This window comes from Narcine bancroftii, chromosome 7, assembly GCF_036971445.1.
Source record: "Narcine bancroftii isolate sNarBan1 chromosome 7, sNarBan1.hap1, whole genome shotgun sequence".
In the NCBI taxonomy this organism is placed as follows: Eukaryota; Metazoa; Chordata; class Chondrichthyes; order Torpediniformes; family Narcinidae; genus Narcine; species Narcine bancroftii.
Genome location: NC_091475.1, coordinates 102,516,970 through 103,635,497, shown reverse-complemented (window position 1 = coordinate 103,635,497; position 1,118,528 = coordinate 102,516,970). Strand labels below are relative to the sequence as shown.

Here is a 1,118,528-nt window from a genome sequence, read left to right as displayed (position 1 = left end):
TAAAGGCAACATTTGACTAAGTGTGACATCCAGGAGACCTGATCAAACCTAAATAATTTAGCATCAAGAGGAAAACATTTCAATAGTTGGAATCATTTTTCTTTCAGAGGAGAATGGTTGTTGTTAATGGAAGTCAGTCATTCCAAGCACAAGACATGACAAGACCCAGCTGCTTGTCAGTGAACTTGTTTCATCATAAGGTGTGAAATTAGGAAATCTGCTGATGCTCACACCCCCCCCCCCCCCACCCACCCAACAAACCAATGCAGAAAAACCAAGGAAATAATGAGCTGAAAAATGGTAAGTTCTTCTCATGTCACCAAAGAACCTGTCAATGACCATCTCCCACAAGGGAGAATCTAACCACTTACCTTTTATTTCAATGGAATTAACCTGGAGATTACCATTAGCAGAAGCTCAACTGGACCAGTGATATCAATATTGGGCTACAAAAGCAAGTTATAGGCTGAGTTTCCTGTGGTGATTGACTAATTTTCTGACATTCCATAACCTTACTACCATCTGCAAAGCATAAGTCAGAGTATGATGGAATATTCTTTGAGTTGCTGGATGAGTTCAACTCCAACAACACCCATCATTGTCTGGGACAAAGCAGCTTGTTTGATTTTCACTCCATCATCCCTAAACATTCATTCCCTCCACCAACAGTACATAGAGTTTATGAGAGCTTATGTTTAGATGCCCTGAAATTCTTATTTGCTGCAACTAAAAAGGTATGCATGATATATCAACGACAATAGTATATGTTAAAGTATTACAATATGACAAGACAAAAAAGGGATAATAATTATAGAAGGATGGATCAGTAGATCAATATTCATAGTTAGAGTAAGGAAAAAATGATAGCTCAATTGTGCAAACAGATCTTTTAATGGTTCCTGAGTAGTTTATACAGTGCCCTCCATAATGTTTCAAAGACATTTTTTTTTCCTTTATTTGCTCCCATGCTCCACAGTGTTAAATTTGAAATCAAACAATTCACATGTGATTAAAGTATATATTCCAGATTTTATTAAAGATTATTGTGTACATTTTGGTTTGACCATGTGGAAATGTCAGCACTTTTTATACATAGTCCCCTCATTTCAGGGCACCATAATATTTAGAACATATTAAAGTAGTCATGTTTAGTACTCTGTAGCACATCCCTTGCATGCAATGACTGCATGAAGTCTGATTCAGGGACATCACCAGTTGCTGAGTATCTGTTCTGCTGATGCTCTTGCCAGCCCTCCACTACAGCCATCTTCAGCTCTTGCTTGTTTCGGGGGCTAGTCCCTTGAAGTTTTCTCTTCAGCATATGGAAGGCATGCTCAATTGGATTCAGATCAGGTGACTGCCTTGGCCATTCAAGAATTTTCCAGTTTTTAGCTTTGTAAAACTCCTTTATTGTTTCAGCAGTATGTTTGGGATCATTACCTTACTGTAGGATGAAGTGCCTTTCAATGAGTTTGGAGGCATTTACTCAAACTTGAACAGATAATATTTCTATACACCTCAGAATTAATTTTTCTACTGCCATCAGCAGTTACATCATCAATGAAGATAAGTGCTCCAGTACCTGTGGCAGCCACACATGCCCAGGCCATAACACCCCACCACTATGTTCCTTCAAATCCTGGGCAGTTCCTAAACACCTCCAGACTTCTGTACTACCAATCAATGATAATCAGATGGAGAATCATGATTACTAGGCTTTAATCACCTTCAAGTGTCAGCACAGTTTGCATGTTGCAGGTGCGGTTCCAAGGCAGGTACTGAGGGAGGGATTTTGGCATAACAGCCTTTATGGGGATATCTGAGAGGGAGGAATCACAGGTCAGGGGGGCGGGCCAGCCCATACAGCACATAAATACATTTATATACATAGTCGTAGCACCACATCTTTGTCTTGCTGTCACTCTGACACAGGTTAATCTTGGTCTCATCTGTTCACAAGACATTTTCCCAGAATTCTATAGGTTTTTTTAAATAGTTCATGGCAAACTGTAATCTGGCCATCCTGTTCTGTTTCTGTGGCTATCACTTCATCTTGTAGTGTCACCTCTGTATTTTTGTTAATGATGTCTTTTAAGGACAGTAGCCACTGACACATCTACACCAGTACACTCTGCTTAATCATGTTCCAAACAGTTGATTTTGGTCATCCTAAGGTTTAGGTGATATCACTTACTGTTTTATTCTTGTTTTTCAGCCTCATAATGGCTTCTTTGACTTTCATTGGCACAACTCTGGTCTTCATGTTGAAAAATGGCATCTACAGGGTCCAGTGACAAATTCTTAGAAGCAAGCCTAGCTCTCTTATAACTGCACCTAGGTACTCACAAACTCATGTGAAACCAAATATCCTAAACATGGTGCCCTGAAATGGGGGAACTATGTATAAAAAGTGCTGTCATTCCTACATGCTCAAACCAAAATGTATACAAATAACAGTTAATAAAATTTGGAATGTGCACTTAAATCACATGTGAATTATTTGATTACAATTTTGGAAGTGTGGAGCATAGGAGCAAATAAAGTGGAAAATGTACCTTTGTCTCCAAAATTATGGAGGGCGGTGTAATTAGAGTTATAAGAGGAGGTTAAAGCTCTTGTTTGTTGTTGGATAAAATTGCTCTTGAACCTAGCATTGCTGGAATTCAAGCTTCTGTACTTTCTGCCTGAAGGTAGAAGTGAAAAGAGGTTGTGAACAAGGTGATTGGGGTCCTTTATGATTTTGACTGGCTTCTTGAGACAGCTTCTTTCATAGATATCTTCAATGGATGAGTGGTCTATGGTCATGATGGACATTGTGTTTGTCATTTTCTGCAGCCTTTTGTGTATCTTGGCAGTCAAATTACTAAACCAGATTGTGATGCAAACTGTTAGAATACTTCAACCAATAAACCTACTGGAGTTTGATAGAAAATTCAACAAAATGCCACATCTCCTCAGACTTCAGACAATAGAGACATTGTTGTGCCTTTTCATGGTACAATGCATGCCATCAGGAAAATTCACTGCAATTACTTCAACTGGCTATTCAATCAGTTCTTCCCAAACCCATGACCTCTCACACCAAAGAGGGCAATGGCAGCAGGTATATGGGAAAACCATTTTTACATGTTCTTTTCCAAGTCCAAAACCTGGACATGACATGACATGACAGTATATGGCTTGTCCTCTATCATAGCTTGGTTTAAATCCTGCAACTCCTAATCCAACAGCACTGTCAGATTACCTTCACCAGAAGGACCACAGTAGTTCAAGAAAGTAGCTTAGCTCCACCTTGTCATGGCAAATAAGTCAAGTCAAGTTTATTGTCATCTGATTGCACAAGAACAACCTAACAAAACAATGTCCTCTGGTCCTTGGAGCAAAACATGCGGACACACAACTAGACATAATACATCTCAGGCAAAGAGTATATATGCAGGACAATATTTATATATACAAATAAATAAATAAATATTGTTTCATGAATATGAAAGTCTTGAATATTTAGTCCGAGCAGTCCCTTTGGTTGTTCAACATTCTCACCATCCATGGAAAGAAGCTGTTTCTCAGCCTGGTGGCTCTTGTACTCCTGTATCTCTTTCATGACTGCTGAAAGGTGCTGTGTGCAGGGGGGAAGGGGTCATCTACAATTTTGCATGCCCTCGTCAGTAGATCACTTTGATGCAGTGGAGGGAGACTCCATGATGCTCTCTGCCACTCTTATGGTCTTGTGAATTGACCTTGGATCCATTTTTCTATAACAACCAAATTGCACTGTGAATCAGAGGGTCAGGACACTCTTAATAGAGTGCCTGTAGATGGTTGACATAGTGGTGGGCCTTGCCCACTTCATTCATCTCAGGAAGTGCAATTGCTTTTGTGCCTTCCTTACAAGTGAGGAAATGTTGCATGCCCATGGTAGATCGCTAGTTAAGTGAACTCCAAGAAACTTAGTACTCACTACTCCATCCACTACAGAGTTGTTGATATGTAATGGAGGGTGGTCATTCCTAATCCTCCAGAAGTCTAAGATCATCTCTTTTGTCTTGTCCACGTTGAGACTTGGGTTGTCATTCTTGCATCATATCATGTTATTTTCTATCTCTTCTCTGCAGTGTCATCTGCAAACTTGATGACACTGTTGAAGCTGGGTCTGGAGATGCAATAAATGCTGATCTGGTTAGTAAAGCCCAGAATCCATAAAATACATCAAAAATTCTCCAGCGAATATTTCAGGAAATACTGTAGCAGAATGGAATATTATACAAGTAAATCAATTACTTAATCTAATCCTTTTGGTCCACTCTGGAGACTCCACCAATATTCCTCCTCAAAAATATATTCATCAATCTCCACCCAGTTCCTCAGATTGTAAGGGTACAGCAATCCAATTAGATGCCATCCCCAACCACACAAACACTCACTAACAGCTCAACTTAAGCCTCATCATCAGCCCTCACTTCATTCAGCTGTCTCTAGGGCTAAGCATCTAATTTTCTGCCTCTTCTGATATACCACTGATGTCTCATGCGCTCACCAACTTTCTAATATTTTCTAAAAAAAAAGAAGCAGCTCAAGTAAATGCTTGCTTCTTAGTGGCTGAGAATGAGGAATTAATAATGAAATATAAATAAATATTCAAGAAACCATTGAACAATTTTTTTTATCTCTCTTCATAATAATCCTCTGAAATAATGCCAAAACTAGCTGAAAATCAGAACAGAAAAAGGAGGAAAGTATTTAAATAATCATTTATATTGCAGAAAAATGTACTCAGCAAACTAATAAGACTATATGTACAAGCTTGTGGAACTGAAGGCTTGCCTTCTGAAAAGAAATAGCAGCTGAGATAATGGAAGCAATGGTTATCTTTCAGAATCACCAGGATCCTGGAAATGTCCCAGCAGAAAGGAAAGCTAGTGTTTTCTATTTGAACCCCATTTTTTTGAAAAGCCAGGTACAGAAAATAATGAAGAACTGAATGGCTAATTGGTCTGCTGTCTGTCTTTGTCAAAATGGTGGAATCATGAATTTAAAACATGCAGCTGGACAGTTAGAAAAATAATAAAAACAATCAAATAGATTCAACCTGCTTTTACAGGAACACAAGATATTTGAGCAAAAGCCATATTACTCTTCAAGCTGGCTCCACCATTTATCCATATCATGGCTTATGTTCTACATCAGCTCCATTTTCCTGAACAAACATGATTTACTTCCCTATATCTGGTTCGCTTTTGATGAACTCAGTGTTTTGCAACCACCGCACAAAGTAAATTAATGTGTGCACAAATTGTTAGTTACTTAAAATAATGTAGAATAAAATCTTAACTAAATACATTACCTGGTAAAATGCTTGTATTATATTAAAACATGCCAATACAGTTTTATTAGCCATGAGAGATAGGCTGTGCCAAAATGATCTTGAAACAATTTCAAGTTTACATTTGCACAAGCATTCAGAGGGCACATACTTTTGTCACAGGGAACAAACAAGACTTTTGTGCATACTGATTACTAAATATTAGAGGGAACATTGGTCATGGGAAACATTCTCCCTCTTTCCACTCCGTTTAAGGCCTGTAAGAATGTTATAAATTTCAATGAGATATTCTCTCACTCTTCTAAACAGTGTCTACCCAATCTCTCATAGTGCAGGAAAGCTCCCCAGCCCAGGGATCGGAAATCACCTTTTGCATTCCCTCAACGGCATGTATAGATAGCTCTTTGTTGGTAAGTAGATGAAAATTGAATCTATTTCTCCTGATTAATATAATCTGATTCCAAGAAAGGAATGAAATACAAAAATAATGCAACTGTTCAAAGTTTTGGGGAAACTATGCCTCAAGTATAATGCACAGTCTATGTTATTTTGTCTATAGAAGGATAAATTTATTTTAAAAGCAATTCATAAAAGGTCCATTAGATTGATTCCTAATATAAATGATACATCTCAATTTAAATAGTTGAATGGATTGGGTTAAACTAATTGGAGTTTCAAACAGCCATACTCAACCTTTTTTTTGGCTAGGCCTGCCTCCACCACCTCTCCCCCCTCCCCACTTAGGACTCCGTACAAAGTTGATGTGAAGAAGTCGAGTTTAGATGGTTTCTTCCGTACTTCTCTCCTACTGGCTACAAAAAAATGATGAATTCTTTTATGATTTCAGTCTGTGGCCCCCATTGAGAATAGTTGGTGTAGAATAATGAGATGTGAAGTTATTGAAACAAAATCTTGACATGTAATGAGACAAAGTCTCTTCTCATAGAAAATATAAAAATATGGAGTATATTTTTTGGAAAAAGCACTTCCATTTGTGACAGAGACAAGAAGGGTTTTTTCGTTCTCTAAGGTCTGAGGAAATTATCATGAATCTCTAGGATTCTCTACCAAGGGAGCTATGAACATTCTGTAGCCGCTTTCAGGTGCTTTCTCCACCAAGAATGCACCTCCAGAAGCAGATGCAGACCTGTGGAATGGTTGTTCAGGTGGCAGCCCTGAAAGCACTGTGCTGTCCACCTGAAAGGGACAGCTGCAGGAGAGGCACCTCGGAGCTCACTCCGGCTCCTATCCCTTCGAGATGTCAGGGCTGGGGCAGCCAGTGTGAGATACCTGATATTCCATGCCAGCTGCTCTAGCCTTGATGTTCCGTGCTGGGGGCAGGGGCAGCAGGGTGGGGGACTGTCAGGCACTCGCTAGCTGATTGTCATCCCCTTAGCAGCCGCTTTCAGGCGGCTGCATTCAGGTGCTTAGGGGGACTTCAGTGCTCCAGCAATTATCCCTGTTGGAGAAGGGTTGGAAAGTGCCCCTCGGAGGCGTGTCCTGCTCTTTCAGCCGGCCTCCTGACAGCCGCATAGGGGTAGAATATTTGGCTTTACATCGGGGTATTTTGGCCACCTGAAAGTGCCTTGTGTGACCAAAGACAAATCAAGGTTGATGACAAATGAACAGAAAAGTGGACTTTAGGTGAAGATTAGATAACTATCTTATAAACCGTATAAAACCAACCATATAAAAGGGCAGAAAATGCTTGAAGAGCCACATGGCCTATCCCTGCTATTATTTCTGATTTTCTCATGAACATTGATGACAGTTGTTTTTGATCCTCAATGACATGAATCTGCATAACTTATAAAAGGAACTAATTAATTTACATTGAACAAAGTGGAAGATAACTGGTGGTTCTAAATACTGGAATTCTCCTTAGAGGATAACAGATGGCTGGCAGCGAGCAACAAAGCAGTAATTCAATCAAGCAGTTCTAATGATACAGTGAACGAAAGCAAATTTTAGAGGTTAGCCAGCCCTTGTGATTGAATTACTGTCTACACCACATTACTCAAAAACGTGATAAAACTGGAGATTACAACCCTGAAGAACCTAGCAATATCGTGATAGGTTGTTTGGCGGAAATTTTAAATTTAAATTTAGATGTACAACATAGTATCAGGCTCTTCTAGCCAATGAGTCTATGCCCCCCAAATACACCAATTAATGTTTTTAAAGGATGGGAGGAAACCCATGCAGACATGGGGAGAATGCACAAACTCCTTACAGATGGCCTGTATTTGAACCCAGGTTGTTGATGCTGTTACAGCATTGTGCTAACTGCTATGCTCACTATACTTTCATGCAGTAAAATTGAAAAAGTATAATATATTGCATATATTTCCAATTACATATTTATTTTAATGGCAATAATATGATCATGACTGGAATTAGAACAAAGCGATCAGAAACATATAAAGTATTTTTATGCCCAATGAATTGTTTTTGACATGCAGTCAAATATCTTCTAGTATAGAGACTTGAGTTCATATCCCACCACAATAGCTAGGAGCTAAGGCTGGAGTGGAGTGGATAATGCATTATGCATAATGGAATTGAAATCCAATTTATTAAGTAACTTTGAATTAAAAAGGTAGTGTCAGTCACGGCAGGGGTCGAGCAAGCCACTTACTGTGAGAACAATCTTCATCACAAGAACTATGGAAAGTCAGGAAGGCAACTCACCTCCACCCTCTTAGGAATGGTAACCTTGTGATGGCACACATCTCTGGCGGGGCAGCTGCAGGAAGGTGGCGCCATCAGGACTTACTGATTGCCTCGTGGCTTAGGCCACAGCTCGTGACCCAGGCAACGTGGTGATGTCACCACTGTGAGGGGTGCAGCTCCCATTGGTCTCAAGGGGGCGAGCGTGAAATTCAAATAAACAGTCCAACCAAAACCACCACCATGTCCAGTGATGTGTTTCTGTGTGTGCAGCAGCTGTAACATTGGTGACCCCGCAGAGCCCAGGTGTTATCTGGTCTCCAAACATGGATTCTTCGGCGATCAGTGCTGTCTCCATGAAACACCCCCCCCCCCCCCCCACCTTTTAGACCCATCAACCTCGCACATGGTTCAGGCAGGTGGAGGCACAGTTTCATCTCAGACAGATCAACTCTGACTCCACAATGTTCTACCATGTGGTGAGCGCCCTTGATGAAGAAACCGCAGCCAGAGTGGACGACCTGATTCATGATCCTCCAGAGGAGGGCAACTCTGTCACTCTCAAAACCTTCCTCCTCGGCACTTTTAGTCCCTCCCATCGGCAGCACACGGCCAGGCTGATGCACCTCAATGACCTGGGGGAGAGAACCCCATTTGCGCTAATGGACAAAATGCTCACACTGGCAGAAGGCCACAAATCTTGCCTGATGTTTGAGCAAGCCTTTCTGGAACAAATGCCAGAAGACACCCAGCTCCTACTAGCAGACGAGGATTTCTTGGACTTCTGGAAGGTCGCAGCCCGCACCAACGTGCTGTGGAGAACCAAATGGGAGAACAAGGACACCATGAATCCAGTCGCCTGTCCTGGACCCTGCTGACCACAGCCCGCCCCCAGGCAGAAATCAGAGGAGCACCAAACCACCTAGTTTTTCTACCACCAATGCTGGGAAGCCCAAGCCCTCAAGTTCCACCATCCCTGCTCATACCAGGGAAACCACCAGGCCAGCCACCATTGATGGCTGCGATGGCTGGACACATGAACAGCCTCTTGCACGTGGTGGACACTGGAGCAGAGTTGAGCGTGCTTCCCCCAACTGCCCTCAAATCCCACACGAGAGCACGAGGCTCGACCCTGCAGGCAGCAAACGGCACTGACATAAAGACCTTCGGCACACAGACCATCCGGGTTCACCTCGGGCCAGACAAATAGCGTTGGAAGTTCCTGCTGGCCACTGTGAGAAATGCACTGCTAAGATCCGATTTCCTCTGAGCGCACAGCCTGCTGGTCGACTTGAAGGACAAGAGACTCGTGCATGCCCGTACCTTGCAGAACCTCTGACTCGAGCCATCCAGTGCACATAGCCCAGGGATAGACAGCATCTGCACGCACAGGAATAAGAACTCCTGCATCCTAGATGAGTTCCCTGCCATCCTGTGGCCACAATTCACCTCCACCATGCCCCAGCATGGTGTCCGCCACCACATCACCACACTTGGCCCCCCACTCCATGCCAAGGCCAGACAACTGCCGCCAGAGAAGCTGCAGCTCATGAAAGAGAAGTTCTCCTAACTAGGCATCGTCCGCAGATCGGACAGTCCCTGGGCCACTCCCTTGCACATGGTCCCAAAGGCCTCTGTGTGTTGGGGCCCGTGTGGGGACTACCGCCAGCTCAACGACACAACCACGCCTGACTGGTACCCCAACCCCCACATATTGGACTTCACGGTCAACCTACATAAAACCAAGGTTTTCTCTAAGGTTGACGGTGAGGGGCTACCATCAAATCCCCATACACCCTGATGATATTGGCAAAACCACCATTATCACCCCGTTTGGCCTGTTTGAATTTCTGCAGATGCCCTTTGGCCTGAAGAATGCAGCCCAAACTTTTCAGTGGCTCAAGGGCACAGTGGGTAGAGACTTGGACTTCGTGTTCATCTACCTCAATGACATCCTCATCACTAGTCGAGATCACAATGAGCAGAAGACCCATCTCCGCACACTGTTTGCCCACCTTGCTGAATTCAGCCTCACCATCAACATGGCCAAATGTCAGTTTGGGAAGGAGTCACTACAGTTTCTGGGCTATACCATCACCATGGATGGGGCAGCTCCGTCACAGGACAAGGTCAAGGACATCCAGCAGTTCCCCAAGCCAGACACCCTCAAGGGCCTGCTGGAGTACACCGGGATGGTTAACTTCTACCACCTCAATCAAGACATCGATATGCATGGTGGCAGAATGTTTCATCTGGCATTGATTAAAAAAAGAAGTGGCCCAGATGGTGAGGAATTGCATGCATTGCCAAGCCTCCAAAGTCCAGTGCCATGTCAGAGCCCCAGTACAACATTTTGACCCACCAGCCAGGAGGTTTAACCATATCCACATCGATATAGTGGGGCTCTTACCAGTGTCCAGGTATGCCCATTACTTCCTGACTGTGGTCGATCGGATGATGAGGTGGCCGGAAGCCATCCCCATCAGGGACACTTCTGCTGAGTCTTGCACCAGAGCCCTGCTTGCTAACTGGGTCACCCGGTTCGGCGTCCCAGCCCACATGACCAGTGACAGGGTGTTCAGTTCACCCTCCGCCCTCTGGGTGCAACTGGCTAACCGCTTGGGATCCACACCATGGCTTATCATCCTCAGGCGAATGGACTCATAGACCACTTTCATCGGCACCTCAGGAGGCTCTCATGGCGTGGTAAAAAGGACCCAGTTGGACAGATGAACTGCCATGGGTCCTGCTTGGCATTTGAACAGCTCCAAAAGAGGACCTCCAGGCTTCATCCACGAAACTCGTCTACGGTGCACCGCTGTCGCTACCAGGGGAGTTCTTCATAGTGAGCGCAGAACCCGGAGGTGAGATCCCAACCCTTCTTGCGGACCTCCGCAACAAACTTGCCTTGCTGGCACCCCCAACACCAACCCACCAAGGCAAACACCCAGTAAATGTCCTCAAGGAGCTGGCCTCAATGGAGTTCATTTTTATCCACATGGCCTGCACCTGACCCCCCTTGCAGCACCCATACGAGGGCCCGTACAAAGTCCTCCACCGATCGGGAAAGACTTTTACCCTGAACATTGGGGTCAGGGAAGAATTATTCACGGTCAACAGACTGAAGCCTGCGCATATGGATTTAGACCAACCGTGCAGACGGCCCAACCTAAGTGGAGGGGTCAGCCGCCTAAGCGGCGGGATGCATAAGCTGGTTCATCTCTTGGAGCAAACCGGCCCCTCTTGTATTTCCACACTGCCTGGGCAGCTGCAGAAAGATGGCACCGTCGGGGCTTACTGATTACCTCATGGCTTAGGCTACAGCTCGCGCCCCAGGCAATGTGGTTACGTCACCGCTGCGCGGGGTGGAACTCCCATCTGCCTTAAAGGGGCACACATGAAATTCAACTAAACACTCCAACCGAAACCTCCACCATGTCTAGTGGTGTGTTTCTGTGTGTGTAGTAGCCGTGACAACTTGCTGAATAAAAAAGGACAACTAATTTGCACAAAGGAAGTTCCACAAACAGCAATGTGACAGGAACTATCTTATAGTGATGTTGGTCAAAGAATATATATTGGACAGGCAGGAAAACAGAAGGGTTTCATTGCTCTTTTTGAATCAACAGGCATGAACCTTTTGGATACAACTTTGTACCATCTTGAATGGTGAGAACATCTTGCAATGTTGCACTGTGATCTCAGCCACAATTGTGGAATACCTGTTTGACATTTTCTCAGATCTTTGGATTGGGACTTGAAACATAGTCACTGACTCAGTGAAGAGAGTACAACTGTGAAATGACAAACTATTGCTAAAGTCACTATGCAACTATCAGAAACTTAATTCCAATAGTTTTTATTGTATTTCATTCCATGCATTATACTTTCCACAAATCTTGGTACTCAAGACCAAACCGAAACATTACTGCATTTTTAATATAAACAATATAAACTTAATATAAACATAAACTTAACAACCTGCAGTTTTGATAAGTCATAGAACAGGGTAGGTATGCAGAGTGAGGGCCAAAAAAATTAAATGTATGTTCCAAATGAAATAAAAGGACAGGAAGAATATGTCTCATCTCTCCTGGAATATCAACAGGCTTTCCAATGTAAATGTCTTCAGTGGATGGGAGGTAGAAGCCTGTGGTGCACCTGGCTATGATTACAACCTTCTACACCCTTCTATATTCGTAGGTACTCGAATGACTGAACCAGGCTGTGACACAGGCAATCAGTGCACTTTCTACTGTGCAGGTGTAGAAGTTCAATAGAGTATTTGATGTTGTGCCAAATCTTCTCAGACTTCCTTGAAAGTACAGGAGTTGGTGTTCCTTCTTCATGGTTGCCTCAATGTGCTGGGTTTTGAAGAGGTCCTCTAAAATATAGTCTCCTTGGAACTTGAAGGTACTAAACCTCTCCATCTCCATCCCATCAATGCAGACAGGTGTGTGGTCCCTCTGACCCTGCTCTCCTAAATGACCTGGTGATACTGAGAGAAAGATTGTTGCTATGGCACAATCAAATGAGATTATTAATATCCATTTTGTATTCTGACTCATCATCTCCAGTTATTCAACCAATAACAATGGTGTCGTCAGTGAATTTATGGAATGCATTAGAGACAAACTTGGCTACATAGTTATGAGTGTACAGGGAATAGAGCAGGGGACTAAGCATGTAGCCCTGTGTTGACAGTCAATGAGGCAGAGATGATGGTGCCAATTTATACTGATTGAGATCTTCATTCAGAGTACATATTCTGAGGGACATCAAAATCCTGAGCAAAGAAATATGCAGGGAAGGGAAGATGCTGCAAGTTAGGTGGCAGAGACTCAGCTGGTGAGAGACACCCTAAATGCAGCTGAAACAAAGCCGGACAAGAATAATTCATTCAAGAGTGATGATACATATACGATGGAGCAATGGAGAAAGAAATTTCACACCCTCGCAACATAGATCTGCACACAATGTCATTTGCTGATCCTTACAGGAAGCTACTGCATATATATATTTTTTGCAGCAGTGCAAGTTTGTGAAGGCAAGCCTTCACTAATTGGAAAATGCAGAATGTTATTAATTAACTGGAGCAATGATTCATCCATATCTAGTGTTATCATCAATGCAGATGATGTAATCTGGGCTTTCCTGCAGAACAAATGATATACTATATTGGTGGTGATAATTGGAAGGTGGGGAAGGTGATTTGAGGATTTAATGTTGTAGGCTGTTCAGAAGTGTCTCTTTATCAGAGAGACCCAAGAGTCCATTTGCCAATGCTTCCTACCTCTGCTTGTATGAGAGAAGAGACTGAATTTTCCATGTGATTCCAAGTCTCTCTCCTGTTCTTCCTCAAGCTCTGACTACATTGATTTGTAAAATTGTGCAGAATTTCACATTGACACCTCTGTGTATGCTAAGGATGCAGAACATAGAAATATAGAATATTACAACACAAAAAACAGGCCCTTCAGCCCATTCAGCTAGTCTGTGCCAAATTATTATTGTGTCCTACTGACCTGCAGCCTTCGTACCTGCATTCTCACTACTCTCTGAATGAAGAAGTTCCTCCTCATATTACCCTAAACTTTTCTCCTTTAACCCTTGGCTTGTATATCAGCTGACCTTAGTGGAAAAAAAGCCTACTTGGATTTACTCTATCTATACCCCACATAAATTTGCATACCTCTATCAAATTTCCCCTCATTCTTCTACACTCAAGGGAATAAAGTCTTAACATCTTTAACCTTTCCTTGTAAATCAGTTTCTGAAGTCCCGGCAACAGTCTAGTATATCTTCTCTGCACTTTTTCAGTCTTATTTATATCTTTCCTGTAGTTAGGTGACCAAAACTGCACACAAGATTCTAGATTTGGCCTCACCAATGTCTTATACATCTTTACCATAATATCCCAACTCCTATCCTCAATACTTTGAATTATGAAGGCCAATATACCAAAAGATCTCTTTACAACTCTATCTACTTGCGATACCACTTTCATGGAATAATGTATCAGTATTCCCATATCCCTCCATTCTACCACACTCCTTAATGCCCTGACTTCATTAAATTCTATCTGCAATTTTCAACCCATTTTTCCAGCTGATCCAGATCTCTCTGAAAGTTTTGAAAGTAGAGTCTCTCAAACTGATGAACAGAACAAAGTCTCATCATAAGAAGGTTAATGACATATCTCAGAAATATCCTGGCACTATTTTGCTGCTATGGTTGGAGAGTACAAATGTGTCAGGAATGAGTCAAGAAGATTGGACTTCTTGTTTATTGTCGTTTTTCAGGGAAATTGTAATGAGGACATGAATGTAATCAATACAGCCTATGTTTATGAAGGACTAAAATGTTGGAAAATCCCAATGTCTGAGATACCACATGTTCCTCATTGAAATCAAAGTTAATAAAATTGTTTCTTTGAGAGCAGAAAGCTTTGGTGATCACTCTGATAGTCCTCTGAAGAGAAAATTGGGAAAGATCTGCTCAGCTGTCTCAGCTGTAGAAAGAAGGTTGAAAATTAACTTTTCTTTTCATAGAGGAAGGAGATGAGATACAAGAGTGGCCAAAAGCCTTCCCCAAGAATGTTACAAAAATCAGTGACGAAACCCTATAAAACTTGAGCCAGTAAATACATTGGTCATTAGAGAGGTGTGGACGGGATGTGGTGCTCCTGAGTAAATTGCAAATGAATGGTCGCTTCCTGCTCCAATGTTCAAACACACCCAAGAGGTCAGTCTTGGCAAGAACAACATCTCCAGTAAATGAATACTACCACCAATAGAATTAAAATCTGAGCAATTCCATGCTATGGAGAGAGTACCTGTGAATTGCAAGACGCTCTTTAGAAAGTGCTTTAATATCCTGCATTAAATTCTGATCTCCCAGGTTAGGTCTTCCAATGTCAATAGAGATAACCTATTGATAATAAGATTATTCCACCAGCATTGTAGTTTTGAGCTGGAGCACCAATTTATGTTGGTATGGGCATAAACAGGTATTATATGAATAATGACATCACTAACTCATGGATAAATCACAAAATTCTGTAGACACTGTGATTGAAGTAAAAACACAAAGTGCTGGAGAAGCTCAGCAGGTCAAACAGTGTCCCTTATGTAGCAAAGACAAAGATACAGAACCAACTTTTCAAGCTTGAGCCCTTCATCAAAATACTGAGTCATGTCTCCTGCTGAGAAAAGGTCATGAATCATACACATCATGGCCTAATTTCATCCAGAAATAATTGCTAGCACGATTTGCTATGTGTGGCTGCAACCCAAAAAGAAATATCACATGATCCAAATTTCCATGCTTGTTTGTCATAGAGAGGGTAGGAATCCACAGCAGACCAGCACAGGTCTTAGCTGCCGAAGGACATACACCAGGAAACAGGATGCTGGTGATAGACTGTGGGAACCAGGCAATGGGTCTGGGATTCGTGAGGGTGCAAATGTTGAGTGTTATTTGCATAATATTGATCCTTAAGTACTTACACTTAGGTTAAAAAACCAGATTCCAAAACAATGGAAAATATCGTCATTAAAATAAGTAATAAAAAAATTAAAGCCACTCTAAATAATATGTGAATGAGTGCAATAATAAATGGTTACACTGAATTTAATTAATTTGAAGTGAATAAACTGAGGTGAAGAACTCAGGTTCAACAATTTTCCTAATATCCAACAGTTTCCCATTTATGTATGTGCCAGCTTTTCTTCTTTTATATCTTCAATTATAAATTTGATGATTGTATTAATCTCAAAAATCAAATAATTCTGGACCTGTCACCATGAGCAATTAACAATACTTTCTTTACATCAATGTGTTTCCTCTCAGAATATCTTCAAGCCTCAGTAATGAAGCACGACAAGAACTTCAAACTCCTGTGTGCCAACCTCTCCAAAGATCTGTCCTGGAGCCTCCATGTTGATGCAATCACAAAGAAGGCTCTCCAGTGGTTGTACTTTGTGAGTTGTCTGAGGAGATTCATTATGTCACTGAACATGTTTGTAAATTTCTACAGGTGTACCGTGGAGAGAATTCTAGCTGTTATGTCTCTGTGTTACTTGGGATGCTTCTTAAATATATTAGAGATGCAAGATTCAAATAACAAAAAAACATTTTACTTACTGATGCCTTCCAGCATTTCAGGAAACTGTTAACATATACATAAGCCCCACAGTGGTGCACTACAGTTACTACAGTGAGAAGGGTGCATTCTTACGTGGTTACAAAATAGTTCACATTATCCTGACTATATAACATCTCTCCTTCTCAAGATAAAGAAAAATTTAAAGTTCTTTATCACTTTCTTTCCAGTGCAATGTAAGTAACTGAACTTGCACACTAGTTTATTTACACAACTATTTTTAAATAGTTCTTATCGATATCGCACTGGTGGCAGTACATTGCTTCACCATCTTGTGGATTTGGCTGTGAGGCTTTGTGTTGCTGATACACGTGTAGGTGATGTAGCTTGTTGTACTTCACCTGAAAACTGCTGTGTTGATGTTTTGATATTAGTGGTTGTGGTCTCTTCACTTGATACCTCACTTGATATTGGTGTTGCAGACTTTGCTGGTGTCCATCACATCTTGTGCTGGCCGGATGTGAATTCTGTTCCTCCTCAGCTGATTGCCAGAGTCTGTCTCAACAATGTATGATCTTGGTGTCTCAGCTTCTCTGATGACCTTTGCTGGGGTCCATGCTTTCAATATCAGCTCTTGAATATGCCCATGGTGCCCTCTGAAGAGTTCTGGCAATGTTTGTGCCTGTTTGTTATAATGTTAGTGTCCTTTTTCTTGTGTGTCAACCAGTCTTCTTCTGGTTTCCTCCTGATCTTCTGGAGGGTGTATTTTTCTTGGCAGAGTTGTTTTATGTCTCCTCCCAATTTGAAGTTCTACCAGGGACTTCATGTCAGCCCTAAAGGTGTTGCTTGTAATGATAGAAGAGCTAGGTCTGGGTTTTCTTTTGTTTCGCAATGCATAACTAATGTGCATTTGTTTCACTGTTTGCTCCCACTGTGTGCCATAGTCTGGTAGGTACTTCTATTGAAATCATTTCCTCTTTTTGTTTTGTGCTTTTGTTGATCCTTTTGGATATCTTCTTCTCTGGATCTCATAATTGACAGAGATCAACTGCAATTCCCGGCAGCTATCCAGACTTAGAATTGTTGGTCCATCTGCGTCTACCATATAGAACATACAGAAAATGTTTTTTTTACCTTATGGCAGCCATTGATCTTAGATCTCCCTAGCTGCTTAATTATGGGTCCACCATAGGTTGTTGATGTGACATTTGTTGTTTCCAATGCACCGTCTTTTGGATAGCCTTTTATTATGTTCTCTGGGAACATCTGGTGGTAGTGTCTGAGTGGAAAGACATTGCCTTGTGATCCAGTATCCAGCTTCACCTTTAGGTTAAATATCATATGCTTCTTTGGGATTGTCCTCTGTATTTGGATCCATGTGTGCAACTCGCTTCCTTCTTTCATCTCACTCAATATCTCTGAAGGTGTATGGATTCTACGTCCAGTATCTGAGTGTCGGAGTTCTCATTGTTGTTTCCTTTCATGTGGCAGATCTTCTTCTTGTCTTCTTTCTTCACTGGTATTACTGTTTTCTTCATACCAGACTTGCACATCTGGACCCAGTGGTTTGCTTTACCACTGGCTCTACATTCAGAACCGTATGTGGGGCATTTGTTTTGGTCATTGAAGGGGTGTTTTCTGTCACACTTATGGCAGGTCTTGGGGGTTTGCACTTTTCTGATTGTGTTCTTTATAGCATCAACCCTTCCTTCTCTTTGCTGAGGGTGGGTCTGCATAGATAGGGATTTTATTTGCATCCTTGTGGCTCCAAAGGCTCTGGCTTTGTCTATAGCTTTGGCTAGTTTCAAGCTATGGTCCCTATAAGAGATGTCTGCACTTCGGGATGGGCACTCCCCCATATTAGTTGATCATCTAATATTTCCTCTATATCCTTAAATCTGCATTTTGCAGCAACTATTTTTAGTCCAGTTGAGGAAGTTATCAATACTTTCATCATTCTCTTGCATTAAGCCTTGAAATTCATGTGTTTAATTCTATGATTAAACCTGGGTTCAAGGTGAGAAGCAAACTTTCCAAATATCTGCTCTGGATCATTTTTCTCCACCTCTGTAAACTCCCAGCTATTAAATAAGTCAAGGCCTCGCTCCCCTGCCCAGAGAAGTTTATAACTGACCTTCCCCTCTGCTGTTGCATTTTTAACATAGTTTTTGAATGCCTAATTGCACTTCTGCTGAAACTTTTTAAATGACTCAAGAATGGTTTCAGCTTCCCGTCCATCATTGGGTGAACTGCTGTTGCTCCAGCCATTTTTTTTCAGTAATGTTTTTTCTCTTCTTCCCCTTCGTATTTCAGTGACTTACAATCAATTGTATGGCTTTATTCTTGTTCTCTTATACCGCTGCCACTATGTTATTTCTCTATGTTACTCAGGAAGCTTCTTAAATAACTTAGAGATGCAAGATTCAAATAACAAAAGAGACTTTACTTGCTGATTCCTTCCATCATCTCAGAAAACTGTTCACACACTATATATATACCCCACAGTGGTGCATTCCAATTGCAACAATGAGAAGGGTGTATTCTTATGTGATTACAAAATAGTTCACATTATCCTGACTATATAACACTAGCAATTGCATCACTGGTATGGAGTTGCCAAATCTCAGGACAAGAATAAACTCCAGAGGGTTGTTAACTCAGCCTGCAACATCACAGGCACCAGACTTCACTCCATCAAGGACATCTACATGAGGCAGTGCCTCTATCTTCAAGGAACCCCATGACCCAGGCCATGCCCTCTTCACTCTTCTACCATTGGGGAAAAGATACAGGAGCCTAATGATAAGCATCCAACTGCACATGGACAGCTTCTTCCCCGCTGCCATCAGATTCCTGAACAATCGATGACCCAAAGACACTGCCTTATATTTCATGCAATAATATTTTTATTTTTTACCATAATGTTGTAAGATGAATGTTTTCTCTGTGATGCTGCTGCAAAACACCAAATTTCATGACTTGTTCATGACAATAAATTCTAATTCTGATTCTCTGTCTCATTTCAACATTATGTATTGACAATGTTGAAGAAATAGACTTAATTTACCTTACATTGCTCTATGTAATGCAGACATTTTCTTTTCTTAAAAAACTTTATTTAAAACTTTTAAAAACAATGTAAAATCAATAGCCACAACAACAAAAAAGGTTTTTATACAATATAGTAAACCCCCTCCCTCTCCCCACCTCAGCCAGCCCCCTCAAGGGGAGCCAAAAAATAAAACATAAAACATATACATTATTTTAAGATATTTCCAAACCCATATATTCTAAATAAGATGACCTCATTTTAACAAAAAAAGAGCAATTATCATGTAAATTATATGATATTTTCTCCATATAAATACAAGCTCTATTCATTATGCCAATGAGCTATATTAATCTCTATATTATCTTTCCAAGTAATTGCTACAAATTTTCATGCCACAGATAACACCAAATGTACAAATGCTATTTGAAACTTATCCAACCCCAAACCAGTCAAAGAAACCATATAGCCCAACAAAAAATCTCTGGATCTAATGGTAATTTAATTTTAAACAATTTCTTCATTTTTCCCAAAATGGTTGTACCCTATCACAGGATCAAACTACATGTAAAAAAGTTCCAGTTATCTGGGTATAATGCAGAAAATTTCAACTGATTTTAACTTTTATAACACAAACTTTCTCTGGTAGGACATAGAATCACATTATACCAGGATTATGTTTCATAATCATTTTATCCTTGTCAATTTAGTACCGATTGTACCTCTTTAATCCGGTGACGTTGGGACCTGACCATTGTCGGACCACAGAAAATGCCGGTAAAGAGAAATTGACCCCCTAAGGGAACTTCCTATGTAAACATATCAAAAGGTAGAGGAAAGCTTAAAACTGTGGGGTAGCACGTTTAGTGTTGCGGTTAGCGCAATGTCTTTATATTGCCAGCGGTCAGAACTTGAGTTTGAGTCCCGTGCTGTCCGTAAGGAGTTTTAATAATGGCGGCAGATTCAACTTTATAACGCCAGTGATCGGGACCAGGATTCAAGTCCCGCGCTATCAGTAAAGAGTTTCTACTAACAATGACAGATCCAACCTTTACAGAGTCAGCGATCGGGATTGAGATTTGATCCCCACGTTGTCTGTAAGAAGTTTATACTAACAGCAGCAGATTCAAACGTGCCAGATCATGGGAGTTTCCAGATCACCTAGTACCAATAAAAGAGATACAACCTGTACTTCCTTTCACTTGAATGACATTAAAGCTATATGCAGAGCTTGTTCTCAAAAAAAAATACAAAAATCTCAGTTTCTATGGGAAGTTTGTAAAAATCTGAAGATCATTTTCTTTGATTTGTTTGAAAGACATCATGCAGATCACCCTAGAATATAGTTCAATGCTCTGACATAAAATCACATTGCATCAAATGATCTGAGCTTGACATTTATCATCTCATTATAAAGAAGATATTTTCTAAATTGGGTGTATGCTACCAGGGGGATGGAAAGCCTTAATTGCCAAATATCAAAATAAAATTTTAGATAATTTGACCTTGCTGTGAATCTGTTTATTCCACCATGAGGAATGTTGATGAATAAAGTTCCACATGGTAGGTTGATCCACAAGATTAAGGAACATGAGACCAAGGTGATCTGGATAATTAGATTCAAAACGGGCTTGGAGATGAAGTAGAAGGTATTTGTAGAGTCACATTTTTCTGATTGCCAGTTAGTTTTGTTGCTGGGACTCTTGCTGTTTTGAAATATATGAAGTGTGAGTGTAGGAGGTATCATAGCAAGTTTGCAGATGACACAAATATTGGTGGTCTTGTGGATAGAGAGGAAGATTCTTTTTTATTGGTTTTATCAAATAAATGATCCATAGGTACATAACAATAAAATGAAGTATTAACAAATCTCATATAGCAATACAAATAGTACTGAGACCTATGCTACATTAAAAAGGAAGATGAAAAGAAGAACACTATGCTAAATATCCAATTCATTCTCCTCCCTTTGGAGGTAACTGACTAACACAAACAGTCCTCTACTAATAATTCACAAAAAGGAAGGTAATCATTGGGTTCAAAAACCAAAAAACTATTTAATCTTACAAACTTTGAAAGTAATTAAGAAAAGAACCCCCATAATGAAACAAAGATAAAATTCATTTCAGTAGTGAAACATTTAATTTTTTTCACGGTCAGACATGCCATAATATCAGACAACCGTTGAATGTGGGTGGGAGGGACAGCATCTTTCCATCTCATTAAAATAGCCCTTCTTGTGATCAAGGAGGCGAGGGCAACTACATGGGATTGTGAAGCAGTCAGAATTAAACCAGATGGCCCACTTATTCCAAAGAGAGCAATGTAAGGATTTGGAGTCAAATTAATATTAAGAACTAAAGACAAGGTACAAAATATCCCTTCCCAAAAATTGGAAAGAGAAGAGCATAACCAGAACATACAACAGTCAACCTTCTTCAGTTATACATTTTTCACATTTAGAAGAAGATTAGAATAAAATTTGGCTAATTAAACTTTGGATAGTGAGGAAGTTTAATTAAGGCAGGATATAGATTAGTTGGAAAGTCGAGTGGAGATTGGCAGGTGGAATTATTGGGGAATAGAATATAAATACTGGCGTGGAGTATTGTGTGCATTTCTGGCTGCCATACTAAAGGATGCTGAACCAAGCCATGAAAGACCCCAACAATGAAGACGCTGTTTACATCCGGTACCGCACGGATGGCAGTCTCTTCAATCTGAGGCGCCTGCAAGCTCACACCAAGACACAAGAGAAACTTGTCCGTGAACTACTCTTTGCAGATGATGCCGCTTTAGTTGCCCATTCAGAGCCAGCTCTTCAGCGCTTGACGTCCTGCTTTGCGGAAACTGCCAAAATGTTTGGCCTGGAAGTCAGCCTGAAGAAAACTGAGGTCCTCCATCAGCCAGCTCCCCACCATGACTACCAGCCCCCCCACATCTCCATCAGGCACACAAAACTCAAAACGGTCAACCAGTTTACCTATCTCGGCTGCACCATTTCATCAGATGCAAGGATCGACAATGAGATAGACAACAGAGTCGCCAAGGCAAATAGCGCCTTTGGAAGACTACACAAAAGAGTCTGGAAAAACAACCAACGGAAAAACCTCACAAAGATAAGCGTATACAGAGCTGTTGTCATACCCACACTCCTGTTCGGCTCCGAATCATGGGTCCTCTACCGGCATCACCTACGGCTCCTAGAACGCTTCCACCAGCATTGTCTCCGCTCCATCCTCAACATCCATTGGAGCGCTTACACCCCTAACGTCGAAGTACTCGAGATGGCAGAGGTCGACAGCATCGAGTCCACGCTGCTGAAGATCCAGCTGCGCTGGATGGGTCACGTCTCCAGAATGGAGGACCATCGCCTTCCCAAGATCGTGTTATATGGCGAGCTCTCCACTGGCCACCGTGACAGAGGTGCACCAAAGAAAAGGTACAAGGACTGCCTAAAGAAATCTCTTGGTGCCTGCCACATTGACCACCGCCAGTGGGCTGATAACGCCTCAAACCGTGCATCTTGGCGCCTCACAGTTTGGCGGGCAGCAACCTCCTTTGAAGAAGACCGCAGAGCCCACCTCACTGACAAAAGGCAAAGGAGGAAAAACCCAACACCCAACCCCAACCAACCAATTTTCCCTTGCAACCGCTGCAATCGTGTCTGCCTGTCCCGCATCGGACTTGTCAGCCACAAACGAGCCTGCAGCTGACGTGGACTTTTTACCCCCTCCATAAATCTTTGTCCGCGAAGCCAAGCCAAAGATAGAAAAAGACTAAAGGAAGGATGTGAGTTGGCTGGAGAAAGGGCAGAGTAAATTCACCAATAGGTTTTCTGAATGGAAAGACTTTGCTTATGGGGAGAGATTTGATGGCCTGGCTCATCATCCTTGAAGCAAAGTAGATTGATAAGGTGGCCTGGTTAAAATATGTGTGTGTATATATATATATATGTGTGTGTGTAAGATTACAAGAGACAAGCACAAGCATAGGGTGGCTACAAAAATATTTTTATCCTTGGTAAGGGAATCAAAACCATGAGAGGAAAGAGTTTTAAAGAGGATCTGAGAGAGTTATCTGGATAACACTGCCAGAGTAGGTAGTGGAATCAGATACAATTAGTATATTGGAGAGGCTTTTCTGATTTATTCTCAGAGTACATACATGACATTACATACCACTCTAAGATTCTTTTTCTTGCAGGTGAGGCAGAATTGTCACTTATTGGTGTGCAAAATAAAAAAACTCTATGTCGCATATACATGTAAACAAATAAAGAACTCTAAACAAAATGCATGTAAATAAACTGCCATACAGAAAGTATTTAAAAAAATCAATATAATGCACAAATAAAAGTCCTTAAATGAGTCCCTGATTGAGTTTGTTGTTGAGGAGTCTGATGGTGAGGGGTAGCAGCTGTTCCTGAACCTGGTGGTATGAGTCTTGTGGCACCTGTACTTCTTTCCTGATGGCAGCAGTGAGAACAGAACATGTGCTGTGCGGTGTGGATCCTTGATGATTGCTGTTGCATTTAGACAGATGGTTAAATAGGCAAGGCATAGAAAGATCCATCCTAAGGCATAAAGGTTAGAATGAATGTGGTGGGATGAAATATCCACCTGTGCTGCACCAAAGGACTTTAAGCTGTAGCTCCACAATGTACATTAGGAGCAAAAGCTGAGAACATTGACTAGTTACTTCTTCAGAAAGAGACTTTTAAAGAAAAATTTAAAGAGATCTATATGCAGTATGTACTGCTTCAAGTAAATTGAGGAGGATAGCTTGACAGAAGAAGCCCTTTTCACACTAGGGCTTGAAAATGGGAATTAAATGGCAATTCAGCAGTTCACCTACCAGTGCTAATGCTTCCAAACCGGTATGGGGGTTCCAGTTTGACCCGGGACTCAACCACCTAGGGAGGTAGTATCAGAACCAATCCATTTCGAATTGGCTCCAGTGTGAATTGGCGACCCGGTTTGTTAGGTCCCACTTATGATCCACTCTTGATGTTCATTGCGCGCATGTGTGCAAGCTCCTGGTGGGACAGTTAGTCAGTTTGGAGAGGTGGTGAAGGCAGGTACAGTGGTTCTAGCAGGAGTGGGAATTAATAGTGATCTAAAGTTAATGGTAGCAAATTGAAGGAACCGAGAGGTGCAGGAGCTCCTCTTGATCAGGTCCAAAGAGAGATTACAAAACATATAACGGGCACTGTGAAGGATGGCCTGATATATAAGAGGGTCACCTGTGTGCTCAAGGGCCTAGATTTGACACTAGGTATGCCAGATTGTGAGGGCAATCACAAAGCATAAATATTTGGCACTAGGTCTGTCAGATTGTGAGCAAACTGATCTGTGGGTTTGTCCAAAGTTTGAACAGTCTGAAGCCCACCACCCCAGTCCCTCTCTGATTGCCCACCATCAGCACCTGATAATAAGTAGCGGTGATAAGTAAGGGATTACTTGAGTGGAAATAAAAAGTTTGAAATTCACTTCTTTCGATCAATACTTGCAGTAGATTTTCCCATGCTCTTGTATAAAAGACATATGTCTTACGAAATTGTACACATTCTTTCTCATGCTCTTTCATAAATTGTGCGCATGTGTGCTTTATTCCTGCTCTGTGGGTATGTAATATGTCACTCAGGACGTCACCACTGAAGGTTAGCCCCCCCCCCCCCACCCCGCCCCTGCTTTGGTCTGCAGTTCCAGGGAGCTAATGTAAAAGGGCACACTGAACCTTTTTTTCTTGGATCAATGTGAATTACCCTACTGGGATTTAAAAACAGGTCATTCACACACTAATTTAGCAGGTTTCCAGTGTGAAAAGGCCTTTATGATATACAAGGTTTGGCCTCTGACTTTCAACAAGTTTATTCTAATGCAATCATATTTTCCAATTTGAATCCAGAGACATACAAGCAAAATTGTGCTCTCCACCAAAATACATGATGCTGTCAATATAAAATTATCTCCAATTATTTACTCTAATAATTATGTTACATCATATTGTAATATTATAATGTTATCAGCATGTATGATCTTATAATTTGGGCTGCCAACAGATATAAAATATTGTAATTAATTTGTAAAAGAAAAGTGAATCAATCTTAATTATAATTTAAAACAATAATCACAATATTATTGATGAGTAAAAGGAATTTGTTGCTGCTTCATGCACCCATGATGAACTCCATCCCTTTGCTTCCTATAGACACTGCATGACCTGCTGAGTTTCGCTAGCAGTTTTGTGCATTGTGAAGTGAAAATGCTTTGTCTTTGAGGGGTTGGGGGAAGAGATGGGAGAGCAAAGAGTTGACAGAGGAGGAGAACAGGAGGAAAATCTGGTAGAGGGGAGAAGAGAAGGAGTGGCGTTTCTGACAACCAAATTTATTTATCATTTGGGTAATTTGAACACCAGATAAACAATCTGTGTCACCAGAGAATGAATGCTCAGGTAGAAGAAAATTTGGCATCAAAATTACATGCAATATTGCTGGCCAGCATTAATTCTCGTTAAAAAAAATTACAAAATTACATCATATTAACACAATGTTCTTTTGCAATGGAGCATTTCTGGTGTTGGGCACATGAATTTCCAAGCTTTCATCCATGGAAATGTCACTCAGACCAAAGATGACAGTGCATCTCGAGAATTACACAGGACCTGGAAAGTCTCATTCTTTGGACTTTGGCCTCTTTGGAGAATGTAACTCCCAATTTTAAGAACATTCACCTATTTGTTTCTGCTGAATGTACTTGGTGAACTCTAAATGACACAATTGGGCAGGAAAGATCATTCTTCATGAATTCAACACCCTCAAGGTTAAGCACCACAAGCCAAAGCCTTCGGCTCCACTTGACCACATGAAATTAGCAATGCATGCTAACTGACATCTATGATCTATCAAATCTGCCAACTTCTGAGAGGCAATTTAATTGCATTGCAACCCACACTGTAATCCATGGGCATCCATCAGTCACTCAAATGAACCATTTCAACATCCACAACATCCAAACCTATCCCTCCACCATCAGACTCCTCAACAGGTGGTAAACAGCCAAATTTTCTTTCATTCTTTGATGTTAGTACAACAGAGTTAGCAGGGATCAGGTGATAATGAACAAGACTAGTTTTTAATTACAAGTTAATTTATTCACACCTTTATGTATCTGGCCTCATGAAGTTAAGTCATATGGCTTTTCATCCAAGGGGTTGTGAGATTGATTAGAATTTTTTGTTGAAACTGACAAACTTCTGTGTATAAATGATAAAAATTTGACAATGAAACTGAGAGAAACTTACAGAAAGTAGCAGCCAACACTTCTTCAGTCATCTAGCAAGGCTTTACAATACAGTAGAGCCTGTTAAGTGTGCAATCAGGCATTAAAAACTAGGTTGATTGAAAGATCAAGAAAAATGAAAAATTGAACAAAACAACTGAGTAACATTCTAATAAAGTCAAACATTTTAAGTTCTTTGAATAAGCTGAGGAAGAATAAAACAGATATTGAAATGTTAACATTTTTTAATGGCTTTCCTGTGCACAAGATACATCTAGTCAATTCTGGATCACAACATTTGAGAAAAATACTGCATCTGAAATTACTTTAAATTATTGATTGTGCAGACAAACTGGTTATTCTGCCCAGCAGTTGAGTGATCACATTTCCTGATTCCTTTTATATATCTGTCGGATTAATAGAAAGCTCAGAAACAAATGTCCATTGAACAAAGACTGATATTGCATTACGGTGGGTCTGAGAGAACTGATCCATACTCAACGCCATGACCTTTCAAATTTCAGGTTGTGACCTTAACAGGAAAAACATTTTGAAATTTAAAGGTCATCTCAATAATCCATATTTGGTACAGTTTGGCACAATTACATCTCTTCGGTATTGATTTTGCCAATTGCTTTCTATGATGTTTCTTGTTGAGTATTTATTCATCTTATATGTTTTTCTCTTCTATAATTTTGACTTGACAATTAAATGAATGGATTCATTTGAAATAAGAATCTGAAATAACATAAGGACATTTCAGAATCATAAAAATAATCTCAAAGAGATCTTCAATCAATTATAGATTTTTAAAGAAAAATCACAGTTACAATTCAGAAAACACAGCAGTTTATTAATTCATAACTAGGACCTATGAATAGCATGAATTAAAATAAACAGATGGGGTGAAACAAGACCGATGGTGGTTAATACTCAAAGATTCTGGAGAAACTCAGCAGGTCCCACAGCATCAATAGGAGGCAAAGGTGTATAACCAATGTTTCAGACCTGAAACCTTTGTCAAGGTAAGCAAGGAGCAGGAAAGTGTCTGAATAAAAAGGCAGGGGAAGGAGATAAAATAAAAAGGAAGGCAGAGGTCAACAGCCTAGATAGATTAGGACGTGGATAAGTGAGCAGGAGAATTGATCGGGGGAAGGGGGATCGCTGTGAATGCAGAGCTGGAGGAAAGGAGACAGAAGTAGGGAAAGAGAGAGACGGGAGTACCTTGGATGTCAGCATGAGTCCAAGCTTTGTCTGCCTTTTTGTTGGCTACATAGAGCAATCCCTGCTGCAACCCTTCTCACTAATTGCTCTTTGCTACCTACCCCTGTGACCACAGGAAATGCTGCACTTGCACCCACACCTGAACATACACAAAACAAAACTCTTCTACAAATTAAGCACACACCCCACCCCTCCACTCCTGCACTGTCCCACCTCATACTGCCCTCCAACAATAAGGTTCCAGGAAAAAGAGAAACGTAGGTTAGGATTGTCTTGCCAAAGGCAGAAATTGATGATAAAATTCATCATCACTTTCAATGTGCCAAATATAGCGTTTGGTCAATTATGGAAAAGAGCATGTGAAAATCAAGACCTCCTAACAGAACTGTCTACTGAACACCAGTGATCCTGGTCTCCTATGTGCTTCTTTGATTTGGACTCCCTTCAGTAAGCACATTTTAGCTTTGGTGAAATATCACCCACCTTGTCTGCACAAGATCCTCTAAATTTGCTGGATGGACAAGTGGATCAGACCATTATGTTCAGAAATGAGGGCCCAATTGCACATATTTGGCTATGTTGTGCAGGCCACATCAGATGCAGCATTCAGGACCCCAAGCAAAGCCATCCAAGTGAAATATCACTTCTACTGCATCTGGTACTTCCATTGTGGCCTCCTTTACATTAGAGAGACTGGACCCAGACTAGGACATCATTTTGTTGACTACCTTCACTCTGTCTGCTGCAACAGAGGGTGTCTCCCAGTGGCCACCCATTTCAATTCCCTGACCCATTTTTATGTCACCATGCATGTCCACAGTCTCATGCACTGCCCAATAGAGATAATTTGCAAATTGGAAGAACAACAGCTTATAATCTGGGAACCCTCCAACCAGATGTCATTTACATCAACTTCTCTGGTTTTTCTTTAGACCCTCCCTCATCTCTCTATTTCCTATTTCTATGTCTCCTTTCCTCTAGTTCTACATTCACAGCTATTCCCCTTTCCTCGATCAATTCTCAGATTTTCTCTCCAACCCTCCTATCCATGTCTACCGATGACCTCTCGGTTGTTGGTAAATGCTTCTCTTCCTGATGCTTCTTACCTTTTGCCCAGCCCTTTTTTGTTCAGGCACCTGCCTGATTTTTGCTCAAACCTTGACAAAGGCTCAGGCCTGAAACATTGATTATATATCTTTGCCCTCGATGTACACTGTGGGACCTGCTAAGTTTCTCCAACACTTTTGTGTATTAACCAAAATAAACATAATTTGTTTCACATTAATTGAAAACTAAATATTGGAAAACATGGGTAGAAATTCTCTGCTCTTCAGCATAATACTATACAATCTTTAATATCTTGAGTGGTTAGATCTGCCTTGCATCTAATATGCTTTTTGATAGGTAGCATTCTCTTACTACTGCATTCAAGTGTCAAACGAAATCTCAGGCTTAGGTCTCTTGAGTGGGATTTAGCCCACTCTTTTCCCCATTGTCCCTTGGGTTTGTAGATTCTGAGGTGGCTGAAGTGGCCATGTGGGAACCATAGAGTCGGCAATAGATGGGATGATGAGCAAGGGGCAGTTTTTGAGCTGGTTGACACCTTTTGCTGCATTTACTCTGATACACTGAATCTCAGTACTCTGCGAAGTGCTCCTTCCCAACTTTGAGCAGTAAAGGGCCAAAGGTTATCAGAATCAATGGGAAAAATCATACTTTTTCAGAGACATTGAGCACATCCTTGAACTTTTTTCTTTATCCCTTCACACTCAGAATTGTGTCAGGCATACAAATGACGTGGCCTGCACAACATAGCCAATATGTGCAACTGGGCCCTCATTTCTGAACATAATGTTGTCCTCTGTTGTAGCAGACATAATGTTGTCCTCTGTTGCAGCAGACAGAGTGAAGGTAGTCAACAAAATGATGTCCTAGTCTGGGTCCAGTCTCTCTAATGTAAAGGAGGCCACAATGGAAATACCAGATGCAGTAGAAGTGTTACTTCACTTGGATGGCTGCTTGGGGTCCTGAATGCTGCATCTGATGTGGCCTGCACAGCATAGCCAAATATGTCCACTTGTCCTTCCAGCAAATTTAGAGGATCTTCTGGAGACAAGGTGGTTGATATTTCACCAGAGCTAAAATGTGCTTGCAGAAGGGAGTCCAAATCAAAGAAGCACATAGGAGAGCAGGGTCACTGGTGTTCAGTAGACAGTTCTGTTAGGAGGTCTTGATTTTCACATGCTCTTTTCCATAATTGACCAAACACTATATTTGGCACATTGAAAATAAAAACAAATGCAGATGATGAACATTTAAACTAAAACAGAAATTATGGAAATATTCAGCAGATCAGACCGCAACTGTGGGAAGAGAAAGGGTCGATGTTTCAGGTACATTCGAACTGAAAGAGAAAAAAACAAGTTAGTGTACATGATGGAGAACCTGGGGAGTACAATGCGGGGATGAAGGAAAAGTAAGGAAGTTTCTCTTTTTCCTGGGTCTTGCTATGAATCTTATTGTTGGAGGGCAGTATGAGGTGGGACAGTGCAGGAGTGGAGGGGTGAGGTGCGTGCTTGATTCATAGAAGAGTTTTGTTTTGTGAATGTTCAGTGTCACGTCGACCCTTTATGTGCTTCAATGATAACTGATTGGAGCTCAGCCGCTGAGGGTGTGCAGATAGAAAATGTCATCTGCACACTGCAACTCATCAATTGAGATTTCGGTTATCTTGTTTCTGGAGTGTAGTCACTGCTGGTTGGCCAGTTTCCCATCAGTTTGAAGATTAGTTCTACTTTTGCAGGACATTTGTGAAGATGAGTTGCAGAAATGCAGTAAGACATATTTGGCTGGATTAATGATGCAATCTTTACAGAGATTGATTCTGCTGTACATCCATTGATTAGTATGACAGCTGGCATGCCATCATAATGCAAGTGTAAGATAGAGAGAAATTTTTGTGGCAGATTTATTTGAGAAGGATGTTCCTTTTGATCAATGAAGTCAAAGAGAGTGTTGTCCCACTGTGAAAATCATGTTCTCTCTACTTAGATGGGCAGAATCCACACTGCATTTGGGTGGATCTCTTTTAGACCCCTCCATTTTACCAGTCTGTCTCCTCTTTCCTGAAGTCAGTTATTATTGTGGTACAGAACAATACAGCACAGTATAGGTCCTTCGGCCCTTGATGTTGTGCTGACCCATATATTCCTTCCAAAGAATAAGTTATAAACGCTCCCTACCCTATAACCCTCCATTTTCCTATCCTCCTTTTCTCTGATGAGAGGAATGAGGCTTTCCTTTTAAGAAAGAAACTCTTCACCCCTTGAGTCACAGCATGTTGACATTTCAGTCCTGGTTTTAATTCTTGTTACCAGGGTCAACACTACCCATTGAACTGATTTTGGAAGTTTATCACATAATGCTACCTGCAAAACAAAGTTTGAAGGAAATACATCAATAATTATTAAATACTGGTGCCTGCATTTTATGGTTGACTAATGGAACATAACACGTTCTTGTTACAGCGAACTGTAATGGAGCATGTAGCATATATTAAAAACAAGAGCATATCTAATTCCAACAACTCAGTAAACACAAGTGCTGGTATGTTAAACAATTGCTTGTTCAGTGTGTGAATGGTTTATATTGTCAATGACTGCACAGTGACATTAAAAACAGCTCCTCTGTTGAAAATTAGTACAGGAGCAATTGCTGGCAATGACACAGGGAATGGCTATTAATTAAATTGGTCTTGATAAGTCGATTGGTAAGTCATTCTTGATGCTAAATTCAGGTTAACTAAAAATTAATCTTTAATTTCTCCTGTCTCTTTTTGAAAAGTATGATAGGGTTTGCACTATATTTTAGAATATTCCAGCGTCACCTGGAGAGAACATTGTGCAGAGAAAATGAAAATAGAAATGATATTTATTTAGCATTATTACATCCTCAAAATTCACAACTTGTTTTACATCCAGTTAGGTACTAATTTAATTTTTTTTTGTTATTTAATAAACATTTGTATGAATAACCAATGGAACTTCTGTCTTGCTCTTCGAAAGGTGGCAAGAGTTCCTTAATATTCATCCTGAAAGACATAAGAAAGCACTTCCTTCCTTTTCCTTCATCCTCGCATTGTACTCCCCAGGTTCTCCATCATGCACACTAACTTGTTTTCTCTCTTTCAGTTCGAATGTACCTGAAACATGGACCCTTTCGCTTCCCACAGTTGTGGTCTGATCTGCTGAATATTTTCAGAATTTCTGTTTTAGTTTAAATGTTCATCATCTGCATTTGTTTTTATTTTCAGGAAGCACTCAGGCCAGATTGAGCAATCCCTCTGTACTAATACAGGCAATAGCAGAAGATGTAGTCTGCCTGCATTGCTTTGTCCTCAAGACTCCAGGGTGGCTGACTGCCTGACATCTGCTGCCTGTGTAATATCTTTAGCAGACAGTTTGGTTTCCTCCAGCTGCCATCTGCCTATGACATTGTGATGCAACAGAAAAGTTTCCCAGAGTTACTATTTCTTGTAAGCACATCAAAACAGGAGCTCTTCACTAAAAAAATGAAATAAAATCTTTTGCTGGGGTTAGATCATGCAGGGCAGAAAGTGATACATTGGTCGAAGTGTTGCCTCATAGATCCAGAGAACTTAGGTGTCATTTTATTGGAGTTTGCACATTTCCTTGTGACTGTGTTGTTTTCCTCTAGATATCTGCTTTCTTCCTATATCCCTAACATATTCAGGTTGGTAATTTAAATGGCCGCAGTAAATTGCTCCTAGTATGTCAGCGTGTGATGGAATCTAGGGAAAAACTGATGGGAATGTGGTCAAGCAAACTCAGGCCAATTGTGGATGTTACTGTGCTGACAAGAGAAGGAAAGGAATTAATTTTCCCATCTCCACCTGACCCATTCCCCTTCTTCCCATCCAGTTCTGAACAAACTTGTATCCAACCATTTGGACCCAGTTTGTACACATGCAAAAAAAAAATCACCATTAGATAAATGTTCTGTTCTTATAGCCTTCCTGTCCTTTTAGTTTCAGATCATTGCACAACCTGATAATGTCAAGTCAGTGTGATATGTTATCTGAGCCGCTGACAAATTGGTATAGGACAAAAAAATTGGAGAAATAAATGAGTGTCTCAAAGACTGGTATGACTGGGTTTCAATTCATGGGGCCACAGAAGCTGAAGTTAATGGTAATGAACACTGCCACAGTCTTTTACTGAATTCTGCAATTATTAAAGGCTTCATGGTAGGACACAAAAAAATCAAGATAATCGGGCAATGTTCACAAGAGAGAAATTATGTTTGATTAGTTTATTGTTCAAAAAATACAAAAGAGAACCAATTAGATGTTCTCTATTCTTAGATTTTCATGAGGCATTTGATAAAGTACAGCATTATTACAGAAAATAAAGATTTGTGATGTGGAAAGAACAGAAAATTGTCTGGCTAATGACAAGCCTAGATAGGTCTTTTTCTGGTTAACGGGATACAATTGATTTTGATCAAGAACTGAACGTATGGTTGCTAAATTAGCTGATGACAAAGATGAGAACTTAGAAAAGTTCATCAGCAAAGATTGGGCAAACGGAGTTCAATGTGGGATAAAGTAATGTTGATTTTGGCAGGAAAAATAAAAAAAAGGAACATGTCACATAAATAGTGAGGGATTATAAAAAATATGAGGTCTGAAAAAAATTCATGATTTGCAAAAGTTAGTATTCAGGTAAAGCAAGTAATTAGGAAATCAAACAGCGTGTTTTTGTGAATGAAAGAGGAATTGAAATCAATGATTGAAAGATTTTGTTTCATGTTAAATAGAGCTTTGGTGAGAACACAGCAGGAGTACTGTATATAATTTAAGCCTCTTTATTTAAGGAGGAATTGGAAGCAATTCAAAAATGTTCATTAGATCAATATCTTAAAGGAAAGATTAGTCAGAGTAGCTTAGTCTCCACTTTACAGGAATGAAAAGGAATACTATTGAAACATAGGGGTCTTGACATAGTAGATGTGGGAAAAAATGTTTTGAATGAAAACATTTTAAAACTTAAGCTTCACACAATTAAGACAGAAAAGAGTTTTTTTTCACCTCTGAATGTCCTTGATTATTTGAGGAGAATGAACATTGGGAGTAGGGCAACTGTGGGTAGTGATTGGTGATTAGTGGAGCTAAACTGAATGTTCCAGCTCCTTGTGGCTCCATACATTGGTTAAATTACACTTACCTTATCAGTGGTAGTTCAAGGCATCTCCTTTAAGAAACAACAAATGGACATCAGAGAAAACTGGCTGAAGCTTGCACTCCAATTAGATTCTATTTTCGGGAAGGAAAAAAAGGTGTATGTGCCTATTGTAACTAGCACAGTCCATCCTAACCAATTTGTCACATGGCAAACATCCAGCACGGTAAGATCATCCACACATAACTTGGGGTCATTCATTGTCTTTCAAATACATGCTGTGGTATCAAATTTCTGCATGAATATTTAAAATCTACTGAGGCATAAATACTTTTAAAACTCTTGAACCAACAACTAGAACTGATAATACAATAATTTGGTGTAAAGCAGATTGCCACCATACCTGTGATAAGATTGAAAAGCAAATTTTCGAGTCCAATACTGTGATGTTAAATTGCATATTTTCCCAGATAATTATTTAAGGAGTTTCTAGTTAGTGTTCAACAACAGTTTCATTGCCAGAGATTTTTAATCCAGCCTTTTTTTAATCCTTCCTATGATTGTCGAGTTGAATACCGTACGCTTAGCAAAGCGGTTAGCGCAATGCTGTTACAGAACCAGCAACCCGGGTTCATGTCCCGCCTTGTTTGTAATGAGTTTGTATGCTCTCCCTGTGTCTGTGTGGGTTTCCTCCAGGGTCTCCAGTTTCATACCACCATTCAAAGCATACCGGGAGTAGGTTAATTGGGGGCAATTGGGCAGCATGGGCTTGTGGGCCAAGACGGCCTGTTACCATGCCGTATGTCTAAATTAAATTTAAAAAATTTTAAAACCCTCTATCATCCTTTTGATCTTTTTTTCTCAAATACATGTTATCTTTTGACTCAAATGGACACAGATCGTAGCCAAGAGGAACTTCATGCTATCTTGCCCATGCTGATAATCCAGACAATTCTATTGTCCAGGGTCCATCACAGTACCTTTCATTTTTTTCTACATCCCCATTTAACCATAACCACTTACAGCACAGAACAGGACAGTTCGGCCCTACTAGTCTATGCCATCAAAATTTAAACTGGCCCTAAAGCCATGGCATTCTCATCATCCTGCAAAACAAAACCCTGGAGAAATGGGATGGAAAAGCCCAACTGCAGTGGTTGATTTCAGAGCCACTGTTCATTTATGACCAATGTGTCAATCAGAAAGCAGGGACATATCTAAAAGGGTTGCACATCATTCACCACATGGCGCGTGAAGTGAAGTAAGCCTCTCTACAACTGAGAGGCTAACCGTAACATAGAAAATAACATATTATATTCCTCCTGGCTGAATCAGAATTCAATGCCATAAATGGTGAATTTTCCGATTTTTGGTAACACTCATCCTAATTTGATTCCACTCTTTTACCTATTCCAGATCTCAATTACCTCTCTAAACCTCCATCCTCCCATAGTGATCTCTTTTATTTGGTCTCTCCACCTCACCCAACATCATCTGTCCAAAATTCCATGGCCTCTTATCCCTTCCCCAGTTCCTTGCCCCTTAACAAAGGGCTTAGGCCCAAAACATTGGTTGCCCTTTACTTTGAATAGATGTTAAATGAACTGGTGAGTTTCTCCAGTACTGTGTATGCATTCAATCCAGCATCTGCAGACCCTAAACCAATGGTTCTATACCTTTTTCTTTCCACTCACATACCACTTAAAGTATTCCCTATGCCATAGGTGCTCTGTGATTAGTATGTGGGTGGAAAGAAAAAGTTTGAAAACCACTGTTTTAATCATACCTAATTGACACATTATGTTCAGGGTTTCATAGCTCCAAAGGAAATGGGCCACTGACAATTTTTCTCAAGCAAAATATTTCAATAACAATGGTGTCTAGAGCAGCAATTCTCAACCTTCCCTTTCCACTCACATACCAGCTTAAACAATCCTTTACTAATCACAGAGCACCAATGACATAGGGATTACTTAAAGTGGTATGTGAGTGGAAAGAAAAAGGATGAAAACCAATGCTCTAAACTCTAAACTCATTGAACCTTTTCACCATTTACAAGGCACAATGCAAGATTAAGGTGTAATGCTTTCCACTTATCTGGAAAATTGCAGAAACAAGAACTCTCAAGGTCCACAATATCTAGATAAAGCAACCCATTTGATTGGCACCCTATGCACAACCTTAGTAGTACTAACTAACTCAACCATGTTCTACTGTGGATAAGGTGTCTACAATCTACACAAAGCACTGCAGCAACTTTCCAAGACTTTAATGATAGTACCTCCAAACCCACAATCACCAAAACTTTGAACAAGTACAGGCATGATATGATACACAGGCTTCCATGCTGCCTTGGAATTTTGATATTCCTTCAGTTCCATCATTATATTATAGAAAATGCATTATAGTTCCAGTATATATTTTATCATGTAACAAATGGGGAGTCATAGTCCAGGATCTGCTTACATGACAGCAGTGTGGGAAAACATTCATCACCAGGGAATCTGGCTGATCATCACCATCACAAGTGCTGCCAGGGATGGGCATTAAACGCAATCCTTGATAACCACACTTCCCTCCTATGGGAGGATTTTCTTTAAAAAAAATCTCTCCTAAGGAGATTGTGTCTAAGATGACAGAGTTCAAGTTAGTTTCTAGATATCTTTTTTGTTGAACTCAGACATGTGCCTAGTGTCAAGATTTTCTCTTTGCTTCTGGAGATAAGATTTGAAATATTCCCCTCCAATTGAACGTTCACCTGTTCAATTAGAAACTCAAAAGACATATTTAGTTCCTTCCATCAACCTCTTACATTTCCATTTCAAGATACATTTCATCAATTTACCAACCAATCCAATGTGCCTCACAAATCTTTGGAGCTAAGCAAATGATCTAATAAATCAGACTGTCATCAATATGGATCAAACTTTAAGTGAAAAGAATCATTGATGCTTGAATGCAACTTATAATTGGCATAGTTTTCAATTGCTTCAGTAGGTCTTTGATTTTCTATACTGCACATATGCATTGATCCCAGCACTTGCTAGAAGTAGAGATTAGGTGGAAAGGAATTGCAGCAATTAATACTGATGTCAGGACTGGTAGTACTGGTATGAGTGGAAAGCTAAAGGTAAAATAATGCAATGAAAGCAACCAGTTCCAAATTGTAACTTTTATTCTGAAAATCCTTTTGTACTTATCCCCATAACTGGCTCGTGTGCATCAGTTGAGAAAGGCAAAATGTCTTCTTTGGCTGGGCTTCACGGATGAAGATTTATGGAGGGGGTAAATGTCCACGTCAGCTGCAGGCTCGTTTGTGGCTGAAAAGTCTGATGCGGGACAGGCAGACACGGTTGCAGCGGTTGCAGGGGAAAATTGGTTGGTTGGGGTTGGGTGTTGGGTTTTTCCTCCTTTGCCTTTTGTACAACAGAACATCCTGAAATTTCAGGTAAGAGTCTCGGCCAGAAACAAAGCCAAAGGCAAAACACTGACAGCAAGACTCCCAAAGGTAACAAATCTGCACAACAAAAACTACCTTTTAAAATGAGTTTAAAAATAGATGTTTATATTGATTGTGGAGGTTTTAGTGTAGGTCACTTCACAAACAGAGTAACACTTTACAAAAGACATCTCACTTAAAATGCAAGAGCTTAGCTAAAGCTAAATGTTGAGGCTCTGGTTGGCTTTGCAGAAGCAATGAACAATGCTGATCTATTGTGTATGGGCAATAACATCCAGGCTCAGAAGAACTGATAAGATCTTTCAAAGATTGGGTTTGGAGCCTTGGACGAGGTTTTTTGGTTTTTACAAGCAGAGAGAGGAAAAAACAAACAGGATTCTTTTTAGAGAGAGAAGTCAGTTCTACAGTAAAAGTTGAAGCTGCAAAATGGCAAGCTAGCAGGCTTATTGAAAGACCCCATTTTGAAGGTGTGTTTCTCCTGAACTAAGGGAAACAAGAGGAACTCTGTGGTGACCTGGAAGAAGAGGTTATCATTTGGAAAACCCATGATGGGGTGAGTTTCTTTGGCAAAACACTGAAGTGACTGATAGGAGGAAATCAGTTTGTATGTGTCCAATGAGCAACAAATATTTCTTTGAAACCAACAAGAACCTTCCTTAGTGGTAATCATTTACCTTTAAGCACCAGAGCCTGGTGAAGATTCATAAATGTTAAATTCTGTGCACAGTATAAGAATTGCCTGATATCGGTGAACTTGGAGAAGTGAGAAGTGAATGATTGGACTGTGAAACAAAGAACTTTCCTGAACATATTCACATTACATACACATGCACTTGGAATTAGAAGGGGGTTAAATTAAGTTAATAGTATTTCAAGTTAAAGTTTATCTTGTTATTATGTTTAAAGAAAATTAAAAGCAACTTTGGTTAAGTAACCATTGTCTTGGTGAATTTCTAATGCTGCTGGGTTTTGGAGTCCTCTGGGGTCATAACAAGGGTTATGTAGATTATTTCCTATTAATACTCATTGAGATTAACAAGTAATCTTCAATGCAATTTCATTTATTATTTCTCTTTTTTCTTTTTTTGCATGTGCTTATTTGTACACAAATGAATTATTATGTACTTTCTTAATTTATGTATGCACGCTTACATGTTAAACTCAATAAAAATATTTTTAAAAGAAAGGAAAATAGATGTGACCCTTCATGAAGCTCATAAATTCTGCCTGATGATCCTAATAATTATCACTCTTGTACAAATAAGGTGATAAAGAATCAGTTGTCATAATACCAAATTATCCCTTAAGGTACTTGAACAACACAGGCAAAGGTGTATTTATAAAATTTAACAATACAGAGTAAAACAATAAGTGCATCATATAGCCATGCCCAACAGCAGAAGCATTCACTGAAATAAAAGACTTTACCAAAGGATGGAATTTCACCTTGTGTGCTTATATGTTTTAGAGAATGCCAGATGACAGAGAATTTAATGCAGGACAGAATATCAAATATATTTTCTTGAAATACAAGTATGTTCCACTTAAGGATTGATAATTAGAATCTATTATAATAGAGTGGCATTGCCTCTCATCAGTGCAAGGCTGAGTTGACTAAATGCAAATCCAAGGCAAAAGTTTTGGTGTTTTGCAAAGATTCACCACTACTCACACACAACAGGCAATTCTAAATAAAATCTAAAGGACATTAAACATCTAATAACTTTGTGTAGAAGGTTGCATTACTTCTGATATGTAGTAACAATGGAATCATGTCAAAGTGCACTTTGTTATTTAACCATTTAAATCATTGCTGTGTTTCCATCCTGGAAGTAAATGAAAATTGTCAAAGGATGACTATCTTCAGAATCAAGATGTAGTGATAGAAACTGATGTCCAAATAAGAGTTGAGAAGTCTTATTATTAATGTTATGCTTCTCTGAAAATGTGGATATATATTCATAGCTTCATTCAGAAACTTGATTAAAGAAAATATTGTAGCGGCCTGTCACCCGGGAGCCGACACAGAACACAAAATGGTGGATGAACATGGTGCTTTAACAAAGCCCATGGGGTCTAATGGCATTTCTTCCTGGCTGACAGTCTGCATGGTGGGAAACAGCGAACGTTGGCCGAAACGCCGACCAATCAGTGGCTGGCACACCGGTGATGTTACTACCACTGACAAGGTTGAGAAAACCGGGCCTAGTAGCAGGAAGCTTGGCCTATAAAAGCATGGGTAGGGAGAGCAGTAAGAGCAGTCTTGACTACATCGGGTGTGTGTTGTTCTTCCGCTCTCTGCTGTAGAGCTCGCAACATTGATGACCCCGACTAGGGGACTGATCAGTCAATGCTCCGAGCAGTTTCCTTGAAGATGCCAATGTTCTGGACATTGCAGCCACTGGTATGGTTCGAACAGGCTGAAACTCAGTTCCAACATTAACAGGTCTCCACTACTGCCAGGAAGTACTACTACGTAATGAACTTGCTCGACCAAGACACAGCAGCATGAGTCGTTGATTTCCTGCAGCAGCCTCCAGAACAGGGCAAATATGATGCCCCTCAAAGAGCTTTTAACCCACACTTTTGGGCTCTCATGCCGTGAGCGCACCACCTGACTGCTGCACTTGGACAGCCTGGAGGACAGGACCCCATCCGTCCTCATGAGTGACATGCTGGCCTTGGTCGAGGGGCACAACACTTGCCAAATTTTTCTGGAACAGCTGCCTGAGGATATCAGACTGCTGCTCACTGACAAGCATCTCAGTGACCCGAGGAGAGTTGCCGCCTGGACAGATGTGCTCTGGAGAGTGAAAATAGACAGCAGCACTGTAGTGGACCAAATCTCCAGGCCCCGCACAAAGTGAACAACAAGGTCTCAACAATCGACAAAAAGGCAAGTTGACTCCCTCATCGATCAGTACTGTTTTTATCATCAGTGTTGGGGTATGGAGGCCCACCAATGCTGGCTACCCACCCCCCTCCGCGCTTTTCAGGGAAACACTGTGGCCAGCCATTGCTAATGGCTACAGCGGCTGGCCAACGAGACAGCCTCCTCCACGTCTGGGATCCCTCTCTGGAACAGGAAGCCAAACCCAGCCCTGAGGGCGCGAACAGAAGCAGTATAAGGACTTTTGGCACTTGTACCATCCCACTGCACTTTGCCAACAGCTGCTTCACGTTGACCTTCACACAGTGGCACAGTGTTCCTGGGAGCAGACTTCCTCCGGGCCCACTGTCTGCTAGAGGACATCAAAGGGTGGCATTTTGTGCATGCCAGGACTTTCCAGACTTTCTCCCTGGGTGGCTGTTACCTCAATTCCGTCACGATGTCCAATAACAAATTAACACCCATCCTGGTGGAGTTCCCTTCCATCGTCGCACCACAGTTTACCTTGGCCGAGCCCAAGCACAAGGTATGGGATCACCTCCTAACAGAGGGCCCCCTACTCCACCCCAGGGCATGTCGCCTTCCTCCCGAGAAACTCAACCTCGTGAAGGAGGAGTTTAAAAAGATGGAAGGGCTGTGGATCATGCGGTGTTCCGACAGTCCCTGGGCCTCCCTCCTGAACATGATACCGAAGGCAGGAGGAGGGTGGAGGCCATGTGGAGACTACTGTCACTTCATTGAGGCCACCAGACATGACAGGTATCCTGTGTTACATATACATTATTTACACTGCAAACCTGTAGATATTCTCGAAGGTCGACCTCATCCGGGGATATCATCAGATCCAAGTCCACCCCGATGACATCCCTAAAACTGCCATCATCAGCCCCTTTGGGCTGTTTGAGTTCCTAAGAATGCCTTTCTAGCTCAAAAATGCAGCTCAGACCTTCCAGAGGCTGATGGACATGGTATGCCGGGAGCTCAGGTTTGCATTCATTTACCTGGATGACATCCTGATAGCCAGCCGCAATCATAAGGAACACACAGCCCATCTAAGACAATTGTGCAATAAAGTTTGATGACTTTGGCCTAACAATCAATCTGGCCAAATATCATTTTGGGTTAGAAACAATAGATTTCCTTGGCCACAGAATCAACTAACAGAGGACGGCACCCTTGCCCAAAAAGGTAGAGGCCATCAGGCACTTCACCAAACCCCATACAGTGAAGTGCCTCCAGGAATTCACCATTATGATCAATTTCTCCCACTGTTTCATACCAGTGGCAGCCCACATCATGTGGCCCCTTTACGCACTAATGACAGGAAAGAAAAAAAAGTAATCTGGGACAGGGAAGCATCGGGTACATTCAAGAAGGAAAAAGGTGCACTGCCAAATGCTGGCAATGGTGGGGAAACCAGGCCCAGTGGTGGGAAACTGGGCTTATATAGCCAAGGGTAGGGAGAGCAATAAAAGCAGTCTTAACTATGGTCACATCAAGAGTTTATCGTTCTTCCACTCTCTGCTGTAGCGCTCGTGCCAATATATTTTAACTAACACGTAACATACCTCTTGTTATACAATGCATTTATAAAAGATTGTGAAATAAATTAGTATATTGTTCTAACAACGGGGACATTTTTATTCCCCGGCTGCAACCATGAGAGGTGGAATACCATATTGGTGAGCAAAACTTTTTAATTATCTCTCCCAAATGAGCCTAGCAGAATGGAAGTGAACAAGTCTCACTGAGGATTGCAAACTCTTCCTAAAAACATGATTGCCTTTCAATGTTTCTTGCTGACTAACCTTTATTTGAAGAGTAGATTAAAAAGGAGAAAGGAAATATCTCAGAAACTACAGGCCCTTCAAAGTGATACCAGTTCAGGCAGTTTCTTAAAAATAAATCCTGTGATGGCATAAATTGGCATTGAGAGAGGCACAGGTAATCAAGGAATGTTAAATAGGTTTGTTGAGTGACAATTATGTCTGATTGACTTAATTGATTTTTTTTCCCCAGGAAGCCACAAGAAGTGTCATTGAGAACATTAGCAGTAGTCAACAAGAATGTTAGCAAGAAATTTGACAAAGTGCCATAAGGAAAAAATCATCAAGAAAGATGAAACCCATTGGATCCATGGGTCTGGGTTAAAAATGACTCAGTGGGACAAAACAAAGAATCATATTCAATGGGTTATTTAGAAACTGGTATGCTCCATGTAGGGATTATCACCAGAAACTTTGGTAGATGTATTTGATTTAGATTTAAATGTAAAGGGCCACAATGGAAAATGTTGCTGATACTATCAAGCTAGCAGGAAAGTTGATGGTGAGGAAGGAAGATCTAGGCTACAGGATGATGTAAGTGGACTAAACATGATGGATGAAAACATGGCAAATGGCATTCTCTCTAGAGAAGAGTTAGATAATGGAATTAGGAGTATAAAAATATGGGTAAGTACATGATAAACCTGGAAATACCAGAAAATACTGAGAAACAGAATTACAATCCTGAACATCGCCAAGAAAGCAGGACAGATAGATATGGTGTTTAAGGCAACCATGATAAGGAATATTTGAGAAAGATGGTCAAGAGTATGGTTCTATTCACCAACAACACAGGAGATGTTTAATATGAGTGAGGTACAGAGGTGGTTCACAAGGATATTGCAGAACTAAGAAATGATTAGTAATGAGGAAAGATTGGCTAAGATGGAGTTGTTGGAAATCTAGGAGAGAGGCAAGATTTAATTGAGATACACAAAATTACAAGAGGCCTGGAGGAGGAATGGACTATTTATCTCAACATAAAGGACAACTTGGAGGCATAGATCTAATAATTAGTGCACAGATTACAGATTAGTGCCTGAAAGGTTGGTGAAAGATAAATTATACCATGCAACAAAATATCTTAGTCATAATATTATATATTATGTATCTGTGCATTAGAAGCCTATGATAGTTATCAACCTTTCAACCCGTTACTCATGAAGAATACAAAAAACTACTAATCACAATACTACACTCATGTCACAGTCAGTTTTCATTTATGTCAGGTACTGAAGTGCACGCCAAGTGGTAGCAGTGGGTAAGGTGGATGGCTGACTGCTTAGACTCTGATCAGATCACATCAGACATTCCTTTTGGATGGCCTCAAAAGGATGCAGGCTGCAACGGCCCCGCCTCAGACTCCTTCATTTCAGCACTATTTTCCTCATAGGAATGAGGAGGGAGCATCATGCCATCATCTGGAGGAAGGCCAATCAGCACCAATGATCGATCCATCAGGGAAATTTGGGCTTTCAGAGGTAATCAATTGCACTCTTTTAACCAATGTGCATATTGTCTGCATGGCATGTCTCTGAACTTCTGTTGCAATAGTTCGCTGGAAATGGTCCCTCTCAAGGTTTAAAAGCAACCTGACCCACACCTTCTACACACAGGGCATGGTGGAACATGGTACTGCAGGCATGTCAGGTATGTCCTCACTGGGCTGGGCAGACTGGCCCACCTTCTGGACCTGTAGCCCCTCCACACAAGGTCCCCTAATAAAGGCTGAGAGCCCTAGTCTCTTCCCTCATACTTGCCTTGGACATGAGCCAGCAGCATGTGAAGGAATGTCTGGGTCTTCTGATCAATAAAGCCTTTGACTACTTGCTTCTTGTCCACAAGTGGTCATTGATCGCAATTTATTGATTAGAATTTTTAAGTGCCATGGACAAGGCAATCCGACTGGAGAAGCTGGAGATTGATCCAAAGGAACAAGAGGCCTCCGTAAAGTTTGATATGTGGCTACACTGTTTGAAGGCCTACCTGAGGTTCCACGAAATAACACCCAATAGTAATCGGTATGACCTGCTCTTCACAGCTGTGGGCCACCAAGCATATCAATTAATTTGCGATTGCACTGGATACGAAGAGGTTAGGGCCCTACTCCAACAGCAGTACAGAGCCCCGAGGAATACGATGTACGCACACTTCCAGCTTGGCTCCCGATGCCAGGGTCCGGGTGAGTCCGTCAATGATTTTGTGAAGACCATGAGGAAGCTGAGATGAGGCTTCAGATGCCAGGACGTGACTGCGGTGACTTACAAGGAGGAGCTCATCCAAGATGGGCTAGTTGCTGGATTCCCCTCCCATCAAATATGGGAACGACTCCTGTAAAAAGGTGATCAGCCCCTACAGGAAGTGGTGCAGATGGCCTGAGTGATGGAGACTGCCGAAAAGAATGTGGAGGCCTACTAAGACAGCCACGTGGCCACCAGGTGAGGAGCATGAGTGGAGCCATCTTGGGACTCAGGGCCCCTGACTGCTGCTGCCATTGCCAAGTACACGAGGTGCAACTACTGCATCCAAAGCAAACACCTGTGAATGTACTGCCAAGCCCATAGCATGACCTGCTCGAACTGCCAGAGGAAAGGACACTATACCAGGGAATGTCATTCTAACCCCCCTCTCTAGCAGGGCCATGTGCGGACCACGACCTGCATTGCCATCTTGGGGTGACTCACTTCTGTCGTAATTTCCGGTTGCTGAGAACTGAACTTCCAAGCTGAGGGTGCATTGACATGGAATGACATCACATCTGGCTTCACTTCCAGACTCTACTGCATGCGATCCATGGGGGCGGCCATCTTCAAGATCTCCTGGGCGGCAATCTTAGTGGCAGCCAATCCAACGACATGGAGGCAATGATTCAGACAGTGAGCTGATGCTGGCTTCCATTGTGCTGGAATAGAGTAGACCATGCCAGATGTGTCAATCGATGATGGACAGTGAGGTAAACGGTCACACCACTGGTTGCCTGTTTGACATAGGAAGCACCGAGAGCTTCATACACCCAGGCATGGCCAAACATTATTCCCTGACCATGTCCCCAGCCAAATGCAAGGTAGGACTAGCTTCAAAATCTCTCTCTACAGAAATCTGTGGGAAATGCACCATGACCCTAAGCATGGGGGACATAACTTCAGACTGCTGGTGATGCCCCATCTACTCACCCATCATATTGGGGATGGATTTCCAGTGCCAGCTTAAGGGTTTACTGATGCAGTTTGATGGGCCACACCCCCCCCTCTCACTGTCAGTAATAACAAGTTTCGGGAGGACCCTCCCCTCCCTCTGAAGAGGCCCAATCACTTGCCTGAATATCGGGCTAAGTCCTGTGGACTGGCCACCCTCCGGGTCCCTCCGTCTCCGCTGTGCCAAAACCTCACCCTGGACTGCAAACATGTGGCCACTGGTCACTAAGAGCAGGCAATACAGCCCTGAGGACAGGGAATTCATTAATGTGGAGGTAGAGTAGCTGCTGGAGGAGAGCATAATAGAACCGAGTGATAGCCCCTGGAGGGTGCAAGTAATGGTGGTGAAGAGTGAGGAGAAGTACCAGATGATTATATACCTCAGTCAAACCATAAACCAGTTCACCTTACTGGATACCTATACTTGGCCCCACATACATAATATGGTGAAGAAGATCACCAATTATAGGGTCTTCTCTACCATAGACCTCAAATTTGCATACCACCAAATCGTAATTCGCCCAAAAGACCAGCCATACACAGCGTTTGAGGCCAGTGGCCGACTCTACCATTTCCTGCAGGTCGCATTCAGCCTTATGAATGAGGTGTCGGTGTTTCAAAGGTAAATGGACTGCATGGTGGATGACAATAAACTAAAGGCTACGTATTCATATCTGGGCAATGTCACTATCTGCGGCCAGAACCAGGAGGAACACGACAAGAACCCGCAGAGATTCTTGGCCACCACAAAAGCCCTCAATCTCACATATAATAAGAAAAAGTGTGTGTTTAGCACCAAGTGGCTGACAATCCTGGGGTACTTGGTGGACCATGGTGTCATTGCCCCTGACCCTGAGCACATGCAGCCCCTTCTGGAATGACCTCTGCCACAGAACCCCAAGGCCTTAAAAAGGTGCCTGGGTCTCTTTTCATATTATGCCCAAAGGATCCCCAACTATTCAGGCAAGGCCCAACCCCTAGTCAAAACCACGACCTTTCCTCCATCGGCGGAGACATGTAAAGCATCAGGGATGAGGTTGCCAAGAATGGGATGCACGTCATTGATTAATCCGTCCCATTGCAAGTGGAAAGTGATGGCTCCAACTTCACTCTGGCTGCCACACTGAACCAAGCAGGCAGACCAGTGGCATTTTTTTCCCACACCCTCCAAGGCTCCGAACACAGGCACTCCACCATCAAGAAGGAGGCACAAGCTATAGTGGAGGCCGTGTGCCATTGGAGGTACTACTTGGCTGACAGACCATTCACCCTGCTGACAGACCAGAGAGCTGTCACTTTTATGTTTAACAATAAACAGTGGGGTAAAATCAAAAATGGCAAGATATGAGGTGGAGAATTGAGCTATTCACCTACAATTATGAGATCTTGTACCAGTCGGGCAAGCTCAATGAGCCACCCGATGCTCTGCCCAGGGGAAATTGCGGCAGGGTGCAAGTTGATCACCCCCATGCCCTCCACGATAGCCTCTGCCACTTTGGGGTCACAAGTATCTACCAGTTTGTGAGGGCCTGTAACCTCCCCTACTCAGTGGAAGAAGTTAGGGAGCTGACTCGCAATTTCCCAGTCTGTGAGGAATGCAAGCTGCAGTTTTACAGACCAGAAAGAGCCCAACTCATCAAGGCCACTCGCTCCTTCCTACGTCTCAGCATGGACTTCAAGGCTCCCCCCATCCCCGTCCACGAATCGGAACATCTACTTCCTGAGCATCATGGATGAGTACACACATTTCCCATTCACCAACCGCTGCCCTGACTCTGTTTGGATACCCCAGTTACGTTCATAGTGACCATGGATCCACTTTCATAAGTGAGGAGATGTGACAATACTTCCTTTCCAGTGACATAGCTTTGAGCAGAACCACCAGCTACAACTCCTGCAGGAACGGGCAGGTGGAGAGGGAGAATAGTATGATCTGGAAGGCAGTCTTTTTGGCCCTCAAATTGAAAGGGATGCCCATATCTCAGTAACAAGAGGTCCTCCCTGAAGTCCTGCACGTCACCAAGTCCCTACTTTTCTCGGCAACTAATGCAGCACCCCATGAAAAATTGTTCACATTCCCTAGGCGGTCAGTGTCGGGAACCACGCTGCCAGTCTGGCTGATGACCCCCGGACCAGTGCTTCTCCGGAAGCATGTTAGAATGCACAAGGCAGACCCACTGGTCAAGGAATTGCACGTCCTGCATGCAAACCCCCAGTATGTGCTGGTAAGGTACCTGGATGGATGGAACAATACAGTGTTCATCCAGGACCTGGTGTGAGTAGTAGCCCCAGCACAAGAGGTACATCCTATACACCCAGGGAGTGACCAGTTGGCCCCAGGAACCACCTTGATAGATGCAGTAATGATCCCACCTCTAACACAGCCCCCCTAGTGTCCCCCCCCACCACTGGATATCCCTCCCTCACTGATACAAACAAATTCCCCATTCCCTATGGGCCCGGTACAGACAGACACTATTCAGCCCTCCATCACTCAGCCGAGCGAACAAGTCACCATTCCGCTGGAACCATCGATGCAGCTAGCAGTACTCTGGAGATCTCAGCGCCGAATAAAACTGCTGGAGCAGCTGAACCTTTGAACTGTATGGACTACAAAACTTGTGCCGATGAACATTGCCCCATATCACCCCATTGGACTTCATTCAAAAAAGGAGGGGTGAATGTGGTGGAACATGGTACTGTGGGCATGTCCAGGCATGTCCTCGCTGGACTGGTCAGGCTGGCCTGCCTTCTGTACCTGTAGCCCTTCCCCATAAGATCCCCTAATAAAGACTGAAAGCCCTAGTCTCCTTCCTCATACCTGCCTTGGACTTGAGCCAGCAGCATGTAGAGGAATTTCTGGGTCTTCTGATCAATAAAGCCTTTGACTCTTGCCTCGTGGTCATTGATTGCACCTCACAGGGTATGTGGGTATATGGAACGAGGTGGAGATCAACAGATATTTAAACTATAAAGACATTCAAGGATTAAGCCAGGATTGGTCAGTCACATCTTATTGAATAGTGATGCAGGTTTGAGAAGTCCATCGACCTATTCTTGTTCCTGTTTCTATATAAATTAATCTAATGTCCAAGTATCATTCAAAAATTACACTCAAGTAGAAGTCAAAATATCCTTGCTAAGTAATGCCCAGAATAGCTCAGGTTTGGTCAGATCAGGGGTTGTTCAACCTTCTAACCATCAATCTCCCAGTATAAAGTCTAATTCCTTACAATCTGGTCTTCAACAGAAAACATTTGGGTGGCATGGTTAGGATAGTGGTCAAAAACACTATTACAGGACCAGCAACTCGGGTTCAAATCTGGCGCTGTCTATAAGGAGATTGTATGTTCTTCCCATGTCTGTGTGGGTTTTCCCCAGGTGCTCCATTTCCTCCCACCCTTCAAAACGTACAGGAGTTGTAGGTTGATTGGTATGCTTGGGTATTGTAAGCTGGAAGGGCCTGATACTGTGCTACATTTAATTTTAAAATATATATTTATAAAAGTCTAAATTTCATTAGTTTTTAGATCATTTTCTGTATTTTCTGTTTTAATGATCTCCCTGCATGGATTTTTTTGGTCATTATAGAATTCTCTGACTGAATTATCACTTAAAAAGTATTCCCTTCTTTCTCATTTAGATTTCAAGTGAATGACTCTCATTTGCTTATTTAAATTCTGTAAAAAAATTTGTTCAATTTATTCTTATGTTTTTGACAAATTTGTGCTTTCTATCCCATTTAAGTAATTAATTTAATTTACAAGAAAATTACTTTTTTTAGATATTAGGCAGTAGGCTAACTGACTACTGTAAATTAACTTTCGTGTAGGGAAGATACTGGGGGAAGATACAAGGGCGCGGGGGAAGGATTGATAGGATGAGAGAAGGGGATAGAGGGATTGATAGGATGCTTTGAGAGCAGCATTGATTTAATCAGCCAAATGCCCCTCTTTTAGGTTGTAAATGAACTATTAAGAGAGTCAAGGAATAGGAGTGGGTGAAAAAAATGGCACTGATGTGAAAGATTGGCCTTGGTGATAGGTGTAGGGGTGGAAAATATCTCTGCCTGATATTGACAAGCATTGGGCTGATGATAGATCAGCGAAAGTTCATTATTGCTAATAACTTCTTAATTAAGGAAAGTGAAGACCTAACTAAACTTATTTAGAATCAATTTGTTACTAAAACTCGTACTGATGATATTCTGGACTGTATCCCATTATCATGTAATGAGAAGGAAGCAACTGAAAATATGGGCTTGTGTTCCTTAAATATATGACTTGCTGCAAGCAAATACATCCAAACTCAATGTATTCCTTTCAGATTGAAGAATGGAATGAGCGGCATAATTTGCTTTCAAAAATCAAAAAGTGGCTCTCAATATGTTTGGCTTCCTTAATCTACTTTTGATAAATTGTGATATTTTATTTTTGTAATAACATTTTGTATTTTCATGAATCTCAATCCAGAAAGTGAAAGGAATTCAATTGGAAATGACATATGAAGATTTTGTTCACCCAAAATGAGTCACTTGGCTTTTTAATGGGCTAACTGTTGCTCGTAGAATAGAAAATTTACATCAAGATATTGTATAAAGCCTAAACCTGATTAATGTGTTCCAAAGCAGTACTGTTACTCTATGTTTAACCTTTACATACACAGTACTTAAGTAGCTTGTTAGCCAGTCAAATTATTTTAGAATATGTTGCATTACATAAAATCTGTCTGTTGCACTTTGTTCAACTTTCTGTAGTTTTCATTATGTAAATATAATTTCTCCTACTTTTTCCAAAAATATTGGTGAGAGTTCAAATAAGATTGATTCTATTGGCTGAAAGAAATCAATTGGTGCTCGAATTGATTTTCTGCGATGTCTTTTAAGCTATGGTCTTTTAAGTCTATGGTCATCTCAATAAATTTTGTTGGATTTTTGCGAATATAATATGGAATATTTCTTTTTCAAAATGTATTTTGCATTTATTCTCCACACACACACACATACACACACACACACATGTATGTGTGTATGTCCATGCATGGCTATGATTATGTAAAGGGCACAGGATTAAGAGAATGGAAGCAGCATGGAAACAAACCCCAACAACAGAAAGCAGGGAGCAGTTGGGAACAGCTGGTTCGCTAGACTGGAGGGTGCAAGGTTCCCCAAGAATGTTAATCTAAACGTGTCATCTACTCTTGGATGTAAAGACCACAATTTCAAAGTTTTCAGATGCGTCAGATTCACAGCACCAGCCATATTTTGCAGATGAATCAAAACTCAGGAATGCTGGTAATGGCTATTCTTCCAAAATTGTGATGGATAAGCTCAGGAACCCACCTGAAATTTACCCATAGTACTTCTTTGGAACAGATGAAGATTGTCCATTATAGGCCACTTTTAGATGTGGTCTTAACTGATTTCTGTCTTCAGGGTCATCACCCTTTCATTTGTTTGGATCTATAGTGTAGATTATTTATTAATTACAGAAACTATGCAATGCTCATTAACAAATTGATATAATCCATTTCCAGTTCCTAAGCTGTTCATTTTACACCAAAGCTCTTAATTTTGCAGAATGTTTTAAGTGCTATTTGCAATAAAACTATTTTGTCCAGAAAAACAGAAATACAACAGCCCAGTAATGGCCCGATGATAATTACCATGCAGTTGCTACATAAAGACTCTTAACACTCAGTGACAATACAATAACAGCCAAAAATCTTTTAAGCCATTCAACTTTATAGCACAATCCAAACAGTAAAGACATTCAGCTTCTAACAGCCCCTGTCTTTATTAAAAACTAAACACGAGAATACATGAATTATTTACTAACTTTCACACTGTGACTGGAGGGAAAACTTGTGCAGGTGTTACAACTGACGTTCAAAAATACCGTCATTGGCTAGTTCAGTCACATTGGAAAGTCATATGGATTTGTGCTGGTCTTTTCTTCCAGAATATGGCCCCTGCACCAGTCTACTCAGACACAAGTTGCACACTATCTCAAGGGAACATTAAATGTTGCTTCTCTATTTCTTTCTCCTAGAAATCCACATTAGCCTTTCTTTTGATAAACTTCCTTCTCCACTGCACATCTTATGAGATTTTTTTTCTACTTCCATTTCCATTTTCACTGCATATCATCTATGTGAGTGACTATTCCTGTCCAAGTCCATGATGACACTGGTTCCAGAACACTGGCTGCCTGTTTAAAACTTGGCATAGCTCCTCTCTCATTACTGAAGAATAAAATTTCTGTTCTTTGGAATATCTTTCTGCAATTTTAATTCTCAACAGCATTGCTGCAGCTGCTGTTAACACTACCATTATTTTTTGGATTAATTCAATTTCTAACCTCAAATGTTGTTTATTATTCTGTGAGACTGGACACATATATTTTAGCAGTAATTAAATCTCAGATCTGACAGCAAAGCTCAAAGCAAAATGTAAAAGTTTGAGAATGGAATACCAAAATTGTTCAATATTCATTTTGCATTCACCTGATAATATTGGCAGACATCATCATTTTGCATTCACCTGATAATACTGGCAGATATCAACATTTTGCGCTTCAGCCTCTGCATCAAAGTTAATATTTGTTACACATTGACAGGTAGCAAATCAAAATCCTTTCAACCTATTCATCAAAATCAAAATGGAGCAATTAATGTACAGAATGTACTTTTCTAACTATTGCTCCCTCTGACACTATAACAGCTTGAATCGACAAGAATAGTGCGGCTCTTTATAGGACAGCTTGCCTTGTTTGCTTCAGTGCATGGAGGATGGCAATGTGAGGCACATGATAATTGCCACACTGCATAAAGGTGTCATCTTAGCAAAGCCAAGGCTATATAAGGACAATTTCAGAATGTTCATTTTACCACAATTGAAAGAGTTTTGAATTTTCATTTAGTACAAGATTTATGAAGGATGTATTTTGAACAAAGTTCTCCCTGATCACACATCAATTAGAAATGTCAGTATACAAATCCATTCTATCACTGTCTTGTAAATGTGATAGGGATATCTGCTGTGGTTCCACTTCACTAATTTAATTTTATGACAATGGTCTGGAATGACAGAACTCCTTGTTCCCTTATGCCTGAATCAGAACAAACTGGAAGAAAAAATTCTTCAGAACTAGAGTGTAAAACACAAAGTGAATGAATTTGCTGATCAACAATTTCAAAGAGTTTAACTATCCTATATATTGCAATCAATTTCAAGACTAAAGCTAGTGATTAAAACAAGACGTGGACTGTGACAAGGGAAGATGCTCACTCTTTAGTCAAGTTGCTTTTCTCCTTAGAACAAAACATAGACAGTCCAAAATTGATGTGGGTTCACCACTCCCCAGTTCTGCTCATGTGTAAAGCAAAGCAAAAAAGCAAAACAGCTAAAATTACTTAATACCTTTTGAAGGCTTGGATCACCTCAAAATGTTTCACAATAAGTTACATCTTTTTTCAATTGCATAATCAGCATTAAATATATGCACAGCAGGCTTCCATTGTCTTGATTCCATTTTGTCCCCCTTGGCCTACAACCAGGACACCTCACCTTCTTTCCATCACTGACAACTTTCAGTTCCTTGGGTTGGACTACCTCATTTTCACCGTAATGACCAGTCCCTACACATACACTTAAATAAAAGATTTTTTTTATTCAGGCATCTACCTTATATTTTGGCACTTCTGAGGAAGGGCTCAGGCTTGAAGTGTTGACTTCCTTTTGCTTCCTGATCTGTGGAGTTCCTCCAGTACTTTTGTGTATGGTAATAGACCCCAGAATCTGTAGGATTCTTATTTTACCTAGGCTTTCATTATACTTGGATGATCTGCTTTAGTGAAGCTGATGAAAACACCATCTATCAGGATATAGATAACTGACCTTCTGATCTTCAAGAGATTACTCACAACTGTTCAGATTTCCTCTCTTCTGCACTGGGCCATCAGCTTAATTCTTTTCCAGATGTTTCCATGTCAGGAATTAAGCACAGATTCCAATGACTCTGGGGAAAGTTTCCAACCATCAGAGGTTTGGATCTGGAGCTCCGGTTTTCCAATGGTTTGAATGAGAGACTGTGCATCTGCAGGGACTGCAGCAGAGCTGAGGCGAATCTATGGACACCCAGTGTCTCTGAAGGGACACTATTTTTTCCTTCCTCCAATTGTTTGGGGTGCTGGGCAATCCTCATAGTTACGGCAGACAAAAGTTGAAATATATCATTTTTAATGTATTATTACGTGACAATAAAATGAACCTTTGAACCTTTTATAGTTGTAAGATAGGAACAGAATTATACTATGTATCATGTTCAATCGGCCGCAAGAAGACATTGAAAATGATAGAACTTTATTTAATGCAGCAATGGTGAGAAATGAACTCTAAGTATTTAGAATGATCCAACTGTGCATATTAAGTATTGATAAGAAAACTGCTGGAAAAAAATTAAAAAGCACTATAAGTGAACAAAATAGATTAATGCTTTCAATTAGAGTGTTCCTTCAGGGCAATGCCTGAAGGCTTTTTCATGTACCTTTCTTGGACATATGTGCAAGATTTAATACCATTGACAGTGAAAACAGCAAAGAATATGTTAAATTCTTTTCTGAATGTGATTTATATTCTGCATGAGAAACAATATATCTTAGTTTATTTTAAGTTAATTCCACGACTGACACAGTAATTATTAGATTTAGGATTGCATTTATCATCTTAAAGAATGGTAGGTGCAGTCTGTCACAGAGAATTAAGGAGTGCTGATAATGACTAAAACGCTCTGCTGTCACCGAAAAAAGGTCTTAATCTCACTTCTAAAACAGGAGATAAAATAACTTCATTTTGGAGAACATGTAGCAAAAATGCAAAAAAATGCTGGAAGAACTCAACAGGTCTCGCAGCACCCATAGCAGGTTAAGATATTCAGTAAAACCCCTGCCATCCATCACCTAAGGGGATTGGTAGATGCTGGATAAGTGAATTTTCCATTTGCTTGAGATTGCGTATTGCGTGGATTGGCAAACTAATGGCGAGATGCATCAATTTTAAACTTACAGAATTTTTTTCTTTTTATTTAAGTGCAAACATGACATCATATCTTTCAGCCACTGAGCATGAGTGGGTGGGTCAGCATCCTTCCACCTAAGTAACATTGACTTCTCTGGTTTCCATTAGCCCCCACAAACCACTCCTCTCCATCAGTGTCTTTCTCTTTCCTATTCCAATGTCTCCTTTTTGGGAGACTGAGAGCAGTGCAAATGTCATTGCCCCCAAGCTCCAGGAGACCAGGAGAAGTGAAGGTGGGGGGGGGGGGTGGGGTCACTCTCCACATCCACACATCCACACATCCAGGAGAAGGAGAATACAAGAAGCAGGAGCACAGCTGGATCTACCTCCAGCAACACCATTAATTTTGCCTGAGGAAGACACACTCCCAAAGGAAGATCACCCCCTGCTCCTGAGCCCAAAATCAGTACTGCAGTTCATCAAAGTGGTGGGTATGAAGGCTCAAGCTGATTGACATTGGACTGGAGACTCCAGTAAACAACAATGGAGGTTAAATTAGCAACCCTCAATGTACACAGTGTCATATTCACTATGCAATGTGTAAACACTTTGCAATACCTTGCCAAAGTCAAGGCAGGTGTGACTTTCAAATGAGAATGGGGGCTGCCACACCTAAAATTATTGGAGATAGTCATGATGGTGGCCCCATGGGTTATCTGAATGCTTGGAGGGGAATGATCGTTGTGAATCCGGTCTGGGTATCTTGTTGCAGGGAAGCAATTTATTGAGGTTAAGGAGGTGGTTGGAGGACATCTATTCATGATGGCTCTAATGTACCAAGACACCCTGCTCTGGCTGATCAATGTGTAAGCCTTGAGTGAAACATGAAAGTTTGCAGATGCTGTGATTGCAGTCAAAACATAGAAATGCTAGAGGAACTCAGCTGATCTCACAGAATCCATAGTAGGTAAAGATATATTATCGATGATTCAAGCCTGAGCCCTTCCTCAAGGTATGGCCATGCTCTCCAAAATGGGATTTGGAGAAGGAATCTAAAATTGAATTAAACTGCTCTATATGGACATCAGTGGTGCAGTCCAAATCAATGGGTGGGAAAAAGATAGTTTCCTCATCAGGTCTGGAGTCAGGCTGGGTTGTCTGCACTCTACAGTCTTGATTGTATGCTGCATAGAGCCCTTTGCTGAATTAATCAAGAAGGACAAAGGAAGGAGTGATGTTACCAGCCAGTGGAGGCACTTCGGTCAAAGCCTCACTCTATATGGATGATGTTGCTGACTTCTATTTGGACACACAATCATTCCAGTTCCATCTGCAGCCATTTTTTCAGTCTGCATTGGGTGCCAAGGTAAACTAGAAGAAGAACAAGGCAATGCTCTTCAGTAACTGTTCTGATCAGTCCTCCATCCATTTCACAGTCAGATCTGACTACCTGAAGCTGTTGAGGATCTGGTTTGGAGGGGCTGAGGCATGCAACAAGAATTGGCCAGAGCAGATCAACAAATATCCACCAGAAATTGGGTCTGTGGCATGTGCTCATTCTCAACAACAGGGAAAAATCTTGTCATCAGGTACGAGGTTTTCTCGATACTGCTACATATGGCACAAGTGTGGCTTATCCCCTGGCGGTCACCAGAGCACTCTTCCAGTTCACATGGAGATCCAAGATGGAAATAATCTGAAGATATGTACAAGTCGCCATACAGCAAGGGCAAGGGTGTACCCATTGTGGCACATATCCTGATGACCACCTCAATGTGTGGCTATATCAGACTCTGTGTTGAACCAAAGTACAAGGGCACCAAGTCCAACTATGTGCTGAGGTTCTACACGTCCCAGGTGTTGCAAAGGATTGGTCTGGCCCCATTGCTATGTATTGTCGCAATCACCTGGACTTTGCTACCAATCCTTCATGGAAAAGTTTTTCCAGACAAACACCTTTGACCCCAAGGCCATCAGGCAGTGGTCAGCAAGGAACGACCTGCAGATGTCAAAAGACAAGGACGTGATGAATATGGTAGGGTGATACCCAGAGCAGATCATTTAGGTCATTTGGTGAAATACCTCATTGCCACTGCTCACAAACAAGCACCAGGACTCACTGAGATGACTGTAGTGGAGAGGAGACAGTCGCCCACCTTTTTGCAGAATGCAAATTCACTGAGAGTGAGTGGAGAAGGGTTCAAGGGTCCTTGTCACAGCTCATCTTCAATAGCAGCATGACAGTGAACTCTCTGATTTACAAACTGTTCCCAGGGATGTACACAGAGTCAGACACCCAGAATTGCTTGAAGACCATCTACTCAGTGAAAGATGCACTTTGTTCTGTCTGAAACCTGTTGGTCTTTTATCACACAGAGATGTTGGTGTGGGAATGTTTCCAACTGGTATATTCAGGCTGCAGGAATATCTGCTGAGCTGAGGGACACAGAGATTTGGCACAGTCAATGCGAGGGTGCTGTGGGGAAGGACCACAGTCTAGAGCAGCCATTCTCAATGGTGAAAAAATGACTCTCCTGGGGGCTTAGAACAATCAAGGGGGACCACAGATGGATATCATAAAATATTTTAATTATTGTTTTATTGGTCATTAGGAGAGAAGTACAGAAGAAACCAACTAAACTTGACTGCTTTACAGAGAAGGGGGACAGTAAACTTTGAGAAGAGTGCTAAAGGAGCCATAGCCAAAAAAAAGGTGGAGTATGGCTGGTCTAGAGTCCTTCTGTTACCCAGCATTGAGGAGCTGAAAGTGAGGGGAAGCCTCTCAGACCACAGAGGTGGACTAATGACAATTTAGCACGGTGGTGGCAATGTTGTAAATAAAAATGAATGTAACAATGTACAGTGATGGGAATGTATGAATACAAAACTAAAGGTGGGAAAAGACTCTTATGAGCCCAGAGGACTCCAAAACTAGCAACAAACAGAAATTCACCAAGACAATGGTTAAACCAAAATGTTTTAAATTTTCTTCATACATATTTTATTAATCCATTCTGTAACAAGACTTTAAATGGTTTTCCTTTTGTAAATATTTTATTGTGAATAATGTCTATTTTTGTTTAATAATAAAAAGTTAGTTATATATCGTTACCTCCAATGGACACTGCAAAACCTGTTGAGTTCCTCCAGCCTTTTTGTGTCTCTGCTGCAATTAGCATCTGCAGACTTTCGTGTTTCACACCACATGGCCAGTGCCATACAGCATTTATTTCTGCAGGCTACACATTTTATGTGCGAAGAGAGTTGGTGTTCTTACACAGCAGCTGATTAAAAACAATGAGCAAGAAATTAAGTAATTAGTTCCAGAGTTGGTTGGGATTAGTTTTCATCACCATGAATCTGGAAGTTATGGATTCTATTCTTAGTCTATAACCTGATCAAAATAAGATGTTCTTTTTTTTTTCTCCCTTGCTGGGCTAGCAATTAGAAAGGCAGTTAGCTTCATCTGTATTCCTGCTAAAATTATTAGGAATGCAAAATATTGATTGGTCTGAGAGAATTTCTAAAACCTCACGACCAAGGTCTTTTACTGTCAATAAAGGCATTTTACAGTTTGTAACTCTTTTAGAAAAATGACAATAAGATTATTGTTGTTAACCCAATGCTATTCATGTTACTAATGTCAATTTTAAAAGTGTTATAAAAGAAGAAACTATAAATGATATTAACAGCAAAATAAATTCATGGAACTGGATTTCTGCTGGTCCCTCTGCATCTGGACCCACAACATCTTCATCGCCAGGTCTCAATCATGAGGACTGGCAATATCATCTCCTCGTCATTGATCATCAACCTAGTGGCACCCCATCCATGGCTGTGTGCTTATTCTCCTAGCCTATTCCCTGCATTCTCATGATTGCATAGCCAAGTTAAACTCCAATGTGACCTAGAAATTCACGGATAACACAATGATGTTGGCCGGATAACTGGAAAAGATGAGACTGCAGGATGGAGATCAAGAATCTAGTTGGGTGGTGTCAGACAATAATCTTGCTCTCAACATCATCGAGATCAATGAGCTGTTTGTTCATTTTAGGTAGGGAGGTTAAGGGACCACTGTATTTCAAAGGATTGTGGCTGTCTCGTGACAGCACTGCCCACTACCTGGTTGGAAGACACACCACCTCCCAATCAAGGTTTAGCCCCATCCACCCATTAGTGTACACCTTCCCATTGGCTAATTTAAATGCCTTGGGCTAGTGGCCTTTGAAATCGGATTAACCTTGATGCCACTGAGCCATTGACCTGGGCTGGACCCCAGCCTTCCAGTACTATAAGGAGCGCCACGTGTGCTCAGGTCGCCCTCTTTGCTATCTTCAAGAGATCATTCTGCTTTACTCCAGCCCGAGAACTGTGGAACAGCACTGAGAAATTGTTGGTGAGGTGTTTTAGGGTTGGGAGTACTTTATTCTTTAGTTAGTGTCCCTAGTAGCATAGAGCTGGGCCCACACTGAGCTAAGGAGTGGCAGGTATCATATTGGTTTTTCTTTGATTGTATGTACCCAATTCATTGCCTCTGTGTGTGTGTGTGTGTGTGTGTGTGTGTGTGTGTGTGTGTGTGTGTGTGTGTGTGTGTGTGTGTGTGTGTGTGTGTGTGTGTGTGTGTGTGTGTGTGTGTTATTCCTGCTACAATTTTCCCATCCTCATCTTTTGTAAAATAATTTACTACAAGACTGTGTTCAGAGTCCTTGCTTTTGAGACCCATCAAATTTGTTTTCTCACCCATAACAATACTGTCTTTATTGATGGAACAGCAGCAAAGAGGATCAATATCTTCAAGTTCCCGGGAGACCCAAATCAGATGATTTCTCCTACCACCAGCACATGGATATAATTGTGAAGAAGGCACACCATCGCCTCTACTTCCTGGTAGATTCAGGAATGAGGAAATTTGGTCTGTTGTTGAATACTATATAAAATATCTACAGGTGCACTGTGGAAAGTAAATTGTCTGGTTACATCACAGCTTGATTTGGTAATTCAAGTGCCCAAGAACATAGAAGGCACTGAATGCAGCAAACATAGCAAGGTCCATCACAGGCTCTGACCTCCTGTTCATTCAAGACATCCATGTGAGGTGCTGTCTCAAGAAGGCACCCAGCATCATAAAGGATCTCCTGCACCATGATCACAATGTCTTCTTGCTGCTACCTTCAGGAAGGAAGTACAGAAGCTTGAAGTCCAGCACATTTAGGTTCAAGAATAGTTTTTATTCAATGGCCATCAGGTTCTCAAATTTCCTCTTATTACCCCAACCATATCCTACTCCAGGACCACAAAAGACCTGTCTGCCCTCATGAAAAATCATTTATTTTTTCTTGCACTTACACTAACTGTGAATATTTATCTATCCTTTATATTTATTTTCTCTTTCTGTACTGGGGTAACTTAATGTACTGTTGTAAGATCAAACCAGCAACCACAAAGAAGGCATAATCACACAGGGGTAAAGATGAACAATTACTTTATTAACAAAAATTCACCTTCAAACTTTAATTCAAAATCCCCCCTTTTCTAACAATGTCCACTGGTTACTATGGAAATTTCTATAACAGTGTAAAACTAATAAATTCCTCATCCTAAGTATAACATATGTAATTAAAGTCTAAGTTGTATTTCCAACCATCCCACAGAAAAACTTTGACATAAATCAAACACAAAACACACAAGACCACAAAACTTCGATCTCAACTGAAGCAAAGATCATAAACAAAATTCAATTTGTTTGGTAAACTGAAGCCAAAATATCTTTGAGAGAGAGAAAGAGCACAAAATTTGAAGTTGTCTTGTGTTACTTGCAGAGAGAGGAACCATTGGCTTGGTCTGGATCCTCTGGCTGCCTTCGGAATGTTCATCCTTTTTGAAATCCCAACATTCTAAATGTCCTCCAGACTATGACTCATGCTCTTGGCCTTCTTCCACTCCACAGCACCCCCAGTGGTGGTTTATCATCCAAGTCCAGAAATTTTTAGATCATTTTCTGCACATGCTCAGTCCGTCTCCCATTCTCTCAGCAGTCCACCTTCACCTTGGCTCTCTAAGGCAAACTGTCACTTATTAACATAAGACCACACAACATATAGGCCAATACACAACACAGAACTCTGTAACAGTACATTATTGTGGTGTGTGTATTCTACCTATCTGGCTGCAGCACGAAAGAATTTATGTGATTGTCAGTAAACTCTCACAATCATAATTAACACTAATCAATTTATGCATATAATATCCATACAAGATGCAGAGAGATAACGAGCAAAATATTGGAAGAGGAATAGTACATTTCCACTCAATTTGTTGACAGTGACAACAGAGGAGAATCAAGCCACTATGCAACTGGCTTCCTCCAATTTCTATGTATTTTTCTTGAGAGAACTGCACTAGATTTCTTGGACTAATGGTGAAATATTCTCTACACTTTGAAAGTCAAGCAGTTATACAGTGGGTCATGGAAAGAAGTAGATCAATGCCATGAGCTTCTATCCAGAAAGAGATATGTGTTTCTGTGCCATCTTTTTTGATCCAAACACATCCCAGAACTTTTCACAGTAAATGCATATTTTTATTGGCCACAGTAGTGCAAAGTCAGAGAAGTCATAATGAAAATTTACAAGGCATTGACTTGGTTACAACTGAAATATTATGTCCAACAAACTAGTGAAGCTCCAGAAGGAAATGATGATCCCAGAGTGAGAAAGGAGTTACTGAATAATGTGAGGCATAAGGAATTACAGCTGCATGGTTTAGGCTAAGGATCTGGTTTTTTTTTTCCTCCTTGGAACAGAAGAGGTAGAGAGGAGATGTTGGGTTCAGATTCAGTAAGTAGAGAGCCTCTATCATTTTGCTGCAATGGAAATATGTTGTTCCTCCCACGCTTGCACAGTAGTTATTGGATTTGATGGCATCCCTTTCTCTGGAGAAAATTAGGTGTTCAACTATTGCAATGAGTATTACATTATCTTCTCTTTGAGGTACTTTTTTTGAATTATTTTTCAAAATTTATAGATCAATTCTTTTTGGTCCTTAGTATTTATTTACTTACTTTTTCTTTCCTTTTATTTGAACCTATTAGTATCGAAATTAGAAGTTGACACCTGACTTTGCCAGCAATCGCACAGGTTGGGGTTAGAAATTAGATTAGAAATAGATTTTTTTTCCTTTTTTATCATCAATAACATGGATCACATGTATCTTGTTTACCATTGTTTATTGTTTGCAATTCTATTTTATCTTTACCAAAACATTATATCATGTGATTTTTTTTCAAAAAAACTAATAAAAAGGTTGAAAAAGAAATGGTGAGCCTCTATTCACATACACAAATGAGTTCACAGGCCAGTAACGATTTAAAATGTGGAGCAAAATATTCAAGGAAGATGTGAGGAATATTTTTCATGCAAAGGGGTGTTTTGTACTTGATCTCACTTTCCATAAGTGTGGGTGAAACATAATTGATCTGCACCCTCAGGAGGAAATTGGACAAGTTATTGAGGGAAATTAACTTGCATAAATTTGAGGGGAAAGGAATGAGAGGTGAAATTGACTGGACTGAGTCAATAGAAGTCAGCATGGACTCCGCACGATGAATGCCCGACTTCTACGCTGTAACTATTCTGTGGTTCTTTGCTAACTCCCAGGTTTGTTTTTCAAAGTAATGTCATGGGATTATTAAAATCGACTTGAGAGAGAAATGTTATCTTTGAAGGTGACATCTCCAATAGTATCTCAATTCCCAGCCACACCGAAGCAACAATCTAGATGATTGTACTTAGGTCTCCAGAGTAGGATTTTAACCTCTAACCTTCGGGGTGAAAGGCAAGTGAGTTGCTGATTGACCATGGCTGAAAACATGGATACCATGAAAAAAAACCAAGCTTTTTGGTTCACACAGGTTGCAAAGGTAAATTTATCTTAATAGAATTCCATCGTGCATCTTGTGCTTTATCCTTTGCCTATTTCATTCCAACACTCTTATCCATCTGCCAACCATCCCAATCAGTACTCATTCCTTCAACTCATGTGCTGAAACCCACCTTTGCGCACATAATATTGAGGAAGTAAGGCTCAGGAAAAAAGTCTGTGACTGGACATTGCATAAGGATATCCAAAGCACAACACCCCTATCATTTCAATATGCCCTGCTCCAACATGGCAGAGATTTTAGAACAGATAAAGGCAATGCCACAAAGCTGCAAGCCCGAAAATAGTGCTCAGCAGGAATCAGCAGACAGAATTGGATGAATATATTGTTCCTGCATGTTTTTAACCTTTGAGAAGGAACCAGTGCCAGACATTATAGAAAGGAGCATCATTTGGAGACCAGCATAGATGGGAATAATGATGATGGTAGCTGCATACCTTATCCTTTTCTCTCACAGAACATTACAGCACAGAAAGAAGCCTTTTGACCATTCTAGTCTGTGCCAAATTATTTTTCTGCCTCAACCCAGAAACCTGTAACCAGTCCATAGGCCTCCATACCCCACCCATTCATGTACCTGTCCAAATTCTTCTTAAATTTTAAAACTGAGCCCACATTCACCACTTCAGCTGACAGCTCATTCTACACTCTCACCACATTGTGTGAAGAAACTCCCACTAAACCTTTCCCCGTTAACCCTTAACCCATGTCCTCTGGTTTGTATCACACCTACCCTCAATGGAAAAAGCCTACCTAATATATATATTCTGTCTATACCCATCATAATCTTAAATAACTCAATCAAATCTCCCCTCATTCTTTGACAGTCCAGGGAATAAAGTCCTAACCTGTTTAACCTTTCCCTGTAACTCAGTTTCTGAAGTCCAGGCTACCACAGAGCCCACCTCACTGACAAAAGACAAAGGAGGAGAAACCCAACACCCAACCCCAACCAACCAATTTTTTCCTTGCAACCGCTGCAACTGTGTCTGCCTGTCCCGCATCGGAATTGTCAGCCACAAACGAGCCTGCAGCTGACGTGGACATTACCCTTCCATAAATCTTCATCTGCGAAGCCAAGCCAAAGAAGAAAAGAAGTCCAGGCAACATCCTAATACTTATTTGCACTCTTCCCATCTTATTGATATATTTCCTCGAGTTAGAGGAACAAAATTGCACACAATACTGCAAATTTGTCTTCATCAATACAATTTTACGATAACATTCCAACTCCTATATTCAATATTTCAATTTATGAAGTTGAATAGGCCAAAATCTCTCTTTACAACCCTAACTATCCATGGTACCACTTTCAGGGAATTATGTATCTGTATTTCAAGATTCCTCTGTTCTACCTCACTGCTCATTGCCCTACAATTTACCATGTTTGTTCTTTCTTGGTTTGTCCTTCCAAAATGCACCACCTTTGTCTGCATTAAATTCCATTTGCCATTTTCAGCCCATTTCTCCAGCTGGTCCAGATCCCACTGCACAACGCTTCCAATCTTTACACCATCTGCAAATTTGCTGATCTAATTTACCACATTATTATCTAGATCATTGATATAGATGACAAACAATAAGGGTTACAGTACCGATCCCTGAGGTATAGGCCTCAATCTGAGAAGCAATCATCCACCATCACTCTCTGGCTTCTCCTGTATAGCCAATGTGGAATTCAGTTTACTACTTCACCATGAATACTGAGCATTTGAACCTTCCTGACTAACCTCCCTTGTGGGAACTTGTCAAAGGCCTTACTAAAGTTCATATAGGCAACATTCGCAGCGTTTCCTTTATCAGCTTTCCTGGTAACCTCCTCGAAAAACTATCAGATTGGTTAAACATGACCTACCATGCACAAAGCCATATTGATCATCCCTAATCTGTTCTTGGCTATCTGAATATTTGTATACCTGATCTTTAGAACACCTTCCAATAATTTACCCACTACTGATGTTAGGCTCACCAGCTTATTATGTTCTCGCATAAATCTCTCTTGTGGGTGTTTAAAACCCCAAATATTTTGTATTTATTGAATTTAAATTGACAGTAAATTACTTGAAGAATTCCATGAAATCAAGCTCACATTCATCTATATATGCAGCTGACATCTTTTCCAGCTAATTCACAAATTCCAGAGCAATTAATTGAATATGCTTGTGCAATAATACTAATTTCATGATATTTCCAGTTTAACTCAAGTCTAACCCCAACAAGACCATCCAACAGTCATTGAGTGAAGTATTGTTACTTCTAGAAATCAGTCAGAAATCTACAAAAATACAGCACCAACCCACATGTCAGCCATTCTTGATTTTTTCCACTATTAATTTAATATTTTACAGTATCTATGGAACCATCTCATGCATCTTTACTTTGTGAAGTTTGATCATGGTTGCAATTTAGGCTGAATTAATGAATGGCAAGACCAGTATCCCCATAATAAAAGACTAAATTTGTCTTGCTGCATTGTGTAAAATATATGATGAGTCAGTGCCTCATTTTCCATCTGTCTCGGTCTACTTGATGTTAATGCAAGATGTACTCCATCACTGTCCCTACCAAGATGTTATCTTATAAAGAGAATTTGGCGATCAGTTATAATTTCAAGCTAAAGAGTTTCAAAACATAATCAATGTTCTGTGAAATTCCTTTAAATGAAATTAACTGTTCAAACTGACAAAGGAGTAGGAACAAGTCCAATGTTGTTTCCCTTAGTTGACTATAAGCACATCCTTTTAACTCTCCTGGTAAACAAAGATATTTAATTATTTTGGTGGTGGTCAAAACTTTAAATATGATTGTATTTTCATTTTGCAGAGCAGACTTTGATGGATTGCTACGGGTTAAAAATTAAGAACACTTTATAATCTTATAGTCAACTATTCACATCATAATCACTGTTGAAATGTACGAAATGTGGCAATTAGTATACATTCAGTGGTCACCCAGAAGCATGAGTGAGGTATAAAAAGATAACAGGGCAGATTATCTTAAGTCCTATTCATCAGTACAGGGCTTTTTCTATCCATTAGTAATTGAATTATGTTAACTTGGTGAGATCCTGTCCCAGCTCCACCCCACCCATTGAAAGTTTAGAACATTTAACTGTGGGGTCAAAACAAATGATGATTTTTCAGGACATTTTATGCAGACTTTGGGATGTATCATGCATAATTAATCTTCATAGTGTTCTTTGCAGGTTGGGGATTTATACACCTATTTTTTAACTGATTAGAAGGATAATGAGGTCTAAATGCTTGATGTCACCTTTCCACTATTACTTCCAATAGATATTTTCCTCCTTCAAATCTTTAAATACTGAAAGATGACCAGAGGCATATCTATAATAGCAAAAAACATGAAGTCTGGTAGTTATTTTTACTCTCTATTAGCAAACAATGTATGTATTGTACCTGTCACTTTCAATGGATTTGAGTTAAAGTGAATGACAACCATGTTGCTACTGAAGGTGAATCACACGCGCCACCAAAAAACTGGCTGAGTCAAGTACACATGCCATAAAACTCAGCGAATGCATAAACAATTTTCATAAATAATTTAACTCTTCTAGATTATAGTTGATAAAACAAACCCTTAGGAAAGTAATTGAATTTAGTAAAAAATTATTGTAGCGGCGAACCAGCCTCGCTTGTCATGCGCGGTCAGCGGGGCAGCTGCAGCAAAGATGGCATCACAGGACTTCTCTTTCAGTCCAGACCTGAAGGGCGCATGCACACTTGTATCATGATGTAAGTGCCGGGGTGTCAGTGGCAGGACCAGGGTCAGACTTAAAGGCTGCAGAACGCAATTGAAATTAAAGCAGTTGTGATACTCGAGCTAACAGCCTGTTGTCTCATTCTCTTCATGGTGCTCATTCACAACCCGCAACATTGGTGACCCCAATACGTCTCCATGACCTGAAGACTCGATGCAGTGGAACCTGCAGCCATAGGTGCCGTCGCGTTGAAGCTGCCAACATTCTGGATGAACAGGCCCCACACTTGGTTTGGCCAAGTGGAAGCCCAGTTCCAGATCAAACAGATGACCTCTGATTCGACAAGATACTTCTACATCGACCAGGAAGTCACTCGACAAAAAAGTCACCTCATGGGTCAATTACCTCATCCAGGTAAATACATGGCTCTTAAAAACCTCCCTATTACCACATATGAGCTTTCACGATACAAAAGGGCTGCCAGGCTCCTTCAATTAGATGGCCTAGGTGATAGGACCATGTCCACCCTCATGGATGAAATGCTCACCCTGGCAGAAGGGCACAAGACCTGCCTGATGTTCAAGCAGGCTCTCCTCAAGCAGATGCCCAAAGACATCAGACTCCTATTGGTCAATGCGGATTTTAGCATCCCACATTCTCTACTGCTCCAAGCGCGAGATCATAGACTTAGTCAACCACGTTACACAGTCACCGCCAAGGGAAATGCCCAAGTCCAGTCCACCACGTGAACAGGCCTTGCCCCACCAGAAAACCAAAAGGTGCATCTACCATCAGCATTGGGGGGCATCAGCGCACAGGTGCCTCCAGCCATGCTCATTTCTGGGAAACAACAGAGCAAGCAACTGTTAGTGGCTGCAGCGGTGGGCTGATCAAACAGCCTTCTCCATGTCTAGGACAGGATCTCGGGCTGCAAGTTCCTCATGGACACAGGGGCAGAGATTAGCGTCATTCCCCCTACTATGCTTGAAACACGTACGAGACCTCACAGCCTGTCCATGCTTACAGCCAACAACACCGCCATTAAAACTTTTGGCAAAAGGCAAATTCTTGTACGTTTTGGTGAGACTACTTCAAATTGGTCATTCATGCTGGCTTCAGTGGACAAGCCTCTATTAGGCACAGATTTCCTATGAGCACACTCCCTACTGGTGGACCCCCAGGGCAGATGACTAGTCCATGCAGAGACTTTCCAGACAGCACCCCTTGGCATGTCCAATGAACCGTCCACCCAGCTTGCTTCCACGGAGACTCCACACGGCCAATACAGCTGTCTCCTCGCTAGTTTACCTTCCATTCTGCACCACCAGTTCACCGTCATTATGCCGAAGCACAGCATCCAGAACCACATCATGACCACAGGCCTGCCATTGCATTCATGAGCCCATCACCTAGCCATAGACAAACTCAACCTCATTAAGGAAAAGTTTAAATGCATGGAAGAACTTGGTATCGTCCGCCGTTCCGACAGCCCATGGGCCTCACCTCTCCACTTGGTACCAAATTCCAACAGCAGTTGGAGACCCTGAAACGGATGCCTAAACAATATGACAACACCCAACCACTACTCTACTCTCCACATCCAGGATTTTGGAGCGAACCTCCATGGTGCAAAGCTTTTCTCTAAGGTCGACCTAGAGACTTACAGATTATGTTGTGTTTATAATGTATATAGAACTGATTTTTTGAGATAAATTGGGGAAGGTTTTTTAGTGTAGGTCCGATACAAACACTTTAAAATAGATCTCATTTAAAATACTGGAGCTCTGCTCATGCTAGACAGGCTGGCACCAAGAGCCTTTGCACAAGAGACTTCACTAATGGATTGTTGTTTACAAAAAGGCAATAGAACTCATTGGAGCTGCAGGCTGTCTGGAGTGGAACTTGCTGTTCTAAGAGGGTCATGTGGTTTTGCAAGCAGAGAGAGAAAGACAGGTTTTTTTCTCTCAGAGAGAGAAAGAGAGAGGCAGAAATCAGTTTTACAGTGTTACAGTCAGCAGCAGCAGCTTGACTGGAACAGGACAAGCTGGCAAGCTTGTGGAAAATCCCATTTGGAAGATGGGTTGTGAGTGCTTAGTTCAGCCTGGTCAAAGTCCTTGTGGTTCATACAAGAGGAGTGAACTGGCTGCCTAATGTTTCATTGAAATAAGAGAAACAAAATGGATCTCTGTGGTGACCTGAAAGAAAGAGGTTATCATCTGGAAAACCCTGAAGGAGCAAGTTTCTTTGGCAAGACACTGAAGTGGCTGGTTACAAGGAATCAGTTATGAATGTCCAGTGAACAACAAATCTCTCTCTAAAAACCTACAAGAACCTTCCTGAGCAGTAACCATTTACCTTTCAAGCACCAAAGCCTGGTGAACTTCATAAATATTAAATTTTGTGCACAGTATAAGAATTGCTTGCAAACAATGAACTTGGAGGAATGAGAAGTGAGATTGGACTGTGAATCAAAGAACTTTTCTGAACTTATTACATACTTGTGTGCTTAGAATTAGAAGGGGGTTAGTTTAGGTTAGTTAAATTAATAGTGATAAGTTAAAGTGTGATTCTGTTTTCATGTTTAAAGGTAATTAAAAGCAACTTTTGTTTAAGTAACTATTTGTCTTGGTGAATATCTATTGCTTCTGGTTTTTGGGGTCCTCTGGAGTTGTAACAATACCATCAGACCCCTATGCAACTGGACAATGTCCAAAAGACCCCTATCACCACCCCTTTTGGCCTTTTCAAGTTCCTCTGCATGCCCTTTGGCTTGAAGAATGCAGCCCAGACTTTCCAGTGCCTCATGGATGTGGTCAGCAGAGACTTGCCTCTTCTTTTAATCTTCATCAATGATATCCTGGTAGCCAGCAGGATGCTCAAGGAGCACATTGAACATCTGTGCCAGCTTTTCAACTGCCTTGCAGATTTTGGCCTCACCATTAACCTGGCCTCAAAGAGATCGATTTTTTGGGTCACGTTTACCAAAGATGGTGCCATCCCCCTACCCAACAATTAGAGGCTATACAACAGTTCACCAGACCAATGACACTGAAGGGCCTACAAGAGTTTGTGGACATGGGGAAGTTTTACAACAGGTTCATGCCTGCAGCCACCAAGATTATGTGCCCTCTCTTCACTCTAATGTTGGGCTCGACAAAGGAGCTCATGTGGACGGCTAAAGCTCACAACATTTTCAAAGAGACCACCATACAAAGATGCTAGTCCACACATGAATGGCCGTACCAACAGCCTCACATTCGACATGTCCAATACAGCAGTAGGTGCCATCCTGGAACAGTTCGTTGATGACTCATGGAGACTTCTCACCTTTTTCAATTGCCAGTTGCAACAGCCCAAATTGAAGTACAGCACATTCAACAGAGAGCTGTAGGCCCTCCACTTGGCCATCTGCCATTTCTGCTACATCCTGGAGGGGCGGCCATTCACTGTCTACACCAGGGATGGCCAACATTTTAATTTTACATTTTTAATTTAGGCATACAGCACAGTTCCAGGCCATTTCAGCTTATGTGTCCGTGGCACCCAATTAACCTACACTCCTGGAACGTACACATGGCCTGAAATAGCCTGTTACCATGCTATATGTCTAAACTAAAGATTAAAAATTAAAAGGTTGGCCAGCCCTGTTCGACACAGACCACAAGCTCCTCTCTTTCACCTTCTCCAAGTCCTTCGACCCATGGTCCACCAAACAGCAGAGGCACTTCACCTATGTCTCTGAATTCACCACCTCCATCCGCCATCTCTCGGGCAAACAAAACATTGTCGTTGATGCACTCTCCAGGCCAGTGGTCAATGCTTTATCAGTATGCATTGACTACCATGACCTGGCTTGAGCCCAGCAAGACAACCCTGAAACGCACAGCTTCAGGACTGCAGTCATGGGATTGCAGCTCCAGGACCTCCCACTAGATGCCAATGGCACTACGCTCCTCTGTGGCGTTCCATGGGCCAACCCCGACTACTGGTCCCTGCCCAATGGAGGAGAATGGTTTTCAACACAATCCACTACTTGTATCATCCATCCATCCTCCCGGTTTGTCTAGCATGACCTACACAAGCTAATCACAGCATGGGTGAAATCCTACAAGGGGTGCCAGACAGCAAGGCCGGCAACACACCAAGCCCCACGTCTAGCAGTTTGCTGCTCCAGCCCATAGGCTCCAGCACGTTCACCTCGACATAGTTGGCCCTTTGCTAGTCTCCTGAGGGTCGTGTTCCCTGCTCACAGTGGTGGACAGATTCATTAAGTGGCCAGAGGCCATCCCCCTCCTGGACACCTCCACCAATACATGTGCCAGGGCTTTCCTCTCGACTTGGATCTCCCGTTTTGGTGTCCCAGCACACATAATGACCGAGGAGCACAGTTAACCTCCACCCTATGGAATGAGCTCTCTAAGCTCCTGGGCACCCAACTATATCACACCACGGCCTACCACCCTCAGGCCAATAGGCTGGTCGAGCAGTTCCATCATCACCTGAAATCAATACAGATGGCACAGCTCAAGAATCTCAAATGGGTAGATAAACTCCCCTGGATTCTCCTGGGGGTACACACAGTGCCTAAAAATGGCCTCAAAGCCTCCTCATCTGAACTAGTCTATGGTGAGAACTTTGCAGTCCGGGGCCAGTTCCTTAATGACCCAATCAAACCATTGACACCGCAGTTGTCCTCTAGAGACTGTGAGAGAAATTGGGCTCCCTTGCACCACCACCACCATCGCAATATGGTCAGCCACCTTGCAACTACCCCCCCAGACCTATCCTCCTGCGAGTATGTATTCCTGTGAAGGGGAGCACACAGGACTCCCCTTCAGCACCCCTTTGAGGGACCCTACAAGTTGCTGCAAAGACAAGCATTCACCTTTACACTTGACATCGGGGGCAAGGAGGAACTGTTCACACTGGACCACTTGAAACTGGCCCACCTGGACTTGTCATAACCAGTACAGGTTCCCCACCGATACATAGGGGTCACTCACCAAGACAGCAGATTTCACCTTTGATGCATCATGAGACCATCGGTGCCAGTTCTGGGGATGGGGGGGGGGGTTGTTGTGCGGCAACGCGCATAGTTGTAGTGGCAAACCGGTCCCACTTGTCATGTGCAGTCAGAGGGGCTGCCGTGGAAAAGACAGCAGGACATTCTCTTCCAGTCCAGGGTGTGTGCGTGCTTGCGTCAGCATAGCGCAAGTTCCGGAATGTAAGGGGCGGGCCAGACACAGCCTTAAAGGCTGCAGTGCAGAATTCAAAGTAAAGCAGTTGCGATAATCGAGCTCTCAGCCTGTTGTCTCAGTCTTTTCACTGCACTCGCGTACAACCCGCTACAATTTTATGATTATAATAAAGCCGATACTAAACAAACATCAGAAGCAATTCACTCATTCTTCTTAGATGATGCTTAACTGTTTCTGTATGCTGTATTTTTTGAAGACTTTCATGTTATTTTCCTTTTAGATCTCACTTTATTTTTGCAGCTCCCAATAGATTGACTGACTGCAGGTATGTGGTTAATGTTTGGTTGTCATGGCCCACAGATTATGAGCATTGGATCTATTGATCTTTACATGACCATCACCTTGTGTGGTTCTTACATCCAGGAGATTAAAACCAGGCAGAAAAGTGCTGGATGGTCAATTTATTGTTACATTAATTCAAGGTTAGGTGAGCAACATCAGTATTGTTTCCTGAACTTTTCTTCAGTAATGTACTTTGAAATTGCTACTGAATATAATTCAAGATTATTTCAGTTTTTAACACTGTAGCTTCAAAACATTCCTTTTATATTTTTCAACATTGAATTATAAGATCACTCTCAGTAAGACAAAGAGGAAGAATAAGAGGAAGAAATAGATTTAGTGAACAAAGGGACCCCATTCCACATTTAGCTCATGGATAGTTTGGTTTGAATTTGAATAATGACTCACAATTGTGCACTTGTTACATTGAATTGCATTGTTCCTGTCCCCTTGATCTCATATCTCTTAAAGATTCAATAGGGGATGTCTATCTTTACTTTGCACCGGTTTACTGTTTATCCTGCCAAATAGGGTTAAGTCCAATCAGCGAAACCTTAGTGTGAATCACAAAGGGGAATCACCCCTTGATGGGGATCCTCAATTTCCTGTGGATTATTTGGGGATGCAAGCACATTCAGGAGACTTTTTTCTATAGATATAGAAATCAAAAAATTTAGGTGATCTTTCAGACCCTGAAATTAAAAGTTTGGTTAAGGGTCTGTGTGGGCCCTGTAGCTAAACCATGAAGATAAGGCCTTGCTACTGGAGGGAAAGGAGTTAGACAAGTATTTCAGCCCTGACAATTGGATGACCAAACCACTGAGGTGCAGTCTGCAAAAGGCTAAGATTTGCTTAAGAGTTCCATCACCAAATGCTGATGGAGGTGTAAAGTCAGAGCTGAGATCTGATTGCTCAGTCTGTTACAGCAGAGATGCACTGGTGTCCAGCACATTGTGGAGCCCCGCAGATGCTCAGTGTTTGCAGCTCTCCAATCTCTTTCACAAAGGCTTTCCACTCAAAATCAGAGAACATTATACATTAAGAATGTAAGACAGGAGGATCTACGATCACATAGATTTACGGAGATAACAAGATTCTGTTGATTCGAAGAGATTTAAAACGTGATTTTTTTTTCATTAAAGGGATTCACTGACGGACAAGAAAGAACCAAAGCAGCATTTACTCGTTGAACGTGTAAAGAAGAAAATAGTGAAAGTATTAGTCTGTTCCCTTGGATTCATATGACTGAGTGTTTGCATACTTCAGCTCACTCTATAATAGCTGACTGTTAGGGAGAAGGGGTTAAGAAAGTGCAGATCTTGGGGTCAAGTTCATTATACAAACATGCTGGAGAAACTCAACAGGTTTCGCAGCATCCAATGAAAGTAAAAGGTCACCAATGTTAGGCCCGAAGTGTGGATTACCATTTACTTCCTATGGATGCTACGTGGCCTGCTAAGTTATTCCAGCGCATTAGTATATTGAGTTGGAAACGAGGACTATCCAGTTAACTTTTGCCTCTCCTGTCAATCATGATTAAAGCAAGCTCTGCCAACCAATATTATATTGAAAACATGGAGCAACGGAGAGCAACACAAGGAAATTATTAAGGCCATGATGTGCTATCAATAACTCAAAAGACTGGAGTTACAGAACAAGAGGCTTTTACTTACAATAAATTTGAAGGTAATCCTGTGCTGTGACTCAGGCTTTCTAGGGAGGGGATTGTGGTGGTACACCATCAGTCTACTGCAGGGGGCAACCTCTGTACCTGCAGAAGTCTAAGGGGACAGGACAACACCTAGTCGGCTGCCAATCAGTCGGCCTGAATGGATCAAGCCCCATCCGGTCGGGTGTCAATCACCCTCCGGGATATAAGCCTGTGCCGGCCTCCTGAGGCCTCACAATGAGTTGCTGCAGCCATGGCCGGCCTGGTTCTGTGGAGGTTTTTGTGGATTGAAGCCTGTTGTTCAGTCTTTACCTTGTGTGTGTCTGATTCTGTCTAACAGCGCACCACAGGGATATGGTGCTGGAGCCTTTATACAGGGTCACGAGGGAGGAGCCACAGGTACAGTCACAGAACAGTTCACCTCATTCACTGCTGTACACTCATTGGCCATTAAATAAAAGTTTAGATGCCGAGAGATGTCTGGGATCCTTTGTGCTACAGTGAAACCCTGCTATAATGTGATCGTTGGGGTCCATAAAATCTCATTGTGATAAAAGTGGGGTTATGCTAAATCAGGGTTTCAATAAATCTTTATTGTGAGAGTTGAAATTTAAAAATAAATTAATTTTTAGCAAATCAAAAATGACAATTTCGCTGCCAGGAAATAAATAAAGTGTGCCACGTTGAATTTCCACAGTTTAACGCTGCTCAGCAGCAAGTTTAAACATGTTTTGAAGTACCAAGAACTACATTTGTCATTTCCCCATAGTCGGTCAGAGTAACAAGAGGCAGATGGGTCAACTCAACACTCACTGGGTTGAGACACTTCTGCATCGTGGTGTTTTGAATCTCTCTGCTATGCAAGGATAAACTTACCTGACCTAATGACCCAGTACTTATATTTGAGTTATCGGAGCGTCTGAGTATAAACCCATGTGCCACTGTATTTGGAACTGCCATGTCTTTCCTGACGTCTCCACTCCTGCCAGGAAGCTGATGTCCAAGACCAATGTCTCATCGTATTATATCCGAATTCACGTTAAATCGGGGTGCAAAAAATCGGGGTTTCACTGTACACTCTAAAAAGGGTCTGTTGTTTTGTCATTGCCCACTGCATCCAACCTAATCCAGCCATTATGTAGGTAATGCCATTGAGCAAGGAAGGAGTGAAAGGTATAGGAAGGGGAAGAAGATCAGGATAGAAGGCAGACAACTCAGCATCATTTCAACCATGACATGTGCATCTCTCAAGTTTTGTATGTGCTCAACTCTCTAACTTTGATTGGCAACACACTCACTGATACATCCCCCTCTCTCTTGTGGAAGAAGACACTTATCAGTAAAAGGTCCAGCAACAACCATTTCTACATGCAAAGGCTCACTGGCTTCAGGAGCTGACCTTCACTGGAGTTTGGCGGATTTGTTATTGAAGTTTCTTTGGTTAGTCGGTATGCAGAAATGGTTGAAGATAATGTGGCATTCATATCAGATATCTCATTTTGATACATCAAAATTTCATCTGGTTTACAAGAAATAATAGTCTTACTTGACCTTTCCCAATGTGTTTACCGTTACTCTGAACCCAAAGTGCTTGAGCAGGAAGAAAGTGAAAAAGCCAGTCACCCAGTTATTCAATCTTCTGAATAAATAAATCAGCTAAGACACTGGCACATTGCTGACAGTGGAGGCAGATTTGGAGGGTGGATCTCTGTGTGGCGAGCATCTGTGGCATGAGTGGACTTAACGAAAGAAGGAAGAAAGATCAGACCATGTCCCAGCTTCCCGGATAGGGTGGTCACAAAAGAATGAAGTTCTCATTGCCACCATTAACAAATACTATTAGAAATGTAATGGTATTTGCAGCTCTGCAAAAGAAATTAACTAACTTTCATTTTAAGAGAAACTTGCTCCTCTAGTGACACAACATGTTCATTATGATAACTCCAAACAACTGTAGGCAGTTCTTTTGGTGTGGTGGCCTTCAACATTCACATCAATACATTCAAATAACACTGGAGTTAAGAGCACCAAAAACAAAATAATAGCTATTGGCCTCATATCATGGCCAGTGAAATACAAGATGCTGGGCCTTCGTGTATGGGAATCAGTAATCGTCAGGGAATTTGTATTAAATTCCTTCAGGATTAATTGCTTTATGTGCTTGATAACTGGTGTGAGTAAAGAGAATAATTACCCTTTGAATTTACATTGTACTTTTCAACAAGCTTGCTTTTTTTCCTGTCATTAAGATTTTACAAGGTTGGACAGCCAATTACATTTTTTAAAAATCCATAATTTATTTAATGTTGGGTTTCTTTCTCTTCTGGTTTATCTCACAAGATATCTGGTGAGTTGAATTTCTCTTGACATAACACTAAGCAATCATTAACACTGTTCTCAAAGTCACACATTTATCTGCAGAAGGACAAGCTACTTGATACTGAATATAATTAATATATATGGTACAGAATTTGGTTCAATTCAAGGTCAAAGAAGGATTAATGCTCAGGGAAATTGGAACAAGAAAATGACATGTGACCAATTAATATTCTTAATACTACAAATTGCTGCAATTATTTATTGAATAAGATTTAAATTTGATCTCCTGAGGGAGGTACTGTAATATTTCCTTCCTTGTCCCACATCACAGGAATATCAATTAAAATTTTGGTATGTTACCCAGTCTTACATCGCATACTGATCATTGTAAAACAGCTACTTTTGGATGAGTATGGAAGTGGCTTTAATAGATCAATTGTTTTCCTTAAAGAAAGGCAGGCATTTATGTAGCACTTAGTCATTTTTTTCTAAATAACTTCTCACAGTTAATCAGTGAAGATGCTGTTAAGTGAAAAAGTATGGTGACTACTTGAGAGCAGCTGGGCTCAGTTCAACCAGGGAGGTTGCTAAGGCAAGAAGTAATGGGTACATGCTACACATTTGGAATGTGCTGACATGACCGTATGTAGGGAATGTCGTAATATACTTAATCATTCCAGGTGGATATCAAACTCTAATGGTATCATTGTTGTTTAATGTCTGTGTTTCCTGCACAATACCACTGTCAACCATTCAAAACGACCTCATTAAGTGGAAAGTATTTGAGTAACTTCGGTCGTTAGACCTCTAACTGCTCTGTTTTAAATGATCCAACCTTCCATTTCAGTCATTTATAAAATGCAACTGATGTATCTTTCATGGGTTGAAGTGTTTGCTCTCACACTTTCCCAACTATGAACTCCATTTTTCACTATTTTGCTGCTTACTTTAATCAATCTTTTTCCCAAAATTCTGCTCCCTTCTTTCTGACGTGTTTCTAGTGTTATGAGGCCAGAGAACCCCAAGACCCAGCAGCAATAGAAATTCACCAAGACGAATGGTTCTTAAACAAAAGTTACTTTTAATTTTCTTTAAACATGAAAACAGGATCAAAATTTAACGTCATTACTATTAACTTAACTTAACCTAACTTAACCCCCTTCTAATTCTAAGTACACCTGCATGTAATGTGTATAAAAGTTCAGAAAACTTATTGAATTCACAGTCCAATCTCACTTCTCACTCCTCCAAGCTCACTGGTTGCAGGCAATTCTTAAACTGTGCACAGAAATTAACATTTATGAATTTTACCGGGCTTTGGTGCTTTATAGTTAAATGATTACTGCTCAGGAAGGTTCTTGTCAGTTTTCAGAGAGAGATTTGTTGCTCGTTGGACACAAACTGATTCCTTCTGATCAACCACTTCAGTGTCTTGCCGAAGAAACTTGCTCCATCAGGGTTTTCCAGATGATAACATCTTTCTTTCAGGTCACCACAGAGTTCATTTTCTGTTTCCCTTATTTCAAGTGAAACATTATACAGCGAGCCATCTCCTCTTGTATGGACCACAAGGGCTCTGACAAGGCTGAACTAAGAACTCACAGCTCATCTTCAAAATGGGGTTTTCCCACAAGTTTGCCAGCTTGTCATGTTCCAGTCCCAGCTGCTGCTGCTGAACTGTAAATCTGTAGAACTCATTTCTCTCCCTCTCTCCCTCGAGAACACCACATGACCCTCTTAGAACAGCCAACTGCACTCAGACAGACTGCAGCACTGGACCAAATCATCTGAGTTCATTCATCTGTGGCTTTCCAAAACAATAATCCATTACTCCACAGCATGTCCAATTAACACCTACTTGTAAACTCCTTATAGGCATTCTTCAAAGTTTTTGCAAAGGCACCCGGAGCCTGAAATGTCTGGCTTGAGCAGAGCTCTGGCATTTTAAATGAGATCTCTTTTGAACTGCTTGTATGTGACCTACACTAAAGAACCTGCCACCATTTATCTCCTTTAAAACATATCTATGTCTTCTTCTTCTTCTTTGGCTTGGCTTCGTGGATGAAGATTTATGGAGGGGGTAAATGTCCACGTCAGCTGCAGGCTCGATTGTGGCTGACAAGTCCGATGCGGGACAGGCAGACACGGTTGCAGCGGTTGCAGGAGAAAATTGGTTGGTTGGGGTTGGGTTTTTCCTCCCTTGTCTTTTGTCAGTGAGGTGGGCTCTGCAGTCTTCTTCAAAGGAGGTTGCTGCCCGCCGAACTGTGAGGCGCCAAGATGCACGGTTTGAGGCGATATCAGCCCACTGGCGGTGGTCAATGTGGCAGGCACCAAGAGATTTCTTTAGGCAGTCCTTGTACCTCTTCTTTGGTGCACCTCTGTCACGGTGGCCAGTGGAGAGCTCGCCATATAACACGATCTTGGGAAGGCGATGGTCCTCCATTCTGGAGACGTGACCCACCCAGCGCAGCTGGATCTTCAGCAGCGTGGACTCGATGCTGTCGGCCTCTGCCATCTCGAGTACTTTGATGTTAGGGATGAAGTCGCTCCAATGAATGTTGAGGATGGAAAGGAGACAACGCTGGTGGAAGCGTTCTAGGAGCCGTAGGTGATGCCGGTAGAGGACCCATGATTCGGAGCCGAACAGGAGTGTGGGTATGACAACGGCTCTGTATACGCTTATCTTTGTGAGGTTTTTCTGTTGGTTGTTTTACCAGACTCTTTTGTGTAGCCTTCCAAAGGCACTATTTGCCTTGGCGAGTCTGTTGTCTATCTTGTTGTCGATCCTTGCATCTGATGAAATGGTGCAGCCGAGATAGGTAAACTGGTTGACCGTTTTGAGTTTTGTGTGCCCGATGGAGATGTGGGGGGGCTGGTAGTCATGGTGGGGAGCTGGCTGATGGAGGTCTGGAAGGCTGGCGGCAAAACTCTGCATGTCAAACTGCATGAGTTTTTCAAGCTTTGTTGGGACCAAGGAAAACTGCCTCAGGACCTTCGTGATGCCATCATCATCACCCTGTAAAAAAACAAAGGCGAGAAATCAGACTGCTCAAACTGCAGGGGAATCACGCTGCTCTCCATTGCAGGCAAAATCTTTGCTAGAATTCTCCTAAATAGAATAATACCTAGTGTCGCCGAGAATATTCTCCCAGAATCACAGTGCGGCTTTCGCGCAAACAGAGGAACTACTGACATGGTCTTTGCCCTCAGACAGCTCCAAGAAAAGTGCAGAGAACAAAACAAAGGACTCTACATCACCTTTGTTGACCTCACCAAAGCCTTCGACACCGTGAGCAGGAAAGGGCTTTGGCAAATACTAGAGCGCATCGGATGCCCCCCAAAGTTCCTCAACATGATTATCCAACTGCACGAAAACCAACAAGGTCGGGTCAGATACAGCAATGAGCTCTCTGAACCCTTCTCCATTAACAATGGCGTGAAGCAAGGCTGTGTTCTCGCACCAACCCTCTTTTCAATCTTCTTCAGCATGATGCTGAACCAAGCCATGAAAGACCTCAACAATGAAGACGCTGTTTACATCCGGTACCGCACGGATGGCAGTCTCTTCAATCTGAGGCGCCTGCAAGCTCACACCAAGACACAAGAGAAACTTGTCCGTGAACTACTCTTTGCAGACGATGCCACTTTAGTTGCCCATTCAGAGCCAGCTCTTCAGCGCTTGACGTCCTGTTTTGCGGAAACTGCCAAAATGTTTGGCCTGGAAGTCAGCCTGAAGAAAACGGAGGTCCTCCATATCTATGTACAATATAAAATATAACAATCTGTCACACTAGCAAAAGGTTTACATAATGTGGCAAGATCAACAGCAAGAACATATTTACCTCAAAATAATCCAACTGGAAAGAGGTCAGATAGTGGTACAGAAAATAATTTTGTTATTTATATACGTAAAATTGACCAAGCTAAATATAAAACAAAATGTTATGAGAAGCCAGGCAACTTGTTATTTTCCATTTAGGTAAATAGTCAAAAATGAAACAGTAATTGTTTGTACAGAGACACATACAAAATGGATTTCACACTAACCGAGCATCTAAACTGGATAACAAAATGGAATGTTTATTAGAATTTTACTTTGTTTCTTTCACTGAACCAGCCTTAGTGACAACATTTCCATACAACATGAATGTGGATCCACCGAATCTGGATTTATGTACAGATATTTGTGAAAGTGTTAAATATCCATTTTGTCATAAAAGAGAATTCTATTCATTCATCTTTCAGATAAACTCAGATAGTTACCTATCAGAATTCATTTTTTGTATAATGTTTTAACTTCAGACAGAAGTCTTTTTCACACTGGTGCTTGAAAACAGGAATTAAATGGCAATTTAGTGGTTCATCTCCCAGAGTGAATGCTCCCAAATGGTATGAGGAGATCCATTTCAACCCAGAACTCCACCACCTAAGGAGATAATATCAGAACTGATCTGTTTTGAATTGTGAATGGGTGACCCGGTTTGCTGGGTCCCATCAGTGGTGCACTGATTACATTCATTGCGTGCATGTGTGCGACCTCCTGGCAGGAGTGTTAGTCAGTTTAGAGAGGTGATGAAGGCAGGTACAAAGGTTCTAGGATGGCAGGAGTGGGAATTAGTAGTGATCTAAAGATAATGGTAGTGAATTGGGGGGATCAGGAGGTGCAGGAGCTCCTCTTGATCAGAGCCAATGAGAGATTACAAAACATATAATGGAAGGATGGCTTGTTATATGAGAGGGTCATCTGTAGGCTCAAGGACCTAGATTTTACACTAGGTCTGCCAGATTGTGAGGGCAAACACAAAGCATAAATATTTGGTGTTAGGTCTGTCAGATTGTGAGCAAACTGCTCTGTGGGTTTCTCCTTAGTTTGAACAGTCTGAAGCCCACCACCCCACTCCCTCACCAACAGCTCGCCACTGATGATAGGTAGCAGTTTATTAAGGGATTATTAAGGTGGTACGTGAGTGGAAGGAATTGTTTGATTACAAATTGAAAACTGTGGGGCACAGGGGCAAATAAAGGAAAAATAATGTCTTTGTCCCAATGACAGTATGAATAGCTGAAGGAACAGTGTTTCTTGATTAACTGCTAAATTATTGAGGAGGTAATCAAGAGAATAACCAGGATGGTTCAATGGTTTTACACATATCAATGCAGGAACTATTTTTTTTGGTTAAACATGCTGGATAGAGCTTTTAATTAAACCTACTTAATTGGAATCAATGGGCTGTAATGTAATGTAATGTAAAGGCAGTTTAATAGCCTTGTCCACAAAAAAATGCCAGATCCAATGGGGAAATAAGCTGTGAGTTGAAGGAAATGAAGGGGGCATTTTTATACCAACACAAATAGGCTAAATTCGAAAGTTAATTATGTTTGCTTCTCTGGGCCCTCTGTGGCATGGCTGTCAATAGGGTTTACACATAAGTTATGGCCATGGATTTAGCAAAGTGAGATTTGTAAAGTCAGACCTTTCCTTGTCTAAAAATTTAAACAGAATGACATTTGTTAAATGATAATAGTCTTGCTCCAGAAATTGAACTACATTGTCAGGGACCAGAGTAGAGCCTCAAAATACAAAAATGACACTTTACAATGGAAATGAGGAGGCATTTCTTTATCCAAAGGGTGATGAATCTATGGAATTAGTTGCTGTGGATGGCTGTAGAGGCCAAGCCGCTGGGGATATTTAAGACAAAGGTAGACATGTTTCTTACAACCATATAACCATTACAGCACAGAAACAGGCAATTTTGACCCTTCTAGTCCGCACCAAACCAAATATTCTTCTCTAGTCACACCTATCTACACCTTAACCATAACCTTCATTCCCCTCCCATCCATATACCTATCCAATTTTTCCTTAAATGACAAAATGGGCCCTGCCACCACAACTTCTCCCGGAAGCTCATTCCATATAGCCACCACTCTCTGAGTGAAGTTCACCCTCATATTAATTCTAAACTTTTGCCCCTTAACTCTTACCTCATGACCTCTTGTTTCAATCTCTCCTACCCACATCAATTCTATCTATCTCCCTCATAATCTCAAATATTTCTATCAAATCCCCCCTCAACCTTCTACACTCCAAGGAATAAAGACCTAATCTGGTCAATCTTTCTTTGTAATCTAGATGCTGAAACCCAGGTAACATTTTTGTAAATCTTCTCTATACTCTCACTATCTTGTTGATATCCTTCCTATAATTCAGTGACTAGAACTGCACTCAGTATTCCAAATTTGGCCTCACCAATGCCTTGAACAGTCTCAACATCACTTCCCAACTCCTGTGTTCTATGGTTTCATTGATAAAGGCCAGCATACGAAAATGAAATTCTACCTTCTGGAAATGATGAACTGTTATTCCTAGATCTTTCTGCTCCACTGCATTCCTCAATGCCCTCCCATTTACTACCTATATTCTGTTTTGATTATTCCTTCCAAAATGAAGCACTTCACACTTCTCAGCATTAAACTCCATCTGCCATCTGTCATCCCACTCTTCAAAGCAGTCCAAATCCTCCTGCAATCTTTGAAAACCTTCTTAATTATCCACAATTCCACCTAATTTAGTATCATCTGCATATTTACTAATCCAATTTACCACCCCATCATCATTAATGTAAATGACAAACAGCAAGGGACCCAATACAGATACCTGAGGTACACCGCTTGTTACTAGCCTCCAGCCTGGCTCTCTGGCATCTCCCTTCCAGCCACTGTTGAATCCATTTGACTCACTCAAAGTTAATACCAAGTGCATGAACCTTCCTAACTAGCCTTATTGAAGGCCTTACTGAAATCCATATAGACAACATCCACCAGTTTCCCTTCATCTACATTCCTAGTCACCTCTTCAAAAAATTCAACGAGATTGGTCAAACATGACCTTCCACACACATATCTGTGTTGAGTGTTCCTGATCAGTCCTGTTCTCTCCAGGTACTTATATATTTATATATATCTATTATCTCTAAGAATGTTTTCCATTAACTTACCTGCCATGGATGCTAGGGTTGCTCCTCGAACCTTTTTTAAACAAAAAAAATACCATGTCAAATATACCAATCCTCCGAAACTCTACTCATCTCTAATGATATTTGAAAAATCACTGTCAGAGCCATTGCTATTGTGACAGATTATGTTGTGTTTGTATTGTATATAGATATGTTTTTGGGAGATAAATTGGGGCAGGTTTTTTTTTAAGAGTAGGACACATACAAACACTTTAAAACAGATCTTATTTAAAATACTGGAGCACTGCTCATGCTAGAAATGTTGGCCCCCAGATCCTTTGCAAAAGCTTTGGAGTGTGCCCAAGAGATTTCACTAATGGATTGTTGTTTACGATAAGGCAACAGATGAAAGAACTTGTCAGAGCAGCAGACTGTCTGGAATGGAACTTACTGTTCTAAGAGAATCATGTGGTTTTGCAAGCAGAGAGAGTAAAACAGGTTTTTTTTCTCTCAGAGAGAGAGAGAGAGAGAGACAGAAATCAGTTCTACAGTGTTACAGTCTGCAGCAGCAGCAGCTTGACTGGAACAGGACAAGCTGGCAAGCTTGTGGAAAAACCTTATTTGGAAGATGAGTTGTGAGTTCTTAGTTCAGCCTGGCCAAAGCCCTTGTGGTTCATGCAAGAGGAGAGGACTGGCTGTCTAATGTTTCACCTGGAATAAGAGAAACAAAAAAAACTCTGTGCTGACATAAAAGAAAGAGGTTATCATCTGGAGAACCCTGATGGGGCAAGTTTCATCAGCAAGACACTGGAGTGGCTGATAGAAGTACATCAGTTGTGAATGTCCTTGAACAACAAATCTCTCTCTGAAAACCAACAAGAATCTTCCTGAGTGGTAACCATTTACCTTTCAAGCATCAAAGCCTGGTGAACTTTATAAATGGTAAATTCTGTGCACAGTATAAGAATTGCCTGCAACCAGTGAACTTGGAGGAATGAAAAGTGAGATTAAGTTAGGTAGTTAAGTCAATAGTGATAAGTTAAAGTTTGAATCTGTTTTCATGTTTAAAGATAATTAAAAGCAGCTTTTGTTTAATTTGTAGTGGACATGTAGTGGGTATCGCGAACTGTCGCTGATGCGGTTCTGCGGGCATGCGGAACCATAATGTGGACGTCTATATACTCACCTAATGGACTGCATGCAAGAGATATTAAGTGCTGAGGAACAGCACGTTGAGCTGTAGAGACACCTGCTGGAAGGCGCGGGACACTCACAAGGCTAAATTTAAACCTGCCGATCACGTGATTCAGCAGCAATCTCATAGCGACGTCCAACCTTGACCCGTGGAGCCCAGGACACACAGTATATAAAAGAAGCCTGTAAACCCTGAATAAATCAGTCTTGAGCTGAATAATCTGACGTGTGTATTTATATTACTTCAGTAGCTCTACTGTAGTAGCCACTACAATTGGTGACCCTGACTGCAAGATTCAGCCAAAGCCTGAGTCTACAGTTATAATGGATGCAGCTACAGCAGTGGTAGAAGTTAACACAGTTGGACTTCACTTGCTTTCTTTCTGGACCTATCAACCTTGGGTTTGGCTTATTCAGGCTGAAACCCAGTTTCGTCTTATGGTCATAATGGCAGAGGACACAAGGTTCTGGCATGTTGTAGGTGCATTGGAAGCTGCTACCGCATCTTGAGTAAGTGAATTTATTGCCAATCTCCCGGTGGAAAACCAGTACACCAGGTTCCGCCAGTTTGTCCTGGATACACTGGAATTGACAAGACATGAGCGCAGCATGTGGCCTTTGAATATGGAAGGCCTGGGTGACAGGAATCCATTGAAACTAATGAATTAAATGCTTGGATTGGCCGATGGTCATTCTAATTGCCTTCTCTTTGAGACCCTATTCCTATCAAAGGTCCCAGCTCATGTCGCTATACTTATCGCTTGCATGGATTTCCACCATCCCCATGACATAGCACAGGAGGCTGAAAGGCCTACACAAGAGTCTGCTCAAATACAGCCTGTTTTGGCAGCAGATACATCTCATGCATCCTATGAACCTCCTGCATCTGCAGTTCAATCAAAGAAGGAGTAACGTGCTGACGTGCGTCAAGACTGGTGTTTTTACCATCACCATTGGGGAAAAATGCCAATAAATGTATCCAGCCATGTACCTATTACAGGAAAAAGATGGGAAATTAAAGGAGCCAGCTGCCAGTAGTGGCCTCGGCAGCTGGCACAAATACTGGCCTATTGTATCTTCAAGACGATGCGAGTAACCGCATATTTCTTGTAGACACAGGTGCTGAGGTCAGTCTACTCCAACCTACCTATTTTGAAAGAATGCATAAGCAACAACACCTGGCTCTTCGAGCGGCGAATGGAACTACCATTCCAAGCTTCAGCATGAGGCAGATCTCAATTGGAATTGGTGGGACCACATTCCATTAGAATGCGTCTTAGCTTCTGTTGCTCAGCAAATTTTGGGTACGGACTTACTGGTGGACGTGAAATGGAGGAAATTTGTTTATGCCATCACTTTTCAGACATACTCGCTGGCATGCAGCAAAGGGAGTGTTTCCCAGCTTGGGGTACATATGCTACACAAGAATGCCTATGCTGCCCTGCTCAATGAATTTCCCCATATTCTCATTCCTAATTTCAATGCCTCAAAAATAGCCCGTAATGTGTCTCATTACATAGACACTTCAGGCCCATTGATTCATGCCATACCTGCTGCAAGCAAAAGCGGAGTTTACAGCAATTGAGGAATTGGGTATCATTCCATACTCCAACAGTCCTTGGGCATCACCATTACACATAGTATCCAAGAAAATAGGTGGATGGAGACCCTGCAGCAATTCCCATTGGCTGAACGGTGTTACTACACCCGACAGGTACCCAATTTCTCATATACAGGATTTTGCTGCCCATCTAAACCATTGACACATTTTTTCCAAGATTGATCAGGTCAAGGGATATCATCAGATACCTATCCATAAGGATGATATTCCTAAAACAGCAATTATTACCCCTTTTGGGCTTATTGAATTTCTTAGAATGCTGTTTGGATTGAAAAACATGGCTCAAACCTTTCAGCAGCTGATGGACGCTTTAGGCAGGGATTTGGAGTTTGCATACATTTACTTGGATGACATCCTCATAGCCAATCAAACTGAGCAAGATCACCACCTGCATTTGCGTCGCCTTTTCCAATGGCTGCAGGAATTCGGTGTTACCATCAACCCTGCAAATGTCAATTTGGCAGATCCACCATCGACTTCCTAGGACACAAGATCACAACTGACTGTATATTTCCCTTATCCAGCAAGGTAGATGCAGTCCATGCTTTTTCCAAATCTACCACAGTTAAGGGACTGCAGAAATTTTTGGGGACATGATAAACTTTTATCACCAGTTTATTCCTGCAGCTGCTGACATTCTTCGACCATTATTTCAGATTGTCTCCACCAAGCACATGGACATTATTTGGCAGAGGTTGCATTTACGACTGCCAAAGAAGCATTGGTTAAAGCGGCAATGCTTGCCCATCCCAACCCTGATACCTGAGGACTTAGCACTGACACCTCAAGTATGGCCATGGGTGTGGTTCTCAAGCAGTACGTCCATGGCCATTAAGAACCCCTCGCTTTCTTCAGCAGACATTTTAAGCCAGCAGAAGTGAAATATAATACATTTGATCGGGAACTGTATCTAGCCACACGGCACTTCCGATATATTTTGGAAGGTTGCCATTTCAGTGTTTATGGATCATATGTCACTTAATTTCAGCAAAATAACAGATCCATGGTCGGCAAGACAGCAGCGTCACTTATCGCATGTTTCAGGGAAAGACAATCTTGTCACAGATACGATGTCCAGACTAACTCTATATCATATTTAGGGTAGAATCGATATTCCTGAATTGGCCAGTGCACAGGCCATAGACCCTGATGTTCAGGCATAAAGTATGGCCATTACTAACCTGGACAGGTGGCACCACAACAGGGCGGCCCAACCCTTCTTTGTGATGTGTCTTTGGGCTACCCTTGACCATTGATTCCGATATCATGGAGGCGACACCTTTTCGACCAGATACACAGCTTGTCTCATCCATCAATCAGAACATCAGTCAAGCTCATGTCAAATAAATACATATGGCATGGACTAAAAAAAGACGTTGCTCAATGGGCACGTACATGCACCTCTTGCCAGACGGCCAAAATTCAGCGGTCCACCAAGGCACCTCTTCATCCTTTTCCAGTGATACGCAGGAGGTTTGAACACGTGCATGTGGACCTGATCGGACTATTGCCAGTATCTCAAAACATGAGGTACATTTTAACAGTGGTGGACCGTTCCACTCGCTGGCCAGAGGCTATCCCGTGGCCATCCAGTGACACTGAAACATGTGCAAGGGTATTCTTCGTCAATTGGATCGCTAGATTTGGTGTCCCAATGCACATAACTTCAGACCGCGAAGCACAATTCACCTCTGCATTATGATCTGCCTTTGTGTGCTTTTGTGGCACTCACCTGCACCACACCACAGCATACCATCCACATTCCAACGGCCTTGTGGAACATTTCCGCTAGCAACTAAAGTCCGCACTTAAGGCCTGACTCACTGGTCCCAATTGGGTTGATGAGTTGCCATGGGTTCCACTGGGAGTTTGCATGGCCCCAAAGGAGGATTTGTCTGCATCATCTGCAGATATAGTATGGTACGGTCCTTACAGTTCCAGGAGATACTTCGCAACCAACTCTGACGATGTCCTTCAGCAACTTCAACGCAATATCACTAGCAGGAAACCTGTTCCTACAAGCTGACATGGAACCCCTAAACAACATGTGCCACCACAGCTCCTGGATGCTGATTTTGTTTTTGTACACAGACAGGTCCCAGAAACACCGTCACAATGACCATATGAGAGCCCTTTACTCGTAATTAAGAGGGATGGGGTTGTGTTTACTTTGGACTTTGGGGGCATTCACAGCTGTTTAGTGTAGACAGACTCAAGCCTGCCCATGTGGATCCCACTGCACCCATTCAATGCTCCCAAGCCCAGATGACGTGACGTCCACCTAAGGCACATGCAACTGGTGTTTTAATTTCTGGCGATGATTCTGGGGGTGTGATGTAGTGGTCGTGTAGCGGGCCGAGCAGGCACACAGCACGGTATTGCAAACTGTCGCTGGCCCAGTTCTGTAGGTGTGTAGAACCATAATATGGATGTCTGCATACTCACCTAATGGACCACACGCGAGAGATACTGAGTGCTGAGGAATGAATGGCACGTTGAGCTACTGAGTCTCCTGCCGGAAGGTGCGGGTCACTCATAAGGCCAAATTTAAACCTGCCAATCCACGGGATTGTGTAATGGAAGATTTAAACTGTGTCTTTTACTTCTGATGCTCAAGGCTGGGAACTTGCCTGTTTTTTTTAGAATTTTCACTATGAGGCCCAGGATGCATATTTAGTAGACACATCTAAATTCCACCATGGGGCCCAGGATGCAGTTGAATAGGAAGACCTTATCTAATTTACACTTATGAGGCCCAGAGATGATTTCTTTTGTTGGTCGCAGACTGTCAGGAGACTTTGAAGATAATTAAACCATTTGTTCAAAGAGATAAGATCTGAAGTAAACAACTTTTGGGTAATATAAGCCATGGTCCCACTGCTGAAGGTAGAGACTCTCCAAGAGGTGGCAACATCTCTCAGCAAGAAGAAAAACTTCAATTTTCCAACCAACATCCTGGTCCGGGGAGGTGGAGAAGCTGCTACCGGCGCCCCGACAACCTACTACAAGTGTGCAGTCGTTGCCTCGCTTTGGCAGTTGGGACCAGTCCAGGCATTGATAAGTATAATTGGGAAGGGCTTGCATATTGTAGTGTGAATTCAGCTTTAGATTTAGTAATAAAGACTTGTATAAACTGAACTGCTCTCGGTGTGTGTGTCTATTTTCTTTCGGTAGCTCGAACACTGTGACCAATCTAAAACGAACAAAATGAGAGGTATAAGTTTACCCAAGACAGATTGGCAGAAATCTCGTAGTGACGTCCCACCTTGTCCCATGGAGCCTGGGACATGCAGTATATAAAAGAAGCTTGTAAACTCTGAATAAATGAGTCTTGAGTTGACTAGACTGGTGTGTGTTTTTGTATTACTTCAATAGTTCTACTTTAGTAGCCGCTACAAAGTAACCATTTGTCTTGGTGAATATCTATTGCTGCTGGGTTTATGGGTCATCTGGGCTTGTAACACACCATCTACTTAAATCAGGAGCATGTTTGGATACATTTTGCTTGTTTGGGTAAGTGAAGTTCAATAGCAGTGAAGAAGCTTGGCACCATCCAACAAAAGTAGCTGCATGACAATCATCCCATCAAACTCCTTAATATTCATTTCCTCTACTACAAATGTCTTGTGGCTACCATGTGCAGCATCTACAAAATGCATTGCAGCTACTCACAGAGACTATTCCAAAACACCTATAAAAATCTCTGCAAGGATAGCAGATGTATGGGTATGTTACCCACTCTGAATTCCTCTCTAGACTGTGCACTACCCTAACTTGGGAAATTATTCCATTCTTTCAATGCTGCTGAGTCTAAACACTTGAACTCCATAAACATGTTCTCTGTGAGAATGCCTTCACAAAAGCTATTTTCCCCATGAATTAGACAATGGTTGATTTGTACCTGCACTCAGCTTATCCCTCTTTTATCCAATTCTCTCTGTACTTTGAAACAAAAATTTAAGTTTGACAAATCTTAAATTTAAATTGAATGTCTACTGGGAGAAAGTTCCAAATTTCCACTAGACTGTGCAAAAGATCATTCAAATTTCATTTGAGTATGGCACAGTTCTAATTTTAAGATAGTATCTTCTTTCTTCTGTACATTAAAGCCTATCGTTCTCTTAGCCTAGACTTTATGGTTACTGGTTCTTCTTTGGCTTGGCTTCGCGGACGAAGATTTATGGAGGGGGTAAAAAAGTCCACGTCAGCTGCAGGCTCGTTTGTGGCTGACCAGTCCGATGCGGGACAGGCAGACACGATTGCAGCGGTTGCAAGGGAAAATTGGTTGGTTGGGGTTGGGTGTTGGGTTTTTCCTCCTTTGCCTTTTGTCAGTGAGGTGGGCTCTGCGGTCTTCTTCAAAGGAGGCTGCTGCCCGCCAAACTGTGAGGCGCCAAGATGCACGGTTTGAGGCGTTATCAGCCCACTGGCGGTGGTCAATGTGGCAGGCACCAAGAGATTTCTTTAGGCAGTCCTTGTACCTTTTCTTTGGTGCACCTCTGTCACGGTGGCCAGTGGAGAGCTCGCCATATAATACGATCTTGGGAAGGCGATGGTCCTCCATTCTGGAGACGTGACCCATCCAGCGCAGCTGGATCTTCAGCAGCGTGGACTCGATGCTGTCGACCTCTGCCATCTCGAGTACCTCGACGTTAGGGGTGTGAGCGCTCCAATGGATGTTGAGGATGGAGCGGAGACAACGCTGGTGGAAGCGTTCTAGGAGCCGTAGGTGGTGCCGGTAGAGGACCCATGATTCGGAGCCGAACAGGAGTGTGGGTATGACAACGGCTCTGTATACGCTTATCTTTGTGAGGTTTTTCAGTTGGTTGTTTTTCCAGACTCTTTTGTGTAGTCTTCCAAAGGCGCTATTTGCCTTGGCGAGTCTGTTGTCTATCTCATTGTCGATCCTTGCATCTGATGAAATGGTGCAGCCGAGATAGGTAAACTGGTTGACCGTTTTGAGTTTTGTGTGCCCGATGGAGATGTGGGGGGGCTGGTAGTCATGGTGGGGAGCTGGCTGATGGAGGACCTCAGTTTTCTTCAGGCTGACTTCCAGGCCAAACATTTTGGCAGTTTCCGCAAAGCAGGACGTCAAGCGCTGAAGAGCTGTGCACTACAATTTAATGTACAGAAGAAACTTGCTGGTCTGGATCCAGGTATAGGAATGGTGGGAAAGGAGAGATGGCTCGACCTTTATGGCCCAGGACCACGGGGGAAAAATCATAGGATGAGTCATCAGTGGGTGGGCCAGCTTCCATATATACAGTAGTCAATCATAACTATATACAATGGAGGAACTATATCAACACATTCACCCCTCCTACACCCAAAGACGACAATAAGGCCCACCCCCACATTAGGTCCACAACTTTCCCATTATTGGCGGAGGTCCAGGCTGCATTCCATCTCATCTGAGGAGACATTGCGAAGGCCACGATGCATGCCGTGGACGAATCCATCCGCTTCCAGGTGGAGAGTGATGCTCCCGACTTCGCACTGGCCGCCACAGGCAGGCCAGTAGCATTTTTTCACATACCCTTCAAGACCCTGAGATACAGCACTGCACAATCGAGAAGGAGGTACAGGTGATTGTTGATGCAGTGCACCATTGGCACCACTACCTGGGTGGGAAAAGATTTACCCTGCTGATGGACCAGTGTGCAATCACAAGGGTCCCATCCCCTCCTTCAACAGGAACATTTATTTCCTAAATGTAATCGACGAGTACTCCCTGTTCCCTTTTGCCATTCCCTGTCCAGATATGACCTCGGCCACTGTGATAAAAGCACTACGCAGTATCTTCACTCTGTTCGGGAACCCTGATTACATCTACAACGATCGGAGGACCTTGTTCATGAGTGAGGAGCTGTGGCAGTACTTTCTTGCCAGAGACATAGCCACCAGTAGGACCACCAGCTATGACCCCAAGGGTAATGGCCAGGGGAATAGGGAGAATGGCACCATTTGAAAGGCTGTGCTCCTGGCCCTGAAGTTCAGGGCCTGCCAGTGTGTCGCTGGCAGGTGTTGGAACCAAGGGGTTAAGTGATCATAGAAAATATGCCTATGTATTATTCATTATGTATTCATTAATCCAGTACTATGTAACAATTTAATTTACTTGAATTATACTGTTTAAGGGAAATAGGAATGCAATTAAGTAACAGCCACAGTATGTAGCAAAGTTGGCTGAGTATAGTACGTGCAGAATTTGCTGTCTCCAAACACAAAAGAGAGAAAATGTATGAACCAATCTAGGAGGAATGCTAAGACATGAGGAGGTGTTGAGTAGAACAGAAGACTATGGCCGGACGAGAACAAAGAGTACCATGAATGAGAATGTCAGAGACAAAGAAAATGTATAAACCAATTCAGTAGCAAGGCTACTGTTGAGTAGAACAGAAATGGCCAGATGAGAACAAAGAAATAATTAGAAATATATGGGGTATGAATTGATTTCTGATCAAGCCGACAGGATGTTCTGGCCTTGAGGATTAAGATGGGAGGTCTACACCCTAGATAAATGCAGAGCAGGAAATTGTTTGAGATAAATCTTACGCAAGGAATCTAGCAAAGAAAGCCAGCTTTTGTTCAGTGTCATAATGTTGATCTATATAAACAGAAGAGACTAGACAGTAGGAGTCAATCTTGGGGAATAGCTCACTGAGCAGGTGACCTATGAACTAACGACTGAACCTGAGCTCTGTTAAGCTTTATTCTTGTGCTGTGTAATAAACTGATTGTTGAACCGAATACCTTCTCCTATCACTTCATTCAACGAGCACGCTGGACTCAGACGACACATAGACTAAATTGAGGGTAGGGTAAAGCCAGAGTCCGACACAGGACATCCTGCCAGAGGCATTACATGCCATCTGGTCCTTCCTGTGCACCACTACAAACACCATCCCGCATGATTGCATGTTTGCCTTCCCCAAGAAGTCAGTGAATGGTCCCTCAGTGCCCTCCTGGTTGGCGACGTCAGGCCTGGTCCTGCTCTGGAGACATGTGAGGGGCCATAAGACTGACCCATTGGTCAAGGAGGTACACCTCATCCATGCTAACCCTCAGTATGCTTTTGTGAGGTACCCCAATGGCCATGAGGACACAGAACCTGTCCAGGATCTGGCACATGTCAGTGACCTCAGAACCACTCCATATACCCCTGACCACCCTGAGTTTATCACCACCCCACAATGGGATTTTCTGTCAGGGGAAGACTCGCCTTGGATACCACCCCCCCGCGGACCTCACTCCAACGGGGCCGGCTCCCCTCAGGCCACTGACCCCACCTCCTTCCCATACTGTTTCCGACATCACCCTCTCCACATAGTCAGACAGTGACCCCGTCCCTTGACACTCAGCCGGTGGAACAGCAGACCACCCCCACCCCTGCTCCCCACAGGTCCCGTAGACAGAGGAGGTCACCAGTGCGACTGAACTTAGTCATGGCAGTTTTTCTTTGTTGTTCAGAGACTGAGGGGTTTCTGTTTTAAAAGGAGGAGTGAATGTGGTGATATGTTTCCTCCATTGTATATAGTTATGATTGACTATTGTATATATGGAGCTGGCCCACCATATCGTATGACTCCTCCCCCGTGGTCCTGGGCCATAAAGGTCGAGCCACCTCTCCCTTCCCACCATTCTTATATCTGGATCTGGGCCAGCAAGGTTCTTCTGTACATTAAAGCCTATCGTTCCCTCAGCCTAGTCTTTGTGGTCATTGGTAGTGCACACTACCAATGAGGTATAACCTGGGATATTGATGAAGACAGTCACAAGTTTTGGTTTGGTCATGCTTTCAGAGTTAAGTTGATGTATCAGAGTACAATTTGGAAGTCAGTCTTTGGATCTTGTCAGCATTCTTGCTTCAACCTATTAGTGCTGTTTTCCTTTCTGTGGGCTTCTTGCTTGTGGATAAAATTAGTGTTGGGCCACCTTGAGTAAATCTCAGAAGCCAGAGGGATGGAGATAGGGGGGTGTGGTGCTCCAGGCAGGTGGTAAATTCAAAAGCACCCACTTACACCTCTTAACTTCCTGCAGAAGATGGGTGGGGTCTGAAGTACTGAATAAATTGCATAGTGGACTCTTCCATGAGTAATCAATCCCTAATTTCTACACCAGAGGGTGAATGCTGGTTTAGATTCTTACAGACACTGCTGCTTTGTATCCATCCGATGCCTGGAAACGTATGGAAAATAAATCAGTTTTAGCTGATAACTATGTTAAACAGTGTGACTCATTTATACATTCACTCCATTAGTGTCACAACAAAGAGATGTGGTTATATTGGCAATGTTTGAATAATATTAAACTTGTATCTCAAAGACTTTCAATTTAGCCATTATGTTTTTATCAGCTGATGTGCAAGAGATGAACCAGACGAGTGGATGGTTTTCCACAGTTCTCTTACAGGATGCAAGGTGCTGAAGTCTGATTGAAACATTCCTTTTTAAATAATGATCAATAGTACAAAATTCACATAACAATTGGCATGTGGAATTACGACATTCTGGCCATTAGTGAAACTTGGTTGCAGGAGAGGCAGGAATGGCAACTCAATGTTACAGGCTTCCGTTGTTTCAGATGTAATAGAATGGAAGGGGGTGGGGTGAGGATGAAAGGGGGAGGAGTGGCATTGCTCATCAGGGAAAATATTAAAGCTGTGCTCAGGCAGGACGGAGCAGAGGGCTCGTCTACACCCTATATGGGTGGTCCTTTGTTTCATTTGAACTAATGCTTTTTATATTAATTTACTTCCACTTTCCTTTTGCAATTTACGACCACACTAAAATATGACCTGCTATGGTCATATATTTATTCTTGAACTAAGTTGTGGGATTGAAGGTTGAGGGTCAGAGAAGTCAAGAAGTTGGAGAGATGTGCCAGAAATCAGTGGGTGTGGTGGGGATAACGGGAAGCTATGTGGGGAAGGGGCAGGTCTACACTCTGGGGAAGTTTATAAGGTAGCTTTCCATGACATATTTGCATGTTTTACTGTATGTGTGCAAATCAAAATCAGAGCAGTTCATAAACAAATATTTAGAAAATATTTAGTTATCCAATTTAAAATAATTTCAATGTATGTTCTTCTCCATATTGTTCTTTAATGAGCAAAGGAAACAGAACTGAGCTTCTAGCGTAACATCCTCTATTGAAGATGAATAATGTCTAACAGCACTAATTTATACAAAAAATACAATTACTAAAGATACATACACACATACAATTGAGTACAATAATATAATAATCTTCCCACTCCACTGAAACTAAAATAATGATGGGAGGACTACACTGGTGGTTGAAGTAAAGAAGAAGGAAATAGGTCTCAAGAAAGCTTTACATGGAGGAGAGAGAGAGAGAAGGGAGAGAGAGGAGAGAAAGTGAATAGGGAAATTGGTTAACTAGTACAGTTGATCATCAAAAAAGAGAGGGATTATGTAAGGTGAGGTTGGAAATGTGTGTTGAAACAGAGATAAGAAAGGTCTTGTAGAGTTCAGAAAATGTGTAGGTATTAAGGGAAACAATAAAAGAACAAATTGTATTTACAAAATATATTCAGATTGAGAATATCTCCAGATGATTCAGAAACGATATAAGGAAACCTTCTTGAGAGAGCAGCACTGATAAACTGACAAACAGTGGCCCAGATTTTGCATGGAGCTAAGGACAGTGGGACTTACCTGGAGAAAATGCCTGTGGGTTTGGAATTGTGCCAGACAAGCACAAAGTGAAGTGAAGGATGTTTAGGGTCCACTTGCACAGGTTCTGGATAGGTTTGCCCCACTGAGATAGGAAACAGATGGTAGGAAAAGAGAACAATGGCAGACAAAATAGATGAGGTAACTGGTTAAGAGGAAGAAGGAAGCATACATTAGCAAAAAACAGGAGGGGCTCCAGAGAATTATATCGTAGCCAGGAAGGAACTTAAGAAAGGTCTTAGGATAGCTTCAAGGGGACAAGAGAAGGCCTTGGCAAGTAGGATTAAGGAGAACCCAAGGCATCCTATGTATACATGAAGACCAGGAGGTTGATGAGAGTGAAGGTAGGGCTGTTTAAGAATAAAGGAGGCAACATGTGCCTGGAGGCAGAAGAGGAGGAGAGGTCCTTAATGAATACTTTGCTCAAGGTGAGGTCAGAATATAACAAGCTCATGTGCTAAACATCTTGATATTAGGAAAGTTGAAGTTCTGGTTCTTCTTGAAAACATTAAGATTGATACATTCCCAGGGCTGGTCGTGATATATCCCAGGTGCGAAGGGAGAAAAGACATACTTGGGATGTTGCCGATAACCTTTTCAGCCCAGGGGAGTGTTGAAGGATTGGAGAATGGCAAATATGGTCCCCTTATTTTTAAAATAATAGGAATAATCCTGAGAATTAGAGGCCAGTGAGCCTTAAGTCAGTGTCTTTTTTTCTTATTTAGACATATAGCACAGTAACAGGCATTTTTGGCCCACAGATCCATGCCACCCAATTTACACCCAATTAAGCTACACCCCCAGTACATTTTGAAAATTTTGGTGTGCAAACTATTAGGATTCTTAAGGACAGGATTTCTGAGCATCTAGAGAAGTACAGTCTTCTCAGGGATAGTAGCATGGCTTTGTAAGGGGATGATCAAGCTTCACGAGCCTAACTGAGATTTTTGAGGAGGTAATAAAAGAAATTGATGAAGAGAGGGCAGTAGATGTGGTGTACATGAATTTTAATAAAGCATTTGACAAGTTCCTCATAAGATACTTGTTCAGACAATCATGAGACATGGGATCCATGGAACCTTAGCTATGTGGATTCAGAATTGGTTTGCCTATAGAAAACAAAGAGCATTAGTGGATGGAACGTATTCTGCCTGGAGGTCAGTGATTAGTGGGGTTCTTCTTAGATCTGTTCTCTGGGTCCTTTGCTCTTTATAATTTTTATAAATGACCTAGATGAAGAAGCGGAATGGAGGGTCAGTAAGTTTGGAGTCGATATGACGGTTGGAGGAATTGTGGATATTGTTGAAGTTTGTCGTAGGTTACAAAAGAATATAGACAGGATGCAGAGAGTTCAATCTGGATAAGTGTGAGGTGATATATTTTGGAAGGTCAAACCTGAAAGCTGAGTACAGGGTTAGTAGACAAATACTTAACAGTGTGGAAGAACAGAGGGAGCTTTGGGTCCAAATTCATACATCTCTCATGGTTGATAGGATAGTTAAGAAGGACTATGGGGTGCTGGGCTTCACTAGTCAGGGGATTGAGTCCAAGAGTGAGAGGCCATCTTGCAACTTCATAAATCTCTGATGAGGCCACACTTGGAATATTGCATTCATTTCTGGTATTCTCTTCATTGGAAGGATGTGGAAACTATGGAGAAGGTGCAGAGGAGATTTACCAAGATGTTCCCTGGATTGGAAAAAAACTCTTATGATGTAAGGTTAGCAGAGCCACGGCTTTTCTTTTGGAGCGTAGAAGGAGACTTAAAAGGAGCCTACAAGATTCTGAGAAGCATAGATAAGATAGAAAGCCTGGGGTGGGAGTAGCAAACACTAGAGGACATGTGTACAAAGTGAAGAGAGGAAAATTTAGAGGAGACTTCAGGGGTATTTTTTTAGACAATGAGTTATGGGTGTCTGGAACATCTTGCCAGGGGTGCAGGTGGAGGCTAAAACAGAGGCATTTAAGAGACTCTCAGACAGGCACGTTGGTGAAAGAAAAGGTTTACAAGGTAGGAAGAGTTTTTAAAAATGTTGTTAGGAATATATAGGTCGACACAACATCAAGGACCTATAGTGTTCTATGTTCTTATAGTTTAGTTTTCAAATGAAGCAGTTAGAAACTTTTGTTTTTTCTTTAATGTTATCAGTCAGCTTCACAGTACCCATCCCTTCTAGCTCATTACCACTACAGACTGACTTCTCTCAACAAGATCCTGCCAGAGGATCTGGACAAGCTGCATGAGAAAATGTCAGAGCTCAGAATGCCAGCACCTTGAGGCTGCATGAAAATTCCAGGCCATTGCTAGGAGTTATTTCAAGGTATCTGGAGAATAAACAAGGTAAGGAAAGGAGTATCCTTCAAAACTTTAAAGTGGGAATTATTGCTAATTATAGAATAATTAGCAAATTATAAAGATCAATACATTAGTGAAAGCTGAACTAAAGAGTTACTGGTCCAACATTTAGAAACCAGCTTTAAATCTATTTTAATCCCTGGAATTCTATACTTAACATTTAAGATAGACAAGTCAGCTGAAACATGGTTTATTTTTTTTTGAATACAGAAGAAATAAAAATAAAAATAAAAACCCTGTCCTAATTCAGGGTCACAATCTGAAAAATCAGCTATTCATTTGCCTGACCTGCAATGTTTTTCCAGCAATATTTTTTAAATTTCAGATTCCAACATCTGCAGTCTCTTGTATGCCGAGAAATAAAAATTGATTTGTCACATTCTACTGCTCAAATATTATCATCTGTGAGGTTCTGCCCGATGCATTTACCAGGTGACATGTTTCACTTAGGGAAGGAGCTGCTTTCTTGTTTGAACTGTAAATGGAAGCATAGTTTCTTGTATTTGGAATACCACAGAGATTTTTATGATGGATGAGAACTAAACCTCTGCCAATAAGCAAATCCTGGCAACCTTGCATTTGCTGATATGTTTAATTGTTAGCTTTAGTGTGATCAGTGGGTTTGTCTTTTTAATTTCAAATCTGATTAAAAGATCCTTCATTCTAAATTAACTTTCCCAGATGGACTTGAATAACCTATGGAACTCAATATGATTCTGTAACCCAAGTAGAAATGTTTTATGCTGGCTAAAATCTCTTTTATTCAAGCAGTATTTCATGAGTTGCAATCCACTCTACACAACACAGTACTATAATAGACATTGAACACTGTGATCTTGTTAAACCAAGTCTTTTGTCTCCCCTCTAGAGAATATTACTGGAGAGCAAGTTACTCAGTTACAAATGCTGTAAATATCGAGTTGATGGGTGGAAAAAAAAACTTGTGGATTCTACTCTCCCATCCCAAAGCATATGAAATTACTGAAATATCAAAGAGTCAATTCTTTCTGAATTGAAACATACTTCAAAGGACTTACTGATCTGCAAGCTAATACCAAATATTATATGTTACTTAATGTTCATGAAATGACCATAGAATAGTATTCAGGAGACTGATGCAATTTACACTAAAGATGAGTTCACCATCCAACATGAATTCATACAAGACTTCACTAATTTCTCACAATTTCTACTGAAATTCCTAACTAGCTACATTTGTTCCAAATGTATGATTGTGTCTAGGTGATACAATAATAAAGTTGGATAATCTTGCAACAGAAATGATCTTGTCGTTTGTCAATAGAAGACAGTTTGATCAATATTTTCATCCTTGGAAAAGAAAATGATCAGATTTTATTTGAATTAAGAAATAGAAAAAATTTGTGAAACTATTCCTCCAATAATCAATTTTCATCACTTTTAACTTTTTTTATCTGCTCATTTTCTATTTTCTTGTCATGGAAAATTATATGAATAAAGCATAAATCCTGGAAATGACAAAATACTACATAGATTCCCTTTACTCTGGTTAAGTTTATTTATCAGTCATTGATGTCATGATAATGAATATGTATGAGATGTACCAGAAGTCACGTGGTATGAGAGAGAGGTAAGAGCACAAGCAGGAGAACAAAGGAAACTGGAAAATAAAGACATGAGAAGTTTACCTGATCTACAGTGCTGTACGACTTGATCCAATAATTGGTTGTCCAAATCAGCTGGCATGTAATTGCATCCAACAGCTAGCTGGCGTAGTCTCGTCACGTACTGAGCAATTGTCTGGCCATCTTCTTGTCTCGTTCTCCGAAACAAATGGCGTTGAAATGTAGCATTCGGTGTCACTACATAGTGTGCATTTAATGCATCTACCGCTTTCCGGTACTCATCCTTTCTTCCAGTATTCAAAAGTGTCTTAAATGTTTCCCAAACTGCGGGTCCAGCAGTGAAAAGAAGTAACGACCTTCTCTGCGCTTTTTGTTCTACCGTACCGGTATCTAGAAATAGGCCACGACTGTCGGCGTAGGATTCAAATTCTTCCAGCCATGCCTTCCACTTCACACTTACAGTGCTTGCATCACCAGTCGGGTCAAAATGAGCAATTCCACTATGTGTTAGAAAGTCACCGTCTGCCCCAGACATGAGGAAATATTCCAGCCCCAAAAGTACTGAGTCAAAGAGAAAATTCTTATCACCTTGAAGTTGTCTGTAATCCTCTGTAATCTTGTTTAGTCTTTAATTTTCTTCAAGCTTCTTTCATCCTCGTCGCCAATGTCACATTTGTGGCCCGAAATGTGAAGTTAATAAAACATTAAACACAAGTTTTATCAGGTAAACTTCTCATGTCTTTATTTTCCAGTTTCCTTTGTTCTCCTGCTTGTGCTCTTATTTCTCAGAAGACGTCTACTGGAAAGAGGGAGTGAGTTGGAACTCACCGATGCTTTAACCATTGCTGCTGCATTAGAGGCTGTTGAAGGGCAATTTCATACCATGACCCTGAAAGACAACTCAAGCCAGCAAATTAAGAGGCTCTCATATCGCCATAACCAGCCAAGATATACGTCGACACAGGACGTGGAGTGTTATCGATGTGGAAACCGAGGTCACTTTGGAAAAGACTCATATTGCCCGGCCAAAGGCAAAGTTTGCAGAAAGTGTGGAGGTAAGGACCACTTTGCAAAGAAGTGCAAAAGCAAGTCCAATGCAGACCAGAAGAGGAAGAGTACAACTTCCAAAGGCAAAGCCTGGGGGAAAGGAAAGTATCCTGGAAAGAAAGATACCATTCGCCAGATAGACGGTGACGATGATGATACCCAGGAGGAACAGAGTTGTTACCAATTTACGTTGAATGATGTACATCATGAGAAGGTCCCAGTGATCATTGGTGGAGTGACAGTGCAGGTCATTGTAGACTAAGGCAGTGACAGTAATGTGATTGATCGACATTTATGGGAGAAGTTGAAAAGGAAAAAGATCATCTGTACCTCAAAGAAGTGTTCCAAGAAACTGTATCCATACACAGCAACCAAGCCATTGCAGACCATTGGATGTTTTACTGCAACTGTTGAAGCTGGAGATAAGTACACCGAAGCAGAGTTTATGGTCATAGAAGAGAGGGGAGAACCATTGCTGAGTAGAAGCACAGCGCAAGACCTGGCAATACTTCATATTGGAGCTTGTCTCAATTCAATTCAGTCATACGAGGATATGAAGCAAGAATTCCCCGCAGTCTTCCAAGGAGTAGGAAAGCTGAAAGGTCGACAATTGAAGCTAGCGGTAGATGAAACGGTCAAACCCAAGGCACAACCAATGCACCGAACTCTGTTTGGACTTCGTGGGAAAGTCGAAGCCAAAATTAAAGAATTGATCGAACAAGAAATTATTGAACCGGTGGAACATTCGACACAATGGGTCAGCCCAGTAGTGATTGTGCCCAAACCAAAGGGTGACATAAGACTATGTGTAGACATGAGAATGGCCAATGAAGCTATAATTAGAGAACGACACCCTATACCAACAGTGGAGGAAATACTTCAAGAACTAACTACCAGTAAGGTATTCTCAAAAATTGATCTGAAATGGGGCTATCATCAATTAGAGCTGGATCCGGGTTCCCGAGATGTAACAACATTTGTGACTCACTGTGGATTGTATCGTTACAAGAGACTATCATTTGGAATTAATGCAGCTCCGGAGATCTACCAGTATGAAATCCATCGAGTGATTCAAGGCATTCCTGGAGTTGCCAACATTTCTGACGACATCATAGTCCATGCACCAATGAAGGAAGAGCATGACAAACGGTTGAGGCGTGTACTATCTAGACTACAGGAGGCAGGCTTTACCGTGAATGGAAACAAGTGCCAGTTTGGTGTGTCAGAAATGGACTTCATGGGACACAGACTTACACGGGAAGGACTAAACCCTGCAGAGGCCAAGGTGAAAGCTATTGCAGAGGCACGTGCACCTCAGAACGCAACAGAGGTGAGGAGTTTCCTGGGATTGGTTAATTTTTGTGCAAAGTTCATTCCTAATTTCGCTACAGTGGCAGAACCACTAAGGAAACTAACCAGGAAAGGTGTACCATTTCATTTTGGATCTGAGCAGAAGAAAGCATTCACAGTGCTGAAGCAAAGCCTGACAGATGCAAAAACTCTTGGATATTACGATCCGGCGGCATCAACCAAAGTCATAGCAGATGCCAGCCCGGTTGGTTTAGGAGCTGTATTGGTCCAGATGCATGATGGAGGACCAAGAATCATTGCCTATGCCAGCAGATCATTATCAGATGTGGAAAAAAGATACTCTCAGACAGAGAAAGAAGCACTCGGACTTGTATCGGCCTCTGAGAGGTTCCATGCATATTTATACGGCATTGAATTTGAACTCATCACAGATCATAAGCCATTAGAGGTGATCTATGCACCTAGATCCAAACCATGTGCCAGAATAGAGAGATGGGTACTCAGACTACAACCCTATAAATATAAAGTAATCCACATTGCAGGGAAAACAAACATTGCAGATCCGCTGTCCAGATTGGTGAAAGATGGATGTCCACAATCCAAGTCAGAATTGGGAACAGAAACAGAGAGCTTTGTACGCTTCATAGCTATTCAGTCAACACCGAAAGCTGTGACTACGAAAGAAGTCAAGAGAGAATCCGAACGTGATCCAGAACTCATGGAAGTAAGAGAATGCATACAGAGTGGACAATGGGACAAGTGTACTCACAAGGCTTACATTCACATTAGAGACCAACTTTGTTGCATCGGACAGTGTGTATTAAGAGGTTGCAGATTGGTGATACCGCAAAGATTGAGACCGAAGATCATATCCTTAGCGCATGAAGGACACCTAGGTATTGTTGGTACCAAGCAAAACCTCAGGACCAAGGTATGGTGGCCAGGTTGTGATAAAGACGCAGAGAAATTTGTTAAAACTTGTCATGGATGTCAAATCACAAGTAGGAGTAATCCGCCAGAACCGATCCGGAGTACGCAACTCCCGACAGGACCATGGATCGACGTAGCTGTTGATTTTCTTGGACCTTTACCGACGGGTGAATCAATTATGGTAGTGATAGATTACTACAGCAAATACTATGAGTACGTGGTGTTGAAGTCCACAACCACTGAAAAAATAATACAAGCATTAACAGAGATATTCGCAAGATATGGATTACCTGTTACATTATACTCTGACAATGGTCCACAATTCATTTCAGAGACATTTGCGGAATACATGAGGACCACAGGTATCCACCATCATAAAGTAACTCCGAAATGGCCGCAAGCCAACGGAGAAGTAGAGAGACAAAATCAGTCCATTGAAAAATGATTGAGGATTGCACACGCAGAAGGACAAAATTGGCGAGAAGCATTGCTATCTTATGTGGCTGTCTATCGAGCAACGCTTCATGCAACCACTGGAAAAAGTCCTGCAGAAGCATTTTTTGGGAGAAAAATCCGCACAAAAATGCCAGAAATAAAGGAAATCCGAGACGACCAGGAGATGAGGGACCACGATGCTGAAAAGAAAGGTGCAGCAAAGCTGTACACAGATTCGAAACGTGGAGCCAAGTACTCAGACATCATGCCAGGAGATAATGTTCTAGTGAGGCATGAAACTGGTGGTAAGCTAGACACACCTTATTACGATCAACCCTATACTGTCGTATCCAGAAGTGGCAGTATGGTGACAGTCAAGTCTCCGACTGGAGTCCTGTATAAGAGAAATGTATCAGGTGTAAAAAGGTACCAGTCCAGAGATACATCGAGCGAAGAGGTTGAAAGGCCAATACGAGATGCTGAAACCGAGAGACCTGATGATGTTCCAGAGGCAGTTACCAGCACTCCTGATGAAGTGACTAGAGCGCCAGAAACACCCGAAGCCGTGGCTAGCAGTATTTCCGACGCTGAGAATGAACAACCAAGAAGCGACGACAATATCGCAGGCAGGCCGAAACGAAACCGGAAAGTGCCCAAACGATACGAAGACTTTGTGCCATAGTTTTAATAAGAACTTTGGGACAGTATTTTAATCTTATATCATACAGTGCATGTATGAGTGCTGTAGGAAGTAAATTTTATGTAGTTGAGTTATAGTATTACCATTAGTTACGATGTTTGTATGTTTCCGAGGGATATTGTTAAGTGAAGGTAAAGTTTATTTCTGATTAAAGGAGGGATGTCATGATAATGAATGTGTATGAGATGTACCGGAAGTCACATGGTATGAGAGAGAGATAAGAGCACAAGCAGGAGAACAAAGGAAACTGGAAAATAAAGACATGAGAAGTTTACCTGATAAAACTTGTGTTTAATGTTTTATTAACTTCACATTTCGGGCCACAAATGTGACAATTATTGTCTGGGGTGTCATAATTAAATGCTATTTGCTTCTCAGATGTCAAAAGTTGACAATTATTCATTGAGTTTTCTCAGAAACATTTTTGTACTGTATCTAATGGTCAGGAACACACACTTTTATGGTACAAAGCTCAGCTTAAGAATTGGGGGTTTCTTTAGTATAGTGCACTGCTTTAGCAACAATGGAACTTGGCACAGGTAAATTTGGACAAATGTAAAGCAATAGGTTTCGTGTGTTTTGTTTTATTATAAGGAATGAACAAGAGGAAAAGCCCACTTGTTCATTCACTAAATTATTGAAACAAATGTTAAAGCATTCCTGCTATGAGTGTGAGGCTCTCAAGATATTTCATTCTGTATCAAAAAATGAAAATCCAAAATAATGTGAGACTCCCCTATCCAAGATAATCTCAAAAATCCTGCCTTCCATGTTTAAAAGGCTCATTGCAGATGAACAGGGGGAAGTTGTGCTGCTGTGAGTCATTATCTTCCATCACTGCAAAGGAACATCCATGCCATAGTGTCATGGAGTCATACTAATAGAAATAGGTCCACAGGCCCAGCTCATCTATGCTGAACAATATACCCTCCTACTTTAGTCCCATTGCACATATTAGGCTCATACCCCTCCAAGTCCATCCCATCCATATAATTTTACAAGTGTTTCTTCCTGAATATGAGCTCCAAGAATTTTATTTAATACAGATGCTCCTAAGGTTACAAACATTTGATTAATGGACAGCTGTATATAAAACTAGTGGGATGGATTTGCTTGCTGCCATCGGCTACAGGCTTCTTCTTCCAGGTGGGAACAGAGCCTTTCTATGTTCCCCCCACCCTACACTCTTTCCCTCTTCCTGCTCAATCGGCGTCTTGGTGGGGGATGGAAATTCACAACCTATGCCCCCCCCACCCCCCCAAACTAGTAATTGTGCCTGCCCAACTCAAATGGCACATGAAACTGTCACATAAATGACAGTTTGTGCACCCCTGCAGTTACCCTAATCCCCCCGATTAGATTGGTTCTGACGCCAACTCTGTTTCCGCTCCTCTTGGGGCATAACTACTGAACCAAGAAAAACTGGCAGCAGGGAGCAGACTCACTCACTGACTGAGTCAGTGAGGCTAGCTGGTGGCTGCTCTTGCTCATGCCTTCTCATGCTTCCATCACAACTATTCCAGTGATCCTCTCCCACACACTAATTATGTTCATTTCTGACTTATGAACAGTTCAGGTTATGAACCCTGTTGTAATCTGGGAAGGATCTGTATTAGATTAAACAATCACAAAGCTTAACCCTAAGATTGTGGTGATAGAGCACTAGTGATACTCCTGATCACTAGAGGAAGTCAGAGATGAATGTTGCAGTTGGGTTAGATGAAGAACATGGCTGCACCAGGAGGTTGTGAGTTGATAATAAAACCCATGTTTCTTTATTACTTAAAAGAAACATTGGATGATACCAGGAGTGTGTATTATAATCTGTATCATCAGAAAGCATAGAAAGTGTGAAGGATTGGGAACATCGACCTCGAGTGTCAGTTGTTCAAGCAATGATTCCCATGGTGTATCTGCAAGCCATTGGACTCGATAGCAAACCAGATACACGGAAGATTGCACTGCTACTTACCGTGACAGGACCTCAAGCACTAGAGGTTTTCAACACATTTGTTTTTGCTGAGGCAGATGACCAGGGAAAATTTGACAAGGTTATCAAGATGTTTGAAAAACCCTGCTCATTGAAGAAAAATGAAATGTTCGAGAGGTATTTGTTTCACATGCACATACAGCTGCAGGCAGAAAGCTTCGATACTTTCTTAACGAACTTGAAACTAAAAGCAAGAACATTGAATTTTGGGTCCCTACAAGATTCATTGATCCATGATCAAATTGTGTTCAGGATTATTGATAAGAAAGTGAGAGAGAGGTTGCTATGAGAGACAGAGCTTACCTTAGCTGGAGCTGTGAAGATGTACCATGCCAGTGAAGTAGCTCTGCAAATGTTTAGTGAGAGTGCAAAAGCCAGTGAAAATGAAGGCATAGCCACAGTGTCTGGGGACACACATAAACAAAGGATGAGACATAAGAATCAACAAAAAGATGGAGAGACAAGTATAAACGATGTGGCTTTCAACATGTACCAAAACAATGCCCAGCCTAAGGAAAAATTTGCCATAAGTGCAAAGGACAGAATCACTAAGCAAAGCAATGTTTTTCCAAAGGGAAACAAAACTAAAGTGAAAGTATGCACACTGTAGAAGAAACTGCCCTTAGTGATGCATATCATTTTAAACCAACAGACACTGAACAGCCAAGCGTGATCGGAGTTGAGCAGGACAAGTGGACTGTGTCATTGCATGCAAATGGAGCAGATATTCCTTTCAACCTGGACACAGGGTAAAAGCCAATTTGATCTATGAGCGTGACATCAGGGCAATGAAGATAAAGCCATACATCCATTCAAATTCTGTTCAGTTCAAAGCCTACAATGGACAGTGTATTATCACGAAAGGTACATGTAGACGAAAGGTGAAAGTCAAAGATAAAGTGCAGCATCTCATGTTTGTAGTAGTCCTAGATGGACATGACTCACTGCTTGGTGACAAAGCATGTGAAAACTTAGGCTTAGTTATAAGGGTGTACTGCATTATCAGCGCCGATGCATGGAACAGAGTAGAGAAAATACTGGATCAATTTCCAGTCATCTTCAAGAGTAATGGAATTCTATGATTCACTGAAAATATACAGTTAAAGAGGATGGACAGACAGTAATGCATGCCCCGAGGTGGGATGCAGCGGCACTAAAACAAAAGCTCAAGCAGGAACATGACCCAATAACATCACTAGGGGTCATAAAGAAAATGGAGGAGCCCACATAATGGGTGAATATAATGGTGTGTGTCAAAAAGAGGAATGGTGACCTACGCATGTGCACGGACCTGAAAGACTTGAATGTCAATATAAAGACAGAACATGATCAGATTCCAACCAGGGATGAAATTACAAGTGAGATGGCTGGTGCAAAGTTTTTCACTAAATTGGATAGATCCCAGGGCTTCGGGCAAATAAAAGCACATGAAGATAGCACAAAATACTGTACATTCAATACACCATTAAGCCGATACTCTTGTCTGAGGATGCCTTTTGGAATTTCCTCAGCATCTGAAGTGTTCCACAGGACAATGGAGCACATCATAGAAGGCATAAATGGGCTATGTGTGTATACAGATGACCTAATCCTATATGGATCCACACAGGAACAACACAATGAGAGGCTCATCAAAGTTCTACAACACATGCATCCAGAAGTATGGATTAAAGTTAAACAGAGCAAAATATCAGTTTGGTGTGAAGGAAATCACTCTCTAAGAGATAAGCTATTGGAGGCAGGGGTGGAGCCAGACAAGAGGAAGGTGAAAACCATTCTAGAGATGCCCAAACCTACTGGGAATGTTCAATGAGTGCTGGGAATGATCAATTACATTGGTAAATTCATTCCAAACTTGTCTTCCAAAACAATGTACCTAAGGAAGTTGTTACAGGACAAATGTGAATTCAAGAGGACATCCAACCACAAGGAAGAATGGGAACAACAGAAGTTCATTCTAACTACAGAACTAGTGCTTTTGACATTCTTTGACCTACCCAGAAGGACAAAAATATCTACGGATGCTTCAAAAGATTGAATAGGTGCCGTACCACCTCAGGCTGTGGAGAAGATTAGAGGACAGTTGCATACACATCAAGGACGATGACAACATCTGAATGTCAGTATTCAGAGATAGAGAAAGAGTGCCTAAGTCTGGTCTATGGACTCGAGAGATTTCACAGTTATGTAAATGGTCTACCAACATTCGTGGTTGAGACAGATCTCAAGCCATTAATAGCAATAATCAAGAAAACTCTCAGTGAGATGTCAGCGCGAATCCAATGACTGATGATGAAACTACAAGGTTATGTCTTTGAATTGATGTAAACACCAGGGAAACTTGTTGTGTTAGCTGATGTGTTGTCCAGGGTAATGACACATAGTGAAGGGCCCAATGAGAGTTCCACAGAGACAGATATGAATCTCCAAGTGAACCTGATCACTGAATCACTTCCTGTATCTGAATTGAAATTCAAGCAGATCACATCTGAAATCATTCTACAGAAGGTCAACAAGAATCTGAATGAATGATGGCTAGAGGTGAATGTCAGCCATACTACAACATTAGACCTGAGCTGAGCAATGTCAATGGGGTTATATTGTATTCAAATGGAGCAGAATTATCATTCCTCAATCACTGCAACAAGGGATACTGAAAGGGTTGTATGAGGGGCATCTTAGAATGTTAAAGTGGAAGAGAGGGCAAGAATGTTGTTTATTGGCCAGGGATAAATGCTGACATTGACAGGATGGTTTCAAGCTGTGAGAGCTGGTTGAGACATTACGCAAAACAGAGAAAGGAACCCATGATCATAACTGATTTACCAGTGGAACCATAGCAAAAAGTGGGGACTCATTTGTTCCATCTGGAACAAATGAATTATCTGCTGGTCATTGACTATGCATCAAACTATTCAGAGATTGTGCTGCTTTCTAACATGTCTACTGCTTGTGTGATTAAAATATATTAAATTGATCTTTGCAAGATGGAATTCCTTAATAATTTACAGTGTGAATGAACCAGCTGAAACAGCTGAAGGCAATTCCAGAATTTTGCAGAAGAGTATGATTTCCAACATGTGACTTCACATTCTCTGCATCCCCAGTCAAACAGTAAAGCATGAAAAGGAGTTCACATATTTAAACAACTGCTCAGATCCTTATTTAGCTCTGTTGATTTACTGAGCTTCACCACTTGAACATGACATGTCACTTGCTGAGCTCCTGATGAGACATAGACGCACAACAATTCTCCACTCTGCAAACAAGGACAGAGATGTCAAACAGAAACAAAAAGGTCTGTAAAGGAGACAAAAAGCAAACTATGACAAGTCTGAAAGAAGCTTAGGGCCAATGGCACAACATGACACAATGAGACTCAGATATTCAAACACCTGGGACAAGAAGGCCACTGTTAAGGAGGAAATAAATCCAAGATCCTACACTGTAATACTGAGGAGGAATCGAAAGAGTCTGCTGAAAACGTAAGGGACACTGCAAGAGCAGATAAATGCAGAATATCCAGCCTGCACAGCAACAGAGGAAATACCACCAGTGCTAGTAAGTAGTGGACTAGCAAGTAGTGGACTAGCAGAGCTGACACAAGCACCTGTGTTAAGTTGATTCACACATGTTATCAAAGCATCTGACAGGCTGAATCTCTGAAAGAAAAAGAACGGCACACTTAAAAGTTTGTGTTGCTGATGTTTGTTTATGTTGTATATAACTTTGAATTGAAATGAATACTGTATTAGTGTGTCATGTTGGTAGATTGAACATCTAGCAACATGACACTAGACATTCATATTGTCATAGAGCACTAGCAATACTTCTGATGACTAGAGGGAGTCAGAGATGAATGTTGCAGTTCAGGTTAGATGAAGAGTATGGCTGAACCACGAGGTTGTGAGTTGTTAATACAATATTGTTAATACCAAAAGAACCCAATTTTCTTTATTACTTAAAAGAAAAATCCCATGGTACCAGGAGTGTGTATTAATCAGTATCATCGCAAGGACCATGGCCCATTAGAGGTACAAGGCCAGAGAGATTAGAAGACAAGAATTGTTAAATGAATGTTTCACATGCTTGCTCAATATTCTTTGCTTGATTTTAAGTTTAATCTTTAATACCATTATCAGTGACATTCATGTACACATGATAATATTCTACTTACTGAATAAAATCATGTTACAAGCATTACTCGGTATAATGCGATGTGGATGTTGTGCGAACACCATATTATATACTTAACAAAGCTATATGGGATACTGAACTTACAATAAATTAAATTGTTCAATTTTTTAAAAACTTTTAAAACTTTTAAGTAAACACTTTCTTAGCCTTTATCACACACAATTTAACAAAGAGGATCAGGGTCATCCACGTCACTGTTCTCAACTTCCACATAGTGATCCACTGGAAGAGTTTCAGGTTCAATAACCTCCATTGATGAAATGTCTCTCTGTAATGCCTGAAGTACCCGGTTGAGGCTCTTCTTGACAGATGTTGGCTTCTTCAGGAATATGGCCAGTGATGTTTCCCTAGTTTGCTTTTTCCTTTCTTCATAAATTTCTTTAAATGCAGCAAACACTGAATGAGCATCTCTCTATCAGTAAAAATTGTTCAGTGTTTGAGTCCATCTCTTCAGCAAGCTGTTAAGGTCTGTAAAGAATTTGGCTAACCCCTTACAGAGAACCTCTTCTACACCTGTTCTTCTTCTCCTTCTGCAGTTTCCTATTCCCTTGCCTCTTCTTCAGCTATTCACTCTTGCTCTAGCTCCAGCAATTCTTCATTTGTCACTATATCAGGAACCAGCTCTTCAATGTCCTCATCATCTATGCCCAGGTTCAGGTTTGTTGTTTACCATGTTGACATCAGTTCTATTAATCCTGCAAATTACACTTCAGAATTTTTTCCCATTTGCCATTCATGTACTCTTTGGTTACATCATCCCAGGCCCAAGCAAGGTTCTTTATGGAGTGGAAGAAGTTGTACTCCTTCCAGAACTGCATCAGAGTCTTGCCAGTGTCTGCAGCAACAGCCTGAACAAAAGTCCTCCTCCAGTAGTAGGTCTTGAATGCTGCAATAATCCCTTGGTCCATTGGCTGGATTAAAGAGGTGGTGTTTAGTGGGAGGAACACCACTCTGATGTTGGGGTGGAGGTCACCAGTGAAAGGGGGACGTCCTGGAGCATTGCCTTCAATGAGCAAAACCTTGAAAGGTATGCCTTCTTCCAAGCAGTACTTCTCAATTTCATTGGCATGGTAATAGAGAAGGGCATCCTGAAACAGCATTTGTCATCCAGGACTTTTTATTGTTCCTGTAATGACCAATAAGGTGTGTTTGGTAATGTTCTTGAGAGCCCTGTGGTTTCACTATGCCAAATAAGAAATGGCTTTAACTGTTACCCCTCTACCAACAGACTGATCAACAACAAACTCAATCATGGACCAATTTAAGGACTCTTACTTGTGCACTTTATTGATGTTCTTTGCTCTCCCTGTATTTCACAGTTTGTTTACATTCATTATCTGTTTACAGTTCTTTTGATTATTTACATGTTTATGCTGTGTGATTAATTGTTTGGTCTACCAATTAGTGGTAATTCTGTCTCGCCCACAGAAAAAAATGAATCTCAGGGTTGTATGTGATGTCATGTAGGTACTCTGACAATAAATTTGAAGTCTGAACATTGCTTCCTAACAACACCGTCACTCTGTCTTCAAAAGCCTAAGCCTGGCATTGACGTGGCCCCCTTATGGGCAAAGGTCCTTGCAGGCATTCGCTTCTAGAATAAGGCTTTGTCCATATTAAAAATTTGCTGGGGCAAATAACCTCCCTCTATAATTATAATCTAAGGTTTCACAAGTTCTTCTGCTGTGCAGACTCACCACTCACTTTACGCAGCAAAAAATGTTGTTTGAAGCGCCTGAACCACCCAAAGTTAGCACTAAACTCAATAGCCTGGCCCTGCTTTCTTTAACCGTCTGCAACAAGCTTCGTGTCTTAGCAGTGATTGTCAATGTGCTGATGTGTTTGGTCCTTCATCCACATCATTGGCAATTTCTCCATATCTGATATACCTGAGACCTATCCCTCGCACATTTTCGTTAGCCTTGTAGCTTTCAGTGGAGCCAATCCTTTAACAGCTTGGATAATTTTTCTTCTGTTTTTCTCGTGTGCAACATGTCTAAATCACGAGCAATAGGATTCACTGTTTTTCCTCCTTTGTATTGTTGAATAACCTTTTGTTTCACTTCCAAATCAATACTTATCCTTTGCCTCTTGCTGCTGGTGCTATTACTACCACTAATTTTGCTGTGTTTGGGAGCCATGATAGAAAGAAAGTACAGTTCAGTACCTACATACATAAGCCTTTGTATATAAAAGACATGAGACATGTGTTGCATGTGGGAAGTTGTTGCACACATCCAGTTACATTCATTTTGTCCCATCCTCGATTGGGATTTCTGAACTCTATTATAACAGACGTATATGTCTGTATAATGTTGCCAGAAAGGACGTTAAACAATGCATACCTGTATTTAAGAATCAGAATGCTGATCTACTTTTATGTCACATTTTTAAAATAATAGCATGATTCACAGGTGCATTGGTAGCCAAAAATGGAACTCTATCCAAAATGGGAAGATATCTCAGAAGTGACAAAAATCTTCGAACCACAGAATATTACATCACAGAAACAGCCCCTTCAGCCCTTCTAAAGTATGCCAAACTATTATTCTGCTAGTCCCATTGAGCTGCACCCGGACCATATCTCTCCATACACCTCCCACCCATGTACCTGCCCAAATTTTACTTAAATGTTGAAATAAATGAGATAGGTTTTGGCAAAGTTCTTAAAGTATGAGAGGAGGAATAAGTTGGGGAGCTGGAGTAATTTAAATAGGGGCTTCAAGGGTGGAATCAGAATCACAGGACTCAGAATCAGAATTTATTGTCTTGAATAAGTCATGAAATTTGTTGTTTTGTGGCAGAATCACAGTGGAAACATTCACATAAACCACCTTACAACAATAAATAAAAATAGTGGACAAAAAGTTAAAGTAAGGCAGTGTCTTTGGTTCATTGATTATTCAGGAATCTGATGGCAGTGGGGAAGAAGCTGTCCTTGTGCCACTGAGTGCTCATCTTTAGGCTTCTGTACCTTTCTCCTGATGGAGGCAGAGTGAAGAGGGAATGGACTGGGCACTGGGGACTTTGAGGATAGAGGCTACTTTTTAAAGAAACTGCTGCATGTAGATGTCCTCGATGGAGTGAAGTCTGGTGCCCATGATGTCAAGGCGGAGTTAATAGTCCTCTGAGTTTTTTCTTGTCCTGAGCATTAGCATCTCTGTATCAGATAGTGATGCAACCAGCCAGAATGGTCTCCACAAGTTTTTGAGTCTTCAGTGACATACTGAATCTCCTCAAACACTTCACAAAGTATAGATTCTGGCAAGCCTTCTTTGTGATTGGATTGACAGAGAGGCACCAGGACAGATCCTCGGAGATGTTGACACCCAGAAATTTGGACTTCTTGACCCTCTCCACTATTGAGGCCTTGATAAGGACTGGATGATGTTCCCCTGACTTCCTCCTGAAGTCCACAAAACCAAGGCTCCATGGTTTTGCTAACATTGAGCGCATGGTTGTTGGAGTGATGCCACTCAACAAGCTGATCTATCTCGCTCATGCATGCTTCCACATTGCTGATTATTATTCTCCCAACAATTGTGATGTCATCAGCAAATTTGTAGATAGCATTGGAATTGTACCTGGTCACTGTCATGGGTGTATAATGAGTAGATTACCTGGGTTAAGCATTCATCCTTGGGGTTCACCTGTGTTGATAGTCAGTAAGGAGGAGATGTTGTTTCCAATTTGGACTGACTATGGTCTTCCAATGAAAAAGACAAGAAACCAGTTGCAGAGGAGGGTGGAGAGGCCCAGGGTTTGTAGTTTCTTGACCAGCACTGAGGGAATAATGGTGTTGAAGACTGAGCGGTAGTTGATGAAGAGCAGATATATATATGAGTTGCTGTTTTTCGAGGAGATCCAGAGATGAATGGAGAGCCAGCAATATTGGATCCTCTGTGGAGCGATTGTGCTGATAGCCGAATTGCAGTGGCTCCAGCGGATAGAATTTCAGTGGATCCAGAAATTTTCAATAGTTGCATTCTTTAAGAAAATGCATTGAATGCATAATAGACTGTAATGTTAGAACACAGAGAGGAAATCTAAGGGCCAAAGCCTCTTAGATGTTAGACTCATTTTTAAAAAATATACTATTGCTGGTAATGTCATTGTTCATACTTTATTCCCTTTATTATAAATTAAGAGGAAATACTTAATGCTGTTATGGGGGGGTGGAGGGGAGAAGGCAAGAGATGATAGGTGGAGAAGGGAGGGAGGGGACAGCAGAAATCAGGGGCAGGATGGATGACTGGGTGGGTGCAGGGGGAAGGGAGGAAGGAAGAACTGGAAAAACTGGAAATTGGAGGGGAAAATAGTGTGAGCAGGTTACCAGAAAGCAGAGGTCTATTTTAATGCCATCTTCCTGGAGAGTGCCCAGATGAAAAATAAGGTGTTCCTCCAATCTGCAGGTGGTCAGTACATAAGGCCATGGACAAACAGAATTGAAATGGTGGCTACTGGGAGGTCTCTGTGGTAGTGGAGGGAGCAGAGGTGCTCAGTGAAGTGAGCTTCTAATTTGTGAACAATGAGGATAAACCCCTTTCAGGAACAGCCAGGGAAATCAAGCTGGAGATCCCCCCCCCCACCCCTTTTTATTAATAATGCACCAGCAGGTTCACGATCCTCAAGGCACACTTCTCTGCCCTCAGTGTGACAAGTCAGAAGACAAAGTACAGTTTACTTGTGGCGCATCTTCCAGAGCAAATTGCCTGTGAAGTGGTGGATGTTTTAATTGATCTGGATGGTAATCTCCCATACAACATCCTTCAGGCTGCTATACTGCGGTGTACTCAGCCATCTTGGGAGGCTTCTATTACCAACTTACTAGTGGATGACAACCTAGGCAATAAGCAACTAGTACCGATGCTGAGGAAATGGCACAGGCTGGCTAGGGCAGACTCAGTTGAAGGAGATTTTTGGAAACATTGGTTCCTCCAATGTTTACTTTGGCGAGTTCAAGGACATTTGGTGCACATGATGCAACAAAGCTAGGTAGACAGTGGCCCAGGGACTCTCCAAACAAATTCATTTTAAAGCCTTTAAATACACCCAAGCATGTTTTAATTTGGTCAGACAGCTGCAGTATGGACCAGAGACAAATGAACATTTTGACGCCTGCAGAGGAAACTATTCCCAGGACTGGCAACCTTGAAGCTCACATAATGGTATGAGCACAGGAACATCTAAGTGGAGGAGATTTGCTTATTCTTCAAGAAATAAACGGTAATCAAGCCCTTACCAGAAAAACTTGACCCCAAAACCACCGAAATTAATCATTCTACCTCTGAACTGAAAACTATGCTGGATAAGCTGAGCTTCCGCATCGCTGAGGTGGAGGAGTGTGTTGGCGTGGCAGAGGACTGGTTGGTAGAGCTGGGCTCCTGTATTATTAAGTTGAGGAAGGAAAATGATCTTTTAATGGAGAAAGTCAACCAAATGGAAAACTACAGCTGACGCAACAACATAATTGTCATTTATCTTCAGGAAAGCTGTGAGGAAAATGACCCTGTAAACCTTTTTGCTAACTGGATTCCAACCACTCTGGGAATTTCATTGAGCCCCTGATAATAGAGAGAGCACATCAGGCTCTTGCATCCCATCCAGATGCAGATGAGAGACCATGGCCTGTCCTGAAATTCCTGTTCAAATATCAAGACTGGGGTAATCCTAAGTATCGCTGCATGGTGGTCCAGAGAGAATAAGGGTCCCATCATGTACTATGATAAGCCTGTCCTCTTTTTTCCCAACCTGAGTGCCAGTTTAATCTAATTCAGGAAGGAGTAAGACCAAGTTAAGAGAGAACTTCAGTCTAAGGATATTCTGTTTGTTCTATTCCAGCCTACAACACTGAGGATGACACTCCCGATGGAAGGAGAAGATTCTTCAAACACCTAATGAAGCAGCAGCATTCCTGCATGACTCTCCAGGAGAAAAATAACAGATGAGAACAGGGGATGAAAACTGAAGAGACAGCCCTAGTTTTTATGAGCTGCTATGTCTAAATTCTTAAAACTGTCATCATTCTTGTTGTTTTAAAGACATTCTAGATAATGTAATGTGATGTCAGCATTCACAGTTTACATTTGATAGCTTAAGTTGACTAATTTCCGTATTACCAATTTTTGAAAAGGGTGTTTTCAGTATTTGTAATAATTCATTGTTTCATTTAAAATTGGATATTTATGTATGGTAATTCATGTTTTCAGAGGCCTGGGCTGGATAGAATGTTTATGAATCAGCTAGATATGACATGCTTGACAAGTGCAGAGTGCACATTCCAGTTTATAGGTAGATGGTGCCGAATGTTCACTAGTTGGTGCTGGGGCAGGTGTCTGGGTTTTTTTTTCTTTATTGTCAGTGCTTTATTTTACTTTTTGCTATTTTACTACAAGAGACACATTTTTGCTTGCACAGGGATTCCACAAATAGGTCTTAAACTTTGATAGATGTATGTGCTTATTGTTGATGAACTGGGTAGTGAAATTTGTCAGGAGTTAAACAAACTGGTTAAAAGGAAAAGAGTTCTGATATACCTGAAAAAACTGAAAATTGATATTTGCTTTTACACAAGAAACCCATATTACCACATAGGAGTATAAGAAACTGAGGAGAGAATGGGTAGGACATGAATTATCATCATCCTTCAACTCCAAAGTTGTGGGGGGGTGGGGGGGGAGAAGAAAGGTGGCTATTTTGATAAATAAAAATATTCCAGTGATGATTGGAGAAACTATTATTGATCCATCAAGCTGATATATATTAATTAATTGTCAGAATTACTCAGAATACTGGACACTTTTAAATTTATATGCATCTAACTATAACGATGAATCCTTTATTCAGGATATTTTTCTCAAGGTATTAGGGGTGGGGCAACAAAATCTACTTGCAGGGAGTAACTTTAATTTTGCTTGAATCCTGTTCCTGATAAGTCAAACTTGACAGAAGGCAATATAAAAGCAGCCAAAACTACCTTGGCTTTTATGAAAGATCTAAATTTGATAGATGTTTGGAGACAAATGCACCCTCAAATCACAAACTATTCTTTCTATTCCTTCCCTCATAACTCTCATACTAGGATTGACCTTTTTCTGTTGTGAACACAGCTAATTCATAGAACATAAGAATCTGAATACTTACCTGGAATCCTGTTGGATCATTCACCGTTGACTAATTCATTTAGATGGTGTTTTAACCCCACCCTTCTTCAAAAACCTGATTTTTGTAAGTTTATTAGGGACCAGATAAAGTTAATTTGTGAAACAAACTGTGCCTCCTCTCCCAATAGTTTTTTTTTTAAAATGGGACACACTAAACACTTAATTAATGGGACAAATAATCTCATATACCAAAGGTATTAAGAAGAAATACATGACAGAAATAAAAGAACTGGAAGCAGAAATTTTGAAATTGGAAAATGAGTTCCAACAGCATGGTTCCAAGGAATTATATCAATCACCTTTGAACAAAAAGCTCAAATACAACACATTACTCTCTTATAGAATTGAAAAAGCCATTTTAAGAATTAAACAAAGATATTATGAATTTGGAGAGAAGGCATACAAAGTTGTGCCCCGGCAACTGAAAACAGAAGAAAGCTCAAGGAAAATTAATACAATTCAAATTGAAACAAGTTCAGTTTCATATAATCCAATAGAAATTAATGATACATTTAAACAGTTTTATACAAATTATATAGATTGGAATTGCCAGAAGACCTGACAAAGATTGATGAATTTCTGTCCACTTGAGTTGCCCAAACTTGGCCAAGAAGACCTTCACTCAAAAAAAAAATTGATAAGGCCTTAGGCTCACTACAATCTAATAAATGACCAGGAGAAGAATGAATTCCCCTGAATTTTACAGAGAATTTAAGGATTTATTCAACCTTCTCATCGTGGATGTTATTAACAGCATCTACAACTCATACTCTCTCAGAATCATTTTCTACTGTGATTCATAACAAATAGAGAGACCCATTAAAGTGCTCTTCATTTTGGCCCATTTCATCATTAAATTCAGACTATAAATAGATCTCTAAGGCCCTGGCTAACAGGTTTGGCAAATATTTGCCAAAATTAATAAATCCAGACCAGAGTGATTTAATTTTGAAATGTCTGTCAGCTAACAATTTATGTAGGATCTTTAGGTTCTATCAAAATCTAGGACTGAGTCTAGTATAGGTGTAGCTTTAGATGCTGAAAAGGCCTTCAATAGGCTGGAGTGGCCATATTTATTTAAAGTTTTGGCCAAGTTTGGGTTTGAGCAGTTTGTTTATTAATTGGGTAAAAACCCTCTTTCATGAACCCCAAGCCAAAATGACCACAAACGAACAGATCTAGACAGCGTTTCCCTTGAGTAGATTGAGTCGACAGGGCTGCCCTTTGTCTCCAGGACTCTTTGTCCTGGCTATTGAGCTCCTAGCTGAAGCAATTAGATAGGATCCTGATATAAAAGTTTTCAGAAAAATCATAAAATTAACCTCCTGGCAGAAGCCATTATTTTGTTCTTACATAACCTCTTAACTCCCTCACCAAATTACAGACTCTATTAAATGCTTATGGTGTTATTTCAGGATATAGGTGAATTGGGAAAAAAGTGAAATTATTCCACTAATGAGTTTTGATTACACTGAGTATCAGTGAACAAGCCCATTTTAATGGCTTACGAATGGTATAAAATATCTTGGAATAACTGTATATAATGACCTTAAAAATCTGTATAAATTGCTCAGTAGAATTGAAGATGATCTGCGTAGGTGGATCAGTTTGCCCATCACTCTAATTGGCAGAGTCAACTATATTCGTTTAGGTTGCAGTATCTTTTCTAGCCCTTGCCAATTTCACTACCCCAAACCTTCTTTTAAATCGTCAAAAAAATATGGAATTGTAAAGTGTCCAGAGTATATATGGAAAAATTAACATGGGATTATAGATTGGGGGCCTTCGTTTACCCAGTTTTAAAAATTATTATTTGGCAGTTCAAACTTGATTTATTTCATCCTTTTATGAGGGCGACAGTGTCCCCTCCTGGATACAAATTGGACTGCACTTTCTGAAAGAGAAAGTATTCAGTGATTGTATTTATAAATGGAACTCCAGGATTATATCAGCAAGACAGACATCCTATTTTAAAGCATTTGATTAAAATATGGTGTGAGACTCATGGAAGTTTTGGACTGGAAATGGGACTGTCACCAAAAACACCTCTGAGACAAAATGAACTCTAAATAACAAGATTCTGGAAACTTGGCATCATAAAGGGATCCAAAACATTTGGAAGACAATTACAAGAAAGGACTTTTCATGTCCCTTGAACAATTGAAGAAGGAAAATGACTTGTCCATCAAATCCTTCTTCTGCTATCTTTAGTCAAGGTATTTTCTTAAAGCCAACCTGGGTCCTGAAATAACTTTACCTGTACTTACTGATGTGGAGAAACTGCTTCATGAGAGAAATGTATGCAAATTTATCTCTAAAATGTATTCCTTATTGCTGAACGAAAGGCCAAAGCTAGGTTTGCATAAATCAAGAATGAGATGGAAATCAGATCTCAATTGATGAACAGCTCTGGTCAGATTTGTGTCAAGGCATTTTGCCAGCTACCATTAATGCCTGGTACAGACTAGTTCACTGTAATTTCCTCCATCAACTGTACTTCACCCCACAAAAACTACATAAATATAAACATGAATTGTCAGAGATGTGCTTCAGATGTGGTATAGAGGTTGGCTCCTACCTGGCTTTGTACGAAGCTGAGGCCCCTTTGGTACAATCTCTGTGACACCTTGGTCCAAGGTCATAGGAGTCACCTTCCCATAGATCCTGAGCTTTGCTTATTGGGGAATTTCCTGAGTGTCAGTAGATCTTTAACCAATTCCAAAATTAAATTTATGGAAATCATTTTATGTGTGGCCAGAAAATGCATAACAGTAACGTGCAAATTTGATTCCCTTCTCATTGATAGATAGTCTTTGGAAATGAACAGTTGTATTGCTCTTGAGAAGATTACAAATAGTCTTAGAAAAGGATACAATACATTTCTGAAAATTTGGCAGCCTTACCTAGAATATGGATGCACTTCACTGATGCCACTATTTTTTTTTTTTTTTTTTTTCTTCTTTGGCTTGGCTTCGCGGACGAAGATTTATGGAGGGGGTAAAAAGTCCACGTCAGCTGCAGGCTCGTTTGTGGCTGACCAGTCCGATGCGGGACAGGCAGACACGATTGCAGCGGTTGCAAGGGAAAATTGGTTGGTTGGGGTTGGGTGTTGGGTTTTTCCTCCTTTGCCTTTTGTCAGTGAGGTGGGCTCTGCGGTCTTCTTCAAAGGAGGCTGCTGCCCGCCAAACTGTGAGGCGCCAAGATGCACGGTTTGAGGCGTTATCAGCCCACTGGCGGTGGTCAATGTGGCAGGCACCAAGAGATTTCTTTAGGCAGTCCTTGTACCTTTTCTTTGGTGCACCTCTGTCACGGTGGCCAGTGGAGAGCTCGCCATATAATACGATCTTGGGAAGGCGATGGTCCTCCATTCTGGAGACGTGACCCATCCAGCGCAGCTGGATCTTCAGCAGCGTGGACTCGATGCTGTCGACCTCTGCCATCTCGAGTACCTCGACGTTAGGGGTGTGAGCGCTCCAATGGATGTTGAGGATGGAGCGGAGACAACGCTGGTGGAAGCGTTCTAGGAGCCGTAGGTGGTGCCGGTAGAGGACCCATGATTCGGAGCCGAACAGGAGTGTGGGTATGACAACGGCTCTGTATACGCTTATCTTTGTGAGGTTTTTCAGTTGGTTGTTTTTCCAGACTCTTTTGTGTAGTCTTCCAAAGGCGCTATTTGCCTTGGCGAGTCTGTTGTCTATCTCATTGTCGATCCTTGCATCTGATGAAATGGTGCAGCCGAGATAGGTAAACTGGTTGACCGTTTTGAGTTTTGTGTGCCCGATGGAGATGTGGGGGGGCTGGTAGTCATGGTGGGGAGCTGGCTGATGGAGGACCTCAGTTTTCTTCAGGCTGACTTCCAGGCCAAACATTTTGGCAGTTTCCGCAAAGCAGGACGTCAAGCGCTGAAGAGCTGGCTCTGAATGGGCAACTAAAGCGGCATCATCTGCAAAGAGTAGTTCACGGACAAGTTTCTCTTGTGTCTTGGTGTGAGCTTGCAGGCGCCTCAGATAGAAGAGACTGCCATCCGTGCGGTACCGGATGTAAACAGCGTCTTCATTGTTGGGGTCTTTCATGGCTTGGTTCAGCATCATGCTGAAGAAGATTGAAAAGAGGGTTGGTGCGAGAACACAGCCTTGCTTCACGCCATTGTTAATGGAGAAGGGTTCAGAGAGCTCATTGCTGTATCTGACCCGACCTTGTTGGTTTTCGTGCAGTTGGATAATCATGTTGAGGAACTTTGGGGGACATCCGATGCGCTCTAGTATTTGCCAAAGCCCTTTCCTGCTCACGGTGTCGAAGGCTTTGGTGAGGTCAACAAAGGTGATGTAGAGTCCTTTGTTTTGTTCTCTGCACTTTTCTTGGAGCTGTCTGAGGGCAAAGACCATGTCAGTGGTTCCTCTGTTTGCGCGAAAGCCGCACTGTGATTCTGGGAGAATATTCTCAGCGACACTAGGTATTATTCTATTTAGTAGAATCCTAGCGAAGATTTTGCCTGCAATGGAGAGCAACGTGATTCCCCTGTAGTTTGAGCAGTCTGATTTCTCGCCTTTGTTTTTGTACAGGGTGATGATGGTGGCATCACGAAGATCCTGAGGCAGTTTACCTTGGTCCCAACAAAGCTTGAAAAACTCATGCAGTTTGGCATGCAGAGTTTTGCCGCCAGCCTTCCAGACTTCTGGGGGGATTCCATCCATACCTGCTGCTTTGCCACTTTTCAGTTGTTCGATTGCCTTATATGTCTCATCCAGGGTGGGAACCTCATCCAGCTCTAGCCTTAGGGGCTGTTGAGGGAGCTGGAGCAGGGCGGAATCTTGGACTGAGCGGTTGGTACTGAAAAGAGATTGGAAGTGTTCTGACCATCGGTTGAGGATAGAGATCTTGTCGCTGAGGAGGACTTTGCCGTCTGAGCTGCGCAGCGGGCTTTGGACTTGGGGTGAGGGGCCGTACACAGCCTTTAGAGCCTCGTAGAAACCCCTGAAGTCGCCAATGTCCGCGCTGAGCTGTGTTCGTTTGGCGGCGGCCTCTTTAAAGGATATAGCACTGTGTTAGTACAGTGTCTCTATGTGTTTCATTGTATGCACTGACGGTGTTTTCCTTTTACCAACAACCTTGAAGATTGACTGGCCTAAACTGCTGTAATTATTGAAACCAAAATAATCAAGCTTATAACACTCCAAAGGAAAATAACGAGTTAGAGCAGTCATCTTCAGCTTGTTTTGGCTATAGATCCTTTAGGACTCTGGTCAAAATTTATTGGCCCACTTCCCTGTATAGCAATCATGTTAGTTTCTCTCCTACCTACTAAATAAAATACATAAAAATATTTTATGATTTCAGTCCGAGGCCCTTCTTTAAATATGCTGCAGTTCCCAGTGGAGCTGTATGGCCCCAGTTGAGAATGGCTGATTTAGAACATGCATACCAGAGAAAGTTTTGACTTTATTAATTTTTTTTTGCTGGAGCTGTTGTAACAGCAGTGCTTCCACTGGTGTGGACCTGGGGAAAGCAGGGAGTGGAGACATGGCGCTCTTCCACATGGTAAAACCACCTGATCCTAATGCTGATGACTCTGTACAGGCTTGGTATGGCCTGTTAAAGGAGCCAATGGTGTTTCTATTTAAAATCCTGCAACCACAGGGTCTAAGCCCAAGATGACAGTGCCTGTCCTCGGCAGCAGCCATGAAGGTTTGAAATTCCAGGGGTATAGCAGATCTTTGCAGATCAGAAGCGGGAAGAATACCTTCTGTTGAGAAAAAGAAGCAGAGGAAATAATCCAACAGGACAATGACTACGGCAATGGAGTAGTAAAGGGCTCAGCGGTTGAAGGACTCAGACTGGCTGCGGGATGTTGCTGGCTGCGGGCAACTTGCAGTCAAAGGACTCACAGAGACTGCAGGCTGCTGGAAACTGGCTCATGGGAAGCAGGTAGCGGAACCAGGATTTAAGAGGGTGCTGAGGGCAAGAAGGGCTCCCGAAGTGCCTCAGGTGCTAAAGGTTTCCTGATTATATCAGAGGTTTAGATTTGAAGCTCAGATTGCCAACAGATGGAATAGGGGTCGGTGCAGCTGTTGGAGCTGGAGGTAAATCCACTGACACTCACTGATTTTGAAGGGACTCTCCTTGGCTTCTCTTTCTTTGACTGTAAGGAGCGACAGGCAATACTAATGGCAACTCTTTGCAATACAAGAATCTTGAATCTCTTATTGTATATTTGTATATTTAATTAAGGTATAGAATTCAAATATGTAAATATATATGGAATGACAATTGTGAAATAGAAAGATAAAACATTTCAATTTATTTTGATCGTTGATTCTTTCATGGAAAATGTTTTCATACATGATGGCTCAACTTAAACTTCACAGCTTCCAAATTTTCCAAAAATCTCCTAGAATCTCCAGGTCTACTTTCCCCATGACAAACTTTGCAAAGCTGACTTCAACAACTTGGCTATCATCTGAAATAACTTTCATGGCTTAAATGAAGTGCAGCTTGTTCATGTCTCAACTCCTATCAGAGGTATGAATTCAATGAGTGTACTGGGAAATTTCAACATTAATCATCTCCACGCTCCATCTCAAAAAAGAGTGAGAAATATATCCAGATGATTGTATTGTAAGTCATTAGAAGTTTGATTTTATCGTCATAGATTTTATGAGTTGTGTTCCAATGCCTCTATGTCTTAGTCAATGCATTAATAAATCTAATTTGTTTTTGACAGCATATGTTCTAACAGTGTGATGTGGATAGCTTAAATGATTTATATGACTTAATTAGGGATAATCTTGTTGCATACACATGGTAAATATAATGATATAAATTGTATATATAGGATGCTTGTTTAGGAAGATCATCTATTCAGGCAATAAGCCATCTCCTGAACCTTCATATAACAGAAAGCACGTGTAAGAGTTAAAATCTATGACTTACAGGAACACCCCAAGGCTTTTAACAGGGATCAAACAAAAAAATGAGGGTAGATATCATAAGGAAATATAAGAATAGACGACTAAAGACTGGTTTAAAGGCTTAGGTTTTAAGAAGTCTATCAGAGGAGAATAAGAAACAGAAAATTTTATTGAAAAGATTCCAGAACAGGACTTGGGCAGTTGAAGTGCAGTGATCAACAATAAGTTATTAATATGAGGAAGGAGCTAGAGGCCAGAATTGGTGAGATCTTATCAGGCTGTGAAAGATTGTAGAGAAGGCAGGAGTGAGGGGTTGGAATGTGTTGGATTGCATGTGTGGAGAACACTTGTGAACAAGGATGATGACTTTAAAAACATGAGAATCAAGGAAGACACAGAGGCTTGGATACCACTTGGGAAAGAAATTTAGAGGGAATAGGAAGTCTGGTGAGGAAAGGTTTGGAATAATCAAACACAAGGCCAAGGTGGGAAACTAACTGACAGCTTCAGGGGATTCTTTGGAATAGGAATGGTTGACAAGGATCTGAGTTTTATGGCAGAGTCCAATATCATTTAGCCTCTATCAGTGTCTTATTTAGATGTTGAAAATTCTTGTAATAAGATGGGGTGTTTCTAATAGGCACTTGAGTGATGAATAGCACAGTCATTCACTGTCTGGGCAACAATTGATTTTTGAACCACTGATGCAGAGATCCAAGTCTGAATCTCATGATGGCAGCAGGGGAGTTTGAATCTGAACATTTTAATGCCTTGAATAAAAACACAACACCCGTAATAATGGAGAAACCGTCAGATTATTGTACAAACAAAGGGGGATCAATGATGAGCTTCAATGAAGGTGATCCACCATCTGGATCAAATCTAGCCTGTATGTAACTCCAGATGTTGCAGAGTGGATCTACCTGCCTCCTTTGTTCTGGAGCCATTAGAGATGCACAATAAAGCCCAGTTGGGTCAGTGACATCCACATCCTCTGTAAAAACAAAGAAATTAATGAGAGAGCAGAATATCATTAGTGTACAGGTCCTATCAGGGTAACATCATTTGACATAAACATCCCTGTAGAGCTCGTCGAAAGAATCAAAGACTTGTTGATCCAAACCAAGGCTTTTATTAGCAAAAGACAGGAGCTCTTCACAGGTGGCCGACCAGTCCGGAATGATCCGACCTGGCTAGGGACACAACCCTTTAAGGCCCAGTCAGTAGGCGTGGCTTAGCTCTCAGCCAATCGCTGTAAGCACAGTCTAGATACAGTAACTATATACACTATGTACATTGGTGATAGATCTGTACTATCACATTCACCCCTTCTTGGAGAACTGACCCTGGAAAAAAAAACAAAAAAATGAGGGAGAGAATGAAAGGAAGGGGTAGGTTAAGGACAGTAACGGTCAGGGGGTCTGACCATCCGGCGTGACCGCCCGTGGTGCCGGGATTGGGGTCGCTGGAGTGGTGTCGTCAGCGGGCTCGTCGAGTGCGACTGCTCCTTCGCTCAATTCCCCAGTCATGTTGTCGGCAGGGTGGCCCGGGTCGTTGGGGTGCTGTTGGTCCTTCTGTTGCGGCACGGGGCCTGGGGAATAAAGAGTTGGGGAAGGTTGGGTTGGGGGGTTTGCTGGGTCTACCGTGTCCTGAGCTAGGTTCCGCACCGAAACAATGTCCTCCCGCCCGTCTGGGAACTCAACGTAGGCGTAATGTGGGTTCGCGTGGAATAGAGTCACTCGGTCAACCAAGGGGTCGTTCTTTGAGTGCCGGACGTGGCATCGCAAAAGGACGGGGCCAGGGACGGTGAGCCATGCTGGTACGGTGGTTCCCGATTCAGATTTCCTCGGGAAAAGGAACATCCTTTCGTGGGGGGTGGCATTTGTTGCGGTACATAGGAGGGAGCGGATGGAGTGTAAGTAGTGGGGTTTGTAGTTACTCGCGGTTTGCGGTGGGTAGGTCGTCGGTCATGGCGGTCGGGCCCCGGCGGTCGTCAGCGACGGACGCTAGGGTGAGTACCTGGTTGGCCCCGGGCGTGACTATGGCGGTGGCAGCAGCAGCGGTAGCCACAGTATGGACCGAGGCCGGGTCGAGTGTTCCACACGGGGGCGAGAGGCAGGCTAACACCATAGTTGCGAGGGTGGGCTGCCCCTTCCGGGTTCGGCGTCTCCGTGACGTCAGGCGTTGCCGTGCAGGGGAGCCCTCACTCTCATTGGATGAGAGCTCTGGGGAAGAAGAGTTTGAATGGGATAGTGGCGATTGGGCTTCACACGAGGCACTGTGTTTGCCGGCGGCCATTTTAGACCTACAGACGGCAGCAAAGTGGCCCTTTTTAAGGCACTTCTGGCACCTGGCTTTTCTTGCTGGGCACTGGGACCTGCTGTGCTTGTCCCTCCCGCAGAAATAACATTTTGGGTTCGCACGGGGCAGTGTAGCAGCAGCCGACAGGCCGTCAGTATCTCGGGGGGTGGTAGGGTAGAAGGGCACTCTACTCACATCAGAACGTGGGGTCCAGTCCCTAGAGAACTCATTTGACTTTATGGCTGCATCCTCCATTGTGATTGCAATCCGGGCCATGTCCTCTAGTTTTTCTACCCCTTGCTCAAGCAAGCGCAGCCTCACTTCGTTCGATCGGAGCCCGGCCACATAGGCATCCCAGATGAGATCGTTTGTGATCTCGGCAGCAGTTTTGTCCACACAGTTACAGTCCTTGCCCAATGCCTTTAATACTTGTAAATATGCCTTGCTGGACTAGCCGGGCTGTTGCTTCCTCGACACAAGCATGAACCGGGCATAAACTCTGTTCACCGGTTGATCATACAGTTCTTTCAGTACCTTTATGGCTCCGGTGTAAGTGGTCTCATCCTGGATGTTCTCGTAGACTCTCAAGGACATCATAGACAGCAATGCTGTTAGATGCTGGTTATCCTCCTCCACCTCAATGAATCTCAGGAAGTTTTCAAAGTTCAGCAGCCAGAAGTTAAAGGCTTTGAAGGCTGTAGCTGACTGTGGGTCGATATCAAGTTTTTCTGGCTGAGTTAAACGCTCCATCCCTTTCAAAAAAAATTATTTTTGCTAATAAAACTGTAGAGCTCGTCGAAAGAATCAAAGACTTGTTGATCCAAACCAAGGCTTTTATTAGCAAAAGACAGGAGCTCTTCACAGGTGGCCAACAAGTCCGGAATGATCCGACCTGGCTAGGGACACAACCCTTTAAGGCCCAGACAGTAGGCGTGGCTTAGCTCTCAGCCAATCGCTGTAAGCACAGTCTAGATACAGTAACTATATATACTATGTACATTGGTGATAGATCTGTACTATCACAATCCCATACATACAAATGAGCAACAAACACAAAAGCTACAGATGCCTGAATCTTGAGTAGACAAAGAATTGCTGGAATTCAACAGGTCTGATGGCATCAATGTGTCTGGACCCTTTATCAATATCTTGATGCAGGTATCAGATTCTTGATATTATTTATCTATCCATTTAAGTAGTGACCTATCCTGAACACATAACATCTCTTCACTTATGAGGAAGCGGGACAGTGACTGTACTACTTAAGATGGCTACCTGCCATCATTCTCTCAACCTTCTATAGGAGCTCTATCAAGAGTGTCCTGGGAAGCTGTTGTCGATAGAGCTCCTGTAGAACAGTGAGGTACGGTTGCTGTACAGCATTGGATCATAGGTCAATCCATTGGACATAAAAATGGAAGGAGGATCACTGATGTCTCCCTCCCCCCCCCCCCCCCCACCCACCAAACAATGGGATTTAAAGAGGGTTCACATCTCGAATGCAGCATATTCCAGCTATTCCTACAGAAAAAAGATTCTCAAGTATCAGAGCCAGAACCACCATGCTGAGGAACAGTTTTTTTCCCCACAGGCAGTGAGACTGCTGAATGACTGTTGAAACAACTCTATATGTGCCTCCACTATCTATTAAAATATTTATTTTAATATATGTACATATGTTCTGTATATATGTATCGTTTGTCTCTGTGTGTGTTATGCCTGTTTGCTTACTTTGCACTGTTTTGCTCTACAAACTGGAGAATGCTGTTTCATTAAGTTGTACTGGTACAATCGAATGAAATATAAAATTGATAAATGGTCTAGAACAGGAATGACCAACCTACAGCCTACAGGACAAATCTGGCCCACAAATCAAATTTATCCAGACTGCAACCAAATGCAAACTCTTACCCTGCACTGCTGCCCATCAGTGCATGTGTACGCCACAGCCAAGCAATGGGACTCCTATTATTTGGCAGGGAGAACAAGCAGTAGAATGGATGGGCAGGCATCTGCCATGGCTTCGGTGGGCAGCAACGCGGGCTATCCAAGCCCGGCTCCGGCGGCGCTGGAGAAAATCACCTCGGAAAACCACGGCAAGCCTGATGCATACACCATGCCAGGAGTTGGCACTTCATTCAACACGAGTGGGTGCATTTTGAGATGGAGAAAGTGGAAAAAGCCGAGCTGCAAGTAAGGGGAGGGAAGGAGGGAGGGATCATTGAAAAGAAACTTCCCTGGTACACCCTGGCTTAATCCTTACCTCACAGGGGATCGATTGCTGAGCTAAAGCAATTTAAAAGATGCATTATATGTAGAAGAGATGCAGCAGTACTTTTTTTTAACCTTCTATTGTTGTGGAGGGTCGCTGGCGCGCCGTTATCTTGAATTTAAAGATGGTACCCCTTGTTATGTCATTAGCCAATAAATAATTGAAATTGCTATAAATTTAATTACTGGTAGCATCAGTGCGGCTCGCTATTCAACCACTGTCACATCATCCAGCCAACACATGATAAAAGGTTGCCCGGCCCTGATCTAGAACATAGAACATAAACAGAAAGTCATGTATCCAACATCACGTAGCTTGGGGATTAGTTTATTTGGTATTATTGTTTTGAGAGTGGGGCAGTATTCAATGAATAAATAGAACGATGATTTGGATGGTGTCAAAGTGTTTCAAGGCTCAGTTTAGGGCCAAGCAGATGGATTTGCTGTGGTACAATACACAAAAGTGCAGGAGAAACTTGGGTCACTCAGAAGCATGAAGTAAAGGGTAACCAACATTTCAGGCTTGAACCCTTCATCAAGGTATGAGCAAAAAGCAGGTCGGCCCCTGAATAAAAAAAATGTGGGAATAGGTGGGGGACAGGAAGTGAAGAGAGGAGGGATACAGGGACAGGTAATAGGTAAAAGTGGATATGGGTAGGAGGGTAGAAGAAAAAATCTGAGGTGATGGAGAAGGGGGTAGCTCTGAATGGAGCGGGGAGGGAAGGGGTTGAGTAGCTGCCCCTTCCTCCCTTCTCTCCTCTTCTTTCCTCCCCTTCCTTCCCCCACCTTTTTCATTTAGGTGCCTACTTGCTTTTTGCTCATACCTCAATGAAGGGCCCAGGTCAAAAATGTCGGCTACCCATTACTTCCTAAAGATGCTGCGTGACCTGCTGGGATTCTGCAGCACATTTGTGTATTGCATTACAACCCCAGCATCTGCAGACCTTCCTATTTAATGGAGTGCTGTGGATCTGCTTCAGTGCTATGTAAATTGCATGATTAAATTAAATAATCTTTTTGCTCCTCTTAGTTGTTACTTGATGTATATGCTTTCCCACTCATTCTCCTTTCTGAGTTCCAGAATGAGCCAGAGGCCTCTGCGGAGCTGTCACTGGATGGTGAGCACTGTCCGGAAAGTGGAATGACAGAAGGTAGCCAGATCAGCAGGCTACCTTTGGGCAGGGAACACATAACTCCAGTACCTGCTGGAAGGTGATTCAGATTCTCTCTCATTATATTCTCATGCTATTCTTACTTATTAGATTGAAGGCTGGTCCCAGGTTCAAAAAGATTGAAAGCTTCCATCATTTCAAAGCTTCTTTTCAATATTTGTTGCTATTAATTGGAATATCACCAGATGTAGACTGGGAAGGAATACAGAATTTACCATTTACTTACTGGTTTCCTTTATTTTAATCTATTTTAGATTTCTTCCACTTCACCATCAAAGGCAAAATATGTGATGTGAGTGGCACACATTGACATCAGTGCAACCAACTGACAAACACTTCACAAAGAAGCATAACTAGAAGCCATTCCAATGCATTAACATTTTTTGAGAATAAATTATCTAAAATCAATCTATTTTTGACTCATGAAAGAATGTATAATGAGATCGTGATCGGCAGCATAGATTTTAACTTCAGCTCTGGATATGACAAGTTACCATACATGAATTAAAGTTTTTTTGTGTTTCTTACAAATAATAACCATTGTGTGTTTAAGCCCCTTCGTATTCAATCTTTTGTTCAACAGTATCAATAACAAATGCAATGGCATTATTTTAGAAACTTCCAATTCAAACAAATGAAAAATAATTTTCCCACCCCCACACCAGCTCACTTTGTACTGCCACATTTTGTAGTTTTCCAGCATTCAAGTAATACAGTAGCTCCAATCTGGTTTTTCCCTTGTTTGATAAAAATCTGATAGATATCTTAATTGTGCTGCTCTATAATCATTCTTAAGGTTTGGTAGCTGTAAGCCCCTTTGTTTGTACCATTCTGTTAATTTATCTAGCATTATCCTTGGTTTCCCCCTTTTCCATAAGAATTTCTTTATTATTTTCTTTAGCTCATTGAAGAATTTCTCTGTTAAGGGAATTGGTAACAAGTAAAATAGGTATTGTGTCCTTGGGAAGAATTTCATTTTAATGTAATTTACCCTTCCTATCAGTGTTAGTGGTAAATCTTTCCAATGTTCTAAGTCATCTTGCAATTTCTTCATTAACGGCTGATAATTTAATTTGTATAGATGGCATAGATTATTATCTAGTCGAATACATAGGTATCGGATTGCTTGTGTTTGCCATTTAAATGGTGATTCTTTCTTAAACTTTGTGAAATCCGCATTATTCATTGGCATCACTTCACTTTTATTTGTGTTGATCTTGTACCCCGATACTTCTCCATATTCCTTCAATTTCTTATGTAATTCTTTTATTGATAATTCTGGTTCTGTTAAGTATACTATGACGTCATCTGCAAATAGACTGATTTTATATTCCTTCTCTGTTATTTTTATCCCTTTCATTTTATTTTCTGTTCTTATCAGTTCTGCCAAGGGTTCTATAGCTAACGCGAACAGTGAGGGAGATAGTGGACATCCCTGCCTAGTTGGCCTGCTTAATTTAAATTGGTTTGATATATATCCATTTACTGTCACGTTCGCCAATGGTCCCTTATATGATGCTTTAATCCAATTAATATATTTCTCTGGTAGGTTGAACCTCTGTAGTACTTTGAATAAATAATTCCATTCTACCCTGTCAAAGGCTTTCTCTGCGTCTAAAGCAACCACCACTGTTGGCGTCTTATTTCCTTGTATTGCATGGATTAAGTTAATGAACTTACAGATATTGTCTGTTGTTCATCTTTTCTTAATAAATCCAGTTTGATCTAGTTTTACTATTTTTGGTACACAGTCAGCCAATCTGTTTGCTAATAGTTTAGCTATTATCCACACTGGACAACCTTGTCATTCCATAGGCCTAACCATGCAGGACAAGGGGGAAACCTTGCACATCTCTAATCAATAGAAATCTGAGATCCAATAGATATCCTTAGTGAAATCATTAATGGAGCTATTGCTTCACGTACCAGACCTGTGGCCATTGATGGAAAGGCTTAAGAGTGATAGAAGTTGAGGCTATTGACACAAAATACCAAGTGTTTAAACTGCTCAAACATTCAAGAAGCTTTGGAAGATCTTTAAAATACTGTCCTCAAAATATTGATGGTGAGGAGATTCAGTGATCATCATGTAATTGAATGTTAATGGAGTGTGTTTAAATCTGTATGTTTGAGATTAACATCACCTCTTGTCAAGGTCAGCACCAAGGGAGCTTTCGTGGGCATTGCCCCCCAAATGAGGTGTTGTGACCTGCATCTTAGCAACTCTAGCATCACAGTGGGATCAAAGGCTGTCTTTGTTACCCTTAATCCCCCATGCAGCTGGTACTGCTCATGATAGCTCTCTATTTTTTACATATACATTTACTTATATCTTTTTTGTATATGTGTGATTGTTTGTGTGTGTGTGGGGGGGGGGGTGTCATTCATGTGTGCGCACTTGGTCTAGAGAAATGCTGTTTCACCTGGTTGTATATGTATAGACAGATGAAACTGAACTGAACATGAATTACAAAGAAAGAAGAAAGTCTTGCTTCTGGGACTGTTTATCACTCTACCACACAACGCTAATGGGGGGGGGGGGGGGGTCATAGAAACCTTCAGACGCGCTCCATGAAGCATACACCTGGACAGCGCTGGGACCCTACGGGCACCCAAAAGCACCTGAAAGAAACCAGGGCACATGCTCTGAGACCAGATACCAATGCCAAACGGAGCTTACAAGCACATGCAGGGCAGCACCACCACAACCCCACACTCCCTGCTGAGCGAGTCCCTCACGGTTACCCTAATGCCCCCTGTTAAGACTTGTTCTGGTGTCAACCCTGCCAGATGCATTGGGCAATTTGAATCACACTTTTCATCACTAGAATCATGAAGGGATGTATCTATCTGACTATACTTTTATTTGTTTTTTTTCTTAAACCTCTTCCTCTTCTTGCTGCTACACAGCAGTGGGAAATGCCAGTCCATATTATTGCCACCAGCCAATAGATAATTGAGCTACAAGACATTCAGGGAGAATGGGAAGAACAGGAAAGTAGTGTTGAGACCAAGACTGGACCAAGACAGAATTGGCTGTGATCTTATGGAATAGTAGAGCAAGCGCAAGGAGCCAATTGGCTTCCTTCTGATCTAGTTTCTGATGTTCTAATGTTTTTCTATGAATGGTTGGATGGATGGAGCTGGCAATGCTGAAGGGTAAGGCTGCTGGAAAGGAGAATTTGAGGGGAATTAGCACAGGAGAGGAGCAGATCAGCCATATGATTGGTCCAAATCAGATCACGGGAAAAATTTACTCCCATGAATCTGAAGCTATCTACTCTCTCTACTTCAGCCACTTTGATGTGGGCAGGGTGTGGTCTCTAAACCCTCTCCTGGTCTTTGATCTATTCCTTTCATCTTATTTATGTGAAGAGAGTTGTCATCTTGGCACCACATTGCCAGACTTTTATTCTCCTTTCTGTGCTTTCATAATTATTTTTTAAGATATAAAAATGTTGTTTTTTAAATTTTATTTATAGCATGGTAGAAGCCAATTCTGCCATTTTAATCTGTGCCACTTAATTATACCCCAATTAACTTACAATCATGTATGTTTTGAAGGGTGGGAGGAAACCAGAGCACCCAGAGGAAACCCACACAGACACAGGGTGGATGTACAAACTCCTTTCAGACAGAGCCAATTCAAAGCCATGCACATTGGTGCTCTAATAGCATCACGCTAATCGATAGCTGCCTTATGATTGTGGTGACATCAGCAAATCTGAAGATATGGTCAGAATGGTATTCGTTATACAGACATTGGTGTAGAGGTAACCAATTATGGCTTTGTGATCATGTCACAGTTAGCGCTATTTAGAATGAATAATTAGTACAATGCAGATAGAAGATGGGGAGCTGGAGATTGGGGGGGGGGGGGTGGGGAAAGAGAAAATAGGAATATTCTCAAATATTAGTGTGTGGATGCTGTTGCCCCATTATTTCAGCCACACATATCATTGCAGAAGTCTCTCCATACAATACCAACCATTGAGCAGTACGCTATGTTTTCTCAATGACCTTCCCTCAAGCCTAAGGTAAGAAAGTGGGCATTTACTAATGATTGCACCATGTTTGTTTCAAATGTAATTCCTCAGATGAGACCCAGACAAACCTCAGGCATGAGCTGATAATTGAGAAGTAATGTTCATGCTGGAAGGTAATGATACTCTCCAATGAAAAAGAGCCAAACCACTTCCACTTGACATTCAATAGCAATTTGAACATCAGGTCCCTTATTATCAACAACCTGAGGCAACTCAACTGGATCAGCCTTTTCTGGTCTGTGGCTTCCTTAATTTATTCTATTGCTCTTTTGGGAACCCTTCCAAACCATTTCAAGTTATTTCTGCCTTTTCAATATTTATCCATCCTCTTGCCCCTGTCAAAATTGTTGAGGTTGTTTTAAATCTGTTTAATTTGTTCATTTTGTAATTTGTTAGGTGTAGAAGAGCCCAACAAACCAGCTTCTTTAACTCAGCTTTTTTCCTTTAGAGTTTGTTCTGTTTTTCTTTCCATAAAATTTTAACAAATGTCCTTGGCTCAGCTGTTCCCTGTTTCTTTTTAAGTAATTTTAAAGCTGGAAATTACATTCCCAAGCTCCATGACACAATGTTTAGAATGAATTTATGTGGGTACACAAATTACATGCTTTAGAGCAAGTATGCAATTTTTGTAAGATAGCTGAAATAACATTTGACCCATACTTTATCAACCCGTGTGAATCAGATAAATCAGAGAACATAAGATAGATGCTCTTGGATTGAATGATGGATCACATACTTCTTCACACTATGCCAGTCTGGTTAAAATATTTATGTCAAGTTTCAAGTTAGTTTAAGATCGTATCGTATCCCCAATTCTTCATGCATCCCTGCACATAACAACAACTCACCATAGATGAGGGCAAGTTGATTTGGATTTTTGTTGATGCCATCTAACTACAATAAATCTTTTGTTCTTATCCAAAGAGCAAACTTTGATTTATATTCTGTTTCCAAAACAAAATGTTACATTTATAACAGTTCAGATTAGAGCTTTTGATAACACTGAATACAACCAAAGATTGTGTTTGCAAAATATCTGCTTATCTGGACCTGCCCTTAAAGAACTAGGAACTCTGGCAGCTAATGTTATGGAGATTAGAAATGTCTGCTCAAACTCACCTTATCTGGTATCTAACTTTTAGGATTTAGTCAACCTTAATCATAGAAGAGATTGAATCATGTTATAAACCATAGCTCAGTGAGTGGTACTCTAATCAAAGGAAAAAAACATGATTTAAATCTCAAAAACACTCGAACAGAGAGATCTAGGCATGATTTTTCAGGGGAGAAGACCACATCTAATTTCTAAGGTGAGTGACAAAAATCCCACATCATCATCTTGAAGAAGGCCCAGAAGTTATCCCTCATGATTTAGCAAATATTCACCCTCTCTCAATATACTGTATCAGACTGAATTACAAATATTCTCAAAAACCAAAATGTTTTCTATGAACCATACAAGTGAATGTGACCTTAAATTCAATTGATAAATGAAATCAAGTACTTTCTGTGCATGTAACACTTCTACAAATTCATATTTGGTCCTCAACACAGTCCTGGCATTTGACTGCAGTCGAAAGTAAGCAACTCATGTCTGAACACCAGTTTGCAAAATTCTTTCTCACATTTGAGACTCTCAAAAACAAGTGCTATTGGTATTGAGGCCCAGGAATTGAATTTGACTTATATGCTACAACCATATTAACTTTACATTGGCTGTGAACTACCAGTGCATGAAGAATGAAGTATTTTCAGCAAAAGGAAATCCACTTCATCTGTGCTAACACCACCTTGTGAAGGTGGTTGCTGGAACAGTAAAAGAGTGCATCTCTGTCAAAGATGCTGTGAAGTGGTCTGTGTCCTTTGGTTGGATGGGATGAAGTGAGCTGTCAGGTTCCAGGAATGTCCAGATGGATGGGTTTGTGGATCCTACCATTTTGTGCCTTGTGAAGCCCCTTGTGTGCAAGTAGGGAAATGCATTGGCTCAGTTTGTGCAGAAGTCATGGATTTTACAACCACCTCAGTGCAGGCAAAAAGATTATGTAGCAGACTTCACATTTAATCTGAAGGGCTGCACCTGGCAATTGAAGTCAGGTGACACAGGCAGTTGGAGTTGAAAAGATTAGATCAGCAGGAAGCTGATTGAGTAATAGAGATCAAATGATCTTGTGATGTAGGGTGGTATTAATTCACTTCAGCAGTCTAGTGAGTTGGTACTATTGACTGGAGTTTCATACAGTACATGAAGCAGTGAGTAGGAAATTTACAAGTAATTAGTTTTTTAATACAATTGAATGAACATAGAATGTAGAACAATATTTTGACCCATAATGGTCTGCCAATGTATGAAGTTGAATGAATTTTAATTTTCTGAAAAGAAAATATTTTTCCTTATAGTTTTATTGTCAAAAAAAATGAAAAGCAATTTCAACATTAAGGAGAAAAATTAGTTGAACCAGAGTTTTTTTTAAAAAAGGTGCACTTTTCTTGGTTTTTAATATGGTTATCTTTAATAGAAAGTCTTTACATTTAAAGATGATGGATGATGGTGTTTTTATTTTAATTCTAAACACTAATTGCAAATCAATTGGATTTTCCAATGTTGATTTTAAAATTCCAGGTTTAATATCTCATTTGTTCTCAGTTCAAGGGAAATAGGAAATTTTTATTTTAAGTTTATCATCAACAGATATACCCTAAGGATGTTGGCTTAGTCCACTGGCCTACTCATTATACACCCATGACCAGGCACAATTCCAATGCCATCTACGAGTTTTTGATGACACCACAGCTGTTGGCAGAATTACAAACAGCAATGAAGAAGTGCACAGGAGGGAGAAAAATCAACTCATTGAATGGCGTAACAACCACAACCTTGCACTCAACATCAGCATAACCAAGTAGAGGATTGTGGACTTCAGGTGGAAATCAGGGAAACATGACCCAGTTCTCATCAAGGGCTCATTAGTGGAGAGAGTCAAGAACTTCAAATTCCTGGATGTTAACATCTCCAAGCATCTGTCCTGAAGCCTCCACATTGATGCAATGACAAGGCTCACCAGCAGTAATACTTCGTACGGTGTCTGAAGAGATTCAATATGTCACTGAAGATTCCTGAAGACTTCTATAGATATACCATGGAGAGCATTCTGGTCTGTTGCATCACTGACTGGTTCTGGAGGCACCAAATCTCAGAACAAGAATAAACTCCAGGGGGTTGTTAACTTGCCCTGTGACATCACAGGCACAAGGCTTCACTCCGAGGACATCTACGAGGCAGTGTCTTTTTTTAAAAAAAAAAAGCAGCCTCTATCATCCAAGACCCCTACCACCAAGGCCATGCCCTACTTGCTCTGCTGCCATCGGGGAAAAGGTACAGGAGCCTAAAGAGAAGCACTCAATGGCACAAGGACAGCTTCTTCCCCTCTGCCATCAGATTCCTGAATAATCAATGCACTGTCTTACTTTGTATAGTAATGTCATAAGATGGTTATAATATGAATGTTCCCACTATGAAGCTGCTGTAAAACAGAGAATTTCATGACTTGTTCATGACCATCAATCCTGATTCTGATAAATATACCTTCTATTTAGAAAAAGAAATTGTCAGATCAGTGGTGCAGCTAATAGAAATGTCTCCTTGGTGTTATTGTGAGGAGTTTCTATTTTCCTTGGGTCAACATGGGTCTTCTGCCAGTAACTGGGTTTTCCTCCCTCATCTGAAGAAGACAGATTAGTTGTTGAGTGACCTCTCTAAATTGCTCCTGGTATGTAGATAAGTGGTGAAAATGTGAGGTGAATAAACATGGGATTCCTGTCAGATTTATGTAAATTGGTGGTTGATGGTCAGGTAGGCTGGAGGAATTCAACTGGACTCTCAGCGTCCATTAGAACCTAAAGATATACATGCTAAATTTAGACACACCATGAGAGAGCCACGCTATTCCAGTGGACAGAGCTGAGTGTCACATTTGTGGCCCGAAATGTGAAGTTAATAAAACATCAAATACAAGTTTTATCAGGTAAACTTCTCAGTGTCTTTATTTTCCAGTTTCCTTTGTTCTCCTGCTTGTGCTCTTCCTTCGTTGGTGCATGGACTATGATGTTGTCAGAAATGTTGGCAACTCCAGGAATGCCTTGAATCACTCGATGGATTTCATATTGGTAGATCTCCGAAGCTGCATTAATTCCAAATGATAGTCTCTTGTAACGATACAATCCACAGTTAGTCACAAATGTTGTTACATCTCGGGAACCTGGATCCAGCTCTAATTGATGATAGCCCCATTTCAGATCAATTTTTGAGAATACCTTACTGGTAGTTAGTTCTTGAAGTATTTCCTCCACTGTTGGTATAGGGTGTCGTTCTCTAATTATAGCTTCATTGGCCATTCTCATGTCAACACATAGTCTTATGTCACCCTTTGGTTTGGGCACAATCACTACGGGACTAACCCATTGTGTCGAATGTTCCACCGGTTCAATAATGTCTTGTTCGATCAATTCTTTAATTTTGGCTTCGACTTTCCCACGAAGTCCAAACAGAGTTCGGCGCATTGGTTGTGCCTTGGGTTTGACCGTTTCATCTACCGCTAGCTTCAATTGTCGACCTTTCAGCTTTCCTACTCCTTGGAAGACTGCGGGGAATTCTTGCTTCATATTCTCGTATGACTGAATTGAATTGACACAAGCTCCAATATGAAGTATTGCCAGGTCTTGTACTGTGCTTCTACTCAGCAATGGTTCTGCCACTGTTGTGAAATTAGAATGAACTTTGCACAAAAATTGACCAATCCCAGGAAACTCCTCACCTCTGTTGCGTTCTGAGGTGCACGTGCCTCTGCAATAGCTTTCACCTTGGCCTCTGCGGGGTTTAGTCCTTCCCGTGTAAGTCTGTGTCCCATGAAGTCCATTTCTGATTAAAGGAGGGATGTCATGATAATGAATATGTATGAGATGTACTGGAAGTCACGTGGTATGAGAGAGAGATAAGGGAAAATAAAGACACTGAGAAGTTTACCTGATAAAACTTGTGTTTGATGTTTTATTAACTTCACATTTCGGGCCACAAATGTGACACTAAGGTGCTCATTGAAAGCATCTGATGCTGAGAAGGCAAGTTCTAAAATACTGACTGAAAGGCAGAAGATGTCTGTGTACCATTTTTTTTCTTGTTATCAGGTGAAGCTGATAAGAACCTCATTATTTGGTAAGATATTAAAATACTATTAACCACTGGGGAAGGGACATAGCCCTGATTAATGAAGAACAAGAGAATTCTAAGGAATATGTACTTAAAGGAGCAGTCTGTTCAAATGTTCTCAAGACCAAGGCATCTGAAAGTCTAAAATATGATTTGTAGGCCACAAGGCAGTGCTTCTTGCTGAAAAGGAGTTCTCATTGCTTTGCAAACTGATTAAAAGTCGGTTTGTGCAGCTGCAATTTCAAACAAATGGAGATTTAATTTAACAACGCAGTAAATGACTTCTGCAGATTCACATGTGAAATGTTACTTCACATTGTGGTCTCTCCTCTACATTGGAGAGACTGGGCGCAAACTGGGTGATTGCTTTCTTGAGCACCTTAGCTCGGTTCACCGCAATAGCATGGATCTTCCAGTGGCCACCCATTTCAGTTCCCTTGCTGACATGTCTGTCCATGGTCTTGTGTACTGCCAGACTGAGTCCATCTGTGAGATGGAGTAACAACACCTCATCTTCTGTCTGGGCACCCTCCACTGGATGGTATTAACATCGACATCTCTGGTTTCCGCCTTCCCCCTGCTGCCTTCTCTGTGTGTCTCCTTTCACAGAGCCTAAATCACTTCTCATCATTGCTCTTGTATCCCATTAGCACCTTTTGGCTGTTGGACTGAACTTCACCCCCTGCCATTTTTCAGTCTTTATTCTGATGCCCTCCTGTTTTTTGCTTGTACCTTGAAGGGCTCAGGACTGAAATGTCAGTAATATTTTTTTTAACCTCCTATGGATGCTTTGAGGAGGGCTGTGTTCCTCCAGAATTCATGTGTGTTTAATACAATCCCAGCATCAGCAGTCTTTTATTCTACTTAGTGAGTGAAAGCACATTTCTGTGATGCATCTTGCCATGTTTATATAACTCTCAATACTCAGACCTTAGCTGGATGGTTGAGGCCTGTATCAGTATTCAGCAGTATTCACCACTACTTAAACAAGCTCCATTTCCAAGTAAGTTTCTTGTTATTTGCAGCCCCACCATTCATTGCCTCTTTCTCCAGGTCTGATCCACCCCATCCTTAGCCCAGCCATTTCTTTACCTCCCTGCATCCTTGACTTGTTCTTCAGCCATTTTTTTTCAGAAGGTGTAAGCAAAGTCTCGTGTCAAGCTTAATACCTTGTCCTTCATAGTGCTGGAATGTTCTCATTGGGGAAACCTCGCACATGGAACTGATCACATTGCTGTTGGTGGTTTTTCTTGCACAGAAGTTTGTGGCTGCAAATCCTTCATTACAAAAATGATTAAATAATCAGAATTGGGCTTTTTTGAGGTCATGGAGGACACTACATAAATGCAAGTCTTTATGTAATTTGTGAAAACCTGTTTGAGAATTTTTGATCCTGCTTTCAATTTATTTTGACTTGGGGTCTCAGAGCAAAGCAAACTGATGCAGGCCAGCTAATTACTCACCCGGCACTTTGAAGATAGTTTCTCACAGGGTCGATTGTCAGCACATATTTTGCACTAATTTCCATCATTTTATCAGGGGATGATGATAGCGTTGAAAATGTATTTGAGTGATTAATGTTACAGCTAGTGAGAACTTGCATTAGTTTAAAAAAAATCTCGTCAGTTCAGAATAGAAACAGAAATTGCATCTGTAAAGAGAGCATTTCACTGAAAATTGTCCGATGATGTGAGGGAATGGTAGAACTGGACTTGTTATAAATGTGTGGAGGATGAACATAAGATTAATGAGGGATCAGTGTAAATGGGTTGGGGTGAACTCAGTTGGCTAAAAAACTGTTTCATAATAGCTTTGAAATAAGTTAATTAAAAATACCTTTTGGACATTTAACTTTTGCTATAAAAAGTTTTATACACTTTCTCTCTCTCTCTCTCTCTCTCCAGGTCGTAGATTGATTTAAATATCCCATTCTTTCCTCTAGTCCCACGCAGCTGGAGGCCTGGTAGAATGTAGGTTGGTTATTGCAGTCTGTTGCCTGGCATGGCAGCTCTCAACTTCTACATAAATGGAGAATGTGAAACTGGAATGTGAATCAGAAGATAGATGAGCCAATGCAGTGGGTGAGTTCACTCGTCGTTGTTGTCAAAAAGAATGGAAAGCATAGAATTTGCCTGGATCCAAGAGAGCTAGTCAGAGGGATAAAGAGAACATTTAAAGCTTCTGACATATGATGACATTATGTCACAGTTTGCAAATGCAAAGTTTTTCAGCAAGTTAGATGCATCATCAGGATTTTGACAGTTAAAATTGGATTAAGCAAGTTCAAGACTGTATACATTCAATAGTCCATATAGCAGATACAGATTCCTATGGTTACCATTCAGAATTGCCTAACCTCCTGAAGTGTATCTCAAAACTATCCATATGGTCTATGTTGCCCTGGACAGAGTTGATACCTCAATGAATGACATCATAGTCTGGGGAACCACAAGAATGGAGCATGATGAGAGACTAAGGAAAGTGCTGGAAGCAACAAGGCATGCAAACCTGAAGCCGAATAGAGAAAAATGCCAGCTCAGGGTGACAGAATTAACATTTGTAGGAGATATTATTGGCAGTGAGGGCATCAGACTAGATCCCAGAAGGGTGTCCACCATTGGGAAATGCCAAGATCACAATGCAAAAAGGATGTACAGAGGCTTAATGGAATGGTCAACTATATGGGTAAATTAATATCCAACCTCTCAGAAAAGACGGCTCCATTGAGAAGACGAACATTGAATGGGAGTGGGATCATGACCTTGAAAAGTCATGGAGGAAACTAAAGAAACTCCTCACGGAGGAACCAGTTCTGAGGTTTTATGACCCAGCGAGACCCATCAAGATATCATTAGATGCATTACATAGTGGGCTCAGTGCAGTTCTGCAAAAATATGATGACTGGCAACCCATTGCATATGCATCATGCTCAATAACAGACACGGAGACGCAATACACTCAAATTGAAAAGGAGCTGCACAGCATCACATACGTCTGTGAAAGATTTCATCAGTTTGTGTCAGGACAAGCAATCAGTGTAGAGACTCACTATAAAACCTTGATTGCATTGTTCCAAAATCCATTAAATGAATGTCCACTGAGAATAAAAAGAATGATGATTAGGCTATAATGCTATACACTGAATGTGGCAGACACTCTGGGTAAACTAATGTACACAGCAGACGTGTTGTCTAGAGTTGTTGACATGAGAGAGCCTGCAAACACCAAAATGGATGAAGATGTGAATGCCTTCATGGACATGATCACACGTGCACTGCCCATATCAGATCCAAAAATGGAGCTCATAAAGTCAGACAAACAAAGATGAAACACTGAGACGACTGAGGAAAAAATATCTTGGATGAATGGCCCAACATGAAGTAGGACTGCTCACCTGAGGTTTCAGACTACTGGAACTGCAGGGTGGGACTATCCGTCATTGAAGACATCATCTACAAATGAAGCAAAATCCTTATCCCAAAGAGTTTGAGAAAAGAGATGCTAAAAAGGATCCATGGAAGACATCTCAGAATCAAAGTGTAAGAAAAGAGCATGAGGTGATGTACTGGTCAAGAATCAACATTGATACAACAAATGAAGTGTCAAATTTGCCAGAAATATCAAGCAAGCAATCCTCCAGAACCACTAAAGACCCTTACCAGAAAGGAAGCGCTGAACTATTCGAATGTCAAGGGAAAGACTAACTTGTTGTCACAGTCTATTACTCCCTGTATCCAGAAGTGTGTAAACTGAACACCACCTCTTTGCACAGGTGATCAAGTAAGACAAAGACAAAACAAACTTATGGACTCAGAAGGGAACTGTTCTTAGTGAAGTCCCACCAAGATCATACACCATTCAGACAGATGAAGGTGCTGTTCTGTGAAAAAATCATCGAGATCTTCAAATGGGACCAGCCAGAGCAGATGGAAAGACTGATACTGTTAAACAACCTGAATGCGCATCTGAGAAGACATCACCTGAGGCAATAACTCATTCAAGGACAATCAATCAGGAGATCATCAAGACATGTGAATCCTCCTAAGAGACTCGTAGAGCAAATTTAAAGTGTCCTGTTATAAAATGAAGTAGTGCTATCTTATTCGCTCTTCAAAAGTTTGTGTACGTAAATGTGAACACAAAACCAGTTTAAAAAAAAAAATGTTAATGTAGATAATATTGAAAATATAAATTATTGGTATTAAAGTTAAAATTGCAGAGTTATACAAGGAAAACTTGTTAAAAGTAAGCTATTTTTGTTTTCAAAAAGGGAGATGTAATGATGGTGATTGTGGTTGCAAGGCAACTAGCAATACCTTACAGTTTGATTAGACTTGATTGCCAGCAGGGGGCTGATGCACAGCATGCAGATCTGTAATGGAGATCTGCAGCCTCATGGTGCTGTTTACAACACCTTTAAAGTAAAGAACCTTTTCTTTCATCCATGTGTTGTCGAAGAACTCACACATATGAATACAAGATGAAGCAACCTCTGCTTGACCTCCTGGGTGAGCCTTCTCCCTGCAGGGTGGTGGGGGGGGGGGGGGGGGGGGGATGGGATGGAAGGAAGGAGAGAGACAAACTACTCTCTTGGCTTCTTCCTTTGATCAGGCCTCTGATCTGGCCTGCCATCCTTCTTACTCTGAGCACATCAGGCAGTTACAGACAGCTGGACTTCATTCCCTCCTTTAGGTGGGTTCTTCCTTACAGCAGAGTGTTTTAACTATTGTTTAAATGTAAATTTGCAATCCTTTGCATTTTTTTTTGGTAATATGTGAGGTCTAGAATTCCTCTCCTCTTTCCCCATCTCCCAAAAAAAGTCTGGGCTAATTTCTATTACTGCTGTCTGGCATGTAACAAGTGAGACCACTTACCTAGGTGGATTGAAGATGGGTAAGTCTAGACCCCCCCTCCCCTCAATCCACATTGCAATTCTTTCACACAATGGTCAAAAAACTGATAAAACCTGGCTTTCAAGATCTGTGCAAAAGGGGCCATTTACTAAACAAAACTTCATAGAGAATACATAGTCTAAATAATTAGGATGAAGACATCTGAAAAGAATTTATTAGATTTAAGTTAATTTTGGTAGTTGCACAACTTCCACAAGATAATATTATCATTGCAGCAAACCACAATACAGGAATTTGATATTCTTTGCTGATCAAACATCAGCGTCCAGTGACAATGGACCTTCACAATTTAGGTTTCTGCAGCAAGCAGCTTTATCGAAATTGAGATGGTGATACGAAACCAGCTAACAAAGGCTGCAGAAACCAACATTCTGCTTGAGCCTCAGGGCTCTGTTGACTGTCGTCTTAATGCCTTATAATCCATCAAATTTTGCATTTGTTGATTTCAACATTTGTGGCTGAATGAAGTGAGGGGCAAATAAATTCAGGCTTCAATGGGTAATGTTGTTCCAGGCAAAGTAGAAGAATAAGTGACTGCTCAGGAACCCTAGTCATTGACTCTGGCAGTTACCACTTAAGTTACAGACTTCTGCTCATATTTAAGAAACAAATAGTATACATATATTCAGCCCAACCTAAGTAAATTCATAGACGAGATGCCTTTTTAAACAGAAATTTCCATCCAAGCAAATAAGGTTGGCATGCATTTAAAATAAAACATAATTACATGTTAGCTATTGAATTTCAGGATAAATGGAAAGTTATATTTGAAAAGCTATTTATTTTGCTAATTTATAGCTACAATACTGCCGCTCACAATAGCCAGGTGAATTAAAGAAGACAACTTAAAATAGTAACAGGAAGGTGAATGAAAGTACATGGGTAACAATTCTGTTGTTGTCATTTCCAATAATGTCTCTAACTGTATGCATTGAGTCTGTGGCATGATTTAGTTAAGACTACTGTGATTGGTAAAATTAGAGTAGGTTACATACATAAACACATTTTAAAACAGATCTTATTTGAAATACTGAAGAATTCATATTTAGTGACTTTACAGAAACTATGGAGAATGCTATGGAGACTTCACAAGTAGGCACTAATTGAAATTATATCATGAAATGAATGGACTGGAGACAGGTCATCTGTGTTGAACATTTTTACAAGACTTCTGACCTTTCTGCAAAGTGCTAACTCAAAAGTCACTCCTGGGTTCTTGTTTACCTAAAAACAACAGAAGGGAGTAGAAGACTAACTCCTATTGTTTGCTGGGGAAGGAGGGGGTTTTGCAAGAGAGAAATTGAACAGTCACAGCTGAAACAAGCAGGAGAAGCTTGTTGGAACTGAAGCAAACTCCAGAGTGGCAGATGGCTGGAAGTTCTATTGGTCTGATGTTTCTCCTGGAATAAGTGGAACATAAAGGAACTCAGTGATAGCCTAAAAGAAAGAGGTTATCATCTGGAGAACCCTGATGGGGCAAGTTTTATCAGCAAGACATTGAGATGACCTCAGTTGTGGAAATCCTAGAACAACAAATCTCTCTCTTCAAACCTACAAAGAACCTTCCTGAGTGGTAAACATTTACCTTTTGAGCACCAAAGCCTGGTGAATTTTAAATATGTTAAATTCTGTGAACAGTATAAGAATTGCCTACAGCCAGTGTACTTGGAAGAATGAGAAGTGAGAGTAAACTGTGAACTAAAAAACTTACACACACATCACATACATGTGCGCTTAGAATTAGAAGGGGGTTAAGTTTTGTTAGTTAAGTTAATAGAGATCAGATTCTGTTTTCATGTTTAAAGATAATTAAAAGCCACTTTTGTTTAAGTAACTACTTTTGTCTTGGTGAATGTCTATTGCTGTTGGGGTTTGGGGTAATTTGGGCTCGTAACACTACATTTATTGAATAAAGGATAGAGGCCAGTAGCATGCAGCTTAATGAATTAATGTTTCTAATTTTTACAATCAGCATGTGATTGAAGCAAGTGAATGGTGGAAGGGTTTTTGGTCTGGTTTGTCGTCAACTTTCAAGAGTAATGTTCATAGTATGTAAGGAGCAATGTTACAAAATATAGCAGCTGTTGGAAATAAAGGAGGTAGCAATATGATTCTAGTAGGTTAAACCTCTGTGGTGAGAAGATTTTTTTTTTCTGACAGAACTGCCCAGGAACTGGAAAGCAAAAATCTTCAGCCGCCATGAACAAGCCTTCAGCAGCCTTACTGCTTGATATCAATTTGTCTCCTTTCATGGACCTGCTTTGCTTTCTCCATCACTCCCTTCTCTCTGTTTAAACATGTCTGTTTTTGTGATTTCTGAGTTTTGATGCTAGGTTATGAACCTGAATCATTAATAAGCACAGAAATGAGCATTTAAATATTTTGCATCTCAAATTGCCTTGTGGTTTGAAGCACGTGCATCAATCCTTTTCTTTCCAGTTCCATCTCTGGCCATTAGATGGCTCTATGTAACCAACAGTTTGCTAAATTTCAAGCAAACATAAATGAATTATTATGCCGTTATTGCACAAATGACTTGTTCAATTAATCTATCAAGTTGAGCATCTTCATTCTGGTTAGCTCTCCCCATCTCTGATTCATTTCAGTCAGTATATGCTGCTTTATCTATCAGCCTAAAGTCCAACTCATCAGGCATTTTGATGAAATCTGTTACAGGCCTGCATTTTTCAATCAGCAGCTAAATGAAAGCGCTGGTTAATGATTTTTGAAGCACAGTGGCTGACCATGGTTCAGGGATTGCTAACTGTATGTCGTTCTTTAACAGCAGTATCCAGGCAACAATCATAAAGAAGCTATAGTACATTTTAACAGATGGTTACACGTTCATTGTGGTTGGAAAATTTAGTGGCTCATTGGTCCTTAGATGCCACTGAAAGGACATTTCATTTTCTCTTTACCAAAGATGTGTCACCTGGTTCCCATCTGTCCCATGTGTGATTGGAGTATTGCATAGCAATATCATGTTTGGAATTGAGGTAAGCTTTGAAATGTTAACTGCAAACAGAGGATTCCATTTCTGTAATATACTGTGATGGAAGTAAAACATGAAAGTCTGTGGACACTGTGGTTAATGCAAACAATACCTTCATCCCCAATTCAGAAGGTCTCAAAACCCTTTGTTTCTTTCTTAAGAGCCCCAACCAGTCACATTCCACCACCACCCTCCTCCACCTGGCAGAACTGTTTACTCTTCACCCAGCTTGTGGAGCCAACACAAGCAAGACCTCTCAACTCTTCCTCCAATATATTGACAATAACATCAGGACTACCTTATGCATGAATGATGAACTTGTTTACTTCATTCACTTTGCTGCCAACTTCCAACCCGATCTCAAATTAGCCTGGTCCATCTCTGACAAAACTCTCCTTTCTTGATCTGTCTCCATCTTGGGAGACAAATTGTCACCAACAAATTTCACAAACCCACCAACTCCCACATCTACCTCTATTTCCTGCAAGGTTTCTATTCCCTTCTCATAATTTCTATCTCTGTTCCCAAGGTAAGGTCTTCCAGTCCAAATCATCTGAGATATCTACTTTCTTTCACAAACATGGCTTCCCCTCCACCATCATCAACTCATCCCTTACCCACATCTCCTCTGTTTCCCACATGTCTGCCCTGGCCCCCTCTGCCACCAGATGTAACACACACAGGATTCTCCTTGTCCTTGCCTACTACCCTACTAATCCAACATATTATCTGCAATTTCCACCACACCACTAAACACATCTTCCCCTCTCTGCCTTCCATAGGGACCACTCCCTTTGTGACTCCCTCGTCCACTCAACCCTCACCACCAGTAGCCCATCTGGCACCTTCCCTGTGGCTACAGGAAGTGCCATTCTTGCACCCACACCTCCTCCCTCACTACCATTCAGGAACCAAAACAATACCTTCAAGTGAAGCAACACTTTACTTGTGTATCTGCAGGAGTTAGCTTTTTTGGCCACCTTTACATCAGAGACTGGGCACCTTCACTCTGTCTGCATCAGTGACAGATCTCCCAGTGGCCAACCACTTCAATTCTGTGCCCCATTCCCATGTTCATAACTTCATATACTATCCCACCCATAAATTGGAGGAACAACACTTGATTTTCCATCTGGGCACTCTCCAATCATTTGGCATTAACATTGACTTCTCGTCTATGCTCCATTTTTCCTCCCTCACTTTTCCCTTCAGCTCCACTTCCCTCTCCATTCACAGAGCCATCTCTTCTCCCCATGTTGCTGGTGTGCTCTCCTCCCTTATCCACCTATTATTTACCTCTTGCCTTTGGGATTGTGCTCTTCCCTCTGCCCCTCCACCTTATTTTGTTCAGGCACCTGCCCACATTTTGTCCAGACCAAGATGAGGGCTCTAGCCCAAAACATTGGCTATTTATTTTTGACCAACTGAGTTTCTCCAGCATTGTGTTTTCACTTTTATTGTGAATGCCTGATTAGGAGTATCTAATTAATTCCTTGGGGTACAAGATTTAGTTTCAACACTACTCCTTTTTCCCCACCTCACCACCCCTTTCCTCACCAATCAACATAGTTTTGGAAAATGAGTTCGATTATGGAAGGCTGAACTAGAATTAAAAAATATTTTGTTGAATCTGTGTAACTGGCAGGACCACTATTGGTTTCCCTTTCAGGCATTGTCATTGAGATGGTGATGGTGAACTGCCTTCTTGAATCACTTTACGATATTCCCTTGGTGTACTGTTAGAAGCTTAGAATTTAGACCCATTGATGATGCAACTAGTTGCAGAACTTTGGGTGATGGCATCCGTGCATCTTCTGCTCTTGTTCTTCAGGAAAATAAGTGAATGCTGTAGATGGTTGTTGAGTTTCTTACTAAATCACTGATCCTATTTATTTCCTTAATAAACTGTGCATGCACTACTTCAGAAGATAGCGAGTGTGCAACTTCTATCTTATTCCAAATGTAAAGCTTTATACCATTTTAACCATTCAACAGCTGCTCTTGGATGATCTTAGCTCATCAGTTTTATTCAAAACAATTACAGGGTTTTGTTATTTTGTTCTAGAATGAACAGAATTACTTTGAAACTATAAATACAGAAATGGACAGGCAGGCCAACATCAAATGTAAGTATAGTTCATCTTTTATTCCCTCTTGAATGCCACTAGCATATTTTTATGTACTGGAAAGTTGCAGCAAGCAAGACTTGTTTCTGTACATTGAACTTGCATATATGACAAAAGCCCTTCATTTATTCTTCTTCCTTTGACTCTTCCTCAACCTTCTCCATTGCCAGGATGAAACCAAATGCAAGTTTGATGAACACTTCATAATCAGCCAAGGTAATTTACAGCAAACATGAGTTTGTCCAATTTCAAGTAACCCAATCTCCCTCAGTTGTTACCCATTTTTTCCTCTCTTCCCTGCCTGACCACCCTTACACATCCATCCCTTCCCCACAGTTCTCATCAGGCTCCCTTCCTTAGATGGTCCCACTCATCTCCTTGTGTCTCCACCTTCAACCTCCCCTCTTGGACCCATCTGCCTTTTTACCATTTATTTGCTTCCATCTGTCTCCCAAGTCCACCCACCTGCTCTCCTACCTGGCTCCTATCCATCATCCTTTACTCTTCAGTCCACCTATCACCTCTGCCTGTAGTGTAGTAGTGATGAATAATGGGCTTAGTGAACTTTTGTGCAATACTAAATTTAGCAACTATTGCAGAACCACTGAGGAGGATAACAAGGAAAAATGCTCACTTTGTGTTTAGACCCAACCAAAGGAAGGCATTTCAGAAATTGAAAAGAAGCCTGATGAGTGCACATACATTGGAATATTTTGATCCAAAGGCTCCTAGTGGAACTAGGAGCAGTCCTAGTTCAGAAGTGGAACAATAGAGGGTGATTGCATTTGTGAGCAAGTCACTTACTGATGTTGAAAGACGTTATTCACAGACAGAAAGAGGCCCTGCGACTCGTATGGCCCTGAGAACATTTCCATGCTTATCTATGTGGTATAGAGTTCCAGCTCTGAACTGATCACAGACCACTGGAAGCAATTTATTCTTTGAGTTCGAAGCAGTGTACTAGAATTGAAAGGTGGATCCTGAGATTACAACAACATCACTACAGGGTGATTTACATAGCAGGGAGAAACAATATTGCCGATTCATTATCAAGGTTGCTTAAAGACGATGGGGTAAAGCATTCAATGCTTGAGATGGAGGCTGAATCGTTCGTTAGATTCATTGCGGTGAATGCTACACCAGGGAGATCGAGGAGGAATCATGTATGGACTCAGAACTGTTGAACATTAGAGATTGGATCAACAGCGGAAATTGGAACAGCTGTCAAAACTAAACTTATGTGGCCATCAGAGATAAACTCTTGTACAAATGGAAGATGTGTACTCAGGGGAAACAGATTTGTCATTTCACAGAAATTGAGAGGGAGGATGGTAGCACTGGCTCACAAAGGACATTTAGGAGTTGTTGGGACAAAACAAAACCTCCGTACAAAGGTTTGGTGGCCAGGAATGGAAAAATATGTGAAATCATGTCATGGGAGTCAGGGTTAGCAGACCTAACCCACATGAACCGATGTGAAGCACACTGCCACCAGGAGAACCATGGGAGGATATGCAGTCGACTTTTTGGGCCCGTTCCCAACTGGAGAGTCGATTATGGTGGTTGCCGACTATTACAGCAGATATTATTAGTAAGTCATAATGAAATCAACAACAGAAAAGATTATGGCAGGACTGAGGGAGATCTTTGCCATACAAGGCTAATCAGTGACTTTGCATTCAGACAATTGACCTCAGTTCATATCAGAGATATTCCAAGAATTCATGGGAACTATTGGTGTGCACCATTACAAAGTTACACCAAAGTGGCCACAGGCCAATGGAGAAGTTGAATGTTAGAATCAGTCACTGGAGAAAAGAATGAGAATTGCTCAAGCAGAAGGCAAGGATTGGGGAAAAAAACTCTTTTAACCTATGTAGCAGCAGACAGAGCGATGCCCCAGGAAAGAGTCCAGCAGAACTCTTATTCAGGAAGTGGAAGACCACGATGCTGAAAGAAAAGGGGCAACAAAACTGTATGTGGACATGAAAAGGAATGGCAGACCTTCAGATGTAATGCCAGGGGATGAGGTACTGGTGAGGAAAGTCCAAATAAAATGGACACACCATTTATTCCCCAACCATATATTGTGGTGTCCAGAGAAGGAAATCAAGTGATGGTCCAGTCCCCAGAAGGTGTTACTTATGACAGAAACACATCACATGTGAAAAAGTATTATCATCACAGCGTTCCAGTGATGTCGATGCCAGACAAAACTGTGAAGCAGAATGGAGATGACCAGCTTGATGGACATGGAGTGCACCAGCTGGAACAAGAAACTTCTGGAAACCAGCATTAAGGCGATAGACAAACTGAGCAGGATATCACGGTCAGCAGTCCAGAAGTGGGCCAGACAACACTAGGAGAGAGACCACAATGTCAGCAACAACAACCTAGAGATTTCAAGGCTTTGTGATGTATTAGTGTGGAGAACTTTGTATTTCATGGTTTGGAAATCTGTGTTTTGTAAATCATTCAGGAAAATATTTGGAAATTGATATTGGTATTGAAAATGATCAGTATTGAAAGTTGACTGTTTTAAAAGTACTTTTAGTATTATTCATTTATTTGATAAATGGAGTGGAGTAGTGATAAATAATAGTTTGGTTATCGACTATAATGCCTTGCAGGATAACATAGATTGGTTATCAATTGTAATGGCTGGCAGTACGAGTGGGAGTAAGAGACAGTAATGGTGGAATAAAGACTGAACATATTTGAACTCTACCTCAGAGTGTTGACTTTATTTGAACTCAGGATTCGACACTGCCCATCTCCTCCTTAATACTATCTATTTTCCTCTCCTTTCTGAATCATTCAGCAGGGTGGCAATGTAAAAGTCAACTGTCTATTTCCCTCTATGGATCCTGCTTGATCCACCAGCAGTTTAGTTTCTGCTGGAAATTCTAGCAGATCAGAATGTCACCCAAACACACCACCCCTTGGCCATTGTCTATTGTATCAAAACCTCACTGGAGAAATAGTCATTACTTTGCAAAGTGAAATCAGCATGAACAAAAATGAGATAACTATGAGCACTGAAATACAAAAAAATGAAGACAGCAGATTCACAATTTTATGCAAGACAAGTGGATGAGCCATGGGAAGCATGCAGAAAATGAAAAATTCTATCAACCTATACTGATAGCAGTAAAATGTAATCTGATTTCAGCTACTGAAATCATTTTCACACCTGCAAAGACCCAAGGAGCTGAGAAGTTCTCAAAAATGTATTTTGTTTTAAGTGCGGGGGGGGGGGGGCGCAGGGTATGACCTTGTTAACAACACCATTATTTCTTGCTCATCCCTATTTGTATGGTAGAAGCTAGTGATATCCTCCATGTGTCCTATCAGAGAAAGCACTCTTGCAATACTGTTGGATTCAGCATCCTGGAATTTCAGCCTCTACAATGAAGGTAACAGCCAAGTATCTCAGAATCTGAATAGTAACTTACTGTCCTGAAGGGCAATGTGTAGTGCTCATCTCATGCAACTGAAACCCTTGTTCTCCTTGGTAAAAAGAACTCACCAGCAGTTTGGCAGGTACTACTGGAGCAGCCAAGGCAGACAAGTGCAATATATTTTGCAGAAGACTGCACCTGGCATGGATGGAAAGAATGCTCGTGGTGTTAATCAAGGGGTTGCTTGCCTCATCTTGGATGATTACATATCCAGGTGCTGATAAATAATTATTTGGAAAAAAAAGTATTAGTTTATAATCACACAGTTCCCATGCCAACAATTTTGATGTTAAGACAGTGAAACAAGTGGATATTCCACAGCACAATTGGCTTAAGTTTTCAAAACCTACTATATCAACACATAGTTCAAATTAATCAAATGACAGTTGGGATTGGGATCAGCTTGTTTTTATAACCAACTCTACACACTATGACAAAATTCATATCCTTACCATGAAGAAGTGATCAAACTCCAAAAAAACAATAACAAATGAAACACAGATACTGACCCAGCTGATTCTCGTTCAATCTGTGCTAATTTATTTAATTTGTAACGGAATGAATAGAGCAATTTTAAGTGATTTTGGCTAACTAAATTAAAAAGAAACACCAAAATTAGCAAATTATCTTGTTTGCCATCAGCCATGAGAAGCAATTTCTGGACTGGACCTGACGGTCCAAGTTAATGTAAAACTCCAAGTTTAGGTACAACACCAGCTTTTCTAACATTATTAGTAGAACCATTCTCCAGCAAATCGAGTAACATCCAGAGTTTCATGTGTCAGAAGAACCCTCTCATCTTCAGGCAGGAAGTGAATCTATGATGAGGTTTGTCCAAAGGACAGAAAATAAAGCCTTGATTGCAATTGGCCCCTTATCCAGTTTCCCCTCAGAGATACTAGAAATTAATTTCCCTCTTCCTTCATCATACCATTTAACTTTTCCCTGTCAATCTGAGCTCTGAGTCACTCAAAGCTGACGGTTGTTTATTCAAACCTTATTGCAGAAAGTGTGCAAGACTGTCCGGGCAGGGCTGCTTGCGATACAAAAACAAAACTCTAAGAACAACTTACAATATCAAATGACACTATACAGCCAAGAAATCCTCTTCAGTGACTCAGTAAATATTTACCATTGACAAAAAAATGACTATCTGAATGCAATTTTTTTGTTTGACAGACCTTGCCATGCATATACTGCCATGATTCTCTGAAAATAATAGCACAGAGAAAGTATCAAATGGATTCTCTAAAATACTTTTGTGATTGCCTGATTTTTTTTTTTGCCATAACACCCAACCTAGTAACTTCTTAAACAGTGTCGCAAAAAAGGTTTTCTGAGCCATAAAGTAACTGTGAAAGAAAGTTAGCAAAACTTGCCCTTATATTGTGCCTTCGATATCCTTCTTGTGCTGTTGCAAAGCTCTTCACAGCCAATTAAATAATTCTGAAGTGGGCCAACTATTTTAATATTGGAAGGTTTCAGTCGATTAAGTATTTTGCAAATGAAAATTGCAAAATAAGGGAAATTTTGTATATCAAAATCAAAAAGCATTGCAATAAATTAAAATTGTATTTGTGATTTATTGCAGAATGTCTAATTAGCCTTCATTCAAAATAATTGCTTGAAAAGCTCATGTCATTAATGACACCTGTCAGAGAATAAGGCTTTAAAATAACAACATACTTCCAAATCATTACCGCATTATATCATTAAAAAAGAAAAGTTTAAGGCAGTCCCATACAGTATTCTGATAGTGAATTAAATTGCTCAATGTACAGCCTGAACTGATGTTCTGAAGACAAAAAAGGTTATTGGTGCTCAGTTCACATATCAAAACAAATAAGCAAAAAATAAAACTAGATTCATGAGTTAAATGTAATTAAATTGTCAAAGTAATTTAGGCTCGACACAAAGCCTGAGAACACCTGGATAGCAAAGATGCATACATCATCAGGATGTTCTTTATTGACGACAGTTTGGCATTCAACATCTCCTCAAAACTGATCAGCGAACTTCAAGAGCTGTGCTTCCATACCCCACTGTGAAATTAGATCCTGGATTTCCGTACCTCAAGACCACAATCAGTGAGAGTGAGAATTGGTAAGAACATTTCCTCCACATTCTCCATCAGTTCCAGATCACCACAGGGCTGCATTCTTAGCCCCCTGCTCTACTCACTTTACACTGATGTCTGAGCAGCTTGGTACAACAGTAACACCATCTATACATTTTCTGATTATATCACATTAGTGGGTTGTATAAAAGGGGGTGAAGAGTCAGCATACAGGAGGGATATTGAAAACTTTGTTGAATGGTATACTACATCAACCTCACACTCAATGTCACTAAAACTAAGGAATTGACTGTGGACTTCAGGAGGTGAACATTGAGATGGAGAGGGTGAGCAAATTTAAATTCCTGTGACTCACTACTTTGGAGGATTTTTCCTGGACCCAATACCCAAATGTCATCATGAAGAAACCAGATCAGTGCCTTTACTGTCTCATGAGATTGCGGAGTTTTGGTATGACATCGAAAACTTTGGCAAACTTCTACAGATGTATAGTGGAAAGTAGCTGCATCAGGGCTGGTATTAGGGCATCAATGGCGAAAGGTAGTCAACAGTACATCACAGGCAAAACTCTCCCCACTATCAAAAAAATCTAAATGGAACAATGCAGTCAGAACATCTGCAAAGGTGACATGTTCTGTTCTTATTGCTGCCATCTTTAAAGAGGAAAAGGTACCACAAGACTCATACCATCAGGTTCAGGAAGAGTTCGTACCCATCCACTATCAGATTCCTAAGCAACCAACTCAGCGAGACACTCATTTAAGGGCTCTTGCTTTGCACATGATTTATTACTGACTATTTACTTTCAGTATGCATTTCCTTCTTGTTTACATTTCTCTCTTTTGTATATGCTGTCTTGTTTTTTTTGCACTACTGATAGGTAGAAATTCTGCCTGGCCCACAGGAAAAAGATTATCAGGGTTGGATGTGATGTCATGTATATATTCTGACAATAAATCTGAACTTTGAATAAATAAACATATTACCTTAGGTAATATTTAAAAAAATGACAGTCATTTTTTCCACAGGTACATGTTTGAAACTGCCTTAAATGATTCAGCAGAGGCGGTTTTGTCTGGAGGACCCCTCCGCTGCAGTCATCAAATCACTCAAAATTAAATGATGTTCTAATGAACCAGTCTTTTGTAAAGCACTAAAATTTTATGAAGTTCACAAAGTGGTTTTGAGATTTTAATGGCATAGTACATCAATGCGATTGCTTTACATGCTCGTATTTTAAAATATAATTTATATGTTGTAATATTTCCTTTCTTCCAAAATACATGCGATTTGAGAATTTTATATAATTGAAATGTTTATATTTCAATTTTTGTTAAAGCTATACATTATACTCCAATTTTTATTTGACACTATATAATTTTTTTTAAAAACAAGTTAATTAAAACTGTAAATTGGCTTCTGAGAGAATTCCTGAGTGATTAATCACAGATTGACACGTGAAGTAGAGGAAATTATTGCTGCAGAGCTTGCTCGTCTTTATAAGGAGTTTTCTTAGAGCAAAACAGAGTACACCATTGCTTTGCCAAAACTATGAGATGCTAGTGGATCAGTGGATCAGACATTTCTGTCCACGTATGCTGCCTGTACACCTAGTCCCTCCAGCGCTTTATTTTTGGCTCAAGACAACAGTACCAGCAGTTTCTTGTGTCTCACCATTTACTTTAACTTTGTAAATATATTGAAAGAAAATACACATTATTATATCAGATGTTCAAATAAATCAAAATTTGATCACAAATTCTCGTAAATATTTGGCCTGAAATGACTGCCATTTATAAGTAAATGGTTGTTTTAACCAAATGATCTAGGTCCATGTTAATGAAACACAACACTGCCCAGTAAATGTGTGCACCACTAAATTTGTGATGAACAGGCACCACATAAATTATATTAAAAAAAGCCTGTCTGTGTGTAACCTTTTTTTACTGGAAGCAAAATACCACATACACAATTATCACAAAAGCAAGAACAAGCTGTGGGACTACAATATGAAAAAAGATTTTAAATTCAGAAACAACACTTCAAAGATACTATAATAGAATAAAATGATAACCTGCTGAAGTGCCCACACAGCCACATCACTGACATGGGGTTTCGTGATGTACAGTACATTTCCAATAAACCAAAAACCGATCAACCAAAATTTCGAATATCCGACTTTTTTTGGGTGAGACACGACGTCACAATTTGAAAAAAAAGTTGAAAAAAATTTACCCACTATGCTCAAGTGGGGCTACAGGAAATCAATTTTACAATGGAGACATTTGTCCACTTGAGAAATAACACATTGAAGGAAAGGGTAGCACTGTTTATTTAGAAATTGTCATTTTTTTTGCTGAGTTACTATAACTTTGTGTAAATTGTATTGTGGCATTCTCAGAATTTGAATACCACACTCTCTCCCCGCTTGCCCGCATGAGCCACATTCTCTCCCTGCTCGCCCAAGCCGTGCTCTTTCCCTGTACGCCCGAGCTGCTCCCTCTGTCAAGTATTCTTTCAATGGGATCGCTGAAATTCTGCTGGAGGACAATCCCTGTGCAATCTCCTCCCACTTACAGGTGAGGTAAGACTACAAGTGCCTCTCGGGCAGGAGCGCGGACCTCGGGCAGGATTGGGACAGTGATGGGGTGGTGTCAGGGATCAGCGACTGCGTCGGGAGGTATCAAGGATTGGCAACAGCCAATATTAGTATTCTCCTGATGCTACTGGGCTGATTTAGAGAAAATTCTCAAATATCTGAAAAATCTGTTTCACCGAGATAGGTCTGGTCCCAAGTATTTCAGATAATTGGAAATGTACTGCAGATGTTTTTTTTTGCTTTCTACTACTTCTGATTTTTGTCCCTCAAGTAACTTTTTTTAAAAATCTTAAAATATACATGTTATGTGTCTTTAATGAAAATGAATGTTGCATATTGTTGAGAATTTGTATTTAAATTCTATTTAGAAATAGCTGCAAATAATTCAAATAACCACTGAAACTAAACTTTGTTTTGTATGTATAATTGTTCTCATGATGGACATTGTGAAAGCAGTCTGAATTTAGAGGTTTTCACAGTTAATACACAAATGAAGATGTGGTTAATCCACAAAACTATTTAAGTTTCAACAAAAAAAAACACGGGCCATTTTGAATCAGTACATTGAATTATCAAAATGTTCGACAAACCTACCCCCTCCACTTTTAACATTCATCTTTATTTTTTCATTAGATTTTGAAAAAGAACAATTTTATGACCTTTCAACATTAAAAAAAAATCCCTTCTCCACTGAATACATTGAAAAGGAAGCCAAAAAACAAATTCAGACTGTAATTAAGTATTTTAGTGGTATGGAATATTTCAGTTGAATAACACTAGAAGGCAAAATATTACAGTACACCACTATTTTTATTAATAGGATTACAAATTATTACATGTACAAAAAAGTTTTTTATGCTTTACATTGTGCGACTAAAGTCCATTTTCGAGGGTTCAGTATCTTCCTTTGCACAGTACATCTCTATTTTTTGTAAATCAAACACTTGGAAACAAATGAAACCACATTCCACTTCTGCAATCCGAGTACCTAGAAAGAGGATGAGATTAAAAAAAAAGAAAGCTAGATGTAAAAAAAATCCCCACCTTTTGGTATTTTCCCGACATCTGTAGTAAAGAGTTTTCTGTTAGATCTTAAAATATTCAAATCAACAAATTAGTGGAAAATTGGGAACAGAGGAAAATGCACGCGAAAGAAGAAAAGTCACACATAAATAAGTGGGGGAATGGGATTAATGCTCTGAGAATTGGCAGAGATTCAATGGGCCATTTGCTTTCTTCTATTATCTTTATTCATCACATTACAATATGCATAGTTTTAATTCTGGAAGATTGGACTTTTAAGGAAATGGGTTTATTTTAAACATCTCAATGGTTGAATTGGTACAATGCAACATTTTCCAATGCTTCAAATATTATACGCATATAGTGGAATTTTATGCTATTCATCTGACCACAGAAACCAAATGATGCTCATACATAAACAATACTTGAACTGCATAACCATATCATGACTGTAACTGAAGTGTAGAAGATTTTTACTCTCATCTGTATAATGTTGCATCATTATGCTATGCATGGCAAAAAAAAGGAAAATCAAACACTGGAGAGGAATAAACTTTACTTCAAAGCAAACAAAAAGTCGGAAATCCATGTGAACACAAGCAGTGTATTTAAAACAAATAATTAAATATTTACAAACCAAAAAAAGTGCAATTTTACTGCACAAGAACAAGGCTTTTCTTCTCTTTGAGCCGGCTATGATTTTTCAATATGATTGTGGCTAATCTTTTTCATATAAACCTCATTTCCTTTAGTTCTATGATATCTAAAACATATTGTTCTACTTCTATAGGCTTTGTGTAGGTAATTCCAAAGATTTTGCATTCTCTAGATCAGGGGTGTCAAACTCAAATTCACGGAGGGCCGAACTAAATATTTATTTAAAATTTTCAACAACATCTGCATGTTTTCTCTTCTTTCAACATATGTAATGTTAAACTTTAGGATATAACTTTAGGAGGATAATGTTACAGGTCAGGAGTAGATAGCTCAAGTTCACCCTTTGCTTGACCTGAGGGAAACCTATTTGGTCCCTGTGGAGATGTAGTCAGCATTCACAGGCTGTGTCCATTTTGGCCTGCATCAGGACTCAGCATTTCCTGCTCACTCCTCAGGCTCGAGGCCTCTATTCACCCTCGACCCACCATCCCTCTACCTGACCAGTCCTTTACCCAACCTCTACTCACCCCTCACTCCACTCGCTCTGCCTCTACCCACCCCATCCTATACACGCCCCTCTACTGCCTCTCCCCTCAACCTGTTCCTCCCTCTACCCGTCTCTCACCCTCTAATTACCCCTCCCCTACTCGCCCTGCCCCTCCCCTTTTACCTCTTCCCCATCCACCCCTCCTTCTACTCATCCCTCCCTCTAACTGCCCCTCGCACCACCATAACTTCCCCTGCCCATTACTCCTCACCTACACCCTCTGCCCACCCCTGCTTACCCACCCACTCAGGCCCAGCGCGCTGCCGATCAGCCTTTGCGGACAGCCACCATCTCTCTCTTCACGTGCAGGGCCGAACCAGCCGTCCCTGGGGTCTGCGCGGGTGCAAGCGCTGAAGGCCGTGGCGACCGGGAGAAGTGCGCTCGTGCTGCGGAAGGCCGTCCGGTGCCAGTCGCGCGGGGCTCGCGCAGCCCGGGGGCCGTGGGCAGCCTGCCATGCCCGTCGCGCCGACAGGAAATCACAGGCGCTTGCCAATCCGCCGCACCGCTCGACAGGTGGGAGACGTGACTGGTTGTGTGGGGAGCCTTCCAACTGGCTTGCCGGCTGATGACATCGACAGACTTCTCGTGTTACAATGGGGAAGGATGTGCAATGAAGGGGGAGGATGGTGGGGGTGACATTACCAAAAAACAGCATCGGCTCTCGCTGCAGGGCGGGCCACCTCTAATACATTTTTTAAATGATCTTGCGGGCCAAATATAATTATATCCCGCGGGCCAGAGTTTGACATGTGTGCTCTAGATGAAGAATTATTCTCTCATCTTTGTCCAGAGTAGTGATTCCTTGATTTGTGACACCTCAAACAAGGGAAACATCATCTCTGCATGTAAACAAATAAAATCTCATTCGATTCCAAAGTTAATGGCTCCGTAACATTTTAGGTTAATGCTCTTCTAATGGGACAGATAATGAAAGGCTGTTAAATCTAAAAAGTTAACAGTCTTTCACTGTGCAGGGTTCTACCCATCTTGTTGAGCATTACTTTAGATTTGCTACCTCTGCACTGCTTTTCTTTTTGATAATAGATATATTTTAATGACTGGTTGACAGTCTACAGTTTATATAAAATATACCAAGTTTAAGAATGTTTTTACATAAATTGAATGCAGAATTCTTTTCAGCTTTTTATTTTGAAACATTGTATTACAGAGCTGCAGATTTTTTTTAAAGCTATGATAATACCAAACAGTACAATTAAAACATCACTATATTTTATTGTATAAATTTAAAATTATTTTTACTGCTGGCAATGTAACAACTGTAACTTGCTCAATACATGTAGAAACTTTGCTGAAAATAAAAATAATTGAGTAATAGTCCCCTATTACATACTGTCAGGCTTTTGAATTTCCCTTTGCTTGCTTTGAACTTGGGACAGGAAACATTATTTTTTCCATTCACCAGAATTTAGCCAGGTATCCTGTGTCCATGTGACGACATCTCTGTAGCTTTGTCCTAGTGAACAACTAGATTTAACTAGCTAAATGTGATTTTCAACTGATAACATTTATCACTTACCTGCATCACTTTCTTGCTCCTGGTGGTTGATAATACTGTTGTGTAGGTCTTGTTGAGCGCCTTGGCTGTCCATTTCCACCATGACAAAATTCTAATGTATTCTCAAACGATTCATCCTCCTCTTCCTGTTTGCATACATTTAAAAATACAATCAAACTTCAAGTGCTCACATTAGAAATAAAATTACAAATAAGGAACTGACTATTCTAAGACTTCACTCCTTCTCATTTCAGAAAGTAAGAAAAAGGTTGGATTTGCTAGTTAATTGGTGTATTGGGCAGCAAGGGCTCATGAGCCAGAAGGCCCTGTTACTGTGCTGCATCTTCAAATTAAAATAATTTTTTAAAATTCCACGAGTTAAGTAGCTTCACCTAAACAATTTTGCAACTGTAGTCCATTATTTAATTTACATTTTAGATTAATCTATTCACTGCTTTTTCAAAAACTCTCATCACCCCTGCCTTACAGAAACCTAGCAATGTTGAATCTTTGAATTAAATAATTCACTCAAGTCCAATGTTTCCTTTGGAAACACTTGCTTTACTCTCTACTTGTCATAGTATCACCATTTTTAAGTACAGGTTGTACCTCTTTAATCCAGTGACGTTGGGACCTGGCCATTGCCAGACCACAGCAAATGCTGGAAAGCAGAAATTGACCCCTATGGAAACATATCTAAGGTAGAACAGAGCACAACGTCTTTACAGCAGCAGCAATCGGGACCAGAGTTCGAGTCCCGCACTGTCTGTATGGAGTTTGTATTAATGGTGGCAGAGTCATAAGTGCCAGACCATGTGAGTTGTTGGACCAAAGAGTGCCAGGTAAGAAAGGTATAACCTGAACTTTCCCTCAATTTCATCAAACATGTTGATACAGATGCTTGATCTTGCGCAAGTATCAAAGATTTCCTGGAAGAGTTCATTCTTAAGGATGCCATTTATGCACTTGTTATTGCTTAAAAAATATATAACTGAATCAACATTAAAAAATGCTTGGTGCAAACTTTGGCCTGCAACAATGTTGGATGAAAACGAGCCTACGGCTAAAGACTTTGAAGGATTCCTTGTCAGTAATGAGAAGATGATATCAAACCTCATTGCTTATGTTAAAAGTGTTGCAGTAGAAATGTAAATATGTTGGAGGCCACTGACATCTAAGAGGTGCTGAACATTGACAATGATGCCCCCATTGTGCATTCCTTGAGTGATGGAGAAATTAATGAAATGGTGTTAAATGACGATAAGCAAGAGGAAAGCAGTGATGAGAAAGTAGACGTGATCACAGGTGGAAAAAATACCCATAGATGATACGGTTAAAATGTGTGATCAGTTAATTAGTGGCATGGAACAACGTGCATGAGTTTATGGGAGTTTATTCAATTAAAGAGAGATTGCTTAGAAAGAATGGAACAGTTGACACCGGAAGTTTTTAAAAAGATTCCAACCTGAAGACGATGACATGACAACAATGACGACATTGTTGTAATGTGCTTCTACAGCATGTACAGTATATTTTTGGGTATTTAGCTTGGCTTGAGCCAGTTTATGTTTGAAGTTTTATTGTAAGTTTTACTTTAAAATAAAAAAGTACACAAGTGATTTTATGGTCCATCTTTATTTCACCCCACCCTGTCCAGTGCTGCCACCACAACTCTCTCCACCCCCCCCATCCAGAGAGTCGGAGAGTGTCTTTGTTTTGCGCGAATCAGAAACAGTGCAATTACTTAGAAGTACCACCGTTACTGTTATTCTATTATCCAAAGAATTCCGAATTCTGAAAAGTGTCTGGTCCAAAGGATTTCAGATAAAAGATTGAACACCTGTAGTGTTAAACATAAATTGATCCTTCAATAATTAAATCTATTGCACTCAAGAATTTGAGGCAACTCTTATGTAACCCGTCATCATACTTGAGTTACTTCAGGCCAAGTAATTTTCTGGATTAGGATGCATAAGTATCATAAACAATTTTTTACCTGCAATAGCTAGATCCAGTATACTCCACAAGTGGTTTAACTATTGCTTTATTTAAATTCCATTGTGTTGAAACCCCTATGAGATAATGAGTAACAGGTCTTAAATCTTTTAAAAATAGTTATATTTCAACTCTAATTTTAGCAATTTTCATATATGAAAATTGATTTTTTGCTCCTCCAGTCTTAACATATTTTTAAAAATCCCATTTTTTTTTCCAGAATGTATGCATTAATCTCACATTTCCTTTTACTGGTAGATTACAGTTTCACTCACATTGAATTTCTGAATATCCCTTCACAATATTCTGCTGCCATCAACACTACTTGCTGAAACAGACAGCATTGGCAGTTACAAACTTAAACACAATTCTTTACTGGTTTAACTACTGTAAGTCACTTAGTAACACAAACATAAATTATGCCACTATTTCCATCATAAGGGAGATACATTTTCTCTATCGCTTGTTGATTAAATATTTAAAATACAAAAGTTAAACTGCCAACAAACCTTGGATTGGAGGTGATAATTCATCATATGTGCCAAAGATAAGTATCTGAAAGAATATTGAATTACTCCATTCTCCTTTCTTTTGCCACAGGTTTTTGCTTTACCTCTTCCACTACGATCCAATTTATGTTGCTACTGAAGCTATTTTTACTCCTTTACAGACTGCACATGGAAGACACAGCATAGAAGCAAAACTGTATTGAACTGATTGTGTCTCCCGAAGAAAACGCTACATTTTCCTTTTGTTGAAAAGTAGGAGGTTATCTTCCTGTGCTTCATCCATGAAGCATTTAATGCCCAAATATCTATTCTTGTCACCTTTGATCAGAAGATTTCTAATCTTAGGTTGCCTCTACATTCCTTTGAGTAGATATTAACATTCAAATTTTACTTGGCTACATGAAATTGGATTAAATAAAACTTTAAAATTCACCAAACTACTAAATATAAATAAACTTGGTCATTGTGATATTTTTCCAATGAAGGTAAGAACTGTTGATTACATTTCAATTAATAATTTTACAGGTTAACTGGAAGAGAACAGCAAAATGCAAACAAGCACTTAGTGAAGTTTATAGGTAAAATTATAAAACAGAATATTCTCCATTAAAAATATTAAGGAATGACTTCCAGCTGGCTACTGCATGGGTTAGCAGCAGTAGTTAGGTGCTCCTGTTTTTTAAAAAAAAATTCTTCCATTCATTCATTTCAACCAAAGTGCTTTATACTTTACCCCCTTGTTACTTATCTTTGAAAACTATTTTGAAAATGGCTAAAAGGTGGAAGAGGCAGCTGCTCTGACTGTGGACTTCATTTCTGATCTTTTAAACAGGCATACATGGGAGATAACTGAAACAGTGAAAGAAAGTCAACGTAAAGTCAAATCTACAATTGAAAAGGTTTTGGAGTAGTTATCAGAAATTGATGTATGTCTACGACCTGTGGAGCAAGATTTGACCCAGGATCAAGTCTCAGACATGACACTGACCAGAGTCAATGATTGTGTGGACAAACTAGAGGAATTTTGCTCGGGACTGTCTGGTAACAATCTTAACTTTGAAAGTAATCGACTTGGAGAGCAGGAGCAGAAGGCAGAATATACGAATTTTGGGCTTGGCTGAAAATACTGAAACTGGCCAAATGACCAATTTCATTTTGGAAATGCTTTTGGAATTTTTTGGAAAGGAGTTCTTATAAGCCTGAGCTTGACAGAGCCCGTCACTCTGATTCCCAAGCCAGTTCTGGGACGTTCGGTTATTCATCGCTACCAAATAAAATTTGTGAAGCCCATCAGAAAGGAACTCTTTAATATCGTGAACAACAGATCAGATTGTACATGATCTTTGTCCTGAAGTGATGAATCTGTGCATAGAATATAAAGAAGTCAAGGCTGAACTGTACAAGAAAGGTTTCAAGCCTGCTTTGTTATACCCAGCATACCTCCGAATCACACCCTTTGGTGATCACAATAATTTTTGAATTCAGTAGAAGCACAAAGATTCTTGGAAGATTTGACTTCAACATCAAGTCTTGCATGAACTGTTATTTGGTGTCCGAAGCTTTTTATTTTCTTGATTGGGTGAAGTTTGGCTTAGTTTGGCTTATAGTTACGCAAGTTTGTTTCTCTTTCTATTAATTCTATTACACTTCAATTACTTTTTCTTGGATGAGAGTATGAAGTTGAATACATTTTTATCTTTATAATAATGACTTGTATTCGCTACCTTAGTCACGTATTAATAGCGCATGAAATGTACGTGCTTAGGCACTCAGGCTATTAGATGACCGTGGGAAATAAGGCTAATGGTTAAAATAATATACAAGCATATAGACCAAGTTATGTGTGGGAAATTTTAGTTTTCCACGTATGTGCTTCAGCTATTTGTTCTACTGATTTTACAAGTATAAATGGGGAGTAGGTGGAGATTTATACATTCATTGCTCTTTTAGTAATGCCACACTTTTTTTTTTCATATTCTTATTGTTGTAGTAGTACAGTGGAACCCAGATTTAACGCAAATTCAGATATAATGCGATAAGTTATTGGACCCAGATATGTACAAGGTACGTGCTACTCTACATCCGCGCGCCGTTCTTCAAAATGGAACGTTAAGTGAGCCCATTTTAAAAGATGCAGTACCAGGATGGCCACCCTGTGGCACAGTGGATGTTTAGAAGTGGTGTGCCTAAAAGACCAAGGAGCTTACTGCTACTTTTAGAAAGCAGAGGCCAAGGGTCCACACACTGGTCTGCATTGATGGGGACAAGGTGGAGAGAGTCAGAATCCTTGAGTTCCTGGGAGTCCATATCTTGGAAGACCTTTAATGGAATTACCACATCAAGGCAACTATCAAGAAGGGACACCAGTGCCTCTATTTTCAAATGAGGCTGAGGAGATTTGGCATGTTCTACTGCTACACTGTGAGAAGTATACTTCTGGAAATGCAGAAGGTTGCAAGAGGTATCAAAAATAGCCAGGTCCATTATAGGCTGTGACCTCCGATTTATTGCAGACATCTAAGTGAGGCGCTCCCTCAAGAAGGCAGCTAACATCAAACGACTCTCAGCACCCTGGTCACAATCTCTTCTCACTGCTACCTTCAAGAACCAGGTACAGAAGCCTGAAGTCCAGCACCTCCAGGTTCAAGTGAAGTTTCCTATAGCTATCACTCACGATCCTCCCCTTGGTCAATCTGGGAGATTGCAAGTCACCTTTTTGCACAAGGATCACTGTGAATATCTAGAATCTATTTTATGCATTTATTGTCTCTTTTAATTTCATTTAGGATACTATTATTGTTTTACTTCACCTGTCCAGCAATAGCAAAAATTTCTGCTATGTATAACTCCTTATCATACAAGCAATTAATGCATCATATTCAGAATATATTTACACTGGCTCCAATCTTACAGGATTGTTATTTTATTTAGGGGAAAATGGACACGCTTTAGAGAACTGCTACTCCACACTGGAAAAGCAGTCATATCACATGGTGAGTCACAGGTGATTGCAATCAAGGTTTAGGTACAACATCAAGCCTGAAAGTTTGCTGCAGTATTTTTTGAAGGCATTCAAAATAATTGTGGCACACTACATCTTGCATAATTTTGCTCAGCATGAGCAAGCACTAGCACAAGTATCTTGAAGAGAGAGAAGAAAGGTGCAGAAAGTGGCGAGACATATGGAAACACTGGTTCAGAATGCCAAAAAATGGTCTTGTACTTCCAGGTTTTGTTTAGACATTTATCATTTCTACCACCGACAGGTGCTCAGATACCTTGTGTTAAGGGCATTCATTCCCTTGCTTTACCATGCTCAAACTTGCTCTTCGAAGATCCTGACCTTGTTTCCAAATGCACGACATTAAAAAAACAGAAATTGTTCCAAAAGGCATGGTAAGTGTGGAAAACAATGTGTGTAACAGAAATTGGAGACGGTGACCATGGCAGCAGTCTAGTGAGGGGACTGAGGGACCAGTGCATAGAACAGACTGCTGGTGACTCGAGGAAAGGAGCCCGTGGAAGCTGTGGGCTGCTTGAGAATGCTGTCGGGAGCCTTGCACCAGGCTGCAGAATGCTGGAGACTGGCTTGAGCTGGGTGGAGGGGTGCCAGGTATTGGAAACAGGATGCGAGGAGGTGCCGAGGGCACGAAAGGAATCTTGACCATGTCAGAGGTTCAGATCTGGAGTTTGGGATGTCAATGGTTTGGACAAGACTCCGTGTGGCTGCGGGAGTGGTGGAGGTGAATCTATGGACACTCGGTGACTCTGGGAGGGACTCATTTGCTTCTCTCCCTCTCTCTCTCTCTGACTGACTGCAAGTCTGACTTAACGAGGCACTGCCACTGGCGAATCTGTCTCCCTTGCAGCAGGCAAAAAGGAATTTCATGTAATACCACACAGTTTTATTACTAAGATAAAAAATTAATCTTGAAATCAAATTTTAATCAATTACCAAAAAATCTATCAATCTATTCACAAAATACCAAATTTTAAATTTCTACAAGACACTGCTCCAGTTTACAAAGATGCTGAAGTCTGGGTCTGAAGTCTGCAAAAGGTTTATAGTGATTCCTTTCCCATTCAACCTGCTGGAATTGAGGCGACAAGTCAAATTTTGGTTCAGCATGGGGAGCAACACATCAATCCTACTGTCCTTCAGGTGAGCAGATAGATCTACTTTTTTTTTTACGTTAACTTAAAGGTTGAAACAGAGATTAAAAGTTGAATAGTCACTAGAAAGGCCTGAAAATCTGGTCATCATATCTTTCTTGTATTGATGACAGTAGGAAAAGTGCAGTTGGAGCATCCATGGTGATGGACATAGTTGAGTCAATTACAATGTGGATGGCATCACATGATAGAAGCAGATTCTGCCAATTGTTCTGCTTTAGTGGACAGAGGTAGGACAACTACAAATACATCATCCTTTCTGTTGTACATCCAGCAATCTTTTTATGACAGACACTCAAAAATTCTACATCTCTGTTTCATTGAGGCTTAGAGGATAATGGTCTCTGGTCTGTATTCTTCTCACCAGTCCACAGGAAAAAAAATCTCAGGTTGTATGTGATTTCATGCATGTACTCGGATAGCAAATCTGAAATCAGACACTATTACCAATAACTGTATTTGTTGACATGCTGTAAGCTTCCATGTATTGACCCACCCTACCTAATAAGCACATTAAAACATGCAAATAACATCTGATAATGGTTCCTCATGAGTAATGAAATATGGATAAGGATCTCATGTGTTTCAAGGCATAAACAATTATTTTTCCAAATGAAAATGAATAGATAAGACAAATTACATAGAAATTGAAGTGGCTGAAGGCATGTTCATCAAGATTGGGTGGGGTGGGGGGGACGACGACGACACAGTTACAAGAACAAATCTGTGATCTTGCTCTGGCAACTTCCCATCACAAATGTTCAGGGTGCTGAAGATATCGGTTCTTCCACTGGGATAACTCCTACAAATTCCACTGGTCCACCACTAGTCCTGGCTGCCCTCTGCTATCCTGCACTTTTTTCTCGTGCAAAGCAGGAGAACAGCATTACAAGCAACTATAAAGACTACTATGTGCAGTGAGAAACTGCCAAATGTTAAACAAGTGAATATTATTGCTTTTGAGAAAAATTCCTTGATAGTAAACTGGAAAGGTTTGCCGAAAGGATAAATAAACCAGAAGAAAATAAATTTGCGTAGTGTTGTTACACAGCAATGAAGGGAGAAGTCAGGAGCGAGCCTGTCTCAGACAGTGCAGCATGTCATTATTTGAGATGAGAATATGAACGGTGCTGGAAGGACAAGAGAGTGTGGAAGATGCAATGCAGGAGATGATCAATCAGGGACAAGCCCTGATGAAGTTTATTTTTTTAAATCTCTTATCACGATTAAGTTTTGATATATTATGAAGATTATGGTTTGGAATTCAGTTCACCTTCTTATAACATTTCTTAAATATAATTGAAATATTGTATAAATGGAATGTTTAATGGTTTATCCTAATCTTAAACATAATTCTTTAGATAAGATTTAAAATATTTTAATAAGAATTATGTAGGTTTCATTATACAGAATGGTTTTTATTCTATCATTTTACTTGTTTATACTTCTGTGTAAAAGTTCTTTATTAAATTTATTAAAATATTTTAAATTTTGTTATCCAATACATGGAGAGTCTCATGTCCCTTGCGACGTTCACTGTACATGATTCACGTTCATGATTATCAGGAAGCACCATTAATGAGGGCCTTTCTACATTTGGAGCACATCTTTCCGAATTGACAGCTTTTGTCCATGATTGACAATCCTTTCCTCAAGTTACCCAGCAATCATTCCAAGGAAGTGCATGAAATGGCTAGTCGTCAATTCAAGTATCTGTTGCTCCCCAAAATTTGGAAAAATAATGAGCCTCTTCTGCCAAGCACATCAAAATGCAGGGTCCAATGTTATCTTTGTAATTCAGATCCACACAACAGGGAAAAAATGGGTTTACATCAATACAAATCCTCCACACTCTCCATGTGAGCCTCAAAACTAAACAAAATTCTCAGCGGAGAAGTGTTCAACTCCAAGTCCCTCTTTGACATTAAGGAACCTGGCTTCCATTTGCTGCAGCTTCTGCATTGACTTCAGAAGGAAATTTCAGCATTACAAAGCATGTTTTCTGGCTTTTTTGGTTAACAACTGTAGAAAGATTACTGGCAAGGTGCAATGCAAATTTACCACTTCATCTGAAACTATCTCAGAAGTATCAACTTGAAATGTATTTTTAAAAGAACAAAAAGTCAAAAAATTACAAAATACAATGAAATTTTGAAATCAGGGCTGACAATGTTCAGGGATGGATGGTGTTGAACACAGAATTATTAAGCTTCTTCCATTAAGAATTCTCTCAAATGGAGGGGGAAAAAAAGTGAAGTACAAATAGAAAAAGGATCTTTGTCTTTGCTCATAATTTATAAAGGTGTTGTATTTCCACTATTTCAAAACCATCTGAATACTGTTGTGCCCATTTGTAGGAGTATGTTCATTTTTAAAAAAAAAAAGAAAGTACAAATTTGGTAAAGGTTTTGATAACCCTGCCTTTTAAACAAGAATTTTGAAGAGAAAACCATGTTCCTTGATTACTAAAGGAGTACTAGGATACAGAATTCCAGCTTTTGTCAACTTCTGGAACCTAGTATGATTGAAAACTGTAGTTCAATAAAGCTACGATCTTAGTTGCCAGGATCTTGCTTGGCAATTAATGTATTCAATGCCATCAACTCTCAACTATATTAATAATAGCCTTAAAAAAAAGGAAATGGAGTGTTATATTCTATTATGAGGAATCCCACTAAAATTCAGTAAGATAAGGTCAATTAGTAATTAGGGATTAGATGTTATTAATCTTGGTGACTTGGGAACAGTAGGAAGAAAGATCGATGGTTTCAATTTTAAACAATTTGGAAAGAATGATTTAGGAATATGAAAATATACAATATGAGAAATAAATATGAAAGTACATTTGTGTTGATTAGGCAGACAAATATCCTTTTGGATTTAACTAAGTCGGAGGTGATTGATCATTTTGCTTATATATTCCTGACAACATTAAAAAAGCAATCAAGTTTCATTAATTCTCATTGAACTACCACCAAGTTCAAGTATGGCCACCAAGTTCAAGTATGGTGAGCACATGTTTAAATTTGAACTCACATTGTTAATACAGCAAAGTAGAGTGCTGCACTGGTCTAAAATATTAATGTTAACAGAATTTAATAAAAGAAATAAATACATTTTACTTGCACAATATTTTAAGATTCTGATTTATTCCATGTCTAACTTAACAGTGCTAGAATAATCATTGATCCTAAATGCTATGTAATAAAACATGTGAACATTCATTCTAGGTGGTTTTTAAAATCAGAGTTGAGTTAGATGAGATTTACGTTACCCTTCACCTTTTCCAATTTCAAAACCAAGAATAAATGTTGTCTATTTGATTTTAAAACCATTGTTACAAAATTAAAACTTCTGAATATTTATTTACATTAATTTTTGTACAGCTCAAATACACTGAGCTTTCACTGCAAATGAACTACAATAATAGAGTTACATGGGCTTACATGAGCTCCAATAAATTGAAACATTTGTGTCAATCAATCTTTTTATCCTGAAAATCTAATGAGCAATTTTCTTTTTAAATTATGCCCAAAATGGAAAAATATATAATATGCCTGCATTTAAATAAAGGGAGTTTTAAGATTATGTTGATTTCTTTAATGATCTCCTTGAAATCCTAATGACTTGAAAACATTTGCTTCCAAAGTAATGTCACCATCGGTTGACATTTGAGTAACTCTGGTCTTTTTAGTGTACCTGAAATAAACAGCTGCTCTGCAGTCACCATGACATTTCATAACACAGACAAATTTCACTTACATCAGTTTGATCACTGAGCTTGTCTACCAGGAAGTCTGGAGTTCAACATAGTTTTTGTTCCAGGGTGCAGTTTGGGAGCTGTGATTCACTTCCTAAACTGGAAGCAGACAATGCTTGCTGAGTCGTTGGAAAATTAGCATATGCAAGTCTGAAAGGGTTACAATGGTTAAACCACATACAAGAAACTTTTTTTAAAAATGTAAACAAAACTTTCAATGAATGCCTTTCAAACAATGCTGCAGCATATCAAATATATTAACATCAAATTATTTAATGGCAGCAGACATTTTCTTCGGAAATAATATGGAAATCATCCATAAACTGGAACAAAGAAAAATCCTGAACTCCATTTCCTTCTGATCAGAGTTGGGGGCAGGGGGGAGGGGGGGGGGGAAAGTTCACATCCACCTCCACCCTTCACTGTCAATGACCCTGAAATGCTGACCCGAGTCATGCATTGAAGTAATCTCGAATTTCAATCTTTAGTCAGTGCATAGTGATTGATTTGATTTTCCAACATGGTTATAGCTAGTTTATAATTTGGTTTGTCTCCCTTTGAGGTAAAAATGCTTTTGAAAAACAAAATAGCCAAACTACCAATAAAGTGGACATCTGGGTTTCACTCTTTAAAAAAAAAGTCTCAATACTTGGACAAGAAGGTGAGATGTACAAAGAAAGACACACAAAGTGTGTTAGAGAGCAAGGTAAACTTATGGATTAAATTAGCAAAAGAGTGACAGAAAAGAATAATAGAAATAACCATCAGAATAAAAGGTAAAAGGAGGCAAGAGAAAGGATAAAATGGAAAAAGGGTAAACTATGTAAAACGACTTTTGCTTCAAGTGTGCAGACAAAACCAAGTTATCTAGATGTGCATTCATTGAACGGTCATGGATTTATGAAAATAAGACTATAGACCAAGCAACTGAAGTTAATAAAGCTTGGGAAGAATCCCTTTGTCAGCAGTTAAATTCACCTCAATTGTCTTAACAATGTGTCATTTACAAGTTAACAGAAGAGAAATTGCAAGAAAACAGAAAGGTTGTGACAAAATGTATAAAACTTTTATTGCAGAAATACATTTTAATACATTTTTTCACTTTAAGATTCAAGTTATTTTTAAAGAGCATTCAAGCTGTGATGTGAAATTGGGTCATCTCTTAAAGGCTGCAATCGTCGGTGCACATTCCGATATGGTCGAAGACTAAGGATCCTTCACTCCATTAGGGTATTCTAAAATATGGTGAATAAAATAACATGTTACCTGTTGTAGCTAGTTTTGATCAACTAGCTTATTGAATTGTAAAATTGACAATGATTTTCCAGGCTGAGAACTAAGACATTTTCTTTTAATTTCTGCTTTCAATTCTTTAGGGTCAGTCAGGTTTCAAATATGTCAAACCAAGAAAATGTGCACACATTGTAATTGCAAAGATGCCCCAATGAAGGGTTTGTTCATGGGTGGGAATGACAAAATTTTAGCTAATCAGTTTTATTGTAACCAGTTTTTACAGCATATGAAAGTTTTCGACTGCGTTTCATCAGTAACATTGATAAGCTGGGTTGACAGGTTGCTGAGATGAATGATCTATGTCTTAGCTTTGAGACCAAAGACATCGGAAAGTGAAGAAATCCTCCTTTCATAGACAGCAATCTATTAGCAAACAGGGAGAATTAAAGAGGTGAAAGCATTATCTCCACTAAATCTCTCTGGAAATGAAAAGCTTAAATCCCCATAAACTAGGTTTCTTTGGAGGCAAAAATCTTGTCCTCATCAACCAACTTTTCTGACAATTTGCTATTTTTTCCACCCATTTTTGTACTGGAGTATTGAGCAGATTAAAAGAATTAATTAATAATTATTTCTGATGGGAAACTAATGAATATTCCCATAAGATGTAGTTGCTTAATTTGAAGAATATTTGTTTAATTGTGTAAAGGACCATTTTTGTGCTCTCATCAATGTCCTGTACAGTTGTAACATGACATCCCTACTCCTGTACTCAATGATCTGACTAAAGAAAGTGTGCCAAACACCACTGTTTACCTGCACTGCCACTTTCATGGAACTATGTACCTGTTTCCACATGTCTTTTTGTTCAACCACCTCTTATCGCCTTATCATTTATCATGCAAGTCCTGTCCTGGTTTAACCTACCAAAGCACAACACTTGTATAGTGTTGATATAAATTATAGAAAGGTACCGACTGTTCTAAATGGCAATTTGAAAAAGCACTGAAGATGATGCAGAAAGAAAATTTATAAATATGTTGCCCTTGCTTGGAAAAGTGTTTTCAGCAACAACTTAAATAAAGTAATGTTGTTTTCTTTGGAATGGAGAATGGTTACTTGAGGCTTAATTGAAGTATATAAAATTATGAGAGGCCCAGATAAAATAAGAAGGACCCAATTCCATAGAAGGATCAAAAAAAAACCCAGCACAGATTTGATGTAATTAGTACAAGTATTGGAAGGGAGATGGGGGCGTCCAGGGAACTGACTGTATAAAAATTAATAGAGGCAGAAACCCATAAAACATTTCTATCAAAGAAATGTTTGTGACATACAGGGCCATTGAACAATGCTGAATTTGACATTGGGTTGGGAAGCTTTCTTGGAAAGGAGGGGCCATGATCGCCTCCTTGTACGTTATCAGTTTTCTATGATTGAATTAACTTTTGAGTAATAACAAAGACAAGTTCTGCAGATGTTGGAAATCTGAAATAAGAACAGAATGCTCAGTAATAAGTGGCATTATTAAAGGTCATTACTCATATTTCTTCTTCTGGCTCTCCAACAATTTTGCCCAAAATGGAGCATTTTGAGCTCCTGTACTTTTCTTCCCCATCCTTGCAAATGCAGCTTCACCAAATTGAATACATGATCACAGGATTGACCGTATTTCACGAAGTTTTATATTTAGTTCATGAATCTGAAAACACTTTGTATGTGCATTATGTATTTTACTCATCAGCAGGAATATGGAAATGCATTATTACATTACATGTTGCTATCATGTAAAGCACAACTCATCCCACTTCACCCATTGTCCAAGCTCGCGCCAGGATTAAACTCTCGTTCCTTTGTGTTTTTATTTGTATAAATTGCTCATCTCCTACCAAAAAAAAATTTAAATTAATTATACACACACACACACACACAATCTTCTATGGGTTCCATGAAAGCTTAGATACAAGAAGACTAACCAAAATCTACTAGCCTTAGGATTCCATCTATTATGTCATTGGCTTAGAGTTTAACCTAACTCGCCCATGCCAACCAAGTTATCTATCCAAGCTAGTCCTATCAGCATGTGTTTGGTCCATATCCATTTAAACCATTACTACCTGCCACAATGTCTTAAATGTTCCAACTGTATTAAGTTTGACCACTTTGTCTGACGACTTGATCGAAATACCCCACATACCCCGTGTAAAAATCTTTCCCGTCTCATCTTAAATCTATGCCCTCTACTTTTTACCCCTCATCCTGTGAAAAAAAGATTATGCCCACCTCCTCCTCATCCATGTCCTTCATGAATTTTAATAGCTTGACACAACGTCACTCCTCAGCCTCCTATGCTCCAGGAAGAACACTCAGAACCTACCCAGCATCTCCTTAAAACTCAAGCCCTGGTAACCTCCTCATAAATATTTTCTATATCCTTTCCAATTACATTCTTCCTACAATTGGACAACCAGAATTGCACAAAATATTCAATGTGATTTAAATAATATTTTGTAATGTTCTAACATGTGGTCCCAACTCTTGTAATCAATACCCTGACCGAAACACTTTTCACCATCTTGTCCAGTGTATCATTATTTTCAGTGAACTATATGCACCCCTCACCATCTCTGTTTCACAACACTCTCCAGGCCCTATCATTTACTCAATTTATCCTTGACATAGAAAATGCATTACCCACCTCCCCAAAATGCTCAAAGTGTGAGAAATAACATACTGCAACAGGCCTCAATCCCTGTGGGGAGAAATCATCCATACATGTCAATGACATTTGCTAATAATAGATGGCAAATGGTACTGCTTTATCACTGAGCAACATGCAACATAACTTTCTGGTTCATTGATGTGTACTGGAATATTGTTGAGATATGTTTGTGGGTTAATTCTTGGCATTTTCAGGCGGATAACAACAAGAGAACATTTTCTTGTATTTATATCACAAACACCAAATTTAATTCTTGTATCAGGAGGTCAATCTTACCAGCTCTTGGCAACATTTATGAATTTTAATAGAAATAAACTGAAGTAACTAATAGGCAAAGTCTTGCTAACTTTGATTCTGTAAGCAACATTACAACAACCCAGCTACAACTCAAAAGAAGGTTTGAGCGAGCAATGAGCTGGTGGAAGAGCATATCTGGTTAGGCATGGGTTGAAACATTGAGTCAAAATTTTATTATGAGATCCTTTGATAGTTAAATCAAGAAGAATCTTTTTGCAAACCAAAAACGTACATCTTATTGTCAATGGGTAGTACTTAAAGTACGACCTATGCAAATGCAATGCCAATCACATATTTGAACAAGGCCAAAAGATTACAAGATCTGGCACCATCCTTATAGGTATATAGATATTCTTTTAAGTCAACAGCATCTTCTTCATTCCATTTCTTCACCTTCATTAATTTTTATTTTGTTAAAAATTTAAAGTTATAAACAAATTAAAGGCTTTCCTGTGTCTTTTAGAGTTATGAATTGGTTGTATTCTTAACTTCAAGATATCTTTTGATTATTTGATAATCAAAATACTGGACTCAAAAGACATGTTTTAAACAAAATAATAAAATGAAGAAGGATGAGAATAGGAAAGTACAAAGTTTATGCAAAGCCATGGCAGAAAATGCCAAAAAATATCCACGAATAAAGAAAATTATAAAGAGCATAAATTAGGATTCAAAATCCAGATATTTTGACAATATTTGAGGGAATTTAAAAAATCATAATTAATCAGTTGCTTTAATAATCTGCAGTGCATCCCAGCCAAAGTACTTGAAAATCTCTTGCATATGGCATGAGTATGTCTAATAATACCCAACTTCTTGAAAAAGTGAATGGGCAGCTCAAATTTTATTCCAGTGGGCTGCTGGAACCCCCCCCAAAATACTTAACTCAGTTGCAAAAATGAACTAGTAAGTCAAGTTCAACTCTTCAATTAGTACTACATATTTAGATCACATAAATGTTTTTCCCAAGAAAAATATAGACGCAGTTGATCTCCCATGATCAAAATCCATAAGCATAGTAATCAGGCTCATACAAAGTTGGGCCCAAAATATTATTTTCAACTTAAAATGCAGCAGAACTAACTAAAATCATAAAGGAATAAAATTTGCACATTCTCTACTTTTTGCCTTTTTCCACAATCTCTCAGGTGCTCCACGTTTATTTTCTTTTTCCATCCTCCTCACTTTCCCCACATCCCACGTGACCTCTAGTGACAAATTATTTCAACAGACATTCACAGCCTAATATTCTCTTCCATTCCCTGACATTAGAATGCTGAGTTCCAGCCTAATATTCTCTTCCATTCTCTGACATTACAATGCTGAGAGTTATAGCTTTTTTTGTTTCAATCCAAGACCAATAGAGAATGGGTATCAAAACAACATCAAAATGAAATGGAGCAAAACTATTACTTATATTTTAGTCTCACCAGAAAAAAATCATTGATGCTCCTGTTGAATATTGGACAGGATAATGGAGCAGAGACTTTTTTCTAACCAATGATTTTTTTTGTATCAATGGCAGAGCTGTGGATATTGAATGGCATAATTGGTTGGCATCTATATTCTGGTCCCATGAAACAATAAATTTATTTGAATTGAGACCTCAATTTTGAAAACATAAAAGGAATTCAAAATAAGTCTTTGAAAACTAAGCTCAATTTTGTGAATAGGAAAAAGAAAAATGTATTGGAGCAACCGAGCAATGTCAACCTCATATGAGAAAACAATTTAAAGGAGTACGCACCCAGAATTCCTCCTGAAGTGGTTTAATATTACTTAGAAGTACTTCCTCATAGTTTCCATAACCTCTGAACACTACAACTGCTGTCACTCCTGAAGGATGAAGTGCCTTGATGACTGCGCGATAAAACTGAAAAAGGGGAAAAAAAATACAATGAAATTTAAACTGGACAGTTAGTAGTATATTTTGTCAACATACTATCAGAGCACATTTAAGTCTTCCACATGCTGTTATTAGGCCTGGGTTGTAATAAAAATTAATTTGTTTCAACCAAAGAACTGTAACACAAATCCTTTTATACTGTTTTATGCTAAATCTTCAGCATAAAATTATTAAGCTCCTCCTTTGTGCTATTTTCTCATAGTCTTGCTCTTCTTTAAATACTCCCAATATGTAGCCTCCAAAATCGAAGATAGAAAATTCCAGAAATTCATAATCCACAGAGGAAAAAATAACTCCTGCAACATGATTTTAAATGAGCACCACCTTCTTTTACAACATTATCCTCTCATTTCTGCAAACATAAACATCTCACCATTTTCCTTAACACATCCATTTAGCATCTTGCAATAAATCTAAGCTCTGACAGAGGGAAAAGAAAACATCTGTGTTTCAGCCATATGGGAGAAACAACCCATGAATTAGACAAATGAATCTCTTTTGAACTGCTTCAATGCTCAATTACCCTTTGCTATACAAGGGCACAGAAATCCAAGTTTTTTTTTGAAACCAGTACCCTGTACAATGGTAACAAAACATGCCCATTTTTAAACTACAGATCCTTTGTTAGAAAAGATGAATACATCATTTGCTTTCTATTTGTCTGCTATTTTTGTGATTCATCTGCAAGAAAACCTCAATCCATCTGTATTTCACCAATGTATAACCATCACCATGTAGATAAAAGTCTACCTTTTGATTCTTTTTTCCCCCCCAAAGTGCATGACCTGACACTTCTTACTTTAAAGTTTATTTGCCAAATTTTTATCCACTCACTCAATTTATCTTTCTGGATCTTTTTGCAGAGATCAAACCTGATCAAAACACTCCCCTTCCTGTATTTTAGGGAACAAAAAAATCCAAAAATGCTTTGTTAGCACTTAGCAAACAGAAACCAAACAATTCCTCCTGCTTGTAGACCATTCCAAGGGTACTCCAAGGCTGAGTATTTAGTCCCCTACTCCATTCCATGTACATTCCTAATTACTTGGTCAAGTTCAGCTCCAATGCAATCCATTCATTTGCTTACAAAACTATTGTAATCGCCTGGCTAACTGGAGATGAAGAGTCCAAATAGAAGAGGAAATTAAGATATGGTTCCAGAAAAACAATCGCCAAGGATATTATTGTTGATTTTATAAAGGGGTGGCCAAGTGCATACACTGAGAGGGGCGCTGGAGAAAGTGGTGACTATCTTCCTTATGGTAGACAAAGTTAAAGAATTTCATGTATGTTACATTCTAAATGTTGTATTACATGACAATAATGAGACCATTACCTTTTATCTTTACTTGTGTACTTTAATGCGAAGGAGGTGGAGAGGGTTAGTACCTTCAAATTCCTGGCAGTCCAAACATCAGACCTCTTCTGAAGCCAGCACAGAGACAACCATGAAGGTAGTACACCAATTACTACACTTCCTAAGTAGTCAGAGGAGATTTGGCATGTTGCCGAACATTCCAAATTTCTGCAGGTGTAATTTGATTGCCATGAATGCAGAAGATAGCAAATAGAATCGAATCAATTATAGGGTCTGACCTCCCATCCAGCAAAGACAACTGTGATCGATGCTGTCTCAGGAAGGCATCCAACATTACAAAAGCACCCTCATCACCCTGGTCACAACTACATCTCAATGCTATCTTTGGCTTGAAGGGCCAGTTTACAACTGTCCAGCAGAGAGAAAAAAAAATTATTTCTACCAAAGTCCAACACCTCTAAGTTGAAGAAATAATTCTTTACAACTGCTATCAAACTCTTCAAAGTTCTCTTGTTACACTAATTATGGACTGCTCCAACATCACAAGAGGATTGTCTACACAACTGTAGCATCACCTTTTTCCTGGACTGTGGTATCTGTGAATAATTATCTATTTTTGTAATTATCTAATTTTAATTTAAGAAAATGTATGCTGCGGTAAATGACTTTTTTCCTGTTTGATCCAACAAGTAAGAATTTTGGTGCATTTGCATATTGTTCAATGTATATGACGATAAACTCATTATAATTTTCTCTATTCTATTTAGACTTGAGACGATAAAGATTTTTAATCAATAATAGCAGCAATATACTGGACAAAAAAGAGCACAAAATCTGTAGGTGATGGAATTTTGAGCAAACAAGTTGCTGGAGGAACTTGGTGTATCAAGCAATATCCATTGGTAGAATTGGTCAGTCATCATTTGGAGTTGGGACTCTAACTAAAGAAACGTGATATTATGATAACATGAAGGGGAAGAAAATTGGGGAGAAATTAAAAGGCCACAGGGCATTGGATACTGTGAAAAAGAGAGAGAGAGAGAGAAAGAAAGAAAGAAAGAGAGAGAGAGAGAGAGAGAGAGAGAGAGAGATGACTGGGAAGAGGGGCAGAGTTTAATATAATAGTACAGGAGTAGGCAAACTTAAGAGAAAAAAAAATCAATGTTCATACCATTACGTTTATAACTGCCCAGCAGAGAAACAAATAATTTATTCCTACCAAGAGAACAAACATCAGGAAGAGAAATCAAAACTATGCACATACAAGTGATAAGATAGGTACATTTAACCATACTGGAAACAGTTTAATGACATGGTAAATCTTTAAAATCTTGTCGTGTTGAAGGTAGTTTGAGCCTCCAGGTTTCATGTAAAAATATAAGCTTATTTGTGACCATGTATTGTCTAAATTAAATGCACCCTAGTTTTTTTGCGAGAAATATTCTTCAAAATAAAAGGAATTTGAGAGTCAAAATTAAATTAATGAGTTTGCAGTTGATATCAAGTTATTTCAAGTTATCAAAGCTTTATTTTTCCCGTTAAAAATCAAGGCAAATTAAAAATTCAATATGGTTTACTTAAAAAGTAAAATTTCTTCAACTTCCATGGCCATCAGTGTGCCTGATCAACTGCAGAAACAATAACAAAAGAAAGAAAAGCACACAATTACATCAACATCTTTGCATAGAAAAAAGTACCAGCAGTGCCAAAGAGATGCAATTTTCTGCTGCATATTTGTGCAATATACCTGGTATGTTTGAGCCACTGAATATAGAATAGTTAGGGAAGAGAGACTAAATTGCAAACAAGGGATATGTGGAATGGATAACATCTTCCACCCAAGGAATAATAGTGTCATAATTCTCATCTACTTCTTCTGAACTATTGCTCATACGCTGCATATAATGTCTCACAAACTTAATTAAAATTATATTCATTACTAACACAGAGCCTGTTGAATAATAAGATTGGCTAAAAAGCCCAAAACTCCACTGTGAAAGTTTCTTCAAGGAAAAGACTCAAGTGCAGAGAACAGTACAATTATGACATTAAAATGGTGGGTGCACAGGTGATGAGGGACCTTATAGGAGAGGAGAGAAGGCTGACTGAAGCTGCAAGTCAGAGAAGGCCCGACCACCATATTGAAAGTTTTCTTGCTCCCCCTCTCCAACAGGAAATGGAGGGAGACAGAGGTGTAAGGCAGACCATAATCAAACAAATACTCTGTGCCAACCAATCTTACCTTGTTATCTTCCCAGTAGAGAGCCAAGCACTGATCACCAGGTCTCCAATCATGAAGCTGTCTTTTAGTTGACAGCATTGTAGTAGTGTTCTCAATGTCATAAGGTCTTTCCCATGGTTTTTCCTGCTTGATTGGACCAGTTCTTTTCTTTGACACTGAATCATAAATTCCATTATTGCTTGGTGAATATTCAGCAAGCTTTGACTGGACAGATTCCATTGATTTTATAGGTCCTGTTCTCTTTCTCTGAAAGGGATCTATTTGTCCATTAGATGCATTACATGTAGCAATTTGTGCATTGCAATTGTCAAAGTGAAAATTGAAGTCCTTTCCATTATTCACACTTTTTGAGATTCCACCTCCTATTATTTGAGATAGTTCCATAGTTTTCCGCTCATTGTAAAGACTATAATTATGTCGCTGGTTTTCAAATTTTCCTCTCTGTTGGGTATTATTTTCCAGTTTATCTTTTTGACTCTGGCGGCCTTTAAATTCCATCAAACTTGGACCATCCTCAAATTTATTTATTGGACTCTCTCCCTTACTCTTTCTAACTGGTTCACCATCCATGTGAACTACTTGTTGTCCAAGCCCAGCATAATGTCTGTCTCCTCTTCTTCCATCGTCAATCCAGTGGCCACAGCCTAAAGAGGTCTGCCTGCCAAGGCCTCTGCCCTTCTGTGGGCCGAAGTTCTCAGAACCCTGCCTTGCCAATATATTCTCCCTTTGAAATCGAGGTGGTCGGTCATGTTTTTGCTGCCGATCATTATTCCAAGATGTATTCTTCTGTTGAAATCCCCTCACTGCAATGTGTTTATCAGGACCTGAATGATGCGGAAGTTGCATTTTTGACTCTAAGGAAAACAAAAATAAATACGTGTGTATGGCTTGATTTAGTTCATTGTAAATCTATACCTGTAACTGCAACTTTGTCGGCTGTTTGAACTTTGGAGTTAATTTGCTAGACCTTTTGCAGAAGAATCCTTCTCAATGTATCGGGTACAATATAACAAAAAACGTGAACATGGAAGCACACATTTTAAACTTCATTTGCATCTGCATTGCATAAACAATGTAGACAAAACACCACTAAAAACACACGCAGTATTTCAGGATTCCTACTCCCCCATTGCCAAGAATATATAAAAGTAATCAACTTGCAATATTTTATGGATAGCAATTTTACTTGGGTTAACTGAACCCATCCCTTATGCCCTACATAACATTTAACAATAAAAGCTTCTTTAAAAAAAAAAATTTTAAATCAGTGTCACTTTCACTACATTCTCAATTTTGAAATTCATCAGTCACTGCCTTGAACATGTGCAGTGATCAAACTTTCAAAGCACTCCAGAGTAGAGAATTTTAAAATACCTCTCCCCTCTAGATGACTAAGTTTCTCTGAATCTTTGTCCTGGTTAACAAACCTCTTACTTTGAGCAGTCAGCTATGGTCTAGCTATCGAGCCAGAGGATACATAAAATCAATATCGACCCTACCAAGGACTGTAAACTCGTACACCACAATGAGATTGTCTCGTTTTTGTGAACTCCCAAGAATGCAAAAGAAACCAGCTTCAACTCTCATGAGAAATCTGCCATTACAATAATCAATCTGCTGATTTTTTTGTTGAGCACCCATCTTTCCTTGATCATAGTATTCTAAATGCAATCTAGCTGGGGTTCCATGTACCGTTAAAGCAAGAAGTCTTCTTTAAACTACATTTATAAGAATAGTTGTGACAAACATCTTAATATACACTCTTGTGATTGTTTAAACTTCAACCAAAAAGATGTAATTGCTGCTACTATTTAAATTTGTATGAATTACTCGGAACATCAGGCAGTCAGAGAAGATTCCAAAAGAAGAGAAAAAAATCTCAATCATCCATATGGAAAAAAAGCAATCTTGGTGCAAAGAAAAAATTGAACACTAGTTAAAATTAAATTTATTAATTAAAAAAAATGAATCTCATGGCAATCTTATTTTCATAGAATAGCAAAAGCAATATGAACATGCACAAGTGAAGCAATGATAGAATGTAATATTGACTTGAGAACTTGTGCATGTAGTTTTCATCATATTTCATCACAGCACCCTATTAAACACCATAACCTCTCTATTCTTGAGATTCCCTTGTTTGATTAATCTTTAATCCATTCCCAAGCTGACCACCAACTGAAGTGAATGAACCTTTATCATCAACGATAATCACTTATTTGACTTTGAGAGTCGCAACAAGAGAGCAATAGCATGGCCCTGAAAAGCAAAAAGCCAATATTCCACTTCTCAACATTCAATGATTTCGATTTAAGATCTGAGGAACTGAATTATAAATTTAAACAGTCAGGTCAACACAACTCTCAGCAAAAAGTGAAGAATACCATCACCTTTTAACACCTTTAAAGGAAAATGTTGCCAAAATAGCCAATCCCAAAAGATTATTGGAGTCATGCTTCAGAGGCAGTTCATTCAATATGCCCACAATCCTCTGAGTGAAGAACTGCCTCCTCACATCCTTTCTAAATCCCACTTATAGTTGTGCTTTTTTAATATTTTATTTAAAATTTTCATCCATGTAATTACATTATAGAAAAACAGCATTTTGATTTTAAAATTACAATAACATATTAAACCCTTCACCCACTCTCCCCTCCCTCTTACTCCCCTCCAATTTATAAAAAATAATGATAAAAAGACACAATATATAGTTATATAAACAAATTATATAAAAAAGAGAAATATAGAAAAAATATTAATCTGGATTGAACAAAGGATTAGTTCACACATTGGGATGTTACAGTATTTATATTGAACAACTCTAGGGAAGATTATTACAGGTCTTAAGCCAGAAGGTGAATATTTATTTCTCAAATTATATGCAATTTTCTCCAAAGGTAACAACACCGAATTTCCAAGCCCCATTCTTTCCATACCCAAATCTGCATCTGATTTCTAAGTCACTGCAATACACTTCCTTGCCACCACCAAAGCTATTTTAATAAATTTAAAATGATAAAATAATAATTTTAATTCATGTCTTGTTCCTTCTATGTTCCCCAACAAAAATAAATCTGATTTTGAGGAATAACAACACCATTAATCCGTACAAAAATTTCTAACTTTAGAGCATGACTGAGTATAAAAAAAAGTTCCTATTTCTTCACCACATCAGAAACATTTATCTGATTCCAATTTCATTTTGTTCAGTTTTTGTGGTGCTAAATATAATTGATTTAAATAATTATATTGAACTAAACTGTATTTAACATTTATGGTATTTAACATGAAATCTTTTCAGAGTTCTGTCTATCAATTGTAATATTTAAATCAACCTCCAATTTCTGTCTAAATTTATGTATTCCTTTTTAATATTACCTGCTTATAATTAAAGATACATTGCTAAAATAAATTTCTTAGTACAACCTTTCCTGATAAGAACCTTCAACTCACTACAAGCTGATAAATACAATGGTGGACCTAATTTTTCTTCACAAATATCTTTTAAAAAAAGATAGCAAAAAAGTTTATTTTGAGTAACTCCACATATATTTCTTAACTGTTGATACAACATCAATTGACCTTGTTTATAACAATCTTCTACATTTTTAATACCATTATGAAACCAGATATTTATTCGAAGGACCTGGAAAACGCCCATAAGTCAAAATAGAGATGGATAAAATTGGAAAGAAATCAGCAGAGGAATTCATGGGATTCAAAATTCATGGGAAATGGGATTCAATATTAATAATTGGTGCGAAGGAGGCAACTTTGTTTAAACATTTGATTCCCATTTGGAACAAAATAAATAATGTAATTGGAACAAAAGTTAGTAATATCACCTAAAACACCTTCGATTCAAAATAATTTTATACCTTTTAGTAAAGATAACTCATTTCTAGTTATTCTTTGTTATCTTTGATTCTCCTACTCTGGGAAACAGACTGTCACTATTCACCTTCAAGTCAAGTCACTTTTATTTATTCTTCATACCATGCTCGCACGGTAAAGATGAGATAGCATTTCTCCAGGACCACGAAGCATTTTTACATAAACAAGTTAGAATAGAAGTCAAACACATTAAAATATTAAATATTAAGACATATACAGTAAAAGTCCACAGAACACTCTCCACATATGTTCTGGGAATTCAGGAGTCTGGTGGCTTGGGGGGAAAAAAAAAACTTGTCCAATCTGCACATAAGGACCAAGTGTTACAGTACCTCCTACCAGATGGCAGATGGGAGAACAGTTTACATGAAGTGTGTGTGGAGTTCTTCACAATGTTTATTGGTTTTTGCCTGCATTGAGTGTTGTAGATGTCTTTCATGGTAGGAAGAGAGCCCCCAATGATCTTTTCTGCCAACTTCACTATCCTCTGCAGGGTTTTGCGGTCTAAGGTGGTACAGCTTCCAAACCAGGTGGTGGTGCAGTTGCACAGGTAACTCTCAATACATCCTCTGCAGAATGTCGTGAGGATGGATTGTGGGAGATGAACTTCCCTCAGCCTTCACAGGAAGTAGAGGTGTTGCTGGGCTTTCTTGGTTATGGAGCTGGCTTGGCCATCTTGTCTATCATGATTTCATAGACTTCAATAAGATCCTCACAATCTATTTAACGCCCTCCCCCCCCCCCCCCCAAACTCCTACAATAACTCTACTTCCCTAATCTGACAACTTTACAAACCTCTTCTGCATTCTTTACAACTTTGTATCTTTCCACTAGCTATGTGACCAAAACTCTGCAAAATATCATGTGTGGTCTCACCATGTCTTTTATAACTTCAGCTCGACATCACAGCACTTATATTCAATACCCCAAATAGAGGCAAGAATCCCAGATCCTCTCTTCACCATCTTTAAACAGCTATGTACTGGAACCCCCGTTCGAACACTTTACTAAAACCCATTCAAATAACATCAACTACCTCTATCCTCTTTGTCATCTCTTCAAAAAAATTCTGTCAATGGACTCAATTTCCCCACGCACAAATCTCCTTGATTTTCCGTAGGCATCCAAATGTTAACAGACTATCTCTCATAATTCACTCCAGCAGTTTCCCTACTACTGACATCAAACTAACAGGTCTGTAGGTAACAGATTATCCTTGGAGACCTTACTAAATAACAGCAGCTCATTTGCCCTCCTCCATAACTCCTGTCTCAGCAAGGAGTTAAAAATATCAGTCAAGGCTCCAAAAACATACTTCCTTCCTGTGTTCTGGGATGTATCTGTCTGGACCCAGAAATGTCACCACTTTTACACAATCCAAGACCGCTAATACCACCTACTATTGACGCAGCCATGCCCAAGAAACCATCTTTAGTTTCCTCCCTCACCTCACTCCTGCTTATCTCCAGCTCCACAGTTAAACAGATACACAATATATTTAGTTATGATTCTCATCTCCTCTGGTCCTTAAGGAGATTCGTATTATAGAATCATAATAATAATGATAATCTGGTTTAAAGACATTTAAAAGATAAAGAGGAGACCTGTGGTAATATAAAAGGAAAACTCCTGACCTATAAGCAGCCTTATCAACTTGGGATCCATCAAAAATTTGGTATCTATCACTGCCATGGTTACTTTTAGATTTTCAAATTATTGCACAGGTAGCAAACTTTAGCACTAATTCCCACTTTTTGCAGTAACTTGAATGGCATTGAAAAACAATTAAAAAAAAATTGAACAATAGAACTTAAAAAGTTATGCAGCTGAAGATAGAGATCTCAGCTAAACAAGCCTGTTCGAGCATTCAAATGAGGCATCCATTCAACCCAGTTTGTAATAGATTTATAGGAAGAAATTCAAGGAGGACTGGAGAGAGTCAGGAACTGCATGCTATCTTATTCAAGGTGGAAAAAAAATTACAATATATACTATAGTTGTCAAGAAGCAACTATAGTGTCAGCAAGAATACCCTTTAAAATGCTTTTCAAGAAAAAGCGGTAGAAGCGCAAAAGTGCCCTTTTGATATCGTGAGAAAAATGAAAACTAAATTAAAAGACATGCAGGACTGAAATGGCCATACTAAAGACAAAAGTAAATCACGAAAATCTGTAGACACTGTTGAAGTAAAAACAAAATGCTGGAGAAACTCAGCAGGTCAAACAGTGTCCTTTATGTAGCAAAGGTAAAAATACATAACCAACATTTTGGACTTGAGCCCTTCATCAACGTATAAAAGAATGTTGACAGGTGTCTGAAAAGGATGGGAAGTGGGTTAAAAGGTGGGTGGAGGGGGAGGAGGGACTTCTCTGCTTTCTCCCAAGATGTTTGCTTTTACTTTCTCCTCCTCCTTTCCAGTTCTCCCCCCCCCACCCACCTAGCCATCTCTCCTCCCCCGATCGCTGCTATCCCCTCTCCCCCTTCTCCACCCATCATCTCCTGTCTTTACCACCCCACTTCAACCCCACCATCATTTTGTTCGGAAGCCTGGCGACATTCTTTCATACCTTGATGAAGGGCTCAAGCCAGAAACGCCGGGAATGTATTTTTACTTGAGCTACATAAAGGACACTGTTTGACGAGCTGAGTTTCTCCAGCCTTTTGTGTTTTTACTAAAGACAAAGTCTGATCTCCTCAAAAATCTTGCAACATTCGAGAGATTGTCATTTCAAAGTCTTATTCACGGAGTTAAGCTTCAGATTTTCAATCTAAAATGAGTCTTATTCCATTCAAATGATTAGATTCACATTTATCTCATGCACACTGGAATATCAGGGTGCTTTATGCAACCAGTGTTATGGCCCATAACTTTTCACATCATTTTCTTTGCCGAATATATCTGGATGCATCATCAACATCAACGTAAATATTAAAAAACAATATCTTCAACTTCTTGTTAAGTTGCTCTATTAACACATTTTCCTCAGTCGATGCTGCAGAAAAATAAATTTTTAAAAAACACCAACCTTCAACAGTCAAGGAACTCATCTTTGATTCTAAGAAGTCAAACAAAGTGCTTGGTGCAGATGGTCTGGCACCCACTAAATCATCATCATCTTCAGGTCTTGATCTCCCTCTACCTCTTCCTTTCCCTAATAAAAATCAAGCATTTGAATTGAAAACACGCATTTAGCATAAATTCTCAAAATCATTAAACAGTAAAATGCTTTTGAAACAACAAATGACTGAGATATCACAAGAGAGCAGGACAATTTTAAAAACAAAACTATTTGCTTCAATAGAACAATGGTTAAATGCAGGTATCTGGTGTAGTATTTAATCAGTCTCACTCTACAGTTTGTCTCTATACTCAACAGTTCTCCAAATCTGCTTCTTGTACTATTGTAAATAGTGGTAAACCTTACTGCTTATACTCAAAGTCACATCCACATTATTTGCCAATCATTTTATAGTCAACGTCCTACATTGTCTCTTTTATGGAAGATGACAAACTCATTTCTGAGGATTAAGCTTGAAAGTGAACCAATCCCTTTCAAAATCCCTTTCACATATCAGGAAGATTATTTTGTCTCATCAGTGCTCTGCCAAAATGCTGTTGCTTGCACAGACCTAAACCACTTTCCTTTTTTCTCCCACCTAGCTATGTGATTGTAAGTTGATTTTCAGAGTCACAGAGAAAAGCAGCACAGAAAAATGCCCTTCAGCCAACCACACCTCACTGTACATCAACATCCTGCATGCGTAACTCCTACGTTAATCCTTTTTAAAGTAAAAATTCTCCCCAAATCTTAATCAATTTGCCCCAGATTGTATGACTGAGCTAACACATTTGGGGCAAGTGATATTGGCCAGTTAACCTACCAACCTGCACATCTTTGGAAAGCGAGAGGAAACGAGAGCACCCAGAAGAAACCACCACATCCATAGGAAGAATGTGCAAACTTCAACGAGACCATGAACACAAGAGGCCCAGACAAATGTTAGGTTTCATATGCAGCTCTACTTCGGCATCACTGTGGCATCTAGTTTGTTAACATTTTGCTCAATTTGAGTTTCTCTCACTCATAAAAAAGCAAGAGTTGAACCTCAAGTGCAAAAGTAAATTAAGTGCAGAAAGCAAACAATATCATCAAGCAATAAAAAAATTCCTAGTTGTGAAACTACAAAATTTGTTAGATGCACCCAGATTCTCTGAAAGTAACAGACAACAGTTAATCTAACATTGTAAACAGTAAACATGACAAATACTTTATTTAAAGAGAGGCAGCATGACATTCTTAACACTGATCTTACATCTTTACTCAGATTAAAGCAGTATGCACTGATGAAAAAAAATAAAACATTTGAAAAAATAGAAAAAGCTCCTTTTTTTTGGGTGTGAATTCAAAGGTTTCAAAGAAAACCAAGTTGTATTATGAATACATCATTCCTTGGAATTTACCTCTTGTAGAATTATTCATAGGTTGCATTTTGATGCTGTTGAGAAGAAAATTTAATGCATTTTCCAAATTATTGCTGTGCTCCATAAGAGCTTGTCTTGCTTCCTCCTTGCTGAACCCCATTTCAATTATATGCTGCAAAGCTCGCTCATCAACCTACAACAGAGACTTCATTAAACATCAAATATAATTTTCTCTATTGTTGTTCAATATCAAGAAATTCTGTACTGCATTTTATGACTTGATACATTTGATGAAAGTTCATAAAAGAAAAAAAAATCACACTTTTAATCTCATCTAGAATTATTTGAGTTGTTAAAGTTTAAGATTAGTCACATAAATTCATTGTTTGAGAAAAAAAATAACTGCCAGAGTTTGCGTTTGTCCATATGAACTTCCTCTTACCCATTCTAGTTCACCTATCAACTCAACTTTATTCCTTCCTCCCATATAGTTCCTCCCTGAAGTTCCATCCAAGCTAAGGGGCAAGTTTGACATCCTCATGCAATCTAAGTAAATGCATTCCATTTGTAAATTTCTTAATTTTTAAATTGTGTATTTATAACCCTTCATCTCAAATTGTTTTAAAATAGAAACATCTCATTCCAAATTAATGTCTGTTAGTTTTTTGAGCCATTGATCAATCAATATTCTTTCCACGAATAGCCACTAAAATCGATGAATATAAAGTTTATAAAATGATCTGGCAAAATTTTGCACCATGTAGAAGCTGGTTCATAGTTACTTACTGTTTCCTGATTTTAAAAGATTTGTGTTAAGAACATAGATTATTCAGGTCTTTGTTAATATCAGTGATAGATAATTGGAAGCTGTCTCAACTTGACACTAAAAGCAATTGAAAGTACATGTGCCTGCATGTGTTATTCTATTCCTGCAAATTGACCATGATCTCCACTTCATTTCAGCAACATGCGTTTCCTGCAGATCCCTTCAATTTGACACATACACCTAGTTCAAATTTTCTCCAAGTACATTTAATACTACAGTACAACTCCGATTATCCAAAATAGTCAGGACTGGGCCCATTTTGGATAAATGTTTTTTTTCGGAGAAACGGTCATTTATAAAAAAAACAGCCCAGTAGCAAGACACAAGTATGTAGAGCAGTAGTAAAGATGTAAACGTAGAATCAGATAGGGGTGGGGGATGACCTAAAATTAGAAAAATGAATGTTCATGCTGGGTTTTTAAGTCTGTCCAGGAAAAATATGATGTGATGTTCCTCATTTACATTTAGCCTCACTCTGATAATGGATACAGCCAAAGACAGACATGTTATTGTAGAAATGGTTGGGAGAGTTAAATGCAAGCTCATGTTTAGACCCACAAGTACAATACAGGTGTTCAGTAAAGACCCATATTCTGTTGTGGGTCTAAACATGAGTTTCTGGTAACTAACCCTTTTAACCCCCTCAATCATTCCTCCAGTGACACATCTGTCTATGACCTCATCCATTGCAGGGCAAGGCCAAACAAAGTTGAGGGACAATGCATCATATTTCTCCTGGACAGCATTGAACAGAATGGAAAAAAAAATTGATTTAATCAATTTTAGGCAACATTTACCTGAATCCACCATTTCCATCATTTCTTTATTTAGTCCTGTACTTACTTTTTATTTAGTTTCTTTCCTCCACCCACTAACAGTTTCTCACTCTACCCTTCTCTCCATCACTCACACCTTCTGTTAAATACTTCAACACCTTTGTGTCCCTTCTCCAGCTTCTTTCCCCATACAATTTCCCCGATTCTATTTTAGTTTTGATAAAGAGTTTATACCCAGAATATTGACTGACCATTTTAACCCATGGATGCTGGCTGACCTGCTAAGTTCCTCCAGCAATTCTTTGTCTGCTTAAGCTTCAAGTATCTGCAGCGTCTGTGTTTAAACACATTTTAAGAATTGTTTAAAGTTAAGCTCTTTAAAGAGGAACAAAAAAAAAATTGTAGGAGGAAAACAGCTAATACTTAAATTGTGGCATCTTAGTTGGCATAGCAGTTAGTGCAATGTCCTTAGAGCACCAGCGATCAGGACAGTGGTTTCATTCAAATCTTGTGCTGCAAGGAGTTTGTACATTCTCCCTGTGCCGTTGTGGGTTGTCCCTGGGGGCTCTGGTTTCCTCTCATCATTTAAAGCGCAGTGGGGGTGTTGGTTAATTGGGTGTAAATTGGACAGAATTGAGGGCTGAAATGGCCTGTTACCATGCTGCTAGGTTTAAATTTTGACTTGAGTAGAACTACCAATCCTTCCACAATCAATCAACTCAAATTGTTTGGCTACATGAATGTAACTATATCAATTTGTTTGACGAACAAAACCTTACCAATTCTCGATATACTCCTTCAGGTTTACCATCCACTCTTGTAGTTCTTTCCTCTTTGTTCTTCTGGAAGGTGTCCTTGCTCTTGTTGCCTGAACCACTCGAGTTTAAATTGGTACGGGCATTATTCCCTCCACCAAATGTTTTTGCCTTGGTTATTACACAAAAGAATTAGGACACAAAAATCACTTGCTCATTAACATACTTCACTTAAAATTAGATTTTGCAGGGACCTTAAAATAAACAGAACTTCAAAAATTCCACTTAAGATTTTGATCATTATCTTGTGTAACTTTATATTATAAAAGTAAAAAAGCACAAGCTAAACCCACACATAGATTTAAAGATTGTCTCAAACCTATTCCATGCTCAGACTAAAGTAAATCTTAATTTAATCATTTAACATTTCTGAAATAATGAAATTTATCAAGCTTGCTGTATTAAAGTTTAGTAATCCTTCTCAGGTAAATTTCAATAATAGTGTTTTCAAAAAAAACCAAAAGCTACTTATATACAAAATTATAATATAGCAAGCAAAGGCATCAACATTATATACATTAATACTGGTCTTAGCAATTCTTGATACTCAAGAAGCCTTAACAGGAAAACCGATATAGCAGCAAATGAATCAAATTTTGACTTTCAACTTAGCACCTTGTCTGACTTGTCATTCTCAAGGCCACAAATTCTCACATTCATAACACAACTATATGCTTCAACTATTTTATTTTAAACAACTCTCTCAGCCAAAAAGATGGAGGAAGAACGAGAGGAAATAGAAACCAAAATAATGACCACGACGGTCCACGAACATGAGCCAGCGAAACACTGAGAAAGACACTGATAGCCATAATTAAGGACACATTCATGGGGTCAAAAGACCAGACAGACAAGCTGCTGGCTATGGAAGCAGGGATACAAGAATAAGTAGGTTGAGTTGATAGTTGAACATTTGAAGCAATTGAAATACTTGAATAAGTTAAATCTCAAACAGGTTAAGGAATCAAGTAGAGAGACTGGTATTTTGTCTTAACCAAATAACTTATTTAATAACTAATTAATAGTTATGAATAAGAAAGTGAATGGGATTCCTGAAAAATATTTGAGATCTCACTGCCTGCTGAACTATCTCAATCTGTTCAAAACCATGCTCTGTTCTTGCCAACAAATGCTGTGTGCTTAATTATTTTTATCCAGTTGCTCAATTTCAGCAATGCAAGATGTGTAGGTAAACTGAACAAAGAAATAAAGAAATTACTGGTGAAATAAAATAAATTGGATAAAAACCACTTGGCAGAATAGAAAAATTCAGGCAGACTTGGCATGTCAAACCAGAACTCTTAAAAGTATAGTTATAAACATCTGGAACTTAAAATGTAATGAAGTAAACCAAAACTGGTTGATCAAGGCAGAGATCAATTTGAAAGAAAATGATGAACCATGCAAAACTTTAAATGAGAAAATCATGAGACAAAAGCATTGAAATCAGTAAAGTTTTCCCTCTCACAATCTACCTTCTCAGACAACTCCACCCAAAACACAGCTTGTGTGAGAAAGTAAATCAGAACCAACACCTTAATAATAACACCCACCCTTAATTTTGAACATTTTAATTAGTTGTAGATGAATGTTTATCCATCATATGGTACCTCTTTATTCTTGCTAATTTCAGCAATTGCAGCAGTCCTTTGCTTCTCAAATTCATCATCACCCCCAGTTTTATTTGGGCTAGCAACTTGCAATGTTTTCCTTTTATCAAGTTCTCTGCTATCAACTTGATCACGAGTCATGCACCTCTGAGGAGAGAAAAAAAAATTACAGGAAAGTACAAGATGATAACTTTACACCTTTAGCAACAGATACTATTTTGTGGTTAAAAATTAAACATCCAAACTAGCAAAAGGAAATGAACGAATGAGTTGATCAGGTATGACTTTTGTATAAGACTGTGTCTTTATCTATTTATGAGAAAAGAAAAATTAGATGTTGCACAAGAATACAAGAAAGGAAAAAGAGTGATCTGGATGGGAATTCAGCTCACTTATTTGTTCCTCATAATCCTTGATTCCCAACTCTATTCCCTCAAAGATAAATTTTCAAAAAATTTAATCCGGCTCTTAAATACATTAAATGAGGCTGTCCCCACTGCTTCATCTGACGAAGAATTCCACAGATATGCTACATTCTGAGAGAAGCAGTTCCTTCTTATCTCCATCCTAAATCTGCTCCACTGAATCTTGAGACTGGCCCTGAGCTCTAGTCTGATCTGCCAGTGGAAATGATCTTATCTACTTTTATAATTTTATACATTTCGATAATTCCACCTCATCCTTCTGAACTCCAATCAGTATGGTCCCAGGCTACTCAATCTCTCCTTACAAAATAACCCCTTCATTTCCAGAATCAAACTGTGGAACCACCTGTTTGCTCCCTGCAAATCCAATACATCATTCTTCAAGTATAGAGAGCAGAATTGCACACAGTCCTCTCGATACACTCTCACCAGTACCCTGTTCTTAAATTCAATCCCTCTAGCAAGGCTACCATTTAATTTGCCTTCTTGATCACCTACTCCATCTCCAAATTTATACAGTATGTTTCCAATTTTCCAAAACGCTCAGGACCTATTGAGTATTAGTTAACTTCATTTTTCAGATAACTGAGAAATGACTGCAAGCAGCCCAGTTGTATCAGCACAATACTTGTATCAGCCGTTACCAATCCCCGACACCTCCCCACTGTCGTTGCCTGCCCAGGAGCCCGAGGTTCCCGCTCCAATCCCAGACATCTCCCCACTGCTGTCGCCTAACCTGCTTGGGAGGCAGAAATCCCCGCTCCTGCCTCCACCACTCCCCCACCCTTGCCCAACGCCGCTGAAAAATCAGTGCCTTTCTCCTGCAGTTACCGTAATGCCCCCTCCCAATTAGATTTGTTCTAACGTCGAGTCTGGGGACAGCAGAGAACCAAGTACAGTGGAGGGTAAAGAAGAATGGAAAGACAGAGGAAGGAAGTTACCTGAAATGAGGACAATCTCCCCATGTGCTGCCTGACCTGCTGACTTCCTCCATTTGCTTACTGATGTTACCAAACTGGCACTAACAGTGCATCAGTGCCACACACGAGCACATCGGGTGAAATTTTTGAGATAAGTTAGAAAACGAAGTACCGAAGTAATTAGACAAATCATTTTTAAGGAATTATAAATCGCAGCCACATTTTTAAACTCTAACTTTGAAATACAATACTATAATTTGGTTTGTTGAGATATGAATTTAGTTCAACATTAAAGTGATGGCAGGAAACTCAGTCCCTGGAGAAAAGCAGATAATTATAGGGATAAACAATCAGAAGCTTTGAATCACATTGCCGAGTGCCACTGGTAGTCACAAAAGTCTCCAAGCAATCGAGGTGATAAACTTAAAGGACAATGAGATAACTGCTTTATCTGAAAGTCTCAGCTGCTGAAAGAACTCAGCAGGTCAGGCAGCATCCATAAGCAGAATTGGTCAGTTATTAACTTGAAAAGATGAATGTGAGGCCATAACACAGATAAAACAGAAACAAAAAAAATGATGAAAAATGTTTGGTGCTAGTATAATGCCAGAGATGGATTCAATGACAAAAAAAAACAATTCAGGCACCAATGCGGAAAGAGAAACAGTTGACACATTGCTTCCAGTATCCTTCAGAGATGGGAAAGACAGAAACACAAGTTAGTCTCCAGTACAAGATGCGAGAAGGAGGTAATGCCTCTGACAGAGAAAATTGAAATGGGTTAAATGGGACAGTATTTACAATACATCACACAGACAAGCCTAATAACTATTAAATATGGCCCACAGTCTGGACCACATAACTAGAATATGCATCTCCAATTTAGGCAACTTATATTTGCTCTATCTCTATCAGATATAAATGTGTTATTAAAGGAACATTTGTGAGAAGTAAAACAGAATTAATGATTCAGATTGATTATTCCAGCATCTGCAAATTTTCCTTTTGATTTTTGAGATGACCAAAATGCTGTTACACAATTAACCTCACTAGAATTTAAGGGGAGTACTTTCACACAAGGTACTGAACTACGACCAGATATGCCTGTACAGATGGCACTATCTGAAGGGAACATTCCTCTGGTCATGTGCTGACTAATGACTCCTATCCTACCATAACTAAAACAAATTAACAAGAAATTTATTTGAATTTTTTGTTCCTGATCTATTTAATTTGGCTGCCTGAAAAACAATAATGACTGATATATATTGTCAAGATTCCAAGTGGTTTCTGTTTGCAACAAATACTCAACTGAAAACAAGACATCTTTTAATCATACCTGCCCAAAAGGAACAAAAGGTGGTGGGCCGCCCTCAGCTCCAATATTACTTCTATTGTATTTTGCTAAACTCTAGGGGAAAAGAAATAACAAGATTATCTTTGTTCTTCAACTGGCCAGCAAAAACACAATGAACACTGAACACTGCTAAGAATTGAAAGATGGTCTTAATAGAAAACTAAATACAAAGCAACAGCTTGAACTTGCAAACATCTTTAAATACTCAGCCACTGAAGAGTGTTTAATTGATGAATATACATACAAGAACACATTTCATATGTATCAGCATTTAATAAAAATCAATTCTCTGGCACCCAAGTACACAAAATATTTTAACTACAGTTAGTTGAATGTCCATTTTGAATCATGTCACATAAATATCGATTAGCAGCCACACTAAAGATCACTTTTACACCCTAGTGTGAAAAACTGACAGTTTAATATCATTCTTTACTTTAATGGAGATAATAAATAAATCCATGCAAGAAGCATGGCACAAACTCGGACTCCAATAGATTTTTTACTAAAATGTTAATATTTCCTTAGCCAGCAAATTCTGACGGTTTCAAAAGATTTGTCCTGAAATTCCTACAAGCTTGTTTTTTTTTAATATAAATTGGTACACAAGTTTCTACTCTGTCACTCAGTTATTTTTCCAATATATAATTTCTTTGGAAAATTGAAGTAAATGAACAATTTGAATCTTCATGCAAACTATTAATCTTGTTTAATTGTCACTTTTGAAAGATTATTTAAAAATTTGGCAAGAATATTGAAAATTCATCAATCTATAAATGTTAATGTTGTTTACCCTTTGCAACTTCCATTTTTCAATTAGCTGATCCACATCACCACCAAGGACAAGAATGTTGGTGTCATGCAACAACAGAAATCCATTTCTTATTTTAATAGTCCCAAGTAATCTTATTTTTGTTCCAGGCGGGGTATTCAGACTACCAGGAAAAAAATTGGCAAAAAATTAGAAAACAAGTTTAAAAAAAAAATTTAGGCAACATTTCAATAACTATTTTAAAAACATTAACATTGTAATAAAGAAATCAGTGCATTTCAGGGCATCAATGTTAGTAGCACAACTTACTTCTATCTTTAACGTTACACACATTGTTAACCAAAGCATCAAGATCTCGCTGGCTCTTCAAGAAAGAGAGCTTCAAAGGCATGCACTTTAAAAAAAAAAGACATACAGCTCGGTAATAGGCAATTTCAGTCGATGAGTCCATGCTTCCCAACTGACCTACAAATCGAGTACGCTTTGAAGGGTTGGAGGAAACGGAGCACCCAGAGAAAACCTGCACAGACACTGGGAGATGGAAAACTTCTGACTGACAGCTATTCTTTTCATCCTCTACAGTTGCTGCCTGAGTTTATATTATCAGTTTTTTGTTTTCATGACAAAAGAACAATTCTCCAACTGTGACTTTTTAAAAAACGTGGAAATTACTATAGTTGCAATTTCAAAAACCAGTTCAACTCACAATTAGGATAAAAAATGTATGGCAAATTATCATTTGTGTTTGCATTATATTTAGAATGACCCAGTTAAATAGTCACCCCAAAATTTCAATGTACACAGTCAAATTTGGTTAATATTCAAGATACTTTCCCCAAAAACAAGAGCACAAGTAGAATCTGGGCTAAAAGTAATTGCAACAGTGCTAATTACTGTCAGCACTGCTGTGATGGAAACTTGGCACTAACCCTCACCGTTGTGTGTTACAGCACAAAGACTATGGTGGAGGGCTCAGTCCTCCACTAGTGTTCCCATAGCAATGAAGCATTTAAAGTGAACTCAAAGAAGAATCTTCATGAAAAAAAACACCTGTGAGATTAATGTTGGGCCGGTGACGGCAAGTGGCACAGTTGCTCATTTTGAGATATATCTCGGTTGGCATGGCAAATATGGGGCATTGCTGGGGACAACTGCTTCATGGTGTTGATGGACAAACAGGATCCAATGGCTTCCACTGTCATAACAAACTGAAAAATGCTTCAAATACTCAAGTATTCAAAGAACCCATAATCCTCAGCAAAGATTTCAGCTTCCCGGTCTTAAATGGATGATTTATTATTTTTAAAACAGTAACTCCCTAATTCCAGATTTTCCTCATGGAGAAAACATCTCCACATCAACTCTGTCAAAATTGACACCACAATCTCTTTTGATCGTTGATTCAATCTCTTGGTTTTCTCAACACCATCTTTCCCCATTTGTGTTAAATGAACTGGTCATTCCCCAACGTAGAGGTGAATGGAACAATGTGCGGTTAAGTTGTATTAAGTTAAGAATACTGGGTTATTCCCTCAGTGCTGGTCAAGAAGCGACTGTACCCAACTCAGCAACTGGATCTTTGACATTCTCATTGGAAGACCACAGTCATTATGAATTGGAAGCAGAATTCTCCTCCTCACTAATTATCATCATCGGCACAGCCCAAGGATGCATGCTTAGCCCACTGCTCTACTCAACACCCATGACTGTGCGGCCAGGCACAATTCCAAGTTTGCCATTGACATCACCTTTGTTGGCAGAATCACAAACAGCAATGAGGAAGCATACAGGAGGGAGACAAATTAGCTCTGAGTGGTGTCACAACAATAACCTTGGACTCATCATTAGCAAAACCAAGAAGATTATTGTGGACTTCAGGAGGAAGTCAGGGGAAAATGACCCAGTCCTCATTGAGGGCTCAGTAGTGGAGAGTGTCAAGAACTTCAAATTCCTGGGTTCCAACATCTCACAGGATCTGTCCTGAAGCCTCCATGTTGATGCAATCATGAAGAAAACTTGCTAGTGGCTATATTGTGTGAGGTGCTTGAAGAGATTCGGTATGCCACCAAAAACTCTTAAAACCTTCTACAGGTGTACTGTGGAGAGCATTCTTGCTGATTGCATCACTGTCTGCTATGGAGGCACCAAATCTCAAGACAAGAAAGTTCAAGAGGATTGTTAACTTGGCCTGTGTCGGGGGGACGTCACGTAATGATGTAGGTTCCTCCTGGAAAAAGTTAAAGAAAAAGTGAAGAGACAAGTTTTAAAACTCATCTACAGTGAAGGTGAACTACTGGAGACAACATAAAAAATGCCACCCAAGAAGGACAAAGAAGTGGAAAAGATAGAGCGACTAGAAGATTAAAGAGAAGACAAAGGGTCTACTTTATCAACAAAGACGGGACCTGGAGTAACGTCCACCCTCTGTTCAAGGAGAGCCTTTCGATTCACCACCCCCCCCCCCACCCCCCCCCACCACTGTGAGCCAAGGCATCCCTGCAATAACAGGAATGCCCGGACAAGTTGGGAAAGGGAACTGTGCGATCGAGCATGTGTAAACATTGGCAATGAGAGGCTCTGGCAGAATGGCTCACAAAACCTGTGGGCCAGGACCCCAGATGATCATGGAGGATGGCATAAGAGGAACAGCTGGTTGAGAGTGTAGAAGGACTGGAAGAAGAGAAGAACAACAATGGGAAGAAGCAGAAGCAGGAGCTACAAGAGAGGCTTGAAGGGATATTAGAAGATCTGAAAATAAAATGGACATTTAAGTTAATAAAGTCTATGATGATTAAAGAAATGAAAGTAAAAAATGAAGTAGAACAAAGGGTTAAAGATCTTGAATTGGAAAATCAGTTTCTTCAAGGATTTGAGTGCATAAAGGACAAAAATGACCAATTATCTGAAAAAGAGGACTCTTTGGAGAATTTTAGTCGGAGAAATAATATTAAGATAATTAGCTTAAAAGAAGAGAAGAAGGGAGATAATATGATCCAATTTATACAGGGATGGATACCCCAAATTTTTGGGCAGGAGCATTTTAAAGATGGTATCGAGATTGAACGAGCTCAGAGCCCTTAAACCTAAACCTCCACCGGATCAAAAATCAAGGCCTATTTTAGTAAAACTTCTTTGATATCAAATAAGTGAGAAAATTTTGGAATTGGCAGCTCAACAAGCCAAAGAGAGAAGAGTGCCACTGGAAATAGAAGGGAATAAGATCTTCTTTTATCCTTATATTGAGTTGCTGAAGAGATGCAGGAGTTTTAATACGGTCAAAAATATTTTGTGGAAGAAGGGCTACACTTTTATCTTGCATTACCCTGCAACTCTGAATGTGTTTATTCAAGGTGGACCATGAATTTTTATGAATCCAGAACATGCCCAAGAATTTGCCAAAAAACTGCCAGATTTGTGCCAAGATGAAGGAGGTAAAGTGGACACTTGAAGGGTGATGAATATAATTTGAGAGATGAAATAGTTGGAATATTTGTTGCTGAGGTGTAGATGAGTGTAATATACTCGGAGGAGCCAGAGATATGGTGGCTGGCTTCTACTGAGCTGCAGACATTATTGTGAAATTATTCGCAACCTGAATAATTGTCAAGGAACTGTGTGACAGTGTTCGGGGGTACATTTCTTTTTCTATTCAATCAAGTAATAATTTTAATAAATGGATTCAAGGATGTTTTATATTTATGGAATTCATGAGGACCCGGGGACTGACTAGACATAATTGTAACCTTGGACATATGAGGGAATATTTAAAAAGGTACAATAGATAGCGATTTGAAATTTATTAGTTTTAAAGCGAATGGGCTTCAGAAGCCTATTAAAAGAAAGAGTTTTAACATATATCAAGAAATCAAGAGTAGTTTTTTTTTCGCAAGAGACACATTTAACTGAAAAGGAACATCAGAAATTAGAGAGAGATTGGGTAGATAAAGTAGTGGCATCACATTTCAATACGAAAGCCAGAGGGGTTGCAATTTTAAGAAATAAAAATCTTCCTATTGAGTTACATAATGTGACTTTAGACCCATTTGGTAGATTTGTTTTAATTAATTGCCGGATTTTCTATGAACAATAGACATTGATGAATATTTATGCACCAAATCTGGATGATAACAAATTTATACAGGATATTTTTCTATATTTGGGGGAAGCCAGTAGTAATATTCTGGTGGGTGGGGATTTTAATCTTTGTTTGGACGCTTTAATGGATAGATTAACAAGAATTATAGTAAAATCAAGGGCACCAAAGATGTCTGTATCTCTAATGCAAGAACTTAATTTATTTGATATTTGGAGAAAGATATATACTAGAGAGAAGGATTATTCATTTTATTCTAGTCGTCACGATTCATATTCTAGAATTGATAAGTTCTTAATATCAGCAAAACATCAAGGTAGAGTCCAACAGGTTCAATACAAATTGAGACTTAGCTCTGATCATTCCCATTGTATTTAGTATTAAGTTTAGAAAATAACTGAGATGTTACTTTTAGATGGAGATTTAATAGTATGTTATTGAAAAGGGAAGATTTTTGTCAGTATGTTAAAGATCCGATAAAATAATTCCTGGCTACCAATGAAGATTCAATGGATAATAAATTTGTTCTTTGGGATGCTATGAAAGCTTTTTTTCGTGGTCAAATAATGTTTTTATTCTAAGATCAAAAAGGAATACATGGCTCCAGTTAATATTTTAGCGAAGGATATATTGACCTTGGAGAAAGAACTACAAGAAAGGCCGTTAGAAGATAGGAAAACAATTTTGTTGAATAAAAAATTACAGTATAATAAATTGCAATCTTATAGAACGGAGAAGATCATTTTGAGTAATAAACAGATATTATGAATTGGGAGAACAGGCACATAAAGTTTTGGCATGGCAACTGAAGTCTAGAGTTATTACTGCTACCCGAGCGGAAAAGGATTGCACATCTCACAAATTAAATGAATTATTTATATCTTGTAAACAATTTTATCTGAAATTGGTACAGGAAGAGGGTAAAATTGATCAATTGTTAGATCAGGTTAATTTACAAAGACTAACCAGGAGGAGCAGAAAAAATTTAGGTACTTCTTTTTCAGTTGCTGAAGTTGCGAAAGTTATATCCTCATTCTAAATTTTATAAGGCATTTACAAATGTTTTGATTCCAGTACTTATGAAAGTTTTGTTACAATTGGATAAGATGGGAAATTTACCTGATTCCTTCAAAACAGCTATTATAACAGTTATTCTAAAAAAGGTAAAGACCCATTAATGCCATCATCTAAAAAGCAATATCTTTGTTAAATGTAGATTATAAAATGTTAGCTAAATTGTTGGTTGGAGATTTTTTTAAGCTGAAATTGATTGATAAGGATCAAACAGGATTTATTAAAAATAGAAAAAAAAAATAAGCAGATAATGTGACTAGGTTGCTTAGTTTAATTCATCTAATTTAAAGGAAAGGTTCCAACAGTGTTGCAGTAGCATTAGATGCAGAGAAGGCTTTTGATAGAGTTGAGTGGGACTTTTTAAAACACTTGCTAAATTTGGATTGGGTCAAATATTTATAAAATGGATCAAAGCACTATATAAAGATCCAAAAGCAAGGGATGTGACAAGTGATGTTATGTCTGATTAGATTCAATTGACTAGATCAACTAGGCAAGGCTGTTCATTATCGCCTGCTCTTTTTGTATTGGTTATTGAACCTTTAGCTGAATTAATTAGAAAAGACCCAAATATTAGAAGTATTGTAACCGGTACTAATGAAGAGAACCAAGTTTATTTGCGGATGATGTAATTGTATACCCGACTGATCCTGAAAGATCACTATGTAAATTACAGCTACAATTAGAATAATATGGTAGTGTCAGGATAAAAGGTGAATTGAGATAAAAATGAAATAATGCCATTGACATTTAGTGATTACACTCAGTGTCCACAAAAAACAAAATTTAAATGGCCTGAAGTGGGTATAAAATATTTAGGTATTCAGCAGAGAATAATTCTAAGTTGTATACCTTTGGATAAAATAACATATAATTTAAGGAACAAGTATGGAGATTTTCTGAAAATTTAGTTCCCATATATGCAAAAGATTGATGTGTTTATTTTATAATTAGTCATATTAGGGTTATTAGTTAATTTTGAAGTAATCTGTCACTCCCTAGTCTCATCCTATGCTGTAATATGTCATTTCATATTGAAGATATAATTTACATTTAAAATTTTTTAAACATATTATGTACTTATAGTTAAGTGATAACCAACAAAATATATAGTTTTACATTGATATCCAGTATTATTATAAAGTTTAGTTATTCTTTCTCTTTTTTTCCTTTCTGTTTTCTTTTATCCTTTGGGGTTTTCTGTGGGAGGGAGTGGGTGAGGAGAGGGGAGAAAAATGAAAAAAGCATGTTGCTTTTCCTCGGCTAGATTAACTTTGACATATGCATTATTTTTGATGTGTTAAAAAACTAAAATTTGAAAAAAAAACTTGGGCTGTGACATCACAGGCATCAGACTTCACTCTGAGGACATCTATATGAGGTGGTGTCTTAAAAAAAAAGCAGCCTCTATCCTCAAGGACTCCCAGCACCCAAGCCATGTCCTCTTCACTCTGCTACCATGAGAAAGGAGGCACAGGAGCCTAAAGATGATAACTCAGCAGCACAGGGACAGCTTCTCCATCAGATTCCTGAATGATCAATGAATTAAAGATACTGCCTGACTTTTTGTGCACCACTAATTTTATTTTTAATATATTAATGTTGTAAGATGGTTCATAATAGGAATGTTTGCACTGTGGTGTTGCCACAAAACACTGAATTTCGTGACTTATTCATGACAATAAATTCTGATTCTGAAGGTATGCAAGAGTAAAAATAAAGGAGGATTTTTTGCGTGCTTTTGGCATGGACTTAAATGGGCCAAATGACCCATTTCTGCAACGCATTTCTAAAATTGTAGCTCATTCAATGCTTGACTTTGATATCCCTGTACTTATGAATGAGCAATTCCTGAGAAATTAGAGGTATTGGTGTACCTTTTTAAAAAAAATGTATTTATAACTTGCATCAATGACAAAAAAATATTTAATTATATATAAATAGTACATTACAATACTATAAAGGATGATACAATTTAAAAAAAAAAATTCTCCCCCACAACCCTTCTCTCAAAAAAGAAATAAACAACACCTTAACAATATACTAATCACTATTTACATTTTCCTAACACAATTTAGTATTTTCTAATTATTAATTGAAAGGAGGTGATGTGGATGGACTGTTGTTCCCAAATCTTATAGAAGTTCCCAATCTGATTCCTTAAACTGTAAGTAATTTTTTCTAATTGTATATAGTTTTGTATTTCAGTATTCCATCTGTCCATCATTATATCATTTCTGTTTTCGTTACTGCCACACTGTTTTTGCTACTGCTATACTCAAAAATTGTACTCGATATTTATTTAACTTCAATTTTATATCTGGTTCATATACATTATCAAGTAAAAATATTTGTGGGTCTTTTTGCATTTTTATCTTCATAATTTGTCCTAATAATATGCTCAAATATTTCCAAAATTATTCCACTTTAATACAGGACCAAATTGAATGCAAAAGGGTCCCTACTTCCTTGTTACATCTAAAACATTTATGGGAATAATTTGAGTCAAATCCTTTTAATTTATACAGAGTATAGTATAATTCATGTAAAAAATTTATACTGCACCATTTTACACACTCTTGCCACAAACTTGACCAAGTTCTTTTGATTTTGCATATTTCAATCTTTTTCCAATCTTTGTTTTGATTTATATAATTCCCCCCAACAGTATCTCATAATTTTATATGCATATTAGTAATACATTTCTCAATAAATGTATGTAATTAAATATTCAAATTGACTTTATTCTGGGAGTCTTAGATTTGCACCTAATTTCTATTTTAAATATTATTTAAGTTGATAAAATGAAAAAATTGTATTATTTTGTATTTCATATTTCTCTTTCATTTGTTCAAAAGTCAAAGAAGGAACCTTTACTGTACCAAGAATCAAACAAAGAATTATTCAAAGTAGAAGGAATAAGTTGATTTTGTTTAACATAATCTTAGGTATTTGACAATTTTTAATTTCTCTTTCCATATTGATTCCATTCCATATCTTAAGAAAATGCTTTAAAAATCAGTACTTCTGTCTTCTTTTTCAAAAACTCATTGTTCCATTAACTTAAGAGCATTTTTTGTATAAATTTCTCCTATTTTATTCATTTCAATCTTTACCCACTCTGTTTTACTCCAATTTGATAACAGGAGGACCAACATCTTAATAGAGATTTTTTTTATAATAATTTTTAAAATTTGGCAATCTTAATCCTCCTTGTTCAAATTTCCAAGTCAATTTTTCCAAGGCTACTCTTGGCATTTTTTCTCTCCAAATAAATTTCCTTATATTTTTATTTTGGTTCTTAGAAAAACTTCTCTGGTATAGGAATGGGTAATGATGGAAATAAATGCTGCTTTCTTGGAAAAATATTCATCTTAATACAATTTACCTGTCCTATTAAAGTTATTGGCAGATCTTTCCATTTAAAAAAAATCATCCTCAATTTTTTTTAAATAGTGGTAAATAATTCAAATAACATAACATAACAATTACAGCATGGAAACAGGCCATTAGGCCCTTCTAGTCCGCACCGAACCAAACACCCCTCTCTAGTCCCACCTCCCTGCACAATGCCCATAACCCTCCATCTTCTTCTCATCCATATACCTGTCCAACCTTTTCTTAAATAATACAATTGACTCCGCCGCCACTATTTCTCCCGGAAGCTCATTCCACACATCTACCACTCTCTGAGTAAAGAAGTTCCCCCTCATGTTACCTCTAAACCTCTGCCCCTTAATTCTTAACTCATGTCCTCTTGTTTTAATCTTTCCTCCTCTTAACGGAAATAGTCTATCCACATCCACTCTGTCTATCTCTTTCATAATCTTAAATACTTCTATCAAATCCCCTCTCAACCTTCTATGCTCCAAAGAATAAAGACCTAATCTGTCCAATCTCTCCCTATACTCTAGATGCTTAAACCCAGGTAACATTCTGGTAAACCTTCTCTGCACTCTCTCCACTCTGTTTATATCCTTCCTATAATTAGGCGACCAGAACTGCACACAGAACTCCAAATTAGGCCGCACCAACGTCTTATACAACCTCAACATCACCTCCCAACTCCTATATTCCATGCAATGATTGATAAAGGCCAGCATACTAAAAGCCTTCTTCACCACCCTATTCACGTGAGTTTCTACCTTCAGGGAACGATGTACCGTTACTCCTAAATCTTTCTGCTCTTCTGTATTCATCAATGCTCTCCCATTTACCACGTATGTCCTGTTCTGATTCTTCTTACCAAAATGAAGCACCTCACACTTATCAGCATTAAATTCCATCTGCCATTTTTCAGCCCACTTTTCTAAGCAGCCCAAATCCCTCTGCAATCCTTGAAAACCTTCTTCATTATCCACTATTCCACCTATCTTAGTATCGTCTGCATATTTACTAATCAAATTCACCACCCCATCATCTAGATCATTAATGTATATAACGAACAACAATGGGCCCAATACAGATCCTTGAGGCACACCACTGGTCACCGGCCTCCAACCTGACAGACAATTATCCACTACCACTCTCTGGCCTCTCCCTTTCAGCCAATGTTCAATCCATTTGACTATCTCAAAATTTATACCTAAAGACTGCACCTTCCTAACTAACCTTCCATGTGGTACCTTATCGAAGGCCTTACTGAAGTCCATATAGACAACATCCACTGCGCTACCCTCATCCACATTCCTAGTCACCTCTTCAAAAAATTCAATCAGATTGGTGAAACATGACCTTCCTCCCACAAATCCATGTTGAGTGCTCCTGATCAGACCCTGTCTATCCAGATGTTTATAAGTACTATCTCTAAGAATTTTCTCCATTAATTTACCTACCACAGACGTCAAACTTACAGGCCGATAGTTGCCAGGCTTCCTCCTTGAACCCTTTTTAAATAACGGAACCACATGCGCAATGCGCCAATCCTCCGGCACTATCCCCATATGTAATGACATTTGGAAAATTACCACCAGAGCCTCTGCTATTTCCTCCTTCACTTCTCTCAATGTCCTGGGGAAGATCCCGTCTGGTCCCGGAGACTTATCCACCTTTATATTCTTCAAAAGCCCTAAAACTACATCTTTTGTAATCTCTATATTCCCCATATTTACCCAATTTGCTTTTTTTTTTAATCTCACATCTCCCAATATCCTTCTCCTTAGTGAATACCGAAGAAAAGAAACTGTTCAATATCTCCCCCATTTCTCTAGGCTCCACACACAGTTTTCCGCTCTGATTTTCTAAGGGACCAATTTTGTCTTTAGCTTTCCTTTTACCATTAACATATTTGTAGAACTCTTTTGGATTAGTTTTCACACTGCTTGCCATAGTTTCCTCATACCTTCTTTTAGCTTTCCTAATTCCTCTCTTAAGATTCCTCTTACATTCAATGCATCTTTCAAACATCTCCTTAACTCCATGCTTCTTATATCTAATGTACGCCTCCCTTTTTCTTCGAACCAAGTTTCCAATATTCCTTGAAGACCACGGCTCTCTCAAACCTTTTTCCCCTCCTTTTAACCTAACAGGAACATAAAGCTTTTGCACTCTCAAAATCTGATCTTTAAAAGACTTCCATCTCTCTACTACATCCTGCCCATAAAACAAATTGTCCCAATGCACACCCTGCAAGTCCTTTCGCATCTCCTCAAATCTAGCTTTTCCCCAATCAAAAACCTCAACCCTTGGCCCTGACTTCTCTCTTTCCATAATGACATTGACGCTGATGGCATCATGATCACTGGACCCGAAGTGCTCGCCAACACTAACCTCCGTCACTTGACCCATCCCATTTACCAACAGTAGATCTAACACTGCTCCTTCTCTGGCTGGCACCTCTACATATTGTTGTAAAAAACTATCTTGCACACATTTCACAAACTCTAACCCATCCAGTCCTTTCACAGAATGTGTTTCCCAATCTCTATGTGGAAAATTAAAATCTCCCATAATTACAACCCTGTGCTTATCACAAATATCTACTATCTCCCTACAGATTTGCTCCTCTAGGTCTCGGTCCCCTCCGGGTGGTCTATAATACACCCCTACAAGTGTAACCTCTCCTTTCCTACTCCTCAGTTCCACCCAAATAGCCTCCGTGGATGTGCCCTCTAATCTATCCTTCCTAGGCACCGCTGTAATATTTTCCCTGACAAGCAATGCAACCCCACCTCCACTTGCCCCTCCAACTCTATCACACCTAAAACAACGAAACCCAGGGATATTCAGTTGCCAATCACATCCCTCCTGCAACCATGTCTCACTAATCGCTACCACATCATACTTCCAAGTATCAATCCACACCTTCAGCTCATCCACCTTTTTTTACAATACTCCTGGCATTAAAATATATGAATTTCAGAGATTTCCCAATTTTTAATCCCTGTTTTCCCTCATCTTTAATAACAACATTATTTACTTTTCCTGCCAATTGCCCTTCATCTTCTTCCAGAGCATTTCCCTTCTCTATCACCTGCCCATCCATATTCAAATACTTCCTACAAACTTTCTTTGTTTGCATTCTAACCTTCTCCTTACTGCTCTGTACTATTTTGTTCCCTCCCCCCAACCATTCTAGTTTAAATTATTTAAATTTCTATTTTTTTTTCCTAAATATTTAATTGCTTCTTTTTGCCACTTAAATTGTTTTTTTTTCCCTTTGCGTATAATTTATATCAACATTTACTTTATAGTCTGATACTAAGCCATATTCTGCTTATCTACCATTTAGTTTACACAATGATATTTCTGGTTTTGTTAAAAAGACTACAACATCATCCATTAATAAACTAATTTTATGTTCTTAATTATCTATCCCAAAATCTTTAATCTCGTTGTCTCTTCTAATTATTTTTGCCAAAGGTTCTATAGCTAAAGCAAATAAAAATAGTGCTAACGGACATCCTTGCCTTGATGATCTTTCTAATAGAAAAGGCTTTGATATTTTCCTATTTGTGACCACTTTAGCTTTTGGTTGATTATATAATATTTATGCAATTTAATAAAAACATTTGGAATACAAAATGTACTTAATGCTTTAAATAAAAAGTCCCATTGTAACCTACCAAATGCTTTTTCTGCATCTAATGCAATCACTACTGCTGGTTTCTTTTCTTTTTGTGCTACACTTAAAAAACTCAAATTTAACTATATTATCTAATTTTAATAAAGCCAGTTTGATTCATATTATTAATTTTGGGGTTTTTTTTTGTTATATTTTTGATACTATTTTATAATTTGTGTTTAATAACAACATAGATCTATAAGATGACTGTAAAGATATTTTCCTTTTTTGGAATAAATTTTATTAATACTGTTTTTTTTAAAAAGATTCTGGCAGATTATGTGACTCTCTCAATTGTAATAATACAGGAGTTAATAAAACTCCAGGGTAAAAACCATTTTCTCCCAGGACTTTATTGTTTTGTAACGACATCAGAATCTCATACACTTCTATCTCAGAAAAAGGATTAGATAACTGTAATTTTTCATCCATATTTAACATAAGTAATTTAACTTGTAATAAATATTCATCTTTTTTCATCCTTCAGATTCTGATGGATATAATTTTATAAAAATTCATAAAATTATCATTTATTTCTTGCATTTTATAGGTGATTTGACCAGTTTCCTTCTTTGTTGCAATTCTTGTTCTTGATACTTGTTCAGCTTTCAATTGCCATCCTAATACTTTGAGCTCTTTCACCTAGTTCATAATACATCTGCCGTGTTCTCATTATCTCTCTTTCCACTTTAAAAGTATGTATTGTATTAAATCTTAATTTTTTGATTCCAATAATTTTTTTTCCTCTTCATTTTTTGGGATACGCAATTCCAATTGGTCTACCTCTTTCATACGTTCTTTCTTATAAGCATAACTTATTATCTAACCTCTTAAATATGCCTTCATAGAATCCCATATAATAAATGTGTTCATTACTGAATTTTCATTCATTTCTAGAAAATATTTGTGTCTCACAAAAAAAAAAATCACAAAAATCTTTTATCTTTAATAATATTGTATTAAATTTCCAAATATAACCTATATTTTGTTCTTCCTACAATCCAATTGACAAAATTAAAGGTGAATGGTTTGGTAAAACTCTCACTTGATATTCAACCTCTCAAAGTCTATCTTGTAGCTGTGCAGAAACTATAAACATATATATATGTGGATATGTTTTGTTTCTAAAAAGATAAAAGATAGTCTATCACTTGGATGGGTTCTTCTCCAAATATTTATAAGTCGCATAACTTTCATTAAACCTGTTGCAATCTTAGCTACTTTACTTTTTATAATTTTACCACCTGATCTATCTAATTTTGGATCAAAGGTAAAATTAAAATCTCCCCTACTAATATTTTAACTTTTGCACTTACTAATTGCATAAATACATTTTGTACAAATTTTCCTTCATCTATATTTGGTGCATATACATTTAATAAAGTCCAATATTCTTGGGTAAAAGAAAATCTTATTCCCATTATAAATCAAAGGTGACTGTCTTTCTTTTGCTTGCTAAGGCGCCAGTTCCAAGATCTTCTCTTTTACTTCATAACAAAGAAATTTAACCAGTTTTGAATGAGGTCACTGATTTGGTTTTGTCTTAAGTTTCAGTGCTCTATGTGCTCTCTCAATCTCAATGGCTCCTTGAAATTCAGTTAACCCCAAAGATTCCAGAATCCAACACTGCAAAAACTTCTTAATTTCCTGTCCTTCATCACTTTCTTCAAGTCCAACAATCTTTACTATTCCTTCTGCTAAAATTTAGTAAAATATAAATTTTTATGAATTAATTGATCTTTTGTTGCAGCTGCTTCTACTTGTACTTTTTCATTTGTTCCTTAATGCCTTGAATTTCAATTTCCTTTAATTTTTTTTCCCATCCAGAACTTAATTTTTTGTCCACCGGCTGCATCATTTCCCCCCCACTTTCCTTGTAAAATTCTTGTTTTCAGGTATACTCTCTCCACATTTTTTAACTTCTTCCATTAATAACATCATAGATTGCTAGAAATTATCCATGTAATTTTTCATATCAGCTGTAGAAATAAATGACTAATTTTTCTCATCATTCTAACCTTAGAATCTTGTTCAGAATATATTTTTTTGTCTTCTTGCCCACTGGAGCTGGAAGCCTAGAGTATTTTTTAAAATTGCCTCCAATTTTTTTTGTATTCTGCGTATGCGCAGAGTCACTTCTTCACCTGTAGCAGGCGGCCATTGTTGGGAGAGACCCTGCACAGCAGTGTCCAAGGTCTCTCTGGCTCCAGGCTCATCTCCCTTGGGCAGTATCTTATGAACATTTCCTGGATCTTTCAAGGTAGGCCTTTCTTCTCTAACCTTTTTATTTTGATCGGTTTCTTGAATTACTACAGCTGTTTTTTTTTTCCTTTCTTTGGTGACAGGCTAGATTGTTCTTTAAATCTTTAGACCTTTCTTCTATTTTTATTACCTTTTCAACTTTTGACTCTTTTTTCAACTTTTTTGCGGAGAGTAGGGATTTGCAGTCTAACCCCCTCATCTTCACGTGACACCCCCCCCACGGTGTGCCTTCTTAACAGTCATCTCGATCTGCTGGCAACAGGAGAGGTCATCTGATATGCAAGTGCCAAGGAACTTCAAAGGTACTAACCTTCTTTACCATTGTCCCTCTAATGTTGGCAGTTGGTTGTCCTTCAGCTTTCCCTTCCTTAATTGCACATACCACTCCTTACTCTTATTGATATTGAGTAAGTGTTGTTTTGGCATTACACAACCAGATTCTTCATTCCTTTCTAATATTCTGACTCTTCACTATCCATTATTCAGCCAACAATAATGGTGTTATCAGCAAATTTACAGAGTTTGTTGAAGTAGAGCTTGGCTAATAATGTGGTTATATATGGAATAAAGCATTTACACCCTTCCTTGTATGTACCCCAGATGTTATCTCTTTATTTTCCCTATGTAACTGAAACATTGGCAACATCTCTCTTCCATCCATTGTTCACATTAGCAATATTCCATTAACTTCATGAATGAACCTGAAAACCATTTTCACAAATCAAGAGTTGTGCGTCAACAGTATATCCATCAGAATAAAATGGCACAAAAACAAACTGTTCAATGCTCCATGTTCATATTTATACTCATCCTATTTGTCAGCAGCTCGTCCACAGCCTTCTATACCTTGGGATCATATGCACTTGTCCAGATAGTTCTGCCTCCAGCATCCTCCAGACATTGCATTTCATATTTCCAACCATTTGCAGATTCCATCTAAAGCTATCCACACAGCTAGGCCCTCAAAATTTTGACACATCAGCTTTATTGAAAACCTCTCCCGATCTATAATTTACATAATTTTGAAAATCTCCATTAGGTTTCCCTTCAGCGCTCTCTGCTCCAAGTAAAATAAACCAATCTATTTAAATTTTCATGACTGAAATATTCCATAGCAGGTAGCATCCTTATTAGTATGCACTGCACCATCTCCAGTGGAATTTTGAGCTTTCTCTCACCATTTGGAAAAAAAGCTTATTTATTTTTCCAGCCAAAATTCAGAATTTTACATTTTTCCCCACATGATACTCTCTTCACCAGATGATTTCCCCCCTCACTCAAACAATTTTTTTTAGTAGCCATTTTATCTCCATATCCATAAAGAGGCAACTCAGTTGCCTATTCACCAATCTTCAATTCACATCAAATTCTTACATATTAGCTAGAGCTTTTGTTTCTCACATAATCTCAAAGACCCTAATCAAATGCCTTTGAAATCTAAGTACAGGACATCCACCAGGTTACTTTTATTCACATCACTTCAAAGAGCTCCAAAAAAAAGAGATCAAGCATTATATCCTTTCTTAAAACATAGACTTGATGGCATTGAATTTTTTTTCTGAAGGGCCTTGTACACCATATTTAATAAATGTTTAAAATATTTTCATCCATGACAAATATAGACCATCAAAAATTTAATTATTTGCAAGTTATTCAAAGCAATCACAAGAATGCCTCCTGCAGCCACAAATAAACATTTCTTTGGCTTGGCTTCGCGGACGAAAGATTTATGGAGGGGTATGTCCACGTCTGCTGCAGGCTCATTGGTGACTGACAAGTCCGATACAGGACAGGCAGGCATGGTTGCAGCGGTTGCAAGGGAAAATTGGTGGGTTGGGGTTGGGTGTTGGGTTTTTCCTTCTTTGTCTTTTGTCAGTGAGGTGGGCTCTGCAGTCTTCTTCAAAGGAGGTTGATGACTGCCAAACTGTGAGGCGCCAAGATGCACGGTTGGAGGCGATATCAGCCCACTGGCGGTAGTCAACATTTGATGAGCAGCTGATTCACCCCATCACCCTCTCCAACACATTATCCTCTCTAATTTCCATCACCAACAATATGATCCCACCACCAGACACATCTTCCCCTCACTGACTTCCACATGAATCAGTCCCTCCGTGACTCCCTTGTCAACTCATCCTTTCCCACTACTTGCCTGCTCGGCACCTACCCCTGTGACTGCAGGAAGTGCCACATGTTCCCAAATCACCTGTCCCCACCATTCAGGACCCTAAAGTCTTTCCAAATGAAACAACAACACTTGTGAATTTGCATGGGTAATCTACTGCATCTGGTGCTCCCATTGTGGCCTTCTCTATATCAGAGAGGCTGGATACAGACAGGGATATAGTTTCGTTGAGCATCTTTGCTCTGTCTGCAGCAATAGTGGAGATCTCTATTTCAATTGTGTGCTCCACTCCTGTGCCAACATGTCTGTTCATGGCCTCATGAACTGCCAAATAGAGATCACCTGCAAATTGGAGGAACAACACCTGATTTTCCATCTCCAGCATCAACATCGACTTATCTGGTTTCTGTAAGGGCATACCCATGTCTCTCTTGCTTCCCCATCCCTCTGTCTCCTTTCCTCTTGTTCTCCAACCTTCCATCTTCTCATCCAGAACCTCTACTACATTTTTTTGTGCCCTCCTATCCATATCCACCTATTGCTCCTCCCCCTCCCTCAACCATTTTATTCAGGTGCTTTTTGCTCATTTCTTGATGAAGGGCTCAGGCCTTGAACATTGGAAATGTATCTCCATCTTTGCTACATAAAGAACACTGCATGACTGACTGAGAGTCTGCATCATTCTTATTTAAACTATAAATCACAGCATTGGCAGACTTTCAAGTTTAACTCCTTACATTAAACCCCACTTGGCTTTGATTTGAATGGATTGTGGGCTATTTCAGAGATCTGTTAAGAAATAACCAAACTGGTGAATCCAGAGTCAGTGGCCAGACCAGGTCAAGATGGTTTTTCCTTCTCTGAAGAATGTTGGTGAATCAACCAGATAACTGTCATGACAATGCTGTGGTTTTGTGGTATTCACCATCAAAAGCAGCTTTCTACAATCATTATTCAACTCCCAAGTTATTCTCTGGCATTTTAAACAATGGTTGTATGTTCAACCAACAGCTAGCTTAAAAAGGTTTGTAATATCTTGACAAAATAAGAAATGGGTATCTGATGGTTGGCGGGAACCAGGGTGGCAACAGGACTATTTTGTATGACTTCAACAAAATAAAATGAAAAAAAAAAAAAAAAAAATATTTACCTGATTTGAGAGAGATGGCTGAATTCTAAGCCAATGCAATTCACGTGCCCATCTGTCAACTGCACACGCAACATTCTTGGTGCAACTTGAGATTCTTCATGATCTTTTGGAGCAGAGATATTCCTGATCTTTTGTACTTGCAATACATATGGACCTTCAAGCTAATTGTTATGAGAGAATAGAAGTCAAGTCAGACATTGGGAATTTGTACATGAAAGCTTTTGCTTTCCACAAACTGAAATACTAACTTGAATATCAGTTTGAACTTCTCTACTCAAGTATAGCATGACATCAAAGTTTACAATCCAAGGAGGAGAATTTTCCCCTCCTTTAACATATTTGGCAATTTAGAAAATACCCATTAGAACTGTCTATATTGAAGGCTTAGATTTGGGAATAAAACATTCTAAATCCTCAAATAGCTTTGCCTTTCTAATTTCACCTACAAATGTATATTCAGTGTTTGCTGGAAAGTCATGATTTCAACTTTCACTGTAAGAAAATGTGCACATTGAATATGTAACAATAGTTATGACAGAATGTCCTCCAACTGATGTAACACCCAATTAACCAGATTAGCATTGAAAAAAAGTTATTTTCAGAATTGAACATGCCATCACTGAATTTTACTCTTATTCCCAAGAGATCAAAATAACAAGAATGCAAAACTTCAGTGGTTTAAAATAATGAAATCAATTTATCTTATTGTTAAAGTGCAATATTTTAATTAACCATTAACAATATTATATATACTAAACCAGATGGAATCCAACCCACATTTTGATCTCTAACAAGGTCACCATTAAACTTACATGGGTATTGATTAACTTCAGCTTAAACAGTTTTGTTGTGGTCCTATTCTAAACAAAATTTCCCTTATTAACCTTAAATATGACCACATCCCACTGCACTCATCTGCTGTCACCATCATTTGAACAACCTCAAATCAGAAAATGCAATACATCCCAGTCCAACCTTCCTTCTCCAGATGCTGGGATGACAATGGTTCCACATTCTGCTTCAACTTTTGGAAACAAAGTAGGCCAACAAATCTCATTTTTGCATTAGTCAAAAATATTAACTGTTTCAGCAAATAGACTTGCCCCTACAAATAGAACTTGCATGAAAGCATGTCCCAATGGACAAAAATCACAAAAAGGATCACAACTCACACAAACATAAAAAATCCAGAACAAGGCTGTGGACCAATTCTGATTCGTAGAAATATATATGTAATGGTCCACACAGGCTTGGTGGACCAAAGAGTCTGCTTCTGTGCTGTCAACGCTAAACCTTTTGTTTTGTGCAGCTACATCATTTACCCATCTCAACTTCACAATATCCTTTAAATATTTGTAAAGGATAAAAAACACATTGCAATCATTTTCCAAGTTCATATCACATTGAGGTACAGGAATTCATGGGCCCTGACCAGATATATCTTTAGCATATTGTAGGAAGCCAGGACCCTGCAGGAATCATGAGCTGTGGGTGATGTGCCAGTAGACCAGCAGGTGGCCGAAGTTGCACCTTTGTTAAAGCAAGGAAACTAGCCAAAATATGGGCAATAGTGCAGGGTATTCTGAGAGTATCTATTTCGATTTGCAAAGGCAAGGACTCAAGATAAAGGAACAGAAGTAGGCCATTCAGCCCATCAAGTCTGCTCTGCCACTCCACCATGAGCTAACATCGAGTTCGAATTTTTGGTCTTTTCCCCAGATCATTTGATAACCTGACTAATTAGAAATCTATTAATCTCCTCCTTAAACTCTCCCAACGATTGTGCTTTCATAACTATGTGGCAGCAAATTCCACAAATCCACAATCCTCTGGCTAAAGAAACTTTCTCCTCATCTGTTTTAGTTTTCCTCCAGTTCTAAGACTGTGCCCTCCTGTCCTGGACTCACCCACCAAGGAAAATATCATATTCACATCTTCTCTGTCCAATCCTTTCAGCATTCAAAATGTTTCTATGAGATCCCTCTCATTCATCTATACTCCAATGAATATAATCCAAAAGCTGATAAACATTCCTCATATGTTAGCCCTTGCATTCCAGGAATCATCCTTGTAAATACTCTCTGAACTCTCTCCAACATCAGTACATTCCTTCTAAGATAAGGGGCCCAAAACTGCACATAATACTCCAAATGAGGTCTCACCAGTACACCAAAGAGTCTCATCTCACCTCTACTTTTATACACTATCCTTTACTGCCAATCCAACCTAAAGGTTAACCTTTAGGGTATCCTGCGCGAGGACCCCCCCCAAGTCCTGACGTACTTCCTAATTTTGAATTTTCTCCCCATCTAAATAATAATCTTCCTGTTTATTTCTTCTTCCAAAATGTACAACCGTACATTTCTCAACATTGTATCTTGTCTGCCATTTCTCTGCCCACTCTCCTAAGCATCATGCTGGCTTGGACCTATCATGTCATGCACCTCGAGGTATTTCATAATCTTGTTCTTGATTTGGAATAATGAACATAGCTCTGTATGTGGCAAATTTTGTCATACAAATTTGACTGAATGTTTTTGAAGATATTATTGATGAAGGCAGGGTAGTTGATGTTAACTTCATGGACTTCAGCAAGGCCTTTGACAAGTTCCTACATGATAGGCTGATCTAGGTGGTTAGTTCTCACTTTGGCAGGTGAAATCAAGCTCAGACTTGCAAAGTCAATGTTGTGGGATGGGAGGGGGGGGGGGGCTGAAGAGCATTGTAGACCGAGACCCTGAGGGATGTAGGTACATTTTTCCCACTCAAAGTGGGGACACAGGTATAAAGTGTTGAAGGTGGCACACTTACCTTTGTTAATCAGGGCAATGAGTACAACACTGGACTGTTAGGTTCTAACTGTATAATATGTTGCAGACACCTCACACAGTATTGTGCAGTTTTTATTGTTCAGCTATGGGAAAGAATATTAAACTAGAGAAGGTGCAAAAGAGATCTGTGAAGAGGTTACTGGATCATGAGCACTTGAGGAGACTGGATAGGATGAGACTTTTCCCCCACCAAAGCAAAAAAGTGAGAGTAACTATTCATTATTTTATGTATCTCCAATAATTTTAATCACGAGGAGCATAGAAATGGTAAATAGTCTTTGTCTTTTTACACAGCAAAGGAAAGACTTAAGGTAGGGACCAGGAAATTTGAAGAAGACCCAAGGGGCACAGTTTTGCCACACAGAGGATGATAGGTACGTGGAACAAGATGTCAGAGGACATGGTAGAGATGGATAAAAAGTAAAACCCATTATCCAGAATTCAAACAGGCAGTCACCAACAATTAGCAAAAAAAAAACCGTAAAAATTAAAAAGTTAAAAAATAATTGAAGTTTATAAATGGCACACCACACCCTTAGTTTGTCAATCACACAACACACTGTATCAAGCCACCGGAAAATCCACTTATCCGGCATCCATCTATCCCCAGGGGTTTTACTGTAATATCACTGAAAAAACATTTAGACAAGTGCATGGAAAAAGGTTTTGAGGTATTAACGGCTAAATGGGGGCAGCACAGTTAGCGCCAAGTGCCAATAATCAAGACTGGGGTTTGAGTCCCACACTGTCTGTAAGAAGTTGGCATGCTTTCCCCGTGTCTGTGTTCCCCAGGGACTCTGGTTTCCTCCCAATGTTCAAAAACTTATCAGGAGTTGTAGGTTAATTGGGTGGCATGGGCTTGTGGGCTGAAATGGCCTGTCATCATGTCTAAATTTTAAAAATGTTAAAAAGGTAAAATTAAAATTTAAAAAGGCAAATAAATGGATCGACCTTATATAAACAAGGTGGTCAGTGTGGACAAATTAGGCCAAAGGGTCCATTTCCATGCTGTAAGAATAGTTTTCAATCCCAGTGCTTAATTTGCTTTGAAATGAGAGTGGGATAAGTTTGGTTTTTGTGTAGTTTCTCTCTTGATGAAGAGTGTTGAATATCTTTGTTTTCCAGAAATAGTAGACCTACAGTTGAAATTCTTGTGAAGAGAAATAAGTAAACTTGAAAACAATTCCAGGTGTGCAATAACATTTGTGGAACATTGCACAACTTCTGAAATAAGTACTGATGTTTGATAGTGTTCACAATGGGCAAGATTATTGCAAAACTTACCCGTCTCTAACAATTTAGTCCATTTCTGAATCATTTGATCTCACCAGTGTTTGTTCCAGAAGATTGTGACTAAGAAAATGCCCACACATGTAGAGACAAATTATATACTACAGTACCCTCTAGTGGTAATAATACTGTACAAGTTGACCACAAGTTTCTTCTCAGACACACCTTCTTTATTGATAGTTATCAAATATATTTTAAATACAAAATCTCTTAATTCACTTAATTTTTCAATTTAGCAAGTGGTGCCACTTATTTTGGGGAAAAAAAATTGGGAACAAATAAATATGGTGATGAGTGAATGCTTTTAAAAAAAATAACAGGTGTGAAAATAAACTGACAAAGGTTCATTTACATAGCTGTTTCAAAGTAACAGCTAAAACCAAGTCAGATTTTTAGGATCTAATATCCTGTATTAACTGAGCTCTCGTCATGTTGTCAATCTTGGATTTATATACATATACAAATGCAATATAAAATTATTTAAGTTTTATATTCATAGATACTCCTTGAGGAAGTCTAACATTCATTGGAAAAGTTAACAAAGCATGCACAATAGAGGCAGATTAATTTCACACTTCACATTTACACTAGCATATTTGTGCTAACCCAGTACAAGGTGGCACGAGGCACACGGTGATTATCAAAACTTACAAATTAAATATTTTTACTTGAAATCTTACCCGTTCCATTCGTCCACCATTAATTTCATTGGGAAGAATTTTTTTCCCAATAGCTCTTAAATCAGTCTGAAGACAAAGTGGAAAAAAAATCAGATTAGTGCAATGGAACAACTGACATTTTTCTTCACATTTGTAACTATCTGTCAGATAGCAAAACATGGTCAAACATTCATTGTTGAAGTTCTGAAATTAACCTGTCAGAGCATTTGGAAGAAAAAAAAATTAAATTTAGTACATGTGAGGTTTCTCCCATTCCCTTAATTTAATCAAACTCCGGCACAGTTGGCGCAGAGGTTCAATGTCTTTACAGCACCAGCGATCGAGACCAGGGTTTGAATCCCGTGCCATCTGTAAGAGTTTGTTTGTTCTCTATGGATCTGCATGGGTTTTTCCCGGGGGCACCGGTTTCCTCCTACTGTTTGAAATGTACTGGGGGGTGCAAATGAATTAGGTGGAAATTGGACGGAACGGACTCATGGGCTGATAGGCCTAACCCTAATGTTACTGAGTTGTATATCTAAATTTAGTAAGTTTTAAAATTTTATTAAAGTGTTGATGACATGGCATATTGCAGCTTATACTTTGTTCGACTTATCCAATAACTCCATCTATTTGCCATTTGCTGTTCTCAACATTCAAACTTGGTTCCTATGGAACTACCTTGTAATGCTTCTCAACTCAGTTTCTGCTTATGTATTTTTTTTTTCTTTGGCTTGGCTTCGCGGACGAAGATTTGGAGGGGTATGTTCACGTCTGCTGCAGGTTCGTTGGTGACTGACAAGTCCGATGTGGGACAGGCAGGCACGGTTGCAGTGGTTGCAAGAGAAAATTGGTGGGTTGGGGTTGGGTGTTGGGTTTTTCCTCCTTTGTCTTTTGTCAGTGAGGTGGGCTCTGCGGTCTTCTTCAAAGGAGGTTGCTGCACGCCGAACTGTGAGGCACCAAAATGCACGGTTGGAGGTGAGATCAGCCCACTGGCGATGGTTAATGTGGCAGGCACCAAGAGATTTCTTTAGGCAGTCCTTGTACCTTTTCTTTGGTGCACCTCTGTCACGGTGGCCAGTGGAGAGCTCGCCATAGAACACGATCTTGGGAAGGCGATGGTCCTCCATTCTGGAGACGTGACCCACCCAGCGCAGTTGGGTCTTCAGCAGCATAGATTCGATGCTTGTGGACTCTGCCAGCTTGAGTACTTCGATGTTGGTGATGAAGTCATTCCAATGAATGTTGAGGATGGAGCGGAGACAGCGCTGATGGAAGCGTTCTAGGAGCCGTAGGTGATGCCAGTAGAGGACCCATGATTCGGAGCCGAACAGGAGCGTGGGTATGACAATGGCTCTGTACATGCTGATCTTTGTGTGTTTCTTCAGGTGGTTGTTTTTCCAGGCTCTTTTGTGTAGTCTTCCAAAGGCGCTATTTGCCTTGGTGAGTCTGTTGTCTATCTCTTTGTCGATCCTTGCATCAGATGAAATGGTGCAGCCGAGGTAGGTAAACTTGTTGACCGTTTTGAGTTCTGTGTGCCCGATGGAGATGTGGGGGAGCTGGTAGTCATGGTGGGGAGCTGGCTGATGGAGGACCTCAGTTTTCTTCAGGCTGACTTCCAGGCCAAACATTTTGGCAGTTTCCGCAAAACAGGACGTCATGCGCTGGAGAGCTGGCTCTGAATGGGCAACTAAAGCAGCATCGTCTGCAAAGAGTAGTTCACGGACAAGTTGCTCTTGTGTCTTGGTGTGCGCTTGCAGGAGCCTCAGATTGAAGAGACTACCATCCATGTGGTACCGGATGTTCATTGTTGAGGTCTTTATTGGCTTGTTTCAGCATCATGCTGAAGAAGTTAGTAAAGAGGGTTGGTGCGAGGACGCAGCCTTGCTTCACGCTGTTGTCAATGGAGAAGGGTTCGGAGAGCTCATTGCTGTGCTCAGAGCTCAGCTTTTGTATACTGCTTCACAAATGCACTCAAGCAATTTCTCTCCTCATATTACAATAGATTGTCTTCCTCCAAAAATGTCAAATGTTGGCTTCACCAAAGATCCACTGCAACATTGTGAAAGCAAAGTGTCGAGTGAGCCACAGCAGCAAAGTGAATGAAAATAATGCAGACTGTTGGTTTAGAATCAGAATTTATTGTCATAAACAAGTCATGAAATTCAGTGATTTGTGACAGCATCACAGGGCAAACATTCAATAATATATATAAAAAAACAAAAATAGTAGTGCATGAAAAGTAAGGCAGTGTCTTTGGTTCATTGATCAGTCAGGAATCTAACAGCAGCGGGGAAGAAGTTGTCCCTGTGCTGCTGAATGCTTGCTTTTAGGCTCCTGCACCTCCTTCCCAATGGTAGCAGAGTGAAGAGGGCATGATCTGGATGGTGGGGGGCCTTTGAGGATAGAAGCTGCGTTTTTTTTTTAAAAAAAAGACACCAGCTCATGAAGATGTCTCAATGCATGATGTCGCAGGCCAAGTTAACAACCTGGAGTTTACTCTTGTCCTGAGAGTTGGTGCCTTCATACTAGATAGTGATGAAACCAGCCAGAATGCTCTCCACGGTACAAGTTTATGAAATTTATGAGAGTCTTGGTGACATACTGAACCATGCAAGACACTTCACGAAGTATAGGTCCTGGCGAGCTTTCTTTGTGATTGTATCAAAGTGGAGGCTCCAGGTTGACATCCAGGAATTTGAGGATTGGTGATATTCATTCCTGAGGATGGTGTTGGAATATCATTCAAAAAGGTTCTCCACTACTGAACCCTCGATGAGGACTGGGTCACGTTTCCCCTAACTTCCTCCTGAAGTCCCCAATCATCTGTTTGAATTTGCTAACGTTCAGAGCAAGGTTGTGGATGTTACGCCAGTCTAAGATCTGATCTATCTCCCTCCTGTACACTTCCATATTGCCGTGTGATTCTGCTGACAACTGTGGTATCATTGGCAAACGTAGATAAGGTTGGAATAGTGCCTGGCCATAATAATGGGTGTATGATGAGTAAAACAGTGGGCTAAGCACGCAACCTTGGGGTGCACCTGCGTTGATCACAAGTAAGGAGGAGACATTGCTTCCAACTCGCACTGACTGTGGTCTTCCAATGAGAAAGTCAAGGATCCAATTGCAGAGGTTGGGTGGGGGGGGGGGGGGGGGTGGAGTATACAGAGGCCCAGAACTTGTAGCTTCTTGACCAGCACTGAGGGAGTAATGGAATTGAAGGCTGCTCTGTAGTCGATGAAGAGCAGCTTTACCTATGAGTTGCTGTTTTCGAAGTGTTTCACACCCGAGTAGAGAGCCGGTGATATTGCATCTGCTGTGGAGCGATTGTGACGATAGGCGAATTGCAGTGGGTCCAGATCTTTGCTTAGGTACAAGTTAATTCTGGCCATGACCAGCCTCTCAAAGCATTTAATCATTGTAGAAGTTAGTCCTACTGGGCAACAGATGTTGAGACAGCTCACATTATTTTTCTTGGGCACCAGGATAATTGATGCCCTTTTGAAGCAGATGGGAACCTCCGACTTCAGCACTGAGAGGTTGAAAATGTCCATGAACACTCTGGCAAGTTGGTTGGTGCAGAATTTCACTGTCCTCCCAGGTATGTCTGACGCTTTGCAAGGGTTCACCTTTTTGAATGATATTCCAACACCATCCTCAGGAATGAATATCACCAATCCTCAGCCTTTGCAGGGATTTTAGTCAGCACTCTTTAGTTCTTCTCAAAGCGGGCATAGAAACATAAGCAAAACTTCATTCTGAGTAATTTAGCCTCCAGAGTTCTGAGAATAATCCAATAATCCCATTCATTGCTTTAGTGAGATTTTTTTTGGTTTGGGAGGATCTGGAAATTAAAAAATTTAAATTTACATGGTTATATGGTTAATTTTCTTTCAACATAATTACAGGATCAAACTTTAACTTATTACTATTAACTTAAACCCCATCTAATTTTAAGCACATGTGTATGTAATGTGTGTATAAGTTCAGAAAAGTTCTTTGATTCACAGTCCAATCTCACTTCTCACTCCTCCAAGTTCACCGGTATCATGCAATTCTGATACTGTGCACAGAATTTAACATTTCTGAATCTTCACCTAGCTCAGGAAAGTTCTTGTTGGTTTTCAGAAAGTGATTTGTTGTTCCTGGATACAAACTGATTTCCTCCGATCAGTCACTTCAGCGTCTTGCCGAAGAAACTTGACCTATCAGCGTTTTCCAAATGATAACCTTTTTCTTCCAGCAGTCTCTCTCTCTCTCTCTCTCTCTCTCTCTCTCTCTCTCTCTCTCTCTCTCTCTGTCACATTCAGAGGAAAAACCTGTTTGACTCCCTCTACTTGCAAAACCACATGACCTTCCTAGAACAGCAAACTGCATTCAGACAGACTGTGGTACTGGACCCAATCTTCTGAGTCCATTCATCTGTTGCTTTATAAAACAATAATCCATTTTACCACAGTATTCCCAATTAACACCTATTTGTGAAGTCTCTCGGCATTCTTCAAAGTTTTTGCAAAGGCACTCGGAGCCTGGACTGTCTGGCTTAAGCAGAGCTCTGGCATTTTAAATGAGATCTGTTTTTAAGTGTTTGTATCTGCATGTGACCCAAGTAAAAACCCCATAACCTATCTTCCAAAAACATATCTATATACAATACAAAATATAATCAGTCACACGACATTGAGAGGAAACAGGAGCCCCCAAGGAAAACCCATGCAGACACAGATAGCTTGAGATTCGAACCCTGGTCCCGATTGCTGGTGCTGTGAAGGCAATGCCAACCATGCTGCCTGATGTCTGAACTAGTTATTCGACATTGGTTCTGCATTGAACTAGTTATTGGACATTGGTTTCAAAGTTTCAGGAAGTCAGAATTTTTTAATGATTTAAAAAGGCATTGAACTAGAAATAGTCTACGTAAATGAAAGATTCAAATAGAGGCAAACCATGGCAGATCAAGCAAATGTTATCCCAAAAGTCAAATTCAAAAGAAATTATGTAATTTGGTAATATCCTACTGAAGCAGATAACATATTTGAACTTTACATCAACCCCAAAGTTATTTTAAGAGCCACAATGTTAAACTAAAACCACACCACTCATCTCCATTATGCAAGCCTCAGTGAAATTATGTTTTACACTTACTTCAAGGCATGAAACATTAGTAAATGCGAGGTCATCCACTTTGGCAGGAAAAAGAAGAACAGATTATTATTTAAATGGTGAAAAACTGCAGGATGCTGTCGTAGAGAAAGACTTGGGAGTGCTTGTGCATGAATTGCAAAAAAGTTGGCTGAAGGTACAGCACGTTATTAAGAAGGCAAATGAAATGTTGGCCTTCATTTAAAAAAAAGGAATTAAGGAATATGGGAGGAAAAGACGGAGTTGGAGTTGAGCACGTGATCATATCAGCCATTATCTTATTGAATGGCGGAGTAGGCTCGAAGGGCCAGATGGCTTTAAAAGATTAATTAACATCTACATTTCAAAAAAGAAACAAATATGGATTTGATTTTCCACACAAAGGACAATTGTAATTCTCTTCAGGATAGGCAGAATGGAAAGTCATTCTGCTCAATGCCACTTTCAAAATGAACTTACATACAATTTTTCAAGATATGTTACTTAGGGTACAATTACCTCACATTCTTATTACCTGGCTTGTGAAGTACCATTCATTTTAGATCTATTGTTCTTTGAAAAAGAAAACAGTTGATAAAACAGAAAATTGCATCAAGTATTTTGAGCTTTTGTTAAGAACCAGGCAAGAAAATTATACGCAACGACAGCCACAATATTGCTGCAAAAGGAAGACTTTAGAGATGGAGGAAAAAATAATCTTATTTGGAATGGCATGGTGGAGACAATAGTTCATGATAACATTGACAGCAAAAAAAAAAAGCCAACCATCAAGACCAGGACCAAATAAAGCCTTTTTGTTCCCTTCAGAGCATGAACATAAAGCAGAAGCTGACATACTTTGGATAAGAGACACCAGTACACAAGAATAAAAAATTATGAACATCTTTCTGAAAAAAATCACAGCAGACCAAATGGATCTCTTGGCAATGAATTTGGTATGTTATTGACGGCAGGTCTCAGAGATACATTTTGTCACACCAACAGAAATTCATAGATATACAGTGGAATTTCCACTCATTACAAAGTATAAATCATAGGACAAATTAAATTTTGAAAATAAATACTCAGCCGATAATGCTCATGCACCACATTTATTATGCAAGATAAGTCAGAAAATTCAGAAGAATATGACTTGTCAAATTATTTCTGCACTCAATTAATTAAAACATAATTAATCATGTATTAAATTAGACCAGAAGCAAACTGCAATCAAGTGTGCCTTGAAAAAGGGACACAGTATATTATTCTTACTAATTCCACACAGCACAAGAAGAAATACAAGAACACAAGAAATAGGAGCAGGAGTAGGCCATCTGGCCCATCGAGCCTACTCCGCCATTCAATAAGATAATGGCTGATATGATCACGGACTCAACTCCAACTCCGTCTTTTCCTCCCATATTCCTTAATTCCTTTTTTTTTTTTAAAAATGAAGGCCAACATTTCATTTGCCTTCTTAATAACATGCTGTACCTTCAGCCCAACTTTTTTGCAATTCATGCACAAGCACTCCCAAGTCTTTCTCCACGGCAGCATCCTGCAATTTTTCACCAATAATAATCTGTTCTTCTTTTTCCTATTGCGATCAATAGGTGACCGATGCAGGGTCAAGGGGAGCGCTTGGGGCAGTGGGGAGAGAACGGAGTAGTGGGATCAGTGTTGGGGATGATAAAGGGCTGTGGGGAGATGGTGGAATCAGTGTGAAAACTGATGCAGTGCTGTCGGTGTTACACAACGTATACCTGTATTCTTTTTTGAAGCAATTTTTTGCCTCACAATGGGTTTGATGGAATGCAGCCCCATCGTAAGTAGAGGAGTACCTGTACAACATTTACTAATGTTGTACTCTATCTGCCATACCTTTGCCCGCTCACCAAACTTAACTATATCCTTCTGGAGCCTCTGTACATCCTCCGGACAATTTGCTTTTCTACTCAAGTTAGTATCATCTGCAAACTTTGCTACATTACACTCTGTCCCCTCTTCCAGATCATCAATGTAAATGGAGGACAGCTGCAGGCCCAGCACCGACCCCCTGCTGTTCCCCACTTAACAATGTCTGCCAATTAGAAAAACATCCATTTATCCAAACTCTGCCTTCTGCCAGTTAACCAATCCTCAATCCATGCCAATACATTTCCCTTGACACTATTCATCTGTATCTTCTTCAGCATCTTATCAAACGTCTTCTGGAAATCCAAATATAACACATCAACCAGCTCCCCTCTGTCTACCACACCCTTTATTATTATTGGGTGCAGCATCATAGTTAAAAAAAGTTAAGTGATGACCAAACATCATAGATACTTACATTCACTGCAATACGAATTATCTCTTTTACATCAGGTTTTGTGGAAAGACTAGCACAAGCTTCAATTCCTTCTTGAGAAAGATACCTGGTTAAAAAATAAATGCATTTATGGAACATCTGTCATGAACTCCTGGTATTTGTCAATTATTTTTGAGCAAATCCAGATCACTTCTTTTGAAGTTGTAAACAATTAGTTTGGTGATATTGATCAGGAGATGAAGCAAACTTTCCATCAATAAAGTTGATTACACAGACAAACAAGGTTGTTTAAAGCAACAACACTGATCTCTAATTATTCAGTAGCTTTTCATTGTTTCACAGCTACCAAAGCTTCTCTACTTACAATGGTTGGACTGGAGGGCAGCATGGTTGGGTTAGCGCAATGCCTTTATAGCGCCAGTGATTGGGACCAGACCTAGGTTCAAATCCCACGCTGTCTGTAAGGAGTTTATATGATCTCCCCATGTTTGCGTAGGTTTTCTCCAGGGGCTCCTGTTTCCTCCCACCCTTAAAAAAAAAGTACTGGGATGCAGGTTAATGGGGTGTAAATTGACTTGTAGGGCTGAATTGGCCTGTTAGAGTGCTGTATGTCTAAAAATAAATGATGGTTTTTTGAAGTTACAGTTGTTCAGTAGTGTGGCTATCATTATTTACTTTCATGTAATGCTTGCAAGGTCATTGCAAGCATCATTGATTTTTCCAATAAATGCTGATAATTCCTCTGAGGTGAATTCTTTCCAGCCTCCTTGGTCAATCAATTCTTTTAGTTCAGTTGGAAAGCTTGCAGGGGCTGATACAGCACTGCTGGGAGAGAGTGGGGCAGCAGGATCAGTATGGGGACAGATACAGTGCTGTCAGGGGAGAATTGGGCATTGCGATCAATAGGTGACCGATGCAGGGTCAAGGGGAGCGCTTGGGGCAGTGGGGAGAGAACGGAGTAGTGGGATCAGTGTTGGGGATGATAAAGGGCTGTGGGGAGATGGTGGAATCAGTGTGAAAACTGATGCAGTGCTGTCGGTGTTACACAACGTATACCTGTATTCTTTTTTGAAGCAATTTTTTGACTCACAATGGGTTTGATGGAATGCAGCCCCATCGTAAGTAGAGGAGTACCTGTAAAAGCACTTTTCAAGGAAAAAGAATCAAGTATTCTGGACATTGTAAATAATGAGAGAATAAATTCTACCAAATGACATTATACCTTGCACAAAGCAAATTTCTTTATACCTTTTATTTCCAAATACAAAATTCAAAATGGAAGTTATGGAATTTTGCAGATACAAGTTGGTTTTGTGTTTTATCCACAAAAGTTTCATGAAACAGTGGAGCCAGGTTGGGTGGAAGTGATGAGAAAATAGAAAATAAAATAGAATCCTGTGATCATATAAAATTATTTTCACTTTCCCGTTTGGCTACAGCAGCCATTTTCCATTCAATATGCAGAAGATTGCTTTTGAACTAAACTTAAAATGGAATTATCAACATAATCGAAAAGGACAGCACTACTAATTTAAATTTATGTTCCAGTTTTGAATTATTAGCATTAACCATCACTGAGCAAATCCTTGCTACCCTGTAGGGACCATCTTAAATATTCAACAGTCCCTCAAATCCTGATGTGGGACAAACTTGACAGCATAACCAACTCTGCCCAACAAAACAATGTTTTCACCAAGCGCAAATAAAAATGCACCATCTCTAAACCATGTTGAAATAAGAAAACAATAAATTGACAAATTCATCATTTGGCATACAACATTTTCAGGCATTGTGGAAACTCCATTTTTAAGTTCAGCACCTGGTTCCAATACCATTCATCAGTTTTGCCCAATGCTCTCATTAATGAAGCAGGTATGAAGAATATTTTTTCTTTCTGGAATTTTAAGTACATAAAGAATGCTCAAATAATTGATCTTAAAGCCACAGTTTGTGTCAGAAAGCATTCTTCAGCAATAAAAGGAAAAGCTTCTTATTTTACTTCTTATTTTCTTTTCTTTGGCTTGGCTTCGCGGACGAAGATTTATGGAGGGGGTAAATGTCCACGTCAGCTGCAGGCTCGTTTGTGGCTGACAAGTCCGATGCGGGACAGGCAGACACGGTTGCAGTGGTTGCAGGGGAAAATTGGTTGGTTGGGGTTGGGTGTTGGGTTTTTCCTCCTTTGCCTTTTGTCAGTGAGGTGGGCTCTGCGGTCTTCTTCAAAGGAGGTTGCTGCCCGCCAAACTGTGAGGCGCCAAGATGCACGGTTTGAGGCGATATCAGCCCACTGGCGGTGGTCAATGTGGCAGGCACCAAGAAATTTCTTTAGGCAGTCCTTGTACCTTTTCTTTGGTGCACCTCTGTCACGGTGGCCAGTGCAGAGCTCGCCATATAACACGATCTTGGGAAGGCGATGGTCCTCCATTCTGGAAACGTGACCCACCCAGCGCAGCTGGATCTTCAGCAGCGTGGACTCGATGCTGTCGACCTCTGCCATCTCGAGTACTTCGACGTTAGGGATGAAAGCGCTCCAATGAATGTTGAGGATGGAGCGGAGTCAACGCTGGTGGAAGCGTTCTAGGAGCCGTAGGTGATGCCGGTAGAGGACCCATGATTCGGAGCCAAACAGGAGTGTGGGTATGACAACGGCTCTGTATACACTTATCTTTGTGAGGTTTTTCAGTTGGTTGTTTTTTCCAGACTCTTTTGTGTAGTCTTCCAAAGGCGCTATTTGCCTTGGCGAGTCTGTTGTCTATCTCATTGTCGATCCTTGCATCTGATGAAATGGTGCAGCCGAGATAGGTAAACTGGTTGACTGTTTTGAGTTTTGTGTGCCCGATGGAGATGTGGGGGGGCTGGTAGTTGCTGGCAAAGAAGCGAGCTGCCCACCAGGCTCACCTTACAAAGCCGTCCTGTCCAGAGAAGAAACAAGCCTTCCGTCGCGCATGCAGCCATCTTCAGCGCAAACTCCGGGAGATCCAAAATGAGTGGTGGACTAGCCTTGCCAAACGAACCCAGCTCAGCATGGACATTGGCGACTTCAGGGGTTTCTATGAGGCTCTAAAGGCTGTGTACGGCCCCTCACCCCAAGTCCAAAGCCCGCTGCGCAGCTCAGACGGCAAAGTCCTCCTCAGCGACAAGATCTCTATCCTCAACCGATGGTCAGAACACTTCCAATTTCTTTTCAGTGCCAACCGCTCAGTCCAAGATTCCGCCCTGCTCCAGCTCCCTCAACAACCCCTAAGGCTAGAGCTGGATGAGGTCCTCACCCAGGATGAGACATATAAGGCAATCGAACAACTGAAAAGTGGCAAAGCAGCAGGTATGGATGGAATCCCCCCAGAGGTCTGGAAGGCTGGCGGCAAAACTCTGCATGCCGAACTGCATGAGTTTTTCAAGCTTTGTTGGGACCAAGGAAAACTGCCTCAGGACCTTCGTGATGCCACCATCATCACCCTGTACAAAAACAAAGGCGAGAAATCAGACTGCTCAAACTACAGGGGAATCACGCTGCTCTCCATTGCAGGCAAAATCTTCGCTAGGATTCTCCTAAATAGAATAATACCTAGTGTCGCCGAGAATATTCTCCCAGAATCACAGTGCGGCTTTCGCGCAAACAGAGGAACTACTGATATGGTCTTTGCTCTCAGACAGCTCCAAGAAAAGTGCAGAGAACAAAACAAAGGACTCTACATCACCTTTGTTGACCTCACCAAAGCCTTCGACACCGTGAGCAGGAAAGGGCTTTGGCAAATACTAGAGCGCATCGGATGCCCCCCAAAGTTCCTCAACATGATTATCCAACTGCACGAAAACCAACAAGGTCGGGTCAGATACAGCAATGAGCTCTCTGAACCCTTCTCCATTAACAATGGCGTGAAGCAAGGCTGTATTCTCGCACCAACCCTCTTTTCAATCTTCTTCAGCATGATGCTGAACCAAGCCATGAAAGACCTCAACAATGAAGACGCTGTTTACATCCGGTACCGCACGGATGGCAGTCTCTTCAATCTGAGGCGCCTGCAAGCTCACACCAAGACACAAGAGAAACTTGTCCGTGAACTACTCTTTGCAGACGATGCTGCTTTAGTTGCCCATTCAGAGCCAGCTCTTCAGCGCTTGACGTCCTGTTTTGCGGAAACTGCCAAAATGTTTGGCCTGGAAGTCAGCCTGAAGAAAACTGAGGTCCTCCATCAGCCAGCTCCCCACCATGACTTCTTATTTTACTCAACAACAAAATGATATTTACAGAGTGATTTCAAGATTAATACATAACAAGATATTCTTTTGTTGAGTACCAATAACATTTACTCTTATCCATGTCTATCTGCAGAAGGGTACCATCCATGCTTGATTTAAGAAGTAACATTTGCATTATATGGTACGCTAATGTACCTCCAACTGTCAATTTCCTTATGGTACACATTAACTCATTGCATCACAAATACTTGGCAACCAGAGCAGATCAGAGGCTGCTTTTGTGATAAGTGGCTTTCAAATCCTCAAACGTCTTAATGTCATTAAAGAAAGAAGTTGATTTGAGGCCAAAGACTTTTGACTGATACCTGGAAACTCAAACAAAATGTTGAGTTTTTAAAAAAAGATGATACAAGTTTTCGGTTCTGCTTGGCATTTGGGCTCAAGTGCATTGGGCTGGGCAGTGTCTTGTCACCAGGCCTGACATTATCCAACTCTGAGCAAATTTATGAGGAAAAACTAAATAAGGCTTTGCATCATTTTTCTGCCTTTTCAGTTTCAGGCACATTAGTAGCACATCATATCATTTATGTACTCAGGCTTGGACTAAGTACAAAGTGATTAGACTGGGTATCAGATTTATAACTTGGCAAATCTCTACGCAGCGGTGCTGGGAATTTTTTTTTAAAAAATTATTTAGGGAATCAGTACAGTAATAGGGTTCTTTTGGCCCACGAGTCCATATTGCCCAAATATACTCATGTACACAATTAACCTTTTAAACCTGGCATTCCTATGAAATCTGGGAGGAAACCCATGCAGACACATACGATCATAATCACAGGCTATTTCTCTGCCTTTTCCTAGGTTTCTCATTGAGCATCTTGAAGATGCATCTTGGAGATCTATCCTGGATCCATCATATTAATGCTAGCCAAGAAAGCGCTTCAAGTTCCTCAGGAGTTTGCAAAGGTTTGGAATGTAATTGAAAACCTTGGCAAACTTCTACAGATGTTTAATGGAAAGTTTGCTGACATGCTGCATCACGGCCTAATACTGAGAGGAGGGCTGGGGCGCGTAAAAGGTTAAAACCGGTGTTACTAATTCTTAGTTAATTTGTGCCTGTCTCTTTAAGAGAACAATTGTTTGTGTTACTACAGTGACTATGATGTAATAGGTTGTAATATCTGCCCAGGCTAATGGCTTCCCTCACATTCTACAAGATGTGAAGGAAGCGTGAGCATCAGAAATTTTTCTTTGAATTTGTGTATCTCTTTAAAAACATTTTATATCATTTGCATCTTCATATACTTTTTATATCTCTATTATACAGTAAATGCTTTATTATTCATCGTTATGAAAGTCTTAATGCGAAGTTATGCAAAAATGTTTATCCATTCTATCAACAAATTAAAACTACATAAAGTAACAGCCACAGAGTTTGAATTGTTGGGTTAAAGAAATCGAAATTTGGGATAATGCAGCTTACACTTTGGAAGACGATACTTTGAAATTAGGATATATTAGAATAAGGAAAGTGTCGTCAGAGGATGGTGGAACCAACAATACCTCTGAATGAAAAATCTTGCAAAATATAGTGGACTCAGCCCAGTACATCACAGGCAAAACTCTCACGATCATAAAAAATATCTGCATGGAAGGTTGCTGTCAGAGAGGAGCAGCAATTATCAAGGATCCACACAACCCAGGACATGTATTGTTCTTGCTGCTGCCAGATCCTCAGGATCTGTACGACTGGGTTCAGGAATAGTTGTTATTTGTCAACTATCAGACACCAAAACAATATATCCATTTAAAGACCAATGCAAGGACTTTAATTTTGCTCATGATTATTTCTGTATATTTATACTTCTGCATTTGCACAGATTGTTTACAATTCTTTGAGTATAGTTTACTGGTAATTAGAAATTCTGCCTGGCCCGCAGGAAAAGAATCCCAGGTAATATCTTTCTAATTTAGGACTCTGACAAAACATGAATTAGTTCGACTTCAAAAATTTTACACTTTTCACAAAATGGATCAATATCCACCTAGAAACTGGATAATTTAAGTTTAGACATACATTTTATGTATACCTTAAATTGTAATAAACAGTACCTGAAAAGGTTATATTAAGACCACACTCCCATTTTTAATCTTAGCCATTGGGGCCAATCTTAAATCCAAAAGATTACTAGAAATATGTGATAATAAATCCACCATGGATAAATTGTAGATTGAAAAAGTATGTCAGGTATATTTGAATTGGAGATTCGAGGAAAAGCATTCAATTTAGACAAAGTAATTCCTAACTTGCAAATATCTAAATAAATGTCTATTAGAAAACTTAAATTTAACTGACAATTGTTCAAAAGAAAAGTTACTTTGAATTAATAAATCTTTAATTTTTTTTTAATATCAAATCTGTACCATTCCTTAAAGCCTTCATCTAATACTGGTAGAAAAGGAGCTTTATCAGGACAGAGAATGGCCATTGGTTTGGCCCTGGGCCCTGGGGGTGGTAAGGGTGAGAGACCAGTGGGCCCATTCTATTTCCAATTTGTTCCCTCCCTGGTACATCTTGGATCCACTTTTTCAGGAACCCCACCATGTGTCTCCCCTCCTTGACCCTCACAAATTTTAACCATATTCCTCCTGCTGATGTTTTCTAATGTATCTATTTTCTCCCACATCCTTACCTATCCTTTTTTCTCTCTTATCCAGTCTGTCTTCCACTTTCTCAATTCTCTCTTCTGTTTCAGATACCCTTTCTGTCAAGTTATCCAGCCTTTCTTTGATTGCCCCCCCCTGTCCTGCTACTAGTGCCTTCAAAGTTATTTTCATCTGACCAATGGCCTCCAGTATGTCTCTGGCAAAAGGCACCAAGCCCTCTGCCCCCTTTATCTGTCCTTCATCTCCTTGAACTGTCCTGTCCTTCTTTTACTCCCTCATTCTTCCTCACTTTCCAACTCTTGGCCGCCTCGTCACTTTCACCAAATCCTCTCTGGCCGCGCTGCTCCTGGAGTTCTTCAGGCCCGATATCTCGAATGCTCTCTGATGCCTGAGACCCAACCTCTTCATGCCCGCCGGTTGGACTTTATTTTCTACTTTACTTTTTCTTCCAGCCTTTGGGGACCTTCTCTCCACTGCTGCCAGCGTCGCCGACCACTCCTCCTCAGCTCGGTTCCCAAAACCTCTGGTTCCTGAACTGTCTGCATCCAACAGCTCTCACGTCGCCGCTAATTCCACCTCAACTCCCCTTGCCTCTGGTCCCTGAATCTCCCGTGCCCAACAGCGCTCCCGTCACCGTTCACTCCTCCACGGCGCAGCCCGCTCGGGTCCACAAATCTCCAGTGCCCAATAGCATTTCTGTTGCTGCCCATGTCACCATCTACTCCTCCTTGATTAGGCCCCTGCGACCTCAGGCATCCACATTTCCTGCGCCCAACAGCACTCCTGCTGCTTCTGTTGCATCCTTCCCGCGTCACCGTCGAGATCCAACCTTATGGAGGCCATTGTGTTTCTCCTTCCCGGGCGAGTTTTGTTCCCTTGGAAAGCTTTGGGGCTCCACTGTTATTGCTGCCACTGCCTGTTTAGGTCCCAAGTCTGCCTCTCCACCTCATGGGGAGTCCTTTCCTCTATTCTGTTTCCCATTTTTTCTTTCCCTTCTCACTCTTTCTTCTATTCATATTCTTGGTGTCTTTCTTCTTTTTGGGGTCTTTTTTTATTTTAGGTGATCTTAAATCTATCCTTTATTCTCTTTTACTTGGGGAGCTCTTGGATCACCTTACAAGCCCCTCACTGCCATCTTGGATCCCCATTCCGGAGGCTTCTTCAAATATGTTGATAATCCAACCAGGAAGGGGCCACACAAGACCCTGTATTGGCAAATCAGCTCAGCCAGCTGATTGAAGTTTCAGTGGGGGAACATTTTGGAAATAGTGATCAGTTATGGACCAGGAGCAGCTTGGGCTTTGTAGAAAGGCCCTCAACAGGCTCAGAAGACAGCCATCGAGACCACCACTATCTAGCAAATGTTAGATCTATCACTAACAAAATGAATGAATTGAAACTACAGAATAGACTTCTTGATGACTGTTGTATTATGCCAATAACAGAGACATAGCTACATCCACTTATCCCAGATGCTGCTATTGAATTAACAGGATGGACAGCGTTCCACTGGGACAGAAATAAAGACACTGGTAAAAGTAAGGGGGTAAGGTTATGCACGTAGATGCTTAACAACTGGTACACAAATTCAGAAAACAATGACATCGTTTTCCAGGTTTGGAGTACTTGGCAGTTAAATGCAGACCTATTTAACCCCTACAGGAGCTTACTATTGTAATTGTTATTTGTATATCACTAGATGCTAATATGAACATAGCTTTGGGTTTTCTTCTCAAAGCTAATTAATTTAAAGTACAGTAAGGACCCGGAAGCAGCTTACATCATTGCTGGAAATTTCAACCATGCAGATATGAAAGCAGTTCTCCCAAAATTTGTGTGACTGGGGGAAAATAGGACTCTTGATAAAGTCTATTCAAGTATCAAGAAAGGTTTCAGGTCAATTTCGTTATCACATTTTGGCTGGTTGGATCACCTTTCTATACTTTTATTTCCAGCATACATTCTCCCTGAGCAGAAGGGCTCCACCCATTGTAAAAATTGTTACAACATGGTGAGAAAGAGCTTCCTTGCAGTTGCAGGATTGCTTTGAACAGCCCAACTGGGACATCTTAAGTAATGATTTGGAGTATTTAGATATTTAAAGAATTGTGCTGACAAACAGATCAGGGTGCATCACAATCAGAAGGTCTTGGATGACCAGGGAGGTTAAAATTTTTCTCAGGGACCATGATATTATTTTTAGGTCAGCAGATTATGTACTGCACAATGTGGCTAGAGCCACCTTGAGGAGATATATCAGGAAATGCTAAAGTGGCCTGTAGGAGGAGGATTGAACCACGGCGAATGTCGCAGAGCATCCAGCACTTCACCAATTATAAAACACTGTTGATGGTGATATTAGGCTGGTCAAGGATCTCAACCATTTTTTTTGCTTGATTTGAGGTGGAAGCAGAAGAGATGGATGTAACACACTCACTGGCCCCTAACGGTCATGTCCCCACAGGTGCTTAGATGGTATGCCAGGCAGGGTGTGCGAACCATCTCTCTGAGGTCTTCACGAAGATTTTCATCAGGTCCCTGTCAAAATCTATCATTCTGCCTTACCTAAAGGCTGCTGCAATCTGCCTAAGAAGGATATCAAGGGCCTCAATGATTATTGTCCGCTTGCTTTAACACCGGTTATTATGAAGTACTTTGTGGGGCTGGTTTTGCAGCACATTATAAAGCCAGTCTTACATCCAGCCTTAATCCATACCAGTTTGCTTACAGGGCTAATACGTCTACTGTGGATGCTATTGCCACTGTTCTCCACTTAGCATTGACCACTTAGAACAGGGATGCTATGTGAGAATGCTTTTTATAAACTTCAGTTCAGCTTTTAATATGGTTACTCCAGGCAGACTGGTTGGAAAACTTGCTGACTTAGGACTTTGTAGATCAATTTGTCTATGGATAAAGGACTTTTTAGCAAATCATTCCCAGACTGTAAAAATAGATGCTCATTATTCCCTCACTCTCACACTTAGCACTGGTTCCCTGCAGGGCTGTGTGTTGAGCCCAATATTGTACTCTCTTTATACCTTCAACTGTGCCTCCGATTATTCCTCTAGTACCATCATAAAATATGCAGATGACATGACTGTGGTTGGGCTCATTTCAAGGGGTGATGAATCAACCTTTAGAGACGAAATCCACACACTGTGTTGCTCAGAAAATAATCTGGTATTAAAGATGAAAGAGCTCGTAATGGATTTTAGGAGAAATAGTATGGCCCCAGCTCCATTGTATATTACGGGGACTGGGTGGAAAGAGTTATGAATTTCAAGCTTCTGGGAATGTATATGGCGGAGTATCTATCTTTGACTATTAATATCACCACTATAGTCAAGAAGGCACATCAACATCTCCATTTCCTGAGAATCCTTAGGAAAATTAATCTACAGAAGTTATTGATGTCCTTCCATTGCTACTCTATTGAAAGTGTGCTGACTTATTGTAGTCATGTGTGGTTTGCCAGCTGTACAGCAGCATATAAGAGGGATCTCCAAAGGGTTATCAATGCAGTTCAGAAGATCATGGGGCTTTCCTTGTCTCCTTTGGAGGATTTATTTTGATCTCACTGTATCAGGAAGGTAACTAATATTCTTAAGGACTCTGCTTATCTGGGCTATTATCTGTTTGACTTATTGCACTCAGGTAGACGATATAGGTCCATTAAATTATGGACAAACAGACTCAAGAACAGTTTTTATCCCAGAACCATTCGAAAATTAAACTCTGTCATTTAGTGTATTTGTATTCTGTATTGTTTTAATGTTGCTTTTTTTTTCTCTTTCTTGTTTTTATATGCTCTTGTATGTTGTATGGTACCGCGATTGTGCTTTTTAATTTTGTTGCGCTATCTTAAACGATGACAATAAAGTAATTACTAGTACTAAATTTGGAGAGGGTAAATTATGACATGATTAAACATGAGCTAGACAGAGTTAATTAGGAGGAGTTGTTTTAGGATCAACAGATTAGAGTCCAGGACTGGCTTGTTCCAGGGCAAAGGAAGGTAAGAATGGCAAGACAAGAGAATCTTGGATGATAAAAGAGATAATGTATTTAGTCAAGGAAAATAGATGCATAAGCAATGTTCAGGAAGCTGACAACCATGTGACAGGCCCTTGGGCTGCAGAATCAGGGTATTAGGAAGACCAAACTGGGCCAAAAGATGTTTTTGATAAGTAGGATAAAAGAAAATCCTAAAGTTTTTGATATTTGCATAAGAAACAAGAGGATGACGAGGGAAAGAAAAGGGCCACTCAAGGATAAAGAAGAGAACACATGCTTGGAGTCAGAGGACGTGGGCAAGGTACTAAATGAGTACAGGTACTTTGCATCAATGTTTACCAAGGAGAAGAACATAAATAGTAATAATGAGCATTCAATGCCAAGCCAAGGCTAGCTTAAAGAAGATAGAGGATAGCAATGGAACACTGTTAATTCAGACTGGAAGCCTGAGAGCAGACAGGGATTACTGTTTGGAATTCTGTTAAGTTACACATAGATAACTTGAATTAAAAGGTTGATAGGTGGGGTAGTAAGTTTCAAAATGATACAAATATTGACAGAGTTTTGGACAGTGCAGTGATTTATATAAAAAAAACCCCACCAGGATGTAGATCAGACATGGGTAGGGAAACATTATTTGATGTGTCATTTGAGATTATGCATTTTAGAACACAGAACATTACAGCACAGTATAGACCCTTCAGCACTTAATGTTGTGCTGACCTACATGGGTTAAATACAAAGGGAACGTATACAATTAAAAGTATTGATGCGCAAATGGATATGGGGGTCCAGTTCCAAATATAATTGAAAGTAGCTATATGAGGAGATAGGGTGATAAAGGTGGTCCATGGTTTGTTTGCTTTCATTGGGCAGGGCATTGAGTTCCAAGTAAGGAAGCAATGTTACAGCTTTATAAAACTTATGTAAAGCTGCACTTGGATATTGCATGTAATCCAGTTGCTCCATCACAGGAAAGACATGCAGGCTTTGGAAAGGGTACAGAAGAAGTTTATAATGATGTTGCTTGGTTTAGAGTACACATGTAATGGGAAGAGACGGAACAAACGGGATGTTTTTCTGCAATGTAGAAGCTTGAAGGACAATCTGGTGGAGGTGGATAAAATCATAAGAGGTATTTATAGTCAGAACCTTTTCACTTCGGCAAATGCATCACACACAAGTGGTTATGCATTGAAGGTCGGTTGGAGAAAGTTTAAGAAAGATGTGTTGAGCAAATATTTTTAAAGGGATCAGATGTTTAGAATTGGCTGCCAGGAGCAGGGTGGAAGCAGATATCACATAGCATTTAAGAGATTTCTGGATTGATACATGGATATGAAGGAGGATGGACACAAGAGTTTGATTTGGTCATCATGTTTGGTACAGATATGTGGGCCAAAGGGTCTGTTCCTGTGCTTTACTTACTGTTTCAAGTTGGTCAAGGGATAAATACTGCTAGGGGCCAATTACTCACTGGACAAAATAGTGCTCAATCAAATAGTTGCACCTCCAGCAACATAGGAATTCCCCAATATGGGTCTCTCTTTCCTCTATTGTGAGATTCACTAGGAGTGTTGCTTAAATAGGGCTCAAAGAATTATCGAGGAATTTTCCCATCTAGCACACAGCATCTTTGACCTAAGACCATCAGGAATTGAGGATTAGTAAGAACATCTCCTCTACAATCTCTCAGTACCATAGCACCACAGGGCTGCATTCTTAACCTCCTGCTCTACACCGATGACAGAGTGGCTCAGTACTACAGTAACACCATCTACAAATTTGCTGACAATGCCATGGTTGTGGGTTGTATAAAAGGGGTGAGTCAGCATTGAAAACATGGCTGAATGGTGTACCAACAACCTCACTCTCAATGTTACCCAGCTAACATGCAAGTACTCCAAGGAATTTGGAAGGCAAATGCTATGTTGGCCTTCATGACAGGAAGCTATTCAGGAGGGTAGGTGACTGTGCAATTATTTGATGGCCATGGTGAGAATACCTGTATAATTCTGCTAACTTTATCTGAAGAAATTCTCACCATAGAGGTATTGCAAAGAAAATTCACCGAACTATTTCCTGACGGTGAATTTTCCATTTAAGGTGAGAGTAAACCAGGTCTATTCTCTGTAGTTTAAGGCAGAGATTTAACATCATTAAAACTTACACCATTCTTACAGTTTGATTCTTGGAGGTAATTTCCTTGGTTGAGACACTAAAGCTCAGGGTCCATGCCTCAGGATAAGGGGAGGTTATTTCCAATAGATTTGAGGATATATTTCTTGAATTGGATAGTGACGGGTTGAAATTTTCTCGTCAAAAGCTGTGGAGGTACAAGCACCAGTTTCATTCAAACAAAAATATACAGATTTCAGGATATGAAGACAATCAAGAGGCAAAAAGATTGCACAAGTAAATGACAGTACGGTAGAATATCATCTATTGTCTTAATAAATGGCACAAGTTTCTTTTAAGGCCAGACAGCCTATTCCTGTTCCCTATTCTTGTATTCATCCAAGATGACTTCCAACAAATAAGAAGGCATAGTTAGAATTGGGGTTAGTGCAGTGCTATTACTGTGCCAGCGTCCCAGGTTCAAATCCGGTGCTGCCAATCAAGTTTGTACATTCTCTCCATGATCTGCATGGTTTCCTCCCACCCTCCAAAAACAATGGACTGATTTGCAGGTTAAATTGTGTATTGGGGAGGCATGGGCTGCTGGGCCAGAAGGGCCTATTACCGTGACATTATTCTACATATAAAAAAATTAAAATAGGCTGCAACTCAGATCAAAAATAAAGGATTTTCATTTAAACAAAGTCCATACTGGCTGAATAATGATATTCATTTTTTTTTGACTTGTCATATAACTTAAGTTAAAAAAAGGTCAGACTCAAGATTCTCTCCTTCATTTCTTTTTTTCTATTACAATGACAACTTCAATTGTACAATTTAGACTGGACAAGAAAATGATTACCTTTGCTGCTAATTTTCACCTGGTCTCATTTTCATATTGTCCTTTTCTGCATCAATTATTAGGTTCATGATTATGGGGACTATGTCAGAATCAAAAAAATATTACAAGCCCACAGACTCCCAGAGTCATCTTAAATATTCCTCCACTCAACCAGATTCTTGAGGCCTTCTATTCATTTGAGAGGAGCAGCAATCAAGATACTTAGCAATCCTATTTTGTTTGACACAAAGTATTTTCACACAGAAATTTCTGGGGTGTTTTCTTTTGTCCTTAACTGTGGCTTTCCCTCTACCCATTGGAGATTCAGATTTCTCTCAACGCCATCTTGTATATTTTCAGCAGCTTTGTTCTCAACCACTTTCTCAGCCTGACAAGGATAGTGTCCCTTGTCCTCTCCTTCCATCCCATCAGCCTCAAATTTTTTTTTGTTCTCAATGAGACTCCATACATCAATCTCTTCTCATAGGAAATTTATATCCAAGAGATAGAACAACTGTCCTTTAATGTTGTAATTTCCCAACATTCTGGGATCCAAATATTTCTTGCAGTAAAACAGCAATTCAATTCTGCTTATATCAATTTAATATATTGTATTTGGTGTTTATTTGTGGGTTTTTTTTTCGACAATGTGGGAATAAAACCCAGATTGGGTGACCACTTTGCAGAAACCACTTCAATTCACAAGGTTGACAAGTTTCCAGTTGTCCCCCATTTTAATCTTCTGTTCCACTATTACCCAGGTCTGGTTTCGAACAAAGTAAATGCAAATACAAGGATCTGCACCTGGTCAACCATCCAAATTCTTTGCAACCCACAGAAGTCAATACTGTTGTAACATTTTCAAACAGCAAACTTTTACTGTGCCAGATTCAGATTTATTGCCATGACATCACATACAACCCTGAGATCCTTTTTCCTGCATGCAAGGTAGAATTACCACTTAAATACACAATGTATATATGTAAACAAAGAAATATAAGCAACCATGCAATACAGAGAGGAAAGAAAAAATTAATTGCCAAAAAATGAATGAGTCTCTGATTGATTTTCTTGTTGAGGAGTCTGATGGTGGAGGAGTAGCAGCTGTTCCTGAACCTGGCATTGCAAGTCTTGTGACATCGATATCTCTTTTCTGATGGCACAGTGAGAACAGAGTGCATGTTGGGTGATGTGGATCCTTGACTATTGCTGCTGCTCTCCGACAGCAGCATTCCCTGTAGATGTTCCGGATGATTTTACCTGTGATATCTATTTCCTTTTGCAGGGCTCTTACACTCAGGAGTATTGGTGTCCCCACACTAGACCATGATGCAGCCTGTCACCATACATCTGTAGAAATGTGCCAGGGTTTCCGATGCCTTACCAAACTTCCACAAACTCCTAAGTAGAGGCACTGATGTGCTTTCTTCACGATGCCATTAGTGTGTTTGGTCCAGGAAAGGCCCTTTGAGATACTGACTCCAAGAACTTAAATTTGTTCACCATCTCCACCTCTGATCCCCCATTGATCACGGAATTATACACATCTGGCTGGTTTTCCCTTCCTGAAGTTTTGATGACATGTAGTGTGAGGTTGTTGTACGATTCAGCAAAGTTTTAAATCTCCCTTCTGTATGCTGATTCATCACCTCGTTTTATACAACCCACTACCATGGCATCATCAGCAAATTTGGAGATGGAGTTGTCATACCGAGCTACAGTCATCGGTGTAAAGTGAGTAGGATAAGGCCTGTGGTGCTCTGATACTGAATGAGATTGCAGACCTCTAACATTATTATTTTTTTTTTAAAACAAACATCTGTACAGTATTTAAATTATTTTAGTGATTTCCAGCACTTAGTTTTGTTTTGCAAAACAAAATGGTGGTTCAGAAAACTTTAAAACCCAAAGTAGTTCAAATATATAACTTGGAACTTCAATGATAACAGAATGGACAAAATGTGTAGCAGCATCTTTACCCAGTAATATCTTAATTTTCACATAATTGAGGAAAGTATGTGTACCAAGATAAAGAGTTCATCTTTAAAAAATGGAAAAAAATGTCAGAGAACAGATTATAAAATGGAAAAAAAATTAATTACAGAAAACATTCCTTGGAAAAACAAGCAATAAGCAGGTTACCGTGTGGAGGATCAGAGGCAGAACAAGAGAGAAACGTATAAATTTTGAAAAGATTTCCTTCACAGTTGGCAGATTAAGAAATTGGCAACCCCCCCCCCTCCCCCGCTGTTCTTTAGATCTTGACTAACCACTGTAGAATAAATAGCTAAAACAAGATCAGGTTAACAGTACACATCTTGCAGTGCACAAGACCTTTGTCAGTGGAACTTATACTCACGACTTTCCAGATGTCTCAGAGGATAGGACCTGTCACGGAGCCAACTATGGGAGGGAGGAGCGGGGCAGGGGGTGGGGGTGGATGAGCTACCGTTTCTCATGGACAGACTTTGGCGAAGTTAATTGTGCAAATGGAACCAAACAAATACACAGAATCCATTTACACCCAGCAGAGCTACGCTGGTAGCAGGGCCTCCAGACACCAATGAGTTGACTCATTGAGTACACGGTGCCCACCACAGCCTCACGTCACTCACCAGCCTTCCTGGGCCAAAGCTAGGCCCACGTCCGCCATCTTCACCAGGTCGCTTCTTGCACAAACGTAGCCAAACAGGTGCACAAAAAGACAGGCTGCCAGTCACAACAGTCTGTCCAAGAACAACAGGCGACCTTCATATTAAAAGCCAGTGAGCTGCAGGATGACCATACAGGCCTCAACTCGCCGACCTGCCCCAAAACTCTTCGCAGACACGTCATCACGCACAAGCGCCAACGGCCACGACAGGAACACTGTGGTGATTGAGAGTCCTATTACCCAATCAGCTCCAAGAGCCTGATCTCTTACCTCCAATCAGCGTTCCCATCGGCGGCACGAGGAGGAGGGAAAGATATGGATGGTCGTCGGTATCTTTGCTCGTCTTGTGGAAAATGGATTTGTTTGGATTTGCGAAGGAGCGTCCTTATCAATGTGCTTTGTTTCTGTGCTATTCTCCATCCCATCTGTGGAGTTTGACTCAGTTTGAGAAAATAACACAGCAATTTTCGACAAAAAACAATTGTGGTGAAAGTTTCTCAACTTTTGTTTTCATCATTTTGGGTTTGCCTTAACTTCTGCAGGTGAGTATAATTATTCTGAAGCTCTGGCATTTTTCTTTTTGATGATTCACTTCTCAGCCTTTTGGTTGAGTTCAGTTTTATTGGTACATTTTATCAATTAGTGGCATTCTCATCCATTTCATAGATTTGGATGTCACCAGTTCTGCCTTGATTGGCCTAATTTTTGATACATCTTCAAGATTTCTTTATTGTCATTGCAAATAAAAACAGTGTAATGTTACACAAAATTGCCTTTAGTCTGTCATAAGGCAGATTCGTCATCAGCAGAAACTGCCGGACGCATCTTACAGTCAGAGAAAGAGAAGCAGAGATCTCCCTCCCCCCGAATCAGCAGGCTATTTCAAATTGCCTTGTAAAATGGTGTTAACCAGGCAATTTATTTGGTTAAAGACCCTGGGATTGGACTATTTGAAAGGTTTGAACCGGGCAAGGTAGGTCAAAATCCACCCTGGTCCATGACCTGGCTTGGAGATCACGCTCTCCTGACCATTGATTGCTTGACTGTTGAGGTCAAGGCCATCAAGTTTCTTGGTGTGCACCTGTTGGAAAACCTCACCTGGATCTTTAATACCAGCTCCACAGCCAAGAAAGCCCATCAGTGCCTCTACTTCCTGTGAAAGCTGAGAAAAGTCCATCTCCCATCCTCCCTCCTCACTACATCCTACAGATGATGTATTGAGATTATCCTATGCAAATGTATCACTGCCTAGTTTGGAAACTGTACCACCTCGGTCTGCAAGACCCTGCAGAGGATAGTGAGGTCAGTGGAAAATTTCATTGGGCTACCTCTTCGTAGCATGGAGGACATCTACTACATTTGATGCAGGCAGAAACCAATGAACATTGTGAAAGACTCCCAACATTCTGGCAAGAGGTACCAAAGCACTCAGGCCTTTGCATCCAGAGTGGGAAACAGCTTTTCCCCCAAGCCATTAGGCTCCTAAACTCCCAGTACAGAACTGGACATAGTATTCCAAGTGTGGTCTAACCACAGTTTTGTAGGACTGCATCATTACCTCGTGGCTCTTAAACTCAATCCCTCAGTTTATGAAAGCTAACTTTCATAAACTTTCTTAACTACCCTGTCTACCTGTGAGGCAACTTTCAGGGTTCTCTGGTCATGGAGTCCCCAGATCCCTCTATTCTTCCACACAACCAAGAATCCTACTGTTAACTTTGTACTCTGCCTTGGAGTTTGTCCTTCCAAAGTACACCATCTCACCCTTCTCCAGATTGAATTTCATCTGCTGCTTCTCAGCCCAGCTCTGTCCCTCTGCAATCTTCTGCAATCTTCCTCACTATCTACAACACCACCAAATTTTGTGTTGTCTGCAAACATTCCAATCCACCCTTCTACCTCCTTATCCAAGTTGTTAATTTTAAAAAAAGTCACAAAAAGCAGAAGTCCCAGACCCGATCTCTGTGGGACATCACTAGTCACAGCCATCCAATCAGAATGTACTCCCTGCACCACAACCCACTTGTAATTCTTAACTTAATTATTAATCCACGTGGGCAATCTTCCCTAAATCCCATGCCTTTTGATTTTCTGAATAAGCCTACTATGTGGAACCTTGTCAAATGCCTTACTAAAATCCATGTAGACCACATCAACTGCACTACCCTCATCAATATGTCTGGTCACCTCGTCAAAGAACTATCAGGCTTGTGAGACATGATCTGCCCTTCACAAAGCCATGCTGACTGTCCTTGATTAGACCATGTTTCTCTAAATGCCCATAGATCCTATCACTAAGAATCCTTTCCAACAGCTTGCCTATGAAAGACGCAAGGCTCACTGGTCTATAGTTACTTGGACTATCACCACTACCTTTTTTTGAACAAGGGGACAACTTTTGCCACCCTCAAATCCTCTGGTACCATTCCTGTGGATAAGAAAGAAACAAAAATCCCATCTTTTCTCTTAATATCATTATGCTCTGGAACATTAACTTCATCCATATTGTCCTCAAGTCATCAAGGTCTCTCCTTTGGTGAATATTGAAGAGAGGTATTAATTGAGGACCTCACCCACTTCAACAGTCTCCAGGTAAATCATTCCATCTTTATCTGTACTCGGTCCTACCATCATTCCTGTCATCCTTCTGTTCTTCAAATCATGTAGAATGCCTTTGGGTTTTCCTTAACCGTACTCACCAAGGCTTTCTCATATCTCCTTTTTGCTCTTCTTAGCCCCCTCTTAAGCTCCTTGCTACCCTATATTCCTCAAGAGACCTATCTGATCCTTGCTGCTTAAACTTCATGAAGGCAGCCTTCTTCCACCTGACTAGATTTCCCATGGTTTCTTCACCGTACCAGTCTTCTTCTTATTTACTGTGACAAATTTATCCCTAACATCCTGCAAGAGATCCCTAAATATTGACCACATTTCCCTGCAAAAATGGCATCCCAATTCACACCCACAAGTTCTAGCCTTATGGCCTCATAATTTGCCCTTCCCCAATTAAATATTTTCCTGTCCTCTCTGATTAACCTTGTTCATGTTAATGCTAAAGGCCAGGCAGCAGTTGTCACTGACCCCAAATGTTCAGCCACTGAGAGATCTGTGACCTGCCCAGGTTCATTACCTTATACTATAGCTAAAATCGTATTCCCCCAAGTTGGTTTGTCAACGTACAATGACAGGAATCCGTCATGGACACACTTAACAAACTGTGCCTGTCTAAACCTTTTGTACTAAGCAGGTGCCAGTCAATATGATGGAAGTTGAAGTCACCCATGATAACAACCCTGTTATTTTTGCTCCTTTCCAAAATCTGCTTCCCAATCTAGTCCTCAGTATCCCTGCTGCTACCAGGGGGCCAATAGATACTCCCAGGAGAGTAACTGCTCCCTGTTCCTAACTTCCACCCATACTGACTTAAAAGAGGATCCTGGTACATTACTCACCCTTTCTGTAGCTGTGATAGTATCCTTGGCCAGTCATGCCACCCCTTCTTTCCCCCACCAATCCCTTTTAAAATACTGATATCCAGAATATTCAGAATCCATTCCTGCCCTCGTGCCAGCCACAACATCATAGTTCTATGTATGTGTTCAAGCTCTCAGATCATCACTCTTATTTGTCATGCTTCTTGCATTCAAGCTCTTCTACCTTACTACTTTTATACCCTATATTCTGCTTTTCCTTCCTCAAAGCCTCTCTGAATGATAGATCTAGTTTTACTCCATGCATTTCTTCCACTGACCAATCACTCTGGGTCCCCTCTCCCTTGGAAACTAGTTTAAACCCTTCCAAACCACACCAGCAAACCTCAAGAATATTGATCCCCTTCAAGTTCAGGTGCAAGCCATCCAATCTGAACAGGTCCCACCTTCCCCAGAGAAATCTCATTGATCTAAAAATCTAAAACCCTGACTCCTGCACTAACTCCTCAGCGAAGCATTCATATGCCATCTCCTCCAATCTTTACTGCTACTATCACGTGGCACTGGCAGCAATCCTGAGAATGCTACTCTTGAGGCCCTATTCTTTAGCCTTCTGCCTAACTCCCTAAACTCACTCTTCAGGACCTCATCCCTCTTCCTACCTATGTGGTTGGTACCAATGTGTACCACAATGGCTGGCTGCTTTCCCCCTCATACCAGAATGCCATAGATCCGATCAGGGACATCCTGGACCCTGGCACCCGGGAGGTAACATACAATGTGGTTGTCTTTCTCACACCCACGGAATCTCCTTCTGCTCCCCTAACTATAGAGTTCCCAATGACTAAAGCTCTCCTCTTTTCCATCTTACCCTTCTGCACCACAGGGCCATTCTCAGTGCCGGAGCCCTTGCCACTGTGGCTCCCTACTTTAAGGTCATTCCCTTAAAGTATCCAGGGCAATATACTTATTTTTTAAAAACTTTAAAAAAATTTTTCATTTGCATCAAACGTATTCATCTTGAATAATACATTACAATAGAAGTGATGCAAAATGATACATAATTTTGATTTTATCCCCCCCCCACAAAAAGAAAGAAAAGAAAGAAAGCAGAAAAGAAAAAAATGGAGTGGATTTTTTAAAAGAGATTATATAAACCAACATATTAAAACATATCCAAATATGTAAATCATATGTTTTAAATCAGTTCTGAATGTTAAATTTCAATATATATGAATCCTAATTAATCATGTATCTATTAAGAATCTCATATCTCTTACATCATCCAATTTGAATTCTGTGTTAAATCAATTCTCTAAAGTAAAATAAAACATCAATGTAATCAATATAACTCCATTCATAAACATATTTTTAATAATAATAGAACTCCCTCTATGGCATTAAGGAAATATAGCACCACCCCCACCCCCCCATCATACGAGATGTGGCTCATTGCCACAAACAAGCCCTTAAACGGCGATTGACGGACTCCAGCACCTTTCACCTTCCAAATATTACATCAAAGTCTCTAATTTACTAGTCCATTGCCCTATTCCAAATAGTTCTTTCTCATTTACTCTGCCTATTAAAAGGCAAAGTTTCCACCAAATCTGATTTGATTACGGCTGTGGTCTGAGAGTTCTATGTGCTTTTCAATTTCAATTGGACCTCTTGTATTTTAAATCAATTCTAAATATTAAATTGCAATATATCTATTAATAATCCTAATTAATCATATATCCATTAAAAATCTCACATCTCTCCAACATCCAATTTAAATTCATTATTGAATAAATTCTTTAAAGTAAAATAATACATCAATACAACTCCATTCATAGATCTATATAATAATGGAACTTCCTCCCCACCCCATTGGTGCAAAGGAAAAAAGCACCACCCCCCAACTATTGTACAGGATGTGGCTCATTGCCACAAACGAGCTTATGAACACCAGCTGATGGGCTCCCTCACCTCTCAGGTATGACATCAAAACAGTGTATCTAATTTACTAGTCCATTGTTGTCTCATTGCAAATAATTCCTTTACATTTACTCAGTCGAAGGTAAAGTTTTCACAAAATTTGATGCCTGTTTGTAATCTATAAAAAAATTATTTTTGCCATCTGGTAATACATTCTTCATCGTTGCTGGATAACATAATGTAAACTTGTATCCCTCTTCCCAAAGACTTCTCTTGACTTCATTAAACTGTCTCCTCTTAGCCAACAGCTGTGTAGTAATATCCGGGTAAAAGTAAACCTTTGAACCATGTATTCAAGTGGACTTTTCTTTATTCTTACTTTTTTTGCTGCTTAGGCTAGAATCTTTTCCTTGTCTCAATATTTTGAACACTTAATTACTCTAGAGCACACATGTCAAACTCTGGCCCGCGGGCCAAATTTGGCCCGCGATATAATTATATTTGGCCCGCAAGATCATATTAAATATATATTAGAGTTGGCCTGCTGGCCGCCGCGCCAGTATAGCGCATGCACACTGAAGGTGAAAATGAAGACTCCGGAGGTGTGGAGGGATCTCAGAGTCCCGAATCCCGGGGATCGGAGCGCCGCACTCAGCCCGCCCGGCTCCCGGACACACAGACGCGGCTGGAGTTGGGGACGATCCTCGCTGGGTCTGCGCTTCAGCAGCGACGCCGGACCGAACGTCTCGTTGGCGATGCCTTCCCCCTCGCTCCGTGCACGGCGGACCCTGCCTCCCGCTCCTTTTGTTGGAGACGAGCCTGGCGCCGTGAGATCGCAGTTTAATCCCTCTCCAACCATGGGAGGGGGGGTGGGAGCAACGCGCTCTTCTCAGCCAATTCCTCCACCGCTCCGGACGCCGGCGTTTCAACGGGGGGTTCGGGTGCCTTCATCAGGCGACCGACCTGTTGGTCCAAGACAAGGGGAGAGCGTACAAACTCCATACAGACAGCACCTGAACTCGGGTGAACGTGGAGCTGCGACCCCACATTCCACATCAGGACTGTGTGTAAGATTGGGAGCAGTGAGACGGAAGCTTATTTTGTTCCAGTGATTTAAGCCTTTCTTGGGGTGGGGGGGGGGGTGTCCTTCTCTGACCACTTGCCTAACAATTAACCTAATCAGATGTGGAGTTACCACAATACAACAGTTCTCAACCTTTTTCTTTCCACTCGTGTCCCTTTGCCATTGGTGCTCTGTGATTAGTAAGGGATTGCTTAAGGTGGTCTGTGGGTGGAAAGAAAAAGTTTGAAGACCACTGCTTTAATCATCCCTCATTGACTCGTCATGTGCACGGCTTCAGAACGCTAAAGGAAATGGGCCAATGACAATGAAAGAGTTTATCCAAAACTATTATTAAACATTTATTTTAATAAGAAAAAGTTTAACATTACATATGTTGAAAGAAGAGAAAACATGCAGATGTTGTTGAAAATTTTCAATAAATGTTTAGTTTGGCCCTCTACTTAGTCCAAGTTTTTAATTTTGGCCCTCCGTGAATTTGAGTTTGACACCCCTGCCCTAGAGTGAGGTTTCTCATTTGATTACAGTTGTGGTGTGAGATCTCTATGTGCTTTTTCAATTTCAATTGGACCTTCAAATTGATTTACCCCCAGAACGTGATATATCCATCCTTGAAGAAACTGAATCATGTCATGTTTTTCTTCTCCTTCCTCCAAGCCAACAATCTTTATGTTTCTCCTACTAAAATTTTCTATCTTGCCAATTTTTTTCAGAATTTATCTTCCTCTTAACAATTTCTTCCTTAACTTCAGACTCCAAATTTTTCAGCTTCTTTTTTATGTTTACCCTTTTCATAAACTTTCAGAATATTCTGATTTTCCTCATTCTGTTGTTCTTGTACACCCATCATATTTGTTGATAACTGCTTGTATTTTTCATTCATATCTTTAACCTCAGATCTTAAATAATCTATTTCTTTCCACATCATTTTGATATAATCCCACATTTCCCATACCATCTGTTGCCATTCACCATCAGAGTTCTTTTTATCCTTTTGTATAGCCTTAGTTTTATATTTAACTTGTTTAATATCTTCATAGACTGAAGCAACCTCTCCAAATCTTGTCTGTCCTGGTTTTACAGCATTTGCTAATTCACTACTGAAATCATTCATCTCACTCGAATTCGACACTCTGACCTTGCTTAAAGAATCTGTTTGCTTTGGCCTGACGTCATCTTTGCCAGCTGAAAGGCTAGTCACACTCGCTGCTACTCCCAGCAACTCAACTCTGATGGGTCTTGGTTTTTCACTCCAGATCTGGGATTTCTCTGCATCAGAGGCCTCTTTTCATATCCAGGAACAACACCTTCATCAGCTCCAGCAACAAATCCTTTCTTCAGAGGCATTTTAAAAAGTAAATGGACTATTCTTATCTTCTTCCTTCGAATTTTAATCTCTGTTTACTTTAGCTAAGTAATCATTTTCTTCGATTTTCCCCGGAGTTTTAGGATCCCACGTCCTACTTTCTCTGTGTCACATGGCTCCCTGAGTATACTTATTATTCAGGGGGATGGCCACAGGAGTGCTCTGCACTACTTGCCTGCTCACCTTCCCCTCTCTGTCTGTCACCCAACTACCTGCTTCTGGCAGCCTAGGTGTGACTGCCTCCCTGTAGCTCTGATCTATGACCGCTTAATTCTCCCTTATGAGCCAAAGGTCTTCTTGCTGATGCTCCTAACATGGCCTTCCAGTTTGCCTATGTGCATGCACTTCTGGCAGATGTGCCTCTCTGGGAGAGGGGAGTTCACTCAGGACTGCCACATCTCACATGAGAGACACATCACTGTCTCAGGCGTCATTTTAAACACTCTAACTATGCCCTCACTGAGTAAAGGAAGAATGTACAAGTACGTAGCCTCATGAGGCAAAGCCTTAACTCTCTGCTCTCACTCTGGCTGTTTCCACTATTTAAAGTTAGCCTGCACCATTTCAGTGCAATGTGGGTACAGCAGGGAATTCGTTAACTGGAAGAATGATTAAATTGTCACTAGAAAAACTAGGCCTCTAGATTTTTAGATGCTGCAGAGATGGTCTAAGTGAATGAATTGGAAACAAATGACAGCTTCCATTCTCATTAATTGATTTCTGCATATCTGGTTGAAAGGTGCACCGAGTACAGTGGTTCTCAACCTTTTTCTTTCCACTAACACACCACTTTAAGTAATCCCAATGCCATCAGTCCTCTGTGATTAGTAAGGGATTGCTTAAGGTGGTATGTGAGTGGGAAAGGAAGGTTGAGAATCATTGCTCGAGATCCAATTGTTACTGAAATATTTTGCTTAAGAAAAATTGTCATTGGCTCATTTCCTTTGGAGTTAGGAAACTGTGCACATAGGTATGATTAAAACAGTGGTTTTCAAACTTTTTCTTTCCAACCACATACCACCTTAAGCAATCCCTTAATAATCACAGTGCACCTATGGCATAGGGAATACTTAGTGGTATGTGAGTGGAAAGAAAGAGATTGAGAACCACTGTTCTAGTCATTTAAAACGGTGGTTGAGATACAAAACAGCTTTTGGTTTCAACATAATCTGTAGCTAAAATAATGAAAATTTATGTGGAATCTTTTTTCAAAACCTCACTCATTTTAAGTTTGCTCACGGATTTAATGGTTAAAAATGGAATGTTGAGAACTAATTTTTACTGTAATGACCAGTAATTTGCAGTGATCTTCCCTTGAAAATATTTTCATTTATCTTATGCTGAACTTGAGACCAACATTCTGCACCAGCTTGGCCAAATTCTTAAACCAGCACCATTGGCTTTCTAGACATAAACCTAGTCAAATGATGGTGAAAGGGGTGGGGAGGGGACCAGAAACTTCTGAAGAAACTGACATTCAGCTAACCTATGCTGTCTTGCATAACTGGATGCTGAGGCTGTGAAAGACACTGAATTATTCCAAAAATATTCAAACAATCAAATGTTAAGAGTAAAAAAAAAAGTATAATTGCATTTAAAAGCAATAAAAACAATCTAAAATAATGTTGTTAGAAAAAGAAAACACTGGAAATGTTCACTTAATTGAGTGAAGAGAGGGTGAACCATGACAGAGCTGAGCAGAGTGTTGGGACAACTAATCCAGGAATGCATAACAATGATGGGCTGCTGGTTGAAGCAGGGCGAGAGGCGAGTTTATGACTGGATCGGGCAATGTGAGAACATTTAGGGTGACAAGCCAGTGGATCTCCAGGGAAATTTCAGCCTTTGTTTTAACCAGATAAACTTTTTTTTTTGTAATACTGGAGGATGAATTTGTGGAATATAAACAAGAGGTTTTTCCGGATCAATTCAGAAGTGGTTTCAAGTACATTTGGAAAGATTGAAAAGAATGTGGGCAAAAAGCAGGCAGCTGGGAGTATCCCAGGTGGGTAGATTGGTTGGCATAGACAAGTTGGGCTGTAGGCTGAAGATGTGAAGGGTGATGACCTGATGAATAGGGTGACCTTCTTGAACAGAATATGGCAAGCAGGGAAAATAGGAAATAGACCGCGTAATTTGGATATATTGTGAAGAGCTAGGGACCAGGTTGCAGGACATGGGAATGGGTTTACATGGATCTGAAAGGAATATGGCAGTGAAGGCACAAGAGGGCTTGAAAGGAATATGGCCGCATCCTGCTCAAGCAGACTGGACAGAGCACTGGGACAACTAACCCAGGAATACGTAACAGTGATGGGGTGCTGGGTAAAGCAGGGCGAGAAGTCATTTTGTTAATGGATCGCGCAGTGTGAGAATGTTCAGGGTGACAAGCTGGTAGATCTCAAGGGAGATTTCAATCTTTGTATAAACAAGATAAACTTTTTTTGTAATGTTAGAGGATAAATTTGTGGACTATAGATAAGAAGCTTTTGATCTATTCAGGTGGAGTTTGAAGTACATTTGGACAGATGCATTAATAGGAAAGATTAGAGGAATGTGGGCAGAAAGTAACTTGGTTGCCATGGACAATTTGGGGTGTAGGGTCTGTTTCTATGCTGCCTAACTTTTATGACCTATCAAGCTCTTGAATTCCACCTCCCCCGACCCCATCCCCACAAAGACCCTAACCAGAAACTACTTCATGGCCACTAAAGCAAAATTTTTTAAAAAGTGGAAGAAAGTTTTGGGGAGATGCCTAGATATGTAAATTATGTTCAGCAACTTCACTGGATTTCATTTGTAATGCCCAACACTGCAATCACTACTAAAACTATTAACATACTTGCAGGAAGCAGTCAGGTACTGGAGAGGACCTGCGCACACCTGTATAGTTGTGGTCGATTAAAGGCAGTCATTATGGCCTTGTACAAGGCAGGGTATGTCTTCCCAATTTTTTAAGGTGGTTGAAAGGCTAAGGCAGTGGATGTTGGTTTCATGGACTAGTAAGGCATTTGCCAAGGTCCCTTATGTTAGGTTGATCCAGCAGATACAGATGCATGGCATCCATGGTGAATTGATAGTTTGGATTTAGAATTGGCTGGCTCATTGGAAGACAGCAGAGTGGTCGAAGGCTCTTCTTCTAGCTCAAGGTCTGTAACCATGATGTTCCATAGGGACCAGTGTTGGGGCCCCTGTTGTTTGAGACTTGAATTAAAATGTAGAAGGGTGGGTTAGCAAGTTTCCAGATGATACAAAGATTGGCAGAGTTGTGGATTATGAAGAGTACTATGAAAGGATACAAGATCTGTTATAGAAATGTGCAGAGAAATTGCAGACAATTTAATCTGGGTATATGTGAGGTACTGCACCTTGGGAAGTCAAATGTAAGGCAAAGCAGCAATTGAGAGACGCAAAAACAGATAAAATTAAATTCAAAATTTATTAACAATTGTCAATAATAGAATTAACTCAATAAACTTAACACCCAAACATAAGCCTTTATGGCAAAAATATACTAACAATAGATATTTATATTATGTATGTGGGGGAAAAAATCCCCAGACCATTACAGTCCAAGCCCAAAATGCTCCAAAAGAAAAATCCTAAAATAAAACCTCATCAGTCACGCAGTCAGTCACTCTGAAGAATAGTCCACAGAATTTGGTCTCCAGTTGTTGATTTCTTCGTTGTGCACAGGTCTTTCAGTTGGACGTGGAGAGAGATGACGGTTATCACTGCAGACTTGCGACTTTGGCAGGGGAACATGAGAGACTTTCCTGAGTTTTCTAATGTAATAACGATCACCTTTAATTTCTTAACAAAGGGAATTTTCACCCAGTGACCTCTTAGTCACTAAAAATAAGTCTGTACCTCAAAATCCTTTTAGGGTTTCCAAATGAACTTCTGTCACATGAGTCTTCTCCTCTGAAACTCTGTCTTGAGTTCTCAAGTGACTTCTACCACATGAAGTCCTCCTCTTGAAAGGGGACTGGAAAAGCACAGGTCAGGCATCCACAAACAAAGCAATTCAGTGTCTCTTATTCCAACTGAAGCTGCTGGGTGTGCATTGACAGACAATTCCTCACAGCAGTTCTGGCACTCATAAATGAAGCAACTCAGCCTCCTGCTGGGCACCCACACACAGACCAACTGTCTGACTAGCTGCCCTCCAACTAACTGTCGTCTTTCTGATAGTTTAAATTCAGGGCGCTGGGATCTTCAGCTGCCCCAGCACATGCTTTCTGCTCTCCTGATTGGTGGAGAGGGCATGCTGTCTACAAGTCTACCAGCTTCAGAGCAGGGCTCTTGCACTCCTGATAGTTGTCAATTCACCCAGTGCGTGGCTCTCACAATCCAAGGAGCTGTTCGCTTTCTCTGCACGCTGCTTCAGTGCTTCCTACAGTGCGTGCTGCTGTCTCACCCATTGCATATCAGTCCTATCCCTGGTCTGAAAATAAAGCTGTCCAGAGAGAAGTTCTTGAATGGGTGGCAGGTCTGGTGGTGGAAGAGATTGCAAAAGTAGCATTTAGGAGGATCGTGGATAGATTCAGGAGTATGAAGGGAATGACAGGGCATCTATCATGTGCAAACAACAGAATTTTCATTTGATTTGGAAAACGTGTTCGGCAAGTGGCTTGATCATGTGCTCTACTATTCTGTGTTCTAAGAAGTTAACCAAACTTGCACTGAATGAATGCCTTTGCCGTTCAGAGAAGTTTTCTTGTCTATTTATCTCATTTTTCTATAAAGTGTTTCAATTGTCTCAGATAAATAACTGTTTTAACAAAAAGTTATTGTCTGATATCTTTTAAGAGCACTACAGGTCATTTGATTTGTTGAATTGTTATCCTGGATAAAATAATTTAGATAGAAAAATAAAACACTTATGCAAGAACTAAAGTTGTGGAAACCCAATGACATACCTGGATTTTGTTGTGCATTATATTGAATGTTTTCTCTTCTTGTGGTAGTCAATCAAATAACTGATCAGGCATCTTTGGCAGTAGACCACAAGGATAAAGACTAGGAAATCGAACAATCACGGCTGAAGTCAGAGCTTATTGATCAAATCAGTCACCTCAATAAATTATGTTTTAGGCCTGATAAACAGTCCAAGGAATGTTTATAGGCAGCAACTATCAATTGAGTTAGTGATCTGCAAATTGATAATAGCTTAAGTGACTGGAGAATGGAATCATTTGATTTACAAGAGTGGGAGCGCATTGATAGTATCTGAAGAAAACACACTTCACAACAGCTACAATGTTAAAAGCTCCTTGTCAACTGTCTTGTTTTCAATCAAAACATCAAATGTAGGGACTTTTTTTTGTGATGAAAATAAAATTTCTCTTCTCACTATAAAGCTGATATTTGGCCCAAAACTGAAAATTGTTCTTTCTCCCTGGAGAAGTCAACTGGAGACAAATGTGTATTTGAACCATATACTCCTTTTAATTAATATTCAAACCATTTTAAGTTGCAATTGCAAAGAATGTTTCCTGATAATACTATGGGTTGTTTCTTGAACAGAGGCAAGAATATTTCATCACATGCCTATCAATGAATGGACAGATAGCAAAACAAATGAAGAATGAAAACAAATTTTTCTGAATGCAATATTTGAATGGAGGGAACCATTCATTTGATAAGACAGTACCTATGGAAAGAGGAAAAGAACTGAAACATTAATATTCATTGATTTCTATAAACAATGCAAATCATGTCACCCTATTTTCACTGTCAACATATGTAAATCCCAGGCACATGGAGGCCAATTGGAGAAACTAAACTTGATGATTTACTGTTCCGACCTGGTGTTGGATTAATCTCCATTTATTTTCACGGGCATTCTCAACCTGGAAAATAGCAACATTTAATAATATGATCCATTTGTGAATGTTTTCATGTATTTTTTAATTCATTTAATTTTTTTCTTCAATTAAATGTTATACTTATTACCCAGGTGGTGGAGATTCTGGATGAGAGTGGAAACTGTGAAGGATACACAACAGCTGTGTCTGGGCCTAAATGATATAACCTGCTACAAAACAAATCCAGTGCAGGAGGAGACAGCAAAGCTTTCTCCCAGATTAACTCAAATCCTTCTAGGCCTGATTTGGCTACCAGAACAAGGAAGAATGACTGTGCACCCCATGTCCCCTGATGTTCCTCTACTTCCAGTATCTGAAAATGATGTACAAGCTATCTGCAGGAGACTGAATTGAAGGAAAGCATTCTGTCTGGACAGAGTATCTGGCTGAGAACTGAAAACCTATGCTGACTAACTGGGTATCTTCAACATCTCACCTGTTTAAAACAGGCCTCAATTATACCAGTGCCTAAAAAGAGTAAGTAACCTACCTCAATGACTGCTGACCAATAGCACTCATATCCAAAGGGATGAAGGGTTTTGAGAGGGTGGTGTAGTATATCAGCTCCTGTCTGACCAGTTACTTGGATCCATTCCAATTACAATAGGTCAACAACAGATGCCATCTCACTGGCTCTGCACAAAACCCTGGAACACCTGAACAACAAAGATGCACATCAGGATGCTCTTTATCAATGTGAGTTCAGCATTCAACCCCCTCATCCCCTTAAATTTGACCAACAAACTCCAAGATCTGGTTCTTAGTTCCCCACTGTGTAATTGTATCCTGGATTTCCTTACCTCCAGACCCCAATCAGTGTGTATTGGTAAGAACATCGCCTCCACAATCTTCATCAGCACCACAGGGCTCCCTTCTCTACTTGCTTTACCCCTTTGACTGTACAGCTTGGCATGACAACATCATATACAAATTTGCTGATGATACTATGGTAGTGGGCTGTAGAAGAGGGGGTAATGAATCAGCATTCAAAGGGTAGATTGAAGACTTGGAAAAATAATGTACAAAGAACAGCCTCGACCTCAATGTCACTAAAACCAAGAAGCTGATTGTAGACTTTTGGAAAGGATAACCAGAGGAATATGATCCAATAAGATGGCAAGTGTGAGAAAATTTAAATTCCTGGGAATCGCTATTACAGAGGACCTTTTCTGGCCCCAACGCATGAATATTAGTGTGAAGAAAGCACATCAGTGCCTCTACTTCCTCAGGAGTTTGCAGAGGTTTGGTATGACATCAAAAGCTTTCTCAAAATTCTACAGATGTGCAGTGGAATGTGTGCTGACTGGCTTCATCATGGCTTGGTATGGTGGTATCAATGCTTCTGAGCGGAAAGCCCTGCAAAAGATAGTGGACACAGCCCAGTACATCACTGGCAAAATTCTCTTCACCATCAAGAACACCTCCATGGAATGCTGCTGTCGGATCCACATCACACAGGACATGCTCTGTTCTCACTTCTGCTATCAAGAAAGAAGTGCTACAAGACTCATCCAAACATGTTCATTAACAGTTGCTACCCTTCTCCCCCCATAAGACTCCTAAACAACAAAATCATTCAGAGACTTCTCGAAGGACTCTTACTTTGCAAATTAATTTTCATGTAATATTTTCTTCTGTATTGTACAGTTTGTTTATATTTCTTTCTTTGTTTACATTTCTCTCTTTTATATAGGTATCTTTTTCTTGAGTACAGTTTGCACTACTGATAAGTTGAAATTCTGCCTGGCCTGCAGGAAAAAAAGATCTCAGGGTTATATGTGATGTCATGATGTCTGATAATAAATCTGAACTTTGAACTTTATTTTTTAATTGCATCATTTAATATAGTTGCAGGTGCCATGGGCAGGGAAATCAGGCTGCATGGGAGATTCAGAATGATTGAGCCTATTATTTAAGTAAATGCCATCAAATTAAGTGAATGAGCACAGGCAACAGAATTCATGAAATAGAAGGTTTCCAAAATATATTTGCATCTTCTGATAATTTTGGATTTATTCCTTGCATTCCTTTGGAGAGGAAATTTCTTGCACAATAGATGCATGAGTAGATGTTTAAAGTTTTATTTACTAGAAATTAATTGAATATTTTATAAAACCTAAAATTGATCATCTGCAGAAAATAGCAAATGGAGAAACTGGATATAACAAACACACACACATGATGAGCACAAGATTTGAATGTTTAAGAAAAATATACAAAGATGATTTTCACCTGCACTTGTGGCTTTAGTCAGTAAAATGAACTGACATTTTATGAGAGAAAGACAGTGATACTTGAAGCTGAATCTTTTCATTGAATAAATAAAAACTCCTAAAGACTAAAACATAACAAGGGATACAAAACAGTTATGCTTCCTGAAATCAATTTTAAACACTTGGAGAATGGATCATGCAATATTGTTTTCAATTATTTCCAATAACTGAAATATGTTGACACCACCACCCATGACAATAAAAAAACTGCAAATGCTAGAAAACCAAAACACAAAATGATGTAAGTATTCAGCAGGAGATGCATCTGTGGGAAGAGAAACGGAGCTAACCAATCAACCTGTGAAAGTTGTAACTAGATATTTGTGTTGTTGATTAAATCCAAATTGTTCATTAACTTTATAACAGCCCAGAGAAGCTGTTATAAGGACACTGAGGACATGATTCACTATGTTAATAAAGAAAGGATGTTTGCATTTATTTAGGTTGATCCATGGCACATAGATTTAAAGTGGAGGGCGTTTCAATGCATGTGATCAATGTGTCTACGTATAGCACAGACCATACATTCTCTTTATTTTGACTTCATTTAGTATTTTTTCAATAAAAATAAACAGACTTTTACAGAATAAGTAGTCTAATAATAAAACAAACCCATCCCCTCCCCCTCCCACAACAGATCCCTAAAGTGAAGCATTAAATATAAACAAAAACATTCAGTAATTTACAATATTACTAAATACATATTCTTCATATATGGTGTCCTCGTCGGGTTGCTGTTCATTGTGTACAACTCAGCATACCAGCAACACATACCAAACTCAGGGATCTGGGACTTTGTCCATCTGCAATTGGATGTGATGAAGGTTAGTACTTTCAAATTCTTGATAGTTCATATTTCAGAAGACCTTTTCTGAAGCCAACACAGTGAGGACACCATGAAGAAGGTACACTAATGTCTCTACTTTTTAAGATTGAAGAGATTTTGCATGTCATCAAACTTCCAAGCTTGCACTGAAAAAAAAAATAGTGATTGTAACACAGCCTGGTTCTGCCTTGGAATTCAGATGGTAACAAACATAACCAAGTCCACCTCAGGTTTTTAACCTCCCATTCATTGAAGACAGCTATGTGAAGTGCTCCCACAAAAAGGCAGTCAACATCAAAGGACCTCTATCATCCTGGTCATAACTTATTCTTTTTCCTTTTAAAATATCATTATTTTATAAAAGAAACCTACACACAGACTAATCCAATATATATGGGATGAAATATAAGAAAAAACCCCAGATCATTTGTATTTCTTAAATATGCATAGTATAAATTGTGTGAACCCTTCTTAATCAAATCCATTTTCAAAACATTTAAAAAAAACAAAACCCTATTAATCAAATCCATTTTCAAAACATTAAAAAAAAACAAAACCCTATTAACCTTCCTTTAAAGAAGGTTAACTTGCATAATATTTAATATGCATAAGAAACAAAAGCCGACATTTGGAAACCAGACAACGCTGCTCAGGAGCATCAAACATTCTAATTGTTTATGGTAGTACTTCATGAAAAGGCCCACACAACTTATTTTCACTGCCTCCCCAGGCCAGCACTTCTAATTTTAAGAATACACTGTAGTTTCTTTCCAGTGGCTATCAAGCTTCCGATAAGGGACCCCCCCCCCCCCCCCCTATTACACCATTGATGGATTGCTCCAACACCAGAAAAGTAGTGTCTGCACAATAGGAATTACACTTTGATTCCTTGCTGTTTAATGACTGAATATGACGTATCTTTTGTATTTAAAAAGAATCTACACTATACTATTGTAAAAATACAATGCTGAAGAAACTCAGCAAGTCAAATTGCTTTTACTTCAATCGCGGTGTCTGCAGACTTTCGTACTTTACTCATGTACGCTATTGTAATTGCTTTTTTCATGAAGTAATTTTCGGCTTCTGCAAATAAAAAATAATTGGTGCACATGGACATATTACAAGAAACATTCTCATCAGGATTATTTCCAATTCATGCTCTTTGACAGATGGACGCCTGTCTTGAAACAGTTCGCTCGTGAATACTGCTACGCTCCCAAAATTGTTGCCGTTTAATATAAAGCCCCCCGTCAACGCTGGCACCGAAACCTCCAAAGGAGAGACGGAGTGGCTGAGCAGTGACGTCAGGAGGAAGGACCCGCTGACGTTGCACGAATCGTCACGTATCGCGTGTTCTCTAATTGGTTCGGGCGGGATATTCATTCTAAAATTTAAAAAAAACCCGCCAACTCGGTGTTGGCCCTGGAGTGATGAGAGTTTCTTGTCGTTGAACGACTGGAGAGGTCGCCTGCCCTGGGAACCGCATTAATTGACGTTCCGGCGCGGGCCGGCCGGCCGCCTTGCCCCTGTGCACGGTGCGGCTGGTGAGAGTGACAGGCGATTATCGAGAAGAGTCGACATGGAGCGTCATCATGGCCAGAGGAGACCCTCTCCTCCACGCAGTGATAAAATCCAGCGCAAGAAGCTATTGGGAAGTTCGGACAAAGAGGCTGCCCTCGCGTCTCAACGTGAAGAACCAGAGGGAAGAACCAAATTTGTAAGTGTGGTCTGTCGAAAAAGTTTTCTTCTTGTTAGGAGTTTCCGGAAAAGCTTGTGAGTTCGTTCTGGCATTTAGGCACTGCCAGAACCGTCCCAGACACCTTCCTTATATGAATTGTCTTGACTCTTGTTTATTTGCATTTCTGTGTTTTGTTTTCCTGCAAAGTATTAACGAACAAGGTTATTCTTCAGAGATTCAAGTCTGTCTAACAAAGCGGATAAAGTTGAAAATGTTTTGGGACGTTGGAAAGAAATGGTATGAAGATTTGAAGATGGAATTGTTGAGCACGTGGTTTAAATAAATACGCCAACTAAAGGATTTAAGGTCATTAAACTGGGGAGAGAATCAGGACATGCATGTCAAAACTCGAGTCGAAGGCTGGGTTACGTTTTGCTTTCCTTTAATGGAGGTATGGGAAATCATTTTTACTTGTGCTGGAGTCATGACTCAGTCGGGTCTCTGGGGAGCTGGATGCTCTAGGCTAGGAGCTGCAGGAAAGATCAAAGAACAGAACAGCCTTCTCGTCAAACTCATCAAACCCCTGTTTTGCGCACTTTCGCTGAACTCATTACGTTCTGTCATGTTCCTTCCATGCCCTCCAACCTCATTGTGTCGATGCCCTGCATTGCCTGGTTCTATCTCCTACCCAAGCCAGGGCAGCAGCAATTATCAAAGACCCACACCATCCAGCACACGCTCTGTTTTCGCTGCTGTCATCAGGAAAGATTCCGCAAGGTTCAGGGACAGCTGCTACCCCTCCATCATCAGACTCCTCAAAGACCAAGTCAACCAGGGACTATTTAAGGACTCTTACTTGTGCACTTTGTTGATTTTTGTTCTCTCTGTATTCCCCAGTCAGTTTATTCACATTTGTAATCTGTTTACAGTTCTTTTATTTACGTTTTTATCCTGTGTACTGTTTATTTTTTTGTGCTATCAATTAGTGGTAATTATGCCATGCCTGCAGGAAAATAAAATGTCTGGGTTGCTTGAGATGATATGTGTGCACTCTGACAGTAAATAAATCTGAGATTCATAAATCCAATGTCCTGGTAGACCCATTTTTTGACCCATGTGCTCCTGCCACACAGAATTGTATCCACTTACCTCAACCCCTATCCAGTCCCTCCTTACCAACATCCGTGATACTCCATCTGTCCTCTATCATTTCAACAACTTCAAATTCCCTGAAAATGACCACCTTATATTCACCATGGACATCCATTCACTCATACCAAAGGTCTCAAAGCCCTTCGTTTCTTCCTTGATAACAGACCGAACCAGTTCCCCCTCCAGCACTTTCCTCCGGCTAGAAGAACATGTACTCACCCTCAATAATTTCTTCTTTGATCCATCCCCCTTTCTCCAAATCAAACGAATAGCCTTGGGTCCCATCTATGCCTACTTTTTGTTGGCAACATGGAGCAATCCATGTGACAAGCTTACACAGGCAAAGCTGCTCAACCCTTCCTCCGCTTCATTGACGACTACATTGAGATTGCTTTATGCTCCCATGGTGAATTTCTTGATTTTATTTTCTTGGCTGCCAACTTCTACCCTGACCTCAAATTCACATAGCCATCTCAAGCAACACTTCCCCTTTCTCGATCTCTCTCTTCATTTCTATCTCAGGAGACAAGCTCTTGATAAGACATTTTCTATAAACGCACCACCTCCCAGATGTACCTCAGCACCTCTCATGCCTTGTCCCCTTGAAGAGTTATTTTCCTTTTTTCTCAACTCCTTCATTCCCCTTGCATCTGCTCCCATGACAAGGTCTTCCATGCCAGATCATCCAAGATGGCCTCCTCCTTTTTAAAAAAAAAACAACCTCCTTTTTAAAAAAAAAACATGGTTTCCCCTTGTCTACCATCGACTCAGTCCTCTTTCACATATCCTCTGCAACCTGCACATCTCCTCTGGCATTCTCTGCCCTCACCAATCACTTCACATCCAATATATTCTCCACCATTTCTGCAACTATTACTATGTGATCCCACCACCAGACATATCTTCCCCTTTCCTCACCTTTTCACAGGGACTGCTCCCTCCATGACTGCCTCGTCCACTTCTCTCTTCCCATTAATTACCCCCTTGGCACCAATGCATGTGAATGGAGGGATGCAACACTTGTACAACACCTCCTCCCTCATCACCGTTCAGGGCTCCATACAGTCCTTTGGAGTGAAGCAATACCTCACTTGTGAATCTGCAGGGTCATGACTGCATCCAATGCTCCAGTTGTGGTCTCCTTTACATTGGAGACATTGGTCACAGACTGTGAGATTGCTGTGTCGATCACCTTGCTCTGTGTGCCTCAATATTGGGAATTTCCCAGTGACAACCCATTTCATTTCCCTTCCCCATTCCCATGCCAAAGTGCCTATTTCATGGTCTAATGCACTGCCAGGATGAGTCCTTCCACAAAGTGGAAAAACAACATTTGGTATTCCATCTCAAGCCCTCTAACCAGATGGCATTAATATTGACTTCTCTGGTTTACATTAGCCTCTCTTGTCCACCTCCCCATCTCTATTTTCCTTTTCTCTAGCTCTGTCTCTCTCCTCTTGTCTCCTTTCTCCAGCTCTACATTCACAGAGCCACTGCCTCCCCTGATCAATTCTCACCATTCTTCTCCTACCCATGTCCAATTATCACCCTTTGTCTTGTTGGTCTGCACCCCTCTCTCTGCACTTTTTTTTCCTTCTTTCCAGACTTTTAATTCAGGAACCTGCCTGCTTTAACTCGTACCTTGAAGAAGGGCCCAGGCTTGAAATGTCAGTTGTACATCTTTACCTCCTATTGGCACTGCAATACCTGCTGATTTCCTCCAGCAATTGTTTTTATTACAGAACAGCCATTGAGGTGCTGAACATGAGGATGTAAAACAAGATTGGTAGTATGGGAAAGGTATTAGCATTCATAGAAGAAGGTTGCGTGGTTGGGTAGTGCTTAATACAACGTTGCTACAGTGCCAGCTGCAATCTCCTCTCAACTTGCAGGGGTCTCCTCAGGGTGCGTCATTTACTCCCACTCTCCAAAATGCATAGGGTTGGTAGATTGATTGGGTGAAATTGTGCTGCATGAGTTTCACAGGCCAGAAGGGCCTTCTACCCTGCTGTGACTTTAAAACATTGGCTGATTGGCAGAAGTCAAAGTTGTACCTGTGAATGTATCACTCAAAGAAAGTTTTGGGGAGTTTACTCAAATATATGCTCATGTCATTGCCTAATGATAATAAATCTACCTCTTTGGGCTTTGCTCCCCAAAGTGTCTGTAGTGGCTGTTGGTGGACCATCTCTGCAGCAGATAGCCCTGACTTATCCTGTGGTGTTATCCACGTTTTAAACAATGCTAGGGGTAGGACTTTTTAGCCAATTTTAGTCCAGTTTCCTCAGTCATTTTTAGTTTTTTTTAATGTTTAATTTGCACATTCCACTATTCCTGTTGCTTGGGGTTAATGGGAGTAGTGGAACCAGTGTCAGATCCCCAATTCCTTATTCAATTCTTCATTTATCTTGGCTACAAAGTGAGGATCATTATCTGAACTCAGTGCCTCAGGCAGTCCATAGCAGGGAATTATTTCCCTTAAAATTTTAAGCTAATATTAAATTTTAAGCAGTAAAACAAAATCTTAACTAAGTCTTGAAATACAAAGAAAAATGACTAATTATAAAGAGGAAAATTGGGCTCCTGTCAAGAGACTGATGGCATGGTGTCTCTTTACCTAAAATGTGGGCGCCTCCATGTCTGCAGTGAGGTATTTACAGTAAGATCATTGTCATTCCCTCCTTGCCAATGTGGGCATCATTGTGCATGTTATCAAGTAACAAAGATATCAAGTACTGTACACGTTTGGCTGGCTGGCATAATCTTATAACCGAGTATTTGTCTGCAAAACTTGCTGTTTGCATTTTTCTTTTGGTTTATCTTGTCTCTGTTGCTGAGTTGCTGCTTTTCAATGCACTCAGAAATCGTTTGATGTTGTTAAATTTCAAGTTAACCACTTATTGATTGCATTACCTTTGATGGTTTGCAGGAGCACTTGGTTAACATGATTGAGGCTAAAGAGTCCTCAGATTAAAGAAAATTAGTATTTAGGTCCTCATGATGCATATTCAATGATTATCAAGTATTGTCCTACTTCAAACACATAGTCACCGGGTTGGAGGAGGGGCACCTATTTTCCAACAATGGGTTCCTCGGATACCTCTGCGTCTCTTTCATCTGTAAATGTTGGGCTGACAGTGCTTTGGTCTTCGTACTGCCGTGACTCCCTCCTGAGGCACCCCAAAGTTGTTTGGCTACATCTCTCTGGCTGTCAGTACCAGTCTGCGAAAGTTACCAAAACACAGTTCTGGTTTTAACTTTTCACCTCTTCCCTAGACACTGAATTCCAAAAAAGTTCTAAAAAGTTTAAGTTTTCAATATTCTAAGAGTTTATAAGGGAGTTTATTATTATTTTAAATCTGTGTGTCAAACCAATAAGGACACAAGGTGATTTGAATTGGGCAACAGCAAGGTGTGCACTAATTAATGACTGGACCTCAACTTTGACAGATGATGTGACTTCGGAATAGGTTTCAGATGGGGATGACGTGTAGGGAGGCCATGCCTCCTCTTTTTTTAAAAAAATTTTTTATTTTTCACATTGACCATGATACATACTTTTTCCTTTTCAAATATATACAGTGCCATTTTCTCCCCCCCCCCCATCCCACCCTCCTTACCTCCCCTCCCACTCCCCCCCCCCCGTCCACTTAAAGTACAAAATCTAGGATACATTAAACCAGTCAAACAATGTTGTCATTCAATAAAAATAAACAAGAAATTCCACTGAGTCAATTCTTTTCATTTTCTTCTCCTTTCGTTAATTTAGGTAGTGAATGTCCCCGGTAGGTTTTCTCTATTGTGTTTCATGTAAGGCTCCCATATTTGTTCAAATATTTCAATATTATTTCTTAAACTATATGTTATTTTTTGTAATGGAATACATTTATTCATTTCTATATACCATTGTTGTATTTTCAAATTATCTTCCAATTTCCAGGTTGACATAATACATTTTTTTGCTATGGCTAGAGCTATCATAACAAATCTTTTTTGTGCACCATCCAAATCAATTCCAAATTCTTTGTTTTTATGTTACTTAGGAGGAAGATCTCTGGATTTTTTGCTATATTATTTTCTGTAATTTTATTTAATATTTGGTTTAGATCTTCCCAAAATTTTTCTACTTTCTCACATGTCCAGATTGCATGAATTGTTGTTCCCATTTTTTTTAAACATCGAAAACATCTATCAGATACTGTTGGGTCCCATTTATTTAACTTTTGAGGTGTAATGTATAGCCTGTGTATCCAGTTATATTGTATCATACGTAACCTCGTATTTATTGTATTTCTCATCGTTCCAGAACATAACTTCTCCAATGTTTCCTTTTTTATCTTTATATTTAAATCTTGTTCCCATTTTTGTTTAGTTTTACCATTTGTTTCCTCATTCTCCTTTTCTTGCAGTTTAATATACATATTTGTTATAAATCTTTTGATTATCATTGTATCTGTAATCACATATTCAAAGTTACTTCCCTCTGGTAAACTCAGACTGCTTCCTAATTTGTCCTTCAAGTAGGATCTCAATTGGTAATATGCCAGCACTGTATCTTGAGTTATATTGTATTTATCTTTCATTTGTTCAAAGGATAATAATCTATTTCCTGAAAAACAATTTTCTATTCTTTTGATCCCTTTTTTCTCCCATTCTCTCAAGGAAAGATTATCTATTGTAAAAGGGAGTAACTTATTTTGCGTCAATATTAGTTTTGGTAATTGATAATTTGTTTTATTCCTTTCTACATGAATCTTTTTTCCAAATATTGAGTAGATGATGTAATACTGGAGAACTCCTACGTTGTACCAATTTTTCATCCCATTTATATAATATGTGTTCAGGTATCTTTTCCCCTATTTTATCTAATTCTAATCTAGTCCAATCTGGCTTTTCCCTTGTTTGATAAAAATCTGATAGGTATCTTAATTGTGCAGCTCTATAATAATTTTTAAAGTTTGGCAGTTGTAAGCCTCCTTGTTTATGCAATTCTGTTAATTTATCTAGTGCTATCCTCGGTTTCCCCCCTTTCCATAAAAATTTCCTTATTATTTTCTTTAACTCCTTGAAGAATTTCTCTGTCAAGTCTATTGGCAATGCCTGAAATAGGTATAATATCCTTGGGAAATGTTCATTTTAATAGTTTATCCTTCCTATTCGTGTTAATGATAAATCTTTCCAATGCTCTAAATTGTCCTGTAATTTTTTCATTAGTGGATAATAATTGAGTTTATATAGTTGGCCAAGATTTTTATTTATTTGAAAACCTAGGTATCTTATTGCTTGCATTTGCCATCTGAATGGTGATTCCTTCTTAAATTTTGAGAAATTCGCATTATTCATTGGCATTGCTTCACTTTTATTTACGTTAATCTTGTAACCCGACACTTCTCCATATTCCTTCAATTTCTTATATAATTCTTTTATTGATAGTTCTGGTTCTGTTAAGTATACTATAACATCATCCGCAAATAAACTGATTTTATATTCCTTGTCTTTTATTTTTATCCCTTTTATATTATTTTCTGTTCTTATCAATTCTGCTAGTGGTTCTATAGCTAACGCGAACAATAAGGGTGATAGTGGGCATCCCTGCCGTGTTGACCTGCTTAAGTTAAATTGCTTTGATATATATCCATTTACTGTCACTTTCGCCAATGGCCCCTTATATAATGCTTTAATCCAATTAATATACTTCTCTGGTAAACTGAATTTTTGCAATACTTTGAATAAATAATTCCATTCTACTCTGTCAAAGGCCGGCCATGCCTCCTCTACACGCAAGAGCCTCAGCAGAATATTGACAGGATCATCGCCAGTAACCTTGCCTTGCCTGCCTCACTCTTCTCAGGCAGAGCAGTTGCTTTTGGGCTTTCCTTTCAAGTGAGGAGATGTTGTATGTCCAACACCATCACTTCTTGACTGAACTTCCAAGCTATTAAGGTGCTTTAGTGGGTGGTTGTCTCTGGTTCCTCCTGAAGTTCACAATCATGTCCTTTGTCTTGTCCATGTTGAGACTCTGGTTGTTATTCTCACACCATTTCGTGAGGGTTTCCACTTCTTCTCTGTGGTACAACTCATGTTGTTGCTGATGAGGCCAACTACTGTCGTATCATCTACAAACCTGATGATTCTATTGGAGGTGGATTTGGTGTTGCAGTTGTGGGTTCGTGGCATGAACAAAAGTGGGGTAAGCACACAGCCCTGAGTACTCAGCTTGGTGTTCTGTTGCCAACCTAGACCGACACTAGTCCTTCCATGAGGAAGTCCAGGATCCAGTTACAGAGAGGGTTTTTAAGTACCAGCAAGGACAGATTGTTCACAAGCCTTTGGGCATGATTATATAAAATGCAGAGCTGATGTTAATGAAAAGCAGCCTGGCATAGGAGGTGTCATTGTCCCACTGGGACAGGATGGAGTGGAGGGACAAGATGAAAATATCATTAGTGGAATGGTTCTGTCTCTAGGTGAATTGGAATCCACTGTCTTTGGGAGGTGTGCTATGTTGTGTTCCATCACCAGACCTGGAAACATTTCGTCATGGTGGTCAGTGCCACTGGGCGGCAGTCATTACAGCCTTTTACTTTCATACACTTTGGCCCTGGAACAATGATGGCCATCTTGAAACTTGCATAGATGTTGATATGCTGCAGATATCCATAAGGACCTCTGACAGTTGGTCTGCAAAGTCCTTCAGTATCTGACCTGGCCTGTTATCTGGTCTCTGCCCTGTATGGGTTCACCTTGAATAGGGTTCTCTTCCCTTTGGCAGCAGATATGCACGGGGGCCCATCCATCAGGAACACGGTGCTTTTTTCAGCTTCAGGGCAGCATGGTGGTTCGTGCAATGCCTTTACAGAGCCAGTGATTGTGTTTGGACTGAGGTTCGAGCCCCCACTGTACAGCATTTGTAGTTTCTCCTTGTGTGTGCGTGAGTTTTTTCTGGGGGTTTGGTTTCCTCTCATCGTTCAAAGCGTAATGGGGGTGTAGGTTATTGGGGTTTAAATTGGGTGGCATGGATTCGTGGGCTGAAATGGCCTGGTAATGCGCTGTATGTCTAAATTAATAAAAAATCTAAAACATTGTTAAAAATTAAATTATTTTTTTTAAAAAAAACCTGATCTCATCAAACTGTGTGCACGCGATGTTGGGTGTGTCAAAAAGGAAAGTGTCGTTGTCTTTGACTCGCAAGATTGACTTTGTTGTTGTTTTAATTCCTGGAACATGCCCCTTAAGTCGTCACTGTTGCATTGTTGATCATGGATTCTCTGTGTGTAACAACGCTTTGCTTTTTGGATTGCATGGGAGAGTTGAGCCTTGGCTGATCTTCGTTCCATCTTTTCTCCTGTCATGAAGGCAGCATTACAAGCTTTGAAGTGCATGGACCTCTGCGTTCAACCTTGGTTTTTGGTTAGCTCTGGTTGTGAAGCATTTGATATCCTCTATGCATTTGCTAACATAGCCAGTCACTGAGCTTGTGTGCTTCTTGATGTTTACCTGACCGTTTTAGGTGACTTCTCCCTGAAACAGCTCCAGTCCCCAGTCCTAAAGCAGTCCTGTAGTGCTGCTATCTCCACTCTCACCACCCCCCTTCTCCCACCATGTCCTGAATTTCCTGTGAACTGGCTTTGTTTTGTTATCGATTTCTATGCTGGTTTAGCAGGACTGGTAAGTGATCCAAGTAACCAAGGTGGCAGTGAGAAACAGCCCTGTATGTTCTTGGGATATTGGTGTACACCAAATCTTGGGTGTTCTCTCCCATGGTAATGAAGTTGACACGCTGTTGGTACCATGGTAGTACAGTTTCAGGTTGGCATGGATTAAGTTGCCAGCTACAAAGAGGGTGAGTTTCTTGGCTTCACAGATGGCACCATAAAGCTCCATTGTTTCGCCCTCATTTGCCAAAGGTGAAATATAAACTGTGGCAATCAGTGTAGCTGAAAATTCCCTGGGCACGTAGAAGGGTCTCCATTTCGCCATCAGGTTCTCTATCTCTGCTCAGCTGAAGTTTTTTATAAACACAGATATTTGTGCATCGGTTCCCACGGATACAAGGACACAGATCCCTTCTGAAGTTTAGCTTCAAGCAGCAGCATCTCTGTTTTCCCCTGAAGAGGATTAGGCTATCAATCTGGATCGCTTAGTCTGTAATGGAGTCCTGAGCTACATTTCTGTAATAACCAGGGAACTGCAGCCTTGCAGTTATTTCTGGTTCAAATGCAGGCTAAAGTAATCAATTTTCTTTACCAGCGATCTCATATTTGCGAATAAGATGATCGGGAGTGTGGGTTTGAATGGCTTAACTCTGTTTAACCCCAATGCTGCCCTGCTTGCTGCCCTTCTGCTTTCTTGCACAGTGCTTCTGACAACCTCCTAGCAGTCCAGTCCTTGGATTACTGCTATCTGGTTCTCTTCCTTCAGAAGTGAAAACAGCTCAGTGACTTAACAATCTGATCCTCTAGTTTGAAAGTCTGGTTCATATTTCTTAGTTTCTCTGTGGTTACATGATCATACACAAAACAGGGTTGGGGATTTATAGTTTGGGTTCATGTGGGTCCCACAGGTTAAGAACCAGATGAAAGTGGAGATACAAAGCACACATTTATTTCAGGGATGGAAATGAGACAACAGGGTTAAGCAAAATTCTATATATACACACACACACACACACACACACACACACACACACACACACACACACACACACACACACACACACACACACACACACACACACACACACACACACACACACACACACACACACACACACACACACACACACACACACCCAATAAATGTTTTGGATGATGAGACAGAAACTGGGGAAATTACAAGAGCATACATGTTCAACAATCAGACAAAATGATATTACGTGCCCTTGACCAGTATGACATGGCTCTTGCTACCTAGTCTCAAGACTCACCCCAACCCGGTGTGCAAAGTGCTACTTACATGCCACGAGGAGTCCAAAGAGGCAGAACAAAGGGGCACATGTTCCTTTATAGTTTTGGAGGCAAAGCTGGGGGCTAATTGTAAGGGTCAGTGTGGGCCCTGTTGGTTGCTGTGGCCAATGGCTCGAAGTCGAGTGCAGGGGCTCAGCAGGGGTGAACTGAGGTAATGCACCTGGGCCAATTGGGTGAAGGTCAGGGCTGAGTCTGGGCAGGCTGCCTGGACTGCAGCACCTGGTAATTTAAATGGGCCAATCTTAAGGGTCATCTTGATGGCTTCGGGTGAGTCTTTCTCCTTGATTGGCAGGCAGTGTGTCCACCAAACAGGCAGGCAGGGCGTCCGCCAGACGGGCAGGCAGGGCGTCCGCCAGGCGGGCGGGCAGGGCGTCCGCCAGGCGGGCGGGCAGGGCGTCCGCCAGGCGGGCGGGCAGGGCGTCCGCCAGGCGGGCGGGCAGGGCGTCCGCCAGGCGGGCGGGCAGGGCGTCCGCCAGGCGGGCGGGCAGGGCGTCCGCCAGGCGGGCGGGCAGGGCGTCCGCCAGGCGGGCGGGCAGGGCGTCCGCCAGGCGGGCGGGCAGGGCGTCCGCCAGGCGGGCGGGCAGGGCGTCCGCCAGGCGGGCGGGCAGGGCGGCCGCCAGGCGGGCGGGCAGGGCGGCCGCCAGGCGGGCGGGCAGGGCGGCCGCCAGGCGGGCGGGCAGGGAGGCCGCCAGGCGGGCGGGCAGGGCGGCTTCTCCATTTCTCCATTTCAGGATTTCACTCTTGTATGGAGCTGAAGTGGCTGTAACAACTTTGTGCACTACCATTTTGTTGTTTGGGATCTTCTTGAGTTGACTAGAAGATTGATGAGGGCAGGGCAATGGACTTTGTATATGCTGACTTTAGCAAGGCCTTTGACCAAGTTCTGCTCGGAGGTTGGTCTGAAATGGGATTAAAGTTGGCCAATTGGATTTATAACTGGCTTGGCGGAATGAGTCAGAAGGGAAGAGTGGAGAGTTAGTGCAGGGTCCACTGTTGGATATCTGTATTGATGCTTTGGATGACGCTATAGTTGATGTAAATTTGTTAATTAAACCAAAATGAGTGGTGTTGTGAACAATGAAGAAGGGTACCCAAATTCAAAATTGTTGGCAAGATGGGCTGAGGAGTGGCAAATGGAATTTTCCTGTAAGTGTGAGGTAAGTATTTTAATTTTTTTTTTATTTTTCACACTATGAACCATATTAACCAAAATACACATAAACATTTTTTTTCCCCTTTTTCCCCTCTCCCTTCCCTCCCTCCTTCACCCCCCCCTCCCCACTCACTCAACATTCAACATATATGATACATTAAACAATGTCATCACACAACGAAAATAAACAAGAAATTTGTGTCTTCTACTTTTACATACTGGATCAGTTCATTTCATCTTCTTCTGTCATTTTAGGCGGTGGAGGTCCGCGGTAGGACTTCTCTGTTATGTTCCATATACGGATCCCAAATTTGTTCGAATACTGTGATGTTATTTCTTAAATTATGTTATTTTTTTGCATTGGTATACATTTATTCATTTCTATGTACCATTGCTGTATTCTCAGCCTATCTTCTAATTTCCAGGTTGACATAATACATTTTTTTGCTACAGCTAAGGCTATCATAATAAATCTTTTTTGTGCTCCATCCAAATCGAGTCCAAGTTCTTTACTTCTTATGTTACTTAGAAGAAAGATCTCTGGATTTTTTTGTTATGTTGCTTTTTGTGATTATATTTAATTCCTGGTTTAGATCTTCCCAAAATTTTTCCACTTTCTCACATGCCCAAATTGCATGTACTGTTGTTCCCGTTTCCTTCTTACAACGAAAACATCTGTCTGATACTGATGGGTCCCATTTATTTAACTTTTGGGGCGTGATGTATAGCCTGTGAAACCAATGACTGTGTACCAAAAATAGTAAAACTAAATCAAATTAACTTAATCCATGCAGTACAAGGAAATAAGATGCCAACAGAGGCAGTTGCCTTAGACGCAGAGAAGGCCTTGACAGAGTAGAATGGAATTATTAATTCAAAGTACTACAGAGGTTCAACCTACCAGAGAAATATATTAATTGGATTAAAGCATCATATAAGGGACCATTGGCAAAGGTGACAGTAAATGGATATATATCAAGTCAATTTAAATTAAGCAGATCAACTAGACAGGGATGTCCACTATCTCCCTCACTGTTCGTGTTAGCTATAGAACCACTGACAGAACTGATAAGAACAGAAAATAAAATAAGAGGGATAAAAATAAAATAGAAGGAATATAAAATCAGTCTATTTGCAGATGACGTCATAGTATACTTAATAGAACCAGAAATATCAATAAAAGAATTACATAAGAAATTGAAGGAATATGGAGAAGTATCGGGGTACAAGATCAACGCAAATAAAAGTGAAGCAATGGCAATGAATAATGCGGATTTCATAAAAGTTTAAGAAAGAATCACCATTTAGATGGCAAACACAAGCAATTTGATACCTAGGTATACAACTAGATAATAATCTAAGCCATCTATATAAACCAAATTATCAGCCATTAATGAAGAAATTACAAGATGATTTAGAACATTGGAAAGACTTACCACTAACACTGATAGGAAGAGTAAATTGCATTAAAATAAATATCTTCCCAAGGATACAATACCTATTTCAATCGTTACCAATTCACCTAACAGAGAAATTCTTCAAGGAGCTAAAGAAAATAATAAGGAAATTCTTAGGAAAGTGGGGGGAAACCGAGGATAGCGCTAGATAAATTAACAGAATTGTACAAACAAGGGGTTTACAGCTACCAAACTTTAAGAATTATTATAGAGCAGCACAATTAAGATACCTATCAGATTTTTATCAAACAAGGGAAAAACCAGATTGGACCAGATTAGAGCTAGATAAAATAGGGGAGAAGGTACCTCAACATATACTATATAAGTGGGATGAAAAGCTGGTGCAACATAGGAATTCACCAGTGCTGCACTATCTGCTCATCATTTGAAAGAATTTTCATGTAGAAAGGAATAAAACAAATTATCAACTACCAAAATTAATATTGACGCAAAATCAACTAATCCCTTTCACAATAGATAACCTTTCCTTTAGAGAATGGGAGATAAAAGGGATCAAAAGAATAGAAAATTTTTTTTTGGAAAATAAATTATTCTTTTGAACAAATATGGACAAATATGGCATAACTCACGTTACAATGTTTGCATACCACCAACTGAAAACCTACTTGAAGGACAAATTGGGAACCAGACTGAGGTTACCAGAAGGAAGCAATTTTGAATATGTGATTACAGACACAATGATAATTAAAAGATTTATAACAAACATGTACATCAAACTGCAAGAGAACGAGGAAACAAGCTGTAAACCCAAACAAAAATGGGAACAAGATCTAAACATAAAGATAAAGAATGAAACATGGGAAAAGCTATGCTCCGGAACTATGAGAAATACAATAAACATGAAGTTTAAGTGTGAGGTAAGTCTTTGATAAGTCAAGCCAGGTGCTGGATATCAGGGATTTTACTGTATATGAAAGTATGGAAGTCTTTAGGTTTTTGATTACGTAGAGAGCAAATAATTTCAAAACAAGTTAAAAGGAAAAGGAGGTCTGTTTATTTATTTATTTATTTTGAGGAAGGATTGTGGTCAAGAAAAGTGAAAAAGAGTCTACCTGTACAAATGAAGTACAGTCCCTGCCATAATGCTTGGGGCAAAGACACAAAGACACATTTTTCCTTTATTTTCTCCTGTGCTCCAGAGTTTAAATCTGTAATGAATCAATTCACATGCAATTAAAATGCACATTCCAGATTTTAATAAAGGGTGTTTGTGTACATTTTGGTTTGGCATATAGAAATTAACTGCTTTTTGTTGTGTTAGGGTTCAGTTGTGAACCATCCAATAAGTTTGTGGCACGAGCTCAAACTTGAGCAGGTAATATGTTTCTATGCACCTCAGAATTAATTTTGCTACTGTCACTAGCAGTTACATCATCAATGAAGATATGTGCACCTGTACCTGTGGAAGCCATGCATGTCCAGGCCATGTTTCTCAATTGAGATGGTATGCTTTGCATCTTGGTAGTTTGTTTCTGCCTCCACACTTTGTTCTTGACATCACTCTGGTACAGATTAATCTTGGTCTCATCTACCCACAAGACCTTTTTTCAGAATTCTGCAGGCTCTTTTAAATACTTCTTCACAAACTTTAATCTGGCCATCCTGTTTCTGTGGCTAACTCATGGTTTGCCTCTTGCAGTGCAGTCTCTGTATTTCTGTTCATCAAGTCTTCAGCAGTCAGTAGTCTGTTATGGTTTTTACACAGCCTCTGTGATAGTTTGCCATTGACAATTTTCACACTTACCTTCCGAAGTGGCCTTTCACCCAGGAAGGATATTTACACTAAATACCTGAATTACAGTATTTTCATAGGCTGGACGTGGGGGGGGGTCAATGTTGACAGTGACATAGACCATGTGTATGACGTACTGTATCGACATCATAAGTGATGCTATCATTTACGTCCAAAAATCTCTCCAGACAGAAGAGCAAGATGTCTGTTGATCCACAATTCATGTTAGTCAACAGCATGTATGTGCAGCGTTATTCACACATACTTTAATTTCACACATTTCGTGCATGCATGTTTCAAAATCCTGCGTTGCATTGTCGCGGGGTGAACGTATCATTGCATGTCATGTATGTTGAATTCATTAGCCAATTGTTGCGGACCGCCTGCAGGTCAGTTTAGACAGCAGGCAGTCCGCAAAATTGTCCAGGGCTGCTGCCAGAAAATTTTCAGAACAGGAATGAGTCACTCATTTCTGTTCTGAAATTTTTACATGTCCTGCATTGTGCAAATTTTGTGAAAATTTCCTGTTATGCAATGGCTGTGCAATATCCATAATTGACACATCTACACATGCTTCCTGAAGTATTTCTAATAATCGCTCGACCCTTTGGGTATTTTTCTTCATTATGATGAAAAATTTTCTGCCACCAATAGTGGAAGTCTTCCTTGGCCTACCAGTCCCTTTGCGATTATTGAGCTCACCAGTATGCTCTTAAAGATATTCCAAACAGTTGATTTTGGTAAATTTAAGGTTTGGGCAATATCTCTTATGTAAAACTCTGATCCTCGTGTTTGAAAAATGGCAACTGCAGACTCCAAAGATGATCAGAAGCTTAGAAGCAAGCCTAGCTCTCTTGTACCTGCACCAATGAAGCAAGTAAACATATACCTGTGTAGTCAAATGTCTCAAACATAATGGTGGTCTGAAATGGGGGAGCTATGTACAAAAAGTGCTTCCGTTTCTACTTGGTCAAACCAAAATGTATACAAAGAATCTTGAATAAAATCTGGAATGTGCACTTTGATCTCATGTGAATTGTTTGATTACAAATTTAAAACTGGACCACAGTGACAAATAAAGACACAAAGTGTCTTTGTCCCAAATATAATGGAGGACTCTTGTTTGTGCAAAATTTGCTGAATAACAGTCAAAATACTCTTTCAGTTGGCATATTTTTTCAAATTGTTGACCTTAACTCTTCCCTTTAATATGTTCGAGAGAGCAGAGGAAGGAAGAGGTGAGCAGGTAAGGAGGATAGGTATTGGGGAAAGTGAGGAAGTTATTGACGTGACTTTCAAGCAGGTGGTTACCCCCAGACTGGGGGAGTCATATAAGTGGACTACTGTCAAGGGTGGGAGGAGGTTGCTCAGTCAGTGGAGAGCATGCCAGTGGCTACTCCTCTTAGCAACAAATATATTGTTTTGGATGATGTTGGAGAAGATGGCCAGGCTGAGATTGGATTAAGGGAGCCAGCGGTGCAGAATGGAAGGAAGAGGGACAAGGTGGTTATTGGGGACTCCATCATCAGGGGAACAGACAGAAGATTCTGCTCACCTGACAGGTATTCCCGCATGATATGTTGCCTTCCAGGAGCAAGAGTGCGGGATATCTCGGACAGAGTTCATGGTATTCTGAGAGGAACGTGTGAGCAGCTGGATGTCCTGGTACATATGGGTATCAATGACATTGAGAAATTAAGAGAGGAGATCCTGAAAAGGGAGCACCGTGAGCTAGGACAGAGATTAAAAAGCACGACCTCCAAGGTCATAATCTCAGGGTTGCTACCTTTGCTGCGTGCGGGAAGGGGCAAAAATGAAAAAAAATTAGCAAGTTAAATATATGGCTGGAGGATTGGTGCAGGGTGCAAGGTTTTGGGTTCATTGATCATTGGGATCTCTTCTGGGGGAGACATGACCTCTACAGGAAGGATGGGTTGCCCCTAAATCCAAAGGGGGTAGATATACTTGCAAGGTTTAATAATGCTGTTGGATATGTTTTAAACTGAGTTGGCAGGGGGAGGGGAACCAGACTGATAAGGAAATGGATAGGAAGGAGAACATAGGGGTAGTTCCAATAGTCAGTGAAATCTCAAAGCTGGAGGGAGCAAAGAGGGAAAGGAGAGTTTCAGAGAAGGTGTCAGGTAGCAAATTGAAGAGAGCAGGGTGGTACAGTTTCAAGGTTTTGTATATGAATGCATGGAGTATAAGGAATAAAATGGATGAGTTTGAGGCACAAATGGACATTGGAGGTTATGATGTTATTGAAGTAATGGAGACATGGCTGCAGGAGGGACAGGATTGGGAAATTAATGTTCCAGGATATACGTCCTATCAAAAAGACAGAAAGTTAGGTAGAGGAGGTGGGGTGGCTCTGTTGGTGAAGAATAAAATTCAGGCGATGGAAAGGAAAGACATTGAAACATGTGGACTAGAGTCTGTTTGGATAGAGTTGATAAATTGCAAAGGCAAAAGAACCATAATGGAGGTTATATTACAGACCTCCGAACTGTGGCTCTGATGTGGGAATCAGTATAAATAATTAAAAATGGCATGTCAGAGTGGTAGTGATACAGTAGTTGTGGGTAACTTCAACTTGCAAGTGGACTGGGAAAATCAAGTAGGTGTGGGAAAGCTAGAGAATGAGTTAATTGAATGTCTCTGAGATACATTCCTGGAGCAGCTTGTGATGGAACCTACCAGGGGGAAGCTGATTCTAAACTTGATACTGTGTAACGATGTGGAGTTAATAAGGGACCTTGAGGTAGGGGTGCTATTAGGTAACAGTGACCATAATATGATTTCTTTCAATCCGCAAATGGAAAGCGAGAAGAGAAGGAAGTCAGAAACGTTAATGCTATGAGGGAGGAGCTAGCCAAAATAAAATGGAAGGACATTCGAGCTGGGAGGACAACTGGGCAAAAATGGCAGGTATTTCTAGACATTTTTTACAGGATTGAGAATAGATTCATCACAAAGGGAAGGAAAGGCTCTTCGAAGAGCAAATGGCAGCCGTGGCTGACAAAGGAGATCAAGTGCAGTATCAGGTCTTAAAGAAATAAGTACAAGATGGCAAAGCAGAGTGGGAAGTTAGAGGATTGGGAGGCCTTTAAAAACCAACAGAGAGAAACTAAGAAAGTCATTCAGGAGGGGAAAATGAAGTACGAGGGCAAATTGGCAAGTAATATAAAATGGGATAGCAAAAGCTTCTTTAGATATGTTAAAAGGAAGAAATTGGTTAGGGCCAAAATTGGGCCCTTGAAAACGGAGAAAGGTGAAATTGCCAATGGGGACATGGAGATGGCTGAGTAATTTAACAATTACTTTGCATCTGTTTTCACCAAGGAGGATATAGGTTATGATCAGAATAGGGGTAGGGGTTGAGCAGTATCTTGGGACGGTGAAATTACTGAAGGAAACAGAGAATTTGATGGATATTCAGATCCAGAAGCAGGTGGTTGTGAGCAAATTGTTAGAACTGAGGCCTGATGGGCTGCATCCCAGGGTGCTTCGAGAGGTTGCTCTGGAAATTGTGGAAGCACTCTGTGTTTTACTCTCTCTGCTTGCAAAACCACACGATCCTATTAGAACAGCAAGTTCCACTGCAGACCATCTGCGGCTCCAACAAGCTCTTTCATCTGTTGCCTTTTTGTAAACAACAGTCCATTAGTGAAGTCTCTTGGGCACTCTCCAAAGCTTCTGCAAAGACTGTTGGCCCGACATGTCTAACATGGGGCAGAGCTCCAAAACAAATCCTATTTAAAATACTGGAGTGTTTGTATGTGACCTATACTTAAAAAAAAACACCTGCCCCAATTTATCTCCATAAAATATATCTATATACAATGCAAACACAACATAATCTGTCACACATTCCTGTATCTCTTTCCCGAGGAAGCAGCTGAAAGATGCTGGGTGCAGGGTGGAAGGGGTCCTCTATGATTTTGCATGGCATCTACAGTGAATGATCCTGTGAATGGAAGGGGGGGGGGTGGCGTGTGTGGTTCTTGGAGAAGGGACACACCAGTGATCCTCTCTGCCTCTCTTATGATCCTCTGGATTGACCCATCCATTTCTCTATAGTAACCATACCACACTGTGTGCAGCTGGCCAGGATGTTCCTGATATAGCTCCTATGAAATGGTGGCTGGTAGCCTTGCCTGCTTCACTCTTTTTAGGAAGTGCTGTCGCTGTTTCGCCTTTTTGACCAATGAGGAGTTGTGTGTCCACAATAGGTCACAAGTTGAATGAATTCAAAGGATCAATGCTCTCCATTCTATCCACTGCAGAGTTGTTGATGTGTAGTGGAGGGTGGTCATTCCTAGTCCACCTGTAGTCTGCCATTATCTCTTTCATCTTGCCCCATTGAAACTTGCATTTTCCACCACTTCTCTTTAGTGCAACTCATTGTTATTGCTGATGAGGATACTGTTGCCTCAATAGTGAGAATAGGAATGGCCAGAGCACAGAACCCTGAAGTGCACCAATACTCAACATGACAGTGATTGAAGTTCTGCTACTGACACAGATTGTGGTCTTACCATTTGGGTCCAGAATCATGTCATAGAGAGGGTTGTTGAGTCCCAGTGAGGACAGCTTCTCCACCAGCCTCTGGGGAATGGTCACTTTAAAAGCCAAACTGGTTGATAAACAGCATCCTAGAGGATCAGGTGTTGCTCTCCAGGATGGAGTGAAGGGACAAAACAATAGCATCTGTGGAATTGTTTCTTCTGTAGGTAAATTGAAATGAGTCCAGCGTCTGAGAGGCCTGCTTTGATGCATTCTATCAGTAGAGGCTCAAAGCATTTTATGATGGTCAGTGCCATGGGGTGGTAGTCATTGAGGCCTATTATTATTGTCCTCTTGGGTATCAGGATGATGGTAGCTGTCTTGAAATCGGGTATGATGGACTGCTGCAGTGAGGTGTTGAAAATATCCTTAAAAACCTTCATCAGTTGGTCTGTGCAGTTATCCAGTCCCCGACCAGATATATTGCCTGGTTCTGCCACCTTATGTGAGTTCACCTTGGATATGCTTCTCATCACTTCATTGATACATAGATGTTTTTTGACATTGATAAATACCAAAGCTTTAAAATATATAGTTCATTGCCAGTCCATTCATATCTTGTCTTTTTCTGATGGATGCCTTTTAGTTGACCAGTGCATGAATTTACAGTACATTAATTTATTGTTCCCCTTTGTCTTGTGCATGATGGCTTGGAGTTTGATAGGCCATTGAAGTTGTGATTGATTCCTGATGAAAGTCCCGTGTGTCTCTGTGATGTCTAAGAAGGAATAGTAGGGAGAACCTATCTGGCTCTTCACACCTGCTCTTTTTTTCAAAAGAGCATAGCTGATCTGGTTAATGGACTTGGTTCCACCTTCCTGCATTTTTCTCCAGAACCCTAATTCAAGTGCAAAAATCTGTTCATCTCTGTCATAAATATATTTAATGAAGTAGCAGCTACTGATTCCATGGGGAAAGGCAGTTCCTTATCGTTGTCCAAAATATAGTATCTTGAACCTTGAGGCTGTCTTCTAGTTCGAGGCAAAATAACTGTCCTGCCTCAATTCTTTTCTTTCTCTTTCATAATGTGTTTCTGTAACATTCTCTCTCATTCCTCAGAGTTCCAGCAAATGTAGTCCGAGGCAATTAAATCCTCCCTCATAGTCTAACTCTTATCTCTGGAATCAACCTGGTGACCCTCCTCTACACTTTTTTCAAAGCTCATTTTTTTTCCCTGAAGCAAGAAGACCAGAAGGCATTTCTCTTGGTGGCTTCACCAGCAAGCACCCTGCACAGTTGCAGCAGAGCCTCTTTGCTTTTGAATTCAATACTGTTCACAATGAAGACCAAAGCCCATTTGCTGCCTTGATTTCCTGTTGAACTTATTTTGTTCCCTTCATTACTGTGTTCACGTCTGTCAGCACTGCATTTTGTAACATTTTTAGTATTAAAAGGTAAAAGTTCTATTATTGTTACATTATAGTACATTTAGAATGTAACATGCAGGAAATTCTTTAACTTTCCTCTACTGTAAGGCAGATAGAGAGTCTCCACTTTGTCCAGCGCCCCTCACAGAAAAGTCCAGCGCCCCTCACAGAAAAGTCCAGCGCCCCTCACAGAAAAGTCCAGCGCCCCTCACAGAAAAGTCCAGCGCCCCTCACAGAAAAGTCCAGCGCCCCTCACAGAAAAGTCCAGCGCCCCTCACAGAAAAGTCCAGCGCCCCTCACAGAAAAGTCCAGCGCCCCTCACAGAAAAGTCCAGCGCCCCTCACAGAAAAGTCCAGCGCCCCTCACAGAAAAGTCCAGCGCCCCTCACAGAAAAGTCCAGCGCCCCTCACAGAAAAGTCCAGCGCCCCTCACAGAAAAGTCCAGCGCCCCTCACAGAAAAGTCCAGCGCCCCTCACAGAAAAGTCCAGCGCCCCTCACAGAAAAGTCCAGCGCCCCTCACAGAAAAGTCCAGCGCCCCTCACAGAAAAGTCCAGCGCCCCTCACAGAAAAGTCCAGCGCCCCTCACAGAAAAGTCCAGCGCCCCTCACAGAAAAGTCCAGCGCCCCTCACAGAAAAGTCCAGCGCCCCTCACAGAAAAGTCCAGCGCCCCTCGCAGAAAAGTCCAGCGCCCCTCGCAGAAAAGTCCAGCGCCCCTCGCAGAAAAGTCCAGCGCCCCTCGCAGAAAAGTCCAGCGCCCCTCGCAGAAAAGTCCAGCGCCCCTCGCAGAAAAGTCCAGCGCCCCTCGCAGAAAAGTCCAGCGCCCCTCGCAGAAAAGTCCAGCGCCCCTCGCAGAAAAGTCCAGCGCCCCTCGCAGAAAAGTCCAGCGCCCCTCGCAGAAAAGTCCAGCGCCCCTCGCAGAAAAGTCCAGCGCCCCTCGCAGAAAAGTCCAGCGCCCCTCGCAGAAAAGTCCAGCGCCCCTCGCAGAAAAGTCCAGCGCCCCTCGCAGAAAAGTCCAGCGCCCCTCGCAGAAAAGTCCAGCGCCCCTCGCAGAAAAGTCCAGCGCCCCTCGCAGAAAAGTCCAGCGCCCCTCGCAGAAAAGTCCAGCGCCCCTCGCAGAAAAGTCCAGCGCCCCTCGCAGAAAAGTCCAGCGCCCCTCGCAGAAAAGTCCAGCGCCCCTCGCAGAAAAGTCCAGCGCCCCTCGCAGAAAAGTCCAGCGCCCCTCGCAGAAAAGTCCAGCGCCCCTCGCAGAAAAGTCCAGCGCCCCTCGCAGAAAAGTCCAGCGCCCCTCGCAGAAAAGTCCAGCGCCCCTCGCAGAAAAGTCCAGCGCCCCTCGCAGAAAAGTCCAGCGCCCCTCGCAGAAAAGTCCAGCGCCCCTCGCAGAAAAGTCCAGCGCCCCTCGCAGAAAAGTCCAGCGCCCCTCGCAGAAAAGTCCAGCGCCCCTCGCAGAAAAGTCCAGCGCCCCTCGCAGAAAAGTCCAGCGCCCCTCGCAGAAAAGTCCAGCGCCCCTCGCAGAAAAGTCCAGCGCCCCTCGCAGAAAAGTCCAGCGCCCCTCGCAGAAAAGTCCAGCGCCCCTCGCAGAAAAGTCCAGCGCCCCTCGCAGAAAAGTCCAGCGCCCCTCGCAGAAAAGTCCAGCGCCCCTCGCAGAAAAGTCCAGCGCCCCTCGCAGAAAAGTCCAGCGCCCCTCGCAGAAAAGTCCAGCGCCCCTCGCAGAAAAGTCCAGCGCCCCTCGCAGAAAAGTCCAGCGCCCCTCGCAGAAAAGTCCAGCGCCCCTCGCAGAAAAGTCCAGCGCCCCTCGCAGAAACGTCCAGCGCCCCTCACAGAAACGTCCAGCGCCCCTCACAGAAACGGACCAGTCCTGAGGCTGCTTTGCTTCCAAGATCAGACATCCCAGGTGGATTCAGGATATTAGAAGCTAATACTTTAATTCAGCCATTGGCAATGTTTTTATGGCCTTGGCCCCCCTCGGATTCTGCTCATAATTTATGGGCCTCCTTCCCTCTGAAATCAAATTTTGTTTTCTCCCATACTTTTATCCTATGGACTATATTTTAAAAGAAACAGAAAGAAATATTATGCGAGGTGAAAAAAATCAAGGTTTTATGTAAATGTGATGTTGCCCTCAGTTTGGTGGTGGGGGGGCGGGGGTTGGTGGTGTGGTATGTGTGTCATACTGCTTCGGTTGTGAATGGCTGCTCAAATTGACTTCATTAACCCTTTGCCATCACCTATTCTACATTTGGCAACTCTGGCCTTCCTGATTGTAGATATTTGTTTTGACCTTGCTATCCATTCTCTCATCCTCCCCAACCTATCGTCTCTGCAAATGAAAACATTTTTATTTTTTCTAGTTCTGATGATGGGTCTTTATCCTATGATATTAAAGGGATTTCTCTTTCCATTGATGGTACCTAACCTGATGATTTCAAGTATTTTCCATTTTTTAAAATTATGATTTCACCATCTGCTCTTCATTTTGAGTTTTCAGTCTTCTTGAGTCTATTATGCATTTGAAGACATTGTGACTGAACCAATCTTGGCATCATCCTCTTTTTTTAATGCTTATGTTTTCTGAAGCCTGACGGAGGCATTTTGAGGGTGCAGTTCCTTGTTGCAACATATGTCATGGAGTTCAGTGCATCTGCATGTGAAGTACATAGTTTGCTGTTATCTGGTCTTTGCATCATGGCAAAATGTGTTCCTTGTTAGTTTGCTGACATTTTAAAAGCAGTTGCAGAAACCAAATTGATATTAAGTTAAGTGATCGTATTTTGATTATTCTTTAATTACGTCGAGTTTAACTTAACGCGCATATATTGTGAGTACGCTAACCAGAAGCCATGGAGTTATCAAAAGATTTGAAATTTGCTGAGGGTGAGGTCAATAGTGTTTAAGACTAGTTATCCATACCTCTGCAGTAAGTCCAGATATGATCTACAGAAGGCTATCTCAGCAGCAAAGAGGCAATTCTGAGGGAGGTTGGAGACAGAGTTTGATACTTTTTCTTTTCCTTTCCTGCAAGACAAAGCTGAACATCATAAATGGTTGTGATGCTTCAGTAGATGATGAGCTGAACACCTTTTATGCTTGCTTAGAAAAGGAAAATTCAATGATACCTATAAGAATCCCTGCAGAAGCTGAAGACCTTGTGATATCTGTCACTAAACCCAATGTCAGAATATCCTTCAAGAGGGTAACCCTCACAAGGTTCCAGGCCCTGATTGTGTACCCAGCAGGGTACTGAAAATCTGTACTAACCAATGAGCTGGAGTGTTCATGGACATTTTCAATCTTGTGTTGCTGCAGTCGGAGGTTCCCACCTGCTTCATAAGGGCATCAATCATCTTGGTGTCCAAGAAGAGCAGAGTTAGTTGCCTCAATGACTCATTCAGCAGCTCTTGAATCTCCTATGATGAAAAGCTTTGAGGAGTTGGTGATGGCCAGAATTAACTCATACCAAAGTGAAGATCTGGATGTACTGCTATCTGTCTGTTGCCACAATTACTCCATTGTAAATTCCTGGATGTCAACATCTCTGAGGATCTGTGCTGGGGCCTGCATGTCGATGAAATCATGAAGCAGGCTCACCAATGGCTATATTTCAGAATTTGAGGAGACTTTGTACGTCACCAGACTTAAAAGTTGAAGACTAACACCCAATTGTACAAAAACTGCTAATTCTTCTTTGCCACCAGATTTCTGAATGGGCAAATAACTACCGACATGACGCCACTTAATCTTCTTTCACAGTAATTAATTAATTATTTTTTTCAGAGAATTGCAATTTCTAGCAATATTTGCACATATTCATAAAATTAAATTCTGATTTTTATATGAGAGTTACTTTAACCTGAATGTTTTAGCAGAAACCATATTCTGCACTTTATGATTGGAACAGGGTGCAATGCTGAAAATTTCTTTTTGGACTAGAATGATACAAATGATTAAAATTTATTTTTTCAACAGTTTCGATTTTCTTCATGTTCCTCGCAATAGCATTTATGATTTATTTCAAGGCTGCTCAGTTTGGCAGTGATCAAATGAGCCTTCAGAAGCTTTTAGCATAATAACTTATGTACACTTTTAGTGTTGAGTAAATATCTAGAGAGGCCGACTGCAAGTTTGATGTGACCTTCCTTCTTTCTCCCCACTCCCCACAAAGTCGTATGTCTTTGGGGGTGTATAGTCTTTGTGATTGGAGATGTGCATCTGGCCCAGATAAGTGAAAGTTTATGTCCTGAATCAGATTTGAGGGCAATTTTGTGCGTGGGTTGGATCCATATGATGTTTATCCATGAATCTTAATGATCTTGTCACGAGAGGGAGCTCCGGTGCAATGATGACAAAGTAAAATAAGTTTTATAACTCTTGGAGTTATTAATTTTTGTGCTGGTATTTCTGCTTTTGGATATTATTTGAATAGCTGGAAACATTTCTATCTTAAAGGAACATCCATGGATTTGCCAATATCAAGATAGTTTTTAGCACCTGCAATTAAGATGTAGATATAACTTTGCATTCCAGTGAGTGTCCAATATTAGATAAACTTGCATATCGAATTGATATTGTTTGAGCAAGGGCAGTTAAAAAGCATGTATGTTTAAAGTTAATGATCTTTGGCATGTTCTTTTTACTTGAATGGGCAATCTTATTTTGTTTGTCTTGGTTTAATTGTTCTAAAGTACTGAGGACAGTGAGAAGGATTTTTTTTTTGCAAACAGTATTGTCAAGCATTACAGACAACAGTGTAATTTAGAGTGCAGGATTACTGTGATAAAGGAAAATCAATTAGCTCTTAGCAAGGGAAGCCTGAGCACCCTTGGGGTTCATTCAGGGGCCTGATGACGACAGGAAATAAACTGCCTTTTAACCTGTTGATGTGTACTTTGACTCTTCAGCCTTCCCCCTGATTGGAAAAGAGGGCATGGTGAGGGTGTGATGCATCTTTCAATATGTTGACTGCCTGGAAATGAGGCAAGTTTTGCTTGCTTTGAGCTGTTCACTATCTTTTATCCCTTGAGCACATTGCCTTCCATGGCATGCTGTAATGCATCTTGTAGATATGCATTCACTGGTGCTCCTGCAGAAGTTGTTCAGAAACCAGGGGAAGGAGCTGAACTTCTTTTGTCGTCTAAGAAAGTTGAGATATTGGTTCGCTTTCTTGATTATGTCCTTTCAAACTGCAGTGTAAATTAGGGTTAACCAAGCAATTTGCCCGATGAGCCCCCCACTCATGTGGCAGTTGGGGTCTGACCCAGTTATTGTGGTCCTAATCCAACCAGGTTTCTAACCAGCCTCAGAGTTAGTCAGTTAAGCATAACTAGCTCGCGTCCACCGGAGACTTGAACAGGAAAATGGCCAACCCGGTTATTCCTGTGATGTCAGGGCTTGTGTGTTGGCGTCACAGGGAAACCCCTGGCTGAAGTGCCTGGTGCGATCAGGGGGGAGAGAGAAAGGTCGCTGCCGTGGGGCCGTTGGGGGGTGGGGGAGGAAGGTCTCTGCTGGTGGGGGAGGGGAGAGAGTGGGGGGCCATGAACTGCTGCTGCAAATGCTATTCCAGTTTGCAGTGATGGGCTCAACGTTCACGGCAGCGGGACGTTGCGGGGAGGGGGTGGGGGGAGGGCGGGTGGTGACTGACTTGGGGGGGGGGTAGTGATTGATGATGAGTGGTGACTAATGGGGAGGGATAACTGATGGGGGTGGTGACTGACACCTGGTGGGTGTGGGGTCGGCGAGACTGACTACTGATAGTTCCCGTGAGTGCGTGACGCGTTACCTACTGCATCATCGTAGGGGCAGGATCCCCCTCAAATTGCCAAGTTGGTGATTTAATGGGTTGATTTCCTCCTGCAGTTTAAATGGTGCTTCCAGCATCTTTGCCCCAGTAATCGCACTTGGGTCCCAGGAGGGCTACCCAGGTGCTGGAGTTTAAAAGAGTCTATTGTTTCCTTGATGTGCTTGTTTCAGGTCAGTTCATTGGAGAGATTTATTCCGAAGAACTTAAAGCTGTCTGCTTTTCGACCAGTACCATTTGTGGTCAGTGTTGTGGACTGTGCCCCCTCTCCTAAAGTCAATCATTATCTCCTTTGTCTTACCGACAATGAGAGAGAAGTTGTTACCTATATTACTATTTAGTACTATTTAATGTTGCTACTGCAGTACTATTAAGTGAAAAATGTTTTTCCTTTTATGTCTGCAGAACATGAATATCAAAATATTGACTGATGATGTGGTAAGTTTTATGCATGTTACATCCTTGCTTATTGATAGGATTTTAGAGGGGTAGAATAACTATACAACTGTTCATTGTAAATACCTGATTGCCCAGTATGTAGGATAATATTGATATTACATCATCGACTTAAACTATAGTTGCTGTAGAACAAATTGTGCAAATGTTTCATTTCAAGTGTTCTTTTAAATATTGTAATTCTGTGTCTGCCTGTCCCGCATCGGACTTGTCAGCCACAAACGAGCCTGCAGCTGACGTGGACATTACCCCTCCATAAATCTTCGTCTGCGAAGCCAAGCCAAAGAAGAATTCCATGTCAAAATTTGAGCCTTTGCATTCTAGCTTTGAATGTTCATTAGATGCAATATTATCACTAATTTTCGAGACCTGTTGTCTTTTTTAAAAAAAAATGAACTAAGTTAAAATTAGTTGTCAGAGAACAGACGTGACATCAGATGCAACCCTAAGATTTTTTTTTATATGGGCAATGCTGAATTTTAACATCAGTAACTTAAAACTATGCTCCAGAAGGAAGATTTGCATGGAAAGGGGAGATGTAAATAAATTGTGCAAATTCAGAAAAATAAATATTCAGTAATAAATAATGAGAAAAGTAAGAGACCTGAAATGAGATTCTATTTGAGTCTTTTGTTTAGGATTCTGATGGTGGAGGGGTAGCAACTGTTCCTGAATCTGATGGTACAAGTCTTGTGGGTCTACAATCCTTTCACAAGGCACTTTCAGGTGGTCAATTGCCCCGCATGTAAAGGCAATATGTGGCTGTTTTGAGGCCACCTGAATGTGCAGGAGATGCTCTTGATGCGAGCTACGTAACCCTCCTCCGAGAGGGATAATCAGCTTGGTTCAGTGGCTCCCCCAGCCACCTGAATGCAGCTGACTGAAAGCAGATGTTAAAGGTTCAGGCTGCTGATCACAGCTGACACTGGGCAGGAGCCGGAGTGTGCTCAAAGCCACATCCTATGCAGATGTGTCCTTCAGATGGCTAGCATTGTGCTTTAAAGGGCCGCTTCTGCTTCAGCGTAGAATACACCTGTAAAAGCCTACAGTGAATCTAAACAGTCTGCTGGAGGAACACAGTAGGTCAAGCAGCATCAGTGGGAGAAATATTTCATAACATTGACTATTCTTTTTCTCACAATGCTGCTCAACCTGCTGAGTTCCTCCACAGATAGTGTTTACCTTCAGATTTCTGTATCTGCTGTCTCTTTCGTGTGTCCTTTCATAGTGGATTGATTCTAGATAATATGCATTGAAAATTACCATATACATTGAAGGACTCTGACTTCTTGTTAAAGTTGCACTTTTGTCAGGGTTTAAAAAAAAAGTACAGTAACAAACCAGTCTTTATTGTGTTACACCAGCAGGAATGAGGGTAGACAGAAGGCCCTTTCAGATGACTGGAACACCTCAGTGTAAAGCTGCATAATCTTCCCCCCCCACCTGCCCGTGGCTAAAGATTTACTCACCTGAATGCAGCAGAAGTGGCTCCGAGGCGCCAAGGCTAACCCTTCCCGTGGAGGGATAATTGGCTGAGCGCCGGTCTCTGCTGCAGCACCTAAATGTGTAGCTGCTGTAAGCGGTTGCCTTGGAGTGGGCTGGGGTTGGGCAGCCCAACTCCCCGCTGCCTGACAGCCCCCCGCCCTGCTGTAGGGGGGCGGTCGGTGCGGGTTGTCACAACCAAGTTGGCCGCTCCAGCATCAGGGTGCTCTCTGCAGCTCAAAATGTGACATAGCAATGGCAGTCTTCCAAACCTATAATTCCCCACGCAGGTGGAAGTGTTGTGGGATGGTGCTGCACTACCATTGTCCCCGCCTCCATCAGATCCAGAGGCACGATGAGGCAGGTGGACCAGGTAACGATGCAACAGTCTTTTTGGGCTGCTGCCTGAAAGTTAAGTCTGCAAGTTAAGATCCGTTCCTGCCGACGCCCTCAAGGCGGAGGTCCACCTGAAAGGGACTTCATTGAGTCATCTCACTAGTACTGTTTGAACCTCATTCAAATAATCCAGGGCAAGGGAGCAATATTTAAGGACTATTCTTGCATACAAATAAGATTACTATTTCTGTGAAAGTCTTGTTGAGGTGTTACAGTCAATATCTACACACTTCTATACACAGGAAAATGGTTGATGTCAATTGGCTATGTACATTTACATTTCATATTTAAAATAGATGAATTTAATATCGATATAATGAAAATGGTCTGAGAGGCCAGTTATAACACACAATGATTTTTTTGCTTAGTTTGTCTGAGCTAGATCTCTAATTAGCACATGCAAATAGCTGGTTTCACATCAATTTGAAGTTGGAGATTGACAATGGAGAATTAAGTTGGAGCTGGTGCATCAGTATCATTGAGTTCATTTGTTAGCTTTTGACATTTAAAATCACATCTGATAGGTTCTGCACTCATTCTAGCTAAATTTGAGCGGGAAGCTGTTTTATGAATGGGAGGCTGTTTGACAGATATTGGATCGAACAGCAAGGCGTTTAGTGTCTTTGTCTCAAAGATATTATGTAGTTTAGAGCCTTTTGGGGGGTGGTGGTGATTACCTTGGAACATCTTTGGCGCCCAATGGATCCTACGGAGGTGGGGTGACTGGTACCGTAGTGCCACCCTTCGTAACTATGTGGCAGAGCAATGGCCATCTTCCTTTCCCATAATTCCCCAGGCAGCTGAAACTGCTCTATGGTTCTCAGAACAGTTCCAGCTGCGTGGCGGATTACAGGTAGGAGAGATGGCCATTGTTTTGCCAAGTTTGGAGCCACAGAGAGCAGCCCCAAAGGTTGAAGTGGCCTGGTGTGGCTGTCCCAGCCTGCACTGGCTGACTCCCGCCGGCCCCAGCCTGCGCTGGCCGACCGCCCCCACCTGCGCTGGCCGACCTCCCCCGCCGGCCCCCGCCTGCGCTGGCCGACCTCCCCCGCCGGCCCCCGCCTGCGCTGGCCGACCTCCCCCGCCGGCCCCCGCCTGCGCTGGCCGACCTCCCCCGCCGGCCCCCGCCTGCGCTGGCCGACCTCCCCCGCCGGCCCCCGCCGGCCCCCGCCTGCGCTGGCCGACCTCCCCCGCCGGCCCCCGCCGGCCCCCGCCTGCGCTGGCCGACCTCCCCCGCCGGCCCCCGCCGGCCCCCGCCTGCGCTGGCCGACCTCCCCCGCCGGCCCCCGCCGGCCCCCGCCTGCGCTGGCCGGCCTCCCCCGCCGGCCCCCGCCTGCGCTGGCCGGCCTCCCCCGCCGGCCCCCGCCTGCGCTGGCCGGCCTCCCCCGCCGGCCCCCGCCTGCGCTGGCCGGCCTCCCCCGCCGGCCCCCGCCTGCGCTGGCCGGCCTCCCCCGCCGGCCCCCGCCTGCGCTGGCCGGCCTCCCCCGCCGGCCCCCGCCTGCGCTGGCCGGCCTCCCCCGCCGGCCCCCGCCTGCGCTGGCCGGCCTCCCCCGCCGGCCCCCGCCTGCGCTGGCCGGCCTCCCCCGCCGGCCCCCGCCTGCGCTGGCCGGCCTCCCCCGCCGGCCCCCGCCTGCGCTGGCCGGCCTCCCCCGCCGGCCCCCGCCTGCGCTGGCCGGCCTCCCCCGCCGGCCCCCGCCTGCGCTGGCCGGCCTCCCCCGCCGGCCCCCGCCTGCGCTGGCCGGCCTCCCCCGCCGGCCCCCGCCTGCGCTGGCCGGCCTCCCCCGCCGGCCCCCGCCTGCGCTGGCCGGCCTCCCCCGCCGGCCCCCGCCTGCGCTGGCCGGCCTCCCCCGCCGGCCCCCGCCTGCGCTGGCCGGCCTCCCCCGCCGGCCCCCGCCTGCGCTGGCCGGCCTCCCCCGCCGGCCCCCGCCTGCGCTGGCCGGCCTCCCCCGCCGGCCCCCGCCTGCGCTGGCCGGCCTCCCCCGCCGGCCCCCGCCTGCGCTGGCCGGCCTCCCCCGCCGGCCCCCGCCTGCGCTGGCCGGCCTCCCCCGCCGGCCCCCGCCTGCGCTGGCCGGCCTCCCCCGCCGGCCCCCGCCTGCGCTGGCCGGCCTCCCCCGCCGGCCCCCGCCTGCGCTGGCCGGCCTCCCCCGCCGGCCCCCGCCTGCGCTGGCCGGCCTCCCCCGCCGGCCCCCGCCTGCGCTGGCCGGCCTCCCCCGCCGGCCCCCGCCTGCGCTGGCCGGCCTCCCCCGCCGGCCCTCGCCGGCCCCCGCCTGCGCTGGCCGGCCTCCCCCGCCGGCCCCCGCCTGCGCTGGCCGGCCTCCCCCGCCTGCGCTGGCCGGCCTCCCCCGCCGGCCCCCGCCTGCGCTGGCCGGCCTCCCCCGCCGGCCCCCGCCTGCGCTGGCCGGCCTCCCCCGCCGGCCCCCGCCTGCGCTGGCCGGCCTCCCCCGCCGGCCCCCGCCTGCGCTGGCCGGCCTCCCCCGCCGGCCCCCGCCTGCGCTGGCCGGCCTCCCCCGCCGGCCCCCGCCTGCGCTGGCCGGCCTCCCCCGCCGGCCCCCGCCTGCGCTGGCCGGCCTCCCCCGCCGGCCCCCGCCTGCGCTGGCCGGCCTCCCCCGCCGGCCCCCGCCTGCGCTGGCCGGCCTCCCCCGCCGGCCCCCGCCGACATTTCCAACTGCCTTGCCGTCCCTGACGGAGGGAAAGGGGGCAATGGATCACGGGCTGACGGCATCATCAGCCCACCTCGAAGCGGGTGTTTAGAGTGGCTGTACGTTCAGATTGATTGGTGGGGGTCTCCGCTGTGCAGATTATCCCTTTCAGAGAGATTGGAATATGCAACTTGGAGACAGTCTCCGCACATTAAATAAAGTAGGTGATTATGCGTTTTAGCGGAGTTTCTCCGCCTTTATGTCTCAACTTTTGGACTATCTAAAATGGCCTTTTTCCCTCTCCCCCCTCTCTCTCTTTTTCCCCCCCCCCCACCACCCCTTTACTGGCAAAGTCTGTGTGATGGTTTCTTCATCATAATTCCCATAACTAGAAATTCTATAACTAATGTTTTACATTCTCAGTGGAATGTCAGTGTGTGTGGTCATCATGGAGGATTAGTTTCATGTTGGTAGTTATTGATAATATGAGTTTCTGTCTCAAGCTTTTTTTCTCAGGATGTCCTTTTTTTTTAAGCTTGGCAGTCATCTTGTACTCATTCTTATGTGCATACTTATCTGCAAAAATAACAATTGATCAAGAAGATATTTTCTGCTTTGCACACCTTTACGAGAAAAAAATTTGATTATTTATCAAAGCATCTTAATTATCAATATTTAGTCAACCTTCTCTGTTCTAAGCAGATTCATTACCACAACCCGATTGTTTCATGTTGATTGTTCATAACAGTTTCTCCTAAATTTCTGCAGTCTTTTTGACATGTTCATCTGCTTCCTCAGCTGATGGCCAGAATTGGCCACAGCATTCTCATGTTAAACAATTATGTATAAACTAGCTTGCATTTGTCAATATTCTTTTGTTTGTTAAGTCAAATGACCATTTTTTAAAAGCTTTCAATTGACAGTAAAATCCCTGGTATCTTGCATCCACAGGGATCGCAGATACCAGATATGCAAATTTTCCAGTTGCCTGAGACACACAATTCCAAATTAATACTCCTGCTTTGAGAACAAACAGTTTATCTTTGGCTTGGCTTCGCGGACGAAGATTTATGGAGGGGGTAAATGTCCACGTCAGCTGCAGGCTCATTTGTGGCTGACAAGTCCGATGCGGGACAGGCAGACACGGTTGCAGGGGAAAATTGGTTGGTTGGGGTTGGGTGTGTGGTAATTTGGGTTTAAAAAAACAGTATTTTGGTCTTTAATTATGTAAAGTTCACTTTAATCAGGTAATTTCCCTAAATGACAAAATTTAAATTTAAATTTGAATCCCAGTCACTGATACTGAGAAAGCATTGTGCAAAATGTGCCACCATCATAATTAACACCCCCCTCCCCCATGTTTACAGATAGAGCCAATAAAGATACCAATAAAGACTATTGCAAGCAGGGAATTGGAGACATTCTGGGAGAGTTGCCCCAGTGGCGAGTGGCATCGGCTGGCTCTTCCTCCTGGGTGCTGCTATTTTATTCATACACAACTTTATTGAAACTTTATTCAAACACCTGCTGCGATTGGGGCTTAACCGAAGCACTCCGCTTGCTGAAGGTTTGCTCCTGTCTTCACCAAGGGGTGTGTGTTGTTTTGGAGAACTTGTACAATTTTAAAATTAAAATTTTTATTTCTCTCTCACTCTTTCTCTTTTGCTTCTCTCTCTCTCTAGCTGTCTTTTTTCTTCCCCCTCGGGTTTTTGCTGGTTGCTTCAGTTGCCATTTGCTTGAATTTTGGATTCCAGGGATTTTACTGTACTTTCCCTTTATGGTTATGTGGAGGATTACAAAAGCTCCAAAAAATAAAAAAAAAAGAAGATAATAGGTTGAAGGTTTGGTAAAATGCCACAACAAACCTTCTCTCTGTTCTATGCTTCCTGTTACAGAATCATATTTGAGAATTCATGATACTGTTTCCTGCCAAATAGGTTGGGCTTTTATCTTTTTAGCACAACTGAAGTTCTGAGATTTTCTGTTATATCCTGCTTCTGATTTTTCTTTTTTTCCTTGAAGAAGGGCTTAGATCAAAATGTCAGCCATATATTTTTGTCAAAAAGATCCTCGATGCTGAATAAACCAGCTGAGTTCCTCCATCACTGGTATTTTTGCAACAATCACAGCGTCTGTAGCTGATCCTGTTTCAACTGAAGTTCATTAATATTGCATTGCCTCTAAATCCACATATTCTTCTATTTTGTTTGACCTTGTCTGTTAATTCATGAATAAAATTGGGCCAGTATAATTAAGGAAGAAACAGTGAGACATTGGATAGAAATTGTTTTCCATCCGACAGGCAAAGGGTGGATTCAGGAAGGGCAGGTTGTGTTTAAATGAAACTACAGAGTTCCTTGAGGATATGACAAGTGCAGTGGATAGAAGGGAACAGGTGGACATTGACTATTTAATTTCCAAATGGTGTTCAATAAGGTGTTGTCTGAAAGACCTCTGCAAGATTGGGATGTGTGGAGCTGTGTAGGGGTAATGCATTGAGCACGGTTAGAGGATAGTTAAACAATACAAGGTTTAAAAAGTTGGGGTAAATGGGTATTTCTCTGCTTGGCAATCACTCATGAGTGGGATTGGTCATTTGCCCACAACTGCTCACAGTAAACATGATGTGGAGGAGAGGACCAAAAGTGTATGCAAGTTTGCTGATAACATTAAATTGAGTGGAAAAGCAAATGTTTCAGACACTGAGTCTGCAGAGATGCAGATAGGTTAAATGAGAGGGAAAGGAATAATAAATGAAGTACGGTACAACTTTGGTAACTGCTAAAACATTCAGTGCTGGAAATAAGGATTATTTGAATGGTGAATGATTGTAGAATGCTATTGAGCATAGGGAGTGCTCATGCATGAATTTTGAAAGGTTGATTTGCAGGTGCCGCAGGTAATTAAGAAGGCCAAAGGATGTTGGTCTTCGATGCACCATCAATAATCACAGAAGAATGAAGCTGCAAAATTGATGGGCATTTATTAACTATAGATTTGAACTGCTGTCAACTTCATTGACTGATCAAGGCAGAGTGGAATGGGGTGCATGCAAAGGCCTGTGGGTAGGATTGGTCTCGAGAGGCATGTCCAGCAGGCAGCAGCCAATCATCGCACAACAATGGTTTGCCACAGTCTTCATTACTGAAAGTATTGAATTCAAAAGCAGAGAAGTGCTGTCGTGACTGTACAGAATGCTGCTGAAGCCAAACCTGGAGTACTGTTTGCAGTTTTGGTCGACCTATTTGAGATAGGACAAACTGATTTGGAAATAGTATAGATGAGGTTCACTGATTTAGATTTCAGATTTATTGTCAGAATACATACATACGACCTTGAGATTCTGGTTCTGTGGGTGAGGCAAAATCACCACTTATAGGTAGTGCATATTTAAAAAAAAAACTGTACACAGCGTATACATGTAAACAAATAAACTGAAGAAACTGTAAACTGATAACTGTGGTGATCCTTGGTATTGCATGCTTGTATATAGAATGTAGTTGCTTGTAGCTGCTCGCTGACGAGGAGGACCAGTGCTAAAGGCTGACTAGGGGAAAGAAGCCCTCTTGCTTCGATTTGTATTCCTGTCCCTGCTCTCAGCTTAGATTGGGACTAGCCTCGCAGATGGCTAACATTGCCATATTTTTGCTAACAAAAGCCTTTTTTACTTGTGTAACTCCTGTCTCGAGAGTTATTGACTGTAGTTCAATTTTATTAGCAACGTTCGTTTGAGATGACTTCAAAAGTAGTGCCTGATCAGAAAACCGAGTCGGGGGGTGAAGACAGTGGAGCATGGGCTTGCAGACCGAGGCTCAACAACAACCTCCGCTCCCTCCTCTGGGGGCTGCAGCACCAGCGTATGTTCAAGCTCCACAGCCTGTGCAGTCTCCCACTCCGTCAGATCAGATATCTGTGCCTAGACCTCGACCTCTGGTAAGAATAGAGCAAATTATGAAACCCGATGGGCTTAAGCTAGACCCACAAGCCCCAGAGGCTGCGACTCGCTTTGAGCATTGGTTGTGGTGCCTGGAAGCATTTTTAAATGTGGTTGGGACAGTGGATGACGAGCAAAAGCTACTCCTACTTCTGTCTTGGATAGACACCAAGGGCTTCGTACTGTTAAGGGACAAAGAGACTTATTCAGCTGCTGTCACTGCTCTGAGAGAAAAATATGTGGGCCAGTGGAATGAAGTGCATGCCATACACTTGCTGGCTACATGAAAGCAGCAGCCAGGGGAGTCCATCAGTGGCTTAATCGTGGCCCTTCATGTCCTGAGGAGAGCATGTTTAAGGAGTGTGGAGTCTGCAGAAGAATTGGTTAATGTACTAGTCCTGGATTCATTGGTCTCTGGAGTGAAATCAAACTATGTGACACAGCGATTGCTTCAGACAGGTGAGCTGGATTTAAATCGAGCTATAAGAATTGCCGAGTCTCGAGATCTACTCATCTGAACCGGCTGCTGAATTATGGCTGCATGCCCCTACTCTACTTGATACTCTGCAGAACTGCCTGAATGGTCGGACTCTAGACTCGGCCATTGACCCTGTTGTGCTTACTCCATGAAATCAGCTAAAATGTTACTTCTGTGGACAAATTAAGCACCCGAGATCCTGATGCCCTGCTAGAGAAGCTGTGTGTTAAATGCGGCAAGAGGAGTCACACACAAGTTAAAGGAGCAGAAGTAGGCCATTAGGTCCATTGAGTCTGTTCCGTGACACTACAGTAAGTTTAATTATGCTTGGACCTAGTTCCAATTTCCAGCCTTTTCCCCATATCCAATGAGATACTTATCCATTTCCTGTTTAGATACTCCCAGTGATCTGGCCTCCACTGCTTTGTGTGGTAGTGAGTTCCACAGGTCCACGACCCTCTGATTAAATAAGTTCTTCCTCCTTTATGTTCTAATTAGACAACTTCTAATTTTACGACTCTGACCCCATTATAGAAAGGTCTGCAGAGGGCTTTCTAAAAGGACTGCCAAAACTGTTGTTATCTCTGGAGAAGAGCGGGAAAATCCACCAATGCCTTCTGCCTGCTTATTTCACAATCTCCCGCCAGCTCACAATGCTTCAAGCGAATCTAGTTGGACAACGCCCTCTGGAGACGAACATCATGAAGAACAGGATGATGCAACTCTAAATCAGTCAAATTGCCATGATTTAACCCGTTCCATGCTGAATATAGAAGTAAATGGATGCCCCACAAACTACTTGTTCAACAGCGGAAGCACCGAGCATTTTATCCACCCTTGTGTGGCTGCCCTCTGCACTCTTGAAGTGTGAAACACTGACCGTAAAATTCGCCTAGCCTCTACCTCCCACACTGCAGAGGTACATGGCTACTGTCTTGTCGACCTGTCAATTAAGGGTACTGAATATAACGATTTCTGATTGCTCATCTTACCAAATCTCTGTGCCCCTGTGCTCTTAGGGGTGGATTTCCAATGTCAGCACGAAAGTGTAACCCAAGCTTATAATGGACCTCCTCTGGTAGTCGTTTAACCCTCCTGCAACCTCTTGACGCTGAGAATGTCCCCGTCGTGACTATTCACCAATCTCACACCCAACTGCAAACCCATAGCAACCAAGAGCTGGTGCTACTCTACTGCGAACAGGTCATTCATCAAATCAAGTACAACAACTACTGCAGGAAGGCATTATCAAACCCAGCAGCAGCCCCTGGCGTGCTCAAGTCATAATAAAACAAAGAACAAAGAATCGATGGTTGTTGATTCCAGCCAAACTATAAACAAATTCACTCAATTGGATGCTTGTCTCTTACCAAGAATAAATGACAAGGTGAACAAAATAACTCAATACAAGGTTTTCTCCACAAAAGACCAGAAATCTGCCTATCACTAGTTGCCCATTCATGAAAGTGACTGTATTTGTATGGCTTTCAAAGCTGATGGGAGGCTCCATGTCTCTTTTGGGGTTACTAACGGAGTCTCTGTATTCCAGAGAAAAATGGACCACATGATGGATGACAATAACCGAATTGCCTCCTATCTCTACTTAGATAACGTCACAATGTGCAGTCACAAATTATAGAACCATGACACTAATCTCAAAATTTCTGAAAGTTGCCCAGAACCTAAACCTCAAAAACAATGAACAAAAGTGCATTTTCTGTGCAACTAAATTGTCTGTCCTGGGCTATGTGGTCCAAACTGATGAGATCAGCCTAGATCCTGACTGGATGTGTCCTCTCATGGAATTACCAGTCCCTGCAACTCATGAAGCCCTTAAAAAATGTCTAGGATTTTTCTCTTATGCCCAGTGGGTACCTCGCTGCACCGACAAAGCCCAACCTCTTATCAAAACATTTTCTTTCCCCCCTCAGAACAAGCTCTTGTTGCTTTCACTAATATCAAGCAAGACATCATTGCCAGAGCATCCAATCATGCTATTGATGAAGTGGAAAGCGGCGCCTCAGATTTTGCCCTGGCCGTGACCTTAAATCAAGCAGGGCTTTATGCTCAGGGGTGTTGGTGTTCCCATACCAGACCGTGACGCAGCTGGTCAGCACACTTCCCAACACACCTCTGTAGATATTTACCATGGTTTCTGGTGTCATACCAAATCTCTGCAAGCTCCTGAGGAAGTAAAGAGACTGATGTGCTTTCTTCACAATTTCAGAGATTAGTGGAGCCCATGAGAAAAGATCAAGTCGCCTGTGACGATACTTGGAAATCAGAAGAAAGTAAGGGAATCTTCTAGAAATGTATAAAATTATGAAAGAGAAAGTCTAGTCTTTCTTCTGTTGGGAGGGATGAGAACTAGGGACCTAGCTCCAAAATTCAGGGAAGTAGATTTAGGATCTGAAATGAGAAGGAGCTGTTTCTTCCAGAGGATAGTGAATATGTGGAATTCTCTGCCCAAGAAAGCAATAAAGGTGGCCTTTCTGAAAATATTAGAGGCATGCAAAGTTGGGGAATGAGGGGGTTATGGGGAAAAGGCTGGTTCGTGGATCTGAGTCTGGATCAGCTGTAATATTGTTGAAAGGCAAATAAAGCTCAATGGGCTGCACCTCTGACTCTGGTTCCTATTTCACGTTCTTATCACTTTGCAACTTTTCACTCCAAACACTGAAATTATTTTAACCCTGGAGTGATGTTGGTGAATTGTTCTTGGGGCACAAAAAGCCATGGCACCTTAATTTCTGAGCAGTGAGCAAAGTGATGTTGCATGAATGACTTTATTTGCTGTAATGTATGTAGAAGCCATAGTTTCCACAAGATTTCCATTGGCACAATTTTGTGGAACTTCACATGTTTGGGTCATGTTCAATGTGTGTCAACACGAGGAGTCGCGTGATGGAGTAGTGGCCGGTCGGTTGAACCAGCCCTCTCCAGAAAAAAAGAAAAAAGTTTGGAAAAGACAGAGCTCAGTGAATACAAAACTCAAGAAATAGAAGATAAGAACAAGAAGATCGCACCCAAGAAAGAAAAAGTAAGAACAACGGGGGAAAAAAAGAAAGATCACCGAACCTGCACACAGGAGCAGGGAGCTATGGTGGTGAAGAGCAGCCGATCTCCGAAGTTGGTGAGTGCCCTGCGAAGTTGCGACCTCCCGACCGGTGGACTCCAAAAATGGCTCTCTGAGCCAAACAAGAGTGTGCAGTGTGCAATCCAAAGAAAAAATAGTGAACACCAACGGGAGGGGGGCTCAGCCGAGGAGTGGGCAGTTATAATTCGACCAGCTGAGGGACGCCTGGCATCAGGGCGCTCAGCTGGAGGATAAAAATAATGGCGAGGAAAGGAGCGAGGAGCTGAATGAAGGAGAACGACACCAGGGTGACCGACAACAAGAGAATCAACAGCAGGAGGCCTGACAGACAGACAGCCCGCGAAAGGCGGACCAACAGCAAGAGGCCAGCAAGAGAAGACCCGACAAAGACATAGAAGTAATTCATCAGAAAAAGTAGAAGAGACACAGATACAAAGAAGAAGACACAAACACAGTACAGATATAGAAGAAGAAGATGACCAAGATCTTCACAGGGAAATAGAAGGTAAAACAGATGGACAAAATATAGATAAAGCCTTTTTTTGAAGAACAAATGAGATCATTAAAACAATGGTTATCATTAGAATTTAGTGCAATTAAAATGAAAAGAGCAGAAGATAAAATGCAAAGTTTAGAACTGGTTATGACAGAAATAGGGAAAAGAGTAGAAAATGTTGAGGAATGGGAAACTGCTATAGAATTGGGAGTAAATGATTTAAGAGAAGAACGTGGAAGAAAGTGACAAAACAATTAAAGAGACATAAGAAAATTGATATGTTGGGAAACTACAGTAGGTGAAACAACTTAAAAATAGTGGCCCTGAAGGATGATGATGAAGAAGGCACAGACATGAAAGAATTTACAAAAGGATGGATCCTGAAGGTTTTGGGAACGACAAAATTGCATGAAAAAATGGAAATGGAAAGGGCACACAGAGCACAAGTACCGAAACTGCAGACACATCAAAAACCAAGATCCATTTTAGTAAAATTTTTAAGATGTACAACAAGAGAAAATATACATTGAAAATATACTTTCCACAAAAAGTTAGAGAAGATAATAAGCCATTGATATAAGGGACAAAACATTTTTTTTTTACCCAGACATAAGTTTTGAACTCTTAAAGAAGAGGAAGAAATTTAATACAGCGAAAACAATTTTATGGCAAAGCGGTTATAAATTCATGTTAAGACATCCAGCCATACTTAGTATTTACAGCTGGGAAGCAAAACAGGCTGTTCTCAGATCCATAGAAAGCACAAGAATTCGCAGAACGTTTGCAGGATAGATGAAGAGATGTAACAACAAAGAAGACTGGCGATAAAGTATATATAAAGATGTAATAATATAAAGTAAAAATAATGTTTATGTAAAGAACTAAAGATGGAAAAGTGAAGGGAAGGAAGGAAGAAGTGGGGGAAGAGAGCTTTGTTATATGTATATTTTTTTTAAAAAAAAAGCGTTTTGGGGGCTGGGGGGAGAGAATAACCATTACTGCAAAATCAGTTGACGCTTGCGAGCAAGATCACAAACCAAATGGAAAGGGGAGTTGTGGTTGCCCGGCAAGTGATAAGGGGAAACTTGGTGGGGGGGTGCATTTGGGGTTAAGGTGTTATTGGGTGTGGGAATTGTTGGAGTATTTTATGTTTTAAATGTGTTGTTATACATTGGGTTTAAAAAGGGAAAACTAAATGATAAAGGGGGATGGAGGTGGCAAGGAGGCAGAAAAAAGGTGTAAACAAGATATAAGATGGCCACGTTGAACTATTTGACTATAAACATTAATGGAATACATATCCAAATTAAAAGGAAGAGGCTACTAAATTTACTGAAAAAAAAAATAGATCAAGGATTTATGCAGGAAATACATCTAACTGAAGTGGAACATAACAAATTGAAGAGAGACTGGGTAGGACACGTTGCGGCAACATCATATAATTCGAAAGCTAGAGGTTAGTCAACAAAATGTACCAATCAAGATAGAGGAGGAAATAATAGATCCACCAGGGAGGTATGTAATGATAAAGTGTCAGATATACTCAGAATTTTGGAATTTATTGAATATATATGCACCTAAATGATGAGGATCAAAATTTATGCAGGATATTTTTTTGAAGATTGCAAACACACAAGGAAATGTATTGATAAGGGATTTTAACCTTAATTTGGATCCATTGTTGGATAAAACTGGACAAAAGACGAGCAAAAAGAATAAAGTAGCCAAATTTATGGTTCAGTCAATGCAGGAAATGAAACTTATGGATATATGGAGGAGGCAGCACCCAAAAGAGAAGGAATATTTGAATTATTCGAGTAGGCATAAAATATACTCAAGGATTGATATGTTTTTGTTGTCTGCCCATATTCAAGGGAGAGTTAGGAAAACTGAGTATAAAGCTAGACTACTTTCAGATCATTCACCCCTGCTATTAGCAATAGAACTGGAGGACATCCCACCAAGAACATATCTTTGGCTTGGCTTCGCGGACGAAGATTTATGGAGGGGTATGTCCATGTCTGCTGCAGGCTCGTGGTGACTGACAAGTCCGAGGCGGGTCAGGCAGGCACGGTTGCAGCGGTTGCAAGGGAAAATTGGTTTTTTGGTTACCAAGAACATATAGATGGAGGTGAAACTCCATGCTACTGAAAAGACAGGAATTTAGAGAGTTTATTGAACACCAAATTAAAACATATTTTGAAATAAACACAGTATCGGTGAAAAATAAATTTATATTATGGGACACAATAAAAGCTTTCATTAGAGGGCAGATAATAAGTTATGTAAGTAAGATGAAAAAGGATTACAATCGGGAAATAGAACAGTTGGAAAGGGAGATCGCAAATATAGAAAAGGAACTAGTGAAAAGGGATGATATAAAGAAAGAAAATTGGTGGACAAAAAAAAATGAAACATTACAAATGTACAAGGTGGAGAAGAACATAATGAAAACAAAGCAATAGTATTACGAATTGGGAGAAAAAACACAAAATATTGGCCTGGCAACTTAAAACAGAACAAGCTAAAACAATTGTATTGGCAGCAAGGAAAAAGGTCAAACAAATCACATATAACCCAACAGAGATTAATGAAAACTTAAAGGAATTTTATGAACAATTATACCAAACTGAGAATGAAGGGAAAGATGATAAAATAGAAGAGTTTTTAGCTAAAATTGAACTGCCAAAATTGCAAGAAAAGGAAGAAAACAAACTGATAAAACCATTTGAAATAGAGGAAGTACAGGATATATTAAAAAAGCTGCCGAACAATAAAACACCAGCAGAGGATGGATTTCCAACAGAATTTTATAAAACCTTTAAAAAGTTATTAATTCCTCCTCTCCTGGAAGTAATGAATCAGGTAGAGGAAACACAAAACTTGCCAGACTCCTGTAAGAGAGCAATAATTACAGAAATACCAAAGACTGGGAAGGATCCATTAACACCAGCATCATATAGACAAATATCTCTACTTAATTCAGATTATAAGATAATAGCAAAATTATTAGCAAACAGATTGACCAAAAATAGTAAAACAAGATCAAACTGGATTTATTAAAAAAGATGAACAGCGGAAAATGTCTGTAAACTTATTAATCTAATTCATGCAGCTCAGTATATCTAACAGAACCAGAGATATCAATAAAATAATTATATAAGAAATTGAAGGAATATGGAGAAATAATGGGGTACAAGGTCAACGCAAATAAAAGTGAAGTGATGCCAATGAGTAATGCGGATTATACAGAACTTAAAAAAGAATCACCATTTAAATGGCAAGCACAAGCCATTCGATACCTAGGTATTATGTTAGTCAATAACTTAAGCCACTTGTACAAACTAAATTATCAGCCATTAATAAAGAAATTACAGGAAGACTTAGAACATTGGAAAGAATTACTGCTAATGCTGATAGGGAGGATAAACTGCATTAAAATGAATGTGTTTCCAAGGATACAATACTTATTTCAAACATTACCAAATGTTCAAATGTTGAATTAAATTCAATTGAAGGAAATTCTTGTGGAAAGGGGGGAAACTGAGGGTAGCGCTAGATGAATTAACAGAGAGGTATAACCAAGGTGGTTTGCAGCTATAAAACTTCAGAAATTATAATAGAGCTGCACAATTAAGGTATTTATCAGATTTTTTACCAGATGAGAGAAAAACCAGACTGGACTAAGATAGAAGTAGAAAAAATAGGGGAGAAGGTACCGGAACATATACTTTATAAGTGGGATGAAGAGCTGGTGCAATATAAAAGATCACTAGTATTGCATCATTTACTTAACATATGGAAGAAGATCCACATAGAAAGGAAAAAAATGAATTACCAAATGCCAAAATTGTTATTGATGCAAAATCCATGAATCCCTTTTACAATAGATAACCTTTGCTTTAGAGAATGGGAGAGAAAAGGAATCAAAAGAATAGAACATTGTTTTTTGGGAAATAATTTTTTAACATTTGAAAAGTTGAAGGACAAATATGGAATAACTCACGGAACAATGTTTGCATATCATCAACAGAAAGCTTATTTAAAGGATAAATTGGGAAACAGATTGAGATTACCAGAAGGAAGCACCTTTGTGATATGTGATTACAGACACAATGATAATTAAAAGATTTATAACATGTACATCAAGGTGCAAGAGAAGGAAAATGATGAAATAAGCTATAAGCCCAAACAAAAGTGGGAAAAGGATTTAAACATAAAGATAAAGAATGAAGCATGGGAAAAGTTATGTTTTGGAACTATGAAGTATACAATAAACACAAGGTTTCACAGGTTATATATCACTCCTCAACAATTAAAAGAATGGGATGTAACATTATCAGATAGGTGTTTTCGCTGTAAGAACGAAATGGGAACAACAATACATGCAATTTGGGCATGTACAAAAGTGAATACGTTTTGGGAAGAACTAAATCAGATATTAAATAAAATCACAAAACATAGTACACCAAAAAATCCAGAGATCTTTCTTTTAAGTAACATAAGAAGTAAAGAATTTGGCCTCAAATTGGATAAAGTGCAAAAAAGATTCATTATGATAGCCTTATCAGTAGCAAAAAAATATATAATATCATCTTGGAAAATGGAAGAGAACCTGAGAATACAGCAATGGTACATGGAAATGAATAAATGTATTCCACTGAAAAAAAAATAACATAATTTAAAAAATAAAGTCACATTGAACAAATTTGGGAACCATACATGGAACATAACAGAGAGAGCTTTCCTTGGACCTCCATCCCCTAAAATGATAAGAAGACAAAACTATTTTATTTAGTGTGTAAAAGTAGATGACACATTTTTCTTGTTTGTTTTTCCTTTGTGTGAAGACATTGTTTTATGGTTTTATTGTATTTTATATGTTGAATATTTATTGGTTTTCGAGGGGCTGGGAAAGGGGGGGAGGGAGGGAAGGGGTGGGGGAGAAAAGGGGGAAAATGCCACTGTATATATTTAATGAGAAATGTTTGTACATATTTTGGTTGATATGGTTCACAGTGTGAAAAATTTAAAAAAAAACCACGTGTCAGCACAAGTGGTGAATGGGTGGACAGTGTTTTACATTTTTGCAGCCTAAAATTGTCCCTGTTTTTCTTTGCACCATCTGGCAATTTCAGATATATAGGCCAAGTCCTCTTGTTTTTTTCTGCTTGGTGTCCCAAACTCCTGACCAGCTCAGTGATCTTTCTTTCCCTGGGATTTTTTGTTTTCTTTAAAAGAAAAACTTCTGTAGAGCAGCAGCTGACTCGGTTATTTTCGAAAATACAATTGCAGTGCTTTCATAGAAAGGTTATCCTACCTCAGGTTCCATTCATGATTATGTGCACAAAAATTATGCATTTTTTTTTTCCTTTATTGGCCCTGCTGAAAGTCCTTTTTCATGTGAAGGGATGATGTGGAGAAAGATTTGTCATAATTCCCAGTCTGAGTGATCCCATTTCATTGGCTGAATTCTCTGACCGTGGATGTTTGGAGCTTTAGAACATAAACAAATTAACATTTTATCCAAGTTGGCTGTTGACTCCTTCTAATAAGGAATGTCCTTTATTCTTGAAATGGGAAAGAAAAAGTACAATGGAGGCCCAACAACAATCCAATGATTAGGTGACATGCTGGCAGTCTTTGATTTATTGTGCCTTTTGAAATAAAAGACAACTTTGTGCTAGATGGGACTTTTCAATGTTACGAGCCCAGAGGACTCTAAAACCCAGCAACAATAGATATATACCAAGACAAGTGGTTACTTAATCAAAAGTTGCTTTTAATTATCTGTAAACATGAAAACAGGATCAAACTTTAACTTATGATTATTATTGTTGTTATTAACTTAACCTAACCCCCTTCTAATTCTAAGTCCACGTGTATGTAATGTGTATAAGTTCAGAAAAGTTCTTTGGTTCACAGTCCAATCTCACTTATCTTACCTCCAAGTTCACCGGTATCAGGCAATTCTGATACTGTGCATAGAATTTAACATTTCTGAATCTTCACCTGGCTCAGTAAGGTTCTTGTCGGTTTTCAGAGAGAGATTTGTTGTTCCTGGACACAAACTGATTTCCTCTGATCAGTAACTTCAGTGTCTTGTGGAAGAAACTTGGCTTATCAGGGTTTTCCAGATGACACTCTTTCTTTCAGGTCACCACAGAGTTCCTTATTTTGTTTCAAGTGAAACATTAGGCAGCCAGTCCTCTCCTCCTGCATGAACCACAAGGGGTTTGACCAGGCTGAACTAAGCACTCACGACCCGTCTTCAAATTGGGGTTTTTCCACAAGCTTTCCAGCTTGTTCTGTTCCAGTCCCAGCTGTTGACAGTGGAACTGCAGAACTGAATTCTCTCTCTTTTGCTCTCTCTCTTTTTCCTTTTTTCCTCCCTCTGCTTGCAAAACCACACGGCCCTCTGAGGACAGCAAGCAGCACTCGGACTGACTATGGCTCAGAATTCTTTCATCTGTTGCTTTTCAAAGCAACAGTCCATTGGTGAAGTCCCTTGGGCACTCTCCAAAGCTTTTGCAAAGGTATTCAGAGCCAGCCTGTCTAGCTTGAGCAGAGCTGCAGTATTTTAAATGAGATCTGTTTTGAAATGGTTGTATGCGACCTACACTTTAAAAAAAAAACAATTTATCTCCCTAAATCATACAATATAAAACACAACATTCCCTGTTACACCAATGGGATTTCCACAACTGGTATTCCTCCTGTTTATCAATGCCCCTTGGTCGAATGGGGGCATACTGTTCAAAACCTCCGAGGAGCATCAGCATCATCAAGAACAAAATTTTAATACCAATGATCCTTTTACGTTTTCGTGAGCAAATATGTTGGTGAATTGGTCACGTCTGATTTTAGCCATCCACATGAATGTATGAATTGATCATTTCTGGATATTTTTCAAGCCAGTTTGGTACCAATTAATTTTTAACATTTTAAATTGATATGACATTATGCAAATCAAATTCAGAGAACCTTCTATTAACAAGCATTAGTTACTTGTGATCCTAACACTGAAGGAGTTGAGTCTTTTATTATGATCAACTGAATATTGATTGGTACTTGTCACTCTGCTAATAAGATTTATAAGTATAGGTGATGCAATTTATAAAATGTGGATACTTTTAAGCTTAATGTTGATTGCTGCCTGTTTTGAAGTTTAGGTTATACTTTAGCCTGCACAAAGTATTTCATTTTGGTTTTTTTCCTCTCTTATAGTTGGATAAATTTGCAAGTATCCGTATTCTTGGCAACAGGCGTGGTAGGCCACCTATTCCGAATCTTAAACAGCCTCAACTTTGCAGGAGTGACTGGCCTGGAGTGTCCCCAGAAAATGAAAGCTCAAAGCAGTGGCCAGAAAAGGAAGTTATTTTACTCTTTGAAAAGATGATGGTAGGTTGTTTTTTTTTTAAATTTCACGGACAGTTGAAGATGCTTTTTATTTTTTTTAGATGCAAATTATTTAAAGATTCATATTTTAACAATCATGCAGGTTTTTAAGCTCCCCTTTGACACAGTTATGATTAAACTAGACAAACATCAATTTTAATAAAATTGATAGTATTTGACAGTACTTTAATTAGGGTGGCACAATGGTGTAACAGTTAGCACAACACCTTTACAGCGCCAGTGATTGGAACTGGACTTTGGTTCGAATCCTGTGCTGTTTGTAAGGAGTTTGTGTGTTCTACCCTGGCTTTCTCCAGGCACCTCTGGTTTCCTCCCACCCTTCAAAGCGCACTGGGAGTATAGGTTAATGGGATGTAAATTGGGTGACACTGAATCGGAGGGCTGAATTTGGCTTGTTACAGTGCTGTATACTGAAATTTAAAAATGTCCAGGAATATAAATTAATATTTTGTAGCTTTGTTGATATTGGGAAATAAGGGTACAAGGTTTGCTCATTCTTGGTGATGCTTCCTTCTTGGTTAATTCAATACATTCAGCTGCAGTGAGTTTTCCAGCAACTTCTAAGTAATTGCCTTGATCAACAGTGTCTTTTGTTCCATTAATGATATCTTGTTTCAAAACCTGTCCTGTATTTTTCTTCCCCCACCTCCATCCATGACCATGAGCAGACCTTGCCATGAGGCAGAGCTTTACTTGTAGATTATCTACTCTAGTCAGCCTGCAGCTGACGTGGACTTTTTACCCCCTCCATAAATCTTCGTCCGCGAAGCCAAGCCAAAGAAAGAAAAAAGAATCTACTCTAGTCCACTGCATTTGGTGTTTTTTTTTTTTGAGGTGGTTTTCTCTACATTAGTAAGACTAAATGCAGATTTGGTAATTGCTTTGGTCAACACCAACAATTTCCCCCCCCCTTCACCACCCCCTACCCCCCAAGGTGGAATTGCTGGGAGAATGCAACTTCAGAGCCAGCTGCGGGTGTCTGCGAAGCAACATTCAGGTGCTGAAGGTGATGTTCTGCCACCTGAAAGGTCCGCAGCGGGGAGAGGTGCCATGGAGCAAACACCAGCTCTTGAGTCGGGGCAGGGGCAGCCGCCTGACGATCCCCCTCTCCGTGAGGGACTACGGGGCTGGAGCATCCGGCTCAGGACTATGAAGTCCGAAGTTCCGTGCTGGCCGGCTGTCAGGCAGCAGGGAGGGGGGCTGTCAGGCACTGGGAGTTGGGTCACCAGCTGACTGTCAGCAGCCTGCCCCCTGCTGGGCACTGAAAGCTGCTAGCTGCTTTGCCTTGCTGCTTTCAGGTGCCTAGGGGGAGCGCTCAGAAGCAGAGAACATACCACACCTAGGTGGGTTGAGTCAGTGCTCCTCAGGGATGGGAGCCGTAGTCCCACTGCTGCTTTCAGGTGCGATGGGGGATTCTCCGAGCTGGAGAACATACCTACAGGAGGAGGGTTAGGAAAGTTCTCCTCCTGGCTGGGTTCTCCACTTTCAGGTGGCCACCTGAAAGCCGCATTGGGGTAGAATAGGCGGCTTTAGAGTTGGGTATTCTGTCCACCTGAAAGTGGCTAAGCTCTTGCTCTCGCCCTCTCGTATCCCTACTTCCATCTCTTAACTACTCCACTACTTTCTTTTCCTCCTTTGATAGTTTTCTTCCCTAGCTTATGGTCTCCTCCTCCACTATCTCTCAACATTAAACACCTTCTGTACTATACCCCATCTGATAAAGGAGCTGGTTCAGATGGTATACCAGGCTGTGTGGACAGTATGCAGGTCAGTGCCTTTATGGACACTTTCAATCTGTTCCTGGTCCAGGCAGTTGTTTTCCAATATTGCCACCATTGTGCCAGTACTGAAACATTACACTGCCATGAGCCTGAATGTCTTTTGTCCCTTTGCACTCACCCCCAAGATTGCAAAGTGCTTTGTGAGACTAGTTCCATTATATTTGAAATCCTGGTTGCCCACCACCCTGGTCGCCCATGAATTTGTCTATTCACTCTTCACTCTACCCTGACCCTCTTGGAAGGCCCAACTCTTCATCAGGATGCTGTTCATAGACTTTGGCATTCAATACTGTGATTTCCTTCAAACTTCACCAGTTTGGTATCAGCTCATCCCTCTTGCAAATGGACTTTGGACTTTCTGACCAACAGGCCCCAATCTGTTAAATTAGACCACCGCTCCTCCTTGATTCTGAGCATCGGTGTGCCACAGAGTTGTGTGCTGAGCCCTTTTCTGTACTCCCTTTTCACCTGTGACTGTGTTCCTGTTTTTGGTTCTATTTCCTTTATCAAGTTTGCTGATGGTGGTTGGCCTGATCAGAGGGGATGATGAGACAGCTAACAGGAAAGAGCCTACTGGTTCGGAAGCAGAGTTTCCTTAAGTGCCTACCAGATGGAATGAGAATAAAAATTCCATAATTGGAGTGAAATGTATCCTTCAAAATTCTTTTCACCCTGCCTAGGCAGTGTTCTTGATGGATGTTCTGAATGGTGGGCAATTGTTTTCACCACCTGCTTGAGTGCTTTACAGTCTGACATAGGACAGTTGCCATACCACACTGAGATGCCAAAGGTGAGTATGCTCTCAATGGTCCAGTGGTAAAAATCCAGTGGTATTCTGAGACAAAGGTGAGGTTTACTGATGCTCCGGAGGGAATCACACTGTTTCACGCAAGGTATTTATTCAGATTTATTGTCAAGGTACATGCATGACCTCAAATATAATGCTGAGATTCCTTTCTCCTGCAGGTCCAGCAGAATTACCTCTAATTGGTTGTGCAAAAATAAACTATACAGCATAAACATGGAAACAAATGAAAGAACTGTAAACAAATAACAATGTCAACAAACTGTGTAATACAGAGAGAACAAAGAAAATGAATAAAATACACAAGAGTCCTTAAGTGAGTCTGCATTCCATTGGTGGACGGGTAGTTCCTGAATCTGGTGGTGCGAGTCTTGTGGCACCTATACATCTTTGCTGATGGGAGCAGTGAGAATAGAGCATTTGCTGGGTGATGTGGATCTTTGATTGTTGCTGCCCTCCAACAGCAGTGTTCCTTGTAGATGTACAATAGTGGGAAGGGTTTCCCTGATGTCCTGAGCTGTGTCCACCACATTTAAGAGGGCTTTACATTCAAGTGTATTGACGTTCCCATACCAGGCTGTGATGCAGTCAGTCAGTACGTTTTTCACCACGCATCTGTAGAAATTTGCCAGGGTTTCTGAAATAGAGCCACTGATGTGCTCTCTTCACGATGCCATTGGTGTGTCCAGGAAAGATCCTCCCAAGAACTAACATTTGCTCACCTTCTCCACCTCTGATATCCCTAATTATCACTGAATTGTACACCTTTGGCTTTCCTTGTAGTCAACAATCAGCTCTTTAGTTTTGGTGACATTGAGTGCAAGATTGTTGTTGGTGCATCATTCAGCCAAGTTTTCAATCTCCCTCCTGCAAGCTGACTCATCGTCTTTCTTTGTACAACCCACCACTGCAAATTTGTAGATGGTGTTACTGTCATACCGAGCCACACAGTTGTAGGTGTGAAGTGAGCAGAACAGGGATCGAAGAACACAACCCTGTAGTGCTCTGGTATTGATGGAGATGAATGCAGCAGCCACATTGTACGTAAGTATGTATATAGTGTTGAGGAAAGACACAACCATAGAACCTGCCACCTGATGCAGGTATGGGACTGATGAATTGAGAAGAAGAAACTCGGGGGAAAAGCTTAACATCCCAGCACTCATGATAGGTGCACATTTTCATATCGATTCTCGATATTTTCATATCGGTCATAAGCTCTGGCTTATGACCTGGACTGGAGCTCAGGTTTGTTCTACAGGGAAAACAGTCCCAGCTCCTTCACATGTTGTGCTTTATATCCTGCTGCTGGTCAGTGGGGCCAGCCCAGGTTTGCCCAAAATAGGGCAGATGATTAGTGGAGCCAGCTGTGACATGTGGGTTTTTTTTGAAAAAAGGCCAATTACAAGATGTATTCATTAGGATGCTCTTTATTGACAACATTTTGGCATTTAACACCATCATCCCCTCAAAACAGATCAGCACACTCTGAGAATTTGATCTTGGATTTCTACACCTACAGACCACAATCAGTGAAGATTGGTAAGAACATCTCATCCACAATCTCCATGAGCACCACAGAGCTGTGTTCTTAGACCCCTGCTCTGCTTACTTTACACCTATGACTGTGTGGTTCAGTACGACAATAATATCATCTACAAATTGCCAAAAATACCTCAATTGTAGGTTGTATAAAGAATGGCGATGAGTCAGGAGGGAGATTGAAAACTTGACTGAATGTTGCAACAACAACCTTGTCACCTTGACTTCAGGAAGGGAAAGCCAGAGGTATACAATCCAGTGATCATTGGGGGATCAGAGGGGGAGAGAATGAGCAAATTTAAGTTCTTGGATTGATTGCCTCAGAGGATCTTTCCTGAACCCAACAGACCAATGGCATGATGGAGCAAACATGCCAGCACCTCGACTTCCTCAGGAGCTTGCAGAGGTGTGGCATGACATTAGAAACTCTGGCAAATTTCTACAGATTGTGGTGGAAAGTGTGCTGATTTGCTGCATCACGGTATGGTGCCCTGCAAAAGGTAGTGGACACAGCCCAGGACATCACAGGAAAAAGCCTCCCCAGTATTGAGAACATCTACAGGGAGTACTGTCATCGGATGGCAGCTGCAGTCATCAAAGACCCACACCACCCAGTACACACTCTGTTTTCACTGCTGCCATCACGAAAGAGGTCTAGGTGCCACAAGACTCACACCACCAGCTTCAGGAACAGCTGCTACCCCTCCACCATTTGACTCCTCAACAACAAACTCAATCAGGGACTCGTTTAAGAACTCATTCTGTACTATATTGATTTTTATGCTCTGTATTGCAAAATCAGTTTGTTTACATTTCTTTATTTACATGCTCTCTCCAGTGTTTTGCACAAACAATGAGTGGTAATTCTGCCTGACCTGCAGAAAAAAATGATTTCAGGTTGTATGTGATGTCATGCATGTACTCAGACAATAAATTTGACAAATCTGAAGTGTGAAGGTGAGTGCTCAGGGTGGGTGGTCTTTACGTTGATTGACAGATGTAGTGGCTTCTTATCAGGTTTGTGCCCGGAAAGGTCACATGATTTTCCACACTGGAGTATTGTCTGATGTCCCTGAAAATAGGAGAAATAATAGCAAAGGGAGTCCCTTCAGAGATGCTGAATGTGAATTTGCATCCAGTGTTTCTACAGCCACACAGACTCTAGCTTAAACTATCAGTCACCCAAGTTCCAGCTCCAAGCCTCTAGGATGACCAGGAAGCTGTCAGCGGTCAAAGCCCTTCAGGAGGCAGCCTTGTTCTTAGCACCCTCTCAAATCCTGGTTCCCATGAGCCTATCACCAGCAGTGCAGAGTCTGTGTGCGTTCTTCGACTGCAAGATGCCTGCAGCCTGTGTGAGTGCTTCTTCCGCAAATCACCAATTGCCTGCAACCTGTGAGGGGACTTCAACTGCTGAGCCCCTCTCTGATCTGCTACTCTTAATAACTATTAAAGAATTTTTTTTTCAAATTCTCAATTATGCTTTTTTTTAAATTTGACTCTTTTTGGAATTTGAAAAATGGGAAATTTAAAACAAAACGTATGTATTGTAATTTAATAGACTGGAAATCCTCATGAATTGAAGGGAGAGCTTCTTCAATTGTTGAGTATGAGTGTAGAATTAATTTACCCACTCCACCCTTCTGGAAGAAATAAACCGCCAGGACATTGTTTCATTATGATTATCTTCAGAATTTAAAATGTGTCTTGGACGCTAACTGAATCAATCATCCAGAATGTTTGTCTTTGAATATGTGGCCCTGGAGATTCATGGTGCCAGATCAATGAATAGCAATTGATGCATTGTGTTGATTTTGGCTGTGGAAATAATTCTATTCAAGCAGTTGGTTACCAGATCAGCATCTGAATTATGAGCAAAACTAAACCAAAACCCAAGTGCTTTATCTTGTTGATACAATTTTTCTGCATAATATTGTTCGTCTTGTACCTTGATCACTATACTCAAGAACTCTTGTGAATAATGTTCAGGTTTACGATCATCTGATTGTACATACATAGCCTGATGAAACCGTGTCTCTCCAAACTATAGTGCACACACAAAAATACATAGTACGTATATATTCATTTTGATTATTTGTGATCTTCATCAATGTTGAGTGTTCTACGTATTCATTGGAGAGAAAGCAAAAGCAACTATCAAGGTTGGTACTTGTAATCACGCTTTGAATGTATAAAGTGAAATGCAATTAAGACATCAAGAAGGGAGATGTAAGGAGTTGTAGGGGGATAAAATGAAATCAGAACAGAAAATGCAGGAAATGTTCGACAGGTCAAGTCATATCTGTGGAAATTAGTGAATCAGCACTTTTAAAATTTTGGATATCCTGTTTCTGCTGTTATTTTTGAACTTGGATATATTTGAGGGTAATGGGATACTATTGAGAGTATGGAAATATGTGAGAGACCCTGAACCATGCTCTGAAAAAGGAAGTCAGAATGTACAGCAAGTTAAAGGGAGAAGAAAATGAGATGTATTGGGGAGACTGGTTCCGGTCAGCAAAAACCCCAAATGGAAATCGTCATGAAGGGATTGATTTAGAGAGAAGGATGCAAGTGACAAAGAATTAAAACAAAAAGACAAGAAGTACAGAAAAAGATGAATTGAAGGAAAGATGAACCATTTTGGGAGGTGAAAAAAATAGTAGATTGGTGTCATCGTTGACCAGAGAAATGAAGGGAAAATGATAATGGATTGCAAGAGAATGGACTTGTTGGAGGGATGAAAAAAATATTGTTGAATTGCAAGGAAATTATGAAACAGCAGTGAAGAAGATGGCAGACTGAAGGCCAAGAGCATGAAATATTCATGTAAAACCAGATGAAAGTGTATGTCTGGACCATGGTGCATATACAATGTAAAGTACACAATCACAAGAATACAAAATTAAATATAAATATTTTGCAATAATTTACTTGGTTACAGGATATTGTTTATCAATCTTGCAGTTTGCAGAAAATAGCTTTTTTCAGCCTGGCAACCCTAATTTTGATACGATTGCACTTCCTCCTTGAAGGTAGTAGGTCAAAGATGGTGTGTGATGGATGGAAAGGGTCCTCAATAATTCCTTGAACACTATTTAAGCAATGCTCTTGCTGAGTGTTGTGAATAGAGGAAAGAGAGACCCAAGTGATCTACTCGGCTGTTTTGAGATCCTTTGTATTGACTTGAATTCCAATGCTTTGTCACTGTCACACCACACCATGATGTAGCCAGGCAGAAAACTTAAATATTTTTACAGTAAAATGATGTCAAGATGGAGGCTGGGAGCCTTGTCCTCCTGAACTTCCTAAGGAAGTTTTGGCACTGATAAGCCTTCCTGATGAATTAAATGTGGTTCATGATACACGTGGCAAGGAACTTTGTACTCTCCACTCTCTCCACAACCAGCCTTTACAGAGCAGATTGGCAGTTCAGTGTTATGATGATGCTTCAGCACACGAGTTTTGATCTGATTAGTAAAAATTCAGTGACTTAAATGTCTCAGGCTGTTGTCTGAAACTCTGGTTGAAATGTTATTTACAGTAGAACATAAAACCAGCTGCTCTGAATTTTGGTGGATCTGGATTTGTAATTTTGTAGTCAATAAGGTGTTGTTCATATCAATACCTAGTTATAAAATTAATGTTTTGTTTTTTGATGTTGCCCAGCACGATACATTTCCCAATGAACTCAATGAGTTGACAGCACATAGTGAGTTGAAAGGGAACATGCTAAACCGAGGGTATATTCAAATGTTTGTGTAGTAGGTTATTGGAGTTTTACTGTCAATCTTCATTTTGTTTTTTAAAATACTTAAGACATTTTGTTATTTGCCCTTTTGATTTTCTTGTATTATTTAAAGCGATGAATTGCATTTCTTGGCGAGTATCAACAAATTCTGAAGTTAGTTTGACACATTAAAGATCTGATGCTTGACCTTCCACTTGAGGTTTGACTAATGGTCTGGATATAAATTTGATTGTCTTGTGAGGCATTGTTTCCTTACAAATCTTGCCTATCACTAATGAAAACATTTGGCATCTGTTTGGAAAATAATAATTTAAATGCAATATTTGAAGGTAAAGTAGTGCACTTTAGCCAGTAAGGTTAATTTTTGTTTCATTGCACAAATCATCCAATTGCAAACCAATGTTAAATAACTGGAAATTATTTTAGGAGTTTATGCAGAATCATTTGATGTTCATTAGTTTCTCAGTATTGTACATTAAAAATGCATTCAAAAATTTCCACTGTGTCTTTTTACATTCTTGTGCCTAATGTAGGGACTTTTTTTTATTTGGAAAGTTTCAGATTCAAGGACAGTTTCTTTCCTGCTGGTTTCAGAATTGACCTTTCATTTGTAAAAGATACTGATCCTGCACAATTTAAAAGTACTTTTCCCTATTTTCCTGAATTTTGACCTGGTAATACCATACCCTACACTTCTATTTTATTTTTGTACTTGCTTTTTATTACTTGCTTTATGGGCTGACATTACCTTGACAGCATGCAAAACAGTTTTTCACTGTGTCTTGGTGCATGTGACAATAAACAATTCAATTCAAATATTGATTTTGACTTTGAGTAAGTTGACTATAATTAAGTGCAGTTGTAGTGGCTTCAACTGCTGGAGAGGTTGTGCTCAAAGCGGAGACGCACACTACGGGAGTGAATTCAACACTGGTTTATTGCGTTGGCAGCTCTGCTTAAAGGGCTGAGAAGCCTCTCTCTGTCGTTGTTATACCACTTGACTGGTGGCATTATGATCTGCTTCCGGGAACTGGCCATTTAGCGCTACCAGGAGAGCGGCGAATCAATGAGCCCCTCTCATCCCTAGGTGTGGCTGTTCCCCTAGCTCCACCTGATTGGCTGCTGCTGGTCAGCCATCAGAGTGGGGCACTGCAGCTGCATGCTGCTGAGTCATGTGCTGACTTTCAAGCCGGCTGTGTAGGTCACAGGCTCCCGGTGTTGGGTCACTGCTTTCGGCGTGGTGCATTCGGAAGCCCGCTGCACTACCACCCCGCCCCCCCCCCCACCACAATTGGAGCTTGTCGAGGCCTTGTGCTTGGGAAGCCTGCCTCTTCGCTAGGCGGGTGGGTCATGGATCGGGTGGTCAGAGTCAAAGAATGCAGGCTTGAGCCAGTCCAGGGTGAAAGTCTGTTTCTCCCCCCAATATCCAAAAGACATGTTGACCCATTGTGTTGAAAAACTTTGTATGGGCCTTCATAAGGTCTATGTCGTGGTGGTCTGTGTCTAACAAAAACGTATTTGCAAGTCTCAAGATCTTTAGGTTTGAATGTCGTTCATGAGCTGGTGCTGCTTTGGCTGTTTTGGGGTGAATGTGCCCAGGTGGTTCACAGGCGGGACAAGGCAGCCTCAGGGAAAGCATCCCCAGTGTTTTTGGTGGCCAGGAATTCCCCCGGAATCACTAATAGTGCATTGTACACCTTTTTGGTTGGAGAAACCGCTAGGTCCTCTTTAGGGGTGGCTCAGATCCCCAGGAGTACCCACGGGAGCTCATCCACCCAGTTAGGGCCATTGAGTCTGGCCATGAGAGCTGCTTTAAGGTGTCGATGGAATTGCTCCACCAAGCTATTGGCCTGAGGATGGTAAGCTATGGTATGGTGGAGCTGAGTACTCAGGGGTGTTAGCGAGATTAGACCGGAGGTCAATTGGGTGCCCCTGTCTGAGGTTGTCTGCTTTGGAACCTTGAACCTAGCCATCCAGTTTTGCAGCAGGGCCCTGGCACACATTTCTGTAGAGTTCTCTGGTAAAGGGATGGCTTCTGGCCATCTGGTTGACCTGTCTACTTGGATCAGGTGGAGCGTTGTAGTGGTTGAAATGACTATTTGAGGGGGAGGTGGTGAAATTTAGTATGGGTATGGAGTTTCAAGGTCTGGCACTATGTGCAATTCCTGACCAACTGGCTGACCTCTTTGCGGAGGCTGTGCCAGACGAATTGACTAGCAACCATTTTGATGATTGTTTTGATGGTGATGTATGCCAGGTTGTGTATGGCCTTAAAAATACACCTCATCCAGATAGTGGGAATGATAGGATGAGGTTTACCTATAGACATGTTGCACAGGACGATATGCCCCCCAGGGCCATGCTACACATCCTTCAACTGGAGGCCGGTAATCGCAGTGTGATATGCATCAATGTCCTTTACTGCTGCCTGTGCTTCAGCCAAAACCTTCGAGTCAATGCTAGATGTTGAGGTGTGTACCACCTGTAATGTGGGATGTGACAAGGCATTGGCTACCATATTGGATTTACCCATAATATGATGGATGTCAGAAGAAAATTCTGAAATGTATGAAATGTGCTTCTGTTGCCTGGCTGATCACTGATCAGAAACCTCAGTGAAAAAAAAAGTGAGGGGCTTGTGGCCTCTATATAAAAAATAAAATAAATTTGGAACTTCCTGCCCTATCTAAAATGTTTGATTGCCAGGTACAATGCCAGTAGTTCTCTATCAAAAGCACTATATTTCAGTTCAGGGTCCTGCAAATTTTAACTGAAAAATGCAAAGGGTTGCCAGTGTCCACTCAACCACTGTTCCAAGACTCTCCCTACTTCTGTGAAAGCAGTGGGGGCATCAGCTTTGGGGTGTATCAGAAGTGTGGTTTTACCAGTGAATCTTTGTTGCTTGGAAAGCATCGGATGCTTCTTGGTTCCATGAAATCGTTGTCTTTGTACTAGTCATCAGGGAGAATAAAGGTTTCATGGTGTGAGCCACCCCGGCAGGAATCTGCGGTTAAAAATTCATGCCGGCGAACTCTTGTAGTCCCCTTACTGTTGTAGGCTTGGGGAATGCCTGAATGGCCTCTTCCTTGTCGGGTAGTGGTTTAGTCCCATGGGGAGTCGATCCTGTGACCTAAAAAGTCAATTGAGTCTTTGCTGAAATGGAATTTTGCTGGATTAATTGTCAGGCCATACTCAGAGCAGGTCAGCTTTGGCAGCTAAGTTTCTGGGGTCCACAAAGTCTTCTTCAGCTATGAGTAGCCTGATGTCCTCAGGTAACCTCTCCAGGAAAATTTGCTCAAATGGAGCACAAGCGGTATGGCCATTATTAAAGGCAAGCATGCTGTTCATGAGTGTGGATGGGGCCCTTTCTCCCAAACCATCCATGTGTTGCAGACGGGCAGCTAGCTCGTACCATGAAAGCTCAAAAGCTTGGGTTAATCACTCCTTGATGGCCTGAGACTTGTTCCAGTCGTTTCTGGAGGAAGTTGGTAATGAGAGCTGCCATGTCCTGCTCAAGGGAGTTGACCACATGGTAGAAGTAGGTGTTGTCATCTGTGACGTTCCATGCAGTGAACTTGTGCCTCGGCTTGCTTAAACGACACCTGTGGCTGTGATGTCCAGAAGCTGGGCAGCTTCAACGAGACCATATTGATTGCAAGCTGGTCGTTCATTCTTCATGTCTAAGATGTCGGTTGGACCAGTCAGGGGTCACCACTGTAGTGGCTGCTACTGCTGGAGAGGTTATGCTCAAAGAAGAGACACACACTAAGAGAGTGAATTCAACATTGGTTTATTGTGCTGGCAGCTCTGCTTTTAAAGGGCTCAGAAGCCTATCTCTGACATCATCATTCCACCCAACTGGTGGCATTGCGATCTGCTTCCTGAGATTGGTCGTTTAGTGTTACTCAGGTGTGGCCAATCAGTAAGCTCCTCTCATCCCTGGGTGTGGCTGTTTCTTTAGCTCCATTCAATTGGCTGTTGCTGGCCAACCCGTCAAAGTTGGGCGGTGCAGCCGCGTGCTGCTGAGTCGAGTGCTGACTTCGAAGTGTGTAGTCTGTCTTGGCCGGCTGTGTAGGCTGTGGAATCCCAGTGTCAGGTCGCAGCTTCTGGTATGTTCGGCAGCCTGCTACACAGTCCTTGTTATTAGTTTCCTTGAAATGATTGATGGACATATCCTGTAGTATTTGTTATTTAATGCTAAAATATTTGTATTGAGTATTATTTAAAAATTAGAAATTCGACTCTCATTGTTACAAATTGTCGTCCAGTTGAAGGTACATTAAACAAATGATTAAGGTGTGACAAGCTTGCATTTCTTAACCAAAAACATTGAAATAGCTTACTTGGTTTTTGCTGTTGGTGGAATCTTCATGTGTGCATAATGGCAGCTGCATTTACCTACTGCTTTTTTATCTGGCTGTGACTTGCATAGAACATTTGAGAAAAGAATAATTGAAGGACAAATATGTTTTGTTTTCACTCAACTCTGTCTGAATGCGTGCAGAGGGTCTGTGCAGCCCAGCTAACAAAGTCCCCAAAGACATCTCACCACAACAGTCCACTATCCCAGCAGGATTCAAGGGAGCCGTTATCATCCTGATGCCCAAGAGAGTGACAGTGACTGGACTATCGCTCTGTGGCATTGAACCCTACATTCATGAAGTGCTGTGAATGATGGTAATGGAACACATCAAATCATGCCTTCTAGTGACATTAGACACATTTTGGTTTGATTACCATGTAAACCGATCCTTGACCCTCCACTCTGATCTGAGCTTCAGCTCATCGTTCAACACAATCCTACCTCAGATGTTGCTGGATAAACTGTGCTTGCTGGGACTGAATAGCCCTCTCTGCAACTGGATTCTGGACTTTGACTGAAAGATCACAGTCAATACAAATTGGTAGCAAGACCTCGAGGCCCTTCACGCTGAGCACTGACGCACTTCAGGGCTCCCTGTTCAGCCCGCTACTGTTCATGTTGTTGTCTCATGACTGCACTGCCAGGTTTGGTTCTAACAGAACCAAGTTTGTGTATCATAAAACTAGAGTTGGCCTCATCGACAGCAGTGATGAGTCGTATGATAGAGATGGAGTTGGGTGAAAATAACAACCAGTCTCAACGTGTACAAGAAAAAGGATATAATTGTTGATTTCAGGAGAATGAAGGTTGGCAATTCTCCATTACACATCAGTGGTTCTGTTGTGGAGAACACAAAGTTTCTAGGTGTGCAAATAAAGGTCAAAATATCCTAGACCCACAAGACCTCATTAGTCAGAAAGGTGCAGTAATGCCTAAACTTCCAAAGGAAGTTGAGGTGGACAAGGCTCCTGGCTCCCATCTTCATAACTTTTTATAGGGGCATAATGGAAAATGTCCTGTCTGGCTGCATCTTTGTATTGAATGTTATCTGTCAAGCATCGAATGGGAAATCCATACAGATGATCATCAAATTGGCTGAGAAGATGACTGGGGTCTCCCTTTCCTGTATTAACACCATTTACTGGGAGAACTGCTTAAATGAAACTCAAAGAATTACTGAATACTTTTTCCATCCAACGAACTATCTGACCCATTGCCATCAAGAAGGAAGTATAGGAATATGAAAATCAGGATTGCCAGGCAGGGAAATAATTAACTTCTTTGCACAAGTTGAGATTGATTTGCAGCATTATGTTTATTCATATTTATTTTGATTTGTGTCTGTATATGATGCACTTAATATGTGTGCACTGTGGTTAAAAGATGCACTATTTTGTCAGGTTGTTGATGTACAGTCAGATGCTAATAAACTTTAACTTGAAATCTCTTCCATTTCTGGGAAAAGTTGCAGAGAAATTTGTGTCTTTTTAAAAATTTGGTCAGTAAGCTTTGGGTTTAAAAGTGATATTTATTGACTGATTAAAAAAGGAATGTACAACATTTTATTAACTCAACTAAAATTAATGCTTCTCTTCACAGGAAGATATGAACTTGAATGAAGAACGAAAGGCGCCTCTACGTGAAAAGGATTTTGAAATCAAAAGAGAAATGGTTGTCCAATACATTAGTGCAAGTTCCAATGCAGTGAGTGAACTTCTATTTTTAGCTGTTTAACATGAATTACAGCACATCAAATGATTATTTGTTCTAAAATTGGCTTAAGTTGGTATTCCTTCTGTATTGCTCTTTGTACATGACATTCATCTTTTGGCTGTATTTCATTTCACAGTTTGGTTTCTTTAGATGCTGAGGTTTAAATAATCAAATTGTCCTGCGGATGGATAAATGTTTCAACAAAATTCATAAACCAGTATTCTCATTTTGTTTTTTTTTTCCATAGTTATGTTACATAGCTAATGTATATAACAAAAAAAAAAGCAAGTAATGCTAACTTGTTTTGAATTCAGATTTTTAAGTGGATTTCAAATTTCTTCCCCCTTTTACAATAATATCAGAACTTGTATTTACTTTCTTGAATGTAGTTGATGCATGATCCTTTTCTCCTGGTCACAAATAACAATAATTTTACATAATTGCTCTGCAATTCAAGAATTTTGTTTTGTATGATCGCAAATGGCTTCAGCAATTTACTGCTTTAATCTTGGTCTGCATTTCATTGTGTCTGATTAACCTTCATATCTGAGGTTCATTTATTATTTTTATTTCATTTTAAAGTGATTTGGAATCTCTACTTATAAATTCTTTTGAGTTTTGTTGGTTCATTTTGAGTGCATGGCTGAATTTATTAGTTCAAGTTCCAAGTTTATTATCATCTGATTGCTCAAGTGCAATCCTATGAAACAACGCACACGAACAATACATATTCAGGACAAATATACATGTAAATATAGATAATGTTTTGTAAATATGTGCTTCTCGGATGGTTAGTGTGAGCAGTACCTTTGTTCATTTGGTATTCTCACTGCCTGCGGAAGAAGCTATTTCTCAGCCTGGTGATGCTCTCGTGTCTCTTTCCCAACGGGAGAAACTGAAAGATGATGCTTGTGGGGCAGTTGTGGGGGGGGGTGGTCTTCAATGATTTTGTACAGCCTCTTCAGACAAGATCATGTCTTGTTTGGGGGAAGAGGGTGTTGGGGATGGGGAGAGAGACACCAATGATTCTCTCTGCCACTTGTGTGGTGTTGTGGATTGACCTCTGATCCAATTCTCTACAGCAACGGTATTACACTCTGATGCAGCCAGCCAGGACAATCTCCATAGACCTTCTGTAGAAAGTTGACATGATGCAGGACTGTTGCCTTGCCTGCTTCAGTCTTCTCAGGAAGTGCAGTCACTGTTGTGCCTTGCTGACAAATGAGGAGATGTTGTGTCCACGATAGGCCACTCATGAAGTGGATTCCAAGGAATTTGGTGCTCTCCACTACAGAGTTATGGATGTGTCGAGCAGGGTGGTCATTCCTCATCCCCCTGAAGTCCACGATCATCTCCTTTGTCTTATTCATGTTGAGACTTGGGGTTTTTTCCAAGTCTTGATATGCTAATTATGTCCTTGGCATAAAATATTTCAGTGAATAGGGAAATGTAAATTTACTCAGCTTTGCAGAATATTTTTCAATGTTGGCTTTGAAAAGGAATTTGTCAGCTGCTATACTTTCATTTTGGTTTAAGAGGTTTCTTTTGAATTTCTCATGGATTTGTGACAAACTTGTACAAATGTCCCCTTGCTTTTATCTGCAAAGAGCAGGATAATTTTACTTTTTCATGTTGCCCTGTATAACCTTTAAGGTAAGAGTTTCAATCAACTATTTTTTTCCTCTGTGGGTGCTCTCTTGATGCTGCTATCATTTCAGTAATTCAATTCAGCTCTTTTATAGAATGGATACCAGATGTGTTTACAGTGTTGAAATTGTATGATAACAAAGGTTCTGTGAAAGTTTAATGAATTTATGTCCTTTCAGAATAAAACCTTTTTAATTTTTTGAAGGATCATTGCAATTTGTATCCGGAACCCAGATTCAGCTGTTAATTAATGTGGATTGTTGTGTTCAAATATCCTTCTTAGCAAAATGCACCTTGTTCTTGATTGTATTTGTTTAGTTCCTGATTTTGTTTTTTTGTTTTGTGTTTTGTATATGCCCAGTGGGAGTAGCTAAAATATGCTCTGCAGGATGGTGTCCTTGATTACAACGGTCTGTTGCATTAACTTTGTTGGGGAACTGAGCCTTCGTATTCAAATTTTGAAACTCCACTGCTATTTCTGAGTTCAAGTGAATGATGCAAATAGTGAGCAGAGGTCATCTCAGCTTGCAGATCATTGTGTTAATTGTACATTGACTCTTGGGGCTCTGATTTTTATGAAGATATTTCTCATAACATAACTGGATTTTCAAAAGGCCTCAAAGTGTCCTCGGTTAGAAATTTGTCATTGGCTACGTACTGAAAGTAAAAAATTGGTATGGCTGTGTATTGTTTAGTGCTATTGAAATTAACTCCTTTTGACTTGAATCAAAGAGAAGTGGTTCAAACAAAATCTTCAGCCTTGTACTTTTAACAGCACAGAAGGAGCTACTCACCTCATTGGTTCCATGACACCTCTTTGGGAATAATCCTACATGTTCCACCCTATTACTTCTTTCCATTCATGGAGCTTGTTCTTTCGCAAGAGATTTCCAAGATGTCTGGAAAACTGCACAAAGTATGATTCTGAAACTCTGTATCATTCTTGCCAGTTCAATTATGTAGATGTGTGATAATGAATTGGTATCATCATGTAGAATATTGAATAACACTTGAATAATTTTTATGAAGGTATTAAATCAAAGCTTAGGAAATGCTCTTATCATCAATGTATTTCAGATTTTAAGTCAAAAACCATAAACTTTTCAGTTTTAATGCTTGTTCATCTTCAATGAATTGCATTGACTTCGTCTCAGAGTGTTCAGATCTATATTCTTGTCATCCTTGAGTTTAATTTGTTCTTGTTAAATTCTTCCATAGTTTCCTCTTCACTTGCTTATGTGCACCTGCTGATAATCTTGCATCTTTTTAAATGTTCAGCTGTCCTTTGATTTTGTACCTGTCATGCTCCCTCTATTTAGTGCAAGTTGGTGTTAGCTGTCAAACATTATTCTGTATGATGCTCTTTTATGCTGTTATTACTTGGCCCCACACTGAAATAATCTTTTTTTAAACGTGCACAAATTGAACAATTTTGTATTGTGGCACAATTAATAAGCGGTCTAAAACTGCTCAGATTAATTTATGAATAAATCGTTAATCTGTGAGAGTGGAGCAAATTTTTTAGATCTGACTGGATAGAATTAAGTAGAAATAGAATTTTACCTGGGTATTCAGAAGTTTTCATGTTCATTGTATTTCATCAGCAGAACTTTGTTCATTGAAACTGTTAAATATTTGTATCAATGTGTTAATGATTTCAGTGCCCTCCTTTGTTTCATTTTATTGCAAGTTTTTTTTTCCTGGTTTAGTTTGACATTTTCCTCAGACAGAATAAAGTTGTCTGTCCTGTGCATTAATTTATCTGCAAGCCCTGTAATATAAGGAAAGTTGCAAACATAGCAGATAAATTGTCTTGTTCTTCGTCCATGCATACTAATTTTTTAAATATTTGATCTAATAGAAGAGTTAATGATGTGCTGACCTTTTATATTCCTAAAAAAAAGTACTAAATCTTATCTACTCCAGAGCTCTCTATTTTTCTTCCATCATGTGCCCATCTCAGAGTCTCTTAAATATCCCTAATGTTTTAGCCTCCACCACCATCTTCCCTCCTTTCACGTTGTCCAGATGTCCTCTGGTGTTTGCTACTCCTGTCCTGGGAAACAGATGCTGCCTGTCCACTCTATCTATGCCTCTCACAATTTTGTAGACCTCTAAGAAGTCTCCTCTCATCCATCTATGCTCCAAAGAAAAAAGTCGCAGTTCTACTAACCTTGCTTCCTAACTTACTTTCCAATCCAGGTAACATCCTGGTAAATTTCATATGCATCCTCTCCATAGCTTCCACATCCTCACAATAATGAGGTTACCAGAACTTAATTAAATTTTCTCAGTGTGGTCTCACCAGAGATTGGTAGAGTTGCAACATGACCTCTCTACTCTTGAACTCAATCCCCCCCCCCCACTAGTAATGAAGTCCAGCATCACATAGGCCACCTTAACTATCCTATCAACTTGTTCAGCAACCTTGAGAGATGTATGGATTTGGACCCCAAGGTCCCTCTGTTCATTCACACTCTTAAGTAACCGACCATTAACCCTGTACTCACCCTTCTGGTTTGTGCTTCCAAAATGCATCACCTCACACTTGCCTGTATTGAATTCCATTTGCCATTTCTCTGCCTAACTCTGCATCCTGTTTTTCTCCTCTTGTAACATAAGACAACCTTCAGTACCATCCACAACTTATCTAACTCTTGTATCATCTGCAAATTTAATGACCCATCCTTCTGCCTCTTCATCCAGGTTATTTATAAAAATCACACGGAGCAGCGGTCCCAGAACAGATCCTTGTGGTACTCCTCTAGTCACTGACCTCCAGGTGGAATACCTTCCTTCCTCTATTACTTTGTTTTCTACCTGCATCCAATTTTTTTTATCCACACAACAAAGGTTCAATGAGTCCCATGGTTCATGACCTTCTGAATGAGTCACTCATGGGGGACCATCTATACCATATCTACTGCTTTACCCTTATCAATTTTTTATGACCTCCTCAGAAAACTCAATTAGGCACAACCTTCCCTTCAGAAAGCCATGCTGACTATCCTTGAGTAGACTGTACATCTCCAAATGCTCATTAATCCTATTCTTAAAAATCCTCTCCAATAGTTTGCACACCACTGACGTAAGACTCACCAGCCTAAAATTCCCAGGATTCTCCCTATTATCTTTTAGAAACAGGGGGACTACATTTGCCATTTTCCCATCCTCCAGCACCTCCCCTGTGGCCAAAGATTTGAAGATCATCAGTGCTGCTCCAGCTATCTCTTCCCTAATTTCCCACAGCTTCTGGCCCTGAGGATCTGGCAATCGATGTTTTTAAGAAGATCGAACACTTCCTCTTCCTTGATCTCCCCACTGGGCACAGCACACAAATCTGTTCTATTCTGACCTCACCCTGATAAGGGTCCTTTTCTTTTGTGAATACAGATGCAAAGTATTCATTTATGATCTCCCCAACCTCCTGCTTCCAGACACATTGTCTCCTTTATCCTTTAGTGATCCCACTTTCATTCTCGCCATCCTTCTGTTCTTCACATTTGCATAGAACACCTCAGGATTCTCCTTAATCCTACATGCCAAGGCCTTCTCATTCCCCCTTTGAGCTCTCAAGTCCTTTCTTAAGCTTCTTCCCAGCTACCATATATTTCTCATGAGCCCTTCCTGCTTCCTACATCTAATGTATGCTTCCTTCTTCCTCTTGTCTAGCTGCTTCACCTGCTTCATCAACAGCGGTTCCATTTTCTTCCCATCTGTTCCTTGTTCCAGTGGGACAAACCAATCCTAAACCCAGTATGTGGCCCCTAAGCTTACTCCACATGAGTTCTGTGCTTTCACCCTTGAACATCTGTTTCCAATTTAGTCTTGTTAGTTTCTGCCTCATACCATTGTAATTCACCCATCCTTAATTAAATACTTTACCATTTTGTCTGCTTTTTTATTCTTTTCCGAAGCTATACTAAAGTTCAGGGAGTTGTGGTTATTACGAGCCCAGAAGACCCCAAAACCCAGCAGCAATACATATTCACCAAGACAAATTGTTACTTAAACAAAAGTTGCTTTTAATTATCTTTAAACACGAAAAAAGAATCGCACTTTAACTCATCACTATTGACTTACTTAACCTAACTTAACCCCCTTCTAATTCTAAGCACATGTATGTAATGTGTGTGTAAGTTCAGAAAAGTTCTTTGGTTCACAGTCAAATCTCACTTCTCATTCCTCCAAGTTCACTGGTTACAGGCAATTCTTCAACTGTGCACAGAATTTAACATTTATGGTGCTTGAAAGGTAAATGGTTACCACCCAGGAATGTTCTTGTCGGTTTTCAGGGAGATTTGTTGTCCCAGGTCCTCCATAACTAATTAATTTTTCATCAGCCACTTCAGTGCATGCTGATGAAACTTGTCCCTTCAGGGTTTTCCAGATGATAATCCCTTTCTTTAACGTCACTACAGAGTTCCTTTTTTGTTTCACTTATTCCAAGTGAAACATTAGCCACTTTTCTCCTCTTGGACTAGTAGGGCCGAACTGGCCTGTTCTGTGCTGGAAGTGGTTATGGTTATATGGATAAACCACCAGTGCTTTGATCAGGCTGAGCTAGAACTCACAACCTGTCTTCCAAATGGGGTTTTCCACAAGCTTTCCAGCGTGTCCTGATTCAGTTCCAGCTGCTGCTGCTGGCTGTAACACTGTAACACTGTAGAAGTCCCCCCTCTCTCTCTCTCTCTCTTTCTCTCTCTCTCTCTTTCTCTCTCTCTCTCTTTCTCTCTCTCTCTCTTTCTCTCTCTCTCTTTCTCTCTCTCTCTCTTTCTCTCTCTCTCTCTTTCTCTCTCTCTCTTTCTCTCTTTCTCTCTCTTTCTCTCTTTCTCTCTCTCTCTGTCTTTTTTTTCTCTCTCTCTCTCTCTCTCTCTTTGAGAGAGGAAAAAGCCTGCTTCTCTCTCTCTCTTTGAGAGAGGAAAAAGCCTGCTTCTCTCTCTCTCTTTGAGAGAGGAAAAAGCCTGCTTCTCTCTCTCTCTTTGAGAGAGGAAAAAGCCTGCTTCTCTCTCTCTCTTTGAGAGAGGAAAAAGCCTGCTTCTCTCTCTCTCTTTGAGAGAGGAAAAAGCCTGCTTCTCTCTCTCTCTTTGAGAGAGGAAAAAGCCTGCTTCTCTCTTTGAGAGAGGAAAAAGCCTGCTTCTCTCTCTCTCTTTGAGAGAGGAAAAAGCCTGCTTCTCTCTCTCTCTTTGAGAGAGGAAAAAGCCTGCTTCTCTCTCTCTCTTTGAGAGAGGAAAAAGCCTGCTTCTCTCTCTCTCTTTGAGAGGGAAAAAGCCTGCTTCTCTCTCTCTCTTTGAGAGGGAAAAAGCCTGCTTCTCTCTCTCTCTTTGAGAGGGAAAAAGCCTGCTTCTCTCTCTCTCTTTGAGAGGGAAAAAGCCTGCTTCTCTCTCTCTCTTTGAGAGGGAAAAAGCCTGCTTCTCTCTCTCTCTTTGAGAGGGGAAAAAGCCTGCTTCTCTCTCTCTCTTTGAGAGAGACACAACTGATGAAATCACATCCGCCTTCTTCACCGGCATTGGCAGCGTGGTCAACATGGAGTCCCAACTTGGGTATCGGGCCTCCCTACTGACGACGCACCCATCCTGGCATCGATCACCTTGGACCAAGCCAGTCCTCACCCAATCAAGAACTCCATGATGTTGATTGAGGTGAATGGGCGCAAATCGAACTGCCTCTTCGATAGTGGCGGTACTGAAAGTTTTATCTACCCAGAGGGGGTCCGTAGACTCTCGATCCCCATTTGGCCGATGACCGGGTCTGTGTCGATGGTGGCGAAAGACCAGCGAACTTGTATCTAGGGGTACTGCATGGCGTCTCTGATGGCGGGTGGGGGGGGGGGGGGAGTGTTATAATGACTTGTTGGTCATTCTCCATCTCTGTGCGCCGATCCTCCTGGGCCTCTACTTCCAGAGTCAGTTCAGGAGTGTGACGATGGATTTGGGGGGGGCCCCCAACCTCCGCTCACTGTTTACAACCCGCAGCTCACAGCCCTTCCCACCCCCGCCACCCCCCAATCAAGCACCCAGCCTCCAGCACCATCCTGCAGCCTCACCACCCTGCGGGTGGCCCCTCCATCACTATTTGCAAATCTCATCCCGGACTGTAAACCAATCGCCAGCACCAGTAAGCACTACAGCACTGAGGATATGGTGTTCAGCAACTCTTGATGGAGGGGATCATAGCCCCTAGCTCCAACCCCTCCTCCCGTGGTCAGAAGGGGGGGCAAGCCCCAGATGGTGATTGATTAGTCAAACTATCAACCGCTTCACCCAGTTAGATGCTTATCCTCTACCCTGGATAGCTGACTGGGTCAATAAGGTTGCACAATATAGAGTCTTCTCGACCATTGACCTCAAGTCGGCCTATCATCAACTCCCCCTTCACCCGAGCAACTGGCTCTACACGGGAATTGAGGCCAATGGCACACTTTTTCACTTCCTGCGGGTGCCCTTCGTTGTTGCTGCTTTTCAGAGGGTCATGGATCGAATAGCAGAGGAGCAGAAGCTGACAGCCATGTTCCAATATTTCGACAATGTCACCATCACGACCAATGGGACCATGACGCGATCCTCGCAAAGTTCTTGTGTACGGCCAAGTCTCTCAACTTGACATACAATAAGGATAAGTGTGTGTTCAACACAGACTATTTGGCCCTTCTCGGTTGTGTCGTGGCTCATGGTGTCATTGTTCCGGACCCTGACCGCATGCAACCCTTATGGAGCTCCCAGTCCCAAACTCCCTAAAGGCGCTGAAAAGGTGCCTGGGGCTGTTTTCCTATTATGCACAATGAGTGCCCAATTATGCCGATTAAAGCCCACCCCCTGATTAACTCCACAACTTTCCCGTTATCGGCGGAAGCCCAAGCTGCATTCTTTCAGATCTGAGGAGACGTCGCAAAGGCCACGATGCATGCCGTGGATGAGTCCATCCTGTTTCAAGTGGAGAGCAATACCTCTGATTTTGCACTGGCCGCCAATCTTAACTAGGCAGGCAGGCCAGTAGCTTTTTTTCTCCTGCACCCTGCATGGTCCTGAGTTATGTCACTCCTCGGTTGAGAAGGAAGCCCAAGCGATCGTTGAAGCAGTGTGCCACTTGCGACATTACCTGGCCGGTAAACTATTTACCCTGCTGACAGATTAGAGGGCTGTGGCCTTCGTGTTTAATATTAAACAGCGAGGTAAAATCAAGAATAACAAGATTCTTAGGTGGAGGGTCGAGCACTCCACATAGTTATGACATCTTGTACTGACCAGGTAAACTCAACAATCCCCCCAGACGCCCTATCCCGGGGATGTGTGCCAGCGCACATCTTGTCTGTCTTCAGACCCTCCATGACAATCTGTGCCACCCCGAAGTCATAAGGTTATACCACTTCATCAAGACTAGGAGCCTTCTGTACTCCGTTGAGAACATCTGGTCCACAACCTGACGCTGCCAGATCTGTGCTGAATGTAAGCCACAGTTCTACTGGCCCGAGAAGGCACATCTCATCAAGGCCACACGCTCTTTTGAATGGCTCAGTGTCGATTTCAAGGTCCCACTACCCACTACAAATAAGAATGCCTACTTCCTGACGGTAGTGGACGAGTTCTCCAGGTTCCCCTTTGCTACTCCCTGTCTGGATATAACCTCGGCGATGGTAATCAAGGCGTTGTGCAGCATGTTAACTCTGTTTGGGTACCCCGAGTACATCCACAGCGATCGGGGGACCTGGTTCATGAGTGAGGAACTGCGACGGTACTTCCTGGCTTGACACCAGCTATAACCCCAAGGGTAATGTCCTGGTGGAAAAGTCCAATACTCTGAAAGTGGGGAACACAAAGATTAAGATCCAGTAACAATGAAGAACCAACTAGATATTTCTGAGGCAAGTTGGTTGTGTCAATCTGAAGAACATGCTGTTCCCATGCATCTGACTCCTTGTCCTTGTTCAGATATAACATGTTTGGGCGTATCCTGGGTGAGTATCCTGGCTGTACATTTTGGTGGATGGTACATTCTACAGCTGCTGGTGCAGGGCATGAATTATCAGGAGGTTGACAGGATATCCCAATCAAGTGGGTTGTCTTGGTGATGTCGGAGGCCACGTGCGGAGCATTGAATGCAGTGGATGAGATTGGAGGGGTGCATGAGAATATTTATCATTGGAACAGCTATTTAGGTCACTGGGTTGTGATGTAAGAGGCAGTGCAAGAATTAATGTAGCACCTCCTTCATTTGCAGGATAAAGGGCCATGGGGCAGGGAGTGGTAGGTGGAGAAGAATGAGAAAATCAGGAAGGCCTGCAGGGAGTGGACCCCGTGGAAGGCATAAAGGGTGGAGAGAGGACAATGTGCCTGTTGGTAGGATTCCATTGCAGCTGATGGCAACAATGAATGAAGATGTGGTGGATATGCCAGTGAGAGTGAACCAGTGAAAGTGAAATGTTTGATAAAAGCGTGGCATGTTCCAGAGCACCTATTTTTAATTTCAGTATGATGATGTCCACTTCCATTACTTATGTTGTCTTCTGTACTTGCTTAATATCCTGTGTAATGAACCAAATTGACTGAACATTGATCGCTATGATGACGGTGAGTGCTGGTAGAAGTAGAGATAGGCTTGCTGAATGTATTGCATGCAGATCATTCATTTAGATCTCTGGAAGGTACCCAGAACCTCAGATGTGGAAGATGAGGATGTATTCCTGAAGCTTACTCTGACTGGCTGCAACATGGTCTTATATGGGGACATCAATGCTCCTGACCATAAGGCCCTGTAAAAGGTAGTGGATCCAGCCCAGGACATAACAGGCAAAACCCTCCCAATAAACAAAAACATCCACGGGGAACACTGCTGTCAGAGAGCAACGGCAATCATCAAGGATCAATGTCACCAATCACACACTCTGTTCTCACTGCTGCCATCAGAAAAGAAGTATACCCCACCATCCAACTCCTTAAACTCAATCAGGGACTCATTTCAGGACTCTTAATTTTGTATTTTATTTCTCTCCATATTACAGTCAGTTTATCTATTTATTTCTTTACATGTGTACAATGAGTATAGTTTATTTTGCACTACCACTAAATGATAATTCTGCCTCTCCCTCAGGAAAAAGAATCTTGGGGATGTTTGTGATGTCATACATGTACTCAATCAATAAACCTCCAATCTTTTCCCTTTTGGCTGTTCAGTAGTGCATTTGTTCATCCAATGCTGAATGTGACAGGGCTTATGATTCAATGATTGGATGATCATTTGGCTCTGTGTTGATTTTACTACTCATTAGTGTGCCTGCCACATTGACCACCACCAGTGGGCTGATCTCTCCTCCAACCGTGCATCTTGGCGCCTCACAGTTCGGCGGGCAGCAACCTCCTTTGAAGAAGACCGCAGAGCCCACCTCACTGACAAAAGACAAAAACCCAACACCCAACCCCAACCCACCAATTTTCCCTTGCAACCGTGCCTGCCTGTCCCCCATTGGACTTGTCAGTCACCAACGAGCCTGCAGCAGAGGTGGATATACCCCTCCATAATTCTTCGTCTGTGAAGCCAAGCCAAAGAAGTGTGGATGTTGAGTGGTTTTGCAGAGTCATCGTATTGACACCTTGCCTTTGGATACACTTGGTACTCTTATCCTGCCTGCCATTTAAGCAGGCTTTTTGGTTCCCTGGCATGATTGTAATGGTCAATTAAAGACTATTCCTGTATTGGAAAAAAATCTCTTCTTTTTATTTTTCAGGGTGCTTTGAAGAATAAGCAACACAGTGCTACCTTACCCCATGAATTCATCCATGAGCTGAAAATGGGCATGGGAGATGAAAGACTTATTAATTCTCTGGAATCCCTTCGTGTTTCATTGACCAGCAATCCTGTCAGGTAATGGTGATCCTTTCCGAGAAATCATCGACATTCTCAAGACTCTGACTGAACTTCGTAGTTGAAATGTGTTCTGCAGTCAATTTTCCATAAAGTTTCAAATGTTCTTGGTGTTACTATTTAATATGAAATTGCTTTTTGGTATAGGCAAAGTGGTAAAACTTTGTCTTTTCAGTCACACACGTTGTTAAACTTTTGGGCAGCAAACTCCAGTTGGAATATCTTTTTGTCTATCTGACCATCAGCTTCTTCGGAAAATGCTAAGATCAGAATCAAGATTTTACTTCAGGGCTGCTTTTGAGCATTATTACCACATCCTTTTATTAAGATAAAATAACTGTTTTACATGAAAATAACAGGAGCTCTGAGACATTTTGGGGAAGAGAAGTATAATGGTTTCCCAGCCTGTGGGTGGAGAATTTTTTTTCTTATTTCAGTCTTCTGTGGCTTACCCTTTCTTTGTCTTATATTGTGCCTCTTGATCCTATACTTTTCAGTTGGGAAAATATCATTTCTCCACCTAACCTGTCTAGCCCTGAAATCTGTTTTAATGAGATCTTCTCTAATTCTTCTGAAATTGAGTGCAATGCAATTGTATTTTCACAAAATGTTCACAGAGATCAAAACTGCACACAAATTTACAGGTACTGTATATTCTCTTGCGTTGCTTTGGGCTACCTGGGACATAAGGAGCGCTATGTTTGGTGTGTGTTAGTTGACTGCAACTTGGCATTTAACATGCATACCATTACAACTATGGATCTGGAACTCTGCTCCTCATTTTGTGATTGGATCCTCGTTTTCCCTCATTGGCAAACCAAAATGGTAGCAAGGATTGGTAATGTCATCACCTTGTTAACCATGAACACAGGCGCCCCAAGGTTGCGTGGTTTGTCCCTTGCTCTATTTCTCCTATGCTCATGAGTGCATAGCAAAGTTGTACTCCAATACAATGTAAATTTGTTGATGGCACTTTCGTTGTTGGCTGAATAAGTAGTTTAGATGAGTCAGAAGGTAGTTTGGAGATGAAAAATATGACTATGCTGCTCAGACAATAATTTTCTCATTATCAGCAAAACCAAGGAGCTGATTGTGAAGTTCAGGAAGGGGACCATACACTTATCTTTATCAATAAGAAGGCAATGAAGTAGATTAGTATCTTCAAATTCTTGGATATCCATGTAACAGAAGACCTCCAGGGCCAGCTCAATGAGGCAATCATCAAATAAAAACATACTAAGCTTAATTTTTATAAGGAGTTTGAAGAGATTGGGCATATCATTCAATACGTTATTGAACTTCTGTCAGTGTATCATTGAAAGTCACTGCCTAATTTGGAAACTCAAACTGTAGCAAGTGACAGATCCATCACAGGCACAGACCACTCATCCACTAAAGACATGTTTGATGTGTTCCCTCAAGAAGGATCCCAACATTATAAAAGACTTCTTCCAGCCTGGACAGGATCTCTTTTTGTTGCCACCTTCAGACAGAAGGTCTAGAACAGTGGTTCTCAACCGTTTTCTCTGTGATTAGTAAGGGGTTGCTTAAGGTGCTATGCGAGTGGGAAGGGAAGGTTGAGAATCATTGCTCTAGACCCAATTGTTACTGACATATTTTGCTTGAGAAAAATTGTCATTGGCCTATTGCCTTTGGAGTTATGAAACCATGTGCATAATGAGTCAACCTTTTTCTTTCCACCCACATACTTAAGAAATCCCTTGTTAATTACAGAGCACCTATAGCATTGGCAATACTTACTGGCATGTGAGTAGAAGCAAAAAGGCTGAGAATCTCTGGGTTGATTAAGTTTTTTCTTTCTTTTTCAATCATTTTATTGGTTTTAACATTTTAATTCTATCTTGAACATATTAGTTTGGGGGAGTGGGTATAGCAGACAATATGGAAGGACTTTTATCAACAAAATCCATAATATGGTTTCCAAATCATAAAAAAATTCCTGGTTCCTGAAGTTATAAGTAACTTTTTCTAATGGTATACAATTCTCTACTTCCACATGCTATCTATCCAACCCTACAGTATTGTCCGACTTCCATGTTGCCACCATACATTGCTACACTCAAACTTTCGTTGATATTGGTCTAGCTTCAATTTGGTATCTGTTGCGTATAATTCACCTAGCAAAAATATTCTGGGATCTTTTAGTATTTGTATCTTTATAATTTGTCCCAATAATATGCACAAATCTTCCCAAATCTTTTCAACTTTTTCACAAACCAAACTGCATGTAATAAAGTACCTATTTCCTTGTTACATCTGAAACACTTATCAGAACAATTTGAATTAAGTCTATGTAATTTATATGGAGTAACAATGGCGTGAAGCAAGGCTGTGTTCTCGCACCAACCCTCTTTTCAATCTTCTTCAGCATGATGCTGAACCAAGCCATGAAAGACCCCAACAATGAAGACGCTGTTTACATCCGGTACCGCACGGATGGCAGTCTCTTCAATCTGAGGCGCCTGCAAGCTCACACCAAGACACAAGAGAAACTTGTCCGTGAACTACTCTTTGCAGACGATGCTGCTTTAGTTGCCCATTCAGGCCCAGCTCTTCAGCGCTTGACGTCCTGCTTTGCGGAAACTGCCAAAATGTTTGGCCTGGAAGTCAGCCTGAAGAAAACTGAGGTCCTCCATCAGCCAGCTCCCCACCATGACTACCAGCCCCCCCACATCTCCATCGGGCACACAAAACTCAAAACGGTCAACCAGTTTACCTATCTCGGCTGCACCATTTCATCAGATGCAAGGATCGACAATGAGATAGACAACAGACTCGCCAAGGCAAATAGCGCCTTTGGAAGACTACACAAAAGAGTCTGGAAAAACAACCAACTGAAAAACCTCACAAAGATAAGCGTATACAGAGCCGTTGTCATACCCACACTCCTGTTCGGCTCCAAATCATGGGTCCTCTACCGGCACCACCTACGGCTCCTAGAACGCTTCCACCAGTGTTATCTCCGCTCCATCCTCAACATCCATTGGAGCGCTTTCATCCCTAACGTCGAAGTACTCGAGATGGCAGAGGTCGACAGCATCGAGTCCACGCTGCTGAAGATCCAGCTGCGCTGGATGGGTCACGTCTCCAGAATGGAGGACCATCGCCTTCCCAAGATCGTGTTATATGGCGAGCTCTCCACTGGCCACCATGACAGAGGTGCACCAAAGAAAAGGTACAAGGACTGCCTAAAGAAATCTCTTGGTGCCTGCCACATTGACCACCGCCAGTGGGCTGATAACGCCTCAAACCGTGCATCTTGGCGCCTCACAGTTTTGCGGGCAGCAACCTCCTTTGAAGAAGACCGCAGAGCCCACCTCACTGACAAAAGGCAATGGAGGAAAAACCCAACACCCAACCCCAACCAACCAATTTTCCCCTGCAACCGCTGCAACCGTGTCTGCCTGTCCCGCATCGGACTTGTCAGCCACAAACGAACCTGCAGCTGACGTGGACTTTTTACCCCCTCCATAAATCTTCGTCCGCGAAGCCAAGCCAAAGAAAAAAGAAGTATAGCTGGTGCAAAAGATTATACTGTACCATTTGCGATCTGACATTAATTGTATTAGTTACTCTCGACACATTTTTGACCATCCCTCTTCTTGAATTTGGACTTTTAAATCTTTTTCCCACCTTTGTTTAGACTTGTATAATTCCTTTTTTGCATCGTCTTGTAATTTTATAGAGATGTTAGTAATAAATTTATAAATGTATCAATTATTAAATATTCAAATTGACTTGTTCTGGAAGTCTAAATTTCTCACCTAGCTTCTTTTTAAATATGATTTGAGCTGATAGTATGACAAAATTGTATTATTTGGTATATCATATTTCTTTCATTTTCTCAAAGGACAGAAAAAGGAACCTAAAAAAAAATACAATCTTTTATCCTCTTTATCCTATGATTATGCCAGATATCAAAAGAGGATTATTTAATGCAAAAGGAATAAGTGGGTTCTGCTTTAATATCATTTTGGCTCTATGCTAATTCTTTATTCCTCCTTTCCATATGGAGTTTTTTCCATATCTTAAGCAAATGTTTTAAAATTGGTACTTCTATTCCTCCTTTCAAATGTTCTTAATGTGATTTGTATAAAATATGTTCTAGATCTAGTTCTCCTATTTTACTCATTTCTATCTCTACCCATGCTGTCTTCATTTTCATAACAGGACAAAAATCTTAATTGAGCTGCTTTATAATAATTTTTAAAATTAAGCAATCTTAGTCCTCCCTGATCAAATTTCCAAGACAGTTTTTCCAAAGCTATCCTTGGCATTTTATCTCATCAAATAAATTCTCTCATATTATTTAATTATTTAATTCTTGGAAAAAACTTCGTTGGTACAGGAATTGGTAATGACTGAAACAAATATCGTTTCCTCACAAAAATATTAATCTTTACACCATTTATCCTTCCTATTAGTTATTGGTAAATCTTTCTATCTTTTTAAATCCTCACTAATCTTTTCAATAACGGCAAATAATTCAATTTAAATAAATTATTTAAATTCCTATCTATTTATTCCTTATGCTTCCTTTTTCCATTTAAACTTCATCACCTGCTTGCTTTGAGTATAGTACCTGTAATTCATAGACTTTGCCGTTCTTTTTCCTAACATTAACTTTGCAACCTGATATTGTTCCATATTCTGTCAATAGTACGTTTAAATTTTTTAATGATATTTCATGTTTTGTAAGATATAGTATAACATCTGCAAATAAATTAATTTTATGTTCTTTATCTTCTATTAACATCTTTAATCTTATCACTTCTGGTAATGGTTCTATAGCCAGTGGAAATAAAAATGGTGATAGTGGACATTCTTGCCTGATCTTTCTAATAGAAAAGGTTTTACTATTTTCCTCTTTGTGACCACCTTAGCTTTTGGGTGATTATCCAATTTATAAAAATGTTTGGAATTCTGAAAGCATTTAGCTCTTTAAATATATAATCCCTCTCTAATCTGTCAAATACCTTTTTTGCTCTAAAGCCACCGCAACTGCTGGTATCCTTTCTTTTTGGGCTACATTTAGTAAATTTACAGAAGATTGGCAGACACTATAATTGAATTTGTATTTAATGAAGCAAGTTTGATCTATATTTATTAATTTGGGTAAATATTTATGTAACTTGTTAGCTGGTAATTTGAATACAATTTTATAATCTGTATTTAATAATGATAGTGGTCTATAAGAAGATGGTAAGAGGACCTTTTCCTTTTTTTTGGAATAACTTATTAATGCTGTTTTAAATGATTTAGGTAAATCATTGGAACCTTCAATTTCTCATGAAAATGGGAACTAATAACTCTTTGAATTCTCTATAAAATTCCAGTGAGAATCCATCTTCTTATTTGATAAAGACATTAAAGTTTCATCCGTAAAAGGATTTGATAATTCCATTTTTTCCTCCATATTTAACTTGGGTAAAATAGTATATTCAACTATTTTGTCAATTTTTCAAAGATTGAGATTGTTATAATTTTTTATAAAAATTACTAAAATCATCATTAATTTTGTGTTTTGTAGGTAGTTTGACCAGATTCCCTTTTTGTTGCAATTATTGTTCTTGACAGTTGTTCCATATTTAATTGCCATGCTAGATATTTGTGCTCTATCCCCCAACTTGTAATATTTCTGTTGTGTACGCCTTGTATCTCTTTCTGCTTTATAAGATTGCATTGTATTAAGTTCCAATTTTTTTGATTCCAATAATCTTGGTTTCTCTTCATTTTTCTGAACATGCAACTCTTTTCGAAAACACAATATATCCTTATCCAATTGATCAACCTCTCTCATATACTCTTCCTTTATTTTAGATGTTTAACTTATCATCTTTCCTCTTAAATAGGCCATCATAGAATCCCATATAATAAATTTATTTGTTACTCAATGTTTGTTAGTGTCTATAAAAAAACATTATCTGCTGTCTCATTCAGAAGTCTTTCCTCTTTAAAAGTGCTGAATTAAATCTCCATCTGTAACCTACATTTTGTTTTTCCAATGTAATTGACATATCTAAAGGTGAATGGTCTGATGATATTCTTGCTTGATATTCAATCTTTTGAACTCTAACTTGCAATTGTGTGGAAATTAAGAAGTTATCTATATACGATTATGACTTGTGTCTAAAAGAATAAAACAAGTAATCTCTATCATTAGGATGAATCTTCCTCCAACTATCAATAAGTCTCATCTCCTTCATAAAATTTGTTACTGTTTTAACTATATTTTTAACAATATTTCACCCAGATCGATCTAATTTTGAGTCAAAGGTAAAAATTAAAATCTCCACCCATTATTATTTTCCCCTGTGCATAAAAATACCTTGCATAAATTTCCCATCATCTATATTCTTTGCATATATATTCATTAATGTCCAATATTCTGAATAAATTTGACAATTAATCATGACACATCTTCCTGCTTTATTTATAGTCGTAAGAAATATTTTAATTGGTAATTTTTTTTATTTATTAATATAGCTACTCCTCTGAGAATTAAACGAAGAAGATAATATCATTCCAACTCTATCTCTTTTCAACTTCCCATGTTTTATTTCAATCAAATGAGTTTCCTGCAGAAAAGCACTATCTACTTTCATAATTTTCATGTAACTTAATACTTTTTTCACTTTATTGGATTCTGAATTCCATTAATATTAATAAAATTCAATTTTCCTGCCATTCAGGTACCACTATTAAATCCTCTGTCCATCCTATGTCCCTTTCCCACTCCTCACTATATTAATAACATATGTTACAATATTCTTAATTGATTCATTTTTTTTTAAAAAAAAAGGAAAACTCACCCCCCACCAAGATGTGAGTAATGCTATTCTGTATCTTTTTGCCCTGATCTATACGGCATGTGATTACAATCACACTAGTGCAATGACTTCGCAGTTGTTAGCTTCATATTCCCCACTAACTCACTCAATATACCAAACAATCACCTGTTATATTCTTATCATCAATTCTGATTCTTTCATAGATCTTTTAAAATACATATAAATCACCTCTAAGTTAAACCTTCCTCCCCATTTAAACTCTCTTGAAACTTGTTTTTTTTTCAGTTACAACAAAACATCTTCTGAAATATAAACCATTTAAATATCAGCAACCGCCTGTCTTTCTCTTTCAGGCAATGAATTGACATAAACCTTTGCTTCATTAGACTTGATAAAGAATCTATTTCTCCCATCCGGGACAAAAACCCTCAATGCAGCTGGATATCTCAAAACAAAGCCATAGCCTCTCTTCCACAAAATATTTTTAACTGTATTAAACTCTTTCTTCTTTCTCAACAATTCAAAACTTGTGCCTGGATAAAAGAAAATCTTATTTCCATTTAAAAAAAAATCAGGCTGATCATCTTTCTTTAGTGTGCTTTGCTTCCAATTCCAATATCTTCTCTCTCACTTCATAATGAAGGAATTTAATAAATATTGGATGAGTTCTTTGATCAGGTTGTGGTTTTGGTCTCATTGCTCGATGGGCTCTCTCAATCTTCAGGTATCTTTTGAAATTCAGCGTGAAAGATTCCGGTATCCAAAGTTGCAAAGACTTTGCCTTGACCTTCATCACCTTCAAGCCCAACAATCTTGATGTTATTCCTTCTACTGAAATGCTCCAGAATGTCTATTATTTTGCATTAATTGATTACATTTTGCAGCAGCTTCAGCTTGTACTTCCTTCATCTGTTCTTTAATGCCTTGAATCTCAAACTCATTGCCTTTAATTTTTTCCATCCACCACTTCAAATCTCATGTCCATGTGTTGTATTATTTTCAACTTTGTTTTTTTTAAACTTCATCTGCCATTGTCATCATGCACCTGCTGAAAAGTTCTATGTACTTCATTTCAGTTGCACACATAGAAATACCTTCTTCAGTTATGCATTTTTAACATTTAGAGGAAATATTACGACAAAATTTAGCTAACTGTGCCTTAGAAAAGTGTGCTCGATGGACTACTTTAAGTTGAATTAATGAATGCCAAGCTCAAAGAGAAGATGAGTAAACACGTTTCAAAATAATATCCCATGTTGTTTCGGAAAATGGTTGTTATAAGTCTTTTTCCCATAATTTCTTGATATCACCCAGGGAACTATCCCAAGATCGTAAAAGTAATTTGTAATAGGCAGAAAGCAATCCTTTATGATTAGGTTTAAAATTAAATACTTCCCAAATAAGGTTAAAATCTAAATCCTAGGAAAGCTTCAATTTAAGAAGCTCCTTATCGGTAAACAGCAAAAAAAAGTGATGTTTAAATATTTTAAATTTAATAGATAATTTTTCAAAAGAAGCTTAGTTTTGGTCAATATATAGAACTAAAAAAGATTGGATACCCAAGGTTAGCCTCTGAGCATAACTGATATCTTGGACCCAAGGTTTTTTAAAACAAAAAGTTAGATAGAATAGGGCTAATCAATAAAAACCTATGGTAACCAAAACATTTTCTAAATTGAAACCAACTTTTCAGAGTGTGTCTGACTACCAAATTCTCAGTTCTCTACCAAATTACTAGTTAACTTGAAAGCCAAAAAAGGAAAAGGTACTCCAAGTATTGAAAGGACAAAATACATTTTAGTAGATTCTGCTCAAGGTCAATCCACCCTGAAGCACCTTGGTTTTCATTACGATGAATTCAAATAGTAATGTATCTAATATTCGCTGTACAATAATAAAATCTTAAATTGTCATGCCAACAGTGATCTGTTCCTGTTTCATATCAATCAACACGACCATAAGATTACTGAAGATCTATCTATACAATTGCTATTATAATTTATGTGCACGAATGACTGATCAAGTGATTATTTATTATTTTTTAGATTGTTTTAATGGTGTCTTTATTACACCTGTTTGCTTACAAAAGTTGCAGAAAGTAACATTCCCATTGCACTTGTGAATTTGTCAATAAACGTCATTGATTCATGAATTTAACGCCATGTATTTTCTTACCATATAACAGCAGCTCTGCTTTCCTGTTACACTAACAAAAATAGATGACATTTTACAATCTATGACATATAAAGTGTTCTGTTTTCACAGCCTTATTGCGACTAAGGTCTTAATGAATCATGGAGCATGGTTGAAGTGCAGAAATACTTGCCTGCTCCTAATTATTCTGTTATTTAGAGAAAATGATTGTATAATAAGTTCAGTGAAGTGAAGTTGATCAACCATGGCCTGTTCTTCTCCGACCCATTGAAGTTTCTTTCCATCTTTCTGTCTTCATGGCCAACCTAATTTAGTTCCATCAGAAAAATATGATCCATTCAGCCCATTTGTTAAGTTTTTCCTCCAGTTATTTTTCGTATTCTATTCTGGCAGAGACTAAGGAATGATTAAATTCCTCTGCCATTTTCTTCAATGCTGTAATATCTGAAACTGTTAATCTGTCTTGAATGTATCAGGTGACTACTTTCACAGCGCTCCTGAACAGGAAACTCCAAAGAATTTCTTGTCAGACTGATCCATTACTTAGAGTCTCTGGCCCCTTGGTCCATATGCTCCAGACAGTGGAACAGCATTGCCTTGAAGGAATTTTAAGTATCTCATTCACAAGTCTTATTAGTTGGTAAAACAAACTTGCCGATACGAGGAATTAATGTGGGGAATCTTTGCTGTGTTTTGTTGCAAGTGCATTCTTGGATAAGAAACCGGATATATGGGTGGAAATGGAGGGGTGGAAGCATGTAAATTTTTGCTGATGAAGACAAGTATCGGGTCCTCTTCCAAAAGTCCTATATCTGCTCCTTGGTCTTGCTGATATTGAGAAAAAGTTTGTCATGGCAGGATGCAGTCATATTCGTAATCTCTTAATATAAAATAATTCTGTATTCTGACTCATTATAGCCAGTTATATAATGAAGCTGTCGTCAACAAAATCATCTTGTTTTGGGGCACGACTTGAGTATAGGTGGAACAGAGCAGGGGATTAACCATGCAACCTTAATGTGCCCATGTTGACAATAGGAAGACGATGATATTATCAAGCTGGGGTCTTCCAATGAGAAAAATCAAGGATCCAGTTGGAAAATGAGGAGAAGAGTCTCAGATCCCTGAGTGTGATTACCAGTTTTGATGGTATATGTGTGTTTAAATACTAAGCTGCAGTCAATCCACCTCATGCAGCCTTTCTTGTTGTCTAGTTAACCCAAAGCAAAGTGAGAGAATTAGCTGCAACATTGTAATCCCTGAAATGTGAACAAATCTTGGAGACTGCATTTGATGAGGTAATCTATTTGGACCAGTTCTGGAACAAGGTTGGATAGTGTCATAAATTATTATAAGTAATGAAGACTGAAAATCAGCTCAGATTTTTATCTTGGTATTCAAGTGAAAATGAGGAAACTTTCATTGGTCACCAGGTATTGTCCAAGATATCCTTTTCTCCTTGAGTTCCAGTAAGTCTTTTTAATAACAACACTGGTGGTATGAGGTATTGCATCACTGTAATAACTGTATCTACTGGCCTGGACTGCCCCTTTCTTCCCTCTGATTCCTCCCAGGAGATTCTCAAAAAAGATCCTGCCCCAAGACCTTGACCCCAGATCACTTCCTGCTTGGATCCCAACTAGATGCTCTCTGAGCCCCAGCTAATGTCGAAGCTAATAAAACCTTTTGATTCCGATCTACTGCCTCGTGGAGTCAATTGATTGCCAATTGATTTTATTAGCTTACTTTTGGTCACTGTTGCAATGCAACAAGCAATCAGGGTGGACAAGTTGCCTTTCGACCCAAAAGACCCTGAGGCCTCCCTCCGATTCGAAAGATGGCAGCGCGGCTTGCTGGACTACATGCAAATGGATGAGAATTCAAGCGACCTTGAGAAATTCAGACTGTTGTTCTCATCGCTCGGGGACAGCCTACAGGATCTTCTGAGATGTATTAACGTCCGATTATGAAGGGGCAATGAAGCTGCTGGAAGATCAGTACGTGACTACACTGAACAGCCTACAGTCACACCATCTCCTGATGATCAGAAAACATGAGCCCAATGAGTCCATCGACGATTATGCCAGAGCGATGCAGGACCTGGTAAGAGACTGTGGGTGTAGACTGGTAATGGCCACAGTGTACCAGGATGAGCTCGAGAGAGAGATGGGATGCTTGCTGAATTTGATCAGGTCACATCCGGGAGTTAATCCTGGAAGCTGGGGAATTGACCCTCGCGGAGACCCTGAAGTTGGCGCTGGTGCTCTATTCAGCCCAGAAGAGTGCTGAAGCCTATGCCCCCTACTGCCGCTACCTGACCCCGTGTGATGAATGTGTGGCACCATGGAATGACTCCCAAATTGTGGCTGCTGCTGTACAACCCAAGTGCCATGACTGCAGTCAAGGGAAGCATCCCTGCCAGAACTGCCTGGTCCGGGGTGCAGACTGCTCGAATTGCAGTAAGAATGGGCACTACACCAAAGTGTGCCACTCCAAAAACATTTCCAACTGCACCATCTGCGAGCTGGGGTGGGAGTAGCCATGCTTGACCACGAGTAAAGACAGTCACCTTCCTTCCCTCCACAGAGGCACAGAGAGCATTCGAGAGCATCAAACGAGATTTCCAAGGCAACAATGAAGGCAGTTGATGAGTCTATTCCTTTCCAGATGGAAAGTGATGGCTTGGATGTAGCACTGGCCGACACACTAAACCAAGAAGGCAGGCCGATGCCATTTTTCTCCCAGATGCTGCAAGGTCCAGAACTCCGAAATTCGTCCATAGAATAGAAAGCCTGGGCCATAGAGGAAGCTGTGCGCCATTGGAGACTCTATCTAGCCAATAGACCCTTCACCCTACTAACTGACCAATGAGCCGTAGCATTTGTTTAATAATAAATAGTGGGGAAAGATTTAAAAAAAAATAAGATCTTGAGGTGGCGCATTGAATTGTCCACCTACAACTACTAGCTCAATGAGCCACGCAATGCCCTGTCCTGGGCAACATCCACCAGTGTGCAAATGGTCAGACTGCAGGCCCTTCATGAGAGTTTCTGCCACCCCAGGGTTACCAGGATGTAGGGCCACAACCTCCCCTGTACAGTTGAGGTCAGGGAGCTGACTTGGAACTTCTTGGTCTGTGCAGAGTGCAAGCTGCACTTTCACCGGACAGACAGACAGACCTCAACTGATTAAGGCCACCCAACCATTCAAATGTCAAAGTAAGGACCGCAAGTGTCCCCTACCATCCATGAATCGCAATCCCTACTTCCTGACTGTAGTGAACGAGCTCTCCCAATACCCTTTCACCATTCCCTGTCCGGACATGACCACGCTCACGGTCATCAAAACCATACGGAACCTCCATCTTGTTTGGATACCCTGTTTGCATTCACAGTGACAAGGGCCCCTCTTTCATGAGTGGAGTTGAGGCAGTACCTCCTGACCAGGGGCATAGCTATCAGTAGGACCACCACCTATAACATCCATGGAAATGGCCAGGTGGAACGGGAGAACGGCATAATCTTGAGGACAGTCCTCTTGGCTCTCAAATCAAAAGGGTTGTCCGTCTCCCCGTGGGGAGGTCCTCACAAAAGCCCTGCATGCTACCCGTTCCCTACTGTGCACAGCCATCAATGCAGCCCCCCACGAAATTTTTTTAATCATTCCTGAGGAGGTCGGCTTCAGGGACCATGTTGTTGGTCTGGCTGTTTGCCTCAGGGCCAGTATTGCTGTGCAGGCACATCCGACCCCATAAAATGGACCCCTTGGTCAATGAGGTGCACCTGCTACATGTGACCCGTATTGGGCGTTTGTCAGATTCCCAGATGGGTGGCAGTACATAGACTCCCTAAGGGATCTGGCCCAGGTGGGGAATCAGCCCCAGTACCTTGGGGTGGGGGGTAGGTGGGAGAAATATGGATGAATAACCATCACCTACATTCTTCCCTGTACCAACACCATGATAGTGACGACCAGCACCAGTGACATCACAACCTGCCACTGCACCAGAGGCACCAATGGCAACATCGACAGCGCCACCAAATATTTCAATGTGGGACTCTCAACAGACGGACGGATTTTTTGGCAGGCCAACCAGCCTTGCTGCACTCCAACAGGAACAGAAAGCTACCTGAGAGACTGAATTTGTAACTTGTTTATGGACTTTGGTGTGATTCTCAGAACAATTGTAAATAAAGGTAGAACCCACGTTCACCCTGCAGGACTTTGATTTTAAAGAAGGGGTGAATGTGGTGGTATGAGGTATTATACCACTATAATAACTGTATATACTGGCCTGGACCGTCCCTTCCTTCCCAGGAAGATTCCCCAATAAAGGTCCTGTACTGGCCTGGACCGTCCCTTCCTTCCAAGGAAGATTCCCCAATAAAGGTCCTGTACTGGCCTGGACCGTCCCTTCCTTCCCAGGAAGATTCCCCAATAAAGGTCCTGACCCAAGACCTTTACCCCAGATCAATTCCTGCTCGGATCCAGGTCAGATGCTTTCTGAGCCCCAGCTAATGTATAAGCAAATAAAAGCCTTTTGACTTCAATCTACCGCTTCGTGGAGTCACTTGATTGCCCATCAAACACCAGACAAAAATATACAAGTTTTGGGCATTCACTGTGCAGTAGATGATGCATATACTGTTCAGTGGTACATTAATGTTTTCTTTTAAGCTTATAGTTTAGAAGTCATTGAAAGTTCAATAATATTTATGTGGACATTTAATTACTGTTTTCCATTTTCTATAATTCTTCAAATACAATCCATCAATTATATTTTCTGGATTAAGAATGTTTGTTTAAAACAGTAATGGCATCATTATTTATATTTTATTGACTGAATCCCAAAGATAATTCATCACGTATCTTCTGAAGAGAAAATCTATGAAGATTGCATATGGAAGAGATATGGTACAGATAACTATGCAAAAAATTAATTTTTTTGGTTTAATAGATTTTTTTCACTAGATAATTCAGTTGAAAATTCAATGAAGATTATTCAGTTTAATTTTTGAATGATTATCTTTGAATTTTTGATGAGATAGCAATTATTCAAACTTTAAATGCTGGCCAAAGAAAACAAAACATTTGGATAGTATAAAAACTGACTCTATGGTTAACAGTGACGCAGAAAGCTGTGGATGCCAGAAGGGCATAAGCTGTGGACTGCTCAGAAAAGTGGAGGATGGAATGCAACAGGACAAGTAGGAACTTATCCACTTGAAGTGCAGTGAGGCAAGGGAATGTGCAGTAAATGAGATGCTACTGAGAAATGAGAATCTTGAGGCATTCATCAAAAAGTAAGTTCTCCAAGGTATTTAAGAATATGTAAGATGTTTTCCTTCTTTTGGAAGAGGTGTAAAGTATAAGACCATGTTATGGAGAACGTTTAAACAACCATTGGGCTGAAGTATTTACAAAGATATTGACAGGCCTAGAAAAATACAGCTTCAATTAAACTTTGGATCGAGAGGGCTGTTTTTGGAATCAGAATTTGCTGATGGGAAACTTAATTGGGGTGTATTCAGTTATCGAGGCCTTGGAAAGAGTGAATAAAAAAGAATTATTTAAAAAAAAAAGCAGGGCATAGATGTCATGTCATTAGTAGAAAGGTAAGAATGGAGATGAGGAAACTTCAATTTGAGGGTGGTAGAAGTTTGGAGATTCTAGTCTTTATTGAAAATTATTGGACCTGTTGATGGAAAGTTATGATCAACAGGGCTTTTGAGAGGCATGGCTCTTTTTTTGATCAGTATCGTGGTCTCCCAGCCATAAATTTTCCAAAGTTTTTTTTTAAAAAAAGAGGCCATTGTAAGGCTAGCCTTTAATTGCAAGTGTCACTTGTGTATCCCTTCAAAATTAGAAGAGGTTGTCAAGTAATGGAATCACTTGCAGAATGAGCATGGACATTTCTCATATTACAAATGACTTGGTCGTTGTTTTGTTTAAGGCAGATGCGGACTGAAAGTTGGTTAATTGGAGCCTTTGAAGTTGCAAATAGTTCTAGCAAGAGATTTGCTTTTTCCAGCACATGGCTGGACCCTGGGTCTAGGAAGAATAGGGTCTTTAACAGCTTGCATCTTCTGCCACATCCACACAACCCTCTTTGGTCATTAGAATAGGTTGAGGTGATATACTTGGAGGCTTATGAAATGAAATGAGTACATACTGAGTGCTTATAAAATGGAAATTTAAATTCAGAGTCCACACAATAATAATGCGAAGAAGCTTCTTTGTTGATTTTAGGTAATAATTGTTTGACATGTTAAACTTCTTCTATTTCTGTGAACTTGGTAATTTATTAAGGAGTTCCATGCAGGAACTTTATCGGAAAGTTTCTTGTAAACAAGTTTAATAAACCGACAATAATAAATGGATGTTTTTTACTTCAAGGAGTACCACATTATTTTTGTAAATATTTTATCTTTAATTATGGTTTTCCCAGCCTACATTGGACGGAGAATCTTTTTTTCCAGTTTCAGAGGAGAGGCAGGGTTGGCATATTGGTTAGCGCAACGCCTTCACAGCACCAGCGATTGGTACTGGGGTTCAAATCCTGCACTGTCTCTAAGGAGTTGGCATATTTTCTCTGGGGGCTCTGGTTTCCTCCCACTGTTCAAAATGTACCGGAGGTGTAGGTTAATTGGGTGACACGGACTCGTGGGCTGAAATGGCCTGTTACCATTCTGTATGTCTAAATTCAAATTTTATAAATTTAAATTTTTTCTGAGCTATTTCTGTTCTCACCACCGCCCCTCCCCATTTTTATCCCTTGACAATCACTCCCACCCAGCTTTTCATCCCCTCTCATTCTTTTCCAGCCATCCACATTTCCCCTGGAAGATTCTTCTCTCTTTCCTGCCTTTTTGTCCCATCTGTCATTTTCTGTTCTTCACCACTTCCCTCATTATTCTCATTGTGCCACTGTTTCCCCTTTTCCTTTATCAGATCCCAGCACAACAATCCTTTGTCTTCACTTACCACACTCCCTCCTGTCATCTCCCTGTAATTCATGTTTTCTTGAACTTGACCATTTCTCTCTCTCTCTCATCAGCAGATGAACTGCTTCTGTCATCTCACCCCTCCCTGGTTCACAAATCTACTGGCCCTGTTCCACCCCTTCTACCTTGTCCATATTTTACTGGCTGTCTTCCCTCTGCACTTTCACCCTTAATGAAGGGTTCTGGCCCAAAACGTTGATCATTCCGGTTTGTCCTTGCAAAATGTTACACCTCATAATTGTCTGCATTAAATTCCATGTGCACTTTTTCATCCCATTTTTATAGCTGGTCCAGATCCCTTTACAAGCTTTGAAAACCTTTATTGGTTACAACGCCTCCAATCTTAGTGTCATCTGCAAACCTTTTGATCCAATTTACCACATTATCATTCAGTTCATTGATATAGAACAAGCAACAATGGTGCCAGCAACGATCCCAAAGGATCACAGGCCTCCAGTCTGAAAAACAATCATGCACCACTGCTCTCTGGCTTTTCTGTCCAGCCAATGTTGAATCCGGATCTGGTTCATTCGTTCACCATGAATTCTGAGAGTCTGAACCTTCCTTTTTTTTTAAACTTTATTTAAAATTTTATGACATGAATAAAATAAAAATTACATTTAAAGAAATAATAAAAAATAAGATAATAAAAATTAGAATACTACATCATTAAACTACACAAATTAACCCCCGCCAATAATTATAACACAACATTAATCATCTAATTTAAAATTAGTCCAACCCTCCCCCCAAAATAAAGAGTGAAGAATTAATTAACAATGTTGTAAATAAAATAGAAAAAACCCCACTTACAAAAAAAGTAATTTTTTTTAAAGTTTTATCCTAACAACAAAAAAATATCAATACTAAAATAATACCCTTAAACATATATTTAAATCAAACATAATACATGTATTTAACAAATAAAATCCACTTTAAAACTAAGTTCAAATATTAAAATCATATATCAACCACATATCTGTTATACAAAAAATCATAATTAATAATACATAAATACAGAATTTCCATTAATACCAAGTTTCCTTTATAGTTCATCGAGAGAACAAAAACATCCCTTAGAAAAACAATCAGATAAACTTTTTATTCCCTTCCCCTCCCCTTATATAAAAAAAAGAAAAAGTTCAAACTCTTATAAAATTCTCCATATTCTTCATTTATAACATCTTCAAAATTCTCTATCGAAATTAACTTAATTTTATTAAACTCTTCTCCCTCAATGTATTTGTATTTGATTTTCTTCTTTTTCTTCTTATCACCTTTCCCCTCATCTTCCTCTTCATCTAATTCAACATCCTCAATTTTTGACTTATTATCTTCTGTGACATCATCCTCTTAAAAAAGAGAGAAAAAAGAGAAAAAAAACCCTAATTCCCTCCCAATTACAATCAGAAAACAAAAAGAGTAAAAAAAAATTATTTATTTAAAAAAAATATTAAAAAAAACCTTCACTTCTTAACCCAAAAATTAAAAAGAAAAATAAAACAGGTCGGAGGTCATGACTACCTCCTCCTGTTTAAACCGCCCAAAGCGATAACTCCCCCAAAATATTGGGTGTGAGATAACTCACAGGTAGCTGATGACTTCTGGAAACTAGTGCCCACCCAGTTCCCTCTCCCAACTCCCATTTCATTAAACTATTATCATTATTTAAACTCTTCTCAAAAAAAAAAGATTTTTTTAAATCAACGTTACCACTTCGGTCACCATTGCTTCCATTTCTTTTAAAAATCTGGATCCCACCTTACATCTCTACTCTTTTTGGAGACCTTAAAGGACTACATCGTTCCTGAAATTGCATGATTGGTAGAGACTGAGCAAAGTCCATAACCTCTTTAGGATTGTCAAAGAACTTTGGCTGATTTCCATCCTGAAAAATCTTCAGTTCCGCAGAATACCTGAATGTTGCCTTATGTCTTTTTTTCCACAACTGTTCTTTCACAGAATTAAATTTGCATCGTTGAAACATAATTTCTTGACTCAAATCTTGATAGAAGAAAAGAGGATTATTCTGAACCATCAAAGGAGATCTATTTTGCTGGGCATTTCTAATAGCCATACGTAAAATTGTCTCTGTCACAATAGTTTAAACAACGGATCAGAACAGGTCTTGGATTCTGTCCTGAAAAAGATTTTCTTCTTAAAACTCTATGAGCTCGTTCCAGTATTAAACCTTCAGGGAATTTATCCTGTCCTAACACTTGTGGAATCCATTCAGTAAAAAGGTTTCTTGGATCTGGTCCTTCTATGCCTTCTGGCAAACCAACGATTTTCACGTTGTTCCGTCTAGATTGATTCTCCAAATAATCAAGCTTTTTTGCTAAATTTTTATTTTGGATCTGCAATGTTTCAATTATTCTATTTTCATCTTGCAGTTGATCCTGTACATCGACTAAACCTTGATCACACATTTTAAATCTTTCAATGGTTTCAAGCTTAAAAGCTCCATTAATGGCTTCCGCCATCGCATTAATCTTGGAAATAAACGGGTTCACAAAATTAGCTAAGTGACTCAATACAGAATATATCTTATCTTCAAGATCCTTAACAAACATTTCAACAGAAGTAGATTCAGGCATAATGGGGTCTTGCTGTTCCTTAAGAGACCACGGGATCTTCTGTCTCTTCCCTTAATTTAGTATCTTTTCTAGCAGTTTGACTTCGTATAAAAATCCCTCTCAAAGTCCCCCCAGCAATGCCAGGAGACTGAAGATCAGGGTTATCTTTAAGTCAAATCTCTTTAATCATCTTCATTGAATCGATGTTTGGAAAAACTGTTGTAATTGAAGATGCATTTTGCAGCGCCACCACTGTAGCAGTCGAATGACAGCGCTTTAACTCTCCAGCTGGTGGCGCCCCAGCTGATTCAACTGTCAAAATCTGAGTAACAGCACTCACAGTGGCTGTTGTGTGAAATACTGGCACCCGGCCAGCTCTTTGTTCTGAAAGCTGCTGAGTGCGACCTTCAGAGAGCCTTACCGGTATAAAACGGAGTTTCAATGCTGAATTCTGTACGTCTTCTTCTGGATCCATTCTACGCTGAGTCCTGGCTTCTTGTAAACAAGTAGGCTCAGAAATTTTGGAAAATGTTGTTTTTTTAACAGTCTGTTGATGTTTTCTTTTACCCTTTTTTTTTTGCATATAAACCATTAGGCACTAATCCAGCACCTCTTATTATTTATAAACTTTTAAAAGAACCTTAACGGGCACTTAAAGACAAAACAATAAATCAGAGTCAGGAGAGGTCTGGAAGGCACGTCTGTTCCCTACGCCATCTTGCCACGACCCCGAGTCTGAACCTTCCTGATCAACCTCCCATGTGGGACCTTGTCAAAAGCTTAACAAAGCTTTTAACAATCCATGTGGCCCCTGCATGATTACAGAAAATGATGCTCAGGCTTCAGAAATACAACGTAACTTTAGTTTACAAGTGCGGAAAAGAAATGCACTTAGCCGACACGGTATCTCGTGTTCCCAGAAATGCACGCTCCAACAAGCTGAGGAAGAGGACATGTTTGATATAATGACAGTAATCCACATCTCTTCCTCCTGGTTGGATGAACCGAGACAGCACACGGCTGAAGAGACAAGTTTGAGGACCGTGAGTACTTTTATCAAGTGCAGTTGGCCCGGCAAGCAGCACAGTCTCCCACCTGAAGTGCATCCCTACTTCCCATTCCGGTACAAATGACTCATTGATGATGGGATCCTAATGAAAGGCTTGAGAGCAGTAGTTTCGAGTTCACGACAAAACATTTGTTAACGTTCTGCACAGAGGGCACCCAGGGGCAGAAGCAACCAAACGCCGGGCGAGGAGACATAGATTTTTGGCCATAGATGACTGAGAACATAGACCAGGAGGTACAAGCTTGCTCAGTGTGCAATAGCACCAGACTGCAACAACAGAAAGAATGGCTGCAGCTTCATGCGGTGCCAAATCTCCCCTGGTCAACCGTGGCAACAGACATCTTTGAATGGCATGGTTAACAGTATTTGGTTCTTGTCGATTCATACTTTGGATGGTTTATGATTAATCTTTTACCCAACATCACCTCGTTGGCAGTCATTATCAAGTTAAAAAGACATTTTTCAGTGCATGGCCCCCACCCATACACACATACACACACACACTCTGCTATCAGAAAATGGCACTCAGTTCACCAGTGAGAAAAATTCAGGCACTTGGCAACAACATAGGATTTCAACCACATCACTAGTGGCCCAGAGTACCCACAGTCAAATGGTCGGCTGAAAGTTGTGAGGAGCGCAAAGCAACTCAGGGAAAATAGGGATGTGTTCCTAAACCTGAACCTCAGGAACATTCCCAGCGATGCCATATTGGGTTCTCCAGCACAACGATTTGTGTCCAGGCAGACACGGATGACTCTGCCTGTGACAAGGAGACTCTTGAAGCCTCAGTTAAAGAACCTGCAAGAAATTAAATCCCAGCAGTTGAAAAGGAGGCTAACGCAAAAAAGGTGCTATGACATAAACAGCCGACCACTCGTGTCATTAGCAGGAAGGGCAAGTCATAAGGATGCAAACTCCACAGGGCTATGACTGTATGGGTATAGTCGAAAAGAACTGCGAGGAGCCCAGGTCATACCTGGTAAAAATCAGAAGGAAAGGTGTATCGGAGAAACGGTAGGCACATCCTACCCATAAATGAGCCACCCCCATCCCAAACTATTGCTGTTGAAACTACCAACCAGCCACCCCCATCCTGAGCCATTCCTGATGAGATCTGGAACATTAACTGGAGTAGGTGGAACTCCCTCAGTAACAACCCATGAATCAAATGGCTGCAATCCTGAGACCACAGATGGCACATCCTTTCAAGCTGAAGCACCCCAAGCAATACCGCATGTATCCACTTCCACCAATGACTACTACATAACACACTTCGGATGTACTTGTAAGCCCAGCCCAAAATATCGGGATTAAACTGGGCTGACTGTTCACTGCTGAATTATAATTATTGGAATGTATGACACCTACATGGATTGTGGTAATGTGAAGGGGTTGTCCAAGAAAGGGGATGTAGACAGCTGCTTCTATTGACTGTTTGCAGCTACTGTATTCACTATGTTGCTATTGCACATACGCGAGTCCCTGCGAAGTGCACTAGTTTTTTTAAAAAAAAAGGAGACGGAGCTTGGCTGGTGGTGAATGCCATTTCCAGGGGCTCCTGTAATATATTGTATTGTTGGATTTAACAGTAAAGCATTTGTCAGAGGTTGTCACTTTGTGCTGTCTGGTTATTCGATGCATCAACAAACACTCAGCAACCTGAGTGAAAACAGATGACCTATCACTTGTACCATATATTCTCCTTTTCAGCTTCTGAGTGTTGAGGTTTGCACCATTCAAATTATTTCTGTCCATTTTGGTCAACTTTTTCTTGGATGAGATGCTGTAGAATTTTTCCTGCTTTGAGATCTCTCATTGCTTCACATCTTATTAACTTAGGCAAACATTGTTAATTTTGTTATAGGAAGTTTGAAAAAAGGTCTGGATAAATTATTTGCAGTTGACTCTAGTTTTATAGTTGCCACCAACTAAAGTGATATAAGGGTAACAATAATGGACTCTAAAAGCGATTGCCTTTGAACTGACAGAATAGGTATTGTTCCAAGCATTTTTAAATATTTTAAAGCACTGTAAAGAATTTTAAAAAATGATGCTTTATAAAATATTTTGGGACTAACCAAGCATATACTTTCATAAAAGCCAAGTGTTTAGGAAAAATTGTATATTCTAGCATTTTATTAAAATCTTTCAGTTGAGTTTATATATTGCTTTGCTCAGTCTTGGAGTCTAATTCTGGAAAAAAAAGTGTGCTGGCAAGAATGTTGATTTTGATTGCTGATGGGGAAGGTGTGTGATAATAATGAGCTGCACAAATTAATTATGTCTTACATTGCCTTTTCTACTTGTTATTTTTTTAGATCTTGTTATTTTGCTAGGTAAAACTAATGAGCCATGTCAGAAATATTGATTGTTTTTGATCTAAACTTTCCTGAAAAATAAGAACATAAAATAATCTGCATTTATTCTGCATAATATGCAGGAGTGCATAAATTATATTTATCGCTTTGTATTTCAGAATTGCCTATTGAAATAAGCATCTCTGAGGGTTTGGTCACATAACTTGAAGGAAATTAGAAGTTGTCTTCTGGATGAGTTGGTAGTGTTTTTTTAAACAGTAAAGGTTAGAAAAATATGAAAAATTTAACAAATTAACATAATTACTCACCTTGTGGTCTTTAACACTGCATCCCTGTGCAAGTTAGTCCTGGTGCTTTTGGGTGGGGCAACTTGGCCTGAGTCATCAGATGGACGTCGAATTCCCATGGTGAATTTTGTGGTGTGATTTCGACTGCAGGCTTCCCCTGAAAAGTAGATGGGATCCTGCAGGATAAATTACGGTGCAGGAATTGACTAAAAATTCCTTTTTAAACTGTCCATGTAAAGGCAAATTTTGTTGATTGTGCCGTTACATGCCTGCAGTCTAAAAACCACTATAAACTATAGTTTTCATGATTCCCTCTGTGAAACCAAAGAAACATCTTCCTTTAATTTTGATTGATATGTGCTACTTGTATTTGTAATTTGTAACTTTGCAGTCTTACCAGATACAACTGGCTCGATAGTTTGAAGTGTGAAATTTGGGGGTGAAAAACAAATTTGGGGGTGGATTTGTGAAGCTGTAATTTTTCCCCTCAAAGCACATGACTTTCAAGTCTTTTAATCAAATATTTTAAAAAAATAGATATACAGCACAGTAACAGGCCATTTTGGTGCACAAACCCATGCAGCCCAATTCTTAATAAACGTTATCTTAAAGGAAACTGTCTCTCTTGGAACATTTTGGTTGAAACTGAGAACATGCTTTTTTTTTCCATTGAAGTATTCAAGTTCACTGTGAAAAAGATTTAAAATAATGCTTATCAAAAATATTAGCCAATTTAAAGCACAGATTACATATTGGATGAAAATTATTTTATTGTCTGTGTGGTTAAACTAAATGATGTTTAATAATGTAGACAATAAAATGTGCTCAAGATTCTTCAATTTGAACTGCATGTTCAGTCGTGTGCTGAGATTGATTTCTTTCACCTTTGCCCACTTTATTTTTCAAAAGGTTAGGTAACTTTATCCTTTTTTTCCCCCAGTTGGGTCGAAAGTTTTGGAGATGAAGGTTTGGGTCAATTGTTGGATGTCCTGGAGAAATTGCTTGATAAAAAGCCGTGAGTACAGGTTTTAATACTTCATTTTTCCATGCTTGATAATGTGCACAATGCAATAGTTTTCTTTCTGACCTGCAATAAAACTTTCATTTTTTGCTTATCACAGTAAGGAAAAAAATGACTTCAAGAGTCAACATAAAGTGATTCAGTGTTTGAGGGCATTCATGAATAATAAGGTAACTGAAATATTTACGTTCTGTTTCTCTGAAATGTGATCTCATTTTAGATTGTCTGTAATGTAATCACTGACATTTTTAAGATATTTACTGTAAAAGCAACGATTCATCTTTTTGCTCCTTCATGTTTTCATTTTATATTTTCCCTTTTGAACTTGATCTGTAAAATTCTTATGATGGTTGTCCATTGAAGGACAACAAAAGCAGTCAAGAGTTTGCTTTCATCCTTCGTTCCCCAACAGTGTTGGATTTAGACTTGTTGAGGCCCTAAGCTACTGTATATAAAGCTTGGAGGACCCTTGCTAAAAAAATTACTCCAGAAAGTCTCACAAAACTTGAATAGATATATGCTTTTTTAATTATTTTACAGCAAGGCATTTAAAGTGAAAAATACAAATTATTTGGTTGGTTGGATATCTATCCTAGATTATAATATTTTATAGCCTGGAAACAATTCTTAAATGTAATTCAAAGCTATTTTGTCATTTGCTTTATTTGCCAAAATATTTATACTGAATTTCATGTTATACTCACTGATGGATTGAAATTAAATATAAATGGTCTGAATTTAAATACAAAATATGGAATACATGCACATACATCCCACCTGCATGTGCACCCCCAACATTATGTATATAATGTGTGTTTGACATGTCTCCCCCACATCCCCACCCTCATATGTGTATGTGTATTTCTAAGCATGCACGCACCTTCTGTGGGGCTGGTGCGCTCTGTGGGGCTCACACCCTGTGCTCTGTGGGTCTCTCCTTTGCTCTGTGTGTCTTTCCTTTAAAAGACCCCTCAAACATTCTGAAACTTTTTGAGGCCCCTGTGGATTATGAGGACCTAAGATGTGACTTGTTTAGCTTATTTCTAAATCGGGCACTGCTCCCCAATTTCATTCAACTCCAGCCTCCTTGTAGTTATGGTGCACTAGCTGGAGAATATATTTTATTATTTAAAATTTGTCCTTCTACAAATTCTGTAAATAAAGCTTGTGCTTGCGAAAAATTATAGGCTCCTTGATCTGAACACAAAAATAAGAAAATGAATATTTTCCTTTAACGTTGATGGAAAATTACTCAGTAATTCTTTGGCAGAAAACTTTCTGATGGATGTGCAATAAGTATTTTCCCCTTCTAATTTCAGTATGGATTGGAGAGAATCCTTGGTGAAGAGCGAAGTATGTTCTTGCTGGCCAGAGCTATTGATCCCAAGCAGCCCAGCATGATGACGGATGCAGTGAAGCTTCTTTCTGCAATCTGTATTGTTGGTGAAGAAAATATGTAAGTTCAAGTTGCATTTTTTATATTCTTGGTAAAATCACAGAAATAAATGTCTTTATTTAACCAGTATGTAAATACAAGTTCATATCAGGATATTTTTATATTGGATCATTTGCTCAAATTAACAGCAAGACATCCATTTTGAAATTTTTCATCCATCCATCCTATCATGATTTCTTAATTGTTCAATATTTAATGTCTTTGAAACTGATTATTTTTATATTGCTACTTATAAGAGCTGGCTGCTACATTCTCTGCACTCCATATTTGTGGGATATTCTCACAAAGATAATTTGGCCCATTGAGCCAAAGTAGTAGTCTTAGAGTAGTCATATTCCAATCCTTTTCTTTTATATAAGTCTATTAAATGTTAAATTTAGACATGTAGCACACCAACAAGCCATTCTGGCAAATGAATCTGTGCCGTCCAATTAACCTGCAACCTTGGTAAATTTTGGAAGGGTGGGAGGAAACCATTGCAGACACTTGGAGAACATACAACCTCTTTAAAGACAGCGCGAGATTTGAACCCTGGTTGCAATCTCTCCAAGAACACTGTGCTAACTGCTACATTAATTGTACTGCCCCAAATGCCCCCTGATTTTTTTTTTCCCCCAGTCACCCTCCTGCACTTAGAATAATTCCAAGACCATTCACCCAACCAAACAGCAATGTGACATAAAGCACCTGAGAGAAACCCATTGATTCTCTGGGAGAAAGTGGAAACTCCATGGAGGGGAAGTTAGATTATGGATGCCTGGGATAGATCGAGCACAATTTGTACAGAATGACAGATCAGGCCTCGTGGCTTCACCTGCTCCTTTTTTTTGTGTCTTTGTACATATTTAACCAATTCTTTATTTGTTCCATATCTGGTTGATGTCTAAGATTTATCTTGCTGATGATGGTAGGATACAAAAACTACACAAGTGGATCATTGCCTTGAATTTAAGTGTTTTGTATATCAGATTTATTGTTTGTCCATTGTTTTGTGTGATGATAAAATATTGTATACAAATAACTATTCATTTTCTATGAAATATTGGACATTAACTATTTTCAATCACTTTCTAATTTGACACATTTTTGAATTTTATTTTAGCCTTGATAAAGTTTTGGAAGCCATAACCACAGCAGGAGAAGTCCGAAAATGGGAAAGATTTTACCCTATAGTGGGAGGTCTACATAGATCCCCTGTGCAATTGCAGGTTTGTCAAATCATTAGTACAATATTAGATATAGTTTGTCATAGTAAAATGCTTATTAGTTATTAAATATTTCAAGATTTAACATTCATGCATTATACGTTGAAGAATTCCAATAATCCAAATTTTGACTGAGACGCAATATTTACATTGGTAATTATGTTGTCCAATTTTCTTGGGGCTGAGAGATCTTAAAATGAAAATACTGTGGTGGCGCATAGCCTAATGGCGAAACGGCCCTGCTTGTATCGTTGTATAGCCAACATGGCAGGGCAGTCATTAGGAGATGGCGTCGTCAAAGGTTTCTTCTTGACTCCAGCGTCCCTTTCCAGTGCGCGCCCTGGGCAGCGATTATGACATCACAATGCACCAGGTTTCTGAGCTCATGCTGCCCTGAAAGGGGCGCGCTGAATTTGAATATAAACAGTCGTTAACGACCATCGGTGTGGTGGCAGTGATTTACTTCAGCTCCTCAGAGCGCCATATTGGTGACCCCGACAGGCCTAGACAACCTTCTGGACCCAAACAACAATGGACATGGCAGAGGTTAATGCGGTAGCCCTCAAACTTCCCCCTTTCTGGTCACATCATTCACAGATATGGTTCGGCCAAGTGGAGGCACAATTCCACTTCAGAAACATCACGGCTGACACCACCAAGTTTTACCATGTCGTGGGCGCCCTTGATCAGGACACGGCAGTGAGGATGGACGATATCATCCATCGGCCACCAGCGACTGAAAAGTACACAGCCCTCAAGAATCTGCTCCTGGGGAAGTTTGGCCTCTCACCCCAGCAGCGTGGTTCCAGACTCTTACATTTAGACAGGTTGGGAGACCGCAGCCCCTCAGCCCTCATGGACGAGATGCTGGCCTTGGCAGAGGATCATGAGCCGTGCTTCCTCTTCAGACAGATCTTTCTAGAATAGATGCCAGAGGACATTTGGCTCCATCTGTCTGAAGAGGACTTCTCCAACCCCTGCAAGGCAGCAACCCGGGCGGATGCCCTCTGGTGAGCTAAGCAGGAGAACAAGGCAGCACTCAACCAGGTCTCCAAGCTGGGCCCCGTCGTCAGCAAGATTTCCCCAAGGGCAAGCCCAAAGAAGCCCAGTCATCATGGTGCTTCTACCATCAGCACTGGTACCACCAAGTGCCACCAGCCATGCGATTACCAGAGAAACGGCCAGGCCAACTGCTGTTGATGGCTGTGACGGTTGGTCACGTGAACAGCCTCCTCTGCATCCAAGACAGATCCAAAGCCGCCGGTTCCTAGTCGACACGGGCTGAGCTGAGTGTCCATCCCCCCACAGTGCTGGAAACACGGACTTGAAACCCTGGTCCAACCCTGCGGGCTGCCAATGGCTCTCAAAACCTTTGGCACTCGTAGGGCACACATACAGATCGGGGAAGAGAAGTTCAGTTGGAGGTTCGTCCTGGCCTCGGTGAGCATGGCGCTGTTGGGGGCTGACTTTCTAAGGGCTCACAGCCTGATGGTGGTCATGAGGGGCAGGCGGCTGCTTAACGCCCGTACCTACCGCTCATTGCACCTGGATACGGCTGACGATGCCAGGTCTGAGATCACCACAGCTGCTGCCGAAGACGAATTCGCTGGGATCCTCAGTGAGTTCCCTGCCATCCTGGAGCCTCACTTCGACATCACCTCCCCCCGACATGGAGTATTCCATCATGTCTCTACACAAGGCCCCCCGATCCACTCCAGGGCTAGATGGCTGCCGTCAGAGAAACTGAAGCAAGCCAAGGAGGAATTCTCCAGACTCCAGGAGTTGGGCATCGTTTGGCGTTCGAACAGCGCTTGGTCCGTGCCGCTACACATGGTCCTGAAGTCATCAGGAGGTTGGAAGCCCGGCGGAGACTACAGACGGCTGAACAACGCCACAGCTCCAGACAGGTTCCGAGACCCTCATTTCCAAGGCTTCATGGCCAACCTCCACGCCACGCGGTTCTTTTCAAAGGTCTATCTGGTGTGCGGATACCACCAGATCCTTGTCCACCCTGATGACGTTGGAAAGACCGCCGTTATAACCCCCCTTCGGCCTGTTTGAGTTTCTCTGCAAGCCGTTTGGCCTGAAGAACACTGCTCAGACATTTCTGCGCCTTATGGATGCAGTGGGTAGGGATTTGGACTTTGTCTTTATCTTCCTAGATGACATACTGGTAGCTAGCCGTACTCGTGAAGAGCACAAGGCTCATCTCTGTACCCTGTTTGCTGGCTGGCAGAATTTGGCCTCACAGTCAAAAAGGCCAAATGCCAGTTTGGGAAACAAACTTTGCAGTTCTTGGGGCACACAATCACAGCGTCTGGGGCAGCTGTGGCATCGGAGAAAGTGGCAGTCGTCCAACGTTTCTCCAAGCCCTCTTTCCTCAAAGGGCTACAGGAATTTGGGGGAGGATGGTGAATATTTACCATTGATTCATCCCCAATGCTGCCTGCATTGTGCACCCTCTGTTTGCGCTGATAGCGACAAAGGAAAAGACCTTGGCCTGGTCAGAGGAGGCAGATGAGGCTTTCGCAGCGACAAAGCGGGCCCTCGCTGAGGCGATTTTGTTAGTGCACCCGGGCCCGGTAGCACCCACGGCACTATTGGTCGATGCTTCCGCCATGGCGGTCGGAGTGGTGCTCAAACAGTAGCTGGACGGACAGTGGCGCCTGCTCGCCTTTTACAGCAGGCAGTTGCGGCCTCCTGAACTCAAATACAGTGCGTTCGACCGGGAGCTCCTGGCGCTGTGCCTAGCCACCCACCATTTTTGGTATTTCCAAGAGGACAGAACTTTTACCGTCTTTACCGACCACAAGGCCCTCACCCAAGCACTATCGATGGCTAAAGATCCGTGGTCAGCCAGGCAACAGTGCCACCGGTCACACATCTCGGAATTCACAACGGACATCCGGCACAGAGCAGGTAAGGACAACGTAGTTGCTGACGCGGTCTCCTGCCTGGCCATCAGCATGCTAGTTCCTGGTCTCGACACACAGCTTGCACAGGCCCAACAGTGCGACACTGAAACCCAGGCTCTCCGCACCACAGTATTAGAACTCCAGCTTGAGGATATCCACCTCCCCAATTCCGCCCAGCTGCTGCTCTGCGATACTTCCACCGGCTCACCGCGCCCGCTAGTTCCACAGGACTGGAGGGCTAGGGTCGTCAGTTCCATTCACGATCTTGCCCACTCCTCGGTAAAGACTACTGTCCACATGGTGGCTCAGCGATTCGTCTGGCACTACCTCAAGGAGGAGGTTGCAGCACTAGCGCGCAATTGCATCCGATGCCAGACCTCCAAAGTCCACAGGCACACGCAGGCCCCTGTCCAACATTTCGACCCGGCACCGTGAAGGTTCCAACATATCCACATAGACATCGTGGGGTCCTTGCTGGTGTCCAGGGACTCGCAGTACCTATTCACCATACTGGACAGAGCTACCAGGTGGCTGGAACCCTTCCTGGTCCATGAAGCATCGGCAGAGACATGCGCTGGAGCCCTGGTCGGCCAATGGATCACTCGTTTCAGCGTGCTGGAACATATTACGAGTGACAGGGCTGCTCAATTTATCCTCCGCCCTATGGTAGCAGCTGGCGAGGCTTTTACGGGTAACACTGCCTACCACCTGCAGTCTAACGGATTGATAGAGAGTTTCCTTCGCCACTTAAAGTCCGCCCTGATGGCCAGGCTTTCCAGTCACCGACTGGGTGGACGAGTTGCTCTGGGTCCTCCCCGGAATCAGGACGGTGTCCAAGGAGGACCTGCAAGCCTTGTCAGCTGAAATAGTCTACGGAGCACCATTCTCCCTGCCAGGGGAATTCTTCGGTCTACAGCGAAGGTGAGTGGCTCACTGACCTCCGTAAACACCTAGGCAACCCGACCCCGATGCACCACGGCACCCAACTGTCTCATCGGCCCAAAGAACTGGATGTGGCGCAATTCGTCTTTGTCAGAAGGGAACCACAGGGAGCCTTAGACTTCTCTCAACCGGTCCAGGCGGCCGTGCCCCAAACGGCGGGGCTGGCCGCCTAAGCGACAGGACGCGTAGCTGGTTTGGGGGGTGGGGTTGTTTGGCGGCGCACAGCCTAATGGCGAACCGGCCCCACTTGTATCGCCACATGGCAGGGCAGCCATTAGGAGATGGCATCGTCAGGGGTTTCTTCTTGACTCCAGCATCCTTTCCAGCGCGCGCCCTGGGCAGCGATTATGACGTCACAATGCACCAGGTGACTGAGCTCATGCTGCCTTGAAAGGGGCGCGCTGAATTTGAATAAAAACAGTCGTTAACGACCATCGTTGTGGTGGCAGTGATTTACTTCAGCTCCTCCGAGCGCCACAATACTTCAATTATTAACGTCAAATCTATCCCATCTATTAATTTGATTTTTTTTAGTTATAAAGCAATAATGTCCATTTGATAATGTGACTGGAATTCTGATTATTATTCACCTGGTATACTGCTAAATCCTTGTAGACCAGTTAGTTTTTAAGTTATACAATAGCAAATTGATGTAGCCATGTGTATCCATTCATCTATCATTATCCAGCTGGAAGGTTTAGTTGAATTTCCTCAGTATTCTTGGAATGGAACACAATTAGGCTGTAAGTGAAGCACTATGCATCCATACTTGTTCATTATTGCTTGACAGGGTTCAAGACCAAGCCAGTAATAGTGCTGATGTTTTCAGTGCCAGAAAATTATGATCTAATGGTCAGAGACTATTAGATGTGCTAACAATGTTGCATTTATTGTTTTACTTGTGTTATTTTTACATTTATGTAGAAGCACTTGGAATCTGTTATTTCTTGCTGGCTAACCTGTATTTTCTTTTACTCTTTCTGACATAATCATCCTGGTGTCTTGGACTCTTTATTGTTACATTTTCAAACGTGATGTCCTCTACGTTTGGAGCAACCTTCAGTGCCATCCTAATATAATTAATATCGCTGATTAGGAAAATGTCAGTTCAGTGTATGAGACATCAGTTGGTTTTAACAGATTTGGAAACGATGTTGAGAGTTTTGACAGTAAACCAGCAATGGTGAAGTACCTTGTATCAATTATTGCCAAGTTTGTAACTTGAGAGGAAATGGGAAGTATATCTAGAAGAGAGGCAAATAAATAGATGAAAATTGAGGCACCACAGGAACCTTGGCGCTCTCATTTTTCCAAAAAAATGTAAGGTCTTCATAGCATTTGTGGGTTGGAGCACTGAGTGGGTGATAATATTGAGCATGGGAACATATTACACGGACTATTAAATCTGAAGCAAAAAATATTCTGGGAGACAGATTGTTTTTTTAAGGTGTGGACATGAATCATAAAGTCTTTGTTTCCTGCTTGATGTGACAAGCAAGGATGTTTCCTTGGCAATGGAGAGGTACCTGGAATGGGGGTGGGGAGGGGTAAGGGTGGGTTGGGTGGGGGGGAGATGTTCTTGCCACATTCATTTGGCAACCAGTGATGCAGATAGGATTGAGGAGGAGGTTCTGCTGAGGAAATAAAAGTTGCGAGGTCCAGATATGAAGCACAATAAGCCTTATTTTTAAAATTCCGATCCATCCCACATGAAATTAGCACCAACAAAGTAAATGTGTGGCTCATGTATTTTTGTTTTATGGCATGGCATCAGGGAAAGGGGTATAGTTCTGGTGAAGAACATTCAGATTTCAAAGAATTTAGCAGTTGATGAAGCACTTTTGAAGTGGAATGATTTTTGGACATGTGGCAGCCATTTCGTGAAGATCCAGCTCCTGTCAAATCTGTTCTGATTATGGTCAGATTGGCTCTGTGAAATATGATCTTTCAAGTACATTTGAGAGCAATTTAGCAACATATCAAAATGGTTTGTACAATTATTAGGTACACAACTTCCTCAGTCGTGCACTGAGACATCACCTGAGATGGGCATTTGATGATCAACTGTGAGGGTGGTCACACGTCTTGGTCCTGTGTGATATGGCTTATGACTCTGCCTTTCTCATGAGAAACTGCATTACGTTGTAAAAGTGTTAATGAGTGACTGATGGCTTGCATGGGCTGAATAGATATTAGGGCAGTTTCTTGTCTTGTTGTCTCTGTGTCTCTCTTTCAAGAATCCATTTATCAACCGTGTATCCAGAGAGTGTTTTGTACCAGAAACATTTTCACTCAAAGGAAAGTGTCCATCCAGCACTGTTAACTTTGAAATGCTGCAATCATTTTGTTTGCAACTGAATTGCTAAGAGACGCATAGAACATTACAGCACAGTAACAGGACCTTCTTGTCTGGGCAGAAAGTATAATTCTGCCTAATCCAAGTGGTCTGTACCATATTCCTCCATAACCCTCCTATCTATTTACATGTCCAAATTTTTTTTAAACTTCAAAATTGAGGCAGTATTTGTCAATTCAGCTGGCAGCTTGTTCCACACTCTCTTGTTCTCTGCATGAAGAAGTAACCCCTAATTTTCCCCTTAAACATTTCCCCTTTCACCCTTAACTCATATCCTCTGATTGTACCTCACCTAACCGCAGTAGAAAAAAGCCTACTTGCATTTACTCTGTCTAAACCCCTAATAATTAGATACACTTGGATCAAATCTCCCCTCATTTTTCTATATTCCAGAGACCTGCTTAACCTTTCCCTATAACTCAGTTCCTCATGTCCCAGCAGCTTCCTAGTAAATCTTCTCTGCACTTTTTCAATCTGAGTGATATTTTTCCTGTAGTTCAATGACCAAAACTGCTTTAATTACTCCAAAGTTAGCCTTTCCAATATATTATACAACTTTACCATAACATTCCATTTCCTGTTTTCAATACTTTGATTTATGAAGGCCAATGAGCCAAATTCTCTCTTTATGACCCTATCTACCTGTGGCACCACATTCAGCGAATTGTGTAACTGTATTCTCAGAGCCCTCTTCTGCCACACTCCTCAGTGCCCTACTGTTCACTGCAGTTTTCCTTCCGAAGTGCAACACCTCACATTTGTCTGCAATAAAGCCCATCTGCCATTTTTGAAGCCCATTTTTACAGCTGGTCCAGATCCCTCTGCAAGCTTTGAATGGGTTCTTCTCTGTCTGCTACACCTCCAATCTTTGACATCTGCAAATTTGCTAATTCAATTTAATTCCTTGTCATCTATATAAATGATCTGGATGAGAAGGAGCATCGATGATCCCTGAGGCACACCATTACTCATAGGCCTCCAGTCAAAGGCAATCTTCCGCTGCCACTCTCTGGCTCCTCCCATAAAGCCAATGTAAAATCCAATTTATAAGCTCACCATGAACACTGAGCAATTGAACATTCCTGACTAACCTGCCACGTGGAACCTTGTCAAAGGGCTTGTTAAGTCCTTGCAGACAACATCCATGGCCTTTTTAGAATCAACTTTTCTGGTAATCTCCTCAAGCTCTTGAAGATTTTAACCAAAGTGATCTACCATGCACAGTCATGTTGACATCACTAATCAGCCTATCCTGTCTATCCAAATACTTGCATGCCTGCTGTTTTAGAACTCCTTCTAATAACTTATTTACTACTGATGTCAGGCTCACCGGCCAATAATTTCCTGGATTATTTAAACAAAAGAACTGTATGAGTTCCCCTCCAATCCTCTGGAACCTCATCTGTGCCTATATTAAATATATCTGCCAAGGCCTCTGAAATTTGTACACTTGTTTCCCTCAAGGTCTGAGGGAATACCTCGTCAGGCCCAGTGGATTTATCTACCCTTATTTGCCTTGACAGCAAGTACCTAGTCTTATTTAATCTGAAAGGTTCCCTGATCTCACTGCTTGTTTGCCTCACTTCCATGGACTCTAGGCAGATTTTTGAGTAAAAACGGATGCAAATACCCCATTTGATATCTCCAACATCACTTTGACTCCATGCATAGCTGACCACTCGTGTTCAAGAGGATCAATTTTGTCTCTTTCTATCATTTTGCTCTTAATATACTTAGAGAAGCCAATGGGAATTTTTATCACCTTGGCTACCAAAATAACGTTGTCTTCTTTTAGTCTTCCTGATTTCCATCTTGCGTTTTTCCCTGCATTGTTCACATTCTTCAAGTACCTAATGTGCTCTTTGTTGCCTGTACCTGCAATACTCCTCCCTTTTCTTAAACTGAACATTTCCCCCATACTCTTCAAACCAAGGTTCCCCATGCAAACTTTGCCTTTAATTCCGACAGGAACATACAAACTCTGTCTTCTCAAAATTTTGTATTTGAAGGGCTCCCATTTACCAAACACATCCTTGCCAGAAAACAACCTGTCTCAATCCACCCTTTCGAGATCATTCCTCATTTCTTCAGAATTGGCTTTTATCCAGTTTAAAATCTGATCTTGAAGCCCAGACCTTTAGTTTCAAGATAATTATGGATAAATAATGGCATTATGATCACTGGACCCAAAGTTTTACCTCAACATGCACTTTTATCACCTGTCCTGTCTCATTCTTGGCTATGAGATCCTATATCTCAGGCTCCAGTTGGTTCCTCTAAATAATGATTCATAAAACTTTACTGAACCTATTTGACAAACTCTAACCCATCCAGCCCTTTTATAGTGTGTGTGTCCCAGTCAATATGTGGAAAATGAGTCATGTACTATTACAACTTTGTGTTGTCTGTGGCTGTCTACTATCTCTCTACAGATTTGATCCTCCAATTCCTGTTGGCTGTTAAGTGGTCAACAACACAACCCCATTAATATGGTCATACCTTTCCGATTCCTCAGTTCCACCTGGAAAACCTCAGTAGACAAGTTTACTAACCTTATCCCTAACCCTGTCCTGTCTAAGCTATGTTGTGACACTTTCCCTGATGAGCAAAGCCATCCCTCCTCTTTTAAAATGTGACATTTGATTTTCTTAATTAATGAAGAAAAAGCTGTACACTTTGCACCATAACACAATGACCTCCACAGTTAAATTGCATTTAAATCATGCCAGAAATCTTGAAACCCTAAGTTCAAGGACTTGAAAAGAAATCAACATTTCAAGAATGTGCATTTTTGGTTAAAATATATTGTGTTTATATTATTAACTTTGCAATACAGAAGTTCAAGTTCAAATCCTTGAACCATCTGCCTGTCATTCGCTGATTTTTGAATGGAAGACTAATTGGAGCAGTTGATTATGTTATCTCTTCTGGGGACTACAGTGAAGAGTTGATACATTTCATTAAAAATGGCTGAAATGGAGTTAAGTGAACATTCTTCAGTCTTGAAAGAATAATGTGCAGTATTATTTTCTGAATTGACCTGAACAATTTAAATTGAGTGTGTGTATTTTCAACTATCTTTAGAAATGGTGAAATCAAATTTATTTTAAATTCACTTTTGTTCTCGTGCAATGGTCAGATTCTTAACCTCTTTGCTTTGTACATGTAGAATAGTGAAAGCTGTTAACATCTCTGATGCAAAGAAGACCAATAAGATGAGACAGGTGATGACTGACACTTTGGCTACTCAGCTGAAGCATGTGAACCATGACAAGATTCCCAGCTTGGGATCAAATACATATCTGGCAGGACAGAATTCAAAAGTTTTGAGTATGTTTTCCACTTGTTATGGCTGTAAAGATGAAATGGTCTGTTTTTTTAAAATTCTTTTTGTACATGCAGCATGGTAACAAGCCCTTCCGGCCCATGAAGATTTGCCACCCAAATACCCCAATTAAAATATAACACCCATATGTTTTGAAAGGTGGAAGAAAACCCATACAGATATGGGGAAAACCATGCCCTCTTCTCCATATTGTCTGGAAAGAATAATATGAAATTGGGTTTTTACACTCAGACCATTTTTTGGTTGTATTTCCAAACTATAATTTCCTTTTGCACAGAAGTTGTTTAATTGTTGTTCTGTTAACTTTGTTTATGAAACCAAGCATGAGATGATTCTAAATTGTTGCATACCACTCGCTTCATGTGTTGGGTTAGAACATCCTCAATGTGGGTTCAATTGATCACAAAGCATTTTTTATTTTGAATAAGCAAAGTCCACTTCAAATTTCAAAACTATGCCAAAGACTAACAATTTGCTCCCGAATACTAACAATTTGCTTTCTCATCAATTTGAGATGAGTTCATAGATTGGACACTATTTCAATCTTCCATCTCCACGTTTGCCTGCTTGAACATTAATAATTGCTCTTAGAAATCTCCCCTTTTGACTTTTTTGATGACTGTGCAAAGGCAAGCAGGGTGGACTTCCTTATCCTGGTTAATCAGATCTCAAACAGTTTCTTTGTCTCAAACATCAATCATTTACAAGCTGATTTCTGTTCAATTCTTCAAAAATCAGCTTTGTTTAAAGGTCAGTTTTACATCATTTTAGTCCCATTGCAATAAAAACAGAAATGATGGAGGAACTTGGCAGGTGTTGCAATGTCCATCAGAGGTAAAGATATTACCGATGTTACAGGCCTGAGCCAGTCTTAAATGTCAGTCGTAAATCTTTACCTCCTATGGAAGCTGCAAGACCTGCTGAGCTCCTCCATCATTTCTGTGCTTTTATTACAATCACAGCATCTGCAGACTTTTGTATTTTACTGAATCCTTTTGTAGTCTCCTTTATGTTGGATTAAATGCAATATTGTGTGTGTAATTACAAAATTAGATTAATTGTAAAGTTTTTTTTTCATTTTGAGCAAATTTTTTAGATTTATACATACACCACAGAAACCGGCCCTTTCAACCTATGAGTCCATGCCGCTCAATTGACTCCCGATTAACCTACATCTCTTGTATGTTTTGAATGGTGGGTGGAAACTCGAGCCCCTGGGGAAAACTCAGGCAGACATGGGGAGAATGTACACACTCATTACAGATAGTGCGGGATTCGAACCCTGGTCCCAATCTCTGGTGCTGTAAAAGCGTTGCGCTAATTGCTACAGCAACCGTGCCACCCGACAATGCTGCGCCCAGAATTGCAGATTATTTATGGCCTACCAAACTAATATTGCAAAGGAGAAGTATGCCATCAACTAAATCTTGTAAAATAATCACAAGAAATTAAAAACTAACTATACTGGCTTTCTGGGTGTGTACGAAAATTAAGGCAGCTCATGGTGCCAGGTTGACTTTGAATATAAATTTGCAGTATTTGTGTTCACCTAAAATTTAGATTTTTTCCATATGATCCTTTCAACACTTAGCATGGAGCTTCAGTGCTCCCAGTGCTTGAACCCAGGATTCTTAACATTATCCCAAACAGGGTTCCTTTTGAGGAACTCTTGGGTTAAACATTCCCAAAAGTTGGTTGGAATGTTACATTTATTCAAGGAAGCTTCAGTACATCGTTAAGTTTTTGCTTTGTATATCTGGTAATCCAGCAAGAGTTTTCAAGATTCAGTTTACTGTCATTGTAATAAAACAATGTCATATTCCATGAAATTGCTTTATTCTGCTGTAAGGCAGACAGATTCACCATTGTCAGAAATTGCCTGAAGTGCCTCTTACAGTCAGAGAATGATGCAGAAGAAAGTCTCCCCCACCCCAGAGTCACTGAATGTCTGTGGAATTGCCTCCGGTGCTTCTGTAGCCTCCACAGCTACACAGGCTCCAGTGCAAACCATTGACAATCTGAGCTCCAGATCCGAACCACCAACATGGTTAGGAACACTTCAGTAAGTTTGGCACCCCCTCACATTCCCAGTTCCGATACCTGGTGCCCCCTTCAGCCAGTTTCGAATAGTCTCCAGCAGTCCGCAGCCCAGCACATGTCTCCTGACAGCAATCTCCAGCAGCTCACAGCCTCCATGGGTTCCTTACCTCGAGTCGCCAGTAGCTTGCCGCATTCATTGATCTTTCAGCCTCAGAGCCCCTTCACTGGTCCACGCCATGGTTGCCTTTCCATGGGCCATCTTCTCAGTTTCTCTTTCTCAGATGGGGAATGGTCTCTCTATTTTATCGTACCCTGCGCCAGTCCTCCGCTTCCCTGGGGTCTGCAACCCTTTGTGGCTGCTGCTGATCATGGGCACGGCCATCTTTGGTGCAGACCCCACAGTTACGGGATTTTAAATAAAACTACCGTCAACACCTTTAACAGGCTGTTCAAAGCCTGCGTGGAGCTGATGACAGTTGACTGGATGGTTGGATCCCTTGGGAGTGCTGTATCCTCGCTCCCAGTGGAAGTGCTGCCATTTTGCGGAGTTTTGTACCATACCTGAAACTTTTACAGATTGATTTCCTTGATTAACCAATAGCTCTGCTGGCACATTGAAGATAGTGGTATACTTCATTGCTCTTCATTGTGTCGTTAATGAGATGAGGGATCTGTGATATGGGAGGTGATCTGTTTTCTGAGGTTTTGCTGGATAATTTTGTCAGAAGGAGCTGTGGTGTTGTCAAGGGAGTTTGGTGGAGAATTGTTCAGTTTGTGGATGTTAAGTATGATGTCCTTCCCCTCACATTTTGGAGTTGGTGCTGACTATTGCATGGAGTTCATCTTCTGGCTGTTAATGTCACACTCTGGAGGGCGCATCAGCTTTCAATCTCTCCTACCTTCAGATCTGTAGATGGCTTAAAGTTTGAGCTGCAAATCTGGAAAAATCATCTTTTGAGAAATATTGTCAAAGTTTATTGAATATTTCCGATTATATTGCAGTGCATCCCTTTTGTTGATGTGGCTTTTTATTTATTTATGATCTTTCGTATCTTCGTTTGTATTAATGTACAACCTTCAGCTCTATGCTTTTAAAATAATTAACTGTTCCCATAAAATAATTTTATGAAAATAATTTTTGTGTCAAGTGCAGAGAAAAAGTGGCTTTTTCTCATTGTGATTATCTGTGTTGAGCACTTTTAGCCCATATGCAGCATTTTCAGTAACAAATTAATGCTCTAATTTATTCCTCAATCCTTTCTTTAGAACATCATCACATACTTACTGCTCAACTATTTATTACTTCAAAAATTTTTTTGTCACATTCTAACCATAAATATTTTATCTCTTATCTAGGTGGCATGCATGCAGCTCATAAATGCACTTGTGACCACTCCTGATGATTTAGATTTGAGGATGCATATACGTAATGAATTTGCACGTTGTGGACTGAACAATCTCCTTCAAGTAAGAGCGATCTGAGAGATCTTTTTGGAAAATACGATAGCAATGTATATTGTGAGTTAGTGTGCATTTTCATGCCAAAGATGTTCTCTGTTGTTTTGTCTGGCACTAGTTTTGCACTTTGGGAACATCTGTGAAGCACTGTGGATACTTATGATAATTGTTTCTATTACAATTTACAACCTATCTTATAACAAAACTGTCATTCTTGGTGAACCGTCTTGGTTCATATGAGTCAGGAATATATACGTTGGATAGGAATACATCTTAGAATTTAATTATCACACATTCGTTGGATCAGATCAAACTGCCATCCTGCCATATCTAGTGAAGAATGCCTATGGGTAAGTAAATTACTCAAGGGAATCTAAAGCAACAGGATTATTTTCATCATGGATGAGTCCAACACACGAGTGCTGAAGTCAGCAGAGTTTGCATTTTGTAAGTGTGCATACATATAATTTGCAGATTGCATTATGTGCAACTGTTCCCCATAATGTGCCTTTGTAAATTTCTTTTCAAGTTGCACTCCAAACTGACTTGGAAATGTGCAACCATTTTTTTTTCCACTATTACTGATTTTTAAACTGCAAAATTACTGAATTGGCAGAGGAATTTGTGTCATTGAGGAAAATGATTGTCCTCAAGCACTGGCATTGATAACAACTGCCTTTGTTGTGAGCCATGTCCATATGAATTAACAAGAAGGCAATCTTATTTATATTGATTTGAAATATTTAGTTTTTCTTGCTCCCATTCCTGGACCATACCATTTCTTTCTATATATAATTGTTACTTATTTCTCGAGTTGCATGCAGTAATTAAGATGTATTACTCTTTCTTGTTTATTTTTCTCAGGATTTAAAATTAATTAAAAATGATGCACTGGATATCCAGCTGAAAGTATTTAATGAGCATAAAGAAGAAGATATAGTTGAGTTTTCACATCGCCTTGGAGATATTCAATCTGAATTGGAATATCCTTTTTAATAAAAGATTTGCATGACCATTCCATGCAGTTGCATATTGTTTCCACATGAGAGAAAAACTAACTCTATAATATCCATCAATGATGTTGTAAGGATGTAATAATGAAGATACAAAAATTCACTGTGTTGTTGACAATGAATTAAAACAAAACATTGGCTGCAGCAAAATACTGTTGAGTGGACAAAGAGAAAGCAAATGGAGTTGAAGCCAAAGAAGTGAGTGTTAATGAATTGATGGAGAGGCAATCAGCTATGTGAATACTCAAAAAATAGAGAGACCCGAGGCTGCTGATGGTGGAATTGAAGTAAGGCAGCATTGTGGAGGGAAATAGGTATTAGATGTTTTGGGTCCAGTCCAAATGCAAGGTCTCAGCCGAAATGTCATCTGTCCATTTCCCTTTGAAGATGCTGCTTGATCCACTGGAGTTCCTCTTGCAAGTTTATTTTCACTCTGAAAACCCAGACTACGTCCGTATGGATAGGGAATAAATATTTATCCACAAATCTTGAAAGCCAATTGGATGTCAGGCAAATTATTTTAAAGACATTAGTTGGATCATAAATATGAGAGCTGAAGCACACCGATGGAAAGAATTCACCAATGGAACTATCCTGGAATGCCAATTTAGTTAGTTAGATGAGTTGGGCCAAAGGGCTTGTTCCATACTGTATGATTAAAATGGACTGAAGCCCTGGCTTCAAACAAATTCAAACATAAGAATCATTCATATAATGAAGCTCGACAACTGAGGTTTGTGGAACCTTGGTTCCAGAGTGTAGATGCTGTATGTTCAATGGTTTTCAATTAGTTCTGATGTTATATCTACTCTTGCAAGTTACTGAAGGTTCATTTTAGTGTCATGCAGTAATACATAAAAATGTATTATACATGATGTACTTGAACCTTTGTCTGCCATAAGGCAAACAGTGTCACCATGAGCATTGCCCAGTGATCCTAGCATTGAGGAAGAAAAGCAAAAGGAGTCCATTCAGAGACACTGAGTGTTTGTGGATTCACCTCAAGTGCTCCTGGAGTCTCTGCAGCCACACAGTCTCCTGATCCATTGGCAACCCAAGTCCAGGTACAAACCTCTGTGATCAGGAAGCCAGAGGTCCTGCTGGTGCCCTTGCCCAAAGCACCCCCTCAAATCCTAGTTCTGATACCTAGTTCCCATGAATCAACCTCCAGCTCCTTGAAGTTGAAGTGTAGCATTGAGATGAAAAAGACTGTCATGACAAAGATTGCAAATTTGTTTGACCCTTTTAAAAGCAGCTTATTTGGAATAAGACTTCCTTGTCATCATCAATCATCTTCAAGGAACTTGATCAACTTTAAGATGTCACCTCGCTTGGATAAAGGCATGCTATTTCGAGACATTGCTTTTCCAGATGTGATTCGATTCTATCCTAAAGAATCATTGCAGTAATTTTCTGATATCTGATTTTAGGCTCACTGGCTTACAAGTTTCTGCTTTATCCCGGTTGTCCTCTTCAAACAAAAAAAAACCAGTCCACTGGCTCTTCTCCTGTCATCTGGAACCTAGTCTGTGGCTAAAAAGGACTAAAAAATTTAGAACTTAGAACATTACAGAACAGCACAGGTCCTTCGGCTCATGATTTGTGCTAACTTAGACAAACCCACTTTACAACAATCGAAATAGAACATAGACAATCCAAATAGATATCCCTTTCCAAGTCTAACGATCTCCTCTCTTCCCTCCCACAATAACCAGGATAGATCCTGTTAGTCCCTGGGGTCAGTACCTTTAATGTTCTTCAAGTAACCCAACACTTTGTTGTCAATATGCCCAAGAATATCAAGATCTTCCTTCCCATTCTTCCGCTGCTCCATGTCTTACTCCTTAGCCCTCAGTTAATACCACGCCCACTTCCTTTGGTTCCAGGCGTCTGTTGCTTTCTTTTGTTCTTGAGGGGTCTTGCCGTCTTATGAATTGCTCTTTTATTTTTAATATTAATGTACAAATGTCGGGATTTTCCCTGATGTTTCTCTTCAAGGATATTTCATGGCCATATTTTTCTTTCTTGCTTCCCTTGTATTCCTCAAGGATACTTTTCTGATTTCAACTTCCTGAACTTCATGTGCTTCATGTTACATTTTTGAAAAATTTGCAAAATATCTTGTCATTGTTCCCAAATCTTGCCAATTACCTTTTTTATCCTCAGGATTGCATGTTGATCCTGAATTCAGACCAGCTGTTTTAAAATGACTCTTCTGTCTGATGTGGACTTACCCACATACAGTAACAGCACCTCTCAAGCTATGTTCACTTCCCAAAATGCTCTTCCACTGAAAGTCAGAACATCTGGCCAGGTTCATTTCCCATTACAAATTCTAGTATCACCCTTTACCCAATTAGGCTATCTGCACACTCATTCAAGACACCCACTTGTATGTGCTGAATACATTCTGCCCCGTTTAAATATCTGATACTGTGGATCAGCCATAGTTGATTTCATGGTTTCTCTCCAGCGCATTTGTACATTGCACTTGACACTAGCATCTTCAGATTCGCTCGGATTCCCAGTCAATATTGCGAAAGTTTAAATACCTAACTACAGCAACCCTTTTGCATCTTTCCATCATCTATCTACATGTCTGTTCCTCTGTGTCCCGCGAGCTATTGAGGGGCAGAAAGTCCATCCCGTCAGAGTGATTATACCTTTCTGATTCCTGAAAACAACCAGGGCAGTTTGCATTATGAAAATTTGTCCTTGTGTAACTCATAAATCACACCCCAAAAATCGAGATATGGAGTAAAATTTGTTCTTCCAATATCAAAGTTCCCTTTATGCTGTCGAGCAGTCTTTTCTCTCCCCCCCCCCCCCGAAGATTTTTCCATATTATTTACCTTCACTATGTCTGAAACAGGGTCAGAAAGTTTCAGTGCAAGTTGGAAAGCTAAACAACCTCAATTCTTTGCAGTGTTGTAACATTAAATTATCTTGTGTATATTTGATGAGTTTAAGATTTTGTCTCTATTGAAACTGAAGGCTGAAAGGTAATAAGCATCTGTCACTGCTATTGTCTCCAAAAGCTGCTGCTAGCCACTTGAGGTTGACTTCTCTGTTTCCAAAGAAACACCTTTCTATAGTCCCCTATGTTGCATGTACTTGTCATTAAAGCTAGAGAAAAAAATCCTGGTGGAATGCATCTCCAATTATCACATGCGATTCAATGGGAAATGGGTTATGACATGATGGAAAATTATAACAGTAGCAGTTCTCTAGGAATACCATCCCTTCATAATTTGCCACTGTCTGTATTAATTTCCAGATTTTTCCATTATGCAGCAAATGAAGTCACAACTGAAAGAGAATATTTAATAGGAAAAGGTTTTGGAACACTCATACATTCTAATTTGTTTCTTCACAGCAGATTTGCATGCTTAGAATTGGATGTTATGGCACATATCTTGATTACTAGTTTTAAATGTTGTTGAGATGATTAATCTACATGCTGAGCAATATCTGGAAGGATGAAAGCAAGTGGGGGTGGGGGTGGCTATCCTTTAGCATTTATTTTCTTTTTTTTAACTATATGTTTTAAAAACCTAGTGAATGTCTCATTTATTCTCTGGAATATAGTTTCCTTCACTTCAGTCGTACTGAAATAAATGATGTGTATAATATGCTGTCTAACACGGTGAAGGACACAGAAGCAGAAAGTTACTTTCTCTCTATTCTTCAACACTTGTTGCTCATCAGGAATGACTACTTTGTGAGGTAAGTTTTCAAATATGCTACTATGTCAAGATTTACACTATTGCCAACCATCAAGTGCATAATATATAAATGTACTGCAAAACATGCTTAGAATCTGAAATAAAACAAAAATAGTTGGAAAGACATGGCTCGTTAGCCAACATCTGCACAGACAAAAACATGTTAAAAATGTAAGTTATGTGCATCTCTTTATAGGATATTTGGAATATTCTTCAATTCATTCCTGCTCAGGTTCCATCTTTCACTACTCTTTCTGGTACTTCAAATAATTAGGGATCCATTTTCTGGATCTCCAGCAGATTTTATAAAGTTTCATTATCTTTACTACATTGGTTGTCACTTTCATCTGACCTGACGCACTCTTGTGTTTCCATGTTCTGTATCTACATCTTTTTAATTAAAAAAAAAATCACATTGTGAACCATATCAATCAAAATACAAACATTTTCCTCTTAAATATACACAGTGGCATTTTTTCCCCTTTTTTCCCCCTACCTTCCCTCCCCCCCCTTCCCATCACCCTCAAAACCCATTAAACGTTCAACATATACAATACAATAAAACCATTAAACAATGTCATCACACAATGCAAAATAAACAAGAAAATTGTGTCATCTTTTACACACTGGATCAAGTCATTTTGTCTCCTTATCGTTTTAGGGGGTGGAGGTCTGAGGCAAGCCCTCTCTGTTGTGTTCCATGTACGGTTCCCAAATTTGTTCAAATTATGTGACTTTATTTTTTAAATTATATGTTATTTTTTCCAATGGAATACATATATTCATTTCCATGTACCATTGCTGTATTCTCAGGCTCTCTTCTGATTTCCAAGTTGACATTATACATTTTTTTGTTACAGCTAAAGCTATCATAATAAATCTTTTTTGCGCTTCATCCAGTTTGAGGCCTAATTCTTTACTTATATTACTTAGAAGAAAGATCTCTGGATTTTTTGGTATGTTGCTTTTTGTGATTTTATTTAATACCTGATTTAGATCTTCCCAAAACTTTTTCACTTTCTCACATGCCCAAAATGCATGTACTGTTGTTCCCATTTCCTTCTTACAGCGAAAACATCTATCTGATAATGTTGGATTCCATTTTTTTTTTAACTTTTGGGGCGTGATATGTAACCTGTGTATCATGTGTAACCTTGTGTTCTGTATCTACATCTTGAGGCATAGATATGAGTGAGATCTGCTGGTACCAATGAGCTTTTGTAAAAAGAATGTGATGAGTTCCAACACCACTGAGCCCACCTTCAGCATTCACCTGATATTCTGACATCAGTAATTTGGGAAAGTGCTGAATCTTTATTAAGTAGGTGATAAGAGGGCAGAAAATAACAGGATTTCTGATGTGCAAGTGATGAGGGAAATCACATTTGATAAATCTATCAATTTGGTCATAACCAGCAGAATTGATAAGGGCAAACAGTATGATCTATTAAACTATAAGAAGTCCTTTGATAAGGTATCAAAGCTTATTTTTTAAAAAATTATAGCATGGTGTCTTGGGAGCTGTGTGCTACCATAATTCAAGGATTACTTAGCGGACAGAAATAGAGATCATTTTTGGCTTGGAAAGCCATGACCAATGGAGTGTTAATTGTTATGGTCTTGCGTGTTGACAATAAAAAAAATGTTGGTGATTCAGGAGAGTGGGATAGGAATAAGTGTCCAAATTTGTTGAAAGCAAGGGAAAAAAAAAACTGTGCAGGCTATGAGGAGAATTAGAGATGCATCCCTAGTGGGGATGTAGAGTGGAAGAGGAAAGAGCAATCATAGCCTATTCTTTCTCTTTTAATTCTTTGCTCTTGTGATTCATCTAAAAATCTTGCTTTGCTGCCGAGCTCCCTGTCGCATTCTGTAGACCAATATTGTTAGTGTGCATTAATGAACAGTCCTCGCAAGAAGCTAATAAGGCTGCCCTGATGACATTGCATTTAGTCCTCTAAATGATGAGACATCTCTGTTTTTGAAGGAGTATGTACAGGAAAGATTAATGATGGAACTATGGTTGTGGATCCACACTGGCATGAAGAACTGTATTTAGTTTGCACTTGATGTACAAAGAACCATTTACTGGGTCTCCAGGGGAACAAACTAAATGCTTTTGTGCTCTCAGCCCTCCAGCTTTACCTGTTTACAGACTTCAGCTCTCCTGTCTCTCAATGGTCTCTCTGGACTAAATTCATTCAAATATTTTGCTCTCCAAACTTTCCCCAGCCACTTCCTCCAGTAAGAAAGTTGTTGCACTGATGGTCAGGAATGGCGTCGAGCATCAGTACAGAGCCATACCCATCCATGTCTCCTTTTATTATGAAAAGATTGTAGTGATGATGCTTGATAGATTCTGCCCATCACCTCCACACACGTGAAGAGGTTGAAAGTGCACAGTGGGTTTCTGATCACCCTTTTCTTTTGGGCAAACGTTAAAGATTCCTATGAGTCAATGAACATTGAGAAGATTCATGAAGTACATTCTATCCCTTTTAACATTTCTACTACAATTAATTCATTGCAGATGGCTGGTTTTGCACGTCTGCAATCAGATTTATTTTTCTGCAGATCCTTCTAATTTTTTTTTCAAGCACTTAGCTTATTGGTTATTGGCTTACTATTTCTAAGGAAGGTAATTTTATTTCATAAGAAGCCCTCCTGTAGTTTTTACATTTGTCTGCATTCATTGAACACGATAGATGAGGGAAAGGGTGGCTTTTGGAGGTAAAATCTCTGATCTGAGTATATATTAAAAAAAAAACTTTTTTCAAAATTTTCTAGGCCACAGTATTTTAAGATAATTGAAGAATGCGTTTCTCAGATAGTGCTACACCGCAGTGGTATGGATCCTGATTTTACTTACCGCAAGCGATTAGATGTGGATTTTGAACATCTTATTGGTAAGTTTGTTTATTTGAATATGATCATGTAAGTTCAGATCAGCTAGAATAAGATGCCATGAATGGATCCTAGCTCTTCATCCTGTTTAACTTCAGTAAACTTTCATCCTAATGAACTACATATCTAACTGCCTTAAAGTTATTCTGACTTTCTTTCCATCTCACTTAGAGGAAGACAGTTCTAGATTCAACCCTCTGGAAAAAAAGAAACACCTCTTTTCCATCTTAAATGGGTGCTGCTTTCTTTGAAAACTGTGACCTCTTGTTCTTGACTCTCCACATCATTTAGACTCCTAAGAATCTTGCCTTTCAGCTCAAGCAGATGGAAATCTAGCCTGTACAGCATTTCCTCGCAAAACAACCTTGCCTATCCTAGGGTACAGTTTAAAGTTGGGTTGCAGAATCATGATAGAGGATTGAAATGAAAAATTTAATCACTTGGAGTTTGGCCAAGCTTTTGCATCCTTTGGCACAGTTGGTGATGAAAGCCAGGTTGCTTTAAAACTTTCACAGGCACGAAGGTATCAAGGAGTGTGGAGAGAACGAGCAGCAGTAAAGTTAGGAGGTGAGAGAATTGCCCAAATTTTGTTGTATGGCAGAGCAGGCTCATGCGCTAAGTGGCCGACTTCTCATATTTTATGTTTGTGTTTTAATACCTACACATTACTTCAGATGGATTCTCAATTCTGCACTGCACAATTAAGCATAATTTCAATACTTTTTTCTTCATTTCCCTGAGAATGACATTCCATTAGCTTTCCAACTAATTAAATATTCACATCTAATCTTTTTGCATCATAATTTGGATATCTCTGCATCTTAGTTCTGCGGTGACTCATGATTTGGACAACATTTATTTTTCCTGCCAACTAGACAATTTCACATCTTTCCCACATTATACTCCATTTGATGGATATTTACTCACTCGCTTATGATACCTACTTTCCTATATAGCCTCCTTGTCCACTTTGCAATTAACTTTCCTACAGATCTTTGTATTGTTAGCAAATGTAGCAGTAAATTTGCTATTTCAAGTCATTTATATTCATTGTAAACACAATCACAATATAGAATTTAATTTTAAATAAATTCAATTATGTGTGGAATATTGTCCAAATATCAAGGAGGCTGAGGATTGATCTTGGAGGTTTACAAAATCATGAGGGAATCATGGTTAAAATGAATGCTCAGTGTTTTTCCCCCAGGGTAGATGATCCTTGAACTTGAGAACATGGGTCTAAGTTGAGAGGGGAAAGTTCTCAGAGGGAACTGAGAGGCAACTTTTTCCACTCCTTGATGAAATGGGCTGCCAGAGGAAACTCTGGAAAGTGGCACAATCAGAGCATTTAAAGGACATTTGAAAAGACGTGTACAAGAGGGGCTTAGAGGAATACGGCCAAAGTAAAGACATCTGGAATTTGCCCAATATACCATTTGGTTGGTGTGGACTAGTTAGGTTGAAGGGATTGTTCTACGCTGTGTCAGTCTGATTTTACAGATGAATAATAAGGTAATTTTATTTTTAGATAATTGTGTTGACAAAGCAAAGGTTGATGAGTGTGAACAAATGCTTTCAGAATTGACCAGAAAGGTGAGGAATACTTTCATACCTTAAATATTGTCGAAGGAATCCATTTTCTCCTCAAATATGGAATTATATATGTATTAATTAAAAATGTATTTGAGAGAGAAAAATTATTTATTTGTAAGCTATAATGATATTTTTGTTTCAGTTTGAGTGTCACCTGAAGAAAATATTGTTTTTTATTTTATTAAAATGGACAGTCTCCATGAGATGTTGAAAACAAAATTTTAAAGTTACACTTTATGAAATTTGAATAAGTTGACTTGAACTTGCATTCATTAAATTTATTGTGAAATCAGTAACAAGTTCTTGTGGTTTTGGTCTCACTAGAGGATATTTTTATGAATATGCCACACAGCTTGTTCCAAAAAAATTTGTATGTCTTTTGCTCAAATGGTGAGGCCACAGATACCTCTATTTTTCGTTCATCAGTCATACTCCAGGCCTTGTATAACTGCCGTATGATTGATAATCAAATGCGTTCAAAACCATTTCATGTTGAATTTTATGGGCTTCACTGTTCTTTCAGTCCAAGTTATTTTCCCTTCCAGTTTGATGAAGAATTTGCAACCCGCCAAGAGGTGCAGGCTCAAATGCAAAAGAAAGAAGAAACTATCAATCACCTTGAGGCAGAAATGCAGAGTCTCAAAGCTCAGGTAATAAGTAATCGCTAAATTGTTTGTGTCCAGTTGTTAAATGCAAGAAATGTGCAATATTAATTGAATAATTTTGGTTCAATATTGCCTTACTGTCAAATCATGGTGCCACATATTTACTGAGTACTTAGCTGCAAAAATATGAAGGGCCACTGTAGTTTGACAATGAGTACCACATAGATCTTTGATGTCTTTCGAAAACAACATTTATGCTTTGACCCCATTCTCTGTGCTTTATATGTAAATTTATTTAAGGCAATGACAGTGATTTCTGAACAGTTTGTGTAACCATTGAGGGGAACTTTGTGCTTCATACCTTTTTTTTCTGTTTTGAGCTTTTTGCTCAAATGGGAAATAGAGGTTTTGAGAAGTCATGTTAAAAATAGTCTTTAATGAATAATTTAAGCGAAAGAAGTTTAACAAATTGAGATAATTGTCCTGATACTTTTGATTTGAGGAAGTATATCTGAAGTGATAATGGTAATATTTCTTAGTTTCCACAAATTCAACAGGAGGAATTGGTTAAAAAAAATCTCCAAGTAGTCCAAGTTCATATTGGAAGAGATGAAGAATAAAATTGGACACAAGGATCATTGGCCAGCATGGGGGAAATAGTTTATTTGAAAAGCGGCTAAAATTACAATTGACATGGAAGAATAGCTTTGGTTGCTTTATCAAAGATTTTAAGTGACAATATGGTGATTGTGAAAAGGTGAAATTTAGCAAAGAAGTAGTTGCATAATGACAAATTACTGCGGCTAAAGTTTAACAAGTGCACAGCTTCCATCAATGACAGCGGTTTGAATTTTGTCACACATGTAGTTGGGACTGTCTTGTACGCCCCTCCAGAATGAACTGATCCATTCTTCCCCTCGGCCCCTACTCTCCTGTCTTCTTCCCTGACTATTCAGATAATTATTCAATCTCTGCCTTCAACACAATCACGAACCTGGCCTCCAAAGCCACCCATGGTAGCAAATTTGAGGTTCACCACTCTCCAGCTAAAGAAATTGCAAACATCTCTGTTTTAAATGGGTGCCCTTCTATCCTGAAGTTGTGTCCTATTTTCCTCGCCTCCCCTGCAATGGGAAGCAAGTTTGTCACATCTTCTCTGTGCAGGACTTTAACCATTTGAACTGCTTTCAAGAGGTCCCTATTCATTATTCTTAACTCAAAGGAGCACAGTTCAAGAGCTGTCAAATGTTCCTCAAACACTCATCCTCTTCATCCCAGGAATCATTTTTGTGAATCTTTTCTGAACCCTGTCCAATGCCAGTGCATCCTTTGGGTACTGAGATGATGGTGGCTGTCTTAAAACTGGAGGGGACAATGAACTTCTGCATTGAGGGTTTGGAGATGTGTGTGAGGGCCTCCGTCAATTGGTCGGTGCAGTCTGGTCATGCTGCCCTTGTGTGGGTTCATCTTGGATAGCATTCTCTTCACTTTGGCCCAGACTATGCAAGGGGGCACATTCGTCAGAGGGACATGGCACTTTCTTCAGCATCATGCGATTCTTCTCATCAAACTGTGGAGAAGGTGTTCAGTCTGTTGAGAAAGGAAGCATCATTGTCTTGAACTTGCAAGATTGATTTGTGATCTGTTACAGTCTTGATCCCTTGCCATGTGCACCTTGTGTCCTATAGCTGTCTGTGTATCCTTTGTGCATACTCGTGCTTTGCCTTCTAGACTGCGCGTGAGAGTTCAGGCCCGGGTGATCTTAATGTAATTTTGTCCCATGTCCTGAAGGTTTGACAAATGCCCAGACCTCTGCATCAAACCATGGTTTGCCTTGGTTGTGAAGCATTTGATCTCTGTGACATCCTTGATGCCCTTGCTGATGCAGCCAGTCACTGAGCTTATTTACTCCTTGCTCCGGTTTTTTTTTCCCTTCCTCAGCCACGTCTTGATTGCTGTGCAAATTTTTTTTGGCTTGCGGTCTGTACATCAGGGTTAGCAAGACAGATATGTAGGACCCTGTGACAAAACTGAATGTGCTGGACCAAGAAAGATCAACATCTATGCCTTTGGCCTTCTATCATTGTGGTGGTCATACAATGAAAATGTTGATGAGAGACTCCATCAATTACAAGAGAATCACATCTGAGAAAACGGCACGTTTTGTTGGAGAGACAATCAGTATTCATTTTTTTTGTTTGTATGGAGTACATCATATATTAAATTCTGCCAATTCATGAGCTATATTTGCAGCATTTGTCTAATTCCAGTTAGAATTTGATATTGAATCATTTTTGGCCTCAAATATACAGAGTTTAAATATTCAGCTCAGTTTGTTTATCATGTAATTGAAGAGTACATGATGTTGAAATTATTTTGCACATGAAGTTGTCAGGCTGGCAATTGTTGGTTCTAAGAAATTTAAAACAATAATTTGAAATTTAATTGTAAGTAACTTCAATAATATCAATGTAGGGTAATAAAATAACAGTCAAGAAATTAATTGAATTATTTTGAAATGTTCAGCTCTTCGAAGTAGAAAATTAATATCCTTTTCCATTCAGCTTTATTATTTAGCACACTCCTACTGCATGAAACTTTTTAAAATGGTATATTTTTAAAAAAGCAACATATGATGTTGCACACTGACGGTGAGAGAGGATCAATTTGAAAACTGAAAAATCCATTTGTTAAAGTATACATTTTGTTGATTTAATGTTTAGGTTATCAATGCAAGATTGCATCATGTTAATTATTTTTACTTGTGCCTCACATGACTTGGGATTTAGTGGAGAAGTAGATATGATGATAGATTCATTCTGCTACAGTACAGAATATTTTGCAAGAAAATTCACCTATTTTTAAGGACAGACCAGGAAAATAGTTTTGATCCAAATATGATATAAACTTGGAATTTTGACCTATGTTTTTTGCATTAATGAAATATTTTACTCTTTAACTATATATCTTAATTCCTTATTTCATGTTCTTACTGCTTGCCTTCTGTTGTACTAATCATAGAGACTTTCATCAGAGAAACAGGTCCACAGGTCCAGCTTATTTATGCCGATCAATGAGCCACCCTGCTTTGGTCCCTCTTCCTCATTAGTCCCATGCCCTCCCATCCATGCATTTATCCAGGTGTGTCTAAAAGGAAGCTAAGGCACCTGCTCAACCACTTACCAGCTCTTTCTATCAGCCCACTGTCCTCTATAAAGAATTGTGCCCTCATGTCCTGACTGAATCCCATCCCCTCATCTGACAATTATGCCCCCTCATCTTAGATCCTTCTGCTCTGAGAAGCAGACTGTCACTATTCATTTTATTTATGCCTCAATTATTTTGTCATTCTCCATTAAGCATCCTTCTCAACATTCTCTGTGCAAAGGAAAATATTATGTAAGAACTTTGGAATCCTTTTTTTATTCACTTTTCAACTTTAATATCCTTCCTCCAGGAAAGTGACCAAAACTGCACACATTATTCCAAATGTGGCCTTGCCAACTTCTTGTACAATTTAAAAACTGGTATTTGACGCCCTGCCAAGCATTTCAAATGACCTTTTCAATACTGTATTAACCTGAGCTGCCATCTTTTAACAGCAATATACCTGAATCCCAAGATCCCTCTGCTCCATGACCCTCTTTCGGTTATTGCTATTAATAGAGCAGTCCTGCCCTGGTTCAATTTACCCATATACACTTCTCAGAGTTGAACTACATCTGCTATTTCTTGGTCCAGTTGAAGTTCAAATTTATTTTCAGGATACCTATGTGACATCGCGTACAACCCTGAGATTCTCTTTCTTGTGGGCCAGGTAGAATTTCTTCTTGTCAGTAGTGTAAGCTGAAATAAAAGCATATATAAGCATAAGAGGTCTGATCTGGATTCAGTTACAAACCTTTTTCACTGTCCAATGTTCTTGTTATTTCTGATTACAGTTTTTTGTATTTTACTTCTGTGTTTTCTTTCCTTTATAATGTTTTATCTCCTTTCAGTTTACCATGTTTCAGTATTTTTCTCCCTTCCTTTACTCTATCCCTCTTGTTTATTTGGACTATTGAAGGCCCAATATTGAATTGTGGATGAGTGCTGAAATGTGACATTGTGGCTGCTAAAGCAGATTCTATGATGCGTCTAATCTTGAGATTATTTGATGTGAAGAGGATCATGGAAGCTGAGAAGGGGAATGTGTGTATGATTGAGATTGGTTCGTGAGCCTAAGTGGGGAGTGAGGACAATAATGAAAGGAGGTGAGGCAATGCTGAGTTTGAAACTAAAACCCCCACCATAATTTGCAATGAGATTTCAGCGCTGCAGTTGGAAGTTTGCACTTGCTTGAAAAGGGCATCAATCATTCTAGAGCCCAAGAAGAGTAGTGTGAGCTGCCTTAATGATTATCGCCCAGTAGCATTTGCATATACTGTAATAAAATGCTTTGAGAGGTTGGTCATAGCCAGAATGAACTTGTACCTAGGTGAATATCTGGAGCCATCACCTCAAGCCCTCCACAGTAGATGCAATCTTACTGGTTCTCTGCTCACCTGTGGATAACTTAGACAACAGCAAATATGTACATCAGGCTACTTTTCATCGAGTACAGCTCAGCTTTCAACACCAACAATACTGGTCAACAAACTCCAAAATCTGGGCCTCTGCACCTGCCTCTGGAATTGGATCCTTGACTTCCTCATAGGAACAACACAGTCAGTACAATCAGAAACAGCGACTCCTCTTCACTGATAATCAATATAGGCACACCTCAAGGATGTATGCTTAGCCCACTGCTCTACTTACTTGACATCCATAAATGGGTGGCTAGATGAAATTCAAATGGCGTCTGCAAATTTGCACATGACACCACGGTCATCTGCAGAATCACAGACGGCAAAGGGGAAACATACAGGAGAGAAATAGATCAACTAGTTGAGTGGTGTCATAACAACAACCTTGCACTCAATGTAAGCAAAACTGAGTAGCTGACTGTGGATTTCAGGAAGGTGGAAAATCAGGAGAACATGAATCAGTCCTCAATGAGGGGTCAGCAATGAAAAGTGCTAAGAACTTCAAATTCTTGGGTGTCAACATCTCTGAGAATCTGTCCTGGGGCCTCCATGCTAATGCAATCATGATTAAGGCTTGCCAGGGCCTATAATTTGTGGGGAGTTTGAGGAGATTTGGTATGCCACCAAAGACTTGCAGATTTCTACAGATGTGCGAACATTCTGACTGATTGGCACCTCCATCCCAGACATGACGCAATGCATCAGAGAGTTATAAACTCAGCCAGTGCCATCATGGGCATCAGTATTCACTCCAGTGAGGACATTTACAAGACGCAGTGTCTTATATAGCCTCGATCCTCAAGGACCCTCAGCACCCAGGCCAAGCCCTCTTCACATTGCTATCATCAAGAAGGTGATACAGGAGCCTGAAGATGAACATCCAATGGTCTAAAAACAGCTTCTTCCCCTCTGCTATTAGATTTCTGAATGGATAATGAACCACAGACGCTACACTTTTTTTGTACTAATTTATTACTTTGTACATGAAATTTGTATCAATATTTGCATCTGTATGTGGCTGCTGCGATAAATTCTGATTCTGGTGTTGCATTTGCAAGTGACTTGTGTAATACAGGATCCAAAAAAGCAGTTGTCCAATAACAACTGAGTCAGCCAAGTTTTTTTATTCACAGCCCAAACTCAATATAATTTTTAAGAATAATTTGGTACATGGATGGGAGGGTTTTGGAGGGCAATGGACGGTGCAGAAAAATCACTTGCCAATGTGCTGCAATGTTCTATAGTTCTAATTGCACCATCACCTCAACCATTTTGGCATCAAAAAACGCAAATGAGGTTTAGAATTCAGTGCTGAGGTCAATTTCTTAATGAACAATATGAAGTCTTGATTAAAATCTCATGTTAATTTATGGCATCATTGTACTTGTACGCATGAAACATATCTTAATAAACAAAACAAGGAAAAGCACTTTTATTTATTTTGGTTTCTAAAGATGTGATTATTATTGAATTTTTGTTTCGAATGCCCTTCAAGGACCTGTAATCTATCACATTTTTTAAATAATGACAAACGTAGCATAAATATTGTAATGGCAATTAGAAGTCTATTTTCAAGCTGCAAAATAATTTGCGAGGATAATTTGTCATATGGTTCTTGGACAAATGTATTTTGAACTTCAGTGTCCAATAAAGCTTCATGTGCCTATTCAAAATAAACAAAGCTTATTGATCACACTTGTAAGAACTGTGTTTGTATCTCCCTGTTGTAGAGACAGAGTCAGAGATGGCCAGATAATTAACGAAGACATCACTTTAGTTGGTCTCACAATGCCTGCTTGCCAAATTCAACACAAAATCATTAAAACAATTACTGAGAGTAAGATCAGGTTTCCATATTCATGTTATCATGAAAAATTTATGTATTGCAAACAGACCATTTGGCTCTTTGTCATTGTCATCCAACTTGATCTCACTTACCAGCACATCGGCCTAAGCCCTTAAAATTCTTCCAAATTTAAATTTAAATTTTTAAAGGTGGTTGGGTTTCAGTTTATCCCATGCTTTCAGACATTGTGTTTCAGCTCTCTGCCACTCAAATGGCAGTGGTGAAATAGGAGGGGGGAAGAGGGGTGGCAGAGAACTGAAATCTTCTGTCTTCCACTTACTTTAAATGTATGCTATTTTTTCAGTTGATTACTCAGTAAAAGGGCTGAAACGTCCTTCCTGTTGCCACATGTAGTTTAACATTAAGTTTCCCTTCAGTCTTTTCTGTTCAAAAGTTAAGAATACTAGTCTATCCCATTCTCTCTTCCCCCCCCCTCCCCTCCCCTCCCCATTGTTAAACATTTCCTGGCAACATCTTCATGCATTTGCTCAACACAACAATAGCATCTTCAGATTTCAGTTTCATCGTCGGAGTACATGCATGACATCACATTCAACTTTGAGATGCTCTTTCTTGCAGGTGAGGCAGAATTATCACTTAATGGTAATGCAAAAAAACTCAACATAAACATGTAAACAAATAAAGAAATGTAAACAAACTGCAATACAGAGAAAAATCAATAAAGTGCAAAAGTAAGTCTTGAATAGTCCCTGATTGAGTTTGTTGTTGAGGAGTCTGACAATGGAGAGATAGTAGCTGTTCCTGAACCTGGAGGTGTGAGTCTTGTGACACCTATACCTCTTTCCTGTTGGGAACAGCGAAAACAGAGCATGTGCTGGATGGTGTGGATCCTTAATGATAGAGTTCCCTGTAGATGTTCTTGATGGTGGTGAGAGTTTTACTTGTGATGTCCTGGGCTCTGTTCGTGACCTTTCACATGGCTTTACACTCAGGTGTGTTGGTGTTCAGTACTCCGATACTGATGGAGATTTTGGACTAGATGTTCTTACCAATCCTTACTGATTGCGGCTGGAGGTGAGGTAATCCTTTATCCAATTATACAGTTGGGTATTGAGTCCCATGTCTTGGAGTTTGCTCATCATTTTTGATGGGGTGATGGTGTTAAATGCCAAATTGCAGTTGATAAAGAATACTCTGATGTATGCATCTTTGCTGTTCAAGTGTTCCATGGTTTTGTGTAGAGCCATTGATAGGGTATCTGCCATGGGCCTGAAGCAATGATAGGCAAATTGGAATAGATCCATGACTCTACTCAGGCAAGAGCTAATATGCTTCAACACCAGCCTTGCAAAACACTTCATTGTTGACATGAGTGCCAGTGGTCAATAGTCATTTCGTATGATGTCTTTCAATCATCTTTCCTGTAATATTGTGACCAAACGAGATCTTGTTGGGTTAACTGATCCAGAATGAGTGGCATCCAGGATGATACAGCTATTTGGTGCAATATTTGGTGGTAGAAGGCAGAATATGGTTGCGGAGGATTCCTTTTTAGATTGGAGACCTGTAATCGTGATGACCACAAGCATTGGTGCTGAGTCCAGAATTGCATGTCCTATGATAATTTAGAAGAGCATATCAGTAACATGATTTGAACTTTATAGGTGATAATAGTACTTGTGGTATAATGGATAGTAAGGAAATTTGTCTCAGGTTATAAAAGGATCCAGAACTACTGGAAAGAAGGCAAGGGGATGGTTAGTGGAACTTAACTCAGTCATGTGGGAAGTGATGCAATTTTGGAAGTTAACCAGGACAGGACTTGCACAATAAAACCTGGGGAATATTATGGAAAAGAAATTCCTTGTGGAACAAGTCCATCATTCCCTGGAATTGGTGCCACAGACTCTGCTCAAGAGGGTGCATGGTATGCTTTCCTGTATTGGCTGAGGCATTGAGTGCTGGAGTCGGATGCAATGTTATAGTGCACATATTGTTTGTTGGACTGTGCTTGAGTATTGCATGCAGTTCTGGTTCCCTTGGTGCACGAAGGATGTGTTTAAAATTTAAGAGTGCAGGAAAGAATGTGTCAACTGAAAAACATCTAAAGGAATGTGATCTGATTTGAAGAGACTCGATTATAAAGAGAGACAGGATGGACTCGGACTGTTTTCTTTTGAGTGAAGGAGGTTGAGGGTTGATCTTGCAAAACCTTATCAAATTTTCAGGCATACAGTAGGTAGCCTTTTTATCCCCAGATAGGGGATTCTGAAAAGAGAGGGCATCAGCTTGAAGTGAGAGGGGAAATATTTAAAATTGATCTGAAGCGCAGGTTTTTCCACATAAAGGGTGGTAGATTAATGGGTGAAAAACGGAAGTCTGCAGACACTGTGAATGTAGTAAAAACTCACTGAAATGCTGGAGGAACTCAGCCGTTTTTTTCAGCGTCCATAAAATGCAAAAATGGATTGCCAACGTTTCAGGCCTAAGCCTTTCTTCAAGGAATAAGCAGAATCATCAAAATGGTCCTCAAATTTTTCTTTGTTTCTTTCTCATCTGCAGACTTTTGTATCAAAATTCCTTGTGTTTAAGTCACTTCAGTTTATTAAAATTAAGGAATAAAGCCCTTATGTAAAAAGCTTCTTCAGTTATTCATATCTTTAGAAAGTATGAAATAAAAATAGAAAATGCTTGATAAAATCAGTGAATCTTTTTTGAGAGTTACTGTTTTCATTCAATAATTTTGCATTGATTTTATTTTAATTGGATGAAACTGCATCAATATGAGACATTGATTTATTTCTCTGTCCAGATGCAGCCTGACCGGTTGATATTTTCAGATTTAATTTTTTATTTCCTATTTCCAACATGTACAGACTTTTTTTTCCTGTTTGATGTGTGTGACAATGTCCTGGAAATTGTTGCTCAGTGTAGAAGAAACCCAATAAGGCCATTGTGCCTGATGTAAAACGTGAATGAATGAAAAAAATAATATTGATGAATGAAGTGTTCAATTTCTGAAGTGATGGAAAATAACTCTGATATTTACCATCAGCATATTTTATTTGGGCAAGTTGATTCCAGGTGCAAAGTTTAAAAAAAAAGGCCCTTTAATTGACTTCTTCGGTCATCTCACCGCTGGACTGTATGTGAAAATGTCATTAATGTAATGACTAGAGATCCTGTTCACCAAAGCATTAATATTTCCATGAAACCAAGTTGAAAGATAGCCAGAGTGTTATTTTAATTTGATTTTTATGTCTAATTTCTGAATTATTTTCTTAGCTTGCAGGATTGCCATTAAATGTAATAGCAACAAAGTCAAGTTCAGGAAGTGGTGTTACAAAAGATCTTTCTTCATGTCAAATTGGAGTCCCACTTCCACCACCACTTCCTCCAATCGTAGCAGGACCTGAAATACCCCTTCCTCCTCCCCCACCTCCACCTCCCCCACCTCCACCTCCACCAGGGTTTATTGGAGGGCACAGGTCTCCAACACCACAGTCACTGCCACATGGATTGAAAGCTAAAAAGGACTACAAACTGGATATTAATATGAAAAGAATCAACTGGTGTAAGGTATGTGACTTTTTGAAAATGCTAAACAATAATCTTGATTGAAATCCTTTAAAGACCATCGAAGAAGCAATCTTTCTGGTTGCCTAGAGTGTCGTACTGCGTTTCTGTTGATGATCAATTCATTGTTGCTTTTCCTTCTGTGCTCTGACAGTAATCAATTCCTTGCATCTTTTCCTACTATCATTCAGCTTTACTTGTAGGATTTAATTCCTGATGTTTACTTTCATTAAGATGTTTGAGTTGTTAATTCATGAATAGGTTATTCTTCTTTGGTTACAAACTTGCGCAGTTCATTCACTGTTATATTTAGCTGATTACTAACAGAAAGTTGGATTGCTGACTTCATTCAGAGTGCAAACTGTGGGGGGGAGGGGTGGAACTTTGAATCATTGTCTCCATGTGTATATTGTTCAAGTAAGTGATTTATTATTTGATTTTTGATTGTTAGTGATGTAGAGTTTGCAGAATATTAGTATTTGCCTGTTTGTTATTTTACTTCTGGCTTGTTTATTTTTAATGGCCAAACATTACTTTTATCACATCAATCTGTTCAATGCAATAAATTGAAGAAGCAAAATATAGTGTTTTACAAATTCAACATTTATCTGAAGCAGGAAGTTACAAATTTTGCTGTCTTAGAAGAATAAATAAATAAAACTTTAGATGTTTTTCAGTTGACACATTCAAGTTCTGGTGTAAATTGTAGTGATACAAATATAAAGTGTTTACTTCTCCCACATGTCCACCCATAAAATAGCATTTTAAATTTAATTTATGGTTTGCTGATGGAATTTTAATCAGATTTCTGTTCTATACGCAATGCAACCGAAGTGTAATTCATGTCCAAACAGGTGAATAATGAATGTCTTTATATTAAAAAAAATTACAGAAAACTTGCTTATGACAATAAATTAATGAAAGTTTGAGATTTGAGGTTAATGAGAAGCAAAATGAAATGAGCAAAAAAATAAAAATTCCAGGACTTGCATCCCAAAATTTTGAAGGAAATGACTATGGTTGTTGCGCAGCTTGTTGCCATTGATACCCAGAGGATTCCCATGGATTGCAAGTATTAACAGTATTGCCACTATAAAGAAAGAAGGAAAATCTGGATGTTCAGTTAATTTGATATTGTGAGCAGGACGAATGCTCGAATTTATGATTAAGGAAGTTGTAAAGGGATCTTTGGAAGTATGTAAAAGATTTGGCAGAGTCAGCATGGATTCATGAACTGGAGCATGTGATTGACCTATCTCAAAGTTCCTTTTATTATCACAAAATAATTATAATAAAAAAGTATCACGCAGGATATACTTGAACTTTTATCTGCTGGAAGGCAAGCCAAGAGTCGCCATGAGCGTAGCCCGACTCCCCTAACAGAAAGAAAAAATGGTCCCTTCACAGTCACTGAGTGTCCCTGGATTCACCTCCAGTACTTCTGCAGCCACACAGACACCTGTTCGATTCATTGGCAACCTGAGCTCAATGTCCAAACCTCTGATGTGATCACGAAGCATTGAGCTCCGTGACCCTTCAGAAGACTTTATAGCCTTTGGTGGCCTCTTGAATCCTGGCTCCAAGACATGGTTCCCTTGAGCCAATGTCCTGTAGCCCACAGCTCTTGCAGATCCCCTGACTGTCATCCGCAGCCTGTGTGGGTTTGAGCTACTGAGCCTCTCACTTGTCTGCCGCTGCTGTCATTGTTTGCAGGGTCCTTTAACCACTGAGCCCCTTGCTGGATTGCTCCTATCGTCACTGTCCTGTAGGGTTGTCTCTTCTGCTTCACCATCTCAACAGGGGGTGCTTTCCCCATTTCTGGTGCCCTGCATTGGTCCGCTGCTCTCTGGAGTCTTCAGCCTCTCATGGCTGCTGCTGAGCACAGGCATCACCATCTGGGAGAGAGACCTCACTGTTACAGGGTTTTATTTGCAAACACCGTTGGCTCATTTAACCAGCCGGTTAAAGCCTATTTTGAGACACTGGCATTAGGACCAGGTGGTTGAAACCTGCAAAGCAAAGGTGTGTCTCTGCTCCCCGCTCTCCTGAAATCTGTGGATTTTGTTGAGGTTGTGACCAGCAGAGAAGATAGACAGGAACCAATGGATGTCATATGCTTTGGACTTCGAAGTGGTGTTTGAATAGCCTCTCAAAATTGAAGCAAGTGGGATATGCTGCCATTGATTGGGTAATAATTTAAAGAGGTGCCCAAGCATCACATGTCAGAATTTGCCAAAGAATACAGAATGGTTTCAGGGGATAAGACTGATTAAGTGAATGAAGCAGGAGCTGGCACGTGAAGAGTGTGTGAAAAATATGAAGTCACCCACAGAGAAATTGGGGAAAATTTTTAAATGATGAGAAATTAAAATGAAGAGATGTTGCATCAATCATAAATGATAAACAGCAAGCATTTCGGATAGTGTTATCCTTCTGTGCCCCCTCCCATGCCCTGTAAATTTTAGTGAAATCAACTCTCATGCTCGTAAAGCTGAGAGAATAAAAGCTGTCATCCTAATCTTGACTCCTCCCTCTTCACAAATAGTAAATGTCATGTTGATCTTGATTGAAAAAGGCTTTGAGTAACTATGTTAGACTGAAATTGTATTGAGTTTTGGTGTATCCGCTTCTGGAATTTTGTCTGCAAGTCTCATCTTCTTCATAAAGGAAGATTGTGCGGACAATAGGACAGCAACAAAAGATCTTCTAAATCATTCTGGGAATTGGGGTGGGAAATTGTACTGCATGGCAAGACTTGGACTTGGCTCTCTGGAGTGTGAAAGGTGATCTCATTGAAATTTGAGGCTTGCAAGATGGTGTTTTCCCCAGCTGATGTTTTTAGAATAAGTATTTTACTCTCGCTAAATAATGGGCTATCCATACAGGAGAGCAATGAGAGGAAATTTCTTCATCAAGAAAGAAAGTTTCCACTGGATGTTGCAGTTTCATTCCATATCCCAGAAAGTACTGGTTGCATCACTGGGTTATTCCAAGTTACCAATAGTGTTATTTGATGGAAGTAGTATCTGGATGAACACGCTAGAGAAAATAGATTGCGGGTTATTAAAAGGGGAATGGGATTATGCTGAAAAATGGTGAAGACTTGACTGAATGGACTCTTGTGTCAAGAGCAAGTGTGAAAATATAAAACATGAGGATGAATCATCTTGAAATTTCCACCACAGAGCTTTGTTGAGCTCAGTCACTGAGTGTATTTAAGAGTGAGATCAAGACATTTTAATGATAATTATTGTATTTGTTTTTGCATTGTACAAAATACTTAGGTACCACAATTTTTAATTGTAGCTTTAAAAAAGTACTTTCTAAATAAAAGCAATGACAGTAGTAGATGCAAAAGGAGGAAAGATATAGTTACCAAAGTGCAAAACAAAAGCTCAGTTGGCATTGTGATTAGCAGAATGCTCTTCCAGCACCACCAACCTGGTTTCAAAACTGGTGCTGTCTGTAGTGGATTTGTACATTCTCCCCATGTCTGAGTGAGTTTTCTCTGGGTGCATTGGATTCCTCCTACCCACCAATGTACAGATTGCAGGCTAATTGGGCAGCATGGGTTTAAGTAGATGGAATCAGCTTCTACCGTGTTGGAAATAAAAATTAAAAAAATATTAAAGTAGTCACACAGCTCTTTTTGTGGAGTTTGATTAGTGTGTGTTAAGAGGAGGTTGAAGACATGGACAGTTGTTGGAAATAAATTGTTTGTAAACTTGGAGCTCCTATCTTCTGGCTTCTCTACCTTCCTGAAGTGAGCAATGAGAAAAGGTGGCAGGTTGCATACAAATTTGGTTTGGTCAGACATGACAGGAGGAGATGATGGAGGAAGAAGAAGCCAAAAATCCATGGTGTACTACAGGGATTAAGTTGTGGAATTATTGCTCTTTTTCATATACATCAATAATTTGATTAGTATCATATATACCATGCGTGTGTAAAAGTTAAACCCCCCCCCAATTATTTTTGGCCCCAGTTGCCCCCTCATCTGAGATCCTGAGGCCGTGGCTGCCCATCATCTGAGCCCCGATTGCAGACTCTTGCCTAGCCCCTGACCACCCATGGTCTCTTACCTGGACCCCGGCGCCGCACATCTGACTCCCAACATCCTGGCTGCCTGACCATTTGAGATCCCGGCCACCCACCCATCTATGCACCTGACTGTTGTGTTTGGAAACTATCAGGTTCAGTGGGTTCACAGAGACAAAAAGTCTGGACACATGTGTTACAATCAAAGTTAACTTTATTGAACAATTGGAATACAAACAGGGGAAGACTTAAAACAATACTTAATTGCTCCATGACTAAACAACTATATAGACATTCACATTGGACCCAAGTCTGACTCTGATACCAGTGGCCACCTATCTTATACATGATCCTGCAGGTATGCACATTTCACAGATAGAAACTTTCAAACACACCAACAAACCCCCAATTTCCTGCACCAATGGGGTGCGGCTCTCAGCAAGCACTGATCTATCGCAGTACTACAGCTCAACTTAAGTGTAGTGCACACCTTACCCATGACTCTTCCAGTGATGCTCACAGTAGCAACCTTGCATGGAGTGATGCCTGGGGTTTGGACCAAGGGGCAGTGAGCAAGAAATGTGGCATGCATTGATCTTTGTACTGTTTTGAGCTAGGCGTCTGGCCACTTATGACACTGAATCATTTCAATGAACCAATGGTAAGGTGTGCACTAATGGGTGGCCAGAGTCAACCTTGATTGGCAGGTGACACAACATCCAAGTAAGTTTCAGACAGGGAGGTCTTGTGACCACCTCATTCACAATGTTCCAGGCAGACGGGGAAGCCATGTATTCCTCCATATAAAACATTCCATCCCTTGGATGTCACATCACTCGCCAATCACAACAAACACAATGAATAACTGGTCTCTAAACTGTAAAATCGAAATTGTTATAACTGTAGAAATGTGCCTAAAATGATGCAAATCAAGTGGATCGATATATACACAAGTGCACTCTGTATGATGGACGTCACATTATCAAAGTTAATGACAATGCCTCACCAGCTCTCTCCCCACCCTGACCAAACAGGGAGGGAAGAGAAAGAAAATAGTATGTTCACTGATACACATGTTTGGTTTCTCCATATGTTTGCACCTTTACCACCAACATCTGCGAGCAGGCAGCGCAGCATCATCCATAAGGTGTAAAAGCCTGCAGCTTGGCTTCAAATTTGGGCGTTCCCTCAGCACAGATCCCAGATACCATTCACTATGCTATCCCGTGATGAGGCAGTGGACGGACCAGCTGGCGCCCTTCCAGTGTGTACCTGTATTCTCGTAGGAGCGCCCTGTTTAACAGTGATGTTGCAGGGATTCGGTCACCCTTTCTGTGCGTCCTATAGGCCTAATTCTCCTGCAGTTTTGTGTCAGTGTGGAAGAAAAGACACAGTAAACCAAACGGCCCCTCCACTGCTCCCCTCATTCTCTGAACATTTGATTTGTCAAGGAGGGATGCCATGTGGTGACTAATCTTCTTTCCATGGAGTCCAACTTAACCCAGTCCACTGGCGAATTCAAATATTTCACACATATATATGGAAGTTTGCTGTTGATGTGAGAATTGGTGGTGGTGTTTATGAGAAGTTAGTCTTGGGTTGAAAAGTCCTCTTTATTGGGTGATATTTTGGGTAGAGCAGTGCAGATGAAATTTTAATCCTTAAATTGGAAGTGATGTATTTTGAGAGATTTGATGGTGGTGAAATACACTTCATGATTGGTGGGGGCCTTGAGGAGTTTGTGAATCTTGAGGTAGAAACCCAGAGATTAGCTAAGGTGTCAGCACATAAAGAATGTTTGTGTGCTATTGGCTTTGATTGTGTGGGATATGGAGGAGAAGAGCATGGTGTTGCTGGTACAACTTTATAAAACATGGCTTATGCAATAGCTAGAATATTGTTCGACAAGAAAGTGGGACATGGTGCTGGTGATTTGCTTGTTTAGTTTTAAGTTTTATTTTCCCCTTTAAATTTTTTTAGCCTTTGTTTATTAGCCATCCTGGTGGTTTCCCCCCAGGTTTCTGTAGGGATCTAGGACCCACTTGAATTTTTATCTGTACAATTTAATTGACTTTTTTCAGTAGGGGACGGGGAGGGGGGTAAACAGATTCTGTAAGTTGTATGAATGTTAAAAGATCACACTAATTTGAATTTTGTGAGTATATGAAAATCAAAATAAAATATTTTTTTTAAAAAATTGCCGTTTTGGTTATGAGCGGGGACTGTATGGGCTGGATTAGTTTTTATTGGAATATAAGGGGATACAAGATAACAAAAGTGTTAAGGGCATACATAAGGTTGAAGCTGAGTAACTTTTCCATCATCTCTGTCTAAATCAGAAGGCACTGTTTTAAGGTGAACAGGTTGAGGGTTTGAGGATCTGAATGAAAAATATTTTGCACTTGGGGGGGGTTGTTGTGGACTTGGCGGCTCATCCAGTTATCTGGACAAGCACCTGATTTGCCAGGACAGAGAAGGCCACTGACCAAGTTTTAATGCAATGGTCGAAATGAACATGGGAAGCTGAAGGGCCTGTTTCTGTTAGGTCTGACTGAGAAATGAAACCACTGCTCAACTAGAGCCACCACTGAGGCTAGCAGAATCTGCAATGTTTATGAATTAAACTCAAGGTACAGAGGTAATATGTGAAAGTGCTGGAGAAACTCAGCATGTCTCACTGCGTCCAGTAGAGGCAAAGGTTTGGAACAATGTTTTGGGCCTGAGCCTTTTGTCGAGGTATGAGGAAAAAGCAGACAGGCACCTGAATTTTAAAAAAAACATAGGTAGATGTGGTTAGAGGAGCAGGAGAGAAAAGCTGGGAATTGATCAGGGGAGGAGTGTAACTCTGAATGTAGAGCTGAAGGAAAGGAAACTGAGGAATACTGAAAGAGGTGATGGGAGTGTCTAATGGAAACCTCAAAAGTTGATATTAATGACATCTAGTTGAAGGGTGACCAGATAGAATATGAGGTGTTGTTCATCCAATTTGCAGAGGTCTCAGTTTGGCAGTGCATGGCACCATAGACAGTGAAGTGGGTTGCCAGTGGGAGATTCCCGCTATTACAGCAGACAGATCGAAGGTGCTCATATCAGCAATCTCCACTCTGCATCCAGTCTCTTTGATTCAGGAAAGGCCACAGTTCATGCAGGTTGGCAACAAAATCTCAAGCCTCATCAGACTGAGCACTGGTGCACCTCAGGGCTGCATGCTCAGCCTGCTTTTGTTCATGCTGCTAATTCATGACTGTACTGCCAGATTCAGCTGCAACAGAGTCATTGTTTGCAGATGACAGAACAGTAGTTGGCCTCATTGGCAACATTGATGATTCGGCTTATAGCAAGAATGTTGCTAGGCTTGTACAGTGGTGTAACAACAATAAACTGAGTCTCAATGTGGACAAGACAAAGAGATGATTATGGACTTCAGGAGTATGGAGGACTGTTCCCCATGCATATCAATAGCTCTGTTGAGAAAATGGGGAGAACAAAGTTCCTTGATCTATCCTGGACCTACAGCACCACCTATTTAGACAGGAATGCACAGCGGGACCTACATTTCCCTTCCTAAGGATGTTGAGGAGGGCAAGGCAACCAAACTAACAACATTCTACAGAAGAACAATAGAGTGTGTCCTGGCTGGATGCATTGTAGTGTTGTATGGTCACTATAAAGCATTAGATCAGAGTTCAGAACAGGGTGATTGAAACTGCTGAGATGACTGTGGTCTCCCTTCCCTCTATCGACAATATTTACCCGGAACAATGCTTAAAGAAGGCTCAAATAAACATCAAGATCCCTAACCTTCCAGCCTGCAGGACATTTTTTTTTGGAAAAATTTATTTAATAATTTGAAAAATACAAATGTAATAAAACAAATACAAAAAACACCAAAAGAAAACAAAAAAAACTATAAACTACAACCCCTCCCCCTTACTAAACTTAAAAAAAACAACTCGCCTTTCTTCTCCCCTCCCACCGAGCCTTAAAAAAATATTAAATATTCTTTATTTGGCATGCCAACTCTGCAACATTTACTTAAGTTCTGTAGACATATATTTTAAATATAAACCCCACATATCAACAAAAAAAATAATTATTTTGTAAATTATGTTATTTTTTCTAAATATAAACATGACTGTAGTTCATTATGCCATCTTTGCAAACTCAATTGTACATAATTTTTCCATGTAATAGCTATACATTTTCTCGCTACTGCTAACCCTAATCTTAAAAAAGATGAATACGGTTTTATCATTTGTAACTCTATAAATGGCACATTAATATAACCTAATAAACACATCATTGGATCCAATTGCAAATCTGTTTTGAACAAATCTCTCAAAAACTTTATAACTTCCTCCCAAAAATATTTAACTTTCTTACACAACTCAACTGAATGTGTAAAAGTACCTTTTTGCTCTACACATATAAAACACAAGTCTGTTAGACTAAATACATATCTCCTCAATTTTTCAGGAGTTAACTATAATTGATGTAAAACATTATAATTAACCCTATTATACCTCATATTAATTAACTTTATAACACTATCCTCACACATTTTTGACCGTTCTTCCCATGTCAAAACAATACCTAAATCTTTTTCCCATTTCTCTTTAATCTTCATTTTCTCCTGTAACAACCTATACATACATCTGAAATAAAATTTTTCAACTTTATCTGCAATTAATAACTCAAATTTTGTTTGACCTGGTAAAATTAACTCCTGCCCGTAATTCTTCTTCAAAAAATTACGAAGCTGTAACCTTTCAAATGAACAAAATTTCCTTGCCTCAAAACAATCCAATATATTAACTATTCCTTTAGTCTCCCAGTCTTTTATATGATTATGTAAAATAAAAGAATTAATTTATTTTGATATAATATTTCTATATATATTTTATAGATATCTTCCCTTTAGAACCTATAAGTAAATTTAGATTATACCAAATATTCATTATATGTTGAAAAACAGGTCACTTAAATGTTTGTAATAATAAGGGGTTCCATTTATAAATAAAATGAGTAATATTATTTTCAGACATCTGATCCATCTCTATTTTTGTCCATCTAGGGGGTTGTTCAATATCAAATAACCTATTAATAAACTTCACCTGTGCTGCCTCATAATAATTCTGAAAACAAGGCATTTTTGAATAGAAACTCTTGACAATTTACCTTTCCGTAAAAATAACATAATTACTTTATTTATTTCCTTAAAAAAAATTAATATTACACACAGTATTGATTGAAAAAGATTTTGTATTGGAGGATAAATATTCATCTTTATGCAATTCACCCTTCCAATTAAAGTCAGTGGTAAATCTTTCCACTTATTTTAATCTTATTCAATAAGGGTATATAATTTAAATTATATAAATCCTGATATTCATTATTTATGACTACTCCTAAATATTTAATTTTACTGGACCATCTAAATTTAGTAATTTGCCTACAATCTGTATAATCTTCATCTTTTCTTTGGCTTGGCTTCGCGGACGAAGATTTATGGAGGGGATAAAAGTCCACGTCAGCTGCAGGCTCGTTTGTGGCTGACAAGTCCGATGCGGGACAGGCAGACACGGTTGCAGCGGCTTCAGGGGAAAATTGGTTGGTTGGGGTTGGGTGTTGGGTTTTTCCTCCTTTGCCTTTTGTCAGTGAGGTGGGCTCTGCGGTCTTCTTCAAAGGAGGTTGCTGCCCGCCAAACTGTGAGGCGCCAAGATGCACGGTTTGAGGCGATATCAGCCCACTGGCGGTGGTCAATGTGGCAGGCACCAAGAGATTTCTTTAGGCAGTCCTTGTACCTTTTCTTTGGTGCACCTCTGTCATGGTGGCCAGTGGAGAGCTCGCCATATAACACGATCTTGGGAAGGTGATGGTCCTCCATTCTGGAGACGTGACCCATCAGCGGATCAGCTATTGGTAAAATCTCACTCTTTTTCCAATTAACTTTGTTTCCTGATAACCTACCATATTGATTCAACAAATCTTGTAGTGACTTCAATGAATGTTTTGGATTTGTTAAATATATCAAAAGATCATCTGCAAACAGACTAATCTTATATTCATTTTCTCTCACTGTAATTCCTTTAATATTAAAATCTTTCCGAACAGCTTGAGCCAAAGGTTCTATTACCAAAGTGAACAAAGCAGGAGAGAGAGGACAACTCTGTCTTGTTGAACAAGATAAGTTAAAAGATTTTGAAATCTGACCATTCCTCATTACCCTTGTTGTAGGTCCAGCATACAAAGCTTTGACCCAACCTCTAAATAACGGACCAAAATTAAATTTTTCTAATACTTTAAACAAAAAATTCCACTCAACTCGGTCAAACGCTTTTTCAGCATTCAAAGATACTACCATTGGTTGATTAAGTTGCTGTTTTGCAGCATTAATTAATGAAATCAATTTAACAATATTATCCTCAGAGTATCTACCTCTAACAAAACCTACTTGATCAATACTGATAGATATTACAGCCTGCAGTATCTTTGAGATACTAGTTTCAAGGAAGAGCAGCAGGAGCATTAAAAAAAAGACTGCTAGGCTGGGAAACGCCTCTTCCAGCAGGCAGTGAGATTGTTGAACGTAACAGAAATCCATAAATGATTTTTGTATATTTATTTTGGATCCCTATCTATATACAGTGTTCTCCATAATGTTTGGAACAAAGATACTTTTTTCCTTTATTAGTAAGCGTCCCAGGGTGCATAGGCTGGGCGCAGCTATCTTGATTCCTGTGTGCGTGCACGAGTTCAGTTGGTGTATACATGGTGGGTTCGCGTATTGGAGTTCGATTGGCGCATGCAAGAGAGTTGAGCGCCCTGATGATACTGAATTTGCGCCTTTAACTCTCGCACATGTGCCAACGAAACTCCAATGCGCGAACCCACCGTGTATGCGCCAACGAAAGACTCGCACAGGAATCAAGGTGGCTCTTCATATGTGCAGAACCTGTTACAGCCTCAAGTATTTTCTCTTTGTCCTTTAAAATGTTGAAACAGTGGAATGAATCTATCGGCAAGGAATAGGTTTCTCGTCTTGCCATCATTCTAGTGCGCCATCAGAATGGTGACTGTGCGCTGGGCATTATATTGCGCATATGTTTTTTTTAATTTGGTCGTTTGTATGGATGGAGAAGGTTGTAAGTCAGGGAGTACTAGTCCCTGGAATTCCTTGCACTTTTTAATGCAAGTAGCATGATGCCTCTCCCAGCTTAAATTCCAAAGGTTTTGGGCTTCTGGACATCCATAGAAGAGCTTGTGACTTTTAGAAGATGTGCTTAAATTCAACATTTGTTCACTTTTCAGGAAATAATTTTGGTTGTTCAGTTTCAAATCATGAAATAATTCAATCAGAATTGAAATGTGTCATTGCCTAATATTTTAATGAGAGGTTTTTGATTTATAATTTGTTTTCACAGATTAGACCACTAGAAATGCCCGAGAGTTGCTTCTGGATAAAAGCAAATGAAGACAAATTTGAAAATCCTGATCTATTTGCTTGGATTAGTGAAACATTTGGTGCACAGAAACGAGGTATTTTTGTTGGGTTTTTTTAAACACTAAAATTCCTTTTGTATATTTGGCCATCTGAAATATTCTAAACTGTTTCTATGACTGACCTTTGAGGATAAGAATGCCACATTTTTTAGAGTTAAGCATTTAAAAAAATATTTGATAAGAGCATTCAAAGCGGATGATAAATGCCCAGTGTTGTGAAGTTCACTTCAGCTCCTCAATGCCGTAAACTTCATTGACAGATACATTGCCTGCAGATGACATGGCACTTGTACAAAAGTAGACCTGCTTTACATTGGTGACTTAATTGAGTAGGTGTGAATGAACGTCTCCAAGCAGGCCATGAGAAAATGAAATGGGGAAAAAAAATGCACTTTATAATTCTTATCAACTACACCCTTTCACCAACCCTACTCCTTAGCAACTCACTAATTACAGAGGCCCATCCATTGATCCTAATTTCCCTTCCAGCTTTTCTTAGTGAGTTTGTCACAGAATTGTTGTATATTTTGATTATGTTGATTGTTAAAATTCTACTACTCATATCTACTGCCCTTTCTCCTCAATCTTATAAACCTCTATCAAGACTTTTGTCATCCTCCTTCATTCCAAGGAGTATAGTTTTAACCTATTTAATCTTTCCCGGTAACTCAACTCCTGAAGACCTGGCAACATCTTAGTAAGTCTACTTTGCTCTCTTTCATTCTTGTATCTTTCCTGCTGCTGGGTGACCAACTTCTATACTCAATATATTTGATTTTAAGAGGCTAAGATGCCAAAAGCTTTCTTTACAACCCTGTCCACATGCGACGTCACCTTTAGGGAATAATGTAATGTATTCCGAGATCTCTGCTCCTCCGCACTTAATGGCCTACCACTATTTATGTCCTACCCTGATTCGCTCTTCCAAAGTGCAACACCTCACATTTATCTGCATTAAATTCCATCAACCATTTACTGGCCCAATTTTCCAGCTGGTCCAGATCTACTTGCTGTCCACAATGCTTCGTATCTTTGTGTCATCAACAAACCTGCTGATCCAATTCACCACGTTATCATCTAGGTCATTTATATAGACAAAAACAATACTGGTCCCAACACAGATCTCCAGGCTGAGAAGCAACCATCCAGCACCACTCTGTTTTCTTCCACCAAGCCAATTTCGAATCCAGTTTGCAAACTCTCTCTGCATCCCTTCTGAACCAACCTCTCATGTGGAACCTTGTCAAAGGCATTACTAAAGTCCATATAAACAACATCCACAGCCTTTTCATCAATTTTCTTGATAACTCCCTTGAAAAACTTGACAAGATTTGTTAAACACAACCTACCATGCACAAATCCATGCTGAATCTTTAACCAGCTGATGACAGTCCAAAATCTATATATCCTGTCTCTCAGAAATCCTTCAAATAATTTACATACTATTGACATCAGGTTCACTAGCCTATAATTACGTGGTTTACTTTTGGAGTCCTTTTTAAACATCAAGACAACATGAGCTACTCCCCAGTCCTCCGACACCACCACGTGATTAAGGCCATTTTGAATATATCCGCCAGGGACCCTTCAATTTCAGCACTTGTCTCCCTCAAGGTGTGGAGGAATATCATGTCCGGTGCATGGGATTTGTCTATATTTATTCATTACAAGGTAGCAAGCATCTCCTTCTCCTTAAACTCTATATGTTCCATGATATGTCCATTTGTTTCCCTTCCATCCTTATTCACTATGCCAGTTTCCTGCATAAATACAAATGCAAAAAAAATTGTTTAAAGATCTCCCATATTTCACGAGGCTCCGCACATATTTAATCACTCTGATTTTCTAAGGGTCCAATTTTGTCCCTTACTATCCATTTATTTTTAATATACTTGTAGTAACCCTTTGGATTTTCCCTCACATTATCTGCCAAACCACCTTCATTACTTCTTTTTGCTTTCCTTCTTAAGCATTCTATTACATTTTCTATACTCTGCAAGTAGCTCATTTGCTCCTTGTTGTCTATACCGCATATAGCCCCTCCTTTTCTTAACCTGCTCTCCAAAATCCTTAGAAAGCCAAGGTTCGCTACGTCGGTTAACTTTGCCCTTATTCCTGGTAAGAACATGCAATCTCTGCACTCTAAATTTCGTCCTTGAAGGCCTTCCACCTGTTAGATGCATCCTTGCCATAAATTAACTTATTCCAATCAACTCTTCTGAGATCCTTCCTCATTTCCTCAAAATTGGATTTTCTCCAGTTTAGAACCTCAACTTGAGGACCATAATTAACTTGAAAGTAATGATATTATTGTCACTGGACCCAAAATGCTCACCTAAATGTACTTCTGCCACCTGACCTGCCTGGTTCCCTAAAAGACTATCAAGTATTGCATCTTCTCTTGTTGGTACCTCTTTATATTGATGTAGAAAACATTTGAGAATCTCCAACCCATCCAGTCCTTTTACCATATGAGAGTTCCAGTCTTTGTGCAGAAAGTTGACATCTCCTATCACAACTTTTTTGCTATTGCCCTACATATTTGCTCCTTCAATTCTCTCGGACTATTGGGTAGTCTGTAATATGGCCAGATTAGCATGCTCATGGCCTGTCCTCAACTCCACCCATTTGGCCTCTGTAGATGAGTCTTAAGGGCTATCATCTCTAAGCACAGCTGTGATATTTTCCCTGGCTAGCAATGCCACACCTCCTCCTTTCCTCCCTTGCCCTCTATCCTTTCTGAAACAATGGAACCCTGGAACATTGAACTGCCATTCCTGCTCCTCGTGCAACCAAGTCTCACTAAGAGCAATAATGTTAAAATCCCATGTGGCAATCCTCGTTTTAAGCTCATCCGCCTGAGCGACAATACTCCTCGCATTGTAATAGATGAATGTGAGACCATTTCTTTCCTGGACAACCCTGTCTTTAAATGTAGTCCTTGCATGACTCTCATTTTCCTCCACCTTACTATCTGCTCTAAAACTCAGGCTCCCCTCCTCCTGCAAATTTAATTTAAACCCTTTTGTTCGGGTTTGTGTGGGTCCCACAGGTTAAGAACCAGACCAAATTTGAGGTACAAAGCATGCATTTATTTCGGGGATGCAAACAGGACAACAGGGTGAATATGTTAGGCAAACCTCTACACACATATACACACACAATACGCAAGGGGTAAATGTACACCCGATATTGAGGGAAGAACCGACAGTGACTGGGGGAAATTACATGAACATACACATTCATCAATCAAGTTTAAGGTGATACTACATGCCCCCACCCCTTCACCCATACGGACGTGGCTCTTGCTACCTGGCCTTGAGACTCATCCCAACTCAGTGGAAAAGATGCTACTTACATGCCATGAGGAGTCCAAAGCGACAGAATACGGGGGCATGTTGTCCTTTATAGTCCTGCAGGCAAAACTGGGGGCCAATCACTCAGGGCAGTCTGGGCCCCATTGGCTGCTGTGGCCAATGGCTCGAAGCCAAGTGCCAGGGCTCCGCAGGGATCAGCTGAGGTGATTCACCTGGGCCAATTTGGTGAATGTCAGGGCTGAGTCTAGGCAGGCTGCCTGGACTGCAGCACCTGGTGATTTAGATGGGTTAATCGCAAGAGTCACCTTGATGGCTTGTGGTGAATCTTTGACCTTGATTGGCAGGCAATGTGTCCTCTGAACAGGAGCACAGCAGCACCACGCTGCCTCTCCATTACAAACCCCCTGAAGTAGCACCAGTAAAACCACCCACCAGGATGTTGGTCCTCTTACAGTCAGGTTCAAATTGTCCTGCTGGAACAAGTCCCACCTTCCATGGAAGTGAACCCAATTATCCAGAAACCTGCATCTGCACCTCCTTCCTGCACCAACTCTTTGTGTTTCTTGCCTCACCAGCACGTGGCATGGGTAGCAGTCCTGAGATTGCAACCCTGGAGGTCCTCTCCTTCAACATTACTCCTGATTCCCTGAACTCTCCTATCAGGACCTCCTTACCCTTCCTGCCCACATCATTAGTCCCTACATGAATTATGATGTGTGTTTGCTCACCCTCCCTTCTGAGAATCAGGACCACGCAATTTGAGATCTCACACACCCTGGCACCAAGAAAGCAATAAGCCATCCATCTGGGATGATCGATCTCTCCCACAAAACTTTTTGTCTGTCCTGCTTATTGTTGACTCCCCAATTATGGCTGTATTCCTCTCTTCCCTTCTGAGCTGAGGGTCTAGTCCCAGTGCCTAGACCTGATCATTGCAACTTGCCCTGGTAGGTCATCCTCATCAACATTATCTAATACGGTATAACTATTGTTAACAGGAATGGCCACAGGGCTACCCTGGTCTTTCTGCCTCTTTCCCTTGCCTCTCCTGGCAGTCACCCAGCTGCCTTCCTCCCTACACTTAGGAGTGACTGCCTCCCTGGAGCTCCTATCTATCTCAACCTCTGCTTCCTGAATGATCCTGAGTTCATCCAGCTCCAGTTCCCAGGAACTACAGTTAAATACACCTCTTGGAGGTGTCGTCATCAGGACACTTGTACTCTCCCTGACTTTGCACATCCTGCAATTAGAACATTGGACTGCCCTAACTTCAATTGGATCTTGACTGATTGACACCTCGGTTTCATTCAATGATAACACTTTCACTAAAATTGAAATACTGAAGTCCCAGGTATCCATTTCTGGGTAATGTCACTTGTGTAAACCTACCAATGAGTCAGAGTTCTGCAACATGAAAACAGGTACAATGGCCCAACTTGTTCATGCTTACTTGGCTAGTCCCATTTGCCTGTGTTAGGTGCATATCCCTTTATACATTTTCTGTCCAGACATCTGTCAAAATGTCCTTTGAATGATGCCATTGTCTGCGCTTCTCCCACTTGCTCTGGCAGCCTGTTCCAAATTCCCACCACCCTCTGTGTGATGAAGGTGTCCCTTAGATCCTTTCTAAATCTTTCTCCTCTATCCTGAAATTTATACCCTCTAGTTTTATATTCCCTACCTTGAAGGCTGTGATTATTTACCTTGTCAGTTACCCTCATTACTTTATAAGCTTCTAACGTACCCCTTGGCCTCTATCACTCTGGGGCAAAAGTTTCAACATGTGCTTATAATTGAAGCCTACCTGTTTGAATAACTTTATTGTCAACATTTTCTGCAACCTTCCCATTTTGATGCTATCTTTTCAATAGCTGCTTGACAAAAAGTGCACACAATACTCTCAGGTGCAGCCTCACTAACATTTTCAACAGTCGGTGCTCCTGAACTTAGGCTTACTTGCCTTCGATGATTTGACTAACTGCTTTATTTGCCCCTCTACCTGCACTGCCACTTTCGTGGAACAATGCATCTCTACCCCCAAATCTCTTTTCTGCAACACTGCCTTGGGTTCTCCTACTCACCATGCATCGTGCCCTGGATAAACGACCAAACTGCGAACTTCACACTTGTCAGACATAAATTCCATGTCATTCTTGGTTCACTTCAGCAGTTCTTTGTGATCCTCTGTCCAAATAACTTCCAAGATCTTGGATAACCTTTTTTCACTGTCCACTACATCATATAGTTTGGTGTTATTTACAAAGTTCCTAATTGTGATAACGACATTGTCATCCAAGACATTAATATGGATCACATACGACAATGAATCTGGCACCAATTTCTGTGGCAAACCACTGGTCACAGGACAACAATCTGAGTAACAACCCTCCACTTCTGCCCACTGCCTCCTGCCATGTCAATTCTGTATCCAGTTGGCCAGCTCACTTGGGATCCTACATAATCTGACCTTCTGGACCAGCCACATTATTGTCGTGAATATCTACTGCTTTGCCTCATCAATCCTCTTGGAAAAAAAGTGAAATTCATGAGACACTATTTCCTGGGCAAAAATATAATGATTGTCCCAAAATATTTCATGTCTTTCCAAATCCTGTCTCTCTGAATCCACTCCAGAAAGTTACAGTAACTATCACTGATGTTTAGTTCATTGATATAGAGTTCCCTGGCTTGTCCAGATCTTTTTTTTAAAGTAAGGACACAACATAAGCCACTTTCTAGTCTTCCTGCATCTCTTTCCTGCAAATAAACTACGAGTTCCTTATCTCAGTGTTCTGAACAACAACCCATAATGCAATGATTTCACAAATTCGCTGTCAAATCCGTGAAGTCTCATGTTTGTTCTGCAATTCTTCAATGCCACCTTCAAGCGTGATGATCTTTCTGTGGAAGCAAAATATAATGTAATTTTATGTACTTGTCAGTATAAATATTTCAAGATTGTTTAACAGGGGAAATGACAAGATGAAGAGATAATTGAAGATCCCTTCCTGACATTAAATGAAAATAAGCAAATTGCATCTTAATTTTATTTGTTTACCTGACAGCAAAACCCCATGAGAAGGGAGCAAAGTTAAAAATGTAAAAATGAATCAGTTATAGAATGTTAAATTATGGCATATGATTAAATATCACCTCATGGCAAATATTATCCAGTATTACCTACATAATTCAATTTTAATCCATTCGGAAATATTCTCTTAATGGAGTTATTTGAATTTTTATAAGAGCATAGGTTTTTCTGATTTTATCGTTCAAGTGGAAGAAAAATACATGTGTAAAGGTTTGCCTGATTGAAGTCTTCCAGGGAAAAGTTTACTCTTTCTGGATCGAGTAAGGACTCATCTCTCTATAGTTCATAAGGAAGTGCACAATTTTTTTTTTTTTTGCAGAGCTTGCAGGATATATGCAGGGGTGATGTTCTTTTAGCTAAGTATCCAGAATGAAAATAAGTCATCAGCCATTCTGAACTGAAGTGAGAAAAATTTCTTCCAGAGGATTGTGAATCTTTGATATTCTCTGCACAAGAGGCCTGTGGAGGCTTGGTCAATGACTGTATCCAAGAAAGATATTAAGTTAGGGAAAATGGGATATGCAGTTAATTCAGGAAAATGTCTCTTAAGGAAAAAGTCAGATGTGACCCAACTAAATCCATTACAGGAGGAGCCACAGGAGGAGCCAAATGGCTGGCATGCACTTACTCATTCTTGGCTTGTACAAAATTGGGATTGATTACCCAATTCCATTTCAGATTGCTGTTTTTAAGAGTTTTAGATTTTCCTGGAAGTCTGTGTTCCATTATGATGGACATGTTACAAACAGATTATAAGTTCTGATCCTGAAGCTGTCCTTGGTCAGTATTTTAATGAACTGCACCAAGTTTCAATTCAATAACTGGGCAGTGATAACCACTTCAATTGAGAGCAATATCAATCTTTCTTCTTATTTTCTGAGTGTGAAATTGAATTGGCAATGAATGGAAGAGAAATATGCAGCCCAGTATGATTTGTCCATGTGACTATTGGACATTTGGTTATGTTGCAATGTTATAGAAATGGCAACGTGCTTTGTTAAACTCTCAAACTTGATTTGGAAAAAAAAAGCTAATTTGATTGAGATAGGATTGGGATGAAAGCAGACAATTCTGCAAACTCTCAGCAAAATGAATTTAATTTGCTCAAAGTGGAAAAAATTCAAGTTTCATTCTGATTTTTGCATTCTGATAGATTACCATTGGCTTCATGTTATCAAATAAAATTCTACCTTAACACGATGGCTTCTGAAGATTCTTAATCATATTGTATCCTAGTTCTTTCATACTATCATTCAGATTTTGTAGCACATTGGGCACTATTTTTGTGGAATGGGTGTGGAAATGTCTGATGTTAGGTCCAAAAATACCTCCGACAAAGTTTGCTCCCATTGGAGAATGGCACGTGTACAAGGAAAAGCTTGGGAACAATAGAACAAAGTGCTGCTAAAAACTGGATTTCCCAAATGGGATTTATTGTATTTGTGCAAAAAATTTCCTTATAGAGATGTCTGAAATGTAGAACTTTGAGCTCAGCTTGAAGCTGAATAATCCATTATGGCTTTTCTTAGCATGAGGAGAAAGGATTCAGTGGCGATCGAGTAAAGTTTATTGTAATGAAGATGATCTCTTGAGTCTTCCCAATATTTAATTAAAGGAAGCACTGGTGCTTCCCCAATATTTTGTACTGACAGTTCAGTAATGTTGGGAATATCAGGCAGAGTGGGGGCATGAATGCTGAGCATTCTACATGGTCGAAGAATTGATGTAAATCTGAGAAGAACAACATGTTAGTGTTGGATGAATGAGGATCAGTGCTTGATGGTCAACCAGAATGCCATTAATTGAAGATCCTTTGCTGAACTTTGACGCTATGCAGAAATTGTGGGAAATTGAAAAATCACAACGAAAAATGTAAATATTTTCTATTGCCAAGGGTATTCACAAATTAAAAAATGCAATCATGTATTAAGTCCCAAATCTAGTTTCTACTAGATATTGTAATACTTGTTTTAATTGGGAGATTAAAATGATCTTTTGGACTATGAGTGCGTGAATAATGATGTGGAAGTCAGTCCATGCCTCTGAAATGAAATCACACTGCAAAATAGAATACCCAACTGCATACCTCGTCAAAGCATACAGATTTTATTAACTCTTTATCAATTCGTAATGTCCATGTAGATATCTTTCTAAAGTTTCAGCTCTCATTTCAAAGACAAGAGGTGTGCTTCTATATTTATACAATTTCAAATGAGTAAGGGCGAAACGACCCTCACTCTTAATATTACATCATTCTATATTTAAAAAGTTTCCCAGCCCCGACATCTGGCTTTCTGTAGTAGAGCGCCTCGGATGCCCCGCCAAGTTCCTCAACATGATTATCCAACTGCACGAAAACCAACAAGGTCGGGTCAGAGACAGCAATGAGCTCTCCGAACCCTTCTCCATTGACAACGGCAAGGCTGCGTCCTCGCACCAACCCTCTTCTCAATCTTCTTCAGCATGATGCTGAAACAAGCCATGAAAGACCCCAACAATGAAGACGCTGTTTACATCCGGTACCGCACGGGCGGCAGTCTCTTCAATCTGAGGTGCCTGAAAGCTCAAACCAAGACACAAGAGCAACTTGTCCGTGAACTATTCTTTGCAGACGATGCGGCTTTAATTGCCCATTCAGAGCCAGCTCTCCAGCACATGACGTCCTGTTTTGCAGAAACTGCCAAAATGTTTGGCCTGGAAGTCAGCCTGAAGAAAACTGAGGTCCTCCATCAGCCAGCTCCCCACCATGACTACCAGCCCCCCCACATCTCCATCGGGCACACAGAACTCAAAATGGTCAACCAGTTTACCTACCTTGGCTGTACCATTTAATCGGATGCAAGGATCGACAATTAGATAGACAACAGACTCCCCAAGGCAAATAGCGCCTTTGGAAGACTACACAAAAGAGTCTGGAAAAACAACCGCCTGAAGAAACACACAAAGATCAGCGTGTACAGAGCCGTTGTCATACCCACGCTTCTGTTCGGCCCGAATCATGGGTCCTCTACCGGCATCACCTACGGCTCCTAGAACGCTTCCATCAGCGCTGTCTCTGCTCCATCCTCAACATTTATTGGAGTGACTTCATCACCAATGTCGAAGTACTCGAGCTGGCAGCGTCCGCAAGCATCGAATCCATGCTGCTGAAGACCCAACTGTGCTGGGTGGGTCACGTCTCCAGAATGGAGGACCATCGCCTTCCCAAGATAGTGTTATATGGCGAGCTCTCCACTGGCCACTGAGACAGAGGTGCATCAAAGAAGAGGTACAAGGACTGCTTAAAGAAATCTCTTGGTGCCAGCCACATCGACCACTGCCAGTGGGCTGATATCACCTCCAACCGTGCATCTTGGCGCCTCACACTTCGGCGGGCAGCAACCTCCTTTGAAGAAGACCGCAGAGCCCACCTCACTGACAAAAGACAAAGGAGGAAAAACCCAACACCCAACCCCAACCAACCAATTTTCCCTTGCAACCGCTGCAACCAAGCCTGCCTGTCCTGCATTGGACTTGTCATTCACCAACGAGCCTGCAGCAGACGTGGACATACCCCTCCATAAATCTTCGTCCGCGAAGCTAAGCCAAAGAAAGAAGAAAAGAAGAGGAATGGAATGTGTTATGGTCTAACTTTGCCTCGAAGAATACATTTTAATGAGTGTTTGCCAGCCTTATCTGTGTTTTTTAATAAATAAATAGAAAGAATTATATATATATATATATATATATACATAAAATCTTCTCTTTGGCTTGGCGTCGCGGACGAATATTTATGGAGGGGTAATGTCAAATCCGTGAAGTCTCATGTTTGTTCTGCAATTCTTCAATGCCACCTTTAAGCGTGATGATCATTCTGTGGAAGCAAATATTTCAAGATTCAAAATCCCCCCTGCTCCAGCTCCCTCAACAGCCCTTAAGGCTAGAGCTGGATGAGATCTTCACCCGGGAAGAGACATATAAGGCAATTGAACAACTGAAAAGTGGCAAAGCAGCAGGTATGGATGGAATCCCTCCCAGAGGTCTGGAAGGCTGGCGGCATAACTCTGCATGCCAAACTGCATGAGTTTTTCATGCTCTGCTGGGACCAAGGAAATCTGCCTCAGGACCTTCGTGATGCCATCATCATCACCCTGTACAAAAACAAAGGCGAGAAATCAGACTACAGGGGAATCACGCTGCTCTCCATTGCAGGCAAAATCTTTGCTAGGATTCTCCTAAATAGAATAATACCTAGTGTCGCCGAAAATGTTCTCCCAGAATCACAGTGTGGCTTTCGCGCAAACAGAGGAACTACTGACATGGTCTTTGCCCTCAGACAGCTCCAAGAAAAGTGCAGAGAACAAAACAAAGGACTCTTCATCACCTTTGTTGACCTCACCAAAGCCTTCGACACCGTGAGTAGGAAAGGGCTTTGGCAAATACAAGAGTGCCTCGGATGCCCCCCAAAGTTCCTCAATGTGGTTTTCCAACTGCACGGAAACCAACAAGGTCGGGTCAGATACAGCAATGAGCTTTCTGAACCCTTCTCCATTAGCAATGGCGTGAAGCAAGGCTGCGTTCTCGCACCATATATCTATATATATATATATATATATATATATATATATATATTTATGTAAATACACACACACACACACACACACACACACACACACACACACACACACACACACACACACATATATACATATTCACACACTCTCTGTTTGTCTCTAAATTTTACAAGCAGCAGCCTTAGCATTGGATACAAGTCAAAAGCATTGAAATATAAGTGAGTTAAATAATTCTTCTATAATGATGATATATCAGGAGTGAGGAGAATTACAGAATTTCAATCAGAATCATCTAAAGCAGTGGTTCTCAACCTTTTTCTTTCCACTCACACACTAATTTATGTATTCCCTATACCAGAGGTGTTCTGTGATTAGTAAGGGACTGCTCAAGATGGTAAGTGAGTGGAAAGAAAAAGGTTGAAAACCACTGTTTTAATCGTATCTAATTGACTTGTTATGTTATGTTTCTTAACTCCAAAGGAAATGGACCAATGACAATTTTTCTCAAGCAAAATATTTCAGTAATAATTGGTCTAAAGCAGTGATTCTCAACCTTCCTTTCCAACCCACATACCATCTTAAGCAATCCCTTACTAATCACAGAGCACCTATGGGATAGGGATTATTTAAAGCTGTATGTGAGTGGAAAGAGAAAGGTTGAGAACCATTGATCGAAATTCATAAATATGCACAAAGGAAAGAAAAAGGGTGAGATGAATCTTTTAACATGTCTACTTTTCCAAGGTAATAGGAAGCATGAATGTTTGATGGAGGGATGGAGGGTTTGTGCGATGGTCTGAGCTGTGTTCACAACTCTGTAGATTGAGTAGGAGTGGTGCTTTCACCATATAGTCATGAATGCACAGAGAATTTAGTAAGGGAGTGAGTATGCAGCCTTGTGGGGTCCTGGTATTGAGGATGGTCATGGAGGAGGTGCTGTCACTGGTTGCAGCTTGCAAGGCAGGGTGTCATGGCAGATTGAGATGTTGAGTCCAAGGTCATTGAGTTTGGTGCTGTTGTGTTGATGGCAGAGCTATTATCAACGAAAAATAGTCTGAAGTAGGGTCCATGTTGTCCAGATGTTCCAAGACTGGGTGTAGGACCACAGAGATGGAGTCTAGTGTGGACATGTTGTGCCGGTGGGAAAGTCAGAGAAGGTCAAGGCTGGCTCATGCTGTTGGATATTGGATTCACTGGCTGGTAGTCATTTCAGCCTGTCACTAATTATTTCAGCACAAGGATGATCTTGGCCTTGATGTAGATGAGTGCTTCAGCCTGCAGCAGGGTGAGGTCTATTATGTCTGTGCTGTTATGGTTTATTATAGATTGTGGGGTTTAGTGTAGGTCACTTCACAAGGAGATACTTAAACTTCACATCTCATTAAAAATGCAAGAGCTTTGCTGAAGCTAGACATTCAGGCACTATTGGCTTTACAAAAGACGATGGAACAGCTTTGGAAGAAACTTCAGAAGTAGGTGCAAATGGAGCAAAATCTGGGCTCGAGTGCTGATAAAAATCTTTCAAGGATTGGATTTGGAACCTTGGGAGAGGTTCTGGTTTTTATATGGAGAGAGAGAAGAAAGAAAACAGGATTCTTCTCTTAGAGAAAGAAGTCAGTTTCGCAGTAGCTTTTGGAGGCTGCAACATGGCAAGCTGGCAGGCTTGTTGAAAACCCCATTTTGAAGACTGGGGTTTCTGAGTTCAACCTATTCAAAACCCTTGTAGTCCTTACAAGATGAAATGGCTGGCAAGAGTATTTCTCCTGAATTAAGGGAAACAAGAGGAACTCTGGTGACTTGGAAGAAAAGGTTATAATTTGGAAAACCCATGATGGGGCAAGTTTCTTCGGCAAGACACTGAAGTGATTGATTGGAGGAAATCAGTTTGTTTTTGTCCAACGAGCAACAAATATCTCTCTGAAACCAACAAGAACTTTCCAGTGTGTTAACCATTTACCTTTAAGCACCAGAGACTGGTGAAAATTCATAAATGTTGAATTCTGTGCACAGTATAAGAATTGCCTGATACCAGTGAACTTGGAGAAGTGAATGACTGGAGTATTAAAGCAAAGAACTTTCCTGAACATATGACGTACATGTGTGCTTAGAATTAGAAGGGGGTTAAGTTAAGTTCATAGTAATAAGTTAAAGTTTGATCCTGTTTTTATGTTTAAAGAAAATGAAAAGCAACTTTTGTTTACATAACCATTTGTCTTGGTGAAGTTCTATTGCTGCTGGGATTTGGGGTCCTCTGGGCTTGTAACAGTGCATACTGCTAGCTGGCCTGTGGAGGCTTGAAGGACACATCCAGGGACTCTGTCTGGGCCTGCCTTTCTCAGCCCGTCTCGCTCCTCTGGATGAGTCCCCAAGGGGTTGATCTGATGTCTGTGGCAGTAATCCAGGGTGTTGCTTACTAACCTCCTGTTCAAAGCAAGTACCGAATGGATCGAGCCCGTGGGGGAAAGATGTACTGCTGCTTGCTTTTCTGCCTGGTTTCACTTTATCATCTGTGAGTTATGTTTCGTTCAGTTCATCCTCTTTACTTTTCTGATGGCCTTGCTGGGTCATCTGACTTGAATGCCTTTGTCCTGGCCTTCAACGGTGATTGGTCTTTGCAGTCAGCATGGTTTCCGGTTGGTGAAAGCACAAATTTGCTATCTTATTATTAAGGTGAATTCATGTGCTAATTACAATGCCACCAAATATATAACTCCTACAAGTTTAAGTAGCTGCTATTTTGCCAAAATATGTTGATTTGAATTTGTTCTCTAGTTATTTGTTTTTATTATTGTATCATTTTGCCATTTTTTACTTGGTCAGCTCCAGTTCCACACACAAGATTCTAGAACTCTTCACGTAAGCCATTAATTTAGTTTCAATTATTATTGTTTTCTTGATTATGACTTTGTAAGGGCTAAACATTTGAAAGAGCACTGGATAAAACCAATTAAGTACCTTCAGTAGTATTCAGTCAGAAATGCATAAAATATAACATTATTTTGATTTTCTCTGAAGTCTGGAAAGACTTTGATTTTTCTATAAATGATATGCATGATCAGAAAAAAAGAGCAGTGGAAGTTGGATCTTGTTAATAGCTTTATCAGTGACATCTTTGATAGGTGAATAAACTTGGTATTTATATTACTCCAGTAGGAAATATTTCTGTACTCTTGCAGTTGTAACAATTTTAATGTCGAAATAGCTAATGAACTTGGTTCTGCTAAGCCAGTTGAGAGACTTAATGTTGCAATGCGTCAATGTTCAAGGTCATAATGGTCTGACTGGACATTTATAACCTTGTGAAATATTGTTTTTCAGACCAGAGCATACACATAATACACAGCACATGATGATCACATGTATTCAAGAAAATATAATTTAAAAGTAATATGTTTAATTTACTTGTTTCATTTGTAAGTGGCCCATGGTGACAGGATTCTGTTTCTCAATCTCACAGACTCAGGAATAAGTTATTTCTCAGCCCGGCAATCTGATCTTGACGCTCCTTTACTTTCTTCCTGATGGTCAAAGATCTTGTGTGTTGCATGGTAGGGGTCTTCAATAATTCTTTATGTCCTATTTAAGCAGTGCTTCTGGTGAATGTCATCAATAGTAGAAAGGGAGACCCTGGTGATATTCTTGCCCGTTTTAATGATCCTCTGACTTTTGATTTGATGCTTTGCAGCTACCATACCACACAATGATGCAGCGAGATGGGATAGTCTCAATTATGCTCTTGTACCATGATGTCAGGATGAGGACTGGTAGCCTTACCCTCCTCAACCTCCTCAGCAAGTGTTGGTTCTGCTGCATCTTCCTGATGAACGAGATGCTGCTCTAGATCCAGCAAGATAGGTTGTCTATAAAATGTACACCAAGGAACTTTGTGGTCTCTACTTTCTCCACGATGGAGCCATTGATGTGTAGTGGAGAGTGGTTAATTTTAATCCTCTTCGTTCACAAGCATCTCCTTTATTTTTGTCCATATTGACAATTGGGTTGTTGGTCTTGCCTCATTTAACAAGGTTTCCATTGTCCTCGCTTTAAGACTTAATGACTTAGTCTTAAGACTTTAAGACTTTAAGACTTCGGCAAGACACTGCCGAAGACTTTAAGACTTCAATGAGACAAATTGCTTTTGTACCATAGATCCATTGAGCAATTGCAGCACAGAAACAGGCCATTTCAGCCCCTCTAGTCTGTGCTGAACCATTTTTTATTGAATAGTCCCACTGATCTGCCCTTAGTCCATAGTCATCCACACCTCTCCCATCCATATACCTGTCCAAATTTCCCTTCAATATTAAAATTGAGTCTGCATCTACCACTTCAGCTGAAAGCTCATTCCACACTCTCTCTACTCTGACTGAAGAAGTTCCCCCTCATGTTTCCCCAACCTTTTCCTCTTTCACCCTTAACCCGTGTCCTCTTGTTTAATCTCATCCACCCTCAATGGAAAAAGCCTATCTACATTTACTCTGTCTAGCCCCCTCTATAAAATCTCCCCTAATTCTTCTACCCCTAAGGGAATAAAGTCCTAAATTGTTTAACTTTTCCCTGTATCTCAGTCCCTGAAGTCCGGATGACATTCACTCAATCTTATTGATATCCTTCCAGTAATTATTGCACACAATACTCCAAATTTGACCTCACCAATGTCTTATACATTTTTAACATAACATCCCAACTCCTGTTCTCAATACTTTGATTTGTGAAGGTCAATATGCCAAAAAAGCTTTCTTTACAACCCTATCCACATGTGATGCCACTTTCAGGGAATTGTGTATCTATATTCCCAGATCCCTTTTTTCCTCAGTGTCCTACCATATCCTGTTAATGTCCTCTCTTGGTTTGTCCTTCCAAAATGCAACACCTCACACTTACCTGCATTAAATTCCTTCTGCCATTTTGAAGCCCATTTTTTTCAGCTGGTCCAGATCCCTCTTCAAGCTTTGAAAGCTGCCATTGCTGTCCACAATGCCTCCAATCTTTGTGTCATCTGCAAATTTACTAATCCAATTTACCACATTATTATCCAGATTATTGATATAGATGACAAACAACAATGGTCCCAACACCAATCTCTGAGGCACACCATGAATCACAGGCCTCCAATCTGCAAAGCACTACTCCCTTTTTTTCTCGCCCAGTCATTGTTAAATCCAGTTCATTACTTGACCATGAATATCTAGTGTTTGAACCTTCCTGACTAACCTCCATGCATGACCTTGTCAAAGGCCTTATAAAGTCCATATGGACAACATTCCCATCTTTTCCTTCAACTTTCCTGGTAACCTCCTTGAATAAAGTTAAACACAATCAACCATGCATAAGGTCATGTTGACTATCCCTAATCAGTCCTTGGGTATCCAAATAATCGAATATCTGATCTCTTAGAACACCGCCTAATATTTTACCTACTATTGACGTCAGTGTCACCGGCCTATAATTTCCAGTGTTACTTTTGGAGCTTTTTTTAAAACAATGGAACAACATGAACTACCCTCTAATCCTCTGGCACCACACCCATGACTAAGGGCATTTTAAATATTTCTGTCAGAGCCCCTGTGATTTCTAAACTAGCCTCCATCAAGATCCGAGGGAATATCTTGTCAGGCCATGGGCATTTATCCACCCTTGTTTGCTTTAAGACAGCAAGCACGTTCTCCTCTTGATCTTGTATGGGTACCATGACCTCACTGCCAGTTTCCTGAGTGAATACTGAGGGGAGGGGGGGGAAACATTTAAGATCTCCCCCTTCTCTTTTGGCTCTATACAAAGCCAATCACTCTGATCTTCAAGAGGACCAATTTTGTCCCTGACTATCTTTTTGCTCTTAATAAACCTCTAGAAACCCTTAGGATTTTCCTTCACATTGTCTGCCAAAGCAACCTTGTGTCTTATCCTTGCTTTTTTCTTGTTTTAAACTCCTCGGTACCTCATTTTCTCCATGCTACCTATAACTGTTAGACATCTCTCTTCTGAACCAAATCCTCAATATCCTTTGAAAACCAAGGTTCCCTATACTTTCTAACTTTGCCTTTGTACTCAAAATTTTACCTTTGAAGGTCCTCTACTTACCACACACATTTTTGTCATCTGCAAACTTGATGATTCTGTTTGAATTGAATCTGGTAGTTCGTTCATGAGTGTGAACAATTGTGGGCAGAGCAGACAGCATTGAGGTGTGACTTGTCTGCATGCAAGTATTGTCATAAACAAAAGTTCAGTGTGCAAATGCACTGGTTCTTGCTTACTCCAGCCAAAGAGGTGTGCAAGATGTTTCCTTCAAAACATTTTGTACATTCCAATTCTGAATGGAATATTTTCCATATTTAATTATGAACATTATGACGATTTGTTTGTATTCTTTTCATTTTGACGATCTCTTGAGGTAAAACACCTGACTTCAATTAATCATGATGTTTTGAAGCATTACAAGATGTATAAAACCATGTTGTACCATTTTCAATCCAGTTTTATTTTACCTGGAATAATTTTAGGAAGGATTTGCTTCCATGTGAAGTGCATTGTATTGGTTACAGACACAACCCAAAAGAGCTGGATTAAATGCCAATTGATGAAGACTAGAAATCGTAAATGCTCTTTTTCCACTTTGTTCAGCATTAAAGATCTATGTATTTGTGCACTGAGAAGGTTTTGGAGAGTAGTGCTGGGTGAGAATTTTTAATCGTGGTGATAGAAATTTTCAAGTCATTTCAATGTTCAGTATTGCAACTGGATAACTGGGTAAATTGCATTAATTGTAGCAAATTTATTGATCTTGGATATATTGGGATGTTCAAACACCATCATTGTCATTTCTATTCTCTTATATTCTGTATCTTTGATTATGTTGCTGATGTTTAATGGAACATTTTCATAAATTCTGCTGATTTCAGATTTTTGTTCCATTTTCAACTTGCCTCTTGATGTAGCTCGTTTGATTATAGAAATGCCATTGATATAAATGTAACTAATTTTTTTTCAAGTTCTTTGGATATTTCTGAACTGGCAGAACACCCACTTAGGTTCATTATGCACTTGGATAATGCAGACATGATGTCATTGTTAGCATACAGGGTATTTTGGAAATGTTCATATGTAAGCAAATTTTACAAAATTATTCTTAACTTGCATTTCATACTGAGTTGATACTGGCTGTTGCTGGTTTTCAGGTCACCTGACCCCTCTTGCTCCAATCAGCTTCTAGCTTCTGCCTCACACCTTTTAATCTCTCACTGCTCCCATTTTTAGACTAACTATGCAATTAAGTTGAGTAAACCTTGGAAACCAGCCACTAAGTTCTTAATTTTCAAAACACATACTGTTCAGAAAGATTGAATATAATTGGTGTGTGCTTTATGATTGTTACTATGTTGCTTTATATAATTTAAGATTTAATGAAATTGAGGCAGAGACACGGTTAAGTTACTCGAATCACAATAGTGTCTTATGAAGAAGGAGACTCGTTAACCCTTCTTGTGGGCACAGTTCTTCAAATGAGCAATCCAGATCAACCATTCACTTGACCTTCCTCTTTATTCCTGCAACTTTCTTCACTTAAATCATTTATAGATTTTTTTTAAAATATTGACCTTGGGAATGTCATTGCTGTTTCCATATTTCAAGGAAATCAAAGCTAATCACCACAGGTTTGTTTTATATCCCTTAGCAAATTAAATATCCAGACAGCTTCTGTCTTTTCACATTTCTTAATTCATTCAATATATACATAAACAGTACATGCCACTAACATTCCTGGTGTTAGACACGAGCTGTTGTTAAAAACTCATTAGTTGAAACAAAATTTTTATTATAATTTCTTATGTGATCAGGTAATCTACATCACCACACCTGAAGTACACAGCTGACAGTTAATTTGACAGAATTGACACTTAAATTGGTGGCAACATGGACTGCCTTCAGCAAAATAATTGATGCTAATACACAGACATCAGAGGAAATATGTATCCAGTTAATTCACAGGAGCAACACAGCATGATTTTCTGTTTCTCTTCCTCAAGGAGGAACACGGAGAGAAATGTATTTCAAGGTCATCGCACAATTGATGCAATATATACATGTGGTATTGTCTGACTTGTACAAATAATATTTTGTTGGTCTTCCTAGTTCATGTATGCTTTAATCTGATTGCACAATTGCATCCTGATGAAACAGCATTCTCTGGTCCTTGAGGCAAAACATACAGCTACACACCTAGATGTAACACATACCAACAAACAATTCATATGTAGGATTCGTATACATTTATAAAAATAAACAAGTATTGTTTAATAAATTTTAGACTCTCAGATGGTTAATGTGAGCAGTTCCTTTGGTCGTTCAGCATTCTCACTGCCTGTGGGAAGTAGCTGCTTCTCAGCCTGGTGGTGCTGGCTCTAATACTCCTGCATCTCTTTTCTGATGGGGGTAGCTGAAAGATGCTGTGTGCAAGGTGGCAGGAGTCCTCAATGATTTTGCACACCTTCTTCAGACAATGATCCTGGTAGATCATGTTGATGAGGAGGAGGGAGAGCACAGTGATCCTATCTGCTGAACTCTTATAGTCCTATAGATTGACCTCCAATTCTCTGCAGCAACCGTATCACACTGTGATATAGCCAATCAGGACGCTCTCCATAGAGCTTGTCGTGGTCACATACTTACCTCCATCGGGAGGAGGAGAGCGAGAGCATCAGGATGACTTGTGTGGCAGTGAGCCAAAGAGGTCAGAGGAGTTTAGCTAGGTGGTGTTTGGGTAGTTGAAGAATGCAATGTTGTGTCTGGTGAATAATAAAAAGAAAGTCAACTCCATTGTGTGCTGAAAGAAATTGGTGAGTGTATTTTTTTTGTAAGCTGTGGAAAATCAGTGCTGCTCCAAGTGGTGACCCCTTGAGTTCATAGAAACTTCTAATTTAAAATGGATTATGATGAAGATGAACCCTTTACAGGAGCATTGGGGAAGTCAAACTAAAGAAGCCCCCCTCTTTTTATTAATAATGCACCATCATGGGTTTTGATCCTCGAAGTGTGTTTTTCTGCCCTCAGTGCGACGAGTCAGAAGACTAAGGAGCGTCTTCCAGAGCAGATTACCTGTGAAGTGGAGGATGTTTTAGTGAATCCTGATGGGAATATCCCATATGACATGCTTAAGGTGGCTATTCTGCAGTGTACTTGCCCATCGAGGGAGACTAGTATTGTCCACTTCATAGCTGATGGCAACCAAGGTGATAAGCAACTCTCATAGATGATGAGGAAACTAAGTCGACCATTCATCCTGCATTGTGCTGCCATTGCAACATGCTGAAGCGGCCCAAAAGTGCGGGGGGTGGGGGGGGTGGAAGCGGGTAACTGATGGACAGCTGGAGGAAGGAGTGGATGGCTGGAGGAGGGGTGGGGGAGGAGGGAGGGATGGTCTAGGCAAGCGACCGATGGCTCAGTAGTGGAGCGGGTCAAGAACTTCAAATTCCTGGGTGTCAACATCTCTGAGGATCTGTCCTGGAGCTCAAGGTTGATGCAATCACAAAGGCGGCTCACCAACGACTATACTTTGTGAGGTTTTGGAGGAGATTTGGATGTCACCAAAGACTCATAAACTTATACAGGTGTACCATGGAGAGCATTCTGACTGGTTGCATCATTGCCTGGTATGGAGGCAGCAACTGTCAGGACAAAATAAATTAGAGGGTTGTTAACTGTGAGTGTGTAATGCATCATTGGTTTTCAGATTTATTCTGGACAAATACTGTATTAAAATGAATTTTAATCGAGTTAAAAACAACTGAATTTTGTATCTCATTAAACAATCAAATTTTTGCACTTGCAAACGAAAAGCATGATAGAACTGTCAGACTTGACCTCTGGAGTGCTGTTAATAATAAATAAGAAAATCTTTGTCCATTTAATTCTTCTTTCCGTCATATCGTTTAGTCATTTTCAAGCATTGTTTGGTGTAATAAATTTGCATGGAGAGCAGGAAGTGCAAGAAGTGAATAATTCAACAATTCAGTTCAAACTGAGTCACCCATTTAAAGATTTGAGTTAGTTTGTTTCATATCTTGACACAGAGGGGGCCATTTAACTAATTGTGTCCATGAGGATTCCAAACAGAGCAGTTCCCTCAATCTCATTCTCTTTATTTCCCTGCAGCCCTGAAACTTGTCCTTTCTGATAAATTATTTATGCTTGCATAGTACAGTAGTTAGAGGAGCAGAGAAGTAGATTTTTATGGAGTGTGAGGATTGCTCAGGAGTACACAAGATAAATAAAAACTGAAAAATGCTTTCACAGGATTATAATTTTTTTAAAAAGCAGAAAGTAGAAATAGAATTTGTAAAGAAAAGGTTGACTAGAAAGTCTAACAAAAAATGAACACAGGGCACATCCCTAAGTTTTTTTTTCTACAGTTCGAGATAAATTTGTAGGGTATCCACCATATTAGGTCTGTTTCATTGTATAATCCCATCTGATCAATGAGTTAAATTTGACTTATCAGTTCAAAGAGTTATCATTGGAAAATTCCTTAGATTGGTATAGAATATTTGGATGTAAATGACACCAGTTAGTACAGTAAAAGTGTTCTTTTAAAAAAACCCGACATAACCCAAAATTGGAAAGAAATACTGAGTATTTTTGAATTCTTCAAGTATGCCTTCAGGGCACTGACGATCTGTGTTGGTTAGCAATTTTTTGTTAATTAGCGTCTTTATCCTCTGTTGCATTGTTAAGTGAATAATTATATTTAGCTTCTGAAAAACTAACTTCTCAAGTAAATGCATCTTTCGAGGAAATGATAGGAATCCAAACCACTTCAAGTTGCCGAGGATGGGGAAGGCTGTACTGAGTAATGGGAATCTCTGAGACAACAACTGGGACTGGCATGGATGGAGACATCCAAGAGACTGCTGATGTTTAAATCTGAGCAACATTTCAACTTCTCGCTTCTTTCTTCTCTTCCATCTCCCCCTCTCTGCTTCACCCACCTTTCTCGCCTCACCCATACCCTTCCCCTTCACGCCTTTGCCCTCTTTCCTTCCGCTCCTTTTCCCCCTCCTCCTCCGTTCCTTTGCTCCTTTTTTTGTTCCTTTGCTCACCTGTCTACCCCCACACCCACAAATTCTGATCCACATTTTTTGTTACTTTTCCACCCCTATTTCCCCCATTGGATCTTCGCTTTGTTTCCCATGTTCTTTTGGTTCCATCAAGTCTCCCTTTGTACCACTGTTGTCACTTTCTTCTTTTATCAAAGCCAGCTCTGGCAGCTTTTGTTCCTTACCAATCACCCACTTTATCCTATATGGCTTGTCTTTGTCCACCACATTTTTTGCTTTCCTAACTTCTCCCTTTCTCAGTCAACTACCGCTTTTCATCATCTTTCACCTCTCCCTGGTCTTTCAATACCTCACTGGCTCTGTCCCATTCAGTCCTCATCATACCAGCTCACTCTCCTCAATACTCTCAGTCCTGAAGGCTTTCGGGCTTGCAACAGTGGGATTTTTTTATTCTCCCACTGATGCTGCATGACCTGCTGAGTTCATCCAGCTTCTGGAGATTGATGAATGAATGGCATTGTCGACAACATTGTAACTCCAGTAGGTGGCTCATGCATGTCTTGTTCTCAATTATTTATGAATATTCCTATAATTATTTCTGGTTATGTGCTGTTCCACAGCAGATAGACTCATCAGTGGTGGGAGCACAGCATATACATTGAGGAAAAAATGCACTAAAAACCCTCAATGTGATTCTGTACACAAAAAAGGCTCATTGTCTCACACTTTCATAAGGAAAACTGATTTACACTTACTGTTCAGTGATTCTTCAGTATTCGCACTTCTTGTGAAATATTACCAAGTAGAAAACTGAGGTCACGGAATTCATTGTACCATCTGCAAGAGTAGCTTCATAACACCTCTTATTGTACCGGTTAACTTTGCTGCCGGAATGTATTTGTCCCATGAGATCAGAGGACTTTATTGACCTTTTCTCACTACCATTGATGAATGTGTGTGTGTGAGAATGATCACAGCATAGTGCTTGTGGAAAACAGCATAGTTCTCTTGCACATAAGATGCAGTGTGGAAAATACAAATGTTAAATGTGGCTCTTTCAGAGCTAATCTAACATCAATGAGCCCAGCAGCAAATAGGTTATACCATAGTTTGTTATGCCATTCCTTGCATATTCCTCATTCTAACATTACCAATAACCCAGAAGATCAACTTTAGCTCCATGAGGAATGTGGAGGAGGGTACTACAAACATTATCTGAACATAAAATAAATGCCAATTTGAATCTACAAGACAAAATAACTGGGCTCAAATAAGCATGAGATGTATGTGAAACAGATCTATGAATTCAAGCTGTGCTGTGCTGTCACATCCAGCTCTGAATGGCATTAGAAAATGTAGATTCCAAGAATGTCATCATCCTCAGTAATTACAGAATCCTTCAGGTGAGTGTAAAAATATTTTGAAGCTTTTCGGACAATCTTCAGCTCAAAGTAATTTGATTTGCTGCATCTGGTTTCAGCCCATGATTGAGTGGAGACATCCAAGCCTGTGAGCTTAGACATCATCCTTGTGACATGGCCAAACTCTTGGGCTTTTGTCAAAATGTTCATTGACATCCACCCAGCAAAATGGGAAATTGGCTTACTCTGTCCTGTGAGCTCAGTCAGTCAACTCTCAATCATCTGTAAATTGACTAAAAGTGGTGTCAATAAAGCAATTATGCAGCACTTAGCAATAATTTGTCACCAGTGTTTGCTTTTGTTTCCAGAAATAAGTTGGTTATAAACTTCAATATACCCTGAAACAGATGAGTTGAATTTAAAGGGTGAGGTGAGATGAAATTCGAGTTGATTGGAATCAAATGGAAAACTCTCCATCTGGCACGATAAAGGTAGTTTTGCTTGATAAAGAAATCAAAAGTAAAACAAACTGAGTTTCTGTCATTTTTGTTCATTGGGAAAGAAGAAATGGCGATTGTCAGTAAGCATTTTAATAACCAGAAGGTAGTTTGTAGTGGAGTTCTGACTTCACCAGTCATCTTTGTTTATAAATATAAAAGAGCTTGGCTTAAATGTGAAGGTGATGATTGAGAGATTTGCCACTGATTCCACAATTGGCAGCTTGGTTTCCGGTGAGGACTAAAGTTTGAAGCAAGGGGAAAACACCGATCTGCTAGTTACGTGTAGGGTGCTGGACACTGGCTCATGGGAACCAGATATCAGAGCCATAATTTAAGAGGGTGTTGAGGACAAGAAGGATCCCTGAAGGGCCTCAGGTGCAGGAAGCTTCCAGATTGTGTTCAAAGTTTGGATCTGAAGTGCAGGTTGCCAATGAATCGAAGAGGAGCCTGTGTGGCTACAGAGGGTGTGGGAGTGCTGGAGCTGAATCTACAGGTACTCGATGACTCTGAAGGGGCTCTCTTTCTCATACTGTAGGGTGTGGGGGGGGGGGTGGTGCCAGGTAATATTAATGGCAACTCTGCCATGCCATAAGGCAAAAGTTGTCAAGTATGTTACATTTTTAATGTAGTATTTTATGATAATAAAAGGAACTTTGAGCCTTGAGTTAGATGGATACAAAAGAGACAAATGGAATTTAAATCTGGAGTAATTTTTTTTGTGTCCAACTAGAGTGAGACTTTAAGTGTATAAGTTCTTGAATACAACAGAAGAATGGTCATCCCATCCTCCACTATCAAGTTTCACTTACATCAGCATGGGTGTATCATGTACATTCTGAAATATGCATAGAAGCATCTTCCAATTTGGGACTTAACATTTTCCACGTACTCTTGTAAAACTTTAACTGCTCTGGCTTGGCCATGTAGTGGTGTTCATTTGTTGCAGAGTTAACATCCTGAATTCCCTTCTTAACAATGAAGGAGGCCCTTCACTGTGTGGAGAGAAGCTTGCTTGTTGTGGATTTTTGCTCGTGGCTAAATTAGGATGAAAAGAAAAGTAATAATTTGTGTGCGGAGGGTAGACTGGGAAAAGCTCCTGAAGCACTTAAGTTATGACTCCACAATGTGACATCAGTGTATTTTTGAATTAAGTTTTGGAAAAAAGTTTTATTTTAAATGGACTTGCAGAGTGAGGTGGTCTTGCAGTGGAAATAGACAAATTGTTAATTTCTACAAATCAATAGATTAAAGATAAAAGGAAGGCAACCCTGCCCCTTCAGGGGGAAAGTACAACGGTTACTGGACACAGTTCAGGTTTGATTGTCGAGCATAGTCAATGACACTTCAGTGCTTCAAAGAGATTTTTCATGGACTTGCCGAGACATTTGGGCTGCTTTATCAAATGATTTCTAGATTATGAAAATTATAGTTGTGTCATGTTGCTTCCATTTGTTCATGAGTCGTATAGAATAGCTGATTCACAGAGAAAGCAGATGATATTTCTCTACTATAAGTGTTCAACTTTTTGGCATTGCTGTATATTTCTGATGTGAGGAATCTGATATAAATGTTGTAAGAGCAGATAAAATTATAGCTGTCACTCTGTGCTTGAATTATAATGCCTGGTTTGTATTTTTCTGTGGTTATTGCTAATTAGTGACTAATTTTATATTCTCATGATGGACCACAAACTTGTAATCCTATTTAATGTGATTGACACAACCTATTTATCGGCAGAGCTGTGCAAAGATTAGCCTCTAGCCTTGTGGTACTTTTTGAGCAATATTCCAACAATTGTTTTCAAAATATTTGCCTAAGGAAGATTAGATTTGATATGCAAGACAAATATATGCATCAATACCTTTTGATATGGTTGTTTCAGAATCCAATTAATTGCTATAATTAATGAGTTTAATCCTTGTTTTTCATAAGATGCTTTCTGTGAGAAATGGACAACGGCTTATTAATTTTTGCAGTGGCATAAATAACATCAGTAATGTTCTTGGGAGTCGATATTTCAGAAGACTTCTTTAAGCCAGTGTGTTGTGGCAACTATGAAGGAGGCACACAATCACTTATACTTTGTCAGGAGATAAAGCATGTTGTTGGATACTCTAAACTTCGGCAGATGCATTGTGGAAAGGATACAGACTGCATCACAAACTGCTGCAGCTACCATATTTGACTGTTAATACTGCATAATGTTGCAGAAGATGTTAAATATGGTCAAGTTCATCATAGTCTCTGACCTCCCATGCATTGAATGCATCCATATGAGGCACTGGGTCAAGAAGGCAACCAACATCAAAATGGACCTCCACCACCCTGGTGACAGCCTTTTCTCATTGCTACCTTCAGGGGAAGGGGATACAAAAGCTGAAAGGCCAGCAGCTAAAGGTTTAAGTTACTTTCTCAAAATCTTCAGACTTTTGAACCTCCCCTTGTAACACTAATTGTAGACATCGCAACAAAGATTTTGCATTATTGTCAGTCACTTGTTTCTGCACTAGAGTTGATGTAAATATGTCTAGATTATGTTTTTATTATCTAATTTAATTTAATGAGCTTGGTATTATGGTTACCTGTTCAGCTGCAACAAGTAGGAATTTTGGTGCATCTGTATTTTATACAATGTACATGATGAATAAACCTGTCATAATGTCTATTGTGATGCAAGAGAGATCAAGTGAGGAAAACTGGAAACAAAGGAACAAAATGAAAAAACAAAATTTTGTTCAGCCAACTGCCTACATTTTGCTCATACCTTGATGAAGCGCTCAAGCCCCAAACATTATGTAAATTTATCTTTGCTCTATAAAATACATTGTTTGACCTGAGTTTCTCTAGCTTTGTGTTTTTAGTACATTACGTAACTCAAACCGTGCTTCTTGGCACCTCACAGTTCAGCGGGCAGCCACCTCCTTTGAAGAAGACCACAGAGCCCACCTCACTGACAAAAGACAAAGGAGGAAAAACCCAACACCCAACCAACCAATTTTCCCCTGCAACCGCTCCAACCGTGTCTGCCTGTCCCGCATCGGACTTGTCAGCCACAAACGAGCCTGCAGCTGACGTGGACATTTACCCCTCCATAAATCTTCGTCCGCGAAGCCAAGCCAAAGAAGAATAAGGATTCAACTGCTGCAGGCTCATAACTGCCAATGTTTGCCTGTTATTTCCATAAGTTGGCCCATTGATGTTCATTTGGAAGGAGGGATGGAATGGATAATCTGGTGTAATACTGCTGATGGTTTTGCTGGAAGATATAATTGATTCTTTGTGTCCTTCTGGGCAACTGCAGCACTAACCCTTGAATACTTTAGTTGTTGATATGGAAACAAGAATTAACAAAATAAGATTGATCCTGTCTGTGGTCATGCTCTTCCTGTGTTGGTGACTGAACTTGCAGTGTGGCAAGGTGTATGTTGGGGACACACAAGCTGTTTCAGTATATTTAATGACATTAGTGTCAGGCTAATTGTGGCAGCAGCTGGAAATTAATACTGATGATCATTTGTGGAAGTGTCACAGGTTAAAACAGGCTCAGTCTTTGGATACATATTGCAATTAAAAGCTCTTTTTCCACTGGCATCCCAGTTAATTGGCTGTGCAGTGTCCATGTTAAAAAAAGCTGTTTTTGCTATTTCCACTGGGCCACTTTTAACCGGGATACAAACTACTTCCCCACTGACCACAAGTCATCCCTGGGGATAGGATAGTCTACCTTCAACAATAGTCCAGGGATGTAACTTGTCCTTTTTCCACTGGTTTAATCAGCACACTGGTGTCAGCTAATGCTGGGGATGTGAAAAGGAGTCGAGGCTGTCAATCACTGGTGTGATTTTACGTCATTTGATGCCGGCGTGCAGATTGTTTCCCTTTTCCATTGGACCCTTCACTGACAAATTGGCTGTCAATACCTGGGACAAGGTGCCAGTGGAAAAGGGGCTATAGATGCATTTTTTCCCGCAGAGGCAAATGATGTAGGAATATTGCATAATGATTGTATCTTGTTTTGAAAATGGGGCAAACAAATTGCTAGTTGAATAATCTTTCTGTACACCTACTTCTGCTTAATGCTTTAAGTAAGGGCTAATATAAAATCAACATTTTGTGATTGATCAGCTGAGTATTTCCATCACTTTTATCTTTTTCATTTGATGATCAATTGTGGGATTTTCAACTTTTTGAAACATTTTGGTATAATCCAATAGCACACTGCTACTTTGTGAATGAAGGATATTTTTCATCCACTGTATCTGGCTGAACATGAGTGGAATGTGTGAAATCTTGCATTTAAATTTTGTGATTTTTCTCCTCCATTAATCTTATCAACATTTGCTTCTATAAAGGTAAAGCCAAAATAGGGCCATTTTGTGCACTGGGACATTGAGTGATGTTCCACTGCATTATAATTCTCTACTCTGCCTTTTCTTTGCTGCCTTGTCTCAATGTGGCCTTATTTTGTTTGTGTATGGTAACTTATTTGTTGCCCAAAACACATTTTAATACATTGGTTAAAATTGTATCAAAAACTCACCACAATTGGTTTAATCATTAAAATGTATTTATTTTGAAAACTTTGTATTAAAATACTTTCTTATGGGATAATTTATAATCAGATTTATTACTTTCCTATGTTAAACCAAACCTGCAGGATAAATCTGAAGTATGTGCAGCATTTGTCTCTTTAACCTCAAAAGCTTTGTCTGGATTTTTTTTAAATTACAAGAGTTGTGGTATTTTTTATCTTGCTGTTTCATATTAAAGCTAGACAGTAAAATGGAGCAACAGATTAGTTTTCACATAAACTTAAAATGTGGGATCCTTTCATCAACAAACATACTTTTTCACAGCAGTGATTTGCAGTCAGTGCAAAATGGAAAACTTCGGGAATACCCAGGAGTTCAGGTAGCAGTTGTAGAGAATTTTTAAAAAAATTATATTTTGGGTCAGTAATAGTTCAATTTACACAACAACCTTGCACTCAATGTCACTAAAGCTAAGGAGCTGATTGTTGACTTCAGGAAAGGAAAGCCAGAGGTGTAAAATCCAATGATCATTGGGGATCAAAGGTGGAGAAGGAAAGCAAATTTAAGTTCTTAGGAGTCACTATTGTGGATGATCTTTCCTGGACCTAACACACTCATGGCATTGTGAATAAAGCAAATTTATAGCCCTTCTTCCATAACACAGCCCTTTACTTCCTCAGGAGTGCGGAGGTTTGGTATTACACTAGAAACCCTGGCAAATTTCCACTGAGGTGTGGTGGAAAGTGTGCTGACTTGCTGTATCGCAGTCTGGTATGGAAACACCGAAACCCCTGAGCATAAAGCCCTCCAAAAAGAGTGGACACAGCCCAGGATATCACAGGCAAAATTCTCCCCACTATTGAGTACATCTACTGGGAACACTGCTGTCGGAGAGCAGTGTCAATCATCAAAGACTCACACCACCCAGCATCCTCTGTTCTCATTGCTGCCATCAGGAAAGAGGTTGAGGTGCCACAAGACTCAGACCACCAAGTTCAGGAACAGTTGCTGCCCCTCCACCATCAGACTCCTCAACAACAAACTCAATCAGGGACTCACTTAAGGACTTTTGTGCTCTTTCTTGATTTTCTTTTGTTCTCTTGGTATTGCAGAGTCAATTTGTTTACATTCATTATCTGTTTACAGTTCCTTTATTTGTTTACATGCCTACACTGTGTACAGTTTATATTTCTGCACTACCAATTGGTGGTAATTCTGCCATACCAGCAGGAAAAAGGAATATCAGGGTTGTATGTGATGCCATGTACATACTCTGACAACAAATCCAAAATCTGAATCTGAGTTTTACAGATCTGCAATTTTGCTTTATAAATGTTAAATTATTGGTCCTTAACTCATTTTGAGGCTTGGTATAATCAATGCATTATGTTTAAATTCTGCATTTACTGCTCAATATTGAACATTAATTTAACTTGTATTGGTATGATTTCAGGGAGTCCAATAGGAGATAGTTTACATCAGTTCTGTATGACAATACTTTGCTATTGTAGTATCCATGATTTTCTTTTTCTAAGGTTTCCCTCTGCATTAACAGACATAAATTGCCATGTGTTTAAAAAGAGGAATTAGTATTTTGGCCATGTGGTACATCTATCATTCAGAGAGCTCATTGCTGTATCTGACCCGACCTCCATTAACAATGGCGTGAAGCAAGGCTGTGTTCTCGCACCAACCCTCTTTTCAATCTTCTTCAGCATGATGCTGAACCAAGCCATGAAAGACCCCAACAATGAAGACGCTGTTTACATCCGGTACCGCACGGATGGCAGTCTCTTCAATCTGAGGCGCCTGCAAGCTCACACCAAGACACAAGAGAAACTTGTCCGTGAACTACTCTTCGCAGACGATGCCACTTTAATTGCCCATTCAGAGCCAGCTCTTCAGCGCTTGACGTCCTGCTTTGCGGAAACTGCCAAAATGTTTGGCCTGGAAGTCAGCCTGAAGAAAACTGAGGTCCTCCATCAGCCAGCTCCCCACCATGACTACCAGCCCCCCCACATCTCCATCGGGCACACAAAACTCAAAACGGTCAACCAGTTTACCTATCTCGGCTGCACCATTTCATCAGATGCAAGGATCGACAATGAGATAGACAACAGACTCGCCAAGGCAAATAGCGCCTTTGGAAGACTACACAAAAGAGTCTGGAAAAACAACCAACTGAAAAACCTCACAAAGATAAGCGTATACAGAGCCGTTGTCATACCCACACTCCTGTTCGGCTCCGAATCATGGGTCCTCTACCGGCACCACCTACGGCTCCTAGAACGCTTCCACCAGCGTTGTCTCCGCTCCATCCTCAACATCCATTGGAGCGCTTACATCCCTAACGTCGAAGTACTCGAGATGGCAGAGGTCGACAGCATCGAGTCCACGCTGCTGAAGATCCAGCTGCGCTGGATGGGTCACGTCTCCAGAATGGAGGACCATCGCCTTCCCAAGATCGTGTTATATGGCGAGCTCTCCACTGGCCACCGTGACAGAGGTGCACCAAAGAAAAGGTACAAGGACTGCCTAAAGAAATCTCTTGGTGCCTGCCACATTGACCACCGCCAGTGGGCTGATAACGCCTCAAACCGTGCATCTTGGCGCCTCACAGTTTGGCGGGCAGCAACCTCCTTTGAAGAAGACCGCAGAGCCCACCTCACTGACAAAAGGCAAAGGAGGAAAAACCCAACACCCAACCCCAACCAACCAATTTTCCCCTGCAACCGCTGCAATCGTGTCTGCCTGTCCCGCATCGGACTTGTCAGCCACAAACGAGCCTGCAGCTGACGTGGACTTTTTACCCCCTCCATAAATCTTCGTCCGCGAAGCCAAGCCAAAGAAGACATCTATCATTGTTTCCATAGGGTGCAGCACAATGCAGTTTGTGCGAAATGATCAATTCAGATTTATTTCTATGATGAGTAGCACAGCTCAATGCATCAGTTACTTTGTTGCACATTTTATGAATTCAAATGGAATGTTTACAAATTAATTGTATGAAAGCTACAGATAATCTGCATTGAAGAAATTATTTTTCTTCCGTTTTTGTCTGTTGTTTAAATGTGAGCTATCTGATTTAACAGAGGAGAGTATTGCCCAGGAACAGACCTTTAGGCCTATGATTATCTGCATTGAATGTGATCCCCAATTTAAACTAAAGCTCTTCTACTTGATTCATGTGTCTTAAACTCAACTATTGTATCTGCTTCCACCATCACCTCCAGAAAACCTTCCACTGTCTGTGTGTTTTCTTAAATAAAAAAGTGCTCTATTTGTCTTTTAAACTTTTTATCCATCACACGTTAAATGTGTGCCATTTAGAATGTGACATTTTTTCCCTCAAGGAAATTATTCCGATCGGCTACCCAATCTGTATCAGGCCAACCTTCTGCCTCTAACACTTTAGGGAAAACAACCCAAATCTGTCCAATGTCTCCCCAAAGCTCTCATTCTCTAATACAAGCAGCCTCCTGGTAAACTTCTTCTGTACCCTTTCCAAAGCTGCCCCATCTTTCATGGGGACTCCTCAAAAACTCAATCAAATTTGAAAAATGTGACCTGCCCTACAGAAAGCCATGCTGATTGTCCTTAAGTTGACCATGCCTTTAAAATGTGCATCCTATCCATAACTATCCTCTCTAACAGCTGGCTTACCACTAATAAAGGCTCACTGGCTTATAATTACTCCTCCTCTGCGACTATCAACACAGGTGCACCTCATGGATGTGTGCTTAGCCCACTGCACCTCTCACTGTACGCCCATGACTGGCCAACACAATTCAAATGCTATCTATAAATATACCCATGACACCACTGTCATTGACCAAATCATAGATGGAAATGATTAAGCATACAAGAGGGAGATAGATCAGCTAGTTGAGTGGTGCCACAACCACAAACTTGCACAGAAAGTTTGGAAAACCAAGGAGCTGATTGTGGACTTCAAGAAGGGGAAATCAGCAGAACACAACCAGTCTTCATTGAGGAATCAATAGTGGAAAGATTAAGAGCTTCAAGTTCCTGGGGGTCAACTTCTCTGAGGATCATCTTGGGGCCTCAGCTAATGCAATTGTGAAGAAGGCTTGCCAGCAGCTAGACTTCATGAGGAATTTGAGGAGATTTGGTATGTCACCAAAGACTTGCAAATTTCTATATGTGTACTGTGGAAAGCATTCTGTTTGGTTGTATCACTATCTGGTATGGAGGCGTCAATACACAGGACAAAAAGACTACAGATATTTGTGAACTTGGCCAGCGCTATCACAGGCATCAGTCTCCACTCTATCGAGGACATCTACAAGAGCCAGTGTCTTAAGAAAATAGCTTCTATCTTCAAGGGCCCTCAGTGCTCAGGTCATGCTCTCTTCATGCAGTTACTATCAAGGAAGTACAGGAATGTGAGGATGAACACCCAGCGACAACAGGACAGCTTCTTCCCTCTGCCATCAGATTTCTTAATCAAGTCACTTTTATTTATTGTTCATACCATGCTCACATGGTAAAGATGAAATAGCATTTCTACACGACCATGGAGCATATTTATATAATTTAGAAGTTAAACACATTAAAATACTAAAATGTTAAGACATGCACAGTAAAAGCCCATGGTGCACTATTCACATGATCTTGGAATTCACGAGCCTAATGGTTTTGGGGGAAAAACTGTTTCCCAGTCTGGACGCAAGGACCTGAGTGCTATGGTACCTCCTACCATATGGCAAAAGGGAGAAAGATTTTCATGAAGGGTGTGTGGAGTCCTTCACAATGTTTATTGCCTTTCGCCTGCATTGAATGTTGTAGATGTTCATCGTGGTTGGAAGAGAGCCCCCAATGATCTTTTCCACTGAATTCTCTATTCTCTGCAGGGTGTGGTGGTCTAAGGAGGTACAGCTTCCAAACCAGGCGGTGATGCAATTGCACGGAACGTTCTCAAGACATTCTTTGTAGAATGTAGGGAGGATGGAGGGTGGGAGATGAACTTCCTCTGCCTTCGCAGGAAGTAGAGGTGCTACTGGCCTTTCTTGGCTATGGAGCTGATGTTAAAGGACCAGATGAGATTCTCCGCCAAGTGCATTCAAAGGAACTTGATGCTTTTGACTATCTCAATGGTGGAGCTGTCAATGGTCAGTGGAATGAGGTCCCCAGGGCCCTCCTGAAGTTGACAATTGTTTCTTTTTTATATATATACATTCAGATACAGGCTGTTGGCTCTGCACTGGTCCGTTAGTGACTGCACCTCATCTCTGTACACTGACTCCTCATTCTAACTAATCTGGCCCACCACGGTCATGTCGTTGGCAAATGTGATGATGTGGTTCCAGCTGTGTTTAGCTGCAGAGTCATGGGTCAGGCCAACCTTCTAATCACACAGCCCGAGGGGGCCCTTGAGCTCAGTGTGATGGTGTTGGAAGTGCTGTTACTGATCCATAATGCCTGAGGTCTCCTGACAGGAAGTCGAGAATCGAATTGCAGAGAGAGGTGTTTAGATCCATCAGATTTAACCTCCTTATCAGGAACTGAGGTATATGTGGTGAATACTGACCTGAAGTTGATAAACAGCATTCGAACATATGAGTCCTTATTTTCCAGGTGGATGAGGGCTTGATGGAGGGCAGTGGCGATGACGTCGTCTGTAGAGTGTTTGGATCTGTATGCAGGCTTCAGGGGGTCCAGTGACGGGGCAGCAGGAACTTAATGTGCCCGAAGATGAGTGCAACATGGGGGTAGTCATTGAGACCAGACATGGACAACTTCTTCACCACAGGGACAATTATGGTGGCTTTGAAGCAAGTGGGAACATGGCGTTTCTCAGAGAGATATTAAAGATGTCGGTGAGAACATCTGCTAGCTGAACTTCACGTCCCCTCAGCATTCTGTTGGGAATGTTATGCAGTTCAGAAGCTTTGGTGGATTGATCTTGCCTAACTCTCTTCACATCGACCACTTCATGGTCATTTGGAGGTGAGGTGGTATTTTTCATTTGGAGGTGAGGTGGGTATTTTTCCCCACCATGTCGTTTTTTTTTGCCTCAGAATGTGCGTAGAAGTTGTTCAGTGTATCAGGGAGGGAGGCATCACAAGACATGTGGTGTAATCTTGTGGCTGGTGATATCTTAGATGCCCTTCCACATGTGTTGTGTGTCCTTGCTGTTCAGGAAGTGACAATGAATGAGCTGTGCATGTGCCTACTTTGCTTCCCTAATGGCCTTAGTCAGTTTGGCTTTCTGATGGATAATGAACCACAAACTCTACCTCACTTTCTCTTATTTTTGCACTAATTTATTTAATCTTAAATGTGATTTTATAGTGATGTTTGGACTGTAATACTGCTGTGAAACAACCTATTTTGTGACATGTTCATGATAATAATTCTGGTTCTAATGAGCCTTTCCAGGTGATTGGAGTTTCAGTGGGAAATATTTTGGCAATCGTGATCACTATTTGTTAAGTTTCCAGATGGTTATGGATGAGGATAAACTTGGGACCTGCTGAAAAGTACTAGATTGGGGAGGGCAAATTATAGCATAATTAAACAGGATCCAGTTGGAATTAATTGGGAGCAGCTGTGATTGCAAAATCCCATAACTGGCATGTAAGAGAAGTTGAAGAACCAACTCATTTGAGTCCAGGATCAGTAGGAAGGACAGGGTTAGGGTTAGGGTAGGAGAACCTTAGATGATGGGAGTGTGGGGGACCTTGCCTCGTCCAATGAAAGCAAACAGTTGATGTTACCTTTTCCCCACATTATGCATATGGTCACTTTCAAGGACACATGGACTTGCAGTTACTCTGCGTCAGAGGTGGCCAACCTTTTAATTTTTAATTTAGATATGCAGCCCGGTGACAGGTCATTTCGGCCCACAAGTCTGTCCCACCCAATTAACCTACACCCCCAGTAAATATTTGTGGGCCAAAATGGCCTGTTACCATGCTGTATGTCTAAATTAAAAATTAAAAGTTTGGCCACCCCTGATCTGCATATCTTATTCCAATTTAACTTCCCAAGGTGCATTACCTCAGATTTTTCTGAATTCAATTCCACCTGCTTCCATTCTGCCAATTATTCCAGCAGATCTGTGCCCCATTGTATTCTTGGAGATCCTTTACTATCAATGACCACCAGTTTTAAAAAGCAGACAATACTGCTTTGGTCATCAGCGTAATATTTTTCAGAGCCACCCAAATCAAAGTCCTTGTTCTTAAAATTCTGGTTTATCGTGTTAGAAGTGAGATGAATAGTTTCAATATTATACAAGATTGAGAATTGTATTGAGGTGAAATTGCTTGAAACAAAGTTTGTTATTCAAAATGGGTATTATTTTAAGCAAAGTTTGATCCATGAATGTAAAAGTATCACGACTGGAGTCAGTGCTTTCATTTTCTTGTTTGTGTTTTGCAAAGCATAATCAGAAGATATATGAAGAAATTAGCATTTAAAAGTTAAAATTGCAATGCTGTCTTTAATTGTAAATTGTTTATTGTGCGTGGTTGTTTTGTAAAACCTATATTTTTGCAATAACGCAGTCAATTAGATCAGTTTTAGCAGAAAAATTATTCTGATCATGCTTTTGTCTTTTTAACACAACTGAGCATTAACTAAACTACATCTTTCAAAAAGAGGACAGGAAAACTTTAACATGCTTGATTACTGATGAATATTTGAATTTTGGTTTTCTTTTCTATTATTTACACATATTTTTGTTTCATGTCAGACCAAGTAGACATGCCACTATTTTATTTCTCTCTTGAGATCAACATGAGCTTTGAGTATACAGGGTGCACAATTATTGTATTCAGATTTGCAGGGAATTGACATGAGAATAATGATATTCTACTAAGACCTGAAATGTTTTATTGAGTTTATCTCTGGAAATTAGAAGTCTCTTGTAAAGGAAATGGTATTCTGTTTTTCAAGAATTTTACAATACAGACATCTATCCACCAACTTTTTTCTATTGCCTTTCTTGAAGGAGTGGAAGCAGATGGTACTTAAAAGGGATCCATGCATATAATTTTCTTTAGAACTACTGAAACCTGGATGAATTGTATATTGAAATTCCAGAAGTGATCTGAACATGATTTGAAGATATCAAATCTCAACAGATATTGGTGTTGGAAAATGAGACCTTCTTTCATCTTCCTTTCAAAATTCCAAGGCTTATGACAGGAGGCATTTCCTTCATCCATCTGTATTCCAGATGACTTAATGTCCTAACTGTCCCTTAAAACTCCTGATCCTGCCTTTTTCTGTTGTTTGTATGAGGATTGGCAACCTAATGTCATGCCTGTATGTACATCTGCAGCACTACTAGTTATATAAATCTGATTTGTGTTGACGGACAGTGCTGAGAATTATTTAATTGGCTGTTTAAAAACATTAGTGTTCTTGTGGATGCCTTCATTGTGAACAAAATATCATTACAGAACTCTGCTTTCAGTCTTGGGAAATAAATTTTGACAGTCAATTGAAGGTCACTATCATTTTCAATTTGCAAGTTAGTTATTGGTCTCTCAATCTCTGTGCATCATTCAGTTCCTTTGGTCTCTAATCTCAAACAGTTGAACAAAATGGAATTTCGTAGTTTGTATCTTTGAGTAGTTTTGACAACTTTTTGTTTTGTACTATCAGAAAATTAAGTCTAAACAGTAAAGGTGTTGATGACTGTGAACATTCTTCTGGTATGACCAAATAAATTTTTAGTTTGAGCAGTAAGGAAGTTTCAAAGTCAGCTCTGTCTTCAGCCAATTCATGGCTATTAAGTATAAACATTAATAAACATACATTTAGGTGTCTGGTTACTGTTTTGTGTACATTGTTATAATGTGCTCTGAATGCACCAAAATAATATGACATTTAATTTAGATTGAGAAGTAAAACCTGTACTAACATTTTCAAACTATTGTTACTGAGTCACAATAAATAATGAGTCGCATATCTTGCAAAGAAACCTGAAAAAATGCATCTCTGAATTGATACAGATGAGCAGCTTCATGTATCAGAAAACAATCTTGCCTGAGGTTCATTTCCTCAGAATAATTATTTCAAAAAATTGTTTGCATTTCAACATTTACCATAATGTGTGCCAATCTTTCTTCCAACTTCTGCAAAACGTTTAAAAAGTTGGTTTAAAAATTAAAGCTTTTCTTTCATGGATTGATGGAAATCCTTCAATTAATTGCTCTTAACTTGTGCTGGATGTCAGTGCTTCTTACCATTTGACATAAATTGACCTTGGGAAAGCAGAAATGTATCAAATGGATGACTGGGTCTTTGTGGAACAGTTTGAGGTCAATAATGTTTTGCTGCAGACCATAAATTTAGATTTTATCTTAAGTTAAAAATAACTTTGCTTCTTTTGCTATATTCTGGTTAGTAGGTCTTGAAATTTATGTAATCAAAAACAAAAATGGCCATCATCTCTGCTAACTATCTGTGGCATTCTCCACAACATTTAGTTCTTGGTCTCCTATGCCATGCCAATTTAAGTGTTCCTTTAAATGCTGCTTAAATATTGTGATATTTGCTTCCACTACCAATGCATATCATAGCAAATCTTTCATAAATCATCTTTAAGCTTCTTACTACTGTCCTTAAACCTATGCCCTTTGGTCTTAGGCAGCCCTGCTGTGGAAATAGTGTATTTACCATCTCTATATTTAAGGCCTTGGTTAATAAAGGCATAATACCATATGTCTCCTTCACTCAATCTGTGTTACTACCTTATTGGAATGTGCACACTTCGATTCCTTTTGTTCTCCCTAAGGCCCTACCATTGACAGTATGTGGGCTCCCAGAATGATGGAAGAACAAACAATGCAAACCCAACTATGTAAATTCTGCTTTAATTGTTTAAAACATTTTTAAAGACAGGAAAATTAGTTAGAGTGATGCAAGGAATTTCAGTAATTGTGGAGTTGGTGTATCATCTAGGACATTCAAGTTTATTTATCATCTGATTGTACCAATACAACCAGTGTTCTCCAGTTCACAGTGCAAAAATTGTGCAAACGCATACGTATGCACACAACCTATACATAGGCATAGACACCACACCTATATAGATTCAAGATTATTTTGTCATGTAATAAAACAGAAAAATTGATATTACACGAAATTTCTTTGTCTACTGTACAACATTAATTTTTTGAATACATATATTAAAATAAATACAGTTTATAAATAGTAGAGTCACTGGGAGTTGTTTCTGCAGTTCAGCAGGTCTTGCTTCACGTGGGAAGAAGGTGTTCCTCAGCTTGGCGGATATGGCTCTAATACTTCTGCATCTCTTTCCCGATGAGGGTCGCTGCAAGATGCTGTGTGCGGGGTAGTTGGGTCCCTACAGATTTTGTGAGCTCTCCTTAAACAACAATCCCAGTAAATCACATTGATGGGGAGAAGGGAGACCTCAGCGATGCTCTCTGCTGTTTTTATTCTCGGATGAATTGATCTCCGATCCAGTGTTTTACATAACTGTATCACACTGTGATGCAGCTTGCCAGGATGTTCTTGGTGGCCACTCGTCTCAGCCTTCCAGAAGAGTGCTGTTGCACCTTCCTGACAGGTGGGAGGATATTATTTGCCCATGGTAGGTCACTTCTTGAGGGGACTCTGAGGAACTTAGCTCTCTACAATCTTTTCAACTTCTGAGCTATTAATGTATAGTGGTCATCTCTGGTCCTCCTGGTCCACAAACCTCTCCTTTGTCTTGTCATATTGAGACTCAAGTTGTTCTCACACCATTTCATAAGATTCTCCACCTCTTATCTATATTGCAACTCATCGATGTTGCTGATGAGTCCAACTACTGTCGTGTCATGTGCAAACTTGATGATTCTGAGTTGGATCTGACCTTGAAGTCGTGGGTTAGCAGAGTAAACAGTAGTGGGGTTGAGGTGCGCAGGTGTTCAATGTGATGGTGCTCAATGTTCTGCTGCCAATCTGGACAGACTGTGGTCTTTCCATTGGGAAATCCAGAATCTAGTTAGAGAGAGGGGTGTTGATTGTAATACATGCCAAACTGAAGTCAATGAACAGGATCCTGGCTTAATAGGAATAGTTGTCCAGGTGAATCAGGACAGAGTGGAAGGACAAGGCTGTAGTATCAACATTGGAATGGTTCCATCTGTAGACAAATTGAAATGGGAGATGTCCTTTAATACATTCCATTACTAGAAGCTCTAAGTATTTCATTACATTGGAGGTCAGTGCCATAGTCATTGAGGTCTGTTACTGTCTCCCTCTTTGGTATTGGGATGATTGATGGTAGCTGCCTTAAAACATGCAGGGACTATGGATCGCTGCAATGACAAGTTGAAGACCTCTGTAAGGACATTGGTCATTAGGTTTGCACAGTCCTTCATTACCCAACTGGGTACGTTGTCTCGTCCCACTGCTTTGAGCGGGTTCACCTTGGATAGGATTCTTCTCACTTCGTTCGTGGCTATGCAAGGGGCCTGTTCTTCAGGGAGAGTCTGAGCTTTCTTTGGCGTCAGCCTGTTTTTCCCATTGAAATGTGTGTAGATGATGTTCTGTCTGTCTGGAAGGGAGGCATCATTATTGAACTGTAAGGTAGTCTTGGAATCTGTTGTATTGATCCCTTGCCACAAGTAACTCGTTTGGCTGGTTTCGCACAGCTGACTAAGGATCCTCAGTGTGTACCTACACTTTACCTACTGGATTGCATGGGAGAGCTCAGCCTTGGTCTACTTTAGTGCCAACTTGTTTCCCGTCCTGAAGGCTGCATCTCAACCTCTAATAAGAGTATGGACCTCTGCGTCTGTGGTGAGCCTTGGTTGTGTAGGATTTGAGTTCTGTGACATGCTCATTACACTGGCTCGTGTAGCCAGTCACTGAGCTCATGTACTCGTCAATGTGGCCTTCATTGGTGGCTGCTTCCATGAAACCACTCCAACCTGTGGTCTCAAGCAGTCCTGAAGTGCTGCTGTCCCCCCACTCCACCCATTTCCTGGCCACTTCGTCATCTCCCTGCCAACTGACCATCTGTTTTGTCAGCGATCTGTATACTGGGGTAAGCAGGTATTGGACATAAGGCAGAGAGACAGGAACAACTGGGTGTAGGGAGAGGAAGTTAGAGAGAAAAGCAAGGGCAAGAAAAGTTTAAAAAAAATAGATGTAAAGACTGGAACCTGACAGGTGGGAGTTTTCTAAAAATAGAAAAATCCACGGTGTGAAACATGAAGGTCTGCAGATGCTGTGATTTTATCATTAAAAATATAAAAAATCTGGAGAAACTCAGCAGGTTTCACAGCTTCCAGAGGAGAAAAGATGGGGCTCCAGCCTGAAACGTTGGTTCTATGTCTGATGCACCATCAATTCCTTCAAAAGACTATAAGTTATATAAAAGATAGGCTTTTATTAACAACAGAATGGAGGAACGTCCATGCTGGTTGACTGTCTTGGACTGAGGAGGGAGCTGTGGCATGGACGTCTTTATTCCTCGTGCCCATCCGGGTACGCCACATGGGCATATTGGGGGTTGGCATGGAGGAGATGGACTTTTTCCAATCAGGTGGTCAGACATGGCTCCTCATTTCCTTTCGTGGTCCATGACACAGATTTCATAGGGAAGGAAATCATTTTTTCACGTGGAATGGCGGTACACAGGAGTGAACTGACTGAGTGAAGCACATCAGGGAGGACATGTTGCCAGCAGAAGACTGGAAGGCCTCTAGACCTCAGGGATAGGAGGATGGCTTTCCAGACAGTCGTGTTCCCCCTTTCCACTTGTCCGTTCCCTCAGGGGTTGTAACTGGTGGTCCTACTTGTGACGATGCCTCTAGCCAGCAGGTACTGACGCAGCTCGTCACTCATAAAAGAGGACCCCCAGTCGTTATGGATATAGCGGGGGTACCCAAACAGAGTGAATAGATTGTGCAGGACCTTGATGACTGTGGTAGTGGTTGTGTTCAGGCACGTTGCGGTCATAGGAAGGGAGGGGCCCCTTGAAATCAATGGTCAGGCATTCAAAGGAGCGGGTGGCCTTTGTCAAATGCACTATGTATGGTCGATAGAAGTGCGGTTTGCATTCTGCATAGATCTTGCAGTTTCTGGTTATGGTCCTGATCTCTTCGATGGAGTAAGGTAGGTTGCAAGCTTTGATAAAGAAGAGGAACTTAGTGACCCCAGGGTGGCAGAAGTAGTTATGGAGGGCTTGTATCCAGTCAATTTGTGTGCTGGCACATGTTCCATGGAATAGGGCATTTAAGGGCTGGTTCAAGATGTAATAATTGTAGGTGGAATGTTTGATTCTGAACTTCAATATCTTGTTGTTTTTGATTTTACCTCATTCCTGATTGTTGAACTTGAAAGCAACTGCAAGTTGGTTTGTCAGCAAGGTAAATTGTTTGCAGTGAGGTAGTGTCTCCAGTGTCGTACCACCTCAAAAATGGTTTGGGCCTCCTTCATGACAAAAGAGTTTGAATTTTGAGGTCCTGGAGGGTGTGGGGGACAAAAAGGCTACTAGTCTGCCTGCCTGGCTAAGGGTGGCAGCCAGGGTGAAGTTGAATGCATCGCTCTCCACCTGGAACAGGTGGATTTGTTTCCCATGTGCATCGTTGCCTTGGCAATGTCTACCTTGATGCGGCTGAAGGTTGTGTGGGCCTCTGATATCAGGGGAAAGGAAGTGGATTTAACGAGAGGGTGGGCCTTATCTGCATAATTTGGCACCCACTGGGCATAGTTGGACAAGCCCAGGCATATTTTGAGAGCTTTGAGGGTGTGGGGAAGGGGTAGTTCAAGAGAGGGCACATACGGTAGGGATCAGGGCCAATGACTCCAAGGATAGCGAGGTGAGTTGTGCAAAGCATACACATATCCTTATTGTTTGTAAGGTTAAGGAAGTTGGCTGTCTGGGGAAATCTGTGGAGATTGGCGTCATGGCTGCAATGGTGATGTTGTCCAGATACAGGAATGTGGCCCGACTACAATTCATTCCATCTCTCGCTAGAAGATGGAGACCCCATTGGTGATGTCAAAGGGAACCCTCAGGAAATGGTAGAGATGGTCATTCTGTGTTTTGCACCATCCTTGCCCACCACCACTTGAACTCTCCAGGGGCTGGAATGATCCCCTCATTTAGTTGCCGCTGCACCTCCAACCTAACAAAGGCCATGTCTCTGGGACTGTATCACCTACTTTTGGTCGGAACTGGTTTACAGTTGAGGGTGAGGTTAGCGAACAGTGGTGGAGGGGTCATTATGAGGGTTGAAAAGCCACAGGCCATGCACAGTGGATAATCTGTGGCTTGCTGTCTGGAAATGGTAGGAGGAAAGGCTGGGGTTTTTTCCAGGTGAAGCACAGTGCGTGGTTTAAAAACTGTTAGTTGCAGACAGTGGGCTGGGCAGTGCAGGGGGCAAATGGGGTCCATTGTACATGATTGTCACACTTTTAAGGTGGCATTGAAAGTTCAGCAAGGCAGCGTGGAGCTGTGGCATCATGAGGAGTTGCCCCATACAGTCAAAGTCACAACACAGTAGCTGCGAACAATTCCTATATCAAACTTCAAGGCCATAGACTTTGTGTCTTGTTGGCCTTATCATGAGAGAGTAACACTGCGGTTCTGATCAAGTCATCCATGTTTAGTGCAGGCGTCACAGCCTTGCAGCAGCAGGCCCATCTGGGAGCTCGCAGGGCCCGAATTCCCTGGGTCACTGTTTTTCGGTAGCCAGGAGGTGCCTAGCATTTATCTTCCTCAGGTACTGACTTTTCAGTATTTCCATCACCTCTGGGTACAACTCAGCATCCATGATCATTGAATATACTAGGGGCCTGACCCAGGAATACAATTCTTGAGGTCTGTTGTTCTCTGATTGAACGATAGTAGAGGAGGGCTGCAGGACCACTTTTTTTTATTTTTATTTTTTTATTTTTTATTTTTCACACCATAAATCACATTAGCCATGCTACACACTTTTTCTTTTTTCACACATATACAGTGACTTTTTCTCCCCCCCCCTCCCTCCTCCCAAGCCACCCCCCCACCCCCCCCTCATCCATTTTAGGTATACAATCTAGGTTGCATTAAACCCGTCAGACAATGTTGTCATTCAACAAAAATACACCAGAAATTCTACTGAGTCCATTCTTTTCTTTCCTTCTCCTTCCATCAACTTAGGTAATGTTTGTCCCCGGTAGGTTTTCGCTATTGTATTTAATGTAAGTGTAACAGCAGCATTGTATAATTCAAAAACAAGAGGAGTGGCTATATTAATTAGTAAAAATGTGCCATTTAAAATAGAAGAGGAAATAATAGATCCAGCAGAGAGATATGTTATGATAAAATGTCAGCTCCTAAGTAACATAAAAAACAAAGAATTTGGAATTGATTTGGAGGATGCACAAAAAAGATTTGTTAAGATAGCCCTAGCCGTAGCAAAAAAATGTATTATGTCAACCTGGAAATTGGAAGATAATTTGAAAATACAACAATGGTATATAGAAATGAATAAATGTATTCCATTAGAAAAAATAACATATAGTTTAAGAAATAATATTGAAATATTCGAGCAAGTATGGGAGGCTGCAGGACCACTTTGAAGCAACGCAGCCAGAGTTCGAAGCTGCTGAAAGTGTCTGACGATTGTGGGTCGAGTTCCAGCTTTTCTGGTTTCAAGATCTCCATTAACCAAAAAATCTCTTGTTACTAAAATTGATACACCATCAATTACTTCAAAAGTCTACAAGTTATATAGAAACTGATAAGCTTTTATTAGCAACAGAATGGAAGCAAGTCCATGCTGGTTGACTGTCCTGGTCTGAGGAGAGGGGTGTTGCACAGTTGCCTTTATTCAGGGGTCTGTGGGAGGAGCCACAGGCACAGTCAGCAATAGGCATGTCCAGACAAACTATAACAAGTACTAACACAGCCAAAACGTGTATACAATGGTTTAACCACGATGTCTTTATCTCTTACGGATGGTGCAAAACTTGTTTTTGAGTTCCTTCAAGATTTTTGTGTTTTTGTTGGAAAAATCCATGGTATTGTGTTTTGGGTTGTTTGGCTTTGCATTGTTAATGGATGAGGCTAAGGGCATACATGTCTGTGTGGAAATGCTGCAAGGAATAGAAACAATTGGCACCTGGTCTTTCTTGTCATCTGGTTCTTTCAGGTAGACTGCGTATTCCATACATCCTGCTGTACAAAATGCAAAATTTGTCCTGATGCTTTTCCCCTACATCGCCATCCAGGGTGAAGATCAGATCTTGCTGGTGAGGCAGAGCTTGCACAATGTCCAATCGATACTCACTGTGGCCTCATCAATGTTGGTGAAACTAATTTCACATTAGGTGACCACTACTCTGAGCACCTGTGTTTTACCTAAGTTTCAACATTAAGGTGGCAACACTTTCAGTTCCTTGCTGATTCACACACACAGCCATATCTGTGGTCGACCTCATCCATTGACAAAGTAAGGTCAAACATAAATTTAAGGAACAATGCTCCTGGATGACCTTGTAATCAAAAAACAGGAACATCGATTTGGAAAAAAAAGTAACCTCCTCCTCTATCTGAATCCACTGTTTACATCTCCCCTTTACATGCTCGTGTTCTTTGTAACTTTCACACTGCCTGCTACTGCTCCCTCCCCTCCCCAAAGTTGTACAGGCTTTGTAAGTAAATTTGCAGACACTGAAAAATTGGAGAAACACACCAAGTGCTGGATTCAGTAAATGACTCCTACAGACTCAGACATCTGTTGATGTAATTTACTGCTCCTGACGCTGCCTCCTCTGCGCTTTGTCTTCTCTTGGGCTGTCTCGAGCCAAATGGCATCAAGATCAACCTCTAATTTCTAGTAGCCCCTTCTCTTCCCTCCACTTTTCCTCACCTCTCTCTCATTCCTTATGCTCTCTTCCCTCCCCCATTTCCTAACTTGCCTCTCACCAGCACTTTTTACCCTTTCCAACCCCCACCCCTTTCCTCCCTCCCTTCCTCCTATCTAAATGATAGCTCTCTGCCGCTTCCTTCATTACCTCTTGGCTCATTTCTTCCCACAACTACCAACCTCTGCTTTCCCCCCCACACCACTGTCTCCGCCCCCCCCCCCTTTATTTCAGGCAGTTCTTCCTATTCCTGATGAAGGGGTTTGGGCTAATGTTGGCTCTTGCTTTCCTTGGATGCTGCCTGACGTGCTGAGTTGCTCACTTCATATGCTAAATTTCTCCCCTCCTTACTTTGCTGTCAATAAAGGATTCCAACCTGAAATGTAGACTGATTATTTCTGCCTATGGATTCTCCCTGACCTCTAGTATCCTCATTGTTTATATTGGCCATGCAATATTCTAATTCTGTACCATAGTAACTGCACAGGAAGGTGATTTAAAAAAAATGTATTCTAATTGACCTTCATTGAAATTGTTTTACTGACTTGTAGGAAAATGTGCTTCTTTCTCTCTCAAGAACAGAACCTTTGTGTTACTTGAGGATTGCATGTGGGTAATCTTCTTTGGCATCCCTGAACCCTCAAAATGTATGACCTCATGCTGCTCAGGATTAATTTCCATCTGTTATTGCCTTGCTTATTAGCTGATCAATATTCTGCTGCCTAATTACTCCCCTCATCGATGTCATTTGTCACAACCACTTTCTTTACCTTCAACATAATTGAAGTTCAATTGGTTTCATCTGTCCTGAAGATTATTCCATTTTATGTTGGTCTGTTTTAAAGGTATTTTAAAGCATCACAGAACATGGAATATGTTTTGCTGAGCATTTTATTTGATGCTGTTTTGTACTTAAATCATTCTTAGATTTAATCCTTTATGACAAATTTCAGAGTTCTACCGAAGAGTATAATAATTTTCCCCCATTAAATAATTGTTGGGTTCTCTTCAACAGGTAGTCAAAAGCAAAAAAAAAATAATTCATTTAATTCAGTTTAACAGTTTCATTCCTCCTGCAAATGGATTTGGTAATTTCATGTAATTTCATATTTTTTTTAGAAACTTCAGCATCAGATCTAGATAAACATCTGAAATTTGACAATGCACAACTGAAATGGGTAGAACTGGTGTTTAGAAAAACTGCAATGTAATACATTAATGTGTATCCACAGGTGAAAAAGATGATTATGAAGAGAGAAAACACATCAAGAAGAAAAAGAAGGAACTTAAGGTCTTGGACCCAAAGGTAGCACAAAATCTTTGTAAGTGTGAGAGTGTTATTCTGAAACTGTTGATATATACTCAGAATTTAAGTTTTATTTAATTGCAGCAAATAATGTTTCTTTTCAATACTTGTTTTCTGTAGCTATTTTCCTTGGATCTTTTCGGATGCCTTATGAGGAAATTAAAATAATTATTTTGGAAGTTGATGAAGAAAAATTGTCTGAGTCAATGATCCAGGTATAATTTTTAAACTCTTGTTTATAATTTGTGAATTTCCTGTCAAGCTCACATGGTTGTCTGCCTTGTTGGTACATTGCTGACTTCAACATGAGATATTTTTGCAAACCATTACTTTATTTAAAAAAAAAAGGGTCACATTTTAAATCCATGCTTTGTCTTCGATTAATACTTATTGAATGTTTAATTTTTTGAATTAAAAAAGTTTGTTGGCAATAATCAGTGCAGGGAGAAGTTTACACTCAATTGCTGTAATAGCTTGTTAAAATATCCGTTATGTAGAATGAATTTAATGTCAATTGCAATATTTTTTCCAGTTGTAAATATATATAGGATGACATCAGCCAATATTACTCATTAATGGTATTAATTATAACTCCATTCAGGACTTAATGAGGCTAAATCGCATATATTTTAAGAACTTGTCTAAGGTACACATTTCAACTATGTATTGATTAATCAGTCTTTGAGTAGTGCTATTTTTATGTCAATTCACCTGAAACTTAGGATTTCATTTTCAATTCAGCATAAAACCATGTTAATGGTACTTGTTTAAAATCAATATTTATCTGTGATATATTTGAGAGAGAATCTTGGAAGCAATCCAAGTTAAATTAACAAGATGTTTTGTCCTGAATTACACCAGTTTTTGGTGCAAGGTTGTGCTGCAGTGGATATTGTGAATGGAGTTTAACCCATCATCATGATCTGTGTACATAATAATTCTTGGGTATCTGGACATGAGAACAACAGGACAAACAGCTCAGTTTCAAGGTACAGATGATACCGATGAAGTAGAGAAGGTGGTAGAGATGAGAGAAGTAGGGTCTTGTGTTTTTGATCAGGGAGAACATTGTCACAGTACTTAGAGATGATATTCTGCTGGGATTATTCAGAGAGGCTACAAGTATAGAAATAAGAAGCCAATGACTACTTTAGTGTTGTATTATTGTCCAACAACCCCCCCCCCCCCCATAGTCGGAAGGAATTAGAGGAGCAAATATGCACGGATATCTGTGGACAGCTGTAGGAATATACCATTGTAATAATAGGTGATTTCAATTCCCTTAAATTGACTGGGGTCTTGCAATCCAAAGGGCCTAGATAAGGTGGCTCTTATTAAATGCATCAAAGAGAATTTTCTCACATAATATTTAAATGGCCCAACTCGAGAGAGTGCAATATTAGACCTCTTGGGAAATGTGGAATGGCAAGAGACTCCCGTGTTAGGAGAGCACCTTCGGACCAGTGACTATAACCCTAAATTTAAAATAATTCTGGGAAATGATTGGACTGTTCCTCAAGTTAAAGTACTTTGTTGAGGCAAGGCAAACTGTGAACAGGTAATACTGGTCTTTCAAAGATTGATTAGGAGAAGATGTTTGCAGCTAAAGGGGTGCCCAACAATTCGTCACTTTAAAAAGAAAGGAACAGGCAGCACTTTTCTATCAGTGTGAAGGGCAGATGGGCAAGATTAGGAGGCCCTGGATGACCAGAGATACAGAAGACTTGTTCATGCTCAAGAAGGAAACTTATCAACTGTTGACAGTTGAAATAAAATGAATCTTTTGAACGTTAAAGAGAATCCAATAGTTCACTCAGGGAGGAATAAGAAAGGCAAAGAGGGGATATGACGTGGCTCTGACAGAAAAGTTATGGAGAATCCTATGAATTTCTTTAACATTGAGGGAAAAAGAAAATCTAGGAAAAGAATGGAGCCCCTTAAAAATCAGCAATGTCTGTTATGTGTGGAACCATAGGAGGTGGGTGAGGTCCTTAAGTATTTATCATCTTTGTTTACTGTGGAGAAAAGGATGGAGCAAAGGGGACTCAAAAGTAAATAGCAAAGTCTTGAAGAGAATATAGGTTTGGCACAGATAATGTTGAAACACAGTAAGGTATATAAATGCCCAGGACCTGATGAAGTTTATCAAAGGACATTAAAAGAAGCTGAAGAAGAAATTGCAGGAGCCCAGGTAAAGGTATTTGCAGCATAGATGTGCATAGATGAGGTCCTGGAAGACTGGAGGATGGTTAATGTTCTGCCTTAATTTTTTTTTAAAAAAGGTTGTGAGGATAAGCCAGGGACCTGCAAGCCAATGAAACAAGAAGGTGTGTGTATGCTTTGTTTGCAGTAAATACACAAAAGTGCTGGTGGAACTCACCAGTACCCGAAGGTTAGATGACCAATGTTTCGGTCCTGAGCCCAATTTAAAAGAAAGCTGAGGGATAATTTTTTTGCGAACGGAGAGTGATGGGTATCTGGAATTAGCTGCCAGAGGAAGTAGAAGAAGCAAGGATGATGGTATCGTTTATATGGCATTTGGACAGGTGCATATAACCATATAACCATTTACAGGCCACGTTGGCCTTTCGAGTCCGCACCGGTTCACTAGAACAACTCCACTAGCTCAAACCTCCCGCTCTCCACCAATAACCCTCCAACCCCCTCTCCTCCACGTACACATCCAACTTTCTCTTAAATGAGGGACAAAATAGAGACGAGGCAAGATGATGTCACATCCAAATGCTTTCGGCAGTTAAGCCATTTCTGAATCCACTCATCCAGAGATCCCAAGCCTTATGACTGAGTCTGTGGAGCCTATCAATTGCCTCACTAAAATGCAGACAAACCTCATCCTCTGCTCTTGTAAAAGTTCAGAGGGATATTGATGACATGCACAAAAAATGGGATCAGTTTGTTTGTTATGGACAAGGACCAAAGGGCCGATTTCAGTTCTATAGAACTCCATGACTCTACTTTCTTGACATCAATTGGGGATCAAACCTATTTCATGAGGGTTGCAGCTTGCTGGATGCCATGGCTTGATGTGAGTGAGTGTTGTTCCCTCTTTCATGAAATATCTTGGGAAGCCTTGGGTGGTATGGTTGAAAAGGAGAGAGGTCCGATCCAGAGAGGCTCAGAATGTTTTTGAAGTACTAGAATGAAGTGCTCAATTCAGGGTCTGTGAGAAATGAAGCCTCAAGGATGTGATTATTGTGATGCAAGTACAGCCAGAGCCATGAATGCATCATTAAATCCCTTCTGCCCTCAACCGTGTCACAAGCATCAACTCCCATGCAAAACTCATCCATCACTTAGCTACTCTGTATCTCTTTCATGTGGTTGTGATCTAAAGTTCAAATGCCCTCGTTCTCCCTGACAAACTGTTAATCACTCCTCCTCTATCAGATACTTATGGTCTCCTGACTCTTAAGGTAGCACTGAAAAAGCTCATGAATGATGATGAAGGTACACCCAGAAGATAATTTGACATTCTGGCGATGACAAATTGCTGGGAAGCAGGATCAGTATGTGATGAAGCTGCATGTGACTTACTACTATCGAAAGTGCAAATAGTAGCCTGGATGCCAGTTCTTCAAGGAAAAAAGGCCATCCATGGGTTGCTGAGGACTCTGGCGAGGACCTCAGAGGGAGATAATAGAAGAAGATTAATGGATATGTGCAATAAAGTCCTTGAGGGCAGGCATGCTGGAAAGTCTGACAAATGTCATGGAGTTAAGGTGGTGTTTGTACACTGAGCATCCAGGCAGTTATCTTTGTTTCCATTCTTGTATGAGCAGAAGTCATTTTCAATCCTATACTGCCACCCTGACCTTAGATTCTAGTATTAAAACAACTTGAGTGTCCATCAAATGTAGGAGCAGAATTAGGCCTTTTTGCCCATTCTGTTCTGCCATTCAAATCATACCTGAAGTATTTTTCCTCTCATCCCCATTCTTCTGGCTTTTCCCCGTAATCTTTGATACCTTTAGGGGAGAGGAACTTGTCAGCCTCCGCTTTAAATATATCCAATTTTTTGGCCTCCAGATCCAGATGTGGCAAGTTCTCAAGTTATATAATTGCTGAACTGTTACCTTGAAGGAGAGACACTGATTCCAATGGACTCCTCATGATGGCAACATTCATGTTCCATCTCTTGCACTCTTATTGGAGAACAAATTAGTTTATTAATTTGTACATATGAATAATACAAAAATGCATTAACAGTCACTCCATTATGAACTCACCATAGCATTTCAATTGTTAACTTTGTCGTTAAATAATTTATTTCCTGGCTAATTGTTGAGAAAGGGATAGTTGATTTCACTTGCTCCTTGATCTTTTCCACAGCTGCAGATGAGGGTGGTGCTCACATGACACATAGAATGTTACAGCAGAGCACAGATCCTTCTGCCCATGATGTTGTGCCAACCCACATATAACAACAAAAAAACCCTCCCAACCTCATGGACCTCTTTTTTTTCATCCATATGCCTAAGAATCTTTTAAATGCCTCTATTGTTTGAGCCTCCACTACCAACTCAGCAATGCATTCCAGGCATCCACAACTCTCAATGTGAAAAGACTTGTGACCATGATGTCCCCCATAAACTCTCCTCCCTTCTCTTTGAACAGATATCCTCTGATATTTGCTACACCAGCCCTCAGAAAAGGATGCTGACTATCTACCTTATCGATGCCTCTCATAATCTTATCGGCCTTTATCAAGTCACCTCTCATCCTCCTTTACCCCAAAAAAAAACCCTCGGTCTGCTAACCTTGCTTCCTCAGACATATTTTCCAATCCAGGAAACATCCTGGTCAATCTTTGCAGCTTCTCCATAATTTCCACGTCTTTGCTGTCATGAGGTGACCAGAACTGAACACAATATTCTAAGTGTAGTCTCACAGAAGATGTATAGAGCTGCAACATTACCTCACAACTCCTGAACTCAATCCTCTGATTAATGAAACCCAGCATTCCAACGATGGTCTTAACTGTCCTGTCAATCTCTGCGGTGATCTTAAGAGATCCATGGATTTAGAGTTTCTCCAGCATTGTGTGTTTTCAATTCCACCACGTTGTCCACCGAATTCTGTGTTTTACCTATGGATTTGGAACTTGTAGTGTGAATTGTGGAGGGTCATGTGACCTCTCCACTGCACCTGAGATTGGAAGTCCTGCGGATGAATGTTGTGTGTTTAACCCTTGCATTCCCAATTGGGAGTGAAGAATGATGAGCAATGATTCATTTGTACCCAATGTGTAGTTATTTGTGTATTATTTTGGGTTACTCTCTGTGAGTATATGACGTTCTAGTGAATTCCTCTGTGTGTAAATAAAGACCAGTGTTTGTTCATAACACGTGTCCAGTCTTAATTCTCTTTGAACCCGTCAAACCTATTCTGAACAGACCCAGGTTCCTCTGATCTTCCACACTGTTAAGTATTCTATCATTAACCATGTAATGTGCCTTCAAGTTTAACCTACCAAAATGCATCACCTCACACTTATCCAAATTGAACTCTATCTGCCACTTTTCTGCCCAACACTACATCCTGTATATATCCTGTTGTAACCTATGACACCCTTCAACCCTATCCAGAAAACCTCCAAACTTTGTCATCTGCAAACTTACTGACCCATCCTCTACAAATGACCTGGTCAAAGAAGTAAAAACAAATAGTAGGGGTCCCAGAAAAGATCACTGTAGAACTCCACTCATCAATGACCTCTAAGCAGTATACTTTCCATCCACTCCTCTCTACTTTCAACAACCAAGCCAATTCTGTATGCACACTGCCAAAGTTCTGTGGATCTTGCACCTCATGTATTTCTGATAAAGTTTTCTATGGGGGACATTTCAAATGCCTTATTTTAAAATCTATATACTCCAAATAATTTTTTTTTTTACTTCCTGAGAAAAAAAAACTATTGGGCTCATGAGGTGTGACCTTCCCTTCATAAAACCATGTTGACTATCCCTGAGAAGACTGTACTTCTCCAAATAATCATAAATCCTATCCTTAAGAATCCTCTCCAATAGTTTGCCCACCACTGATGCAAGACTCACTGGTCTATAATTAGCTGAATTCTATTCTGACCTCACTTTGATCAAGGTCCTTTTCCCTGGTGAGTACTGAAGCAAACTATTTATTTAGGACCTTCTCAATCTCCTCTGCCTCCAAACACATGTTGCCTCCTTTATCCTTAAGTCTTTGTCTTTGGCTTGGCTTCGCGGACGAAGATTTATGGAGGGGGTAAATGTCCACGTCAGCTGCAGGCTCGTTTGTGGCTGACAAGTCCGATGCGGGACAGGCAGACACGGTTGCAGCGGTTGCAGGGGAAAATTGGTTGGTTGGGGTTGGGTGTTGGGTTTTTCCTCCTTTGCCTTTTGTCAGTGAGGTGGGCTCTGCAGTCTTCTTCAAAGGAGGTTGCTGCCCGCCAAACTGTGAGGCGCCAAGATGCACTAACTCTCATCATCCTTCTGTTCTTCACATAAGCATAGAGTTTTTCTTAATCTTACTTGCTAAGGTCTTCCCATACCCTCTTCTAGCTCTCCTAGTCTTTTCTGAAGTTCTTTCCTGGTGACCATATAAATCTCATGAGCTCTTCCTGTTTTTCGCTTCCTAAATCTGATGTATGCTTCCTTTTTTTTCCTCTTAACCAGCTGCCTTACATGTTTTGTCAACCACAGTCCCCTTTTCCTACCATCTCAGTGGGACAAACCTATTCAGAACCCTGTGGAAGTAGTCTCTAAACGTTAATTCTGTGTTTTTTTCCTAATAATAGCTGTTCCCAATTTAGTCTCATCTGTTCTTGTCTCATCCCATTGGAATAAGCTCTTCCCCAATAAAGCATTTTATCATCTTGTCTGCTTTTATCCCTCTCTGTAGCTACCTTAAAGCTCAGGGAATTGTGGTCACTGTCGTCAAAATGGGGTGACACGGTTAGCGTAGCGGTTAGCACAATGCCTTTCCAGTGCCAGTGATCGGGACTGAGGTTAAAATCCCATGCTGTCTTTAAGAAGCTGGCACATTCTTCCCACGTCTGCATGCGTTTTCCCCGGGGGCTCTGGTTTCCTCCCATGGTTTGAAACATATCAGGTGTGTAGGTTAATTGGGTATGCCTGTGGGACATAATGTGCTGCAAGTCTAAGTTTAAAAATACAAAATTTAAAAATTAAAAAGTGCTTCCCCACTGAGAGGTCTGTTACCTGACCAAGTTCATTGCCCAGTACCTGATCCCAGTATGGCCTTTCCTCTAGTCACCTGGTTCACATACTGTGTCAGGAATTTTTCTTGGAAGCTCCTAACAAATTCTCCCCCATCTCTCCCTCTTGCCGTAAAGAGGTGGCAGTCAATATGTGGAAGTTGAAGTCTCCCATTACTTATCTGTTTCTCTGTTCCGAGGACTATTTGGAGGCCTATAGACTACAGTGAATGCTCCCTTCCTATTTCTGACTTTCACCCATACTTGCCCAGTAAATACTCCCTCAACAGTATCCTCCCTTTTTGCAGCTGTGACACTATCTCTGACCAGTAATCCAACTTGCCCTCTCTTTTACACCCTATCCTATCCCTTTTAAAACATCAAATCCTGGTACCTTCATAAACCAATCCTATCTTTCAACAGCCATGTCTGTAATATCCACAACACTGGAATTCCACAAACTGATTCATGCTCTATGTTCATTTCCTTTATTCCTAATGCTTTTGGCATTGAAATAGACACATAGCAAGGCTTCTTCTCTGCCTGTTGTTTCTCGCCTGTCCCGCATCGGACTTGTCAGCCACAAACGAGCCTGCAGCTGACGTGGACTTTTACCCCCTCCATAAATCTTCGTCCGCGAAGCCAAGCCAAAGAACAACACTGAATGCCATCCTTTCCACTCTCTTCCCTATTCTCTGCCTTCACATTCTGGTTCCTCTCCCCGCCAAAGTAGTTTAAGCTCTTCTAATAGCTCTGGGTGCAGTTCAGGTCCAGTCTCTCCTTTTTGTCCTGGTCAGCCCTTCGCCAGAAGAGATCCCTATGATCCACAAATCGGATTCCCTGCCCCTTGCACCAACTCCTCAGCCACATATTCATCTGCCACAACTTTTTTTTTTAACCATTGCTGGATAAGAATTATTGCCATGTTATTGTGAATCAAAAACTGACCATGAATTTGGAGACCTATTTTGTAATAGATCAATTAAAAGCGCAAATCATGTTTTGATATAGCAGTGGTGTCTGTCAGATTGTGAAAGACAACATATGATCCTTTTTGCTTGCAGTCTTCAGGTTAGTCAGAACCCAAGTTGTCAGAGAAAAGTCCATTTCACTGAGTAACTGCCCTTTGGTCAAAGATGGAAGATATCACTGTTGCAAACTTCTGAACCCCAGGTGGTGTGTGTTAAGCCATTATGATGATTCATTTGTGGTTACAAAACATTTTGGAATTCTCATGTACCAGCTAAACTATTAGAAATTTTAACAGTGATCACTCTGCAAATTCCACAATTCTGAATGAATCATCATGTTTGTGCTACTTGCTATTTTCTTTCAAATCACAAACCGAATAATTCTGTTCTCCTGAAATTGTCTGACCTCCCCAACTCGGAACCTTGATTCAAATAGTTTATGTCCTTTACCCCAAAGTCCCGTGTATCTCTGATAGTTTTTCTCATCTCTTGATCTAATTTCAGGACTTCTGCACAAGTGTCATTTAAAATGAGTGTAAAATTTCAGTTGGACTCGAGGCAATAGAATACTTTAAAGTGTCTTGATATTATTTGTGTACTATGTCAACAGAACTTGCTGCACCATCTACCAGATCAAGAACAGATGGTTACCTTGGCCCGTTTCAAGAATGATTACAATAACTTATCAGAACCAGAACAATTTGGAGTTGTGGTAAGTGTTCTGTGCAAATCATTGAGATCTGAAGAATTATTAATTCCTTTGAGCTTGCAATGGTTTTCTGGACCATAAGCATAGCTGAAGTTCAAGGTGTCTTCAGTGTGTTCAGTGCTTGTCATTCTGTTTACATTTTTGCATTATTATTAAAATGTATTATAGTCTTTTTGTTCTGCTCTTCATTTTAATGGTGTGAAATGGGTTACTTGAAAGGTCAAGTTCATTGCAGGAAGGAGTGAGGCAAAGTGTTTTTTAACATTTTTTCATCAGTTGGCTTAATAATTCTTTCACTGGAACTCGTTAAAATTTCAGCTAATGGGTAAGAAGTGAATTTTCTTTGTGAAGCAAATTAATTTAGGTGCAACGAGAAATGCACGAGGTTGCTGTGACAGGCAAGAGCTGGTAGTTGTCAGCTCTGGGAGCAAGGAATGAAAAAAAAATACTAATTTAAGGAGTTTTAAAAAATCTGTTGCAACAGAAATAGTAAGAAATAACAAAAGCATGAACCTAAGGTTATAGAAAATGTGAGAAATGTATAGATCCTCTATTTAACTAATGGAATGATGGGATTCTCGGCAAGGCCAGCAGTTTATTGGCATTCATAGTTGCTCTTGAGAAGTGATGGTTAGTAAAATCCTTGAGCAACTGCCATGTGTCTGGGGTAGATACATCAGTCTTGGATTTGGAGTTTCAAACTTTAAATTTATGACAATTAATTAATGGAACTGTGTTTAATAATCAGGGCTGTGTGAAAAGGAAAATGATAAATGTTTTGCTTGCAGAGCTAAACATAATGATATATTTGTGTAAAAGTTGAATTTTGTAGACCATTTTTGAATGTTAAATTTATGGGGTCAACTATTGCATAGATGGAACTTTTATGGGGCTGAAATTCACACTGAAGTCCAAAATACCATGTCACTTGCACAAGTCCAATGAATAAAATAATAGTCTTCACATCAAAACACACATCCTACCATGTGGGAAGTCGGGGCGACGGTAAGTATCTGCGTCATCAGAGCCATCAGGAGTTCCGATCAGCTGGGGCTGACGCGAGAGTCCACGTTCTCGGCTTGTGGGTGGCTGGATCTAAGGTGAGAGTCCGCATTTGAGATGATGGTATTTCCCATGGGCGGATGACCGAGGCACGAGTCCAGGTTCGAGGCGTCGAGAGCTTCAGTGGGTGGGCAGCCGAGGCTGAGGTATCATTCCACGTTTGAGGCATTGGGAGCTCCGTCCTGCTGGTGGCTGGGACCATGGTGAGAAACAAGGATTGAATTTTATGCAAAATATGTGAAAATTCCAGATATTTTGGCCAAAAATTGGGGTTGACTTTGACATCGACTTCTACATGAGTATATTCAGTAAGCATGTTGCAACTAATAGTGAACGATATTTCATCCTTCATGTATGCAAGGAGCATCTATAAAACTGACCAAAGGTGACTTCATACATTACTGATGTGAGGTGGGGGCAGTTGCAAACAAAGTAAAAAGCCCCTTTCACAATTTTTAGCAACATGTAGCCACATCATCCTTCCATCATGAAACATATTGGATAAAAAGTCTTGATTTAATTATCCTTTTCTCTGCACAAATCCTTGAGAATGAACCTTGTTCCTCATCTTATATTTTTGGATGTGATTCCTGAATTCCATAAGGGTGAATTCCATAACCAGAACACCACCACGTAATGTTGCCTGCATTTAATAATTATGCAACACTTAGCCTGTGAAATTTTGATGGCTGCCTAATATTTCTGCCCATAGCTGATATCCACTTCTGCAGAGAGCAGTTTGAAAGATGATAATGTGTTGAAGGTCAGCTGTTGTTGCATTTGACCTGATGTGTCTCTGTATTCATCTGTATGCCACCACAGTTTGTGAATGTAATGAACTCATTCATTTGAATGGCATAACAGAACTGGAAAGAGATGTTTGTTTTGTCTTCATATTGTTCACTGTAAAAAAAAAAGTATGCTTTCAATAAATTTACTTCAGCTCAGTATAATTTAAAATTAATTTAATGTTTCTTACTTTTTAAATCATTGGGAAGTATTTCAACTGTTTCTAAACAGCAATTTGGAGAAAGTCAGTCAAAGCCTTGCACAACGTGAACTGTCAGAATGTCAAATGGCAGTTTCTGGATGATGCTCAGGTTCTCATCCTGAGGCTGAAATTTCATTCGCTGACTGCTCTGCCTTGCATTGACTGTGTCAGTGGTCCTTCAGGCACTGAGAGTTGTGTGGCTGTAAAAGTTGACTGTTACCATGGAGACTGCAGAAACGCTAAATACGAGACTTGAACTGGATTAAACAGGATACAACCTTTCACACTGATTTTTGCTGTTGAAGTCATGAGGCACATGTCACTCACCAGTTCTTTTGTGCTTTCTTACATTTCACATTCTTTTACTCCCAAATTTTCTTACATATTTAACATTCCTCTAATTCATCTCAGGCAGCTTTTATCATTTTTTCCTGTCTTAAACAATGATTTTAAGAAGGTGGATGCCTTTTTGTCATTGGTGCATTTCTATCCATTTATGGCACAAAAATAATCCAAAAAAAAGTTAAGGGTTAAAATTCACTCTTGTAAAACATTTTGGGTCCACCGAAGATGTAATGTGAAGCTTTTTTTGTGAACAAACACCATCTCCCCATTTGAAAATTAAGTGATCATTGATTATATACAATATTCCATGTTAATCAAATATTTTCTTTGTCAATGACTGTTATTCCGAAGTTGTCACTTACAACAATGAAATCAGTGGTGTTGCTGTTCCCTATTGGAACTATGCAAGGTCAGATGGCATGATAGGACATGAACAGCATCCTTAAGTCAGGAATTACCACCTCCACATATGCTGTATCCATTGCATTAATTGAGCAGCTTTGTACCTTTGGTTACATTCATGGTGACGTGGTGACATTTGATGGTCAGCATCGTTTCTGGAGATGGGATATCTTTGTTTTACTAATTAAAAACACAAAAATGCTGGAGGAGCACAGCAGGTCTTGCAGAGTGCATAGGAGGTAAAGATATGTCACTGTTTCAGGCCTGAGCCCTCTTCAAAGTACCTTGTTCAGTCTTAAGCCGTGTTCAGGTGGAATGGCCTGGAGAATGTGGCTGTGGGTGTCTGTGAAGAGATGTTCAGGTGGCAGCGCTGAAGGCAGTGTTCTGACACCTGAATGGACTGAAGCGGGGAGAGGTGCCGCGGAGCAAACACTGGCTCCTGAGTCCTGGCAGGGGCAGCAGTCTGACAGCTCGTTTCCCCATTGCCTGACAGCTCGCTTTCCCGCTGCCTGACAGCCCTCCAGTGTAGGACTACGGGGCAGGAGCAGCCAGGGCGGGACATCAGGGGACCGAAGTCACGTGCCGGCCGTGCCAGCCCCGTAGTCCCATGTCAGGGGACTGTCAGGCAGTGGGGAGGGTAGGTGTCGGCAGCAGGGACTCCTGTTCCACAGTGTCCCCGGTCCGCATGGTGACTCCTGCCCCACACTGTCCCTGGTCCACTGTGGGGAGGGTGGCTATCAACAGCCTGCCCGCTGCTAGGTACCTGAAAGCTGCTAGCTGCCTTGCTGCTTTCAGGTGCCTAGGGGGTGCTCTCTGAGCCGGAGAATATACCTCCCCGAGGACGATTAGGTAAGTGCTCCTCGGGGCTGGGTTCTCCACTCTCAGGTGGCCACCCGACAGCCGCATTCGTGTATTTTAGACGGCTTTAAATTTGGGTATTCTGGCCACCTGAAAGCACCTTCAATAAACTGCAGGATGGAGCATCCAGGTTGTTTGGATGTTATATCTCTGGTCAGTGTTAAATCCTCAGTGAATATCATTACTTGAGGACTGAGCCATTTTATGGATGATAATGGAAGATCGGCATTATACTTTTGCAATTTAGTTTTTAAAATAATAGTGCAATTAGAAGCACAGATTGATTGCTGTTAAGGGACTTTGAGCTGCTGTACTGCAAAATTTTGAAGTGAAATTGGGTATTGGTTCCAGTGAGGACGCACAAGACAAAGTCTAAAGTGAAAACACAAAATGCTGAAGATGTTCAGTTGATGTAACAGTGTCCTTTATGTAGCAAAGGCAAAGATACATAACTGATGTTTCAGGTTTGAACCCTTCAATGTTTGAAAAATGCTGGCAAGCATCTGAACAAAAGAGTAGGAGGGGGGTGGCAAGGCAGGAGATGATGGGTGGAGAAAGGAGGGAGGGGTCAGCAGCAATGAGGGGGAGGAGGAATGTAGGGCTGTGTGGGTGAAAGAACTGACAGGAAAGGGGGAGGGGAAAGAAAAGTTGAGCAGGTTTAATAGAAAGCAGTAAAGTCAATGTTCATGCCATGTGGCTGGATGGTGCCGAGATAGAAAATAAGATGTTGTTCCTCCAATACATGGTTGGTCAGGGTGAGAATGTACTTAAGGCCATAGACAGACATGTGAGCACAAGAGTGTGACCCAGGATTGAAATGGTTGTCCACTGGGAGGTTGCTGTGGTTGCGAAAGGAGTAGAAGGGCTGAGTGATGCGATCTCCCAGTCTGCGACTGGTCTCTCTGATGTACAAGTGAAGTGTTGCTTCATATGGAAGACCTGTTTGGACCGTGATGGGGGAGGAGGTGTGGGCACAGGTGTTGCACCTCCTGCAGGCACAGGGGAAGGTGGCGGGAATGTGATGGGTGGAGAGGGATAAGTGAAAGAGTGAATCACAGATGGAGCACTCCCTGCGGAAGGCATAAAGAAGAGAAGGAAAAATGTCAGTGGAATCCTGTTGTAAGTGCCGGAAATTCCAGGGGATGATGTGTTGGATGTGGAAGCAGGTGGGGTGTTAGGTGAGGATGAGGGGGATTCTATGTTGGTTGCGTCTTGGGTTGGGGGGGCCCAGAGCAGATGAGTGCAAGATGCAGGTGAGGGCTGAGTTGATGGTGCTGGAGGGGAAGCCATGTTTGTGGAAGAAGGCAGACATTTCAGAACCTCTGGAATGGATGACCTCATCCTGGAAACCAATGTGACAGAGACAAAGAAATTAAGAGCAGGGGGAAGGGTACAAGTAAGTATAGTCCAGGTAGTTTTGGGAGTTGGAGGGTTTATAGTATATGTCAGTGGAAAGCTATTCTCCTGAGATAACAGGAAAATTCAGGAAGGGGAGATGGACCAGGTAAGTTTGAGATCGAGTTGGAAGTTGACAAGCTCATCATTCATGCATGAGGCAGGAAGAGTTGGGGTGGGGGTCTTGCCTGTGTAGGCTTGCAGCATAGATTGCTCCACAAAGCCTTCAAACAGACAGGAGTAGCTGGGACTCATGCAGGTACCCATGGCTACTCCTTTTATTTGGAGTAAGTGAGATGAGTTGAAGGAGGTTATTTAGAGTGAGGGCAGGGTGGTGGTAGAGGATGACTGGTTGGATCTTTGGTCCAAGAAGAAGTGAAGTGCTTTTAGACTTGTGTGGGGGATAGAGGTATAAAGGGATTGGACATTCATTATGAAGATGAGGTGGTCTGGTTTTGGGAATCTGGTCATTGAGGAGATGGTGGGCATATGAAGTATTATGGATGGTGGTGGCGAGGGAAAGTTCAATTTTTTTTTCATGGTATAAGTGGGAAAAATTGCTCGAGAGTTTTGTATGGAAACTATGAACAAATAGTTAAAGGAGATTTTTTTTGGAAATAATAATGTACTGTTTGCATGAGATGTTAAGGTTATCTGAAAAATTCTACATTAGGAGAAGTCCATTAATCTTACAGTTCATTAAATTCATGGTGCATACAGGCCATTTATATTGTGCAAAGGCTGCCACTGGAGTGTTCAGTTGGGCTTGAGATTCAAAATGTTGGATGTAGTAGAAAAGCTTTTGAAAGTTTCATACAACATTTCCTCTACTTCTGAAAGGTAGAGTGAATGAAGAAAGCTAGGTAGGTTCCAGACATGGGTCGAGAGTTGTGGTGAGAAATTGTTAGGGAAATGGGAGGGGACAAAAAGTATATCTTTCTGGAGGGTTGCAGAAATGGGCCTTGGAATCTTGGAATTCTTTGATCTGCTTTTGTGTGGATGGGACAGCATGATTAGCTTCCTAGAAAATCACCTAATGGGCTTGCTGTTCAGTGCAGAACATCTTGCCACGATGTTCAGATGCATACTTGTTTAACAATACAGTAACAGCAAACTGCTCATAACAAAATGCCATAAGACGCTTTTAGATGTTCCAAAAAAGATTTGGTGACTGCAGGCGCGGCTAGCAGAGTTCAGTTGGCATGTTTAGATGGCCACGGAATGGACGGCTTTCGGGCACTTGAATGTGCCAGCTGACTGCTAGCCGTTTAGCAGCAAATCTACTCAAGACAGCAGTCTGACAGCTCGCCTCACCGCTGCCTGACAGCCCCAGTACAGGACTGTGGGGCTGGGGCGGCCGGGGGGTGAGTATGGGGCTGGGGTGGCCGTCCCCGAGGATCCTGACTTATCGAAAGCTCTCACCTTTTAAATTTAGCGGGATTTTGTGTGCGTGTATAAGCCCAGTAGTCTCATGCCAGGGGACTGTCAGGCAGCGGGGAGGAAAGGGTGGCTGACAGTCAGCCTGCCTGCTGCTAGGCACCTGAAAGCTGCTAGAAGCTTTGCCTCAGCTGCTTTCAGCTGCAATGGGGAATACTCCGAGCAGGATATTATACCTACTGGAGAAGGGTAGGGCGAGTAGACCTCCTGGCTGGCTTTTCCTGTTTCAGATTGCCACACGACAGCTGCACAGGAGAATAATGTGCGGCTTTACAGTTGGGTATTGTGGCCATCTGAAACCGGCTATAGAATAGCAAGTGTATAGTTCTGAATTATTGATTATTGGCATAAAATTGCAAACTATCCACAGGAAATAGCAAATAGCAAGTGACCAAAAACAACAATTCCATGCATAAAGATTATTTGGATACATAATTTCAGTACTGAAGAAAGGCAAATGTAATAATTCACACGATAAATTGTCAGAATTATTCAGAGGCAAACTGAAGATTGAAGTGTATATTCAATACTTATTTCTATCTGGAAAATTGTAATAAATTTACAGAAATGCAGTACTATTTTGTGGGGACTCTTGAAGGCCATATCAGATGAGTTATTTTTTAATATTCTGTATTTGGCTGAGAATTTGTGAGGACATTGTTATCGTCAAGCCCATTTCATGATTTAACCCTTGAGAGCTGATTCAAAGCACTTGTGTGAAATCTGCATTCTGAACGTGTTATCGGCTTGAATCACACTCTCAGCCATCTGTTTCAGAGTATTTAAATTAGATTGCCATTTGCTCTGATATTTTAAACTCTGAATATTCCCAAAGGGAAAGAGAAAACTGCCACTCAGGTAATTGGAAGATTTAATGACTGGTATTTTATCATCAAAACACACAAGAACAGGTATTCATTTGCAAACTATAATTGAGTTCAGTTATTGGAAGGTATTGAACTTGTGTTCAGGGTCCCAATTACAGGATGGCCACAAAATCAGTGGCACAACTGGCAAAGTTGTTGCCGCACAGTTCCAGAGTCTCCGGTTTAATCCTGACTTCAGGTGCTGTCAGTGTGAGAATTTCATGTTCTGTAGTGTGCTTTGGTTTCCTCCCACAACCCAAAGATATGAAAGTTGGTAAATTAACTCACCACTCTAAATTGTCCATCGAGTGTTCATGAGTAGGGAAGCTGATGAGAAAGTATGCAGAAGAAAAATAATGGGATTAGTGTTGGATCAATGCAAATACTGTAGGTTGTTGAGGGTCAAAGGGCCTACTTCCCAACTGAATCTCTCTTTGATTCTCTGATCAACTCTAACCATCAGATGTGCCATTAACATTGAGGATGAGCAAAATTCAAGGCATAATTAAAGCTAGTCTGGAACAGATTTGGTTAATAAGTATAATGTCGTTTGACTATTTGCTGAAATGCTTTGTGAATTTCATGACTGTAAAAGGCGACATGGTTAGCGTAGCGAATGACTCACTATTCTGGCGCCAGCGACCATTGTTTGAATCTGGTGCTATCTGTAAGGAGTTTAGGTTTTCCCCATGACCTGCATGGGTTTTCCCTGAGTGATCTGGTTTCCTTCCATCTTCAAGACTACAGGGTTGTAGATTAAATGTGTGTAACGGGCGCCACAGGTTTCAATATCCAGAATTGGCTTTTACTATGTTGTAAATTTAAAAAAAAATTTACACTAGAGCTTAATGCATACTGTCCCCAGGTTATCATAGCCTGAATTATGGACAACTTGACATATAAATGGTTGGAGCAATGTCATAGGCAAAGGGGCTTGAACTGTACTCTAGTGTTGTTTGTTCAAATAGGCTACCATAATATTAAATTCTATTCATTATTTTGCATTTTGACTATAAACTCATTTTCATAACATTCAAAATGGTTATGAATGTATATTCACTACTGTGAAAGGCATTTCCCTCTGTCTTTCTCTGTCTCTCTCTCTCACAAGATCACAAGATAAAGAAACAGAAGTAGGACATTTGGCCCATCGAGTCTTTTCTGGAACTCCACCCTGAGCTAAATTGTTTTTGCATCTTGTTCCAAATTCCAGCCTTTTTGCCTATCCCTTGATAGCATGACTAATTAGATACCTATCAATTATAATCTCTTTCCTGTGATTTCATGGATTCTCATTAAGCAGCCTCTTATGCATCACCTTTTCAAAGGCCTTTTGAAAATCCAAATACACTGCATCCAAAGCCTCTCCCTTGTCCATCATACTTAAGATTACCTCAAAAAATTCCAATAGTTTGGTCAAACAGAAGCTTCCCTTCATGAAACCTCAAGGTGCATGGACCTGTCATGTCATGCACCTCGAGGTATTTCATTACCTCATCCTTGAGGATAAACTTCAAAAACTTTCCAACTACTGAGGTCAGACTAATAGGCATATAATTTCCTTTTTTCTGTCTCTCCCCTTTCATAAATAGAAGAACTACATTTGCGACATTCCAATCCTCCAGAACCATGCCAGAGTCTATTGATTTATGGAAAATCAATTGCATTGCCTCCACAATATGCAAAGCCGTCTCCTTCAGAACCCACGGGTGAACCTCATCTCGTCCGGGAGACTTATCTATCTTTAGTCCATTCAGTTTACTAAGCACTATCTCTCTAGTAATCCTGACTATTCTATTCCCTAAGACCTCTGGATATCAGGTATATGTCTTCCTCAATCTTCACTGCAAAATACTCATTTGGTTCCTCTGCCATCCCATTATAATTTTTCCAGCATCATTTTCAATCAGTCCTATTGTCTACCTGTCTCTCTTTTACTGTTTATATAACTCTTAGTATACTTTTGTATGTTATTTGCCAATTTCCTTTCATAATTCATCTTTTTTTGCCACTTTCTGTAAGTTTTTTAAAGTCTCCCAGTCCTCTGTTTTTCCATTAATTTTGCTTTATTGTATGCTCTCCTTTTTGCTTTTATTTTGGCCTTAACCTCTCTTATTACCCACATTTGTGCTATTTTTCTATTCATAATTTTTTTTGTGCTTTCTTGATTTCTTGTCCAAATATCATCCAATTCTGCTCTGCTGTCCCTCCATCTAGCTTACTTTTCCAGTCACCTTGGGCCAGTTCCTCTCTCAAACCACTGTAATTCCCTTTGTTCCACTGAAATATTGATGCACCTGATATCAACTTTTCTTTTTCATATTTGAAACTGAACTCAATCCTGTTATGATCACTATTTCCTAAGGCTTTAATTGCCTTTAATTCCCTAATCAGCTCAGATTCATTACACATAACCCAATGCAAAACCACCGATCCCCCTGCTGGGCTTATTGACAAGGTGTTCCAAAAAGCCACCCCGTCGGCATTATGCAAGTGCTCTCTCTCCTGAGATCCAGCACTTTCCTGACTTTCCCAATCCCCTCTCATGTTAAAATCCCCCATAACTGACATTTTCGTTCTTTAACTATTTTTCTATTTCCAGTTGTAAGTCGTTGTTCACTTCCTGACTGCTGTTTGGGGGCCTGTATATACTATTAAGGTCCTTTTAGCCTTGCCATTTGTGGTCATTCTGAACTTTGTTACCCTTGCCTTTTCTCAACCCATAAGGATTCTACCACTTCTGCTCCTATGTCCCTTCATTCTAGTGATTTAATATCATTGTTTACCATCAGGACCATGTCACCCCCTCAACGTACCTGCCTATTTTTCCTATACACGGTATACACTTAGGAATTCAGCTCCCAACACATCCATCATTAAGACATGTCTCAGTGATGGGTACAATGTCCTATCTTTCAATCTGTAGCTCTACAATAAACTCATCTACTTTATTTCTAATGCTCTGTACATTTAAGTACAGTGTCCTTAGACCAGAATCTGTTATCAATTTTGCTACATTCTTTTTTAAAAAATTTTATTTAAAAGATAGTAAAAAAAAAGCGTAACATACAGTATAGAAATAATCAAGAAAAAAATAAAGGTTTTACATTAACACCCATCCCACCCTCCCACCCCTTCAGCCAACTCCCTTAAGGGGAGCAAAAAAAATATAGAATATATATATATATATATATATAAAACATTCTAAATGTTAAATAACATTTCAAAGTATATCTAAATGCATATATTTCAAATACAGAGACCACTTACTAACAAAAGAAGAAGAATTATCATGTAAATTATAAGTAATTTTTTCCATGACAATTCATACTTTCAATTCATTGTGCCAATGTGATATATTAATTTCAGTTTCATCTTTCCAAGTACTAGCAACACATTTACGCGCTACTGATAACACCAAACGTACAAAAGCAATTTGAATTTTGTCCAATCCCATTCCCCTTAACAAATACAAATTTCCCAACAAACAAATCATTGGATCTAATGTTAATATAAAATTATATAACTTTTCCAAAACTACTTTAATTCCTTGCCAGAATGATTGAGCGTTAACACAAGTCCAAACAGCATGTAGAAAAGTTCCAATAAATGAGCCACATCTAAAACAAGAATCCGAATTACTAAACCCATTTTTTTTTGGCTTTTCTGGGGTCAAATATAATTGATGTAAAAAATTATAATTAATCATTCCATATCTTACATTAGTCAATTTAATTACATTTAATTTTAATTACAATTTAATTTAATTACATTGTCCTGACACACATTCGCCCAACCATCTTCAGGAAAAATAAATACTAAATCACTCTCTCATTAAAGTTTATAATTGTCCGAATCTTGTAACAAATTATACATAACTGAAATGTAACCCTTTTTCGGTATAGAAGAAATCAAAGATTCAAATCTCGACAAAGTAGGTAAAATCATCTCTCTACCATATTTATCTTTTATCAAAACTCTTTGATAATACGAAAACAAAGAATTTACAGGTATATCAAATCTTTCTCTCAATTGATTAAAAGAAAGAAATTGCCCCTCAACAAAACAATCTTGTATTGTCTTTATACATTTAGAATCCCAAATCTTTAAATGGTTATTAAACATTGAAAAAGGAATAAGCTGATTATTATACAATGGAGGTAAAATAGATAATTTATCTTTCGACCCTAACACCCTATTTTTTAATCCAAATCTTTAACAAATGTTTCATTATCGGCATATCATATTGCTGTAACAAAATCAAATTCCAACAAAATATAAATTAATGTATCTCAACCCTAGAAATGCACGCCATCTCCACTTTAGCCCAGCTAGGAGGCTGATCTAAATCCATCAATCTACTAATAAACTTCAACTGGGCCGCTTATAATAGTTTTGAAAATGTGGTAATTGTAGTTCGCCCAATGTATACTTTCATCTAAATATATCCAACACCACTCGAGCTAATTTACCTTTCCATAAAAACTCTCACACTACTTTATTCAAATCTTAAAAAATGCCCTTAGTAAGTAAATAAGGTATTGACTGAAATAAATATTGAATTCAAGGAAAAATATTCATTTTAATACAATTAACCCAACCAATCAAAGTTAATGGATGATCTTTCCACTTAATCAAATCTGTTTTAATCAATCTTAATATAGGTACATAATTTAATTGATATAATGATTGATAATTAGTATCCATAAACACATCTAAATATTTAATTTTACTTGTCCACCTTAATTTTGTAATAGTTTTAAATTCAGAATAATCTCCTACTCCATCTCGTAAAATTTCACTTTTATCTCAATTAACTTTATATCCCGATAATTCTCAAAATTTGAGCAAGCACTCTTGCAATTGTTTCAACGACCGTTCCGGTTCTGTCAAGTATTCCAACACATCGTCTGCAAATAATTTAATTTTATATTCTTCATTCTTAACTCTTATCCCTCTAATTTCTTCATTTTGTCTAATAGCCTGAGCTAACGGTTCAATAACCAATGCAAATAAGGCTGGTGACAACTGGCAGCCCTGTAGAGTTGAACGAGTCAATTTAAATGGTAGAGAAATCTGTCCATTTGTCACCATCCTAGCAATTGGGTTCATATATAAAGCCTTAACCCAACCAATAAAAAATGGCCAAATTTCAATTTCTCTTACACTTCAAATAAAAAATCCCACTCAACCCTATCAAAAGCTTTTTCTGGATCTAATGCATCCACCATAGAATGGTTAGGTTGCTTTCGATATGCGTTGACCAAGTAATTAATCGAAATATATTGTCTGATGCATTTCTATTCTTAATAAAACCTGTTTGATCAATATGTACCAATTTAGGTAATTATTTAGCAAGTCTATTAGCTAATACTTTCGCTATAATTTTATAATCTACATTCAATAAAGAAATGGGTCTATATGAAGACACTTTTAATGGATCTCTTTTTTTGGAATGACATTTATTAAAGCACTTAAACATGATTCTGGTAACTTCTGATCTTCAGTAACTTGATCAAACACTTCTCCGAATACATTAGAGAAATCATCATAAAAAAGTTTATAAAATTCCACAGGGAATTCATCATTCCCTGGGAATTTTCCATTAGGCATTTCCTGAATAGCTTCCTTAATTTCAAAATCCGTAAATGGAGATTCCAATTCCTGAACATCATTTCTGTCTAACTTTAATTTAGATAAGTAAGAGTCAATAGAACCATTATCCTGTTTCCCCTCAGAAATATATAATTTTAGATAAAATGAATAAAACTGGTCATTAATTTCCTGAGGTTTATAAGCAATTTTTGAATTCTTCTTAACAGCATTAATAGTCCGAGATGTCTGTTCAGCTTCCAATTGCCAAGCAAGTACCTTATGAGCTCTTTCCCCCAACTCATAATAACGTTGTTCAAATCGATTAATTAAGCGCTCAAACTGTTTAAGTTTGTAAAGTATTATATCGTAATTTAAAACTCGCTAATACGACTTTTTTTTATCTTCTGTTACACCTTTCTGAAAATCTTTCTCTAACTCAGCAATCTTATTTTCTAACTCTAAACTTTCTACCATATATTGTTTCTTAATTTGGTAGAATAACTAATAATTTTCCCCCTCAAATATGCTTTTAAAGCATCCCATATTATAAAATGGTTATCCACAGAATTAACATTCTCGGTCAAAAATAAAGAGATATGCTCTTTAACAAAAATAACAAACTCTTTTTATTTCATTAACATTGCATTAAACCTCCATCTAAATGACTGACGTACTACCTCCAAACTTTCACAAGAAAAAAGTAATCATGAATGATATGATATAATTCTACTTTTATTTCTTTGGCTTGGCTTCGCGGACGAAGATTTATGGAGGGGGTAAAAAGTCCACGTCAGCTGCAGGCTCGTTTGTGGCTGACAAGTCCGATGCGGGACAGGCAGACACGATTGCAGCGGTTGCAAGGGAAAATTGGTTGGTTGGGGTTGGGTGTTGGGTTTTTCCTCCTTTGCCTTTTGTCAGTGAGGTGGGCTCTGCGGTCTTCTTCAAAGGAGGTTGCTGCCCGCCAAACTGTGAGGCGCCAAGATGCACGGTTTGAGGCGTTATCAGCCCACTGGCGGTGGTCAATGTGGCAGGCACCAAGAGATTTCTTTAGGCAGTCCTTGTACCTTTTCTTTGGTGCACCTCTGTCACGGTGGCCAGTGGAGAGCTCGCCATATAATACGATCTTGGGAAGGCGATGGTCCTCCATTCTGGAGACGTGACCCATCCAGCGCAGCTGGATCTTCAGCAGCGTGGACTCGATGCTGTCGACCTCTGCCATCTCGAGTACTTCGACGTTAGGGGTGTAAGCGCTCCAATGGATGTTGAGGATGGAGCGGAGACAACGCTGGTGGAAGCGTTCTAGGAGCCGTAGGTGGTGCCGGTAGAGGACCCATGATTCGGAGCCGAACAGGAGTGTGGGTATGACAACGGCTCTGTATACGCTTATCTTTGTGAGGTTTTTCAGTTGGTTGTTTTTCCAGACTCTTTTGTGTAGTCTTCCAAAGGCGCTATTTGCCTTGGCGAGTCTGTTGTCTATCTCATTGTCGATCCTTGCATCTGATGAAATGGTGCAGCCGAGATAGGTAAACTGGTTGACCGTTTTGAGTTTTGTGTGCCCGATGGAGATGTGGGGGGGCTGGTAGTCATGGTGGGGAGCTGGCTGATGGAGGACCTCAGTTTTCTTCAGGCTGACTTCCAGGCCAAACATTTTGGCAGTTTCCGCAAAGCAGGACGTCAAGCGCTGAAGAGCTGGCTCTGAATGGGCAACTAAAGCGGCATCATCTGCAAAGAGTAATTCAGCTCTTAATACTCTACCTTGCAAATGTGCTGATACCAAAAATAAATCAAATCTAGAAAACGAATCTTGTCGTGAAGAATAAAAAGAAAAATCTTTCTCTGAAGGATTAACTTTTCTACAAATATCCACCAAATTTAAATCTTTCATTAACTCATTAATTTGTGTTGCCATCTTTGATTTCCTTATACTTTCTGGATTTCTGTCCAGTAAAGGGTCCAAAACACAATTAAAATCACTACCAACTAAGACGTTTTCATTAGCTTGAGTTAACAGTAAAAAAAGCTTCTGAAATAAACCACTCATCACCTTTATTAGGGGCATAAAGATTCAGCAAAAATTTTACAGTTCACTCTTAATACTCTGCCAGCATACCCCTCTGAAGATTCCAATTCAAATGGTAAATATTTTATGAATCAAAATCGCTACTCCTCTTGCCTTAGAATTAAAAGAAAAAGAAAAAACATGACCAACCCAATCTCTTTTCAATTTCAAATGTTCTTTTTCAGTCAAATGTGTTTCTTGTAAAAAAGTAATATCAATTTTCATTTTCTTAATATCAGCCAATATTCTCTTTCTCTTAATTGTATTATTTAATCCCTGAACATTAAAAGTTGCAAAATTCAATTTAGACATCTTTTTTAACTACTAATATATTTACACACTATAAAATAATGCTCCCCTCTATAATTCCTCCAAAAGAAAACCCCTCAATTTTTTTTTTAATTACAAATGAAAACCACCCAAAGGTAGTAACACCCTAATAATCTGGGTGTGGTAAGCCCACTAGCAGCAGATGACTATCAAAGTTTTCAGTGTCATCCACCCCACCCCCCCCCACCCCAGCCAGCTACATATTTATTATTTAATTAAACACAATAATACGTAGTCCATATATTCAGCCCAATGATTCCAAGCCCAACAACTGCTCCGGATCTTCAACATCAAGAAGACTTTGTGTCATCTCTTCTTTCTTTCCATTCTTTCCATACCCATGTCAATTTCTATTTCCATTAACCCTCCTCTTAGGAGACAACGGAGGAGAACGCCCATTTCTTCGCAGTTCCGGCAAAGAATTAGCAAAAACCAAAGCATCATGATCATTCTCAAAGAATTAAGGTTAAAAATTTCCATAAAAATACCTTCAAAATTGCAGGATAACGAAAAGCAAACCTGTAGCCTTTTCGCCACAAAACACCTTTGGCCATATTAAATTCTCATTGTCTTCTAATAACCTCTTGGCTCAAATCGGCATAAAAGAACACTCTGTCATTTTGAACCAATAATGGAGACTGATTCTGCCGTGCTTTCTGTACTGCCATACGTAGAATCTTGGTATTTTAAGACTGCTCTTGGTGTTTGTCCTGGAAGCGGTTTTCTTCTCAGAACTCTGTGAGCCCGATCCAATTCCAAGCCCTCAGGAAAAAGCTCTTTACCCAGCACCTCTGGGATCGAATAATTAAAATTTTTTATAGGATCGGCACCTTCAATGTCCTCTGGAAGACCAACTATTTTCACATTATTCCTTCGGCTTTGATTTTCCAACGAATCAATCCTCTTCATTAAATCTCTTTTTTAAAACCCCCAATCTACAAAAGAACCTTCCACTTTTTCAATTTTTTCTCTATTACGTTCCACCTGATTTTGACACTCAGAAAAGGCTGATTCAATTTTCTTAAAATTATCTTGCACAGTATCAACTGATTTTATACATCGATTAATATCACTCTTAACTACAGTCATTTCCTGTTTCATAGTTGACATTTCATCACACAGGGTATTCATTTTTTATTTTCATCTCCATAAATCCTTGATTCACCTGAATTGATATTTGTTTTGACATATTGTGCATTTGACAAGCAATCCCTTCCAAAATAGTAAACACTAAATCCATTCCAGATTCCACCTCCACTTTTTGAAGTCTACCTCCTTTAACTTCAGGTTCTTCCTCCTGGACAAATTCCACTAAGGTAAGTTCCTCTTCTTCCTCAGTCAATGTAGATCCTTTAGCTGAACAGCTGCGTGTCTGGACACCCGACACCGGCACCTCGACCTCTTCGGGATGCCGGCGTTCGGACTCCCCTACAGCCCATACTTTGTCCAGCAATTCTCGGACTCGGTATGCCCCACGCAAGGCAGGCAACGCTGCCGGACATGCAGAAGCATCCTACACTGCACACCACCGAGCCGCCCAGCGATGTTGCGGGTTCGCAGGTCCCCTTGTTGGCCGTGCCGCCCGCATGCATGACTTCAGGTGAACGCAGATTGGCAATGGCTGAGCTCACCAAGGTTTCGGCATCCATTTGCGGAGGCAGGATCGGCGCTGGAGTCAAACTCGAACAGGCTGGAGTCCTTTGAGGCTTAGAGACTCCCAGCGATGATTCTGTGGATTCAGCTATGCAGGTAGTCCTCAATTCTTCCGCACTTTTGTATGGTAATTTTCACATTGAATGCCATCATAAATCACTGTTATTTAAACAACTGTAAATAATATTTTTGACCACTTTTATGCTTTTTAAAAACTGGGTATTTAGTGATCCAGCTGGGGAAAGGTGGAATACACATCTTTCTTTTACGCCATCTTGGCATCCCCCAATTTTGCTGCATTTCTGTTGTTCATCAAATTCTCGTGTCTTTTCACCTGCATGTCCTTTCTGTCTTCTTTCCTGCAGATTATTTTTGACATTTTTCTATTTCCTCTTACGAACCTAACGTCCTGGTTCCCTTCTACCCTAATCTTCGCGTTCATATTCTGATTCCCACTCCACATGCCAAACTATGTTAAACCCTCCCAACAGCTCTTGCAAGCCTGCCTGTCAAGGTATAGGTCTCTCTCCCGTTCAGGTCCAGCCCATTCTTTTTGTACAGGTCAGACCTTCCCTAGAAGAGATCCCAATTATCCAGAATTCTGAAACCCTACCCCCTGCACCAATGCCTCGCATTCATTTGGCTCAACTTCCTGTTCCTAACATTTTTGGTATGTGGCACAGGCAGCAATCCTGAGATTACCACCCTTGAGGTCCTGTTTTCTTCAACTTTCTTTACTCCCTCTATTCCTCTTCAAGATCTCATCTCCACTCCACTCTGTCGTTGGTCCCCACGTCAGCCACGAAACTTGGTCACTCACCCTCCCCTCCAGAATTCTATGAACTCTCTCACACTCACCCCCCTCCTCTCCCCCCTCCTCTCCCCCCCTTCCTCCCCCCCTTCCTCCCCCCCTCCTCCCCCCCCCTTCCTTCCCCCCTTCCTCTCCCCCCTTCCTCTCCCCCCTTCCTCTCCCCCCTTCCTCTCCCCCCTTCCTCTCCCCCCTTCCTCTCCCCCCCTTCCTCTCCCCCCCTTCCTCTCCCCCCTTCCTCTCCCCCCTTCCTCTCCCCCCCTTCCTCTCCCCCCCTTTCTCTCCCCCTTCCTCTCCCCCCTTCCTCTCCCCCCCTTCCTCTCCCCCCTTCCTCTCCCCCCTCCTCTCTCCCCCCTCCTCTCCCCCCCTCCTCTCTCCCCCCTCCTCTCTCCCCCCTCCTCTCTCCCCCTCCTCTCTTCCCCCCTCCTCTCTCCCCCCTCCTCTCTCCCCCCATCCTCTCTCCCCCCTCCTCTCTCCCCCCTCCTCTCTCCCCCCTCCTCTCTCCCCCCCTCCTCTCTCCCCCCTCCTCTCTCCCCCCCCCCTCTCTCCCCCCCTCTCTCCCCCCCTCCTCTCTCCCTCCTCCTCTCTCCCTCCTCCTCTCTCCCCCCCTCCTCTCTCCCCCCCTCCTCTCTCCCCCCCTCCTCTCCCCCCCTCCTCTCCCCCCCCTCCTCTCCCCCCCCCTCCTCTTCCCCCCCCCCTCTCCCCAGTCAGGTCTGCCATTGCTTTTTTCCAACGCCCTTCATAAATTTTGCTCTATTGGCCACCAGTTTTCCCACAGTTTAAAAATTGTCTGCTATCGTAATTTATTGCCTCTCACCCCCCCATTGCAATTCTCCCACGACAAAGTTTATACTTTCATTTTAATCTTTTCTTCCTGCACTCATGCAAAAACTTGGGCCATTTCAGTCCCACAATGCAATTACCCATTTTACAATTGCCTGATTGCAAGGCCGGTGTTTGCATTTGCCTGGGATTGTACTAAGGGTCGAGGCCGTTAATCACCAGTGTGAGATGATATCATCTGATGCAGGTGTTTAGCTGATTTTATTTTCACACTAGGCACTTTAAAGTTCAATTGGCGGTTAATTCCTGAGATCACTTGCAAACGTGAAAGGGGCTTCTGTCTCTCCCTCTCCCCTCAATCTCCTTTGACAGAGCCAAAAAGAATTATCGCCTCTCCTGTTATCATATCCAATTAACACCTTTTTTAGTCTAGACCCCTCCCACGGCTAGTCATCCGTCTCTTTATTGAGACACCTTTTGGTAACATTGGAAATGTATCTTGGACACTGTGAGACTGGCTAAGTTCCTCAAGCATTTCTGTGTGTTTTTAATCTATTTGGGTGCACACTTTTGACCTCTCTTTTGATTGGGATTGAACATCTGTCTTAAATTCTTCTGTTGATTAAGCATTCTGTGCAGAATAAAACATTGCTTTCATTACAGTTACATTCTTTAGAGGCTGAAGAGCTGAAGTCTCCAGGTTAGATATTATCTCACCTAATGTCTCAGTTCTACTAGGAAGGTTTATGACGATTACACTGCATGAGTCACAAGGGAAAATACCAGGATACTGGAAATATTGTGGTATCTGTATTAAAAAAATAATTCCACAAATGCAATTTGTTGTTGATTAATATTAGTCACACAATGCAGAGTTGCAGAAACATCCATCAGTCCTGTGGTTATTTATTTAGAACTTGGTGAACTCGAGTCAGTTTCATACTTTCTAATCCTTTTTGTGTAAATGATTTTCCTGTCAACTCTGGTAAACATTTCAACATTCCGTGTGCAGAGTTTCCACTTAGCATTTGAGAAAATTCTACATGATTGTTGAAGATCAAAGTTATGAGGATTTAGAATGAATCTCAACTGGAGTAAAATTCAGCTGAAGGAGAGAAAATGTCTGGTCTATTGGGCCTGCTCTGCCATTCATTAAGGGCAAGGCTGATCTGGCCATGGACTTGACTCTGCTTACTTGCCTTTTCTCCACTGCCCTTAATTCCCTATTTAAAATCTGTTTTTGCCTGCAATGTATTTAGAGGCAGGATCTCCTGCTTCCATGGAAGAGAATTCCATCGAATCACTACTCTGAGAGAAACATTTCCTCCTAATCTGTTTTAAATCTTATCCTGTAAATGTTGAGACTACATTCCTAGTTCTTGTCTCATTTGTTGGAGGAAATGACCTCCATGTTTCTATCTTAACTATTCTTTTCATAATTACTGCATATATTTTGGTGTATAACTCAATTCTTGAAACCCTCAGAAGTCTCTCAGAAATGTGGGGTTGACAAAAAGGCCAGATACACTTTTGAGATCTTAAATTCGATTTGGCGTACAAGTCAACACTTTCAAAATGGATGGTCTCACACTTAGCATCACTCCTTCTGGCAGATGCTTACTCACCCACTCAATGTGTCTTTAAATCTTGACAGACTGTGTCTCCTCCACATAATTTGCTTTTTCACTCAATTTGATGTCATCACCAAATTTAGATATGCTGCTCTTGGTTCCCCTGAATACTTTCATCTAATCCTATACCCATTTACGTATCAAAATATTTTTTTTAAATTTCAGGCAGGTTGTTTCATAAACACACCACCTCTATGGAAGAAGTTGCCCCTCAGATCCCTGTTACATCCCTGCCCCCACCGCTGTAAACCTTTGCCTTTCAATTTTAGACTTTCCTACCCTGCCAAAAAGACTGCTATTCTCCTTTTAGCCACCATAATTTTGTTTTCCTATGTAAGCCCACTCCTCAGCTTTATGCTCCCCAAGGGAAATAATCCTAGCTTATCTCTATAATTCAAGTTCTCCTGACCAGCAGCATCTTTCTGAATCTTTATTGCTCTCTTGACAGTTTCAAGAAATTCATACCTGTGGCAAGGCTTACAATGCAGGCAGTTCCCAGATCATGAACAAGTTCCATTACCTAGGTCTCTCCATAAGCCGAATTTGTACACAAGGTGGAACAGGTACTTAAGGTTCTTATTTAGTGTTTGTGAGGTAACAATATGCACATGCACTAATTGGGGAACAGCCTGTTTGTAAGTACAAGTTTTTTGTAACCCGGATGTTTGTAACCCAGGGACTGCTTATATTCCAAATCATACATCCAAACTCCTGTACTCGTTGTTATTGATGAAGGCAAGAGTTCCAAACTATATCTTCACAATATCTCCCTAGGCAACGGTGTAAAGCAAGGCTGCATTCTTGCTCCAACTCCATCTTCTTCAGCATGATGCTATAAAGGGCCACAGAAGACCTTGATGAGGAGGACGGTGTGTACGTCGGATGCCGCACCGATTGCAGTCTGTTCAACCTGAGGTGAGCACAGTGCCACACCAAGATATTGGAGCAACTCATTCGAGAGCTACTCTCCGCTGACGATGCTGCCTTTGTTGCCTATTCAGAGACAGCCTTGCTGTGTATAACATCCTGCTTTACAAAGGCTGCTGAGCTCTTCAGACGGGAAGTCAGCTTGAAGAAGACAGAAGATCTCCATCAGCTCACACTTCAGGAAGAGTACCACCCTCCCTGTATTGCCATCGGTGAAAATGAGCTGAAGTCAGACCAGCAGTTCAGCTACCTGGGGTGCACCATCTCATCAGGTGCCAAGATGGATAGAGGTTGACAACAGACTGGCAAAGGCAAACAGTGCATTCGGCAGGCTGTACAAAAGAGTCTGAAACAACAAGCATCTGAAGAAAGGCACAAAGTTCACTGTGTACATTGCCATGTACTGACCACTCTCCTCTGTGGCTCTGAGTTGTTGGTCTCCAACCATCACTACCTCCAACTCGTTGAGCGCTTCCACCAACGCTGCATCCGCACCATCCTGAACATTCACTGGAATGATTCCATCACCGACGTTTAAGTTCTCAAACAAGCAGAGGTTACCAGCATTGAGACCATGGTGTTGAAGACACAGCGCAGGGCATGTCTTCAGGATGGAGAATCGTTGCCTGCCAAGATAGTGCTGTATGGCAATCTTTCCACTGTCTGGCAATCTTTCCACTGGCCACTATGACAGAGGGGCTCTGAAAAAGAGATACAAGGGCTCTCTGAAGAAATTCCTTGGTGCCTGTCACATTGACTATTGCAAATGGACTGCATGCCTCCAATTGTGAGGGTTGGCGACATAGCATTCAGCAGTCTGTATCCTCCTTCAGGACCACTTGCAGGACTGGCCTTGAGGACTAAAGGATATAGAGGAAGAACTGTGATGTAGCAGCACTAAACCCAGAACAGAATTTCCCTTGCATCCGGGCATGTTTGTGCTGCATTGACTTTGTCAGCCACGAGCAAATCTGCAGCAAACACAGACCCCGCCCCCTTTCCTAAATCTTAGTTTGTGAAGCCATGTACAAACTATGTGAAGCCATGTACTCATTATTGTTATTGATGAAGGCAAAAATTCCAAACTATGTCTTCATCATCCTGTCTGGCTGCATACCTGTACCCCTGGATCTTGCTGTAATAATACAGTACCAAGGGCACTACCATTTCCCATGTACGTCCTTCCTTTGTTTGACTTTTCAAAATGCTGACCTGAATGAAACTCCTTCCTACTGTTCCTTGGCCTGATGACTCAGTTGATCACATTCCTGTTGTAATTTTAGCTGCCACTACTCATTGTCCATTATTCTACCATTTTTAATGTCCACCTCAAGCCTACTAACCATGCCGACTGCACTCTCATCCAGACAGTTGATATAAACAGTGGTGCTGGATTTAACATGTGAGTAATTAGATTGGAATTTTCAATTAAATTCATTTGAAATTGAGGAATGATTTTGTAACAAACTCCAACATTGATTCTGGCTTTACATTTCTTTAAAAGCTAAGGTACTCCAATCTGAACAAGATTTAACATTTACAAATCTTGTACAAGAAAAATATTGCAGAAATCACTCAAATTCTCAATAGTTCATTCACACTGAGGGCAACTCCAACAGTGAAAGGCCATGCATTAACTTCTGATTTTTGGTTTGAAAGGCACATGAATGTACTCCTGATTTATTACCAGATTTCCATCAAGTGGTGAGAATCGATTCTGACCACTGAATATTTGCTTCTGAATTGAATGATTTAGGCAGTCTCCACCTTGCACAGCTGTCAAACAAATCAAAAAGTTGTGAATGAAACCTATTTTTATCTCATACAATGGCCATTGGGGATCAAGGCTGAACTTGATATGTCTTATTTTTGTTGCCCCGTTATTCCTATGAAGTTTCTTCTGGCGGACTCAGTATAATCTGTATTGTAATAGAAATCATTGATCATTTACATGCATTAGTTTGTAATGTTTGACCAATGCTTGACTTCTGCATGATAAAATTTCATTTATGCAGCAGCAGTTCAAGCTTTGAACATGTTGATACTGATTTGTGTTGATTTTCATGACTCTTGGTTGTAAATTGAAGAGAAGTTTGCTTCATTCTGACTGATGATAGGTAATTGCTGACGTGTGATCTACCTGCTTAGAATATTGTATGTACTTTCCAGATATCATTACCAGGAAAATGCATGGAAGTTTAAAGTGGAAATATTGCTGAATCAAATAATTTAGCGTTGAATGTTATACTGGAGGTTTATATGTTTTTGAGTCAAAGGTTATGGGAAGAAGACAAGATAATGGGGTCGAAGGGAAGAATTGTTCAGCACAAACTACAAGGGCTGAAGGGGTCTGTTTCTGTGCTGTAGTGCTCTTGGGTTCTAAGAATATATTAGCCATGAGTCAAATAGTGGGGCAGAATCAATGGTTCAAATGGCCGAATTCTGCTCCCATCTTTTATGTCTTTAATTCCTTATTCTTGGAAGCACCCTTTTAAAGCTGTTCTTTTTACACCTAATTTGATCAGTAATGATTCCTGTCAATATTACATCTCCATCTCCATTCGCAACATTTGCTAAGTCCAGAAACTCAAACTTGAGAAGTTTTCATAATACATTTCTGTATTTTGATAATTTATCGTATTAACTCGTGTGATAGTTGAGTTTTGGGGACCAGTTTTTCAGGTCAAATTTGAAGGGGGGGGGGAGTTGACTTTTTCGTGAATACCACTTTTGACCATGGTAGGTACCTGCATCATTCAAAGGTCGGGGTGTCGGGTATTCAGATGGGTGGTCGGTCAGGTCGTCAGGAGTTCAGATGGGTGGGCATTTGGGGTGCCAGGCGCTCAGGTGGGCAGGCAGTTGGAGAGAGGATCTGCTGTTGGCGCGTTTGGAGCACGGATGGGTGGGTATTTGAGCTGTCAGGAGCTCAGATGGGCAGGCAGTCGGGGCGAGAATCTGCCATTAGGGCCTCGGGAGCTTGGATGGGCAGGCGGCCAAGGCAAGGGTCAGCAGTTGGAGCATTAGGAGCTTGGATGGGTGGGCGGTCGGGTCCATAAGGAAAATGTGCAATTTTTCAGCCAAAATGTTGGGGTCATGTGGGTGGGGGGGATGTGATGACTTTTACATGTGCAAATCAGACAACTCAATCTGCAGCTGAGCTTTAAACAAGATTGGGTTGGGAAGATTTAGAGTCAGAACAACATGAAGGTCAAAATGTAAAGTTACAACTTGGTTAATGATAGGTATGATGTGACACATTTTAACTGTAATTTTTCGTGAATGACAATGTATGACGTCAGAAGATGTGCAGATAAACTCCTGATAATGCAAGAAAAAACGGCATTTAATCCAGACTCCGAATTGTATATTGACCATTCAGTAATGACTCATGGCGGAGCAGCAAAGTCTGGTTAAAAATTTCTAAGTACTTTAGAAAGCCAGAAGTGAATGCATGGCTTCCAGAAGATATTTGGGGTAGGCTTTCCTCATTTAAATCCTTGTTCACAGTCATCTGATCAGTTTGCTTTGGCTTCTGGCCAAATTGGAAACCCAGAAGGACCACTGCTGAAGTGCCAATTCGATCAATGATAAAGTACTCAACTGGACCTCACTGATCCAAACTCTGGCAGTGAGGTTTGTATGTGGTCTTCTGCCCAGTGAATGAAGTGCACTGAACTTCATCCAACTTTGTATCCAACCTGTAGGAAAATCATGAGCATTTAACAGGAACTACAAAATGTGATTTTGAAGGGTATTTAATAAATATTTGAAATAATTGGTATAATTCCTTGTATTTCTGAATTAACAATGCTCTGTTTAATTATATTGGGTCAATAAAAGCCTGTCATGCCCACCTAAATAATATCTCCTTGTCACCCAATAGGTTTAGCATATCACCCTTTTTGGTTGCTTTGGTTGTGTTCATTATTGTGTCTGAAATGATGACTGGAGACGACAGGTGCAATGAACTTTATTAAGTATAAATCAAACACATTGACGTGGCAGGGAGAGAGAGCCTTCAGCTCAGCATCTGCTCTCTTAACAGTACTGTACTCCACTGCAATGACCTCACAGCACCTGCACATGTGCCGTGCACCCTTGTAGGTATAAAGGTTGCAGTAGGAGTAGGACAGCTAATAGCAGCATCTGTTTACATCCCTTTTCTTGAGCCAACCCTCCCTCACATCACATTAAGTACCTGCTGTCATGATAATGAATATGTATGAGATGTACCGGAAGTCACGTGGTAGGAGAGAGAGATAAGAGCACAAGCAGGAGAACAAAGGAAACTGGAAAATAAAGACACTGAGAAGTTTACCTGATAAAACTTGTGTTAGATGTTTTATTAACTTCACATTTCGGGCCACAAATGTGACATTGGCGACGAGGATGAAAGAAGCTTGAAGAAAATTAAAGACTAAAGAAGATTACAGAGGATTACAGAGAACTTCAAGGTGATAAGAATTTTCTCTTTGACTCATTACTTTTGGGGCTGGAATATTTCCTCATGGCTGGGGCAGACGGTGTCTTTCTAACACAGTGGAATTGCTCATTTTGACCCAACGGGTGATGCAAGCACTGTAAGTGTGAAGTGGAAGGCATGGCTGGAAGAATTTGAATCCTACGCCGACAGTCGTGGCCTATTTCTAGATACCGGTACAGTTGAACAAAAAGCGCAGAGGAGGGCGTTACTTGTTTTCACTGTGGGACCCGCAGTTTGGGAAACATTTAAGACACTTTTGAATACTGGATGAATACCGGAAAGCAGTAGATGCATTAAATGCACACTATGTAGTGACACCGAATGCTACATTTCAACGCCATTTGTTTCGGAGAACGAGACAAGAAGATGGCCAGACAATTGCTCAGTACGTGACGAGACTACGCCAGCTAGCTGTTGGATGCAATTACATGCCAGCTGATTTGGACAACCAATTACTGGATCAAGTCGTACAGCACTGTAGATCAGATAAACTCAGAAGACGTCTACTGGAAAGAGGGATTGAGTTGAACTCACTGATGCTTTAGCCATTGCTGCTGCATTAGAGGCTGTTGAAGGGCAATTTCATACCATGTCCCTGAAAGAACTCAAGCCAGCAAATTAAGAGGCTCTCACATCGCCATAACCAGCTAAGATATACATCGACACAGGACGTGGAGTGTTATCGATGTGGAAACCGAGGTCACTTTGGAAAAGACCCATATTGCCCGGCCAAAGGCAAAGTTTGCAGAAAGTGTGGAGGTAAGGACCACTTTGCAAAGAAGTGCAAAAGCAAGTCCAATGCAGACCAGAAGAGGAAGAGTACAACTTCCAAAGGCAAAGCCTGGGGGAAAGGAAAGAATCCTGGAAAGAAAGACACCATTCGCCAGATAGACGGTGACGATGATGATACCCAGGAGGGACAGAGTTGTTACCAATTTACGTTGAATGAAGTACATCATGAGAAGGTCCCAGTGATCATTGGTGGAGTGACAGTGCAGGTCATTGTAGACTCAGGCAGTGACAGTAATGTGATTGATCGACATTTATGGGAGAAGTTGAAAAGGAAAAAGATCATCTGTACCTCAAAGAAGTGTTCCAAGAAACTGTATCCATACACAGCAACCAAGCCATTGCAGACCATTGGATGTTTTACTGCAACTGTTGAAGCTGGAGATAAATACACCGAAGCAGAGTTTATGGTCATAGAAGAGAGGGGAGAACCATTGCTGAGTAGAAGCACAGCACAAGACCTGGCAATACTTCATATTGGAGCTTGTGTCAATTCAATTCAGTCATACGAGGATATGAAGCAAGAATTCCCCGCAGTCTTCCAAGGAGTAGGAAAGCTGAAAGGTCGACAATTGAAGCTAGCGGTAGATGAAACGGTCAAACCCAAGGCACAACCAATGCGCCGAACTCCGTTTGGACTTCGTGGGAAAGTCAAAGCCAAAATTAAAGAATTGATCGAACAAGACATTATTGAACCGGTGGAACATTCGACACAATGGGTCAGTCCTGTAGTGATTGTGCCCAAACCAAAGGGTGACATAAGACTATGTGTTGACATGAGAATGGCCAATGAACCTATAATTAGAGAACGACACCCTATACCAACAGTGGAGGAAATACTTCAAGAACTAACTACCAGCAAGGTATTCGCAAAAATTGATCTGAAATGGGGCTATCATCAATTAGAGCTGGATCCAGGTTCCCGAGATGTAACAACATTTGTGACTCACTGTGGATTGTATCGTTACAAGAGACTATCATTTGGAATTAATGCAACTTCGGAGATCTACCAATATGAAATCCATCGAGTGATTCAAGGCATTCCTGGAGTTGCCAACATTTCTGACGATATCATAGTCCATGCAACAATGAAGGAAGAGCATGACAGACGGTTGAGGCGTGTACTATCTAGACTACAGGAGGCAGGCTTTACCGTGAATGGAAACAAATGCCAGTTTGGTGTGTCAGAAATGGACTTCATGGGACACAGACTTACACGGGAAGGACTAAACCCTGCAGAGGCCAAGGTGAAAGCTATTGCAGAGGCACGTGCACCTCAGAACGCAACAGAGGTGAGGAGTTTCCTGGGATTGGTTAATTTTTGTGCAAAGTTCATTCCTAATTTCGCTACAGTGGCAGAACCACTAAGGAAACTAACCAGGAAAGGTGTACCATTTCATTTTGGATCTGAGCAGAAGAAAGCGTTCACAGCGCTGAAGCAAAGCCTGACAGATGCACAAACTCTTGGATATTATGATCCGGTGGCATCAACCAAAGTCATAGCAAATGCCAGCCCGGTTAGTTTAGGAGCCGTGTTGGTCCAGATGCATGATGGAGGACCAAGAATCATTGCCTATGCCAGCAGATCGTTATCAGATGTGGAAAGAAGATACTCTCAGACAGAGAAAGAAGCACTCGGACTTGTATGGGCCTGTGAGAGGTTCCATGCATATTTATACGGCATTGAATTTGAACTCATCACAGATCATAAGCCATTAGAGGTGATCTATGCACCTAGATCCAAACCATGTGCCAGAATAGAGAGATGGGTACTCAGACTACAACCCTACAAATATAAAGTAATCCACATTGCAGGGAAAGCAAACATTGCAGATCCGCTGTCCAGATTGGTGAAGGATGGTGGTCCACAATCCAAGTCAGAATTGGGAACAGAAACAGAGAGCTTTGTACGCTTCGTAGCTATTCAGACGACACCAAAAGCTGTGACTACGAAGGAAGTCGAGAGAGAATCCGAACGTGATCCAGAACTCATGGAAGTAAGAGAATGCATACAGAGTGGATAATGGGACAAGTGTACTCACAAGGCTTACATTCCCATTAGAGACGAACTTTTTTGCATTGGACAGTGTGTATTAAGAGGTTGCAGATTGATGATACCGCAAAGATTGAGACCGAAGATCGTATCCTTAGCGCATGAAGGACACCTAGGTATTGTTGGTACCAAGCAAAACCTCAGGACCAAGGTATGGTGGCCAGGTTGTGATAAAGACGCAGAGAAATTTGTTAAAACTTGTCACGGATGTCAAATCACAAGTAGGAGTAATCCGCCAGAACTGATCCGGAGTACGCAACTCCCGACAGGACCATGGACCGACGTAGCTGTTGATTTTCTTGGTCCTTTACCAATTATGGTAGTGATAGATTACTACAGCAGATACTATGAGTACGTGGTGTTGAAGTCCACAACCACTGAAAAAACAATACAAGCATTAGCAGAGATATTCGCAAGATATGGATTACCTGTTACATTATACTCTGACAATGGTCCACAATTCATTTCAGAGACATTTGCGGAATACATGAGGACCACAGGTATCCACCATCATAAAGTAACTCCGAAATGGCCGCAAGCCAACGGAGAAGTAGAGAGACAAAATCAGTCCATTGAAAAACGATTGAGGATTGCACACAAAATTGGCGAGAAGCATTGCGATCTTATGTGGCTGTCTATTGAGCAACGCCTCATGCAACCACTGGGAAAAGTCCTGCAGAAGCATTTTTTGGGAGAAAAATCCGCACAAAAATGCCAGAAATAAAGGAAATCCGAGATGACCAGGAGATGAGGGACCATGATGCTGAAAAGAAAGGTGCAGCAAAGCTGTACACAGATTCGAAACGTGGAGCCAAGTACTCAGACATCATGCCAGGAGATAATGTTCTAGTGAGGCATGAAACTGGTGGTAAGCTAGACACACCTTATTACCATCAACCCTATACTCTCGTATCCAGAAGTGGCAGTATGGTGACAGTCAAGTCTCCGACTGAAGTCCTGTATAAGAAAAATGTATCAGATGTAAAAAGGTACCAGTCCAGAGATACATCGAGCGAAGAGGTTGAAAGGCCAATACGAGATGCTGAAACTGAGAGACCTGATGATGTTCCAGAGGCAGTTACCAGCAATCCTGATGAAGTGACTAGAGCGCCAGAAGCACCCGAAGCCGTGGTGAGCAGTATTTTCGACGCTGAGAGTGAACAACCGAGAAGCGACGACAATATCGCAGGCAGGCCGAAACGAAACCGGAAAGTGCCCAAACGATACGAAGACTTTGTGCCATAGTTTTAATAAGAACTTTGGGACAGTATTTAATCTTATATCATAAAGTGCATGTATGAGTGTTGTAGGAAGTAAATTTTATGTAGTTGAGTTATAGTATTACCATTAGTTACGATGTTTGTAGGTTTCCGAGGGATATTGGTAAGTGAAGGTAAAGTTTATTTCTGATTAAAGGAAGGATGTCATGATAATGAATATGTATGAGATGTACCGGAAGTCACGTGGTAGGAGAGAGAGATAAGAGCACAAGCAGGAGAACAAAGGAAACTGGAAAATAAAGATACTGAGAAGTTTACCTGATAAAACTTGTGTTAGATGTTTTATTAACTTCACATTTCGGGCCACAAATGTGACCCCTGCATTTACTAGTCCAATAACAAATATACAAAATATAAACATCAACCCAGTTCAGCCCTGGTACTTGGGTTTGACTTGCAAACACACCCAGCGCACGTTTTTTAGAACCCATCTTTGGAGATGGAAGCTTGAGGCAACTAGTCCTGAGAGTCTCTCTTAGTCACGTTTGTGTGGTCACTGTCTGTGTCGCTCATGTCTTCGTCTGAGGTTGTGGCTGGGTTCTTAATGTTTGTGGTCTCATCAAGGAATATTGGTCTGTCTGGGTTTTGTGATTGAGGGGAGGATGTCCTTCTGTTCCTCCTGTTGGACCCCCCACCCCCGAACGAATGAGGTATGACCTTGGCTTTTGTCAGGTTTGTTCCTCTGGCATTTGAAGTCTGACGACCTGTCCTTCAGTAAGGGGCATGAGTGGCCTACTGGTTTGTCATAACATTTGTGCCAGTCGCTTGTTTAGCAGTTGGGCATTGACATCCTGTGGGTCTTTGACATGAGGCTCTTGGAGCCTCCTTGCTACCAGAAGGGTTGTCCCAGTTTGCTGGGACATCAATCGTTGTGCTGGTGAGCCTAGGGTATTGTCCCGAGGGCCATTCCTCAGATTGAGCAGGTTGAGGAATATGTCTGTCTTCTCTCTGTGGCAATGTTCCATGAGCTGTATGGCGCTCCTTACTGATCTTTCAGTGAGCCCATTGGATTGGGCGTACTCTGAGCTGCTGGTAATGTGGGTAAAATCCCATGAAGAGGTAAAATCATGAAATTTTTGGCTGGTGAACTGACTGCCATTGTCAGAGAGGAGTGTATGCGGGGCTTCGTGCACCGAGAAGTGGCGTTTGAGCTTCTTGATGACTGCCTCTGAGGTGGTGACTCGTAGTAGGTCTATCTTGAACCAGCCTGAGTACGAGTCAATCAGCATCAGGTAGCGTTGTCTGTGCCATTCAAAGATGTCAGTTGATGCTGTCGACCAGGGTAGGGTGGGCACCAGGTGCAGCTGTAGTGGCTCTCTTTGTTGGTGTGGTGGGTACTGTTGTAGACCACACAGGACTGCACCTCTTCATCTATCTGGTCGGACATGCCTAGCCAGAAAACAATGTCTCTTGCCCTATGTTTTGTTGCTTCCATGGGCAGGATTTCTATGTACATGTTCTGCAGTGTAGTGGGGGATAACTGCTCTTTGGCCTTCCATAATTATCCTCGCTTCAATGATTAGTTCATCCTGATAAGGAAAAAATGGTTGTATTGTTGGTTCCAGGCTGCACTGCTTGGTCAGCCAGCTGCCTTTAATGAAGTTACCCAAGCAGCTCAAGGTTTTGTCCTCTGCAGTATACTTTCTCAGTTCATCAAGTAGGGCTGAGGAGATGTAGCTCACTGTCATGACATCAAGGGTATCTTCTTCCTCGGCTTTCCACATTGTGCACTTCCTGGGGGCTCGTGAAAGGGCATCAGCTGGGTACATTACTTTGCCACATTTGTGAATTAGGGTGACGTGGTATTTTGCCAACGCTGTATGGATGGGTTTGTTGATGATAGTCATGAGGGGTGAATGGTTGGTTTCGATGTTAATCCGTCTGCAATCATTGAATTTGGAGCAGGCGAACACCACAGCCAGAAGCTCCTCCTCGACTTGGGCGTAAGTGATCTGAATGTGTAAGCCATCAGTTTGCCGTCCTGCAAACATGCCATGCCTTGACCATACTGTGGAGCATCACAGGTCAGCAAAACAGATCTGTGCACGTCAAATTAGGAGAGGACTAGTGGGCAGGACGTGGGTTGCTTGAAGGCCTCAAATGTGTTCTGCTGGTGCCAGATTCACTCAATGTCCTTGTGAGTCAGCTGTCGGAGTGGAACTGTTAGTTTACTGGCGTTGTGTATAAATTTACCCAGGTAGTTTACCATGCCCAGGAATCACTGTAGAGATGCCACGTCCTTGGTACTGGCATTTCACTGATGGCCCTTGTTTTTGAAAGGTCCTCCTTCAGCCCCTTGCCAGTAAACACGTGTCCCATGTAGCTGAGGCGGAACCAGCACTTGATGGAGTTAAGCTGCAGGTTTACTTCCCATGTGCAGTCTCAGGTTTTCGTTGTGCTCTTCTCGTGATGTTCCACCCACCACTATATTGTTGATGATAATGGGGCAAGGATATTGGCAAATATCTATTCCATAGACCTTTGGAAAAATTCACTTGTCGAGTTGATGCCGAATAGCATTCTCCAGAACCTGTGCCTGCTGAGCGCCTTGCTGAAGGTGGTCAGCAGTGATGAGTGCCGGTTGAGTGAGATTTGCCAGAATGAAGTCTTTGCATCTACAACCGAGAACATGGTTGCACCGGCCATCTGTGTGGCCACTTCCTTTACTGTCCAATGGGGTGATGTGGTCTCCTTAGGTCTGTGTTGAGGTCCCGCAAATCGATACAAATGCAGATTTCTTGACTGTCCTTCTTCTTGGCAGCCAGCATGGATGATACCCACTCTGTTGGTTTCAAGACTGGGGTTATGATGCCCAAATCTTGCATTCTGTCCAGTTCATCCTTGATTTTCTTTCATGGCCACAGGGATGTGGTGTGCTGGACGAACCATGGGTCTCGCCTCTGGGTCGAGCCATATGGGGTGCATCACTGTTGGCTTCCCTCATTTGTTCGTTAAAAGTTCTTCATACTCCAAGAGGATTGTTCGAGAAATTGTGTTCAGACAGCCTTAACTGGTGGATGTTGGTGCCAGAGGAAATGAGTCCCATGTATGTGGTTAGACCAAGCAGGGGCTTGATATCTTCATGGACTATGAAAAAAGACAGCTTATGGAACCTTCCTTCTATCCAGCACTGCAGCTGTACTCTGCCATTGGTCTGGATTTTTCTGCTTCCATGAGCCACCAGGCTTATAGATGTGATGCATGGTTAGACCTGCTCTGTGTTTCTCAGCCAGTGGAAAATCTTCAATGGCATGACGTTGCATTTCATCTCCACTACCTTGTTATTGACCTCCATGACACAAACTCCTTGTTATTGCCTCTGATTTGGGTCGCCGCTGGGTCATCTGTCACTCCTGTAGAAATTCCATCGACTTTGTATTCATCATCTGGGTCACTCCATCTCTGCTGCGGTTCCAGGTGTTTGATGGCTCTCCTGGGTCCAGTCTGCGTAGAGGTCTGCTGTCTGGACCTGCAGCATCTGCTGTAATGGTTCTGTCTTCCACAGCTTTGGCAGTGCTGGCCATATGCCGGGCACATCTCTCACCTTGGAATGTTGTCCCCTCCACATTTGCCGCACCCCATCCTGGGTGTAGAGCGGCCTGCATAGGGAGGAGGGTATCTACTCCGGTCCTCCAGCCATTGTTTGCTCGCCGGTCGCATCTGTACTGTATTGATACTCACAGTCGGCTGTTGGGAAGCAGCCTCTTTTTTACTCTTCCCCTCAGTAGATTCATAGGCTAGACAAATGGTGATGGCATTTTCCAAAGTTAGCTCGCTGTATCACAGAAGTGTTTTTCTCATATTATCGTCACAAATTCCACAGACTATCCGGTCTTTGATTAACTCATGACAAAGCATATCAAAGTAGCAGATTTTGGCTTTAATTTTCAAATCGCTCATGTAGGAGTGCATGGACTCACCAAGTTTTTGATCCCTCCTATTAAATTTGTGCCTTTCCATTGCGACATTTCTCTGGGTGTTGTACATTTCTCTAAACTTGTGTTTTAGGCTCTCTGGTTTCTCCCTGGCTTTGGCTGGACTGGTCACAAGATTCCCCTTGCATCTCACCCGCATAAACGAGCAATCTCTCTCTCTCGTCATACTCATGTTCGAACTCGCATCATTTCTTTGACACGTTCCCTTCGGACACCATGGGGACAGGCTTTCTGAACATGTCGGCCATTTTTAGGTTTCACAAATGTGGTTTTAATTACTCACTGTGGTAGTTCTTCAGTTGTGAAGCTTCACTTCTGACACCATGCTCATTATTGTGTCTGAAATAATGACTGGAGCTAGCAGGTGCAGTGGACCAAACAATAAACTTAACTAAGTATAAATCAAACAGATTAACATGATGGGGAGAGAGATCCTGCAGCTTGGCGTCTGCTCTCTTCACAGTATTCCACTCTAATGACCTCACTGTACCTGCACATGCTCAGTGCACCCTTCTCGGCACAGAGACTGCAGCACAAATGTAGTGGAAGTAAGACAGCTGATAGCAACAAGTCGTAAGAACATGCTTATATCATTTTGTGTCTTGGCTGACTGATTTGATCTACTTTTAACTCCTGTTGTCATGGGATGTCATGGGATCTGCTCCCAAGATGGAGGCGCCTTTGTTTGGCTGCAGCCATGAGGGGTTGCAGACTCTGGTCAATCAGGAAGTAGCGCAGGGCACTAGAAAACAGAATGACCAATGGCCACCCTCCCTTTCCCCACCCCTGTTTAAGACAGAGAATCAAAGGAGATGACCCAAGGCAGTGGACCAGAGAGGAACATGGCAAGAAAATTGTGGGAAAGTAGAAGGATGTGGACAATTTTGTTGATGGTGACCAAGGCGGTGGACCAGAGAGGGCCTTGAGGTTGTTAGTTATTCAAGGTAAGGAATCCATGAAGGCTACAGGCTGATGGTATCTACGGTTAAGAGACTCTCACCAGTCTGTGAACTGCTGGAGACTGTCTTAACACAGGCTGAACCAGGTATTGGAACCAAATGCGAGAGGGTGCCAAGGGCACTGAATGCTACCTGATCATATCAAATGGTAGCATCTGGAGCTTGGGTTGCTGACAGTTGGACTGGGGGTTGTGTGATTGTGGAAGCTGCAGGAGCACTGGAGGCATATCATGGGCACTCACTGATTCTGGGGGGACTCCCTTTGCTGCTCTTTCTCTGATAAGGAGTGCTGGGCAAGTTCTGCTGATAGTGAATCTTTGTCTGCCTTATGGAGAACTAAAGGAAATTTTGTGCAGAATCATTTTCTGTTTTATTACATGACAATAAAATCTTGAATCTAAAGTAGGACTGTACCCTTTATTACAAATACCTGGGTTATTGTTAATTAATTAGATGGTATTTGCAACAATAAATTGAGTTTCAATTACTTTTCCAAGTGTCTTTTATTCTTAAATCCACCTTTCTCATTTTAAATATGAATTTAAAAATTGAACGAATGTAGTTTGCTTACACCAGTGATCAACTGTGATCAGATTCATTTGTTTCAGAACTAAATCAGTAATAGCATACATTGTTTGCCCCCTCTGTTCAGGTGAGCAGCATTAAGAAGCTTCGTCCACGGCTGAATGCCATTCTATTCAAGCTTCAGTTTGAAGAGCAGGTGACCAATATCAGACCTGACATTATGGCTGTCACCACTGCATGTGAGGAGATGAAGAAGAGCAAGAGCTTTGGCAAGCTGCTGGAACTGGTGTTGCTGATTGGAAACTACATGAATGCTGGGTCTCGAAATGCTCAGACATATGGCTTCAACATTACCTTCCTGTGCAAAGTAAGTCCACGTATTAAAATTTTGATTTAATCTAAACTAAATAACTTCTAAGTAACACAATAACCAGTGGATGTATCAGGTCAACATGGAAAGGTGAAGGTACAGTGGCACAGCAGATAGCATTGCTGCTCCATTTCCAATCCTATTTATATGGAGTTGGCACATTTTCAGATGGCTGCTTTGGTTTCAACTGTCATGCTGAAGACATACTGGGAGGTTAATTACCACAGAAAAATTATAGGTACGTGGCAAGAAAATTGTGGGAAAGGAGAAGGATGTGGACAATTTCATTGATGGAAAAGGTTGTAGGAAAATATGCACGATTATGGGATTGTCATTGCTGTGAAAGAAGATACAAACTCACTAGGCCAAATACCTCCCTTCTATTTTGTGAAATATGGAGAAGCTAAGTATCCTACTCTGCATAGCCAAAGTAATTATTTTCAGAGGTGTGTTTATAAGTGAAAATACTATTTGCAAACATGATTGAAGCTCAGTCTCGGCTTAAAACACCATTTGCTGAGAACATTATTCATTGTACCTCTTTACCAATGAGATGAAACAAATGGGGTAAAAACATGTAGGATTGAGGGCTAGTTTGAATTCACATGGGTGAATTAATTGTAGAGAGCTTCAGTGATGTTAGATGGAGAGGCATGAAGGAAATGTGAGAATGAAATGTAAAATGGACCTTTTTTAACATTTCTGTCTATAATCTACACTGTGAAGAAAATAATTTGCCCAGTGTTGGAGAGGTTAATTAGCAATCATGAACTATTTTACCATTTAATAAGGGATAGAAACTACTAATTAGAGATTTCATTTTCTGTGGTGAATTTAGTGGACAAAGCAGCATTTTGAATCTACACAAGGACAAAAATGAATTGTTTTTTTTGTGATGCTGACAGCTGAATAATATGAATATTTAACAACTTGTAATTCATAATTCACTTGTTATCTCTTTCATGCCACATGACTCTGGGCAGCTCACAGTTCAACAAATTTTGAAGCGTGTTTTTCATAATTTTAACATTTTTTAATGAAAGGTCATCTCCGTAGACATTATTGCTCTGCTGAGTATAATCAACAATTTTGATTTTATTTCAGATTTCCAGCAGTGATTTGGTTGTCTTCAGGTTTTACTAAACAGGACAGTGTCCTCAGCCCAAGCATTTTCATTCTTTCACAAGGTCAGAAGTGTGGATGGATGTTAGGTGATGAATACACAGTGTTCAATTCCATTCACATATCTTCACTGGATGGCGCATGATCCAGACATTGTTCAGGCATGGACTGATAAATAGCAAGTAATATGAGACTTCTATTTCTGGACATCTGAGATCTTGCCCTCCTTTAGAAAACGTGGCTTCCCCTCTACTGCCATTAACTCAGCCTTCACCCACATCTCCTTCATTTCTTTTTTTTTTGGCAAATTTTATTTATTAGTCAAAATTAGTCATGCAATTAAAATACTATTAAGTATATAATATTTTATCCCATGTAACCTCCCCCAACCCCCCTCTAAACTACCTCCCAAAAAAGAAAGAAAAGATAGAGTAGAAGAGGAGATCAACTTACATAACAACCTTCAATTTTTGCCATAGTTTGGAGCAATCCCATCGATTGTGGGATAAAAAAAATTATTACAAATTCAATCCCATTTATCTCGTATACGGGCTTCAAACCTTAACAAAGAAAGGATAATTACGTAAATTGTACGTTATTCTTTTCAGTGGAATACAAGACCTCATTTTCGAATGCCACCGTTGAATTCTCAAATCAGTCTAATTTTTCCAAGTAATTTCCAAACATTTTCTAGCCACAGCTAATACCAATCTCAAATAAGCAATTTGAGATTTATCTAATTTTAATTCCAAACTCAATTTCTTAATATAACCCAATAGGATATACCATAGGATCAAGCAAAATTTTAAATTTAAATAAAAATTCGAAAAGTTCCTTAATTCTATTACAAAAAGGTTTCACTGTTCCACGTAACCAAGTAGAATGCAAGAAAGAGCCAACTTGTTTTCGACACCTAAAACATAAGTAAAGTTAAATGTCCTTAACTTCTCAGGAGTTAAATACAACTGGGGAATAAAGTTACAATGAACCAGTCTATACCTTACATTTACAATTTTAGTCATACTATCCTCACATATAGTCATCCAATCATCTTGAGAAATAAATATGGATAAAACTTTTTCCCATTTTAATTTAGATTTCTGAATATCTGGCTTAAACATTTCATTCTGTAATAAAGCATACATCTCAAATCCTCTGTTGCCCCCTTCAGTCAGTAAACTTTTAAATTTAGACTGCCTAGGTAACCGTAATGTATGCCCAAAATTATCCAACAACAAGACTCTAACTTGATAATAAGTAAACAAAGTATTTGAAGAAATTTCATATTTCTCTTTCATTCTTTGGAACAAAATAAAATATCCAGCCTCATAACAATCCTCTACCAATTTAATTCCTTTCCGTTCCCATACTTTCAAAATTTGATTATTTAATATAAAAGAAAAAAGCTTATTTTGAAACAAATGAATTTTAGCTGAAATTTTACCTTCCGTACCTATAATTTCATTCTTCTTAGTCCATAACTTTATTAAATGTTTCAACACCGGTAAATTATAAATAAAATGATCCATCCTCTTCTCGTCAATTTGAGATGATTCAATCTTGGCCCAAACCAAGGGTTTATCCATTTCAAACATCCTATTAATAAATTTCAACTGCGCTGATTCATAATAATTCTGAAAATGAGGAAGTTGCAGTCCTCCTAAAGCATATTTCCAAGTCCATTTCTGCAATGACACCCTCTCCATTTTACCTTTCCATAAAAATCTCCTCACCAAAACATTCAAATCTTAAAAAATTTTGGGGGGAATTCTACAAGGAATAGACTGAAAAAAAATATTGAATACGGGGAAAGATATTCATTTTCACACAATCTGTTAGCTAGAACCTTGACAACAGTTTCTACCAATTTAAATCATATTTAATTTTAGACAACAAAGGTAAGTAATTCAATTCATATATATGATTATAATTGCGATCTATTATAATTCATAAATACTTAATTCAATCAGACCACTTAAATTCCACAATATGTTTACAAGACATCAGCTAAAGGCATAATTTAACTTTTAACCCAATTAATCTTGTATCCCAATAATTCACCATACTGTTCCAGTCTTGCATGCAGACTCCCCAAAGATTGTATAGGTTGTGTTAAATATATCAAAATATCATCTGCAAATAAATTTATTTTATATTCATCCACTTTCACCCAACTACCCTTAATATTATCTTGTCTAGCTAACTGAGCCAAAGATTCAATAACCAATGGAAATAGAACTGGTGACAAAGGACAGCCCTGTCTAGTCAATCTAGATAATACAAAAGAAGATACCTGCCAATTTCGCACAACTCTCGTCGTAAGGTTTCTATTTAAAGCCTTAACCGAGCCAATAAAAAGAGGCCCACATTTAAACTTTTCCAACAAAAAAACTCCATTCCACTCTATCAAAGGCCTTTTCTGCATCAAGAGCAATTACCATAGGTTGGTCGGATTGCTCCTGAGAAATATTAATTAAAGAAATCAACTTCATAATATCTGTTGAATAGCGATTTTTAATAAATCCCGCCTGGTCAACATGGATCAAATCTAGTAAATATTTAGCTAGTCTATTAGCTAGAATCTTGGCAACAATTTTATAATCTACATTTAATAAAGAAATAGGTCTATAAGATCCAACTTTTAATGGGTCCCTATCTTTCCGAGAAATATCTGTAATAAATGCTCTAGAAAAAGAATCAAGAAAAGAACCAATCTCTGTCGCCTGCTTCAATACATCCATCACCTCCACATAAAACATATGATTCTCTGCAATTTTTGCCATTTATAACAGGATCCCACCACCAGACACATTTTTCCCTCCCCTTTCTACTTTCCGTTTGGATCACTCTCTCCACGACTCCTTCATCCACTCATCCCTTGCCACCAGCTGCCCCCTTGGTATGAACTCCTGTGCCCACAAGAAGTACTTCATTTGCACTTCCTCCCTCAAAACAAAATTTCCAAGTGAAGCTATGCCTCTGAATCTGTAGGGGTCATTTACTGTTTCCAATGCTCCCAATGAAGCCTCCTCTGCATCAGGGCGACTGGACACAGACTAGGAGATGGTTTCATTCAGCACCTTTGCTTAGTCCACTGCAGAGCAAGAATGTCCCAGTAACCAACCACTTGAATTACACATCCCATTGCCACACTAACGTGACTGTCCATGGCCTCCTACTGATAAATTGAGGACACGTACAAATTGAAGAAATTGCCTTCTATTCTGTCTTGGCAGCTTCTATATTAACCTCCATTTTCCATTAACTCTTTTTCTCTATCTGTCCCTCGCATCTTCTTCCTAGATTCCACCCCTTTCCCTTATCAGAGCTATTTTGGCTTCCTGCCCTTTCCACTCATCAGCTGCTTTACCTTCTATCCTCTTCACTGTTAGCCTGTACGCATTCCCCTCTACCTTTTTATTCGGGAATCTGGCTGATTTTTTTTTTAACACTCCTGATGAAGGACTCAAGCCTAAAACCTCAATTGCATTTTACTTCAGATGGATGCTACATGACCTGCCAAGTTTCTCCAGCACTTTGTGCACTGAAAGTAATGTTCCTGTCTCTAATGTACCAAGCAATATTTATGCACCATCTTTACTTCGGACCTTCCAAATTGCAACACCACACACTTGGTCAAATTAAACAGCATCTGTCATTTCTTTACCCATAATCTATAACTGCTCTATATCCTGTTTTATCCATTGTTGTCCTTTATACTATCCACTTCATTGATTTTTGTTTCAGCTGAAAACTTAGTCAACTCATCAACCTTTTTCATTCAAGCCATTCATGTATTTCACACACAACAGGGCTCCAGCACCAATCTGTGCAGACCGCAACTGGTCATGGACCTCCATCCAGATTAAGACCCTTCTGCCCAGTATCCTATGGGCAAACCATTTCTGAATCTAAACCATCAATCACCAAGGATCACATGCACCTTACCTTCCAGAATAGCCTACCATGATGGACTTTGTCAAATGTCTTTCTGAAGTTAATGTACACAACATCAAATGCCCAGCCAGCTCCCCACCATGACTACCACCCCCCCCACATCTCCATCGGGCACACAAAACTCAAAATGGTCAACCAGTTTACCTATCTCGGCTGCACCATTTCATCAGATGCAAGGATCGACAACGAGATAGACAACAGACTCGCCAAGGCAAATAGCGCCTTTGGAAGACTACACAAAAGAGTCTGGAAAAACAACCAACTGAAAAACCTCACAAAGATAAGTGTATACAGAGCCGTTGTCATACCCACACTCCTGTTCGGATCCGAATCATGGGTCCTCTACCGGCATCACCTACGGCTCCTAGAACGCTTCCACCAGCGTTGTCTCCGCTCCATCCTCAACATTCATTGGAGCGACTTCATCCCTAACATCGAAGTACTCGAGATGGCAGAGGCCGACAGCATCGAATCCACGCTGTTGAAGATCCAACTGCGCTGGGTAGGTCACGTCTCTAGAATGGAGGACCATCGCCTTCCCAAGATCATGTTATATGGCGAGCTCTCCACTGGCCATCGTGTCAGAAGTGCACCAAAGAAGAGGTACAAGGACTGCCTAAAGAAATCTCTTGGTGCCTGCCACATTGACCACCGCCAGTGGGCTGATATCGCCTCAAACCGTGCATCTTGGCGCCTCACAGTTCGACGGGCAGCAACCTCCTTTGAAGAAGACCGCAGAGCCCACCTCATTGACAAAAGACAAAGGAGGAAAAACCCAACACCCAACCCCAACCAACAAATTTTCCGCTGCAACCGTGTCTGCCTGTCCCGCATCGGACTTGTCAGCCACAAACGAGCCTGCAGCTGACGTGAACATTTACCCCCTCCATAAATCTTCGTCTGCGAAGCCAAGCCAAAGAAAGAAGAATCTTTATAATTTGTAGAATAATTTCGCAAAGTATTTATGAATACTAAAGGATTTACATAATCATGAACCTTGACTATAACTTCATTTTTTTTCATTTTCAGGTTTTATATGATCTTGAATATTTCCTAAAATATGCAGAATTTTCTTGCAAAAATATCATAGAATTTCTTATTTTATGGCATTCTAAGCCATCTGTTCACCAAAAAACATTGTGAATCCTTCCCTGTTAAAGGGACAATGCTGACAGAACAGCCATGCTTTTTTAAAAATTTCCTCTGAAAATGTTACTAATGCATTTAAAATCGCAGAATAATGATCTTTCTATTTTCTCAAAAAATGTGGTTAAATTTGCTTGTTTTTTTGAGGGCCAAGAGGAAAATTAACTAATCTCCCAGTAACCTCTCAGAGCACTCTACATTCTCCTATCCATGGTAAATCATGTTTGTTTGGAAAGTGCTTTTTTTTTTTGCAGCACGTGATGAGAAATTATCTTAATGAGTGAAATGCCTTTATGATTATATCCAGCTTGTGCCTCACTCTTCCAAAATTTGAATTAACTATTTCAAATCACAGTGTATGTTTTCAATGTCAGACCATTACACAATTATCATATCACTGTTCATGTATCAATGTTTATTGTCATTTACAACATAACCTGAACTGTTACCTGCAAGTTGCAATTGTTTGGCAGTCAAGGGAAAGCAAGGCATGGCACTCCATGGGGAAAAGGGAAGAAGTACAGATGTGCTCCATCCCTATCTCAATATTTCTGAGAAGCAATGGCTTAACAAGGCAGTTATCATGAGGTATGTGACATTCTGCAGGACTTCACAGCCATCCAAATGTGCCTGGAGTACAGGGGCCTTAAAAGTCAAAGTCATTGTTACTCTCAATGTTTCAACCTCCAGATCACTTTGGGTGACTACTACTGTCTATTGTAACTCCGTGCTGTTTACCTTGCTATACATCATGTCACTTATTCTGTACAGTGTAGGAGAAATTATCTCTTTTACTTTTCCCTCAGTCAGATGGGCATAGTTCAGTGAACACTTGCATTTGCCAGCTTTCTCATATTAAGGACTGGATTAAGTGCTACGAAACGACACTGAGGATATTCGGTGGAGTCTATGGATGCTAAGGCAGATTCAGTGATTTTATTAACATTGTAGGTGGGTATTTTCCCCTGCAACCGCTGCAATCGTGTCTGCCTGTCCCGCATCGGACTTGTCAGCCACAAACGAGCCTGCAGCTGACGTGGACTTTTTTACCCCCTCCATAAATCTTCGTCCGCGAAGCCAAGCCAAAAAGAAGGTGGGTATGTGTAGTGAAATGATTGGTGTGGTCAAAGAAATCAGCCAGTGAAACAGCATCTGTGGAATGAGAAACCAGTCAATGTTTTGGGTCAGTGACCTATCTCGGACCTTGGGAAAGAGTGGAGCATTTACAGTTTTCAAAGTAGAACTGGAGGGAGGGCTGTTGTGAACAATGTGATAAAGGCACTGACAAAAATCCCATTAGAGAGAAGAGAAGTTATTCAAGGTAGATGTATCAAAAATAAATACCCTCTGGAAATCTACAAGGAAACTGCCTCCATCACACCTGCAGACATTACATTTCAGAATTAAATACAAGTGATTGTAGTAAAAATGCACTAAAATACTGGAGGAACTCAGCCAGTCTTTTCAGCATCCATAAAAAGTAAAGATACATTGCCGGCATTTCGGGCCTGAGTTTATATATAAAGTTTCTCCAGCATTTTGTGTTTTTACCTCCAGCATTTCAATATGCTTTCATTACATTCCAGATTCCAACTGTAAAAAGTATATTAAAAAAAAACTTTTATTGTGTTACTCTTAGTTCTTTTTAGACCATAAGATATAGGAACAGAAGGCCATTTGGCCCATTGAGTCCACCATTCCATCATGAGATAATCCATTTTTCTGTCCAGTCCACGCTTCTGTCTTCACCCCATATCCTTTGATAAGCTGACTATTCTGATAACCATCAATCTCTACCTTAAATACACCCGCTAACCTGCCCTCCACACCCACCTGTGGCTGCAAATTGACCACGCTCTACCAAAAGAAATCACTCCCCATCTCTCTTTAAAATGGGCACCCTTCAATCCTGAAGTTGTGCTCCCTTGTACTTGAATCCTCTGCCTTGGGAAGCAACTTTTGCACATTTCCCCTCTCCAAGCCTTTCAACAATCAAAATGTCTCTGAGGACCCCCTCATTTTTTTGATCTCTAAAGAGTATAGTCCAAGAGCTGTCAAATATTCCTCATATGTTCATCCCTTCATTCCAAGAATTATTCTTGTAAATCTTCTCTAAACCTTCTCCATTGTCAGCAAATCCTTTGAAATAAGGAGCCCAACACTATACCCTGTACTGCAAGTATGGCCTCACCAATTCCTTATAAAGCCTCATGGACACATCGCTGATCATATCTGCTATTCCTCAAGATACAAATGTAACTTTGCATTTACCTTCTTCACTATTGACTTACTCTGGAGGTTAACCTTTAGGATATCCTGCTCAAGGACTCTTAAATCTATTTGCACCTCTGAATTTTCTCCATAAAGTGTGCCCTGTTATACCCTCTACCAAAATGCAACATTATATTTCATTTGTCTTTTCTTTGTTTTACTATTTATTAAACCATGACCTTTCCACTAAAGGTCATTCTCCATTGTGTCCAACCCCCTTCTTATTTTACTTCAATTAAATCTCAATTCAACCTTATTTTCTCCAATGAAACCAGTCTCAACCTTTTTAACCTATCTGGTAACTGTGGTCATTCATCCAAGACCATTCTCATAACCATTATCTGGACACTTCACCAGAACTATTTTAGAGTTGCCTTTTTCAGATCTGAAGCAATTTGTGTAAAAAAAAAGTCATTCAGTAATTTTACTTGTTTTTCCAAGGGAATAATTGTTGCTTAAACCATAATTATAAATCTTTTTCAAATCTGGTATCTTAATTTTTTTTTTTTTTCTTAAATACTGAATTCAGTTCTTAAACTTAAACCTTATCCAATCCACTGTTAAAATTTTGTATCTAAAAATACCACCATTAATTTAGTTAATGGTGAAATGACAGCCGTGCTGAAGATTCTGAGCAATATAAATGCAATCTTGATGGGAACTAAGTGAGAAGGCCACTGAATAAATACATGTTTATTAAATCTTGATATAGAGAAGTCATTGTGCACAGTGCACAATATAGTTTTGATGTCATGGTCATTGAAAGTAGGACATTTATACTGAGATTTCACAATATTGAATAACTGATAAATTTTAAGTAACAAGTTGCATCTGTCGGTATTGCAATTTAATCACACAAAAGAAGAATTTGTTTTTTCCTCTCTAGCAAAATTGTAAACCTGTGCACAAAATATTTTGCAGAAATCCTCAGGTTACTGTTTACCTTTATGAATAGTTAAAATAGAATTAAAACTGAGGGGATGGTATCAGCATCTGGTTTCCAAAAGACACTATTCTCTACTCCATGAGGCATTCATTCAAGGAAACATAATGTAGAAACTAAGTTTTGAGACAAAAGTAATGGTCGGAGACCGAAAGACAAAATGTCACCTCACCATCACACAAATCAACTTTGCGATCGAAATGTTGTCATGCAAGGTGAAATGAAATATTCCACCTCAAGCAATGGGTTGATAAAATAATGAACTTTGATTCTGTGGGCAAGATATGAATTTGTAGTCACATCACAATTCTGTCAAATATTGTAACCACCATTTATATTTTAACCACATCTAAAATTTCAGCTTGTGATAATTAGAAGGAACTCTTTAATAGGGAAGAATAAAGCAAGGCTGGGAATAAACTGTTCTTGTTTTGCATAGTCTGTTTAATACATTTTCCAACACATTAGTTGTATCATTGATAATGGAACTTTTTTTTTGCTTGATTAGTTTCGGAATTAAGGATTATTTTGTTGTGGTTAATCACCTTCAACATGAGTACAAATAATTTCCTTATTTTCCGATGAACCTTTTAGCATCCTCTTAAAAGGATAGGGCTGTAGTGGGGTCGCTATGGTTATAGCTCGAGGTAGAAAGAAGACTTGCAAACCAAAGGAGTGTAATTGACTTTATTGGGCTGCAACTCTGCCTTTTCTAGGCAGCCAGCCATGTCACCACCGGGGCGTTGCTTGAGCGAGGCCAGTTGTCTCAGATACGCAAGCCCGGATTGGACCCCCTGTGATCTGCTGGCTGTGATTAGCCGATTCGACTGCTATTCCTGCGGCCTACAGGAGCAGGCGTCTCATCCAGCGTGCTGTTTGCCCTATCGTCGGGTTCGACAACTGTTTGCTGTGTTGGCCCATGGAGTGGGTTGCAGTCCACTACACGATGCCCCCCAGAATCAGCAATTGGGACACTGTCTTTTGGCGGCCGACCCCTGAGCTGTGGGGTCGGGTGAGTAATGGGCTGGTTAACGTCCCATGGGCCAGTTTTGGCCAGTTGAATAACACGAAGGTGGAGCCATAGTGGCTTGCGGTCTGAGCAAAGTAATGGAAATGCCGAATTGCCAGGTATAATGCTAACAGCTCCCTATCAAATGCAATGTACTTGAGCTGAGGTGGCCTGAGATGTTTACTGAAAATGGCCAGTTGCTGCCACTCTCTGTTAACCAATTGCTCAAGTACATCCCCGACCGTTGTGCTGGAGGCATCTACAATGAGGGCAGTCGGGGCATCTGTCCTTGGATGAACAAGGAGGGTGGCTTTGGTTGCTTGAAAAGCCTCGGTCACTTCCTGTGTCCATTGAATGTCTTTACTGGGCCCTGCAGGCTGCTACAGGTATGAAAGGATGATAAAAATTGACCATACCTGCAAACTCTTACAGTCCCTTCACGGTAATAGGTCTGGGGAAGGAACAAATAGTGTGTGGGCGTCCTGGCCCCATGTTGGTCTATGCGATGGGCCAGGAAGTCAATTGTCTCTCAGTCAAACTGGCGTTTGGCCGGATTAATGGTTAAACTGAACTCCTGTAGCCTGGAGAAGAATAGTCTTAAGTGAACAGCATGCGCTGTGTGGGTGTGGCTGGGTATTAAAATGGCATCAAGGTAGATGAAGGTGAAGTGCAGATCCCAGCCCACTGCATCCATATACCTTTGGAAAGTCTGAACCCCATTTTTCAGACTTAATGGCATACAGAGGAATTCACACAATCTCAAGGGAGTTATGATGGCAGTTTTTGGAATATCATCAGGGTGGACTGGGATCTGATGATAACTCCTGATGAGGTCCACCTTGGAGAATATATGTGCCCTTTGCATATTAGCTGTGAAGTCCTGGATATGGGGCATGAGATATCTGTCAGGTGAGGTGGCCTCGTTAAGGCGGCAGTAGTCTCCACATGGCCTCCAATCTCCAGCTGCCTTGAGTATGATATGGAGTTGGGAGGCCCATGGACTATCAAAGCACTGCTCAATGCTGAGTTCCTCCATCTTTTGATACTCTTCTCTAGCCAGGTTGAGTTTCTTGGGAGAAGATGCCACGCCCTGGCGTGGAGGGGAGGGCCACCATAATAATTTAGTGTCTCATCCCGTGTTTTGGTTCCGCTGAGTTGAAATGGGGTATAGTGATGGAGGGGAATTCTGCTAAGACTCAGGCAAATTCATTGCCGGCAGTACACACTGAGTGTAGATGGGGTTTAGTAAGTTCGGTGCCCTTGAGTGAGAGTGTCTGAAATGTCTGGGTGTGTACCAGCCGACACCCCTTAGTGTCCACCAGTAGCAAGTTGGCTCTCAGGAAATCGGCACCCAGTAACGGTTGTTGAACAGCCGCCATCTGTAATGTGGACCAACTTTATTGCAGGTGAATTGTCGGTCCCCAAAGTGGAGGGGAATTGTCTGGGTGCTGAATGTTGGAGCTGTTTGCTACTCAAAGCTCTCGGCCCACCTTGCTGCTGCGGACTTTGAGGCTGGATGGGGGAAAGGATGCTGTACTGTGCTCCGGTGTCTACCAAGAAACATCGGCCCGATAGGGAGTCTTGGATGTTGAGGAGGCTCTGCTGTTGGTTGGTCATCGCAGCCATCAATGACGGTTGGCTTTGGCATTTCCCTGGAATGAACAGGGGGAGCGGCGTTGATGGGCCTCGATATCCCACTTTGATAATAGAAACAGTGTTTCTCACTGTTGGGGTGTGTCGATCGGATGGTCGGTCGACGGGTTTCCTGGCTGGGTGTTGCTGATGAGGTGCCGTTACCTGTTCAAGCAAAATGCAGGCATCCCTCTTTGCCACCCATAGCACGTTTCCTTGGGCAGCCACCCTCCTGGGGTTGTCGAAGTCCTCCTCCATGAAGAACAGCCGGATGTCTTCAAGCAGCCGCTCCAGAAAGATCTGCTGGAACAGCAGGTAAGAGGTGTGGCCATCATTGAAAGTGAGCATGTCACTCATGAGGGCGGAAGGGTCCCTGTCCCCCAAACCCTTGATTCGCAGCAGTCAGGCCGTGCGCTTGAACTTTGAGAGCCTGAAAGTGCGGGTTAACAGTGGCCTTCCTTGTTGTGGAGGTTGCTGGAGGAAGTCAATGATGTGGGCTGCAGTGTCTTGATCGAGGGAGCTGACCACGTGGTAGTAGCACCTGTCGTCTGCAGAGATCCAGCGAATGGTGAACTGCACCTCAGCCTGCTGGAACCACACCCATGGTTGCAAAGTCCAGAAGCCCGCAGCTTCAATGCTATGATGTTGATGGTAGGCTGTTTCTCCATTGTTGGGTGCAAAGTGCCATTTAAACCAGTCGGAGTCACCACTGTAGCAGGGTCACTATGGTTATATCTCAGGTTATAGCTTGAGGTAGAAAGAAGACTCGCACACCAAGGGTGTGTAATTGACACTACTTTGTTGGGCTGCAGCTCTGCCTTTTATAGGCAGACAACTGTGTCACCACCGGGGCGTGGCTTGAGTGAGGCCGGCTGCTGATTGGTTGTCCCAAATGCGCGACCCCGGATTGAAACTCCTGTGATCCGCTGGCTGTGATTGGCCGATTCGACTGCTATTCCTATGGCCTATGGGAGCAGACATCTCATCCCACGTGCTATCTACCCTATCATCGTGTTCAACGTTTTTGCTGTGTCGGCCTGTGGAGTGGACTGCAGGACACTACAGGTCATCATTGCAATATTTCATCTGAAAGAAAGGTGGAAAATGTTATTATGGATAATTAAATAAATATTTTCAGAATGTTTGCTTCCTGAAAAAATAATGAATTGTCAAAGACAACTTCAAACTGAACACAGATATTTTCAGATTTGCTGCATCGTGTATACAGTTGGAGAAGCATTAAATTAACTTTTGCTGAATTTATCATGTCATTTGCATAATATATCCCTGAGCCAAGCTTTCAGGTTGATGGCACATGTTGCACAACGAATGTGAGGAGCCCAGAGTTTGTCTTGCTCACCAATTGTACAACCATGGAACCATAGAACACTACACTGAAGAAGAACTCATGAGCTTGCTGCATCTTTGAGCCTTGTGTATACTCACCACAAATGTAACAATGTATTGCAGCTGTTGCGTCATTGCTTTCTGCTGTATTGAATGTCCTGAAGGCAATAAATGCTATTGTTAAGGGCGCTCACTATGTTATTGCCTGAAGAACATGTGCATCAACATGTGTTCAATCTATATCAATGTGATGCACATCATCAGTTTGAGTTGCTTTTATAGCCTGTCTGCATCTATCCTGACGAAGCATGCCGAGGCCGAAGACAGTATTGACATAGCACCAGCACGGAGTTCATGCCCAAGCATGCTTGGACTAGCCAAAAGAAATTACTCTTTGGACATTGTACGAATAGACTTAAAATATGACATGAAATCACAAAAATAAGTTGTTTCTAAAAAATGATATATACGATAGGCAAGGTTTAAGGTGAATTTCATGATCAGCAGCCCAACCGTGTTCGAGAAGTAAAATCTTCATTGCCCAGTGTTAGTTAATCTTTTACTCTCCCGGTGTTACTTCATTTCATTCATAAAGGACATGCTTAATTTCAGTCGCATGGGGAGATTTTTCTGTTTCTTCCTTTGGCTGTTCTGTCACTGCAAGAAATGTGCAAAAGAGGCATGTGTTTGTGAAAGAACCTGTCCATTTTTCTCATTGGCATCTGCAAAGTGGACCAACTTTATTGCAGGGAATTAATTATGAACTATCCACATACTAGGAACTCAAGCAACTCCGTATAAAAGGCTAGGAGAATTCCACGGAATGCTTTACATGTCCCACAGTGGCAATCTTCATCAATTCTTTGAGTAATTTTCTGCCTTTTTAATTATATTTTTAACTCTATATTTATTAAGAGTTAATGGAATGATCTAATAAGAGTTCATTGAAGTGATGAACTGTTAAGACAAGGTAACTAGGGAATGATGTCCTTCCACCAACCTGAATCACATTTTTGCTAATGGGATAATCAATCGAAGAGAATGAAGATATTTAAGTTTTGAATAGCATTGACTGTTGCTGCTCTAACAGTCAATAAACTACAAGGGATTAGTTCAGATGAAAGAATATTTTAAGTATATCAGCCAAAGGGATGAGGACAGAAATTTGTGAAGAAATCAAAGCAATGTTTTCTAATTTACTATGCTGATCTGAATGTCAGATACATTTACTCACTGCTGAAGATTCCATTTAGTCTTTGAAAGCCCATCAGGGTGTGTCCCTTGGTTGGGTGTCAGTACAATGCTGCCTGAGATGTCGCTTTGCATCCATGGCAGCCAACAAGAATGCCCATCTATTTCAGGACCAAGCAAGATCAAGTTGGAGGTAAATTGGATCAATAGACAGAGCTCTGGAGGAACTTGGTGGGTCAGCAGCATCCGTGGAAAGCCTAGGCGGTCAACATTTCGGGTCTTAAACCCTTCATTATGGATAGTGAGGACAGGGCAGATGAAAAATAAAAATGTGGGTGGGGAGAGAAAGAAGTGTACTGATTGGCAAGTGAGAAGTGGTTGGGGGAAAATCCAAAAGGTTTTGCAGAATGTTTCAGTTTAATAACTTTTAATCAGTTCTTGAATCAAATGATCTGTTTTAGGGAATTTTGTTTCATGTAAATTGACTGCCTTGACACAACAGTAGAATCTAAAGGGCTTTTGAACATTTATATATTGCAAGTTTGCTTGTTTTCACATTGGATGTAATGAGCGTAAAGATTTACATAGCTGTGGTTGGTCTGAAGGATGAGTGTTGTGACTAAAATAATTTTTATTTGAATAAAATATTATTTACAGTAACTCATTGCAGATGCTAGTTTCATAAATTTAGAACAAACGTCCAATAAGTATTTAACTACCTTCTTTTGCGTGAACTGTTGAGTTGATCTCAGTGAATATTGTCTTTTACTTGCTAACCTATTGTGATAATAGAAATGTGTAGTGTAATAGCAGCTGACCATGGCAGGAAAAGCTTAAAAGAAAAGTTGAGAGAGAACTGGAAAGAGATCTCTTTCCTTTGTGAAGGCCAGGGTGCCCTGGAATGGGTTCGGCCATTCCAGAGAGGGGCCAAAAAAAAGGGTGGGGAATCTGTGGAATTTATTGCCATAGAGGGCAGTAGAGGCAGGTTCATTGAATATATTTAAGAGGGAATTAGATATTTTTCTTCAGTTTAAGGGAATTAGGGGTTATGGAGAGAAGGCGAGGACGTACTAAACTTTAAGATCAGCCATGATCTCATTGAATGGCGGAGCAGGCTCAAAGGGCCATATAACCTACTCCTGCTCCTATCTTCTATGTTTTTTTTCTATGACCTAAAGCATTCACTGAAAATTACTGTAAAATTATGGATATGAACTTTCTCAAATGAAATTGATGAGAAGAGTAAGCAGAAAATTGTTGGTACTTTGTAATTGATTTATGAAAAATAAATGCCATATGATTTGAGCATGGTTAACTTTTTTATGATCCTCAGCTGAATGATACCAAATCATCAGACCAGAAAATGACATTTCTGCGTTTCCTGGCACAAGTTTGTGAGCAGAAATATCCAGATGTTCTGAAGTTTACGGATGATCTACAGAATGTGGACAGGGCCGCAAAAGGTATTGTTTTAAAGAATATTATCTAAAGATGGAATGTGTATTCAAATTGATTTTTTTTTAGTTACATATTTTATGATTATCACTGTATAATTTTAAATGTGTTTGAACCATGAGATCATGTTATGTAGGCAGATCAATCAAAATGTACAGTAAAAAATTTTTTAAAGTACTTCCGCACTCAAATGCTCATTTCCCACCACAATTATGCAGTTTTAATCTTGCCTTCTGTGGGTGAAATCTTGAGTGAATTGAGCTGCTTTTCATTTTGTCGCAGTGAAACGTTAGACTGCAAACTTTTCCCACGTGCTATATCGTGAATTGAAATATCATTTCTAGCATTGTTTATTTCCTTGTTTACATGCAGTCTGCAGGAACTCTATTCTGATAGTACTTCACAGTTTGCTTCTGTATCATAATAAACATAATATACAATGTCTTAGATAATAGTAAGAAAATAGTTGGGATTTCCCCCACTGAGTTTTGTGAACCATTTCTGTTCATTTACAGGTCATTTGACTTGAAAAATGGACAATGCTCGTTTTTTTTTCATATGTTATTTATTAATCAGAAGGCACAACAATAAGGCAGTTCAAATTAGGATTGTGTTTTGTGATTTGGGACCATTTATTTCTGAGAGCATGAAAAGCTAGAAAACAAATTTCACTCAGACACTGGCTTGTGCACCTAATAACAATGCCAATTTCAAAAATCCTGCTTCAATGAGTGGCAGCTAATTTGTAATTGGAATTTTGCTTGCCTATGACATCAGACAAGTAAATCTTAAACTACCTTTTTCCATTTTTCTATTTTGATTGAACACCAATTCTTATGGGGAAAATACTTGGATAAATATCATTACTGCCATTTTCTTGACATTTCTGGACACCATTGTGTTAAAATACAATCAGGTATATCAATATCTGCTGGTAATGATACACTAGGCAGCACAGCTGGCATAGCATTTAGCACAACACCTTTACAGCTATGGCCGGACAGGGGTTCAAATCCCCTACTGTCCGTAAGGAGTATGTACATTCTCCCCGTGTTTGTGTGAGTTTTCCACGGGGGCTCCAGTTCCCTCCCACTGTTCAAAATGTACTGGGGGTTAATGGGGTATAAATTGTGGCATGAACTCCTGGGCTGAAATTGCCTGTAATTGTGTTGTATGTTTAATTTTTTTTTATTTTAAGTATTAGTTCCATATTTTTCAGACAAGGCTTTAGGCATTCTGAAGAACATTACAGCATAGAAACAAGCCCCTGCACCCCTTCTAGTCTGAGTCAAACCAATTTTTTGTTTCTAGTCCCATTGATTTGGACCCAGTCCATAGCTCTCTCCTTACCTCTCCCATCCATGCACCTATCCAAAATATTCTTAAATGTTAAAATTGAGCCCACATTCAGCACTTTAGCTATATGTTCATTCCATACTCTCTGTGTGAATTTCACCCTAAACTTTAGCCCATGTCCTCTGGTTTGTATCTCACCTTTCTTTGGCTTGGCTTCGCGGACGAAGATTTATGGAGGGGGTAAAAGTCCACGTCAGCTGCAGGCTCGTTTGTGGCTGACAAGTCCGATGCGGGACAGGCAGACACGGTTGCAGCGGCTGCAGGGGAAAATTGGTTGGTTGGGGTTGGGTGTTGGGTTTTTCCTCCTTTGCCTTTGTCAGTGAGGTGGGCTCTGCGGTCTTCTTCAAAGGAGGTTGCTGCCCGCCAAACTGTGAGGCGCCAAGATGCACGGTTTGAGGCGATATCAGCCCACTGGCGGTGGTCAATGTGGCAGGCACCAAGAGATTTCTTTAGGCAGTCCTTGTATATTTTCTTTGGTGCACCTCTGTCATGGTGGCCAGTGGAGAGCTCGCCATATAACACGATCTTGGGAAGGCAATGGTCCTCCATTCTGGAGACGTGACCCACCCAGCGCAGCTGGATCTTCAGCAGCGTGGACTCGATGCTGTCGACCTCTGCCATCTCGAGTACTTCGACGTTAGGGATGAAAGCGCTCCAATGGATGTTGAGGATGGAGCGGAGACAACGCTGGTGGAAGCATTCTAGGAACCGTAGGTGATGCCGGTAGAGGACCCATGATTCGGAGCTGAACAGGAGTGTGAAAAAAGCCTATTGACATTTAATCTTTCTATCCCTTCATAATTGTAAATATTCCTATCAAATCTCCCCTCATTATTTTACGCTCTAGGGAATAAAGACTTAACTTGTTTAAACTTTCCCTGTAACTCAGTCTCTGAAGTCTAAGCAACATCCTAGTAAATATTTTTTTGCACTCTATCTTATTGATATCTTTCCTGTAATTAGATGACCAAAATTGTACACAATACTCAAAATCTGGTCTCACTAATGTCTTGTACAACTTTACCATAACATCCTAATTCCAATACCATGCTTTGATTTATGAAGGCCAGTATGTCAAAAGCTCTCTTGTCAACCCTATCTACCTGTGACACCACTTTCAGGGAATTATGTATCTGTTTTCCCAGATCCCTCTATACTATTGGACTCTTCAGTGCCCTACCATTTTTTGGGTTTGCCTACCCTTGGTTTGCCTGCCCCCCCCCCCCACTAATCACATCTGTGAATTCAGCCTATTTTCCAGCTGGTCCAGATCCCACTGCAAGCTTTGAAAAATGTCTTTGTTGTCCACATTGCCTCCAATCTTAGTGTCATCTGCTGATCCAAATTATCATGTTATCATCCAGATCATTGATAGAGATAACAAACAACAATGGTCCAAGCACCGATCCCTGAGGCACACTACTAGTCACAGGCCTCCTGTCTGAGAAGCAATCATTCACCACAATTCTCTGGCTTCTCCTGTCTACCCATTGTGAAATCTAGTTTACTACTTCACCATGAATATCTAGCATCTGAACCTTCCTGACTAATCACCCATGTGGGACCTTGTCAAAGGCCTTACTGAAGTCCATGTAGACACGATCCACAGCCTTGCTTTTCCTGGTAACCTCCTAGGAAAAACTATATAAGATTAGTTAAGCATGACCTACCATGCTGAAACCCATGTTGATTATTCCTAATTACTTCCTGGCTATCAAAATAATTGCATATCTGAACACCTTCCAATAATTTACTTACTACTGACATCAGGCTCACTGGCTTATAATTTCCAGGGTTACTTTTGAAGCCTTTTTTAAACAATGGAACAACATAAGCTCCCCTCCAATCCTCCGGCACCACACCCATGGCTTAGGACATCAGTCAATGTCCGAGGGAATATTTGTCAGGCCCTGGAAATATATCACCTTTATTTGCTTTAAGGCAGCAAGCACTTCCTGCTCTTTAATCTGTATAGGTTCCAGGATCTCGCTGCTTATATTCCTTACTTCCCACTACTCTGTGCCCATTTCCAGAATTAATACTGATTGGGGGTAAAAAAAATTTCTAAGAACTCCCCCATCTCTTGGCTCTATACAAAGCCGACCACTCCGATCCTCAGGGTGACCAATTTTTTTCCTTGCTACCCTTTTGCTGTTAATATACTGTAGGAACCCTTAGGATTTTCCTTCACGTTGTCTATCAAAGCAACCGTGTGTCTTCTTTTACCTTCCCTGATTTGTTTCTTGAGGATTTCTTTGCATTTTTTTAAGCTCCTCAAGTGCCCCATTGGCTCCATGTTGCCTACACAGTAATTTTTTGATTATCTGAAATGCTTTGGACCTGACTTATGTTGGTTATATGGATTTTTTTGGATAATTGAGAAATTTCTTTAAGAAGCCCAGTAGCATCAGCAGAATACTTGCATTGGCTCTCGTTGATCCCTGGCACCTTCCCACCATTGTCGCCAATCCTGTCTGGGAACCCAAGGTCCCTGCTCCTGCCCTGGAGCTTGAAGTCCTACCTCACCTATAAGTGGTAGGAGACTGCATCGTGTTTGTCCTCCGCCAGAATTTCAGCGACCCTGCTGAAAAGAGTATTTGACAGAGGGAGTGACTCGGGCAAGCGGGGAGAAAGCAGCAGTGCGGCTCGAGTGGGGGGAGAGTGCAGCTTAGGTGGGCGAGTGGGGAGAGAGAGTGTGGTATTCAATTCAAATTCTGAGAATGGCACAATGCAATCCGATATTCAATAATTGTGATAGAATGATTTTCAAATAGTTGAAAACGTACAATACCTGCAAGACACCTCTCTTCTGAACTAGATCCCCAATATCCCTCAAAAACCAAGGTTCCCTATGCCTGCTAACCTTGTCTTTAATCCTGCCAGGAACATACAGACCCTGCACCCTCAAAGTTTCATCTTTGTAATTAATTTAATGGAAGTCATTTTTGATTATTAATGAAAACAAGGAAGAGGAAAAAACAAAGTTACCTCAAATGTTCTGAATGAAAAATGAGAAAATCAAATTCCATTGGTAACTGCCTTGACTGTGTCACGCATCCTCCTTGAACAACTCACCAAATCACAAAATCTCACATTTTTCAAGATTAAAAAATGGACATTTCACATAGATTTCGTTACATTGAAATTAAGTGGCTCTATTTATAATTTTGAGGGATGCTGTTCCATCCATCATGCTTGTATTTGCACTTTGAAACGGCGATCCATTTAGCCTAGCTTTTAAATTCATGCTTTTTACGAATATCTATAATTCCCTTTTGAAAGTTTGTATTAGATCTTTCAACATTCTTTCAAGATTATATTTCAGAGCAAAACAACTTGTTTTGTAATTTGCACAAAAATGCCAGAGAAACTCAGCAAGTCATTCAGCATTCTTTAGGTAGCAAAGATAATGATGAATAACTAATATTTTGGGCCTGAGGCCTTCATCAAGCAGGCAGCTGCCTGAATATATTTTCTTCTCTTCCTGCCTGGGTAGGAAAAACTGTACCTTCAAGTTTGGACAATTTTAATTTCCCAAGGAGCAGGGCCTTTGGGTAGAAATTTCACAATACTCTGCAATTTTTTGTATTTTATAAATTGAATGCAATGTCACTAAATAAGATATCTTTGTGCAAAAAAAGTGACTCAGCAAAAGTGTAGCCAGTCCCCTTATAGTGTCAGAGCACCACAAATGCTGGATTATAATTCTGTTTTAAGGAAGAAAAGCAAATTAACAATACATGGGACAGAATTCCAGAGTTTAGTGTGTTATAATAGCATCCTTAGATGTTATCATTAAATTCTGGGATTTACAAGAGTCTGGAATTCGAGGATATTGGAGAAATATATGACTGGGAGCAATTCCAGCAATAGAAAGAACCAAAGAAAATAAGAAGGCAACACTAAACTAAGAATCAGCAAGCACAGGTAATGGGTGAACAAGTTGCAAAATGGAATGCAGTGGCATAGTTGTGTCTGGAACCATGTTAGTGGGTCCCATCATGAAATTGAGGGGGGGGGGGGTACCTCAGGCAATTTATTGAGATTGTCCCATTCTCGTTTTAGTGGTATACAGTAAAAAACCTGGAATCTAGCCCCTATGGGGGTTGGTGGATGCCAGATGAATGAATTTTCCGTTTGCCTGAGATTGCATGTTGCGTGATTGGCAAACTAACAGCGAGATGTACCAATTTTAAATTTCCTTTTTTTTTAACCTATTTATTTTCTGTATTTTTGCCAGTTACTTGAGGCTGCCAGTTGCTTGAATTCCAGATTATAGAGGTTTTACTGTACCATGATTCTGCTATTGAGAACTAAAGGTTAAGTGGTGTTGTGACTCTCTGACAACTTCAATAAGTTTCTTACTGTCCTTCATTCAACCCCCATGCCCTTCATTCATCCTCCCCCTCAATAGGCCCTTGCAAACTGCCATGTAAAATGGGGTTAACCGGGCAATTTGCCCAGTTACTCAGCAGTTAGAAAGGGTCCAACCAAGCCAACTCTGTTGGAACCCAACTGGGTCCCTGACCTACCTCAGAGGTAGTCAGGGAACCTAGTTAAACTTACCCAAGTTGCATCCGCAGGCAATTTGAAAATTAAAATGGCTGACTAGCTTATTCTGGTGCGTGCGTCACTGGGCAACCAGCATCTGAACATCCAGCAGTACTTCTATTAAGTACGTGACACATCATTGCGGGGGCGGGATCCCCCTGCAATTTAAAAGGTGCTTCAAGCACCTTTGCCCCAGTAATCGCACATGGGTCCCAGGAGGGCTACCCAGGTGCTACAGTTTAAAAGAGGCTAATGTAATGTAATTCCCATGACCTCCCTCCTCCCCATCTTGATCCTCTTTTTTTTGCCATCTCCAATCCTCTTAATCCGACTTCATTCCAAACTGGTTCTGGTGTCTATCTACACCCTCCTTTCATTGTTCGGTACACTTCACCATCCGAGTATTTATACTCCTGACTTTATCTTTGCCTCATTCCCCCTATGTGAACCCATCACTTCTGCATCTCTCATCATTCCATTTATCCTTTGCCACGCCTCTTCTGATTTGTCTTAGAATACACATACTTAAAATCAAGAACTTCATTTTGTGCCTTGTGAACAGTCAGACATTCTCTGTCTTATTTTGGATCCACTTCCTGCATCCATGCTTCAATTCTGCCTTGCTGATGCTTTTTTTATGGTATTGATTTCCCTTTGTCACCTGTTTTGTTCTGGAAATTTCATTTTACGTTTTTGCTTCAAATCTCAGTCAGTTTTTTCATTTTCTGTTCTTTGGCAAATCCCTTCCAAAATGATATCTTTGTGTAATACTACGCAAAGTTGATGAGTAAATCAAGTGAAATGTCCTTTTAGTTTTTTTTGCTAATGAAAGTATTGGAGTGAATTGAATTTGGTTTATCCAAGCAAGTGCATGACCAAACACAAACCTAAGTCTTCCATTTGAAACCTATTCACTTCCTAGAATATTCTCTGCAATTTAAACTGGCTGACTGGAAAATATGAGCTTTATGTCCTTTCAGTAATATCCTATTACCCCAGGCAACACCCAAGGCGAAATCACAATCGAATCGAATTCTGCCACAACCCATTATGTTTAAAAGTTTTGAACATGTGATTGTGCTGCAAAAAAATGTGGGAATAAATAAAAGTAATCCACAGTATTTGGATGCTTTAGAATACAAGAATTTTAATCTTTCATACTGATATTTTAAATATATTGTGAGGTCTTTTTGTATTTTTTACTTTAGGATGGCAATGAGACAATTTTTCTCTATATATGTATGTATATTCTCCAGGAGCACTTCAAATATGTACTGTCCATTTTTCTTACGTTATTTCTAGTTTTTTTTAATCCACATTCAGGGAAACTGTTCAATTTTGTATTAACCTGAATTACCACCAAAGGCATCACACGGGTGCTGCAGTTAGTGGAAAACCCACGCAGACACGGGGAGAATGTACAATCACCTTACAGACAACACAGGATTCGAATCCAGGTCCAGATCTCTGGTGCTGTAAAGGCGTTGCACTAACTGCTATACCAACCACGCCACCCAAGATTGTTGACTTTAACACGTGTATGAAATGATAATTGGCACTTCTATTAGCAGAAGGGTTCGCTGGAAGTGTATCCCACATGAAACGTTGACTGATTTATATTTCTCGTGTGTTTCAACTGGCTGAGTTCTTCCACCATTTCTTTTTGTATTGCACATAGTTTTTTTTTATGGGTCCTCTTGTAAAACACCCACAAGATTGTTAAAAGAGTACAATTTACCTTTTTAATGGGAAGACCATTCCTGTATTATCCATTGTACCGGCAGCAATGAATCATCTTCTCATGTGATAAGAATTTTTTTTTTCAAATTTGATACTTAGTATGCATTTAACTTTGTGTAACTGCACATATATTTGTTGTTTGGCTCCAGTTAGATTTTCATGTGAATTAATAAAAAATTACACGTTAGTTCCTGATTACCATTCATATGAACTAAAACTACTATTAGAACATTACAGCACAGTACAGGCCCCTCGGTCCACAGTGTTTTTACTGACCTCTATATACTCAATATACTAAACCTTCCCTACCTCATAACCCTCCATTTTTCTTCTATCCATGTCCCTGCCCAAGAGTCATTCATATGTCCACATTTTACTAGCCTCCACCACCATGTCTGCAAATGCATTCCAGGCAGCCACCACTCTGCTCTTTTTTTAAAAGTCCTCTGATACTCCCTTAATCCTTCTTCCACTGAATTTGTATAGATGTCCTCTGGTGTTTGATACTCTTGCCCCCAGGGTAAAGGTGCTGGCAGTTCACTCTATCTATGCCTCTTGTAATCTTGTAGACCTCCAATAAGTCAACTCTCAACCTTCTTTGCTCCAAAGAGAAACAAACTTGCTCTGCTAACCTTGACACATAAGAAACATTCTACAATCCAAGCAACATCTTGGTAAATCTCTTCTGCAATCTCTCGAAACCTTCCACATTCTTCCTGTAATGAGGTGACCAGAACTGAGTGCAATATTCCAGGTGTGGTCAAACCAGTTTTATAGAGCTGCAACTTTATCTCTTGTCTTTTTATACCTAGTCCCTTCATTTCAGGGCACCATAATATTTCGGACATAGCAATGGTGTGTATATTAAAGGATTACGTTAAATACTTTGTTGCTTCTCCCTTGCATGCAATGACTGCTAGAAGTCTGAGATTCATAGACATAACCAGGTTCTGAGCACTTTTGGTGCTCTGCCAGGCCTCTACTGCAGCCATCTTCAGCTCCCACTTGTTTTGGTGGCTTGTCCCTTAAGTTTTCTCTTCAGCATACAGCAAGTGTGCTCGGTTGGATTTAGATTGGGTAACTGACTTGGCCATTCAGAATTTTCCAGTTTTTCTCTTTGGAAAAACTCCTTTGTTGCTTTAACGATCTGTTCGGGATCATTGTGTTGCTGTAGGATTAAGTGCCATCCAATGAGTTTGAAGGCATTTGCTTGAACTTGAGCAGATGTTTCTATGCACCTCAGAATTCATTTTGCTACTGTCATCAACAGTTACATCATCAATGAAGTTGAGTGCACCAGTACCTGTAGCAGCCACACCTGCCCAGGCCATAACATCCCCATCACCATGTTTCACAAATGAGATGGTATCCTTTGGATCTTGGGCAGTTACTTCACACTTCCACACTTTGCTCTTGCCATCACTCTGATATGGATCTCATCTATCCACAAGACATTTTTGCAGAGTTCTGCAGGCTCTTTTAAAGACTTCTTGCCAAACTGTAATTTGGGCATCCTGTTTCTGTGGCTAACTAATGGTTTGCATCTTGCAATGTAACTTCTATATTTCTGTTCATGAAGTCTTCTGCGGACAGTGGTCATTGACACATCCACACCTACCTCCTAAAGAATGTTTCTGATCTGTCGAACAGGTGCTTGGGGGTTTTTCTTTGATGATAATACTTCTGCCATCAGCAATGGAGATCTTCCTTGGGCTACTTGCCTCTATGCAATTACTGAGTTCACTAGTATGCTCTTTATTCTTAATGATGTTCCAAACTGTTGATTTTGGAAATCCTAAGGTTTGGGCTATGTCTCCTACTGTTTTTTTTTGTTCAGCCTCATAATGGCTTCTTTGATTTTAATTGGCACAACTCTGGTTGTGCCAATGTTGAAAAATGGCAACTACAGAGACTCCAAAGGTGATCAAAAGCTTAGAAACTCGTCCAGCTATACCTGCACCAATGAATCAATTAAGCATACTGAGTAATCACAAACACCTGTGAAGCCAAATGTCCAAAATATTATGGTACTCTGAAATGGGGAGCGATGTATAAAAAGTGCTATAATTTCTAATGGTCAAACCAAATTGTACACAAATAACCTTGAATAAAATATGGAATGCGCATGTGATAAACAAATGAATTCTTTGATTACAAATTGAAATTTGTGGAGCAGAGGGACAAATAAAGGAAAAAAAAGTGTCCCAGACATTATGGAGGGCACTGTCTATGTTTAGTCTATAATTGACAGTGCAATGGGGTAACATATTGCCTATAGAATCAAACAATTAATGTTTAAGGGTGGCACAATAAGTGTAGATGTTAGCGCAACATTATTACAGTGTCAGCAATCCAGGTTCAAATCTTGCACTGTTTGTATGTTCTTCCAATGTTTGCATGGGATTCCTCTGGGTGCTCCAGTTTCCTTCCACCCCTCAAAATGCATGGGCAGTTGTAGGTTCATTGTATTTGGGCGGCACTGACTCATGAGCTGGAAAGGCCTGTTATCGTGTTGTATGTCTATTTTTTTTAATCAGTCAAACTAAATCAAGGGACTTGATTGATCTCACAGAAACTGTTGCTGATGGTGCTGACATGATATCAGATGTTCTGGGAAACTCCAGTAGGAAATGGTCAGACTAAACCTAATACCGTATATTTTGGCATATATGTTGAGTCGTGAAACCCTTTAAAATAAATTCTCAAAAATGGGGGGTGAGGATCAACTTGTACGCCAGATATACTTGTGATATCTTAAATTCACTGGGGAAAAAATAGATTGACATCAATTTGACGTATAAGTCAATACTGGGAGCACCTTCTCACTGCCGCTCCCCTCACCTCCCCATTGCTGGGTGCTGCCATAACGGTGGCCGTCACTCCTGCCTGGTAGGCAGAGGTTCCTGCTCCCATCAGGAGCTTATCGTTGGCACTCCAGCTCCGTGGACAATCGCCGCTACTGACTGGTAGACAGAGGTTTCTGCTACCACTTGGAGCACAATGTTGCTGTTCCAGTTCTATGGATCATCGCTGATCCTGCCTGGTAGGCTGTTGGGCTTCTTTTTTTAACCCACTTGAGAGCTTTGTTACTTGTGATTGGGGGTGTTGTTTTTTTTTAATAGATTGTTTCTGGGAGGTCCAGTCAGCCTGAAAAATGGGGGTCAATTTTTTTAGGCTGGATATACCATAAAACCCTTAAATCTGCCTGAAAAATGGGGGTCAACATAGACCAGTCGATTTGTATGCCAAAATATACAGTAGTCACCTTGTGAGATGTAAATATTGTGAACCACTGCAAGATTCAGGCACATGTTTTTATGCCACTCAATTAATTTCCAACATATCAACAGATCAACCAAATGGATCTACAAATCATGCAAAATATCAGGATAGATTTTTACTGTGAGCAAGAACTCTCCAGAGACAATAATAGAAGTCATTAAATATATCTTAATGTAGACAAGAGTGTTTCTGTGAATTATCTACATTACTCAGAGCGACCTTTTAGAACTCTTAAAGAAATTATTCAAATAGATGGACCTTTGGCAACAACTTCAGTGAAACATGTTACCACAAATCTTGTGGTATTAATCCGTACACATCAACAGGGGGAGCCATGCACTGCGAGGCAAGCTGCATATCTAGCAGTGCTATGCTTGTCGGATGGGGATGGAGTCAGTTGTTAATGAAATCCATAATAAACGTTCTGTTGCTATCTCAGTGGCTTGGCACATGTTCTTAATACTGAATGTTGTGTACTTGTACATGTTATGCAAAGTGTTTTAGCTAGAAGTTAGGCATTTTAAGCCCCTTTTCCACTGGCACCCTGTCCCAGGAATTAACTGCGAATTTACTGGGACAGTAAAAGGAACATTGTCCAAACGTCGGCGTCAGATTTCATGCCAGGGATTATCCACCTCTACCCCAACTCATCTCCCCAGCATTTGCTGACTACAGCATGTTGATAAAAAGCAGTAGAATAGGGACAGCAGAAAGTCACCTGTTTCCTGTTAAAGGTAGAACACTCCAATCCCTGGGGATGAGTGTGTTCAGTGGAAAAGTAATTAGTGTCCCAGTTAAGGGTAGCCCAGTGGAAATGGCACAAAGGACTTCCTATCCCAGGACACTGCACAGCTAATTAACTGGGATGCCAGTGGAAAAGGGCTTCAGTAAAAGATGTTCTTTGTCCAATGCTCAGTGACTTTAGGCAAACCTAAGCCTGACCACAACAGCTTTAAAACAAACACTTTCAATCACGCCTGATACGTACTCAGTACTTTGTTGGGAGACTGCTAGGCCAAAGCAATTCAATGTTCCCCTCCATTGTTAAATGGTGTCTGTAAGCAGCTTTGCTGCTCTCTCAGGTTGTGCATTCCAGTACCTGCAACTTTCTATGTGAAGAATGGCCTCCTCTCCCCTCTTAACTTAAATCTCTGTCAAGTTTTATATGCCTTTGATACGGCGATGTTCCCGAAATCTGCCCTGCCGGTACCTCTCGTAAATTTAAGTACCTCAATTATGTTCCCTTTTAACCATTTCTGCTCCAGGAGGGGAAAAAACAAGCCCCTCAGTCTGTTCTCTGACTCCTTCATACTATTTGTTCAAATGTGGCTAGTCATTTACCTCAAGTTCATTTGAACACACAATCTCCATGTTCCTTGATTCCCATAGCACCTTAAAATGTATTTAATAAATAAACATATTTAGTTAAACAATTCCAAAGATCTGCAACACTCCAAATGAAATAACTCTGTTCACAATCACCAGCCTTTCAACCTGAAACAATGACCCTCATCCTAACCCCTCCAGCCAGGCAAAGCAGTGCACCACCATCTCCTCTGCCAATCCTTCTTAGAATCTTGTATACACCTCATTTTTCTGTTCATTAAACAATAGCTAAGCCTTATTCAATTATCTTCACAAGCGACCATATTTGTTATATCAAGACAATGTCCCTTGCAAGAGCACCATGCAATTGAATCGGGATTTTTTTTTATTTTCAAAATCTAATCTCTTTTGCAATTGAGGCCAATGTAACATTGCTTCCTAATTGTTTAATATATACCTGTATGATATCAATGTGGCACCTCCATGAGTTTGTATCTTAATTTCACTAAATTAAAAAGCAAGCCTGTAGGCAATGTGACTCATTCATTGCTTTTTCAGAATCCGAATCTGGTTTATTGTCATGAACATGTCATGAAATGTGTTGTTTTGCGGCAGCGTTATTGTGCATTACAGGAGCAAAAATTGCTAGAATTTACATTTCCGTGAATACACTATTTAAAAATAAATAATTAGTACAAAAAAAAGGAAAAAAGTGGGGCCGTGTCTGTGGTTCATTGTCCATTCAGAAATCTGATGGCGGAGGGGAGGAAGCTGTTTTTGTAACATTGTGTGTTCGTCTTCAGGCTCCTGTTGCTCCTTGCTGATGGTAGTAGTGAGAAGGGCATGGCCTGAGTGGTGGGGTCCTTGAAAGATATCCTTAATGGAGTGAAGAATAATGTTCATGATGGCGTTGCTGAGTTTACAACCCTACGTACGATCAGAAAATAAGAGGCCCATCATTTCCATTGCTTTTTATAGGAAAGTTGTTTTATATTTGTTCATCCTGCTAATCATAATTTGGGAGGTCGAGAGTGAGCGAAAGGTAACTTTACAAAGAGAAAGATATTTGCCATTCCATGGAAGGAAATAACAACAAATTTAAATCATAACTCTAGCTTTATACTGATTATGCTGCAGTCATAGTTGCACGAAAATGGATTTTTATTGCTTTAAGATGAATATATTTCACTGTGCATAATTTTATATTTCACTTTACAGTTCAGCCAAAAGTTTTTTTTTAAATATTGCATACATAGGTTGAATGTGTTCCTGTCAAAACCCCTGCACCCACAGTGAGTTTTGACAGGAACAAGTCTCTCAGGTGATGTTTAATTGCTAATACCAATCTGATCTGAGTTTCGCTGATTTAATTTGCTTTAGTGGACAGGGACAATAACATTGCATTGTTCACAAATCATAGCTTTACAATTATTATACACTCTATCTAAACAAGTGTTTGAGAATTTTTTTTTTGGTCAGTTTTTTAAATTTGTTATTTATCTGTAATTGAGGCAGAAATTTGTGCAGTGTAAACCTTGCTCAAAAATACATTGTTTTATATTGTTGAAATCTGAAGTCTTGTATTAATAATGTCTTTTTTGTTTCATAAGTTTTTTCTTGATATTTTGAAAAGATTTGAATGTCTATATTTTAAGTCTAAATTTTATTTTCTATTTGGAAAATGCCCACATTTACTTCCCTTTCAAAATAAAGGGTATGAATATGAATAATAATGACACCAGATGCTGCAATTATAGAAATGATTCAGCAGCCTGAAGCTGATGTCTGCATATAATTTTCTTTCTGTGCTGATTTTTCTTCAAGGGGAAGGAAGTTGATCTCAAAAAAGTCAGACAGGTATTGGTTTGGTATCATACAATCCAACTACAATACTTTATATTGTTAGGCTTCTCACACATGTATGACATGTTGCTACCCTGCTTCTGATCCATGTATTCTTTTGCCATAGATACATGGATAGATATTTTCCTTCAAAAGGATCAGTGTTATCCACTTCAGTTACTCAATGCAACCACAAATTCACAATCTCATTATTTCCTGTAAACCAAAGACTTCTGGTCAGTTTGATTTTCTTCTGGACTAAACTACATCAAATTAGAACCCCTTCATAATGTCGACGGTTCTAGTAGATAGAGGAAAAAAAAGAGGTGTGTTAATTGGCTTAGTTGATGAGATGCTATTCTCAACACTTGTAGTTGTCAAATATGTTACTGTAACTCTTCATCTTCGCTGTGGAATCTAATTCTGCCACCTCTCCTGGCAGTGCATTCAAGCACCTTTCACACTTCGTGCAATTTAAAAAAAAAACTTTCCTCATGTCTTTGTTGAACTTTCCTCAACTGTCATTAAAACCCAGAGTAGCTGAATTTTGACTTGGGAATTATGAATGGTTAGTGATAAAATATGTTATCAAAGCACTGTGTGATTTGAAGGGTGACTTGGCAATACTGGTGTTCCTTTATGTTTAATGCCTTTGTCTGGACAACAGATACTGCAGGTTTAGCACATCTGTTAGCAAGGATAATTGCCAAAGGCTAAATAGATTGGAAAGTTGGGCAGAATAATGGCAGATGGAATTTAATCCAGACAAGCGTGAGCTGTGTTTTGTAAATCAAATCCAAGAGGAAAGTATGCAGTAAACAGCAGAACCCTAAGGAGCATTTGATGTAGAGAGTAATCTTGAGATGCATGTCCATAGCTCCCTGCAAACATTAAGGGGATAGAGTGGTAAAGAAGGCATTTGGTCTGCTTTCCAACATCACTTGGAGAATTGTTTATTCAAGGGGCATCAATGTTGCAACTGAGTAACATTTTGCAACTGAGTATTGTGCATAGTTCTGGTCGCCACATGAAAGGAAAGATGATTAGCCTGGAGAAGGTATAGAAGAGGTTCACCAGAATGTTATCTGGATTGGAGAGTATTCGTGACAAGCAGAGATTGGACAAACTTAGATTCTTTAGAGCAAGCGATGCTGATGGGCAATCTGACCAGTTTATTAAATTATGTGAGGCACAGATAGAATAGATTCATTTTCCTGGGTGGAAAAATCAAATACGAGAGTGCATTGATTTAAGGTAGGAGGTAAAGTATTCAAAGGGCATCTGCAGAGCAAAATTATTACAACATATTAGTAGGTGCCTGAAGTATGTTGCCAGAGGAGGTGTTAGAAGCAGAAATGACTGCAGTGTTGAAGAGGAATTTAGACAACCACATAAATGGCCAGAGAATAGAAGGATACGGAATGTTCAGGCAGCTTGGATCAGTTAGATTGGCATCATGGTCAATGCAACATGCTGAGAAGGAAGAGCTATTCCTGTAGTAAACTTTTCCATGTTCTGTGATTTTTTTTTTTAAACCCTGAACAAATTATTTTCAAGCTGCCCTTAGGCAAGTGTTATTTGCTTACACTCATAATGTGTCTTGTAGATGGGAGAAATCTTTGGGAAGTTGAAGTAAATATCTGGCTACTTGGCAGTATTTTGACTGAAAACCAAATCAGTGCCTGCTCCTGTTATACTTCTTACCATGATTACCCCAAACTGCTAGTGATGAATCACTGGTAATGTGGCCAGCTATCGATTGGCGATTAGACAATTTTGTCGAAGATAGTTAATGCTGAGCACTTATGCAGCTAAAATATTTCTTGACCTTTATAAACCCTGGTCTTGTTGCATGCAGACAAGGACTGTTTTGATAACTGCAGTGTGTAATTGTCAGCAAATATCATCACCTCTGACATATCTCAAAGAAGGTCATTGTTGAAGCAGTTGAAGATAATTGGACCAAGTGCACTGCCATAGTCTAATCTCATCTCTTGAGGCAGTGTTCTGAGGTTGACATGTTTGACATACGTTGGCATTACCTGATTTGATTTTCTGCCATCAGCATTATTTTTGTTTTCCCAATCCAGTGATTTAAATTTGCCAAACACATTCAAAGTTCAGATTTATTTTCAGAGTACATAGATGACTTCAGAAATAATCCTAAGATTCTGTTTCATACGGGCCAGTCAGAATTTCTACTTATCAGTAGTATATAAAAAAACTGTAATCAAGAAAATGAATATGCAAAAGAGAGAAATTTAAAGAAAGATGTGTAAACAAATTATGCAATGCAGAAAAAAGGATTTTCAGTGATAAATAATGTGCAAGGTCAGAGTCCTTAAATGAGTCTGTGATTGAGTTTGTTGTTGAGGAGCCTGATGGTGGAGGGGGAGCAACTGTTCCTGAACAGTGTGAGTCTTGTGGCACCTTTACATCTTTCTTGATGGCAGCAGTGTGAACAGAGCGTGCCCTAGGTGATGTGGATCCTTGATGATTGCTGCTGTTTTCTGACTGCAATGGATATTCTAGATGGTTGTGAAAGTTTTGCCTGTTATGTGCTTGTCCATAATCTTTTGCAAGCCTTTCCACTCTCAGCTATTGGTGCCTCCATACCAGGCCATGATGCACCCAGTTAGCACACTTACCTCTTCAGATCTGAAATTTTCCAAGGTTTTGGGTGTCATACTGAACCTCCACAAACTCCTAAGAAAGCAGTGGCACTAACATTTGTGTGTTGGGTCCAGGAAAGGTCCTCCAAGATAGTGACTCCCTGGAATTTAAATTTGCTCAGTCTCTCCACCTCTGATCCCCCGATGATCACTGGACCGTACACCTCTGGTTTTTCCCTCCTAAAGTCCACAATCAGCTCCTTGATCTTGGTGAAATGAGTGAAGGGTTGTTGTTAGTACACCATTCAGCCAAATTTTCAATCTCCCTTCTGTATGCTGACTCATTGCCCCCTTTATACAACCTACTACCATGGTACCGCCAACAAGTTTGTAGATGGTGTTATTGTCTCACCAAGTCATTAAGTCATAGGTGTAAAACAAGTAGAGCAAGGGACTAAGATTTCAAATGTTATCTTGATGATCAGGACAGTCACCAGCATTTGCCTTTGGAATTATTTCACCTATATTTGGCCTGCACTGCAGTGAAGTTGAGAATCAAGTGGCATGATGAACCAACCCAATGACTGATACAGTTGCCTGCCACCCATGTGTTAAATAAGGGCAGACAAGCAGATTTTCTGGACAGTAGGATGCTCTTCCATTTAAGAACTTCCTCATTGTTTTAATTCATTTTTTAAAAGATAGAACACATAATAAATTTTCCAGTGAACTAGGCATCCTCAATCTGAGCACAGAGAATCAAAGACTTGGGAAATTTGAAGGAGAGTGTCGAAACAGAAGCAGGTAAGTTTAAAGTGTGCTTGAGAACTAGGACAGTAATGAGTTTACAGAGAGTTTTGGAACCAGGGTTTCAATTCATAGTTTAAAGAGCAACAGGCCACTGGTGTTTGAAAGGAGCATGGGAATCAGCATTGGGAGAGCCGGATATCAAGTCATCAGAATTTCCATCTAGTTGAAGAGAGGTTATTGGAACTTTTTTGGAATGATTTGGTTCTGTATGTATTTTATTTGGCAAGTTTTTGAAGTTGTTATTCAAATTATTTCTCACTGCATACAATGTCAAATTTATTTATACATTGAAATCTGAAATGTTTATTTTGCACAAAATGTCTATTTTGTTATATGAATGGACTTTAGAATGGATACTGTGACGGATTATGTTATATTGTATATAAGATATGTTTTAAAGGAGATAAAATGTGGCAGGATTTTTTAGTGTAGGTCACAAAAAGATACAAACACTTCAACATATATCTCATTTAAAATGCCAGAGCTCTGCTCAAGCCAGACAGTCCAGGCTCTGGGTGCCTTTGCAAACTCTTTGAAGAATGCCTATTAAGACTTCACAAGTAGGTATTAATTGGACATGCTGTGGAGTAATGGATTATTGTTTTGGATGAACAAACTCAGAAGATTGGGTCCGGTGCCACAGTTTGCTGTTCTAAGAGGGTCATGTGTTTTTCTCAGAGAGAGCGAGAGAATTCAGTTCTACAGTTCAGCAGCAGCAGCTGGGACTGGAACAGGACAAGCTGGAAAGCTTGTGGAAAAACCCCAGTTTGAAGATGGTTTGTGAGTTTATAGTTTAGCCTGGTCAAAGCCCTTGTGGTCCATACAAGAGGAGATGGCTGGCTGCATAATGTTTCACTTGAAATAAGGGAAACAAAAAGAAAATCTGGTGACCTGAAAGAAAGCAGTTATCATCTGGAAAACCCTGATGGGGCAAGTTTCTTCAGGAAGGCACTGAGGTGGCTGATCGGAAGGAATCAGTTTTTGTCCAATGAGCAGCAAATCTCTCCCTGAAAACCAACAAGAATCTTCCAGAGTGGTAACCATCTACCTTTCAAGCACCAAAGCCTGGTGAAATTCAAAAATATTAAATTCTGCGCACAGTATAAAAATGGCCTGATACTAATGAACTTGGAGGAGTGAGAAGTGAGATTGGACTTTTCTGAACTTACACACACACATTACATTCGCGTGCACTTAGAATTAGTAGGGGGTTAAGTTAATGGTATTAAGTTAAAGTTTGATCCTGTTTTTATGTTTAAAGATAATTAAAAGCAACTTTTGTTTAAGTAACCATTTGTCTTGGTGAATTTATATTGCTGCTGGGTTTTGGGGACCTCTGGGCCCATAACAATCCAGTTGACAAGTCAATTTTTGGCATAATGCACTTTTGATAACAAGTGGAATGTTTGCATGTGATCTTTAGTGTCACTCAAATTTAAAGTGATTCAGGAAAGCTTCACTCTTAATGCTTGAAAGTGTGATGCATCCACACTAAATCTAAAATTATTTTTGTCTCATTCACTGCAGAACCTTACAGACAGCTAATTTTGCTCACACAGATTTGTTGTGCTTATGTTAATATTTCCTCTGTCCTGGACCCTCTCATCCATTTGCATGACTCCTAGAGCTTAGAAAGCCTAAATTCACAAATTTGGATATAACTAGGGAAAAATTCAAATGCTGGGAATGCCAGCCAGTTAATTTTATTAAGTTTTCCCAGACCCAAATCAACAGTGGTTGGTTGCACCATGCTGTAGCTAAATCTTCTCTTTTAAGTGAGTGAGAGCTGGTGTGAATTTTGAAAAAGTTTGATACATGTTAAGACTTGAGTTTGGGAGGTCAAGGAGGATACTGGCCAATTCATGCTCGAGGCAATGAAGACATGAATAAGGATTTTAATGGTATGTAGCTGATTAGAAAATAGACTACAAAGATGAAAATGAGCTGTCTTTGTGATAAATAGCATGAGGTTTGAGCCTCAACTGGGGATCAAATTGCAAATGAAGCTTGCACACATTTGGTGAGCAGCGTGGCAGATGAACTGTAAAGGAATTTTTTGCCAGAAGCCAACAGTAAGGACATGAATCTTTTTGAAAACTTAATTTGAAGGGTAAGTTCACTCATTCACAACTGACTATCAGTCAAGAAGCGTGAATCTGCACTGGTATAAATGGAACAACTATTTCAAGGTCCCATGTGTAGTATTTCTGATTACATCGGTTCATTTACAAGTGGTACACTAAGAGATTGTGTGCACTTGATGAATGTGTTTTTCCTAACTATTTTTAGTACTTCAAGGAACCAAAGAACAACCTTCTTATTTTTTTCCCTTAATAGCCCAGAATTGTTTCATGCTGCTTTGCCTTTCACAGGATATTAATTGATACTCTGTCCAACAAAAGTGTGGGGCAGCTTGATGAACTACAGAGGCTCCCCAGGTTACAGATGATCTGTCTCAAGGAAGAAAAACTTTGTGCAAATTCTCCTATACATTTTTTGAAGCATTTTCCAAGATATTTGTGTTTTGTTATATTCATTAATGGCTGGATACAGTTTAAAGAAACTGGGAGAACACTTTCTCCCCTTCCCCCTGCCTTTGAGAAGGAGAAACATGGGAGACGACCTTACACTGAAGGTGACCGTGGCATTAAACCAGTGAGGGGCACAGTGGGTGAAGAGTCCACACAGGCTGCGGGCAGTTGACAACTTGCGGTCGAAGGACGCACACACTGCTGGCTGTTGGAGACTGGCTCATGGGAACCAGTTATTGGAACAGAGATTCAAGTGGGTTCTGAGGATGAGAAGGACTCAGGCGCTGAAGGCTTCCTGATCATGCTGGAGGTTTAGATTTGGAGCTATGAGCAGCTGCAGAGGCTGCGGGAGGTGAATCCACGGACACTCAGTGTCTCTGAAGGGACTCTCTTGTGTCTCTTTCACCATTTGTTAGGGGCACCAAGTATTTTGCAGCATGTCTCATAGTTTGCGTTACAGTAGACGAAAGTTAAAACCTATCAGCTATATTTTATTTCTTAATTTATTATTTCATGACAAAAAAAGGAACCTTTGAACCTTAATTTTGAGTAAGGTTAGGTTGACTTTAATTAAATATTAGTGTGCGTAGAGTGATATGATACAAGTAACTATAGAAAATGGATTCTGACAAATGGAGAAATCTGCTTACAGCCAGTTCACAGGGTATTAACCTGTCACATATTTTCTGGCCCAATTTTTGCATGTATATGTGTACCTGTGTTTATAGCGATTGCTAGAAATTCTAAAGTACATTTCAAAATTTTTGCAAGAAAAGGAAGGCAATTATCCAAACCTAAACTATTGAAGGTAGTTTCAGGAACCACACAAAAGGCAACTCAAGGTCAACTGAAAGCGTTTTGGTGAAATAAAATGCAACTGATAGGGCATGCAACACGACTATTGTATGTTGTAGGCAATCCTTGCTAAGCTACAATAGTTATTAACAACATAGAGTGTCTACACAGTAGATATGACAGAAGATCCTGGTGCACAGTAGATTGGTAAAATGAAGCACACAAAGGAAAAATTAGAATCATGGAATCATCAGCACAGAAGAATTCACGATCATGTAGCACCTTCCAAGGGCTTGGGATGTCTGAAGGCACTTTACACCCAAGGAAGTATTTTGAAATACTGTCAATATTGTTGCTGAGTATGAAGAAGAAGTGATGTTAACTGTTAGAGATAATTGGCTTGGCAACTGGTGAAACAATGGATCGAGTTTTGCAAATCACTCTTTGGAAAGTTCTCATGACAAGTTGTATAGCATGTAGTATAAATCCACAATGATGGTAGCATCAAGAAAATGACAATAATTTTGCCATTTCCGGATGCTGTTTTCAAGCTGGTGACTACTGCTTTTGTTTCCCTTTCTGCCATTCTATCAAATTCCTCATCTGAATACTCTGGGCCAGAAATGTGTGCAACCAGGCTACCCATAGAGTTGCTACACTGGTGGCTACTTTAATTGAAAAGAAGTGATTGCCAGCAATCAGCTGGTGGGATTGGAAGAGTCATCTCTGCTTTGTTATTCCACGTTTTAATTCCCTGGTAAAATTCTGCTGTGAGAGAGAGTGACGTTATAAAATATCTGTTGTTTTGGTTCGTGTGGGTCCCACAGGTTAAGAACCAGACCAAAGTTGAGGTACAAAGCACACGTTTATTTCGGGGATGCAAACAGGACAACAGGGTCAATGTGCTAGACGAACCTCTACACACATACACACACAATATGCAAGGGGCAAGTATACACTTCGGATAATGAGGGAGGAACCAACAGAAGCCTGGAGGACATACACATTCAACCATCAGGATCAAGGTGATATTACATGCCCCCACCCTTTGACACGGCTCTTGCTACCTGACCTCGGGACTCGCCCAAGCCCAGTGTGAAAGATGCTACTTGCGTGCCATGAGGAGTCCAAAGAGGCAGAACAAAGGGGCACATGGTCCTTTATAGTTCTGCAAGCAGTACTGGGGTGGGGGGGGAATCACTTGGGGCAGGCTGGGCCCCGTTGGCTACTGTGCCCAATGGCTCGAAGTCTAGTGCAGGGGTCAGCTGAGGTGATTCACCTGGGCCAATTGGGTGAAGGTCAGGGCTGAGTATGGGCAGGCTGCCTGGACTGCAGCACTTGGTGACTTAGGTGGGCCAATCGCAAGGGTCGCCTTAATGGTTTGCAGTGAGTCTTTGACCTTGATTGGCAGGCAGTGTGTCCTCCAAACAGGAGAGCAGCAGCGCCAACGGGTGGTCGATGCTTCCTGTCCTTTACAATATCAGAATGGAGAAATAGTTGTCAGGGTGGGTCACGTCTCCAGAATGGAGGACCATCGCCTTCCCAAGATCGTGTTATATGGCGAGCTCTCCACTGGCCACCGTGACAGAGGTGCACCAAAGAAAAGGTACAAGGACTGCCTAAAGAAATCTCTTGGTGCCTGCCACATTGACCACTGCCAGTGGGCTGATATCACCTCAAACCGTGCATCTTGGCGCCTCACAGTTTGGCGGGCAGCAACCTCCTTTGAAGAAGACCACAGAGCCCACCTCACTGACAAAAGGCAAAGGAGGAAAAACCCAACACCCAACCCCAACCAACCAATTTTCCCCTGCAGCCGCTGCAACCGTGTCTGCCTGTCCCGCATCGGACTTGTCAGCCACAAACGAGCCTGCAGCTGACGTGGACTTTTACCCCCTCCATAAATCTTCGTCCGCGAAGCCAAGCCAAAGATGTCTATGCTGTGAATGAAGTGATTGTGGTGTTGTTAAATGGAATTTTGGGGTGTTGGTTAACTTTGGTCACATAATGTAATTGTTAATTTTTATCCTTGCATTGAGAGAAGATGACACCTAGCTTTGATCCTCCTTGCTACCTCTTCCAGTTGTGCTGGGTTTTTTTTTTCTGATTCTTGAATTTCCCTGAAGCCTGAGCACCAAATGCCTCTTTGAATCCTCTGCATGGAAACATATGAGAGACTGCAGATGCTGGAATCTGGAGCTACACACAATATGCCGGAAGAACTCAGCATGCAAAGCAACATTTATGGTGTATTACCAATCAACCACATTCAGACAGAAAATTGTGATTAATAGGCTTTAATCACCTTAAGGTGTCAGCACAGCTTGCATGTTGCTGGCCGGGTTCCAAGGCAGGTACTGAAGGAGGGATTTGGGCATAACAGCCTTTATGGAGATATCTGGGAGGGAGGAGTCACAGGTTCAGGGGGTGGGCCAGCCCATATAGTACATACATACATATATAAATTGATTGGTAGCTCCACCTTTTTTAAACAATGTCTTCTGGAGGGGTGGTGTGGTTTAGTGTTTGATGCAATTTCAAAGTCCCTCAAAGGTTCAGCCTCTCCAGCTGCGTGCGTTTCCGGGTCTGCAGTTGTACAGCTGTCGGTTCCTGGGTGGTGTATTGTGCAACAGATGGTGGCTTAGTGGGGGGGTTTGGGCGCACGCAGGAGCTGGTACCATGGTGCTGTTCAGGTCAATTGGAGTTTGGGGTGTGAATTCAGGTGCCGATAGTGGGGCTGGTTGGTCAGGGTTACTGGGGGTGGAGGTTGGCCTGTTGGTCGAGGATTTTCCACGTGTGCCAGGTCCCGGATGGAGAAGGTGTCCTGTTGACCATCCTGATACTCCATGTAGACATACTGGGGGTTGGCGTGGAGAAGGTGGATCTTCTTGACCAGAAGGTCAGTTTTGTAGTGTCTGATGTGCCTTCGGAGCAGCACCGGCGCAGTGTTCATCAGCCAGGTCGGAAGAGTAGTTCCAGATGCTGATTTCCTGGGGAAGGAAAAGAGCCTGTTGCATTCGTGGCTATACAGAGAAGAGACCTGGTAGCAGGAGTGTGTCAGGAAGGGTGTCTTGCCATCAGGAGGTGGGTAGTTCTTTCAATTTAATGGCTAAGAGGACTGCCCTCCTAACAGTGGCGTTTTCCCTCTCTACCTGCCTGTTCCCCTGGGGGTTTACAGCCCAGGGCCCTGCTCGAGGTTATGCCCTTGGCCAACAGGTACTGCCGCAGTTCCTTCTAAAGGATGAAACCCCCCCCCCCCCCACCACACCCCATCGCTACGGATATAGCAGGAGTGCCCGAACAGAGCAAAGATGCTGTGTAGCATTTTTATGACCATGGTCATATCTGGGCAGGGGATGGCGAAGGGGAAACGGGAGTACCCGTCCACTATTTTTAGAAAGTATACGTTTCTTTTGGTGGATGGGAGGGGTCCCTTAAAGTCCATGCTCATCCACTCAAGGTGGCCTTGAAGAGGTGCATTTTGTCTGGACAGTAGAACTGGGGCTTCTATTCGACGCAATTGCCTATTGCATGTCAACTCCCTGATGTCTTCGACCAAGTAGGAGAGGTTGCAGGCTCTAATAAAGTGGTAGAGCCTGGTGAATCTAGGATTGCAGAGGTTGTTGTGGAGGACTTGGAGATGATCCAGCTGCGGGTTGGCGCATGTCCCCCTGGACAGGGCATCAGGAGGCTTGTTAAGCTTCCTGGGCTGGTACAAGATCTCGTAGTTGTAGGTGGCTAGCTCCATTCCCCACCTAAGGATCTGTGTTCTTAATTTTTTCCCACTGTTTGTTGTTAGACATAAGGCAACTGCATGTTGGTCAGTCAACAGGTTGAACGGTTTTCCAGCCAGGTAGTGCCTCCAATGGGATTCGTCCACATAATTGGGGACCCACTGGGCATAGTAGGAAAAGAAGCCCAAGCACTTTTTCAGGGCCTTGAGGGTGTGGGGTAATGGGAGTTCCAACTTGGGGTGCATGCGGTCTGGGTTGGGCCCAATGACACCATTCTTCACCATGGTGCCTGTGATGTCGCAGGCTGAGTTAACAACCCTCTGGAATTTATTCTTATCCTCAGAGTTGGAGCCTCCATACCAGGCAATGATGCAACCAGCCAGAATGCTCTCCAGGGTACACCTGTAGAAGTTTCAAGAGTCTTCAGCGACATCCAAATCTCTTCAGACACCTCACAAAGTATAGCTGCAGGCGAGCATTCCTTGTGATTGCAACATAGAGGCTCCATGACAGATGCTTAGAGATATTGACACCCAGGAATTTGAATTTCTTGACCCTATCCACTACTGAGCCCTTGATGAGGACTGGGTTGTGTTCTCCTGACTTCCTCCTGAAGTCCACAATCATCTCCTTGGTTTTGCTGATTTATAATTGTGAGTCATTTTTGGTGCCTTCTGCCTTCATTCAGTTGTCTGCAAGCATGGTGTTGTCACCACAGAGGGAGCTAGATGCTGTGCTTGACATGTGAATATTTTATAGTTATTTTACATGGTCCAAAGCAGGGCACGTCTGAATTTTTTTAATTCATATTGATTTAATATTTAAACAAAGCATAACTAAGTAGTTTAATTAACTTGGATCAAGTTGTTTCCTCCTGGTGCTCTGGTTTCCTCTCACCCTTCAAAAGCATACTGGATTGTTAGTTAATTGTTGAATTGGGGTGCATGGGCTCATGAACTGAAAGGGCTTGTTACCATGCTGCATGTCCAAATCTTTGGTCCTCACTCCAAAACAGACAGATACGCAACCAGATATAATGCGCATACCATAGACAAACAATACATAGACAGGACAAGTATTCCAATATACAAATACATATATAAATAAATATTGCTTTGGTTGGTTAGTGTGAGAAGTTCCTTTGGTCCTTCAGCATTCTCAATGTCCGTGGGAAGAAGTTGTTTCTTAGCCTAGTGGTGCTGGCTCTGATTCTCTTGTATCTCTTTTGCGAAGGGAGCAGCTGAAAGATGCTATGCGTAGGGTGGAGGGGATCCTCAATGATTTTGCGCACCCTCTTCACACAACAATCCGGTAGATTAGGTCAGTGTGGGGAGGGAGGGAGACCCCAGTGATTTTCTTTGCCACTCTTATGGTCCTGTGGATTGACCTCTGATCCATTTCTCTCAGCAACCCATGCTGTGAAGCAGCCAGCCAGGATGCTCTTGATAGAGCTCCTGTAGACGGTCAACATGATGGAGGCTAGAAGCCTTGCACGCTTCAGTCTTCTTAGGAAGTTCAGTCTCTGTTGTGCCTTCCTGACAAGTGAGGAGGTGTTGTGTGTCTGCTTTGGGTCGCTCGTGAAGTGAACTCCAAGAAACTTGGTGCTCTCCACTACAGAGTTATTCATCTGAGGCTCCTGTCCTTAACTGCAGGACATTGCAAAACAAAGGAAACATGTGAATATGTTATAATTATTTTCTATGGTCCACAGCAGAGCACATGTCTGAAATTTTTATTCACATTGATTTAATATTTAAACAAAACATAATTAAGTAGTTTAATTAACTTGATCAAATTGTGCTTAGGTGAACTAATGCTGAACAATTGAGTAGCATGGTTAGTGCAATAATATTACAGCGGCAGTAACCGCTGTTCAAATCTGGTGCTGTCTGCTTGGAGTTTGTATGTTCTTCCTGTGTCTGTGTGGGTTTCCTCCTGAGAGAATTGATAGACTTACCAATAGAAGACTGGCAATCTTAGTTGCTTGCAATATGCTTTCCCACAGAATAAATAGAGAAGTGTGCAAAGGTGGAAGAATGATTGCATCTTTATATAAATACAATAAAGAATGGAAAAAGTATGGATGATTTTTTTTCAGTTTGTAAACCATGCTTTTTATTTCTTGATTTATTGTGAATAATGTATCAATGAATTCAAAAGCTAATTGCAAAGTGATACAAATGAAAGTCAGTGGTCAAGGGTTAATGCTTGCTATCATAAAGTTTAAAGTTGCTGAGATACTCCAGTGGTTTTACAGTGATAACTCAGATGTTTAAAGATCCTTTTCAACATGCTATATTCTACATTGGACCACTGTGGAATTTGTGTGGACACTGTCCACAATGGATGAATGAGTTTGTTGTATATAATGTACAGGAGTGCTGAAAATTCTTGTTTGCTGCAGCTACATGGGTCCATTAAAAATACACTAACATACCAGAATAAATTAAATAGCACACAAGAGAAAGGGAAGGAGATAAAAAATTAAATGATAAATATTAGTTACAGTTAGTGCAAAAAAAGTCAATTGTGCAGACAGATTCATGATTCAATTTTTTGTCATGTAATAAAAAGTGTCATATTACAGTCAGAGAAAGAGAAGCAAAAGAGAATCGCCCCTCAGAGTCACTGTGTCCATGGATTCACTCCAGCGCTCCTGCAAGCTCCAGAGCAACACAGAATCCAGTCTAAACCATTGCCAATCCGAGCTCCAGATTCAAACCTCTGATGCGATTAGGAACCCTTCAGCACCCTCAGTACTCTCTCGCATCCCCGTTCCAATACCTGGTACCCCTTTAGCCACTTTTGATTCAACAGCCCAAAGCCTCCATGGGTTCCTTGCTTGGAGTCACCAGCAGCCTGCCACCTGTGTTGGTCTTTCAGCTACAGAGCTCCGCCCCCCCACACTGGTCCACTGCCACGGTCAATGTCCCATGGGTTGTCTCTTCTGCTTCTCCTTATTAAAACTTTCAATTGTTGGATTACATTCATCCTCCCCAACCCATCTCCTCATGTGTTACAGTAAATAGGACTGTAGGCAGCCATAATTTGTTTTCAATCCTACATTTTCTGCAAAGTTAAACCTGCCAACCTTCTGCTCCATAATAATCTTTGATTCTGCTCTTCCTATCAAAAAATAACAAGCAACTACTGGTTTAAACAGAAATGTCTTTCAACTTTTCCAATAATTATCGAGTGTATTCAAATCTGTATCTAATTAAAATAAGGTTATTGTTATGTTTCATGGCCAAAATGGTAAAAACACAACAAAATGCCGGATGAACTGAGCAGCAGTCTTTTCAGCATATAGCGGAGACAAAGGTGTATTGCCAACGTTTCCGGCCTGAGGCCCTCTTCAAGGAATTAGCAGAATAAGCTAGAAGCAAGAAATCTCAAAGTATAAGAATTCAAACAATGGCAGAGGAATCCAGACCAACAGAAGATATTAATTGGATATGATAATGGATGAGGTAACAATTTATCATGATTGTGTGAATGGGGAGTGAGGGACCGAAAAAGAGATAGGGAAGGGGGAGGTCAACGAAAGCTAGAGAAGTCGATATTGATGCCATCTGGTTGGAGGGTGCCCAGTCAAAAGATGAGATGTTGTTGCTCCAATTTATGGGTGGTCTCAGTCGGGCACTAGCATTCAGTGTGTTTTTACTACAATCACAGTGTCTGTCGACTTTGGTGTTTCATTCATGGCCAAGATGCATAACATGTTGAGTCTCCTGATTTTGTATATTTCTAGATTTTACATGTTACAGTTACTGTTGTTCTGTGTTGGTGTGCAGCTAATATTGCAGAGAACCATAAATATTTCCTCGAGGTGGCAATGTGTAGCCTCTTTGAAAAAGGAAGTTCAATCATAGTTTTGTTGTACTGTGTTCCAAAAAGTTCTGATGTCATCGGATCATTTAAGAAAGGGGGTATGAATCAAAGTCAACAGTTTACCATTAGATGGATTACACTTATATATAAAAGTATGTAAAGAATTTGTAGCTTTCATATAAATAATTTCTCTTTAATGACTTTAGATTCTAAACCTGAGATTTTCTTTTTGCACTTCAGAACCATTCTTAGGTAATTCTGAAATGGACATGGCATTTAAACATCAACGCTATTGATCTCTGTTGGCCCAATCTTTCCTCAATTTGCCTTTCAAGATTTGATCTGATTCTACTGCATATTATTTTGTATAATTTAGCTCTTTTGTTTGTGATCTCTCAAATATATTTCCAGAGAACGTTTTTTTTTAAAGTACTTTTACAATTTAAAGTGAGGTAGTTCATTTGGTTTTATTTACCCAAATAAAACTGAAGATAGAAGCACACATGATATATGCAACTGCCTTATGCAATTTTTCATTTTTTTGCTGTATAAAAATGTTATAGTTCATACATTATGACTTCAAGTTCATGATATTTCTGTGGTTTTAATGGTGGAAATGTTTTGTTAAGTGTCTCAGTATGTGAGCTGCAAACAAATAAAGCCAATTGTTGAAGGGAAATAAGACTTTCTCTGAATTTGCTAGCATTCTCAGGGTCACTGCCACACAGCAGGATTTCATACATTACTTTTTCCATAATCTCTAAGCCATTACTTAACTGTAAACAATATTTAAAGATTACTTAAATTAATCTTTATAATAAAAGGTTACATTTCCCTTCATGATATAGGTCATTTTTTAAAAAAAATTCTTATTGCCTTCCATTTATAGTTTGTACTGAAAACTTGGACAAGAGCCTTAAGCAGATGGAGAAACAGCTTCAACAGCTTGAAAAGGATTTGGAGACCTTTCCTCCAGCAGAGGACATGCATGACAAGTTTGTGACAAAGATGTCCATATCCTTCCTGACAGTAATACAGCTCATTAGATGACATTTAGTAAAGTTGTATGTGGATGGTACATAAATATGTGTGTGTGTAGTTATGGATGGGACTATATGTGTGCATGTGGTTGTGTGCATATTATCTTGTATATGTCTATTTGACTTTTAAAGGGAATGAGTGAAGCAAATGTTTCATTTTAATCTTCATTAAATGCTGAGGAACTATTTTAGTGCAAGTATGTACCAGTATGTAACGTTAAGGATTATTGTGAAACAATTAAAAAATAGATTTAACATAATGCAAGTAATGAGCTGAATGGAATATATAAACCTAAGTATATTGAATTTCTACTATTTAAAGTTTGCCAAAAGTTTACATGATACAAGATACAGAAGTGCTTCAGAAACAGAAGGTGGGTTGTTGATGACTTGCAGCAGTTGCATCATTCTGTGCAGCTGAATAATATCTGGACTTGTCTGTTTTCTCAGCACTCCAGAATGGATAAACCGTCAAATTCTCAGAGAAACTCTTTTCTTTTTTTTGCTGTTGCACATATCTTCTGAGATGAATGTTGTTTGCATTCTGTCAATATAAAATCATTTGTGAAGAAATTTGATATTTTTTAAATATTTAGGAATCTTTGCAATGTAGTAAAAAAATGTCAAATATTGTTGATGCGAAAACATAAATTATTTACTTGCATCTATTGCAAGAATGCACCTTTTCAAGGAGGTAGCACTGCAGAAATTAAACACAAGCATTTAAAAAAGGGAAAATTAATAATCAGCATCTGTCAAAGGCTTTTAAAAGATGAGGTGATAAGATATGAGCATTTTATTGGGCAATATTTAAGCAAATATATTTATTTAAGAAAACAAAGTTAATTGTAAAGAAGCAGAAGCCCAGGAAATGAGAAAAACAGAAAGAAATGTCTTTGGAAATAATTCATCCTTGAAACAGTGACTGTCCATAATAATGCCTGGTTACTTTTGTCACAGTGCAGTTGTAAATTGAGTGGGAGGGAAATGTAATGTAATCTGCAGTTTAACTTGCCTAACTTAATTACTTACTACTGTAATAGTCACATTTTTGGGAAATATTAAATGCTATATGCTTGTATAATAAACTAATTTTAGGCAAGACAACATGACATCAAGCATGAACTGAAATATAATTGACTTCAATTTATTAAGTGGAAAAATGGGTTTGTTTTCATTTGGTTTGGTAGGGAACAAGTAAAATAAGCAGTAACCAGGAGCCAGTGCAGCCAGCGTTATTGGTGTAAGTTTAATACATGGGTCTAACCTGATGTATCCATCGTGTTGACAATAATGATGGCAAGGTATCTTCTTCAAATGGAGTGAGTAGCATGAATGTGTTTCCTCTATTCCATTTTTAAATTTAACATTAGATTCATTAAATTTATTTGAGACAGGGATAATAGTATTTTTTTTAGCACAAATTCTGTTGTTCGTCTTTAGCACCTATTTTAAATGAATGAACCAAATTGTGGCTTCTATCTCTTCGTGAATTATTGTGGTACTATCAGGACACCACAAATTCCAAACTATTCGTCAGTTTTCATCCTCTCCAGTGCAAGAGCACATTGAAAACAAAAGTACATATGAGCACACTGTCAATGAAATTAACCGATCAGAGACCTCAAGTATTATTTCACAGACTTGATTTCACATCATATGTCATGGAGAGGAGGCAGCAGTCTCCACTGCAATCCGACTCCAAAATCTATTTCTACAAGCATGTTTATTTGTACCGAGAGACAAACAGGCTGTTTCAGAAAATAGGATTTCATGATGGAATAAGCCCATTGAAAACTACATCGAGACTTCTATTACCATTTTGAGTTTTGTCTAATTTAAAGAAAAATGTGTGAATAACCACTAATAGCATCCTTGACTATGGTGAAGGTTACAATTTGGTTTCTAAATAATTTCTTGTTGAGCAGGTGCTGTATTAAAACTGGCTGTTTGCCACCTATGTTTGTCAACTTTCTTCCACATAGTAGTGCTTTTCTAAAATAGGCTGTCTGCTAACTAAGATGGTGTCAATCCTTGCACGCCCCCCCCCCCCCCCCTTTATGTGCAAACTACAGTATAGACAGAACTGTGTTATTGTGTCCAGATCTTAAATATTTTGGTTACAACTTTAAAATGTGTGGCCAAAGCTTTCATCTGAAGCTGGTGGCAAATTAATTACTGCATTCAAATTTGAGTCCTTTGAAATCAGATGGGTCCAATGTAATTTAAGTGTGCCAAAGGACAGAACTTGTCCTGTGTGTAGTCAATATTGTTGTATTTTGCTTTATAAGTAGTCCTTTGAAATCTGCTGCAGACTAGTTCTAAGATAATTCCTGAAATTACTTCGAATATTTTTTTTGTACAGCTGTAAGCATCATTGCTACACAAGGACTGATCCCATCATTTGTGGCTCTTGACCTTACAATAATATCTCCCCCTTCTCTTCCAACATCAATCTGCCCATCTTCCACTTATTTGGGAATAGTTGGACTTTTGGAGCTAGAATTTCACTCCCTTGACTCACTGAGGAGTTCCAAAAATGTGAACAGCTTGATAGCATAAAACTAATGAGGGCTATACAGTGCCTTAGGCAATATGCAACAGATTGGTCAAAGGTTTATTCTGCCTGTTTTTTCACCTGGCAACAGCTCTTATTCCAAAAACAGTCTCTTTAATTTGGGAGGCTACTTTTCTTTTGTTTGGGAAGCTGATGCTGCATTTTTATACTCATCATTTGTTATGCCTTCACACATGCATAAAGATACTACATGGGTATCTCAAGCCCTTTTCACATTGGCTAACCAGTAGATTGGTCGTTCAGTGAACCAGTTAATGAAGCCATTTTTGCTATTCACACTGAACCACTGTTAACCAATTCTTTGTCACCTATCGCACACATCCCCAGTGTCAGAGGACGCATCTGAGTGATGCGTCGAGCGATGGTGCACCTGCCTTAAATCCTGACCAATGTTTTATGATCTTGTATTTGAAGAAAATTAATCATGCTTAATTATAACATAATTAAGCATTATGTACAGCACAGTTTGAGCCCTTCAGTCCGTTGTGCCGACCTATATAAATATCGTGGGAAAGTCCTAATGGCAATAGTGCACAATTTACGAAGACAATAGGAAAGAGCAATAGCGGACCCGCCCTTCCAGAATTCCATGCAGCAGGGAAAGGGCTGTATGCATGGAGCACTTATGGAGGGGCTTCTCTGCTGCACAGAATTGTGGGAGGGCATCTCTCTTCTATTGCGATTTTCCCACGATCCTTTAGACATTTATAAAGGTTTATATAAGTTGGCAAAGTTTCCCTTTTTAATCTTTTGTTTCCTTCATGTACCCGCCCTCACACAAAGACATAATCAATGTATCACTCCTTTATCCCAGGATACCTGATGACCCTTTCACAGTGGGCTAATTAGCTCACAGGTAGTATCATCCATGATGTCTCATGACGCCTGCATGCCGATTAAAGAGCTTTCACACTGGTCCCTTAACCAGTAGATTGGCTGTTAATTACTGGGATAAGGTGACAGTACTTTATTTGCAAGCAGAAATCTGAACCTGGATACATGAATGAGTCTTCAAACTCCCACTGCAGACTGAATATATCCATCAGTGTCCTTATTACATGGTTGCAAAGCAGGCCCACTGCATGACTCTTGTTTTGATCCGGATCATATTGCATCCAGGAATATAGATGCACAGTATGCACCATATATGTGGGCACCTATGTATGTGGGCGCACTCATAAAGTTAGGTTTAAAGCAGCACCATTTAAACATTTCAGCCTTGTTTATAAATGTTGTGAGGTTTTGCCCCTCTCTGCCATTGTAACTTTCTCCAGCCCAACAACTGAGACTTCTGCCCTTTTCCTTCTCTGGAATCCCTGATTTTAAAGACTGCATAATTGACACCCAGAATCTTGGCTGCCTTGACTAAAAGGTCATGTGTGAAGGATTACAGATTTCCTTGTTTGCAGCAAAGGATTTGTAATGACAGCTTTTGGAAAAAAATGGCTCTTTGTTGAGTGTTTCTGCTCACTTTCCTTTGTATATTTGAACTTGCATTCTCCAACTGCCACGGATGAATTTTAGTTCTTAACTCCAGACCACAAGCCCAGACCTCTGGCTGCAGCTAGGGTAGTTTAACCACCGTGCTACATAATACTATGAGATGGTAACCTCTTTGTCTCTGCCATCTCTAATTCAGATATTTTAAATCAAAAGATTGTAGTAGGGTTGCTACTGCTATAGCCAGGTTATAGCTCACGATTATAGCTCTTGGGCTGTAGCTCGAAACTTGCAGAGGAAAGAAGACATGCACGCTGGTAGAGTGTATTCGACCCCGAGTTTATTCAGGGGCAACTCTGCCTTTTATAGTGAGTTCGGTTGCATCACCACCAGGGCATGGCTTGGCGGGCTGGCCACCGATTGGTTGGTTCCAGCATCTGGGTCCCAATTGGGCCACCTGTGATCTGTCGGCAGTGGTTGGCCAGTTTCACTGTTCCACTGGCGGCCTATGGAAATGGGCGTCTCAGCCTGTGTGAGGTCTTGCTGATCGTTGCATTCCACAGCCATTTTCGGTGTTGGCCCGAGGCACGGGATGCTACAAGTTTTTTTTTGAGTACTAATACCCTTAATCTTAATTAACATGCTCATAAAATGGAGGCAAGTGCAGTTCCAAAAGGCCATAATGTCATATTTTATGCATGTTTAACAGGGTATTAAAGACTCAGTGGCCGCTTAACATTCTTCTCCAAAAGTCAATCAGCATCGTACTGATGTTAAAAAATCTAGAGCCAAATGTGGTTTGTTCAAAATAAAGTCATAATTATATTAAATGAAGAAAAAATTATTCACAGACCAAATTCAAAAACCTATCTGAAAATTTCAAAAAATGTTGAAAGGGAATGACAGAATATCAAGCAAGAATCTATGTTTCAAATGTCAATTTTTATGCATATATTGGAAAATGCAAGTTGCTTGATTTAGATCTATATTTTCTCACATTGCCATGTGTAATGTTGCATTTGGATGCCATTTAAAGGGGATTATATTTAATAATTTGAATAATATCTCATTAGTTTTGCTGTGATTATTGGAGAATTAGATTATAAATGGAAGTAGAATTGGAATTCTACCATTTCATTACTACTATTTTTGGAGCTCTACAGTATATCATACTGATGTGCTTATTATATTTAACATCTTAGTGGTGGTGTTTTTTTTTAAATTCCCATCTCGATGCAAACTTTATTATTACAGTCCTTGTACAATTCATTATTATTGATCTTGCACACCTCCAACTTGAAAGCTGGCTAATCCATACGGATCTGTCAACTGAAATGCACAAAGCAGGGTGGCAGCTCAGGACTCTTAAGCAGTGCAGTTACATGTTGGACCTGAGATAACTACGAGTTCTTCTGAAGCCCAGTGAGCTTTACAGCCTTTGATAAATTTGCCCTCTCTTGGCATGGAAAATTCATTCAAAATTCAGATTTATTGGTGATGCTGAGATTTATTTTCCTGCAGGGCAGGCAGAACTTCTGCTTATTGATACTGCAAAAAAAAACTGTTCTCAAGAAAAGATATGGAAACGAAAGAGAAATTTAAACAAAGATTCCTTTGCAAACTATGCAATACAAGAAAAAAAATTAATATTCATCGATAAATAATGTACAGAGTCCTTAAATTAGTCTCTCATTGAGTTTGTTGTTGAGGAGTCTGATGGTGGAGGGTGAGCAACTGTTCCTGAACCTGGTGGTGCGAGCCTTGTGGCAACAATACCTTCTTGCTGTTGGTAGCAATGAGAACAGATCGTGTGCTGGGTGGTGTGGATCCTTGATGACTGCTGTCGCTCTCCAACGTCAGAAGATTTTCTTGATGGTGGCGAGAGTTTTGCCTGTGATGCACTAGGGTGTGTCCACTACCTTTTGCAGGGCTTTCCACTCAGAGATGTTCTTGCTCCATTCCAATCTGTGAAGGAGCCGATCAGCACACTTTCCACTATACAGCTGCAGAAGTTTGCCAAGATTTCCAATGTCATACTGAACCTCCCCAAACTCTGATAAAGTAGATGCACTGATGTGTTTTTTTTCATGAAGACATTCATGTGTTGGTTCCAGGAAAGGTTCTTTGAGATCATGACTCCCGGGAAATTAAATTTGCTCACCTTCTCCACTTCTGATCCCCAATGATCACTGGATCCCAAACCTGTGGTTTTCCCTTCCTAAAGTCTATAATCAGCTCCTTGGTTTGATGACATTAAGGGAGAGACTGTCATTAGTGCACCATTCAACCAAGTTTTCAATCATCCCCCTGAATGTGGACTCATTACCCCCTCTTTATATAACCCACAACCATGGTGTTGTCAGCAAATTTGTACATGGTGTTGTTTTTGTACTGAACCAAACAGTCATAGGAGCAAAGAGAGTCGAACAGTGGACTAAGAATGTAGCCCTGTGGTACTCAGTACTCGTGGAGATTGTGGAGGAGATATTTTTACCAAACCTCACTGATTAGCATCTGGAGGTGAGGAAATCCAGGATTCAGTTACACAGTGGAGTATTAAGACCAAAAACTTGGAGTTTGGGGATCACATTTGAGGGGATGATGATGTTGAATACTAAACTGTAGTCAATAAATGCATTGTCATTTTTACTGTCTCGGTGAACCTGTACTCATTGAAGCTATCAGATTGGACCTATCTGAGGTAACAGGTCCCATTGAAATCAATTGGAAAATTTGATTTTTTTTCTCTATTTCCAACATATATGCTGTAGTTTGTTTCCCACCCTGCCCACCTACAACATGATCCCACTACCAGACACATCATCCCTCTCTGCCTTCTACAGGGATCACTCCCTCTTCCGCTCATCCTTTCTCATTATCACCCTCTCTGTAATCATAAGAAAGGCAAAATTTGCCCCGAAATATACTCCCTCACCACCATTTGGGGCCCCAAACGGTCCTTCCAAATGAAACAACACTTGTGAATATGCAGGGATCATTAACTGCACCTGGTGCTCCCATTGTGGCCTCCTATATTGGAAAGATAGGGTGCACACTAGGATATCAACTCGTTGAGGACTTTAACTCTGCCTGCTGCCAACCGTTTTAATTCCACACATTTCCATTTCAACATGTCTGTTCATGGCTTCGTACATTGCCAAACTGAGGCCACCTGCAAATTGGAGGAACAATACCTCATATTCCCACTGGGCACTCTCCAACCAAATGGCATTAACATCAACTTCTCCAATTTCCATTAAATGACTCTCACAGTTTCTCTGTTGCCCTATCCCTCTGTCTCCTTTCCTCCCGCTCTCCACCCCCTCTTCATTCAGAGATCTACCCCCACACCCATCACTTCAGCTTTTTTTGCCTTCTACTCTCCCACCGATATCCACCTATGGCCTCTTACCTATTTGCTTGTACTCCTCCCCCTTTTTATTCAGGCACCTGCCTGGTTATCGTTCACACCTTGATGAAGGACTTAGACCTGAAACATTAGCCTCTTTTTAAACTGCAGCACCTGGGTAGCCCTCCTGGGAACCAGGTGTGATTACTGTGGCAAGGTGCTGGAAGTGCCTTTTAAGCTGCAGGGGGATCGACCCATTAAATCACCAACCCGGCAATTTAAGTGGGATCGCAACCCCACGATGACACAGTAAGTGATGTGTCACGCACTCACGGGAACTATCGATAAGCCTTCCCCCCACCCCTCCAATTAGTCATCACCTGCCATCACTCACCAGCACCTCAGTCAGGCACTACCCCCACTGTCAATCAACACCCACCCCGTCAATCATGCTTCCCCTCAACAACATCCCACTGTCGCGAACATTGAGCCATCACTGCAAACTAGAGTGGCGTTCGCAGCTGCAGCAGTTCACTGTCTCCCCTCCCCCCATTGCAGCGACCTCCCTCCTCCCTCCTCCCCCCACCGCAGCAGAAGCAGAGGCCTCTCTACCCTCCCCCATTGATCATGGCACACCACCCCCGCACTACGTCAGCGACCTCTCTCCCCCCCCCCCCCCCCCGATTGTGGCAGGCACTTCAGCCAGGGGCTCCCCTGTGATGCCACCACACAAGCGCTGACATCACAGGAATAACCAGGTCAGCCACTTTACTGTTCAAGTTGCCGGTGGACACGACCTATTTAAGTTTAGCTGGGTTCCCTGACTACCTCTGAGGTAGGTCAGGGACCTGCTTAGATTAGGATCCTTTTTAACTGCTGTGCAAGTGGGGCACTAATTGGGCAAATTGCCCAGTTAACCCTATTTTACATGGCAGCTTGAAAGGTCCTATTGTTTCCTTTATCCTTCCTGTAGATGCTACCTGACCTGAGTTCATTCAGCACTTTCATGCATTGCACTACAATCACAGCGCCTGTAGATTTTCCTGTTTAACTGGTTTTTAAAAAAACCCAGCTGCCACGTGATTTGTTAATTTAAATAAAATTTATGTTTTAATGTTTTGAAAGTGTTTTTATTTTGTGTTTTTTGTTACTTAATTCTTCTCTGGTTATAAAAATTGATTATTTGACAACTCAGAGGGGGACATGAGGTGGTACTGTCGAAAAACCTTTCAGAGTTGGTAACTTAGGCTTGGAACTCCTGTGCTCTTCTGGGCCTCTTCACTAAGTGGGGAGGCAGCTTCACTGTGGAAGAAAGAACAGGTTCAAGAGCAGGTAATCTGCAGCACACCAGTTGAAGATCATGTTAGGACACAACTTCCACTTTACAACATTAATGGAACATAATTTAACAAATTTAGATTTTATTTGTGAACTTAGAATTTCTTGAGAAACCATTCAAAACAATAGTTTTGTATCTAACAGCTTTTTCTCAATTCAACATGGTTCTGGCGTAGTGGTAAGCTAAATGCCTTTATAGTGCCAGCGATCAGGATTGGACCTGGGTTCAAATCCTGTTCTATCTGTAGGAGTTTGTATGTTATCCTCATGTCTGAATGGGTTTCCTCTGGGTGCTCCAGTTTCCTTCCAAAAACATACTGGGGTGTGAGTTAATGGAATGTAATTTGGGTGGCAGAGACTCGTAGAGCCAAATTGGCCTGTTACAGTGTTGTATGTTTAATTTTTTTTTTAAATTTCTGTGACTGAGGCATTTCTTCCTCTTGCTTTGAAGAGTAAATATAAAAATAGCTACTTGATGTAATGTAAATAATTACCTCCCATCTGGTGTTCATTTCAGAATCATTATTCTCATGATGGGGGGAATTCTATCCAATTCTTGCACGATGTGGAGCCTTCAGGATGCTTCATTTCCTGAATGATTGCAGGTCATCCAGTTCGCTGCTCAAACTCACATTCAAGAGGTTTTGGGCTTGTACTATATATTTTATTCCTGCAAGATGCATAAATGTTTCAATATTTCTTGGAGCACTGATTGCAGCAGTATTTGCCCGCAACCAGATAGACTTCAAATTCATCGATGCCTGTTCGCCTCGAAGTGTTAAAAGATGTGAGTGGTATAGGAATCCTCTGAGACTTTAATGAAGCATTTAGTCTTCTGAAATAATTCAAAGGAGTGAAACCCAGTCTCAGCATTGTAAGAAAATGTGGTAGAAGAGCAAGATGGAGGCAGAAAATACAACATGTAGAATGTGGTGGTTTTGGGATAGATCATAGGTCAATCAGCTAATTTTGCTGCTGTTAATCGAGGATCCTGTTAATCTCTTGCTGAAGCTGAGCTAAATAACAGTGTATGAAAGGTGTAGAACATAAGATGAGGAGAAAAAGAAGGGTGAAAAGTCATCAAAAATAAGCAGCATTCACACCTAGCTTTCACCTATAAGATATGGAAATATACTCCACCTTCTCTTGACCTATCAATTCAGTAGCTTTTATTGTTAAGAGACAGTTCTGGGTGAATGAATATTATGAAAAACGTAAGCATGTAATTTGGTTTATTTCTCACATTTTCCTTCTTTGCATGGTAACTGTATTTCCTTAACAATGCATCACAGTTTTGCCAGTTATGCCCGTGAAGAGTGTCATAAGTTGGCTAACATGCACAGAAATATGGAGAAGCTTTACAATGAGCTGATGCACTATTTTGTAATCAATCCCAAGAAAGTCACCATTGAGGAAGTTTTTAATGAGATCAGTAACTTCAGGACCATGTTTTTGGTATGTTCATGTAATGAAACACTTTGAAAGTAAAGATCAACCATTTCATATTTAGTTTATTGTCAGTTCTGTGATTAAAATAACAATTTTTATGCTAGATTAATTAAATAAGTGGAGAAATGTTATGAACATACAAACTAATTAGTGTCTCTTTGCTCTGCTAATAAAACACTTCAATGTTATTACCAAAGAGATTTATCAGATTATTTTTGTTTTTAATCTGCCTTCAATACTAATTATGTATTTCTAAAATGAACTAATACATATCAGAAGGTCAGAGAAGTGATTTATACTGTTGTATTTATTTGAACATGATATAATAACCTGCTTTCAAGTTCTAATGAAATTTATAACTACTGAATTTCCTTTTCCATATCCTGGAAGCTAAGAACAATAATTGTGAAAAACCTTTGACTTAAATGAAATCATTCACCATGTTAATGCAATTTTTTTCCTCATTTCATCTTTGGTCCATTGAATCTTTTTTTTTCTAAACATTCATTACTTTTGACTAAAGAAAGCTATGAAAGAAAACACGAGGCAAAGAGAAGCAGAAGAAAAGCTGTGGCGTGTCAGGTTGGCTCGAGAAAAGGCAGAGAAAGAAAAACAAGAGAGACAGAAAAAGAAGCAAAATCTACTTGTGAAGAATTCAGGTAAAATAAATCCCAATACGCACATTGCAGTGTTAAACAGATCAGGAAAACAGAACCATTTAATCTTTATGGCTATCATCAAGTAATTTGCTTTAAAAGCACAAAATACATGACAATGTTTAGATCAGTAAGAAAAGAGATTAAATTCAGCCTTGTTGTAGATTGATTAATGCACATCTGATATGGCAACTTTATTCTTATTCTATATCTAAACTGGTGAGACACCTATTGAGAATTTTGTATTCAATGTAAATGATTCATTATGAATATTTCCAGTGTTTTAGATTAATTTACATAATCCAAGCAGCTGCATTTACTATTTTAATGTTGGTGAAAAGGCACCCAGAGATTAGGTGCATTTCATTATGCTTTGGACTCCTATTTCTGCTTGAAAACTACTTTGATTAATAGTTGATGTCCTTTAAGCTTGATGGCTCTGGGAAAAGTTTTGAAGTGGAATAGAAAGCTATTTCTTGGCTTGCATGAACACAGCGAGTTTCCTTTAATCTATACTTTGGTATGAATAAAAATAATAATTATAATAAAAATAATGAAAATAATAATTGGCATATTCTTTGCTGCTTCAGATGATTTAAAATTGAACCCAGTATGTTTCAGCATTGTGGCCTATCAGAAATTTAAAAACTATCAGCTGATCCTTCCGTGCATTTTCTGTAATTCATTTAATGAACTGAGTACTTTCATCTCACTTCCCATCACCCCCATCCCCTTGCCCCATGTTTCCTTTGCCAAATCTTAGATCCTAATCGCGAATGAGTTCCCTTTCCATCGAGTTAATCCTTATTTCAGTTAACATAATGGTACTTGTATTTTCTGATATACTTAATTGCTATTTGACATTATAAATCTGTTTGCGTATTTGATTCACTTTTCTACTACATTACGCATATTGAAAATTTTAAAAAAAATTGTTTCCAAAGTTGTTTTTTCCTTGCAGGGCTAGTAACAGGACTACGTCATTCAGCTTTGTGTCTGTGCTACTCACCCAATTTGAGCATGAGTGGCACATTAAATTTCTCTTGTGTGTTGAGTTCTATAACCTGAATAAAATTGCCTGAGAAAAGCTGATCAGATCTTAATTTGGAAGTTTGCAGGTTTACTTGACTCAAGCACTTTGTTGGGGGAAGATTCTCTCTACTCTTCATGTGAGGATGCACTTCCAGACATTATTGTTAATTGCCTTACCCTAATTTTAAAGTTGTGTCTCTTTGACTGAAATCAATCACCTGAGTAAATGGTGTCTCGTGATCTGTTTTCCAAACTTAACATTTACAACTACTCGTAATATGCACATATCTCAGTAATATGGTCAAAGTCCTTAACCACCAATGAACTCCATTTGTTGCAGTTTTATCTATTTACTGTGTCGATTCATGTCTTTTATTTCATTTCTCTGTCTACACTATTTACTGGTTGATGAAAATGCTTGATTTGGTCCACACCTGGGCTTCCCAAAGTATTTCACAAAATTTTACATCATGGAAACAAAACTTCTAGTCGGTGAAATGAAAGAAACATGGCTGCTATTGAGCAGCAAGTGGAGCAAGAGAGAAATATAGAGTAACATTCCTTGAGAGTTGCATAAGAATGTAAAGAAAAGGTGAAAGAGTAGGCATATTGGTCTGCTCAACTCTCTTCACCGCTCAATAAGCTTCATTCACTTTTGGCATCTTCGTCAATATTCCATTTTTTATCTCTTGATTCTTCTGCACTGCTTCAGTAACTGACAAGCTCAATCCTACAAGTCAGTAACAATGATGCCTCTCTTACTGAAAGGTTGAATACCTTCTCTGTGGTTTGATTTTTTTTCAAAAAATGTAGCACCAAGGAAAACCCCTCTCCTGCTGAAGAACAGACACTCTGCATTGGGTGAGGACAACCAGATCCAAGGTGAACCCACGCCAGATAACTTTACTGGTTGGGTGCTGATGGACTGTGTGGCCTGGATGACTGAGGTAATAATTAACATTTAAACAACTAGATACAGCAGTCCACTGTTCCCATGAGATTCAAGACAGCTTCCATCTTCATGAAGTCCAATAGACCCACAGTAACTGGACTAAATAACTATTGCCCAATCCCACTGACCTTAACCATCATGAAGTGCTTTGAGCAACTTATAATGGAACATATCAAATTGCACCTCCCGATGATATTGGACCCATTCCAGTTTGCCCATCTCCAAACTTGCCCACAGATTATGCTTTTGCCTTGACCCTCCACTCCTTCCTGACCCACCTAGAGAACAATGCCTCACGCACCAGGCTGTTGTTCCTTGACTTCAGCTCGGCATTCAGCTTAATCATACCTCAGAGGCTGGTGGCTAAATTGTACTTGTTGGGACTTCACTCTGCAGCTGGGTTCTGGACTGCTTTGAATTTTTTAAAAATAATTTTATATTTAGATATGTGGCACGGAAACAAGCTCTTCTGGCCCATGGAACAGGCCACCCAAATTCCATAATTAACCTTCAATGACCATAAATTTTGAAGACTGGAAGGAAACAGGAGCACCTGGAGGAAACCCAGGCAGGGAGAACATACAAACTCCTTACAAACAGCACCGGATTTGAATCTGGGTCACTGGTGCTGTAATAGTGTGGCGCCTAATGCTGCACTAAATATGATGCCACTTGACCAAAAGATCACAATCAGTCCAGGTTGGTGGCAAATTCTCGTTCCATCACATTGAACATGGAGATGCACCTCAGGCCTGTATGCGCAACCTGCCACTGTTCACTCTGCTAACTCATAACTGCACTGCCAGATTCAGTTCCAACAGAGTCATCAGGTTTGCAGATAATAAAGCAGCAGTTGACCTTATCAGCATCAGTGAAAAAACTGGGAGATTCGTCAAATGCTACGAGAATAACAACCTGAATCTCAACCTGGATGAGGCAAAGGAGATGCTTGTGGACTTGAGGAGAATGAAGGTCAACTACTTTCCACTCCATGTCAACTGCCCTATCGTGGAGAAAGTTGAATGTATAAAGTTCATCGGCATACTTGAAACAGATGACCTATCCTGGACCCACAATACCATCTCATTATTGAGGAAGGCATAGCAGTACCCACATCTCTGAAGAAGGATGAGGAGGGCAAGGTGACAAGCTCCCATTTTGACAATATTTCACAGAACACAATTGAGAGCAGCCTGTCTGGCTGTGGTATGGTAGCTGCAAAGCATTGGACCAGAAGTGAATACGGAATATTATAAAAAATGTCTGAGAAGATCACTTGGGTCTCCCTTTCCTCCATTGATCACATTCACTGTGAATGTTGCTTAAATAGAGCTCAAAGAATTGTTGAGAATCCCTACCATCCATCATATTGGATCTTTGACCTACTTCCATCCAGGAGGAGATAGAGGAGCATCAGAAACAGGACTGCCAGGCTCGGTAATAACTTACTGTGAGATGGCTATTCTGTAACCTTGGGTCTCTGACAAAATGAAACTGAGTAAAATATTCCAGAAGATTTGTACGTATTTATTTTGCCTATGTGCTATGTGGGAAATGTATTTTGTGCATCATGGTCCAGAGAAGTGCTGTTTCACCTGGTTGTATTCGATCCCCGAGTCCAGTTTATTTTTGTACGCTATAAATAACTGATGTCTGAACTCTATGGTGCCCACTAATTATTGAGTGCAATCTGAAAATATTCCATCCTTCCCAACTCTGTTTTGTATTAGTTGGCCAAACTTCCAACAAGTATTTTACACTAATTCCATGTGCTATTATCTTGTGCAGTTGGTTTTCCATCTGTTGCTCTTTTGATTTTGCATTGCTGACAAACTTTGGTACAAGATATAATTTCAAAGCTTGAAAAAAAAACTGTAGTTAATGGATAACAGATGTTAGCAGAATTGAGGAATGTATTTATCAGCTGATGGAATGGGCAAACAGATTGACTGGAAATAAAATGTTTTTGATTTGGAGGGATGAAGGAGAACATGCAATACAAGGCAAGAGATAGAACTTCAAAGGGAATGTGGGAGCAAAAGGCTGGGTGCAGCTGTACAGAAAGCTAGCAATGCAATTTAGGATGGTGATTTTAAAGAAAGCATTAAGGAGCTCTTTATATGTACAAGCATGAACTTGAAAGTCCGAAATCTTAGGTTAAGCATACTGAAAACATTGGTTAGGCTTCAGCTGAAGACTAGAATCCATATCTGAGCACAGTTCAAAGGGATTGATGCCAATCCCTCAGAAATGGCACAAAATCAGTTTTCTAAAATGGTATAAACACGATACTGGAGAAACTCAGTAGGTCAAATTGTGTACTTTATATAACAAAGAGAAGGATGCATAAGCAACATTTTGGGCTTGAGCCCTTCATAAAGGTATGAACAATATGTTAGTGGGTACCCGAAGAAAATGGTGGGGGGAGGAGCACAATCCCACAGGCAGGAGGTAATCGCTGGATGAGGGAAGGAAGGCTCTCTGAATGGAGCGGGAAGTGGGTGAATAGCTGGAGGAAAGAAGACAGAGGGATGGGGAAAGCTGCTTTCAGGTGGCCACGAAACCTGACTGTAAAGCCGCCTATTGAACTCCAATGCGGCTGTCGGGTGGCCACCTGAAAGTGGAGAACCCAGCCAGGAGGAGCTCTTACCTAACCCTCTTCCTGTAGTTATAATCTCCCGCTCCGAGAATCCCCCGTTGCACCTGAAAGCAGCATTGGTTGTCAGGAAGCGGGCTGATGTCACAGTGATGTCATCAGCCATCAACTCTGGCCTGTATTATACTGCAGTGAACCTGAGAGACGTGTGAGGTCAGGTCGGGATCCAAAGCCTGGTGCATCTTAAGGTGTCCAACTATTCTCTTTGCATTTGCTCTCAGCTCTCCCTCTGAGCTCTTGTCAAGCCGGGAAAGCAATCAATTCATTCACAACCACATACAAATTGCGGAGATTCCCCGCACCTGCTCCGTTTACCAGTTGGCCCCATTAAAGCATTCCAAATTTCACCCACTTTCCCATTGGAATTTACGAACTATCATAGCTGTGTCCGCGGTTTTTTTAATGTAAGGATTGTTACGTTCCCATCAGAACAGGCGCTTTGGCCCACGTGTCTGTGCCGAATATGATGACTGCCCGAGGAAGTGTCCACATCTGAATCGTCAGCTGCCCTTTTATGAACTACAAATCAGTCTAAAATTCTGCTGCTTGCTCTTGGTAGACATTCCTCCACCCCTTCTTTTTTAATACATCTATCTATCAGCCTCTTGAACCCCACGATTGTATCTGCTTCTACCGTTACTTCTGGCAGCCAGTTCGAGGCACCCATCACTCCCTGCATGAAATATTTCACCCGCACACCGTCCTTTAACTGTCCCCTCATCTTAAATGTGTCACAGTGACGTAATTAAACACCTGGTTATTATTTCAATTCTTTAGAATTGTATTGTGGAAATTAGGTTTCTGGTCATTTATTGACTGATGTTTGAATGTTTCTATGATTATGCAAACTTGAAGGAGAAAATTCCACCAATTAAGAACAATTTTTCATCCAGTAACTGTTCACCTGTGGCACTGGTAATTACACCCACACCCACCCACCTCCTTACTCCCAATACAGATGGAGGGGAGAGGATATTGCGATAGGAAAGTTTCAAATTTCCCACACTTTGAATTCTCCGATCTCCATTCCTGGTGTGGCTGATCAGAGTTTGGAGGCAAATGGCACGTTCGGGACTCGGAGGGGCTTCAGGATCTCCATCCACCCCATCTCTTTTATCTTTTTTTTCCCTCAGCTCATCTTTTTACTTGAAGAATGCCAAATTGTTAGAATCCCACCTGGAAAGGTTGGATGCAAAATATCCCATTAAGATTAAAACAGGAAATATTTATTTCTATGCTTCAACCGGTAGCGCAACAATTAAATTGGAATACTCATCTCAACCTTAAAGCTATCGTATTCGGGACCTTCAGAGTGACATTGAAAATAAATGTTTGAGTAAATTATTACTGACTGCCAACATCCCCATAAGCATTTCTCTTCTCTGCTCCATGATCTTAATCCTGTGTTCAGGCAGTGGGTGGCAGTCAGTGAGCGGATTCAGTGATGGTGTTGAAGACGGCTGGTGGCCGCTTTTACAGTACTCGCTGCTGCGTCTTCTGCCATGTCCGCACTGGGACCATCATTCTCGGGGCCTGGTATATGGTAAGTAAGTGGTGTGAACTGGGAGCGAGAGGAAAGATCTCCTCATCGGCTGAGTATGGTTCGTCTCTCAGGCCCAGGCTGCTGATCCAGGCTGGAGTAGGCGGGCTGACAGCCCAGGCTGAGCCCGACTGGAGCTAGACTCACTTCGATGTTCAAGGGTAAAAAAAAAGTGTTACTTTCTTTAGGCGAAGGTTGGGTGCAGAGTAGGGCTCATTTTTATTTCTCAACGAACTCGACCAAATTTATCCCGCCTGTCTTCCTATCTAGTCATTATCAACTTTCCTTCGTGGGCTTAAGAACGGCTACTATTTAGTCTCCAGCTTCTCACCCATCCCTTTTTGGAGATGGCTTCAGGAGGCTTCTCAGCCTCAACGCACTGCAAATGACATCAAGGTAGTATGGGCAGGACTGGACAACAGTCCACAGAAGCCGGCGTTCATTCGGAAGCAGCTCTCCTTCTGCCGGCACGTTCAGGTGACAGGCTTCTTCTCCACAGCCACCTGAACGTCCCAGCTGCACTCCCCCAGCCGCGTCTGGGGGAGTAGGATTTGAAGGCCAACAAGATTTTACAGTGGCCTTGGGTCACTGTGATGGATCTGCGCTATACAGTGCCCAGGTGTCTAAAGCTTTCAGTGCTTCCTGTGTCGAACAAGTAGTTTGTAATGCACCCATTTACCTCGATGTCCATGGTAGACCTTGCTAATTGATGTAGGCTGTTCTGGTCCAGAACAATGGATGCCAGTGTCAGTTAGTTTTCTAACTCACTGCTGCTGTATATGTGCAGCAACCTCCAAGATGGCTGCCCCCAAGATTCACTTGCGGTTCTTGCCGGAAGTGAAGCCAGAAGTGATGTTGACCCCAGCCCTCATGCCCAGGTTCCCACCATGCTGTTCTCCGTGACCAGAGGCGGAGCTGGAAATGACATGGTCCAAGAGGGTGACAGCTGCTGCTTGCACACAGCACTGCATGGGGAAGGTCTGAACATACATACCCTTGCATAGTGTCCTTTTCTTCCACTGATGGAGCAGGTCACGCTTCTGGCAGGGCAGTTCTTCTGCGAGTGCTTTGTCTGGCTCCACTTTGGGTGCTCAGCAATAGTGGCTGCTGTTTGGGACCTTGCATCCCAAGATGGTGGTGCCCATGCTCCCCACATGGTGGCCGCATTGCCTCTGCGTTCTGTTGGGCCATCTCTTATGCCTTGGCGACACTGGCCACATCCTGCAGTGTTTGATCACCCTTCTCCAAGAGCATTTGTCTGATATGGAGAGAACTAAGACTAGCCACACAGGAATCCCTGATCAGCTCCTCCTGGTAGACAGCTGCCATAACGTCGATGCAGCCACAAACTTGTTCCACCTTCCGAAAGGCCCACATGTATTCTTCAACGGAATCACCAGGTGTTGTTGACGGCTGCCCAGGAGGTATCTGGTGTTGTTCACATTCTTCAGGGCCAGATACTGCTTTTGCAGGAGCCCCATAGCAGCAGAATAAGTCTCTAATAATCTGGAAAACACGGTGGCCAACCTGTGCAAGCAGCGGGTCTCTTATCGACTTCTTCCCAAATGTTGTGTAATCTCATAAAGGTGTTCAGGCAGTCCAGCCACTTTGACACCAGTCAAATTTTACAGAGGCCTCTGGATCCTTGGGATTCGTGTCCAACTTTTTGCCTGGAATAGCCTTGTCCATGGCATGTAGGTATAGTGATTAGATAATAGCGCTATCAATTAGACCCGACAGACCAGAAGTCCAGATTAATAAGGCTTTAATCACTATAAACTTAGTCATATCTTAAATGCTGTTGGTCCGATTTCAAGGCTGTATTGAGGGAGGGGATTGGGCAGTACAACCTTTGTTAAGAATCTTGAGGGGGAGGAGTTACAGTATCATTGTACAGTACCAGTACAATGTATGTATTACAGTGTTCCACCACATCAGGGACTTGGCTGTTCCTGGATGTTTATCATTGAAAATTAACATACAGATTCAGCAAGCAATTAGAAAGACCAATACTATATTGGCTTGATTGCACGAGGACTTGAGAACAAGACATGGTGCATCTTGCTCCAATTATACTAGGTTCTCGTAAGATCTTATCTGGAAGGTTTGTTGTTCTTTCCAAATCAAGGATAAACCTGCAGCGAAGCAAGGGCAGTGAAGCAGCATGGTTTGCATAGCAATTACTGCAATGCTGTTGGAGTGACTGGGGTTAGAATCTGGTGCTATCTGTAAGGAGTTTGTATGTTCTTCCTGTGTCTGCGTGGGTTTCCTCCAGTTTCCTCCCACTGTTCGAAGCGTACCAGGGGTTGGAGATCATATGGGTGTAATTGGTCGGCAGTGGCTTGTGGGCCGAAAGGGCCTGTTACTGTGCTGTCACAGTGCCATAGATCTTCGGAGTGTACGTGGTGGTGGTGGAGGCTCAGACGTTGAGTGTGTTCCAGTCAGAGATTGATAATTATTTTTGTTATTAAGGGAATCAAGCGATTAAGCCCTGGTGCAGGAAAATAGCACTGAATTAAAAGATAAACCATGATCTTCTTGAATGGTAAAGCCTTCAAATAGGGATGAGCAGCTCTTTTAAATTCTTTCTCATTCACTTAAAATGTCCATATCCCTTTGAAGACTCTCACACCCTTTTGAGGTTATGTTCTTGATTTCAGCAATTTGTGTTTTCATCTCAGTTTTCCAGTGATCAGGTTGAATTTTTTGGAAGTGAAAGCATGAATCTTTCTGATGGAGTCACAATCATGAAAAGTGTTTTGCTCTCAACAGCCTAATTATTCACTCAGCTCTGAAGGAGTGCTCAGATGCTTTGGAAACCTTCATCTTTGCTCTTCTTTATAAATTGAAAACCACTAGTTGCCAAAACAATGGCAATAACTCAAGCTTTCAAAAAAGCTGTCAGGCTCCATTGTTGTTGACCCCACTGTAGTTTCATCATTGCTCATTCTAACTGCTGTGCTGAATGGTGCTGAACAAACTAGAGCTGGAATCCTTGAATGACATGTGTTTGGAGAAGCTACTGCAATAGTTTTTCTGGTGTGGGAGTTCCATGGTTTAGGGCAGTGGTCTCAACCTTTTTTCCCCATTCACATGCTACCTTAAGTAATCCTTTACTAATTACATAGCACCTATGGCATAGGTGCTCTATGGATACTAAGGGATAACTTAAGGTGAGATGTGAGTGGGGGAAAAAAGGCTGAGGACTACTGTTTTTTTTGAGCCAGTGACACTAGAGGAAGCATGGAATATTTCCCAATCAGGGTACTGTACAATATGAAGGGGGCCTTGCAGAGGGTGATATTTCAATGTGCCTGCTGCCCTTCTCCTGTCCTGAGGTGTGATTTTGGAATTTGTTGGGGAAGTTTCTGTGACAAATATGAACAATGCTTGAGGACATGAATGGTGTACCAACGAAGTGGGCTGGCTTGAACTCGATGGTGTTGAGAGTTTCTTGAGGATTATTGAAGCTCCACTCAACCAGACAAATGGGTGCTACTGAATCACTTTCTGAACTTGTTGAAAGAGAGAAAAATTAACATTCAATGTCAAGGAGATAAGGTTTCACTAAATTTGGCTGCATCATCAGGCTAAGATTTTAGTGTGGAAGGACCTTCCAGAAGAGATCATTCAGAGTGGCCACTTGGATTGAAGCTGATGAACGTCTGAATCTACGTTACAAAGACAAATTACTTGGCTGTGTAAAATTTAAAATTTTCTCAGTGATCATAAATCACTTAAAATGTTGAGGAATAACACGTTTTTTTTTAAAAAACGATGGTCATCATGGTCATTACCACCAGTCACACTGGATATATAACCTGTGACAGGTGAAATGGTTAATATGCCTTGCATTGGACTGAGGGGCTGGCTGGGTGGTGCAGTTTGATTTTTGTCATGTGAAAAAATTGTTTTTATTTCTCTCAATTCATGTGTCTCTTGCTCTTAGCTGTGTAATTAGATTATTGACATTTAGAGCTGATGAAGACTTTACTGTTATTTTATTCACTACAGTTTACTTGTGGTCAAGCTGGTGGATGTGCGGCAGGTGGTCCTTCTCGCTCCACCCAGCCTTTACATCTAACCCCGGGACATAATTTTCCATGCAAATAGGCAACCTTTACATAACAATGGGGTTGCATTCCTAGAAAAACAGCCCCTCATGATTTTGCATGTCATAAAATACTATTTCTTATGAAGTCCCATGCTGTTAATAGAGATAAATTTCTGTGGTTTGCAGAAGGGGTGGCGGGGGTGGGGGGAACTAAATATATTTGCATTGGAAACTGACAAAGCCATCCTTGGAGTGGGTGGCAGCTGTATTTGGAATCACGAGACTGCATTGCCTTTTCACCTTAGAAATTGAAAGGAGTACACTTCAAAATATGCTTGGTCAAGAACCATGAGTTCGTTAAGATCAAGAGAGACTGGGAACAAGATTTGAATCTTTCATTCTCTGATGAGGTTTGGGATTATATTTGTAATCTGATTAATATGACCTCCCTTTGTGCACGACATTGTTTAGTGCAATGTAAAGTGGTCCATACTGTACCTTTGTCTGAAGTTAAATGATCTCGTTTTTATCCTAATATAAATCCTCTGTGACAAATGTAAAATTGCTGAGGCTTCTTTGATTCACATTTTGGATTTGCCCAAGTTTAGAAAAATTTCAGGAAGATATTTTTCAAACATTATTGGTGATTCTTAAGATTAAATTAGAATCTTGCCCTTGAATTGCTCTTTTCAGATCATCTTAAGATGGTGATGTTTTACTGACTTCAACTCAAAACTGAAATTTATCTTTTATTTTATTGATAGCCAGACATGCAATTTTGATTAAATGGAAAGATAACACTTCACCTACCCACACACAATGATTAAATTATGCTATGTCTTGTTTAAGTTTAGAAAAAATTGAATATGCCATTAATGATTTAAATACTAATTTCTTAAAGACATGGGGTGGCCCTTTTAAGGACCATTACCATAATCTAAAGTTTTAGTGTTGCTATACCCTTCGATGCTGTGCTGTCTTTCCAGGTTGTCGTCACTTATACCCACACATTAGGTTTTTTTTCCAACCTTGTATAACGGTCGAGGCTTTGAATTTATGGGTTTTGATTTTTTTCTCTCTTGTAATTTGTATTTCTGTATATAATTGTACTGTTGTAGCATCTGCTAACGGCAGCGCTACTGAAATGAGAGATGTCCACAGAGCATGAGGCTGAGCTAGTAACTGAACCTTATTTTGAATAGCTTGTGCTGCTTGAGGGGAACAGCCACCTCCTGTGAGGAGCACGCTGGCCTCATGTCGCGGCATCGCTACCTGTCCAGCGGCACACAACCAGGAAGCGGTGCTGTCCCCCAAGTAACATGTGTTGCCAACCATGGGCTTCTCAGAAGGAAAGGGGGGCCCACGCCATCTTGTGTCAGACGACGGGTGGCGATTCAGCCCGTCTAATTGCATGGTTGTTCGGCCCACTACTCTGTTTAATTTTTTATCCTAATAAAAATATCTTAAAAAGGAAAAAATGTGACTTAAAAAAAAGTATTTGTTGTTTCGTTTGCAATTTGTATTAATTAATCCCCCACCTCACATTTAAATTCAGCAAGAGAAGTTTTTATTTCATCTGCCAGAATTTTGGGTTGTAATTTGTGAATTCTGTGAAGAATTTCCATAATCCAGTAACATGGGTGGCTTCTATTGCTGCTATCCAGTCAAATCACTGGAATACAAGAGCAGATCACATTTAGCCAAGCCTCTTACTAAACCAAGTAGAAATGGTTCCCTTGGGCATTAATGTACTGAAGTGAAATAAAACTTATTCTGCACAAAGATTCTTCTGCACAATAAGGCAATGTGTTGGAATTAGCACAAGAACATATGTACTGAAAGCTGAATACAGATAGAATAGAGAGCAATGTTTAGGTGAAATTACTTCAGGTCATTTCTTCCATTTATGAGTACATTGCTCTGTGAGAACTTGCATGAATAAATTGCCATAATTCCTGAAATACAACAGTGAAAACACATAAAAGTATTTCATTGGTTGTAAAATGTTTGTGACAGCAAGGTTGTGAAAGGCATTTTATAGTAGCAGTTGAGTAAATTAATGAGAGTTTATCATTAGAACTTGCAGATGCAACGAAAATTTTCCTTGGTGCCAGCTTCCCAGTGATGGTAAACATACAAACACAAATTAAATACAATTAGGACGCCACAATGGGGAAAAAAGATAAATAGGACAAGCTTGGTTGGCATGAAGAAGTTAGGAAGAAGGTTCTGTGCTGTAAAAACTATGACTGTATAAAAATTATAAAAGGAAGAGGGAAAAAAACATTTGCTGCTGGTTGACCAATTGTTCAAAAAAAGTGTTCTGCTTTTACCACAGGCGACTTGAATGGGAATGGTCCAGAGATTCCTGGAAAATAACTATTCTCGACATACTGGACTTTAGGATTTAGTACCTTCCGTTTAAAGGTAGTAGTAGGGAGAACTTGGCCAGCGTGTTGGCTATCTTTCACAATGTTAACTGCCTTCTTGAAACTGTACCTCATGTAGGGAGATTGAAGCTCATGATGGAATTGTGCTTCTTTCTTCAACCTTCTGCATTCCTGGGCATTTGAGTTTTCAAAGCAGGAATACAACTCATTGGTTTACTTTCCAGTACAGTACGCCCATCGAAGTTCAATAGTTTACACTATGACATGCCAAATCTTGTCAAATGCCTCAAAGTAGTGTTACGGAGTCCAGAGGACCCCAAAAACCAGCAGCAATAGATAGCCCCACAACACAGGGTTATTTAAACAAAAGTAGTTTTTAATTATATTGAACAAGAAAACAGAATTAAACTTTAACTTATTACTTAACCTACCTAACCAACTTAATCCCCCCTCTAATACTAAGTGCAGGTGTGTGTAATGTATATTTAAGTTTAGAAAAGTTCTTTGGATCACAGTTCAATCTTACTGGTTGCAGGCAATTCTTGTACTGTGCACAGAAGTTGGCATTAACAAAGTTCACCAGGCTTTGGTGTTTAACAGGTAAATGGTTACCACTCAAGAGGGTTCTTGCTGGTTTTCAGAGAGCAATTCCTTTTCCACGACATCCACAACTGATTCCTTCTCAATCAGTCTTGCTGATGAAACTTGCCCCCTTCAGGGTTCTCCAGATAATCCTCTTTCTTTCAGGTCACTTTTCAGACTGCCAGTCTTCTCCTTTGACCAGGCAGCCTTCCAAAGTTTGTCAGCTTGTCCTTCTGGAACTGATTTCTGTCTCGTCTCTCTCTGTTTCATACCCTCCCTCTCTGAGAGCAAAACTGTTCTGAGTCTGCCTGCAAAGATCGCATGCTCTCCCAGGCCAGCTGTATTCTGCAACTTCGTTGCTCTTTCTGCAAAAAAGCACTTTGAAAAAATTCCGTGTTCTGAAATGTGTGTGTGCAAGCTGCTCTAAGAATTCCTCCCAAGCTACCTCTAAATACTCTGTCACAGTCAAAGTGTTGGTAAGCTTTCTTGATGTTTTCCTCATGATACTGGCCCAGGAAAAGTTCTCTGATATGTGAAGACTCAAGAACCTGAAGATACTAATCTTCTCCACTGTTGTTCCCCGCTTAGTGATGGTGAGAACAAGATCGTTGTTCTGATACCACAGAACCAGATTCTTGATCTCTGTCAATATCAATGATGGTGTCAGCAAATTTAGAGATTTTGTTGGAGTCTCAGTTGACTACACATTGTAGGTAGAAGGAATGGAACAGAGGAGTAAGCATGCAGCCCCAAGGATCCCTGTGTTAGTGGAAAGTGAGGAGGTGTGTTGTCATTCTGCACTGATTGGAGCGAACTGATGAAATCGTCAAAGATCCTGTTGCAAAGTAAGGAAGAATGTCTCGGACCCCTAAGTTTGATTCATCAGTCTTGCTGATATGGTGTCAAATACCAAGCTATAGTCAATGAACAACACCCTGATGTGGCTTTTGCTGTTGTCCAGATGATCTGACATGGAGAGGGGGGGCCAGCAAGATGACATCTAATTTTGACCTGTTGTCGTAGGCAAATTGAAGTAGGTCCAGGTCCTTCCTGAGAAAGTTAATTTGTGCCAAATCCATCTTCTCAAAGCACTTCATCGCTATGGACATCAGTGCTACTGGACAATAGTTATTGAGACAGGTCACCTTCTTGAGCATTGATTTCATCTGGATGTAATTTGTCACAGTCTCAAATGCTACCTAGTTTGGTTTATAGCAAATTATGGCTTGCAAGGCCTGCCAAAGCTGTTGAGCTTCTATCAGACTCTAGCTTAGATGCAATTGTATTTTTACATTGGTAATGGTCTTCCAGAGATCATAGGTGGACTTCCTGTATAACTGAATCACTACTAATCTAGTCTTCAGCAGTCCGCAGATCTCCTGGCTCATTCACAACTTTTTATTTGTGTGTACCAGTATAGTATGAGGGACACACTCATCTACACACTTCCTGGTAAAGTCCATAGAATTGTGGAATGTTTATTCTGGTCTTCTCCCACAACATTGAACGTGGCCCAGTCAACCAACTCCCAACAGTCACAAAGCTGCTCTTCTGCTTCCCCAGGCCCACTCTGCACAGTCTTCTCTACCAGTGCAGTGTTCTTCAGTTCCTGATTTTGTTCAGGAAAAAGTGAAACACAAAAGACTGCAGATGCTGTGATTGCAGTAAAAATGCAGAATTGCTGGAGCAACTCAGAAGGTCATGCAGTGTCCATAGGAAGTAAGGATACTGTATATAACCAATGTTTCAGGCTAAAAACATCATTTATATATTCTTTACCTCCCATGGACGCTGCAAGATCTCCTGAATTTCTCCAGCAATTGTGTTTTTACTGCAGGAGAAAGCACTGACCAGTGATCTTATTTTCAAAGTATAGGGGAGGGATGGAGTGGTGGGTGTTCCTGATAGTAGTACAGTGGTAATCGAGTGTGTTCAATTCCTTGGTGTTGTTGGGGTTGTGCTGGTGATAGCTTGGGCATACCTTCTTTAAACTAGCAATGACTGAGAAGCTATATTCCAGCAGTGTTTGATGGTAATGGTATGTTGTTCCTCCACTGTTTGTGGAGGGATGTATTCTGCAATCAGGGTAACACTGATGAATTCCCTTGGGAAAGAGAATGGTTGGGACTTCAATGTTAGATGTTCCAGGTGAGAGCGCCATGGGACAGAATCGCTGCATCTGACCACCATGAAGATTTCACCATGAAGCAGACACTGCCACCTCTTTCTTTCATGCCTCCCAGTCCATGTCCAGAGAATTGGGAGTAATGCAGCATAATCCTCTTGTAGAATACCCTTGGGCCCTGTTTTATTTTCCTGAAAATGCAGTTTGACTAAAAGAAAGCAAAGGATAGTTTGGGGTTGGTGATGCAGACCCTTATTTATCATTAATATTTGTAGTCCTTCCTGGTGTCCATGCTTCCAAACACAGTGGAAGTTTCACAAGTGCTTCCAGCTATTGCACTTTTCTGTCCTTGCCAGTAGGACAAGCCTGATAAGATTATGGGCAAGCACAAGATCGCAAATGCATTTGAACTGTGGGTATAGGAGGTATTTCAATAATATTTTTATATAGCTTCAAGCTCCTTTTTTCAGCCCTCTTCCCAATCCCTTTAAGAACTGCCACTCAGTAGTGTTTTAATTTTTTTTTAATTTAAAAATACAACATGATAATGAGTCCTTTTGGCCCACGAGCCCTTGTCACCTAATTGACCTACAACCCCCCCCCCCCCCCCCCCACTCCCGGTAAATTTTGATTGATGGGAAGAAACCATAAACCCCAGGCAAAACCTATGCAATCACAGGAAGAACGTAAAACTCCTTACAGACAGCGCACAATTCGAAACCCAGTCCTGTTCACTGGTGCTGTAACAGCATTGTACAAACTACACCATACGCGAGGAGATAGCTAGATTATTTTTTGTTTAGCTAGATTATTTTTATATTTTGATGTAGCACGGTCACAGGTCCTTTCAGCTCAAGAGCCCATACCCCTCAAATACACTCATGTGACCAATTAACCTACTAGCCCCATTCATCTTTGGAATGAGGAGAAAACCCACACAAGCATGGGAGAATGTACAAACTCCTTATAGACAGCACTGAATTTGAACCCGAATTGCTGGCACTGTAAATAACATTGTGCTAACTACTACACTAACTATGTGATCCCAAAACGTACGAAATCACCAAGGTAACATCACCACGAAATTACACCTTGACTGAAACTGGTCAGGTAAATTTGCTTTCCAATTGATTCCCAAAAAATAAAATAAGCCTTTTTAAAATGGAAATAATTCATTTCTGAACTTGAATAAGATAGCTGAAGTTTCAATGAAATTTTCTTTGGGTTGATGGTATACATTACACTGAACTCTTGTCGCTGATGGGCCATCCAAACTGGCAAGATACCTGGATCAACAAGCCACTGGTACATAGAGCCTGTGTTCTACTCGGCCTTTTCTCATCAAAACTGACAAGCAGCACCTCTAGGATCTTTATCTGTCAGATATGGAATGTTTGGAGATGGTGTAGAACATTGACATTCAAAAAAAATTCAAAACCACCCAAAAAATAAATTTGCCTTCACTTTTTTCTATAATTGAAATAATTTAAAAGTGAAATAATTGAATGCATGTAAATCAGTTCAGTTAAACAATAGCTTCTGCTTTCTTCCTCATTCTAAGGACTTTTTTTGTATTAACCTGTTCACTGGGGAGACTTCCCAGAAGAGTGCACTCTTCTGGATTCTCTGAAATCAAAAGAGGAGCACAATTGTGATCAGTGAGGCAGAGATCTGGACTTCTGCCTTCCCTTAGGAGTCCCTTCTACACAATTATGTCATTAAAAGCTAGCAGTTCCGGGCTGATGTGCTGGTTTTTATGCAGAGATCCTAGTCCATGATTTTAAAATGCAAATGGGCATGCAAGTTGGTTTGACAGGATTCCATTGACAAGTGACTGTCAACAAAAAAAATTACAAGATTCTTCATTTTCCAATAAGTCCAAAATAATAGATAGTTAAACAGATGGATTTAATTTCTTTCAAAAACCTGTATCAAAGAATATGATCACACAAAATTTCATGTCTCATTTCCTAATAACATCTATGAGATACTTCATCTAAAATCTTTTTTTTTTAAGTGACACAAGTATGACTTGGTTGCCTCACCTCGTTATTTTCCTAGATCAATAGGATAGGTATGACAGAAGACAACTGAAAATGTTCAATACTTGCATTAGGAAGTTACAGAATATTTGATTGGTTAATCACATGTAAAGGGAGTGATGACATTCATCTGGATGGACTGCAACCATGAATATTAAGAGAATTGAGGGTTGAAATAGCATCATTGCATATATTATCAACATTTCTTACAAATGGTGCCAGAGGACTGACAGACAGTTGAAGTAATTCAAAAGGTCAGTTGATATAATTTCAAAGGTCAGAAAAGTAAATGAAGTGTAATGTATTTTGAATTTCAAAAATCTGTATGTTTAGTCAAATCATGAAGTAACCTCTGGAGTAAGATTGGATCATATGAAATTGGGATGAGTAAGAAACTGGCTACAACACAGAGAGTAGAAGTCATTCACTCAGCACCAGTCAAGGAACTGATGTTCCATGAGAACCTGTTCATGGTTTACATTAATTGAACTTGAAATCAAGCTTGTGTTTCCAAATTTTGGACCAAATAGATGTAATAATGGAGTAACAAAATACGTAAACACATTAATACAATGGCTGATGTATATTTAATTGCAAAGTGCATTTCTATACGGATGAGTGCATGGTGGTCTTCTTTGACAGGACCAATAAAGTAATTACTTTCTTCATGAAGTTATAGTGTAAAGAAATTCAGCAGCACGGAAACAGGCCCTTCGGCCTAAGTTGTCCATGCCAACCACACTACTCTTGTATCCTATATTCAGCTTGTATCTCTAAACTATGTACTTATCCAAATTAAATGGGACAGAGAAATAATGATCTGTTTGCACAGATGATGAGAAATGGCAATACTGGTTGATGTCACCTCAAAAAAGGGAAGGTGAGCACTGGATTCTGCATCAGTGGGATACAAGCGAGTATTCAAAGGCAAAGATGAAATAATGGTAGCATTTTAAAATTATGTCATAATTTTATGGCAACTAACAGATTGCAATGAAAAGTTCTCTTTGATACATGTTATATGTAACTGTTATATGGTGTAGATTTTGACATGCAAATATAATGGCTTATTTTCCACTGTGTAAAACTGCTGTCTTGTCTGACCCTGCATCACACTATTTGTTCTAGCACTTCAGCATAGAGCATCCATAAGTGCTATCTCAGCACAGGCAAACTGGCTGGACTAAAAAATACACTGAGAGCTAATAAGTCTTCACCTTGCCAGTCTGATTTTGGTGATAAGAGGAAAAACCTGCCCCAGGAATTCCTATTCAAAACATTAGTTGTGACACAAATTCAAATGAGCAGGTTAATAACCCATCTATTTCAATTTCTGTTTACACTTATATTCCACCATGGTGGTTTAAAAATCTAATAAGTCTATTTTCTATTTTGTCTATTTTCAAGCATATTCATGATCCTGCAATCCCTTTGTGTTCTTCATACTCACAAAGTAGCCCTTTACTTCCTTGCTTGCTATGTCTGTCACTTTGTTGTATTCAGAAAAGACCATTCCCAGCCCCCACTGGCTTGGCTTCGCGGACGAAGATTTATGGAGGGGTAATGTCCACGTCAGCTGCAGGCTCATTTGTGGCTGACAAGTCCGATGCGGGACAGGCAGACACGGTTGCAGCGGCTGCAGGGGAAAATTGGTTGGTTAGGGTTGGGTGTTGGGTTTTTCCTCCTTTGTCTTTTGTCAGTGAGGTGGGCTCTGCGGTCTTCTTCAAAGGAGGTTGCTGCCCGCCGAACTGTGAGGCGGCAAGATGCACGGTTTGAGGCGATATCAGCCCACTGGCAGTGGTCAATGTGGCAGGCACCAAGAGATTTCTTTAGGCAGTCCTTGTACCTCTTTTTTGGTGCACCTCTGTCTCGGTGGCCAGTGGAGAGCTCGCCATATAACACGATCTTGGGAAGGCGATGGTCCTCCATTTGGGAGACGTGACCTACCCAGCGCAGTTGGATCTTCAGCAGCATGGATTTGATGCTGTCGGCCTCTGCCATCTCGAGAACTTCGATGTTGGTGATGAAGTCGCTCCAATGGACGTTGAGGATGAAGCGGAGACAACGCTGGTGGAAGCGTTCTAGGAGCCGTAGGTGATGCCGGTAGAGGACCCATGATTCGGAGCCGAACAGGAGTGTGGATCTTAGTCACCTAACAAATTACTCTTATCCTGTTTGTTGTTAACAATATAGAGACTGGACTGTTCAGAATATCTGGGTACTTTGCATTCTCACCACTCTCTGAGCTAGCCTTCCTTTTCCACTTCCTCATCTCACATGTTTCCTTCACATTGAATCTATACCGCTTTACTCATCCCTTTTCTTCCCTGAGGTAATCTCACCAGAGAATTGCCTTTTGGTTTTTTTTTACCATATTCTCAACACTCTGCTGATCCTCCACCTTAACTTATTCTTTCCATCGTCTGATGTTGTGCATGATTCTGTTCTCCCGTCATTAAAATCTTTCCTTTCAGAACTGTCAACATGAGCTTCTCTTTCAAAAGCACCTCTTTGGTTGCCTGGACGACAGCAGCCACTAACTTGGTGTCCCCAAGTCCTTTTCTGCTGATATCACTATCCTTTGCAGGGTCTTGCAGTCTGAGGAGGTACAGCTTCCCTATTAGTGTAAACACCTGAGGCTAATACACTTCAATTGCACTGCTGCCATTACAACAGAACTTCAAGGGAGTTTTGAAATGGGTCTCCTCTCTCTTTATCAAACATAATTCAAGCCACAAGCAGGAATACTAGAGGATCTCCCCCTCAAATCCCCAACCTCTGCATTCCAATCCTGACTCACCATGTTTTAATTTAAATGTGAAGAAGTTGAAGCCCAGATGCGGCTGAATCTGCAACCAATGCATTTAGTTGTGTATTTTACGTGCCATTAAAATGACAGGTATGTTCTTTGATTTACTATTAGTTCAAAAATTATCAGAGATTTCATAGACTTAACATTTTAAGATACTGCGCACTCTTACCCCAATGGCTGTCTGAGAATTCTTCAATTCAGTTTGAAGAGAAGATTGCTGTTTGGTAGCAATGAAGAAGCATAATAAGATGTTAATTTTCCTTGAGCATTTCTGGGTTCTAACAACAAGGTTCTCTATTAAACCACTGAACAAGTTGAAGAATTCACAGAAAACAAACAAGGAAGTAAAGGCCACTAATTTATTTAGCATTTTAGACAATTTTTTCAGGCAGTAAATTAAGAATTGTGGGCATTTTCTTTCAGTCACAGAGTGATCAGAATCTGGAACACACTGATGGCAGCAGGGGCCTGGAGAAGACAAATTCAATCATGGCATTCAGTAGAGAACTGGATTAAGTTATTGAAAGAAAGATAAATTTTAGCGCTTTGAGGATAGAGTGAAGGAAGAGAATAAGTTGAATGGCTCAGATGTAGAACCAGTGTAGGCAGTTGACCAAATGGATTCCTTCCATGTACGTAGACATTCAGTGATTGAAATATAATCTGCACTACTGCAATTTAGAAGAGAGCATTAGTTTTTTTGTTTTAGCAGCATGGAACTTGTGAATGTTCTTCAGTGAAAGTGAGCATATCAAGAGTTAATTAGCTTTTTACCCACAGAAGTTGCTGAGCAGGAAATTTGTCCAAATTCACTTTAAAAAATCATGTTTCCATATTTTCTTCTGCAACAACAGATACATGGACACACTTTCTTCTCTCTCCTCCCATGAGCAAGAGAGTTTCAGAGTAAGAAAGCATGAACCAAGAGCTTTAAAGACTTTCTTCCTGCAGGCGTCAGGCTCAATAACACTACTCTTATGTGGCCCTTGGTGCTAATGGAACTTCCTTTCTGTGGGAATCCTGTACTGGAAATTAGGATCTTTACACAGCTGTATGAATATTAGAGATGAATTGTTAGTCTGTTCGCAGAAGAACCTGATCTTTGTTCTAGGTATTTTGTGACAAGTACATTTCAAAATCATTGAGTAGTGAAGCGTTCTGTACAACTTTTCCCATCCTTCTCTTCTTCCTTCCTGAACATCATGTTAAGATTGCATGTGTTTTGTATTTCCAAGTGCAATTGGCAGAAGGTTTCAGGACTTGCTGATCTGATCTGCTGCATATTTTCCTTGACTGGATCAAGCTAAACTTCTTCAGCATGAACTTTGAGAAACCTGCAATTAGTCTTGCGCTTGTTTTAAAAAAAAAATCTTTTGCCTACATTGATTTTAATATTGATCTTGGGACTGTGGAGACCTTAGGTTAGGTAAGGTAATTCTATATAACCAAGTCAAGTCAAATTGTCTTTATTTATTGTTCATACCATGCTTGCACGGTCAAGATGAGATAGTGTTTCTCCAGGACCATGAAGCATATTTACATAAATATAAATTAAAATAGAAGTTAAACAAATAAAATATAAGATATCAAGACATATGGTGTAAAATTCCCCAGTACCAAGGTACTCTACGCACACACGTTCTGGGAATCCAGGAGTCTGATGACCTGAGGGGAAAAAAAACTTGACCAATCTGGATGCAAGGCCCCTGCTGCTGCAGTAACTTCTAAGAGATGGCAGAAGGAAGAACAGTTTACGAGGGGTGTGTGGAGTCCTTCACAATATTTATTTCCTTTCTCCTGCATCGAGTGTTGTAGACATCCTTCATGGTGGGAAGAAAGCCCCCAATGATCTTTTCTGCTGATATCACTATCCTTTGCAGGGTCTTGCAGTCTGAGGAGGTACAGCTTCCAAACCAGGTGGTGATGTAGTTACACAGGATGCTCTAAATACATCCTCTGTAGAATGTAGTGGGGATGGGGGTGGGAGATGAATTTTTCTCAGCCTTCACAGGAAGTAGAGGCCCTGCTGGGCTTTCTTGGCTATGGAGCTGATGTTAAGGGACCAGGTGAGATTCTCCACCAAGTGCACTCCAAAGAATTTGATACTCTTGGCGACCTCAACAGTTGACCCATCAATGGTCAGCAGATCAAGTTCCTCCGGTCACTCCTGAAGTTGACAACCATTTCTTTCATTTTTTTTTATCATTCAGATACACCAGTCCGTTAGTGGCTGCACCTCATCTCTGTATGCTGACTCCTCACTCTTTCTAACTAGGCCTATTACTATCGTGTCATCAGTGAACTTGATAATGTGGTATGAGCTGTGTCTAGCTGCCTAGTTGTGGGTCAGCAGTGCGAAGAACAGTGAACTAAGCATGCAGCCCTGGGGGGGGGGGGTTCCTCGTGCTCAATGTGATGGTCTAGGAGATGCTGTTACTGTCTGAAGTCTCCCTGATGGGAAGCCAGCATTCAAACATACAAGTCCTTATTTTCCAAGTTGATGAGGTTTAGATGGAGAGCGATGGTGATGGCATCATCTGTTGAGCAGTTGGGTTGTATATGAACTGCAGGGGATCTAGTGATGGGGACAGCAAGTGCTTGATGAGCCTCATGGTGAGCTTCTTGAAGCACTTCATGACAATAGGTGTGAGTGCAACAGGGTGGTAGACAGCTTTGAAGCACGTTGGGACCATGGTGTTTCTCAGGGATATGTTAAAGGGGAGCTGCACATCCCCTTAGCACTCTCTCGGGGATATTATCCGGTCCAGCAGCTTTCTGTGGATTGACATTGCCTAGCTCACTCCTCTCATCAGCCACTGCAAGACACAGCACCTGATCATTTGGAGGAGTGGTGGTTTTCTTTGTCGCAAGTGGTTTTTCACCTCAAGCACGTAGAAGTTGTTCAGTTTGTCTAGGAGGGAGGCATCATCAGCACAGGCAAATGGTGTGGTCTTGTAGTTAGTGATGACTTTGATGCCCTTCCACATGCGTCACATGTCTTTGCAATCCAGGAAGTGACTGTTAATGCGCTGGGCATGCACACGCTTTGCTTACCTAATGGCCTTGGACAGCTTGGCTTTTGCAGTCGCGAGAGCTGCCTTGTCCACTCAGAAGGCAGCATCTCAGTTCCTGAGTAGCCCATGCACCTCCAAAGTCATCCATGGCTTCTTTTTTTTTTAAACTTTATTTATTCGTTCAAAAAAGAAATAATATATGACATACAGCAATTGAACATGAACATTTTTTAATGTATATAAAAGAAAAGAAGAAAGAGAACCCCCCCCCCTTCAGCCAACTCTCCTCAAGAGAGCCATGAAAAAAGGATATTTAAAAAAAAGTTAAATATTCATATTAAAATCTAATCAAAATAAATTGAAATGTAAATATTCCGAATATAACAGCCGCTTATTAATTAAAAATTATAATTATCATGCAAAACATACATAATTTTTCCATTATTAAACAATATTTCATCTCATTATGCCATCTATTAATATCAATCATATTTGTATCTTTCCATGTACTAGCAAAACATTTTTTTCACTACGGATAAAGCTAAATATACAAAAGCAAGCTGAAACTTATTTAATCCCAAGCCTTTCAGAGGTTGCAAACTACCCAATAAAAATACTGTTGGATCTAAAACTATTTTAATCTTATACAGATATTCTAAAAACGATTGAATTTTTTTCCAAAAAGATTGCATATGTATATCAGCATGAATAAAAGTTCCAACCGTATCACCATATCTAAAATACAAATCTGTTTCATTAAAACCACTTTTTTTTAAAATTTTTCAGGTGTCAAATATAATTGATGTAAAAAATTGTAATTAATCATTGCATAATGTGCATTTATCAATCTAGCTACACTATCATAACAAATATCTAACCAATCATCTTCGGAAAAAATAAAACCAGTATCCGCTTCCCATTTACTTTTAGATCTATCCCAACCTTTTTTATCCATACCATCCTGTAATATTTGATACATAAATGAAATACAACATTTCTCTGGTATCTTCATAAGAAAAGTCGCAAATTTAGTCATTTTAGGTAAAATCATCTCTCGACCAAACATACATTTTACCAAAGATTGAATTTGATAATAAAGAATTCTTATCAATACCAAAATCTTCCCTCTTTAAAACAAACTCCCAAATTTTTCACACCTTTAAATCTCCAATGCAATAAACTTTGATTATGTATTGAAAAAGAAATAAGTTGATTATTATACAACAGAGTCAAAGCCAATAATTTACCCCTAGAACCTATCATTTTATTTTTCTTTATCCATAACTTCATTAAATATTTTAATATAGGCACATTATATTGATGTAACAAATTCATATTCCACCTAAACAAAAATTGATGTATTTCAAATTCAGAAATACTTGCCATTTCAATTTTAGCCCAACTAGGAGGCCGTACCAAATCCATCAATGAACTAATAAATTTAAGTTGGGCTGCCTCACAATAATTTTCAAAATGTGGTAAACGTAATCCCCCTAACTCCTATTTCCAAGTTAATTTATTCAAAGCTACTCTCGAAAATTTACCCCTCCATAAAAACTCCCTAACCATTTTATTTAAATCTCGAAAAAAAATTTATCAAATAAATACGGAATAGATTGAAACAAATATTATATACGCGGAAAGATAGTCACCTTAATTGTATTTATCCTTCCCATTAAATTAATAGGTAAATCTTTCCATTTAATCAAATCAGTTTTTTAAATTTTTTCATTAACGGAGCATAACTTAATTTATATAAAAATTGATAATTAACATTCAAAATTATACCCAGATATTTAATTCAATCAGTCCACTTCAAATTAATAATATTCTTATAAACTGAATAATCTCCTTCACCCGTATTACCGGTAATATTTCACTTTTTTCCCAATTAACTTCATATCCAGAAAGACATCCATATTTTATTAAACGTTCCTTCAAATGCAAAAGTGACTGAGCTGGGTTTATTAAATACACCAATAGGTCATCAGCAAGTAAATTAATTTTATACTCCTCATCTAAATCTTTCATACCTTGTATCTGTGTATTTTGTCTTATCAACTGTGCTAAAGGTTCAATCACTAACGCAGACAAAGCTGGTGATTAATGACAACCTTGACGAGTTAACTTAAAAGATTCCAAAATCAAGCCATTCATCAATACTCTAGCTACCGGTTTACTATATAGAGCCCTAATCTAACCAATAAAAGAAGGACCAAACTTAAATTTCTCCAAAACTTCAAACAAAAAATTCCATTCAACTCTATCAAATGCTTTTTCTGCATCTAAGGATATCACCATCGGATGATCTAAAGATTGTCAAAATCTTTTAATCAAACTAATCACTCGCAAAATATCTGAAGCATATCTGTTCTTTATAAAACCTGTTTGGCTAAATTTTTACCTAAGTTGATTCATATTGATCAATCTATTCACTAATATTTTAGCTATTATTTTATAATCTACATTTAACAATGAAATTGGTCTATATGAAGATACCTTCAAAGGATCTCTATCTTTTTTTAGAAATTACTGTAATTAAAGCACTAGAATAAGACTAAGGTAAATCATAATGTTCTCCAACTTGACGTAATTCATCCCCAAACACTGTAGATAAATCATCATAAAAAATTTATAAAATTCAACTGAAAATCCATCATCACCAGGCGATTTACAGTTCGGCCTTTCCAGCATAGCCATTTTAATTTCCGAATCAGTAAATAGTTCTTCTAACTCCTGTATATCTCCATCCTCTCATATCGGTAGATTCAACTGTGATAAAAAAAATCAATTGATCCAGTTTCCTGTTTTCCTTCAGATGTATATAACTTTTTATAAAATAAATAAAATTCATCATTAATGTCATGAGTTTATAAGTAATAAGAGAATTCTGTCTCACAGCATTAACAATCCTCTATCTGTTCTTTCTTTAATTGCCACACCAATACCTTGTGTGCTTTCTCTCCCCATGCATAATACCATTGTTTAGTCCTATTAATCACACATTCAAATTGATAAGATTGCAAGGTATTATATTTCAATTTCAGCCTAGATAATTCTATTTTCTGATCTTCTGTAGCATCTTTCTGAAATTCCTTTTCTAACTCATCGATCTGTTTCTCTAATTCAAGACTCTGATTTAATCAATTCTTTTTTTAATTTTAGAAGTATAACTAATTATTTGTCCTCTCAAATAGGCTTTCATAGCATCCCATAATACAAACTTACTTTGAACAGATTTAGAATTTTCTTTAAAAAAATTAATTTGTTTTTTCAAAAAATCAATAAATTCTGTATTTTTTAACAACGTTGTATTAAATCTCCAACGATAAGCTATTTGAATTTTCTCAGAAGTTTCATATGTAAAATATAACAGAGAATGATCTGAAATCACCCGACTTTTATATTCCGCTTGTTATGTGTTCCCTTGTAAATGTGTCAATACAAAAAATAAGTCAATCCTTGAAAACGATTCATGTCTAGATGAATAAAAGGAAAAATCTTTCTCTGTCGGATTAAGACGTCTCCAAATATCTACTAAATTGAGATCTTTCATCAACTCTTGGACCTGGTTTGCCATCTTGGATTTTTTAACTTTCTTCGGAGATTTATCTAATAAAGGTTCCAAAACAAAATTAAAATCACCACCAACTAGAATATTATCATTAGCTTGACCCAAACATAAAAATGCAATCTGCATTTTAAATATTAAGTAAAGTCCAAAATTCAATAAAAATCTTACAATTCAAGAATACATCCTGCCTTTTCCTCCATTGATTGTAATTCAAAAGATAATTTTTTATGTATCAAAATTGCTACACCTTTATCTCTAGAATTAAATGAAGAAAAATATACATGCCCAACTCAATCCCTTTTTAATTTCACACTTTCCTTAACATTCAAATGTTTCTTGTAAAAAGGCAATATCAATTTTCATTTTCTTAATATACGCCAAGACTCCCATTTAATTGTACTATTTAATCCTCGAACATTAAAAGTAGCAAACCTCAACTTTGACATATCTACTATTATTACTAAATACCAATAATATCTTCATATAAAAACTCAAATCAACGTATATAGGCACTCCAATAAAAAAAATCACAAAGTAAAAACTTTTTTTAAAAGTAAAAAAAAATAAAGAAAACCCCCCCTCCAAAATAAACTACCAAAAAATAGTAATCCCCTAAACAAAAATTGGGTGTGGATCACCCAGCAGTGGCTGATGACTAGTAAAGAACTTGGTGCAAATCTCTTCCTGCCCAGCCAAACAATCAGTAACATCAAAATATCATAATAACAAAAGAAAAAATAAAATAAGAAAATTCTTCATTTCATTCAAAAGACTCCAATCTCGAAGGTCCCATTTCAGAAGGAGGTAGACTTTTACCATTCCCATTTTTCCCATTTCTGCCATTTCTTCCGTTTCCAGAGCTACCAAATTTTTCTTTAGGAGATAATGGTGGACTACATCTCTGTCCTCTTATATCTGGCAATGAGTCGGCAAAAATTATTGCTTCACAATCAGTCTCAAAAAAACAAAATTGATAGTCTCCATAAACTCCTTCAACATTGCAAGGTAACGAAAAGTAGACTTATAACCTTTACGCCACAAAACTTATTTTACTGAATTGAATCGACGTCGATGTTGAATGACACCTTGACTCAGATCAGGATAAAAAAAGACTCTGCTATTCTGAATCAGTAATGGGGTTTGTCGTTGTCTCGTATTTTGTACTGCAAGTCGAAGTATTGCTTCTCTATCCAAATAACTCAGACATCGAATTATTAACGGTCACGGGGGTTGACCAGCTGAGGGTATTCTTCGTAAAGCTCTATGGGCTCTTTCCAGTGCCAATCCCCTAGAGAAAAATTCTTGCCCTAATATTTGTGGAATCCAGTCTTTAAAAAAACAAAGAGGATCTTGTCCTTCTATACCTTCTGGCAAACCAACAATTTTCACAATATTCCTTCTGCTTTTATTTTCCAAATAATCTATTTTTCTTTCTAGCTCCTTCTCACGATCTCCTAATCCAATCCTATGACTGATTTTTCCACCTTCAACACTTTTTCTGTGTTAGAAATTACTTGTTGTTTACAGTCCAAAAAAGCAGTCTGAATTTTTAAAAATTCTTCATAAAGTGCATCCACATATTTAATTCTGAACTTATACCGGCATTCATTTTAACCATTTCATTCATTTGAGATGTCAACAAATCCATTCCAGGTTTTATAACAGCTTGAATAACTGCATTCAATTGCATACACTGTGAATCCGTAAATCTCAGCTCTGCTGCAGAACAAGGTAACTGCAGCTCCTGCTGCAATTCAACAGAAGGCATTTTAAAAGTTTTACTGTGGGTCTGGACTCCCAGCGATGGCATGCCAACTTCCTCAGGGAGTCGCTGCTGGTCTCCCCCAGCATCTTGTTGTTTTCTCATCAATTCGTGAAGAAAAACGATTTCTTCAGATTGAAATGCTACCTGATGCATTTTCAACAATGGAGTCATCTTTCTGCGTGCTCCCTCCATTGAAATCGAAAGGCTTTCCAAATCGGGGTCCACTTCTTGGGAACACGCACCTTCTTTTGGAGAACGGGTAATTCCAGTGCCATCCTTCACTTGGTGAGTAATAGTTTTTCTTTCAGCCCCCCACAGGCGATCTTTGGGATTTAGGCAGTGAAGAAATTGATCCTGGGGATGTTTCAAGTCGTCTCGGCCTCATATCTTCAGCACTTCGAAAATATTTCTTCTTTTGAACTTGAGGTTTAGTCTTTTTACCATTAGTGGCCATAATAATTCCTTAATACTTTAAACTAAAATTTTAAAAGTTTAAACTTGAAAACAAAGGGTTAAAAAACGGGTATTTAAATGTCTGGCTAGAGAGGTCGAGACTGCACATCTAGACTCTACGCCATCTTGCCACCCCCCCCCCCCCCCTGCCGTCATCCATGGCTTCTGATTGGAACGAGTTATAATGGTTTTGGGCACAGTAACATCATTGAAACCCTTACTGATAAAGCAATCTATGCTTTGGTTTATGTTTCTTGCTACTTATGATGCATTTAGCTTTTAAATTAGATTTACTTTAAAAAAAAAACTAACATTTTAAGTATTTAATTATGAGAAAGATCCAGAAATATCTATATATTTGACAGCTAGCAAAGTTGAACTTAGAACTTTACAATACATGAAAGGCTTTCTCATTAATCTTTTGGACAAAATTTCTGCTTTTTACTGGATACAGTGTGTGTGTGAGGTATCGCTGTCACTTAGTCATGGAACCATCTGACAAAGCAAGTGATGCCTTCCAAATGTGGCTGAGAGGTCAGAGCTTCTGAAGGCTTTCCGTGGGAAGCGCATAGATCTGAGGTCAACATCAATGCCAATGTTGATTGCAATGCAAAATAGAGCAGCAGTGTACAATGTGAAGTAGAAGATCATTAACTCCAAATGAAGGTTTCTTTGCTTAACAATACAAGTTCAGACATGAAAAAAAATAATGACAGTGAATGATAACAGTTTCACTGTAATTACAACCACCACTTTATGGCTACTGCTATTTATGCTATTTAATTTTCAACAAAATATTAGATGATGAAGGAAATGAATAACACATGAAAGAGCACGCCTTGATTTTGATTGAGAGAGATGTTGTCGTAGTCAGTTGAAAGATTTGCATTTCAATCCCAATAAAACCAAGTCTGATTACTGCTTGCAAAAAGAAAATATTTATGTCAACCTCTGAACTATAACTGAATCAGCTTCTCTAAAGTATGTGAAAACAATTTTTCTCAGTTTTCTTCCTGTCAAACATCCCCCACAATCTGACCTCTTTCAATTCAAAAAATTGGCAAGCTTCTGGCTTCTCAGTAGAAACTTCCTGTCGAATTTCCCTCTCTGACAGGTTGGGCTCAAGAATTAATTGGTGTTAATATCAGTTCTGCTCATTCCTAATAATTTTTCCTTCTAAACAGTATCATTTTCATAATAACATTACATTAACTTGCAAAAAAAGTTAACAGAAATTCTAAATAATTATATATAGTGACTTTTTTTTGTAATTGGAGTCGGGGAAGAAATAAGAATGATTTCCTGAAAGCTTTGCCTGAAATAATGTGGAAACGTTTTACAGGAGTAATTTGTCATGGCATTGCCCTTTGGGACTAGCTGTATGACTTGATTAGATCCATCTTGGTGCAATTTTGTTAAATTTTCTATGACAACATATTGTTAAATTACTTTTACAACTATTGATCTGCTTACCAAGATTTAGTTAACACAAAACTTTATCAGTTCCAAGGCCTTTTAACTTATTGACTGCTTGTTGTCACAATATCCACACAAAACAAATCTTTTTGTCTGCAGAACCTGTTAACTGCAAAACCATTTGTGACACCCATTTTAATTATTTCACTTCCTGACCATTTTTCAATGCTTGATGACTGTGTGCATCCTGAACAGATTTCAACATTTTTATGGGAAACAATATGGTTATACTTCAAGTTGTAATGGGGAAAAAATAATAATTTTTTGCTCATCTTGTGAAAGTTAAGGCAACTTGAATTGAGTGGAGAGAAAATTAACCCCAGTCAGTAGTTGTTACAAGATGAAAATGGTTAGAACTATACAAAAATCAAGCAAACCATGGACGTGAGAAAGCCGAAACAATCAGAAAATTCCAGAAACACTCAAAGGTCAGGGAGCATCTACAGAGAGAAAAAAATACATTTGTGTGTCCAGGGTGAAGCTTTCATACCACCAGTTATCTGGATGCTTGATAGTAACAGGTCCAAATTGGGATTCATGTTGAAGAAGCAGTGGAAGAAATCTGAGGGAAAACTACATCTGTGAATGAGGGTTTGAAGTTTTTGTAAATTGAAAGCAATAATATTGGCATATCGCAGGAGATTCTCTCATTTCCAAGCATTCCCTAATGACTCTGTGGATGATTGAAAGACTAGCTCACGCGTTAAAAGCCAGGCTGGTGAAAATCCATCAGGTCAATTCAAGTTGTGTTGTTTTATACAATATTAGTATGCAGTGACTTATTTTAATTCACCTATGCCATTGAAGATCTCTGAGAAGAATGCAAATCGAATGGTTTGATTTTTTTTAATCAGAGTGTAATGAATCTTTTAATGCTGTTAACATGAAGGAAATGTATTGCAACATAATTGGAAAATCAATCATTGAAACGTCTTAGTACATAGTTTGCAGCAGCATCTGTAGTAACAAAGAACTTGATGTAAATTTTTTGAAATTATCTATTTGTTCACAATTTTAGAACATTATTATTGCATAACTGTTACAATTAGAGCGTGATCACGATATTTGCAACATGTCTCCAGATATCATAATTACTTACAACATAAAAGAGGCTATTTGGTCCATCAAGTCGATGCTGACTCTTAGCATTCCCACTTGTCTCATTCACTGGCTCATTTAACTTGTTACCCAGTCTTCCATCAATTCCCACTCATTACTTGAAGGCCAACTTGAAAGTTAATCCACCAGTTCTTTTCTGGGATGAGAGAGGAAACCAGAGCATGTGGATGAACCCCCCCCCCCCCCCCCCCCCACGGTCACTGAGAGAAAGTGCAAGATTCATCTTCAAACCCACTAAATATAGCAATTGTTTCCCTTCAAAGCCATATTCATATACAAAACTTGATGTGCTACAAACCCCTCAAACGATTTTAGAAAGTACTTAAACTGACTATAAAATAGATCTTTTTTTTTAATTGAATTTGAACTTATTCACAGGTATTTGTGTAAAATGACTAAGCCTGACTTCAAATGTACTTTAGTGTCTGTGCATTTTAATTACAGTCACTTCTAAAACCTTCTCTATTCCCTATATTTTAAAAATAAAACTGCTCCTCTCACTGGAGATCTCACAGCAAAGTATCTTACAGAACCCTTTTCTTGAGACTCAAGCCCAGTTTTGTGAGTACCCCATACTTCCAGACTAAACCATTAAAGCCCTATTATCTTGTTTCTGACTACGTTATTCCTCTAATACAATTACCCAATGACTTCTTTCACCCACTGTACAAATACTCCACATCAGCTGCTTTAGTCTTTTTGCTTTTACCCACATTCTCTCAATAACCATCCGCTTCCTCCCAGCCTTACCTCCTCCCTCACAAGTTCTTTCTTGATTCACTCCTTGTGCATATTTCATCCATGAAACTAATATACATTGATCACATCTTATAATTTGAAAACTGAGAGACATTGAATAAATGAATATGTATGAGAATCTCACAAATGTATTGGGGAACAAGCAGAAAAGAGACAAACATTCAAAGAAAGAATAAAATAACTCCTTTCAGAGATTTAAAGTAATGCAAACTTCTTTTATGGACCATGGACAATTTTATTTTTGACTGAGGACAGGACTGAACCTACCACAGGGGATTTGACAGCTGCTAGGAGCTGTAGTAGCGCTGGGTGACCACTGGGGAACTTTAACAGCTGTCAAAGCTTGGAAACCACATGCTGGAAGTCTATGGGCTCACAGGAGAGTGACCCTGTGGCTGTTGACCTCTTTCCACCAATGGGGAGAGCTGGAGGCACACATTGGGCAGTCTAAAAAGTCCAGCAGGCTGGATTCGAAGAAGTTAGTTTTCGGATTTGATTGCAGGCAGTCGATCTGATAGTGCGTTCTCACCCAACAGTTTCAGCAAGCCACATGCTGAGTTCCTTTGTTCATGATTGCTCGCACTCCCATCAAGAGCAATATGTCAGTGTGCTCACCCAGTAGTTTCAGTGGGAAAAGGAAGACTGAGCTACTTTAAGCACGAGTGTCAGCACTGTTGATCTGACAGCAATTTGGGGAACCCTGATACCCAGAGCACATGTGGGACTGACCAGTGCCTCTCTTGTCCCCATTCAAGCGGAGAACTTCATGTGGCAGGAGTCATGGAACCACTCAAGCCAGAGTGTCCAAAGAAGACTTGCTTGATAAAAGGACACTTGTTAAGTCTAAAGAGGGGTTTGAAAGAGTCATGTGACAGATTACTTGTTAACCCTAAAAAGGGCTTTGGAGATGTGAACCTCATGGAGATCACTGAAAATTCCCAGGTGAAGGAAGTAAAGATAGTCATTGCCACATTTGAAACTCGAGCCAATCTTGTGTTCCCCTGACAGGGTTGAAAGTCTATAGGGACCACGGTCATCTAGATACAGCCTTAAACTAAAAGACCAGTGGACAAGGAAACAAATAATCCCAATCCTGGAGACCAGATCTGTGAGCTGATCCTTTTCGACTGACTTGATGTGACTGACTTGGGGGTTTTGTTTTAGGATTTTTGGGGGGGGCATTTGAGCTTAGGCCATGATGGTTTGGGTTTTTTCCACATACGCTGCAGAATTATGTGTTGCCATTAAAGCTGGTGGTTGGGTGCTGAGTTTATCGGGTTAATTCTATTATTGTTAGTTAATAAATGTTGTGTTCAACTTAACCCATTTGTTTAAGTGTCTCTCAATTGCTATTGGGGAGTGTAACACTATCTCTGTTTTTAAAGTCTACTCATTGTGTTGAAGAAAATGCAGCAGATATTATTATGCACTTGGCTAAAAGACAGCATCTCAGACCATGCATCATTCCTTCAAATTGCACTGGATTGTCAACCTGATTAGATCCCTTGATTCAGGATTTGATCGTCAGCCTTTTGACTTGAATGGAATTGCCACAACCAAACCACAGCCAAAATTTCCACACAACTGGAAAATAAGATGCTAAAATCCTTGTTGAGAATAACTAATATTTAAAACGGATTCTACCTCGAGTGGTACTACAAGTCTCGTTGATTAACACAAGCCAGTAGTGGATAATCCAAGATACCAAATTAGTAATAATAATAGTGTATTTACATTTTCATTCATTGCACTGTCGTAATATGCATGGAGAAGTACTTTATCTGTTGAATAATTTTGATAATAATTTGGATAATAAGAATTATGCACGGCCTCTGTGCACCGATCCTCTTAGGCCTTGACTTTCAGAGTCAGTTTAGGAATGTGATTATGGCGTTCGGAGGCCCCAACCACCATTGACAGGTTGGATTGCGACCAGGTATGGTCCGACCTAGGAGAGGAGGCAGGCCCCTCCAGCCCGGGTAAGAAACCTGCATAGGAGAAGGCCACTCTGATATAAAACTTACGACCCAAGGACCTCGCTGCCACGTCCCAGCTTGCTTGGCCACGGCACACGAACCATGGGTGTAAAGGGTGGAGCCAGTACTGCGCACACTGCACTCCACCTAAAAGCTCCTTTGCACAGGCCTGAGGACAGGTCCACGTTCTCCCCCTCCAAGTCCTCCCCCTCAAAAGACTCACAAACTCAAGCTAGCATGCTCACAAACTCAAGCTAGCATGCTTAAACATCAGAACCATGCTAGACAAGGCTGACAGCCACCGACCTGAACGTCGGTCTGCCCTCATCGCACATGAACTCCTCAGACTTGACATCGACATAGCCGCTCTCAGTGAAGGCCGCCTTGCAGATGTAGGCAGCCTCCAAGAATGCGGCGCGGGCTACACACTCTACTGGTCTGGCAAGCCTATGGATGAACAACACCTATCTGGTGTAGGCTTCATGGTCAAGAACTCCATTGCCTCCAAATTCGAAAACCTCCCGACAGGCCACTCGGACTGGATCATGTCCATGCGACTCCCCATTCAAAACAAGCATCGCATCACCCTCATCAGTGTCTATGCTCCAACCCTCCAGGCGGAACCAGCAGAGAAGGACAAGTTCTACACTGATCTGCGCAACCTCATTCAACTCACCCCTACAGCCAACAAGGTTGTCATCCTTGGCGACTTCAACGCTCGCGTCGGCAAAGACTCAGAAACCTGGCCAGGAATCCTGGGCAAGCATGGTGTCGGCAAGTGCAATGACAACGGGCGCCTCCTGTTGGAGCTCTGCGCAGAACAGCGGCTTGTCATTACAAACACCCTTTTTCAGCAGGGGGACAGCCTGAAGACTACCTGGATGCATCCCCGATCCAAACACTGGCAGCTCCTGGACTACGTCCTGGCGCGAGAAAGAGACAAACGAGATGTGCTCCACACCAGGGTCAAGCCCAGCGTGGAATGCCACACTGACCACCGGCTTGTTCGCTGCAAGCTCAACCTTCACTTCAAGCCAAAGTCCAGGAACAGTAAAGCCCCCAGAAAGAGGTTCAATGTTGGAGACTTGCAGTCAGACGAAGTGATAGGAAACTTCCAGGCAAACCTCAAAGCAAAGCTCGAGGATGCAATCCGCCTCACGGACTCGTCCCCTGAAACCCTCTGGGATCAGCTGAAGACTGCCATACTGCAATCCACTGATACTGGGCTTCTCCTCCAGGAAAAACAAGGATTGGTTCGACGAAAACAACCAGGAAATCCAGGAGCTGCTGGCAAAGAAGCAAGCTGCCCACCAGGCTCACCTTGCAAAGCCGTCCTGGCTAGAGAAGAAACGAGCCTTCCATCGCACATGCAGCCATCTTCAGCGCAAACTCCGGGAGATCCAAAATGAGTAGTGGACTAGCCTTGCCAAACGAACCCAGCTCAGCGCGGACATTGGAGACTTCAGGGGTTTTTACGAGGCTCTAAAGGCTGTGTACGGCCCCTCACCCCAAGTCCAAAGCCCGCTGCACAGCTCAGACGGCAAAGTCCTCCTCAGCGACTAGATCTCCATCCTCAACCGATAGTCAGAACACTTCCAATCTCTTTTCAGTGCCAACCTCTCAGTCCAAGAATCCGCCCTGCTCTAGCTCCCTCAACAGCCCTTAAGGCTAGAGCTGGATGAGGTCCTCACCCGGGAAGAGACATATAAGGCCATTGAACAACTGAAAAGTGGCAAAGCAGCAGGTATGGATGGAATCCCCCCCAGAAGTCTGGAAGGCGGGCGGCAAAACTCTGCATGCCAAATTGCATGAGTTTTTCGAGCTCTGCTGGGACCAAGGAAAGCTGTCTCAGGACCTTCGTGATGCCATCATCATCACCCTGTACAAAAACAAAGGTGAGAAATCAGACTGTTCAAACTACAGGGGAATCACACTGCTCTCCATTGCAGGCAAAATCTTCACTTCTATTTTCTTCTAAATAGAATAATACCTAGTGTCGCCAAAAATGTTCTCCCAGAATCACAGTGCGGCTTTCGCGCAAACAGAGGAACTACTGACGTGGTCTTTGCCCTCAGACAGCTCCAAGAAAAGTGCAGAGAACAAAACAAAGGACTCTTCATCACCATTGTTGACCTCACCAAAGCCTCCGACACCGTGAGTAGGAAAGGGCTTTGGCAAATACTAGAGCACTTCGGATGCCCCCCATAGTTCCTCAACATGGTTATCCAACTGCACGAAAACCAACAAAGTCGGGTCAGATACAGCAATGAGCTCTCTGAACCCTTCTCCATTAACAATGGTGTGAAGCAAGGCTGCGTTCTCGCACCAACCCGTTTCAATCTTCTTCAGCACGATGCTGAAACAAGCCATGAAAGACCTCAACAATGAAGACGCTGTTTACATCCGGTACCGCACGGATGGCAGTCTCTTCAATCTGAGGCGCCTGAAAGCTCACACCAAGACACAAGAGCAACTCGTCCGTGAATTACTCTTTGCAGACGATGCCGCTTTAGTTGCCCATTCAAAGCCAGCTCTTCAGCGCTTGACGTCCTGTTTTGTGGAAACTGACAAAATGTTTGGCCTGGAAGTCAGCCTGAAGAAAACTGAGGTCCTCCATCAGCCAGCTCCCCACCATGACTACCAGCCACCCCCCACATTTCCATCGGGCACACAAAACTCAAAACAGTCAAGCAGTTTACCTATCTCGGCTGCACCATTTCATCGGATGCAAGGATCAACAACGAGATAGACAACAGACTCGCCAAGGCAAATAGCGCCTTTGGAAGACTAGACAAAAGAGTCTGGAAAAACAACTAACTGAAAAACCTCAGAAAGATTAGTGTATACAGAGCCGTTGTCATACCCACACTCCTGTTCGGCTCCGAATCATGGGTCCTCTACCGGCATCACCTACGGCTCCTAGAACGCTTCCACCAACGTTGTCTCCGCTCCATCCTCAACATTCATTGGAGCGACTTCATCACCAACATCGAAGTACTCGAGATGGCAGAGGCCGACAGCATCGAATCCCCGCTGCTGAAGATCCAACTGCACTGGGTAGGTCACGTCTCCAGAATGGAGGACCATCGCCTTCCCAAGATCGTGTTATATGGCGAGCTTTCCACTGGCCACCGATACAGAGGTGCACCAAAGAAGAGGTACAAGGACTGCCTAAAGAAATCTCTTGGTGCCTGCCACATTGACCACCACCAGTGGGTGATATCGCCTCAAACCATGCATCTTGGCGCCTCACAGTTCGGCGGGCAGCACCCTCCTTTGAAGAAGACTGCAGAGCCCACCTCACTGACAAAAGACAAAGGAGGAAAAACCCAACACCCAACCCCAACCAACCAATGTTCCCTTGCAACCCCTGCAACCGTGTCTGCCTGTCCCACATCGGACTTGTCAGCCACAAACGAGCCTGCAGCTGACGTGGACATGAACCCTCCATAAATCTTCGTCGGCGAAGCCAAGCCAAAGAAAAAAAAAGAAAGAATTTGGATAATCTACAATTCTGGACAAAGATTGGCTTTTAAATGGTGCAGTCAGGTGATTACCTTTCTCAAATCTGAATCAGGATTGCTGATACCACTTTTATTTTTGATATGTGCCAGAGTTTCGGAATAAACTTAGAAATTCTTTCTGCAACATGCAACTTATGCAATGAATTATAATTTATTTTGTTATGGAATGGGTTAATAAAATGATGATAAAATATATCATAAAAGGGGTAAGATTGTGAAATTTAGTTGTTACATCACATTTCTCAAGGAAGCAAAAGGGCCATGCAGGAGTAGACTTTGTGTCTCCAATTGGCATTGCTGAAACAATGGGAGAGTACTTGAGAGTTTTACAAGTGTTAATGGATCAGCATGTTTGTGCAGTGCCCAAGCTCAAGAACTGAAAAATTTCTGTTATTAAGTCTGGTGCCAGAAGTTTAAATTGCTGGTTGAAGGTCGCTGTTCTAAAAGGAATCATGTAATTTTGCAAACAGAAAGAAAATGTTAATTCTTTGGTTGAGAGACTCAGCAGCAGTTGGTGTTGAAGACTGCAAGTTTGGAGACCTGCTGCAAGTCCCCATTTCAAGACGGGTTTTGAGTTCAGCCTATTATAAATTGCTGTAGCTGACATGGACATTACCCCTCCATAAATCTTCGTCCGCGAAGCCAAGCCAAAGAAAGAAGAAGAAGAAGTTAATTGTAGAAGCTGTGGCTAGTTAAAGTGTTTCTCCTGAAATAGGGGAAAAGAAGAACTCTTTGTGGTAACCTGGAAGAAGAGGTTACCATTTGTAAAACCCCAAGAGGGGGTGTTTCTTTTTCAGTGGCACATTGAAGGAGATCAGTTTATGTGTGTCCAATGAACAACGAATATCTCTCTGAAACCAACAAAGACCTTCCTGAGCAGCAATAACTTAAGTTAAAGCACAAGAGCATGGTGAAGATAACAAATATTTCATTTTGTGCACAGTTTGGAAGATTGCCTGATACCAGTGAACTTAGAGAAGTGAAAAGTGAATGATCGGACAGTGAAGAACTTTCCTTTACACACAAACAATACAAACACATGCGCTTAGAATTAGAAGGGGGTTCATTTAAGTTAATAGTAATAAGTTAATATTGATCTTATTATTACGTATTAAGAAAATAAAACCATTTTTGTTTAAGTAGCCATTGTCTTGGTAAATTTCTCTTGTTGCTGATTTTTGAGTCCTTTGGGCTTATAATCTGCTTCCCTCATCTGAGGACATTTGTAAAACTGCACATTATGTTGAGCTTTATTCCTCGTGGCTGTAAAATTGTTTGTTTTAATATCAGACGATCTTTTTGCTTGGCTGAATTAAACTTACCAATTTACAAAGAGAGCTGTGCTTAAACAGTAATTTTAGCAACCTTGAGTGTCCCGTGACTAACTCTTGAATTGCAATCACTGTAATGTAGAAACCAGATTGGAGGAAATTCAGGAAGATTTTGTGCTCTGTGGCAACGCTTCTGGTAGACTAACTAACTTGTTTTGGTTATTCCATTTTGGATGGATATAAAGCTGAGCAGTAGTGATGAATAAAGACCACTAACATTAGCCTAAGGTATTTGCAGAATGTTTTATTCACCTTTGTATTGTGTAAAAGTTAAATAAGATGAAAAGGTCATGGCATGGAGATATTTGTAATAGATTTCACAAATGAACCAATTTGTTCTCTCCTCTCACCAGTGGTTTTGAAGAGAACCACCATACTTTCTTTTGATCATTGTTCATATCTGCACAGAAGCACCAAAATGTGCAAATTGGAAATCAGCCAGTTTTATGTTCTGCTGCTTCTGAGATGTGCACAGATGGACATAAGCACTGAAGGGCCTGTGCAAAGTTTATCTTACCCGATAACCTTATGCCAGAGATTGCTGGCATCACAACCTTAGACATTCATTTGAAAGTAATTGGCAAACCCAAAAAAAAAAGGAATATTTAACAATAAACCTTGGCAGGCAGTCAAATGGCTGTCAGGCATTCTGAGGTGCATCTTAAGATTTAAGAGGCATGGCAACTTGACTCATGGGAATGGAGGATCAGGACAGTGAGTTCAGACACCACACCAAATCCAAAGTGAATCAGCAGAACATTTTTTACATTGTTTTTGTGCGTGGATCACATGATCAAACCACTTACTACTAAGTTCATTTTTACTCTTAATGAAGCAATAGCCCTAAAAGGCGTAATAAAGTTGGAAAAATTCAAAGCAAGTGTCCTGAACATGGGAATTTTTTTTTGTTTTCTTTTTATTTTCTGATTTCTAATGTTCTAACCCTTCACTCAGTTTTGCATATTACCTATTATATTTCCAAAATGTTATTGGAGATGAGAATTTGTAGCACTGAAATTAAAAAGCTAAATATTGTAATCACTGGAGCTCTGAACTAAGAGCAGACTGGAAATACACACAACGGTTAAGATTTCACCTCCTCGAAGTTCAAATATCCTGTCGAGGAAGTTGTAGGTATTCAAATGTTTTGGCACAGCAGTCAAAACAGTTTTTCAGCATTTTAGTGAAATCGCTTGTTTAAGACAAAGTCAGACTATAATGCTGTGGTAAAATTTCAAAACAATCCTCAATTCAGTTTCAGAATTGTATTCCTTCACAATTGGTGAAGCCAAAATTGTTAATTGTATTATAACACCATCTACACAACATTGCAGAGGAACATCCATTCATGTGTGGTGGTTGAAAGCTATTTGCAAATTAAAAAGTTTAATTAAGGCACAAAATACAAGCTAATTCATGTTTAATCTAATTTGGAAAAGCTACACTTGTGCCCACATTTCTTCTCTCACCACCATTTGGGACCCCCAACAGTCCTTGTACATGAAGCAACACTTCACTTGTAAATCTGCAAGGATCATCTACTGTATCTGATGCTCCTGTTGTAGTCTCCTCGACAAGATACACATTGGAAGATCGTTTCATTGAGCATCTTCACTCTGCTGCAATCGCAGAGACCTCCCAGTGGTCAACCATTTGAATTCTGCACCCTATTCCGACACTGACTTTTCTGACCATGGCCTCATGCCCTGACAAATCAAAGCCACCTGCAAATTGAAGGAACAACACCTAATATTATGTATGGGCACTCTGGAACCAGATGGCATTAATATCGACTTTTCTGGTTTCTTTTCAGCAACTCTCTTGTCTCTCTTGCCCTATCTCTCTGTCTTACTCCAGCTCCCAACCCCCTTCCCTCCAGAGAGCTATCCCCTCCCCCGTCACTTTCCATCTTTTTTCTCTTCTGCCCTCCTGCCGTTATCCACCTTTGACCTCTTGCCTGCAGGCCTGTGCTCCTCCCCCTGCCCCCCCCCCCACCCCACACAAACTTTTGTTCATGCTCCTGCTGCTTTTGCCTATACCTTGTTGAAGGACTCAGGCCCAAAACATTGGTTCCATATCTTTGCTACATATTGACTGCTACGCCACCTGCCGAGTTTCTTCAGCATTTTTGTGCAGTGAACTTCAATCATAGCTTCTGCAGATTTGTTTAATTTAATTAGTTGCAGGCAGCTTTTTCTTTTCTACTTTTGGAATGTATTGTCCTTGTTTTCAAAATCCTTAACATGTACAGTTTCTCAATCTGTGAATACGCTAATTTCTAAGAAATATTTAACTTAGGTGATTTCAGTTCCATGTCCTTGCCTTTAAACTTATTTTCCTCAAGCAATACAATAAATTCTCTATTTTAACTTACATAAAATGTGTCTCCTTATTCTAACTATTCCAATTAAAGAGGTCCTCCCAATAAGACGTCTTCTTTTAAATTAAAGATTTATCATGATTCATGTTTTAATTGCTCAAAAATCCAAATTGCAGTTTTAATTACATTGTTAAACATTAACAGGATATCACCTCAGAAGAAAACACTATCGCTTTAAATTTGAATTAGCTTGTAGAAACCATTTGTGTTCAAATCATTCAATTACATATTTTAAAATTCACACTCTTGTCAAAAGCTGAATGGAATTGACCCAACCTGACTCTGTAACCCCCACTAGCCATATTCCATCAATAGCACATAAAATAGTACAACACAGGAACAGTTCATTTGGTCCACTTATCTGTGCTGAACATAACCTCCAAATCAAGCTAAAAATCTGCCGCTTGCACCTGATTGATATCCTTCCATCCATATCATATTTATGTATACATCTCGAAACATCTTAAATACTCCCATTGTATCTGTTCCACCACTACTGGCAGTGCCTTCCAGACACTTTCCACTCTGTGTAAAAATATTTGTGCAACGCATCTCCCTCAAACCTCCTAACCATCACCTTAAATACATGCCCTCTAGTGTGTGAGTCTTTTCCTGGGGAAAAGATTCTGACTGTCCACCATATCAAGGACTCTCAAGATTTTATATATCTCTAACAGCATCTATCAGAGAAAACCACCTAAGTTTGTCCAACCTCTCCCCATAATTTGTGCTCTCTAAACCTGGCAACAACTTGCTAAATCTCTTGTGTACCCTTTCCAAAGCCTCCACCTCTTCCCTGTAATGGTGCGAATAAGAATTGCATGCAGTATTCCAAGTGCATCCTAAGCAAAGTTTTATATAGCTGTGTCGTGACTTCCTTACTTTTATACTCCGTACCTCGCCCAATGAAGCTAAGCATATCACTCACCTTCAATGCGATCCTATCTACTTGCATGTCCACTTAGAATGAGTTACAGTGAATACGTTGAAGAACGGGGCATGGCGTGATGGTGTAAGTGATGGATGTGGGAATACGTCTCCCTTGGAAGAACTAATGAATAATTAGCTTTAAAAATGTTTTTCAAAAATTTTAAAGTATTAATATAGTGTTTGGAACTTAACTGCAAAGTTTTTAATCATGATTTCAAGGAAAGGGAAGACTCAGACAATTAGAAAAACAGCTATGAAATAAGTAAAAAAAAAATCAGACAAAGTTAGGCCTGCCTTGATGTTGGACTCGAGTGGCAGCGGCACGAGTCCAGAGGACACCAGCTCCACTTCTCCAGTAGCCAAAGAAGATGGAGCTGAAGTCCAGAGAGGATCATCAAGCTGTAAAGACTACAAGAACAAGTGTGCATGCGTGTAAGTTCACACATGCGCAGAATGGAACGAACAGCAATACTCTGGAGAACTGGTAAAGCTACTGTCAGCAGTGCTACTTCACAAGTCCTACCTTCTACAGAGTCAGAGACAGACTCAGAAGCTCTTTTTTCAACATTAAGCAACATAGAAGGAAGAAGATCAGGATAAAGAAGATGGAGATCAAGATGCTCAAGTAATTCAAGGAATGAAGACTATGCAAGTGAAGGCTCCTAAAGCTAGGGGACAAGGTATTGGCAGACAATTGATGAATCAATTACAGGCAATGAGTGTGAAGATGGATATGCATTTTGTGTCTGTAAGGTGTGACGTTAATACTCAATTTTGAATATGTTAAAGGAAAGATGAAGAATATTAAGGAAGAAATGGAAAGATATATTAAAATGATTGATAAAATTAAAACACATTCAGAAAGTTGATGAAAACTTGCAAGAATATCATAATGAAATGGAACAACTTAAGGATGTGGTTAATAAAATATATGATTCAGTTACCACATGGGATTCCGAGAAAAAAATAACTTTTACAAAAAATTGATACACTGGAAAACCATAGCTGAAGAAATAATTTGAAGATTGTTGGGCTTATAGAAGATTTTGAAGGTTACAATCCTGTACACTTTTTTTCAAAAATTGATCCCATAAGTTCTGAGGTCTGATCATTTTCCAAATGAAATTCAATTTGTTTGAGCACACAGGGCCAATAGAAAGAAACCATTACCTGGCCAGACACCACGCTCTGTTCAGATTAGATGTTAGCATTATCAAGATAAAGAGGGAATATTGAGAGCGGCTGTCGAGAATGCTTGCCAACGTCAAATCCCATTAATAGTGGGTGATAAAAAGGTATCCTTTTATGCAGATTTAAGTATGGCGATTGTGAAAAGAATTTTACTCAGCTAAATCAGTTTCGTGGAAGAAAGGATATAAGTTTTCTTTTTGTTGTCCTGCTACACTCGAGGTATTTTTTGGGAGATAATCATGTAAGATTCTTCATAAATGAATTGGAAGCTTTGGAATTTCTAACTCTCTTCCAAGTAATAAGAAGGCTCAGCAAGTTGAGGTGCAAAGCTTGGATATTTAATAACCCAAGAAGATGCAAGCTGCAGAGAAAGAGTTGACACAACAAAAAATTGAAGACCTTGAAGAAGAACAAGTTAACAGAGTCCTTGAAGTGGCTGCCTACACCTATAAATGAACTGTTTTTATATTTATATAATGATAGTTCTCTTTGGCAGAGGGGGGTGAATGGGGGCAGAAGGTGTTTTTTTCTTTCTCCTTCCTTAACTATTATGTGCCACTTAGTGGCAAGAGCTACTTCCTGCACAGTAGAAGGGGGTAGTACTGGTCTCTTTATTGACAGTACTTTTTTTTTGTGGGGGAGCTGTTTAAAGTTTTTTTTTAACTTTCTTCCTTTGGACAGAAATGTCAAGTGTGGTTAACAGTTTTAAGATTTGGGAGGCACCAAAGGAGGGGCAAAGGGGAGTTTCAAATTCTTGGGAAGTAGATTAATGGCTACTTGTAGGGTAGTAAATTTTGTAAGTTTTAATATAAATGGGCTTAATAGTTTGATTAAGAGAAAGGGGGTTTTAGCTTATTTGAAGAAAATTAAAGTTGATACCGCTTTTTTACAAGAGACTCATTTAAGAGAGAAGGAACATCAGAAATTAAAAAGAGACTGAGTAAGCCAAGTAGTAGCTTCCCTGTTTAATTCTAAAGCAAAAGGTGTGGCGATATTGTTTAAGAAGATGTTACTGTTAAAATTCTAAAGGTTATTACTGATCCTGTAGAGAGAATTGTCCTGGTTTACTGTCAAATTTATTCTGAAATGTGACCCCTTATGAGTATCTATTGCACCAAATGTTGATGATGAAGGATTTACTCATGATGCTTTTGTTTTCAGCTGATGTGCAAGAAAAAATATTGATAGGAGGGGATTTTAATTGTTGTTTTGAACCAGTTTGGGATGAAATAACAAGGACAGTTACTGGAGTTAAAGCTGCAAAGGTAACTTTGAATGTAATGAAAGAATTGAACTTGATAGATATTTGGTGAAGGTTAAATCCTAAGTAAATGGATTATTCTTTTTATTCACACAAGAACATCTAGAATAGACTTATTTTTGATATTGACGCAATTGCTAGGAAGAAGTATGAATATGGATTATAAGGTCAAAATTTTTTGATTACTCATCGCTTTTAGTGACATGATTGGTTCCTGAGAAGGAGCAATCGGTTTTTGGGTGGAAACTTAATTCTACATTGTTGAAGAGGGTGAATTTTTGTGATTTTATAAGAAAGCAAATTCAAGAATTTTTAGAAATAAATTATAATTCAGTAGTTAATAAATTTATTGTTTGGGATACATTGAAGTCATACTTGAGAAGTCAGATAATAAGTTTTACAGTGGAACATTAAGAAAGATTATATAAAAGAGGTTGATCATTTATAAGCAGGAATGGAGGATTTGAAGAAGGATTTACAAAGAAAGGTTTTAGATGAGAAAAGAAAGAAATTAATTTTTAAAAAATTACTTTGAAGAACCTTATTGTTAACTATGGTATATACATTCCCCTTACATTTGACCTCCCAATGTACAGCACATCACACTTGTCCAGATTAAATTCCTTCTTACATTCTTTGCCCATATCTGGAACTGATCTGTAGCTTGTATTCTTGGATAACTTTCTGTAAGATCCACAATTTGACCAATCTTCAAAGATCTAATTTATTGTCAGAGTACATACATTATCTGTCATGCCACCATGAGATTCTTTTTCCTGCAGGCCAGGGAGAATTTCTACATTGGCAGTATAAACTGTAATAAAGAAAAGGTTGCATATTACAAAAGAGAATAAAGTAAACAAAGGAACAACTGTAAACAAACTGCAAATACAGAAAAAATATTCAGTAAAAGATAATGTGCAAAGTGAGAGTTCTTAAATGAGTCTCTGATTGAGACAGATGTTTAGGAGTCTGATGATGTAGAGGTAGCAACTGTTCCTAACCTTGGTGATATGAGTCTTGTGGCACCTATACTTCATTACTGATGTCATCAGTAAGAACAGTACATGTGCTAGGTGGTGTGAATCCTTGATGATTGCTGTTGCTCTCCGATGGCAGCGTTCCATACAAATGTTATTGATGGTTGGGAGAGTTTTTCCCTTGATATACTGGGCTATGTCCACAACCTTTTGCAGGGCTTTCCATTCAGAGATATTGCTGCCCCCATACCAGGCTGTGATGCAGCTGGTAAGCACACTTTCCACTACACATCTGTTGAAGTTTGCCAAGGTTTCTGATGTCAGACCAAACCTCCTCAATTTCCTGAGGAAGAAGAGGTGCTGATGTGCTTTCTTCAGGATGACATTAGTATATTGGGTACAGGAAAGAAACTCCAGTCCACAGAACAGTATAAAGACTTAACACAAATACAGACCAAAGATACATGTACATAGTGCATATGTATGTATATTAAAATAAATATTCTTGATAAATAGAGTGACCGTGAGTTGTTTTAGCAGTAATTCAGCAGTCTCTGTCTGTGGAAAGAAGCTCTTTCTCAGCCTGGTTGTTCTGGATCTGATACTTCTATATCTTTTTTCCTGATGGGAGTAACTGGAAGATGCTGTGTACAGGGTAATAGGGATCTTCCCTGATTTTGCGAGCCCCCTTGAAACAACAATCACAGTAAATGCCGTTGATGAGGGTGAATGGCGACCCAGTGATCCTCCCGGCCACCTTAATGGCTCTATGGATTGGTCTCTGATCAGATGCTCAACTACAACTGTACCACACTGTGATGCAGCCAGCCAGGTGGCTCTCGATAGAGCTCCTGCAGAAAGTGGAAAGAATGGTTGCCAGTAGCTTTGCCCGCCTCAGCCTTCTAAGGAAGTACAGACGCTCTCACACCTTCCTGACAAGTGAGGAGATGTGGTCCAGGTTAGGTCACTTCTGGTGAACTCTGTTTTTTCCTTCCTTAACTTTTTAAGCTCTTTGTTTTTGGTAACATTGAGTGAGGAAATGTTGTTAGTATACCATTCAGCTAAGTTTTCAATCCCCCTCCTGTATACTGATTCATCACCCATTTTTATACAGCCCACTACTGTGGCATTGTCAGCAAATTTGTAAATTGTTTTGTTGTTGTACCAAGCCATGCAGTCGTAGGTGAAAACTGAATAGAGGCATGCAGCCTCATGATTCTCCAGCAATGATGGAGATTGAGGAGAAGATGTTCTTGTCAATCCTCACTGATGAGGTCTAGATCCAATTGCACAATGGGGTGTGAATTCCAGCTCTTGGAATTTACTGATCAGTTTTCAGGGGATGATGGTGCTGAATGCTGAACTGTAATCAAGAGAGAGCATCCTGATGTACGCATCTTTGCTGTTCAGATGTTCCAGGGTATAGCGCAGAACCAGTGAGATGGCATCTGCTGTTGACCTGATGCTCCTTAAATGAGCCGAGGCCACCACTGTCGATTCAAAATGATCTAATTCACGAATGTTCTCCACGTTACGCTCTTTATCACTGCCCATGTCCTTCTCCTTGGTTAAAAACTGAAGGAAAGTATTCATTTCAATACCTCACCCACTTCATCTGACTCCAACCATACATTTCCTCCTTTGTTCTTAAGTGGCCCAATCTTCTCCATAGTCATCTTCGTGTTTTTAACTCGTGTATAAAATGCCTTGGGATTTGTTTTGATGTTGCTCACTAATATCATTTCATAATGCCTTTTGGCCTTCTGAATGCCCCTTACAAGCTCTTTCTGATCCTGTTTGTTTGCATCTTTTTGAATCTTATATATGCCTCCTCTTTCTCCTTGACCTCTCGTTACCCAAGGTTCTCATACCTTGCCACCTTTATCCTTTCTTCACACTGGAACATAGTGGTCCTAGATTCTAATTAGTTGGTCCTTAACCGATTCCCACATAATCATTTGTGAGCTTGCCTATTAACTGTTGTTCTCAATCTCTGCTTTCCCCCAGACCCAAACTCCTGATGTACCCAATGTACTCTCTCATTGGTGTGAATGTGGTCCATTAGTAAAGGTTATGGTTAAACTTGCACAATATGAATAGTTTTCAGGAGTCAAAAATCAAATGCTAATTTAATGTTTTAAGTACATAATACCTTTGCTATGAACAATAGGGAAAATAATTTGGTCATATCTGGAGGAGTAGCTTCAGACACGAGATCTGAACAAGCAGAATCTCTTCATTCACCAAGAGTGTGTTGAAAATTCCTCGCTATGGTAAACACTCCGCTGGCTTCTTTCGTATGTTATCAAACTACAATGTTGGCTCTCATTTACGTGACATTAGGTTGCATATTAGTTGCATGTTAGAAAATTTTGGTTCATGACAAAAGATAGATTGATAAGAAATATTCACAGTTACAATAGTGCAAGAAAAAAATGGCATTACTATGGTGCAGACAGCCATTTTGTGGTGTTGGAGACATTTATGATTAATGTAGTAACAGACGTTTGAGGGGTGGCACAGTTGACACAGTGGTTAGTGCAACGCCGCTACAGCACCAGTGCTCAGGACTGGGGTTCATATTCCTCAGTCTCTGTAAGGAGTTCATATGTTCTCCTTGTATCTGTGAAGGTTTTCACCAGGAGCTCTGTTTTCCTATCACCATTCGAACCGTACCAGGGGCTGTAGGTTAATTGAGTGTAATTGGGCGACGCAGGCTCGTGGGCCGAAATGGTCTATTATCGTGCTGTATGTCTAATTTTAAAATGTAAATTTAAAATTTAAATGTAAAATTTATGAGCTTGATAACATTGGAAAGAAACTTCCTGAACCTTGAGGTGCTGGTCTTCAGACTTCTATATCTTCTTGAAGGGAGCAGTGAGAAGAGGTTGCGACCAGGGAGTCCATTTTGATGTTGGCTGTGTACTGGGGGATGGGAGGTCAGAGTCTGTAATGGACTTGGCTGTGTTTGTGCATTCTCCGTTCCTAGACTCTGGGATTCCCAAGCCAGGCTGTGATGCAACCAGTCAGTTTACTTTCCACAGTACTGTAGATGTTGGATAGAGTATTCAAAAATGTGCCAAATGTCCTCAAGTCTTTATTTTAGATATACAACACATAACAGGCCCTTCTGGCCCTCTAGCCTATGCCACCTAAATTAACCTACAACCATTGTACGTTTAGAAAGGTGGGAGGAAACAGGAGTGCCCAAAGGAAACCCACTCAGACATACTCCTTATAGACAGCATTGGATTCAAACCTGGGTTACTGGCACAATAATAGCATTGTGCAAACCACTGTGCTGTCTGTGCCACCCCATTAAAGTGGCTTCTTTGCAGTTGCCATGATGTGCTAGCTCCAGGAAAGGTCTTCTGACGTATGGTCTCCCAGGAACTTAAAGGTACTGGCTCTACCTACCTCCGTCATATCAATGCAGACTGCTATATGATTTCCCCAACCGCCCCCTCCTCAAATGAACAATAAACTTCTTGATGATAATAAGACCAAGATTGTTCTGGGGCACCTCACCAGATTCTCAGTCTCCATCTTGTGTCCAGACTCATAATCCCCAGTTATTCAGTGAGTAATGGTGGATTATATTGGACCTGAAGAGGGCTATAAAGTCATGAGTGTATAGGGAGCAGAGCAGGGGATTAACCTCACTGTCTTGAGAGGCCCGTCTTGATGGTCAGCAAGGAGAAAGTGATATTGTTGATCCACACTGATTGGGGTCTGGCAATGAGCAAGTCAGGAATCCATTTACAGAGGGACTAACAGAGAATGAACAGTTTTTTTTTATATCTAGCAATACAAAGTTCATGTTCTGATCTTTTTACTTCACTTGTTACAGACCAGGCTATGTTTTACAAAGGAAATGTCTGCATCCCATTTTATATCTAAATGGCTTTGCATGGTTTGTTTGGATAAAATTGGCTAACATGAAATTCAAAGAATATTTTGGTAATTTGTTTGCTTGAAATAACATGAATTTGTGAGTCAATGATTTGATTTAAAAGAAATACAGTTAATAAAGGTCAACAATATTCTTAACCTTTCACAGGTGATGCTTTTAGATAAAGCATTTGTTTCCTGGTAAAAGGCTGTCTGTCTGTAAAACAAAATGCCAATACTGGAAGTAATAGCTTTTGAAATGTATTAAAGAATGATTGATTGCATTAATGCCAACCTCATCAGCTCTGTGAAACTACTCAAGTGGAGAGAGTGGGACCAGAATCTGAATAAATAGTGGATTGCATTGACCTTTATTCCTGATCTTCAGAATCAATCCTTTCGCTTTTCATGACAATTGTTCAAATAACACTTCATTCTATTAACAATGGAGCTTTTTAATATGCAAAAAGTAGCAGCAAGTGCTAGTTGTTATGCATCTCATTATGTGACAAAATCTGTTCAATGTGGCTGTTGATCTACCAAACTGAAACCAATAACCACAAGTGAATCAATTCTTTATTTGTTGGATATGAGAAAACATGTGATGTGACTAATCTTAGTTATTTTTTAAAAAAGAAAACTGATTTATGACCAAGGTAGAGGTTTGTTTAGTTTTCAAATGGTAGTTTTAGCAATGGTCTTTCCTTATTATCTTTGACATTGCTATGGTAACCCTCTGGGCTGACAGAACCCCTTGAATGGTTTTTTGCAGAGGGTGATGAGACAGGCGTGATGGATAGCCTGCTGGAGGCGCTGCAGTCGGGTGCTGCTTTCAGAGACCGAAGGAAGAAAACACCAAGGCCTAAAGGTAAGAGCTGTATCTTTATGATTTCATTTTCCATGGGAGCTTTGGCAGAAAGTTCCTTTGAAAAGAGATGAAAATGGAGAGGCACAGTGCTGTTGGGCACAGAACCTTGTAATGCCAGGAGCTTGCATAATTTTTACTTCTGATGGCTTGTGTCAGGAAAATGTTAATTTTACTTGGCTGTGGTAAGTACGTTTGCAAATCAATGCTGCAGGGTAAACTTTATAATATTGTGGAGGTTTCATGTTTTGAAGCATATGTATATCTGCTGCTTTAACAGAATTTATTATCAAAATGCAAGGTTATCCAATGATTGGAATATTAAATGTATATGTGACCAAGATGTAACTCAAATGGGGTCATAAAAAATCTATAAATTTCATATTTTAGATACACAAATATAACTACAGAATTATTAAATCCCATTTAATTTTAGTTTCTCTATGTTGTGGGTTTTACAGATATTCGGCAGAGTACAAGTCCAAATTCACATTGTCCTGTGTTGAAGACATGGAACCAAGGTAAGAAAAACATGCATGCTTCTTTTGCCTCCAGCCAACTTTTGATTATTTGTTTGAATTTTCTGATTTCCTTCTGATATTGTACAAATAAACTATTGTAAATTTCCCAACATTATGTTTCAGTGTTTGTGTAACTTGCCTTGCTACCATTTTTATTCACAAGATGAAAATTAATCTATGATCAAGTAAATATTTTCATCTGGTGCGCAATGTTGAAAATTTCTAAAGTGAGATGTAATTATCAGGAGGCCTTGAACTTTTAGGGTGTTTTTAGTTTAGTCTTTTACTGGTTATTATTGTGTAGCAGAATTGGAAATTTTTAGTTATTTAAAAAAGGGGGAATGCATCAAATCTTTATTCCTATAATTGCAAATAAATTGGCAATGATAATAATTACCCTGACAAAATCAGCCATTGTTATAATGGATTGAAAAATAATGCTTTTATTTAATGGATTTTTTTCATTTAGTTGCCCACTCATGTTACAGATCATACTTCATGTCCTTTGCATCCATCCATTCTGTGTTCTTAAAGGAAAATGTATAATTGACATTATATAATGCTAACACAAGAGTTCTATCAATTTTTAAAACAAATTCTCTGCCGATTTTCATTTTAACAAAATGCTCATTATCAGACTTCATCTGGATTTCTTCCTATTCAAGTTGTATATTCAATTTCTCTCATTCCAGTGATTTACTTTGAGTTTACTTTTCCATCTTTAATTTGACATTATATTCACAGATCTTTGTAAATGTTATGCCTCCATATCAATTTGTATTACTTATCTTAATTATGTAGTACTTATTCCAAAATAATGCCAAACTATGAGTCAAAATACTGACAATAGCAAAGGTAAGCATATGCTGCATTCAAGACTGATTAGGACTAAGAATTACAGCATCACCATTAACCTAGAAATTATTGAAGGTACAATTTAACTTCATCATAATCCCCAGTTATTCATGACATGTATTTCTGCAAAACTACTGGGGTTTTAGCTTTTATGTTGAAACATTGCTTCTTTAACTGGTACTCAGGATGTGTTCCTAGGAACAAGAGCAAAATTAATTTGGTGCTAAAAGAGCTATTTATATTATATAGAGAGATGGACTACTGAAAATGCTGATGTGGTAGAAACCTTACAGGAAGCCTGATGCAAATCTCTGCCCTCCCTGCTGGTACTTCCACTGCAATGAATACTGCACAGTTTGGTGTGCAGAAATATCACGCCCCAAAAGTTAAATAAATGGGATCCAACATTATCAGATAGATGTTTTCGCTGTAAGAAGGAAATGGGAACAACAGTACATGCAATTTGAGCATGTGAAAAAGTGAAAAGGTTTTGGGAAGATCTAAATCAGGTATTAAATAAAATCACAAAAAGCAACATACCAAAAAATCCAGAGATCTTTTTTCTAAGTAATATAAGAAGTAAAGAATTAGGCCTCAAACTGGATGAAGCACAAAAAAGATTTATTATGATAGCCTTAGCTGTAGCAAAAAAATGTATAATGTCAACTTGGAAATCAGAAGAGAGCCTGAGAATACAGCAATGGTACATAGAAATGAATAAATGTATTCCATTGGAAAAAAATAACATATAGTTAAAAAAATAAATTCACATTATTTGAACAAATTTGGGAACCGTACATGGAATACCACAGAGAGGGCTTGCCCTCCACCCCATAAAATGATAAAATGAGAAGACAAAATGACCTGATCCAGTGTGTAAAAGTAGATGACACAATTTTCTTGTTTATTTTCATTGTGTGATGACATTTTTTAATGGTTTTATTGAATTGAATATGTTGAACGTTTAATGGGTTTGGAGGGGGGTGGGAAGGAGGGATGGAAGGTAGGGGGGAAAAAAGGGGAGAAAATGCCTCTGTGTATATTCAAGAGGGAAATGTTTGTGTGTATTTTGATTGATATGGTTCATAGTGTGAAAAATTTAAAAAAAAGAACTGATGCTTCCTGGTGCAACTTGGTGTGGTTACTCAGAACTTTGCTTGCCAGATCCATCTCATACCCTCTATTCTTTGCCCATATGATTTCCCTCTTGTGTACTCCTACACTTGCACTCACCCAGGGATTTGCTTGATCCAGACTGCTTTAATCTGACAGATACCTCCTTTTTCCTGACCTCAACTTGCTGACAATGTCCTTCACCCTTTTTGGAATATGCTGTCCCGGAGCTCTTACTATCTCACTTTCAAAAGTCAAAAGTCTCCCAATTGCCAGATTGATTCCTGGATGATACAATGAGTGCAATCTCATTACTGAGAACTGGCAGTGGTTGCTCATCTACCAGCTTGCAACTATAGAAAAATCTCTCAGTAAGGGAGAGCTGTGCCGCCAAACAAGCAAAGGGAGAGACAGTAGCTTCACATTCAACAAATTGGGGATCAGGGAGACATGCAGCCTGTCAACATCTGGAACAGCTACTGCTGGACCCAAACAATTGCCCACCCTTATCATGCCATCCAGGGTGCAGCCTTGAGCATTAAATCTAAGGCACAGAAGTAGGAAAAAGGCAGAAATTTGCAGCAAGCTCCAAACAGCATTACACAGTGCGCAGCTTGAATAGATGTCTTTTGTAAAGTATGAATGGGTATGTGTTTGTGTGAGTGGTTTTATTCTGGAGGATTAAGTGATGTAGCTAATCAATGGTCTGTGGGATAGTGCCAGCTAGGGTACCAGTTAATTTGTTTACACCCAATTATGTACAGTAATTTTAATGAATTAGGAAAATTTTACTGGTGTTTTACTTCTCTTATAGATTGAAACTCTTTGGTCTGGCATTCTATGATCCCCTAGTTTAACATAGTTTGAATCTGTTGGACAGATCTATACAAATTAACTAATTCTAACTATGATTTAATATTGATTAAGATCTGTACTAATCTGCAGCTAATTAACATCGATTTGCAGAGTTTTACATGTACAGCACATCAATGGACCCTTCTAAACCTTTCTTATCCATGTTCCTGTGAGTCTTTTAAATGTCATAAATGTATATAAATCTGTAGCTTCCTCTCATAGATGGTTCCACATACATACAAACCTCTGTGTGGAAAAAGTTGCCTCTCAAATCCCTTTTAAATCATTCCCTTCTCTTTAACCTATGCTTTCCAGCTTTCTGTTCTCCTTCCCTGAGAAAAAGAATGTGTCCGTTAACCTTATCTATGCTCTTCATCACTTTATTTACTTCTCACCAAGCCCACTATCTCCAGGATAAAAGTCCTATCCAATCCAGCCTCTCCTCTTAACTCAAGCCCTCCAGATTGCATAACATCCTTGAGAATCTTTTCTGCATCTTTTCCGGATTAATGACATCCTTCCTGCTTCTGACCAGCCAGAGCTGCGTACATCACTGCAAGTATGGTCTCACACTGACATCTTGTTCATCATGCCCCATCTCCTGTACCCAATACCCTAAATGAAGAGATGCTAAATACTTTCTTCTCCACTCTGTTGCCATTTTCAGGGGCTATATACCTGTACCACTTGTTCTCTTTGTTCTGCAACCCTCCATGCCCCTACTGTGCAAGTGCTGCTCTGGTTTAACTTCACAAAATTCAACGCCTCACAACTCCCATTTCCTCAGTTGATCTAGATTCTATTGTAATCTGAGATGCTCTTCCTCACTGTCTGTCACACCATCAGTTTTGATGACATTTGCAAGCACCCTAACCACGTCAACTCCAAATTGTGAATCAACTTTTGTGATCTCACTTGACCATATTTCAGATTTGGAGAAACTGTAGATTAATCCAAACATGTCCTGAGGACTGTTTAGACTTAAAAAGAATCATTCTTCTGCACTGAGGAAGATGTTTGAGAGTAAAAGTCTATGGTTGGACGTCAGGCAGATCCCAAGAGCACTCAACCAGAGTTTCTGACTATATTACTACTATTGTAACTTGTATTGCAAAGAAAAAAAACTTGTTGATGGCTGAGAATAAATTGTATTTTCATACCCCTTTTATATGAAAAAGAAATTGTTGAATGTTCGGGCTTTCTTTTTAGGCATCATTTTCATCTAACATAAATTAACAGTTCAACAATAGTAGTGTTGTAGCGGCGGCTACACTGCTCCTGCAATAACACACGCAACCAGACGGGTTGAGCTCAGTGAGCAGACTAGTTTATTGCAGGCTGCTGGGCTACACTTATACTCCCACGCTGGAGGGCGCTGACATCATCCAGGCGTCACGTGGTCCCCCAGCGTGGGTTTATGAGCCCCGAGCTGGAAGGAAGGGAAACCCCTGACAGCGCCATTTTGGCCGGCTGCCCCACCGCGTAGCTTACAAGCGGGGCTGGTTCGCTCGCTTAGTGGTGAGCCGCCACAGTGTACCAAAAATACATGGATCAATGGGGAAGAAGTGTTTCAGTGTGTTGTTGCGGTTGTTCTTCTTATTATCATCATTACTGCCATCCCAGAATCTATGTCTGATTGCTGGGTCACCACTTGCACCTTTACTTCCTGTGAGGATACCAAGTAAAATAATGTTAACAAATTCTAATCCTATTCAATGTTTCTCAAACTGTGCATTCTTCTGCAGCAATGTGTAGCAGTATATTATTATTGATTGGAAGCCTTAATGCAAATGACCACAATTTTACTGATGTGAAAAATTAACGTGAAGCACTTATGCTGTTGAAGTTGTAGAAAAAAAGGGGAAGGAAGGTTATTGGGACAAAGAAAAGAGGGATGAAATCTTGACTCCACTTGATTCAGGAATTCCTGATATTAACATGGATGAACTGGTTCAAAACTTTTATCTTCAATGGTGTTCCGCATCACAAAGACATTTAAATTAATGAAAAGTTTAACAGGTTTATTGCTTTAATACAATGATTCCTGTTTCTAAATTAATATTTCTTGCCATTAGCACATTTAGAGTAAAAATACAGAGTCCAAAGAATATTTGCAATGTACCTATGGCCAATATATTGATATTTTAACTTTTTTTTATCCTACAGTGAAATGCAATATCCTATTATGTTCATGAAATTGGTTGCAAATTTTCAATTTTAATGAGAAGTGATTTGATTCCCTATGGCATTTAGTTGTCAAAAGTATTCTGAAAATGTTTGCTTTGTTTAAAATAAAATGGTTTGCAGCTTTAAAAAAATTGCCACAATCCCTCAAGGGATTGACAACACAATCTTTGAAGGTAAATGAATGTTGCAAGGGGGAAAAAAAAACTCTGCTTTTAGCTATAGTTAATAGTTTAGACCAAAAGTCATCAGAGTAGAATTAGGCTATTCAGTCCATTGAGTCTGCCCACTATTTAATCATGAGCTGATCCATTTCAGCAGTCTAGAAAATATTCTTTTTATTCCAGTTCTCTATTTCCTGCCAATCAATCAATGCTCTATGCATGCTAGTATGTTTCCTATGATACTATGTGCTGTTATTCTGTTAAATAACCTCATGTGTGACACCTTGTCAAATTCCTTCTGAAAGTCCAAATACACAACATCCACTGCATCTCCTTTATCTAGCCTGCTTGTCACTTCCTCAAAGAACTCCAATAAGTTTGTCAAGCAAGATTTTCCCTTAAGGGTACCATGCTGGCTTTAGCCTATTATGTGCCTCCCAATATTCTGTAATTTTGTCCTTTACAATTGACTCCAACATCTTCCCAATCACTAATGTCAGACTAAACAGCCTATCATTTCCTTTCTGCTATCTCACTCCCTTCTTGAATAGTGTGGTGAAATTTGCAATTTTTCAGTCCTCCAGGACCCTGCCAGAATCTATTTATTCCTGAGGGAGAAAGCAGACCTCCCTGCTAGATTATTGGGTGTGTGTGTATGTGAGGGGTGGGGCGGGGGGGGGGGGGGGTGTGGGGGAAGCAAACCTCCCTGCTAGATGATTGATTGGGGAACCAAACCTCCCTGTCAGGTGATTTGGGGGGGTGGGGGTGGTGAAAAACAAACCTCCCTGCAAGGTGTTTGGTTTCTCTCACATTCAGGTACAACTTGTCCCATTTGTACAGGTCACTCCTTCCCCAGGAAAGTTCCAATGATCCAAAAACTTGAAACCCTGCCGCCTACACCATCACTTCAGCCATGTATTTGTCTGCACTATCTCCCAGTTCGGACCTCCTTTCCAAGCTTGTGGCACAGGGAGTAATCCAGAGATTACCATCTTGGAAGTCTGCTCTTCAACCTCTTTCCTAACTCCCTAAAATTAGTTTGCAGGACATCTACCCCACTCCTGCCTGTGTCATTGATACTAATATGTACCACAGCCTTTGGCTGATCACCCTCCCCCTGAAGAATATTCTTCACCTGCTCAGAGGCATCCTTGACACAAGCAACTGGGAGGCAACACACTAGATTGGAGACTTCTGAGGCTCAGAGCCAAGCACAGTGCTATTGGTGTGACTACTACTGTCTGGCCCAGATTACTGAGGGGAATAGCCTCAGGGGTACCCTGCACTGCCTACCTGTCTGCTTTCTCCTCTTCTGACTATTACCCAGCTACCTTCCTCCAGCCTCCATGGTGTTATTGCATCCTTGTAATTCCTGTCTCTCACCCTCTCAGCCTCCTGAATGATCCAGAGTTTAGCCTGCTCCAAATGCCTAACACAGTTTGTAGGGAGCTGCAGTTGGATGCACTTCTCATAGATATAGTCGTCAGAGATGGTGTTGCCTTCCCTGATTATTTACATTCTGAAAGAGGAGCATGTCCCTTCTCAGCTTTTCTCTTCTATTTGGGATCAGCTTTTTTTTGCTGTTGTCATACATGTTATTCATATTGAATTTATGCAAATATAGAAATTATGATAGTTAACAGAATAGATTTCAGATTTTTCATTTAGTATATATGCTGATCTTGTTAAATGTTTATTCTTTTCTAACTCACAAGACCACTGCTAAACTTTGTGGACTGACACATACTTGCTAATTTTATTTTTATATATATATATATATAAAAGCACAAACGATAACCCTATGTCAATATAGAGAGCCAGAGGTAAACTAGGGAAAATTGAAAAGTATACTGAAATTCAGTTGCACATTTCATATGCGCTATTTTAATGCCATGTGGGATGCACCTGGAACATACAGCCACATCTTTATAATGCAAACAATAGTATTCATTTCCTTTGTGGATATTCATAAGCTATGAGTGCAAGCATCCTGAAAGCAGCTGCTTCTGATTAAAGACATGTCTGCTCCTTTATACTAGAAGGGCATTTTGTTGGCTGCAACCTCGGATGGATGATATTCAATAATACCAAAGTTAGTAGAAGCCACAGCAAACCTCGGGTGGCAGCTGGTATTCCAATTTTTTTGGTGCAGCTTGATTGACATGTAGGAGAGATGCATTCAATTTGCAAGAATTGCTAGAAGCTGACCACATAGATATTGAAGAAGTTTTCCTCAAGCCAGGGTCTGAGAAAAGTTTAATGGGTCCATTGTGGTCAACATCAAGTCCATCTTCTCAACATCTCCTCTTTCAGCTTTGCACACAACTCCATGCAGTGGAACTCACTCGCTGAACAATATTCCTCATGGATCTAACGAGTATTGTCACATCCCACCACATCTCAAGCATGCCATTACTCGAAGCATTACATCTATTTGCATCACTTGCAAATCCACACTGGCAGTTTTGTATCAAGAACATTATCCAGAAAGTTCACAGACATTTGCCAAGACTAACATAATTAGTTTGATCATGTGGCATATATCTCTGGCAGCAACAAAAAACTAGTAGTAAGCACCTCTGCCTGTTAACACAACATTCTGTAGTAAGAGCTCTGGCTATTATTGATGTAGCTTGCTCAGAAATCTCTCATTCATTATAACACTTACAGCCACCAGTTCAGACTCCAGGCAATTGATGGACATGCACGATGAATCGATTTGGGCATTAGAAGATCTGTGGTCGAATGCCAAGGAGATTGGATTCCATCTCATGGAGATTAGAGCCTCTCCTTTCTGTCATGGAAGTAGTGATAAGCTAAATTCACTGTAGACCCAGCCATTGCTCAGCTTCTAAAGGCCGATATGTTAATTTGCATTCCAACACCAGCAGAAATTGTACAACATCAGATGTTGCAGTAAAAGCTTTGACATTCAAGTCAAGTTTATTTTTATCTGATTATACAAGTACAACCTGATGAAACAGCGCTCTTCAGTCCTCAGTGCAAAAACATGCAGACATACAACCAGACATAACACACATACACATAATACATATGTAGGAAATAAATATTGTGTTGTACAAATGAGAGTCTCAGGTGGTTAGTGTAAGCAGTTCCTTTGGACGTTCAGTATTCTCACTGCCCATGGGAAGAAGCTGTTCCTCGGCCTGGTGGGGCTGGCTCTGATACTCCTGTATCTCTTCCTCGATGGGAAGAGATACTCTGTGCAGGGTGGAAGGGGCCCTCAATGATTTTATGTGTCCTCTTCTGACCGATCCTTGTAGATCACATCGATTTGGTGTGGGAGGAGGGGGTTGGTGATGGGGTCGGGGGGAGGCTCCAGTGATCTCTGCCACTCTTAGTTAGGGTCCTGTGGATTTACCTCCAATCCATTTCTCCGCAGCAACCAAACCACACTGTGACGCAGCCAGCCAAGATGCTCTGAACAGTGCTCCTACAGAATGTTGACATATTAGTAGCCAGTTCCCATGCCCGCTTCAGTCTTATCAGGAAGTACAGTCAATGTTGCGCCTTACTGACATGTGAGGAAATGTTGAGTGTCCACGAATAGGTCACAAGCTAAGTGAACTCCAAGAAACTTAGTGCTTTCCCCTCTCTCTGCTACAGAGTTGTTGTTATGTAGTGGAGGGTGGTCATTCCTGGTTCTTCTAAAGTCTACGATCATCTCCTTCATCTTGTCTACTTTGAGACTCAAGTTGTTACTCTCGCACCATTTCACGAGATTTCCACCTCTTCTCTGTAGTTCAAATCATCGTTATTGCTGATGAGGCAACTACTGTTTGTCATCTGCAAACTGATGACACTGTTATTGCTGGATCTGTCAATGCAATCGTGGGTCAGTAGCGTGAACAGGAGCAGGCTGAGCAGACACTGCTGAACTGCGACAGTGCTCAATGTTACAATATTCTACATTCTGCCTCTGGCCCAGACAGACTGTGGTTTTTCCGTTAGGGATGTGGAGTCCCAGCGAGGACAGCTTCTCCACCAGCCTCTGGGGAATGATCGTATTAAGCACCAAGCTGAAGTGAATAAACAGCAGCATGGCATATGAGGCGTCGTCCTCCAGGTCACCAGGACAGAGTGAACTGAAAAGGCTTTAGCATCATCTGTGGAATTCTATTTTTATATAGGCAAATTTAAATGGATCCAGCATCCCTGGGAGGTGTGCTTTGATGTGTTCCATCACCAGATGTTCAAAATATTTCATAATGATGGAGATTAGTACCACAGGCCAATAGTCATTGAGGCCTGTTATTGTTGCCTTCTTGGGTACCAGAATGATGGTAGCTGTCTTGACCCTGTGGAAACAATGGACTGCTGCAGTGAGGTGTTGAAGATGTCCGTGAATACCTCCAACAATTAGTTTGCGCAGTCTTTTAGTACCTGACCAGGCATCTGAGTAGCAGGTGCTCTCGAACTCAGATTGCTGATTTCACAGCTTTGAGTAACATTGTTTAATGAAGTTTTTAAGGTAACACAGCACCAATAATTTCAGCTCAATTTGAGATTGTTGCAGCACCATCTGACTGGTGCCACAGTAAATCTGAAACATAAGTTTTTTGTCAGTATGGCAACATTTGTGATCCCACCACTGCCTGTTTGCCAATGTGCTGATGATACCTGTCCATCAATACTTGTCCGTTTACGATTTGTAAATCCACTGCTGTTTGCCTCGAGATTTTTGGTCATACGTAATGGTTAGTGCAACACCTTTACAGCGCCAGCAATCAGAACCAGACAAGGGTTTAATCCCATGTTGTGTGTAACAAATTAGTATGTTCTCCCCACATCTGCAAGGGTTTTCTCCAGGGACTCTGATTCCCTCCCACTGTTCAAAATGTACTGGGGGTGTAAGTTAATTGGGTGTGATTGGGTGGCATGGACTTGTGGGCTGAAATGGCCTATTACTGTGCTGTATGTCTAAATAAAATAAAAAGCTCAGTCCAGAATTTGTCTCTCATTCACTGCTGGACCTCTATCTTCTCAGTTGGTGGGGTAGATAACAACCTCTAGATGTATCCCAAGGTGGATCAAGGATACTGCTGGAATGCTGTTAAGTTCTAGTTACAATAATAACAGCAACTCTCAAAAGCAAAAAAAGTTGAGCTGTATACAGCAAGGAATTCCCCATGTAGAGTGCCTGCATTTTATATTCCATTATCATGTCTTCTGACCCAATGAGTTTTGGATATGACTTGAGTAAGTATGTCACACTGTCTTCACAATCATTGCATTTGGTCTATTGGCGCCTTTCTTCATAAGGCTGACTTTCTCTATTATGTTGTACGTGTCATCAGGACTGAGAAATCTGCAAGCTTTTGATTTGACTTGCGAAGGTAATCTGACTTAAATATGAGTTGACTGTATCAGTGTCAGGACATCACAATGGGCCCCATTGTAAGGAAAGATGCCTCATTTCTCCAGCAACCTTGGTGCAATCCTGACCTCTGATTTGCAGATCCTCTCTTTGTGTGGATTTCCTCTGGGTGATCTAATTTTGTCAAATATCCCAAAGACGTACATGCTTAGTAGATTGATTTTCCATTGTAAATTACCCCTTATGTTGGAGGGTGATAGAATTGATGGGAATGTGGAGAGAATAGGGTGGCACGGTTGTTTCCTCCAGGTGCTCTGGTTTCCTCTCGCTGTTCAAAACATACAGGGGTTTAGGTAATTGAGCAGCATGGGAAAATGGGCTGAAATGGCCTGTTACCGAGCTGTATGTCTGAATTTAAAAATTATATTTAATAATTACAATGGGAATGGGATTACACAGTGGGCCAGTATTAACACAATGGCTCAGATGTAAAATTGGAAAATATGGTAAAAGATTCATCTTCTTATTTTATTGCTACCTGCTTTGTCCCTTGCTATAATCACATGATTTATTTAGGTTTTTTTGTGCAATACAAGCATAGTACTGTATTGTAGAACTCTAATAACCCAGCATCTTGTTGATAATAGTGCGATCATGGACACACTACTTCCTTGTTTTGTGTAGACCGACTGTCTGTGGATCCATATTCTGGTCAAGCATTACTCATAGTGAGTTGGATGGGAAGCAGGAGTGGGATTGGGAGAATATAGTGTCAAAAACACAGTTGGATATGTGACCATAGCCATTATTTGTGGCTTGAGCAGGAGTCTGGAGTGTTTGTACCTTTCAGACAATGGACCAATGGACTCATTTTCCCATTAGCTGTAAACTCACTGGATTCACTGTAAAAGTTGTTATTAAGACATACAGGCAGCATGGTAACAGGCCCTTTGCGCCCACGAGCCAATGCCACCCAATTGACCTACACATTTGGTACGGTGAGAGGAAACCAGAGTACCTGGAGGAAGCCCACACAGACACCCTGAGAACGTACAAGGTCCTTACAGACAGCACAGGATTTGAACCCAAGTCCCAGTTGCTGGCGCTGTAACAGTGTTGCTACTCTAACCAGCCATTATATAAAAATAAAAGCGAACTAAAATTGTTAAGATAATACACATAATGTCCAATAGTCCTAAAAATCTACTCGTCTGAGGCCACAAAGTCCCAAGGGAGCCTGATTATTTTGAGTTTTATTGCACCTTTTCAGATTTCAGACATGGACGAAGACACTGAGGTCCAATAGTTTTAATGCTTGCACTAGTTAACCAGATTCTCAGTCCAATTGTGTTTCTTTGCCTTTTTCTTCAATTGTTGCCTTTCTACTCCACTCTAGTTTTGGTTGTGCTCAACTCTATTGCATACAAGCTCAGCCATGCATTCATACTTCGGCTCATTTTAAATCATGGCAATTGAAGAGAAAGCTGCCTCGTGATTCTTAAAAATCATGCAACTTCTCAAAGCTTTTACAACTTTATAACGAAAACAAGGAATCTCTTGGCGGAATCAGTTGATTTTGATGCTGTTATTTTGTGTTTTTTTTGCAAGAAATCCTTAAATAGATGCATCATGTGCTGTGGTCATTATCTGTGATCATCATCAGAATGGTCAACGTCGTAAGGGAACCCATCACCTTGATCAAAACCTCTTATGGATATCTTTGGGCAGAAGCTACAGAAACCTGAAGACGAGCACCTCTTGGTTCATGAATAGTTTATTTCCAACAGCTTTCAGGTTCTTGAACTTCCCCTTGTTACATTACTTGGGTCCTGCTCCAGCACCACAAAGAGTGTCTGCAATGTCACATAGTCATATTATTTTTCATGCACAAAGATAACTATGAGTAATTATTAACTATCTATCTTGTCTACATATGATCCCTCTTTAATCTGATTTATGTGTATTTGTGTAATTATTTTTTAAAGAATTATTTGTTTGATTACAGCAAGGAAGAATTATAATCCATGTGTACATCATACGATAATTCTGTCCTGTTATCGTGAAAAGAATTTCAGTGATATTCCATGCAAAACTATCATTAACTGAACTGTTTAGTTGGATATTTCATTGTTTTACAAATGCATATATGCCTTACTTCAGCCATTTTAAATGGGTGTCCATGAGCAAAAGGAGATGGTCTTTTCTCTTTTGACATTGGAGTGAGCATCAGCCATTTCAGTGGTATACTCACAGATCCAGAGCCTTGTTTGCAAATTAAGTCAAGTCACCTTTATTTATCGTTCATACCATGCTCGCATGGTAAAGACGAGATAGCGCTTCTTCAGGACCATGGAGCATATTTACATAAATATAAGTTAAAATAGAAGTTAAACTCAAAAAATATTAAATGTTAAGACATATAGTATTAAAGTCCACGGTACCATGGTACACTATGCATGTATTTTCTGGGAATTCAGAAGTCTGATGGCTTGGGGGGTCAAAACTGTTGCACAATCTGGATGGAACATCCCTAGGGCTGTAGTACCTCCTACCAGATGGCAGAAGAGTGAACAGTTTTCTTGAGGGGTGTGTGGAGTCCTTCACAATGTTTATTGCCTTTTGCCGGCATCGAGTATTGTAGGTGTCCTTCATGGTAGGAAGAAAGTGCTCATTGATCTTTTCTGCTGACTTCACTATGCTCTGCAGTGTCTTGCAGTCCAAGGAGGTACAGCTCTCAATACATCCTCTGTAGAATGTAGTGAGGATGGGGGCTGGGAGATTAACTTTCCTCAGCCTCGCAGAAAGTAGAGGCCCTGCTGGGCTTTCTTGACTATGGAGGTGATAAGGGAACAGGTGATATTCTTTGCCAAGTGCACTCCAAGGAACTTGAGATACTCTTGATTACCTCAACAGTTGAGCCGTCAATGGTCAGCAGAGCGAGGTTCCCCGGGCCCTCCTGAAGTTGCCAACCATTTCCTTTGTTTTTTTTTAACGTTCAGATACAGGTCGTTGGCTCTGCACCAGCCCGTTAGCGACTGCACCTCATCTCTGTAAAATCGGGTTTTTAACAGATCTGCTGGAAGAAGTGTCTTCCCAAGTCTCCCACCTATGCCATCATACCACGCCCCCTCAGCAGTCTTACTAATTCTTACTAATCTGGCCCACCACAGTCATTTCATCAGCAAACATGATGATGTGGTTTGAGCTGCGTCAAGCTGCACAGTCTCGGGTCAGTAGAATGAACAACAGTGAACTAAGCACTCAGCCCTGGGAGTCCCCCGTGCTCAGTGTGATGGTTTTGGAGATGCTGTTTCCAATCCAGACTGCCTGAAGTCTCCCTGTCAGGAAGTCGAGAATACAATTGCAGAGAGAGGTGTTTAGACCCAGTAGGTTCAGCTTCTCTATCAGGTGCTGTGGTATGATTGCGGTGAATGCTGAGTTGAAAATCAATAGACAGTATGCGAGGTGGAGGACTGTGGCAACGGCATTGTCCATGGAGCAGTTGGGTCTGTATGCAAACTGCATGGGGTCTAGTTACAGGGGCAGCAGAAGGTTGATGTGCCTCATGACAAACCTCTTGAAGCACTTTATGACAATGGGCGTGAGTGCAACAAGACGATAATCATTGAGGCAGGACATAGACGACAATGGTGGCAGCTTGGAAGTGCATTGGGTCCACGATGCTTCTCAGGGAGATGTTAAAGATGTCAGTGAGAACATCTACTAGCTGAGCTGCACATCCCCTTAGCACTCTGTCGGGGACGTTATCCGGTCCAGCAGCTTTCTTTGGGTTCACGTTGCCTAGCTTACTCCTCACATCGGCTGCTGCAAGACACGACATCTGATCGTTTGGATGAGCAGTGGTCTTCTTTGCCACAATGTCATTTTTTGCCTCATAGAAGTTGTTCAGTTTGTCCAGGAGGGAGGCATCACCAGTACAGGCTGATGGTGTAGTCTTGAGGTTGGTGATATTTTGGATGCCCTTCCACATGCCTTGTGTGTCCTTGCTGTCCAGGAAGTGGCTGTGAATGTGCTGGGCGTGCGCACACTTTGCTTCCCTGATGGCCTTATTGATGCCAAACTAAAGGCAATGAACAGCATTCTGACATAAGAGTTGGAGCTTTCCAAATGGGTCAAGGCAAAGTGAAGTGCTGTGGAAATGGGATCCTCAGTCAACCTGTTGATATGGTAGGCAAATTGATGAGAGTACAGGGTGATGGGCAAACAGAATTTCAAATGTGATAGAGCTAGTCTCTCAAAACACTTTGCAGTGATCAGGGTGAGTTCAACTGGACAGAAGTCATTCAGACTCATGGTGGGTGGAACGCTTCGGTACTGGCACGATGGTGGCTATCTTGAAGCTTGTGGGGACAACTGCCTGGGCCAGGGACACATTGAAAAAGAAAATGGAATATTTACTACTGTGTTGTGCTAGTTTTCAAAATATCAAATCAAATGTTTTGATTGCCTACAAATTGACCTTTACCAAATTAAGCACCATTAAAAGATTTGCTAATTCCATTTTCTTGATGATCTTAGCATTGGTGCACGGCATATTTTTAAAAAAAACTTTTACATTTGCTTTAATTTTCTAAGGAATTGACTAATGTGCACCAGAAAATTCCTTTAATCCTTTTTTTTCCAGTTAATTTTCATTCAGTTTCTATGAAATTAATTGTTTCTTTTTAAATTTAAATCCACTTGTTTCTATGAACAATCACCAATCTTAAATGAGCTTGAACAGAACTTTAAGCAAAAAAGCATCAAACAACAGAATATGTATCCAGTTATCAATATTTACATAATTTGGTTAATGACATGGTACAAGGAGGATAATTAGTTCCTTACATTGTGACAATGTATTGGCTGTCAAAGGATGGCATTCCCTTGCATTCTTGACTGCCATCTCCATTCAATTCTTAATCTTACACACCAAATCAAACTGTGTCAAACAGCTTCAATTGGATTCCTTGGCCTCCAACATCACATACTCAACTATCTCTGACTGCACAGTAAGGAAACTCTCCAAATTATATCACTCTATAATGACTTTAATGAAAACAATGTGATTATTCACGCTTCAGCTCAGCTTTTTGGACCATATACTAATTTTGTATCTCTGCTTTCTTAAGTAGTTGTGAATCGAAGTATTCATTTACATCTGAACACATCTGTCTGTGGAGCCAGTAATTTAGGAGGTGTTCAAGACACTTCTGAGCCACTTTCCATATATCTTGTTTTTTTTTTCCCCATTCTATCATCATGGCATCCAAAATGTGTGTGCTTTCTGCACCATCTTTCAGCTGAAGGATATTTTAGCTGTGAAAAAGCACTTCTATCTCTTTCAAGTTGTATGTGAACAAGTCACATGATGTTTGATAGTCCCGCAGGCTGCTAATGTTGCCTGCCTGCACTTAAACTTCCATTTTCTTTCTTTTCCCACAAAGCAGCGTTGCAGGACTCAAACCTCCTTTGTATTTCTCAGCTTGTTCCACTGCTTGCAGAAGCATATGTCTTTCTATTGCTTCTGTCTGGCAAGAAAATACACCTGCCTGGGCTTTTCCATTTCCCATTGATTTGACGTGCACAAAATAGATTTGCCAGCTTATAGTCAGAATATTTAACTTTCAGGACGTGCTTCCTGCTGTTTTCTTTCTTTCAGCCGTGGATATTACTACACGGTTTGTGAGATGAGGAGGACATTCCAACCTTAGTATTTTTTTTACATTTCTGCTGAGATGTTGGTAAATTCCACTTGTTGCATGGCTACAGGTAAGGGTGTATGGCTTTATTGCCAACAACGAGAAGGTACCCTTGATGCTCTGGGTCTTGGAGGTTCTTGCATTAGAAGTATATGTGCACATGATGATACTATAGCCATGAGCCACTTGAATAACAGGGCCAGCCTGGAATGAAATAAAAAGAATTTTGAGTTATTGGCTCTTGAAGACCCAATGTTGCATTACTTGCATTCCTTTCCAATAAAACATATTTGCTATCTAGTGGACTGTTAAGGAAAATATTGCATTGCCAACATAACGTAAAATAGGTTTTATATGTATTAAATCATGAGTGATAAATTGGCATTGAATGTTCTTATTTTGTTCAGCGTACTCTATTGTTGGGTATTTGGAGACCACAGGATGCAGTGGTCATGGTGTGAACTGTATGTGAACCAAAATTCAGATACTGTATCCGTCTACTTTTGTTTTTATCACTGGAATAATGAGATGGGAAAGAATCTCTTTCAATTCAGAACATTAGCGATAGACCAATTGATTCACAGAGTGAGAGTGCTGCACTCAGGTTGGGAAGAAGTGTGCAAAAAGAAGCATTTCATGGGTTCCGGCACATTAGTGACAGACCATTCGATTTGCAAAGCAAAAGAGCTATACAGGAGCAGAAGAAAATAAAAGTAGAGACAGAGCAGAACTCTGGAGTAAGAACTTAAAGATTTGGCTTAAGGCTTCAGCGAGGAGGCACAGATGAGTAGCAAGTGAGGCTTTTTTTTGTGGTGTTTAAAAAAAAAATCAAATATATATACACACATACCCCAAATTACAGCCAAATAAATAATGGAAGCATGCACAATCGAGTGATGTGTTTTAGCTGCATGATGTGGGAGCTGGTGGACCCTGTTCTAGTTCCTAGTGACCACATCCAAAGCAAGTGTTAATTGCCTGAGGAACTTGGGTTCAAAACTGATGATCTGGTATCTGAGCTTCAAACACTATGGCACATCAAGGAAGGGGAGAGGCACCTGGACACTTTGTTTCTGGAGGTAGTCACACCCACTAGAATAGCTGCCTCAAATTTGGTCTGTGGTCAAGGATAAGAAAGAACCTTAGCCCTTGATCTTGTCTGACAAGTCTGAGGTACTTAGTGAAACACAAAAGTCTGTAAATGTTATGATTGTTGTAAAAACATAACAAAATGCTGGAGGTACTCAGCTGGTCTTTTTGACATCCATAAAAAGCAAAGTTGTATTGCCCACATTTTAGGCCTGAGCCCTTCTTCATGGAATAAGGAGAATGAGCCAGAAGCAGAAATTCTTAAGCAAGTCTCAGAATCCAGACAACACTGGCTGGGGGAGAGGAATCCAAACCAATGAAAGGTGTTAATTGGAGATAATAAGGGACAAGGTAAGAATTGATCATGTTTGTGTGAAAGGAGATAGGGAAGGGAGATAAAAAGCTGGGGGAAGTGAGGGGTGTGGGTTAACGAACGCCAGATAAGTTTATATTAATGCCATCCGGTTGGAGGGTGCCCATTTGGAAGATGAGTTGTTCCTCCAATTTGCAGGTGGTTTCAGTTTGGCAGTGCATGTGACCATGGACAGATATGTCAGCAAGGGAATGAGATGGGGAATCGAAATGGTGGCCACTGGGAGATTTACGTTATTGCAGCGGACAGAGCCAAGGTGCTCAACAAAGCAATCTCCCAGTCTGCGTCCAGTCTCTCTGATGTAGAGGAGACCACAACAGGAGCACCAGATGCAGTAGACGACCCCTGCAGATTTACAAGTGAAATATTGCTTCACTCTTTGGGGCCCTGATTGCTGGTGAGGGAGAAGGTGTGGTGCAAGTGGAGCATTTCCTGTAGTCACAGGAGTAGATCCCAAGGGGACAATTGGTGGGGAGGGAGGAGAGGACAAGGGAGTCACAGAGGGGAGTGGTCCCTGCGGAAGGCGGAGGGGGAAAGAGATAGAATATATGTCCAGTGGGATCTCTACTAAATCCTGAGACTTTCTGAGATTGCCTGCTTCTGGCTCATTCTGCTTATTCCTTTAAGAAGGGCTAAAGCCTGAAAGGTGGGAAATATATCTTTGCTCTTTATGAACGCTGAAAAGACCAGCTGAGTTCCCCCAGCATTTTGGTGTGTTTTTACTTTGATGCTCCCTATTTGAATAAAAGTGGGTGCCATAGGAAGGACAAGCAACCTAACTGTGGCACTGTAGTTCAGGAAGGCATTTGAGAAGGAGGAGAGAAGAGAACGATAGTGGTAATTGAGGATAGTATAGTTAGGGGAATAGTTTTCTGCTGCAAGGATAGAACATTCCAAAGGCTGTGTTATCTGCTTGATACCTGGGTGAGGGACATCTTATGTGATCTGCAGAGGAATTTGCAGGGGGAGGGGAAAATCAAGTTTATGTGGTCCATATGGGTAACAATGAAGGAGGTCGAATCAGTAAAGAGGTTCTGTTGAGGGAATTTGAGGAGTTTGGAACTAATTTTAAAAGCAGAGCCAAAAAGATAATAATGTCTAGATTTATACTTGAGCCATGTTTAAATTGGCACAGGATCAAGAATATTGGAGAGTTAAATGTGTGGCTCAAAGACTGATGTGGTAGAAGTGGGTTCCAATTCATGGGAAATTGGTGTCTGTATTGGGAAAGGAAGGAGTTGTTCAAAGGGGACGTGCTCCATCTGAAATAAGACGGGACCTGGATCTTGGCGAATTGCATAACCAGGACTGGACAGGGCTTTAAACTAAATAGTAAGGGAGCAGGTTCAACAGATTGGAGAAGGATGGATGAAGTAAAAGAGAAGAGAGTGGATAAAATAAAAGCAGAAGTTAGAAAAGAGAAACCTAAGAGCAGAGTGTGTAAAAATCAAATGCAAAAGAGGCAAAGATTATCAGATTTTAAAATCGCAGTAAGTATAGATGCACTTATGTGAATGCCCGTGGTATTTAAAACTTATGGCAAAAATCAATACAAAGGGATGGGATTTAGTGGCCAGTACAGAAACATGGTTGCAGGGTGGAGAGAACTGGGAATTAAATATCCAAGAATATCAGGTAATATAGAAGGACAGGCAGGAAGGTAAGGGAGGTAGGGTTGCGCTTTTAGTTCAGGATGACATCAGGGCAGTGAGAGATAATATAAGATCTCAGGATATTGAATCCATCTGGGTAGAGAAGAGGAAGAGTAAAGGGAAAAAAAAGTCACTGGAGTTACCTACAGGCCAACCAATAATAGCTTACAGTGGTACAGGCAATAAACCAAGAAATAACAGAGTGGAACAGCAGTTATCATTAGGGACTTTTACATGCACATCGACGAGATGAAGTAGGTTGGTTGAGGCATCCTATTTTCTAATATTTTATTTATCATTTTACATATTTTACAAGCAACAATCATACTAAATGCAGAATATCAAGAGAATCCCTCCCTCCAACCCCTCCCCTCGATACATCCTATTAAACACATAAAAAAGCATCCCATAGTCAGTGCATACAGTAAAATATATGGAAAGACGATAATCCCACAGTGATAAAATCTTTACAGAGATCTACTGGCTAGCTAGTAGTAATCGTAATCCTATGTTAGTACCAGTGAGGTACCTGTATGCTCTAAATAAGGCTGCCGGATTTTTAGGAAGGTGTTATATCCTTTCCTGAAATTGTATGAGACCTTTTCAAGTGGGATGCAGCTATTCATCACCAATTAACACCTAGCCATGAGTAGATGGGAGTCAGACTTCCATGTTATAGCTATGCACTTCCTGACCACACATGACAATTTCTGCAAATTTAATTTGAGAATTAATTAGTGACCTACCAACCATGGTAAAGTTCCCCAGAAGACAAAGCTGTGGGTCTACTGGGAGGTGACTCCTGTGATTTTGGTTAAGGTGTCACAGAGGTCATACCAGAAGGCCCTCGCCTTTGTGCAAAGCCAGGTAGAATGTTAATTCAGGTTTATATTGGTGTGATTTTGGTGTGGTGAGGTACAGTTGATAGAGAAAATTATAATGGATCAATCTATACCTGGCATTGATAATAGCCAACATACTTCCCTGACATAGATCTGACTAGAGCTGTTCTTCAATTGATGTGTCTAAGTCTGACTCCCATCTCACCCTAGATTTATTCAAGTCTGGCTTTGGGCTCTCACTCATCAATAAAAAGTGCATTCTAGAAATAAACATGTACATTTCCTTCGTGGAGTAGGTTTTCCTTTTCAATGAGCCCCAGTAGAGTAATTTCAGGGTCTAAATTGGCCCTAAGGAAGGATCATAACTGAAGATAACAAAAAGGTATTCAGCTGTTCAAATGATATGAAAAGTAATTTTTCATAACAATCTTCCAGACGTTGGATTGAGGCATCCTTGAGGAAGACTTCGTAGAATGCAGCCGGGATAGCTTTCTTGAATATCATGTTACTGAACCTACAAGCAAACGTGCTATCTTGGATCTGGTCCTGTGCAATGAGTCACAGTACGATTCCGTTTCTCATACAAATGAAGGGTGCCTAAAGATAGCGAAGTCCCCTGGTCCTTAATGCATCTCAGGGGTATGAAGGAAAGGGCAGATGTTATTGTGGAGGCTTTGGTGATAATTTACCAAAATTCTCTGGACTCTGGGGAAGGCTTGTCAGAAAGGAAGATGGTGAATTTCACCCACTATTCAAAATAGGATATAGGTAAAAGGCAGGGAAGTATAGGCCAGTTAGTTTAACATCTGGAGTTGGGAAAATGCTTGAACCTACCATTTCAGAAGAAATAGCAATGCATCTGGAACAAAATGGACCAATCATTCAGATGCAGCGTGAATTCAGAAAACCCAGGTCCTGTTTGACAAACTTACTGGAGTTCTTTGAGGATATAACAAATGCATTTGATAGAGGGGAGCAGATGATGGTATTTGCTTGGATTTCCAAAAGCTGTTTGGTAAGGTGCCGCAAAAAAGACATACATAAGATAAGTATGTATAGCGTTGATTGTAATGGATTAGCATGAATAGAGAATTGGTTAACAAATAAAAAGCAGAGAATTAGGATTCATGAGTGTTTTACTGAATGGCAAACAGTGTTGAGCAGTGTGCAACAGGGGTCGGTGCTGGGCCCGCAAATGTTCATGACATACATTGAAGATCTGGAAGAGAGCACAGAATGTAGTGTATCTAAGTTTGCTAATGACACTAAATTGGGAAGAAAAGCATATTGTGCAGAGGACATGGCGAACCCGCAGAGGGATATAGAATTGGCTAAGTGAGCGGGCAGGGTTGGAATAAAATGTTGGCAAATGTGAGAAATACACTTTGGAAGAATGGAAGAACAGAATATTATTTAAATGGCATGTGATTGTAGCTTACTGCCGTGCAAAAGGATTTGGGAGTGCTTGTGCATCTATTGCAAAAGGTTAGTTTGCCGAAGCAGCAGGATATCAAGAAGGCAAATGGAATGTTGGGAGGATATGCTGCAGATGCAGGGTACTGGTGAGGCCACATCTGGACTACTGCATGCCTGAGAGTCTTGGATCCATGGAATACTCTGCCTTTTGAAGCAGTGGAGCCTACCTCAGTAAATATATTTATGACAAGGTTGAATAGATTTTTACATAGTAGGGGAATTAAGGATATGGAGAAAAGGCGTTCATGCTGACAGAGCCTAAAAAGAGAGGCTCTGGAGATCAGCACAACTAGAAATTGATCATGGGAGGCTGAAGAACAGTTACAGGGCTTACTCAAGACAGAGGAATGAGCAGTGTTCAAGGACTCAGCAAAGAATCTGAACAATGAAATCTAGAACCTGTTGAGAGCCAGATCACAGGCATTTAAGTCCAGAGATCCAGATCAATACAGCCAAAGCAGGTATGACCTGAGGAACGCGATCACCTGGGCGAAGTGATAATTCCGGATGAAAATGGAAACACCAAGGAACACCCGACAGCTGTGCAGGGCCTAAATGCCATAACTTGCAACAAAACCAAATCCAGTGAAATAGTAGGCCGCAAACCTTCTCTCCCAGAGGAACTCGATGCCTTATTGCAATTTTAGAATTTAATCTCTGAGCAACTGTAATAGAGGAAGTTCCAGATGAATAATTACCAACCTAGGTACCTTGCTTGATAGAAGTTTAGATAGAAAATAAATGGAAAGAATTTACATGAATGATTCATGGCTCTTGTTTTTTTTCTTGTAATTTTAATGGCTGGAAAATAGAATCAGGAATCAGCTCTCTAAGAGCCAATAGTAGTTGCTACAAGTCGAGAACAAAATTTTGGAGTTTATCTCAAAATAGCACAAAATGCTATTTAACCATGTACTTAAATATAACTTCCACTCATTAGTGCCTATTCTAAGTTGTATATGTAGAAAATTAATCAGACTTTCTGGTTGATTGTGATAAAATACTGCATCTTTTAGTTAATATCCACACCATACTTGCATAGAGTCAGAATTCCATTGGTCGTTTTAATTATCTCTTGTTCCTGTCAATTTTCTTTTCCTTCTTGTCAGACTTTCTGTTAATACTGTCACACTTGCAGAACACAAATGAAGGAATTAGTGAAATCCAGTCCAATTATTTTGTTTCTCGTGAAGTGTTTGATAATGGTGTTAATTTACATATTAGATCTAAAACTATGATTATTTCTGGGTGGAAGGACAATATCTACATGCAGCTGGAGTTAAACATTTTCAGGAACGTTTTGTATTTCTGAGCACGACTGACCCTTCATAGAGGGAAATTTTAACAGTGACAGCCATCACAGAAGGTTTGAATTTTAGGGCTTCACATTGTTCTCTCGAAAACTTATCATGAATGCTCCAACCTTCACCAAATAATCTCTCTGTTGAAATTTGATGGTGTGAAACTTAACTTGCAGCATCATGTAAATCGCATTTGAGTGAAGGTCCATGAGTTTCTCACAACATAAAATTAACATTCAAACAGGGCTCAAATGGTATCTATGCAATGTGCAGCTAGTGATATACATTGTTAACCTGTATCTTGAACTTGCATTTTATGGGATACCACTTAAATTTACCTTATTTTATGTATACATTTTCAGAATCACTGGCAAGGCTCACATTTATTGCCTGTCCTTAATTATTCTTAAGAATGTAATGATGAACCACCTTCTTGTGCTACTTGCAATCTGTCTGTTGAATCTATACTCCCAAAGAGGTGTTAGTTAGAGGTTCTGTGATATACACCCAGCGAAAATGAAAGAAGAGTGACGAGGCCCTTTCATACTGTCAGAAAGCCCAATGTCAGAAACTTAAATCCATGAATGTGCCATGGTCGCTCCATGGCGCTAACTGCAATCTTTCTCTGGGGAAGGGTCAGCGCTGGAGCACTAGCATGAATGTAATGCCACTGCAAGCAGCTGGCTAGGGTGTAGGCCAATAATGTCATGGTGATGTTGTCAGCCTGCGACCCATCTCACTCACCCCTCTCCCTCCGTGATCCCCTCGGGGCAGGAGCCGTCCGGGCAATGGCAGCCAGTGGGGGCCGTTAGCTGTCTCCCATCCAGCTGGAACCGTTCTAGGAAACGCAGAGCGGTTCCAACTGCGTGGAGGTTTGTAGGTAACAAAGTCGACCATTTTTCAGCGCATATGTATGGCATCATGACACCAGAAGCCATGCCTCCTGAAAGCTGCATCAGCGCCCCAGCCACCTCCAGGCTGAAAGGGGATATCAGAGCAGGCTTTTCTGGGCCTGCATGAAAAGGTAAGAAATATCTTTCATTCGGCTTTTAAGCCAGCCTCCATACAGAGACCGTCTATGAAAAGGCCGACATATTTCCAAATCATGATGGTGTGTTTGGAGGTGAATTGCAGGTGTTCCGTTACACTTTGTCCTTGGTGACAGATGTAGTTGATTTGAGAGTTGGAGTCAGAGTAGCCTGAGTGAGAAACTCCAGTTCATCTTGTAAATAGAATACATGGCAGTCACTATGCCCATGGCTGAAAGAATAAATGCTTAGAGAGCTTGATGGATGCCATTTAAGTGAGTTGCTTTGCCTTGGTTGATGAGTTATTGGAGCTGTAGAGAATACCTGATGTGTACCTTATGGATGGTGGAATGTCTTTTGGTGTCGGGATGTGTCACTTGCCACAAGATGCCCATCCTCTGCCCTACTCTTGTACCCACTGTATTTTTGTTGCTTGTCCAGTTACATTTCTGGTTGATGGTGATCCAACACCCAAAGATATTAATTGCTGTGGATTTGGAGAAGATATTGCCACTAAATTTCACAAGAAAGTGGTAAGGTTGTCTCTTGTTGGAGATGGTCATTGCCTTGGACTTTGTTATTTGTGTAATTTGCCATGTAGAACTTAACAAAATGTTATCTGGGTTTTGCTGCAAGCAGGTACAGGTTGTTTTGTAGCTAAGCAGTTTAAAATGGAATTGATAATTGCAATTGTCACTGGCCAAACTGCATGAAAGAAAATTTGAAATACAGACAAGGTCTCATAATTTTCAAAATGTGAAATCAATGACATGAAATGGACAATTTCTTCTCACTATTCTCCTCAAAGGGAGCATGGATAGAGGCTCTCTTTTGTGCTGCCACTGGAGGCACTTTTCAACTTGTAAGCTGGCCATCAGCTAGTCATTTTAGCTGAACCACTTCAGAAATCCCCTGATTTTGATCTAAAGGTCACCATCCAAAAATCACTTGAGTTTAGGTCATTGGAAGGAAAATTAAAATTTGGTTATTTTCCCAGTTTATTATGACTTATGAATTTTGAGTCAATTCCTGAACCACGATTTATCTTGCAGGACCCCTACTACTTTTTGGGGGAAACCTGCAGTGTAAATCTTATCAGGAAAATTCATTGTTGGTCATCCACTCTACTGCACGTCCAAACATTGGGACGGTTGCACTCAGGTACTTGCAGTCTAAAAAGGTGCCCAGTGTGAACAACCACATGGGTAGTAATTATGTTAATTTTTTTCTGTGATTTTCCTGACATTGCAGTCTAAAAACCATATTTGATGCACCCTATGGTTTTGGGGTTTTTCTTCCTTTTCCTTTCTCTGAAAACTCCTTTTCTCAGTCAAAGCTCCAGTTCTTTCCCTATGTTTCAAAGATTTCCTTTTTTAACCAATAATTCACAGTGAAATTGTCAAACTCTCATCCCATTTACAATACTGTTTTTTTACTGCATTCTATGGTGTCCTATATGTGTTTTCCTTTGACCCGAGAAGACACTCTTGCAGTAAGTTGAGGAGGAATCAGCAGTGGGATAGTTGTGATTTTACTCTAAGCACAGGAGCTGTTTGGCTAGCAGCCATAGCTTTTGCAGCAACTGTTAATATTTGCAATAGAGGAAGCAGAATTTCATTACAGAGGAGAATGCAAATATAGTGAATGAGTGAGAGTGATTTCAAAGCAAGCAGCTGGGTGCTAAATTTCAAACTAACAAAATCTCCAGTTACTCTTTAAGCACGTGTTAACTTGATATGTTTGGATTGGCTTCGCGGACGAAGATTTATGGAGGGGTATGTCCACGTCTGCTGCAGGCTCGTTGGTGACTAACAAGTCCGATGCGGGACAGGCAGGCACGGTTGCAGCGGTTGCAAGGGAAAATTGGTTGGTTGGGGTTGGGTGTTGGGTTTTTTCTCCTTTATCTTTTGTCAGTGAGGTGGGCTCTGCGGTATTCTTCAAAGGAGGTTGCTGCCCGCCGAACTGTGAGGCGCCAAGATGCACGGTTGGAGGCGATATCAGCCTACTAGTGGTGGTCAATGTGGCAGGCACCAAGAGATTTCTTTAGGCAGTCCTTGTACCTCTTCTTTGGTGCACCTCTGTCTCAGTGGCCAGTGGAGAGCTCGGCATATAACACGATCTTGGGAAGGCGATAGTCCTCCATTCTGGAGATGTGACCCACCCAGCGCAGTTGGATCTTCAGCAGCATGGATTCGATGCTTGCGGACTCTGCCAGCTCGAGTACTTCGATGTTGGTGATGAAGTCATTCCAATGAATGTTGAGGATGGAGCGGAGACAGCGCTGATGGAAGCTTTCTAGGAGCCATAGGTGATGCCAGTAGAGGACCCATGATTCGGAGCCGAACAGGAGCGTGGGTATGACAAAGGCTCTGTATACACTAATCTTTGTGTCTTTCTTCAGGTGGTTGTTTTTCCAGACTCTTTTGTGTAGTCTTCCAAAGGCGCTATTTGCCTTGGCAAGTCTGTTGTCTATCTCTTCACCGATCCTTGCATCAGATGAAATGGTGCAGCTGAGATAGGTAAACTGGTTGACCGTTTTGAGTTCTGTGTGCTCGAATGAGATGTGGGGGGGCTTGTGGTCATGGTGGGGAGCTGGCTAATGGAGGACCTCAGTTTTCTTCAGGCTGACATCCAGGCCAAACATTTTGGCACTTTCCGCAAAACAGGACGTCATGCGCTGGAGAGCTGGCTCTGAATAGGCAACTAAAGCGGCATCGTCTGCAAAGAGTAGTTCACGGACAAATTGCTCTTGTGTCTTGGTGTGAGCTTGCAGGCGCCTCAGATTGAAGAGACTGCCATCCGTGCAGTACCAGATGTAAACAGCGTCTTCATTGTTGAGGTCTTTATTGGCTTGTTTCAGCATCATGCTGAAGAAGAAGATAGATGAGGTCCTTACCCGGGAAGAGACATATAAGGGAATTGAACAACTGAAAAGTGGCAAAGCAGCAGGTATGGATGGAATCCTCCCAGAGGTCTGGAAGGCTGGCGGCAAAGCTCTGCATACCAAACTGCATGAGTTTCTCATGCTCTGCTGGGACCAAGGAAAGCTGCCTCAGGACCTTCGTGATGCCATCATTATCACCCTGTACAAAAACAAAGGCGAGAAATCAGACTGCTCAAACTACAGGGGAATCACCCTGCTCTCCATTGCAGGCAAAATCTTTGCTAGGATTCTCCTTAATAGACCAATACCTAGTGTCGCCGAAAATGTCCTCCCAGAATCACAGTGGTTTTCGCGCAAACAGAGTAACTACTGACATGGTCTTTGCCCTCAGACAGCTCCAAGAAAAGTGCAGAGAACAAAACAAAGGATTCTACATCACCTTTGCTGATCTCACCCAAAACCTTTGACACCGTGAGCAGGAAAGGGCTTTGGCAAATACTAGAGTGCCTCGGATGCCCCCCCAAGTTCCTCAACATGGTTATCCAACTGCACGAAAACCAACACGGTCGGGTCAGATACAGCAATGAGCTCTCCGAACCCTTCTCCATTGACAACAGTGTGTAGCAAGGCTGCGTCCTCGCACCAACCCTCTTTACTATCTTCTTCAGCATGATGCTGAAACATGCCATGAAAGACCTCAACAATGAAGACGGTGAAAAATTAAATTGGAGAGGTAAACTGTCCATATGTTAACTAGTTCTTGTAATTGTGTTTTGACCTTTTAAACCTTGTTTCTATGAAATGCACATCTTTAACCTGTGGGTGTAGTGACTTTGTTCAATAGAATAGTCACTTGGAGGCTAAGTGAGGCATTTGTCTGCAATGCATTTCTTGAATATATCAGTAACAAACCCCAAATAAATTTTCTGTCTTTATTAACAAACAGAAAAGGGGCTAATGTCTGTAATAATATTCAATATCAATAGTAAAAATTACTGTAGAAGAAAGTAGCATTCCAGCAAATTACTGATTAATCATAACGTGTAATGCTCTAATGTCTGTATAACATCCGTGTACCACTCAACAGAAATTATCGACACCTAACTCGCCCTCCTCGGACCATCCAACTGACAACGAGGGCGAGTGAACCTATTTTTCAATGCACATAAGCTCCCACATATGCTCACTGCAAAATATGCTGGCCTTGACTCCAACAGCTTGCTGCCAGGGCTGATCCAAGCATGCTTGCGTCAACCCAGTCCATGGCGCATATGTACTGGCGGACATGCTGGCTCCGGCTGAATCTGCTGCTGCCAGGACCAAGCCAACCACACATGTGTGGCCACGGGAAGGGGCCCACGGAACCCGGGACATCATCAATGCCCACGGCCAAACCACAGATAAGGAACGAATCTTTGGCTCTTACACTGTGCATGAATAGGATATATAAATGTAGTTCCTGATGGTCAATCGAATCACAATTGGAAAGTGTGATTCAGCCATCGTGTCTTAGATGGTCAACAATGTTGAGCCCACTATTCAAATTTCATTCTGTAGCTAACAGCATTTTAACAGTTTTTCTCTATATTTTCTAAATGTGATCAAAAGTCTTTGTCTCATTTCAGGAAGTGAGTTCCAGAACCTACCAATCTGTAGCAGTTTTTTTTCTCAGATTCTCTGATCATTATCATTTATTTTAAATGAATAAATACCTCTTTGTTGTGGACCTGTCTGGACAGGAAATTTAGTCATTTATTGGATGAACATGTTTGTGATGCCCAGAGCAGACCATTTTCTCCAGGCATAAGAGTAACATCTGCTTGAACATTGTTCATTATGAAACACTTCCTTCTGATCTGTCACTTTTAGATTCTAGAACTCTCGCCTCTTGATTAGGGTTCTCAGTCTTCACTTGTTTGATTTCTTTTACCTTTCTAAATTTGTTCTTCGCCCTTTTCAGTAATTTTGGTCACAGCCCAGCTGTTTCCATTCTTTGCTTCATCGGAATCTGATATTTTATCGTGCATTTGTCTTCTGCTTTGCTGTGATTGTCTATTTAATATTTCATTGAGCTCGCTTAATTTGTTCTTTAATTGTATATCTCTAATTATTTTTCACACGTGTCATTATTACTGTATTGGAGTTCCTTTCCAATGATTTTATATTTAGAATCTAAACTCCTTGCTCAGAAAGTTGCCTGTTAGTTCAGTAAGAAATTTGAAAATGCTGTAGACTAAATCTTTAAAGAACAGAACTATTTTCAAAGGCATAATCCTATATTTTTAAACCAAAAAAAATTAATGTTTCATGACCATTTAACAAGGTCTGTATTCTCTACCTTTAAGCTTAAAGAGCAATCGACAATTAGGTTAAATTGAAGGTGAACCAAAATATTGCATAAATCTTGGGTAATTTACTTCCAAATTAAATGGCCCAGTGGTGACTGTATAGATGCATTTATAATATTTACATATTTGCAAGTACTTGCAATCTGGATTTTAAATCTCCTGTGTGAAAGGCTCATCAAGGTTCATGATGTGAAGTCCATTTGATATATGCAGCACGAAACCCTGGTTCTTCCTCACCTGGAGTGTTCTTTCCCCATATTATTGATGCAGGTATAATTTGTTTCTTCAACTTCCAATCAATGATCTGGTATTTATTTTCTTTCTTTCTCACCGCTGCATATTTGAAAATATTCTGGAGAGAGAGAATCTGAGCGTAACCATTCTGTGATTAATCTGACTGTTCCTTCCGTGATTTTACGATTTATGACTCTGATGTTGTAACTGCAAAGCTATTTCAGGAATTGATCCAGAGAGGCAAATCTCCTGGTCTGGCTGGGCATGGGCACTTTTTTTTCTTGAAATTGTTTCTTCTAATCTAATTCAATCTTACTTGCATTTCAAACAGTAAAGTAACTTTGTAACCTATAGATTGGTACAATGCAATTTTACACACCAATTATACCTTACACCACAAAAAAAACACGGTTTAAAATCTGAAATTGTGTGTTTTAGGTGTGCTATAGAGGTTGCAACAATTATACCTTCAACCTGGCTCTGTGTGAAAGTAAGATCATTTTGGTCTGATTTGGCAGAAATTTTGACAAAAATTGTAGAAGTGCATTTTCCATTGGAACCAGAACTGTATTTATTGAGGAATCTTATGGTTATTGGCACAAAACTATCAAAATATCAAATACATTTCATGAGGATTTCACTAGTGGTAGCCAGGAAATGTATAGCTGTTACGTGGAAGTCCGATTCCTCCCTACTTATTACTCGTTGGAATATGGAAATACAAAGTTGTATCCCCCTCCATCCCCCAGAGAAGATAACATAACCTTAAAAAGAAATATGACATATATGTTAAAATATGGCAACATTATTTGAACCATACTGGCTTAAGGGTATAATTTACTTCCTCGAAAAGCTTTAAATAATATAGTTAGATTAATAGCATTTAATTGCTGAAGATTAAGATATGGACTAATTAATGAAGGCAGCTCAAAACACTCCTCCTTTATTAGACAGTTTTTTTTAATAATGTCAGTAGTTGGGAGGAGGTGAGGTTTGGGCAATCATGTGAGACTCTGTAATTTTAAAACACTATTTATATGATGTATGTAATAATGTTCTAAATGAATCTTGTAAAAAATAAAATATAATACAGTACAACTCTGATTATCCAAAATTGGATTCTCCAAAATCCTCATTTATCAATTTTTTTTTCATTTTGGATAAATGAGGATATCGGAAACAAATCAGAAATCATCATTAATTAAAACATTAAACATTACAGCACTGTACAGGCCCTTCAGCTCTCCATATTGTGCTGAACCATATAAAAGTGTTAAACCCTCCCAACCTTATAACCCTCTCCTTACATCCATGTGCCTATCAAATAGTCTTTTAAAGGCCCCTAATGTTTCCGCCTCTACCACCACTCCTGGCAAGGCAATCCAGTCCTCAGCAACTCTCTGTGTAAAAAAATTACCCCTGATGTCTCCCCTATTACTTACCTCTCTTAATCTTAGACATGAATCCTCTAGTGGTTGTTATTCCCACCCTTGATCAAGTCCCCTCTCATCCTTCTTCATTCCAAAGAGAAAAGTCCCAGCTTTTCCAACCTTGCCTCATAAGACATGCCCTACAATCCAGGCAAGATCCTGGTAAATCTCCTCTGCACCCTTTCCAAAGCCTCCACATCCTAGGAATATAATGAGGCAACCAGAACTGGACACAATACGCCAAATGTGGTGTCATCAGAGACTTATAAAGCTGCAACATGACTTCTCTACTCTTATACACAATCCCCCTATTAATGAAGTCCAGAATCCCATAGGCTTTTTTAACTATCCTGTCAACCTGAGCAACTACCTTGGGGGATGTATGGACATGAACCCCAAGATCCCTCTGTTTACCCACGCTCTTAATTAACTGACCGTTAACCCTGTACTCAGCTTTTTGATTTGACCTGCCAGAATGCATCACCTCTCACTTTTCTGGATTGAACTCCATTTGCCATTTTTCTGCCCAACATTGCATCTTGTCTATGTCCTCTTGCAACCTCTGACAACCTTCATCTCCACCTACAATTCCTCCAATCTTCTTGTCATCTGCAAACGTACTCACTCAACCTTCTGTATTATTATCCAGATCATTTCTAAAAATCACAAAGAGCCAGGGACCGAGAACTGATCCCTCTGGCCCTCCACTAATTACCTCCTTTCAACCACTACTCTCTGTCAACTTCCTGCAAGCCAATCTTTTATCCAGACAGCCAAGGTTCCACTGATCCCATGCTTTTTGACATTCCGGATGAGTCTCTCATGGGGGACCTTATCAAACACCTTACTGAAATCCATATTTTCTTTGGCTTGGCTTCGCGGACGAAGATTTATGGAGGGGGGTAAATGTCCACGTCAGCTGCAGGCTCGTTTGTGGCTGACAAGTCCGACCCTACCCTCATCAAGTTCTTTGTCACTTCTTCAAAGAACTCAATTAGGCTAGTGAGACAGAACCTTCCCTTTACAAAGCCATGCTGATAATTCTTGAGTAAGTTCTACCTCTCCAAATGCTGGTAGATCCTATCCTTAAGAATCCTTTCCAATAATTTGCACATCACTGACGTGAGACTCACTGGTCCCCCAGGTTTCTCCTTATTATCTTTTTTAAACAAAGGGACTACATTTGGCTTTTTCCAATCCTCTGGCACCTCCCCCGTAGTCAAAGACCATAGCTAATGCTCCCACAATTTCTTCTCTTACCTCCCACAGCAACCTAGGGTATATCTCATCTTTCCCCAGGGACTTAATCAACCTTGATGTTATTTAGAAGATCTAACACTTCCTATTCCATAATCACCACATTGTCCAGCTCTATTTTGACTTCATCCTGATCAAGGTTCTTTTCTCATGTAAATACTGACACAAAGTATCCATTCAAGACCTCCTCTATCTCCTCCGCTTCTCGGGACATGTTGCCTCTTTTATCTTTCAGTGGTCCTACCTTCACTTTTGTCATCTTTCTATTTTTTTTACATACGCATAGAGCACCTTTGGGTTATACTTAATCCTAGCTGCCAAAGACTTTTCATGCCCCCTTTTAGCTCTCCTAATTTCCTTTTTAAGCTCCTTCCTAGCTTCTATATATTTCTCATGAGCCCTATCTGTTCCCTACTTCCTATATCTAACATAGGCTTGCTTCTTCCTCTCTACAAGTCACCTTACCTGTTTCGTCATCCACGGTTCCCTTTTTGTACCATTTTTTCCTTGTCCGAGTGGGACAAACCTGTCCTGAACCCAGCTCAATTGGTCCCTTAACTTCCTCCACATTACTTTTGTGCTCTTCCCCCTTGAACTTTTCTTTCCAATTGATATTCCCTAGTTCCTACCTAATCCTTTCATAATGAGCTCTTCCCCAGTTAATCACTCTTCTATTTAGCCTGAGTTCATTTTTTATATAGCTGTACTGAAGTTAAGGGAGTGATGATCACTTGCACCAAAGTGCTCCCCTACCAAGAGGTCTACCACTTAACCCGGTTTGTTACCCAGCACCAGATCCAGTATGGCCTCTCCTCTCGTCGACCTGTCCACATACTGTGTCAAAAATCCCTCTTGAACACACCTATTTATCATTTAGCCAAAATTTTTTTGGAGCTGAACTGACTTAACAGATTGAAAAAAAAAAATTCACCCGACATGAAATTAGATCGATAATTGACCTCGTTTTAGGTAACTCCCTCCCCTCTTTTCTATTTCTTTACTTTCCCCTATTGTCTTGTCTCTCCACCTCTCTCTCTCAAACTGTGTGCCACTGACTCCCAGCCACAAGTGGTCGAAAGAATCCCTTGTCCAAATATTATTAAGGAGAGCGGCTCCAAGGTGGGAGAAGGACCTCGGTCTCAGTGGTGTTCCTTCCCCTCCCCTCCTATCCTATTCCCTCACTCCTCCTCGGCACACCAGACAGCGACTCTGAATCCTCCCCTCGGCCTACTTCCCCGTTGTGCGTGTGCGGTTGGCTTAGGGGAGGATTCGGAGACAGGACTCCGGCATCAGGAGCTCTGGTGATTGGGGAGACAGGAGCCCACCGATTTGCCAGTGAGTGTTCCACTGGCCCAGGAAGCCTCCCCGGGGATCAGCAGCACCGGTGGGTTCGTGTTGGTGATCAGCAGTTGGGTGGTCTTGGTGATCAGCAGCCGCGTTGGGTTAGTCTCTGTGATCGGCAGCGGCCAGAATTGTTTTTTTTGGTGAGAATTAAACATTATTTTAATACTTAAAAAGCCTTCCCTTTTGGCTTGTTCTTGTTTAAACACTACAAATGATTTGCTGTTGCTGCTGTGTGGTTTTTAAAAAATGACAGATTCTCCGAAGAAAACATTTATCTGACATAGGCACGGTCCTGACCATTTCAGGTAATCAGAGTTGTACTGTGTTTAAAAAAAACTTTATAACCATCAAAATAATAGAAAACTTTCAACAGAGAAAACAAAACTTCAACAAATTGAAACCATGCTGACTCATTACAAAGCAATCTGATCAAATCAAACCCATTCCTTAGTAATTTCTACATAGATTGCAAATTCTTCCTATTTATTTATTTATTTAAAAGCCTATTTGATTCTTTTTTTTTGTTGCTGCTCCCAAGTTGCGAGTTTCACAAAACCACTGTATGAGCAAAAAAAGTTCTTCTCAAGCCTTCCACTTCTTTCTCCTCCTCAACACCCCCCCACCCCCAACCCCACACAACCACTAACCCGTACCTTTTCTGTATTTCATTGTCTTGTTGCCTGACCCTTGAATTATCTGTTTACAGGAGAGCTTGCCCCAATTTAGACAAACATGAATTTGTATGTGTCCGTCAGATCTCCTTTCATTCTTCCTGACTCCAAGCAGAAGAATATTACAACTGAAATCTCTTATCCCTGGAACTCAACTAATAATTTTTTTCTGTGCCCTCTCAAGAATCTTCACACACTTCTAAGGATCAAATCACCAGAACTGGGTTGAATATTCAGGTTTTGACCTTGTCACTGTTTTGTAAAATATCCTTGCTTTTGCAACCATTATCTCTATTAGGAATACCAGGTTCTCATGAAATTCATATTTTCATATTTGTCCTGCTTCTTTCAATGATTTATGTACATTTAGTCTGAAAAACAATTGTCTGCTAGTTGTATATCTATTTTGCTGACAGGAAAAAGATGAGGATAACTCAAATTGCAAGGACAAAATCTACAGAGGGAAATGGATGAAGTGGGTGTCCATTAACTTGGCATATGGAGTATATGAAATGTAAGCTCTTCACTTTGGTTGCCGAAGCAGAATTTATTTAAAATGTGCAATCTGAGAACATTGGTGAAAAGAGCCTTGTGCAATATAACATTAACATGCAGGTACCCTGCTCCACTGTAAGGTAAAAACATCATGAGATGGGACCGGAGAAGGAGTTACCCAGTACTAAGGAGTAACAGAATGCAGATGTGACCTTGTACACTCAAGATAAGCTTGGCACTAACAAGCTGATGAGCAGCAGACTAACAGAGAAGGGTAGCAACAGCTTATTCATTGGACAATGTAATGGTATGATAATTTACTAAGTATGTGTCCTGAGGTATAAAAAAACACCACTTGCTGATATCGGGAGAATGCGCCTTCTCCAACTAACACTGTTAGTTGCAAGTGTTACAATCCGGTAATAAAGAACCTTGATTTCGACTCAGTCTGGTGTCTGACTCACTCATTCTCGAACAAAGCAGACCTAACACCTTTGGAATTTTGTACCTGTATTCAAAATCAGAATTTATAAGTCATGAAATTTGTTTTTTTGCAACAGCATCATAGAACAAACATACATATTATCGCCATCATAACTGTAAATAAAATAATAACATGAAAAGTAAGGCCATGTCTTAGGTTCAATGATTTTTCAGGAATCTGATGGCAGCGGGGAAGAAGCTCTCCTTGTGCCATTGAAGGCTCATCTTTAAGCTTCTGTACCTTTCCCCTGATGGTAGCAGAGTGAAGAGAGCATGGCCTAGGTGGTGGGGGTCCTTGAGGATAGAGGCTGCTTTTTGAAGACTACCACATGTCCTCAATGGAGTGAATTCTGGTACTGTGATGTCGCAGGCCAAGTTAACAACCCTCTGGGGAGTTTATTCTTGTCCTGAGAGTTGGCGCCTCAGTACCAGGCAGTAGTGCAACCAGCCAGAATGCTCTCTACAGTACACTTGTAAAAGATTTTGAGAAATCTGAGTGAATAAGCATGTTTAAGGATTTTTGGTACCACACAATCCAGAGTTGTGAATATCCATGCAGTCCAATGATTGGATGGTGGAACAAGTTAGAGACTTTGCAGTCTACTAGTGCTCCTAGTCCTCATAAATGCATTCTTATGGCTCTTTGCATTCTGTACTTGTCAATTTCTATCAATCCTGTCACTTATCCTTTTATTTTATAGGCCTCATTTTCCAGTCACATGAATGTCTTCCAAACATCAGTGTAGATGACATCCATTGTATTCTTTTTATCATCCTTCATTTTATGAAAATAAAATCTACAATGTAGAGAGAGAGTGTTTTTGGTTGTTGTTGCTTGTATTGTACCTTGACTGTACATTTACCAAGCACTTTTACTTTGTCGCCCGTAAAAGATCTCCGTATTACTTAAATTGTTTTCACTGGAAGGTATGGTAACAAATGTTGTTTTAAATATAATGGCATTACAGATACTGCAGTCCCTGTGTTAAGCTCCATTTTCAGAAGTTCATTGTTTATTTTCAGCTGAACATAAATTGCTATGCTTTTTTCATTTATCTTTTGGATGTGTAAGACTGCAGCTGTGGTTTTGTCATCTTCAGAGCTGTTGCTGTGCTCGTTGCTTGGGCTTCTCTCTCTCTCTCTCTCTCTCTCTCTGTTAGTGATTTGACCTTGGCTGTGTGGTTATCACAATTTTGAATTCTCCTGCTTTTTACTGTTTCTTTAATTGGACATCTCGCTTTGATATGTCCTTTTTTGTTGCAGCAGTGGCATTTGGAATTTTTAAAGAAACAGTTTTTTGGGCAGTGGAGTACTTCCTGCAACGGAAGCACTGTTGGTGGGAAAATCTCCTGACTAGTAGGTCTTGTTGCCCACATCCAAATTTTTGTCTGCCATTTCTGAGCTGCAGGCAGTTCTATAAGGGATTTTGAGAGTTACTTCGTTGTCCGTTTCCAGTAATTTTTGCTTTGCCTGGCGATATGACGACCCCATCACCAATCTGTCTCGAAGTCCTTGGGTCAGAAACTGCTCAAAGTGACAGTGCTTGGACAGTTCATGCCACGCCTCCAGGTATTCACTTACTGCCTCCCCTGGCATTTGTCTCCTTTCATAGAATTGTTGCCTTTTTGTCATAATGAGTGGTCTGGGGCTTAAGTGGTTCCCTAGTGCTGTGCATAACTCGATGTATGTTTTTGTCCCTGGGTCCTCCAGGGACAGCAAAGTTTTAAGGAGATTGAATGTTTTGCTGTCCATTATACTGAGGAATAGGGCACGTTTTCGGTTTACCGGGGCTTCAATAATATTATGGGCTATGCAGTAGTGGTTAAACTGTTCTATGTAATTATCCCAACTTTCATCTGCTTCGTTGAATTCTCTGAACATTCCCTCCGCCATCTTGGCGTGCTTTCGCTTTGATTTTTTTTTCGCGGGACCTTGTTAGTTAGTCACCTTTTACCTTTTATCCTTGTGGTTCCTTCCGCTGGTCGGTGCATGGAGCACGCGTAGACTTCGTTTTCTTTCTTGTTGCCACTGTCGTGCATACACTTACACAAATGAGGACTCTGAGACATGGTGCTTTTCTCATTCTTTACTACCATCAGAATAACATGGCTACTGACATATAGAGATATATATGTGAAGCAGTGACGTCATGATGTGGGCATCATGATGTACAGCAGGGCAGGCTTATACACAACAGTAACCAGTGTTAATGCCTATTTATTTTTGTTTACTGATTATTGTTTTTAAAAACTTTTGTATCATCAAGGTTAAAATGACTGTCTGGTATTTTCAAAACCCTTTGATCATAGAGACACGTTGGTCATTTTGCAAATATTGAATTTTCCAATCTCAGATAATGAGTTCCCTCTCTTTTCTTCTGAGGTACTTCCAGTTTTCCTTCTCCCACCCCAACCCCATTTTTGATCCTTTTTCTACACATCCCCACCCAGTTCTCATCCATTCCCTTCAACCTTGCCCTTTCTAGTTCCATGCTCTTCCACTCACATTTCAAGTGCAGTATTCTCCCCTCCCATAGAACCATAGAACATTACAGCACTGAAATGGGCATTTGGCCCTTCTAGCCAGTGTCAATCTATTATTCTGCCTAGTCCCATTGATCTCTACCCAGTCCATAATCACTCTATGCCTCTTCAATTCATGTACCTGCCCAAACTTTTCTTAATGTAAAAACTTGAGCTCATTCCACCTAACCACTACTCTCTGTGTGAAGATGCTACCCCTAATATTCCCCTTAAACTTTCCCATTTTACCCTTAACCCAAGTTCTCTGGTTGTATCTCACCTAACCTCCGTGGAAAAAGCATATTTGTATTTTACTCTATCTATACTCATCATAATTTTATATACTTCTCACATCTACCCTCATTATTGTATACTTCAGGGAATAAAGTCATAACCTGTTTAATCCTTTCTTATAACTCAGTTCCTCAGGTCCCAACAACATCCTAGTAAATCTTCCCTGCACTCTTTCAATTATATTGATATCTTTCCTATAGTTTAATGACCAAAACTGCAGACAATAATCCAAATCTGGCCTCACCAATGCCTTATATAATTTTACTGTAACATCTAATGGCAGACAAAGAGTTGCCATTAGTATTGCCTGGTGCCCCTAACAGTCAGAGAGAAAGAGTAGCAAAAGAGAGTCCCTTCAGTGACATGTCTTTGTGAATTCGCATCCAGTGCTCCCACGGCCTTTGGAACTGCACAGGCTCCTGTTTGATCGATCTGCTACCCGAGCTCCAAATCCAAAGTCCTTGGATTTAATTTGGCAAAAGCTCCCTTTTTGACCCTATCTACCTGTGACTCGACTTTCAGGAAATTATGAATCTGTATTCCAGATCTACTCGCCAGTGTCCTACCATTTACCATGTATGTCCTATCTTAGTTTCTCCTTCCAAAATGCAGCACCTTACACGTGTCTGCATTAAATTCCATCTGCCATTTTGTAGCCCATTTTTCTCACTGATCCAGATCCTTCTTCACTGTCCACTGCACCTTCAATCTTTGCATCATCTGCAAACTTGCTGATCCAATTTACCACATTATCATCCAAATCATTGATAGAGATAACACACAACAATAGACCCAGCAACAGTCCTTGAGCTACACCACTAGTCACAGGTCTCAGTCTGAGGCAATTATCCACGACTACTCTCTGTCTTTTCCCATAAACCAATGTCAAATCCAGATTACTACCTCACCATGAATACTGAGCGATGGAACCATCCTGACTAACCTCTAATGTGAGACCTTGCCAAAGACCTTTTATTAAAGTCCATGTAGACTAGATCCATGCCCTTTCCTTCATCCAATTTCCTGGTAACCTCCTCAGAAAAACTCCACATGATTGTTTAAACGTGACCTACCACACACAAAGCCATGTTGACTATCCCCAGTCCCTAAATATCTAAATACTTGTATATCCGATCTATTGAAATACCTTCCAATAATTTACTACTGACATCAGGCTCATCAACCTATAAATTCTTGAATTAATTTTGAAGATTTTTTAAACTACGGAACAACATGAGCTACCCTACAATCCTCCAGCACCTCACTCGTGGCAAAGGACATTTTAAATATATATGCCAGGGCCCTTGTAATTTTTGCATTAGCCTCTGTCAGGGTCCAAGTGAAGGCCTTGTCAGGCCCCGAGGATTTATCCTTCCTTGTTTGCTTTAAGACAGCAGGCACCTCTTTTCCTTTAATCTGTACATTATAGGTTCTGTGACCTCATTGCTTGTTTGCCCCTCTTTCCTTGTATCTGTGCCAGTTTACTGAGTAAATAGTGTTGCAAAAAAATCCCATTTAAGAAATCTCTAATTTCTCTTGGATCCATACATGGCCAGCCACCATAATCTGCAGGATCTTACTATTCTTTTGCTCTTAATTCAAGATTCCTTTCTTGTCATTTAATTGTACAGAAAATGTAATATTACACGAAATTTCCTTCTGCCTGACATAAGGCAGACAAAGAGTTGCCATTAGTATTGCCTGGTGCCCCTAACAGTCAGAGAGAAAGAGTAGCAAAAGAGAGTCCCTTCAGTGACATGTCTTTGTGAATTCGCATCCAGTGCTCCCACGGCCTTTGGAACTGCACAGGCTCCTGTTTGATCGATCTGCTACCCGAGCTCCAAATCCAAAGATCTGACACAATCAGGAAGCCTTCAGTGCCCAAGGCCATTTGGGAGCCCCTCTTGGCCAGCACCCTTACAAATCCTGGTTCCATGACTCCCTCGAATTCAAATCTCTAACTGCCTGCTGCTTGTGTGGATCTTTCAGCCGTTGAGCCCCTCATTGGTCCTCTATCGTGGTCACTGTCCTGTAGGGTCCTTCAGCAGCTGGTCCCTGGCCATAGTCACTGCCCTAAAGGGTCATCTCCTCTGCCTTTCCTTCCCAGTGAATTCTCCCTTTTCTAGTGCCCTGCACAACTCCACTGCTCCCCTGGAGTCTGCAACCCCTCGTGGCCACTACTGGGTATAGGGGCTGCCATCTTAGGTACAGACCCTGTAGTTGTAAGACTTCAATAAAAAACACTGACAGCTCCATTAACAAACCATTTAAAGCCTGTGCAGACCCACCAGCAATACACCAGTTTGTTAGACTGTGAGTACCTGCGCTGTTCCACTCCTCCAGCCATAGAAGCAGCTCAGAAAGCGCCGCCATTTTCAATAATATACACTATATGTAGAAGCCCTTAGGATTTTATTTCATTGTCATTATCTCCAGAGGAACTTCTTGTCTTTCAGCCCTCCCGATTTCCATCTCAAGTTTTTTCTTGCATTTATTTTTCTTCTCATTTGCTCCTTGTTGCCTATACCTGCTTCCACCCCTTCTCAACCAGAAGCCCAATATCCCTTGAAAATCAAAGTATTTTAAGCCTGTTAACTTTGCCTTTAATCATGACTGGAATGTACAAATTCTTTACTCTCAAAATTTCACCTTTGAAGGCTTTCCATTTACCCCACATGTCCTTGCCAGAACACAACTTATCCCAGTCCACACATTCTAGATCCTTTCTCATTTCCTCAAAATTGGCCTTTCTTCAATTTAGAATCTTAACCCAAGGACCACACCTATCCTTATCTGTAATTATATTGAAACTAATGACACAGTGGAACCTCATCATAGCACGATAGTTGGGCATCGCAAAAAAAGCGGGGTTGCACTAAATCGGGGTTTTACTACTGTGTACAATATATACACACATCGATCACGGCAACGACCCCACTCTCAACCCCTTCCTCCGCCCTTCCCAACCCGGTCACAACAGCACTCACTCCTCCCCCCACTCCACCACCCCTGTTCGCGGCAGCTCTCACCACCACCACCCCCCATTGTTCGCAGCAGGACCCCCCTCTTCATAAATGTGATGAATTGCCCACCAAGATAAGCATTACTGTACTTAGCTCATTTAGACGCACCACTTCTAACCATCCGCTGTCCCACAGGGTGTTCATCCCTGGTACTGCATCTTTTAAAATGGGCTTGCTTTACGTATATATCAGGGTCCGATGATCATTACATTATATCCGAATTCACATTGGATCGGGGTTCCACTGTATTATAACCACTGGACCCAAAGTGTTCCCCTATACTACTGTCACTTGTCCTGCCTCGTTCCCTATTAAAAGATCCAGTATTGCGACCTCTTTAGTTGGTATCTCCGTATTATTCATTTGGAAAATTTCCTGAATATATTTGACATATTCCAAGCTAACCAGCCCTTTTACAGTATGGAAGTCCCAGTATGGAAAGTTAAAATGATCTATTTTCACAACTTTGTTTCCTGTAGCTGTTTGCTATCTCTCTGCTGATTGCTCCTCCAATTCTCACTGACTATTGGGTAGTCTATAATACAATCCTATTAATGTGGTCATACCTTTCCCATTCTTCAGCTTCACTCGTATAACATCAGAAGATGAGATCTCTGGTTTGTCCTGCCTGAGCATAGCTGTGATATTTTCCTTGACGATCAATGCCACTCCTCCCTCTTTCATCCTTCCTGCTCTGTTACATCTGAAACAATGGAACCTTGGAACATTGAGCTGCCTGTTCTGCCCCTCTCCAACCAAATTTCACAAATGACCCTAATGTCATAATTCTACATGCCAATCCGTGCTCCAAGCTCTTCTGCCTTCCCTAGAATACTCCTTGCTTTGAAATAGCTGTACCTGAGAACAACCATTTGTTTATTGTCTTTTTATGCAGTCTTAACATCTTTTTCCCTCCCCTCGTTATCTGCACAATGTTTCTTATCCCTCTGCAAATCGAGATTAAAGCCCCCCCCCCCCACCCCGAAGCAGCACTAAGAAACTTTCCAGCAAGGATACAAGTCCCCCTCCAGTTCAGATGCAAAGTGTCCTGCCATTACAAGTCCACCTTCCCTGGAAGTGAGGCCTATGATCCATAAACCTGAAGCCCTCCCTGTGTCACCATCTGTTTAGCCACTTGTTAAGTTGTATTCTCCTCGTATTTCTAACCTCACTAGTACGTGCCACGGGTAGCAATCCTGAGATCACACCCTTGGAGGTCCTGCCCCCCTTTGCTTCTGTCTTGGCTAATTTGCCCAACATGTCTCCTCAAATAGCTCCCATTATAGCACCACTATCACCAACTCTACTCATCAGTTTCCAGCCCTGGTTGCCTCTATCTTATTATCCTCCTCTAGCTGTCTCCAACTTCACTCTGTATGACTCATTTTGTCCCCTGCCTCTCTCTTTCTCTGACACCTAACAATCAGATGCCTCCCCATCAGTCTATCATCCTTCACCCCACCCACATTTACTCATCTGCTACTGGTCCATCTCTAATCCCTCCCACCCTGTTTTCCTTATACTGCTTATCTTACCTCTATCCTCTATCTTGAAGAAAGGTTCAACATCATCTATTTTTTCCTCTCACTGATGCTGCTTTACCTGCTGGGTTCCTCCAGCAGATTTTATTTTTGCTCCAGATTCCAGCATTTATGGTGTCTCGAGCATTCAGTGATTTGTTGCAGGAACACAGCATCAATGGGTAGAAATGGCAGATAACATTTCGAGTCAAGTCCATTCAAGGCTAAGATTTCAAAAAGGTGAAATTGTGTACGTAAAGGGGGAAAGAACCCAGGGTCTCTATGGAAAAATTGATCTGGGATTATAGTCTGGGTGAATTGCGAATGCCAGACTTTAAAAAAAATACTATTGAGCAGCCCAGTCAAGATACATCACATCCCTCTTCAAGTGGGAAGGTGTAGCATCCTGGGCATAAATTGGCCTGCACGTGATAGGTAGCAGAGGACTTTATTTATAAATGGGACACTAAATTGCTATGAGCAAAGAAAGGCAGCTCCATATTAAAACAAATAATTCTCATTTAGAATAAAATTAACCAATATCTAGGAACCAAAGTGGGACTGTCTCCAAAAACACCTCTTGCTCCAAATAGATTAATACCATTGATGGTGGGTACAAGATGCTGGGCACCTGGCGTCATAATGACATCAGGTGCGTAGAGGACTGTTACAAGCAGGGGCGAATAATGTCGTTTGAGCAACTAAGGAATAACTATAATTTATCAAATAAGATGTTTCACTGCTACCTTCAGATAAGATCTTTTCTACAAGACAAATTAGGTCCAACTATGGCCCTCTAAGCGTGCAGTGACATAGAGACCATGATTTGATGGGGAAGCATTGGGATGCTCATTTCAGCAATGTATTTCTTGCTCCAAGCAGAAAGCCTGAACTCAGACCTTGACAAGTCAAGGCAAAGGTGGGAATCGGACTTGGGAATAACGATTGATGAATGGTGCTGGTCTGATTTGTCTCAGATCAGCATGACTGCAGTCATCAGTGCACAGTACAGGCCGGCACCAGCTGTACCTGACACCACAAAAATTGAACAGATCTAAGCCCAATCTATTAGACCAATGTTTTAGATGTGGCAGTGCAACAGGGACTTTTGTGCATGCAACCTGAACATGTGGCAAGGTGAAACTCTTAGGTGGAATTGGGCCAAGCCCTGGAAAAAAAATCATAGGCAAAGAATTCCCATGGGACCTGGAGGTCTTCCTGTTGGAAACATACTGGATGCAAGACTTATAATGAAAATGTCCATATTTCAAATTCAATTTGTTATGATCATAATGGCGGTGGCCAGGAAGTGCATAACAGTTACCTGGAAGTCTGACTCCTACTTAAGCATTGAATGTTGAAACACAGAAATGCAGAACTGTGTTCCCCTGGAGAAAATTACCTGTAACCTAAGGAAACATTATGGAACCTTCCTGAAGGTCTGACAGCCTTACTTGAACTACATAGGGGCACAATAGCAGTGTGGCCCTGCTCTACCCTCCTAATTCACCCCTCCATTGGTGAGGGAGTGGAGGGGGTCCATCTTGTTCCGGCCAGGGAAAGGTACGAAAAAGGAAGGCAGCCTATATACTGGTTGCCAAGTCACGACAAACTCATAAATCCCTGTAAGTATAATTAATTTGATATTAAATGTTTAATGTCTTGGGAGGGGGGAGGAGAAGGGGATAAATAAAAAGAAATACACAAACTCAATGAGAGGATTGTAAGGATTTAACAAATAATTAATATGGATATCGTTGATAATGATATTGACAATTGTTGTAGTTTGTAAGGAAAAACTATAAATAAAATATTCAAAAAGTAAGGGGGAAAGAAGCTGGGAAATGTGGGAAAATAAGACTGAGGTCAATCCCCTCTGGCCCCTCCCCAGCTTCTTTCCCTCTTTATGGATGTAATTTCATGTTTTTGATCTTAGTCTTGATAAAGGGTCCCTATGTAAAGTGTTGACTGACCATTTCTGCCCATGAATGCTGTCTGATCAGCTTTTCCTCAGGAGGCAAATCTACAGACACTCAGTGACTCTGAAGGGGCTCTCTTTTGCCTCTCTTTCTCTCACACTAAAGGGCATTGGACAACACGAATGGCAACTCTTTGGCTGCCTTGCGGTAGGCAGAATGCAATTTTGTGTAACATTACATGTTCTGCCCTATTACATGACAATAAAGTAATTTTGGAATCTGAGTTGTATCCATCATGAAATTAGCTCGATTGGTTTTGCACAGTTATCCCAAATGCTACATATGTTTTCCTGGCATAGTTTGGACAATTATTGATGTGGTTATCCAGCTTTAATGGATTAAAATAGGCTTTTCATGCCAATTGTCACTTTCCACAGCCATTCCACTATTTACAAGCTTATTTCATGATTTAAGAAACACCATAGACAATGGTACATAGTACAAAACACCCTCTGGTCCACAGAAGAATGCTCAAGTGCGTTGTGTGTTTCCATGTATTTGAGCTGTGTCGTTGCCAGGATGATGTGTGCCTCTATAGTTCTGATACAGCAATCAAAGGAAGTAAAGAGTAACCAAATCATACATGTCATAGGGCCCTGTGAATGCTGCATAACCTGCTAACTTTCTCCAGAACATTTGTTTATTGCACTCATCCCCAACCTCTGCAGTCTTTCTCTTTAACTCCATAGAACTGAAATGAGAGCTGTCCATTGATTTTTGTTGTAAAAGTGGCAAATTTTGGAAATCTGAAATAAAAACAAAATGTTGGAAGCAATTAACCAATCAGGCAGCATTTGCAGTGAGAGGAACAATTAATGTTTCAGGTCTAGGAGAATGCAAATTTCCTCAAGGTAAAGTCCATTCCCAGAGTGCTTTCTGAACTACTATATCTTATCTAGTCCTCTGATGAACAACGTATTTGCAGCTTCAGGTTTTCCAGGCCTTTCATCACAGAGATTTGTAACCTGGTGGAAGGAGACCTTGGCGTTGGATCTCATGCATCAGATGTTCTTCATCAAGATCATGTTGTCAATTCACTTCTTCATCACGTTGTGATTCTAAGTGGTTATAAAAGATCTCAGTTGGGTATTACAACTTGCTGCTCAGTGTAGCATCAGAAGATTCTACCTTTACTTTGATTTTACTGAGGTTCCTTGAACAGTGACATTTGTTAATATTTCTGGTTTTCCATGTTTTTTGAGAGCCACTGATTACATTTGCATTTGTTTACACATAATCCAACATGCAGTCATTATTGGATGATCAGAATGACCGAATCATCTTTATTCAATGACTGCTGTCCAGAGATGTTGATCTGGTAGGGGAAATTGGGAAATCTTTTAATGTAGCTGCAGACCATTGTGGGGCATCCACAAGATACAGTCCCAATATCTCCATTATTTCAAGGTGTTCTTGACTATATTGTAAACAGGTTCAAAATGTTGGCGGAATGTGTTGAATGCTGCACAATTTAGCAGTCTGCAGGCAGTAACTTGAGCTTGCTTGAAATACCCCTACATGCAGATACCCCTCAGAGTCCCATCCTCATAATACCATCCTGATGTCCAAATATATCACCAAGCCTCCCAATTATTGGCAGTTACCTTCACAGCTTGACAAAGACCCATCAGAGATGAGGATAAATGCTGTCTATATCCCCCCCCCCAAAAAAATAATTTTCTAAAGAGGGGATGGAGTTTGTAGATCTGTGAGGAGAGAAAAGGAGGAGACCAAACACCTAGCAGATCGGGGGAAATTCCCACGGTACCATCTCAGCACCACAGAGGAGGAAATCCACCACTGTAAGTGCAAGAAGAGGCTTTCTCATAGACAAATGCTGCTTGTTATCTGTTCCACAGATGTCAAAAAAATCTCTGAAATATTCTTCCTAAAAGTAAGTTACGAGTATAGAGATTGCCAGGATGATGTGTGATGATTTTCAACCCTTACATACTTTCTTGTATAACTATTTACACAAAAATGAAGGGATCAGTTAACTAAAATTGCAGGGGCTTACTGAAGATGCTGTGTTATCCATAAACTGACACCTATTGAGAGTAGATTGACCTCCTCAAATACCAATCAGCCATTCTCCAGCTCCTCTCAGCAAATGTAATCATTGTTTCGAAGACTGAGCCCATTTGACTGCTGTTCAACATGAATGGCTTGTGTAAGTAATGTAGATGCAGTCAGTGAGACTAATACACTTTACAGCAGGTTGATCAGATTGGCATTCACTGGGTGCAGAGATGCTGTGAGGGATTAACATTTCAAGCCAATCGAGCCCGACATCATTCATGAATGAGAAATCCCTCAAGATTCCAATTGCACAAATGGACCATTTCATAGAGCCAAAATTGATGATAATCAGAGGTGTGAGCTTACTGTTTCACAGAATTCCAGCAACTGATCTGTTCAATGTACCAATTCACTGCACAATCCATTATTTAATAGTGAAGCTCTTTCATCTAAGATTCCCCCTTTTGAAATCTCCTGTGGAAAAAAAAAGAGTTCTTGCTTCAGGACACGTTGCAGAATATTTTCCATTTCAGCAAGTAATATCCCTCTTATGGCCTCTGACATGGGAGCTTGCTTACAAAGTCGGGATGGTCACAAAGGACTGCTGTTGTACAGCCACGCCCTTTGAGGAACAGTATCTTTCAAATAAAGAACAGTCCTGTTCATGTTCATATGATGCTTGTTATCTTAACAAGCTTCTGTTGTGAGATATTTTCCATTATCCCTGCATCAGAACAAAATGAGAAATTAGTTCAACATTGCTGGTGTCTTCATAAGATTTTATAACAATTACAAAATAAATTAAACATCAAAATAAATTAAATATCCTTATGGCCAATATCTTGCAATTTCTATCACAGTGTATCCTGTGAGATAAGAGTTGGACAACTGCAAGGCCCACTATCTTTTATCTCTTGCAGACGACATAGATGTAAGGCAGTCATTTTCAGCCTGGTTCCTGCAGACAACAGAAGCAGCTGAATATGATTACTGGCTGATTTGTTTTTAATTGACAATGAAATTTCAAAAGTGCGACCTTCTGCTGAGCCAGCTTTTTAATTTTTTTTTAATTTTTCACATTATGAACCATACTGACCAAAATACACACAAACATTTCCCTCTTGAATATACGCAGTGTCATTTTCTCCCCTTTTCCCCCCTCCCTTCCCTCCCTCCTTCACCCCTCTCCCCACCCACTCAACGTTCAACATATAGGATACATTAAACCATGTCATCACACAATGAAAATAAATAAGAAATTTGTGTCTTCTACTTTTACATACTGGGTCAGTTCATTTGGTCTTCTCCTTCTGTCATTTTGGGTGGTGGAGGTCCGCGGCAGAACTTCTCTGTTGTGTTCCATGTACGGATCCCAAATTTGTTCGAATGCTGTGATGTTATTTCTTAAATTATATGTTATTTTTTCCAATGGAATACATTTATTCATTTCTATATACCATTGCTGTATTCTCAGGCTAGCTTCTAATTTCCAGGTTGACATAATACATTTTTTTTGCTACAGCTAAGGCTATCGTAATCAATCTTTTTTGTGGTCCATCCAAATCGAGTCCAAGTTCTTTACTTCTTATATTACTTAGAAGAAAGATCTCTGGATTTTTTGGTATGTTGCTTTTTGTGATTTTATTTAATACCTGATTTAGATCTTCCCAAAACTTTTCCACTTTTTCACATGCCCAAATTGCATGTACTGTTGTTCCCGTTTCATTCTTACAGCAAAAACATCTGTCTGATACTATTGGGTCCCATTTATTTAACTTTTGGGGCATGGTGTATAGCCTGTGTAACCAATTATCTTGTATCATGCGTAACCTCATGTTTATTGTATTTCTCATAGTTCCGGAGCATAGCTTTTCCCATGTTTCATTCTTTATCTTTATGTTTAGATCTTGTTCCCATTTTTGTTTGGGTTTACAGCTTGTTTCCTCATTCTCTTTCTCTTGCAGTTTGATGTACATGTTTGTTATAAATCTTTTAATTATCATTGTGTCTGTAATCACATATTCAAAATTGCTTCCTTCTGGTAACCTCAGCCTGCTTCCCAATTTGTCCTTCAAGTAGGTTTTCAGTTGGTGGTATGCAAACATTGTACCGTGAGTTATACATATTTGTTCTTCATTTGTTCAAAATATAATAATTTATTTCCCAAAAAACAATTTTCTATTCTTTTGATCCCTTTTCTCTCCCATTCTCTAAAGGAAAGGTTATTTATTGTGAAGGGGATTAGTTGATTTTGCATCAATATTAATTTTGGTAGTTGATCATTTGTTTTATTCCTTTCTATGTGAATCTTCTTCCAAATGTTGAGCAGATGGTGCAGTACTGGTGAACTCCTATGTTGCACCAGCTTTTCATCCAATTTATATAGTATATGTTCAGGTACCTTCTCCCCTATTTTATCTAGCTCTAATCTGGTCCAATCTGGTTATTCCCTTGTTTGATAAAAATTTGATAGGTATCTTAATTGTGCTGCTCTATAATAATTCTTGATGGCATCTCAGTTGACTGAATTCAGAGATCTAATGTAAAGAACTGTCTTCTGTCTGGTTTGAATCATTGAAGTGTCAACTGCAGTTGGTTTAGTGTTGTTTTCCATGAATAAAGGACATTGAGTTTCATCTTTGTTACCTGCATTACAAAGCAGTAATGTAAAAGAAGCTAGGAAGCCACATTGTTGAATGAAACACCATGACAGGAGCAAACTCATGAAAGTTTTCATTTTTGTGGGAAGCTTTCATTGTGATCGGTAACAAATTACTGACGACCACAATTTCGGACTAGTACGTGTTTCTAGTTGTAAAATTCTTAAGACATTACATTCAATTCCAGACAAATTGGAGTCGTTCATTTATTTGCAACATCATGCTGTGGTTGGTTCAGATTAAAGATTGAGGTTAAAGCTAGGTACTGTTATTTGCCAGTCGTGAGGATTTCAAGGTAAGACATCCTTGGAGCAGCATTAATGTGAAGGGATTATATCAGTATAAAAATTAGCCAGCAAAACATAAAATACTTCAAGGTTCCTTTTATTGTCACGTAATAATAGATTAAAATTGTAACATACATCATTAACTTTAACTTTCACCTGCCTTAAGACAGTCACCCACCATTAATATTGCCCAGCGCCCCTTACAGTGTGAGAGAAAGAGAAGCAAAGGAGAGTCCCTTCAGAGTCACTGAGGGTCCATGGAATTTCCTCAAATGCTCCTGCAACTGCACAGACTCATGTTCAATTCATCAGCAATCTGAGCTCCAGATCCAAATCTCCGACACAATTAGAAATCCTTCAGCACCTGAGGCCCTTCAGGAGTCCTTTTTGCCCTCATCATCCTCTTGAATCCCAGCTCCTACACGTTGTTCCTGAGAGCCAGTGTCCTGTCGCCTGTGGGGTTCCTGCAACTGCAAGTTGCCAACAGCCCACAGCCTGGGTGGGTCCTTCAGCCACTGAGCCTCTTGCTGGTTGCTGCCAGAGTCACCTTCCTTAAGATTTTAGATCCTTTTAGTCTAAAAACAGATGTCATTTGTAAAAGCAGTAATTATCTCTGTCGAGGAAGAAAGATGAGCTCTTAAGCAGGTTTTGAAGTGTTTTAAGTTATAAATTTAGCTTCAAAGATTCACGAAATGAAAATCATATTGAAGAAGTTGCATAGATGCCATCAGTAGCATTATCCTTGGAAATGCATTTTCAATTTTCCTTTGCACTGGTTAAAAAAAAATAAAATGGTGTACTTTTAGCACTTAAAACCTCTCAAGAAAATCCCAGTAAAGGTTGAGGTGTTTGTTGTGTAAAACGTGTCATTTGCATTTGTTGTTATATTACGGTAAATATCACTGATTTATTTAAAATTATTGAAGTTATGTCTGAATGAAAATGGTTCAGGCATGATATGAAATGTACACATCATATTGCTTGGGAATGTTACCATTAGCTCAGACAATGGTTGGCATAGTTTCTGCTTTGTGTCCATTTGGAAGTTTCAGTCGAAGTTGCCCCCAACCAAAATTCCTTACTCCAGTGAGATCAGTAAGGTGCATTGCACTTATGCATATGACAATAAACATGGACACTACCACCTTGAGCATCAACCTCTGTGGTTTTACTAATGTTAAAACAAAAAAACTACTGGCCTGCTTCCCCCCCTCGAAGCCTTTCATTTCCTCCTGTTTGTTCATAATGACTTTTCACTCTTTGAATTTATTCTGCATGTCTACTGATACATAACATGAGTAAATGTTCAAGTGCTGAGGGCTGGAGAAGTCATGTGATAGATCATGTGCTCAAAGTTTGTAACTGGGCATTGCACAATCCCAATGCTGAGTGATTAAATCTGAAAAGCCTATGTTTAAATTCAGCAGAGAAACACAAAACCTGCTATATTTCTCTGCCTAACAGAACTGTCATCCTGTCTCCTTGGCTATTCCACCTTTTTCAACAGCACATTCTTCACTTGTCCCATAATGACACTATCAAATACAACTCCTATCCATTGATCACTGGTACATCCAATTTGGAAATCTCGTAACTTTGCTGAATGCTATTCTTTGTCACATGGCAGAACACCCGTGCTTCATCTGAAGGGTGACCCTAAGTCTTGTGTTCCCTGTCATTTTAAATTTCCATCCTGTTCCCACTTTGACCACTTTCACCATTCAAATGAAGCCCAATGTAAGCTCTAACAACGTAATTTATTTATTTTCCATCTAGGTACACTCCAACCTCAGGGCTCAGCAATGGCCCATTCTGACAAAAGGTCATCTACCTGTAATGTTAACTCAGTTTGTTTTTTCTCCTTGGATGCTTCCAGACCAACTGGAACATTCTCTCCTATTTCAGGTTTCCCCAACTGTTGTAAATCCATGATAGTGCTGGAGAAACTCCTCGTGGGCTTGTGGTCAAAGGTGTTTTTCTGGGAAAAAAAATTTCCATGAAGGGATAGCTGGTGTGGCAAAGTCCAACTGCAACAGGGCCAGGCCCATTCTTCACAAAACCTGGGACAAGTAGAACCTCAGCACAGTGGCACTTGGTGTCCTGGTACTTTGGTTCCGCACACAGCCTGATGAGGCCACACACGAAGGTGGTCGTCAGGATGAGGACCACGTTGGTTACGCCCTTGGCCCATTATCTGGTGCCTTTTACATGGTGACCTTTGGACCCTTTCCATCTTTGATCCCAATATGAACCAGAAGACTGCTCTGGTGACTCCCAGGGCAGAGGTATGGGGGATAGGCCACACTTCCACCACATACAGCAGTATCGAGAGCACCTTGCACCTGATATTGGGAGGGAGTGCCACATCCACAGACCCATCTTCTTGTGGACCTTTGCAATCCGCTCAAACCAGTTTTGGTTGCACACCTCTACCCCTCCAAACCAGATCCCCAACACCTTCAGGTAGTCAGACCACACCTTGGATACTCAGACCACATGCTAATCCCAGCATACAGACCCCTCGTCAGACACTCCAGACCAGTTCAGGAGCAGGTTAAAACCTGGACAGCAAGGGCCTTTCATGCATTCCAAGACTCCTTTGAGTGCACTGACCGGCAGATATTCAAGGAAGCTGCAACCAGTGGCGACTGCATGAATCTGGAGGAGTATATTGGATCAGTGACCAGCTACATCAGTGAGTGTTCTGACGACATCACTGTGCCCATGACCATCATAATTTATTTGATGAGAACGAGTCGTGGATGACAGCGGAGGTGCGCGTGCTGCTCAGTAACCAAAATGCTGCCTTCAGAATGGATAACAAGGTAGCCCTAGCTATTTCAAGAGTCAAGCTGTCTTAGGCCATCGAGGTTGCAAAGCATGTTCATACCCAGCTAATTCATCGTCACTTCCTGGACAGTAAGGACATGCAAAGCATGTTGGAGGGCATCCAAGATATCATCAACCACAAGACCACAGCATCTGCCCATGCTGGTGGGGCCTCCCTCCCAGATAAACTGAACAACTTCCACATGCACTTTGAGGCATAATACAATATTGCAGCAAAGAAGACCACCTCACCTCCAAATGACCGCATGCTGCGCCTTGCAGTGGTCGGCATGAAGAGGGAGCTAGGCAAGGTCAATCTGCAGAAAGTTGCTGGACTGGATAATGTTCCCGGCAGAGTGTTCAGGGGATGTGCAGCTCAGCTAGCAAATGTTCTCACCGACATCTTTAACATCTCCCAGAAGTTGCCACCATTTTCCCCGTGCTGAAGAAGTCATCCATACCCTCTCTCTTTTTTTTTAATTTTATTTATTTGTTCAAAATACAAATAGTAGATAACATATACAACAATTAACCATAAACATGAACATTATTTTTTTAATAGAAAAAAAAAGAAAAGAAACCCCCCCCTTTCAGCCAGCTCTCCTAAGGAGATCCATGAAGAAAAAAATTAAACATACATATCAAGATCTAATCAATGTAAATTAAAATGTAAATATTCTGAATATAACAACCACATTAATAGAAAAAAAACTGTAATTATCACGTGAAACATATGTATTTTTTTCCATTATTAAACAATATTTCATCTTGTTATGCCATCTATTAATATCATTCATATTTGTATCTTTCCACGTACTAACAATACATTTTTTCGCTACAAATAAAGCTAAATATTACAAAAGCAAGTTGAAATTTATCTAATCCCAAACCTTTCAGAGGTTGCAAACTGCCCAGTAAAAATACTGTCGGATCTAAAGGTATTTTAATCTTATACAGGTATTCTAAAAACAATTGAATTTTCTTCCAAAAAGATTTTATATATATATAGATATATATATATATATATATATATATATACATGGCCAGACAGCATGAAAAAAATTACCACATCTAAAACACAAATCTGATTCAAGAAAACCATACTTTTTTAATTTTTCAGGTGTTAAATATAATTGACGTAGAAAATTATAATTAATCATTGCATAACATGCATTTATCAATCTAGTTACACTATCATGACAGATATCTAACCAATCATCCTCGGAAAAAATAAAACCAATATCCGCTTCCCATTTACTTTTGGATTTATCCCAACCCTTTTTATCCATACCATCCTGTAGTATTTGATACATAGATGAAATATAACCCTTCTCTGGCACCTTCATAAGAAAAGTCTCAAATTTAGTCATTTCAGGTAAAATCATATCTCTACCAAACGTATATAAAAAGCAATATCAATTTTCATTTTCTTAATATATGCCAAGACGCACTTACGCTTGATCGGACTGTTTAAACCTCGAACATTAAAAATAGCAAACTTCAACTTTGACATATCTACTAATATTACTAAATACCAATAATATCTTTATATGAAAAATCAAATCAATAGGCCATCCAATAGGAGAAAAAAGTCACAAATTTAAAGCTAACTAAAATTAAAAGAAAAAGAAATAAAGAAAAAAAAAATCCCCCCCCCCAAAAAAAACTACCAAAATGTAGTAATCCTTGAACAAAAATTGGGTATGGGTCACCCACCAGTGGCTGATGACTGGTAGAACCTAGAGCAAATCTCTCCCTCCCCAGCCGAACAAAGAATAACATCAAAATATCATGATAACATAAAAAGTAAAGTAAGAATAAGAAAATTCTTCTATTCATCCAAGAGATTCCAAACTCGAAGGTCCCATTTCAAAGAAGTTGGACTCTTTCCATTCCCGTTTTTCCCATTTCTTCCATTTCCAGAACAACCAGATTTTTCTTTAGGAGACAATGGTGGGCTATGTCTTTGTCCTCTTATATCTGGCAATGAATCAGCAAAAATCATTGCTTCACGATCAGTCTCAAAAAACCGAGATTGATAGTCTCCATAAAACACCTTCAACACTGCCGGATAGCGAAAAGTAGACATAACTTTTACGCCACAAAACTTCTTTAACTGAATTAAATTGACGTCGACGTTGAATGACCTCTTGACTCAGATCAGGATTTAAAAAACTCTGCTATTCTGAATCAATAACGGAGTTTGTCGTCGTCTCGCATTTTGCACTGCTAGTCGAAGTATTGCTTCTCTGTCCAAATAATTCAAACATCGAATTATTACTGGTCTCGGTGGTTGACCAAGTAAAGGTGTTCTTCTTAAAGCTCTATGAGCTCTTTCTAGTACCAAGCCTCCAGAAAAAAATTCTTGCCCTCATACTTGTGGGATCCAGTCTTGTTCTTTCATACCTTCTGGCAAACCAACGATTTTTACATTATTCCTTCTGCTTTGATTCTCCAAGTAGTCTATTTTCCTCTCTAACTCTTTCTCACATTCTCGCAATTCTATAACTGATTTTTCAACTTTCGACACTTTTTCTGTGTTAGAAACCACTTGCTGTTTACATTCCAAAAAAGCAGACTGAAATTTTTTAAAATCTTCACCAGATGCTTCCATACGTGTTTTAACGGTATTCAATTCTGAACTTATATTAGCATTCATTTGGGCCATCTCATTCAGTAAGGGTTGAATGACAGCATTTAACTGCATACATTGTAGCTCAGAAAAGCTCAGCCCAGCTTTCTCTGACGTAGTGGCAGAATCAGGTAACTGCAGTTCCTGCTGCAACTCAACAAAAGTCATTTTAGAGGTTTTACTGCGGGTCTGGACTCCCAGCGATGGCACCCCGACTTCCTCAGGGGGTCGCCGCTGGTCTCCCCCCGTTGTTTTCTCGCAAAATCACGGAGGAAATTGAAATCTTCAGGTTGGAATGCTACCTGAAGCATTTCAGACAATGGAGTCGTCTTCCTGCATGCTCCCTCCGTTAAAATTGGAAGGCTTCCAGAATCAGGATCCACTGCTTGGGAACACGCACCTTCCTCCAGAGAACAGGTAATTCCAGCGCTATCCTTCACTTGGTGAGTAGTAGACATTTTTTTTTCAGCTCCCACAGGCAGTCTTTGTAATTTAGGCACTGAAGAAACTAAACCTGAGGCTGTAGCAAGTTGTTTAGGCCCCAAATCTTCAGTACTTCAAAAATGTAACTTCTTCTGCACTTGAGGTTTAATCTTTTTACCATTAATGGCCATAACAGTTCCTTAATACTTTAAACGTCACAAATTAAAAGCTAACTAAAATGAAAATAAAAAGAAATAAGGAAGTTTAAACTTGAAAACAAAGGGTTAAAAAACGGGTACTTAAAAAGTCCGGCCAGAGAGGTCGAGATTACACGACTAGACTCTACGCCATCTTGCCACGCCCCCCCATCCATATCCTCTCTCAATAACCAATGACCAAGCTTCAAGAGGCTCATCATGGGGCACACACCAAACTCCTGCTGCCTCATAACTAGCCCCCTGCAATTCATATACAGACCCAACTGCTCTACGGAAAATGCCATCGCCACCACCCTCCACCTGGAAAAACAAGGACTCGTATGTTCGAATACTGTTTATTGACTTCAGCTCAGCATTCAACACAATCATACCACAGTACCTGATAAGGAGGTTGAACCTGCTGTGTCTAAACACTTCCCTCTGCATTTGGATTTTCAACTTCCTGGCGGGGATACCTCAGGCAGTCTGGATTGGTAACAGCCCCTGCAAGACCATCACTCTGAGCATGCCCCCCCCACCCCATCCTCTGCTGTTCATTCTGCTGATCCACGATTGCGCAATTAAACACAGCTCGAACCACATCATCAAGTTCGCTGATGACACAACAGTGGTGGGCCAGATTGTTATGAATGACAAGTCAGCATACAGAGATGAGGGGTAGTCGCTAACGGACTGGTGCAGAGCCAACACCTGTTTCTGAATGTTTAAAAAAAAAACAAAAAAGATGGTTGTGAACTTCAGGAGGGCCCAGGGGACTTGCTCCGCTGACCATGACAGCTTGTCCGTTGAGGTTGTCAGGAGTATCAAGTTCCTTGGAGTGCAGTTGGTGGAGAATCTCACCTGGTCCCTTAACACCAGCTCCATAGCCAAGAAAACCAAGCAGTGCCTCTACGTCCTGTGAAGGCTGAAGAAAATTCATCTCCCATCCTCCATCCATACTACATTCTACAAGAGCATCCTATGCAACTGCATGACCACCTGGTTTGGAAGCTGTACCACCTCAGACCTCAATACCATGCAGAGGATAGTAAAGTCAGCAGAAAAGATCATTGGGGGCTCTCTTCCTCCCATGAAGGTCAACTACAACACTTGATGCAGGCGAAAGGCAATAAACATTGTGAGGGACTCCACACACCCCTCACGTAAACTCTTTACTCTTCTGCCATCTGGTAGGAGGAACCATAGCACTCAGGTCATTACATCCAGATTGGGCAACAGTTTTCTCCCCCAACCCATCAGGTTCCTGAATTTCCAAAACATATGTGGATAGTGTATTGTGTGGCTTTTACTGTGTACATCTTAATTCTTTAATGTGTTTAACTTCTATTGTAACTTATATTTATATGAATATGCTCCATTGACCTGTAGAAATGCTATCTCGTCTTTACCTTGCAAGCATGGTTTGAACAATAAATAAATGTGACTTGACTTGAGATCTGACTGTGAAGGGGATGGTAGACCGGTTACTGAAAAACATTGGCTCGTTTTTCCTCCAGTTTAGCCCAATGTAGACTCAAAATGGTCACAGATGCTGATCAGTCTGTGGACTAATCGTGTGTCACTACCGCAGCTGTGTATTTCACTATTCCAGCAGCTTTTCTCTCTCTTCTGTTCTCATTTATTTCCTTGTGTTTGTATATCCCAACGATGAGCTGCAATTAACAAGCTTTCACCATCCTTTTTGAGCTGGTTCCACCGCCATTTGTGTCATAGTCTCTTTTGATGTCCACCCTATCTCAAACATTCCTTCTGTTTTCTCCTCTGCTCTCCCTTTACTATAGTTTAAAATGTATATAATTTCTAGGTATAACTCTTTCTTATTCTAATAAAAGCTTATTGGCCTAAAATATACCTTTTTTCTATCTTTACAAATGCTATCTGACCTTAATTTCCAACATTCATTTTTATTTTGCTTTGTCTATCATTCAGATCCTAATTTATTGTTATGTCCTGATAAATTTTACATACATTTTTAAAATTCCATACAAATATTTGCAGGTAATTGTATTCTATTTCAAATTAATTGTTGCTTTGCTTTAGGATAATTAATTTACATTGTTCTCATCTCCACTTGCATGCTATTGCCCAATCACATACATCAGGCGGATTTTGTTACTGTTAATGCATGTTATGTGACTTTGGCTCTTTCATATCTATCCCTCCCTTTCCCTAGAGCATGATAACTAAAAATGGTCCCAGTCCTGACAATTAACATCTCTATACTTTATTTTATGGCTCCTTGAAAGCCAATTCCATTTGGTGTAAGTGGAGCATGAATGGCCATATTTCCATCATCACTGATGTATTACAACATTATCAGACCCTGTGTCAAGATTATGAAAACTGTGAAGCCTGAGAAATGCTCTGTTTTCAGCTGGAGTTCTGTATTACTTGCCACAGAGAAGGAATTCTGCTGCAGACTTGGGCAAATGGTACAGGTACACGATCCTTTATCCGGAACCCTTGGGGGACAGTATGTTCTGAATTTCAGAAATCCCACCTGAATTGTGTTGTCGTATCCACCCCAACCCCCTTCCAGTTGCCCAGCTGACTCCCCCAACCGCGGTCCCTTGGCCGCCTCCCCCAACTGCCAGTCCCCACTTGCCGGATTTTGGAGCTTTCTGGATTTTAGATGCCCGGATAAAGGATTGTGTACCTGTAATTGTAGCCATTTGTTGATCATTCTGTCATCCTTTTAACTTGCAGGGTTGCCCAAGTCTCCAAGCTTGCAGCGTTTAAAAAATAGTATGAAGCAACTCTGAAAGCATTTCTGCTGAAGGAGACTGGCTATTCTTTTTTTAAAACTTTATTTATTTGTTCAAAAAACAAATAATATATGACATGTACAGCAATTAAACATGAACATTTTTTTATATATATATAAAAAAAGAAGAGAAAATAGAGAAAACCGCTCCCCCCCTCTAAGGAGAGCCATAAAAAAAGAAAAAATAAAAGATATTAAAAAAGTTAAATATACATATTAAAATCTAATCAATATATAAATATTCCGAATATAACAGCCACTTGTTAATAAAAAAAATTATAATTATCATGTGAAACATATTTAATTTTTTCCATTATTAAACAATATTTGATCTCATTATGCCATCTATTAATATCAATCATATTGTATCTTTCCACGTACTAGCAATACATTTTTTCGCGGATAAAGCTAAATATACAAAAGCAAGCTGAAATTTATTTAATCCCAAGCCTTTCAGAGGTTGCAAACTACCCAATAAAAATACTGGCTGTTCTGTTCAAAACTATTCAAACAGCCAGGATTGCTTGTAATACAGCTGTGTGGGCAGAAGGAGATCTTGGCTTCAGCACTGCCAACTGTAGATCATGGATTTGCAAGTGGATGCTGGTTAGATCCTTTGGGAGAAAGTGACTGATGACGGGAAGATTAATTTGACATTAGGCCCTCTGAGATCAGCCTATGTCGAATTTGAACAATAGTTTTATAAGACAGCATCAGAGCAGTAAACAAAAGAGATATCCAAGAGGAATTTAGTGCAGATGCATGGGTTTCATGACTCTCCAGTGTCAGTTGAGGTCATTGAGATAATCTTAAAGAGAAGGAAAATGCATGCATTTGGCAACAAGAAAATTCCACTTGTGAATGAACTTCGTTAGATATGTAGTGGCATTATAAAAGTAGCTTTATAGTATTGCAAAACTTATTAAAATATAGCTTCCAGATCAAATCTGAACATTAAAGGAGAATACATAGAAATGTTAGAGATAGGAATCACTGAAAAAAAGCATGAAAATGTTGTGTAATGATCTATTTGTGTTACTTGATCTGTAATATTGCTATTTTGTGAAGTTAACTCACAGGGATACTTCAAGAAGCACAAGTTATTATTTCCCTATCAATTTTAAGTCAAGTCTTGATATTAAAGACATATTTTTTTCAGTTCAATTTTAGCAAGTGTTTGCATTCGACACAAAGAAATATTAGTTCCAAGAGGTAACAGAAAAAATGACTAACCTTTTTATTCAGAACAAAATTATTTCTTTATGTGTCTTAGACAAAGACCAATTAATAATTTATGATAAAGCAAATAGAAATTATTGCCAACATCAAATGAATATATGAATTAAGACATCAGTGCATGTAAATAGTAGATTGATGGAAAAGGTGACACATACAACATAGAAACATAAAATGCTTGTACAAATAAATATGTAAATACGAAAAAAAGGTGGCACAAAACAATGAACATAGAAATAGTAACAGATAGTTCTTTGGGTTCACATTGCAAAAGGGCCAACAGTTCTAGCACAGATTTTATTTCAAATAGAACCTGTGGGAAAATGTATGGAAAAGTGTCATTAGATATGCATGTGAGCACATGCCTTTTTTTAAACCAAACACTATAAAAGACCTTTCTCATATGTGAAGTGTTATTTAGTTAAATGTGTTATCAGAAGAATTCTCACTATATTAATGATTCTTCTTTATCAAGGTGAAAAAGAAGTTCGGCAGAGAATTCACAGGCTAACTTTGAAGTCATTTTAACATAGCACAATGTGAGCCATCAACAACTTTTAGAACATAAAATATAGAATGGGTACAGTACATGTAAAGGCCCTTCACCCATGACATCTCTGCCAAATGATTCCAAAGTAAACCAATCCCATCTATCTGCATGTGATCCTATCCCTCCATTTTCTGCATGTTCATATGTCTTTTTAAACACCTCATAAATATCATATCTGTTTCAACTACCCATTGTTCCCCTGAAGTGCATTCCAGGCACCTAGCACTCTCTTTCCAAACGAAAACTTCGGTCACACTTTCCCTTTTAAATTCTTCTCATCTCTCCCCAAAGTGATGTGGTGTTGCATTTGACGTTACCATCTTGGGACAAAGACTCTGCCAACCTATCCTATTTATGCCTTTCATAACAATAGCACCATGGCACAACCAATTAACCAAAGAATAGCTGAGGAACGTAAGAACGGAACGGCAATTGTGGGGGGATTTTAAATTCCATGTAGATTGGAAAAATCAAGATGGTCAAGGGAGTCTGGGGGATGACTTCATAGAATGTATCCATGATAGCTTTTTTGAGCAGCATGTTAAGGAACCAACCATGGAGAATGCTATTTTAGATCTAGTATTGTGCAATGAGATAGGTGAAAATAACAATCTAGTAGTTAGGGACCCTCTTGGAAAAAGCGATCATAGTGTGATTGAATTTCTCATACAGATGGAGGGTGCAATAGTTAGATCTAAAACTAGTGTATTATGCTTGAACAGGGAAGACTGCAACAGGATGAGGGAGCACAGGCTAGTTGGCAGAACAGTTGAGTAACAGTGGAAGACTTTCAAAAGGATTTTTTTACAGTGCTCAACAAAAATATATTACCGTTTAAAAATGAGGGCAGTAGGAGAGGAAATAAAAGTATAAAATTAAAAGCTCACATACAAAATAGCCAAGAGTAGTGGGAAACTGAAAGATTGGGAAAACATTAAAAGGAAACAAAGGATAACTAAATGAGAAATAAGGAAAGGGAAGAGGATTATGAAGGTAAATTAGTACAAAATATAAAAACAGATAGCAAAAAAATTATAAATATATTAAACAGAAGAGGATGACTAGGATCAACATGGGTCCCTTGGACGATGAAAAAGGGAGATTGATATTGAGTAATGAGGAAATGGCTGAGGCATTAAACAAATATTTTGTGTCAGTGTTCATAGTGGAATATGTGTCCAGCATGCCAAAGAGTTATGATAGGGATATGAAAAGGTGAGGGCCTCATTAAAATAATTGTTAACAAAGAGATAGTGATGAGAAAGCGGACAAATCCCTGGTCTTGATGGGATGCATCTCTGGTTATGGAGGGAAATGGCGGGAGTTATAGTCGATGCGTTGTTAGTCATTTACTAAAATTCTCTGGATTCTGGACAGTTCCTGGCAGATTCGAAGGCAGAAAATGTCACACCACTTTTTTAAAAAGGGATGTAGGCAGAAGATGGGTAACTATCGGCCAGTTAGCCTCTCGTCTGTAGTCGGGAAAATGCTTGAAGCTGTCATTAAGGATGAAATAGAGAGACATTTAGAACAAAGGGGTTCCATCAGGCAGACGCAGCATGGATTCAGAAAGGACAGGTCTTGTTTCACAAACTTGCTGGAGTTCTTTGAGAATATAGTAGATAGAGGGGAACAGCTTAATGTTGTATATTGGGATTTCCAGAAGGAATTTGATTAGGAGCCACACTAGAGACTTATCAGTAGATGGGGGAAGTATATTGGCTTGGATTGAGGATTGGATAACTGACAGAAGGCAAAGAGTTGGGATAAATGGGCATTTTTCTGATCGGCAGATAGTGGTAAGTGGGGTGCCAGAGGGATCAGTGCTGGGCCGGCAGCTGGTCATCATTTACATTGATGATTTGGAGGAGGGGACAGAGTGTAGTGTAGACAAGTTTGCAGATAATGCTAAATTGAGTGGAAAAGCAAATTGTACAGAGGATGTAGAGAGGCTGCAGAAGGATATAGTTAAGTTAGGTGAGTGGACAAAGGTCTGGCAGATAGAGTACTTTATTAGTAAATGCGAGGTCATCCACTTTGGTAGGAAAAATATGAGCAGATTATTATTTAAATAGTGAAAAACTGCAGCATGCCGTCATGGAGAAGGACTTGGGAGTGCTTGTGCATGAACCACAAAAAGTTGGAATGCAGGTACAACAGGTTATTAAGGCAAATGGAATGTTGGCCTTCATCGCTAGAGGAATTGAATTCAAGAGCAGAGAGGTCATGCTGCAATTGGTCAAGGTACTGGTGAGGCTGCACCTGGTGTAGTGGATGCAGTTCTGATCTCCATACTTGAGGAAGGATATACTGGCCTTGGAGATGGTCCAGAAGAGGTTCACCAGGTTGATCCAGGAATTGAGGGGGTTGGCCTATGAGAAGAAACTAATAGCCTGGGATTATACTCATTCGAATTCAGAAGAATGAGAGGAGATCTTATAGAAATATATAAAAATTATGAAAGGGATAGATAAGATAGAGGCAGGAAAATTGTTTTCACTGGTATGTGAGACCAGAACTAGGGGACACAGCCTCAAGATTCAGCGGAGTAGATTCAAGATGGAGATGAGGAAAAACTGTTTTTCCCAGAGAGTAGTGAATCTGTGGAATTCTCTGCCCAGGGTAGAAGTTGAGGCTACTTCATTAAACATATTTAAGGTTCAGTTAGATAGATTTTTACATTAAAAAGAAATTAAGGGATATGGGGAAAAGTCATTTAGGTGGAGTTGAGTCAATAATCTTAATGAATGGTGGAGCAGACTCAATGGGCCTAATGGCCTACTCCTATTCCTATTATGTCCTTGTAGTTTTTAATATTGTAATTAGGTCACTCGTCAGCCTCTAATGCTCCAGAGAAATCAATGCAAGTTTTCCCAACCTTTCTTCATGGCTAATAGGAATAAAACATAAAATTCTGCAGACACCATGGTTGAAGTCAAAACACAATGCTGGAGAAACTCAACAGGTCAAATTGTGTACTTTATATAGCAAAGATAACAATACATAACCAACATTTTGGACTTGAGCCATTCATCAAGGTATGAAAAATGTAGGCAGGTGCTCAAACAAAATGGTGGGAGAGAGGGGCAGAAGGAAGAGCACATTCCCAAAGGCAAGAGGTAATAGATGGATAAGGGAAGGAGAGAAGGCTGTGTGAATGGAGAGGGAAGGTGGATGGAGAGCTGGAGGAAAGAAGACAAAGAGAAAGGAAGGGGAGGGAGAACGGCAAGCAAGGTAGCAGAAACCGGAGAAGTCGATGTTAATACCATCCAGTTGAAAAGTATCCAGATGGACAATTTAGTGTTCCTCCTCCAATTTACAGGTGATCTTGGTGGAACAATACATGAGGCCATGGACAGACATTTCAGCATGGGAGTGGGGCATAGAATTGAAGTGGTTGGCCACTGGAAGATCTCTGTCACTGATGCGGACAGAGCAAAAGTGCTCAGTGAAACGATCTCCCAGTCTGCATCCAGTTTCTCCGATGTAGATCTTCTAGCTAATACCCTGATGAAACTCTTCTCCAAAGCCTCATGTGCTTTATGTAACGCAATAACCAGTGCTGCACACAATTCTCCAACCTTGCCCTAACCCAAGTTTTAGACAGCTGCAATGTGGCTTCCTATTTTTGTACTCAGTGACCTGACCAATGAAATCCAACATGTTGTACACCTCCTTCACCACCCTGCATCTCACATACATTCTTTTATATAAGTTGCAATTAGCCTACTTGTGATTTTATTCTTTGGCTTAATATTAAAAGATTGCACTTTACCACTGGCAGTAACTAACTAGTGCATTGGAGATGTAGGATTCTGTCGAGCAACAATTCTTTAGTGTGGAGCGGCTGAGCTTCATAGGTTTCTGGACATGTTATTCTTTATGGACAGTTAATTAAGGGACAGTGCAGTTGAAGATAGTTGCTGCTCTATCTTAAATGCTTCACAAGTCAATGAAGGTGAATGAGGATGAAGGTTTCCACTCAATACAATTTCTTCAGAAAACTTGTGAATAGACACAATAACAGTCACTTGCATAAATGAAGAGGGCTGTAGGCAAACTTGTATTTCAGACTCCATATAGAATGCTGAATGATGGGTGAAGATGTCAAGTCTGAAGAGCAGAGTACTTGCCACTTGCAAAGCAGATTAATGAAATACAATATCATTGACAACTGGATGAGGTTCAAGGCATATCCCAGTCACAGGAATTGCCAATTAGATATAGAGCAGGTCATTCACAATGATAATCATGGGGCATGCTGATATTCCATCCGAGGACAGGTGAATGAGTATGATTTCACCTATGGAACTTTTCATTGGAGCTAAGTGGGTATCTCATTGAGCAATCAAGAGCAAACTATCTGCACACATATGACAATGCAAAGACATGCACCAACATTGTTTGATAAATTGGGCAACAGTCTTTCACAAAGCAGAGCAGAAGAGGTCAGTATTGGGGCTTCTGAAGACTTGGAAAGCAAAAAGAAATAAAGTCACTTATAAGCATTTACAGATTTTTTTATTGTTTCCTAAATTTGTACAATTCAATCCTCCCAACTCGAGTTTTCATGATTCTGAGAACACAGGAAATTATTTTACAATAATTCAAGTGTGACGGGAAGTGCAATTGACATGTTTCTCATTTAAATTGTTTTGCTATTTTGATATTGCCTTTATGACATAGCATGCGTCCTTTGTTATCTGTTTTACATTGAGTGATCTCAAATATATTTTGTGCTGTATCTTGTCACATTTCAAAAGAGGTATGATTTCAAAATTCACGAGACTGCTTGACAGCAAATTTATCATTATTCAATGCTACGATTTAATGATGGCAGCAAGCTCTAACACCAAGCTGAAACCAACAATAGAAACTCGTGGAAGAGGTCATCATAAACATTGTGCAAGGAATCAGAAGTGCTCTAAGCATGCTGGCATTTGTGTAAGACTCAAACCGAATTCATCGAGGGCCAAACTTCCAAATATTTTACTAGCATATATGTTATCTCTGAAAATTAAAATCAAAGATGGGATCACAAACAAAGAAAATATGGAGTAGAGTAAGTGATTGTGAGTTCAATGGCATGGTGTAAAGATTACAAACTCTCCTTCAATGTCAGCAAAATAAAGGAGTTGGTCATTGACTTAAAGAAAAGAAGAGGAATTTGATTCCTCATCTCTTATCACCTCTGCTAAGGACATGTAAACCATATAATTCAGCTAACAATCTTGTTGAAAGGTTCAAGACTGAAATGACCATTTTTCTCTCCCACCAATGTCGCCTGACCCCGCTGAATTCCTTCAACAGGTGATTGTTTGCTCCAGATTTTGGCATCTGTTGTCTCTCATGTGTCTCCAAACAATTCAATTCGAATTCCAAGGTGGTTGTGAGTTGTAATTAATTTGTCCCTGCTTTAAAGGGATGCAAACTGATTTATTAAATCAACGTATAATAAGCCAGTTCCTGATTGATTGCTAAATCTTCCTTTCAATTTTCTTTAATGGAATACTGTTTGCTGAAGAGAGTACAGTTCTGCACTCCAAAGTAAAACACCACCATAGCTAACTTATGACTCATCTTTTTGATAAAGCTTTTAATTATATTTCCTACTTTGGTTTGAAATTCTTTATTATTTTTGCAATTTTTTTTCTGCAATGAAGGCATCTAAATGCAATTTGTTGTTCTTGTTCTTTTTTTTAAATCCCATTCCAAATGATGTTGGCATTGGCCAAAATGTAGCTTATCTTTTACTACTCTGGTGCCGGTAGAGCTCTCTCACCTGATGGAAATGATCATGATGGTTTTACCAAGATCAATTATTCCAGCTGAAGGGACCCAGCTGTTGTCTCTTTTGTAAAGTTTGATAAACTGGTCTGCCTTATACTTCCATCCATTTTTCTTTGCAAATTGAATTACCTGGATTGAAAAATATCTGTTATGGTTGAGCTTCAACAACTCTTCAATTATAAAGCATACAGAGCCTGCAGACAATGTGCACTAACTGTGCTGAAAATTGGAAAGATAATTAAAAATTAAAGATTACATTTTTCAGAAACAATTTTTGCCTGTATACACCCATAAATTCAGTGGGATTTATAACTTTTTTTCAGAATAAGAATTGTTTTTTTTTCAAAAATACAAATGAACAAACTATTGTCTATTCACTTGAAAAACTATAAACATTTAATTATTGGCATGGGACTTGCAATATTGCACAGAATGCAATGATCACCACAGAATGAACATGCCCTTTGGAAGATAAAATATATTTTCATTTTTTATAAACTTTCTACTCTGAAATACACAGCAGATACAACTTTCAAGGATAACTGTTGATTTCATCAAATTAAGTCAGAAAGTCATGAAACTTTAGATGAGACTATTTAGAAAATAGAAACGAACGCCTAGAAATAATATCAGGCAATGTGTGAAAAGAGAAATAGTGTTGAGTTATGGTTGATGACCTTTCATCATAACTGAAAAAAAAGTTTAAGATCAACTATGTTTGAAACTGTAGAGAAGGGTGAGGGTGGGGAGAAGAGAGGAAATGCCCAGGATCGGGTGGAAACCGGAAGTGACTAAATGATGCTGCTGAAGGAGAGTGGTGAAGGCTTGTTAATCACAGTGACCTTTCTGAAGAAGATGCTGTTGAAAGAAAACTGACGTTTAAAAAAAAAAGTAAAATTTAAAACAACACAGAAATTGTTGATGCTGGAGCTAAAAGTTACACCAGAAGAAAAATATATTAGATGTTATAATAAAAATAGATGATGGGAATACTCATCAGAACAGACTGTTCTGATGAAATCTTTGAGGGTTGGTTATCTAAAAAGATTTAATTCAACAGTGAGTCCTGAGGGCTAGAATGGGACAACCTAGAAGATTAGATATTGCTTCTTGAGATTAATTTGGTGCTTGGCAAGAGACAATGGTAGTGTAAAGGATAATTGAGGGGACAGGCAACTGAAAGGAAATAGTCAATTTTGCAGATTGAAGGTGTTTTCTGTAATGCAGTCCTCTAGTTTGCTTTTGGTTTTTTGGTTGGTAAAGATTAGATGTTGAACAACAAAAGCAATACAAGTTTTACAAGAAACAAACAAATTGCTGCTTTGCCTGAAGGAAAGGTATGATCCCTGTAACCAAATCCTTGGCAAAGACGTATATATGACAAGGCAAACAAGGCAAACAGCCCCGGGTAAATAAGGCTTATTTTCAAAGCACCAAAAAAAATGGAGGTTTGTCTCTTCCAAACTTTAGATATTATTATTGGGCAGTTAATGTACAAAATCTATTATTGTTATTCTTTCTTTGGCTTGGCTTCGCGGACGAAGATTTAAGGACGGGTACGCTCCTTTGTGGCCGACAAGTCCGATGCGGGACAGGCAGACATGTTTGCAGCGGTTGCAGGGGAAAATTGGTTGGTTGGGGTTGGGTGTTGGGTTTTTACTCCTTTGTCCTTTGTCAGTGAGGTGGGCTCTGCGGTCTTCTTCAAAGGAGGTTGCTGCCCGCCGAACTGTGAGGCGCCAAGATGCACGGTTTGAGGCGATATCAGCCCACTGGCGGTGGTCAATGTGGCAGGCACCAAGAGATTTCTTTAAGCAATCCTTGTACCTCTTCTTTGGTGCACCTCTGTCACGGTGGCCAGTGGTGAGCTCGCCACATAACACGATCTTGGGAAGGCGATGGACCTCCATTCTGGAGACGTGACCTGGCCAGCGCAGTTGGATCTTCAGCAGCGTGGATTTGATGCTGTCAGCCTCTGCCATCTTGAGTACTCGATGTTAGGGATGAAGTCGCTCCAATGAATGTTGAGGATGGAGCGGAGACAACGCTGGTGGAAGCGTTGTAGGAGCCGTAGGTGATGCCGGTAGAGGACCCATGATTCGGAGCCGAACAGGAGTGTGGGTATGACAACGGCTCTGTATACGCTAATCTTTGTGAGGTTTTTCAGTTGGTTGTTTTTCCAGACTCTTTTGTGTAGTCTTCCAAAGGCGCTATTTACCTTGGCGAGTCTGTTGTCTATCTCGTTGTCGATCCTTGCATCCGATGAAATGGTGCAGCCGAGATAGGTAAACTGGTTGACCGTTTTGAGTTTTGTGTGCCCAATGGAGATGTGGAGGGGGGGGGGGGGGGTGCTGGCTGATGGAGGACCTCAGTTTTCTTCAGGCTGACTTCCAGGCCAAACATTTTGGCAGTTTCCGCAAAACAGGACGTCAACCGCTGAAGAGCTGGCTCTGAATGGGCAACTAAAGCGGCATCGTCTGCAAAGAGTAGTTCACGGACAAGTTTCTCTTGTGTCTTGGTGTGAGTTTGCAGGCGCCTCAGATTGAAGAGACTGCCATCCGTGCAGTACCGGATGTAAATCTTCTTCAGCATGATGCTGAAACATTGTTATTACATTTTGATGTTTTAGATGATCATCCTGCTTGGGTAGAAATGGAATTGAATGTTTCTAAAAACCTAGCGATGCTGGCAATTTTTGAAGCTGGCAAATAATCCAATAATGAGACATAGATTAAGGATATGGGCACCATTAAGAAAATTCTTTAGTTTTATTAATATTTCCCTATCCATCCTTATTATTAAGAATCCTCATTTTCAGCCTTCTTTTTTGGAAGTAAGTTTTAGAGAACGAGTCAGATCAGGTATCAAAAGTTTTTGAGATTTGTATATTCGAGGCTTCATTTAATTTAAATTTAATCTTTCTAATAAGCATTTTTTTTTTGGTATTTACAAATCTCAGTCCAAATTTCCTAATTTTCCCCGAGTTCCCAAAACCAATATTTTTGATATAAAGTTTCATCAGGACAGATTGATAGCAACCATTTATGATAATCTGATGGTTTCAGGGAATGCAATCGCTGGGGGGAGGGGGGTGGTGAATGGAAAAGAGATTTGCTCCAATTAGTGTGTGATCTTGCTGAAAATCCAAATATATCACATCTGTTAATTCACTCCCATCTACTCTTCTAAGAACGAGGATGGCTTGATGGGAATAATGAAAAGATTCAGGAGTTGATTAGCCATAAATCCTGGATTAGAAGCTCCGACATGCCTTGAGGGACAAAAATTACCATTTTCAAGTAAATCTCAATGACCTAAAGAACAAATGTTGTATTGAAAAGGGCACAGAATGAATAATGAGTAAGAGTTCCTTTTTGCAATCGAGATGGGTCCCAACAATAACTTCTTGAAATTAGTTCCACTGCTGTTAAATTATCTCCCAACAGAGAATCAGAATAACCACATGTACATTCTTCCTAGCTTGTTTCGAACAGCAACTTAAAAAGATTTGCATGTTTATGGTATGGGAGGTACTATTGAGAAACCAGCAGAAGATGGCCTCTGTACTCACTCTTCAGAAAGTAACTGAGCACACATGATGAGCAGACCTGGAAGGAATTCTATCATCCAATAGGATTTTTGTAATAAAACCAGGAAATGTTGAAAATAATCAGCATTATTTTTTTAATTCACACATCAGCTGTGGATGTTGATGATAAACCAGGCCAGCTCTAAATATCTGATCTGAGGAGACAGTTGCCCATCAACCACATTGGTGGGCCTTGGCAGGAGAAGTATGGTACATTTCCTTCTCTGAAGTTTTTTTAGTGAACCAAGTGGGTTGTTACATTTTGTAGTTTTATGATCACCATTATTAATACCTTCTCTGTTTTGAATATTTGAGCAATTATTTGAATTTAAATTCACCAGTCTTAATGTTAGGGTTTAAATGTGTAGTCTACAACTTGAATACTGGTGCAACAAGTTAAGCACTATGTCAAGATGGGGTCAACATTAAAAGTAGACTTTGCTGCTGGGATTTGCTTCAGTATTTAGACTCCTCAGCAGTTGCAGTTTTCAGAATGATATATGGAGCATACAAGCAGAAATGCAAGCAGTTGACCATTGTTAGGTCTGCTTTGTTCATGAATGAGTGAGTCAGACACCAGACTGAGTCGAAATCAAGGTTCTTTGTTCTTTATTACCGGATTGTAGCACTTGCAACTAACAGTGTTAATTGGAGAAGGCGCATTCTGCCGTTATCAGCAAGTGGTGTTTTTTTTATACCTCAGGATACGTACTTAGTAAATTATCATACCATTACATTGTCCAATGAATAAACTGTTGCTATCCTTCTCTGCTAGCTTGCTGCACATCAATTTGTCATTACCACTCTTATCTTGAGAGTACAAGGTCACAACTGCATCTTGTTACGGCCCAGCACTGGGTGACTCCTTCTTCATTCCCAGCTCATGATGTTTTTACCTAACAATCCCTCCTTTGTCCTCTTTAGAGGACAATCTTGCCCTGACTATGCTACCACCGCGTTACATTAGTTCGCCTATTATTGCCAAGCTCTATACGGGTTCTGTTCACGGGGTTGTTCGGCTGGTGGGCGAGGGCTCCCCCCAACCCTCTTTTGCGTATACCCCCCATCCGTTTCCCCGATCCCATTGCCCGTTTACAAGTTTCATCCCCATTTTCCCCCAAGCAAATAACTAGCTAACCCCCCCAAACATTAGTAAGTACCCAAGTTAACACATGGTCTACAATCTATTTCATAATATTTGTTCTACAATCTATTTTATAATGTTTGTGTTACAATCAATGTTATAATATTTGTGTTACAATCTATTTCATAAACCCTCCTCCCCGTCACATTCTCCATCAGACTCCAGATCGATCTCAGCAACTTTTGACGCCTCCTGTGATGTGAGATAGTCCCGCTCCGCAGCCTGCACAGCTTGATATTTCGGAGGCAGCTCATCGTGATTGGCAAAGGCTCTCTCAATGGTCCTCGTGACCAGCGTTCGAATGCATGGAATACAACAACAGCCACAAGTGATAAAAATCGATACAGAAATGAACAATCCTAGCAAAAGTTGTCCTAACATTGTGCCCCATCTCCCAAACACTCCCTGCAACCAGGACAAAACAGGGTTAGAGACTCCAGATTGGGCTTTTAATTCCTTCGCCATTGCCCTAAGTTTTGTTAGCCCCTTAGTGAGTGACCCATCTGGCCCTGTGTTATTAGAGATAGAAGTGCAGCATAGATCTCCAAACATGGCACACACTCCGCCTTTTTCCGCCAGGACCATATCAATCGCTATCCTATTCTGAAGTGTCATAAGGGAAGTTTCTGACAGTTGTTGGTGTACTCCCTCAACAACGTCCCTGTTCAAATTTGCAAGGCGCTGGACATTATAGTGAATTAGGTTGATCCTATTTACATTTTTATTTACTGTGATGTGAAAAATTGCACTAAATATAGGAAAATTTTCAAACCCAGCTGCAATCTCATCGGCTAGTTTAAATTCGTCCGGTATATTCCGGGCTTGGCCAATTGCATCAATCCATACCCCGTCAGGGTTCCTTCCTCCTGGCCCCAAGAGTCCAACACTCCTCCTTCTTCTCCACTTCCAACCCTCTGTGTGGTGTAAATCTAGGGCATCCTCGTCCCCCTCCTGCCTTTCCACAATCAGGACTGGTGCATTAAGCGTTACTAGAGCACACCGACCATTCCAGTTAGAGGGGAGCCAGTTATACAGCACTCTCCCTCCGCAAAACCACCAAATATCTGCCCTAGCCTGGGTCAAGCGGGTTGCACTACTGCTGCCTGAGAGATCAACATGAGTCCTGCACGAGTCACTGGGCAGCCAACCCATGTGGAAAGCGTGCGCTGCTGTGTTGTTATTGGCGAAGCAAGTAACATTACTTATGCCCGTGGATCTAAAGATAGGGGGGGGGCCACATTAGCCGGAGCTATGGGAAACGCCTGTTCCCATGTCAGACACCTATTCAGTGGATTAGATTCTGACATTAGGTTCAAGGCGCAGTCCATAGCATCTGTCTCCTCAAAAATCGAACTGCTAATCCTTAACAATGGCCTTCCTCGGGCACGGATCCAGCAGTTCCCATACCCTCCCTGGTCCGCATATTTACCCATCTGTTCTATCCAGGAGTTTGTGTCATCTATACCTGTCTTAATTGCTATCTTCTCTCCCCTGGACAGCTTCGTACTGTCAAATTTTTGCACTGCCCCCCTGTCGAAGTGGGTTTAGGTATGTCCTTTGTGTTGGTTTGTAAGTCGAACCTCACCACTCCCCAAGGATCTTTTCCACGTACAGACTCTCCAATCATTAGGTAGAGGAGGTCTCCGACACCATGTTCTCTCCCTGTGCCCCCCTTGCATGTCTTAGAGCTCCATCCCTTCATATCCCACGGGTTGTTCAGCCCCGCTTTTACTGCCAAAACCAGGGGATTCTTTCCTTCCATAGTATGGGTCACAGCACCACGTATCAGGGAGATTTTAGTTAAAAAATTATAATAGGGTCTGCTGGACCCTTTGTTAAGGGGTTTTCTTATCCATCTAGTGTCGGGTCCTGTCCACCACCAAACCTCACCCCAAGACGGACATACATTTAGGCCCCACTTAGGATATCCTCTCCGAAAGTTACACATGTAAACATCATATCCTCTCCAGGACGCCTCATTCCTACCACACGCTATTACACTGCATAGATCGAACTGGAAGGTGCTATCCCTGTCTTTGTCTATCTTCAGAATAACTTTGGCCCCGCAGGGATCCGAGCTACTCTGTTGACTTATTTGGCATCCCATCAGTAGGAATGCCCATAGGGCCCTCGGCATTGTCCACATGAGTCTCATCAATTTTTCCAAGACTGGCTACTTGCTGTTTTGCCTTGGAACAAAAGGCAAAATGATGCCAATTATCATCCCCTGGTTTGTCAATTCTTACCGTCCTATCTGTTACGGCGGTAACAGTGTATGGTCCAGACCACCTAATCTCAGTCCAATGTACTTTCCCTGGTTTACGGATATACACCAGGTCTCCCTCCTTCACTGGAACTCCTTCAGTGTCCGGGTTCTCCTTATTTGCATTCGGCACCTGTTGTGAGACTAAAGCAACCATATTACCCAGCATCTGCATATAATGGTCCAGTTCCACTTCCCTTTCTTCCCACAACTTTACCCAGGCTGGATCAGTCTTTGGACCGGACATGGGTCGACCCGTTAGAATCTCGTGCGGTGACAGGAAGGTATCTTTGGCCTTCTCTTGTCGCATAGACATCAGTACTAATGGCAATGCCTCGTCCCAATTCAACCTGGTCCCACCCAAAACCTTTCCTAATTTAGATTTTATCATCCTGTTTGCCCTTTCTACCAGCCCCTGGCTCTCAGGCCTATAGACACTACCGAAACGGTGTTTGATCCCTAAGTATTCTTCAACCTGTCGGATCAGCTCATTCTTAAAGTGAGACCCATTATCAGAGCATATCCTGCTGGGGACTCCGTAGCGGGGTATTAACTCTCGCGTCAGCCAGCCTATTACACTATCCGCATCTTCCCTCTTTGTTGGAACAGCCTCCACCCACCGTGAGAACCTATCCACTGCCACTAAGAGATATCGGTATCCTTCCTTTGTCCTAAGGTCAGTACCCATATCTGTATAGTCAATATAGATCTCTTTCCATGGGGCTGTCGGTACTGGAAATCGTAAAAGCGGGTGGGGTAAGGTGATCCTTTGGTTATGCCCATTGCAGATAGCACATTCAGCTCTAAAGTTGTCAATGTGCTCGCGTAAGTGGGGATTCCACCAATGTTGTTTAAGCGTATTATAAGTTTTGGTGGCGCTAATGTGAGTCGGCCCATGTGCTTCTTCAAATAATAACGGAAGTAATTGGCGGGGGGCAACTATCGTACCTATTGGGGAGTGCCAGACATGTACTGTCTGATTGTCATAGATGATCTCCTGTCGTGTAGCACCGCATTTCATCCATTCCTCTTTCTCACTTGGGCTAGCTATTTCCTGTATTTCTATCAGGTGCTCAATATTCGGTAGGGGTCCCTCTCCCTCCTTTTCTGTGTGGTCACTCAACTTGCTACAATTTTCCCTATTCTCCAATTCCTCTTTCTTGCTATGGGACCTCAAAATCATCCCCTGAAAAGGTTCATGGTAACCAGTAACCTGTTTGGCTGCCCTGTCAGCCGCTGTGTTTCCCTTCCCTTCCTTTGTGTTTTCTAGGGAATGGCCTGCCACCTTAATTAGGCTCAGAGCCCGGGGAAGCATGACCGCCCTGACCAGTCTCCGTAAAACCAGATCATGACGGACGTTTTGTCCGACTGCAGTCCGAAAGTTCCTTCTTATCCAGCCTGGTGCTTCAATATGGACTGCACTCCAAACATACGCAGAGTCAGTATAAATGTTAACCGTTTTACCTTCGCTCAGCTCCAATCCTCGTATGAGCCCTATCACTTCTGCTAATTGTGCTGATGCCGGTTGGGGAATGATAGAGGACTCTACTAGATAGGGTGCATCATCCTCCCATCCTACCACTGCATATCCCGCCACATTACCCTCTCAATTTTTGTGGCAACTTCCGTCTGTAAATAACTCCCAATCCACCTCCTCCATGGGATCCTCAAATAGTTTCTCCCTCAGCTTGGAATCTATCTTGACTCTTGCTACACAGTCATGCGTTTCCATCAATCCCGAGTTCAATCCCCTAGCCATGTTGGAATAGTTGTCCCTTGGCGACCTGAAGGTGATGTGAGGACCCTTAAGGGCGTCCTCCATCTTAATGGATCTGTTGGCCGAGAAGCTGAAGGCATTAGATATTAAAAGGGCTGAGACACTGTGGTCTGTATTAATAACCAGGGGATGACAGAGAACAATATGTGCGGTTTTTTGTATTGTTCTAGCTACTGCTGCGAGGTAACGAAGACATGGGGCCTTTCCTCTTTCTACATTGTCTAGTCTGCAACTATAGTAACTCAATACCTTCCTTCGTCCTCTATCCTTCTGATACAGTACTGAGCTAACAATGCCCCCAGTTTCTGCCACGTCCAAGTAGAATTCTTTACTATAATCCGGATTAGCCAGGCTGATCGTTTTCCCCAGTTCCTGTTTAACACGCAGGAAAACCGCCTCGCGTTCTACATTCCACCTGACTGGTTCCTTAAGCCTCCGGTGACCTATCTCTGTGACCATTTCCCTCAAACCCTGGGTCAAACTCACATATCCTGGGACATAAGTTTGACTATATCCACAGAGCCCCAAAAATGCTAGCATGTCTTGTACTGTTGTAGGTTTCCGATAACCTAGTATCGTTTCTCTATGTGCCTCAGACATGGCCGTACCATTTTTACCGACGAGTCTTCCTACCCGGTTTGGGGACAGGCATGATGGGCGTGTTCCACATGCTGTCTGGTGCCGCCCTCAAAACCCCCGACTCCATTAACCCTCCTATCGTTCCTCTAATACCCTCCTCCTGACTGGGCGACAAGCGGTATTGTTTTCTCCATATCGGTTTCTGCCTGGGGTTGGCCAATTCCAGAAATACCTCCCCTTTAATTGCTCCCACATCATAAGGCCCCGTTGTCCATATTTGTGGACTCAGATCAGAAAGATATTTGTCTGAGTCCCCGTGATCAATATTTTCTCCTTTTATGGGTCAGTCTCTTTCTACTTTCTCATTCACTACCCGGTCCCATGCTTCAATATTCAGTCTGACAAATTTCCCTCCCTCCGAGGTGGAATATCCCGGGATTTCTGTCTGCCTGTATTCACACCCCATCGCTTCCTTCACCATCGGACCCAACTGTCGGGCATGGTGATCTTTGGCAATTCCCAAGGTTACATGTGGCACACTTTCTACTCCTAAGCAGAACCACTCCATTTGTTCTTCTGTCATGACAACCATAGCAGCTATTCCCTCCTTACCCACAAAGATAAATGGACAATGTATCATTTCTGTCTTCCCTTCTTTTAGAGAGTCCCACCTCTCCTCATACTCCTGGGGGTGGATGGTATAGTTTAATGTTACATGCATAGGATCCAGTGGATATTGGAAATCCCCATACTGAGGAATACTGGCCCTCCACTCAAAAAACTGTTTAATCAACCCCGGGCCTGGTTCATCATACAGTAGTCGACTCCAGAAAATAATAACCTCCACAGAGTCTTCTGAAGCATTGGTTGGAGTCATTACTATAAACTGTCCTTCCCTTTCTATTGTGTCCCCTGGGTATGTTAACCGAAGGCCCTTCTCAGAACATTGTATGGTTATTCCCAGTTTAGTAAGAATGTCCCTTGCCAATAAATTAATGGGGCAACTTGGCACAACCAGGACAGGTGCTCTAACCCTTTGTCGTCCAAATGTCATGTCAATGTTATCTGTATAGGGCTGTGTTTCCCTTATCCCGGAGAATCCTATTGTAGATAATGTTTTGCCCGAATATGTGCTCCCTGGGGGCTGTTTAATCACGGTCGTAACCGCTGCCCCTGTGTCAATCATAAATTCAATTTTTTCTCCATTTACCGTCCCCCAAATTTTCGGTGGCTCCCAGGGAGGTGTGATTTTTGATTCTCCAGGCCCCCGTGAATAATCAAATTCAGCACCTTCCCTAATATCGTCATCACACTGGGGTGCCTGGACTTGTTGATCACTCTGCCATCCCCCAATTTTCTGGGGCCGATCAATGTGTCCACCCCTACCCCTTGCTTGTCCTCTTAAATTTCCTCCTCTTCCTCTATAGCCTCTAATAGAGGGTAATCCTTTTCCCCTTCCTCTCCCAGCCTCTGGACAGTCCCGCTGGTAGTGTCCAGGATTTTGGCAGTGCCAGCATAGGGTATGTTCTCCTCTATACATGGTACTTAGTGGTCTTTCCCAACCATTCCTTACTTGGGGTCCCGGATTTATCACTGGCCCCATGGCCTGTGGGACTATCTGCTGGGCCGCTAGTTTAATCCCTATTTGTTCTATGGCTCTCATCAATTTATCGGTTGTCTTGTCCACTCCCTTCTGGGATGCACTTTCTGACTTAGCCTGCTCTGATTGACGATGTCGTTTGAGTGCATGTGTCAGGTGTCTTTTCCACAAGTCCTCTGACATCGTCTCTAATCCCACAATGTCCCTTAATTTTGCTTGAACCGGACCAGGTAGTCCGTTTATTGTCCCATTACGAAAATGAGCATTTCCCAGGGGGCTGTGGTCGGGTCTTTCTCCAGTCCCTGTCTCCCATAAGTCCCATGCTCGAGAGAGGTACTCGTGCGCAGTCTCCCCTTCTTTTAGTTGGAGGGTTGCCAAGGCGTCCAAACTATAGGGTGTAGGGAATGTTTCTCTAAGTGCTTCCCAAAATCTATTTCGAAGTGGGTCAAATTCTATTTCATCCCCAAATTTACTGCTTCTAAGGATTCTCTCTATTTGCTTCAGGGCCCCTTCTGCCTTCATTTTATCATGATAGTTCTGACATCTGCGAGTGCTAATTGTTCTTGACAGGCTTCTCGCTCAAAACAAGAAATCCATGGACCAGCCCCATTACTCAATGGAGGAAGTTTTTTCATTAGACTCTCTAAGTCCATTCGTGACCAGGGTACATATTTTTGATTTCCCCGCCCCGTGATCAGCAATGGGCATTGATATCTCAATTTGGAGGATTTCTGTTCCTTTTTTACTCTTGGAATACATCTATTTATTCCACCCTGTTCAGACACCTCTTCGTCACTACTGTCACTGTCCCCGTCAGGTTCTGATGTCTCAGAGTCAAAGGTATATCGTTCACGCTCGTCTCTAAGATAATTTTTTCGGTCATAGTCTAGTGGTTTCACGTCTTTCTCTTTCGTCCTAACTATGTCCAGGCGGGCATGTCTACTCTTCTCCCTCCCGAGTTCTTTAATGCTACTTTTCTCCCATGGTGGGTCGTATCTCATTTCCTCATCTGTACTACACTTCTCGTCCTTTATTCCTATTACTATTCCTCCAGCTTGGAGTTCTGCTGACAGTGTTGTAGTTATCTTTTCTATTTCTTTCAATACACCTACCATTAATTCTTTTTGTTCCTAACTGATCTTCCCCAGCAGATTCATATCTTTGTTTAAGTTTTTAACGTTATCCTGAACCTTTTTCATGTTCCTTTAAGTCTTTTTCTATTTTCTTGGATCCCGCGGGGGTCTCGACATCCGAGGTGGAATATCCCGGGATTTCTGTCTGGGATTTATTTTTAGTAAAGGGGCCTGTACCTTGTCTGACGTGTCCCTATTCCCGATGTTCCTGTCATGTCCCAGTGTTTCAATATCTGGATATAAGGGACGTGACTCCTGGGTCCCGTCTGGGGTGTCAGGGGTACCTTGTGACTCCACATATGCATAGGGCGGGGGTCTACAAGCTATTTCTACAGGGGCCATAAGAGGTGGGTTATCAGGGAGACCAAATTCTTCGAATATAGCTAGGACATCGCGGTACTGCATCTCCTTGTCTCTCATCTTTTTTTTTGTGCAGACTCTCGATTAAAGATTTTCCTTTCTATGTCCCGTTTTGTTTCTTCCATCTTATCTAAGACTCTACGTTTTAAAATTTTGTTTCCCTCACCTGTCAGGAACATCTCAGTGCTCCTGGGTAACCAACCCCTCTTCCTCCAACGATCTACACATTTTCGGAGAATTTTTTGTTTCTCCAATGCCACATTACTGGTATTTCGCTTCCCTAACTCCTGATTAATTTCCCTAATAACTTGGTCAAAGGTCTTAGCAGGCAACTGTGTAGCCATTGCTGCGGGACCGCTTCCTAATGCTTCTCTTAATTTAGGTTCTTGTCTGTTAAGAGGATCTATGTTAACAAAAACCACCTTTAAAAATGTCTCCTTACAGGCCGGATGACAAAGGTTTTTTAGCGAAACAGTCTCCAAGCCTGTTTCTCCGGTACTCTGAATGCTCGTCTTCCACTCTCTTTTTTCCCAAAGAGGTCGGAAGGTTAGGTTACAACTAGGAAACCAAGTTTCTGGGCTATATTTTTGTCCAGTTTCCCTGTACCAATCTATCTCCTTGGTGATGCTGGGAATACCCTCATTTAACTTATCAAAAGTACTTCGAATAAACCGGGTGTCTCTTAAGATTCTGTCAACTTTTTCATTGATATCTCCTACCTGATCCGGACACAGCATTTGCTGCCTTTCGTCGTCGTCCTTGTTCACCAGGCAGGCGTCCCTGAGTACTCTTTTTGTCGTCTCAAGATCTCTAATGTCCGCTGTGGTATTCCACCACGGCGAATTGGGGAAATAAATTCTTAAGTTTTCAAGTGTACAGACATTATCATACCTACCGGACATTTATAAGTGAGTCTTATACAATTGAGGCCAATAAGCCTGAACCTTTGTTTTCTTTCAAAGCCCAACCTTCACGTGGGAAATTTCTCCTCTTAATAACCAGTTTAGGGCAGAAAACCCAGGTCCTCAATTGTTCTCAGACCACCTTCTCACTCTATTTGACTTTGCAACGTCACAATAAAGACTTTTTAAACTCTAGTAGTTTGTCGGCGAAGCACTTATCAAATGTCACTAAAACACCTTAAGGACTTTTCTTTTATCTGTAACCACTTACGTGTTACAATCCTGGCAGGTGACGACCTTCAATTATGGTCGTCTAATTTGTCCGATCTCCAGTTCTTACTGACAATCATAAAGATTTTAAAAGAGAGAATTTTGTTAAAACAGGCTTCTCTGGACCTTTTTATCAGCCGGCTGAGATGATTGTCAAGAAAAACAGAAACCGTCGTCCAGTGTCCACTCACCCATCACGTCGGGGTCACCAAATTGTTAGGTCTGCTTTGTTCATGAATGAGTGAGTCAGACACCAGACTGAGTCGAAATCAAGGTTCTTTGTTCTTTATTACCGGATTGTAACACTTGCAACTAACAGTGTTAGTTGGAGAAGGCGCATTCTGCCGTTATCAGCAAGTGGTGTTTTTTTATACCTCAGGATACGTATTTAGTAAATTATCATACCATTACATTGTCCAATGAATAAACTGTTGCTATCCTTCTCTGCTAGCTTGCTGCACATCAATTTGTCATCACCACTCTTATCTTGAGAGTACAAGGTCACAACTGCATCTTGTTACGGCCCAGCACTGGGTGACTCCTTCTTCATTCCCAGCTCATGATGTTTTTACCTAACACCATCCAGAAAACAAGTGGGGAAAACTTGTATTAGGGTGTTTAGAGATTAAATGTTTTCCTTCTCTTCCAAGCCACGTGATCTGGCGCATCATCTGGCAGACAAGAGGTACACTTCTGTGCCAAAATGTTTAACAAACTTGAGGAAAAAACAAACTTGAGGAAAAGTCAAACTGTTGATGTAAACTGAGGCGATGCAGGTTGCAGCAGTTGGTGCAAATGAAAAATTATTGACTTGCCTGGTGCACAAGCAATTTTTTCTCTTTGATCATCTTTTCATCTTTCATTGCAATTAACATTCTGTGAAAGAATATCCACCATTTCCTCAATGGTACTTTTGTGTCTTTATTTTTGCAGTCTTAGGGAAATGACCTTGAGGCTCAATAGAAGAGGATAGGGAGACATTCGGCACAACAGGCTGTAATCAGGCTACCAGGGGAACTAGTATGCCAGCTTGGAACAGTTGTAAATTACTACTGCCTCAGAGAGTTTGGATAATGAGTACAATAGGGCAGTATATGGAAAAGGGCAACTGAGATACACCCTCATTAACTTGAGCCACCCTGGCAGAATCTAGAGACATCAAGAAACATGAAGAAATGTGACATTTCTAGATTAGGGTTTGTATGTACTTCCATGCTCATGAACACTTCCATGTTACAGGGGTTAAAGAAGGTGGTAAAAGGGAGCAAAAGGTCAATGTGAAGGTGTAAATAAGGAGATGAAATTAGCAAAGGAATGTGAAATGAATGGTAGAAATCTTAAATAATGTCAGAAATTCTGTTTATCTCAAATTATATCCAGAGGACTGTTACAGTTTGTGTTGCTGAGGTGCTTTACCTTGAACTTTGTGATGTATTGGCAAGTAACAGAGGTTGAGGGCCAAGTGGTCAGTGTGGGAGAGGGCTAAAATGAAATGAAGTGAAGACTACTGGAAGTTCAGACATACAATTGCACTAAGATAGATATTATGCTGAAAGGTGGTCACTGATCTACAGAATTCCTTCAGAATGCTGAAAGGGGAAAAAGTGGGCAAAATGTGTTGGGTGCTGGTGTTTCCTTTAAGGTGTTCGAAACTGCAAAGACTAAGAGGAAGGATGTGAAAGTTGGTGTGATGGAAAATTTGAGAAGGGCAACTCATCGGGTTATTGGAGTGCCCAGAAGGGGAAAGGACTGACCCACCGACCAACCTCCATTTTCAATTAATTAATTGAAAGGTTTTGCTTCCATTCAATTTACATGGCCAGGTTTATGTTTAGTAATTCAAAATCCACAGCAGAGTAATGTGCAGTATTGAAATGAAAATTCACAACAATTTATAAAATTTACAACAATTTATAAAAATCATACCTTCTAATTCATATTTAAGACATCACAAACAAATTTGCTTTTGAACAAGATTCATAAAATGACAACATTAAGATAAGTGAGGAGGTCCTGAAGAGAGTTAGTGAGGAATCTGAGAAGCAGAACCCTCAGGGTGGTAACCTCATGATTACTGCCTGTACAATGTGCTAGTGAGGACAAGAATTCCTAGATTAGACTGAGAAACTGGTGCAGGGCTTCAGATTCTTTGATCATTGGGATCTTGGGAAAGGAATGACCTACACAAAAAGGATGGGTTACATCTGAACCTAAAGATGACCTGTATCCTGGTGGGCAGGTGTAAAATAGCTATGAGGGAAGGTTTAAACTAATTTGGCAGGGGGTGGGAACCAGAGTGCTAGGGCAGAAGAAGGGGAAACAGCAGTAGAGCAAAGATAGTGTGCAGCAAGGATGATAGGCAGGTGTTGAGACCAAATAATAGCCTGAGGGTTGACAGAGATATGGTGCATTCAAAAACTGCTCTGAAGGTATTATACTTAAATGCATACAAGGTAGAACATACACAATAAATGTTAGACACTAAGAAGTGTGGAGGAAGAAAGGGATCTGGGAATTCAGATACATTATTCACTGAAAATGGCATCACAAATAGACAGGGTTGTGAAGAAAGTTTTTGGCATCTTGGCTTTCATAAATCAAAGTATTGAGTACAAGAGTTGAGATGTTATGGTGAAGTTGTATAATACATTGGTGAGCCCAAGTTTGGAGTATTGTGTGCAGTTCGTTCTGGTCGCCAAACTACAGGAAGGATATCAGTAAGATTGAAAGAGCAGAGAAGATTTGCTAGGATGTTTCCAGGTCTTCAAGAGTTGAGTTACAGGGAAAGATTAAACAGGTTAGGAAGGAGGTGAGATTTGATAGAGGTTTACAAAATTATGAGATATATAGACACAGTAAGTACAAGTAACCTCTTTCCACTTAGATTAGGAGAGATAAATGCAAGACGACATGGGTTTAGGGTGAAAGGGGAAAGGTTTAGGGGAACATTAGGGGGAAATTCTTCATTCAGAAGGTGATGGAAATGTGGAATAAGTTGCCATCTGATGTGGTAAATATGGGCTCATCCTTAATTTTTAAAAATAAACTGGATAAATGCAAGGATGGGAGAGGTCTGAAGGGTTGTGGAATAGGTGCAGGTCAGTGGGACGAGTGGTATGATATTTTTGGCACAGACTAGAAGGGTTGAATGGCCTGTTTTCTGTGCTGACATGTTCTATGAGAGACGGAATGGCCAAAGTAGATTGGAAAAGCATGCTAATGGGGAGTCAGCAGATCAGAGGGCATACAAGGAGTCAAAAATAAATGGGAAGACAGAGGACTGGAAAACTTTTAAAAATTGAGAGGAGACAACTGAGAAGGTGATTAGGATCAAAGAAGATTCTTTTTTTTAAAATATATAAGGAGTAAATGTGTGACCAAAGTAGTAATTGGACTGATAGAAAATGATGCTAGAGAAATTGTAATGAGAGATTTAAAAAAATGGCAAAAGAACTGAATGAATAGTTTGGACCAGTCTTCACTGTGGAAGACATCAATAGCATACTGTGCTTTCATGGTTCTCTGGGAAGAGAAGTGAGTGCAGTCAAGATCACAATAGAGAAGGTACCTGGGAAGCCAAATAATAGATAAGTTTCCCAGACTGGTTCTAATGCACCCTCAGGTTCTGAAGGAGGTAGCTATCAAGATTGTGGAGGCATTGGCGATGATTTTCCATTTTCTCAATGGTGTCTTAAATGGTTCCAGTTGACTGCAGGATTGCGAATGTCACTCTGCTATTTAAGAAGGGAGCAAGGCTGCAGAAAGGAAATTATAGACCTATTATCCTGACATCTGCAGTTGGGAAGCTGTTGGAGTCGATTGTCATTGATGAGGTTACAGAATACCTGGAGGTCCATGAAAAGATAGGCCCGTTAGCATGCCTTTCTTAAAGGAAAATCATGCCTGACAAATCTATTGCAATTTTTGAAGAGATCATAAGTAGGGTAGACAGGGGAGGTACAGTGCATGTTGTATATTTGAATTTTCAAAAGGCCTTTGACAAGGTGCCACACATCAGGCTGCTAATCAGGATGAGAGCCCATGGAATTACAGGAAAGATACTAGCATGGATAGATCGGCAGGAATGAAGGGATCCTATTCTGGTTGGCTACCAGTTACCAGCAGTGTTCCACAGGGGTCGGTGTTGAGGCTGCTTATTTTTATGTTGTAGAAAATTATTTGGATGATGGAATAGATGGCTTTATGGCTAAATTTGCAGATGATACTAAAATAGGTGGTGGCTGAATGATGCTGAGTATACTGAAAGGCTGAGAAGAGATTTGGATAGATTAGGGAGAATGGGCATAGAGATTGCATGTGAAGTACAATGTTGCAAAGTGTACGGCCAGGTCCTCCAGGTTGAGTTGGTGGTGAAGAAGGTGAATGCAATGTTAGCATTCATTTCTAGAGGAATAGCGCATAAGAGCAGGGATGTAATATTGAGACTCTATAAAGCCCTGGTGAGACCTTTCTTGGAGTACTGTTTTGGGTGCCTTGTTTGATAAAAGACATGCTGGTGTTGGAGAGGGTTCAGAAAAGATTTACTAGAATGATACCAAGAATGAAAGAATTAGCTTATGAGGAACAATTATCAGCTCTTGGGCTGCACTTGTTGGAGTACAGGAGGATGAGAGGGACTTCATAGAAGCATTTTGAATGTTGAAAGGCCTGGAGAGAATAGATGTGGCAAGGATGTTTCCCATGGTCGGAGATGCTTGAATAAGAGGGCACAACTTCAGGATTAAAGTGTGTCAATTTAAAACAGAGGTGCAGAAAAATTTCTTTAGTCAGATGTTTCTGAGTCTGTGGGACTCGTTGCCACAAGCGGCTATGGAGTATTTGTCAGACAGAGATAAACAAGTATTTGATTGGTCAGGACATCAAGGGTAATGAAGAGAAAGCCAGGGAGTGGGGCTGAATGGGAGGATGGATCAGCTCATGATCAGAATGGCAGAGCAGGTTCGATGGGCCAATGGTCCTACTTCTGCTCCTCTATCTTGAGATCACAAATGTCTTAAAAAACTAAAAGTGATGGTGTGTGCTGAGTTCCATGCTACATACAAGTATTTTGTTATTTTGACTTTGCACCGTTGATTCAATGCATGCAAATAATTTCTAAGTCATTTGGCACAATATCTCCAAAATGTTTGTGAAGTTTTTGCAGTTACAATCATCAGGTGTCATCTTACAATTCACAACTGAGATTGAATCCTTGCTGATGGAAAGCGAGCAACCAATGACTAAACATATCTGAAATTGCCTCTGCTTGCAGGTTCAGTTCTTTGTGTTTACTTAAAGGGGTCTTACAGATTCCCAGCAAGCACCACCTTTATTTTAGATGTCACTGTAAAAAAGTTTTAGCAAGTCGAGAACTAGGGCAAAATTAGGTTTGAAGAAACATTGATATCTTCAAGGAGATAAATATATCACTGGGCACAAAAGTTTTGATTTGTTATGCAGGTTTAACTGATACATTTAAAAAGTGGGGTTTTTTTTTTCCTCATTATTTACTGACACGAGTTGAAAAGTTTTTTTGTGCCAACTTCAAAATATCTGCACATTTCAGTTGAATCGGGATGTTTCATGCAGTAGGAACATCATAACCAAGTATTTGATGGCATATAGGACCCACTGGCATACAAGACACCCCCCTCCCATTTTAGTGGGAAATTTTAAGAAAAAAATTGTTTTAATGTATCTACAGGTAAAACTTAGAACATCAGTAAAAATTGCTTTAATAATATATTGGTCATCTTTCAGTTCGAAGAAGATACGTTGTGCAGTTAACCTATGAATACGAAGGTGACTTTGCAGTCTCAATCTGGAAGCTCAAAGTCTAAAACAATGGGAGCACTGGAAGTCCATTTGTAATAATTGGCTGCTGCTTTGTGACACTGTTGACGTTTTTCCATCAGTTTTTGGCAGCGGCTGTCTTCAAAACTGGTGTAGACTTCAAGCTTATGGCTTACCAATGGGATCTGTCAGCACCTTCTAGTTCTGTTGGCTGGATGCCACAGTAGCATAGGGTTTCCTTCACAGCATCTTTATAGTGCTTGCTTGGATGACCTTGAGGTCTCCTTCCTGTCTTCAGTTCATTATAGAGCAGCTGGGGAGGCATACGGTGGTCGTCCATTCTGATGCCATGTCCCACCCACTGCATCTTGGCTCTGATGATGAGGAAGTCGATGCTTGTGGACTTTGCGTGACCTAAAACCTCCAGGTTGGAGACACAGTCTTGCCAATGGATGCCAAGGATGGGACAGAGAGTATGTGTATGAAATTTCTCCAGTTATTTGATGTGATGTTGGTACTGAGTCCAGGTCTCACATCCATATAAGAGAGAAGGGATGACCACAGCTCTAGATTTTCAGCTTTGTGTTGATTGAGCATTCTGATACTCAGCCTCCCCAGAGCCTGGCTGGCCTGAATTTAATTTCTTTGTCCAAAGGCCCATCAATCTAGATGAAGCTGTTTACATTTGTCAGCTGGGTGTTATCAACAGTGAATTTTGGATCTATGGTGTTGGTGTTTGGCACGGACTGATGGAGTACTACAGTACTGTCCAGGTTGAAGGTCTGAGAATTTGTTCAGCATTAACTGTAGATCACTATCTTTGTGTGCCAAGCGCTCACAGTCATCAGCAAAAAGGGTTTCTTGAATGACTAACGTAGAGGCACTTTGTCCATGCATTCAAAGGGCGAAGGTCAATGAGATGGCCATCCAGTCGGTACCTGATGTGCACACCCTCCTCCAGACCTTGGACAGGATGTAACAACATGCAAGTGAAGAACAGATTGAACAAGACTGTAGCTAGTAATCAGCCCATTAGAAATGGCAAATGTAGCTAATATATCACCACTAGAGAGGACCTGTCTTGTCATTCCAACATGGAGCAGCTGAATCATTTTTACAAATTTCCTTGAGCATCCTTAACATCTCAAAATGATCCAGAGAGCTACCCTGTTCACAGTGTCAAATGCTTTTGTCAGGTCAATGAAGACAGAGTAAAGAGGCTTATTCTGCTCGACGCACTTCTCCTGAACTTGTCTCTACTCTGTTCTGGCCGAAAGCCGCACTGCGCATCCGTTTTAATAATAATACTGTTGTAATTAACAAGTGAAAACTTTGAATAAAAGAACATTAAAAAAAGTTACTATCGTAAAGAAAAATGCAATAAGGCATCAATGTTCTGTAACAAAGACTTTAATCATCTTCACTGCCTGAACATTCATCAACATCATCACTGTCAATGCCCAAAAACTCAGCATCACTACTGCTGGTATCTGTGTCTTCAAATAATGTGTCACTCTCAGTGCCATCAAGGGCATTACTAATTACACACTTCTTAAAAGCCTTAACAATAATTCAATCTCTTACTGTGTCCCAAGGAGCCTTCACCCACTCAGATTTCAGATTTATTGTCGGAGCACATACATGATATCACATACAACTCTGGGATTCCTTTTACCTGCTGGCGCAGCAGAATTACCACTAATTGGTAGTGCAAAAATTAACTGTACGCAGTGAGAACATGTAAACAATCAAAAGGATTGTAAACAGATAACGAATGCGAACAAGCTGACTGTGCAAAACAGGGGGAGCAGAAAAAATCAATAAATAAGAATCTTTAAATTGGTCCCTGATTGAGTTTGTTGTTGAGAAGTCTGACAGTACTGGGTAGAGACACACCTGTGTAATGGTGCGATGTTTTTCTCTTCCTATTCATGTTTGTGCATGGTCCTTTTCTCCCATCCATTTGTTCCAGTGTTCCCACATGCTATTTTTAAACGCCTTGTTTATTCACGCATCTAAAGGCTGCAATTGGCTCATCAGACCACCAGGAATATCAGCCATCTGGGTTTTCAGTTCGTGCACCTTTTTTTAACGTCTTCAGTTCTATGTGCTCTGAACTGATCCCAGACCAGAAGTGCAGGATTTTTTAAGAGTCCACCAGGACATCTTTGCCATTTTTTTCTGCAATCATAATTTGATTCAAGCTTCGTCCATCCAGCTTTTTGGATGAACATGAACAAACACACTGCATGGTATTTTTTTCCTTTGGGTGAGTCTTTCTTATAAATATTACAAATGATGGCAGTTTTGTGCCATCAGCACATTGGGCCAGAACTACTGTATAGTGTAGCTTTTCATGACCAGCAGTTTTTGCTACGATGGTTTTAGCTCTGTTAACACTTGATGCTTCATCGAATGTTATTGGAACTTCATTGATGTTCCCTATTTGGCTCAGTTCAAAACAAGTTCTTTTTCATGCATTTATTACAAACTTAAGAAATTCTAATATTTTGTCTTCATAATCTGCTGGCATTTTCTGTGCAATAGATGTTTTTGTACATATTGATAAACTCTGCCATTTCATGAATTGGTAACACCAACCTTCTATTCCAGTAAAATCATGCTTTTGTTCTTCTCTTAAGCTCTTGACCTTGTGCCATATCATCTTGGTAGAAATGTATTTCCCTGCTTCTCTTTCTTTTAGCACCCAGTTTTTTTTTAACTCCTCAAGTTGTGGCCAAAGTGGGGCTGAACATCACAGGTTATGTTTACCCTTTTTAGCAGCCTCGAACCATTTTTCTTGCTTTCTCCATGCATGTACCATTTTTGCTGCAGGTGGCGCTCCAAAAACTTCAGCTGCCGCTCTATTACCATGCTCCTTAGCATACGTTACAACGTATAGATTATATGCAATAGTGTAGCTTGAGCATTTTCGTCCAGTCACCATCTTGCACATAAAAGCCTCCACTAGAGTGTCCAAAATGGCGGCTTCAAAATGTCACCTTCGCGTATAAGATCTGGGGTGGTTTTAGATCCAATTTTGGGGGGGGATATTGTATGCTGTCAAATACAGTAGATCGTGTGAGTACATATTTTGAAAGATACCTGCAAGTATCCTTGCAGCATTAAATTAATGATAAATTATTATATCTGCTTCCAAATTGAGAAGCATTGCCTTCATTAGAATTGTGTTTTGAAATCAGAATAATAAATTGAGCACTTAATGCAAGATTCAAATACAGATTTCTACCTCATTGAATCGTACAAGGGAAAATCTTCAAGATTTGTCACATTGGAATCTATGTGAAACATCTAAAATAATTAAGCACAATGTTTAGCATTGCAGTCCTGCCTTTTGTAATTCACTATAAAGTTGTCAGATTTATTGGAATGCTTGTTCATATTTCTACTTTTTATTTTTGCATGAGTAATTTTTTTAGTAATTTAGTGAGAATGATTACATGCCACTGGGCTACTGAATTAACATAAAAATACTAGACATGGTTCCTGTTCAATTTGAATAAAAATAGTTCTTCATGAAATTTGATTTTATTCATATTCCCACCAGAGCTTATTTGTCTGAAAGAAGAAAGATAAGGTTAACCAAAATGATCATTCTGAATAAGAAATTATGATTAGAATGAAAGTAATTACGTCTAGAATTGATTGTTTCCCTTGCACTAAGCAAATTCATTTTATAGTATAATGTTAGTTACTGCACACAACGGGTCAGATTCCTTTCAGAAAGTTCTTTACATTTTATTGCTTGTACAATTTCTGTGTTAAAGCAAACAATATATATTTGCATAAAAAGGGTCACCTAAGCATATTTCTTGAAATAATTCAAGTTTCCATCTCTATATTGAAAGAAATTGTTTAGTCAATCTGTTGTGATTTTTTTTAATGCTGTTGTTCACATGTTGGCTGGGTACATTGCTATCTTTCTGCTGACAGGCAGATGGAGTCTGGCTAGAACAGTGGTTCTCAACCTTTTTCTTTCCACTCACATACCACTTTAAGTAATCCCTATGCCATAGGCGCTCTGTAATTAGTAAGGGATTGCTTAAGGTGGTATGTGGGTGAAAAGAAAAGGTTTGAAAACCATTGTTTTAGTTGTCCCGAATTGACTCGTTATGTAGACGGTTCAATAATCCAAAGGAAATGGGCCAATGACAATATTTCTCCAGCAAAATATTTCAGCACAATTGGGATGAGAGCAGTGGTTCTCAACCTTCCCTTCCCACTCATATACCACCTTAACCAATCCCTTACTAATCACAGAGCACCGATGGCATAGGCATTACTTAAAATGGTACGTGAGTGGAAAGAAAAAGTTTGAGAACTACTGGGCTAGAAAGTCATGAAAATATGCATTAAATTTGCATTTCCCTGGTGATATGTATCCCAGTCCAGTAACACATGATCTTGTGTGTGGTTTTTCTCATGCAAAGATATGAGTACACAAATTTTTGAACAGTGTCTGTGTGGGTTTCCCTCATGTGCTTCGGTTTTCTCCCACATGTCAAAGATGTATTTGGGTGGCAAGGGCCTGCTACCTGGCTGTATCTCTAAGTTAAATTAAATTCAGAACACAACAGCAAAAACTAACCAACAGTTAGCTATGTCATGACTGTCACTGTTAAAGATAGATAAACACAGATCCAACCATGATTACAATTTGGACAGCTCTACCACCAACAGATGAAGTTCAAAGATGGCAGAATTGTGGATAGAGCATTGCAAAGCCACTGCCAGAAAAAGAAATAATGAGAGGGTAAGAATGCCTGTGTTAAGGGAGAGTACATATACTTAGAGTTAAAGGTAAAATGTGTCATCTGTACAGACATCCTGATAGCTTCAAAAACAATGAATGATATGATGTTCTCTGCCAGATCGTTAACAATGAACAATTATCATGATGTTTGAAAGGAACTTGGAGAACTGACGAATAACTTTAAAGACCTATGATAAGTTTATTTTGGATCTATTTTCTTGAAGCTCCAATACCATTTTAATAATTCATGATACTCTTAGTCTCTTTTAAAAGTACATTCTTGGCACGTGGTATCACAAGGTGGGAACAATGTATTCTGAAGCTTGTACGTGTTTCTGTGGTTAAAATCCAGCCTTTAGTGCATTTTTCTGGATACAGAAACTGACTGACTCCTTTAAGGAAATAAACATTTCTTACCTTAATCCTGCTTTCTTTAAGTTTTTTATCCTTGAACAATTTGTTGCTTTTTTTAATTTCATTTATCATTCTGATTTAATTGCACAAGGATATGAATAGATTTTGAAAATGTCACCAGGTTAAACTTTCGTCCAGTGCACAAAGACATCATATCACTTCAGGAAAGAATTTATCACAAATGCCTCTGAAACTTCAACATCTCTCATATTAGAGTGCACTGATGGATTGGGAGGGATAACCAAAATACAAAATATAGGATTTGTGCATTTTATTTGAGAATATTAACTTCAGTGTCCTGCGCTTTAAGTTTCAAACTTCATTTTATCTAGTCATTTAATCTAGCAAAGAATCATTCAAGTATGGTCTGAAACTGGTGCCAGATTAAAGATTTTCACAGCAATGTATTATGAGGGTTCAAGATCTATGAATGCATATGCACTTGTATTCCAAGCAGCATTTCTCAAAAATTATAAAATGTATCTCAGCTTGCTTCTCCATTACAGATATTTATTTCTGCTCATACTAAATAGAGGGTACTTAAGATGTGTCATAATATCTGAGTGTTACTTCACATCAGAATAGATGCAGATCATTAAAAATATGCATTTTTTAATTGCTTTGCCTTGAATATAGATGATCTTTATACTTAGATGTTATATCAACCTCTACATCTTTATTCCTCAATTCTTTTGACAAGCTCTATCTCCAACTGAGTATTACGTCTTTTTCTTTACTCGAAAGTATTCTTCTCATTACAACACTGGTGGGAGCACCACAGAAGATTTGGAAATTATGGTGGGAACAGTAGCCTTGATTTCAACCTTGAGTGGAGGTCTTTAGTGATCTTTGTACCAGTGTGGCCACCTAACATAGTAAGTTCCCACATCGCATAACATTTACTATGGGATGACTGAAATGGATGATATCTGGATGTCTTGGATAGAATTGTGATCTGAACTTCAGAGATGAAATGCATGAAATTTAAAAGATATGCAGTAAAATGTGACCCTTTACAAAAGAGGAATTATTTAGTTCCTTTAGTTTGAAGGGAAGGTGTTCTGATACTGTTTCCTAATTTGGTTACCACTTGAATATTTTCAGGGAATCCATGATGTAGTGCTTGTGTTTGGTTTGGAAATTAAGTTATCTGCCAAATTTTCTTTAAATTTTGGCAGAGTCAACAAAGAAGGTGAAAAATCCAAAAATTGCAGATCAAGAAACCTGAAATTTAAAAAAAAATAGAAAATACGAGAAACACTCAGCAGTTGAGCCAGAAACTGTGGAAGGAGAAACAGAATTTGGCTTTCTTTCCAGTCACCTGATCTGCTGAACTTTGAATATTTATGACTTGCCTTTCTCAGTATAGTCCTTTGGTTTGTTTTCCTCTCTGACTGTTCACATTGGCCTATCAAACTGTGGCTTCATAAACAATGTGCTTCCATTCTAACCCTAGCTTCACCCAATCAAAGACATTCCCATTATCTAATACATACATCCCCATTTGAAGCTAATGTTTTCACTCTTTCCTAGTTCTGACAATTCACTGAAGCATTAACTCATTTTCTATTTTCACAGACGGTTCCTGACCGTTTTCCAGCATTTTCTGTTTTTATTTTCACATTGGTTGTCCTGTGTAGTCTGTTGTGACATATCCACTGGAATACATAACTTTAGATGACCTTGATTTATCAAAATTCAGTTGATGTCAAGGAAATCATTTAACTAATACATTACAGATTACTTATTGCAATTAAAAAATAGCCCCTGCCAAATTTTGCAATAATTAATTTTCAACCATCTTGTTTCAGCAAAACAGTTTGAGCGCATAATCTGGATTGTTGTTGACAGACTGCTCTACTATCAGGGGTGCTCACATTCAGATGAGAGGTTAAACTAAGACCAGATATCAATCTTTGAGATGCAAGTTTACTCTAGGTTCTGATTAAGATTCAAAGGGAATGCAAATGGTCAATTCCCAGGAAGTGGACCTGAAATGTTCTTGGGAGAAGGAGGTAGAAGCCAGTATGACCAGGTCCAGTCTTACCAGGTCCATAATTGACAGAATGGAGCGACTCTTTGCTGGCTCCCCAGAAACCCATCCACCCACCAAGGATTGAGTGGCTCCTGGATGGTAGGAAGCCATTGTGAATAACTATGATTTGCCTGTTGAGTTACAATGCAGGAAACTATTTGATCGTTGCATAATTAATATTGTTACTTACTTTTATTCCGATGTTTTGTGTGAATTTAAAAATCCAAAAAGGCACCAGAGAATGACAACTTTTTTGCAATGCCTGGAAAGTACACAAAGCTAATATTTTCATTGTATCTCAGTGCACATGACAATAAATTATATTAAACTAAAATACTAAAGAATGGAAGAATAAACACTAACAATTTTGGAAGCCTCACTGGAGCTTATGGTGGAGCTGGGGCCAAGCATTAGTCAGGGGCCAGGAAGCTTCTAAATTTACACTCAGAAGGCAAAAGGAGTTGATTATCATGTTCTCTAAATACCTTGATTCACTACCGGAGTAAGTTCAATTACATTATCTAAATTGATTAAAATTTGTGAATGCCTCTTATTACAGTGGAATCAGTGATCCAATGTAACAGTGTTTCAGAGGTAAATTTCAGATTTATTGTCAGAGTGCATACATGACATCACATACAAGCCTGAGATTCTGTTTCCTGTGGGCAAGGCAGAATTACCACTTATTGATAGTGCAAAAATAACTCTACTCAACGTACACATGTAAACAAATAATGAATGTAAATAAACTGACTGTGCAACACAGAGAAAAAAATAAAGTGCAAAAATAAAAGTCCTTAAATTTGTCCCTAATTGAGTTTGTTGTTGAGGAGTCTGATGGTGCAGAGGTAGTAGTTGTTCCTGAACCTGATGGTGTGAGTCTTGTGGTGCCTATACCTCTTTCCTAATGGTAGCAGCGAGAACAGAGCCTGTCCTTGATGATTGCTGCTGCTCTCTGACAGCAGCATTCCCAGTAGATGTTCTCAATGGTGGGGAGGGTTTTGCCTGTGATATCCTGGGCTGCGTCTTCTAACTTTTGCAGGGTAATGACATGAAGTCCAAGGAAAAGATTATCCTGCGGTGATCTCAGTATGTTTTTTTGTAACCTTCTCCCTTGTTAGCTTCAAGGTCCTCTTTATCCTTGCCATCATCTTTAATTCTGGGAGATAAATTTTCATAGGCTTCACGTTTGCCATGGGTTCTTCTTTTGAAAGGAATATAAATAGAATTGAATATGCAGGTTATTAGGAATGAAATTTTATTGATGTCTGTAATTATATCTCTTTGTTGCTTCTAGTAAGTGAAACAGCATCTGGCTAGTTACTAATTAAAAATGTAGTGGTGTACAATAATATAAACACACGTGCACGCTCCTAGCTACCACTGAGATCCATCATTTAATAATCCTAAAGCTGAAATAAATCTTAAAAATGCTGGTGATTCTGAGTACATTAGGCAGCACCAATGGGGAGTGAAACATTTACTGTTTCATCAGAATCTGAAAAAATTAAAAATTAAAAGCTTTATAAATCACATCTGGTCTATCTAGGGCTATCCTAAATGAAAGGAGATGACAAAAAAATTACTGGAATAATGGAATAAAAGAATAGTCTAATTGCTAGAAATCTGCTTTGAAAGAGAATGTTTTAAATACCCAATTGGTTACTCAGTATATGTGGAGAAAGATAAATTGTTAATAATACAGGTGATGATCTTTTATCTGAACTGGCCAGAAGTTTTTTTTTCACTGAAATAGTCTAATTCAGTGCTGTGTCTGAGAGCTGAGGTGTCCCTTGTCAGAAGATCAAACATTGTTTATCAAGCTCACTCTGGGCTTTATTGAAACAGTGTAAGAGTCCAAAACAAAAGTGAGAGCGGAAATGGGAAGCTGAGTGAAAGTGATGAGCAGATTCAACCTCAGGGTAACCCCAATGGTCTGAATGGAGGAATTCTGGAAAGAGCTGATCCAGAATGCATTTAGTTTCTCCATTATAGAGGAGAAACATTGTAGAGGAGAAACATTGTACTACATCATGAACAGCGTAGTACAGTAAATATCCTCCAATAGATTGGCTATGACTAATAAGTCTTCACCATCCTCTTTTTTTCAATTTTTGAGTTATTTAATCTCTTGATTACTGTTCTTTCCTTGTCATTGTTTTTGTTCTCTCCACCATTTCCTTCTCTTCAACATAAAACGTGATTGATTTTTAAATCTTCCTCTTGAAATATCATCAGCCTTTAACCTTTAACTCTACCCGACCTACTGAGCAGTTGATGCATTTTCTGTTTTAATTATTAAGATCCATTTCTGTTCTCCATGTCAAATCACCCCCACTTAAGCTCTTCACACAGCAAACATCCTCCATTCCAAGTACTCAATATCCATTTTTGCTAATAGATTCAATTATCCTGTCACTACTGTTATTGTTACCATTGTTTAAGACAATTCTGTCAATTTCAAAAACAGAGGGAAGTACTCCTTTTGGTGGTCTTCGGGGGATTAAAGCAATAAATTTGAGTTTTTAAAACTGTTTCTTTTTAAACAAAGCAAAAATAAAAAAATGAATGTTTAGAACTAACGAAGTTCTAGCATGTCAATTTCCATATCGATTCTATTTCCTGATCCATTCACAAGTTTTTTCACATTATTCCATGATACTGTAAATGTTGTGATTAACTCAGCTTCATTAGTCATTGAAGAATTCTCAATATGACAAATGAAGTCTTAGATTTTTCTCAGATTGATACATGTAAAAATGTACACTGTGTCTCTTGGCACAGGGAAATGGGCTTTACATACCTCCATATCTGTACTAATATCAAAGACCCCTCTATGCTAATTAATTTTCTTCTTACATCCCTGTCAGCTCCATACCTCCATCCCCACCCCAATCTTCTTACCATAACTGATGGGCAGTTTGCAGTAACATAGTAATCTACCAATATGAATGTCACAAGCAAGGGGTAAGAAAACCGAGCACTTGGAAACTCACAGATCATACAGACTGAAGGTCAGGGTTGAATCTGGAATCTCCGAGACACCGGTGCTCAGCATTGTGCTACTCAGTTCATATATCCCCTCCCCTTTTGTTCCTGTAATCCTTTTTCCTATTGTATTTCTGAAGCATATCTTTTAAATGATGGTCACCATGCAGGAACTGCTGATTTCAAAGCAAAATCATGGTCATCTACACCAGTGGTTCCCAAACTTTTTCTGGCTGCCTCCCCTTGACCTCCAGGCCACATCCCAACCACCCCCTTCCCCATACAACAGTGCTGGAGTTGGAGTTTAGTGGTGGCACTGAGCAGACTGAAGGGGTTAGTGGTAGTGCTGAGTGGGGTGCGGGGGGTTAGTGTTGGAGCTGAGCAGGAGAGGGGGTGGTGGTGGCGCTGAGCAGGGGATAATGATGCCAGTGCACCGAGACCAGCTCTCACGAAAACACTTTGTCGCCGTTTATTTTGCTTACTACTGCCACCCTGAGTCAGACCAGAAAATTATTGCACTGGTTTCTTCATTAAACTTTGCAGCAGGCAAAAAAGACTGAAGGTTCAGAACGCCCCCTTTTCCCTCACCACCCCCTTGGATCTTTCCACTGCCCACAGGGGAAGGGGGTAGCGCCTACTTTTAGAATCACTCATCTAAACAGTTAGCAATTTTAAAATATGAAACTGGGCATCAAATGGAATTTGAACAATTCTTGTAATTGTCAAGAAACTTAGAGAAGTAACTTTCCCTTTAACAAAAAAAAGACAAATATCAAAACCTCAATGTATTTAAATTACTCAAAAATCTATTTTGTCTTATTCCAATTTCTTTTAAGCTTTATTTGAAAAACAGAATTCAAGTAAAATTATCCAGTTTATTGTAAACTTTATGTAAATTTAGTTCAGCTTGAATGTCATCATCCAAATGTGGCTGGTTGGATATGTTCCAGTAAAATGTCTGCAAATTGTATTAGAGATGCAGTCTATGGGTGTTTATGAATTATGCTTGTGATATACAAAATACACAACCATCTAATAATTTATTGATATTATTGCATTGCCTTGAACATTTTCAGAATAATTCTAGATGTATGTAAATGTATTCAAAACACATTATGGTATTCAGTGCTGTAAAAATAGATGCATACTTTTGTTAAAGTTTAAAGATTCCATTTACCTGAGGTGTTAGCTAGTTAAATATTCCTGTGTGAATGTATTGCAACAGCAATATTTAAGAGATTCACACTAATAACTACCTATCACACTTGACAACAATTTAATAGAATACATTAAGTGCATGTCTTGATCTTCATAACAGCACATTTTAAGAATGTGGCAGAGAAGAAAAGGGTCCATGTAATACTGCTCCATGTTTAAAGATTTTTCAACCTTAAAGGAAGGAATAGACAATACTTGGCTGTATGGCACGAATGGATGATGTACCATAATTTTTCTATATCAACCAAAGAACAGCAATTCAATTCCTTTTCTAGCCTGTAGACTGAAAACATAAAGTGTACATCCAATTACTGATTCAAGGTGGCAAGGATTTCTACTTCTAATACATTTCCCCTTCCACTCCATCGATGAAAATAATTCTCCTCTTCCCCCTGTGTATCAACGAGCTATTATAAATAGTACTGATTATTTCCCTTAACAGCGAGATGTTGCGCTATCAATAACTCAAAATAATGTTTATTTACAATAAACTTGAAGGTCATCCTTTGCTGTGACCCAGGCTTTCTGGGGAGAGGTTATGGTGTTGGAGCCTTTATACAGAGTCAAGAGGGAGGAGCCACGGGTCCAGGCACAGGACAGGGCAGGGCCTTGTGGCTGTGGGGAAGGAGGATATCTAGCAGTGGGAAAATGTTGCTGGGGTCAGGGTCAATAACCCCATTCTCCACAATATAGCCAAGAATCACCAGACGGGTAGTGTGGAAAACACATTTATTCCTATTGTAGGTGAGGTTTAGATATTTGGTTGTTGTGAGGAATTTCTGGAGGTTGGCGTCATGATCTTGCAGGTCATGGCTGTAGATCTTGATGTAATCCAGGTAGGGGAACGTGGCACACAGGTCATTTTGGTCCACCATCTGGTCCATATTCCGCTGGAAAATGAAGACGCCATTTGTAACACCGAAGGTGGCCCTGAGGAAATGGTAGTGGCAGCGGTCTGCCTCATAGGTCGTGTAATAACGGTTCTCCAGATGGATGGGGAGCTGGTGGTAGGCACATTTCTGGACACTTGTGGAAAAGACACGATATTAAGCAATTTGATTGACCCTGTCCGCAATGCGAGTAAGGAGGTATGCATCCAGCTGTATATAGTGGTTAATAGTGCAGCTATAATCAATCACCATCCTGCGATTACCCCTACCCTTGACCACCACCACTTGGGTTCTCCACGGGCTGGTATGGGCTCGATGATCCCCTCATTCATGAGTCGCAGGTCCTCTGCTTTAGTAAATGCCCTGCCCCTTCACTGTATTGCCTGCTTTTTGTAGTGACTGGTTTACAGTTTGGGGTGAGGTTCGTGAGCAATGGAGGGGGAATCGATACAGAAAGTAGAGAGACTGTGTGTGGGTTGGGTCAGTTGGGGAGGGGGGTGCTTGGGGTGGTGTGCTGACGAATGGCAAGTTGACGACCATGAGGGGAGGGCCATCATATTGCATTGCGATATTCGAGGTGGCACTGAAAATCCAACTCCAGCAGCACTGGTGCGCAGAGCTGTAATGTGATAGAGTTTAAAGTTCCTGTAAATCATGCCCTGCACGGTCAGCTTCACAGTGGTGTAGCTACAGATCTCAGTTGAGTGGGATTTGAGACCAAGGCGATTTTATAGTTTACTGGCTTTTCTTTAAGATAATAACTCTGCTCTGTATCGGGGTGAATAAAACTCTCAGTGCTCCCACTATCAAAAAGGCATCTTGTCATCTGATCGTTGATTGAGATCTCCATCATAGACTGAGAGAGTTCACATGACCTGCTTTGGTCCAGCACCTCAGAGGCTTGTGTCAGCCTGTGTTGACTCGTGGTCTGGGAGCATAATGGTGGTGCCCAAGCAGCATTGCAGTTATCCCCGGAAGTTAGCAGTGTACAAGATGTGGCCCCGGTGTTGCAGTGTGGTCATCCCTGAAAGCTGATGGTGGCCAAGATGCTGGCTCCCATGCTGCACATGCAATGGTGCTGGGACTGGAAGGTAGCTGCGATCAACATGCCTTCACGTAGTGCTCCTTCTTTCTGCACTTCGTATACGTAGCGTTTTTCACCGGGTAGCATTTTCGGAGATGCTTTTGTTTTCAAAAGTAGCACTTTGAGTGCTCGTGGGAGACTGCGGCTGTGGTGAGTTCGCTCATCGAACATAGTAGCAGGCTGCTGGCCTGTGGACCCAAGTCCCAAGATGGCGGCCCCTGTGTGGACCCCGCACCATTGCCGAGTATGCTTCCACGTTGCGGAGGGCGATCTCCAAAGATTTCATGAGGTCGATCGCTCCTCTAAGTCAAACTTACTCTGCTTGAGTAGCCTCTGGTGCACATAGTCCGACCTGACACCTGCAACAGAGTCCCAGATCATGTCCTCCGTGTTTGGGCAGCCGACACCGACTGCAAGTCCACGCAGGGCCTGGAGGAACTCGTCGTTCGATTCACCTGGTCACTGTCTGCAGGTATCCAGCTTGTGCCTGGTGTATACCTCATTAACTTTCTCCCTGTACTGATCCTTGAGTATGTTCATTGCCTCCTTGTATGTTGAGGTGTGCGTCCCTGATCATCGGGAACACCTGATGTTCAACCTGGGAGAAGAGTAAGTGCAGTTTGTTTGCCTCCGTGGCCACGTCTCTGGTGGAGTTCTGTAGAAAGACCTCAAAGCAGGGAGGTCAGAATTCAAAGCAGTCTGAGGCTTCTGGCGATGGTGGGTCTTTCTCCAGCTTATTAGGCTTCAAGAGTTGTTCCACCATTGGAAAAAAATATTGTAAATAAGATGGAAGAACTATCAATATCTCAAAGTAATAGAGTTACGGAATGATAGGCTTTTATTTACAATGAACGAAGGTCATCCTGTGCTGTGACCCAGGCTTTCTGGGGAGGGGCTATGGTGTTATAGCCTTTATACATGGTCAAGAGGGAGGAGCCATGAGTCCAGCCACAGGACAGATTAAAGAGTGTACAGCAGTTCACCACAAGAGGTCAATACCATATCTCTCCAGAACCCTTAAAATTTTGAAAAACCAGATTCAAATCTGTCGTAGCTAAAATCCTACAGCCCCATGAACATTGTTGTAAACCTTCTTTGCACCAGAGGTTTGGATCTGAGCTTTATGTTATGCTAGTCTGACTTTACCAAAGTCCCGAGCATACCAGATCATCTAAATTTTCTGGTCTTGAAATTTCTTTTCACTCCTGCCATTGAGGTGAAGCTGATCAGCCAGTGACCACTTGCTCCATCCATTTAACTCTCAAAAGTTAACAGACCACCATTCCCCATGCCTGAAATCAGAGAAGTTGGAAAAAAGGTTGTCAGTATTTTTATTAGTTCCTGCCAGAAAAGTTTTTTTATTGAAAATCATGTCTTCCGCCTATACACAAAAGTCTAATTAATCGTCATAAGTTAGTTATCTTCCAGGTTTTTACAGCTTATGCAACTTTGAATCAGCCTTAATTTTGCTTGAGGGGATTTTTTTTTTTTTGCTGGGCCTCTATTTCTCCTCTAATTCTCATTTATTGAACTGGGCATTTGACATAAATTTCCTTTTTGTTTGTTTTCCCCAATCCATACTCACTTGCCATCCACAGGACTCTAGTTTTGGTAGTCTCCTTTTCCTTTGTAGAAATGTATTTGATTTTAAAAAAAGACACAAGAGGACTGCAGATTCTGTTATATGGAGCAAAAGAAACTGACCTGAATGGGTCAGGCAGCATTCTGTGGAGGCAAAGTGATGGTTGACATTTCAAGTCATGACCCTGCCCCAAGAGATGAACCAGAGTCTCAATGTGTAACTAGAACCTACTCTTTGCCTCCACAGATGCTGCCTGAGATTTGATCTTCATCCTTACCATCTTCTCCTGAATCATTTCTCAGTGCTCTGACACTAAATTATCTTCAAGCGTCTAATCTACATTTGTTCAATCACTTCTCCATCTCATACAACTGACCTTCCCATCTGAGTCTTTCTTTGTCCTTTTCTATAACCATTGATCGCTCCCATTACTGTTGGCAGCAATTCAATGGAATCATTTAAATTTTCATTTTGAAAAGCACAGATTAATTCGGGTCAGTCAGAATGTGTTAATTGAAGGTCATTACTAACTTACTTGCATTTTATGAGGTATCAAGATAAGTCAGATCCAAAATTAACTCAGTGGCCTGAAGCAAAGGGGTAATGGCTGTAAAAGTAATATAAGTGGGCTTTTCAGTCATTGGAACTTGGTTGTTTGCTTTTTCTAACATGTATATTGCTTTAGATTTAAATGTAGGTCACATGATAAAGGTTGATAGCACAAAAATATGTCTTGTCATTGACCATGAGAAGGAATATATTTGACTGCAGGAAGATCTAGTCAGGAGAATTGAACAGAAAAGTAACAAATAGAATTCAATCCAAGGAAAAGTGAGGTATGCATTCAAGAGAATATGAAATACATGGAAGGAAATTAAGAGTTATGGAGGAACAAAGAGACTATGCTGAATATTGATTAAGGATTTCAAGGCATATAAATAAGGTGCTAAAAGGAAAGGTGGGATCTTTTTTCTTTGGACCAAAGGACACTGAGGAACATCTTAATTCAGTTGCATGAAATTGTGAGGTCCTGGATGGGTTTCAATGAGACGTCATTCTACTCTCAGCGAAGAAGTCGGAATTGAATTATTTTCAGGTGGATTGAGTGAAAAACTTTGTTTTGCATGCTATCCAGTCAAGTCAACTCATACTTAAGTATATCAGATAATGCAATAATTAAAAAAAGGTTATAGTGTGGTGGTACAATAAGTCAAAGAGTGCAAGATGTATAGAAAAATTAAAACCATACAATGAGAGGTCCATTGAAGAACCTGCTAACACCAGGAAATAAACTATTGAATATGGAGGTTCAGTTTTCAAGCATGCTCAATGGAAGGGGAGATGGAGAAAAGAAAGCATGATGGGGTAAGATGAGTTATTTAATTTATTTTCACAACCAAGAAACTAAGGGACATAGATTTGAAGTAATTAGCAAAAGGATTACAAGTGAGACATGGGATATTTTTTCACCCAGATGGTGAATTGAAATTCACTGCTTGAAAAGAAGATAGCAGCAGAAACATTCATCATACTTGAAATGTACTTGAATGTACATTTGAAAAGCTGTGACCTGCTGCATTATGGATTTAGAATTGGAAAGTGTAATTTGTCTGAATAGTTTAATGATGAGCAAAGATGGATAGACTGACTTGTCTCCTTCTGAGTTGTAAACTGACTATGATTCGATACCACTAAAATAGCCTCTCAGTGATACCTGAACCATCTTTATAGCTCTTGTCAGAATCTGTTAATACATTGCAGAAAATTATTTTCAAAACATTTTTAAGAATTTGCACAATTTATAACTTTTGCATGTTAATGTGTGGGTAGGTCATATTCTCAACCATTATTGCCCAATGAATTTGCACCATAAGTTTTTTTACATATTTATTCTTCTATCTCCTTCTGATTATTTTTTTTAATCTTTTGTACACTCCAAGCAGTAACATCGCCATTTTTGTTCATTTCAATCCAAGTAGCACATTTACCGATCTTTATCATCTTAAAACAGTGATTGTTCCTTTAACACATAGAACACAGAAATAGGACCTTAAGCAACCAAACAGCCATTTACAAGAATTCTACGGCAAATATTGATGCCGGAAGCTTGGAACATGACAATAACCTTAAATGAAAAAGCTTCCTCTTGAGGAAGTTAGGCCACAATCTATACATCATTTCTGGTTGATCTTGCCTTCACTCATCCTTACTACTATAACATTCTAGAACACGTTTGACATCTGCAATTTCTCTGACAACAAAACCTTGATCTGATACCCCTCATTATCCTCAAATCCAATACAAAACAGCCACAACGTCAGTCACCACGAGTCTCTGTGTGAGTCCCTGTAAAAACACCAAGCATTTTTACTAAACCTTGATTCAGGTTATCATCTGAGAGTAGCTGAGATCACTGAAAGTTTGTGGTCATTAGATTTTGAGGCCTGTATTCACTTTGACGTGTCCATGATTGTGTGGCCATGCACAATTCTAATGCCATCTACAAGTTGCAGAATCACAAATGTCAATGAGGAAACATACAGGAGTGAGATAGATCAGCTTGTTGAATTGTGCAACGACAACAAAAACCTTGCGCTCAATGTCAGCAAAACCAAGGAGATGACTGTGGATTTCAGGAGGAAGTCAGGGGAACACGACCCAGTCTTCATCAAGGGCTCAGCAGTGGAGAGGGTCAAGAACTTCATATTCCTGGATGTCAGCATCTCCGTGGATCTGTCCTGGAGCCTCCTTATTGATGCAATCACAAAGAAAGCTCACTAGCTACTATACTTTGTGAGGTGTTTGAGGAGATTTGGTTTATCTCCGAAGGCACTCGTAAACTTCTACAGGTGTACCATGGAGAGCATTCTGGTTGGTTGCATTACTGCCTGGTTTGTAGATGCCAACTCTCAGGACAAGAATAAACTCCAGAGGGTTGTTAACTTGGCCTGCGACATCACAGGCACCAGACTTAACTCTATCGAGGACATCTACATGAGGCAGTGTCTTAAAATAGCAGTGTCTATCCTCAAAGACCCCCACCACCCAGGCCATGCCCTCTTCACTCTGCTAAAATTGGGGAAAAGGTACAGGACCCTAAAGATGAGCACTCAACAGCACAAGGACGGCTTCTTACCCACTGCCATCAGATTCCTGAATAATCAAATGAACCAAAGACACTGCCTTACTTTCCATGCTCTCTTATTGTTATTATTATTTTATTTTGTAGTAATGTCATAAGATGGCTATAATATATATGTTTGCACTGATGCTACCACAAAACACCAAATCTCATGACTTATTCATGACAATAAATCTTAATTCTGATTCCGATGTCTCATACCAAACAATTCTTGACAGTGTTCACCTTTAAATTATACTAAGTTCAAATCAGAGTTCCAATTACAATATTGAACTCAAATTAACTATGCCAATAGATGCCCCACACCCAAAAGCAGGACACACTAATCATATTTTTTATTACTTCTTGTTCCCATCAAACTCTCCCCCAGATTTCACCACTCATTTGTATGCTAGGAGCAACTAACTGCAGGCATTTAACTTCCCCATCTGCACATCTCTAGAATATGGAAAGGCCAGAAGAACTTGCAAATGACAGCATTGAAAGTCAGAACTGAAACAGGTCATTGGAGCTGCAAAGCAGCAGCTCCTCTTCCTTTGTCACTATAGTTTAGGAAGTCCAAGGCCCTCAGTCTCAAACTCATCTGCTGCCTTTTTTTGCCCATCTTTGTTTCCTTTGGCATCCATATTGGATTACTTAATTTTCCCATCCCTTTCCTTGACAAGTTAGTTTAACTTCTACAACAGCATTAGCAAACCCATACACCACTGATGTACTGGCTTTGGCCCTGGTGGTGTGCAATTTGCTGGACATGTACCTAAATCTTTATGAGTATGAGTCATGTCTGTCACTCTATTGCGAGCTCTATAATCCATTAATTTACTCAATAGCCACTGAGAATCAGATAAGTAGGCAGATTTTGGAAGGTGCACAAATAACAGGGTTGTTGTCATGGGGACCAACTTCTAATATTCCTTAGTGCAAAATGTTTAGATAATGCAGAATTGTTAGGTGTGTCCAAGAGGGAGTCCTAACACATTATGTGGACAAGCTGACTAGAGAAGAGGCTATACTGGATCTAGTGCTAGGCAATGAACCTGGTCAGGAGACACCTTTTGGTGTGTGAGCATTTCGGTGGTAGTGACCACAACTCCCAAATGTACAAGGGTAGGACGATTGGGAAACTGCTTAATTATTGGTAGTCCTTCAAATCTCCATCGGGCACACAAAACTCAAAACGGTCAACCAGTTTACCTATCTCGGCTGCACCATTTCATCAGATGCAAGGATCGACAATGAGATAGACAACAGACTCGCCAAGGCAAATAGCGCCTTTGGAAGACTACACAAAAGAGTCTGGTAAAACAACCAACTGAAAAACCTCACAAAGATAAGCGTATACAGAGCCGTTGTCATACCCACACTCCTGTTCGGCTCCGAATCATGGGTCCTTTACCGGCACCACCTACGGCTCCTAGAACGCTTCCACCAGCGTTGTCTCCGCTCCATCCTCAACATCCATTGGAGCGCTTACATCCCTAACGTCGAAGTACTCGAGATGGCAGAGGTCGACAGCATCGAGTCCACGCTGCTGAAGATCCAGCTGCGCTGGATGGGTCACGTCTCCAGAATGGAGGACCATCGCCTTCCCAAGATCGTGTTATATGGCGAGCTCTCCACTGGCCACCGTGACAGAGGTGCACCAAAGAAAAGGTACAAGGACTGCCTAAAGAAATCTCTTGGTGCCTGCCACATTGACCACCGCCAGTGGGCTGATAACGCCTCAAACCGTGCATCTTGGCGCCTCACAGTTTGGCGGGCAGCAACCTCCTTTGAAGAAGACCGCAGAGCCCACCTCACTGACAAAAGGCAAAGGAGGAAAAACCCAACACCCAACCCCAACCAACCAATTTTCCCCTGCAACCGCTGCAACCGTGTCTGCCTGTCCCGCATCGGACTTGTCAGCCACAAACGAGCCTGCAGCTGACGTGGACTTTTTACCCCCTCCATAAATCTTCGTCCGCGAAGCCAAGCCAAAGAAATCTAAGAAGGCACGTTGTTGTGCAGTTCATCTGTGGATTCGAAGGTAACTTTGCAGTCCCAGTCTAGAAGCCCAGAGTCTAGCATAATGGGGACTCCGAAAGTCTGTTGTTGTAATGACTGTGGCTGCTTCTTTGTGACGCTGTTCATGGTTTTCCATCAGTTTTTGGCAGCACCTGTCCTTAAAACTGGTGTAGGCTTCATCGCACAAGACTCGCTAGTGGGTTCTCTCAGCAGACCCAGGTTCTAGTTCTTTTGGTTGGATGTCACAGTAGCATAGGGTTTCCTTCACAGCATCTTTATAGCGCTTGTGTGGATGACCTTGAGTTCTCTTTTCGGTCCCCAATTCACCGTAGAACAGCTAGCAAGGCAAATGGTGGTCGTCCATTCTGATAACATGTCTCATCCACTGCATCTGGGCTCTGATGATCAGGGACACGATGCTGGTGGACTTTGCATGACCCAAGACCTCCAGGTTGGAGACATGGTCTTGTCAATGGATGCCAAGGATGGAACGGAGAGCACACATATGAAATTTCTCCAGTTGTTTGATGTGACGTTGGTACAGAGTCCAGGTCTCACATCCATAGAGGAGAAAAGGGATGACCACAGCTCTGTAGACTTTTAGCTTTGTGCATATGCAGACATTGTGTTGATTGAGCACTCTGATACACAACCTCCCCAGGGCCTCGATGTCCTTGCTGATCCTGGAGTCAATTTCTTCGTCCAAAGACCCAACAATTGAGATGATGCTCCCCAAGTATTTGAAGATGTTTACATTTGTTAGCTGGGTATCGTTAACAGTGATTTTTGGTTCTGTGGTGTTGGTGTTTGGCACGGACTGATGAAGTACTACAGTCCCGTCCCAGTTAAAAGAAGGTCAGGCCAAAGAGTATAACAGCATCTGAGAATTTGTTCAGCATTAACTGTAGATCACTATCTTCGTATGCCATGAGCGCACAGTCATCAGCAAATAGGGTTTCTTGAAAGACTGTGTAGAGGCACTGTCCATGCGTTCAAGGGGTGAAGGTCGAAGAGAGAGCCGACCAGTCAGTACCTGATGTAGACTCCCTCCTCTAGACCTCGGATAGCATGTGACAACATGCAAGTGAAGAACATAATTGAACAAGACTGGGGCTATTATACCACCCTGCTTCACCCCATTAGAAATAGCAAATGCAGCTGATGTTTCACCACTGTGGAGGACCTGTCCTGTCATCTTTGCGAATGTCCTTGGGCATCCGTAATTACTCAGGATGATCCAGAGAGCTTCCCTGTTTACAGTGTCAAATGCCTTTGTCAGGTCAATGAAGACAGAGTAAAGCGGCCTGTTCTGCTCGATGCACTTCTCCTGAACTTGTCTCAAGGCAAATATAATGTCCACTGTACTCCGTCCTAGCTGAAAGCCGCACTGTGCCTCTGGGAGATTCCTTTCCAAGACAGTAACAAATCTGTTCAGGAGGATGCAGGCGAAAATCTTGCCTGCAATGGACAGCAGTGAGATACCCCTGTAGTTTCCACAGTTCGATTTGCTTCCCTTATGTTTGTAGCGAGCCATGATGAGGGCATCGCATAAGTCATCAGGCATCTCCTCTGTGATCCAGATATCTTCCAGGATATCTTGGAACACCTGTAAGACGTTTGGGCTTAGAGGTTTGTAGATCTTGGTAGAAATCCCATCCTGCCCTCTTGCTTTATTTGAATTCATCGGTGAGATTGCCTTATTGATCTCATCGTTAGAAGGCGACAGGTCTAGGTCCTTCAGGACTGGTTGCTGAGGGATGTGCTGTAAGACATCAGGATCAACTGTGAATGGCCTATTGAGTAGGTTGGAAAAGTATTCAGCCAGCAATTTTTCAGTCCTTCCTGGTCTTTGATCAGGCTTAACCCTTCTGATGATAGCAAGGGGAAGCATCCTGATTTCGAAGGACCATAAACTGACTCTATGGCACTTAAAAACTCTCTGGTGGCGTAGCATTCTATTTCTCAGTTCTTCTCTCCCAGCACTTGTCCCTCATTTCTCATAGTTTTGCCTGTACTTTGGACTGCAGATGTTTAAACGTCTTTCTTTGAGACAGATGACGGGTCCTTTTGCCAGTCTTGTTCTTGGCCCAATGGGTGGCTGAAATGGTCTCGATATTTTCATCAAACCAATCTTGATGCACTCAGGTTCCATTCCTGGTATAGATGCTGCAGTCTGCGTGACAACAAATTTAAATTGCGTCCAATTTTCAGAACAGGTTCCCACAAGCATTGAATTGCTGGAGATTTTTTCATTAGGTACATCTTGAAAACATTGGACTTGACCTGGATCTTGCAGTCTGCCGATGTTGAATGACACTCTGACAGTCCTTGCTTACGATGAAAAGGGGCAACGTGCAGGTTGGGGACCAACCTGTGATCTGTCCAACATTCAGCACCTTGGTTGGCCTGGGTAATGGCAATGTCTTGAAGGTCACACTGGTGTACTATGACATAGTCTTTTATTTTCAAAATATTTTCATTGCTATTTATTCGATAGAAAAAAGTGAACAATTGTATGTGCTACAGAACTGGTAAAAAAGTTAACTATAATGATCATACTAGAAATTCAGAAGTACAAAAGCACAAACATAATGAGAAAAAAGGGCCTAACAAAAAAGAAGATAAATTCTAAACCCCTTCCCCTCAGCAAGGTTGACATTTAAAAAATTCAATTGGCATAACCTTGGAGAGGCAATCAACACTAACTTTTAAGGTTATGATAGAATTCCATAAACGAGCCCTATATCATTTGGATTTTGATATTTGCATCCATGAGAGCATTTCTCATTTTTTCCAAGTTTAAACAAGGTGAAATATTGTCTTTCCATTTTATCAAAGTTGCACATCTGGCCAATAATGAAGAAAAGGAAAAATGCAACATTGAATTGAAGTTATTATCATCACAAAGTTTTCCAAATGAGTTATTAAAGGGTAAGGTGCCGATTTTAATTTAAAAATAACAGATAGTTTGAAAAACTGCCTTCCAATTTTTTTCTAAGCTAGGGCAGGTCCAGAACATGTGAATTAAAGAGGCATCACCTGTTTAACATTTATCGCATTAAAGATTTACGTCCAGATAAAAACAACACAGTTTAACTTTAAATTTATATGCTCTATGAACCACTTTAAATTACAACAGACAATGCAGTTCACAAAAAGAATAGCATTCCACACTTCATTGGACATTAAAAGGTTCAAATCTTGCCCCCAGGTGTTCTTGATTTTAATAAAAGAGACATGTCTTAAATTAGCCACTTTGTCCTAAATAAAAGATATTAAGCTTTTATAAGGAGGTTGTAGTTCAAAAAAAATGTATCAAGTATGTCTCAGGAATTCCAGGAAAATTAGGAATCTGGGATTGTTCAAAATGGCTCCATTATAAATATCTAAAAATAATGAACTTTAGATAAATTAAATTTTACAACCAATTGTTCAAAGGATGCAAAACTATTGTCAATAAAAAGGTATTTAAATTATTTAATAACCTATCTATGCCACTCATTAAAAGCTGCGTCTTGCAAAGAAGGTTGGAAAAGATGATTGGATATAAATAGGCTAATAAGAGAAAAACTCTGAAATCCGAAAAACCTTCTAAAATGTGCCCATATTCTCAAACTGTGTTTAATGATCAGCTGTCAGTTAATTTATATAAAGAAGATAAAGAAGATCCAAGAATTTCCAACAAGGAAATATCGTTTGCATGTGTGCCTGTGTGGGGCATTCAACTCTATTATCAAATTGCAACAAAAGAATCAAGTTACATATATTGATCACCCAATGATAAAATCTAAAATTAGGACACACCAAACCACCATTCGTTTTTTTAATTTTTGAAGATGGACTTGATTCAATAGGGATGTTTTCCTTACCATATATAAGAAGATAAAAGTGAATCAAAAAAAAATTTAGGGAAAAAATTTGGGATAGATTGGAAAAAAAAATTAAATAAGATTCAATATAATTATTGACAAAGGTGACCATCTTGTTAGAGACAATTTAACCTGCTTAAATAAAACTTTAAAAAATCCATAAAAAGATGTTTATAGTTCTTGGTAATTGTACTACCAAGATAAGTAAATTGAACTCTTACACTCTTAAAAGTAAAATTAAAATACCTCAGTGTCAGAACATTTAAGGGTAAAAGTTCACACCCAGAGAACAGTTTAAATTGAGATAGAACAGATAATATGATGGTAAAGACGTCAATGGATTAGATATAAAAAGCAAAATATCATCTGCATATATGGAAACTTTATGTTCAATAACTTTCGTATAAATCCCTGAAAAATCTCTACACTCACAAAATGCAATTGCTACCGGCTCTAAGACAAAGTTTAAAAAGTAATGGACTTAAAAGAGAGCCTTGACAAGTACCCCTTTGAAGATTAAAAGGTTTTGATTGTTGTGAGTTGGCATTAGAACATAAATATAATAATTTCATCCATCTAATAAAACATGGTCTGAAGTTAACTTTTTTTTCAGAATCACAAATAAATAACCCCACTCTACTTGATCAAAAGCTTTCTCTGTGTCTGACAAAAGGATACATTCAAGAACAGGAGTGAGAGGTAAATATAAAATGTTTAATAAATGGCATATATTAAAGTAAGAATAATAAATTTTAATGAAGCCAGTCTGATCATAGGAAATAATTAATGATAATATATACTCCAGTCTATGGGTCAAACCTCGAATTTGACGCTAACGTGGGTTTTCCAAATACTCGGATCTAAGTCCTCGTAGAAATTTTATTTGTCTTCATCTGGACTTACAACAGTTGGTTCATTGGCAATGATGATGAGATATTCCAGGACCTACTGAGAGGAATGTGGAACTTCATAATACGTTCAATGATTCCAGAGGGTAGGGTAGGGCTATTCTTCAGCAGAGGAATCTTGACTGCAAAACCTACTCCGTGGATCCTGTTGTCAGTCTGTGGTTTCCCTTTCCAAAAGAACTTGTATCCACTCGCTGCTTCCTATAATGAACCCTCGTCTGCAAACCTGGACTCACCGGTGCAGCGATGTCAATGTGATAGCAGCCAAGTTCTGCCGCTATGAATGCTCTTTGACTTTCAGCCACCTTGTCTCTTTCCAGCAAGGTGTGATCCCAAGATGAGTTTTCTTTGATTTATTTGAGAAATTGTGGAAGGGCTAATTAACATGGCATTAGGCAGGAAATTGGGAAAGTAAATTGGAAACGTATATTCTCTGGGAATACACAGTAGAAATGTGGAGAATGTTAGGGACCATGCACACAGTTGTTGATAACAATTAATATGCCTCCATCCCCTTCATATTCACGTGTCTCTCTGTAGATGACACCTTCCTTATTCTAATATATCCTAATTTCAGAGTATCATCTTCCAAAGCGTGAGCTACAATATTCCAAATTTTGATCTCTTTAATCCAATAAATCAAACGCTGTGAATGCTGCTTTATGTAGCTTTAATTTGTTGATAAAATGGATAAACATTTTGCATAATTTCACATTAAGGCTTTCATAACAATGAATAACTAAGCATTCACTGTATAATGATAGAGATATGAAACGCAAATAAAGAAGCTCAAACTTTAGAGATTCATTATGATATAGATAAACAAATTTAAAGAGAAACACAGAAAATTCAAAGAAAAATTTCTCGTGCTTATGCCTTCTACATCCTGAAGAATAATGAGCAATTCGTTAGTCTGGGTGCATATTATGACATATTACATCATAGTAACTATGGTAACACTACAATCAATAGTCTCTAAAAAGAGATAGGCACAAAATGAATTAAGAATTGAAAAACACAAGGTTTTAACCTTTACAATCTCTAGAAGCTTCTTAAATGTGACTATGGTATCTTCCTCTACTACTACCTCTGGCAGCATGTTGCAGGCACCTAACACCAGGTAAAATATTTCCCCTGTATATGTCTTGTGACCTTTTTCCCACTCATCTTAAATGCATTTCCTTTTGTGTGCAAAGATTCTGATTGTTCACCCTATCAATGCCTCTCATTTAAATTTTAGGCATATAGCAGAGCATCAGGCCCTTCCAGCCCACAAGTCCATGCCACCCAAATAACCCTAACCCTTGTACGTTTTGAAGGATGGAAGAAACATCTGGAGGAAACACAGGCACACATGGGGAGAACTTACAAACTCCTTAAAGACAGCGTCAGATTCGAAGCCAGGTCGCTGGCTCTGTAACAGCATTGCACTAACCGCAATGCTAACCACGCCGCCTTTTTATAAACCATTATTAGGTCACTCCTCAGCCTCCTATATTCCAGAGAAAACAACCCAAGTTTGTCCAATCTTGCCCCAGAACTTGTACTTAATTTCATGACTTGTTCATGACAATAAATCCTGATTCTGATACTTAAATATTATTTGCAAAGCCTCCACATTCTTTTGTTTCAAAGCATTTAGAGCTTCTGCCATATTAAAGTCTCAATATCTGACTTAATCTTCTTAGCCCTAAATAATCCTTCATGAATTTGTTATCTCGGGTGCTCACAATTTGGAAGTCTGTCCCTTTTCTTGATGGGAACATGTTTGCCAGAACAAACTGAATTTCTTTCATGGATCCTTCCCCTGAGGCTAATTTACTTATAAATAGTAGTTTGCTGTCCAATTTTGCTAATTCATATCTCAGCCTAATAAAATTAATCATCTTCTGATTTGAAACCCATCTTTGACCTCATAAGGCTAAATCAAAATAGTGCAATTACTACCACAAAGGTGCTCTCCCATTGATGTTCCTTGAAGCTGCTCAGATTTTTACTCATTTATCTGAATGCAATTTAGAAACACTGTGTTATCTGAATATCAGTTAATATATGAATAACCAGGTGAAACCCCAGCAACATTCTGCTCGCATCAGATCTCTGCCGAACAAAGGAGAAGTCTTTGCCTGCAAGGGCAATGAAGGACTTGCAGATGGGGAGATCTTTTTTCTTTGGGTACCATCTTAGTCATAAATCCCAATTCACATTATATGACCCTTGATAAACTCCAGCCCTGAGCACCACTATAGCTCATCAGTGCTTATTATTTAGAGCCCAGGTGACACATTATAATCCCATACTTCTTTTATTCCGGGACCACCAGCAATGATTAGAACAATTGGATGAAAAGGTCCCTGATCCATTTACTGAATTGACTTACTACAGCTATTTTCAGTGATGTGTCACTTTCCCTGACCCTTTTAGTCATTCTGGTTGGAGATTTTCACATCCTGAGGAGATAACTGAAGCTATCTTATGCTTTTTTTTAAACTATGGCAATCATTGTTCATGGCAACACCCCTTCCCTCTCTTCTAGTTTCTCAACCCATCGATCTCCCCATGACATGTGCAGTGCTCTCCATAATATTTGGGACACATTATTTTCCTTTATTTGCCCCCATGCTCCACAGTTTTTAATTTGTAATGGAACAATTCATGTGATTAAAGTGCAAATTCCAGATTTTATTCAAGATTATTTGTGTACATTTTGGTTTGATCATGTAGAAATTACAGCATTTGGTTTATTCATAGACCCCTCATTTCAGGGCACCATAATGTTTAGGACATAACAATGGTAAGTATAATTAAAGTAGTCATGTTTAGTATTTTATTGCATATCTCTTGCATGCAATCACTGCTTGAGGTCTGTGATTCATGGATATCACCAGGTGGTGAGTATCTACCAGGTCTCTACTGTAGCCATCTTCAACTCCTGCTTGTTTCGGGACCTTGTCCTGTTACATTTTCTCTTAAGCATATGGAAGGCAGGATCAGTTGGATTTAGATCAGGTAACTGACTTGGCCATTCTAGAATTTTCCAGTTTTTAAACTTTTAAAAATTCCTTTTTTGCTTTAATAGTATGTCTGGGTTCAAACTGTAGGATGAAGTGCCGTCCAATGAGTTTGGAGGCATTTGCTCAACTTGAGCAGATCAGATTTTTCTATACACCTCAGAATTAATTTTCCTACTGCCATAAGCAGTTACATCATCAATGAAGATAAGTGCACCAGTACCTGTCGCAGCCACACATCCCCAGACCATAGCAGCCCCACCACCATGTTTCATAGATGAGGTGGTATGTTTTGGATCTTGGGCAGTTATTTTACATCTGCACACTTTGCTTTGCTATCACTCTGATACAAGTTCATCTCATCCGTTCAGAATTCTGCAAGCTCCTTCAAATATTACTTGGCAAACTATAATCTGGCCATACTGTTTCTATGGCTAAATAGTGATTTACATCTTGCAGGGTAACCTCTGTATTTCTGTTCATGAAGTCTTCTGCAGACAGTGATCATTGACATGTCCATACCTGCCTCCTGAAGAGTGTTTCTGATCTGTCAGACAGGCCTTTAGGGATTTTTTTTATTATGATGAGAATTTCTCTGTCATCAGCAGTGGAGATTTTCCTTAGCCTGCCAATCCCTTTGCAATTACTGAGGTAACCAGTACACTCTTTCTTCTTAATGATGTTTCAGTTGATTTTGGTAATCTCAAGGTTCGGATACTCTCTAACTGTTTTATTCTTGACTTTCAGCCTCATAATGGCTTCTTTGACTTTCATGTTAAAAAATGACAAATACAGACTCCAAAGGTGATCAAAAGCTTCGAAGCTAGCCTAGCTCTCTTATACCTGCACCAATGAAGCAATTAAACAGACGTGAGTACTCACAAACATCTGTGAAGCCAATTGTCCCAAACATTATGGTGCCCTGCAATGTGGGAACTCTAATTTCTACATGGTCAAACCAAACTGTATACAAATAAATTAGAATAAAATCTTGAATATGCATTTAGTCACATGTGAATTGTTTAATAGCAAATTTAAAACTGTGGAGCATGGAGGCAAATAAAGAAAAAAAGTGTCTTTGTCCCAAACATTATGGAAGGCACTGTATATTACTGATGAGCAAGTCTGTTTTCTCACAATCTAAGAACTTACTTTTTCTTCTTTGTCGCCTTTCCACAGTGGCGGCCATAATGTATGTTGCTGCAGTTTGACTGCCATTGGAAGGGTGCTTTCAAGGGATCTGGTCCTTGGATAGGTCTGCCGATTGGAGCTGTGTTCAACTAAGCCTTGTTCTGTGGGAACTTTAAAGATCCTCTTTGTGGCCGAGTGGACCCTCAAGCTAAACTGCCCCATCGCAGTTTCTAGTATATTTTTGTTCAACTTCTTTCTTATTCTCTGATGAGCTCAAAGGGAAGACCCCTCTCTGGCTAAACAAATGTGCTTCTTACCACCATTCCGTCAGTGCTTCAGGTACAATTTTCTTCCAATTTTTGTTCAGTATAATCAGCATGTATTTTTAGTGCGAATGAAATAAGGTGGTAATCTGTGAATTTCACAAGCACTCCAAACTTGTGTAAAGTAGGCACCTTCAGATTTCTTGAAGAAACTGCAATGCTAAGGAGAACATTCAGCCCATTGAGTCTGTCAGCTTTTGGAGCACTTCCATTCTCTCACACATTCCCACTAACACTACCCTATAATCTCCATAATCACACTCAACACTGGCACACTTGACTATGTGCCTAGTCCCCTACTATACTTCCTCTACCCCCACAACTGTATAGCTAAATACCATTCCTACCCCATCTTCAAATTTGCAGACAATACCACAGTAGTGGGTCAGGTATCAAATAATGAGACAGAATACTGGAAACAGTTTGAAAGTCCAGTGGCATGGTGCCAAGATAACATTCTCTCTCTTGATGGCAAGAAGAAGAAGAAGAAGGAGGAGATAATCATTGCAAACGTCTGTGGAGGTCATCATTAGGGATATTTAAAGCAGAGGTAGAAGTGTTTTTGACCAGGAAGGGAATCGAGGGTTATGAGGAGAAGGCGGGAGAATGGGTTGTAAAGCATAATCAGCCATGATGGAATGGTGGGGTGGACTTGATTAACAATTGGCCTAATTCCATTCCTATGTCTTATGGTCTTGCGGATGCCTATTCAATTGGGGGAAACCGAAAAGATCTCTAAAGATCAAAGCTGTTAGTTCTGTGGCTTGGTGGCCCACTTTCAGGACTTGCCATAACTCCCATAAATAGCAACAGATGGATGCCAGGGTACAGCAAGAGCAGTGATTGAGTGACAGCAATTGAATCACAAATGCTATCATTCCAATTTGTCTTCTCACGGACACTGCCATTTATCGGGAGTGTGCTTGAACAAATCTTCTGATCTGTTAGATCTCAGAAAACTGAGACTTAAAGCCTCTTTAAACTCTAATGTCTGCTTTTACTAAAATGCACTTGTCTGAACTTGTCTGTTATCTCTTCTAAGGATTTAATGTCAGTGAAGCAAGACATTACCTTTTGAAACCAATGTCGAGTAGTCATTACATTTTCAGTTTTTTGTTAGAACTCCATTATTTTCCAATGACGATGTCAAGCTGTTTGACTAATTGTTCTGTGAAACAAGCACTTAAATTCTCCAGCAAAAAAAATATTCAGTGCCTAAGTTGGGGCAGCATGGTTGGTGTAGTAGTTAGTGCAACGCTGTTACAGCGTCAGCAATTGGGACCGGGGTTCAAATCCCATGCTGTCTGTAAGTAGTTTGAACATTCTCATTGTGTCTGCGTGGGTTTTCCCCGAGGGCCCCAGTTTCCTCCCATTGTTCAAAATCTACCGGGGGTTGTAGGTTAATTGGTTGTAATTGGCTCATGGGCTGAAATGACCTGTTACTGTGCAGTATGTCTAAAATTAAACTCAAATATTAAAAATTTAAATCTAAATTTAAAACTTAAATTTTCCACTGCTATCTATTCCTTTGATTCTTTCAGAATCTAGGGATGTAATCTATTTAAATGAGGAATTTAATCCCCTTTGAGTTGAATGAATTTATTAATTTATATTTTATTTATAGTTCTGTGTGTAATGTCTGTGATACAATTCAGCAAATACTAAATTTAGACATATACAATACCTTAACAGGCCATTTCAGCCCACGAGTATGTGCCGCTCAATTACACCCAATTAATCTATAACCCCCCCCAGTACGTTTTGAACAATGGGAGGAAACCAGAGCTTCCCGAGAAAACCTACGCAGACACAGGGAGAATGTACAAACTCCTTTCGGATAGTGTGGGATTCGAACCCCAGTTCCGATCACTGACACTGTAATAGCGTTGTGCTAACCACTACATTAACCGTGAGAGATAATGAAGCAAGCTTTATGGTGTGAGATCATTGCCACATTGTTATTGCCACGAATGTATTATCCTGACTATTCCTTGCATCTCCCTGAACTTGACAAATAAGATGCCATTTTGTATCATGTTCCCTTTTAATTTAATTCTCATCTTTCTCCTTGTTCTCCTGGTCTGATTTGCCTTGGTATTATCTATTACTCAGGTACTGATTATCCACAACTTTCCTTGTCTTCAGTTTTTCCTTTCTATCTTAATTTACCCTTAGCACCACATATGTATATAGTTTATTTTTTGTTTTTTAATGGGATATATATTTTTTAGGCTGAGAATGCAATTTGGAAGCTTGTGACAGGTGGTGTGGTGCAGGGATTGGTGCTGGGTCACCTGTTGTTTTGTCATGCATATTAATGATTTCAGTGAGAATATAGGTGGCATGGTTAGTAGGTTTGCAGATTACATCGAAATTGATAGCATAATAGACACTGACAAAGATTGTCTAAGGTTACAACAGGGAAAGTGGGAAAGGGCGTGGCCAACGCAAGTCAACCCCAAGTGCAAAGTGATGCATTTTTGGAAGTTAGACCAGGGTAAGACATACACGGTGAATGGTAGGGTACCAGGGTGTGATGGTGAAAATAGAGATCTTATGGTACAAATATATATTTCCCAAAAGAGATAATTTGGGTAGATAGAGTAGTGGTATGCTTGCCTTCAATAGCCCAGGTAATTAGCACAGATTTGTGACTAAATATTACAGTTGTAGGGCAGCTGATGTGGACTTTTTACCCCCTCCATAAATCTTCGTCCGCGAAGCCAAGCCAAAGAAAGAAGGGTTTACTGTACGGTGGCACTGCAAAGAGAAAAGGAACACGTCTGCACCGAGCTGAGTGAACCTGTAACTCATTGATTATTCAAACAGACCGCATTACAAAAGCAATACTGCATAATCCACACTCACCGCGCTGACTCAAGGGAGTGTCATCAGCGCACAGTCTTAGGAGCAGCACTCACTCCCTGCAGCCCGCTCTTTAATCCTGGTGCTTCTCCTCAGTGAGGACGCAGTCCCTGCATGCTGTGGTGATTCAGCCCCTTGTGTACTGGGCCAGATTGGACCACTACACCACTGCCCCACCCCCACCCCCGCCAAATCGCAAACATTTCTCACAGTCTTTGTTTAAGAGTCTTTAGGAGGTTGGCCACGGAGCAGGGAAAGGTTCTGCGCCGTCTAAGTGGGCCTGTTTCTAACGGTCCATAATGAACATGTCCTGTCTACCCCCAACGTCCAGAGTAAAAACCACCCCATCACTAAAGCACTTTAAAAGGTCCATCGTAAGGGCATTGTAAAGGGGTTCCTGGCTGGCTCCTCCTGACGAATACGAAATCCGCAGTTTTCAAATCGCCTGGGGTGTGGCAGAGTGGCGGGCCGTGTGTGGTAGTAGGGAGTGGGTGTGGGTTGGCTGTGCTGTCTCTTAAACACTTCAGGATGTTCATGGCATTGGGTTGAGGTTCAGTGAAGCTGAAATGGAAGTCGGCATCTGTAGATTATCTCAGTCAACGAGGTGGGGAAGCCTTTTTTGGATGCTGAGCAGGACCCATGGGAATCATCCATCCAGTTTGGGCCCTGGAATCGAGCTTTCAGAGACACTTTCAAGTGGCGGTGAAAGCGCTCCACCAGTCCGTTCGCTTGCAGGTGGTAGGCAGTCATGTGGTGTAACAGGCTACCACCAAATTTTGATAGTATTGGCCACGGGGAGGAGGTGAATTCGGCTCCTCTGCCTGTAATAGATGAGGGGATGCTGAAACGAGTGACCCACTGCGACGTGAATGCTCGCATGCAAGTCTCTGTGTCACAGGCTAGCATAGGAACTGCTTCTGGGCAGTGTGAGAAAAGGTCAACCACAGTGAACCTCATCCCTTGGCTGATTGGCAGTGGTCCTATAATGTCAAGGTGGATATGGTGGAATCTGTTCGGTAGGTTGGAAGGGTTGTAATGATGTCTTGGTGTGTCACTGGATTTTGGCACATTGACATTGTGCGCAGGCCTTCTTCCAGAGAGAGACTTCATGGCGTAGACCATGGCATACGAAGCGTTCTGAGATGAGGCGGACCGTTGATCTGATGGAGGTGTGCGAAAGTCCATGCACTTATTGAAAACCTGGCAGTGGGAAGGATGGGCCTTTGGCAGCCAGTGGACATGTTACAAAGGAGTGGTGATCCTCCTAGTTCAGGGCGAACTCCTGTACCTGCAGTCCTGTGATGGCCATGCAGTAGGCCTGTGTGTCTGCATCTTTGGCTTGGTACCTAACGAGTTGGGCCATGTCGGTGCCACCCATAACCTCAGTGATTGTTGAGCATGAGAGTGCGTTTGCTATTATATTGGACGTTCCTGCAACGTGTCGGATGTCTAGTAAATTGTGACATACAGAAAAGGTGGAGTTGCTGTCTGGCCGACCGTGGGTCCGAGATCTTGGTTTGTGGTCTGTGTATGCCATGAATATCGGCCTTCTAGAATGTACCTAAAATGGCATATGGCCAGATACAGAGCCAGCAGCTCTCAATCAAAAACGCTGTACTAAATTTGGGTGGCTTCAGGTATTTGCTGAAGAAAGCAAGTGGCTTCCATTGTTGCTCGAGTCACCATTGCAGTACTGCGCCAACAACTCTCTCGGAGGCATCTGTCGTCAATGATGAACAGGAATCTGGATCTGGGTGGGCCAAGAAGGTGGCTTCAGATAGTGCTGTTTTGGTTGAGTCGAAAGATGAAGTCAGATAGTGGTTGCACGTTGGCTTCTGCTCCTGGGAGAAAATGATGGTAAAAGTTCACGACCCCTATGAATTCCTGCAGTCCCTTGAGAGAGGTTGGTTTGGGAAAACTGAGGATGGCCTCTACTGTGTTGGGCAGTGCCGTGGCTCCCGTGCTGATGATACAATGTCCAAGGAAATCGATGGTGTCCAGGCCAAACTAGCACTTAGTTGATAGTTGACCCATAAGCCTGAGGTTTGGTGAAGGGCTGCCGAAGGTGTTCCCTGTGTGTTCCTGCCTTGGGGCTGGCAATGAGAATATCGTCTAGATGGATGAATATTCTTTCCAGGTCCTGAGTCACCATGTACATAAGGCACTGGAACATGTGGGCCTCATTTTCTAGGCCAAAAGGAATACACACAAATTCAAAAAGTCCGAATGGGGTGACGATGGCAGTCTCTGGGATGTCATCAGGATGCACTTGGATCTGAGGATATCCTTTAACCAAATCGGCTTTAGAGAAGATCCAAGTTCCCCGGAGTCGAGCAGCAAAATCTTACACCTGGTATTGGATACCTGTCTGGCACTGAGTGGTTAATGTCTGACTAGCTGCCTGTCTCCCCTCTGGAGAGCCTTGCTGTACTAACATTGGCTGTGCATTATCTCTACTGTTAAGGACACTCCCCTTGGATATAACTGTATATGCACCTATTGTCTTTCATTATTGTACCATGAGTTTCTGCTAATAAAAGCCATGATTATTGTTTAACCACATCGTCTTTGTCTACTTCATCAACTGGCACTTCAATTTTATTAGTAGAAATGGATGCAGCACTCAAGCCAGAGCGGCTGATAATCGACCAGTCTGCCCCGAGGGCCAGAAAAATTTTCAACCACTGGATTGCTTGTTTCGATTACTACATGGCTCGAAACAACGTGGTCAAGAAGGCGATTGCTTGTTTCAATTACTACATGGCTTGAAACAACGTGGTCGATGAGGCGATACAGTGGGGCTACCTGAACTCTCTGCTGGGTGAGGTCCCTTTCACCGTAACTCTGGCTATAGCCCAGGAACGTCTGACTGCTTACTATGCAGCGCAACTGAATGTGGTGCTTGCTCGACACCAGTTGCTGACTAGATGCCAGAAACCCAGGGAAAGTGATGGTGCCTATGCACTGGCTCTCGACTCACTGGCAAATGAATATGATGTCAGTGCAGTCAATGTGCAACAACACCGCAATGCCTTGAAGCTGGATGCTTTAGTCAATGGGATTGACTCCAGTTACATCCGACAGAGGCTGCTGGAGACGGAGCCCTTAACCTACGACCGGGCAGTCACTCTAACCAAAACACTGAGAAGTGCCATGCGGTCCAATGAAATGCTAGAAACCGAAAAGGAAACATCCAGGAGTGCTGGAACCCCGAAAGAAAGAAAATGGCAAACTCCTGAAAAATGCTATTTCTGTGATAAGACCTGGCACCCCAGACAGAAGTGCCTGGCTCGATTTGCTACCTGCAGCTATTGTGGGAAACTTGGCCACATTGCTAAAATGTGTAAGGCAAAAAGTACTCCCACTGATAAGAAGAAGAAGAGAAGCACCAAGAAAATGTGTCCTGCAGCTGCAGGAATGGACGACAACTGTGAAAAGGGGGAATCTTCAGACGAGCAGGCTGAATCGACTTCAAGTGACGGCAAGGTGAGATCCCCTGTGATAGCTCAATTGACTCCAAAGCTTGGGAGATGTTATGGACTGGAACGGTCAACTATGAAGGGGGAGGTGAAAATGGTGAGGCTCTTGATTGTCTAATAGACTCGGGGAGTGCTGACAGCTACATCCACGAGAGAGTTGCCAGAGCCTTAAATTTGCGGAGATATCCAGCGAACCAAAAGATATGGATGGCTTGTAGTGAACTTACAAAAACTGTACGGGACAATTGTAAAGTTATTTTAAATTTGCAGGGACATTGCCTGGCTGATGTGTGGCTCTTTATTATGCTGGAGCTCTGCACCCCTGTGGTACTGGGATTAGATATTCAATCTCAGATGAACAGTGTAGTGTTAAATTTCGGTGGGCTAGTTACTGGCAGTCAGTCCACATTAAAGATCAAAGCTCCCTCCCTTTTCAATGATTTATCCCCCGAGTGTCAGCCGATTGCCACTAAGAGCCGTTCTTACAGCAAAGAGGATTGTGAGTTTATCAAAGCTGAGACCCAGAGATTGCTTAAAGAGGGAGTAATTGAATCCAGTAAGAGTCCGTGGCGAGCCCAGGTGGTAGTTGTGAAAAATCACACTAAGAAACGACTGGCTATTGACTACAGCCAGACAATCGACCATTACACTAACCTGGATGCCTACCCCTTGCCACGCATCAATTAAATTATTAATCAGATAGCGCAATACAAAGTGTACTCCACTATCGACCTCAAAGCAGCTTACCACCAAATTCCCATTTTAAAATAAAGGAATGACCCTATACAGCCTTTGAGGCTGATGGAGTGGGGTGGGAGGAGGTTAAACCAGTTTAAAAGGGTACCTTTCGGAGTCATTAATGGTGTGTCAGTGTTTCAGAGGGAAATGGATAAGATTGTTAGGACGTATGAGTTACAGGGTATGTTTCCATATCTGGATAATGTCACTATCTGTGGGAAAACACAGGCTGAGCACGACAACAACTTAAAGAAATTTTTAGCAACAGCTAAAGAACTCAACCTTACACTTAACGAGGGCAAATGTGTGTTCAACGCGACAGAGCTACCCTTTCTGGGTTACATTGTCTGCAAGGGCGAAATCCGCCCCGACTCGGAAAAAATGACCCCCCTTAAGAAGTTACCACCCCCAAACTCAGCAAAAACCCTTAAAAGGTGTATGGGATTCTTTTCCTACGACTGCAAATGGGTTCGGGACTATGCCACGAAGGCACGCCCTCTGTTTGACGCTAAATCTTTTCCTCTCTCTCCAATGGCCTTGAAGGCTTTCGAGAGAATTAAAGCTGATATTGCCAAAGCTGCACTCTCGTCCATTGACGAGGATGTCCCATTCCAAGTGGAAACTGATGCCTCAGATTGTGCCTTGGCAGGAACCCTTAATCAAAAGGGCAGACCCGTGGCATTCTTCTCCTGCACGTTACGCAGACCTGATCTTAAACATCCTGCCATTGAAAAAGAAGCCCAGGCTATTATTGAAGCTGTTCTCTACTGGAGACACTTTCTAGCCGGCAGAAAATTTACTCTTGCCACTGATCAGAAATCTGTAGCCTACATGTTCAGTACTAAACACAAAAGTAAAATCAAGAATGATAAGATGGCACGCTGGCGAATAGAACTCTCAACTTATAATTATGAGATCCAATACAGACCGGGCAGGTTAAATGATCCCTCTGACGCATTGTTAAAATCTGCTGCTGGTGCTCAGCTGGAGGGGCTAAAAGAGATCCATAGCAGACTGTGCCACCCAGGAGTCACGAGATTCTTCCACTACATAAGGACTAACAACCTTCCTTACTCTCTGGAAGAAGTCAGGAAACTGACTAAAAGCTGTCTTGTTTGCACAGAATGTAAACCGCAATACTTCAAAGCTCCAGAGGCCACTCTCATCAAGGCAACCCAACCTAGATTTTAAAGGCCCGTTATCTCCCAAAAACAAAAATGTATATTTCCTTTCTGTAATTGATGAATATTCCAGGTTTCCCTTTGTGATACCCTGCCCTGACATCTCGTCAGCGTCTGTCATTAAGTCACTTGACAGAATTTTCAGCCTTTTTGTTTTTCCCAATTACATTTATACTGATAGAGGCTCAGCATTCATGAGCACTGAACTGCAGCGACCCCTGGTACGAAAGGGAATTGCCACCAGCCGTACCACGAGCTACAACCCGCAGGGCAATGGTCAGGTTGAAAGGGCTAATACTACAGTCTGGAAGACTGTTAATCTTGCTTTAAAAACACATGGTTACCCTGTTACCAGGTGGCAGGAGGTGCTGCCTGAGGCACTACATTCTATTCGGTGTTTATTGTGTACTGCAACAAATCAAACACCTCATGAACTTATGTTTGCCTTTCCTAGGAAATCAGGAACTGTGATGGACTGGCCAGCCTGTTTATCTGAGCCTGGAACTGTGCTGCTGAAGAGCCACGCTCGGGCGCGTAAAACATACTCCCTAGTCCAACCAGTTCAGCTACTGCATACTAACCCCAACTACGCTCATGTTAAATTCCCAGATGGGAGTACTGACATTGTACCCCTAAGAGATCTGGCCTTGCCTGGTTTGCCTCTTCCTCACACCCCTACTCAGAGGGAACCTGAGAGGTTGGACTCACCCAGCCTGTGACCCCTAGTAAGCTTTCAGATGGTCATGCTGAGGCTCCACTGCCTCACGCTGGCGATTCTGAAGCAGGTCCAGAAGTCAGTCCTTCCCACGCTACAGGCCCAGGACCTGTACCAGTTCCCAAGTTTGCAAAGGAGCCACTTGTTTTGAGAAGGAGCACCAGAATTTGTAAACAACCTGATAGGCAGACATATTCATAAAACATCTCATTATATTTCGATTGCTTGCTAGATACTGGCGTATTTTGGCTGTTAGAGTATTCTCAATGCCAAACATGGTATCCATTTATAGCTTGCTTCATAGCAGCTGTCCTTTTGATTTTAACCCTTCTTCTGATGGGGGGAGACTGTGGTGAATGTCTGCCAAGCTGCCTGTCTCCCCTCTGGCTAGCCTTGCTGTACTAACATTGGCTGTGCATTATCTCTACTGTTAAAGACACTCCCCTTTGGTATATCTGTATATGCACCTATTGTCTTTCATTATTGTACCAAGAGTTTCTGCTAATAAAAGTGATGATTATTGTTTGACGACATCGTCTTTGTCCACATCATCAACTGACACTTCACTCTGTTGTGTCATTTCACCACCAGTAGTCTCCACACAAGTGCCACTCTCCAGAGTTTTTGGGGACCATATGTAGGGAGGAGGCCAAGGACTGTTGAAGCGGTGGGCAATACCCAACTCCTCCATGGTTGCAAACTCAATTTTGGCCAGGAGGAGCTTGTCCTAGAGAAGTTGTCTTGCTCTCGCATAAACTGGTGGTCCTGTGGTCGCAACGAAGTGCTTCACATCAAGTGCAGGTTCTGCGTCGTGGAAGTTCAGGGCTAGCAGCGACAGGAAATCAGCCAGTAGAGAGGTGTACTCATTCTGGTTGGAGGCATGGACCTCTATCAGCTGGAAATTTCCATGGTGTACAGTGAGGGGAAAAGCCTGGAAGGTTGTTGCATTCATTAGGCAGCACCTATAAAACTGAAATTGGATAAATATCAAGATAAACTTTTAAATATAGCAATATCGACTGCAAAGAAATGTATAGCGGTAACGTGGAAAACTAAGAGTATGGTATAATTCGACTGGTGGCATTATTGAAATGCAAAATTGTATACCTTTAGAAAAAATTACATATAGTTTAAGAAATAGAATTGAAAACTTTTATTAAATTTGGAAACCATACATAGATTTTATGAATAAAATTCCATCCACTTTTTCCACAATCCACAATTGTGCGCACGTTGCACAATTAGGCTGGACATGGATCGAGTCCAGCTGAAGGATTCAGAAAAGCCGGTCTGCTTCTTTGGCCACGAGGTGCAGGTGAGCAAAGTCCATATTAAAGATGGCTGGGACATCGTGGACTGGAAACTTCAACAAGAATAGGACTTCAAACAGGAAGCACTTGGTGTGTCCGTATGCTAATGCCACTAGCTCCTGCATAAAGTTGGGGATTTGCGGTCCTCTAGGCCCGTTCGTGCTGGCTGAGTTCAAAAGAGCCAAGTAAGAAGTGACAAAAGAGGGTATACTTTCATTCCATGGGCGGGTGGTTCACAAAAGAGCTGATTCTTGCTGCTGTGACTGGATCCAGAGCGCTGACAACGTGCCAGAATTTGGTGTCTTCAGCCATTATGCTTCTTAACACGAACTGTGCCTCAGCTAGTTGCAGCCAACTGCGTGGCTGGTTGGCCCAAAATGGCGGCAAGTGGACACCCACAACATTCACCATAGCTGGGGTAGGAGCAGAAATGGCTCTGACAGTGGCAGGTTCATCGCCAGCAGCTTCAAGAGCTGCTGAAAAGCCGGCAGGGTCCATGCTGCTGTGTGCTCAGTAGGACTCAAACTGTTGAAACCAATGCAGGGTTACCACTGTAGCACCCATGATACGGTGGCGCTGTAACTGTTTATTCAAACAGACCACGCTACAAAAGCAATACCACAAAATCCTCACCCGCCGCCCTGGCTCAAGGGAGTGACGTCAGCACAGAATCTCAGGAGCAGCTCTCGCTCACTCCCCGTAGTCTACTCTTTAACCCTGGCGCTTCTCCTCAGTGAGGAGACAGTCCTGCATCGTTGGGTGTAGGCTGCATGCTGTGGCAATTCGGCCCCTTGTGTATTTGGCTGGACTGGACTGCTACACAGTTATAAATCACATTACAGTATTGTTTCAGTTCTGGTTGCCACACTGCAGGAAAGATGTAATGAAGCAAGAGAAGGTGCATAAAAAATTCACAGGGATGTTGCCTGATTGCATAGGCTGCATCTGTTCCCCCCCCCCCCCCCCCCGAGTGAACAAGGCTAAAACGTGACATGATTAAGGTGTATAAAATTGTGGGAGGCTTAAGCCCCTTTTCCACTGGCACCTGGTCTCAGGAATTTACTGGGACAGGGGTCAGTAGAAAAGGAACATTGTCAAAACACTGGCTTCAAATTACATCATTTCATGCCAGGGATTAACCACCTCTACCCTTATGTATTGGAAAGTGTTGTGGTTGTCATGTGACATCACTGCCCTTTACCTAGTCAGGGGACACACCAGCTGCCAATCAAGGTTTGGTTTCGCCCCACCTATTAATACACACCTTGCTGTTGAGTCCATGTAAATTACTGGACTGGACTCTCCAGCCTGCCTGTACTTGGTCTGTAATTGGATTAACCCTCCTGGCACTGAGCCATTGGGATCCTGCTAACGAGCTGGATTGGACCCTCCAGCACAATAAAGGTGCCATGTGCTCTTTGGTCTCTCTCTCTCTGCCAGCTTGGGACCACCCTACTTCACTCCAGGCCTAGAAATGTGGAAGGGTGCTGGAGAACCTGTTGGTCAGATGTGCACTTTTTAAAGGGTTGGGAGCATTTAATTAGTGTCCCTTGTAGCATAGAGTCGGGCCTGCACTGAGTCGAGGGGTGGTAGGGAATCATAGTGATTCTTCTTGATCATTGTATGTACCTGTTCATTTTGTGAGTGTCTATATATATATATTTTGTTCCCACGTTATTTACTCCATGTTTGTTATTAATTGTCCATTATTTCTTTCCCACACCTGCTGTAAACTGTGTGTGTATGTGTGTGTACATTGCATCAGTTACGATTTCCCACACTTGCCATCTGTAAAGAAAATACTTCCTCATCAAAATTATGTCGAGTCCTTGCCTTTGATACCTAGCAAACCTGTTTTCTCACTCACAACCCCCTACTCACATCCCCACCATTTGTTGGCGCCAGTGTGCTGATAAAACCAGTGAAAATGGGACAGCAGAGAGTCCCCCTAATTAGTGTCCAAGTTAAGGGTGGCCCAGTGAAAACGGCACAAAGGGCTTCCTATCCCGGGACACTGGACAGCCAATTAACTGGGATGCCAGTGGAAAAGGGGCTAAAGATAGAGAAGGTAGCCAGTATCTGTTTCCAATGGAGGGGCATCAAAGCTTAGATTCCATATGTTTAAGGTTAGGGAAAGGAGGTTTAGAAGGGATCTGAGGGGTAAATTTTTCACACAAACTAGTTGGTATCTGGAATGAATGTCCAGAGAGACATCGTTGAGGTAGGAACAGTAACAGAAGTTAAGAGTATTGAATGAGCAAGGAGCAGAAGGGGAGGGAATTATTGCAGGCAAGTGTTGAATGAATAAACGCACTGCAACTCTGTGTCTTTATGACTATGACTATTGAGATCCAACATGAGGGGGGAAAGTTTCTGGTGGGAAATCCCTTAAATAACAGCAGCTGGTTTTGCCTGCTTCAGAAGGAAGTTCCCATTGATTTCAATTGGTTTTTGTGTGTTTGAGTCTTTAATTTTTGACCATGTTTTTCAATCACTTTGATTATTTTGAATTGGTTTTGCATGCTTGTGAAGGTCGAAAAGATTCAGAAGGATTCAAGAATTCATAGATAGGATAAACAGCTAAATCGAACATCTTTGTTTACCTTGAACAACAAAATGCAATAGATGCTGCAAATGTCGCATAAAAGCAGAAAATCATGGAGATGTATATGGAGAGGAAAACCAAGTCAATGTTTCAGATGTTGTTTGAATCACTGAGTAATTTCATTATTTTCTATTTTTATTTTGGCTTCGTTATCCAGTTTTTCTCAGCAGATTTGTGGGCGAGGCTTTTCCTGGCCATTTATGTCCCAGCAAGGCTTTGATATCACATAGGCTCTTACTGGTGAGGAGATTAATAGCATCACCCAAGTTCACACTGGGGGGAGCCCAGTGAACCAACTGCAATCTTTCACCATTGGTCACTGGTGAGTGTGGGTGTTTCCTCACTGCAATTTTAGTGTGTGTTCTTTATTTTGGTCCTCACCAATGCCTTTCAACAATTTCTAGCAGAGTGAGATAGGAAGGAAAGTGCAGCAGGAGAACTTCAGGAGCCGACCATGTGTTTGCTGACTGTTTGTCGTTTATCAAATCACTCTGTTTTGTGAACACGCTGTCTCAAATAATGGGCAGAGAGTTGAATGTTGCCATATTATTATTTTGAATATTTATAAGCATTCTTTTGTGTTATCCTGACACTGCATCTGCAAATGCTCCATGTTTAATTTTGTTTCACTTCAAATACATATTTAATTTCCACACTTAATTCTCTGAAAGCTAAGTATAACATTGACATTTTTTTAGTGTTAAGGATGTATGAGTTGATGTATCAACAAAATTTTTATATGTATGTACTCAATATAACAAGCTCTTGCATGGTTTGCTTGTTAAAATTACATTCAGACCAGATTGGAAATGTACATCAATCACATATGGTCAGAGGTAAAATGGCAATATTTTCTGGAGCTAATCTCTTCTGTCTTATCTTCAGTGAAAGTGGAAGGCAGATCATTGGCCTGATTTTTATGCCTCCTAATGCTTTTGTGCTGCCTTATTACACAAAACTATTTTGTTCTGGAGTAAAAGCAGTAGTTGTCAATATTGATCTTTTTACATAGATTATTACCTATTTAATAGATGCATACTGTCAGTTTTTACAGCTACGAATTTTGTTTTTATTTTCATCTTGTGATTATTAAAAACATAACCTTCCTATTTCAGTGTTGAAGCTCATGATAGCTATTTTTGTTAAATATGTTGCTTTGAAGAGCTGTTAATTCTGGTCAAGATCCTAACCTTGCATCAGACCATTCTAATTGCTGCACCTAATTCCCTAAATTTACTAATCCTATTCCAAAGATACTTTCACATGCTCAAATGGGAAATCGGCTTGGGATACAATCTAATTTTCTGGGTCTATACATGAACTTTGAATCATGCTTCTCTTTGTATTCTGTGCTGTTTCATATTCTAATCTTTAGAATAATGTCTTTGGACTAATGCTGTCTTTCTGATGACCGTATGCTGGTGCCAGGTTAGTTTTAAATAGAAAAATGGCTCCTCTTTAAACAATTTGAACATTTATTTATATGTACTGCATTTTATCACAAAAAAAGAGCTGTCAACAAATTGTGTGTCACAATTTTTAAAGATCCTTGTGATATTTTAATATTCTGGAAAGTACAGCAACATTTGAATACTTGAATCCACTGACACATTTGGTCATTTTTTTTAAATGCCTTATTTTAATTTTGTGAAGCTCAAATGATCAAAATTATTTTTCTGTGATGGTATTTTCGGCTGTCCATCAAACTTTGGTGAAATCTTTTGCAAATTACCAGCAAAATGAGGCCCCTGTGGAGCTGAAAAGCCTAGAAGCTGCCAAAATGGTTCAGTGATTTAATGTTGGTGTCCCATGGCTTCAGATGTAATCAGCAGATGCTCCAGTATTAACATAAATGTTTTTCTAACCTCAGCTGTCAAGGAGGAATAAAAGCTTCCTATCTGTTTCTGATCAAATTCATTTTGCTTGCTTTTGCATAATTAAAGTCCCTTGATGACGCCTAACCTTTCTTTCTAATATCAAATGTTGGTCGAGAAAAATCCATGCTTGTATGATCAACATGCAGCATGTGAAGAGCCATTGAAATAGATTTTACACAATCTTGATTCTAATAATTATCATTCTATGCATGAATTGTAGAAGTGAACAGCATATTGTTATTTTGTTCTTCCTCCACCACACACAAGGTGCCGTTTTACAAGGTCGTTTAGCTTTTCTCTTGCTAATATTTTACAGCTTGAAACATTACAGCATTCTGATTCAACCCTGAGCACATCTGAGACATACCTGTGAGTCCTGCAATTAAATTGTCTTCGAAATGCCAATCAGAAATCTCCATTTGAAAAATATTTGCAAGTCCTGCTGGATATTTTGCATTGGCATCAGAAATTAGCAGGAATGGGCCAAATGGATTCAAGGTTTTGTAATGTTAATATAAATGCTATTATTTTTTTTCTTCAAAAGTGATTCACCTCAAGAGAACACAAGGTGGACATAATCAATCTTGAAAACTGGAGATTCTATCTTTAATATGTTCATATGCACTTGCACTTGAAACACTTAATGTGGTTCCTTCTCTGTCCCTCAAAAGGATCTCAAATACCCACGCTGCATTGACCTTTGTGCTAAATTCTATGGATTACTCTTGCCTCCATGCGCAGCTAGCAGAAGATATTCGCTCTCTTGCAAACAAACCTCACTCACCATAACCTACCATGGCCCTCCCCTTCACTTCATCCTTTGCCAGATCCATGCGTTAAACTGCCGGTGCTTCACTCACCTTGTGTCCATCAAGGATCAGAAGGTTTCTTCCCTGAAGATTGCTGCCTCTGGAACTTCTGACATGAATTTCCACCTTGGCTCTGGCTTCCCACATACTGGAGCATATGTCATGACCTCTCACCTCGGCCCTGGCCACCCATAGGCCAGTGCCCCCACTGCCTCTGCCCTGGCCACCCACAGGCCAGCATCTCCTCCAGTCGCTCTGGCTGCCCACAGGGCAATGTAGATGCTCTCCACAGTCCCAACCACCACAGTTCCAGTTTCTATGGTTTTTTTTTAGATACCACTCTAACTTCAGCCCACGCAAGGCTGAAATGCTCAGATGCCTCCGCTGCTAAATCCCACTGCCCTGTCGCCCCTCCCCCACCACTCCTTGCCCTTCCCTGTCCTCGCCCCCACAACTCTCATTGCTTTTCTTCATCTACTCCTTTGAGCTCTCCTTTCTTCCCAATGCTCCAGCCCTCTGTCCCTCTCATCTCCTCCAAACCTCCAACTCCCCCTTTGACCTCCCCAACCTTCAACCTCCCCAATCTCACTTCCCCACTTCCTCCCCTTGATCCCCATGATCCTCCTCCACCTGATCCATCCCATCCACCTCTTCCCATCACCCTCCACCTGCTGATTCCCACTTTAACCCCTGCATAGTCCTTACCACCCCTATGACCTTCCCCTCTTAGAGATAGAACATTCTGTCCTCAGTAGAAGTCTCACCTTTGTCCTCTTTCACCCAAATCTCCATGAGTTTCATGCACACCCTGATGCGATCTCTTCTTTCAATGTCTCCGTGACCATTTATTCCACAGGAATTCCCATACCCCCACTGCAGACCCCTTCTACCTCAAACCTTATTCCTCCTCTTGGACACCTCGTTCTGGCCTTCTGCCAGTTCTGGATCTTTATATTTACGACTGCTGCCAAAATATGAACCTCAACTCCATCACTTCCATCATATTCTAATCTCAGGCCCTTGGAACACACAGCCTTGCATTCTCTCTGCACCATTCCAACCTCACCATCAACCCTGCAGAGAAGGGTCTGGCACACTGATCTCTTGCTGGCCAAAGCCAGACAACAACTCTCATATACCTCCTCTTACTTATCCCTTCAATAGTGCCCCACCAAAACTCATCAAACCATCATCTCAACCAATTATCTCTGACCTCATTACTTCCGGTTATCTCCCTTCCATGGTCTCCAGCATTATTGTTTCCTCATCCTGCACTGCTTGGTTCTACTTCCTAGCCAAGATCTACAAAACCAGTTTCCCCAGTAGATCCATTGTTTCTGCATGCTCCTGCCCCACCAAACTGGCATCAACCTAACTTGACTCCCTGGTCCAGTACCTCCCAACCTACATCTGCGACTCCTCATATGCCCTTCATCATTTCAACAACCTCTAGTTCCCTGAACTCGACTGCCTTACTCTTCACCATGGACATCCAATCTCTCTACACCTCCCTCCCCCATACCAAAGGCCTCAAAGACCTTTCATCTCAAGAACAAACAATACTCCCTCCACCACCACTATACCACCATCCTCCTGCTGACAGAACTTGATCTCCCTTCAACAACTTCCCCTTTGAACTCGTCGCACTTTGTCCAAATCAAAGAGATAAGCATGGGTACCTGCATAGGCCCCAGGTATACCTGCTTTTTGTTGGCTATGTGAAGCAATCCATGCTACATGCCTACACAGGTATGCCTCCTCTATTTTCCCTCTGCATCAGTAACTACTATTTTGGTGCTGCCTCAGGTATCCATAATGAGCTCATTAACTTCATCCACTTTGCTGCTAACATCCACCCCAACCTCAAATTCACTTGGTCTATCTCTAGCAATATTCTCCCATTTCTAAATATATCTCTCTCCATCTCAGGCCCTCCTCTGCCCACAGATGCAACAAGGGTGAATTCCCCTTGTCCTCACCTACCACAACACTGCCCTCCACATCCAACATCATATCCTCCACATTTCAGCCTCCTACAATGTGATCTCACCACCAGATACATCTTCCACTCTCCTCCCCTTTCTGTTTTCTGCCAGGACCACTCCCTCTATGACTCCCTTGTTTACCTACCCCTTCCCACCAATCACCCCCCCTTGGTTCATACCCCTGTGATGGCAGAAAATGCTACATGTGCCCACAGCTCCTCCCTCACCATCATTCGTGGCTTCCATGCAAAACCACACCACCTATGAATCTGTTGCATCCAGTGCTCCCTTTGTGGTCTCTTCTGTTTCGAAGAGACTGGTCACAGACTGGGAGATCACTTCGTTGAGTGTCTTCATATAATAGCGGGGATCTCCCAGTGGCAATCAATTTCCTGCCCCATTACTATGCTGACATGCACTGCCCAACTGAGACCACTTGCAAATTGAAGGAACAATACCTCTGGGCACCCTGCAACCAGATGGCAATTAACTCAAACTTGTCTAGTTTCCGTTAGCCCCAACACACCCTGTCCCTCTCATTCTCTATCCCTTTGTCTCATTTCCTCTAGCTCCCCTCCCCTTGTCACTCTCTCTCAGTTTTGCGCTCACTGAGCTACCTCCCTGCCCTGATCTATTCTCAGCATTTTTTTCTCCTGCCCTCCTATCTATGTCCACCTGTGGCCTCTTGACTGTTGGCCTGTGCTCTTCCCCCTGCCCCTTCTCCTTTCTGCCTGCTCTTTGCTGTTACATTGGTTTTATCTTTGGCTGCTATAGACGCTGCAGGATCTGCTGAGTTTCTCGAGGAATTTTATGTATCTACTACAATCACAGTTTCATGATTCACTTCACGAGTTTCCTTCTTGCCTGAATACATTTAATAAGTGCAAAGAGGAGGACCTCATTGATGTGGGTGATCGGCAAAAGAGTGACAGACGGAATTGCATCACAGTTTTCTTTCATGGTGCTACCAAAAGTCCCCTTATTGGCTGATACTTAAAAACTGGATGTAAAATACTAATAGCCAGCAAAGTGACGAGATTTTGGGAAAGGCATTTACTTTCTGGATTCTGGCCTAAAGGTGATTGTATTGCAGAGGTTTGCTGAGATTGTCCAAGCTACCGAGTAAAGTACTCATCCATCACTACAAACCCTATGGTCATGAAATGACAGTGCAGTAAATATCTTCAGCAGAAGCCTTTTAAAGTACAAGCTGTTTTCTGTAGGAATTTTTAGCTTTCACATAAAACATAGAGTCATGAATGACTGCTTTCTGTTCCAAAGTCATTACTGTTTGGATGATAGAACATGTTTCAGAGAATAACCAAAAACTTTAAATGTCATGTCAAGTTTGTTGAAGCTGTTTTCAGGCTATGCTGAAGGTTACATGAATATGGAGTGTCCATTTTTTTTTAGTTGAAGATGTGGAAAAGGATAATTCATAATGTTTGCTTGTCGTCTGCAAGCTGGCTGATAAAATTTCTGCCTCTTGCTCCTATGGAAAGTCAATCAGCCACAGCTATTTAATCATTCACTGTACAGCTGGCTACTACAGGAAGTGTGATAAGTCAAGATCACTGTCACCTATTAGTAACATGCTGCAGATATATCTGAGATAGATGGAGAAAGAGTTGAGTTGCAAATTAAGTTCTGTTCTGTTGTCCTTCTAACCCTTTAAGATTCAGAGTAAAATCTTAAAACATTGGTGTGGTAAACCATTGTATGCATATATTTATCTGTCTGGGCACACTCATTGGCTGACTGTATCAGTGGCCCTTCCCACAGGCTCCTGAATAAAGGTGACTGTCCCTCAGCCACTCCTCAGATCGGGACAGTCGACCAGTAAGGACATGACTTCATTCTAAGGCAAATAAAATCCTCTCAGTTTTGCTCAACTTCAGTCTTTTCAGTCATTGATGGTGCATCAATTTTATTCGCAATAATCTTGACAATGGAGCAGATCCTGAAGCCAGAGAAACTGGAAATCGACCCTCAATCACCTGAAGTATCTTCAACTTTAAACTCTGTCTGTACTGTTTTGAAGCATTTCTGCAGACATCTTTAGCCATCATTCAACCAGAGAATGACAAATTACAGGTACTGCACTCCCTGTTGTACTCAATGATCAGGGACACTGTGTCGTATCCGTAGGCAGTGGACACTTTGAAAGGCCAGTACCAGAGAAAGGCCAACGCGGTCAGTGCCAGACACCTCCTGGTGCCCGAAAGCAGCGACCCAGGGAGTCGAATGTCGAGTACCAGCGGGCCCTGCAAACCCTCAGAAGGGCCTATGAATGCAAGGTCTTGACGGCCACAGAGTACACAGACAACCTGATTTGGTATGCTTATGTCGCAGGCATCAGGTTCAATTACATATGCCAGACACTACTAGAGCAAAGTGAGCTCAGTCTGTGGAGAGTGGTCGAATTGGCAGGCACACTGGAGGTGGCCCTTCAGAACGTGAAGGCATACTCAACCGACAATGCGGCTGCCTCGTGGTTGCCCAGGCGCTGCCAACTTGGGACATGCCGCCACCGTCATGTTCCACCAGCGATCCCACCCTAGCGGCTGTACCCCGTGCACACCTAACTGCTACCCCGAGTGCTGCTTCTGCGGCCTGGGCAAACACCCGAGGAAACGCTGCCCAGCAAAAGACGCGGTCTGCTCCAGCTGCGGAAAGTAAGGGCACTATGCTAAGGTGTACAAAAGAAAACCACCCCTTCCTAGCAGTGCCACATGTGAGTCTTGGGGGCCACCATCTTGGGTGCCACTTCCGAGACCTGAAAATGCCACGTGAGAATCGTGGGGGCTGCTATCTTGGATAACGCCATCTCAACACTCAAACTTTCTGACGGAGCAACAAGCAGCAATCTGACACTGGCTTCCATCACACTGGACCAGGACAGTCCCCATCAACTTGCCAGATCAATGATGGATGTTAGGTAAACAGCCACGTGATGAGTTGCCTGTTCGATAGTAGGAGCATGCAGAGACTTATCCACCTGACACAGTGCAGTGTCTCTCCCTCAATGTAAGACCAGTAAACCAAAAAGTCTCCTTGGGCTCAAGGTCACATATGGCAGATATTGCAGCTACTGTGTACATGCTGGGCACAGACTATAAAAACTTCTGGTGATGCCGCAGCTTTGTGGTACCATGCTACTGGAACTGGACTTTCAATGTCACCTTAAAAAGCGTGATAATGAATACGATTGGCCCATCCACCCCTCATTATCTGTCACCAGCAGTTTTTAAATCATCCACTGCGCTCCACTGTTCCTCAGCCCCCTCCCCCATTGCACACAGCCAACAACCTGATCGCTATCATGCTCGACCTGCAGACATTCCACTCTCAAAATCACCCCGCTGTCGATGTTCATCAACCTCATCCCTGACTGTAAACCCATCGCCACCAAAAGTAGATGTCACAGTGCTGGGAACAGAGCCTTCATTAATGCAGAAGTGCAGTGACTCCTCGATGAGGGGAACATTGAAGCTAGCACCAGTCCTTGGAGAGCCCAAGTGGTGGTAGTGAGGAATGACAAATTACAGGTACTGCACTCCCTGTTGTACTCAATGATGTGGGACACTGCATCGTATCCAGAGGCAAGGAACACTTTGAAAGGTCAACGAGGTCTATACCAGACACCGCCTAGTGCACGAAAGCAGCGATCCAGGGAGTTGAATGCCGAGTACCTCCGGGCCCTGCAAACCCTCAGAAGGGCCTATGAATGCAAGGCCTTGACAGACACAGAGTACACAGACAATCTTCAAGAAATCCTCCACACCACCAGGCTCCTTCACTTCACATACAATAAGGCTAAGTGCATATTTCACACAACCTGTCTTGCTATCCTTGGGTGTGTCATTGAGAACTGAGTCATTGGTCCCGACCCTGACCCGATGTGCTGGCTCCTGGAACTCCCTCTCTCCCATATCCTCAAGGCCCTGAAAAGGTGCCTGGGCTTTTATTCTTACTATGCCCAGTAGGTCCCTAACTAAGCAGACAATACCCTCCTACTTGTTAAATCCATCTCTTTTCTCCCAACACCAGAGGCCCATGCAGCCTTCAGACATTCCAGGTGCAGAGCAATAATTCAATCTTCTCACTGGCTGCTACCAGGCAGGCAGACCCGTCGCTTTCTTTTCCTGCACCTTTCAAGTACCCAAAATTCAACAATCCTCTGTCAAGAAGAATGCCCAAGCCATTGTCGAGGCGATACAGCACTGGCGGCACTAGCTGGCTGACAAACAATACACTCTGCTAACCAATCAACGTGCAGTTGCGTTCATGTTCAATGACCAACAGCAAAGTAAAATCAAGAACGACAAGATATTGAGGTGGAGAATTGAACTTTCCACCTACAATTACAATATCTTGGACCAGTCTGGGAAACTCAATGAGCCCCCAGATGCCCTATCCCATGGAACCTGTGCCAGCACTCAAATTGACCACTTATAAGCACTCCACAATGATCTCTTCCACCCAAGAATCACCAGGTTCTTCCACTTTGTCAAAGCCTTACTCTATCAAAGAGATCAAGTCGATGACCAAGAACTGGCAGGTCTGCGCAAAGTGCAAACCACACTTCTACCCGAAGACAAAGCGCAGTTGATAAAGGCCACCCACCCCTTTTAACACCTGAGTGTCGATTTTAAAGGCCCCCTCCCCTCCTCAGACGGCAATGTGTACTTCCTCAATGTTTACTGATGAGTACTCGTGTTTTCCATTCGCCATCCCCTGCCCCAACATGATAGCTGCCATAGTCATCAGGGCCCTATGCAGTCTCTTCACTCTGTTTGGCTTTCCCAGCAATATTCATAGCAACCAGTACCTGCTGGCAAGAAACATCATCGTGAGCAGGAGCACCAGGTACAATCCCCAGGGGAATGGCCAGGTGGAAAGGGAGAACACTATGGTCTGGATGGCTGTCCTAGTAGCCCTGCTGTCTAGGGGTCTCCCACTGGCAAGAGGTCCTTCCTGAAGCACCCTCACCCCATCAGGTCCCTTCTATGTACAGCCACCAATGCCTCACTGCATGAACATATGTTTTCCTTTCCAAGGAAATCAGCGACAAGGTCCATGCTGCCAGCATGGCTGACATCCCCAGGGCTGGACCTACTCTGGAAACGTGAGGAGTCACAAGTCCAACCACTGGTCGAAAGGGTCTGCCTCCTCCAGACCAAGCCCCAGTATGCCTACGTGGCATACCCCGAAGGGCATGAAGACACCGCCTCCATTAAGGATGGTGCCCTCAGGGACTCGAGAGACTACCATTAATCACCCCACACCTCTCCCACTCCTCACTAATCACAATGCACCAGGGCCATGGCACATTACCTTAGCCCCAATAAATGGCACACCAGACTCACTGCCATGCATCCACCAGGTCAACGCCAACGACCACATACAGGTTCTCCAGGATCTTATCGCTGCGTTGCAATCACAGTCGATAACTACGACAGTCACAGCAGAAAATCAAACCGCCCAAAAGACAATTTGTAATTGAATCATCAACACTTCACACCACCAGACTCTTTAAAAACAAGGGTGAATGGGGTAAACCACTGTATGTATATATTTATCTGTCTGGTCACACCCATTGGCCAACTGTACCTGTGGCCCCTCCCACAGAATAAAGGGGACTGTCCCTCAGCCTCCTCCTCAGTTCGGAACAGTCGATGTGCCTTCAGTCTATTGCGAATAAAAGCCTATTAGTTTTGCTCAACTTCAAGTCTTTTGAGTCATTGATGGTGCATCAATTGCATTCTTCTATTGCAGAACTATTAATGGAAGTTGGTGCTATCACTCTTTTATCATGTTCATCCCATCTGCCATATTCAACATGCCATGCTGGGTGTGGATACTATTCATTTGATCAGAGGTGCTTTATTCTTCTGTGCAAGCATTCTCCTATGAGCCACTTGATGAAAGGCAAACCTCTGAAATAAGATAATCAGATTTATACCATCGACGCTCTGCTCACCTGGTGATATCTAATTGACATTTCATATAGCTTCAGTCGCCTTTCGAGTTTTCATCTCCCCTGCATGTATATTGTTTGATTCAGATTTCTTTGCATATTTTTATAAGTATGTTGAACTCTGTTCTGTGATTTAATTTCCCTTTATATTCTCTCACTGCAGAAAATCAAAAGGCACAAATGGAAAGGTCACGTTCTCGCCAGAATATCAACTTAAACGCAACAAGAATTCCAATCGGCAAAGAGCTCAGTTATGAAGCAGAGGCTCATTCATCGACTGCAATGAGTAAACCTGTCAGAAAAAGGGAGGGACATGCTGTTTTAGACAACAGGGAGAAGGAAATGAAAACTATTAGCTCCAGTGCTAAGTGTGACGCTGTTCCTGAAGTTGAAGCACTTCTGGCTAGGTTGCGTGCTTTATAGAGTCGACATTAACACAGATCTTACTGTACTGAAAACCTCAGAAATGTTAAAGTCACAATAAGATCAAGCCAGTGGTTACTTTCAGATGAAAATTCTCCAGCTATAGGTATTGGAACTTTGTGAATTGAGAAAAGTCAGTAATGACTGAATTTGAGATTAAGGAAAAGAAAACACTTCTCAGTATGGTAAACAAAGCTGTCCTGTCGGCATTATGCTTACAATTATTTATCTGGGGAAAATTGACTTCCAATTTCCTTGCTATTAATGCAATATCTTTCCTGTAAAGCAAATTATGCCTCAACTATTTTCAGTTTGCAATGTATCACATCCAGTACATTTACAGAATATTAGTGAGGTTTTAAATTTGGTCATTTATACAAAAATTTCTCAAATAATTTTCAATTTTAATCATCTTAAAAATCAGAAACACAGCCATTAATTCAACAAAAGTGAAAACTTTAATATATAATGGGTAAAAATCAGATACAGACAAACTACTTGCTGAACAGAGATTCTTTCATTTTCAATTATTTGCTTCATAATGGAATATAATTTGTCTTTAACTATGCTGGATGACAAAAATATTCAGGAACCCATTATAAATTATAGCATACTTCCTTCCCACCTATTGCAATAATAATTCTTTAAAAATACATGGTGGAGTGCATGCTTATACACCAAAGAATATTATAAACTGCATAAAATTGCATTTAAAACATGATTACATGTGACATTAATTAAACTGGTTTCTCTAAACTATTTGTATATAGTATATTTATATCCATTTATTTGACCTGATTGCTTAGTTTTTGGAGCATTATATTATTGTTAATTTTTGTTGTACTTTTATTCTTTGAATTGGAAATGTATAAGCATTTAGAAACAGTACGCAATGCATTACATAAATGCATTTGGTTATGATTAGAATGTGAAGTGTAAGGTTATTCATTCTGAACATGTGTTCACGCTGACATTTAGACTACAGTTCTATTATTTCTCTGTTCAACGATTCCATGTCCTTCCTGATTTTGTGTAACCAGGCTGTTCACCCCTCCCTGTACTGTCAAATCATTTTCAATTGGATATAATTCATTTTTCTAGAAAAATACCTTTTCATTAATTATACAACATAATAAAGATGAAGATATGCATGGCAGAAAACTTTAAAATTCCCCTTTGATCTTGAGTTTTTTTGGGACAAAATGGTATAGCAGTGCTAACATATAACCACATATATTTCTGCATTCAGAATGTGCATTTGTTTTTGTATACCTGAATGTTATGACTGAATGAATGCATTCATAACCTTAATCTATTTCAAATTATTGAATTGTGTAAAAATTGAGATTGGCATTCCAAACAAATTTCACAAGAATATTACATACAAATTATCCAAGAGCATCTGGCTGGAAAATATACACAAATGTAATATATTTTTTAACATATACCATTTGTATCTGCTACATAGTTGAAAAAATATACAATACATTTCTGATTAAGCTAAATGCTTGGGTCCTGACGTTTTTTGGTTAACCAGATTTTACGAATAACTGAGAAATTGCTTTGAACAGCCCTGTAGCATCAGCAGGGATATTTGTATCAGGAAGAGAAAAAAATGGAAGGTTTTACAAGCATGAAATAATGTTTAATTCTTACCAAAAAAAACATGATCTCTGCTTACAAAATAAGATAAATGCATAAATTTAAGAAAATATCTTTTTTCAATTTAAAAAAAATTTGGATACCTGAGAATTTTGGTTAAGTAGTTTCGGATAATTGGAAATGTACTGTACTGTACACTTACAAGATCCAAAGGAATATAAGTTCATTATTCACTTTGTTATTATGTTGCTGGTCTAATTTCCTAGTCTTAATTCTTCAATACAATGGGCAATAGATAATTTATGTGACAAAGAAAAAAAATCATATTATGTGGAATTGAAATATTTCTTTCATAAAAACAAACATATTGCAACATTTTGTATTTCACAGAATGATAGCGACAGTGGTAGAACAGACATATTCAATGGATTAATTCCAATTACTTGTTTCACCTATTACTGATTAATTAGTGGTTTACTTGTGTTTTTTCAAACAAAATAAACTAGATATTTGCAATGCAAAATCTTTTTCAGCCAACTATTAAATGATGAAATCTTGTTTTCAACCAATGTAGTCACATTTGAAAGATAAAGTAAGTTGTATGCTGGCATCAGGTAAAACTCTCGCAGCACCAAACAATGTTGCCTTTAAACCAGTCTATCTCAGCCCACTGCTTCATTGGATTCTTCCATTGTTGTTCTTAATGCCAAAAGTGTAAAGGTTAAAATCTTGTGTTTTTACTTCTTAGTTAATTTTATGACTATCTCTTTAAGTAAAATTGTTGTTTGTAGTGTTACCATAGTTGTTATGACATCATATGTTGTAATATCTGAGCAAACCGAGAGTTTTGTTTATCATTCTTTGGAGAACCATGGAAGATACGTGAGTTCAAAATACTTTTCTTTGAATTTGCCTTAATCATCTAATTTCATCTTATTTTGTTTTATATTGATATGTCTTTAAATATAATCAAGAGCTTTGTTAATTCATCATTATGCAAATCTTGATGCAAAGTTATGCAAAATGTTTATATCAATGAATTAAAGCTACTTACAGCTGAAAATACGAAGTTTGGTTCATTGGAATAATAAGATGGCAATTCAGAATATCGAAGGTTGTGTTTCTGAGAAGATGACATGATTTGGAATTGAAAATTACTAGAACAGAAAGTGTCCATTATTTATTTAAAAAAAAGTAACAAAATTGTGAACTTTGGAAGAAAGGCTGAAATAACTCATTCTATTAAAATCAAATAGCATTTAAGCTTTAACAAGAAAAGCAGCCTCAGTTAGAAAATGTCTACCAGCTACATGTCTGAATTGCACAGTTTAAAATTCAAACTAAGAATGTCTGATTACAGGGACCTGTTACCTTTCGAATGAGATAAGATAGGACCAAAGATATTGCAGGATGGCCAGGAATGTCTTGAAAATTCCTGATAAGAACGACAGTTTGCAAAGAACAGAGACTTCAAGAGAAATTCTCTTAAAGGGACCACACAAGGTACAAATTTGTTTACAATTCCGTGGAACCAGCTAAGTCAGGCAAGAAGACAGGCTGCAGTATGAAGAATTCAAGATAGGGAAGAAGTCGTCTTGTCAGGCTAAAGACCTCGAGCAAACAGCTCTTCTCACAGAGCTGTCTGGTCATGAGTTGAGCAGTAAGGCAGACTGACAATGTTCGGCAGGAGATTGGAGCCAGCCACCAATGAAAAAGTGCCTTCAACTACCAAACAAGAAGAGGACCATGGTAAGACACTGCAGACATCATTCACTAACTTAAAGGTGAGTGGAACTGGAACAGATGAATATACGTTGCAAAGCCCATTGGTGCTGTACCGAGCGAAATGCTGAAGATAGAGACTCAATCAGTGGTATCTGAAAGTTCAGATGTGAATCTTGATGATAGTATTTCCAAGGTTATGAGCGTAGGAAGATCTTTAGAGTCTTCAAAGACATCTAGAGCAAGTACAGCTTTGCGTGCTTCAAGCATATCGCCTGTGCATGCTACCGCACAAGCAGACTTGGCTGCTATCTTTGCACAACATTAGTGAAAAGCGAAAAGACATGATTTAGAAGATCAAGAAGCTGAAGTGAAGAAAGAACAATTCCAGAAAGAAGAACAAAAAAGATTATTGAGTAGAGAAAAGGAAAAACTAGATCTTGAGGAACAATATGTTATGAATATGGCCAGAGTAAAAACATTAGCTCATGCTTTTGCAAGATCTATCACTCAAAGTGAAATACCCAAGGAGCCATCTGGAGCTCAAGGGATACCGCAGCCACAAGAAACGAGTAGACTCGAGCAAGGAGCCACGGCTGGTGCTGCTAGTGCTCGAATGTCAATGACTAACCCTGTGCAAAGGGCTAGCGACATTCAATCCTTTCTGAGTGCACAATTTATGAAACTTCCCAAAAGAAGAGCATTTCAACCAGACACAACCATGCGAGTTGATCATACTCAACAATTGATGTCTCTTCGTGTTGCTGAAAAACCAGCGGCAAGTCAAGGATCCCCACGAATACCATCACTTACAACTCAAGGAACCCCATCAATGCCATCAATTACATATCACAGTCCAACACCTATGGCACCAGTTCAAGTTCCATATTCTCCATTCACCACAAGACAACCAGATCCAAGCCATGGTGGACAAGATAATATGAAATGAAATTTCTGCTATGTTAGTGCAGCAACAAGGTTCATATGATTTACTCAAGAAGGAAATTCCAGTTTTTAATGGTGATCCATTACAATATCTAATGTCCATGAAATCCTTTGAACATCACATTAAAAGTAATACTAAAAACACCAATGATCGTCTGTATTACCTGGAACAGTATACTGGAGGACAGATGAATAGTTTAATTTTCCATTAACATGTGACAGCATTAGCTAATTAACAGAATCAAGCTGACTATGACCAGTGGATCTCAAAAGTTCACCTGCTTGCAGGTAAGTCTCCTACTCTTCCTCTGAACATTGAAGACATTTATGTTTTTATAGAGAAATTTCATGATATTTCCATAAGGAGAACCCACCATTAAGCCGGGTTTGGTTGTTTACATTGAAATGAACAAAGTCGGCATTTTTCCGGGTCAGTGTGTCTTTTTGTGTAGCAGGCCAGCATTCCGCAAGCTAAAGAGGTGGGATGTGTAAGTCAACAGCATCGGTGTCTCGTGTTATGTAGGACATACAGTATTTAACAACATGTGAGGCTCACTTTTTGCTGAAAGGCTCAAAAATATTCCCTCAGTCTTGTATGCCAGGTTGAAATTAGGGTGATAATGGTGAGTAGCGTCGACGGTCCCTGTACTGGTCATTGTTCATGAGAGACGAGTCTAGACACAAGAATTTGCAATCAAACATTACTTTTATTAACACAACAATAGAAGAGTGTGGGAAAATCATAGCGAGAATAAAACACACACGTACACAATTTATAAAAGAGTGTGGGAAAATATGTGCACAATTTAATAAATTATACAATTTATAAAAGAGCATGGAAAAATATGCACACAATTTAATAAAATGTACAATTTATAAAAGAGCATGGGAGAATGCAATATTTCAAACTTTTTCTTTCCACTCACATACCTCCTTGAGTAATCGCTTACTAACCGCTATCTATTATTGGGGGGGGTGGTTGTTTTGGGGGAGCGGGGCAGTGGGCTTCAGACTGTTCAAACTGAGGATAAACCCACAGTATCAGTGTGGGGGCTGGTCTTTTTATCATAATGTAACTCCCTAACACTAATTTCCTCTCCTTTAATATCTGATAGTCTGTCAGTGACTGTCTTGAATACATTCAGTAACTGAGCATTCACACCCTCCTTCTGTAGTTCCAGATTCAGTACTCTTTGATACAAACTTTATTCAAGAATGATCAAGCCCTATTTTGAAAGGCCAACAACCACCCCACTTCTGTCCTGTCAAAACCATGAATTATGTGATTATGAATTAAATCATCTCTCATTCTCCTCCCAGCAACACATCAGTGCTTCACCCACCTAACAAAACAGTGAATCTAGTAGATGATATATCACTTTCACCACCAGCTCATTTCATATCCAGCAATTTCATCTACAACTCACTTCAGACTTCTGCATTAATATCCGCGATGAGCTAAACCCAAAATGCCTCCCTAGTGAACTACTTGCTATCAACCGGATCGACTCTGCCTTTTATATTTGCTGTATAATTGACCTAGTGTCATATTAGTGATGTACTAGGAATGATACCTTGCTAGGTTGGTGCTGGATCTAGCCACGCTTTGTTATTGCCCTCACTCCTCTCCATGAGTGGCCCACAGCGACAGAGAGCAGGCAGTAGGCTGTAGTGAGACAGTGGGACAGAGTTACACATACACATCCTTACCCAAAATAGTTCTGGAATGCCAGAAGCTCATTTTACACAGCCAGCGATTCTGGGAATTTATTTGGTCCATTGCCAGAAAAAAAGATGGAATGAACCCCCATTCCATCTTGGTTCTTTTTGCACAGCAGGCATTCCAGGGAAAAAGAGAAAATGTCCCAGAACAATAGGGCAGGGTAAAAGAAATTAATCAGCCTTTAATATTAGGCAAGACTGCATCTCTATCTTATCTCCTGTCTGGGGATTCTGGAGGTAGACTCTTGCTGAGGCCTTTGTCACCTGACAACAGAATCAGGAAGCTCAGACAATTGGATATGGGGAAAATTTACAATATTAATGTATTCACAGAGGTATCAAATCCAGATGGTCTTAATTAAATGCAGTTTATCACATAACAAATTAATGTCCTGATATTAAAATTTATAAATGTCAATTGTTTAATCTTACTCAATATTTATTGCTTTGACATGTTCCATGTAAAGGGGAGATTCTTGAAATTAGAATTTTCTAAAATCTTGCTCAATGAACATATTATCCCAGATGTTTAAATGAATAGTAGAAGAAATAATAGCATAGATTTCAAAAAGAAAAATCTTGCTTGACTAACATTTTTAAGGAGTTAGTTGAGAGAATTATAATGTAAGAGGTATAATTAACTTGGACTTTTGATAGGCTTTCAGTTACATACCTCATAATAGAGTCGTGAATGTGGTTAAAAAAATATATAGTCATGTGCCAGAATAGGTTGTTAGCTGACCTCAAGGCAGGGAGAATTGTGAAGAGCAATGTCTATATTGCTGATCCCTTGGGAAAACCACTTCCCACTCAAGGAAAAGGTGGTTGTTCAGAGTGGAAATGGATGGTGAGTTTGCAGCCTGATTGTTACTGGTGTTCACAATCTACATGAAAAGCACAATTTCTCAACATGTGGGCACATTGATTGTCAATTAGTAAACTTATGGAGCTTACAGCAAAGGCACTCATTCACGTGAGAGGCAGGGACAAAGGAAGCTCAGATAACTAATACATTGACACTAATAATGCCACTGCAGATTAATATGGCTAGACAATTGAAAATCAAGCAAGGAAAGAACTAAAAAGTAAGGATGCTATGCTGTACGTGCATTGTGCCTTAGATCAAATTTGATATGCTGTGTACAGTTCTGGTTGCCATATAATAATAAAAACTCAAGTGCAATGGAAGGTGTAAAGCGAATATTGAGAAAATATGCCAGAAACATGAGGATTCACACATCAGGAAAGAACGTACAATTTGGGGCTCCTCTCTCTAGAGTTTTTAAAAATTGCCACAGGAATAGCCTAATAGGTGCTTTAAATTGATGAAAGATGTTGACATGTTTCAACATGGCAACAATCAGATCTATTCTGGCACATGATTCTTTTTAACCATTAGTACAAGATAATCACCATTAGTACATAATCAAGAAAAAATTCAGAAAAAACTTCTTTATCCAAAATGTACAATTTATTAAAGGAAGTTTGAAAGGAAAGATACTCTTGGATTGGGGGGTTAGGCGGTCCCTTTGCTTACATTGGTTGGTCAATAAGCATTGGGTTAAAGGGATCTCACATGTCCCACAGCTCTCATATTACTGACTTTACAGAGAAGAACGCACAGCAAATCAAAAAGGAAAAACTCAAATGTTTAAACATTTTACAAGGTGCTAAATCAACATTGATTAAATATGGAGAGCAATTTCAGCATTAGATTAAAAAATGCAGAACAATGCAAATTGTTTTGTTTGGTACAATGATAGTCATTGCAAGTAGTTAGGCATAATTACAACTTCTAAATCTGGGCCACTTTAGGCTTAGTCTACATATTTCCTGTTCAATTCTTATTGTAAAACTCTCAATCAACAAAGAAAAATGCATGTGCATTCTTTTAGTTTTTCACAGAATCTCAACCAAAAAGGACCTTCACCATTGAAAATTAGGAGTATCTTATGTTTACTAAGGTCATTTCCATCATTAATGTAAGCATTTATCTTGGGAAATTTGAAAAGTGTTTACTTTTCAAATGAATGTTGTATTTCAGTTGAGAATTTTGGTATAATTATCCCTCAACCGGTGCCTCTGAAGACTATAGTTGACTCCTCAGGCTCAATGCCACTGGAGATTTACAAGTGCATATGTACAAATTCTAATTTGGGGAGTTTTTTCAAGTGCTGAAAAAAATAATGTTTAAATTGTGCATGGTGTTATTAATGTCCAAATCATTAATCAATTTATGGCAGCAAGGGATAACCATTAACTATGAATCATACACCACTGGTGAAAACGATGTCTCAACTTTTAGTTTGCTTGAAGTTTCTGCATTTCCACGTTAATTATGCATAAACTAGTCTGGTAATTACTGATTGGAATTGGAAGATGGTAAGAGTACTGTCAGAAAGAAGGAGAGAGAAAATGTGTTCTGTCACCTCAAAATTAATGATGGAGTAACGGCATCTTATGATAAGGCCATCAGGAAATACACTGATGCTTTATGAATTGTGCTTTGACACCATTTAGATTTTTTTTTCTCAGCATGTAGTGGGGAGGGCCTATTTTGGGCAACTAATAGATAAGTATATTTAGATTTTCAAAGGCATTTGATTTGGTGATCCACAAAAGGTTATTGTGCAAAATTAGGAGTCTTGGAATGTGGTATAATTGGATGGGGATGGATTAAGGGGCAGAAACAAGAGTGGGAACAAATAGGCCATAGTCAGGTCTGTAAAATGCTGATAACAATATGGGGACCCAAACTATTTACAATCTTGAATTATTTGAATTAAGGGCCTAAGCATAATCCTGGTACGTAGATGAATGGATAATATGGAGGATATAACAAGATTGCTAAACAATATAAATTGGCGACTTGAGAAACACGAACCGCAGATGCTGAAACTGACTGAACAAAGAAAAGTTGGAGGGACTTGGTGGGTCAGGCACCTCCAGAAATAGTCAACTTTTCAGATCGACCCTTACTAAATTAGTCTCACGTCAATAAAGGACCCAACACAAAATGTTGACTGACTGCTTGAATGTTGCACGATCCATTGAGTCCCTCTAGCTTCTCTCTACTAGCTACTTAATCGGCCAAGTGCTGTAGTAAATTGTATACCTTCTCAGACACTCAATGCGACATAAAGAAGCAAAATTTCAAATATTGTTTAAAAACAAGAGGTTCTCAAATTGAGCGTTCCCTGAAGCTTTACTTAAAGCACATTTGGCACTGAGTGCAACTAAACAAGAATATAAGAAAGAACTAACAAAAGATTCCTCGATTGATATGTAGCAAGAAATATACAGTTTGAATTGAGATTACTCCTAAATTTGGGCCCAAATTCTCTGACTTAAAGAGTAAAAGATCATTTCATAGAAAATAATAAAATTTTAAACAATGGATCCAAGTCTTAATAAAGAGTTCCAGCCCAAAACATTGGCACCTCTCTTTCTCCCACTGATGACTCTTTACCCACTGAGTTTCACTAGCAGTTTAAACAGTGCTCTCCATAATGTTTGGGACAAAGACACTTTTTTTCCTTTATTTGCCCCTGTAGACCACAGTTTTAAATTTGTCACCAAACAATACACGTAATTAAAGTGCACATTCCAGATTTTATTCAAGGTTATTTGTATAAATTTTGGTTTGACCATGATGAAATTACAGCACTTTTTAAACATAGTCCCCTTACTTAGGGCAACATAATGTTTGGGACATTTGTGAGCACTCAGGCTTTCTTCTGAGCTTTTGATCACCTTTTGAGTTTGCAGTTGTCATTTTTCAACATGAGGACCAGAGCTGTGCAATGAAAATCAAAGAAGTCATTATGAGGGTGAAAAACAAGAATAAAACAGTAAGAGATGATACACACTTAGTCACATGTGAATCGTTTGATTACAAATTTAAAACTGGAGCCCAGAGCAAATAAAAGAAAAACATGTCTTTGTCCCAAACCTTTTGGAGGGCACTGTATCATGCTCTAGACATTGAGTCATTTTATTACTAGAGCGCATCGGATGCCCCCCAAAGTTCTTCAACATGGTTATCCAACTGCACGAAAACCAACAAGGTCGGGTCAGATACAGCAATGAGCTCTCTGAACCCTTCTCCATTAACAATGGCGTGAAGCAAGGCTGCGTTCTCGCACCAACCCTCTCTTCAATCTTCTTCAGCATGATGCTGAACCAAGCCATGAAAGACCTCAACAATGAAAACGCGGTTTACATCCGGTACTGCACGGATGGCAGTCTCTTCAATCTGAGGCGCCTGCAAGCTCACACCAAGACACAAGAGAAACTCATCCGTGAACTACTCTTTCCAGACGATGCTGCTTTAGTTGCCCATTCAGAGCCAGCTCTTCAGCGCTTGACGTCGTGTTTTGCGGAAACTGCCAAAATGTTTGGCCTGGAAGTCAGCCTGAAGAAAACTGAGGTTCTCCATCAGCCAGCTCCCCACCATGACTACCAGCCCCCTCACATCTCCATCGGGCACACAAAACTCAAAACGGTCAACCAGTTTACCTATCTCGGCTGCACCATTTCATCAGATGCAAGGATCGACAATGAGATAGACAACAGACTCGCCAAGGCAAATAGCGCCTTTGGAAGACTACACAAAAGAGTCTGGAAAAACAACCAACTGAAAAACCTCACAAAGATAAGCGTATACAGAGCCGTTGTCATACCCACACTCCTGTTCAGCTCCGAATCATGGGTCCTCTACCGGCATCACCTATGGCTCCTAGAACGCTTCCACCAGCGTTGTCTCCGCTCCATCCTCAACATTCATTGGAGCGCTTTCATCCCTTAACGTCGAAGTACTCGAGATGGCAGAGGTCGACAGCATCGAGTCCACGCTGCTGAAGATCCAGCTGCGCTTGGTGGGTCACGTCTCCAGAATGGAGGACCATCGCCTTCCCAAGATCGTGTTATATGGCGAGCTCTCCACTGGCCACCGTGACAGAGGTGCACCAAAGAAGAGGTACAAGGACTGCCTAAAGAAATCTCTTGGTGCCTGCCACATTGACCACCGCCAGTGGGCTGATATCGCCTCAAACCGTGCATCTTGGCGCCTCACAGTTCGGCGGGCAGCAACCTCCTTTGAAGAAGACCGCAGAGCCCACCTCACTGACAAAAGACAAAGGAGGAAAAACCCAACACCCAACCCCAACCAACAAATTTTCCCCTGCAACCGCTGCAACCGTGTCTGCCTGTCCCGCATCGGACTTGTCAGCCACAAACGAGCCTGCAGCTGACGTGGACATTTACCCCCTCCATAAATCTTCGTCGGCGAAGCCAAGCCAAAGAAGATATAACTGCACCTACTCTACTTTTTTGGACTATCATTTATAACAATATTAAAAGAGAGATAAATCCTTATAATTCAAAGTTAACAAAAAGAAAATAATGAAGCTCTTTTGAAGAAATATAAATATGGATGTTTCCCAATAGCATCTGCATATTCCACAGCAAAATTGGAAGATCACTCTCTCTCGCTCTCTCTACCTCTCTCTCTCTCTCACTCTGTAAAAAGTGAGCAATGCATGTTCCAGCAGGAATCACTGCAACCAATTGTAGAATTTTAGAGGAAGTTCAAATAAGCAGAAGTTGAGGACATGTATTGTGAACAATGGTTTACCAACAATTGCGCTGGTAGATGCTCCCCTCTATATTGGTCCAGTCCTTAGAGCAGAATACTAAGCATGCTGAGTTTTGTTGATTCCACCAACTTGAGAAGCCTCTTTAAAATGATGTAGTGTTTTTTTTCAGCAGTACTGGCACCAGTTAGATCATTCTGAACAAATTCAAAATATTAAAATATTTTGCGAATTAATAATCTTTAAATGCACAGTGATAACACTAGTATATAATTATTATAGTTTCTTAAAGCATTTTTGAACAATTTAAAGCAGCTTGCTCTCAAATAATGGACCAAACCACATTTTTAATTCTATAGATAACATTTAAACAATCAGATATTGTAATAAAACTTCAGTTACTGTGGCTGTTAAAGTTGTGTTGATTCATAAAGGATTGTGATTGTGGAAAACTATTAGGATGGCTGGTTGCATCATTATTTTGATCTGGATGAAGAGCCACATTTCAAGCAGTTTAAATTAAGATTGCAGTCGATTCCAAGTAGGAACTTTGCTTGGAGAAAAACAGCTCTTCGAACCCATCACCTTTACAATAACAGAAAATGCTGGAAGAACCCAGCCATAGTTTGTATGCAAATTATCCTGTTTTCGACTACTCAATCACTTGAGGGATTTTTGCCTAAAACTGTCTCTTCTGCCTCTCATGATGTTTGAGCAGCCTTCTATTCCTGCCTTGCATTTTCATTGTTTTCCGACCAATATTTTTCCATCGTTATTTCCATGGACTTGAAAGGACAAAGCCGATTGTACTTTTATTCATGCTTATCTCCATATTACTTGTATCCAATTTCAAAGATGCTCATTGATTCAATCACAGCTGCTTTTGCCTGGAGTCTATTCCATATACCGTTGTTCTCATTAGGTGTATAATTTTGCACTTTTAGCTACAATTACTTTCTATGTTGATAGCTTGCTTTTAGCTATGTTATGTATTTCAGCTCTTTTAAAAAAACTTGGACCACATCTTTTAATTTTCTTTTTTCTGATGAAATGCTCCAAATTTGGCATGGCACAGCTTCAAGTCTTTTATCTCATTAAAATTCTCATTCATCTTCTCTCCCAACACATCAAGGCCCTTGTTCAGAAATGATGCTGATTACCTGATAGTATGAAATAACTCCAGCTCCCTGGGAATAGACATCTGAGACCCCCCGCCCCCGGTACAAATAAAGACCCGGGTATTCAAAAATAAAACACTACAGTCTGCAGCCACTGTGATTGAAGTAAAAGCACAATGCTGGAGAAATTCAGCAGGTCAGACAGTTACTTTATATAGCAAAGATAAAAAATACACAACTGAAGTTTCAGGCTTGAGACCTTCATTAAGGTAAGCCCAAGTCCGAAACGTCGTTAAGTATTTTTATCTTTGCTATATAAAGGACACTGTGACGGACAGAGTTTACCCTGGTATTCAGTCCTGATGCTATGCCAACAAAACTGCAATGCACAAGTTGTGTAGGGATTTGAAGCATTGAGTGAAATGTCCAGGAGATCAGGAAATCGGAGGTTGCTGGTGTGTTACTCTCTGCTGAACAGACTTGCTGAGAGGAGTTGAAATTGGTATCAAAATGAACAGGTCTGGAAGTGAACTTGCTCTGGAGGTTTTTAGCAATGCTGATCAGGTGAATGGTCCCACGTGGAGATGATGGCAGCCTTTTTCATAGAGAATGTCAGAAGTACCGAAAAAATGTTCTTGCCAACATTCATGGACATTGGAGCTTACGAGAAATGTACAAGCTCATGGGAATCAACTTAGTCAATCACAATTTGGCTCGGCTCAATTAATTCAGTGCATTTTATCCAAGGCACTCTATTCTCACCTAGATATTATTTCACCAAAGTATCAGATGTAGCATTAAAAAAAAACGAAGCACATTAACATGTATTATTATTACTACTACCACTACTACAACTACTGGTCGTCCTTCAGTTCAAAGAAGACACGTTGTTGTGCAGTTCATCTGTGGACATGACGGTGACTTTGCAGTCCCAGTCTGGAAGCGCAGGGTCTAGCACAATGGGAGCTCTGGAAATCCATTGATGTAATAACTGGCTTCTACTTTGTGAAGCTGTTCATGGTTTTCCATTAGTTTTTGGCAGTGCCTGTCTTTGAAACTGCTGTAGGCTTCATCGCACAGGGCTCACCAGTGGGACCTATCAACGGCCATAGCTTTTAGTTATCTTGGGAGCGTTGGGTTTCCTTCATAGCATCTTTATAGCGCTTGAGTGGATGACCTTTAGGTCTTCTTCCATTCATTAGCTCACTATAGAGCTGCTGGTGATGAGGCCCACCCATCTGGGCTCTGATGATCAAGGACACAATGCTGGTGACTTTGCCTGACCCAAGACGTCCAGGTTGGAGACACAGTCTTACTAATGGATGCCAAGGATGGAACGGATGGCGTGCATGTGCAATTTCTCCATTTGTTTGATGTGATGTCGGTACAGAGTCTATGTAAGAGAGAAGGGATAACCACAGCTCTGTAGACTTTGTGGAGATGTGGACATTGTGTTGATTGAGCACTCTGATATCCAACCTCCCCAGGACCTGGCTGGCTTTGCTGATCCTGGAGTCAATTTCTTTGTCCAAAGACCCATCACTCGAGCTAATCCTCCCCAAGTATTTGAAGCTGATTACATTTGTCAGCTGGGTGTCATTAATGGTGATTTTTGGTTCTATGGTGTTGGTGTTTGGCATGAACTGATGGAGTATTTCAGTGTTGTTCAGGTTGATGGTCAGGCCAAAGAGCATAGCAGCGTCTGAGAATTTGTTCAGCATTAACTGTAGATCGCTATCTGGATTACAGAGGAGATGCTTGATGACTTCCACAATGCCATCATCGTGGCTTTCTACAAAAATAAGGGAAGCAAATCAAACTGAGAAAACTACAGGGGTATCTCACTGCTGTCCATCACAGGCAAGATTTTCGTCTGCATCCTCCTGAACTTTCTCAGAAAGAAATCTCCCAGAGGCGCAGTGTGGCTTTCATCCAGAACGGAATACAGTGGACATGATATTTGCTGTGAGACAAGTTCAGAAGTGCATCAAGCAGAACAAGCCTCTTTACTCTGTCTTCATTGACCTGACAAAGGCATTTGGCACTGTGAACAGGGAGGCTCTCTGGATCATCCTGAGACTTTACAAATGTCCAACAAAATTCATAAAACTGATTCAGCTGCTCCATGATGGAATGACAGGACAGGACATCTGCAGTAGTGATACATCAGCTGCATTTGCAATTTCTAATGTGAAGAAGGGTTGTGTACTAGCCCCAGTCTTGTTCAATCTTTTCGTCACTTGCATGCTGTCATGAGCTGTCCAAGTCTGGAGGAGGGAGTCTATATCAGGTACTGACTGGACGGCTCTCTTTGAACTTTGCTGCTTGAATACACTGATGAAATGCCTGTACAATAGTCATTCAAGATTAACATGTAATTGAGTATATATTTGGCTGTTATTGAAATAGATAGAACAATACAGCACAGTACAGGCTCTTTGGCCCTCGATGTTGTGCCGACATGTATATTCATTCCTAAAAAAAAGTACTAAACCCTCCCTACCCTGTAACCGTCTATTTTTCTTTAATCCTTGTGTCTGTCTAAGAGTCTCTTAAATATCCCCAATGTTTCAGCCTCCACCGCCATGCCCAGCAAGGCATTCCAGGCACCCACCACCCACAACTCTATGTAAAAGCTTCCCTCCCTTAACTTTGTACAGATATTCTCAAGTGTTTTCTGATCTGCCCTGAGGAGACAGGTGCTGTCTGCCCACCTGTAATGCCTCTCATAATCATGTAGACCTCAATCAAGTCTCCTCTCATCCTTCTACCCTCCAAAGTGAAAAGTCCCAGCTTTGTTAACCTTGCTTCCTAAGACTTGTTTCCCTAATCCAGGTAATATCCTAAGTGTGATCTCACCAGAGATTTGTAGAGTTGCAATATGGCCTCTCTATTTCTTAACACAATCCCCCATTAATGAAACCCAGCATCTTATAGACCTTCTTAACCATCCTATCAACCTGTGCAGCGACCTTGAGGTATGTATGGATTTGAACCCCAAGGTCCCACTTTTCATCCACACTCTTAAGTAACTGACCATTAACCCTGGACTCAGCCTTCTGGTTTGTCCTTCCAAAATGCATCACCTCACACTTCTCTGGATTGAACTCCAACTGTCACTTTTCTGCCCAACTCAACATTCTGTCTTCTAACCTTCGACAACCTTCATCTCCATCCACAACACCTCCAGCCTTCGTGTCATCTGCAAATTTACTGACTCATCCTTCTGCCTCTTCATCCAGGTCATTTATAAAAATATACATTTAATTTGTCAAAATACTCAGCAGTACAAGCTTGACTCATAGATACATGGATGATAGAAAAATAGAGGATTATGGATGTGAAATAGAGAAGGATTGGGTTGTTGTGGAGTCGGTTTAAATAGGTCAGCACAACATTGTGGGCTGAAGGGCCTATACTGTACTATTATGTTCTTTTATTTAATATATGGGTTTGTTTGAGGGCTACTTGAAACACAAAAGTCTGCAGATGCTGTGATTGTAGTAAAAATACACTGAAATGCTGGAGGAACTCAGCCGCTCCATAGGATATATTGCTGACGTTTCCGGCCTGAGCCCTTCTTCAAGGAATAAGCAGAATGAGCCACAAGCAGGAAATCTCAGAATACAGACGGTGCCGACTGGGGGAGGGGTCCGGACCAGCAAAAGAGGTTAATTGAATATGATAAGGAGAAAGGTGAGAATTCATTATGTCCATGCGAAAGGAGACAGAGCCAGAGGTGAGTGAAGGTGATGGTTGGGGGGGGGGGGGGGGGGGTGGGGGAGAGGATGCTTTTTAACAAAAGCCAGAGAAATCCGGTTGGACGGTGCCTAGTCAGACGATAAGGTATTGTTCCTCCAATTTGTGGGTGGTCTCAGTCTGGCAGTGCATGAAACGATGGACAATTTTTCTGCTCTTTCACTATGATCACATTTGTATTTGTTTACAGAAAAGGGCTGTCCATTGTATGTGGGAACAAAAGCTGATTCCCTCACTCTTATCAACCTTTTGTGAAAAATTCCCTGATTGGAATGAGATGTTCAAAACACTGGTTGATTATTTATACCACCCATACGTGTGCATTCATTCACAAACAGTAACATACTTTTATCTGTTTGGCATTACAAATATCTTACTGTTCAACCAGTGTTTGAAAGCATACTTTAATGACAACCTTCTGCCACAATGAATACTTGATCATAACTGCTTTGAAAATGAACAGAAACATAGGTTGGAGCAGGAATTATCCATTTGAGCATGCTCCAGCTTTCAGCATGATGAATACATCCAGTTATCGTATTCTTGCTCTTTCCCAATGCTCCTTGATCCTTTCTGCATCTAAAAACACACAGAAATGCTAAAAGAACTCAGCCAGTCTCACAGTTTCCATAGGAGGTAAAGATATACTGTAAAATCTCCATTATCCCATACCTACAGGGATCGCAGATGTCAAATTTGCAAATTTTCCAGTTGACTGAGACTCACTCTTCCGATGCCTAACTAATAAACCTGCATTAAGAATACACTCTTTGAAAGACAAAGGACAATGCAAGATGTAAAGTACTTTGGAAAAAAAAAATTGTCGTCTTTAATTATGTAAAGTTCAACTTAGAGAATTTAAATTTGAACCCCAGTCACTTGCGCAGTAACAGCATTGCACTTGCCACTAGGCTAACCGTGCTACTGTCTTAATTAAGCCATCCTCACCCTTGAGTTTACAGATAAAACCTTACTAATATACTTAATACTGTACTAATAAAAATAAAGACTCTTACCAGGCAGGGAAAGGGAGACACTTTGGGAGAGTTGCCCCTGCAGCGAGCGGCCAGCTCTTCATTCTGCTGTCCCAATCAGGCCCTCGGCGCACCTTTCTCGTGCTGAAAACTTGATTTACCTCCACACAAGGGGTGACAGCGAAAAGAATGCACACACATTGAGGGGTGTTGCTGGTTCAGCGGGACAAACCTGCATGGATCCAACAAAGTCTCAGCGTTCTCCTACGGGGTCCATCTGCCCAGTCTTATTTGTTTATTTATGTCCTTAATTCTTTTTTTTTGCCGGTTGTTTAAGTTTCCAGTTGATTTAATTCCAGATAATGAGGACTCTACTCTTTCTCCAACATTTTGGGCCTGAGCCCTTCTTCAAGGAATAAGCAAAGAACAGGGAGGCATCAGCATAAAGATTCTCTTCATTCTTGCACCTTCCTTTTCTTAGCTTATTCCCTAAAGAAAGGCTCAAGCTCAAAACATCAGTAATATATCTACCTCCTATGGATGCTGCTAGACTAGCTGAGTTTGTCCAGCATTTGTGTGTGTGTTTTTTTTTACTACATTCACAGCATCTCCAGACTTTTGTGTTCACTTCCTTCCATATTGAGAAAGTTAACTACCTACTCCTTAAAAATATCTAGTGACTTGGCCTCCACAGCCCAATGTGTTAGCGAATTTCATGTTTCATTACATTTGAAAGAAGAACTTTTCACACATCTTTGTCCTAAACTCTTGCCCTGTACCTTGAGACAGTGATTGCTTCAATCTGAACATCTTCCTACATCCTTTCAGAGTTATGCATGTTTCAATGAGATTCCCTTTCAGTCTTTGTTTCATGAAATACTATAGTTAATTTAACATCTCCTCACCCTCACTTGGCAGTTGCAGCATCCTAAGAATCAATCTGATGAACTCACCACATTCCCTTCATGTCAGAGATGATCTTAGGTAGTAAAGTAATCTAAACTGCACACAATGTTCCAGGTATGGGCTCACCTAGGCCCAGTAAAAAAAAAATCTTGCTGCTGACTTCCAATTCTCTTCAGATGAAGGCCAACATATTATTTGCTTTCTTTTCTTTTTGAATATTTTAGTTTTTGTTTTAAGAGACATACAAATCCGAACAATCCACACGATCTCTTTCAACTATAGGATATAACATACAGGGTCTATTTTTCCCCTACCCCTCTTCCCTCCCTCCTATACCCTAATCAACAAAGAAAAGATTATATAAATTAAACAAATACAAAGAACCATTTATTGGTAAAATCGCAAATCCTTAAGGGAACTTGAGAAAAACCCTAAGAAACCTAAAATAAAGAAAGATAAGGAACAAAATACAAGAGCGCATCATCTGAGCTACGACTCACTTCATTGATCACAATCATTTCACTACTGGCATGGATTGTTGTGTTTCCATTATTCCGAAAGGGTATAATTATATTTGCCTACCAATAGGTTGCAGATAAGGTTGCCACACCCTAACAAATGTACCATATTTCCTCCTTAATTTTTACGTGATTTTCTCCTGGGGAATACAACTCTGCATTTCTGTATTCCATCATTATTTAGTTGGGGGTCGGACTTCCACGTGACTGCTATACGCTTCCTGGCTACTGACAAGGTGGCCTTCACAAACTGAATTTGGGATCTGAACAGTTTAAAACTCATGTCCATAATGTTTCCCAGAAGGTACAATTCTGGATCCTTTGGAAAAATCCACCTTTGTAATTTTTTTTTCAGTATGTCCCCAAGGTCCTGCCAGAAGGATCTCACCTTTGTACACAGCCAGGGTGAATGGATAAAGGTTCAAATCTCCACACCACACCTAAAGCCCATTTCCAAAATTTCTGGTTTGCATTTATGCATTTTTTTGTGGTGTGAAGAAAATGTATTGCACCAACCTGTAACTGGTATTAATAACAGCTTTCATGCTGTCCAGACACAGATCTGACCAGCACTGCTCGTGGATTGTTGTGCCCAAGTCTGACTCCTCACCTTGTGGAAGCCCGGCTTCAGGCTCTCACTTTGGAATAGGAGATATTATTTGCTTCTTAATTGTTTGCTGGGGTCTTGAATTGAAAAATAACCTTCTCATGTGCTGTAATGATTCTAAAATTCTATGTAAAATTTTACTGAAGTGTCTCTGAAAGTTCAAGTGCTCCACATCTACCAATTATTCCTTAACTATTAACAGTTGCATCTTAAAAATACTCCAGCAGATTTGTCAAATTGAAGTTGTTTAGTATAATCCCATTGTAACTAATTCTCCTATCACTGTTGAGGACCTACACTTGACTTCATTAATCTTTTATCTTCCCTGGAAGTTTACTCATGCATTATTACCTTGCCAACTTCTTTGTTCTTCTTTGCTGAAATCTAAATTGCTGCCAGCCTCAGTTTGTTATAATCTTTGGACCTAATATTATCACAACCGGTCACTAGAACTTCACAGCATTCATTCAAAGTAGAAAGGTTTGGATTAAGGAGATGTGGAAATTAGATAACAAATGTAAATAATCTGTGCAATACAGAGAGAATAAAATTAAATCAATAAGTGATTGAGTTTGTTGTTGAGGAGTCTGATGGTGGAGGGGTAGCAGCTGTTCCTGAACCTGCTGGTGTGAATCTTGTGCATTCTATACCTCTTTCCTGATGGCAGCAGCGAGAACAGAGCATGTGCTGGGTGATGTGGATCCTTGAGTGCTGCTGCTCTCCGACAGCAGTGTTCCCCGTAGATGTCATACCCAACCTCCCCAAACTCCTGAGGGAGTGGAGGCACTAATGTGTTTTCTTCATTGATGATATTGGTGTGTTAGGTATAGGAAAGATCCACCGAGATCTTGACTTCCAAGAACTTAAATTTGCTCACCCTCCCCACCACTGATCGTGTAATGATTGCTGGATCGTACACCTCTGAAGTCAACAATCAAATCCTTAGTTTAGGTGACACTGAGTACAAGGTTGTTGTTGGTGCACCATTCAGCCAAGTTTTCAATCTCCCTCCTGCATACTGACTCATCACCTTTCTTTATACATCCCACTACCATAGTATCGTTGATAAATTTGTAAATGGTGTTACAGTCACAGGTGTAAAAAGAGTAGATCAGAAGGCTAAGAATGAAGCCCTGTGCTGCTCTAGTACTATGAGGATTGTGGAGGAGATGTTCTTACCAGTCCTCACTGTTGTGACCGGGAGGTGAGGAAATCCATGATCCAATTGCACAGTTGTGTGTTGAGTCCCAAATCTTGGAGTTTGTTGATCAGTTTTGAGGAGATGAAGGTGTTAAATATCAAACTAGTTGATAAAGAGCATCTCTGCTGTCCAGCTGTTCCAGGGCTTTGTATAGAGCCATTGAGATGCCATCTCACACCTATCACTACTCATGATAATTGTACCCAAGTCCGACTCCCACCTTTCCCTCACCTTGTGTAAGCCTGGCTTCAGGCTCTCACTTTGGAATAGGAGATATTAATTGTTTGCTGCATTTGCTGGGATCTAGAATTGCAAAATGAAAAAGGCTGTGAATAAAATAATTTCAGTTTCTTCAAAATGTCTCAATGAGGTTCCCCCTCATCCGCTGTACTCCCACACATTTTATTCCTCATGATTTTTTGTTTCCACTGCTCTGTCCATTTATACTTTGTACAAATGTTTTTTATAACATACATACTGATCCACTCTTTTACAAGTGACCACTTTCTCCTCCTGGGATTGTAGTTTAATGACAGTGAGTTTGTGATCATTTACCCAAGGATAATATACATATTGTTGCACCTCACCAGCAGAAATTGAGAGGCGTATAAACAGACGGGTTAAGTTTAATGCAAATTTTATTAATAAATTAACAATAATGGAATTGCCTCAATAAACTGAACACCTGAACATAAGCCTTTATGGCATCTCTACATTAACAACAGACATTTATAAGGTGTATGTGGGGAAAATAAAAAGCCAGACCATTACAGTCCAAGCTCAAAATGCCGCCATTGAAAACTCCCAAAACAACCTTGTCAGTCACGTCAAGTCCATCAGTTGAAAAGGAACAGCTCGCAGAGTCTGGTCTCCAGGCTTGGAATTCTTGGTTTGGTTGCACACTGGTATTTTAGTTGGGCGTGGAGACAGACACCCGTGATCACTGTAGACTTACGACTTTCCTGAGTTTCGAATGTGGCAACAGCCACCTCTGATTTCTTCACATGGGAACTTTCACCCAGTAACCTAGTCGCTACACAAGGTTCATGCATCTGAAGACCACTTTAGGGTTAATAAGTGATCTTCTGTGACACGTCTTCCCCTCCAAACACCCTGTCTTGGGTCATCAAGTAACTCATGTCACACAAAGATCTCCTTTTGGAAAGGGACTGGGGAAGCCTAGGTATCTGTTTGCAGCAGTAGGCAAAGTAGCTCAGTCTTCTTTCTCCACTGAAACTATTGGGTGAGCACACTGACAGTTTGACTGACTGCCCTTCAACCAAATTATTAATTGACAGTCTGACTAACTGCCCTCCAACTGACAGTTTAACTGGCTGCCCTCCAACTAACTGACTGACAGTTTGACTGACTGCCCTCCCACTAACTGACAGTCTGACTGACTGCCTTCCAACTGACAGTTTGACAGTTTGACTGACTGCCCTCCAACTGACAGTCTGACTGACTGCCCTCCAACTAACTGACAGTTTGACTGACTGCCCTCCAACTAACTGACAGTCTGACTAACTGCCTTCCAACTGACAGTCTGACTGCCTGCCCTCCAACTGACTGTCTGACTGACCGAGAGTTTAACTGACAACCTGTCAAAACTCAGCGTTCCTTCAGCTCTCCCCATTGGTGGAAAGAGGTTGACAACAGCAGGCGCGCTCTGTGCGAGCCCACTGGCTTCCAGCGCATGGCTCTCGCACTTTTGACAGCTGTCAGCTTTCCTAGCGCTGTTTCAGTGCTTCCCACATTGCTGTCTGTTTTCCCAGTGCTACTTCAGCATGATCCTTTCTTTCCCCCCATAGGTTAAGTCTTGTCCCTTGTCCTAAAATAATCTTGTCCAGGGTCCATTAAAAATATGCACCAAAATTCTTGTTTAATGCAGCCAAACCAATGTGTAAGGTACATCAATTACCCCAGTATGGAAAGAGATCATAAATATAAAGGTTAGTTATTCAGACTAACAAGCACAAGCTGTTCATGAAATCAATCTGCAGGATAATAGAGAGCATTATCAAAGCATTCATGAACTATATCTCTACAGTGATGTCCAACAACTTTACAAGCTGCAGATTACAGTAGTGAAAGCTTTCTGCATCAGGCTTTTCAGTCGCACATGTCACAATTTCCTCATGATTATGCTAGCCAGGCTGTGAATAAAATAATTTCAATTTCTTCGGAAATATCTGTATGGTGCACAAGCTTGACGCTGCCTACAGTCTCTGTATTCTGAGTTAAAGATATGCTACGGAATACCCATCAGCAGACAAATAATAGGTGCTGACACAGATGAAGCATCCATCTTTAAGAGCACTGCCACATCCATTGTTTACAACTATTCCACTGAAATGACTTGCACTTTGCCAGGCAAACCACTTGGAAATGAATGGTTGCCAGGCATTTCCCAACCATTGCCAAGTGAAGGCGAACATTATAGATGTTTCATTACCCAATGTGCTGAACACCTTCTATGCCCACTTTAAGAAGGAGAACCAAACAGTGCCTGCTAGAATCCCTGCAAAGACTGAGGTCCCTGTGATATCTGTATCTAAGGATGATATCAGAACATCATTCAAGGCATCGGGCCTTTACTGCATGCTTGGCAGGGTACTGAAAATCTGAACCAGCCAGCTAGCCAGAGTGTTCATCCTCGTGTTGTTGCAATCAGAAATTCCAACTGCTTCAAAAGGGCATCAATCATCCCAGTGCCCAAGAAGAGTAGGTGTGAGCTGCCTCAATGACGATCGCCCAGTACCACTATTTTCTACTGTGATGAAATGCTTTGAAAGGCTGGTCATGGACAGAATTAACACATACCCAAGCAAAGATCTGGACCCACTGCAATTTGCCTATTGTCACAATCACTCCACAGCAGATGCAATATCACTGGCTCTCCACTCAGCTCTAGATCACCTTGAAAACAGAAATTCATACATACAGTTGCTCTTCATTGACTACAGCTGAGCCTTCAACACCATTATTCCCTCAGTGCTGGTCAATAAGCTATAAACTCTAGGCCTCTGTACCCCCTTCTTCAACTAGATCCTTGACTTTCTCATTGGAGGACCACAGTCAGTACAAATTGGAAAGATCATCTCCTCATTACTGATTATCAACATAAGTGCACCCCAAGGATACTCTGCTCTGCTCTACTCATTATGCACCCATGACTGCGTGACCAGGCGCAATTCCAATGCTATCTACAAATATGTCAAAGACACCACAGTTGTTGGCAGAATTACAAATGGCAATGAGGAAGTGTACAGGAGGTAGAAAGATCAGCTCATTGAATGGTGTCATGCCAATAATCTTGCGCTCAATGGTAGCAAAACTTGCCATCTTACCCTCCCAAGAAAATTTCTAATATATTTATTTAATTCTTGAATTTTTTTTTTAATGGTATTATTGGCAGTGTTTGAGATAGATATTTTACCCTGGGAAATGTATTAATCCTGCCCACTAAAGTAATTGTCAGCATCCTCCACTTATTCAAATCTTCACCAATTTTCTTAAGTAAAGGTACATAATTTAATCTATATACATGCTCTAACTTAATATCTACCCATATGCCTAAGTATTTTATCCCATTCAATGGCCATTTAAACTGAATAGCTCATTGACACTGTGTATAATCACCTATAGTAAGAGGCATAATTTCTCTTCTATTCTAATTTAATTCATACCCTGAGACCTTACCATATTACTTCAATCTTAAATATGGTTTACATAATGAGTTCATTGGCTCTGTCAAAAAGATCAAAATATCGTAAGTAAACAAACTAATTTTATATTCTTCCTGATTTACCTTAAACCCTTCAATATTGAAATAGGTTTGAATTAATTCTGCAAGAGGTTTCAAATGCTAAAATAAATAATGCAGGTGATAAGGGATCTAGTCAGAGGAAACAAAGCTGAGACCTGCCCAGTTGTAACAACTCTAAATTTAAAGACATTATATAAAGCTTTAACTCATTACCAGACCCATCCCAAATTTCTCAAGCATCTTAAACAAAAAACCCACTTTAATCTGTCAAATGTTTTTTATGCATCCAAAGCCACTGCTACACTTAAATCTTCCCTTTTTTTGTGCTGAATATATTATACTAAGCAATCTAGTTACATTATCCACAGATTATCTATTTTATACAAAACCTGTTTGGTTCATGTCTATTAATTTTGGCAAAAACTTCATTAATCTATTGGCTAAAATGTTTGCAATTATCTTATAATCTACATAACAAAAAAATTGGTCTGTAAGATGATGGTTTTAAAGGGTCTATATCTTTTTTTTGGTATTACCTATATTATTGCAATTGAAAAAGTTTATGGTAAAGTATGCATCACTCCCTCCTGTTCCAGTACATCCATAAAAGGAGGAATTAATATATCTTTAAATTCTTTGTGAAATTCAGGCAGGAAACCATCCTCTCCTGGAGACTTATTACTTTGTAATAAACTCGGTGTTTCTTCCACCTCCCAAGATGTGAAAGAGGCAACCAAGTCACTTTGCTCCTAGGCCATGCCTCTTCACTCTGCTACCATCAAATCTTTTAGGGAGTTATTACCTTTTGGTAGTTTTTTTGGTTTTTTTTCTTATCAATGAATATTATTTCTATTTGGAGGGCCTATATATTTTAATTTGAGAAAAAAAAAATCTTTTTTTTCTTTGTTATTATTAATTTTGTGACTATTTTTGGTATTTAGTACTTGTATTGGATATGTCAAATTTGAATTTTGCTACCTTTAATGTTCAAGGATTAAATAATATGATCAAGCGTAAGTGAGTTTTGGCTTACATTAAAAAGATAAAGATTGATATTGCTTTATTACAGGAGACACATTTGAATGAAATAGAAAGTATAAAATTGAAGCGGGATTGGGTTGGACATGTTTTTTACTGATTTAGAAATTAAATCGGCTATGTTAGAAATGCTGAGTGGTAAATCACCTGGTGATGATGGATTTTCCGTTGAATTTTATAAGGTATTTTATGATGATTTATCTACAGTGTTTGGAGATGTGTTATAACAGATTAAGGAACTTATGATTTACCTGAATCATGCTCTAGTGCCTTAATTACTGTAATTCCTAAGAAGGATAGAGACCCATTAAAGGTGTCTTCTTATAGACCAATTTCTTTGCTGAATGTACATTATAACATAATAGCTAAACTATTAGCCAATCAATTAACTAAATTTTACCTAAGTTGATACATGTTGATCAAACAGGTTTTATAAAGAATAGGTATGCTTCAGATAATATTCTTCGAGTAATTAGTTTGATTAATAAACATCGACAGTGCCCCAACCATCCGATGGTGATATCTCTTGATGCATAAAAAGCTTTTGACAGAGTTGAGTGGAACTTTTTATTTAAAGTTTTAGGGAAATTTAACTTTGGTCCCTCTTCTTTTGGTTGGATTAAAGCTTTATACAATAAACCAATAGCCAGGGTATTGACAAATGATCAGATCTCAGAATCTTTTAGATTAACTTGTTCAACTCAACAAGGTTGCCCTTTGTCTCCAGCTTTGTTTGCATTAGTAATTGAACCTTTAGCACAGTTGATACGACAAAATATACAGATAAAAGGTATGAGAGTTTTAGATGAGGAGTATAAAATTAATCTATTTGCTGGTGATGTACTGGCTTATTTAACAAACCCAGCTCAGTCACTTTTACATTTGAAGGAATGTTTAACACAATATGGATCTTTGTCTGGATATAAAGTTAACTGGAAAAAAGTGAAATTTTACCGATAGGTGAAGGAGATTATTCAGTTTATAAGAATATTATTAATTTGAATTGGACTGATCGAATTAAATATTTGGGTATAAATGTGGATGTTGATTATCAATCTTAATATAAATTAAATTATGTATCATTAATGAAAAAGATTAAAGCTGATTTGATTAAGTGGAAGGATCCCTATAAATTTAACTGGAAGAATAAATACAATTAAAATGAACATCAATCCAATTAACACCTACTTGAGAAGTCTTCATAGGCATTCTTCAGTTTCTGTAAAGTCACTGTGGATACTGTAGTCACTGTGCTTATGAATAGCTCTTGCATTTCAAATGAGATGTCTTTTGTGAAATGTTAATATTTGTTTGTGTTGTGACCTACACTAAACCCCCACAATCTATCTTTTAAAGACATTTATATATAATATAAAATATAATATAACCCATAAACACAAGTGACCACGCATATGAGTTTATTGTCATGTACACAAGGATAACATACATATACACCAAAATTCTTGTTTGATGCAGCCAAACCAGTATATAAGAAACATCAACTCCAATAACTTACTGCCACAGTATGCAGTTATTGCAAGAAAAATAATGTGGTGTTTCAATAGAGCAAGCAGGTCTTTTTGGCCATACTGGAGGAGTTTATAGTTAGGATAATAAAAGGAAGATCAAGAGCTTGATAGATTTTTGATATTACAAGATATCCTTTGGATTAATGTTTCTGTTTCACTTAATTTATAGACCTTTACAAAATTCGCATTTACTTGTCTCATTTCCTAACTGAAAAGTCTGAGATTTTCTAATCTTTCCTTACAATGAAGGCTTCCAATATGCCTCTTAACATTAGGCATCATGCCTCATGGGCTTTTCCTCACACTATTCCTCAGGTTCTCTTTCCTTTACGGGCCACAACAAGTAGTGATGTGACCAAAGTGCCTTAAAGCTTCACGTTGGCAAGCGGAGAGGCAGAGGAATACATTTTATAATTAGTGTTTCTTGTACATTGGTAAAATTGTAGAAATACAAAAAGAACAGATATGAAATCACTTATTGCCCTTTGCATTACACAATCCAATCTGTGGAATTGGCCTGAAATTGTAAATCTTCATATTTTATTGATTTTCACTCTGAACGCAATTTATAGACATTTAAATATTGTGATATTCTTTGAGAGAATTAAGCAGACTGAACAAGAGCAAGTACCCACGAAGTGAGCAGCCAGAAATCTCTGGTTGTCTGATTGCCAAACTGCACTAACCTTGAGTAAGTCCCATTGAGTGAACCTCCTCCAGGAAGTTGGCTCCTACTTGATTATTGTCAGAATTTCTGATCAAGAAATTTCCATATAAATACCATTTCCTGGCTTAACCAGTTGATGAAATGTTAATATTTGAGAATATCTCAAATTAACAAACTTTCAAAACGTGTAAGGTTTATCTGAGATCCCTCAGTATGTTTGGGGAATATTTTTAAAAAATAAAAACCTTTATTTCCCTTTTCCCTTGTAGCCAACATTTTCCCTTAAAGATGGTCATACGTCTTTCCAGATCAAGGTTGTAGGTAAGAGGAAAAGTTTACTGCTCCACTCCAGGAAGAGTCCAATATCAGGGTCCAATTGCAAAATGTGCACAGCAGATCCAAGGGATTTTCTGATGAACCTCTGCATTGATGTGGAAGCAAGGGAGCTTCTGTACAGTTACAAAGGTATGTAAAACTCCAATAATCCATACCTTGGAAATTTTGTCATAGCAGATTTTCTGAATTATTACATTATTTCTATTAACACCAAAATATTCTTTAATTTCACTTTTGTTTTACATTTTACACCGTGCTACATATAATATATCTTACACTGAAATTAGAGAAGGACAATAACAAATGCTCTTGACCCTGGTTTGAGCTGAAAACCTACCTACCCTGACCCTTGGTGTTCCAAGTTCAAACTTCAACTTTCTTGTCTGAGTACATACATGACTTCATATTACAACCCTGAGATTCTTTTTCTTGTGGACCGGGCAACAGTTTCATTTTTCTTGAGTTCAATTTGTACAAACAATAAATAGAAATTCTGCCTGGTCCTCAGGAAAAAGAGTCTCAGGGTTATGTATGCTGTCACATATGTACTCTGACATCGGAATTTGAACTTGAACTTAAGATTGTCTATCCATCAATATACATATACAAAAGAGAGAAGTGTGAACAAAAAAAAAACAAATGTAAACAAGCTGCAAATGCAGAAAAAAAAAATCATTAATAAATAATGTGCAAGGTCAGAGTCCTTAAATGAGACTCTGATTGAGTTTGTTGTTGAGGAGTCTGATGGTGGAGGGGTAGCAGCTGTACCTGAACCTGGTGGTGTGAGTCTTCTGGTGCCTATACCTCTTTTTTAGCAGTGAGAACAGCGCATGTTCTGGGTGGAGTAGGTCCTTGATGATTGCTGCTATTCTCTGATGCCAGCGTTCTGTTTTGATGTTAATGGTGGGGACAGTTTTGACTCTGATGTCCTGAGCTGTGTCAACTACCTTTTTCAGAGCTTTCCACTCAGAGTTACTGGTGCCCCCATTAACAACCTGTGACGCAGCCAATCAGCACACTTTCCATAACACAATTGTAGAAATTTGCCAAGGTTTCCAAAGTCACACCAAACCTCCGCAAACTCCTGAGGGAGTGGAGCCACTGACGTGCTTTCTTCGTGATGACATTAATATTTTGGGTACTGGAAAGGTCCTCCAAGATTGTGAATCTCCAGAATTTAACCTTTCTCACCCTCTCCAAGTCTAACCCTCCAATGATCACTGGATCGTACACCTCTTGTTTTCCCTTCCTAAAGTTTATAATCAGCTCCTTGGTTTTGGTGACACTGAGTGTGAGGTTGTTGCTTGTACACCATTCAGCCAAACTTTCAATCCTGCTCCTGTATGCAGGACTCACACCCTAAGTCTAGATACATGCCAGGCCTGAAGACTAGATCTCAGTCTGAGCTACAGTCTAAACCCTGATTCTGGACTCATAACATATTCTGGACAAATGAATGAGCCAGAAGCTTCAGAATTTCTGAACCAATGGATGTCAGATTATCAGAGTTTCAAGGTAAATGTCAGGAAAGCTCCATGGAGCTTCAGGCATTTCCCTGGACAATTTAAATCTTTGTGATCCTACATCCATTAAACCTTCGTGATAATTGCACAAAAAATTGCCTTGCCGTCCTATGAAATGCAAATACCATGCAATTGCACTGGTGGCTTCTCAACATTACAATCAGATATTCTTGCACAACAGGGAACAAGTCAATTTTATGTCTGTTTAATTGCAATGTTTTGGTGGTTCTTTTTAAATTATCCTCAGTGTGTTATATCTCATGTTCTTTTAATGCATTTTATGCTATTAGTCACATTAAAAATTGAACTTTCTCCAATTGTTCATTCTTAAACTAGTGCCTGCAGTACATTAACGATAGTTATGGGAGTTAAAATTTAGATTCTATGAGTAAATAAAGGAAGGTCTTAATGTGGATTTGAAGTTGTCATTCAGTTTATTTCTGCTTACCTATACCTTTCATGCCAAATTTGAATTGGCCTTAATTACACATAGATTGGGAGAACAGTACTTCTATCTATTTTGTCATTGCTGTAATGGGCTTTATCCATTGAAGATAGTTCCAGTCATGGTATTTCTGTAATCTCCACTGCAAATCCATACATAATAGGCCAAATATTGCTGCAAAATTAATAATGCAACTAGTACCATCTCCACGATTTGGCTGCAAATTCCACAGTAACATCAGGCAAGGGCATACACATTAGCTTGAATCAGAAATTGAAAATGTACCATCGAAGAAGTTCAGGTCTGAATTTAAATTTCCAAAGACATTATGTTCCCGCCCACCTGCATTAACAAATGTGTTTTGTGGCACATGGTTTCTGCGCTAGCATAGCACATAATTTAGAAAATTGTTAAGTCATTTCAAAGCCAAGCACTTCATCAGGAACACGTTGGTGTTAATTATTAGAAGCTCATATACCCGGCAGGGAAAATTAACTAACGCAAATAGGTTTACAAAAAACAACATTTTATTTTCTCTTTCTCTTTTCTCACTCTCACAGCCTCATCATTAGCCACCTATTACACAGGCATAGAACTTCATCTGATTTGAATGGCTTAAATTGCCTCATTTGGTCTCACCCTATTGGGGTAATTCCCTTTTCCATCCTCTTCCCTATCCAATTCTACTTCTACATGTTTCAATCCCTGTTACCGAAACTAAGTTATTTTTAATGACGATCCCTGTCCTAAAATGTTAAATTATTCTCTTTTTATTCAAAAAGAGATATCAGGTGGAAAGGAGAGGATTGTTCTGGTGGGTGATAAGACCTCAACAGTCAGAGTCAGAAATAGGCATCCTTTGGAGCCGATGCTAACTGAAAGGTTAGATCTTTCAGCGACTGATTTTAGTTTGGAAAAGTTAAGATTTGGCAGAGTTTAACATTAAAATTCTAACTGTCCTAAAATGTTTTGATATACTGCTGTTTACCAATTGCCTTGAAATTCTGGGCTTTGTAAAGTTGAATTTCCAGTTTGTGACAGTGAAATATTTGTTGTTCATAATTTTTTATAACAGTTGCTAAGAATAGCTTTCTGTAAATACAACCTGATTTATCTTGGCAATGGAGAATAGTGGATTCACTCAAATCGAAGACAACTTGCATTTTCATTCATGCATCTCCAGTGGAGCCATCCTTCTAAATTTTTTTTTTTGTAATTTTGTTTCAGTCACTGAAAATTTGAAGTAATTTATTTGGTAACTGCTGGCAGTTGCACTCTGGGGACAAATCTGTATGTTTTATTATTTTGAAAATCACTAAGAAAGTTTGTTTTAACTCTCAAAGTTATAAGTCTTAAGAATAATAGAGCTGTAGAGCATGGGAACAGACCATCATGTGGCCCAATATGTTCATACTGCCCAATGGGCACCCATCTGTATTTATCCATCCCATAACTTGGCCATACCCTTTTATGTGCAGCTGATTTAAATGCTGTTTGCAATTCTACTTCTACATGTTTCTTTCCAGCAATGCATTTCAGATACTCATCTCAGTGATAATGGCTCCATTCACATTCCTATAAATCTCTTACCCTTTACCCTAAACCTGTCCGCTAGTTTTATTTACCTATAATAAAGAAAAAGGTGCACCTGCAGTCCACCTTATGTGAACCCTCATTATTTAATAAACCTCATTTCCCCTCTTAACCTCTTTTGTTCTGAGGAAACCAAACCTAGTCTTTCCAATCTTTCCTTCTACTAAAATGCACCATACTGCTGAATCCCCTCTGCTCGTTCTCCAGTGAGATCAGCTTGCATTCCTCACATGGCTACTCTAGTACATCACTACAATTCCTGAACTACTGCATTGCATCAGGTATTTAAGGGGGCTGTTATTGTTTTAGAAACATAGAAACATAGAAGATAGGAGCAGGAGTAGGTCATTCGACCCTTCGAGCCTGCTCCGCCATTCAATGAGATCATGGCTGATCTTAAAGTTCAGTACCCCGTCCCCACCTTCTCTCCGTAACCTTTAATACCCTTATACTGAAGAAATAGATCTAATTCCCTCTTAAATATATTTAATGAACCTGCCTCTACTGCCCTCTGTGGCAATGAATTCCACAGATTCACCACCCTCTGGGTAAAGAAATTCCTCCTCATCTCGGTCCTAAATGGTTTGCCTATTATCCTCAAACCATGGCCCTGGGTTCTGGATTTTCCCATCATTGGAAACATCCCATCTGCATCCATTCTGTCCAGTCCTGCCAGAATTTTATATGTCTCTATGAGATCCCCTCTCAATCTTCTAAATTCCAGCGAGTACAATCCCAATTTGTGCAATCTTTCCTCATAAGTCATTCCTGCCATTCCAGGTATCAGCCTGGTGAATCACCTCTGCACTCCCTCTATTGCAAGAACATCCTTCCTTAGATAAGGTGACCAAAACTGCACACAATACTCCAGGTGTGGTCTCACCAAGGCCCTGTACAGCTGCAGTAAGGTATCCTTGTTCCTATACTCAAACCCTCTTGATATGAAGGCCAACATACCATTTGCCTTTTTAACCGCCTGCTGTATCTGCATGCTCGCCTTCAGAGACTGGTGTACAAGTACCCCTAGGTCTCTCTGCACTTCCCCATCTCTTAATATATTGCCATTCAAATAGTAATCTACCCTCCGGTTTGTATTACCAAAGTGGATAACCTCACATTTATCCATATTGTAGTGCATTTGTCATGTATCTGCCCAGTCCCTCAATTTATCCAAATCACACTGGAGCTTCCTGACCCCCTCTTCTGTGCACACAACCCCTCCTAGCTTAGTGTCATCTGCAAATTTGGAGATATTACATCCAATCCCCTCATCCAGATTATTAATGTAAATTGTGAACAGCTGGGGTCCCAGTACAGATCCCTGTGGTACCCCACTGGTCACCGCCTGCCACTCAGAAAATGAGCCATTTATCCCAACTCTCTGTCTTCTACCTGCCAGCCAGTTCTCAATCCACATCACTACTTTGCCCCCAATCCCATGAGCCTTGATTTTGGAAGCCAGTCGTTTATGCGGGACCTTATCGAAGGCCTTTTGGAAGTCCAGGTACACCACATCCACTGGCTCTCCCCCATCTATTTTACCTGTCACCATCTCAAAGAATTCCAATAGATTTGTCAAGCACGATTTACCTTTTGTAAATCCATGTTGACTCTGTCCGATCCCTTCTCTGCTAATCATATATTCCGCTATTACATCCTTAATAATGGATTCCATCATTTTGCCCTCTGTAACAATCTGGTACCTCACCCCATGTTTGGGTTCTGCCGAGTGGAAGTGAGGCATGGTAATGGAGAGGAATTCTACTAGGACCTGAGCGAATATGTTGTCAGCAGTACTCGCTGAGTGCAGGTGGGGACTGGTGAGTTGAGTGACTGAAAATGCCCAGGCGTGCACCAGCCGGCGCTCCTTGATGTCCACCTATTTGGACTTTAACCAGGCCATCATTCACCCAACCCCACACCTCAGGGGTCGGCCTCCTAAAAACAGTGCCCCGATTGATGTTTCTGGAGGGGAGGGTTCGTGTAATGGCCCACGCCTCGGGTCAACACAGGAAATGGCCATCGAAAGTGGCAACTGGCAAAACATTGTGCGGGCTGAAACACCCGTTTCCATAGGCCATTGACAGAGTGGTGAATCGCAGGGAGCCCAATTGGAGTCCGGGTATCTGAGCTAACCAATCAGCAGCCGGCCCACTCAAGCCACATGGCTGAGCTGACTATAGAAGGCAGAGCTGCCACTGCATAAACTCAATATCGAATACACTCTACTGCAGATTCGAGCTACAGCCTTAGGGCTATAACTTAGAGCTATAACCTAACTATAGCCGCAGTGACCTCGCCTCAATATATTTATACCTAAAATGCACCATACTGCTGAATCTCCTCTGCCCTCTCTGTCGAGAATAAAGACTGAAGCCATGTGAATTGTGCATGTACAATTCCTATGTTTTTTTGCCTTTGTTAAAACTTTCACTGTTTCAATCTGGAGTACCATAAGAAAGTAGCCTGAGCAAGAACAATTCAAAGTCCCATCAATGGATACAATGAGCTGAAGCAGGGAACAAAAGTTTCACTTGGATGCAAGGTAATTTCACTCCATCACTGACCTTGATAAGACTGGATATTATACTACATTATGGGCTCTGTCTTGAAAGAGATTAATTATAAGTAACAAAAAAAATTCATGTTTAACTGAAATTTTACATATGTAAAACATGAATGTCTAAAGACACCATAGTTGAACCCATCAAGGGCATGCTGAGTTTCTCCAGCATTGTGTCTTTTACATATGTGTTTTGATGTTCTGTATAGATTTAGCTTGGCATGAGTCAGAGATAACAGCTGTGAACTTACGGGTTCATTGAACCTTGTGTTTGTTGGCTGGGCTACAAACCAGAGGGCGTAACTTATAATTATTACATTTCAGGTCATCTTCTAAATGACAGCAATTTTTATCTAATTTTCATCTGGAGGTTGTATGACCCCTCAGGTTATCCTGTTCCTATACATTTCAGCAAAAAGTTACAAATTGTCTTGTGAAACAGCTGTTACAATCAGCTGTCAATGTTGCACAAAGTAAATCCCATTAGACAGAATTTGTGTAAAACAAGTTACTTTCCACCAATCTATCTATTCCAGAAAACTTGTGGACCAGGGAATACATTTGTGAACATAGACATTTTGTTTTGCATTTTTATCAACTCTCAAACATACTGCAGAGAAGAACCATCTTCCAACATCTTTCAAAAGTGTTATCGTGGCTTCTCCAACTCAAATGTTTTGGTCAAGCCCTATGTTGGACAGATATTTTTTAAGACTTTGTCAGTTATACTGGATATCAGTTGCAACCTAACCCATTGACTACTCTTTTTGGAATTCTACATCCAGAAATGGGATGAGTTCCCACTTTCACACATCGTGTTTGTAGCCTTTTCTACATTGTTGGCTAGAAGAGCTATTTATTTAAATAGAAAGATTCTAATCACCTATTTTGACTCAATGGCTCTCTTAAATTATGTCATGTTTAAGTTTAGAGAAAGTTAGGAGTCGAAAATTTGATACTTCAGTTAAATTTGAAGAGACACTGATCTTTTATAACTTATTTCCATATGACTTAATTATAATATAAGTTAATATAATTATTTTCCCTTCCAGACTCTATTTAATTGTATTTCTTTTCTCTTTGTTGGTTAAGACCAGACGATTAATTTTTAATTAATAAATTCTCAGGATAGGCGGTCCAGACTTTTTTTTTCTTAGATTAGGTTGGTGGGGTTTATATAATAATTTTTAAACTTTTTTTGAATATTTCAGTTTGAGATGAGAACATATTCATTAATTGTGGTGTAATGCAATATGTTAAATCGTATGGTGTCATATAGTTTCCCCCTTCTTGAATATATACTCCTACTCTCCTCATGTATTGTTTACCTATTGTTACAAGCCCAGAGGACCTCAAAACCCAGTAGCAATAGATATTCACCAAGACAAATGGTTACTTAAGCAAAAGTTGCTTTTAATGATCTTTAAAACAGGATCAAACTTTAACTTATCATCATTGACTTAACTAATTGGACTTAACCCCCTTTGAATTTTAAGCACACATTTATGTAATGTGTGTGTAACTTCAGAAAAGTCCTTTGATTCACAGTCCAATCTCACTTCTCATTCCCCCAGTTCACTGGTCGCAGGCAATTCTTATACTGTGCACAGAATTTAACATTTATAAAGTTCACCAGGCTCTGGTGCTTGAAAGGTAAATGGTTACCGCTCAGGAAGGTTCTTGTTGGTTTTCAGAGAGAGATTTGTTGTTCCTGGACATCCACAACTGATTCCTTTTAATCAGCCACTTCAATGTCTTGCTGAAGAAGCTTTCCCCTCAGGGTTCTCCAAATGATAACCTCTTCCTTTCAGGACACCACAGAGTTCCTTTTTGTTTCTCTTATTTGAAGTGAAATATTAGACGGCCAGTCCTCTCCTCTTACATGAACCACAAGGGATTTGACCAGGCTGAACTAAGAACTCACAACTCATCTTCCAAATGGGGTTTTTCACAAGCTTGCCAGCTTGTACTGCTCCAGTCCCAGCTGCTGCAGACTGTAAAACCGTAGAACTGATCTCTGTCTCTCTCCCTCTCTTTTTCACACTCACTCACTAAGAGAAAAAAACCTGTTTGACTCTCTCTGCTTGTGAAAGCACATGACCCTCCTAGAACAGCAAGTTCCACTCCAGACAATATGCAGCTCTGACAAGTTCTTTCATCTGTTGCCTTTTTGTAAACAACAATCCATTAGTGAAGTCTCTTGGGTACTCTTCAAAACTTTTGCAAAGGCTCTGGGGCCGACATGTCTAGCACAAGGCAGAGCTCCAGTATTTTAAATAAGATCTGTTTTAAAATGTTTGTATGTGACCTACTCTTTAAAAAAACCTGCCCCAATTTATCTCCAAAAAACTTACCTATAATCTGTCACACTATATACAATATGATTAACAAAAAGATTAAAAAAGAAAGAAAAGTGTTATAGGTTAAATATGGTTTACTACATAATAAAGAACCTTACAAACCATGCCACCATGGACTATTTCATGTAAAAAGTAAGACTTACATTCTTTTGATTGTTTTTTTATGAACTCAGCACATTCAACAACACTGAAAAACCAGAGAAGCAATTTTGAAGCGTAGCTTCACTATGACAAACTTTTTCAGTCTTTGAAAGGGAATAGATTTGGTCTATATCAAACTCATGAACTCCCAAAGCTACTCTGACTTCTCTCCTTTCCACTCTGTTTCTTCCATGGATCTTCTATTTTCCTACTCTTTCTATTTCTGTTGCAGTTGTCTGTTTGACATTATTCTCCACACAAGGTTTGTTATGTGTTGTCTCAACTATAGGTTTCTCTCCATTAATTTCCAACACTCTCATGGGCTTCATTTCTTGCTCTTATCTTTTCCTCTTTTACACAAAACAAATATCAAGCCTCTTCATTCAATGGATCATCCTCCACAATGCCGTTCACCTCCAATGAGATACCACCTGCAGACACAATGCCTTTCTTCCCCCTTCAGTATTTTGAAGGGACCACCCCCTTTGCAATTCTCCACCCACTTAGCGTGACCTGCTAAGTTTTTCCAGTACTTTTGTGTATGGCACAAGGTCGCAGCATCTGATGATTTTCTTGGTTAACAGTAAAAACTTTGAAAAAGGTTTTGCTCATTAAGAACAAGTATGAAATGCTTTGGAGATTCACAGTTCAGCCCAGTATCAGCTGTTATCTGCTGAGGGTCTTCAGGGAATGGTTCTCTAAGCTCAGCTTCAAAGAGGAACATGTTTTGAAATGTTTTAGCTGCACAAAAGAGAGTGCAATTTAAACCTGCCAAATCCTGCTGCCACAGTTCCAAACTCAAAGCTGTATGTCAACAATTTTCCCTGCCTCTGTGAAACTGACTTGCTTCTTTTATTTCAGGTTCCTTCTGAATCACTTTTGGAGATCAAAGCAATATCTCATGCTTTGCAACATACTACTGCATAAGAAATTTTATCAGGCTCTTTTCGGAACGCAAGGGACCTTCATTTCATTTCTTCTTGTCACACGCAAGCAAGCAGTGGCTTTCTAATCTGTGGAGTGCTTGACTATATACTCCTTGCTTTGAATGATCTCACTAATGTTCATGAACTAGAATCTGTTGAGCCATGGCAGGTGTTACGAACTAACTGACCTCTGTTAGAACTAACACAAGAACAGTAATGGAAGATTTGCTAGATAGTGGTAAATTTAAAATAAAAGTTTTTATTAAACTATTAATCATATAACAGTTCTTGCTTAACTCTAAACTTATTAACTCTAACCTTAAAACCCTCTATGCATGAATGTAATTGTACAAATGTGTGTGTGTGTGTGTGTGTGTGTATTAAAGTCCAAAATATTTCAGTTTAAACTTTAGTCTAAAAAGTTAGTTTTAAGGTCCAGTATTTTAAAGTTGTGTTGAACTTGAAGCTCTATTAAATTGTAGTTCAGGAGTGATTACAAAACATCAAGTTCTTTTAAATTGTTGTTTAAAGCAGCAATTAAGTGTTTGTTAACACTGATCTAATCCTTAGACTGTTCAAACTCACAAATCTTGTTGAGTTGCTTTCCCAGGAAGAGATTTCTTCCTGAACTCTCACATTGGTTTTCTTCTCTCCCTCTTAGCCTCTTAAGAGTTCTGGAGTTTCTTTCCACGATAAGAGTGCACCGTTTATTTTTCAAAAGAGCAATTGAGAAGTGGTCTCCCTTTAGAAATCCACTTATTTATTTTTTTGAAACTTTATTTATTAATTTTAATGTATGAAGAAAGTAAGTAATTCACGTACAGAAAAAAAACAAAATAAAGTAATACAAGTACAAAGTAACATAGTTAATACAATACCAATCTCGGCATCTCCCCCTAACAACTAAAAACTAAGACTAAAAAAAACAATTTTTAACCCCTAAACCCCCCCTCCCCACCCCCACGATAAAGAGTGAAGAATTAATACTATTAGTATAATAAAAAAAATAAAAAATATATATCTTAAAAAAAGATCGATATATATATATAAAAAGAAAAAAATTAATTAAGTATTAATTATTAATCCAAAAAAAATTTATTATATAAGAATATATATGAAAAAACAAAAACAAAAAGAACTTAAACAAAAAAAACCATCTAATAATAAAAAAACTAAAAAAAAGAAAAAAAAGAAAACATATATAGAAAAAAATATATAATAAAAAAAGTTTTTTTAAAGAAAAAAAATGATTAATTCAAACTTATTTAAATTGTATATAATCAATAAATGGGATCCACTTTAACTCAAAAAGACATCTTATCTTGTATAGAAAAAGATATTCTTTCCATAACCAAACAAAACTTCATCTCTGAATACCATCTATCTAAAGACAATACATTTCTGTTCTTCCAAGTAATCGCTATACATTTCTTGGCCACTGCCAGCGCTAAGTAAATAAAAGAGATCTGGTAATTATCTAATTCTAAATCAATCAACGGTTGCATATTCCCTAATAAAAATATATCAGGGTCTAATACAATATGAAGATTATATAGATTATTAAATACAGATTGAATACCTTTCCAAAATTGTTGTAACCGATCACACAACCAAACAGCATGTAAAAAAAGTACCAGAAACCTGATCACAACGAAAACAAAGATCTGATTTACTAAAACCAAATTTTTAAAATTTTTCGGGTGTTAAATATAATTGATGTATAAAACTATAATTAATCATCGCCAATCTAGCATTAATCAATTTTCCAACACTATTACGGCAGATTTCAGACCAATCTTCTTCAGTTATTGTTAAACTTAAATCTTTTTCCCATTTCATTTTATCTTTATCCCAATCTATTTTACTTTCACTTTCCAACAAAATACGATACAAACCTGAGAAATAACCCTTTTTTGGAAATGAGAGCACATATTTCTCAAAATCAGTTTCAGACAGTAAACTCATTTGATGACCGCATACCTGTTGGTACATCATAAGTTCGTAACAAATTTTTATTCCATCGAAATAAAAATTCATTCAAAAAATTTTCAGAAATAACTGCCAATTCTATCTGTGGCCAACTAGGTGTATCTTGTGTGGCCATTAATGCGCTAAGAAATCTAAATTGAGCTGCTTCATAATAAAATTGAAAGTTAGGTAGCCGTACCCCTCCAAATTGAAAATCCCACATCAATTTTTTCAACGCCACCCTAGGAAATTTTCCTTTCTACAAAACATTCCTAATTACTTTATATAAATCCTTAAAAAATCTTTTTTGTAAACAACAAGGAATTGATTGAAATAAATATTGTATACGAGGAAAAATATTCATTTTTATAGTATTAATTCTTCCTAATAAACCCAAAGGTAAATCTTTCCATTTAACTAAATCTGCCTTAATCTTCTTCATTAAAGGAAGATAATTAAGTGAATATAAATTTTGGTAGTCAGTATTAACATTAATTCCCAAATATTTAATTTGTTTCGTCCACTTCAAATTCATAATATTTCTAAACATTGAATAATCATCTTTACTAATTAGAAATCCACTTATTTCTGTCATCCCATTTTGTTAGGAGTCACATAACAGCACCTATTCTGGTTACTGTTATTCAACCCTATGCTTCACAAGGGTCTAACACCAGTGATCTGGTTACTGTGATATAGTACAGACCAGTATCTCCTTCTCTTTCTAGAATGCTGTGGAATCTTGAATTGTCAACTCCTGCCGTCTTCTGATTCAAAATGTCTGAATTTGACAATATATTGACCAAATCATGTGACATTTGCTTCATCAACGAGATCAGTTCCAATTCTTTGAGATCATGTGACCATTCACTGAAATCTTTAATAGCTTAACCTTTATTAGAAGCAGTTTCTTGAAAATCAAGCAGATGTAACGACTCCAAAAGATGACATCACTTCTGAATGTATTGTTTGGGGGTGTGGGTGTAACCCTGTTCCAAACCCACTACAATTAAGACATATTTATAAGAAATATAGCTTAACCTTAACCTAGTATTAATATTAGCATACACAGGTCAAAAACAACAAATTTTCTCCACTCAATATATGGTTTATAACTTCAGTTGAGAACATATGCATAGAGCATATCACGTGTTCCCAATACCGGTAGAGCAAGAATCAATGTTTGTGGTCCTATGACCTTTGATGTCACTCATCAGTCTGAATGGAAGCTGTGGTGTTGGATCAGGTTGTCAATTCCATCCTTTGACATCTGACTAAGTTAGTGGACACCACCCAGCACATCATTGGCAAAACCCTCTCCACCATTGAGAACATCTACAGGGAACATCAGAGAGCAGTGGCAATCATCAAGGATCCACATAACCCAGCATGTGCTCTGTTCTCACTGCTACCCAGGATAAAAGTTATGGGTGCCAGCTTCAAGAACAGCTGCTACCCCTCCACCATCAGATTCCTGATCAACAAACTCAATCAGGGACTCTTAATTTTGCATTGTATTGATTTTTCTCTCTGTATTGCACAGTCAATTTGTTTACAGTTCTTTTTTTTTACATGCGTACATTGAGTATAATTTTTTTGCACTACCAAAATGGTAATTCTGCTACACCTGCAGGATAAATAAATTCAGGTTTGTATATGATGTTATCTATGTACTCTGACAATAAATCTAAAATCTGATCTGATCTGTTCCACACAAAGCCCCTGAACATATCAGTGCTATGCCCTTCACCATGTCACTTGGCATTGAGCAAAGGCTATCTGGCAGGCATGCCTCTGGGCCATACAGTTGGCTATGTCCAGCCATCAACTTTCTTCCATGACACAAATCATCAAAATCCTCATCTGACCCATTTGTAATGGTACTCATATGAAAGCTCTCCTCCTGACAGTTGCCATCTATTTTGGCTCCAATGGCCTTCTACTTCATGATTAATCAGAAGAATTTCCTTCAGCATCACCTCCCACACATCAGCATCTGAGTGTTGGCTCTTGGCATAAAATTAAATGGCAAAATAAACCTTCTTTTGCACTATTTCCTGTGGTTTGGCATTTAACCTGTTGATGATGCCATGACGGCAGGCTTCAGTATTATGTTTTTCAAGGTAAGATGAGGCAATGGAGTGAAGGAGGGGCCCTGCAAGAAAATGCACTGTGGGGTTGTTTTCAGTAAAGGTTCTGAATACTAAGCTCAAACTGGTCTTTATTTTGTGTACGTGAATCCAAGACAACATAGTGTCCGAAGTGGAGATGCTTTGAGCCGTAGACCAGAGGACAGACATTCTGCTAAAAAAAAAAGAGCAGCATGGAGAATGAGGCAGAACACATGGAGATGCCCTGACCGGGAACTGAGGCACCTCCAACGGTGACTTTCACCATTAAACCCCCAGAACCCTTCGACTTCTCAAAGCCTCGGGAGTGGAAGAAGTGGATTAGGAGATTCGAGCGTTTCAGACTGGTGAGTAACTTGAACAATTCCCCCAAAGCTAACCAAGTGAATACACTGGTATATTGCATGAGCAAGCAGCACCAGTATTACGATGCAATAAGGAAGTTTCAACACATATTTAGTTCTAAAGAAAAACATGATATATGATTGGGTCAAGTTTAACAAGAGAATACAGCAGCCTACGGAAGCAGTGGACTCATTCATCACAGCATTGCATGCACTGTCAGAGAACCGCCAGTATGGAGATTTGCATGACGAACTTTTGAGAGACAGATTAGTAGTGGGTCTTAGAGATTCATCACTGTCTGAGAGGATGCAACTCAATGAAGATCTCACCCTCACAAAAGCTATCACAACTGCTAGACAGTCAGAGGAAATAAAGCAGTAACAGACTGACTTGAGAGGAGAAATGAGCGCTAGTAAAGTAGCGAAGGATACATTGCCCATGAAGAGGGGGAAACAGCACAAATACAAAGCCAAGGAACAGGCACAGGGAGAACCAAGATTTAAGAAAACAGTGCAGACCGGGGTTGACCACAAAGTATGCCCCAAATGTGGTAAATCACCTTTCCACTCAGCACTTCAGTACCCAACCAAGAGTGCAGAATGCCACAACTGTGGTAACCAAGGACATTATTCTTTGCAATGTAAATTGGTTTGCTAATGTAAGATCCCAACCGTGCATGCACAGCCATTACATCCATTGATTTGCAAAAAGCAGCACGGGTTTATTCGCATGGGAGTGAAAGAGTGCTGAAACAGTGTAAGATTGCAGGAAAGCTATCCACAAATGGAATCAAACCCCCAAACAAGCCTTCTGGAGAATGAGGTGAGCAGAAAAAGTTTTGGGACAACCGGTGGGAAGTCCCCGGGTCCCATTGAGGGGAGGCCCTGATATAGCCCTCCGGAGGTGGAGATGTTTAGAAAAGGGTTCGGGATGACCAGCAGGAGGATCCTGGGTTCTGATGAGGGGTTGGGGCTGAGGCCAGGCGGCAAGAGCCCAAGGAAGAAGGCCTCCAAGAAGAACCTCTGTAGCATTTCGACAGTGCCAAAAGTCCAGCGGCCCTGCCGGGCGCAGTGATGCAGCTGTGGAGCAGCAAGGCCGATCTACCTCCACTGGGGGTGGCATCAGGTAGCAGTGGCCTACCTTCGTTGAAGGTGGGGTCCAAGTCTGGCTGCACTGACCTGGCTTCGTGGAAGTCAGGGTCTCAAAAAACAGGCAGTGATATCGTTATGCTGCTGCATGAGCCGATTGAACCTCAGTACATCGGCAGCGAATAGGAATACCCCGCACAAGAGCAGGTAGGATCCGATTTAAACCTAACAAATTGCATAGCAAAGCCAGCTGCTCAACAGGCGAGAATAATCACCAGCCACAGAAAAAGCCTGAGGAAGGGTGTGGTCTTTATACGGCGGGCACCCACTCGATTGGGATCCGAGAGTAAGGCCTGCCAGAGATTAGAGCCCTTAACCAGTGATGAAATTGGAAGCCATCTGGATAAATTGGAAGAACTGGTGACTGCCACGGTGAGTAAATTTCCAATTCCATCAGAGCAGGGAGAGAACCTTTATGATTATACATGGGACAATGATGAAGGGCTGGTAATTGAGGCTGAATTATCTAAATCCCCATACACTGCTCAGGCCACTCAGGATGAGAGCAACATACCAGCGATTTCCACAAAGTTTGCAGTATCAAAGGGTTTCCGCCAGCCGCTAGAGGATGATATTGTGAGGTCAATAACTTGTATGGTATCAAGGAATCTATCAAGAAATACCCCTGCCCTGTTCACTGCCCTCTGTTGGAGATGCCCAAGGTAAACTCCTCAATATGGGACATTTTGAACACTTCCACAAGGGCAAAAGACATGAAATTGGAAAGACGACAGGGACACTGGTAAAAGATATAACTGCATTGGCACAAACGCTCTCACACGATTTATCAGGGACCCAACAAGACGCTTTGGGGTTGTTACTCCCATGCAAACTATGCCTTCAGGAAGGAGCTGATTAAGCCTGACCTAATTGTAAGATAAGCTCATTTGTGCAGATCATCTAACCCTGTATTGAACTTTCTATTTGGTGACGAGCTCAGCAGACAGGTGAAAGATTTGAATGAGCAGCAGAAGGCAACAGCTGGTGTGGCCAGAAGTTCAAGAGCACAGGCAAGAGAACCTGTTATGTTTCACCCCTATCGCAGGTATGCAGGGGAATTTAAGTGTGTAACCCGAGATGGCTTCCCACTCCAAGTGGCAACAGCCAGCTTTTTTTAGAGTAACACCCTCCATGAAGACAGCAGCAGCAGAATTTTTCCACTCAAAGTGCTTTGCAGATGTGGGTCCAGAATGCACCAGCCCACAGACAAGGCGGGTCGAGGAAGTGAACGCTACACAATTACAGTTGAGTGCTCTTGATAATTACAAGGCTTGAAAGATTTGAGGTCAATTAATGCTTTTCTATGATTGATAGTGTAATATTACCACTGATGCTTCTATTTAACAGACAGTGAAGGGCTATAAAATAGAATTTGATCCCCAGAAAACCCCTCTGATAAGGAGGAAGGGTCTATATACATGATGGAGGCTATATATGCCGAGATTATGGTGTTAAAAACGAAAAACGTTATTGAATATTGTAGTCATGAAAAACATGAGTTTGTAGCAAACATCTTCACACAACCTAAAGGAAATGGTGGCACTAGAGTGATATTGGATCTATCTGATCTTAATGAATATGTCTTGTACAGGCATTTTAAATTGGATAACATGTATTCTGTGATGCCGCTGTTACGTAAGGTCTATTGTATAGCCTCGATAGATTTGCAAGATTCATACTATTCAGTCACATTCTGCCCATAGTACAGGAAATTCTTGAAATTTACTTGGAAGAGAGAGCTATGGCAGCATAAGGTTTTGTCGAATGGGCTGAGCTCAGTTCCCAGAGCATTTACCAAGTTACTGAAGCAGGTGTTTGCAAGGCTCAGGAAAGAGGGACACATGGTAATGGGTTACCTAGATTATAACTTTATTGTTGGCAGATTGCTTGAGGAAACAAAAAGAGCAGTTGCAGCCACCTCGAGATTATTAAGCCACATGGAGTTTCTTATACACCCCCAAGAAATCAGTGCTAGTACCTACTCAGAAGCTAAAATTCCTCGGCTTCATTATTGATACAGAAGCCATGAAAGATACCCTGCCTGAAGATAAAGTAGCAGAGATTAGGATAGTCAGCAAAAGGCTCATGACAGAGTCTTGTCCCTCCATTAGAAAGGTGGCCAGGTTGATTGGAAAACTGGTGGCAGCCTTCCTGGTGGTACAATATGGTCCACTAAATTACAGGTTCCTGGAAGGTAACAAAATCTCAGCTCTTAAGGCAGCTAAGGGATATTTTGACAGGCCCATGAGATTAACCAGAGAGGCCAGATCCAATCTTGCATCATGGAATGACAATGTCTCGCTGGCTTACGTGAGGATCGAGCTCAAAAAGGTGGACCTGGAGATCAGGTCAGATGCTAGCCCAAAGGACCCCAAAACCCAGCAGCAATAGACATTCACCAAGACAAGTGGTTTTTAAAACAAAAGTAGTTTTAAATTATTTTTAAACATGAAAACAGAATCAAATTTTAACTTATCTCTATACTTAACTAACCCAAATTAACCCCCTTCTAATTCTAAGCGCACATGTATGTAATGTGTGTGTAAATTTAAGAAAAGTTTTCTGGTTCACAGTTCAATCTCACTTCTCCTTCTAAGTTCTCTGGATGCAGGCAATTCTTATACTGTGCACAGAATTTAACATGTATAAAATTCACCAGGCTTTGGTGCTTGAAAGGTAAATGTTTACTGCTCAGGAAGGTTCTTGTAGGATTTGCAGAGAGAGATTTGTTGTCCCAGGATTTCCACACCTGAGGTACCACCATTAGTCACCTCAATGTCTCGCTGATGAAATTTGCCCCATCAGGGTTTTCCAGATGGTAACCTCTTTCTTCAGGCTACTACAGAGTTCCTTTCTGTTCCGCTTATTCCAAGAGAAACATCAGACAGATAGCACTTCCAGTCATCCACTGCTCTGGAACTTTTAGTTTTCAACCAGCTCTTCCTGGCTTGCATTGTTCAGCTGCTTTCAGTGTCAGACACACAAGCTGAGAGGGCTTGTCTTTTCTCCCTCTCTCTCTCTCTCCAACTGAAACTGCCAGGAAGTCCATGTAACTCTCGCAATTGCAAAAACCCCCACCTTATTCAGCAAACCACAGGAGTTCTCCTCTCTTGGTCAAGCTGTTTTCTTAGATAAACAAAACCTAGGAGTGACCTTTCTGTGAGCACTTTGTAGAAAAGTCAGAAGCCTTGTAGTTATCCAACCATCCAGCCTGTCTCCAATTCCAAACAATGGTCTATTCATTTCATGACATCATTTCAATTAGCACCTACTTTGAAATATACATAAAAGTCTCCAAAGATCCTGCAATGTTACTGAATATGAATTCTTCAGTCTTCCAAATAAGATTTGTTTTAAAATGTATGTATGTATGTAACCCACTAATCTTACCAAATTCTCCCAATAATTATCCATGACACTAGTGGCGAAGGTTGGGGAGCCACAAATCTAACGGTCTCTGATGAAGGCAGATGGATGGATAGAGAGCTCAGGGAGGCATCCAAATCCAATATCAATTATTTGGAAATGCTAGCGGGTTTATTAGCGCTAAAGTCATTCTGTGAAAGGGAAGCTGACGTTCATGTATTGCTGAGGTTGGATAACAGTTCAGCAGTAGCCTACCTCAATAACATGGGAGGTCTCAAATCTGCTTCCTGTAACAAGCTAGCTATTGAGTCTTGGCATTGGTGCATTCAAAGAAACATTTGGGTTACAGCCACCTACCTGCCGGGTTGGATAAACACCCAGGTGGACCTTATATCCAGGAAATTCAATGATAGCACTGAGTGGACTCTGGGGAAGAAATACTTTAAATTGCTAGCAGATGCCTTTGGCTTGCCAGAGATAGATTTGTTCCAGCTGAATGCTCAGGTTCCGAGGTATGTGTCCTGGCTGCCGGATCCCTAGATGAGGCTAAATATAATTTTTATGCATTCCCCCTGTAAGCCTTGGTGTCGAAATGCCTGAATAAGATACAGGAGGACAAGGCCACGGGACAGCTAGTAGTGCCAAATTGGCCTTCCCAATGTTGGTTCCCCATATTCCTAAGGCCGATGGTGGGGAGTCTGTTAGTATTCACAAAAAACAAAGGTTTGCTAATCCAACTGATGTCAAAGTTATCTCATCCATTGGAGAGTGTGGATCGACATAAATGCTCTGCAGTCTAGAACTCTGTTGGCGTCTTGGAGAAAGTCTACACAAAAAACAGTATGCCTCCTCTGTGGGGAAATGGTAAAAGTACTGTGCCCAAAATGGACTGAATGAACAGTCAACCTCTATTGGAGGCATATTGGGTCTCCTAACCAGTATCTTCTATGTGCAGGGAGCCAGCGATAGGACAGTGAATACAGCAAAGAGCGCTCTGGACTCTGAGCATGTCATGATGAACCATGCCCTGATCAAAAGATTCATGAAAGAAGTGTTTCATTTACGTCCTCCAGTACCCAGATATAAAGACATTTGGGACAAAAAGATTATTTTGGTCTATTTAAGACTATTGTCACCAACTTCCAGTTTGGACTTACATAGTCTGTCCCAAAAGTTACTAACCTTGACATTGGCCCAGAGGGTACAAACTTTGTCTTGTATTCATATCGACTATATTTGTTGGGAGGAGGACTGTGTAAGCATTCAAGTTACAGATATTCTAGAACATAACAGGCAAGGGAGAATTGGGAAAAAAAAATCTCATTGTATGCACACAGAGAATTTTAAAAAACACGGTGTATGTACAAAACATATTAGGCTAAATGAGAAATACCTTTTTTATATATTATAGAAAAACCACATCAGTGGACTACCTCTCAGTCAGAAATACATATCCTAAATTCTGTGAGGGACTCAGGCTGGTTCAGAAGCCTTACATCATTAAACTCAAACCCAAAGCTAAGGCATTTTCTCTTAAAGTACCACGATGGGTCCTATTGCCACTCATGGGCAAAGTGAAGAAAGAGCTAGAGAGAATGGAAAATCTAGGGGTAATCAGCCATGGGAGGACCCAACAGATTACTGTTGTGGTATGGAGGTATCCCCGAAAAAGAACAGAGAGGACTTTCGCATCTGTGTGGACTTTATTCCCCTAAATGGGTCAGTGTGCCATGAAAGGTTTATCGTCCTTTCAGTAGACAGTTGTCCAAATGTCTTTATATCTTGGTAATGGAGGACATAAATGAAACATTTATTTCATGAATCTTTTGATCAGGGGATGATTCATCATGACATGCTCAGAGTCCAGAGCGCTGTTTGCTGTATTCACTGTGCTATCGCTGGCTCCCTGCACATAGAACATGCTCATAGGTGCACAGTATTTCACTAAGCTGGATGTAAACATGGGCTTTTGGCAGATTCTCCTGTCTAAAGAAACAACACTCTCTACTACCTTTATCACGCCATTCAGGCGTTACTATTTTAACCACCTGCTTTTTGGTATCTCCTCTGCCCCAGACCACTTCCAGAACAGGATGGTGACCAAGGTTACCACAGATCTGGAAGGGGTTGTCTGCCACATGGACGATATCCTCATCTGGGACAAAGGACCAGGTCAATGCTGTCCTGGAGCGAGCATAAAAAGCAGGGGTCACTCTTAATAGGTCCAAACATGAGTTTGGGAAAGGAGAGGTAAAGTTTTTTGGATACATCATCTCAGCTGACAGCATGAGGCCAGACCCATATAAAGCAAGAGCTGTGTATGACACGAAAGAACCAATGAACATAAGTGAGCTCAGGAGCTTCCTTGGTATGGTGAATCATTTGGGGAAGTTCATACCAAACCTGGCTTTAAAGGAAAAACCACTGAGAGGCCTGCTCTTCAAAAAGAACCAGTGGTGCTGGGGTCATGAGAAACAGAGGACATTTTGCAGCCTCAAGCATGAGCTCTCAACTGCACCAGTCCTTCGGCTGTACGACCCAAACAAGCAACTGAGAATATCAGCTGATGCCTCATCTTATGGGCTAGGAACAGTGATGCTGCAAAAGGATGGAGACATTTGGTCACCAGTTGCTTATCCTTCCAGGTCGCTGACAGACACAGAGCAGTGATTTGCTCAACTGGAAAAGGAAGCACGAACACTGTCCTGCAAGAGATTTAGTGATTTCATCCTTGGACTACATCTTGAGTTTGAAATGGACCACAAACCTCTTGTAAATCTACCAGGTGGGCAGGCTTTGGATTTGCTGCTACCTGAGAAACAGAGGTTCAGGATGCGCTTGATGAGGTACTCTTACATGATCTCACACACACCTGGAAAAAGCCTCATGTCAGCTGACACACTCTGTCGCTCCCCACTCAAAGATGGTGTTACATGTACCCACAGTGACATTATGGAAGATACTAATAACTAAACTGAGTCTGTGCTGGACAATCTCCCAACAAGTGACTGATACCTGACTGTACTTCGCGAGCAACTGTGTGCCAACAATGTTTACACACAAGTCATAAGGTACTGTGTTGAGGGTTGGTCAGGCAGGAACCAGCTACAGGGACCATTCGAACACAACTTGCATGAGAGGGCAGTACGAAGCATGCATGATCCTCCTAAGTGGCATAAGGTTAGTTATCCCTGCTAACATGGGAAGTGATGTACTTGAGAAAATACACGAGGGCCACCAGGGGGTAGTAAAGTGCAGGGAATGTGCCAATCAGACAGTGTGGTGGCTTGGACTAAGCAGTCAGATAAGTGAGCTTGTCCTTAAATGCAAAGAATGTATTAAGGAAAGGGCAAATTCAAAAGAACCTCTGATGCTAACCAAACTTCCAGTCAGGCCCTGCCAAAAACTAGGAGCAGATCTATTCACTCTCAGAGAGAGTACCGATTTGCTATTGGTGTCCTGTTTCTCAAGATATATTGAAATAGGGCAGCTCAGTCCAACAAGATCCACAGATGAAATTGTTCATCTGAAATCTATGCACGTCATGGCATCCCAGAGGCTTTCATAAGTGACAATGGGCCACAATCCTCTGGAAACGAAATGAAGGACTTTGCGGCTGATTATGGCTTTGAGCATGTATCCAGCAGCCCCAAATATCCCCAGAGTAAAGGCAAGGCAGTATACGGTGTTCAAACTGTTTAAAAACTTGCTTAAAAAGGCCAGAGATCCCTATCATGCCTTATTGGCAATAGAGCCATGCCTCTGAGCAACGGCTACAGCCCTTCCCCAGTTCCACATTGCCTACCCTTCCAGAGAAGTTGCAGCTGGCTCTCCCAGACCTGCTAAAACTCCCTCACAAGGAAAGGGAGAAAAGATGGATGGATGCAAAGCATTTCAATAAGAGGCACAGAACAAGCAACCTTGCAAAGCTGTCTCCTGGGGACCATATTTGGATCTTGGGTGCAAGATCACAAGGCACAGTGACAACCATACATCACAGCCCACAGTCGTACCTGATCAGCGGACCACAAGGAACACTCATGTCTATACCAGAGCCAGAGTCTCAGGGCAAGAATCTACAGGAGCACCTGCCGGAAATGGATACTTTGTAGAAGCAGGTTCAGGGACTCTATCACCAGTAACAAAATCCCAGAATACACCTGGTATCATGAGAATGAGGTCAGGTAGAGAAGTTAGAAAATCACAGACTTAACCTGTGAGAGACTTAAAAAAAAGAGTTCAAAGGAAATATGTTTTTTTGAATGTTTTTCGTGTTAATTGAAGTGAGCAGAAGCCATAGCTAAGTTTAATTTTGGACTTAAAGTAAGGGGAATATGGTGTAATTTTGTTAGTTTGGCATTTGACCTGTTGATGATGTCATGGGAATGCACTCAGTATTGTTTTTCTGGGTCAGACAGGGCTATGGAGTGAAGGAGGGGCCCCACATGAAAAGTGTACTGTCGGGTTGTTTTCAGTAAAAGTTCTGAATGCTAAGTTCAAAGTGGCCTTTATTGTGTGCATTTACGCAACATTTCCTTTCTCTTTTTCCACTGACTTGGAAGGTTTTAGTTCCAGGTGTCTAAGATGAAGAGACCTAAGTTTGGTTGTGGAGAAGAGAGAAAGAATCATATGCCTGATTCTTCTTGCTCGAGCAATTTCCAATAGCTCCCTTGCAAGCTGCTGTTGAAACAAGTGAAGCTGTAAACTGCCCAACAGAAAGCCAGCCTTTGTCTCAAATGCCCTTGCAAATGAAAAGCTTCATTGCTTGTTCATTGGGCAGTTGTAGGTTCATCCACCTCTCTGGAAATACAGCTCCACCTCAGAGCCAGTGATTGGCCGCGACTTGTGTTGATGAGAGGAGCAATGTTGAAAATACAAAACTTGTTTCTGAATGAACAACATTTATGTAGATACCCACGGTCAGCACCCACTCCCTAATGACACTGTGTCCTTGCCATGGGCCACTGTGGTCGGCATGTCAGGTCCACTCTGAAAGTGTGGGGAACCTGGCCCTCACCGCAATCACCACCCAATCCCCTCATCAACCCTTTCAAAAGGCTCCTGCAGGGAGTTGTTTACCGTCTGCTGCATGAACAGACTGCCCAGAGTGGTGGCCTTTAGGTGGGAGAGGCGAATATGGGGCTCCCCTCGTCCCACAGATGGAATATCCATGCAGCTAAATGCTCGCTCGACCACTGGCAGTATCTGTCTGCCAGTCTGGCCAATTCTTTGGCAGAGTATTGCCAGGTCTTTTCAATCTCCTACCTGCCCCTCACCCATCCACTTGGACTCTCTCTGTTCTCGGCAATTTCCCCATTGTGGAAGGCCGATGGGGGGTCCTCGTGTTGGATCTGGGACCATGTGTTTACTGGCTGGGCTTGCAAGGTCTGCAGGGGGAGGAGTAATGAACTCAGCTTCCTCAAAGTCATCATTGACCAGCCACACATCCCCATCTCCCAACCACGCATCACTCTCTTCCTCACACATGATGAGAGATCTGATTTATACAGGATCGACTTGCTAGTCGGATTGGCAGGCAGCCTAAAGCTGCCAATCTTTGACTAGCTGGCAGGCAGCTTCAATGTACCTGCTCTACAAGCTGGTGATTGTGCCCTGGCAGTGTCTCCAAATGGACCTGCGATGGAGGTTTCGTGATTCAATCTGTTCATCTGGGCACCCCAGCTACATAAATTGGATGTGATATTCCATTGACACCTAAGTAAGAATATCAGTAATCATATGGCTCCCCCACGACTCCCCCCTGGTCTTGGGAAACTAATTTCTCCAAGTCGACCAGCATGGCGTAGCTTGCCAGCTATGCCACTAAATGGCCGAACCCCTGACCATCGTCAGTCCACCCAGGACTTTATATTTTGATCCCTTACTCGATGTGAGTCACTTCCTGCTGCTCCATTGGTGAGGAGGTACACAATAACACATGCACCCAATAGGACACACTCACTCACTCACTCACTCACTCACTCACACACACACACACACACACACACACACACACACACACACTCACTCACTCACTCACTCACTCTCTCTCTCTCTCTCTCTCTCTCTCTCTCTCTCTCTCTCGCTAGTACCAGTTGTTGTGTTTGGAAAGTATCAGAGAGATGAGTCTGGACACGTGTTACAATCAAAGGTAACTTTATTGAACACACAAGAGACAAATGGGGGAAGATGTCAAATGATACTTAATGACTCTACTACTAATCAGCTATATAGACATTCACATTGGCCCAGGATAGACTCCAATTCCAGTGGCTTCCTGTCTTCTACATGCTCGTGTACATGTACACACTTCACAGACAGGGACTTTCAAACACACTACCAATTCCCAGTAGAAACAAGGGTGTCACTCTCTCCAAGCACTGATCTGTTGTAGTTCTACTACTCAACTTAAGTGTAGTGCACACCTTACCCATGAATTCTCCTGTAACAACCTAGCATGGACCGATGTCCGGGACTTGGACCAAGAGGCAGAAAGAAAGAAATGTGATGTGCATTGATATTTTATATTGTCCTGATCTGGGCATCTGGTCAATGATGACACTGAGTCATTTAAATAAGCCAACAGTAAGATGTGCACTAATGGGTGACCAGAGTCCAACCTTGATTAGCAGGTGATGGGACTTCTGAATAAGTTTCATACATGGAGGTCACATGACCCTCCACAATCTTCCAGACAGACAGGGAGGCCACGTGTACCTCCACAATCCACATACAGCACTTAGTCAGGCACCCTGGAGTTAAATGATGAGGTCCTGAGCAGTGGGAGGGCCTCAAAATATGATGGAATAATATAAGTTGGCCAGGACATGGCTTGCTTGCAAATCACCTCTTGAAACCTTTGAAAGTCGTCAAGGCCTGGATTCACACAGTTCTGAATGTCTTTGAATGTTTTTAAAAAGGAATTGATTCCCTTAAAGTTAAAACATAAATAATGTGGAATTTCAATAAGCTATGGCTCTGCCAATGGACTATATTGAAAGCCAATGGAACAAGAAATGGCTCCTCAGTAAACGGGGCTCCTATATTTCGAAGAGAGTCTCAAAGCTGAGGGATGTCAGCAGTCTTTGCAGATGTGCTGTTTTTCCAAAGTGACATCTGGCATATTGTCTTTGACTTTTTCAAATTTCACATTTATTGTCATAGAGTACATACATGAAATTACCTACAACACTGCGGTGAGGCACAATTACCACTTATTGGTAGTGCAAAAAAAACTGTACACAATGTATACAACTGACTGTGTAATACAGAGAGAAACAAAACAAAAAAGGGCAAAAGTAAGAGTCCTTAAATGAGTCCCTGATTGAGTTTGTCATTGAGGAGTACGATAGTAGAGAAGTAGCAGCTGTTCCTGAACCTGGTAATATGAGTCTTGTGGTCCCTATAACTCTTTCCTGATGATAGTAGTGAGAACAGAGCGTGTACGGGGTGGTGTGGATCCTTGATAATTGCTGCTGCTCTCCGATGGCAGCGTTCCCTGTAGATGTTTTGAATGATGGGGAGAGTTTTGCCTGTGATGTCCTGGGCCATGTTCACTACCTTTTCTAAGGTTTTATGCTTGGTGATATTGACGTTTCCATACCAGACCACTTCCCCATCACACATCTGTAGAAATTTGCTAGGGTTTCCAATGTCATATTAAACCTTCACAAACTCCTGAGGAAGTAGAGGCACTATCATGCTTTCTTCACTATGCCATTAGTGTCTTGCTCCAGGAAAGATCCTCTGAGATAGTGACTCCCAAGAACCTCTGATTCCCCCAGTGATCACTGGATTGTATACCTCTGGCTTTCCTTTCCTGAAGACAACAATCAGCTCCTTGGTTTTGGAGATATTGAGTGCAAGGTGTTGTTGGTGTATCATTCAGCCAAGTTTTCAATCTCCCTCCTGTTTTCTGACTCTACATTTTTCTTTGGCTTGGCTTCACGGACGAAGATTTATGGAGGGGGTAAAAAGTCCACGTCAGCTGCAGGCTCGTTTGTGGCTGACAAGTCCGATGCGGGACAGGCAGACACGGTTGCAGCGGCTGCAGGGGAAAATTGGTTGGTTGGGGTTGGGTGTTGGGTTTTTCCTCCTTTGCCTTTTGTCAGTGAGGTGGGCTCTGTGGTCTTCTTCAAAGGAGGTTGCTGCCCGCCAAACTGTGAGGCGCCAAGATGCACGGTTTGAGGCGTTATCAGCCCACTGGCGGTGGTCAATGTGGCAGGCACCAAGAGATTTCTTTAGGCAGTCCTTGTACCTTTTCAGAGGTGCACCTCTGTCACGGTGGCCAGTGGAGAGCTCGCCATATAACACGATCTTGGGAAGGCAATGGTCCTCCATTCTGGAGACGTGACCCATCCAGCGCAGCTGGATCTTCAGTAGCGTGGACTCGATGCTGTCGACCATTACTACCATGGTATTATCAGCAAACTTGTAGAAGGTGTTGGTGTTGTATCAAGCCACACAATCGTCAGTGTAAAGTGAGTAGAGCAGGGAGCTAAGAACACAGACATGTGGTGCTCTGGTACTGATGGAGATTGTGGAGGAAATGTCCTTAAAAACTTTACTGATTGTGGTGTGGAGGAAATCAAGGATCAAATTACACAGTGGGGTGTTGAGCCCAGGTGTTGGAGTTTGCTGATCAGTTTTGTGGGGATAAAGCTGTTAAATGCCAAGAACATCTTTTCTGTCCAGATGTTTCAGGGCTTTGTGTAGAGCCAATGAGATGGCATCCATCGTAAACCTGTTGCTACAATATGCAAATTGGAACAAATCCATTTTGCTGCTCAAACAGGAGCCAATATGCTTCAACACCAGTTTTCTAGAAGTCTGTGCATGTATGTATATGTGCTGGCAGTGGGATGATTAATTTGCCTCTATACTGGAAAGGTAATTTCCTATGAAATCCTTACAATTGCCTTATTTACCCATGCATCTTTCAATTTAATTTCTCTTTTCCACAAACATTCATTTGCAGAGAATCTTTCCATTCAACTGAAATCTGCAACCAACCACTGAAAGGCACCCAAGAGCCACGCAGCTTTCCCTAACTTTCCATTGTGCAAACATGTCCTCTTTTTTTAAATTTTTTTATTTTTTACACAATAAACCATATTGACCAAAATCCTCTTGAAGGTCCCTTCTCCAAACAATTCTTTCTACCTTCTCCCTCCTCTCCCGCTTCCTTCTCAGTAGCCCTGTCGTCAACAATCCAGGCCATGTATCCTGTAATCCCATCCTGCTTCCCCTTCTAAAACAGCTGTTTCCCCACCTCCGTACTGTCCACTTTAAAACATTTCTCATTTATCAGGATAGGGATGTATTTAAAATCTCCTCTATGTCACAGTGTTTGTTTTTTTTCAGAATTGTCCTTTATGAAATGCCTCAGGACAGGTGTCGACATTAGAGCCTTTATTATTGCAAATTGTTATCGTTTCTTCCTCAATTTTTTTTCTCCTTGCTGTAGGCAAACATTGAACTTCCACTCAACAGTTTTGATCAAAGGCCACTTGATTCCAGAGGCATGAACTGTTCATCAGCCAGGACCACAACAATCATTTGTCAATGGTTTCAAAGCAGGAATCATTCTCTGTACTTAGTGAAGGGTTATGTCTGGTTGGGAAGAGGCAGGGTGGAGGTCACGTCCAACCACTCCATGTTAAACATATTGCAAGAATATGCGTGAGATCCTGTGCACCTATGTGTATAATGCATGTCTCCAAAAATCACCATTAATCCCAAGTCTCTGTCTGGAAACTCAGCGCATTTATAATAGAAAATGCAGTGATTGTCAACGTCTAAAGTTTGGAAATTTATATAATTTAATATATTTTAAACCTTTATTTATACTGGAATGTCCTTGGATGAGTATTCCAGGCTTTAGTGGTCAAAATTTATTCCAGTGATGTATTCAACCCATAATACTTAACTAATTTTAAAATGCTCCCCTGTTACAATAACATGGAATTGAATTATTCTTGTGTCTGTCTCCAGGGCCTGTCAAGCAAATGGCTTTTAACCATTCTTATTTTAAAATATTGTTATATATTGAAAAGGTGCTCTCCAGAGGTTAACCTTTAAAGATCTGTTCAGCTGCAGGATTGCATTGCTACTTAGATGGGGAGTACGTGTTAGACTGTTACTCCTAAGGAAGCTAAAAACATAAGATTCTGACATCTCTTCCTGTTGGGTTATTGTTTAATATCCATCCTGGTTCCACTGCCCAGTTTCTATCCTGTTCTGAGTGACCAATTTAGTTTGATCAGAGGCCTGTCTAATCATCTGTGTCCTGCTTCTTGTCATCTATTGTTTTCCTCATTCTCCTCCTGAGTACAACATTCCAGTTTCAGACACTGTTTGCCGACTGTCACAGGTTAAGTGCTTTTGTTCTGAGCTCAATGATCCTGTGGGAATATTAATAGTGAAATGTAAGCACATTTCTTCCATTCTTTTTAGCGAAGATTGCTTCTGGCAATATAGTCAATATATAAAAAAAATTATGATATTATTATGGGTTCTAGCTCCCTTGAAAATATTACAAACAACTTTGGAACAAAGCACTTCTCTTTTGGAAACTGTAAATGCTTTACTTTGCAAGTACATTAGGACCGAAAAAAATTATAATTACTACGGTATGTTTTTTAATCTTCAGAAGTCTTATTTAAAACCATTTATTTGAGTGTAGCCAGAAAAGTAACCATCTGCATGTTGGATAAAATGTTAACTTTATAAGTACAATAAAACCCCTGGCATTCAGCACCTATGAGGATTGGTAGATGCCAGATAAGTGAATTTTATGTTTGCTTGAAATTGTGTGATTGGCGAAATAACGGTGAGGCATGCCAACTTTAAACCTATATTTTTGCCATTTATTTTCCACAATTTTTTTGCCTGTTGTTTGAGGCTGTCAGGAGCTTGAATTCCAGATAACGGGGGTTTTACTGTAAAAGGTGGATTCCATCTTGAAATTTACTCAGGCCACCTAAGCTTTCAGTGCTAGGAGAAAATGTATACAATATAAGACATTGTATACAATATAAGACATTTTTATGTAACACATAAAAACCAGTGAACCAAAACAATTAAAACAGAACAATTTTTATCAAGTCTATAGTGCACCTCAGTTAAAAAGCGAAATCTCCATCCTCAGAGTGTAATCCCATTTGGATGGAAATTAATCTTGGACTTCCCTCCATTTAAGCATTTGTTGCTGCAGTTGATTTAAGAGGTTTGGATCTATTGAAGTTATAATACATTGAATTGGTTGAGCATTTAACAGTTTTTCAAGTGATTGCTCTCTTGATATTCCCAGAAGTTTTGTTTCTTGCACTCTATTGCACTCAAGTGAAGGGCTTTCTCGGCACTTTTAATACAGCCTTTTCAAAGTAAAATGGATACTTAAAATTGTACACATGGGAATCTAATACCTATATGTCAGGCAATGTGCCATCAAAGGAAATTTAATCCTGTAACATCATCAGAAAATGAATTTTATTTAGATGTGGAGATTCTTTGTAAGTTCTGTAGAAAATCCCATTTGTCTTATCAGAATTTGAAATGGTGTGCAGAGTCTATGGGATTCTATATGGTGGTATAAACCAGGCAATCTGATGATGTAGAGCTAGAAGATCTCTTATTGAAGGCAATAATTATGAACTGAAGTATAATAATGAATCAGAGTTAGAACAGCAGAACACACCATTTCTTCAAGATATTGTTTTTTTATACAGCTTCTCCTTTAAAAAGTAAATAATGATTTAAATGATTAAATTATTTATCAAATATATGTGTAAATGTGATAATACACAATCATAAATTCAATTAGATATGAACTCATTCAATTCTTGGGCTTCTCACTTGTTGGACTGTTCTCTTCAAACTGCACCGTTTATCTCTGAAATATCCAGTCCAGACACCAATGATTCCATTTCTCCATGAGGCTTTGCATAATTTCTCACAATCTTCTCTGCAGTTGTTGCCTTCATGATTTTGAATGCACCTTATTATTCATTCTTTATTCGTGATTCCTTGCTGTCATCAGTATTCTGTGAACTGTCCATTTGAGACTTCACAGTGAGTTCAATATTTGTTTTCACCAACAATTGCTGTTATCAGTTCGACATTACACTTGGTGCTTTACTGGGTTAAGGTGACCTCAAATGCAACAGCTTTGCTTTGCTTCTTAAAACTTTCCTTCATTGTGCTTCTGCTTTCACACGGAATTCCACCTTGGCTTTCCACTGATTAATGTAAGCACCAGACTTCTTTCCTACCATAAAGAGCTGAAAAAGAAGGTTCTCTTCTTTGAATTTCTCATCTCTTTTTTGAGGTTCTGATGTGATGGTGTTTAATCTGTCCTATTGCACTCTGGATCTTGACATTAATAAGGACATTTTCACTGTGACATATTCCAGAGGACATTTTGAACTGCCTCCAATTACAGTGCAGTACTCTCTCAAAGCATCCAACTCAATCTGTTCTCGATTCTTCAGCAATTCTGTAAACACCAAGAATTGTGTAGAGATCAAATTTTCCCCAAAACTTTGCTGCACAATCTCATCTTTTCAGACTGCATCAATGTTGCTAGACTTGGTTGTTATCAACCTATTGAAGCATCTAATATTTTGGCTATTGCTGCTTATCTTGGTTCTGAGCTTGTGAACTGACATCACTGCTTTTCTAGAGCTTCTATCAACTGACCCTTTCAATTTGTCCAAGTAGATTACTGATTCTTCCTCTGAACTGTTTGTGTGGACGTTTTGTAAACTCCCATTATTCCAATACTATAAAATTACCATTGAAGTGATAACTTTGACTCAGACTTGTCATTATGTATTGTCTTTCTTCGGTGCTGGACTCAGAACAAATTTATCTGGGCCATGCCTCCTTGTTCCAATGTTCTGATTAGCCCATTACTTAGTCTTGCAAGTCTTTGATTATGGTCCATGACTATAATTGGCAACTAGACCCATTTCCCTTTCAATGCAAACCAATTATCATTTTAGTCATGACTCAGAGGGCCCTACCTTTATAAGTGTTCAGCAACATCTTTCTACACCTCAATGGAAGATGGTGAAGTATTTAAAATATGCTTTCTGGCTTATGACAGACTGATACACATATCTACAGTTGCCTGCTGAATCAATTGTCTAAATGATGCATCTTTAGTACTCTGCTCAGAAATGTGATTGATTCTTTTGAACATTCCTATTTCTGCAATTTATTTTGTGACTCTATGTATGCTACCATCTGTTCAGTGTACTTAATTCCCTGTCACTGATACAACTGAGGACTGTTGTTTTTACTGGCTCCAGTGTTGTTTAGAGTATTGGACTATGATATCTGCTTTACCTTATGACAGAAATAGCACTGTACTTTCTTGAAAAGAACCGTGATGATGTTAGCCTTAAAGAACTTCTCAACTTGTTTAATATACAGAACAAATGACAGAATTCACTTGCATTTTGCAAGCTCCCTGATGGATCCAACACTTCCAATGCTTGCTCTCATTACGACTCTCCTTTCCAAATATGCTCCAACTTGTGGAAATTTAGTATACCGTTTTATCTAGCAAGCAATAATATCTCATTCTCAATGCCAGGATAATGTTTGCAGTGTTCTTTTGTAAACATAAGCAATGTGATTGAGGCAGAGCTAGACAGAACATAAATCTCAACAGAGCTATAGTATCTAAGTACAACAATATATCAGATGTGTATGGCAAACACAGCCTCAGAGATCCAGGTCCAATTCAATCCTGACCACCAGTGCTGTTTGTGTGGAGTGTGCATGTTCTCTCCATGACCACATGGGCTTCATCTGGGAGCTCTTTCCTTTCACATCCCAAAGACATGGGTTGGTAGATAATTCATTGCCTCTAATGAGTGATAGAGTTGATCAAATGTGGGAAGAATAAAATGTGACTAGATTAAATGTGCTTCACAGTCACTGTGGACTGAAGAGGCTAAAGGACCTTTCTTCCATGCTGTCTGACTCTGTAACCTAGCACAAAGCAGTTATTAAATGTTTCCTACACATAGGCAGAAGTAATTTCCATTTTCAAGAAAATGTTCATTAGTGGCAAGAATTACTATTATAATTCCCATGGCATTAGCTAAATGTCAAACTAATTTGGTCTTTTCTGCTTGTATTTTAGATTTTTTAAAAACTGCATTTTACTTTTGTGCAACTCCATCTGAGCAAATAGTTATGATGAGTAAATTCAAATTGAAAATGCAGGCAGATATTTCCTCTTCCTTCCTCTTATTAACCCTAATTTATTGTATCAATTTGCAGTCTATATACAAAATAAGAACCATGGAACTCTAAGACATTACACCATAAACAGATGAGCGTTAATATTGTGGGCTTTTTGTATTCTCACTATATTTCATACATCTAATAATAATGTAGAACTCTACCATATATCAATTTATTAAAACTATTCAATTTTTCTACAAGTGACCATATAGATAGGAATATGCTGGAAAGAAAACAGGAAAGCATGCATTATTGCCAAATCTTTCATGAGCTGTTCTTTACATCCAATGAGTATTAACGAAAAAGGAAATAGAAAAAATCTACAACTTCCATCACACAAAACCATTTCATAAAAATGAATATTTGCAAGTGCAGAGTATTTAACTGGAAGTATCATTTTGAATCATTATCATTCAATGCATATCTCTGAGGGGAACACATCAGTTTTGTTCCAGACATGTTGTCTGTGGCATTCCTCATAAATGCAATTGTCACGCTGACAACAGTGAAGCTTCCAGGCATCAATATAACTAGAAGAGTAGCAATCATTAACACTACGTTGGGCCAGTGCTACTGATTGCCCCCATTCAACAATGATCAATCTCTATTTAGTTTCTTTTTAAATCATGAGATCTGGATTGACGGACTTCAGAATATACTGGGATTTTATCCAGCCTTGTTGCAGTTTAACTTTTGATTGACAACAGCTGCTATTGAGATGATTTTTTTCAAACTTTATTTAAAAGATAGAAAAAAACATAACATACAGTATATAAATAATTTAAAAAAGATTTTACAAAGATATTAACACCCACCCCACCCTCCCACCCCTTCAGCCAACTCCATTAAGGGGAGCAAAAAAAATATAGATGATATATATATAAAAAGAAAATATTATACATGTTAATAACATTTCAAAGTATATCTAAATGCATATATTTCAAATACGGAGACCACTTACTAACAAAAGAAGAAGAATTATCATGTAAATTATAAGTAATTTTTTCATGACAATTCATACTTTCAATTCATTGTGCCAATGTGATATATTAATCTCAGTATCATCTTTCCAAGTACTAACAACACATTTATGTGCTACTGATAACACCAAACGTACAAAAGCAATTTGAATTTTGTCCAATCCCATTCCCCTTAATGAATACAAATTTCCCAACAAAAAAATTGTTGGATCTAAAGGTAATATAAAATTACATAATTTTTCCAAAACTACTTTGATTCCTTGCCAAAATGATTGAACTTTAACACAATTCAAAACGGCATGTAGAAAAGAACCAATACATGAGCCACATCTAAAACAAGAATCCAAATTACTAAACCCTTATTTTTTTTTAGCTTTTCTGGGGTCAAATATAATTGATGTAAAAAAATTATAATTAACAATTACATTAGTCAATTTAATTACATTGTCCTGACACACATTCACCCAATCATCTTTGGGAAAAATAAATACTAAATTACTCTCCCATTTAAGTTTAGATTTCTCCCAATCTGACTTATCCATACTATCTTGTAACAAATTATACATAACTGAAATATAACCCTTTTTCGGTATAGAGGAAATCAAAGATTCAAATCTCGATAAAGTAGGTAAAATCATCTCTCTACCATAATTATCTTTTATCAAAGCTCTGTTGATAATATGCAAACAAAGAATTTACAGGTATATCAAATCTTTCTCTCAATTGATTGAAAGAAAGAAATTGCCCCTCTTCAAAACAATCTTGTATTGTCTTTATACCTTTGGAATCCCAAATCGTTAAATGATTATTAAACATTGAAAAAGGAATAAACTGATTATTATACAATGGAGTTAAAATTGATAATTTATCTTTCGACCCTAACACCCTATTTTTAAAAAAATCCAAATCTTTAACAAATGTTTCAATATCAGCATATCATATTGCTGTAATAAAATCAAATTCCAACAAAATATAAAATCATGTATCTCAACCCTAGAAATACATGCCATCTCCACTTTAGCCCAGCTAGGAGGCTGATCTAAATCCATCAATCTACTAACAAACTTCAACTGGGCTGCTTCATAATAAATTTGAAAATGTGGTAACAGTGCATACTTCCATCTAAGTCTATGCAACACCACTCGAGCTAATTTACCTTTCCATAAAACTCTCACACTACTTTATTCAAATCTTGAAAAAAAACCTTAGAGAGTAAGCAAGGTATTGACTGAAATAAATATTGAATTCAAGGGAAAATATTCATTTTAATACAATTAACCCAACCATTCAAAGTTAATGGAAAATCTTTTCACTTAATCAAATCTGCTTTAATCTGTCTTAATATAGGTACATAATTTAATTGATATAATGATTGATAATTAGTATCCATAAACACACCTAAATATTTAATTTTACTTGTCCACCTTAATTTTGTAATTGTTTTAAATTCAGAATAATCTCCCACTTCAACTCATAAAATTTCACTTTTATCCAAATTAACTTTATATCCTGATAATTCTCCAAATTTCAACAAACACTCCTTGCAATTATTTAAATAATCATTCCGGTTCCATCAAGTATACTAACACATCGTCCGCAAATAAGTTAATTTTATATTCTTCATACGTAACTCTCATCCCTCTAAATTCTTCATTTTGTTTAATAGCCTGAGCTAATGGTTCAATAACCAACACAAATAAGGCTGGTGACAATGGGCAGCCCTGTCGAGTTGAATGAGTCAATTTAAATGGTAAAAGAAATCTGTCCATTTGTCACCACCCTAGCAATCAGGTTCGTATATAAGGCCTTAACCCAACCAATAAAAAAGGGCCAAATTTCAATTTCTCTCACACTTTAAATTAAAAAATCCCACTCAACCTTATCAAAAGCTTTTTGTGCATCTAATGCAGAATCGAACACTTGCTTTCAATATGCGTTAACCAAAGTAATTAATCGAAATATATTGTCTGATGAATTTCTATTCTTAATAAAACTTGTTTGATCAATATGTACCAATTTGGGTAAATATTTAGCAAGTCTATTAGCTAATACTTTCGCTATAATTTTATAATCTACATTTAATAATGAAATAGGTCTATATGATGACACTTATAATGGAACTCTATCTTTTTTTTGGAATGACAGTTATTAAAACACTTGAACATGATTCTGGTAACTTCTGATCTTCAATAACTTGATTCATCATCATTAAAAAGTTTATAAAATTCCACAGACAATCCATCATCTCCTGGGGACTTTCCATTAGGCATTTCCTGAATAGCTTCCTTAATTTCAAAATCCGTAAATGGAGATTCCAATTCCTGAACATCGTTTCCATCTAATACCGGTAACTTTAATTTAGATAAGTAAGAGCCAATAGAACAATTATCCTGTTTCACCTCAGAAGTATATAATTTTAGATAAAATGAATAAAACTGGTAATTAATTTCCTGAGGTTTATGTAATTTTTGAATTCTTCTTAACAGCATTAATAATCCAAGATGTTTGTTCAGCTTTCAATTGCCAAGCAAGTACCTTATGAGCTCTTTCCCCCAACTCATAATCACGTTGTTTAGATCATTTAATTAAGCGCTCAAACTGATAAATTTGTAAAGTATTATAATGCAATTTAAATCTCACTAATGCGGCTTTTTAAAATCTTCTGTTACATCTTTCTGAAAATCTTTCTCTAACTCAGCAATCTTATTTTCTAACTAAACTTCTGCCATATATTGTTTCTTAACTTTCATAGAATAACTAATAGTCTGCCCCTTCGAATAAGCTTTTAAAGCATCCCATATTAAAAAATAACTATCCACAGAATTAACATTCTCGGTCAAAATTAAAGAGATATGCGCTTTAACAAAAAAATAACAAACTCTGTTTTTTTCAATAACAATCTAAACAACGGAGGTACTAACTCTGAACTTTCACAAGAAAAAAGTAATAATGAATGATATGATATAATTCTACTTTTATATTCAGCTTGTAATACTCTACCTTGTAAATGTGCTGATACCAAAAATAAATCAATTCTAGAAAATGAATCATGTTGTGAAGAATAAAAAGAAAAATCTTTCTCTGTAGGATTAACTTTTCACCAAATATCCACCAAATTTAAATCTTTCATTAACGCATTAATTTGTGTTGCCATCTTTGATTTCCTTATACTTTTTTGATTTCTGTCCAATAAAATGTCCAGAACATAATTAAAATCACCACCAACTAAGACATTTTTATTAGCTTGAGTTAACAGTAAAAAAGCTTCTGAAATAAACCACTCATTGTCTATATTAGGGGCATAAAGATTCAGCCAAGTCCAAGATTCAGCAAAAATTTTACAGTTCACTCTTAATACTCTACCAGCATAGCCCTCTGAAAATTCCAATTCAAATAGTAATTTTTTATGAATCAAAATCGCTACTCCTCTGGCCTTAGAATTTAAAAAAAGAAGAAAAAAAACATGACCAACCCAATCTCTTTTTAATTTCAAATGTTCATCTTCAGTCAAATGTGTTTCTTGTAAAAAAAGCAATATCAATTTTCATTTTTTTTATATAAGCCAATATTCTTAATCGGATTATTTAATCCCTGAACATTAAAAGTTGCAAAATTCAATTTAGACATCTTTTTAACTACTAATATATTAACACTATAAAATAATGCTCCCCTCTATAATTCTTCCAAAAAAACCCTAAAAATAATTAACACAAAAACACAAAAAAGCCCCACCCAAAGGTAGTAATACCCTAAAAATTTGGGTGTGGTAAACCCACTAGTGGCAGATGACTATCAAAGTTTTCAGTGTCATCCACCCCTCCAGGCAGATACATATTTATTATTTAATTAAACACAATCAAATATAGTCCATATATTTAACCCAATAATTCCAAGCCCAACGACTGGTCCGGATCTTCAATATCAAGAAGACTTTGTGTCAACTCTTCTTTCTTTCCATTCTTTCCATTCTTTCCATACCCATGTCCATTTCCATTTCCATTTGCCCTCCTCTTAGGAGACAACGGAGGAGAACGCCCATTTCTTCACAATCCTGGCAAAGAATTAGCAAAAACCAAAGCATCATAATCATTCTCAAAGAATTGAGATTGAAAGTTTCCATAAAAAACCTTCAAAATTGCAGGATAATGAAAAGCAAACTTGTAGCCTTTTCGCCACAAAACATCTTTGACCTTATTAAATTCTCGTCATCTTCTACTAACCTCTTGGCTCAAATCAGCATAAAAAAACATTCTGTTATTTTGAACCATTAATGGAGACTGATTCTGCTGTGCTTTCTATACCGGCATACATAGAATCATTTCTCTATCTTGGTATCTTAAACAACGAACCAAGACTGCTCTCGGGCTTTGTCCTGAAAGTGATTTTCTTCTCAGAGCTCTATGAGCCTGATCCAATTCCAAGCTTTCAGGTAAAAGCTCTTTACCCAGCACCTCTGGGATCCAATGCTTAAATTTTTTTAACAGGATCGGAGCCTTCAATGTCCTCTGGAAGATCAACTATTTTCACATTATCCCTTTGGCTTTGATTTTCCAATGAATCAATCTTCTTCAATAAATCTCTTTTTTGAATCCCCCAATCTACAAAAGAACCTTCCACTTTTTCAATTTTTTCTCTATTACATTCCACCTGATTTTGACACTCAGAAAAGGCTGTTTCAATTTTCATAGAATTATCTTACACAGTATCAACTGATTTTATACATCTTTTAATATCACTCTTAACTACAGTCATTTCCTGTTTCATAGTTGACATTTCATCACTCAGCGTATTCATTTTTATTTTCATCTCCATAAATCCTTTATTCACCTGAGTTGATATTTGTTTTGACATATTGTGCATTTGACAAGCAATCCCTTCCAAAACAGTGAACACTGAATCCATTCCAGATTCCACCTCCACCTTTTGAGGTCTGCCTCCTTTTAACTATAGGCTCCTCCTCCTCCTGGACAAATTCCAATAATGTAAGTTCCTCTTCTTCCTCAGTCATTGTAGATCCTTTAGCTGAATGGCTGCGGGTCTGCACGCCCGATGCCGGCATCCCGACCTCTTTGGGACGCTGGCATTCGGGCTTCCCCACAGCTCATACTTTGTCCAGCAATTCTTGGACCTGGGATGCCCCACACAAGCCAGGCAAAGCCGCCGGATGTGCAGTAAAATAATATATTAGGGGCATAAGAAGAAAAAAAACATGACCAACCCAATCTCTGACACTATACTGCGTGCCCCTGGGCCATCCAGCGCGGTCACGGGTTCAAGAGTTCCCTTGTCGGCTGTGCCGCCCACGCGCATGGCTTCATATGAACGCGGGTCGGCAATGGCCAAACTCACCAAAGTGTCGATGCCATCTTGCAGAGGCAGGATCGGCGCCGAGGTCAAACTCGAATGGGCTGGACTCCTCTGAGACTTGGAGACTCCCAATGACGATTCCGTGGATTCAGCTATGCAGGTAGGCCTCAATTCTTCTGCACTTTTGTATGGTAATTTTTTCTGAAGTTGAGGTTTAAATTTTTTCACATTAGATGCCATAATAAATCACTGTTATTTAAACAACTGTAAATATTATTTTTAACCACTTTTATGCTTTTTAAAAACTGGGTATTTAGTAATCAAACTGGGGAAAGGTGGAATACACGTATTTCTTGTGCTCCATCTTTCTATTGAGATGAATAAGACAAAATGATAAGGTTGTGATCATCTGGAAGCCTTTGTAATTGGCTGGTCGGTATGGTTTTCATTGTTTTATATTGGAAAGTCTACAGTTTGTCAGAATGTTTATAGCTTTGTCATTGGCTCAACAATGAAATGTTTTGTATTTTGTTCCAATATTGCAGGTAAGTCAGACTAAGAATAATTTTGGCGCACTGGTTAAGCCAACATTTATTCTTGTCTCTGTTTGCCTATTAGAAGGGAGTGAGCTGTCCTCTTGTGCCATTTTAGTCTGTGTAATGAAGATGATCTTAAAGTGCTCTGGTAATTTGCTCCAAATAAATGGTTTAAAGGTATCATCAGGGTGCAATTAATTGTTAATCACATTGATGTGGTATGGGAATCACATCTAAATAAGGAAAGGATGAAATGTACCTTTTCAAATGAACCTATTGAGATTTTATGCTAATTTGTCAATTGAATGGGCACCCTTACTGATTTGTATTAGTGTTTTCGACATTACCACACTGTCAGCAATAAGAACAACCTCATAAAATACTTCTAGTGGAGTAAAATATCCCAGAGCAAAATATTGCAGATGCTAGAAATAGGAAATAAAAACAGAATGTCTGGAAATGCTGACCAGGTTTGGTAGCATCTGAAGAAAGAACCTGTTAACTTTTAATGTCAGTTATATGAACGGTGCTGATGAGTGCTTATGGACCTGAAACATAAACTCTATTTCTCTCTTCACAAATGGAGCCATTCTGTTGAGTGCTTCCAACATTTTTATTTTAAAATATACAAAGATGATTCACAGGAATGTCATGAAATTCGATAACTGTAATGTATTTTAAGACCAGGAAACAACATTTTGTCTAGCTTTAATGGAATATGCAAGGTGTAGACAAAGATGTATAGAGAAGGAATTTCAGAGCAAGTGAAGGAATGCAATGTGCTGGGATGGAGGAGGTAATAGAATCAGGTGGGGGCAAAATTAAAAGGGATTTTAAAAATTATAATATCTATTATAATGAAAATAAGAGTGGAATATTTCATATATCATTTTGGGTGCATAAAAATGAATTGCAATAATATAATAAAGTGAATGTGCTGTCTATTTTAATATGTAGTGGAGTTCCTGAGAACTATGCACTGGGGGGGGGGGGGCATTATTTGTTTCAAACTAAGATTGATCTTACAGAGACTTTGGAGCATGTGAGTTGCTTCCTGTAGGCTTGGAAAAGAAAAGGGAGACTTTGAAGGACTATAAATTGTTGCTCATCCAGTGCCAATTACATGGATACTAAAGTAAATTACATACATACTAAAGGAATGTATTTTCCTTCAAAACAGCTGTACCTCTTCCACTACATCCACAGAAACATTAGGTGAAGGGCATAAGTGCCCAAGCTGGAACAGTTACTTGCAGTCTCTCAAGTGCAGAATGTTGCAATCAAATTCAAAAAGCCAGATGTTCATCATTACATCATTCCAAAGATGGGCTGTACCCTAATTCTTCAGTCGTCCCACATACAACACTCATTTAGAAGTCAAATTGACACACTTTGGAATTAAGAAGTAGAATTAAGTGCACATTCTGTAGCCAGCAAAGGGAATGTCCAAGATAAGGTCTTTCCAATATATAACAATGAATATTCTTAATTTTGTTCTACCCCTATTGCCTCAAATTTAAATCCATATTTTCCATTTTCTATCCAGTTTCTTCAGTGTGATACCTTCACTCTCAGCATCTGCACTATGACTGGACATCCTGCATAATTTTGACCTTAAATTCAATTTATTTGAATTTATTCATTTCCCCAAATCGCTTCTTCCATCCTAACAACCTACCCATAATCCCAGCCATTCGTTGACCATGTCATCTCAATAGTTACATTGCGTTAATCATAGATAATGGCTTCTTGGATCACTTATTTTCATTTCCTATCAACAATATATACTTTCCTCTCCCAATCCTATTTTACCTCATCCTGTAAATGTCTCTTTTCTTAATCATTTGCCAACTAATTTTCAATGTTCCAAGTTTTCATGTCTTCCCCCCCCCAAAAATATTTCCCTGCTTTCTCCCCTTGCAGCTTTTATTAACTCTCCCCACATCCCAAAGGCTATCGATGTAAACAGAATGTTTACTGGAAGGCAAAATATTCTCCTTGGCTTCCTTCCTAGGCTGCAAAGTGTCACTTCAATTCCTCTTCACTTGCTACTCTACTCTCACCTCCAATAAGCATCAGCTATTGATGGTCTTCTTCATCACATAGATTAAAATTATGTGATCAGATTCTGCTCTTTTCTTCCTTTAGTCTAAAAATCCTCTAAGTTTCTTCACCATTATAATCCTCAACTTGAATGTTTCTCCATTTCCTCTTTTATCTGCTCTTTTGTCCATGAGGCCCAACTCAGCTCATGCTTATTCCCATCAAACAGTTGACTACCAAACTCCCCTTTTTGGATTCCATGTTAGTTGAAATCATTAAGGTTTTTTCTCTTCAACTGTTGTGTGTGCCTCTTTCAAACTTGTCATATTCATGAAAATACCTAAACAAAATTTGACCTTGTCATCTTTGCAAACCAATCTATTTTATTTCTCTAAAGTCCATGGACGTATTATTGCCTTGCAAACCCTTGTCAATTTTTAAAAAGTATTCTAAAATGGAATTATTCCATTAGGTTCCACGACTGCTGGATTAGCAAGATGGGTCATTACATTCACAAGTGGCAACCTGTGTGACTGTCGCAAAGATGAACTACATCTCCTCGCTTTTTGATCCATCCCAACCTTCATATTTGATCTCACCATCCATGCACTCAGTTTCTCTGCCATTAACCTGCTAGGAGTGATTATACACAGTTTCATCATTAGATACCATATGGTAGTGTAATAATATTCTTTGTTCTTCAAAATTACTTTTGTTCCTCAAAAATCCTTGTCCTCCCCTTGTTATTTCTCTTTCACCATGGTAACTCTTGGTGATTTTTTTTGAAAGCAGTTTCCACACATACATTCATGGCATCAAGTGTATTTCACACATTGCATTGTCTCATTGTTTTCCAGACATTTACTATTCAATTTAAATTTAGATTTTTTTTCATAAAATGTAAGGAGAAATTTCCTCCAGTTAAGAGCTGCTTTCAGACTCGGTTGCAGGTTGCAACCCCAAACTACTGCCTTCAATCATCTCCTGGAAATTCCTTTCCTTTACTTCTCTGGCTTACTGTGGTTTCATTAGAAGCTCCTTAAAAACTACTCTCTTCCTTTAACCAAGATTTCAACTTATCCAAAATATTTAATATGTGGTTTGCATCAAAATCTATTTGATAATGCTCCATGAAGCACCCTGAGTGTTTTGCTACATTAAAAATAGATGATTATGTTATAGAGTTCTGTGTTGTATATTGCCCTATGTGTTGTGTGGTTTTGTGTTGAAAAGTTACAGTTTGCCTTAGAGAGCCAAGGTGAAGGTGGACTGCTGAGTGAGTGGGAGACAGCCTGGGCACGTGCTGAAAATGATCTAAAAATCTCTGGACTTGGATGATAAACCACCACTGGGTGGTGCTGTAGAGTGGAAGAAGGCCCAGAGCATGAGTCATAGTCTGGAAAACAGTTTAGAATGTTAGGATTTCAAAATGGGATGAACATTCCGAAGACTGCCAGAAGGATCCGGACCAAGCCATTGTTCCTCTTTCTGCAAGCAACACAAGAAGACAACTTCAAATTTTGTGCTCTCTCAAAGATCTTTTGGCTTCACTTTACCAAACAAACTGAATTTTGTTTATCATCTTTGCTTCGGTTGAGATGGAAGTTTTGTGAGTCTTGTATGTTTTGTGTTTGTTTTGTTTTTTCTGTGGGCTGGTTGGAAATATAACTTAGACTTTAATTACATATGTTATATTTAGTCTGGGGAATTTATTAGTTTTAGATGTTATAGAAATTTGCATAGTAACCAATGGGCATTGTTTTAAAAGGGAGGATTTTGAATTAAAGTTTGAAGGTGAATTTTTGTTCATAAAATAATTGTTCATCTTTACCCCTGTGTGATATACCTTCTTTGTGGTTGCTAGTTTGATCTTGTAACAATTACCTGTTGAATGGAGCTCTGGATAGAGAGAAAAAAGGAAGCAAGAGCTTCTCCCAAAGACAGACTGATAGTGTAGGAATAATTTGTCTTCCTCTTGTGAGATATGATTGGCTGATGAAAAAAAGAGCTATGAATAATAAGAAGTCAATTTCTATCAAATCTTTTCTGCAAATTTCTCTGCTGGAAGACTTTATTCTATTGCCTGCCTTTTGGATTCGTTTATGTGATTTAGCAGACATTTTGATTTACCCAGCTATTTGTTTCTTTTCATTTGAATGCAACATGATACAATTTGCACATTTTTGATAGCCCCTTACAGCATCCGAGCCTTGTGTTGTAGTAACTTGGGTGGGGGTTCATTGGTATTCCACCCACACATGGGTCTGCTTCAGCTGAAGAAATGCTTAAAGGGAGCCATTCACAGTGCCTTGTAGCATTGGAGAGGCAGGGTCTGGCCTTTCATCCTTTGGAGTTAGCTCCAGTCATTCAATTAGTTAAAGATGATTTTGTTCACCTTGGACTGATACATATCAGGAAGAAACCTATATCAGTTTGAAATGATCAATGACCTCAGCATAAATAGGTTTTTAGCCAGAAGGACCAAAAAAAAATCATCGTACAGTGTAATAAAACATTATATTGCTCTAATTATAAAATCCAAAATACTATTATTGTTAATGTCTATTGCTTCTGTAAATTGATATTCCTGAGAACAATGTCATACATTTTAGGCATCTCGAATCATCTAATCATCTCATTAAATGGTGGAACAGCTTGAACTAAATGGATAACTTTTGTGATCTTTCTACCTACGAGGCACCTTCAGCATCTGTTGTTAAGTGAATATTTATATCACTAATTTTCTTTCCCAATAATGTATTGCCTTCATATTAAGTTCCCCACAAGAAAGCTTGGCATTACTGTATTCTGATACCAGCTCCAAAAGTAATGAAGAACTATCATTTTGATCTATGTGACATTTATGAATCAATGATATTCACATTTATGGTCTTGTTCAGTCATTTTAATTATATATTAAATACCGAGTCTGTGCTGCCTCTCTGTGCAATCCATCAGTCCCATTCCCTGACTTATTTGCTTGTAACCTGTTGTCTCTCTCATGCCTATCAGCTTCCCCTTGCTTCTCCTACCACCCACATACAGCAATTTTCAATAGCTAATTAACCTCCCAAGTAACATACCTTTAAGATGTGGGAGGAAACGAGGTCATCTGTGGGAAACCATGGGGCCACAGGGAGAATATGCAAATTCTACTCCAATGGCAGCAAAGATCAGAACTGAACCTGACCTTGCGATATAAGAGATTGGTTTTCATTCAGGAGGAAAAATCTCAAAAATGCTTCATATGCAATTATTTGGAGTTTGCTGCCCTGCTATCCTAAATTACTCTGCACCATTTTGCAATTATTTTTTTGAAGGATAAATGTAATTGAATGGGATTCACTGGTTTTAAAGCAACACCATTAGCAAGAAATTTGCACCTATTTTCCCATCATCCAAGCTAATCAAAACACACATTTCTTTTCCTGGATGGATTTCCGAAACATCAAATTTGACATAAATTCTCATGCAAAAGAAAAAGTAGATAACAACTTAAATTTTCCACAAATATAATTATCTTTTCCTCAACAATTCTTGGATTCCCTCCTCTCCTGTCACCATGGATTGCTTTGGCTTCTGATCCAGAGGCTTGATGTTTGAAGTCACACTTCACTAACCTTAAGGCACTTCGGTATTACATCACTCAATAATTTCATTCCTTTAGATGAGATCATCATCTAAGGTAGGGGTGGTCAGCCCTTTGTCTTTTAATCATACAACGCAGTAATAGGCCATTTTGCCACACGAGTCTGTCGTCATCATTCATCCAACCTCGTCAATGAAGACCTCAACATAATTAATCACATTTTTGTTGCTGGACTGATTCCTTGATGTTTCCATACAGTGAAATGCAGCCTTCTGAAAGCAGAACTTGCCTTTAACATCTGTATCAATAGTCAATGTTTGGGAGAAGGTGCTACCAAGGGAAATGAACTGGTCCAGTGCCTGTAGTTTCTCCCCTTTGATTGTGATTTTGGGTTTTGAGAAGCCAGCAGCTACATGACTTCACTCTTTTTCATGTTGATGGTGAGTCTAAAGTTGACAGAAGCCGTGGAGAATTTGTCCTTACTGACTTGCATCTCTGGCTCCGAGCCAGCATATAGGATGCAGTCATCAGCAAAGAGGAAGTCTTTCAGAACAGTCTCCTTCACTTTGATGATAGTTTGATGTCTCTGATACATGATCAATTACACAAAGACTGAAGTTGCTGAGATTGAAGGCTTTTATTTACAAGAGATGGAGAGCATTCCTGTGTTGGTCGCTCACACTAACCCGGACTCGAACTGGGAACAGGCTTGTGGCATGACAGCCTTATGAGGAAGAAAGTGGAAGGAGTCACGAGCCAGCCAGTGAGAGCAGCAGGAAAGTATGCCAAATATGTACAATAGTGGTTTCACCATGTTCACTCTCTCTTTTTAAAAGGAAGTTTTGGGGTGGGGGGGGAATGGTGTGGTTAACTGCTCCTCATAAGTTCAGTCTGTCCTGTGGTCTTCTTTGGTGTTGTGACTGGTGAGACTCTGTTTGAGATTCATGGTAATCTCTGCCGGTTTTGGCTCATTCATCCCAGATGGCCTGACTGGAGTGCTTGGCTGGGTTGGGGGGGAGGGGTGGGTGAGAGTGTGTGTGTCAACCTTCAGCCTGGCCAGAGTGATGCGGGTTGGGAATGTGGGCCCTGGAGAGCTAGGGGGAGGGTGTGTACCTATCAGCTGGTTGGAGGGGGGGTCCAGATGCTCCCACGTCTGCCAGGTCCTAGATAGATACCGTGACCTTGCGCCTATCCGGGAGTGCCATGTAGGCGTACTGTGGGTTCACGTGGTGCAGCTGGACCCACTTGACGAGAGGATCAGACTTGTGCATCCTCACATGCCTGCGAAGTAGGACTAGCTCCAGGGATGTCAGCCAGGTAGCTAGGATGGTTCTTGATGCTGATCTCCTGGGGAATGTAAACATTCTCTCATGAGGAGTCTCCTTGGTGACCATACACAGGAGGGACTGGATAGTGTGGAGTGCCCATGGGAGAACCTCTTGATAGTGGGGGACGGGGAGGCCCTTGGACTTTGGCCCGTGGTACTGCCTTCCAGACTGTGCCATTCTCCCGCTCCACCTGGCCATTCCCTTTGGGGTTATAGCTGGTGGTCTGGCTAGAGGCAATGCCCTTGGACAGCAAATTCTGATGCAGCTCGTCACTCATGAAGGATGAACCCCTTTCGCTGTGGACATAGTGGGGGTATCCAAAAATGGTGAACAAATTGTTCAGAGCCTTTATGACTGTTGCTGCGGTCATGTCCGGGTAGGGGATGGCAAAGGGGAACTGCTAGTACTCATCGATGATGATGAAGTACACGTTGTGATTTGTGGAGGGTAGGGATCTCAGGAATTTGTTATTTTTGATTTTACCCCGCTGCAGGTTATTAAACATGTTGGCAACTGCCCAATGGTCAGTCAGCAGGGTAAAATGGTTATCGTTGAGGTAATGCTTCTAATTCTGTACCACTTCACCGATAGCCTGGGCCTCTTTCTCAATGGAAGTGTGCTGGATCTTGAGGCCCTGGAGGGTGTGTGAAAAAAATGCTATGGGCCTGCCCACCTGGTTAAGTGTGGCAGCCAGGGCAAAGTCAGACGCATTGCTCCCCATCTGGAACAGGATGGATATAACCACTGTGTCCATCGTGGCCTTTGCAATGTTGGCTTTGGTCCAGTCGAATGCCTAATGGCTTCTGCCAACAGGGGGAAAACAGAGACCCTGATGAGACTCACTGAGCGCAATAAGAGAAAATCCCCAGGCACCAAGGCCTTGAGGAAATGAGAGTTCTAACAGGGGATGAATGCGGTCGAGTTCAGGGCAGAATACTCCATTCTCCATAACGCAGCCTAGTATAGCCAGGTGACGTGTGCTGAAGACACACTTCCCTGTGTTATATGTTAGAATTAGGCATTTTGCAGTGTGGATGAATTTCTGGAGGTTTCTATCATGGTTCTGCTGGTCGTGGCCGCAGATGGTGACATTATTGAGGTATGGGAAAGTGGCCCGCAGCCCATGTTCATCCATCAACCAATCCATTTCTCTCTGAAAGACTGAAACTCCATTTGTGACTGGAAAGGGGACACTCAGGAAGTGGTAAAGCTGGCCATCTACTTCAAAGGTGGTATACTGGCAGCCTTCAGGGTGAGCTGGTGGTATGCAGACTTAAAGACTGTGCAATCTGGTTCACCATGTCAGCTATGCAAGACAGGGGGTATGTATCCAGCTGGGTGAACCAAGGGAATAATGGTCTGGGAGTAATCGATGATGATCCGATGCTTCTCCCCACTTATCACCACCATTATCTCTCCACGGGCTTGTACTCTGTTCAGTGAGGAGGCATCTTACCTCTGACTTAATAAATGCCCTGTCCCTGGTGCTATATTGTTGAATTTTAGTGATGATGGGCTTATAGTCAGGGGTGAGATTAGTGGACAGGAATGGAAGAGACATCTGGAGCATGAAGAGACTACATGTCGGATGCAATGATTGGGTTTTGGGCTGAAGGTAGTCACGTGGTGAAAGGATGATAGGTGGTTTAAAAGCTGCTTGTGAGGGGAGGATGGGGCCCATCATATTCTATGGTGGCGCTCTTCATGTTACACTGCAAGTCTAATCCCAGTAGGGTAGGTGCACAGTTTTAGGAGTTTAAAGTCCTGTTATGCTATGCCCTGGACAGTCAGTGCTATGGTGCAACTGCCACAAATCTCTGCCGAGTGAGATTTTGATGCCACGGAGATATGGTGGCTTCTGGGCTTCACCCCATGGGAGTAGTACTGTACGGTGTCTGGGTGAATGAAGTTTTTGGTGCTTCCACTGTCAAATAGGCAAATGATTGGGCAACCTCTTACCTGGCTGCATGGACCTGGAAAGTTGATTGAGTCTGTTCTGATTGAGGGTTATTGATGCCAGAGTCAATTCATCATCCGAGGAGTTCTGTTGGTTGCTGGTGGTCCAGTAGGATGGCACCCAAGATGCTGGCCCCATGGCATGCACAAAGCCCCATCATCATTCACTGCAAGAGAAAGGGAAGAAGGTGGAGTTACTCATCACGGTCGGAGGTCTCCATGGTGCATGTGCGTGGCCATCCTAAGTCCTTGAAAGTGATGGTGGAAGTGGCGTCATTGAAGATGGCTGACCCCACTCACACACGGCGCTGCTGGAATTCAGGATTGGTTTGGACTTACAGACCTTTGTGAAGTGTTCTTTCTTCCCGCAGTTGGAGCAGACTGCATCCCTGGCAGGGCAGCGTTTCCTCGGGTGCTGAGACTGCCCAGGGAAGTAGCACATCAGGTAGATGCTAACAGCAGTGGTGGTCAGTTCAGGATAGGAGGAGGCTTACAATCCTGCCTCCCAAGATGGTGGCCCCCATGTTCCCCACGAGGCAGCCATGTGTACAATGGAGAACGATTCGGCGTTTTGGATGGCTATCGAAAGAGAGTATGCCAGTTTGATGGTCTGAGGTAGGTTCATTTGTGTCTGTTCAAGTAGCCTCTGCCTCATGTAGTCAGACCAGATGCCTGTTACAAAGGCGTCTCTGATCAGCAGCTGTGTGTGCTGTTCTGCCCCTAAAGCCTGACAGTTCAGTCAGGAGAGAGCTCTGACAAAGGTTTGGAAGTCTCCCATGGTTTCTGCCTGCATACATGCCACGCATAGACCTTGTTCACCTGAACTTTATGCTGATCCTTCAGGATGTCATTGCGGCTACATACGTCTGGCAGTCCTGGACCATCTGCTAGAGAAAGAGAGTTCCGGAGCATAGCTTTTCCCATTTTTCATTTTTTATCTTTATGTTTAGATCTTGATCCCACTTTTGTTTGGGTTTACAGCTTATTTCATCATTCTCTTTCTCTTGCAGCTTGATGTATATGTTTGTTATAAATCTTTTAATTATCATTGTGTCTGTAATCACATATTCAAAGCTGCTTTCTTCTGGTAACCTCAGTCTGCTTCCCAATTTGTCCTTTAAGTAGATTTTCGGTTGGTGGTATGCAAACAGTTATACCATATTTGTACTTCATTTGTTCAAAAGATAATAAATTATTTCTCAAAAAACAATTTTCTATTCTTTTGATCCGTTTGCTCTCCCATTCTCTAAAGGAAAAGTTATTTATTGTGAAAGGGATTCGTTGATTTTGCATCAATAATAATTTTGGTAGTTGGTAATTTGTTTTTTTCCTTTCTACATGAATCCTCTTCCAAATGTTGAGCAGATGGCGCAATGCTGGTGAACTTCTATGTCGCATCAGTTTTTCATCTCACTATAAAGTATATGTTCTGGTACCTTCTCCCCTATTTTATTTAGCTCTAACCTGGTCCAATCTGGTTTTTCCCTTGTTTGATAAAAATCTGATAGATATCTTAAATTGTGCTGCTCTAAAATAATTCTTAAAGTTTGGTAGCTGTAAGCCCCCTTGTTTGTATCATTCTGTTAATTTATCTAGTGCTATCTTCGGTTTCTCCCCTTTCCATAAGAATTTCCTTATTATTTTCTTGAGCTCATTGAAGAATTTCTCTGTTAAGGGAATTGGTAATGATTAAAATAGGTATTGTGTCCTTGGGAAGATATTCATTTTAATGCAATTTACCCTTCCTATCAGTGTTAGTGGTAAATCTTTCCAATGTTTTAAGTCATGTTATAATTTCTTCATTAATGGCTGATAAGGAGGGCGTGGCAAGATGGTGTAGAGTCGAGACGTGCAATCTTGACCTCTCTGGCCAGACTTTTAAATACTCATTTTTTAACCCTTTGTTTCCAAGTTTAAATTTTTAAAATTTTAGTTTAAAGTATTAAGGAATTATTATGGCCACTAATGGTAAAAAGACTAAATCTCAAGTTCAAAAGAAAATACATTTTCTAAGTGCTGAAGATTTGGGGCCTAGACAACTTGAAGCAGCCCCAGGCTCAGCTTCTTTATTGCCTAAATGCCAAGGATCGCCTATGGAGGCTGAAAAGGAAATGCATCAGGCACCATTACAATCTGAAGAAGTTGTTTTTCTTCGCAAATGGATGAGAAGACAACAAGATGCTGGGGGAGACCAGTGGCAACTCCCTGAAGAAGTCGGGATGCCATTGCTGGGCGTCCAGACCCACAGTAAATCTTTTAAAATGCCTTTTGTTGAATTGAAGCAGGAGCTGCAGTTACCTTGTTTGTTCTGCCACTATGTCAGAGAGAGCAGAGCTGAACTTTACTGAATCACAATTGAAGGCAGCTCTTCAAGCTGTTATAAAACCTGGAATGGATTTGTTGACATCTCAAATTAATGAAATGATTCAAATGAATGCTGTTATGAAGGCACGTGTGGATGCATCTTATGAAGAATTTAAAAAATTTCAGATTGCTTTTTTGGACTGTAAACAACAAGTGACTTCTAACATAGAAAAAGTATTGAAGGTGGAAAAATCAGTCATAGAATTAGGAGAACGTGAGAAGGAGCTAGAAAGAAAAATAGATTATTTGGAAAATCAAAGCAGAAGGAATAATGTGAAAATTGTTGGTTTGCTAGAAGGTATAGAAGGACAAGATCCTCTTCATTTTTTTAAAGACTGGATTCCGCAAATATGAGGGCAAGAATTTTTCTCTGGGGGACTGGCGCTGGAAAGAGTCCATAGAGCTTTTAAGAAGAACACCCTCAGCTGGTCAACCACCGAGAACGGTAATAATTCGATGTTTGAGTTATTTGGATAGAGAAGCAATACTTCGACTTGCACTAAAAAATGCGAGACAACGACAAACCCCATTATTGATTCAGAATAGCAGAGTCTTTTTTTATCCTGATCTGAGTCAAGAGGTCATTCAACGTTGACGTCAATTCAATCCAGTTAAATAAGTTTTGTGGCGTAAAGTTTATAAGTCTACTTTTCGTTACCCTGCAGTGTTGTAGGTGTTTTAAGGAGACTATCAATTTCGGTTTTTTGAAACTGATCATGAAGAAATTATTTTTGCTGATTCATTGCCAGATATAAGAGGACAAAGACATAGTCCACCATTATCTCCTAAAGAAAAATCTGGTTGCACTGGAAATGGAAGAAATGGCAGAAATGGGAAAAAGGGGAATGGAAAGAGTCTACCTCCTTCTGAAATGGGATCTTCAAGATTAGAATCTTCTGGATGTAAAGAAGAATTTTTAAATTCTATTTTTTCTTTTGTTATTATAAGATTTTGATGTTACTGACTGGCTGGGGGAGGGAGAGATGTGCACTAAGTTCTTTACTAGTCATCAGCCACTGGTGGGTAACCCACACCCAAGTTTTGTTTAGGGGATTACTACCTTTTGGTAGTATTTTTTTGGAGGGGATTTTCTTTTTGTTTTCTTTATTATTTTTTATTTTTATTTTTTATTTTTTTTAGTTTTAATTTGTGATTTTTTTATTGGAAGGCCTATATACGTTGATTTGAGTTTTTATATAAAGATATTATTGGTATTTAGTAATAATAGTAGATATGTCAAAGTTGAGGTTTGCTACTTTTAATGTTCTAGGATTAAATAGTACGATTAAACATAAGCGAGATTTGGCGTATATTAAGAAAATGAAAATTGATATTGCCTTTTTACAAGAAACACATTTGAATGTGAAAGAAAGTGTAAAATTAAAATGGGACTGGGTTGGGCATGTATATTCTTCTTCATTTAATTCTAGAGCTAAAGGTGTAGCAATTTTGATACATAAAATTTTATCTTTTGAATTACAATCAATGGAGGAAAAAGCAGGATGTATTCTTAAATTGAATTGTAAGATTTCTAGTGAATTTTGGACTTTACTTAACATTTATGGTCCAAATGCAGATGATGAAGTATTTATTTATGATGCATTTTTATGTTTGGGTCAGGCTAATGATAATATTTTAGTTGGTGGTGATTTTAAATGTGGATAGGCTTTTTCAATTATGAGTGGGGGAGATTCAAACTAGAGGGCATGGTTTAAGATTGAAGGGGAAAAATTATAAGGGGAACATGAGGGGAAATTTCTTTACGCAAAGGGTGGTAGGGATGTGGAATGAGCTTCTGACAGATGTGGTCGAGGCAGGATCATTGGTTACATTTAAGGAAAGACTGGATAGTTACATGGATAGGAGAGGACTGGAGGGGTATGGACCAGGTGCTGGTCAGTGGGACTAGGAGGGTGGGGATTTGTTACGGCATGGACTAGTAGGGCCGAACTGGCCTGTTCTGTGCTGTAAGCGGTTATATGGTTATATGGAAAGATAAAAAAATTCAAGATGGCAATTCAGGCTCAAGCTTTGATGAAAGATCTTAATTTAGTAGATATTTGGAGACGTCTTAATCTGACAGAGAAAGATTTTTCCTTTTATTCATCTAGACATGAATCGTTTTCAAGGATTGACTTCTTTTTAGTATCGGCACATTTACAAGGGAAAATACAACAAGCGGAATATAAAAGTAGGGTGATTTCAGATCATTCTCTGTTATATTTTACATATGAAACTTCTGAGAAAATTCAAATAGCTTATCATTGGAGATTTAATACAATGTTGTTAAAAAATATGGAATTTATTGATATTTTGAAAAAACAAATTTTTTTTTGAAAGAAAATTCTAATTCTGTTCAAAGTAAGTTTGTATTATGGGATGCAATGAAAGTCTATTTGAGAGGACAAATAATTAGTTATACTTCTAAAATAAAAAAAGAATCGATTAAATCAGTCTTGAATTATAGAAACAGATCAATGAGTTAGAAAAGGAATTTCAGAAAGATGCTATAGAGGATCAGAAAATAGAATTATCTAGGTTGAAATTGATATATAATACTTTGCAATCTTAACAATTTGAATATGTGATTAATAGGACTAAACAACGGTATTACGAAGGGGGAGAGGAAGCACATAAGGTATTGCATGGCAATTAAATAAAGAACAGATATCAAGGACTATTAATGGTGTTAGATGGAATTCTCTTATTATTTATAAATCTCGTGAAATTAATGATGAATTTAATTCATTTTATAAAAGGTTATATACATCTGAAGGAAAACAGGAAAGTGGATCGATTAATCTTTTTTTATCACAGCTGAATTTACCTATATTAGAGGATGGAGATATACAGGAGTTAGAAGAACCATTTACTGATTCATAAATTAAAATGGCTATACTGGAAATGCCGAATGGTAAATCGCCTTGCGATGATGGATTCTCATTAGAATTTTATATAATTTTTAATGATTATTTATTTACAGTGTTTGGGGATGTATTACGTCAAGTTGGAGAACATTATGAATTACCTGAGTCTTGTTCTATTGCTTTAATTACAGTAATTCCTAAAAAAAGATAGAGATCCTTTGAAAGTATCTTCATATAGACCAATTTTGTTGTTAAATGTAGATTATAAAATAATAGCTAAAATATTAGCGAATAGATTGGCTAAATTTTAACCAAAGTTGATTCAGATTGATCAAACAGGTTTTATCAAGAATAGATATGCTTCAGATAATATTTTGTGTGTGATTAGTTTGATGAATAGATTTTGACAATCTTTAGATCATCCGATGGTGATATCCTTAGATGCAGAAAAAGAATTTCATAGAGTTGAATGGAATTTTTGGTTTAAAGTTTTGGAGAAATTTAAGTTTGGTCCTTCTTTTATTGGTTGGATTAGGGCTCTATATAGTAAACCGATAGCTAGAGTATTGATGAATGGTTTGATTTTGGAATCTTTTAAGTTAACTCGTCAAGGTTGTCCTTTATCCGCAACTTTGTTTGCGTTATTGAATGAACCTTTAGCACAGTTGATAAGACAAAATACACAGATACAAGGTATGAAAGTTTTAGATGAGGAGTATAAAATTAATTTATTTGCTGATGACGTATTGGTGTATTTAACAAATCCAGCTCATTCACTTTTGCATTTGAAGGAATGTTTAATACAATATGGATGTCTTTCTGATATAAAGTTAACTGGGAAAAAAGTGAAATATTACCAGTAAGTGAAGGAGATTATTCAGTTTATAAGAATATTATTAATTTGAAGTGGACTGACCGAATTAAATATCTGGGTATAATTTTGAATGTTAATTATCAATCTTTATATAAATTAAATTATGTTCCATTAATGAAAAAAATCAAAACTGATTTGATTAAATGGACAGATTTACCTATTAATTTAGTGGGAAGTATAAATACAATTAAGATGAATATCTTTCCGCATATACAATATCTGTTTCAATCTATTCCGTATTTACTTGATTATTTTTTTTCGAGATTTAAATAAAATGGTTAGGGAGTTTTTATGGAGGGGTAAATTTTGAGAGTAGCTTTGAATAAATTTACTTGGAAATATGAGTTAGGGGGATTACGTTTACCACATTTTCAAAATTATTATGAGGCAGCCCAACTTAAATTTATTAGCTCATTGATGCATTTGGTACGGCCTCCTAGTTGGGCTAAAATTGAGAGGGCAAGTATTTCTGAATTTGAAATACATCAATTTTTGTTTAGGTGGAATATGAATTTGTTACAACAATATTATGTGCCTATACTAAAACATTTAATTAAGTTATGGATAATGAAAAATAAAATTATAGGTTCTAGTGGTAAATTATTGGCTTTGACTCCGTTGTATAATAATCAACTTATTTCTTTTTCAATACATAATCAAAGTTTATTGCATTGGAGATTTAAAGGTGTGAAAAATTTTGGAGAAAGAGGGTAAGTTTTTATCTTTAATCAGATGAGGGAAGATTTTGGTATTGATAAGAATTCTTTGTTTCTTTATAATCAAATTCGATCTTTGGTAAAATGTATGTTTGGTAGAGAGATGATTTTACCTAAAATGACTAAATTTGAGACTTTTCTTATGAAGGTATCAGAGAAGTGTTATATTTCATTTATGTATCAAATATTACAGGATGGTATGGTTAAAAAGGGTTGGGATAAATCTAAAATTAAATGGGAAGCGGATATTGGTTTTATTTTTTCTGAAGATGATTGGTTAGATATCTGTTATGATAGTGTAACTAAATTGATAAATGCACGTTATGCAATGATTAATTACAACTTTTTACATCAATTATATTTGACACCTGAAAAATTTAAAAAAATATGGTTTTAATGAATCAGATTTGTGTTTTAGATGTGGTGATACGGTTGGAACTTTTCTTCATGCTGTTTGGTCATGTATACATAGACAATCTTTTTGGAAGAAAATTCATTCATTTTTAGAATATCTGTATAAGATTAAAATAGTTTTAGATCCAACAGTATTTTTATTGGGTAGTTTGGAACCTTTGAAAGGGTTGGGATTAGATAAGTTCCAGCTTGCTTTTGTATATTTAGCTTTAACAATAGTGAAAAAAATTTATTGCTAGTATGTGGAAAATATACAAATATGATTGATATTAATAGATGGCATAATGAGATGAAATATTGTTAAATAATGGAAAAAATACATTTTTCACATGATAACTATAATTTGTTTATTAATGTGGCAGTTATACTCAGAATATTTACATTTCAATTTATATTGATTAGATTTTAATATGTATATTTAATTTTAAAATATATTCTTTCTTTTTTCTTTTTTTATGGCTCTCCTTAGGGGAGTTGGCTGAATGGGGTTGTTTTCTTTTCTTTTTTCTTTTTTTTCTATATATAGAAAAAAAGTTCATGTTCATGTTTAATTGCTGTATACATCATATATTATTTGTTTTTTGAACGAATAAATAAAGTTTTTAAAAAAATTAATGGCTGATAATTTAATTTGTACAGATGGCCTAGATTATATTTGCCATTTAAATGGTGATTCTTTCTTAAACTTTGTGACATCCGCATTATTCATTGGCATCACTTCACTTTTATTTGCATTGATCTTGTCCCCTGATATTTCTCCATATTCTTTCAATTTCTTACGTAATTCTTTTATTGATAATTCTGGTTCTGTTAAGAATACTGTGATGTAATCTGCAAATAGACTGATTTTATATTCCTTCTCTTTTATTTTTATCCTTTTTATTTTACTTTCTGTTCTTATCATTTCTGCCAAGGGTTCTATACCTAAGCGAACAGTGAAGGAGATAGTGGACATCCCTGCCTAGTTGACCTGCTTAATTTAAATTGGTTTGATATATATCCATTTTCTGTCACCTTCGCCAATGGTCCCTTATATAATGCATTAATCCAATTAATATAGTTCTCTGGTAGGTTGAACCTCTGTAGTACTTTGAATAAATAATTCCATTCTACCCTGTCAAAAGCTTTCTCTGCGTCTAAAGCAACCACCACTGTTGGTGTCTTATTTCCTTGTACTGCATAGATTAAGTTAAACTTACAGATATTGTCTGTTGTTCATCTTTTCTTAATAAATCCAGTTTGATCTAGTTTTACTATTTTTGGTACACAGTCGGCCAATCTGTTTGCTAATAGTTTTGCTATTATAAATAACTTTTTTATAATCTGAGTTAAGTAGAAATATCGGTCTATACAATGCTGGTGTTTGTGGATCTTTCCCCATCTTTGGTATTACTGTAATTATTGCTGTTTTACATGAATCTGGCATATTTTGTGTTTCTTCAATCTGGTTCATTACTTCCAGTAGAGGAGGAATTAATAAGTCTTTAAATGTTTTATAGAATTCTATTGTCCTCTCCAGGCATTTTCTTGTTCGGTAGCTTTTTAAATATATCTTGTACTTCCCCTATTTCAAATGATTTTATGAATTTGTTTTGCTCCTCTTCTTGCAATTTCAATAGTTGAATTTTAGTTACAAACTCATCTATTTTGTCTTCTTTCCCTTCGTTCTCAGTTCGGTATAATTGCTCATAGAATTCCTTGAAGTTTTCATTGATCTCTGTTGGGTTATATGTAATTTTTTTGTCCTTTTTTTTCTTGATTCCAATACCTTTCTTTTAGCTTGTTCTGTTTTAATCTGCCAAGCTAGTATTTTGTGGGTTTTTTCTCCGAGCTCATAATCTTCATTATGTTCTTCTCCACCTTATACGTTTGTAGTGTTTCGTATTTTATTCTTTCGTCCGCCAATTCTCTTCTTTTTGTTGTATCTTCCCTTGTTGCTAGTTCTTTTTCTGTACTTACTATTTCCCTTTCCAGCTATTCTATTTCCTGATTGTAGCCCTTATTCATCTTAGTTACATAACTTATTATCTGCCCTCTGATGAAGGCTTTCATTGCATCCCATAATATAAATTTATCTTTCACTGATTCCATATTTATTTCAAAGTACATTTTAATTTGTCGCTCAATAAATTCTCTAAAATCCTGTCTTTTAAGTAGCATGGAGTTTAATCTCCATCTATACATTCTTGGTGGTATGTCCTCCAGCTCTATTGCTAATAACAAGGGTGAGTGATCCGATAACAATCTAGCTTTATATTCCGTTTTCCTAACTCTCCCTTGGATATGGGCTGACAACAGGAACAGGTCAATCCTTGAGTATGTTATGTCTACTCGAATAATATGAGTATTCTTTCTCCTTTGGGTGTTGTCTCCTCCATATATCCAAACATTGCATTTCCTGCATTGATTTAACCATAAATTTGGTTTCTTTGTTCTTTCTGCTAGATGTTTGTCCTGTTTTATCCATCTTTGAATCTAAATTAATGTTAAAGTCCCCTCCTATCAATATATTCCCCCGTGTATCTACAATCTTCAAAAAAAATCTTGCTTAAACTTTTGATCATCTTCATTAGGTGCATATATATTGACCAAATTTCAGAGTTCTGAATATATCTGACATTTTAACATTACATATTTCCTTGCTGGATCTATTATTTCCTCCTCTATTTTGATTCATACATTTTTATTGATTAATATAGCTACACCTCTGGCTTTTGAGTTATATGATGCTGCTGTTACATGCCCTACCCAATCTCTCCTTAATTTCTTGTGTTCCACTTCAGTTAGATGTGTTTCCTGCACGAATGCTATATTTCTTATTTCTTTTTTCAGTAAATTTAATAGCCTCTTCCTTTTGATTTGGTTATGTATTCCATTAATATTTATAATCATATAGTTCAACATGGCCATTTCATACTTTGTTGACATCTCATCTCCACTTCCTCACCACCACCTTTCCCCTTTTCCCCATTTCCATTTCTCAGTGTTCTTTTTTTGAACGCACTGTGTGACAACATTTCTAAAACATAAAACATTTCAACCATTCCAACATCTAAAATTCCCTTAACACCAAGTGTACCCCCCTCTCTGATTTGCCCCTTGTCCCTTGCCGGGCAACCACAACTCCCCTCTCCATTCGGACTGTGAAACCATTCGCAAGTGTTAACTGATTTCACAGTGACTGTTATTCTCTCCCACCCAACCCCCTCCAGAAGACTTTTATCTTCACTTTACAACAAAGATCCCCCTCTTTTCTTCTCTTTTTCTTTTTCTTATTTATTTATTTATTATTAATTTTTTTATACCCCTCCTCTTTCCCCCCCTTCTCCCTTACTTCACTTTTCTTCCCTCCTTTAGTTCTTACTTGTACATTATTTTTACTTCTTTATATGTAGTTTGTCGTTGTTCTTTGTTCTTGTTACATCTCTTCATCTCCCTTTCTGTCTTGCAGGCGTTCTGCAAATTCTCGTGCTTTCTCCGGATCCGAGAACAGTCTGTTTTGCTGCCTTGATATAACTATTTTAAGCACAGCTGGATATCTTAACATAAATTTATAGTCTTTCTCCCATAGGATCGATTTTGCTGCGTTAAACTCCTTCTTCTTCTTCAGGAGCTCAAAACTTATGTCTGGGTAGAAAAAAAATTTTGACCTTTGTTTTCCAGTGTTTTTTTTTTCTTCTCTCATTTTATTCATTGCCTTCTCCAATATATTTTCTCTTGTGTATCTCAGGAATTTTACTAAAACGGATCTTGGTTTTTGATGTGACTTTGGTTTTGGGGTTAATGTTCTGTGTGCCCTTTCTATTTCCATTCCTTGCTGCATTTCTGGCATTCCCAGGTCTTTTGGGATCCATTCTTTTATAAATTCTTTCATATCTTTGCCTTCTTCATCTTCCTTAAGGCCCACTATCTTTATATTGTTTTGCCTACTATAGTTTTCCATTATATCCATCTTCTGAGATAACAACTCCTGTGTTTCTTTAACTTTTTTGTCACTTTCTTCCAATTTTCTTTTTAAGTCATTCACTTCCATTTCTACTGCCATCACACGTTCTTCCACATTTTCTAATCTTTTTCCTACATCTGTTATGACCATTTCTATTCTACTCACTTTTTGTTCTGTACTTTTCATTTCACTGAATTTTAATGCCCTCATTTGTTCTTGAAATTTTTAAAAATCTATGTACTGTCCATTCATTTTACCTCCTATTCCTCTGTGCAGAGCTTGATGTTCTTCTTCTTCTGTGTCTACTCTTGGGTTTGTGTCTTCTATTTCTTTTCCTTGTATTTGTGTCTCTTCTGACTTTCTTGTTGAGCTGCTGTCTCAGTTGGGTATTTTTTCATCCACGGTGTCTTGATGTTGGTTCTCTTCTTCTGGGTTGGTTATCTGTTGCGTCTCTAGTTTCCTTTTTTCTTTTTCACTCCTCCCGTTCCTGTTGTTTTCTTTATCTTCCAGCTGGGAGCCCTGCTGTCTAGCCTCTCTCAGTTGTTCGTGCTGTGGAGTTTCACTCCACAGCTGGTCCCCCTTCCTGTTGGTGTTGTCCTTGTCGTGCACATCGCGCATGCGCAATTCTTCGTGCAAGAGCAGTTGCGCACCCCTGTATGGCTCCGTGAGCCAATTTTGCAGTCCTGCGGTTAGTGGATAATGACCCTATGGGATCTCCACTAACCTCAGGGACTGGGCTCCTCTTTCCATGGCGGGTCCCTGCTTTTTCGTGCAGGTAAGGCCTTCACCTTTCTCTTCCAGTGTCTTTTTTTCTTCTTTTCTTCCTGTTGTTTTTGGCTTTTCTTTCTTTGGTGCCATTTTCTCCACACCTTTATTTTTTATTTGTTGTGATTTGTGTGTCTGAGGCTTTGCTTTTTCTTCACTTTTTTCCTTCTTTTCTGTTGAGGGCTGGTATTCTCCTACCGGCCACTACTCCATCATGTGATTCCTCCAACTATTCAATTTCTGAGACGTAATATATAGCTGATATAAACATTATAATGAAGTAATATATATATTACATTAATTGTATTAGACATAACCTTTTTACATAAATTTTGCCAAATTTGTTGATCTAGCGATATATTTAAATCTTGTTCCCATCTTTCTCTCAAGTTAAATAAATCTAATTTAGGTGCTTTCTCTTGTACCATCACATATGCTATTGAAATAAACTTCTTAATAGTTCCATCAACAATCAACTGTCCTAAATCTATACAATCTTTTAATACCATATCTGGTCCTAATTTTTCTCTTAAATAAACTGTCAATTGAAAATAACAAAAATAGAGTATTACATGGGATACCATATTTAATTCTTAGCTAATCAAATTACATCAATCTACCACTCTCATAACAATCTCCTATTTTAGAAATTCCTTTAGTATACTGTGACAAATTATGTTATATTTTATATTGTATATAGATCTGTTTTAAAGGAGATAAAATGTTGCAGGTTTTTTTTAAAGTGTAGGTCATATACAAACACTTCAAAACAAACCTCATTTAAAATGCCAAAGCTCTGCTCAAGGCAGACAGTCCAGGCTCTGGGTGCCTTTGCAAGGATGCCTATGAGGACTTCACAAGTAGGTGATAATTGGACATATGGTGGAGTAATGGATTATTATTTTGGAAAGCAACAGATAAACGGAAGATTAGATCTGGAGCCTCAGACTGTCTGAGTGCAGAGTGTCATGTGGTTTTCTCTAAGTGAGAGAGAGAGAGAGAGAGAGAGAGAGAGAGAGAGAGAGAGAATTGAATTCTACAGTTCTACAGTTCAGTAGCAGCAATAGCTGAGCCTGGAACATGACAAGCTGGCAAGCTTGTGGAAAAACCCCAGTTTGAAGATGGGATGTGAGTTCTTAGTTCAGCCTGGTCAAAGCTATTGTGGTCCATACAAGAGGAGATGGCTGTCTGTATAATGTCTCACTTGAAATAAAGAAAACAGAAAAGGAACTCTGTGGTGATCTGAAAAAAAGAGGTTGCCATTTAGAAAACTCTGATAGGACAAGTTTCTTTGACAAGACACTGATGTGGCTGATTGGAAGGAATCAGTTTGTGTCCAACAAGCAACATATCTCTCTCTGAAAACTGACAAGAACCTTCCTGAGAGGTAATTATTTACCTTTCAAGCACCAAAGCCTGGTGAAATTCATAAGTGTTAAATTTTGTGCACAGTTTAAGATTGCCTGAAACCAGTGAACTTGGAGTAATGAGAAGTGAGATTGGACTCTGAATAAAAGAACTTTTCTGAACTTACACACACATTACATGCATGTGTGCTTAGAATTAGAAGGGGATTAAGTTAGGTTAATTTAATGGTAATAAGTTAAAGTTTGATCCTGTTTTCATGTTTAAAGATAATTAAAAGCAACTTTTTTCTTGGTGAATTTCTATTGCTGCTGGGTATTGAGGTCCTCTGGCCCTATAACAATAGCAAATATTTAAAAAAGGATTATCTTTGGAAAAACATTATGAGGATTAATTAATGACATTTTTGGTGGCATAAGACTTCCATCATTTTCTAACATAACCTTATTACAAATATTAATCAAATGTTTCAATAATGAAGCATTTCTGTCAGCAACAATCAACCTTGGTCCTCAGGTATACTTTCTCCAATTTTATTTAACTCAATTTCCACCCATGACAGTTTAATATTTCCAAATAAAGAAGCAAGAAACCTTAATTGTGCTGCTTTATAATAATTCTTAAAATTAGGAAGCTGTAATCCACCTAATTCATCTTTCCATGTTAATTTTTCTAATGATATTCTTGGCATTTTAACTTTCCAAATAAATTTCCTATCTTGTTTATTTAAATCCTGAAAAAAAATTTGAGGTACCGAAATTGGTAAAATCTGAAACAAATATGGAATTCTTGGAAATTATTCATTTTAATACAATTAACTCTTCCAATTAAAGTTATAGGCAAATTTATCCATTTAAAAAAATTCTTCACCAGACCTGGTCTGGTGCCCAACAAGAAGGGACAGGTCCCCCCTACTGGCTAAGGACTGTAAGCACGGGCTTCTCCTTCACTCAAATGGGGGCCCAGTGCGATGTTGTGCCCCTCGGTACTTTCGGTGATTCAGCCCACTTTATCATGTGTATGGGTCCGCCACACCTTGAACTTCAATTGGTAAATTTTTCTTAAATAAAATTGCCACTCCCCTGGCTTTAGAATTAAATTAAGAAAAAAAACTACTTGATCTACATAATCTCTTTTCAATTTTAGGTGCTCTTTTTCAGTTAAATGAGTTTCTTGTAAAAAAAAACAATATTCACACCTAATTCCTTAATATAAGACAGTATTTTATTCTTTTTTTATTGTTATGTTGATCCCATTAATATTAAAACTTATAATATTAATTGCTTTATTCATTAATCCTTATTTTTAAAATACCTTTTCATCACTCCCATCCAGGAAGAATTCCCATAAATAATTTGGTCCTGAGCGTCACCATCGGCAATCTAAAAATTTTTAAAATAATTCAGATTATATAGAATATATTTAATGATGTAAAAGAAAAAAAATAATCCCCAGCCATTAAGAAGTGTAAAAACCAGAACTATCTCCCTCCATTTTACAGGTCATGGAAAGCCATGAAAGAACATGCAACCACCAGAAACCAACTTAACACATCCCCTGACCCCCGCAGGAATAAAACTTGATTTAATCAACCAATAAATTCCATCTAGCGTAAGAAAAGATAATATCATATCAATTCTTCATCCATCAAAAATTAAAAAAAAGGAATATTAAATTCATTGCAACAAATCTGTGCCTTCTGTTACTTGAGCTTTAGACAAACTCTGAACATATTCTTCAGCTTGAACAAAATTTGTCAAAAAAAACATTTTGTTGACCTGGTACAAACATTTTCAAAGTAGCAGGATAATGCAACATAAATCTGTAACAGTTATCATACAAATCTTTCTTAACTGGATTAAATTATTTCCTTCTCTTTAACAAAGTTTGACTCAAATCTGGATAAAGTTTTATCCCCTTCATAGTTCAAAGGTCCATATTCCTTCGTCCTTTTCATCACCAAACCTAGAAGCCACTCTCTATCTTGGTAATTCAAAAATCTGACCAGAATAGATTAGAGTCTCTGGTTTGGACCTGGCTTTGGTCATGAAGCTCTATGGGCTCTTTCAATTAAAATCTTGTCTCCAAAATGTTCCTCTCCAAATATCTTTGGTATCCACTCTTGAAAGAAGTGAAACACATCTTCTCCTTCTTTGTCATTGGATAATCCCACTATTTTAAAGTTATTTCTTCTACTATAATTTTACAAAATATTGACTTTCTCCGACAATTTTTCATTCATGGAGATTAAACTAGTCATCGAATCTTCAGATACATTAGATCTATCTTCAATATGCTGCATATTCTCTCAAACATCTTGAACCTTATTTTTCAACTTATCCATCCTTTGTGCAACATTATTCACAACTTTCAATTCATTATCCACATTAAATGTCAAATCTGTTCTAACTTGCTTCAATTCTTCTGATAGCAATTTAAAATTATTTTCTGAAGTCAAATTAATTTTAATTTCAAGTTCATCAATTTTAGATTTCATTGCTTTTTTTCTTTAAAGTCTTTTTTTTTCCCTCTGACCTGTTCCTTTCCTGCAGTTGAGGTATCTTCTTCAATTTCATACTCTTATGAAGCTTGCTCCACTGGGCTTGTGTCTCCTTCATGCTCTGAAGTTGACATGCCGCACTGTCCCTTTAAGAGACTTTGAACGTTTTTTTCAGCCTTCTTTTCTATTGCATCGTGCTGTGGCTCGACGCAAAGAAGGCTCCGGAGGAAGCACCCTCTCCTAGGTCTTCGCTGGAGGTTCCAGAAAGTACCTCACCTGCCCGTTTCAACACGAAGGTAGGCCCAGTTTCTTTATTATTCTTCTCTTCCGACTTCTTAGTAGGAGTTAATTTAGGAGTTTTTCCCTTCTTAGGTGACTTCTTAAAAATTTAGTTAGATGCTTTATACTAACTTTAAAATGATTTTCTTTAAGAAAAACTTTTTGAAATAGATACTTTTTTTAACTAATCCCACGGGAGTCGTGAAGTTGTGTCTTGTGCCTCCTGGCATCACGTGACATCCCCTGGGCATCTAGTTCTTAATAAAACTTTGATTTCATATCTTTAATAAAACCTATCTTTTGTCTTGTCCAGGTTGGTCATGATCTTGTCCAGGTTGGCACTGATCAGGGTGGCTTGACTTCTGTAGTGGAAGCTATTGTGTCATGAGCTGGTCATTCACACCCTTGAGGAGACTGGCAAGTTTCCGAACAAGGTGACTCCTGCCAGCAAATCCAACTCTAGCATCATTACTGGTGCGACCACTCCAGAAAAAAAGTGCATCCACCTCCAGCTTCAGTCAGATGACCTTCGTTGGCAGAACAAGTCTCACTCAGGGATGCAATGTCAATAGAGGTTTACAAACTGAAGCTATTCGGGGCCAATGCTTCTAGTCACCACCTTACACACTGGGCTCTAAATTAGCAACTGGCCAATTTAAGAGTGATCCACCCCTTTGGTGGGGCTAGAAGTCACTAAAACTAATTGTATTCACTTTATGGATCTTCTTCTTCTTCTTTGGCTTGGCTTCGCGGATGAAGATTTATGGAGGGGTAATGTCCTTGTCAGCTGCAGGCTCGTTTGTGGCTGACAAGTCCGATGTGGGACAGGCAGACACGGTTGCAGTGGTTGCAGGGGAAAATTGGTTGGTTGGGGTTGGGTGTTGGGTTTTTCCTCCTTTGTCTTTTGTCAGTGAGGTGGGTTCTGCGGTCTTCTTCAAAGGAGGTTGCTGCCCGCCGAACTGTGAGGCGCCAAGATGCACGGCTGGAGGCGATATCAGCCCACTGGCAGTGGTCAATGTGGCAGGCACCAAGAGATTTCTTTAGGCAGTCCTTTATGGATACGTACTGATTATCACAGCGACCTAACCTGATCTACTCACTTTCCACACTTGAACTTCCTGCCAACGTGCCACTGATCACGCATGCACACTCTGGCATCATCTTCCACCCGGGCAACCATCTATCGATTACAAATTAACCAGAAACAGCTGCACGATATGTCTACGGGGGTCGGAAATCACCTCCAAGATGGTTTGCCAACCCATGCAGTTTTTAAAAAATTCTACCTACCAATTGGCCTGTTCATGGGTAGATAACCTGCCAATTAGGCAGGTTAAACTCATGTTAACAATCCAATCCATGCACGGACGTTGCGTTCTCTTCCCATGGTACTTTCACACTCTGCAGTACCCGAGAACGAGCCCAGGCTTTGGTGCTTTCACTTCATTTCTTGCACACGGCGATTTCATTAAAGCTGCCTTATACTGCAGTCCGTCTAGAGATTGTTGTCACTTTCAGGTACATCTCCTGTCCTCGACTGCTCACACTCTCCGCAGCCAATTTCCCAAACGTGCTGGTATAAGTGATTCTCCATACAGGAGACCTTCATGTGTCATTGAAGTTTTTTTTTTCTCTTTGTAGCTGCTTGGTGCGTAGATTTTACATGAAATTGTGCTCCTGCTGCAGGAAATCAAGGGGATTGGAAGAAGCTTGGATCATCAAACTAGTTTGTCTGTAATCCCTGTTGATGCTTGCCAATGTGTTTGTTAAATAGATACTTATGTAGCATATTTATCACCTGCCTGCAGGACAGGGGTTTCTGATAATTTCACCCTGTTTTTTTCCCCCGCAATGAAGTGACACTATTAATATAACCTCTTGTCAAAGAATAATATTCCAAATGTAATTTGGAGCTTCACAGAGTTGCAGGGCAAGATTTATTACCGCGACCCGACCACCCAGCAGTCGATGCCGCTCTCAAGCAACTTCATCAGCTGGAAAAATCAACTTTGTTATTAAGCGTGCAGACAACAGCTTAAAATAACAAATTTACAAAGCCCCTGCCATAGGAACAGGAATGTTCCAGATGTGTTCCGCCCAAACAGAGTCCTTACTTTCTTGACAGTTTTTAAGTGGAAAACTTTTCCAGCAGATGATGTGAGTTTGGTAACGCTGCTTCTGAAATTCAAAATTCAAACTTGTTGGACTGGCACTCTCAGGGGCATTCTCCACCAAGAATGCGCCTGCAGAAGCAGAATTGGACCTGTGGAATGGCCGTTCAGGTGCTAAAAGCGCAGTGCGGGCCACCTGTAAAGGACAGCAGCATGGGAGGTGCCTCGGGGCGCACTCTGGCTCCTGTCCCTTCAGGCTGTCAGCACTGGGGTGGCTGGTACTGGCTGACATCCCACGCTGGCCGCCCCAGCGCTGACAGCCTGCGCCAGGTGCTCCTGCCCTGACTTCCACACCGGGGTCAGGGGGGCTGTCAGGTGCTCGCCAGCTGATTGTCATCCCCTTAGCAGCTGCTTTCAGGGGGCTGCGTTCAAGTGCCTGAGTGGATCTGAGTGCTCCGGCGATTAACCCTCTCGGAGGAGGGTTCCAAAGTGCAACTCACATGTATAATATGTGGCTTTACATCAGGGTATTTTGGCCACCTGAAAGTGACTTCAGATGGATCTTTGGGATAGGGAAGAATAAAACTAGAGGGTTTAGATTTAAGATAAGAGTGGAAGGATTTAGAGGGACCTAAGAGACATTATTTTTCACCCAGGGGTGGTGGCTCTGTGGAACAAGCTAGAAGCTGTAAAGGTGGGTACAATTGTTACATTTAAATGGACAGTAAAAGTTGGATTGATGTGTTCCAAATGCAGGCAAATTGAATGAGCTGAGATGGATAGCATGGATGAGTTGGGCTGCAGGACGTACTTCCATGCTGTATAATCATGACTCTATCCAGTTAGAGTTAGTTTGCTTTTATACAGGGTTGTTAACATGCTCAATATGTAGCAAAACACATCTTAATGTTGCAGCTACTGTTTGGTTGTTGGAAAATGCAGCAGTTTATTTATACGGAGTAAGTTCCCAAAGAGTGTTGAGACAATGTCCATGTTTTCTAATTTTGTGGTAGAGATTGAGTGGTAAATATTAGTCAGGGCACAGGGAGAACTCTACATTTCTTCAGTTAGGCCATGGATTCTTTTACATGCTGAAGACAGACAAAAGTGTAGTTCAAAAGTTTGTATTTCTGATGGGTTCCAATAACTTCCTTTGGACACAGATGTAAATACTAATATTTTTGTCATTGTTAGGAAGAGGTTTACAGAACCACTCTGGTGCTTTTCCAATCTCTCTTCAGACTAGTGCTAAATATGAGTAAAGGCATGGTCAGGCTGAGGAGATGGGAGAAGTGGCAAATGGAGAATGTGTAGACATGGGTGTTTTTGCATGCTATTAACAGCAAAGGCTGCAGAATATTTTTTTGAAAATATAGTGCAACTCAACCAGGCTCCACCTGAAGAATTAATGTTCTTCTTCACTCCTCAGGAGGCAATTGGTCTGCTGAACATTTCCAACCAACTCAACGATTTGAGAATATCAGCATCTTTCTTTTTCCTTCTATTTGTCCTTGATCCGTAACACAGCAGGTGCCTTAACGTCTACTCAAAAATGAGCAAAGGTCTCCTTTTAATATTTAGGCCATTTAATGCTGTAGGATATCTTTTTTTTCTGTTGTGCCGGAATGTCACAAATATGAGGAAAATTGGAACAGTTGTTCTCTGTTCCCATAACCTAATTCCAACACTACTTCACCTCTTTCCTGCGTTTTAAAACTTAAAAAGCTGGGGGAATTAAAAATATATTTTAATGAAGATCCACTCTCTGCCCTTTGAAATCCAAACATTAATTTCTCAACCAATTATCCTGGTCTTTTGAAATCACTTTAATGCATTAATGTCCTGAAAGACAAGATGCATCCCACTGAACTGTTTAATATTGTTTGGTTTCCAAGGGTGTGCTTCCTTCATCAATTATTTGCACTCTGCTTCATTTGCTTTGGATCTACTCGTTAGAAGGATACCAAGGATACCATTTAAATGGACTTCTCCCTCATGAGAAGTTCTCTTTCAGCAAAGACCAGAATTCTGACTTCGATCCACCATACAATTCTCAAGGAACCTGGTTATTCATGTGTTAACATGAGAAGTTATACTCAGAGCTGCAACTCCAAGAGTCTCCTGCTTAAATCTAAACTATGGCAGAGGAAAGATTGAGAGGCATCAGTAAGCTACCATTTGTCACTATCTTGATATTTATAGCAAGAAATTTCTTGAAGAATTACATATGTCCCAAGGGCAAGTCACTGGTGAATTCATGACATTGCCCATGGGATGAATGCAAAATGTGCCCCAGTTTCTAGCTATTAGTGATTTGGGCAATTCAGTAGAATATTTTCCTTTTTATGTTGTGCAGATTTATTTTGGGAATGTACACACACCTGCTATTTCAACATTCAATTAGCAGCATACATGTATAATCCTGCACATTAAATTAGGAGTCTACATTTTGATTACAGCATACTTTAACTACACTCTGACAAGGTCACAGGCAAATTGGAAGGCTTGTACACATCAATCTAGGAAAAATAATTTTTTACTGACCAATAGATTTTCGTGAAATACTGAAAATATTTAATTGATGTGAGAAAATCAAGTTTATTTGGGAGTCTGGGCTGAATAAAAAAGAATTAACTATTGTAAATATGCATTAAATTATGATAAAAGTAATATACTGGTCTTCCCTGTAGCTGAGTTATTTAAATTGAGCAATTTATATTTTGCAGCTTTCCACAGAGTATATGTGGAACATGGAATATTTTGAATAGTTGAGGCAGAGACAATTGCATTAATTTTTTTTTAAAAAAAGGACAGGATTACTTGAAATGTTAAACAATATTGGGGACTTTGGGAGCAGTTGGTTTCAGATCAGTTTAAGGTGTTGGATAAAACATGAGACAATGGAATTTGTATTTTATTGATGCAGAGCAGGTAGAAGAGACTGTGGAAGTAGATTCATACTGGACAATGGATGGCCTAGAATTTTCTCAAAGTACTGAATTGTGAGACGAAAGGAATGCTGTGGAATTCATTTTTAAGATATATTTGAATTGATAGCATGTGCCTTGAGGTATCTTGCAACAATCCATACAGGAATGATCAAATTTTTATTTGGTAATATTTTAGAACAAAGGTTCTCAACCTTTTTAAAAACACATCTTAAGTAATTTTCTTTTATTGTCACATTTATGCACTACTTAGTACATCAGTAATATCTGCCTTTGCCCAATTATAGCAAACCCATGGATCTCCAGTCGTCCACAGGTTCAGAAATACTGGCTTACGTAGTACTGACCAATCCCTTTTATGTCCAGCTAGTATACAACAACTTTCAACTCTTAATCATAAAACTGCTCTAATCCTGAAGAAATTAAGTTGGGACTTGAAAATATTTTGAAATGTAACAGTGAAAATTCAGAAAAATTAAGAAAAAACAACCCAGACTTGTTTATTAACAATTTTAAAACAATAAATACAATAATTTGATGTTTATTATTGACAATATAATGCAATTTAACATTATCTTTATTGTTGTTGAGTGATTAAAAATTACAATGATTAATTACAAATTATATGTTTGTTTTGTTAAACGATAATGGAATAATATGATTTTCAAAGGGAGGGAGAGTGGTTTAAGTTTGGGGAGGGAGAGGGAAGTGCAGAAGATGGGGAGGCAGGAGAATGGTGGATAAAAGGACAGGGGAGATGCGAAAGGGAGAGAAAATTAAAAAATAGGAGTGGGGAGGGAGAGGCATGTTGGGGGTAGAAGGGAGGAAGTGGAAAGGGTGGGATAAAGAAAGCAGGAGATAATTAATTATTATGATGAATGTCCTCTTCTTTTTTATATCTTTTTTCTATCTGCAGGGGTTAGGGATGGTGGGAGGTGGGGGGGGGGGTGAAAATTGAAAATTATTTAGTCTCTGTTTTGCAATGTTATAGCAAGTTAATTTGAAATGTATGAAGATACTAATAAATAAAAATTTCAAAAAAAATAAGAAAGCCGGATGTAATGGAAGAGAGGTGATGGAAAATTAGAGGGGTAGAAGGGGGAAGATGTGGAAAGTGAGTGGGCAGTCAAGGATAAAGAAAAGGAGAAAACAGGGAGAGGGAAAGTGAGAGAAAAGGGTTAAAAAGCACGACGAGAGCATAGCCCTGAGGTGCCTATAAGAATGGACAGCATGTAAAATCAAAGCTGCACTTTCAATCAGACTGATTGTGAGCATTTAGAACCTTCTCTCTCTCTCTCTCTCTCTCTCTCTCTCTCTCTCTCTCTCTCTCTCTCTCTCTTTCAGTCCACTGCTCCCTCACACTCTTACTGGCTCACTTCTGCAATTCTCACCTCTCCAACTTTTCGTGAATCTTCAATCCTTTCCATCGCTTCCCCTTTTTTTCTCTCTGCCTCCCTTACCTCTGTCCCCTCGCTCTTCTCTTCCCTTTCTCTCTGCCTCCCTTACCTCTTTCCCCTCGTTCTTCTCTTCCCTTTCTCTCTGCCTCCCTTACCTCTTTCCCCTCGTTCTTCTCTTCCCTTTCTCTCTGCCTCTTTGTACATGCCTCTCTTATTTTCCTTCCTTTCTCAGATTTCAAACAGGGTGCAATCGTCAGCGGCAGTACGACTGACAGTAAACTGTTTTTAAAGTTCATATTGTCAATAAAGATGGGTGACCCCAAAAGGATCACATACTTTTATTTGTATTTTGAGAGAATAAGCAAATGTTTTATTGTACTGACTGTGTGCTCAGACACAGGCTGTGCTATTTGCTTACTGAGCCTGTCATATCCATGGGCACGTGTACTCAGAATCAGAATCAAAATTGCTTGTCATGAACAAGTCACGAAATAGTGCAAACATTCATATTATGAACCATCTTACAAAATTAATATTTATTTTAAATATATATTAATAAAAATAATACTGCATGAAAAGTAAGGCCGTGTCTTCGGTTTATTGATCATTCAGGAATCTGATGGCAGCGGGGAAGAAGCTGTTCCTGTGTTGCTGAGTGCTCGTCTTTAGGCTCCTCTACCTCCTTCCTGATGGTAGCAGAGCAAAGAGGGCATGGCTTGGGTGATGAGGGTCCTTGAGAATAGAGGCTACTTTCTTAAGAAAGTAAATGTCTTTGATGGAGTGAAGTCTAGTGCCTATGATGTCGCAGGTTGAGTTAACAACCCTCCAGAGTTTATTCTTGTCCTGAGAGTTGGAACCTCCATACCAGGCTGTGATGCAACCAGCCAGAATGCTCTCCATGGTACACCTGTAGAAGTTTGCAAGAATCTTTCACGACGTACCAAACCGCCTCAAGCACCTCACAATGTATAGCCGCTGGCGAGCCTTCTTTGTGATTGCATCAACACGGAGGCTCCAGGACAGATCCTCGGAGATGTTGATACCCAAGAATTTGAAGGTCTTGACCCTCTCCATTACTGAGCCCTCAATGAGGACTGGGTTATTTTGCCTTGACTCCCTCCTGAAGTCTACAATCATCTCTTTGGTTTTGCTAATGTTGAGCGCAAGATTGTTGATGTAACACCACTCAAAGAGCTGATCTATCTCCCTCCTGTACTTTTCCTCATTCTCATTTGTGATTCTAGTGACAATTGTGGCAAACTTGTAGATAACATTGGAATTGTGTTTGGCCACACAGTCGTGGTTTTTAATGAAATGAGCAGTGGGCTAAGCACACATCCTTGGGTTGCGGCTGTGTTAATAATCAGTGAGGAGGAGGTGTTGCTTCCAATTCATACTGATTTTGGTTTTCTGATGAGAAAGTCAGGGATCCAGTTGCAGAGGAGTGTACAGAAGCTCAGAGTTTGCAGCTTTTTGACCAGCACTGAGGGAATTATGGTGTTGAAGGCTGAACTGTTGTTGATGAAGAGCAGCCATAAGAATGAATTGGTTTTCAAGTGATCCAGAGCTGAGTGGAGATCCAGTGATATTGCTTCTGCTGTGGAGTGATTGTGATGAAAGGCAAATTGCAGTGGGTCCAGATCTTTGTTTAGGTACATGTTAATTCAGTGCACGACCAGCCTCTCAAAGCATTTCATCACAGTAGAAGTTACTGCTACTGGACGATCGTCATTGAGGCAGCTCACTCTACTCTTCTTGGGCACCAGGATGATTGATGCCATTTTGAAGCAGGTGGGAACCTCTAACTATAGCAATGAGAGGTTGAAAATGTCCATGAACTCTCTGGCTGATTGACTGATGCATATTTTCAGTTGTCTGCCAGGTACACTGTGAGGCCCAATGTCTTGCAAGGGTTCACCCTCTTGAATAATGTTCAAATATCATCTTCAGAGACAGATATCACAGGGTACTCATCCTTTGCAGAGGTTCTAGTAGGCTTCTTCTCAAAGCAGGCATAGAAGGTGTTCAGCTCATCAGGTAATGAAGAATCACCCTCGCTTAGTAGGTTGTAATGGCCTGCACTCCCTGCCTTAGCTGGTGTGCATCTGTCTCTGCCTCTATCTTCCTCTGAAATTGCCATTTTGCATTAGAGATGGCCTTCCACAAGTCATACCTTGTCTTCTTATAGAGATCTAGATCCCTGTCCTTAAACACACTTGTTCTCCCCCCTAGCAGGTTGCAAATCCTCTGATTCATCCAGGGCTTCTGGTTGGGAAACACCTGGTATGTGTGTGTAGGCATACACTTGCCCATGCAGGGCTTGATGAAGTCAGTGACACTTGGGCATATTCATTCAAGTCTATGGATGAGTTCTTGAATATGTTCCAGTCCACCGATTCAAGGCAGTCCTACAGATGCTTCTCTGCTTCCCTCGACCACACCTTCGCCATCTTCACCATTGGTGATGTGGTCCTTAGTCTCTGCTTGTACGCTGTGAGAAGAAGTACAGCCAGGTGATCAGACTTGCTGAAGTGCAGTTGTGGTATGGGTCGGTAGGCATTCTTCATGGTGATGTAGCAGTGGTCGAGTGTGTTGACTTCTCTGGTCTTGCATGTGACATGTTGATGGTAGTTTGTCAGAGACTTCTTCAAGTTGTCTTGATTGAAGACCCTTTCAATGATTGGGAAGGCATCGGGATGTGCTGTCTCATGGCTGTTAATCACAGTGCTCAGTCCCTCCGGTGCCAGCCTGATGTTAGCCTTGGCAGATAGGATGTGCAGCCCTTGATCACCAGATGTTCCAGGTTGGATGAGCAGGACTGGAACATGACTGTCACGTCTGTCCACCACGATGAATTGATGATGACACAAATGCCACCTCTGCTGGTTTTTCCAGACATTGGTGTTCGGTCAGCGTGATGGAGCACTTGGGCTGCAGTGCCGTGTCTGGAATGTTGGTGTTTCCATAAAGCACATCATGCAACACTCCCTGATGTCTCTCTGATGTTGAAGTCTGGTTTAAAGTTCATCAAATTTGTTCTCCAAGGATTGTATGTTGGCCAGGAGGATGGTAGACTGGTTACTGCTTCACTTCTGGTTTTGTTATACTCGCCAGATGGAATAATTTTTAAATCAGTAATCCTTAATTGAAAGAGGAATGATTGATGTGATTTATGGAACTGATCCTCTAGAAATGTGGTTGTGAGCCCATTTTTCATGTTTAAGACCCTAGGAAGTGAATATTGGCAAAGAATAGGGATGTTGCACCCAAATCTAATTTTGCTTACTTAATGTCTGATTTTTCAGGAAAGAGTCAATTGATGATTATCAAGTTTGGAAGCTCTACCTGACTATCACTCCACAATATGTTATCCAAGATCAAGTGTTTCAGTACAAATGTGGAATTGATTACAAATATTCAGTCCAAATAAGATCATGGATAGCTCAGCTCTGCTTCGCCAATCCATCTATGAGTGAGGACCAAACTCTGTGTTCCAATGCTGCTATATTTTGCTTATATTAAAAATGATTTATGAACAAATTGTGGCACTTCCTATGTGATTTGTGAATTTTTTTGTGGAATGTAGAATAAATTTGTCAAGAATGGAGCTTTTGTTTACTTTCATGTGTCAGTTACAGTAATATATGTAGGTGTTATTGCGTTCTTATTTACTGATGGGTATTTTGGGTAAGAACATATCTCTTTCTGCCTTGGGTCTAGAATTTAAAACTGAACTACAAAGTTTGATTTTATTACTTTTGAAGAAACAGGCACAATCTGCTATCCTCTTCACCATAGTTGTATGATGAGTAGCCAATTCAATTTCTAAGAATATTAGCATTAATAGTTTTCAGATTCTTTTCTTTTTCTACAGGTATTTTTTGATTGAAATGCCATCTCATCTGCCCTGGAAGTAAAATTCAGAGTGTCTGGTTTAAGAAGCAATTTGTGCAATGCTCATGCCAGCTGTTTTTTTTTAAATAACAGATGTTCTCATTTACATCACTACTCCCCGTCAAATGACTTACAAGGCTCCTGAACTGACAATAATCAGTGGTGAGAATTGCTCTTCACTTTTGAAATAAAGAGCTAATGAACAATGCCTTCTTTAGCAAAACTTTACATCTGTTGCATGATGTCATGTAATATATTTTTTAAAATCTATTTTAATCAGGTTGGAGCAGTGGACTACATTAGCAATTAATCTTGTGGGAAATACTTAAATTGTGCCTTATAATGAAATTATCACACAACATGAAGGTGATCATTGTTTTGACTTGTGGTTGAAATTTCTGTCAAATTACTACTGCTGCCCATTTCTGTTATTTGAGAAGGTGCTCAATGGCTGTGTATTGGTATCCATACTGCAATCTCCTGTAACAGCACAAGGTGAAATTATTCTTCTGCTGTTACAGTGGATTGGCAAGACACAAACAAATATGAGCTGTATATTCCTTAAGCTTAAGGAGAGGAAGAAAAATAGTGGGCACATTATTTTGAGTTACTTTTGAATATGCCTAGCTCCTGTGTAGCACTATCAATTAGACATGACAGATCAGAAGTTTAGATTAATCGGCTTTAATCGCTCTAAACTTACAGGCATATTTTACATGCTGTTGGCCTGATTCCAAGGCAGTGCTGAGGGAACCCTGAGGAGGAGGAGTTACAGTATCAGGGGTGGGCAAACCAGTGCAATGACTATATTACAGTGTTCCACCACATTCACCCCTTCTTTTGAAACAAAGCCCGACGGGGTAAAGTGTCACAGTCCATTCAGAATCTATTTACAGGTTCAACCTGCCTGGTGATTTTATCCGTTGAACTAACTGTTGCAGTGCCAGCTGTAGTGTAGCTGTCTGTTCCTGGACAATGCACTGTGTGACGGGCTGTGATTTGGATGGTTGAACAGAATCAGTTGGGGCTGGATTGGGGGAGGGGGTGTAGGTTGGGGTTGGAGTGGTGCAACTGATGCCAACAGTGTGCTCAGTACAAGACCATGTCCCTGGTAGTCATGGGTGAAGGGGGTGGGTGCTGCTTAGTTGATCGTGGTCAGTCTAGCAAGTTCCTCAGTTTTGGGGGATCCTGCACGTGCTAGGTTCTGGACAGAGACAGTATCTATCCATCCATCCTGGTACTGCACTGGGGAGTTCACATGGAGGAGGTGGACCTTCTTGACCAGGGGGTCTGCTTTGGGTTCTGGTGTGTCTCCAGAGAAGCACAGGCCCTGAGATAGTCAGCCAAATCAGTAGTATGGGTCCCAACACTGACCTCATGGGGAAGGAAAATAATTTTTCATGTGGGGAGGCATTTTTAACAATTACAGCATGGAAACAGGCCATTTCGGCCCTTCTAGTCTGTACCAGACTACCTGCACCTTGCCCATAAGCCCCATTCCCCTCCCTTCCATATACCTATCCAATTTTTCCTTAAATGACAAAAATGGACCCTGTTGCCACTACTTCTCCCAGAATCTCATTCCACACGGCCACCACTCTGAATTACTTCTAAACTTTTGCTCCTCAACTGTTAACTCATGACCTCTTGTTTCAATCTCTTCTACCCTCTATGGAAAAGAGCCTATCCACATCAACTCTATCTATCCCCCTCATAATCTTAAATACCTCCATCAAATCCCCCCTCAATCTTCTATGCTCCAAAGAATAAAGACTCAATTTGCTCAATCTTTTGTTGCATTACAGAGGAGGGACATGGTGCCTCTGGTAGGACCTCTTGACACTGGGAGAAAGGCAGCCCTTTTGACTTGAGGGCCCTCTAAATGTTGTCATTCTACCTTTCCACCTGGCCATTTCCTTGGGGGTTATATCTGGTGGTCATGCTCATGGCTATGCTTCTGGCCAACAGGTATTAGCGCAACTCCTCGCTCATGAATGAGGACCCCTTGTCACTGTGGATGTAACTGGGGTATCCAAAGAGCGGTTAAACAGGGACTTGATAACAGTGACCATAGTCATATCTGGGCAGGGGATGGTGAATGGGAATCATGAGTATTCGTCAAGAATGTTGAGAAAATGCACATTCCAGTTCATAGAGGGAAGGGGGGCCCTTGAAGTCCCTACTTAGATGGTCTGCTTGCATGATGGTGTAGTTACCCCAGGACAGGGCATTGGGAGGCTTGAGCTTCCCAGGCCAGTACAAGATCTCATAGTTGTAGGTGGACAGTTTAATCCTCCACCTCAGGATCTTGTTGTTCTTAATTTTTCCCTGCTGTTTGTTGTTAAACATGAATGCAACTGCACATTGGTCAGTCAGCAGAGTGAACAATTTGCCAGCTAGATAATAACTAATAACAGATAGTTCAATGGATAAAATCACCACACAGCTTCCACTTTGGCTTGGGCCTCTTTCTCAATGGCTGAGCGCTAGAATTTTGGGCCTGGAGGGTACGGGAGAAAAATTCCCCTGCCCATGTGGCAGCGTGGCAGCCAGGGCAAAGCCAGACGCATCACTCTCCACTTGGAATGGGATGGATTAGTCTACGGTGTTCATTGCAGCTTTGGCGATGTTGCTTTTGATGCAAGTGAAGGCCACTTGGGCTTCTGCCGACAGGTAATAGTTTTTACCCGGGGGGGGGGGGGGCGGGCTTGACCTACATAATTTGGGACCCATTGTGCCTAATATGAAAAGATACCCAGGCACATTTTTTAGGACTTGGGGCTATGGGGAGGTGGGAGCTCCAGCAGGGGCTGTATATGCTCAGGGTCAGGTCCAATTACTCCATTCTCCACCACACACCCTAGTATAGCCAGACGCGGTTGAAACACGCATTTCTTCTATTTATATGTGAGGTTTAGGGGTTTAGCTGTTTGGAGGAATTTTTGGAGGTTAGCATTGTGTTCCTGCAGGTCATGGCCACAGATGGTCACATTGTCCAGGTAGGGAAATGTGGCTTTCAGCTGGTGGTCATCCACTATTCAGCCCATCTCGTTCTGGAAGACTGAAACTCCATTCGTGACTCTAAAGGGGACCCTGAGGAAATGGTAGAGGCAGCCATCCACCTTGAATGCTGTGTATGGGCTGTCCTCTGGGTGGATTGGGAGCTGGTGATAGGCCAACTTGAGGTCAATGGTGGAGAAGACTCGATACTGGGCAACCTCGTTCACTATGTGGGGTGAACTGGTTGATGTTTTGGCTGTGGTCTATGACCATCCTGTGCTTCTCTCCACTCTGTACCACCACTACCTCTCTAAGGGCTGGTGCTGGGCTCTATGGTATTCTTGGCCAGGTGTTGTTTAACCTCAGCCTTGATAAAGGCTCTGTCCCTGGGGCTGTATCGCCTGCTCTCAGTGGTCACAGACTTACAGTTGGGATTGGAGGGGGGTGGACTGATCGCTAGTCGTGAGGAGTGGGTGGTGTTCAGGTCGCTGATTGACTGTGTTTGGCGGGTGGTTTAAAAGTTAGTTATTACAGACCATGAGGGAGGGGCATCATATTCCATCAGAACACTTTTAAGTTGGCACTGTAAGTCAAGCCCCTGTATGAATGGTGCACAGAGTTATGACATTCTGAGCAATTTAAAATTATTGTACTTGGTGCCACCCACGGTTAACATTACTGTGCAGCTACCTTGGATTTCAGTCAAGTAGGGACTGAGCTCACTGTGAGGGAGCAGCACTGTACAATGCCCAGTTGTATAAAGCTTTCAGTGTTTCCCGCATTGAACAAGCAGTTTGTAACGTAGCCGTTTACTTCAATGTCCATGGTAAACCTTGCTAATGGATGTGGGCTTCTCTGGTCCAGAATGATAGACACCAGAGTCAGCTCATTGTCCGACTCACTGCTGCTGTATGTGTGTGTTGTTGACTTCAAAGATGTCCGCTTGAAGATGGCTGCCCTCATGGTTCGAACTGGGTCGCTGACGGAAATGAAGCTGGAAGTGATGCCAATCGGGGCTGTCATCCCAGGGTTCCTGCCACGCTGTTTTCCGTGACTAGAAATGGAGCCAAAAATGATGTGGTCCAAGATGGTGAAGGCTGCTGTCCGCACGATGCACTGGAAAGGAAAGGTCTGGACTTACATACTCTTGTGTAGTGTCCTTTTCTTCCACAGCTGGAGCATTCAGCACTTCTGGCAGGTCAGTTCTTCTGCAAGTGCTTTGCCTGGCTGCAGTAATAGCACTTTGGGTTCTCAGCGATAGCGGCTGCTGTTTGGGACCCTGTGTCCCAAGATGGCGGTGCCCATGCTCCCCAATGGTGGCTGCATTGCCAGATGAGTAAGTGTCTGCATTCAGTTAGGCCTTCTCTAGTTATTTGATGAGATCAAGCAAGTCCTGCAGGATCTGATCGCCCTTCTCCAGTAACCTTTGTCTGATATGATCAGACCTGAGACCAGCCTCACACAAGTTCCAGATCATCTCTTCCTGGAAGACGGCTGCTGTAACATCAGTGCAGCCACAAGCTAACTTCAGCTCCCACAGGGCCCAAATGTATTCAGCAATGGACTCACTAGGTGCTTGTCAATGGCTGCCCAGGAAGTACCTGATGTAGGTCACATTCTTCGGGGCCAGGTACTGCTTTTGCAGGAGCCCCATAGCGGCTGTGTAAGTGTCACAGTCTCTAATCATCTGGAAAATGCAGTAGCCGATCTGTGCAAAGAGCAGGCCTCTCTTGTCAGCTTCTGCCCGAATACCGTGTCACCTCATAAAGGTGTTCAGGCATTGGTCAAATTTTACAGAGGTCTCTGGATCCTTAGGGTTGGTGTCCAGCTTCTCCACTCAAATAGCCTTGTCCATGGCATGAAAGTATAGCGATTAAATTGTAACACCATTGATTAGACCCAACAGACCAGAAGTCAAGATTAATAGGCTTTAATCTCTATAAACTTACAGGCATATCTTACATGCTATTGGCCTGATTCCAAGGCAGTACTGAGGGAGGGGATTGGGTGATACTGCCTTTATTAGAGATCCTGAGGGAGAGGAGTTACAGTATCGGGCCAGGCCAACCAGTACAATGGATGTATTACAGTGTTGCATCACATCCTGGTGATTGGATGACATTTTTGAAGAGGTATTGATGAGGATAGTACAGTAGATATGGTTTAGATGGATGATAGTAAAACCTTTGGCACTGCTCCCACATGGGGCACTGGTCGAAAAGGAAAGGTCCCAAGAGATCCAAAGGAAGTTAGTAACTTGGTTGCAAAATTGGCTTGGCAAAATGAGTCAGAAGGCGGCTGTAGTGCTTGCTTCGGCAGCACATATACTAAAATTGGATCAATACAGAGAAGATTAGCATGGTCCCTGCACGAGAATGACACACAAATTTGTGAAGCGTTCCATATTTTTTTAAGAAAAAAAGAAGGTGGCTGTAGAAGGTGTTCTCGTGATTGGATGCCTGTGACAAATGGGTTTTCACAGTGCTGGGTCCCTTGCTGCTTGTAATAGACACACATTATTTGGAAGTGGATATATGATGCATTATCAATAAGTTCGGATACAGTATTATTGCTGGTGAAATGGGTGGAAGAAATGCAGATGGAGTTTAATCCAGATAAATGTGACATGAGACATTTGGAAGTTTTAATGAGATGAGGACATATACAATGTATGCCAGCATCTTAGAGATCACTGAGGAAAGTATGTCTATTGTTCCTTTAAAATGGCAGTACAGGTAGTTAATATGGTTAAGAGGGTACATGGGGTACTGACCTTCATTAGTCGGCGCATGGAATAAAGAGCAGGGAGGTTATGCTCAAACTACTTAAAACATTGGTCAGTCATCAGGTGGAGTATGGTGGTCACTAAACTATAGGAACGTTGTGATATTATTGGAGAGGATGCAGTGGAGAATCATCAGGATGGAATATTTCAGTTATGAGGAAAGACTGGAGAAACTACATCAGCTTGCCTAATGTGGAGGGAGTTATGACGGGACATATTTGACATAGATGAAATTATGAAGGGTATTGATTGGGTAGACCAGGAAATATTTTCCCATAACAGAGATAGATAAAACTAAAGGACATAGATTTAGAGTAAAGGGTCAGAGAATTAGAAGCGATTTGAGGGGGATCCTTTTCCCTCAGAGAATGGTGAGTACCAGGAATACACTGAGAGAGTGGCAGAAGCAGAATTATTGACAGCAGTTAAGAAACGTTCAAATGAGAACTTCAATCACTCAGGCAATGGAGACGTGCTGAAAGTTGGGATGAATATGAATGCAGGCCATGTCATCAGAAGGGATGTTTTGGGCAGAATGCCTATTTCAGTTCTGTATGCCTCTTTGACATTGATCCTATCAATAAAAATGATTGAGAGGGAAATTCCTGGGCAACAGATTCTAGATTTCAAATCCAATTATTAATCTCGGTGAATTCACTGATCCTAAATGCAGTGGAGAACTTGACAGCACCTCTGGACTTGGAACTATGCCATGATATCCACCGAAGTTGCATCACAGCCTTGTTGGAAAACCTGAGTGCCCAGGAACCCAGAAGGCTGTAGAAAGTAGCCAACCTAGTCAAGTCCTTCACAGGCACTATCCTCCGGTCCATTGATGCTATCCATTTGAAGTGCTGCTCAAGAATGCAGGCATCATCATAAAAAGACCTCGATAAATGGTCACGAGTACCTTTTTTTCACTGTCTCCTTCAGGCAGAAGGTACAAAGCCTGAAGTCCTGCACCTCTAGGTTCAAGAATACTTCCTTTTCCAATGGCTATGTGAACCTCTCTGTACTATCCTAATCTTAACCATAAACGACTCCAGGATCACCAAAAGATCTGCCTGCTATATTGAAACATTATATTTTTATACCAACAGCAACTGTAAATTTCATTTCTCTATAGTTTTATATTTACTTTTTGTTTCATGGTGCTTTGTCATAATTCAGTTTGTACTATTAACTGCAGTTGGTTGATCTCACATATTTGGGGTTGCAGCGAGTTAGACTTTCAGTGTTTCTATCCATTGTATTTATGTGTTGGACAATAAATTTTCATGTCATATCAAGTTGAAATGCATCCCATGAGGATATGAAGGCAAAAAAAAACTAAAAACAAAATAATATTTGATCAATTCAGTTTCTGCAAGTTAAAATGATACAAGATAACAAATGCTGTACTTTTCAGTTGAAAAGATATATGAAATATGATTTTACATGAAGGTTAACTTGTCCCATAATTTCAACACGCATCCATAATGCTATAACGAGCATTGATTTTAGAGAGATTCCTGCTGGACAATTAATCTCGGTTCAACCTTCACTCCGGACCTTTTTGCATTCTGGTGATGGCTATAAATTCTTGGGTAGGACTTAAAGCTTTCCATTTCTGTGTGACAATAGCTTTTGACTGGCTTAGGTAATTTGTATTCAAACTGTGAAAAGAACAAACTCACATATAGTTCTTTCTTATTTGGCCAAAGATCTCATAGAGGTAGAAAATCCATTTGGTCTCAGAATGAGTCTAATAGTGTGATGTCACAGAAGAATTTGAATTTTAACTAATACCAAAATGATTTGTCAGAAGATGGTATATATAATGTATGGGATAACTTCAAGGACTTAGTGAATATATCCATTGATCAAAATGCAACACAATATATTCCCATGAAAATAACAGATGAGGAGGGTTGGTATTGATATCTCTTCGAGGTTCTGGGGTGAGATTTCCCTTGAAGAATTAAGAACTTGGTCTCATCTTCTTCAGCCAATTCCCTTTATTCGATACACAGGGCTGTGGGAGGTGCTTCACCTCTGTACAGTGGCGAATTAACCATTAGACTGAGTAGGCTGAAGCCTAGGGGCCTGGAAGGTAAGGGGGCCCGATGTCAAACAACAACAGAAATAAGAGATAAAATGATGGAAATAAGAGATTCAACAATGGAAATGTTACTTTAATGATGCCAAAGGGAACTAAGTCACAATATTATATGTACAGTATTTTAAAATCGCAACAACTTGTAGCTTTCAATGCTTCTGTCGATTGACTTTCACCTATTCGCTGAAATAAATAAATAACGGGCCCCCTCAAGGTGACGGCACTGGCTCGATGAGGGATAAATAGCTTCTTCACTCATTAAATAGTTTCATTACCCATAAATTCCACGTAGCTGGAACCGCTCTGACTGTGTCAGGGCCAGGAAAATGTGCATGCCTGTCGTCCCCAGCCTTCTATCTGTAACTATGTACACAATTTTTGTAATAGCGTTAATTCCAACAATTCTAATCATAATGCAGTTAAGTATAAATAAACCATAGACCAGGAAATTTTATTTTCTACACAAATACAGTTGCACAGGGTGGGACATGGGAGTACTGGAAAACTAATGTTAATAAAAATAATTGATCACATATCGTGCTTTTTTGAACAAATATAAAGTAAAATCCACTCTTAATACACGGCCTGAGGACTCAGGGGCCCTCTGAATGACTGCGGCCTCTCCCCTCCATGCTTTCTATTGGCCAAGTTGGCGCCGAGCTCATTTTCCATTGGCTCGCTGCCCAATCGATTGTCAGGTTGTTGGTGACGCGCATCAGCTGTCAGGCACATGGCCTGGGTAGGGCAATGGGTGGGCGAGGGGGGGGAGGGAGGGGGAGAATAAGCAGCAGTGCGCACCATAATGATGCCTCTGGTATTGTCAGGGCTTGGAGTGGGGCCACCACTCAGGACCGTAAAATGGTAGCCTGGTCTTAAAGTGTGTTTGTGCTGCTGAGGAGGAAAGGAGTGAAGAAGCCGGGCATGGAAAAGAAACAGCAAAGATGCAGGAGGGCCGTGGGTTTGGGAGCACTGCCTAGGCCCTCGAGGTGATGGAGGTTGTGGAGGTACACCATTCAGCATTGATTAGTCTGAAAGCAGTGGCCCTAGAGAGGCATCTGGAGGTAAAGCCTAGGAAGGGGGTCGATAGGGATAAAGTCAGGATGGGTGGGTCGGTGCCTGGGCTGGGGTGGAGAGGGAAAAGGTGCATTAGGTGATTCCTGCAATACTGAGAGATTGACATATTTTTGAGTTAGTTAAGATAAGTATTAGGTGTTTTGGACAGAGGTGCAATCTCAGTGCTTGTCATAGGTGCTATTTTCTGTAGATACACCTCTGGGATAGCCCGTGAATGCCCCCTCATGACATTGACCCTGGGGGCCTTTACTAACTCTCAGCTTAGGGGCCTGGGTGGTAGTTATTCTGCCATTGCCTCCGTAGAGGATGGAGGAGCTTCCCAAACATACAACTGCATGGGTTTACATTCTTCAATGCTATCTGATGTTGACCAATCACAAAACAATCTCCTCCTATGTGGCAAACATTATCCCATCAGCATTAAGCTACACATGTTGCACCATATTGGGGACCAGTCACAGAGATGGGCCCCCTCCCCTTGGGTATTGTTTACAATATTGGATCCCCTAGCTCTTGTACGTCACATGATTTTGGGGACTAGTGGAAATTTATCAGCTAGGTTGTTGTTTCCGGGTGGAACACATCATAGGGCCTCAATGTCCTTGGGCTTCTTCACCAGCTCTGCACTACTCCACAAGGCATCTGCCACATGCAATGATTAATGAAGTTGTATTAATCAGTATCAGTCTGAACTAGACAGATCCTTACTTTTTGGGAGTGTTAATGAGGTGAGGACATATACCATGTATGCTAGCATCCTAGAAAGCAGACTCTTACTTCCACATTAATACATACTTGAGAATACATAAATTATAAGTTCTCACTCAGGAGTGCTGATAAGTTAATTTATGGCGCTGGATGCATTGCTAGGGATATCTATTTCCAATAAAACTGGGAGAGTTGAAAAATAAAGGAGAAGCTCAAGCATCTTGTGTTATTTACTTTGGGACAGAGCAGCATTGGCATCTTGTTGGATATAGATCCTATTTCATCACATTGAACAGGGAAGGATGCATGGTGGATGGTCTGTGAGTACTTGAGCAAGATGCCATCTGGCAAGATCAGCAGACAAGAACTCAGACATTAAAAGTTATTGAAATTAAAATGACTAACATTACTATTAAATTGTCACTTTTTCAATAAAATATTTTAAAAAGAAAAGAAAATGGTCACTTTGACCTTGGTAAACTGCTTTATTGATGAGGTGATTTGTATTTATTCTGCTACATTGTGATATTCTGGCTCTTGTATCCACCCAATAAAATTATAGATTTTTCCATTGATGAGTATCTTGCAAAGTTCATAATTTGTCTTGTCAAGATCCTCAGCTTGCATGGGCTGCCATTAAGGTGAAGGCAGACCAAAGGTTGTTGCATGCCTGATTCACACCTCAGTCACAAAACTCAAATATTGGTGTGTGGTCTTATTCCATCATGTGGGCTATTTGCTGGCCAACTTGGTTATGGAGGTAGATCGAACCGAAATGTTTCAGGAACTTAGCCAGTCTTTTCAGCGTCCATAGGAGACAAAGCTATATTGCTAATGTTTCAGGTCTGAGCCCTTCAAGGAATAAGCAGATAAGCATTTTCTGCTAATTCCTTGAAGAAGGGCTCAGGCCCAAAATGTTAGCAACATAGCTTTGTCTTCTATGGACTCTGAAAAGACCAGCTGAGTTCCTGCAACTTTTTGGTGTGGTTTTAGTACAATCGCAGCATCTGCAGACTTTCATGTTTCACCCATAGAGGAAGATCGAGTCCTTCCAGGTGGTCAGTTAATCTAATGCCCCTAGTAATCCCTCAGTCAATGTTTATGACTGGTGTCTGCCACAACACTTTGTAGATTGTTGCAGTAGCAGTGTTGGTTCCCTGTCTTGGCAACTCCAAGAAGATTTGTGGAGCAATTTCACTATGTAGAATCTACAATCTCCTTTCTGTTTGGCCACCACAGCTCGTTGATGTTTGGCAATAGTACTCCAGCAACACCGCACTGTAGATGCTTGCCAGAGTTGATTCTGCAGCCAGTGTTCAGTATTGGATTGATTTTTATTTTGCATGGGCAACGTGTTACTATATGGGGTAGCGCACTTAGCTTTGGAAAAAGATGGATGGACTCCAGAATCAGAAGCAGAATTTATTGTCATGAACAAATCACGCAATTTTGTGTTTTGCTTCAGCATCGTAGTGTAAACGTTCATATTATAAACCACCTTACAACAATAAATATATTAAAAAATTTTTAAAAACTGCACGAAAAGTTAGACAGTGTCTTTGGTTCATTGATCATTCAGGAATCTGACAGAGGAAGAAGCTGTCCTTGTGCTGCTGAGTGCTTGTCTTTAGGCTCCTGTACCTCCTTCCTGATGGTAGCAGAGTGAAATGGGCATTGCCTGGGTCATGGGGGTCTTTGAGGACAGAGGCTGCTTTTTTAAGACATTGCCTCATGTGGATAGCCTCGATGGAGGCCTCGATAATGCTGGTGCCTGTGATGTCGCAGGCCAAGTTAACAACCCTCTGGACCTTTTTCTTGTCCTTAGATTTTCTGACTCCATACCAGACTGTGATGCAACCAGCTAGAATGCTCTTCATGATACATTTGTAGAGGTTCTAGATTGTCTTCAGTGACATACTGAATCTCCTCAAGGACCTCAGAAACTATAGCCACTGGTGAGCTTTCTTCATGATTGCATCAACATGGAGGCTCCAGGACAGATCCTCAGAGATGTTGACACCTGGAATTTGAAGTTCTTGACCCTCTCCACTACTGAGCTCTCAAGGAGCCCTCACAGAGGTTCCAGGTCATTGGATCTGTGCAAACATCCAGATGAGAATGCTTCAGATCCTTTCCATCTTTCCATCTCCTCAAAATCTCTCTTGTAAGTATGTGCATAATTGATGGAAATCTAGATTTTCCAAAGGAAATCTGAATTTGTGCAGAGAGTGAGATATGTGCCATTTTGGTTGGTTTACCATACCTTTTTATTTGCTTCTCGACTGAGCAGGTGCGAAAAGTAGACCTGTGATTTGTTTGTTTTTGTTGAAGGTGTTTAACAAATTCATAGACAATTAGTCTGACATGGGAATCAGCTGGTGTATTCAAATTAGGCAAGGTCCCCTCCTTGAGTTATTATTGCCAGATCATCAACGAAGATGGAAGCACATTTGTTTGGACGATAAAAGGCAAAGGAGGAAAAACCCAACACCCATCCCCAACCAACCAATTTTCCCCTGCAACCGCTGCAATCGTGTCTGCCTGTCCCGCATCGGACTTGTCAGCCACAAACGAGTCTGCAGCTGACGTGGACTTTTTACCCCCTCCATAAATCTTCGTCCGCGAAGCCAAGCCAAAGAGAAAAATCAGCAATGAAGAGCATCCATTTCTTTGAGAGGCTGCTACATTTCCATCCCCACCAGCTGTGATATTTCCATGTTCAATCTTGCAGCTTGATTGTTGTTGATAAAAGTGTGGACAGAATTGTTGACTCCTTCCCAACCCCGAACATTAAAGGAGCTGGGCCTTAGTATCGAGCTCCTAAACAGGTTTGGCTGGTTGGACTCTGCCTGGATTTCTACCAATTCTTCATATTGATGTGTAGTCATATATCTTTAGTTATTATTATCCCTAGTTAAAGTCATTAATAACAATCTGAATGTTCGTGGATGTGTGTAAAACTCAAAGGTCTGAAGACACTGCGGTGAAGTAAAAACACAATGCTGGAGAACCTCAGTAGGTCAAACACTGCACTTTATATAGCAAAGATAAATATTCATTAGGGTTGGGCCATTCATCAAGGTATGAGCAAAATGTGGGCAGGTGCCTGAGGGGCAGGGGGAGGAGTGCAGTCCCACAGTGTAATAGGTGGATAAGAGAGGGAGGGAGCACCATCAAACAAAGGGAGGGGAGATAGCTCTGTAAATGGAGAGGGAAGGGGATAGAGAACTGATGGAAAGAAAACAGAGTGATGCGGAAGAAAGGGAGAATGGGGAGTAGGCTAGCAGAAACTGGAGAAATTAATATTAATGTCATCTGGTTGGAGAGTACCCAGATGGAAAATTAAGTGTTCCTCCTGCAATTTACGAGTGAGAAATCCATGCTGCGAGCCTACACAGGCAAGATTACTTAACTCTTACTTTGCAACATTATCTATATTGGTGTTGCCTCATCAATTTTATTAACTTTGCTGCTAATTGTCACCCTGAGAAATTCACTTAGTCTATCACTGGGGACACTCTCCCCTTTCTTGATCTCCTTGTCTCCATCTCCTGAAACAAGCTCTCTACAGACATCTTTCACAAACCCACCAACTCCCATAACTACCTTGACTACACTCCTTCACACCCAGTGCCCAGCAAGGATTCTATTCCTTTCTCTCAATTCCTCTCTCTCTCTCATTCATGGAGAGAAATGGTCAGTCAATATTTTAGGTTGAGACCCTTAAATTGAGATACAGTAGAAAGGATATTAAGTATAAAGATGGGGAAAGAGTATGCTGAGGACTGGTTGGGTGGTGGTGGGGGTGGGGGGGGGGGTGCACAGAGTAATAGTTTCTTTTTTGTCAAAAGAAGGTGGGAGAGGAGGAGTGACATGTAGAGGAAGAGACCATGGGGAGGGGGGGGGGGGGTTGTGGATTAGACACAATAGTGAGAATGGGAGTAGACCATAAGGCATAGGAGTAGAATTTGGCTTCTTGATCTATCGAGTCCACTCTGCCATTGCATAATGGCTGATTTACTCTCCTTTTCAACCCCATTTCCCTGCCTTCTCCCTGTAACCCTTGATTCTTTTCCTGATGAAGAATCTACCTCATTTGAACAATTAAAAAATAAATATAGGCTAAAAAATACAATTTTCTGTTATTATCAATTAAGGACTTATCTAAGAGATAAACTAGACCCAACAATGTAATTACCGAAATGTGGTGATGTGGAAATGCTGATTCGCAACAGATATATAAGAAATTTATTTCATCTATGCACACTTTATTGCAGAAGAGGACTCCCAAACAAGGGATGCATAGGTACAGACAGAGATGGGAGATGGACTTAAATATTAACTTTGATGAATGAAACTGGTCAGAGTTATGCTGAGATAGTATGAAAAACACTACAAATGTTAGATATAGATTATTTCAATATAATTTTATACATCAATTATATCTCACGCCACAAAAGTTAAATGGATTGAAATCAAACTTATCAGACCAGCGTTTTAGACATGGCCAGGGGATGGGTACATTTTTTACATTGTTCTTGGTCCTGTCCTAAAGTGAGATCCTTTTGGATAAACTTGGCAATGTTTTTAGAAGAGTTTACAGGAATTAAATTCCCACAGAACCTAATACTATTTTTATTAGGTAATATTGAAGTGAAAAGACCAACATTTAAATTATCTATATATCAAAAATAATTTTTAAAGATTACCTTAGCAGTAGCAAGAAAATGAATAGCAGTAACATGCAAATCAGGCACCCATTTAGGCCTGGAATGATGGAATGCATTAATGCATAGCTGTGTTCCTCTTGAGAAGATGAATTATAATCTGAGAAATGTCTGATGTATTTTTGAAAATCTGGCATGCGTATTTACAAAATGCAGGAATTAATTTATAAATGTTTTCCCTAAATTTTGAAACTTCGTTAACCACCTTGGAAGTTTTAAAAAGTACAAATGGTCAGATCTGTGTGGTGAGGGGTGTCCTCTGGCAACCAGGTTTCTAATCTTGTTTTTCTTACATTTACTTATCTCTCTTTTTTTATGCTTTTTCTTATTTCTTCTTTTCTTTTTCTTTTCCTGTGGTTTTATTAAGGGAGGAGGGTGTTGGGGTGGGGTGGGGGGTGGGTTTGGGTTTTTTTTTTTACAATCATGTATAATGGACTTAATATTAATACTTAATTATTTATTTTTACATTTGGTTGAATGTTAAATTTCCCTAATGATGTCCTCCACAGCCATATTGGCAAAGAATTCCACAATTGTCCACAGTCTGGGTAAAGAAGTTCCTCCTCATCTCTGTTCTAATGGGACACTTTTGTATTCTGAGGCTGTCCCCTCTGGTCCCAGACTCCTTCGGTTGGTAAAGAAGAGATGGAAACAGTGGAATTAGATAAAGGTAGGAGCTATCTCAAATCTGAAAATTCAGCGTTATGCCATTGGTTTCAAGGCTATCAAAGAGAAATCTAATTTGCAGTTCTTCAGCTTTATGTTTGGATTCACCTGGACAATGGATGAGATCAAGGACAGATGTGTCTGTGTGGAATATTGAAGGGAATTAAAATGGCCTTCAACCGAGATTTTGAGTTTCAGTCCCCAGATGGATGATTTTCCTGATCAAGAATGTATCTATCTTAAATCTTCCCATGATGTCTTCCACAGCCATATGGGGCATACACCCCACTAATGTTTGGTCTCACCATTGGAGAGGAGGACTCATTAAATGCACAGAATGCAGTAGATTATATTGAATATAGTTCAAGTGAAGCTCTTCCTCACCTGGGAGGTCTATTTGTGGTTCTGGATGGAGGTGAGGTAAATGTAGCGGCAGGTATAGCTCCTTTCATTGTTACAGCAGGGATTGGCTGAGGGGATGCTGGGAGGGGACTAGGGAGTTATGGAGAGACTGATCTTTGCAAAAACCAGAAGTGTTAGGAAGGGAGGATGTGGTAAGTGGTGGGATTAGGCTGAATTTGGAAAAAGTATTGAAGAATGATGTATTGGATGTGGGGGCATGTGGAGTGGAAAGTGAGGACTCTGTTCTATTTATGATTGGGGAGAGGTGGATGAGAGTGGAAGTATGAATAAGGGAGATGCAGAAAAGAGCTTTATCAATGACAGTGTGGGGTAAGCCAGATTTCTCAAAGAAATAAGATATTTTGTGTGTTCTAGAGTGGAAGGTCTCATCTCAGGAACAAATGTGGAAGAGGTATTGTGAGAAAGGTATGGAAAATCATTACAAGAAACAGACGAGAAGAGGTATATACTAGGTAGTTGTAAGAATCAGTGGATTTGTAATAGGGTTTTACATTTAGCATTGTAATGTCATTGTTCTTGTCACTGATGTTGCCAAAAGGACCGTTTTAACTTTACAAGGACAGCATTTCAATGCTGTCCTTGAATTATTAAAACCATTCCTGGTTTATTGACTCTTGTAGATAAATAATTTATTTTCAGAACATAACTTTTTATGTTGTTCTTGCTTCGTAGAGAAAAGACCCTCATGTTACATTAACCATTAAATATTACAGCACTGTACAGGCCCTTTGGCCCTCCATGTTGTGCCAAACTGAATAAAAGTACTAAATCCTCCCTACCCTATAACCTCTACTTTCCTTTCGTTCATGTGTCTATCTAGTAGTCCTTTAAAGGCCCCTAATGTTTCAGCCTCTACCACCAATCCTGGCAAGGCATTCCATTCCTCAAAAACTCTCTGTGTAAAAAAAACATTACCCCCGATGTCTCCCCTGTTATTTCCCTCCCTTAATCTTAGACATGTGTCCTCTAGTGGTTGTTATTCCCACCCTTGATCAAGTCCCTTCTCATCCTTCTTTGTTCCAAAGAGAAAAGTCCCAGCTTTTCCAATCTTGCCTCATAAGACATGCTGTACAATCCAGGCAAGATCCTGGTAAATCACCTCTGCATCCTTTCCATAACCTCCACACCCTTCCTATAATGAGGTGACCAGAACTGGACACAATACTCCTAACGTGGTCTCACCAGAGACTTATAAAGCTGCAACATGACTTTTCTACTCTCATACACAATCCCCTTATTAATGAAGCCCAGAATCCCATAGGCTTTTTTAACTATCCTATCAACCTGAGCAACTACCTTTGGGGATGTATGGAGATGAACCCCAAGATCCCTCTGTTCATCCACACTCTTAATTAACCAACCATTAACCCTGTACTCAGCTTTTTGATTTGACCTGCCAGAATGCATCACCTCACACATATCTGGATTGAACTCCATTTGCCATTTTTCTGCCCAACATTGCATCTTGTCTATGTCCTCTTGCAACCTCTGACAACCTTCAGCTCCACCTACAATTCCTCCAATCTTCTTGTCATCTGCAAATGTACTCACCCAACTTTCTATATTATTATCCAGATCATTTCAAAAAATCACAAAGAGCAAGGGACTAGGAATTGATCCCTGTGGCCCTCCAATAGTTACTGCCCTCCATGCAGAGTATCTCCCTTCTACCACTACTCTCTGTCTTCTTCCAGCAAGCCAATTTTTTATCCAGACAGCCAAGGCTCCACTGATCCCATGCCTCTTGACAATCTGGATGAGTCTTTCATGGGGGACCTTATCAAACGCCTTACTGAAATCCATATAGATCACATCTACCGCTCTACCCTCATCAATTTCTTCGTCACTTCTTCAAAGAACTCAATTAGGCTCGTGAGGCATGACCTTCCCTTTACAAAGCCATGCTGACTATTCTTTTTTAAATTTTAAAAAATTTTTCACACTATGAACCATACTGATCAAAATACATATAGACATTTTTCTCTTGAATATATACAGTGTCATTTTCTCCCCTTTTCCCCCTCCCTTCCCTCCCTTCCTGACCCCTCCCTCCCCATTTATTCAAAGTTTAATCTATATGATACCTTAAACCCATTAAACAATGTCGTCACTTAATAAAAATAAACAAGAAATTTGTGTCTTCTACTTTTACATACTGGGTCAGTTCATTTCGTTGTCTTCTCCTTCTGTCATTTTAGGTGGTGGAGGTCCGTGGTAGGATTTCTCTATTGTGTTTCATCTATGGTTCCCATATTTGTTTGAATATTGTGATGTTATTTCTTAAATTATGTTACTTTTTCCAATGGAATACATTTATTTATTTCTATGTACCATTGCTGTATTCTTAGATTGTCTTCTAATTTCCAGGTTGACATAATACATTTTTTTGCTACAGCTAGGGCTATCATAATAAATCTTTTTTTGTGCTCCATCCAAATCGAGTCCAAGTTCTTTATGTCTTATATTTCTTAGAAGGAAGATCTCTGGGTTTTTTGGTATGTTGCTTTTTGTGATTTGATTTAATATCTGGTTTAGATCTTCCCAAAATTTTTTCACTTTCTCACATGCTGACTATTCTTGAGTAAATTCTACCTCTCCAAATGCTGGTAGATCCTATCATTAAAAATCCTTTCCAATAGTCTACACATCACTGATGTGAGACTCACCAGTCTATAATTCCCAGAATGCTCCTTATTATCTTTTATAAACAAAGTATCTACATTTGCCATTTTCCAATCCTCTGGCTCCTCCCCTGTAGTCAAAGACCATAGCTCCCACAATTTCTTCTCTTACCTCCCACAGCAACCTAGGGTATATCTCATCTGGCCCCGGGAACTTATCAATCTTGATGCTATTTAGAAGATCTAACACTTCCTCTTCCATAATCACCACATTGTCCAGCACATAGTCCTGCTCTATCTTGACTTCATCCCGATCAATGTCCTTTTCTCTTGTAAATACTGATGCAAAGTATTCATTCAGGACCATCCATACCTCCTCCACTTCTAGGCACACATTGCCTCTTTTATCTTTTCATGGCCCTACCTTCAATGTCGTCACAACACTTCACTTTCCTTAACACTTCACAAAATGTTGGCAAAGATGACTATCATGTCATCCCTGAGTTGAGCCTTTTGTGATAGCAACCCTAATGTTGCACTTCAGGCATGTTCAATTGTTGTAGATTTACTCAGTGAATAGTGACATTGGAGCGCTTACACCCCTAACGTCGAAGTACTCGAGATGGCAGAGGTCGACAGCATCGAGTCCACGCTGCTGAAGATCCAGCTGCGCTGGATGGGTCACGTCTCCAGAATGGAGGACCATCGCCTTCCCAAGATCTTGTTATATGGCGAGCTCTCCACTGGCCACCGTGACAGAGGTGCACCAAAGAAAAGGTACAAGGACTGCCTAAAGAAATCTCTTGGTGCCTGCCACATTGACCACCGCCAGTGGGCTGATAACGCCTCAAACCGTGCATCTTGGCGCCTCACAGTTTGGCGGGCAGCAACCTCCTTTGAAGAAGACCGCAGAGCCCACCTCACTGACAAAAGGCAAAGGAGGAAAAACCCAACACCCAACCCCAACCAACCAATTTTCCCCTGCAACCGCTGCAATCGTGTCTGCCTGTCCCGCATCGGACTGGTCAGCCACAAACGAGCCTGCAGCTGACGTGGACTTTTTACCCCCTCCATAAATCTTCGTCCGCGAAGCCAAGCCAAAGAAAGAAAGTGACAATCAGATCAGCAGAGAGTAAAACAGGAAAATCTTCAGACCCTGCAAATGGTAGTGCAATATACAAAAGTGCTGGAGAAATTCAGCAGTTCACATGTATCTACAGGAAGTAAAGAGTAACCAACATTTTGGACCTGAGCCCTTCGTCAAGGTATGAGTGAAAGGGAGGTGGGCACCTGAAAAAGGTGACTGGAGGAGAAGAGAGGGAGGGAGGGCAGAGGGAGAAGTGGAGGCTAAAAACAATTGGTGGCACTGCCAGAGCTGCTGTAATGGCAAGGCTGTAATGGTAAGGAGCTGAGAGAGCAGAGACCAGAAATATGACGGTGCTCCAAAGGGTTCGACCACCTGGTCCTATTGCTGGCAGTTCCATTCAGGTGTTAAATGGCCTGTTCGAGGAACTGAAAGTGTTTTAAAAGTAAAATCATGCAACCACGGGTCTGAGCTCAAGATGGCAGTGCCTGTGATCGGCAACGACCACAAGACACTGCAGACTCTGGGGAGTAGCTGCCGCAGGCCACCAGAACTATGAAGAGCAACCCTATTGAGAAAGAGAATCAGGAGAGATGTCTATAGAGGAGGGTAACCATGGCAGCAGACCAGCAAGGGGCTCAGTGGCTGAGGGACGAACACAGGCTGTGAGGAATATGCAGTCAGGTGTCGTTAACAGGCTGCGGGCTGCTGGAGACTGGCTCATGAGGACCAGGTATTGGAGCCAGGATTCAAGTGGATTGGAGGCAAATCCATGGACACTCAGTGACTCTGAAGGGATTCTCTTTTGCCTTATTTTGCCTTATTTATGTAATATTACGTGTTCTGCACTATTACATGAAAATAAAGGAATCTTGAATTAAACAGGTCAGAGGTCTTAGCTGGATATATAAGGGAGGGCAGAAGCTGAGGTGATAGAGCGAGAGGGTATCTCTCTGAATGGAGAGGGAAGGGAAGGAGGTGGAGAGCTGCGCCCTCTCCAATCAGAGAGTTCAGAGTCATCTGGCTTCTTCAGTTTCTATAAAACCCCTCTCCCAAGTCTCTGTTTTTTCCCTATCCCTCTTTCTCCAGCTTCCCACCACCTTTTCCTCCCTCTCAATTCAGACAGCTACCCCCTCCACCATTACTTCTCAACGTTTTCTTCACATTTCCTGTATATCCACCTATGACCTCTTTCCTGTTAGCCTGCACTTCTCCTCCTGCCCCTTCCTCCCTCCACCTTTTTATTCAGGCACCTGCCTCTCTTTTGCGTGTACCGCAGCAAAACTTTGCTTACCCTCTACTATCTACAGATGCTGCGTGACCTGGTGAGATTTTCCAGCACTTTTGTGTGCAGCGGAGTGTAAGTCTTACAAAGTTGTTACCTCGATATTTCTCCTGTTGCACTGAGATACAAAGCACTTACACAAACAAAAAGAGTGAACTATTCTAAGATTAATCAAGAATATAAGCTTTTTTAAAAATGTGTAGATAAATCTAAGTAGGATGTTGGTCTAAAATGAATAGATCATGGAGATTTATTAAAATAAAATGGAACAAGCCTTTGGGTAATTGGGTATCATAAACATTTAAATGGCATAAAAGCTATCTTAGACATTCAAATTTTTTGTTATGTTCAGCGAATATGAAATAATCAGATAATTGAAAAAAAGACGTTTAATATCACTTATAACCCTTTCAAGATTTTTCTCTGTGCGCTTAATTTCACCCCGTTTATTAATAATGCATAATTTTTGACTACTTTTATGCCCATTTATATCTAATCCCCTTGAATTTTTTGATGTGTACTCCTTGTGCCAGCAGTAAATTTGGTAAGCTTATTGGCTTCAGTATCAGTTATCTGTACACATTTAAAAGAACATGGCTCAAAGCATTGAATCCTTTGGGGCTTTATTAAACCCTTTCACCTTGGATGGCATTACACGCACAAGTAGTCTTCATGTCCTACTTTTTAAATTAATTTTATTATCCTGTCCCATGTTCTATCTTGGATTCTGCCCTCTTTTAGTCAATTAGCAATTTTTCACATCATATACTGTCAAATACCCCGAAACTACAAAGAAATGGAAACCTGATTTTTGTGGTGTCAACCTCGACAAACTTACCAGCATAACTGACATTATAATTTGATACTGATAACAGCTTCATGTTTTTCACATGTGCAGTGTAACATGGAAATTCAACATTTACGGTCAGTGATGGAGACCGTTTCCACAAGCTGTTCTGTTTGTGTCTGCCTTAATCACAATGAAGAAATAAAATTGATAAGATTTTAACTACCTACTCAATAGTTCTGCTATAAAATTCATGGAAAACCTTTTGCTTTGTCACATGAAATCTAGGTGAATCTTTAATGATATACTAAACCACAATGACTTCTTTATAAACAGCCTATCACCAAGAATTTTTTAAGGTTGTCATTCCCTATGATTAATATTTCAAAAGATAAGATATTTTGTAATGCAAAGAAGAGTTAAGCTATGAAGTGATAATATTTCAGATTTTGCTTTAATTGTATGTATCTGTTTGGAATTCTCTATAATGTTTAAAACCTGAATGTGATATTTTGCTTTTTGTTCTGGGGATGTGTCTGAGAGATTACTCTGTGAAGGGCTGTTCAAGCAATTTGATAACATCATCTACTAAACTTGGCTGATCCCCATTAAATGGACATGGGTACTGAAGTTTATTTGAAGCCTCTTATAATTTAAATTCATGCAAAGGACTTTAATGTTTATATTGCCTTCAAAGTAGGTACTTCTGGATTTAGACTGATAATATTTTATGCTGTCACTCTTGTATCTTGATTGATAACATACCTTCCATTTTCCTATATTGGTCATGCATTAATCGACTTGTAATTGCTTATTGAAGATAGGTCAGATTGTTTATCTTTTTCGAACAGGCAATATATTTGGTGCAGTATGTAAACAAACATAATAAAATAAGTACAGATAATTTGCAACATAAAAAGATCGTGAGGGAACGTAACAGTACCAATGAAAAAAAGAGATGATATATTTTCCTTTCTCAATATTTGCCTCCTTCTCCAAGGGCACTCAAACGTGCAGTGAACTCAACAAAAGCAAGACATTTGCTGGTTGTTGCACGGACATCTTTATTTCCATTTTCTGCCAATACAAAGATCTAGACAATCTAGTTCAAAGATAGAATAGTCTCTCCACATCCTCTTGGGAAATCCTATAACCAGAAGTTTGCCTTGACCATGATGTGTGTTTTTCTTTCCTTTAACATCTGCTCTTATTAAATAAACAGGATTTGTGTAGAAACTTTTGTGGAAGGCAAAATCTTTTCCCTGAGGTGTTTGCAGCTTTATTTTTTGAAACCTTTTACAACTTTCTTTGAAATTGTTGGTTATCCCTTCAAGTAATGCAACGTTTATATTTATAAACCTTGATATAAATGAAGAGAAAATAAAAATTCTCAGGAGAAGAGGTAGTTAGACCCTAGGAGTAATTAATTCCATGTAATAAGACCAAATGCCTCAATAATTTATTTTTGCCAGTGTTACAATTATGCAAGTTTAAAATTTTAAAAAAATCCACAAGTATAAATGTATTTATGTAATCTGCTCAATAAATAACACCTATTGTTAACTTCAAATTATAGCATTTATTAACTTGGAATATATATGAACATTCAGAAATGGCTGACAGACAAAATCTGTAAGCCTGCCCCCTATTCATCATATTTGGAGTCCAGTGTCTCAACAGATCCTGTCCCTGCAGGCATGTGACTGACTAGGGGAGAAAAAAAAAGTCCTAGAACAAAAAGTTCCTCTCACCCTACAAAAGTGAGCAAAGGCTTATTGAGGAGCACATGGGCCTTGGTCTATCTCATCCTCCACCATTCTTCCCATTCTCACTGATCCAACAGATTATGAACTGTTAATTTGCTGCTTGTTGGATGAGCTGAAAGATACCAACAACTAACTTGTCTGTTTTTGAATCCTTTCACTGATAGCCTTAAAATTAAATCTTAATGTGAAATCCAGGAGCAGTTGGGAAAATCATTACCCATGTGTCTTCACTGACTCTACTTATTTTTCAATACTTAGAGGGTTTAAATGGAGACAAGCTAGGGAGTGGGGAAGTGCAAATGGATCTGGGTGTACTTGTTCACCGGTCACTGAAGGCTAGCATGCAGGTTCAGAAAGCTGTGAAGAAGGCAAATGGAATGTTGGCTTTCATAAAGAGGGGATTGGAGTATAGGAACAGAGACGCCCTTCTGCAGTTATACAGGGCCCTGGTGAGACCCCACCTGGAGTATTGCGTCCAGTTCTGGTCTCCAAACTTGAGGAAGGACATACTAGCTATAGAGGGTGTGCAGCGCAGATTTACAAGGTTAGTTCCAGGGATGGCAGGGTTGTCATATGCAGCAAGGCTAGAAAAACTGGACTTGTATCCATTGAAGTTTAGAAGGATGAGGGGGGACATGATTGAGGTATACAAAATCATCAGGGGGATAGACAAGGTGAAGTCTGATTACTTGTTCCCAATGATGGGGGAGACGAGGACTAGAGGGCATAGTTTAAGAATAGAGGGTAGGCCCTTTAGGACGGAGATGAGAAAGCATTTTTTTACCCAGAGAAGTGTGAATCTGTGGAATGCTCTGCCACAGAGGGTGGTAGAGGTGAATTCGCTGACTATGTTCAAAAGAGAGTTAGATAAGACTCTTGTGGGTAATGGAGTTAAGGGTTATGGGGATAAGGCTGGAAAGGGGTACTGATGGTAATGATCAGCCATGATCTAAAATGGCGGTGCTGGCCCGACAGGCCAAATGGCCTACTCCAGTTCCTATTGTCTATTGTCTATTGTCTATTGTAATCAGCAGACAATTTTTTTGCTGGTAGTAAAATCTTAATAGGAGGTTTCCAAGGGAAGACAGTTCTCTTTGGAAGACACATGGTACTTCAGGTATTCTGCCAAGGCTGATTGGTTTTTGTTTCAGGTTTACACTACATTTCATCTACATAATAAATATTTTGTTGAAGATGGAGGTTGTCAGGAAGATGTGTTCTACATCTTTGCCTGTGTCCTCCACTTTATTTTCAGCTTCCATCTTCTTTCAATATCCCTGCTTCAAATGTTATACTATAATGGTAGGCTCCATCTTTTCCTGGCTCATTTGCTTACTGGTTTTGTGATAGACTAATAACACAACTGGACTAATGATTCCGAGTGAAACAAAAAAGTCTGCAGCTGCTTGTTTGAGTGCAGTGAACAGGGATTCACAGGTAGTGTGTTGTGTCGATGGCTGGCCCCACCTCCTGGCTCCGCCCTCATCTGCTCACATATAACCCTGGTTTCCCACCTAATCCCAGAACCCTTCCAAAGACTACTGTGAGTTCCTACCCATAGTTATAAGCTAATAAAAGCGTTTGTTCTCTCTTCAGTCATGAGAGCTTTAATCACGCTACAATTTTATTAGCTTCAAATATTATACTATAAACAATCGAAGCGTTACTCAAGCCAGGCACGCTGCTGATAGACTCTCTGTCCCCTGACGTGTCTGAGGAGTTCATGCACTGGCTAGACTGCTTCCAGGCCTAATTGAATGAGACCAGAGACATCTTCCACGTCAATGAACTCAGAAGGTCCGCACTTGTTTCGAAGGTAGGAACGAAAGGACGTGCAGTCATCAGGGACTGCACTACATGTAATGCTACCATCGAGGCTTTGAAGGCTAGGTATCTTCTGTAAAGCTAGTGAGGCACTGACTCGATAACTACCTGCTAGATCTGTGGACGCTTGCCAAGAAGTGCAGGTACGAACTAGCTATGGGCCGCATTCATGAGGAAGAACAGATCCAGGACACTCTAGTCATGGGGGTCAGCTCAAGGTACATGAGGCAGCGACTACTTGAGTTGAGTAAGAAGGACCTGGCTAGCCACGTTGAACTGGCCAAATTGCTGGAACAGACCAAGCTCAAGAATGATGACCTTGAAGCCAGCAGGCTCACTCACCCAGGTGAACACTTCCAAGGACTGGCTGCTCCCACTACCCCAGCCCTAATGGCTGTTGATTCCCATGATAGGGTGTGCTCCTGTGCTAGGGAGTGCTTTATATGTGGCAAGAGCCAGCATCTCAGATCTCGTTGCCCAACTGAAGATTCAGTGTGTTCCAGCTGTGGCAAGAAAGGGCCCTTGGCGAGGGGAAGCCTGGGAAGTCCACAGCCAGCACTGCTCCTGGATCCGATTCCACCCTAGCCATCTGCCCCAAAATCATCTGAACCCACTTGCTGCGCCACACGCTGACAGAGGGTGGCGGTGAGGAAATGGCGCAAAAAGGCTTGGTGGTTATCTTGCCATAACCCAAATTCAAACATGATGTCATCATTGTCAGAGGAGGAAGGAGGGCGGCCATTTTGCCCTGCCACGAGGTCGATGCCATCTTATCCATGCAGCGAAACCCAAGACAGTGGGGGCCACTCGAGTGAGGAGAATGGTGTCTCTGGGATCATAGCCTCAATGGTTCTGGACCAGGAAAGACCTCACCAGCTCAGCAACTCCATGATGACCGTGAAGGTAAACAGACATTCCACTAAATGCCTTATCAACACTGGTTCTACTGAAAGCTTCATAGACTCACGGACTGTGCAGGAATACAACCTAAAGATGCATCCTTTCCAATTATCGCATATTCCTTACATCTCATTTGCATTCTACTCATATTCAACAACATTGTATAGTACATCTGTCATTTGAAGGGGGGGGGGGGGGACTTCTGTAAGATTCACCTGTATGTACTTGATGAATTGGGTGTTCCGGTGTTGTTGGGTCTGGACTTCCTGTGTCACCTTAGAAACATGACCTTGGAGTATTCTGGTCCCCTCCCCTTTTAATGGTTTGGAATGGAGGGCCCCTATAATCAGAATCCACATGCAGCCTCTCCACACTGAATATCGACACCCACCTCTCTTCCTGAATCTATCCTCGGACTACAAACCTCTTGCTACCAAGAGCAGGAGGTACAGCACAGCAGACCGAGATTTCATAAAGTCTGAGACACAATGTCTGCTCGACAAAGGTATCATCATACCCAACATCAGCCCATGGAGGCACATGTGGTAGTGGTAAATGGGAAAACAAGTCCAGGGTAGTAATTGACTATAGCCAAACTATTAATCAGTACACACTCCTGGATTCATACCCACCCCCCCTCAAATTTCAGACATGGTGAATGATATTGCGCAGTATCGGGTCTATTCGACCATTGACCTGAAAACTGTTTATCACCATTCCTAGGACCTCCATATATGGCATTTGAGGCTTATGGTCATCTCCATCAATTCTAGAGGGTCCCTTTCAGTATCACTCACGGGGTTTCTATCTTCCAGAGGCTGATGGATAGAATGGTGGATGAGTATGGGTTGAAGGCTACCTTCCCCACCTCAATAATGTCACCATCTGTGGCCATACCTTGGAAGACCATGATGCAAATCTCCAGAGATTTCTCCACATGGTGAAAGCCCTGAACTTCACTTATAACTCTAACAAGTTCGTGTTCAGGACAAAACATCTGGCTATCCTTGGCTACGTGGTGGAGAATGGCATCATTGGCCCTGATCCTTATAGGATGCACCCCCTGTTAGAGCTCCATGTTCCCAGGACCACAAAGGATTTGAGGAGATGCCTGGGGTTTTTCTCATATTACACCCAGTGAATCCCTCAATATACTGATAAAGTTCACCCTCTCTTAAAAGCCACTATTTTCCCCCTCTTGGCTGAAGCCCAAGTGGCTTTTAACTACCTCCAGAATCACATTGTGAAAGCCACCATGTACGCGATGGATGAGAATGTGCATTTCCAAGTGGAAAATGAAACTTTTGACATAGCCCTGGCCACTACCCTCAACCAGGTGGGCAGGCCAATTGCATTTTTTCTCAGACATTACAAGGCCATGAACTCTTTGGACCCATCTGTGGAAAAGGAGGCTCAAGCCATGAAGCACTGGACACACTACCTGGCTGGTAGGAAATTTACGCTCCTCACTGACCAGTGCTTGGTCACATTCATGTTTAATAATGTTAAGAGGGGAAAAATCAAAAATAATAAGGTTGCTAGGTGGAGGATCAAGCTCTCCACCTACAATTATGACATTGTCTATTGGCCAGGAGCCCTTAATGACCCTCCAGATGCTTTATCCAGAGGAAGCTGTGCCTCTGCACACACTGGCCAACTGTGGTCTCTGTATAATGAGCTCTACCATCCAGAAGTTACCCCCATGGCTTATTTTGTCAAAGCATGCAATCTGCCTTACTGCATAGAAGACGTCAAGGAAATGACCAGGTCTTGCCAGGTCTGCATGGAGTGCAAGCTGCACTTGTACTGCCCTGCAGATGTGCACCTGATTAAGTCATCCAGCCCATCGAATTGTCAAGTGTTAATCTTAAGGGACCTCTCCCGTCCATGAGTGGGAACTTACTTCCTCTCTGTCATTGATGAGTACTCCCACTTCCTGTTCGCCATTCCCTGTCCATACACGTCCACTTCATCAGTCATAAAAGCCCTGGATTCCATTTTTACCCAGTTTGGATATCCCAACTATATTCTTAGTGACCAGGGCTCATCTTTATGAGTGACAAGCTACATTAGTACCTGCTGGCAAGGGGCTTCGCATCCAGTAGGAGTACTAGCTACAAACCCTGGGGGAACGGGCACATTGAAAAGGAGAATCCCACGTTCTGGAAGGCTGTTAAACTGGCCTTGAAATCGAAAGGTCTTCCAGGCTCACACAGGCAGGAAATCCTCCCTATGGCCCTCCATTGCATCCAGTCACTATTATGCACCACAACCAATGCTACTCCTCATCAACACCTATTCAATTTTGAAAGAAGGTCGGCATCGGAAACTTTACTCTCAACCTGGTTCACCACTCCTGGTCCAGTCCTACTCAGGAAGCACATGAGGAGAAGCAAGACCGATCCCCTGGTGGAAAGGGTGAAACTGCTCCACACCAATCTCACATATTCCCATGTGGAGGACCCAGATGGCAGGGAGGACATCGTCTCCATCAGGGACCTGGCACCCGCTGGAACAGAGGGTCTGTTGCATCAAGTGCTCTGCTAGCCATGGAGCTCATTCTTACCACCCCCAGTCAGGGCCTTGAGGGATCCAGTTCAGGAGAAAAGTTCATCCCCCTCCATTGTTGAGCCGGAGACCCAACCTGCCTCTCTTTCCTCACAGGGGGACCAGGAGACTCAAGGAATCCAAGCCCCCCCCGGTGCTGGCACTCCCCCAGTATCTCCAGACCCCTGGACTGCTTAAATGAGTAAATTTGTAAATAACTGTATATTTTCAACTTTTTTTCTGAATCCATGTTCTCTGTCTTCATTCACAGACCCTAAATTCTGCAGGAAGGGGTGAATGCAGTGAACTGAAATTCATTGGTAGTGTGTTATGCTAATGGTTGGCCCCGCCTCTCGGTTCCACCCCCATCTGTTCACATATATCCTTGGTCTCCCGCCTAAACACAGAACCCTTCCAAAGACTACTGTGAAACCCTACCCATAGTTATAAGCTAATATAAGTGTTTGTTCTCCCTCCAGATATGAGAGCTTTTATTCACGCTACATTGAGTAAATGCACAGAAATGCTGGAGGAACTCGGCAGTCTCACAGCGTTCACAGGAGGCAAAGATATATAACTGACATTTCTTCAAGTTAAAGCTTGAAGAAGGGCTGAGGCCCTAAACGTTGGTTATGGATGCTGTGAGTTCCTCTGGCATTTTAAATCCAGAGGTCCAAATTCAAATTTTATTTGAACATTTAAAGTTTAATCAAATGAACTTTCAATAGTAAAAGTCACATCAATTATTATGATGGCTTCTTTTTAATAATCATAAATCTGATATTATTCTTAGAGAATCATGCTTCACTCACTGGTTTTCTAAACTTTACATCCACTGCATCAATCAGCTAACACATGACATGGAGTCTGGAAGAGTTAACACTGTGAGCCACAGATCTTCATCTGGAGATCTACTTCAGAAATGGAGTTCTAGAAAACAACTTGACATAACATGGTGGCAGTGGTTAAGTTTTTAAAGAGAAAAAAATAAACATATTGCACTCATGGTTCAATTGCTTGAGGTGATTCTCTGTGTATGAGAGACAACTGATTATTTCTAGACCATGATGAACTGATATGCAAATGATGTGAAGGTGTTCAGAAAAATCAACCAAAATGTAAAGTGGGTTTCAATAGTTTTCCAAAAGATGTGAGTATTGAATAGAAGGTTTGACATAGCCTTGGCAGGTTAAGTAGCTCCTGTAGAGAAAGGAAGTGGTTGAAGATGGTTACCTTTCAAACACTGACTTCGTTTCTCCATCCATGGACACTGCTTGATCTGACTAATATTTCCAGAATTCCCTTATTTGCTTTGTATTTCTAGCAATCAGTAGTTGTTTACTTTTCATTTGGTTCTATGCTCAAATGAAAAATGTTTAGATCTTTTCAAGTATGGAAATAAATGAGGCTGAAAGTAAATTTCCTAATGAGGTCTTTGAAATATTCAGCCACACCTCAAGCCAAGAATAAAGTGACTATTATTGCATGTGTTTAAAATCTTAGGTAAAATGCTAGAACTACTCAGAAGATCAGGGAGCATCTGTGAGAGTAGAAACAGTTGCTGGTATCAGAATCAGAAATCATTGTCAGGAACATGTCATTAAATTTGTTGTTTTGTGGCAGCATACAGTGAAGATATTGCTATAAATTACAGTTGAAAGATAAATAAATAGTGCAAGAACTAGGATAAAGTGAGGTAGTGTCTGTGATTCATTGTCCATTCAGAAATCTGATAGCAATGGGAAAGAAGCTGTCCTTGTGTCGTTGAGTGCTCACCTTTTTCCTGAGTAGCTGTGTGAAGAGGACATGACCTGGATGGTGGGGGTCTTTGAGGATAGAGACTGCTTTCTTAAGACAATGCCTCATGTAGAAGTCTTCGATTCTTATAGATGTCCTTTCAGGTCGAAGACCCTTTTTTGTCAGAGGTTGTCTGATCTGCTGATTTTTTTCCGGTATTTTCTTTTGACCCAGATGCACAGATATGAATTCCAAAGCCTGAAGTGAGAAACAGGTAAATCTATTCATGATTTTACAGATGGATTCGAAGTACATCAAGTAATGAAGATTAGTGGATTAACTCTTCCAGGCCTCAGCATATCTAGCATGCAAAAAGCTTCATTGGGATCATTGTTGCACAAATTGTGGATCCAGCCAGAGAACGGGATAGAGAAACATTAAACACCACAGATCAATCATCAGGGGAACAGGTACGTCAACAAGTGGTTGCTACTGGACACAGCATATTTCAAAGAAATGAAATTCACATGAAAATCCAGACCAGAAACTGTATAAAATGCAAACTCACAACCATTAATCTAAAACTAAAATTGGAACAAAAGCCAAAGATTTTTCCTGAAAATGTAGAAACAGATACCAGGAAATGAAATGGTGCTAAGCAGTTTCACTATCTAGATTGTTGCCACAGGAAAAAGCAGGAGAGGTGAGGTTTAGACGTGAGAATACTCTTCTTGGTGTGAATGTGATACAAGCAAATCTGAATAAGAGGGTGATGTAAATTAAAAATTTGAGAAGCTTTCTCCACAAGCAATTCTGGGAGAGCCTGAAAAGCTGAAATGGGCAAAGCAGCAATTAGATGTCTGTAGTCAGTCAAAGAAATTTCACTAAAAATGGAATTTAACAGGGAGGGTCCAGAGCAATCATATCCCAGAAAACGCAGTGAGAATTACTCCAGACCAGTGGTTTTCAACCTTTTTCTTTCCACTCACATACCACTTTAAGTAATCCCTATGCCATTGGTGCTCTGTGATTAGTATGGGATTGCTTAGGGTGGTATGTGAGTGGGAAGGGAAGATTGAGAATCACTGCTCTAGACCCAATTGTTATTGAAAAATTTTGCTTGAGAAAAATTGTCATTGGCCCATTTTCTTTGGAGTTCTGAAACCATGCACATAATGAGTCAATTAGGTATGATTAAAACAGTGATTTTCAAACTTTTTCTTTCCACCCGCATACCACCTTAAGCAACCCCTTACTAATCACAGAGCACCTATTGCATAGGGATTACTTAAAGTGGTTGAGGTTGGAGCGGAGACAACGCTGGTGGAAGCGTTCTAGGAGTCGTAGGTGATGCCGGTAGAGGACCCATGATTCGGAGCCGAACAGGAGTGTGGGTATGACAACGGCTCTGTATACGCTTATCTTTGTGAGGTTTTTCAGTTGGTTGTTTTTCCAGACTCTTTTGTGTAGTCTTCCAAAGGCGCTATTTGCCTTGGCGAGTCTGTTGTCTATCTCATTGTCGATCCTAGCATCTGATGAAATGGTGCAGCCGAGATAGGTAAACTGGTTGACCGTTTTGAGTTTTGTGTGCCCAATGGAGATGTGGGGGGGCTGGTAGTCATGGTGGGGAGCTGGCTGATGGAGGACCTCCGTTTTCTTCAGGCTGACTTCCAGGCCAAACATTTTGGCAGTTTCCGCAAAACAGGACGTCAAGCGCTGAAGAGCTGGCTCTGAATGGGCAACTAAAGCGGCATCGTCTGCAAAGAGTAGTTCACGGACAAGTTTCTGTTGTGTCTTGGTGTGAGCTTGCAGGCGCCTCAGATTGAAGAGACTGCCATCCGTGCGGTACCGGATGTAAACAGCGTCTTCATTGTTGGGGTCGTTCATGGCTTGGTTCAGCATCATGCTGAAGAAGATTGAAAAGAGGGTTGGTGCGAGAACACAGCCTTGCTTCACGCCATTGTTAATGGAGAAGGGTTCAGAGAGCTCATTGCTGTATCTGACCCGATCTTGTTGGTTTTCGTGCAGTTGGATAATCATCCATTGGAGCGCTTTCATCCCTAACGTCGAAGTACTCGAGATGGCAGAGGTCGACAGCATCGAGTCCACGCTGCTGAAGATCCAGCTGCGCTGGGTGGGTCACGTCTCCAGAATGGAGGACCATCGCCTTCCCAAGATCGTGTAATGTGGCGAGCTCTCCACTGGCCACCGTGACAGAGGTGCACCAAAGAAAAGGTACAAGGACTGCCTAAAGAAATCTCTTGGTGCCTGCCACATTGACCACCGCCAGTGGGCTGATATCGCCTCAAACCGTGCATCTTGGCGCCTCACAGTTTGGCGGGCAGCAACCTCCTTTGAAGAAGACCGCAGAGCCCACCTCACTGACAAAAGGCAAAGGAGGAAAAACCCAACACCCAACCCCAACCAACCAATTTTCCCCTGCAGCCGCTGCAACCGTGTCTGCCTGTCCCGCATCGGACTTGTCAGCCACAAACGAGCCTGCAGCTGACGTGGACTTTTACCCCCTCCATAAATCTTGGTCCGTGAAGCCAAGCCAAAGAAAGAAGACTTAAAGTGGTATGTAAGTTGAAAGAAAAAGGCTTGAGAACCATTGCTCCAGATGTTTCATAAAGGACACATGAGGAGAGGGAAATGCAAGCTGGGTCTAAATCAGATGTGCACTGGACTGATACTGACAATCATAGTATGAAAATGATGTGGCCATATAATGGCAGCCAGAGTAGAGAACCACATGACAGAGGAAATGCTGGTGATTGAAATGGCATAGCTGTGCCATTATGTTATGGTTTTATGTTATGGTTGTACATTGAACTCAGAAGGATGAAAACCATCTAATAATCACCACTGCAATTTGTCCTAATTATAGGACAAAAACATCCATGGCAAGCCGTTGTAATCTATATGAGGTGATTGCTCAGCAAGAGAGTGAACACCACAAATGACCCCATCACCCTGGTCACAACCTCTTCTCACTGCTACCTCAGTAGAAGGTACAAAAGCCTGAAGACCAGCACCTCTGGGATTAAGATCAGTTTCTTTCCAACAGCTATTGAGTTTTGGAAGCTCCCTTTGTTGCACTAATCACAGACTGCTCTAATATTACAAAAGAGCTATCTGCACTATTGCAGCCCCACTTTTTTCACTTTGGTGAATGTGAAATTTACCAGCTACTTATCTTTTGAATTTCCTATCTATTTTTAATTTACTATTGTAGACTGTTTTCATAAATTACATGTTCAGCTGCAGCAAGTAAGAAATTCAGTGCCATGTACATTGAACATTAAAATTTCTTTTTCAGTAGGACTGGTCCTGGTGTAATTAGCCATGCTGGAAGAATGATCCCTGACGTGGATTTCCTCAGGAATGCAAACATTAGTTTGTGAGGAGTCGCATTGGTTGCAATGTGGAGTGGAGCACTGTGAACAGAACCTTTTGCCAGCATGAGTCTGGAAGGCCTTTAGACCAGCAGGCTAACTTTACAGCCTTCCAGACTGTTGCGTTTTCCTTTTCAACTTGTCCGTTCCCCGGGAGTTGCAGCTTGTCATCCTGCTTGAAGCGATACCTCTGGAACAGGATGTAGCTCTTCACTCATAAATGATGAGCCACAGTCACTATGAATATAGCTGGGAAACCCGAACATGCTGAAAATGGACGCAGAGCTCCGATGACTGTGGTGGTGGAGGTGTCTGGGCAGGGGATAATTAACAGAAAATGCGAGTACTCAACAATAATGTTAAGAAAGTACACGTTTCCATTAGTGGAGGGAAGGGGCCCCTTAAAATTGATGCTGAGTCATTCGAAGGGGCAGGAAGCTTTTATCAGGTGCACTTTGTCGGGGCGGTAGAAGTCAGTTTGCACTCAGTGCATACCTGGCACAACCCGATTATCTCCCTGTGCCTTTGATAGAGAAGGGCAGGTTGCATGCCTTGATGAAATGGGCCATGCAGATAATGCCCGGGTGGCAGAGCTCATTGTTAAGTGACTGCAACTGGCTGTTGTGTGCAGCAGCACATCTCCCTCAGGATAAAGCATCTGGAGGCTCATTGAGGGTACAAGGCCTATACACTATCTCATAGTTATAGGTGGAGAGTTTGATCCTCTACCTCGTGATCTTTATTTTGGCCCTTGTAGTGTACTATCAGTAACCACCAAGACTTGGCTGAGGGAACGATAGGCTTTAATATACAGAAGAATCTTGCTGGCCCGGATCCAGGTATAGGAATGGAGGGAAGAGAGAGGTGGCTCGACCTTTATGGCCCAAGACTACGGGGGAGGAGTCTTAGGGTATGAGTCATCAGTGGGCAGACCAGCTCCATATAGATAGTAGCCAACAATAACTATATACAATGGAGGAAGCATATCACCACATCCCTGTTTGTATTATTGAACATAAATGCTACAGATTCCTCATCAGTGAGCAGAGTGATCAGCCAGGCAGTGCCTCCAGTGCCAGATGGCCTCCACAATGGCCTGAGCCTCCTTTTCCACAGGTGAGTTTCAGAGCTCGTGACCCTGTAGGGTGCGAGAAAAGAAAGCTACCGGCCTGCCCAACTGGTTAAGGGTCACAGCCAGAGCTAGATCGGAGGCATTGCTCTCCATTTGGAAAGGAGAATTTTTATCCACTGCATGAATGGTGGCCTTAGCAATATTGCTCCTTACATGGCTAAGAGCTGCCTGGGCTTTGGCCAATAATGGAAAGGAGGTGGATTTTAAAGTGGGGCGGACTTTGTCAGCATAATGAGGTACCCACTAGGCATAGTATGAGAAGAAACCCAGGCACCTCTTTAAATATTTCATAGTCCTTGGGATTGGGAGGTCTAAGAGGAGATGCATACAGTACGAGTCTGGGCCAATGACACCATTCTCCAATACATTCACCAGGAAAGCTACGCATTTGGTCCTGAATACGCATTTACTGGCATTGTTCAGGGATTTGGTGGTGTGGAGAAATAAATGCGGATAATATAACAAACCCTGCCCTAACTCCCTTCCCCTCTCCACTAATCTCCACCCTCCTTCCCCTAAACTACCTCCTGAGAAAGAAAGGAAAAGGAGATAATCAATTATTTATACAACTCCAGCCATGGAACCAAAAATCATCACCGGAATGGATTCAGAGCTCAAACCTTCAAACCAACAATTTTCAAATATGGGTTCCATACTTTCATTAAAAAAATATATATTATTCTTGTGAATTATGTTATCTTATAAAGAGGGATTCAAGATTTCATTTCAGTGTGCCATCTTTGCATTCCCAAAACTAATCAGATTTCCATGTAATAGCTAGACGTTTCTTAGATACAGCTGAAGCTAAATATAAAAATTCAATTTGATACATAGTCAATCTTAATTTTAAACCAATTATTTTAATATCTCCTAATAAACACAACATTGGATCAAACAGAAGTTTAACTTTTAATAATTTTCCAAACATAATTTAACGTATCCAAAATGTCTTGACTTTAGGACAGATCCAGATCGAATGCCTAACTTTTTACCACATCTAAAGCATAAGTCTGAAGATATTAAGTTAAATCTCTTTAATTTTTCAGGGGTTAAATATAATTGATGCAAAAAATTATACTGTACTAATCTATACCTTACACTTTTAACCTTAGTCATGTTATCTTTACATAAATTCCTCCAATCATTTTCATCTAACTTTCTATTCAAATCAGTTTCCCATTTCAATCTTGATTTATAAATATTTAGTATTATTGTAATAATCTATACATCTCATAAATAAATTTATTTATATCTCCTTTAGTAAGTAATAACTAAAGCAGATTATCTGGGTAATTTTAAACTATAACCTAGCTTTTTAGTTAAAAAAGCTTTTACTTGGTAATAACAAAAAAAGTATTATTAGGAATTTTATAATTTCCTTCATTCGATTAGAAGATATAAATTTCCCCACTTCAAAACAATCCTCCACCATTTAATCCCCAATTAATATCATAACTTCAAAAATTGATTATTTACAGTAAAATGAAAAAAAAATTGAAATAAAGGCATTTTAGATGAAATCTTACCTTTTCCACGTATCTCATAATCAATTTTGTCCATAATTCAATTAAATGTTTCAATATCAGTGGGTCTCTACCAACTAACAATTTTGAATTCCATTTATAAATAGATTCTTGCATACATTTCTCATCAATTTTAGCTAACTTGATATTTGCCCATACTTAAGATTTATTTAAGTCAAACATTCCAATAATAAATTTCAATTGCTCAATTTTATAATAATTCTGAAAATGTGGAAGGTGTAAGCCACCTAATTCAAATTTCCAAGTTAATTTTTCCAAGGGTACTCTAGACATTTACCCTTTCCATAAAGATTTTCTAACAATTAAATTAAGATCTTTTTAAAAATTTGAGTATTTGGCAAGGAATAGATTAAAAAAGGTATTGGATCCTTGGGAAAATATTCATCTTAACTCAATTCACTCTACCTATCAAAGTTATAGGTAAATAATTACACCTATTTAAATCTTCCTTAACTTTACTAAATAATGGTAAATAGTTCAACTTATAAACTATCTAAATTTTTATCAATTTTAATACCTAAATACTTAATTGGATTTTGTGTCTATTTAAGTTGAGCAATTTACTTACTTCAATCATAATCCCCCTCAACTAATGGCATAACCTCACTTTTGTCCCAATTACTTTTATCATCAGTTATTTCTCCATAATCTTGTAATTAGGAACATAGGAACAGGAGTAAGCCAAAAATGGCCCATCGAGCCTGCTCTGCCATTCAATACAATCATGGCTGATCTAATTTATGACCTAACTCCACCTACCTGCCTTCTCCCCATATCCCCTAATTCCTCTATCATGTAAAAATTTATCTAACCGAATTTTAAATATGTTTAATGAGGCAGCCTCAACCACTTCCCAGGTTAGAGAATTCCAAACATTCACTACTCTCTGGGAAAAACTATTTTTCCTCATCTCTGTCCTAAATCTACTCCCCCGAATCTTGAGACTGTGTCCTCTCGTTTTAGTTTCCCCGGCCAGCTCAAAAAACCTTCCTACATCTATCCTATCCATACCCTTCATAATCCTATATGTTTCTATAAGATCTCCTCTCATTCTTCTGAACTCGAGCGAATACAATCCTAGACAATTTAATCTTTCATCATAAGTCAACCCCTTCATCCCAGGGATCAACCTAGTAAACCTCCTCTGGACCGTCTCCAAAGCCAGTATATCCTTCCTCAAATATGGGGACCAGAACTGGACACAGAACTCCAGGTGCGGACTCACCAGTACCTTATACAGTTGCAACATTACCTCCCTACTCCTGAATTCAATTCCTCTAGCGATGAAGGCCAACATTCCATTTGCCTTCTTAATAACCTGCTGCACCTGCAACCTAACTTTTTGTGATTCATGCACAAGCACTCCCAAGTCCCTCTGCACAACTGCATGCTGTAGTTTTTCACCCTTTAAATAATATTCAGCTCTTTTATTTTTCTTGCCAAAGTGGATAACCTCACACTTACTAACATTGTACTCCATCTGCCAAACCTTTGCCCACTCATCCAGCTTAAAATTACTTAAAATTTCTTATATAATGAACATAATAAATTATCAGGATCTGTTATATAAATTAAAACATTATCAGCAAACATACTAATCTTAAATTTCTCCTTCTTAATTTTAATTCCTCTTTTACTAACATCATGATTGCACCAATGATTCAATTGCCAAAACAAATAATGCCCGAGACAAAGGACAAACTTGTCTGGCAGATTTAGTGAATGAAAAATAAGAAGAAATTTGTCCATTAGTAACTATTCTTGCCAAAGAGTTTGTATATAAACTCTTAATCTAATTAATAAATGTTGGTTCTAACTGAAAATTTTCTAAGACTTTAAATAAATAATTCCATTCTAATCTATCAAAAGCCTTTATAGAATTTAATAATAAAATTAAGGTTAAATCTGACTTCTTCTGAGATGCATGAATTAAACTAATTAATTTTGCAATATTGTCAGCAGACTACCTTTTTTTTAACAAATCCAGATAGACCTACATTAACTAACTCTGGTAAATACTCATTCAATCTTTTTTCCAAAACTTTAGCTACAATCTTATAATTGCATTTGAAAAAGATTCCGGTAATTAATGAGTTTCAGTTTCTTGTTTTTAATACTTACATTAATAAAGGCATTAATAAATCTTTAAACTTTTAATAGAATTCACAAGTAAATCCATCTTCATCTGGAGATTTATCATTTTGCATAGCATTTAAAGCCTTAATAACTTCTTTCAACATAAATGGAGAATCTAAATCACTACAAGCTTGACAGTTTAAAGATGGAAGTTGAAGCATATGTAAAAATTCATTTATTTTCACTTCATTTTTTTTGATCGAGATGTATATAACAGTATAAATTCTTTAAAAGAATCATTTATGTCTTGTGGTATAAGTAATTTTATAATTATTTTAACAGCATTAATAATTCTTGGCATTTGTTCCATTTTCAATAGCCAAGCCAAAACCTTATGTGCTTTCCCTCCCAGTTCATAAAATTTCTGTTTAGTTCAATCAATTAACTTCTCAGTTCTATGTCTGCATCAAATTATAATGGATTTTCTTATTTACTAATACTATCCTCTTTTTCTCAGATGAATCATTTAGTAATTTCTTTTTCCAAGATTACTATTCCTTTCTCTAATGTTTCTACCTCCTTAAGATATTTTTCTTAATCTTTGTTGAAAAACTTATTATTTGACCTTTTAAGTAAGCTTTTAATGCAACCCATAAAATAAATTTATCAACTGAATTAGTACTTATATCTAAATACATTTATATTTGATTTTTTTATAAAATTGTACAAGTCAACATTTTTTAATCATGAAGAATTAAATCTCTATCTATAAGTTAAATCAATTTTATCCAAACTTGAATATGATATCAATAAAAGTGAATGATCTGATACAATTCTAGGTTTATACTGTGTGTATACAACTCATCCTTGCAATTAAAAAGAAATCTATTCTCGAAAAAGAATCAAATCGATATGAATAAAATGAATAATCTCTTTCCCTTGGATTTAATTTTCTCCAAATATCCATTAAATTCCTATCTTTCATTAAGGTCAGAATTCTTTTAGCAGTTTTTGTTTATGTTAAAGATTTTTGATTTTTAGCTAACATTGGGTCTAAACAACAATTAAAATTTCCACCAATTATTGCTTTTTCATATGATTCTTCAAGATTAAGGAAATTGTCTTGAATAAATTTCTCATCATCTATATTAGGTGGATAAATATTCATAGAAGTCCAAAACTCTGAATAAATTTGGCAATTTACCAAATCAAATCTTCCCACAGGGTGAGTTACCACTGATTCTAATTTAAATGGCAACTTTTTGTTAATTAAAATAGCTACTCGTCTTGCTTTAGAATTTAAAGATGAAGCCATAACTTGACCAACCCATTCTCTCTTTAACTTTTGATGTTCTTTCTCTGTTAAATAAGCCTCCTGCAAAAAAGCGATGTCAAGTTTTAACTTTTTAATATGAGTTAAAACTTTCTTCCTTTTAAATGGGCTATTGAGCCCATCCACATTAAACTATGTGTCCCCAAAATATAATTTCAAAAATATTTGACTCCCATTTCCACCCTGGCACATCTCAGCTCCCCAGCCAATCTTAAAGCCAAATACCTAAAAACATAGAAAAGAAGGAAATTCCCAAATAAAGAAAGAGAACATTAAAAAAACACCCCAAAAATACTGATATAATCAGCACTAAATCTTTTTATTACAGGAAATGTCTCTCGCCACTAGTGGTATGCGGTCTCAGATGGAGAAGACAAAAAAAAGAGTCCACCTCCCCCAAACAGAATATCAAAAGCAATATCAATCATCAATTAAGTATGATAAGCTTCTTCAAGATCTCTATTGACTTGATCATCATCAATTTCAACACTTCAATATCAGTCGGCTTCTGGCTTTCTGTGGAAGATTCTTCTCTCAATTTATCCTGGTTCTTTCCCATTTGCTGAGATGAATAACACTGACTTCCATTTTGCTTATCATTAGGTAACGAATTAGCAAATTCCAAAGCTTCAGATTCATTAGCAAAAAAATTTTCTTGGTATTCTCCATAAAAGACTTTAAGGAGTACTGGATATTGAAAGAAAAATTTATATCCTTTCTTCCATAAAATTGATTTTGCTGGATTAAATTATTTTCTTCTGTTAACAATAGCATTACTCAGGTCTGCATAAAAGAATAATCTATTATTCTGAATCATTAACATACCTTGCTATTCCCTGGCTTTTTGAATTGCCAATTTCAGTATCATTTCTCTATCTTGGTAACGTTAACATTTAATCAAAATAGAGCGTGGCAGTTGTCCTGGATACAGTTTCTTTCTAAGAGCTCTATCAAGTTTCAGTTTATTTAGAAAATTTTCAGACCCCCGAATTTCAGGTAATCAGTTTTGAAAAAAAACTGTACTGGAATAATTACCTCAAAATCTTCAGGAAGTCCAACAATTTTGAAATTATTTCTTCAGCTCTAATTTTCCAACATATCAACTTTCTGCAAGAATTCTTTTTTCTGAACTTCCCACGCCGTGAAAGAATCTTCTATGTTATTAACTATCTTTACATTCCTCTACCTCCATATGACACTCTTGAAAATCTTCTTCAAATTTTTGAACCTTAATTTTAATTTTATCAACAGTTTTTATACATTTTGCCATATCAGTCTTCATTATAGTAATTTCCTCCTTAATACCTTCCAATTGTGTAGTAAATTCTGTTCTGCAAAATTTTATCTATTTTCTCACTCTTTAAATTTATTTACTCAGAAATTTTATGAAAATTTTGGCGTTACAGAGGTTCTGGAGTAATATAGTATGTCCCTCCTTTACCTTGAATGTACTGACTTCTTCCCTCATCTTCTGATTCCTCTCCTTGTGATTGTGACACATATCCTCTTCTTCTACTCTGATCTCCTCTTCTTCCTATTCTGTTGATGTTGTCAGCATTTGAGCCTGTGCACGAGCCCTTTGCCTGGCTCTTGTCTGGCCAGCAACACTGATCGACACAGGGTCCACATGCTTCATACAGATCGCTTCCATTGTGTGCATGCGCGAAGATCCACGCATGCGCAGTTGTTCCTGGGTCACTTCTGTGGCGTTCCTCCATGCCATATTCCTCAGTTCCTTCAATGAATACTCAACCGAGGAGGTCACAACCGAATGAAGTTGAAGAGGAATATCAAGACCGAAGATTGAACTTTCAAGGTAGGCCCAGTTTCTTCAATTACTGTTGCTTCTGTTGTAGCCGTTTTCTTTACAGGTTGAGTTTTAGATTTTCTTGTAGCCATTGCCAGAGATCGTTAGAAGACCTTTAAAGTTATTCACTTTTTTAAAAAGTGGGGGACAAACTGGGCTTAGCAGGAGAATAAGCCCAGGCACCTCATTAAGGCTTTCATGGTCTTCAGGATCAGGAGATCTAACAGCGTGCATATTCGGTTGGGGTCAGGGCCAATGACCAATCCACCACATAACCCAGGATCACCAGACATTTCATCTCTAACATGCACTTTCTGGAGTTGTATGTGAGGTTCAGGACTTTGGCCATGAGGAAAAACCTCTGGAAGTTGGCGTCATGGTCTTCCAGAGGGTGTCCACAAATGGTGACCTTGTCGAGATAAGGGAAGGTGGCCTTCAAACTATACTCGTTGACCATTTTGTCCCATCTGTCTCCAAAAGACTGAGACCCCTATTAGTGATGCCAAAAGGGACCCTCTGGAACTGATAAAGCCGTCCATCTGCCTCAGATACTGTGTAGGAATGGATTGGTAACTGATGGTATGCAGCTTTCAATTCATTGGTCGAATAGACCTGATACTGTGCAATTTTGTTTACCATGTCTGAAATTCAAGGGAGGGGTATGCATCTAGGAGTGTGAAATGATTAATTGTTTGGCTATAGTCAATCACTAGCCTGAACTTTTCTTCCCCTTTCACGACTAACCTGGCCTCTCCATGGGCTGTTGCTAGGCTCAATTATATTTTTTTAGAGCAGCTGCTGTGACTCAGCTCTAATAAATTCCCGATCCCCCACACTGTATCACCTGCTCTTTGTGGCTATTGGCTTGCAATCAGGGGTCAGGTTCAGAAACAGTGGTAGGTGGGGGTGGAGGGGGAGGTCAATATTTAGCATAAAGGGACTGCATATGCATCTGGCTTTTTGGACGTCCTGTTCCACACTGTGATCGGAGGGAGTGGGCCACATTACACCATGGTCACGCTTTTAAGGTGATACAGGAAGTCCAACCCAGCAACACAGGAGCACACAAATCCTTCAGTACATGCATTTGGAACTTACAAAATTACCCGCCCCCCCCTTTTACAGTTAGTACTAAGCAATACCCCGGATCATCGCAGAGTGTGAGTGTGAAGCTAGGTAAATACGATAGTCTGTCAGGTACACTCTTAAGTTGTACTGCAGAGCTGTTGCAGAGTTTCTAAAGCTCTCAGTGGAGCCAGTGTCTACTAAGCAATCAGTCAAGTGCCCGTTGCCTCACCTCCATTGTCGAGTTATTCGATTGGTGAGAAATTGCCTAATCCAGGATGACCAATGCCAGTGCTCCAGAAATCCTATCGCTCCCCATGGTGATGTCAACTCTCTCCTCTTGGCCCACAGGCCATGAGGCGCCCTCCATCTTGATCCGATGAAGGACTAGGTGGCGTTGACCTCGAGGTGCGTCAAAATGACTACTGTAGCTTTCTGCAAAGCTTTACTTCCAGTGGCGGGTCTCACCACCAGGTGCAGCAAAATGCTGGTGGCAAGTAGCATGAGGAGACTGAGGCCAGCACTATGTGACTCGAGCACGCGTCGAATGATGATTATGGGGTTGCACACACGGTCACTCCCTTTAGGTCTACAGACCTTCACCCACTGCCCTCACCTATTGCATCTTGAGCACACGGAGTCCTTGATGGGGCATTGGGTACAGGGGTTCTGTGCCTGTCCACAGAAGTAGCATCCCATGTCACGAGTGGCCACAGTGGTCAGCACTAGGGCTGCGGGGTGTCACAGGTGCTCCAATGACTTAGTCCACCGAAAAGGTGCCGTTTTCGCCCGTGAGGTCGCTAGCTCCCAGTTGAGCCTGTTTGAGCGCTTTCTCTAGTTTCAGGGTGCTGGCCAAGTCTTTCTTCCGCAACTCTAGCAGTCACTGCCTCACATACCTCGACCACACTCCTGCGAAGAGATTTGTCCCTCCTCTCTCATCTGGTCCGTGACCACTTTGTAGTGGCATTTTCTGGTCAGGGCCCACAGTTCAAGGACATAATCGTCCAGTGACTCAACCGGATGCTGCCAACATTGAAAGAGTCGTTGCCTCACCAGCATGTCATTCTGAGGCCTCATGTAGTGGGCCTTCAAGCCTTTTATGGCCGACTCGTAGGTAGCACAGTGTCTGATGACAGTGAACCCTTTGGGGCCGACTCGAGCGAGGTGCCGATCTCCAGAGACTATTAGAGTTGAAAGCGTCTTGTGAGGCCGTCAGTCAGGACTGGAAGCATTCCAGCCAGTAGGCAAATTCCTCTGCGGCCTCATGGGACACAGGGTTGACCTGGAGCATGCTTGGCTTCAACATGGCTTCCATCCTGCTTCAAAGTTAAGCTATTAAAATGGAAACACTACTGTTAATCCTTACCACTTTGGGGGAGTCAGGAGATGAGTCTTTGAATCTTGGGTAGATTCAAAATGGATGCCTCCATGAGGTCTTGTCTGTGTGTGTTCTAGCTAATAAATATAGTTGTTTTAAAAGAACCCAAATTCTTTATTACAATAAAAGAAATATCACAGCATTGGCTGTCACCTCCAACACCAAAAAGAAGAGACCAAAAAACTCCATTCAGAGACATCAAATGTCAATGGATTTACCTCCTGCAGTCCTGCAACCGCACAGGCTCCTGTCTGTTCCATTGGCAAACCTAAGCTCCCTGATCTGAATCTCCAACTTGATCAGGAAGCTTTCAGCACCATGATTTTATGTAGCCCATGTTTGCCTTTGCACCCTCATGAAGCTTAGTCCTGACACCTGGTTCCCAATAAGCAGATCTCTAGTAGCCATCAACCTTGCGTGTGACATTCAGTCATTGAGCCCCTTGCTGGTCAGATGCCTTGGACATCTTCATTGTAGGTCATCTCCAGGGCTTCACCTTCTCCCACCCTGATGCCTTGCACTGATCCCCCAAACACCTCATACTCTGGACTGCCAACCGTGGGCACTGCCATCTTGGGCATGGATGCCTGTGGTTTCAAAGATGTTATACTAAACACCATCATCTCCTTTAATAGGCCATTAAAAGCCTTTATGGGACCATTGGCATCACAACTGGGCAATAGGACCCAGTGGAGGAGAACAGTATTTCCATTCCCTTGTCTTCTGGATCCACACCAGTGGCAGTGTTAACGCTACAGCAACTCCAGCACACCACGATTTTTACCATTTGTACAATGTATGGCAATAAACTCAGGAAGCTTTCTGAGAGTGAAGACTGCTTCGATTCTCTTTTGTGACCACTTTGGTTACTTCACTGAAAGGTATAGATTTATAGAGGGATTGTACATAATGAAATGGGGAGAGACAATCAAAGTAAAAACATACCAAAATTCTGGAGGAACTCAGCCAGTCTTTCAGGATCTATAGGAGACGAAGGTATATTGCCGACATTTTGGGCTTGACCCCTTAAGCCATGATCTTACTGAATGGCGGAGCAGGCTCGATGGGCCATTTTTGGCCTACTCCTGTTCCTACTTCCTATGTATGTTCCTATGTATGAGCAAGCAGAATAAGGCAGAAGGAGGAAATCTCAGAAAGTCTCACAAGGAATAAGCGACCGGCTGAGAAAAATAGATATTGAAATGGCTGGCTGAGTTCTTCCAGCATTTCGGTGTGTTTTCACTAAGAGACAATCCAAGACCCACATCTTGCCATGTCATTACATAACTGATTAAGGTCAATATGGAGTCACCAGCTGAGACACAAATAGCAGAAAGTACAAGACAGGTTTGCCAAGCAAACCTTCAGGTCTCCAAGAAGTAAACAACTCAAAAGATACAGGAGTTGCAGGTCAATTGGGTGTAATTGGGCAGCTGGGCTTGTGGGACAGAAAGACCTGTTACTGTCAAGAGCCAATCCTCTTTCTAGAGCAGTGAGGAGTTGTAAATTGGGAGCGATTGGTAATGATACACAAAACTCTACAATTTTGATTTGATTTGCAATGATGATTGTTTTATAAATTGACAATGAGCTCAGGAATCAGTGGGAAACTGATTGTGATACAGTCTCCTCACATTTTGAAACTGTCGGAATAAAACAAGTTTGAACTCAATTAAAATTTGTTCTATTTTGATCCTTATGTTCTGTTGCCATGTCCAAAACTAAAATCTGTCACTGAGAGAAGTGCTTCTGTGAAGGTGATCAGTCCTTTTCATTGGTATCTTCTACTTTTTTTTAACTTAGAAAATTCACTGCATGTGAAAAGAAATATCCTAAAATAGTATTTGGCCATCAAAATGATAAGAAATACGCAGTCATATCAATTACAAGAAGAGCTACTTTGATACAACAAAACATTTCCTAGAGTTTAATCTTTGGAAAAAAATCACAAACTTAAATGAGTTATCTTTCCATCATTTCGTGATCACTGCCTTTGTTAAAGATATTTAGTTATTTCTCCCAGATTAGTTGCATTGATTATTAGATCAAGGTTGCATACTGATTATATACCAAAGTATCCCCACTGTATGGATCCTCCTCTGTCTTTCGTGGTAACAATTTATCAATGACTATTAGCAGGAACAAATTATCACTAGTCTTCTATCTGATAATTTTGTACAGGAATTTAATTTTCATTTGCTTCAATTGTGAATTTTTATTGTTATATAACTATTGGCTTGTACCTGCACCAGCTTGTTGCTTTGGTTTAAACACAGCCCTTCTATCTAGCAAAACTAGAAAAAAAGCTTGATGCAAATTAATCCTCAAGTATTCTTGCAAATATCTTTTCATTATCCCTTGATTACTCCATTGTATAAAAATGCTTCATTGGAAAACACTGATTTGTCGTGAAATTGAAAAGAAAAGCCAAACAAAAGAATTTATAATTGGTATTAAAATATAAATTTATTCAAAATATGAGACATTTAATTACTATTTTATTCATATAATGATAAAACTACGCTAGAGTAAAATTTATAACATTATGCCAAGCATAGTTTTCCCAAGAGTGTCACTTGTCTGTCACACTGTCTCTACTAATTACAAAATAACCTTGAGATTTTATTGCATCTCATAGTGTATGCTCCTTTTTACAAACATGAAGTCTTCAGTGGCTACACTTCCAATCTATGTTATTGGCTGCAAAGCACATTTCAATTTTTAAGTAATAAGAAACCAAAAACATATTTTTAAAGTAAACTTAGTTGTTGACTGAGCACTGGAACATTAGTCAATATAAATCCTGTGTTATTTTTCAATCGCAACTTAGCAGAATGTTATTTATTTGAATCACCCAATGCACACAGGAATCTTTGAAATGAGTTATGCCCAGTCTGATTCACCACCTACCTTGAAAAAGCAATTTTCCTCAGGGTATTTCTAATAGATTTTGCTTACACCATTCTGCTACTGTGAAATACATACAGTCTCATCTAAAAGTGAAAGCTTAAATTCCCATTTTGATCAAATAAAAATGTAAATCCCGAGGGCTCCCCAAGAGAATTCAAATTAAAGCCCTTAAAAACACCCAAACTTACCTTTAAAATAGTGGGACATCCATAATATGAGCAGGAAACTATTAAAAAGCAAGATGATTTAGTCAGCGATCAAAACTCAATGACTGCAGAAGGATCCATTGAGAAATTGGCAAAGTGGCGGCTGCCCAAGAACAACTAAAAGAAGGAGGCTCACTAATCCTCCTCCAGGAAATAAAGAAAGGTAATGAAGCTATTTCTAACCAACTGGATTCTATAACCACAGAAATCAACCGATCTACCTCTGACTTAAACCTATGTTGGATAAATTGAGCTCCCACGTGGCTGAGGTGGAGGAACGTGTTGGGATGGCAGAGGACCGATTAGCAGAGATAGACTCTTCCATTAACACATTAAGGAAAGAAAATTACTTTTTAATGGGGAAAATTGACCAGTTGGAAAATTACAGCCGATACAATAGCAAATGTATTGTCAATCTTCAACAAGGATCTGAGGGAAATGACCCTGTAAACTTTTTACCAATTGGATCACAGACACCATTTGGCAAGAACATTTTAATGAGCCTATAATAATAGAACGAGAACATCAAACTCTTGCACCCCGTCCAGCGGCAGACCAGAGAATGAGACGTGTTTTTAAGTATCAGGATCAAGAAAAAAATCTTGCACATCACCATGTGGCCATCCAGAGAAAATAAGGGCCCCATTACATACAATAAGATGCCTGTGCTATTTTTTTCCTGACTTGAGTGTCAACTTAATGAAATGCAGGAGAGAGTTTGATCAAATTAAGAAAGAGCTTCGATCTAAGGACATTTTGTTTGTAACATTGAGGATCACACTCCCAGATGGAGGGAGAAGATTCTTTAAGATGCCTAGTGAAATGGAAACATTCCTGCAAGGCTCACCAGGAGGAAAATAAAATAACAGATGAAAGCAAGGGAGGAAAACCAGAGAGGCAGTCATTGTTTTTATGAGCTGCTGTGGATAAATGTTTTAAACAGTTGTCACATTTTCAATTTACATTTGACAGATGAGTTCCAATTTTAACCGACCCAGTTCTATAGTTGCTTATGTTTTGTAATTAGTTTTGAGTTGGGTGTTTTCAAAATTAATTGTTTCATTCAAAATAGAATATCTTTAATAGTAACTCATGTTTTCAGTTAAGAGCCCTGGGCCAGGCAAAAGGTTTACAAACCAGTCAGACATATTGTGTCTAACGAGTGCGGAATGCACATCCCAATTTGACGGGGAAGGTAATGATGAATATTCAGAAGTCAGCATTGGAGGGGGGGAGGGTGTTTTTTTATTAACATTGTCAGTGCTTAATTTTTTTTAAATTATTTTATCACGAGATGCATTTTTTTTGCTTGTATAAAGATTCTACGAAAAGGTCATAAAACTTTGGTATATATATAGACTATCATTGATGAATAAGACAATGAAATTAATGAATGGGCTAAAGGGACTGGTTAAAAGGAAAAGAATCTCGGCGCACTTGAAAAAAAAGCAAAATGATTTTGCTTTTATACAAGAAACCCACCTTACTATACAGGAGCCTAAGAACCTGAGGAGAGAATGGGTAGGACATGTAATATCACCATATTTTAATTCCAAAGCCTTGGGGGATAGCCATCTTGATAAACAAAAAACTTCAGTAACAATTAGGCCAATATTTATTAGTTAATTGTCAGCTTTGTTTAGAACCTTGCACACTTTTAAATTTATAAGCATCTAATTATGATGATGAATCCTTTATTCAAGACATTTTTCTGAAGGTGTTGGCGGGGGTGACAAAATATAGTTGTAGGGGACAAGTTTAATTTCTGCTTGGACCCTGTCCAACTCCAACAGTATCTAAAATAAAGGCATCCATAGTTGCCTTGGCTTTCATGAAAGATTTAAATTTGATAGATGTGTGCAACTGCACCCCTGAACCAGGGACTACTCTTTATTTCTGCCCCCATAACTCTCATACTAGGATTGACCTTTCTCTGTCGTCAACACAGCTAATTCATAGAACCTTGTCAGATAATTCACCCCTAATTCTTTCTATTTTGAAAGCCAGAAAAACCAAATAACTGCTATAGATGGTATTTGAACCCCACCCTTCTTCAACAACCAGAATTTTGTAAATTTATTAGAGACCAGATAAAGTTATTTTGTGAGACAAACTGTCCTTCCACTCCCAATAGTTTTATATTATGGGACATGCTAAAAACCTATTTAAGGGGACAAATAATCGCATATACAAAAGGTATTAAGAAGAAATACATGGCAGACATAGAAGGACTGGAAACAGAAATTCTGAAATTGGAAAAGGAATTCAAACAGCCTGGTTCCAAGGAAGTTGCTTGTAAACAACATGCTCAAGTACAATATACTACACACTTACAGAATTTAAAAAAAAACATTCTAGCAACTGAACGAAGATTGGAAGAGAAGGGGCACAAAGTCATGTCCTGGCAACTGAAAACAGAGGAAAGTTGGAGGATAATTAATGGAATTCAGACAAAAGTGAGTCCAGTCTCATATAATTCAGTAGAAATTAATGACACATTTAAACAGTTTTATGCAAATTTATATACATCAGAATCTCCAGAATATTTTTTTGTCCACTGTTGAACTACCCAAACTTGAACAAGAAGATCAAATGAATTTGGGTCTCACCTTTACCCCAAAAGAAATTGAAAAAGCCTTGGGCTCACTGCAATCTAATAAATTACCAGGGCAAGACAATTTTCCGCCTGAAATTTATCGCTAATTTAAGGATATATTCATCATGGATGTAAATGGGCCCTCATTGCTTTTGACATTGGTTAGGAGAGGCAACTGATGTTGATTTGCTAGGAGTGGATTTGGAGGATTTTTCAGACTACTTCTCTAACCTTTAATGTTAATCTCAGTTTCAGAGGGTTGGACCTTTATGTGATGAGGTTACAGATGGTCTCAACATTTCAGAAGAAACTACACATATTGTGGTTATCATCAAATTGTTGTACTGCCTTCATTCCTTCTTCCCAACATCTATTTGTTGGATCATAGGTTGCCATGTCTACTCACTGCTCACTTCCATGTCACAGTATAAATGTTCTAGTTTTACTTCCTCTTACATTTCACCTGACCATGTCAGGTCAGTGCAGTTCTTCAGGATAATATTGCAGCGAGTTTTCTGACCTGCCAAGGCACCTGAACCTCAACCAAAGGAATCTGGTTATTTGCTTTATAACTTTTACTTGTTTAACAGTGAAGAAGTAAAGTTGCAAATGGGGTTGTCAGCCATAGTAAAAGTGGTCCTTCCTTGTCTCCAAGTATCTATTTTTTTAAAGCCTGGGGCTATTTGAAACTGTAAGCAGTGCTGTTTGACTGATGTAATATCAAGGCATCATGGGAGTTTTCTGACCATTTAGTGCATACTTGTGTGAATTTTGTGATTGCACATATTTATGTTAATGGGTTGGAAAGCCCTTGCAAATAATAAAAGCTCATGTGTGGGTATTCTCTGATATTCTATGCCGGTCAAACTAATTAGCAGAACTGCAAACCTCACTGTTTTTTTCTATCTGATTACCTGTCATCAGTGGGAAGGAGATTTATTGAAAGTCAATGTTAACTAACTTGTGGTCACTTGGGGCCACCTCCTCCATCAGACTCCAGAACGGCCCAGATGTGCTCAGGTGACAGGCTGATAGGATCCCAAATTGAAAAGGTTGAGGACGAAGGTGATGGTGACTTTCTCTACTATCTGCCGTGCTGTGACGACTCAAGGCATAGTTTCCTTAATTGGCCACAAGTGCTTCACATCCATCTACCTCGACAACAGAAGCCTCCTGAACCTGGCATTTTTATAGAAGCTGAGCCTTTCCCAGCAGGTGAGGGGTAATGATTTCTGTGACAATGTCCCTTCTGTTGAAGGCTTTCCTTCAGGTCCTTCTTGCAACTGTCTTTGCTGTTGGAGCCTCGATCCGTACTAATTAATATGGAACCTGAATGGAGCCTCTTTGATTATCAACTTTATCATTTTTAAAGACTCTTTTGAAAGCAACTAAAAACAAATAGAATTACAGCTCAGAGTGATGGGAACAATCCCACACCACCTCAAACCCCCCCGCCCCGGTGAATGGTGCAACTTGATTTACTTTGCAGTTTCTTTCTCATCAGCCCACAAGTGAGTCAACAGCAGACGACCTTGGTGACCTGTACAAACCTTTGCTGGTGTTGCTGGTTTCCCAATTGCATCATGATTCATGTGTATCCGTGAACCTCATCTCATGCTTCTGTCCAGGTGCAGTCGCATTGAACCATGTATTCAGCATTTTTGAAACAGCAGGGAACAAAGATGTGGAAGATTTGCAGCAGTGGTCAATATTGATATTCTAATCCCTTGTGATTCTTTCTTCCTAGCAGGAAATTCAAGACCAAACTGGTATATTTCACCAGAGCTATTAGAATCAAATGGCTGTGAATATGCAGAAGCTATTGAACAATTTCCACTTTTAAAAGACTGTTTTTAACAGAGCAGGCCTGTTTCTATTCACTGGACTTTGACAGTGGGTTAATTTCAACTTTACTGTGTTACATCTGTCTTACCTCTTTATAATGACAAAGCAAGTGTACTGAAGTGCTTTTAATGCCACAGCGCTAAAGTATAAGACTGATTCACAGTTTAAACAATGAACTTCAAGATTCAATTTATTGTCATAGTAATAAAACAGTGTCATATTACATGAAATTTATGTTTGCCTGCTACAAAGGAGACAGATTTGCCATCGGCAGGATTGCCTTAGCACCTCTTAAAGTCTTACAGTCAGTCTTACAATCAGACTTACAGTCAGAGAGAGAAGCAAAAGTGAGTCTTCCCAGAGTCACCAAGTGTCCGTAGATTCTCCTTCTTCAGCCCTACAGCCACACATGAGCTCCAGAACTGAACCTCTCACATGGTCAGGAACCCTTCAGTGCCCTTGTCATCTCTTCGCAACCTGGTTCTGATACCTGGCACCTCTCCAACCAGATCAAGCCAGTCTCCAGGAATCCGCAGTCTGGCACGAGTCTCCTGACAGCAGTGAGCAGCAGCCCACAGCTTCCACGAGTTCCTGGCCTCGGGTCACCAGCAGCCCACTGCATGCACTGGTCCCTCAACCACAGAGCCCCCTCACTGGTCTGCCACAGGTCATCTCTTTCACTTCTCCTTCTCAGACAGTGTGTGATCTCCCCATTCTCTGGTCTTGATAATGATATGAAAGTCAGTCGTATTAGCGATTCCCTTAGCCATTCTTATTTTCACTCACCTTATTTCCCTGTTCACCTGTAATTTATTCTTTTACAGATGCCCATGAACTCCCCTTTAATTTTTTTTATCACCATGATCATACACTAAGTGATCATTTTCAGCATTCATTTAACCTACCAGCTCATTTTTGGGATTGTTAGAAACAGAATTTACCTTTAAAGAAATAGCTCGAGACAAAAATTGAGAACAAAGAACATTTATTACAACAACAATGCAAAGTTGGGTGCTTCCCCTTACCCTGGGAATACACACACATACTGGGGCTCACCCAACTTTTATACAATCAATTTCAGTATCAAAGTGCCCCCCCCTTACATTCTTCTGCCCCCTGGATGGGTTTGGCATAGGCAATCCTTCCTGCCTACGTGCAGTTTCAGTACACTTGGAGGACCAGGGGGTATCCTATGGGTGTCCCATCATGTCATTGTCCTTATTCACACCTTCCTGATTCTCAGGGCTACAGTCTCTTGGTATGCAGAGTTGACTCATCCTATCTTGGGTTGGTTAATTTGATATGTATAAATCTGTGTAAGGTTAGCTAATTAGATATGTAGGACTTGGTACTTCTATCTAGGGCTAGGAGACCCTTATCTGATCCAGACTACCTCAACTTCCTACATTCTATTGTACCTTACCATTCCTTTTCTTAGTCTTATGGTGGCTCTTGTCACAAAGAAGATTCTTATGTTAATCGTGCTGACTCTGTTTTCCTGCATCCTAATCCTAATCCCCAAGCTGTGTAAAGTCTTTAGGTAGGGGAGCACCATGAAGGTCAGAGTAGCGAGTCCAGCTGCTTATTAGGGTTGCGAGTATCAGGCTCCAGTTCTCAGTAAAGAGTCTAGTCCATCCCACATCAGTCCGAAGTTGTCATGTCTGAACATGGGCATAGGCAGATTCACGTTGAAATCTTGAAGCAGTGTCTTTAACCGCCCGACTTTTGTAAGCTTTGTCCTGACAAAGTCTGTGAGAAACGCCGCCTTCAGCAGCGAACGAGTAGCAGTCTGTGAGAAACGCCGCCTTCAGCAGCGAACGAGTAGCAGTCTGTGAGAAACGCTGCCTTCAGCAGCGAACGAGTAGCAGTCTGTGAGAAACGCTGCCTTCAGCAGCGAACGAGTAGCAGTAGTCAGGCGGTTCCGTTGAATTGTGGCTAGTATCTGATGTCCTCTTCAGCCCCGAACCCTAGGGCCACCGATCTCCGAAGGCTGTCTGGAGTCTGAAATTGAGGTGCCAAGCAGCTCACGTTGTTGGTAACTGGTGCTCCCCTTCACGGGGTGATGAAAAGAGACCAAGCTGGGGGGGATTGTTTCTCGTGAATTAATTGTGTTTTGCAGTTTGCCTGTGAGTCTCTCCCTGTGTGTAAAATGTACATTGATTAATCACTATGTAGGCTGTTAACTGACTATCGCTACTGTGTTCCCCCTGGTCCGTATTGAAAATGCCCTAAATCTATGCCCTGTCTACACTGTAAAGTAGCACAATTGTAACCTCTGCTGCCCCTATTCCAGGAGGACTTAAAACATAGCGAGTACTGAAGTGACATATACAGTTAACAAACAATACCCCAATAAATGAATAAACAGTTAAAAAAATAAACAGTTAAAAATACAACAATAAATGTATAAACAGTTAAAAAATACAACAATAAATGTAACATTACGGCACTTTGTCACGGCGCAGTGTAAATTTCAGGTCTGAAGGATGAGGAACAGCACGCCAGGTTGAGGGTTGAGTCTGTGTGTTGTGATGTTGTGGTTCAGAAGCTGGTTTGATTCTTTGAATGTGGGTCCAGCCTTTCTCTCTTGTTCTTACTGCAGTGTCTGTAATTAAAAGTACACAGAAGGGACCATCCCAGGCAGGTTTTAGTTGATCCTCTTGCCATGGTTTTACATAAACCCAATCACCAGGTTTAATAGAATGTATAGGAAAGTCTAAGGGTGGTGTTTGGGCTAATAGTCCCTTTTGTTTCAAATCGTGGATGGAAGTAGAAAGCCCTCGTAAAAATTTTGAAATGTATTGGTCATTAGCCTCAGGAATGGGAGAATCAGTGTGGAACCCCATAAATGGGAGCCCAAACATCATCTCGTACGGTGAGACTGTAAGATCTTTACGAGGGGCTGTCCGAATTCTAATCAGGGCTAACAGTAACGATTTAATCCAGGAAAGACCAGTCTCTTCATGAAGTCGGGTGAGTTGAAGTTTCAACGTTTGATTCATACGTTCGACTCGACCCGAACTTTGGGGATGCCATGGGGTATGTAGTTGCCAGTCTATTCCTAGGTTCTTGCAGACACCCTGGAGAATCTGAGAGGTGAAATGCGTACCTTTATCTGAATCAATGGTCTGCATCATACCGTATCGTGGAATGACACATTCAATGAGTATTCTGATAACAGTGCTGGCGCGATCATTCGGGGTAGGAAAAGCTTCAACCCATCGTGTAAAATGATCGACCAGGACAAGGAGAAATTTGTAAATACCAATCTTAGGAAGTTCAGTGAAGTCTATTTGTATGCGCTGGAACGGGCGAACGGCAATGTCGCGACCGCCAGGTATTACTTGGCGCATCGATTTCTTATTGACCCTCTGACAGATGGGATAAGATCTAGTAGCAAGTTTAGTAATATTGTATATGCCAGGGCAGTGAAGGGAACGTCCAAAGGTATCAACAAGGGACTGGGTTCCCCAATGTGTTTGTTGATGTAACTGATCTATGACTTGGCGAGTTATGGCTTTGTTAAGGACTTGCCGTCCGTGTACTGTCCACCACAACCCGTCGGCAGTCTGGCAAAATCCCTTATCTTTCATTGAGACCTCCTCTTCCCGTGAAAAGATGGGGGTCTTTTTAATCTCTATCGGAGTGGGCAGTAGCTGGTACATGTGAATCTTTTCTGCTAATGCTGCCTGTTTGGCAGCTGCATCAGCCTGCCTGTTTCCTCTAGCTTCAGGACTGTTACTAGTCTGGTGTCCCCGCACATGTACAATGGCAATTTCGGACGGGAGTGTTAAAGCCTCTAGGGATTGGGTAATTAACTGTTCATGGGCTAACTTCTGTCCTTTGCCAGTTATCATCCCTCTTTCTTTCCATATCTTACCGAAGGTATGGACTACACCAAAAGCATATTTAGAGTCAGTGTAGATAATTCCTACCTTGTTTTCTAGTTCATGGAGTGCTCTACAGAGGGCATATAGCTCACAGGATTGTGCTGACCAATGACCAGGGAGGCGACCGGCTTCGATCACCAGTTCCTGTTTACAGTCCACTATACTATACCCACTATAGCGGGTTCCTGCAATACAACGTGAAGAGCCGTCAATAAACAATCTTTTTCCTTCAGTTAAAGGGACATCGGTTAGGTCTTCCCTAATTTTGGTTTGTAAGTCGATAACCTCTGAGCACACATGTTCTAAATCGTTTGAGGATTGGTCAGTAGTTGGAGAGATGAGGAAGGCTGCTGGGTTGAGAGTTTTGTTTGTAAGTAAGGTCAAATCATTGCTGTCCATTAGGATCGTTTCATATTTTAAAATTCTCGAATCCGTGAGCCACCTTCCAGCCCGCTGTAAGAGAATATTGCGGACTGTATGAGGGGTATGAACTATCATAGGGGTGCCGAAAGTAATCTTTTGCCCTTCTTCAACCAAAATTGCAGTGGCTGCTATGGCTTGTATACATTCTGGCCAGCCGTGACAAACGGGGTCTAATAGCTTTGACAGGAAAGCTACTGGTTGTCTATAGCCTGCCCTGCTTTGGGTGAGAACTCCGGTGGCTGCCCCAGCTTTGGTATTAGTGTATAAGTCAAAAGGTTTGTTTAGGTCGGGTAGCGCTAAAACTGGGGCACGCGTAAGGCACTGTTTAACAGAGTTAAAATTTTTGATCTCTTCATCCATCCAGTCAAGGGGTTCGGTTCCTATACTGGGAATTTTATCATAAAGGAATTTGACCAGGTTAGAATAATTTTCCATCCAGATTCTACAGAATCCCACTAACCCAAGGAATTTCCTGAGTTCCTGGGCATTTTTGGGAGGGGGAATCTGTATAATACCAGTTATTCTCTCTGGGCTAATTTTCCTGGTTCCTTGACTCACTAGATGTCCTAAGTATTTGACCTCAGATTGCACAAATTGTAGTTTGGACTCGCTGACTCTCAGACCTTTCTTCTCTAAAAAATTTTAAAGTGCTACCGTAAAATCTTTAGCTAATTCATAAGTCCTCGCTGTAATTAACAAGTCATAACGTACTGTATGAGTTGGCAATTTTCTCTCTGAGGAGCTTCATCTAATACCTGTTCTAGGACCTGACCGAATAAATTGGCGATTCTGTAAAGCCTTGTGGAAGGACAGTCCACCGGTATTGGTTTTTACGGCCAGTAAAGGGGTTCTCCCATTCAAAGGCGAACATGTCTCTATTCTCTGTAGCTAATGGACAAGTCCAAAATGCATCCTTGAGATCAATGACACTAAACCATTGATTATTGGGATCAATTTTACTCATGATGGTATAGGGGTTAGGTATAACCGGGTGACAGGCAAGAATGAATTTGTTAAGATCCCTCAAGTCCTCTACTAGGCAGTAGGTGCCGTCTGGTTTTTGAACAGGTAAAATCGGGGTATTAAAGGGAGACATACAGGGTTCGAGTATGCCGTCCTGAATCAACTGGTCAATTACGGGCTGTAAACCTTTTTGACCAGCCATTGGAATCGGGTACTGTTTCTGTCTAACAATTTGTTGAGTATCCTTTAAAGTGACTTGTAGTGGAGGAATGTCGAGGATTCCTCTATTGCCTTTTCCTGCCCATACTCTTGGATTTATAAGTTTTCGATCCTCCTCGTTCAAAACATAGAATTGTACTCCAATACCTGATTGTAAAGGTCGGGTACCGATAGCCAATTGGTCCTGTAAGTCCCTTCCTAGCAAGCATACTCCGGCTTGGGGAAGTAATAGAAGATCCTCAATTATGATCTTATCTGCCATTTGAATTCTGACCTCTCGCAATACCGGGACTGGAAAGTCTCGTCCTCCCACCCCAGAAACTGTAACTGTCCCTTCTATTTTAACCTCCTGGGGTTGGTGTAGAATGCTAGATCGGGCGGCTCCAGAATCGACTAAAAATATCATCTTATCACTTGGGGTCCTATGCATAAATTAACTAATGGTTCTCCGTGCAGCCCTACGGTGTGTATTGGCTGAGAACCGTGAACCCCCTATTCGTAATCAGCTTCCATCAGGGCATAGGAGCGTGTATCCATTGCTCGCAGTGGGCATTCCTTTTTAAAGTGTCCTTCCTTTTTACAATGGAAACAGATAAGAAGTCCTGTTTCCCAATCTCTCCCAAAATTTCTAGGGGCCACACGTCGTCCCCGGAATCCTCCTCTACTCCTCCACCTGCTGGGGTCCCCACCTCCCCACCCGTGGCTCCCCTCACCGCGTACAGAAGTTGGCCAGTAATCCTTATCTTTTTCGTGATGATCAGCTACTATTCCTTTGACTGTATTAAAATTTTAGCTTTCCCTTTTTGTTTATCTTCTGCCCTCTGGACAAATGCTCTCTGAGCAATCTGCAGTAGCTGGGTAATTCCTTGCTCGTGCCAATTTTCTGTCTTTTGTAGCTTTCTTCTGATGTCTGGGGCTGAGTTGGTAACAAAACCCGTTAGAACCAATTGTTCCCCTGCTGGAGATTCTATGTCGAGACCCCCATATTGTTGAATTGCCATGCACAATCTATTGAGAAATGCAGAGGGGGTCTCCTCGGGACCTTGGGGAACCTCAAAGGCTTTTTTTAAATTCTGTCCTTTGGGGACAGATTCTCTGATTCCTTTGATCAAATTAATCCTGTATTCTTCCATCAGTGTGCAGCCACCACTGGTATTTTTGTCCCAATTAGGTTTTGTGAGGGGGTATTTGACTTCTCCAGGGATCGCATCATGCCCCCCTTGGTGTTCCTTATCCCAGACTCTAATGCCTGCCTGTCGGATCATTCCCCGCTCATCTAAGGTAAATAGAGTCTTAAAGATGGATGTTAATTCCTCCCAAGTATACAGGTTTGGTCTCAAAAATTGGTCTAACTGTTCGGCACATCCCTGGGGATCTTCTATCAGGGAGATTAATTCTTTCTTAAAATTACGTACTTCAGTGCTGGTCAGGGGTACATTTACGAACCCAAGACCTTCTCCCACGGGAACCTCCCGCAGGGTCGCATCCAGCTGATTTCCGGTTTCTTAGATTTGTGTTCCTGTTGCCTGAGAAGTGAATCGCAGGGTTTTGCCCCTTCTTCCTGAGGGATCTCACGCTGTTTTGAATTACAATGTTCTATCTCTCCTGTCAACGGAGGTGGTAATCGAGCGCTTTGTGAGCGAGTCACCATACCACTCCGGTTCTCTTCTTTCTTCTCTAGTGGTGGGGGAGGAGGGGGAGGTGCAGAAGGGTAGGTCATAGGAGGGGAAGGAAAGATAGGAGCCGGCATAGGAGGAACATAAGGTGGAGGGAGGGAATGTAACACATCCCACCCCTGTGATTCAGGGACAAAAGGTTCCTCCTCCCTGAGTTCTTTCTCATTCAAAACCAGTTGTTCAATGGGTCCCTTGAGCCAGCAGGCTGCATATTCCCTGCTCTCAACATTGTCTCTCTGGTTTTGATAGAGCCAGATGTTCAAAGCTTGACACATCCATTCATCCTCGGATCTGAACTTTGGCCAGTACATGGAGCTCCCTTTAACCGGGCATTTAACCCATTCAATACAACAATACCTGACCATTGTCAGTTTGTCTTTCCCACGGGTCTTTCCCGTGCCCCACTCAGATAACATCAACCCAAGCGGGCTGTACGTAGCTATCTGGTGTTCACATCCTGAACCAGGACTCTCTTCCTTGCTACTCATAATTCCCATACTTATAGGCAAGTAAAATTCCTCTTACCGAGTTCCAGTAGCAATGCTCTAGCGCGATTCCTCCCGTCGTTTGTTCTCAATGCCTCTTCTCGGATATCACTCGCTTCTTCCACTGACCAGCCACCCATCGCCCGTGAGTCCAGCTGAATCAGCCGGGGTGCACCTACTCTCGTCGTCGGGGAACTCTGTCAGTGGAGGGAGTGTGATCCCGGACGAGCCCCCATTTGTTAGAAACAGAATTTACCTTTAAAGAAATAGCTCGAGACAAAAATTGAGAACAAAGAACATTTATTACAACAACAATGCAAAGTTGGGTGCTTCCCCTTACCCTGGGAATACACACACATACTGGGGCTCACCCAACTTTTATACAGTCAATTTCAGTATCAGAGTGCCCTCCCCCTTACATTCTTCTGCCCCCTGGATGGGTTTGGCATAGGCAATCCTTCCTGCCTACGTGCAGTTTCAGTACACTTGGAGGACCAGGGGGTATCCTGTGGGTGTCCAATCATGTCATTGTCCTTATTCACACCTTCCTGATTCTTGGGGCTACAGTCTCTTGGTATGCAGAGTTGACTCATCCTATCTTGGGTTGGTTAATTTAATATGTATAAATCTGTGTAAGGTTAGCTAATTAGATATGTAGGACTTGGTACTTCTATCTAGGGGAAGGAGACCCTTATCTGATCCAGACTACCTCAACTTCCTACATTCTATTGTACCTTACCATTCCTTTTCTTAGTCTTATGGTGGCTCTTGTCACAAAGAAGATTCTTATGTTAATCGTGCTGACTCTGCTTTCCTGCATCCTAATCCCCAAGCTCATCCTGTTCTGGTTACAGCCATTAACTGATGAATTTTAGTTTCTTCCATGTTCATAATTTTAGATCAAATTTCCTATCTCTCACAGGATGCAGCAGAGAAGTGAAGAACCTGGGGGAAATTCTTACCATCATGAAGAAAATGAGACAACTCAAAAAGACAGCATGAAGCAAGGACTGAACCCTAGTCACTGGATCTGTGAGATAGCAACAATGACTTTCCCCCATGTGCTCATATTTAAATATACTTCTGAGGAAAATGTGTTCTAGTATTTAACCTCTTTAAGTAGAAAGGAGCACCATTATTTTGGCAATCGATGATGACTACCTGTCTAGAAGAATCCATCAGGGACATACCTTCCACTAACTTCCTGGACCCCCTCCCCCCCCCCACCCCCCCATCCAACAACTAATTAGTATTAGTTGCATTGAGGGCATGTGCAGAAATGTGTGCAATATGTATCTGTCTCTCTCTGAGCAAAAGCAACCAAGGGGAGGCAGTGGTACAGGTGGTGATGCAGGCCTGCTGGACTTAATACCCAAAGACTGGGAGACTGTAACTACCTGGACCTTAGAGTTTTTAGATGGCATCTATATTTTGTGTAATGTATGAGGCAGGATATTTTTGGATATGATCAACAGTGGGGGTGTCAATTTTATTTTGTATCGACCTCATCATTTACATAATTCAAGGCTGCCACAGGCAGTCATTTTAGGAATTGGCACCCATTGGAATTGGAATATAAAGATAATGCAGCTCAGGGTTAATAGGTTCACATACTCCTTGGTGATTTGCTATGTCTGCAGTTTGGACAAGTCTGTATTCCAGGTATACATGGAGTCCATGACGCTGCTGTTGCTCTTTGAGTAATTGATGGGGTTGCTTCTCAAGTTCTAGTAGTTCCTTAGCCCCAAATCTTTTTATCATTAGGGATCTGGTGTAGAGAAGAACACATTGGGGTTCTCCTTGCTAGATTGCTTCTGAGTAGATCATTCAGATTGTTGGGGGAATCAGTCTGAAGTCCGTGTCTGCCCCTGCTCTTTGATTATGTTTGTGCCAGGATAGAAATCATATGATGTCTGTGGTGTCCTTGGAGGCCTCCTAGATCCTATAATACAACAGGGACTGAAGTGCTCCGTGTCATCAGGTCACTTGTCTGAGTACTACTGGCACCATATAACCCAGTACTACCTGTCGTGTGGTTGGATGGTAGGCGACTAAACCAGCTCCGGGTTTGTCTGGTGTGGAGAGTCACTAGACACCCTGCAGGGTGAAAGCCCAGACCTGTCAAAGGTCAGACAAACCCTCTCATAGGGTTAATGACCATCTCGCAAACACGTGCTATGAAGTGTTGAAAGGGCATCCCATGGATCAAAGCTTTGTCTGGCCATTCACTGCAACAGAACTTCCTCCAGCTGTCTTGAACCTCACCATGCCATTAGATCTGGTAGGGGATGTTGAGAGGGTGGGTCTGGACCTGTGCAACCCCCTACTCACCTAAACCCATTCACATGCATGCTGCTCCTTTCTGAGGAGTGGGGTATCCTTATATCAAACCCTACAAACTGATGGAAAAGAACCATCATCATCCTACTGGATAAATAGCCAGAGATGAAGAAGTTTCTTGGAGAAGAAGGATAACATTTTTATACAATTTAATTATCAAATCATACAGAAATAAGCTTTTATACAGCTCATCTGTGCTGGGCACCCATCTGGATTAATTCCATTTCTAGCACTTGGCTCATTGCCTTCTATGCCCGAGCAATTCAGGTGCTCACCTGGAAACTTAGATACTGTCATCAACTCTACTTCTTCCAATCTTTCATGTAGTGAATATCAGCTGGTTACCTCTCTGTGGGAGAAAATAGGTTCCTCTCTGGTTCCTTCTAAATCTTATCTCTCATCCTAAATCTAGTCACCTTCGGTTATCCACCTCTGATGTGGGGCAAAATTTCCTGCGGTCTTCCTTGTCTATTACCCTTATAATTTTACACAACACAATTATGTCCCCTCTTCACTTCCACCCCTTCGGGGAAAACAGATGGATCCTCTTCTTGACATGTCAAGAATCTCTTTTAAAAGCACACAAAGAATAGCACAAAGTGGAGTTTTAGGGTTAAAAGGATGAAACAAAATCGGTGAGTATACAACCTAGTCTCACTCATTTAAGGCTTTTTCAGGTGGATTCTCTGCTAAGAATGCGCCTGAAGAAGAGAAAGCGATCCTTTGATTTGCCGTTCAGGTGGCAGCGCTAAAAATGCATCTGAGTGCATTCCGGCTCCTGTCCCTTGGGCTGTCAAGTTAGGGTGGGTGGCGGTCAGCTGGGACAGCCAGCATGGGCTATCAGCATGGGAACATCCCCCATGGAATGTGCCCACACTGATCACTCTACCCCCCACCCCCCCAGCAGGGGAGAAGGGGGCTGGAATGGGCGGTGGGGGAGAAGGGGTGCTGGAGCGGCCGGCGGGGGAAGAACAGGAGCCGGGGTGGCCGGTGGTGGAGAACGGGGGCTGGGGCAGCCGGCGAGTGAGTACGGTACTTGAGTCGGGTACTAGCATTGTTTCAGCCAGCCCCCTTCTCCCCCGCCTGCTGCTCCAGCCCCCGTTCTCCCCTGCCAGCCGCTCCAGCCCCCGTTCTCCCCTGCCAGCCGCTCCAGCCCCCGTTCTTCCCCCACCGGCCGCCCCAGTCTCCTTCTCCCCTGCCAGCAGCTCCAGCCCCCTTCTTTCCTGCCGGCCGCTCCAGCCCCCTTCTCCCCCACCGGCCGCTCTAGCCCTGTAGTCCCCACACTGACAGCCCAGCCTGCTTCACCCCTGCCGGCCACTCTAGCCCTGCAGTCCCCGCACTGACAGCCCAGCCAGCTGCCCCTGCTATGATGTCCTGCACTGGGGGAAGGGGCGGCTGGGAGATGAGCTGTCAGGTGCTCGCCAGCTGACTGTCATCTTAAATGCAGCTGCTTTTAGGCGACTGCATTCAGATGGCTGGAGTGGCCACTGTGCTGCGGAGATTATCCCTCTCGGAGAGGGTTACAAAGTTCACCTTGCAGGCACCTCCTGCACATTCACATGGCCTCCCAAGAGTCGCATATTGCCAAAATATGTGGCTTTACAAGCGGAGCAATTGGCCACCTGAAAGGGCCTTTAGTAAGCTCTGTGCAAATTCTCATCCCCAATCAACTTCAATGTACTGTTAACACCTTCCTGAAATACAAACACCTTAGTAATGAGATTCTGTGTGCATCTGCTAACAGCCAAGGGATTTGTTGCTAACTGTGGCTTCCCAAATCTTTAAACTACTCTCAATATGTATCAGTGATAAATTGCAGAACACTAAGGTGCCAACTTGAAGAGGTGGGAATTTGCTCTGTTACACGTGCCATTCTTGATCTTTTCTCTTGTGGAGTTGGATAAAAAAGTTGTAAACATGTCTTTGCACTAGTAAAGGAGGTCATTTAAAGAAAACAATGGCATGTTTACACATCACTCTGTAACAAAGCTACAAATGTAAATGGATAAGCAAGCACAATGGTTACACTGGAAGACCACAGAGCCCACCTCACTGACAAAAGACAAAGGAGGAAAAACCCAACACCCAACCCCAACCAACCAATTTTCCCTTGCAACCGCTGCAACCGTGTCTGCCCGTCCCGCATCGGACTTGTCAGCCACAAACGAGTCTGCAGCAGACGTGGACATTACCCCTCAATAAATCTTCGTCCGCGAAGCCAAGCCAAAGATAGGTCGGAAAGAAGACACACACGATAAGGAGTGCAGCTGATTTAATGAATTGACTGTTCTCTATACAGTCAGGCAGACCCTGGCCACCATGTGACCAATAAGTGTGACCCGTGTCCCTTCAGGCTCTGATTGGTGTCCTCATGACCCACCGTTGGCGATTGGCTGAATTGACCCGTTTTGCCGCAGCATCATCGACAGGTGTGGTTTGTGCTGCCCTGGGTGCCGATTGGTCCTTTTGTGATCCGTCACCAGCGATCGGCTGGCAGAGTTCATTTTACAGTAGCCTATGGGGACAGGCTGCTGACACCTTGTGCAGACCACTTGATTGCTGTGTTGAGTGGCATCTTCTTTGTCGGCCTGTGGCGACATGACCCCCCAGCCACAGAACTGGCAATCGGAGAGGTATTAGTACCTTTGGGAGGCCTGCCCCTGTGGCAAGGGATTGGGAGTGTGAATGGTTGATTGCTGTCTAAATGTGCCAGTTTGAGTAGGTCAATCATGAAAGTTTCTTCCCTGGCATCAATGTCCAGAATGCAGGTGGATCCATTGTGTCAGAGGACGTGATAAGGCCCCTCGTACGGTCTTTGGAGCAGTCTTTGGAGTGTCATGCCTCATGAAAACATATTTACAGTTCTTGAGGTCTGTGGGAACTATAGATCGGGGATGGCCATGTGCTTTGGGAAGTGTGGGGCAAGCATTCCCAAGCATTTGCGCGGTCTGGCTAGGGTGGTGTCTGGTGCCCGCAGTGACTAAGGGCGCGCCGCATAACATCTCGGCTGTGGATGTATTGAAATCCTCTTTGGGTGTAATTCGAATGCCCAGGAGGATCCACGGCAGTTCATCTGTCCACTTGGGCCCTGAGAGTCTGGCCATGAGGGCTGATTTGAGGTGCTTATGGAACCTCTCCACCAATCCATTGGCTTGTGGGTGATATGTCATTTTCTGGTGGAGTTGGGTTCCCAGGGTATTGGCCAAGGCTGCCCAAAGACTGGAGGTAAATTGGGCTCCTCTATTTGAGGTAAGATGTTTTGGGATCCCAAAGTGCGCCACCCAGTTGTTTAGTAGGGACCTAACCCATGTCTTGGTGGATACCTCAGGAAACAAGATTATTTCGGGCCACCTGTTTGAATAGTCTACGATAGTGAACAGGTATCCGGCACCCCGTGACACCAGTAGTGGGCAACAATGTCCATGGGTATGTGGCTAAATCTTCACCATGGTGGTTCGAAAGTCTGGAGAGGGGCTTTAACATGTGACTGGATCTTAACAGACTTACATTGTGTGCAAGTCAGAGGCCATGCCATATGAATCAGTCAGCTACCATTCTGACAGTGGTCCTAATGGAGGAGTGTGCCAGATTGTAGACCAAGTTGAAAATTCATCTGTTTCAATTGGCTGGGGTGAGTGGGTGTGGCTTGCTGGTAGCTGTGTCACACAAAAGAGTCATTTCACCTAGGCTAATTGGGATGTCCTCCAGCTGCAGGCCGGTTACTGCAGTCCGTTAAGTGGGGATGCTAGGATCCGTTTATTGTCCGTTCGTCAGGTCCATAGGGTGGGGACATGTATGGTGGAAATAGCAGGTCGGAAGAATGTGTCAGCTACTACATCGGATTCTCCCGCAATGTGACTAATGTCGGTGGAGAATTCTGAAATATAAGAAAAGTGTCTCTGTTGCCTGGCTGACCATTGCTGAAAGTAAAGATAAGTGGCTTATGATCGGTGAAGATCTGGAATTTCCTGAAATATTGGAAATGACTCACTGCCAGGTAACGGGCCAACGGTTTGTAGTTGAACGCAATGTATTTCAGTTCCAGCAGGCAGAGGTCCTTGCTAAAAAAGGCTGTATGGGAGACATCCACTGTGAGGACTGTCGGGGCATCAAGTCTAGGGTGCACCAGTAGCATGGTGTTGACCAAAAATCAAAAGGGGGCAATAATGGCAGTCTTGGGGATATCATCCGGTGGACCTGGATTTGATGAAAGCCCCGGATTAAGTCAACTTTTGAGAATATCTGGGCCCACTGAAGGTTAGCAGCAAGGTCTTGTATGTGGGGGACTGGATACCTGTCGGGTGTGGAGGCATCATTGAGGAATTGGTAGTTTCCACATGGCCTCCACCCTCCTGATGCTTTGGAGCAGTGAGGCCCACAGACTGTCAGTACAATTCCAAGCTCCTCTATTTTATGGAATTCCTCCCTTGCCAGGTTAAGTTTCTCAGTTGGCAGGTGCCGTGCCCTGGCTTGGATCCTTAGTGCTGCACCCCATGTTTTGGTGTAGTAGAGTTGAAATGTGGCATTGTATTGGAAAGAAACTCAGCAATAATGCGTGGAAACACATTGTCATCAGCAGTAATGTAGGTGTGGGGCAGTGAGCCTAGTGCCACTGAGTGAAAGGAACTGGAAAGTCTTTGCATGTACCAACTTCCATCCTTTAATGTCCACCAGTAGAGAGTTGGCTCGGAGGAAGTCGGCCTCCAGGAGTTGCTGTCGAACAGATGCCAAAGTGAACCTCCAGGTAAATTGGCAGTTGCCAAAACAAAGGGGAATGGTGCTGGTGCTGAAGATGCGTATGTATGAGTTATTGGCAGCCCACAGATCTTAGCCCATCCTACGGTTGCAGGCATTGGAGAAGGAGTGGGGGAAGAACACTGACTTCATCTCTAGTGTTGTGCAGGAACTTGAGGCCCGACAAGGAGTCTCGTACATGAAGCAGGCTTTGACGTATGCTGGGTGTGGTAGCCATCAACAACAGCTGGTTTTGGCGTTTCCCAGGAACGTGCAGAGGGAGTTGCAGCGACGGGCTTCTGAACACCAGCGTGGTTGATTAAAAACAGTACAACTCACTGTTGGGTCCATCGCTCGGGTGGTTAGTCACTTGGCGGGCTTCCTGGCTGGTTACTGTTGTCAAGGCATCATCACCTGTTCCAGTGTAGTGCAGGCATCTCTCTTCACCAACCATAACATGTCTGCTCAGGCAGCTATATTTCTGAGGTCATCGAAAATTTCTACAATGAGCAGCCGGATGTCTTCAGGCAGCCACTCCAGGAAGATCTGATGAAACAGCGAGCAAGAGGTGTGGCCATTGTTGACAGTGAGCATGTCATTCATAAGGGTGGAAGGGGCCCTGTCCCCAAACTGTCTACATGCAAAGATTGGGCCATGTGCTTGCGCCTCGAGAGCCCAAAAGCTCCTTGATGGCCACATACTTCCCTTGCTCCCGGAGCTGCTGAAGGAAATCAATGATCTGGGCTTGGGTGTCCTGGTCGAAGGTATTTACTATGTGGTAGTAGCGTGTGTCATTGGTGGAAATCCAGCAAATGGTGATCTGTACCTCGGCTTGCTGGAACCACACCTGTGGCTGTGCCGTCCAGAAGCTCGGCAGCTTCAGGGAGACCACATTGATTGAAGGTTGGTCCTCCATCTCGATATCCAGTGTTGGGTCCAAAAACGCTGTTTGGACAAGTCGGGGTCACCACTGTGGTGTGTCTTGAGGTTCTAGCTTCAGCATGATGCTGAACCAAGCCATGAAAGACCCCAACAATGAAGACGCTGTTTACATCCGGTACCGCACGGATGGCAGTCTCTTCAATCTGAGGCGCCTGCAAGCTCACACCAAGACACAACAGAAACTTGTCCGTGAACTACTCTTTGCAGACGATGCCGCTTTAGTTGCCCATTCAGAGCCAGCTCTTCAGCGCTTGACGTCCTGCTTTGCGGAAACTGCCAAAATGTTTGGCCTGGAAGTCAGCCTGAAGAAAACTGAGGTCCTCCATCAGCCAGCTCCCCACCATGATTACCAGCCCCCCCACATCTCCATCGGGCACACAAAACTCAAAACGGTCAACCAGTTTACCTATCTCGGCTGCACCATTTCATCAGATGCAAGGATCGACAATGAGATAGACAACAGACTCGCCAAGGCAAATAGCGCCTTTGGAAGACTACACAAAAGAGTCTGGAAAAACAACCAACTGAAAAACCTCACAAAGATAAGCGTATACAGAGCCGTTGTCATACCCAGACTCCTGTTCGGCTCCGAATCATGGGTCCTCTACCGGCACCACCTACGGCTCCTAGAACGCTTCCACCAGCGTTGTCTCCGCTCCATCCTCAACATCCATTGGAGCGCTTACATCCCTAACGTCGAAGTACTCGAGATGGCAGAGGTCGACAGCATCGAGTCCACGCTGCTGAAGATCCAGCTGCGCTGGATGGGTCACGTCTCCAGAATGGAGGACCATCGCCTTCCCAAGATCGTGTTATATGGCGAGCTCTCCACTGGCCACCGTGACAGAGGTGCACCAAAGAAAAGGTACAAGGACTGCCTAAAGAAATCTCTTGGTGCCTGCCACATTGACCACCACCAGTGGGCTGATAACGCCTTAAACCGTGCATCTTGGCGCCTCACAGTTTGGCGGGCAGCAACCTCCTTAGAAGAAGACCGCAGAGCCTACCTCACTGACAAAAGGCAAAGGAGGAAAAACCCAACACCCAACCCCAACCAACCAATTTTCCCCTGCAACCGCTGCAATCGTGTCTGCCTGTCCCGCATCGGACTTGTCAGCCACAAACGAGCCTGCAGCTGACGTGGACTTTTTACCCCCTCCATAAATCTTCGTCCGCGAAGCCAAGCCAAAGAATGAATTGACTGCTCTCTTTTATACAGTTAGGCAGACCATGGCTGCCATGTGGACCAATGGGAGTGACCTGTGTCCCTTCAGACTCTGACTGGTGTCCTCATGACCCGCTATCGGTGATTGGATGGATCAGACTGTTTTGCTGCACCATCATCAACGGGTATGGCTTGTGCTGCCCTGGGTGCTGATTGGTCCTTTTGTGATCTGTTGCTGGCGACGGGCTGGTGAGTCCTCATGTAGCCTGCTTGATTGGCATGCTCGAACGGTGTCTTCTGCATCGCTGCTGGCCACTACAAGTTAACAAGTGACTGAGGAATGAAAACATTATCAGCATTGCAACATCTTCAGTTCCCTGATTAAAATTTCTAATAAAATCTGTAAAATTATGCACTTAGTGTGAATATAACTTGTACTATTTTCTTGGTTGGGAATAATAAGTCACTTCCTGCACAATGAGGACAACACAAAGAACATCTCTGAAGTCTGTACTCCTGGTGCGGAACTCCAAAGGCTAGAAGAAAAGTTCCATTGGTGGGTGTGAAGCTGAATAAATTCCATCTGGACACTTTTCTACCAAAAGGTATTAACATCATCTTCTCCAGTTTCCATTAACCCCTTGTCTGAGTCTCTCTCTTCCCTCTGTCTTTTTTCTTCCAGTTCCCACTTCATTCCCTTTTCTGAGAACTATCCTCTCCTTCAACCAGCTTTTTTTTACTCTTCTGTTCTCCTATCTATTAATTACCAGTTAGCCTGTGCTCCTCCCCATTGCTCCTTCCTCTTCTCCCCTTCCCCTCACATTTTTATTCACGTGTCTGCCTGCATTTGCTCAAACCTTGATGTTGGGCTCAATCCTGAAATGTTGGTTATCCTTTACTTCCCATGCATGCAGTGTGGCCTGTTGAGTTTCTCCAGCACTTTTATGTATTCCGCTTGAATTCTGAATGCTTATTGCTGATGGATGAAGCTCCCTTGTGAGAACTTCTAACCTCAACATGCCTTTGTCATTTCGGTTCACTTTGAAACTACAGTGCCCTTCATAATGTTTGGGACAAAGACACTTTTGTTCTCCTTTATTTGCCCCTGTGCTCCGCAGTTTTAAATTTGTAATCAAACAAATCACATGATTAAAGGCACATTCCAGATTGTATTCAAGGTTATTTGTATGCATTTTGGTTTGAACATGCAGAAATTACAGCACTTTTTGTATATAGTCCCCTTATTTCAGGGCTCCACAATACATAGCAATGGTATGTATTTTAAAATAGTCATGTTTAGTACTTTGTTGCATATCCCTTGCATGCAATGACTGTCTGAAGTCTGTGATTCATGGACATCACCAGGTGGTGATTATCTTCTCTTCCAGGCCTCTACTGCAGCATCTTCAGCTCATCTTGCTTTGGGGACTTGTTGCCTGAAGTTTCTTTTCAGCATATGGAAGCAAGCTCAATTGGATTCAGATCAGGTGACCGACTTGGCCATTCAAGAATTTTCTTGTATTTAGCTTTGAAAAACTCCTTTGTTGCTCCTTTGTATGTTTGGGATCATTGTCTTGCTGTAGGATGAAGTGCCGTCCAATGAGTTTGGAGGTATTTGCTCGAACTTGAGCAGATCAGATGTTTCTATATGCCTCAGAATTCATTTTGCTACTGCCATCAGCAAATACATCATCAATAGGATAAATGTGTCAGTACCTGTGGCAGCCATACATGCCTAGGCCATAATACCCCAACCACTGTGTTTCAGAGATGGGTGGAATGCTTTGGGCAGTTCCTTTACGCCTTCACACTTTCCTCTTGTCATCATTCTGAGACAGTTAATCTTGGTTTCATCTGTCCCAAAGACTTTTTCCAGAATTCTACAGGCTCTTTTAAATACTTCTTGGCAAACTGTAATCTGGCCATCCTGTTTTTGTGGCTAACTAGTGGTTTTCATCTTGCACTGTGGCCTCTGTATTTCTGTTCATGAAGTCTTTTTTCGACAGTAGTCTTTTGATGTTTTCATGCTGGGCCTCTGCTTCGAGGCTGGCTACAGAGGCAGATAAAAATTTTCAACTTACCTGTTCATGGAGCAGTTCTAAAAGGCTGCTCCAGTGCTGCTTTTATGCCTCGGTACATTGTCCGGAGACGCTGTAGGTGGAGGGACTCTTGTCATGGCGCCGCCTGTCATAAATACATGGCAAAGCAATGGCCGTTTTCCGCTCTGCATTTCCCAAAACAGTTGCAGCTGCATGGGGGATTATGGGTAGTGAAGATTGCCACTAATCTTCTATGTATTAAGCCACTGGCACTGATGAGTGGTCCCGAAGCCTGAAGTGGCCCGGTGAGGTGCCAGAGTCACCGGCAGGGCTGTAGTCCCCACCGGCCACTCCCGACAGCCTCTGCTGGCTTCCCCTTCCCTGATGGCTTCAGCTGCCCCCCCCCCTTACACTGATGGCCCCTGCCGCCTTTGCTCTGTCAGCTCCCACTGGCCCCCCTCTGCCCTGATGGCATCTGCCAGATGCCCCTGTCCTGAAGACTCCTCCCGCCTCCCTCCCCTGACAACCCATGCCAGCCCCCTGCCTGAAAATGTTTACAAATAACTTTGAATAATACCTGGAATGTGCACTTTAATCACATATGAATTGTTTGATTACAAATTTAAAACTGTGGGGCACAAGGATAAATAAAGGAAAAGCATGCCTTTGTCTCAAACATATTGGAGATGTTGTATATTTGCCATATGTAAATATGACATTTCCTGGTTGACCCTTGTCTCACTGGCCGGCTCATGACTCCTCCCCTTTCTTCCCCATAAAAGCTGTCATGCTACAAGTTTTCCCCCGTTCGAGTCCCGGTAAGTGTGAGTGACCAACGCAGGGATGCACCTCTTGCAAATAAAGGCCTTCAGTTTTGACTACTTAAGCGCTAGTGTAATTGATCATGCTTCTGGTGCGTGCTGCTGATATTGAAAATCTAGAAACAATGGCACTACAAGAATACATGGGGAAAAAGAGAAGGGGTCGATTTGCAAGTATCATTTGAATTTCAATAGCATATGCTGAAAATAATTAAAATAGTTAATTAATGCAGGCTTTTATGTCTGAAGGAATAACGGATAAGTGCGGAGAAGACATAGAACAGCTATAAAAAAAACATGGTGAGACTTCATCTTGACTTCTGTAACCCATTCAGGTAGCACTCGATGGAGAGCATGTATTATAGACTGATAACCTAGAGATTAAAATCAAGATTTTGCATAAGAATTTAGATTTGATGACTTTTGCAGAATGATAACTTTGTATTTAAGGTTGAGGGGCAAATATATCATTGAGGTCTATAACCTGTTTTTTTTAAAAGTGATTGCTGGGACCTATGCGCTGATGCTTGTCTCCTCCTATGCACTCCTTCCATTAGCACCTAACAATAATTGATGCTCTCAAGGTGTTAAACTAATGAAGTGGGTGGAGAGAGTCTGCTGGGACCCAGGGACAAGGACAGTGAGGCAAAACATTGGATGACTCATCCTAGATCTGCTTTGGCTGCAGTGGGAGGAATGCAACAAGAGCAAAATCATGGCATTGTGGGAGGCTCTGCTGCAAAGAAAGGCAGAAAAAGAATGAGATTAGGGTGAAAGTGAGAGGGATTGAAAGATCCAAGGAGCAAAATGGCCCTTTATCCAAAGGGAATTCTGTGAAGCTCTCTTGCACTGCTTACCTACTGTCCTCCAAGCTCTATCACCATATTCTTTTGCTCCTTTTGTCCTATATGGTATCACTTCTAGGCCCCCTCCCCCAGCTTCTTTGCTTCCTTTATAAATGTAATTTCACCTACCCTAGCTCATTCTTGATAAAGGGTTGTTCAGCCATTAAAAACAAAGACTGTAAAGCTAGGGAGAGCCATCTATGGGTAGCTAAAAGCTAGTTGTGGATAACTAAGGAGATATTGAATTATGTGGGAATTGCTAAGCCCTTGAATAACTATTCTGTGTCCATCTTCACAGTGGAAGATACTTCTAACATATCAAATAGTAATGTTTTGAATACGTTGGGAGCTGAGGACTTCAATAAAATTGCTATAATTTAAGTGGTAGTGCTAAGCAATCTTGTGGGCCTAAATGTAAATAATTCTGCTGTTCATGATGGATATCCTAGGATACTGAAATAAATGGTGAAAGTTATAGTAGATTGTATTTGTGTCAATTTACAAAAATTATCTAGACTCTGGGCAGGTCCTGGCAGATTGGAAGACAGTAAATGCCTGTTCGAGAAAGGATGTAGGCAGAAAACAGATAACAATAGGCCAAGTAACTTAATAACTGTAGTTGAGAAAATTCCTGAAGCTATCATTGCAGAAGAAATAGAGACACATCTGGATAGAATGTTTTCCAACAGGCAGGCATAGCATGGATTCAGAAAAGGCAGGTAATAGTTGACAAACTTACTGGTTATTTGAGGATATAGCAATAGATATAGGGGAACAGGTGGATGTTGCACACTTGGATTTCCAGAAGCCATTCAATAAGGGGCTACATAATAGACCAATCCATTAGATAATGATGCATGCATAGAAGATTGGTTAACCAATAGAAGCAGAGATTTAGGTTAAATATGTGTTTCTCTTTTAACCAATCAATGGTGAGCAGAGTGCTGCAGGCCTTGGTGTACAACTGTTCACAATATACACTAAAGCTTTAGAACAGGGGACTGAGTGTAGCACATCAAAGATTGGTGATGACACTGAGTGGAAAGGCAAATTGTGGAGAGGATGCAGAAAGACTGCAGAGAGGTATAGATAGCAAGTGAATAGCAAATGTGACAGATTATGTTATATTTTATACAGATATGTTTTAAAGGAGATAAATTGTGCCAGGATTTTTAGTGTAGGTCACATACAAACACTTCAAAACAGATCTCATTTAAAATGCTATAGCTCTGTTCAAGCCAGACTCCGGGCTCCGGGTGCCTTTGCAGAATGCCTATAAGGACTTTACAAGTAGGTGTTAATTGGACATGCTGTGGAGTAATGGATTATTGTTTCGGAAAGCAACAGATAAATGAACTCTAAAGATTTGGTTTGGAGCTGCAGTCTGTCTGAGTGCAGTTGGCTGTTCTAAGAGAGAAAGAGAAAGAGAGAGAGAGAGAGAGAGAGAGAGAGAGAGAATTCAGTTCCGCAGCAGCTGGGACTGGAATACGACAAAGCTGGCAAAACCCCATTTGGAAACTGGGTTGTGAGTTCTTAGTTCAGCCTGGTCAAAGCCCTTGTGGTCCATACAAGAGGAGATGGCTGGCTTCACTTGAAATAAGGGAAACAGTTAAGGAACTCTATGATGACATGAAAGAAAGAGGTTATCATCTGGAAAACCCTGATGGGGCAAGTTTCTTCAGCAAGAGACTGATGTGGCTGATCAAAAGGAGTCAGTTGTGGGTGTCCAATGAGCAACAAATCTCTCTCTGAAAACTGCCAAGATCCTTCCTGAGCAGTAACCATTGACCTTTCAAGCACCAAAGCCTGGTGAACTTCATAAATGTTAAATTCTATGCATAGTTTAAGAATTACCTGCACCAGTAAACCTGGAGGAGTGAGAAGTGAAATTGGACTGTAAATTAAATAACTTTTCTGAAATTATGTACACATTACATACCTGTGTGCTTAGAATTAGAAAGGGGTTAAGTTAATAGTAAAAAGTAGAGTTTGATCCTGTTTTTATGTTTAAAGATAATTAAAACCAACTTTTGTTTAAGTTACCATTTGTCTTGGTGAATTTCTATTGCTGCTGGGTTTTGTGGTCCTCTGGATTGATTACACAAATATTTGGCAGATGAAGTACAATGTTGGTGAATGTGAAGTCCTCTTTGGAAGAAAAACAAAGTAAATCAGACTATTATTTAAATGGTGAAAGATTGCAACGTGCTTTACACAGAGGGACTTAGGAACATTTGTGCTCAAGATGCAAAAAGTTAATTTGGAGGTGCAACTGGTAATCAAGAAGGCAAATGGAATGGCTACATTTAAACACACAGAAGTTCTGCTGCAACTGTACAGGGGTCTGGTGAGGCTGCACCTGAAATACTGTGTGCAGTTCTGCTCTCTCTACTTGAGAGGTGGAGCAAGGAGGTTCACCAGGTTGTTTCCAGGTTGAATTGGAGATGGTGAAAAGAGGTTCACCAGGTTGTTTCCACGTTGAATTGGAGATGGTGAAAGGAGGTTTTCCCATGAGGAATCAGGTTTCCTCCCACTGTTCAAAATGAACCAGGGGTGTAGGTTAATTGCATGTAAACTGGGTGGCACAGAGCAGAAATGGCCTGATTATTCTAAATTTATAAAACCTCTCTCCTTACAGAGGATGGTAAAAAACTCTTCAAAATACTAATTGATATGTTCAACTAATGGTTCATTCTAAATCTGAGATAGATACATTTGGTTAACTAGAGACCATTAGGGATGTTGGTGGAAAGCAGGTAGCTATGATCTCATTGAATATTGGAACCATCTCTTGCAGCTAAAAGTTTCCTTTTTCTTATTTCCTAAGTATGGCAGAAAAAGTTTGGACAAGAACATTCAGATGTAAATGAATTTTTAATAATGAGGCACATCACAATTACTGCCAAGTCCCTTCTCGCAGAGACAGTTGGCCTTTAAATTTATGATGAGGCAACGTCATTTGGAGTTAAAGATTTTAAAGTTAATCCTGCTCAAGCAGGTTTTCCATACTTCAAGAAACATGATGGCTAAAGAAAGACAAGGATTATGGATTTAGGAGGTATGTGGCTTCTCATTAACTAGTAAACTTCAGGTTAACTGCTTCACCCATTCCTTTTTATTTTACATCCTTCCTGATCCTTATCATTCCTCCACCAGTACCAGTCATTCCAAGCACTATAAATGATTTCTGGTTTCAGCCTCAACAATATTTGAATTTCCCTCCTTTCTTCAGCCTTACCAGTCTCTCACAACTCCACTCTTAAGGACATAAGTAGGCCCTCTCACACTAGTTGAGCAGTATCTTGAACATTTAAATCATTAAGGACTAAAGGTTGGTAAAAGGAACAAATGTAGTTAGGTACTTGGTGATTGGCATGGGCATGATGGGCTGAAGGGTCTTGTTTCTTTTTTTTTCGAAATTTATTTATAGTATCTCCATACATTCATTTCAAATTGACTTAGTATAATATTACATAATAAATACTAAATAATTTTCAAATTTTCACCCCCCCCCCCCCCACCTCCCCTAACCCCTTAGGAAACCACCTTGTGGTGGTTAATTCCCAAAAGCCCAAATGGGTGTGGTATAAACCACAAGTGGCATATGACTTTCGGGAGCAGAAGTACCACTCCCTCCCCCCCCCCCCCCCAGGCAGACAAAATACACGTATAAACCGAAAAATCATCATTTCTTATATCCATAAAACCCCAGTCCATCAATTTAACCAATCTTATTCATAAACTCTTTTTTTTTTTAATCCAAACTTGATATTAAATTTTGCACCCTTTCCACCCTCCCAACACTGAGTTAAACATTGTTTACAATCAATAAAAGTTTTTTTTTTAATTTTTTTTTCAAGTCTTCCTGAATTTCATCCACTGAATTAAAACACCTCTGAACATCCCAGTTCAACACCGAATCTTCCATTCTTCTCAGTCTCAAGTTGAATTTGTAGCTTACTTTCAAAAAAAGTTTTTTTCAAATCTTTTAAAATTTTCTTGAACATAATTCCTTCGGTCTTGATCTTCTAAAGCATCAATGTTATTCATAAGTTCTTTCTTCTGTGTTTCCCAATTTAATACCAAATTTTCCACTTTGTCAATCTTCTCAATGTTAAGTTGAAATTATTGTTTATTTTCAAGAAAAACTTATTCAAAATTTTTAACTCTTCTTGGACATTGCTCCTTCGACTTTAATTTTATAAATCATCAATCTTGTTCATAGTTTCTTTCTACTGAATTTCCAAATTTAATAATAAAGTTTCCGTTTTTTCCAATTTTCTCAATATTAAACTGATCTTGTTGTTTAGTTTAAAAAAAACCTTTTCAAAACTATTGAAATCTGTTTGCAATGTATGCATACTCACAGATAATAAATTCATTCTTCCAATATTCCATCCAAAAAAAAATCACTGATAAACCTTATTGCAGGTCAAGGAGTTCCATATATATGTTTATCTTCAGAAAATATTTCAAATATTTCAAATCAACATTCGTCGCCATCTTTCAAAAAGGAGTCCGAAATCAACTTTAATAAGTTCTGTTCTTGAGAAAATTCCAGCACCAACTCTGGCTCTGTCTGGGCAAATAGGTCAAATTTCTTCCAAAGTCAAAGAATGTAATTTTGTTCTGTATTTATAGATAATAAATTCATCCTTCCGATATTCCATCCAAAAAAAATCACTAATAAACTTTAATGTCATCTGGATTTTTAAAACTCACGGGCAACCAATGCCAATTACTGCAATTTATCTTCATAAAACATTTCAAATCAATATTCATCACCATCTTTCAGAGGGGTGTCCAAGGCCAGCTTATCCGACAGTCCAATTAATGAGCTCCGTTCTTAAGAAAATTCCAGCCTTGACTCCGTGGTTCTGTCTGGGCAAGTAGGCCGAATTTCTTCCAAAGTCGGAGAGTGTAGTTTTGTTCTGTATTTGAACTCTATTTTCCTTAATCTTTGTTGCCATTTTAAACTAAAAACAATTGATAAACAAAACAAAGACTTTTAACAAAAAAGGAATGTTCTTAAAACGGGTATTTATATAACTGCCTGGGGGACACCGGGAATGCACGTCCGCTCCCTACGCCATCTTGCCACGCCCCCCCAAGGGTCTTGTTTCTGTACCATATGGCTCTTCTTATCATTGCTCAGAGGTCTATGTAATTTTTCTCCTGCCCTTGATCTTTCTGATCTTCTCTCCTTAGAAATGTTGTTGATCTCCCCTAATATCAACCTTTCTGATCCCCCTCTGAGAGCACAGTGCTGGATCTCCCACATAGAGAGATAATGAAATAGAAATTCATCCTCAGTCATTTAAGTTAATTTGACAGCGCATTGGAGGGAAACACCTTGGATCCTTTGCCTTCAGTTATGGAACTGTGCATCATGGGAAAACAGCTGAAATATTTTGATGAATTATTGATCACAGGTGCATTTGGGAGAGATGCCAGTAATTAGGGGCAGTTTTCCAGGAGTGTTTGCTCTCCCTGGAACATTTGAAATTAATGAAACATTTTGCTGCCAAGGTCTTGGTAGGTTTGATGAATCAAGGTTTTCTGATAACTGGCTGAATAGAGGGAGACTTCCAGAAATGACAGTCTCCTCTGCTGTTCCTGCATGGTCTTTAGTTATGACTAAATTAAAAATAATTAACTAAATTCATTGAATTTTGTTTGCAATTATATATGTCCCCATTACATCTTTAACAAAAAGGTCAGATATGCAAGCTGATCTGAAAGAAAGCTTCCAGTAGATATCACAGCCATTTATTTTACATTTGAAAATTGACTTTATTCACAATTTAAAAAAAATAAACAGTGCAAGGTCTTTTCACATTCATAGTGTCATATTCATACACACAGAAAGGAAAACAGTGCAAAGTTATTTTTACATTTTCTTACTGTCCATTGCAGTGTGAACCATTTTTAGTGAAAATTTTAACTCAGTTCTTTGGAAGCAAAGCTGCACTGAATTTAGGTTAGTCTATATTCCTAAATCTAGTTCCTTTGTTGTAAAGTATTGTTGCAACAACATGAGGTACGATCTTGCACATTCATGTAAACTGCCATAAAAATTGAAGCGTAAGTCTTTTGATTTCCCATGTTACCTGGTCATTAGCTAACTGTATTTTCTGTGGGGAATGAGGCAGAAAGTGATAATTGATTTTGGATGAGAAGATACAAATGTGAGATTCTCACTACTGAGCGCTTGTCTCTCACTAGGATGAGAAGCACTGTTTGTTTGAAGTTCAAAGTAGCAGATGAAGGCCAGATGAAACTTGTAGGCTTGAAAAACTGTTATGATCTTCAGAAGTATACAAAAGTGCTTAGAAACTCACCAGGTCATGCAGCATCCAGAGAAAGTAAAAGGGATGGATGCTGCATGACCTGTGGAGTTTGTCCAACACCTTTGTTCACTGCTCTTGACCCCAGCATTTGCATGTTTGCCTGTAGTCTTAAGCAATTAGGGACTGAGTAAAGGGACAGTGACAAATGAAGGAAAGGGGAATCATTGTTGTGGGTTTTGCTGTATTTAAAATCCAAAATTACCTAGAAGTTACCTTGGGGTGGATTAAGAAGAGATAAGGGCAGGGAGAGAGAGAGACCATTTACAATCACAAGGCAGCAGTTCCCAGAACAAAAAAAGGTATTGCAGAAGATCAGTACCCGTCCAGGAATAACATGGGTTGTCAAAAATATTTCCATTACCTGTGAGAAACTGAATAAAGTCACTAGTTCCTCATAGAAATGTAACTTGCTTCTTGAAAACACATCAATCCTTCTCTCACTACTGCACATCTCACTCTCATTATTCCACCATATAATTTACAAATGGAAGATTGAACCCCTCGCTTATCACAAAAAATACGCAATGTGCAGCAAAACACTGCAATTCTCAAGACTGCAGTTGCTCTGTGCTACAGGGCTTCCTCTATCCAGTTCACTCAGAATAATTAGGAGTTAAAGCTTGTGATGGTGAATGTAAGACACTGAACATGTTGTTGCTACTGTTTCCTGGATAATGTACTGACATATCAATGTTGAGTGAAATGCTAACATTAGTATCCAAGCAACTAATCCCACACATTGCTCCTATGGGTCATTGGGAAGGGAGTCATTTCAATAGAAAAGAAAATTGGGTGTACATAGTAGGTAGCTGATCCATATTATTTGTTTTGAGCTTCTACCAATCATTATTGTGAGAGAATGTTTCCTAACGGGAGAAGTGTGGAGACCTGGCACTATTCACTCCATCACGTTGTGCTTTGATTCATCAACATGCTGTTCCTATTTAAAAAACGAAAGATTTTCATGCTGCCAGCTCGCCTCTTTGAATTAAGTTTGCCTGTTACATATGTGGTGAATAAAATATATAATTTACTGATTTTCATAACTTCTGCTCTACTTTACTCCATGCATGGAGCAGCATGTCACATTCTGAACTTGTGGAAAACAAATGTACCATTCGACCCATTGTATGTCCTCATTGAATCCAGACTAACAACACCATATTCTAATGGTGGCTTCTGAGCATGTTATTTTCTGAGTTTGAGAAGTGATCATCCTGTAAGATACAGCAAAATGCTAAGGTGATTAAATAATCCATGTGCATAACATAATAGACATTTTATATACATTTCATTCTTTGTTTTCATCATTTCTTTTGATTTTACACTCCAAATGTGTCTTCCTCTATTCCCTGCTTTTATTTCACAATGTGGAGACAACAATATTGCACACTTACTGTGATAATAGTACATGGAATATGCTCCATATAGTAGACTACAGGAGGTGGAATGAAAATTTCATTGTTAACACTTGGATGGATTAAAGAAATTCAATCTGGGTTTGGCTTAGCCACAGTGAACATTACTCCATTTCTGGGTGACTAAAAATTGTATATAGGTGTTTGACTTGAAGATAGGGCTCTGTGAAGATCTAGTTTATACCTTAACACGTGGCTCATTAAATTTTATTCTATTCTTCTATTTATCACAAAAAAAACCCCTCTACTGAAGTAGATCAGAGAGGCACAAACTTTCTCAAGCAGTCATCTGGCACAATGAAGCAAGAGTTCAGATGCCTGGAGTAAACCAGAAGTCCTTTGCAATATAATCTGCAGGATGGTAGTAATACAACAACCTGGAACACAAAAGCTGATAAAAAGGAGGCATTTGCCTATTTATGAATGAAGGCTGTAATACTCAGCACAAATCAAGAAGGCAAAGCCTGCAAAAGCAAAGCATCCCATGCAGGCATCTTCTCTGGGCTGGACTGAGCTGTTTTCCCAACACGTTTTCATCTTGAGCTTTTATCGCTAATATTGTTTATCTTGCAACCATAATTTTTTGAGGATAAAATGATTAAGAATAGAAATAGAAAATTCTGTTTTTACTCTTTCATGAAGAATGCACATGACCTGAAGCGTTTATTCTAGTTGTTTATTTAGATTTCCAGCATCTGCAATTCTGGGCCTTCAGACGCTGTGTTGAACTTGGCCTGAAATTATAATGATGTTCTATCAAGGACTATTTACTTATTGACACTTTATGTAAGTGAATTAAGAAACAGTTGGATGATCCTGCTACTTAAAAAAAAGTTACCAGTTTTTAAGATGCACTCTCCTTTTTTTTAAAGGTAATTTATGAATTTTTGCTTGCTGTTTACAATTTATTTCTGTTTGCATTGGAGTGTTTACAGCTGTTTGAATCATGAACTGGTGCTATTGGTTAGTTAGCACCTGTTCTAATCTTGTGAAGCACAAAGCCACATGGCAGTTTACTCCATATCTAAAGGATGAAATAGATAATAGGAAACTGGATTTGTCAGAACTTCTACAAAAATACAACGCAACAACAAAAAAGCATGAGTGAAAGCAACAACCAGACCTTAAGACTCCATGGTTCCAGTGCCTGCTGATTAGGAGTTAATGGGTGGTTGTGTGGGTCTGTGCTGAGATCACATCTTCCTGGGAAGCCCATATTTCTGATAAATCTGCTGCTGCTAGCCTGTTGTTAATCTCTTTGCATCCCTTCTGCCTACATATTTCTTAAGGCAAATACATGAAAGTGGCTAAATAAAAGGATAAGAAATAAATACAATAATTGCTTGGGAGCTTAATAACCTAATATGGTAACAACAAGAATCTTCCTTTACTCTTTGCATCTTGTAAGGTAGACACAGTTTGTAATTTGAATAGTCGGAAGAGCAGTTCTGGAAATGTGTACTGAAATTTTGAATGTTATATAGTCAAGATAATTTGAACTATTTTGAAACCCCCGTAAGAATACATCCTTCTCACTGTAGTAACTGTAGTTCACCACAGTGGGGCATATGTATAAGAGTGTGCGTGAACACAGTTTCCTGAGATGGTGGAAGGCATCAGTAAGTAAAGTCTCTTCTGTTTGAATCTTGCATCATTTATTTAAGAAATCTCCCAAGTAACCCAGATATATAACAGTGAGGTATGAGAAACACAGTAACAATTTAACAATTTAACAATATTTAACACAATAAAAAAACACATTAACAATGGCATGAAGCAAGGCTGCGTTCTCACACCAACCCTCTTTTCAATCTTCTTCAGCATGATGCTGAAACAAGCCATGAAAGACCTCAGCAATGAAGATGCTGTTTACATCCGGTACCACACGGATGGCAGTCTCTTCAATCTGAGGTGCCTGCAAGCTCACACCAAGACACAAGAGCAACTTTTCCGTGAACTACTCTTTGCAGAAGATGCTGCTTTAGTTGCCCATTCAGAGCCAGCTCTTCAGCGCTTGACGTCGTGTTTTGCGGAAACTGCCAAAATGTTTGGCCTGGAAGTCAGCCTGAAGAAAACTAAGGTCCTCCATCAGCCAGCTTCCCACAATGACTACCAGCCCCCCCACATCTCCATCGGGCACACAAAACTCAAAACGGTCAACCAGTTTACCTATCTCGGCTGCACCATTTCATCAGATGCAAGGATTGACAACGAGATAGACAACAGACTCGCCAAGGCAAATAGCGCCTTTGGAAGACTACACAAAAGAGTCTGGAAAAACAACCAACTGGAAAACCTCACAAAGATTAGCGTATACAGAGCCGTTGTCATACCTACACTCCTGTTCGGCTCTGAATCATGGCTCCTCTACTGGCATCACCTACGACTCCTAGAACGCTTCCACCAGCGTTGTCTCCGCTCCATCCTCAACATTCATTGGAGCGACTTCATCTCCAACATCGAAGTACTCGAGATGGTAGAGGCCGACAGCATCGAATCCACGCTGCTGAAGATCCAACTGCGCTGGGTAGGTCACGTCTCCAGAATGGAGGACCATCGCCTTCCCAAGATCGTGTTATATGGCGAGCTCTCCACTGACCACCGAGACAGAGGTGTACCAAAGAAGAGGTACAAGGACTGCCTAAAGAAATCTCTTGGTGCCTGCCACATTGACCACCGTCAGTGGGCTGATATCGCCTCAAACCGTGCATCTTGGCGCCTCACAGTTCGGCGGGCAGCAACCTCCTTTGAAGAAGACCGCAGAGCCCACCTCACTGACAAAAGACAAAGGAGGAAAAACCCAACACCCAACCCCCAACCAACCAATTTTCCCTTGCAACCACTACAACCGTGTCTGCCTGTCCCGCATCGGACTTGTCAGTCACAAACGAGCCTGCAGCTGACGTGGACATTACCCCTCCATAAATCTTCGTCCGCGAAGCCAAGCCAAAGAAGCCAAGCTAAAGAAAAAGAAAAAGAAATGAGAAACATAGTATTTACTCCACTCCCCCTCTCTTTTCATGATTGAAGCATTTAGCCAGTGCTCACCACATTGTCTATTGCATTAGCGCATCATGGTGGCATAGTTAATGTCGCGAGGGCAGCACAGCTAGTGTAGCAGTTAACACAGCACTGTTACAGCACCAGCAATCGGGACCGGGGTTCGAATCCCATACTGCCTGTAAGGAGTTTGTCTGTTCTCCCCATATCTGCATGTGTTTCCCCCACCATTTCCTCCCACTATTTAAAATGTACCAGAGAATATAGATTAATTGGGTGGTGTGGGCCTGTTACCATTTAAAACATTTTAAAAAAAATTAAATTTTAAATTTTTAAAAATGTAAAAATCACCATGGGGTTCAAGTTCAGGAATTTGTGGCACCAGCTGAAAGCTCTTTAGGAATGTTGCATAAGATATGGAAGAGAATCTACAACCTAGTTTTCTGAAAAAGCTCTGGATGCTTTTGTTAAGAGTCAACTTGATCTATCATGAAATATTGATGGCAAATTGACAGGCAGGACCAACTTCAGGACCTAGCTAGTGTTGTAAGAAGTTGTGGATGGCAGATTGGTGCAGCGAGTAGAGCTACTGCCTCACAGCACTGGAAACCTGGGTTTAATCCTGACCTTGGGGTGTTTATGTGGAGTTTGCACATTCTCTCTGTGGCAGTGTGAGTTTCCTCTGTGTGCACCAGTTTCTTCTCATCCTAATTTGTTATATATATTAACGATCTGGAAGTTGGGGTGGAGAATTGCATAAGTAAGTTTGCAGATGATACAAAGATTGGTGGTGTTGCGGACAGTGAGGAAGATTACCGTAGATTAAAAGGTGATTTAGGAAGGCTGGAGGTGTGGGCTGAGAAATGGCTGATGGAATTTAATACAGATAAGGTGTGAGGTGTTACATTTTGGAAAGGCAAATCTAAATAGGTCATATTCATTAAATGTTAGACTATTGAGATGTGCAGAGCAACAAAGGGATTTAGGAGTTATGGTAAATAGTACCTTCAAGGCTGATACTCAGGTAGATGGTGTGGTGAAGAAGGAATTTGGAATGTTGGCCTTCATAAATCGGAGTATTGAATTCAAGAGTAGGGAGGTTATGATGAAATTGTACAAGGCATTGATGAGGCCAAATTTGGAGTACTGTGTATAGTTTTGGTCACCAAATTATAGGAAAGATATAAACAAAATAGAGAGAGTGCAGAGAAGGTTCACGAGAATGTTGACAGGATTTCAAGGTTTGAGTTACAGGGAAATGTTGTGCAGACTAGGGCTTTTTTTTTCTGGAGCGTAGAAGATTGAGGGGGGACTTCATAGAGGTGTTTAAGATTTTAAAAGGGACAGAGTAAATGTGGATAGGCTTTTTCAATTAAGAGTGGGGGAGATTCAAACTAGAGGGCATGGTTTAAGATTGAAGGGGGAAAATTATAAGGGGAACATGAGGGGAAATTTCTTTATGCAAAGGGTGGTAGGGATGTGGAATGAGCTTCCGGCAGACGTGGTTGAGGCGGGATCATTGGTTACATTTAATGAAAGACTGGATAGTTACATGGAGAGGAGAGGACTGGAGGGGTATGGACCGGTGCTGGTCAGTGGGACTAGGAGGGTGGGGATTTGTTATGGCATGGACTAGTAGGGCCAAACTGGCCTGTTCTGTGCTGTAAGTGTTTATATGGTTATATGGTTATAAATTTGTGGGTTGGTAGATTAATTAGTCACTGTAAATTGTGGCTTGTGTACATTGTCAATGACCATTTTAATAGTGGCTAGTGTGCATTGTAATTGCCCACTGTGAGTTGTTGCTAGTGTACATGAGGGTGGTAGAACTGGGAGGGAGTTGAGAGTAATGAAAGGAGAATTAAATAATAAGATTAATGCAGAATAAGTTTAAGATGAATGATTCGTGCCAGTCTTGATGAGCCAGAGGATCTGTTTCCATGCTGAATCTCTTTATGACTTTATTGACTAATCACTTCATGTTTGTAGACAAGGTTAGTGAGAATTTTCTCAAATCTTGTCAACAGTGTTGCTTGCTTTGGATATTGTTCCAGCCTCTATACATCCATCACTCTTAGCTAACATTCATATGACCCATTCCACTCTCAAAAATGTAGCATTGCTCCAACATTCACATCTACATCTTATAGCTTCTACAGTTGTTCAATCAAAGCAGACTCAATTACCAGACAGGATTCAGTGTACTCAGTAACAAATCTCCCATTCTCTTGTAGGAAATGTGGGAAAGCATTTCCACCAATAAAGGATGTACGATGGACAATGCTTTGATTGAAAAGGTTTGCTGGGAATTATTGCATAAAGATTATTGATGGAATATTTATATGTAATCTACCTTCTTGCATTCCTTCCACTTCTCACTTATCCCACAATAGCTTTTTGTTTATAGGATGTTGAGAGAGTAAACACAAGCTCTCTTCCTCCAGACATGAGATGCCTTTGAAATCGATCACAACTCCTACCTGGGCAGCTGTTCAGTAAACATGCACCCAGGAAGACATTCTCTCTCTGTAACTGAGTCTGATACCAGCTTAGAAACGCTGCAAATACTCAGCAGGTCAGGCTACGTCTGGATGAAGGTACTTCAACCAGAAACTTTAACTTTGTTTGACTTCATACAATTGTGGCCTGATCTGCTGAATACTTTGAGCATTTTCTGTTTCTATTTCAGATACAGCAGTGGATGGATCATTTGTAGGGAATGATCCATTGGCACAGGAGGAATGCAGTCAGGGTGGTAGGTGAGATTAGCCCAAGTTTCAGCACTCTCAAGGGCAAAGTTGCTGACGACTTCTGCTTCAGATAAGGCAGATAAAACTGTTTACTGATTAAATGCTTCTGGCTTTGAGAGAATTGCCAGAAAACTTTGGTAAAATGCCACTGCAGATGGCAGCTTCAACCTTGGTTCATGGAGTTCAGACTTTAAGCATGGAAGCAACAGCTAGCTCAGCATCCAACCAACATGCAGAGTCTGAGATCTCATCTTCCAGAGGAGATATGGCACAGGTCCTGCAATGGGGAATGTGCAATTGGTAGACAATCTCCTGGGGGAGATGCTGTGGCTTTGGAGCAAGGATCACCAACTCTCTCTTGAGAACAATATTGTCTCCTCTGCCAATTTGCTAATGCTTTCTCTGTTGCCAGTCAACATTGAGTCCAGACTGCTGATACTAAAGGGAATATATGCACGACTATCTAAGAGTCTTTTAAACATTGCAATTGCACCAGTCTCCACCACCCGGCAATGCATTCCAGGCACCCACTGCTCTCTGTGTGGAGAAAAAAAAACTTACCTCTGACATCTCCCCTAAATTTTCCTCCACTCACTTGAAACTGATACCCTCTGGTATTGGTCATTACCTGGGGAAATGGTACTGGCTGACCATATGTCTGTCATATGGGATAATATAAAAAAAAATGACCAATGAATGAGAATTACTCAAAATTTTCCTGTGGCCCAAGTGGGATGTTTGTGTAAATGTGCAGAGATGGCAAATATGTGGAAGGATCATGAGTTACTTTTTAAAGTTTTTGGTTTGGATTAGATTTACATTTTATTATTTGGAATGTCAATTTAGTTGGGGTTGCGGCTGAAATAATTAACAACAGTGGAAAGGAAAGATGGAACCTTAATGGAATGAAGAATGCTTTCCTTTTCTCTGTTGGGATGTGGGGTTGACAGGCAGGGCAGCATTGAATGAACTTCAGCCATTAACTTTAAGAAGGTGAGAGGAGAGGACTCCAAAGGCAGGACTGGTAAGGAGATGAAGAACCTGGCCTGGACAAAACTGCGTGTGATGAATGTAAACCGACTGGGACATCACTTTGGTGAGCACCTTCGCTCTTCCGATGCAACAGCAAGGACATCCCATTGACCAACTACTTTTATTCTGACTTGTCAGCCCAGGATCTCACATAGTGCCAAATTGAGGCCATGCATAAATTGGAGGAGCAGCACCTTGTATACCATCTTGGCAGTCTGCAAGTAGCCGGTATCAATATTGAATTCTCCAGTTTCTGTTAGATCCCCTTCCATCCCTCTGCCTCCTTTCCTCCAGTTCCCTATGCCTTTCTTTCCCTTCCTCTCCTATGAGAGAACCCATCCTTATTAGCCCTTTGCCCTCTCCCCCATCAATCCCATTGCCCAAGAAGAGTAGAGTGAGCTGCCTTAGTGATTATCGCCCAGTAGAACTAACTGTTACTGTGATGAAATGCTTTGAGAGGCTGGTCATGGCCAGAATTAACACATAAACAAAGATCTGGACCTACTGCAATTTGCCTTTCATCACAACCGCTCCACAGCAGATGCCAATATCGGCATCTCCACTCAGCTCTGGAACAGTTCGCAAACAGCAACTCATAAATACGACTACTCTTCATCAACTACAGTGCAGCCTTCAATAATATTATTTCCTCAGTGCTGGTTAAGAAGCTACAAACTCTAGGCCTCTGTACTCCCCCTCTGCACTGGATCCTTGACTTTCTCATTGGAAGACCACAGTCTGTTCTAATTGGAAACAATGTCTCCTTCTCAATAATTATCAACACAGGCACATCCCAAGGAACCCCACTGCTCTACTCATTATGCACCCATGACTATGTGGCCTGGCACAATTCCAATGCTATCTACAAGTTTGCCATTGACACCATAGTTGTTGGCAGAATCACAAATGGCAATGAGGAGGGAGATAGATCAGCTCTTTGAGTGGTGTCACATCAACAACCTTGCATTCAATGTTAGCAAAACCAAAGAGATGATTGTGGACTTCAGGGGGAAGTCAGGGGAACATGATGCAGTCTTCATTGAGGGCTCAGTAGTAGAGGGGGTCAAGAAATTCAAATTCTTGGGTGTCAGCATCTGCGAGGATCTGTCAGAGCTTCCATGTTAATGCAATCATTAAAAAAGCCTGCCAGCAGCTATACTTTGTGAGGTGCTTGAGGAAGTTCAGTATGTCACCAAAGTCTCTCAAAAACATCAACAGGTGTACTGTGGCGAGCATACTGGCTGGTTGTATCACTGGCTGGAATGGAGGCACCAACTTTTAGGCCAATGAAAAATTCCAGAAGGTTGTTAACTCAGCCTGTGACAGCAAAGGTACACGACTTCATCAAGTCTTGAGGTGGTCTCAAAAAAGCAGCCTCTATCTTCAAAGACTCCCATCACCTAGGCCATGCCCTCTTCGTTCAGCTACCATGGGGGGGAAAAAGCTACAGGAGCTTAAAGATGAGCACTCGATGGCACAAGGACAGCTTCTTCCCCACTGCCATCAGATTCCTGAATAATCAATGAAATGAGGGACCCTGCCTTATTTTTCGTGCACTATTTTTATTTTTTTTTTTATTATTGTTGTAAGATGGTTCATAATATGAATATTTGCACTATGATTCTGTTTCAAAACACTGAACTTTGTGACTTGTTCATGACAATAAATTCTGATTCAAATTCAATTTTCAGCTTCTTTCTCTTCCACTCTCCCACCTATAGTCTGTTAGACTGTGCTTCTCCCCCTTCCCCACTCCCCCTCCTGCCATCTTTTAATTCAGGTGTCTGCCTGACTTTCAGTATTCCTGACGAAGAACTCAAAACATCAACTGCCTTTGTCTGCCTGTATGATGTCAGTTTCTCTAATGTTTTGTTTTTGTGTAGTGTATTACCTATGATTGGATTTTTAAGTGATTGCAGATTCAAAACTTGTAGAGGATGTAGGTTGTGGAAGTTTTAGGTTTTGTTGAATAAAAAGTTTGGCAAATTGTTTCATGTGGCTTATGGATGATTCATACATGGAAAGAATAAATGTTCAAGGTGATTGATGGAGGTGCCAGTTAAGTGGATTGTTTTGTCCCGGGTGATGCCAAATTATTTCACTTTTGTGAGACCAGATCTCTTAGTTTCGCAAAGACTATTCAAAGGCAATTGGGCTTCCCACCTGAATCAATGTTAATGGAGGAGAAGAGGTGGATGATTCAGAAATGTTAATGTGTTTGAATGTCAATTGAGAGGGCCATGTTACTGATGGCCAAACTTTGGTGCTGTGCTGTAAGGCCAGATTCCACATCCATTCAGGCTTTTTCCTCATTGCAAGCACGATGTTTTATTCTGTTCTTGACCTGGTAGGATCATAACATTCCTTTTTCCATTCTTTTTTCTTTTCCACTTCATCCACCACCTCTTGCTCCCAGGCGTTATGAAGGCCTGAACCCACAAAATCAGGTGGTGATGAAGAATCTAGAGTTGAGTGAATTGAGGAGCTGGTATGGCAAACTTTGGCAAGATAAAGGCATGATCAAAGATATTGGCTGGTTAATATTTTTTGAGTGTGGAAATCTTTGGGTATTTGTGTGAAAACCTACATTCAATATGGGAGCAATGAACTGAAAATAAACACCATCCTTGGACATTTCTGTTTGTTTTGCCAGCTTCCCAAGGAGAAACAGATAAGTCACTGCTTCTTGTATATTAACTTTCCACAAGCTCCCTCACATTGTAATTTGGGAAATGTGACTTCAGCATCAGTTTGTTTTGAGTTATAGTTGTTAAAACCTTGATGATTTTCAGGTGGGAGATCTCTGTGTGGAACTCTGAGGTGAAGCAAAGTCCCTCCAGTATTATACATAAACGTGCAAGAGAAACTCAGCAGGCCATGCAACATCCATAGGAAGCAAAGGGTAACCAACATTTTGGGCCTGTACCCTTTCATCAAGTATGATACTATGTGTTACCTGCTGAGTTTGTGTACTGCACGCGAGTCCAACTCCTGCAGACTCTTGTTTAACTCCCTCAAGTATCATTTTTGTCATTTTAATGTAGCATTCTTCAGTTGGATTGGGTCTATTCTCAGAATTCCTCTTCCCTTTAATCTCCATGTGACCCTGATTCCTAAACTTCTTTCTGTTCAAACCTAAAATCATGAGGTATGCTCAGCGGAGTCCCAAACCTTTAATCAAGGAATGTAGGTTCAAGTAATACCTTGCTTTCACTCTGAAGAGCAACAAGCACTGACTTTACAAGTAACTCAACTCTAACTTCATCACCCCAAAATTTGCAAGCTACAAGTTAGTACAGATTGGAATTTGTCATCCTAATTGACAAGATCCCTGTGTGAAATTCACACAGTACAAAATCTGACTGAGAAAACGAAAGTTGGCAGGATATACATCAATAGCTTATATTGCACCACACATTAAGCGTTGCAAAAGGAAATGTGTGGTCACAATTATTTTTTTTGAAAATTTTATTTATAAATTTTAAACCACAATATTACATTTCATTAACTTCAAAAATTATTTCAGGAAGTTATTCATGTAGTGTATGTGTGTGTGTGTGTGTGTATATATATATATGCATGTATTTTATATATATATATATATATCTTCAGATGCAAGGATCGACAATGAGATAGACAACAGACTCGCCAAGGCAAATAGCGCCTTTGGAAGACTACACAAAAGAGTCTGGAAAAACAACCAACTGAAAAACCTCACAAAGATAAGCGTATACAGAGCCGTTGTCATACCCAGACTCCTGTTCGGCTCCGAATCATGGGTCCTCTACCGGCACCACCTACGGTTCCTAGAACGCTTCCACCAGCGTTGTCTCCGCTCCATCCTCAACATCCATTGGAGCGCTCACACCCCTAACGTCGAGGTACTCGAGATGGCAGAGGTCGACAGCATCGAGTCCACGCTGCTGAAGATCCAGCTGCGCTGGATGGGTCACGTCTCCAGAATGGAGGACCATCGCCTTCCCAAGATCGTATTATATGGCGAGCTCTCCACTGGCCACCGTGACAGAGGTGCACCAAAGAAAAGGTACAAGGACTGCCTAAAGAAATCTCTTGGTGCCTGCCACATTGACCACCGCCAGTGGGCTGATAACGCCTCAAACCGTGCATCTTGGCGCCTCACAGTTTGGCGGGCAGCAGCCTCCTTTGAAGAAGACCGCAGAGCCCACCTCACTGACAAAAGGCAAAGGAGGAAAAACCCAACACCCAACCCCAGCCAACCAATTTTCCCTTGCAACCGCTGCAATCGTGTCTGCCTGTCCCGCATCGGACTGGTCAGCCACAAACGAGCCTGCAGCTGACGTGGACTTTTTTACCCCCTCCATAAATCTTCGTCCGCGAAGCCAAGCCAAAGAAGATATATATCTTCAGGAGAAAACTGAAGGAAACTGAGGTCCTCCATCAGCCAGCTCCCCACCATGACTACCAGCCCCCCCACATCTCCATCGGGCACACAAAACTCAAAACGGTCAACCAGTTTACCTATCTCGGCTGCACCATTTCATCAGATGCAAGGATCGACAATGAGATAGACAACAGACTCGCCAAGGCAAATAGCGCCTTTGGAAGACTACACAAAAGAGTCTGGAAAAACAACCAACTGAAAAACCTCACAAAGATAAGCATATACAGAGCCGTTGTCATACCCACACTCCTGTTCGGCTCCGAATCATGGGTCCTCTACCGGCACCACCTACGGCTCCTAGAACGCTTCCACCAGCGTTGTCTCCGCTCCATCCTCAACATCCATTGGAGCGCTTTCATCCCTAACGTCGAAGTACTCAAGATGGCAGAGGTCGACAGCATCGAGTCCACGCTGCTGAAGATCCAGCTGCGCTGGATGGGTCACATCTCCAGAATGGAGGACCATCGCCTTCCCAAGATCGTGTTATATGGCGAGCTCTCCACTGGCCACCGTGACAGAGGTGCACCAAAGAAAAGGTACAAGGACTGCCTAAAGAAATCTCTTGGTGCCTGCCACATTGACCACCGCCAGTGGGCTGATAACGCCTCAAACCGTGCATCTTGGCGCCTCACAGTTTGGCGGGCAGCAACCTCCTTTGAAGAAGACCGCAGAGCCCACCTCACTGACAAAAGGCAAAGGAGGAAAAACCCAACACCCAACCCCAACCAACCAATTTTCCCCTGCAACCGCTGCAACCGTGTCTGCCTGTCCCGCATCGGACTTGTCAGCCACAAACGAGCCTGCAGCTGACGTGGACTTTTACCCCCTCCATAAATCTTCGTCCGCGAAGCCAAGCCAAAGAAATATATATATATATATATATATATATATGTGTGTGTGTGTGTGTATATATTCCCACCTCTCTCCCCTCCTCCCTTAACCCCTAGAAAAAAAAAAATGAAGAAAGAAAGACTGGAGAATGCCAAGGTAATAAAGCATTTATATCATAAAGTCTAATATTGGAGATTACTAAGAAGTGAGGTCTTCAGAGAGTTTATCAAATGTACAAACCCACCTTTTGTCAATATGGGGATTGTTATGTCTCTGAGTTACTTGGGAGGATTCTTAAATAACTTAGAGATGCAAGTTTCAAATAACAAAAAAAGATTTTACTCATTGATGTCTTCTACCATCTCAGGAAAACTGTTCACACAATCACATATAAATATAGATATGCCCCATAGTAGTGCACTACAGTTACTACAGTTTGAAGGGTGTATTCTTACGCAGTTACGCAGATTATCCTGACTATATAACATCCATATAACTATGTAACAATTACAGCACAGAAACAGGCCATCTTGGCCTTTCTAGTCTGCACTGAACCAAGTACTCTCCTCTAGTCCCACCTTCCTGCACCTTGCCCATAACCCCCCCCCCCCCCATTCCCTTCCCATCCATATACCTATCCAATTTTTCCTTAAATAACAAAATGGACCCTGCCACCACTACTTCTCCTGGAAGCTCATTCCATACAGCCACTACTCTGTGAGTGAAGAAGTTCCCCCTCACGTTACTTCAAAACTTTTGACCCTTAACTCTTAACCTCTGTTCAATCTCTCCTACCTTCAAGGGAAAAAGCCTATTCATATCAACTCTCTCTATCCTCCTCATAATCTTAAATACCTCTATCAAATTCCCTCTCAACCTTCTACGCTCCAAAGAATAAAGACTTAATCTGCTCAATCTTTCTTTGTAATCTAGATTCTGAAACCCAGGTAACATTAAAGTAAATCTTCTCTTCATTCTCTCAACCTTGTTGATATCCTTCCTATAATCTGGTGACTACAACTGCACTCAGTATTCCAAATTTGGCCTCACCAATTCCTTGAACAGTCTCAACATCACCTCCCAACTCCTGTATTCTATGCTTTGATTTATAAAGGCTAGCCTTTTTCACCACCCTATCCACATGAGATTCTACCTTCAGGAAACGATGCACCGTTATTCTTAGATCTTTCTGCTCCACTGCATTCTCAATGCCCTCCCATTTACTACCTATATCCTGTTTTGATTATTCCTACCAAAATGAAGAACTTCACACTTCTCATCATTAAACTCCATCTGCCATTTGTCAGCCCACTCTTTTTTATAGTTTTTTTTAAATTTTTCACACTATGAACCATATTGACCAAAATACACATAAACATTTCCCTCTTGAATATACACAGTGTCATTTTCTCTCCTTTTTCCCCCTCCCTTCCCTCCCTCATTCCCACCCCCCTCCCCACCAACATATATGATACATTAAACCCATTAAACAATGTCATCACACAATGAAAATAAACAAGAAAATTGTGTCATCTACTTTTACACACTGGGTCAGTCCACTCTTCTAAGCAGTCCAAATCCTTCTGCAATCTTTGAAAACCTTCTTCATTATCCACAATTCCACCTATTTTAGTATCATCTGCATATTTACTAATCAAATTTACCACCTCATCATCCAGATCATTCATCTAAATGACAAACAGCAAGATAAAGAAAAAAATAATATTCTTTATCACTTCCCTTCCAGTGCAACTAATTTATTTACACAACTATTTTTAAATAGTTCTTATCAATATCACACTAGCAGCTGTATGTTGCTTCACCATTCTTATGGATTTGACTGTGACTGTTGGGTTCTGTGCTACTGGTCCACGTGTAGGTGATGTAGCTTGTTGTGCTTCACCTGACAACTGTGTTGAGGTTTCAGTATTAGTGGTTGTGGTCTCTTCATTTAATACCTCACTTGATATTGGTGTTGCAGGCTTTTCTGGTATTAAAGCTTTCTGCTTCATCACACCTTGTGTTGACCGGATGTGAATTCTGTTTATCCTCAGATGATTGACGGAGTCTGTCTTCACAATGTATGATATTGGTGTCTCAGTTTCTCTGATGACCTTTGTTGGGGTCCATGTTTTCAATATTGGCTCTTGAATATGCGCATGTTGCCCTCTGAAGAGTTCTGGCAATGTTTGAGCATGTTTGTTATAATGCTGGTGTCCTTCTTCTTGCGTGTCAGCCAGTCTTCTTCTGGTTCATCCTGGTCTTCTGGAGGGTGTATTTTGCATGGCAGAGTTGTTTTATATCTCCTGCCATTTTGAAGTTCTGCCAGGGACTTCATGTCAGCCTTTAAAAGTTTTGCTCATAATGATAGAAGAACTAGGGATGGGTCTTGTTTCGTGACACATAACTAGTGTGCGTTTCACAGTTTGCACTTGCCTTTCAATGAATCCATGACCTTTGGGGTAGTATGGAGATGATGAAGTGATAACAAACCCATACTCTGCAGCCAGCTTTCTGAATTCTTGTGACATGAACTTGCTTGGGTATTCCTTGTTCAGCAAGGAGCGCTCTCATTTCTGAGGTGATAGTTGATGCTCTTAGGTCTTTCACCCTTTTGACGAATGGAAACTTGGAATAGTAACAGGCTACTATTAAATACTGCTATTGATTCTCAATGAACAAGTCTGCTCCCACTATGTGCCAAGGCCTGGAAGGTACATCTGTGGAAATAATTTCCTCATTTTGTTGTGAGTTTCTGTTGATCCTTTTGGATATCTTCTCTGGATCTCATAATTGACAGAGATAAATTGTAACGCTTGGCAGCTATCCAGACCTAGAATTGCTGGTCCGTCTGCATCCACCACGTAGAATGTACAGAATGTGTTCTTTCCACTATGACACCTATTGATCTTGGCTCTCCCTAGCTCCTTGATCATGGGTTCACCATAGGCTGTTAATATGATATTTGCTGTTTCCAATGCACTGTATTTTGGATACCCTTTTATTATATTCTTTGGGAACATCTGTCATAGAGTCTGAGAGAATGTATGTTGCCTTGTGATCCAGTATCCAGCTTCACCTTTAGGTTAAATATTGTAGGTTTGTTCTGGATTGTCCTCTGTATTTGGATCCTTGCGAGCAACTCACTTCCTTCTTTCATCTCACCCGACATCTCGTGAAGGGGTAAGGATTCTATGTCCAGTATCTGGGTGTCAGAGTCCTCATTGTTGTTTCCTTTTATGTGGCAGATCTTTCTTCTTGTCTTCTTTCTTCATTGGTATTATTGTTTTCTTCATACCAGACTTTCACATCTTCTCCCAGTGGTTTGGTCTACCACAGGCTCTATACTCAGAATCATATTTTGATCATTGAAGCGATATTGTCTGCCGCACCTCCTGAAGGTCTTGGGGTTTTTCACTTTTCTGATTGTGTTCTTTATAGCATCAACCCTTCCTTCTCTTTGCTGTGGGTGGGTCTGCATAGATAGAGATTTCATTTTCATCCTCATGGCTTTGAAGGCTCTGACTGTGTCTATAGCTTCGGCTAGCTTCAAGCTATCCTTCGCTATAAGAGACTTCTGCACTTCCGGATGGGAACCTCCCCCATATTAGTTGATCAACTAATCTTTCCTCTATATCCTTAAATCTGCATTTTGCAGCAACAATTTTTAGTCGAGTGAGTAAGTTATCAACAGTTTCATCACCCCCTTGCATTAAGCCTTGTAATTCATAGCATTTAATTCTATGCTTAGACCTGGGTTCAAGATGAGAAGCAAACTTTCCAATTATCTGCTCTGGATCATTTTTCTCCTCCTCTGTAAGCTCCCAGCTATTAAATATGTCAAGGCCTCGCTCCCCTGTCGAGAGAAGTATATAACTGACCTTCTTCTCTGCTGTTGCATTTTGAAAATAGCTTTTGAATGCTAAATTGCACTTCTGCCGAAACTTTTTAAACAATTCAACAATGTCTTCAGCCTCCCAGTCCATCATTGGGTGAACTGCTGCTGCTCCATCCATTTTTTTCAGTAATTTTTTTTTCTCTTCTTCCCCTTTGTATTTCAGTGACATACAATTAATTGTATGGCTTTATTCTTGTTCTCTTATACTGCTGCCACCATGTTATGTCTCTGAGTTACTTGGGAGGCTTCTTAAATAACTTAGAAATGTAAGATTCAAATATCAAAAGAGACTTTATTTACTGATGTCTTCCACCATCTCAGGAAACTGTTCACACATTCACATATAAATATACATATGCCCCACAGTGGTGCATGACAGTTACTACAGTGAGAAGTGTGCATTCCTATGCAGTTACAAAATAGTTCACATTATCATGACTATATAACAGGTACCATATTTCCCAAAACAAATGGCATTTATTTCATAAACTATAAGTAATCTTTTCTAATGGCATACAGCTACAAAGTTCTGCATGCTATCTTTCCACACCTAAATCTATATCTGACTTCCATGATATTGCTATACATTTCTGAGAAAATGCTAAAGCAATTTGTACAAATTCAAATTGAACATAATTAATTTTAATTTAGGTCTTATTACCTTCATGTTACTCAATAAAAAATAAAATTGGATCTCTGGGAACTTGACCCCTGTAATCCATTCAAAAAATTATTGATTCTAACTGAAAATATATGACTTTAGGACATTGCCAAGTAGAATACAAAAAAAATTCCAATCTCACCTAAAACATAAATCTGATAGCAGGATTTAGAATATTTACTTTTTATGGAGTCAAATATAACTGATGCAAAAATATATCTAACATTATGTGGTCACAATTCTTGAAGAAATCTAATAGCAAACTAGGGAAGTCTGGTGTTAAGAAAACTATTGAGTGGTCTAATTTTGTTGAAAATGGAAAAGTTACTTCGTATTTATTCAAACCTGATTGTATAGGAAGGTTAAGGTTCATGATTTGGTGAACTACAAATTCCTCAGATGGAATGCCTTGAGTGCAAATTCTGATTGGCACCAAATAAACTCTGTCATGCCCTCAGAATGTAACAATGTGCAAAAGAATAAAAATAAAGAATTTGGGATAAAGTGGATTGTTGTTACTATATTGCTGAATATGAGCATATCCTCTGGAGACTTTCTTTAGATAGGAAAACATACAGCTGTATGAAAACAATAGTGAATAGTGAAATGAGAAGCAGCAGTCTGGCACATCACAGAAGTCGGAAACCTGCTGAAATCATGAGAATGAGTTCTTGTAATGGAGTGAACAACTGGACATTGAACTTGTGCAGAAAGTCTCTGGATATGCAGAATTACAATGGTAAATATAATTCAATTAGAACACAGGAATTGTTGTGGATCTTTGAGTTGAAACCTCAATAGCTTTGAATAATTAATTCTCCCACAATGCTCTCTGTTTATTGTTATCTAATTTCCTCTTGAATCACTATTTGTTCTGTTATTAAAAACCTACTTTTTCACATTTTTCCATTTATCTGTGCTCCTTATGGCTCTGTCCTCCCTCCCACTCTGTTCATTCTTCATCATCTTCCTCCGTCACTATGTAACCAATCCCATCTCGTAATGATGATTCCACTCGACATTCATCAACTTCGTTCAGACAGCCTGAGTGCTCTTATGATGCAGTAATGAAATTTTTATGTCTTTGGCGAGGCAATGAAAATTCGCCTTTTATTAATTCTTGAAGAACACAATCTCCTCACATCTCTTTAATGAATAGTTAAATTCTCTATCTATTCAAATCTCAAATCTTCACTTGTCATCATTCCTGGATGCATGGCCTCCAGTGACCTTAAAGGAACTCTCACATTGCTGAAGACGTTATCCTGGTTTGTCTTTTGTGTCAAACAAACTTTTGACAGTGTGTCATGAAATGTTTGATTTGCATGGTTTCAATTCAGAACTATAAACCGAAGCCTAACTCAGTCCTAATTCTGAAGCCATATTTAGGGCAGTTTTAACATTGAACAAATTGGCAAATAACAATTATATTCCTCTCTGTCTCTAAGGTTGTTTTAATCATCACAACTTGTTTGTCCATATTACATCAGCAAAAATATTTTCTGTCTTCATTGAAGCTCCAAAATGTCACTTTAGAAAGTTTGTTCTCAAAAATATAAAAACAATGGGTAACTAACAATGACAACCCCTACTTTAACTTGGATAGTGTTTATGTCCAAGGATTAGACCAAGGATTTTCACATGAATGTTACCAAATTACATGTGACATCAAACCACTTTAGGAGATAAAAAGAATGATGACCAAAAACGTGATCAAAGAACTACTGTAGGTCAAAAGAGCATTTTAATGGAAACAAGAGATTCAGATGCAACCAAGGGCATTGGTGGAAAATCCAGAGTCCCAGCACTTCAGACCTTGACAGCTGAAATGATTAATGAAGGAGCTCTTAAATTGGAGGGGGATGAACAAGAGGCCAGGTTGAAGCCATGTGGATGTGGACCATGGGTGGTAGAGAAGGGGTAAAGCAAGTCATGGTGTATTTGAAGTGAGAATGACTGTTTGAAAATCGGTGCATTAGTTAATCAAGAGCCAATGCAGGATAGAAAAATATAGTGATGGTCTTAAAGCAGACAATCTACAGATGCTGGAATCTAGCGCACCACACAAACGTGAGGGACAAACTCAGCAGGACATGCATCATGCACAGGAAGTAAATGGAAGTTGATATTTGAGGCCTGAGCTCTTCCTCAGAGTGCTGATAATCAGGCACAATAAAAAGCTGGAGATGGGTGAGGAGCACAAACTAACAGGTAATGGGTAATAGGTGGAGGGTGGAAGAGAAAGAATGAATGGTAGAGGGACAGGGCAGAGACCTAAGAAGGGTAGCTCTTTGACAAGAGAAGGAAGGGTGTGGGGAGGTGGAGGAAGGGATGCAGAGGAATGAAAGATGGGGGGTTAACATAAATTGGATGACTATCTTTTATTATAATGAGCAACGTTTACTGGGGTTTCACTGGAAGAGTCAACAGTGGCATGATGGTAGTTCAACTGAGGAGAATAAAGATGAGTGATGTTTTTAGAGGTGGGTATAAATAGTCCTAATAATGATGTGATATGCCATTCAAAGTTTATATTAAGATTAAATCTGACACCAGTGTTGCAAGCATTATGATTTAGTAGTGGATAATTGCCTGGTGAAGAGATCAAAAACAACATCATCAATCTTCATTGGGAATGAGTTTCCTCTCATTCTGTCTTGAATGTTGGACAAGTAGTTCAATAATTTAATGACAATGGAAGAGTCAAGAGATGGTCACCTTCATCAGTTACATAGGTGCCATTTGTGAAACTGAGAAGAATACCCCTATATTGCCCCTATACCACTGTAGTACTGCACCTAAGTGGGGTATAATGACCAGTTAATTTTAATCTAGAGGATGTATTTCAGAAACCAAGTCTAATGATTCATTGACTGAGTTCAAATCTCAACATGGCACCTGGGAAATTTAAATTTTGAATAAATGCCAAAATTCTGGAAAAAAAATAGTTAATATCTAAATAGCATATATTAGTGCTAAGATGACATCAAACTACTGCATTGTGGTAAAAGTCCATTTGATTTTCATATGCCTAGTGCCAATTCCAATTTGTAACCCATTGGACTAACATTGCCTGAAAATTTATTGTTCAGCACTATTTATTTCATTGTTATACCACTAAAAATTATTTCATTTTCTGGAGTGAAATATGAAAACAGGATGTTCCACATTACTTGGAAAATTTACTTGGGCCTTTACTGTTATCAGCCATCCTTGTGATCCAACATGATTTCAGTCAGGGATGCAAATAAAGACATAATTCTGTGCTATGCTCATTTTTCAGAAGTCTGGGGGAATCTGGACAACACTAATTAGAGAACCTGTCATTGGGTACACCTAGCACAATCTGTCCTTTACAGTGCTACACAGAACTGACAAGCCAGCCAGGTCAATACTGTAACATCCTTTCAGGAAAAGAATCTGCTGTCCTTGCCCAGTTTTACTCTGGCTCCACCAGGTTGTCTGACACTCAACTGCCCTCTGAAATGGCCACTCTGTTTATAAAACCATTAAAATAGTTTTTAAAAATATTCTGTTGCCAAAGCTTCACGTGGTGTGTCATTGTTGCTGCCTTGCATCTTTGCCTAAAGGCTGCACTGGAAATCTCTGCAGTCCCTTTGTTTCCAGCCATGAATAATTAATAACTAATTGGGAGAGGAGGCATTATGTAATATTTGTGTTTAATGTTGCAGAACCCTGCATATGAATGGAAAAGTCAAGTCATCCAATGTTTGGATTTGCACCCACATTCAGACACAAATTGCAAGTGGATAATTCATTCAGTCACTCTGACATCTCTGAATGTGGATGAAAGCTGGCGTTGTATCTCTTGATCTAATGGCACCATGATGGTATATTCACCACAAATATTGCAGTAATTCAAGTAAGTGACTGAGTACCATCTTTCTGGTATTGTCTCTGATGTCCACATCCAGTGAATGAATATCAAATAAGTTCAAACACTTAGAGCTTAACAACAGTTAGTTTGGCACAGCTACATCATTGGGGAACAATGCCAAGAATCACTCATAGCTTTGTCAATTGAACAGTATTTTGTTATTGGAGATGTCTATCATGTATAAATTAAAAATAAAAACGCAAAAGTTCTTCTTTATGCATCTGATATGAGAACATCATTAACTTAACAATAGTTTGGCTACTGGTGGAAGTAAGCATGTTTTGGTCACTATAATCTCATATTTATTTCCCTTTATTACACTTTATCTAATTTATCACAGCAGAAGCAAAAATAGAGCAACATGGATATTTATTTTGACAAAGCCACAAAGTGACAATTTTTCAGTTAGAAAATAATAAAAAAAATGCAGACATCAATAATGGTCCATCATACTGAATAGTACTGTGGCACAAATGTGTATGTATATTTAACAATGAATTCATATCTTGACAGTTTTGCATGCTGTTCTTTACTCTGGTTGTAGCATGGTAGAAAAGAATTAACCGATGAATTAGCCAACAATTGTCAAATACATTCTTCTGCCCAGACATGGTTAGAAATCAACATCATTTCACATACTCCATTGCTACTGATCAATTAAATTGAGGTTTCTTTCCAAGCCAAAACAACTTTTGCAGAAAACAATAGCATCAGACTTATTATTTTGCAAAGCAAATAGTGGCCCTGGCATTTGACTATTAAGAATGATAGTGTTTGCTTCAATGATGTAAATTAATCAACACATAAATAAACCTCAAAAATAAAATAACTGCAATGAATCTTTCCTGCAGTTTAAAATATGGATGTCACAGTTGTCTTTAAAAAAAACCCAGCATCTCAATCGAATTAGATTAGTATGGAGTTTCTTATAAACGGATTTAACATATGTATTCTAATTAGTACAGGGCAATAGAAAGGTGACATGTGCAGAGAAGGTTGCATGGAAGCAGACCATTCAGCCTCACTGCTTTGTGCTGGCTTTTAAGCTCCAAATGAGCTTGTTCCCAGTCTATCTTCAGAATTTTAGCACGTTCTCTCTTCTCTTTATGCACTCATCTAGTTTCACTTTGAAGTAGCAATGCTATTTGTCTTAACCATCTCCTGCAGTAATTGATTCATTGGTTGTCAGGCACGGATGCTTGGAAGTTTTGAAATGAATGGTAAAAATGCACCTTTTTCTTTTTCTTTCTGAGTTCAGACTTTAGTACTCATCATGCATTTATGACTCCTAATTTCGATTTTAAAAAAATGGAAACAATCCTGTCTGCAACAATTTTGTTTGACACATTCAAAATCTCAAAGATATCTGTCAAGTAACATCTTTTCTAAAGAATAATGCCTTGACTGTTCATTCTTCTCAATCAGCCATTTTGCATGCACCTCTATATATCTTTAATAGAATGGAGATTAGAGTTGTGCATGATGTTAAAATGTGATCTGACGGGTGTCCAATAAAAGGTTACATTACTCCACCAGTTTTGAATTGAATTTTCTGGAAATAAATCCCAGGGCTTTGTTTACACAAAATTGCTGGAGAAACTCAGCAAGTCACACAGTGTTCTTTATTTAGCAAAGATAAAGATATATAACCAACATTTCAGACCTGAGTCCTTTATCAAGGTATTAGGAAAATGCAAGCAGGTTGCTGAATAAAATGGTGGTGTGGTGGGTGGTGGTGGTGGTGGTGGTGGTGGGGAGGGTGGGGGGCGGGGCGGGGGCAGGTTGTTGGAGAAGGCCCACAGGCAAGAGGTCATAGATGGATATGGGAGGGTGGCACAAGATTAACAAAAAAGCTGACAGGTGAAAGAGGAAAGAGGATAGCTCTCTGAATGGAGACAGAAATGAGTGGAGAGCTGGAGGAAATTAAACAGAGGGATAGGGAAGAGCGGGGATGGAGAAGTTGATGTTAATGGCATCCAGTTGGAGAATACCCAAATGGAATATTAGGTATTGCTTCTCCAATTATGGGTGGACTTAGTTTGGCAGTACATGAGGCCATGGACAGACATGTTGGTGCAAGAGTAGTGCACAGAATTGAAATGTTTGGCCATTGGGATATCCCTGTCATTGCTGCACTCAGAGTGAAAGCGCTCAGCAAAGTGATCTTCCAGTCTCTTCGATGTAGAAAAGGCCACAAAGGGGGCACCAGGTGACCCCTGCAGATTCACAAGATTTGCTGCACTTGAAAGGACTGTTTGAGGTGGTAAGGTGTGGGGAAAAATGTAGTATTTCCTATGGTCATAGGCATAGGTACCCAGGGGGCCATTGGAGGGAAAGAATGAGTTGGTGAAGGAGTCACAGAGGAAGCAGTCCCTAACAGTGGAGGGGGAAGAAATGTCTGGTGGTGGCATCATGCTGTAGGTGATGGAGATTGCAGAGGATTATATGTGGGTTGTGGAGGCTGGTGGGATGGTAGGTGAGGACAAGGGGAATCCTGTCCTTGTTGCATCAAGGGCAGAGGGGCCAGGGCAAATGTGTGGGAAATGGAGGAGATGAGAGTAAGGTCTGAGTTGTTGGTGGTGGAGTGGAAGCCACATTTTCTGAAGAAGAAGAAAGATTTCTCAGATGATCTGGAATGGAAGACCTCATCCTGGGAGCAGATGGGATGGAGATGAAGGAATTGAAAGAAAGGAATAAACTCTTTACAGTGAAGTGAAGGGTGTGAAGAAGTGTAGTCAAGATAATTGTGGGAGTTGGTGGTTTTGTAGAAAATGTCTTCAGAAAGATTTTCTCTCGAGATGGAGACAGAGAGATCGAGAAAGGGAAGAGTATTGTCAGAGATGGACCAAGTGAATCAGATGTTGGGGTGAAAGTTAGCAGCAAGGGGGATAAAGTTGACAAGCTCAACATGGGTGCATGAGGCAGAGCCAATATTGTTGTCAATGTAGTGGAAGAAGAGATGAGGACCCTTGCCTCTCTATGCTTGTAGTATGGATTGCTCCACAAAGCCAACAAAAATGGCAGGCATAGCTGGGGCTGTTGTGGGTACCCATGCCTACTCATTTGACTTGGAGAAGATAGGTCAAAGTAGAAGTTATTGAGGGTATGGACAATTTCTACCAGATGGAGGAGAGTGGTGGTGGAGGGGTACTGGTTGGATCTGTTAATGAAAAAGAAATGAAGGGGCTTTGAGACCTTCGAAATGGAGGTGCTTAGAGATTGTATGTCCATGGTAAAGATGAGGTGGTCTTGTTCAGGGAATTGGAACTTATTGAAGTGATGGAGGGCATGTGAGGTATCATGGATGTAGGTAGGGAAGGCCTGGATCAGAAGGGAAAAAATGATGTTGAGGTAAGATGATACCAGTTCGGTGCGGCAGGAGCACATGGTGACAATGGGTCAACTGGGACAATAGAACCTGGCGGTATAGGGTTGGGAAACAATGAGGGTGGAGGCAGTGGGAGGAAGATGAGGTTAGATATGATATGTGAGACAGTTGGTTGATTTTTTTAGTGGGGTCCATTTGAAGGGGTAGGTGAGATGAGATGACTGAGAGCTGTTGTCTGCCCTCAGCAAGGTAAAGGTCAATGCATCAGACCACATCAGAACTCTCCTTATCTATGGGTTTGATAGTGAAATTGGGATTAATGTGGAGAAACTGGAGGGCAGAGTTTTCCAAGGGAATGAGATTGGAATAAGTGAGGGGAGTGAAATTGAGATGGTTGATGTCTGAGTATAAATTGGAAATATAAAATTCCAGAGTGGGAAGCTGGCTAGGATGAGGGTGTACAAGAGAAGGAAGAAGGCTTAAGGTGAGAGAATCATGGTGGTACAAGTGGGCATGAAGATGAAGACAATGAAAAAAAAGTTTGGGATTATGGCATGTATGGAATATGTTGAGCTGTGGGCAAAGAGGATGAAGATGAGGCTTCTACTGAGGGCAGAGCATTCTGTCTCTGAGAAGGGTAGGTCAGAGGGGATAGTAAAGACCAGACAGGGGTCAGTCTGGTGTCAGTTGTGTGGAAGGTATTGGGTGAAAAGGGTGGGTGGATTGGGGGAAAAGTGGAGGGTTGACGAAGAGAGTTGGAGCGATCTGAGAGAGTTGTGGAGATTGGAAGGTCTGAGGGATATGGGGGTGGGAAGAAAGTGGGAGATTAAATGGGGGTGAGCAGGGAGAAGTGTGAGGGGATACAGTAGGGTAAAGAGTGGTGATGGGATGGTTGTGGCAGTGGCATCCAGCACTGGAGGAATCTAAGGTGTTAAGCTTTCAGAGGCTGAGGTTGGTGTGGGAACCAGTGAGGGAGATGGTGTGGAATCCTCCCGCACTGGTTTCCACCCCAGCCCTGGTCACCTGCAGGCCGAATCTCCCGATGCATCTGCCACCCATGCACCAGAGCACTTAATGCCTATCGATGCAGATACTTACCCCAGTTCTGACCATCCTCATTCCGGTGTCCACAGTAACTTCCTTGTCAGTTTCTAATTTCCAAGTTCACTTTCTGTTGGTTGATAGGGAAAAAAAAAAGAATTCTCCACAAGTGGGCGAGGTGGTTCTCTAAGATTTTGCCAGGCATTTCTTGTGTAAATGTACATTTAAAGTCAAAATGGACAGTGTTGTATGTCTATGACATAATTATTTAGTTGAAATTTTATTGCCTTTAGTTAAGGGTGTGCTTTTTATAGCACCAACTCTGTACCAGGTTGGTCAAACAATACCCTCCTTGCCCCCACCCAAAAAAACCCTGCAGTAATTGAATTTGAGAACTTGTTCCTTGAAGGAGTTTCTGGACAGTCATCTGGTACAAAACTTTAGAGATTTTTTTTTAAGCAGAGCAGTGGTCGTGTTGATATTTTAGAGAGTTCATGAGAAGTAAGACATTTCTTTCCTCAGAGAGTAAATTGGACACCAAGTTTTTCTATCCAGTCGCTTTCAGGAAGAAGTTGAGAGTTTTTGCTGTAGGCTCCAGGCAGTTCAAGGCTTATTACTACACTCAAGGTAAGGCAGATTGGAGTGGACAAGCATATAATGGGCATAAGTGATACACACTTTGGCAGCTGAACATTTCACTGTAACTTTTCCATGTGAGACAAAAGCTGACATTGAATGTAGGTGACTGGTCCATGGGAAAGGAAGTGGGATGATATGAAAAAGGCACTGTGTGAGAATTGAGAGTCAGAGCATGCGGCATGTAAATGGGAAAATAGCTGAAGTGGAGAGTGGCAGATGAAAGGGAAAGATACAGTAGTGTGTGCATGAGTTATTCTGAGTGTACTGTGAGAATTGTACTGGGTCAGAGCAAGGGCTTTTCTCTTTGGAGCAAAGAAGGATGACTTAATCGAGGTCTACAAGATTACTAGCAGCATAGATATGATGGATAGCAAGCACTTTTTCCTGCAGCAAACATAACAGACATCAGAGGACTTCTGTACATGGTGAGGGAAGGAAGGTTTCGGGGAGACATCAAGGGCAAGTTTTTCTTTTGCACAGAAAGTGGGTGTTTGGAATGAATTGCCGGGGTGTTGGTAGAGGCTGTTACAAAAGTGACATTTAAAACTTCTATTGGACAGACACTTGGATACAAGAAAAATAGAGGGTTATGAGTGTAAAGTAGGGAAGGTTTAGTTTGTAGAGTAGGTTTCTATAAGTCAATAACTATGTCTGTGGCACAAATGGGTTTGTGATGGTGAATGATGTTGTCAAGGTCCCTGGGGTGGACACAGCAGGAAATTGATGAAATACTGGCAGAGACTCTGAAGACAAATGAGATATTGGAGAATCTAGCAGTGCCATGAACTACAGATGAGGTTTTAAATTGGACAGAATGAAAATGTTGAGTAAATTGTTTCAACCCAATTCCATTAGAGCATGGTTTTCAACCTTTTTCTTTCCACTCTCATACCACTTTATGTAATCCCTATGCCATCGGTGCTCTGTGATTAGTAAGGGATTGCTTAAGGTGGTATGCGAGTGTGAAGGGAAGGTTGAGAATCACTGCTCTAGACTGAAATGTTACTGAAATATTTTGCTTGAGAAAAATTTTCATTGCCCATTTCCTTTGGAGTTCTGAAACAGTGTCCATAACGATTCAATTAGGTATGATTAAAAGAGTGGTTTTCAACTATTTTCTTTCCACTCACATACCACCTTAAGCAATCCCTTACTAATCACAGAACACATGGCAGAGAGAATACTTAAAGTGGTATGTGAGTGGAAAGAAAAAGGTTGAAAACCACTGCATTGGATATTCTTGAGAACTATAGTTTGGGGATGTGCAAAGAGGGACCAAAACTGAGGTTGCTGAATTCCTGGTCGAGCTGAGGTGCAAAGTCCAGAGTTGAACATTGTTGGATCACGTGCTTTAACTCGCAGAATCACTTAATTCAAGAAATTGAAAAATTGAGTGTGCATATGAAATGGCTGTCAGTATAGAGATGATTTGTAAGTAGGTGTCATTTTCACTCGTGATGACTTTCTAGGGTGCGAATGTGGCAATCAAAGAAGTGATATAATGGTAGTGTTTACTTCTTCATCTGCAGTGTGGCGTAAGGGGGTCACAGGAAGTGATTCCAGCAGGAAATACGAGGGTCTGCAAGATGATAGCCTTCCCAGTTTACATTGAGGTGGACTGATACGTCTGAGCGTTTAGCCAGGGATTTTGTAAATTACAACAGATCAGATCTCCTTTTTCTTTTGTGATATTCCTTTACCTGAGCTTGGAATATTGCCTTAATTTTAATGTTATGGCTGATGAGTTTAACTCCACATATACATGGTTCCTTTAGTATTCAGTTCTCTGATATCTGCTGGTGACCAAATCATTCCTTTCTGATTTCTGTGACCATGAAGTTGAGAGGCTGTAGTTTAAAGTCAGACTTTCCTGTTATGTATATCAGCTGGAATTACATATTTGCTATTGGTTTGAAACAATGGTTTTAATCATATCCTTCGGCTTGTGAGTTCAGGAATTTAATTCAAACTATCTCCCCGTTTTGTCAACCTATATTTGCATGAAGTTTCAACATGTTGTACATTCTCCTCATGATTTTGAAATGCAGCAAAACTGTAAATGTACAGAGATAGTACAGATTCTATCACCAATGTGTATATGTACATATGTACAGATGGTAGTGTAGGATGACTGTGATTGGCTGAGAGCATAGCCACACCTACTAGTAGGTCTTAAAGGATTTCTCCTAGCCAGACCAGGTTATTCTGGATTGGTCGACCTACTTGTGATATGCTCCAGTCTTTTAGTTAATAAAAGCCTTGGTTTGGATCAACAAGTCAAAGAGAACAGTCACAGTTTTTTCACCAGGGTAAGGAGTCTAAAACTAGATGGATAGGTTGAAACAAAAGACAAAAGATTTAAAAGGGACCTGAGATCATTTTTTTTTTCTCTTAAGAGGGCAGTGCACACATGGAATGAGCTGCCAGAGGAAGTTGTAGAGGCGGGTACAATTATAACATTTAAAATACATTTGCTGAGGTACATGGATTGGGAAGGCATCAAATGAAATGGACCAATTGCCAGCAGATGGGACTAGTTCAGATAATCAACTCGGTTGGCAAAGATGAGTTGGGACAAAAGGTTGATTTCTGTGGTGTATAGTTCAATGACTTTTTGTGTAATTTCCTTTTAAAATGGGAGACATTACTTGTATTGCATGGCATGAGCTTGCTGCATTGTTTCACCAGACTTTGCTGTTAATGTGAATGAATTACCTTGAATAAAGGATGTTATGTATAACATAATTTCTGTCATTTGCACATGCAAGCATATACAGAAAAGAGCTTACACAACAGGACTGCATGCAAGAGATGCCAGCTCAGTTTTTTGCACTCTCAGCTTCAAATCAGAAGGTTATACTTGCTAGTTTCATTCACAATTTTAAGTGAACAATGCACACTTCATTTGCTGGTGAGTTGCCTTTCAAGCTGAGGTGAAAGAAAGTAGGTACAATCTACTGCAGTATAAGGGCGAGAAGTAACCAAAACTAGTCAGGCAAATGACTACATCAGTAATAAATGATCATGATTGCACTAGTTAGAAACTTAAATTACTTGCATCTCTACAGCACTTTCAAAGGAGACGTGATACTGCAATTTCAGGAGGATGGAAAAGATCGGATTCCATTATTTTCAAGATGAATAGTGGAGACACCCTTTGGTTTGCTCAATTTTATTCCTTAATCACTCTCATTAATAAACACATTATCTAATCATTTCCATGGTGTTACTGGTCACATGCTTTAGGTAAATTGGCTGCTACATACGTGACATCATCTCAGAAGTACTTCAGTGGGTGGTAGGAACATCCTGTATTCATGGAAGAATAGACCTAAACTTTGAAACCAGTGATGGGGAGCCCAGGAAGTAATTGGTCCAACTTGGCTTAGTGCATGTTTGAACTTATTCTAAATAAAAAAAAATGAAAACAACACACATTAATAAGTTAAATTGAAATGAAAATTTGCAATACCAAATATAGGATATGCACCTTCTTTTAAAAAAAAACAGCATTTTTATAACACTTTTTCAAGATAACCTCTCTGTCTCTGATAAATTACTATGGTTCAAATTTTAATCAATTGGTCTCAATTATGTGGCTTGAAATATAAATTTTTTATGGTCGCGTCTTGTCCACTTATAAAAGTATGCTTCTCAAAGATTGGAAAACCTGGCAGAAAACAGCTCAAGGGAATGAGCTGAGAATTTAATAACCATTGTGGACTTTGAGTGATCAGCTGTGCTATCTACAAGCAAACATCAGCCTTTGAAAGAAATATAGGCTGAGATTGAAAAAGTTTAAGAGCTCCTTACATAATTTGACACTGTTAACCCTGAAACTAATGGCAGAGTGCCCGAGAGTGTATTGTATCCCACACAGTTCTGACCAGAACCAATATTCTTATTTTTGATTTTGAACCTTTGAGTGAATGAGGTAAAAATAGTAAAGAAGTAAAAATAGGGGTAACTTAGCAATTAGTGCAATGTTACTGCAGCACCAGCAAGCTGGCTTCGAATCTGGTGCTGTCTCCCTATGTCTGCTTAGGTTTCCTCCAGGTGCTCCGGTTTCCTCCCACCCTCCAAAACACACAGGGTTAATTGCTTATATGGGTGCATGAGGGTTGCATAGACTTTTTAAAATATTTTACGTAATATTCCATACATGCAGTAACTACAATTATTGTAATAATACAGATATCAAAAAAGAACAAATTGATTACATGATGGTTTTCATCTCCTGCCCAACCAACCACCCCCAAGCAAAAAAATATACAAATTGAAAAAAGTTAAAAAAAAAACACTGTAACCTCGCTAGAACACGATTCATTAATCTGCGGAATCGCTTACAGCGTGGATGTCAGTGGACCCCAAACTTTGCAAATTTTGAAAGATGGATGGATGGAAAAAAGGATGGTCGATAAAAATGGAAATGACTTTGTTAAGACGTCCCCGGGCCAATCAGTGTTCATGTTATATATTGTTTTGATCTGTAATGGCAGCTCCTTTTAAGTGATCATTTTGAAGGAAAATATTGGGAAAAATTCAATTTTTCTGTAAAATAAGTTGATTGAAATTCAGAATACCAATATTAAAAGAATGGACTTGCTTTCTTTCATTGAAATTATTAGTTATAGATAGCGGATCCTTCAAAAACTGGTAATATTTGGGTTTAATTATCCGTGGGCACTCTGACATATATTTATCTGTTCCACGACTGTGCTGTAATGTGGTATGAAATTTTGCACCCCAACTATCGTTGGGGAGAAGGCAGGGAGGTGGAGTTAGGTCATAAATTAGATCAGCCATGATCTTATTGAATGGCGGAGCAGGCTCGATGGGCCATTTTTGGCCTACTCCTGTTCCTACTTCCAATGTTCCAATGTTCCAAGATGCTCTCGATGGCAGGGAGAGTTGTGTCTATGGTGCATTGGAGTGTGTCCACTACCTTTTACAATGCTGAAACACGAAAGTCTGCAGACACAGTGATTGAATTAAAAGTGTATAAAATATGCTGTTTGATCTGCTGAGTTTCTTCAGGAATTTTTTAACCTTTTTGCAGGGCTTTCTGCTCAGAGATATTGGTGCCCCCATATCAAGCCATAATGTAGCCGGTCAGCACAATTTCCACTAAGCATTTGTAGAAATTTACCAAAGTTTCTGATGTCATACCAAACTTCCGCAAACTCCTGAGGAAATAGAGGTATTGACATTTCTTTGCTATAATATTAGTATGTTGGTTCCAGGAAAGGTCCTCTGAGATAGTGACTACCAGGATTTAAATTTCCTCACCCTTTCCTTGATCCTCCTAAAGCCTATAATCAGTTCCTTAGTTTTGGTGACATTGAGGGAGAGGTTGGTGAAGGAGAGGTGCTGATGGAGATTGTGGAGGAGCGCTTTTGCCAATCCTCACTGATTGGGGTTTGAAAGTGAGGAAATCCAGAATCCAATTGCACAGCTGTGTACTGAGAGTTTGCTGATTAGGTTTGAGGGGATGATGGTTTTTAATGCTAAATTGTAGTCAATACACAGTATCCTGATGAATCTTTACTGTCCCGCTGTTCTTGGGCTTTGTGGTAGGCAAATTGAATGGATCCATGTCACCATTCATATGCTTTAACATCATCCTCTCAAAACACTTCATCACTGTGGATGTGAGTGCCATTGGATAAATTGTTTAAAGGAGAAGCTGTATAATTGAACATATTGGGAACTGTAAGTAATTTAGAACCAGGTTTAGAAGATAAATCCACAATCAGACATAGCCAAATTTTTAAGGTAGGGAAAAAAGTACTTGATATATGTGAAATGGAAGTTATGCTCTTCCAGGGATAAGAGAGTTTATTTACCCTGGCTTTTTTTTTTCAAACTTTATTTAAAAGATAATAAAAAAAACATAACATACAGTATAGAAATAATCAAGAAAATATTTTTCATTAACAACCCCCACCCCGACAGCCAACTCTCTTAAGGAGAGCAAAAAATATATATGGATTATATATATATAAAAAAATATTATGAATGTTAGTAAGATTTCAAAGTATATCTAAATGCATATATTTCAAATACGGAGACCACTTACTAACAAAAGAAGAATAATTATCATGTAAATTATAAGTAATTTTTTCTATGACAATACATACTTTCAATTCATTGTGCCAACGTGATATATTAATCTCAGTATCATCTTTCCAAGTACTAGCAAAATATTTATGCGCTACTGATAACACCAAAAGTACAAAAGCAATTTGAATTTTGTCCAATCCCATTCCCTTTAACAAATACAAATTTCCCAACAAAAAAAAATCATTGGATCTAACAGTAATATAAAATTATATAATTTTTCCAGAGCTACTTTAATTCTTTTCCAAAATGATAGAACAAGTCCAAACGGCATGTAGAAAAGTTCTAACGCATGAGCCACATCTAAAACAAGCATCCAAATTACTAAACCCATATTTTGTTTAGCTTTTCAGGGGTCAAATATAATTGATGTAAAAAATTATAATTAACCATTCCATATCTTATATTAGTCAATTTAATTACACTGTCCTGACACATATTTGCCCAATCATCTTCAGGAAAAATAAATACTAAATCGCTCTCCCATTTAAGTTTAGATTTCTCCCAATCTGACTTATCCATACTATCTTGTAACAAATTATATATAACTGAAACATAACCCTTTTTCGGAAATCAAAGATTCAAATCTTGACAAAATAGGTAAAATCATCTCTCTATCATAATTATCTTTTATCAAAGCTCTAAGTTGATAATACACAAACAAAGAATTTACAGATATAGCAAATCTTTCTCTCAATTGATTAAAAGAAAGAAATTGCCCCTCTTCAAAACAATCTTGTATTGTCTTTATACCTTTGTAATCCCAAATCTTTAAATGATTATTAAACATTGAAAAAGGAATAAGCTGATTATTATACAATGGAGTTAAAATTGATAATTTATCTTTTGACCCTAACACCCTATTTTAAAAAAAATCAAATCTTTAACAAATGTTTCAATATCAGCATATCTTATTGCTGTAACAAAATCAAATTCCAATGAAATATAAATTCATGTATCTCAACCCTAGAAATACATGCCATCTCCACATTAGCCCAGCTAGGAGGCTGGTCTAAATCCATTAATCTACTAACAAACTTCAACTGGGCTGCTTCATAATAGTTTTGAAAATGTGGTAATTTTAATCCGTCCATTGCTTACTTCCATGTAAGTCTGTGCAATGCCACTCGACCTAATTTACCTTTCCATAAAAACTCTCTCACTGCTTTATTCAGATCTTCAAAAAAGCCCTTAGAAAGTAAACAAGGTATTGACTGAAATAAATATTGAATTCAAGGAAAAAATATTCATTTTAATACAATTAACCCAACCAATCAAAGTTAATGGAAGATCTTTCCACGTAATCAAATCTGCTTTAATCTGTCTTAATATAGGTACATAATTTAATTGATATAATGATTGATAATTAATATCCATAAACACCTAAATATTTAATTTTACTTGTCCACCGTAATTTTGTAATAGTTTTTATTCAGAATAATCTCCCACTCCAAATGGTACAATTTCACTTTTATCCCAATTAACTTTATATCCTGATAATTCTCCAAATTTCAACAAACACTCTTGGAATTGTTTGAATGACCATTCCGGTTCCGTCAAGTATACCTACACATCGTCTACAAATAAATTAATTTAATATTTTTCATTCTTAACCCTCATCCCTCTCAATTCTTCATTTTGTCTAATAGCCTGAGTTAATGGTTCAATAACCAATGTAAAAAGGCTGGTGACAATGGGAAGCCCGGTCGAGTTGAACAAGTCAATTTAAATGGTGAAGAAATCTGTCCATTTGTCACCACCCTAGCAATCTGGTTCGTATATAAAGCCTTAACTCAACCAATAAAAAAAGGCCAAATTTCAATTTCTCTAACACTTTGAATAAAAAATCCTACTCAACCCTATCAAAAGCTTTTTCTGCATCTAATGCAACCACCATAGGATATGCTTTGACCAAAGTAATTAATCAAAATATATTATCTGATGCATTTCTATTCTTAATAAAACCTGTTTGATCAATATGTACCAATTTGAGTAAATATTTAGCAAGTCTATTAGTTATACTTTCACTATAATTTTATAATCTACATTTAATAAAGAAATAGGTCTATATGAAGACACTTATAATGGAACTCTATCTTTTTTTGGAATGACAGTTATTAAAGCACTTGAACATGATTCTGGTAACTTTTGATCTTCAGTAACTTGATTCAACACTTCTAGAAAAATCATCATTAAAAAGTTTATAAAATTCCACAGGGAATCCATCATCTCCTGGGGACTTTCCATTTGGCATTTCATGAATAGCTTCCTTAATTGCAAAATCCGTAAATGGAGATTCCAATTCCTGAACATCATTTCCAACTAATACCGGTAACTTTAATTTAGATAAGTAAGAGTCAATAGAACAATTATCCTGTTTCCCCTCAGAAGTATATAATTTCAAATGAAATGAATAAAACTGGTCATTAATTTCCTGAGGTTTGTAAGTAACTTTTGAATTCTTCTTAACAGCATTAATAGTCCGAGATGTCTGTTCAGCTTTCAATTGCCAAGCAAGTACCTTATGAGCTGTTTCCCCCAACTCATAATAATGTTGCTTAGATTGATTAATTAAGCACTCAAACTGATAAATTTGTAAAGTATTATAACATAATTTCAACCTCGCTAATGCAACTTTTTTATTTTCTGTTACACCTTTCTGAAAATCTTTCTCTAACTCAGCAATCATATTTTCTATCTCTAAACTTTCTGCCATATATTGTTTCTTAACTTTCATAGAATAACTAATAATCTGCCCCTTCAAATAAGCTTTTAAAGCATTCCATATTTCAAAATGACTATCCACAGAATTAACATTCTCGGTCAAAAATAAAGAAATATGCTCTTTAACAAAAGTAAAAAAATCTGTTTTTTTCAATAACATTGCATTAAGCCTCCATCTAAATGCTGGACGTAATACCTCCGTACTTTCACAAAAAAAGTAGTAATGAATGATCTGATATAACTCTACTTTTATATTCAGCTTGTAATACTCTACCTTGTAAATGTACTGACACCAAAGATAAATCAATTCTACAAAATGAATTATGTCGTGAAGAATAAAAAGAGAAATCTTTCTCTGTAGGATTAATTTTTCTCCAAATATCCACCAAATTTAAATATTTCATTAACGCATTAATTTGTGATGCCATCTTTGATTTCCTTATACTTTTTGGATTTCTGTCCAATAAAAGGTCCAGAACATAATTAAAATCACCACCAACTAAGACATTTTCATTAGCTTGAGTTAACAGTAAAAAGCTTCTGAAATAAACCACTCAACATCTATATTAGGGACATAAAATTTCAGCAAAGTCCAAGATTCAGCAAAAATTTTACAGTTCACTCTTAATACTCTGCCAGCATACCCCTCTGAAGATTCCAATTCAAATGGTAAATTTTTATGAATGAAAATCGCTACTCCTCTTGCCTTAGAATTAAAAAAGGAGAAAAAAAAACATGACCAACCCAATCTCTTTTTTATTTCAAATGTTCATTTTCAGTCAAATATGTTTCTTGCAAAAAAGCAATATCAATTTTAATTTTTTTATATAAGCCAATATCCTCTTTCTCTTAATTGGGTTATTTAACCCCTGAACATTAAAAGTAGCAAAATTCAATTTAGACACCTTTTTATATAATAACATATTTACAGACTATAAAATAATGCTCTACTTTATAATTCTTCCAAAAAAAAAGCCTAAAAAACACCCAAAAAAACTCACAAAAAAACCACCCAAATGTAGTAATACCCTAAAAATCTGGGTAAATGGTAAACTCACTAGCGGCAGATGATTGTCAAAGTTTTCAGTGTCATCCACCCACCCCAACCAGATACATATTTATTATTTAATTAAACACAATAAAATATAGTCCATATATTCAGCCCAATGATTCCATGCCCAACGACTGCTCCGGATCTTCAACATCAAAAGACTTTGTGTCTACTACTCGACTAGACATAAAACATACTCAAGGATAGACCTATTCCTGTTATCAGCCCACATTCAAGGGAGAGTTAGGAAAACGGAATATAAAGCTAGACTATTATCGGACCACTCACCCCTGTTATTGGCAATAGAGCTAGAGGACATCCCTCCAAGAATGTATAGATGGAGATTAAACCCCATGCTACTTAAAAGACAGGATTTTAGAGAATTTATTGAAAAACAATTAAAAATGTACTTTGAAGTAAATACGGAATCAGTGGAAGATAAGTTTATACTATGGGACGCAATGAAAGCATTCATTAGAGGGCAAATAATAAGTTATGCAACCAAGATGAAGAAGGACTATAATCAGGAAACAGAGCAGTTGGAAAGGGAAATAATAAACATAGAAAAAAAATTAGCAATAAAGGAAGATACAACCAAAAGAAGAGAATTGGCGGATAAAAAAATAAAATATGAAACATTACAAACATATAAGGTGGAGAAGAATATAATGAAGACAAAACAGAAATATTATGAACTAGGGGAAAAAACACACAAAATCCTAGCATGGCAGCTTAAGACAGAGCAAACTAAGAAAATGGTATTGGCAACAAGGAAAAAAGACAAACAAATTACATATAATCCAAAAGAAATTAAGGAAAACTTCAGAGAATTCTATGAACAATTATACCGAACCGAAAACGAAGGGAAAGAAGGGAAAATAGATGAATTTTTGACTAAAATTGAACTACCAAAACTACAAATAGAGGAACAAAATAAATTAACAGAACCATTTGGAACAGTAGAAATACAAGAGATAATAAAAAATTTACCAAATAATAAGACACCAGGAGAGGATGGACTCCCAATAGAATTCTACAAAACATTTAAAGACCTAATAATACCGCCCCTCCTGGATGTAATCAACCAGATTGATGAGACACAAAACTTACCAGATTCATGTAAAACAGCAATAATTACAGTGATACTAAAACAAGGGAAAGATCCACTCTCACCAGCGTCATATAGACCAATATCTCTGCTAAACACAGATTATAAGATAATAGCTAAACTATTAGCGAACAGATTAGCAGAACAGGTACCGAAAATGGTAAATTTAGACCAAACTGGATTTATCAAAAAAAGACGCACAACAGACAATATTTGTAAATTTATTAACTTAATTCATGCAGTAGAAGGAAATAAAGCACCGGCAGTAGCAGTTGCTTTAGACGCAGAGAAGGCCTTCGACAGAGTAGAATGCAATTACTTGTTCAAAGTATTGCAAAAATTCAGTTTACCGGAGAAGTATATTAATTGGATTAAAGCATTATATAAGGGACCGTTAGCGAAAGTGACAGTAAATGGACATGTATCAAAGCAATTTAACTTAAGCAGGTCAACGCGGCAGGGATGCCCACTATCACCATTATTGTTTGCGCTAGCTATAGAACCACTAGCAGAATCGATAAGAAGAGATAATAATATAAAAGGAATAAAAATAAAAGACAGGGAATATAAAATCAGTCTGTTTGCGGATGATGTGATAGTGTACTTAACAGAACCAGAACTATCAATAAAAGAACTATATAAGAAATTGAAGGAATATGGAGAAGTGTCGGGATACAAGATAAACGTAAATAAAAGTGAAGCAATGCCTATGAATAACGCGGATTTCTCAAATTTAAGGAGGAATCCCCATTCAGATGGCAAACGCAGGCAATAAGATACCTAGGTGTGCAAATAAACAAAAATCTAGGCCAATTATATAAACTCAATTACAATCCACTAATGAAAAAATTACAGGACGATTTAGAGCATTGGAAAGAGCTACCACTAACACTGATAGGAAGGATAAACTGTATTAAAATGAACATTTTTCCAAGGATACTATACTTATTTCAGGCATTGCCAATACAACTGACAGAAAAATTCTTCAAAGAGTTAAAGAAAATAATAAGGAGATTTTTATGGAGAGGGGGGAAACCGAGGATAGCACTAGATAAATTAACAGAATGGTATAAACAAGGAGGCTTACAATTGCCAAACTTCAAAAATTATTATAGAGCCGCACAATTAAGGTACCTATCAGATTTTTACCAAACAAGGGAAAAACCAGACTGGACGAGACTAGAATTAGATAAAATAGGGGAAAAGATACCTGAACACATATTATATAAATGGGACGAAAAATTGGTACAACATAGAACTTCTCCAGTATTACACCATCTCCTCAATATATGGAAGAAGATTCATGTAGAAAGAAATAAAATAAATTACCAAATACCAAAACTAATATTGACGCAAAATAAGCTACTCCCTTTTACAATAGACAACCTTGCCTTTGGAAAATGGGAAAAAAAAGGGATTAAAAGAATAGAAAATTGTTTTTCAGGAAGTAGATTCTTATCCTTTGAACAAATGAGAGATAAGTACAATATAACTGGAGATACAGCGCTGGCATATTACCAACTGAGATCCTACTTGAAAGATAAATTAGGAAGCAACTTGAGTTTACCAGAGGGAAGTAACCTTGAATATGTGATTACAGATACAATGTTAATCAAAAGATTTATAAAAAATATGTATATTAAACTGCAAGAAAAGGAAAATGAGGAAACAAATGGTAAAACTAAACAAAAATGGGAACAAGATTTAAATATAAAGATAAAAAAGGAAACATGGGAGAAGTTATGCTCTGGAACGATGAGAAATACAATAAATACGAGGCTGCGTATGATACAATATAATTGGTTACACAGACTATACATTACACCGCAAAAGTTAAATAAATGGGACCCAACAGTATCTGATAGATGTTTTCGATGTAAAAAAGAAAGGGGAACAACAATTCATGCAATCTGGACATGTGGGAGAGTAGAAAAATTTTGGGATGATCTCAATCAGATATTAAATAAAATAACAGAAAACAATATACCAAAGAATCCAGAGATCTTTCTCCTAAGTAACATAAAAAATAAAGAATTTGGAATTGACTTGGAAGATGCACAAAAAAGATTTGTCAAGATAGCCCTAGCCGTAGCAAAAAAATGTATTATGTCAACCTGGAAATTGGAAGATAATTTGAAAATACAACAATGGTATATAGAAATGAATAAATGTATTCCATTAGAAAAAATAACATATAGTTTAAGAAATAATATTGAAATATTCGAACAAGTATGGGAGCCTTACATTAAATACAATAGCGAAAACCTACCGGGAACAAACATTACCTAAGTTGATGGAAGGAGAAGAAAAGAAAAGAATGGACTCAGTAGAATTTCTGGTGTATTTTTGTTGAATGACAACATTGTCTAACTGAATTAATGCAACCTAGATTGTATACCTAAAATGGATGAGAGGGGGGGGGGGTGGGGGGGTGGCTTGGGAGGAGGGAGGGGGGAGGGAGAAAAAGTCACTGTAAATGTGTGGAAAAGAAAAAGTGTATATCATGGCTATTGTGATTTATGGTGTGAAAAATAAAAAATTTAAAAAAAAAAAAAAGAGACTTTGTGTCAACTCTTCTTTCTTTCCATTCTTTCCATATTTTTCATTCTTTCCATACCCATGTCCATTTCCATTTTCATTTACCCTCCTCTTAGGAGACAACGGAGGAGAACACCCATTGCTTAACAGTTCCAGCAAAGAATTAGCAAAAACCAAAGCATCATGATAATTCTCAAAGAATTGAGATTGAAAGTTTCCATAAAAAACCTTCAAAATTGCAGGATAACGAAAAGCAAACTTGTAGCCTTTTCACCACAAAACATCTTTGGCCGTATTAAATTCTCGTCGTCTTCTAATAACCTCGGCTCAAATTGGCATAAAAAAGCACACTTTTATTTTGAACCATTAATGGAAACTGATTCTGCCGTGGTTTCTATACCGCCATATGTAGAATCATTTCTCTATCTTGCTGTTTTAAACAATGAACCAAGACTGATCTCGGTGTTTGTCCTGGAAGTGGTTTTCTTCTGAGAGCTCTATGAGCCTAATCCAATTCCAAGCCTTCAGGAAAAAACTCTTTACCCAGCACCTCTAGGATCCAATGCTTAAAATTTTTTATAGGATCAGAACCTTCAATGTCCTCTGGAAGGCCAACTATTTTCACATTATCCCTTCGGCTTTGATTTTCCAATGAATCAATCTTCTTCATTAAATCTCTTTTTTAAATCCCCCAATCTACAAAAGAACCTTCCACTTTTTCCATTTTTTCTTCATAACGTTCCACCTGATTTTGACACTCAGAAAAGGCTGTTTCAATTTTCTTAAAATTATCTTGCACAGTATCAACTGATTTTATACATCTATTAATATCACTCTTAACTACAGTCATTTCTTGTTTCATAGTTGACATTTCATCACACAGGGTATTCATTTTTATTTTCATCTCCATAAATCCTTGATCCACCTGAGTTGATATTTGTTTTGAGATATTGTGCATTTGACAAGCAATCCCTTCCAAAACAGTGAACACTGAATCCATTCCAGATTCCACCTCCACTTTTTGAGGTCTACCTCCTTTAACTACAGGCTCCTCCTCATGGATAAATTCCACTAAAGTAAGTTCCTCTTCTTCCTCAGTCATCGTAGATCCTTTAGCTGAACAGCTGCGGGTCTGGACAGCCGACGCCGGCACCCTGACTTCATCGGGACATCAGCGGTCGGTCTCCACCATAGCCCAAACCTTGTCCAGCAATTCTCAGGCCTGGGATGCCCCACTCAAGCCAGGCAAAGCCGCTGGAAGCTCAGGAGCGTCCTCCGACACTACACTGCATGCCCCCAGGCCACCCAGCGAGGTCATGGGACCCCTTGTCAGCCATGCCGCCCGAACGTATGGATTCACGTGAATGCAGGTTGGAAACAGCCGTGCTCACCGAGGTGCCGGCGCCATCTTATGGAGGCAGATTGGCATTGAGGCCAAACTCAAACGGGCTGGAGTCTTCTGAGGCTTGGAGACTCCCAATGACGATTCTGTGGATTCAGCTATGCAGGTAGGCCTCAATTCTTCTTCACATTTGTATGGTAATTTTTTCTAAAGTTGAGGTTTAAATTTTTTCACATTTGATGCCATCATAAATCACTGTTATTTAAACAGCTATAAATATTATTTTTAACTACTTTTATGCTTTTTTAAAACTGGGTATTTAGTAATCCAGCTGGGGAAAGGTGGAATGCATGTCTTTCTTCTACATCAACTTGCCACGCTCCCCACTTTTTCAGGCTAATGAGAACAGTGGAGTGTGTTATGAAGATGACCCACCACTTTCTTGCTTCTTCTCCATTTCATTACTAAGATTTTGGCAAATACAGGATCCAATTAATATGTGAAAAATGTAGACTGATCACATCATTATCATGGGAGGTACCAATCCTCAGGGTGAAACCTAGTAAGAGGCCAAGGCAACTTGTTTTACTTGTTTCTGTGAGATCTTCTCATAGATGAAAAAGAATATGACCAGCTCACTCCATGCCTTACATTAGAAAAGGATCAATGAGAGAATAGTGAAAGGACAACTAAAATAATATCCTGGGCTTACAAGTGGCTTGCAGGACAGAGTTTGGATATCCAGCAGAGATTCACTCATTTCCTGACTCTGAAGTTTTTCCACCTTGTACAAGATGCAACATTGTTAGGGTGGAATATTTTCTCTTTACCTGATTGGTTGCAACTCCTACAGCACATGAAATGAACTGTGGTTAACTCTTCAGCTACCCTGACAGCACCTGTTAAACCTGCAATCTCCTCCACCAAAGAGAACATGTACATAGGAACAACACTACTTGCAGGTCCCTCCCTAAATCACACATTACCTTGGTTTGGAAATGTATCATTCCTTTACCATCACTCAGATTAAGCCACGGAACTCACTTTTCTAATAGCACTGTGGAAGAACCTTGAGCAGAATGACAATCCAAGAAAGTGACTCATTACCCCCTTCTCAACAGCAATTACGCTTGTGGGCAAAAAGCTGATTTTTTTTTAGAACCACCCTCTCCGAGGTAATGAATACAAATATCAGAATATTTGCCTAAAACTTTGGATGTGCAGAATAATAAGTATGGCTCTTCCGCATAACTCTAAGGGAACACAACTGTATCAACCATCTAAGGTTAGAGTGCAGGTTAGAGGCTAGGTGTTAGTGCAAGTTGGAGACAATATGTTATGTAGCAAATCACTCATTTCCAGATTCCCCATAATTAGCATAACCTCCATATAAATACCTAAGTGCTCAAGGCATCAGAAGCGTTAATCTTAACCTTGATGAAATAGCCTGACACCAGGGTAGCTGGACAGGTTAGCCCAACTACCAGCTCCCCAGAAGGGAAGATTGTACATCAGCTCAGCTGCAGCAACCTTACATGGAGAAACCTGATGAGTATGCATTGATAAAACTGAAAAAAAGTCTGTCAGCAAGTTTGGATGCACTGTCAAGGAGCATGGAGCAATCCAGCTATAATCCTGTGTAGAACTGAAGCAGAGCCTCTCATTTCTAGTATAGAGGAAGTGGGCAATTCTCCAAATTGTAGATCCAAATATAATCCAACTGCACTGCACTATAATGTTTGAGTACTCAGCACATCATGGATTTGATTGCTCCTGACCTTGGAATTAATGAGAATGAGGTGGTTTCTCATTGAAACATTTTGAATGTTGAAAGGCATGGACAGAGTAAACTTAGAAAGGTTGTATCCCATGGTGGTAAAATCCATGACAAGTAGGAATAACTTCAGGATTGAATGGCATCCATGTAACAGAGATACATAGGAATTTCTTCAGCCAGAATATGGTAAATCTATGGAATTTGTTGCCACAGGCAGTTGTGGAGGGTAGGTCATTAGGTGTATTTAAGACAAAGATTGATATGTTCTTGATTAGCCAGGGCATCAAAATTTATGGGGAGAAGCCTGGGGCTGACTGGGAAATGGATCAGCTGATGATTAAGTGGTGGAATAGACTTGATGGGCTGAATAGCCTATTTCTGCTTCTATATCTCATAGTCTTATGTGTTTTGAAGAAGGACATCTTTGATTATCTGGCAGGGAATACCTTGTTCTGGGAGCAGATGCGATGGAGACAGAAAAATTGTGAGATTGGAATGGAATCCTTACAGGGGACAGGGTGTGTGTGAAGAGATGTAGTCAAGGTAAATGTGGGAGTTGATGAGTTTGTAGAAGATGCCTGTTGAGATTTTGTCTCCTGAGATGAAGGCAGAGAGATCGAGAAAGGGGACAATGTTTCCACTAAGTATTAATGTGCATTTTGGCAGTGAGAAGTTGCCCCACATCTCAGAAAGACCAGGTGGGGCTCACACAGCTGTGCACCAGTAGGGGTAATGGCATCTTCACCTTGAATAAACCTAAAATTATTGTAAATCAGCAAGTTCACTTCCATCTGCTATTCTCCACCACAAAGAAATAAATCCTATCAATTCTCTTGCAATAGACAATGTCAAGGTTAATGACACTGCAAGATGTTTTGAAAATATTTTCAGCTCTGTTCTTAAGGATACACATAAAAATTCATGGTCACAAGGACTTTGGCCAGAACTGCTAATGCTCTCGTATCTATGCAGTTAAACTGAAACAAGGGCATTCTTATTGAAGAAACAACCTCGCACATTGTTTCTTGATGTGGTTTGGACAGGATAATTCTTCCATATATAGCACGCTGCTGATATCCCTTCTCCTTTCCTTCTTCTACCATCTTAATCTGCTCTTCCCACTCCCTTTTAGCCATTTGTTCAATTGTTACAAAAGCCAGTATAAATCAATCTTTAATTGACCTAATGGCATTGTAGAGTTTAGAGACAATTAATGAGTTATCAAAATGCTGATGCTGCGGTGTTGCTGTTTGACATTGTAACCTGCTTATTCCACATACTTTAAGAAGGGGTTAGATATGCTTTAACTGAAGTCCAAAGCAATATTAGTGCCAGCTAGACACATATAGTAAACACACGTATTGTTTTTGGATATAATGTTGGAAACAATGAACAAAGTAGAAACTAATTCTGTGATCAAATGATGATCTATACCTAAGAATTAAAATTGTCAGTGCATTCTAGCAACTTCTTTTCTTGGACCTGATCATTATATAAAAATGAAATAACTGGGTCAAGGTGGAGTGAGACCATACCTTTTTATAATACCTTTTTCCATGAACCAAATGCTTTACCCAGCAATATGTACATCATAACTCAGTACTAGCTCTAATGAAGTTGTTTCTTACTGCACTCTTTTCATTGCATTTGGGACTGGATTACATTTGTTCTGTTAAAAAGAGCACAATTTTAATGGACAGAGAAAAAAAAACCTGAAATTACTGAGTGAATGTGGAATAATAAGAATGTGTTCCAAATTAAAATTGATTTACACATGAGGGGATATTAATAAGATAATGGGTTAAATCTTAATCTGGTTTCATTAGTGAGAGAAAGTTCATTGTTCCAGACAAGGCAGTTCATTCTTTCCATGAAAGTCTGGCTTTACATTTCACTGTTAAGTGTTCAGACAATTGTCTGGCCATTGACTGCAGACAAATATAGATGAATAAATATGACACTATGCTATTAGTTGTATTTGGAACTAAACCTGCAGCGTGCATAATCACAATGCAAAAATACCACTGCTGAAAAAGGTGCATTACAATTTACAACAGCAAAGCTTTAGATCTGCTCTATGTATTTGTATATCTATCAATCTGAAGTAATTTCAAATAGACCTCATGTCCAAAAAAAGGTAACGTAGCAGCCTGTGGCCGTCGCTGCAGGGCGACCCAAAAGATGCCGTTTGAACATGACAATCAAGCGGGCTGTAAAATGGGCTCTGCCAGACAATCTCTGGTGTTGGATCACGAAATGGCCAATTAGCGCCCAGGGCGGCACAAATCACACCTGTCGATGAAGCTGCAGAAAAGCAGGCCGATCCAGCCAATCGCCGATGGCGGGTTGTGAGGACACCAATCAGAGTCTGAATGAACATGGGCCATGCCCATCGGTCACATGTCAACCAGGGTCTGCCTGACTATATAAAAGAGAGCAGGACTCCTTGTTGTCTGTGTATTTCCGAGCTATAACCTTGAGACACGCCACCATACCTTTTCTCCTGCGTGTTAAGGTATGTGTTTTTCTAAAATTATGTCTGAAACAAAAATTCCCTATCCAGGAAAAAATTAATTTCTCTTCTCTTGAAACGTCCTGCCAGCCCATCATAAAGTGAAATCTTTATGGTCGTGAGGGAGTGAAAAGATTTTCATTTTTGATCCATCATTGAGATGCAGTATGCTCTCCTGCACGTGTAAGGAATCAATGTCGCCCAGAAAAAAAATCTTTTTGAGAAGCTGGAAGAAACACTATTATAAATAATGCATCAGGTTTTCAGCAGGTACCATGCTTCATAGCAATTTTCCAATTTGCCATAGTTTCTTTCTTTGTCAGAAAGATTTCATTTTTATCGTCCTGAAAATATCTTTTAATCTCACAAAATTTAAGAAGCTTTGTGTATATTTGTTAAGGAATCTTATGTTTAATAGTTACCTCGCTGTAATTATCACCTTCAAAGACTCCTCACCTTTGAAACTGGTGATATTAGTGTGGACACAGAATGAGACATTATTGATAGTCCTGGCCAGTGTTTGAATACAGATTGTCTGTTGTACAGAAGCTCTTAACACTACTTGACCCCTGATAATGTTTATTCAGTGAATGTATTATGGTGACATGGTGAAGCAGCTTAAGGTGGTGCGATATATTTTGTGTACCTGCTCTGCTAATTAGAATGACTGTCAGCAAAAGTTTAATCAATTGCTTTTAATTATTAACATCATTTTGGGTAGATTCAATCTCATCTACTGATTTCCCTGAAGACAATAAGCGAGAATTATATTGCACCTTTAATTCAATGAAATGTTCCAAAATGCATTAAGAGAAATTACAATGAAAGAAAATTGACAATGAGAAAAATCAAAGGACATTCAAAGGTGAGACAAAAAGCTTGATCATGGAAGTGGGCACACATAGAAATTTAACGCAGTAACTTTAAAGTTTAGGTTAGATCATCTTTGTGTGAAGGCACAACTGCCAATAATAAACCCACCATGTCTTCCTCTGCCATTTCTGCCACCTACTATGTGATCTCACCAGTAGACACATCAAGTTTATTCTCATCTAATTGTACAAGTACAAAGTGAAGAAACAGCCTTCACCAGTGCTTGGTCCACAAACAAGCATAACACATATACTAACAAATCATACATATGTAGGACAAGCATTATAGATATAATAAATAAGCATCGTTTTGTACAAATCAGAGTCTTAGATGGTTATTGTGGGCAGTTCATTTGGTCATTCAGCATTCACACTGCCTGTGGGTTGAAGCTGTTCCTCAGCCTGGTGGTGCTGGCTCTGATACTCATGAATCTCTTCTCTGACGGGAGCAGCTGAAAGATGCTGTGTGCAGGGTGGCAAGGGTCCTCAATTATCTTGCACGTCCTGTTCAGGCAACGATCCTGGTAGATCACATCGATGGAGGGACGAAGACTCCAGTGATTCTCTTTGCCACTCTTATGGCCCTGTGAATTGACCTCTGATATATTTATCTGCAGCATCTGAACCACACTGTGATGTTGCCAGCAAGGACACTCTTGATAGAGCTCTTATAGAAGGTTGACATAATGGTGGCCGGTACCTTTACTTGCTTCAGTCTTCTCAGGAAGTGCAGTTGCTGTTGTGCCTTCCTGACAAGTGAGGGGATGTTGAGTATCCACAAGTTAAATGAACTTCAAGGAACTTGGTTCTCTCCACTACAGAGTTGTTGATGAATAGTGGAGTGTGGACATTCTCGGTCCTCCTAAAGTCCACAAACATCTCCTTCGTCTTGTCCATATTGAGATTCAGGTCATTACTCTTGCACCATATCACAAGATTTTCCACCTCTTCTCTGTAGTGTGACTCATTGTTATTGCTGATGAGGCAACTACTGTTTGTCATCTGCAAACTTGATGACACTGTTGGATCTGGTGATGCAATTGTGGGTCAGTAGTGTGAATAGGAGTGGGCTGAGCACACAGACCTGAGGTGTGCCAGTGCTCAGCTTGATGCTGCTCATTATTTTACTACTGATCCATTTGGAAGTCCAGGATCTAATTACAGAGAAGGGTGTTGAGTCCCAACGAGGACAACTTCTCCACTGGCCTCTGAGGTATGATTGTATTAAATATCGAGCTGAAGTCAGTGAAGAGCAGCCTGGCATATGAGGTGAGCCAGGATGGAGTGAAGTGACAAGTCTATAGCATCATCTGTGGAATGGTTTCTTCTATAGGCAAATTGGAATGGATCCAGCGTCCCTGGGAGGTGTACTTTGATGTGTTCCATCATCAGACGCTCAAAGCATTTCATAATGGTGGAGGTCAGTGCCACAGGGAAGTAATCATTGAGGATTGTTATTGTTGCCCTCTTGAATACCAGGTTGATGGTGGCTGTCTTGAACCCTGCAGGAACGATGAACTGCTGCAGTGAGGTGTTGAAGGTGTCTGTGAAGTCCTCTGACAATTGGTTTGTGCAGTCCTTCAGTTCCCTACCAGGTATGTAGTCATTGAAGAGATGAAGGGCACCTGAGGTGTCACAGATGTTGGTGGGGAGGAATTGAACCAGAGGAGAAAAGTTAGAGTCATGGTAAGATCAAACTAGTTTGGTGGGGCAAGAGCAGGCAGAAACAATGGGTCTACCCGAATGGTTGGGTTTGTGTATCTTGGGTAGAAGGAAGAAACGAGGAGTGTGAGGATGGGGAGAATGAGGTCGGCAGCCATAGGAGGGAAGTAACCAGAGGAGATGAGGTTGGAGGTGGTGTTGGAGATGGTGGCTTGATCTGCGTTGATGGAGTCCTGTGGGAGGGATAGGTAGGAGGAGGTGTCTGAGAACTGTCATCTGGCCTCAGCAAGGTAGAGGTCAGTGTGCCAGACCACAACAGCACCATGCTTGTCTGCAGGTTTAATAGTGAAGTTGGGATTGCTGTGGAGAGAGTGGAAGGCAGAGTATTCGGAGGAAGTAAGATTAGAATGTGAGAATGGAGTGATGAAGTTGAGACAGTATATGTCTTGGCAGCAGTTGGAAATAAAAAGGTCCAGAGTGGGCAGCTGGCCAGGATGTGTCCAGGAGGAGGAAGAAGGCTTAAAGTGGGAGAAGGGATATTGCGTGGGAGTAAGCCTGGAGGCGGAGGTGACAGAAGAAGAGTTTGGCATCGGGGTGTGCGCAGAACTCATTGAGGTGTGGGCGGAGGGGACAAAGGTGAGGCCTTTGCTGTTGGTCTGTCTCAGAGAGGGGAAGGTCAGAAGGGACAGTAAAGGATCAGCAGAGATCAGAGTGGGAATTGGTGTGGAAAAGGATGTTAGGGGGATTTGGAAGGTTGGGGTTAGAGGGTGGAGATGGAAGGTGGAGTGAGGAGGTAGAGGTTTTGGCACTTGGAGGGCTGGTGAGGTCAATGGAAGTTGAGGGGTGGGGTTTAGAGGGGAAGTGGGGGTGGAGGAGGTCAGAGAGGGGAGGTGGGGGAGGTCAAAGGGGGCAGGAGGAGTGTAGGATCTACGACAACATTCTCCTCTTTCTGGATCTCTCTATGTCCATCTTGGGAGATGAGTTTTCCACCAACATATATTTCCACCATCCTTAGTGCCTCTAACTCCCACAACTACCTTGACTACACTTCCTCACACTCTGTCCACTACAAGGATTCTCTCCTCTTCTCTCAATTTCTCCCTCTCAGCTGCATCTTTTCACAAGGTGAGGTCTTCCAGTCCAGATCTTTGGAAATGTCTGCCTTCTTCCACAAGCATGATTCCCCTCTACCACCATTAATTCAGCCTTCACCCACATCACGTCCATTTCCTGCTCATCTGCCCTGGCCCCCTTGCCCCAGACACAACAAACATTGAATTCCCCCTTATCCTCACCTATCAACCCACCAGTCTAGACATCCAACACACTATCCTCTGGAATTCATGTCAATTATAAAAATATCCCACTACCAGACACATCTCCCCCTCTCCTCCCATCTCTGCCCTCCATAGGGATGTAGTGCGCGTCAAAAGAACCAAAGACGTTGATTCAAACCAAGGCTTTTATTAACTAAAAGACTGGAGCAAATCACAAGTTGGTCTACCAGTTCAGAATGACCTGTTCTTGCTAGGAGCAATCCTTTAAGACCTGCCAGTAGGTGTGGCTACACTCTCAGCCAATCACAGTCATCTTACACTACCATCTGTACATATGTACATATACACATTGGTAAAAGAATCTGTAGTATCACAAGGGACCTCCATTGTGTACTCATCGCCACCCATGGCACCTTCCCCTGTGGCCTCAGGAGGTACCACACTTGCTCCCACACCTCCTCCCTCACCACAGCTTGGGGCCCCAAATAGGCCTTTCAAGAGAAACACTTCACTTGTGTATCCACAGGACTGATTTACTGCATCTGGTGTCCCTTTGTGGCTTTCTCTACATCGGAGAGATTTAGTGCAGATTGGGAGATCGCTTCGCTGAGCACCTTCACTCCATCCACACCACTGAGAGAGACATTCCAGTAACCAACCATTTCAGTTCTGTGTCACAGTCCCATATTCATATGTCTGTCCATGGCTTTATGTACAGTCCCACCAAGGCCATCTGCAAATTGGAGGAAAAACACCTGATTTTCCATCTGGGGTCTCTCCAGCCAGATGGTATTAACATCGACTTTTCTGGTTCCTGCTAACCTCCTCCCCTTCTCCCCTTCCCCCCCTTCCCTTCCCCTTTCCAGTTATCCTCCCCCTTCCCTCTCTATTCACCCATCCACCCCTCCTGCCCTTGTTTGCTGCTGTCCTCTCCCTCCCTTCTCCACCTATTGCGACCACACCCCCCCCCCCACTTTGCCTTTGTTTGGATGCCTGCTTACATTTTTCCATACCTTGATGAAGGACTCAAGCCTAAAACATCAATTATGTACTTTTACCTTTGCTCTATAAAGGATCTGCCTTGTTTCTCAAGCATTGGGTTTTTACTTCATCCATGGTGCATGCTAATTTTCATTTTTGGCTGCTACCCATTAAATTCAGCCCCTTGCAAGGTTTTATGATACACATTAATTGATAGCTTCCCAAGTGATCTGTTAATTCAGTTTATGTTCACCAATCAATTCTGAATACCTGCTTATTATTTTAGAATTTAACTGTTTATATTATTACACCTAAAGAAATGAAGCTTTGATTGAAGCATTGCTTATTGTGACAGATTACTGGCTGGATAACCATATTAGTGAAGCTATTCTGGATTCTTTGCATGTTGCATGAAACTTGCATAAAAATAAATGTAAAAAAGTTGTGGGCTTGCGTTAATCTGTTCCGGCTTTCATCAACTAGGGCCATGGAACTTTCGTCCTCTCTATTCAAAAGATTTATGGCACTTTGAGGACATTTGCAACTTACCTTAATGTTATAAATGCCTCTTATGCCTCTCCAGATAGGGGCTGGTGAATAAACTAGGATTTGAGGTAAAAATAATTTGCAGCTCCTCTGCTATGAATTTGAAAATGTTCCCTTGCATAACAAATACTTTTTTCCCCACGTGTAGCATTCCAAGTATTTTGTTTTTACCTTTGCCTTAGAAATATTTCATTTCTTTACAAAATACAAAGCTTTTTGGTAAACAGGAAATAAACATATGTATAAATGCCTTACACAGTAATAATGATCAAACTGTTGTCTTTTATCCTATGCTATATTTTGAACAAGTTTATGCAACATTGTTCAAAGAGTGTATGTATATTGTTTCTTTCATGACATCAGGACATTGTAAAGTATATTACAGGTATGAAGTAGTTTGGAAATGTAGTTATAATTGTAATCTCAGAAACACAGCATTTAAGCACAAGATTCCACAAACCGCAAAGAGGATAATTACCAGAAAATTTGACCACCTGTTTAGCACTTCTCAGCAAAGGCAGATGTGGCTAAATTTCACCCTCACTTTCAATGCATCAATGCAACATTTGATAATTTGAGGCAAATAATATTGAGAGTCATAGAACATTACAGTACAGAAAAAATAGGCTTTTGACCCTTCTAATCTAGGACAAACTATTAAACTGCCTAGTCTCACTATCCTGCAACCAGTCCATAGCCCTCCACACCTCTCACATCCATGTACCTGTCTAAATTTTTCTTAACTGTTAAAATTGAGCCCGCATTCATCACTTCAGCTGGCAGCTCTTTTAGATACTCCCACCACTCCCTAATGTTGCCCCTCAACCTTTCCCCTTTCACCATTAACCCATGTCAACTGGTTTGTATCTCACCTAACCTCAGTGGAAAAACCCTACTTGTATTTACTCTGTCTACACCCCTCATAATTTTATATTTGTCTATTAAATCTCCTCTCATTCTTTCCCTGTAACTGAAAGTCCTGATGTTTCTGAAGTCCTGGAAACTTCCTAATAAATTTCCTCTGTACACTTTCAATTTTCCTGATATTTATCCTGTAGCAAGGTGACTAAAACTGCACACAATACTTTAAATTTGGCCTCACCAATGTCTTATACAACTTTACCAATACATCCCAACTCCTATTCTCAATATTTTGATTTATGAAGGCCAATATGCTTAAATCTCTCTTTACAACCCTTGTGTCACCACTTTCAGGAAATAATATTTCTGTATTCCTAGTTCCCTATTCTCTACCACTCTTGTTAGTGCCCTACTATTTACAGTAGTGGTTCTCAATCTTTTTCTTTCCACTCATACCACTTTAAGTAATGCTTAAATGCTTAAAGTGGTATGTGAATGGGAAGGGAAGGTTGAGAATCACTGCTCTGGATCCAATTGTTACTGAAATATTTTGCTTGAGAAAAATTTTCATTGGCCCATTTCCTTTGGAGTTCTGAAATGGTGCACATAACGAGTCAATGAGGTACAATTAAACCTTTTTCATTCCACCCACATAACACCTTAAGCAATTCCTTACTAATCACAGAGCACCTATGGCATAGGGATGACTTAAAGTGCTATGTGAGTGGAAAGAAAAGGATTGAGAACTGCTGATTCACAGTGTATGTCCTATCTTGATTTGTCCTTCAAAATGCAACATCTCACACTTGTGTGCATTCAAACAAGAGGACTTTAAAACACCAGTTTTTAGACCTTTGCCATTTTTTAGACCATTTTTCCATCTGATCCAGATCCCTCTGCAAGCATTGAAAGCCTTCCTCACTGTAAAAAATGCCTCCAACCTTAGTGCCATCTGTATACTTGGTGATCCAATTTACTACATTATTTTGAAGCCCCTGGTCCTGACACAAAACTCATGAATCACTGAACTGTAGTAATCATTCCCTTCTATGTACTTCTGAGATTTGTACTATCTTCAGAAAAGCACTGGAAAGATACCACCAATGCTATCTGCACATACTCTTCAAAATCACTAGAAGAATGGTTGGACCAACTCAGTGTCCTCTTCCAGACCAACATCTCCCAACTTCAATTACACTCATATAATGATTATACCACAGAAACAGGCTAGTTCATCCCTTCTAGTCCATATCAAACACTTTCTCCCATCTAATCCCATTGACCCGCACCCAGGCCATAACCTTCCATACCTCTCTCATCCATATACCTATGCAACTTTTCATTAAATATTAAAATCGAGCCCGCATCTACCACTTCAGCTGGAACCTCATTCCACACTCCCACCACCCTCTGAGTGAAGATATCCCTCGTCATGTTTCCCCTAAATTTTTCCTCCTTCAATCTCAATCTAAGTCCTCTTGTTTGAACCTCCCCACTCTCAATGGAAAAAAGCCTATCCACGTTTACTCTATCTGTTCCCCTCATAATTTTAAATACTTCTATCAAATCACCCCTCAATCTTCTATACCTGTTTAACCTTTCCCTGTAACTCAAACCCTGGAACCCAGGCAACCTTTCTGTAAATCTTCTTTGCACTCTCTCTATTTTGTTGATATCCTTCCTAGAATTCAGTGATCAAAACTGCACACAATATTCCAAATTTGGCCTTGTACAACTTCAACATGACATCCCAACTCCTGCACTCAATACTCTGATTTATGAAGGCCACCATACAAAAATCTTTCTTCACCAACTCCATCTGCCATCTTTCAGCCCACTCTTCTGAATGGCTTATATCTGTAAGCTTATAAAATCTTCCTCACTGTCCACAACACCACCAATCTTATTAATGATCATCTAGATCATTAATATATATATATATATATATATATATATACATATATATATATGAAACAAACAACAATGGACCCAGTACCGATCCCTGAGATACTCCAGTAGTCACCATCCTCCAATTTAACAAACAATTTTCCACCACTACTCTCTGCCATCTCCCATCCAACCTTCTTCGTAACCTCCTCTACCACACACCCTGTCTAGCCAAAATAATTGAATATTCAGTTTCTAAGAACACTCTCTATTAATTTACCCACCTCCGATGTCAGACTCACAGGCTTATAATTACCAGGTTTAGTTTTAAAGCCTTTTTTAAACTGTGGAACAATGTGAGCTATCCTTTAATCCTCTGCCACCTTCCCCGTGGCAAATGATATTTTAAGATTATCTGTCAGAGCCCTACATAATCTCCCTCTAGGTACTAGGGAATATTTTAGCAGGACCCAGAGATTTATCCACTTTTATTCTCTTTAAAATAGCCAGTACTACCTCATCATTAATTCGTAAATCTTTCATGACCCCACTACCAGTTACATCAGATGGGACATGTTGTTTTCAAGCCCAATACCAACTTCCTGAAATAGACACTCTATTTCAAGGATGTTAGGGATTACCTGAAGGAAGAAAAGATTCAAGTATGAACTCAAAGCATTCTTGAAGAAATGTAACATGACTATAAATCCTGGGAATCTCTAGCCCATGGTCACTTAACTTAGAGAAACATTTTGAATGGTAGTGAGTACCTTAAAACTGCTGGTCCATCTTCCCCCACAGGCATATCCTGTCCAATTTTTAGTCAATGGTTGCCATATTGGTTTCAATAGCCACCTCTGAATTCTAAAAACCAGGGAGTGAAAGCAAGTCAACTTTGATCCTGAGGTATTGCCCAAGAAAGAAAAAAATTAAGGGATGAGATGTTGGCCAGGCTGGATGAATGGTGTCTCTGACTGGTGTTTTAATGTCCACCTGAGAGGGCAGGGAGAGTCTCACCAGAGGATGACATTCCTTGCAGGGCCTCCTCATTACTCCAGTAAAGTAGTCATCTAGGATTTGCCTTCAAATCTCTGCAGTGGGCCTTCTGACTCAGAGGCAGCTGTACAAACAAGACCCAAACATAATAGGTCAGTAAAAACACTTCCTGAACAAATGCCTTACTGAAGCTCAAACCATTCTTACCTTGTATTGCTCCAAATGCTGTGGAGATGAATGATATTAATTCTGCAAATTACTAATTATTAATTTTGTGTAATAACTCCTGCATTTTTAAAAAGGCTGTTATTGCAGATTCTTGCTTATCAGATCAGACACTATTTATTGTTATATAATAAAACAGAAATGTAATATTATACAAAATTGCCTTTAGTTGCCATAAGGCGGACAAAGGTTCACCATTAGCATTAGTATTGCCTGGCACCCCTTACAGCCAGAGAAAGAGAAGTTAAAAAGAATACCCCCAGAGTCACCGAGTGTTTGGAGATTCGTCTCCAGTGCTCCTTCAGCTTCTGCAGCCTCACGGCGATTCAGTTCAAACAGTCAGCAACCCAAGTCCAGATCCAAACTTCTGACACAATTAGGAAGCCTTCAATGCCCAGGGTTTTTCAGGAGCCTTCCTTGCCCTCAGCATCCTTTTGAATCTTGGTTCAGATACCTGGTTCTCATGAGCCCTCTCCAGCAGCCCGCAGCCTGTTGTAAGTCCTTTGACCTCAAGTCACCAACAACTTACAGCCAATGTGAGTTTTTTGCCTGAAAGTTGTCAACAGCATGCTGGCTGTGCAAAGTCCCTCACTGGTCTCCCACCATGGCCACTACCCTTAGGGTCACCTCCTCTGCTTCTCCTTTTCAATAGGGAATGTTACTGGTGCCCTTCACCAGTACACTACCCTGCCAGAGTCTGCTGCTGAACATAGATTGGGCTCAAACCCTATGGTTGCAGAATTTTAAATAAAACATGATTGGCCTCTTTGACAGGCTGTTTAAAGCCCACACAGAGCCCTTGGCAGTAGAACTGGGTGGTAGGTCCTCACAGGTGAGTGGCGTGTCTCTGTTCTCCCTGGGTCAGCACCAGTGGATGCACTGCCCTTACAGCAGCTCCAGGATCCTTTTTCTCTTTTCTTTTTCTTTTTCTTTTTTCTTTTTTTCTATTTTTTCTGTATTTTGATGTATATTCGTACATCTATTTCCAGCGTCAAGATATTTAAACAGCTGAAAAGTTCTCATTATCGCATTTAAAAGCATGTAGAGATGAGGATATTATAATTCAGACACAACAGTGCAGTTCATGTTTGGTGCACTCAGGCAAGTTACCAAAAACTAGTTGCTGAAAATCTACAATCATTCACTGGTGTTGACAGGGTTAAAAGATCTACCCAGAGGTTTCTGTGGCATTGTGCATCAGTTTAATCTACAGTGATGACAAGATATTTTAAGTCTAATCCCATCTCACTTACCATTGCTACATGCCTTCATGTAATGGATGGACTGCTGAAGCAATTGGTCCTCTGTTGGAGCATAATGTAAGTACATGTTTCATTGAATTTATAATGATCTAGTTTTGTTATGTTCTGCCTGATTTAAAGTTCTGCTTCTTGTAATTTTGACAGCTTCCAGTATTGTCAGTTAAGTCATTCATTGATAAAGTTATTAGCACTTGTCATAGAACAACAGGGATTTCAGTCAAACATGACATCTGAAGCTCCCCTAACCAATCATTCATTTGGTTTCTCCATTTCTCTCAGATCCATGTCTCCAATCTGCCAGTCACATTTTCATCTTGTATCTGTCCACTGATAGTTCTCACCTTCACTACTGAGTAAAAATTTTATCCACTTGCTCCAAGTCTTGTTTATCTTCCTTCAAGATTAGGTTGGGACAGGCACAAAGTTCAAAGTGCATAGGGCATATGTTAATCTAATAACTGAAATAGTTAAAAACTTTAGCAGTCCATCATCTTTCTGACACTGTCTTTCTTACATTTCTCACACTGCTGGTTGACTCCTATATAAATGTATAGCCAGTTTGGGCTGTCCTGAGGATATGGATATTGTTGTATGAGTTCAATTCCTTTTTACTCTTGTCACAAACTGTTCATGAAGGATCTACAGAAAAAGGTTCTGAAAACCATATCATGGCAGCCTTAGGAATGTGTTACATGTGAATGAGAATACTTCTTCCAAGTGATGATACTGAGAAGCTTAGTAAATCAGGAAATGCCTTGCAGAAAACAGAAGGTCAGTTTCCTTTTTTAGACAGGAGAGTGGGACAGTGTAGGGGAAACTTTTCACCCACATCAAAGGAGCTGTCTGAATGCATTCAAATGCCTTGATGTAATTAATGACATTAATAACTAGTTGCTGGAGCACGTTGTCTGCTCTAACTTCCTATCAGCAAACTGCATCCTTTAGGGAAATCTGCAGATGCTAAATTACTTATTTTTAACAGAGTTTGCCTGAAATAGCCATCTCTCTTATGTTATCTACACAATGAAAACAGATATCCAACTGAATGCTTTCCATTTTAATGAAAACCACCATAATTATCTCAGAAATATCTTTTGCCTCCAGATCATAGTCTGGGTGGTAAGTAAACAATAAATACAATCAACTCCATGTAAACTTAAGCAAACCATGATTATAACCAATGCATAAGAATCCAGCTACTAAATAATTTCCATCTGCCTCAAATGCATGGAATTCATTATCTGAGAATTTCACCTGGTACATTTATTTAAAAATTTTGTATGTGAAGTAATGAATCTATTAACTTGAAATGTTTACACGCATCAAATTTCATAATTTTTGCTATCACCCTCTGTGAGTTTGGGTTGCATAGCTTCCATTAATTTTGTAAAGCCTGTATTACTGCACAGTCTTTTGATATTGTCTATTATGTGAACATCAGCTTAGTGTAGTGGTTAACATATCGCTGTTACATCACTAGTCGCCTGGGTTCAAATCTGGCACTGTCTATAAGGTGTTTATATATTCTCCTTGTGTCTATGGGGGTTTCCACTGGGCACTCCGGTTTCCTCCCACCCTTCAAAACATATGGATATTGTGTTAATTGGGTATATTTGGGCAGGCATAGGGTCTTGGGCTGAAAAGGCTTGCTACCAAATATAAAAAAAGAAAAGTTTGAGATTTAAGGTTGTTTTCTTACACATTAAGATCTATTGTTTGCTTATCTATAACTTAACATAACATAACATAACAATTACAGCACGGAAACAGGCCATTAGGCCCTTCTAGTCTGCACCGAACCAAACACCCCTTTCTAGTCCCACCTCCCTGCACAATGCCCATAACCCTCCATCTTCTTCTCATCCATATACCTGTCCAACCTTTTCTTAAATAATACAATTGACTCCGCCGCCACTATTTCTCCCGGAAGCTCATTCCACACGGCTACCACTCTCTGAGTAAAGAAGTTCCCCCTCATGTAACCTCTAAACCTCTGCCCCTTAATTCTTAACTCATGTCCACTTGTTTTAATCTTTCCTCCTCTTAACGGAAATAGTCTATCCACATCCACTCTGTCTATCCCTTTCATAATCTTAAATACTTCTATCAAATCCCCTCTCAACCTTCTACGCTCCAAAGAATAAAGACCTAATCTGTCCAATCTCTCCCTATACTCTAGATGCTTAAACCCAGGTAACATTCTGGTAAACCTTCTCTGCACTCTCTCCACTCTGTTTATATCCTTCCTATAATTAGGCGACCAGAACTGCACACAGAACTCCAAATTAGGCCGCACCAACGTCTTATACAATCTCAACATCACCTCCCAACTCCTATATTCCATGCAATGATTGATAAAGGCCAGCATACTAAAAGCCTTCTTCACCACCCTATTCACGTGAGTTTCTACCTTCAGGGAACGATGTACCGTTACTCCTAAATCTTTCTGCTCTTCTGTATTCATCAATGCTCTCCCATTTACCACGTATGTCCTGTTCTGATTCTTCTTACCAAAATGAAGCACCTCACACTTATCAGCATTAAATTCCATCTGCCATTTTTCAGCCCACTTTTCTAAGCAGCCCAAATCCCTCTGCAATCCTTGAAAACCTTCTTCATTATCCACTATTCCACCTATCTTAGTATCGTCTGCATATTTACTAATCAAATTCACCACCCCATCATCTAGATCATTAATGTATATAACGAACAACAATGGGCCCAATACAGATCCTTGAGGCACACCACTGGTCACCGGCCTCCAACCTGACAGACAATTATCCACTACCACTCTCTGGCCTCTCCTTTTCAGCCAATGTTCAATCCATTTGACTATCTCAAAATTTATACCTAAAGACTGCACCTTCCTAACTAACCTTCCATGTGGTACCTTATCGAAGGCCTTACTGAAGTCCATATAGACAACATCCACTGCTCTACCCTTATCCACATTCCTAGTCACCTCTTCAAAAAATTCAATCAGATTAGTCAAACATGACCTTCCTCCCACAAATCCATGTTGAGTGCTCCTGATCAGACCCTGTCTATCCAGATGTTTATAAGTACTATCTCTAAGAATTTTCTCCATTAATTTACCTATCACAGACGTCAAACTTACAGGCCGATAGTTGCCAGGCTTCCTCCTTGAACCCTTTTTAAATAACGGAACCACATGCGCAATGCGCCAATCCTCCGGCACTATCCCCATATCTAATGACATTTGGAAAATTACCGCCAGAGCCTCTGCTATTTCCTCCTTCACTTCTCTCAATGTCCTGGGGAAGATCCCGTCTGGTCCCGGAGACTTATCCACCTTTATATTCTTCAAAAGCCTTAAAACTACACCTTTTGTAATCTCTATATTCCCCATATTTACCCAATTTGCTTTTTTTTTATCTCACATCTCCCAATATCCTTCTCCTTAGTGAATACCGAAGAAAAGAAACTGTTCAATATCTCCCCCATTTCTCTAGGCTCCACGCACAGTTTTCCGCTCTGATTTTCTAAGGGACCAATTTTGTCTCTAGCTTTCCTCTTACCATTAACATATTTGTAGAACTCTTTTGGATTAGTTTTCACTCTGCTTGCCATAGTTTCCTCGTACCTTCTTTTAGCTTTCCTAATTCCTCTCTTAAGATTCCTCTTACATTCAATGTATCTTTCAAACATCTCCTTAACTCCATGCTTCTTATATCTAATGTACGCCTCCCTTTTTCTTCGAACCAAGTTTCCAATATTCCTTGAAAACCACGGCTCTCTCAAACCTTTTGCCCCTCCTTTTAACCTAACAGGAACATAAAGCTTTTGCACTCTCAAAATCTGATCTTTAAAAGACTTCCATCTCTCTACTACATCCTGCCCATAAAACAAATTGTCCCAATGCACACCCTGCAAGTCCTTTCGCATCTCCTCAAATCTAGCTTTTCCCCAATCAAAAACCTCAACCCTTGGCCCTGACTTCTCTCTTTCCATAATGAAATTGAAGCTGATGGCATTATGATCACTGGTCCCGAAGTGCTCGCCAACACTAACCTCCGTCACTTGACCCATCCCATTTGCCAAAAGTAGATCTAACACTGCTCCTTCTCTGGTCGGCACCTCTACATATTGTTGTAAAAAACTATCTTGCACACATTTCACAAACTCTAACCCATCCAGTCCTTTCACAGAATGTGTTTCCCAATCTATATGTGGAAAATTAAAATCTCCCATAATCACAACCCTGTGCTTATCACAAATATCTACTATCTCCCTACAGATTTGCTCCTCTAGGTCTCGGTCCCCTCCGGGTGGTCTATAATACACCCCTACAAGTGTAACCTCTCCTTTCCTACTCCTCAGTTCCACCCAAATAGCCTCCGTTGATGTGCCCTCTAATCTATCCTTCCTAGGCACCACTGTAATATTTTCCCTGACAAGCAAAGCAACCCCACCTCCTCTTGCCCCTCCGACTCTATCACACCTAAAACAACGAAACCCAGGGATATTCAGTTACCAATCACATCCCTCCTGCAACCATATCTCACTAATCGCTACCACATCATACTTCCAAGTATCAATCCACACCTTCAGCTGATCCACCTTTTTTACAATACTCCTGGCATTAAAATATATGAATTTCAGAGATTTCCCAATTTTTAATCCCTGTTTTCCCTCATCTTTATTAACAACATTATTTACTTTTCCTGCCAATTGCCCTTCATCTTCTTCCAGAGCATTTCCCTTCTCTATCACCTGCCCATCCATATTCAAATACTTACTACAAACTTTCTTTGTTTGCATTCTAACCTTCTCCTTACTGCTCTGTACTATTTTGTTCCCTCCTCCCAACCATTCTAGTTTAAAGGATCCTGAGTAGCCCTAGCAAATACCTCTGCCAGGATTCTGGTCCCCCTGGGATTTAAGTGTAACCCGTCCTTACTGTACAGGTCACATCTCCCCCAAAAAAGGTCCCAGTTATCCAGAAACTTAAAACCCTGCCCCTTACTCCACCCCTTCAGCCACGTGTTAATCCTCCACCTCATTCTATTTCTATTCACACTGTCACGCGGCACAGGGAGTAATCCAGAGATTACCCCCTTTGCGGTCCTTCTTTTTAACTCCCTACCTAACTGCCTGTACTCACTTTTTAGGACCACTTCTCTATTTCTCCCTATGTCATTGGTACCTACATGTACCATGACCTCTGGCTCCTGTCCCTCCCACTTTAGGATATCTGGGACACGAGCAGCAACATCCCGGACCCTGGCACCAGGGAGGCAAACCACCATCCGGTTCTCCTTGCTGCATCCGCAGAATCCCCTATCCGTCCTCTTAATCATGGAGTCTCCTACCACAATTGCCCTCCTCTTCCTTTCCCTCACTTTCTGAGCTACAGGGGCCGACCTCATGCCAGAGGCACAGCCACTGTCGCTCCCCCCAACCTTGATTACCCCTCAACAGTGCTCAAAGAGGCATACTTATTGCTGAGGGTTACATTCACAGGGCTCCTCTCTGGCACCTTACTTTTTTTTGTCCCTCTCCTAACAGTTACCCACCTTTCATCCTCCCGTGGCCCTGGCGTGACCACCTGGCTGTAACTCCTGTCTATGACTTCCTCTGTTTCCCTAACCAGCCTGAGGTCATCGAGCTGCAGCTCTAATTCCCTAATTTATTTCAAGGAAACTTTATTATTGTCTAACTAATATCCTCTTGTTTCCTTCCATAATGTTCTAGTTTTAAAAACCATTATGACTATTGGCTTTGTTTACTAAATTGATTGGGCAGTTACCTGGTGGGCCAGATTGTCCACTTATTGTGCATCCCAAAATTTTTTTCCATGAAATTAAGAGAATAAATGAGTCTTGGATGATGTGTAATCTATTATTACAAGCTACTGTTCATATGACAACATTGAAAATGGGCCCACGATGATTGGAATATTCCATTAACAATGACTCACTCACCCATCTGCGACAAAGGCTCCTCTCCCACCTCTATGCTGCAGTCAACTGTCTGCAGTCCTTCCATATGCTTATCAGATTGCTGCTGTTTGGCAACATCAGACATTGAAGTGAATTGATGTTATGTTGATAAAACCTACCTCCTCGACTGTATGTTCATTTATATGACCCCCAGTTACTCATCTACAAGCTGCAAACTTTATCCTACCTTTGCTGCTCTCCAGACATAACTTGCTAGCCTTTCCTGCTCAATGCTTAATAGTTTCTGCTCATCCAAAAATCCTAGCCCAATCCTCTCTCACTTGTTATCCAGTGCAATGACTGCTGTTTCCCTTAACTAGAAATGTAATAGTCTTACTTTTAGTGTTTAAATTTCTTTAGAGTCTCAAACTTCCCTCCTAGAATAGTAATGTGCTTCAAAAATACCACCCTGAACCACAATCCACCAGCACAATTACTCAGAACCCTCTATCCCACATCAGGCTTCATTAGCATTTTATTTTTGTTGATATATAATTTGGCATTATGGTTTCAAACATTCAAGCACCACTTTTTTTCAATTTCCTCCATTTCTCCCACTTCCTCTCTCCTTCAGTTAATCTGAATTAAACTCATCTTTCCAGACTCAGACTTTGCTCTTCTCTCTGAATACCTCAATCCTCAGTTTCTATTTCTTTTTTATTTGCTTTGTGATGTTGTGTGGTGATATGTAATTACACCACTAGGTCACCAGGGGTCATCCCGGTGACCTTGTATATAAAGCAGTCCAGAGCTACAGTCTAGTCTTCCAGGTTCATCTTGCAGAGAGACAAGACCTCTTAGTGTATATATTAGTTTAATAAAGCTGTCTTATACTTGCAGTGCTGGTGTGGTTATTGTCAGTATAATTTAATAAACTAATATGTACATTAAGAGGTCTTGTCTCTCTGCAAGATGAACCTGGAAGGCAAGGCTGTAGCTCTGGACTGCTTTATATACAAGGTCACTGGGATGACCCCTGGTGACCTACTGGTATAATTACATATCACCACATGTTCCACATTAAAGGTGCTATATGAATTGCATTTGTTGTTTTTTTTTAAATTTTTCAGTAGCATGGTTGGAAGTGGTAAATCAGAGTGTGAAGATAACTACCTCTTCATGGGATAAGGTCTCGTCTTCCTCCTTAATTTATAGAATCATAGTTTTGTTTTTTAATAAGATCTTCAATGAATTCACTCACTGCTTTTGAACAAAATGGACACTATTTTACTTCAATTGTGAACTGTCCAACTATAATTACAAGTCATGTGGATAATTTAAGGGTTATTATTAAGCTTGGTTTTGCTTTTATAAAATTTAGGTTTTCTTGCTTAGTTTTCTTGAAGTGCAGTGCCTATTCAGGGACACACCTTTAAAGTTATATTAACATTTTTCTGGTAGGTTGCTCTGCACTTCACACCTAACATTTTTGTTTTGAGTTTCCAAATCCATTTGCTATTTCATGTTGTAATTAGGCAACATTAATGTATTAAATTATTTCTGTATTGGTTTTCATACTAATGTTAATGTTTTTGCAATTGCTCATAGCTTCTGATACATTTTTTCCTTCCAGAAATTGAATTACCTGAGACCTGAGTTCATGCTTTCAAAGGCCAGAACTTTTTCCATAAATTAATCTATTTGAAACATTCATCTAACTGATTTTGGTGCCTTTAATTCCCTTTATTCTTGTTTCCCTGAGGAAGTAAAACTAATTAACCTGCATCATCTTATGCCCTAAAACAGTCTCTAGGGAAACACTGCACATCCTTGTAAATTTTATTATATATTGCTCTTCTTTTTTTTCCAAAGAAGAGGTACAAGGACTGCCTAAAGAAATCTCTTGGTGCCTGCCACATTGACCACCGCCAGTGGGCCGATATTGCCTCAAAGCGTGCATCTTGGCGCCTCACAGTTCGGCGGGCAGCAACCTCCTTTGAAGAAGACCGCAGAGCCCACCTCACTGACAAAAGACAAAGGAGGAAAAACCCAACACCCAAGCCCAACCAACCAATTTTCCCTTGCAACCGCTGCAACCGTGTCTGCCTGTCCCGCATCGGACTTGTCAGCCACAAACGAGCCTGCAGCTGTCGTGGACATTACCCCTCCATAAATCTTCGTCCGCGAAGCCAAGCCAAAAATATATTGCTCACTCTTATACTATCAATCAATGTTTTTCATTTGTGTGAGTGAGATAAGTGAGCCATACAAAATGTATCTTGATCTGGCAATAGAAAGAATAGTTTTTAGCCTTTGAGTGAATACCTAGAACTTCATAAGACCTATATTCATTTTGGTCCTCTGCTGATCAGTCTCATGTACTCCCACCAACATATACAATCTGCCTTATTAGGTTTTTCACCAGATCATCCCCTCTTTCATCTAATGTAAAGATAATTTACAATCTAAAGTTAGTTTATTATCAACTCATTCATTCAACTTTTCTTCCCACCATTATGACTTAGAATGTACAATATTAAAATAAACTATTCAGCCCATCATATTGCCTCAGCCTTTTGATACAGAGATCCAATGGTTCCATCCTGCTTAGTCCTCCACATTTCCCTTCTAATATACAGCACATCTTGATTCCATTTTGCAATGTCTGTTTGAGCAATCCTTTCAGAGGTCTCATTTGAGGGTCTAATAATTTACAAAATTATTGCAAAAACCCTTTTGAAATTTGACTAACATTTTGGTAGTATTTGTTAGATTCAGATCTCTACTTGCCAATCATCTGCAAATTAAACTTGGATCTATCAAAACTCACTCATTATTTTTAACACTTCTACTAAGGTTCACTTCAAACCTATCTTCTATAAGGAGAAAACTATAAGGAGACCCTCTGTGTGACTCTGGTTCGTCATCCCAAGTACCACTCAGGTTAGTCTCTTTCATGCTTACATGAAAATTTGGAGATTATCTTGGCAAGGTTTCACTAGCTCTCTAAAATCATCTTTTGTCGTTTGGGAGCTTAGGCACACATTTGACTTTGAGTAGCATCATGTCTGAATTTGGTGCTGTGATTATAAATGTACTTTCTACAACTGATCAATAGATGGCGCTCAGGGCAGATGCAACTTTTTTTCTGTTCCTGTCTGGAGCTGGCATCCAATTTGATATAGTTAACTCAGTGCAGGTCATGGCTGTCTCTGAAACCTTACTGGTCAGTGTGCCTTAGAAATATTTGGCACATGCTGATTTACATTATATTATAAGAAATCCCTCTCCTGAAGAAGCCCAACACACAATGGGGGCAGTTTCAATTCTATGCAAAAATCTACTGTGAATCATAAACCCAGTTTAAATATTTCCAAACTCCTTAAAATAAAAAAAAAATAACTTCTGCCTAACCTCTTAGAGATTATTCCCTCTATTTCAGGCAGCTTCCAGGTAAACCTCTGCTGTACCCTTTCCAAAGCCTCCACATCTTTCCTTTAATGGGGCACCAAATTTATTTGGTTGAACTAAAAAGTACTGCATAAATATAAATTCACTAAACCTGCATTACCCCTTATTGAAATGTAGCACATTTCAGGAAAGTTAATGGACGATTCTTGAAGATGAGAGATGACATTGGTGATGCATGCGCTGATTAGTAAAATTTATATCAAATTTGCTCCTGCAATTTTAACTGAATCATTATTTTAGGTGGGCCACTGGATTTATTAAAATAAGAGTGATGGTGCTTTCATAGGATTACTTTTGTCAATTTAAAGTCAACATCAGTGGAAGTAACAACATTCATTCATTCAAGAAAGGGGAACTTCGCAGGATGAGTCAGAATTTAATTGTCCAATCCCTAATGCTCTTGAGAAAATGCTGCTGAGCTGTCTACTGGAACCACTACAGCCCTTGAAGTGTGAATGTACCCATGATGCTGTTTAGGAGGGAGTTCCAGGATTTTGACCCTGGAACAGCAATGTATTTCCAAGTCAGGATGGGGTGTGGTTTGGAGGGCAACTTCCAAGTGGAGGTGTTCCCATGGTTTGCTGCCCTTCCAGTTGGTAGAGGTCATGGGTTTGAAAAGTGCTGTCTGAAAAGACTTGATTAGTTGCTGCAGAGCATCCTGTAGTTGGTGCACACTGCTATTACTGTATATTATCCTTTTTTTGCAGAATTTCTTGCTGCCATTTCTCTCCTAATTTCCACTTAGCTCTTGTCCAAGTCTTCAAACATTGATATGTCCTCTTCATGAACATACTTCCCTAATTATTGTAGACCATGAGCCTCATGATTCCCTATTTGAGGATATCATGATTAGGTCCTCACAGTTAATGACACAATTGTAAAAACATTGTATATTTTCTGTTTCTCTTCTCTATTGATACAGTCTTGGCAAAATTGTCAACTAAACATGCAGTAGAGATGAATCTCCCAAACATGTTGATCTCATCATGCTTCATATTTCAAATAATTATATTGTATGGCAGATTGTTATTTACTAATAGACTGAATATAACTGGCCACCGAAACAGAGGTGCACCAAAGAAGAGGTACAAGGACTGCCTAAAGAAATCTCTTGGTGCCTGCCACATTGACCACCGCCAGTGGGCTGATATCACCTCAAACCGTGCATCTTGGCGCCTCACAGTTCGGCGGGCAGCAACCTCCCTTGAAGAAGACCGCAGAGCCCACCTCACTGACAAAAGACAAAGGAGGAAAAACCCAACACCCAAGCCCAACCAACCAATTTTCCCTTGCAACCGCTGCAACCGTGTCTGCCTGTCCTGCATCGGACTTGTCAGCCACAAACGAGCCTGCAGCTGACGTGGACATGACCTCTCCATAAATCTTGGTCTGCGAAGCCAAGCCAAAGGAAGTATATAATTTGTATTAAACAAATCAATACTGTACCTCTGATATCTCTCAACTCTTGGTTCTCCCATTTAGCCTTACATGCTTTCTCTTGACCATATCATGTAGAACACACGTATGCAGACATTACTCAGCTCCATCCCTTATGCAACTAATCTAAAAGAATAATGGAGCTAAAGGGATGAGTACGTAAGTTACTAGACTTTTTGCTTAACATCAAGTACTGGATGGTTATGGATTTCATCCATCTTAATGTTCAGTAAATATAAACCTTCAGCTCCTGTTGGAAACTCTTCCTCAGCTATCATTTCTGCCTTCCTCCCTTGCAATGTCTCAAGCTGAGTCAGACTGTGCATAACTTTGGGTGTAAAATTTGAACAATTGACTACATAACTCTTTGGCTTGGCTTCGCGGACGAAGATTTATGGAGGGGGTAAAAAGTCCACGTCAGCTGCAGGCTCGTTTGTGGCTGACAAGTCCGATGCGGGACAGGCAGACACGGTTGCAGCGGTTGCAGGGGAAAATTGGTTGGTTGGGGTTGGGTGTTGGGTTTTTCCTCCTTTGCCTTTTGTCAGTGAGGTGGGCTCTGCGGTCTTCTTCAAAGGAGGTTGCTGCCCGCCAAACTGTGAGGCGCCAAGATGCACGGTTTGAGGCGTTATCAGCCCACTGGCGGTGGTCAATGTGGCAGGCACCAAGAGATTTCTTTAGGCAGTCCTTGTACCTATGTAATCACTAAAACAACACATTTTCTCCTTTATTAACATTGCCTGTCTTTGATTTTGTTCATCTGTTATTCTAATCCTTATCATACTGCTTTACATTTTGACTTGATTCTTCCAAAGCAATTCTATCTGACCTTCATGCTCTATCACTAATTTATCCAACCTTTCACTCCAAATCCATTTAACACATCCTCTTCTGGTCTTACTGACCTACACTGGCACCTAGTAGGCAATGTCTTTGTTTAAACATTTCATTGTTTCAAATTGCCTAATGGTTTTTGTCACTTCCTATCTCTGGAATATCTTAAAATATGTGGGTTCCCACAGTTCTGACAATTTGTTTTTCACTGCATTTGATCCTTATAATAGATTTTATGCTTTCACCTGCCAATGCCTTAATTTCTAAAATTTCCTTCGCTAACCTCTTGGCCCCTCTTACTATCTTTATAATTTAAGATACTCTGAAAACCTAACTCTTTGATTACTTTCCATAATATTTCCTTTTGTATATTGGTATAAAATTATGTTTGATAATGACTATCAAGCATCATGTTTAAAGGTACTATATAATTGCGTTCTAGTTCTTGTCAGTCTGCCTCCTTCTCAATGGTTTGCATGTGCGAAACACACAATATTTTTTATGATTTTTTTTGCTACTCTGATTTTTTTATCAGAGTAAGTTAATTTGGTTTGTGAAATCTTTCACAACCTTGTCTATTTAATCCTTTTTCTTACAAATAAAGAGATCCAATATTCAATGGATAAGAGAGGGGATGTAATGCAGCTAGTAATTACAGAGAAGAACCTCCCAGCACTTCACTGAACTCATCCCTTTAGCTCCATTATTCTTTTAGATTAGTTGCATATTAACTGACTTTAATGTTTCATTACCTTTTATTCCCTTAAAGCAAACTGATTTATTTCCCCTGGACTAAGGCTGACATCCCAGAATTATCACCATTCAGAGATTAAAATGGTGAAACTCAGCAAGATCAGATTGCACCCAAGCACCTTATTTCAAAATGTTTATCATTGGTAGCGATTCCATTTCAAAAATATTGCTTCATCCTAATTTAATTTCAAAGATTCCTCTGATTCAATATTTCCCTTTTGTGTCATTTTTCTCCCCCCACTTCCTTTACATTCCATATAAATACAATATTAAAAGTATTAAAGCATTTTAGAGTATTTCCATACTTTCTAGTTTAACAATTTTGTATGTTAAATTAATTGGCCCCAAGAACCAATTTCCAATTTATCTTATTTTATTTCTTATAATCCTGAAGAGAAATTAATTCAAATTAAGTTTGTCTAAATCTTGGGAGCTCATAACTTAAAATCTCATCACCTTCTATTCACTCATCAGTCCTGTGCTCACTGACCCAAATATGATTGAATAATGCATCAATTTTAAAGGGTTCAATCTTGAATAGAAATCTTTACTTCTATTTATTCATATTGCATTAAAAGAGTTATAAATGAATTCTGAGTTGACAATCCATTCAGTGATATCTGGTGCCGTCTGAGGTTTGGCATTGGTACATCTACACTGAACATTTGATAACTATATGTAGAACAGATTGGATCACATTATCAATGGACAACACTTTAATTTTTCATTTGTGAAGCAGATAGCCATATCTGAAAAGCCTTGATAGGACTTGATTAAGTACAACAAAAGCCTTCTACATAAGATGAAGAGAAGTAACTCTCATGCAGTGACTTCAATTAGGTGCTTGTTTGCAATGTCACAGCACACATGGCTTTCATCCCACTCATTCCTGATCTGAGTCTAGACCTCAAAATGTCTCTTTCTTTTAAGAGAATTAAGGTTCTATGGCCTGTTGAGTGATGTACATTTCTAATTTCATTTGTAGATGTGTCAGATAGTATCTTTATGATCCCTTGGAGTGTGATGAGATTGCTCTTTCTGTCAATCCTGTAAGATTTCTGTGAATCCTCTTGTGCATCTCTGATTTTAATCAGGTCACAGTTGGTGGATCTGCTTCAGTTGTTGAATGCTATGATCAAGAATATATGATGAACCATATACGAGCTACCTCCATCGTGAAAATTTGTATGTAGGCTAAGGCATTACAACTTATTTGCATAATTTCCTTGTCCTCCGTGATCTTCTCCAGAGTAATGACTCATAAGCAATATTCATTTGTCATCTTGACCATCTCCTGTGGCCCAACACAAAGAGGGAGGCCATGTTGAGATTTAATCACCCTTTTACTCTTCATATGCCTGTAAAGTCTCTTGGGATTTTCCATTACCCTGGCTAGCAGCTCCATCTCATGTTCTCTTTTTGTCTTTCTTATTTCCCTCTTAAGTATACCTTGACACTTATTCTCACCACTTGATTCTAACCTGCCTACATCTGACATATGCATCCTTTTTCCTAACCAGATCCTCAATATTCTTCATCACTCAGCATTCTCTTGCATCCTAACATGAACCTACTGTCCCTGCGCTCTTGTGTTTTTGGTTTAAAAAACCTTGCACTTGTCAGAGGAATGATGGAGTCACCTATCACTATAATTGTTTCTGTCCCACTCCCTGCCTTGCTGAGCTTCAGAGTCAATTGTGGTTCCAAAGGTCAGTTCTCCACAGTTCTGATTCCAAAGAAGTATACTGTACCTGTTACTGAGGGGAATGTCCACAGGAGAAATCTGCATTGTCTGCTTACTTGAAAACTGCCTTTCCCAATCAACCTCTACAAGATCCTGACTAATTCCTTCAAATTGACTTTGCTACAATTTAAGACCTTCACAGCTATTTACAAAATAATCAATTATTGGTTCTAAAATGCTTCCCCACTGACCCTTGTCTAACCCCTCCCCCCCCCCCCCCCCCAACTAATGAACTCTCCAGTAGGACTCTTAATATATTGATAAAGGAAGGTTTCTTGGACAAGCAACAAATTCCATGCTGAATACTAAAAGTTAAAATCCTCTAGTAATACTACCTTATGATTCTTACATTTATCTCTGATCTCCTTACAAATCTGCTCCTTTCATTGAATTATTGATGGGGGTGGGGGGGAGGGGAGGAATCTATAATAGTCCATTCTCGCTCCTTAATCCCACACAGATAATCTCACTGGATGATTCCCCAAGAATATCCTCTATAAACATTATTGCCATGATCTCCCTCATCAAAAGGATCCTCCCTCCTTTCTTTCCTGCTGTTCTAACATACCTGTAGCATCTGTACACTGGCACATACTGTCATTTTTTTACTTTTTCTCAGCCATGTTTCTGTTAGGGTTATAAGCTTCCCATCTTCAAACCAATCCATACCATGAATTTGTCTACCTTGCTTGTTGAGTCTCTTCTATTGAAATAAATGCTGTTGAAACCTCCAATCTTTCATCTCTCTTTTCCATCCTCCTGACCTTTCTTAATCAGCTCTCTGACTACAATGATTGTGCCAAACTTCCCATCTGCCTCAGGCCTGCTCTAGGCCTTAATCCCCTTCCAATCTAGTTTAAACCTTCCTGAGCAGCGCCAGAAGATCTCCATGCCAGAGTATTGGTCTCACTCTTGTGCAGGTCACCTCTGGTGAAGAAGAGAGCCCAATGATCCAAGATCCTAAAACTCTGATCCTTGCACCAGCACCTCAGCCACACATTCATCTTGCCTTTCTTTCTATTCCTAACCGCGCTAGCACGTGGCACCAGGAGCAATCCAGAGATTACTACATTTAAGTTCCTGTTTGTAGTCTCTTTCCTCACTCCCTACATTTACTCTGCAGGACTTCGTCCCTTTTTCTACCTGTGTCATTGATGCCAATGTGCACAGTGACCTCTGGCTGATCACCCTTCCCTTTGAGAATATTCTGCAACACCTCAGAGAATTCTTGTCCCTGGCACCTAGGAGACATCACACCACTCCTGGAATCCTATTTGTGGCCACAAACTATGGAGTCTCTATCACTCTGTCCGACCCCATCTTCCCTGCTGAGCCTTAGAACCAGCCATGGTTTCACTAAGTATTGTGCTGCTGCAACTGCCCCCTGGAAAGTCACTCCTCCCGACGGTATATAAAGAAGAAGACCTGTTATTGAGGGAGATGCCCATAGGGAAAACCTACATTATCTGCCTACTCCCTTTAGCTTTTTTGATGGGCTACACATCTTCCTGCACCCATCACCTTAGATGTGATTATATCACCAAAACTGCTGTTCACGATATTCTCAGCATCACGTGTGATCCTGAGGGCTTCCAGCTGCAGTTCTAGTTCCTTGATCTGGTCAGGGGGAAGACTTCACAAAGGGTAGTCACGAGGCATGCTGGAACTTTCCCTGATTTCCCACATCCTGCATTAGGAGCACACCACTGCCCTGACTGCTAATTCCAACTACACAAACTCAAAAGTTAAATGATCTTACCTGTCTTTACCTGTAGCCCCTTTGCCTCATGAGTCAAACATCAGCACGTATTCCTCAAGCACAGGGAAAGGAGGAAAAGTCTGATCTTCATGATGCTCACCCTCCTCTTGGAACTCTGCACTTTGACTAACCAGAGGCCCTTGGACTTCACCATAGATTTTCCAACAATCTCCAATCCAAAATGGCTGCCCCATTGGAGCCTGTCTGCATTTATTCTTTTAATATGACTCTCTTTCCAGCTTCTTATTTACAACATTATCCCTTGGTCTGTGAGTCAATCTTATCTATGGTTTCTATTTTGGGAGATGAATGCAACAAAATTTCAAAGGATCAACTGGGAAATTATCCCAGTTATTATTCCACAATCAACAACAGTGGACTGTTTGGTCGATTGGCATCTCCACCTGATTTACTTGATTTACTTATCTCCTCCTGATTGAGCTCCTTTGTAAGATAATTTTGGCTGTGTTCTAAAGTTCAACACACTCATTAGCATGAATTTCTGAGTTAGAATTTGGGAATTTAGATTCATGAATCAAGTTCACTTCCACCCGAATGTTCAATCCTAATGTAACTCCATTTTCCAATGCTGTACCTTAACTGTTTACTGTGGCCATGAGTCACCAGTGATTTGAATTTTATTAGAGAGATTATTGGCTTAGAAAATTTAAATTTCCTCTTTAGGTAGAAAGTGCTGAAGTGATTGAGATTTCTCTGATCCTGATGTTAAACATTTCAACATGACTATGCCATCAAAGAGAAGGTGAGGAATGGTTGAAACAATCTACCTGGAAGAGTACAAATAGATGAGAGAGAGCAGTAGAGAAAAATGTGGCATTTTGACATGACACAATAGTTGATAGAAATCTGAGTATGAGAAAAAAGAATGCTGGAAATAATCAAATGAATAGGTAATATTTGTGGAGAGAGAATAACAATGTCAATGCTATGAGTGAGAAATGGTCAGTTAATGCACAAACAGGAAAAACAATAAAAATGTAATTGCAGCATGCTTTGTGGGACTTTTCAGTTACAAACTCCAAACCAGCTCTTTGCGAATGATTGATGAATTGTTCTTCACTTGCTCCTTGCAGACGCAACATCTGTTACTTGTTTTCCACACACGTCTGAGTGAATAGGTAAAGGCTGAGGGAAGTGTGGCCCATGGCATTGGATGCAATGACAGTCGGGTCAGCCCTTTTATGATGCCCTGACATCTGGGATGATCTTCAGGCATGTTTAGTTCTTAATAGATTACCAAGAGGATGGTGTTAACAGGATGTGCAGTCAGAAAGATGAAACTAAAGAGGTAGACAATTATGCTTTGCCCCTTTGTGCTGAATGCAAAGTTTTGCTGCTGAGCGTATACCTTTCAACTGAACTTGAATACCATTGATGTCAGTGAAGCTGATTTCATATGTGAAGCTGCTATGATGTGGCACAATTAGTGCCAGCAACCAAAAATGATTTTCCATGACCTCATTTCTCAGTTGAGAGTTCACCTAAATCAAAGCCCTTCTCCTCAGGAAAGAGACTTACGAGCACATTCATGTGTGTTAAAATACATTGATTTTGATTCTTGCCTCTTTGCCCATGATTTATTTAATAATGTTGTATAGACAGGAAATTAAAGAATTGAAATAAATTACTCACACCCTGCAGAGATCCAGTGTCTTTTGTAATGAGGTGACGAGCAATTGATTTTGTTATTTTCTTTTTGATCAGCCTCCAATATTTCCATTTATCTTCTGTCCCTATTTTCCTCTCAGCAATTTTATTATTCTTATATTTTTATCTTACAAAAAAGATAATATTTTTTCTGGAAACTTTTGTGTTCGAAATAGTTTATATAATGTTCAGTATCTCTCAGCCTGTCACCTCCCTAGCAAGAGTTTTTCATTGTTTGGTTCTCCTTTTACTCTCGACCACATTCTTTCACAAGCGTGGTGTATGGTTTTATTTATTATCAGTTTCAAATTCCACATTTTCCTCTGAGCACCTGAGGATATTTATTTCCCTCAGTTCAATCTTGGCAGCTTTCTAACATCCAACCCCACCCCTCCTTCATCTTTAATTTTGTTGCTACTTATAAGAGGTTTAACTTCTCCATGGAGACATGCATTGTAAATAACCATGTCTTGGATTATACTTAATCATTTAGAGAAAACTTCTGCATGGTTGTTTAGATGTCACCTCATATTCTGCATCACTATCCACCTTTTCTGGGATGAATATTTTCCATGCCGGGTTGTGATATTTTGTCCTGTCTTTGAGCATTAGATATTAGAATAATTAGTGCAGACAATATGAATCAAGCAAGATTTGAAATAGTGTAGCTCTTTCCACATCCTCACCACATCCCATCAACCAATCTACATTTTAAAAAGTTGTTATTGTTGTAATGTAAGAACATAGGAGCCAAATTGGGGTACAATCCAACGAAGGGCTAAATGGAAAGAAACTCTGTGCTAATATTTGGATCAAATAATTAACATTCACAGTTAAACAGGAAAGTGATTGTTGTGTAATACACAAAATGCAGGAGAAACTCAACAGGTCATGTGGTGTCCATAGGAAGCAAAAGTATATAAAAGTTGTGGATCTGAGCCCTTCATCAAGGGATGACCAGAAAGCAGGCAGGTACTTGAAGAAAATGACAGGGAAGGAGGGAAGAAAGGAATAGAAAGAGGAGCTGGAAGGAGACAGAGAGGACCTCCTTTCCACCAGCTCCCCAACCCTTTCCTTCTGTCTCCATTCAGAAAGATACCTCCTCCCACTATCACTTTTTCCCCTTCTGCCCTCCCATCCACACCCTTCTATGGCCTCTTGCCTGTTGTCCTGTGCTCCTCCCTCTGTCCCTTCTTCCCTCCTTCTCCCCCACCCTTTTTATTCAGTCGCTTGCCTGCTTTCTGCTTATACCTTGACGAAGTGCTCAGGCCCGAAACATTGGCTATGCATTTTTGCTTCATATGGGTGTATATCACCTGCTGAGTTTTTCCAGCTCTTTTGCATATTACAATTGACAACTGCACTGCTCAAACACTGCTGTGTAATCAGCTGTCTGGAAGGCAAAGGGGAAATGGTTTAAAGAGGAAATAGATGGAAACTCTAATTGTAGAACTCCCATAATATTGAATTTTAGTATTGATTAAATGCTCAAATCTGGATAATGCCTTAAAATGTTCTTTCTCAGAAGATATAAACATGCATAAATACTATCATGCCACATGGAGAATTTGTTAATTAAATAATATGGAATATTTTAAAAAGTTGCTCTCTGGAATAGTGACCATGAAACGAATGATTGTCATAAAACAAAACCAACCAGTTCATTAATGTGTTCCATGGAAGGAAATCTGCTATTTGGATTTCCAGTTTGACCTGCTTCTGTCTTTAGATCCACTAAAATGTGGTTGGCTCTAATTGTCCCTTCAAAAGACCCAATAAATTATTTTGCTGCTGCATTTAACAAAATAAGTATGAGGCTAACTGGTTGACCCAGCATGAACAAGACACAAGATTTAGACTTGACAAAGTTATTCCCAGTCTAGATGACCATGCAAAGTCCTCCAAAGTATATCATTTGAGAAGATGTCACCTGCCATCCTGCTCACAAAATCATGTATTTCAGTCAAAATGTCATAGTGTAAGATTGGAATTGGATTTTTAAATCCATTACAATTCCTGTGTATATCCTTTCCACCAACAGGACAAACCCATCAAAAGTGGTGGTAAAGTGAGATACATTTATAAAGGAGTGGTCCTGGAGTTCTCAACACAGATTCAAATTTCCATGAGACTCAGACCATCAGATCAAACATGGGTAAGAAATCTTCCAGTTAAATTCCACTTGGCCCCATCCTTCAAATAATAAAGAATACTTTGATTCTGGGATACAGAATATACTCAGGATAAGGAACTTCAATGTCCATCAATTAGACTGACATATTAGTATCATCACAGACAGAAGGGCATAGTGGAAAGTTGGTCAATGACAGAAGATGAAGGAACTAAGCACTGACTTCAGTCTCACCATTCTACCTGTGATGGGTGCATCTGTCAATGGCAATATTGGTAGGACTCATCACTGCTCAGTATTTGTTAAAGCAAATTTATTTCTTCACACCTCTATAACATTGTGTGTCATTATACTTAAGAGGAAAAGGATAGACTCATAACATATTTGGCAGTTCAGAGCAGTGAGCTGAGCTACTCTGGGCCACCAGCCATACCAACATTGCATTCCATCACTTATGGACCCACACACGCCTCTCACTCTATAATTAGAACTAGTTCAATATGAAATGTACAAGGCAGGCCAGAATCAGCACCTAAAAATAAGGTTTTAAAGCAGCAAAGCTGAGACACATGGATATCAAAGGGTGAATGCTACATGCAACCAATCATGCCCTAACTAATGAATCAGATTGTAGGTCTGTGGTCCTGCCATGTAGTTCATACACAGTGGTGGTCAATTACACAGCAAATGGGAAGAGGATGATCCTATACAATTCCCATCCTCGTGTGAGCATCATGAACAAGGTTAGAACATTTGTAACTACCATAAATCAGAAGTGCCCAGTGCAGAATCCATCTAGTTTCCTTTTAGACCTTTGGCATCACAGATGCCTAATTCAACTTAGTCTACATGATAATTCATACATGGTTGCAAGACTGGTAACAGCATCCACAACTCCTGATAAATGTCTATTAATATTTACCCAAGAAGTCCAAAGCAATGACCACTTAACATTCACTAGGATTATCATTATTAAGTTCCTCATCATCAATATTCTGGAGGTCAACATTGACCAGAAATGTAACCGGACCAGCCACATACATATTGGGGTTTTAAAAAGAGGTCAGAGGTGGGTATTCTGTGGTGACAGTCCCACCTTCTGTCTCTCCAGGATTATTCCATCACCTAAAGGACTGCAATCAGGAAGATGATGAAATTCCCTCCACTTGCTGGATCTGTTCAAGACATCAGGCAGGAAAAGGCCTTGTACTTGACTGTCACATCATTCATCACTATGAACATCCATTCTATCAAAGATATATTGTGAAATTTTATCAAAATTAATTGCTGCAGTTCACTAAGGCTGCTTTGATATCATCTCTCAAATACATGATCACTGCAACTAAATCAGCCACATGACTTCTGAAAGTGTTCAGTGTCTCTTCTGATCAAAACAACCTTTTCAATCTAGTTTTTCTCCATTAGATTTTGGTCAGGAATTATGCTTAATATCTCTTATTTAAGACAAATTGACTTGTATAAGACAAACCCTGTTAATTAAAATCAAGAATGCCTTGGAGTAGGATTTGAACATTTCACCAATGAGGTATGCAACTCTACTTTTAACCCGAATAACACTATATCCCTTAGTGCTTGGCATTATCTGTTGCAATTCAAAGTGGTACACAGAGCCCATATGTCTATTTTTTTTGTCTTGTTTTTATTCAGACATGAATCCCTGATGTGATAAATGTAAAACAAGTGATGTTTCTTTAATTCATATGTTCTGGATCTGCCCTAGTGTAGAAAAAATTTGGAAAGAAATTTCTCAAACATTATTAATTTAAAATTGGAATCAAATCCTTCAATTGCAAAAATATGATGTGTTACTAAATTCAATTCAATGCTGCATTTTATCTTTTACTTCATTGATGGCCAGAGGTGCAATTTGGAAAAAAAATAAATATGCAATCAATGATTCAAATATTAAACTCCAAATGATATGAGGCTAGTTCATGGACTAATACCACAACCTTAAGATTTGGTGTTAAACTGGAATCTTGGTGTTGTGTTGTCCCTCTCTAGGATTGTGCCACTTGGATTTATGAATGTTATTCTTCAACCTTGTTTAGGGGAAGGAGTTTTGAAATTTATTTCCTTTGTTTTGTTCTATTTTATTACCATAATTGCACTTTGGAATTTTTACTTATGATCATTTTTAAACTATTTTTAATCTTCTTGGTCTTATAGTACATTTCATTATTGTATTAGTCAACTTTTCTATTGTAAAATATTTAATATATTTTTTTTAAAGTTAAGGAATTATGAGTAATGGAGAAGTTTTAAAATTATTTTATATTAGTTTAATATTATAATAGTGAAAATTTATAATAGTTAATATATGTCCCGAATAGTTCACTCATTACCTTGATGTAGTTATACGGCATTCCATGATCTTGCTTTCGATTGAAAGCAATGATGATGTGCTTCCTGATCCTGTCATTTAGCCAATGGTTTGGTTAAATTGCCCATCTTTTGTCAGCATCAATTCTTCAAGTTTATTCATCACCTGATTGTACAAGTATGACCCAACAAGACATTTTTTGTTCTCCTGTCCTCGGTGCAAAACATGCAAACATACAACCAGACATAACACACATACAGTCAAGCGATACATATGCTAGATTAAAATACATATAGAAAAATAAATAAATATTGTTTAATAAATATTACTGTCTTGGATAGTTAGTGTGAACAGTTCATTTAGTTTTTCAGCATTTTCACTGCCCATGTGAAGAAGCTGTTTCTCAGCCTGGTGGTGCTATCTCTAATACTCATGTATCTCTTTACCAATGAGTGCCTGAAAAATGCTGTGTGTAGGGGTAGTAGGGGTCTGCAATGATTTTGGACACCCCCTTCAGATGATGATCCTGTGGGGGAGGGGGGATGTGGGGGGAAAGAGATCTCTCTGCTGCTCTTATGGTCCTGTGGATTGACCTCCAATCCAATTCTCTACAGCAACCTTACCACACTGTGATGCTGTCTGCCAGGATGCTCTCAATAGAGCTCCTGTAGAAAGCTGACATGATGGTGATTTGCCTTGCCTTGCCCACTTCTGTCTTCTCAGGAAGTGCAATTATTATTACACCTTCCTTACAAGTGAGGAGATATTGTGTGTCCAGGATAGTGTTGTGTTTGGAAAGTATCAGGATTGGTGAGTTCACCGAAAGATGTGTCTGGTCACAGGTGTTACAATCACAGGTAACTTTATTGAAAACATGGGAGACAAACTGGGGAAGATGTTGATACTTACTTACTCTGCTACTAAATAACTATATGGGCATTCATATCGAACCCAGGTTGGACTCTGATACCAGTGGCCGCCTATCTTCTACATCAGGCCAACCTATAGGGGATGCGCCAAAAGTGTTGCATTGGATGATTAGAAGTGGTGCATTGCATTGCACCCAGTGTTAATAATAAGAAGTAAGTCTACTCATGCAAAAAGTATTAATCAAAAACCAATTTGTAGAAAAAAAAATCTATTACAGGAATTCAAGTAGCTTAGAGCTATAAATGGGTTTTATTGGGAATAAATCTAAAACTTAGCAATTATTTTGAACTATTTTATTATTTTGTGCATACCTTTTGGCAAATGTTATCTTCTTTCACATTAATCTGTTTTCAATTAAAAAAATATTCAATGGTTACAGTATGATGGTGGCTATCATCCATAGGGCTGATGGACTGCTGCAGTGAGGTGCTCCGTGCAGTCCTTCAGTACCCTACCAGGTATGTTGTCTGATCTTGCTGCCTTGTATGGGTTCACCTTGCATAGGGTTCTCCTCACCTCAGCCGTTGCTATGCAGGGGATCTGTTGATCAGGGGGTATGGAGCCTTCTTTGGTGTCAGCCTGTTTTTCTCATCAAACCTTGCATAGAAGATGTTCAGTTTGCCCAGAAGGGAGGCATTATAGTCTTTAACTCACATGGTTGTCTTATGATCCATTATGGTCTTGATCCCTTGCCACATGCACCTCCTGACACTGGTCTCTTATAGCTGTCTGTGGATCCTCTGTGAGTACACATGCTTTGCCATGAGGGAGTTCAGCCCTTGAAGATTTTAGTGACGTCTTGTCTCCTGTCCTGAAGGCAGCATCATGAGCTCTGAGAAGTGTCCAGACTTTTACATCCAGCCATGGTTTCTGGTTATCTCTGATAATGAAGCATTTGATCTCAGTGATATCTTCAATGCACTTTCTGATGTAGCCAATCAGTGAGTTGGTATATTCCTTGATGTTTACATGGCTGTTGTAGGTGGTTGTCTCCCTGAAACAGCTCCAGGCCATAGTTTCAGTACTCCTTCACTCCCAACCCCCCAACCCCTGGCCTCATCCTGATCTTTTCACGCACTGGCTTAAAAACATTTTCCCAGCGGTCTGTATGCTGTGGTTAGCAGGGTGAATATATGATCCAAGTAACCAAGGTGGGGATGATGGACAGACTTGTATACACCCAATCCAGGAAGTCCTCTATTTTGGTGGTGCAGTTGACATGCTGTTGAAATTGTGATAAGATTATTTTCAAGTTAGTGAGGTTTAAGTTTCCAGCTAAAACCCATTTGTGGCTTCACGCTCATTAACTGAAGGTGGAATGTAGAATCAGCTTGGCTGAATATTCCCTGGGCAGGTAGGAAGGTCGGCCTTTATTTTGCTCGTTTTCTAGACAATAGATCAGGTTGCCTTAAAAAATTCCTTTAAAGATGCTTTGTCAAGATATCTAAAATTCAGATATCTGTTTGACTTTTCGAGAAACTAATGTTTATTTGGTCCAGATTGCCATGGGTAGGTTTGAAAGAGACATTCCTTCTGCAGTTCATGACCAAAGAAGAAAATTTGTGATTATGATATCTTCTTGTAATGGACTTTATTCTTCAGACACATCCAACCTGCAAGCACAACAGAGAGAAGTTTTGCATGAGAAGACAAATTCTAATATTGACTGATTCCTGCACTTTTATGTGTACCTTTAGTCAAACATATCACAATTCAAAAACATTTCTCACCAATGATGTAAATGCTGAGGTCCCATAAACTGAGGTGTAGTTTTATAGGTGACCAGAGAGTGAACCTAAAACATTAAGATGCCAATATGTTCTTGAGGCTGCAGAACAATAGTCTTGGATCACAGAGTTCCTTTGAAAACCTGACACTTTACAATCAACAAAGTATTTTTTCAATTATAATTGTTTTAATTGAAGAAACAAGCAGTTAATTGGCACAGCAAGCTTCTGCACTGTGAAAATGACCATGCAATCCCTTATTTTTGTGATAATGTTTTATGGATAAACTGTAGAAAAGCATTGGACAGGTCTTCTGCTCTTACTTGAATAGAGTATTTCATCTACCTGGGGCCTGATCTGAGATCAACACCAGTATAGATTTTTCATGGTATCATGCTAAAGTGTCAAATTAACTGCTAATTTCTAGAGCAGCTTTTAGACATGTAGTCTTTTAACTCATATGCAAGAGTGCAACCCACTACATCACAGCTGGTGCCAACACTTGAGGTCATGAGAGGTTTATTGGTGTATTCTCTTGTGAGCCACTAGTGGTTGGGAGTTAGATGAGCAAATACATAAGGAAATTACTGAGAAGTACAGCTATAGATGATGGGGCACTCGAACAATGCAAACAAATGTTAGAGTCATATTAAAGAAGGGAAAAGGATAGTAAGAATATGTGGTGCCTATGGAGTGGCATGGTTGGCGTAGCAGTTAGCACAATGCCTTCACAGCACCAGCGATTAGGACCTGCATTCGAATCCCACGCTGCCTGTAAGGAGTTTGTACGTTCTCCCCATATCTGAATAGGTTTTACCTGGATGCTCTGGTTTCCCCCCACCATTCAAAACATACCTGGAGTGTAGGTTAATTGACTGTAATTGGGTGGTACAACTCGTGAGCCAAAATGGCCTGTTGGGGCAGGATGGTTAGTGTAGTGGTTAACTCAATACATTTACAGCACCAGTGATCAGGACCAGGGCTCGAAACCTGCACTGTTTGTAAGGAGTTTGCATGTTCTCATCATGTCTGCGTGGGTTTTCCCTGAAGGTTCCAGTGTCCTTCCACCATTGGAAACATACCAGGGGTGTAGGCTACTTAGATGTAATAGTGCAGCATGGACTCATGGGCCTAAATGGCCTGTTACTATGCTGTATGTGTACATTAAAAAAACCCAAATTACCAACCCAAAGAAGAAGTATGGTGAAGGAAGAGGGTCAAGAATAGCAAGTTCTAAGACTCATTTTATTGTCATGGAATAAATGCACAATATGTGTTCACTTTTGCTTGCTATGAAGGCACTCAAAGAGGCACCACTAGCCCATGCTTTCACCAATAAGAAAGAAGAAAAGAGTCCAGAGGCACTGAGTGTTAGTGGATTTTCATCTTGCACTCCCACAACCTATTCACCTCCTGTCCGATCCATTGGGGAACCTGACCTTCTCGTTCCGAAGCTGACCTCCTAGATCTGAAACTTCAGCAATGGTTGGAATTCCTGCAAAAAAAAATGAGGAAAGTTCAGGACAGGTACATACCGAAACAAAAAAAATTGGAATGGAAAAATGTGACAATTATGGCTAATGATGGAATGAAAGCCAAAGTAAAAGCAAAAGAGAGGGAAGACAAGAAAGGAAAAATTAGTGGGAAGATAGAGGACTGGGAAACTTTTAAAAACAGCCAATTAAGGATGGAAAAGAGAAATTATGAAAGGAGGTGAGCAAATAATATCAAAGAGGATTCTAAAAGCTTTTTTTAAGTCTATAAAGAGCAAAAGAGACTCAATAGGACCTTTAGAAAATGATGCTGGAAAGATTGTAATGGGAGACAAGGAGATGGTACAAGAATTGAATTAATATTTTAGATTAGTCTTCACGGAAGAAGACATTAGTGGCTTACTGGACTCTCAAAGGTCTCTGGGAAGTGAAATGAGTGCTATCAAGATCACAAGAGAGAATATACTTGGGAAGCTAAATGGTGTAAGGGTAGACAAGTGCCCTGGACCAAATGGAAAGCACCTTCGAGTTCTGAAGGATGTTGTTGCAAGATTGTGGAGGCATTCATAATGATCTTCCAGGAATCAATGGTTTCTGGCATGGTTCAGGAGGACTGGAGAATTGCAACTGTCATTCTGCTGTTTTAGAAGGAAAGGAGGCATCAGAAAGGAAACTTTAGACCCATTAGTCCATGTTGGTGTTTGGGAAGATGTTGGAATCTATTTTTGAAGATGAGGTTATGGAGTACTTAGAGGAGCATCAGTATGGTTTCCTTAAAGGAAAATCTTTCCTGATAAACTTGCTACAATTATTTTTGAGGAGATAGCAAACAGGATAGACAGAGGAAAAGCGGTGGATGTTGTGTACTTGGACCTTCAAAAGGCCTTTGACAAGGTGCCACATATGAGGCTGCTTAACAAGATGAGAGCTCATGGAATTACAAGCAAGGATATGAGCAAGGGTAGAGGTTTGGTTAATGGGCAGGAAACTGAGGGGGAATAAGGGGATCATATTTGGGTTGGTTGCCTGTTCCTCGTGTTGGGGCCATTTCTTTTTACATTGTATATAAATGATTTGGATAATGAAATAGAAAGGTTTGTGGCTATATTTGTAGATGACATCAAACTATATGGTAGAGCTGGTGGTGCTGACAGCACATAAAGGCTGCAGAGAGACTTGAATAAATTATGAGAATGGCAAAGAGATGGCAGATGAAATACATTGTTGGGAAGTGTACAGTTATACATTATTTTTAAAGAAGTAGACTAGTAGACTATTATTTAGATGGAGATAAAATTCAGGGTACCCTAAAGGTTAACATCCAGGTTGAGTCAGAAGTGAAGAAAGTGAATGATGACTTCTGGCCACCTGTGATATGTTGTAGACGCAAATATCAGGTGCTCCTGTCCACTCTCCACCTTTATTACTTTTACTTTTCTATTTTTCAACTAAAGTGTTATATATTTTGTAGCTTTCCCTTTTTTTTTAACTCTTATTTGCCTCAAAATGAATCAAGAAGTGGGAAATCTGGAAAAAGAAAAGAGGAAACTGCTAACATAATAATAAAGGCTACTTCTACCTGTGGTGATATGTCATGCATGATGGCTTGTATATAAGCCCAGGGATCCTTGCCCCCTCATTCTGGCCTAGGTTTGTACAGAGGCAAGACCAAGGCCTCAAAGCCTAGCTGTATACCAGTCTATTAAAACTAGTGTTTTACCTGCACTCTGCCTCATGTGGTTTGATGCTAGTAGCCTACAATTTAGTAGACTGCTATATATCTTCAGAATGGATGCCCCGCTAGACCTTGACTCAGCCGAGACCCGACTCAGGGAACCAGGAATGGAAACAGGCCCTGTGCACGTGCAGCCAAAAACAGACTGCCCAGAAACCTACAAGATCGGGATTGAAAGCAGGGGGAGCCCACCCTACAGCTGTGGCAGAGGGGTCAGAAACACCCTGGGACAGGTAACGAGTGGTAGAGTGTCCTACCTGTTCATGAACTCACCGGGTCCAGGATCAGCCATGTAGCACGCAGGGATCCTGGGGCAAGTATCGAGTGGCAGGGTGCCCTACCTGTTTGTGAACTCACAGGGGCAGCATGCGGGGTACTTGGTGTATGACCAGGAGTCATGCCAGACACGGGTGAAGGGCATATGGCAAGTCGCCTTGCTGATTACAGTTTACTGGCAGGATCAGGGGGACGGTCTGTTACCCCAGAGCCACCCCCAACCATCTCCAATTCCCCAGAGGGGACCCGCATCTCTGCAGGGGCGAGCAACCACGTGTGAGAGGAATCAGGCCCAGCATGCGCCTACCCCCAGCTACCGAACCACAAGCTGAGGCTCAGCCAGGTACTGTGGCCAGAGAAGCTTGAGCATGCATTCGGCTGGTGGTATAGGTGTTTTTTAAGTTAATCAGGGGTTGAGGGAGCGTCAGAGGAGGAAATGCTGATATTACTGCTGGCTCAGCTGGGAGATCGTCCGTACTCGTTAATTCAGGATGCCAAGTCATACCGGGAAACAATGGACACTCTCCAAAGACATTATAATAGGGGGCACAGTGAGCTGCACTCCAGGCACAGACTCATCACCAGGTCGCAGCAAGCAGGGGAGTCTGTTAGAGATTTTATACTCACACCAAAGGATTTGGCGAGGGCTTGCAATTTTAAGACAGTATCTGTCCAAGAGTACACAGATGACCTGGTGAGTGACAGAATCGTAGCCAGGGTCAGGTCAACGGAGATAAGACAGGCTGTTGGAAAAGGGGACAGTGAGGCTAGATGAGGCTAAAACCATTGTGGAGGGTCTGGAGGACTCTAGGAGGGAGCTAGAGGAGTATACTGAGCTGGACTCGTGGGCCACTTACAGGGAGAGGTGAACAAGGGCAACATTCCACAGAAACTGCCTCATTAGACTGTTCCAAGTGCATTTTTTGTGGGCATCTAAAGCACCCCAGAGCCCACTGTCCAGCTAAGGAGAAGGATTGCTCGAGTTGTGGAAAGAAAGGGCATTATGTGAAAGTATGCAGAAGCCTCAAGGCTCCTGCCAAAGCCCTCTCTCATGCAAATGAGAGGTGGGAAAGATCTTTTCCTTCTCCCACAGGCAAGACGAAGCAGAGTACCATGTGCTGTCGGTACCGAGTACTACGATCAAGGTTTGAATGAAAATTCCTATCAGAATGGAGGAGATGCCAGGCTGGCCTCATTATGACTGAATCAGGTGAGTCCGCACGACCTATTGGATGCAACCGTTAGTATCAAGGTTAACGAGGCTACTGTAAATTGTTTGGTGGATAGTGGGAGTACAGAGAGCTTTATAGGCCAAGGGTTGGTAGAACACCTCGTGTTAAAAACGTACCCCAGTGACCATCAGATTCTAATGGAATCTAACAACCATGTGACTAAGGGCAACCATTTCTGCAAGGTCACTGGAGATCCAGGGTACGGCGTATGAGGAGTTTAAATTGCTGGTGCTCCCACGCCTCTGTACTCCAGTGCTGCTGGGGTTGCATTTTCAGTGCCAACTGAAAAGCATCACAATGGTGCATGATGGGCCACTTCCCCCATTAATCCTTAGAAGGAAGTGTTACTGCAACCTCACAGCCCTGAACATAGAGCCCCCCCCCCCCTTTATTTGTGCTCCTCATGCCTGACTGCACCCCGGTGGCCACCAAGAGCAGGAGCTACAGCCCAAAAGACAGGGAGTTTATCAGTGCAGAAATCTGTAAACTCCTGAAGGAGAATATTATAGAAAAGAGTTCCAGCTCCTGGAGATAGTGGTAGAGAAGTCTGGGGAGAAGAGGTGTATTGTTGTAGACTACAGTCAGACCATCAACAAATTCACACAGCTGGATGCATACCCGCTTCTGCGTATTGCGGACACGGTAAACAGCATTGCTCAGTACAAAGTGATCTCCACTATTGACCTCAAGGCAGCATACCACCAGTTGCCCATTAGAAAGAGTGATAGGATATACACGGTGTTCAAAGCGAACGGCAGGTTGTACCAGTTCCTCCGCCTCCCCTTTGGTATCACCGACGGGGTATCCCTGTTCCAGTGGGAAATGGACTGCACAGTGGACGAGAACCACTTAAAGGCAGTGTTCCCGTATCTGGACAACGTTATGATCTGCGGCCACTCACAAGCTGACCATGACGCTAACCTTTTTTTTCAGGCAGCAGAGGAAAGGAATCTAACGTACAATAAGGATAAATGTGTCTTTAGCACCAGCAAGTTAGCGATCCTGGGCTACGTGGTGAAAAATTGAGAAATCAGCCCTGACCCAGCCCACATGCGCCCGCTGCTAGTCCTCCTTATCTCTCATTCTCAAAAGACATTAAAGAGGTGTCTGGGGGCTGTTTGCATATTATGCGCAGTGGGTCCCCAATTACGCCAACAGGTCCCGCCCACTCATAAAGACCTCAACTTTCCTCCTCAGCCCTGCTGCTATCAAAGCCTTCAAAGAGATCAGGGATCTGATCGCGAAGGCAACCCTCTGATCCATTGACGAAACAATCCCTTTTCAGGTAGAGACTGACACCTTAGACGTGTAATGACCTGAATCAAGAAGGGCAGCTGGTGGCCTTTTTCTCGTGGACCCTCCAGGGGTTCGAGGTAAGACACTTGGCAGTGGAGAAGGAGGCCCAGGCCATTGTGGAAGCAGTGTGGCACTGGAGACATTTTCTGGTCTGTAAGCGCTTCACCCTTATCACGGACCAATGATCCGTGGCGTTCATATTCGATAACCCGAAAAGGGGGATGATAAAGAATGATAAAATCTTGCGCTGGAGAATAGAATTGTTGATGTACAGCTACAACATCCTCTACCATCCAAGGAGGCTCAATGAACACTCAGACGCATTGTCCAAGGGCACTTGTGCACCCCTTAATCACATGTCCCAGCCCAGGAGTCGCGAGGCTCTTCCACTTTGTCAGGGTCCAAAACCTTCCATTCTCAGTGTAGGAGGTATGGACGGTAAGCAGGGGTTTCCCCATCTGTGCGGAGTGTAAACTACAGTTCCACCGACCAGACAGCGTCCCCTTAATAAAAACTACCAGGCCTTTTGAGCAGCTTAGCCTTGACTTCAAAGGCCCACTCCCATCCTACAACAGGAGCATCTATCTCCTAAATGCTATCGACGAGTACTCACAGTTCCCCTTTGCTATCCTGTGTCCGGATGTCACCGCAGCCACAGTAATAAAGTGTCTGCAATCTATATTCAGTTTGTGTGGGTACCCTAGCTATATACACATGGATAGAGGTGCTGCCTTCATGAGCACCGAGGTCCAACAGTACCTCAGGGATAGAGGCATTGCGACCAGTCGCACTACAAGTTATAACCCTAGGGGGAACGGGCAGGTAGAAAGGGAGAACGCCACCATCTAGAAGACGGTTCTGCTAACTCTCAAAGCAAAGGACCTACCAGTAGCAAGGTGGCAAGACATATTACCAGAGGCTCTGAACTCCATACTCTCTTTATTGTATACCGCCACTAACATGACACCACATGACCGTATCTTTTCTTTCCCAAGGAAAGCTGCGACAGGCACCATGCTGCCTAGATAGCTGATGTCACCGGGACTGGGTCTCCTCTGCAAGTATTGCAGATGCCATAGGACGGACCCGCTGGTGGAGCCCATGGAAGTGAGGGACGCGAATACTCACTACACCTTCGTCGCGTTCGAGGATGGACGGGAAGACTTGGTGACCACCAAGGACCTCGCGCCGGCAGGAGACATGGGCAGCGCAGACCCTTACAGATCAGCAGGACAGCTTGGCAGACGACACAGGCTCTGGAAGAAGGAACCACAGTACTTTCAGAATATCGCAGACCCCCATGGAGCAGCATGAAGAGCGGCAGACAATCACACCCCCATGAGCGGAAAGCCCTGCACCCAGGCACCATACCCTCGCCCAGGGCCAAGACCCCCAGGCCCTGGCACCCCCACCTCCCCCACCCTGGCCCTGCGAAGGTCCAGAAGGAAGAGGAAACTGCGTCAAATACTGGACATGAACAGGTGCAAAGAGAGAGAGGGTATGGGGGGGAGGGTCAGTCACAATTTTTTAAGGGGGGTGAAAGTGGTGGTATGTCATGCATGATGTCATTACACCACTAGGTCACCAGGTGGCTCACCTGGTGACCTTGTGTATATAACCCTGGGGGATCCCTTTCCCCTAATTCTGGCCTAGGCTTGTACAGAGGCACGACCAAGGCCTCAAAGCTTAGCTGTATACCAGTCTATTAAAACTAGTGTTTTACCTGAAATCTGCCTTATGTGGTTTTATGCTAGTGGCCTACACTATCCTACTGGATTGACAGACTGTTGGCTTCAAAGCTTCATTTTACCTATTAGACATCAAAATCAATCAAATCTGGTCAATAGTGGAGGAACATGACCAATGTTTGACATCTCTGGAACATACTTCTGAATACTTAAGCCAATGTGTTACTGAATTAGAAGATGTCTGCTTGAACTTATGTGAAAGTAACTCGAAGTTAACGACCAAATTTGTTGATCTGGAGAGATGGAACAGATGACAGAATCTGTGTATCTTTGGCTTGGCTGAATCTACTGAAGAAGGGCAACTTAGAAAATCCTTATTTGATTTGTTATGTGAGGTTTCCAAGAAGGAGATGCTCCCATCCCCACCAGAGATCGATAAAGCTCACTGATCTTTAGTATCTAAACCGGCTCCGGGACAGAGACCTTGCTTGATCATCATTCTTTGCATCGCGATCAGTTAAAGGACACTCTGATCCAAGAAGCCCAGCAGAGTGGGAAACTGGAATATCGTGGTCAGCAGATTTGAGTGGTTGAAGATTATACTCCCCAAGTTATGAATCAGTGAGCTGAGTACAGGGAAGTAATGTCGGAATTATACAACCGAGGCATCGATGCAAGGATCGACAAAGAGATAGGCAACAGATTTGCCAAGGCAAATAGCGCCTTTGGAAGACTACACAAAAGAGTCTGGAAAAACAACCACCTGAAGAAACACACAAAGGTCAGCGTGTACATTGCCATTGTCATACCCTCGCTCCTGTTCAGCTCCGAATCATGGGTCTTCTACCGGCATCACCTATGGCTCCTAGAATGCTTCCATCAGTGCTGTCTCCACTCCATCCTCAACATACATTGGAATGACTTCATCACCAACATCGAAGTACTCGAGGTGGCAGAGTCCGCAAGCATCGAATCCATGCTGCTGAAGACCCAACTGCGCTGGGTGGGTCACATCTCCAGAATGGAGGACCATCGCCTTCCCAAGATCGTGTTATTTGGTGAGCTCTCCACTGGCCACCGAGACAGAGGTGCACCAAAGAAGAGGTACAAGGACTGCTTAAAGAAATCTCTTGGTGCCTGCCACATTGACCACCGCCAGTGGGCTGATATCGCCTTCAACCGTGCATCTTGGCGCCTCACAGTTCGGCGGGCAGCAACCTCCTTTGAAGAAGACCGCAGAGCCCACCTCACTGACAAAAGATAAAGGAGGAAAAACCCATCACCCAACCCTAACCAACCAATTTTCCCTTGCAACTGCTGCAACCGTGCCTGCCTGTCCCGCATCGGACTTGTCAGTCACCAACGAGCCTTCAGCAGACGTGGACATACCCCTCCATAAATCTTCGTCCGCGAAGCCAAGCCAAAGAAAAGAAGATACAACCGAGGATTTAAGTTCTCCCTGCTGTATCCTGCATGACTCCATATCACTCTCTCCAGCTGACACAAGAAGTGGTTGCGTTCAATTGTTGAGGCTCAGAATTATATGGATGGTCTCCCTTCCACATCATGGCCATCGTAAGTATCTGCTTGGTGACTGGGGCTATTTGACTACCTATTGCTTTGAAACTTTATAGCTTTTGTCATATAGTATTTAGTGGTGAGGACTGTCTGGACCTTTCTGTTCTGGTCACACTTTATGGGGTCATATACCCATTTGGGGTGTTGTTTTTTAGCATTAAATTCTTGGATTTATTCAGTCTTTGTGGGAAGAACATTGCGGAGAGTTTATACTTAGTTTTCTTTCAGAGGCAGTTTATACTTCTACTTCATAATATACTTTTTAGAATTGAATAAGATATTCTGAAAGTACTTGCTTTTTATATAATATAACTTGGATAGGAATGCAACCATTATATAAAAAGCAAGTATTTTCAGAATATAAATGTGGTTTCTGGAGTGTAGAATTTTGTTTTAATAACAATATTGGAGCTGAAGTGTTATTACTCAAGACAAGAAGGTTCTTTTTTGGGTGAGAAATTTTTCATTTGATGAGCTTGCTGCTGGGGTCTTTGGCAGCTGTCTGGTTTTTGGGTGGGGGGGAACGGGTCTTTTGAAGGTTCAGAAACTATGTAGAATATTAGCTATAGACTATCTAGTTATTGAAATTATGATGAAGAAACCATCACACAGACTTTGCCAGTAAGCTGGGAGAGGGAGAGAGGAACCAGGACATTCCAGACAGGAATCAATTCTCACCTCTTCTACTGAGCCTGATCTCTTTAACACAGAAGTGCTAACTAACTACTATCTGTTAGACGTTATCTAAAGCATCCAGCACCACCTAGTCCCTGAATGGCATTGTCTCAGTGCTGAGGTTTTGGTCAGTATTGCTAACTTCAAGAATCTAAGATTACTATGAAACTATCCATTTATATGTATAAATTGGAAGCCAGAAATCAGACAGCCAGAGAATCGATACTGATGTGTACTTTGAGCAACCCTTCCAGACTTCTGTTGATTTTTTGTATGCCAGAAGCATGTTCTTAATTATAACTGGTACATGAGATTAAATGACCAACAACAAATCATTTCCCTGTCTTTAGGAAGAGGGTATGCAAAATGTAAAGCATAAGCTGTAGCAATACCTTCAAAGAAATGTTATCCAAATTGTATGCAGGAAAATGCCTTTGCTGTGTTCTTTGAATGAGACCTTTAAATAGTCTTAGTGAGGTGTCCTTGTCTACCCAACACTACAGACTGATAATTCCCTAGCGTTATTCGAATAAAGTCTGCTTGAATTGTACCGTGTGAATTGGTTGTACTACTTGTATCGTGAGAGGAGCGCTACTTTAACAACTACATAAGCTTTGTCCTTGTGTATTGTTTTTATTTTAATATCTGCTGTATGCTTGGTTCTTGCTTCAAGGCCAACACCTGTAGTTTTGTTAACATATATGCTTTACAGCTCACTTCTTTAACCATCGACAATGGATAACTTTTTAAATTTGGTTAGTAACAATGTTAAGTGTTTGAACCAGCCTGTTAAGAGAAGGTAAAAATCATTCTCATCTTAAACAACTTAAAACAGAAATTGCTTTTTTACAAGAAACACATTAATTAATCTGATACTTTGTGTATCATGGCACAGTGAAAGTGGCAGCATTACTTTTCAGGCAAAAGCAAGGGGGGGGGGGCCTCAATTTTTATTAACCAAAATATTCCTTTTGTTCATTACCATGTGAGATCAGATACTGCCGGTCATTATATTATTGTTTCAGGGAAATAGTATAATAAATTGATGGTTCTTGCTAACAACTTACCAGATATATCACCATGGATATAAAGCCCCAAATATGAATGATGTGGGTTTTTTAAATTTTTCTTTCTTCCTAACCTGATCTGGACTTGTACTCTCTTGTGTTTGGTTGAGATTTCAGTTGTTGATTTGATCCTGTATTGGATCGATCTTCTCTCAACCCTGCAATAGTGAGTAACCTGCCTCATTTATTCAATCCTTCCTATCAGATTATGGTATTTCTGACATATGGCAAATTCTTTATCCAAAGAGGAGAAAGTATTCTTTCTTTACACATGTTCATACTTTTTCTAGGATTGATTGTTTTCTTATTGATAATCAATTAATCCCATTGACTCACTCTTGTGATTACAAGAATATTCTGATATCTGATCATGCCTCTATGACACTTATTGAGCTTCCTAAAATAAATGGACAATGGTGTTTCAATTCGACTTTACTGTCTGATAGATATTTTGTGAAATTTATGGAGGAACAGATAAGCTTTTTCTTTAGGCCAAGTATTTTTTGAAACCTCCAGTCTGATTGAGTGGGCTGCATTGAAAGCCTATCTTAGCAGGAAAACTATCTCTCATACTATGAAAATGAAAAGAAGGGCTAATAAAGAACATATGGAATTGGTTAATCAAATTAAAGAAATAAATCATCAATATACTCAAGTTAGAAATCCAGAACTATATCAAAAACGAGTGGAACTTGAAACTAAATTTGATCTCCTTTCAACACGTACAATTGAACACCAACTTTTGAAGAATAGGAGTCTGCTTTGTATCCATGGTGATAAATCTGGTAAGTTGTTAGCTAATCAGTTGAGAGGATTTAAAGCAAGGCGGCAAATTACGAAAATTAGAATGGAGGATTGCATCATTACTTCAGATCACTCCAAGATTAATGACACATTCAGGAATTTTTATTCTTGACTTTACATTTCTGAATTTCAAAATGGTAATAGTTCAATGAAGAATTTTTTAAATCATCTAAATATTCCCACACTTTTCCAGATAACCAAATGAGATTAGATGAGCCTATATCACAAATAGAGATAACATGGATAACTCTTCTTTGCAATCTGGAAAATCAACAGGTCCCGACAGATTTCCTGTGGATTTTTAAAAATCATTTTCTTCTTTGCCTCAGCCGATTAAGTCTTGTGTGTCTGATTTGTTCAAGGAAGGTGAACTTCCAGCATAATTCAATGAGGCTGGTATTACTCTTATTGCAAAGAAAGGTAAAGATCCTACAGTACTCCTCCTCCAGGCCAATTTCTTTATGAACTGTTGATGCTAAAATTTTGGCTAAAGTTTTAGCCCTTAGATTGGAGAATATTTTACCATCAATTATATCTGAGGACCAAAATATGTTTATTAAAAATTGGTACTCTTATTTCAATATATGTCACTTATTTGACATTTTATACTCACCTCAGGCGAGGCTCCTGAATGTGTCCTTTCTTTAGATGTGGATAAAGCATTTGACCGTGTGGAGTGGTCTAAATTTTATTACATGGATAAGGTTACTGTACTTGTGCCCTACTGCTCCAATTCCCACTAACTTTCAACAGTCACAACCATTTAGTTTCAAGTGTGGAATCTGTCAATTTGTTCTCTAAGTCAATTACTCTTTGATTTGGCTTTTGAGCCATCAGCAATTGCATTTCAAAGGGGCAAGGACGACTTAGGGATTTGTAGGAAGGGAGTGCAACAAAGATTCCCTTAATGGAGATGATCTTTTGCTTTTTATATCAAACCCTGAAACCTCCTTACCTTCTATGTTGTCATTACTTACTCAGTCAGTTTTCAGGGGTACACACTAAACCTGCATAAAAGCAAACTGTTTCTTGTGAATACAATTGCATCAATTTATACTAACTTTCTTTTTAAGGTTGTGAAAGATAAATTTATTTAGGTATTACAGTTTCAAGAAAATATTATAAGAAAACACAAAAGTCTTTTTAAAGTAAATTTCTTTACCCTGTTAAAACATTTGAAACAGCATTTTACACAGTGGTCACCTCTGTCCACATTAATGGTGGGCTGTATTAACTCTATCAAATTGAACATTTTTAATATCTTTTTCAGACTATACCAACTATAATTCCTATTTTTTTTGGCTCATCAGATACTATTGTATCATCTTATATATGGAAGAGTAAGCGACCTTGATTAAATAAAGTTCACCTTCAGAAATCTCAAAGAAATGGTGGTATGGCACTGCCTAATTTCCAGTTTTATTTTTGGGTGGCTAATATATGCAACCTTATATTTTGGATATACTTTCATAAACAACTTGACTGTCTATAATGGGTAGCAATGGAATTGCATACAGTTAAAAATCTCTCCATTCCACTTTTTCTTGCATCCTCACTAACTTTCTCATTAAATAAATCTATTGATAACCCAGTTGTTAGTCATACTAAGGATATGGGCCCAGTTCTGAAAATATTTTTGATTTTATGGCTTTTCTCTTTCAAAGCCTAATCTATCCAATCATTTCTTCTAATCTTCCTTCCACAATTCTGTATTTCAATAATGGTATAGACTCAACTCAGAGAGGGGGGGGGGGGATATTTGCGGTTAAGGGTATTTTAGATGTGGGAATAGTGGAAATATTTTATGTTTTAGAAGTGTTGTCTTACAGTGCGTTCAAAAAAAGAAAACAGAAATGGATATGGGGGAAAGGTGGTGGTGATGAAGAGGAAATGAGAGGTAAACAAAGTATGAAATGGCCATGTTGAACTATATGACTATAAATATTAACGGAATACATAACCAAATCAAAAGGAAGAGGCTGTTAAATTTACTGAAGTAAGAAAAAAATGATATAGCATTCGTGCAAGAAACACATCTAACTGAAGTGGAACACAAGAAATTAAGGAGTGACTGGATAGGGCACGTAACGGCAGCATCATATAATTCAAAAGCCAGAGGAGTATATATACTACTTAAAAGACAGGATTTTAGAGCATTAATTGAGTGCCAAATTAAAATGCACTTTGAAATTAATACGGAATCAGTGAAATATTAATTTATACTACGGGATGCAATGAAAGCTTTCATCAGACGGCAGATAATAAGTAATGTAACTAAGATGAAGAAGGACTACAATCGGGAAATAGAACAGCTGGAAAGGGAAATAGCAAGTACAGAAAAAGAACTAGCAACAAGGGAAGATACAATAAAAAGAAGAGAATTGGCGGACAAAAAAATAAAATACGAAACACTATAAACTTACAAGGTGGAGAAGAACATAATGAAGACAAAGCAGAAGTATTATGAGCTAGGAGAAAAAAATGCACAAAATACTAGCTTGGCAGCTTAAAACAGAACAAACTAAAAGAACGGTATTGGCATCAAGGAAAAAGGACCAACAAATTACATATAACCCAACGGAGATCAAGGAAAACTTCAAGGAATTCTACGAGCAATTATATCGAACTGAGAATGAAGGGAAAGAAGACAAAATAGATGAGTTTCTAGCTAAAATTGAACTATCAAAATTGCAAGAAGAGGAGCAAAACAAATTGATAAAATCATTTGAAATAGAGGAAATACAAGATATATTAAAAAAAAACTACCGAACAATAAAACGCCTGGAGAGGACTGACTCCCAATAGAATTCTATAAAACATTTAAAGACTTATTAATTCCTCCTCTCCTGGAAGTAATGAACCAGATTGGAGAAACACAAAACATGCCAGATTCATGCAAAACAGTAATAATTACAGTAATATCAAAGACAGAGAAAGATCCACTAACACCAGCATCGTATAGACCAATATCTCTACTTAACTCAGATTATAAGATAATAGCTAAACTATTAGCAAACAGATTGGCTGACTGTGTACCAAAAATAGTAAAACTAGATCAAACTGAATTTATTAAGAAAAGACGAACAACGGAGTTGTTAAGTTCATTAACTTAATGAACTTAATCCATGCAGTACAAGGAAACAAGATGCCAACAGTGGCGGTTGCATTAGACGCAGAAAAAGACTTTGAAAGAGTAGAATGGAATTATTTATTCAAAGTACTACAGAGGTTCAACCTACCAGAGAAATATATTAATTGGATTAAAGCATTATATAAGGGACCATTGGCGAAGGTGACAGTACATGGACATATATCAAACCAATTTAAATTTTGCAGGTCAACTAGGCAGGGATGTCCACTATCTCCCTCACTGTTCGTGTTAGCTATAGAACTCCTGGCAGAACTGATAAGAACAGAAAATAAAATAAGAGGGATAAAAATAAAAGAGAAGGAATATAAAATCAGTCTATTTGCAGATGACATCATTGTATACTTTACAGAACCAGAATTATCAATAAAAGAATTACATAAGCAATTGAAGGAATATGGAGAAATATCGGGGTACAAGGTTAACGCAAATAAAAATGAAGCAATGCCAATGAATAATGCGGATTTCACAAAGTTTAAGGAAGAATCACCATTTAAATGGCAAACACAAGCAATCCGATACCTAGGTATTCAACTAGATAATAATCTAGGCCATCTATACAAATTAAATTATTAGCCATTAATGAAAAAATTACAAGATGACTTAGAACATTGGAAAGATTTACCACTAACGCTGGTAGGAAGGGTAAATTGCATTAAAATGAATATCTTCCCATGGATACAATACCTATTTCAATCATTACCAATTCACTTAGAGAAATTCTTCAATGAGCTGAAGAAAATAATAAGGATATTCTTATGGAAAGGGGGGAAACCGAGGATAGCGCTAGATAAATTAACAGAATGGTACAAACAAGGGGGTTTACAGCTACCAAACTTTAAGAATTATTATAGAGCAGCACAATTAAGATACCTATCAGATTTTTATCAAACAAGGGAAAAACCAGAGTGAACCAGATTAGAGCTAGATAAAATAGAGGAAAAGGTACCTGAACATATACTATATAATTGGGATGAAAAGCTGGTGCAACATAGGAATTCACCAGTACTGCACCATTTGGAAGAAGATTCACGAAGAAAGGAAACAAACAAATTACCAACTACAAAAATTAATATTGACACAAAATCAACTAATCCCTTTCACAATAGATAACCTTTCCTTTAGAGAATGGGAGAGAAAAGGGATCAAAAGAATAGAAAATTGTTTTATGGGAAATAATTTATTATCTTTTGAACAAATGAAGTGCAAATATGGTATAACTCTCCATACAATGTTTGCATACCACCAAATGAAAACCTACTTGAAGGACAAATTGGGAAGCAGACTGAGGTTACCAGAAGGAAGCAATTTTGAATATGTGATTACAGACACAATGATAATTAAAATTTATAACAAACATGTACATCAAACTGCAAGAGAAAGAGAACAATGAAATAAGCTGTTCACCCAAACAAAAGTGGGAACAAGATCTAAACATAAAGATAAAGAATGAAAAATGGGAAAAGCTATGCTCCAGAAAGTGGAAAAGTTTTGGGAAAACTAAATCAGGTATTAAATAAAATCACAAAAAATAACATACCATCTTTCTTCTAGGTCATATAAGAAGTAAAGAACTTGGCCTCAATTTGGATGAAGCACAAAAGAAAATTTATTATGATAGCCTTAGCTGTAGCAAAAAAATGTATAATGTCAACCTGTAAATCAGAAGATAGCCTGAGAATACAACAATGGTACATAGAAATGAATAAATGTATTCTATTGGAAAAAATAACATATTATTTAAGAAATAACATCACAGTATTCGAACAAATTTGGGAACTGTACATGGAACACAACAGAGAGGTCCTACCTTGGACCTCCACCCCCTAAAATGACAGAATGAGAAGAAGACTAAATGAACTTATCCAGTGTGTAAAAGTAGATGACACAATTTTCTTCTTTATTTTCATTGTGTGATGACATTGTTTAATGGGTTTAATGTATTGTATATGTTGAATGTTTAGTGGGTGGGGAGGGGGGTGGGAAGGAAGGAGGGAAGGGAGGGGGGGGGAAAGGGAGAAAATGACATTGTGTATATTCAAGAGGGAAATGTTTGTGTGTATTTTGGTTAATATGGTTCATAGTGTGAAAAAAAAGAAGAATGGAATAGACTTGGCATTAAGTGTTTTAAAGTTCTTTTTGTTGATAATTTCTTTGCATTATTTGAACAACTTTATGAAAGTTCAATCTACCTAATTACCCATGTGCAAATCAGACATTTTTTCCACTCTCAGATACCTAAATCTCCTGGTGTACTTGATATCAACATTGTTTTTGTGTTTTTTAAAATGATTTATAATGCACTCTTAAAGGTTTTTTATGATAAGCTGGCCGGTTTAAGATCTGCCCCTCCTGATAAAATTAAATCTGCATGGGAACAGGATTTAAGCCTTTCATTGTCAGATGAGCTTTGGGATTTAATCCTTAAATTGGTCAATTCCACACACCTTTGTGCCCATCATTGTTTGATGCAATTTAAATTTGTGCATTGGGCACATATGTTCAAAGCTAAATTATCTTGTATTTATCCAGATGTAAATTCCTTTTGTGATAAATGTAAGAAAGATGATGCCTCTCTTATTCATATGTTTTGGACATGCCCTAGACTTGAAAAATACTGGAGAGATGTTTTCCAAACTCTGTTCTTAATCCTTAATTTGAACCTCAAACCTAACTCTCTGGTTTCCCTCTTTTGTCTCCCTGGAGAGGATGATGACTGTTTGGCCCCAATTAAATATTGGGTTCTGTCTTTTGTCTCTCTTTTAGCCAGATGTGCAATATTATTAAGATGGAGGGATTCTACCCCACCTACTCATGCTCAGTGGTTGAGGCATATTATGTCCTGTTTAAATTTAGAAAACATTTTTTATTCTGATGGTAACTTAGACATAGGGTTTCAAAACCTATGGGACTTTCTGGTGATATGTTTCCTCCATTGTATATAGTTATCATTGCCAGTTGTATATATGGAGCTGGCCCACCCAGGGATGACTCATACCCTATGACTCCTCCCCCGAGGTCCTGGGCCATAAAGGTCGAGCCACCTTTCCTTTGCTGCCATTCCTATCCTGGGATCTGGACCAGCAAGGTTTTTCTGTGTATTAAAGCCCATCATTTCCTCAACTAGTCTCTGTGGTTACTGGTAGTGCGCTACAATTTAATACACAGAAATGATCTCTCTGTGAATGGAGAAACAGCTGCGCCCCAATTGACTGGAAGTGGACTCCCAACTTCCAGGAGCGTCTGAACTCTATGAGCAGTGGATAAGCTGCTTTGGTAATTTTCTCGATGCTGCTGCCGACCTGGTGGACTCTGGTGAAAAGAAGTTCAAGGTACTGCAAGCAAAAGTCGGTCAGCGAGCATTCCAGGCAATCAGGGGCTCTGCCATGTACATCAAGGTAATGGCTGAGCTCTGGGCCCTCTATAAACCAAGGATCAACGATGTCTACTCACGTTATCTCCTGACTTCCTGCAAGCAACAATCTGGTGTGTTGACCAAAGAATTCATTTGTGCCCTGCACATGCTGGGGTAAGACTGTGGGGTAGTGCAACAGCTCCTGTACCAGTGGCCCAGTATGTCGAAGACCTAGTCCGGGACACCTGTGTGTCAGGATTGAGGTTCGATTACATTCAGCAGCATCTCCTTGAAGAAGACCAGTTGTCACTGAAGCGAGCCATACAGTCAGTCAGGACTCTAGTATAGGCCCAGCGCAGTGTAGAATCGATCGTGGGCAAAAGCAGGCCCTCCATTTTCTTGGGAGATGGCATCGGGGATGGGTGACCCGACGATGGCAGCGGTGGTGACCAAACACACAAAGTGCTTTTTCTGAGGGGGGCAAGTTGCTCAGGCTGCGGAAAGAGGGGATACTATCTGCGGTTATGTCAAGCTAAGACCTCCACTTGAAGCAGCATGGCGTGTATGGCCAACAGGCGGATCCCTCCCCTACTTCCGATACAGACCGCATGCATGCAGAGAGGGGCACCATCTTAACTGCCACGGCCCCCGCCTTCTGCATGGTTTGCGCACGTGCAGCCCACTCAGCCGAAGTCATTTCCACCTTCTTCCCTGATCTCGGCAGCCCTAACCGCATAGTCAACATGGAGACCGTATTCGTGTACGTCGGGCCTCCATGTCAATGATGAAGACGACGCACCGATCCTGGCATCTGTAATGCTGAATCAGACCAGCCCTCATCCAATCGCCCACTCAATGATGCAGATCCAGGTGAATGGACATAAAATGAGCTGCCTATTTGACAACGGCAACATGGAGAGTTCTATTCACCTGGATGTTGCAGACTCTCGCTCCCAGTCTGGCCAATGGGCTGCTCGATATCGCTGGCAGCCAAGGACCATCAAACTGACATCGGGGGTTATAGTGTTGCATCTCTGAAGGTGGGGGATGAGCATTACGCTAATTTCTCGCCACTTGTTATGCCCCAACTCTGCGCGCTGATCCACTTGGGCTTGTACTTTCAAAGCCAGTTCAAGAGTGTGACAATGGCATTCGGAAGGCCCCCAGCCGCCCCTCACAGTGAGCAACCTACAATGTGGACCCCTCCCCCCACCCCCAGTACCCAGCTTCGGGTATCCCCTCTGTCGCTATTCGCGTACCTCATCGCAGATTGTCGACCCACTGCTACCAAGAGCAGGCACTACAGCATCAAGGACATGTCATTTATCCGGGCTGACTATAGTCAAGCTATCAATCACTTCACCCAGCTGGACACTTACCCCCTTCCCCGGATAACAACATGGTCAATAAGGTCACGCAATATCGTGAATTCTCGACCATTGACCTTAAGTCAGCCTATCACCAGTTTTCCCTCTGCCCCAGTGACCGAATATGAGGCAGACGGGAAACTTTTTCATTTTCTCTGGGTTCCATTTGGTGTCACCAACGGCGTCTCTGTGTTCCGGAATGTGATGGACAGAGTGGTGGAGGAGCAAAATCTGGCAGCAACTTTCCCCTACCTTGATAATGTCACCATCTGTGGCTATGATCAGCAGGGACAATGACGCGAACCTAGCTAAATTTCTGCAGATAGCAAGGTCCCTCAATCTTGCATACAATAAAGACAAGTGTGTCTTTAATACCAGTTGCCTGGCTCTACTAGGATGCGTCATGGAACATGGTGTCATTGGCCCAGACCACGACTGCAAAAGGCCCCTAATGGAGCTCCCAGTCCCGAACTCCATGAAAGCACTGAAGAGGTGCCTGAGGCTGTTCTCCTACTATGCACAATGAATGCCCAATTATGCCGATAAGGCCCACCCCCTCATTAGGTCCATAACATTCCCATTATCGCAGAGCCCCAGGCTGCTTTCAACAGATCCGAGAGGACATCATTAAGGCCACAATGCATGCTGTGGATGAATTCATCCTTTTCAGGTGGAGAGAGATGGTTCCGACTTCCTGCTGGCCACCACACTAAACCAGGCAGGCAGGTCAGTAGCCTTTTTTTCCCGTACTCTCCTCGGCCCTGAGACTCAGCACAAGTTGATGAATGGTTCCTCGATTCCAGAGCCGGTCCAGCTCAGGATGCATGTGAGGGCCATAAGACTGATCCGTTGGTCGAAGAGGTGCATCTCATTCATGTGAACCCTCAGTACACCTTTCTGAGGTACCCCAATGGCCACGAGGACACTGTACTCGTCTGGGATTTGGTGCATGCTGGAGAGCCCGGAACCACTTGTTACACCCCCATTAACCCTGCATTTCATACTACCCCACAATGGGACTCACTGTTAGGGTTGGACCTCACTCCAACGGGACCGGCACCCATCAGGGCACTGACCCCGCCTCCCTTCAGTTTTGTAACCAACATCGCCCTGACACAGACAGTATGCTCTCCATCTAGTCCAATGGTGACCCCACCTGTAGACACTTGGCCGGTGGATCAGCAGACTATTCCCATCTCTGCTCCCTGCAGGTCCCATAGAAAGAGGAGGTCACCAGTGAGACTGAATCTTTAGTCTTGGCAGTGTTTTTCTGTTCCAGATCTAAGTGGGGGGGGGGGGGCGGGGGGTGGGGGGTGTTCTGTTCTAAATGGAGGGGTGAATGTGGTGATATGTTTCCTCCATTGTATATAGTTATCATTGTCGATTGTATATATGGAGCTGGCCTGCCCACGGATGACTCATACCCTTTGACTCCTCCCCTGTGGTCCTGGGCCATAAAGGTTGAGCCACCGTTCCCTTGCCGCCATTCCTATCCTGGGATCCGGGCCAGCAAGGTTCTTCTGTGTATTAAAGTCTATCGTTTCCTCAGCTTGTCTCTGTGGTTACTGGTAGTGCCCAACAGATCTTTCCTGAACTACTTTCAGAACCTCTAGTTTCATTATAAAACCTGTCTTCCAACATTTTATTATATTACTCCAGGCATAAGGCATACTTTAATTACAGAACTTTGTCTTGGTATTGGGCTCAAGAGGATGAGGGAGAAAATGAAAATATAATATTCAGGATAAAATTGTAAGACATTTTGTTACTTTATAGATGTACTCTACAAATTAGATGATCCTGTTGATTTCTTTATATTTGACATCTTTGTTGTGTATTTTACAAATTTTCTGCATATATGTTTATTTAGGTAACATTTAAAATTTAATAAAAATATTTAGAAAGAAAAAAGAAAGTGAATGCAATTTTGGCATTCATTTCTAGAGGAATAGTATATAAGAGCAGGAATATAATAATGAGATTCTATAGGGTGTTGGTGAGACCTCACTTGGAATACAGTTTTGAGCATCTTAATTTTGAAAGGATGTGCTAGCACTGGAAAGGGTTCAGAAAAGATTTACTGGAATGATGCCAGGAATGAAAGGTTAACATATGAGGAACATTTGTCGGCTCTTGGACTGTACTCCATTGTAGGGGAGTCTAGGACAAGAGGTCATAATTTCAAGATAAAAGGGAGTCAATTTAAAACAGAAATGCAGAAAAATTTCTTTAACCAGAGGGTTGTGAGTCTGCGCAACTTGTTGCCACAAGCAGCAGTGGAAGTGAATGAAGCGCCAGTGGATGAAGCAGACAAAGATGACGTGGTCAACCAATAATCATGGCTTTTATTAGCAGAAACTTATGGTACAATAATGAAAGACAATGGGTGCATACACACTTATACCCAAGGGGTTAGTACAGCAAGGCTTGCCAGAGGGGAGACAAGCAGCTTAGCAGAGATTCACAACAGCGAGGCCGTTGGGTGTATTTAAGAGAGAAATTGACAGGTATTTGATTAATCAGAGCATCAAGGGTTACGGGAAGAAGGCTGGGGAGTGAGGCTGAGTGATAAGGCAAAGCAGACTTGACAGATCAATTGGCCAACTCCTACTTGTGCTTTTGTAACAATATGATCAGGAAGCTCCTAGCACCCAAGGGCCCTTTGGAAGCCCTTCTTTCCATCAGCACCCTTACGAATCCTAGTCCCAATATCTGATTCTCATGAGCCAGTTTCCAGAAGTTGGGTGGGACGAGGCTTGGGCATAGACTGCTGAGCGGGAAGGGCTGAATAATCATTGTGCATTGAGGACCAAGAGGTGAACTGTGATTCAAGAGTTGACATCACTGTCTTGGTGGGTGATTCTAGATCAGATATCAACCTGTGGAGCCTGAGATTTGACATTAGAAGCTATTGAGGGGAGTCAAGATTTGGGGTCAAGGAAGTGATCCATAGTTAGTGGGTTAATTAGGAGTTGGGAATGCAGTTCAGTTTTGGGAGCCTAAAAGTTTGGGGGAATAGTTGGATGTGAAATGTCCTTAGGTTCTGTGCAAGCTCAAGCTTGAATACAGAGGTAAGTTACAGAAATGATCTAAAATGTGGCCCCTTCTTGTAGTGCATTCATAAAGCATGGTTGTCCAGGAGAGAACCCTAATTGTTAATTAATGATCACTCCCAGAGCTTGAATCAGTTGCACTGAGAAAACCCAAAGCATGAGACAATAAACTGATGCTGTTATCCTCAAATTTTTTAAAATATTCTGATATGCTGAGAAGTGGAGCAAGAAAAAACTCGATGATATCCAGGATTCATATATATTTAAAATCAACAATGACAAAAAATGTAATCAATATTTTTACCATAAGCATTTGTGAGATTCTGCTATTCAGATGAACAGAATGTCATGCTTCCTGACTGTACTTTAGAATTATTTTACTGTTAATTGCTATCAGATCTCCAGAGATCATGAAAGTCATTATGTAAATTGAAGTCTTTTTTTTATTCTTGAATTACAGGTAATTCCTCTACTTACGATGGGGTTCTGTTTTGGGACTCGCATCCTAAGATACTACCTCTTCTGGTAGTACTGTGCTTTGTCTCTACTGAGAGGCTGGCAACCCAACTGCTGAGAGGCTGACATCCCTGCTGTTGTTAAGAGGCTGACATCCCCACTGCTGTCGGCTTGAGAGGCCAAGATCCCTACTGCTGCTAGCAGGAGGCCAACATCCCCATTGCTGCCAGACGTCCCTGCTCCAGACGGGAGCCCGAAGTGCTGCTGGGTAACTAGAGGTAGCGACGTTACCTCGCAACCTACATTGTAATTTGAAATGTTTGTGCAATTGCATCGCTCTCTCTCCCTCTTCAATCTCTCTCCCTCCCCAGTGAAGGCAATCTATGCATGCCTTTCAAATCACCCTTTTTTTAAAAATGGCATTGGGTCTGTCAAAGCACAATACAGATAGACCACGACTTACCTTTATTCAAAACAGATTCTGATCATTGTAACTTTGAAATATCTTAAGTTGGAACATTGTAAGTCAGGGTCTATCAGTATACTTAGTACTAAGCAGCATCAAAGGACTAAAATCCAATGTGTCAGGAAGTGGTTTGACAAATTTCCATGATAATATTTCCCTAGAGTCTTGAACCGGTTTCTAAAGCCCGCAGAAAAGAAATTCTGGACATGATTCCAGGTTTTGGAAGTAGAAAGAAATGTCTAATTCCCATAAAATTTCCAGTTCTAATGGGAACAGCTCAGGATGAGAAAAACATTTTTTTTCAGATTGTTCAACCTTCCAAGTCATTCTATTAGCGGAGGGTCAAATGATTATATAGAGTGAATGTTAACCTCAATGGCTTGTTTTTTTTCTGTGACTTGGGCCCATTGCAATTTACTTGTACTGTATTGTTTTTGGACACACTATAAATATGTCTTCCAAATTTCTACCCTCATTGGAAAGGTAAGAGTAGTAAGGATGATCCTGGTGATCAGTTAAGTGCTTGACATGATCCATGAACAGATTGGAATTTCTTTGTCAGATAATATGAAATCCGCATGGATCCAATAGTCAAGCAGGAGGTAGGTGAAATAAATATAATTTTAGGTAGGATATTTGTTTCAATAACCCCATTCATTCAAAACTGGAGACTTTAATAGGGCTAACTCAGTGGAGATCTTTGAATCATAAACTTCTTTCAAGGAGCATGTTCAAAAGCTTGAATTCCTGTGTATGAAAAGAGAATGTGTCCGTTGTACAGAGACTGATGTGAGGGATTTGCTTCCATGTTAAAACAGTTGAGACCTTGCTGTGTTACAGTAATGATGTATCCAACAATTTTAAAAAATTAGAGATATTGCATGGTTACAGGTCCTTCTGGCTCATGACCCATGCCACCCATGTGCACCAATTAAAATCTGGGGAGGCATGGTTGGTGTAATGGTTAGCACAATGCCTTTGCAGCCCCAGCGATCAGGACCAGACCAAGGTTTGAATCCCATGCTGTCTGTAATGAGTTTGCATGTACTTCAGGGATCTGGTTTCCTCCCACCATTCAAAAACATACTGGGGGTGTAGGTTAATTTTGGTAAATTGGCAGCATGGACTCATAGGCTGAAATGGCCTGTTACCATGCTGTATGTCTAAAAAAAAACCCAAAACCTATTAACCCTATATTTTGGAGGGTGGCAGGAAACCGGAGCACCCAGAGGAAACCCCTGCAGACACGAGGAGAATTTACATCTCCTTATGGACACACTGGAATTTTTATCCTTCTTCAAAGAAACGGTCTCTCGAAGAAGAACATGTCATATGTCATGCTTTCCTCGGCTCAATGCCACAGAGAGCAAAAATGCTTTTAATTTCTTGGGTTAGAAGAGAATAATCAGCAGGTCCATAAGAATTCAATACAATTACTCAGATGGTGGAGTCCAACTGGCTATTGAGTAAGGATATAAGGAAAATGGAAGGTTATGGACTGTGAAGGGAAGGTCAGGAAGGGTTAGATTGATACTGGGATAGGTTAATAGAAGTCAGTACAACATTGTGGGCTGAAGGGCTTTTACTATTCTGTTCTCTGTTCTTTGATAAGGGCAATTTCGTTATTTATGACTACCTGAGGAGCAAAAATCAAACTTCGGGGAACTCAGTGTGTGGAACATCATCTGTGAGGGGGAAAGGAATGGCCAATGTTTTGGGTAGAGACCTTGCATCAGCACTTGAAGTTTGCTTTTGCTCCAGATTCCAGTGCCTACATTCACTTGCATCACCAACCCCACAAGTCCCCACCATCCTAATCTCCTTCCCTCCCATTATTTGTCAAGACCCCGTTAAAAATTGGTCCTGAAATGAATATTCTCAGTAGAAGATTGGAGATGAACAAAAAAAATGTATCAAGCAAGATAAATCAGAGAAGCCAAAACCCAGTAGCCACGCAGTCTGAAGCCCATCCAAGCATGCACAGTGAGGATGAAGTTTAGGAGCATTTTTGATTAAAACAGGCCTCAGTTGGAGTGATTGCAGCTGATCAACTGCCAATCAGATCCCAATATTTGTACAGCCAAGTGCAAAAGCAGTTTACTCAGGTATTCAGCATAATTGGATTGAGTTATTACTGAGCCATAACAACATTAATTCCAATTCACTGGCATTAGCACCTGCAAAGAGTAAATTAAACCACCCAATAGGAAGTTGCTGAAGTTGTTCACGTTTATTGCTTTTATAAGCAAACTAGAAAAGATTGACAAAATGAAAAATCATTGAGTTTCTGAAATAAAGGCGAGAAAAAGATTGCTCAACAAGATGTACAATGCAACATATGTTTTGTTGAGTCACAAATTACATTCTTAGTTTAAATGTAGCACTAACTCTCTAATTCCACTGGAGTGCTCTGTACCCTTCGACACACTTCACCATAGCTTCTTCTAATGGATCTCCTTCTCTGTGCATCACTTGATTCTATCTTCACCCACTTAGTTGCCTTAGATGTCCTCCTTGCTATTTTTTTCCTTTATCTGCTCTTGCAGCAGGACTTCCAGTGTTCAACCCCTCCCCCTCAACCCCCCCCCCCCCAACCCCTGCCCAGATGAAATATTAGTAGTTGTTCCAATTTATGGGTGACCCTGGTTTGACAGTGCATGAGACCATGGACAAATGTGTGAGAGTGAGACTGGGGTTCAGTTTTAAAATGGTTGGCCACTAGAAGATCTCTATTGACAGAGCAAAGGTGCCTCAGTGAAGTGATCTCCCTGTCTGCGTCCATTCTCTCCAATGTAGAAAAGGCAACAATGGGATTCCGGATGCAGTTGATAGCTCCAGCAGATGCACATGTGAAGTGTTGCTTCACTTGCAAGGAATGATTGGGGATCTGAATGGTGGTGAGGGAGGAGATGTGGGCAGGGGAAGGTGCCAAGAGGTTAATTAGTAGGGAGGGAGTCACAGAGAAGGGAGGAGAGGGAAAGATGTGGAGGTTGGCGGGGTGGTAGGTGGGGACAAGGGGAATCCTGTTTTTGTTGCATCTCTGGGCAGAGGAAGACAGGAAAGATGTGTGGGTAAGGGGTGAGTTGATGGTGGTCGAGAGGAAGGCGCATTTTTTTGAAGAAAGGCATTTTGGATGAGGTGGAATAGAAGGCTTCATCTTGGGAGAAGATGCAATGGAATTGAGGAATTAAGAGAAAGGAATGGAATCCTTGCAGGAGAATAAGTGTGAAGAAGTATAGTCAAGATAGTTGTGGAAATTGGTAGGTTTGTAGAAAATGTCTGTTGAAAGTTTGTCTCCTGAGATGGAGCCAGTGAGATCAAGAAAGGAGATGGACCAAATGAATTTGAGGTCGGGGTGAAAGTTAGCAGCAAAGTGAATGAAGTCGACAAGCTCATGATGGATGCATAATGGTAGCACCAATGTAGTTGTCAATGTAGCAGAGGAAGAGTTGTGGAGTCTTGCCTGTGTAGGCTTGCAGTATGGATTGCTCCACATAGCCAACAAAAATGCAGGCATAGCTAGGATTCATGTGGGTATCTATGGCTATTTCTTTGGCTTGGAGAAAGTGGCATGAGTCAAAGGAAAATTATTGAGAGTGAGACAAGTTCTGCCAGTTGGAAGGCGGCTGGTTCAGTTTACTATTAAGATGGAAATTAAGGGCTTTCAGACCTTCTATTATGGGGAATAGAGGTGTAGATAGATTTCATCCATAGTGAAAATGAGACAGTCAAGTTCAGGAAATTGGAAATTATTGACAAGATGGAGGGCATGTGAGGAATTGCTAATGTAAGTAGGGAAGGACTGGACCGGGGGAAAAAAATAGAATTGAGGGAAGATGATACTAGTTCATTGGGGCAGGAGCATGGGGAAACAATGGATCTACCTGAGTAGGTCTGTTTATCTTGGGTATGAGGTAGAACCAGGGCAGTGCGGGGATGGGAAATAATGAGGTTGGAGGCTGTGGGAGGGAGATTTACTGAAGAGATGTGGTTAGAGATGGTATATGAGACTTCTGATGTTCAATGTTGTTCTTGTCTCATCTGTTGTTCTTGTCAGAAATCCTGCAATCTTTTCAATGATCCCAATCACTCTCTGGCTCACAGGAGATGATGATAATGATGAGTTTACTGTTATAAAGATAAGCTCAATGCACAGATGCACTAAAATTTTTGCTGCATCTACACGGATGCATAAGATGCACTAATACAATAGTATAAATGAAATCACCACAGTATAGCAAGACAGAAAAAGCAATAATAAATATTCACTGTTGCAGTCAATGCAGGAAAAAAGTGATATTAAGACTGAATAAAAACAGAAATGATGGAGGAACTCAGCAGGTTTTGTTGTGTCCATAGCGGGTAAAGATATATAACTGACATTTCAGGCCTGAGCTCTTCCAGGAATGAATAAAAAGCAGGCAGATTCTTGAATTAAAAGGGTGGGGAGAAGGGAAGAATGGACAAGGGAAGGTGTACAGACCAATAGACAAAGTGTTAATTGGGCATGGTTGGAAGGACTGGAGAGAAGAAAGATGAGAATTGATCAGGGGAGAAGGGTTGTTTTTGGCTCTATGGAAGCTGAGCTGGGTGGTAGGATATGGAGGAAAAAGGGAAGAGACAGAGAGTGAGAGAGAGAGAGAGAGAGAAAGAAAGACAGACAGACAGGCAGACAGAGCTGGAGGATAAGGTTAATGGAAACCAGAGAATTCAATGTTAATAGCATCCAATTGGAGAGTGCCCAGACAGAATATGAGTTGTTGTTCCTCCAATTTGTGGGTGGTCTCAGTCTGGCAGTGCATGAGACAATGGTTAGACATGTCAGCAAGGGAATGGAGCAAGGAATTGAAATGGGTGGCCATTAAGAGATCCCTGCTATTGTGGGTGACAGAGCCAAGGGGCTCAATGAAGTAATCTTCACTACAAATATGGCATCTGTAGACTTTAGTGTTTCATGACATTAAGAATGAGGTATGTTATAACTCCAAGCCAGAATAGTGAGATGTGCCAACCATGTGCCCCATTACTGTGATGGGAGGCCTGGTACTTCTTTATGCACAGGCTTCACTGGGAGCAGGTGAAAATGCAAAATATTTCCTTTCCTTTAGCAGACAGAGAAAGAGAAAATTAACTCCAGTGACAACATCTGCACTATTGTCTCAATTGAACTCAATGGCCAAGCACATGTGAAGGTCCATACTAAATTCACTTGATGTTCTTGACTCTGTCAGTGCATTCACTGAATACACCACCAGGGGGCCGTTCTATTCTATTTCTGATGTTCCTGACATTTTCAGTTGATCCAGCTGGTATATTTATCATGTTTAACCAAGATAACTGGGGAGTCTTTTTAAGATTAGGATTTTTAATATGGTTTCATTTTCTACTTCCTGACATAAGTTTTCGCTAAATTGATCCATTTCAACAAGATCTAAAAGAAAAGCTGCACTATGTTTTATTTACCCCTCAGTTAGGACTTTTCTGATATAAATTGCACTCTAGACATTTGAAGGCATTATTTAGGTTGACAGTCCCAAGCAGTGCACCAGGCCACCTTTCGGAAGATCCATCAAAACGAAGTCCTGTTTTTCAGTGCAAGTAAATAGAAAAGATATTTGGCCACTACTTGATCGAAAGCAGCAGATTTCCTCACAGTGAAACAAGAAAACCTGGAGACTCTGTGATTGTAGTAAGTACATAAAAGTGCTAGAGAAACTTGGCAGGTCCCGTGGCATCCATAGGAGGCAAAGATATAAAACCAATGAAGGGCTCAGGTCTGAAACATTGGTTATATGTTATTGACTCCTCTGGATGCCGTGGGACTTGTTGAGTTTCTTCAGCACCTTGGTGAATTTCTCACAGTATCTTCCCAAATGGCATCTCTTAATCAACATCACAAAAGTCAGTTGCCTGGTTATGGCTCTTTCTGAGAGAAGTTGCTGCATGCAAATGGGTCTCTTTTGCCCGCCCTACATAGTAGTCAATGGTAAAAGCCTCTGGGACATGCAAGGTCATGCAAACTTGTTTAATTATTCTCCTTTCTTTCTTTTCCTTACACTTAGTGTATATTTTGACTTCTTCTCTCCTTTCTTCCTTCAGCAGGTTGTTTCGCAAGACCTTAAGACACAGGAGCTGAGATAGGATATTCAGCCCATTGAGTCTGCCCTGCCATTCAATCACGAGCTGATCCATTCTTCCACTATAAGACCATAAGACATAATTTCCTGATATCATCAATTGCCTATGAACATTTATGACCATTTTCTTCAGACCATTTAATAGTTTCTGTCAGAAACATGGAAACTATTTATTTTGAAGCCTTTTTTTTATTATGTTTATATGAAATGATAAAAATGAATTAGAGAGAGAGAGATGCCGGATACTCTGTGAGTGGCATGTCTGAGACTAATATTTTCTTGCTTTTCCTGAGGCATAATGATATCATAAAGATGAAAGAATGATTGTTTTCTGAGATGTTTATTAACCATTACTTTTACTGTAATAATAATATATGAACAACTATAACACATGTCAAGATAGCTTACAATATAAAAACTGAGAAGGGCATATGTGAAAAGCAGTATTTCTCTGTTTCTTTTCAGCTTTAGACATTTTGGTTAGTTAGATTCTCACGGAGTCACCAAGTCACACAACATGTAAACAGACCCTGAAGTCCATCAAGTGTGTGCTGACTATCAAACATCTTTTTACATCAATCTCCCCATTTTGCCATCAATTTACAGATTCTACCACTCACCCATATCTTCTTCTTTCTTCTTTGGCTTGGCTTCGCGGACGAAGATTTATGGAGGGGGTAAATGTCCACGTCAGCTGCAGGCTCGTTTGTGGCTGACAAGTCCGATGCGGGACAGGCAGACACGGTGGCAGCGGCTGCAGGGGAAAATTGGTGGGTTGGGGTTGGGTGTTGGATTTTTCCTCCTTTGCCTTTTGTCAGTGAGGTGGGCTCTGCGGTCTTCTTCAAAGGAGGTTGCTCCCCGCCGAACTGTGAGGCGCCAAGATGCACGGTTTGAGGCGATATCAGCCCACTGGCGGTGGTCAATGTGGCAGGCAGCAAGAGATTTCTTTAGGCAGTCCTTGTACCTTTTCTTTGGTGCACCTCTGTCACGGTGGCCAGTGGAGAGCTCGCCATAGAACACGATCTTGGGAAGGCGATGGTCCTCCATTCTGGAGACGTGACCCACCCAGCGCAGCTGGATCTTCAGCAGCGTGGACTCGATGCTGTCGGCCTCTGCCCTCTCGAGAACTTCGACGTTAGGGATGAAAGCGCTCCAGTGAATGTTGAGGATGGAGCGGAGACAATGCTGGTGGAAGCGTTCTAGGAGCCGTAGGTGATGCCGGTAGAGGACCCATGATTCGGAGCCGAACAGGAGTGTGGGTATGCTGCAGGGAATTTACGATGTCAACTAATCTATCGATCTGCCTGTTTTGGCAATGTGGGATAAAGCCACAGGAAATCCATGTAGTCACAGGAGTAACAAGCAAACTGGAAACAGATAGCTGCAGAAGTCTATGAGAAAGCAGCTTAATGAACTGTTCCACCATGTCATAAGCGAACGGCAATGTTGCTGCTGATGGGAATCTCATGTCATCGTCTCAAACAGCTGGAAAACCCATTGGTCCACTAAATCCTCACAGCATTTCCGATTTTGATTTCTATGTGGAACTTTATATTTCTCCTTATTTGTTCAGTGTTTGCTGTGTGGGTTTCTTCCCCAATAATCCTTTACCTGGTTGCATCAACAATAGAACATTAGAATTTATTCATATTACATTAAAACCCCTGGTATCCGGCATTTATAGGGATTGGTAAATGCTGGATAAGTGTATTTTCTGGTTTAGCAACGTACTCTTACAATGCCTAATACACCTCCATTAAAAATAAACAGTTTAAAAGACAAAAGACAAAAATACTATACTGTACCTATGATCGAATGATAGAATCATAGAACATTAGAGCACAGAAACAGACCTCTTTGGCTCTTCTGGTCCGTGCCAAACCATTTTTTTTTTGCCTAAACCCACTGATCTGTACCCAGTTCATAGCCTTCCATACCTCTCCCATTCATGTACCTGTTCAAATTCCTCTTAAATGTTAAAATTGAGCCTGCATTCACCACTTCAGCTGGAAGCTCATTCAAGATCCCCTTGTGTTCCCTCTAAACTTTTCCCCTTTCACTCTTAACCCATGTCCTCTGGTTTGTATCTCACCTACCCTCAGTGGAAAAACCTATCTATATTTACTCTGTCTTCCCCTCATAATTTTAACTAATCTTCATCAAATCTCCCCTCATAATTCTACGCTCCATGGAATAAAATCCTAACCTGTTTAACTTTTCTGTGTAACTCATTTCCTGGAAGTCCAGGCTACATCCTAGTAAATCTTCTCTGCACTCTTTCAATCTTATTGATATTTTTCCTGTAGTTAGGTGAACAAACCTGCAGACAATACTCCAGATTTGGCCTCACCAATATCTTATGCAACTTTAACATAATATCCCAACTCCTGTCCTCAGTACTTTGATTTATGAAGGCCAATGTGCCAAAAGCTCTCTTTACAACCTTATCCACCTCTGATGCCACTTTCAGGGAATTATGTATCTGTATTCCCAGATCCCTCTGTTCGACCGCACTCCTCAGTTCCTTACCATTTACCATGTTTGTTTTTCCTTGGTTTGTCCTTCCAAAATGCAACATCTCACATTTATCTGCATTAAATTCTATCTGCCATTTTTCAACCCATTTTTCCAGCTAGTCCAGATCCCTTTGCAAGTTTTCAAAACCTTCTTTGCTATTCACCTCCAATCTTAGTGTCATCTTCAAACTTGCTGATCCAGTTTACCACATTATCATCCAGATCATTGCTATAGATCAAAAACATCAATGGTCCCAGCACCGATCCCTGAGGCACACCACTAGTCACAGGCCTCAGTCTGAGAAGCAATCTTTCACCACTACTCTCTGGATTCTGCTGTCCAGCCATTGTCGAATCCAGTTCACTACTTCACCATGAATATCTACCGTCTGAATATTCCTGACTAACCTCCCATGTGGGACCTTGTCAAATTCCTTTCTGAAGTCCATGTAGACAACATCCAGAGCTTTTCCTTCATCAGCTTTCCTGGTAACCTCCTCAAAAAATTCCATAAGATTGTTTAAACATGACCTACCACACACAAAGCCATGTTGGCTATCCCTAATCAGTCCATGGCTATCCATATAATTGTATATCCAATCTCTTAGAACACCTTTCAATAATTTACCTTCAGGTGACATCAGGCTCACTGGGTTATTTTTGGAGCTTTTTTTAAACAGTGGAACAACATGAGCTACCTTCCAATATTCTGGCACCACAACCGTGACGAAGGACATTTTAAATATTTCTGCCAGAGCCCCTGCAATTTCTACTATAGCCTCCCTCAAGATCCAAGTCAATATTATGTCAGGCCTTGTGCATTTATCCACCCTTATTGGCTGTAAAACAATAAGCTCTTTCTGAGCCAACTTCACTTGCATGAATATATAAACCTTAAAGGATTTTACATTATTTTCAGTCATATTCTTTGAAGACATTCAACCTTTGCTGCATCTACAAGATCCTCCCCCTCCATGGAACCTCTCAAAAGACAAACAAGAACATTATAGATGATTAAACCCTCCCTCCACCAGGTTTACTGATAAAGCTTATGATCGGGTTGACTCTTACTAAGCAGGGATAAGGAAACCCTTTATGAGAGTCACCTCATGGTGAGCGGCATCAACTAGCTCTTTGTCCTGGGCGATGCCATTTTATTCGAATTCAGCTTTATTCAAACAACTACCATGAACAAACTATGACCAAGGCACTGCGCTGGCTGAATATTTGCTCCCACCTTCCCCAAATGTTAGTTTAGAAAACACTAACTTTTACAATTTTAAACTTATGTATGTTTTGCCTATTAATTAATTTTTTTAAAAATTATTTTTCTCGATTTTTTTTGCCGGTTCCTTGAGGCTGCCGATTGCTTGAATTCCAGATACCAGAAGTTCATTGCATTAACAGCAAAATAGTGTTAATAACAAACCATTGGCCTGAATTTTGCAGACAATGGAAAGTGACCAGGTAGAAAGTTGCTCAACAATTGCAACTGCATGGATTTCCACTTTTCCACTTTTCCAGATCTTAAAAGTCCTGAGCAATTGATGAAATCAGAGATTTACCAAAGGAATCAGCAGAAAAAAAGCTGGACAAATGTGGACTAATAATTTAAACATTTCAAAACAAACAAAATAGAAATAGGAGAAGTAGAAGATATAATTCATCATTTTGGAATGCAGTGACCTAGAAATTCGATGGCATTGTGTGATGTTTTTGGTCATCATGAGATAGGATTCTATCATACACCTGCTGGTTAGATGCGGTTGGACACACAGCACCCTAGGAGTGCCATTCCAGAATTTTGCCAGAACTCCAGGCCAATAAAATATCCCTACAGGAAAACCATTGGGTATGTATAATCTTGTCCAACATCTCTCATACTGACATCATGTGTGTTCAATTGATTTGGGCAGATGACACCTGATATACTCAAGGATGTCTAAATTTTAGAAATACAACCACTTTTGACCTTGTATAAAGGAGGCCAAGCTTTCTGTAATCTTCTTGCAGAGTCTGAACCACCTCAGGGACAAAAAAGTTCAAGCATATAAATTAGGAATATGAGTAAGTCACTGGATCATTGAGCCTGCTTTGCCCTTCAATCAGATGGTGGATGATCTGACAGAATCTCATTTTTGCACATGGTAACTTTCCATCCCTGCATTTATCAAGAATCTAGTTAGCTTTCAAAATATTCAAAAAAACTCTAATTCTAGTGTATTTTTATGAAAATATTACTAAAGACTTATGGCCTGCTGGGAGAAAATATTTTCTCTCATCCCCATCTTAAATGAGTAACCCCTTATTGTTTAACAGTGATGCCTGGTTCTGGATTTATCCTCTCCACTCCATCTCTACCTGGTCAATAACCTTCTTGATTTATGTGTTCCAATCAACTAATCTCTCCCAGTCCTAAAATGCTGTGAATGCAGGCCTATCGTGCTCAACCTCTCCTTCTTGACACAATTTGTCAATTCCAGGTATGAGATCCTTTATTGAATTGCTTCCGTTGTATTAAATAAGGAGGTCAAACATAGTCTCTAGATATGTTATTTCATTTACCTTACACATCTACAACATTCTCTCACTACTTTTTCATTCAATTCCCATAGATATAAATAATGTTATTCTATAAAATTTCCTAATTATTTGTTGTAGGTGTACACTTTGGCAAATCTTGCACCAGACACCTAAATGCATTTACAACTTAGAAATGTGCAATCTTTCCCCATTTAGATAACATACTTTTTAACTTTCCTCTGCACTTCAGACAATTTTACAGTTTCCTCTATTTTATTCCATTTTTTATAACTTTATCTATTCTATTAAACTATTAAACCATTGATATCCCATAATGGTTTAGTTTTGTCCTCTTCAAAATAAAAGTTAGCAATGATAATTTCAATGACTTTGGCCATAAAACAAACATTGAGGCCAGTTTTGTTACCCATGGTACATCATTTGGTACATCTATCAATCAGAAAAATGTGCTTTTTGTGCCTCCTCTCTGCTATTCACCAGCCAATCTTCTTTGCTAATATGTTGCCTTGTACATCATGAGCTGTTATTTTCTGCAAGAACGTTTGATGTTGCACCTTGACATGGGTCTTCTGAAAACCAAATAATAAAGAACATAAGAAATAGGAGCAGGAGTAGGCCTGCTCTGCCATTCAATAGGACCTTGGCTAATCTGGCCACAGATGCAGCTCCACTTACCTGCCTTGTCCTTATAACCTATATTTTTCAAAAATCTATTGATCTGTGTCTTAAATACAGTATATTCAACAAGGAAGCCTCTACTGGTTCATTGGGCAGAGAATTCCACAGAAGCAGTCTTTTTATCTCTGTCTTAAACCTACTCCTCTGGATCTTGAGGCTATGTCCCCTAGTTCCAGTTTAATCTGCTAGTGGAAACAACCTCCCTGCTTTTACCTTATTTAGTCCTATCATCATTTTTATGTCTCTTTGAGATCCACCTTAATCTTTCTAAACTCTAATGTTGTGTTTAAGGCTAGTCAACTCTCCTTGATTTCTAGAATCAACCCAGTGAGCCTCCTTTCCACTGCTTCCAAAGTCAGAATATTCTTTCTCAATTCAGGAGAGCAGAACCACACGTAGTGCTCCGGGTGAATCCTGAACACTAGTCTGTATGTTTTCAGCAGAACCTCCCTGATCTTAAGTTCAATTGCTTTGGCAATGAAGGCCACTACTATTCCTTTGGCCTTCCTGATTGCCCGCTTGAAAGTACATCCTGCAGTTCCCTTTATCCAACATATATTTTGGTTCTTCCAAGGAATTCAACATGTTTGACAAACCTTTTCACAAAACCTTCGACTTTGCCTTATTGTATTGAATTTTCCAATTTCTGTCATACCACTTTCCAGGTAAGTTCTACTTTCACTTTTTTTCTGATTGATTCCTTCTCACCTCTCTAATCCCCTGACTGGCCTCCAGGAGCAGCTCTCCTACATCAACCAACTAATGCCCTGGCCAACATCTTAACCCGATGATCATTTCCACCTTTTGATTCTACCTCTGATCACTTTGCACCATGATTGCTGTTCAATTGGCACAAATTGGGAAGTACTCTGCGATGACAGGAGCAGGCCAATGCCCTTTTTAGAACTTTCACTGTTAACGGGCCTGTTGTATTATCACAATGTTTTGAAATCCTGCTTGTTCGAGTCGAGGAGCCAGAAAGTTTTTAATCAAAAATATATTTAAAAAATGCTCCTTCAATGGTCCTCTTTAGATATGTACATTGTCACTTGACATTTGAAATACTTATCTGTGGAGACTTTTAATCCACTCACATAAAATTAATTTATTTTAGGTTCACCAAGACCGCTAGGCATAGTAGGTATTTGGCTATTGATTCAGAAATGCTGTTTAACATAATTAAAAATTGTATTCACCTTGTGGAACTATGTCAAATATTTTAAAGGTGTGTTGCTGGAAGACTACTTTTCATGTTCCTGAAAGTTTAACAAATTATTAATTTCCATTGACTAGAGCTAGTAAGGAATCAAATAGCATGGACTTAGGGGAGCAGTTCTCCAAACTATGCATGAGTGAATTCTAAAGTTTCAAGGTGTTTTGATGGCTAAGGCTTATCATCCATACTACCTCAATATCTAGGCTATTCTTAAAACTATATGGGAAGTTATTTAATGAATATCTTTCCAATGGTGGTAAGGAGTTTTTAGAGGAAGTGGAATTTGATTACTATATAATTTAGATTTAACAGAACTTCCCGAACATGCAACCCTCAGAACCTCAAAGAAATGCTGCAGATACATGGGAATTACCATGACAAAGTATGCCTCCAAATCATATACACCATCCTAACCTGCACATGTATTATTATTCCCTAGTCTTCAATTCTTAAAATTCTGGAACTTCTAGCAATTAAAACACCTCATCTCATGGATAACAATGACTCAAGATGAATGTTCAGCCTCAATTTTTTTTTTTCAATTTTTTATTTAGCCTCAAATTCTTAGGGTCAAAAAATAACAGGGAACAAAAGGTAGAATTGAAACTTTCGTAGTTACATCATTGCTGCTTGAAGTCTTTCTCAATTGCAGTTTCCATACAGTTTTTTTAGTTGTAATTACTTGAAAATTACCAACCTAAGAACAGCAATTTTGATTTGGTTTTTCTTTGGAAGAAATGCCTCCATGGTGTTGCACCACCATCCCATACAGATCTTGTGTCATTTTTTTTCCCTTGGATCTGTCCTATTCTCAATGTTTCAAAACTGTGCAGTGGTTAATAGTTGTGCATTTAACAGATGAAATTCAGCAAAGACATGACATAACAGAACTATTTGTGCCATTGCCTTCACACGCATGGACAAATTTCAATAAAGATATATTTGCATTTTTAACTGTCTCTCAGTGTTGTCTGACATTTAGAAAGTGTGAAATATTTTTAATTCTTTAAGCTTTGTGGGATTTTCATTCTACAAGTTGACAGTCACTGTGGCTGATAAGTTTGATAATAAGTGTTTATCTTGAGTCAATACTGAATTCTGCTCTCTGAAAATATTGCAGTTCTTATTGATCTTTTTGAAGTTATTTGGTATTATAAAACAAATAACAGGGTTTTGAGATTTAAACAATTTAGGCAGGCATCTAAGGATTCTAATATTAAAAAAATGCCATCTGATGCCAAAAGAATCAACTGACATTTACTCATCTATTTCTTTGGTCAACTCTTCAAGTACTCAATAAGAATGAAGACTCAATAACATTTTAAGGTCTGAGAGTTGAAGGAATTCTAAACTCACATGTCGCAAATCTGTGGATGAAAAGATTCTGTTTGCTTTGAACATTTGCCATGTTTTGCTGACATCTGCAAGTTCATTGATTGAAACAAGGCTGCCTAGTGAGTAACAAGGTGAACTATGAATGATTGATGCTGACAGGTTGTTTAAATGGATTTATTTCTTTGGTTTGAATCATTAATGCAACTGCTCCCATCTCTTCCACAAGGGCATGCTATGAATTAGAGCAAGACCTTGATGTGGATTATAAGATGGTAAAACTATTTCAGTGTCCTCAACAAAGAGATGTAATGGATGATATTTCATTATTGTTCATAATTTTCTTTCATCGTTCATTTTTTTCCTGTCATATAAGAGGACCTTTTTGCTGAGAAATGTGTTTAGCTTTCGCAGCCCTCATTTACTACCATTCTTCCTATTGTTACCATTTCTGGATAATCATCCTATCGAGAATCTTCCAAGGATGCAAGGCTTACTAAAATGTCAGCTTTCTATGATCATTAGAGAGTGTGGCGTACTGAGATAGCAGCAAGGAAACACAAAACTCAAAAGACTGTACAAAAGGCCAGTAAAAGTCTAAACACTAGTTCATGCCTTGGTGGCTCCCTGTGTAATTGGCTCAGGAGGGGCCGGCTCAGTTTTATATTCAGGTTGGCTGATTAACAGCTGGCCAGGTGGAGTCAGCTCCTTAGGTGGTCTTCCTGCAGGTACAGAGATCACCCCCTGCAGTAGGCTGGGAGTCATATCACCACATTCATTCCATTCTTAAAATTGTTCTGGGAGGGTGTGTAAAACAGTGCTGGGTGGTATTTACAGATTCAGGCGGTCCAGCAGCCATTGGAGTTGCAGGGTTGACTCCTGGTCAACATCAGCAAGGGCGTGGTTGCCTGAGGGTTGGCTTGGTCCAGTGTAGCTGTGGCAGGTGTCAGTGTGGGCAGAGTGGTATCTATCTATATGTCTGTCTGTGGTGGGGTGGCCAGGTAGGTGTGGTCCACTAGGAGTGGGGCCATTTGGAAAGGTGGAGGGAGGAGGTCGGCCCCTGGATCCTGGGTCGGCCAAGGGTACCCATGGTGGGGATGTTGGGCCAGGTAGTCAGGATGCTGGGGAGGTGGGGCCCCGCTGCTGGTGCCAGATCTCTGCTCGAGATGGTGTCTTCATGACCATTGGGGTACCTGGCATAGGCGTAGTTATGGTTGGTTTGGAGGAGGAGCACCTGATCAACCAGCAGGTCAGACTTGTGGGCTCGCACATGTTTGCTGAGAAGCACCGTCCCAGAGATGTGAGCCAAGCTGGGAGGGAGACCCCAGTTGCCGATTTCCTGTGGAACGATAAAAGGTGCTCTTGAGGGGTCTGATTAGTAGCAGTGCACAAGAGCGACCTAATGGCATGGAGTGCTTTGGGGAGGCCTCTTGCCAGTAGTCAACAGACCAGCTTTTAGACCTCAGGGCCAGGATGACTGCCTTCCAGATCACCTGCATGTTGCCCCTCAGGTTATAGCTAGTCGTGCAACTAGCCTCAATGCCTCACGCTACCAGGTAATGGCACAGCTCCTCCCTCATGAAGCTGAACCCCTGATCACTGTGGATGAATGCCAGGTATCTAAATATGGTGAAGATCTGCGTCAGTGTCCTGATAACAGTGGCTGTGGAGGTGTCCGGGCAAGGGATGGTGAAGGGAAAATGGGAGTATTCATCTACAATATGAGGAAGTAGATGCTCTTGTTCGTGGAAGTCAGGCGACCCTTGAACTTCGAAGAGCAAAGTGGCCTTGATGATGTGGGCCTATGGCAGGTGGAAGAAGCCCAAGTTTCACTCCGCGCAAACCCTGCAAGACTTGGTCATGGTGCTGAATTCTTGGATGATGAAGGGAAGGTTCCGGACTTAATGACGTGATACAGATGTGGGACACATGGGTGACAATGTGTATCGTACAGTGCTGCAATTGGTTAAAATGCACAGTGGTGCATGTCCAGGACAGGGTGTCGGGGAGTGGTTGAACATCCCTGGTCTGTACTGGATGTCGTAGCTGAATGTGGCCAGCTCAATTCTCCAGTGCAAGATCTTATCATTCTTGATCTTGCCCTTATGGGTGGTTCTGAACATGAAAGCCACTGCACGTTGGTCGGTGAGGAGGGTGAACCTCCTGCCTGCCAAGTAGTATCACCTGTGGTGGACTGCTTCCACGATCACCTAGGTCTTCTTTTCAATGGCAGACTGCTCGAGTTCAGAACTGTGGAGGGTCCTGGAAAAGAAGGCTACAGGTCACCCCACTTGGTTGAGGGTGGCCGTGAGGGCAACATTAGAGGCATCGCACTCCACTTGGAATGGGGTGTTGTCGTCCATGGCATGCATTATAGCATCGACGATGTCCTGTCTGATGTGAGCGCAAACTGCTTGCGCCTCGGTGGGGGGGGGGGGGGGGGGGAAGGGGAAAGGTAGTGGCTTGGGGCAGTGGGTGGACCTTGTCCAAAAAACGGGGGAACCCACTGAGAGTAATAGGAGAAAAGCCCAAGGCACCTACGGAGGGCCTTGAGTAGGTGGGGGAGGGGCAGTTCCATTAGTGAATGCATGTATTCTGGATCAGGACCAATTACACCATGTTCCACGATGTACCCTAGGATGGTGAGGTAGGTGGTGAAGGCAGGGGGCCCTTGAACTTTGAAGGGCATGAAGTGCTGAACATGCACTTCTCTTTGTCGTAAGTGAGGTTCAGCTCCTCGGCCGTCCAGAGAAATCTCTCCAGGTTTTCATTGTGGTCCTGCTGGTCATGGCCACAGATGGTGACATTGTCCAAGTATGGGAAGGTTGTGCTGGTCTACCATGCGGTCCATCTACTGCTGAAAAACAGAGACCCAAAACAGGTCCCGGCAGAACTGGTAGAGGCACCCGTCTGCCTCGAAGGCGCTATATGGTTTATCCCAGGTGTGGATAGGGAACTATCTACTGGTCTGGCAAGCCAGACTCTACTGGTCTGGCAAGCCTTCGGATGAACGACGCCTATCTGGTGTAGGCTTCATGGTCAAGAGCTTCATTGCCTCCAAACTCGAAAACCTTCCGACAGGCCTCTCGGACCGAATCATGTCCATGCGACTCCCACTTCAAAACAAGCGTCACATCACCCTCATCAGTGTCTATGCTCCAACCCTCCAGGCGGAACCAGCAGAAAAGAACAAGTTCTACACCGACCTGCGCAACCTCATCCAACGTACCCCTACAGCCGACAAGGTTGTCATCCTGGGCGACTTCAACGCTCGTGTCGGCAAAGACTCAGAAACCTGGCCAGGAATCCTGGGCAAGCATGGCATCGGCAAGTGCAACGACAATGGGCGCCTCCTGTTGGAGCTCTGCGCAGAACAGCGGCTTGTCATTACAAACACCCTTTTTCAGCAGAGGGACAGCCTTAAGACCACCTGGATGCATCCCCGATCCAAACACTGGCACCTCCTGGACTACATCCTGGTGCGAGAAAGTGACAAACAAGATGTGCTCCACACCAGGGTCATGCCTAGCGCGGAATGCCACACTGACCACCGGCTGGTTCGCTGCAAGCTCAACCTTCACTTCAAGCCAAAGCCCAGGAACAATAAAGCCCCCAGAAAGAGGTTCAATGTTGGAAAACTGCAGTCAGACGAAGCGAGAGGAAACTTCCAGGCAAACCTCAAAGCAAAGCTCGACGTTGCAACCCGCCTCACGGACCCGTCCCCTGAAACCCTCTGGGATCAGTTGAAGGCTACCATACTGCAATCCACTGAAGAGGTACTGGGCTTCTCCTCCAGGAAAAACAAGGACTGGTTTGACGAAAACAGCCAGGAAATCCAGGAGCTGCTGGCAAAGAAGCGAGCTGCCCACCAGGCTCACCTTACAAAGCCGTCCTGTCCAGAGAAGAAACAAGCCTTCCGTCGCGCATGCAGCCATCTTCAGCGCAAACTCCGGGAGATCCAAAATGAGTGGTGGACTAGCCTCGCCAAACGAACACAGCTCAGCGCGGACATTGGCGACTTCAGGGGTTTCTACGAGGCTCTAAAGGCTGTGTACGGCCCCTCACCCCAAGTCCAAAGCCCGCTGCGCAGCTCAGACGGCAAAGTCCTCCTCAGCGACAAGATCTCCATCCTCAACCGATGGTCAGAACACTTCCAATCTCTTTTCAGTACCAACCGCTCAGTCCAAGATTCCGCCCTGCTCCAGCTCCCTCAACAGCCCCTAAGGCTAGAGCTGGATGAGGTTCCCACCCTGGATGAGACATATAAGGCAATCGAACAACTGAAAAGTGGCAAAGCAGCAGGTATGGATGGAATCCCCCCAGAAGTCTGGAAGGCTGGCGGCAAAACTCTGCATGCCAAACTGCATGAGTTTTTCAAGCTTTGTTGGGACCAAGGTAAACTGCCTCAGGATCTTCGTGATGCCACCATCATCACCCTGTACAAAAACAAAGGCGAGAAATCAGACTGCTCAAACTACAGGGGAATCACGTTGCTCTCCATTGCAGGCAAAATCTTCGCTAGGATTCTACTAAATAGAATAATACCTAGTGTCGCTGAGAATATTCTCCCAGAATCACAGTGCGGCTTTCGCGCAAACAGAGGAACCACTGACATGGTCTTTGCCCTCAGACAGCTCCAAGAAAAGTGCAGAGAACAAAACAAAGGACTCTACATCACCTTTGTTGACCTCACCAAAGCCTTCGACACCGTGAGCAGGAAAGGGCTTTGGCAAATACTAGAGCGCATCGGATGTCCCCCAAAGTTCCTCAACATGATTATCCAACTGCACGAAAACCAACAAGGTCGGGTCAGATACAGCAATGAGCTCTCTGAACCCTTCTCCATTAACAATGGCGTGAAGCAAGGCTGTGTTCTCGCACCAACCCTCTTTTCAATCTTCTTCAGCATGATGCTGAACCAAGCCATGAAAGACCCCAACAATGAAGATGCTGTTTACATCCGGTACCGCACGGATGGCAGTCTCTTCAATCTGAGGCGCCTGCAAGCTCACACCAAGACACAAGAGAAACTTGTCCGTGAACTACTCTTTGCAGATGATGCCGCTTTAGTTGCCCATTCAGAGCCAGCTCTTCAGCGCTTGACGTCCTGCTTTGCGGAAACTGCCAAAATGTTTGGCCTGGAAGTCAGCCTGAAGAAAACTGAGGTCCTCCATCAGCCAGCTCCCCACCATGACTACCAGCCCCCCCACATCTCCATCGGGCACACAAAACTCAAAACGGTCAACCAGTTTACCTATCTCGGCTGCACCATTTCATCAGATGCAAGGATCGACAATGAGATAGACAACAGACTCGCCAAGGCAAATAGCGCCTTTGGAAGACTACACAAAAGAGTCTGGAAAAACAACCAACTGAAAAACCTCACAAAGATAAGCGTATACAGAGCCGTTGTCATACCCACACTCCTGTTCGGCTCCGAATCATGGGTCCTCTACCGGCACCACCTACGGCTCCTAGAACGCTTCCACCAGCGTTGTCTCCGCTCCATCCTCAACATCCATTGGAGCGCTCACACCCCTAACGTCGAGGTACTCGAGATGGCAGAGGTCGACAGCATCGAGTCCACGCTGCTGAAGATCCAGCTGCGCTGGATGGGTCACGTCTCCAGAATGGAGGACCATCGCCTTCCCAAGATCGTATTATATGGCGAGCTCTCCACTGGCCACCGTGACAGAGGTGCACCAAAGAAAAGGTACAAGGACTGCCTAAAGAAATCTCTTGGTGCCTGCCACATTGACCACCACCAGTGGGCTGATAACGCCTCAAACCGTGCATCTTGGCGCCTCACAGTTTGGCGGGCAGCAGCCTCCTTTGAAGAAGACCGCAGAGCCCACCTCACTGACAAAAGGCAAAGGAGGAAAAACCCAACACCCAACCCCAACCAACCAATTTTCCCTTGCAACCGCTGCAATCGTGTCTGCCTGTCCCGCATCGGACTGGTCAGCCACAAACGAGCCTGCAGCTGACGTGGACTTTTTTACCCCCTCCATAAATCTTCGTCCGCGAAGCCAAGCCAAAGAAAAAAAAAAAAAAAAGAAGGATAGGGAACTGGTGGTAGGCTGACTTTAGGCCAGTTGTTGAGATGACCTTATAGTGGGCTATCTCATTGACCATTTCGGTTATTTGGAGTAGGGGGTAGGCATCCAGTTGTGTATACTGGTTTATGGTCTGGCTATAATCAATCACCAACTTTGGTTTGCTATCCTCCTTTACCACTAGGACTTGGGCTCTCCAGGAACTTGTGCTGGGCTCTATGATACCTTCTGCCAGAAGCCACCTCACTTCTGCCTTAATTAAGACCTTGTCAGCTGTGCAATAGTGCCTGGACTTGGCAGCTTATGGGCTTGCAATCTGATGTAAGGTAGTTGAAAAGGGCAGGGTGGTAACCCATAACATCAAGAAGCCACAGGTGGATTAGGGGCAGTTGCTGGGCTGTGGAGTGTGAGCAGGGGGAGGGGGCCACCGAAGGCGATCATGAGGCTTTGGAAGTGGCACTGGAAGTCCAGCCCTAGGAGGACTGGGGCACAGAGCTTGGGCATGACCAGGAGCCTGAACCCTTGGTATGTGCCCCCAACCACACTATCTATTCCACTGAGCAGCACCCAAAGCCCACGATAGAGTGGTTCTGTGAAGTGAAAGCAACGGAAAAATTCATGAGATAAATTTTGAGCTTTAGTGTCCAGGCCACATTCGGGTCAACAAAGCTCTCAGTACCACCACTGTTAAACAGGTACTTTGTTACCTTCCATTAACAGCGATGTCCATCATTGAGCACCTGAGTCCATGGGGAATGTACCTTTTTAAGGTGATAGATCTTAGGACCATCTTGGGGTCCAAGTTGCTGCTCCCAATGGATGAGATGAGTAGTGGCCATCAGCTTCCTTCTAGGGCATGGGATGCATTGGTTGGGCGATTGGGTATGTGCCCATGTTGACCACATTGTCCCATCGATGTGTTGCGCATGTTACAGCAGTCGGGGGATGGCTGGTCCAAGATGGCAGCGCCTGGCAGAAACATGTGGCGTCGGTGTGGTCAGCCATCCCGACCGGCAGTAAAGCCGGTGCTGATGACATCCATGCAGGCAGAAGTGACATCTTTGGTGTGAGCTGAAGTCGTCTGGAGGAAGATGGTGGTTCCTGGGTTCGGTTGCTGGGCTGGAAGTGACGTTGGTGGTGAGGGTGGAAGTGGTGGGGCGAGTAATGGCATCACCTGGTCCTCGCACGTGTTGGCATTCAGGAGGGCTCCCGGATGGTCACGGAGGACTGCAGTGCACCTGAGGGGCCTGGAAAGGCACACCATAGCGAAGTGACCTTTCTTTCTGCATTGGGAGCAATGCGAGTTCCTTGCTGGTCAGCCTTTGTGGGATCGTCTGTCTGACCCACACCGGGACCCACAGTACTTATAAGGGCATGCTGCACCAGAGGCTGCGATCGTCTCCTCCACATAGGGCCCATCGGCGATGGCGGTCATTTGCATCAGCCAGGCCGGGGGTTGGGGGAGTCAGGCATTGAAGACCTCTGCATGATGAACTGCAGCCTCCAGGGAGCGAACTACCTCCATTGTTCTGGTAAGTGAGGCAATATTTTCCTCCAGCAGCTTCTGTCGGGCCCTCCTCGAGTGTAGCCCTCGCACACAGGCATCCCGGATCAATCACTCCACTTCCCATTCGGTCACCCCGGTCTTGGCCAGGCACGGGCGGGCTAGCTCATGTAGGGCCCCCAGATAGGCATCTGCTATCTCACCTGCCTGCTGGACCCTGATGCTGGGCAGGTACCGGGCATAGACAACGTTTTTTCGGGGGCTTGTACATGCTCTCCAGGATGACCATCGCAGGTTCGGAGTCCATGCAGTTCTTGATAGCCTTGAAAGCTCGTGGGGCCAGCTTGGTGTGGAGCACCATGAGCCATTTCTGGTTGGTGTTGATCACCTCAGCCTGTATCAGGATGATCGCCTCAATCGCGATTGAGATCTTGAAGCGTGCCTATGCATCTGGATGTTGGGGGTGTCTATCTCCAGGCTCCCGATCATCAGAAATGTCTCCATAGTCTCTCTTTAAAATTTTTACTGGAATAAATTGTGGTGCACTGAGGTAGCAGCAAGCAAGAACATAACTCAAAAGACTGTACAACAGGCTTTATTTCAGTTAAAGTCTAAACACCAATTCATGCCTTCGTGGCTCCCCGTGTAATTGGCTTAGGAGGGGCTGGCTCAGGTTTATATTCAAGTCGGCAGATTGAGAGCTGACCAGGTGGAGTCAGCCCTTTAGGTGGTCTTCATGCAGGTACAGAAATGGCCCCCTGCAGTAGGCTGGTGGGTGTATCACCACAGAGAGCAGGCAAAACTTTTATTTAACATTCCAAATATTTTCTGCAAATTGATCTCCAGTGCACTATATTTTAAAAATACTGTATCTGTATTCACTGTGTTCCCATTTGTTTCAATATTTCTCTGACCAATATTTACAGATGTACCAGAGAAAGTATCCTGTCTGGTTATATCTCAGCTTAGTAGGAGAACTATTATTCTCAAGACCACAAGAAACTGCAGAGTTGTGAATGCAGCTCAGGACAGTTCTTTTCTGTTGTTTTCAGACACTTAAATGGACCTCTCATTAGGAAGAGATGTCTTCCTTACATTGTTTTAACTGTACTTTTCTCTCCACACTGCACATAGTCTTCGTGATAATATCCTGTATTTATTGCACTACCGACTCCTACTTATGGGTAAATGAAGAGAAGCTGGAAGACTTTAGGTCAGGCAGCAACCACGAAGAGAAGTGGTCAGTTGATATTTCGGGTTGGGAATCCTTTATCAAGACTGGGTTGTATCAGTTGACTTGCGTGGACAGCATCCAAAACAAAGAATTTCACTGTATTTTGGTACAAGTGACAATGTACCATTCAATTCAAATCTGAGGAAAAAGTCAAACTGTTCTATTACATTGAAGAGCCCCATGAATTCTCTTTCCTAATGAATAATAGCTAAAACAGTGACAGGCAAAGATACATGAGTGGATTATTTATCACTGATAACCAGTTATTACTTCAGGTAATCTATCTATGTATTTGAGGTTTATTATTTAAGAACCATTTATTTAGAGAATGGTCATTTGAAGAATTTTGCTTATGTAAATTCTTGGATTAATTAGCTGGAGCAATGTCTTTATCTAATCAGAAGTATTACACAGCAGAGTTCACAAAGATGAGATTCCTTCCAGGCACAATGTGATTTTATTTAAGAGCTCATTGCTGTTGCCTTTAAAAAAAATGGAGTTCCAACTGTCATAGACTGCACCTCTGGGGTGAAACTTCATGGGAGGTGAATTACATGACAATTACAACCATCAGTAATCAGTAGCAGCAAGCTCTTCACAGTTTGGCAGATCATTTAGACATTATCTTGATTATAAGTGGGCACAGGCCCAATTATGGGCACATTTTAATGTCTATCTGGCAATAGCTACTCTGACACTGGCAAGGATAGGTGAGTAGAATGAGAACTACATCCAAAAGTTTCCATCTGCAATGACCCCACTCCCAAGCTTGGCCTACTTGGAAAGGAAGCTGATTTATCATGGAAAACCTCTAAACAAGTCTTCACTTCTTGGTATATACTAGGTGGGAAATGACTACAGATAGAAACACCTATGGTGTCATTTGACTTGTTTACTGTGAACAGCGATGATTTATTTTAATAACGCAGAGAAAAATCACCAGATTATGGTAGACACTAAGTTTTACTGGATCCTTCTTGTTTTTTGAGGCACTCTATGGGTCTTCAAAATTCACAGCAGGAGATTAAAACAATGAGCACATTGGAATTGCTGTGTTGAAAACATTCCACATGAAGGCAGATGGAACAGGAATAGAGATGTTAAAATTAACTTATGTGATCCAAGATGGGCAATGTGAATTGGCCAGGCATTTCTGACATTAATCCGATGCACACACGTGCCATGTGAGCAAGGGGTTGGACATCAATGTCAAATGTTGTTTTGAATTTTAATGGATTTTTGCATAGAGTGACAAGCTCTTGGACAGACTATGGTTCAGTGGTTCAATTGTTTTCTCTCTTTTTTTTCTTAAATTTTGGTTAAATTCAGTCAAGATCACTTCTGAAGATCCTTCACAGGAACATCATTAGAAATACTGATTGATCCATTGAAAGAGAACTTATAAGAATTGAACTGAAAGCAGGAATCTAAATGTTTGATTGAAGATATTTTTTTTTAGCACCTTAAAAAGAGATGACAAAGTGGCAGAATTTAGGCAGAGAAATCTGTTTAGGGCTAAAGTAACTGAGGGCAGCCAGGGGTTGGGAGAAAACGGAGAGTTCAAGTTTACTGTCACGTGCACCAAAGTGCAGTCATAAAGTTCATTAAAGTTCATCTTGTGAGCAGACTGAGTGCACCAAGTAACGCACAGTCCAGAAGGCAGAGTGACTCTTCTTCCCAACAGGAGGTAAATAAAGAGAGTGTGATCAGGGTGGAATGAGTCTTTTAATATGTTAGATGCTTTTCCAAGACAGCAGAAGGTATAGATGGAGTCCATAGATGGGAGGAGGGTTTATGAGATGCTGTCTTAGATGGAGTAGTTCCTGTACCACTGTTAGGTCTGCTTTGTTTATGAATGAGTGAGTCAAACACCAGACTGAGTCGAAATCAAGGTTCTTTGTTCTTTATTGCCGGATTGTAACACTTGCAACTAACAGTGTTAGTTGGAGAAGGCGCATTCTGCCGTTATCAGCAAATGGTGTTTTTTATATACCTTAGGATACGTACTTAGTAAATTATCATACCATGACATTGTCCAATGAATAAACTGTTGCTGTCCCTCTCTGCTAGCCTCCTGCACATCAATTTGTCATCCCCACTCTTATCTTGAGAGTACAAGGTCACAACTGCATCTTGTTACGGCCCAGCACTGGGAGACTCCCTCTACATTCCCAGCTCATGATGTTTTTACCTAACACCACTCAGTCATAACAGGGTCATTTCAGTGGCGCATCTGTAGACAGTGTTCCGCAGGCTTTCTGAGGAAGTAGAGGAGCTGGTACTTTATCTTAACTATTTTGTCTTCAAAGACGGACAGAACAGGTCATTTGAGATGTTTACTCAGGAACTTAAAGCTGTCTACTTTCTCCACCTCTGCAACCCAGATGTGGGCAATGAGCTCCACCCCTCTTCTGGAAATGATGCTCCACAATCAAAGTCAAATACTACACGAAAATTCTTCTTTGTGGATGAAGAACTCCATGATGAAGTAAATATCATCTTTACATTCCAGTGTTCAGGACGATGGTGGAGGAGGAGTTGTCACCAATCCTCATTGATTATGTTCAGCAGGATAAGGAAGATATGGATCCACCTGTGGGATAGGGGACATCACTGATCCACAGTGGATGCATGAAATAATAATGTGGAATACTGCAGCAGAGAAGAAGAAAAAGACTTACATCAATCCAATCTTTATTAGCTTTGTTGAAGAGTAATCCAGTTATTTCTATCTTCCCACAGTCTGCCATTTTTCTTCTGAAATTCTCCATCTACTGTAATTCCCTATTAATGGTTATTATGGAATCAGTACTTGTGTTGTTTTAAGTCTTCCGTTCCATAACTTAACCATTTAATGAGTAAAACATTTTGCTACCTTTGACTCTTGTGGGATCACTTACACTTTATCTGATCAAAATTCTTATAGGTTTAAACTTACCTAACAAATCTCATCTTAGCCCCCTCTGCTTCAAGGAGATCACTTAACTAAATTGAGCTAATTAGCACAGGCTTCATTTCTCTGTAATGTTTCTCAGCATTCTGCTGTGTTCTTTGTGGGCACTGAACACTTCAGCTCCAATTGAAATTGATGAATGCAGGGGTCGTGATCAGTGACGATCTGTTTGCCATAAAACCTGGGAGTTTTTTAGCACCATGGCATCATGAGCTGATTTTGATTCTGTGTGCATCCTCCGAACACTCTGTTTAATCATCTGGGCTCACATCCTTTCCACAAGAAATGAAAGAATCCATAGACTTCTTTGTCGCTGAGACTGGAATGATTTTATGGCCACCAATGTCTTGTAATATTCTCTCTGCACCAGCTCTGTACAGAAATATTTCCCTGGATTTAGCCCACCTTTGATCTCTGTAACATACCTTGACTTAAAGATCTACATCCTGATCTCTCCACCTAATTCCCACTATAATATGTCCAATTTTCCTGTAATTTTAGCTGATATCATTAGAATTTGTTGTCTTTAGAAATCTGACCCTCTCTCCTTCAAACTGGCATCCTTATGCACTTCCTTATAATCCCACCCTAATTTCTTCTATTTCCATACCACAGCTCCATTTTCAATCTGCCCTTCTCCTTGTAACTTACCAAAGCACTCTCCATCTTTACTAAAGCCCATAATAACATGAAATAGGAGCAGGAGTAGGAGATTTGGCTCCTTGAGGCATCTCTACGTTCAACAAGATTATGGCTGATCTTCTACATCAACCCAATTTTCCAGTCTTATCCCATCTTCCTCATCCTAGATTCCATTGCCAGGGTAAACATGGTTTTTGGATCTTCAGTAATGATCCCGCTAAGAACTTTGCACATTTTACTGTGTTCACTACCCCTCCAGCCCCTTTCTTCTAAACTGCGAAGAATAGAAGACAAATTTTCATCCCAAGAACCATCCTTTTGAATTTTCATTGTATTCCCCATATTGTAAGGCTATCCTTTTTTATTGAGAGAAACTGAAGTTGTACATTATGCTCCAGATGTGGTCTCTCCAAGGTCATACATACATAATTGCAGTCAGATGCCTTTCCTCTTGTACTCAAGTCCTCTTTCACTAACAGTCAACATACCTTTCCAACTGCCTGCTGGACATGCATGTTAGCTTGCAATACTTGTATTCAAAGGTACCCAGGTCCCTTAGATTCTCAAAATTTCCAAATTCCTAATTAATTTTAAAAAATACTCAGTAATTCTATATATTTTTCCATGGGACTGGATTGCCTTACATGTTTCTGAATTGTACACCGCTCTCCATGTTGATGTCCACTCTCTCAGCTAATCTGAAACTTCCTGAAAGCTACTTGCATAATTATTTCAACTCATAAACATCATTTTGGAATTACTCTGGTCGGATTTCCAGCCATGCCACAGTATTTGCAGATCCACAAGTGCAGTGACATTTCATGTAAAGATGACAGTGGAAACCTATCCTTCCACACTCCGTCATCAACCTGCATAACAATAATGTGCTGGAGAAACTCAGCAGGTCCCACAGCATCTACAGGAAGTAAAAAGTAACCAATAAAAAGCTCAGACCCAAAATACTGGTTACCTTATACTTTAATTTACACAAAAATGCTGGAGAAACTCAGCAAGTGAGGCAGCTTTCTTTATGTAACAAAGATAAAGACATAACCAATGTTTTGGATCTGAGCCCTTGATCAAGGTATGAGCAAAAAGCAAGCAGGCAGAGGAAGAGCACAGGCCCACATGCAAGAGGTCATAAGTAGTTATGGGTGGGAGGGCACAAGATACAACATCTGAGAAGAGATGGGCGAGGGGATATCTCTCTGAATGGAGATGGAAGGGGTGAGTGCTAGAGGAAAGGAGTTAGAGGAATGGGGAAGTGAGGGAGTCAGGAGAGTGGCCTAAAAGAAACTGGAGAAGTCGTTGTCAATATGTCTATGGCCTCATGCACTGCCATACCAAAACCACCTATAAATTGGATGAGCGACACCTGATATTCTGTCTGGGCACTCTCCAAGTGGAGAGACTCTCCCCTGTCTCCCTCCCTTCCCCATCTCTGTCTCTTTTCTTTGAGCACTCCATTTCTTTCCCTCTCCATTCAGATAACTTTCCCTCCCCATCATTTCTCAGTGTTTTTCTCTTGTGCTCTTCCACCCATATCTTCCTATGACCTCTTAGCTCTGGACCTGTCCTCCTCCCCTTGCCCTCCCTACACCATTTTATTGAGACACCTGCCTGCTTTTTTCTCAAACCTTGATGAAGGGCTCAGGGCCCAAACTTCGGTTATATATCTTTATCTTTGCTCCCTAAAGAATGCTGCGTCACTTGTTGAGTTTCTCCAGCATTTTTATGTAAACTACCATCACAGCATCTGCAGATTTTCTTGCTTAACCATGCTTCATGACTTGCTGAGTTTCTCCAACACATTTAAGTATTGCACTCAATCCTAGCATCTGCGGATTTTCTTGTTGAATACCTTCATCAACCTGCAGTCACAACTGTTCATGCCATCCTCCAGTTCCTCTCTCTTTCTGTCCAGTTATGTTGATTCTTTGGTCACAGTACCCATTGTTCACATATGGACACCTCTAATTGGTTTTGATCTTCCAATCCAGTATAGTTACATTTGGAGCCTCTTAAGATGTTATCCTTGGCATCATTCTACTCTTTATCTACATGCTGCTTCCTGGCAAACCAATTTGAAAGACAGCAGCTTCACACAAATGCCAAAGATACTCAGCTCCAACTGATCTCAACTCTCTCTCTAGTTTGTTTATGCTGAACATATGAAGAGGTGAAAGTGATATGCCTCTCCCCAAAAATCTTGCTCCCTGAATGTTGTTTCCCATCTTGAGATCAACCACTATTGCAACATTTGAGTTGTGTTTGATCCAAAGGTGAATATGAAGAAAGATCCGATGCATCATCAGAACGCTTACTTACAGCTCTTTGAAATTTCTTGACCTAATGTGTACCTCATCTCAAATGTGGCTAATGCTCTCATCCATGTCGTCTCCAGGCTTTACATGTGCAGTGTCTTCCTGTCTGAGATCCCATTGTCTACTGAGTTAATTGGTGCTCTGCCACATTTCTATTCACACAAGACTTTGTTCTCCTTTTATGCCAGAGCTCACTATCCACTTTGGACACCCATTCCAAAAACACCTATATTTTAAAATTGGGATTGTTGGGTTTAATTTTAAAAAAAAGGTAATTGTGTCTTAATGTTGTGTTAATTGTATTATTTTCTCTACAGCATTGCAGTATAAAGGGTGACCAGATAGAAATGTATAAAGAAACCCTCTCATGACAGTTGAATATTCAGGGAATAGAGGAATATGTATCATGTGCAAGCAGTAGATGTATCATTTAATTTGGGCATCATGTATGGCATAGACATGTGGGCTGAAGGGGCTGTTCCTTTCCATACTATGTTCAATAATAATTATATGCCAATAATTTTAGATTAATAAGTATTGCTTTGCAATGGAGATTAATCAAGGGTAAATAGTTCTTCATTTTATATTTTATACAGAGTACAGGCAAGAATATAGTGGATTTCATGTCTGCACAATTTCGAAAACACTTCACAGCTAATGGTATGTTTAAAGCTGGTTATTATTTTATTATTAAGAATGAGAGAATTAGCATCCATGTTAAAATCTCACACAAACTGCAAGGTAGTAAATGAACAGATCACATTCATCAGAGGCTTGACAGAATGATAAACGTCGGCCAGAAACTAGGAAGAATTTTGTTCATCATCTTCTGTGGAATGAATTGTATCTACCCGGAAGTAGACTGAACCATAATTCATTCTTCAAAGCTTCCTAGTGGGGACAGAGAGCTGAGAACAATTACAGTGGATTATGTATATTTTGAGAAACCTTGATTGGATTAAAGCAAATTTAATGTCAAATACAACATCTAACACAAGAACCTTTATTATCTGAGAAGTCTATGTCCAAATTTATTTATAAATGGAATTCAAAATTGTTAATTGGTAATTGAAACATTTATTTGGAATATGGAATAAAATTGGTTATGAGATAGGTGGAAAGGAAAAGATTTCAGTGAAAATGCCTTTATATCAAAATAAACTTTTCCCTTTACAGTAGTAAATAATCAGTTTTTAAAGATATGGAATCAATTGGGGATTTAAAAAAGTTGAAGATTGTTTTGAAGCAGGAAAGTTTGTATCTTTTAATCGAAAGAAGGAGAAATTTCAAGTCCGCAGTAATACTTTCTTCTGTTACTATCAGGTTAAAACTTATTTATTGGAAAATGAGGTCTTAGTTTAAAATTACCAAGACAATCTGCTTTAGAATTATTGCTTACTAAGGAAGAAACAAATAAGTTTATTTCTGAGATGTATAAGTTATTAAAAAATAAAATGCCAAAGTTGAATGTTCATAAATCAAGGATGAAATGGGAAATTGAGTTAAAAAGAAAGATAGATGAAAATGTTTGGGAAATTTATGTAAGAACAATATGACTAAGGTTATAAATGTAAGATATAGATCAGTGCAATATATTTTTTTACATCAATTATATTTAACTCCTCAGATATTAAAGAAATTTGAATTAATTTCTTCAGATGTGTGTTTTATATGTAGACAAGAGATAGGTACATTTTTTCATTTGACTTGGATTTGTTCTAAAGTTAAGAATTTTTGGATATAAGTTGAATTGTTTTTGGAGCAAGAATTAAAAGTGAGTCTACCATTTGATCCAATGTTGTTATTATTAGGGGACATTAAGTCGATTGCTTTAGGACTAAGATTAACTATGTATCAAATTGATTTTTTACCTTTAGCTTTGGCCGTTTCTAAAAAAAAAATGTTTGGCTATTACTTGGAAATCTGATTCAGTTTTAGGAATGCAAAGATGGCACACTGAAATTAAATCTTGTATTCCTTTAGAAAAGATAACATAATTTGAGGGATAAATATCATTTTTTTGTGAAAGTATGGAGCCCGTATTTAAAAACTCTTGATATTAAATTTAATCTCTCTACCTGCTCCGGTGGGCGTCTCAGTCTCTGCAGCAAAAACATTGATTATTATTGTCCTTAGTGATGATCTCCTTTCTTCTTTCTTTGTAGGTGGAAGGGGGAGGAGGGAGGGTGTTAGTGGGGTGGATGAGGGAGGTTGGGGAATTTTATTTAATTATATAATGTTTGTATGAATATGTTATAATTAATGTTATACGATATAAAAACTATAAATAAAATATTCAAAAAATAAATCTTTATTATCAGAATGTGTCCACAACACATTTTATCAGCTATATTCATTGTTATTCTTACACAGGCATATGAAACATTATCATAATTCACATCAAGATGGTTAAAGTCACAGTGACAAGAAGCTAGTTAAAAAGGATTTTCACACATTTACATGAAAATGTAAATTTATCAAGATTCTAATGTCACTAAACATTGTATGCAGAAGTAATTGGGCTTCTCAATGTGGCAATGGATGTTTATAGACAAGTTGCTGTCAATGTGTTTTTATATTAATATTGTTTATTACCAGTATTTTCACAAGTAATATAAGAACATAGTCCAGCAACTTCCTTTTTTATTAAAATGGGACTGGACAAGGACCCATACTGATTTGACCCAGTGTGAAAGGCACAAGATTTTCATGCTCACAACTCATGGATTGGTTTGAACATCTAAGTTGCAGAAACTGCAGTCTTGCGTAATTCTACGTTGGTGAGGCAAGTTGAAATTAATGTGTGCTAATTGATAACAGCAGCTTATTGATTGCTCAAAATTCAAGCATCTGCAGTTTTTATGTTTCCCCAATTGATAACATGTCTCCATGTCTTGTAGAGAGATGTTTACTGAATCCAACTTCAGCTGGAAGTCAGTGCAGAACTACTTTGTGAAACATACCTGAAGGTGAAGGCTTCATTGAAGACTTTGAACAATGCAATCTCATTTTGAGAATCATAATATATCTCCATAAGGCTTTTCAGAGACCAGTGCCTGTTGTAACTTTGCTCTCAAACATTTTCAGGAGTTCAAACTTGACTGGGAAGGCAATGCATTACCTCAAGGTAAAAAAAATATCTTTCAAGATCCCCAGGTAACAAACCACAGTCAAATAAAGATTTTGCCAATATCACACACTCCCTAACCATCAGGAAATGAGAGGTCTCAGTTAATTGAGAACTTTAGAATTTCATGAAGCCTTATTTTGGTAGGGGCAGTTTATCATTCCCCGAATGTTTGGGAAACCTGATAATGACCAATTCTTCATGTTTGATGAATACATTTTTCTCTACTAATTTTGTTCCCTTATGGCACTGTGAATGTAGAAGTGGACAGTAGTCAGTAACAGTAGATAGATTGTAGGTAAACTACAATAACCTGAGTGTAAGAAGTTTAGGTTAATGGTATCCTTCACATTTATAGCCAAAGAACTTCATGAGTGGACATGTAATTGGAGTTCAAGTATGGGAACAGTGAAAACATGGTATTACTGTAGTAACAGAGTTCAAATAGACATTAGTGGGGTGGGTATGGAATTGGGAGTAACATCCAAGCCATCAGGTGTGGTAAATAGTGTATATACCATGACCTAAGGAGTAAACTATAAAACTTAACAGAATAAGTTTAATTATTAGCTCTCGTTCCCTTCCAAAGCACATTCCATTCCAAATTCGATATTGTCCTTTTACTGGAGATGGAACCCTCTCCCTAATGGCACTTGAGAAAACTTTTACCACATTCTAGATGATGTTTTAGATGGTAGCCTGCCTTCACCTTCACAATGACAAGGGGTGGACATCAGTAGTGACCTTGTCAACACTGCCATCTGTAGCAAAAAAAATTATGAATATAATGAAAAACTTCAAAGGGAGAATGTAAATTTAAGCTAATGAATCTACCACAAAGATATCTATGTAGATTCTGTTAGTACGGGCCATTAGGATAAGGTGGAATAGAAAGAGAAACTGAATTAATCCTTGATTTAGAATTCTTGGCATTTACTATTCTTTGTGAACTAACAAGTCGCATAAAACAATGACCCCAAGAATTTGAAAGCACAGTAATTAATCAGCTTGATTGTAAAGAGAGCACATACAACAATGATTAAACTGCACAGCAAAATAACTTTAAAATTAGGACTTTGTGTGCATTAATTATTTCACTGAAAAGTTTATCTTTTAAATTTAAATATTAAGCCTAAGCTTCCTTACAAAACCAAAAGCTAGCCTTTGTACCATGATGAAAATAGAGGATAATATTAATGTTTTTGTTGGAAAGCTAGAGAAAATTAACTATGCAAATTAATTGCAAATTCTAAGTTTGTGGAATGTTTAAGAATTGCTGCAAGTAATCATCTACAACGGGTTAGTAATGTATACACACTTGGGGAATGTAAAACTGATTCACACTAAAAGGGCAAACAATTGAGAAAATTAAATAGCCATAAAAATTGCTGTAAAATGCCATTAACATGTCCTTGCTATTGTTTGTCATGTTGGATATATTCAAAAATATTGAATTTGTTGCAAAATAAAATTATAATATGTTATTAATTTAAATATTGTGTTTCAGCCAAGGTTATCTAAGATTACAGCAGGATTTACATCAACTAGGAAATTGGGCTAAAGAATGGCTGATGGTTTTGCACTTAGAAGTTAAATCAGGATTTACACAGTAAATGGCAGAGCCCTGGAGGGTGTTGTTGAACAGAGAGAAAAGGTGTACAAGTGCATAGTTCTCTGAAAGTAGAGACACAAGTAGACAGTTTGATAAAGAAACCTTTTTGCAAATTTTTCTTCATTCTTCAGGGCATTTGAGTTGGGTCATCATGTAACTACTGTTTAAGATGTTGGTGACACCACACTTTGGGGTATTGTCTGAATTAATAGTTGGCATAGAAAAGATGTCACTAAGCTGAAAGGATGCAAAAAAGATTGACAAAAATGTTAATTGATCTCGATGGTTTGAGTTATGAGGAGACTGTACAGATTGGGTTCTTTTTCCCTGGAGTACAAAGACTGAGGGATGACCTGATGGAGGTAGTTAAAAGCATTAAGGGGAAAGATAAGATGAAAAGTCAGTCTTTATCCCATGGTTGTGGCATCTAAAGCTGCAAGATCTAGATTTAAGATGAGAAGGGAAAAATTTAAGGTATCCTGAGGAACAGGTTTTGCACAGGTTGGTTAGTAGGCCTTTTCACAATGCCGAATCTAGGCGGCCCTCCTAAGGCCTGGGTAAAATTCCTGGGAAGGCTGCACCTCCCGGTCCTTTCACACCATAGCCTTACTTACCTGGTAAATCACAAACTGGGCATTTTAAGGGGCGGTCCTGACCCCAGTGATGATGTCATGTGTGATGTGTTATGCACTCACAGGAAGTTCCACCGGAAGTCAAATCATTCAGTTATAATGATGAACGGGATGAATTTACAGATGCTGGGCCTGCAACACTGTGCCTCAATTACAATTCAGGCAATTAGCGTAAACATAGCTGTCAATGGTATGTTGCAAACTCTGGAGGAACAAGACCACATATTTGTGGAGCATATGAAGAGATGGATGGAGGAGGTTAGGCAGGCTGAATGGTTAGGCAGTCACAAACGTAGGCAGATGGCTATTGCACACTTTTCTGAATGCCAATTTGAAACAAGAGTAACGTGGAAGATGGATAGAACAAAGGGGACCATACTCTGGGGAGACATTGAGTCTAAATTTGATGATGTGGAATGGCGGGAACATTTCCGAATGTCTAAGAGCACCTTAACCTTTATATGCAAGCTCCTCAATCCAGAACTGAAGCACCAGATAACAAACTTCAGAAGGTCTCTGGATCCTCAGATCCAATGCCATCGCTTTGTGGTGGTATGCTGCCCCATGTGAATATCGATTCTTCAGTGTTCATTTTGGTTTAGGAATATCCACTGTATGGATTGTAGGTGACTTTCATTTTGAGGTTGACCCTTATGAAACGTTTCATACAGCTGCCAAGTGGTGCAAGCCAAAAGAATTTGTAGAGAAAAAATATCCAATATATGCTGGTAAGCTGGCACACATATTCCCATAATTGCCCCACAAGAGGATGAATCATCCTACTACAACCGTAAGGGTGGCACTCCATTACACTTCAAGCTGTTGGTGACCACGTGTGTTGGTAAGGAACATCCTGACTTCGTCAATGTTGTCTCTCTGCACCAATGGATGACCTCAGTATGCTATTGTGCTTTCAGCTTCACAGATATGCATGTGGGTTGGCCTGGCCTCACCCAAAATGCTTGAGTTTTAGCCAACTCGCCCATTTACAGGAAGGCTGAGGATGCAGGTGGCTATCTGTTCCCACAGGAAGTAAGAAAATAAACACTGGACAATGAAGTGCACGTGGCTCAAACATATGTAATGTGCCACCTTGTGATGTGCACAGAATGGTTACAATGTGTGTATGCATAGACCTACAGGTGAGCTGTATGAGATACTCACACCTCTGCCTTGATTTGGATATGGGAATCCATGTATGTTGATGATGTGGAAATCCTTACACATCTGTTCGGGGACCCTGCCTATCCCCTCAGGAATTGGCTGTGTTATGGGACAAGTTAGAATAGTTATGGGTAAAATATGTCTTTAAAAATTCAAATTGTGAGGGTTTAGTGTAGGTTATACTTCACAGAGTAACACTTCATAAAAGACATCTCATTTAAAATGCAAGAACTTTGCTGAAGCTAGACATTGAGGCTCTGGTTGACTTTGCAGAAGCAATGAAGAATGCTGATCGATTGTGTATGGGCAATAAGGTCCAGGCTCAGAGATACTGATAAGATCTTTCAAAGAATGGGTTTGGAGCCCTATAAGAAATCATATAGTTTTTACAAGCAAAGAGAGGAAAAACAAACAGATGATTTCTCTTTTGGAAAGAGAGAGAGAGAAGTGATTTATACAGTAGCAGTTGAGGCTGCAAAATAGCAAACTGGCAGGCTTGTTGAAAACAAACATTTTGAAGACTGCTTGTGAGTTCTGAGTTCAGCCTGTTCAAATCCTTTGTAGTCCTTTCAAGGGGAACTGGCTGGCTAGAGTGTTTCTCCTGAAATAAGGGAAACAAGGGGAACTCTGTGGTGACCTGGAAGAAGAGGTCATCATTTTGAAAACCCATGATGGGGTAAGTTTCTTTGACAAGATGCTGAAGTGACTGATTGGAGGAAATCAGTTTGTATGTGTCCAACGAGCAACAGATTTCTCTCTGAAACCAACAAAACCTTCCTGAGCGGTAATCATTTAACTTTAATCACCGGAGCCTGGTGAAGATTCATAAATGTTAAATTCTATGCACAGTATAAGAATTGCCTGATAATGCTGAACTTGGAGAAATGAAAACTGAATGAATGGACTGTGAAATAGAAAACTTTCTTGGACATATACACATTACATACATGTGCGCTTAGAATTAGGAGGGGGTTAAGTTAGGTTAAGTTAACAGTAATAAGTTAAAATTTGATCCTGTTTTCATGTTTAAAGATAATTAAAAGCAACTTTTTTTTAAGTAACCATCATCTTGGTGAATTTCTACTGCTGCTGGGTTTTGGAGTCCTCTGGGCTTCTAATAGCTGATGAAGGGGTTCATGCAACACCGACTTCTCAATCAGCAGAAGTGCAAATTCAACAAGCATCTGTGCTTAGCATGGATAGTGGTGGAGAATGCCTTTGGATGGCTCAAAGGTCACTGGAGGCATTTGAGCAAATCATTGGACATTAATACCACTTTCATGCCTGATGTTGTTATTGCCAGTTGTATCCTGCATAATATATGTGAGATTAACAAGGATAATATCTTGCCAGAGTGGAATATTACTAAGGGGCAGGTTCTTCCTCAGCTATTGTGTCCACTATGTAAACATCAGGCAAGCAATTTGGCTTTAAAATACAACTTTATTGCAAAATATAACAAGGCAAGTAGTGCAAATCTCAAAAGTTGAAGAGGAAGAACCTCTGACAATAAAAATTGTGCATCCTCAATCGAAATGTAAAAAGTCAACCAGAACAAATGTAAAATTCTAAAGTGCTATAACAGTTGGCATTTAAGGGGGTGGATGACAAAATTATTATTAAAAAAATTTGTAAATTTAAACCTGCAATAAATTGCAAGAGCCTGTTCCAATATTCATAGATGGCCAGAAACTTACCTGCATTGAATTCGCCCATTGTTATTGACTGAAGATCTACCGGGCCCAATGCCTGAAGAGGGCACACAAAATCAGTGAACCGGTGCGGACTCGAAAGGCCAACATGTTTCCGCTCCGTAAATGGTTAGATGGTTAATGTGCTGCATAAAAATATTTACACAGTACAAGGAATTTGGTAGCCTTGACTTAAATCTCATGTAACAAACATTTATAAACTTTGAAATAATTTGTTAGACTGTACTGCAATAAAAATAAACAGAGCAAGAAAATCTGGATCCCTGATTTAATCCTCATGCAGGTATTATATATACAATAAGAAAGAGGAGGGGCTGAAAAACTCAATCCCTTCCTCAGACTGCATAGGGTTAAATGTGGTTGTTGGACGTTGTTAAGAAGGTGATAGAGGAAAAATGGGGGAGGAGGAGGGTGGAAGGTGGATGGGGTGGGCGGGATTGTTGTGAAACAGAGTGACTCATCAGGCGCACCATCTCATGAGTCATTAGAGTCTGCTCATATATGTTGTCCTGAAGATTTGTTAGCGTGGCAGCAAACCTGTCAATGCTGCACCCAACTGCTCACTGTGCAGACTCCATTGCTTTTCCATCCTCCTCTTGTGCGGCATGTGGTCACGCTCCTGGTCACCCTCCTCCATGTTCCTCAGGAAACCACACCTCTCTGCAGTTACCTCCTGAGCCCAGATGGATCTCCTCCTCTTACCCCTCCTCTCCAATCCTGCAGAGCCTTGGAACACATTTGAAATAAGTCATATGACTCCTGCATGGGCAAAAACACTGATCAAAAACTTCAGAAAAAAATGTTGTTCATGCGCAATGCAGTCTTATTGTCTTCCTGATGTACCTCTACACTTGGTATGCTGGGTCCACACGAGGTGTCCGTGGTCGTGTCCCTCCTTGATGCCAAGGGCTCTGGCCTCCTTGCACTGGTAGATAGTGTTACGATGTTGGAAGGCACCTCACTGTATGGGTCCACCTCCAGAGGTTCTCTATCCTGCTTCTCTTAGCTGCATCCCTGGGCTTACAGGAGACCATGGTTGCGCTGGGCATGGAGAACTTGCTGCGGCCTTCCTATGAGGTTCTGCTGTCACGGGATGCTGCTGCGGAGGTGCTTGCCTCACTGGCAATGGGGGCTGATGCAGCAGGAAGAGAGGGGTTGGAGATGGGCTGACACCCCAAATCTGATAGGCCAATTCCAAGTCAGGCTACTCCATTCAGCCTTTGTCAGTCCTACTATTATGGTTATTGACCTGGATGAACTTCTTTCGCAGCTTCTTAAGTTTGTTAATTACCTGTGTCTTGGTTTTTACATAGCCTGTTTCCTGCAGGCTGATCATAATTCGGCCATCTTTCAAGGTCTGTGAAAAATGCTTGCCTACATTGGGATCCCCCTTATGGAGAGCAGCTCCCTGAATTTGGCATCAACCAAATTGCCAGCCATGATCTCAAATGCTGAAATGCTGATTATGGTCATTTTTTTAAATATCCAAACAGAATCTGCCTGATAACCTGAAATCAAAACTTTGCAAGTGAAACTGCAGTAGGACACGTTGAAAGCTGAAAGGCTGATTTGAGATCTTTTTTGTAAATATCCAACAAGGTCTTGCCAGATGATCTGAAATCAGAACTCTGGTAGTGAAACTGCAGCAAAACCATTGCAAGCACGTTTTCAAAAACACAGTTCATTGACCTTCTCTGCACTCTTCCCTCTCTGCACTCAAATGTCCTGCCAATGTGCAAGCCCCCAAGCGTTGACATCATGAAGCTTAGCTGGCAAGCCATTTGTGAATTCACCCCACCGGAAGGGGATTGGCGGGTAAAATTGGCTGGGCTCTGAGAGTACCCCCCTCCCCACCCAGGTCTTGGAGCCCGGTCTATTTTGACTGGCTGTGCCCGGTCAGACCTTTTCTCACCATGTGATTCCCGGGCAGGTAATCGGGTAAATTGTCCGGTTAACCCACTTGTACATGGCGGTGTGAAAAGGTCGAATGACTGCACCAAGATCAACAGGGTAGACGTCCAAGCACAAATGCAGAAAATTAATTTTCAATGACATGTTGCACTTTATAGTTTTGTAAGCTTGAAGTAGACTTTAAATATGACAGGTAATCACAGAAATAGGTTATGAACATAAAAAAATTATGTGATAGGAAAATTTTAAAATAATTTTCGTGATCAGCAGCCCAAAATCCATAAAATACACCCGAAAATATTCAGGAAGCAAAAGCTTTGTAGAGAACACTCATCTGTACATTATGAAAGGCAAATTGGTGGGTTGTGCATCCGCTGACCCCATGAAAAGGTTTATTAATTTAAATCCAATTTCCTTCCTAAAGTCCTCTAATTGTCCTTTGCAACTTGTGAATCTTGTCCTCTTACAGCCTGTTTCATCATCCTTCCAGATTTCAAATTTCATTCCAGATTGTTATGGGTTGTAAAATCTATTTCCAATAGAGTGTTTCTACCAATATTTGGAACAAGCCACAGGCCTGTAACCATTTTCCTTATTTTGTTTGTTTAAAGCTCATAATTTTGAACATCTTTGAATTGATATGCAAGCAAAAAAGCTCTCAAAAATTGCTTTCTGAGAGACTGTAGAGATATTACCATTGCTTCAAGAAAAACAGGTGACCAGATACTCTAACTTACAATAAGTTCTGAAATAATTGGTTCATTTACATGGGTATGGAATTACTCAATAATTTAATAGTGAATTTCCAAAATATGAAATCATAATGCCAAGTAGTAAATTGCACAATGCTTACACATCTTAACCCAACATATCAGAATATATATTTAAACCACTTTTGATGTATTAAGTGCATGAATTTTCACGCCAAATCATGCCATTGCAGGGATTGAAGTTTTAAAACTCATACTATCCTATAAGTGCACCATTTATTTGAGAGGACCATACCAAAATTGTAAAATAAAATCTCTAGAGGATGCAATATTCAGTTATTTTAGAGAAAGGCAGAAACCTCCCTTAAGAAAACAAGAGACTCACTTGCACCAGAAACCAATTGTTTTCATATTAGGCAAAAGTTAACAACCTGCTTATTAATAAATCAGTAACAAAAATGTTCCCTGTAAAGGGAGAATTGTAAATAGGATTTAATTCACTTTCTAATCTTTGTTTGTCTTAATTATTTAAATTTTGGGTGAGGCAGACTACTCTTGAAGATATTTTCATTTTCTCCAAGGAACTTTTGACAGTATTTTATGATCTAAATCATCGTCAGAATATTGATTTCACTTAGTCACATTGAATAGAACAGAACAATAGAACATAAACATTTGGGTCATATCTGGCCAACAGTAAGGAGGGGGAATCTCATTTAATATCCATTCATATTTAAAATATGGAATGAAACACAGAAGTCTGCAGACACTGTGATTGTAGTGCAAACACTCAGAAATGTTGAGCTGGTGTCGCAGTGTCCATAGGAGGTAAAGATATATTACCAACGTTTCAGGCCTGAGCCCTTCTTTAAGGTACAGGAAGTCATCTGAATAAAGACTGAAAAATGGCAGGGGGAGGAATCTAAATCAACAGTCAAAATGTGTTAATTGGAAATGATAAGCAGAAAGGTGAGAATTGATTTTGTCTCTATGAAAGGAGACAAGGGGAAAAGGGAAGAGAGAGACAGAACTGAGGGAAAGAGGAAGGGATAGGGGTTTAATGGAAACCTGAGAAGCTGACGTTAATGCTGTCTTACATTCAAATGCCTTCTCATTCTTTGCTTACATCTTGAAGAAGGACTCAGACCCAAAATGTCAGTAATATATCTTAACCTCTTATGGATGTTGCGAGACTGGTTAGTTTCTCCAGCATTTCTGTGTTTTTAAATATTTAAAATATGCACAGGATGGAAGAATAGATGGGAATGGGACAAGATTTGGTGATACAGAACTCTTTACATGTTGCTATTTGGTGCCAGTTTGGCTTGGATTGATTGTTCTCTTAAGCACAAAGCAACATGACTCCTGTGAGAAAGAGATCATCATGTTGATTATTGAGAAAATGTGCATGGTGGGGTCTGTGTGGAACAGCAGGAGATACACCAATAAATGGAGGATTTCTTTTGTTTCATATTTTTTTTGCTGTTAATAATGCGTAATGTCATACATGTAAGTACAATGTACATTGCATAGAAATTCGTACTTATTGCATCCAAACAAGTACTTTTGTAAAAGAAAAACAACCCCAATAATATGCATTAAATAATTAAATTATCCAGTACAGAAAGATAAAATAAATATAAAAATTAGATAATAAAATTCATAATTATGTTAGTGCAAGAAAAATAAAGTGATGTTTCAATAATGCATACAGGTATTTTCTGGTGCCAGAGTAGTTTATGATTAAGGTAGTAAGGGGAGGTTAAAGAGCCGAATAGCTATTGGAAAGAAACCATTTTTGATCCTAAAAGCACTGGTCTTCATCTGTTCCTTCTTCCCAAGGGTAGCAGTGAGAAGATATTGTGACCACAGTGATGATGGCTACACCTCACATAAATGTCTTCAATGGATGGGAGATCAGATCCTGTGATGGACTTGGTTATGATTACTACTTTCTGAAGCATTCTCGGGAACTTCAATGACCAAAGTAGTCAGTATACTTTACAAAATGCACCTGTAGAAGTTTGAGAGAGTATTCAATGACATTTCAAACTCCTCAGACATTTTAGAAAGTAGAGGTATTGGGGTGCCTTCACAAATTCCTTGATGTGGTGATTCCAGGAGAGGTCCTCCAATTTGAGGATTCCCTAGAACTTGAAGGTACTAATGGTCTCCACTCCCATCCCTTCGATATGGACAAGTACATGATATACAAAACAGAAAGGTTAGGTTTTATGCAGGGCATTCACTCTTAGCATGTCCCTCGCCTTTGATATTCAGCTAATTTTTTCACAGTTGGCCCAAGGCCACACCAGCTCCCAGTTATCATAAAACCAAAGCTTTACATTGGCAAGTAGGTGATTGATGAGCCAGTGAATCTTTATGGCACAGATTCAGAGTAGGTGGATGAGGTAGTTATTGGATGAGTTAGGTGTATTGTGCTTTACATTATCAGAACATGTGACAGATCTTGAGGTTACAGATCACATTGGAATAGAATTCTTCTCATGTTGATGGACCACAACAGTTTATGGAATGTCTAGACTCAATATTGAGGATTTCCAAGAACAATATCCCTTAAATAATGCTCCTCCGGTGGCTTTCTCCTGTAGGTGGGTCAGGATGTGAAGGGGGGTTGGGTATGGTGGAGGGCAGGGTGGAAATAATGGAAAGTATGGGATATTGGCTAAAAGAGTCATTGCAAAAGAATAGTCTATGCCATTGGTACCTCTCTAGCATATAGTATAAATCCCAATGTGTGGCAAAAATAAATGGACCCATGAGGTTGCCATTAAGATATTGATTTCTGGTCCCTTTTCTGACATTGATGTCCTGTGTAGAAAGTCTGTTAGTCTTTGCTTCCAAAGCTTAGGATACTTAAAACATCAACATTAGTTATTCCATTACTGAAACCTTTAGATACAATACAGATCAGAATTACATGTTATGATCTATACCTCATTGTTACCCTTCATCTCACAGTGGCATTGATTCATTTTCAGCAGGGTTCTGACGAGGGAAATAATCACATAGGAGGTTGAAATTCTCCACTCCCCCATATTTTTTTTTGTCTCCTCCACTACAGCTTTTCATGCATCCAGTTCACAGCTATCATCTGGGAGTTTCACATCCCAGTGATCAGTACAGCAAATTGATGGAACTTGGGAACTTTTTGTGCAAGTCTGAATAGGAAATGCAAGTTGGAACTTGGGAACATGATTCTGGGTGCAACCATCACTGGTATTGATTTTAAGGTGGTTTTGACCAACTTAATGATTTGCAAGAGTATAAATTTGGCTGTTAGGTCAATGTACAGCACATGATTAGCCAATCGATGATGAGTGAAATCCAATTACCAAGCATGTCTGAGCTACTTTTTAAATTTTTTTAAAAGTGAAACAAAGTTCCTTTAATTTAAAAAATGCCTCCAGGACACAGCGAAATCCATGGAAATATTACCAATTGATATAATTCATATTTAGTTGAGATGTTACTATCATAGGAAGGGAGCATCAACAGAAAAAGTAATGGACCAATTGATGGAGGTCTTTACAGACATCCTCAAAACCTCACTGCAGCAGTCCATCATCCTCACAGGGTTCAAGACAGCCACTATCATCCCAGACCTAAGAGGGCAGCAATAACAGGCCTCAATGACTATTTACCTGTGGCAGTATGAAATGCTTCGAGCGTCAAAGCACACCTCCCAGAGATGCTGGACCAATTTCAATTCACCTATAGAAGAAACCATTCTAAAGAGGATGCTTTAATTTTGTCTCTTCACACCATCTTGACCCACTTGAAGATCAATGCTTCATTCGCCAGGATGCTGTTCATTGACTAGCTCAGTGTTTACCTTTACATTGGCTTTGACTTGCCTTGTCAGCCAAAGTTGTGACATTTTTCCATTCAAATATTTCCTCTTTTTTGGTGTGTATTTAAATTGCACCTTCCCCATTTCTTGCAGCAACTCCAACCATTGCTGCTCTGCCATATTCCATACTAGTGCTTCCCTCTAACCTACTATGGCTAGTTCCTCTCTCATGGCACTGAAATTCCCTTTACTGCACTGAAATACCAATACATGTGACTTTAGTTTCTCCTTGTTAAACCTGAAATTGAACTCAGTCATTTGTGATAACTGCCCCCTAATGATTCCATTACTCTAATCTCTCTAATTACCTCTCATGTATTACACAACACCCCAATCCATACAGCAGATCCTCTCATGGACTCAACAAATTGCTCTAAAATGCCATCTTGTAGGCTTTCTACACATTCTCTCTCTTGAGATCTAGTCCCAACATTGTTTTCCAAATCTACTTGCATGTTAATTCTCCCCATTTCTAAGACTACATTACCCTTCTGACATGTCTCTTCTATCTCCTGTTGCAATTTGTTGTTCACATCCCAGCTACTTTATGGAGATGTGTGTCTTTTTACCCTTGCCATTTCTTAACACATTCCACATTGATTCTATACCTTCTCACCCCCTTCTGATGATTTAATGTTGTTCCTTACCAACAGAGCCATGCCGCCCCTCTGCTTTCCTGCTTCTTCTTTCAATGCACTGTGTATCCTTGAAAATTCAGCTCTCAATGACATCCTCCTTTAACCATGACTCCATGGGCACATCTACATACCTGCCAATGTGTAGCTCTACTTCAAACTCTTCAACTTTATTCCTTGTGCACATTTGTTGTAGTTGAGTCTATGACCCATTTGCATTGCAACTCATCCCCTTAGCTGCAACTTTGCTCTGTCTGCCTGTCCTTCCACACAAACTGCCTAGCAGCTATCCCTACTTTTGTGCCAACTGCTTCTTTCCTCTGCTTCTTCACCTTAGTTCCCACCCACCTGCAAATCTAGTTGAAACCCTCCTCCCCCCACCAACAGCATTAGCAAATCTCCATGTCAGGAGATGTGTTCCCCTTGAGTTCAGATACAACCTGTCCCACTTGTTCATTTCACCCCTTCCCCAAAAAAGGTGCCTATGATCTAAGAACTTGAAACCCTGCCCCCTCCACCATTTCCTCAGCCACACATTTGTCTGTATTAACCTCCTGTCCTGACCATTCCTACTCATAGCACTGGGAGTAATCCAGAGATTACCACCTTAGAAGTCCAGCATCTTTCCTAACTCCCTCATCCTACTTTGCAGGACATCTACCCCACTCCTGCCTTTGTCATTGCTACCAATATGTACCACAACCTTTGGCTGTTCACCCTTCCCCTGAATAATATTCTGCACCCACTAAGAGATGTCCTGGACTCAAGCTCCCTGGAGTCTCTATCCTAGAGAGGTCAGAGAATCTCCTGTCTGTTACCCTAACTATTGAGACTCCAAAGATTACTGATCTATCTGACTATGCTTCCTTCTGAGACTGAGCTGACCATGATATTATTGGTCTGGTTGTTACCTGGCTCAGATTGATCATTCCCCCTCAACAGTTTCCAAAGGGGTATATATGTTTCTGAGGGTAATGATGTCCCCTTCACTCTTCTGACTGTTACTCAGCTACATTGCTCCTGCCTTCTAGGTGTGATTTTGTCCTTGTAACTCCTGTCTATCACTTTGTCAGCCTCCTGAGTGATGTGGAGTTCATCCAGCTCCAGCTCCAATTCACTGACAAGGTCTGCAAGGGCTGAAGTTGGATACACTTCTTGCAGATGAAGTCATCAGAGATAGTGTTGGCTCCCCTGACTATCCAAGGGGAGCATGTCCCTGCCCTGGCTGCCATTCTCACAGTCTATTTAAGAGCAAAGAGTGAGTAAAACCTGTCCTTAACTTGCCTCAATGCCTGCACCTTCTCCTCAGCCTCTGCTCACCGTAGCCTCATGAACCAAAGCCTCAAAATCCCACTCCTACACAGTGCTGTTCACACAATGTCCCCTCTACAATAGTCACTCTGCTCTGTCCCTGTTTTAATTTTATTTGATCCTGTGTAGCTTTCCCTCTCTCTGTGACTCAATTGGCCACTGCTAATCTGCTGAGATGTATGAAATGCTCCTCTTTTTCAACACCTCCCTGACTGAGTGTGGTTTTCTCTCTCTGACACTTGATTTGTCCACTGTGAATGTACTGAGCATCTCCTCACTTATCAGGAAGGCACAATAGCAACTGCACTTCCTGAGAAGACTAAAGGAAGCTACGTTTCTGACCATCATCATGTCAACCTTCTACAGATGCTCTATTGACAGTGTCCTGGCTAGTTGCATCATAGTGTGATATGGTTGCTACAGAGAAATTGATTGGAATTCAATCCGCAGGACCATAAGGATGGCAGAGAGGTTCACTGGAGTCTACCTCCCCTACCTCAACATGATTTACTGGGATTGTTGCCTGAAGAGGGCGTGCAAAATTGTTGAGTACACACAGCATCTTTCAACTCCTCTCAGTGGGAAAGAGATACAGGAGGATCAGAGCCAGCACTACAAGGCTGAGGAACAGCTTCTTCCCATGAGCAGTGAGAATGATGAACGACTCTCATATTTACATAACTGTAGCAATTGTGTCACAGTGCGAAATGAAGAATGATAAAATTAACAGACATAGTTGAGTCGAAGTTCAGTAAAGTCATTTACTCAAACCGTCACCTGCAGCTTTTATAACCCTGCACGTTCCAAATGATGTCATCACATTGTGACGTCATGACATCACTCAGAACCTCCCGAGCCATTTCAATTAAGCCTCTAGTTAGCTGTTACGTGAACCCCCCCCCCCCAACTCCAGAACCAACGATAGGAGGCTAAATCTCTGGTGCTATTATTGTCCATTGGTCTTGGGTGGTCATCCATGCCTTCTCGTTTGGGGTCATGGCAAGGGCCAATCAAGGTCGAGATGAGTGGACTTTAGTCGGTCAATTGTAAATGTCTCTGGTTGACCCCAATAACCAGTATACAAGTTGTACGATTGTTTCATAATACTCTGAAGGGACCCTCATATGGCCTCTGCAAGGGTGGCCCATGTGCACCTCTACACACAATCACAAACTCACAGTTCCGGAGTTCCTTTGGGATGAAGGGTGTCATTGTTCCATGCCTTGATGTGGGGACTGGAGCCAATTTTACAAGCCGCTCCCACAGTCTGCCTAAGACTTCAGTCAGTGGCACTCACGAGTTGCGGACATGAATTCCCCAAGTACAATGAGCAGGACTCCATAAACCAACTCAGCTGATGAGGAGTTGAGATCCTCCTTGGGTGCTGTTCTTATTCCCAGGAGGATCAAGAGCTGCTCATTCACCCAATCAGGTCCTTGGAGGTGGGCCATCAGTGTGGCCTTCATGTGCCTATGGAACCACCCCATTAGGCCTTGAGACTGCAGTTGGTAGTCTGTCATGTGGTGGAACTGCATTCTCAGCAGTTGCAACAAAATGTCCCAGAGTTGTGAAGGTAAACTGTGAGCCTCTGTCAAAGGTGACGTGTGTGGGGAGGCTGAACCGAGATACCCAGGCAGAAATAAAAGCACTGGCGCAAGAATCGGTCGATGAGTCCATCAAAGGAACTGCTTCCATCCACCTAGTGAATCTGTCAATGACCATTAACAAGTATCTAAATCCTCATGACATCAGAAGTGGGCCAACATGCACGTAGTCGAATCTGCTCTGTGGTGGTTGGAAAGGCTCAAGAGACGCCTTCACGGGTTTTTGCACTTTTGCAGATTTGCAGTCCGTGCACATCTTTTCCCAGTATGTGACCTGCTTTTTGAGTTTAAGCCATACAAACTTGTCAGTTATCAGGCGGACCGTCGCTTGAATGGAGAGGTGGGACAATCTGTGAATGCCATAAAAAATGCGACATCTTCATGCAGCAGGGATGATAGGACAAGGCTGACCTATGGAAATGTCGCGCAGGAGAATGGAACCTTGCAGCCCAAAGGCTACATCCTTGAGTTACAGGCTCATGACAGCAGTTCTATAAGCTGGGGTTCATCGTCCTGGCACTGAGCTTTGGTGAGCGCCATGTAGTCTACACCTGGAGAGAGGACACATACTGCTTAAATGAAGGAGTGGGAATGTCAGCCACCACATTACTCTTACTAGAGATATGCTTAATCCTGGTTTAAAACTCAGATACATAAGATAGGTTGCGTTTCTGGCAGGCTGACCATGGATCTGGTGCCTTCACAAAGGTGAACGTTAATGGTTTGTGGTCAGTAAAAACCGTGAAGTCCCTGCCTTCCCAAAAAATAGCAGTAGTGTCTGACCGCTAGGCAAAGTTCCAGCAGTTCTCTATCTAATGTGCTGTATTTCATTTCCAAAGAGTGGAGGTGTCTACTAAAAAATGCTAGAGGCTTCCATTGTCCATTGGTGTATTGTTCAAAGACCCCGCCTACTGCCAAATTGGATGTGTCTATTGTCAAGGCAGTTGGTGCATCCGTTCGTGGACGGACCAGCAATATTGCCTTCACTAGGCTGTCTTTGGTCTGTTGGAATGCTACCGTCATCTCCTTTGTCCTCTTGAGTTCTTTGGCATCGCTGGACATGAGGTCGAAGAGGGGTTTCATAATATGAGCTGCAGAGGGTAGAAAGCGATGACAGAAATTGACCATCCCTGCAAATTCCTGGAGTCCTTTGATGGTATTGGGCCTCACAAATTCGAGGATACCTTCCACCTTATTTGGCAATGAAACGACACCACGGCTACTGATCTGATGTCCCAAGAACTCGAAAGAGGACTGCTCAAATTTGCCCTTGGCAGGGTTCACAGTTAGCCCAAACTCCTGTAGGCAGTGGCAGAGTTAATGCAGATGCTGCAGGTGCTCTTTGTGGGAGTGGCTGGTGTCAAATATGTCATCCAAGTATATGATAAGGAAGTCCATGCATGCCCCATTGCGCCCTCAGTTGCTGGAATGTTTGTGCAGCATTTTTGAGCCCCAATGGCATTTTCAAAAATTCAAAGAGGCCAAAAGGTGTTATGATGGTTGTCTTGGGCACATCCTCTGGGTTTACAGTTATTTGATGTTACCCACGCTCCCAGTCAATTTTAGAAAATATCTTGGCCTCATGAAGATACGCTGTAAAGTCCTGTATATGGGGCACAGGGTAGTGGTCTGCAGTCATAGCATCATTGAGATGCCTGCAATCTCCACAAGGTCTGCAGCCTCCCTTGGCTTTGGGCACCGTATGTAGTGGGGAAGCCCATGGGCTATCAGACCTGCGTATGATTCCAAGTTCCTCTATTTTGTGGAACTCTTGTTTTGCAAGACGCAACATGTTCAGTGGCAGGTATCAGGCTCTGGCGTGTAGAGGAGGTCTGTGGGTGAGGATATGGTGTGCGTCACCACCTTTAGGTATTGCAGTAGAGAACTAGGGACTGGCAATGTCCAAAAACTCTGCGAGAAGTTTGGCAAATTTGTTATTCGCGTACTCCATGATGTCTAGATAGGAGGTTGGGCTTTTCCAAGGCAGAAAGTCTGGAATGTTGTGGTGTTCACCAACCGGCGCACTTTTAAGTCCATTATCAGTGAGCAGTTTCTGAGGAAGTCGACACCCAGCAACAGCCGGGACACAGCAGCAAGAATGAACTTCCAGTGAAATTTGTCACCAAATTTCAGGGGTATAATCCACGTGCCGTACATACAAATTGAACTGTTATTTGCCACAGTGAGTACTGGACCCACACTCCTGGTTCAGGTGTCAAAGCCCGAAGGAGGAAGGGCACTAACCTCCACACCTGTGTCGACTAAAAATTTGCGCTAGGAGTGTTTGTCCCAGACATAGAGTAGTCTGTTATGGTGGTCAGCCGCCATAGCCATTGTCATGGAGTTATGCTTGTCTGGAGAAATGTGCGCCCTCATTGCTGATACGCATGGAGCCTGGGCCTTAGGATGTGATGCAGCCTTGCTATTTTGCGCACCACAGAATTTCTAAACAGACAGCCACTGTTCGAGGGTTATCAAAGTCCTCGTCAGCTAACATGAGATGGATATCTTCTGGCATATGCTCTAAAAACAACTGTTTGAAGAGCAAGCAAGACCTATGGCCATCTGCCTGTGCCAACATGTCATTCATTATCTACAAAGGGGCACAGTCCCCCAGGCTATTGATATGGAGGAACCATGAAGCTCACGCATGCTGTGAGAGACCGTAAATCCAGGGAAAGTGGGCTTTTAGGGCTTTATATTTTCCAAGAGCTGGTGGGTCCCAAAGGAAATCCACTACTTGACTGGCCGTGTCCTGGTCAGGGAAGTTTACCACATGATAGTATTTAGTGGCATCCACTTCTATCTTGCAAATGTGGAACTGCACCTCAGCCACTCTGAACCAAACTTCAGGATGAGTGGTCCAAAACAGCTGCATTGTCCATGTTGGGTCCAAAATCCATTTAGGTCTGTCAGGGTCACCAGTGTAGCAACTGTATTGCAGTGCAAAATGAAGAATGAGAAAATGATCAGACGTAGTCGAGCCAAAGTTCAGTAAAAGTTGTTTACTCAAACAGTCACACATCATTGCATTATAATGTCATGACGTCACTCAGAACCTCGTGAGTCGGTTCGATTAAGCCTCCATTGAGGTGCTACAAGGTAATATTTATTTATTTATATGTATATTTGTCATGCATATAACCATATAACAATTACAGTACGGAAACAGGCCATCTTGGCCCTTCTAGTCCGCACCGATTTATGTGAAACTCCACTAATTCCACCTACCTGCTCCCTGCCCATAATCCTCCTACCCCCTCACATCCATGTACTCATCCAACCTCTTCTTTGTATTGTTTGCATGTGTATTATGTCTGTTTATGTGTCTGCAGGTTTTGTACTGAGTATTGGAAAACACTATTTTGTCAGGGTGTACTTGTGTTATCAGATTTCAATAAACCTGACTTTGAATCATTCTACAGCATGTTAAATAAACAGATGCCTTTTAAGTTTAGAAAAGGAGGCAATTAAATCAGTTTTCATGTGCTGTATCTAATAAATAATCCAAAATATAATTAGAGTTGTATTATACACCTCACTCATTTTTAAACTGATGCATGTGGGGATTTTATAAACAGACAGGCACATGGAATGGATAACCGAATTCTCACTCAGTTCTGTGTTGCTTGCGTTTAACACATCCATAGTCTTTGTTTTTGCCAATTTTGTGTGAATAAATAATAGTGGCAAAGTCAGGTTGTTAAAATCTAGGTAGCGTAACAATTTCTACTCTATATTGTGCATAAGGATGGTGTGTTAAGAATGGTTTTTTCCTTGAAATGGTATTTCCTTAGCTCATCCACTGTAAGGGTGAGGCCAAGCAGAATCTTGAGGAACAACACATCAAATTCCATTTGTGCAACCTTGAATTTAATGGAATGATCAACATTTTTTCCAACTTTTGTTAACTTTCACCTCCATCTTCTTACATTGTTTCCACCTCTACCTACTCTGTACTTTTCATTTTTCTTTTTGCTTCTCTAACTTTTCTTCTCTCCACCTCCTTTTCCTAGTGCTTTCTCCCTCAACTCTGTCTCCACCTTCTGTCCTATGCCACATCACCTCGAGCCCTCCTGCAGGTTCCCCCTCCCCCAGATTCTCCGTCCCCCCTTTTATATTTGTATTATAACCCCTTTATTTCTTTTGTCTTTGCTGAAGGGTCCAGACCCAAAACTGACCATTTCTATCCATGGATCTTGGGACCTACTAAATGACTCCAGTAGTTCATTGTGTGTTGAAAGTTCCAGCATCTGGACTCTATGTGTTTCCTTATGGCTCCATTAGTGCAATGGAAATGAAAAGTTAAATGACTTCTGTTTTGTGTGAATGATCTGCAATTTATTTTTTATGCTGGAGAGACAAATTGGAAATTTACCCTTTTTACCTCTTTTAGCTGGTTTGTGGACATGAAACAAGGATTGCAGCAACAAGTGAAGAAAGTTAATAACTTTTAAAAGAAAGGAATGTAACCTGACAAACCCATCAAACTTGCAGACTTCTCCACTCTAACTCCAACCACCAGAATGGAATCAATGATGGACATTATGTGTTGTTTATGTGATGTAAATACCAAATGTTGACATGCTTTCCTTTCTGAATCTTGTCATCTTGTTCAGGGGGAATGCACAGAGTTAATTGGTTTCTGCAGGCCCAGAGGCTGCAGTTACAATTAGTGAGAATTTATTGAGCAAATGGTAGTTCGGATAGGTGTCAGGGAGAAGTGCCTACACAGTAGACTATGAGAAGTCAATGTGTCAGCTCACATGAAATGAAATACATGTACTTAACAGTAAAATGACCAGGTGACTTTGGTTCAGTGACAAGGAAATGTGTAACATGATACACTAAAGAACACATCTTGACTATTGCATTGGGAGAATGCTTTAGTATTTACCATAAATCTATTGTATTCTCTCTTATTCATTTGAAAACACTACCAAGATTCTTTCAGCTTTGCAAGGAGGCTGTTGGGACTGTGTCAATCCCACTGCAGTCAGTTTACTTCAATTCTGACTTGTGCTGCAGCAGGTGATGGACTTTCTCCTGTAAACTAGCATCATGCACTCCTCTCCAATTTTGTCCTGCAAAATTTGCACAGTGACCTCAGTGCGGTAAAAGTCTGTCTTGTTTCATTAGCCACAACCTGTTCAGAATCCCCTTCGGCACAATAATTGCACAGATTGGAGGAATGTTATGCTCTTGATTATTTTCTAGCTGCTGTTACTACCCTATGGAATGTGGCACCAAAGTTCGACTCACAGGAAGTAAACAAGACATCTGCAGATGCTTGGGTTAGTGCAGTAAACAAATGTGCTGGAGGAACTCAACAGGTCAACTCAACAGGTCAACTCAACTCAACTCAACAGGTCAACTCAACAGGTCAACTTAACTCAGGTCGACTCAACAGGTCAACTCAACTCAACAGGTCAACTTAACTCAGGTCGACTCAACAGGTCAACTCAACTCAACAGGTCAACTCAGCTCAACAGGTCATTCAGCCTCTATGGAAAGCAAAGAGAGTTGAATTTTTCAGTTAAGAGCCCCTCTGCATTGGCAGTCTGCATCCATATGGAATTAAAATCAACATCCAATTTCCAGTAACCCCTTCCTCTCCCATCCCATTCTCTCACTTTCGCTCATCCCTAACCCCTTCTCCAATCAGAGAGCATCCTTCACAGCCATCTGCCTCCTCGCCATCACCCCTCAGCTCTTTTCTCTTCTTCCCCCTCTCACCTGTATCTACACATCACCAGCTAGCCTGTGCCCCTCCTCCTTCCCTCTCCTCCCACCCCACCTTTTCATTTTGAGGGAGGCACATCAGCTGTGTCACGGAAGATGACCTAATAAATGTGAATCTCAGTTTTCACCCAAGTTGTAGACATGATCAATCCTGGTGAAAAGACTCTCACAAAGGAGGCAAGGCTAATTATTTGGGATTGTTCATCTCAGAAAGCAGGCCCACATTTTATCTAGATGATTTTGTTTTGTTATACTAGAGTAAAAGAGATACAGCACAGAAACAGGCTCTTCCATCCATCAAATGGAAGAGTCAACCATCAACTCATTTGCAGCAATCCAACATGAATTCAATTTTTAATTCTCTCTACATTCTCAACAACTCCCCAATTTTTGCCACTCACCTACACGCAAGGGAAATTACTGCAGCTAATTAACCTAACAACATTCAGGATTTGGGGTGTGACAGGAATTCAGAGCACCCAAAGGAAGTCCATTTAGTCACAGAGAGGACATGTAAACTCCTTGCAGATAAAACTGGAGATAGGATTGAACCTAGGTTACTGGCACTGTCAGGTAGCAGCTCTACAGGGTGTGCCACTGCACTGCCCCAGGAACATCTCTCAATATTGATAATTATTATTAAAATAATTTCTTGCCCCAGTTCAAAGTATAAAAAGACAATATAACCATGGACCTTATACTTTTTAATGTCTGGAGAGATAGATGAGATAATTTGGGGAATTAGCTGAAACATTCGTATCAAATGTAAGATTAACCTTACAGGCAAGTTCCAAGAATTACATTTTAATATGTTTATTGTCTTGAAATGAGTTCATATGCTAATGAAAAACTGAATCTGAGATTGTTTCAAGAGTGATTAGTGGAAAATATAATTTACTTTTGTTAATGATTAATTTTATTATGAAAAAGTTATTTTGCACTGGGAAAAGGAAGTGACTGATCATTCAACATAATGATGGGTTTCATTATTAATACGACCTATTTTAACTGGGTGAAATTTGAACAGGTTTTATACTACATTATGAATGCTTTGAAATCATCGGTAGCTGCAATGTAAAATCATCAATTTTTGATAAAAAAACAAAAAAAAGAGAGTATTTTTAAGTGGTGAGATATTGAAAGAGGGACTGAGATGTCTTTGTGCTCATAACATGCAAGCAAACATGTAAATACATCAGACAATTAGAAAGGCAAACTCTTTCACCCTTGGTTTCAAGTGACTTGGTGTTAAGTGTCGAAATATCTTTCTCCAGTTGTAAGACTTCATCCATGTGCAGAATGGTCTCAGAAATACATACTTGTGAAAGAGGGAGTACAGTGAAAATTTAACAGATTAATTCCTGGGGCAGAGGGTTTGCTTACAAGGAGAGATTAAACCTATTGAGTCTATAGTTTCTCAAGCTAAGAAGAATGAATGATCATCTTCTCAGTGGACAGTATTCTAAAAAAGTGTGCACAAAGCCATAAAATGAAGGGAATATTATGGTTTAATTGTTGAAGTATTTCAGAAAGTGACATCATCTATAAAATCCAAAACATCATTCAAAACACAGAAACCAATAACCATATTGAGAAAGAAACAAAAAAGAAGTTCTAGTTTTTTTTGTTGGCCGATTGCACCATGCAAGATAAAATTATTGACTTTCAAAGAAAAATAATTGCTGCAACACTGAAGGGGGTTAACTGTCTACTTCATTTCATTGAGTTGAAATTCCACATGAAAAAACTCTTTCTTATGATAAATATGTCTGATATGAATAGAAATTGCAATATTCCAGATCCTATGATTGACAGAATATGCAGAACACACGGAATCAGATTGAGTAGAACTACAATGTGTTGCTCCATGCATTAAACATGCTTCTTGAAACTGGATTGTTCATGGTGACAATATGCTGACTCCTGAAAATGTAAGTGCAGGAAGGGCAACCTAATTTATTGGTCTAAATGTGGAGGTAAAATTACCAAATTATTCCAATAAATTATTATGTTTTCAGTTATTTGCTGTTTATCTTTCTTTAAACAAAATTATGGATCCTTCATAACATATGTAAATATTGACTCTTGATGAAATTATAAACAGAAGAATGAATAGTTTGATTAATTTTTAAATATTAATTTGTGATTATCTTTCTTGAGAATATTTGATCATCCTCTTCTTCATGAATTTGGACAGCAGGTGTATAATTACAGATCTAAGCAACCTATAGCATAACATTTCCTGAAAGTTTCCTGACACATGATAATAATTGAACATTTTTTGTCTTTGTACTGTAGGCTGATTGCTCTAATTTAAATTCTTATTTTAACATTCAGAGAATCAGAACTTCCCAAAGCATAATAGTGCAGGAATGGAGCAGATAAATGATGTATTATTAGTTGAAAAATAATTTGATGTTTGGGACTCTTTAACTGAAATGACAGAATAAGTCTTTATACAAACCATATAGATGACACTTTCCTTTTTCTGATGTAGCCTCATTCCAAAAGCATAAGCTATGATATTCCAATAAATCAAACTCTGTGGCTGCTGCTTTATGTAGTTTTAATTTGTTGATAAAACAGATAAACATTTTGCATAGCTTTGCATTGACTTTCATAACAATGAATAACAAACCATTTACTGTATGATAGAGATATAAAACATATAAAAAGCTCAAACTTTAAAGAGATACATAGAAAAGTTCTAAGAAAAAATTCTCGTGCTCATGCATCCTTAAATGTTGTCGAATAATGAGCAAGTTGTTAGTCTGGGCAGATAGTGTGATATGTTACATCATAGTCACTATGGTAAAACTACAAACAATAGTCTTTTAAAGAGACAGACAGAAAATTAACTAAGAGTTAAAAAATACAAGGTTTTAACCTTTACAAATGAAATGTTAACCCATAAAATTCAGATAAATGATCTTAGTAGGTTTATGAACTAACCATTAAGTTTTACACTTAATTTTCTTTGCCACCATGAAAATAACTATTTTAGATCAGATTAAATGTTTTATAAGAAAACAGCATTTAGAATAGTCTTTGATTTAAAAATAATGCAGATTTTCTGTGAAATATTGTAAAACACACATAAATCTAATTGTATACTGGTTAAAGGTAACCCATTGTTTTCTATGAGAGTTAATGCTTCAGTGAACTAATTATTAGTAAAGAATAATTTCAGAATGTTATAAAAAATAATGAGTTGATTCCTCTTGCTATTTTTCCTCAGAAATAAGTAAATTATGTTTCATTTTCTGCTAGTGGTGGTGTATCCATATGCCTGACACCCTTGAACTCTATGGTGGTGAAGAGCATGTGTTTGGAAAGTGCTCTTGGAAAATTAGTGCAGTGCATTTTATAGATCCTAGGGCTCAGACTTTGAGTATAAAAAGGACTTGGTCTTTACTAACAGAGGATTCAAGGCATGGATGTATTTTCATAGCTGTAATGACTGTCTTGGTAAATTTCAACCTTTTCAGTAATGTTGAAATCAGAGAATAGGTCCCCGTAGAACCTAAGGGATACAGTCTGTTGCAGTGAGCACTTCTTTGCCTCCTCCCTCAAGTAATTCAATCATGCCTCCATCACCTACACTCTGGTTTCATGATTTCCAGTGAAATTAGTGAGAGCATGGAACCAGGACCAGAGGTGTCAGAGTGAGAGCACTGTAAAGAAATGCAGGCCTTTGGCCTACTATGTACTATCATGCTTAAAATCATTGGCTTAGATTGTTATCGCAAGGAATGCACAGGCTCGATAACGCACCAGGAAATGAGAGAGAGAGAGACCATGGCTGGAATAGATCTTACTTATTTTGGTTTGAAATTGGACAGAGTGGATTAGAATTGCTGAAAGTAGGAATAAAGAATTTTACAACCTTTTTCTATTCAAATATATTAATTTTGGTAAGGGTTGTATGGTAAAAACATCATGAGTTGGGACCAGAGAAGGAGTCACCCAGTACTAAGGAGTAACAGGATGCAGGTGTGACCTTGTACGCTCAAGATAAGTGTGGCAATAACAAGATGATGTGCAGCAGACTAACAGAGAAGGGTAGTAACAGCTTATTCATTGGACAATGTAATGGTATGATAATTTACTAAGTGCATGTCCTGAGGTATAAAAAAAACACCACTTGCTGATATCGGGAGAATGCGCCTTCTCCAACTAACGCTGTTAGTTGCAAGTGTTACAATCCAGTAATAAAGAACCTTGATTTCGACTCAGTCTGGTGTCTGACTCACTCATTCTCGAACAAAGCAGACCTAACAGGGTGAAGAAATATTATGTGCAATAGATTTTTTTGCAGAATGTGATTGATTATGCTGACTAATCAAATATTTCTGCAAAGTTTGGAATCTGACTATTTTGTAGTTTCAAGGTCTGATTGTCAGTATAGATTTTGGGTTTGTGGAATATCTATCGTTTGTTGGTTTATTTCTGCTTTATGGTTCCGCAAACTGAGTGAATGAGGGGATTTAAAATACAAGAACCAATCTGGATTCACTTTTTTAATTTCATAGTTGCAAAGTTTATGTATAATCTAAAAATTATAATCAACACTTTTCTTTTGTTTATTATTTTCTCATTGATTGGTACCTGAAAGCAAGCAATCTTGTAGATACCAATCAAGTAAGGTGGTCATCAGCTGCCATTCTCAATTAAGAATTCTGGAGATATAGAAATGTTAATGTTAGAACAAAAAAAAATAAGAGCAGGATCAAACCATTTGGCTTCACATGCCTGCCCTGCCTTCCAATAAGATCATTTCCCCCTCATTGCCATGTTCCTCCGCACATATCCATTGATTCCCTTAACATCCATAAACAGAGCTTCCACAGCCCTCTTGGGCAGACAATTCCAAAGATTCACTGCTTCTGTTATTTAATGAAATTGAGCTTGTGCTGGTCTCTTTACCATCATCCATCTCATCTTGTAAGTAATTGATTTAATTTGCATCTATTTGCTGCTCTTGCAGAGACAGATAAACTACCATGATTGGCTGGTAGAATAAAACATTCTCAGTTCAGACTGTATGATTGTATTTGTTTGCAATACACTCTCAGAGGAGAGAGCAGCCACTGAGAATTCATTTCTTCCAGTGGCTGATTTATCACACTAGTCTCCATTGGCCCAGAAAGTTTTCATTAACTGTGGACCAGGTTGGGCCAACCATCGTTATGCTTGTTTGATTATAGAAATATGAATTATTCACTTTAATTATTTCTACTAAGCTTAATGCTTAACTATCATAAAATATGCCTGTGGAATGAATGCCATGAAAATTGTGCAATTGAAATAGGATTAAAACACCTGTTTTAAATCATCACATGAATTAATGGAAAAGACGATGTGTCATGGGGAGGGGGTAAATTAGCTATAACGTCAGAATTGAACCCATGAATGGGAACTTACTAAAAAAAAATTGAATTGGATTTTATAAAAGGTGTACATTTGAAAATGCAGTAATAATATGGACATTCAAGGTCTTTTGTTACTTCTGATAGTTTCTTGAAAGTCCTTGGATATAAACAAACAGGGAAGCAATTAAGAGACATTAAGTTAAACAGAATTTTTAAAAAATTTTCACACTATGAACCATAATGACCAAAATGCACATAAACATTTCCCTCTTGAATATACACAGTGTCATTTTCTCCCCTTCCCCCCTCCCTTCCCTCCCTCCTTCACCCCCCTCCCTACCCACTCAACATTCAACATATATGATACATTAAACAATGTCATCACACAACAAAAATAAACAAGAAAATTGTGTCTTCTACTTTTACATACTGGGTCAGTTCATTTTGTCTTCTTCTCATTCTGTCATTTTAGGTGGTAGAGGAATGCAGTAGGATGTCTCTTTTGTGTTCCATGTACGGTTCCCAAATTTGTTTGAAAACTGTGATGTTATTTCTTAAATTATATGTTATTTTTTCCAATAGAATACATTTATTAATTTCTATGTACCATTGCTGTATTCTCAGGCTATCTTCTGATTTCCAGGTCGACATATACATTTTTTTGCTACAGCTAAGGCTATCATAATAAATCTTTTTTGTGCTTCATCCAAATCGAGTCCAAGTTCTTTACTTCTTATATGACTTAGAAGAAAGATCTCTGGATTGTTTGGTATGTTGCTTTTTGTGATTTTATTTAATATCTGGTTTAGATCTTCCCAAAACTTTTCCACTTTCTCACATGCCCAAATTGCATGTACTGTTGTTCCCGTTTCCTTCTTACAGTGAAAACATCTATCTGATACTGTTGGGTCCAATTTATTTAACTTTTGGGGCGTGGTGTATAGTCCTGTGAAACCAATTATATTGTATCATGCGTAACCTTGTGTTTATTGTATTTCTCATAGTTCCGGAGCATAGCTTTTCCCATGTTTCATTTTTTATCTTTATGTTTAGATCTTTTTCCCACTTTTGTTTGGGTTTACAGCTTATTTCTCGTTCTCTTTCTCTTGCAGTTTGATGTACATGTTTGTTATAAATCTTTTAATTATCATTGTGTCTGTAATCACATATTCAAAATTGCTTCCTTCTGGCAACCTCAGCCTGCTTCCCAATTTGTCCTTCAAGTAGGTTTTCAATTGGAGGTATGCAAACATTGTACGGAGAGTTATACCATATTTGCACCTCATTTGTTCAAAAGATAATAATTTATTTCCAGAAAAAAATTTTCTATTCTTTTGATCCCTTTTCTCTCCATTCTCTAAAGGCAAGGTTATTTATTGTGAAGGGGATTAGTTGATTTTGCGTCAGTATTAATTTTGGTAGTTATTAATTTGTTTTTTCCTTTCTACGTGAATCTTCTTGCAAATGTTGAGCAGATGGTGCAGTATTGGTGAATTCCCACGTTGGACCAGCTTTTCATCCCACTTATATAGTATATGTTCTGGTACCTTCTCCCCTATTTTATCTAGCTCTAATCTGGTCCAATCTAGTTTTTCCCTTGTTTGCTAAAAATCTGATAGGTATGTTAATTGCGCTGTAAGCACCCTTGTTTGTACCATTCTGCTAATTTATCTAGCACAATCCTCTGTTTCCACCCTTTCCATAAGAATATCTTTATTATTTTCTTTAGCTCCTTGAAGAATTTCTCTGTTAGGTGTAATTGGGAATGATTGAAATAAGTATTGTATCCTTGGGAAGATATTCATTTTAATGCAATTTACCTTTCCTATCAGTGTTAGTGGTAAATCTTTCCAATGTTCTAAGTCGTCTTATCTTTTCTTTGGCTTGGCTTTGCAGACGAAGATTTATGGAGGGGTAAAATGTCCACGTCAGCTGCAGGCTTGTTTGTGGCTGACAAGTCCGATGCGGGACAGGCAGACACGGTTGCAGTGGTTGCAGGGGAAAATTGGTTGGTTGGGGTTGGGTGTTGGGTTTTTCCTCTTTTGTTTTTTGTCAGTGAGGTGGGCTCTGTGGTCTTCTTTAAAGGAGGTTGCTGCCTGCCAAACTGTGAGGCGCCAAGATGCACGGTTTGAGGCGATATCAGCCCACTGGCAGTGGTCAATGTGGCAGGCACCAAGAGATTTGTTTAGGCAGTCCTTGTACCTCTTCTTTGGTGCACCTCTGTCACGGTTGCCAGTGGAGAGCTTGCCATATAACACGATCTTGGGAAGGCGATGGTCCTCCATTCTGGAGACGTGACCTACCCAGCGCAGTTGGATCTTCAGCAGCGTGGATTCGATGCTGTCAGCCTCTGCCATCTCGAGTACTTCGATGTTAGGGATGAAGTTGCTCCAATGAATGTTGAGAATGGAGCGGAGACAACGCTGGTGGAAGCGTTCTAGGAGCCGTAGGTGATGTCGGTAGAGTTGTCTTGTAATTTCTTCATTAATGACTAATAATTTAATTTGTATAGATGGCCTAGATTATAATCTAGTTGAATACCTAGGTATCAGATTGATTGTGTTTGTCATTTAATTGGTGATTCTTTCTTAAATTTTGTGAAATCTGCATTATTCATTGGCATCGGTTCACTTTTATTTACATTGATCTTGTACCCCGATACTTCTCCATATTCTTTCAATTTCTTATGTAGTTATTTTATTGATAATTCTGGTTCTGTTAAGTATACTATGACATCATCTGAAAATAGACTGATTTTATATTCCTTCTCTTTTATTTTTATCCCTCCTTTTATTTTCTGTTCTTATCAGTTCTGCCAATGGTTCTATAGCTTACGCGAACATTGAGGGAGATAGTGGACATCCCTGCCTAGTTGACCTGCTTAATTTAAATTGGTTTGATATATATCCATTTACTGTCACCTTCGCCAATGGTCCCTAATATAATGTTTTAATGAATTAATACATTTCACTGGTAGGTTGAACCTCTGTAGTACTTTGAATAAATAATTCCATTCTACTCTGTCAAAGGCTTTCTCTGCATCTAAGGCAACCACCACTGTAGGCATCTTGTTTCCTTGTACTGCATGGATTAAGTTAATGAACTTACAGATATTGTCCATTGTTCGTCTTTTCGTAATAAATCCAGTTTGATCTAGTTTTACTATTTTTGGTACACAGACGTCCAATCTGTTTGCTAATAGATTAGTTATTATCATATAATCTGTGTTGAGTAGAGATATTGGTCTATACAATACTGGTGTTAGTGGATCTTTCCCCTTCTTTGGTATTACGGTAATTATTGCTGTTTTTCATGAATCTGGCATGTTTTGTGTTTCTTCAATCTGGTTCATTACTTCTAAGTCTTTAAATGCTTTATAGAATTCTATTGGTAGTCCGTCCTCTCCCAGCGTTTTATTGTTCGGTAGATTTTTTAATATATCCTGTATTTCCTCTATTTCAAATGATTTTATTAATTTGTTCTGCTCCTCTTCTTGCAATTTCAGTAGCTCAATTTTAGAGAGAAACTCATCTATTTTGTCTTCTTTCCCTTCGTTCTCAATTCGATATAATTGCTCGTAGAATTCCTTGAAGTTTTCATTGATCTCCGTTGGGTTATATGTAATTTGTTTGTCCTTTTTCCTTGATGCCAATACCGTTCTTTTAGTTTGTTCTGTTTTAAGTTGCCAAGCTAGTATTTTGTGCATTTTTTTCTCCTAGCTCATAATACTTCTGTTTTGTCTTCATTATGTTCTTCTCCACCTTGTACGTTTGTAGTGTTTCATATTTTATTTTTTGTCTGCCAATTCTCTTCTTTTTGTTGTATCTTTCCTTGTTGTTAATTCTTTTTCTCTACTTGCTATTTCCCTTTCCAGCTGTTCTATTTCCCGATTGTAGTTCTTCTTCATCTTAGTTACATAACTTATTATCTGCCCTCTGATAAAGGCTTTCATTGCATCCCATAGTATAAATTTATCTTTCACTGATTTTGTATTTATTTCAAAGTACATTTTAATTTGTTGCTCAATGAATTCTCTAAAATCCTGTCTTTTAAGTAGCATGGAGTTTAATCTCCATCTATACATTCTCAGTGGGATGTCCTCCAGCTCTATTGCTAATAACAAGGGTGAGTGATCCGATAACAATCTAGCTTTATATTCCGTTTTTCTAACTCTCCCTTGGATGTGGGCTGACAACAGGAACAGGTCTATCCTTGAGTATGTTTTATGTCTACCCGAATAATATGTGTATTCCTTCTCCTTTGGTTGTTGTCTCCTCCATATATCTAAAAGTTGCAGTTCCTGCATTGATTTAACCATAAATTTGGTTAATTTGTTCTTTCTGCTAGTCTTTTGTCCAGTTTTGTCCATCTTTGAGTCCAAATTAAGGTTAAAGCCCCCTCCTATCAGTATATTCCCCTGCGTATCTGCAATCTTCAAAAAGATATCTTGCATAAATTTTTGATCCTCTTCATTAGGCGCATATACATTGAGCAAATTCCAAAATTCTGAATATATCTGACACTTTATCATTACATACCTCCCTGCTGGATCTATTATTTCCTCCTCTATTTTGATTGGTACATTTTTATTGATTAATATATCTACTCCTCTGGCTTTTGAATTATATGATGCTGCCATTACGTACCCTACCCAGTTTCTCCTTAATTTCTTGTGTTCCACTTCAGTTAGATGTGTTTCCTGCACGAATGCTATATCATTTTTTTCTTTTTTCAGTAAATTTAACAGCCTCTACCTTTTGATCTGGTTATGTATTCTGTTAATATTTATAGTCATATAGTTCAACATGGCCATTTTGTACTTTGTTTACCTCTCATTTCCGCTTCCTCATCACCACCTTTCCCCCAAATCTGTTTGTTTTCTTTTTTTGAACGCACTGTAAGATAACACTTCTAAAACATAAAATATTTCCACTATTCCGACACCTGAAATTCCCTTAACCCCAAATGTCCCCCCCCCCGAGTTGCCCCTTGTCCCTTGCTGGGCAACGACAACTCCCCTCTCCATTTGGATTGCGAACCCGCTTGCAAGTGTCAACTGATTTCGCAGTGACTGTTATTCTCTCCCTCCAAACCCCTCCAGAAAAGACTTTTATCTTCAGATATAACAAAGCTCACCCTCTTAATTCCCCCTTACTTCCTTTTTTCCCTTTTCTTCCCCTTCTTAGTTCTTACTTATACATTATTTTTCTTCTTTATATGAAGTTTGTCGTCATTCCTGTTCCTTCCTCTTCTTCAGGAGCTCAAAACTTATGTCTGGGTAGAATTTTTTTTTTGACCTTTGTATTCCAGTGGCTTTTTGTCTTCTCTCATTTTTTTCATTGCCTTCTCCAATATATTTTCAGCGTGTAGCAAGGCTGCGTCCTCGCACCAACCCTCTTTACTATCTTCTTCAGCATGATGCTGAAACAAGCCATGAAAGACCTCAACAATGAAGACGGTGTTATATCCGGTACCGCACGGATGGCAGTCTCCTCAATCTGAGGCACCTGCAAGCTCACACCAAGACACAAGAGCAACTTGTCTGTGAACTACTCTTTGTAGATGATGCCGCTTTAGTTGCCCATTCAGAGCCAGCTCTCCAGCGCATGACGTCCTGTTTTGCGGAAACTGCCAAAATGTTTGGCCTGGAAGTCAGCCTGAAGAAAACTTAGGTCCTCCATCAGCCAGCTCGCCTCCATGACCATCAGCCCCCCCACATCTCCATCGGACACACAAAACTCAAAACGGTCAACCAGTTTACCTACCTCGGCTGCACCATTTCATCTGATGCAAGGATCGACGAAGAGATAGGCAACAGATTTGCCAAGGCAAATAGCGCCTTTGGAAGACTACACAAAAGAGTCTGGAAAAACAACCACCTGAAGAAACACACAAAGGTCAGCGTGCACATTGCCATTGTCATACCCTCGCTCCTGTTCAGCTCCGAATCATGGGTCCTCTACCGGCATCACCTATGGCTCCTAGAATGCTTCCATCAGTGCTGTCTCCGCTCCATCCTCAACATTCATTGGAATGACTTCATCACCAACATAGAAGTACTCGAGCTGGCAGAGTCCACAAGCATCGAATCCATGCTGCTGAAGACCCAACCGTGCATCTTGGCGCCTCACAGTTCGGCGGGCAGCAACCTCCTTTGAAGAAGACCGCAGAGCCCACTTCACTGTAAAAGACAAAGGAGGAAAAACCCAACACCCAACCCCAACCAACCAATTTTCCCTTGCAACCGCTGCAACTGTACCTGCCTGTCCCGCATCGGACTTGTCAGTCACCAGCGAGCCTGCAGCAGACGTGGACATACCCCTCCATAAATCTTCGTCCCCGAAGCCAACCCAAAGAAGAGAGATATCTCAGGAACTTTACTAGAATGGATCTTGGTTTTTGTTGTGGCTGTGGTTTTGGGGCTAATGTTCTGTGTGCCCTTTCTATTTCCATTCCTTCCTGTATTTCTGGCATTCCCAGGACCTTGGGGATCCATTCTTTTATAAATTCTTTCATATCTTTGTCTTCTTCATCTTCCTTAAGGCCCACTATCTTTATATTGTTTCTCCTATTATACTTTTCCATTATATCCATCTTCTGAGCTAACAACTCCTGTGTTTCTTTAACATTTTTATCAATTTCTTCCTATTTTCTTTTTAAGTCATCCACGTCCATTTCTAAGGCTGTTTCTCGTTCTTCCACCTTGTCTACTCTTTTCCCCATTTCTGTCATGACAGAAATCTACACACTTTTTCTTTTGTACCTTTTATTCTTCTTTTTATTTCAGTAAATTCTCATGTCAGCCATTCTTTTATATTCTTGAATTTTTTTAAAATTTTAATCTATGTACTGTCCATTCCCTTTATCTTCTATTTCTCTGTGCAGAGCTTGATGTTCTCCTTCTTCTCCTTCTGTGTCTGCTCTAGGGTTTGTGTCTTCTACTTCTCTTCCTTGTATCTGTGTCTCTTCTGACTTTCTTGTTGGGCTGTTTTTCTCAGTGTGTTGGGGTTTTTTTTATGGTGTCTTGATTTTGGTCCTCTTCTTCTGGGTTGGTTATCTGTTGTGTCTCTGGTTTCCTTTTTTAATTTTCATCCCTCCCGTTCCTGTTATTTTCTGTATCTTCCCGCTGGGAGCCCTGCTGTCTGGTCTTTCTCAGCTGTTCGTGCTGTGGAGTTCAACTCCACAGCTGGTCTTCCCTCCCGTCGGTGTTGTCTTTGTCATGCACATCGCACATGCGCGATTACTTGCGCATGCGCGGTTGCGCACCTCTGTTTGGCTCCGTGAGCCATCTTTGCAGTCCTGTGTTCGGTGGGTCACGACCCTGCGGGGTTTCCACTGACCTCAGGGCTCCTCTTTCCATGGTGGATCCCTGCTTCTTCATACAGGTGAGGCCTTCACCTTTCTCTTCCGGCATCTTTCCTTCTTCTTTTCTTCCCGTTGTTTTTGGCTTTTCTTTCTTTGGTGCCGTTTCCTCCACACCTTTATTTTTTTATTTGTTGTGATTTGTGTGTCTGGGGCTTTGCTTTTTCTTTACTTTTTTCCTTCTGTTCCGGAGAGGGCTGGTATTCTCCTACCGGCCACTACTCCATCATGTGACTCCTCCCATAGACACTAGGGTTGAGTTCAATACTCAAATGTGCAGGAGAAACGCAGCAGGTCAAACAAAGTGTAACCAATGTTTGGGGCCTGAGCTCTTTGTCAAAGTATGAGCAAAAAAAACAGGTAGGTGTCTGAATTTTTAAAAAGTGTGGGGGGGGGAGGAGAGGAGGGAGGAATGGACAGGGCAGGAGCAGGTGTACAGTGTAGCAGTTGAGATGTCATGTGGATATAGGTGAGAGTGTAGAAGAAATAAAAACAGAAATGATTGAGGGAGGGGTTGGATCTCTGAGTGGAGAGGAAAGGAGTCAGATGAACAGGGAAAGAGAGAGACGGGGGAAGTTTTTAACAGAAATTGGAATAGTCAATGTTAATGCCATCTGATTGGAGGTTGGAAAGAAAGCACCATATTCACCAGTTTGTCACCCGCTGTTTTTTATTCTTGTAACTAATTGAGTCAGACATGCAACCTTGATACTGTTATTGTTGCTACAAATGATGGGACTGCTATAGATGTTCTCCTAGTTTCATCAGAATCTCCTTCCAAAATATTCCATGTGCCATACAATTCACAATGCATTTAAGTCTAATTTGTAGATGATCTTAACAGGTTTCATACTAAAAGAAGTTCTTCTGTTTTTCAAATGAGAGACCAATGAACAATTTAGTGAGTTAAATCCATTGAAAAAATTTTTTTAAAATTATTTTCTACAAAGATTATGTAACATACTCTTCCTATTTGATAGTACTGTTTAGATGAACATCTTTCCTCAAGAATGTTAGTCTTCACTGCAAGATGTGCCTTGTTCTGGTATCGTCAAACCATTCCACACATTCCAGACACCAGCACAGATTTTGATTTTGCTCTCCTTATCCAAGTCCTAGAGGAAATTAGCTGCTTGACCTATGACTTTATCCTACAGTTTGGTCAATACAGTTACTTGTTTGTCTGACTACAGCACAACAGTGAGTAGATTCCCCACCAGGCAATGCTTCAGAACTTATCTGCAAGTCAAAAGTCACAGTAAATGTTAGAACTGTTGAAGTACATTAGCAACTAATTTGTCACCTTCTGGTAGAGATTATGGTTGGAAGGACAATATATTTCTGTTCAAGGGAATCTCTTAAGACAAAAAGAAAACATACTGGAAAAGTAACCAAGTCAGGCAACACATCATGAGAAACAGTCAATACTTTGGGTCTGTGACACTTCATCAGAACTGGGAAAGAAAGAGTTACAAGTAGATCCAAGATGGTTCTGTTAAGCCCCTTTGACACTTGCATCCCACTAAATTGGCCGTTCAGTGTCCTGGGATAGGAATGGGGGTTTGGCTTTTCACATTTGACCACTCCTACCTGGGACAGTGAAACCTTTCACACTTGCAAAGAGCCATCCCTGGGGTTAGGACTGTTCTTCCTTCTACTGGTGATGCCATGACACATCGAGTGATGGTGAACCTGCCCTAAATCCTGATCAATCTTATATTTGAACAAAATTAATCATGCATAATTATAACATAATTAAGCTTTATGTACAGCACAATATGTGCTCTTCAGCCCCTGATATTGTTGTGCCAATCTAAATCAACCTTTATAAGGGATGGTGGGAAAGTGCGAGCAATAAATAGCAATAGACAATTTTTAAACAGTGTGGGAAAGTTGGTAGGGCTATAGTGCACAATTTATACAGCATGGATAAGTTTGTAGAGCTATAGCACACAATTTATATTACATGGGAAAGTTGGTAGCACTATCGTGTACAATTAATAAATACCATGGGAAAAGCAATGGTGGACCTGCCCTCTCAGAATTCCATGAGACAGAGAAAAGGCAGTATGCAGGGCTGCATGCATGGAGCATTCATAGAGGGGTTTCTCTGCCGCATGGCATTCTGTGAAGTCAGGTGCACCATTGCTTTCTTTTTCCCCACAGTCTTTGTAAATTGTGTTCTATTGCACTACCAATTTTCCCACTCTGTTTAAAAATTGTCCATTATTGCTATTTATTGCTGTTTATTGCTATTTATTTCCTCTCTCTCTCCCCCACTGCGACTTTCCCATGGCAAAGTTTATACTTTCATTTTAATCTTTTCTTCCTGCACTCACACAAAAGCTTTCAATAACCCGTTTCACACTTGCCTGATTGCAACACCGGTGTCGGCAAATGTCGGGGATTGTACTAGGGATGGAGGCCGTCAATCCCTGGCATGAGATGATATCATCTGATGCCAGTGTTGAGAAGATTTTCCTTTTACACTTGGCACTTTAAAGGCCTTCCACCAGTCTGGCTCCAGCCATGGTGGGTGGGTAGTGTGGAGCGAGTCGATTCAGTGAGCCAACTTGTAAAGCTGCCATGAAAAGAGAACAAGGATGGTAAGCTTTTTCCAACATTGTTGAATTTATAAGGCACCTTTGACTTCATTAAATTCTTTGTCCTTCTGGACTCCAGGCTAATGTTTTTTTTTAAACAGAATGTGCATCAGGGTTGATGAAGACCATTTTGGAAGGGTGAAACACAACATGGCACTTTTGTCCTTGCTATTCTGTGTTTGTGTGTGAAACCAGCTGCATCCTGCAGGTGAGTTTGCCTCATTTAAATAAACAGCGTGCTCTAGATCATTCCCCTTCCACCTGTATGGTAATTGTGCAGAATAAAAGGAAACTTTAGCAGAAATGTGCCTGAGGTAAGTATAGGGATGATGGTTTCAAAGTGCAAGGAAATCATTTTGTTATGACAGCTGAATTAATGGGAGGACATCCACTGGTTTCTTATATTGGGAAGCATTGGTTTATTTCTACTTCAAAAATGCTGATCTTGCAGCCCATTCTGGGGCATTAGAGGCCACCATGCAAAACAATGAAGAAAAGATTGTTTCCAATGTTTATGCCACTTAGCATCCTCAGGCAAAGTAAACAGCTCCAAGCAGTGTTTAGGAAAAACTAAGTAGCGTAGTCTATGACCACAGGCTAAAGATAAAGCAGGTTGTGGGCCTTTGCGTACAAGTTTTTGCTGTCCCAATGAAGGCACACATAGAGTGTGGGTACTTTCATGCTCAGGTTATTAAGCCAGGTTCCTGTTGATTTGATTTCTTGATAAACAGTGTGCTTTTCTGACTGAGGAGATTGTTTAGTTTGACAGAAAGAAAATGATGGTTAGCTGTTCAGCAGACAATGCACAACTTTTGAGATCTTGTTCCCAGTTTGATTTCAGTGGACGTTTCAGCAAATGTGTGCCATATCCCCTGCTCCACATTTGGAAAGTTATGGCCTGTGGTCTTGGCAAGTTCACCAATGAACTTTTACAAAATTCTATTCGATGATATACCAACACTCCTTAAATTCCTTGGAAAGAAGAGGCATTGGTGTGCATTCTTCACAGTTGCCTTGATGTGCTGGTTCTACGAGAGGTTCTCGGATATGTGAACTCTCAGGAAGGTGCTGATCCTCTCTACCCCCAATAAAGACAGGTGTGTAGTCCCTCAGCCTTCCCTTCCCAAAGACCATAATAAGCTGCTTACATTTGCTGATATTGAGTGGAAGACCTTTGTTCTGGCATCACACAACCTTGTTCTCAATTTCCATCTTGTATTCTGACCCACCATTAGCCATTACATGACCAACAATGGTGATTATCAGCGAACTTATAGATTGCACTGGAGCTGAACATATATACGGAATAGAGGCTTGTGCAATATTTTTAAGTAACTATTACCTGTGATTCACAGGTTTCATATTGTTGTTCTTCATCACCTCACAATAAATGTACCTTGGATCTACCCCACGGATGACTTCAATCATTATCTAACATTTTCATCCCACTTTTACTCTGATCATATAACCATATAACCATATAACCATTTACGGAGCGGAAACAGGCCATGTTGGCCTTTCGAGTCCGCACCGGTTCACTGATTTTGTGCGCCCTCACTCAGGCACCCATTGTGAAACTCCTAGCAGGCGCAGTTTGTTTCCGGTTTTTTAGTTTGACTCGGTTGTGCACTCATTGTGAAACACCTCGCAGGTGCAGTTTGTTACCGATTTGTTTGACTCACCTCTTTGTTATTCTACAATCTCCCCAATAAAGGAAATTATAATGTTGAGGAATGGTACTTTATCTTTCAGTTGGGAATATTACAATCAATTGACAGTTCATGTAATAATTCTGCCAATGGCATTTGTATTGTACTTTTTATTACTGAATCTTTACTTGTGCCCCTTCAGCCTTGCACTATCATTCTTCTTGTCATTTAAACTCTCTTGGGTTATCCCCTATCACTGTCTGATCCACATGTTCTTCCCTCCTCCTGCTTTTAAAATGTGAATGTTTTGAACTTTAGAGATACAGCACAGTAACAGGCCCTTCTAACTCGTAAGCCCAAACAGTTCAAATACACAAATGTGACCAGTTAACCTACCAACCCTGGACATCTTTAGAACATGGGAGGAAACCAAAGCTTTTTCCATTCCCGATGATGGACTTGAAATGTTCGCCCTGTGTCTCTTTTCAGCATCTTCTGCTATTATTTATGATGATAATTACTTCTCATGACATTGAAGGGACCCCCCTCCAGTCTTAGAATAAATGTAATCTCAATCACATCAGTACACACAGACAAGAAGATCCATTTCTTCTCTCCACCTCCGTCTTTTATTCTTAAACTATTCTATGCTTGCTGTAGATTGGCCAACAGATAGTGAATGAAACTATTGGACCAATTAGTCAATCTTTGCCTACTTTTGCCCTTCACCTGCACCTGAAATCCACAGAAATTGGCCAGGGATAGTCTTCTGCTGAGAGGACTGGCTTGCAGATGCCTGATGAGTCCAGTGAAGCACAGACTTCACACCTGAATACTTTGATGGTCTGCAAGACCCCATGTTGCAGTCTTCCAGTTGTTAATGTTGCCATTGATATTAAATGTATGTGAATGTTTCATTCAGAAGCATTAAACAAAAATGTTAAAGAACAGTAATATATACCTGACAAAGGGCCCGGACCTGAAACATTGGTTACCCTTTATTTCCTTCTGAATGCTGCAAGAACTGCTGAGTTTCTCCAGCATGTCTGTGTGTTGCACACAACCCCGGTATCTGCAACCTTTATTGTTTGATTCTGAAAAATACAAATGCTATTCCACAATCTAAATAATCTGAAGTTAAAAAATTAAAATATCTACAAATATTGGCCCAAGATGGTGGCACAGCAGCAGCCCGCAGTGGCCTCTCCTGACCTGGTGCTACTGTAACTTTTAAAGTAAGGCAGTGTGGACAATTTTTAATTGGATTGAGATGGATGGTAGAGAACTGAGAGACAATTGCTGCAATGTAGAAATAGCCAAGAAACAACAAACCTTTTAGAAGAAGCTGAGAAGTTGTGTGGGCTTCACAGCTGTGAAGTCCGAGCCTTTGCTATGGGGACTGAGCCTCGGTTGTGGGGATGAGGCTTCCAGTCTTTGGCGTCAGTGTGCGGACCAAGCTTCTGCTGTGGGGATGAGGCCTCCCAATCTTCAGCATCGCTTGTTGCAGGTGGCTGAGGCAGGGACGTTGTGTTGCTTTCTGCAGAAGGTGAACCGTGGTGTCTGGAGCAGCGGTGTCATGTGCCTGGTTTGGGAGTCCAGGACATTGCACCATCTTGGATTCAAAATCCCTGTGGTGGATGATGTCAAGGCTTTTGGGCTCCTATGGATTGTGAACATTGTGCTTTTTTTAAAATCTAGAGCAGTGATTCTCAACCTTCACTTCTCATTAATCGCTTGCTAGTCACAGAGCACCGATGGTTTAGGGATTACTTAAAGTGGTATGTGTGTGGAAAGAAAAAGGTTGAGAACCACTAGTCTAGAGTCTAGTGACATTCCTGCAAGCCTGGTCCAAGATGGCGGTGCAGCAGCCTCTAGTCTTGGTGGCAGATATTTTTACTCAAGCAAGCAGGCTTTTAATATCCAGAGTCTATTATATTGTAGATGGTTTCAACTGTGCCTGTGGTCTAGTTTTGATCAATTACTGTATTGTTGCACTGTTTATTTATTCATTTTATGTAGCTTTATCTTGGGAAGAAATAATATTATCTTGTGTGGTCTAAATGCTCTTTGTGTAGTCTCATTTTATTTAAATGTAGTACCATGGTTTTTGGATGAGTGTTGTTTTTTTTAAATGACAAATAAAGGTGACTTGAACTTGAAAACACTGGGACAGCGCTGGTATTCAGGCTAGATCTTAACATCTGGCACTCCCTGTGTGGAGTTTCCACGTTTTCCCTGTGTTTCCCCTTGGTGCCTTGATTCCACATAACAAAGACATCATTCCACAAATAAAATATATTAAAAAACAATGAAAATCTTTGCAACCAACTTTAATGAAATCAATTATCAAGGAAATTACCTTAGTTGCTGCTGTCTCCACAGGCAATTTATCCTATTGATTCAAGGTGCAGAACACCCTTGAAGAGCCCCACCACTGAAGCTCTGAAAAAGCAATCAATTGTTGAGCAAGCTTTTGGAATGCTGAGAAGGTTCATGCTTAGAGGTTCTCCAGGTTAATCGTCAGGGTGCTGCAATGTAAGCTGTGTACCGCTGTCTACTAATCCACAGTGCTGGGAAATCTTCTGTATTCTGCAGAACACAGGTGTCCTAGGATCAGTCAACAGCTCCTAGGATCATTCGACAGCTCTGGGGATCATTTGCCAGCTCCTAGGATCATTCGCCAGCTCCTAGGATCGTTTGCCAGCTCCTAGGATCGTTCGGCAGCTCCTAGGATCGTTCGGCAGCTCCTAGAATCGTTCGGCAGCTCCTAGGATCGTTCGCCAGCTCCTAGGATCGTTCGCCAGCTACTAGGATCGTTCGACAGCTCCTAGGACCATTCGACAGCTCCTAGGATCATTCGACAGCTCCTAGGACCATTCGACAGCTCCTAGGACCATTCGACAGCTCCGAGGACCATTCGACAACTCCTAGGACCATTCGCCAGCTCCTAGGATCATTCGCCAGCTCCTAGGACCATTCGACAGCTCCTAGGATCATTTGACAGCTCCTAGGATCATTCGACAGCTCCTAGGACCATTCGCTAGCTCCTAGGACCATTCGACAGCTCCTAGGACCATTCGACAGCTCCGAGGACCATTCGACAGCTCCTAGGACCATTCGCCAGCTCCTAGGATCATTCGCCAGCTCCTAGGACCATTCGACAGCTCCTAGGATCATTCGACAGCTCCTAGGATCATTCGACAGCTCCTAGGACCATTCGCTAGCTCCTAGGACCATTCGACAGCTCCTAGGATCATTCGACAGCTCCTAGAATCATTCGCCAGCTCCTAGAACCACTCGACAGCTCCTAGGATCATTTGACAGCTCCTAGGATCATTCAACAGCTCCTAGGATCATTCGACAGCACCTAGGATCATTCGACAGCTCCTAGGACCATTCGACAGCTCCTAGGATCATTCGACAGCTCCTAGGATCATTCGCCAGCTCCTAGGACCATTCGACAGCTCCTAGGATCATTCGACAGCTCCTAGGATCATTCGACAGCTCCTAGGACCATTCGACAGCTCCTAGGATCATTCGACAGCTCCTAGGACCATTCGACAGCTCCTAGGACCATTCGACAACTCCTAGGACCATTCGCCAGCTCCTAGGATCATTCGCCAGCTCCTAGGATCATTCGCCATCTCCTAGGATCGTTTGCCAGCTCCTAGGATCGTTCGGCAGCTCCTAGGATCGTTCGGCAGCTCCTAGAATCGTTTAGCAGCTCCTAGGATCGTTCGCCAGCTCCTAGGATCGTTCGCCAGCTACTAGGATCGTTCGACAGCTCCTAGGACCATTCGACAGCTCCTAGAATCATTCGACAGCTCCTAGGACCATTCGACAGCTCCTAGGACCATTCGACAGCTCCGAGGACCATTCGACAACTCCTAGGACCATTCGCCAGCTCCTAGGATCATTCGCCAGCTCCTAGGACCATTCGACAGCTCCTAGGATCATTCGACAGCTCCTAGGATCATTCGACAGCTCCTAGGACCATTCACTAGCTCCTAGGACCATTCGACAGCTCCTAGGACCATTCGACAGCTCCGATGACCATTCGACAGCTCCTAGGACCATTCGCCAGCTCCTAGGATCATTCGCCAGCTCCTAGGACCATTCGACAGCTCCTAGGATCATTCGACAGCTCCTAGGATCATTCGACAGCTCCTAGGACCATTCGCCAGCTCCTAGGACCATTCGACAGCTCCTAGGATCATTCGACAGCTCCTAGAATCATTCGCCAGCTCCTAGAACCATTCGACAGCTCCTAGGATCATTCGACAGCTCCTAGGATCATTCAACAGCTCCTAGGATCATTCGACAGCACCTAGGATCATTCGACAGCTCCTAGGACCATTCGACAGCTCCTAGGACCATTCGACAGCTCCTAGGATCATTCGACAGCTCCTAGGATCATTCGCCAGCTCCTAGGACCATTCGACAGCTCCTAGGATCATTCGACAGCTCCTAGGATCATTCGACAGCTCCTAGGACCATTTGACAGCTCCTAGGATCATTCGACAGCTCCTAGGACCATTCGACAGCTCCTAGGACCATTCGACAGCTCCGAGGACCATTCGACAACTCCTAGGACCATTCGCCAGCTCCTAGGATCATTCGCCAGCTCCTAGGACCATTCGACAGCTCCTAGGATCATTCGCCAGCTCCTAGGACCATTCGACAGCTCCTAGGATCATTCGACAGCTCCTAGGACCATTCGACAGCTCCTAGGATTCATTCGACAGCTCCTAGGATCATTCGACAGCTCCTAGGATCATTGGACAGCTCCTAGGATCATTCGACAGCTCCTAGGACCATTCGACAGCTCCTAGGATCATTCGACAGCTCCTAGGATCATTCGACAGCTCCTAGGATCATTCGACAGCTCCTAGGATCATTCGACAGCTCCTAGGACCATTCGACAGCTCCTAGGATCATTCGACAACTCCTAGGACCATTCGACAGCTCCTTGGATCATTCGACAGCTCCTAGGTTCATTGAACAGCTCAGCAGAGTCCCAAGCCTCTGCCTGTTCAGCATTACTAAGTAGATTCATTGGCAGAACATGCTGCTCAATGTTTTAACCCTCTGTGATTTTCTTTTCTTCTCTGCCTACAAAATCTGGGCTGTGTTTTCCATGTCTTCAGCATGTGAGAGATGAGTAAAACAAAATATGAAAATATGTGTTATGAATAGGATAAGGGTAGATAATAGAATGTAGGAAGTAAAGTTAGTCTGAATATAAGGGTCACTTGTCAGCAAGTTCCGCATATGTAATTACATATGTAATTAGTAAGCCTTAAGACAGAATTAGCAAGTTGGGAAGGTGTGAATAAGGACAATGACATGATGGGACACAGACAGGATACCCCCTGGTCCTCCAAGTTCACAGAAACAGCACGTAGGCAGACAGGATTGCCTAATGCCAAACTTATCCAGGAGGCAGAAGTGGGGGGAGGGTACCTCTACACTGAAATGAACTGTATAAAAGTTGGGTGAGCCCCAGTATGTGTGTGTATTCCCAGGGTAAAGGGAAGCACCCAACTTTGCATTGTTGTATAATAAATGTTCTTTGTTCTCAATTTTTGTCTCGAGCAAATTCTGCGAAGGTACTTCTGTTTCTCACAAGCAGAATCGATCTCATGAACAATTCCTGGAGTTTATGGGGGCATTATATCTAATTACCTGTTCAGTTATGTCAATTTCTATTGTTGGACTTTGATTGTCAGACTGCAATGGGTAAAATATCTTTGGCTTGGCTTCGCGGACGAAGATTTATGGAGGGGTAATATCCACGGTGTTAGGAATTAAAGTACCTTTAAAGAAATTGCTCGAGACAAAAATTGAGAACAAAGAACATTTATTACTACAACAATGCAAAGTTGGGTGCTTCCCCTTACCCTGGGAATACACACACATACTGGGGCTCACCCAACTTTTATACAGTCAATTTCAGTATCAGAATGCCCTCCCCCTTACATTCTTCTGCCCCCTGGATGGGTTTGGCATAGGTAATTCTTCCTGCCTACGTGCAGTTTCAGTACACTTGGAGGACCAGGGGGTATCCTGTGGGTGCCCCATCATGTCATTGTCCTTATTCACACCTTCCTGATTCTCTGGGCTACAGTCTCTTAATATGCAGAGTTGACTCATTCTATCTAGGGTTGGCTAATTTCATATGTATAAATCTGTGTATGGTTAGCTAATTAGAAATGTATGACTTGGTACTTCTGTCCAGGGCTAGGAGACCCTTATCTGATCCAGACTACCTCAACTTCCTACATTCTATTGTACCTTACCATTCCTTATCTTAGTCCTATGGTCTTGTCACAAAGGATAGAAGATTCTTATGTTAATCGTGCTGACTCTGCTTTCCTGCATCCTAAGCCCCAAACTTATCCTGTTTGAACTGGTTTCAGCCATTTTACTGATGAACTTTAGTTTCTTCCATGTTCATAATTTTAGATCAATTTTCCCATCTCTCACAATCCTCACTTTTCTTTTAGATCAGTAATACTGATCTTTCACCATGATCAGTGTTACTGATCTTTGGTTACTAGTGTCAGTGTGACTGATCCCCCCCCCCCCCCCACCCTCCTCACTTTTCTTTTAGATCAGTAACACTGATCTTTCAAGTGTAAGGTGTAGTTTTACCCAGCTGGTCAATAACCGAATTGTAATGTCTGTGTAAAGTCTTTAGGTAGGGGAGCACCATGAAGGTCAGGGGAGTGAGTCCAGCTGCTTATTAGGGTTTGGAGTATCAGGCTCCAGTTCTCAGTAAAGAGTCTAGTCCATCCCATACGTTGAAATATTGAAGCAGTGTCTTTGAAGCACACGACCTTTGTAAGTGTTGTCCCGACGAAGTCTGTGAGAGGCGCTGCCTTCAGCAGCGAACAAGTAGCAGTCTATGAGAAGCGCTGCCTTCAGCAGCGAACGAGTAGCAGTCTATGAGAAGCGCTGCCTTCAGCAGCGAACGAGTAGCAGTCTATGAGAAGCGCTGCCTTCAGCAGCGAACGAGTAGCAGTCTATGAGAAGCGCTGCCTTCAGCAGCGAACGAGTAGCAGTAGTCAGGCGGTTCCGTTTGATTGTGGCTCGTATCTGATGTCCTCTTCAGCCCCGAACCCTAGGGCCACCGATCTCCGAAGGCTGTTTGGAGCCTGATATTAAAGTGTCAAGCAGCTCACGTTGTTGGAAACTGGTGCTCCCTTTCATGGGGTGATGAAAAGTGACCAAGCTGGGGGGGGATTGTTTCTTGTGATTTAACTGTGTGTTGCAGCTTGTCTGCTAACATTAGCATATGTATCATTGAACTTGTGAGTTGCAGCCTGTCTGTGTACATTAGCATATGTATTAACTCTCTCTCTCTGTTACATGTACAATCCTGACTACCATTCTGTCTGTCTTTGTCCCACCATGTCCTTTGTGCTATCGCTTCAAAACTCCTGTCTTTAATACCTGTGTAGGCTATGATACAAATTAGATGTACTCCACTAAAGCTGTTTAATTCCCCTGGTCCGTATTGGGATCCCTTATATCCCATTATGACTATACATTAAATCTATGCCCTGTCTACATTCTAAAGGAGCACAATTGTAACCTCTGCTGCCCCTATTCCAGGGGGACTTAAAACATTAACGAACAATATTCCAAAGAAATTAGTAAACAACAATGAACAATACATGTAAAGCTCATTAAAAACAGCATTAAAATACAATAAGAACTGAATAAAGCACAATAAATGTAAAGCTCATTGAAAACTGCAATAAAATACAATAAGAACTGAATAAAACACAATAAATGTAAAGCTCATTGAAAACTGCAATAAAATACAATAAGAACTGAATAAAACACAATAAATGTAAAGCTCATTGAAAACTGCAATAAAATACAATAAGAACTGAATAAAACCACAATAAATGTCAAGCTCATTGAAAACTGCAATAAAATACAACAATAACTGAATAATCAAAAGACAAGTAAAATACAACAATAACTGAATAAACCATTAAAGAAACGAAAAAAAATGTTAAATTACGGCACTTTGTAACAATCTGACTTTCCTTTGTGTTAGTGTAAAAATTGTAAAATGAAACACAAACCATATTTGCATGGGTTTTGAATATGTTAGACCTTATTAAAATGCAGTTGGAGCTGCTTGTCTGTATGGGGCACAACCCTCCAATTTGTTAGAGTGAGTACATAACAGACATTGCAGCACAAGAGCCCCTGCAAGAGAACTTGAAATATATTCAACCTTTAGTTCTGCCTTAAGTAAAATGCCTTGTGCCACAGCTCACAGGAGCTGGCCTTATTTAAAACAGTCTGTAAAACAGGCACCAAAAAAAAGTTAAAAGATGTTCTTATGAAGATTGCACACACAATAATTTAAGTACAGGCTAGTTTCTATTATATTCCACTTAAAAGTTCTGCTGCATGAATCCTGGAGCTTGTGGAGTCATTATTGAATCAAGAAATATTGGTACCATGCCAATCTCATTCTAACATGCCAATTTCTCCAGTCCTTAAGTCAAGATGTACTGAATAGCATCTGGTACAAGATCTGTGAGTTCTTAATGATATTATTATTCTTATGCACCCAATTGTTCTGAACAATGCCACCAATTTAAATCATATTCCACCTATTGCAGTACTCACACACCACCATAGACCAGTTCGCAGGTTTATTTCTCCATTAAGCTGAATCCAGTTGCGCAGGATTTACCTCCGTGATTATTTACAATGTAACTTCTGCACTACCGGATTTAAATATAAACCTGATGAATGGGGGAAAGTTATCATGAATTAAATAACAGCGGCAATACAGAGAAATTGTGCTGAGGCATTAATTTCACTCCAGAGGAAAATGCACCAGAGAAATGAATGATTAAACTTATAGGAATCCCCATAGGAATCCCCAGAGGTATCTTTATTCTCCAGAGGTGGGTGATCTTTAAACTCACGGACCTTGACTGCTGAATGTGTAGAAGAAATGTATTAAATGTGTTGATAGGGCTCCATACCTCTAACTGCAAGACAAGAGCCTGAAGCCTCAATTTCAAGTGCCACAGTGCACTTAAAGGGACATGCACACTCCCCGTTCAACTGGCTGATCCAGCCACTTTACACATCAGATCCTTTCTTTATCTCACATACACTTAAAGTTAAGATGTATAGAACTCACCCTATTTGCGCAAACATTTCTCCCTGCAAATGTTATAACATCACTCAACTCTCAGGTACTCCCTGTGCAAAATCACTTTTAAATACAATTTATTTCATAAATTGGAATTAACTGGTAGTTAAATTCGCTAATTCTACAGTATTGAAAAACGATCATTTATGACATTTAATTTTTAGCATGAATTTTAATCAATATTGGTCAGTGACTGAAGTGGGAAGTCGTGATTTATGAAATTATCTCTGGTCTCTACTCTCCCACTCCCTGCACTTCTCCCAACATTCAGGAGCTGGCACACAGTCCCTGCCTTTTTTTTTCATGTTACTCATCTACTATTCCTTTAACTGCTTGCATCAAAATGTTAGCCTTTGCTTTCTGCTTATCCTCAGATGTCTGGACAAATGCTTTTTGTGTGATCTGTAGAAGCTGGGTTATTCCCTGCTCATGCCAATTTTCTGTCTTTTGTAATTTTCTCTTAATGTCTGGGGCTGAGTTGGTAACAAAACCTGTTAGTACCAATTGTTCCCCTGCTGGGGATTCTATGTCGAGACCCCCATATTGTATATATATTTGGTCCCAAAAATTGGTCTAACTGTTCGGCACATCCCTGGGGATCTTCTATCAGGGAGGTCAGTTCTTTCTTAAAGTTACACACTTCAGTACTGGTCAGGGGCACATTTACGAAACCGAGACCCTCTCTCATGGGAACTTCCCGCAGTGGTCTCATCCAATTGGTTTCTGGCTTATTAGGTCTGGGTTCCTGCTCCCTGGGAAATGAATCAAAGGGTTCTGCCTTCTTCCTGAAGAGTCTCACGCTGTTCTGAATTAAAGTTACCTCTCTCTCCTGCCAACAGAGGTGGTAATCGAGTGCTTTGTGAGCAAGTTATCATACCACTCCTGCTCTCTTCTCTCTTCTCTAGTGGTGGGGGAGGTGGGGAAGGTGCAGAAGGGTAGGTCATAGGAGGGGAAGGAAAGATAGGAGCTGGCATAGGAGGAACATAGGGTGGAGGGAGGGAATGTAACACATCCCAACCCTGTGATTCAGGGACAAGAGGTTCCTCCTCTCTCTTATCCCTGGATTCTTTCTCATTCAAAACCAGCTGTTCAATGGATCCCTTGAGCCAGCAGGCTGCATATTCCCTGCTCTCAACATTGTCTTTCTGGTTTTGATAGAGCCATAAGTTCAAAGCTTCACACATCCATTCATCCTCGGATCCGAATTTTGGCCAGTACACGGAGCTCCCTTTAACCGGGTATCCCACCCATTCATTACAACAATACCTGACCGTCGTCAGTTTGTCTTTACCGCGGGTCTTTCCTGTGCCCCACTCAGATAACATCATCCCAAGCGGGCTGTACGTAGCTATCTGGTGGTCACGTCCTGTGTCAGGACTCTCATCTCTACTGCCCGCTATTCCCATACTTAGGAACAAGTAAAATACTCTTACCGAGTTCTGGCAGTACTGCTCTAGCGCGCGTCCTTCCGCCGTTTGTTCTCAATGCCTCTTCTCGGATATCACTCGCTTCTTCCACTGACCAGCCACCCGTCGCCCGTGAGTCCAGCTGAATCAGCCGGGGTGCACCTACTCTCGTCGTCGGGGCACTCTGTCAGTGGAGGGAGTGTGATCCCGGACGAGCCCCCATTTGTTAGGAATTAAAGTACCTTTAAAGAAATTGCTCGAGACAAAAATTGAGAACAAAGAACATTTATTACTACAACAATGCAAAGTTGGGTGCTTCCCCTTACCCTGGGAATACACACACATACTGGGGCTCACCCAACTTTTATACAGTCAATTTCAGTATCAGAATGCCCTCCCCCTTACATTCTTCTGCCCCCTGGATGGGTTTGGCATAGGTAATTCTTCCTGCCTACGTGCAGTTTCAGTACACTTGGAGGACCAGGGGGTATCCTGTGGGTGCCCCATCATGTCATTGTCCTTATTCACACCTTCCTGATTCTCTGGGCTACAGTCTCTTAATATGCAGAGTTGACTCATTCTATCTAGGGTTGGCTAATTTCATATGTATAAATCTGTGTATGGTTAGCTAATTAGAAATGTATGACTTGGTACTTCTGTCCAGGGCTAGGAGACCCTTATCTGATCCAGACTACCTCAACTTCCTACATTCTATTGTACCTTACCATTCCTTATCTTAGTCCTATGGTCTTGTCACAAAGGATAGAAGATTCTTATGTTAATCGTGCTGACTCTGCTTTCCTGCATCCTAAGCCCCAAACTTATCCTGTTTGAACTGGTTTCAGCCATTTTACTGATGAACTTTAGTTTCTTCCATGTTCATAATTTTAGATCAATTTTCCCATCTCTCACAATCCTCACTTTTCTTTTAGATCAGTAATACTGATCTTTCACCATGATCAGTGTTACTGATCTTTGGTTACTAGTGTCAGTGTGACTGATCCCCCCCCCCCCCCCACCCTCCTCACTTTTCTTTTAGATCAGTAACACTGATCTTTCAAGTGTAAGGTGTAGTTTTACCCAGCTGGTCAATAACCGAATTGTAATGTCTGTGTAAAGTCTTTAGGTAGGGGAGCACCATGAAGGTCAGGGGAGTGAGTCCAGCTGCTTATTAGGGTTTGGAGTATCAGGCTCCAGTTCTCAGTAAAGAGTCTAGTCCATCCCATACGTTGAAATATTGAAGCAGTGTCTTTGAAGCACACGACCTTTGTAAGTGTTGTCCCGACGAAGTCTGTGAGAGGCGCTGCCTTCAGCAGCGAACAAGTAGCAGTCTATGAGAAGCGCTGCCTTCAGCAGCGAACGAGTAGCAGTCTATGAGAAGCGCTGCCTTCAGCAGCGAACGAGTAGCAGTCTATGAGAAGCGCTGCCTTCAGCAGCGAACGAGTAGCAGTCTATGAGAAGCGCTGCCTTCAGCAGCGAACGAGTAGCAGTAGTCAGGCGGTTCCGTTTGATTGTGGCTCGTATCTGATGTCCTCTTCAGCCCCGAACCCTAGGGCCACCGATCTCCGAAGGCTGTTTGGAGCCTGATATTAAAGTGTCAAGCAGCTCACGTTGTTGGAAACTGGTGCTCCCTTTCATGGGGTGATGAAAAGTGACCAAGCTGGGGGGGGATTGTTTCTTGTGATTTAACTGTGTGTTGCAGCTTGTCTGCTAACATTAGCATATGTATCATTGAACTTGTGAGTTGCAGCCTGTCTGTGTACATTAGCATATGTATTAACTCTCTCTCTCTGTTACATGTACAATCCTGACTACCATTCTGTCTGTCTTTGTCCCACCATGTCCTTTGTGCTATCGCTTCAAAACTCCTGTCTTTAATACCTGTGTAGGCTATGATACAAATTAGATGTACTCCACTAAAGCTGTTTAATTCCCCTGGTCCGTATTGGGATCCCTTATATCCCATTATGACTATACATTAAATCTATGCCCTGTCTACATTCTAAAGGAGCACAATTGTAACCTCTGCTGCCCCTATTCCAGGGGGACTTAAAACATTAACGAACAATATTCCAAAGAAATTAGTAAACAACAATGAACAATACATGTAAAGCTCATTAAAAACAGCATTAAAATACAATAAGAACTGAATAAAGCACAATAAATGTAAAGCTCATTGAAAACTGCAATAAAATACAATAAGAACTGAATAAAACACAATAAATGTAAAGCTCATTGAAAACTGCAATAAAATACAATAAGAACTGAATAAAACACAATAAATGTAAAGCTCATTGAAAACTGCAATAAAATACAATAAGAACTGAATAAAACCACAATAAATGTCAAGCTCATTGAAAACTGCAATAAAATACAACAATAACTGAATAATCAAAAGACAAGTAAAATACAACAATAACTGAATAAACCATTAAAGAAACGAAAAAAAATGTTAAATTACGGCACTTTGTAACAATCTGACTTTCCTTTGTGTTAGTGTAAAAATTGTAAAATGAAACACAAACCATATTTGCATGGGTTTTGAATATGTTAGACCTTATTAAAATGCAGTTGGAGCTGCTTGTCTGTATGGGGCACAACCCTCCAATTTGTTAGAGTGAGTACATAACAGACATTGCAGCACAAGAGCCCCTGCAAGAGAACTTGAAACATATTCAACCTTTAGTTCTGCCTTAAGTAAAATGCCTTGTGCCACAGCTCACAGGAGCTGGCCTTATTTAAAACAGTCTGTAAAACAGGCACCAAAAAAAAGTTAAAAGATGTTCTTATGAAGATTGCACACACAATAATTTAAGTACAGGCTAGTTTCTATTATATTCCACTTAAAAGTTCTGCTGCATGAATCCTGGAGCTTGTGGAGTCATTATTGAATCAAGAAATATTGGTACCATGCCAATCTCATTCTAACATGCCAATTTCTCCAGTCCTTAAGTCAAGATGTACTGAATAGCATCTGGTACAAGATCTGTGAGTTCTTAATGATATTATTATTCTTATGCACCCAATTGTTCTGAACAATGCCACCAATTTAAATCATATTCCACCTATTGCAGTACTCACACACCACCATAGACCAGTTCGCAGGTTTATTTCTCCATTAAGCTGAATCCAGTTGCGCAGGATTTACCTCCGTGATTATTTACAATGTAACTTCTGCACTACCGGATTTAAATATAAACCTGATGAATGGGGGAAAGTTATCATGAATTAAATAACAGCGGCAATACAGAGAAATTGTGCTGAGGCATTAATTTCACTCCAGAGGAAAATGCACCAGAGAAATGAATGATTAAACTTATAGGAATCCCCATAGGAATCCCCAGAGGTATCTTTATTCTCCAGAGGTGGGTGATCTTTAAACTCACGGACCTTGACTGCTGAATGTGTAGAAGAAATGTATTAAATGTGTTGATAGGGCTCCATACCTCTAACTGCAAGACAAGAGCCTGAAGCCTCAATTTCAAGTGCCACAGTGCACTTAAAGGGACATGCACACTCCCCGTTCAACTGGCTGATCCAGCCACTTTACACATCAGATCCTTTCTTTATCTCACATACACTTAAAGTTAAGATGTATAGAACTCACCCTATTTGCGCAAACATTTCTCCCTGCAAATGTTATAACATCACTCAACTCTCAGGTACTCCCTGTGCAAAATCACTTTTAAATACAATTTATTTCATAAATTGGAATTAACTGGTAGTTAAATTCGCTAATTCTACAGTATTGAAAAACGATCATTTATGACATTTAATTTTTAGCATGAATTTTAATCAATATTGGTCAGTGACTGAAGTGGGAAGTCGTGATTTATGAAATTATCTCTGGTCTCTACTCTCCCACTCCCTGCACTTCTCCCAACATTCAGGAGCTGGCACACAGTCCCTGCCTTTTTTTTTCATGTTACTCATCTACTATTCCTTTAACTGCTTGCATCAAAATGTTAGCCTTTGCTTTCTGCTTATCCTCAGATGTCTGGACAAATGCTTTTTGTGTGATCTGTAGAAGCTGGGTTATTCCCTGCTCATGCCAATTTTCTGTCTTTTGTAATTTTCTCTTAATGTCTGGGGCTGAGTTGGTAACAAAACCTGTTAGTACCAATTGTTCCCCTGCTGGGGATTCTATGTCGAGACCCCCATATTGTATATATATTTGGTCCCAAAAATTGGTCTAACTGTTCGGCACATCCCTGGGGATCTTCTATCAGGGAGGTCAGTTCTTTCTTAAAGTTACACACTTCAGTACTGGTCAGGGGCACATTTACGAAACCGAGACCCTCTCTCATGGGAACTTCCCGCAGTGGTCTCATCCAATTGGTTTCTGGCTTATTAGGTCTGGGTTCCTGCTCCCTGGGAAATGAATCAAAGGGTTCTGCCTTCTTCCTGAAGAGTCTCACGCTGTTCTGAATTAAAGTTACCTCTCTCTCCTGCCAACAGAGGTGGTAATCGAGTGCTTTGTGAGCAAGTTATCATACCACTCCTGCTCTCTTCTCTCTTCTCTAGTGGTGGGGGAGGTGGGGAAGGTGCAGAAGGGTAGGTCATAGGAGGGGAAGGAAAGATAGGAGCTGGCATAGGAGGAACATAGGGTGGAGGGAGGGAATGTAACACATCCCAACCCTGTGATTCAGGGACAAGAGGTTCCTCCTCTCTCTTATCCCTGGATTCTTTCTCATTCAAAACCAGCTGTTCAATGGATCCCTTGAGCAAGCAGGCTGCATATTCCCTGCTCTCAACATTGTCTTTCTGGTTTTGATAGAGCCATAAGTTCAAAGCTTCACACATCCATTCATCCTCGGATCCGAATTTTGGCCAGTACACGGAGCTCCCTTTAACCGGGTATCCCACCCATTCATTACAACAATACCTGACCGTCGTCAGTTTGTCTTTACCGCGGGTCTTTCCTGTGCCCCACTCAGATAACATCATCCCAAGCGGGCTGTACGTAGCTATCTGGTGGTCACGTCCTGTGTCAGGACTCTCATCTCTACTGCCCGCTATTCCCATACTTAGGAACAAGTAAAATACTCTTACCGAGTTCTGGCAGTACTGCTCTAGCGCGCGTCCTTCCGCCGTTTGTTCTCAATGCCTCTTCTCGGATATCACTCGCTTCTTCCACTGACCAGCCACCCGTCGCCCGTGAGTCCAGCTGAATCAGCCGGGGTGCACCTACTCTCGTCGTCGGGGCACTCTGTCAGTGGAGGGAGTGTGATCCCGGACGAGCCCCCATTTGTTAGGAATTAAAGTACCTTTAAAGAAATTGCTCGAGACAAAAATTGAGAACAAAGAACATTTATTACTACAACAATGCAAAGTTGGGTGCTTCCCCTTACCCTGGGAATACACACACATACTGGGGCTCACCCAACTTTTATACAGTCAATTTCAGTATCAGAATGCCCTCCCCCTTACATTCTTCTGCCCCCTGGATGGGTTTGGCATAGGTAATTCTTCCTGCCTACGTGCAGTTTCAGTACACTTGGAGGACCAGGGGGTATCCTGTGGGTGCCCCATCATGTCATTGTCCTTATTCACACCTTCCTGATTCTCTGGGCTACAGTCTCTTAATATGCAGAGTTGACTCATTCTATCTAGGGTTGGCTAATTTCATATGTATAAATCTGTGTATGGTTAGCTAATTAGAAATGTATGACTTGGTACTTCTGTCCAGGGCTAGGAGACCCTTATCTGATCCAGACTACCTCAACTTCCTACATTCTATTGTACCTTACCATTCCTTATCTTAGTCCTATGGTCTTGTCACAAAGGATAGAAGATTCTTATGTTAATCGTGCTGACTCTGCTTTCCTGCATCCTAAGCCCCAAACTTATCCTGTTTGAACTGGTTTCAGCCATTTTACTGATGAACTTTAGTTTCTTCCATGTTCATAATTTTAGATCAATTTTCCCATCTCTCACAACGGGCAGGCTCGTCTGCAAAAAAAACTACATTGCTGTCCACACAACTTGTATGATGCAAAAGTGCATACTTGCAAGTATTAACACTTCTGAGAGGCTTCCACCCTCCCATTGAGAGCTACTGACCTTTATCTGGGGAAAGGATAGTATTAAGTGATGGCTCTATGAAAATGTCAATCTCCACATGAAACACTTTGTCAGTGTTATCATTGCTCTTTGGTTTACTGCAGTTGAATCTGCTCTGTAGAAAATGCAATTCTGAAAAGGGAATATTGTCACACTTCCCTGCTGGAGCTCATTCCAAACTCTTATGGAGACAGGTTTAAATGCTACTAACTCTCAATAGCCCTTTTCTCACTGCCAATCCTCCTAGGAACCTGGGAAATTTACAGGGCAAGCTGACCCTGGGAGCTTTTCAAACCACACCATTATCTGCAGGTAATTCTGCAACTTAGGATTTTAAGGTTGGGGGGGTGGGTCCCACTTCCAGTGATGATGTCGCTGTGACATAGTACATCTTCTTCTTTGGCTTGGCTTCGCGGACGAAGATTTATGGAGTGGTAATGTCCACGTCAGCTGCAGGCTCGTTTGTGGCTGACAAGTCCGATACGGGACATGGTACATACTCACCTCGGAAGTCACACAGAAGTCTAATCACATAGTCAGTAATGGAGAATGGACATGATGTTCGAATGCTGGTCCTGCAACTCTGTGGTTGTATTATAAACCAGGTAAGTCTCGTCAGCACAGTTATCAATGCTGTATTGGAAACACTGGCCAAAGAAGACCGCTGTTTCACGCAACATATGAGGAGAATCAGGGACAAGGAGGAGGAAGATAGGCAGGCTGAGTTGTGCAGTCGTAGACGTAAATGAGGCTTATTCTGACTTTTTTTGTAACACCAATTTGAAACTAGAACATACACTGACATACTTCCCGCCACAGTGATGCACTCATGCAGGCACTGATGTCACTAATTATACCTGGTTGGACTGGTTGTCATTTCACATCACCAGAAAACAATTGGTGAGTTAACTCGGATGGGCTCTGACACTTGTTCCCTCCATGTATCAGAGACTGGTTGAAATCTACTCACCTTGTCCGGTTACATCAGTTCACACCACTCATTTGACCCGCAATATTGGTGTATTGATATGCATGCTTTTTCTTTGTATCAGAGCTATGAGAATATCGCTCTTTAGTAGTGATTGATAAGGATTTTTATGGAATCTATTCAAATTCTTCTACTGTCTTGTGGATGTATTTGGCGGTGTAAAAGGGGCTAAAGTCTGCTCCTCAGGTGAGGAAATAGATATTTGCGTTGAAGGTCTTTTATTTTTCTCTTTCTGGCACTTTGCACTGAATTCCCCAACAAAGAGAGTGTTTTTGTCCAATTGACACAGTGTGAACAACACAGGAAAGAATTCAGTATTAGAAGAGTCTATGAGTATAACTGGGCTAACATCCAAAAGTCAGGACCATGGTAACTGTGGAATTTAAATTAAAACAATTAAATCAATCTGAAATAACAAGCTGTTCTCAAAATGATAATAATTCTGCTGGATTATCATTAAAAAAAACATTCAGTTCACTCGTCTTTGGGGAATGAAATTACCTGTCCTTAGTTCAGACCAAATAAGTGCTGGGGAAACTCATCAGGTCATGCAGCATCCACGGAAAGTAAGAGAATTGACATTTTGAGTTTGAGCCTTTTGAGGTGTGCCATTTTTATAGGAGAAACTAAAATCCAGGATGGCTGCTTTAAATATGGAGTAGCTCAATGAAAAAATGGGAATTGTTCTCTCAGAGAATTGTGAGTTTTGGAATACTTTTTGATGAAGCAGAATCTTTGAATGGTAAATATGTGAACTCTTGCCTATGGGCCTGTGTTCTTCCCCCGTCCCTCCCCCGACCATTTTATTCAGACACCTGCCTGCTTTTAGCTAACCCCTTGAGGAAGGGCTCAGGCCCAAAATGTTAGCTATGTATGGTATCTTTATCTTTGCTATATAAAGAATGCTGTGTGGCTTGCATTTTTGTGTAACTACAATCACAGTGCTTGCATATTTTTGTATTAACTAGATAATTCATAACCACGGCAGTGAAAGGTTATTCTGGGTTGATGGAAATGTGGAGCTGAGATTGAAATTGGATTTGCCACGATCTTATTAAATGGTTGAGCAGGTTCAAGGGACGGAGTGGCCTACTTCAGTTTCTAATTTGTAAGCGTGTATGTTTGTAAGTAATGCCTAAAGAATATCTGTGGTATAACTTCTAGGATTGTGAAAAGAGGCCAATTTCAATCTGAATGTTGCAAGTGGTGGGAGATTTCTGTGAAAGGAGTAATGTTTATGATTACTGGAAGTTGTGGAAAAAGGAGATGAATGTGGCAAGTAATTAAAGAATGAGAATAAGTTCAGTTAATTGTACTGAAAATGATATGAGGTTAATGGGTGGAATTAATAAAGTAGAACTGATTAAAGAAAGTTAGAGGACATACCATGTGGATCTATGAATATAATTGCATGATCATCTTTCCTGTTATATATAGGTAATTGAACTGTGATATAGAAGTCATAAAAATGCCTCCTTCCAGCACCAACACCAGAAGTATCAGTGAAAATGCAAGTTTATGACTTCTATATCACAGTTCAATAACCTATACATACAGGAAAGATGATCATGCAATTATATTCATAGATCCAGCATGGTATGTCCTCTATAATCAGTTCTACTTTTATTTTTCAGCTGGAAGAGTACTTTCCTCCCAATGCTTATGGTTGTCATTGCCACATCTGGAGATGTCAGAAACTTTCATGGCAGCTTTTCTTGTTACTGACTCGTGCATTAAATTCTGGCTGATTTCCTGCAAGTGAAAATAACAAATAGTGTCCTCTGTTTTAAAACATAGGAACATAGGAAGTAGGAACAGGAGTAGGTCAAAAATGGCCCATCGAGCCTGCTCCGCCATTCAATACGATCATGGCTGATCTAATTTATGACCTAACTCCACCTACCTGCCTTCTCCCCATATCCACTAATTCCTCTATCATGTAAAAATTTATCTGAACCAAAGCTTTAACTGAGGGAAATTTGTGCATTGGAGATGTGAAACTTAAAAATGAACAAAAATGTACTCGATCTATTTCAGGATATGCATGCTTTTTCTTTGTATCAGAGCTATGAGAATATCGCTCTTTAGTAGTGATTGATAAGGATTTTTATGGAATCTATTCAAATTCTTCTACTGTCTTGAATGGAGGACCTTGAATTCAAATAATTTTTTCTTCTTTAATTCATGATGCTTCCTATTGTTTGCCCCCATCATTTTAAACTTGAGATGAGAAATTACCATTTTTTTCCCCAGTGTTTGCAATATTAAAAAAATGTGTAACAAAAATATCTACACAAACAAAGAATGAGCCATATGTTGAATTTTCTGGAGAAATATGGCTATTGTCTGCTTGGTAATTGTTCATGATGAGAACACTTTCCTCCTGTTTGTTTTATTTTGTTCAGGATTTTGGAAGCAAGATCCAGCAGCTTTTCTGTCAAATCCATTTTCTCAGGTCAACCACTTTAATGAATTCATCCATCTTCCCCAAACAAGTGGAAATTCTTAAAATTGCAAGAGATTTTCTGTTTAGCTTGATCTTCATAGATTTGGATTGGACGAAACAAATCATTATATAACTAAATTAACTGTCATTACATCTATGTTAATCATTTTATATGCATGGTATTTTCTGCAAACTGTATACTATCAATGCATCATCTGGAAATGTTCCTGGATCAAAATGTATAGAGTGGTCATTAAGAAAAATGAAGCTATTTCATTTCTCCATTTAAAGATTGTTAAATTAATATATGAAAGATTTACTGGATAGAAACATATCTTTGTTTTAATTTTCAGTCATTTATATTCATTTATTGCCATTCAGAGTTCCATACATAAAATCAAATGGGAAGATTGGTCTCCTTAGCTCAAATAATACAACAAAATACATTTAAATATAGTCATTATCCTTTTTGCAGTGAAATCATATGTCTTTTCAAACATTTTTATCATGCAAAAAAATAGTAGATATACATACTGTCTTTCAAAATATCCCAAATGCTTCAGTCAATGAAATTGGTTTTTCGAAGTATAGTTGGTGTTTTAGTACAAGAATTAGAGCAGCCAATTTGAAGACAATATTGTCCAATAAGCAATAATGTTTTACAAGACATTCATCTGCTTTTATTTGCTCATATTCAGGGTAAACTCCCAGTATTCTTTCATGATTGGCAATAAAAACTCTAGCTCGCTGTGTGACCATAGCTTTCACGTGAAGTATGAACTCAGTCTTCAGGAGACTATCTTTGTGGGAACTCCCATGGTGCACTTCTTTGGTTGCTCTTTCATTCTGATTAAGTTATTGACTCTTGCTGCAATATGAAGTACAGAGTTTTTACAGAACTATCTTATTTGGATTCTCTTAAAAATCCAATTTAGACAGTCCTCAGGTGAGGAATTAGATCCAGAGATGGTCATGTATCACATGGTCAAAAAGGAATAAACTGTATCTAGAGCTCACCAGGGCTGAATGTTTGTCAGTAAATTATGGGAAATTATATGATTTTTTTCCCCCCTGAATAGTTGAAGGAAGTTTTTTTTTTAAAAACCAAGTGACTTTTCACCAGACCCCATGATTTCTGATTGAATCATCAAAAAAAAAGCCACACAGTTGGGCATTCCCAGTAAAATTCACTTAAAGTTTATAAATGGTCCTTCTGTGCATATCACAGGTGCAAAGAACAGAGAACTTCTTT

The 1,118,528-nt window shown here is 40.5% G+C and overlaps 2 protein-coding genes, 3 long non-coding RNA genes and 1 other non-coding gene across 16 annotated transcripts; 3 read left to right on the top strand and 3 right to left on the bottom strand.

The window, feature by feature from the left end:
- Window positions 1-157,492: 157,492 nt before the first annotated feature.
- On the bottom strand, window positions 157,493-243,092 carry tdrd3 (tudor domain containing 3). Of its 7 annotated transcripts, none has more exons than XM_069890663.1 (15): window positions 242,858-243,092; window positions 239,465-239,609; window positions 226,421-226,505; window positions 218,986-219,051; window positions 214,185-214,345; window positions 196,439-196,580; window positions 195,628-195,699; window positions 192,944-193,090; window positions 191,298-191,444; window positions 188,956-189,109; window positions 187,520-187,645; window positions 180,600-181,453; window positions 176,881-177,006; window positions 160,466-160,590; window positions 157,493-157,689 (listed from the first exon to the last, which is right to left on the bottom strand). In XM_069890663.1, exons 4-14 carry the CDS (start codon window positions 218,992-218,994, stop codon window positions 160,471-160,473), a joined length of 2,058 nt encoding a protein of 685 aa, XP_069746764.1. In that variant the 5' UTR covers window positions 218,995-219,051; window positions 226,421-226,505; window positions 239,465-239,609; window positions 242,858-243,092; the 3' UTR covers window positions 157,493-157,689; window positions 160,466-160,470. The 7 variants fall into 7 exon arrangements, 5 of the variants coding, with proteins under 5 accessions (XP_069746764.1, XP_069746760.1, XP_069746762.1 ...); XR_011342044.1 differs by lacking the exons at window positions 157,493-157,689; window positions 239,465-239,609 and adding exons at window positions 162,441-162,516; window positions 170,884-170,980 and having other exon boundaries at window positions 160,525-160,590; window positions 242,858-243,091; XM_069890659.1 differs by lacking the exon at window positions 239,465-239,609.
- On the top strand, window positions 242,908-258,385 carry LOC138739148 (uncharacterized). The gene is made up of 2 exons (XR_011342045.1): window positions 242,908-243,437; window positions 256,656-258,385. It is a non-coding gene; the product is annotated as an uncharacterized lncRNA (long non-coding RNA).
- Window positions 258,386-261,004: 2,619 nt separating this feature from the next.
- Window positions 261,005-742,656, top strand: LOC138739144 (protein diaphanous homolog 3-like). Of its 5 annotated transcripts, none has more exons than XM_069890656.1 (28): window positions 261,005-261,379; window positions 287,951-287,983; window positions 307,748-307,921; window positions 321,778-321,882; window positions 333,260-333,396; window positions 356,560-356,634; window positions 356,741-356,810; window positions 357,960-358,096; window positions 359,199-359,304; window positions 372,257-372,367; window positions 373,223-373,341; window positions 376,981-377,097; window positions 379,881-379,999; window positions 381,526-381,590; window positions 382,136-382,240; window positions 391,853-392,146; window positions 403,606-403,720; window positions 450,176-450,265; window positions 450,370-450,464; window positions 459,044-459,145; window positions 494,436-494,675; window positions 510,630-510,759; window positions 540,051-540,176; window positions 550,198-550,361; window positions 550,879-551,014; window positions 601,593-601,688; window positions 602,147-602,206; window positions 712,091-712,176. In XM_069890656.1, the coding sequence occupies exons 1-28, from the start codon at window positions 261,242-261,244 to the stop codon at window positions 712,171-712,173; spliced, it is 3,342 nt and encodes a 1,113-aa protein (XP_069746757.1). In that variant the 5' UTR covers window positions 261,005-261,241; the 3' UTR covers window positions 712,174-712,176. The 5 variants fall into 5 exon arrangements, with proteins under 5 accessions (XP_069746757.1, XP_069746758.1, XP_069746759.1 ...); XM_069890657.1 differs by lacking the exon at window positions 712,091-712,176 and adding an exon at window positions 725,568-726,299 and having other exon boundaries at window positions 261,006-261,379; XM_069890658.1 differs by lacking the exon at window positions 712,091-712,176 and adding an exon at window positions 636,763-636,812 and having other exon boundaries at window positions 261,006-261,379.
- Window positions 428,255-430,213, bottom strand: LOC138739145 (uncharacterized). The gene is made up of 2 exons (XR_011342041.1): window positions 430,143-430,213; window positions 428,255-428,595 (listed from the first exon to the last, which is right to left on the bottom strand). It is a non-coding gene; the product is annotated as an uncharacterized lncRNA (long non-coding RNA).
- LOC138739146 (uncharacterized) lies at window positions 459,021-479,912 on the bottom strand. The gene is made up of 3 exons (XR_011342042.1): window positions 479,823-479,912; window positions 466,787-466,825; window positions 459,021-461,107 (listed from the first exon to the last, which is right to left on the bottom strand). It is a non-coding gene; the product is annotated as an uncharacterized lncRNA (long non-coding RNA).
- Window positions 742,657-849,069: 106,413 nt separating the features above from the next.
- Window positions 849,070-849,176, top strand: LOC138740198 (U6 spliceosomal RNA). Its single transcript, XR_011342737.1, has one exon. It is a non-coding gene; the product is annotated as a U6 spliceosomal RNA (small nuclear RNA).
- The last annotated feature ends 269,352 nt before the right edge of the window (window positions 849,177-1,118,528 follow it).

Coding starts and splice junctions, on each gene's coding strand:
- LOC138739144 (XM_069890654.1), top strand. CDS start 261,242: ATGGAGCGTCATCATGGCCAGAGGAGACCCTCTCCTCCACGCAGTGAT. Junction 359,305..372,256: donor GATCCCCTGTGCAATTGCAG/GTTTGTCAAATC, acceptor TCTCTTATCTAG/GTGGCATGCATGCAGCTCAT. Junction 382,241..391,852: donor TGCAGAGTCTCAAAGCTCAG/GTAATAAGTAAT, acceptor TTATTTTCTTAG/CTTGCAGGATTGCCATTAAA.
- tdrd3 (XM_069890659.1), bottom strand. CDS start 242,895: ATGGCGGACGTGGGCCTAGCTTTGGCCCAGGAAGGCTG. Junction 195,700..196,438: donor AAAAATGGAAGTTGCAAAGG/GTAAACAACATT, acceptor CTTTTCCCCTAG/AGTTTAGCAAAATACAATAG. Junction 189,110..191,297: donor AAGGAGTATATCGAGAATTG/GTAAGGTTTTGT, acceptor TCTCTGTTGTAG/GTTGATGAGCGAGCTTTGCA.